Genomic DNA, 1153433 nt, shown 5'->3' with positions numbered 1-1153433 from the left:
TGAGATCGGTTGTCCCAGTGCATCCCCCCCTGTGGAACATGCCCCAGCCATTTTGTGGGCTGGGGCCCACTCCCCGGCAGCCCTGACCCCTCCCCCTAAGAACAAAATAACACCTTAAACAAACAAACAAAACCAATAAAACAATACAAACAAAAAAATAATAATGTAAAAATTACAAAAACATCAAAATAAAAATAAAAAATTCCCCAAGCCCAACCAAGCATCCATCCCACCCCCACCCGCCACATACAAAAAATCCAAAAGAAAAATTAAGAATTAAGTACTTAACCTGAGGTACCACTGTACTCTATTCTGAACTTAAAAATGGAAAGCGTAATGCTGGTTGTCTACAAAAGAGGTTTAAAGACTGTCTCAAGGCAAATCTAAAAAAATGTAGTATAAACACCAACAATTGGGAAACACTGACCTGCGAGTGCTCCAACTGGAGAACAGCCTTTACCAAAGATGTCATGGGCTTTGAAGACACTCAAATTCAGGACACAATGGAGAAACATGCTAGGAGGAAGGCACGCTTGGCAAATCCACACCATGATCAACTCCCACTTGGAAACCAATGTCCCCACTGTGGAAGGACGCGTGGATCCAGAATTGGCCTCCACAGTCACCTACGGACTCATTGTTAAAACCGTGTTTATGGAAGGCCATCTTACTCAGCAACAAGTGATCGCCAAAGAAGAAGAAGAAGAAGACAGTCGCTTGCCTAATACTATCTCATAAGTGTGGAAGTGAGACTTGAACTAGGAACTTCACAGCTCACACTCTTAGCCACTATAATTCACTAGTTTATCCTATATTAACTAGAGGCAGATAGATCTGCCAGTTTCATTTTCTCTCAGCTTCCGTTTTTCCAGTGTTGAGTTCAGTTTGCCACATTTACACATCACTTTGTAATATTTTTTTTAAGTTCTCATAAAAATAAGTGCATTTCTTCTGATGTACATCTTTCTGCAGGCAGTCCCCCCTCCCCCCCATATGCACATCTTTGTTTTTTTGTCAGAGAACTACACGGCAAAATCTATACAGTAGAAGTGTGAATTTCATAGGACAGCTGTGTTCGTTTCGCTCGTTGATTTCAGAAGGGGGAATCAGAACATGAACCAAACTCGATATTTCTTCCATCCCTGATATCAGCCTAGTCACACACAAAAAACAGATTAAACATTTTTCACTACCAAGGAGGCGAGGCAAGAATAAACACCATTGTAACTGTGAAAGGAACCCTTTTAAGATTTTAACAGAGAGATAGTTTCAGCACATCCTACAACGTATGATTTCCTTCTGAATATTACGTAAAGGCATGGCATATACCTGGTGCGCCTTTTCTTTACCATAGATTTCAACAACGACTCGCTGTATTACTTGCAAAATGAGACGTGTGGCTTTCCTGTCCATGCCAAACGGGCAAGACACCAGCTGGCTCAGGTTTATAGTTAGAGGGGGTAAATGTTTGAACTGCAGATGCAATTAAACATGAAAGCATATTCTCTTTTAAAAATAAAATAAGGGCCCCTTTGCTGAAGGCTTCACAATCAGATTTTCAGTGCCTATCAGAGCTAATTTTTAATGACTTCTATGAAATTAATTCAGTTGGAACCTACACAGAAAAAGAGAGAAAAGAGTTTGTGGGGGTGGAGGGGGGAATACCCCACTATTGAAACTTCTAGGTAACTGAATTTACTGCGTGCCATCCATAGATTTCCCTGCCTCTTTCTTTAATGAGCAATTCCATTTATATACCGCTCCTAAGGGACCCTGTCAGGTGCACCTGCAGAAACAGAGATCTGCTCTCTTGCAGCTTAGGACAAAATTATATTACACTGCAGTCACATGTAACATTAACCTGACAGCAACTTCTCTGCCCCAAAGTTTTATTTTGGGCAATTTGCACTGGAGAAATGGCATGGCGGGGGGTTCTCAAACCTCCCCCCGCCACTTTTCACCTAATTTTCCCCAGCACCTTTTACCTTTACATCACAAACATAGTCTGGCATCTTGTGGGCAAAAAAATGATAGTTAAACCTGTGGGACGCGGGTGGCGCTGTGGGTTAAACCACAGAGCCTAGGGCTTGCCAAACAGAAGGTCGGAGGTTCAAATCCCCGTGATGGGGTGAGCTCCAGTTGCTTGGTCCCTGCTCCTGCCAACCTAGCAGTTTGAAAGCACATCAAAGTGCAAGTAGATAAATAGGTACCGCTCTGGTGGGAAGATAAACGGCGTTTCCGTGTGCTGCTCTGGTTCGCCAGAAGCAGCTTAGTACAGCACCTGGAAGCTGTATGCCGGCTCCCTCGGCCTGTAGAGCGAGATGAGCCCTGCAACTGCAGATTCGTCCATGACTCGACCTAACGGTGGGGGGTCCCTTTACCTTTTAGTTAAACACCCTGCCACTTTGTCACCGCAATAGCACCCTCTCAAGGACACTTTGGTGCAAAGAAGCCGCTATGAAGCTAAGGTAGCACCCTGCTGCTGGGTACAGGGGCAGACTTTGGTCATATTTCGGCGGCACCCTGTGCAAGGCAAACTTTGGCGGCTCCTGTCTCTTGCCTTCCATTCTGCCCAATGTACCACATTATAGTTGCGATGCCCTGCAACACCCGCTAGGCTTGGTGCCCAGTGTGGTGGAACCAGTCTTGCTGCCTTAAATCTGCCTCTGCTATGCAATGTGTGCCTTTGTTGGCCCTCTCAATTGCAAACAGAACGGAGCCGTACAGGTCTTCCCTAGTTGCAGTCTCATATAAGGCATTTGTCACTTCTCCCATATTCAGGCTGAAGAGGAGGGCAGTAATCATGTTTGTGTGTTCTCATGGACGTGTTGCATCTGGCTGGCCATTGCTGAGAACAGGCAATTTTGTTTTACTGGAATAACTTTTCTGACAATGCAAGCTCAGTCCTGTGTTGAATTGTGGGGAGGTGAATGCATTTAGCTAGCCACTAGAATGCTAACCTTAAAATGATAGTTTTCTTTTTCTTTCCTGGAAAATATGCCTGGAATTAACGAAAGGAGCTTTGTTGTTTTAGCTTTGGAACATCACTACTGCAAAATAGTGGCATGTGTTTTTGTGTGTATATATGAATGTACACCTGTGATATGAAGTTGAAAAGCTATTACATGTTCAGGTAGGTAACCATGTTGGTGTGGCGCAGTCAAAATAAATAAAAAATTGTCCAGTAGCACCTTAGAGAGCAACTACCCAACACGCACGTAGTTTTTAGAGGAGGAAAGTCCGTAGGCATGCAACCCATAGGCATTCCCTCCATAACACGCACAGACATTTCCCTTTACTTTTTAGGAGGAAAAAAGTGAGTGTTATGGTGCAAAAAATACGGTAAATTTGTTCTGGGTATAAACTTTCATGTGCATCTGAAGACATATCTGAAGTATTTGGTATCTGAAGAAGTGTGCATGCACAGGAATTTTTTTATTTATTTTTTTTATTTCAGCTATTATATGTGTTTGAGTTGGAAACTGTTTTGCACAACAGAACTCTAGTGAAAAGTGAGCAATAAAAGATTTATGAATATGAAAATTTAATAGATTTTAGTCAATAAATCTTGCTAGTAATTTTTTAAAATCAGGCTGTACCCCCATTTCCCATGAATCAGGCATCTCCTTGGGTGGGGAATGACATACTTTTTACAACCCCCATTTTGAAATGACAGTGATTTAAAGTTCATCAAAACTTGACGCAGCAAAATCCTGACATTTAATGAATTATCTTGTAACCCAATCTTATGCATGTCTCGTTGGGATACTTACTCCCAGGTCTGCAGCCTTAATGGGATTTCCTGCATCCTCACAGCAAGCAGCGATTCCACAAATAGCTGCACTTATATCTTCCCAGGTGCCCCTGTCTCACATGACTTTGCAGCTGCTTCAGTGCTGCTTGGCTGGGATTTTAAGAGCTGCCCTGAACTTGTGTGGTCCTGCAGAGACACAGCTTACGTGCAGCACACATAAGACACAGCTGCCGCCAAATACACTCTTTGTCCCCACTCAAGGCAGGACTTGGATGACGGTTTGGGTCATCCCCATCCCCCCATCACACACCCTTTTGTGTACGTGTGTTTTCTTTGCCTTTTCTCCAGTCTTTAGATACTAAACAGGAATTATTTTCACATGGGCTCGTAAGCTGCTGCAGATACCTGCTCTGCCTTGCATTTGAGAACTAAGCAGGGCCACAAACTGTACCATAGAACAGATTGTGGAGGAAAGCGGCGTCTGTCGTTTTGCTGGGTGATTGCATGTAAGGAGCCGAGTGATTTACTAGTTATAGTATAAGGAAGATTGTGCTTGGGCAGGAATTTGATATTGAATCAACACAGCAAAGTGAGCAGCACAATTTGCTTGGATGCTAGAGTCCTTTAGAACAGTGGCCATGTGCACAGATTCCACACACACCCCTCCACAGACACACACAAACACCTTCCGGTCATCCAGTGAGCCAGTGTGGTGTAGTGGTTAGACCGGTGGCCTTGTAATCTGGTGAACTGTGTTTGATTCCCCGCTCCTCTACATGCAGCTGCTGGGTGACCTTGGGCCAGTCACACTTCTCTGAAGTCTCTCAGCCCCACTCACCTCACAGAGTGTTTGTTGTGGGGGAGGAAGGGAAAGGAGAATGTTAGCCGTTCTGAGACTCCTTAGGGTAGTGATAAAGCGGGATATCAAATCCAAACTCTTCTTTTTCATCATCCAGCTGCCAAGAATCAGGCTTGCCAAATCTGAACCAGTTGAGAGAGCATTACCACGAGGCAATGCTTTGCTGGCAAGGTTAGAAGGCTCACAGAACACTTTGCAACTCAGAGGGATGTAATGTAAAGAGGTGCTTCTGGTTTAAGTGGCTATGGATGCTCCCTGCAGTGTTGCTATCCCAGCTAGGCTCTTGTCTAAGGCTGCCATACGCCTGGGTTTTCCTGGACACGTCCGGGAATCGGGCAGCGAAATAGCGTCCAGGCGGATTTTCGCTGAATTGGCAAAATGACCAGGAAACACCCCCCCCAACAAAGCTCCTGATTTTCCCTGTTGGGAATTTGGCAACCCTACTCCTGCCATCATAGCCAATACCTCCTAGAAGAAAAGGGGGTGGTGGTGTTGAAATGCTTTTGAGACCGGCCAAAGCTATCAGTGAACACTGATGTGACTGGCACAAGATGTGCGCGGCTTGCAGAACACCGTGAGAAATGGTGTGAAATTGCACTGGGTGGGTGGTTCTAGCTACAGGTGTATTCAGTCAAGTACATCTTGTGTTTCCAACCCAGCAATTTCCTGTCAGTGGAAGTGATTGTTTCTGCTCATTCCTGTGGGAAGTGGTCGTTTTAGAGCCTTTGCAGAAGGTGGAACCAGCACTGTTTCATAACAGCCTTGTCTCAGTGTTAGCAGTTCCTCTCTGCATAAAGGAAGTTATGCCCCGATCACAAGTGGTGCCAGATACACTATGCAATTGATGGCTCTGCAGATGAAAGATTAAAACTTTCCTCTGCTCTCAGGTGTGTTGATGGCATGTGACGACAAACTGCTTTTGCTGACAATTTATTTATTTATCTGTAGTTAATTGTGTATTCTGCCAATTTTGATTTCTATGAGATGCATGCTTCTTGCATTATACAATTCCTTATTGTTTTATTGTTGGTTTTAAACTATATATCTATATATCTATCTGTAAGCCACATTGGCTCATTTTTGAGAAAGGTACTTAAGAGCTGTGTTCTTTATGTATTTCATAAAATTTAAATGCCACTTGGTCATAGAAAATCTCAATGTGGTTTCCAAAAGAATAAAACAATAGGATTATTACTAAAAGCAATCAAAGCACTTGAAGTTCAGATGGAAAAGACCATTCTCTGGCTGTTTCAGCTGGACTTGCTCCAACTGTGGCATCCCAACTCTGTTGATTGTTGAAACCCTTCCATGAGGAAGCAGTGATAGATAGGAGAATATATTGCAGGGTATTATTCAGCCATTGGCCCTGGAGGGACTGTAGGTGTCACTTTGCACGCAACCTGTCCCAGATTCAATCTCTGGCAGTCCCAAGGAATGATGGGAAAACTCCAGAGAGAGCCAGTGTGGTGTAGTGGTTAAGAGCGGTAGACTCGCAATCTGGTGAACTAGGTTCGATTCCCCGCTCCTCCACATGCAGCTGCTGGGTGACCTTGGGCCAGTCACACTTCTTTGAAGTCTCTCAGCCCCACTCACCTCACAGAGTGTTTGTTGTGGGGGAGGAAGGGAAAGGAGAATGTTAGCCACTTTAAGACTCCTTCGGGTAGTGATAAAGTGGGATATCAAATCCAAACCCTTCTTCTTCTTCCAGGCAGAGTTTCAGATATATCCTGCAGAGCCGCTGCAAGTTAGGGTAGACACTACTACGCTTGATAGAACCAGGGGCAGAGGAAGGGGGGCCATGGGGACAGTCCGCCCCGGGTGTCACCACTGAGGAGGGTGACAAAATGCCTGGCGGCACTCACCGCAGGGCCTGCAGCACGCCCAAGGCACGCGTCTCTCCTGCGAGTGACGCTGTGGCTTGGGCGCCCGCAGGCTGCGTGCTGCCCCAAACGGTCTGCCTTCTGCCTCCCCCTCAGCTATAGGGCGGCTGAGTGGGATGAGGCAGGCAGACTCCACGGAGGCCCCTTGGAGCGTCCTGCCCTGGCTTGCCCCACCTTATGGGCAGCTGGCCCACCCCCTGGGCACAGGACACACACGCTGCCCCAGGCACCCGATCGACTTGTTCCGCCGCTGGATAGACCCAATGGTCTGACTCTGTGTAAGGCATTCCAGTCTGCTCCTTAGCCTTTCTTTCTTTCTTTCCCCCCGCTGTTTTCTAAGGATCAAGGCAGCACTCTTTTATTTAGCTTTGAATTATCAACCCGGAACATGCATGTCATTCTGACAGGCAGAGAGGGTGTGCAGAGAAAGCTTAGAAATTGCCAGAGCATGTTCTCACTGCATGGATACATATTTTCCCCTCCCGCTTTAATGCCCTGCTCAGTGTAAGCTCATTGGATAACCAAGTGTCATGCCTACGGAGAAGGTTTTTTAAGATCCACTTCAGTGGTCTTCCCCCAAAAGGCGTCCAGCCTGCCCCAGCTGACCCTCCGTGCTGGTTTTTGAATGAATAAAGATCTGTTTTATTCTGCTGGTACTATTTTTAGCTGCTGCTATTCTTTTTGTAGATGTGTTATGTTTTACCTTACAATCTTAGGCTCATGATGGTTTGTGTTTTAATATAAGTGGTGAGTTTACTTGGTGCTCTGTAAGTGATGGAATAAGCCAATGAATAAAAATGGCAGGCAGCAGTTTCCCTATCTTTGCCAAGTTTTAAGAATTCTACCTCATTTAGTTTTCTCCATAGAAATCAATGGGAGCACTGAAAAGTTTGGATTTGATATCCCGCTTTATCACTACCCTAAGGAGTCTCAAAGCGGCTAACAATCTCCTTTTCCCTTCCTTCCCCATAACAAACACTTGGTGACGTGAGTGAGGCTGAGAGACTTCAGAGAAGTGTGACTAGCCCAAGGTCACCCAGCAGCTGCAGGTGGAGAAGCGGGGAAGCGAACCCGGTTCACCAGATTACGAGTCCACCCCTCTGAACCACTACACTACACTGGCTCACACTGAAGTCACTCCTTACCTGTGTGACCTGGTCACTGTATCTGAATGGCTCCACTCTGCGCTCCACATATTGGTGACTTGGAAATGTAACAATGAGAGAAAAGTCTAGGAAGTGGCTTTGGCCATGCCCAGTGCTTGGAACAAACTAATCTGGATGAAGTAATTAACTAAATTAATTAAAGATCTCTGAATTACCAATGAAAGTAGTTCCTGTAATTTCTGGGTGAAGTGGGTGTGAATTAAGTTTCCTTTGCAGCATAACTGTGGGATAAGTCAACAATTTATCTATGTACGATAAATCTGTGTAGGTTCATCACACTTAACTCAGTGCTTGATGGTGTGACCATTGCATTGCTCATTTTTACCAATCTCAAAAGTGAAACTGTTGAAGCATGGAGGTCATAATTGCTGGGAAGAATAAATACAACAATTGTTCACATTACACATTGATGTTTTCTTAGTTTCTTAGCTTGTAAAATTCTGAAGGCTGGGGCAGGGAATGCTGAGGACCATGTGAATTGAACTGGAATTCTATTAGTTGCTTTTTGGAGGAGAGGAACTGGAACTGGAATTACCGTATTTTTTGCACCATAACACTCACTTTTTTCCTCCTAGAAAGTAAGGGGAAATGTCTGTGCGTGTTATGGAGGGAATGCCTACGGGTGGCATGCCTACGGATTTTCCTCCTCTAAAAACTACGTGCGTGTTATGGTCGGGTGCGTGTTATAGAGCGAAAAATACGGTAATTCATTTTTAAAATGGGCTTTCCAAGCACTGACACACCACACATTTAAAGCATAGGGACCCTGGGAACCAAGCTACAATTCCCAGAACAACAAACTACAGTTCCCAGGATCCTTCAGAGGGAGCAGTGTACATTAAACATATGGTGTGGGTGTGACCCATATCATGTCACAGTTGGAATTGCAATAGAGCATTCAATACAGGAAAACAAAATTTAGGGGTTTAATGGAAAGTGTGCTTTTATTATTCTTTTATCATTTATATAATACATGTGTGAACTGTTTTATTGTAAATAACCATCTTGGGGACATTTCTTTTAGAAAGCAGAAGGGAAGTGTAGGAAGAAATTATTTTTAACAATGTGTAAGTCCTTATTCTTGTACCGTTGAGCAGGGACAAATCAAAGTTTACACCAAACTACACATAACGATGAATATTGACTTAAATAACTGAAGCAAAATGGAGCCCGGTCTTCAAAGCGCTGCCAACAGATACCCCACTGTGTGGGGTTTTCCTTCTTATCATGCAAAAGGGTCAGCTTGCAGATAAGCCAAATATATGCTCTCCCTCGGTATAAATTATCCACCACAATCTCAAATTCCTTTCTCCCACTTGGCTTCATTTCTCTTGCTTGTCATTCTCTTCTCTTTATTGATGATCTGGGACTCCTCCTGACAAGAGTGTTTTATCAATAAAAGCTATGCCCAGGCATTGGGATCAAAGTAGGAAGTCCATTGCCTGGGTTCTTCCCCTCCTTTGACAGAATCAATCTTACCTGCTGCAACCCTTTCAACTCGCCTAATTTATGACCGCGATGTGCAAACATTCCCTGTGTACCAAAGCTATTTATATTGTAACCTTCAGGGGTCTGATTCATCAGTGGGGCTCCTCCACGTAGTTTCGTATCATTAAAAACAGCCTCTTGCTCAATGAAAGATGCTGCTTGCTAATGAAAAGAAGGTAATCTGGGAGATCATAAGGTATAAATAGCAACAACAACAAAAAGCAGCGTCAGGATTTTAAGCGTTGCTTACGCAAGCAAGGCCAGGCAAGTTAACATAATTATTCAGTGCTGTTAAGAGAAAATGGGAGCCAGTAATAAGCCCCACAGAGAGCTGTAGACTGACTTGTGTTCTTGGGCAATAACTTCTGTTTTAACAGCTCTCATGCTTTCAGCGCTGAATCATAAATGGCCAAGGTCACAAGAGCTGAAGAACAAGGCATAAGGACAGATCAGGTCTAAGGCTGTTCTTCTCCAGCCTCCATGTTTTCACACGGTCATCCAGATGCCTACAAGAAGTCTATTAAGTAGGACACAACATCACTCTCCACACTTGAGTCTCCCAGCAAACAGTTATAAAGAAGGTACTACCTCAGACACTGGAGGTAGTACACAGCCAACATGGCCACTAACCATTGCTTTGCCTGGGTGAGGGTCACACGCAGGACATTAAGACAAATAGCCTCTCCCACTTTGACTTTCTAACAACTGGTAAAAGGGTACCCCTGCCCGTACGGACCAGTCGTGTCCGACTCTAGTGTTGTGCGCCCATCTCACTTAAGAGGCCGGGGGCCAGCGCTGTCTGGAGACACTTCCGGGTCACGTGGCCAGCGTGACGAAGCTGCTCTGGCAAGCCAGCACCAGCACAGCACACGGAAACGCCGTTTACCTTCCCGCTATAAAGCAGTACCTATTTATCTACTTGCACTTAGGGGTGCTTTCAACAACTGGTAGTCAGCAGCAAATTGCTCCTGAACCTGGAGAAACTGCATAGACATCATGATTCGTAACCACTGATAGTCTCGTTCTCTGTGAATCGGTCTAATATAATCTGTCTGAGCTGGCGGCCAAAACCACAGCTTTATAGCAGCAAATTTTGTAGTTCAACTGTGCACCAAATTTCCTACCGCCCAGCTTCATGCATGACCTGAAGTTCCAGTATTATGGCCGAGGGAGGAAAAACTGCCTCCACACCATGCATTCGTTATTCTATACAACTCTCTCATGTCCTTACTTGTCTTTGTTTGCTAAACCAAAAAGCCTCAGATGCTGTATCCTTTCCCAATAGAATATGGTCTGGAGACTGGTATACGATGCACTGCTACTATGGAGAACTGGAGCAAAGGACAGGAAATGATGTAGTCAGGTAGAAAGTCATCCATAGGAAGTAGTATTGTGGATGGATGGAATTGGGTTAGGAGACCATAGGCTGCCTAGGGAAGAGACCGGAGGATCTGGGAAACAGAAAACACAGACAAGGAACGTTGCTGTTTCTGGAAAGATCACAGGGTGAGGGGGTGTTGAGCGAGTGGAAATGTGCCCTTATTAATTCTCCTTGAGTGGTTGTCGATACCATTGACCATGGTATCCTTCTGGGGCGGCTGGGGCGGCTGTCTGAGTTAGGAGTGGATGGCACCGCTTTGCAGTGGTCCCAGAGGGGCCCTTCAGCCCCATGGAGCCTTCAATATGGGGTTCCTCCTGGTTGGATTTTATGGTGTTTATTATTTATGGTGTTTAATACCTACATGAAACTGCTGGGTGGGGATACCCGGAGTTTTGGAGTATGTTGACAGGAATATGCTGGTGCCACCCAGCTCTGCTTCAGTCCCCAGCATCTCCAGGTCAGGCGGGAAATATCCACCTGAAGCCCTGGAGAGCCACTGCCACTCAGTGTATACGGTACTGAGTTCCATGGACAGCTTCCTATGTTCCAAAAGTGGGAGCTGGAAAAAAGGAAGCAAAGCTAGAGCTGGACATGAACATGGGGACTGAAGGCAGTGTGCAGTTCTCTTCATTAAACTCGGCAGAGGCCGCTCTCTTTCTTTCTTCGATATATATTTTAACTTTTGTTCATGAGCAGCATTACTTCACAGCATGGACGTTTTTCATAAAGAATGGCCACTGATTCTGTGCTTTGTTTCCTCTAAGGGCGCTGTTAAGAGGTAGGAAGTGGAGCCAAGTATTCTAAACATTGGAAAGCGCTGTTTTAAACTGAACAGATTCCATTTGCAGGGGCTCATTTTTGGTATCTAAAACCCTTTTAAGAAAACATGCCATTCCCGGGCCGACACTTTGATATTTAGCATTAATTCCCTGCTCGGGGTTGACATGGTCTCTTAGCAACTTCCTGCCCTTTGCCCCCTTTCATTCTTGTTCCTGTTAGAGCACTTCCTTTTGTTGCCAGCCACTCTCTCTCCCTTTCAAGACTGCTTTGGAGAAAAGATAATAAAAAAATCCCTGAGTGGGGTGTGTATGTGTGCGTGTGCGTGTAGAGAGAGAGAGTGATAGAAAAAAACCAGATACAATTGGGCTATGTGTGCGTATTTATGGTAAACAGCACTGAGGAACAAGCTGTTCTGCGTTCTGGTTTCCAACTGTAACCATAAATCAGTCGGAATAAAAGTTACACATGCTGGAGGAGGATAAACTTTCTCCACAGTTCTTGCAGGGGTGCAAGGCCTTCACAGTGGGTTGAAAGAGCTGTCTGCCCATGGCACTGGGCACCGAATGCATGTGCATCACATTAAGATCACAGACACATGAAGTTGCCACACGAGGAATCTGGTCCTCTTTTTACGATGCTGATGCTCCTTTCGCACTGTTCTTGGCAGCAAAAAGGGGTTGCATGGAAATAACCCCTCTCCACAAGAATACCCCCTGCTTAGGGGTTTAGGGAATCCATGTTAGCCCCCTCGCTATTCTTCACCCTAGTCGAAGGGAGATGGTGGAACACACCAAACAGTGGCTGTTCCTTGTTTCCCAGGGTTCATAAAGGGGTCCTGCCTGGCTCCAGAACACAGGAAATGCAAAAGTAGCTTAAAGCCACCTTAATCCCCATTCTTGTCCAATTCTGAGCAAAGAGCCGGAATGGAGTAACCGAGTAGTTTCAAAAGACGGGCCATAAATTGGCTACACTGATCCTCCCCTCCCCCTGCAGGGCTCATTCATTCCTAGCAAATATCCAAGGAGCTTTTTTAAAAAAATGCTCATTTGCATACCTATTTAGTATGTTTGTGCAGACCAGCATCAGTACATGCAAAGAAGCACTTGTGTCACAAATGTGTGTGTACACAGTCATTCTATAAACTGCAGAAACTCTGTCCAGCAGCCTCTGTCCTCTCACCCAAGGAATGTTGCATAGCTCGAACGAGAGCTCAGTCAAAATGTCAGCAGACATTCCGTTAATAGTTTTGATTCTTGAAACCCCCCAATTTGATAACATTGAAAAGTTTGAAGAAGTGGGGAAGTCCACCTTGAACGAACTTTAACGAACTCCTGTTTTCCAATGATGTCTCCAGGCTGCATTGAGAACATAACCATTCGTTTGTTCGTTCATACATTTTAACTTGTCGTGTATTGTTGTAGGGTCAACCCTATCCCCACCTACCTGGGAGTACGTGTTATGAAACCCAATGGGATTTACTTCTGAGTAGACATGTGTAAGATTTGCATTATATAGGCTTAGATATTTTTTTACAAAATCAACACAAAATGTTTGTCCAAATAAAAAGTTGTTATACGACGTCTGGAATATGGGAGATACATGTTTATTGTGAAGGATGTGAAGATGCCCACTGAAAGAGAGTGAGGTAAAGCCTACTTTATTTGAAAATATGTCTTGAGAATATGTCGTGTTTTAAACTCTTTAGGTTGTAAACCTGATGGTGGGGCCTGTCTTACTTTTAGTGATTTGTAAACCACTTTCTCCTTTTTCCTAGTAAAGGGACGCGGGTGGCGCTGTGGGTTAAACCACAGAGCCTAGGACTTGCTGATCAGAAGGTCAGCAGTTCGAATCCCCGCACGGGGTGAGCTCCCGTTGCTTGGTCCCAGCTCCTGCCAACCTAGCAGTTTGAAAGCACTCAAAGTGCAAGCAGATAAATAGGTACCGCTCCGGCGGGAAGGTAAACGGCATTTCCGTGCGCTGCTCTGGTTCGCCAGAAGCGGCTTAGTCATGCTGGCCACATGACCCAGAAGCTGTACGCTGGCTCCCTTGGCCAATAAAGTGAGATAAGCGCCGCAGCCCCAGAGTCGGCCACGACTGGACCTAATGGTCAGGGGTCCTTTACCTTTACCTTTAAACCACTCTGGAATCTTTTCCAGGTAAACAGCCTTTAATAAATTAATGAACAAATAAATATGTACAATACATGAACACACTGGTGGCTGGTGCCACTGGTGGACCTACTACGAAGTCATGGGTGTGTAGCCAGCGAAAGTTCTCGTGAGCTGGTGGGGTGGGTTTCAAACACATGTTTTGTTTAAAGCAGGATTGAAAATGACAAGAGTCCATACAAAAGGAACAGCATCTATATTTGCATTTTGATTTCTGAAAATGTAAATGCCGAGCAGAATCGAAAGGACACTTCTTGGGGAGAATTTTGAGCTTCCTTGGGGATGGTGAGAGGATTTCACCCACACGTAATAAGTTTTTTAAAATGCCCTGATTTCCTCTATTGCAACACACAAGCTATCCACAGGCAATTTCTCCTCCCGATCCTCATATAGTACCACCCCCAGCCTATTCACACACAAAAATGCAAATAGTTTGAAAGGTAAAAAAAAAAATTTAAAAATCCCAACAGGTAAATAAATATAAGTGACATGATGGTATCATATCATCCCAGCCAATCAGATTTGACTATGTGATGAAGTTACAAAGCTAAATAAGAGTGAGGTCTGTAAGCATTCGCCTTCCTCTGAGTAGGCTTGCTGATGATGCCTTTGTGTTATGTGATTATACAAAGGCAGATTAAAGGCAACAGTTCTTTTCATATATCCAAATAGGCAACCATTTGCTCCCCATTTTTTGGTCCTTCCTTTAAAAATGCCAAAATGTGGGTGCTTTTCAAAGAGGAATCTTTTTAGCTAAACATGGTCCTCTTTCAGTTCAGCCTTAAAAATAGCACAAATTAAATTGTTATTGTGAAGCGAAACACAATGAGTCTTTACAGTTAGTTGGCAAGTCCACTTTGTAAGATGTCTGCAGTTTTATAAACCAATTTAGCTCAGATCTAATAGAAACTGTTCCCTCACTATAATCATATTGGCCTGCATTTTAGGTTAATGGAGATGAATATTACTGCCAGAATTTGTTCTTTCCTTGCATGTAATCTAATGCCAGATGGTTCTGAAAGGGTATTAAAACTCCCATGCTCATGACCTCCCAGAGGGTTTTTTTTATCATTAGAAGTGCAGCATAATTCAAGGAAGTTTCTCTGCTCGGCTCCTGATCATAAATCTTCCTAATGAGGCACTGAAGCCAAAAAAACAAAATAATTTTGTTAATTTCAGTTGTTCCTTTTTCATCAGATGAAGTGAGAATTCACTACACCAGGTATCATTTTAAATAATGCTAGTGAAACACCACGAAAATTAAATAGTCAGGTCAACAGTTCAACCCACCGTGGGGAGTTAGAAAATGAAGCGGAGGTGGAATGGACCCACCTTGTACAGTTTAGTTTCTAATTTAGGACACAGAGATGCTATCCTGTGTGGTATTGAATTGCGCTTAGCTTTGCATAAAATCCAGGGGATTTATTGCATAAGGAAGGGGTAATTTATGTTCACAGAATTTGTTGTATTTTGAGGATGAAACAAAATGGAGTCCCTATTGTAATGGAAGACAAAAGTGGGCAACTGTTCCAAGGGACTGAGACCACATTGTGACTCCAAACCAAAAGCAGCCATGGACCTTTTTAAGGTCCAAGATACATCACAGCCATGTGCTGTTCTGGGGGTTCTCCTAATTCCCCCAGAGCCAATGGCAGGGGGAGTATGCCCCAGGGAGAGGGGGACAGCCCCATTGTGCTAGCAGAAGTCATTGCATGGGTTTTCACTGGCAGTGCCAGTGAGCTGAATCCAGTCCTCTGTTTTTAAAACAAGTAATAAAACTACCGTATTTTTCACCCTATAGGACGCACTTTCCCCCCTCCAAATATGAAGGGGGAATGTGTGTGCGTCCTATGGGGCGAATGCAGGCTTTCGCTGAAGCCTGGAGAGCGAGAGGGGTCGGTGTGCACCAACCCCTCTCTCTCTCCAGGCTTCAGGAAGCTATCCGTAAGCCTGGGGAGCCTGCGGGAGTTCCAGCAGGGCTCCCTAGGCTGTGGATAGCAGCCTGCTTGCCCGGAGCGCGGGGCACACTGCCCCACGCTTCGGGCAGATATCCGCAGCCTAGGGAGCCCTGCGGGAGTTCCCGCGGCTGGGGGAGGGAATAATTTTTTTTCTTTATTTCCCCCCAAAAAAACTAGGTGCGTCCTATGGGCCAGTGCGTCCTATAGGGCGAAAAATACGGTAAATAGTGAAACTATATAGTTTCAGGTTTTATAAGCAGATTTGAAAAATCATGCACCTGGAAAGTAATTAAAAAGCACAGGCAGGAATATATAGAAATATTTTGTAATTCAGTATTATATATTCTGAAAAAAGAGAGATTAGACAATGAGATATAATGACCATGGTGTGATATTTTGAAAATCCAATACCATGTCTTCTTTCGAGAGATCATTCTGCTTTTGATGATATACATTGAGTCTGGTCAAAACACACACAAATTCAAATCAATAAAGTATGTCTTTAAATTTGAACATCTGATCTACAAAAGGATGCATAATTCAGGCTAGACCATTCATTTTAAACAAAAATAAATTCTAAATCAATAGACCAATAGTTTTGCCATGGGAATTAAAGTTTTGTCTGTTCAGGAAACTGCTTTCAGAATATATTTTCCTTTTGAACTGTGCTATGCAATGTTAAGAAAATACATACATACATACTTACCCAGATTGCTAAATCCACATAAAATTGTAAGGGCTTTTCTCTCTGTTTATATAATGACAATAGCTTGTATCCAGTTAGTCATACTCAGAGTAAACCTATTGAAATTAATAGACATAATTAACATAGGTCCATTAATTTCAATACTTTGAGTAAAGCTTAGTTGAATTCAATTTGATGACTGTATGTAATTTTTTTTTATAGTGTCAATATTGGAGTTATATTTGACCTAATTGACATTATCAGCAAAAAATAAATAATATTAAATTCCACTGAAGCAGTTGCATTTACAGTACAATGTTAGGCATGCTTACATATCCTCCAACATTTCTCTGATGAAAATAGGGACTCTGACGTTAACATATGAGAGTGCTGGAGGTGAAATACTTAAACAGGTTACCCAATCAGAACCCAGGGGGGGTGTAGTCAGGGGGACTATAAAGCCAGCTCCGGGAGGGGCGAAGGGGAGAGTTCATTGGGAGTTGGGTGGTTGGTTGGAGTGGGAGTGAATTGGGATAGAGTCTGTGGGGAGGTTGAGTTAGTGTAGCGAAATAAGCTGAGTCAGGAACAGTTAGGGGCTAGGAAGACAAGTAAATAGCTGAGAGGTGGTTTAGTGAGTGAGAGCAGGTAGCCAAAGTTATAGGTCTGGATAGTCACCCCATGATTGTAATTGACTGATACCGTTTATGAAACCACACGCTTGTTAAACTGCAATATATAAACAGAAGTTTATGTTCCAATTTAACGCTGACTGGACTCAGTATTGTCCCAGGTAGGGCCTGGGTGGTGGCAGCGAGAAATAAAGTGGTGGCACAGGGATCAATAGACGGTGAAACGTCTGGGGACCCTGTGTGATCGCCACAGGGACGTCCCATTCCATAATGATAATTTTACTATTTATACCCCACACATCTTATGGGAGTGCCCCAGCCACTCTGGGCAGCTTCCAACATATATAAAAACATAATAAAACATCAAACATTAAAAATACCCTACCCTATACGGAATTGCCTTCAGACTGCTTGGGGGTTGGATAACTGCATACCCTCCAACATATCTCCACTGAAAATAGAGACATCCTAAGGAAAAGTGGTACATTTGGGGATCAAATCAGAAACCAGGATGGCTTCTCCAAATCAGGGATGTCCCTCAAAAATAGTGACACGGGGGGGGGGGTCTGTGTTTACAGAGACATAAGGGCCACTGGCTTTAATGACAATTATTCCATGGTAAGCATGTCTAGGATTACATCTGTAATCATAACTGACCTAAGCTTAATTCATTTTCAGTGGGGCCTGCCCCTTGAAATAACAAAATGTTGCAAAATGCAAAATGTTGATTTAGTTAAAAGTATATCCAACAGAGATCAATGGGGCCTAGCTCCAAATGTGTTTAGAACCACATGTAATGATAATCCTTCTAAGTATGATATTCCAGAATAGCCTGATTTTTCTCTTGGAAACTTGTTTATAACTAGTAGACACCTTTATCCTACAAGAGTGAAAAGTCAGTGTTATCATTTTGGAGCTGGCTGCATGACGTATAACCCGACAAATGTGCAGTTGTTGCTTAGTTCTGGCAGGAGAGCCAGATGTTGACTCCCTTCAACAAAGTGCTTCTATTTGAGGGCTATCTATCACATTTCTTAAACTCTCAAATGGTGGCATCTTACTGATTTGTATTACAATTGGGAATGCCCTCTGGAATATTATGGGGGGGGGGGCCGCACATTACCTTTTGATATTGCCAGTGGATTACTCTTGAGGATCAACACAGCTCTGTTGATGTGCTTGCGCCGTGTTGTGAGCCTCACGCCAGCCCTCAGCCTACAGAATGAGGATTCACCTCAAGAAACTGAACTATTTAAATGCAAAGTAGTACTGGGGAAACTCCTTCCTTTGATCCTTTGTGCCTTCCGCTTGTTGGTTCCTCTTCCAAGGATAGGCTTATCCAGATTTTTGCTTTGATAAACTGATACCAATCAGTTTTGGCGCCTTTGCAAAGGCCCGCTGTGCAGAATGAAAATTCAGAGTTCCTTCAAACATCATCATGGCTTAATCTATTTCATTTTTTAAAGGGGAAATTGTCTAGTCCTCTTCCCACAAAGGCTGTACCAGTCATGTGATAGTAGGACTATTGTACTATCACCTTCAAACAAAGCCAGCCACATTTCCCCACTAATACTTTTTAATTTAGTTAGCTATACTTCTTACCCTCTCTTCACCATAAGGTTCTATACGGGTAGGTTACAATACATATAAAAACGATGGAAACATCGCAAGTAAAAATGTTCCAAGTGGAACAAAAACAATACAAATTCAGCACAAGAGGTGGCTCCCACAAAAGAAAATATCTTTACTGTCAAAGGCCAAGAGGCGAGGGCTGCTTTTAATGTATTGCATTGGAAAGCCCTAATAAACAGAGCTGGGGGGGAATGGTCAACCATGTCTCACTGCAAGCGCTATCATGAACTTTGATGGTGGTGTGGGAGAGGTCAGCATTTAGCCTCCTGGTCCAATCAAGGCACTCATAAAAACTGGTCTTGAACTAAGGGAAGCTTGTAATTCCTCCCCGCTTTGTCCCCTTTGTCTATATTTCTCTCCCCCGCCCCCCAACATCTGCTTGACACTCCACTTAACTGAAATGTCAGCATCGCCCGGGCTGTTTGAAGTGGCAACTTTCAGGATTATGTTTAGATACCCTGTTCACTTGCTTTTTTATACTAATTCCCCATGTATTTTTCCCCTTGGGTTTCCCCAATAATATTCCATTGAGTTTTCTTTTCTTGCTCAGCTGGAGTTGAATAACCGCATGTATTCGAAGTCTTTGACTGGTTGAAATCACAACCAAATAATAATAATAATAATAATAATAATAATAATAATAATAATACCCTGTCCATCTAACTGGGTTCCCCAGCCACTCTGCATGACTTCCAGCATATACTGTACAAAAACATAATAAAACATTTATTATTTATACCCCGCCAATCTGGCTGGGCTTCCCCAGCCACTCTGGGCAGCTTCCAACCAAATAGTAATACATCAAACATTAAAAACTTTCCAATACAGGGCTGCCTTCAGATGTCTTCTAAAAGTTGTATAGTTACTTATCTCCTTGACATGTGATGGGAGGGCATTCCATAAAGTGGGTAATGATGACCCCTACTATGAAGGTGTTTTTCTTTTTTTAAGCACAGTTTCCCAATATTCTTTGGTTTGGACCCAGCCTGAACCATGCACAATTTAATTCAATTCTCATTTGAAGGCAAAACTTACCAAATCTGCATTTGCCAAAAAAATACGCAAATCAAAACAAAGCCACACTTCCAAATTTGCAATTGAATGAATTTTGCAGTGCTGTTTTTCAGCCAAATTATGTGTACCAAAATGCACATACTGTGATAAAGTGTGCATCAAAATGCATATTGCTGAAAATCACATACACAGATGCACTAGATTGGGAGAACTGATTTGCAAAAATGTCTATATTAGTCAAAGTTGTGTATAAATACGTGCAAAGTAGGAAAAATTTGAACAAAAATGCTGAAGAATTTTCATGCGATTTTTCATATATTTAACTGGTGGGAAAATGTGGAGAGTTAAATTTAAGACGGGGGAAATTAGAGAAATCAAAACAGACTTGTTTTCCCATCCCTACCCTGGGCTTAATGTTCTTATGGGGGGGGGGGACACCTTTAGATAGTCAAGTGTAGTACTTCAGTTTCAAAGCACACAATGGCATTTCCCTTCTCTCTCTGTCCCTCCTCTTCCCCCATCATTCCATACTTTACAACTGCTTCTTCATTCCTGGTATGTTAGAGCAAAAAAAAAAAAAGCGAGCAGTTTGCAGTCCTGGATTTTATTTTATTTTATTATTTTTTGAAAAAGAAGGAAAACAAATACCCTGCATAGCAGATTTTTAACTCACTTAAATTGTGGCACCGTCACGACTATGGGAAGTAAATTGAGTTTGCTTCTATTTGCTTTAGCTGATGCTGAACTCATTTAATTAGGAATAAGCACCGTCTCGCTGTATGAAGGGACAAATAATAAGTTGAACATCTGTAACCACGCACATGTCTGGTCGGCCACTCCCTGGCTCTAAATTTTTATTATTTAAATAAGAAGAAAGAAAATATGCTTCGGTGACTATTGCCAGTCCTGGTGAAGCCTGGCATTATAGTGCAACTGATGCCAGGCCTGTTGCCCAGTACCCTCACCATCTGTCATGTTCTGGGTGCACATTTGGGTTGGGTGTGGCTTGGGCTGAAAACCCTCTGAGTTATGACCCTGAGGTTCAGGCAGTAGTGTAGGGCAAATTCAAAAGTGCAGGGTCCATTCATGATAGTCACATCCAAGCCCTTTGGAAGATTATATAATAATCTTATAATTATGCCAAAAAAATGACATTGAAGAGATCAGTGCAAATCTCGATGTGTTTCAGATTTTCTATTTTTGTGTGCAAACTTGAGAAATGATTTGAAGTACTCCAATAAAAAAAGGGGGATAAAGGACCCCTGGGTGGTTAAGTCGAGTCAAAGGCGCCCATGGGGTTGCAGCGCTCATCTTGCTTTCCAGCATTTGTCCACAGACAGCTTCCCGGGTCATGTGGCCAGCATGACTAAAACCGCTTCTGGAGCAACTGAACACCGTGACAGAAACCAGAGCGCGTAGAAATGCTGTTTACCTTCCCACCGCAGTGGTGCCTATTTATCTACTGGAACTGGTGTGCTTTCGAACTGCTAGGTTGGAAGGAGATGGGACACAGCAATGGGAACTCACCCTGTTGCGGGGATTTGCACTGCCAACCTTCCAATTGGCAAGCCCAAGAGCCTCAGTGGTTTAGACCACAGCGCCACCCTAGTGCCCCAGTATCTTCTTCCAGATAGGTTGTGTTTTTCATGAAGTTCCACTGTATGTAGCAGAGCTTGTGCACCATTCTCTGGAAACTGAAGCTCCCTATGTTTTCAGTGTTCTTTAATGTTTTGCTTTGGAACATACAGTGGCTTAAAAAGCCACTCCCCTTTCATGTTGATTGGGTGACTCTAGACTGCTGGAGACAGGGACCTTGCAGGCATTGCACTGCAGAAATAGTAGTGGGTCTACTTTTACTACTACCGGTGTACTCGTGTTGAAGTTTAACTTGTAAGCTCCTTGGGGCAGAATCCTCCTGTACTTTTGTAAAGCACCATGCACACTGATGGTGCTGCATTAATGATTACCACGGTGGTTTTGATGTTGCGCCTGGACTCAGGTTCTTTCTGTACGATACCAAAAATTTCCCAGGAATTCCTGGGCATGTACATACGTTGCTAGTGATGTAAAGAAAGTGACAGATATTTTTGTAAACAGAGTATAAACTCAAGTCAGTGTAAGTTCTCCATTCAAGCTGCATACATTGAGAATGCAAAAAGAGAGAGCCATGCATAAACTTAGTTAAATTTGATTGATGCCTAAGAAAATTCTGTTGCTGTTAGAGGATCGCAAACTCATTACAGAAGATGGTCCAAAGAGGGGAAAGTGAATTATTTGCCCTGAAGCCCTAAGTAAATTTACTCAAAAGTAGTAAATCCTATTTAATTTGAAGCTTTTGTGCCATTTTGATTTACAGAAGTGGAACACCTTCCCATCATTGTGGATGAAGAGGAGTCGGTCCATGGCCTGGCAAGACAGAGCCAGAGCTGAACCAGCATTTCTCTATTTTCTCAAAGAAGGGAAAGGAAGACATGAAGGAAGGGAGCATGTGAAATCTCCAGGCTGAAACTTCTGCTCTCAAATTCTACTTAATCCAATAGGACTAATTCTTAAACAAGCAGGCCTAAGATTCCACCCTTGCTTCATATTTCTTCTGATTTAATCCAAGCACAGTGGCAAGGACTCAAAAGAGAAAAGCCTACCAACTAAAAAGTGTCCCTTATATCAAAGCAGCTTCATAAAAATCTCCCATCTTATCATCCCAGCTCTGATAAAACTGGTGGTGATGTCTTCTGTTTGTATGCATGCATCATTAATAAGGCTGTATTCCTGAAGCGCTGAATCCAGAGTTCAAACAACATAGCTTTCAAACAAGACAAGCTTTCAAAACAACAACAACCTGGGCTTTGTCCAGCAAAGCAGTTACGAGAATGACACAAAGCTTAGAAGAAACTGTCATAGAGTAAAACCTTAGGAAGCTCAATCTATTTGGCTTGTCTCTGGCAGACCAAGCTGAAGGGGCTATTCAAGCTGAAGCTGTGCCCAGAGGTTTTCCTTGCTGTGCTGAGTTCAGTAACATCCAAATCAAGATAGATAGATAGATGATAGATAATAGATAGATGATAGATGATAGATAGATAGATAGATGATAGATAGATAGATGATATAGATAGATAGATAGATAGATAGATAGATAGATAGATAGATAGATGATAGATAGATAGATAGATAGATAGATGATAGATAGATAGATAGATAGATAGATATAGATAGATGATGATAGATAGATGATAGATAGATAGATGATAGATAGATAGATGATAGATAGATGATAGATGATAGATAGATGATAGATAGATAGATAGATGATAGATAGATAGATATGGATGATAGATAGATAGATAGATTAGATAGATAGATAGATGATAGATAGATAGATGATAGATAGATAGATAGATAGATAGATAGATAGATAGATATAGATAGATGATGATAGATAGATGATAGATAGATAGATAGACAGACAGACAGACAGATACACATGGATAGGTACATAGATATAGATATAGATATAGATTATATACATATAGATAGTGCAAAACTAAGACCAGCCATTTGCCATCGATTAAGACAATTTAAACTCTTGCTGCTGCTTCAAACAATGTAGTACTCACACAAGTGATCTGGAACCTGTATGAAGATTGCTAGAATCTGGCACAAAGATCTGCTGTGAATTAGGGGCTCTTTTCTATTTTGCATACAGCCTCTGGAAAGCTACCCCATGAAGCAGAGAGTACCATCAGGCTAAATTGCCAACAAGACGTGTTTATTAAGCACTTTCATTTCTGGCCTTGGAGAAGGGAGTAGGACTATCCTACTGACACCTGCAGATAGTGTTAATCCAAAAAAATTGTCACATTAGGCAGGATGATTGGGATAAGCTATCGTGATATTAAGTCAATAGTACTAATGTAGTGTGATAGAGGCGGGTAGGGAAATAAACTATTCATTTTATTGGTCCAGGACTCATCCACTGGAAGTGACAGGGCATGAACAATCTTGGGGTTTTGTTGGCTGCAAGATGGTTATGATCCGGCCAGCTATGTTGAGATCAGAAGGAGAGCAAGAGCAATTCTTTTATGCATTGGGGAAGGCGTTTCTCGTTGGTGCGGAAACACACTTGTGCCTTTGATAGAAGCAAGCTAAGCTTGATGGTGACACAAAATGGAGAACTTGCAAGCAGAGATTAGAAGAACTTGGAGTTGGTATTGAGGGTCAGTATTGCAGGGCACCTGCTGCAGCAAGGGGGGCACTGCTGATCCCCAGAGGCCCTCCATCTCCTCCTTGCTGTTGCCGCCTATCCTCCTGCAGGTGAAAGCAGCAAAAAGAGCACGGAAGAATTCCAACCTCCGCTTGCCTTGTTTTCTCCTACTGAGCAACGCTGAGGATTGGTCCTGGAGAGGAAGACCAGGCGAAAGGCAGTGCCAGCTTGTGACAATGAGGCAGGCCGACGACACAAGCGCTCTTGCCCATATCAGTTTGCAATTAAAGAAAAAGTATTCAAATTGTTTTAGTGCGCATTAAACCATAATATGCACATTTCTGCAAGCCGTTTCTCCTAATATATTCATTTTTGTATTCACAAATTGTTTCAGGAAGTGCCAGTTAGGTAGGTTTGTGTTAAAGTACAAGCCAAACCAAATTTCTCCCCCAATTGCTATAAAGTAGAGGGTTATGCTATTAGTGTCATGAAGTGAAGATTTTCTAGAGTTATTAGGTTATTAGGTCACGGTCATTAGCACCTTGCATTTCCAGCAGTATCGTATTGGCCTGAATATAAGCTGCACCCGAATATAAGCCGCACCTTTAAAATTGGAAGTGGAGGGAGAAAAAATACCTGAATGTAAGCTGCTTGATTTCTCACTGCTCCTGGATGCATCCTGGGGCAGCCACGCTATATTGCCAGTGGCCTTTCCTCTTCCTCGCTCTCTCCCTTCCTGGCCTTGGGGGAGAGGACAGGGGACTACGCACAGGGCGGGCGTCACTTTGCCACGCTCCTGGTGCTGTTTGCCCCACACTCCTGGCTGCATACCGTAAAGTTGTGAATATAAGCTACACTTTAACTTTTCACGGTCAGAATTTGAGAAAAAAGTGAGGCTTATATTCAGGCCAATACGGTATTTCTTGCTAGCCACCTTTAATTCAGTACCTTTCGGTACTCCAAAACTGATCAGTTTTTACATCCTAAAGGTAAAGGGACCACTGACCATTAGGTCCAGTCATGGCCAACTCTGGGGTTGCAATGCTCATCTCGCTTTACTGGCCGAGGGAGCCGGCATACAGCTTCCAAGTCATGTGGCCAGCATGACTAAGCCGCTTCTGGTGAACCAGAGCAGTGCACGGAAATGCCGTTTACCTTCCCGCCGGAGCGGTACCTATTTATCTACTTGCACTTTGATGTGCTTTCAAACTGCTAGGTTGGCAGGAGCAGGGACCGAGCAACGGGAGCTCACCCCGTCACGGGGATTCGAACCGCCGACCTTCTGATCGGCAAGTCCTAGGCTCTGTGGTTTAACCCACAGTGCCACCTGCGTCCATACAGCACCTAATGTGTCCATGTGCATCCTGCCAAACAGTAAAGAGAATTATACAGCACCCCCTAATCACATCAGAAAACTGGAGAAGCCAGTGAATGGAAATATTTTCCTCACTACTTCCGCAATGCTTCAGACTGCTAGGGAGAGCATTCCACAAGCAGGGAGCCACTGCAAAAAAGGCCTGTTCTTGTTTTGCCACCCACCAGATCCCTCATGGATAAGGCACCCAAAGAAGGGCCTTGGTTGATCATCTCAGGTTCCAGGCTGGCTCATATGGGGAGAGGTGGTCCCTGAGGTATCGCAGTCCTGAGCCAGTTAAGGCCTGATAGGTCAAAACCAGCACTTTGAATACGGCCTGGAAACTTATTGGCAGTGCAGTTGGGCCAGGATTGGTGTAATATGCTCAAACTGTCTTGTGCTCTTGAGTGATGTTATGTACTTAGTGGTATGGAGTACCATCACTTTTTAAAAAATATCACAAGCTGCCATTTTGTGGTGGTACCCGTGGTACTTTGATCAAGCTATGAGTAGCGGCACTTGACTCTTTTATATAAAAAAGTACTGCATGTAGATGTATTCATTTGTTGTGGTAGAAGAATATGGAGCCTTCTATCCACATGCCTCCATCCACCTTGCCCTATTAATTCTACATTTCCATGCCATGAAATTATCTGTAGAGTATATTATTTGCCCAAGCTATAGGTGATATGGAGGCATGTAGAAAAATACCCACAAACTCATCACAGGCGGGCTTCACGTGTTCACCGCACCTGTGTGTGTAGCCAAGTTGTCAGACCCAAGTGGTTTGATGGGAATCAGCACTAAGAGAAATTCACAGCACCAGTGTTATTCGTGGCAATCTTTTAGACACAGTCAATGACTTAAATCTGCTATTTTGATGCCTTGGCTGAGTTTTTCCTTTACTCCTCTAGTTAGCTATTGACGGTCTGTCAGTGAATGTTGCTAAGTAACACCTTACAAACGTCTATACCCTTGTTACATGTGTAAGCTGTTAACTATGAATTCTTTATTGCTACTCCTTGAAAGCAATGAAACATAGACAATAAGTAACTTCTAGGTGTTGGAAGGAGGGGAACCCACTGTCAAAGTCCATCCCAAGTTATTTTACTTATTTATTTGTTAGATTATTCTGTTTCTAAAAAGCAACAAGGAGATACATGGAGTCATGCCTTTATCTCCTCACAACAACCCCATGAGGTAGGCCAGAGAGAAAGAGAGGGCACAGGTCAGCGTTTTATTATTCAGCAATGATATAAGTAGATCATACTGGGAGCAGAAGGATTTGTCAGTTCATTTCTCCCAGTTTCCAGGGCAGGCCTACCCATAACTTTTGGCACTTTTGTCCTCTCCTATAAGGAAATGAAAACATATAACTAGCACGACTATAGGAAATCAACATTTATTTCCTTTTTCTCCCTCTGAGCTTGTTGGGGGGAGGTGGAATTGTTTTTTCTCAATGCTTGAAGCAAGCTTAACACTCGTCCCACATCAAGATGGGGATAGGAGACTTGGCACTATGCTACTTTCAGTGGTTAGCTTGGTGTATTTTAAAAATACTTATTACAGGCAATTTTCAAGTATTCAGAAATAACCCTTGTTTACACATCTATTTCTTGGGAACCGTTTGCTGTTGTTGCCAAACACAGCTTTTTTTTTTTGTCCATTTGAATTTTGTTTTCTTGTGGGGCAATTATCAACGTTTAAATTGTCCCAAGCAAGCACAAGAGCTTTATACATTTTCCCTCCAAAATGTTTGCAAGGAAAGGACTTTCCTCAGATCTATCTGGGAGACACCAAGGGTGGAAACCAAGCCCTTCTGCATGCAAGGCAACTGCTGTACCACAAATATGACTGCAGTTATGCAGCAGCTATGAAACTCACCCCCCGTTCCATAAAAGGAGTACATATCAAAAAACATAATCATGTTAAAGATCTCTTGAACTTCTCCACAAAGAGAGGCAAGCTTGTTTATTATCATTAGCGCCATTTTGATTTCCCTATACTGTTCTTTGTTGCAAAGGGGCAATGCATGGGGCCTACCTCGAATAAAACTCATTTCCTTCTCAAAAGAAATCAGATGATGGTTTGAAGGATGTACCAATTTGTAGAACACATGTTGATGATCTTAGTGAATCCTGTCATTTTCAAAAAGTCTGATAGCAATAAAAATTACATGCTGATTACTGGTTCAGAGGGAAAATTGGCCTGGCAAGATTCTAACCTTTTAGAAATAACAAAAAGTTGAGGCTTAAAGAGGGACAAATCACCATTTTAGTCTGATTGTTCTAACCACAAATGACCAATTCTCTAACTTTCTCTTTTCTTCTTTCCCCCCAGTTCTGCAAAGACTGATGAGTTACATGCCGAGCCAACAATTTAACATTTTGCATTTGGTTAAAGGGGGGGGGGGGAAGGGAGGGATGCCCTTCAAAATGCTTTGATATGTTAACTGAAAACAGGAGTTTTTTTCTGATACAAGGCAGGATTGGACTAAAATTTTAATTTTTTCTTCCAAATTGGACAAATAAGAGGCATGAACTAACCCCACATGAGTTCAGCTTCACCTTGGGAGGTTATGGGCTTACTTCTCAATGGAACCCTCTTCCCTTCGCCGCCATCTCCAAACAGTCCTCAGGTATACAAAGTGCAGCCCACTGTTTGGGGTGGCAAGTGGGTGCATGTTTCCTATTTAGCCATCCATATTCCTCCAGGACCCTTATCTGCAGTTATTGTTGCTCTTAATATTGGCTGAGAAGGGAGAGATGAGACTCCACTGAGGCTTATGCCAATGTCCGCATTTTGTTTTGTTTTTTCCCCATTCTATGTCCCATGCATCACCGTTTGATTACTGCTGCAGTTCATCTTCCACCCAAAAAACTAAACTATTTGTCGCACTGTCTGCTGTGGCGAATTAATGCAACTTGTGCAACTAATTACATAAATTACCCCGTTACATTATTCCACCTCTTTTGTTTCATTGCAAAGGAAACAACAATGCAAATGGGGAGGAGGAAGTTATAAATTACACACCCTTTACAGACTGAAAACAGCAGCAGTAGTGAACACAGATCATATCTGCTGGATTGACTTCTGTTCTGCACATGGGAGAAATAAGCAAACCCTGATAATTTCCATTCCTGTTCCTGCTTTTGTTGGAATTCTCTGACATCCTTCGTTTTATTATGTGTTCCTGGAAGAGAAAGGAAAAGGAGGTTTGGGTTACTGCATCTGGCAGCCACTGTACACCTCCAGTAGCTCCTCATTCTGGTTGAAGTCCCATTGAATTCAATGAGACATAGGTCTGAAGAAAACACAGATAAGATCAGGCCAGCGGCAGAGGAAGCTGCTCTGGCACCCAGGGTGGTGTGCCCATAGGGGTGGGGCGAGCCACCCTTAGGGGCAAGGTGTGCCCTTAGGGGTGGGGCGCACTGCAGGGCCTTCAGAGTCTGCCTGCCTCCTCCAACTCAGCTGCCCTACAGCTGGGGGGGAGGCAGCGGGCAAATTGTTTGGGCAGCACGGAGGCTGCGCATGCCCCAGGCACCGTGTCTGTCCTAGGACATAATAAAACTGTCCTAGGAGAGATGCGTGGCTCTGGCATGCTGAGGCCCCACGGTGAGTGCCGCCTGACATTTTGTCACCCCCCTCAGGGGTGAGTCCCAGGGCGGTCCACACCCTCCGCATCCCCCTTCCTCTGCCCTTGGATCAGGCTGAAAGGTTTTTGATCCTTATGGAAATGTAGTGAGATTTCCACTCAGGTAAAAATCACAGTATTAAACTGTAAGTGGCAGTAAAGATCTGAATCTTGCTCACAAGAGCGGAACTGGATTACAGCGGGAAGAAGGCCTGGGATGGATGTAAACAACGCTTGATTCTGGTGGGAGTTTTGCCCACATAATAATGGAAAGGTCAGGTCTATAATTACTGGGTGAGGGGAATATATATTTTTACTATGCCGAGAAGAGTCAAAACTAAACAAATACCTATAGGAACTTCAAAATGCCAGGCTTTCTCATTAATCTCTATTCAGCATAAACAATCTCCCACGAGGTTCTAAAGTTGCGTTTATGTGAAAGCATTTCCAACCCCCAAATCAGGCTGTGTATATTATGGAGTGTTCCCCCCCGCAGGAAAATTAGGTGCCAGTACTTGCCATGAAGTTGTTACAGTAAGTGCCACACTTTTTAGCAACAACAAAAAGAGGTGCCGGTACTGCGTACTCTTGAGTACCTTCTGGGGAAAAAAACATATTATGAGACAATGAGTTTAGAGGGCAACAGACATTGAATCGGTTTATGTACAATATTTTACCTCTTTTCAAGGGCACTAAATCTTTTCAAACAGCGTACAGTGGTACCTTGGTTTATGAACCTAATCCGTTCCGGAAGTCCGTTCTTAAACCAAAGCGTTCTTAAACCAAGGCGTGCTTTCCCATAGCAGCGGGGGACTCAATTTACAAATGGAACACACTCAACAGGAAGTGGAACATGTTCTTATTCCTATTCCAAGGCAAAGTTCACAAACCAAAACACCTACTTCCGGGTTTGCAGCATTCTTAATCCAAGTTGTTCATAAACTAAGCTGTTCTTAAACCAAGCTACCACTGTATATAGGTTATGGAGTGAATACAACACAACACTAAATACAATTTGATATGCTTAATTCTGTCCCTACTGCCATCACAGTTTTGCTTGGCTGTAACCTTCTGTTTACATATTGTGTTATACAAATGTTTATTTGGGAAGAGGCTGTTGTAATAAAGCAATGAAAACATTAAATACATAGTTTGTTTTAGGGCAGTTATATGTTATTAACTTTGCATTACCCATACTGTACATTCCAGTTTCTTTAAATGAGTTTCTGAAGCAATCCTGACTAACAATAAATAAGTCGCAGTGGTAGTACAGTTGAGGATGGTTTTAGGTTCCTTAGCACAATATTCAGAGTACTTGTCTGCATTTCTCCTCAAAGAAATTTGAAAACTGAATTGTTAACCCCATGTTGGGCAAAAGATTCCTCATGGTCCAGTGCAACTCTACGTTTCTATGAAATGTTACCTCCCTACCACCACCGTCTCCACAAATTCCAAGAAAACAGCGACAACCACAAGGCATTTCATTTGGGTTGTCTCATACTCAGAATAGACCCATTGAAATCAATGGTCATAAGTCAGTCATGACTAATTTGAATGCACTTACTTCAGTGGGTCATGCCATGGACCCGCTGGACACAGGAATGGTGGGAGACACCAGCTGGGGAACCCTCAAGGGAAGATGGCTCAGAGCCAGGAGATTGGTGGTGGGAAGACAGTGAGTGGTCAGAGGGAGAAGAGGGAACATAATGGAAGGAGGAGGTGTCAGAAGCTGAAGAGGCAACAGGGTTTGGTGAGCAGGAAGAGACTGTGGCAGAGAGCAGTGCAGACTCAGAGGCAGAAGGGGAAGCAGGAGAGGAGAGAGGCCATTTGACAGGGATTTTAAAGCTGTGGTTCCTAGTTGACCCCTGGGAATTCCTTCCAACTTGGCAATTCAGTGGTTGTGTTAGTCCCTTTCCACACAATACGGGGGGTGGGGAGGTTGAACTTTTATTCAGTTTGCATCTAAAGATAATGCATAAATACAAAAATGCTCAAAGAATGTCCAAGGAAGATGCCTCCCACCATCTGCATACTTTACATTTCACAAATAGGCCTGTAGGTTTGGAGGCAAGAAGGCAACGCTGTGTTTTGTGACTCGTTCCCCATGACTTGCCTTTTCCCATGGGCTGGGTTACAAAGCAAGGCCCTGTTCTACAATGTAGGAAAATGCAAAACACTAAAAACTAAACAACAAAAACGCTGAGGGAGAATACTCTTGAATTTTTTTCTTTACCAAGGAAAAAGAGCTGTGAATGGTACAGGAAGTTAAAGAAACGGCAATAGATTTCCTTCCATCCCACCCCCCACCCCGCAAAAAGAGCTAAGAGCTGAGCAGAGCTTTAGATCGTTCGTAAACCTGGGAGGCCCAGATGAGGTAAATTGACCTGAATTTATAACCCTGTTTTGAACGAAATGTAATTTAGGGCTTGAATGATCAGATAATTTGCAGAGCAGGATTATTTCTGCCGCTCCAGGCCAAGCTCCCAGCTTGAGAGTAAGCCTTGTTTTGAGAAAGCGTATATGTACCAGACTGCAGAGAGGTTTTGGCATATGACGCTACAAACGTACACTGAATTTGTGTGCATGTGTGAACACAGAGGGGAGACAGCGATTGCAAGTCCAGTTTGATCAGAATATTGTTCATCTTTTACAAAATAAAATAAAATACCGTGCTAAACACCTATTAATGATAAAGATGATAATATGCCTCTGACTCTTTGAATGTACAGACTGAAAGGCTGAGTCTGGGGAAGGGAGAGCAGAGGTTTCCTAGCTCCTTGCTCTCCCTGCAGCCCTCTGCATGCCCTTAGAAAAGCTGTTCTGAATGGCTAAGGGGACCTTCTGGGATGGCATGAAGGCTCCAGAGGATGGGGAACTTGCAGAATTCAGGGAAAGCTGTTTTGCATGGAGAGATGTGTGTTTTGACTCACACGAGACACCTTTGGAGCCTTTTAATACTTTGGGCATTCACCTAGGCACATAGGATTTCTAACAGTACAGTGGTACCTCGGGTTACAGACACTTCAGGTTACATACGCTTCAGGTTACAGACTCCGCTAACCCAGAAATAGTACCTCGGGTTAAGAACTTTGCTTCAGGATGAGAACAGAAATCGTGTTCCAGCAGCGCGGCAGCAGCAGGAGGCCCCATTAGCTAAAGTGATACCTCAGGTTAAGAACAGTTTCAGGTTAAGAACGGACCTCTGGAATGAATTAAGTTCTTAACCCGAGGTACCACTGTATTAGGTTGGATCTAGACTTAATTAAGCTTAGAATACGTAGACCCATTAAGATCAGTGGCTTGTATCAGATGCAGCACGAAGTAAGCATTCTGTCAGCACAAGAAAATTCCGCTTGCACAATGGGACTTTCCCCTCTCTCTTCCCCCGCCCCACACCCTGTGCCCTCCACAGATCTGCTCTGGAGGATTGTGGGGAAACTCAGAAACAGATTCTAGGGGTGTGAAGGGGAGGAAAGGAGGGAAAGTCCCATTGTGCAAGTGGAAATTTCTTGCTCTGACAGGATGCCTATAGCACTAGGGAAGTTATTTAGATGCAGCTTTGGTGTAATATTCTCCAGCTTATGTTTTTATTTTTTAAAAAAACATATATTCTGGCCTAAAAAATAAAATGAACAGACCAAAGTTCTAATGTTATGCTTGCCAGCTCAGAAGTAAGTCCTATTAAGTTCACTGGGACTCACTCCCAGGTAAGTGCATATCAAATTGTAGCCTAAATGACCATTCTTACAATGGTTATTTGCAATAAACAATATTGCAAAATGGATATAAAAGGAATCGACTTACAAAATTGTATATATGGCTTCCAATGGTTTATAAACAGTTCTGTTTTTGTGTGTGCCTTCTTCCATCTGTTCGGATCAAAAGGCACCCCTCTCTCCTTTTACTTAAATTAATGCAAAATTGGGAAATTATAGTGGTGTAGATCATATTCATTCATTTCTAGTCATTATACCATTATTATTATTATTATTAACAACAATATTTAACAGAATAAAAGTAAGAAACAGAAGTTAACTTGGACACATAAATTACAACATGAACAAGCTTAGAATACTGAATTTCCCTGGCAAATCACAGCATGTTGTTTTAAAAAGAAAGGACTGTTTGTCTTAACAAATAGTAAAACACACACACACACACACACACAAATCTGGATAAAATTACATCACACCAGAATGAATAAAACCATAAGACAAATGTAAAAGCCTGAATCATCCTGGCAAAAACTGATGTAAGGCAAGGGAGGGCAGGCTTATCTCTCCTCTCCCTAGTGGTCCCATGTACTTGGAACACATTTTTTTAAAACCTACAAAAGTATTTTCCAAGGGTTGTAATCACACAGGAGTGGTGATATTAGTTTCACCCAGGATGGGGAGGGAAGAGATAAGCCTTCCCTCCCTGCATGCTGCATTCCTGACAAGGATGCCCTCCTCTCGCACACCTGCAATTAATAAAAATAAAAAATGAGAGGTAACGACCAGCTACAAGTGACCTGCAACATATAGGTGGACCCTTTATATAATCCATCAATTTGGTCGTTACTGCGTAGTCACGCATTTCAGCAATCCATCCTTTTTATTTTTGCTTTCCAGTATTTTGCCCGTAGTAACCAAGCAGCAGTTTCCATCAAGCTTGCCAATTCTGAATGTTCTTTTTTTAAAGGCACCTTTTATTGCATCTATTTGTTAATATCAGCAGGTTTAAACTTATGTTGTAACTCAAGGTTCTTTCCACAAGGATCCTTTCTTTATTCCATCCCCTCCCCTGCTTTTTTTTTTTTTTTTTGTAAGATAATGGATCCTTCTCTTTTGAAAGATGTGTCTCTGAGCTGTTTGGCATCTCCCTCAATGAAGGCTGGGCTGCTTCTTTGTTTCAGATAGCATTACTGGACAGCACACCAGCAACCAGCCATCATTTTCAAGCAATTTCTTCCTCCTCCTCCTCCTCCTCCTCCTCCTCCTCTTCTTCTTCTTCTTCTTCTTCTTCTTCTTCTTCTTCTTCTCCTCCTCCTCCTCCTCCTCCTCCTCCTCCTTCTTCTTCTATAAAAAAGCAATGAAGTAACCCTTTTTCCTATACAGTGGTACCTCAGGTTAAGTACTTAATTCGTTCCAGAGGTCTGTACTTAACCTGAAACTGTTCTTAACCTGAAGCACCACTTTAGCTAACGGGGCCTCCTGCTGCTGCCCTGCGCCACCGGAGCACAATTTCTGTTCTTATCCTGAAGCAAAGTTCTTAACCTGAAGCACTATTTTTGGGTTTGCGGAGTCTGTAACCTGAAGCGTATGTAACCTGAAGTGTATGTAACCCGAGGTACCACTGTATGTTTGTTGCAAAAAAATTTCCATGGGCACAATTCACCTGTCAAGAGCCCTGTCAGCACAAGCTATAGCTTAGGCCCCCACTCTCTTGCCCCCCCCCAAAAAAAATTAAAGGAAAAACCCCTGGATGTACATTTCCAAAATATAAGATAAAACACAAATAAAATAAAACCTACACACAGCAACAGTGTTTACTGCTGGAGGCAGTGGAAGACAGGAGTGCCTGGCGCGCTCTGGTCCATGGGGTGGGGTCACGAAGAGTCGGACACGACTAAACGACTAAACAACAGCAAAGGCTCCTATGTTGTAAGTAATGGGCCCCACCTGCTAGCCTGCTCCCTGAAATATCACTGGTTTGCTCATTTCTGTATATAGGGTGCCTACATTCTGCATGGACTGGTTGGAGGGCAACATGTGCAAATGGCTTTAGATACCTATTGGGTCCATAAATTACCATATAGCATATATTCAACACAGAAAACAGTGACCATTTGTTGTTGACAAAGGACAGCTGGACATATAAAGGGCCCCATTACCTTCAATAGTTTAGGGCCTCATCAAACCTAAATCCGGCCCTGCGCAACAGGGATTTCCCCTCCTTGCTGTGTACCCCCTGGTGCCCCCTGAAATTGGGGGATCGGGAAAACCCCCAGAATGGTGCAAGGGGAGAGGAGAGGGGGGGATTGTTCCACCTCACAAGCTACAATTCCACCCTATATATATTCATTACAGGAGGAGGAGCAGTAAGAAAGGATTTACATTATAAAACTACAAGTGCAGAATGTTTTTATCTTGTTCTAGTGCCTAATAAACATAGACCAAATTTCAACAAAAGGTAGACTTCCTTATCTACCTTTGTATATTTAATAATGTCTGTCAGATTTCAGCATTATCTACCACATCCCAAATCATGCTTGGCCAATCTCTTATGAATGGAGGTTTTTCTGTTTCCAGTTAGAGCTGGTTGTTCATTTACTCACTGCAGCTAGGATGGCAATCATTTCTCTGCCCCCCCCTTAAATACTCCTCATTTAATGCTGCCAAACTGGATAACTATCTGTTTGAATGTTAGTTGGTATCCTGTGATTTACTCGATATTATCCAGTACTTTTAGATACTAATGCATCCCCCCCAAAACATGGGCCATACAATTCCACATCTCCAATGTTTGTCTTCTGGATAGATATGGCTCATTCTTTTAGGTGTTAGATACCATCTGCATAAGAGCTTGCAAACTGTTTCTTCAGATCAAGACATATGGCTTCCACTCCCCACACCTACAAAACAAATTTCACTTACATTCATATGTGGAGAAAGAGTATTTCCTTCTTTCCATATGCATTGTTAGGTCTGCCTTTTTATGAACCCTCTTACTTGTTGCTTGTATGTTATTATGCGTTCATAAGAAACTGAGGTGCCCATAGTAATATTTAAGGAGCCAGAAAACATTCTGAAGGATAGCAGTACTATCTTGTTTACTTTCCTTTGGAGGAGAGAGCACAGGTAGCACCCAATATTCACTTTATTTACAGATGTCCAAGCAGAGGCAGCAGAACTGCCAACCCTCATAAGTCCTCAGAAGAAGAGTGTGAGACTCTGTGCCCCAAGGTGCTTCAGCTAACATACTATTGTCTCTCCCTGCTTCTGTGTTGTTTAAGCTGCCAGTTCTCCAGACGCTGCTCCCTCTCAGCTCCCACTATGACCAAACTTGCAGGTGTATTGCCTATGCAGAGGACTGTCCATAGTCAACAAGAGACTCTGAGAGTTATTTGTCAAATCCTGCATTCTAATCCGGTGTCACTTTAAGGCTCATTTATAATAATAATTTTATTATTTGTACCCGACCCATCTGACTGGGTTGCCCCAGCCACTCTCAGTGGCTTCCAATGGATATAAAAACACAGGAAAACATTAAAAACTCCCCTATACAGGACTGCTTTCAGATGTCTTCTAAACGTTGTATAGTTGCTTATCTCCTTGACAACTGATGGGAGGGCATTCCACAGGGCAGGCGCCACTACTGAGAAGGTCCTCTGTCTGGTTCCCTGTAACCTAACTTCTTGCAGTGAGGAACCGCCAGAAGGCCCTCAAAGCTGGACCTCAGTGTCTGGACCGAATGAGGGGGGTGGAGATGCTCCTTCAAGTATACAGGGCTTTCAAGGTTAGCGCCAACACCTTGAATTGTGCTCAGAAACGTACTGGGAGCCAATGTAGATTCTTGCAAATACTAGCCTGCTGGTGGCTAGTTGAAGAGGGACACTAGTACTTACAGAAGGGATATGGGGAGGTGTGAGATGTGGAGATCTCATCTCTGTGCAGACAGGAGTGTTGGACTGGCTGAACCACACCTCACAACAACTCCTCTTCCTTCCCCATTTCATTCCATTAAGCACCAGCAACGTACTGTGTTCAGAAGCCGGGAGAGCATCAGTGACCTCCCCACCGCACAGGCCGCTACCGTGTGAAGGATTGCATTGTTAGCTATCGAGATTTGCAGGAAGCGAAGGTTCGCCCTCACTACAAACGCTTCTTCCAAACGTTAAGCAGACAACTTAAAAACTAATCTGATGGATTTCCACTCAGTCGGAGACACAGCGAAAGAGCCAGCAACTTCCACGGCAGTGAACTAATCTGAACTTTGTGCAAATTTCAAGGCTTGCCAACGCCGCTGCTCAGGATAGAACTTGTAGTAACAGGACTGGCGGAAATTAGCCAACGAGAGCGATCTTTGGCAGCCTCCGCAGTGCAGCTGTCACTGACTTTCACTGGGTCTTCCTAAAGTTACAACATGCGAGCAGCAACTTTGCAATAAACTTTTTATCTGGCAAAGGAGAGCAAAAGCAACCAAGCACGACCTCGTACACTTCACCCCTTTCCTTTTTCCTTTGTGCATTATTATTATTGTTGTTATTGGGGATCTGCTCAGGTTACCACAGTCATGAAACAGGACCTCAGTGTGGTGCATAGCGGGCAAATACCGAAAGGATAAACAACCCATGTTCATAAGGAACTTACAGTCAAAATACGAGCCAAGTTATAAATAAGTTTATGCAACGGAAAAGAACTGCCTTCTGTGTCACAAACTACAGCTGTAACACAATTGCCTGCTTGTGTGAAGCCACCGCCACAAGTCTACCAACTAAGACTATTGTTTCTATCAGGTTGCCTTGCTGTGGAAGCATGAAGGGGGGAGGAGATACGAAAATAACTCCCAATTCCAAGCCACCATTTTGTGAAGCAGAAGCACATCAATTATCATGGAGGTATCATGTATTCCAACATGAACGCATACATAAACCTGGTGCTCTCCAGATGTTTTGGACGACAACTTCCATCATTTCTGACCACCGGCCAGGCTAGCTGGGGCTGATGGGAGTTTGAGTCCAGAACATCTGGAGGGCATTGGGTTAATGAAGGTTTCACAAAGATCATCTAAGGTGCAGTATGTGGGAATAAATAATAGACTTTTCAAAGGTGGCGTTTTTCTATGCTCACCCCAGGGAAACTCACCTAGTACTAGAAGTGTGAAATGAAAGCATTTTTTGTTTTGTCTGGCATTTTTATTTTTGAGGAGACGTTTGTTATATTTTACCACAGTTTTCATTTCCCCGCTGATTTCAGCGAAGACCCAACCTGTCTTCAGTTGTGTGCAGTTTTTTTCTTTTGTGCCCAAGTGGCATGGAATTTGTGGACATACTGCTAGTCTGAACAAGAAGAAGAGGTGAATCTTAGGTGTTAAAAATGTATTTATTCACAGACGCATGCCAGGATTAATCTGACTGCTGACATTTTTTCAGTTGTGTTCTTTTTCAAGGGAATTGAAAAACAACAACATATAAGTTAAAACTTTTCAAAATCATTCAATATCCATTGCTTCAAAAAATACTCATTGTCATGACTAAAATTAATAAAATACATATTTTGATAAGGTAATCTGATTATCACTCCAACAGAAAAGTTATTGAAGGAATAGAAGAGGTGGCTTATGAAATAACAACAGTCTGGCAAATAATCATCTTCCCATTAAAACAGTTAGAACATAATTTCTCTATAGCACATGGACCTGTAATCAGGGCTTTTTTTTAGCTGGAAATTGCTGGAACTCAGTTTTGGCACCTCTCAGATGGGTGCCATTGCCATTATAAGAGAAAAAGGGGTAAGTTCATGGTGTTCATGATGAGTTCCAGCACTTCTTTTTCTACAAAAATAGCACTGCACGTAATATTGCAGTTTGTTAATATCTGTGATATAATAATTGATTGTGTATCTTTTCCTGGGTACATTTCAATAAAGGGGGAACCTAGTTCACTCACCAATATGATTGTTCTCAGATGCAAGCAGTTTCAAAAACTGCAGAATAGCTCAGTCTTAGGATATTATAGGAACTGAACTGGCTGACAAATATCTTCCTACTTAACAGTGGCCATTAAAGTAATGGCTCCCCCACAAAAAAAGTATTATTTAAACCCAAGGAAGAGTAGAAGCCCAATGTACTCACTGATATTAGTTAGCTCTTTACTTACCTTGACCCGGAGGTCACCACTGGGTGCTCCTGTCAAGTGAAGCTGCTATTAGGGTCTGAAATTAAAAATAATCTCGCTCTACAGTGCCAATATTTTTTCTCCTCTCTCTTTAAGAATGTGGAAAGCTTATCTTGGCAAATACACTGTGATTTCTTTTTCAGAATTGTAACGTGTGACTCTCCTTCCTTAGAGGTTTATAAGTAGAGGTTGAATGACCATCTGTAATGGATGATTTAGTTGAAATTCCTGCATTGCAGGGGGTTTGACTAGATGACATTTGGGTCCCTTCCAACTCTGAAATTCTATGACAAAGCGTAAGCTAGATGTTTGGGGCAACACATTAGTAATATAAAGTTAGAGCTTGTTTAGCAAGCAGCTACTTGCTAAGAGGTTTTCAAAGGTTGCAGCCTGAGTTTGCCTCAAGTGTTTATTTCATGTTTAAGAGATTTTATTTACGATGTGATTTTACCTTCAAGGGTGGGTATTATGCATTAAGGCTTTCACCCTAAACATATTCTCTCTAAAGACAGTGATTTTGAAGGACTTAACTTCCAAGTAAGGATGGATAGATGAACGTCTCAATTTTGGTTTCTCTCAGTTTCTCGTTTTTCTAGTCATAAGTCTGCTGCTACATTTTCACAACACTTGGTGACTTTCTGACAAATTGTCCTCATTACAATTCATCTGCATTTTAGTGCAAGCTGCGCCATATATATATGTGTGTGTGTGTGTGCACAATTTTGCCTGATATACTCATTTTTGTAGAGCATAATTTCCCTAATATTTAAAGTTCCCCTAACACAATGCATATTGAATGTTGTTCCCATGAATACATGCATTTTAATGCAACTTTACCCTAGCTGATGCATTTTGTTACTTGGCTGGAGAATGGAATTGCAAAATTCAGAGAAGTATGAATTCCAGAAGACAGCTGTGTTTTGGCTTGCATATTGTTTCAGGTAGTGTGAGTTAGGTAGAGTCACATTTAAATGCAAACCAAATTGGATTTCTTCCCCATCCTGACTTTCAAGTAAGAATGCTAGTGATTGCAGCCTTATATGTGCACGTGATGAGTGTCTTTCCTTCAGGACTAGCAACTGGACATGGGGATGAAATGACATGCTTTTCCTACCCATCTCCTCATGTGTGTAGGACACGGGTGGCGCTGTAGTCTAAACCACTGAGGCTCTTGGGCTTGCTGATCGGAAGTTCAGCGGTTCAAATCCCCACAACGGGGTAAGCTCCTGTTGCTCTGTTCCAGCTCCCGCCAACCTAAGAGTTCGAAAGCACGCCATTGTAAGTAGATAATTAAGTACCGCTGTGACAGGAAGGTAAACGGTGCTTCCGTGAGTTCTGGTTTCCATCACAGTGTTCTGTTGCGCCAGAAGTGGTTTAGTCATGCTGGCCACATGACCTGGAAAGCTGTCTGTGGACAAACACCGACTCCCTCGGCCTGAAAGCGAGATGAGCACTGCACCCCATAGTCGCCTTTGACTGGACTTAACCGTCCTGGGGTCCTTTACCTTTTTTAAAAAAAATCTCGTGTGTGTCCATCATGGCTGCTGCTGAGGTCTTGGGCCTGTAACATATCACACGATGTGTGAGAGTTCAGAAAGGAACGTCAGAATAAGACAGAAAGGGATGCAAAATTGTCACCCTGATGGGGCTGAGCCCACTTAGATGTAACAGCCTCTTCGAACGTCTTGGCAACGCAGCTGCTTGCTGGCTAATTATCTTTCTGCAAACAGTTTCCAGTCCCTTGGCCTGAAGGAACTAGGGCGATATTTCAATGAATCCTACAGGTATTTCAGAAAGGCCTAATTGTATTTGTTGCTGTCCGTTGCTGCTCCCCAACGCAAGTCAGCTTGCTTGCCGCAGATGACAAAATACTAGGAGACTGCTTTCACCTCTGGTATTTATAAGCATTTTCCCAACTCCAAAAGCTGGTGTGTGCGTTTGTGAGTGTGTTTTCCTAAGGCCTATTTGTGTGCATTGCTGCGGTTGTCCTTTTACTGCTTGTTTACTCTTTAATATGTTCATTTTTTCCTCCTTTGACCCCCCTCTCCCTTCTGAAAAAAACCCCCTCTCTTTGGTGGTTAATTCTAGAAATGTTTGTAGTCCAAGCCAACAGTTATCTTAGAATTCTGTACGCACTGGCACAGGCTCTGGAGGAGTACTTAAATGTACATGTAATTCAACAAACTGATTGTTCTGCCAGTCTCGGAACCGTGTTGAAGGTGCTGGTGGGAAGTTTCATGAAAATGGCCTCATCATGGAGAAAACCCACTTTTGGAAATCTGCTTATGAAAAGTACAATGTTGGTATGAGATTACTGAAGAAAGAAAGAAAGAAAGAAAGAAAGAAAGAAAGAAAGAAAGAAAGAAGGATGCCCTTAAAACTATGTACAATTATATATAAATATCTTCTGCCAACCTAGCATTTTGAAAGCACGTCAAAGTGCAAGTAGATAAATAGGGACCGCTCCGGCGGGAAGGTAAATGGCGTTTCCGTGTGCTGCTCTGGTTCGCCAGAAGTGGCTTAGTCATGCTGGCCACATGACCCGGAAGCTGTCTATGGACAAACGCCGGCTCCCTCAGCCTATAGAGCGAGATGAGCACGCAACCCCAGAGACGTCCGCAACTGGACCTAATGGTCAGGGGTCCCTTTACCTTTACCTTTATATATAAATATAAATAAATATAAACATCCCAACCAAACCTTGCCAGCTTAAAATCAGAGTTAAGGCTCGTGTTGCTTCATCTTCCACCAAGCTAGAATATTAGAAGCTAAGGCCGATGCTTTAACAAACAAATCTCATGATCCACAACGATGTAATGTCATAAATTGTGCTTGCTTACAACTTACTCTCTTAGCACCCACGCATTTGGGCCTTTCAGACCGAAATTCAAATGGAGAGGACGGAGTGACAAGGAGCAGCAAAGTTGCCCCATGTAGTCCTGTTCTGGTCCTATATTGCCTTCTGAAGTCTCTGAGCCTTACCAAATTGCTGGAGGAGCCCTACTGTGAAATGACCCACACTGCTTTGCTGTTTATGTCAGCAGCTGTCAGGATGGGTTGAACAGTGGGAGGGTCCCCCTTCCAGCACCCTTCACTGTGCTTATGCTGGCTCACCACACAGAATGTTTTGTTTTTGTGTGTGTGTGTGTGGCTCAATAGAAAGACTGGATGACATGAGGGTTCAAGTTTCTTATTCTGTGCATGCACACGAAAGCTCATACCAATAACAAACTTGGTCTCTAAGGTGCTACTGGAAGGAATTTGTTTTTATTTTGTTTCAACTACGGCAGACCAACACGGCTACCTACCTCTAACTTATTCTGGATTAGTGTGTGTGGCATTTCAATGTGAGATGGGGTGTTGGGGGGCTGTGTATTGAGTGAGGGGTTCAGTTATGTGGTGCGGTGTTATTCTGGAGAGGGTATTTGTTTGAGGTGTTTTGATTTATGTGATTGGCTGTATTTCTACCTAACGGGAGGGCATTCCAAGGTGTAGGTGCCAGCATGCTAAAGGCCAGGTTCCCAAATCATACAGACTGGACTTCCCGATAAAATGATATCTGCAGGAAGCTGACCCCTGCAGAGTTCAGTGATAAGTGCTAAGCCAATCTGTTACGTATTCTGGTCCTGAGCTGTTTTAAAAAACGTTTTAGCTCTTCGCATGGTACAAATAATTGCTTATCTTCTTTGATCAGAATTCTTAACTCTGCTCTGTATTTCTGCAGTTCCTTGTGATTTTGCTCAGGTAATTTTGAAGTTATCACCTTCTAGTGATTAAAAGGAGAACCCTGTAACTTATTTTGCAATTTTTCTGTCTAGTTTGTCTCTTTTTGTCACGAACGTTCCAGCGGAAATATTCATTTTTCTCAGTGATCAGGTCTATCCCTCCCCTCCCCCACCCCTTCTATCCAAAACCATCATCTGCCCCACTCTCGGAACTCAATAAGAAGTGACTGTCAGCTGGAATCTATTTTTAATGCTTTCAGGAAATTTTTTCAAATGAGAAATGTTTGAACATAGTTGGAATTCAAGTCACTTTTGAAGACAGGAAATATTTTCCCCATGTTAGCACAATCCTACTATAATACTGTCATCTTTGAAATTAACAATTTCCCCCCTTTAAATTGAAATTCAAATACGTTTATGCTTTGAATTATTTATTTTGCTCACTGGAAAGGCAAGGTGCAGTCTACAGTGCCAGAACAGCAGCTGCGGAAAATGTTGTTGTGTACACTGAGTAAGCAAATGGGTATGATTGTCTCTTGAGTACACACAAAGCTGCACAAACCTTTGCTGGATCCCAGTCAATGAGGGTGGGTAGGAGGGAGGGAGGGAGGGAGGCTCTGAGAACACCCCTCTCCGCTTCATTGGCTGTTAGATATCGCTGGAATTGTATCCAACAGTGTGTAAGTGCAATTTTGCTCATGCAACAGGACTTCCCTTTTCCCTGCTCTAGCCATGTGCTCCCTGGTGGGAGGGACAAACCAGGAAGCATGATTGAAGGAAAAGCCAGGTGTCATGATCCAGAAAAATAAGCAAGGGTGGCAGAACTCAGATGCCAGAATTCAAGAAGGCCTTGATTGCTTGAGCAAAGCCTAACTGGCACAGGGAGCCCTTTACACGTCTACCTGCCTAGAAGGATCCAATGTCCAGCCTAGGTAGCTGGAGTCAGTCCAGAAGCTTGGAAAGGGTATGAATCAGGAATGCCTCGCTCCTTACTTTAGGAGTGTACTAGGGGGAATAGGGGCTGGGAGTAGTACCAGCCAGACTCACTGCAGGGTGGACTCATCCAGTTCCAACAGGCTTAGAAGTCTGACAGGGCTTTTGGATGGTTTCCTGCACATGGTCTCATCCCCCTTATGCAGCCTAGAAGTTTAGAAGTTCTTGAGTTCTGTTGTTCATGTGTTTTTAAGCCATAGTTAATAAATCTGCCCTCTTTTATTTCCACTTTCCTAATACAATGGTACCTCAGGTTAGGAACTGAATTCGTCCTGGAGGTCCATTCTTAACCTGAAACTGTTCTTAACCTGAAGCACCACTTTAGCTAATGGGGCCTCTTGCTGCCTCTGCGCTATTTCTGTTCTCATCCTGAAGCAAAGTTCTTAACCCGAGGTACTATTTCTGGGTTAGCAGAGTCTGTAAGCTGAAGCGTCTGTAACCCGAGGTACCACTGTACAAAGGAGGCTCTCAATTTTGGATTTATATTACAAAAATAAGGTAGCCTCATCATTAGAACACAAATTGCCTGCAGAACACATATAAAGAGGGTGATAACCTTGGGGCAAGGAGTTCCACAGACACAAAGCCACCAAGGAGAGAAGGCTCCCTTGTGCATTGCCACCAACCTTGCTGTAGAAGCCAGTAGCACAAGATGCACAGGCTTTGAAGGCATGATCGGCAGTACTCGAGCAAAAACGAGCGGTCACAAGTCATGGGTTTGGAGCTTAGGATCATCTCAGTTAATGAACATTTTATGGTCCCCATGTACCCTCCCCAACACATAGAGCTTAAGAGCAGAGGATCAGAAGAAGAGCCATGCTGAATGGAAGAGCCAGTGGCCCTTCTCACATCCTGTTCTCACAGTGCCCAACCAGATGCTTGGGCAAGAAGAGGGGTTGGTGCAGCATGCCTGATCCCAATCTCCACTCCACATCACATCCAATCTCACGCCCGGGGGAATGCCTTCCATGAGGCTGTGATCCGCTGCTGGCTCAGCCTTTCCCTTGACTCCATTGGGCACCACATCAGATGCTGCCAGTGCTTCTGTTCAAAATGCAATTTCTCAGCTGGTTTTCCTTGCTCCAGAGGTTTTGCAAGAATTAGATTTTACTCGTCATCGAGGAGACTCAACGCCACATTCTGGTTCTGGAATTCAGACCAAGCTTTTGAGGGATTAGATGTCCCAGGCTAACCTCAGCTGTTCGGAATTACTTCTGAATTTGGCTAATGTAGGTGAACTAAAAAGAGAACAAAGGGTTTTGTTTGGTTCTTTTTCTTGCTTCCCTCCCGCCTTCTCTAAAACAAAACAAAACAAAAAACCTCCTTCTTCTCCTGCTTTGGTTTATATTGGGTATTGTGTGCTTAACTGGTATGTTTTAAATTCAGAAATACAAATGAAAATTCCAGGAAAGGAGGAAGTAAAAAAGACCCAGAGAAGTTCAAATACAATATTCCTGCTCCCATTGGAAAAGCTACCCTAAGCAGAATAGTGAAAGGAAAATAATAATTCAAGCACAGATCATCCAATGTGGCTATTGTGGCTGGGTTGATCTGCTTCACATTTGGCACCTACCTGATGTTGCCATGTCAAAGTTTGTCTTCACCTCCGTTTGAAAGTGTTCAGTGTTAAATGACTTTCCAAGATGATATCCAGCATTTCTCCCTCCTAACTTGTCTCCATGTAATGATGTGGGGTTGAGGAGGCTTGGGGGCGCGCGGTAAAAGTTAGGGAAGGTAGGAACTCCAGCACTCCAAAAACACAGAGAGATGGGAACAAAGTTCCCCACAGTTTTTCAAACAACCAGATCAGGGATGAGACCTTCCAAGCAGTGCCAGATTTACATATAAGCTAAACAAGCTATAGCTTAGGGCCCCCTTAATAATAATAATAATAAATTTTATTTATACCCCACCCTCCCCAGCAAAGGCTGGGCTCAGGACGGCTAACAACCAATAATAAAAATGAGTTGAATGAATACAGCTTCAAAACAAGATTAAAATACAACATTAAAACAATTAAAATGCAGTCTCATCACAGGAGGAGAAAGGAAAAGGAAAGAGGTGGAGGGAATCAAATTGACTCCAATTCATATGTTTAATGTAAGAAGAACATGAGAAGAGCTCTACTGGATCCAGCCAATAGCCCATCTAGTCCAGCAGCTTGTTCTCACAGTGGCCAGCTAGATGTCCATAGGAAACCTGCAAAAAGGACCTCAAAGAGCACTCTCCACACTTGTGATTCCCTGCCAGCTGGTGTTCAGGGACATCTTGCCTCTGACAAGGGAGGTAAACATAGCCACTGTGGCTAGTAGCCATTGATTGCCTTCTCCTCCATGACTGTGTCTAATCTTCTTTTAAAGCTTTCCAAGTCGGTGGCCAAGTTTAAGTCAGGATCAATGGGATATTTTTTATTGTTAATGTCAGCTGGCAATTTTTCTTTCTCCCCTGTTATATTTACAAAAATTAGATTAAAACAAAACAATATGAACTTTGCTACACCAACAACAGAAGCACACACATACACACACAAAAAAAACCCTTTGGAAAAGACATCTGGATCCAATGCAACAACTAAGTAACAATTTTGCAATGACTTTTCTCAGTGCAATTATCTGGGAAAGGCCCTTGCTGTACTCTAATTCTGTGATCCTGGCGCTCAACGACAAATGGTGCTTAAGCTAATTTCAAGCATTATAAAAAAACACGCTTAAATGTGAGAACGGTTGGGCCAGCAACCAGGGTACTAGATCTGAAACTTAGAAACTTGCATTTGAATCCTCGCTCAGCTATGAACTTGGCAGACAGCCCCGGCTGTTGTATAATGGGGGTGTGAGCTTTGTGTGCTCACAAACCTATGTTTGCCATGATAACATGAGTGGATAGAGGGGCATTTTAATGTAAAATCAGTGGGAGGGAAGAGTGCTGATCTTGCCTTCACTGTGCCTCCAACGGGGGCACCATGCTGCAGGTAGGAAAACATGAACAGGTGGCCTTAGGAAAGATTCCATGAGCAAAGGAAAGGAGGGGAAGTTTCCCCTCCTGTGTCCATATTATCCCTTGCAAATGCCCCACCGCTGCATTAGTGCTACAAGCACTTGGGTCCCAAGCATTTTGCTGCCTGGGGTAAATAACAAGACGGCACTCATGGAAGCTGGACGTTGGAAAATTCAGAGGAAACTATCTCTTCCCCCAGAGCATAGTTAAACTATGGCACTTGCTCTCACAGGAGGCAGTGATGACCATCAACTTGGAGGAGGATTGGATAAATTCATGGAGGACAAGGCTATCATGGCTGGTAGCCATGACAGCACTGCTCTGCTTCCATAGCTGCTGGAAACCACAGGAGAGACAAGTGGTCTTGTGCATCTGATTGGCCACTGGGAGAACAGGTTGCTGAACTAGATGGGCCCTTGGCCTGATCCAGCAGGCTCCTCTAATGTTCTTATTATCCTCCTCCCACCTTACTTCAATACTAAGACAGTGTCCTTCACCACACCTGATGCTAGCAGACTAGTTGAGGGCATAGCTGTCAACTTTCCCCTTTTTTAAAGGGAAATTCCCTTGTTCCGAATAGGATTCCTCGCAAGAAAAGGGAACAGTTGACAGCTATGGTTGAGGGGGTGCAGGGCAGGCCATGTGACACCAACAGCTCACTGTCATTCACTGCTCCCCAGGATATGCTGCGTGAGGTTGCCACCTGATTTTAACAAGCGTTCGGGGCAGCCCTGATTCCATGGAAGCCTTAGAGGATGCTTCTTTCTGGAAGTTGGATTAAGCCAGGGCAAAACAATGAGGGAGGCTACTGGCTCCATCCAGATGCAGCTAAGCCTAGAGTTACCTAGTGACTCGAATCTCATGAATTCTCCAGACAATGAAGAAAGAAGTAAAACACTCTTGCATACTGGAAGTGATGTGGGCAAACTACATGTTACATTACATTATGTGTGAGAGAGTTAGGGTGACCAGTAATGTAGTGCCCAAAAAAGAGGGGACAAATGAAGATACCATTTTGTGTAAAATCTGCATGTGGCAATTTATATACATAGAGAGAGATACACTTTAAAAATAATTACTATGCTTTAAGTAGTAGAAGAAATCTCACCATAGTGAGGCAGGCACTATGTGAGAAGACTTCCGCAGGGAGAAAGACTTTGCTGCCTGCACAGTCTGTTGACCAGGTGTTGAGAGCTGTTGATGGGCAACTTCAAGGCCCCTCCAGCTCTCCCTTTTAGGATTCCTTATCTTTAAACCAGACTTGACCAGGACATCCTTTAGAGAGATGGCTGTCCTCCGCTACCCTTTAAAAATAGAGGACTGCCCTTTATGAAATATGAGAAATGACCTGGTGCGTGTTTATTAAATAACAGCCAGGAGCCTGGAGCTGAAATCCTGCCTCGCTGGAAGAGTGTGCCTCGCTGGAACAGGACCCAAATTCTGTTCTTATACCTCAAGTTCAAAGAATTGGGGAAAGGCCCCGACTGAATTAAGGACTTGCATCACTTGACAAACTGTAGATCTTGTCTAGCATAAGGGCCCAACTTTTATCCTGTCTGTTTTAGGGGTCAAAGGTTGGTCATAGTACCACTCCTGCATGTTCTGTCGTCACCTATTTAAAGTCAGTAGACCAAGCTGCTGAGGCGGATTTGGAATTCAGTCTTGGTTACAATGCAATGGGGAAATAGCACAGTTGAAAACCAAAGCTCACAGATAAGTAAGATCATGGTTCCCACCACCTCCCATTTAAAAAGAGGTGCAATCCTGAGCAGCGTTAGATTTCTAGTGGGCAGAAAGATGAGCACAGAAATCCTATTGTTGCAAGCCATAATTCAAAGCACTTGTACTCCTCTAACATATAAAATAGTGACATAATTTGCTCCAGGGCACTGTAGATCACAGCATCATCAAAACCCTTTCAGTTACATCTAAGATAACTTGCTAAAGTTGTGAAACCCACATAGCAGGCATCAGATGGAGAGAGAAGAATGGCTCTTGGCTAACAAGGCTGTAAATGCCACTCCACTCCACTAGGAAAAAACCCCCAAACACCTAGAAACATCTCGTGAACAGATATAATGAGCTGTCTTATACTGAGTCAGACTAAACAGGCTATCTAGCCAACCCCCATGGAACTGAGAGAAATCTTCTGTTCTTTCTCCCAGACTGGCAAAAGCAACGTAGGGAGAAATGAGGACATACAGTACCATTTGATGTCCACATCTGCAACAATTCCCCTGGCTCTAATTCACTATGGTTGTATTCACCAACTGCTGGGGAAGAATGTAGAGGCAACTTAGCTTCTCATCATCAAATCATAGGATCATCAACACCACCACCATCATCTATAGCCCTTTGGGGATATTCAAGGTGCTTCACCCTCCATTCTCTTAGTAATCCTAAAAACAACTTCATAACACACATTAGCACTGAAACGTGTTGGGAGCCATCTCTGTTATGCAACTTGTCTTTTTTTTTTTGCTCTTGGGTTTTTCTGCTGCTGATATTAATCCCTCTCTGTTTGTGTTTGGATAATTTCCTGCTGAGGAATAGGAAAGCTTCAAGGAGGGGTGGACCCTGTACACTATACGTAGATTTAGCCCTCCGAGCCACTCACAAAGGATGACACAAATTTGTGTATCCTTCGTGTCATGTGCCATTTTGTGAAAGGCCCCAGAATAAATAAATGTAATTCAAATGTCTGACAGGCGCAATGTAAACAGGTGAAGCTTTCCTCAAATTTACATTTCCATACTACAGAAGGTATAGCCCCACTTTCTCCCAGTGCCAACTCTAAACCAAAGGAAGCACAAAACACGTCTCCTTTATGGGGCCTTTGGCTCAGCTGGCTAGTTTCCTTGATCTGATTGATTCTGCTCTTCGGTTTTCTTTTGATTGTTGAGGCTGTTCTGTTTGTTTTTCGACACTGTATGGTTCCTCCAGTGCTGGGAAGACAGCAAATCCTTAGGAACACAAGACCATTGGAAACTGCTTTATTTATACCAAGTCAGACCATTGGCCTTAATAGTTCAGTATTGTATGCAATGACTGGAAGCAGTTCCCTATGGATTGAGGAACATTCCCAGCAATACCTGGACAGTCTGGGGATTGCACCAGAAATAACCTACCCCTGAGCTATGGCTTGTCCATCATCGTCATCATCTTCATTGTTGTTGTGTTAATTGTTATTGTTACTCCAATTGTGAAAATGGCTTCTTAGGAAATCTCAAGGTTGCTTTCCTGACATGGAGAGCTGCGAACTCAACTAGAGTGACAGTCTAGTTAGTATAATGCTTGGGGGGGGTTGCAGGGGGTGGGAGCATTTTGTATCTGAGTTATAGAATTACTATGTTAAAAGATGCATCAGCCACATTATCCTAACTCAGACCATGAGTCACTTTCCCTGCATCAACAAGGCATTCAGTAACTCCTAACAGGTGTGACTCTTAACAGGAATAATCCATAACATTACACCTGATGGAACAGTAACCTTTACAAAGGAGAGCTGTGGACGTCAGAAGAGAAAAGAACCAGGAAATGAGGTGTAGAAACTGGTTGCAGAATACTTAAATCAGATAAATACTCTCCATAGGTTAGTGACCTTGAAATAAATGGGCAACGTAGCCAATGCAGAACAGTAGTGATTTATGTGCTTGCCCTGCACAAATATTGCAAATGCTTCTTGAAGTGTGCAATGTATTATGAAAAGCTTTATTGGATTCATGAAGAGAGAATTTATAAAGGAATGCTGAGGAGTTTAGACTTCCTCGCAGATTTCTCATCATCAACACCCCCCCCCCCGGCAGACCCAATTTAAATCTTCTTCTTTTTTATTTGTGTGCTAAGCAGTGGCATTTTGCTTGATAGTTCCTTGTCATTTACCTGGAACCAAATATTATACATGCCGACAGTAAAGTAAGTCCCAGGTGATAGTGCACAAGACTTCATCCTTAATTAATTGACATAAATCTTTGTTAACATCGGCACGATGGGGAGGGGGAAAATGTGCTTTTCGGAGTAGCGGTTTCGAAAAGGCAAATTTCAGCAACACATGAACAAAGCAATCAGCCATGCCATTAACAAAAATCTTCAGAAACTCTGTATGTTTCATGAGCTTGTTAAATCAGAGTTATGGATGCACAGACCATGTTCGGCTGATTATATCTCATCTTAATAAGCCAAAGTACGAATGTGCATTGTGGCCTCACAAACAACCTTCTCATGCCATCATCTGTATGTGAACAAGCCTGGAAATCTTTAGCTATATATTTATTTTTACCTAACAAAATGTATATGACACTTAATTTTTTAAAAAACCCCTCTGAGTAGTTTTACAAGACATATCAATTATCAGCAAAACAGTTAAAAGCAATTAAAACCCTTTAAAATAACTAAGATTAACAGTGAAAGTGACTCATACTTAGCGGGCCATTATCAAGCTATTCCAGCAATCAAATCTGCACTGGATCCAGCAATTAGAAGGCTTGATAGTTTCTTTTAACACTCGCTGGATCCCGGAGGCACCCCCCCATCCCATAATGCTACCTCCTTGCAAGAGTCAGATATCTGCCCCCAGATGTACAACGAAACAGCAAAATACAGGTTCCCTGTGGAAAAATAGCAGACAAGTTAGCAAAGGCATTAGAACACACATAATAAAATAATAAATAATTGCACAATTTAACCCAACACCAATTTATCCCAACATTTTGTTAGGATATAGTTCCGTTCCACCTTAAAAGGGAACAGGCTGTTGTGTGTCACATGCCTGTTTAATTCCAGCACTTGCTGGGAAGTTCCGTTTGTATATAGCTTTTGTGTTACTGCTGTTTTGCTGGAGACGAAGGGAAGCAGACATGTTTCCCTCTGTTCCTGAACTATGCTGAATAAAATGCTGTACATTATGCTTACACATTTGTCTGTCTGCCTCTTCTGCTGTGAGAAGATTTATACACTCTGCTGATAGAGTGTGCACGGGTCTCTAAACGTATCTGAGGCTCGTGTTGCTAATTGATGCTGTTCCAAGGGAGACCGGCCGCCGGTGGCTGGAGCCAGTTGGGGGCCTGCCTGATGCCCCCGCCTTCCCGGCAGTATCCCAACACATTTAACCCAGCACCAGTGCAGTGACAGCTTATTCCTTTTAAGCAAGCTCCAGTCCCATCAGAATATCTGCAGGCCTGCCTATTTCTCCTTGGCGCATGCTCCCAGTCACAGCTCTGCATCCCAAAGGGGATCCTTTAGCTTCGGGCTTTGCCCACCGTCAACATCCAGCCCCCGGAAGGCTGCCCATGAAGGAATGCGGCACTCATGCTGAAAGAGGATCCCCACCCCAATCTAGACAGCGTAAGTTGGGTTGGGAAAGCCTGTGGAGAAATATTTGTGTTTCTGTTCATAAAGGGAAGTCTAGGTTGGGAGTGCCTTGTTTAGCAACTGCATTACTAATGCTGGAGGCTTCACAAGGTTAAATAAAGGTTATGGTTAAATATTGTAGATAATGGACAGCTCAGGGATAGTTGAGGGTGGATTACATCTCTGATGAAACCCTCCCATCCTCATCTTTTATTTTTGTAGGTTGTGGAAGAACTTGCCCACCATGCAAAACGAAAGCGGAGAAGGTAACCGACGAGAGTAAGAACTTGCCAGGAAAAGAACGATCAACCTACCAATTAATCTGGGGCTTAGATGCCTGAAGAAAGGTAACTTTATTCTTCCACAAACGTTGCTCACCCATGTTCAAATTGAGGTATTTATCAATTTCACATTTCTTCATCCCTTAGGAGAAAGCTGCCATTTATATATAGAAGTGGGCAGGATAAATAAATAAATCCCAGGAAACATTTACTTGATTCCATGAGGCTTAGCCCACACATGATTGGAGTTTCAGTCTCAGTTATTAAAATAATAATAATAATAATAATAATAATAATAATAATAATAATAATAATCAGCTGAACTCTTGATGAGTAAGCTCAGTGGAGCAGCTCATTAATAGCTAATAAAATTGTGGCAGAGGCCTAATAAATAAATTTAGCCAATTAATTGGTAGCATAAATAAGTTCTATAAATACTGCCATGAACTTACTACTTGTTATCTGTGTGGAGGGGAGGAGGGGAGGAAGTTGATAGAAGTAAGAAGGGCTTACCATTCATGTGGAAGATTACTGTTACATGCAGTACGGTGAAATGGAACGGTTTAATTTTCTTCAGTTGAGAGAATACTGGAGACTCAAGCTTTCTTTGTGAATAAATACAAGAAGAGATTTATGGAACCAAATGGACTCCTCAAAGCAAGCAAGCAGCAAATCTTCCAGATAGCACACCCCCATTTTAAGCTACCTCTAGGCAGAAACTCCAAAATGACTGTTTTGCTTACCTGCAGGTGTGAAAAGTGCTTTGCTTGAACATTTGTGTATATAGTTGTACCTCGGGTTGCATACGCTTCAGGTTACATACGCTTCAGGTTACACACTCCGCTAACCCAGAAATAGTGCTTCAGGTTAAGAACTTTGCTTCAGGGTGAGAACAGAAATCGTGCTTTGGCGGCGCGGCGGCAGTAGGAGGCCCCATTAGCTAAAGTGGTGCTTCAGGTTAAGAACAGTTTCAAGTTAAGTACAGACCTCCGGAACGAATTAAGTACTTAACCTGAGGTACCACTGTAATAGCAAATGTTACCAAAAGAAGCATATCACTGCTGCTGTCCTCCCTGGAGGAAAACTTAAGCCTTGCAGTGTTCTCACTGACCAGAGAAGTGGTTTGTGTATGCATTTATAACACTGGTGAAAGACGTGGGGTACTGCTTCTGTGAGAGACAAAAGGTGAACTGGTGCCTTTGCGCTCGCATGGGGGAAACGGTAACAACGTTCCTTGCAGAAATCACTGTATTCCAATAGTAAATGGAGATATTCAAAGTGAGTCTGAAGGAAGAACACGATGCAACAGTTAAGGGGAGTTTGGAGCCCCACGCGTAGAGCAGCAATGAAGGGACAGCTGATGAGCTTTGATGGTGTAGCATTGTAATCAGTAGCGGAGAATCAGCAGCTTTGTCTGTCCAAAGAGCCTGGCAGTAATAACGGAGATGAAAAGCTGGAAGAACCTTTCGCAGGAAACAAGAGAAAGTAAGAAGAGTCCCACCAGCATCAGACCAAAAGCCCATCTAGTCTAGCATTCTGTTTTCACATCAGATATGGCTTTTCTAACCAGCAGGGCTCGTCTAATGTTTTTAATGGCTGGGATGGTGGAGAGAAAGGGATTAATAGTTGGGTCAACTCTAGACAGTGGGTCAGACAATTTGTCTAGCTGGCAGAAGATCTTTGTAAAGTGCTTTGAGGTTTTGTTTTAGTTTTTACAATAAAGCAGTGTTTAAATTTTATGGAATGAATGAATGAATGAGCTCTCTAGACAAAGAACATGATTTTCTACTTGTAGCTGGAGATACCATGGACTAAGAGTGGGATGTTCCATGTGCAAAGCATGAACTCTACAGCTGATGATGCTATTGGGTTTATCACTGGATAAAGGCATGTGAGACCTTAGATGAACAGTTTAGGTCATGATACCAGCCAGAGCAGACCAGGAATGCAAGAAAAGGAAGAAAGGGGTACCTTATGCAGAAGGGGTCAAATAATAATAAGAATAATAATAATAAATTTTATTTATTTCCCGCCCTCCCCAGCCGAAGCCGGGCTCAGGGCGGCTAACAACATTCAAATAATCAAACAATCAAATAATCCAACATTCTAAAAATATTTCATTATAAAAATTAATTAAAATCAAATACGTTTGTCAGCATGGCACATGGAGATAAGCAAAGCAAGGCCAAAGACCATGGTGAAAGACCACTGTGACTGGAGATTTGATTGGATCTTCACATCAATGTTTCTCGAGATCCTTTGCTAAGCAGCAAAAATCACTACAAAAGTGAGGTCTTCCTCTGCAGTCTCTTGACAAAGAGAAATGTGGCTTGTCAAAGGGAAATTATGTGTTTTGACAATGTGGCTGCAGAATTAAGTGTTTAGTTTTGATAACTGCTGGAGTTGTGTGACGTTATTGGATATTTGGAATGCCTGAAAACAAAAATATGAAAAACCTATTTTAGATGGACAATGAAGATGCCTTAGAATAATTAGAAGAGGTGTTTGTTTTGGGGTTTGGGGGGAAGTCACGTGTAGCAAAATAGCATTCTTTAAATCCTTGCCATACCCATTTTAGTGAAACTCCATTTATTTAGAAATTGCCTATGTAATAGGAGACTCTGGAGGGGGTCTGGCTGAGGAAATTCTAACTGGTGTTTTGTGAAGAGCAAGAAAGAAGCTGGTTTGCCAAATGGGTGTCTGGTTTCCTGTAAATAAGGAGACACTGGGGACTGGGGTTTTCTTAAAGACCTAAATACTGCATTTTTGTCTTCCACTCACAGAAGGAGTCTCCACCTGGTTTTTTATGAACCCCCCCTCCTTTCCTCTCAGTACCCACCCCAGACTTTGACCCTCCAAAATAGGAGATGGGGGAGAATTTTGTTGTGTTTGCATTTTAATGTGGTCCTCCTAATTTCACACTTCCCAAACCTATAAGCAAACTGAAACACAGCTGCCCTTCCAAGTCAGTGCTTTCTCCCAAATTTCATGATGCAATTCTCCAACCAAAATGTGTGCAAAAATGTATACATTCATGAAAATAATGTACAGAGCTACATTATATTAGAGAAACTTGGTAAATTTGCATACAAAAATACAATGCACATGACATTTCATAGATATTATTGTGTGGATTTTTTTAAAAAAAGGAAAAAAAACCCTGCAAATTGAACTGAAGGGCGAAAAAAATAAGAAACTGGGAGAAACTGAAATTTTTAGAATTATCCATCTCTACTCAGAAGAGACACTTCTCTGTTTCCAATCCCTTGGTGATTCAGCAACAGGTGAATGGCTGACAAGACATCATCTTGTATGTCCTTAATCTTTGTTAACCTGGCAACTGCCTTCTACACAGGAAGTGCTGCAGGCACAAAGTTTCTTTGGGATAAATTTTATGAGTGTTACAGCAGTTGTGAAGCTCAATTCCTTGCTAAGATTGCTGATCATCTGACAGTATCTCACTGCTAGGGTAGTGTAGTGGTTAGAGTGCTGGACTAGGACCTGGGAGACCAGGGTTCAAATCCCCACTCAATCATGAAGGTCACTGGTGGCCAGTCACTGCCTCTCAGCAATAAATAAATAAGTGTATCTTAGGAGGTGATTTCTTGTCTAAGTTGCAGGCATATAGTCTGAGGCATAAGACCTCTTCAGGTGGGAAGACTGGTGGGAATGAAGGTGTGAGCTCCACCCGCCCCCCCAATCTTCATGCCCATAGCCTTCCGTGAGTTGTTGAAGACCAACTGCATGAAGAAGTGAGGCTGCCTCTGCTTGTGTAAGTTCTGGTGTAGAAATCAGGGGTTCAGCATCAAGCAAGGAGCCTACATGAGTAGAAGCTGGCTTCTCACTTCAGGTTGTTGCCCTCCAAGAGCTCGGGTGGGGATAGGGATGGAGATAGGGTCTCATTCCCATATCTCCTCACCTGTAGGGTTGCCATATTTTGAAGAGCAAAAAAGAGGACACATTGGTTAACTTCTCCTTTTAACTATGGAGCACTATGACAACTCTACCCATGAAAAAGAGGACGCGTCCTGGAAAAAGAGGAAATATGGCAAGCCTGTGTGACTTGAACCACATTCCTGACATTACGGAGATGGCAAAAGCTCCATAGGTCTACAGTATTCACCCATCCAATAAAACTACAGCCTGCAGTGGCAACCAGTGATGTGGTCTGCTAGGCCAAACTAGCCTTTAGCAGGGAGAAATGCTCCATCATACTGTCTGCATGCTGGAAGCTGGTAGTGGAGGCAGAGGGTATTATAACCAGCCCCAAGCAAGCATGGGTTGCTGCCTGGGCAATCTTTCCCAAGAGCTGGCCTTTGCAGATTGCAGCAGTACTAGGGCAGCTTTCCAGAAGTGGTGGAAGGTCCCCATAGGGCAGCCAGAACCAATGGCAGAAAACTAATTCTAGCTTTGACCCCATCCTCCTCCCTGCCAAGGTCTGCATGGGCAACAATAAGACCAAGCAAGAGGAAGTTGTAAGTCAGTGCCAGTCATTGGTTGGAAGAAAGAAGACAGGCAGGTGGGGGGCTGGCTGACAGCAGACTGAGGTTGGTGGGGCAGTGCCCCATTTGCTCAAATAGACCGGTCTTCACAGCATATTGACATACTGTACGTTTGTTCAATGCTGGCTGCAGCAGCATCTACCTTCACCATCCTCCTAGCCAGAGCTGGCCCTACCGTTGGACACAGTGAGGCAACCACCTCAGGTGGTGGGCCCTGGGGAGCAGCATTCACCTAGACTAGCCTGCTGCTCTCAGGTGCCTTGGAAGTAACATTCAGGTGCCAGACAGTTTCTGTATATGGGGTGGGGGAGTGTGCATGTGAGAATTCAGCCTAGTTCTTTGCTTCAGGCAGCAAAATGCCTTGGTCCAGCCCTGCTCCTAACACATAAAAGGAATGGATGGGGATTCTCCTCACCCAGTACGTTTCCAAGCACAATTCAAAGTGTTAGTGCTGACCTTTAAAGCCCTAAACGGCCTCGGTCCTGTATACCTGAAGGAGCGTCTCCACCCCCATCATTCTACCCGGACACTGAGGTCCAGTGCCGAGGGCCTTCTGGCAGTTTCCTCACTGCGAGAAGCCAAGTTACAGGGAAGCAGGCAGAGGGCCTTCTCGGTAGTGGCGCCCTCCCTGTGGAACACCCTCCCACCAGATGTCAAAGAGAACAACAACTACCAGACTTTTAGAAGACATCTGAAGGCAGCCCTGTTTAGGGAAGCTTTTAATGTTTGATGTATTACAGTATTTTAATATTTTTTTTGGAAGCTGCCCAGACTGGCTGGGGAAGCCCAGCCAGATGGGCGGGGTATAAATAATAAATTATTATTATTATTATTATTATTATTATTATTATTATTATTATTATTATCTCTTAAGCAGTTACTGTCAAACCACTGTTGCTCCTGTCTCCAGAGCTTCTCACCACAACTGGAAGTTGGGGACACATGGCCATCTTCTGACTTTGGAACGAGCCCTTTTTACAGAGCAGATATGGGAAGCAGTGGTGCGGGTTAGGGATATGCGATACGAGGGACCTTTCTTGCAGCAACACCATGGAATAAAAGTTATGGCCAGAAGCGAGGACACTCACCACAGCCAAGTGCTGATGCATGCTGCCAGGGGCCTTTTGTGCTCAATGTGGATGAAATATTAAGTGAAAGTAGTCCGGGCAACGTACTTCCCAGTAATGGAAGCTATTCATACATGAGCTGTTTATATCAGTGGCAGTGATCTGGTCTGGAAGCTACAGCTACCTGGGGCTGTGGTTGCACTTGCCCTGCATCTTTTTACAAAGCATTGTCCAGGCCAGGAAAGTATTCGAGGCATTTGGCTGACAGCTCAGCATTCTTTATTTAGAAGCCCCTTGTCTTTCATTCGCCATCCATTATTTAGCGTTTTTGACAATGTCATGAATATCTTAATGGAAAGCAAATTAATGAAAAAGAAGGCTGATAGGATGGGGAGCAGCACCTTCTGCTCTCAAAGGAGGTCCTTTGTGCTTTTAGGGCTAGCAATGGGAAAGGTCTCTCCAGCTGCTTAGCAAGCTTATTTTCAGATGACACATTTCCCTTGCGGTGTTGGCAACGGCCGTGGGGTACATTGTAAAGCTCACAGCTGCATTTCACTCCTATGTGATGCTGTGCATAGCTCAGGAGCATTGCATACCTCCAGCACTAAGTCTGGATGCACAGACGCACTGGGAGACCAGCAGAATAATAATAATAATAATAATAATAATAATAATAATAATAATAATAATAATAATTATTATTATTATTATTATTTATTATTTATACCCCTCCCATCTGGCTGGGTTCCCCCCAGCCACTCTGGGCAGCTTCCAACAAAACAAAACACTAAAATACAATAACCTACCACATTAAAAGCTTCCCTAAACAGGGCTGCCTTTAGATGTCTTCTAAAAGTTTGGTAGTTATTTTTCTCTTTGACATCTGGTGGGAGGGTGTTCCACTACCAAGAAGGCCCTCTGCCTGGTTCCCTGTAACTTGGCTTCTCGCAGCGAGGGAACCGCCAGAAGGCCCTCGGCGCTGGACCTCAGCGTCCGGGCAGAACGATGGAGGTAGAGACGCTCCTTCAGGTATACTGGACGGAGGCCATTTAGGGCTTCAAAGGTCAGCACCAACACTTTGAATTGTGCTCGGAAACGTACTGGAAGGAAGGAGGGAAGCATAGAACCCACCTCCCAGGGGCTGGGGTCGCTTTGGCACCCCCCGATAAAATATTTGAGGAGGCCATTCCCCCAAAATTGATGGACATTGCCATTCAAATGATGTGCCTGCACTGTGTCATTGATCAATGATGTGAGGCAGGGCTTACCTGGATGGAGGGCTAGCAGCAGTGCCAAAGGCCTCTTATTTAAAGCATGGAGCATCCTGAGTGTGTTTGGGATTGCCCATTTCTCCCCTGGAGAACACAGAAATTATAGTTTTCTGATCTCAGGTGGCGCAATGTGTCAGTGTGTCTGGCTGTTAAGCAGAAGGTTGGTGGATGAAGCCCACCCGGTGATGACAGTGGTCAGGATTCCTGACCCTCAGGGTCCCTTCCAACTCTACAATTCTATGGTTCTATGGTCCTAGATGGACCCATTGAGTAAGGAGACAGAACAAACGACACCCCCCTGCTCCTTGGTGTTAATGAACACAACAGATGAACATCCAAGCCTTCAAGATGAGGCTGCCCCCACCCAGGCCTTTCCATTTGCTATGCCTAGGGATGGAGGAATCTGTCGATTTGGGTGTCTCCTGCTTTCTAATTTTTCCAGTTAAAAATTCAGTTCTCCCCAATTCTACCACAATTTGTGGGTTTTCTTTTTTAAAAAATAATGCTAACAAAAACTGGCCAGCATTTTAGCGCAAATTTCTCCAAAAATATACATTTTTGTTTGTAGCTTTGACTAATAGATACATATTTCCTCTAATATAATGCATTTGTGTATGTTATTTTTAATCACGTGTGCATTTTTATGTACCCTCCCCTGTTGCATGTGCATTTTTGTACCCATTGTTTGGTTGGAGCACTGTGCGTTCCAAAGGGTACTTGTGTTTGCGTATTTGTTCAAGAGGTGAAAATGAGGTAGTTTCTCATTAAAATGCTAATTCTCCCCCATGCCTAGCTATAACCACCAACCTCTTTTTCCCCCACAAAGGTAAATTTTGGGACAGCTATCTGAGAGAGCTTATTGGCAGCAGGGGAGCCAGGTGCTGGATGAACTCAATACAACCTGGGCCGTAACTGTGGAGAACTTTGGGCTTGGCTCACAATGCCCCAGTCCTTTTTGCCTGCTTTGGGGAGGAATTCAATGAAAGTGCAACACCCACAAATTTCAGTGGGGCTGTTATACCTATCAAACGTATGTGTACCCTTATGAGAAGAGGGAGCCACCTTCTGGATTTAGCTCTGTACTGCTTTGCTTTGATGACTGACTCTGTAAGTACCTGGACTTCAGCTACTTTCTTTAGAGTTGTTGTTGTTTAGTTGTTTAGTCGTGTCCGACTCTTTGTGACCCCATGGACCAGAGCACGCCAGGCACTTCTGTCTTCCACTGCCTCCCGCAGTTTGGTCAAACTCATGCTGGTAGCTTCGAGAACACTGTCCAACCATCTCGTCCTCTGTCGTCCCCTTCTCCTTGTGCCCTCCATCTTTCCCAACATCAGGGTCTTTTCCAGGGAGTCTTCTCTTCTCATGAGGTGGCCAAAGTATTGGAGCCTCAGCTTCAGGATCTGTCCTTCCAGTGAGCACTCAGGGCTGATTTTCTTTAGAGTAGTCCTATTGAATTCAACACAATTACTCTGAAGCAAGACATCCAAGGACAGGCACCAAAGTGAGGATTTGTGTTGACCTTTTTTAAGAGAGAGAGAGAGAGAGAGAGAGAGAGAGAGAGAGGGAGGGAGGGAGGGAGGGAGGGAGGGAGAAGGCAGACAAACACAGGGACTGCCCCTGCAGCAGCAGGAAATCATAGGGGGAAACCCCTCAAAACTCTCAGTTCTGGTCGGTTATTTACTGTGGAAATAGATGCCAGAAGCCTTTTGAGCTGCTACTGCAAAAAGCTTTTATGCAAAACTCTGTAAGCGGCATCACTCTGAGTTCTGGCTGAAATTGGGCAGACCATATAGACATCTTACAAAAGTCCCTCCTGCTTATTGCAGCGTTTTTGGATGAAAGTGTTAACCAGCTTTTATCCTTCTCTAGGAGGAAAGGCCGCTCAACAATGCAGAGGGCACCCAATTCCCCAATAGATAGTTGGCACTGACTGCGGATCTCTTTTTAAAAGACCCATTGAAGCAATCAAGTCCCCTTACATTGAGCCATTTAACCCAATTAATATTTATTATGCACGGAGCGCCTCAGACTCTCCGCACTGTGCAATTATGAAATTAAAAAGAACAGATCCTGCCTGCAGGCTTACTATATATATATATATATATATATATATATATATATATGGAAGAACAGAGCAAACAATAATTGCTTTGCATTATTTATACAGAACAAACAGTGGAGGCATGTTTGGCGGTGGGACTCCTCTGCTTCTTAATTAAGAAGCCAAGCCTGCAGCCTAATAAAGACTGTGATAAAGCAAATTGGTCCCTAGTCTAAACATTCCCACACTAGCCCTGGAATATCGGAATCAGCAGAAATGTGTGCACAGTCCTCGAGACAAGGACAATGCTGTGGAAGGGTTTGTTGGGCGCACCAGTCGGAAGTTACACAAGGACATTGTGGTTACAAACCACCCCAGTTTCCACCAAACATTAGCAAGCTTGCAGGGGTTCCAGGAGCTCACCCAGGTTTCTGTGTTGTGAAGTCGGGTCATGGCAGAGGCTGGAATGTTTTAAGATATATGTCCCCGTCCCCCCCCCCGTATACATCTGGACCTACATGGAGAGGAAGAGAGTTCACAGCATTACGTCTCCAGAGTGTCTCCAGAGGCGGAGCTAGCTGCTCATGCACCCAGGGGGCAGGGCTAGCTGCCCACAGGGGTGGGGTGAGCACCCCAGCGGGTGTGCGAGGGTCCCAGGGTGTGTGCCACCCGCCACGAGCCTCCCAGGGGGTGCACCACCTGCCACGAACGTCCGGGGGGCGGGGCAGCAATGTCACCTCCCTCAGGGATGGCACCCAAGGCGGACCACACCCAGGCCCCCTTCCTACACTTCTGAGTGTCTCTCCTTGTTTCTCTCACAGCTCCAGCCAGCTGGAGTCCAGAGACGCCAGCCATGCTCCACAGTCTCTGGGTTGCAGCCTCTCCAGTCAGATGGTTCTGACTGCATGACCTCTCCTTCTTCCCAGCACTCTTTGCAGGGGGGGACTCGACTTCTGCTTCCAACATCCCCACTGTCTCACTGTAACTTCTGTTTCAATAATCTCCCATAAAAGGCACTTTTTTCTGTCACCCCCATCACCTTGGTAACCTGCCAGTTCTGGGGGAGGGACTTTCATCTTTCAAATTTCAGTGGAGTCCTGTGTGAGGCCAAAATTCTCTGTGTCCCCACCTCTTGCCTTCCATTCTGCTCAATTCACTATGTCATCATTGGGGTACCCTGTGGCATCCCCTAGACTTGGTGTCCAGTGTGGTGGAACCAGCCACACTGCCCTAAATCTGACTCTGCCAGCTCTGCCGATTCTCCTGTCTCTATTCACTCCACAGAACTTGGGGTGACAGTGATGATGAGGACAGTTCTTTTGCACTGCCAATGGCCCTTATTGTCCCAGTATTGTTTTTTATGGTGCTGCACTTTACTAGCCTGGGCTGAGAGGGTGCTGCTGCAGGGGACCTCAGTTGCTGGATCATCACCCTGTCGAGATAATTGGGCTTGCACGTTCCTATGACCCTTGTGAGCGAAGCCTTCGGGAATCTCGTACTCCCAGCAGGGTCACCCAAGGTGGTAAGGTCAAAGGGAAGGAGCTAGACAAAGAATAATCCAAGAAGTCTTCAGACAGCAGCAGAACAGGTGGATGATAACAAGCGGTATGCTACAACGGCTGTGAAGGCGGATGAAAGCTGCAGCAGGTAAGAATCTACCGGCTGTTGTGACTACTCATGCCATCGGAACAGGGCCTTACTGAGAAGACTGTGCGTTGGTCAGTGTGCACTGATCTACACACATAAAACAAATTCACGCAGGTATCTTCTAAAAACCCAACCCAAACCCAAACCCCCAAAGTCCCATGGTGATCGGCAAATGGTAACGGGGGCAGGATTGTGAAATCTGGAAGCCCCTAGTCATGAACCAGGACATGGGTGCTAGATACAGATTCAGTCGTTTTGACTCAAGGAACGAGGCAGTTGAGCAGCTCGGCAGCTGTATCCATGACTGAGCAGCCCTTTTTAGGATCCACTCTCTTTCTGAAGCAAGAACAGCAAATCCAAAGGAAACACCAGACTCCACCAAGATGCAGTTAGGTCCAATACCATCAGGTGACTCAAACATACTATAGCACTTTCCATGCAGGCAGTGGTAAGTCATAAGGACATAGGAAGCTGCCTTGTCCTGAGTCAGACCAATGGTCAATCTAGCTCAGCATCTAATGACTCTCTAGGGTTTCAGACAGGGGACATTTATAATATAATAATATAATTTATTATTTATACCCCTCCCATCTGGCTGGGTTTCCCCAGCCACTCTGGGCGGCTTTCAACAGAATATTAAAACATTAAAAGCTTCCCTAAACAGGGCTGCCTTTGGATGTCTTCTAAAAGTCTGGTAGTTGTTTTTCTCTTTGACATCTGGTGGGAGGGCGTTCCACAGGGAGGGTGCCACTACTGAGAAGGCCCTACATTTCCTGCCCTACAAGAAGATGCTGGGGATTGAACTTGGGACCTTCTGCATGCAATTTGGCTTAACATTGGAAAGTTATCCTCTAGAGACAGAGCACTGTGGACAATGAACAATATCCTTATTTGCTGTGACTATGTTCCAAGGATAAGGGGAAATTTGGGCTGATTTCCACTGACATTGTCTGAGCATCAAAGGTTAATTTGCCCTGAAATTCTGGGGTTTTATTTCGGTTTCTTATCAAGCAAGCAATTACACAATGCTACATCCCGTGAGACATCCTTCATTGGCCTTAACCTTTTTTTTTCTTTTTAAAGGTCTCTGATCTAAATGATGTTCTGTCCCTTACAAAGACTCAGAGCATCTGATTCAGAATCACTGAATCATTATTCTAAAACAAAGGCTGTTCTTCAGCATCAACTCTTGCCTGAAAATTGACACACACACCCTTATTCTATGGATGACACATTGGACAAATTGGGGTTCACAAGACGAGGGACTTCCAGACTTCAGCTTGAAGAGTTGCAATATCCCATCTGCGCTATACATTTAAAGCATCATCATCCCACTTTAAACTGTTCTGGCTTCCCCAAAATAATCCTTGGTTTGCTAAGGGTATTGAGAGTTTTTAAGAGTCGCAGGGGTACAATTATCAGAGTGGATTAACCATCAGTGCCTCTTCCCAGGAAACTGGTAATTGTAGTTTTTTAAGGGGAATCCTAACAACAACACTCCAACAAACTACAATTCCCAGGATTATTTTGGGGAAGCCATGACTATTTACAGTGTTATGATACAGCATTAAACGTGTATTGCAGATGTGGCTGAGATAAGTCAGCCCAAAGCAATCTCCACTTACTTTAAAAGAGAGGAGACCTAGGTCCTTCTTACTCATTTCGCAGAGTCAAGATGCCCAGCTTTCCCCGGAGTCTATCTATTTAATTGGATTTCTTACTTGGCCTTCACCACAAGGTGCTAGTGTGGATTGCAACAATAAAATACACCATTAGAAAGCGAATGAAACAGTTAGAAACCTAAAGCAAGAATAGTATAAAAACCAAACAAAAACACTTCCATGTAGAGTATAATGCAAAAAACTATTTCACATAGAACAATAGTTCTACCAAATTCCACCAAGTTCTACCAAGTCAGTTAGTCCATCCAGTTCAGTATTGTCAACACTGACTGGCAGTGTCTCTCTAGGGTTTCAGGCATGGGTCTTCCCCAGACCTACAAGAAGACACCAAAGATTGGACCTGGGACCTTCGGCATGAAAAGTATGTGCTATGCAACTGATAGGGGTGATCTCAGACATGGTGTAGTTTGGGCAGAGTTTATCATTACCGGTGTTAAGGTCTTGATGCATGTTAGGACTCATCCATACACATCTTTGGGGGAGAGGCTTCTTTGCACCCCACCATCAAACTTCTCTGTAGCAGCAGCCAGACTTTGGAATGCCCTACTCAAAGAGTTCTCAATCCATTTCCCACCCTCTGATAACATGTCATTTCCAGCTGACAACTGTTTTGTTCCAATGAATATTCAAGTTCAGTTGAATTATGACTTTTAGACATGGTTGCCTAGAGTTATATTTTTTGTGTTGCTTTGTTGTTGTTGTTGTTTTTAAAAGAAATGTCCATGTTATTTATTTTTTTAATATATGTTGTTGCTGTCTTGTATTATTGTGTCACTTGTAATCCAACTTGGAAATTGTTATTCGGTGTAAAATGCAGGATATACCTGCTTCATCCAATATATTCTTATGAATGTGCTACAGTAAGTAGCTGCTTCATTAACATCAGTGAGCAGCTAGTTCAAATAGCCATTTGGCTTGTCAAAACACTCAAAATATGGTGGCTTCATCACATCGTTTGGCTTGTTAAGTGAATGAATAAATAGATACATTAAGGCCGGTAAAGACTTGTTGAGCTCTAGAAATGAATTCAGGAAACCATTTTAATATGTCAACTCCTATTATTATGCCACCATCAGCTTCTACACAGGATTGTTAGTCCTATTAACTCCTGCAGAACTGATTCACCTTAAATCTAAACTCCAATTTAACTAGTATGTGAAATGGGTTGACAAATGGCGAATTCCCAACGTCTGCAAATAGCATATCAGCAAGCTGTATGACGCAAGCTGGAGAGCCAGACCAGTGAATATATTGAGTTGAGCTCCTTACACAATACTCTTTACTATACTGTTAAAATCTTCTTCCTTGGGCTTTTGTTCTCATTAGAACCAACGCTGCTGGATCAGAGCATTTTACCCAGCAGTTACTCTCCAACAGTGGCTAACTAGATGACTCTGGGAAGCTCACCGGAGAAGCAAGATGGAGACAGCCATTTTGCTTGCCATAGCATCTCGTAATCAGAAGCTAACTGCTCTTGAATGTGGAGGCTTCATTTTGCTATCACTCATGGGGAACAGCAACAAAAATTTCTCCCAGAGCTGGTTTTAGATACCTTGCCCTCGCCAAACAGCTGACGGGAGTTTTGCCTGCATGGCCCTGGCCACAGCATGTACCCAGGATTGGATCAGGGCCCAGAAATAACAGAGAGGGCAGGGTGGCAATTCCACCAGACGTCCAGGGTGATGTGGTATGCCAGGGATTCATTAGGACAGCATATGGTGATTTATAGCAGATAGCAGCAGCAGCAACAGCAAATTCCTTACCAACCCGATTTGAAATTCAGCTCGGCTCCCCTGACAAAATGCATTGTTAGGAAATCAGTGAGGTGGCGAAACTAATCAGGATGCCTCTGCTAGCTGGATACTTCACCTCATGTGTGGGATGGAGGATTGAAGGAGGGGGGAAATGAGCTGACAGCAGAGAAATGGACAATCTCCAACCCGTACAGAACTGGCCCAGGGTAATCAGATTCCTCACTTCCTTCTTTGTTCCTGGCTTCCGTCCCGTTCCAGCCTGATAAAACATACCCCAAGCACAATGAGCAGCAGCGCCATTGGAAGCCAGCAAAGTGATGGATCGTCCTGGCACTACGAGTCGTCAGATTTATGAAGAGATGCTGTTCCTTGACTCCCTTCTGGAGGCTTGGGGTGATGGGAGGGAAATCTGGATTTCACTTTTACACTGCACAAGTTATTTGCAGGGTGTGCTTGATTTTCCAGCAAGGTAAAAAGGGGAGAGTGAAAATGCATGGTTTTGTTGTTTTGTTTTTAATCTCTTTCCAAAGCGATTCTAAGACTTTGTTTTAAAACACAGGCACATTGAGGATCTAGTCCTTTTATTTTATTTTTATTTTTTAAAAAATAATATTTATTAAAGGTTTAAAGATTACAGAAAAAAGAAGAAAGAAAAAATGAAAAGTTAAACAAAACAAATCAATACCTTACAATACATAGGAAAAAAAATACAGCAAAACAAAAAGAAAAAGAAAAACAATTAAAAGTGCATCCAATATTTCCATATCTTTGTCTTTCATTTACTTGTTTCATCGACCTCCTCACACCTCCCTTTTTTGTATTCTAATTCAATTAGCTATTTCAGCAAATCCTTTCCATCTTTCTAAATTTTTGTTCTATAATTTATCTTAACACAATCTAACCTTAAATTTTCCACTTTGGCCCATTAACAATCTATTTTTACTTAATTCTTTATAAGATTCCTGCTAAAGCCATATAACTTCATTCCAGCATCCTTCTAACATTCATTAATTTTGCAATATTTCTGTAAATAAACTTTAAATTTTTTCCAATCTTCTTCCACCGACTCTTCTCCCTGGTCTCGGATTCTGCCAGTCATTTCCGCCAGTTCCATGTAATCCATCAACTTCATCTGCCATTCTTCCCGGGTGGGTAGATCTTGTGTCTTCCAATGCTTTGCGATAAGTATTCTTGCTGCTGTTGTAGCATACATAAAGAAAATTCTATCCTTCTTTGGCACCAATTGGCCGACCATGCCCAGGAGAAAGGCCTCTGGTTTCTTCAGGAAGGTATATTTAAATACCTTTTTCATTTCATTATAAATCATCTCCCAGAAAGTCTTAATCCTTGGGCATGTCCACCAAAGGTGAAAGAATGTACCTTCAGTCTCATTACATTTCCAGCATTTATTATCGGGCAAATGGTAGATTTTTGCAAGCTTGACTGGTGTTATGTACCACCTGTAGATCATTTTCATTAGATTCTCTTTTAAGGCATTACATGCCGTAAACTTCATACCTGTGGTCCATAACTGTTCCCAGTCAGCCATCATAATGTTGTGTCCAACATCTTGTGCCCATTTAATCATAGCAGATTTCACCGTTTCATCCTGGGTGTTCCATTTCAACAGCAAGTTATACATTCTTGACAAATTCTTAACTTTGGGATCTAACAATTCTGTTTCCAATTTTGATTTTTCCACCTGGAAGCCAATTTTTTTGTCCAAATTATATGCCTCCATTATTTGGTAATAATGGAGCCAGTCTCGCACTCTATTTTTTAATTTTTCAAAACTCTGCAGTTTTAATCTGTCTCCCTCTTGTTGCAGAATTTCCCAATATTTCGGCCATTTGGCCTCCATATTGAGTTTTTTCTGAGCCTTTGCTTCCATTGGTGACAACCATCTTGGGGTTTTATTTTCTAGCAAGTCCTTATATCTTATCCAGACAATAAACATTGCTTTTCTGACAATATGGTTTTTAAACGCTTTATGTGCTTTAACCTTATCATACCACAGATATGCATGCCAACCAAATACATTGTTGAAACCTTCCAAATCCAACACATCAGTATTTTCAAGAAGCAGCCATTCTCTCAGCCAGCAAAAGGCGGCTGATTCATAATAAAGTTTAAGGTCTGGCAGGGCAAATCCACCTCTTTCTTTAGCATCAGTTAATATCTTAAATTTTATTCGAGGCTTCTTGCCCTGCCAGACAAATCTAGAAATATCTCTCTGCCACTTCTTGAAACAGTCCATTTTGTCCAAGATTTGCAATGTTTGAAACAAAAACAGCATCCTTGGCAATACGTTCATTTTTATCACAGCAATTCGGCCTAACAGTGATAACTTCAAATTTGACCATATTTCTAAGTCCTTTTTCACTTCAATCCAACATTTTTCATAGTTATCCTTAAATAAATTCACATTCTTAGCAGTCATATCAACCCCTAAATATTTCACTTTCTTAACCAGTGTTAATCCTGTCTCCTTCTGAAACTTCTCTCTCTCAATCACAGTTAAATTTTTCTCTAAAACCTTAGTTTTCATCTTGTTCAACTTAAAGCCTGCTACCTGACCAAATTCTTGAATCAGTTCCAGTACTCTTTTAGTACTAGATTCTTGCTCCTGTAAAGTCAATACCAAATCATTAGCAAATGCTTTCAGTTTGTACTGTTTAGCTCCCACTTGTATACATTTAACCAATTGGTCCCTTCTAATCATATTTAGCAAAACCTCCAGGACCGATATAAAAAGCAATGGAGAGATTGGGCAACCTTGTCGTGTTCCTTTCTCAATCTTAAATTCTTCCGTCACTATATTGTTCATAGTCCTTTTATTTTAGCTTCCCCGTTTTTACTAGGTCACAACCCGAAACTTTATGAGGTGTCCGTCAGGTTTTGCATTGCTAAAAAAATCCTGATCTCTGTGGGCTGAGGTCAGAAGGGCTGCTCCCTGCCTTATTCCTAAATAGCTGTCCATTAGTGCTGAAGAAACCAGGAGCTGTGGGGCTCAACAGCCTGTGAATCACACTGCCCTCATTTACGAATCATTTGCAAATCTTGTCCACTCACACTCAGCAGTCGGAGACTATTCAGCAACCCACTTCCTGTCCAAGCATGTGAGAGTACAAAGGACAATTAGTCTTGGGCTGTCATAAGCACACTGTCCCTTTCCTTGACTTCATCCTGCCTAGAATCTTGCTTTTGTTTTACTGTCCCACCTAGCCTTGATCTGCCACCTCATCTCTGTGGCACAAAGGAAGCGGTCTTCTATTGAGCTAAGCCATCTGGCCATTTGCAGTGTCTCTCCAGGGTTTCAGACAGAAGTCTTGCCCAGCCCAACCTGGAGACACTGGAAACTGAACCTGGGCCTTTCTGTGCTCTGTCACTGAGCTAAGACCCTTTCTCAGGTGGTTAATTACTGATTATCCTCTAGTAGGCTAGTCTTCTCCAGTCTGACAGCATCCAGATTCCCATCAGTCCCAGACAGCATGGCCAATGGTCAGGTATGATGGGAGTTGTAGTCTGAGATACCTGGAAGACGCCAAATGGGGGAAGCCTGCTCTAGGTAGTCTCCAATCTATTCACCAATACAGTGATTTCCAAACTTCCTGCTTTCAGGAGAAATCCTTCTTCAGTGTTGACTTATCTGCCAAGGTATCGCTGAATTCTACAATAGAACAGCATCTTCAGTTCACGTAAGGAGCTGCTGAGCAGTGGTAGACTTTGGGCTCTCAAATTTCAGTGGTGTCCTGTGTGGTGCTAAAATTCAGCACCCCCCACCTCTCACGCTCCGTTCTACAGCATTGTTGTGGTGCCCCCTGCAGCATGGTACCCAGTGTGGCCGCACCGGTTGTGCTACCCTAAAACAGTCTCTGTGTTGAGCCTCAGCATTGCCCTGTGTGAATTTGTATAACTCCCTGTAGCTTGAACATATAATCATGAACTCAGGACGCAAGGGAGAAATGTGCTAAGAGGAAGGCATGCTTGGCAAATCTACACCGTGATCAACTCCTGCCTGGAAACTAATGCCCCCACTGTGGAAGGACGTTTGGATCCAGAATTGGCCTCCACAGTCACTTATGAACTCACTGTTAAGACCGTGTTCATGGAAGACAATATAACTCGGCTACGAGAAGAAGAGAGCATATCATATTCAATGGATGCACGTTGGTAGTGGTGAGCTAGTGGTTTTTTGTGGAAACTTGTCCACATTATTATGGGTGCTCACACTGAAGAAACCCCCCTCCCAGACAAGCTTCCAAGTAAACCCCAAGTTTGTTCCATGGCACAATCTGAATCCGATGGGTCTAGAAGCATCTGGAAGGGAACGCAGTCAGCCAAGCTCTATTTAGCAGTAAGTTCAAGGGCATTTATTGTTGAACTCCTGAGGTGATTTATCAGAGTAAACCATGAAACAATCCTGGGCCTGTGATTTATTGCTTGTGTGTGCTGTGTGTGTTTGGAACAGATTGGGGCTTATTCCCAGGGGAAATACTAGTAGGCATTTTTAACACTGCCTGAGCAAGGACAGAATGGCAGGTTTCCAGAGGTACGTATCGTTTGAGTGGTCTAGTCCAACTGAGTTTCATTCCCAGAGCAAATTCTGAGGGTGATGATTGTGACAGCAGCAAAGAGGAATGGGTCATTCAAAGACTTGACAGAATATAACCCTAGTTAATGTTAATAAATAATGTTAATAAATATAACATTAACGTAGCTTCGTCTTGAAACCAAGATCATGCCATTCCCTCACCATCAGCACTGTACTCAAGGCAGTTTACAATCCATGGAAACGACAAAATGTGCGGTGATAGCTGTGCTGTCATCTTATAACAATTCGGGGGGGGGCAAAAACAAATTTACAAAATTCAAATCCACAGGAGGCCCTGAGGACTGCCAACTTGGATAGCTTTAAAAGAGAATTTGACAGATTCATGAAGAGTAAGCTAACAACGGCCGCTATGTTTTACCTCCACTGCTGAAGGCAATATGCCTCTGGATGACAGTTGCTAGGAATTACAAGTGGGAAGGCTGCTGTTGCGTTGCTTTCAGGTTTCCCATAGGCTTCTGATTGGTCAGTCTGCGAACAGGAAGCTGGAAGTGTGCAAACAGGAAGATGGACCATTGGCCCAATTCAGCAGGAGCCAGTGTGGTGTAGTGGTTAAGAGCAGTAGTCTCGTAATCTGGTGAACCGGGTTCGCTTCCCTGCTCCTCCACATGCAGCTGCTGGGTGACCTTGGGCTAGTCACACTTCTCTGAAGTCTCTCAGCCTCACTCACCTCACGGAGTGTTTGTTGTGGGGGAGGAAGGGAAAGGAGATTGTTAGCTGCTTTGAGACTCCTTAGGGTAGTGATAAAGGGAGATATCTTCTTTTTCTTAATGTCCAATAGTATCTGAAGGACCACAGGTCCCCCATCCCTGCATTAGTCCTCCTTCTCCAAATAGGATCTCCTTCCTTCACCCTTGTTTGTTGCCTCTTTTCTTGGCATGTTCCTAGCATTTTTTCCCTTCCATCCAGCAACAGCTGTGCATAGTTGGCCAAGCAATCCAAGTTGTTTTCCACATTCCCTCCCCCCGCACCCGGCTTTTCATCTCTTCTAATATGAGAAAACCGAATATAAGTCAATGTGTTGCCTTTTACATAAGCAGATTAGTTCAGAACCCAAACATGCAGCCTCAAGTTTGGCAGAGGTTTTTAGCAGCTAGAGTGTAGAGTTCAGAAGAAGCTTGTTTCCAAGAAAGGGGGGGGGAGGGTTTGAAGGTGTGGCAAATATTTTCCGATTAGCATATTTGAACTCGGATGCAGTGCTGCTTACAAAGCCAACTCCTTTTCAAATAGAAAAGTGCAATTTCCTATTGGCTGGTGGATCGGCAGGTCACAGGCCTGCGGCCAAAAGGTTTCGCAGACATAAAAGGCGGTTTGTCAGAAGTGACATTTCCAAAGGGAAGCCTCTACTTTCAACATCCTTTTAACTCAGAATTATTTCTCCCTTGTTCCGTCAATTGGCGCTGGACCAACAGGCACACATCCCACACACATCTTTTCCTATGGCACCAGTGGTTCACTTATATTGCACTTTCTTTCCAGCCTCTAATATTTATTGAACACACATATGGGTTTTATTCAACAAAGTTCTACTCCGAGCAGACAATTGGAATTAATGGACCTTAGTCATGTCCATTAACTTGAATGGGTTTACTAGAATTGACTACCACCCAATGTTTGCCCCATCCCTCAAATAATCATCTGTCTTCATGTCACATGTGTCCTTTAACCTTCACTAGATGCCAAGTAGCCATTGGCTTCATATATCTTAGTCTTACCATCCTGGTGTTCCCCAGATGTTTCAGACCAAATTCCCTCTAGCCCCAGATGGTCAGGGTTGGTGGGAATTGTCCAAAACATCTGGAGGCCACCAGGAAGAGAAGGCTATCTTAGATTTCTATCTTAACTCATCATCTTCTTGGGCAATATGTGTAATACATATGATCTTCTAGTCCAGGTATGAGGAAATGATGGCCCTCCAGATGGGTTCCTACTGTCACCAGCCCAGCATGGTCAATCTTTACAGAAAGCTGTGTACGGCAGAGACCCGAAGCTAGAAAGCCTGAATTAAATTGATGGAGCTTTGGCAGACATGGCAGAGTGGCCTAGCAGCAGATGGTGAGACAGGTCACAGGTGGTGGCGATAGGCTTTAGGCCAGCCATTGACTAGTAAACAAGGGAGGAAATGGCTTCTGTGCCCTTACAGGAGGGTGCTGTGGGAGGTGGCATGAGGCTAGCAGTCTGGGTGAGAGCCATCATAGCTTTATTTGGATCTGGCCCTCACCAAGAAAATAGAGGTGCAATGCAGCTTTCAAAACGGCAATGGAATTGGCAACATAGTATAGGAAATATAGTTGTGCATATAAGGCTAATGAATACAGTTCTGGTCCCCTTACACACTGACGCACACACACGCACACACACACACAATGTAGAGTAAGAAAAATGATGCAATACATATTTTAGCCAAGTATTATATTTGATATTTTCATGCCATCCAAATACCACTAACTACACACTTGAACATAGATCAAGCTAGTTGAACTTTGTTCTTACTGAAATCAATAGGAATTCAGGACCAACTTGCCCCACTGATTTCAATGGGAACTAAACTCAACTTCCAACCCAATGGTTTGTAGAGAGGAAAAGAAAGTTTTCTTAGGAAGGCACTCTTTGCTCCCATTGCACGCCCATTTTACTGCCAGCCTTCACTAATTGGTGTGATACAATAATGTCTGAATGGAAAGTATACTTTTGGAAGATTTTCACTACCAAGTAATCTTTAGATGTGTGACCTTTTGATGTGTATATTTTTCTTTCTGTCAAGGGCAAAAGTGAACGTTGTCAGATGGACCTCTGTTGTGGAGACTCTGTTTCATATTTTTTTTCTTGACTCGGGGAGACATCCTATTTCTTGACTTGGGGAGACCTTGAGAGCCAGCGTGGTGTAGTGGTTAAGAGCGGTGGACTTGTAATCTGGTGAACCGGGTTCGTGTCTCCGCTCCTCCACATGCAGCTGCTGGGTGACCTTGGGCTAGTCACACTTCTCTGAAGTCTCTCAGCCTCACTCACCTCACAGAGTGTTTGTTGTGGGGGAGGAAGGGAAAGGAGAATGTTAGCCGCTTTGAGACTCCTTTGGGCAGTGATAAAGCGGGATATCAAATCCAAACTCTTCTTCTTCTTCTTCTTCTTCTATTGATAACCTTGGAGCCAATATAGGAAAATATTCCGTCCACTTCTGGCTAAGAAGAGCTTGCTAGCAAACCCAAGCCTGAATGTGTTTGGATGGAAAAATGTACTGAAGAATTTTGATCAAACACATGGTGGAGGTTTCAGGGAGACATAAGGCTTTGATTTCACGGTTCGAAAAAAGGTCACCATCACATATCAAGCCAGAGCCAAAAAACAAGCTTACATTATTTGTTGCAGGAAGAAATAGTAATCTTTGGCAGCGTACTCTATTTAATTGAATTAAAATTTGCCTTCATCTCTACAATTGGACCAGCCACTATTAAAAGGAAAGGCAAGGCAATAATAAAAGAAGGGCTGAGGATTTTAGCTGTGTTCACAGTTTCACTGTGGAAATGGGGGAGAACCGTAACCCAAGGGGGTTGTTAGCTCTCAAGCCTTTAGACACTGTCCTGTTACATTCCTGGAAAGAGTAAGATGTAGAATCCAGGTGTCACCTAATCCAGCGCTAAACGACAGATATATTCTTGCTACAATGATCTTCATCCGGACAGGCCTGATCCAGAATTTTAATTTCAGATCCATTAACATAACTAGCAGGTCCATAAATGTCATCTTTCCCTTACCCCTACAGAGTTCTGCTGTACTGGGGTTCCAAATAGGGCAGAGACCCAGGGGCGTCTTACCCATAGAGGCTAGTGGCGCGGGGCGCTGGGGAGCTAAGTTCTGGAGGGCGCCAGGGAAGAGGGGGAGGCTGGACGCGTTGCCTCCTGGCATCAGCTCGCTACCCTTGCCCACCTCTGTCATGCCGCACCAAAGCAGCACCGCGCCCGGAGCCTCTGTCTGCCATGGCCACCATGGCACGAAGCTGCCAGCTGAGGTGGGAGGTGCTGCGCCCAGCCTCCGTCCCTTCCCCGCCGGAGGAGCCACCCTCCAGCCACTGCCCGTCTCCTCCATCCCCGCCGGCAGTGCCGTCCTCCCTAAAAAAAGGTGGACAACTCTGGGAAACGGGGGGGGGGGCAGAGGGAGCTTTGCACCACAGCGCCGGATATGCTTAAGACGGCCCTGCAGAGACCACATCAGTCCAGAAATCTGATGAGACATTCATAAACACTCCTGCCATGCCCCTTGGAAACTTGTCTATTAGCTTGTACACAAGGCACAGTGTTAATGCGTTTGTTGTGGTCAGATGCCTGCAGATCTGAGCAAATCTTACAGCAGAGCTTTCCAAACTGTGTGTTGCAAGATGTCAGTGTGTCGGCTGCAGTGTGTAGGTTTGATGCGTGAACGCTCCCCATGCTCTTCCCGGGGTTGGACAGGGGTTAGTTTAACCTCCAGTTTGCTAGTAAAACTGAGTTACTGTGTCACGAAATGATGCATGTCTAAAAAGTGTGTCACCAACATGAAAAGTTTGGAAAGCTCTGTCTTATAGCCTTCTGAACTGGGCTTCTTAACAGTTAGTTCTTGTGAATAATTATTCTGGTCCTATATTTGGAGTAGAATACGATTAGATTAGCCAAGGTTATTTAGCATGACTTGGCATGTTTTGCTAAGAGATAAAAAGGGGGAAATAACTTTGATGAGCTACACTAACATACTTATCTTTGATAGGTTGCACCACATTCGACAAGTTAATTCTTTTAATCCTCTTGTACCATGTGGAGATGACTAATTCAAGTATCTCTCCTCCTCTTTTTGTTTCTCAGTTAATAACACTCATTTTTTTTTGCTAGCTATGCAATATTTATGCTGATTGTCAGGGTATGATTTGCTATTTCTTTCATCCTCTTTCTGCGGGATGGGTAGAAATAGTGCAACATTTCCTTTTATCTCAAAGGATCTTTAATCTTCAGCACCTTTCCCAGAATGCACACCACCTTTGCACTCAGTCCTCAAATCTGCCCTTTGTCTGGTGTAGTTGCAAAAGAACATAATGCAAACAAAGCCTGATGCATTTGTCAGCAGACTTAAAGCTTGCCATCTATTCCCACCAAAATCTAAAGTTCTATATATAAATATATATACAAACAGAAGAAGCCTGCCAGAGCAATTTAGTTTCTCCAGAACTCCCTTCAGTATTCCTTCCACACACTGGTCATTGCTCCCTCTCATGCTGGCTTACTGCTTCTGATGTTCTTCAGAAATGTTCAAGCGATTATTAATGGTCCCCTCTTTAAACAGTGCCATTCTACTGCGGCTACAGTGGTGCTGGTGAAAGAGTGTTGGGCACGAGAGACCTATGTGTAAATCCCTTACCATATATCATATTGTCACTTTCTACATCAGGAAATAATGGCTTCTTCTTTCAAAGAAAGGCACAGTGTTTCCAAACCAACATCAAAACCTGGACCAAAATCTCTTTTTAATCTTATAGTCTGGGGCCTGATTTATGAAAGGTTCTCAAAGAAAAGTCTGCATTCCCCAAGGTGAGACTCAGAAGAATCAACTCATAAAATCTTGGTCAAAGTTCCATAAATACAGGCATCTAAAAGAAACCTTCTCAAATGTTCTCCCGTCCAAGCTTTTCCTCAGCACTTCCCCTAAACCTGCCCTTGCTACAGTGCAACCTGAGTGGGGTTTTCACCCAGGAAAGTGTGTAATGTACAGGGTTAATGTCTTAGACTGTTTAGTAGCATTTATAGAAAGCTGGTTTTTATATGGGAGATGAGTCATGTTCTCTGAGCAAAGCTGCAATTCACTGGCCTCTTTTCTGGCATGTCGATGTGGCCATTTTTGCAGGACTTTTACAAGCCCAGATCTTCACTGTGTGCTTAATTGGGTGCATTTAGTGCCTGTCATTTTATTAGTCAGTACAAATGTACAATAAGTGTAAAAAATGTCGCTTTGACAAGATTTATTAAGTCTACCCTTTCGCTGACTCACAATTTGTTGATTTTGTGCTACCATTTCCAGGGCTCTGTTTTTGTTTGTTTTTTAATACAGACATTTCCCCACTTACATGTGTTCTACTCATGCTCAACCACATATATGTGCAGCACTAATAAGTAAGTAAATAAAGAATCATACCAGTCCTATTTGTTCAGACCAGTCCTGTTTGTTCTGACACTGACCCTTAGCTACTACATCTACTAAGGAGACTGTTTGCCTTCCAGAACAGCCAATCTCACACTGCCATTTTGAGCAATGGCAGAATATCACACCTTGAAATATAACGTGCACATATATCTTCAGAAAGCATTCATTCTTGTAACCATCCTGTTCCTTCACCTTTCATGCCCACTCAACTTTTGTATCCACCACAGATAAAATAGAATTCTTTACCAGAGCACCAAAAACAACACTTCAGAATCGGATATTTAATTGGACAAAACTTTGGATACAGTTTTCTTCTTGCCACCTGGTAACCTTTTGTGAAATATTTTTTTCCCCACCCTCAAAAATAAAACATTTCTCCTTTGTGGGTGCTAAAGCTCACCTTTTTCAGAACAATTCTGCTTGCTACAACATGTCTCTCTGTCATGAATAATGGAATTATGGTTGCCAAATGCCAGACTCATTTTCTGTCATATTATTCTTTTGTAGACATTTTCTGAGTGCACATTATGTTTACTTGGCAATTTATCTGCCCAAATACTTAAAAGAAAACCAAACCTTTCCCACCATCATCAGCACATCGTCACCCTCCTTTCTTGAATTATGGTAACTAACTGCCTTAGATGTTTTGCTGTTCTTTTTCATTTTAGCAGATGCATGGAAATGAGTTGCCATTTTTGAACTTGGATGTGGTGCTTGAGAAAGATGCCTACTCTTCTATCTGAAAGGAAAGAGCCAGAAGCTCTCTGTAGATGTTTTGCTCACATGTAAACTGCCTGTGTCCTGTTGTGTAAAGGTAAAGGGACCCCTGACCATTAGATCCAGTCATGACCGACTCTGGGGTTACGGCGCTCATCTCACTTTATTGGCCAAGGGAGCCGGCGTACAGCTTCTGGGTCATGTGGCCAGCAGGACTAAGCCGCTTCTGGTGAACCAGAGCAGTGCACAGAAATGCCGTTTACCTTCCCGTCAGAGTGGTACCTATTTATCTACTTGCACTTTGATGTGCTTTCGAACTGCTAGGTGGGCAGGAGCAGGGACCGAGCAACGGGAGCTCACCCCGTTGCGGGGATTCAAACCGCCGACCTTCTGATCAGCAAGCCCTAGGCTCTGTGGTTTAACCCACAGCGCCACCCACGTCCCACCATGCCACAGTCCTGCTCTTTTCATTTTGGCCTGAGAAATACCTTCTTTCCAACACTCAGTCCAATTTCCCTATCCTAGCTTCCTCACACTTCTCCATATTCCCAAATGCGCTGCTCTCTTACTTTATTGCTTGTCCACTGGCAAATTAGCCCAACACTGTTGCAGCTAATTTTTTGGTTTCTTCCAATTTTGGGGAGCTTTGAATTGGGATGGATTGTTAACCTTACTGAAGTGCATTCCTAGAGTGAAGGATTAGGTGGTTACTGCTGTAGTTTTGAATAAGATGGTTCATTTCAGGACAATTCTCCCATACTGATCTGCTCCATTATGAGATGACCACCATTAGGAGGCCATGCTAAAAACAAATATTTCTGACCCGAGAATGAGTTCAACAACATTAGAGCCCATTAGTTTTCCCTGTCCTTGAAACATCAGTTGATAATGCAGTGCCAGAAATCGAACCCAGAATTAATAAACCATTTGTCTAGAAAAACAAATTCTACATTCTAGCAGGGTAGAAAGTTCACTAACCTTGTGCACTTTGTGATCTTTTTGTTGAGGCTTTGGTCAAGGTTAGCTCCCAATTAGTATCTGGTATACGGATGGAATTTATTTTCTATAGGGATGTGTCAGTACGGGATGGAAACAAATGTTTTATTTCTTAAGTTTTCTGTACTTAAAACAGATACCACCCCTAATCAGCTTGAATAACACATCCTGGATTTGTCATCCTAGACTGGATTTCATCCCAGTCCTATTTGTGCACTGTCAAATATATATTTTAATTAAGAGCCTGAGATTTTTCACATGTGTATGTTGACCGCAGTCACAGTGCATCATAGATTGGGTGACCTTCAGTCTACATAAACAGTTGGTCGTAGTTGAGCACGATATCCTGAAGCTACAGAGAAAATGAACTAGGCAGTAGAATTTGGTATACACATGATGGAATATTGGGCATGGACTAGCACTATAAAATACTGGCTGCATTGCCATTTTCGTTCCCAACCTTTAAGTCTGCTTTCCGATTTACTTAAGGACTCCTATAAATCCAGATGGCTCCAACTCATACACAGCAAAATTAGATCTATTGGTATTGACTTGGAATTATTGTATAATTCTAGTGAGGAATATATTTATTGAAATATCCAAATTAGATTAAGGGATACAGAAAAACAAAGCATTGAGCCAGCTGTAAATAAAATCTGCTCCCCCAACTTCTGTGGTTTAAATACAATCGATAACAGGATCATTTATATCTCAAAGGTAATAATTCCAGCCCAACACAGGGCATTTATGTTACCCCAACTGAACATTTGTTAAGGGCAGATATTTAAACATCCCTAGAAATGATAGACATTGCCGATGTTATTTGAAAGTGCCGGACACTGTAGAACATGTTCTTTTCTACTGTCCACTGTACAACCAGATATGTAAATGTGTGTTATCCTCCTTTTTGGGTAGTTAAATATCATAGCACAATGAAAATATCATATTCTATCTATCTGATATTAACCCGGAAGTGACTGCAAGAGTGGCTGAATTCCTGTCAATAGGGTGAATGGCACAGTTTAGCGGGAAGACACTCCAATGAAAATTTCTGTTACTGTATATCTTATATGGCTGTTTCTTTGTATGTTTTTTTTAATTTTTTGCATATGGATGTTTTAAGATGGTCTATATCTGTAGTGCCTAATAAGGGTTTAAAGAAAGAAAAGGAACCATGGATAAATATGTAACAGCTCTCACTAAATGGGATTTTAAGGCTTCCTCAGCTTTTTGCCCATAATTCCTCACTAATGAAACCTCGTATTTTATAGGAAACCCTAGATATAGTAAGTGATTTCCTTCCAAGTGCCAGGGCCATGAGACATTGCAGTGAAATAATGTCACATTGGATCAGGAGGAATTGTCCTAGCAGCAGCAGAATAATTTGAAGGCGACTACGAGATAGCATGGGACGCTGGTGGAGCTGTGGGTTAAAACACAGAGCCTAGGACTTGCCAATCAGAAGGTCGGCGGTTCAAATCCCCGCGGCGGTGTGAGCTCCCGTTGCTTGGTCCCTGCTCCTGCCAACCTAGCAGTTCGAAAGCACGTCAAAGTGCAAGTAGATAAATAGGTACCGCTCCGGCGGGAAGGTAAACGGCATTTCCATGTGCTGCTCTGATTCACCAGAAGCGGCTTAGTCATGCTGGCCACATGACCTGGAAGCTGTACACCGGCTCCCTTGGCCAGTAAAGCGAGATGAGCGCCGCAACCCCAGAGTCGACCACGACTGGACCTAATGGTCAGGGGTCCATTTACCCTTACTTTTACCAGATAACATGGGTTCTGTAGTTTTCTCTGCCTCCAGTCCAATTAAGAAAGAAGAGAAAATTACAAATCAATTGATTGTGTGTGTGGAAGGATGCTGCAGAGCATTGGTTCAGTAGTGCCATTTCCACTTCAGGAGAGGGCTGGCTGGCATGGCCTTTCCTCTTCCAAGCAATCCCGTCTTACTCCCTTTTAATCCTTTCTCCCTTCTTAAAAAGTAAGAGGGTTTGCTTGGAAAGAGAATGGGGGGAAATTGATGGGAGTAGGGTCATGGTTTACTTATTTTTCAAGCTTTTACCTCATTTTTCCCTTCAAGTATTCTCAAGCTGGGGGATGCGTGTGTGGAAGCCACTCTGTTTCTAAAAAAAGAGAGAGAGAAAAGCTGAGGCTGAATTAAATTTCACAGTTCCTCTTGCCCCCTCCACAGCCACTTCCCTGGGAGCCATTTCCCATGTGACATTTCAGATCCAATAGCACCATGACCATTAAATTTTAGATGTTTTCCAGTTCCAGTCTTGTTTATCATAGTTGTCTAATTTACAGAGAAATGTAGATAAGCGAAATGTTTTAAGAGGCCTGCAACCAATAAACAGAAATCACAAGACCACAGTTGCATTTAATTTACAACTTAGTGTGGGTTTTGCCTTTCTCATTTCTTTTTGCTGCGTTGGCCAAAATGTGCTGTTTAGATTGCTTTATTACTGCAGACTCAGCATCATATTCTGCCATGTATCGCAATGTTTTAAAGCCCTTGCTATTGTTCTGGTTGAGATGTGCCTTTATTAATCCGATAAATTGTTTTTCTGGAAGTGCATTTCCTTGACTTATTATTGTCTAGCAGCAATAAGGAAAGTGCGGCGAGCCTGTGAAAGGTTGAGGTAAAGGTAAAGCAAAGGACCCCTGGACCGTTAAGTCCAGTCAAAGACAATGATGGAGTGCGGCACTCATCTCGCTTCAGGCCGAGGGAGCGGGCGTTTGTCCACAGACAGCTTCCTGGGTCATGTGGCCAGCATGACTAAACCACTTCTGGTGCAATGGGACACCGTGACGGAAACCAGAGTGCATGGAAGCACTGTTTACCTTCCCGCCACTGCAGTACCTATTTATCTACTTGCACTGGTATGCTTTCAAACTGTTAGGTTGATAGAAGCTGGGACAGAGCAACGGGAGCTCACGCCATCACACAGATTCGAACTGCCCACTTTCTGATCAGCAAGCCCAAGATGCTCATGGAATATTTTCCCCAGATGCAGGCAAGAAAGGAATGCTCAGTAACCAGCAGATGGGAGACTCTCATTTTCACACATGACAGAAGGATCAAGAACTTGGCTAGAGTACATAAGAACCCCAGAATATTTAGGCATTGGGTACAAATTGCCCATAAAGTGTGTCCTCTCCCTTTCCTCCAGGCTTTTCAGAAGAGACTTGGTCTGCAACCATTCCTTAAAGCTTGAGAATCTTGCCACAACTGGTTACCAGGCATAAGTCATGAAACTTGGCTCGGCCAGAGATAGCTGAGTTCAGCTCACTCAGCCAGCTCAGGTCAGCCAAGTCCAGTGGGAGTTTCCAAAAGGTGTGTTCCAGGGACATGGAAGATGGGGGACTGGGCAGGTGATTCCTTATCCTGGTTCCTAAGCCTGCCGTCATGTGACCTGACAACCCAGTAGAAACTGCACTTGCAAAAAAGGGTGGTGCCAAGTCAAACTCTATTTTAAAGGCTTGTTTTCCCTCTGTCAGGCTTTGGCTAGCTCAGTAGTAGTCTCACTTCTGAACCGGGTTTGGAGATGGTGTCCTTTATGCTTGTTTAACTTAAACTGGCATAAATTAAGCTGGCTTCCCATTGTTAGGGTTGCTTCCTTCTGGCTGTATTGAACTAAGTACCACTCAGAGTAGATTCACTGAAACGAATAAAACTATGCATTAACTTCAGTGGGTCTACTCTGAGTAAGACTAGAATGAAACATCATCCTAAACCTCTGGATTTTTTAATAGTTTGAAATTTTGCTGTGTTGCTTGAAAGTTTGACATTATTATTATTTTTTAATTATCCAGGGCTGAATGTTGCATTATATATAATTTCATTCTTTTTGCTTTATCATTTCAACCCCCCCTTTTTTTTTGCTTTAAGCATGGATGAATTTATTGAAAATGTGGTGCATAAATAAGTAGACTATGACTACAATTGTATTTTGATGTATTTGTTGTTATTTTAAAGCACACAGAACACTAGAATATCAAGTGGCGATTCAATAACATTAATACATAGATGTTGTGCATTATGCATATTACAGATTGTCTCTCTTGATTGGCCTTTTGCCTTTCCTCTTTCATTATCCTGGCTCTTTAAACAAGCCCCCCACCCCCTCTGCCCGGAGCATGACATTTAGCAGTATGTAAATAGATACTCAGACAAAATTGTGCAAATTCAGCATTAATGAAGACTTAAAGAACTGATCCTGCACTTTGGGGGGGGGAGAGAAAGTGTGTAGGCTTGCAAAACAAGCAAAAGCAGTCTCAGAATAACAAAAGCACAATGCAAGTTCAATTAAATGCCACAGGTTCTCGTCTAGACACACCCCACCTTAAAGCCTAATTGCAGATAGTCCAGCTCCCTAAAAATAGTAGCATCTCTTGGAAACTCAACTAATTGGAATATAGCCTGGCAAACTATGATATTTATAGACTTTCTCTCTGTTAAATTGCACCAGTGATCTTGGATTGACTGAGTCAATGATCCGAAGCAGAGTTAAGTGAAATTTTCAGGATGGTTATGCTGTTTCCTTTACCACATGGGAAAGCCTCACTACACTTATTCCCACCAGATTCACTGTTTCAGAATCTGAGCAAGTCAGGATTCGGCCTCTTACTCATAACAACGTAACTTACGGGAATTTGGAAGAATCCTGAGTCCTTGAGGGCTAAGGCACAAGCCTCACAGGACTTTCTGTTCCAGACAGAAGCTGTAAGAAGGAAGAGTCAGAGAGAGAGAGGATGGTTTCCCGGAGGAATGCAATGCTCTAATTGCAATAAAAGCTCAAATAAAGTGATTCAGCACATTGATGGACTGGGCACATAGGAGCTCATTGTTAAAATTCTGCCTCTTCGCTCAGAGGAAGCCTAGACCATTTCCCTGCCACTAATGGAATTCCCCTCATTGCTTACCCTGAAGAGATTACTTATCCTCCACACAGCTCGTAAAAATATGCCCTCATAATGGATCTGATAGCACCATCTAGTTGAGGTTTCCTCCTCATCATTATGACTACTTTTTAAAGACATCCTTTCCAGAAACGGATATGATGAAGCAATTCTCTCCTGCAGATTATGTCACCTTTTGGCCTTACCTTTTATAGATGGCATTGAAGAGCGAGAAACACAACATTCTGAGCAAAACTTAAAGAGAATTTAGTTGCGGGGGGGGGGGCGACGACATCTCAGAGTTAAATGCGAAAACATCACACTGCTCAATACAGGAAGTCTAGCTTTACCATGAATATCTCTGCCTCTGCAGAACACATTACTACTTCAACAAGCAGCACAAACAGATCCCTCCAAAATCCCCTACCTTAACACATTGCCAGTTCCGCTCAGGAGTGAGGTCATATAATATTGTACCCTGAACCGTGTGACATATTCCTTTTCGCTGGTGGCAAGCTAACTAGCAAATTTACCTGCGGTTTTGTAAGACCACTTGCCTTCCCAGCTTACATTCTTATGCTGCTTCAGCTGTGTCAGAAGCTACGCAGAGCATGGAAGATCCTGTGCTGTGTCATAAATTGTGCGATTTGTTAGCATGATCAAACACAAGGGAATAAATGCCTAGGAGAAGAGCAAGTTGCTAGACATCTCAGGGAAAGACATGGCACCCTCTATGAAAAGGAAGCTATCTATGGTTACATTCCCCCCTCCTCCATATCAGGGGCTAGGAAACTTGGAGGATGCCCTGAGGGTGGTGGAACTACCAAGAGCTTAACACATGAGAAAGTCTCTGGACAGGAATAACCTGGCTGCAGTACTTTATGCTGTGGAAACCTTAAGACTGGATTGCTGTAATATGCTTTGCATGGGACTTCCATTGAAGATGGTTTGGAAACGGCACTTTGTGCAGAATGGTGTTGCCCAGTTGCTGATAGTCTCACATTGGGCTGACCATATTAATAATAATAATAATAATAATAATAATAATAATAATAATAATAATTTATTTATACCCCGCCCATCTGGCTGAGTTTCCCCAGCCACTCTGGGCGGCTCCCAATCAAGTGTTAAAAACAATACAGCATTAAATATTAAAAATTTCCCCGAACAGGGCTGCCTTCAGATGTCTTTTGAAGATAGGATAGCTGCTTATTTCCTTCATATCTGAAGGGAAGGTGTTCCACAGGGTGGGCGCCACTACCAAGCAGGCCATCTGTCTGGTTCCCTGTAACCTCACTTCTCACAATGAGGGAACTGCCAGAAGGCCCTCGGTGCTGGATCTCAATTTTTATTTTTATTACATAAATTTTGGTAGAGTTTGCAAGCCCACCTGCTGGCTTTGACCTATAAAGCCCCGTATGGTTCTGGACCCCAGTATCTTTAAGATATGAACCTAGATGGCCCAATGGCCTGATCCAGCAGGCACTTCCTATGTTTTTTATGTTGCCAACACTTTGGTCTTCACCTGAGGCCCTCATCCAGGTGTTTCAGGGAGGTTTGGCAGCTGGTGACAATGGAGAGAGACTTTTCTGTTGTAGCTCCACACTTCTGGAATGTTCTCCCAGTAAAGTCCACCTGGCACTATCATTGGCACCATGTAGAAACTTACCTCTTCTCCCAGACATTGGACAGTTCATGATAAATGTTGCTGTTTATTCATTAAAGGTTTTCTGCTGCTGCCATTTTTGCTGTTTGCCTGGGACTGTTGTGGGTCATTGCAAAGTTGTTGCTGCTTGTAATGCATCAGTTTTATCCTGTACCATCAGTTCTTAATTTCTGGTAAGTTGTCAGTCACTTACTACCAGAAAAAGGTCCCCAACTAGCCAAATAAACATTTCCTCTGAAATAGGATATACACAGGTCCCGCTCTCCAAATGTTCATTTAAAAAAAAAAAAAATCACTTATCCAAACATGGGGAAGTAGTATGCAAAACCTCACTATACACACCACAGATTCAGATATCCAAACAGCCAGACTTGTGTGTAATACCCTAAACAATTAAGCTGCCTCAAATAAGCCTTACTTTTTGTGTTTTGCTGGTCTGTGACAACCATTTTGCCAAAATCCATGGTGGGAGTGGAGGAGGAAGGGGAAGAGAACAAACAAATAAGAGAACTTTCCCTCTTCTTCTTTGCCTTTTGCAAGGCTTCAGAGGGTTTGCTGGGAATATTATTTTTTCCTCCCCATTTTGTGGTCGGGAACACATTAGCAATTTCCATATAGTAATTAATGGAAATCGCTGACTTGTTGTGCAAATGCTCACCTAACGAACCATTTCCTGAGGACGCATTGTGTTTGGATAGTGAGATCTGAGTTTATTTCTGAATACAGTGGAGATTATTTGGGATCAAGATGCTGAATCCTAACTGGGAGATGTGGCTGACTGTTGCTAGCTCCAATGGACCAGCAGGATTAATCAGCCTGCGTGCATCTGTATTGTAAAACCAGCAATCACACTGTGCAGGCACCGATTCACTGAGGTGCTTCCTACTACTACCTCCCAGTCTGGTTCATGAATCACGATAATGATCTCATGTAGCTCATACTGTAGACCATCCTGATTTTTTTCTTTGGTTTGTGTACATCCAGCAACAGGACCAGGCATTAAATGTTTTTTTATTAGTTACAAATGTGGTGCAAAATGTTGATACCATATATTTTTTCTTTAAATTATCTAAAAAGAATAGTGTGAGCATTGGGCATAGTTGCATGAGCATTGGGCATAGTTGCATGAAACTCAGTTGATTGCTTCTTCCTTTTTCTTACACACACAAATAAATGAATACATATTATTTACCACTGATTAAGATTTATTATTTTACTCTAAGGAATAAGCATACAATCTAAAAGCAATTTTGGCTAACTTTTTGATGGTTTTATACACAAATTAAGAAATGAGTTATGACAACAGCTTTGAAAAAGACAGTGATTTATGCTGGGTTTCCTGAGATTGAAATATTTAAAATTATTGTGAAAAAAGGAATTGTGATTTTCAAAAGCAGAGCAGAAAATCAAGGTTGACATTACAATTATAACCAAAAAACCCCTCCTAGACCACCAGCAGATCTTTCCTGATTCCAGACTAACCTACCTCCAAACAAAACTCTACCAGAATCTATTATTACTTATTTAGAATAATGACAGCCTGGTTTAGATCCCCTAAGGCTCTGAAGTGACTTAGAAAAGATACTCAAATCGTGTTCACATACCTTCTAGGAACAGAAATTACATGGAGCTTGTATGGAAGCAGTGTTTCCTGCCCTCATCCTTGTTCTATCCTAGTGTCATACCAGGTAGCAGAGGCAGGTTTTAGGGCAGCATGATCAGTTCCCCCACAATGGGCCCCCGTAATCAATTGCCTGGCTACAGGAAGGAGGTATGAAGGCTCTGACAGGGTCCTAGAGTCCTCTCATCTACATCCCAAAGTCTAGTTAGGGTTTGCCTAGCTTTGGGCTGGAGATGGGAGGGCTCTAGGACCCTGCCAGAGCTCTTACACCTCTTCCCCAAAGCCTAGCTTGATGAGTGGACCGGGGCACCAAATTTTGGCCTAGCTCAGGGTGCCATAGCACCAAAGTCTGACCCTGTAGGAAGAAGCTCACCCTGGACCTTTCTGGGACAAGAGAGTAGGGCTAAGCATCTAGAACTCACTCAGCCCAAGATGGGAGCAGTCTTCCCTTGGTGGCAACAGCTCATCATCCCTAGGAAGCTTAGCCAATGATAAGAGAGTTACCGGTGAAACAATACTCTAGAAATCCACAAGCCATCTTCATAGAAATCTCTCCTCACCCATCTCAACCCATGTTGTTTCTTCTTCCAGCATGGCTTTTATCCTGATTGTTCCTGAGTGTTATGGAGCTGGAAGTGACAGTTTGGAATTTCAACTGTATTCCTCTGAGAGGTTTTTCTGTATTTTGGTGAGCCACAGAACTCAGGCAGAAGGTGCCATTTCCATCCTATGCAGTTAGCGCAATCTCTCGATAGTCTGGGTGGCTTTAAAAATGCATCCCCACCTATATCTTCGAGAGAAGCCACATGGAAGGTAAGGAGATGGAAAATGGAGAGAGCTGGAGTTTGTAAGGCAAGGCAGTCTTGTGGAGGAAAGCTACGAACCTGGGAGGAAACACAATATACAGGAAAGAATAAACAGGCATGGTAAAGAGGCTGATTCAGACTCTGAACCTGACATAAGCAGCCTATATATATGCAACTGAAAAAGCAGGGTTTCTGATCACGCAGAGACAGTCCTATATGTATGCAACTTTGCATGCACATACTATGTATAGACTTTCCCCAACCTGACGTCCTCCAGATGTTGTTGGACTGCAATTCCTATCAGCCCCAACCAACAGAGTCAAAGGTAAAGATGACAGTGTTGCAGTCCAACAATATCTGGAGGGTGTCAGGTTGGAGAAGCCTGGTATAGACCTTCAAATGCTTGAAGCAGGACCTGTCACTGCAAGGTTGATCCTCTAACCATTTTACCTCGCATGTTGTCTGAAAAAGATCACAACTGAAACTTTAAATCAAGCAAAGATCAAGATGTGCTAAGAATCGAGTAGTGAACGAACTGTTGCTTATAATATATAGTGATGGAAATGAACAGACAATCTCCTGGAAGCGGGTGAACTGGAAGTTGAGAAATTGCAGAGAAAAAGTGAACTCAGATGTCAGAGCTCCAAATGTTTGCATGAACCTATCCAGGGATATAATTAGAATCAAATCTTAAAAGGACCCCTGTTGGTGATCTTGCACAATAAAAGTTGTTTAGAAACGCCATGGATCTATCTACAATGCAAGAAGTCACTGTAGATGTCTAAAGGAGCAAAGTGGAGGGAGGAATATATTTATGGACTCATTATGCGATAATTGTATTCTTATGTTCTGAAATGCAACAGTAAGAAAAATACCACCAGTTATTTTGTTTAAAAGAAATTGCAAACTTACAATGAGTACAGGGCAGCCAATTCTCATTTTGTATTTTTAGCAGTATTTCATGTAAAGGTTTGCAAGAAGCAATTAATCATCCTTGATTTAAACAGCATGCTGTACATTCCCCATGTTTGATCTTCCATTGTGCTCTCTTCTTACCTCCCAAAACATGGCTTTGACATCAGAAAAAGGCCAGCGAAAGCCTTTCTCACGGGCCAAAACTCCTGTTGTAAATGGTACCAAAGCTCAGAAATAAATGTTAGTTGCCTTCCAGTCTGTGTCTAGACCCTTTTATTTTGAGGTTGGCTCACTCCACAGTCAATTTCTTTTGAATGTGGTAGTGCCATTGAAGTTAATGCCAACATGTTTCTAATATGGCCAGCCACAAATCAGGAAATTGCACCAAAGCTGAGTTCAAGGCATTAGATTATTCCAATTTTGCAAAACTTTAGGGCACAATGGTTAACAATTTTGGAGTCCTTGAATAGTTTAAAATATAGGACTGGCACAGAGAACCTATTCAGGGGAACAAACTAGTGAGTTGTGTGCAATTGTTTTCACAATAGGCAGTAATGATTCCATAATTCTACATGGAAATCACGATGGTAGCCAAAAGTTACAGTTGTACTGCGGCTGACTTGTTTATTTACATGTTGGTTCTTTCGGTCATCTGCTGAAACGCACTGGGGAATTTTAAAGTTTCATTAGTGACTGGTATTATTTGATGAAGATATTGTTCAGCACTGTTTTCAAGGATCTGCCCTGTTTTTTATTTCCTTTGGGGTTTTGCTGCTCCTTCCTCTCTTCCTCTTTGTTAAAAGTAATAGATGACTCGCTCTCACATACAGAAGTCACACACACTTAAGAACTGGTGAAACAAATCTTTTAAAAGAAACAGTGTCAATGAATAGAAAACTCAGCATAGGAGAAAACAATAATTTACGTTTACCATTACTGGGTTTTTGAACTACTGGTAAAATTTTAAAAATACTACAAGTAACCTAAAAAACAACTACTATTTAAAACAGCTATAGCCCTTTCCTAGTTTGGTAGTTTTTTTCCATTCTGAAGGAAATCAGCCCTGAGTGCTCACTGGAAGGACAGATCCTGAAGCTGAGGCTCCAATACTTTGGCCACCTCATGAGAAGAGAAGACTCCTTGGAAAAGACCCTGATGTTGGGAAAGATGGAGGGCACAAGGAGAAGGGGATGACAGAGGACAAGATGGTTGGATAGTGTTCTCGAAGCTACCAGCATGAGTTTGACCAAACTGCGGGAGGCAGTGGGAGACAGGAGTGCCTGGCGTGCTCTGGTCCATGGGGTCACGAAGAGTCGGACACGACTAAACGACTAAACAACAACAGTTTGGTAGTTTGTTTTCTGGGCACTCACCAGCATCAGACTTGGGCAGCTCACACAAATTCATTAGATGCAAAACCAAAACCCTGCAACATTTATTTTGCTTTTGTAAAAAGATTAACCTAGTTTTATCGATTCAGAAGGAAAGATATATAACCAAAGGCAGGGTGCGAGAATAATAACTTCCTATACTCCTTTGAGTTCTAAGCTCTAATCAGCATGTAGAAAGCAGCATGATAGATGCTAGCTAATGAGACCTAGGAGTTTATTTATTTATTTTTAAAGGTTGAGCAAATCCTTTCCTAAAGTATAGTGGTACCTTGGGTTACAGGCGTTTCAGGTTGCAGACTCCGCTAACCCAGAAGTAGTACCTCGGGTTAAGAACTTTACCTCAGGATAAAAACAGAAATCGTGTGCCAGTGGTGCAGCGGCAGGAAGAGGCCCCATTAGCTAATGTGGTACCTCAGGTTAAGAACAGTTTCAGGTTAAGAATGGACCTCCGGAACGAATTAAGTTCTTAAGGTACCACTGTACTGGAGAAGGACGCTGATGTAATCTCAATTCATGGTTTCACTCCGTCTTCTTTCTTCCAACAGTTTGCAGAAATAGCTTGTCCCCGTCCCTGTGAGGCAAGACCTTTTTCCAGAGGTGTCATCATGGTCCTGCATATAAATTTTCACATTTGAAATAAAGCAAAGCCCCATATATTGCACATAGCTTCCAGTTTCTTGGCACTGCAGGTTTTTAGAGTCTTTCTACACTATCATTCATTAATGCATCTTAACTGTCTTTCTTACTGTATCTTACGAAATGCACGCACACATCACCCGCAGAGTTTTGAGCAAATATAACCTGAGACATCTTAGTATAATTTCTGTCTACTTTATGAGTACAGTTTGGTTATTAATACTGAAGGAAGACCCAGCAGAGTGACCTATTATCCTTCAAATCTTCCAATTAAAATGCAGAGGAAGGAAGCTGAATGCTTATGTTTGCTAAGTAAATTCCAAGAGAACGTCGTCTTCGCTGGATCGTTTATATGTTGTGTGCAGCTGGAGCTTCCACATAAAAATGTCCAAAAATATTAATCCCATATTGCTGCTTTTGGCTTTTTGGGGGTGGGGGGTGGATACAGCAAATTCGATCTATTTACAAGTTCCAAGATGGGGGAATATCCTACTCCCAGCCTGATGTGTAATTAATCCAGGAAACTATTCAGATTAATATTGTTTTATCAGTTTAATTATCAGCAATTCATTAGACCTGTTCTTAAACCCAGTGATGTCATCACAAGTTACTTCCTCTCCACTCTACCTACCATAAATCCTTATGCTGTTTACCAAAGCAAGGCAGTGGGCTGGCAGCATCCTTTGCATTGTGGTTCGTAGGATCTGTATGGTGAGTGTTAAGTATAATTGGTTTAATTGACACTGAAATGGCAATGGCTATGTGTATTAATGAAGGCTTTAACATGGGGATTTTCCATGCGGTCATATTAAAGCCAATTATGGGCTCTCTGAGCAATAACTGAGTTGATAATTTACTATTGTTGTTTCCTGCTAGCTAACACATGGGTGTTTAACCTTAGATCAGGTGACAAAGGTATTTGGTTGCAAATCTCCATTTTGAAGGGAGTTGCCTTAGGTTCTTTGCTCCGTGGAAGTAAGGACATGTAAATGAAGGTAAACAGCCTAAGGCGGGTCGCAGGCTGGAATGCAGGCTGTGGGGAGAGAGAGACCTCTGCTTCTAGGTCTGTTGCAATTATTTCATCTTTTGTAAGATGCTAAGCCTATGACTTGGACTGGCATATGTCTTATGGAGCTGTTTGGATGTATCATTTACTGCTTTTGATTATTTTTGAAGGAAGTTCTGCAAGTAAAGTTTTGAATAATATCTAATGGGTCTGTACATTGCTTTATTTCCAAAAGGAGTCAGTTTTCATGCATCCAGTCACTTCAAACTGCACTATATTAGCATCTGCAATAGTGAGTTGCACCTGGTGACATATTACACCCATTATGTAGGTGCATTTGTGACAGGAAAAGTATTTCAGGGGTCTTCTCAATGGCTAGTATAGCGTGTAAGCCAGTTTTGGTTCTTAGACATATTTCAGCCTTTGGATTGGGTCCTTCAGAAGCATAAATTATCAAACTGACTACTGGGTCATTCCACTGTTTTAAAAGCAATGCCAAACTCTCTGTGGAGCAGGGACCACTGGTGAGTTTTAGCCCACTTTTAAGTAGGCCTCATCCCTCAGCTGTGCTGTAGCCTTTTGATTGGACTAATGGCTGCAGCGGCATCCTGAATTCATGAAGTGTAGACTTCTGTGGAACAGGAGCTGATTAGAGAGCAAGGCTGGAGCGTGCTAAGCTGGAGCGGAAGAAGGAAAAGAAAAAGAAAAAATGGACAGAGTGGCCAACTGAGTGGGAAGGAAGAGAGAGGAAGAGGCAAAAGGAACAAATGGACTGAGGGACTGGAACAGGAGAAACAATTTCCAAAGAGGGACTCAATGTCAATAGTAAATAGTAACTGCCAACTGATTGTGCCAAGCGCCACCTCAAATTTGCCCCCATTTTACGACTGGCTTTGCCCCTGCACCGCCATTTTGTGACTGGTGGGGCCATGTAATTTCTATCCCTCTCAATTGGGCCCTGGGGATAGGTAAGTTCCAGAACCTCCGAAGCAGAAGATGCCTTCAAATGGAGGACAGTCCTCTGTAAAGTCAACCATGTGGCAGTTCACACTGACTCCTGATATGGTTGAAAGCCCAGAGCTCTCATAACGCAAGGAGAGGCCCTGGGGAGGTACAGAAGTGTAAACTGCCTTCACTTCTCTAGGGAAGCTGAGCTGAGCTCATGCTGAGTTATGTAGTCAGTTTATACAAGTGGCTTTGGATGGCAATGAGTGACTCACGACATTACATAAACAGTACCTCCATATGTAATAATTAGCTAAAGGTAAAACGCTTTTTGACTTTATACACACTCTTGTGAATGGGGCTTTCCATTCTGATCAATGTAGGCACTCTCTATCCTTCATTTTTATGTTCCTTTGTGCTGTATTGATTCCTGAGGGCCTGGAGGGTTCCCCCCCCCCGGGGGGGGTTATATTCAGTGTCAGTGGAAACAGTATGAATTTATTCTCTGCACTGGAAACAATAATTCTCATAGTCTAATTAGTTAGTTTGGCTCCCTAGAGAGTCTATGTGATTATTTATTTTCAGCCCAGATGCCTTCACCAGCTCTTATAGGGCCATTTAATAGTATGCGATACACAACCCAGATTAGATGTTATTGCTGATATAACCACTTCAGGCAATATACTGAGGTAAAATTTAATACCAGGAAGGTCTTAATGTAACTTGCCGTCTCCCTATTGAGCTTTTGGTATATTTTATTGATTTCTTCCCCTGCATGTAAATGAAGGGCTCAGCACTCACACTTAAATATTGCTCCACTGGAAGCAGAAATAATTCTTGAATGTTTTTATTTGCTTTAAATTAGCATACTCCAAGTTCACTTGGTGGGAAAAGTTGAGCCAGGGGTTGCCAAACAATTTTGGGTCTGTGGACATTTGCAAACCAAGGGAACTACACACGTAGGCACTCTGCAGCTTATTCTATTGACGTCAACAGAATCTTTGTTTCAAGCTTAATTTCAGCAGCAGAAAGAGATCCTGTGGTTGCCCAGGAAAGCCTCTGTGGGTGTATGTGCACCTGTGAATAGCACATTGGGAGTGGCTGGGCTAAGCTAAAGAAAAATGGCAAGCAGCCATAAATAACATCCAACAGGCAAACACACAAACACACACACCGCCAGGGATGTGAAACCTGTGATCCTCTATGTGTTGTTGGACTAAGACTCCCAACATCTTGGGCCATTGGCCAACCTGACTGGGGCTGATGGGAGTTGTAGTCCAACAACATCTGGATGGCCATAGGTTTCCTGTCCATTAGGTTGATGCAGCAGATGCTGGGGAAAAGGCTTCTTCTTTTTTAAGAAATTAGCAAAGGAGAAACAGTTTCGTATTTCTTCACACCCAAAGTCCACATCTGGTTTACTGGCACATTATCTGAAGTTTAGAAGATCTGTATTGCATCTGCACTTATGAAACATCAGGTGTGAGGTAGAAAAAAAACAAGTCGTGCCAAAGACACCAAATGCCAGATACGAAGTTGAGAATTGACAGAGTGCACAGAAAGCAGGGCCTTAATCTTTTATTTTGGACACATGTTATAGATAGTTGCAGGTGCAGATGTCTCCACAAAACCCACAAGACTGGTTAGGACTTATGAGGGGAACCCCACATTCAAATCCAGGTTAACACATATTCTCACAATATTGTCCTGGCTCTCACTCTTGGACTTGGAACTCCAACTCTACACACAATTACACCCAAAAGCTGTCTTGAAGAAATCAGTACATGACCTGTGCATGAGCTCAGACTACAGGCTAGTTTTACTGGCAATGGAGAAGCAGTTTTTGATTTCTTCACACCCAATAGCCGCATCTGGTTTACTGGCACATTACCTGAAGTTTCAAAGAAAAACCTATACAACATCTGCACTTACAAAACACCAGGTGTGAGGCAGAAAAGTCAATGCATGAGAAAGACGCAGATGCCAGATACAAAGTCTGTGAGTAACAGACTGCAGGAAAAGCACTAGGTGACGCTTATTGGCGTGGATCACCCATACACTGAAAAGTATGAAAATCTCAGGGATGCCCAGGCATAGCTGTCAACTTACAGATTTGAAAATAAAGGACCAGCAGCCTCGAAAATAAGGGCTCAGCAGCCAAAATAAGGGATTTTAGTCAACCAGCTGAAATATGAAGTTAAAAGGGACCAGATAATTTGGGAGAGCAGCCCTGGTTTTTAGCCCTTCGTTTCCAGAGGTTGCTGCTCAAGACACCAGCTGATGAAACACTGCAATTAAATAACTACAAGCAGCCACCACTTTTCGCGCAAAACGAAGTCCAAGCTACGAAGATGCTGCTGCAGTTCTGTATCTTTTCTCTCGTGCTCCATCTGCAGCTCTCAGTTCCATCAGGCGGGGCGGGAGGAAGAGGGGGGGAAATAGCCCCCGAAGTAAACCCGCAGATCAGATCATCTATGCTAGTCTACCACTACAAATCTATGGGAGAAGCGCTTGTGGTCCTTCCTCCGCTTTCCCCCTCTATGGTTAGCCCTTGGAACACCTGCCCGCACCTCTTCCTCCTCCTCTCTCTGAACTGCTTTCTCTATGGTTGCCCTTGCTCTCCTCTCAAGGCTCCTCAGTCCCGGCGGGGAGGGGCTCCCAGGGCCGAGGTTGGTGAGAGGAGGCCAAAGGGGGGCAGGCCGGGCAGCCAAGCAACACAGTTGGAGCCTCCCTCCTCCCTGGCCAGCAGGGAGGGAGGGAGAAGAGCTGCTTCCTTTGAAACCTGGGAAATTTAAGGGACATCATCAATAAGGGACAGCAGCGGGACACGGCACTGGGATAAGGGGCTTTCCCGCCAAATAAGGGACGGTTGACAGCTATGTGACCAGGTGGAATCAAGTAATAAAAAAGGAGGAAGGACTCTCCCTGTGCCTGGAGTGGTGCTGTTCCCCAAGGAAATGTCATGTTGTCGAGGCCTGCCTATGCCTGGGTGCCGTGTAGCAGCAGGGATAGGGGAGAGATGTTGCTTTCTGCTTGCTCATACACATCTACCAGAGGTCCGTCAGCAGCCAAGCCAGTGGGAATGGGAAGACTGGAGATTATTGAAGGTAGGGATGGATGCAGTTTGAATTCAAAAAGCTTGAATATTGGTTGAGCTGTTTTCCCATGGGGGGGCAGAAATAATAGCTTGTCTTATTTCCAAGCCTGCCTAATTTGAGCCAGGGGGCAGTTCTTCCCCCTTCAGTATCCATGATTCTGCCCTGAAATCTTGCCTGGTCTGTTTGCCCTCAGCTTTCTCCTGATTCAGCAATGCCGCCCACGCCGGCGGGGGACTCCAGATAAAATTTAACCCTAGTACTAAAAAGTGAAGCTAATGTCATTTTTAAGGACAAAGAAAAGAGGGATCACCTGACTATTAAGGATTTGGGGAGAGGAGGAGACAACGTTAGCACACAGCTGCAACTGGACAAAGGGCTATTTGTAAAGAAATGAGTCATGACAGAATTACATTCACTCTCTCCCCACAGACTTTATAGGCCAAGCAGACAAATAAATTGTGCCTGTAATATGCTTGGTTCAAAATGCTTGGTAAGAGAAAACCTTCCTTTTGTCTCCTGGCAGCCCAAATGACAATAACATGCTTAAGGAGCAGAAGAGCAAATGGCTCCTTGTCTTTTGTGTGGTGAGTTAAAAAAAACATATGAAGGCCTCCTTCTCCCAACCACAAAACCAGGAGTTTGTTTTCTAGCTGGTTTTTACCTTCCAGGCAGAGAAAATGACGATGTGGCGAATGAGAGAATAAAAGAACAAAAGATTCTGAAGGCACTGATACTCTTCTAAAGTTATAATGATGTAAGAGTATATTTAAAAGCAATTTTAAGGGTGTTTCAAATTACTACAGGATGGCATCTAATAGGCAACTAGGCTGCAGTCTGTTCACATATGTTCTGCTATTGATAATAATGCAAATAGCATAATTTGTAGCGTATCTTGTGACAGAAAACTACTGCTTCATTTCCAGAGTTTTCCATGTGACTCAAGTTTAATTATAGTTAAAGAGCCCCAAAGCTTCCACATTGTTTCCCATTCTGTCAGGAGCTTTCAGTTCTCAAACGGGAAGCCTTCTGATCTGGGTAAATCAGAGATAGCTAATCTTTGGCCCATCACATCTTGTTTGGCTCCAACTCCCATCCGTTGACCTGCACCCCAAGGGCCCTCCGCCGTTTGCTGTTCCAGAATGGGGTTGAACCTGGTGTAATGGTTAAGAGCGGTAATCTGGTGAACCGGGTTCGCTTCCCCGCTCCTCCACATGCAGCTGCTGGGTGACCTTGGGCTAGTCACACTTCCCTGAAGTCTCTCAGCCCCGCTCACCTCACAGAGTGTTTGTTGTGGGGGAGGAAGGGAAAGGAGAATGTTAGCCGCTCTGAGACTCCTTTGGGTAGTGATAAAGTGGGATATCAAATCCAAACTATTTGGCGGAATGGAGATGTAAATAATTTGGGCCAATACATTCAGGACAGAGAAAGCAAAGACTACTTCATGCTAGAACACAGGAACTTTTTGTTCTTTATTAATTATGATAGATAGGATTTCGTCTTTATTTCAGCACATGGTTTTATCATGTGATATGAACATGGAAAGCTGCCTTAGCTCAGTTCTGTCTACACCAACTGGTGGCAAGTCTTCAGGGTTTCAGAAAAGCTCTTCTCCCAGCCCTACCTGAAGATACCAGGCATTGAACCTGGGACCTTCCTTCATTCAAAGCAGAATGCATTAGTGTACCACTTAGCTACGGCCCTCCCCAGAAGAATACTGATGTCTGAATCCTATACAGTAGTACCTCGGGTTAAGTACTTAATTCGTTCCGGAGGTCTGTACTTAACCTGAAACTGTTCTTAACCTGAAGCACCACTTTAGCTGCCACTGAGCTGCCGGAGCACCATTTCTGTTCTCAACCTGAAGCAAAGTTCTTAACCTGAAGTACTATTTCTGGGTTAGCAGAGTATGGAACCTGAAGCATATGTAACCTGAAGCAAATGTAACCCGAGGTACCACTGTACCTGTCTACAAGCTGAATTGCAGTCCTGAAGAAACACTGCCAATGTATGAACAGAACTCATCAATACTAAGCTGCTGATAATTCACACGAAACAGTCAATAAACAGCCCGAAGGATACTGATGTTTGAACATCCCTTTCCTTTTTCTTATCTCTTGTATGTTAGCTTTAGGCTCCATTAATCCTTCACCTGTCATTTGTGTGTGTGTGTTTGTGTGTTTATAGGATAAAAGGAGTGATAAAGCAGAACTTTAACTCCATAATTATTTGTTCCATGTTGTATTTAGACAGTGTATTATTATTTAAAAAAACAGGGACGAAATAATGAGATAACCTTTTTAGTTAAATAATAATTAACCCAAGTTAATCTGTTTCCTTTACTGTTAAGAAACGTTTTGTTAAGAAACGTTTTTATAAACAAGGAAAGCTGGAGAAAGAGAGACGTCCGAGGAAGGCTTTGCATCGAAATACCTTTAATCAATCATTTAATAAGGCAAGCAAATATCATCATCCAGTAAATGCAGATCTCCCACATGAAAGGGTGTAGTTAACTGTTGGGTGGGTTAAGGCTCTCGTCAGAATTACTGGTACTACATACTTGCATGAGTGACTCTTACAGGTTTGTACAACTTGTTGATAACACAAAGACTTGGGAATTCATGAAACCACTAGTAACTGAATTCACTAATAAAACCCTTTTATGAACTGCAAATTTACACAAGAAGTTGTCAAACTGGTCTAGGAACTCCCAGTGAATATCCTTGCAACTTCCCAAGTTTTGAGGATCATGCGCTAGATCAGGTGATCGAGCTGAATGGGGTTTGGAATCGGTGTACATTTCCAGTCATGCCATGCCACACTGCCAGAATGCCCCTTTTTGTGGATTTATGCCAGCATAAATTCCATTGGCTTAAGTTCTTCTGGTTGAGCCCTGCCTAAGCTGTGGTGAGGGACTTATGCCAATGTACCTCCATCTTAGCTAGAGTAAGAGACTTGTGCCAGCACAGTCCTGGCTAATCCAGGAAAGCCCTAAATCCACCAGATCCAAACTCTGCAATCCCAGCGGATTTGGGGTGTGGATTGCACTGCAAATCATTATATATCCTGCTTCTATTTTGTCTATGTTTTCCCATTAATAATACCTTTTCCATTCCTTTTCCTCATTAATACACATGTCAATGATCAAAATCATAAGAATGAAGGACAATTTATTTGAAATGAAATAATGAGGAACCTATCAGTACACATCACCTTCTTTATTAATTTGTACATCCAAAGGGATCTTTTCATCTCTGCACTTTTTCAGCAGAGCAGAGGCAAGGCATGCAAATATGCTTTTCAGTAATACCCTTCTAAGTTCAACCAGGCTGGCTGTAAAAATAGACTTGTTGAGTGTGAGAGAAGCACTGCAATGTTAGCTTGATTTAACAACTTTTCATCGTTTCTATATATGTAATTGTTTTTACATAGGAAATAGTTTTCAATTGTTCTAATTGTTGGTGTTTGGCTGCGAAATTGCTCTGAGGCATTTTATGAGCACTGGATCATAAATGGAATTAATTAATTGACCAAATTCATACCCACTGACGCAAGCTTCCATTCCCACCCGCATTGATGCTTTGCTCCCCTCAGCTTTCCCACAATTAACATGTCTCAGATTCCCCTTTTTATCAGTGAAGGTAGTACAATTATTGAGCCCATTTACATGACTCGAAAGAATTTCATCAAGGGGAAAAAAGAGGGGTATATCTGTCCCCATCTGCATGTTTCCATCAGGAAGAGCATAGAAAGAGGATGATGTCCTTCAGTTTGTTAAACCTCCTTAGGTCGTTTACATACTGTCTTTTCTTGTACATTATTTACTACAAAGCTTGATGACTAAGCTCTTTAGCGACAAAACGTCGGATTACCGGAATGACATCCAAGCACCGGACCACTGGTATATCACAAGTGGAGCCTTATTACTGCATTTGCAATTGTTTAAGAAAATGAATTATTTTGGAAAGAGAAGAAATGAGCACTGAACCACTGATATATTACAAGTGAGCTCTTTATTTACTGCGTTTGATATTGTTTAAGATAAAACCTATTTGAGAAAGAAACTACTTTTGCCATTTTAATGGATGTTTATTGTTTGTTTCCAGGTAGTTGCCTTGGTGATATTATCTTGTGTCCATTGCAGTAGTCATTGTATCACCACCCTGTTCATTGTTTTATCGAAAGAATTTCAGCAGTATTCCTATTTCAGACTACCGTCTATTTATTTATTCAACAAAATTTATATACCACTTCATTGCAATAAAACTAGATTTGAAACATGTGTGCATCTGAAACTGCCTCCAGCCAATAATGTATAGTTTCAACATTTTAAAAATCAGTTTTGGGGGAAAATCAAAAGCTACCCATCGCTTGCTCTGCAATTTCCCCCTCTATCACCTAGCAATTCTCTTATGCTCCAATCCAAAATGGGAAACCCTCCATTTCAAATGTTGAAACTCAGCATTCAAAGTCACAGGGACCCTATTGCAAACAAATGCAAACCACAGTGCAAAAGGCAACAGTTGGTACTGTGTGATCTGCATTAGATAAAAATTAATTGCCCACCACAGAGGAAGATACATGGCTAGCCAATAACATGCTTTCTAACTTTACACAGTCCAAAATAGGGGCACATTTGTGAGCTTCTGACGTTCCTTTTCTCTCACCAAAGATCTGTGCTTGAGGAATTCCCTCGTTGTTGTTGTTTAGTCGTTTAGTCGTGTCCGACTCTTCGTGACCCCATGGACCAGAGCATGCCAGGCACTTCTGTCTTCCACTGCCTCCCGCAGTTTGGTCAAACTCATGCTGGTAGCTTTGAGAACATTATCCAACCATCTTGTCCTCTGTCGTCCCCTTCTCCTTGTGCCCTCCATCTTTCCCAACATCAGGGTCTTTTCCAGGGAGTCTTCTCTTCTCATTAGGTGGCCAAAGTATTGGAGCCTCAGCTTCACAATCTGTCCTTCCAGTGAGCACTCAGGGCTGATTTCCTTAAGAACGGATAGGTTTGATCTTCTTGCAGTCCATGGGACTCTCAAGAGTCTCCTCCAGCACCATAATTCAAAAGCATCAATTCTTCGGCGATCAGCCTTCTTTATGGTCCAGCTCTCACTTCCATACATCACTACTGGGAAAACCATAGCTTTTACTATACGGACCTTTGTTTGCAAGGTGATGTCTCTACTTTTTAAGATGCTGTCTAGGTTTGTCACTGCTTTTCTCCCAAGAAGAAAACTTCCCTCAGTGCTGACTTAATACCCTGCTGGGGGATAGTTTCCCACTTGCTGCACACTGCATTAATTTATGGATAGTCACTGCAATGACTTAAAAGCAAATAGGATGTCTTTTTGATTAAATATATTCTACAAATATAATTGCCCCATAATACATAACCAGCAGTTCAAAATGAACACCGCCAGCAGCTTTGTCCAGCTTTCATTACAACGATGCCTTTGCATGAATATGAGTGCTTCATTCATGCATATGTATGCTAGAGAAATCTGTCTCCACCCCTGTTTTATTTTATTTTTATTTTCTAAAAAATCACCAGACAAGGATAAAAAGAAAAATGGGCAACAAATGTAGGATGAGCCAGGTAACAGGTGAGTCCTAACTCATCAAACTTTTGGATTTCTTTGAGAATGTCCACCAGGATGTAGATGGATTGATCTAGCAGATACTGACAAAGTTCCCGACTAAATACTCATTGGACTCAAGATCATCTGGAAAGGAATCAGAACTGTGTAGATTTCTGGTTGCTGCACCTCAAAAAAAAGGTGCAGAAAAGGGCAAGCAGAATTATTGTAGGGATTGAGCAACTCCCCTGTGAGAAAAGGCTACAACATTCAGGGCTGTTATGTACTGAGTAGGATCCAAAAGGCAGCAGTCTGATTGGTCCTAGAACAATAGGATCCAAAAGGCAGCAGTCTGATTGGTCCTAGAACAATAGGATTCAGAATGCAGCAGTCTGATTGGTCCTAGAACAATGCAGCAGTATGATTGGTTGGCAGGAACTACCCAATCATGCTCCAGATAGAAGTGAATCCACAATCTGATTGGCTTACAGTAGAATTCCGGAATTAGCCAATCATGTGCAGCCCATTGTGTAAATAATGTATATAAAGCAGATACTTTGAGGGGGCATTCATTCCTCCTCACCACTATGAGCTGAATAAAGAGCATGAAATCACTTTGCGACTCTGAGTATATTTCAAGGGCTTTTTACCTTCTTCTTTTTTTAAAAAAAAGAAGAAGCAAATAAGCAGGAGGGTATAACAGACGTGTATAGTGTGAAGAAAGTGGATAGTGGGATGCTTTTCTCCCTCTCTTGTTATACTATAACTTGGGATCATGCAATAAAGTGGCGCTCTATTGAGGTTTCCCAAAACCTCCTTGGACTACCCCTCCAGATGACCTGGTTTTTTTTAGTAGTAGTTATCCTCTTCCCCGCTTTTTCTTCCCCAACTGCTTCCAAATTGCAATCGCTCTGGATCCAAAGTCACATTGCACAACCACATCACTCACCCTCAATCCCTTCCATTTCGCCCTCTCTCCATTCCTGGAAAGTCTTCAACAGCCAGTGGTTCTGTTACTAGTTTGTTATACTTTCTCAATAAAACATAGTTCTGCTGTTCTCTCCATTACTCCCTTGATTACCTTATGTGCCAAAGTGCCAATTTGGGCCTGCAATTGTGGGTGCCCAGGGCTGTGGGTGCATGGCCCTGGCACTGAAATTTGTGGGTGCCTAGACCCTTCATGGGGAATTTTGTGGGTGCTCAGGGCCCCAATGAGTTGGCACCTATGCTTATGTGAGTGCCCCCATGTCTTGACTAGTTTTCCCCACAGTCTCTTGTGCTCCAGAAGGATCTGTTCCCTGAACACAGAGACACTGTCCTCAGAATCACAGTGGTGCAGAGCAAAGAATCACAGTTAGAGTGTCAGACTAGGAATGGGGAGACCCAATGTTTGAATCCCGACTCAGCCATTAAACTCACTGAGTGACATGTGTCCTTTGTGCTTCTCCTCATCTAATCACCACACAAAAAAGGCAGCTGGCTGCAATTTTTAAGGGATAAGGGCCAAACATTGGCTCCTTCATGTCCTCAGAACTGAGTCGTGCCACTGAAAGACAGTTTCTAGGGTTAAGCCCTGGCTCAAGCCAAAGGACACAAAGGGATTCCAGCAAAGCTTGGTGAAGCATCACAGAGACGTAAGTTGCCAAATGTTATCAAATCTTGGAGCAGAGATGATTTCGAAATACATCTGGCAGCAGTTAAGGTATGAGATTAGCAGGCAGGTCTAGGGCTTTAGAGGACTAAGCTTAGCGGAACTGACGAATAAGACATCGGGGAAGGAGCCCGTCATCAAAGCCAAAATAAACCCCTCAGAAAACCCAAAGGAAGCACTGCTGGAAAATAAATTGTGAGCAGGTCGAACGCTCTTGAGAGCAGGCTTCCCGCCTCATCACCATGAATTGTCATACTATTTCCCTGCCACTGCCATTCAATTGCCTTTTTATTGACCCAGAAGTGTCTTTTCCATTCCATTAGCACCTGAGTGCCAACCAAGAAATCCGGAAGAAGTTATATAGAGCAGCAAATGCCTGCGAATTTCATCCTGTCACAATAAAACAAGGCCCAACAAGATTTGTGTTTTTTTTAAAAAAAAAAAGATGGAGAAGAGAGATGGCCAAGAAGCGAAGCAAAGACCATCATTCCACCATGTGACAACAAAGTCTTAAATACTCACTGTGAGGGAAAGGTTTTGGAATAAAACAAGGAGTTTTGTCCTTAAGATAGAAAATGGTTTGGTAATAACTGCAGCAGCTTCTCATGGTGACAGTTTTCTTTCCACATAACTGTTAAGGAAAGATCTCTTCTGAAATTACAGTGATGTAAACGGTCAAGCCTGAAGTTCTTGGCAGACATTACGATAACTGCATAGGGGTAGGGGGATACATTCATTTGAAAGTGCGGGCAGTTCTACTTGGAATGACTCTCTGCATGCTACTGTAAAACCTGGAAAAGCAATTGTGCAAAAAGAGGCCTGTACAGATAGAAATGTGCATGCATAATATCTCTAGAGGGAAGGGCTGTAGGTCAGCAGTAGAGCATAGGTTCAGTCTCTGGCATCTACTGGTAGGCCTGGGAGAGACCCTTGTCTGAAATCCTGGAGAGCCACGGCTAGTCACTGTGGACAATTCTGAGCTAGATGGAGCAAGGGTCTGACTAGGAATAAGGCAACGTCCTATGTACCTATGCTGGTATTGAATTGAAGGGCTTTGGAGGTCAGGATCAGGGAAAGGTTATGTAATCCTGTGTGTCCAGTAGTGTAGTGACCAATTCAGATGTGCAGAGCCCCTTCATGATAGTAACAGCCATGCCATTTCCTAAGATCATGTAACCTTCTACGATTATACAATAAGGTAAAGGTAAAGGACCCCAGGGTGGTTAAGTCTAGTCAAAGGCGACTATGGGGTACGGCACTCATCTTGCTTTCAGGCCATGGGAGTCGGCATTTGCCCACAGACAGCTTTCCCGGTCATGTGGCCAGCATGACTAAACCGCTACTGGTGTTCGGAGGACCATGACGAGTGCCAGAGTGCACGGAAACGCCATTTACCTTCCCGCTGCAGTGGTACCTAGTTATCTACTTGCACTGGTGTGCTTTTGAACTGCTAGGTTGACAGAAGCTGGGACAGAGCAATGAGAGCTCACCATGTTGCATGGATTCAAACTGCCAACCTTTCGATTGGCAAGCCCAAGAGGCTCAGCGGTTTGGACCACAACAACACCCGTGTCCCTTGTTAAATAATAATCTTATCAGGATAAATAATAATAATGAGGGATGTATTGCAATGATCAATGCAGATCTCCATGTATTGCTTTTCAGCTTGATCTACAATATTCCAGCCACATATATGGGCCAATGAATTGGAGTACTCAAATATCTACTTTACTCGTTGTGTTTTCCATGACGTTCTGTTGTACATAACATAACTTGTACACCTTTCTCTTGAAACTGGAGTGTCATACAGTGGCTAAAAAGCACTCCTTTCGTGCTGATTGGGTAGGTCTAGGCAGTTGGAAACAAGAACCCAGCTGCAGGGGTAGGAATGAGGCCTCAGCCCCCACCCCCTTGAGCCCAGAGCACTACACCGCTGTACTCGTCCCTCCATAAATTCACTGCAATGTCTGCACAGAGCTGCATATACATTCCAAATGGTTTGAATGCCAGTTCACAGCATTCTGAGGCATTTGCTTTGGAACCACTTCTGCCTCACTTAGAATGTCTGTCTTCACTCTTAAATGTAACACGTTGACTCTTGGCCCTCAGCAGAGTCAACCAAAAGGCAGAAGAGGAGCGGGAATGTAAGTCGACTTCTGCATCAGCTCAATGCTTTATTTCTTCACTCCAATTAAAAAAAAATTGCAGCAATATCTGAATCCAAGGAAGACCTTGCATCTGTCCAAGCAAGTGTCCAAGTTTCTTCAAGTTCCTCCCCACAAGCTTTGAGAATCAGGGAATTTAAGGCTGTTTATGAGCCACAATGGCTCTTTTGATTCAGTATGAGATTAACAAGCCTGAAACAAAACAAAACACTCACCTTGTGTATGGTTATCACTGACACTGTTAAAATGGAGCCTGGGAGATAATCTGTGAGTTAACAAAGGAAGGAAGGAAGGAAGGAAGGAAGGAAGGAAGGAAGGAAGGAAGATCAGAGCAACAGTTCTTATCCGGGGGGTATCCTAACTCTGACTTACCTGGTTCCTTGTTGTTGTTGTTGTTTAGTTGTTTTTCGTGTCCGACTCTTCATGACCCCATGGACCAGAACACACCAGGCACTTCTGTCTTCCACTGCCTCCCGCAGTTTGGTCAAACTCATGCTGGTAGCTTTGGGAACACTGTCCAACCATCTCGTCCTCTGTCATCCCCTTCTCCTTGTGCCCTCCATCTTTCCCAACATCAGGGTCTTTTCCAGGGAATCTTCTCTTCTCATGAGGTGGCCAAAGTATTGGAGCCTCAGCTTCACGATCTGTCCTTCCAGTGAGCACTCAGGGCTGATTTCCTTAAGAATGGATCGGTTTGATCTTCTTGCAGTCCATGGGACTCTCAAGAGTATCCTCCAACACCATAATTCAAAAGCATCAATTCTTCAGCGATCAGCCTTCTTTATGGTCCAGCTCTCACTTCCATACATCACTACTGGGAAAAGCATGGCTTTAACTATATGGACCTTTGTTGGCAAGGTACCTGGTTCCTAAAGCTTGCTAAATGCTCAGTCAGCACGGCAATGAAAGTTGCAATCTGAACTTGGGTCAAGCTTACCTCTCTTTATCTTCACTCCATGTTAACGTGCAAAGTTAAAATTCTAAGAATGGTTTTTGAGACCTTGGGCTCTACCATTGAGTTCTCCTTCAGCATCCTTTGAAGGTGATTGTCTGGGGAAATACCGTAGTTTGTGTGTGCCAAATGATGGAATACATCAGGTATTGCTATTTACACTTAAAATGAAGATAAATCATATCCCACTTTGGAAGCAAATAGGAAGCCAGCACTCCAGTCCTGACAAAGGATATTGATAAATCCCACAGACCTATGAACTTAAAAGGGCTCATATGTATCTAGGACACATTTAAAGGGAAAAGGCGGTATGGAGGTGCAAAGGCAGTGGGGGGAGCAGGGAGAGAGAGATCAGTATGTCTTTCCACTGACATCTTAGGGAACAGAATGTGCATTTGCCATAGCAGCTGATCTATTCCTAAAGGAGGAAAGTGGAGTGTATATTTCTTGCAGCGAAGAGGCTAATGTAAATAGAAGAGACTACTGAAATGTATATCATCTCTTCCCAAAAACAGACACTTGAAAGTACTCCTAAGAAATAGGACTGTTTTGACTCACTGACCCAATTCCTGGAAAGGCGTCTGTGAAATACCAACTCTGACAGCAGCAGAGTTTAGCCCTCTTCTTATGGAAACATAAATGCACAGAGCTAAAATGTACGTACGCTTAACAGCCAGAGGAGCTGAGCCAGCACTGATCTCCAGCCACAGATTTGTGAACGTCGAGAAGGGAAAGGCTTCAGATTTCATTGCCTGCAAAGTATCCTGCAGGCCCCAAGGGATTCCAAAGCATTTAGGAGAAATAGCTTCAGAACGTTATTAGTCAGTGAGTGAGTGAGTGAGTGAGTGAGTGAGTGAGTGAGGGTGGGTGGGTGGGTATGATGGCTAGCAACTCAACAAACGTCAAATGCCGCCTCTGAAACAAAGTTATTATCTTTGAATCCTTATATTGCATTGCAGATGAGAGGGACTCTCATTTTGCCAAGATGGCAGCAAATACAGATTGAAGTGATTTTGTAAACTCACCTCGAAGATTACGCTTACTTTAAGCAGCATTTGTCAATGTCACAACTAAGTGCCAACAGCATAGGCTCTCCCTGGAGGCAAACTTGCCCACGGAGCCTGAGGAAGAACCCCAGGAACTGACTCGTATACAAGTGGAAAGAGATATACTGGTTGAAGCAGGTGGTGAAGATGTTTTTTAGTTTTCAGGAGGGATGCAGGTGGTGTTGTGGTCTAAACCACTGAGGCTCTTGGGCTTGCCGATCAAAAGGTTGGCAGTTCGAATCCCCGTGACAGGGTGAGCTTCCGTTGCTCAGTCCCTGCTCCTGCCAACCTAGCACTTCAAAAGCACACCCAAAAGTGCAAGTAGATAAATAGGTGCTGCTCCGGCGGGAAGGTAAACGGCGTTTCTGTGCACTCTGGTTTCCATCATGGTGTTCTGTTGTGCCAGAAGCGGTTTAGTCATGCTGGCCACATGACCCAGAAAGCTGTCTGGACAAATGTGAGCTCCCTCGGCCTGAAAGCGAGATGAGCGCCACAACCCCATAGTCGCCTTTCACTGGACTTAACCATCCAGGGGTCCTTTACCTTTTTTATATAGTTTTCAGGACAAATGGGATCTTTGGCTGGTTATGGAGTTTCTACCGGGAAAGGTTATGTTGACCTTACTAATGAAGAAGAGCATTTTATCAGAGCAAGAAACATGTTTTTATGTATCTACTGGTCTTTGATGCCCTTCACCAGTTTGGTTTCACTCGCATAGATATTAAGTCAGCAGCCTTGCTCCTAAACAGGGCTTGGGATTTGGCATAACTTTATACCAGCCAAACTTATGCCAGCTTGCTTTGCGCTAGCTTCTCATATGTAGGATTGCTCCCTGTATGGTATTCAGGCCCATTGCAGCAAGGCCTACTGTGCACAATCATCAGATCCCCAAAAGAGCATTGTTTATTACCCCAAATTGTATTTCTTTGAATGCATGTTGAAGGTACACAGGGACATAGGCACAGATCTGGTAACACATGATCACCACAGAGAAACAAAATAAGACATAAGACTTTGTGTATTTTGTGTTTTTTATATTGTAATTCTATGTTGTGAACCAGCCTGAGATCTATGGGTATCAGGTACTATACAAGTTCAATAAAAAATAAGACTCTTCTGGAGGAGATGTGCTGAAAGCAATAACAGTTATATAGTAATATTCTTTTTTCAGCAACAAAAATGAAACAAAGCATTAGCACAGTGTGGGTGAGCCATTCATAAAACCTACCCTGTAATTTCCACTGTATATTTATGGAAACATATCAGTATTCATGCTTACAGCAAAAATGGCCTATGTATTAAAGGAAGAAGAAGAAGAAAGAATAGCTGCAAACCTATCTGCATTTGCCTTGTGACATTGCCATTAAACAAGCCCTGAGGCAAGGGAACCCTCTGTAAAGCGTCATGAGAACTATTTCTGTACATATGGGTCTCCCAAAAAATAATAATAAAATGGCATTTTTGGATGTTTATGAAATGACCATGCAAAGGAACTATTAATGTTTGGGAATGGGTTTACAGCTGTGGTGCTTAGTTGTGCTTTATCTCTCCCTCTATTAATCTTGCATAATTTTGTCATTTAGCAACATTCAACATTTTGCTGTCTGTAGGGTGGTCTTTGGCAGCCTTCTCCAACCCGGTGCCCTCCAGATGTTTTCGGCGATGGCTCCCATCATCTCTGATCATTGGCAATGATGGCTACAAAAGCATATTCACCAAAGTCTCGTTATTCTAAAGGAAAGGGGGGAAGCTGGGCTGCATCTATTTTTGATTAAAGCTGGACTCCGAAGCCCGTTTTCTCAGAAGTCCCACTGAACGCCCTGGCACTTTCCTCTAAGCAAAAAAAGCACATCAGTTCAGGCAGCAGTTGGAGGGAAACAGCCAGCCTTGTGCCTCACATTCTTCTGCTCATCTGCATGATTTCTCCCTCCCAGTTGCCATCACAATATGGCTTCCTGCCAAGGGCCTGAGGTGAGCTTTGAGCTTTTCTTATTTCATTCAATATCCCAGCTCAGCTGTAAAAAATTAATTCCCAGTTCTTCTTCTTTTCTTTTGTTCCTTGGGGACTTTGTGCTAAAACTGGGAGGGAATTAATTTTTGTGGGGGCATGGTTAAAAATAAAGCTAACAGGAGATTCCCTGGTGGTGCTATAATCATGCACCCTTTGCTGAAGCTCTTCCCAACCTCCCTAATCTTCTACATGATGCGCTTTTCCCTTGACCTGAGGACAGCACAGCACAGATGCTTGGGAAGGGTATATATAGGAAATACTAGATTAAAAACTTGCCAAACAATCACCGGACTCAAGATGGGGACTCAACCAGATTTCCTCCTGCGTATCTTCTTTCTTAATAGCATCTTGGAATTATGCTTTTACTAGATTTCTTATAGGACTAGTAAAAATATTCATCTTAACTGCAGTGTAGTAAGTGTAACTGTGCTATATATAAATATGAGTGTTCCTATATAAAAGCGTGCTAGCATTACATTACTAACAACCGTTCATCATAAGGTTTGGTTTCCAGATAGAGTTATCATCTTTCAAAAAGTAAAAAACCACGACAGCTTTTTTTTTTAGGAAACCACTGGAATTTTTGAGCTTATTTAAAAATATATAGCGCCAAACCCACCCACACCCACCCTCCAGCAATTTTTCAATTGACTTGCTTAAGATCCAGGACAAAGTGCCGTCTTTCAGAAATCCCCTCCGGATTTCAATTCCACATTTGAAATCCCGGTAATATCAGGGGAAATCTGGATATATGGCAGCCTTGTTTCCAGACGCTTGATCATCATGGTTGCCCCCCTCTGCACACATTCCAGCTTGTCAATATCCTTCTTAAACCGTGGTGCCCAGAACAGGACACAGTACTCCATGTGTGGTCTAACAAAGACAGAATAGAGCGGTACTATGACTTCCTTTGATTGGGACACTATTGTCTCCAGCTGTTGAGGTCATAGGAGCCAACTCATAGGGGCCGAGGGGTCTTCACCCCGCCATAAAATATTTGAAGGGGCTTTCCCTCCCCAAGTTGATGGGCATTGCCAATCAAATAGTGTGTGCACTGCGTCATGTGATCAATTACGCAGGGTGGGGCTTACCTGCTCCCTCAATATTTTATTCAAGTTGACACCCCTGATGGAGTTAGAGCACAGCCATCATGTCTAGTAGCCCGTGATAGCTTTACCCAGCATTCCCTCATGGGCAGCCTTTCTAGGACCCTCTATTGAGTGGCATATGTGGATGGGTGTGTCTCTTACCTTCATTGCAGAAGGCTAAATTCCAGGTACCTTTATATGGTCTTAGACTTTACAGGTTTGCATCCACACCTACGCCCCCTAGATGATGGAAGTTATAATTCTGCAATGTCAGAAGAACCACAGTTTCCCCTTGTCTTTCCATTCTTCCATAAGGTATTTGCATCTAAGTGGCAATAGGAAGATAGCCACTTTGGTGAGCCTCACAAAACCTGCCTGCCTCTGATTTTTCTCCTTGCAATCTGCATTCATAAACTGACAGCTTGCTCCCTGTGCAGCTTTTGTCTAAATAACTCTTCCTGAACTTCTGCCTGAAACTCAGTGATTTTAGTCAAGCATTCCATGGTCACTTTCAGAACCATAGTTTGACGGCTATCCAAGCAAGCTGTCCAGTTTGGGCATTGGGTAGAAATGGGAGGTGTTTGTTGTGTTTGCCTGTTTTGCAGATTGAGTGCAGCCTAAATGTAATTGGTAGTTTTAATGGCTACAGCTGAAAGGTACACATGTGGCTATGATTTTAATACAACTGCTAAATGATCATTTAAACCCCTCCTGTGTTTGATCTTGCAGTCAAATACACAATGCATATGCATTTGAAATAAGGGAGGAGATAGAAATTTCACTAGATAAGCTCTGTGTTTCCAGAGTGTTTTAAAATATGTACCCACATAATCAACCAAGTGGGGACATTTTGAATTTTGAGATTGTGTTGGGGGCGCCGGTCACAAAATGGCTGCCAAGTGGCACCACACAAAATGGTTGCCAGGCATGGCATAACATAATATTAGATAAACAACCACCCCAATAACTTTATGCTTCCCATGGGAAGTCAGTCATGTCCTGCTGGCCCTGATTATAAAGATCACACAAACACTGATGCTGTTGTTGTCTAATAACCACAGGGAACATCCCTAAGTCCTCCCCCCCCCCCCAATAGAGAAGGGTGCATATTTTCTGTGGCAGATCAATTTAAGATCATGTACTCCCTACAGATGCCAACAATGGTACTTCCTAAAGTTACTTTACGCAAAGACTATTACACAGTAAGTGTGGGTGGATGCTAAAGAATTCCCCCCTCCAAAATGGCAATGAAAAATGTCAAATATTTTGCTAAGAGGTTTAGGCATATCTCCTGCTGTGCAGAAGCTGCAGACCAGGCACTTCTTGAGAATTAACTTGCAATATAATGGTGTGCATCTCTAATCAGAAGTAAATTACTTTGTGGTTAATGGGGCTTCCTCCCAGGTAAGCGGGTACAGGAATGCAGCCTAGGCTGTGGTTTAGGGTTGGCCTTGGGAGAAAGCTGGTGTCCTGTACATAGCTGTCAACCGTCCCTTATTTGGCGGGAAAGTCCCTTATCCCAGCGCTGTGTCCCACTGCTGTCCCTTATTGATGACCCTGTGTCCCACTGCTGTCCCTTAAATTTCCCGGATTTCAAAGGAAGCAGCTCCTCTCCCTCCCTCCCTGCCAGCCAGGGAGGAGGAAGGCTCCAACAGTGTTGCTTGGCTGCGTTGCTTACCCAAGAAGGAGTCTAAGAACGACTGGGGGGTGGAGCTTGCATGCCTTGTGCCGATCAAATCGGCCGCGTTCCCTGGGGACTCGCCTTTGCTCAGCACTTCCCAGCGGAGAGGTGACAGTGGTTTCCCTTGCTGCATCCCCTTTGCCGGATTGCTGTGCTGTGGGAACCACCGCTTGAGGCTTTGTTTGGCTGCTGGCTGGGCGTTCTGCCTTTGGCTCGGAGGGGCTCAGAAGTTGAACATACCTGTGCTTGGAAAATCCCTTATTTTGGCTGCTGATCCCTTATTTTCGGGGCTGCTGGTCCCTTATTTTCAGATCTGTAAATTGACAGCTATGGTCCTGTATCCTTTGCAGCTGCATGGCAGGCAGAAATTCAAACCTTTTATATTACAGAAATAGAATTATGGGGAAAGCTTTGCCTGTTCACATTCTGTCTGACCAACATTTTATTACATTGATTTCCCCCCATGTATCTGCAACTCTACCTCCAAAAGAAGACACAAATTGGCATATGTCCCAGAGCACCTGCACATTTTATACATCCTGTTTGGCAAGAGAGTTGGAGGGCCCAATCACCATACAATGCAGAGGGCCCAGAAAATCCACCTGGCACCCTGAGCCTATGTATGTATGTATGTATGTATTCATTCAAATGTTGACTTTTCTGTCAGAAGAAAAATAAAGGACAGAATGGCTACAAAGGAGAAGACAAGAGGACTTGTAGAGGGATCAGCTTGTGGAAAGACCCCTTTCCCTTTCCACCTTTATTTATTTATTTATTTATTTATTTATTTATTTATATTTTAAAAATATAGTTAAGAAAACCAAGCAACCTTTGGGTCGATGTGTCCTTGTGGTAAGCAAGTTGTTCATGCTCCAGTTTGTCTTACTATATTGTTTTTGTTAGCATTATTATAACCAGATGTAATCTGAGCATGATTCTTTGAAGCTGTGGTTGTAACATCTGATGTTCCAATAACCTAGGGAGGCTGTGGGGAGGAGAATAATAAAAATTTATTTCAATTTATTTCAAATGCCAAGAGTGGTTCCAGAACTCCCCTCCCCCCACAACCCCAATGTTATGTTGACATAAATCCAGAAAACAAGAAGCTCGTTATGAACATAAATTTGCTCCTCAGTTTCTTCCTCTTGGTCTGAACATTTGCTGTGCTCAAACAGTAGAATAAATGAAACAGTTTAGAATATACAAAGAATAGACTGCAGCTGTTCCTACAATCAAGCATTCAGGTGTACCACACAACTTCTGATGCTGGCACAGGGACGCAACCCCTACTCAGAAGGTCCATTACAGAAAAGTCCGTGGTAGCCAGCCCAAGACAGTTTGTTGTCTGAGGTGAAAGACACAATGGCACTTCTCCCTCATCTCATGCCCAAAAGCCAACCAGACCTGGGTAGTGGAATATTACTTCATCTCTGGTGAGAAGACAGCATCATCCCCGGCACCTGAGGGAGATCTGCCCATTCCCCTCCCCTCTGCACCTGCTGTCTGAGGTGGCTGCCTCATTCAGCCTCATGGTAGGGCCTGGTTTTATGCTAGGTTTGGGCCAGAGCAATTCCACTTAAAATGGTCTTGGTTAAAGAGAAAAGGCATGTTCTCTGGTGAAGGCCTGCTGGTAGTAGAGGTATTACACTAGGGGGACCAATGGTCTGATTCATTTTTGGTAATATGAATGTGTTCAACGTGCATTTTGTTATCCTGCTCATATTTCTTTTTCATCTTGGTTCGCACACTGGGCAAGTAATCCTCTGTTTCATTACATACGAACTGGAGGAATGTACGCACACTTGGGTATCCATTCTTAAGGGAAGTTCCATAGCTTATGCAAGTAGCTTGCCAAGCCCCAACCCTTCAACCACCCATGCCACCCTCCCTTTCCACCCACAGCTCACCAAAACAGCCCTCTGCTTACTCCTTGTCAAAGCCACCCACCGCTCTCCAAGCCTATGCAGCTCACCTGTGATGCCCACTTGCTGGCCTGGGCTGCCTACCCATCTACCCACCTGCCCACCTGCTCATCCACCTGTCAGCCTCCATCTCTGGTTCCCCCTCCTGACCCACTGACACTGCTGCAGTGGTTCAGCAGCTCTGAGAGCCCAGTTTCTTGCAACGCTGCAGTTCACAGCAGCACTTGTCTGTGACTAAGTGAACTGCAGCGTGACAACATTCTTACATTTCTATTATATGTATGGAGAGGGATGGGCAGTTGCTGCCAATCCTGCCTTTCTAATTTCTAATTGGAGAAATGGTCATATTCTCATGTTACATTCTTTAGGATATGTTTGAATGATCTTAGGTGTATACCTAAAACACGTAATGTGTGAAATAGCCTTAAATCATGAAAGATGTGTGAACTTGTATGTATGCAAACATAACATGACAACAGGCTTTCACAGTAGTTTTTAAAACGGGTTGATGTGGATTGAAAGCTGTGCTCCATAAAGCAACACGTCAGTGCAAAACTACAGTACTGATCTGTTCTGTAAACCAGGGATACGATTACCTCATGTGGGTGCACAGTTGCCCTCCTTGCTGGTTATAGATAAATTGGCTCAGAACTGGATAAGATTTTTGAGAAGATGCAAGCTAAACGTTAACAGGAGAGCTAAATGTCAAATCATTCCATTCTTTAAGAAGATAGCCTTTAAGCATTTTGATGAATGGGAGCAACCTGAAAGAAGCCACAGTGGGGGAAAGGATGTTAATTGAAATTAAAATAACGCGTAAAGTTCAGCTTTAGAAGACGAGTATCTCTTGTGCACAGTACAATGGAGAAAAGGAACCCTCCGACTTCAAAGCTCTCCATAATTTAAGAGTCAAAACTGTCAGTTTACTGCTCTAGTTAATCTCTCAGCCCTTTTTCATTAAGACCTTGACTTGGCACAAGACAGTCATTTGTGACATTGCCTATGAACTAATGAAATTGGTTATCAGTGATTTTTTTTTAAAGTTTCCTGTATTTAAAAAACAGCAACCCCTCACCTTTTTGCAGCATTTAGCTTGTTATGTTACTCTTGAGGCACCACATTTAGTCTGTCAGCCAACACAAAATAATTCATCCAAGCAATTGAAGGTGCATGTTTGGTTTTAGCAGAGGGGATTAAATGGTATTTCTTTTCTTCTAAAGGGACTGCCATCAGAGAAGCGAGCCTGAGAAGTGGGACACCCCTCAAAAATAAACCTCTGTAAGCAATCACCACCTTTCCAAATGGAGGAGGAGACGTGTAGGTAAGAAAGTTTCTCCTCTGAAGGAAGAGATGCCATGCCTTGCTGGAAAATGCCAATTGGTCAAAAGCATAACGTATTTACCTGGTGAACTGTTGCTGGTATCCCCTACTCTTGGGAGTTCTAGTTCAAAACAACTACCTCAGTGGCAGCCTCTATTAACAGTGGTGATCATTTCTTCATAGAACCCCCTTTTCTAGATCATAAAGGTAAAGGGACCCCTGACCATTAGGTCCAGTCATGGCCGACTCTGGGGTTGCAGCACTCATTTCGCCTTATTGGCCGAGGGAGCCGGCGTACAGCTTCCGGGTCATGTGGCCAGCATGTCTAAGGCGCTTCTGGCGAACCAGAGCAGCGCACGGAAATGCCGTTTACCTTCCCGCCAGAGCGGTACCTATTTATCTACCTGCACTTCATGCTTTCAAACTGCTAGGTTGGCAGGAGCAGGGACTGAGCAATGGGAGCTCACCCCATCGCGGGGATTCAAACCACCGACCTTCTGATTGGCAAGTCCTAGGCTCTGTAGTTTAACCCACAGCGCCACCCGTGTCCCTGTTTCTGGATCATAGAGAGATTTATTATATGACATCATTCCAGGACATGCTGAGGGAAGCAAAACAGTGAGCAGAGCAGCAAGCCCTACAAGATTGGGGTATGGATTTAATTATGTTGCAAGTATGGACCCATCAACTCTGATTGCCTTCAACTCCGTCGCCAAAACCCACCTTCTCCAGGAAGTCTTTGACACAACTAATAGCGCAGTTCTAACCATATTTGCTCAGAAGTAAGTCATATTTAACTCAGTGAGGCTTACGCCCGGGAAATAGGATTACTGTTGCAGCCTAAGCCTGTAACTAAGACTAAGGATGTACAACTGAAACAATCACTTCTATCGCTGGTGATCATGTTGTTCTTTTGTGATAGATATATATATATGTTAGATGGAATATTGTGCCAGGAAATGAGAGGAAAAGGAAACAGGCCATTTGATTTCGGAGGTCTGGTGCTATCGTGGGCTGCATTCCAACCAAGCCTTCTGTGCTGAGCTGCTTTGCATCCCCTGCACCCCCAAGAGGCCCCATCCTGGATATAGGAAGCTCCCATCAACATCAACCTTATGCAGAACTTAGCGCTCTCTCAAAAGGTCTGCACAGATAGACAGGGGGAGTTGCAGGCCAGGAAGAGTAACGTTTCTGGAAATGGTTCTGCTCAATTCCAAATGTGCCTGAAAGGGGATTACGCTGGAAATAAACTATTGCTTTAAAAATATGTAAACTGATAAAACAGCCTTGCTTTGATGCTTTCCTTGGCAGCCCCATTCCAGCTGCACCACTAATAATGGAGACATGGCGTATTCTTTCCTTCCAATATTCAGTGCAGGCAGAAATGTTTTCTGCTTCCTCCCCAATCCCTTCCTTTTAATATATGCTGTTTCCAGGAGGCCTGGGATTCTATGAATGCTGATATTTGACATGGGTTTAGCAGAACGTATTATACCAGCGAAGAGCTATAGGATACACAGCTGCGGGGCTTTAGGCTTTCCTCAGTAAGCGACGGTTTTGTTTTGTTTTTTTGTGTGCACAGGATATGCTATTTTCCATTACAAGTTGAGCAACATGTGGGGATTCTGTTTGGCTTTTTCCTGCTCCAGAGACAATAGCTGCCCAATATAGCCTTCCAATATAGCCTTCCAGAGGCCTGGCAGCAGGAGAGGAAAAGCTGAGTTGATTTCACATCATTAGTCAAAATGCAAAGCCTGCTAATAAGCATTCAAAGGCTTGGCCACAAAATAACAGAACAGACTTACTAGATACACTCCACCCTCAATTAGTTGTAGTCCACCAAAATAAAAATTACAAGGATGTTTCAAGACCATACAGCCCCCGTTCTTCTTGTACCAGAAAATACGTGATCAGAAAACAGAATTTCAAAGAACCTGATTATGTATTCAGAAGGGGAAAGGGCCAAGTTCAGCCTTTATGTCCAACCATGTAAAACTGGAAATGCAATTATGTGAAGTTTTGTTTCTTATTAGGAATACAAGAGGAAATGTGTGTCTTTTATTGTTTGCTTCTTCAGTTAACGGGTAATAAATCATCTAATCAAATTTGCAATATTTACTTCAGTTCAAATGGAGGGGTTCCTCCCTCCGCTCTTGTTTACCTATAATGGATATGAAACCCCTTGGGCCTGTTTCCTATTACAATTTCATTCCCATTTCTCTGTTCGTTAAAAGAGGTTCCCCCACCCTGCTCTCTTTTCATTTGCTTTCTCTTTCCCTCAGCATTTAGCCACTGTGTTGTTCTACCCATTACTCTTCAGTTCTTCTCATAGCGCTGGTGATTTCTGCCATGCCACTGGGTTATGTTTAAGACAGGTCACATTCATATGTTCAAAGCACGTGGCTTCCCCTAAAAGAATCATGGGAATTGAAATTTACACCTCATGAGCCAAAATTCCCAGCATCTTTATCAAACCACAGTTTCTGGGGAACTGTACACCAGGGGAATCATTGTGGGGATGCAACCATACATTTTGCTTTGGCCTCACAAACTTTGGTATTCTGTAGCACGGGGTAAGCATTCCTTAACTGACCAAATTGCTATATGCTTCTACTAAATCCCATCATTCATCAGCCTGAGAAAACACTGGCCGGTCTGGCGAAAACCACCTTAGATTTTATGGCGTGTGCTTTCTGCTGGGTCATTCTGTGGCACGCCAAATATCACCATGCCCATCCGTCAGCGAGCAAAAAACAAGAAGTAACGTTAACATTCATTTCAAGAGCTCAAATTTGGTCCAAAGCAAATCCAGCTCAAAACTCTGCTTCTCCACCCAGAATATCCACCCAGCACTCATGGGAAAATGTGGCATAATTACCCTTAGAGTAATCAAATGAAGCTTTAACACATGGCACAATAAAAGTTTTATCAGGACAAGTTCTTTGTTGTGTACAGTTGTAACAATTGTTTTCTCAAAAATTATCTTCTGTACCATGAAAATAAATAAAATTAAAACTAAATTTTATAAATAAATAAAATAAATAAATAAAATGTAAATAAATAAATAAATAAATAAATTAAAAACACACTGTACACATAAATGTACACACTGTTCATATCTTTATACTGATGCATTTCCAAGCAAACAAACAGCTCACCGAGATGTGATTGGCAGCAATCTATTATTATTATTATTATTATTATTATTATTATTATTATTATTATTAGAATTAGAGAAATTCATGGACAATAAGGTGATCAGTGACTACTAACTATGACAGCTATGCTCTACTGTTAAGCATAATTGTTTAAGCAAAGCAGAGGATCTTCCCAGAAGAGTTATGAATAGTGGGAGAATTGACGTCTCTCTGCACTCACTATATACAGGTTACAGTGCAAGAAGAACGTGACCAACAGAACCTATTGCTCCAGGTCCACACAAACCTGGGTCCTGTTTTGCCCACATTGTTGGCGATGTGTAAGAGGTCACCACCTCACCAGAGTGGTGCATGCTCTAGTTATCTCCCGCTTGGACTACATGGGGCTACCTTTGAAGGTGACCCAGAAACTACAGTTAATCCAGAATGCGGCAGCTAGACTGGTGACTGGGAGTGGCTGCCAAGACCATATAACACCGGTCTTGAAAGACCTACATTGGCTCCCAGTACATTTCCAAGCACAATTCAAAGTGTGGGTGCTGAACTTTAAAGCCCTAAACGGCCTCGGCCCAGTATACCTGAAAGAGTGTCTCCACCCCCATCGTTCAGCCCGGACACAGAGGTCCAGCGCCAAGGGCCTTCTGGCAGTTCCCTCACTGCGAGAAGTGAGATTACAGGGAACCAGGCAGAGGGCCTTCTCAGTAGTGGCGCCTGCCCTGTGGAACGCCCTCCCGTCAGATGTCAAGGAAATAAGCAACTATCTGACTTTTAGAAGGCATCTGAAAACAGCCCTGTTTAGGGAAGTTTCTAATGTTTGATGCTTTATTGTGTTTTTAATATTCTGTTGGAAGCCGCCCAGAGTGGCTGGGGAGGCCCAGCCAGATGGGTGGGGTATAAGTAATAAATTATTATTATTATTATTATTATTATTATTATTATTATTATTATTATTGGGGTATAAGTAATTTATTACTATTACTACTACTACTACTACTACTACTACTACTACTACTACGGCAATGTGCTCTAATGCCTTCTTCTGTATCAAGCTACCTCTGTGCTTAGATCTACATCTCCATCTCTCAGGTGCCCCCTGCCATCAGAAATAAGGTGGGAAGCAACCAGAAAGACTTTTTTTAAATGATGATGCCCTACTTATGGAAGACCTCAGTTCCCAGGAAGCTTCACCTGGTGTCTGCTTTCCTATAGTTTTGGCACCAGGCAAATTATTTTATTTTTCTAGTGCTTTCAACCTTGCTACATTTAATTAAAAAAATGTTGTAAGCTGTTGTGGATGTTTATTCTAAGCTGCTTTTTCCCATTGTTGTTTATTTTATGTGCTTTGTAACATCTGTATTTTCTTTTTACTCTTTTGTAAGCTGTTTTGGGAATACTCATGAACTTCTGAAGGGCAGGGTATGAATCTTAGAAATAAATGATGGCCCTCTCGTAATTAAATACTATTTGGAAGTTTTGAAGGAGGAAGCATAAAAGGAAGAAAATGAGGTTGAGGGCAGGATGGAGCTCAGGGCACCTACTTTGCATGCAAAAGTTTCCATCTTCACTTCCCCTGATATTTTTCCAGTTAGGGCTGGAAAAGCCTCAGGTCTGCAACACAGAACAGCCACCGTCAGGCAATGTGGACCAGCCTTTTCCAAGTTCCTTCCAAATATTGTTAGACTATGATTTCTATCATCCCATGACCTGTGGCGGAGGAACCCTCTCTGGCACCCGGGGCAGGGCAGCCTGTACGCACATGCGCAGGCAGCCCATATGGCCGCCACGCGTGAGTGGCATCCCGTACGGACTGAGCATGTGCGGCATCCCATACGGAGTGTGCACGTGCGGCAGCCCGTATGGTCATTGTGCGAGAGGCAGCCCATACAGATGCCCGTGAGAGCATAAGCCCATATGGACGCCCGTATGGACGGCGTGTGAGAGCGGCAGCCCGTATGGAAGCCATGTGAGCAGCTCCCATATGGACCGCAGGTGCCCGCGGACACTCTACAGCTGGGGGGAGGCAGGGGCCATCTTGTCACCACCACCCCCCCAGAGTGGCACCTGGGGCGGTCCGCCCCCCTTCCTACGCCCCTGCCCATGACTATTGACCATGCTGGTTGGGGCTGATGGGATTTGTGGTCCAACAACATCTGGAGGGCAGCAGCTTAGGGAAAGCTGATGTTGACAATCCTGAACCACATGGACGAACCATCTGATTCAATGCAAATAAGCGTTCCATGTTCCTATGGAGTGTGGGGAAGGCAGTGCTCATGCTTTTGCCGAGGAGAAAAAGAAGGCAACTCGCTGAAATTCCCTGTTCATGAATGGCAGCCGCTGTAGTTTGGTATACTGATGTGAGCTACCAAAAGCGGCCAACGACGACGTAATAGTTGCTCCAAACTCTGTACAGTCAGGTGTAAGACGTATGCTGCCTACCACTAGGAGGACGCTTTGAAGACACACAATGCAACTCTGCTGCTGAAACTGAGAAAGACTGGCTCCATAAAATGCTCAGATGGGAAACTCATGTGCCAATCAGCCTCATGCATTTGAGGTTTAGAGGAAGAACAGGGCAAACAAAGTTGGGACAGTGATTTTGCCATATTGAGCCCCCATAAGTTACCGGCTCTGAGAGAAATGCAAGTTCCATCTTGGTTTCCATGCTTGGATTCTGCTTTAAACACTATTTAAACAGCAAGACCAGATGCAGGAGATTTATTTCAAGAGGAGTTGGTTTTGGGGTTTTTTGTTTTTTTTTTTTCAGTCTCCATACACAGGCTAGGAATACTTGGCTTGTTCGTTTTTACAGTTTCCCTTGAGAACCAGCGATTCAGCAGAGAAAAAGAAGGGTTGTGTCTTGAAGCATTAGATGTGAAATGCATCCCTTTCAATCCATTGCAACAAGAGAACAGTTTATAAAACCCTAAAACAAGCCTAAGCCATAAACCTCCCTGCCTGAAAAAAGATGAAGGTAGGCCTGGTTTCAGTCAACATTGCAGTTTTGTTGAAATTTCTCTTCCCTTTTCTTTATATAATAATTTCTCCAATCATCCCTGACCACTGACAATGCTAGCTGGGGCTGATGAGCCCTACAGTTCAGCAACATCTAGAAAGCACCACATTGTCTACCCTCTAGCATAAGGCAAGGTTGGCGCACTTTTTTAAAAAATGGGTGTTTTCTTCCTTAAAAAAAAACTGCTTCCAAACTCTAGATAACGAATTCACGAAATCATGAAAATTTCCTTTAGAACATGCTTTAAGAGCCAACATAGCTCCCTCTGCAACTCTAAATTGGATTATTTGGGCATCCGTCACACTTCTTCATAAACTGAAAGCAGCCACCCCACAGACAAGGCAATGAGACTTCTAGGCACTTATGTATTTCCCCAACATCAAATTGAATAATATTTGTACAGATGGATACTTGCCATGTAAAATATCCTCCTGACATTTGCAGAAGGCATCCTTTTTGCTTTTTCCTAACTGTATGCAGTTGAAGAGCAGAAGCACGTGGAACATTGTACAGTGGTACCTCGGGTTACAGACACTTCAGGTTACAGACGCTTCAGGTTACAGACTCCGCTAACCCAGAAATAGTACCTTGGGTTAAGAACTTTGCTTCAGGATGAGAACAGAAATCGTGCTCTGGCGGCATGGCGGCAGCGGGAGGCCCCATTAGCTAAAGTGGTACCTCAGGTTAAGAACAGTTTCCGGTTAAGAACAGACCTCCAGAACGAATTAAGTTCTTAACCAGAGGTACCACTGTATGTAAGAGAGAGAAGGGGCAGGAGGGGGAGAGAGAGAGACTGATTTCTTCTTGTTTTGATTAAGTGGCTCTGCAGATAGTGCTCCTGGAGTTAAAATTCTCTTGTGCATCTCTGGCAAGGTTAACGCAGCCCGGAATTCCAAAGCCATAATTCCTTTCTGACACACGTTCCCTGCAGAAACATCTTGAGAACTCAGTTAACATTCATGACTTCATAACATTGCTGCGTTGGGAGAACAGGGATTGCAGCTATTCCTGTAACGTGCGTCTTATTGGAAGTGGCTGTTTATAAAAAGGTTTGAAAATGACGCTCACTGGATCGAGTGCACACACTGCATACGCAAACAACACAGCGGTGCCAAAGTATCCCGAGAGAACGGTAACGTGCTGTACTCTCTTTCCAGGATTGCCATGATTAGTTCTCTGACTGAGGAAGTTCATTTCTCTACTGGTCTCACCAGAAAATAATTGCATTCTGCATTCATAACATTCTCCCCTTATTCTGTTTGGGGATTGTTGCAGCTTGGGGGCAAAGAGGAACAGAAATTTTATTAGGAATTCTATCTGAGAGCAAAATAAAAATGAAAACACTTTGTTATCACTCTGTGACTTTTTTTTAAAGCATGTTAAGTAAAACATAGCTTATTCCTCAGAACATGAAAATTCAAGGAAATGTAATTCATGAAAATGTAACAGTAAGTTATAAAACCTCAAAGAAATTACTTGTGGGGAGGATATATTGATTGTTGTGTTACCTGCAAGCTCTGCATATATATAAAAAAAACACTTTAGCCAATTTATGGCATATGCATGTTGATGAACGTGAAGATCACTACTGTAATTGGGCTCTTGAGTATTGGTGTATGTTTTGTTGGAGTTGTTGTTCAAAATAATAAAACTATTATTACAGAAAACAAAACAAAAACGGAAGAGATAATACGTGTGAGTGTGCATTTGCGTATATATGTAGTGCAATTGCCTTTGAGCACTCACTTCTGAGGTTCTGGACTAGGTGAGCTGGAAGCTGTTCACTTAATAGCACAATCCTATGTTGACTCAGAAGAAAGTCCTATCAAATTCAGTGGGGCTTACTGCCACATAAGCAGGTGTTACTTTCACAGCTTAAGGCAGGAGTGGCTAACCTGTGGCCTTCTAGTTTTTATTAGACTGCAACTCTCAGGATCTCTAACTACTGACCATGCTGGTTGTGGTTCATGGGAGTTGGAGTCCAACAACATCTGAAGGGACACAGGTTAGTCAAACCCACTTAGACAGTCTTTGGGGTGGTTTGAAGGAAGTCCATTTCCTTTGCTCCTACTCACCCCCATACAAGACACTTTTAGCTTGAAGCCTTTCAAATCCCACAGCACAGGGACGAAGAGCCTGTGGCCCTCCAGAAACTGCCAAACTACAGCTCCCATTAATCCTAGCCAGCATGGTCAGTTGTTAGGGATGATGGGAGTTGTAGTTCAGCAGCAGGAGGAGGGTCACAGGTTAACTACCCCTTCATAAGTGTAACTGACATGGTGGGATGGGTGGGATTAAGGTTTGGACATGTCCACCATGAGATCCACAGTTTTTTAAACCTCAGATATGCAGATGACACAACCTTGATGGCAGAAAGTGAGGAGGAATTAAAGAACCTTTTAATGAGGGTGAAAGAGGAGAGCGCAAAATATGGTCTGAAGCTCAACATCAAAAAAATGAAGATCATGGCCACTGGGCCCATCACCTCCTGGCAAATAGAAGGGGAAGAAATGGAGGCAAGTGAGAGATTTTACTTTCTTGGGCTCCATGATCACTGCAGATGGTGACAGCAGCCATGAAATTAAAAGACGCCTGCTCCTTGGGAGAAGGGCAATGACAGGCCTAGACAGCATCTTGAGAAGTAGAGACGTCACCTTGCCAACAAAGGTCCGTATAGTTAAAGCCATGGTTTTCCCAGTAGTGATGTATGGAAGTGAGAGCTGGACCAAAAAGAAGGCTGATCGCCGAAGAATTGATGCTTTTGAATTATGGTGCTGGAGAAGACTCTTGAGAGTCCCATGGACTGCAAGAAGATCAAACGCATCCATTCTTAAGGAAATCAGCCCTGAGTGCTCACTGGAAGGACAGATTGTGAAGCTGAGGCTCCAATACTTTGGCCACCTCATGAGAAGAGAAGACTCCCTGGAAAAGACCCTGATGTTGGGAAAGATTGAGGGCACAAGGAGAAGGGGACGACAGAGGACGAGATGGTTGGACAGTGTTTTCGAGGCTACCAGCATGAGTTTGACCAAACTGCAGGAGGCAGTGGAAGACAGAAGTGCCTGGCGTGCTCTGGTCCATGGGGTCACAAAGAGTCGGACACGACTAAACAACAACAACAAAATCAGAGAGTTGTAAGGCATCTTGAAGGTCTTCTGTTAACCCTCATGCTCAGTACAGAATGTAACTTCAACATCCCTGGCAGATGATAATCCAGACTCTACCTAAGTACCTCCAGAGATGGAAAACCTGACACCTTCCAAGGTAGCTCATTCCACTATTGAGCAGCTCTTAACATTAGGGAGTTTATCCAAATGCCCAGCTGAAATATGCTTCTCTGCAATTTCTCCCCATTGGTTCTCCCCATCGTCCTGCCAGCTGAAGCAACAGAAATCAGATCTGTTCCATCTTCTGTGCTAACAGCCCTGCAGATATTTGAAGGCCACTATCATTTCTCCCTTTCATCTTTTCTTATGCAGGCTAAACATACCCAAATCTTTCAACTATTTCCCACAGGACTTAGTTTCCAGACCCTGCACTTTGGCCATGTCCTGAAAATGGACACAGTGAAACAGTCTGACCAGCACAGAATAGAGGAAAGATATGAATTCTCACTTAACACAGCTTAAGTTTGAATTAGCTTTTTTAGCCAAAGCATCACACTGCTGGCTCATGTTGAGCTTGTGATCCACTGAGTACCTGGATCCTTGTCATGTGTGGTGTTGCCAAATCAGGTCTTCCCTGTCCTATACTTGTGCCTTTTGTTTTACATATGTAAGGTAAAGGTAAAGGGACCCCTGACCATTAGGTCCAGTCGTGACCGACTCTGGGGTTGCGGCGCTCATCTCGCTTTATTGGCCGAGGGAGCTGGCATACAGCTTCCGAGTCATGTGGCCAGCATGACTAAGCTGCTTCTGGCGAACCAGAGCAGCGCACGGAAATGCCGTTTACCTTCCCGCCGGAGCGGTACCTATTTATCTACTTGTACTCTGAGGTGCTTTTGAACTGCTAGGTTGGCAGGAGCAGGGACGTCACGGGGATTCGAACTGCCGACCTTCTGATCGGCAAGCCCTAGGCTCTGTGGTTTAACCCACAGCGCCCTAAATGCAAGAATTTACATTTAGCCCCAAATTTCAACTTGTTAATTTTAGACCACTGTATCAGCTATAACATTAAAGCTATTGTAGAACGGGAACCACTGCCCCACTTACTTGATTGGAGGTGGGGAGTCAGGTCCCCCTCCCCCTTTTAATTCTTCGCAGCACAGGGAATTTGTTCTGTTTTCAATCTGAAGACATTAGCAACAACTAATGAATGCCAACAGTGATAAAAACAACAACACATAACCACATTTCCAGATTGGCTAGGAAGTGCCTCATTTCCAGATTTGCTGGGAAGCAATCATGATTGATTCCTGCCCCCCCCCCCCAAAAAAATGTTAGTTTTCTATGCAACATGTGATTCTAGTTAGCCTCATAGTTCTTTGTTCACATTCAAAAGTAGCAAGATAAATCGTATGGCCACCTAACAAAAAGTCAGGGCTAAACCTTGGTTCTTTTAAGGCACACCCGATTTCCTACGGAAGCAACACGAGCTTTGGAGATATGGTTGCAAAATATGCAGAATTACAAAATCAGAAGGAGCCATCAAACTTGCTCCTGGGGAATCAGTTCTCACCTCTGCTCATTCACCATGCATAATGCATCACGGCAAGGAAGCAATACTGGGAACCTCATTACCGGGAGCTACAAGGGAAATCTATACCTTACAGCAGCCGTGTTGGAATAAAGGAGTCACTAACAGCTGACTAAGCTGTCCACAGAAATACTGCTGTTAAAAAAGGATTTTCAAGGCTATGAAATACAAACTCTTTACTGGAAATCAACTGAGGGTCAACGTCCCAGGACACTGGGCTTAATCTGAGGCTCATTAGCAGGCATGACACCTATGCTCCGCGGTGGCTCATTCCCATAAACAGTTAAGCCACACCCTCCAGGAGTCCCAAATTTCAAGGGACGGTCCTGGAATGATTGAAACCATCCCAGTTTCTGATTTGATCCTGGAATGTCTTGCTTTTCTGAAATATACTCAGAGTCCTGTGATGATTTCATGCTCTTTATTGCAGCTTGGAAAACAGTGATTGAATTGCCCCCCAAACCTCAGGCTTTTATATACATTATTTACACAACGAGTCCTATCTGATTGGCTGATTCTGCTTCCCTCCTGGAGCCTGATTGGTCTTTTCCTGCAGGCCAATCAGTTGTTGCATTCTATGATTCTACCAGCCTAATAGGCTGATTAACTTCCTCCTGGAGCCTGGTTGGTCTTTTCCTGCAAGCCAATCAGTTGTTGCATTCTAGGATCCTACTTGCCTATTTTTCTAGGATCCAAGCTTAGTACATAACACCTTCCTTTTTCCTCCCCTCCTTTGTCTCAATTAAAAGTGGTGGAGAGATCAGACATTTTTGGAAATAGGGGCCTTTGTTTTTTGTGTGTGTGTGTGTGCGCGCGCGTGTGTGTGTGTAGTTGCAAAAATGGAGTCCTGTTTATACTGAAAATAAAATACCTGCACCAAAAGAAGGAAACAGTGAAGCTGGCATTCGAAGCCCTTCCTATAATTTTGGAGGCATATGCAACCAATCCACTTTACATTCTTTAATTGCAATGCTTTAGCAGCCAACCATTTTTAGGAAACACATGGGGGTGTTTATTCCATTATTGTAAATGGAGCCTTACACTTTCTACTCAAAAGTCCCACTGTATTCACCAGTAACTGGGTAAAGACTATGCAGCCTTACACTGCAGTCCTGAACATTTTTACTCAGAACTAAGTCCCAGTGAGTTCAGTAAGATTTACTGCCTGGTATGTTCGTCATGATGATGATGATGATATCCCGCCTTTTCCCCAGACAGGGACTCAAGGAAGCTTACAGCTAAATTTTTATTTCATTCCATTTATCTGTGGAAGGTGTTGTACGTGATCCACACACATTTTTTCTTTACAACAATCCTGTGAGGTAGGTTTGGCAGAGAAATTGTAATTGGCTCAATGTGACTGGTGTATACATGTATATGACAAATATGTGTGCAGCGAGATCAAATGCGGGAGAAGCTTCCTGATGTAGAATAGAATGCCCCATTTTCATCTCAGAAACATTGGAGGGTATGGTCATCATTTATGCATTCAGTCCACAGAACAAAAGAGGCCCAATGCAGTTGAGTGACTCAAGCTTTATTTTGCAGAAACAGGCACTGTGAAGTGAGGTCCATGTTGTCGGTTCAAGAGCAGCTCACATGAGGAGCTTGGAAACATTGCAATAATCCATTCCGGAAGATACAAGACCACAGAGCAGAGTGGCCCAAGTCATTTCTGTCGAAAAGGAGCCATATCTGGCAAACGCTGTACACACTATGATCATAATGAGTTCTTATTATAATGTTGTAAATGTCATGGTTAGCAATTTTCAGGCAGATGAACCAGAGCCAAAGCATCGCTTTTGGCATTCTGGTCATTGTCAGGATCTGCTAAGAAACTCAGGTGTAGTTTCTGTGCCTCTCAACACTAGATCCAGCTAACAAATAATGCCATGTGTCTTGTGGCTGGCTTCCAAATAAAATAAATACCAAAAGATGGGTCAAATTCTGTACTGTTGTGTGGTACCTCGGTGGTTCTGATGTCTATGGGAATTTCTTCAATATCTGCTTTCCAGATATTTTGAGCTCATTCTACACCCGATGGTAACTGAAATTTATGTTCTTCTCTGTGCGGTGATGTTATATTTCGATGGAATCAAGACATCTATTAAGGAAGTTTTATTTGCTATGAGATTTATAGGAATGATGTCAGATGAGCTGGCATTAATCTTCATATCAGTCTGCACAGGGAGCTCCCTCAGAATCTTAACTAATGAAGTTCAGATTTCCCCAAGATCTTTATGCATTTATAGTTCCCAATCCAACCATTGGCTTGTCCATTTAAAATTGTAGTCTTTAGCCACCATCCAATAGGTGTAGTTTATAGCCTGAAACATGTATCATGAGCCCTGATTTGTGAGTTTTAAAAATCATTAAAGAGGCAACATCATCAACTGCAAAAGAACAAAATCATTACACACTGATAACATTAGAGCTGTTTCAGGGTTTTTGCACTATTTTATTTTGTAAAATTATTTAATTGCTAATTGCTAATTGTGATCATGTCCTTGTATTCTCTAAGTCACTTTTGCAGACTATTATTGTAATCTGAATCAGAGCTTTTAAACAAAAAAGAATTACAGAGTTGGAAGTGAACTTAGAGGTTATTTAGCCACCCCTTACTCAATGGCATTTCTACAATGCAGGTTGCAATTGCACCGTCCCTGACAGAGGACCATTCAGCTTCTTCTGTTTAAATATCACCCTTGCGAGAATGCCTGTTGTGTTGCAACACTGCTCTCATTGTCAGGACATTTCTCCCAATGGAAAAACATTTAAAGGGGTTAGTTTTGAACATGCTGTTGTCTCCACCTTCATCCAAAGCTTATCTGAGAAAAGGGTTACAAGCCCCTCCTTCATCGCTGGAGGCTGCAAATCTGTTGAACTAAAATAGATTTGTTTTATTTTGAACAAAAACCAAATGCCTGGAGTTGACTAAGCATCAGCCTAACCTGGATAGCTCAGCTGGGATAGCTCAATTGGTAGAGCATGAGAATATTAATATTAAGCTCATGGGTTCAATCCCCACATAGGACAAATAAGTATTCTTGCATTGCAGGGGGTTGGACTAGATCAGGCATCCCCAACCTGTGGCCCTCCAGATGTTTTGGCCACTCCCATGATCTCTAGCTAACAGGACCAGTGGTCAGGGATGATGGGAATTGTAGTCCAAAACATCTGGAGGGCTGAAAGTTGGGGATGCCTGGACCATATGATCCTCACTTCTGTGATTCTGTGATCTACTTTATTCTACCTCTGGCCTCTCACACCAGCAATTCTTGGTTATATTTTCTGTTTCCTTTCTTATTTTAGTTTTTCTGCTGAACAAAATTCAACAAATATTATTTTTAAAAATAATCAGGGAATAAACATTGAAGCCACAACTGGACTTACTGTAAAATAAAAAGAAAAAGGTAAAGGACCCCTGGATGGTTAAGTTTCAGGCTGAGGGAGCCAACGTTTGTCCACAGACAGCTTCCCCGGCCATGTGGCCAGCATGACTAAACTGCTTCTGGTGCAATGGGACACCATGACGGAAACCAGAGCGCACGGAAACACCGTTTACCTTCCTGCTACAGCAGTACCTATTTATGTACTTGCACTGGTATACTTTCGAACTGCTAGGTTGGCAAAAGCTGGGACAGAGCAACAGGAACTCACTCCATTGCAGGGATTCGAACTGCCAACCTTCCAGTCGGCAAGCCCAAGAGGCTCAGTGGTTTAGACCACAGCGCCATAGATCCGACTCAGCTTTGCAGCCCAGCAAGGGACCAACACAGGTTGAAGGGGTTCTGCCCAAAGATATGGTAGGATTTGGGAGTCAGCAGGAGCAAATTAGAAACAGAGACACAGGAGGACTGTGAACACAGTGGGGGTGACTGTCCTTGCCTTCTTTATCAAGCTCCTGAGTTTGGACAAGAACCCATCCACAAACCTTAATAAATGTTGAATTCATGTGGGAGACAGCAATCATCCAGTATGTGCCGCAGACAGAGGCTGCCTTCATCATACCCACAGTATGGTCTCTGCCCATGTGGCTGCTTAATTCGTACTCTTTCCCTGCTTCTGTGAGATCTCATTAAAGTGGCCCCCGGGATGCTTCATGCATCTGTAATGGTAGCCAGAGACTGTGAAGAAGGTGCAGTGATAATCTCCAAGCAAGGAATAGCTCACCGCTAGCCATAGTTCAAGAGGACATGCTAGTCTTCTGCTATTCAGTTACTTTTCCTCTCAACCTCATCCCGAGCCACTTTATCTGTCTGCTACCATGCAGTCATTTTAGTAAGATTTATCTATTTCAGAGTTAGCAAACCCCCCTCAGTTGTGATGTAGTTCCAAGAATAGCAACAGGACTTAAAATGACTGACACATATGTAGTGCTTTGGAACATAAATAGAGGGTAGATATCATCTTATCTATAGGAGCTCTTCCCTACCTAAAAAAAAATCCCCCCTAAAATTCAGTCTTTAAAATCTATATTTTATTTTGTATTCCAAAAATAAAGATCCTCTTTCTTGGCCAAACCACTTGAGAGTAATTTCATCTCCTGTTTAATTCCTGCCCAATCATTTTTTATCTTTCATTTCCTTCCATTGTACTCCACCTGGCAAACATCCCATCTGTTATGAGTCCCAGATATCATAAAGGTTTTTTAAAAAAAGATTTATGAAGAAGTAGAAAATAAGAATCAGGTGGTTTGAGGCTAAGGAGGTCTGCGATTTGTAGATATTGGAGAAGAACTGCATGAAATTTGCAAGGGTATAATGGTCTCTCTGTGGAACAAAGTTTCGGAGATGAGAAAAATGAATTGTATTTTTCTATATTAACTGCCTTGATGCCAAGTCTATGATAATTATGTTAGTTTCAGGAACCTCATGGGGAATGGTACTGGGCAAAATATAAGTGCATTAGCAAAAGGGTATGTCATTATTCCTACTCATTCCTTTTACAAATGATAGCAGTGGCAGTAATGATGGCCAAACTTCAAACAATAGGGTTCCTATATTTTTAACAGGTGTTTAGAAGAGGAAATTTTTGCAAGCCGAAGCCAGCTCCCCAAATTATAATATAACAAGGGGCACCTGCTGAAATTTTGTCTTCTGCCGCTAGTGCTTGGATGAATTAGGAGGAAAACAATAAAGAATTCATGAGAAAATGCTTCTCTTTCTTCCATAATTTAAGAACCACATCTCATGCAAGCACCTGAAAATCCACTGTTGGGACTCAGCCCCACCCAGGGAGAAGGAGGAGAACCTCCCTGCATTAGGCCTCCACACGGCCAGTGACTCTGAAGAGCTGTTGGATCTGGACCTCCCTTCTTCAGAACTGGAAGTCACCCTACTAGCTGATGTTTAGAAGAGTTGTAGCTTAGTAGCAGAGCATCTGTTTTTCACACAGAAGCTCCCAAGTTTGATCCCTGGCATCTCTTGTACTGCAGTAAGTTATGCCACCAATTCAAGACATTAACATTCAACATTGTTTTCCAGTTTTGTACAATTGTGAGATGAGCTGTGAATGAAGAAGAGTTTGGATTTGATATCCCGCTTTATCACTACCCGAAGGAGTCTCAAAGCGGCTAACATTCTCCTTTCCCTTCCTCCCCCACAACAAACACTCTGTGAGGTGAGTGGGGCTGAGAGACTTCAGAGAAGTGTGACTAGCCCAAGGTCACCCAGCAGCTGCATGTGGAGGAGTGGAGACGCGAACCCGGTTCCCCAGATTACGAATCTACCGCTCTTAACCACTACACCACACTGGCTCTCATGTGGAGCATGAGATGTTCCACAATTGTTTTCATTTTAACATTGCAGCTTCAGATTTGTAGACGCCTTGTAGTACTTTTCGTGATGTGGTTGTTGTTTAGTCATTTAGTCGTGTCCGACTCTTCATGACCCCATGGACCAGAGCACGCCAGGCACTCCTGTCTTCCACTGCCTCCTGCAGTTTGGTCAAACTCATGCTGGTAGCTTCGAGAACACTGTCCAACCATCTCGTCCTCTGTTATCCCCTTCTCCTTGTGCCCTCAATCTTCCCCAGCATCAGGGTCTTTTCCAGGGAGTCTTCTCTTCTCATGAGATGGCCAAAGTATTGGAGCCTCAGCTTCAGAGTCTGTCCTTCCAGTGAGCACTCAGGGCTGATTTCCTTAAGAATGGAGAGGTTTGATCTTCTTGCAGTCCATGGGACTCTCAAGAGGCTCCTCCAGGACCATAATTCAAAAGCATCAATTCGGTGGCTTAAATAAGTAAATAAAATGTTTTGTTCCCAAAGTGAAGGAAAGAGAAAAGAGGGGTTGCTACTGAAGGAAAGAGATACTTTCTACATGACTGATTGTCCCTACCAGCAAGTGCCTGACTGGGAGAATGGAAAGTTGTCGTGCTGGGATACCCCACTTTCCCAGAGTCATCCGTATTATCGGCTCCCCCCTGTGGCTCCTCGAAGCTGTCAGCATGTGACAGCGGCCACACTGGCTTTGACTAGCCAACTAAACCAAGTGAGGGTAGCTGATGGGTCTCAAACCCCCAGTGAGTTAGGGACTTCTCCTGCATGTGAATACAAGCTCTGGTGGATTGAGTGGGTGAGACTTAAAGTGGGTCAAACAGTCAAGAAAGCAGTTACAGCATGTGCTGTAGAGACAAATGTAGGGCAGATGGAGCTAGTCAACCAGGGATGGTAGCCTACCTTGTTGTTGTTGTTTAGTCATTTAGTCATGTCCAACTCTTCGTGACCCCATGGACGAGAGCCCGCCATGCACTCCTGTCTTCCGCTGCCACCTGCAGTTTGGTCAAACTCATGCTGGTTGCTTCGAGAACACTGTCCAACCATCTCGTTCTCTGTCATCCCCTTCTCCTTGAGCCCTCAATCTTTCCCAACATCAGGGTCTTTTCCAGGGAGTCTTCTCTTCTCATGAGGTGGCCAACCTCCTAGCCTACCTAGGAGAAGGAAAATTCTGATCTTAAACCTCCACTACCTTACAGAAGAAAAATTCTGTACTTGCTGCCTTGTGGGACATATTCAGGAGAAGAAAAGGCTAAACCCTACACAAATCCAGAGTGGAGTCCCTAAAGCAGTTGGATGGTGCCTTGTACGCCTCCTTCCAGCAGCTCCTGCAACCAAGCTGGTGCCAAATGTATTGCTCTGCTTTCCTTTGGACGGCATCTGCAATGCCGAGAGGTCTTGTCATCTGGGCAGCCCAGGACCTCCACACACACTGCCCAGGCTTGCACCCCAGAGAGAACACTTTGGTGCTACTAATGCAGCAAAAACAACATGGGAGGCAGCAGTTATGAGATACTGGCCTCTGCAGCCACAGCAGGTGCTATGATTCTCCAGGGGTTGAACTTCACCTGCAAAGGTGTACTCCTTTGTCTCCAGAGACAGACAGATACCAACAAATAGGGCAGCAACCAGTCACAGTGTAGAGGGGTGGACTAGGTTGATGAAGCCGAAATCCTTTTCCAGCCAGCCTGTACCTTTCCCGATAGGATGGAAATGTTGAATGGTTTCTTTAAATGTAAAGGTTCATCATTGTTCCACTCGATGTGTATGTCTTTAAGGGGCCAGAGCAAGGGCCAGAGCAAGATAACGAGACCCAGCTTTGCAGCTGTGAAACACAGCAGGTGCTGCTGAATTGTATTTGATTAAGGTGTGTCAGCATTTGGGTGTAGTATATAAGGAGCAGCACCTAGCTCTCCCATTACCCTGGGGGATGGGTTGGTGGTTGGGTCATGTTGATGTATTTAGTGTAAATGGAGTTTTTGTTTTTCTTATTAAAACCTAGTTTAAGTTATTTTTGAGTCCTTTCTTTTTAATGCATGGTCTCCCCAGCAAGCTCTCTACGCTACTAAACTGCAAACAGCCAACATCTTTGGTTATGGGCCCAGCTGCTGAGTGGATGACTGCATATTTTTGGACTCTGAGAAAGGTTTGAAAACTCCTTCTCCTGTTAGTGTAGTTCTGTGGGTCTGGAAGAGTTCCAGAATGGTTGACCGGGTTCCTGAAGCTGAGAAGGCTCTGGTCTTCCCACAGCTAACAGATGAGAACTATAGTTTATGGTCTTTTCGGGTGGAGGCGCTTTTGACCTCTAGAGAAGTATGGACCTATGTAACTGATGACCCTCCTGACCCTGTGACTAATGCTTGGTCGAAAGGAGATGCAAAAGCCAGGGCGATAATTAATTTGGCAGTCAGCGACCAGCAAGTAGTCTATATAAGAAATAAGAAAACTGCCAAAGAAATGTGGGACAGTCTTGCAGCAGTGCATGTTAGAAAAGAGTCAGCATCTGCATTGACGTTTTTCAAGCAGTTGTACCAGACGAAGTTGCAGCCTGGTGGTGATTTGGCAGCACACTTGAGACGTCTGGAGGCAATACGCGGCGAATTAATTCGAAGGGACATGGACATACCTGATATTCAGTATGTTTTTATCATTCTTTGTTCCCTTAATGAGGACTTCGATGGTATAGCTAGCCAGATATCTGCCGTTCCACCAGCACAATTAACTGTGGAAGGGGTGACGGCAAGATTAATGGGCGAGTTGGATAGAAGGGAGGCTTGTGCCATAAGCACTCCTATTTCCAGAAGTAATGAGGAACGCCATATGCAAACCTGTGGTGATACAACTGCATTTAAAGCTGCAAAGCGTTGTTGGTTCTGCAATAAGCAAGGACATTTTGCAAAGGACTGCAGATCCAAAAGAAAGCAAAGTACTCCCAAGCCTGTTTCTGTTCGTCAGTCACGGTCGTCAGCCCAGCAGCCGACATCGTATAGTAGAGACAGAAACGAGCCACGAGTTTTCCATGCTAGGACAACAGATCGTAAAAGACTTAAACGTGCCAAGTGGAAGTCTTTTGTTGTGGACTCAGGAGCATCTCAGCATATTTGCAACGATCGAAGCTTGTTTATTTCTTTCGAAGAGGAAATTGGTAATGTACATTTAGCCAATTCACAAGTCTTGCAGTCGCTTGGCAGGGGTACTGTTAAACTTGACTCTTTAAACATTACGATAGCGAACTGCATTTACTGCCCGTCAGTGGACAATTTATTATCAGTAAGGTGCTTTGCTCGTCAAGGCATAACTGTGCGTTTCTTAAAGTCAATGTGTGAGTTTTTCGATGGGAACAAACGTCTATTATATGCCCGGGAATCTGATGGTTTATATAGACTGTATTTTCGCACCTACTCCCAATCGCCTATAAATTGCAGAGCAGCACAGTCAAGCCAGGGGTTGAGGAATGTAAGGCCACATTCCGGGTGTGTCCATGAGGCGCACAGAATTCTAGGACACCTGAATTTTGCTGATGTAATTAAGACAAAGAATATTGTTAATGGCCTCAACTTAAAACCATGTAAATTCTTTATGCAATGTCTATCCTGTTGCAAGAATAAGATTAAGGTTGCACGCAAGGGTAGGTGCTCAGATAGGAAAGTAACTGAGCCATTTGAGCGTGTACATTGTGATTTAGTTGGGCCACTCCCACCATCATTAGGAGGTTCTAAGTACTGGCTTACTCTGATAGACCAGTATAGTAGATATTGTTGGACTTATGCAATAGCTGAGAAGTCCCAAGCATTTGAGAAGTACAAAGTTTTTTGCAACTGGGTAAAAACGCACTTTAACAAACCAATTAAGAACCTGTTTTCTGACCGGGGCGGGGAATTTGTTTCTGAGGATTTTGAGAAATTCCTGGAAGCGCAGGGGACTACTCATGAGTTATCTTGCCCCCGAAGTCCCTGGCAAAATGGGCTTGTTGAAGTTGTGCAGCGTGACCTACAGGCAGGGGTTAAAACGTATCTGCACGATGCTAATCTGCCCAAAGACTTTTGGGCTGAAGCGCTTAATGCGTTTTGTTATGTTAGAAATCGCAGTTATCATTCTGGTTTAGATGTCACCCCCTATGAGAAGCTGTTTAAAAAACGCCCTAATCTGAAATACCTACGCATTTGGGGTTCAGATGTAATTATGCATTATCCTGCTAAGCAGAAATTGGGTGAACGTAGTGTCCAGGGAAAATTAATGGGCTACCAGCAGGGGGCGTACAGAATTTACATACCAGCAACTGGCAAATTTCATATTACCAGAAGCATGATACAAACTGTAAATTGGAATGGAGTTGCTGTCTTCCAAGATACTGATGGTATAGATAATACTGAGGAGGAAGAAGAGGAAGAAGCAGCAGCAGCAGGAAATGGTGCTTCTGAATTAATGGAAAAAGACAAAAAGTCTGTTGAATCTGATTTGTTTGATGATTTAAAGTCACAGGCACCCGAGGGGAGGTTAGATTCTCTTGAGTTTTCTGATCGTGAGCTTAGCCTACAGGCATCTCTTCAATCTGACAATGATTTACAACCTGAAACTAGTGGTTCACTTAGTCCCATTAAGTCTGAGGAGTCTGACTCTCCTTCCGGACTGAGACGTTCAGATAGAAAGAGACAGAAGCCACAACGTTTTGCAGATGAACATTTTAATACTGTGTATGCCAATAAGGCAGTTTTTGAGCCAAAAAGCTACAATGATGTTCAGAAATTACCTTAAACACACCAAACATTATAGGTTGCAGTTTACAACTTGTATTGACAAAGGTTTTGAAATTTTCTGCGATGCATCTCATGCAGTGGAACAAAATAATTGCAGGGGTGTGTCTGGTATGGTGTTTTGTTATAATGGTTGTCCATTTGAATGGAAGTCCCAGACACAAACCATTATTTGTCTCTCCACAACAGAGAGTGAATTATGTGCATGCGTTCAGGCCACTCGTGATGTAGAATGGTATCTGCAAGTATTTGCAGACCTACAGATGCAAGTAACACTACCAGTAAAAGTTTACCTTGATTCCCAGAGCGGACTTGCTATCCTGTGTTCAGAGACCAATACGCAGCGCACTAGAGTCTTAAGGTTACGTTTGCAGTTTGTAAAGAAACTAATTGCTGACAAAATGATTGTATTTGAATATGTTCCAGGTGATAAGCAAATTGCAGACATTTTTACAAAAGCACTTCCAAAGGTTACACATGAAAAACATGTACAAAGTATGCTTTATGTTTTTGTTCCACAATGATGAACCGCAGGGGAAATGTTGAATGGTTTCTTTAAATGTAAAGGTTCATCATTGTTCCACTCGATGTGTATGTCTTTAAGGGGCCAGAGCAAGGGCCAGAGCAAGATAACGAGACCCAGCTTTGCAGCTGTGAAACACAGCAGGTGCTGCTGAATTGTATTTGATTAAGGTGTGTCAGCATTTGGGTGTAGTATATAAGGAGCAGCACCTAGCTCTCCCATTACCCTGGGGGATGGGTTGGTGGTTGGGTCATGTTGATGTATTTAGTGTAAATGGAGTTTTTGTTTTTCTTATTAAAACCTAGTTTAAGTTATTTTTGAGTCCTTTCTTTTTAATGCATGGTCTCCCCAGCAAGCTCTCTACGCTACTAAACTGCAAACAGCCAACAGGAAATGCCCATAGCTACTATTACAATTATAAAACTTCTTGCTACTTCCTTAACTTTCTTTAGCTTGAGCACTGTATGCTACAAATCTGCTAGTTGGAAGCACACCATTTGTTAGAAATATGGAATATAGAAACCTACCTTATACCAAGTTGGACCTTTGGTCCATTTAGCTCTGTAGGGTATTCCTGAAGATGCCTGGGCTTGAACCCAGCACTGAGCTACAGCCATTTCCCAAAGCGGATTAGATCCTTTATTCTCTAAAGTCCTTGGGAGATTTGTGGGTGTGCTGTATCCACTCCTTCTGCTTAACCAAAAAATTGTAACTAGGAAGAACAAAAACACGCGCCACTAAAATTATCCCCAGAGTCATCAGTGGTCAGAATGACCTCCGTTTGACATGGAAACAGTCGTATTTCTTACAACCCAATATGAAATAACAATAAGCTGTGGTCAGTAGCATTACTCTTCTTGGCATGATTGCATGAGCAATGGAGACTATTAAAATGTGAAAAGTTATTGTTTCTTGACTGCAAGGCAGAGTTCCAAGAAAATATATATTATTATTATTCCCTGCTCAACTCCAGCTTTTGCACCAGATATTTGAATCAAATCCAGAGTAGATTAGTTGAACTTTGTCCCCACTGATGATGGTGGTGGTGATATTTATTTATACCCTACCTTTCCCCCCAGAGTCAAAATGCCAATGGGCTTTACTTAGAACCCTAGAATTATAGAGTTGGAAGGGACCCTAAGGATCACCCAGTCCAATCCCCTGGGATGCAGGAATCTTTTTACCCAATGTAAGTCTCAAACTCACGACCCACGTTCTACAAACTGAGCCATCCCTGCAGATTGATGTCAATGAGACAATCTCAACTAAGTCTGTATCTAACCCTTTGGCTACGCTGAGAGAGCGCAAGGAATCCAGACTAAAAAGTCTTGTTTTGTTCATGTATGGTATAAGGCAGCTTCTAATCTACTGGTACATAAGTGTAATAAATATTTAAGGACCAGATTCAGTGCAGTCACCACTTAATTTTGTCTCAAGCAAATTTAGAAGGCAACAGAAAATTCGAGGGAAGTTGAAAACAGCATTATAAGGTTTATGAAATTTCTCAGGAGTGTCTTCCACATCCCCAGCCCAAGACATAGACAGTTTGGGCTGCTCAAGGCAGCAGTTGATTATTGGGACAAAATGAATTTCTCGTGTTTCAAAAGTCCAAAGCAAATGTGGCTGTTATCAGAACTTCCTTAAACCAGGCTTATCTCACTCACTCCAGATTTATTCAACCCAGCTAAAAGGAAATATAAAGATGTTGAATTAAGACTATAGGAACTGCCCTTTCCTCACCTTTTTATTTGGTAGAGAATGGGAAACCCAGAGTCAAAACTGAGTTCTCCAGATCTTTCCACATCCTCCCATCCACTCCATCCTCATTTAAGCTCCCTGCTTGTTAGATGAAGCACCAGAGCTCCAAAGAGGAAGGGGGCCTATAGGTAAGCTTTTTAACATGTGCACGCAATGCAAAAAAAGAGGCTTGTTTATTTGGCATGCATAAGATGTGCAGACAGCATCGTCATCCTTGCTGTGAAATAAGTGGTAGTAGCACTTCATCCCTGCTCCATTGGCTATGGCATCAGTTGAATATTAATTCACAGGGACAAATGTTTGTGTATCTTTAGGACTACAGGCCCCATAATACACATGTAGAATGCATGTGCTATGACAACAAGGGGCAGGTTATATCAAAAATGGAGATTATGGCTTGAACTATGGGTGTGCACAATCAAACAGGTTGGTTTTAATTGAATTGAGGCCCCTTGCTTTGAAAGTTCCTTTTGTATGAAACTAACTAGGGTTGTAATTTTAGTATCTGTGTTCAAATCTCATGCACTGAGCATGCCTTTCATGGAGGCAGAATTGGCTTTATCTGTAGAGGTTATGCTATGTCCCCAACAGCTTTAGAGGAGAGTTTAGTCTCTCTCTCTCTCTCTCGTGTGTGTGTGTGTGTGTGTGTGTGTGTGTGTGTGTGAGAGAGAGAGAGAGAGAGAGAGAGAGAGAGAGAGAGAGAGAGAGAGAGAGAGACCTTTGGCAGATTTTTTAAAAAAATGTAAAACAGGAAGTCTGGCTTCAGTAGGACTTATCTTTTGTTTATACTTAGATAAAAGCAAAAGAGGAATGTCAGACTTCACAGAGCAAATCCTTAGAGCATAATCTCCAGACTCCCATGGCAGCGTAAGAGCAGGACCACACTGTGAATATTCATGCAGGCACTTAACAGCCCATACTAATAGCAGCGTGGGGCATGGTCAATGGACAATGGCTGCGTTCAGACATGACACCAAACACCCTCCTCTCCCCTCTCCTTCTCTGACATGGCTGCAAGAAGGAGGTTCGGAGCATCTGTTTCTGTTTCAACTTACTAGAATTCATTGTTTTGTCCAAACTGGGACAAACTATGGTTTGTCCGAACAAAACCATGTTATACTACAATTTATGATCTTGGCTTGTTCAGGTGAACAACTGGTGCAATTGGTGGATAGGACGAAATTACAAACTGCGGTTAGTTTAAAAATGGAGCGGGTGCTTCTGTTATGAATAAAGAGTAGCAGCCACGGTAGTTGCTTGCAGCAAAACCAACAAAGTCTTTTGGCACCTTTAGCAAATTTATCGTGGAATAAACTTTCATGGACTGCTGCCCACTTCATCAGAAGCACAAAATGTTATCCTCAGTTGCAGGTACACATATGTGCAAGTGGGGAGAGTGTAAACAGTGAGGTCAGAAGGAAATGAAGTGCAGAAAAGTCAGGCGGTGACAATTACCTTATTAACAGTGACACCGCACAAGAGAGTAGTTGATAACACAAACATCCTAGCATTGGTAAGCCTGTTTAACACATGTAGTGTGAGTTGTTGTTTTTTAATAAAATAAATGAGCCAATTTAATTCACATGTTGTTCACCTATTGAACCTGTCAATGAACTGTAATTCATGTTTCGGTCTCCCTTTGGAGTGCCTTTGCTCACCAGTGGCCACTTTAAGGTCGAGTACAGTGTCCCGGGAAGGGACACGGGTGGAGCTGTGGGTTAAACCACAGAGCCTAGGACTTGCCAATCAGAAGGTCAGCAGTTCAAATCCCCGCGACGGGGTGAGCTCCCGTTGCTCGGTCCCTGCTCCTGCCAACCTAGCAGTTCTAAAGCACGTCAAAGTGCAAGTAAATAAATAGGTACTGCTCCGGCGGGAAGATAAACGGCATTTCTGTGTGCTGCTCTGGTTTGCCAGAAGCGGCTTAGTCATGCTGGCCACGTGACCCGGAAGCTGTACGCCGGCTCGCTCGGCCAATAAAGCAAGATGAGCGCCACAACCCCAGAGTCGGCCACGACTGGACCTAATGGTCAGGGGTCCCTTTACCTTTACCTTACAGTGTCCCGGGAGGCTGAACTAACCATTAAAATAAGGTAACAAATAAGGATCAAAGGCAAAACAACCACATTTATTTAATACAGTTCAGAAAATCCAAGAGCTCTCTCCCCTACACACTTACATTCACAGGTGTTAAGTTACCAGGCATAGGTGTTCTGACTGCTAGATGGCCAGTCTAGGAGTTTAGAAAGAAGGATGGAAGGAAGGAATCAGTATGGCTGTGGCATCTGCATGCTGCTCCAGAGGGATGCAGAGTTCTTTGCACACTCCCCCACTGCCTTTTGCCAATAGATGCTGTCTGGGGTACAGGCTCTTACCAGCTTTCCCCAGCTAACAGGAGATCAATTGCCTCCTTCCTTCACACTCCTTGTCATCTTGGCCACAGGCTGTTAGCACATAGTCAGAGAAATTTCAGTCCTATAACACCAATGATCGGGTCTTTGCTGACCTTGGGCTGTTCTTCCACGCTGAAGTCAGCGTTTCTTGTAGTGACAAGGATGTTTGGCTCTGAAGTACATCTTCAGCCAATTTTGTTTTGTGGAGTTGAAATGCCCATCTTTGAGATGACGCTACAGATTGTCTGCTTCTTCTTTCCCAATAGGAATATTATTTTCCTAAGCTAAACATTCATGTCTCGCTCACACCATTTACAATTGATTCATATTACATCGGGTGGGTGGGTGGGTGGGTGGGTGTGAAAGTCTGGCATTCTTGGAGGAAACCAAAGGCGCAATATTGTGGAGATGCAAAATGCAGTTTACAAAGAAAAGGCACAGAGTTTATACTTGGAAGCTTGACGCGAAGCATTAAAGGCCTCTTATAAAGGAAATGCATACATATGTACATTGCACTGCTGGATATAGAAAGAGCTCATGTTAGTACATACATCATAGCAAAAGCATAACACTTCCAAGCTCCAACTCACAGCCCCACCCAATGGGAGGAGAAACATGCTAAACTACTGTTTAGTGCTTCAACCCAACCAGGCCAAACGGTACCACCCAGAACTGCTTTCAACAAATTCTCATTATTGTTATTTTGAGAAAGATTCTGCAAAAGGAAGGAAATCTACAGAATCTTTAGGCTTGACAATACAACTGCTGTTCTCAGAATACATTCTTGGTTCATTAGGGATAGCCTCCTTCAAGACTGTGCAGGATACTGCCCTCGGCCATATCCTGCTTCTGGGTAGCATTAACATTGTCCAAATTCCCAAGGAGTGGCTAAAAATCAGCCCACATTAAAATACTTCCATGCACACCCAGATTATTCTAGAAGAATCCAACCCCAGGCCAATCAGGGATGGGCCATAGTTCGGTGGTGGAGCACATGCATTGCACACAAAAGGACCCATGTTCGGACCCTGGCAGGTCCAAGCAGAAATCTTGGAAAGCGGCCTCTAGTCTGTGTAACCAAGCGGTTCTCAACCTGTGTGTCCCCAGATGTTGTTGGACTACAACTCCCATCATCCCTGAACACTGATCATGCTGGCAAGGAATGATGGGAGTTGTAGTCCAACAACATCTGGGGACCCACAGCTTAAGAAACACTGGTGTAGACAGTACTGAGCTAGATGGACCCAATGCTCTGACTCGGTATGAGGCAGCTTCCTACGCTCCATTTTTGATGCAACCATTCTGACACGTTTGGAAACGGGGTCCAATGATCACACACAGGGCACACCTGCAGTCCCCATCCCTGACTTACATATGTTCACGATTCCTCGCACACAAAGACTACATGCGTACAAGTCAGGGCCGGCCCACACATCAGGCACTAGGATCCACAGGGGTGGCACACCTCAATGTAGGTGTTTATTTTTTTCCTGCTGTAGTCCTGCGTCTCCCCCAAACTCTGCTTCTGAAGTCTGAGGGCACAGGGAAGGGAGAAGACTCCTAAATCAGGGACCTCAACTTGTGTAAGTAGAAGTACCTTCCAGCTGTGCAACATCACCTTTAGGCCCAAGACACACTGGTACATACATTAAAAGCATTAAAAAGCTGAAAACAAGCAAGAAACAAAACAAAAGTTAAGGGAAAGTGGCTATTGCATGCAAGTATTATAATCTAGAAGATTAAAACTAACTAAAACTTTAGCCATTGCCAAATCACAGACTGGCCCACCTAAACATTGGCCCTCTAGTTAAATCTCAGTATGTTCCCAACTGTCCTAACTGCACAGCGTTTTTGTTTAAGAGAAGAACATGGCTACAAATTCAGAGTGGCATCTCGGGGCTGCTGTGGTCTTAGATGTGTCCATGATCTAAGATAGAATCCAGTGAAGAATGTGGAATTTCTCTCTGATCCACAAGCTTCCGAAACCTCCTTGAACTTATTTTGCACATTGATGGTTCCCCTTTTGCTCACAACTAAAATTTGGTTCCATGTTGGTAAATGCCATATCAGGAGGGAAAATTCATCATATCACTTTACACTTACACCACTTACTTTTGGGGAAACTGATATGGGTCCCTTTATCAGGGGAGACACTCTGAGCACAAGGTCACTGAAAGACTATTTAACTTCGTATCTTCTTTCCGCTACGGTTCATTGTGGCACAGCTTGGACGAGGCCTAGTCACCATAGCAACCATTTATCTATCTTTCCCCTCATTTCAGAATCCAGAGGTCCTGGCTAAAAAAATAAAAATAAAAATCTCTGCCTTCCTTTCCAACAGGAAACTGGCAATCCGGGCTGTTTATGAGGCACAGTGAGAGCCAGCCCAATGATGAGGCAGAGTGAAAAACCTACCTCAGGCGGCAGAAATACAAGAGGTGGGGCCCTACCTGCTCCCCTGCTTCTGTCCCCACTAAAATGCCCTCCTCTTGGTGGTGAGAGGGAGGTATTCCAGCTTGTGGCATTGGTGCTCATCTTCCCTTGGGCAGAGTTCTTAAGCAATGACTTCTTCCATTCCATACCTCTGTAGGTATTGTCTTCAGTACACGTGGCCTGCCAAATTAAGAGCAGGCCTTCAGGAATGAGTCCCACCAATTTCAGTGGATCATCACATATACTCAGAAGCAAGCTCCATTGCCTTTAATGTGACTTACAAATAATTGTATAGGGGATTGCAGTCATAGAGAAAGAGAAAGCCTTAGGGAAAGTACCCAAAAGCAAATTCCATTTCAAACACACAATTGCTGTGCTTCATCAAACTCAGCCTGCACCAGCAAAGCACAGTAGAGGTTTGTATACAAGCATTTGAGACATATTAAGACTGATGCTACATGTGTATTTATTTAAATGTAAATTGATTCCTTAAAATGTGTTTGTCGAAGATTAACACCTACCCTACGTGATACAAACACAGTACTAATTATAAACGCTTAGAGCCGCTCTTTATAATTTTCGAGTGCTCAATTTGCTTTGCAGTAATGTTCTCTGGTTGCGAAGGCATTGTGGAGTTTTGAAGTTTACAAACATCCATCTCACATAGCAAGCCAATACGGAGAGCTGATTCCCCTTCTTGCCACTAAATATGCAAAGACAATTGTTTTTATACTGAAGATGTATTTTATAGGAAGAGTTTGTATGTCTTTGATTCAGATGTAATCCCGGGCAACTAATCATGCACAGTACTTGGTGGTCCAACATGTAGACATACGTTGTCCGGATGAAAAGACACATAAAACCCATTCACCACAGCTCAAATGTGCATCAGATGTAATGCAAATGGGAAATATATATCCATAGATAGATGCTGAAAATGTGCATAGATTACTTTTTCTAAACAGGTAAGTACGTAAGTGTAAGATATTTGTCTTTCACAGTAGAATGCTCTTCAAAACGTAACCATACTGGCTACATTAATTACTAAATCAAACATTGAATTCTGAGGCATGAACCTCACTGTCAGAGCAATGGAAAACCCCAAACTCATTGTGCTAGTGTCCCTCAGCCCAGCTCCACCGGACTCTGCTGGTGGGCAGTCTTCACCAGTTAGGAGCACCCCAACACACCCACCCCAAATGACCAGCAAGTGGAACCAGCAAGTGTCACATTCCTCTGTGTCCAAGCAGTCCCTGACCTGTAGATATTATATAATAACGTGATTACATTGTATATTATATTATTTATGTGCCTATTGTATTAGGTGCACTGTTTGATTGGCTGCCATGTGCACTCATTGCCAAATCTGGGTTTGCTCCGTATGTGTGAAACAGCTCTTACTAAAGGTTCTAAGGCACTGGAGAAACACAAGTGGGCCCTGATTTTTTCGCATGAAAGTGACTCATCCTATTGGACACAACTCTCAGGATACCACCTTTCATTTTGATTTTAAAAGCTCTCTCAGCACCCCAAGCTGTCAATCCATATGACTAGATTTTCTAAGTGTGCTCCAAAAACCACCAGCACTTCAGGACACTGACAGACAGCTGCAGTGTTTACTTTGCATTCTGGCAGGACTCCAACACTGGGGTGCTCCAACTGTGTGGAATTGTAAATACGCCATAATGAACTACTGCAGCCCTTTCTAACTGACAAGTACAATGAAAATGATCATTGATCTAATTTCTCCACAAAGGCATGTTGCAATCAGGTACACGAAACTTTGTGCTTTATCTCCTTCCAGCACTACTTTGGTATTAGACACATCAAACACCCCAAACAACCTAATAACTAATACATACAAGGCCCCATTAGTGAAGCTGGAAAAGTGCTTGCTCTGGATCTATGAAATCTTTAATTAAGTAAGTTTGGTTTGCCTTCTCAGTGGTCTTTAGATGAAGCGATGAGAGACATCAAAGGCAGAGGGGGAGATAACATACAGAGGGATACATTACTTATATTACTGAAAACATTAGATAAAACCATGAGGGGTGGCATTCTTGAATGCATGATGAAATAGATGGGTACGGTGATTCTTAGGCTCCAATACGAACCATGAGAAAATGTCCTAGGGCACACAAAGAGATGTTCTTTTGAGTGAACGTGCACCTGTAAGTTGCTAGAGCAGGGGTTGCCAGTGTGGCATCCACAGCCCCACATGTGCCCACAGAAGCCTTCACCCACACCCATAGCCTCTCTGCCACCCCCACCCCCCGCCAATCTGAACTCAGGTTTGAAATATATTATATTTCAGGGCATGTTTCATCATGCACATTGGATGGAGGGGTGCCCACAACCAACTCTTCCATTTGCAGTTGTGCCCACAGGCTCTCAGAGGTTGGCGAGCAACCCTTGTGCTGTAGAATCGTGACAGTTAAGTAGGGGGGACCAATGGCATGGAACTGGGATTGGCGGTGGGGAAATGGTTGTGCTGCTCAGAGCACATTTTCCATTGACGTGTTTTTCATTGGTCTTCCTAATAAAAATCATAGAAACAAACAGAGATGAGACAACTCCAGTCCTGTCTCACTTCCTCACCTTAGCCCAGCTAAAAGGAGGAAAGAGAAGCATAAAAGGCAGTAGGCTACCAGAAAAAAAGCATCCAGATAAAGTAAGAGATAAGAAGAAAAGGCTAAGCGACAAACCACATGCGATGCAGGAGATCTCTGATCGGACGTCCAGATGGGATTGTTTTGTTCTATGTTAAAGTAGCCGTGCGGACTCAGATTTTCAGTGGAGGAATGGTGTGGGTATAAGGGGTGTTTAACACAGGTGGCGCTGTGGTCTAAACCACAAAACCTAGGGCTTGCCGATCAGAAGGTTGGCGGTTCAAATCCCCGCGACAGGGTGAGCTCCTGTTGCTCAGTCCCAGCTCCTGCCAACCTAGCAGTTCAAAAGCACATCAAAGTGAAGTAGATAAATAGGTACCACTTCAGCAGGAAGCTAAACGCCGTTTCTGTGCACTGCTCTGGTTCACCAGAAGCGTCTTTGTCATGCTGGCCACATGACCCGGAAGCTGTCTGCAGACAAACGCCGGCTCCCTCAGCCTATAGAGCGAGATGAGCGCCACAACCCCAGAGTCGTACCTTTACCTTTACCTTTAACCTTTTCCCCATGCTGTTTGCACCATCTGAATCACACACATACACATGCACAGAGTTGGTATCAGCCTAACTGGGAGGATGGGGCAGGGAATACTGCCATAAAATACAGGTGCCTTTTTTTCTGTTATAGGACTAATTCACTGCTGGGGTGAATTTAGACTGGGAATACTGTACAGAAAGAAAGGTTAGCCCACCCTTTACCCAGCCCTGATGCTACTCTGATCAAAACATGAGTCCTCCACAGCAACTGTTTTAAAGGATTGAAAAACTGGAAAAGGTCTGGTCATAATCTCTTGAATCACATGTGGTCTAGCCCTAAATATAGAAGATGAAATAAGAGAAGGAGGAGGAAGAAGATGGGGTTCAGGAGAGGGGTCAAGGGGAAGTGCAGCAACAGAGCGGTGATTTTGTTATCGCAGAAAGACTTATTTTCATGCCGTGATCTAATCAGTACACATATGGGCTGGTGCACTTTGGTAAAGAAGAATAAGCTACACAAATAAGAAAACTATGCTCTGGCAACCTTTAGGCTAGATTGCTGCAATGCGTTATATGTGAGGCTGCCCCTGAAGATGGTTTGAAATTCAGTTGGTGCAGAATTTGGCAGCCAGGTTGCTTGCAAGGGCAAGAGGATTTGGGCATATTGCAACACTCCTGTCCTGACCTCACTGGCTGACAATTAGCTTCCGGGCCTATTTCAAACTGCTAGTTTTGACCCATAAATCCTTAACGGCTCAGGACCACAATACCTCAAGGACCTCCTCTTCCCATATAATAAGAATAATAAATAATAATAATTCATTTATATCCTGCCCTCCCCAGCCGAAGCCAGGCTCAGAGCGACTAACAACAATAAAAGTAACACAGCATTCTAAAATCAATTCATTTTAAAATCAATTCAAAATGAAATTAATGGCAGCCATTAGGCTAGAGTTCTGTGAGGATTGCCAAAGGAGGTGGTCAGACTGTGCCTTGGCCAAAGGCCTGGTGGAACAGCTCTGTCTTGCAGGCCCTGCAGAAAGATGTCAAGTCCCTCAGGGCCCTAGTCTCTTGTGACAGAGCGTTCCACCAGATCAGGGCCATGGCCAAAAAAGCCCTGGCTCTGGTTGAGGTCAGCCTAACCTCCCTATGGCCCGGGACCTCCAAGATGTTTTGTTTGAAGACCGTAAGGTCCTCCGTTGGACATACCAGGAGAGGTGGTCCCGTAGGTACGAGGGTCCTAGGCCGTATAGGGCTTTAAAGGTTAAAACCAGCACCTTAAACCTGATCCTATACTCCACCGGGAGCCAGTGCAGCTGGTATAGCACCGGGTGAATGTGATCCCACAGCGAGGACCCTGTAAGGAGTCTCAGTGCAGCATTTTGCACCCACTGGAGTTTCTGGGTCAGTCTCAAGGGCAGCCCCACGTAGAGTGAGTTACAATAATCAAGTCTGGAGGAAACCGTCACGTGGATCACAGTGGCTAGGTCAGAGGTCAGGGTGAGAGAGGTAAGGGGGCAACTGCTTAGCTTGGTGGAGATGAAAAAATGCCGCCTTTGTTATAGCTGCAATCTGCGACTGACCTGGAACCTGCGATCATCATCTGATGCCCTTATTGATATGTCCCCTCCATGAGAGGTCTGGATGTTGACAGCACACAAATGGGCCTTTTCTGTGGTGGCTCCCCATTTGTGGAATGCTCTCCCCAGGGAGACTCACCTGGCACCTTCATTCCATCTTCTTCCAGGCCTTCGGCTAATCTGTGGCCTTTAAACTCGTGGTGGGGTTTATTGTTTCATTTGTTATTATGTTATGGAATTTTGTGTTTTTGTATTGTAAACCGCTCTGTGGTCCTCAGCTGAAGGACAGTATAATTAATTAATTAACCAATCAATTAATTAATTATTAGTCCAGACATCAAGTTAGGAAGAATAGCAGATCCCTAATGCATTGGTGCTGCTACAGAAACAAGCTGTTCAGGAAGAAGAAGAAACCTTCAAGGAGATATTCAGAAGGGGTGATTTTATTTTATTTTAAGCACCGCTGCCAAATAAATAAATAATTTCTCGATCTACACACATGCAGAGGTGGTACCGTTTGGAAGGCAAAGAATCACGAAAATATTTAGAGCCCTCCTCCAGCTGTTTGCAGATAAAACCCGCATGACTTATTCATCTTGCCTCTGGATCGAAACTGGCACAACAGAGATTTTCTCCATCAGTTACTGTCCACGGGGAATTGGTGTGTGCGCATGCGAGCACATGACCCAAAAGAGAAAGAGTTCGGCTTGTGCTAGTGAAAGAAGTTGCTTCACTAGCAAAACAGCTGAATGGAAATTTTGTTGGTGGCTTCAGGAGAGTTGCTTTCCGCATACCCCCTTTTCCCTCTCCATTTTTTAAATAAAAAAAAATCAAGAACTGGCTCCTTTCCCAAGTCTAATTAACAGCTGTTATTTTTGCCCTCTCCAGCTGCGAAAAACAAAACAGTTAACACACAAGTGCCTCCGACAACACAGCTTCAGCCGACCCCATGCTGCCCCAGTACCTTTCCCAATGTTACACAACATTATATTCAGGCAGCAGTTTGAATACGACATGAAAAAATGTCAATTCATACACCCTCCTCTCTCTTTTTTGCTTGTCAGCTGAGAACCGTAAAAGTGTCTGACTTGTCTCTATGGTAGAGATGGATAGCTGGTGGTCCCCAGGCTTAATTTGTTTATTACTCACATTTATTAGTTGCCTATCAACCTGGCCTTCTAGCCAATGTTACAAACAAGCAGTTCAAGCAAAAATTAATACAAAAATGCAAGCATCACAATAAGCTAACATTCTAAAACGTGACATCAATAAACACACATAGAGAGAGAGCGACGGCCATCCCACCAGGTTAAAAAAAATGCTGTGAAAGTGAAGAATGAAATAACATTGATATCAAAGTTTTAAAAGAGTACATCTGGTCTTTAAAACATATTGCAGATGGTACAAAAAAAAAAGCTGAATGTTATTAAAAGGCCTGGATGAACAAGAAGGCATTAACCTGGTACTGAAAAGGTGTTACTGTAAACCCTCCATTGCCACCATCCTTTGTACTTCAGATGGAGGCGATACAGTGGTACCTCGGGTTACATACGCTTCAGGTTACATACGCTTCAGGTTACAGACTCCGCTAACCCAGAAATAGTGCTTCAGGTTAAGAACTTTGCTTCAGGATGAGATCAGAAATCGTGCTCTGGCAGCCTGGCGGCAGCAGGAGACCCCATTAGCTAAAGTGGTGCTTCAGGTTAAGAACAGTTTCAGGTTAAGTACGGACCTCCGGAATGAATTAAGTACTTAACCCGAGGTATCACTGTACTTGGAAATGGGCTTTAGTGGGTAATCTTAAGGTATGAGTAGAAAATAGGAGTTAGGTTTGGAGGACCCATGTTTGTACACTGCCATATAGCAAAAGCAACACTTCAAATTGGCTCCACGTTGTGTACCTCCAAAATTCAAAACAAAATGCCTCCCTGAACAGGTTGAACATCACTCATCTGTGTAGAGAAACCACCTCCATCTTGCCTGGAAGGTGCACCAGTTTGTTGGACTTCAGCCAATCCCTTACCATGGCCAGAAAATGATCTAGCTCTCCCACCACCATATCTGATTTATGTGGTGCTGGTGGTGGTGATATATGAAATGGGGAGGGAGAGCTTCATGTCATCTGCATACTGATGGCAAAACACTCCAAATCCCTGGATGTCCTCACTTCAGCGGTTTCATGTAGATATTTCATATTGTGGGAGATGAGATGGAGCCCTGAACCATAAATCCCATGACCCAAAAATTCCACAGTAGTCAACCTACCTACTCAAAATCCAGGTTTGAGTAGAACAACCACAGAGCAGTGCCACCCATGTCCAACCCAGAAGGATGCAATGGGCAACAGCATCAAAAGTTGCTGAGTGACTGAGGAGAATCAATAGGGTTGCACTCCCTCTGTCTTTCTCCAGACAAACATGATACAAAGCAGCTTCATTAGTATAAGTAGGCCTAAACTCCAATAGAAATAGATCCAGAAAATCAGTCCCATTCAAGAGTGATTGGACTTGCTTTGACACTATTCATTCAAGAATCTTATACTGGAAGAGGACCTTTGCTACCAATGTATAGTTCTCCGATTTAAGGTCTTCTGTGTCTAAATAAGATTTCTTCAGGAATGGTCACACTGCTGCCCCTTTGAGAATACTGAGACCACTCCCTCCCTTAAGGAGGATCACAACCACAGAGTACCGTAAATGTGATGGGCTCATATTAATGTTTGGTTGGATTCATAATTAGTTTTCTTCCACCTGCGCTGTAGACATCTATCTGTTTGCTTCATTAGCCTCAATTCTGATATGCGCCAAGAAGCTGTCCAGACTTTGTGGGGGGGGGGGAGAGATTACTCAGGAGTAGTCATGTCAACCCTCTGGGTTATTTATGCATTCCACAGATCAACCAGTGCTGTCCACCCTAGAAGCTAATGGATCCTGATAAACGCCAATGGGCTTAGAAGATCCCACAGAACCCTTGCAAAGGGAAGTGGCAATTGTGATTCTAAATATCAATATCAAATGATCTGACCACAACAAGGGAAGACTAGCCTTCAATTCTGGAGCACCTTCCTTCTGTCCAGTATAGAAAACCAAAACAAATGTGTGTCCTACTACCTGTGTTGGACCCCTTCCATGTTGGAATAGTTGCCCTGGATTCAATGGACTTGGTGTAGATACTGAGATCCCCTCGGACAACCATCCTGAACACCAAGGACTCAGGACTGGCTCTACCATTAGGTAGAATGAAGCAGTCATCTCAGGCAGTGAGATGCTGGAGGATAGTTCTCTATGTGCCACAGCCAACTTTGCTGCTCTCAGGTACAGTGGAGGATGCTGCCCAATCACCACTCCAGTCAGCTTCCATACATAGGATAGGAGGGATGCCATCTTTCCCTTCACCTCAGGCAATAAAGTGTCTTGAGCTAGTCCTGCAAGGACTTAGTCCAAATTAGGAACTCCACTCCTGCTATCTGACTAACAAAGAAGCTCTTATTAGCTTCAATGGGAGCTTTTCTCCAATGCAAATAGGAGGCATGGCAGTCCAGATTGGTAACCAGAGCAAGGAAGTCAGCCCTCTTCCCATGTCAAGGCCTCAGTCCACACCTATTTTTTTATTGCAGGTGGGGAATCCTGCATCTAAGATGAAATCACGTGAGCTCTTGCAAGGGTAAGCCAGACCATGCAATATTGGCTGGCAAACTATGGCCAGAGCCTTTGGAGGAGAAAGCTCATACTTTTGCTGATCATGCTTGCAGTATTTGGTTGCAGTATTTGTCACGGCACTCTAGCCTGATCTTTTGGCAACAGAGAAGAGGGAAGCAAATTTGAAAAGAGAAGCAATCAATTCACAATGAACAAAATTTTGGTGAAGTGAATCATGTCACCAATCATGATTCTTCTGTGCAGGCCACCACTGCCCAGCTTATTTTAGAGGAAGACTCATGATGTGCAATTGTAAGTCTTGGCCTCCTGCTGGAGATCATGGCTCTTTGACCAAGCCAAGCCAATCTCTGAACAAGAGGATTGCAGTGACATGCATTTGTATTCCTGTTAAACCTGCATTGATTATTTCCTGCTGTGAGTGCTGAAGAAACTTAATGAAACACCTTAGGAGATCAAACCAAATTAACCCCAAAGTTGCTATAGTCACAATGGGAACTTAAACACACACACACACAAATAAATAAATAAATGGCAAATGGGAGGCTGAGATATTTGATTAAGTACAATGTTTGGTTCTTATCAACAGACACTGCTTCGAGGGGAAATGTTATATACCCAAATCATATAACTCCAGCTGATCTTCCTTAAGTACCAGAGCATCTGTAGAGTCACAGTCCAACCAAAAGGTTGGAATCCATGTCTGATCTAGAGTTCTCCTTATTTATAAGGCATTTAGGAAGCAGTTGTTGTTCATTCTCTTCCACCAGAATGGTGGTTTGCAGCACAGAATTCATCAAAGAAGTTCAGTTGCTGATCTGCCCAGCCCTACAGATCTGCTTAGGCAACACAAACTTCTGTAGCCTGAAACCAACCAAGGAAATATCAAGTGGAGATGGTGGGCAATTTGATTAGGGGCACAAGGAACATGCTCCAGGAAGCAGATGAAGAGACAATCAGAACTAGTGGAGTTCAGAAGACAGCCCATAGGTGACAGACCAAGGGCAAAGCTTTAGGGAAGGATGAAAGACCGGAGAGACGTGTAAAAATCCAGAAAAGAGGTATCAAGATGATCTAGCAGCCAAGTCAGCAGTTCATCATATCTTGCCAAGGCTGGAGATCTGAGGTCATCCAGGAAGTTACAGAGCAAAGTGGTGTGTTATTGGTACCCAAGTCACCTGATGGAGCAGATGTCTCTCAAGTCTTTTGAGCCAACTTCTAGAACAGGGAGTTTGTAGCCCTCCAGATGTTGGACAGCTAGAGTTTCACTGCAGAGCTTAATGTTTAAATAACGTTATAGGCCAAGTCTACCCAGCACCTGTGCTTTGTCTCTTTCTTCTGGAAGTGGGACTAAATGGGATGCGCGTCTCCATCCATTTATTCATCCAGCGCTCCATGTACACATCAGAAGGCTGCTGAACTGTGTTGCAAGAGAACACCAGCACTCTGATGCGCCAATGTGGCCTCTGAAATATTTGGAACTGCAAAGCTGTTGCCCAAATATATCGACAGAGAACTGGTATCACATTGTGTGTGCTGATGAAACTACATCCTACTTCTGCTCTGAAGCTAAAGAATAAGTGTGGGGTGTGGGGAGGAGTAGAAGCAGCAGGAGATTGCAGAAAGTGGGGGATTTTATGGCACTTAAGTTTTGGCTAAGAGAAGCACTAAAGCCAGAGGAGGAAGAAAGAAACTACCCAAGTAAGAAAGATTTTATTTATATGCCACTCATTGGTGGTGTGCAAAGGTTAATTCGCCTAATAAAATACAAGGCCATCAATCAAAGCAAAGCAAAGAGAAAGCCTGTAGCAATTGCCTTTTGCCAAAATAAGCTGCCAGAGGGCACAGCATAGTCTTCTGCTTCCCAATCCTTTACTGGGAGCTTAGGGTAGGCCTGCAGGGATACCTTCTCTAACCAGTACACAGGAGCAGCATCTCTGGTTTTCACTTTGATCATATGTAACAAGTGTCGTCCCCTGAAGCATCTACTATCGGTCAATTTCAGACAATGAAATTCTGTTCAAGACTGCTAAATGAAGCTATCTTTATTCTACCCAGTCCGTCCGCCCCAGCAAGGATGACGCAAAATTAATGGCTTGTGATCATAGTGAGGCATCTGATCATAGCCTGCATTTTTAATCAAGGCTTATATTTTGATCAGATTCCTGTATTCCAAAAATGAGCTTAAATTCACAAATGTTTCTTTCGAGACAGGACACCAGCAGGCAAGGTCTTTGTCAGAGGCCCCTTTGGTTTATTGCGGTCATAAAACAGGCTGGGAACAAAAGGTCACACTGACCATACAAATGATAGAAGACAATCAAGGTTGCAAAAACAAATAGTGCCTCCCATTAAACTTGAGCCACATCTTCCTAAGGTTAAAAGGGCAAGAGCTAATACAAACAGCAGCTGGCCAAGGGAAGAGGTCTCTCTCTCTCTCTGAAACTGCTTTGAAGCTTCAGAGAATTTAGAAAACTTATAGAACTTAGCTTTTACTAAGTTCCTTTTTACTTAAACAAGATCTTTGCTTCTAAAAATCTATATATGTTATATGTATGAAATATTGGCTTAAATGTAATTATGCAAAGGATTTAGAAAGTAAGAAATCATAGAATCATAGAATCATAGAAGAAGTTGGAATAGACCATGAGGGCCATTGAGTCCGGACCCCTGCCAGACAGAGAGACGCCATCAAGAGCACTCCTGACATATGGTTGTCAAGCCTCTGTTTAATGACCTCCAAAGAAGGAGATATTTCATTGATAATGTGTGGGAAGATGAACAAAAGATCTGTTTAGATAAAATTAGCCACCATCTGTTTTGGAGTGAATAGGGCAATAGGGCAAAAGATGAAATGTTAGTTAAGGCGCCTAGTCTAGGGCAAAAGGTTATTTGGTAATTAAGGTGCCTTGTAGAGGTTAATGGCTATTTATTTGCCAATTATAAATAGAAGGAAATATAGCTCTTTGTCTCCCATAAAAGGTAATAGGAAATGGGTGTATCTTTTATGATTGGTTCTAGCAAACAGCCAATAGGAATTTTAACCAGGCTGATTGGACAGAGGCAGCCAAAGGAGGAGCAAGGGGGCTGAGCTGAGGGAATATAAGTGCTGGCCATAAGGGCAGGAAGGCAGGCCAGAGCTTGGTAACCATATACCACTGTGCCTCTCATTTATTTGTCTGACAAATAAATTATTATTTTAATTTCTCTATTGCTGCGTTGAATATTTCATTCCAGCTAAGCGTTAACCACAAGCAGGGTGCTACATTTTATGGTGCCTCTGTGACTCGGATAAGTGGTCTGCTGGAACGCAGCCCCTTCGCCTTACTGGGCAGGGTACAAGAGGGAGGACCACTAACTGCTTACCCAGCGCGCACTGGAACATTTTTTCCAGGGGAACGCAGAAGTCTCGTCTGTCTGATACCCTGCTCACCGACGGCGACGGACCGGGGGGAACCAGAGAAATAAAGAGGGATCCGCTAAGGGTAAGTGCACAAAGGGGTTTTGGCCCTCCAATTAATTGGGAGGAAGAGAAGTCTTGATCAAACTTCTGCGTCTCAGTAAGGGGAAACTGAGTACGCTACATGGCTGGGTACATCAGATGGTGATCTGGTGTAGGGAAAAGGGAAAGGTTGGGAGGTAGAGTGTGGTGAAGTATCCAGCGCATTGTATGTGTGAGAAAGTACAACCTGAGTGTGGAGTGGGTAGTACTTCGGTTCCCAGTAAGGCGACTTCACTGGGCAAGGAACCCCACGAAGCGAGTGTGTAAGTGACTGAGTGGATACTTCACAGGGCCATACAATGGGAGTTGGAGGTTCAAAGGGGGAAAATACACCTCTTGAATGTATGTTAAATAATTTTAAGAAAGCCTTCTCAGGGGCATATGGAGTCAAAATGACGCCAGAGCGCTTGAGAACGTTATGTGAATTAGAGTGGCCGAAACAAAATACTGAATGGCCATCTCAGGGAACCTTTGATATAAATTTAGTAAGCAAACTTTGGACTAATATCGCCAAAGAAACTGGAGGGTGCCCAGAACAATTTTCATATATAGATTCTTGGCTGAGCACATTAAATAAAAATCCTCCATGGATAAGGGAATGCAAAGTCCAACGATGCAAATTATTGGCTGTAAAAGCCGAAGCTAGGAAAGGAATCTTGCCAAATAAACTCAAACCCATTTTTGAGGGACCAGAGGAAGAGGTGCTTCCACCTCCACCCTATGCTCCACATCGAAGGGAGCCTAATCCAAATACTCCACCAGTTGTAACCCCAAGGCAAGAAAGTGGAACGAATAATGGGGGTGGAGTCACAGAACTTGATTCCTTGATAGATTATGATAAATATCTTCAGGAGGCCTTGGAGTCCTATAATAAAGCCCAAGCAGAAGTGGTTATTCCACCTGTGAGTCCCAGTAGAACTCCATCTACAGTCTCCTTTAGTGGACCAACTAATTGCCCACCCCAAACCCCTGTACATCCAAATCCTAGAGAACTATTACAGAAGTTACAGGAAGACCTTGATCGGTCAGCAAGCAATACAGCAAGGCGTATAAAGCTGCTAAAAGAACGCCTTGGGACAGATACCATCCCCTATGATTTGAGGCCCCTAGAGCAAAGCGAAGAGAAAGGTCACGTAGTAGCCCCTCTTAGAAGAGTATTTGATGCACTTGAGGAGCCTGTGCTGGTTAACGGGCAACCCGGACCACGGCCACCTCGAACTTCGACCCTCCAGTATATTCCATTCACAACTACGGATCTGATGAATTGGAAAACACACACCCCATCTTTCGCAGAAAAACCTCAGGCTATGATGGACTTGGTGACTTCAATAGTAAATACTCATAGTCCTACTTGGACAGATTGCCGCCAACTCCTGAATACTCTGTTCACCACTGAGGAAAGAAGAGACATAATTGAAAAGGCACAGATATATTTGCGTGAGCAGGCCAGAGTGGGAAATATTTTTAATATTGACCGTCATCTCCAGGATAACTTTCCTTTGGAAGATCCTAATTGGGATCCAAACAATGCAATTCACCTGGCCAGGCTTACCACCTACCGCCAGACGCTTGTGCAAGGTATCCGCAGGGCATGCCAGAAGCCCACTAATATGTCTAAAGTCTCAGAAGTAGAACAGAAACCAAATGAGAGTCCGGGAGACTTTTTAGAGAGGCTGCAGGAAGCCTATCGTATATGGACTCCTTTTGACCCTGAAGCCCCTGAAAACAGCAGAATGATTACTGCTACATTTGTGGCCCAGTGTGCTTCTGATATTCGTAAGAAAATTCAGAAATCAGAAGGATGGGAAGGGATGCTGATGAGCCAAATTATGGCCATTGCACGCCGAGTTTATCGGAATAGGGATGAGGCTGAGAAACAAGAGAAGAAGAAGTGGCAGAAGGAAAAGATGGTGATGCTAGCCACAGCAGTGAAGCAAGACTACCGCCCCTTAAATGGAGGGAGAGGGCGGGGAAGGAATCCACCACTGGGAAGGAATCAATGTGCGAATTGCAAGAAGGAGGGTCATTGGAAGCGGGAGTGTCCTGAACCCCTGAGGTTGGAAGAAGTACGCCCAGGCCCAGGCCCAGGCTCCGGCCCAAGAAACCAGGGACGGGGACGGGGAATGATCCGAAATGGAAGATATCAGAGACCTGGACAAGGACAGAGTAGAGACAATTTTATTGGACTGGCAGAGGGGACTTTTACCCAAGACTAGGAACGACCGGACTCCATAAAGTTAGGCTTCCAGGAGCCCACGGTCACGATTCAATTAGGGAGCCATTTAATAGACTTTATGATTGATACTGGGGCTGAATACTCAGTACTCCCAGAACTATTGCAGAAAAAGGCATCCAAAAGTGTAGTCATTAAAAGTGCCACTGGTCAGTCAGCTAAGAGGTCTTTCCTCCAACCTTTGGAATGCCAGATTGGGGGACATCGTTTAACCCATCAGTTTTTGTATATACCTGAGTGTCCAATACCTCTCTTAGGTAGAGATATGCTGTCCAAATTGCAGGCCCAAATCACCTTCACTCCTCAAGGTCCAGAAATGAAACTGCCATCAAAGGCAGCAGGAATAATTACCCTCTCAGTACCTAAGGAACAATCATGGCGCCTAATATCAGCCCTGCAAGTCCAACCCACATTGGATACAGAATTAAACAAGCTCCTCCAAACCTTACAGGTGCCACCAGGAGTATGGGCCGAAAATAGCCCACCAGGAATGGCTAAGAATATAGCTCCAATTGTAGTAACCCTAAAACCTATGGCTACCCCTGTATCTGTAAAACAATATCCTTTACCCCGGCGAGCAGCAGAGGGCATCCAGAAACATTTGGACCGCCTATTAAAATATGGTCTGCTTAAGCCCTGCCAATCAGAATGGAACACACCCCTTTTGCCTGTTCGGAAACCTGGGACAGATGAATACAGGCCAGTACAGGACTTGAGGCTCGTAAACCAGGCTATCGAGACCTTGCACCCAAATGTACCAAACCCATATACCCTGCTGAGTTTGATCCCACCAGAAGCAACATTTTTTACTGTATTGGACTTGAAAGATGCATTCTTCTGTTGCCGGCTGGCACCACAGAGCCAACCTATATTTGCCTTCCAGTGGGAAGACCCTTTGACAGGAACAAAAGGCCAGCTAACCTGGACAAGATTGCCCCAGGGATTCAAAAATTCCCCAACTTTATTTGGTACTGCCTTGGCGAAAGATTTAACAAGTTACCCCTCAATACCTGGAGAAAAGGTGGTTCTGCAATATGTAGATGACCTTATACTAGCGGCAAAGGATTTTGATACCTGTAAAGAAGGGACAGAGGAACTGCTCCACTTGCTCTGGGAAGCTGGCTACCGAGTTTCCCAGAAAAAGGCACAGTTATGTTTAGAAAAGGTCAAATATTTGGGCTTTGACATCTCACACCAACAACGAGCATTGAGACCAGAGAGGAAAGAAGCTATTTGCCTTATTAAGGAACCTACCACAAGGAAACAACTCAGAGGATTCCTGGGAACAGCAGGGTTTTGTAGACTATGGATACCTGATTTCAGCAGTCTGGCCAAGCCCTTACATGAAAGCACTCGAGGTGCAGAAAAGGACCCATTCGTATGGGGACCTGAGCAGCAACAAGCCTTTTTAGCTATCAAACAACGACTTATGGAGGCCCCAGCCCTTGGACTGCCTAATTCGGAAAAACCCTTTCAGCTGTATGTACATGAACAGAATGGGATTGCAGCGGCAGTCCTGACCCAGAGATTAGGAAGTTGGAACCGTCCAGTAGCTTATTTGTCAAAACAATTGGACTCAGTAGCAAAAGGATGGCCTCCATGCCTAAGGGCAGTAGCGGCCACTGCAAGCCTTGTCAAAGAAGCTGATAAATTTACCTTTGGCCAGACGATGTATGTGAATGTACCTCATGCTGTTCTGACACTTATGGAATATAAGGGTAGTTATTGGCTAACAAACCCAAGGATGGCTAGATACCAAGGCCTATTGTGTGAAAATCCCAGGATTCATCTACGAGTAGTGAATATGCTCAATCCAGCAACTTTGCTGCCCCTACCAGAGGTAGATGATGAAGAATCACATGATTGTCTCCAAATAATGGATGAAGTTTATTCCAGTAGACCCGATCTGAAAGATGAACCATTGAAAAATCCAGATGTTGTATATTATACTGATGGTAGCAGTTACCTGCATGAGGGTGCCAGACGAGCAGGATATGCTGTGGTCACCAATGAGGAAGTTGTGGAAGCTGAAGCTTTGCCTGCTGGCACCTCAGCACAAAAGGCTGAACTTATAGGTTTAACTAGAGCTCTGCAATTGGCAGCCGGATGTAAGGCAAACATCTATACTGATTCTAAATATGCCTTCTTAACCCTGCATGCACATGGAGCTCTATGGAAAGAAAGAGGTCTAATAGGAGCCCACGGGAAGGCCTTGAAATATGGACCTGAAGTAGAAATCCTGTTGGAAGCAGTATGGGCTCCAGAACAGATTGCTGTAATGCACTGCAAAGGTCATGGACGTGGAAGGGATCCAATAACCAGAGGAAATCATGCTGCTGACAAAGCAGCCCGAGAGGCAGCCCAAAAGCCTGTGGGAGGATTTATAGCAGCCCTCATACCAGAGGTAGTTCCAGAAGAAGTTAAACCTCACTATACCCCAGAAGAGAGGAAGTGGGCTGAACAGGAAGGGGCGATTGTGAAGGACGGTTGGATGATCCTGCCAGACAATAGGATTTATGTACCTCATCACCTAGCAGGTACAATTGTAAGAAATTATCATGAATCTACTCACCTTGGCGGTACTGCAACCAGAGAGAGTCTCAGTCGGAAGTTGTATATTATTAACCTATCACAATTAGCAACTTGCATTTCCCAGAAATGTGTTCTTTGTGCTAAAAACAATCCCAGGCAGGGACCGGTACAACCTCCTGGAATCCAACATGTGGGATACGTCCCCATGGAAAGCCTAATTGTGGACTTCACAGAGCTGGTCCCTTCTAAGGGATTCAAGTATCTCCTTGTGTTTGTAGATACTCTTACCGGATGGGTTGAAGCTTTTCCCACCAGAACTGAAAAGGCACGAGAGGTAACTAAGAGACTCCTCACTGAATTGATCCCAAGGTTTGGATTACCTAGATGCATTGGAAGTGATAATGGGCCAGCGTTCATTGATCAAGTAGTACAAGAAGTATGTCGAGTCCTACAAGTGAAGTGGAGACTGCATGCAGCATATAGGCCTCAGAGTTCAGGGAAAACTGAAAGAATGAATCGGACTCTGAAAACCCAATTGGCAAAATTAACCCAGGAAACAGGATTGGGATGGGTAGATGTGTTACCCATAACACTGTTTCGTGTTCGGTGCGCACCCACAAAAAGACTTAAGTTGTCACCTTTTGAGCTCCTGTATGGGAGGCCGCCCTCCTTTGTTCAGGATATTCCAGCTGACCTCAAACAAATAGGAGACTATGTGACACAGGGACAAGTGCAATCTCTCTCCCGTGTTTTTGTTTCTCTTAACAGGTGGGCCCTCGAGCGCACGCCGTGCAGCATTGCCGAGCCGATTCATCAGTTCCAGGCTGGCGATAGCGTATGGGTGAAAGAGTGGAAACGCGATCCACTTGCACCTAAGTGGCGTGGACCTTACACCATCTTGCTCTCTACTCCAACAGCGGTGAAGGTAGCTGAGGTGACCCCCTGGATTCATCACTCCCGTTTGAAGAAGTCCGAAGGCAGTTGGACGTGCAAAGGTGACCCCTCTAATCCTTTAAAACTGACTCTCTCCAAAAACCCCTGTATCTAGCCCTACGGGGAACGGGCTAGGTCACGGGCAACATTAGACGACCGGCCTGCTGCAGCCACAACCTGGAAGCTGGCTGACCTGCGCACGCCTGAAGCTTGAGGAGCATCTGAACCAGCGATTGTGAACGGGAAGATTCTCTTATACAATTGATTGACTGCCCCCCCCCCTGTGGAACAATTATCAGAGATATTACTCATTGGGGATCCTTGGGACATATGTTTTGGTCTTGGTGGTTCCCCATTTCTCTCACTGGGGGAATTATATTGGGACTAATATTTTTTTGTTATCACAATAAGGTAATCTTTTGTGGAAGGAATGCATATACTAGACATCAACATGATTTTATTATTAATCCTGATCCCTTGGGAAGGGGAAGGGTCCTTGAATTTGAGCAAATTTGCTAAATATGGATTCCGCCATGACCACAATATGTGGGTAGGCTTAGCTGAGATGGTAGCCAATGTTACAAATAGGACCAATTGCCTTGTTTGCTCTCTTGGGCCAGATGATTCAGAGGGAGGTATGCCCTTATTACCAATACCATTAAATGCCATTGGTATGGTAAGCGAAATGCCACACCAAACAGAAGTACAGAATTTCCCCGGATGGAACTCAACTAAACCAATACGAGTTATACCTGTACAAGGGGAAATCTGTGTACATAAATCATCAGAGGCAGCTGATTCTACCATGATAGGCTCTTCTCATTGCCACTATACTTGGGATTATATTAAGAATAGTCAAACCTGGGCAAACGGTACTACCTATCGAACTCGGAATACCTTGCCCTGTGCACCTCCTTTTATTCATGCATGGAAAATGGTGTGGAACATAACTGTGACAGAAAAAGGCAATCTAACTTACTGCACTGTGAACTCTGTACCCCTTTTGATATTTCGCCTTATGCACTCCACGTACCAAAAACCTCAGACCCGATGGTTGTGGTGGATATGTGGAGAATGGGCATACAAGAAACTCCCTTCCAAATGGAGTGGGACTTGTTTCCTGGGATGGGTATTACCACCAATGTGGATTATGCCCACTAGTTCAGCCAAGCGTACACGAAGAAACGCTGATATTTCTCATATAGCAGGAGGAAGTACCCAAAGTTGGAGCGATACTGATGATTGGCCACCAGAGCGCATTATAGCCTATTATGAACCTGCCTCCTGGAATCCTGATGAGCTCATACAAGGGGCTCGAGATCCTATTTATAATCTAAACAGAATAATTCGATTGCAAGCAGTAGTGGAACTTGTAACCAATGCAACGGCCCAGAGTTTGAGACTTATTGCACAACAGTTGGATGAAAGTAGAGCCGCCATTTTGCAGCTGAAAATGGGAATGGATTATGTACTTGCCAGGCAGGGAGGCCTATGTGGAGTCTTGAACTTGACAGGGAATGCCTGTTGCTTTAACATTTCTGATAATGGTGAGGCAATCCGTGTGTTGGCCACAAAGATGGAGAATATAGCACATGTCCCAGTACAAACATGGGAAGGATGGGATATGGGATGGCTCACCAACTGGTTACCAAATGTCGCAGGACTCAAAGGGATACTATTGTCTTGCTTGTTTTTCTTGACGGTAGTAGTAATGGTTTTGTGTATGGTGCCATGTATCATTTCATGTTTTAGAAGTACAATTAGCAAGATGATTTCAAATGAAACTTTACCTCATATCATGGCCCTATACAGAGCTTTACCTCAGGAATATGATGAAGGTCAAGCTATCAAGGACACTTGGGAAGGTCCTTGAGCTTGAAAGGGGGGAATGAGGCATCTGATCATAGCCTGCATTTTTAATCAAGGCTTATATTTTGATCAGATTCCTGTATTCCAAAAATGAGCTTAAATTCACAAATGTTTCTTTCGAGACAGGACACCAGCAGGCAAGGTCTTTGTCAGAGGCCCCTTTGGTTTATTGCGGTCATAAAACAGGCTGGGAACAAAAGGTCACACTGACCATACAAATGATAGAAGACAATCAAGGTTGCAAAAACAAATAGTGCCTCCCATTAAACTTGAGCCACATCTTCCTAAGGTTAAAAGGGCAAGAGCTAATACAAACAGCAGCTGGCCAAGGGAAGAGGTCTCTCTCTCTCTCTGAAACTGCTTTGAAGCTTCAGAGAATTTAGAAAACTTATAGAACTTAGCTTTTACTAAGTTCCTTTTTACTTAAACAAGATCTTTGCTTCTAAAAATCTATATATGTTATATGTATGAAATATTGGCTTAAATGTAATTATGCAAAGGATTTAGAAAGTAAGAAATCATAGAATCATAGAATCATAGAAGAAGTTGGAATAGACCATGAGGGCCATTGAGTCCGGACCCCTGCCAGACAGAGAGACGCCATCAAGAGCACTCCTGACATATGGTTGTCAAGCCTCTGTTTAATGACCTCCAAAGAAGGAGATATTTCATTGATAATGTGTGGGAAGATGAACAAAAGATCTGTTTAGATAAAATTAGCCACCATCTGTTTTGGAGTGAATAGGGCAATAGGGCAAAAGATGAAATGTTAGTTAAGGCGCCTAGTCTAGGGCAAAAGGTTATTTGGTAATTAAGGTGCCTTGTAGAGGTTAATGGCTATTTATTTGCCAATTATAAATAGAAGGAAATATAGCTCTTTGTCTCCCATAAAAGGTAATAGGAAATGGGTGTATCTTTTATGATTGGTTCTAGCAAACAGCCAATAGGAATTTTAACCAGGCTGATTGGACAGAGGCAGCCAAAGGAGGAGCAAGGGGGCTGAGCTGAGGGAATATAAGTGCTGGCCATAAGGGCAGGAAGGCAGGCCAGAGCTTGGTAACCATATACCACTGTGCCTCTCATTTATTTGTCTGACAAATAAATTATTATTTTAATTTCTCTATTGCTGCGTTGAATATTTCATTCCAGCTAAGCGTTAACCACAAGCAGGGTGCTACAATAGCACAAAGATGGCATTATACTTGCATCCAATATCTTCTTGTCCACATTGAGTGCTCATTTCAGGTATGTAACCCAATACTCAGGCAAATTTGCAAGCCGCATCTCTTTGGCTGACGCATAACGGCTTAAATTGGCTGAAGAAGTACCCATTTCTTCTGTCTAATTTTGAACGGAATGAACCTGGCATGCCATTCCAATGATAATGCCGTAAGTCTTACTGGTTATGTTTGTGCTATCTTTATCTGTCTCTGGCTCCCATGATATTCCTCTCCAGCTACAGAAACAACAGTCTGCAAGGCCAGGAAGAACCCAAATAAGTTCAGTAATAATCACGCTGTGTTCTACCACAAAAAGCAATGGCAGCAATTGGAAATTGTCCCCTACCTCCCATTGTACATACTCCAAAATAAGTCAACTTCCCTGTCGTACGACCACTACGACAATTTTATTTCAAATATTTTGATTGCTGTAATCTGCCATAGAGTACGCCAGTGCTAATGGCATCTTACGATGCCTAATTCGACGTAACACTGCCCTCTTGTGCCTCTTCTCATCAGAGGCTTTCCCTGCTTAAAGCTGGCTTAAAATCAAAGAGGGGGTATGTGTGTTTGCATGTGTGCATAATAATAAATATTGGTGGCATTTTCTCATATTTTCCATTCCTGGGCAATTTTGGTAGTCTAGGTTTTTATCTATACTTAGAAGCAGCAGTTGAACCTCGATGGGCAACTTGAGAAGAGAAAGGTCTGGAACGCAGTCTAGCTAAAATTAGGTGAAGCAAACAGAACAGTTCAAGTCAAGACTTACAGCACAACCAAATACAGTGGTACCTCGGGTTAAGAACTTAATTCGTTCTGGAGGTCCGTTCTTAACCTGAAACTGTTCTTAACCTGAGGTACCACTTTAGTTAATGGGGCCTCCCGCTGCCGCCGCCACACGATTTCTGTTCTCATCCTGAAGCAAAGTTCTTAACCCGAGGTACTATTTCTTGGTTAGCGGAGTCTGTAACCTGAAATGTCTATAACCTGAAGCGTCTGTAAGCCGAGATACCACTGTACATGACTACTCAGAAACAAGTGCCACTGAATTCAGTGAGACTTGATCCCAAGTAATTAGGTGTGGGAGGGGACATAGCTCAGCAATGGATCATCTGCCTTGCATGCAGAAAATCTCAGCTTCAATCCCCAGATAGGGCTGAGACAGAGTCCATGTTTGAAACCCCAGAGAACTCCTGCCAGTCTAGAAAGTAGAGCTAGATGGACTCTGTACAACCAAGCTTCCTGGGTTCTTTGGACTGCAGGGTTAGTCAAGACAAACACTAGTGTGGTCAATGACTGAGGAAACCTGGGTGAAGCTTATTAGGTGCCCCCAGATCACTCTCTATGTCTCAGCCTCATGTTTTTGTGATTATAGAAGGGGAGAAACTATGGGTACTATCCTGGGCTCCTTGGAGCAGAGAGTACCATAGGTTGAAAATAACAAATATGCCCACTGCAAAAATAAGGCTAATGGGAAAGGCCGGGTATACTTTTACCGCCTTTCAGAGACCAGATATTACAAATTGTACATTAATGAATGCTTGGATGGAACCTTGTTGTTGGGAATCACATATTCTACCCACGTGCCAAAAAAGGAGAAAGAAATCAACAATGATTAATGTTCATTCTAGCAAGAGAGAGAGATAGAATGGCCAGAGCAGCAAATAAACACCTTTTCCCTTGGTGCACTAAGCAATTTCCAATAAAAACAAAAAAATATATGAAATATTAGCTCAGATATGTATGTACATACAGAGCATGTAATTGGGGTTTTGATTATACTACTCTGTTATAGCAGAAGCCTAGAGGAGAGGGGAAGGAAGGAAAGGAAGGGGGAATAGTTAATATCAGAATAAATCCACTGAGATATTGGAGGGGGCATAGCAATTAGAAGTAGCTGGGAAGGAATAGCTTTTTCCTTCTCCTGGATTGCTACAGGGCAAGGTATCGGTAATGTAGACACATCCCTTTTAGGAAACCACAGAAATCCAACCAGTGCAGACACTGAAGATCCTGATAACATGTGACCCAGAGAGAGGCATGTCGCTGAATCAAGCACAATGCACATACATTGCACATACATGGGTGTATTTGTTCTACCTATTGTTTCCCATGTGCACTGGCCTGCATGCAAAGTCGTGACTCAGTCTACACGCCACAATCTATCAGGATCTTCAGCCATTAAACCAGGCCTATTTGGCCCATGGATTATGGGGACTGGAACTTATTAAGTCCGAGTCCAGGTCTAGATACCCAATCCACATTTTCCAGCACACCTAAGTATTCCGTTGTGCTTGGATGCATAGGAAGAAAAGGCAGCCAGTGTCTGAGCTTGAGCTCCAACATGTTTTGCCCTATTAACCTGAGGAACATTTCAGAGGCATCCAAACACAAGCGAAAATGTCAATGGAATACAGCTGATGTTTTTAGCGTTACACATCAGATTCAGTGCCTGGCCATAGGAAGATGGATGCTTCACACTTCTAATTTGAGATATGCCAAATTCATGCGTTCTCTCTCTCTCTCTCTCTCTCTCTCTCTCTCTCTCTCTATATATATATATATATATATGCAGAAGCTCCTTGAGGACACCATTTCAGAGGGAGCAGGGAGATTTACAGCCAAGTTCAAAAGTCCACGCCTGGATATATTCAAAGTCAACTTGCGAAACCCACACATACAAACACACGGTGCTGGCCCTGTCGTTAGACGGAGTGGGGCGGCTGCCACAGACAGCCATGACAGGGCAGCAAATTGCAATTGATTTTATTCATTATCTTTGTATTTTTACTGCCTCGGAGAAGCGCTAATAGGCTTTTCTCTCTCTCTCGGGTGCCAAAATAACTTTGCCAACCTAGGATAGTATGCACTTTTACTTGTGGGGTGGGGAGTGCCATTAGCTATTCCACTTCAGACAGCAACATGTCTTTGGGTCAGCCCTGCAGACATGCACCAGCCACCCAACGTACTGTGGATGGTTGCACCCCTGCTCCCCCATGAATCAATCAGCATTCAATTTTTCTTTAAATAGGGACATTATGTCATAAGGCAGTCCATCGTGCGGAAGCAGTGACACAGCTGCAGCAGCAGACACTGCCTTGAGGTTAGAAGTGTCACTTCACTTCAGTATTCTAGAATCTCACATACATTGGATGTGTGTCAGGAAGGTTTCCTTCTTCCATAATATACGCACGGCACCCTACTTAACACATAATAAGGCAACTGGGACGCTCTCTCTCCCCTATGATATTTGCTTGCTGTGGGTTGCTTTTTTAAAAAAAATAATCAGCCCCATCCTTGTGAATTTCATTTTACAGACACATGCTGAGACCAAAGATCATATAGGTGTGTTTTGCTCTGCATTCCACCAGAAGATATAATTTTAATTATGGCACCCTGGAGAAAGATGTCAATGAAAGAAAATTCAACAGTTTTATTATTCATGACTGAACGTGAACAATATTTATTTATTTAGAGCATTTGTACCCCATTCTGGATTCACAGCTGTCCATGGAGGCACAGGTCAATTCTGTGTCCAGGGCGGCTGTCTACCAGCTCCATCTGGTACGCAGGCTGAGACCCTACCTGCCCGCAGACTGTCTTGCCAGAGTGGTGCATGCTTTGGTTATCTCCTGCTTGGACTACTGCAATGCGCTCTATGTGGGGCTACCTTTGAAGGTGACCCGGAAAGAGCGTCTCCACCCCCATCGTTCTGCCCAGACACTGAGGTCCAGTGCCGAGGGCCTTCTGGTGGTTCCCTTGCTGTAAGAAGCCAAGTTACAGGGAACCAGGCAGAGGGCCTTCTCGGTAGTGGCACCCGCCCTGTGGAACGCCCTCCCACCAGATGTCAAAGAGAACAACAACTACCAAACTTTTAGAAGACATCTGAAGGCAGCCCTGATTAGGGAAGCTTTTAATGTTTAATAGACTATTGTATTTTAATATTCTGTTGGAAGCCTTCCAGAGTGGCTGGGGAAACCAGCCAGATGGGTGGGGTATAAATAATAAATTATTATTATTATTATTATTATTATTATTATTATTATTATTACCCCACTCTTCAGCATGCACACACAAGAGGCTCCCAGAGCAGCTTACATGAAATCAAATCTACCCAGAGAGTCACCTCACTACAGTGGCCAGATTATTAGACTTGATCCAGAGGAGACTTGATCTCTTGAACTCTCTAGCCCTCTCTCTCTCTCTCTCTCTCTCTCTCTCTCTCTCTCTCTCTCTCTTTCACACACACACACACACCAGTAGCATGCTTGCTATGTGCTTGTGGATTCAGACAACTTACATATTTTTGGTACAGCTTGCAAGAAGTCTGTCCTCACAAGGCAGAAATCAGAAAGGCATACAAAGGCTCTAAGACAATGTATGACTGGGTATGGCGAGAAGAAGCAGACAGAGAGCTGGGGTCATAATCCCAGAATCCAGCAGCAATCCACGTTTGGAGCCAGAGGCTGCAGCGTCCCTGGCTATGGAGCCAGTCCAGATTCATGGCTCTGAGCCTGCTCCTGGAGACTGGAGGGAGCACGGAGGCTGATAAACAGGAACCTACAGGGCAACTTCCTCTACCACCAAGGTCTGCAAGTCCAGGTCCATCACAGGCACTTTCTTCTAAGTCTGAGGAACTCAATGCTTCCCACAGCATCACAAGGAGCACAGCAGGAGAGAGGCTATGGAACAGAGGAGGAGTGTATGTCTTCAGGCAAGCGGGTTGGCCCTTTAAGACAGTGAATGAACAAGCAGATGAGGCTTGGTGGAGGTAGTCTGAGGGCAGAGGCTGTATAATGCTCAGTCTGCTCTCCTCCTTTGTCACCACAAGTTGTTCACTTGGAGCTATCAGCGTCTTGCAACTTTTGACTTACCTTCTCCATGAGAAAGGGAAAGACAGGAAGTGGTCTGCTGCAATGTTTTCGTACAATATGTCTCAAAAACATTTTTTTTCCAAAAAAATTATTAGTTTCCATAATATTATAAACAAACAAACATACCAGACAAACAAACATAAATCATAGCCTTATTGAAAATTACAGTTATTAACTTTGTTAAGTGACTTCCTCGCTTCCCCTTGGTTGAATTCCATTGCATGTCTTTTTAACACTTTTCCAAATCCCAATTTTTATAAAATTTAACTTAAACATCAACATCCTTAGATCTTCACCTTATGGAATTAAACATATTAATTCATCACTTGACATAAATAAATCCTAAGCCCATTAAGTGTCATTTTTAAAAATGATAAAGTTGATTGAATTCCATTTTTGTGAATTCTGCTGTGATATATATATTGAATTTATATCTGTACCTCCCAGGTTAATATGTGGATTGGAATGGAGCTATCCCTTGGATCTTGACATTCTTCTGCCATTGTGACACAGTTTTCTGCTCAAAGGGGGGGGGGGAATCAAGGTGTGGGTTGGCTGTCTCTCAGTGCAGACGTAGGTAACTGAGCCTGAGCTTCCATAGCTGCTGTCCACCATGAACCACAGTTGGCAGGACCGGCAGCAACAGCAGCAGATATGTCCTGTGCTTATGCCAATATTTTATTCTCTTGTTAATTATGCTGTTTAAACTGTGTGTTTTATATTTGACTTCCTTTAATAATGTTTTCGTTTAAAATGTTTAAGTCCCCCCCTCATTAACTTTGCTGCATTAAATGTACATTTTGCACTTGACTTCCTTTGTAATGTTTTATTTTGAAATGTTTTAACATAATTTTTTAGTTTCCTAATAATTACGTTGCTTTGAAAGCATACTTTACAGATGACTTTCTTCAGTTATGTTCTAATGTATTGTAAACCACTTTGAGATTTTTTTCTTAAAAATATAAAGTGGCATAGAAATGAAATGGGGGGAAAGTGTGGGTTTGGTGGGTTTTTTTATGAAACCACTTTGTGAAGCAGTTCTCCCTCTGTTAAACAGCACACCTGGACTGTTTGTCCCACTGCACTGCTTGCTTGCTCATCAGCCTGCATACTGCTCTGTCCTCACTCTGGAGTTGGCAGCCACACAACCTGCAGCATGACAACAGCCTTACATTTTTATGTATATAGGAAGATAGCACTGTGCAACTTATTGCAATCTAGAATTAACTAGGGATGCTTTGTAGTTCATTTGGAAGAAGAAGAAGAAGAAGAAGAAGAAGAAGAAGAAGAAGAAGAAGAAGAAGAAGAAGAGGAGGAGGAGGAGGAGGAGGAGGAGGAGGAGGAGGGAGGAGTTTGGATTTGATATCCCGCTTTATCACTACCCTAAGGGATCCCAAAGCGGTTAACAATCTCTTTTCCCTTCCTCCCCAATAACAAACACTCTGTGAGGTGAATGAGGCTGAGAGACTTCAGAGAAGTGTGACTAGCCCAAGGTCACCCAGCAGCTGCATGTGGAGGAGCGGAGACGCGAACCCAGTTCACCAGATTATGAGTCCACTGCTCTTAACCACTAGACCACACTGAGCAAGAGACAAACCAAAGAGGGACAAAGCAGGTAGAACCAAACTTTTTGGAAATAAATGTTTCATGATTAATAAAAAAAATGTTTGCCTTGTAGAGGCTGTTCCCCCTCCCCTTTCCTATACTTTCTTTTTGGGTGATTTCCAGCTGACCCTGGAGACTTTTCTTTACAAGAAAGAGGCTGTGAGGGAAGGAAGAGTGACTGAGAGGAAGCCAGTACTGTAATTGGACAAATCTATCTCTTAATGGAATAATGGCTGCCTCTGCCTCTTGGCTTGCAGTACTAAAGGTTCCTGTTAATTGGTTCTACCTCTTTCATGTCTTGTTCTTCTTCCAATGAAGTGATTGGGTAGAGACTTTGGGGGAGCTTCTGTGCCTCTTTATCAACCCATCTTTGTGTTTGTAAGGCAACAGTTTTAGTGACTTTATGACAGCTGGACAAAAATTTAACGTTTAGTCAGAAAAGAAATGCTTCCGCCATTATAAGCCTCAAAATTCTATCTTTTAAAAAGACACCCATTGAGCTAATAACTTGAAACCCATCATATGTGAACTACCTGATGAGATCTATGAATGTGCCAAATCTCATACCTCTACAATAAAAATGGTCCCAGATAAAATAAGTTAAAAAGTCCTAGAAATTGGCACACTTACCCCTCTCCAATTTTTGAACAGAAATGTTATATATTTCTTTCCCATGTTGGCGAAAACTACTGATGTACTTTATTCAAGATGATGAAGGAAGGCAATCTTTCATTGACTTGGTGAAATTCTTAGCAGTAGTTCAAAAGTTATCGATGTTTCCCAGCCCCGTTAAACTAAGGGCAGCAACTGCTGGCAAAATAAGATGGTGCATGCACAGTTAAAATCTTGAAGTGAGAATTAAACCAGTACTGCAATGTTTGCAGGGGGAGCCACCTAGTGGGTGCTATGTGCAATGCCTGTTTTCAAGGTATAGACTTCTATGTTGCTGGAGCTGTTGCTCTGTTAGTCAACTGCGGAAAGTAGAGTGTGGTACAGTCAAATCACGATTGTCAAACGTAATCTGTTCTGGAAGCCCGTTCGGCTTCCAAAATGTTCGACAACCAAGGTGTGGCTTCCAATTGGTTGCAGGTGGTTCCTGCACTCAAGTGGAAGCCATGTCAGACATTCAGCTTCTGAAAAACGTTTGAAAACCGGAACACCTACTTTCGGGTTTTCGGCATTCGGGAGCTGAAACATTCCAAAACAGAGGCATTCGGGAGCTGAGGTTTGACTGTACAGGGATTGCACTGAGGGGTCGCACACAAATAGTGAGGATTGGGCCTGTTACATCTACCTCTCTGAAGCTCAGCACTGGCACCCCACAGGGATGCATGCTGAGTCCCTACCTGTACTTGTTGTATACATATGACTGTATCTCATCCGATCCATCTACTGTAATTATTAAGTTTGCAGATGATACCACCATAATGGGTCTAATTACAGGTGGAGATGAATCAGCGTACAGGGAGGAGGTTCAAAAAGTCTCGACATGGTGCCTAGAGAACAACTTGCATCTAAATATCAGTAAGACAAAGGAGATGGTGTTGGACTTTCGGAGGAAGAGAGAGGAACTAGCCCCGTTGTATATCAGGAGGGGCTGTGTGGAGAGAGTCTCTTCCTTTAAATTCCTGGGAGTCTACCTTAGTGAAAACCTCACTTGGAAAATCAATACAACCCAGGTGGTTAGGAAGGCCCAGCAGAGACTCCATTTCCTCAGGGTCTTGCAAAAGAACAATGTCAAACAAAAATTGATGCTCTCCTTCTACTGGTACACAATAGAAAGTGTCCTTTCATACTGTATTACAGTGTGGAAGCTGGTTTGACAGCCACGGACAGGAAGTCCCTACAGAGGGTGGCGAATACAGCACATGATATCATGGGCTGTCCTTTGAGTTCGCTAGATGACATCGCGGGAGACCGCTGCCTCAAGAGAAAAATTCTTAGGGACGACTCACACCCCGGCCAGTACCTCTTTAATCTCCTACCTTTGGGCAGGAGATACAGAAGTATAGTCAGCCACACCAACAGGTTAAAGAACAGTTTTTATCTGTGGGCTGTTGGGCTGCTGAATGGGAAAAAAATTAGTGGTGTAATTGACTTTCGACAAGCACACAGAGTGCGAACAAGACTGAGTGTATGGGGGGGCTCATTTAATTTCATTGCACACAGGTGGTGTAGTGACAATAAAGGTTTATTTATTTATTCATTATTATTATTATTATTATTATTATTATTATTATTATTATTATTATTATCTGCCTGCCCTGGAACTCTTGGCTGTGTTTATGACTGTCTTCCATGTATTCCTGTGAGATGTGGCATGTGTTTAACTGACATTGTCCTGTGAGTTGATCATGCCTTGTTTGCTGCTTACTGTCAAGTTCTGTCTAGTCTGGTGGCGCATTCCACAGAGGAGGCGGCAGAGCTGGGTTGGACACAGGGCTAGGTTGAGCTAGGCTGGAGGCAAGGCAGGGCAGCTGTTGGAGGACCACAGATAGCTCTGAGAAGCAACTTGCTCTAACAAAGGTTGTCAGTAGAAGGTGCCTTTTTCAGCTCCTACTCTCGGACTACCTCAGTCTCCCCCTCATTGTGACTCATAGTTTGGTTCTTAAATTAAGCCAGTATACACTTTGCTGGCTTCACATATATATATAGGATTCCGCAATTATTCTGATGTGGACTTGCAACATGACAAACAAGGGAAATGTTGGTATTTTTACCACCAGGCATTGGTGGTAAAGGTATCTGAGGTACCTTAGGACCCTGAGGTGGAAATAAAGCAGATTGGTGCTAGGAAAAAAGTGGAAGGGTTAATCACTCTCTTTCAGCACACAATATATTTGCTTCAAATTGCACCCTCCCAAGATCACATCAGCACAGAAAAGATACATGGGCTAAGGTTTGTGAGCTCAGTTGTCTAACTTGATATTCTGTGTAAGCCCTTGTAAACACCTTTAGCGGGGAAGAGGGTACTGAAATATTAATATTTAAGGAACCGATACCTGCTCAAAATCAGCATCTTCCCCACCTCTGCCTTTCCTTGCTGCCTCCGAAAATTCTATGAAGCAGGTGGATTTTTTTCAAGCTTGCTTTGACATTTTTCATTAATAGCACATCATCAATCACAACAGTGCTAGGAAACACTGTAGCACCCTGCTTGTGGTTAACGCTTAGCTGGAATGAAATATTCAACGCAGCAATAGAGAAATTAAAATAATAATTTATTTGTCAGACAAATAAATGAGAGACACAGTGGTATATGGTTACCAAAGCTCTGCCCACTCCAGCCCTGATGCTCAGCACTTATATTTCCTCGGCTCAGCCCCCTTGCTCCTCCTTTGGCTGCCTCTGTCCAATCAGCCTGGTTGAAATTCCTATTGGCTGTTTGCTAGAACCAATAATAAAAGATACACCCATTTCCTATTGCCTTTTATGGGAGACAAAGAGCTATATTTCCTTCTATCTATAAATGACAAATAAGTAGTCATATATCTTACATTTCCCTCTACAAGGCACCTTAATTAACATTTCACCTTTTGCCCTATTGCCCTATTCACTGCAAAACAGATGGCTAAAACAGATGGTGCATGGGGTTTTTTTTTTAATTTTTATCTTAAAGAGATCTTGGGTTTACCTTCTCACACACCATCTATGAAATAAGAATCTAACATAAGAATCTAACATTTCTTACTTTCTAAATCCTTTGCATAATTACATTTAATCCAATATATTTCATACATAACATATATAGATTTTTAGAAGCAAAGGAAAGGCCTTTTCAAAGTAAAAAAGGAACTTAATAAAAACAGTTTTGAAAGCAACCCCTTAGATCTACACCCCCCTTTCAAGCCAGCTGCTGTTTCTAAAAGCTCTTGCCCTTTAACCTTATGAAAATGTGGCTCAAGTTTAATGGGAGGCACAATAATTCTTACTATTTACCAACTTTTAATTGTGTTTTTGCAGCTTGATTGTATTCTGTAATTTGTATGGTCAGTGTGACCTTTTGCTCCCAGCCTGTAATTTCCTTTTACAACCCTGAAATATTGCTATAGATCAGTGGGGCCCTTGAACAGGAAGATAAACATCTGCCAGTCTTTTAGACAGCTGGTCTTCTGCCTGGCATGAGAGATACAAACATTTGCAAATATATTTTTTAAGCTCATTTTAAAATACAGATCTTGATCAGATGCCTCATAATACAGATCTTGATCAGATGCCTCAACACGGCTGTACGTGCCACACCCCAAAGTTGTTAACAGCAGTACCATTCTTTCTCTTAGTGCATCTGAAGAGATTCCCACTTCCCACTTCCCATTCTGCCAGCTACTGATGGAGGCAACAAGCAGGCATAGGTCAACTTGCAGCAGGATTGCTCCAGCAATGCCGCAAGGCCCAGATACTTCAAAATGGAATACAGAACCAGGACAGCATGGGACATCTCTGCTGATCCCACGTTCTCCATCCACTTCATCTGGATTGGGGCCTGAAAGACCAAGGAAAAGTATTAGTGCGTGGAGAGTAAGTTATAATCAAGCACAATTTATGGCACAACACAACATCATTGCTGATCATGGGGCACATAAACTTCCAATTTTCCAGCTTTATGGAATTTGAGACAAACCTTAATACTGATTATAAATGAGCAGGGTTTTTTAGTTTTGATAATTGAATAGTATTAACAAATAGCTTCAAATGCTTATTTTTAGTGTATATTGGATAACTTCTTGTGATGGGATGGTGAGCTGCTTGTGCGTAAAATCCTAGTCCCTCAGAGTTTGGCTAAGTCCACAAACCTCTGTCTGTGACGGAGCTCCTTAAGCATGGCTCCATCAGTCGCTCGTAGAATCGGACAGTGGGCGTTTACGGAACTTCTTCCAGCATAAAAGCTCCTTAACGGAAACGCGTCTTCTGGACTCTCGGCGTGACAGTTTCCGGCGAGGAGTAGGTGTCCCTATGGGAGGTCCTGAAACCTCCCCATTATTTTCGCTCGAAGTGTCTCTGAGCCCTCCCTCCGACTCACTTTCCCTTGGAACTCCACTTCTCCCCCTGCTGGTTCCCTCCTCAGCTGAATGGTCTCTCTCACCCTCCGTGAGCCCTTTCACCTCCTGCTCCTCAGATGGCAGTTCCCTGACATCCACCTCCCCTCCAGGGCCCCCTTCACCCCCTTCCCTCCCCTCCTCTGCGGGAGGCGAGGGAGCAAAACCCCTGAAAGAACCTCCCTCATCTTCCGAAGTTTCGAACACTTCCCTCCACCTGTTGCTGTTTCCGGTTTCCAAGTACTCCTCCTCATCGGAGTCTGTTCCTTCTTCCAACTCCGATTCCCTGAATCCTTCCAGTTCCTCCTCATCGTCGGTGGTGCCAAAGTACTCCCTCCGGAACCTCGCTACTGGCTGAGGTTTCCTGGGGAACCTTTGGTGGAACGTTTCGATCAAGATCTCGTCACTGACTTCCTCTGCCGTCACCCAGGTGTTTTCCGACTCCGGTTCCCCTTCCCACGCGACCAAATACTCCACCTGATTATCCTTCCACCTGGAGTCGATGATCTCCGCCACATGGTTGCTGCTTTCCCTTTCTTCTAAGACTGGCCCCCGTGTGGATACCCCTTCCCCCCTATATGGTGACAGTAATGACCTGTGGAATACTGGGTGCAGTTTCATGTGGTTCGGTAACCGGAGTCTGAAAGCCACTGGGTTGACCTGTTGGATGACCTCAAATGGTCCCAATCTTTTGGGTCTCAATTTCTTGCAACCCCCCTTGAACGGCAACCCTTGGGTTGATAGCCAGACCTGACTCCCCACCCTAATGGTTTCACCTTCCCTTCTGCTCTTGTCTGCCTGCCTCTTATATTCTTCTTTGGCCCTTTCTAAGTTGAGTTGGAGTTGACGATGGATCGCTTCCATTTCTTCTACAAAATGTTCGGCGGCCGGGACACTCCATCTCTCCCCTCCTCCCCCTGGAAACGCCCTGGGGTGGCACCCATAATTAGCCAAAAAGGGGCTCATCCCGGTGGACACATTCTCCGCATTATTGTAAGCAAATTCCGCTAGCGCCAACTTTTCGACCCAATCGTTCTCTCTGTCATTGACATAACACCTCAGGTATTGTTGGAGGATACCGTTTGCCCTCTCCGCCTGCCCATTGGTCTCAGGGTGCCTGGCAGTCGAAAAGTTGACCTCTACGTGCAACAAGCTCATAAGTTTCCTCCAGAATCTGGACGTGAACTGTTTCCCTCTGTCGGAGACCACCCTCAAGGGGGCGCCATGCAGCCTAAAAATATGTTCTACAAACAATTTCGCTGTCTCTTCCGCCGTGACTGCATGTGAGCAAGCTACAAAGTGACCCATCTTAGTTAACAGGTCTACTACGACTAGTATGGCGGTTTTCCCCTGGGATTTAGGCAGATCAGTCATAAAATCTATCGATACCGCCTCCCACGGTCGTTCTGGTGTGGGTAACGGTTCTAATAACCCCGCTGGCGCCCACCTTTCTCCTTTGGCTCTCTGGCATTGGTCACACCCTCTCACATACTCCCGTACATCCTCCCTCACCTTGGGCCACCAAAACTCCCTGGTCACCAACCACATGGTCTTGTGTTGCCCAAAATGCCCCGCTGTGGGGTTGTCGTGCAGCTGTTTGAGTACTCTCCCCCTCAATTCCCCTTCGGGTATATATAGTGCCCCTTTGTAATACAATGCCCCGTTTCTTTCTTCAAAACCTCCGGGGTCTTCTCCCTCTCTCCTTAAACCTCTGAGCTTATTCTGGGCGTATTCATCATTTACCGTTCCCTCTACCAGTTCCCTTTGCCCCACCCAGGCCGCCCCACACACCCAGCGGTCCTCTGGGATAATATGTCTCTCTTCAGGCGCTCCCTCCCCCTCCAAATATTCAGGTTTGCGTGAGAGAGCGTCCGCTCTGATGTTTTCTGGACCTGGCACATAGCAAATTTCAAAATGGAATTTGGAGAACTCCTGGGCCCACCTCACTTGTCGTTGGTTGAGCACTCGTGCCGTTCTCCAATACTCCAAATTCTTGTGGTCCGTACACACTTGCACCTTATGCTGTGCGCCAATTAGTAAATGTCTCCATCTCCGGAACGCTTCGTGAATGGCGAGTAGTTCTCGGTCATATACGGTGTAGTTCCTCTCGGATTTGTTCAGCTTACGCGAAAAGAAGGCACACGGTCTCCATTCCGACTTATTGCTCCCCGGCTGAAGCAGCACCACCCCCACCGCCCGGTCTGAGGCATCAGTTTCCACTCTCATGGGTTTTTGTAAATCCACATGCAGGAGCTGTTCTTCCGAAGCGAATGCCCTTTTCAATTCCTCAAATGCTTGCTCCGCCTCCGCCGTCCAAACGAATTTCTTCTTGCTGCTTAGACAGTCCGTGATGGGAGCCGTTAAGTGGGCAAAGTTCTTGATGAATTTACGGTAAAAGTTCCCAAACCCTAAGAACCTTTGCACGTCCTTTTTCGTTTTCGGTGTCTTCCATTCCAGCACCGCCTGGACCTTGCCTGGATCCATGGCTAATCCCTTGTCTGATAAGCGGTACCCCAGGAATTCCACCTCCTTGGTGTGAAACTGACACTTCTCCAATTTCACCCACAGCTGGTTTGCTTGCAGTTGGCTCAGCACTTCCCTGACATCCTTTACATGCTGCTCCTCATTCTCTGAATATATCAGCACGTCATCGAGGAAGGCCACGCAATTCTTGTAGAGCAAAGGTCCCAGGACATGGTTCATGAGCGATTGAAAACATGCGGAGCCTGATTGCAATCCGAATGGCATAACTAAATATTCAAAAGCCCCCAAAGGGGTGAACATGGTGGTTTTCCATTCATCCCCTTCCCTCATTCGTATCAGGTTGTATGCCCCTCTCAGGTCCAGTTTCGTGAATATCTTTCCCTTCCTCACCCTGGTCAAAATGTCATCAATCCTGGGCATGGGGAAAGTCACTGGTTCTGACACGGCATTTAGGCGCCGGTAGTCCACTACAAGCCTGGGTTTATCCGTGTTTTTTTTGTCCACAAAAAACACTGGGCTCCCCCCCACCGCTCTGGACTCTCTGATGAAGCCCCTCTTCAGGTTTTTATCAATAAACTCCCTTAACTCCTGCATTTCCCTGTCTGACATGGCGTACAGCTTGCCCACGGGGAGCTGGGCCCCAGGGACCAGGTTAATTTGGCAGTCAAAGGCTCTATGCGGTGGTAGTTTATCTGCTTCCCTTTCGCTGAAGACCTTGCTCAGGTCAGCGTATTGTTTGGGCACCTTCCCTTTGTCCGCCACTTCCGTCCCTGCTAGAAAGGCTTTTGCCCCTTCTGGCACCTTTCCTTCTCTGCAGTGTTCCAGGCAATGTGCTGACCCAAAGGAGACCACTCTCTGATGCCAGCCCACTAGCGGGTCATGCAACGCTAGCCAGCTCATTCCCAAAATGACGGGAGCCCCTCCCAGGGTGGCCACATTGAACGCTATCCTTTCGGTGTGCCTGGCCACCCTCATAACCATTGGGACGGTCTGTAGGCTAACTTCTCCTCCCAACAGCTCCCTCCCATCGATCGTGGTCACCTGCAGGGGGTTGCTTAAAGGGAGTATCTGTATCTGGTGTTCAGCTGCAAACTCCTTACTCATAAAATTACAGGAGCTGCCTGAGTCCAACAGCGCCTTTGTCTTTAGTGGGTATCCGTTTGCCAGCTCTAGCAACACCTCTATTACCAGGGCTGGCCTTGGAGGTTCCGGAGTGGGCACTTTTACTGCTCCTTGGCCTGGCTGCAGTGCCCTGACGGTGGCAGCCAGGCGTTGGCTTTTACTGGCTCCTGGACTCCCTCCTCCTTCCCCCCAACAGCTCCCGCCATCCCTTGCCATTCCTTTCTTTGCGGGCAGACTCTGGCAAAGTGACCTGGCTGCTGGCAGAGATAACATTTCTGGGCGCTCTTTCCCTCCTTCTTCCTCCCTTCACTGGGATTTGAAACTGCGCGCGCGCTGTTCCAACTTCCATCGGCTCTCCTGGCGGGAGATTTGGCTCCGGAATCTCTGGAATGCGGAAATCCCTCCAACGCTCTCCTTTCCCCTCCCGCTTCTCCAAGGCTCTTGACTCCTGGCGCGCTCCAATGGTCAGCGCTGATTTGGTCAGCTGGTCCATAGACTCCGCCCTGGGCGCCCGGGAAAGTTCGTCTTTCACCGCCGAAGAAAGCCCCTCTTCAAAGAGCATTTGAATGGGTTCCGCCGATAGGTCCCACCCCAATTTATGTATCAACATTGTAAACTCAGTCCAGTACTCACGAACCGATCGGCTACCCTGTTTACAAGCCATCAATTGTCTGCGCACCAGTCCCTGTTCAATCTCGCTGGAAAACATCAAATCCATGGCGCGAAAAAACTTCCTCGTGTCCTTCAGCATTTCACTATTCCCTGCCATCAGGGGTCTAACCCAGTCTCTCGCCCCCCCTTCGAGATGGCCAATCACAAACGCCACTCGCGATGCCTCGTCGGGAAAGTCGTCAAACTGCAGCTCGAGAGCATACTGCATCTCTGTCCTAAAGGCTTGATAGTTCCTGGGGTCCCCCCCAAACTTCTGCACCAATCCTGGCATCTTTCTTGCTAGTGTAGCGCCTTTTGCCTGTTCTGCATCCTGCGCCCTCCTTTCCTCTAGCCTCGCCGTTTGCAGTGCTAGCTGGACTTCCAACACCCTGTACCTTTCTTCCAGGCTTGGACCCTCTCCAGCTCCTCCTGCTCCCCCGGCTCCGGCTGGGTTGCTCATGATGCCTCTCTGCACAAGCTGCTTTCAGGGACTGTCCGATTGCTGTGATGGGATGGTGAGCTGCTTGTGCGTAAAATCCTAGTCCCTCAGAGTTTGGCTAAGTCCACAAACCTCTGTCTGTGACGGAGCTCCTTAAGCATGGCTCCATCAGTCGCTCGTTGAATCGGACAGTGGGCGTTTATGGAACTTCTTCCAGCATAAAAGCTCCTTAACGGAAACGCGTCTTCTGGACTCTCGGCGTGACAGTTTCCGGCGAGGAGTGGGTGTCCCTATAGGAGGTCCTGAAACCTCCCCACTGTTCTCGCTTGAAGTGTCTCTGAGCCCTCCCTCCGACTCACTTTCCCTTGGAACTCCACTTCTCCCCCTGCTGGTTCCCTCCTCAGCTGAATGGTCTCTCTCACCCTCCGTGAGCCCTTTCACCTCCTGCGCCTCAGATGGCAGTTCCCTGACACTTCTGAACCCCAACACATATCCATGCAAAAAAAATTGCAGGGAATCTTACCAATGGACATGTATACATTCTTTGTGAGTTTCATGCAAATATGTGGTACAAAAAAACCCAAATGACGTCTTTTTTAAAAAACAAAAACAAAACAGCAACACTCCAACTTTAAAGATATCCAACACAAAGACTCCTGAACCCATTTGTCTTATATTTGGCAAGCCTCAACCCCTCAAAAGGGACAACCATCCTTAGAAACGTCAATCAATTCTGCTAACAATAAAAAAGTCATATCTCATTTTCTCTTTTAATTAGTCGAAAATATGAAAAAAATGATCCTACAGATCAAGAATGAAATGAAGCAACAAAATGAAGCTGTGGAAAGAGGTTCTTTTTGTACAGTTGTAGCATTTAAATACATATTTAAATGCAAAAATGTGCTGATTGTTTAAAATTGCAGATAAATCCAGAAATATGATGGGATAGAATTATGAGGGAACACATGCCAAAGTAACATGGATCAGTAATAGACAGATTTATCCAATGTATAAAAAAATGAGGATAGGATAAGTGACATAAGGATTGCATAATATTTCATAAGGCGGTAGACTATCAGTATTATAGCACTAGGCAATTAACAATAAATCAAGTAAAATTCAGTTTAGACTACCAAGTTATTCTGGAATGACAAGCTAAGGAATGGCATGTAAGAAAACTTCCTGGAATCTGTGGCTACAGATACTATCTAAATACTTAATGTCTTTTTCCTGTAAGCCAATCGCATCTGCCAACTAATTGTTTTCTGCTGCAAGAAAAATAATCCATCAGCAGAGCCCAACAATGTGGGAGCTCATTTAGACTTGCCAGCCAAGCAGCCTCACTGCCACTGTTGAAGTAGTTTTAAAATGTGACAATAGTGACAATGACTTCTTTGCCAACTTCAACACTTTAAAGTCTCATTTATCATTTCTAACTAGTATTCTAACAGCCAAATGCTTTGGGCATGTTCATTTGCTTACAGCATTTGTGCCAGATTTGGGGTGATCTTAATTTAAACATCACAATCGCTGAGTAACAAAACACTGAAGTCCTTCTGTACAACCGTACAAATTTAGAAAATGCCAAATGCGCTCAGGGAAAGAAAAATATACCTTTTGATAGGGGGGAAAAGTCAGCATTCCACAGTTGTTCGTAGCAAAACTGCAATTGACAATGTGTTCTTTCTGTGTCAGGGAATTTACCATGAGGCTAAGCATGCAAATGACTTTTGGAAGCGGGGAATGACAGGAATTGATTAATACCAGTTGACAGCCAGTTCTAGGCAGGAAGGTAGTGGAATGATTGATTTACCCAAATGTACACAGGGTCGATTATATGACCTCAATCCAATTTCATAAAGTGTAACTAGAAGACCAAATGGTGAGCCCACTGAATGGAAGATTTGAGGTTGGGCGGCTTATACGTATACAGAACACAACAATACTTTTTAAAAGGCTAGCTTAATTGTGCTGACAATTCACAAAGCAATTGCTATAATGCAAGCACTAACTCGCAGCAGCAAATGTGTGAGTTTTGGTCCACACAGCAGAGAACAGCACCCTCCCTGCCAATATATTCTTGCGTATCTGCAATGGAAGAATTTTTTTTCCAGGTTTCAAAGGATTCTGGGAAATGTTTCAGGGTGTACACTTAGTTCACAAAAGTGGTGGACCTCACCACTCTTCCACACAAGTTCTAGCACACATCCAACTCTCCCTTGCAATTGGACATTTTTCAAGATGATCAGCAGTGTTGTATTTCAGGGAACCTTTCTGCTTTACATTTCTGGTTGCTTTATTTATGTTATTACCTTTCCGCACCTGTTTGCATGACTGATGTATACAGTTAGCCACTGAGTATTTTTTTTATTTTTTAAAGAATGGTGGCATAGAAATACTTTTTAAAAAATAAAGTGTTGCATGCAATGCTGATTGTTCACTTGCAGAGCAGTCTTTAGCTCACGCAACAGGATTTCACCTTCCTCTCTTCCCCTCTGCTGCCCTCTGCACACCCTCAAAATATTTGTAGGGATCCCCTAAAGCAGATTTGTGGAGCATGTGAGGGATGAGAAGGCAGCGACGTTCCACTGCGTGAGCAGAATCCGCTCACACATCATTGGATTCTGCCAAAAATAAATACTGAGGAATCTTTAGAAGAGTCCCAGTGGTCTAAAGAATGCAAGTAGAAAACAATTGGCACAGATGACCATCAGGCTGCTCAGGTTACGAGAGCACAACTTACAACTGCCTTGGAATGAGTAACACAATTACTTCAGATTCTGAATGAACTACAGCAGACCCAGATTCAAACAAAGCATATATCTAGCAATTTCCTGTGACCAAGGATCAAACTCAAAAATTTAGGAAATTTCAAAACAGTCCCTGCCTAAAAGATCTGTGTTCACAACTTCCTTGGTTACCAGGACAACAGAAATCATATTTTCATTTTGCCCCTGGGTCAATTAATGGAAGGCCTGAAGTGACAATCCTGATGTCACGAACTTTCCAAAGGTGCCTTCACCTTGGGATGATGTTCTCTCCAAATACTCAATAAGAAGCAGAGACCCGTCCACATAGCCTGTGAGCTGCCTGCATTTGTGCCATATGTATTCAGTAAACATAGCAAGGCAGCAATCAAGAGGCACAATGGAGTGACACAGCCACCCACAAGCCTACATCCCAAATCAACTCAGACTGAAAAATGAATTGCGCCGAGATAACAGCAATGTGAAGAGCCTGCTGGATTTGACAGCTAAGATCACACACGCAAGAGACATTTCCAAACAACGATCGGCAGAGAATTATACAGAATTTCTAGGCGGTGGATGTAACAAAGGGAGAGTTATGGCAGAAGGCAGGCATCTGGTCAAAGGGTGAAGAAGTGACAGCAGGAAGATGGAGTTGTGCTGAATGCATGCCAACAACATTTGTCTGATTTTAAAGGAGGCCACCTGTAGATAAAAGCAAGAGTGGGAAAGGGCCAAGAGAGAGAAATTAAGAGTGGGTACAACTGTGGCTGACTGTAGCCGTGTTCAGATACATTTACTTCATCACACAATGTTTAAGAAACTGACAATAAGGTTCTGCACGCAAGCCTCACCATCCCTGAGTGTGTTGAGCAGGAGAGGTCTGCATGGGGGCTTGAACAAGAGCAGAACCTCTCCACACTCTAAATACTCCTTCCTACATTATATTGTTGTGCAAATTTGCAGGTGCTAGTGACATTGCAGTCTTTTGCTGGCTACCCATTTCCTGGTCATCTTGTAAGGTAAAGGTAAAGGTACCCCTGCCCGTACGGGCCAGTCTTGCCAGACTCTAGGGTTGTGCGCTCATCTCACTCTAGAGGCCGGGAGCCAGCGCTGTCCGCAGACACTTCCGGGTCACGTGGCCAGTGTGACAAGCTGCATCTGGCGAGCCAGTGCAGCACACGGAATGCCGTTTACCTTCCCGCTGGTAAGCGGTCCCTATTTATCTACTTGCACCCGGGGGTGCTTTCGAACTGCTAGGTTGGCAGGCGCTGGGACCGAGCGACGGGAGCACACCCCACCGCGGGGATTCGAACCGCCGACCATGCGATCGGCAAGTCCTAGGCACTGATGTTTTACCCACAGCACCACCCGCGTCCCTGGTCATCTTGTAGGACAGCATAATAATAATAATAATAATAATAATAATAATAATAATAATAATAATTATTTATACCCCGCCCATCTGGCTGGGCTTCCCCAGCCACTCTGGGCAGCTTCCAACAAAATATTAAAATACAGTAATGCATCAAACATTAAAAGCTTCCCTAAACAGGGCTGCCTTCAGATGTCTTCTAAAAGTCTGGTAGTTGTTGTTCTCATCATCATCATCATCATCATCATTTTTAATTTGTATACCGCCTTTCTATCTTACAATACTCAAGGCGGTTTACAAGCTGAAGAAACAAAAAATGTACATCTTATAACAATCTAATGCAATACAAAAAAATGTGATAATAAAGCATAACTTTAAAACAGGCAACCTCCATCAAAAAAGTAACATTCAACAATCATTAGAATAGTATAAAATAATAATATCAACATATAAAGTTAAACAGAAATCCATTCAACAGGTACAATAATATCTAAACTATAATCAATAAAACAATGGCAAGCCACAGTACATAAAACAATACAATACACATTGACAAGCAGAGAGTGGGGCAAGGCAGGTGGAAGGAGGCCTTGCCTGATGGAGTCTCTCCCCTCAGTTCTTCCTCCAGGCACAGCTTCCTTCTGAGGAGTCCTAGGGCCAGGAGGTGGGCAAGGCAGGTGGAAGGAGGCCTTGCCTGATGGAGTCTCTCCCCTCAGTTCTTCCTCCAGGCACAGCTTCCTTCTGAGGAGTCCTAGGGCCAGGAGGTGGGCAAGGCAGGTGGAAGGAGGCCTTGCCTGATGGAGTCTCTCCCCTCAGTTCTTCCTCCAGGCACAGCTTCCTTCTGAGGAGTCCTAGGGCCAGGAGGTGGGCAAGGCAGGTGGAAGGAGGCCTTGCCTGATGGAGTCTCTCCCCTCAGTTCTTCCTCCAGGCACAGCTTCCTTCTGAGGAGTCCTAGGGCCAGGAGGTGGGCAAGGCAGGTGGAAGGAGGCCTTGCCTGATGGAGTCTCTCCCCTCAGTTCTCTTTGACATCTGGTGGGAGGGCGTTCCATATATACAGCGCATTACAGTAATCCAGTCAGGAGATTACCAGAGCATGACTTGCTGTGGGCCAGACTATCCCCGTCTAGGAATAGCCATCATTGGCAAAACAGCTAAAGCTGCAAAACAGGCAAGCTTTAGAATGAGAGTTCATGGCTGCCAGTGCCCAGTCCACTGTAGAGGCTATCACTATGACATATCTGAAGTCAAAAAGGTGAGTTTGGCCTCCTGTATTGACACGACAGCCTTTCCTCTGCCATCATTTTGGCCCTGCATCTGCTGGGGTGCTGTTGCCTTGTCACCCAACGAAATCCATCTCACCAAGCTTAACTAAAACGAAAGAAAGGGAAGTACCTCTTGCTGTGGCTCTCATCACGGCCATATGAGCCCAAGAGCATGAATTAGGCTTCAAAGTAATGGGTGCCAGGGAAACTGCTGCAAAAATGACTTGATCCTTTGGCACTCTTAAACAGGTTGGAAGCATGCCTGCCACCCATATTGCACAAATTGCAAGAATGCTGAATTGACACTTCATCTCCTGAAATACCATATTTTTCGCTCTATAGGACACACCTTTTCCCCTCCAAAAATTAAGGGGAAATGTGTGTGCATCCTATGGAGCGAATGCAGGCTCCTTGGCTTCAGCGATAGCAACGCGAAGCCTCCGAAGCGCAGAGGGAGCGCTCCCTCCGCACTCCAGAGGCTACACGTTGTTTTAGCTGAAGCCTGGAGAGCGAGAGGGGTCGGTGCGCTCTCCAGGCTTCAGGGATAGCCGCCTAAAGCCTTTGGAGCACAGCGGGAACTCGCGCTGTGCTCCAAAGGCTTCGGGTTCCTTTTGCTGAAGCCGGAAGAGCAAGACTCTCCCAGCTTCAGCAGAGAGGGAGAGCGAAGTGCCGCTTTGCTGAAGGGGCGCTGAGCAGAGAGGGGGAGAATTTTTTTTCCTTGTTCTCCCCCTCTAAAACAAGGTGCGTCCTATGGTCGGGTGTGTCCTATAGAGCGAAAAATACGGTATATAAACCGAGTGACATAAGGGTCTGTTCTCCTAGCCTCTACTGGCATTTCCTCAGATTACACTTTGGTGAGGTTTTGAGTTGGAATTTGCATTTTCTTTACAGGCCTGGTATCTGTGAAACAACATGATGAGCAGCAGCTGAACAAAATTTAGAATAATTACATCGTGGAAGGCATCTCAAAGGCCATCAAGTCCAACCCATACCAAGAAATCCATTGCTACATCAACCCTGATAGGTGACCACCCAAACTTCTAACCAAGATTATTTGGATGTGGCAGTGGCCAGCAGGGTACTCTTATCTATTCTATTCACCTTGCAATCCAGACAGAATTTCTAGGGAAGTTGTGGCATTAGCTTCGAAGCGCAACATACCAGCTTCAATACATACCCTAATGCAGCAATCTGAAATCCACACAGTACTAATCCAATTATGGAAACCACCCTAGAGGTAAAGGAAGTGTAAACATCTTTGCATAGAACTGGGTTGGCAAAAAAAAAAGATGGACAAATATTTAACTGCAGGAATCTCGGATTTTCTGGGCTGCATTCCAAAAGGAGGTGGGAGTCTCTTTTCTCTCTTTCTCTCCACCACCCGCAGTATCTTTCCAACAACATGAGCATGGCAAAATTCCGTTAGAAACCCAGCACAGCAAACTATTAATGCCTGGGAGAATAAATATGCATTGTCTTACCTTCCCTGAAGGTCTTTGTGTGATGGATTGGCAAGCCCAGGAAAGTTGCTTGCAAACCTCTCCGTTTGGTGGGGAGGGGTGGCTGGTACAAATTTGCAAATAAAACTGAGCCAAGGGTCTCTTTCCTCCAGGGGTGATTTAGTTGAAAGCAGCAGCATTAGCAAACACTTTTCTCTGTGTGTCTCTACTCAAAATTAATGCCTCCCCCCACAAAAGAAAAAAGTTTCCGGGAACAGGGTAGCTCCTGAAAATAATTCAGTGTGAGCAACTAGCTACAATGGCAATGTTCTACCTCCACTGTCAGAAACATTATGCCTCTGAATACTAGTGGCTGGGAATCGCAAATGGGCAGAGTGCGGTTGTGCTGATGTCCAGTTTGCCAGCTTCTCACTGGCATCTTGTCGGTCGCTGTGAGGACAGCATTCTGAACTTGATGGGCCATTGGTCTGATCCAGCGGGATCTTCTCATGTTCTTAGCTGAAACTCACACGGAAGCGGCAAATTTGCAATTTGCTCCTAATCTCATGAACTCCAAAGCTCTGGAATTCTTCTCGAAATGGATGAGATGGCCATCTCAGAAATTCTATTCAAATCACTCACATCACATGTTTCTGTGCGTATCCAACCATGAGGATTACTGGGGCTGTCGACAAATAGGGGTTGTCTTTCTACATTATGCATAGGTAAGGCCTGTGTAGCAGTTGCTACTGCAACCTTCTGAGTAATGTGGGTCGGCGGGGGGTGATGAAGGATGGACAAGAAACCTGAATTGACATATGGTCTTGACCTCTTCAATGAGCCTCCCTCCCTTGTTTACTTGGGGGTATTGCCTTTTCGCTGCAGCCTCACTTGCCAAAGGGAGCAGAGGTTCCTAGTGGGCATTGGTAGGCTAGCAGTAAGGGTGCCAAGAAGACGCCCTTTTCATCCCAGGTTGAACAGTCAGCCCTGGTTGTTGTTGTTGTGTACACATGCCTGAACACACAGTGTTCCCTTTCTGCAAAGATCCCCATCATCCAATGTTTTAAATTTTCTAGTTAAGAGGGCAGAGTTTTGTAGTCTCATGCCTCTTGGTGACATGTAAGGCAGATCTTGCATATTCCTACTGTAATACAGTGGTACCTTGGTTTGCGACCTTTTCGGATTTCAACCATTTTGGATTACAACCACGTCAAACCCAGAAGTGTGTGTCCCTTTTTTTGGATTACAACCGCCTTTTTTTCTTTTTTCTTTGAAGGCCCCATTGGCAAAAGCGCGCCTTGGGTTACAACCTGTTTTGGTTTACAACCGGACCTCCGGAACGGATTATGGTTGTAAACCAAGGTACCACTGTACAATGATTGTCTGCAGTGTGAGTCAGGGCTCATCCAGACTCATCCAGACCCTACCTAGAAAATGTGTATGGGCCCAAGTTATTTTTGCCCTTGCTCTGTCACTTTCCCTGGGAAAACCAGCTCTTTATCAATAAATAGGAGAAAACTCTATTATGTTTGGTCTGTTTCAGTGGTAAAGATTGGGTTTCTGTGGGGGAACGTCTGGATGAGCCTGCAGAATAATAGTTATTTTAATTAAATGCGCATACTGCCCTTCCTCCGCAGATCTCAGGTTGGCTCACAACCTCTCTGGCAGCAAAGAGGGGAGCTGTGGTGCAGTTCGGACCTGCGTTAATTTCAACTGAAGTGTTGAAATTGTTAGCATTATGCCAGGGTGAAGGCGGGCATGGACAGTAAAAATTGGCACAGACGGACTATTGGCACTCCTACTAAGCTATGCTTCTTTTCCATCACAACCCCACATTTCCCTCCTTGTTACTTCCCTACAGTTGTAACAGTTTTGTCCTTAGCAAGGGTGCTGCTGTGCCAACATAGGTTTGGCCTTTGCTGGAATCCTTCCCACTTTCTCTTGAGTCTAACAAGGGAATAGCGATTGTGGTGAGTTACGAGAGAGAAGTAGATGGCAGTTTGACAGTGCAGCTGTGACAGTATCCCTTGAATTATTTACTTGGTTCTGTATTTGTGTACTGAGGTGCAATATACATCAGTCATTGGGATTTGTATTATTAACTCCTTCTTTGGGTAGACATATGTGAAAGCTATAGGCGTTATACAGGAATATTTGGTGATATGGGTGAATCTAGGAGGAACGTTTGGTTATAGAAATTCCCAGTGCCCACGTCTTCTCTGCATCAGGCAAACTTTTCTCTTCTCCCTGGCACTTCTTTGCTGTGCCGTCGGTATTACTGCTTATTCCTGGAGGGCCACAGGTTCACCGCCTCTGGTGTAGAAAATTGCAGCCTAAGTAATATTCTTTACCCTAAGTGATAGTGTTGAGGTAAGGTGTCTATACAGGTTCTGGCAAAGCAAATTTATTTCTTCATAAAAATAAAAATAAATTGTTCACCCTGGCAATTGGGCATTCGGTTTTTGAACAAAGTGTTTCCTCAGTTCAAAGTGTCTAGAACCCAAAGGTTCATTACCAAGTTCTTTTCTTGTGCCTTCCTGGTGTTTTGACCAGGGGAGTAAAATGATGTATCCCTAGGCTGTATCCCCTGAAGGGGGTTTATAGTTCCCTGGGGTTGTGTGGTGATTGACTGCAGAGTTAGTCAGGTTACATACTTCAGGTTACATACGCTTCACGTTACAGACTCCGCTAACCCAGAAATAGTGCCTCAGGTTAAGAACTTTGCTTCAGGATGACAACAGAAATCGTGCTCCGGCGGCATGGCAGCAGCAGGAGGCCCCATTAGCTAAAGTGGTGCTTCAGGTTAAGAACAATTTCAGGTTAAGTACGGACCTCCGGAACAAATTAACCCGAGGTACCACTGTAGTAGGGAAGTTGTCTAGGGGCCTTCTAATGACATCAGGGGGAGTGTTTTAACTTTTATCGTCTGCTTTGCAGGTGAAATATGAGACTAAATCCCTTATAGGATTCCCCACTTTTATTCCAGCTCTGCTCTCAATTCTGCACAGTTTTCTTCCTTGTGCTAATGAAGTCAGTATTACTGTACTGTCATGTTCCCCACCTTTGCCAGCAAAGCATTATGATGGATTGGCTCAAAGGGGTTTTAAATGTGATCCTGCCTGCCCAGTAGTTATAACTCGGGGACAGGATCACTTTGGAATAGCTCTCCATAGCTCAAAAGCTTGTACATTCATACAATAGCAAGAAACTGTCCTAGGGAAAAAATATCTTACCTATTTTGCATATCTGCTCTCAGAAGCCAGCATTGTCTTTATTAAGTGTGCAGTGAAACACCAGCCTCTGTAGCTCCAAGGATGGCATTATCTCTTTTTAACCACAAATTGCAATCAACTTCCTCTTGTGATTTCCTTTCAATACCCATTTAGAATGTATATAAACAAGATCGGCAGACAGAATTCTAACTGGAGCCCGCAAACTCAATTCAGATTAACAAAGGGCTGAAGAGTCTCAGACAATTCAGTTTGCCATACATTATCCAGCCAGTTCAGAGGCATTGCATTTCAGGAACCATTGACTCGGTCAAAGTGAGATGGCCAGCAGTTAATTAAAATATAAGCTAGCTGGCCACAGAAACGCTGTATTAGCTTTTCCAACTGTGTCATTTGACTTGCAGTTGAATGATGACATAGGGCCAGTTCACATATGGCCACTCTGTTCGTTGCTGGCTTTTTTCTTTCCCTTTTTTGGAAAGCCAATCACACAGCGAGCATGGCAGACAGGTAGTCTGAAATGTGCTGGCGATATAATAATAATAATAATAGATGGATGGATGGCGGCTAACAGATTGAGGTTGAATCCTGACAAGACAGAAGTACTGTTTTTGGGGGACAGGAGGCGGACAGGTGTGGAGGATTCCCTGGTCCTGAATGGGGTAACTGTGCCCCTGAAGGACCAGGTGCGCAGCCTGGGAGTCATTTTGGACTCACAGCTGTCCATGGAAGCACAGGTCAAATCTGTGTCCAGGCCAGCTGTTTACCAACTCCATCTGGTACGTAGGCTGAGACCCTATCTGCCTGCGGACTGTCTCGCCAGAGTGGTGCATGCTCTGGTTATCTCCCGCTTGCACTACTGCAATGCACTCTACGTGGGGCTACCTTTGAAGGTGACTCGGAAACTACAACTAATCCAGAATGCGGCAGCTAGACTGGTGACTGGGGGTGGCCGCTGAGACCATATAACACCGGTCTTGAAAGACCTACATTGGCTCCCAGTACGTTTCCGAGCACAATTCAAAGTGTTGGTGCTGACCTTTAAAGCCCTAAACGGCCTCGGTCCAGTATACCTGAAGGAGCGTCTCCACCCCCATCATTCTGCCCGGACGCTGAGGTCCAGCGCTGAGGGCCTTCTGGCGGTTCCCTCATTGCGAGAAGCAAAGCTACAGGGAACCAGGCAGAGGGCCTTCTCGGTAGTGGCGCCCGCTCTGTGGAACGCCCTTCCAGCAGATGTCAAAGCGATAAACAACTACCTGACATTCAGAAGACATCTTAAGGCAGCCCTGTTCAGGGAAGTTTTTAACGTGTGATATTTTACTGTATTTTTGGTTTTTATGGAAGCCGCCCAGAGTGGCTGGGGAGGCCCAGCCAGATGGGCGGGGTATAAATAATAAATTATTATTATTATTATTATTATTATTATTAATAATAATAATACCCCGCCCATCTGGCTGGGTTTCCCCAGCCACTCTGGGCAGCTTCCAACAAAACACTAAAATACAATAACCTATTAAACATTAAAAGCTTCCCTAAACAGAGCTGCCTTCAGATGTCTTCTAAGAGTCTGGTAGTTGTTTTTCTCTTTGACATCTGGTGGGAGGGCGTTCCACAGGGCGGGTGCCACTACCGAGAAGGCCCTCTGACTGGTTCCCTGTAACTTGGCTTCTCGCAGCGAGGGAACTGCCAGAAGGCCCTTGGGGCTGGACCTCAGTGTCCGGGCAGAATGATGGAGGTGGAGACGATGAACAGAGTGAACATTTTGCTGTGCAATTCAACCCACATCAGGAAAGTTTGAGATGCCGTGCCAGAATTGTGACTTCTACTTGTGATTCGGACAACTTGTTCAGCTCATATGTGGTGTGGTCTGTTTCAGAAAATGTGGAAAGTTGTTTCCAGAGTAGTCATTTCATTTGCCTATTACACTCTGAGCCTATTCCAAAAGTATATGTAATGTATACATCTCTCTACGGGTGTGGGGGCATGTTAAAAAAATTCAAAAGTGTATTTTTTGTCACTATGTAATTAACATCTAGCATCCAGCTGGCATAATATTCCCACATTCTCAAATATATGAAAATGAGAAAACTTGTTATTGTAGCTAAAAATGCATTGTGAGGCATACATTCATTTCACCACCATCCTCATGTGTGCTCATGGAGGGAACTGATGCAATTCATAATGGTTTAGCACATTTTATCCATTCCTGTCCCAGTACAAATACCCCTGCATTTCCTGCACATGAATGCTTCCACTTTCGTGTTCCTCCCACCCACCCAAAGTTGTACCATTGGGCTATGCACCCATACAATTATTATTTACCAATACATTGACTGTGGGGAGATATGATAGCCATCTTCAAATATTTAAAGGGCTGTCACATTGAAGATGGAGCAAGCTTGTTTTTTTCTGCTCTGGAGGGTAGGACCCAAACCAATGACTTTAAGTTACAAGAAAGGAAGGGGCCTATGCTGTGATAATGAAGTAGATTGTGGCGATTACACACAGGGCCCCTGGACGTTTGACGGTCTATTGACCCTGTGCCTATGGAGGCCAATGGCGTCCGGCACTCTTCTTAGCTGCGTCACTGCTGTCCGTGCCGGTAATAATCTCTTCCCAGCCTCTTTGGCCTTTGTAGCAGAGTTTACACAGCGGGGGAAACTGCTGCTTGTGTGGCCAATAAATCAGACTGCACGCAGGCTTTCCTCTTATCTCCAACAGTCTTTAATGAGTAGAATAACATCGTATGTCAGCCCGGAGAAAAATAAGACATCCTCTCCGCTTCTCGGTCAAAACCGAAAGAGAAAAACACACAGAGAAACACTCCCCTCTGTAAACATAGCCACGCCTCAGAATGTGAGACGTCACTCAGAACTTCTTAACCCTGTGAGTTCTGAGCCTCTCTCCACACCCCCTCTCGAATCACATTCTGAGAGGACTTCTGAGTGTTCAACACCTTCCCCATTGCCTTCCGCCCCTTCCTGGCATCGTTGTTAGGCACCTGTTGAACTTCCTCACAAATCCCAGGTTCGCACTGTGCGAAACCAACCCACGCATTTGTGACCTGAAACCTCTCAGGTGGAATTCCCTTTGTAGCCCTTGAAGACCGCCTGGGCACAAACTGGGGTGCTCCTCCTGACCCACTGGGGCCAGCGTGCGCGTCTTCCTCATCAGAAGACTCCCCCTCTGACTTGACACGTCTGTGAGCTTTCTCCATTATGCGAACAGGAGATGAGGGCTCACTCTTGGACACTCTCTTAACAACCTGTGGAGACGCCCTACTCTGTTCAGGGACCTGGTCTCCACCAGCAGGTTCAGGCTCTGGCTCTTCCTCCTCCTCAGAGTCAGACAGACAATCTGAGTGAACGTCAGAGCTCGCTTTGCGCCTTGCCCAACCATCCTGCTCAAAGAACTCAGCCTGTTTACTGACCAGAAGCTTGGTCTGATCACCTTCTGGATATGCGAATCTCCATCCTTTTGTCGCAGGCTCATATCCACAGAAGATCATTTCCTGGTACCTTGGGCCACCCTCCTGCTGCAGAAACTTTGGTACAGGCACCATGGCTCTGCTACCAAAAGTGCGAAAGAAATGCACAAGCGGCTTCTGCCGATGAAGCAGGAAATACGGGGTGTCACCTACCACTGCATTGTAGCACCTGTTCATCGTGAAATTGGCCGTTTTTACTGCCTCCCCCCAGAAACTTTGAGGCAAACCAGAGTCATCCAGTAGAATCTCGGATGCTCGAACCAGAGCTTTACTCCTTAGCTCTGCCACGCCACTCTCCTGGGAAGAAGTCACCTTGTGACGTATCCCCCTCTGGCGAAAGAAACCCTTTAGAGCAGACCCAGTGACCTCTGAACCTCGGTCACATTTGAACCCTTGCACCTTGGTGGAGAACCTTAGTTCCACCTCTGCAACCCAATCTTTGATCAGTTGCGTTGCCTCATCCTTCGTTCTCAGCGTGAACGCCCATGAGTTCTGCGTAAAATCATCTGTCAGCGTCAGCAGAAATCTGGCCCCGCCCAGACTTGGCTTTGGCATACCAGAAAGGTCTGCATGTACAAGCTCAAAAGGCTTTGTGGTTACTCTCTCCACCCTGGGATGATTAAATCCCTTGTTTCTGGCTTTCCTGCAAGCCTTGCAATTCAAAGGTTGACCACATTCTTTTACCTTGCAACCTTTGGTGCACTCTGATAACATCTGGATGTCTTCACAGGAACCATGTGACATTCTCTTGTGCCACACGCAAGCACACGACACATGAGTGTGATCAGTGGCTTTCCCAGCATTCCCCTCACCCTCCAGAGGTGTTTCCAGAACAAAGAGGTTGTTCTGATTTCTCTCAACACTTACCAGTTGCTTGCCCCCTCTGGAAATTGTACAGACATTCTTTTCAAAACAAACCTTATACCCCTCCTGTAAGAGACATGATACAGATAAAAGACAATGTTTTATCTCAGGCACGACGTAGACCTCTAGCTCCGCCTGCAAGAAAGAAACAAACACATTTCCAACAGTGGTTAAATGTCTCTGTGACCCATTAGCAAAAACAACTGTTTTCCCAGTTGAAACAGCCCTGCAGTTCCACATATGTCCATCAGGTGGCGCTGTCATCAGGTGATGACTGGCTCCAGAGTCTATGATCCAACGCAGCACTCTCTCCTCACTGGAGTTGTCCCTAAGCATTGCCATGGCAACAATCTTCTCGCTGCCCCCATCCTTGGAGCCTCTGCAGATGTCCTCTCTGGTTGTCACGGCAACAGACTCCCCCCGGCAGGAAGACTTGCCCACGACCTTCACAGCTTCCGTAGATGCAACTCTCTCAGTTGCCTTGGAGACCGGACTTATCTCAGCGTTCTCACACAACTCCATAGCTCTTATCTCTCCTTGCTGCAGGTGGCCGGCCTTGAAGCCTTTAGCTCTTTGCAGCTTCCCAGGCTCACGACGTAAACAGCTCTTGGCAGCTTTTGGAGCTTTCAGAGGCGTCTCTGAGCTTTCACTGCTCACTGCCCCCCCACTACCCATGGGGCTCCCAGGACGTTTTCCTGCACCCCTTCTGGTGGGTAAAGGGCTCCCAACACTTGGCCTCTCTCCTGGCTCCTCACACAGACACGTTGCAGCATCCAAACCGCCCCCAGGCTCAGCATTGCCAGCAACAGCAACAGTAACAGCAACAGTCCCTTCGCCCCCCCGTGAGGGCTCACAGCTCTTCCCAGCTGTGTGTCGGCTCTCAAGAATGTGGCCGGCGCCATCTTGCCTCTCCCCTTCGGATGCAGCCCCATCTTGGCCCTTGCTTCCCACCCCAGCTTCACAAGCTTCACGGAGTGCTAGCCAAGCAGCCTCAGGCCTTTCAGCATCCAGGACAACCGGCACCAGATGTGCATCCACATTCTCTGCCAAAAAAGCAAGCACACGCTTCTCAACTTCACTTTGCTCTGCAGCTTTTTCAGTCTCTGCGCTCCCAGTAGCCTTCAGTGGGCGCTGTACAACATCCCACAGCTGCTCCCCAACTAGCCAAAACTCTGCTTGAAAACTCCACTGCAGCCAATTATGGCTAGTCAGTTTCTGGCATGGCAGCTTAAGCTGAGCCATTTTCCTTCTCCCCCGGGGCTGAGCCTACTCACGTAACAGAAGCTCCTCCTCAGCTGGCTTCTCCCACACGCAGGCACATCTCAGCAACAGCTTCCAAAGCTTGGCTGACCTCCCATAACCTATGGAGGCCAATGGCGTCCGGCACTCTTCTTAGCTGCGTCACTGCTGTCCGTGCCGGTAATAATCTCTTCCCAGCCTCTTTGGCCTTTGTAGCAGAGTTTACACAGCGGGGGAAACTGCTGCTTGTGTGGCCAATAAATCAGACTGCACGCAGGCTTTCCTCTTATCTCCAACAGTCTTTAATGAGTAGAATAACATCGTATGTCAGCCCGGAGAAAAATAAGACATCCTCTCCGCTTCTCGGTCAAAACCGAAAGAGAAAAACACACAGAGAAACACTCCCCTCTGTAAACATAGCCACGCCTCAGAATGTGAGACGTCACTCAGAACTTCTTAACCCTGTGAGTTCTGAGCCTCTCTCCACAGTGCCACCACTGCGATTGCTTTTTCCGCTGCCACCACTCCGTGTCTCACAGGGACATACGGAGTCCAGTCAGTTGTTAACATAAACAAATAATCAAGTTTATTTTTAAATGCAGGAACAAGCTTATGGTTACAGTTAATTTTTCTCTTGCCAGTTTCTTATTCTTAGTTCCTAACAACTCCAAACTGATTATTCCAACTATCTATCTGACTCCACCTAACAATTCCTCTCACTCTCTCACAATACAACTCTACCAACCCACACCTAAACCTACCTCTTCCTTCTTCAACTCCCAAACCTCAACCTCAACTCCCAAACCTCACCTCAACTCAACTCAACTCAACTCAACTGACTTTCAAAACCTCCCACTCTAACTTTTATTCCCCCCTTGCATTCTCACTGCCCAATCACATCACACCTATTTTAACCCTTTCCTTATGACCCATCCTAGGAGGCAAACACCACATAGATCAACAGAGCTTAACTTGGTTTTGAAGTAACTTCTGTTTAACAATTTGAAAACTTTGCTTCTCAGGAAAGGAGCCTGATGGACAATGATAATGTTTTATTTATATGGATCAGGTCAATGGCCCACTGAACCCAGCATCCTGTTCTCACAGTGGCCAATCAGATGCAAGCTGAAGTCAGTTCGCAAGCTGAAGTTTCCAACAAGTTTGTTATCTCAGGTTGCAAGCTATGACTTTGTCCCTGATAGCAAGGACAGTGAGCACTTAGTGGCTGGCAACTTAGCAATTTCTTCTTTTTCTGAAGCTAAAACCAGCATCTTAGGATTGATGGAGCACTTTGGCACCACTGCCCGTTATCTAACCAATGCAATCTTAACATTTATAAGAGACTGGGGTAGGGGGTGGGCGTTAACCAACCCAAAAAGTACTTCACTCCTAGTTATAGCTTGAGCTTTAGGATCCTGCAACCTTTGTCATATTGCATAAACATTCTTTAATGGCTGCACTTGGATTAGAATGAAATCCATCAATTAGCAGAGATAAGCATGCTACCACACTTATTTGGGCTATTCCTGTAAATCTTTACTTAATGATCTATTGGGCACTGTAAAAAAACACCACAATTGCATTTTCAATGACCGTTAATTTAAGTGATCAATTCCTTTAAGGAATACTTTAATTGCATACTGTAATACTAAACAAAGGCAGCAACCTGCATCATAAGCAAGTGCTTGGCCAAGACTGTGCTGCTGTTGATGTGTTTGTTTGTTGTTGTTGTTTTTAAAAAAAGTGGGATGCTCAGGATTGCCAAGATGCAGGTTCAGACTCACCTTGAAGAAAATCCGCATAGTGACTGCAAAGCCAGTGAATCAAATGATAGCAGGAAGTTTCCTAAATGGAATGCTGGAAGGTTCTCAGAAATCAAAGCATGGAGCATCACATGGAAATTAAAAGACCATTTCTCGACACAGAAAATTTAGACCCACTCACTTGTCTTAGATGTTCCAGCCACTTTCAGCTCTTAAAAATTGCTTCAGATATCAGAAGTGAATTGTGAATCTGTTTTTGCCCATTTCCAGTTTTAAGGGGATGGTGGGGAAGAACTTGAAATAACTCCCTCATGGCTTCCTCTCTTGGACCTTACATAAAAAATGCAAAGACCCAAACCCTATTCAGACATTCAAAAGCCATTGAGTAATAAAGAACTCTTCTCTTTGGCAATCACTCATAACCAAGTAAGATTGTCTTCCATAAACATGGTTTGAACAATGAGTCCATAAGTGACTGTGGAGGCCAATTCTAGATCCACATGTCCTTCCACAGTGGGGACATTGGTTTCCAGGCAGAGGTTGATCATGGTGCAGGTTTACCAAGCGTGCCTTCCTCTTAGCACGTTACTCCCTTTCGTCATGAGTTTGAGGGTCTTCAAAGCCCATGACACCTTTGGTAAAGGCTGTTTTCCAACTGGAGCACTTGCAGGCCAGTGTTTCCCAGTTGTCGGGACAGTAGGGACACATAACAAAAGAGGGGACAGGACCTTTCAGGAAGGAAGAGGAGCATATGCAGACCACTGCATGAGGCAGTTACAGAGGCAGTTGGGCTGGTGAAGAGGTCCTCACTTGTTCACCTTTCCCTCTGATGAAGCACGTAGGGATTTTTCCCTCCCAACCTACCTAAACTGTGAGAAATCTTTATCTGCCACACAGTTATGAATGTCATGACGGTCACCTTCAGGTCAAGAATTGACAAGTATGACAGCAAGTGAGAAGGAGCAGAGTCTGAAGAGCAAGTTGTGGCTCTTTGTGCTCAGTGGCCAAATACAGCTCCACAGATGAAAGGTCTGGTGCCTTAAACTGGAAATAATATGGGCCATCGAGAAAATATTCCTTTCTCAGAGCGTGGGCAAGGCGGGAGAGCCACATGAGGTTCAAAGGTGAGCTTTTTAATCACCAGTGCCTCTCCAGGCAGCAAAGCACCCAAGCTGTGCTTGATCACATAGTTCAGATTTACCATATCTGTTGTTTTGGATTACAGCTCAGCCCTATCCATTGCTATCATGTGTTACTTTGGAACATCCTCTAGACAACCCTACTTTGCTTAAAGGCATAAACATGTCTTTTGCTGACTCATTAGGACTTTTTATCATCATTACTATGATCTTTAAATTATTTTTTGCGTGCAGAAAATTTGGAAATAACTTATTGTAGACGAATGACCATTAAGTAAGGGGGAAATTGCCTTACTTCTGTGTGCCTTAGCAACAGTGATTTTGCTCTCCTGTTGCCATAACAACTGCAGCCTGCACATCAAGGTCACCAAACCCACTTTGCTTTCTGCCTGCAGCTACATCTGATGCTTTCCCTTTATGCCTCCTTTTATTGTAGATTTCATGAAGGATGGCTTGTTAGGAAACACACTTTTTCCACCTGGCATGTAAAGCAGACATAGGAAGACGAGGGTTTGCTGAACCATATTTAAGCACCTGATGTCTTGAGTAGCACTGATATGGTTTTAACCGGGAAACGGCCTCAGGGCGGGTGGGGAAGATCCTCAATTCAATATAATTCCTTTTAAAGTAAAGCGCAAGCAAATCACATAAATCTAAACAAACAGAGATGGAAATTGAATTTGCAATTTACAACATGAAACGTTTAGTGTAGTTTCCTCCTCCAATTAAAACCATAAAATTATTCTCTCTACTGAACATTGGAAACTGCATTATACTGGCTTAGACCAGTGGTCCATCTATGTGGTATACTGAGTGGAAGTGGCTGTTAAGGGTTTCAGACAAGGTACGTTCCTAGCCCTGCCTGGAGATGTTTGGGACGGACTCTGGGACCATCTTCTGCAGGCAAGGCAGATGTGCTATCACTGAGCTATGCTCCTTCCCCAACTAAGGGAGGAATCAGTGAGCCTTCCCTTTTATTTGGCTGTCTTGTTTCACACATTACAGAACATTTGTTACTCTCTTAGTATAAACTGTTTCCTCTCCAATCACCTCATGTATGGAGGGTATCTCATATTTGCATTCATTTTTTTAACCTACCATGGCACCACCCTGGCTTGGCAAGGTTCCATCCAATCCTTTCTCTCAGGTCGATTAGAATCTAGGCTTTTGGAGAATGCAAATTCCCCCTTTGAAAAAAATATTAGGTAGGTCTTTTGGAGAGCCAGTGTGGTGTAGTGGTTAAGAGCGGTAGACTCGTAATCTGGTGAACCGGGTTCACTTCCCCGCTCCTCCACATGCAGCTGCTGGGTGACCTTGGGCTAGTCACATTTCTCTGAAGTCTCTCAGCCCCACTCACCTCACAGAGTGTTTGTTGTTGGGGAGGAAGGGAAAGGAGAATGTTAGCCACTTTGAGACTCCTTAGGGTAGTGATAAAGCGGGATATCAAATCCAAACTCTTCTTCTTCTTCTTCTTTTGGCTAGTCTGAAGGATACACAGAACACCCATCAAATGTCACATGGGTGGTGTTTGGGACAAACTGAAAACTAAGAAAATATCTACCAAAAGAGAATATTTAAATTATTAAACTGGGAGCTTTTCCCCTCACCCGCCCCCGCCTTCCCATCTTTCCACAATGGTTTGCAACAGCTCATCATGGATGTCAAGGTTTCCACAGAAGGATGAGAGAAGGAAAGTAGGAAATGTATAATGTAAGGGTCTGAATGCAGCCAGCAGGCTCATTTGCATACGGTTCTGTGGAGAGGGAGTTGGGAGGGTGGAATTTTCAACTTGTGTGACAGTTGAAATGACAGTTACAACAGTTTTCCCTAAACCGAGGGCTCAGGCGGTATGTAAGGGGAGCGTTACCTGAACACCTCAGAAAAGTAAGAATGAAAACTCAGCCTTGCCTCACCACACTTCCATGCTGAAATTCAGGTTCATCCAATAAAATTGGCTCACATGACTTTGGGGGACAAACAAAGGAAAGTACAACTCATAAATGGTTTATGATGCAGTGACGGTCACAAGCTAGAATGGCTTTAAAGCAGGGGTAGGGAAAACTGTGGTCCTGCAGATGTTGTTCGATTACAACTGCCCTAACAGTCACATGCAGCATGGCCAATGGTCAAGGGTGATGGGAATTGCTGCCTAGCATCTTGAGGACCTAACATCTTGAGGACCACAGTTTCTCCCACCCCTGCTTTAAGACAAATGTATGGAGGACTGGTCTACCAGTGTCTATTAGTTATGATGACCAAGTGTAATCATTAGTTTCTGGGATCAACTGAAAGTGATGCTCAGGATGTCAGTACCTCAGGGACTGCCTCTTCATGAACCTGACATCATCACTGTTAATTTTTAGGTGCCAAGCTAAGCTATCTTCAGTTGCTCAGGCCTTTGGTGGTTCGGTCTGCCTCAATTGTGAGGCTCCTCAACCTGGGAAGGTAGCTCATCTAGGAGAAGGAAAACCCTGCTCCTGAACCTCCACTGCCTTGTAGGATATCTTTGGGAGAAATAAAGGCTAAGGAGTAAACCCTACGGAAATCCAGAGTGGAGTCCCTAAGATGGTTGGATGTCACCTTGTACACTTGTGCCAAACATATTGCTTGGCTTTCGTTTAGACCAAATCAGCAAGGTCGAGAGGGGGGTCTTGTCATCTGGGCAGCCCAGGACCTCCTGACACACTGCCCAGGCTTGCACTCCAGGGAGGTTCACTTCAGTGCTGCTAACGCAGCCATTTGACTTCACCTCCAGAAGCGCACTTTCTTGAGACAGAAAGATGCCAACAACTGTGGTGCTCATCTTTTGGTGAGGTACAACAGGGCTTGTCCATATTGTGTTGATGGAGGAGCATTTCGCATTGGACATGGTTTTAAAATTTCTGATCTTTTATTTATCTGATTTTACAATGTTAAGTCATTTTGATACATTATTTTGGATACTATTGCAACTAAGGAAATGCAATAAAACTTCCCTGTTCAATCATGGAGGTCATAGAGGTGATGCCACATGCCTGCAAGATTTTGTGTGGCAGCTACTTGGAAGACGGTTTTCAGTGAGATGGAACCTACTTTATGGAACACACTCCCTTCTGATATATGCATGTGCCAACAGTTGATTGTTTTTAGCACACGTTTAAATCGCTTTTGTTCAGGCAAGCCTTTGGGAGTGGCGATGCTTCCTTTTATTCTGATTTTGTAGGTCCTTCAGTTACTTTATATTTATCTTTATGTTATACTTTGTATTTTGCATTGTATTCCCAGTAGTGCTGAGGAGATTGTTCCATCAGCACAAGCATTTTTGCTTGTCCGACAGAACGATCTTCTCTCTTCTTCTTCCATGTGTCTTATTGACGGTTCTCCTGTCCTTCTAGAACTGATCTCGGGGGAGCATGGGGGCATGCAGAAGGAGAAGAGGGGGCAGCCCCATTGTGCTAAGGGAAATCATTGCACTGACTTCCACTTGGGCAATGACGTAGTTGCTTTTAATAAGATGCAGACCGCTTGGAAACCCTTTGCATTAGTGGTCTATAAATTGCCATCAATCGTTAAAATGTATAATAAATAAATAATTTTCATGGGAATACCAGCTGCTGCAGACAAACAGTGGGAGCTCTCTATTGACTTCATATCCTACTAGGCACTTTATGAAATCACCAGGTTATGAGAGCCAGTATGGTGTAGTGGTTAAGAGCGGTAGTCTAGTAATCTGGGGAACCGGGTTCGTGTCTCCACTCCTCCACATGCAGCTGCTGGGTGACCTTGGGCCAGTCACACTTCTCTCAGCCCCACTCACCCCACAGAGTGTTTGTTGTGGGGGAGGAAGGGAAAGGAGAATGTTAGCCGCTTTGAGACTCCTTAAAGGGAGTGAAAGGCGGGATATCAAATCCAAACTCTTCTTCTTCTTCTTCTTCAGGGAAGTAGGAAGCTGGGCTTGTTCTGATACGGCAATGTTCATCTTATGTTCATACACGTAAAAGGTTTTGTCTTTGTTTGGCAGGGTGGGTGGGAATTGTTTTGAGTGAGTGACTTAGAGTTTGGTGCGAGTGCTAGAGGTCAGGGCCCACTAGTACACATCCAGTAATGTTCAAGGCCAGACACAAAGCTTTTAGTGGCTGCGTTGCAGTTGATAGTTGCTTGAATGCTACAATAGGCTGTAAGCGTAGATGCCAACTCAGGCCAAGGCTACTAAATGTGTTTAAAGTATCAAACCCATCTCTATAAAATTCACGCAGACAACCTAGGAAACCCTAGCACAAGCACATGGCAGGAACATAATGTGGGGTCTACTTAATAATGGAAATTACAGAGAAAGGGTTCATGTATCTTCCACATCAAATTTTAAATCTATTTCCTTGTTATTCATTGGATAGTTTATCTTTGCTTATTTGAATTAGTTTTTCTTCTGGATTTATGAACTTGCTAGAAAGGATATGTGTATATGTTGAGAACGAGTTAATAGTATTTAAATAATAATAATATTGTATCTTATTAGGCTTTTTAGAAGCATTTTTCAAAACAAGACTCGAGGCAACACACAGAGCATTTAAAACATGCAGAAATTTAAAAGCAAATCAACGGCCTACAACAATTATGTAATACTAAAACCACACCACCCTATAAAAATAAGCAGAGTCATCAATAGCAACAGTAACCTACTAAAAAAATGCTGATCGAAAAATTGCAGCATTCAGTTGCAATAATTTCTGAAGGACTTGGTTGAGTTCAATATGAAAAATATATGCTAGGATCGAACCAAAGTCCAACACTTTAAAAAGTCCCATTGACTTCAGTGGGGAAGTTAATTCCATGCTTCAGTCTTTACCACGGAAATCAATGGGACTGAATATGTGGTGTGTACACAACCAGCACAGTGTCAAGAAGAAGTTCAATGACCAAGTAATCAAACAAAAAATAGCTGAATGGCTAGTTAAACACCTTTTCATATAGTTAGATGGTAATTAGAACTGATTTATGAACAATAGTTCAAACTGCCTAGCCAAACTACTTTTGGTGATGATTGACTACTACAGTTTAATTACTCAGAACAGCAATTACTTTCATTCAGGTGGAAGGGAGCTAATATTTAAATTATTCATAATTTATTATCATACTGAAAACTGTGGGTGAAATCCAGTGTTAGTCATGCTCAGAGAAGATCCAATGAAATCAAGTGACTTAAGTGAGGTCTGCTCTGAGTATAATAATTACCAGATATCACCTTGTATAAGAAGAATACAGGCAAATTTGCGGGTACCAGCAAAGAGTCTTCCATAGAAGCACAGAACTGTAGTGTTGGAAGGAACTCCAGGGGGCCATCTAGTCCAGCCCCCTCCAATGCAGGAATCTCAACTAGATCACACACGACAGATGACCATCTAACCACTGCTAAAATGCCTCTGATGATGGAGATCCACTGCCTTCCAGGGGAGTCTGTTGAACAGTTCTTATTGCGCACCAAGGCACCCGAGCCACAAAGTTCCCAGGAGAACAATAAATCACACTGACACTGAGTATTTTGGTTTATGGGTTCAAATAGGCCACACCTTTATTGGTTACAGATGTGAGCGGTTTGGCTTAGGCACTGGGGTGAAGTCAGGCTATATCTTGACTCCTGCCCATCTGCAGGGAGTCCACTTAAGGGTAAACTGCCAATAGGGCCACCCTATGACTTACATAAAATAGGGGCACCCCAAGGGGGGGTCCCTGTAGGGGCTGTGACATGGCCCTAGCCCATGGTCACGCTTCAGACAGGATTCACACCCCGGATCCCTTTAACAGGATACCCTTAGTGAGGAGGGGCAGGCGAAGGCCTCCACTGTTGAACAGCTCTTACCATCGGAAAGTTCTCGCTGGTGTTTAATTGAAATCTCCTATCTGTATCTACTAAGAAATAAGTCCCATCAATACTGGCCCAGTTGTGCCCATTTTCCTCCAAGGAAGGGATGAGAAATCTCCTAATTTAGCATAGTGGGGAGTACATTTTCTTCATGCTTATCTTCACAGGGTTACTCTCATTCCCATATCCCGAGATATCATATTGAAGATTGGCCCATTGACTGATTGCCTGCCCTGCTCCGTTTGACAATCAGACAATGTTTCCCTTCCTTTCAGGCTCTAAAAAACAAGTCTTTTTCGTGACATATAAGAACATGATTTGGGTAATAAGAAAGAGCCTTCAAAAGCTTTTTGCACATTCCACTTCAGGGCTTCTTTTATTCTGTAACAAGTTTCCATTCTTCAGACACCACATTACCAGCCTCACTTAAACAATCCCATTCTGCATTAACAATTACCGGGCTCTTTGCCTTCGTTAAGAGGAACAGCTAAAAATGAAGGGCAACTTTCCTGGCTGCCTCCACATGCTCGGTTCCTCAGTGGCTCATTTTGTTACATGGAGGGGCCTCCTGTCTCTGCAGGTACGGTGATTCATAGCTGCTCCAAAAATCTACTCTGAATGGTCTCCATGACACTGCTCATTCTTATCTGCCCCGTCTTGCTGCCCTATGGACTTCTTCTAACTTGACAACAAAATGACAAGTGAAACACCATCATTTGAATTTTCACTCCATTTATCAAAGCCCTATTCAGGCATTTGTTTCTGTCCCATGGTGACAGGCCAGCTAGCACAATCCCCTCAGCAAAAGACCAGCAATGTCTGCCAGCTGATGCAGGATTGACACAATCTGAAAGGAGCTACCTCAACATATGTATAGTTTCATCCATGGGATGGATAGGAATCCTGGCTAAGCAGAATGAGGCAATCAGATGCCAGCTAGGAGTGTGGTCAGTGCAAGTGTGTTGGCAGGAATCTTACATACAATATGTTAGCATTCTGTGCTTTTGCAACAACTGTTGGATGTGTTGGGATACAACTCAGCTTGCGCTGTAGGCTGACATATCTGCATGGGAAGAGTAGATACAGAAGAACCTCCAAACGTCCTAGACTATCCCACTTGTGCTGACCTCTTGCTCTTCCTTCAGTGTTAGACTGATACTCTCAGGGTTGCTAGCTTCTTTTCTACGTCCTGCTTCTTCTTCCTTACCTTGGGAGAGGAAGCCTCTTTGTGTGTTTCTCCTGCTGAGATGAAAGAGCAAGTGTGGCTCTTTGCATCTTAGTTACACAGAACTGGGATCTTATCAAGTATGTGCTTTCTGCAATAAATAAATATGTCTTTTTTCTTTACTAATCTCATTCTGATGGTAAAGTGCTCCTCCAACAGGGATTGGGTGCTCTGTTCTGTTCAAGTTCTGAAAGCACCAACAATAACCTCACACACAAAAAGCAGCAGTCTTAAATTCATTATTTCTATCTTTCAAAGCATATTTCTATACTTTCTGAGAAATGGGGGTTGAGGAAAGATAGACAATGCCTTGAGGAAGAAGAGAGGCTGAATAGTGTTTCCAGGGCACAAGGGGTGAAACTCTTCTCAACAATTAGCCAAACTAGAATGCATCTAATTTGCACAAGCTATTTAGAGTACAGATCTCAGCCTTACTTGGCATGGAAAAGGAAATGTGTGTTTGTGTGTGTACCGAACCAGCAGAGGTGGGCATATATCATTTTGCACAGAAGTTAAAGAAAATGCATTTTCTGGCTCAGTTTTGCAGGTGGGAAAAAGGATGGGCAATTTTCCACAGCCTGATCTTATGTGGTGCTATCGCTCCAAAGAGGTATATCCTGGTAGCATCTCCAGGGCAGCTTGCAGCATCTGTAAGCTTTTGTTTAGACAAGTCTTTATAAACATTCTTCACATAACAATGAAAACGTAAAAGAGGCCCAAATGAATGTGTTGCTGTGACTGGTTTGTGGAACAACCTTGCTAATGTGGCAGCTCATATAAAATATTTATAACCCACTGAGTACCATCTATTACAGCATGCAGCAGGAGAAGGGGGGGGGAGAGAACAGCAACATCAGCCTAGCATCTGCACACTCACTGGTGTCTGGAGAGAGGGGGATATTTTTAAATCAAGCAGGGATCTAACGTATGCGACTGTCGGGTGAATTTCTTCCAGGTGGATGCCAGAGGAAGGGTGTGCAGGCAGGCATGGTTCAAACAAGAGAAGTCTCTCTCTCAAAAAAGTGAGAGACAACAACACCAACGAAGACAATCCATGCATTGTTGGACTACAACACCCATCATCCCTGACTGCTGGGCATCCTGGCTGCGGCTGGTGGGAAGTGTAGTCCTCCAGGAGGATGAGCAATACTTTGGCCACCTCATGAGAAGAAAAGACTCCCTGGAAAAGACCCTGATGTTGGGAAAGATGGAGGGCACAAGGAGAAGGGGACGACAGAGGACGAGATGGTTGGACAGTGTTCTCGAAGCTACCAGCATGAGTTTGACCAAACTGCGGGAGGCAGTGGAAGACAGGAGTGCCTGGCATGCTCTGGTCCAAGGGGTCACGAAGAGTCGGACACGACTAAATGACTAAACAACAACAGGAGGATGAGCATCAAGCTGTGATGAGATACAGGAGGCAGGAGGAGGAAGATACATATCGGAGGAGGCAGCGATAAAATGAGTATTTTAGTCCTTGAAACATGAAGCTATGGCTGAGAAATAGGTAAACAGGATAAATTTCAGTTGACTTATGAGTACCCAAGCCATAGGCCAGGGCATAATTCAACCCACTACGCACATTCTCTGTAATAAAACTACCCGATATTTCAAGCTGCCAGCACACAATACACACAGTCTTCAAAGGAGCACATAATCAAGAGTCAATCATATTCTTAAATAATCATAAAACAGGCAGCAACGATCAGATATCCAGCAAGCGAGGTCCGTACACAGAAGCAGCCTTCGTCACATAGAGCCACTGTGGGGGCTAGCGATGCTCATCTTCGCCCCATTCAACTGACTGAAGGATAAGGGGGTCAACAGACAATGTAAGTTGCACAAAGGGATTCAAACCAAGGGAGGTGTGATGCTTCAGCCGGTACAAAAGGTCAAAGCAGTAGAACCAGTATTCAGAATTGAGTGGAACCAGTGAAAGCAAGCCAACTCATAGGGAGATTAAGTGAGAGGAATTGGGGATAGCACAATGTATTAACCGAGGCTCCCTAAACCCTTTCATAAGATCTGTGTGTGTAATGAATTGGGTTGGGCTTCTAATTGTCCCCTGAAAGGAGACAATGCCACCCCAAAGGGATATTGTATCCCCTAACTTTAAAGCTCATTTCAGGTAATATAATAGTGAGGCAATGGGAAGTTTATCCCTGTCCTTGTTTATGATATTTCTGCACCTCCACAGAAGTTCATATAATAATAATAATAATAATAATAATAATAATAATAATAATAATAATAAAAAATAAATTTTATTTATATCCCGTCCACCCCAACCAAAGCCGGGCTCAGAGCGGTTAACAACAGTAAAATAATACAGCATTCTAAAATCAATTCATTATAAAATCAGTTCAAATCAAATTGATGGCAACCATTGGGCTAGAGTTCTGTGAGGATTACCAAAGGGGGGGGGGTCAGGCTGTGCCTTGGCCAAAGGTCTGGTGGAACAGCTCTGTCTTGCAGGCCCTGCAGAAAGGTGTCAAGTCCCACAGGACCCTAGTCTCTTGTGACAGAGCGTTCCACAGCCAAAAAAGCCCTGGCTCTGGTTGAGGCCAGCCTAACCTCTCTGTGGCCTGGGACCTCCAAGATGTTTTTGTTTGAACACTGTAAGGTCCTCCGTGGGACATACCAGGAGAGGCTGTCCCGTAGGTACGAGGGTCCTAGGCCGTATAGGGCTTTAAAGGTTAAAACCAGCAATCTATAGCAAGAGATTTCTAAAATTCTGAATACAATGCAGCAGCAGTTTTAGAAAAAAGAAAAAATACCTAAAAATAAAGATGAGCCTTATCTGGAAAGGACCGAAACATTAATTGCAATTATTTCGAGAAATACGGTTGTTTCCACAGTGATACTCACAGCTAATGAGGTGGAGATAAATTAAGCCCCGGCCTGACAGATCTTTTACTGGGGGAGGAACATCTGGCATTCAAGAGCTACACCAATCAGGTCTCAGATTAATCTCTGCAAAGCAGCACGTTTCTCCCTTGCTCACTCTCTCGCTCTCCAGTCATGACTGCTGGTTCAGAAAATAGGTTGTTGAGTGAGCCACTGCAGAAATCTTCCTGTCATGAAGAACTCATTAGGTCAGCAATAAAGTGATTTATCAAAGTTTTGGATAGCAGCCACTGGCTTTGCCTGTTCAACAGATTCAATTGTGATGCTTAAAAGCAAAAGCTTTACAAATTGCCATTATAATCTCATAAGTATGCCTCCTCCATAGACAGGTTGCTCCTGGCCACTGAAGTGGACCAAGCAATACAATCCTTCTTGACCTCTATTATGCATTGTCACCCATCCAGATGTGATCCATCAAGCTAAGTATTCATATTTCAAATTCTGATGAAAAGGAGATTGTGCTGGGGGAGTTCCTACGAGGCAAGAGATACTGAATAGCATATTATTACCTTCTCTCGAATGAACAGCATTGCTATTTTTTTTGTTTTGTCAAAGGCCTGTAAAGTATTGAGGAAAGGAACAGAGAAAGCATATAGCGGAAAGCTCAACCACAAGCAAATATTCATTTCATACACACAGAGAGGCTTGTACACAGAGAATATTTGATTTATCCTTTGCTACAGAAACACTGCATACAGCTCTGATGTCCCATATTCTCCCAAGCTGGCAAGAGTTCTGTGTACCTTTAACACATATACATGCATGCATACAAAAAACAAATTACGAAGTGAAGCACATAGCCCATCCTAGGGACTTGCACACGCAACAGTTCTTAGGATTGGCAAAGGTGAAGTGCTCCTTTCCTTGGAAGGATGGGTGTTTGATTGACGCTTTCATGTCCAACATCTCAGGCAGATGCACAGGATTGTTTGTTTCCAAAATGTCAGATCCCCACGGGTCCCAAACCTTGAAATCCAGAAGCCCTGCATTTGGTTGGTAGCAATCTGCCATAAAAGGGAGCTACTGATGCCTTATGCATCTTAAGTTCTCCTCTTGTGCACCTGCAAGGCATCTAGCCAGAAGAAAATACTGCCACCTGCTACATGATGTGGCCCAGGCTGATTGAGCTGTTTCCTCATGACTGGTGGGTTTTCAGGTTTCTACGGAAACTTGCTTTGCTCTTAAATCTGAACAATTCTTACTTCTTTGTTTAAAGGCTTCTTTAGTTAAAAGCACTCTGTGTGCAACTGCCATCTATGCCAATTTACTTCCCCCACCTTTTTGGCTGCCTGCTACAGTTCCACACTGCTGTAGGTTCTGTTTTCTTCATTACACCTTGATAGACACCTCTTGGATCTGAACCTTTAGTCTGATAGGACCAGGGCATTAAGAACTTGCAGGTGCACCGACCTTGGTACCGCATCAGTGGAGAAGGTAAAAGGTAAAGGACCCCTGATCATTAGGCCCAGTCGTGGCCCACTGTGGGGTTGCGGTGCTCATCTCGCTTTGTTGGCCGAGGGAGCTTCTGGGTCATGTGGCCAGCATGACTAAGCCGCTTCTGGCGAACCAGAGCAGTGCATGGAAACGCCATTTACCTTCCCACCGGAGTGGTACCTATTTATCTACTTGCACTTTGACATGCTTTCGAACTGCTAGGTTGGCAGGAGCAGGGACCGAGCAACAGGAGCTCACCCCGTCGTGGGGATTTGAACCGTCAACCTTCTGATCAACAAGTCCTAGGCTCTGTGGTTTAACCCACAGCACCAGCCACGTCCCAAGCGGGTGGCGCGTCTCCATTTCATCAATGGAGAAAGTGGAGAGCATTTCCAAAAGCCAGCCAATGAACTTCCCAAGAGTTCCATAGTAGGCACAACCTGGATGACCTTGAAGGACTTTGCCCATGGTCCACCTCACACAGCCGAGTGCCCCTCATGCTTGCCTTTCCTCTGACCCCCAGGTGAGAAGACAGGAGGGTGGAATGAAAGGTCAGAGATGAGCCTCCAAACACATAAATGCTCAAGAGAACCTGAAATTAGTTAGAAACCATCTCACCCATCCCAATTGTTTAATGTCAAAGGCTTCAGAGGCATAGATTCAATCAACAATGAAGAGGAAGTAAATGAATTAGAAGTCACACCTGGCCTGCCATTTTTCTTCCTGGGGTGAGACATATCATAAAACATTTACAGTTTCTTTGGTGCTAGCAATCAATGTAAAGTGCCATTTGTATACAGCTCACATCTTCCCAAACTAGGGGAAGCCCTGAAAAACCTTCCTAATGTCAAGCAGTAATTGCATTTTTATAACATTAATCACCTTTTATCATTACTTTTCAATTTGTTGAGTCAAATGCCACATTTGCTAGCATTAGGCTTCTGTACTGCCTCTGCATTAATTACACAGACAGATTGAATTTGTTACCATGTTGTTAAGACCCAGCACATAAATAAAAATAAGTGGACTTCCTTTCTCAAGGTTCTAATAATAGGTTAGGCCAAGACTCCGATTAGTACTTGTCACATCATCCAAAGAGTATGATGAAAGCTTCTGGGGCAATGGGGGGAAATGAACTGTGAATTCAGAAATTATCCCTGCCACCTGAGGCAGTTCCTGGTGCACTTGAAAGACAAGGGTGGGGCAGTCATTACTATAGCAGGGCATCTTGCTGCTTTAGCTCTTTGGTTCCAGGCTTCTGGGGTGAAGAGCTTCACTGGTGACTTCTGTGTTAAGAAGATGTTAGAAGGTTGGGACAAGGCGTTCCTGCCTGTCCCTGATGTATGCAGACCTATCACACCCGATGTCTTAATGCTGCTCCTGCCTCAATTCTAGTTCCTTTGTTCTCCTTTATACAAGTCACAGTTGTTTTCTGCTGTTGCTTTGGTAGCATTTTATGGGCCATTCTGGCCCAGGCATGTTGCTGGATGCTGTCAGTCATGTTGTGTGGACACTCCATCTTGTTCTTGGTATACAGAACAGCTGCTTCACTGGCCATTGGGATACAGGGATACCTTTTGGCCCAGGCTACTTGCCAGTGGGTGACAAGGCAGGGGTTGCACTGGGAGGGACTGTTGCCCACCTTTCATTGCCTGGAGGCAACCTTGCCTCACCATTTCGTCATCGACTTGGGTGAGACTGATTTCATCCAACAGACTGGAATCAAGATCCTTGCCAGCATGTTGAATCCGGACACAGGGTCCAGGTACGTTATTGGTTTCGTTGGTGCTCTTGGAGTGACATGTATGGAAAGTGGTTGACCACCCCACCAGGGTGGATAGGGGCTACCCCCCCAAAAAAAGCCTGGTTAAAGGCTTTATTTTCTCTCATGGGGAGCATACATTCCACACGGGACAATCCACTCCGAGCTTCCCCACTTTTACTGGGATGGTGGGTGTCTACTTCTCTCTTATGGGTTGCGGCCTCTTCTTAGAGAGCTCTTTTTGAGCTATTGTTTGTTTTGGGAAGGGGAAAAACACACACAGACAAAACAAGAATTTGCATTATTATACAATCGCTCATTGAATTTCTAAACAAAAGACTTCCAATTCTTTTTTCGCCCTTTCGTTTGCTGTCTTAATTTTTTCTTTTTTATCTTTATGTGTTTACAGTGGTACCTCGGGTTAAGAACTTAATTCGTTTTGGAGGTCCGTTCTTAACCTGAAACCTGAGGCATCACTTTAGCTAACAGGGCCTCCCACTGCCGCCGCACGATTTCTGTTCTCATCCTGAAGCAAAGTTCTTAAGCCGAGGTACTATTTCAGGGTTAGCAGAGTCTGTAACCTGAAGCGTCTGTAACCCGAGGTACCACTGTATGTATATGTATTTGTATTTTAATTCAATGAAGATGTTTTTGGAAGGAGGTGAACTAGCTGGAACTGTTTGCCTCCTGTGGCTGTTAGTCCAGGTGGGGAAAACAAGTTAAGAGCTGGCGGGATAGTCACCTGAGGCAGGGGCGGGGGTTACTGGGCATGGATTTAAACTTGGCATGCACACTGACCCAATGGGGCCACAGTGTGCTTGTCAAGTTCTTATGCCCAAGGTGCTCAGAGCAAGTAGGAGGGATTTCTTCCTATCCTTTTTTCTGAGGCCACTGGCAATGCCAATAAACATGCCCAGGAGTTTGGAGGGACTTTATCTCTCCAGTAATAGAGCGTCTCCCTGCCCAGTCTATGTTTTGATCTGGTTAATCAGGTTACATGTTTTGTAGATTCTCTGAGCTGATATATTTTTAACGAACTATTTTCCAAAGTTGGTGTCCTAAGTCTTCTTTAAGAGTGTGATGGCAATATAAGCATACAATAGAGTTACAGCTATGTGAGAACACACTAGGGAATTTGTAATAATACGAAGAGATAGAACTCTTCATGATCCCAATATTTTCAACTAATTTATAGCATTCTCAGTCTTCTAAAAAAAATAACATTATATAATTGTCTAATATTAAATATGAAATGTCTGACAAAGGTTTACTAGGAAAGTTTATTATCTGGAATTCATAAGAGATTGCTGGAGTCTAAAAAGCACATGGATCGTAATTTTGAAATAAGATGGGAAAGTGTCTTGGGAACTCAATTATCTGAAGAAAAATGAGAAAATAACTGCTTCAGCTGTGTTTATGTGTGTAAATGTTTAAAGTTTATATTTCAGAGACATTTCACACCTGAAAGGATAAGAAAAGTTAGGACCAAAAAAAGAGAAAAGAAAAGTAAATTGTAGGATATATGGCACTGATAAAGCTGATTTCATGCATATTTTCTGGGAGTATCCCAAACTCAAAGTTTATTAGAAAGATATTTTAGTACTATGGGTTGAGCCACTGATTGCTCCACTCACTAACCCTCTTGCTATTCCCTGACATTAATGCCCTGGAGCTCCACACAAAACTCTGCTGTTGTTTAAAACATATTTTTTCTCCCTTTCCCATGTCCTTTCCTTTCTCGCTGTACTCAAACCTCTGCTTCTTCCATTCATCATCTGCCACATGTGAGAAAAATAAAGGATGCGGGTCCCTCAAATATTCTCTAGTACTTTACTCAAACTTCTGCTGTGGTTTAAACCTACAAACCTACAATTTTCCTCTCAGTTGCCTCCATCCCTGCTTCACTCAAACTTCTGTCATCGTTTTAAACTACCACTTTTCCCATCTCAGTGTTTCCCTCCCCCGGCCTTCTCACACCCATGGCATGGCCACTGCTCTCGTGCAACCTGCCTACTCTTGTACTCCCCTCCACTACCCTGCCTTTGTGTAATTCTAGGATTGTTATGGGGTGGCGCTGTGGGTTAAACCACAGAGCCTAGGACTTGCAGATCAGGAGGTCGGCGGTTCAAATCCCCGCAACGGGGTGAGCGCCCGTTGCTCGGTCCCAGCTCCTGCCAACCTAGCATTTTGAAAGCACGTCAAAGTGCAAGTAGATAAATAGGTACCACTCCAGCAGGAAGGTAAACAGTGTTTCTGTGCGCTGCTCTGGTTCGCCAGAAGCGGCTTAGTCATGCTGGCCACATGACCCGGAAGCTGTACACCGGCTCCCTCAGCCAATAAAGCGAGATGAGCACCACAACCCCAGAGTCAGTCACAACTGGACCTAATGGTCAGGGGTCCCTTTACCTTTAACTTTACCTTTAGGATTGTTATGAGGTACTACAAATTCTTAAATGGGGGCTGCACAGTGACAGCCTTACATTTTAATGTACATTGAAAGAAATTATGTGCTGTTGTTTTTTAAAAAACACCATGGAAAATTCCAAATACAGTGGGACCTCCAATTGCGAATGGGATCCATTCCAGAGGTCCGGCCGGATCCCAAGGTTTTCGCAACCCGGGGATCACTGTTATACGCATGTGCACAGTGGTAGACCGCTTCGGCGCATACGTGCGTGGCAAAACCCGGTCAAATACTTCCAGGTTTGCCACTTTCGCAACCTGAAGTTTACGTAACCCAAAGGTTGCGTAACCCGAGGTGCTATTGTATGCCACAAAGGGGGGGGGGAATCTAATTATAAGAAATCCTTCATAGATCAAAGTAGCAGCTTCCATTTTCAGGTGTCTTAGTCCATTCCGGTATCTAATACAAGGTTCACCAATGTGATGACCTCCAGATGTTGTCATGGTCAATAGTCATAGATGATGGGACTTGTAGTCCCAGAAACATCTGGAGAACAGCACGTTGACTAAAAAGAGAGAGAACCTGCTGCCTTTGAAAGGTTCACTTGAGCTAAGTTTTCAGTCCCAAAGATGTTTGAAATAGCTCAGTTTGTGCATTAGCATAACATTCCAGGTTTTTTTCTCTTTCATATTACTAATGTTGGCAACTGATCCTGTTTACAGTATTTAGCCATCTGTATTCTCCCCACAACTGGCAGTGTTATCAAACATCTATCCTCAGTTTCAGCATAGCAATTCACATATCCTAATAATATAGTTATGGGGTCACTAAAAGGTAATCCATGGGCACAACAGCACACTGAGTCACTCTCCCTTGCACCTCCCAATTCTTTATTTTTTAAAAATTGATTTTTTGTTTGGAGGGGGTGTTGCCCAGTTTTATTTTTGTTTGTATCATGTTTATTTTGGGGTGCATACAGGAGTTTGGGCTGGGGGGTTCTAAGCATCACCATTTTTTCCTCTGTGAATGGGTATTTTTTGGTACCCGTGACAGTTCCTTGGCTTTCCAAATGTGGCCCTGGGCCCAGAAAAGCTAGGGATACCTGCTATGCTTAAGGACATTACAGAAATTTCATATTTTGCAATATTCTCATGCAAAACAAAATATTCTGCTATTTTTGTGCCATCTTACACTCCGGCCAAAAATGTTCCACGTTTTAGAATTACTGAATTAACTTGGCTCCAATGCGTTTTAAAATTATAATAATAAGATTATTTATTTAAGGGAGCCAACTGGGCTCTATTCTAGGCTTGCTCCCTATGCAGAGAAGCACAGGTGACATTCATGACTAGGGCAGGAAAAAACCAAAGCTTTAGACTCTAAAGCTCAGAGTGTCGTTTTTATAGTAGTTTTCAAATGCTCCAGATTCTCCCTGTGATTTTCTCTCTCTGTCTCTCCCTCTGCAGCTGCAACATATTTGCAAGGCGTTTTATCCCATATATTACCAAATAGTGTATGAGAGACGGAGCTGTTCAGAACGTGACATGCGGGGGAAGCAAAGGGTGCTGGGCAGTGATATAAAGGGCATCATTGTTACAGGGCTCCAAAACGTAACCAAGTATATTCTGTAAGCTACAGTCCTCCCCTGGACGTCGCAGTCAGGAGCTTCATACATAATTAACATCACCGAAAGGACAGGGCTGGTTTGCGTTCGCAAACCACACATGGATTTCAGCACCGAATAATGTTTCCAGAAAGTGATGCAAAACACAGCACCGCACGAAGCACAAAATAGGGCAAGCAAGGAATTCGGCAGCAGCTGAGGACAAATTATGCAGGCGGCTGGGTACTCAGCCAAAGGGGCGAGGAAGCGTTATCGACCGAGTATGTAGAGTTCCTGGCCAACGTGGGAATCAAAGTGGTGACAGGGAGCTGAGAAAGGAAGAGGTAATTTGGCACTATTTTCCGCCTCTTCCTTCCCTCCATTTCTTGTGGAGAGAAACCAGCCACCCCAGTAGGAAAGAACGCTGTAAAACATTGACAGGACTGGCAGTTCCCTGGGAAAACTGGGTTTGAACAGGACACGTAAATATTGGTTTGCCCATGGGAAAATAGAAACCTATGGCAGATACAGTTTTGTGCAATTAGGCTGATGGGAATCATAGTCTATACAATGGTACCTCGGTTTACATACGCTTCAGGTTACATACACTTCAGGTTACAGACTCCGCTAACCCAGAAATAGTGCTTCAGGTTAAAAACTTTGCTTCAGGATGAGAACAGAAATCGTGCTCCGGCAGTGCAGTGGCAGCGGGAGGCCCCATTAGCTAAAGTGGTGCTTCAGGTAAAGAACAGTTTCAGGTTAAAAACGGACCTCCAGAACGAATTAAGTACTTAGCCCGAGGTACCACTGTATTGCTGTCTGGAAAGTTTGAAGGGCCCCAGCTTAGGGAAAGCTGACCTGCCCCCTTCTTTGACCCAATGTTTCTCTCAAAAAATATGAGGTAGGGCAACAACAAACACTATATTTCCCATTTCCAGCAGAAAAGCAAACAAAACCCAAAGACCTGTAATATATGAAAAAGCAGTATTGGAACCGCCATTTCCATGTGTATTTCCCACTTAGCACATATAGCCACTTTAGCTCATGAGAAAATCCTTTCCTTTTTTATTTAAGCAGTCGGGCAAAGCATGCTTCATATCTGTCTTTGGCCCAACATCCTTCCGTGACATGGAATGACAGCCGTTGCTCTTGCATCTGACAATGGAATCAAGCAAATGCCAGCCTGTCATAGTTCAATTCACAGTGGACAGATGGTTTATATATGAATAAAATGAAACCCCAATGAGGGCTGAGTAGACTGTCAAAAGTCCACGTGGAGAAGGACGGCTAAAGAGTTTGACATGAACTTGAGGAACCTATCATTAAGTCATGCTTCTACCATGAATTCATTTAACCCCAATCCAGCAAGGGAGACACATTTGCAAAAACAAGTGATTTGACTGTACCTGCAGACTGTACTGCAATGGTCACCAAGGCTCCCCTGATCTGACTGGAGGTTTGTTTTTCATTTGGATAGGGATATCCATCCTATCCACACCCGCTAGCAGATGTGCATGGCTCGAGTTATCGTGTGGCCTCGGGCAAGCCACATTTCCTCAGGTCACCATCTGTGACATTGACAGCTACTGCCCTGGCAAGGCTATTGGGAAGAAGAAGACTCTGCAAGCATTTTTCAAATCAAAATGCTTCACTTAAGAAATAAAGCAGTCAACTAACAGCCTGGCTACATATTCCAGTATGCAATGCTGGGAGCAGAGTGGGGGACCACTTTCACCCCAAAACAAAGTGGGATCGTCGTCAAAATTGAGACCCATCTGACCAAGAGCTGGTTTGTATAAAACAAGGAGGTGGTGTTGGTGCATCTTTGAAATCCTTTCATTTGTCAGTGGTGACACTGATGCATTGAATTGTGCCTCAGGGTCTTCACTTGCTCCACATGGTGTTTGCTACCATGTGGGAAGCTAGGCCTCCACAACAACTGAGGGCCAAATCAATATATGGTTTCCATAGAGGCTGCTGAAATTTGCTTTGATGAGACATCAAAGTGATGTTGAAAGTCATTTTTTAATATCATCCAGTCTAATCAGATAGAGACTCTTCATGCTAGGACGACACCATCCTAGCAAGATTCTCCATGCTGATAGCTATTAGGTTTAACCTTTCAGACATTTCAGTCATGGAGTTACTTCATGGGATTCCTCTCCCACTCCAAGCCTCCAGGAAAGGTTGAAAGGAAATAGTGTCCCTATTTTAGCTAGAACAACAACAACAACCTTGCACTCTCTCCTGCTGCTCTGCAACTTGGACTGCATAACACCTTTCTTGGCAGTCCCACCTACCTTGGGGTGTGAATGAAAGGAGCAAAACAATTTGTTTTTGATCCTAGACAGACAGACAGACTTGAGAAAGCAGCTTTGCTTGCTCAGATGGTGATAAACACTGGGCTATTGTATTGGTTTTATGGCCAGCGCTGTCTTTGATGCAGAGTAACTTGGAGACAATGTACTGAAAGGGATATTTTCTTTCATCTTTTAACATCCAATGGCAATCCCAAGAAGTTAATTGCAATGGGAAAATGTCATGCAAAGGTAAAATGAAATAATGCTTCCTGATCCTGAGTAATTTATTTGACCTGCTCAGTTGCCTGCTGTCTCCTGGCAGGTTGTTGCTCCTATGGTAATATGATCTTCAAGATTGTGGGCTTCACCACTCTAGGGAGCAAGATGTTAGACTAGATAGACCTTTGCTTTTCCAATCTGAGCTGGAAAGAGTGTGGTAATCTCTCGGGCTGGTACCACTACAGAGATTTCATCTATTTGTCCTTTCAGTGACCAAACTGCTGGTGCAAGTGAAAATATAGAAAGGAGAATTCCTGGATGCCAAGATCCAATATAGGCTGTTAGAACTTTAAAATATGCCCTCTAGCATAGAAAAAGACCATGCATTTGGTAATTTAAAAATGGTTTACTTATCAACTCTCCAAAGGTCAGATTCATGTGCTTTTGCATACAGCATTCAGAAAAAGTTGCAAAGGAAGTAAAGCTTAGTTTAGTTCCACAGTAGAGAAAATTCCTAAATTACGGGTATAGAAACTCAAGAGTGGCTTGTGAGAGCCATGCAGCTAAGTTGAAGGAATCAGCTTAGCCTCTTCACATGCTGAGTTCATCAGGGAGACTGGAGGAACAAAGGCTTGATAAACCTAGTTCCTGCCAAGGTGAGCTAAGCGTGGCAGGACAGCTTACTCTGTGGTCTTAACCCCTTCATGCATTAATTTAGTCTTAAGCCAGATCTGCACCCTACATTAAAAGCACTGTTGTACTACTATAACAGTCTTGGCTTCCACCGAAGTATCCTGAAAACTGTAGTTTGATAAGGGTGCTGAGAGTTGTTGGAGACCCCTATTCCCCTCCCAGAGCTACAATTCTCAGAGTGGTTTAACAATCAATCCCATCCCACACACCTAGGTGACCTGCATCTTCCTGGTATTCAGTCACCAGGTCCGAGGTTCCCTACTGATGATGTAGCTAAACACACACACCAATTCATGCTGCAAAAGCATACAAATTATTTTAATTTAGGATCAGCTTTCCAAATATAAATTAACAGCTGTATTCACAGTATGTCATCCAACTAATTCAGCTACTTGAAGAAGCCTGTTAGATCTCTCGGTGCACCGAGCAGCCTCTTCCTCTGATCCATTTTTCCTTTTCTTCTCCTTTTTAAATTTAGGGTGAAACAAGATTGTTCCAAGAGTCCAGCACAGCAGGTAAACTTGCTTTATGTTGCCTGTATGCTTCCCTGCAGCCAAGCGCATTTGCACATCAACAGTATTGCTTTGCAGCAGGGCTGCCCAGTGACATTATCTTCAAAAGTACTTCAAGGCCAGTGGAACGCTGCGGGGAGCTCTGCTTTTTTTAAAAAAAGCGAGAGCCAGGAATAAAGGAAACCTCACAAAACTTATTTATGAATTTCCTTGGCAATGTTGATTCTTTTACCAGCCCTAGCAATAGTGATTAGGGTGGGAGTTAGCAGAGATTCAGGACTGCACCAACTCAATTTGCCTGGTCACCTTGCTGCGCATCAGAACATTTCAGCATCCTTGGTGTGCTTTGGGAAATGTTTGACCGCTGCGGAGGGCACTGAAATCTAAGGCTATGATCTGGTTTCTGTCCCTTCTCCTTGCACACTGTATTTTTCAGCTGCAGGTTTTCAGCTGTCAAAGAATCTGACATCCCAGTTTTCAGGGCTCCACTGTGAGAGCGGTCTAGGGTGAGCCAGGAGCTGGGAACCAGGGGCTGTGGGGCAGAGCAGTATTCAGGACCCAAGAGTAAGTCAGAACCCAAGGAGAAAGCAGAAGGGAGGCAGGAGTTGGAACCAAAAGGACGAAGGAGACAGGAGAAGCAGCAAGTCCGAATTCAGGACTGAAGAACAACCAAGGACATAGAAACATGGCGGAGCTCAGGCACTGCCCATACTCCTTTCTGTCTAGTAGGCTCCAAAGGCCAGCCTGGAAGGATGGAGGCAGTCCAGGGCCTGAAGTACTTCACCACAAAGCAGCCAGCTGCATTCCATGGGGCAGCTGCACACAGATCCCAGCAGCTCCTATAGTACCACATTGGCCCGAATATAAGCCGCATCCCCCCCCCCAAAAAAATCCGACCATGAAAAGTTAAAGTGCGGCTTATATTTGTGACCTTACAAAAATTACCCAGTATGCAGCCAGGAGCATGGGGCAAACAGTGCCTGCCCCACGCATAGTCGCCCATCCTCTCCCCCAAGGCCGGGGAGGGTAGAAAGCGAGGAAGGAAGTGGCTTATATTCGGATATTGTCTTTTTCTCTCCCCCCCCCCGACTTTTAAATGTGCGGCTTATATTTGGGTGAGGCTTATATTCGGGCCAATATTGTTGCAAAGGTGGCACACCAACCCCCAAATTCCAGGGAGTTCCAGGCACTCACCCAGGTCATGTTTCCATTGTGAATCAAGATGGGGCAGAGACTTTAGTGGCTTCATGTGCATATGTACAACTTAAGTGTAAGTGGAGGGAGTTGCAGATCTTGCAGCGTTGTCATCTCAAAAGTGACAATTCCCTGCTTCCCTCATGGAATCAGCCAGCTTGCGTCCAGAACAGCTAGCCATGCTCCCTAGTCTCTGGGTCACAGTCTCTCCAGCCAGCAAATAAGGTGGTTCTGGCGCTCCAGCCCCTGCATGGAGTTCTAACCTGTCCAGCAGCACCTTTGTTCTCCCTCCTTCTTCCCATCGTCTTGGCAACCTCTGTTTTGCCCAGACTCACACACCTTCTTTGATGTTTGGATGCCTGGCCGTTGTTTCATAATGGCCTACATTCAACCAGCATGGCCAGGCTAGTTTGCCTAGTCTACTGCTGCAGCTTGTATTTTCCCTTCAAAATAAAAAATATAAGCTAGATTCTGACATTCATTATTTTATTGGGTTTAGGGGGGTCTCCCTCCCAAACTTATAACAATGTCCATAATGTGGGCAACCACCTGAATGTCATAATTCCATGCATGTGTAGCTAAAGAGACAATTTAGAAGAGAACGTTAACTCCTATGCTATTCTGAGGAGAACAGCACTGCGGGTGGGTTCAGAATAGAAAGGGTGGCTAGAGAATGGAGCATTCTGTCACAATCTGTGCCAGCCACAGAAAGACCCACACAGCTGGGCATTTCCCCAAAACCATACATAACAGAATGCTCCTTTCGTTGTATCCCACTTGGTTAGACACACACCAAGCAGTCATGCCAGAATATCGGTTTAAGGCTGTTTAACCATCCGGCTTTAAGAGCCTAGAGAAAAGCCTATAAGCAGGCTATTAGATGTTTCAGATAAATTAACAAACAAGTTAGCAGGCTCAATAGGGAATGGAAAGGAGAGTAGATGCTAGCCGTGAGGGGTACACCCCACACATTCTCAAAACACTTCCATACCAGTGGTTCCATAGACTCTTTTCTTCATCAAACAAAACTTCACAAATCCACTGCTTTTCATGCTTTTTTCTCACTACTTGAACAATCTTTGCATTGTGCTTAAGGATGCACCAGGCAGTGGATGTTTTTAATCATTGGTCTCCTGGGCAGTATGAATTGGGGGCTTTCGTACAGCTGGTGAAGAAGAACTGCCCAGGATTTGGGGATAGGTAGGATTTCAAATGAGAACTTTTCTGTTAAGGATCCAGAAGACATCTAATGTAATTGGGGGGGGGCTGTTTGCTTATGAACATGTTACTGGGTATCAGTAGAATGGTGGGCATAATGGTAGCACAGTATTGTGTCATGCCAGTAGTGGGGACTCCCGCATCCAAGATTCAAATCACAAACTCAGCCATGGAGTTTATTGAGTGACCCTTAGGGGAAAATAGACTGTCTGAAGGCATATGGGGCAGTGCAAGAATAGGGGCAGCAGTCCATGCACACCACAGTGAGCTTCTTGAAGAGTGTGACAATAAATATAGGCAATAAATTGTTGTTGTTTAGTCTTTTAGTCGTGTCCGACACTTCATGACCCCATGGACCAGAGCACGCCAGGCACTTCTGTCTTCCACTGCCTCCCGCAGTTTGGTCAAACTCATGTTGGTAGCTTCGAGAACACTGTCCAACCATCTCGTCCTCTGCCGTCCCCTTCTCCTTGTGCCCTCCATCTTTCCCAGCATCAGGGTCTTTTCCAGGGAGTCTTCTCTTCTCATGAGGTGGCCGAAGTATTGGAGTCTCAGCTTCAGGATCTGTCCTTCCAGTGAGCATTCAGGGCTGATTTTCTTAAGAATGGATAGGTTTGATCTTCTTGCAGTCCATGGGACTCTCAAGACTCTCAAGACTCCAGCACCATAATTCAAAAGCATCAATTCTTCGGCAATCAACCTTCTTTATGGTCCAGCTTTCACTTCCATTAGCTAGCAGGACTCATTTCCTGCAAGCTTGAATCAGCCACACGGGAGTATATTGAAAGAAACCTGACAATCATCCACTATGTCAGGGGGCAGGAGGAATGTGGCCCCTCCAGATGTTGCTGGACAACAACTCCCATCATGCATGACCATTGGCCTCACTGGAGGGCCACAGGTTTCCCACACCTGCTCTAGGGGCTATTTTCCACACAGGCAAACAAAACATACCCACCAACAGTGGGCCACATCCAAGGCTGCAGCTCTGTTGGCACAAGAGACTTGCATGTGTGCAATGGAATTTCTTCCTCTCTTGTTCCCTCCACTCCCTCACACACTCTCAAAATCAGCTCCCGAGGGTTGGCAGATCCTCCAGAGCAGATTTGGTGAGAGGAGAAACAGAAGCTCCGTTGCACCAGCAGAACTGAGTTGGGATGCAATGCCTTGGCAATGCCTTTCAGTGGCCCCTTTCCATGCCTAACCTTTAATGTACCTTCTGCATATTCCCATCCAAGTTCCACACTGACAAACAAAAATGTTTCTTCATCCACCTCCTTTTTTCTTCACCTCCTCCTCAGACTGGAGCTGAGGCGAGGCAATCGATAGAAGAGCAAAGAGGTGTCTCTCAAAGTGAGCTCATGGCAGTTTCAGTTTTGAGCAAACACTTGAATGCTTTCCAGTTTGGCTAAGGCGAATACAGCAGACAGCTTCAGAATGGAATTCTCTTGCTAGACGAACGGAAAGAGGTACCAAACACCTAGGCATGCAAAATACTCTCTCGTCCCCTTGCTACAGGGCCTTCTTAACTTTAGTTTCCACAAAGACAAGCCTGCCTTAATATATTGCCTGCCAGATGATTGGCTGAATCCATTGTCCCATTCCACCAAGGCATAGCTGGCAGAGCTATAACTCTCCAAAGCTCACCAAGGTAAGCAACAGAAATGCTTGATACAGGATTTCAATTATAATTCTGAGCAGCGTCAAACATCTCAGACCCGGAACTCAAAAGCCATAAAGAGTTCAAAGGCAGCTCAAACTCACAGCAGAGTTATAATGGAGGAGCTTTCGCACTGTTCAACTTTCCTATTCATCAACTGTAACGCCACACCAAGATCCTCTCGGTATCTTTTGCCAGTGGCTCTTTTAAAGTGGATGTTATATTAATAATCCAAGAGCTTTTTCTAAAAAGAGTTAACCTCTCGGGATAAGCTCGGCATCACTGCCAACAGAACATTTCTCATTCAGGTTGCTGTGTCTCGTAAAAGGATGGAGGGGAACCGCAAAATGGAGGAGAGGGAAGGACAAGCGGGGGTGTGGGAGGAGAGGAGATGGTGTCCACAAGGAAGAAGCCAGAGCAGGAGTTTCTGTAATAAAATGATACCTAGTTAGCTAAAACGGTGTGGGGATGGCTGTGTAGAAAATCAGGAGGTACAGCAGGAAAGGCTATTCATCCTTCATGTCTTCTCATCACGGTTCCAAAGGGAAACGGTGACCCAGAGCAGTGTCATGGCAGCCTTCAAGAATGCTGGCAGTGTGTGTCAGTTGCCAGTTCGGAACAACGGGAAGAGCGGTGTTTTACTCAGACGGATTCTAAATAAATAGTATTCAAATCATGTGACTCCCTTCAGTTAAAAACTCAGAAACTTAGGGAGCATGAAATGAGTTGCTTCAACAATTAAATTGCATGCCCCTTCTCTCCTCTCTGCCCTCCAAATCAAGCGCTAATCAGGTATTCTCTTCCACCGATGATTACACCACATGACAAGCAGAGCAGGGACAAGCCTGTTGGCCCCATCTTCTCCATTGCATTCCTGTAGCAAATAACATTGCCATCCATGTATTGATGAGGCAAAGCTGGGCAGCAGAGAGACTCTTCCCTGCACACACACAAAATGATGCTGAACTGTGGAACAGTGAACTGCAAACAGGTGCAAAAAAAGTGAGTATTTTTGGGCAGAAATTTGGGAAACTCTTCAGCCTCTCCCAAAGTCAACTTTTTACAACAAAGTTGTCGATTTGTATGAAGGCCACAATGAGACTATCAAGCTTTATATTTAAAGTGTGGGTACCAGTCGGATAAAATTCCACCCCACACATTAAGGTTCAGTAACTTGAAGGTTTCAACTTTTCTAGCTTTCTCTCATCCAATAATCGGTGTGTGTCCAGTTGGTTTTCTCATACTTGCCATCAACTAAAGCAGGCATGTCCAAAGTCCGTTTCGGGGGCCTAATCTGGCCCACCGATTGGTTTAATCTTTGTTTCCTGGGGTAAAATCCTAAAAAAAAACCTCTCAACAACTTCAATCTTAAAAGAAGCTCCACAACTTTGGTTGGCTCCCACGGCCCTTCACTTCATCAAATCTGGCCCTCTTTGAAAAAAGTTTGGACACCACTGATTACTAAAGTAAGCAGTTGTGCAGATGAGAGTGAGGTAAACCTGTGCCAGACATCTTGAAACATGAATTGTGTTTTATTGTTTGGACTTTACATACACCTACAGTGCTGAGGTTCAAGAAGCTACTGAACCAGTCAGCTAGCTATCCTCTAAAGTGGCTGGGAGGGACAGTTATCTGGGCTTCTGCATTGCCTCCAGTCACCACCTCTTTTGCAGGCATAACTATATTTGGAAAAGGCCTGGTTCCAATTAAGTTTTGAGTGAAACAATGGCACACACACCCCTTGTATTGGCATCAGACCTGCCAGCATCAGGGTTCCACCATCAATCCAGAGCAAATCCAGTAAGCTGGTGTGTCATCATATCCTGCCAGTGTGATGGGATTTGTTACTTCAAGTTCAAAAGTTTGTCGTTCTAGACGAAGGGCCAAGACAAACTTGTAGCAATGGTATTCATCACACAATATGCAGTGTATATCCATAACAGAAGCCATGCTGCAAGAGGCAGAAGATACTGTCAACACCAACAAGGCAGTGTGATGGGATTTATTAGCAATGCTGCAGACATTAACTCCGAGGAAGGATTGCTCTGTTTGTCATATTGCAGTGGGACTTCTGCAGCTCTCCCATAAAGTCCTGCAAACTCCACCAGCAGCTGCACCAGAGTGCGCATTTGCCAGTAAACATATGGCTGGAGCAAATCTTTATTTGAAGAATGCAAACCTATGGAGCGAGATATTGTTCCACAGCACCTGCAGGGCAGCTGAAAGACATCTAGCCAAGACCAGATAGATAGATTCAAGAGCGAGTGTGGAAGAGTTCGTTTCAACAGCACACAGCACAGCAAGGATGTTCCGAGCGTTCCACCCTGTGAAATATGTTGCCTTTCAAAAAGGATAATAGCTTTTGCAGCCTTATGAAGCATGACAGATGCAGCCTTGCATCTTTTACAGTGCAGAGTTACTAATATACTCTCTTCATTCTATGGCTAAGCTCTGCCTATATATGTACTCAACACATTCCCTTTTCTACTTAAGATTACGTTGCCCCATTGCCATTTGTCTATCAACACATCCCATTTCCTATTGAAGCGCACGTCGCTGCTATTGCCATTTGTCTGCAAGATTCTCATAAAAGGTGCATTTCAGTTGCCAGTAAAGGACATGAAGAAGTTCAAACACTAGATAGATAAAACAGGCACGAGTTGAACACAAGAAGAGCCCACTGTTCTCACAGTGGCAAATAGGGGTGGCAGACCCTCTAGGGCTGGCCTGAAGTTCCCAGATTGGGTGTTCCCCCCCATCTCCTGTGCCCAGGTGGCAGGGGGAAGCCTTAAATCTCCAGGAGAGCTCCATGAATGAATGAATGAATGAATGAATGAATGAATGAATGTTAATAAGACTGTGGGAGTAGGGGGCAAGGTTGTATCCAATTGCATATGGACATAAGAACTCTGCTCAATCTGACCAAAGCCCTATTTAATCACAGAATCATGTTTTCACAGTGCCTAACCTGACGCCTCTGGGAAGTCCAAAAGCAAGACACAAAGGCACTATCCTGCTCATGCTTTTCCTCTGTAACAACTGGTATCCGCCACCAGCTGGCACTGACCTGTGACAGAGCCTTTTCAGTGGTGGTTCCCTTGTTGTGGAAAGCCTTCCCTAATGAGGTGTTCCTCTCTTCATCATTATTGGGCTTCAGGGTGGATTTGAAAACATTATTGTTCACCCAGACACTCAGTGGCAGTAGAATACTCTTCCTGGCAACCTTAAGATCATTGGATGGATTAATGTTTTAAATTAACTGCAAGGTTTGTGTGTGTGTGTTGGCTTTCTTTTTCTTATTCAGTTGTGTATCTGTTTAGCACCCTGGGCTCCTTCGTGGGGAAGGATAAGATATAAATTCAATCAATCAATAAAATCCAGAGGTATGTTGTTGCCATTGCAGCCACAACAGCCAGATAAGGAGATCTGAGGGCATCTGGGGAAGGGATCTGTCATGCTCTCAGTGGCATCCTTGGAACTATGCCAGGATCCTAAAAGAGTCCTTGTAACAGAGATGATAAATAATCAATTTATTTTATGACATTTCAAGAAAATAGTTCAGTTAGCCAAGCACACAAATTGAGCCCAGAGGGGTCTGACCATCACAACTAATCACCTCATTTTGTGTTTGTTTTCATGAATGTATTCCTAGGAGATTTTCATTGCGAATGAGACTATTCACATAGTTTCGGTGTTACTTTATTATTTACTACACTCGTACCTCGACTTTCCTCATAAGGAAACCCAGGCACATACATAGTTCACCCTGTCTCCATTTTATCCTCACACCAAACTTGTGAGGTAGGTCAGGCTGAGAGATAGTAACTGGGCCATGTGAGCATCATAGACAAACAGAGATTTCAACCCAGGCCTCCCATTTGGTGGGGTGTGATTCAATTATATACCAGAAAGGCCAGGTTGTGGAATTAAAGTTGATTTGGCACTTTTGCACAACAAACTCATTTTCTCCCAAACCAGACTTTATGTAATAAGGAAAGTGAGGGGAATAGGCGCTGGAAAGTGTGGGACAGCACTTTCTTGACACAACGCATTCTAACTTTCCTGTAAACAAATCATAATGAATGCTCAGTAAACAGCCAGTGTCATCTAACGTCCCTGGAAACTTGGTGTAAAGAAGTCTTAATGAATGCTCAATAAACCTGTTACCTGCAGGTGATCCTAGTCCGATACGCTGCACTATATCCCCTCATGCCATTGGCTATGGAGGGTCACATGGCCAGGTTGATGATGCCATGATATATATACGCTGCACTATATCCCCTCATGCCATTGGCTACGGAGAGTCACATGGCCATGTTGATGATTGACATGATGGCATTATGGATGAGTCATTATAGCCAACAGGGTTAAGCAGCAGCGTGGACAAATGAGGAGAAGGACAATGAGGAGAAATTTAACACTGAACAAGCAGCTGCCAGAAGAACGACGAGGTATCAACGAATATCGAAAGAACGCCAATATTTGGCAATGTATTTTTCACTAAGATATTTAGGTACATCAAATGAACAACTTTCAAAGTGAATGTAGAAATTAAAGAACATTCTGCAGAGCTCTAACCTTTCCCCAAGATCTAATGCAATATGGAGTGACCCACAAACTGCAGCACACTCAGTTAATTCATAACCTTCTACTTGGACTAGAGCTGGTGGGGAAACAGGCATTTTATCTTCACGCTAATTAACAGAACATGGCAATCAGCAGTTGTCAAATATAGAGCCCCCCACCCCTGTAAAGTTTATCTTAAAAAGAAAAATGCAGAACATAGTAGGCATTTTGAATTTCTGAGGGAATCTGCGACTTCAGAGGGTCTAAAATCAGTTGTTGCCAGGGAAATGAGCTGACAAGAGTCAGATATCACAAACGTTGTCAGGCCTGGCAAACACGACAGGGAAAAAATGGATTAGTAAATCCAAATGGATTCCTAAGCTTCCCGGGTGCTGAAGCTCCATCTAAAAGAATTAAGAAACAGTATACGCTTAGTGAGGCATCAGATACATCGCATTTTCGAATGTATTTCTGAATATGCATCTTCCTTAATGAGTATCTTACCAGTTTTGATTCTGATATCAGACATTTAGTTATCAAGGTTGTAAATTTGGGGTGCTTGGAGCACGCAAGCAGTCAGTGTTTCATGCCAACTTCACTGGCTGCAAGTCTGCATCTGGCCACAATTCAGAATGCTGGTTGTTGCATTTGAAGACCTAAATGGGTTGCATCCAAGAATTAAGGGGCACCTCCCATATGATCCCACCCAAATTCTGAGCTCAGTGGGATTAGTCCTTTTGTGTCTTCAGTCACTGTATCAGTATACAGTAGATCAAAAGGGAGCAGGTGGCGCTGTGGTCCAAACTACTGAGCCTCTTGGGCTTGCCGATCAGAAGGCCGGCAGTTCAAATCCGTGCAATGGGGTGAGCTCCCATTGCTCTGTCCCTGCCCCTGCCAACCTAGCAGTTCGAAAGTGTGTCTGCACAAGTAGATAAATAGGTACCACTGCAGCGGGAAGGAAATGGTGTTTTCATGTGCTCTGGCACTCATCATGGTGTCCCGTTGTGCCAGAAGTGGTTTAGTCATGCTGGCCACATGACCCAGAAAAGCTGTCTGTGGACAAACGCTGGCCCCCTCAGCCTGTAAAGCGAGATGAGTGCCGCAACCCCAGAGTCGTCTGTGACTGGACTTAACTGTCAGGGATCCTTTACCTTTACCTTTACACAGTAGATCAGCACAGTAACTTGGAGCAGGGTTTTCAATGTGGCTGCCCCTTTTCTGTAGAAGTGAACAAGGCAGAGGGTCTTCACAGTGGCCTCACCTGCCCTGTGGAATGCCCTCCCATCAAATGTCAAGGAAATAAACAACTGACTTTTAGAAGACATCTGGAGGCAGCCCTGTATAGAGAAGTTTTTTAAAAATAAAATAAAAATACTCTTTTTATTATATTTTGTACATTGCCTTCAGACATATATGCGGAAGATGATTATTAAACAATTAATGTATTGCTATTGCTATTGTTGTGCTTGTGCTTGTGCTTTTATGTGCGGCTGGTGCAAACAAGAAAGAGGCACTTTCTCTGCTGCAGCACCCAGGCTGTGGAACTCACTGCCATAGGAATTTGATTGAGCCAGTCCTTATCAGACTTCTATCACCATTAGATTACTTTTTGTTTGTTTGTAGACCTTTGCCTCCCATGTACTTTTTTGATCGGTTTCTACTGGTGTGAGTATTTAATTTTGATAGCGTTACTTTACCTTGAGTGCTTCATCGTGAAACTGTAAGTTTGGAGAAAAATCTTGAAAGTGAATAAATAATTACCCCAGGTAGTAAGAACATGAAAATTCATTTACAAGGCAGAAAATATTTCAGCTTTAAAAAAAAAAACAACTACTGCCAAGATACATTGAGCACTTCACATCCTACAGAATGAGAAGGACTGTCAAATTTGAACACGCACACACTATCCATTCCTTGTGAGTCCCCCCAGCACACTGGACTTTTCTAAATGTGCTTTTCTTTCTCTCATCTCCACCTGCCTGAATCTTAAAATATTTTACTGAGGCATCTCTCTCAGTGTGCCACCACTATCCAAGATCAAGCAGATGGCGAAGAGGAATTTTCTGTCTCCCTCAAGAAGCCATCCAGGCACCCACTTTTAGGCATTTTAATAAGCTCCCATCTTTATGTTGATTCAAGCCAATAAAAACCAGCGAAGCTCAGAGGAATTTGGCCACCCTCTCCAGGTGCCCAGCTTGAATCCTTGTTGACCTCCTGTCTGCGACTCCCGGCAAGACCAGGGGAGGTCTCCAATCGGCGATTCTTCCCAACGTGAAGAAGAACACACCTCTTTTCCCCCTCCCATAGCCAGGGAGGGGAAAGAGACAGACAGAAATATATTTACATGCTTTTATTCCTGTCTTTCCAGCAGTACAGAGAAATCATGTCTGTACTCTCTCATCCCAACTGCAGAGAGAGAAAAACTCCACCCATGTACTTCCAGTACAGGGTCATGTGCCACTCTGAGCTAACATCCGGTGCTCAGTGCACTGAATAAACCATCCCTGGTTCCCACTGTACAGTCCCATAACATCCACATCCTGTTTTGCATTCCAGCCACCTGGAGCTCGCTTCTGCATTGCTCCTTTTTCGTAACATCCTCCCCCAAAAGAATCAATGCGTGTTGCGACAAGCAAAGCGTGATCCAGAGAAGAAAACAAACAGTTGTTATACACATAACACTCCCCTGTTGTTTCAGTTCCACCCTTGGAACTCCCCGCCACTGGTTTCCCCAGTGTACCTCTCTGGTTGTCTGGCTTCCAAGGAATGAGTGCATCTGCATTACCTTGGCTAGCAACTCTCTGTTGTGTCTTTGTCTCTGACTTAGACACAGCTGCAACCTGTCCTCGGTTGTGTACAACAGCAACACATGCAACAGCTAAGTTAGCAAACTCTTTTGAGTACCTCTTGGGTGGTTGACCCTTTGTAACTCTCTCAGACCTACGTATGAGGTGCTGATCTTCTCTGCTCACTGGTCCAGTCTCAGGACTCTTTGGAGAACCAGTTCCAATAGTAAACAGTAGTTCATCCTTCACCTGTGAAGGCCTATCCATTGTGTGAGATTTCCTCTCAATGACTGTGACAACTGAGCTCTCTGAGCTATCACTGTCCCTCTCAGTACCACTGTAATCTGTAAAATCAACATCATCATCTGAATCGTCCTCAGTGGGAAATGTGTGTACTATCACTCTCTCCTGTTCAGGAGCACTCTCTAGAAATTTTGTGAGAATCACCTGACCAGATTCAGACAAAATTACTCTGTAGAGACCCTTTTCATACCCCACAAAAATGCCTCTGGCATTCTTTACTCCACCTGGAGCCTCTGTCCTCACATGAGACCCAAAAACCTTGAAATGGGCAACAGAAGGTTTTCTATGGAACAGTTTCTCAAAAGGAGAACTTCCCAACTCTTTTGAAACCTTTCTCATCCACGTATAATTATACGACATTAGAGACTCCGCCCAGTACTCATGTGGCAGATGTGAACTAAGCAATTGCGCATTCATCCCCTTTTGCAATTCTTTGTTCACCCGTACACAGACACCCCTGTTCCACGCTTCCGCTGAAACAGCAACCTTGTGTCTTATCCCTTTCTTCTGCAGGAACCTCTGGAAATCCTGTAAAAGAAAAATCTGCTTCTCGTCTGTGAATAGACAATCAATGTTAGCATCATGCATATTCTTAACCTTGTCACAAAACTCCTGAAACCTCTCCAAGGCTTCGTGTGGCTTTCTCAACACATATATCCAGACAAAGTTAGAGAAATGATCCACACACACAAGATAATATCTTGCATTGCCTCTAGATGGTTCTAGAGGACCAATCACATCAGCATACACCCGCTGAAATGCTCTGTTGACCCCAGTCATCTTCTTTGTCACACCTGCAAGAGAAACTAGGTTAGACACAGATGAATTACATTCCATGTAATCACTTTGTGCATAACTCAACAAATATAGTCCATCTTTCTGTCTGGCAGAAAGATACAACTCTCCATCTTTGTAGATCTTGCAGCTCTCAGCATCGTAGGACAGTCTCAGTCCTTTCTTTGCAATCTGTGAAACACTCAGCAGATTGAACTTCAATTCAGGAACCAAGTAAACATTGTTTATAGTCAAGTTCAGACTCTTAAGATACACAGTCCCTATCCCGGTCGCTTCCAGCTCCTGACCGTTGGCCTGTTTCACAGCGAAGCTTTGCTTCTTAAACGTTGAAAAGAGTTCTCTGTGTGGGGACATATGGACGGTGGCTCCAGTGTCGATTACAAACGAGTTGCCAACATCTGGCGTGGTTCCTTTCGCCATCAAAGCCTTTGCAGGTTTCACCATAGGCTTGGTATGACCTTTGCCTGACGCCTCAGGCTTTGCTGAGCGGCCCTTAGCTCCTTTTGGCTGGCGTGGCTTCTTACAGTTCCGCTGAAGATGCCCAGCCTGTCCACAATTGTAACATTGGACAACGTTCAAAGCTACAGCATTATCTCCAGTAGCCTCATCGGTGGGGGAATTAGAACTCCGTTCCTCCCTCCCCCTGTCCTTTACTTCCAGTGCAGCAAGCCGGTTGTGTTCATCCAGAACCACGGCACTCAGGGGAGGTGGATAGGGTAACCCTTCCCCCTTCTTGGCATTCATTCTGAATCCAAGTTTTTGCTCTCAATGTCAAGCCTGTAAAATCCAACAGTCTTTCTTCAAAAGGCTGTTTTTCTGCCTTCTCTGGCAGGCAAACCGCATGCTGTTTCACAGCTGCGTAGTTCGTCAAAACAAACTTTGACTTCTCACACTCTCTGAGCCATTCAGTAACTTTCCAAGCCTACTGGCTATCGTTGCCTAGCAACCTGCTCGGGACGGGAATCTTATCTACCACAAGAATTCCTGGTATGCAGGCTTGCTTTCAGAGCTGTTTTTCTCAAACGTAGCTCTTTTGTGTGAACCAGAGTATAAATCTTTCTGCGTTCACTCTCTTTAGCCCGAAATTCAGCATACCTTTTGGGCTCCGTTGCCTGGAAAACACTCCTCTCGGTGTCCAGCTGTCTGTTCAGCTTCTGGCTGCAGGCAGACGCTTTCTTTATCTCCTTTGGTGCAGAGGATGGCAACGATTCATCGACCTCTCACCACTCAGGCTGATTCGCATGGATCAGTAACCATCAGCAAACTGCTACCAGATGTTGATTCAAGCCAATAAAAACCAGCGAAGCTCAGAGGAATTTGGCCACCCTCTCCAGGTGCCCGGCTTGAATCCTTGTTGACCTCCTGTCTGCGACTCCCGGCAAGACCAGGGGAGGTCTCCAATCGGCGATTCTTCCCAACGTGAAGAAGAACACACCTCTTTCCCCCCTCCCATAGCCAGGGAGGGGAAAGAGACAGACAGAAATATATTTACATGCTTTTATTCCTGTCTTTCCAGCAGTACAGAGAAATCATGTCTGTACTCTCTCATCCCAACTGCAGAGAGAGAAAAACTCCACCCATGTACTTCCAGTACAGGGTCATGTGCCACTCTGAGCTAACATCCGGTGCTCAGTGCACTGAATAAACCGTCCCTGGTTCCCACGGTACAGTCCCATAACATCCACATCCTGTTTTGCATTCCAGCCACCTGGAGCTCGCTTCTGCATTGCTCCTTTTTCGTAACACTTTAAGTGCTGAAGAGAAGCTGTTCTTTAAACACTGAAGTTTTGCACAATGCTGTTCTAAATTGCTGTTTAATTGAGTTAATCATTTTATTGATTTATTGAGTATTTTACTGTATGATTATTTTTATGGGATTGATGTTAACTTGCATTGTAAACTACACAGGGATAAACATTTGTGAAGGGCTGTATATAAATGCCTTTAACAAACAAACAAAATAAAAAAATCTCACCTTGGTCTTTCCCTGAGATTAATGCCTGTCAGGAACATTGAACCAATAGAATTCCAGCCACAGATCATGCCAAATATCTATGGGTTGTGGAAGGGACAATGATTTTGAGCATTCAGCTGGAAGTTTTCAGGTAATGGGGGCTTATGTGTTGTAGATGTGACTGTTGCTATAGGATAAACTCCCAGATGACATTCAGCCAGAGAATATTGGTCACACGGATAGAGCCTGGGAGGTTCGTTCACTGTGTACTACTCTAGGAGACACCTAGAGTACTACTACATTGTCATTGTACTACAACTTCCATCATCCCTGACCACTCGTCCTGCTAGCTAGGGATTATGGAAGTCAAAGCCCAACAACGGCCGGGGACCTAAGCTCAAGAAACAGTGGATGCAGCTTTTCTACTCAATAAATAGTTGTTGTTCACCATATCACCTCCGCAACTGTTTCCTGACCTGAGAAATACTACATTAAGGAATTGTGTGATTATTGCGGGTTGCATGTAGCCAACTCGGTTTCCCACACTTAAGCCCTTCATACGTTCCTAGACAGCATCTTAAAAAGCAGAGACATCAACTTGCCAACAAAGGTCCGTATAGTTAAAGCTATGGTCTTCCCAGTAGTGATGTATGGAAGTGAGAGCTGGACCATAAAGAAGGCTGATCGCCGAAGAACTGGTGCTTTTGAATTATGGTGCTGGAGGAGACTCTTGAGAGTCCCATGGACTGCAAGAAGATCAAATCTCTCCATTCTTAAGGAAATCAGCCCTGAGTGCTCACTGGAAGGACAGATCGTGAAGCTGAGGCTACGATACTTTGGCCACCTCATGAGAAGAGAAGACTCCCTGGAAAAGACCCTGATGTTGGGAAAGATGGAGGGCACAAGGAGAAGGGGACGACAGAGGACGAGATGGTTGGATAGTGTTCTCAAAGCTACCAGCATGAGTTTGACCAAACTGCGGAAGGCAATGGAAGACAGGAGTGCCTGGCATGCTCTGGTCCAAGGGGTCATGAAGAGTCGGACACGACTAAATGACTAAACAACAACAACGTTCCAGGTTTTCTGCCTGCACATCCAACCAACTTGGCCAGGCCAAATGCAGACGTGCTTTACTCAAAACAAGTTATGCGAGCCCTGCTTCAAATTAAGCTTTGGCAAAACTATGGCTTTTGTTGCCTACATTTTTGACAGTCCATTGCATCTTTAATATGTCTGTATGGTCTCTCAAATATTTGCACACCAAGTAGCTCTTCCTCTATGCTCACATATATAAACAGAATAAAGTAATTATTACAGAAGCTTAGCTGAACTTTGTGCAAATGAAAGGCAGCTGGTTATCTTTCAGATAAATCCAAAATAGGTTTTGAATCAACGCAACTCCTTGATTCCGCTCCTCTTCCTGATCTTACATGACGCTGGGATTTTGCTCCAAAAGCATTCGAGGCATAACGGACGCTTTGATGATTGCCGTTTGAAATCCATCAGCATTAAAGTCTGAGGCAAGACTTCTGAGAGGGCTCAGAGAGAATGAACAATTAGAGGCTGCAATAAGGCTGATCAAGACAAAGAATGTGCCAGAGAAAAGGAATTGGCTAGAGGTCGCATATCAAAAATGGACATGAAGAAAGGAGGCTAAACATTACAATGCACTTGTATGAAGGAGATCTGAGGTAACAGGACTAATCAAATTACCCGAAGTGAGCAGCAAAATACAGTAATGTACAAAACATCATCCATTATTTGAGTAGCAAGAAAGCCAGTTTGAATATTGGGCTCGTGTTTTCTTTTTCTTCATGGTTTCTTCTTATTGGTTTCCTCCTTATATATGCCCTTAATTTACACAGGAGGTGCACTCCAGGGATCGTGCCTAAAGCCAAAATTGCGTAGTCAAAACACACTGGGCTCAATGGCAGGTGGGATTGCCAAAGTATTTTCTCCCAGACACTCACCCCCTTTCTGCCCCCTTTTTAAAAAAATAAATAAATTGCCAAGCACATAAAACTGAAGGCGTTAAATATGTGTAGGTTGTGGGCTTACTGTATCGCCTTTCTGCCAAGGCACTGAGGGCGGTTTACAATTTTAAAATACAAAAATGAATAAATGGACTAATACGTAAAATAAGCTGGGAGGCTGTATCGCCTTTCTGCCAAGGCACTGAGGGCGGTTTACAATTTTAAAATACAAGAATGAATAAATGGACTAATACATAAAATAAGCCTGGAGGCATATTCTGTCAGAATATGCACAGTTTGCAGACTTAACATATAGAATAAGAGAACAAGAAGAACATACGTTTAGAGAAGGTTGGAAACGTTCATTGAATATATGGGAAATAATTGTGTACAGCTGATAACGTTGGCAGCATTAAGATAAATTCAACAGTGTGAATAAGTTTTGATGGATGCAATAGTGGAATACTGAATGGTAGTTTTTACAAAATACGCAGGGATTTGTGATATGTAAAATGAACCATGGAAAGAGAAGAAGGGAAGTCACTGATATCTGAAGGATGTAAAAACGAGTATTTTATATTGTAAAACAGAAAATTTAATAAAAAATTATATACAAAAAAATAAAAATAAAATAGGCCCTGAGGCGAGGCGACAGCCTGACTGGAATAGGCCCCAGTGCTTCCTTTGCCGGCTTCCCTCACTCTCTTCTCCCTTCCCAAAGGACAGATGGTATCTGTTGGCCCTTGTGGGTGGCACGCGGGTGGATAGGTGACATCTTGCCAACTGCCACATATATCATTATTTCTAGGGCGCTCAATGTGCTAGGCATGATGCAAAGCTTAAACAGACAGGCTTCCTGCTGGAACAAACCAATCAAGAGATGGACTGGAAAGAATGGGGAGAGAGGGCACTCTGCCAAATGCTGGGACTGATAGATTAAAAACAACCACAACTGGACTGGAATAATTTGAAAAGGGAAAAACTGAGACGGCAAAGGGGGAGGGCAGGGAAGAGCAGAAAATGAATGCAAATGTGAAATGAGAGGTGGGTGGCAAAAGGTTTTTTAACAAGATGGTTCCAGTTTCAGAATAATAGTAGTAATGAAGACAGTTCAGGCAAGGAGAAAAAGATGCAAGGATGGAACAAAGATGAGGAGGAGTGAGGCTGTGGAGAGACTTGAAGGTCAGGAGAACCTGAAAAATTAATATGAGATGGAAGAGGAAGTCAGTGGAGGGAGCAGTTGAGAGGAGTAATGTGGTCAAATTGAGAAAGCGAAGAAAGATGAGATCGGCGAAAGAACTGAGCACAGGAATAAAGGGTTTGAGAGGAGAGTCAGGGAGCTCAGATAGCAGCCATTCTTCGGGCAGAAATGAATAGGGACTTGGAGAGGAAATTTTGAAACAAAGTGGGGGAAAGTAGAAAGGAAGAGATGGATTATGGCGATATAATGAAGAAAAATGTGACAGGAAAGCTTCGGGCAAGAGAATAATACTGTCTTCTGGTGACCTAATACCTCATAAAAGAACATAAGGCCTTTACTCAGGGCTTGTCCATACTTTGGCTTGTCCCATGCCGGGAAAGCACAGGTCTGAGGAGTTTCCCACTTGTCTCATGCTTTCTAGGGACACGGATGGTGCTGTGGATTAAACCACAGAGCCTAGAACTTGCCGATCAGAAGGTTGGCGGTTCGAATCCCCGCAGCGGGGTGAGCGCCCGTTGCTTGGTCCCTGCTCCTGCCAACCTAGCAGTTCAAAAGCACATCAAAGTACAAGTAGATAAATAGGTACCGCTCCGAGGGGAAGGTAAACAGCGTTTCCGTGCGGTGCTCTGGTTTGCCAGAAGTGGCTTAGTCATGCTGGCCACATGGCCCGGAAGCTGTATGCCGGCTCCCTTGGCCAATAAAGCGAGATGAGCGCTGTAACTCCAGAGTCAGCCACGACTGGACCTAATGGTCAGGGGTCCCTTTACCTTACAGGTTCTGAGATGCTCTCCAGCAACAGCACCTCATTCAACTCCTGCACAGGCTCTGCCGGCTGAATGCTATCCTCTTCCTCTCCCGTTATTTCCCAACTTTTGCCCTCATCTCCATCTGAGGTCTGTGAAATATACTCGAAGTCGAGTGTGAATTTCATGCTCTTTATTCAGCTCGTAGTAGCAATGAATGAATCTTTCCCCATAACATGTAGCTACATATACATTATTTACACAATGGGCCCTGCGTGATTGGCTAATTCCGGGCTGCTCCTGTAGGCCAATCAGGTTGCAGATACACTTCCACCTGAAGCTGGATTGGGTGGCTCCTGCGGACCAATCAGACAGCTGCATTCTGGATCCTATTGTTCTAGGATTCAGTTCAGTACATAACAGTCTGCCTTGTGCCAAACCACTCCTGGAGGTCTATGATATCTGCCCCTTCCTTCTCTCTAGATGACGCCTCAGTTGGCAGTCTCCACCATTTTTCCTCATCTACTCAGTACCTGACAGGAAACTAGGCTTGTATTTTACATACAAAAGCTCTCTTCATAAGCTAGTACACAGAGCTCAACATGAAATCCATTTCCCTCACCAATCAGAGCAATTATTCCAACAGATCGCTTCCCATTTCCCTCCCTTTGAACGTAATATTTAGAATGGAATTAAAATTGCACAGCCATTGATCCTGACATTTTTGTTGGTTCCTTGAGTAATTCAGCACCCACATGCCATTTAGGATCTGTCTTTGTGGTGTAGGAAGAAAGCACCTTTTATTCTTAAAACGACGTTGGTTTTATGTGAGGCGGCTCCTCTTTTTTAAATGGTGCATTTAAAAACACATTGGATATCACTTTGTCCCCAGGGGGGCCATTCTGGTGTGTGTGGAATACCTTAATAGGCATTTTACAGCTTCTTAACTGTCTCCTGCTGGAAAAATGTGAAGGAATATTGCACCAGGTTAAAAATACTAGAATTAATAGAACTCTTGAGAGCCTGTTGGATCAAACATCCCCTCAGCAATTGCTTAATAGCTTTATACAAATGCTAACGCCACGAACTGCCGAGAATACCTGAAATGTGCAGGTGGTCTCAGCAACACATTTAACATAAAAAAAACCCCCAACTGTGCATATGGTACAAAATATATTGTAGAATCTCAACCATTTGTAATGCACTTCAAAGACATGGAGTGACAAATGAGCTTTTCACAAGGTATAAGGGGGAAGAGGAGAATGAATGTGCAATTTGGCTTTTGAGTTTGGGCCACAATGGATGTCCCACTACATCAGGAATGAGCGGCATTAGCTCACCACAACTCCTCTGCCAGCAATGGGTGTAACCACTGCGCGGACCACAAACAGTGCGATCCAGTGTTGCAATGGCAAGGAATATGGCATCTGCTAAGCTCTTCAGAGAGGGACACGGGTGGCGGTGTGGTCTAAACCACAGAGCCTAGGGCTTGCTGATCAGAAGGTCGGCGGTTCTAATCCCTGCAACAGGGTGAACTCCCGTTGCTCAGTCCCCGCTCCTGCCCACCAGTTCAAAAGCACATCAAAGTGCAAGTAGATAAATAGGTACCACTCCGGCGGGAAGGTAAACGGCGTTTCCGTGTGCTGCTCTGGTTCGCCAGAAGCGGCTTAGTCATGCTGGCCACATGACCTGGAAGTTGTACGCCGGCTCCCTCGGCCAATAAAGCGAGATGAGTGCCACAACCCCAGAGTCGTCCGCAACTGGACCAAACGGCCAGGGGTCCCTTTACCTTTACCTAAGCTCTTCAGATCCTCTTCAGTGAGAGACTTCAATCCAACTGCACTCCCCTGGGTCAGTTTGTCATTGGTCAGACGTGCCAACTCTAGCGGGCCAAGGTGTTTCCAGCCTCCTCAATATTTGTTGGAAGGCGGCCAGGCCCTCTCTATGTTGAGGAGGTGGAGGAAGAAGAAGAGTTTGGATTTGATATCCCGCTTTATCACTACCTGAAGGAGTCTTAAAGCGGCTAACATTCTCCTTTCCCTTCCTCCCCCACAACAAACACTCTGTGAGGTGAGTGGGGCTGAGAGACTTCAAAGAAGTGTGACTGGCCCAAGGTCACCCAGCAGCTGCATGTGGAGGAGCGGGGAAGTGAACCCGCTTCACCAGATTACGAGTCCACTGCTCGTAACCACTACACCACACAGGCCGAGTGTGAAACCAAGTGTGGCGCAGCTTCAGTGGCCGGCTCCTCCAGAGCGCTCAACCTCCTGGACAACATGACGACAGGCATTGTTGCATGCTTGGAATGTGCACCAGGCCCCCTTAATCTTGAGGGCAACTTGGCGTCTCTTGTCAGTGGTGGTGAACAAGGCACTCAGAACTGCTCCAGTGCTCTCCAAGCACTCAGGAAGTGCTCCTGCAAAGATTGCCAAAACACCCCAGGACAACGCTATTGGCGTCACAGCAGATTCGGCCACTGTCAATGCTGCTGGCAGCAAACTGAGCTGGCGGAAGGAGCAGGTACTGGAGGAGGAAGGGAATCTAGGTTGGAATACCAGCAATTTATCGCACCAGCACTACAGAGTCGCAGCGCTGGCAGAGGAGGTGTGGCAAATATCAAGCCTATTGGGGATCAAGCCCCTGGGACAGGAAAAGACTAGTTTGCTTGACATAGTGAAGTGGCTGTGCAGAATATGTGATGGTTGCGAACTCTGATAGCTTTAAAACGGGATTAGGCAAACTCACAAAGGACAGAACTGCCAATAGCTACACAAAAGCAGAAGAGAGTTTCCAAGTGCAGGCAGTGCCATGGAATCCTGGTTACTAGTCACTCCTGAACTGGTAGGACATCTGTGTGGGAAGCAAAATACTGGAGTAGATGAATGTAAGTGTGGGGAGGGCCATATCACACTTCAGATTCAGATAGGCTCCAGGATCTCCAAGTAGGGTGGGGAAAGGCCTATTCTGAAAACCCGAAAAGACACAGCCAGTTCACTGTTGCAGATCATCCTTAGCTAGGTGTACCAATGGTCTGACTTGTCATAAGGCAGTTCCCTCGGTTCCTCTGGCCTGATCCAGCAGTGAACTTCTTATTCTCTAATGTTTTTTTGGGAAGGAATGAAACAATAATAGGAATGCAGTTCCACGCTGGGTATTGTTGCAATTGCTGTCACCTGCTGCGGCAGATTTGGCTGTTCTTTTTCCTTTTTGCACAGCCAGGCTGATCATCAAGTACCTGGAAGCTGAAATGACTAAGCAGTTCGTAAAAAATAAATAAATAAGCAGGTTCCCCACAGAAATTGATTCAGTTTCCCACAATGACTTAGTTTGCCTATTGGCACAAAACACATGGGGCTCCAGTAAAGACATTCCTGTACAGCAGGTGTAGGGAAGCTTTAATCCTCCATGTTGCTGATCTACAACCCTTAACATCCCTGGCCATTGGCCATGGTTGTTAGGGTTGGTGGAAGTTGTAGTTCAGAAACATCTGGTGCACCAAAGGTTCCCCCACCCCTTGCCTTACACTCTTGGTGTTACTTTCCGTTTTTATTTCAAGTATCTAGATTGCCGCAATGTATGACTGGTGGGTGTGTTCAACTTGGTAGGACCCAGAGAGTAGAGACGGATATTGAAGATCTTAAACCACATTTAATCTTTCTTTTATGGTGCACTGGAGTCAATTGAACTAGGGTTTTTCTCACCTCCAAGAATGGAAAAATGTGAAGTGGAGACACAAAAGTGACTAGGAGGATAATAGTGTTTATCAGAATTTCTTTAAAGAAGAATCCGGTCAGTACACACATTTTATCTTTCCTTTGTGGATTCTGATGACCTATAGAGGATTCAGACTGTGCTTTCTCAGATGACAACAACGGAGCATCTGCTTCCAATTTATCTCCCTTTCTTTTCTTTTCAGTAAGAACCCACAGAAGGATCTTTTCTAGCAAAGGACAGGAGCAACTTCATGAAGCTTTGAATTTTTGCACCAGGAACAAAGAGAGAGAGAGAGAGAGAGAGAGAGAGATTTCTAATCAACCTAATTTTTGCTCATTACTCAGACTCAGTATGTTTTAAATAAAGGTATATATTTAAGCCTTCTATTTAGACATTATGCAATGAAAATTAAATTTAATTATTTAATTTTATTGGGAACATGCCATTTAGGGAGCACTATGCTGCCTCCCCTGTGGCTTATAGACCATTTGCAGATGACTAAACCTTTCTTCCTTCTGGTATGATATATCTATCAATTCATATTTTTTGAAAACATTGATTTTGAGAGACCTAGAGAAGATATAACATCAATATAGCAGCCTTTGATCCAACATAAGTAGAGGTGGAAGGACAGCCCTTAAATAATTGGCCAAATAGAATTATATACTGTGTACACTGTATACACAGGGCTTCATTTAGGACAGTGGTTCCCAGTTAGCTAAGTACTGTGGACCCCCATTTTTTAAAAGCCAAGGAACTGACCCCCTACTTTCAAGACTTTTGAGATCTCTATAGTAGTTTTTGCTATGCAAATGGGGCCACAGACCACCCTGGGTGAGTTATGCAGACCCTGTGGAGTTTGTGGACCAGCAATTAGGAACCACCGATTTAGGAAGATAAGTCTGCTAAATAAAGCAGCAAAGATGTTGGGTTTTTTTTCCTAGTGAGTAATACTATTTCATTTTTTGGCGTTATTATGTTATATGGTGTATAAAGTTCAGCATTTGTTTTGAATCTAGGAAGGGATAAATGTTTGCTTATATTTGATTTCAAGTTGCTTTATGCAGACAGATTCTATATAGGTTTGCAGCTCATCTGCTATCCTAATTGTCCAGCTCCTGAAATAACTTTTCTTCTTTGATCCTTTATATATTTGTTCTTAATATGTCATTCTTTCTTTGTTGAATTATTGTTTGATCATTATACATTTCATTATGTTTTATGAGAAGAATTTATAACTGAAGTTCTTGATCGTTTTCATGTATTTTTTTAAAAAATATTGTTCCCTGAATTAAGATGGTAGCTTGAAATGTTTTTGCGTTTAAGATTTATACCATGGAGTTCAAAGAAAAACAGACTCTTGTTTCTGCTGGTTTTGGGGGTTCTGTCTTGTGGTGCTACCCCTTTGGTGCTGTCACTGTTGGCCTGGGTTAGGAAATGAGTACACATCCCACTGTGTGGTGTAGTGGTTAAGAGCTGTGGACTCGTAATCTGGTGAACCGGGTTCGATTCCCCGCTCCTCCACATGCAGCTGCTGGGCGACCTTGGGCTAGTCACACTTCTTTGAAGTCTCTCAGCCCCACTCACCTCACAGAGTGTTTGTTGTGGGGGAGGAAGGGAAAAGGAGATTGTTAGCCGCTTTGAAACTCCTTTGGGTAGTGATAAAGCGGGATATCAAATCTAAACTCTTCAAATACAAATCTACCAAAAGCTGTTATAGAGCTTATTGAAAAAAGTGTGCCAGTGATGATGGTCAAGGCTCTACTCATTGGCAAACCAAATATCTTGATATATAATTCTGCATTAGAATATTTGATTCAACAGACTGGGGGTACAGCAAGAGCCTTCTGGGCTTCTCTTGGTGTAACAGGTAGAGCACCACCAATCGTTTGGCTGCCCTGAAGCTTAGGAACTGCAGTTGGTTCTACCCCAGAATAATGAGCCACACTCTCTTTTCTTTTTCCATTTATGCACGCTTTGAGTCATGCAAAGCTCTCCATTCAGAACTTACCCATTTCTAATGAAGCACTAATCAAGCAAATGAAGCTTTGAGTGGAACTGGTGAATTGTTTGTTCTGAAGGTCACTCCGTTCCTCTGCCAGATTTGAGCTCTTTTCCAACCACAATTAAAGACGCTGGTTGGGAATCTAGGAATTTGCTTATGCCAGGCCAGACATTTTGCCCATCTAGTCCAGTATTGTTTACTTTGACTGGTAGCAGCTCTCCAGAGGCAGAGGTCCACTTGATCTAACTGAAGATGCATTTCCGAGCACAATTCAAAGTGTTGGTGCTGACTTTTAAAGCCCTAAACAGCCTCGGTTCAGTATACCTGAAGGAGCATCTCCACCCCCACCGTTCTGCCCGGACACTGAGGTCCAGCACTGAGGGCCTTCTGGTGGTTCCCTCACTGCGAGAAGTTACAGGGAACCAGGCACAGGGCCTTCTCAGTAGTGGCGTCCGCTCTGTGGAACGCCCTCTCACCAGACGTCAAAGAGAACAACTACCAGACTTTTAGAAGACATCTGAAGGCAGCCCTGTTTCGGGAAGCTTTTAATGTTTGATGCATTGCTGTATTTTAATATTTTTGTTGAAAGCCGCCCAGAGTGGGTGGGGAAGCCCAGCCACATGGGCGGCGTATAAATAATAAATTTATTATTATTATTATTATTATTATTATTATTATTATTATTATTATTATCATGCCAGCTTAACATATTTCATCAAAGCTGTTCAGAATATATTCCTAGCAAATTGTGACCCCAGTTGTGCAAAACTTGAGGACTAAAAAAATAGCATCAAGCAATGCTATCAGCTTATAATATTTTAAATGCACTCACATTAATTACCAGAGTAATTACCTTGACATACCTAGTATTTCAACTTTATTTTATTTTATTTCCCCCCACTAACAGCAGCTCTGACATACTGGATGAAAACCACTTTTAAATTTTGAATGTTATAAAATTAGAGCTGCGTTGAGAAAGCAGCTACCTCTCTGGGAGAAGAGGATGACTAGACTCAAGTCTTACAGGGTGCATGTGTCCATCAGGGCTTCATTTATCTTCCTTCCTCCATGTGAAAGAAAAGGAATAATCATTTGGACCCACTCTTAATATCCATCAGCATTTGAATGAGTCTTTGACCTTTTTATCAGTTTAGCTCACAGAATCATAAGAAAACTGTCACACAGTTATTGCTTTGGCCCCTGTAGCCAACCCAATATATTTAAATGTGTGGTCAAATTCATTATTCCACTCATGCCATGCTTTTTCTCCAAAGGGACTTAGATGTGGTCCTTCCCCAGGCAGGTTGCACTGCTTAGACCTCTTCGCTCCAGCAATATAACTCCATCATATACTGGATGGATCCAAGCTCAATTGAGACATTGCCCTGCTGATAAGGGATCCTAGTCAGAAAGTCACTGAAACACAAACCCAAGAAAGGAAAATGCACACAAGAGGAAATCTAGAAAGCTGCCTTTCGCTAAGCGAGGCCATTGGTTCATTTAGCTCAGAACTGACTTCTGGCAGCAGTTCTCCAAGTTTTCAGACAGCCCTGGAGCCAGGAATGACCCTGGAAACTCTACTGTTGACCTATAGCCCTTACTCTTCTCCACTGGCTATTAAAGCTTTGGTTTGATGTGATTTGGGAACACAACTGAACACTCTGCTGGTCTTCCACTGGTTCAGCCAAGACACCCACATACAAACCTCTTTGTACCTCCTAAGAGAATCTTGCATCCTTCTTTTGTCAAGTACTATATAAGGAGAGCAGGGCAAACCTGGCCGAGTCGTACCGCAGACTTTCTTCATCTTACCACTACAGCCGTATGTTTACTTTGTATGGAAATCTTTATTTGATAATAAAAATAGCATTCACAGACTCTTTCCTTCTTAGTAGCTACATCATATACATTGTGTTTTATCCCAAGGAAAGAATTTTATACTGGGTAAAGTCCACATCTACTTATAACTAATGTCATGTATAAACCCGATTAAGTCAAATAAAGCTATGAACAATGTAGTATTTATATATGCATAGTGTTTTATAAAAAAGATTGGCCCACATACTGCTTTTCATCGACACAGAAGAGAGAGCATTATGACTATAGCACACTGCAAGAAATGAGGACTGAAGAACACAGACCGCACACAAGTGCCTAAGGGTCAAACAGGCAGCCCCCTCCCCCCCAACCATGAGGAAAGATATGATATTCAAACCAACAAAAGCTTCAGTTACTTATACAGTCTCCTGTTTAAAACAGCTTTACATACCTGATTCAGTTTACATTAAAATATATCCTCATGAATCAATTTGTTCCATTTTTTTTCCAGAAATATAAACACTTAGCACATTCCCCACAGCTAAATTTTGTCATAAAGTCTCTTTTATATAAGAAAAAAGGCAACAGTTTTTTTGTTTTGTTTTCAACAGGCTCTATTAATTACAATTTAAACTCTGTACACACAATGATTGGCCATCTCTTTTTTTCCTTTTTCTTTACAGTACCATGGCAACAACAGTGATAGACTTGTAATCCTTACTCGTGTGGTGTGTGTGTGTGTGTAAAAGATGGTGAAACAGTATACATGTACACATCAATGCACTGTAAAAAAAAAAGCAGCAGTCTTTAAACCTTTAGTGGTCCAATGGTAATGGCAAACATTTTGGCTCAGCTAGGCAGTAATCCATTAATATCTCATATCAGTACTACAGCAGACTTACCACACAAACTTGCCATTAAAAAAAATAGAACCTTGTATTGGTTTCTCCCCATTCTTTACAGTCCAGAAGTACAGCATATACTTGGTGTTGAAACCCCAAAGCCAAACTTTCCAGCCACTGCTTCTTTTAACAGTCCTCGACACATCACATTTCCTTTGCAAATGCACTTCTTTTGTCTCAAGTAAGTGTGGACCATCAAATCGGAAAAACGAAACAAAACAAAAAACAGAATCCTAGAGAGGCAGCTCCATTTGGCAATAATAGTAATAAAAACATATAGCCTGAACTGAAGGCATTAAAACTCAGTCTGTGAAAGGAGCGTTTGTTCCTCAAAATGCATCTTGACTCAGGAACCAAAACTAATATAAATTTCCCTTCAGAGTAGACAAATGATATCGTCCAGACTCCAGTTTCATCCGCCCAGTTGAAGAAGACTCACAGTGGTGCTGCCTTTGTGAAATATTCAGTGTCCAGATAGGAAAAAAAAGAAAAAGATGGTTGATCCCATGTGTGACACAATGGCTCCCAGTCCTTGGCCACCTTGCTTCCTTTTAAAGGAGACCCAAAAGTACATATTGTTCATGGAACACACTATAAATTCCTTTTAACATCTTGTGCTGTGTGGATTTGTATAAATATCCTTCATCCTAATAGTAGTCTCTTCAAATAGTTCTTAATTTTAGCAATACACCCTTCTACCACAGTAGTTCTCGTTTATTAATTATAAACCTACTCTTATGAGAACACTCTTCCTCCAACCCATCTTTCAGGAAATCCTACATAACATCACTGCAGTGAATCGCAATGAGAGCAAATTAGTGTGGTTGGTCATAAAACCCTTAACCGTTGTTGGCTCGCCCTCCAAATAACTAGGAAAGGGAGAACAATGAAACAAAAAGTTATCAATGAAAGGTTTTATGCTCGTTATGGTTACTGATTATGGAAGAACACAACTTTCATAATCCTTCAAGACTAACATTTGGCGACATTTTTCTTTTTAATGAATACATTGGAAAATACTTTAATGTTGTCATAAACCAGGCACAAGACTTGCACAAACTCTCATGATTTAGATTTCATTGCACTGTTGCTGTCAGAGGCATTGGATGTGGGGAACTAAAATGGATTCCCAGCTTGCTACCTTCGCGCTCTTGGGAACTCTGAATGCTGGAAAGGCCGCAGTTGTATCTTGATCTTGCAAAACCCACTAGATACTGAGGTCAGTACTGCATTCCTTATAGGGTCGCCGCCTTTGCTCAGGGGGGTGCCTGTTGTTTTTATTAGTGTCGTATTTTAGAGCACGCTCTTCCTTCTCCCTGAAACCCACTCTATCATCTCTATTCCTTTTGTCAGGAGACCTCTCTCTCCTCCGTTCTGGGGTCCTCTCCCTTCTCCTGTCAGTTGACTTTGCCCTCCTTTCAGAGGGGGAGCTCTCCCTCTTCCTGTCAGGTGACCTTCGTTGATCCATAAGCCTTTCGAGCGACCGCCTCCTTCTGCTTGGCGAGCCATCCCTCCTGCGGGCTGGTGACCTCTCCCTCCGTCTCTCTGGAGAAAAGTCTCTCCTCTTCTCATGTCTTTCCCTTCTCTCCAAAGTGTTGTCAGCACTCCTGGTCCCTTCCCTCCTCTTCTCGGAAGATTTCCGTTTTTGTCCATTGATCACCACCATCCTCTCCGGTTGCCGGTCTCTCCTGCCTTCCGGGCACCTGTCTTTTTCCCTGCCTGCTATGCTATTGCTGTTTTTAGAAGTTCCATTCCATGTGTGGTGCTCATTAGATTGTCTGCCAAACTCTCTGCTGCCTTTTGGGTCCTTAACATATATCCGCTTGTCTCCATGTTGTGATGATTTGTGAAGATCTGGTGGATAACTGGGCTCCAATGATGTGTGTTGTCGTCTGTCAGATGGCATGTTTTTCACTTCCGATACATTTTGTGAACCTGTGGCTGGACTGTTCCTGTCACTGCTGGGGTCTGAAAAAAAGACAACAAACATGTTTGGTATCGGCACCTTCGTCTTAAGAGTCTGACACCAGTCATTCATTCCTCAGGCTTCATTAGTGACAAAAACAAACAACTGTTAAGCAGTCAGTAGGAGACTAACTGAAGCGTTCGTTAATTTCAGAGAAACCGCAAAGGCTGAGGGCTGGAGATAAGCACTGCCATTTGTCCTGGCTGGGGCCATCTTAGGCCGGTCTCCTCTACATCAGGGAGAATTTTAAACTTTCTCAGGTTCAAATGAGAATATGTTTACATATTATGCCAAGTCGGACCATTGGTCCATCTAGTCAGTATTACCTACAATGACTGGCAGCTGTTCCCCAGGGTTTTAGACAGAAGTCTTTGTTTGCCCTATACAGTGGTACCTTGGGTTACAGACTCTGCTACCCCGGAAGTAGTACCTCGGGTTAAGAACTTTACCTCAGGATGAGAACAGAAAGCGCGCGGCGGCAGCAGGAGGCCCCATTAGCTAAAGTGGTACTCAGGTTAAGGCCGGTTTCAGGTTAAGAACGCACCTCCGGAACGAATTAAGTTTGTAACCAGAGGTACCACTGTATTTCCTGCTCTGCTTGGAGATGCTGGGTTTTCTGCAAGGTTTTACATGCCAAGGATGCGCCTCACAACTGCGTTATGGCCCTTCCCTCCCCTAATTCCTTTAGAATTAATAACCTTATATCCAATTAATATCTCCATATCCTTTTCCTTTCATTGCCACCTCCCTGTGTTAAATGTCTGTTAAAGAAAAGGAGTGTGTTTATATATTTTTTTAGGAAAAAATGGGAGGCAGGGAGAAAATGCTCTTCTTGGAAAGCTTAGTGTTTTATTCATATAGTTTTCTTTTAAGTGTACAAACATCTTGTTGAGTGATGTGCCTTGGAGATACAGATTTCAATGGCATAGTGTTTATACTATGACCCTTGCATTCCTAGTCTTGGAAACAGCAGGCATATAGCATAACTCCAGTTAGTTTCAATATATCATGGAAGTGTGGTGGGAACAATTTTGGTTTTGCCACAATGACTCAACTTAAACACACACAATGAGAGGCAGCAAGGAGGATGGGGAATGGAGAAGGACAGGATCTCATCTTATTAAAGCAATGGAAAGCTGTTTAGATGTGCAGAATGGAGCTCGTACGAATATTAAAATCTCCTTTGCAACAAACGTACATGATGTAAGCTCAATGACATTGTAATGGCAATATGAAAAGCAAAGAATTGGTGCTAGAGTGAATTTTAAAATTTGACACATCATTTGCAATGGATGGTTGTGAATTGTGTATTATAAAAATGTCAAACTATTGCAGTTAGGTTGCTTTGAGGGGTGTGTGTTATTTATATATACACATATGTCTTCTATAAGACAATTTTATATCAAGATACCCAACATGTGCCCAACAGGTGTTTTAGGAAAACTAAAATGACCAAATGCTTTAGAGTCCAAGACTCTTCTTTCTCTCCTCCTGAATATTAAATAAACTTCTGAGATGTGAGCTCTTTTCTTGATCAACCAGCTTAGTTTTGGTTTTGTGCAGGCCATTATTTTGATGATTTCTAGGTGGAAACCATGTTCAAGTTTCATCTTATCAGCTGGCTTTCAAAAAAATAAAAATATGGAGGACCACGTTCTTCTCTTCTATTGATGCCAACTTATTTTGGTATCTTGTGGTCCACAGTAGGAGACCGTGTTGCTCAGTGTACTTACAGTAATTCAAGGAACTGCAGGTTGCTCAGAATGAATTGCCGTATATACAGAAGTATAGCAAAGCGGAAAGCAATGTGAGAGAATTAGGCCACAGCACAGAAACACCTAGTATTGATTTTAGCTACAAACCGTAGTTTGATTATGGCCCATAAGGTAGAAGCAAGACTCCCCGAGCTTGTCATTTCTCATACATGCAGCGATATTAGGAGGTATCATCGCTGAGGAAGGAAGAGCCCGGCACCAAGAAAAGTAGGAGAAAGAGAAAGAGAAAAGTAGAATGTTTAGATACCCTATAATAAAGAGGAAAGAAAAAAAAATCTTCATTTGTTTTTATCTTAGAATAAAGAAAAGTTTATTTTTTTTCCAAGTCCGGATCACCCAGATATAAGGCTGCAGAGATAGCAGTTGTTAAAGCGACATATTATAATTAAACATTTAAAAAAGGTGATTAGGTAACCCAGACAACTAAAGCATCCATTCTGAGAGAGAGAGAGAGAGAGAGAGAGAGAGAGAGAGAGAGGAGAGAGAGGAAAAGAGGAAAGGAGAGAGAAAGACGGAGGAGAAAGAGACATAATTGGAAAGTGAGACAGAATGTTAGAGGAAAACCAGTTAACATTCAACGACAAAAAGAAGCCCACGAAAGATCACAACGTTAAAAATAAGTACAAAACTCATTACAAAAATATACAGCCTCGTTAGAGAAGCACGTTCCAATCAAGTCAGAAAAATATCGGAACCTAACATATTATTTTTTCGAAGCAACTTGTTAGTGACTGCAGCGAACTGTAGATGCCTTAAGCCCCCCGAATGTTACAAGCACATAGCAGCAGCAGCAGCAGCAAAGCCCCTTGCTCAGAAATGGAATTGGTTACGTGATTAACATTTGTTACGTGCAGCCAAAAGACAAAGAAAATAAAAGAAGCTGCCCCACCCCACGCCCTGGTGTTGGGATTTTTCATCCTCGGTGCAACAGACTTTCTTGAAGATGTGAAGCAATATTTTTTCCCCCCAAGGAAAAAAAACAACCCAGGATATATTTACGATGCTTAACATATGATACAATACTTTACAGCCAAAAGAGCATAGGAAAAGACAGAGTAAGAAAGAACATTACACAACTTTAGTCCTGCTGAAAGATGGCTAACAGAGTGGTTTGTACAAGAGAATTGCAAACACAAAAGAGCTTCGATTCATTAAGTACTACAAATGGATTTAAATTTATAGAGTGGAATCGGCCAGGCTATTCGGGCCCAGTGTAATTTTGCGGGCAATTGAGTGCACGGTCTTGAGTGTGTCATAAATAAAAATAGACGATGAGCCTATGTTTGATACATTCGCACTGTTCCTTTTTTAAACAAATAATTAGCAACTGGAGTGTGGGGTGTTTAGTGGAGATATCAACACCAGCCCAGCTTGGGGAAAAGCACTCCAGTGTGTCCGCAAGCAGCCTTACAGCTTCCTCTGACATTCTCTCTCTGTGTGTAAGGAAAAAAATCCCATCCCAGCACTTGCGGCATTGCTACTTCACGCCAAAGCAGCGCCTGGCTGCCTCTGACAGAACAGTGGAAAGAACTCATTTATGTGTTGCCTTTAGGGAAGAATCTCACAAGTAGTTGTTTTTTAAACCATGTTAATGTCAACATGTTAGCTTGACTTTTTGAGGTGATTGTGTTTCTAGACCTGGCCTTATAAACAGTTTGGGCCTAGATCTACGGGTCTAGACCAGTCTTCCTGGTGCCCTCCGTGTGTCCTCCAGGCCAACCATCAGGGCTGAAGGAAGTTCTAGTCTATGTCTGGGACGCACAAGGCTGACGAGGGCTGGCCTAGATTGTAACTCCTCACACCTCAAGTTCAACTTTTCAGGACAAGCTGGATTGACACCTGGACACACGCTCAACCATTCGTAAGATCAGTTCAACTTGGTGCACATTTACTCTAAAAAGTCCAGCTTGTGATCCTTAAAATGTGGGACGCGCCCATCCACATGTGGCCTTGTGCTAACCAACCAACCCCTCCTCCATTCAAGTTTGTGGAGAGAAAAAAAGAAGGACAATAAAGGGAGACTGGTTGGGACCATTGTAATTTCCCACACTGGGATAGAAGGAATATAATTTATTGATATATTATTATCCCAAATATGGGGAAGCATAAAGGACATCTCTGTTCATTTATGTGCTTATAACTCATAACTGGTTGGAAACCTGTTATATAGCTGGGGAAAACCCCACAATCCAGGGAATACCTTCAAATAATTATCTCAAATAAATAAGACAGCGTAACATTATATACAATATTAAGCCACCCAAAACCTCTACCTAGGGAACTCAAATACAGTGTTGGGAAAAGAGGGTCATTTAACATTGACCTTATTTATTTGTTTTTAAACCCTTGGCAAGAAAATTTTATGTGATCTCACCGGACATGACAAAACACTGAGAATGGCAAATTGAATTTGTTCATAGCTTACACAGTTGTGAACGAACAAACATTAAAGAAGGTGGCAGGAAAGGGGTCCAAGTGTGTGTGTATATTTATATTTATATTTTTATATATATATATATATTGTATTGCATACTTTTAAAAAATAAATTTATAAATATTTACATAAATATAAGGGGACAGTAAAAGCCCAGACACCATCTTGGAATTCATGCCTACGGTTACAGACAACAGCCAAGGACAAAAGCCAAACAAAGGCTACAGCTTCAGAAGTATAATACAGGATTCCCATTTCTGCATTGATCAGAAGACGAGAGAAACAATTCATCCGCTGAGAAAGAGTTTGGCACAGTTCAATAAACATTCCTTGTTTGGTCGGACAGGATAGTAGGGTTTTTGTTTTTGTCTCTCTGGGGGTTTTTTTGCCCTCTCTGATCACCAAAAAAATACTGCTTTGAAGATGATCTTGCCTGTACACTGTGCCCCCACAAAAGTCCATAGTAGCAAGCAAAGGATGAAAATGTGTAGAGAAAATTCAGCACAAGTAAGGCAATTAAGCCACTTGTTGCCAAGGTTGGTAAGACACTGGTGGAAAAAAAAGAGAAAGAGAGAGGGGTGGGGGACAGAAAAGAATCCCCGCTTCAGATCTTGAGACATATCATTCATGGTGTGATGCCAGGAGGAAGAAAAGGAATGTTTTCATAGTTTGACCCACCATATTCTGGTACAGAGCCATCTCCACGTTTGAGAAACAGGCGAACTTTGCGGCCACCATTTTTAATTAGTTCTATGGCTCGGGCGTGCTTCATGTTTTTTGTGGTTTCTCCATTGATCTCCAGGATTTCATCACCGATCTGCCATAACAAAATAATCCATGATTAAAGAAAAATGCTGGAAGAACATGAATTTGGGCAATGTCCAATGCCCTTGTTCTGTTAGCACAATTATTTATAATGATGATGATGATGATTTATTTCTATGTCACCCATCTGATTGTGTTGCCCCAGCCACTCTGGGCAGCTTCCAACAAATCAAAACACCCAACACAGTAAAACATCAAACATTAAAGACTTCCCTATACAGGGCCGTCTTCTAAAGGTCAGATAATTGTTTATTTCCTTAGCACAACTGAATACAACTGCTTGCACAACTGAACTCTTCCCTTCTTTTCCTCCCACATGCGCCCTGCACCCTCCCCAAATCTGGCCCAGAAGGTTGAGGGGACAGAAACCAAAAGCACTGCTTTCACTGTACAGTACATACTAGTACTGCTCAAACATATGATAGTTTTGCAGAGAATTGTATGATGCAGCATTCCTGCATTGTCCATTCTATAACGGGCAATACAGGAAGCTTATCTCAGGGCTCTAAAAATCGCTGTACCTAGAGACCATCCTCTTTCCCCATGCCCACGCCTCCCCCAAACAGAGCAAGAGAAGAAGCAGGGAGCTGGGGGCAGAGATTCTGGTTCTCAACAGACTTTTCTTAGATCTAGTGAAAAGGGGAGCTCATGGGAAATGTTTTCTTTTTACAGACATACCCTCATTTTCCCGCATCTCTCAGCAGGACCGTCCTCCGCTAACCGCAGCACATAGAGATCCATGTTATATTCTCGGCCCCCTCGTAGGCTAAAGCCAAACCCTTTGGCTCCTCTTTCAAGCTCAACTGTGTAAAAATCCTGGTCCGGCTAGAAGGGAAGTAATAAGAAGCAGTTTGCGACCAATTTGAAAGAGATTACAATTATCATTATTTTTAAGTTAATACGAAAAGTGCATCAAACAAGGCTCGTTTTAGAAGAAATCTATCTGCTCTTAAAGACCCAATTTAGGATCCCAAATTAAGAGCAAACGACAGTGACCTTTCTTTCTTAATCTCATTCTGTATACAGAATTGAAGTTAACTACATAGTCATCACAGTGGTACCTTGGTTGAAGAACAGCTTAGTTTATGAACAACTTGGATTAAGAATGCTGCAAACCCGGAAGTGGGTGTTTTGGTTTGTGAACTTTGCCTTAGAAACAGAACATGTTGAGTGTGTTCCATTTGTAAATTGAGTCCCCCGCTGCTATGGGAAAGCACGCCTTGGTTTAAGAATGGACTTCCGGAATGGATGACGTTCGTAAATCAAGGTACCACTGTACTTATAATTGCTAGGAAGTCTCCTATGTGATCCTTAGGCATACTGCGGGTACATCATATATCCTGTTTTCTAATTATTATTGTTTTATATATTGAGGAATACATAGCTAAGAAAGATACAAAAATGTCTTCCTCCTTTATCCTTTCCATATTGTAAACTAGCACTCAACAGGGAAGAATTGCAGCAGTTTCTATGGCAATTGTCAGCAGAAGAGGTAACAGATATGTGAGGCCATAATAGTCAATGAAACAGGCACAAAACCACCTATGGAAGGGATGACCGGGGAGCTACTTCTAGGGATCTTTTACGACACTGAGTTTTTACCTTCTAAATGTAGGCCTGGAACACAACTTATCACCATGGTGAAACTGAAGCAATCTTGCAAACACACCATGAATAGTATCACCACAGAATATTCACCACCCTTCTCATCAGTCATGTGTAAGCTTTGTCTGCTACAAACACATCTCTACTACAAATATGGTTGGGGCACCATTAGTGCACTTGAGTACATTAATTAGTGATTTATATTTTTCAGACGAGCTAGACGGAGGAAGGACGTAGGGCGGAGATGTGGAAGCAGTGTGGCCTTTTGGATGTTGCTGCTGTACAACTCTCTCTAACCCTCTAGCTGTGATGGGAGTGGGAGTCGAACAACTTCTAGAAGGCCACTGGTTCCCCAGTCCTGAAGTAGGGCCTCTGCAATACAGATTTCCTGCAGGCATGCAAGGGACAGCATAAATGAAGCAAGTTGGATAAGGACACCTTACCTGTGAGGCTGTGGGTGGTTTGAAATCGAATTGGGACTCTTGCTTTGGTTTTGTGTTGTTCCTATTCAAATTGATAAGGAATGCGGAGGTGGGGAGTAGAGAGGGAGAGAGAACAGCGTCAGTGTTATGGTTAGGAAGATGCATGGGAAGTAAAAGGGGAAAGAGAAGATCAACACACTTTCAGAAATGAACATTAGGCTGACCTGGTCTCCTGCGGCATTTGTTGAGGAGTATGTGTGGTTGTAATTGTAGCAATTTTTTCTGCATTGGTCAATAAGGTTGCATTGGAGGATTCTGCAAAATAAAACAATGCCCTTTGTAAGGCAGGCTATTCTTGTGATAACGATTCACGCACAGCTTTCCTTTGCCAAAGTAACCCAAAGTCATCAAATGCATTTTTAAACAACACGCTGCCCAACAAAGATTTGTACCAGCTCACATAATCCAGTAACAGACAGTGAATTATATAAGTGGTTGCCCACTGAGTATTTATTTAACACCACACTGGTTAACAGATTGCCTATGAAGCCTTAATATATTAGTAAGGTGGGAGGGGACTAGTGTATGTAGAAAAGTAGTCGTGGAATTTCCCTTTCTTCCATCATGGCAGTGAACACATAATTGCATACAACATCAATTTTAGTTGTATGCCTAGGTTTTTATCCTTGTTGTTTAGGGCTTTTTATGCTTTGTGATCCTGATAGCTTTAATTTTCAATTTGTCTCACAAGACATTTTAGACCTCATGGTTGCAAGCACACGAGTGGGGTGGAGAGGCTGTCATTCTGGCATATCCAAAGACATTTCTTTGTCACTTTTTGACTCACTCTCACCATTTGACTCCCGATTTAAACAGAAACACTGAGCAGTATCAGCATGTTTAGCTTTCTGTTGACTTGATGATACAGCTGGTAAAAGGGATTTGTTACACTTCATAATGTTCAAGAGCTGTTTTTCAAAAACAAAAAAAGCTGATTCTATGAAGGGTCGAGACAAACGCTCCCTAATTTCAACATTCACTTTCAAAAGCAGCATTCACATGCACACAGCCAAGTTGTTGAAAAAATACTTTGCTGAACACTCAACACAGTTTTGGTATTGTTTGGCAGCCTTTTCTCAGCATCACTGCCCTTCTTTTTTTCTTTGCCCTCCCTGTCCTCGCTCCCTTACGGTATATTTTAGGGAAGTGTGTTTTCAAATAAATAAACTATAAAAAATAACAGTCCATAGTCACTTAATCCAATTGGCTTTGGTGACCTATGTGATTTTGTCCTTGACATCATCTTTTCTGATGTATTATTATGCTGTCTTTGATAAAATCACACAGGTGACTGTAGCCAAACTGATTAAGGCAAGGGATGCCATGAACAATGATAGTAAAGAATGAGAAAATGTGTTTTGTTCTTCAGTTCTAAAGCAGGGGTGCTGTTGGCCAACCCTTCAAGGGCATGACCAATGTCTTTGCATGTGTGAGTGCTCCTACAGCCATGCAGCCACACAAAAACACACATAGAGACATGCCTGCCTGTTCTTCCCCTGGTCTTTGGGGGAAGGATTTTCTTTCCCATAACAGCACTGAGCTAGGAGGAGAACTTGAGAAACAGGAAGGAGCACTAAGACACCAGGAAGGAGAACTAAGACCTCATCGCAATGGTAGCATGCAAGAGAGAGAAGAGGGGCCTTTGCAAGAGGAAGAAGTTCAGCCAGTTTTTACAGAGGCTGGCAGACTACGTCAAGCAGCTTGTTACGGAGTACATGATCTGAAATGCCAGAATCGTTCTTCACTTCATGACTGCAACATCACTGGCATGCAGGAATAGATGAGAAAATCAGAAATGCAGAATCTTATGGCACCTCAAGCACACTGCTTTTTAATGAGTCTATTCACTAGCTGCCAGTCATCAGCTAAAGAAATCAAGTGAATTATATGGTTGACTCAACCAGCCCTTAGTAAACTTGCAGGTATTTTTTATATGTTAGTGATGGAATGTTTTTGCAACAATTCTTTTTCCGGCTGTTTGGGAGCCAGCAGCCATTTTGTGTTAGGCCACACCCATGGTAGAAGTCATTTGGTGGCTGTTGCCCTACAACATCCAAGCAATTCAGGCCCTCAACAACTGAACTGGTTTGGGTGAACACACGAAGAATTGTTTCCAGTGTTAGTTCTATTCAGAGATGGTTTATTGAAATAATGGGCATGACTAACTTTGGCCCTTTAATTCCACTGGGTCTACTCTGAGTATAACTTAGTTGGATATGAACCAGTTTAAGAGAGCATCTTAGCAGCCCCATGATATACAATCAATTTCAAAATGTAGCGAGTCCAAGTTTCTTAAAAATTTCATGAATATTTCAGAATAAGGATTTGCCTCAAATGAAAACAAATCCTTGTTTTCTCTACTGTTTCCAGACTTGAAAACAGAAAGTATATTGAACATGTATATTTGCTACAGTGCAGGTCTGACTGGCAAAAGTCCAGACTGGCAGCTCTGACTATTTTGTTAATGTATAGTAAAATGGTACATTTGCTGAATAGTCTCAGAAAATAGTAAGGGTTGTATCCACCGACAGTCCTACTCCAGAGTAGATCCACTGAAGTTAACAGGCATGACCAAATTGTGGTCTTTAATTTCAAGGGATCTACTCTAAGATCTTAGTTGGATGCTGAATTCTTTAGAGAACTGAATCTATATGGTAAAAACCGCATCACTCAATCTTTGAGACAACTTATTGACTTCTGGCATAGCGTAATAAAATCATTTGAAATACAGAGGTTAATTTCCCCCCTGATTTCTTCAGAAGTCTAAGATACAAACTGTCAAATCTCTGATTAATCAAGGTCTCTACAACGTGTAAAGATATTAATAGGGCAGGTGCCAGCAGTTCTGACACAAAGGGTGGACTCCCTTTGGAAGAAGCAACAGGGTAAAAATTTAACAAATAAACTATGCATGCTTCTGAATTACATTTTGTATCATTACACCAAAGGGCAAGTGGACATTTGTGCCTATTCCAGCAAAAAAAAAAAAAAAAGGTAATTTATTAAGTTCTTTCCTCCTTACTGCATTGCTAATAATTTGTTTTTACCATTTTGGGATTGTATTTTGGGCTTCTTAATAAGTTTGCAAATCACTCGTGAGAACAGAGTTGTGTATATGGGTGGTGCATAAATGAAGCAAAGTAAATAAATCCAACGTTTATGGAGATATAGTTTATTTGAAATGTTTATACCCTACCTATCAAACTTATAAAGCTCAAATCTCAGAAGCAATACGAGATTTCAAGTCTGTGAAAATACTGCCCTTTCAGCAATTGTTCATGAGGGCTTTTGAAAAGAGGGGTGACATGTCTGTTTGATGACCCCCCCCCATCACATAGACAAAGCTAATAGTAACAAAGTCATTTCAGAGAAAACATGGAAGAACTCTAAAAGGCCCTTGCTTCACCCCCCAAATATGACACCATACATTTAAGAATATATGGCACAGCACTACTTTCAAGTTCCTCCATGTTATCTATCTGCCTTTTCTTGGAATCCATGACACGGATAATTGTATTCAAGGGTCTAAATATGTTTCTTAGGGATATACATGGATTTCGAAGCTTATAAAGAAGTCATATAACAGAATCTTTCTTTCTTTCTTTCTTTCTTTCTTTCTTTCTTTCTTTCTTTCTTAGAATTCCATGGGCAGTTTACAACAAAAGTAGAAGTGTGTCAGTTTAATCACTCTGCAGCACTTAAAAGCAGAGTTGGAGAAATGTGACCAGACAAATTCTCCTTCCCACCAACACCATCCCGTTGAGATCAATGGACACCCAAATTATGGTACTTTTCTCTGTAGCATCTATTCTGAAATAAATGGCATACGTTAACTTTTATGGGCCTCTGAGAATCTGGAATATGTAAGCACACTCCAAAATAAGAAAGCATCTAACGAAACAGTATCTTAAGATATGATGAAGCAACTTGCTGAATAATATTTACTACCCTACTCATGACAATGTAACTTTCTGTCCTGTGCTCTGTCCGTAAGACTACAAATCCTCAATCTTCTGAAGCTAAAAAGCAAGCACTATTGTGACTACAGAAAAGCTTTTAGAGTGATCTAAAGAGAAGAAACAAAGCTTCTTTTCAACAGGCGCTTATCCCTTTTGCTTCCTAACCTTCCTTTGCAACACATAAAACTTCCGGATTACACATAGCGAAAGGCAGAGAATGAGAGCCAGCTATCCTCGCGTTGCATGCACAGCCATCCCTTAAGACAAAAGCAGATTCAAAACATGCAGGATGTACATTAGATTTAGTGATGGTATTTTAAGACTGCAAACAGAAGGGAAAGGGGTATCAGTGATTCTCCAGAAAGAGTGTGTGTGATTCATGGCTTCTCAGTGGAGTAAGGGACCACAAGAATCACATCTAGTGCTTTTCCAGATGATTCTGAGTATGTTGTAGAAAGAGTAGAGTTTATTCCAACCACATTCCTAATGGATTGTAGTCTCAAAGTCAATACAGTGTTGTGCTTTCAGCACAAAGATGTCACACCCCTGTAACAATCCAAGAACTGCTTCAGAATTTACTTATTCTGCTTCTTAAGAGTCAAGTTAACAAAGAATAAAAGTAAGGAGGAGAAATGGTGAGACTTGAATATATGGATTGTAGTCAGTAGGCAAGTAGATGGAAAGGAAACAGTGGTCATGAATGAAGGTTCACCAAACTGCAAAGGACCAAATTGCACCTGATCAAAAATATAAGCTTCCTCTCTCATGTCTGGGCTGGATCCTGCTCCATGTACTCCCTATATGTACCTTTTTGCCTTCAGTTGAACTAGCAAGCAACCATGAGGACTAAGAAGGGTTTTGGTTTTTTTAAAGTAAAGTTGAGATTTCCAGGGCATGTAATGCTGCACCAGCTTCTGTGGGTTGGCAAAATGCTTTAGAGTTATTACCACAAGTTAACACATCCAAATGGTTAGAGCTGTTCTTTAGGAGATGCTTCTAAATCATGCTCCACAAATTTCAAATGCCCCCGATTTCTGATAATCACCCAAAAATATTCCTAATGCTTAAATGGCCTTGCTGAGATGGCAGGAAGATCCCCAGTGGTTCATATCTCCAACTATGCACAGTAAATTGGCACTGAGCATGCTTTTGGAGTGGCTATTTGGAACGCATCTGATCACTTAGTGCCAAAATGCACATCACTGGTGCTGTGAAAGCACCGAGATGTCTTGTAGATCCTCTACACCAGGGCTTCCCAAACTTGGGTCACCAGCTGTTTTTGGAGTACAGTTCCCATCATTCCCTGACCACTGTTCCTGCCAGCTAGGGATGATGGGAGTTGTAGTCCAAAAGTAGCTGCAGACCCAAGTTTGGGAAGCCCTGTCCTACACCAATGGGGGAGAAAGAAATGGACAATGAGTGTGAGGGAAAAGTTTTGTCCCAGCTAGGAATTAGAACTGTAAAATGCCCTTCCATTCAACTAGAAAATTTCCATACACTACTCAGCTCCCACATAAAAAAAGACACAATGTTGTGGGAGCAAAGTCTACTCCTCCCTTCCCCCCCCCAAAACCCCCACCTGCCTATTGCAGCATTTCTACAGAAGGAAAATAAATAAATAACAGTACAGCACAAGTTTCTCTCAGAATATGCCCAGGGCTTTAGAATTGCTCGGACCACAATCTCCTAAGTCGGTGTAGGTCAAAGCAACTCAAAAGCCCATAAAAAAGCAATGACCAACTGTGATGGGAAGTGGAAAGGGTGGGTAGAGAAAAATTAAGAGAATATATACTTTACCATCCCCTGGGATAATGCGCAGAGTAACCATATTTCCCGCTTCTTTAATTAGGTTGACGATGTCCGAATGTGATTTGTTGGTGATGGAGCATCCATTAACGGCCAGTATCCGGTCCCCCACTTTCAGCTTCCCACAGCGGTCTGCTGGGCTCCCCTCAATAATTCGACCTATTTTGTGAGGCATGGCCACACATGCATTGCCCGCTTTTGTATTGATATTGCGATATATATATATATATTTCGTGTGTGTGTGCATGTTTTTTGTTTTTAACAAATCGTTTACATACGTTGGGAACGTGGTGAAGGGGGAAAGGAGAAAAAGGGTTGAAAAGGGAAAGAGAAGGTTAAGGGTTAATTAATTAATGCATCAAGCAAAAGTTATTAAAGGATAGCTTTGCTGCCAGTGCTCAAAACATTGGCAATTGGCTCTGGGAGTGCAAAGTAAGCCTCACAAAATTGCATTTCCTACATCTTGCTCAGTAATCCCCACTCCGCGCCCCCCCCAACACAAAAAATTCTCTCCCATTAACATGGTTGAGAATTGCACAGTTCCTTCAGATGAGCTGTGGTCCCCAAAATAAAATCGCAGAGGATTTTAGTTGCAAACTTCATGGTTTGCTGCTGTATGGAAATGCAACTCTCTATTGTTTTCCTAAGCTTGTAATATCTTATCATCGTCATCTCAGTGAGTGCCTGCTAAAGCTTCTGCCAATGTTTTGTTCTTTCTCCATTTTGAAAGACAATCATTCTATGTCTACCAAGGAATAAGGAAGTTTTGTTTGATTATTTTTAAAAAAACTCATAGGAATCAGCACTATAAAATAAACACAGCATGGATAAAAGCAGAAGGGAACTGGGTGTTGCTCCCCCCCCCCCCATCTGAGGGAAACTATCTGAGGCAAGGAGCAGAGCCACTAGAGAAGGGAAAGGAGGACTGGAATATATGGGGTGGCATTCAGCCACAGCCTCCCATCAGTGCAAAGGTTTCCCCTTGCGCAACGGGACTTTCCCACCCCCTCTCCTGCGTGCGCACTGCACCCTCCCCAAATCTGCTCCAGAGGGTTGGGGGAACCCCTAAAACAGATTTAAGGGGCATGCAGGGGAAAGGAGAGGGGAGGAGCACTTCATTGCAAAAGCAGAAATCTGCGTCAAAGGAATGAGAGACTTAGCGCTATGACGAATTCCACCCACGGCCTTCCAAAGCCACTCGCCTCCAAACCATTTGATAACTCTTCCCCTTTTGCGATCTTGGTAAAAAAGTGGGTGGGGAGTCCCCAAACCTGACTACAACAGCTCTCGATTGCAAGCCAAAATACTAAATGAATTTATTTGTTTTAGGGTCAGTCCCGCTGGTTTCCGTGGAACTCATTTCCAGGTGTTTGTGCTTAGAATTAGGTGTGGGAACTGTGGCATAACCAGGTGTTGCTGGGTTCCAATTCCACCATCACTGTCAACGGGCCACAAGGACTGGTTGCTGACGGGAGCTGGAAGTCCCAGCAGATCTGGAGGCTTACAAGTTCTCCACTCTGGTTTTGGAGAGCGCAAGAGAAAACGAGCAAGTGATCTGGGATGAATGTATTTTATTTCCTATCACCACCTAACACATATTGTGAATTCTTATTTCTTTGTTGCAGCAGAATATGAACACTTTAAGGGTCGAGTGCTGGCTACTTGTTCCTTTTACTCCAGTGATGGCAAACTTGGCCCTCCAGCTGTTTTGGGACTACAATTCCCATCATCCCTGACCACTGGTCCTGTTAGCTAGGGATGATGGGAGTTGTAGGGCTGGAGGCCCAAGTTTGGCCATCACTGCTTTACTAGAACCTTTACTAGAATTTAACCGGAAGCTGTCAGGAAATACTGTGCAGCCATGTGATCAACTTTTACAAAATCACTGGGGATGATTCAGCCTAAATGAAGGCATATTCCAAAGGTAGTATTAACTGACCTACCCTGAAATCCACTAACAATAAAGTTTCTCAATTTTTCCCACCGTTCCATTCATCCTCACAATGCTATTAGGTCATGCTGTTGCATTTCCACCCCTCTTCTCTCTCTATTGTACCTCCATTTTAACTGAAAGTGGAGAAACAGTGAAAAGCTCAAGGTTTCCCAGGGGGGCGATGGCTGAAGTGTGATTTGGGCCACTGCCTCCTATTTCCAATATGCTACTCACTGGCACCATGTTGCATTATGAGGGGGTAACAAAAGTTGTAGCAAACAGGAAACTGAAATCTGTTAAAATGGGAGCAATGTGTGACAAGAGGTTTGTTAAAAGTACTTAAAATGTGATATACAGTGTAAAGTTAATAGAAACCTATTTTAGAAATATGCCTTCTAGTATCTTATACCAGAAAGAATATATACAACATTCCAGCAAAACTTTGGCGTTAGCACAAGTGGAGATATAGCAACTTATTTCCACTGGCGGCAGGCAAGCCCAGTTGTCCAAACGTTCTGGATACAAGCCAATCAAGAAAATGAAATAAATTTGGTGCCTCTTACTATATTGTTAGGATGAAGAAGAATAGCTTTCAAATTTTAACTATTCAATGCACATTAAATCGCAGTGATATTTTGACAACTCAACGCTGCAAAAAAGTGCGCCTTTCAGAGTTGCAGAATTGGCTTCAGAAATTTTGCAACGGTTTAACGGTAGGCAAAGCCATCACATCGATTAAGAGTCCAATGCATAAGCCCAACTCACTCCACAATGCGAGGCTGGCGCTGCATTTGGACAACACCCACAAATATTTTTGTGATATAATTGTTCTATAATGACTTTAAAGTAGGGGGCGCGCGCGGAAGAAGCAGAGAGAGCTGAGCAATATTTTTGGTCATTCTGTTAGTTTCTTTCTTTTTAAACCAACAGCACTTTATCTTCAGTAGAAGGGTGATCACTTTATGGACTACTAATCTAATGGATATATACTTTAATGGGGTCCAGAATTGGACTTAACTGGCTGCAGGATTCTGGCTTTTTTCCTTGCTTTGATTCAGCCCGGGCCACTGGCTATCTTGACAACACTCATCTTTCAGCAAGACCTAATGTGTTGTACTGTTCTTGCTTCTCATCTCTGGCTTGGAGATCAATTCTGGCACTTGCCTCTATTTCCTCCAATCTACCGTTGGAATTTGATTTTAGAATACCAGCTCCGTTTGAGATTCCCAGATCTGACTTCTTGAGGGGAACTTTAAAGTCAAAATCTGCTGTCTTGACACTGCTTAGCTTTCACAACACTTCCTTTCCACATTCATGTGTACTTCTCAAAAGTTGCACAAGGCAGATATAGAGACTAGCATTTAGTAAGTGGGTGCAGTTGAATCTGAATGTGGTCATATCCATCACACCTACGTAATTTTTTTCAAGTGGCTGGAAATAATATTCATTCATCCAAAGATATACTTGCACTGCATTTTTATTAGTAGTTTGAAACACATATTTATGCTGTGCTTTATCAAAAAGATCACAATGAAGGATGAGTTAAAATGGCAACATGAGGAAAAGCCTACTCACTAACAGAAGGCAGTATAACTGATGATAATTGGTCGTTATATAATTTACATTGGTGAGTATCACCCACTCCTGGCTTTGCCACATGAGAGCAACTTTAATTGGCTAATTCCTTAACACACCCAGACAACTAAATGAATACAATTTTGAAGTAGCTCAGCCCATCTCAGCAGACTACCTCTGTGAGATCGGAATAACGATACAAAGAACCCCTATGGGAATGAGTCACACACTTTGTAGCTAAGGGCAAGCATCTCATGCAAAATATAGGGGAGAAGTGTTTTCTGGGGAGCAGAAGGGGGGGAGTCAAGTCAAGACATAAATTTGCTTCCACATTGCTCATATTTCTAGCCACGAAAATTTATCTTTTCACAAATGAACACATTCACCATTCTTATTCTGGCTGATTTGGGCAAGCAGAGGCTTTGGAATACTCTTATTTAAAAGACCACTCTGATACATTTCACAACGGTTAATTAAATTTTAGAGTAAAAAAAAATATACATGTATATGTGGAATGGGTGCTCATGTGCTACACCATCACAAGGAAGGACTGTCTCCTTCTGTTAGCCCCCTGCACCTCAGAGTTACTACCAATCTGGTGTGTCTTGACTGGTTCCGTAACTGTACTTGCTTCATCGTCTCATCTGCAATGATGGTTTCTTAATAGCCATCACAGATGGTCAGAGAGGCCCTTTCAAAACTGAATGGCTATCCCATGCAATTCCAAATGTGCTTTTCTCTCCTCTGGGGACAGAAGAACTCTTATCTCTCGGAATTTGCAAAGGACCATTTAGCACAAGTGGTTCAGGAACCCCTGTTGTCATAATTAACAGCAGTGCATGTTATATGTTGCAGGCAGGATTACAAAACATTGCCGGGTAAGCAATGCAACGAAGCACACCATATTTTAAAGTCTATTATAGTAAGTTTTAGGTTTAGACAAGTTAGAGTTGGATAACGGAAGAAATGAAGCTCTTCCCTAACCCAACATTGAGATTGATTTGAATAGACTCTGCTGTAATATCTAGATTCAGGTATAAAAACAGTGGAAGAAAGAAGCACTCCTATTTCTTTTTATGTCTGGGGGGTTCCTTTCAAGAACCTCCAGTTCCATCCCATGCCACATTTAAGATGTATGGGGCAGCTAATTACCATTGATGGATGCTTGAGTTAATTTAGATTATGCTTTCTCTGGTGCCTGGAGAAACAAAACCTGAATGGAAAGGACTTGCTGTGGGTGTGTGTCACATCTACGGTCCTCAGCTGAATGTTGAAGACCATGTACACGAGACACGGCCACAGACAAAGTACATTGGCACAAGCATCCCACTTGTTGGCATCATGTTCAAAAACATGCCTTACCCCCAGGCACGGGCACCATGCAGGGCAGGCTGCACATGCCAGCACAGAACCCGCAGGGGATCCAGAGTGCAAGAATACATACAATGTACACATATATGCTGGTATGTGGGTGAAGCACTTCTGAAATGTGATGCTGGCCGCATGGAGTGCTTATAGTGGTAAATGTTAAACTGAGACTCACTGGAACAGCAGGAGCCATTCCTTATCTGGAATGCCTATTGGCTGCCAGAGCTTGAAATAAATGGCATTTCCCAAACTCACAGGGTGGCCATAATGTGAGAGACAGCAGAGATACTGAGAAGGGGCCGTAAAAGTATCACAAACAAAATTTAAGTCTAGCATTACCTTCAGTGATTTCACGGGCCCCACTAAATGTCTGCATGTTTCACTTAATGGGAACTTGGGAGTGCATCCCGAAGATCAGTTAAATTAATATTTTAACAAAATATTTTTTATGTTTATAAATGTGAAAGGGCCATTTTTTATTTTTTTAAAAACCCAGAGTTATTCACAAGTACATATATAGAATAAAGCACCGTTTGTTCCCAGGGATAGCCATCTGTCAGAGAGGGCACTTGCGTTAAACTCAGGCCTACAGGCTTTGTCGCTGGAGAAGAGTTCAGTGAGTGACAACCTCTTCTACTACTGTCATTACTCAAGAGTTCAAAATGTCAGTCCGCTTTCCAAAAAACAAAAACAGCCCCTCTCCTCTAATACAGCTTTGAACAAGACCCTGGAGGGAAACAACTCCCAAAGCTTGACTTTCCAATTAAACATATTAATTAAATAGAATAGGGAGTACATTCATGAACTGCAATTACTGTTTAGTAACTGTAATTATTATTCTCACTGTACAGAGGCACATCAACTCAGGCTCTTTTCACAGTGTTGCCTCAGTGTTGGTCATAAATAAGTTGAGTTTTACTCGTGAGATACAATACCATGGGTGAAATGAAGAATACCTCACCCAGGTAATTAATGCTTATAGCGAAAGAGTTGCTGAATTCAGCTGCCTCGATACAGGACAATGCAAGACAAACTCCCCATCAAAATGAGACCCACTATGCCAGGCTTTCTCAACCTCGGCCCTCCAGATGTTTTGAGACTACAATTCCCATCATCCCTGACCACTGGTCCTGCTAGCTAGGGATCATGGGAGCTGTAGGCCAAAAACATCTGGACGGCCGAGGTTGAGGAAGCCTGCACTATGCAATGGGATGCACAAATCAACGGTGTGCCGAGTTAGTTTATGTACCTCAGAAACGTAGAGGCGCTTATGAGTGCAGGTAAAAGAGCCCCAGCCACCAAGGAAACCGATTAAAAAGCCAAAGCAATTCTAAGCACGTTCTGCACTTACCGAACGTCGTTCCAGCTTCTGGCCGGCTAACGGAAGACACGATGACAAAGCCAAAGCCTTCATTCTCACCGCGGCGTATTTCCACATCGTAGGGCTGCACCACAGTGCTGACCACACCGCTGCCCCCGCCTCCTCCGCTGCCGATTCCGCTGGTGCTGCCGCTGCCGGAACTGACGGTGTTGAGCGAGTTCTGGCTCCCCTGCGGAGTGCGCTTCTCCTCTGTCAGAGAAGCAGGCTGGTTGCTGCTGTGGTGAGAGGAGGCTGGGGAGGGGACCTCGTTCTCTGCTTTCGGAACTGTTTCGGAAAGAGGCAATCATCTCTCAACACCAAGTGATAACTGAACGAGTTGCTGAACTTCTAATTATGTGAGGGAAATATCAAGGTCTACATACTACAGTCATACCTGCGCTTACGTATTCCTCCGGTTACGTAAACTTCGGGATGCGTCAGTGGCAAACCCAGAAGTATATTTCCGGGCTTTTGCCGCGTGCGCATGCGCCAAAACGGTCTCTCTGGTTGCGAAAACCTTGGGATCCGGCCGGACCTCTGGAACGGATCCCGTCCACAACCAGAGGTATCACTGTATAAGACTATCTGAGGGAGTGTTTTCTTCCATGTATTCCTCCCCAACAACCCCTGAAGTCATCTGAGGCTTCCTTGAAATATGTCCCTTCTTTCTGCTGTTCTGTTAGCTTGGGTGACGACCCACCTTATGAAATACTCTTTCTCGTGGGGGGGGCATTCTGCCACCTCTTTCACTCACTGATAGCATGAAGACCTATTTATTCAGGAAAGAAAATATTTAACTGGGGATTTAGTTTTTTTCTGGTGGTGGATTTCATGGTGGATTAACACTGGGTTATCACACTTTTCCTTGTGGACTTTTCATGCCAATTTATTGTTTCTGTTTTGTTTTCACGCATTTTATTTATGGTATTTTACCTTGATTATTATTATTATTTTGTAAAGTCACTTCAAATAATTATGTACAGAAAAGAAACCACCACTAGTACTAAATATGGCCACATCAGGAAGAAAAGGCACACTATAGCCAAATTGTATGCAAGGTTTTTTTTCTCCATGGAGGCATACTGCGCAGAAATTGGTGAGAGGTATGTTAAAAATCAGAAGGCAAATTTCCTTCATATAGATTTTGCAGGAAATATATGCAGGCATGAGACTGGATGGCTGCTTGTCCCTGCTAATGAATCTTTCCTGCACAAAATCATGCAGTGGGGTTTGTATTCTGCCTTAACTATTTCCATGGCTATCCCTCCATTATTATTTTTATGCAGAGGAAATGTATCAACACTGACTCTGAATATGCTAAAACATAGTTTCCTATAGGTCCAAAGACAAAATTAAAGGAATGCCATTGGGGAAATAATAATAATAATAATAATAATAATAATAATAATAATAATAATAATAAAAATTATACACACTGCCCATCTTAATCATCCTCCCAAATCCACACCCACTGGCAATTCCAAGTCCATACTGACACTTCAATTGGGGGCCCAGCATGGATCATGCAATTCAATTGACCTGATGTTTGATATTGAGCTATGCCATTCCGACACCAGGAGCACTTCCTATACTTCTGGGTTAGCACTAGCACACAGTCATATATGCAGGAAACTTGTTGGGAACAACCGGGGGGTGGCTGTTCATGCTAGGGAGGCTTCTCCGAAACATCTGCTGGATACAGATTGCTGGATAAATAGTGCAATCCCACGCTTATCTACTCAGAATAAGACTCACTGAGTTCAATGGGACACACATCCAGGTAAGTGTGTATATGATTATGGCCTAAATGTAGTTTAGTCAGCTCCAGCATGGTCCTTTTTTAGGGCAGAACCATCGGCATCCAACATTAGGATTTGGATAACATGGCTAGGTAATAATGTGCTCCCTTGCAGGTAGTACTATAAAATGATTACCACTTTACAGGCCTATCAGTTTCACAGTATTTTTTATCCTATAAGAGATTATCCTTTAAAATGGTAAATTTAAACTAAACCCAATGGGGGGAAACCCTTGGAAAGTGGCAACATATCTCTTCTAATCACCAGCAGTCAACTTCTCAGCTTGAAAACATTTCAGCCTATATTTATACCGTGTTCGAAAAGCCTCAAACAAAAACCAGGAAAAAAACCCCAGAGGTTAAAAAGCAAAATATAAATAACAGAACGGTGCATTGCTATTTTTTGCTAGAACCTGAAGCTTTTGATCTTTAGAAAGTAGTTCACTTTCATCCAGAGACAGGAGTAAAAAAACAAAAACAAAAAACCCTGTGAGTCACATTGCAACCTACCTGTGTAAACCACTTTGCGCCTGACAGTCAGATTGACATGGCCTTGCTTGGCGGCCTGTTGCATAAGCTGAACTACAAGCTGGTGAGATTTCCCGACAACAGGGGTCCCATCCACGCAGATCAATTCGTCCCCAGATCGCAGGCGGCCATCGGCATCTGCAGCACCCAGTGGCACAATGTGACCAATGTAAATCTGCGAGAAGCATGTGCATGTGCGAAAGAAGAATCGCTGTCAGAATTGCGGAAGAAGTGAAATCTCATCCCACAGCACCAAATCAGGACTGTCCACAGCCTAACCAGGGGATGCACACCAGTGCAACAGGGGTCAGAAGAACGGGCGTAGGGGACATTCCAGTCATACATAAGTCAGAGGCTGCTTAGACACGCCCAAATGCTCAGATCTCTCCACCCAGGCAACCCAGAGGTTTAAGGACACATTTCAGCTGGGAAAAATACTCTGGGAAGTTGTGGGTCCATGGAGTTGGGGTATGACCGGGGAAAGTCCCAAGCAGCAAATAGAGAGGCCCAGAGGGCTGCATTTGCCCACCAAGGTAGAGATTCCCTGCCCTCGGTCTATACCCAAACATCTTCTAGCCAAGTGGATCAATGTAATCCAGGCTGCTATGTGACTACATCTGGGTCATGTCAGATGTACCCAAAGGCCCAGACCCAGGTGGATGATACCAGTGAGGCAACAATGTGGAAGGGATGGCAGAAAAGGCCCAAAGGGTCAGTCAGTGCCGTACTTTGGTCAACAACCTTACTTTCCTAAACTTTGAACATGGAAGCAGTACATATTCTCAGAGCTTCCCAACAGGGTCATTATCCCCTTAGCAAAAGTATGCCCTAACTTTATTTATACAGGGGGCATATCTGTGCACTGCCCCCACTCCCGGTACTATGACAGAGGAACCTAGAGGCCTCTACACATGCACACAAGTTGATGATATCAGTTGACCATGTGAAGAAGAAGAAGAGGAGGAGGAGGAGTTTGGACTTGATATCCCGCCTTTCACTCCCCTTAAGGAGTCTCAAAGCGGCTAACATTCTCCTTTCCCTTCCTCCCCTACAACAAACACTCTGTGAGGTGAGTGAGGCTGAGAGACTTCAAAGAAGTGTGACTGGCCCAAGGTCACCCAGCAACTGCATGTGGAGGAGTGGGGAAGCGAACCCAGTTCACCAGATTACGAGTCCACCACTCTTAACCACTACACTATGCTGGCTCTCATGAAGGCTTCTGTGTAGAAGTCTTCATGGCATGGCAGCAAATAGCCCATCATCCCATCGTTCTCAAAAAGTATTTTTTTCCTCTTCTGGATGTTTCCATTTCCATGAACTACTGTTCCCATGGTGCAACACAGTTAAGAGAGCCACATGCATGCAAGGCATCTTACAAATTACCTGTAATGAAAGTTACAAATTAGGGGCCGTAGCCAACTAAGTCCAATGTGGAGCAGAACCACTGAAATTAATTATCCAGCCAGAGCAGCTGTTAACTAGGCTAGATGGGGCATATTTCCTTTCATATTTCCCTATGAATGCAAAAGCAACACCCTTCTTCAAAGAATATATGCATTGTATGACATTGCCCTGGGGAAACGAATTCTAGAATTTTGATCCTGAGATTCAGAGAAAGGCTCAGCAGATCATTACTAGTGCAAATCTCTAGACTTCCGTTCCTTTACCCATGATTGTGCCTTTCCTCCTCTATTTAACATGACATTCATTTTCTTGGAGAGTCCTGCTGAATGAGACTGTATTTATTCAGCTCAAGGGACTGGTAATAAGATCAGAAGCCTTGGATCGAGTGTGACCTAAATCAAAGCAGCCCAAAGTTGCTAACATCTGTTGACGTTCTGGTCAGTAGCTGCTGCAAAACAGCTTGAGGGTCTAAGCCAGTTGATAGCAGAAATAGACCTCTATGTGAACAAAGATCAACACTCTTTGTAACCTTAGCTATTCAGAACATAGCATAGCACTCTGATCTGGTTTTGCTTGTTTTTAAAATCAATTGGCTGAAAGGATGCAGATGAAATATTATTGGACACGTATTCTGGCGAATGTGGCTCTGAAAATTCCGGGGTAGAGAGATAAAAAGGGGTAAAACAAGCCTAAAAATGTCAAAATACTTACAGGTTCTCCAGGCTCATTTCCACCAAGAATCCTAAATCCAAATCCAGTCTCTTTCCTCCATAGAAAAATATCCTGCTCTTGATAATCTGGAACTGCAAGAAAATAGGAAGAATTAATGCTTTACCACAGAGCTGACTTGAAAAAAAGCACATATACACAATGAAATCCCCTTCTAAGCAGACCATTTTACTTACGCTGAATGGCACCACATTACATAATTCTCAAAATGCATGTGTAGCTATCTATGATGTCCTATTATAAAATGGCTCGGCCTCTGGGGATTTCCCTGGACAGATGGGGGACAGCTGTGAAAGGAAAGACCCAACAACTTGCCTTTGATCTTGGGAGGAACTCTGCATCATACCAAGCTCCACAGGGTTGCGCGGGAAATAAACCTTTATGTATGTACTTTTTATTTATTTATACCCCACCACACACTTACTGGCTTAAGGTACCAGAGAAAGTCATGTCAAAACAATATTGCATTTGTCTGTACATGTCCATTACATACCCTGCCCCTTGCCTGCACATACCAGTTCCTGGATTCCTGAATACTGTTCACACCAGATGAAGGGGATTCCAGTAACCTCGCTGTCTCTCGGCCCTTGCAGCTGACAAATCAAATCAATGATCTTGCTTTTGAGGCATTTGCTTTGTGCCATTGCTCCGCTCCTCTTTTCTGGTTTAGAACAGCACCAACCTGAGATTCTGGGTTGGTGGAATAGTTGCTATAATACCCTTCTGATATAATATTCTCACAAACCTGAAGGCACCAGGTTTGTAACTTCCTAGTAGTATATTTAAAAGAAAGACTGAGAGGAGTGGGAACCAAATGCAACCTACTATTTCCTCTGCAAAAGAGAAGTGCAAATATGAAGAGGAGGTTAGAGGATCCACTGGGAAATTAGAATCCTGGGCAAGGAAAGTAAGGTCTGTTAATCTCTCAGATCCATAGTTTTGAAGTCATCTTTTAGTGTTAAACCGGGAATGCTGTTCCTCAATATTTTCTTGCTGCTTTACTGGATAGTTCCTTCTTTTGCTTACAGACTTTAATGAGGCCACCAATAAATACTGAAGCACCTTTCGGGATTTTGCGATTATGCTAAACAGTTTCAGAACAATCATGTTATTAGGCATAGTTTTCGTTTTAGGTTTGCGACTGGATGCAAATCAGACATTTGCCTAGCACTGCAGTATTAGAACTCATCTGTTGTTAGTAATAAATCCAGGGTCCTTTTCGGAAATCACAAGCAAATAGACTTTTGTCATTATACAAATGAGGGTCTATAAAAGAGTGTAACTCCATTAGTAACATAAAACAGTTGATTTTCTTTTCATAAGGCCGGAGAGAGGAGAACAAATCAAGAGCTCTGCGCTGCAACGGCTGTTGTAATAACTGACATCTGCGCGACATTATTTCTTATTGTCAGCATTACTGCTATTGAATAATGCTATAAATAGCTGGAACAACTGGGCATAACCCTTACAAAACCACTCTTGCGTAAGCCCCAATGAAATTATTAGGAGCTTCTCTCTTCTATACACCTGCATTTGTTTTAAACATTACTTGCGTCAAGTTCATGTCTGCCCAATGACCATAACCAGACCTGCTTACATTCAGCAAGGTGGCTTCATTATGTGACCTCAAAAGAGCATGTCCTGGCCACCATATTAATGTCAAAAAGTTGTGGCAGTAGTCCTACACCAGTGATAGTCAAACTTGGCCCTCCAGCTGTTTTGGGACTACAACTCCCATCATCCCTAGCTAACAGGACCAGTGGTCAGGGATGATGGGAATTGTAGTCCCAAAACAGCTGGAGGAGCAAGTTTGGCCACCACTATCCTACACCAAATAGTCACTTGCAAACTTACTCCAGGTGAAATACGATTACCCCCCCGGGGGGGGCACTGAACTGTTCCCGCATAAAATCTTCGGGCACTTTTAGGTGACTGTGCGAGTGCGGTTCTGTGGTTTCCCTTCTCAGCTACCGCTTTGGAACCATTTCTACTCACCCAGCTTTTGCCTTTATCAAGCGATCAGATTTGGTTACATGATAAGAAGGTAAAAAGAGCCATGCTGGATCAGGTCAAAGGCCCACTGAGCCCAGCATCCTGTTCTTATACCAGATGCTCTCCCCATTTATTTTGTCCTGAATCTCCCAACAAGGAGTTTCACTGGATGGCGCTGGACTCTAGAGAGGGGGAGGGGAACTCTCCCTAATCACATTCTCCACAGCATACGTAATTTTATGCTGCTCTATCATGCCCCTTTGGGATGCGGGTGGCGCTGTGGGTTAAACCACAGAGCCTAGCACTTGCCGATCAGAAGGTCGGTGGTTCGAATCCCCGCAATGGGGTGAGCTTCTGTTGCTTGGTCCCTGCTCCTGCCAACCTAGCAGTTCAAAAGCACGTCAAAGTGCAAGTAGATAAATAGGTACCACTCTGGCGGGAAGGTAAAGGGCGTTTCTGTGCGCTGCTCTGGTTTGCCAGAAGCGGCTTAGTCATGCTGGCCACATGACCCGGTAGCTGTACGCAGGCTCCCTCGGCCAGTAAAGCAAGATGAGCGCTGCAACCCCAGAGTTGGCCACAACTGGACCTAATGGTAGGGGTCCCTTTACCCTTTACCTTTATCATGTCCCCTTCTTCCTCGCCTTTTCTAAAGAGTCCCCAGTGCTCCAACCTTTTCTCATAGGGGAGTTGCTTCATCCCTTTAATGGTTTTGCTTACCTTCTCCTGAAACCTTTCCCGTTCTACGGTATCGTTTTTGAGGTGTGGCAACCAGAATATAGAATTCCAAGTGTGGATGCACCACATATTTGTATAATGGCATTACGATATTATTAACAGTTTTATTTTCAACCCCTTTCCTAATGATCCATAGGATGGCATTTGCCTTTTCCAGAGCTGCCACACACTGCGTTGCATTAAACTTTTCTTCCTAACATGGTGTGCTTCGATTTTTATCTAATTATGGATGAAAGGAAATATTTATAGAAGAATTTTTTGGTATATGGTGGCGCTTTATGATTGTTTTCACAACAGCATGCAATATTTGCCAATTATTGGCCACAGTTTTCTAGGATAAGGGATTTACTCTATGGGCCAAACATCCCATTCAAGGTACCACATTAACCACTGAAATATAGAGATAAGCTACTGTAAAAGCCAGTTGCACCGACTTTCCAGAAGGTGTCAACAATTAAATGTAAAATGCACCAAAGCCCTAAGCGTCAAATGCAATTAACAAAGGTGATGCATATTTGAACCGGGTTATTAATTATTTTAAAATGCAAAATTAATTTTGCATATAAACTAACATCAGGGGACAACTTCAAATACATTCACTATTTATTGGGTTGTAGGGGACTGTAGCACTTTGATTAACTTTGATATGTCTATGTGTAAAACTTTTCCATGATGTATACTTAAAGGTAGAGAAACAACTCTTCAAAAGACCAGATATCCAATTTCCATTAAAACACAAACATAAACACATTGTTTTAATTATTTTTTTCAAGACCCCAAAATACATTCAACATAATTTTTGAAATCCAGAAACATGTGTTAAATATGTGTGATTATAGTAAAATAATGTGAATAAGCAACTGCTCTGCTTAGTGGAGCTGAAGGAGAAGCTTCCTATCAAAGACAGCATTCAACCCTGAAGGCTGTCCAATCAGAGAAAGCCCAGATAAAGGAGTCCAATATGTAGAAGTCTATCTAGTCCGGTGATGGCCAAACTTGGCCTTCCAGCTGCTTTGGGACTACAACTCCCATCATCCCTAACTAACAGGACCAGTGGTCAGGGATGATGGGAATTGTAGTCCCAAAACAGCTGGAGGGCCAAGTTTGGCCATCACTGATCTAGAGTATGTGCTATGAGACTGTGACAAAGAATTTTCCTAGATCAAGGACAAAAAGGGTACAATGGTACTCACTCCTATCCCAAATCTGTGAAATGATGAATCCACTTAAAATAATACTTAAGACAAAAGACAATTAAAACATGATTGACTCATCAATTTGTATTATGGTCCACCGGCAGAATGAGCCAGCACTAAGTCGCACCAACTGTGAAACTAAATTTGAAGCTTTCATAATCAAATCTGCACAGAATTATGGTGAGAGGTGGCCTGGTTAATAATAATAACATCAAATAGCTGCATCTATGTTCCCAGCATCGTATCAGTAGAATCTGTGTCAACCATGAATTTCCAGGTGTCTCTTTTGTTTCTCCGTGATCAAAGACTCATTCAGAAACTGAAATGATCCTAAATGAAACACCAACCAGAGAGAGATGGCTCAAATGCAGTGTTCCATCTTGTCCCTACATGAAACTGCTGGTAGATTTGAGGATTTGGAAAAAGGAGCCATTGTGATGTTTAAAATGTTCACCTCTCTCTCTCCATCTCTCTCTCCTTTTCATTGGATTTAGCAGAGGCCATTGAAGTGCTGAGCCAGTGCCCAGAATCAGTAATTGTCTGGATGAGGGCCAATAAACTGAAACTCAGTCTCAAGGAGATGGAGATCAACCTGTTCTAGATGGGGTTGTACTTCCAATTCCGTGCTCAGCCACATTCATGACATCAAGCAGGTTTTGCTTACTGTTGGATCCACAATCATACCATTATAATTCCCATCAGCTCTGTGGATGAAAGCTGCCATCGACTGAACACACCTGGCTCATGGAAGCACCAAGGAGCTTCTCGACATTTCCACTTAGAAAGTCAAGTTACTGTACTTTGACTGGGATGCTGGTGGGAAGCTAATGAATTTAAATCAGCTTAAATACAAGTACTCTGGGTTCCGTGTATTGTTGATTATATCACACCAAGCAGGTGCTATGCTGTCAGAACTCACAGCTTAACCTCCCTAAAAGGGGTCTGGCTGAGATTTCTGAGCTGCTATCCTTTTTCAATGGCTCACAACAGAGGGTTTATTCAAGTAGGAACACCAAACAAATGCATAAACAAAAAGTATAGAAATGAAACAAGGCAGACATCTGCTAGTTTCTGTAATGTTTTACAGCCATTGATCTGTGTGCACATTTTGTATGCACTCTCATCTTAATTGATCAGTGTTTATTAAGCTAAGATATTTTTAAAACTCCCATGTATTAGTGCACTGAGCCATGGCTTAACAATCTTCTAAATACAATTACAGAATAATAAGGTGATAAATATCGTGGAAGGCCATAATTGGACTCAGTTAAGCCTTAGTTGCTTGAAGGCTGGTTTGCTGGAAACGGTGACTCTTGCCTTCTTGCGGCAGCGCAGTGAAAACAATGCAAGCTCAATTGCATTAAAATTGGCGAACTCTGACACTAACCTCTGACATGAGGTGGACCGCATCCTAAGTTAATTGGTATTTATCACTGGCTTTAGACAACCAAAGCAAAAGAAACCAGAGATAGATGGCAAAGGTTCTGTCCAGTGACTCACATCGGAGCCCGGGCCAAACCAGTTGAGAATACACAGCTTGTCTGATAGAGGCAAAAGAGCTTCTGCTGGGCACTCCAGCATGGAACACTTTTTGTCTCGGCATCTCCTCACACCTTTCCATTTGTCAACTCTACAGTGCTTCCCATCCACAGCCAAAGCGTTGCCTTCTGTTTCTTGTTCAGATACAAATCTATTGTTTCAGGCTCTGTTCTCTTGAGCGACATATATACCACATTATCATCACGATCTTCGTAAGGTTCAAGCTGGAGAGGATGAATTAGATCTCATCTTGAACAATGCTCCTCTGTTTGGGGCTTCAGCTCATCAGAGAGCTATTCTTAAATTGTAAAGGTAGCAGTCTGGTAAACAGGGCAGCTTGTTTCATGACGACTATAGTGACAGTTTACACGGACTTTTGTTCATACGGATGCGATTTTATGTAAGGGAGTTGACATTTTCAAGGTTAAGAAGGCTGTTCGGTCTGCAGTATACTGTTCAGGATTTGTATGCTTAGTCACTCACTCCACTTAAAGATTCGTTCATCGATCCTTTGTATTTCATGGAATCTTTCTTTTACGGCTTTGCCTGCACAATTATTGTTTATCCCCCTGCTGTTGTGAATTTTAATTGTTGTACCCTATGGCTAGAACACTTAATGATAAATTTGGTTTGAAACACTCCAATCCAATCGAAAAGCCAGCATGTGTGACCCCGAAGCTATACTTTTCAGCCAGGGCTTTAAATCAATACAGTACAAGGGAACAAGTCAAGGAAGCTTATAATATCCCCTTTCTTTCATTAAGGTTGATATAATCCAAAACTGCCGTATGGACAAAATGCTATGTTAAGAGGACAACAGCACTCTGAAACACAAACACACACATGCACAACATACGGCACAACACAAACAAAAGTGGGACAAAATTCTTTTTGAAGACTTTTGCACTGATTGGCCCAATTTAATGGCTGACATTAGGAGTTGATCAGGATGCCAGCCAACCAAAGGTCATTCCTAGTTCTGACCGGCACATATTGTTTCTGCGTGTTTAGGATTGGGCAAACTGGGTGATCCTGAACTCATAAGATTACTGAAGATCAGCCACTGGTTGTCATTGCACAAGACTTGCTCTTGCTATGTATCTTACAAACACGTGACTGGCATTTTTCCTATATGTGAATATAGAGCCTGGTATGCAACACGTGGCAGCGGCAAAAACTAGCCATATAAATTGGAAGACATCTGTGAAGCCCGAACACAGTAAAGGTAAAGGGACCCCTGACCATTAGGTCCAGTCGTGGCCGACTCTAGGGTTGCGGCGCTCATCTCGCTTTCTTGGCCAAGGGAGATGGCATACAGTCATGTGGCCAGCATGACTAAGCTGCTTCTGGTGAACCAGAGCAGCGCATGGAAACACCGTTTACCTTCCCACTGCAGCGGTACCTATTTATCTACTTGCACTTCGTGCTTTCGAACTGCTAGGTTGGCAGGAGCAGGGACCGAGCAACGGGAGCTCACCCTGTTGCGGGGATTCGAACTGCCGACCTTCTGATCGGCAAGTCCTAGGCTCTGTGGTTTAACCCACAGCGCCACCCGCATCCCTTTGTTTGCCTATTTACCACAGTATGATTTCTTTTCCACCACCGCAGGGTTTATTTTAATTTATTTGTTTCATCAAATTGTAAATCAGTGTTTGTTGACTGATTAGCACACTCAGATGCTGCTGCGAATAGTCATAAAATACTTAATTCAAATCTAATTTAATTAAAATTTTGACTGCAGATCCCCACAAAAAAAATTTTAATAGAAGGGACTTTGCTGTGCGTTTTAGCACAACTACTTCTTAATTCTAACCCCACCCCACCCCGTGACATAAGTAGCATTTCTAAAACCAGTGGTGGCTTGAGGGCAATCCGTGTTGGCTCATTACTGCCATTCTCTCAAGGGCTTCATTGCAAAAGTAATAGAAAGAGTTTTGAACAGCTGATGAGAAAGAATGATCCCAGATGGATACAGGTAACCCTCCCCTATCCAATTGCTATTCAGGTAAAGCTTACACAACACAACAAGATTCTTCCCTTCTTGCTCTTTGGCAATGGAACATTTGAAGAAGGCATATGAAACTGTCAGTGCCCATCATGCTTCACCCTCCAACCCCACCCTGACCCGTATGAATTGCCCCCCAATCACAGACACTACCACAAGATGGACAACAAGACAGATATAAAGCTCTCGGCTCATTCTTACATTCTCCAAAATTCGTGGAATTGATTTCTCTCTCTCTTTCACCCTTGCTCAGTCCAGTCGCAGGCGAAGGTGACATAGCTGTGAATATTAATTTTAACATTTTGCAAAGCTTAATGGGATTTTGCTTTCTTGTTTGTTCATTTCAGTTTAGCGTTGACTGATAACAGCTCTGATTCAGCTTTCATGCCCTTACTATTACAGAAAAGATTGCAGCTGCTAAGGATTAGAACAGACCTACCTGTTTTGCCAGGTGTATACAATACTGGCCTTATCTGATGTGGGAAACAGTTGACCAGAATAGAATATGCATCACTGTAAATACATTCAAACTGGGTTTCAGAAAAACTAGGAAATATTTGCCTTTTTTTTTAGTGCACAGACGTTTGACAACAGACTTATCTTGTGGATTAGGAAACAAAACCTATACACGCAAGAAAATTATACTGAATGCTTTTCATTAAGTTGCTGCTTATGGTGCTACTTTTAAAACCAAAGCTAACCAGTAGCAGCAGGAGGTTGAGTAAAGTTTTGCCTTGTGTTTCTAGAGCATCTACTTAAACCAAATACATGTGGTAGTTGAAAATCGGATTCTACCATTACTGTATTTCATCATGCACATGTGTTCATGCAAGTCTAAGATGATGCATGTATTAAGTTAACCAACAACTCCTTATAGCATGAAGGTTTTGTTATTGGCACACATATTGGATATTCACATAATGTGGCTTCCCGTTATCAGGATCAAAATACACAAGGGTGATCTGCAACACAACATCCAATCCTCAAGTTCTATCAGGACCACTCCTATTCAGGGTTCTTGTCGGTCTGAAGGCCATGCCTTCCTCCACAACACTCCACCTTAGGTTGTGCTCCCCACCCCAATGAATGAATGAATGAACAGGCTGGTTGTACTTCTGCCATCACTGGGGTTCCCCCAAATATTCCAATATATTTCTGGGTTTTGGCTTCAAATCATGATGGCAGCACTCACAACCCGAGTTTGTTATTCGAGGGAGAGATACTTGAGCTCTCACCCTTTAGCCTATCCCAGTGTACCCAAAATAAAACAATGTATTTCAGTACCTCGAAGCTCTTACTGTACCTCAATAGCTAGAATACATATATTTTGGCCTGCCAGGCACAAAGAACAATTTTAAGGTCTTTACACTTGAACCTATGTTAAGCTTATGCCTGGGAATCATATAGAAATAAGGAACAGAAAGGCCCGAAGACCACTAGACAACACAACCATGATCCAAAGTTTAGAACTGAACTAGTAAAATAAATAAATGAGCAAGCTCTGCAACAACTGTGCCTCTTGGTCATCAACAGAGGCCTGTTTTTGGTAAGATGGCCAAAACTAACAAAGATTGTGGGTGTTTAAATGTAGGTGCTTTGTTTCCTAGCCATAAAATGGGTAAACACTCCTCCCTGTTACACAATTACTCCATTTTTAAAGGCTGCCTCATCAGCATTTCCTTAGTTACGTGGTGCTCAGATTTTTCCCAAGCCTGTTTAATTGTGGATGAAGGAATAGCTTCGCGTGCTGCTTTTTATCTATTGTGTGACTGAAAATAAAATCCAAATATTTTTTTTAAAAACCTGCAATATTTTAAAAGCTTTAGAAAGCCTCGACCCTGTTCTGCTTTGCTTTTAATTAAAACACGCTTAAGCCCTTCAAAGGGGCTCATTAACACATCTGCAATTCAGATTAATTCATTTTGTCACTGCTGTTTTGACAGATGGCCATGCGTAGGATACAGCAGCTCCGCAAAGCATGGAGGCAGCACAACAACAGATTGTTGCAATCCTCAAGGAAGTTTAAGACTAAAACAATAAATGAGAGAAGAGAATATTCTATTTTTCCCCCCAGAAATAGGTCCACTTTTAAAATTCATGACCCTAAATTTGCCTTATTCTCTGGAGAATTCTTAATCTCTGAATAGGTAAAGGATACTTCTTGGAAATGATCAAGCCAAGAATTATGTCACTCATTATCACTTACAGAAATAGCATTTTTAAAGCAGTACGAAGGTATGCAAAAGAACAGGTAGCATGAACTTTAAGGGGAAGAAGGCAAACAGCAGCTTATCATCACAAGCCCACCATTTCTTAGAAGCTGCCATCTTAGTGGACAAGGTTCATGGAAGAAAAAGGTTCTTTGTTTTGCCTTTTTTTTAAGGCATGGGCTTTAGCATAGTTTTACAACATTCCAATAGGATTGGCACACATCCAGACTAAGTAGTAATAATTATTCCCATTCCACTGAGGGAAAATTGTGACTGACTGAAGATGACGGACTGTGTGACTAAACTGTGATTTAGATCTTGGCACTGCAAGACTCAGAGATGACCGTGGTCTCTGAGACAAGTCTAAAACAAGGTAGTTCTTTCTGTCTCCACCATTAAAGGATTCCCCCACAAGGGAGGAATTCAGCACGACGCTCTTCTGAGCATTTTGTCAGCGCAATCTTTTCCCCCTCTCCTCCCTGCCTCCCTTGAGCTGCTCTGGGGTTTCTCCTGACTCTGCTGAGTGACTTTGGGGGAGATGCATGAAGCGTGGAGAAAGGTGTGGGGGGGGAAGACCCATGGCACTAGCGGGAGCCCCTGAATTGCCTTTTGCTAGCTTACCAGGTTGACTGAATACAGGCCAAATAAACCAACTTCATGTGTAGGACATGAAGTGATATAGTCCTGTGTGTTCAACTGAGGAAACAGCAAAGAGATGAGGCTTCATGGCTCATGCACTGGAGAAGGTCTTAGAAATATGAATTAACCAGTGGGACCTGCAAAAAAAGTTGCAGTGCAAGGGTGCTCATTGTTCAGGATTCCGTCCACTCCTTTGGCCATTTTAATTTATTTATTCTTTTATTTTGCTCTTGCAGATTTTGGGGTTCCCCCCCCCAAAGCCTACTCGCCTGAGTGTGCCTGGTTCCAGGTTGGCTGCAGAAGCAGCAGTATTCCTAGCCTGGGCATTGGAAATAGAGGAAATTGTGCTCCTGCTGTCCTTGGATTATTCCACACCATAAACTCCTGGAACCTCCAAGGCCCTGGAGCATCCTAAGGACCAATGCCGAATTCCCTCCTAGGTCTCAGTGTCTGGCTTTGTTTAGGTGCAAATATTTACTAGAAAGGTTCCACTAAAACTGCCAGCTTCTCTGATAGCTCTTCCAATCTCAGATGTCTGTTGATCCCACCTAGAATCTATCCTCCTATTACAGTTAAAGAACCAAGTAGCATCTTAATCCCTGCAGTCATGAATAATGTCCCAGGTTGTCAATTTCACACCAGCAAGACAGTAATGGCACTAAGAGGGTTTTTTTTGGGGGGGGGGGTTGGAGAAGGGTGGGTGAGGAGAAGACAGTTGAACCTAAAGTGGGCATGTGGAAAACCACATGATCCAAACTCCTTTAACAACAAACAAACAACTCAGCCCACTTTAGAGCTGTGCTGTTAAACAGGGTCTCTCAAGTGCCTCCTGGGGCTGAATCCTGCACCGCCAGCTGCTTCTGTGGGAGCAGCTCACGTCCATCAGAAGCAGCTTGGCTTGTTCTTGCGCAGGAGTACTTCTGCAACCTGCCTGGCTCTTTAAGAAAGAGGGAGCCACTATTTTTATTCCGCAGGATTATGTTATTGCCAGTATCTCCGTCTTAAATAAGGAAAGGACTGTGAGTGAAAGTCACTTCTGGGAAGGCTGCCAGGATGGAGGCAGAGGCACATTGCTCCTCACCCTTCGAGGACAGGCTCATTTGCCTTTGCAGAGAAGACAGCATCCTTAATATGATTTATCTCCCAATGCCTTGGTAGATTTCAAACATCAAATACCAATGCAGATCTCCTGCATGGATAGGTGTAACTCACAAAAAGGCTACAACCAATAAGCCCGTCTTTTAACAAGAAATGCTTCAACTGAATGCTGGCTTAATGACCAAGGCAACAGTGGGGCAGAAGCAGGACACCCACACATGATTTCTGCTTGTTAAGAATTTCCCTATCATTAGCTGAAGTCAGGTTGTGCTCAGAATGCCTTTTTTTTAAACTCCAAAGTCTGAGAAGTGCTTAAAGGAAAGCCAGGTGGGAAATGAACACTGAGCGCCAAGGCTTTTCTTTTTATCACCCCCTTTGCAAAAGAAGGCCACTTTGCAGAATTTTTTCCAGCAATTTTTTTTTTTATGGCAGGGACCATTTAACAACCCTTCCCTGCCACACAAACACAGTAACTTGGAATGAGATTTGACCTGTAATATCATGGAGGATGTTCAAAATGGTCCAACATGCAGCAGCAAAGAAGGGAAAAGAGGTGGAGAGACCGAAAGAGAGGGAAGCTGTGCTACTGCAACGGCAAGTGGCGAGCCCCAGCCCAAATGACTATTGGAGAATTTCTACCCCACTGAGAAATTTGGTAAAATGGCCACTATTAATGTCAAGAGGCCACTTGTGCTCAGCTCTAGAGAAATGACCCATGCAGTTCAGTGAACGTCTGCAGTCTCTGAAATGCAAGAGTGTTTGAAAGATAGTTGGGAGACTGCATGGAGGCAGCTGGGGACAGGAAAACTCTCAAAATTCAAATTGGTGTCCTTCTGGATTGTTGTCCAAATCAAAATTAATCACCACCGACAAATAATTATCAACCAGAGCCAGTGTGGTGTAGTGGTTAAGAGCGGTAGTCTCGTAATCTGGGGAACCGGGTTCGCGTCTCCGCTCCTCCACCTGCAGCTGCTGGGTGACCTTGGGCCAGTCACACTTCTCTGAAGTCTCTCAGCCCCACTCACCTCACAGAGTGTTTGTTGTGGGGGAGGAAGGGAAAGGAGAATGTTAGCCGCTTTGAGACTCCTTAAAGGGAGTGAAAGGCGGGATATCAAATCCAAACTCTTCTCTTCTTCTTCTTCTTCAACTGGGGAAAATCATCTTAGACATGCAGTGCTTGAATTAATAGTAAAACGTGCATGTCAAGGTTACCATACCCTCTGAAATTTGCCTGAAAATTTGGAATTACTGAACTGGTGTTGACTTATTTAACCTATGGCACTGGTAATTTAATAGTACGTGGTGTTGATTTTTGTTTAATCAACTCATTTTTAGAAAATTATGTGTTTGGGATCAAGCTCTTTAAGACAATGGTGAATTAAGGGCTGAATCCAAATTTTATCAGGAACTCTAGGTCCTAGCTTTGTGGAGCTAGCTGGGAGTGCTTGATCTACTGCCTATTCAGAAGGTTCGAAGACAATTTTCTGAAGGATAACCTTTCCCTGGGTCTTCACATTTTAGGTACTCCTCTTAAGTTAATCTATAAACCCATGGAATGGCCTGGTTGTTCAGAAGGGCCCTTATTGTAACTTCAGTGAGAATCATACCTCTCCACCTCTCCATTACTAAGCAAATTATCTGTAAGATATGAAGTTGTGTGGTTTGCAACTGCAGTAGACTAGAAAGGAGCTGGTCCCCAACCATACACAGTAAGCTAGCAAAGAACAGTGAAGTGCAAGGTGTCAAGTGGTACAGTGAGAAGCCAATGGAAAAAGGGTATGGGATGCATGCAAAACTTCAGAAATAAGTAGTCACTTAAAGCTTCCAAACAATTTGCACATATAAAATAAAATAATTTGCACATGCAGTAAACCTGTGGAGTGCTACTGAAATGCATAAAACTTGGCATGTTGGTGGACTGGCTAGGAAGCAGTTGTGTCCTACAGCACATTCCCAAGTTAATTTTTTTTAAAAAAAGGCAGAACAGGCAGCAGTTAATACTGCTGAGCTAATCCTAATGACTAATTAGATAATTTCTAATTAACTGTTTAGTTGGTACTGAATAGCTGCAGGGGGTCACAGACAATGACAATGTGAGCATCCAGCTGGGGAAGGGGGAAATCCAGAGCAGTGGAAGTAGCAGGACAAGAGCACAAAAACCTTCACAAGTGATGCCGCCACCAAAAATGGGAAAAGGGCAGTTTATTCCCTCCTGTATTATTTTGGAGGGCTTGCATGTGTCCAAATATCTCACCGTTTTGCATTTCCCTGCTGCTAAACAGTAGGCAGCCAATGCACAATTTTCATAATATGCATCCTGAAATTGTCATCTACAGTCCAATATGTCAACCAGAGATACTGTCTGGCCACTTCATATTTTTGGCAGTAAAGACTGAAGCATCTAAAGTGGTATCGGGGGGGAAAAACCCACTTCCTAGACCCTCATTCATTTCCTAAGTAAATCCCCAAACTTATTGGCATCCAAACCTTAGTCTGCCATAGGCTGGGGAGGCCGCCTTAGAGAGGCCCTGGCCCCCCAGGAAAGGGAAGCCATTGATCTGCAAATTAAATTGGTAGAACCACAAAGGCGCTGGAGAGCAATCTCTCCCTTCTTTCCGCTGGGTTGTTTTGGCACTGCATCTGAATGCATCGAAATGACGTGCTGATCTATCTCCAAGGTTTTAGTGAGTTCCTCCATCCATGCAGGTCTGCAGTTTGAAATGTGGGGCTGCTGAGGACTTTTTACTTGGTTAACGGTTATGTCCCACTCTGCCAAAGTCGGTGTCTTAAAAGGCTCGGGCAAGGGAATCACTTTAGAAGAAACTACCGTGAGTGCAAGAACCCCTTTCTTTTTAAAGGTGCCCCTGGAGGAGTCTGCTCCACCTTCTTCAGCCCCAAAGTGGAAATAACTTTTAACCTTAATGGGAGGAACTCCACCATTTTCAAGAACCGCCCTGCCCCAAACCCCAGCCACTTGCAAAGCATTTGCGCAGTGGTGTGAGCGAAAATACATAGACTGGTCCACAGCGGGAATCTCTTGGCTATTAATATTCCTTCGGACTGTACCTGAACAAGACTTGACGACAAATACCTTAAAATTTCCTCTATGCTATTCAAACTAGGCCAGGCTTCCCTGTCATCTGCACATACCTCATTTTTTGAGAGAGGCGTCCTTGCTGGTGCCTTATCCAGCACACAGATGTCCCTCATGGAACTTACATAAGGTACTGACCACCCTGACCAAAGTGCCTCTTGGACCACTAGCCTCCATTGCCCTGTGGCTAACTTTCAAAGTGGCATTTCTAGTGGCCATTACATCAGCTCAGAGCATAGCTGAGTTGGAGGCACTGTGGTGTTAGGAGACCTGTTTTCTTCAGGCAGATAAGGAAGCCCTTCGCCAAGACCCCTTCCACATACCCCAACTCAATTCTGCCTTTCATAGAGCCCAAGAATTAGTTTTGCTTTTGTCCTAATCCTTCTCACCGTACAAAAAAGGTGTTGCACTAGTAAAGCATGAGAAGGGCACTCAAGACACAGCCGATAAGATGAAGCAATAGCCTACTTGTGAATAAACAGAACAGCTGCCACCCTGCTCCTAGGTAAGGATGCTCGTCTTTGACAAGGTGAATCCTCAGTGGCTGATCAGCAAAGTTCAAAACCAACATTAGAGCTCCCTTCCTTGGAATGACTTCTACTGCATTAAAAAGTAGCAGGCATCCTGTTTCTAAGAATTTAAAAATGCTATTATTGTGGGCCACAGAGGCCAGTCACTGCAATAATTTTCATGGGGTGAAATCCAATGCTACCATTCTGAAGAATGGCTTCTGATGCAACAGAGGCATCCACTAATGCATGAGAAGGAGATGTGTGCTTTCTTTCTTTCTTTGCCAACTCTCTCTTTCAATGCAGCTCCCTGCAGCCCGCCCACCCCCCACCTGAATATCCATTTCATTGGGCTGAGGGACTGGAAGGTGGCAGGGAGGACTGAAGGAGGAATCGGCGGGGGGGGGGGACCCTCTTGTCTTACATTAGCAGATGCCCCTGCTGGATCAAAAGTAGTCCCACGAACAAAATGGGGGCACGAGATTCTGTGAAAACAATTCCTGAGAGGAGAAGATTGTGTGAGGATGGGTTGTGTATCCATGCCATGCCCAGAAAAATAAGAAAAGAAATGAATGTTGTGAAGGAAAACAGAAGAAACACAAGATATCATGCTGCTAAAATACATTTTCCAGTATTTTCCCAAAGCCTCTGCTTCCAAGTTCTTCCCTTTCCTTTTTTTAACGACATTTTATGTAACCGATTCAACTGCTCAGCCATTCAGATGACTCCAAACTATGCAGAAACCCTAAGTCTACAAGGTGAGCAGCGTTTTGTGATGGGAGGTTGCTTGAGAGCTGCTTCACTCTACGGGATGCCACATAACTCTACAAGTGTAACTAATGCTCTACAGATTGCAACTGAAGAGGAAAAGGAGGTTGATTTTCTTTGAAGAAAAGGGGGTTGATTGAAACCCATTTTGTATTCTCGGAAGCAAATCAAAACCCTGCTGAATTATTAGTGTGGTGCATCTATTAATAACCGACAATAAAAGTTGTTTACTGTATCTATTCGACCTCTGCATTGTTGAAATAGCGCACAACGATAAAGGCGAGCATGGCTTGGCAGCATGTGGGTCAGCTAGGCAGTGCTGTCATTAATTTAGCAAAATTATTCCTTTGGCCTTAACCTTTATGCCTGCAAACAGTGAGACTGAAAACTTTTGAAAGGACTTAATACAGTGCTTTTCTTTAGGGGGGGGGACACAGGGGTACACATACCCCTAAACATTTTGTGAATCTAACTTTGGCCTCGCTGAGGGCAGTATTTCAATACGAGTAGGAAAATGAGAGTACCCCTAAAATTTTTTTTAGAAAAAACCACTGACTCTCTCTCTATATATATATGAATGAAGGAATAACTGAATAGGCATTGAAAGGGCATGGCGTTCCTACAAGTTGCCAAGCCATACTACAATACTGTGAGGCTATATTTCAACTACTTCATGAATTAAGAGCTTAGAAGGATTGGGTCCACAAGTGTCTGCAGCACAAAGCTTGGAAAGCAATTTGTGCGACCTCTTATATTATGCTTGTCTGACATTTCCCCGTTCAGAAATTGATTTCTTTTAAAGAAGTAAAGGCTGAAGAAGAAAAGATATGGATACTTGCATATTGTGCTGCAAAGTTCATAGAATCATAGGATTGTAGCGTTGGAAGGAGAATCATCTAGTCCAACCCCCTGCAATGCAGAAATATGCAGCTGTCCCACATGGGGAATCGAACCTACAACTGTGGAATTATCAGCACCATGCTCTAACCAACTGAGCCATCCAAGCTGACAGGAGCCAAAGCTCCTTCACCACCATCAAAAAACGATTAATGTCAACCGCATGTAAACTGCTGGTCTCTCTGGCTTCTTGGCATTGTATTCACTCACCCCATGCCCATCTCCAGCAATGCTCCACTTTGCTCACTTTCATCCTATCCAGAAATGAATAGACATATCTATATATTTTTTTCCATTCTAGGGGTGGGGAGTGTGAACTCCCCTTAAACCAAGAGTTACAGAATGCAATGATCTAGAGCAGCTGCCAAAATAATGAAGTCTCCTCTGATACTCACGTCGGCTTTCATACATGCTCCTGGACTGGGCCCAGATTTTGAATGGATCTGGCTTCTTCTGCCCAGCGTTGTCTGGCTGCTCCGCAGCTGGTGCTTCGGTGGCAGGGTAGTCGGGAAGCACCTGGGTGCTGCGGACAGGTGAAGCGGTGTGGGTGCTGTGGTGGCTGGAGACGCTGTGCTGAGAGCTGTTTTGGCTGTCTTTCCTTTCAAGTGGTTGCTGTAAGGAAGGAAGCCAGAAAAGAAGGGGGAGGGGGAGGGGGAATCCCAAGAAGGTTAATGGCCTGCAACTGAGCCATTCCCCCACTGCTTTTCCTCTACATTCAGCATTTCTGCGTGCTCCTGCGTAAATACATAAAGTCCCTCCTTGGGCTTCTACCATTTCCAGTTTGTGCTGAGTGCAGGTGAATTTCCCCAAGGATAGGCGGACGGACTGACAGGGGGGTGCACAAAAAGGGAAAGCCATTCATCACACACAGAGAGAGAAAATCACGCAAGCTTTCATATGCCGATACAACACAAATCAAGGTTTCCTTATGCATTAGTATCTCCATATGTTTCCGCCCCCAGTTAAGAACACAATCTAAAATCTAACAGCGGTGCAGAGCATCAGTCAGAACTGGACAAGACCAGATAAATAAAAATGCTTCCTTTGACATGCATGCATGCTCATGTGCATTCAGGATTTCTCATGCATGCAGCCCAGCCTTTTGCCTGCCACCAAAGCCAGGCTGACGAAGACCTGTGCTGAACCTGAAGAAGTAGACAAACAAAACTCCCTTACTAGAAATTAATCTGAAAGATACAGCCCCCCCCCCGTTTTCTGTTCTGAACTCAACTTCCTCTAGGGAAACTCTGTTAGAGACACACACACACACACACCCTCCATATGAAAACCATGCCCCATACTAATGGACCTGCGGCCAGATCCAAAGAAGGGGGTTGCAAATTCATGCAAGCTGTGATGGAGATGCAAGAAACAAAATGGACCAAGAGCCACATCAGATGAAATTCCCAATCAGATGAAATAACTCAAAACCAAAATTTGGGAGTAAAGAAGTTAGGAGAAATTGGGCTGCATACTGTACTTAAAACTGCCGCAAGACTGAAGCATGCCAAAATTCTTTGCAGCCTAAGCTCCAGTAAATGGGCAAGCGGGAAATTTAAATTCCCATGTCTCAATTTCCCTTCACTTCCATCGATTTCTATTAGAACATGAAGCATCAGACAAAAACTTCATTGTGGGAACTTCATTGACAACTCTAGAAACTGCAACTTTTGGACAATACATTTTACATAGCATTGTCTATCTTCTTTTTAAAGTTAGAAGTGGTTGACCTGTGCCCTTTCTAAGGTCACAAGACTTTACAATAAGCCAGTACTGGAGCAATGTTATGTCCCCATATTGAAACATTTGCCCCATGCAGGTATTGAGAAGTATCACATAAATTACAAATAGTAAGTAGAATTCCCATTTATTTATTTATTTTTAAAAAGCCAACCCAATGGTTTTCAAACTCTTTACTCGGGAAATCTCCGTCTATCGCTGATTTATCTGCCAAGGAACCATTGCGGAGGATTCCAGAACATTTCCCGGAGGTATGCTTAATGCTTAAGTTCATGGGGAGTGCTCAACACTCCTTTCGGACATGGTCACCTTCCAATGGAACACAGCATGCTCAACAACGCTCCCAATCTTTTCCCGCAGCAACTCCTTGTAAGCGGAGAGCAGTAATAAAAGGCAAATTGTCATTCAGGGAAGCCTGCTTGCCTTCACTAATCTTCTTGAGGACACTTAGCTAGGATTTCCAAAGAATTCCCAACAACAGAGCTTGAAAAATACTAAATTAAGCATCTGACTGCTCAAATATTCTCCACGTCCCCTCAAAGCATAAACATAATTTCGTATTAACAGAAGAGGACGCGCACCCAACAGATAAAACACATGTAAATTACAAAGACTGCAGGCTGGAACCAAGACCTCTTTTATAAGAGATACAAACAGAAAAACAGGGCTTAGTTAAAACAGGCCTCTAATTTTGCAGCCCTATTCGTGAGCTACAATGGGTCTCTCTTTTCTGGCTGCTCTTTAGGGGAGCATCTGTAAATAGAGTGAAATATTCATCCAGCCCATCTCAGCAGGACATCGGGCAATGTTGGCACATGGAATCAGGGCCAGCCCAATACATTTTGGCACCGGAGGTGAACCACAAAATGGTGCCTCTCCTCACCAGGGAAGAAGGGGTGAGTGAAGATCTAGACTGGGAACAAATCAACCTTACCCAATGGTTGAAGTGGGAATCAAAGCTGTCACGGTGGGAAGGGGGAGGGACTCTATTGGAATCACATTGAGAGGCTGTAGACCCTAGGAGACTCCAGAGGACATCCCCTGCCATTTCCTCCCTAGGGGTGGGAGGAAACTAGCAACTGCCCCTATGAATCCTGCCGCCCAAGACAGTCACCTCGCCTTGCCTCATGGATGGGCCGGCCCTGCTTGTGATAAACCTCCATGCCATTCCACAACATTCGTTCCAATCTCGGTGGAGCTAGGAAGAGATAAGCCTCCATTCTCTGGGTGCTACCTTCTCAGTAAGAATCACCTTGATGCAGTGGTAGCCAATTAAGGTGAAAAATGAAGAGAGAGCTACACATGTCAGTGGAACGTGCAACGAGGCCCTTCCTCCACAGTCTCTACGTGAACTATACTAAATACTAGCAAGCAGGAACAGAGCTGGGCAGAGAAAGCAAAGTAGCATTGACTACTGCCACTTCACTAGAAGCTCTTTGTGACCGAAAACACTGTGTTCTATTTAACAATAGTTTTGAATATAGCTGTTGGTTGGAGGGGCGTGGCAACTCCCAAGAGCAGAAATTGCTTCGGAACGCTTTATTGAGCTTTATTGATGTCTGCTGAAGCTCTTGACCCACCAATGGCATTTCTTTAAAATGATATACTCTCAAGTGACTTGAATTTGAAATTAACTCTCGACTTCAAATGACATTTTGAGCGGCGTCTGTGATGTCTCTGATTTCTCCACCCGTGCTTTTCAGGTGCTTTAATGCTGTTGACAATTTATTTCCCCAGCAAATATGGTTAATTCCCACTTGGCTAAGAACAATAATATGGAAGTTTGGGACAAACACTGTGAAAACCACCTTCAGATACAGACAAATGTTCTTTTATCGAGGTACGCTAGAATAAGACACTGCAGATGCCCTTTTGGGTGTCCACACTCTTGCCACCAGAGTTATAAAGATGGGAACAAACCCCCATCTATAAATGCATATGCCTAATTTCAGGATGGTTTGAAATGCTCTCAGTCATTTTGAAAGCTGGGTAGCAAAATAGGAAGTAAAAGATTAGCTCAGCCTTGCAGATAAACTGGGGTGGAGGCAGTTGTTCAACCAATCCAGTCACCTGAGTCTTTCTCCCTCATCCTGTTCCCTCTCTTTTGCAACTCCAAAATACAGTGAAGAAACTATTTCTCTCTCACACACACACCGGCAACTTTTAGGACCCATGTGCTGTTTCTCAAGAGGGCAGTCAAGGGGCAAAACAGCCTCAATCTACCTTTCCCTCTCTCTCAGTAGCAGCATCACTATGGAGGCTGAACAGGTAGATGTTTCCCTTTACTGAAGGAAAGCAGGGAGGCAGAGAAGGGAAGAGAGACCAATCCATCTGCCAGCTCAGTTCCACTGGTCCAGATTGACCCCGTGTCTGTCCTTCTCCCTTGCAGAGAGTCTTTCTTCTCTTCAATCAAACAAAACAGAGGTAGTTGAAATTTAAAAAATTAAAAAAAATTGTCCAGTAGCACCTTAGAGACCAACTAAGTCTTAGTTGGTCTCTAAGGTGCTACTGAACATTTTTTTAAAAAAATTTCAACTACGGTACATCAGACCAACACGGCTACCTACCTGAATCTAAAACAGAGGTTGTTTCTGTATCCACCCACTGCTGGGGAAGAGTCACTCCAGGGAACTAGAGTACCTCTGGCAACCAAGCATCTGTTTATTTTTTTAAAGTCGGCTCATTCAAACTTTTCCCTTCTAAGAGCATCACAAACCACTAGTTTATTACTGTTACATTACAAACTTGTATGTTCCTCCATAGTAAAGGTAAAGGACCCCTGGATGGTTAAGTCCAGTCAAATGGTTGGCTAAAAGGTTCTTAGCGTAATTCCAATCGCCACCCCAATGAACTTCCAAGTCATGCTTTGCATCTTCCCCTACCTAGATGTATAAAGGTCCACCTTCTCTACTGCCCACATGAGATGTGTGGAAGCTTTCTTCAGCCCAAGAGCTATGTTCTCGGGGCAACCTTGGTGGTGGTGCTACATGCTAATGGCGGGTGTTGCCAGAGACAAAGTTGGGCAGCGCATTGGATATGACTCTTACGTATTGGCTATCGTCTAATAAAGAAAAACTCAGGGGTTTGTATAAACACAAACTGTTGCATATATTTAACTAACCTCTTACCTGAGATCTGACTTATATACACCTGGGCTGGTGAAAGGCTCCATGAATGGAAGTGCTGTGGGCGCTTCTCCCTCCTGTCCTGTATGAACTCGTTTTATTATCCTGCCTTTCCTCTAGACCAGTGATGGCCAAACTTGGCCCTCCAGCTGATTTGGGACTACAATTCCCATCATCCCTGACCACTGGTCCTGTTAGCTAGGGATGATGGGAGTTGTAGTCCAGAAACAGCTGTTGGCCATGACTGCTCTAGGTGACTTAGGCCAGAGTACATGGTTGTTAAGATGACTTGTGAGCTGGTTGTTCCACAGAAGGGCCCAATCACACTAAGGCGCCCTTTGCATCATTCTTCCCCCTCCGCTGCATCAGCAGAGCTACCATGAGCTCAAAACTTTCCTGGAGCATGCAGCTTACACATCACTTTGTCTTTGGGGTGGGAAGGGGGTACCTGCACCACATCAAGCCTCTGAGCGACTCAAGGGTGTACTAAATGATATGGTTTTGATCAAATAAATTAAAAATAATTGGGGTTTTTTAAGGCAGCATGAACTGGGGGCTTACATTTTAACACACCATGTGAGGCTTTTCTCCTTTGAGACGCTGCTGCAGTGGTATGGCAGCCACTTTCCCATGGGTTTATTTCATGTGGCTACTTAACATTGAAAGGTCTGCCTCTCTGGGTGGGGCCCATTTCATGGGTTCTTACCACACGGCAGAATCTGGCATTAGACAGGGTGAAAGGGGACACAGTTTACTCTGTCCATGTGGTAGCAAGTTTTTATTTTAGAATGATTTTAGCATGCATTGCAAGTGGGACATGTGCACACTCTGGGGGGCTAGAAACATTTCTCCCATTAGATACTGTCCCTTTTTAAGTCAGCCGTATTAGATGTTAGGCACCCACACTGGACACCCAGAGAAAAGAGAAGCTGCTTTTAAAGGCTGAAGATCATTTTTGTGTGTGTGCAGCAACCTGTTTATACAGTCAAGGCAGAAACTTCATTAAATTGGAAATGGAGAGATACAGAAACACATATTACCAGCTGCATAAATAAATCCATGAAATGTGTTTTTCCTCTCACAAGAGAGCATTTCTTTGAAATCTGCAAATCTAGATTTTGTGTCATAAGACTAAGCAACAGAAACCATACTTAAGAGAAATTAAAAATTAAGATAATGTGGAAATGCCAAACAATTCACTGAATTTTCACATATAAGTCTTCAGGGGAACATGGGAAGCTGCATTATATTGACTCAGACTACTGGTACATCTATCTCAGTATTATCCACACTGCAAGTGGCTAACCAGGGTTTCAAGCAGGGGCCATTGCCAGGCCCAACCGGGGATTACTGGGGATTGAACCAGGGACCTTCTGCATGCAAAGCAGATGCTCCCCTAAGCTGCCACAGTGGTTTATCCCACTTCACAAGATGCATTATATGGGCAGGAAGGGGCCACTATTGTAAAGGGTGGCACAGGAAACACCTAAGAAATACTGGAGTATTTAAATAAGGTGCTACTAGTCTGTCTTACTTTTACTGATGTAAGGAAGAGTGCAAAGGGTCGTTTTATTTTTATACTTGGCTAGGAGAGAGAAGAAATGCCTCCTTATGTCCACACTGGGATATCCTTTCAGATGTGCCAGATATCCAGTTGTGATCTGTGGACTCTTATTTCAAACCCTGACCCAAGGAAGTTCACTTCTGCCACAAAGCACATAATCAAGTGCGGTCTTCAGATAAAATTGACAAGTTGTCTGTCTCCAAGGTTGCTAATCTACTGTCACGTCTAGTCGTCTCACTTCATCCAAGACCCTCTTTCTTTCATTTTGTATATTTATGGACCGTATATATACTGTACACACACAAAATGACACACCCATCATGGTTGAGGAGTGGAAGACGGCCCATAGTTGTAGGAATCCATGGGAGATGCACAGAAGGGAATTGTGGGTGTCCCAAGAGGGCTTTGTCAGCAAAGGATGGACTACCCAGTATCAGAGATGGGAGAGGGATTTGTTCCCGAAACTCAGCAAGGTCCCTAAGAACATCACTTCACTTTCTGCTTTTTAAGTGAGTGGTATCCATTCATGTCTATGGAGAAAAGTGAGCAGCAGTTAGCATGCACTCATTAGAGGACCCTAAGTGTCCTGAAGGAGGACCCACCCTTAACAGTATCAGGTGGGCATAGCAGCAGCAAAAACGCCTATCATATTAGTAAGTACTGCAGCCGACTCTGACCGTTTTAGTTCCCCCATATACCTCTGGAGCAACACTATGTCACGAGCTCCAGAGGAGGGGTGTCAGAGAATTTAAAGTGGCAAGTGCAAACCTTTTCTTTGCCAAGTGCTGAGAGGCCTGGTTGGTTTGGCAGCGGACCTTCCTAAGGGTGCTGCCCATTGGCAAACGCCCAGTGCTGTGGTTGGCCAACATCGGAGCAGCATGCATCATCCAAGCATGGTAAGGTGCAATGGAAGCTCTAGTCCAGTTGTGAGGTGACCATGCTATGGGAGCCAGGGGAGTGTGGCATGAATTCATCTCTCTCTCTCTCTCTCTCTCTCTCTCTCTCTCTCTCTCTCTCTCTCTGTGTGTGTGTGTCTGTGTGTATACACACATATAACATAAACATATTTGTTGATGTGCAAAAGCTATAGACAAATACGGAGGATTGCAAGCAACTAACTTTTACTGAGAGTAGACCTAATGAATGTAATAGATGCCAGTTGATAATGCTCGTTAATTTCAGTGGGTCCATTCTGAGTAAGCTGAATATTGGCTACAACCCTTCAAACCACTGCATTGGTAGTAAGATGAACTAAATGACCACTGAGATCCCCTTCAACTCTTATGCTTCTGCATAGTAATGATGTTGGTAACATTCTGTGTACTTTAGTGTCACCAGAGATTTTGACTGGGATGGGAGGGGGGAAGTGAATGGAACCAAGATACACTGCAGCCAAATCTCTAACGCTTCTCCTTTCTGTAAGCTGAAACCATGCAGCAGTGCTACCCTACAGGTCTGCAACAAATTATTGGGCTAAAGAAGTTTTTGCCTGATGTTGTGATACATTCCGAACATGCTGCTACCTAGAAAAGCGTAGCAGTGCTGAGCATCTATAGGAGAATGGATGAGGGCTCAGTAGACATATTAGCAAGTGACTACAACGAGATTCAAATGAAGGCCACTTTCAGCATGATAAACATTGTGAGAGAGGAGAAGGGGTGCAGCATATTTTCTTAAAGGAAAGCTACCTTCCCCACTCATTGTCTCCCTTACTAGAATTTGGGTTGCAAACTGATAATGCAGCAGTCCTCTTTGAACAGCTCTCTTTCCCCCAGATCGTCAGCTGTCTTGGGTATATAGTTCTTGGTGGACTACTCTTGGTTGTTTTTCATTCGCCTACGGACCCTCCTTTCTTCCTGTACTGCAAAGAACTATCGGCACTGAGATTCCCAGCTGCTGGGGTCTCAGACCGGCAGCCGCGATCTTTCTTCTTCCATTCACACATCCATTCATTCATAGGAGGCGAAAGACAGTTGGGTCTTTGTGGAATGGGCTGACACCAATATTTTGGATCGTGGCAGCTGGGAATTTAGCTATTGGCACAGGCGGGTATTCCACAACAGCTTGCCAGTCTTAAAACAGGCTCGTGGACCCTCCTGGAGAAGAGGAAAATTCAATATCGTACTTCTTGTTCACTTTTTTGAGGGCCACATTCCCTTGTGGGTAATCTTCCAGGGGCCATTCTGGCTAGACAAAAGACTCAAGGAGGGCACGTAGCAAGTGGGATGGAGTCAGGGGAGGGTCACAGCCTGCGGTGCATCCTAAGGGCTAGATAAAGAGGTGTGGGATTAAAGTTTCCCACCGCTGATTGGCAAGAGACAGCCTGCACATGCATGATAAAGGGAAATGATCCTTCCACATGTTGATGTCTCGACAGGCATCTTTTATTTTCTTTAGAAAATCTTGCTACTTAATTTGAAATCACAGGTGCGCAGGGGTAGATAGGACGCCTTAGGAGGCAGGTGCTTCTATGAGATTTACTGGAACCATATTTTCCTGGCAGTGCTACTTCTTAAGGTCTCAAGAAGGCAGCTTCTGCATGTGCCATAGAGGGAACTGAGGGGCAGATGGGGCTCATTAATTTGGGAAGGCAGCCCATCTAAGAGAAGTAAAACTCTGATCCTAAACCTCCACTGCTTTGCAGGGTATCTTCAGGAGAAGAAAAGACTAAGGAGTAAACCCCACACAAATCTGGAGTGGAGTCCCTAAAATGGTTGATGGTGCCTTCCGGCAACTCCTGCAAACCAAACATATAGCCCTGCTTACCCATCAGTGAGGCCAAGAGGAGGGTCATCGCCTGGGCGGCCCGGGACCTCCATCCACACTGCCCAGGCTTGCGCCCCGGGGAGGTCACTTTGGTCTTTGCAAATTTGGCCTTCCAGTGATAATCATTACCCGCCAAATATGGCCTAGTTCACATGATGTGCTAAGAGAATCCCTAGCTTAGCGGCCCTCCGAACCTCTCTCTCTGGCCCTTGGCCCTCTCCCCAGGCCACAGACCCTCTGCAGCCAGACCCCCTCACTGGTCCTGTTTCACATTGTACTTGAGTGTTTTTGCCTGGCTCCTTGAACTTTGATAATGGCTATTGCTTGCCTGAATGGAGGAAACAGCGGTGTATTTAAGTGTATACAGAATCTAGCCTTCTGCACCGGGGGGGGGGGAATCTGTATTCATTGCTCTGCCCAATTTTGCCTCTGGCCCCACCCACCACTAGTATGCAGATCCCAGAAGGTAATGGCTGAAAAAAGGTTTTCTACCCCAGATGTAGAGAGGCCACACAAACATGTAGGCTCCTGGAGAGGGGATTGCAGCCACCTTTGCTAGTCCGTTTTGCTGCCACACTGTGGTGAGCTAAATCAAGGCTTGGCTTGGTGCATCCTCCAACTTGGGACTCTTGGTTAACTGGTAAACTGTGGCCATGAACAACTCCTGGCTCCAGCTGATGGCTAGTGAGTAGGGGGTCCTTCATCACAAGTCCTCGCATGGACAACACACGAAATCAAACCTTGGCTTAGCACAGCACAGCAGCCACAAGAACCAGGGCAAAGGGGCAGCGGAATCTTATCTGGGAGGCTGCAAGTTCATGCAGTCTCACTAGGTCACGATTTGTCTTAGGATGTTGTGTGAACCAGGCCTATGGCTGATCAGTGGCAGGGGCAGCAAAGGAAGGGTCAAGCTGAACTTTATTTGAATTTAATTCAGAGGAGGAGGATGGAGGGGTGGGGGTGGGGAGAGAAGAGGAAGATTCCCCCACCCCTTTTAATGCCGCAAAGGGCGTCTACACATTGCTCATAGCAAAGGAGCTAATCTATTATTGATCAAGAAATAATTAGTGTTTTAAGGGACTCCTGGAGAAAAACCGGAAAGGTGGAAGGCAAAAAGGAGCACGACCACAAGACCACGTAAGAAGCCTCAGGGGACTTCCGAGGGCTGACGCTTGGCATTTGCGTGGTCTGCGTCATCACACTAAGCTGTCAACATGCAGGCTTCTCTGAATAGCAACAGCCAGTGGAAATATTTCATGGCATTTTCAAGAATTGGATTGAGGGAACTCCCACATGGATTGGCACTGGGCGTAACATGTCCACAGAAAACTTGAACCAATTTGCTGCTCACAGCGTTCAGCAACGCCGAAGCTTCTTTATTATTTTTCTACCTCTCCCTTAAAAACAAACAATGGATTGCTGAATATAATACTGTGTGTGATTTCATCTCAGTAAGATATAAGTGCCCTGGATTGGTGCGGACCTGCTCATTTTTCTACAGAAGGATACCACTGTCTCTAAGCACTGTATTATTTAGAAAAGAAAGCAGCAACACCCTCAACACAATATCATTATAACAGTAGCTGAACAACGGCCCCTTTAGAAATCTCTTTTTAAACAAGGAAAAACTATGTTGGGGGGGATGTTCCTCCTAGAAGAGGATGGGCTCTGACTGGGGTTTCAAAATATTGTGAAGGAAATGAAGAAGAGGTAGAGGGAAGCAATGTGTCATCCAAGGATTCCATTTTCCTTTACTGACCAAAAAAAAAATATAATAAAACAAAAATCCCATACAATCTCCTGAGGTAATCTGAATTCTGTTTGAGGGTGTGCATGAGAGAGAGAAGAGTGTTGGAGGAATGGGAAGAGAAAGGGCTACAGAACGACACCTGTTTGTAAACAGTCTCTTTGTTCACTAGGGGAGGATTATCTCTAAACGGATTTAGGATCCACACACAGGATTTCAAAGCTCCTAATGTTATCGCCATTCACTGGAGTGGCCGGTTCACGGCAACTCCAAATGACTGGAGGAGATTTTCTATAAGTTGATTGCAGTTGACTGCTTTTTTTCCTCTCCCTCTTTTCTTTTTCCAAATCAACCTTGTTAATCCATTCATTAGATGCGGCTTAATTAACAGGGGCGGTGAGACAAGGACGACGGGAAGAAGATGGGGAAAACGATACCCTTCCCCCAATGTTGGTTTTTGTTTTGTTTTGTTAAGCTAACAGCTATCTCTCCTCTTCCCAAATAAATCTGATCCGCTTTCTACATGTTTTACACACTGGCTTCTATTTTAACCAAAGGCTAAATTCCTCCCTGACTGTGACACAGAAGTAAACCCCATACGGTTTGACATTTGTGGGATTTGAGGCTGAGCGCGAACGGCGCTCTCCTCCCTTGCCAACGTTAATGCAAACTGACAATAGTAGAGGCCCGGGGTCATGTGACTTTAATCAGCGCGGCCCTAAGCCAGCAGAACCACATTAATTATTTCGGGGCTTTCTTTTCCATGGGCAGAGGGGGTGGGGTGGGGTGGGGTGGGGGAAAACTTGTATATCAAGAGGAGGAGGCTTCCGCTCAGCCTTCCTCTTTGGGTTGCTTCTCAGAAAAAGGTGGGGCATCGTAAAAGGTGCAGGAAGAGCCCCAGAGCCGACCGCCAGGGAAGTTTTACAGCATCTTGCATTACCGCAACAATCTCTCCATCTTCGGAAAACTGGTTGGTTACAGCTCCCCGCCCCCCCTTGCTTTTTCTGCTTCTCCCCCACCACTGCACACTCTTCAAACAAATGGAGAAACTTTCACTCCGCAGCCAGTTAACTCCCTATAATGCTTCTTGATCTGTGTCACTCCCTGGAGTGGCAGAGTCCTCTGTTTTTAATTGTACTTTCCGGACAACAGCCTACAAGCTATTAGCTGGCATGTCAACCAGGTAACCGTTCCACAGAGAAACAAGATCAGGACGGACAGGACGGAGAATATTGATTCTCTCCCCTTCCCCCCCACACTCCAGCAGCCCTCCATCTTTCCTCTAAAAAGGCAATGGGCTGGGGGGGGGCGGTTTGAGGGGGGAACCTACACCTGCAGCATAATGCTGCTAAACCCAGGCAAAGCCAACAAACAACAAAGGATGCCCTACAGAGAGCAGAAGAGACCGTCAGGCATGCGAAAGGCTCAGGCAGGGAACTAGGATGATACCCTTACAAAAAGGGTTCTCCCCCCACCCCCCTCCTCTGTTGCTGCTGTTAGGAAACAAGCTTCAGGAATTCCCTCTCCCCCAATTATCCACCATATAGTGCACGATAAGGCTCAAAACGAGTGCAGCCTGCTGCTAGGGGATGCCATCTGAAAGGAAGGAGGAGTCTCTACGCGCAATTGTGCCAAGAAGGAAACAATGGCATTTTCACGGGCAAGTTAAATGCCTGCGAAGAGCAGTCCACCAGAAGTAAGGCTGAATTTCGTCCAAGCCCACACACCCCTCCGTCTGCCCACCCCTCCAGCTCGCTGGCCAAATCCTCTCCTGCGCCGCATTCTTCCCCGGCTAACCCCTGCTCAGCACAAGCCATGCAAAAGCGATCAAGTGCAGCGACAGAACCGCAACTTTCGAACGGAATAAGAACCACCGGGGTGGGGTTGGAGGGGAAGGAGGGTGGGAAAGAGGGGAGCCCCGCGGAACCACACCGTATTTTTTTTATTTCACATTTCCAGAAACGCCCACCCATGCCTCGGACGAAAATAATCAAACAGGTATAGTAGCTCTGTAAAAGTGCTTACCGACTTTGGGCTCTTCTTAGGGGCTGGCAGTCCTGGAAAAAAATGGCAACAAGGAGGGGGGGAAGAAAAAAAACAACAAACCATTAGCAGCATATAAATCTTTACCTTCCTTAAGGGGGGTGGGGGGGGAGAAATCCCTAGGTGTATCATCCGAACGTAGCCATCTGCAGAGTTATGTCAGATTTTGCTCTAGCATCAGAGTTGCCAGTCTGTTCATATCGAATCAAAGCACAGCGTTGGAGGTTTGTGGGGGGGGGGGAGTCGGAGTGGGGAGGGGAAAGAGAGAGAGAGAGAGTGAGCTTGGAGAAGGGAGGAGATCTATCTGCATTAGCTATGCTGACTTGTGCTGCAGCAGCCTGGAGGCTGGAGAAAGAAATTCACAGACCTCAGCGGCATGGGAAATTGAACACTTGGACAGAATCTCAAACGCTCCCCTGGATTAAGAGGGACTTAGCTCACAATTAAGCCAAGGATATTACCTTTTGACACGGCCGGCGTGTCAAATTTATCAGACCAATTGGAACGGTAGTGCAGAAACACAAGACAGACAGGCAGATAAGAGAGATGATCTGCTTCTACATACTTAAAAAAATAAAATAACGCAAGCCTTTTTGGGGGGTGGGGGTGTATGTTTTCCCCACCACAGGCTTAGGAAAGCAGAAGCAGAAGCAAGAGAACAAAGAAGGGTAAGGTTTATCTCTAAGAAGGGTCAGTTATAAATACAGATTCTCCTGGCAAACCCTTTAAGTTTGCTTCCAAGTCCAGTCTGCATGATTATAGGCAGCGATCACCATCAACTAGTTAAGAGTGCAGCAGATTCACAATGAATGCAATGTTATTTTTGGATAGGGAGAGGTGAATGGATGGCCAGGGAGCAGAGGCAGGGAGAGATTTTTTTTCTTTCTTTCATTCTCCAGGGCATTAATGATGATGAAAATGCAAATGAGAAAGCATTTAATGCTGAGAGGGAAAGCCTAGAGGAGATTTTACATTTTGGAGACAGACCCGGAACACTGCCGCATATCATTGTTTCTCTGACAGTGGGGAAACTGGATAAAAGGATTCTCCCAGTCCCTGCCATTGGCATTTTCTTTTCTTTTTTTGGTAGCACAATGTCTCATTGGAAATGGAGTTCATGCTTAAGGGAAATGAGTCTTAATAAAGGAAGACAATGTCCCTAAGCAGATGTGAGAAGGTAAGAAACAAATTACTTTAGAAATCCGGGAAACAGGAACTGTGGAGCAAATAGCTAGAAGTGCTGTTTCAACTATGTGTTAAAAACTGCAAAGCAACTCAACAGTGTGAAATCTGCTCCCATTTTTTTAAAAAACAACACATATAACATTATGCTCTCTTTTCTTTCTGTTGCTCCTTTAATGTATTAATGTGATAAATAGCTTCACGATCCAATGCTACGCAGAGAATGAAGCATGTTGTGTGAATGAGAAATAAATAATAATAATAATAATAATGTGTGTGAAGAATGGCTTCTGGTGATGTGCAACATGATGTCAGATGTCCACAATAAATTCGTATTGACTTATTGATATATAATGGATCTTTAGGATCAATATGGAGTAGTCAGCTTGTGCTCCTGTATATCAGTGATTTCTAAAACCTTAGATATCACTGATATACAGGAACACAAAGCTGGCCCATGATATCAAATACTTACTATATAGGAGCCAAACATGAGAAATGCTGAACTAGAATGGCCCTTTATACGCTGGTGCAGTTGTACTAAAAGCATTGTATTACATTGCAAATGTTCCATGTCTGGTATTGGCCAGTAACTGAGATACTTGTCTATACATGGTCTTCCTTAAATACAAGTGGGCCCCTGACAAAAATTCTTGTTGACTTGGTGCACCTTCAAGCTTAACACTGTCTAAACATCACCCAATAAGGGCTTCCTTTTGCCCCACCCTCCTCCAGCTCATATGTTCATTTATTTTATTTTATTTTTACTGGAGTGCACACGCAACAGATGAATCTGTTTGCTGGTGCCATGTTTTACTTAGGAAACCTGTCAGGGATCCTTTCCACGAAGTAGGCTGCTAGAAGGAAAGTAAAGGTGGTGGCCCACAAAAAGGAGCAAAGCAAAAGCACCGTCCAAAAACGCAAGCAAAGAGTTTGGTTTAAATATACACAATGAGAGGTTCAATTCTTCTGACAAGTCACTAGTGATGGACAGTCTACACACAACAGATTCAGCTGATGAAAGCCGCAGATGACACTGCTAATAATAGTAAGCATTTACATATAAAGCATGCAAAGCAGCTCACATTCACTGTTTTTTAATGACAACATCCTTAAAATGGGCTGTTACCCATACTGCAGATGAAATGACTGAGGCTCATACAGAATGGGTTGCCTAAGTCCACCTGGGAAAGTTTGAAGCTGGAGGTAAAATCTGAACCAAATACATAGAAGTCCTGTGTCATACTCTTAGCCACTTCACTCCAACAGGTGCACATAATACACACCCCCTGCAACACACACACACACACACACTAATCTTCACTTCACCTTAGACCTCACAATCCCAGTCAGGGACTGATGGGGAGCCTCCCTCATTATTATTTCCTAGTCAAGGGTGTTCCCAGTCCCTGCAAAATTTTCAAGTCCACTTTCAGAGAGAAATTCTAGGATCGAAAAAACCTTTGGTTTGAGAAAAAGAGTCAAGGTTTTTTGTTTTTTAAATTAAATTTAATTACACATGAGCCCTGTTGAGGAGGAGGGCAGAAAATTTAATTTCATTGATCTGTTATAATAATAGGTCTAAAAATGAGCTGGAAGGAATATAGATTTGGGCATCGTATATTGTTTTAGCTAGGAAGGCCTCTTGACTTGCTTTAGACAAAAAAAAGCACCTCCAAATTTATCTTATGTTACAAAATATACAAGTGAACATTTTTTTTTAAAAAAGAAGCATGCCACAAAACAGTACTGAGCACATTGTAGATCTTAATCATGGCAACAAACAGGTCGTTTCCTACATAACAAGTTTCCCTCAACTGGTGTATGTAAAGTTTCAAAGCTTCAACTCCTTACTTAGGTGGCAGGCCTATACCCACTTACCTGGGAAATAAACTCCAATGAACTAAGTGGGACTTACTTTCTAAGGCCCCTGCTCGGGCAGGTCCCTTCATAACACACCTCCATCACCTGCAAACCTACAAACCCTTCACACAGAAAATTTCACAACCTCTCCACGCAAAACACATGTGAAGACACATCTGGCACACTTCAAAAATGCATACAAACTGAGGAACACATCTCTCTCTCTCTCTCTCTCTCTCTCTCTCTCTCTCTCTCTCTCTCACACACACACACACACACACACACACACACACTCATCGCCAACCCCACTTTCCCCTATCTACTGGACCACAAGCCTCCTCAATTCAGGAGTCAGCCATCTTTATTTTGGTAACATGCTCCTCATATGGCACTCAGTTGCCTTTACTGAAATTATCTGTTTAAATGAGAAAAAAAAAAAATCATGCTTTTATGAACACACAGTTGATTTTCGCCAAAAAGGAAAGGCAATACTCCCGACAATTTCCTTGATTTTTTTGAGAAAACCTAAATCAGCAAAAAGGAAAAATAGAGGTATGGTGCGGTGGGCAAAAAGGGATGGGGAGGGGAGGTCCCCAAAAGGGAAATTTGAAATTAAGGAGAAATGCTTGAAAAGCCATTTCTCAGCTTGATTGATTGATTTAGCTAGCTAGCTAGGTTCTCGCATAGACATTCTAGGTCAAAGATTAGTTGGTTGGGACAAATCTAAGCCTTGAAGCAGCTTTCCCGACTTGGCCCCCTCTGAAATTGTTGGACTACTACTCCCGCCAGCTCTAGTCAAAATAGCTAATGGCCAGGAATGATGGGAGTTGTAGTTCAACAATATCAGGAGGGCACGAGGTTGTAGAAGGCTGCCTTTGGCTGTGTTTCCTTTTCAAAGCTTACCTTTCTGTTTCCAGGGTCATCTCAACCTGCTCTGAACCTATGGGGCAGTGTGACACCTAACGCAACTTCTAATTAAAAAGTGTGTGAACTGACTCATTGACCTGCCGCTTGCTTGTGAGAAAGCTTGCAGCTATACAATGGGGGAACAATCCTTGTCTCCAATAGTCTGTTCAACTTTAACAGCTGACGCACCAGGAAGCAGAACAGAACAGAACATTGGCACCTGAGCTGCCTTTATCTAAGCCAGCCTTCGCCAACATGGTTGGCACTAAGGTCTGCTGCCCTCTGAAACGAAACCATGTGTCCACCACACTTGCACAAGGAATTCTAGGAAAGCCAGCAAAAGCCACTCACTATCTAAAGAGCTGGACCAGGTTGCAGCAAAATTCAGTGCAAGTTCCACCTCTATAAGTTCCTCCCAGTTGCGGTTTCCCATATGTATAGAATTAGATTATCAGTGAATCTGATTAAAACTGCGAGGTGTCGTGTAAATTATAAATGCTTTCTACATATCATAAATAGTAACATTCTCGGAACGTTTTCATGCATTGGATAAATCCCAGAAGCAAGCAGGGTGCCTCGAGAGAGATGGGTGGCTTGCTCAAGAAAAAGTGGGCTCTCTAAGTGGGCGTAAGTCAAAATGCACAGCACTGCAAGCACTTCGAGGTAAACTGGCAATCCAGACAGGGGGGTGCGGGGAAGTTTCAGGCCGGAATCTGCTGAAAGCAGAAGAGTTTGGATTTGATATCCCGCTTTATCGCTACCCGAAGGAGTCTCAAAGTGGCTAACATTCTCCTTTCCCTTCCTCCCCAATAACAAACACTCTGTGAGGTGAGTGAGGCTGAGAGACTTCAGAGAAATGTGACTGGCCCAAGGTCACCCAGCAGCTGCATGTGGAGGAGCAGGGAAGCGAACCAGGTTCCCCAGATTATGAGTCTACTGCTCTTAACCACTACACCACACTGGCTCTCGAAGGAATGCCTCTTGACGAATGATAGCATCCGAGTGAGATGATGGGGAGAGGAAGCCACCACCGTTATGGACAGAGGGCAAAGTGGCAGGAATGGTTGTGGCTCATAAGTCAAGCTTGTAATCAGAGGGGATAATTGTACCCAGAAAGCTAAACATTTTTAGCTCTTCCCCACAAAAAATATTTAGAAGTATCTAGCAAAAAAGGCCACGGGTGGCGCTGTGGGTTAAACCACAGAGCCTAGGACTTGCCAATCAGAAGGATGGCGGTTCGAATCCCCGCAACGGGGTGAGCTCCCATTGTTCGGTCCCAGCTCCTGCCAACCTAGCAGTTCGAAAGCACGCAGTATAAGTAGATAAATAGGTACCACTCTGGCGGGAAGGTAAACGGCGTTTCTGTGCGCTGCTCTGGCTCTCCAGAAGCGGTTTAGTCATGCTGGCCACATGACCTGGAAGCTGTACGCCGGCTCCCTCAGCCAATAAAGCAAGATGAGCGCCACAACCCCAGAGTCGGCCACAACTGGACCTAATGGTCAGGGGTCCCTTTACCTTTACCTAGCACAAAAGGCCATGGACCTATATGTCTCACAATTTTCAGGATTCTTACGCAGGGGCATCTCTGAAAATTTAAGAACGATTGCCCACAAGGCAGGGAGATTGTGTGTGTGTGTGTACACACAAACACATGCGCGCACACATGCACACCCTAAAACTGAAATGGTTGCCATTGCAGGAAAACCACTGAAGCTATCCTTCTGAAACCTGGCAGAATTCATTCACTCAGAAGAGGTAAACTTGCCTGTAAATTTCATCTCCCAAATAAACACATTATGGAAGTTTTCTTTTCTCTCCCCCCCCCAAAAAAAGCAAGTTAAACTTTAAAGCTGCCCAGCGCAAAATCCCCTATTTTTCAGTGCTTCTGCAGGCTTTATTCAGTTTAGAGACATTTAGTATGCCTGTATTATTTCACACACTTCTGTCAAAAGCAGGAGGGGGAGTGATAGCCATTTTTGATATCTCAACCATGAATGGAGGGAGAAAATGAAGGAGAAATTGGGCAGACTATGACATGTCTTGCTCTGAAACTGTTTGCCCAAGCACCAAACCGGGGTATCAATAGAAGCTGGTTTAGACTCCTAATATTCTATAAACACGCATGGGTTCACCTTTTATAGAGTTGTGTCCTCTCTCTCTCTCTCACACACACACATACATTTGGTCACTCATTTGGACAGAGCAATCTCAGCAATGAGATATTCCCTAATTAATAATAATAATATGGCAGCAAAGAAAAACTTTTGCATTTTTAAAATGAACAAGGGATTTGCTTATGGCACCGGGGTTATTAAATGTTAAAATGTAATAAACATGAATGACTGAAAAAACCTTCCCTCTCAATGTTTGACATTAATTCCAGCTGCCCCCCCAATGAAAATAGCTGGGGGAAATTGGTGGGAAATATACACAAGCTACTGCTTGGCGTTTCAAGGGCCCATGAATCTTGCAGGGGTTGTGCTCTTTGCCAGAGTTTGTTGCAGAACAAGCAATAATTGACTTCCTACCAAAACAAGCTAACACACACGATTTGTATGAAAAACACACATATACAACACAGGCAGTTTGCATCCAGACAAAATGTACCATCACAAGGAACAGCCTGGAGAAGACTTTCTTGTTAATACTTGCCTATAGAGTGGTGCTTTGTAATTTAAAATCAGGGCATATTTACAACAGTAATTCTAGCTGCCAAGGACCGAGCCAGGAAATAAATGTGCCGCAATCTGCATTGTGTATTCTCAACTGAAGGACAAGGAGCAGCAGTACCAGCCAACAAGAAACCACAGCTGAGGATTTCCCTGTGCATTTGGAGATTGGCAGTATTAACACTGCCTTTCTTTAGCTGACTTCCATAGACACTGCTGTCCTTTATTAGGGTAGGAACGTGATGCCCTTCTGAAAATGCTGTGCTACAACTTCCATCAATCCCAGCAAGGAGGGCCAATGATAACAAATGATGGAAGCCGTCGTCCAATGACATTGGGAAGTCATCGCACTTGCTCCTCCTCCTTTGTGTACTCTGCTTGAGCACATCCCTTAATCAAACATGCAGAAATAAATATGCAAAAGGTTGTATCTAACCGAGATCTACTCAAAGTAAAAAGGTAAAGGGACCCCTGACCATTAGGTCCAGTCGTGGCCGACTCTGGGGTTGCGGCGCTCATCTCGCTTTATTGGCCGAGGGAGCCAGCGTACAGCTTCTGGGTCATGTGGCCAGCATGACTAAGCCGCTTCTGGTGAACCAGAGCAGTGCACGGAAACGCCGTTTACCTTCCCGCCGGAGTGGTACCTGTTTATCTACTTGCACTTTGACGTGCTTTCGAACTGCTAGGTGGGCAGGAGCAGGGACCAAGCAACGGGAGCTCACCCTGTCGCGGGGATTCAAACCGCCAACCTTCTGATCAGCAAGTCCTAGACTCTGTGGTTTAACCCACAGCGCCACCCATAGACCCACTGAAATTAATGAGCCACATCCATTAACTTCGGGGGGGGGGGTCTGTTCTGAGTAGGATTAGCACTGGCTACAGCCCAAGGTTAACAACTGCATCACCACCAAGACTGAAAGGGGGCTAGGTTTCACAAACAAGCATTTTTAAGCTAATGAATGCCACGGATTAGAACTGTCTCTGCTAGGGTAACAAACAGAAACTCCCCGAGAAGATTTCATTAGCAAGCAGCAAGAAGGTAACTTGCTGTAAATGTCACGCCGTGAAAGATGAGACTTAGCCTTCCCCTTGCCATCAGTCATTGTCTTGGGGGAATATGGCCACCTACCCAAGAAAACTTATAAATAAATTTATAAATTTATATAGTAAGTTGGTCATCATCACTAAGTTTGGAGATTCTGGCGTTCCTCCCCATTCTCTGATTTAACAGGGATGCATGGTAAAATGTTCACTCTGGAGGTGTTATAAATGTCAAGCTTGAAAATTATTACATGCCTAGTGTGCTAAGCTATTGCTTGTTGCAAAGTTGCATTCATCTCTCATCAAGGCTAGCCTGCAACATGACCTGAAGGGGAGCGCTGTAGAAAATGAAAGTGCAGCAGGATCATTACACTCCGGAAAAGTGTAGCATGGAATGGCGAAACTGGATAGGGAAACCTTTTTCGCCCTTTCTTGAACACTAGAACTTGCGGACATTCAATGAAGCTGAATGCTGGAAGATGCAGGGTGGAGAAAACAAAGATTCCTTCACAGTGCATAAATAAAAAGTATGGTGTTCACTCCCAAAGTTGGAAGTGATGGCTATGAACTTGAATGACTTTAAAAGAGGATTAGACCATTTCATGGTGGATAAGACTAGCCATGGCTACTAGCTACCAACTCAGCCCATTGCGTCCATCTGGCTCAGGACTGTCAACATTGATTGACAGTGGGCCTCCAATATTGGAGGAAGGAGTCTTTCCGATCCCTACCTGGAGATGCTAGGGACTGAACTAGGGCTCGTGTATACAAAGCATGGGGGCGTGGGTGGCGCTGTGGGTTAAACCACAGAGCCTAGGACTTGCCGATCAGAAGGTTGGCGGTTTGAATCCTGCTCCCGTTGAGCTCCCGTTACTCGGTCCCTGTTCCTGCCAACCTAGCAGTTCAAAAGCACGTCAAAGTGCAAGCAGATAAATAGGTACCACTATGGCGGGAAGGTAAACGGCATTTCCGTGCGCTGCTCTGGTTTGCCAGAAGCGGCTTAGTCATGCTGGCCACATGACCCGGAAGCTGTACGCCAGCTTCCTCAGCCAATAAAGTAAGATGAGCGTCACAACCCCAGAGTCGGTCACAACTGGACCTAATGGTCAGGGGTCCCTTTGCCTTTACTATACAAAGCATGAGCTCTATCACTGAGCAATGGTCCTTTTATAGTAGGAGAGAAGCATTACGAGTAGATAGAGGTGGTTTGAGCACAAAGTAATGGAGACATGAGTGAATCGAAATAGTGCCCTCTACTGGACGGGAAGTCTCACAACAAATAATTACAAACAGATCTAGCTCCTCAGAGAAATAAAAAAAATAAAATAGAGGCTATATTCATTTTAGCTATCACTGTAATACGTTAAAACTTACTTTCTTTGCAAAAGGGAATTCATGCCCAAGACTAATTTAATATTTCTATCAGTTAAAGGAATCATGTGTATGCACAGGGTTCCTCCCAAAAGAAGGGAATAGAGCATTTAAATGAAACTAATTATCACTGAGATTATCATAAACATCTGAACCAAAACATTTCTCTCATTGTTCAGTGCTCTTAAAGCCGTGTTTGGGAGCAGCTTCTTCTACTTAGCAAATGACACTTTGGGAAAAAGGATAATCACGCGCTATTAAGCATTTCGTATGTAATACTTTTACTGTTTCATAATGACTTTGATGCTTTACTATATTACGGGGGGAAACTATCAGCTACAGAGTTTCTTGCTATATTAATAAATTCTCTTTGCACAACATTTGTGCTGCTCTCTGAACAGGGAATTTTTATTGCTTTCTAAAATACATGGTCAGTCTGGAGTTCCATGAATCATGCAGGCAGCTACCAATATAATAATCTAAAGTAATTAATAATCAAGCTCATTAACCAACGGAACTTAAGACCTTCTTGAATGCCCCCTTTTCCTGATATTAATGCAAAACTAATCAACCCTGAGAGCTCATGGACCTCTGTATTGGCAGATCAAGAGTTCAACATGAAAGGCAAACAGAGCTGGGTTGGCGATTCTACAGAAAGTTAGAACACTGGGTACATTCCGAGATAAGGGATGCCTCTCAGCTTCCCTGGGTACCTGAAAAAGGGAGACAGTTCTATGTATTTTTAAAACAGGGGCATCCATCTTACTCTGGACAGACAATAAAAGTGTAAAACAAATCTCTCACCACGTGGCCAGGGAGCCAATGTAAGCTCCCTGTGACTCAGGAAATGCACGTCAATATGTTTGACTTCCAAGTGCAAAACACGGAGCTCTTAATTATTAACACTAATGGTCAATAATGCTCTTTGGTGGAAAAGGCAGGAGGATACTAAACTAACTCTGCATAAAACGTTGCCAGCAGAATTTTAATAAAAGATTAGATGAATAAAGCCCCATTTCAAGGACTTCGTGAAAGTCAAAACGACTCCAGGCTTGGTACAAAATAAAAAGACAGTGAAAGAAGACAGAAAGTCTGGATGGATTGGGTTTTTTGGGGGGATTTGATTGCTTGCACAAGCAAGTCCTTTAGAAGTGTGTTTTTTAAATTAAAAAATGTATGCATCATAACTTATGAAGCACAGTGTTAGCTTTGTCAAGAGAATGCAGGTCCAAAAGATACATGCATTCAACTCGTTTCTGGTTCTAATTCTACATTCACTTATCCCAAGTCAGAGCTCAGAACTCCTCAAAGTTTGATTATTATTATTTTGCATCTTCAAGGTGTAGAATCAGTGGAGCTGAGCTAAAAGAACAATTTCTTGCAAATAATTCTTCATTGAAGGGCTAGTGATCACATGGAACAGGGAAATGGCCATCTTTCCACCATGCCATTCATATTCAACAGGAAAAGACCAAGGTAATCAACATACGAGTTGTAAATCACAGTCTACTGACTTCAGCTGTTATCCTTCTCTGTGTGCTTAGAATCATTCTCTTCTCGCACCAGTTGCAAACAGTTAGACCAGGCAGGAATGGGCAGAAACAGAGCAGCCACTCATGCTTGTACCTGGATCCAGGTGTCAGCCCTCGGTCTTGACCCTGGTGCTCCACTAATTCATTGCTTTGCTCAAACCACTGATGGACTGTTGGACTCAAGTAGGATGGAAGAGTGCCCTTTAATATTTCATGGCGAAGGAGGGACACAGTTGCTTGCACACTTGCTTAGGGACACACAGGCTAGCTGCCTCAAGGCCTCACCCAGCAACAGGTGAGTACACCACTTGCTGTACACTATGCAGCAGACTGTCCAAAATGGCTTAAAAATCCCAGAGGATGTTTGTTATGAAGCTGTCATATTCTGAGATAGACCACTGTTCCATCTACTCCAGGGCTGTCTCTTCTGGCTGGTGGTGACTCTACTTTCTCATGCAGAGATCTTTCCCCTGATGCAGGGGGGTCACGGTTCCCATGGAGCACTCTGATTCAGACCAGGAGTGGGAGGCATTTGAGGAGGAGAACTTGGAAGGAGTCTACACAGCACAGGCTTTGTGATGATGCCCCCCACCCTGTCCACTTGGATGTTCCCAGATCTACTGACAAGGCAGGAGATTCCCTGCCTTCTTCCCTACCTGTGAAGGATGAGGACGGCTCACGGGCATGACCTGCTCTGACGGGGGGGGGGGATAGGATTCAGAAAGGGACGTGCTGTCTCTCAGGGACTCTACACCTACAGGCCAAGAATTCCCACAGGGACACAGATTTTCATGCGTAGCTTGGCCATTTGCCACCTCTGCTTACAAGCTTGGTGGGTAGGGCAGGGAAACTTGTTGGAACAACCTCACAGCTCCTGTGCAGTTGCTAATAGTGAACTCCTGAATCTTGCTCCTTGTTCCCAGACTGGATGTGTAGATATTACTCCTTTGCCTTGTAAGACTAGATTTTGCTCCTTCCCAGTCATGGAGTTTGTATAGCAGTAAGGCTGCTATAATACAAATCAACTTCTTTACCTGTAAGCAAGGGCACCTGTTGTTGGTTTTATGCAGGAATCAGGACACCAGGAACTTGGTGTCTTCTACATGCAAAGGACTTGTTCTACCACTATGCTGTGGCCTCTTTTCCCTCAATTAAAGAGACACCAGAAAAACAAAATTACCCCAGAATATATTATCAGCATTCAAAATACACCTCAGCAGCTGCAGTGTGTGAAATCACAGGCTGCACAGCATCTTTGTGTTAATGCACATGCAGTCTTTTTAGTTATTTGTTTAATTACCTAATCAAACCCTAATTAACCCTAATTACCATATTTTCCATCTATAAGACGCCCCCATGTATAAGATGACTCCAATTTAAGAAAATGGGGAGAGATCTATCTGTGTATAAGACACCCCCAAAATTTGTACATTATTTTTAGGGGGGGACCTAGTCATATACATGGAAAAATATGGTATATCCCATTTTATATCCCCAATAAGTTCTCAAAGGGGCTTTCAAAAAATTCTCACAATACCCACTTTATAACTTTTACTGATATACCATAAATAAAACAGAGGCCAAGCTCTGATAAGTGTTGTTTCCTGGAGTTCTCATTCATGTTAGTATCGTGGGGCAACTCCAAAAGGGAAAAAATGAGAAGGGCAAAATAGCGAGAGCAGTTTACCAATTAAACTGTATGAGATAAAACTTTGTTTTCAACCATGGCCACACTTCATACAACACACAAGGCCCTTATTGGTTGTTTGCCTCCCTCTACCTATGGAATCCACTAATTTCTTGCTTATGAAAAACCTTCCCCAAACTGGTGCCCTTCAGGTGTTTTGCAACCATAACTCCCATCATCCCTGACCATTGCTTATGCTGGCTGAGAATGATGGGAGCTGAAGTCCAATAACATCTGCAGGGGACCAGACTGAGGAGAATGGCTCAGAACATGGAGTTGCAATCCACCTCTTATGGCTAATTTGCTAATAGGTATCCATGCTCCATTAACTTGATTAATTGGGGAGGGGGGGGGTCTTCCTTAAAAAGGCATCGAAGCTAACTACATCTTATGATGCTGAACACAATACATTATGTGTTGTATTAAGTGGGATTGTCTTGCCTGAACTCCATCTGTGGCCGGTCTGTTCAACAGGTAATCCCCAAGAGGGAGGGAGGGAGAGAGAGAAATTTCTCCCACTTTTCACAAAGCCACAATATCAGCTTAAAGCTCGGGCACAAAGATGGGCAAGCTGTGGCTCCTCAGATGCTCTTGGACACCAACTCCAATCAACCCCAACCAGCGCGACCAAAGGTTAGGATGACGGTAGAGCATTAAACTTTTAATCTCAGGATCATGGGCAAAAGATTCTTGCATTTCAGGGGCTAGATGATCCTGATGGTCCCTTCTGACCCTAAAATCCTATGATCCTATATGGAGGGCCCAACGGTTAGCCTATATTAATGTAAGCGACACAAACAGCAACTGCAAACAAAAGCGAGCCTCCTCATATTTGCATTTTTCTAGCCCCCTGCTGAAAGGGAAAGGACCGTCCTGTAGATGAGGCAGGGAAGAAGAATTAAACCAAGGTGTTTCAGAAATGTGACCAGTTAAATTCAAGTATCTGGTAATAGCCAAATCCCAAGACGCTGCAGAGCCATTCTCAAGAAGCAGAATGCACCTGCAAGCCATTTATGCCTTCCCTGGACAACAGATGTGCGCTAGGGGTCCCGTGACTCACTCTGAGCAACTACTACAGCCATTTCCTTGAATCCTAGGCACATAGCTGTCAACTTTTCCCTTTTCTTGCGAGGAATCCTATTCGGAATAAGGGAATTTCCCTTTAAAAAAGTTGACAGCTATGCCTAGGCACCTCCTTGAGGCTACTGGCGTCATGTGTTTACGGGGATGCTCAACCAAACTCAGCTGCGGCCTCAGTATTTCATGCTTCCCAAATTATGCACAGAAGCCCCTTGCGCTGAGCATAGCATGGCAATCTGCTCTCAGCAAGCCAGGATAAAATATGGTTGTCCTCTTAGCTGAGACAATTTAACGTCTGCTCGAGTTACCGGCATGTAAGGAATAGCTGGGAGAATGGAGAATATCATCTCTAGTTAAATCTGCCTTGTTTAATGCACAATATAAGGTTCTGCTGTGCCACCTTGTGTTATATCAAATCACATCTGATATAAAACACCAGCACAAGGCTAGGGAATGCCTAGCAATAAAACACAGATAATAACTGAATTATTATTATTTTGCAGAAGGGCCCGTTACTGAAATTTAACAGTGTTAGCAAGGACTTTGTTTAAACTAGATGGTATTGTCCACTAAGCACCAAGAACTGGAACAGGGTCTTCTAGCAGCTTAAAGGCTATCAGATTTATTGTAGCGTAAGCCTTCATGGACCAGAGCCCACTTTATCAGATGTATCTGATAAAGTGAGCTTTAGCCCATGAAAGATTATGTCACAATAAATCAGATGATCTTTAAGGTGCTATGAAATTCAGGGTATTTTTCCCCCTGAGGGGGAGGTTCCAATGACTTAATGCAACTAGCCCTATGGAATTGACACCAAATACTTGAGGTCTGTTCAAAGAACTTGTTTTTTTGTTGCTGCTGTTGTATAACCCAACAGAAACAGAACTGGCTTTGACCACCTTTTCCTTACCCTCATTTCAAGGGTGTATTTAAAACATCTGAGGAAATCCTCTCCCACTTCCTGGTACTTTTAACCAACAAACCACCAACATAACCAGCCGACAGCTGCATACCCAAATTTTGCACAACAGTGTTATGCAAATGGAAGAGAATTTATTTCCACCATATTCCCTGCGGGCTAAAATTATTTTTCCATCTCGATTATACTAATTGCCTATTTGCTTAATTTTCTACAACAGTCTTCCCAGCATTCCAGATTTCGTGCCAATTGTGCAAGCTTAGGAAATGGTGTGAGATACTGTATCTACAATTTAAATAACAGAATCATAGAACTGTGGAGTTGTAAGGGAACCTGTGGGTCATCTAGTCTAACCTAGAGCTCTCAAAATTCATTGGGGGAAGCCATGGCTGTTTATAAAGAAGCACCACACTGCATTAAAAGTGTGGCAGCAAACTCTTCTCCCAATTGCCTGATTCATACATTATGATCTTGATGCAACGGATACTTCAGAACACATGGCTGCTGATGGTACAAAAGTAGCTAGCTCTATGGTTCAATAAAAGTTCAGTCATACATTTCGACTCCTCGTTTTTGTGGAAATATGACAGCATAGCTGAAACCAAACAAACAAGTCTGAGAATTGCTTTATCCAAAACAGCACCCACATAGTTCTGTTTTCAGGCACTTACTGTAACCTATGAATCAAACCTCGCTTTATTTGATGAGTAACTTTGAGACAGCATACGCAACAATATTGTGGGTTATAGGGTTTTATTTTCTCATGGTGCTTTATTTTTCCTCCGCATCTCCTTCATTTACCTCCCTCTTCCCGTCCTTTAACCTGACAAGGTCTGTGGGCACAAGCAAGTCTAATATCGCAAGTCACAGATCCAGATGAAGATGCATTGTAGTAAATATTTTACGGGCTGCTCTTTCCCTGGCTATGCACCTTGCATTTTAACAATCAGGCATAATTGTCAAGAGCAGACGAGCGGCCCGGAGCTGGCTGAGCTTTTCAAATCTATTACTCATCCATTTCTGATATTTCTCTGCCTTAGTAACCACCGCTGACAAATTCTTTCAACAACTCTGAACACCAGCCTTTTGTGCCACGCAGCAGAGGAAGCCGGCGTGAACACAAGCAGCATGTTAATAAAATAAACGCCTGACATCAAGGCGTCTCCCCAGCACTCTCTTCAGTGGACAGCAGAGGGAGAAGGAGGCAACCCGCAGAATCATCTCCTTCAAGAGAGATGGGGAAAGAGTTCGATCATAAAGGGGGAGTCACACACACACTTCTCAGAAGCGTAGCAAAATTATGAATACTGATACCCGTATCAGGGACCTGTGGCTCTAGAAAAGGAACAGGCAACAGTCGGTGGTTGTAAAAAGAAAAGAAGAGGACTCTGTAACCTAAAATAGTTTTGGGGAACTGGGTGCTTCAGAAGGTGAAATATTTCTTATCCCCACAGGAATGAGCCGCATCAGTTAATGCTTCCTTGCCTATACAACTACTAAAAGACTCGTTTCTCTTTGCTACTCTTTGCTTTGATCGCCAGAGGCACAAGTAATAAAGGAAGTCTAGAAACCACAAAAATCATTTCAAAACTTTGGGCTTGCTCTGTGTGTGCGTATATAATTTTTTTACAATACAAATTGTATGTGCAATTGCCTATTCTTCTAGTTAGCTCAGGCTTAGTGTGCATGACAATACTATGCCAAATTATACTTCAGGTGCCAACTCTCCAGCCTGCCCTTTTCCCTGCCTTCATGCAAAGGCAGCAACGCACGCAAAAAACGAGGCAGACACCATTAGCAGCTCATAAAATCTGTCATAATATCCTCTCCCCATTTTGGAATGGAGTCATCGCAAGGTGACTTCCAGCCCATATTGTCTATTCTCCAACCTTGTGAAAGTGCTCCATACAGTATACATAGGTAAAGGTAAAGGGACCCCTGACCATTAGGTCCAGTCGTGGCTGACTCTGGGGTTGCAGCGCTCATCTCGCTTTATTGGTCGAGGGAGCCGGCGTACAGCTCCCTGGTCATGTGGCCAGCATGACTAAGCCGCTTCTGGAGAACCAGAGCAGCGCACGGAACCGGAGTGATACCTATTTATCTACTTGCACTTTGACGTGCTTTCGAACTGCTAGGTTGGCAGGAGCAGGGACCGAGCAACGGGAGCTCACCCCGTCACGGGAATTCGAACCGCCGACCTTCTGATCGGCAAGTCCTAGGCTCTGTGTGGTTTAACCCACAGCGCCACCCGTGTCCCCTATACAGTATACATAGAAGTTACCAAATCATCAAAAACACTAGAAAACTGAGATGGGTCAAGCCATTACTGCTGCTTTGGGGGGGGGTTGTGAATTGTCCTGATGTCGAGAACAGATGCATTTATTGTGCCGATGATTTCTAAAATCTCTGAGCTACTCAGAAGGTATGCATTGCGTAAAGAGGGCGTGGGATTGCCTACGATAGAGCACAGGCAGGCAGGAACAGCCCACCTGGTATACACCTGAGTTAAGAAAGCCCTGGAGCTGAAAAAGCCCCTGTAAACATGGCAGCATGTTTCCTGCCCTGTTGCTGGGAGAAAGTGAAACGGTTGGCAGAGATTTCCTAAATAGGGATGGAACAAGCCCCCAAAGGTTGCAGACCCATGGGTGCAGCAAGTCTGTAGGAGCACAGTCCATGTGGCAACTTGCCGGGTGATTCCGAGGCTGAGCAAAGCTTCGTGCATCCAAATTCTAGCTCAACAAGTAAGGATGAGCTTCATCCACTCACAACGTAGTCCTTTTCTCCCTCTTCGCTCTTCCCTTCGGGGAAGTGAGGAGATAAACCAAGAAGCTGCAGTTAGCCACAGCTTCTCAGGATGTGCAAAGTGGAAAAAAATAGGATTAATGGCTTCTGAACAAGCCTGGATTTGGAAGTCCACATTAAGCTCACCTGTAGCTTCCTGGTGGTGTTTCCTGCTCATTCCCAGGAAGCAGGTGCAAAAGGACTGCATGCAGGTGAAAGCATGTGTATGTCCTGGCTGTGATCATGTGAATGTAGACAGCTGATGTCGGGCAGGTTATGAGAAAGCAAGAGACACAGCTCGGAGGTGATTAGCCCTCTCTTCTCTCAGAAAAGTACTGGATCGCTTTCCCAGCAGGTGGAAAGCATAATTAAGCACTGAGCATCAAAGCAGGGTGCATAAAAAAACAATGATTTTTTAAAAAAGAAAAATGATTGTTTTATTTAAATCAGATTTTTAAAATTTAATTTGGATTTTTTAAACAAAATGCTTTTGGGTGAAAAAAAAATCTATCTAAAGATAGTTTTCTATTTAAGTTACATTATAGTCCAAAGGCTATTCATCAAGAAATAAGGATTTAAGTTTTTCATGTGTGCTAAAATGCAGTTTAAGGTTTGTTTGTTTGTTTGTTTTTTAAAAAAATGTTTAACCACATCAGTTAACAAACATTGATACATATGCTATAATGTTATTGTTTTAGTTAAATGAATTGTTTTAATTGTTACTAAGGAAATGATTATTTTTCTCCTTCCAATAAAGTACAGCAGAAAAGTTGTCCAAATATAAACAGTTAACTTATTAAACCTCACAATAATTTCATAATTATCGGTCTATGTACTTCTAATAGTATAACCAAATCAGTAATTTTTTGATATAACTGTAAAAACTACTCTGAAAATTTATTATTCCAGAAATGAAACCTTCATCTGGTTGTAAATATTAAGATTATACCAGCAAGAATGAGTCTTTCTGTAAAAAAATAATAATGATTTAAATCAAGTCTTATTGACTAGTGATTTAAATCATGAGTTAAATCGTGATTTTAATGGATTTGATTTAAATCAGTTTCACCCTGCATCAAAGAAACCTTTCTGGGGATGCAAAAAGTTGAGCATGGCAACTAAAGCGAGGTCATAGCAATTCCTTGTTTCTGCAATAAGGTGATTGACTGATATGGGACTAAAATGTAAGACAGAAATGAGACCGATTAATTAAAAATAAATAAATAAATAAATAATCAGCTGACTCATCATTTCAGATTCTCATTAAAACTGGATACCTGCAGTTTCTGATCACACCACCTCATTATACCCAGGATATATAATGAGGAAGTTTAAATGTCAACCATGATTTCCATTTCCATATGCAGTTTGCTATGGAAAGATTAATACTGTGTGTCATTTTCTTTTTCTAATGCATCGGTATGGATGCATTTAAAATAAAATAAAAAATCGAAACTGCCAGGCTTCTAAGTATATGATGAAGAATCTCAATATTGAGCTTGCTAAACTATTCCACTTTCGGCGAGAAAACGCTTCTCAGCAATTCTGATCCATATTGACTCGAGTCTCTTCCATATCTAAAATAAGCTTAGAATACCAGGGACACATCTTTTGTTATATTTCTACAGGGTTATTCAAAACAATGATCCAAATGAAGAGGCAAATGACTATCAGTTTTCATCAGTCTCAGGTGGCTGTGTGTATTCAAACATCTATGTTTGAAGTCAGGCATTTCCAACCTGGTATTGCCCAGAAATCGTCGGACTACAACTCCCATCATCCCTGACCACTGGCAGCTGATGGGAACTGAAGTTTGACAACATCCGGAGGGCACCTGCCTGGGAGAGGCTGCTTTTAAGTCCGTGCTGTTTTGTGTGAACTAAAAGAAAAAAACACACCACACCTACCTCCTCGCTGTACAAGCAGTGTCACCTCGCTTCCTTTTGGGCATTCGATAAGCATATCCACCACTTGGTTGTGAGTTAGATTCTGGACATTCTTCTTACTGACTTCCACTATAAGATCCCCTTCTTTTAGGCCTCGGCACCTTGGGCTGTCAACGATTTGCTTCACTCTCTGTCCCCCACCCCCGGGACTGTCTGCTATAGTGAAGCCAAAGCCCATGGGCCCTTTGATTATATGTACAGTTATGAGTTCAGGTTGCGTCGCTATAGAAGAAGCCAAAGAGACGGTGTCATTGGGGTAGCCGTGGGATCCGTTCGAGGAAACCTCAGCCGGGCTGCTGGGCCTGGGCTCCTTCATCCCATTTACTTTCCCCGTTTTGCTGCCGTGACTCGCAGGGGAGTCATAGTTCTCCTGCCCGTTCACAATGATCGGTTCTTTATCCAAGATGGCCACAGAGGTCACTAGGCTCGTGTTGGGATCGTCGGGGTCGAAAGGCAGAGGATAGCCTCGGCAGAGTTCTAGATCCACGCTGGCGCCGATGGGGATCGACTGGAAGATTTTGACAACTTGAGCGTGCGTATGGCCCAGCACACACGTGTCATTCACGCTGACGATAACGTCTCCTACGGAGCAAGTGGACGAAAAGTCTGTGAATTTACACGGCCAAGCCTGTTGCATCAGCATATGGGGACTACCTTAGGTTTGCCTAAGTGCATCTCCAGTCATATGTTTTAAACATACATTCGACCAGCAAACACTCAACACGTTTTGCTATGTCACAAACTGTCTGAAAACCCCCACACTTTTATGGCAAGTTTTTAAATTTTGTGTCGTGGGTGGTGGCTGTTTTAAGAAACGTTATGAGCAAACCTATTTGGCATGAAACATCAAGTGCATTTGTCTTTGGTGCCTCAGACTTTTTAATGACTTTTTAACAGCAACCGTGAAGAGGAAAAGCACAGGAAAACCAAAATGGAATTTTGTACGAACGACAAGCAAGGCGATGTGGTCAAATGGGCAGAATTCAGAGTCCAGACCTTGGTTTCTCTGAATCCTCGGTTCCCTATCTTTAAAGTAGAAACACCATGAAAAACAAAGGTGAAGGATGAAATATTGACCATAAGTTTGCTTTAAGATGGGAATCCCTAAATATCCCCAACGCAATGAAACTTTTATAAGAAGACACAGGCACTTGCAGAGGTGGTCGTGCAGACTAACTTACTGAAAAATAACTTCAAAAGGCAGTGGAATCTTCTTTTAATTTCTGGAACAAAGTAGCTGGGTTCCAGACGACTACAACGCACTTAACTGCCATTCAGTGTTGCTGATTAGAAACTCTTCAATTACCCCCCCCCCAAAGAAACCCCCAAACCTGCCTTATAACTGTGATAATCCCCTTGCTCGCCTGGATAGAGGGTGTGTGGAGCTTTTACATGGCTGGAATATAGCCTCCTGTAAAACGGTATGAGTCAAATCAGCCTCAGCCAATAAACAGGGATGGCCAATAAAGAGTTGTGGTCCATCGACATCTGGACGATGTCTAGGAGCTACATAAAAGGGGTCATCAAATGATTGCCAACCCCTTCCAGTAGAGTGCTGTTTCAAATGGATCCCATCTAGGTACAAAATATTACTTGTCAAGCATACAACACTGTGACAAGCCTGCTTGTTTTGTTGAGCATCAGAGATTCATTGATCAAGTGGCCAAAAAAGTATTGCACGCTTCTGAGTGCTTTAAAACACTTACACCAAGGGAGGTTTTATTAGCCTTATAGACTGAGGTCACAGCAAACCGATACACCAGGCGCACCCCACCCCACCAATTCTGTGTCTTAACTTGCCATTTGACCTCAGATCTTCACGGTTTAAAAGCTCAAAAACCTCCATTCTCTGGGCCACACCAGCTGCCCGAACCTGCTAATATTACATGAGCGCAAAGCATTTGGGGAGTGTTTTTGAAGCCAGATTGACAACACTACCTGTTTCCATTTTGCCATCCAGGGCTGCAGGCCCATCAAGCACCAAACTCTTTATCTGAAGAAATTCATCCGGTTCATCCCCGCCGACAACGGTGAAACCGAAACCCCTGCTGCTTTTCCTCAGTTTGGTGTGAATGAACTTTCCTTTCAGTTCAGATGGGTTCCGTGTGAAAAACGGCTTTCCTGCTGTGGAAGTTTCAGAAGTTTATAAACATGCCAAGGAAGGAAAGAAAGAAGAAAAAAGAGACAAGCACGCCTCTCCACTACCCCCTTTCCTTAACCTCTCTCAGCAACACTATGAACTCACTTCTAAGGATGAACAAGCTTCCAAGCTTCAGAGGGCTCCTTTTTTTCCCAGGCAGGTGAGAAACTCCCGGGAAGCTCAAAAGATGGGAGTACATTCTCCCCCAAGAAGGAGGCTCAATTAAAATGCATCGCCGTGACCATCTCTCCTCGGTTGGAACTGTTAACAGCAATTAATACAGTAACATCCAATCCAAAAGGAAATTAAAGGCCAGCGATACAAGTTAATTCCCACTGTAATGCACATCCTAATTGCAAAAGTGTTTTTCTTTTTAAAGCAAGACAACCTTATTAAGTACAGCTGGTTATCGTCAAAGGCCTGGCCTGTACATCACACTTAGCCAAACTATGGCTTAGTGCAAACTCATGGGTATCCAAGGACAGCTGGCTTGGCGCCAAAGTGTTACAATAAGCTCAGAGCTTACAATCTCCAAATGGAGAAATATTTGGCCCTCAGTTCACGTGCCCTTAGAAATTGGCTCTTTGACCAGGATGCCAATCAAGACAGAACATCCACAGTAGCTTCCCATAACTCTACTTGGTACCCCCAAATTAAGATCAACCATTCAAGGCCCCACTACCTTGAGACGCTGACTTTCCTGCAACTGCGTAGGGCATTTGTTGAACTAAGGTTCCAGCAGATGCCATCAGCATACTTAAGAGGGGAATTCTCCATATGGAACACAAATGCATTTATAGAAGCAATCAGGTCAAGGATATCATGTGCTACCTGTGAATTTGCCCCCTATATACAATGCTCAGATATTTTTAAAAAAAGAATCTATTCTTAACTAATCGCCCCAGGAGGTGACAGTCAAATTTTTAGCTGATAAAAGATCTTGAGATTATACACCTGGCAGCCAAATTTGCTCTGGCAGCTAAGAAGCTCATTCCGGATATGTGAATGCTCTCTAATTTTTTAAATTTTATGCTGTAAACTTTGATAGGGTATGTCGTGCGATTTCAGAGCATACCCTTGCCTTGCCCTTTGCTATACATTGTAAAGGCTATGCACAATAAATTGACTGACTGACTGATTGATAGATTGATTGGCATCTCCTTTTTGATCCCCCCTGGTCCTTTTGGTTGCCACATTGAACTAAGGAGTGGGGTGTGTGTATTCTGGTTTATTTTGAGTGGCAATAATAGCTTTGTAACACACAGAAAGGCCCTCTATGCACTAGCTGCAAAAAAATAATAATAAAACAAAATCAGGTGAAAGGTGTTAAGATAAAATCACTGCAATTATTGTGGTGATTCAGAGGTTTAATCTGAAATCAAGGTGGATTTGACTTTGCTGGTGCCTCTGGTAACCTCTGAATTACATCATGGATGTTGGCTCACATTACGGATACATAATCTGTATTGTTTTATTGGTACTGTTGCTGTGGGATTGTCACTGCCTGTGGCTAGAACAATAAACTGATACCGTACTGTATGGAGCTAAGAGGGCTCATGGTTAAGCTCTCTTCAAACTAACCATGAGCAGTGACCAAGGTTGGCTTTTGGTTACAGGTCATGGTTAGTCTGCAGAGAGCTTAACCATGAACCCAGGCACAGGCTGGGCCAAAGGTTGGCTCAGCATACATTTGCAGACATAGCAGGTGTAAGAATATGGCAAGTGTAATGGCTTAGCTCATGCTAGATTGCCCTACACCAAGTCAGAACACAGGTTCATCAGATACAGTATTGTCTGGCAGCTGCTCCTCAAGTTCTTGAGCTGAGATATTTCCTGATATTACAGCATGCGCTGGAGAATGAATCTAGGCCCTTATCCATGTGCTCATCCACTGAACTATGGAGTCCTTTCCCCTTTAATTCCAACCCCACCCATGCCCACAACATCCGTAGGAACCGATTTGCACACTAGTATTAGAAATAACACCCGCCTCATGGAAGAATCAAGAAAGATGAATGCTTTTGTTCTTTGTGCGGCTGAAACTGAGAGCATCATATCTGATGAAAACTGAGAAGGGGATACAAGGATGAAATGCTTGGAAACACGCACAGGCGAAATGCATAGGAGGGAACAACAAACCGCAGATAATGTTATGTTGGCATTGTCCCCTCCCAAATAGCCATGATAAATACGTCTTCCCCACAGGACAGCTATGGAATTGAAAGCTGCAGAAGAATTACACACAGCGAAGGAGAATACTTTTCAACACCGCAAGGGTGAATTTGGTATTTACAAAAATAGGTTTTTGCACACGCCAGCCAAGACGACAAGGTGATACATAATATGACTCTCAAGGGTGACTCAGAACACCAAAGCTTTAAGCGGTGCTAATTATTTTTGAGCCTGAATGGATTTTTGAAAGTATAAAATCACCAAGCAAGGAGATGAGTATGCCATGGGGAACCTCTGAAGAAGAGATAAGTTATGTATTTATTCACTTAAATTCATTAGCAATTTTACCATTTGCATCTTTACATACCAGCAATAAAAATATGTTAATAAAATAATAAGAAGGCAGCAGAGTCGGTACTATTTTAGTGCCTTTTCCAACCTGACTTCATTTTTTCCAAGTGTTTCAGCCTGTGCAGCTTAGGCCCCAGTTCACACAATGGTTCTTTTCAATGAGCTGAACTCAACACGTTTTCCATGGACTGGCACACGCTGAACTTGTTTTCTGAATGGGCTCAACACATGCCGCCATCCTGACTCAACGTGTCCTAAAGAGGCATTGGCAAGTGTGCCGAACAAGCGTGAGAAAGGCAAGCGCACAGAAGTTCCTTGGGCTTGAGAGCAGCAAGCTACCAGCTTCTTCATGCTTCTCATACAATGGATAACTCCACCAGTGTATTTTGTTTGGGGGCGGAGGCAAAAGCTTCAGGACAGGAAGTGGGCTAGTCCCAAGCTAGTTTGTGTGTGAGAGAGATTTCTTTGCACAGTCACATGAACTAGCACTTCTTGTTAAGTCACAGCTATTGAGCATGAGAAAGCACTAGTGTGGACCTAGCACTTTTGAGAGGCTTCAGTTCTGGGGGTTGGTGCAGAAAGGGAAAATTGTGCAAAGTCAGGAACCCCTGGAAACTACCATGAGCCAGAAGCCTGCTTACTGGCATCCCACGACCTTCCCAGACCCCAGTAATAAAGGAGATGTCCTTTTTGCTTGTCCAGAGCCCTCACATCTCCTTCCCAGAGGTTGGTAAGGAAGGCGCAGGCAGTGTGAGGGCTCTGGGATGCTGCTGGAGCCCTCCTGCTCCCTTCCCAAAGACCAGTAAGCGAGGAAAACCCCACCTATCTGACTGGGTTGCCCCAGCCACTCTGGGCAGCTCTATTTAGCCACCCCCCTCACAAGGTTGTGATCACAGAGCGCTTGAAGGAGCTGGGTATGTTTAGCCTGGAAAAGAAGAGACTGAGAGGAGATATGACAGCCATCTTCAAATATCTTAAAGGCTGTCACATGGAAAAGAGAACAAGCTTGTTTTCTCCTGCTCTGGAGGGTACAACTAGAACCAATGGCTTCAAGCTGCAATTAAGGTGATTCCGACTAAACATTTGGAAAAAAACTTTCTGACAGTAAGAGCTGTTTGGCAGTGGAACAGGCTCCCACAAGAGGTGGTGGACTCTCCTTCCTTGGAGGTTTCTAAGCCGAGGTTGGATGGTCATCTGTCATGGATGCTTTAGCTGAGATTCCTGGAAGGGACCACCTTCCAACTCTACGATTCTACCACTGAGCTAAGAAGACCCTTCCTCTAACTGTAAATCAGGCAAAACCTTTCCCTGAGTACTTCACCACACCCCCAAGGAAGGATATCTTATTTGATAATGACACTCTCTGAATCATTTTTTTATTTTCTCCTTCGTGCGAAAGAGAAATACGTATTACAGCAACTTACTTTGTACTGGAGCATCTCGAACTGTCTCCTGGTTGTTGGGAGTGTGGTTTGGAACAGCAGGAGGGGCAAGTGGCGGGTGCTCCGCTGTCCATTCTGAGAAAAAAAAACAGACGTGTATTGGCTTTCACTCTGTTGACACCAGGGGAAAATCAGCAATCAAGAGGGACTCGACAGGCCGACCATGATGGCTCTTCAAGTGCCTAGTCAACCTTCTTTGCAACCCTACAGAAGACTCATCATGTCTCTCAGAGCCTGCACAACCATGAGAAGTTGGGGGGGGGGAATGATTCATCGCCCTAAACCAGATGTTGCTGGAATCTGCCAGGCCCAGCCAGTATGGCCGACGGTCAGGGATGGTGGGAGTTGCAGTCCAACAACATCTGGGATCTGGAATCCTTGCCTTAATGTGATCAACGATAAGAGAGCAAGATTAACCACACGTTGGGAGTGTGGAAAATGAGGAGCAATGCCTGACTAGTGAATGGATATTTGTGGTCACAGAGGACAGACAGATGCAGTAGTTGGGGTTAACCGCCCATGCTTACACTGTAAGGCCACACACACAGCATTTTAGTGCACGTTACAACTCGTTCAACCTCCCATCTGAAATTGCCTTGCCTTTTATTGGGCCTTCGTTTATTTTGAATCTCAGACAAATCTATGGAGGAGAGTGAGCTTTTGTTGTATGTGGCAGATCATGTTTTTATGCTTGTTTTTTTTTTAAAAAAAATGATCCAGTCTCCTTGGCTCTGTTTTATACTGGTTATGTTGATGGCATCGTAATCTTAAACGTTGTAAAATGCCCTGAGTGGTGGGGAAGGGTATACGTGTTCAAACAGATGAAATAAACAATAACTGTAAGGAAAGGAGAGGCACTTAGTGCTGCTTGGCTTAGATACAACTTGCCCATTAACCAGGCAATGCCTGGAACCAAGCTGTCTGCTGCCTTTGCCATTTTTCTGGAGATCAGGGCAGGTGGGGACAGCTTCTCCTTCCCATTGCAGCTCCTCATGATGTGCCTGAGTTCAACTAAGCTGATTATAGTTCAAATTCATCTGTGAACATGTGAGATTATGAAACTATCTCAAACAGAGGTAAACCTGTTGATGGCATTTTACCATTGCACTGTGGAGAGTGTATTAACTTATGATGTGTGTGTGTGGTTTGGGAGCTGCACGGCCAGGGAAAAAACAATGCTGTCCAGGGTTGTAAAGACTGCAGAGAGAATAATTGGGTGCACTCTTCCCACCTTAGATCAAATCTATGCTGTCAGGTGCCATAAGAAAGCGGCAGAGATAGCGCAGGATAGTACACACCCCGGAAATGATCTCTTTCAGCTTCTGCCTTCTGGAAGAAGGTATAGGGTTATAAAGGCCAGGACTAGCCGCCTGAGGAACAGTTTCTACGCAAATGCAATTCTGGTTCTAAATGCAGCATAAGGGCTCTCTATAGTATAAAGGTAAAGGTACCCCTGCCCGTACGGGCCAGTCGTGTCCAACTCTAGGGTTGTGCGCCCATCTCACTTAAGAGGCCGGGGGCCAGCGCTGTCCGGAGACACTTCTGGGTCACGTGGCCAGCGTGACGAAGCTGCTCTGGCGAGCCAGCACCAGCGCAGCACACGGAAACGCCGTTTACCTTCCCACTATAAAGCGGTAGCTATTTATCTACTTGCACTTAGGGGTGCTTTCGAACTGCTAGGTGGGCAGGAGCTGGGACCGAAAGACGGGAGCTCACCCCACCGCGGGGATTCGAACCGCCGACCATGCGATCGGAAAGCCCTAGGCGCTGAGGTTTTACCCACAGCGCCACCCGCGTCCCTCTATAGTATAGTGTATTTTAAAATGGGGTTTCAGAGTTTTTAGGGGTTTTTGAATGTTTTATGTAGTTTTTCAATTTCATTGTTCTGCATGGGACAATGACAATAAAGATATTGTATATCGTATAACCACTGCTTTATCTAGCCTGATCCTACTACCTGTGATAGCTGCTCGCCAAGCTCTCTCGCAGAGATGTTTCTTCCTGATACGATGTAAAAAACGAACGGCACACACCTGGAAATGCCAGTGACTGAAGCTGGGCTTCCTGCCTGCAAGATGTGTGCCACAGGACTCTGTTCATTGAAATCACTGATCTTTCTTTGGCCACCTCTCAGTTGTCCACAGAGGATGGGTTTGCGCAAACACCCACATGGGTTTAGCATCCTTTGCATTTGGAACTTTAGGTCATGGATACTGAAATCCACACAGGAGAGAATGCCTTGCATCACACTTGCATTACTTCTGGAGCAGCTCTGTGCTTTAAAGCAGTTGCACATATCAGTTTCCCCCCTGAAAGTATTCACTGGTTTGCCTATTGTGAAGACACAGCAGCAACTTGAGGAACTAGACAAGTTCTTTCTCATCCACAGACAATGAAGGGAGGGCCAGCCATTTTCAACGACAGCTTCCTGCTTGTTCTATTTCCTAATGACTGCAATTTTGTCATTGGGTGCTGCAATAATGGTCAGCTGCTTGAAGCATTTACGCATTAAAACAAAAAGGCTATCTGAACCGTCAGCGTCTATTCACATAAACTCTGTATTCTACTATGCATCCTAACCCAATAAACCAATAGAGTAAAGACACTCTAAATATGCTGGCTCAGTTTGCACTAATGCAAGAAATGCGACGCCAACGTGAATGAACAGATGTGTGGGTTCCCAAAGCGAAGATCATAGCTATTGCTGTTTGGGGCTTAGCCGTGGTTTGGCTTAGCATTATGTCCAAACCCAGGCTCATGGTTTGCCTCTGCAAAACAAACTGTGAGTGACAAATGTTGGTTACAGCCCCTGGTATGCAGTTCTGGGAACCTGCCATTTCACTGGCTTGTGCTAAGCTGCCTGTGGATGCTCTCAGAACAGTACTATTGATAGATAAATCACAACCTGCAGGACTCTGTATGGGGACTCTGCAAAGGCTGCATATATTTCATAATAGAGGCAAATGTAGTTATATTGGGACTGGTTTTTGCAGGCCAGGATTATTAATCAGTTCTGGTGTATTTCTGTCCATGCATTGTTATCTCTCTTCAACTGCGCCTGGCTCTGTATGGAAGGGCAGCTGGGCCTAGCCAGGAATTCAATAATTAAACAATACAAAACCTTAAGGAAGTACATGTGGTGTTTAGCAAATATTTCAACCCTGACAATTTTGCAGAGTAGTTGCCAACCTTCTGGTGGTTGTGGTGGTTGCTGCTGCTGTTGCTCAAGCTGTTTCTTCCGTTTAGCTTCCAGAACTGGGTTTTCATATTGTGTTTTCCGGTTGATGTGGCTAAAAAGAAAGATCAACGTTAAATAAGGGAATACTTGGCGAAAACAGAAAAGAAAAAGAAACCTTAAGCAAGCTCAAAGACTCCTCTAACAGAAACGTGGCAGGGGGAGGAGAGAAGTCAAATGCAAGACCTGTGGACTATGTGTCAGAAAGCTGCTCTAAAGGGGTGGGGAAATGTTCACAGCTTCTTATCTGGCATGGCATCTTGAAGAGGTATGGCTAATTCTTTCAAATACTCTAAAGTAGCAGTTTATCTGTGAACAATGATATTAAGGCAGGAGAGTCCATGCAAGACAGTCATCAGATTCTCAGATGTGCAGCCATTGTTGGGTTCAGCAGAGTTTAATATGGCAGCGATATCTCTAAGATATCTGACCAACATGCTATATCATCACAGTACATGCAAGCTACTTATAAATGCTCCGGAATAAACTTTGCAAAAGCAGACTGCAGAGAGGCTTAGCGGAAAGACCACAAACAAGCCACGGACACTATCGCTGCGAGTTAATAACCCTAGCAGAAATCTCCAAAAAAAATCAGCATATGGGGACTCCAAAGTCTGCCACATAAATAAAGGATGGATGGCCGAAAATTAAAAACACCTGTGAAAAGGTTAGAAGGACAAAGCAACTCTGTTATCAAAAAGTTAAGCCAATAACTTTAAGCCATTAGTAGTCTTGATACAGCCACTTGGAGATCTCGCTTATAGGTTACTTTTTAAAAAAACAAAACAAAAACAAAACACAGCTTCGTGATTCCAAAGGCAAGAGTTCTTTTGAGCATGTTCATTTTCCCTGGGGTGCTCCATTGTTTTCAACGAACCTGAGCTAGAGTCCGACTGGCACTGCCTGAATAACCACATGGCTGTGCCTGGCTGACCCAATGAAAAAGAAACAGTGTCTGTCTGCCTTTGGCACAGCTCCATTGAAAACAATGGGACAGTACGAACACCTGGGGATTGGCTAGATGCAATCGGATGCAATCTTAGAGCCTGATCTGCTATGATGGTGCAGTGGTGGGCAGGATCAGGCCCTAGACTTTTTGAAGCACCATGATGGAACAGGTTTAAGGTGCTGTGTGAATGGCTGGAGCAGCACCCGTATCACTACACTTGCCAAGGCTGTGGGGCACCGTGGCAGGGAGGAGACAAGGCTGCCAGCACCTCATCAAGGGCACCCTGGCAGCTTTTGAGCCAAGTATAAGAGCAGTGCAGGTTTCCTTATAAGCTGATTGCTGAAAGACGGGCCTCCCCTATTGCTCCCCTGTTTGTGCCTGTGCATTATTCACATTAATTCTTTGAATACAAACCTTGAGCCCAATGCAAAGTTTACCCTCATGTCCATCTGGACTCCAGTCCTTGTAGCAGTTATAGAATATATAAACAAAAACTATTATCAAACAACAGCATTGCACTCACAGGGTCCAGCTCAGATTTCTTTTGGCTTGGCTCGTAATAGAAGCTCGCAACGTAAAAAAAGGCTATTAGGAAGAGGGGCTGCATTTGACAGAGCAACATTAATTTAATGAGTGCAATAAATGCGAAGGAAATAAAAGCAACCCAGGTTCCTCTCGGTTATGAAGAACGGTTATGAGAGTCTCCGTGTCACTGCAAGCCAGCAGCCCCTTCTCAAGCCTCTGTGGGACTCCAGTGCTGTGACCCAGACCTTGGTGGGCGAGGGCACGTGAGGTTATTCATAACTCTCTTTGTCATTCTCTCCCATTTCCCAAGTGGGGCCATGCAGAGCAAGTAGGAAGAATGAGCAGAAGGGGTTTCCCTACTGGCACACAGATGGATGGAACTGGAAGGAGAAAGTCCACTCTCTTCCTCCAGCTAAAAAACAAACCTCCCCTGGGAGCTGCACCAGATGAGTAATACAGCCATTGTTGGCTCTTTTGAAGCTTCTCATGGGAGACGCAAGTCCAGTTTTGGACCAGCAGATGCGCTTGCATATTATGAACAGATGAGCTGGTGTCAGTGTGAAGGATGATGTTGTTCCTGGTCTTGCAAAGCGCTAGCCTTGTGAAGTATGAAGTACTCCTTCAGAGGATGTAATCTTGCTCAAATGCAGATAGTGCCTCCTGGGGCAGACCTCACTCATCTAAGTCTAGCAAGCCCCCATATTGCTATTATGCATGCTTTGGAGCTGGGTTGCTGGAAGGGGTAGATGGAAGGGGTTGCAAGGCTCAGGTCTGGGGAACAAATGCAGACCCCCAGGCCACATATCCATCCCCCGCTTCAGGCCACACTGCTCATCGGTCCTGCTCCATGTCCTCTCTAAGCGGTTTCTCTTGGCTAGAAGGTGTCCTTGAACTATGGCGATGCCTCTTGTTTTCTGCATGTGGAGACATGTATGGGTGTTAAACTGCTGGTATTTGCATGGCTGGGGTGCAGCCAACTACATGCACCTGTTGCTCCAACCCCTTTTGCCTCAGGCCCTGCCCACCCCTGGGGGTTCCCCAAAAGGCAAAGTGTTCCTCAAGCTGGAAAAGGCTCCCCATCCCTGGTATATGAGAAGCTGACAACAAAGCTGACTAACTGAAAAGTCTGCTTCCCTACCGTGATAGGAACTTTGAGGTCTTAGATATATGGTAATGTTCATAACCGCACGTACATAAATCAGCACAGAAAGACCGACCTGAAGCCATTTTGATTCCTAAACTGAGCAAATGTTTTCTCTGCAAGGTCAAAGTGGAAAAAGCCTCCCCATTGTCTTTTCCTTCACAAATCCTGTCTTAAGGGTATGTCTGTGTTTGAATAGGGTGTGAGCCTGTGACATGGTCCAGGAACTAAGTATTTATCATTACAAAAGACTGGCCAGGCTCCCCAGGGTATCTAATCAAGTAACCTGCCAGACAGAAGATAAACAAGGACAGGAGAAAAACAACATTCAAATTTCTGTTTAGACCGCCTTTTTTGTGATGTAGGTATGATGTTTCTGGGGGTGGTCTTGATCTACAGGGTGGAAATTTCAAAAGTCTTTATAAGGCCTTGCATGCCATTTTTCTGGGTCCCTCTTCTCTCCTGCGGGTGAGGGGAGCACCCTGTTGCAACAGATCAATAAAAATCAAGCTTACTAGCTGCTTTGCTTCTCAATATTCTCTGGTTGGCCTCTGTTATTCTCTCCTACCAATAAGGAACCTATGTAAGGACTCTATATGGGCTCTTGGATACCCCATAAGGGAAAAGGGCAACTTTTGTTTACAACACTACCACACACACACAAACACACATGCAAACAATGTTTAGGCCCCTCTCCAAAACCTCAGTGTGAGAAATAATGCCTTACCATCCTATACTGAAAATGGATCTTAGACGACAAAGGTGGAAGCCTTCCAGCTGAAGATAATCCAAATCTCACAAATGCAAAACACTGAGTGAATGGTGATAAAAGTTTTGTCTTAGTTCTTAACTGCACTCGGCACTTCCTCAAAATAGGTTACAAATGCCGTCTCTGACGAGGACGAAGGCCTTGGAACAGGCAGGAAAAGGCCAGAAAAGTCAGCTGAAGTGTTTATAATGGGTTGAAATACTAGGAAAATGAGATACAATGGTACACGTGGATGTACGTACATCATGGCGGGGTATGAATGCATACACAAAATGAGTATTCTCTCCGTGTGCTTAAACTGCCACTAGCATGGAGGTTCTCGGGTTCATGGGTAGCAGTTAGGAGCAATAGGCCTGGTGGCTATATTTGGTCATTTTTTAGAAAAAAAGACTAAGGCAAAAGTGAAAAAGTATCAGTATGACCTTATCAGACCTATTGCTATCGTCATCATCCATACAACTCTTACAAATACAGTCATACCTCGGGTTGAAGTAGCTTTGGGATAAGTATTTTCGGGAAGTAATGGAGCATGTTACTTCCGGGTTTCGCCGCTTGCGCATGCGCAGACGGTCAAAATGACATCACACGCATGCGCAGAAGCAGCGAATCGCGACCTGTGCATGCATAGACGTGGGTTGCGTTCACTTCTGGATGCAAACGGGGCTCCGGAATGGATCACATTCGCATCCAGAGGTACCACTGTATGTTGATCCTACTTGCGGGTAGGAATGGCCGGATAAGGAGAAAAACCCCAACTGTGGATTCAAAGGAGGAAATGGCAATAGACAGGCTTGGAATTGGATTATCCTGAACATGCATTCGTACTATTAATCAAATTTGATAGTCTCATTATGCAATGTATTTTCCCTATCTAAATAACGTGTGTTGAAAAAAGCTATCCCAGAACAACAGCAATATAGTGAAGCATCAAATGATCAGGCTGTCGGGGGAGAAGTGAAATTACGGTGTGAAAAGCAGAATTGTGTGAATCCTACCTTTCTAGCTCCAGGAGTTTTCTGGTGAAATGAACGACAGCGGGCCTGCCGCTTACACAAGGGCTCTGTTGTGGGGGTTTGTGTGAAAAAGGCACAACTGTGCAAAGTCAGGAACCCCTGGAACTGCCCCATCATCTGCAAGGTTGAGGGGTGCTTACTGGGGTCAGGGAAGGTTGTGGGAAAGTCATGTTGAGACCCGTGACTTTCCCAGATTCCAGTAATCAAAGCACGGGGCTTTGGGAAGGATGCACACAGGCTCTGGAACGCTGTCGGGAGCCCTCGTGCTGCCTTCCCAAAGCCTAGTGAGGAAAAGCCACTGGGTGTGTGGGAAAATGAAATAAAATAAATGGAGAGTGGGCTTCTCTCACTCTGTATTCATTTATTTGTCCTCCCACCACCACCACCAGCATAAAGTTGTGATTGTGTTAAGTAAAGCAAGCACAAGTTGTGGGTTTATCATATATAGATTTCAGCCTGTTGGTCTTTTGGTATGGAATCTGATATGGATGCTCTATGATCTACCGTGGAAGTGTGACTCTGTTGGTTCTCCCAGTGTTTTTTTGGTACCATCGACCATGGGCATCCTTCTGAGTGTAAGTTAGGGGTTCAGTGCTGAAGTCACATTCCTGAGAGACAGGCCCAAAGGAGTGGATCTGGTAGATTGTTGCTCTTCTCTTGGCCAGTGGCTAATGGGGTTCTGCAAGGCTCCGTCTTGCTGGCACAATGCTGTTAAACCTCTAAATGAAGCTGCTGGGGGAAGGTATCTAGGTATTTGGGCTGCAGAGCCATCAGTATGCTGATGGCACCCAACTCTCTCTCTCTCTCATTGCAAAGTTGCTGCTCATTGGTAGCCATCAAAGCCTGGATGGGGTGGAACAGGCTGAAGCATAATGCAGTCACAAAACAGAACTGCTGGCAGTTTAAAGCAGGTGGAGAATGTTCTGAGTGTGGTTACAGTCCACCAGAAAGTTCAGGTTTGTAGCTTGGGTGTGCTCCTTCAGCCAGCGCTGTTAAATGTGTCGGTGGCATCAGTTGCAAAAGGCTCCTTATTCCAGCTTCAACTGATTTGTCAACCAGTCCACCCTGACAAAGTCAGACATACCTCCAATGGCCTTCAGACGATGCGACCACTGTAACACGCGCTGTGTGGGGGTTGCCACCGAAAAATGTTTAAAAACGGCTACCAAAGGTTGAAAACAGGATGCCGACAGATGCTAGACATTTTGCTTCTACCATGCCAGTTTTCTAAGATTTGCATTGATTTGTCCAGTCGCAGACGACTCTGGGGTTGCACGCTCATCTCGCTCTATAGGCCGAGGGAATCGGCGTTTGTCCGCAGACAGCTTCCGGGTCATGTGGCCAGCATGACTACCACTTTCTATCTGTTCAAGGAGCTGGTGTTAACATTTTAAGTACCAGAGGACTTGAAACTAGGGTAACTTAATGTCTGCCTTCTCCCATACATTCTTCCCTGCATGCTGTGATCATCGCCTAGAGCAGGGGTGGCCAACTCCTGAGGGACTGCAATCTACTTTCAGCATTAAAATCTGACAGTGATCTACCCCTTTTTTTTAGGGAGGGGAAATGCCATTTTTAGGGGTTCAGGCACACAGGACTGTTGGGGAAAGGGAAGAACTAAGAGGCCCAAGCACATGTGTCCAATGCTACAGACCAGCTCTTTAGATTCCAAACCATTGTTTCTCTTATGCTGCTTTCTCATGTTGCCAGCCAATTTTTCACTGAAGCAGAGGACTTAATATAAATGGATTATTTGTGCACCATGCATTCTCTCTCTCTCTCTCTCTCTCTCTCTCTCTCTCTCTCACACACACACACACACACACACAGTGGGTTGGAAGATACCGGAGAGATTTCTTAGTATGGTGTTTAATAGCAAAAAGCACAAAAAAAAGGAAAAGGAAAAAGAAAGAGAAAAGATAAATATTTCCCCTTGATGTCTCCAGCGAAATAAATGTCATGTTTTAATTATACGGTTTGCTAACGTTGGAGTCCAAGGCTCAGAGGCCATGAGTTAAAACAACAAACATACACCATGAAAGGTTAACTCTTCCAACTAAAGAAAACACTGTGAGCTGAGAGATACCAGGGAGCTCATCTATTCATTCGTACATATAATTAAATATGCATTCTTGTGGGGGTTAGCAATGAAACTAAAATGGAATCTCAATTTCTTAAGGGAGAGAGCTGCCGTGTAAATCAAGAGCAAGGCAGAATTGGGGGGGTGGGGGAGAGAAGGAAGTCGTCCTTATAAAAATGCTGCCCCCCTTTAAGCAACTGCTCACTGCAGGATTCCTTCTGGGTAATGTTTGTTTCCACACATTTGGAATAAAGTCACAGTAGTCATTTTGGCTACACTGCAACGCTAGCAAAACCAGGAATTAAAGCCAAAAACTGTGACCCAGTTCAGTTAATCTAAGAAGATTCCTGTCTTTAAGAATGCCACTTTGCTGCCATATTCAGATAGTGAATCCGCGAATCCTGTGCCCCTGCTTTTCAGATGCAGGCGATGTTTCTGAACTGGCATTTACTTAGGAACCCAGGACTTAAAACTGAGGTCTGTATTGTCTTCATTTCACAGCAACTCTTTTCAATCCTCATTTTCATTAAACAGCTTAATACTGCTAGTATATCATTCCAAAGCATACAGGAAATGGAGTTTCCCGTCTCTCAGGCTGAATTTGTGTTTTCTCCCTTAATTATCACTAGGGGGTGCCCAAGAGCAATGCATGAGGTACCCTCCTCTCTCTCTTTCCCTTTTCAAGCATCCATACTACAGAAAGAGCCAAGTATTTGCAGTTTTATGCTGCTAGCTACATACTGGCACATAGCACCACAGCCTGTTAATGATAAATCAGTCAAGGTGGCTAAATTTCCAATGACAAATGCCCAGCTCAAGTCGATTTCCACACAGTGGTTGGATGCTGCTATCTGCAGCGTGTTAAGGGTCACATAAAAATCATTACGGCGACAAAGTTACTTACTCTACATAGTAGACACCATATACAGGATCTTCAATCTTTTCCCAACCAGTAGGTAGTTCTGGAAACAAATGGATATTACTTATTTAAAGCATTTTACTTTCACTTGCAGATTTATCCTCCCCGCTGCCCCCAACTACGTTTTCACATAACGCTTGCTGCAATCCTAGAGCATGCAACTTTTAAGAATACGCTTTTTAAAACAATCTATTCACTCACTGGACAACACGTTCATGGAAATGGCTTCTCAGGACACATTGTGCAGCTTAAAGGGTGAGGCACACACAGTCTCTTTTCCCCAAAAAGGTACCGTATTTTTTGCTCTATAAGACTCACTTTTTCCCTCCTAAAAAGTAAGGGGAAATGTGTGTGTGTCCTATGGAGCGAATGCAGGCTGTGTAGCTATCCCAGAAGCCAGAACAGCAAGAGGGATTGCTGCTTTCACTGTGCAGTGATCCCTCTTGCTATTCTGGCTTCTGGGATTCAGAATATTTTTTTTCTTGTTTTCCTCCTCCAAAAACTAGGTGCATCTTGTGGTCTGGTGCGTCTTATAGAGCAAAAAATACGGTAATCTGTTGCAGTAAAATGAACCAAGATCCAAATATGTCATTCCTTTAGTGCAAAGGACTCCCCACCTGTGCAACAGAACTTCTCGTTTTCTTCTCCTGGTGATCTCTCTGCCCAAATGCACAGGAGGCATGTGGGCTGAATATGTCATTTTGTGCAAGTGGGGAGCCCTGCCACTAATAGGAATAACTTTGCTGGATGCAACCCCAAGGTCAATCTCCTGGGAGCTTTCGTGCAGCACTTTGTTCGGTGTCAGAAGTTTTTGTTATGGCTGTCGAAATGCATTTGGATGGACATTTAATGGCAAAAAGGCTTACGGAGCCCTGAAGGTAACAGGGCCCTGAAACAAGGATCAAATGACAACAGGCTCATATTCATTAGCTATGTCTGCAGAGCGAGATTTTTGAAATTCTTTACAATAGGGAGTAATACAATTATATTGCAAAATAGGGGCAACATTCCCAGCAACGTCACATGATCTGGTGTCTGTCAATATGCCCAGCTGATGTCCATGTGAGCACCCCCAAAAAGGCAGGTCCTCCCGCAGCACCTAGCAAACTGCTAATGTGGCCCAACTTGCAGCAATTGTCTCTCAGCTCTATCTAAGCACTTCACATTTCTATCACAACTGAAAGGGATCAGAATCCCGGTGCTGACAGCATAAATCTCTGTGCACGTGCAGTCATTTTATCATGTTACAAAACCTGTCACAAAATCATTATCCCTTAATTGCACCTTAAAGTAATTTTCAGTTTTACAACTGCGGGGTGGGGGGTGGGGAATGCAGCAAAAGGAAGATTGCTCAGGAAAAGCTAAGAGCTCCACGCCTGCAGGTTTGCAAAGCTGGAGGCGTAAATACTTCTATAAGCATAATTAGTCAATGAAGAAAAACCATTTGAGCGTACATCGGAGTTTGCTTTTTTAACTTGTCTGTTTTGTTTTCTCCTGCTCTCGATAAGAGAGAATGGCGCGTCAAAAGGGCCACAGGCACCAAAACACAAGATTTGCTCTGAAGAAGCTCTACTTATCAGAAGCAAATTGCTGCCTTTTTAAAAAAATGAAGGAAAAAAAGCTTAACTTAGGTACAGTGCCTAGTAGCTTTAAGGAGGATGGGATGTGCCATCCTTTTCGAAAGGCAGCCATGAACAACCTCAGAAGACATGAATCCATCATTTGTCCTCTGTGGACACAATACAGATGAGGGCAATTGTGTGGGCTGTGTAGTCTGAATGATAAGAGCAATTCTTTCTGCTCACAGGAAACCTTTTCCAATGAATCACTTTTGCTTTCCCCAGTTTATGTGAACATCACAAGCCAGGACTAAGAGAAGTTTCATTTTGAATAAAGCTCCTGATACTCCACTTGAGAAGGTAGGGGTGGGGAGGGTTACTTGACTGAACACTTCCCATATTGGGGGGGACCGGACCCATTGTGTACAGCAAAAGGTGGTTCAGACTTGCTGGGACTCCTAGGTGTACGCAATGCTCATGGTCAACTTTCAGGCTTCCCAAGGGTATCTGGTTGGCCACTGTGAAAACAGGATGCTGAGCTACTGACCTGATCCTGCGGGCTCATATTTTTACTGTAATATATTTATTTATACCCCGCATTTCTCCCCGATGGGACTCAAGGAAGCTTACAGACAAAAGTAAGAACCACTTAAAATACAATTAAACACTGAAAAAAAAATCAAAGCTACATACATATATAACATTTATTAAAACCATCCCCAACATGTTAGGTTCTTAAAAGTTAGGCAATGTGGTGCCATCCACATGTTGCAGGACTTTGGCTGCCATCAGCCCTAAGCAAGCAAGGGTTATGAGAGTTGCAGTCCAATAACATCAGGAAGGCACCGTCTTGGATCAGAGCTACACTCCTCAATAAGCCAAGCTTTCACAGGCAGGGAGTTTTTGACGTGAATACAAAACAAGAATTACCTTGCTGGAGCAAGCCAAACATCCATCTAGTCCAGTCTTTCTGAAACTTGGGTCTCTAGCTGTTTTTCCAACTACAATTCCCATCATCCCTGACCACTGGTCCTGCTAGCTAGGGATCATGGGAGCTGTAGTCCAAAAACAGCTGGAGACCCAAGTTTCGGAAGCGCTGATCTAGTCCAACATCCTTTTTCTCATCCTCAGCAGGGAATATTAAAACACACACACACCCCACCTGAATTCTGACATAGCACACTCCGAATAGGGTTTTAACCATGGGCTCTTCCTAAACTCATAGGGTGAATTCAAAGAAAGAAAGAGAGAGTAAGAAGACACTCTATGCTCAGCATATTAGTGTCTTTTTAAAAATCAGACCGTTTCACTGAGCTTACCTATAATGGTAAAAAATAACCAAAGTGAGAGTTATTCTAAGACCACAGCAAGAAGCAATGTTTGTGAAACGAGCATTGGTTAACAGCACAATCATATGCATGTCTACTTAGAAGGACGTCCCCATAAGACTTGTTCCCAGGAAGCACATATAGGATTGCAGCCTTGAAAAGGAAAGAAAAAACACCCAAACCCTATTTTGTAGCCTGCGCAACATGAAACAGTTTTCCAGTGTGCTATCAACAGGCTCCAGCTACAATGCCATAAGGACACAAATAGCTCCAGACTGAACAGCAATGAAACCCTTATAAACACACATGGGCTAATTACTCAAAATGTATGTTTGCAATGCAGAAACTGGCTGAAAATCAAGAGAAATTATTTAATGAGTTCTGCTCCACATGTTCCTTGTTTGCAAATAAAAGGCAGGTTTCCCTCCAACTTCCCCCCCACACATCTCCCCCCCCCCTTTTAATGCTATCCTTCTGAAGCATCTTTGGATTCCTTGAGATATAAAAAAAGGAAATGCAAGCCTGTGCTGATTGGGGGTAGAGGAGGAGTGGTTTGGAGGCGCATGTGCAAGAAAGGAAACACTTGGCAAAAAAGATAAACTGGTCTTTTCTGCAGACCAGAAACAAGGGCTTTCTGGGTACAGCATTAGAAGGCAATAAAATTGCCACGCAGAAGACCCAAATTTTGCAAATCTCTGATTTGGAAAACCGTTAAATGGATATACCATATTTAGACCACAAGACGCACCTAGTTTTTGGAAGAGGAAAACAAGAAAAAAAAATATTCTGAATCTCAGAAGCCAGAAAAGCAAGAGGGATTGCTGCGCAGTGAAAGCAGCAATCCCTCTTGCTGTTCTGGCTTCTGGGATAGCTGTGCAGCCTGCATTCGCTCCATAAGACGCACACACATTTCCCCTTACTTTTTAGGAGGGAAAAAGTGAATCTTATAGAGCAAAAAATACGGTACATTGAAACCCAATCAAGGGGAAGCGAGGAAGTCACTTAACAATGTTAATAAGTGTAATTTTAATAAGGTTATGATTTATGTTTGTTTGTTTGTTTGTTTATAATTTTGTGAAAAATTATTTAAACGTTTTTGGGGAGAAAAAAAAAACAGAAGACCCAAATTTTCCTCTGTAATCCTTCACCAAAGAAAACCAAACAAAATATTGGGGTTTTTTTCTTTGTTAGAGTCACATATGAGCTTAAAATCTGGGCTTTAAAAATGCTTCCAAAGATATTATACCTTTTTAAAAATCAATGTCTAGGTGTCCAGAGTACTTCCAAAATATGGAAGTTGAAGCTTGCTGGAATGTCACCGAAGAGAGAAATCAGCTCTGGGTCTCCATGTTTGTTACCTGTCCCATTTTTTTTTTAAATGTACCAAATAAAGTGTTATTAAAATTCACCTTGGAGAGATTTGTTCCTGCCTTTTCTTTGCCTTTTTGATCTGAAGCATTTTGACAAACAAGTGCTAAATTCCAAAAACAAACATCAATATTGAAACTGTAAGCAATGTTGTTGATAATCCACCACCAAGGTGAAAGGTTGCCACTTAAAACATTACCAAAAAAAGAAGCTTTTTTTTTGTTTCTTTTGTTTGTTTTCTTTCTGTCTTAAATGAGTTGCATTTTAACAGGTGTGCACAGATTTGCATGCAGTTTCTCTGGAAATTCGCACTTAGGGGAAAAAACGACGCACACGCAACATTGGGGAAATTGCAAAGCCGATTGGAGAATAAACTTCTCATACGTCGGCTGGAGTATTGTTTCAGGGGTTTTATTGGTGGGGTTGCTGCTGATTATTTTTTGTATCTTTATTTTGCATCTTATTATGATTTATGTGGAAATGGATCAATTTTGTTGTGTACATTTTGATGTTTTGTTTATGGCTACTTTTCTGTTTGTAGTTATGCAATTTTCGGATGTGGTAAGCCGCCCTGAGCGTGGTTTTGGTTTTGGAAAAGTGGCATACAAACAAAACGATTCGCAGAATCACAGAAACATAGTTGGAAGGGTCCCTGAGGATCATCTGAACACCACCTCCTGGACTAGCTCAAACCTGCAACCTTGGCGTTATCAGCACCACATTCTAACCAACTGAGATTGACTGACTGATATGTTACTTTACTTCTTTCTGCCCATGCGCAAACACACAGAAGGTAGTGACATTGGCATTCTTGGTTGTCCTCACCCTGGAGAAACGTATGGCTAATTAGTAACATGTGTGACAAGCAGACTGGCCATGTGTGTATCAGTGGTTTTGTTTTTTGCAGCTGTAAACACTGCCATTTTTAAAAAAAAGTTGGTCAAGCATGTGGGAAGGGGTGAGCTGAGCCTTGCTTTGTTCACCATGACTTCTAACCATTAAGGCGGGGGTCAGCAAACTTTTTCAGCCGTGGGCTGGTCCACCGTCCCTCAGACCTTGTGGGGGGCTGGACTATATTTTTTTTGGAGGGGGGGGGAATGAACGAATTCCTATGCCCCACAAATAAGCCAGAGATGCATTTTAAATAAAAGCACACATTCCACTCATGTAAAAATACGCTGATTCCCAGACCGTCTGTGGGCTGGATTTAGAAGGCGACTGGGCCGGATCTGGCCCCCGGGCCTTAATTTGCCTACCCATGTTTTAATATATATGCCGTGTTACAGTATTTACTACTTGCTTCACAGCACCATGAGATCCCTTTGGGATGTATATTTAGGAATATAACAAATGAGTGAATGATAAAGTAGTACAAGCTCCAAATAGTCAGGGGCGCACAGCTGAGCTGCCAGAGAGCCACGGACCAGCTGCAGCTCTCCAACATTTGTCCTAGAGCGTTTGGAAACGTGAACCGTCTCTTTCACCTTTCATAGAGTGCTTCGAACACCAGGGCGCATGCTGCAAAGCAGGCCTGCTGCTCAGCGTATGGAAGAAGAATTGTTCATGAAGTAGAAGGCCCAATGAATATCAAAAGCAAACAGAACACCCACAAGTGGGAGATGAACAAGTCAAAAGGGTGGGGTGCGCCTGACAAACCCTGTCAGTAGAAGATCTGTGCAAGGGTTTTTCCACTTGCGCAAGGGGGTTTTCCCCTCCTCTGCTCCTCCTGAAACTGGGTGGGGTGGGAGAACCCCTCAGAACATAAGGGGGATTGCGCCATCTGGCAAGCAGATATGCTTGATATGCAGATAGGTTTGTGCAGATGGAACATTTGTAAAAGCGCAACGTTGCATTGTATCCCAAATCTCTAAAACATGTTCGGTGGAAATCAACTTCTGTTTTACTCTGAGTACATCTGTTTATTGAGTATACACGTTTATTGATTTGAATGCTTCTACTCTGAGGGGGAAAAAAGAAGTTTGTTGAGTACCATCCTATAACCCAAGTGCCAGAGGCAGCTCCTTTTTTCGGGTACCTGTCCTAAGTGTATCACTATTTTGCTCTATTTATATTTGCCTTGTTAACATTTTGTTAGAGTAAGCTACCATCGCTGTCAGTCTTAAGGGATCAGCTTCCTCCTCGGATTCTGTAAAAGTTCATTCTCTAAGTGGGACTGGATGCATTTTATCCTTAGTAAACACACACACACACACACACATGCATGCATGTGTCTGAATACTAAGGAACTGCACATTTCATACACTGCAGCTGCTGAGCTACATTTTGAAAGGGTGATAACATATTGTAGGACAATCATGTTTCCTAATACGCTTTAAAGAAAGGCTACACTTGTGGCTGCTGTATCAGTGAAGGACTAACTGTTGTGCAGTAAATGGATGCAGTGTACAACAAAGGGACTTCAGGGAGAGCTGTTTGGACAAACCGCTGGCCAGCTCCATAGTTAGGCAAATCAAGTCTGTGAAGGAGGTGTGTGATGCTGCACTCAACTCTCTGCTCCTCCCTTCCTTGAGTTGGGAAGCAAATCACAGGCCATCTTAAACAAACTGCAAGCACTGGTTCAGCTGCAGGTGCTACTCAGCCACACCATGGTTTGTTTTCCCGACTCAGAGAACAAAGCGGAGCCCGCTTGGGAAGTGCACACAAGCACACAACTCATTCACAAACAAACCTCCCTAACTATGGTTTGTAGCCATCATTACATCCAAACGCAATCAAGTGTCTAATAGTGGGTGGGGGGCGAAGCAATAAGATATAATTGCCTGATGGTTTTGGAGATTCGATGATGGCATCATAACCATGCCAGCTGCAGATCTAGTCTAGCTCGTCAGGGTGAGAAATGGCCATGCTCTGAAAATAGAACCAGGCTTGTAATCCAGATTCTGCCTAATTTCTGGAATCGGTTCTGGATTCTTAATTCCCAATGCTAAGAGCAAGCTTGATGAAATATACAGAATTCTGGCAGTTTCAGGTGCGGTTTAGGCCATGTGGAACCACAGATACCCCCCCCCCCAAAAAGGTGGGTTCAAGAGAGGACATGATACAAACTTGAGTCATGGCAGAAAGCAATCTGTATGCAAGCACTGGACCCTACACTATTATGGTGGCATTCCAGACTACTGTTAATCAAGTACCCAACTTCAAATGCGAACTGAATATAAAAGCAATAGTGGTTAGCATTAATGAGAAGTATATACACATGTCCTGTAGCACAGAAACACTTTCAAACAGTGAGTTGTAGCCAACCAAGTCATTAAGTGAGTGGAATGACTCCCGTTTCTGCACTGGTGCTTCCGTCTCCTTGTACATACACAACCCCAACTGCTCCAGGGTTTTCCCCAACAATACAGAGCAGATCTGGGGCAGAGCGAGGGGGCTTGCAGAAACAGAAGAGGGCAGAGAAGTTTACATTATGTGAGCTGAAGTCATTCTGCTTGTCCAATGACTTGAGTCATGTAGGGGAAAAAGGGTTGACGGCTCCACAAATCTACTGGACAGCAACAACCCTGCTTGAAAATGACATGCTTAAGCAAAAACAAGCAAACAAAGAAAGAAAAGAAAACACCTTTGGATACGACTATGTTAGATCTTGCTTGAAATTAAAAGAAGAAAAAAGTGATACAAAGAAAAGGATGTTAAAGCAGTTAACGGTGCAGTCCAACCAACGGTGCAAAAATGAGAGATGGATGATTTACCTAGTTCACTGTCCAGTTCCTCCGTGTGTACCCCTTCTTCTCCAAAGGAAGAGCAGTAAGTGAGATAGAAAAAAATTAAAAGAAAAATTCAGACACCAGCACCAAGCAAGAAATTCCTTCCAGTATACAGCAGAACCAACACCAGGTTTTGTACCAACCTAGCCCAAACCCATATGCCACGTCACCTTAGTCAGGAGGGACACTGTGGCCACTGACAATAATACTGAAAATATATATTTTTTTGCATTCCAAAAGGCTAACAACATGGATCTGCTCTCCTCCCACCCCCACCCCCTGGCTCAATGGGGGCCGTCTGGTCTTGTCAGTTTAATTTGCCAAATCTAGAACTTGGGCTTCCCATTCATTTTCGTCTAAGATGACTCTGCCTGCATATCCCTTTTGGAAAGTCCTTGTGACTAGGCAGAGCCCTTGCACATGCAAGGAATTGGAGCCTCAAAAGGAAAGCTGGTGTACCTTCAACTATTACATTATCTAAATTAAACGACCACTTCTTTTGTCCCCAAATAATTAACAACTAAACCCCAGTCCAGTTTAGCTTGTTCTTAAAGAAGAGCAGAACTCCATTAGAATGAATTGAGACTGCTCAGGGCCCATGCTCATAGGTTGGTGAACCCATCCAGCTACCTTTTCAAAGCCAAATAAATGGATAATATTAAGCTGGTTATTCAGGTGTGCTTCAAGAGTTCGATATACGTGTTGATTGCTGCATATTGGACTTTGGTCCTACTCTAGAAACTACATGCCTCAAGTATAAAGTCCTACTTTATACTTTATGGTTGCATTAAGGGACAACCACTTGCAGAGAGCTTCTATTAAATAAAGCGTAATTTAATCATCCATTTACTTATTGCATACCATTTCCATCTGCTAACAATGTTATGAATGACTGGGGATGTCATTTTGTCAAGAAACAAAATTGCAGCCAGCAAATGAAAGATGATAAAACTTGCAAGCAAATGATTGATAAAAGAATAATGGATTCGGTTTAGCACAAGTCAGCCAGAGAATCTCAGAATTTCTCCAAACATGAGATACGTCAACGTAAAAAGATTTGTATTTTGTGGTTAGATTAATTCAAAACTGGTAATAGATAGCTGCCATATGACAGACAGTGAATGCATCCAAAAATTATGTCCAGTTATATATTTTTCTAATGGTTATACCTGTAAAAATGACCTGCATGATTTTTAAACACTTGCCCAAGTTGGAGGGCCTAAATAACATACTTTTTCATGTGTAACAACCCAGAGCAAATTCCTGGCACATCTAGCTCAAAGATCTCAAGGAGTATCACTGGGAAACACCAGTGAGAACCAGGGTCAGTCAGAGGAGACTACAGTGGAGTAGTTGAACTACTGCAAGATTCACCAACCTGTTGCCCGCAGATGTTTTGGACTACAATTCTCATCAGCCCCAGTCAGCACAGGTTGCAGTCCAAGACATCAGCACGGCACCAGATTTGCAAAGGCTGAACTACTGGGCCTGATTCAATATAAAGCATAATCACCTCTTTATATACTCATATGCGTAAACCATGCAAAGTTACCAGTGTTATTTCACTGAGGTCACATTCCCATACTCAAAGTTGGAAATAATAATAATTTAAAAAAGGATTTCCCTTCATTTGCTCCACAGGATATCCTTCACAATTTAAAAAGAAGAAAATCACGGTGCACATCAAAATAAAGTAACGGTTAAGTATTTTGACATTTATACCCCCTGCCGATGCATGTATTCATTAGCTACCCAATAGGCTGCAGAAAGTAAATTTGCTGAATAAAGGAGTTGCTGTACAATCACACATCTACTCATTAAAAATTATAATACTGGGATATATTAATTGTGCTTATTTGCTGAGTTCACCACCTATTTGTTACCCTAGTTTTGAAATGGGAATGTCCGATTTGTGCAAGAGGACAGGAGACGTCGATGCCGAGGTAAACCCAACTGCATTCAGAAGGACTTGCTCCGAGGGAAGGGAGCACAGGGCTGCAGCCTTGAGGCTTCTCATAAAAATGTGGTCTGGAGGCTGGGGTTAAAGAAACTACTTAGCGTAGGGGAGTGCATTATTTGGAGGGACACCTCCCACACACAGGCTGGTGTAATACAAATTTCAGTATAACAGAAATGCTTCTTAAAAAGCCATTTTGGAAACAAATTCAAAAAAATTGCAATTGCTAGTTTCTGAAGAACAACTGTTAATGCATCGATCAGCTAAGGGCCAGGGTAGATGTGAGAGTAGCAGTATCATTTCTGTTTGTTCAGAAGCCTGTTGGAGTTATGTATAAATAGGGTTGAGAGCAGGGCCAGCCCACCCATGAGGCAAGTTGAGGCGACTGCCTGAGGTGGTGTTCAACGTTCCACTTGTTCCTCATGTGGATCTTCCCTGATCCCTTCTTCCCCGGGGACACCATTTTGGGGTCCACTTCAGGTGTCAAAATGTATTGGGCTGGCCCTGGCTGTAAGGGTCTAATTTTAAGCTCCAATGGTACATGCAGTTGAGCCTTCCTCACCTTACCTCTCCCAGGTCACTTTTGGCCCAGCGCTGCCTTAATACCTGATTCATATGAGGATGGGGAAGTGTATGAATAACTGTGCTTGCCACCATCAACTCTAGGTAAAGGTAAAGGGACCCCTGACCATTAGGTCCAGTCGTGGACGACTCTGGGGTTGTGGCGCTCATCTTGCTTTATTGGCTGAGGGAGCCGGCGTACAGCTTCCGGGTCATGTGGCCAGCATGACTAAGCCGCTTCTGGCGAACCAGAGCAGAGCACGGAAATGCCGTTTGCCTTCCCGCCGGAGCGGTACCTATTCACCTACTTGCACTTTGATGTGCTTTCGAACTGCTAGGTTGGCAGGAGCAGGGACCGAGCAACGGGAGCTCACCCCGTCGCGGGGATTCGAACCGCCGACCTTCTGATCGGCAAGTCCTAGGCTCTGTGGTTTAACCCACAGCGCCACCCGCGTTGCCACCATCAACTCTAGTTTGGTCCTAACGCATAGCAATTTGACCTACAAGTTAAGTTGAGGGCATTTAACCATTTTGTTTCATTTTGTTTTAAAATGAAATTAAGAATCAGGCATGTGTTGCTGCCCCTTTCATTTTCTCTCCTCTCAGCTTTCTACCTGTTGTTGTTCTTTTAAATTGCTGTTACATACCCCATTTTCTTCTCCCAAGTTAAATTAAAGTAGCCGGGTCCCTTGAGTTGGAAACTGGCTGGCATCCTGAAGGTCTCAAGGGGTGCAAATATCAAATCTGATTTATGATTTCAATAACTGCTGGGAAATAACACTGCAAGAATGGAGTAACGTATATATACACACCTTTTATTTTCACTAAGATAAGCAATAATGACCATTGGCTCAAAATGAAGTGATGAAGCTGCAATATCCCATACACTGCATTATACAGTGACTTAAGACTAATTGTAGGATTCTATAAGGATGGAATTAAATTGCCTTTTCCTTTTTCTTCTTCTTCTTCAGTGGCTTCACCAAAGAGTAATTTTCAAAGCAGGAGAACTGTAGCTATGATTTTAGCTGCTGCTGCTTCTTTTATAAAAGTAATAATAACCAGCTCTGAAAAGCTGCAAGGTGATTATAGTGGAAAAATCATAGAAGGGACTCAAGGGTCATCTAGTCCAACCCCCTGCAACGCAGGAATCTCTGCTAAATCATCCAAGACAGATGGCCATCCAACCTCTGCTTAAAAACCTCCAAGGAAGAACAGCAAGCTGAGCTCACTGAATTGGACAATTGCTGAGGATGCTTCTTCTGCTAATGCCACTGTAGCTGAGTCCGCCTTCAGAGTCTCTATAGAGGCCAGAATCCTATAGCTGAGGGGATCTACAAAAATTATGCCACCTAGAACTTAGGAAGAGTCTGTCCTGCATGTTGCCATTTAAAAAATGCTTCTGGTACACATAGCACATACCCAGCAAGGGAAATCTGTACCAAGGACATAGTTTAGCACCCGCACCTGCATTATGATACAAATCTGGGCCCCACTGAACCAGCTGTGTGATTTTGAGAGGAGAATCCGGTTCCACTCATTCCTTTGCAACCTTAAGTTAGGTAAAATGTTTTCCAGATTTCATTTCAGCGCTTACTCCCTTACCGTCATCTTCACATTCTTCTAGAGGCTTTTGCTGTTTGTTCAGGCACCGTGGGTCTAGCCAAGACGTCGTTTTAGTGTTATGGCTGCAAAACAAAAAGAAAAGAGACCTTTGTTAAAAATAAAGTATCAGTGGCAGAAAAATAGCCTGTGGCCACCACTTTGACTCATCTGAGCTAAATCCGTTTTCATTTAGAACGGAGCATAAAAATTAAACTTTCTAAGACAGGGCTTCCAGTCTAGTCTCTGAAAATACATGGAGAAAAGGGAAACGATGATATTTGAAGATGCAATGGTGGTGGGCCCATTTGGATGGACCTACCCTCATAGACTGTTTTCCTGAATGATCTGGGGCAAGTCTTTCCTCTTACAGACCACTTGAAAATTGATGAGGGATGAGTTAGAATTGTAGAGTTGGAAGGGACCAGTTCAACCCCCCCCCTTACAATGCTGGAATCTTTTGCCCAACGTGGGGCTTGAACCCGCAACCCTGAGATTAAGAGTCTCATGATCTATCCGAGCTCTAAGACACAGGTCAGATTAAAGGAATGCCTTTTACACTGATAAAGCGTTATTGAAAAGTCCCAGGACCAGAGCTAGCAATGTGCACATGGCACTCCTCTGAGCTGGATGGCACTGTATGATAGGACAGATGTAAACACGGCCCTTCAGTGATCCTGCTCCCCCTACCCCAGCAGCGTAGCTAGCTGCTCGGGTGCCCGATTCAGCGCATACGTCCTGCAGCTGGGGGCGGGGTGAGCCAAGGCAGGGCATGTTGCGTGGAGCCTCTCCACAGCCTCCCCCTCAGCTGTAGGGCGGCTGAGGCAGTAGGCAGACGCATGCCCCACGCTGCTTGGAAAAGCAGCGCAGAGCTTGCAGGCAGTCCGCTCCCCCTCAGGAAAGACGCGTGGCTCAGGCACCCTGCAGGCCCCACGGTGTGGCGCCCAGTGCCCCCCATCTCACCTAGCTACCAGTGGTGTAGGAAGGGGGGTGCGGTGAGTGAAGGACTTCTATTTTTCAAAAAAAGTGTTGTGAGCCTATTTTTAACCCCCCCATATATTTTTGCCATTTGTCACCCCCCTCAGTGATAACACTCAGGGCAGCCCGCACCCCCCTTCCTACGCCACTGCCCTACCCCCACCAATCCGCCTAGTCACCTTTCTGACACATCTAAAGGCATGGCATTCTAATTCTTGCAGCGAATACATCATTCACCTCCTTTCCTTTCCGTAACCTCGATGGCTCAAACACGGCCCCCGCTGACAAACAGGGAACTACATAGGATTCCGGTTCCAGTATCACTTTAAATAGCATGGCACAGTTCCTTCCGCAAGTCTCAAAGGGGGTTTGCAACACAACCTAACCCTCCTCTGAAATTATGTGGGGCATGTACCTTTGAAGACTTCACTACTAAACAGCAGACCCGTTCTCAAAGGACGGGCTTCACAATCCCTGCCATAGATTATTGGCGATATGAAAGCTGGAGTGGAAGGTCGCTGTTTCACACACTACTTTACCCACCCTCGCAATACAGAAGGCAAAAAGCGTTTTAATTCTTTTGTGCACTCCAGGGCAATTAATCTCTAACTGGTAAACCGGGGCATAGAAGTCCAGCAAGCAAGTCAAATTAACAATAATGGAGTAAAAGGGGTCTGCCAAGGTACAAAACATTTTATGTCCCAAGGGGATAAAGGGATTTTTATACAGTATTTGGATAGCCTTCAGAAGTGAGAAAACAAGATGCTTCTAAGACAAACGGTGGCAGAACTTCACAAGGTTCTGGGCCTTGTGATGAATGAGAAGCCAACTTTTTAGCTTGCCACACTATGATTTGTCTACTATTGAGGGAAATGATGACTAACTTTTGAGAAGTGCAATGCATTACCGTCTACTGCCAAACTGTTGACGCTTTGACCTGCCAGAGAATTTAACAGGGGCTCACTTAGGTTCTGGTTTGTTTGGCAAAACAGTTTGATTGCTGCAGACAATAGTGTTTCCTAAATAAATTCCTCAACAATTATGCTTTTGTTTTCAGAATAAGCGCGAATGAGTTACGGTTAAACTGCAGTTCAATGTGTGGGGGTTAGTAGCATGGCATTCAGTGCAATGCCCTTCTAAGTCGCAAGTGAGGGAAACCTGCAGGCCCCAGGAGAAAGGCAGCCCTTTGCCTAACTCCTTGCCACTTCCAGCACCACCACCAACCAGTAGATGAAAGCCCCAAAGGCTGCCCGCGCTGTGCCTAGTTCAGCCTCAAAAATGGTGCAACGGTTCAACCCTTCTCTCGTTTATCTTCAAGTTCAAAGGACAGACAAGAAAATGATCTCTTTACTCTATAAAGTAGACTTCTCCATTTTCTGTATAGGCCATCTCCCAGTTTTCAGGCAGAGGACCCAAGTTTTCCTCTGCACAAGGAGGTAGGTATTGAGGGAGCTTCTGAGAAGGTTCCGTGGTGGGAACAGTGGTGATGCTGCTATTATTCACAGATGGGGGAGCCGAATCTCTTGTGCTGTGTGTATTGTGCTCGTCTTGTTCACCAGAGTCTGCTGCAGAAGGACACACACACACACAAAGAGAGAGAGAATTAGACATAGTGATTATTAGTCAGTAGGACATTACTATTTTCACCCTGCTTGCTTCCATAATTGTTTGAGACACTTCGTAAAAAAAAACAAAACCATGCAAGCTGGATCCACCAAGCTGGGGCTGTTTCTTAAGTAACCAGTGAGTAACAAAGACTATTAGATCATTCAGAAATGGAGGCATATATCGTATATACTGGAGTATAAGCAGACTCGAGTATAAGTTGAGGCACCTAATTTTACCACAAAAAAACTGGGAAATCTTATTGACTCGAGTATAAGCCGGTTCACCACACCACAAACCTGGTGGTGGCGGCAGTGGCAAAGGTGGAGGAGGAGGAAGGAGCAGCCCAAAAGGACCCTCACTCAAGTATAAGCCGAGGGAGGGGGGCTTTTTCAGGATAAAAAGTGTGCTGGGAAAGTCGGCTTATACTCGAGTATATACGGTAATTACTGTATAGTTTGTAACTATATGCCTGTCTTGTCCTGTTGTTTCCACCCTTGTCTGTTTTATTTATTTTAATCCATATTTCTTACTGGGTTGTTACAAACCACACAGAAATTTTGCAAAGGGGGGGGGGAGGGGAGGTTAGAAATGGAAGCATGTCACATTGGAAGGATCAGGTTTTAATACCATACATCCGACTGACTAGCACCGAGGGCTACTTGACGAACCCACAGATGAGATATACATTATTTGTTCTACAGCATGGGTAGGCAAACTAAGGCCTGGGGGCCGGATCCAGCCCAATTGCCTTCTAAATCTGGCCCACAGACAGTCCAGGAATCAGCATGTTCTTACATGAGTAGAATGTGTGCTTTTATTTAAAATGAATCTCTGGGTTATTTGTGGGTCATAGGAATTCGTTCATTCCCCCCCCCCCAAGGTCTTAGGGACAGTGGACTGGCCCCCTGCTGAAAAAGTTTGCTGACCCCTGTGCTAGAGGAAAGATGGGGGGGGCACATCGACCGAGGAAGGGACTAGGCTCATTATCATAATGCTAAACAATGGTTTACTATTACATCTGAATGCAGCCTATGGCAAAGTTGCTTCTTGCAAACAAGCAAAGGTGCAAGTTCCCAAAATGAAGATCAGGGCCACTGCACTCCTCCTCCAGTCTTGCTGCTACTGCACTAGAATAATAGAATCATAGGACTGTAGCGCTGGAAGGGACCCTGAGGGTCATCTAGTCCAACCCTCTGCAATGCAGGAATCTCAACTTAAACATACATGACAGACAGCCACCCAACTTCTGCTTAAAACTCTTCAAGGAAGGAGAGTCCACCACCTCCACAGGTGTTAAACAGCTCTTAGGTGATTGCAGCCGCATAAAATACCAAATGAAAATTCAAGTCCTATTTAATGTGACCTCAATCAATTAAACATACATTCTGGTTCAAACCATGTTCACTCAGAAATCCCACTGCTTTCTGTGGTACTCGTTTCCAAAGATGTGGGCTTAGGATCATAAGACCCTGCAGATCTCCTAAATATTTTGCCCTTTATTTAATCAATGGCAGGATATTTTTAACATCTAACTCTCAAAGTAACAGATCTGAAGTCAGCTGATTCTTGCAACAGGTTCCTCAGCTGATAAAGGAATATACTAGCGGGGATGAGAAAAACACAGCCGTTTCAGCTAGGTGCCAACTTCCGATTGCTATTTTTAGCCTATCTGATAGCTAAAAAGTCAAGAGATCGCACAGGCAGCAATCTGAAGTTCTTTTCACATGCTCTGCCAAAAGCTGCGGTTCAAAGCCTCAACTGTTAAGTCAAAGAAATGGGTTCTGCTAAGATCACACTCATTCATAGGAAAATTCCTAACAGTAATAACTACAGACTTTGGTTGAGGGGCAGGGGGAAAGCAGCAAACAGTGAGCTGTGCATCCCTCAGATGCTAAAGATTTTGTGCATTTTGTGGATATGTATGCACAGGAATTTTCTTAAGAAGAACCACCAATTTACACATCCCAATTCCTTCCCCCAGCCCCGCCCACTGGTCGCCTCCTTCTTATACAAAGGCAAGCAAATAATTTATTTACCTGTAAAGCTACTGTTCATTTCAGGGACATCATCTTCCTCTTCATTCTCCGTATGCACTATGCCAGCATTTTGCATATCATTGTAAGACTTGGTTCGCTTGGGGGTCGACTGCTTGGAGCCGGACTGGAGGTTTTGCAAAGCATCAGTATTATTCACTTTCCCACTGAGGGGTTGGCTGGGAGGCTTGGGTGTTCCATAGTAGTTACCTAGGCAACAGAAAGACATTTGCGTGTTTGTTTGCTTTTGCAGATTTCGTGTCATTAAATATTTCTTCTCTCTTTTCTCTCACACCACCACCACTCCCCTCCTCAGCTCCACCCGCCATAATCAAAGCAATTTCTCATTCATAGCTAACAGGAACAAATATTCTTCCCTCCCCCCCCCCCGTCCCTGCCCTCCAACTGAAAGAAAAAGCATTCAAAAGATGTCGGCTGTTTTACCTTCGTGAAACTTATTCATGTTTGAATTTTAAAACCAAAGAACCAAAGCCTGCCTTTTTGAGGTGCACCAGGCGTACAAGGACTAAAACAAAAGAAGACTGTGGTGAATTGGGGGCGGCCGGGAGGGGGGGAGGCCTTCATCTCATTACATTTGAATTTCAATTAGTAGCTTTGAAACACACAGAGAGAGAGACGGAAGCACCCACATAATGCTGTGCCAGATTGAGAGTGAGCCCTGCATGAAATAAATAAATAAAAACTCAGTTCTTAACATCACCCAGAAAAGCGATGGAAGACTAGCATGACCTGCTTTAGTAGGCATCCTCAATGGGTAGCAGTTAATTTTATTTTATTTTTTAAAAAGGAAGTGCTCTCCGAAAAAAAGGAAAACTTTGCCAAAATAAAAGGGGAACCGCAGCACGTGGCATGTGCTTTGCCAAGGCAGGATTTTGGCTTGTCTAGGTCAGGGAGAATGGGGACAAAAGGCATCCGATACAGACATTTTTGAAGGCACACCCACCGGACATGCGTGCTCCACACACACACACACACACACACACACACACACAATTACTTGGACACTGCAAACAAAACCTACATCAGAGCAGGTTTACCAGGGAGGCTCTCCAAAGTCAAGCATACAGAGTGCCAATCCTTAAACTTAGGACGCCATTGGACCTACAATTTAAAGGATTGGTCCCTGGGAAGAGGGATTGAACCACTCTGGGAAGATGGTCAAACCACTCTGGGAACTGTAACTCTGTGAGGGTGGGGGGTAGGGGGTGTTAACAAACAACAGGATTTTTTTGGGGAAGCCGTGACTATTAAAGTGAAGTAAGAGTGCTTTCAATGCAGGGAGTGGATGTGGCCTTAGTTCAAGCATCCCCAACCTTCGGCCCTCCAGATGTTTTGGACGTCAATTCCCATCACTCCTGACCACTGGTTCTGTTAGCTAGGGATCATGGGAGTTGTAGGCCAAAACATGTGGAGGGCCCCAGGTTGGGGGTGCCTTCAGGGAACGGGGATGGGCGGAGGCTTTGCAGCATCCTCCAAAGATGTGTCATGTAACACGTGTGTTTCGCACGTGTGACATCATGTGTGCACAATGAGGTGTGTGTCCCCCCCCAATGTTGGGTGGAACTCGGAGCGTATCCATATGTAAAATCCCAGTTCCATATTGTTTTACTTTCTGACCCTCGTCACAGTCTCAGGCTGTATTCACACTGTGCCTTTAAAGTATGCCCCCCCGCAAAGAAACCTGGGAAATGTAGTTTAACCCTCACAGAGCTATAACTCTCAGCACCTTTAACAAACTGCAGTTCCCAGGATTCTTTGGTGGAGAGGAAGAGAGGTGTGGTTTATATATACAGCATGTACACAAACCAGTGTTTGCTCACACACTTTGGCCACACGCTCTCTTGTTTAAAGCTAACAAGTGTTAACATTGGTGAAGATGTGATACTGTGCCGCAGTTTCCCCCCAAAAGGAAAGAAATGAAACTCATGTGAGACAGCATGAGGTCAGAGGTGGAAGTCCAGTTGAAGATGTGAGGGGAATGGGTACAAGCTTGATTTCCCTGTACATACCTTCACTGAACCCTGGACCAAAGGTTAATATAAACAGCACAGAGGAGTTAAAGAGTCAGGTTTAAAAGTTATTAGAAATATCTACTGTACAAGCAGAGGTTCGTTGTTTGGAAGAACTACGGCTGTCTCGATAAAACCCTTTAGCAGATCCAAGACTTTGCTAATATCACAGAGTAAGGGGATATCCTGATACAGGCGAGGATTTGTAATATGGTTTTACTGCTGCCAACGCTTTAGGTGAACAAGATCTACTGCACAATGTTGCATGGTGCTGCTGTGCTTCAGCTCTGAATTAACATTTTAGTTGTGTAACTAAGTCAAAATCAAGCTATCAGCTCCGGATAATTTTCACATATGAAAGGAGTCCAGTCTGGGATTGAATGCTTCATTTTGCCACATATGTTGAAAAACCAGCAGCACAAAGATGGATTGTATCTGGTGCATTCTTTCCTCTTCTCTTCCCATTCCTTTTTCCTTGTGTATCGTGTCCACTAGTTTGTGAGCCTGCAAACAGGGACTGTCTTATGCTTTAATATATTCACAGTGTTCTGAAAATGTTAGGGAGTATTAATAAGGTGTGTGTTTTTAACAACAGCAAACACATTGTTCTTATCACATTTATCTTCTTTCCTTTCTATAATGAGCTTAGGACGACATAAAGGACTCCCACTGTTTACTCTCACAACCACCATGTGAGCTCAGCCAGGCTAAGTAAGATATAGTGTTTGAGAGTTATGGCCTAGCAGAGTTTGAACCCAGGCCCCAGGCCAACACTCTGCTCAGTTCCACACCACATTGGCTCTAACATCTTAGAGAAATTCAGAATTCCAGGTTCAGGCCATGGGAGGAAGTTTATTTCCAAGTTTCCGTGGGGTGGAGGTGGTTGTGGGGCAACAGCCCCAATCTGCTTTTAAAGGACGGTTCCAAATCTCAATCCACCCCGTTCAAATCTCTGTAATGAAGCATAAAGTTTTCATCTCCACAGGAGGAGCAGCACCTTTAACTCATCCTTCATTTTGAATCTTGAATGCACATACAGTACATGCATTATTGATACAAAGGAAACAACTTATTCTACTAAAAGCCTTAATGGGAATAAGGAAGGTACGGCAGACCCACTTTTTATTAGAGAAGGTATTTCTGTGCTCTATATAAAGCCAGAAAAAGCAGGGGGTGGGGAGAGGGAAGGAAGGAAGGAAGGAAGGAAGGAAGGAAGGAAGGAAGGAAGGAGGGAGGGAGGGAGAGAGGGAAGAACCAACACTTCATTGATCTTTTCTTTGCTATATTTTATAGAGGAGACTGAGGCTGACAAGCCTGTTGAAAAAAAAAAATCTCCAAGCAGGCTTCTCCTAAAATGGCATAATCCCTCTAGTGCTGCTCTAGCTCAGCTCCCATTATGTTTCAACTGGACTCTGAAGCTGTAGCCAACAAAAGGGTTGGTATCCAAAGCAGTGAGTTTTCCACAGTAGATTTCCTCTCCACTGCACTCAAATTCAAATTTCAAAACAAGTTTTCAAAATGGTATGCATGCAACGGTAACAAGAAGTTGGGATGTCTACATCCCGATTCCCATTCCTGGGCTGGGTTGAACAAATGAAATTTAGAATACTCCCAACACAAGATTCCTAGCTTACTCCACAAATTCCTACTGGTAGATTTGCAGTGAAACATGTTGTTGTTGTTGCTGCTGCTGTTCAGTTCTGGGTTCCATTTTGGTCACCACTGAAGTTCTGCAACCTGTAAGCCCACAGACTTTTTAGGAATGTCAGAATCACCTTTTGCATCTTAATTCAACATCACGGAAAATTAGACGAGGACCCAACCAAAGCGTAAGAGCATATGTGGTATGCTTCCCTTTCAAAAGAGGGAATGAAGTTAACCTGGCTTCAGTCAGCAACAGTAATTAAAGGTTAAGTTTGGTTTTCTAACAAGGTGGAGACACAAATGTCAAAACAGATGCCAAATGTTTCACTGCCGTGTGTATATGTCACCGACTGCAAGCAGAAATACACAGCAAAGCCTTGATAACCTTCTCGGAGGCAGTCTATTCTGTTTCTTTTTTCTCAATAATCATCTAACTGGTGGAATAGTTATCATGCTTCATCCTCTGCTAAAGGCTATCTCCTTTTCAGGTATTCATCCCTTTTCAGGTATTCATTTTTACGGGAGGGCGGTGGGGAGATAAAATGGAAGCTTATCGGGAGGGGGGGAAGCAATAAATACGTAAAATTAAATTGGCATGGAAATGTAAAAAGGTAAAGGTAAATGGCCCCTGGATGCAAGGACAGGTTAAAACTGGCTAGGGGGCAATTCTATCACTCATAAATGAAACATTCCTATTTTGCTGACTTTGACTATCCGGCAGCTAAAATGCTGAACTGATCCAGAGGCCTGTTGTATGCGATGAATGTTGATGGGAATGCTATCCTGATTCCAAAGCCTCCTCCATTGTATCCCATTTGTTCTTTTCACCTCCTAATAATGTAAATTGCCTCAGTCAACCACTTAAGAAGCACAAGTACCACCCTATGATTTAGCACAACACACCCACTGCAAATAAGGAGAACAGTCAAAGCAAAGCGCATGTAGAACAAATCAACCTGCCGTCTGGAGACCTACTCATTCAAAGCTAAGAAAAGAGCAAGGGGAAGGAAGGGGGAGGAGAGAAAAGGCATTCAAGGAAACACAGCACTACAGTGGTACCTCGGGTTACAAACACCTCAGGTTACAAACACTTCAGGTTAAAAACTCCACTAACCCAGAAGTAGTACCTCGGGTTAAGAACTTTACCTCAGGATGAGAATAGAAATCATGCAGCGGCGGCGCAGCAACAGCAGGAGGCCCCATTAGCTAAAGCGGTACCTCTGGTTAAGAACAGTTTTAGGTTAAGAACGGACCTCCAGAACGAATTAAGTTCTTAACCCGAGGTACCACTGTACTTGGAGGGGGGAACCCAATAAAAATGCCCAATCAATATCTAATCATCGTCTTGGTTTGCACATGTATTTGCATTTCACTGTGGATGCAAAAGTGATTTTATTTATTTAAACAAATTTATTAAAATTGTTTGGACGCCACCTTTTATTTCACAGAAATACTAAGGCAAGTTTACAGAATACAGGCAGCATATAAGAAGACATAACAGAAAAACCGTATTAATAAAGCAGAAATATTATTATTGTCATTTATAATAATAATAATAAATTACATGTATGGACTGCTGCCCTTCATCCGTAGCTCTCAGAGCAATTCGCAACGTGAAAATACAATATAGAAATAAAACAGTATGACTTGTAGTAGCCAGAAATGCCAAGAACTGATATGGTCAGAAAAAGCTCAGGTAACAAGATAAGTTTTTAATTGTTGGCAGAAGCACCTAACAGTTGGAGCCCATTCCGCATCTGCCGCAATTTAGTGATAAAGTTAAAATGCCTTTGATACTATTTTTCGTTTTATTTTATTTTAGGTCATTTATGTACCTGTAGCACCTGACATATAAAATAGATCTAAGTGGTGTGGGATGAGTCTAAAAAGACAAATATGAAGCCTCAATGCAAATCTATGCAATGCTAATAAATATATACAGGTATCAGTAAGAGAACTTCTAATGTGCCTTCCCAGGCACCTCCTCTCATGCTCCTGGCTCTGCCTCAGGAATCAGCCTACGCACCCTAGTTCTCAGTCAGAGCCCAAAGAAACCCACACGTCACCCCAAAACCTCTCTCGACAAAGAGGATCCCCTGAACCTGTTGGCCTCATCCTAGTCTCTCACTGTAGGCTGCCCACAGCAATCAATGAGTGGCGCTCCGCACACTCAAGTTCCAGACTACAGAGGGGTGTTTGTTTCATGGCAAATAGGACTCCCTCCACTGATACTTCTTTCTCCAGCCTTTGCAAACCTCTTCTCTTCCAGATGCACATTGTAGCACATGGGTGGGAAGTCCGCACCCATGATTCATACGGTAATACAGCGGTTCCCAAAGTATGTCAGGGACAGGCTTGCTTGACTGAGTTTCTTCAACCAAGAGCAACAAAAAACAGACCCACAACATCTTACATCTGACCATTTGCACAGCAGTTTCTAGCCATATGCATCCAGCCAAAGTTCAACTAGATTCAAGCGACAACAGAGGAGATCATAGCATAGGACACACATGGGGGGGGGAGTTTCACACGTAACACTAGACCAGGGATTTAATACTGTGTCCAGGATCAGGAATCTGTGCGCTTCCAGGCATTGCTGAGACTCGCAAGTTCCCTCCAGCCCCAACCAATATCACCCAATGGGCAAGAGTGATGGAAGCTGGAGTCCGGAAACTTCTGGAAGCCGACAGATTCCCCTGTGCTACACTGGACCAAATGGACACCGGACATGTGCCCCTCCCTTCTTCAATGCCTGGATAGAATTCAGTAACATTTGATGAGCAGGTGTGTAGAACCATTAATACAGATATCATAGGAGGGACCACAAAATAATGTTATTGTTTGTAACCTGCCCATCTAACTGGGTGGCCCCAGGCACTCTGGGCCCAACGTATATAAAAACATAGTAAGTGATCATCACACCAACATTTTCTCTACACTGCAAAGGACAGTCAGTTAACTGTCGGGGTGGGAAAAACTCCACTCATGTCTTTGGTAACGTTTGGTTCCAGCCAAAGATAATTTGTAAAGTTTTGATGGAGTAGAAAATTGTTTACCATCTGTTTCATTGGTTGCTGTGTTGCAGGACTGTAATTTATCAAAAGTTAGTGAGTGGATTAGATTTCACAATTTACCCTTTGACGCCTTCTACACAGATCCACATTTATTGTTACCCTTTAGGCTCCTTTGGATAAGGCAAAGTTACCTTAGTTGCCAAACTATTATCTCAGGAATCCACAGTCCATTAAATTATAGCCCAAATAACAGTGCTGCAGTGAGCAGCATTCGGCTTTCTAACAACACAGAATCATAATAGCTTCTTTCTCACGGCGGGTGGAATGAGTGGCCTTCAGTGGACAAAATGAAATCTCAACAATGCATTCATCATAACTTCAACTTTCTGAAATTAAAAGGCCACTGCCAACCCTTGTCAAGGACAAATTGCATCATGTTGAAAAGTAATAAAGACCAAAGAAATAATAATCACCAACACCTTTTAAAAGTAGAACTTACACAACACTGATGTTATTTCAAAAATAAAACTATCAAGAAGAAGAGGAGTTTGGATTTGATATCCCACTTTATCACTACCCGAAGGAGTCTCAAAGGGGCTGACATTCTCTTTTCCCTTCCTCCCCCACAACAAACACTCTGTGAGGTTAGTGAGGCTGAGAGACTTCAAAGAAGTGTGACTGGCCCAAGGTCAGCCAGTAGCTGCATGTGGAGGACACGAACCCGGTTCCCAACATTACGAGTCCACCGCTCTTAACCACTACACCACACTGGCATTGCCTAAAAAAGTTTTGAAAGAGCATAAGCATAAGGAGAAAATAAAATATTCCACTGCAATTAGACCTTGGTGATCTAATGGGGTTAAAGGGCCATTCGGATTACAGTGGTACCTCGGGTTAAGAACTTAATTCGTTCTGGAGGTCCGTTCTTAACCTGAAACTGTTCTTAACCTGAGGTACCACTTTAGCTAATGGGGCCTTCTACTGCCGCCGCATGATTTCTGTTCTCATCCTGAAGCAAATTTCTTAACCTGAGGTACTATTTCTGGGCTAGTGGAGTTTATAACCTGAAACGTCTGTAACCTGAAGCGTATGTAACCTGAGGTGCCACTGTACTGAGTTGATCTGTTGTATAGAAACATTGGTAAGTACATCTTATGCTATGAATGGAAACTAATTGCTCTACTCCAGACAAAACTGCTCACCTTCCCAGGAGGGCGGAGTTGCAGGCTGGCCATGAGCACTCTCTGTGTACAGCAAGGGGCGTGGCGATGCCACCCACATCATTGGGAGTCCCGGCCGCGTCACGACCCACGGCCGACCAATCTGGTCGACCGGGAGACGTGGCTCACCTGATTTAAACATCCGCGCGGACAGGGCTCAGTCTCCTTTTCTCCTCCTGCATCAAATCTCCCGCCCTCCTGCCATATTTTCCTGCGTTGGACTGCGGTTGATCGCCTGCTGCGGGGGCCAGGTAGGAATTTCCCCACTTGGCAAATTGGCACCAGCCACATGGTTTTCGCCTGCCTTGCAGCAATCGTCACAACTTTGTAAGGTTTGGCGGTTAGGCATTGGAAAACCTGGTTTATGGGAGGGGAGGTTATGGCCTTCACCTGCTCCTCCTCTTTAAGGGTATTCCGTTAAAGGGATCCGGGGGTGTGGATCCTGTCCGAAGCCCGGGTATGGGCTATGGCCATGGCACGACCCCATTGGTGATCCTGGGGGAGCTCGCAGTGGATGCGCATCAACAGAGCTCCCCCTACTGATGGCTGACCCTTATGAGACTACTTGCATGGTGGGCAGGAGTCAGATATAGTCGGTTCAGTTCCAATGCCTAAGCCAATACCGCTGACATCTGTAACCAATAAAGTCGTGGCCTTAATTATCCCATTAACCCAAAATATTGGTGTCCGTGTGTTTCATTATCTAAGAAATGGGGTGGGGCTTGGGGCCTCGCCAAGCAATATATGCCACACCTACAACCACCTAATCTGTTCCATCTTGGTTCTGAGTCCTGGAAGACCTGCTCCCTGGCCTGCAGGATTTTTCCACCTAGACTGGGAAGGGAGGGTCCTGATCAATTCAGCTACAAAGGCGCAGTTATTGGGCTGGGGTATTTTTTTTTTAGAGCTGGGGTTGTTGGGGAAGGGCTGTTACTGTTATTGATATTAATTTTTGTATCTTTATTTTAGATCTGATTATGATTTATGTGGAAATTATTCAATTTGATTGTGTATATATAAACAAAGGACCAAACCACATGATGCTGACACAACCCCACTAGGCAATAAAATGAAAGAACAACAGCCCCCCCATCTGTCTCCTTCCCTCTCTCGCTCCCCCCTCTTTCCCCCCAATTGTAATTTTCAACTATTAAACCCCTCAATGGCCCAAGTAGCTGACTGTCTCTCCTGATAGCAGCCTGTCTGTGTCCTAAGCTCTGTCAGAGAAAGCTTCTACATGCTATGTTTCAATGAAAGAGCAAGCCTTCTTTGTTATGATACCATAACTGTATCATAACAGCTGTATCTCAGTCGTGTAGTCTCTCTGACGGTGGTTTAGTGCTTTGCCAGTATTTCCACAGTTGTTATATTTTATAGTTGTGTATTTGGCCTTGCTTTGTACACCACCTTGGCATCAAACTGATGAACGAGAGAGCCTTAAAAAATCTTTTAAATGGTAAATAAAATAAACAATAAACTATCTGAGGGCTACTCCATTATTTGCAAAGAACAGGAAAAACTCAGAGCACACAATCGAACAATCCTATGCATACAGCTTCATGTGTAAACATGAAAACTGGAGTGAGTCGGTTTAGGGGTTGTCTGCAAGTACCGTATTTTTCGCCCTATAAGACGCACCGGCCCATAGGACGCACCTAGATTTGGGGGGGGGGGAGGGGGAAATAAAGGGGAAAATTTTTATTCCCCCCCCAGGCGTGGGGCTGGGGGGGGGGAAAGCCCGAGCTTCCCCCGACCCCAGCCCCCAGAACGGGAGCCAGAGCGATGCCGAAGCTGCGCGGGTGCGCAAGGCTTGCGGACATCTGTCCGAAGCACGGGGTGTGCTCCGCAGCGCGCCCTGTGCTTTGGACTGCAGGCTGCTGCCCACAAGCCTTGGGAGCCCGCGGGGCACTCCCGCCGGGCTCCCAAGGTTTGTGGATAGCTTCCTGAAGCCTGGAGAGCGAGAGGGGTCAGTGCGCACCGATGCCTCTCGCTCTCCAGGCTTCAGCGAAAGCCTGCATTCGCCCCATAGGACGCACACACATTTCCCCTTCATTTTTGGAAGGGGAAAAAGTGCGTCCTATAGGGCAAAAAATACGGTATTTGCAAAGTTTCATAAATTTGGAATTCAGGCCTGAATTATTTTATTAATAAAAAAATAATGAGCTTGAGGTTCTGAAACACAATGGAACCCTTGACTAATATTCCTAAGGCAACTGAGTTGTTAATTGCTTCCGAACAGAACTAAATCTTCATTGTTCAAAATGTATGACTTCTTGTTGTTTTAAAAGGCCACCTTATTACATTTTGAACAGACCTCGACAGAAGTAATTAAAGATAACTTCTCCCTCTCCTTGACAAATCTATGCTTCATGCCCAGAGGATGAATCATAGCATCTTAAAATACTCTTAAATGAAATAAACTTGCACAGGGTGGTACTTTGCTGTGATACAAAGAAGCCTTGAGTGACTTGACAAAAATCTATAAATGCATTTCTTGTCCTGCCTCTAGAACATCAGCAGCCAACATGGTACCCTCTGAATATTGTCGAACCACAATTCCCATCATCCCTGACTATCTGGGCTTGATGGGAATTGTTGTTCAACAACATCCAGAGGGCATCTCTCTCTCTCTCTCACACACACACACACACGTGCTTACTGTTTATTAATATTATTACTCACCATTACAAAATCCTTAAAATACAGTGGTGCCCCGCAAGACGAATGCCTCGCTAAACGAAAAACTCGCAAGACGAAAGGGTTTTCCGATTTTTAGCGGCTTCGCAAGACGAATTTCCCTATGGGCTTGCTTCGCAAGACGAAAGCCCATAGGGAAATCTCCGGGGACAGCGAGGAAGCGCAGCGCGCCTTCTCCTCTGTTCCCGGACCTGTCCTGAAGGCTTGCGGTGGGAGGTCCGGGAACAGAAGAGAAGGCGCGCAGCGCTTCTCCTCTGTTCCCGGGGCTTGCGGTGGGAGGAGGGTTTTTCCTCCCCACCGCCAACATTCAGAACAGCATTTCCCCTGCGGGGAAGTCCTGCAGGGCTCCCCAAGCTGCGAATGTCTGCCCCGCGCGAGGGGCGCTCTGAAGCAGAGCGCCCCTCGTGCGGGGCAGCAGTCTGCTATCCGCAGCTTGGAGAGCCCTGCGGGGAACTCCTGCAGGGCTCCCTAAGCTGCAGATGTCTGCCCCGCGCGAGGGGCGCTCTGCTTAAGAGCGCCCCTCGTGCGGGGCAGCAGGCTGCTATCCGCAGCTTGGAGAGCCCTGCGGGAACTCTTCTGAAGGCTGGCGGCGGGAGAAGGGCTTTTCTTCCCACAGCCAGCCTTCAGAAGGCTGTTCTGAAGGCTGGCGGTGGGGAGAAAAGTCCTTCTTCCCCCGCCAGCCTTCAGAAGAGGTCCGGGGACAGACTGTCCCCGGACCTGGTCTGAAGGCGGTCTCCATAGGAACGCATTAATTGATTTTCAATGCATTCCTATGGGAAACCGTGCTTCGCAAGACGAAAAACTCGCAAGAAGAAAAAACTTGCGGAACGAATTAATTTCGTCTTGCGAGGCACCACTGTAATAAAGATGTCCAACTTCAACTCCTACATACCTTGCAGTCAAAAGCCAAGATGCTGAGTAAGTCATTAAAGTTGTAACAATTGTATCAATAGCTATGTTTAGGGAAGGTTTTAATATTTGATGAATGACTGTATTTTAATATTTTTCTGGAGCTGCCCAGAGTGGCTGGGGAAACCCAGCCAGATGGGCAGGGTATAAATAAGTTGTTAATAATAATAATAATAATAATAATAATAATAATAATAATAATAGTGCTTTACAATTCTTTACAATTCTTCATCCTCACAACAAACTTGAAAAGCAGGTTACTAGTGAGTCCCATCACTGCAACTTGTCAACTATAAACTCTCATAGTTGGGTGGGCACAGGACCTGTATATTCTAAATTCTCAGCCAGTAATTCAGCATTTGTTACTGTAATTTTTGCATTCTTCTGTAGATTAAAAAGACAAATGTCATTACCTCTCCGAATCTCAGCTAGGAAGCCTCCCTAAGTTTAAGAAGGAGAAAAACTATTTGCTTTATAGTCAGGAAAGCTCAAACACTGGCTACCGTATTTTTCGCTCTATAACACGCACCTGACCATAACACGCACATCGTTTTTAGAGGAGGAAAACAAGGGAAAAAACATTCTGAATGAAACAGTGGATGTATCATTTTTGTGCTTCATGCTGTGGCCACAGACATGTGATCTGATGGTGAATTTGGGGTGACCCAATGCAAAAATCCTGAGAATTCCTGTGGATCCATGCTTTGTAACCACGTTTTTGCACCATTGCAGCCCCAGGCAACAGTGGGTGCGTGATTTTGGGGGGGCAGGCTGTAGCCATGGACATGCTATGTGATCTGATGGTGAATTTGGGGTGACCCAATGCAAAGATCCTGAGGATCCATGTGGATCTATGCTTTGTAACCACATTTTAAGTGGGGAGCGAAGGAAAAACAAAGAAGGGACATGAGAGGGGTGTGCAGAGAAGCAGCTGGCTAAGAATGCAGGAGAGGGATTTAACGGGAGGGAGGAAAGAAAGGCAAAAGTTTTCCCCCACCCAAGCCAGCCATCTCTCTCTCTCTCCCCCTCCCCCCCTCTCTCCCTCCCCCCTCCCTCCCCCCATCTCTCCCTCTCCCCCAGCAGCACCGGAGCACAGAGAGGAATTAGAAGGAACGACACTCTGCTTTCCCCTCTGCTTGCCTGGAGGGGAGGTGCTTTCCCTGCTCTTTGTTCCGTTTCAGCAAACACAGCAACGAAACAGAGGAGGGTGGGCAGTAAGACCCTGAGGCAGAATGCAGGAAAGCAGCCGCTTCCTCTTTTCAGGTTTCCCTTCTCCGTGAAGCGCAATAGCGCAATTTGATTTTTGCCTGATTTTTCGGCTCCAGGGACCACACATTCGCTCAATAACACGCACAGACATTTCCCCTTCCTTTTTAGGAGAAAAAATCTGCGTGTTATAGAGGGAAAAATACGGTAATTCAGGCTAGCAAAAAGCAATCCCATTCAACTCAACCCAGAAGAAAGCTTCGCTAAATGTTACAGAACTTTCTCCCAGGTAAGTGTGTAAAGGATTGCAGTCTAAAAGGCAGCAGTTGTCAAACCAGCCTGCAGCACCATTAACAAACCAATACATCCAAAGTGGTTAGTGCAGCATCCGCCCAGGCAACCCAAAATAAGTAAATAAATAATGAAAGCAATAGGTCTTCATTAACTTCAGCAGGCATTTGGATGGGATTCAGTGTCAAAGTTGCCAGAGCTCTTATTGATGAACCCACACAGGCATATTTGCAGGATCTCTGTGGGCTGCCTACCTATACGTAAGAAGGCTCAATTCAAAGTGTTAATGCTGGCATGCTTGACTTGAATAACTTGGGGTCTAAGTATTTGAGGGAACACATCCAAACCCTGCAAATTAGCCAATCTAGATCATGAAATGGGGGGCGGGAGGCGGGGGGGGGGACAACACTATACTCTACGATGGCTGTGCAGTGACATAAGACAGGGTCTTCTCTATAGTGGCCCTCCGAATGTGGATCTCCCTCTCCTTAGAAGTATGGATGGCCCCTACACTTCTGGGCTTCTTATGTCTAATAAGAAGTGTTTGCTCATGCAGCCCTGGGGGGGAATTTGTTGTTGTTGTTGTTGTTGTTGTTGAAAGGTTTAATATTATTCTCATGTTGCACTGCAGCTGTTTGCATAGAAACACCCCTCTTTTATTGCTGCTTTTTAATAATTTCCTAATCTGTTTATTGTTGTGAATTGGGTTCTGTTTTGTGTAACGTTTTGAAATTGCCCTGGGATCTATCTTTGATGAAGAATGGTAAAAAATAATACAATACAATACAATAAAATCCTCAGCATTGCCATGTTAATTCCTACCTTTCAAAACACTGTTTTAAAGCTTTTAAAGGGGGTGGGATTTTGAAATGTTGCCATTATAATAATAAAAAGCAAGCGGTGGCCCTAAGTTTCCCGAAGAAGCTCCTCAAGCATTTCTAGAAGCTGTCCTTCATCACGGGCATCTCGTTGAGCCCACATTACCACAACATACCTTCATAGGTTCCCACTTCAAGAAGAGTCCCGCTTTTTTCAAGCTCAAGAAACTCCTGCACAGTCAGAAAGTTATAGTCCACACCAGGCACTTCTCCTTCTCGTGGAGGACGTGTTGTGCCTAAGGGGAGACAAAAAAGGGTAAGAAAAATGACTTTTCAGGCTTCCTTACCACCATCAGGGCAAAACAAGTATCATCGCATCAAGACACTACTGAGGGAAATGGAACCACGGTCTTCTGGGGAAAGAGGCCACGTACCGAAGGAAAAAGACAAAGTAAAGTAGCATCATACATGTCTGCAACAACAACCATCCCACACCAAGCACAGTGCAGAGTCTAGCAGTGCCTTAAAAGTTTTGCATTTTTAAAAAATGGCATAAGCTCGCAGCAGCAGGTGATGCATTTGTTGGAAGTTGGATCTGTTGTCCCTGTGGATCCTACTGCCTGAGGCAGTTGCTTCACCTTGCCTCATGGGTGGTCCGGCCCTGGCTCTGGTCCAGGTGTCTGCAAGATACGTTTTAACTGAATCCATTTCTGGCCTTTGCAGGGAAGCACCATGCAAATTCTCACCAATCCCATTTCCTCTCCAAGTCAACTTATACTGGGGAACTTGGGTGAAAACTCGCTTTATTCGATTTCACAAAGCTTTCCTCAACAACCCAGAACTTGCATGAAATATTTATTGGCATCCACCCCCACATTTTCCATCTGTCTTTTTATGACAATTACTAACGTTTTATCATCCTTCTCCGCCTTTGTTTACATTACATCAACACATCTGTCAAAACTGCAGACTAATTTTCTAAGGCATTTGAATACTTCTACTTGTTTCAAGCCATTGCTCTTAATTTTCTGGGGATGCTGAAATCTGAATGTTGCAGAGGCCCTTTGCTATCAACGTAGGGTGGTCTGCTAAAACACTCTGTAAGAATTATGAATTCAGATGGGCTTAGATAATAATGGGCTGGACCTAAAAGAACACAAATGGAAGGGGAGGCTGGAAGATGAGATGCTTCTCACTGAAGTGCTTCCTCGTTCCTCCGTATTTTAAAAAATTAATTTCTCGCCCTTCCCTCTTGACACCCCAGACCACCCCATTCGGCAGGAACCCCTCATCCTTGGGAGAGTCTTTCTAGGGAGGAAGAAGGGGGTACAAAATTCACCTCCCATGCCTACTCCCAGTGTTTCTCTGGATCCAACCCATTAAATATAACTAAGGGAAAGCTATTGTATTTTTCGCTCTATAGGACTCACTTTTTCCCTCCTAAAAAGTAAGGGGAAATGTTGTGTGCGTCTTATGGAGCAAATGCAGGCTGCACAGCTATCCCAGAAGCCAGAACAGAAGAGGGAGAGCTGTGCGGGAATCCCTCTTGCTGTTCTGGCTTCAGGGATAGCAGCACAAAGCCTCTTCAACAACATTTGATTCAGAATCCCCCCCCCTTGTTTTCCTCCTCTAAAAACTAGGTGCGTCTTATGGTCGGGTGCGTCTTATAGAGCGAAAAATACGGTAGGTGCATCCATCTGCCATTAATTTCAGTGGAAGAGCTACACATATTAGTTTTCTCTACATACAACCAAAATACATGCATACCACACATCCTTCAGGGGAGGGGAAATTCACAAACCAAGGCAGAGTATACTTGCTCTGTTACTGAGATACAACTGTAGGGCTTTAAAGTTTCCATGTTCTACTTCAGCAATGAGTGCTCAGAGCAAAAACAAGCACATCTGAATCAGATGGAGTTTGTTCTGGCGGGCACAAATTAAGTCCATTGCTCATCCAGGATGCTCAGAGAACAAAGAGTTGCCCAGGATGTTGATTTATTCATTCACACTTAGGATGACCCATTGCGTCTCATCTGGCTTTTTACTTGCGCTCTGAAGATAAACGCACCTAGAAGAGCCTTGTAACGTCAAGAAGCTAGTAACTTAAAACATACCAATTTCCACTGTAGCCTAAGATATAGTTTCACTGGCAAGTCCCTCTCATTTTGTGGGATCAACGGGGCTGCAAACGCCCACATTCTGCATTTTTGCGTAGCACAAGGATTACTCTCGGCTTCACTGCATCTAAGCAAATGTTCCCAACGACAATTCAGAAAGGTAGTAAAGGAAATAAGGGGCAAGGGAATTCCTGCCTCCGCTTTTCTGTAGCGAAATGACAGGCTGCCGGCTGGACACACGCCTGACAGATGGCATTTCAAAGGGTTTTTATGAACCATCTGGGGTGTACACAATGACTACAAACCACACTTACTACCAACTCAGGAGGGTTTTCCTGTTCAATGTTATTTAAGAGGAGACACAGAAAAACAGGCAAACCAAATTCAGTCTCTTTTCCCCTGCAATCTTTACATCAGCAATAAGTTCACCCTTTTCTCTGCTGAGTTCCTGAATAGGGAAAAACCCAAATTTTGCTATTAATTTGTAAAGAACAGTGTCAGAGGCCTCGACTCTACCTACTCTGCAAGGTTTTGAGATAAAAACCAGTTGAGCAACTGATTTCACACAATCAGTTTCTTTTTAAGGAGTAGTTTTGTCAAAGAGAAATTCCAGTTTCGAGTTTTCCTTTCAGCAAAAACCCATCTCCAATGCACGTAAATTTATAGGGAATTTAGTAGAGAAATTAAAACATCAGATATTGAAGAAAAGAAAAGCACTTAGAATGCTCAGTGAGGCATTTTGCAAAATTTTGAAACCGCTTGAATGATAAAACTTTGAAAAAGAACGTGTTCCCAAGCAAAAGTAACTTTGTTAAAAAGCTAACCACCTGAAAGGAATTCTAAATTAGACCTTAGTCAGAAAGTTATTCTGAAAAATCAGAGCTCTTGCTCACTGTCTCTCTCTGCTCTTTCCCAGCTATGCTCTTCTTTTGTTGTGCAAGGTTTCCTGTTAGGTTGCTTAATAAAAGTTGACACCCAGAGGCTAAATTAATCAGAAACTTGCTTACTGTAATATTAGAACAACACTTCAAGAAGCCTGCATTCAGTCACCTCAATTACTTTTGCATTATATTAAAACAATTATCTGATATTGCATCACAATTAAAGCATATAAACAGTCTTCAGAAAGCAGTTTAGGGATGTTCATGAACAAATGAGAACAGTTAGAGAATTTACCATGGGGCAGTTGGGACAGGTTTTCTGGTCTTCATAAACCATGCTGTGATCCTGGCTTATTTTACTGGTTCATGGGTAGGCAAACTAAGACACGTGGGCTGGATCCGGCCCAATCGCCTTCCAAATCCAGCCTGCGGACTGTCCGGGAATCAGCATGTTTTTACATGAGCACAATGTGTCCTTTTATTTAAACTGAATCTCTGGGTTATTTGTGGGGCCTGCCTGGTGTTTTTACATGAGTAGAATATGTGCTTAAAAATAAATATGTGAGGCATAGGAATTCATATACTGTATTTTTCGCCCTTTAGGACGCACTTTTTCCCCTCCAAAAATGAAGGGGAAATGTGTGCGCGTCCTATGGGGCGAATGCAGGCTTTCGCTGAAGCCTGGAGAGTGAGAGGGGTCAGTGCGCACCAACCCCTCTCGCTCTCCAGACTTCGCGCACCTCTCCGCAAGCCTGGGGGGAAAATTATTTTTCCCCCTTTATTCCCCCCCAAAAAACTAGTTGCGCCTTATGGGACGGTGCGTCCTATAGGGCGAAAAATACGGTATATATATTTCAAAATATAGTCTGCCCCCCCCACAAAGTCTGAGGGACAGTGGACCGGCCCCCTGCTGAAAAAGTTTGCTGACCCCTGTACTGGTTTGTCACCTGACATTAATCCAGAGTTTCCAGCAGAGATTTAACAGGGGACTTCAGCCAGCACCTTCGCTCCAAAGAACCGAAAAGGAGGAGGGGAGGAAGGGAACTTGGTCCCAGCCCTTATTTCTGGCTTCGTAAACCACATGGACACGAAGCCTCAAAAGATCATCTGAACTGGGCCTGTATTTGTAAAATATTTTAAACGTTCCCAACTCTTTGGGATGAACCCAGTATCTAAAGTCTTCCAGGTAATCTAGGAGTCAGCTTACTTTCACCTGCAAAAACAGGGCTCCTTTGAGAGGAAGTGCAGGATATAAATTTAATAAATGATAACCGTTATTTCCCTGTGCTACAATCTGAAGCCACTCTGCCAATATGTGTATGGATGTTGGGCGGTCTCCCTACTGGAAACCTGGAAGCCACAACCCAATATAAGCCAGGCAAATTTTAAGAAGATCAACTCGGATAGACACATACACATTTCTTGAATCAGTTGGTTTTTCCTGGGGATCAACCTCTGCCATTATACCTATAACGTACACATAACGACTTAAAAACTAATTATTAAAGAATGGGGGTGGGGAGAAGTGAATGGTACTCTATCAAATACATTTTCTTAACCAGGAGTTTCTTTTACCCAGATGAAAGACAAGGGTGATTTTTTTTGGGGGGGAGAATCTGTGTGTCCTGGGGTGGTACCACAGTACCCCCAGAAACTCACTTTTGGTGCCCACCAAGGGCCCCTTCCAATCCATCTGTGTGCTTTTAAATATACATTTTTAATAATCCTTTTACCTTTGGCTGTGGTCGGTAGATTTGAATTGATTTGGATGATGGCAATTTAATAATAATGTTTGCATTCTCAAGCTGGGTAGAACAATGGTAAATGGATGTCTTTTGTCTATTATCTCCCAGGAAACCTTATGCTAAAATATGCAGACCTCGGAAAGTATAAAGTTTAATTTTTACATATGGTGTAGTTGGGTGTGTCTCCCTACTGACTTCTTTGAATCAGTGACATAGTTTTACTCATCCAACTTGGAACCATCTGAGAGGGTCCCATTCCATCTCTGCTTGGATATTATGCTCTTGTGGTTCTGAAAATCTTCAACAGCTCAGGGGATCCTGTATCATTTAAAGGTCACCCTCTTCAGCCATGTCATCTGATAATTTGGAAAGACTGCCTTACCTCTTTTGCATCTGTCACCTAAATCACATTTAAATGGTAGGCAAGGGAGAAAGAGAGCTCTGCAGATCTGCTGACGGCAACACGAAAATGGAACAGACAGAGACAACCTGCTCCATATTTCCAGAAAAGGCAACCTGATTAGTGGCCAGGCACAAGTATGAACTAATTACCTGTGACACATAATCAGAACTATCCCAATAAACTGTGACAAAACCCTGACAAATGCACCCAGCTCCAACACCTCTACGCAGAACTCTTGACAACACCGACTGTGTTCCTAACAACCCAAAGATCCTGCATTGTTGAGCCAGTTTTTACCCCAAGGGTCAGCAAACTTTTTCAGCAGGGGGTCGGTCCACTGTCCCTCAGACCTTGTGGGAGGGCTGGACTATATTGGGGGGGGGGATGAACAAATTTCTATGCCCCACAAATAACCCAGAGATGCATTTTAAATAAAAGGACACATTCTACTCATGTAATTCCCTACTCATGTGATTCCCAGACCACCTGTGGGCCGGATTTAGAAGGCAATTGGGCCAGATCCAGCCCCTGGGCCTTAGTTTGCCTTCCCACGGTCCAGGCCCTCCAAGAAGCTTAAACCAAGAGGATTCCTCCAGGAAGTCTTGCTCCATAGATTCAGGTCATATTCTGGGTCAAAGAGTCGTGGAAACCCTACCCTACTCCAATATAGTTGGAAAGGGTTTGTGTGTTTGATGCCCACAAAAAATTCTCCACTTTGTAAATGTGCCAAGGACCCCCCAAAAGTTGGCACCCTGTAGTATCTTTCTTTCCTCCATTCCAATTTTCACAAGTGACTGCATCAAAACAGAAGCAGAAGTGGATCCATTCTACAGTGAGGAAGAAAACAGCAGCTCAACAGTGAGGAAGAAAACAGCAGTGCTAAAGCCATAGCAGAAACAGTGGGAGTGGGTGATGATTCTGGACTCCAACCCAGACCTCTTCCCCTCACTTTCGATACATGCAAACTTGTTTATGTGCAGGTGGGAAGAGCAGTCAGCTGCTACCCGCTTCTCTCTACAACCCAGTGTACAAATGAAGAGGAACAGCTGCTGTCTGGAGAAGGGAGACTTCTGTTCTTCCTTGACTCCTGGCAGGGACTGTGAATGACAAAAGCACAACAGCTGTTGTTCCAAGGCAATTCAGGCTCCTAAGGGCATTTGCCCTCCAAGCAATGTCCACCATACATTGTAAACTACTGTCAGTTTGGTCCCTTTGCAAGGAGAACTACTTGATCCTAATTTCCCTAAAAGCTGAGTGAATAGATTGTAGAGCAGGTCTCTAAAGTCAGGCTTGACAAATTAATCGCACCCACACCAGCCCAATAGTTCAGAAGGGGAAGCAAAGGGCAAAAAAGTAAACGTGTGATATTCATTATACAGGATCTGGAGTATTAAAAACAGTTGGGTAACAATGCTACCTATAAACATCTGATAAAAAAACAGTATGTTTATTACCAGTCCACTCATTTTGATTACAGTGGTACCTCGGGTTACATACACTTCAGGTTACATACGCTTCAGGTTACAGACTCCGCTAACCCAGGAATAGTACCTCCGGTTAAGAACTTTGCTTCAGGATGAGAACAGAAATTGTGCTCCGGTGGTGCGGCAGCAGCGGGAGGCCCCATTAGCGAAAGTGGTGCTTCAGGTTAAGAACAGTTTCAGGTTAAGAACTGACCTCCGGAATGAATTAAGTATGTAGCCTGAGGTACCACTGTATCTGCTTATATATTTATTTGGATTTGTAATGTGTCATCACACTTCAGGTTAATGCAACACAGTGGAAGCCTGCCTCTCTCTGTATGAGGAATATGCCAATTCCACATCCTCCAGACCTGACTGGCAGAGCCCACTTTTGTCCCGGGACCTAGCCAAGCAGATCAGAGGAGAAGAAAGACAATATGAAATGGCAATCCCTTTAAAGAGAAGCTAGGGAAATCCTGCAATAAAGGCACAAGCAATGCAGGGAGAAAAGGTGCAAAGCTGATTGGGAAATGGGACAAGCCCCTGCTGTACATCCAGATCCAACCTGACAATGACACACAAAAGCCAGCTTGGGCAGAATGGGGAAATTAAGAGGAAAGATTACACACACACACACCCCAGCAAGTGCTCACACCTCTGTAAAGAGTGCCGTTTCATACCCTGAGAATTCTTCATTGAGTACATCAATGCACCTAAAGGAACAGGTCACAGGTCAGAGTGGACAGCACATGCCCTGCAAGCAAAAGCTTTGATCCTTGGCATCTCCAGGTAGGACAGGGAAAGTCTCCTGCTTGAAACCCTGCCAGTTTCAGTACAGACAGCTGCCAGTTAGGACAGACAACTCTGAGCAACATGGGCTGACTTAGTATAAGGCAGCTTTCTATATCCCCATCACACAGTTCCTAGTACCTGCTACTTCCTTCTGGAACAGAGAACTGGCGAAAACAATTGTATTGTCCCAGTCTCTAATAGGAAGCCCAGCCAGATGGGCGGGGTATAAATAACAAATTATTATTATTATTATTATTATTATTATTATTATTATTATTATTATTATTTCATGGCAGCACACAATCCAACACTGCTCCTCATTGTAGATGAGATACCAATGCATTCTAAAGCCACAAAGCAATCAGAAGCAAACAATGAATTTCCGTTCTGCCAACACACACAATAATAATAAAATAACAACCCATCCCAGGGCTATTATACACACAGAGACATCTGAAGTAAACCCTTAAATCTGTTACTAGGTCAAATAACTTGTGGGCTTGTTACGACGACAACGTATAACAATAATTATAATCTGGTAGAATATTTATGTAACGGACATTCAGAACAATGTTGTAGAACTGCAGAGACAACACAGACCCCAAGAGTTGTCTGTTACAATTCATGCTCCTAAAGGAACAGACCCGTATCGGGAGTATCCTCAGCAGGTACCTACAAATCCTTTCCTTGTAGACCCCACAGGGTGGGAAGATGGTGGCAATGGTGTGATCACAACAGTGGGCTGTTAGATTTATATCCCTGGAACTTTGCCTGAAAGCAAGCAAGCTAGAGAATGCCACCAGTTGAATGTACCTATTATAACAATAAGGTTTCAAGCCAAGAGTAGGTTCAGTGAGCAGTCTTAGATGGTCTACAACTGAGTCGCTTAAAGTAGAACAAAGTGAAGCGGAAAATGAGTTCTACGACAGAAATAGGAAAATCAACGGTATCACTGGAATGGAGAAAGGTCACGGCTTGGTACTAAATCGCTGATCTAGAAGGAAAGCCAAGATTTTCTGCCTTGGCCCCTGTTACTACCTTTCTGTGTTTAATTACGAGACCCACAATATACCAGCTTTTGCACTGCTGAACTTGTGCAATATTTCAGAGTGTTTCAACCAAATCTACTTTCTTTCGATGTAAACAGATCTCTGGTTTAACTTTGTGTTTGGTAGTGTTCCTCAAGCTTTCTGAATTCGGCTTCCCCTCTAAGAGAGAGGATCTTTTGAGGATCTCCAACCCAGCCAACAAGAACCTGTTAATGTACAGAGAACCTAGCATGTGGCTATGTCTACAGCCTGCTCCTGTGTGCAAGGTTCGGTAGATTAGTTAGCAATCCCCTGCTGGAGATACAAAGCAGAATCTCTCTCATCCCATCCTACAGAAAAAATAATAATTGTGAGAAGCAACTCTCCTTAAGCTCTTGCCATCCAAAATCACCCCGCAGGTTACAAATCCAGTGTGGATCTGTGAGAGTCTAAACACTGTCATGTGGGGAAGGAAAGAGATTGCCTGTACCAGAACTTCAATGCTCCCTGGAATGTCACACTATCACCCCAGAACCCTGTATGTGCACCTTGACTGAGGACTGCTCCCCAAATTATGAATGACCGTTGCATGGTGAACAATGCGCACGCTGTAAACAAGAGAGAAAGTTAAGATATTGAAAAGTGTTTGCGTGGTGTCTAGACATTAGACATCCTTTGTAAGTAACAGCAACATCAGTTTCCATTCCAGCATTGTGCAGAATGGATGCACTTAACTGCCAGCAAAATAATATGCCAAATAAATGCTACCTTGTGACAGAAAGCAATTAGAAGTCAACGGATTACACAATAAGTGCCACAGAGTTAACTCCTTTTAAGCTTTTAGTGGAATAGGGTTCATATAGATTTAATTCATTTTTAAACATGCATTTTAGATCTAGGTTTTCTTTTATTTATTTTTTAAAAATACTCTTCCTGGCCTGAGGCTTTTAGGATGAGGTGCGATATAAAATTACTACTCCTCATAATTCCTAACATGTTTTTGCAATCAGTGCCAGATAACCATACAAGCATTCTAAATGGCCACCTGGGGCAAGACACCAAATATTTCCCTTCAATATTAAGTGGCCAGAAGTGAATGCAGAGCGTGATTTAAGGAGTGAATTGCAGGTTTCCCTTCTGATGACACAAAAAGAGGCAGGGGCATAGCTTTGACTGAACTGCATGAGCCAAGAGTTGAAATGCAGGATTTCCCCCCAACATCACAAAAGATCTTAAGAGTGCAATCTAGACATTTAGGATCACCAAATCAAAAGGGTTGACAACCTTTTTGGGCTTGTTGTGGACATATATGCAAACTGGATAACACTATTGCGGCTACATACACACACCCACACACCCAAGCACACACTGCAATCTATTATATTGGTTACAATTGCATGCTTCTTCCATGCCTATGGTGGTAGCGGTGGTGGTGGAGAGAAAATCCTCTGGGCACCAGTCAAAACATACTATATAATACTATTAATATTAATATGTGTGCCCACAGGCACCCCATTGGTAAACCCTTGCTAAATGTCTTTGGGTGTACCTGTTTAGAGTTCTGATTTCTCAGGCTGGGCTGAGACATTGTGATTATGCCCTGGGGGTCACCCAGTGGTTTCCACGTCTAGTGTCTGACACCTTGTCCAAGACATTACACAAGCTCCTTATTTATAAATTAACCAATAAATCACAATATATCAAAACCAAATGTTGTGCAACAGAGCAATGCAACAGTGAAAGCAAGCATGTTAGTTAACTCTAGGGCCATAACGGACTTGTTTGGAGATGCAGGCTTTCAAGGTTCCTTTATGTAATGCACAACAAACAATGGATTGATTGGGAAGGAACTACCAAGGCAAAGGGCAGGCACAAAGTGATTAGTGGAGGTCACTAACTTTCGAGGAAGACTTGGAGCGGGGGTCAGCAACCTAAGGCCCATGGGCTGGAAGCAACCTGCGGAGGTCGTTTGACCGGCCCCCGAGCCACCCCCAAACTGAGTTGCCCGCGCACACACTGCGCTAAACCGGCGCAGCGCAGCGTGAGGACTTGCTTCTGCGGCACTGGAAATCACGTCTGCACACATGCAGATGCCAAAAATTGTGTCTGCGCACATGCAGATGCTGAAAATCGCGGGTGCGCGCGCTCACACACACGCGTGATCCGGCCCACAGATGGATCTCTGAGGAACAGATCCAACCCAGGCAAGATAAACCTTGCTGTCCCCTGACCTACAGGATAAAGAGTATTTCGAGATCACCTTTACAATCTACAGAAATACAGACAAGCAAATGACCAATGTGATTAAAGGGAAATTCAAACTACACTGAATAGTGAGCAGAGCTACAATTCCCAGGGTGGTTTAACAACCAATCGCTCTCCCCAAGGAACTCTGGGAACTGTAGCTTGGGGGGGGACAGAGAGAGAGAAATAGGGGTCTCCTAACTATTCTCAGCACCCTTAACAAACTACCATTCCCCAGATTCTTTGGGGGAAGTCACAAGTGTTGAAAGTGGAATGTTACTATTTTAAATGCATAGTGCAGGTGGGCACTGTGTCAGAAGTTGCCTGATCTGTACAAGGATGTCCAACCAGTAGATTGTGATCTACCGGTAGATCCCCTGCTGATCCTGGGATCCTTATCATGTACAAAAGTTATGGAAGAAAGCTCAACAAGTCTGGGCAATCCTTCCCCCAAAAAGCTTAACAATTTGTGGGCAATCCACCCACCCCACACACACTCCTCCTCCCTCCAATGACAATGGGTAGATCACTGCCAGTTTTTTTATACTGTGAGTAGATCACAGTCTCTTGGGAGTTGGACATTCCTGTGTTAGAAGTTGCCCCGTCTGGTGAAGTGCAGAGTTGCAGGCAGCAGTCTTCTAAGAGAAGAACCTTCCGACATTTGACAGACTCTTCCGGTCCAACATGACCACTGGATCTTCTTGGACAGGAAAGGGTATAAAAATCATCCTGTATCAGCTGAATCTTGCCAAGCGTCCCTGAGCTCTGGCATATTCCTGCATCCTTGGTTATCTTTTGGTCCTGACTCCTGGCCTTGATGCTGCCTCCTGGTTTTCCCTATAGGCCTGATTTGCTCTTCAGTCCTGACTACTGGCTGGGTCCCACAGCTCCTGGCACACCCAGACAATGCCCTGACACAAAGCTTTCATATTTTTAAGGCGGGTGGGGTGAATTGTTAATTGAATCCCCCCCACAATCTTCAAACTAGAAGGTGAATACAAGCCAGCCCTTTGCCTGCTGGCTGTCTATTTGCAAGGGGATTTTGTAACGGAGCGTTCAAAGCTGTGATTCCCCGCCTCTGGTCCAAAACAGCATTGTCCATTTGCCCACTTGTCTCGGTCTACCGCACATGTAGACCGGGACTATTTACTGAAGACTTGACATTCTTGTCGTCTCTGCCATCTCGACACCACAGCATCACATTTACAACCCATATTTATAGGGTTGCCTTTATTCAGTGCGCTCCTATTCCTGAACAACGAACACTAGAGACAACTTCTCTACAGTGTGCTTTCTTCCCACAGTGCAGAAGCTGTGAAATGCTATAAACTTAATGGACTTCCAACTGGGATAACCTCACTGGTTTCTTACAAATCTGTGGCTCCTGTGACATGCCAATTTTCAACAAGACGGACATCTGCTCTCTTCCTTTCCTTTTGGCTCTTATTCATAGGGAAGCCATTGTACATCTTGGCTCGGATAACTTGCAATTTTCTACTTGCGCAAGACTAAAGGAACTGAAGTTGGATAGGGCAGAAAGAAAAGCAATTACGTAGTTCTCCACATTCAATACTCCAAACTGAGTTACGACGACGAGGGAGTTTCACAAGCAACTGCGGCAGCTTGCCAAAGAACTGTTTTTATCAAGATTTTCTTCCTTATGAAGACACTTTCTATTTTAATTATCAATAAGAGACTACCTCTTCTCCCATGATTAAGGACAATTACTTAAATCATTTGTGGGTGTTATTATTATTATTAATAATAATTGAATGTATATACCACCCTATACCCAGTGGGTGGTTCACAGAAAAGATCACAATATATAAAATCAAAATAAGAACAATAACCCAATAATGCCCCTCAAAAAAGAGCCACATTTTAAAAGGGTATAGGATGTCAATCAGGTCAACCAAAGCCCTGGTTAAGAAGGAACCTTTTTGCCTGGCACCTAAATGAAGGCGCCAGATGAACTTCCACAGATGGGGAGCCACTGCAGAGAAGGCCCGTTCTTGTGTTGCCACCCTCCGGACCTCTCAAGAAGGAAGCACACGAAGGAGGGCCTCAGAAGATGATCTCAGGGTCCGGGTAGATTCATATGGAAAGAGGTGGTCCTTGAGTTATTGCGGTCCTGAGATTAGATATTCTAATCTTAATAAACATGCCCCCTTTGCCAGCATTCTCACCTGCATCAGGAAATATGCCATCATGTCCTCAGTGACTGCCCCACAGTTACAGAACACTCTTCCACTGGATTATTTTCTCTTGGCTTACTAAATCCAGACTCTGGCCACCTTATGGAAGCATTTCAAGACCTTTGCAGCTGTATTAGACCTTGTTGCTGAGGTTAAGCTGATAGGACTGGAGCTTTACTTAGTGATGCTACACATATCCACAGCTGAGATGGGTTTTATTGTTCAAACTATACTGTGAGTTATTTTAATATCATTGATATTAATGTTAATTATTGCCACTTGAAAACTGCAGTTTGGGTAAACAGGGAAAGAGATGTGCTAATACTGGACTGATTTAGGAGGGGGGAGACATGAGTCTCCCACTCTCCCCCAGCAGTGAGAAAGTGAAAGTGCAGAGGTCTGGCCTCGCCTTAACTTCTGCTGTCCAAGTTTATGGATCAAATTCTCTCCTTATAACAGAAAGTAAACCTCTAGACAGGGGGGTGGGGAACCTGTGGACAATCACATGTTGCTGGACTACAACTCCAATCATCCCTGACCAATGGCCACACTGACTGGGGCTGATGGGAGTTGGAGTCCAATAGCATGTGGAGGGCCACAGGTTCCCTATCCCTGCTGTAGCACATGGGCATATGGTTGGGCTGGGAGCAAAAGAGGTTGAAGACATGTTCTGCAGGGACTTAAAGAAGTGGTGACAGGAAGAACGAATTACTTTAACTTACTCTCTTGCCACATCCAGGTTTCACATGGAATGGGGAAAAGCATGTAGATCTTTCTGCAATGAGAAGTTAATTTCACCCAAGGTAGAGAGAGGGAGTGCAGATTTCTCTGTAGGTGGCCCCTTTAAGTGTAAGCACAAACAACAGAGTGTTGTGGAACAGCAGGAAGGTAGGAATTTACTGCTATAATCCACTATTCTTAGGCTTTAACATACCAACACTTTACCTGCAAAATGAATTATTTACAGTCTGGTTTCAGGCTACACCATTCTTCTACATTTTTAGCTACAAAAAAAAAATCTCTACAACTATTAAATCACAACAAGGTTTTTTTTTTGAGGGGGGGAGAAACCGTACAAGGCTTCCTGAGATGCAAATTAATTCATCAGCTGATAGCTCTCTTCATTTGCATCACTTCCTTCTACAGGGAAAAATTATATCATGATACATATAACACATTGTATTTCTGGGGCACTATTTCAATTCATTTTGTGTTATGTGTTACACTTTCTAGATGGATGAGTCACATTAATTATTATTTTTCACTCTGACTGCTAAGCCAAATTAGGCAGCTTTTAGAGGTGAAGGGGAAAACACAATTATTAATGCTTCTAAACATCTGCTAAGGAAAAATTCCATGTAGGCAATGGGGCTGGGGGGAGGGGGAAGGTTGCTGACACAACCACAAAAGATTTGGGCCTGGCAGTTTCCTATACTGTAGGGACTGAAGTAACAAATATGGTGCCCTCTGTATGTTCTAGAACTACAACTCCCATCATCCCTTACCATTGGCCGTGCTCTGGCTGGGCCTGATGGAAGTTGTAGTCCAATATCTCCAGAAAGCCAAAGGCTGGGAAATGCTGCTCCAGGCTCTCTGTTACCTCTTAATCATGCTCAGCTACAACTTTACACACACACACACACACACACACACACACACACAATGTAATGACACACATTCAAAGCCAACAAACAAGTGTATTAGATCGGATAAAGGAGAGCCATGAAGCTTACTGGGTGAACACCAAGATTGCAGGTTCCATCCCCATTTGGGACAGTTGCATAATCTTGAATTGCATGGTATTGGACTTGATGATCCTCAGGGTCCTTTCCAATTCTACGATTCTATTATTCTATGATCATTATCAACAGTGGGCCAATACAGGCATACCTCCTTACAAGGATGTGGGTGCAGCTGAAGACAGCCTGGCTGCTTTCAGGGGAAGGAAGCCCCCTGCCACTCCCACTCCCACCCCTTCTGGCTTACAGTGCAGTGGTACCTCAGGTTAAGAACTTAATTTGTTCCGGAAGTCCATTCTTAACCTGAAACTGTTCTTAACCTGAAGCACCACTTTAGCTAATGGGGTCTCCTGCTGCTGCCGTGCCACCGTAGCACAATTTCTGTTCTCATCCTGAAGCAAAGTTCTTAACCCGAGGTACTATTTCTGGGTTAGCAGAGTCTGTAACCTGAAGTGTATGTAACCTGAGGTACCACTGTATAGTGTAAACATAATAATAATAATAATAATAATAATAATAAATTTTATTTATATCCCGCCCTCCCCAGCCGAAGCCGGGCTCAGGGCGGCTAACAACAATCAAATAATCAAACAATCAAATAAACCAACATTCTAAAAATATTTCATTATAAAAATTAATTAAAATCAAGTTAATGGCAACCATTAAGCAAAACTCTGTGCAGGTTGCCAGAGGAGGGAGTCAGGCTGCGCCCTGACCAAAGGCCTGGTGGAACAACTCTGTCTTGCAGGCCCTGCGGAAAGATGTCAAGTCCCGCAGGGCCCTAGTCTCTTCTGACAGAGCGTTCCACCAGATTGGAGCCGCAGCCGAGAAGGCCCTGGCTCTAGTTGAGGCCAGCCTAACCTCTCTGAGGCCTGGGACCTTCAGGGTGTTTTTATTTGCAGACCGTAGGTTTCTTTGTGGGGCATACCAGGAGAGGCGGTCCCGTAGGTACAAGGGTCCTAGGCCGTATAGGGCTTTAAAGGTTAAAACCAGCACCTTAAACCTGATCCTGTACTCCACCGGGAGCCAGTGCAGCTGATAAAGCACCGGATGAATGTGGTCTCGCAGCGAAGACCCCATAAGGAGTCTCGCCGCGGCATTCTGCACCCGCTGGAGTTTCTGGGTCAGTCTCAAGGGCAGCCCCACGTAGAGCGAGTTACAATAATCCAGTCTGGAGGTGACCGTCGCATGGATCACAGTGGCTAGGTCAGGGCGAGAGAGATAAGGGGCCAACTGCTTAGCTTGGCGGAGATGAAAAAATGCCGCCTTTGTTATAGCTGTAATCTGCGCCTCCATAGAGAGGGAGGTATCGAAGATTACACCCAAACTCTTAACGGACGGTGCTGGCACTAACTGCACCCCCGCAAGAGATGGGAGTTGCCCCCTCAATCCCATATCGTCCCGTCCCAGCCAGAGGACCTCTGTCTTCGAAGGATTTAACTTCAACCGGCTCCCACGTAACCATCCAGCCACAGCCTCCAGGCATCTGGTCAGTGTGTCTGGGGCCGAGTCAGGATGGCCATCCATCAACTTTTATATGCACTGGGAAACTAACTAACTAACTAACTAATTAACTAACTGTGTGACTTGCTTTATTCACCTTATTGTGGTGGTCTGGAACGGAACCTAAAATATCTCCGAAGTATGCCTGTTGTGAGACTAACATGGGAGAGGGACTACATTTTCCATCGAGCTTCTTAATAAATGGAAAATAAATCTATTGTCTGGAAGATTTCATTAATTTAGCTGGAGGAGCTGCAATAAAGTTCAATACAATAATTGCTAAAGAGCATTTTCAGTTTTGCACATAGAATAGTCAATAGATCAATGCTTCCTGTATGAAAACATATTTTCTACAAAATCATTGGGGGTGTGGGGTTGAAAAATCAAGAACTGGCAGGTAAATGTAAAGAATAATAAACATCCTGCAAGACAACACCAATTTCCTCCTGCGAAGTGTTGTGAAAGTAATTTTGTTTTGTTTCATAATTTAAGCAAGAAGCCATTCATTTCTTGCTCTAAGAAATCTAGACTCTTTCAAAATAGCTAAATTGAAAGATTTAGTCACCTTAGTCTTTCTTCAAAACATATCTGTAACCTAATACATTATCATACCATAACATCATTGTTCAACTGGTCATGTCAGTACCTCAAACTCGGAGGTTCCCAACTTGAAGCCAAGGATACCGTCACAAGTTACCTTACAGAGTTGTTGTACAGATTGCCAAGAATGCATGCAAAGCATTTTTTAAGAAGCAACTTGAGGGTGCATTGCAAGAGCCCTGCTGCTCTGTTTCAGTGACTTCCTGAATTATCCACTTGGGGTAGTTGGGTTTGTTTCCCATGCTGATAAAGGAACCAATCTGCTCAAATACAGCCGCAACACGTGGCTAATAAAGTATGGTAAATGTATTATTGTTCGTAGTTAGAATATAATCCAAAATTTACAAATCATAAACATCATTATATAATGTATGTGTAAGTCCATAAACAAGAAATAGTCAACGTAATGAATTGCTGTCAGGGAATACCAACAGTGTTTCCAGATTAAGTCAACTGTTTCGAAGATGAATCTTCGTCAGCAAATAATTTCTAATAAATTATCCATTCAGGTAAATGTGATACTTATAGACCAGTGCTCACTAACCAGTGTAGCCAACTGGTAAAGGAACCAAAGCATAGTCCACCCAGAAAATTGCTGGGTAAATGACAAAGTTGTGCCAAACAGCTGCCTGAGCCCCTCTGTTGGTGCAGAATATAATTTGTTTTGGGTGATTAACATGGCTGTGTCCACATATCATGGATACATCCTAAGTGTACTTCAGCATCCACAGATCAGCTCCACCCACAATGCTGCACACATCACATTTTCCAGTAAATAAGAGACAGTGGAATTTGATAGCTTTGCCTCACTTGTCAAGTGCTGGACACCACTAGAGCTACAATTGACGTGAGCTTTTTGCTGTCACAGCTGTAGCACATCTATAGGATCAGAGTGCCAAACTCTCATTAGGAATCCAGCTTAGATGCCTGTGCCAAAGAAAAGTTTGACATAAGACACAGGAGAATTCAGTTTTCCGGAGCCCGGATGCCAGGCACAATCTGAGTTATTCACATCTCTGAAAATGAACTTGATCCGTAATGCTTGAAAATATCTTACCCTGTCTGCAAGGATTTAAGAGCAGAACATGGCATGTATCTTGCCACTGGCTAACTGTGGGAGTTAAAGCCGTCAAGCAGAATGCCCAAGTCACAGAGTACTTAAAGAAGATTTCCGTTTCACTTCAGCCTTACTTAAACATACAGGGCGGCATTCAATTAACCCAGCCCACAAGAGCAAGAATTCCCACTTCCGCAAGGCGACTTTCACCCCATCTCTTCCCCCTGGTGTGAGCCCATGCTCTCTCCTAGTCTACTTCAGAGAGTTGGGTGAACCCCTAAAACAGATTTGGATGGTGCTCTTGGGGAGTTGGTGGGGGGCAGAGAAGGAGAATGTTCCATTGCAGAAGCAGAAATCCTTATGTTGACAAAACATTCATTTAGCGCTATGTTGGATTCCACCCACACTATTTCCCTTTTCTGTTCTACATGGAACATAGGGCACAAGGCTTGCCCTTTTTTACTCAGTACACTTATAAAGAGCTGGCTCTCCACTCGAAGAAAGGTACAGTGGTACCTCTAGTTACAAACTTAATTCGTTCTGGAGGTCCGTTCTTAACCTGAAACTATTCTTAACTAGAGGCGTGTTTTTGCTACTGGGGCCTCTTGCTGCTGCTGCGCCACCGGCACACGATTTCCATTCTCATCCTGGGGCAAAGTTCTCAACTCGAGGTAACTCTTCCAGGTTAGCAGAGTTTGTAACCTGAAGCGTTTGTAACCTGAGGCGTTTGTAACTCAAGGTACCACTGTACAGAGAAGCAGGTTGGAAGAACTCAAAACCAAATGCTGAAAGGATCCAGCCAACCCTCAACATCCCCTTCCCAGATTACCATACAAGACCCAGGCTGTGTTATGCAAGCAGAGAGCTTTTGTTTTTGCTTTTTTGCAGAATGGAAAGTACAATGCAAATAGCTCAAGGTATCTCACCCAAGTAAGTCAAGTCAAAAACAACAGGGCAGACAAAATACAAGAGTTGAAAAAAACAACAACACCCAAATACCAAGGCCACTTGCCAGTGTTAGTTCACTTTCTGACCCTCAATGTACCAGTCACACTTCCGAGCAAAACCAACTGACAGAATCAACCCAAAGAAAAATTAAACAGGTGTCATCATCCTCTGCTAATGTTTTTCAAACTTTCTACTTGTAGCTTGTCTGTGGGCCACTAATCATCTATCATGGTCACATTCTGAGTGATAAATTCATGTAAGGAACTAGCCAGACCTGTGAGGCTCACCCTTATGACGCACGACCTCAGAGTGCCTTAGACACATGCAGCATTCACCTGAAGGCTGTAGAGATGGGCAAGCTATTTTTAAGGCAAGCTTGTCTGCTATGACTCATCTTAGCCCCAGCTAAGCTCTGAAGGATTCCTGGTTCCCCAAGAACACAGTCTGAAAGCGACTACCAGAAGCACAAATAATCTTTCAGAATGGGGGAAATACTGCCTTGTTCCAGCCTTCCTTCCCACAAGCTTCACTTGGTAATAATTTACTTGAATAGTATTACAAGTAAGAGTTTCGGATTCTTGTCAAGACATTTTCTTCTTTTCTTTCCAGTTCAGTGGGAACCAACAAAGCACAGTTGGACAAGCTTTGTTTCTATAAGAGCACAAATGAAAGAGCGGCTGAATTAAATCTGAATATATCAGGCCTTCGTGGCTTTGATCCCTTCTGTTTCTAATTATAGCCAGCATCACTGTAAACACCAGAATAAATAATGAAGTAATAGGCCAATGTGTCAAAACTCAAGAGGTATTTATATGCTTTTTATCCTCATAGTCCTTTGTAGGCAAAGTTAACAAGGCCACAGTCTTACATCAGTGTAAATGGAAATACAGGGCAGGGATTGGTGTCCTCATATAAAGCAGTTTAGCGTTATTTCTGTTTAACAGTGACTTGCTTTCCCAACAGTACTGGAAAACAGAAACCATGATGAAAGAGCGAATGGACTCCAACACACTGGGGACTGGGGATGACAGACCACCCCTCCTCCCTGAAATTGTACTAGAAGAAAAATCAAGAGTGGCCTTGTATAGTCCTTCCTTACCACTCACACAGGGATAAAGTGTCTGAGTAGGTTCTTGGTTCCTGCACTGCTTGAAAATTCAGAAGTTTGTCGGAAGATTAGAACCAAAACAATTACCTACATTAAAAACAAGAACCCTCAGTCCAGTCAGTCATGCTCCATAGCGTTCAGTAGGCACAACCAGTATTTGGAATAGGTAAAGATTACCTTTTTACCTATAATTTGTGTTGATTCTCCATCCTCGTTGAATTACAGACCCCAGCTCCTCCTCCTCTACAGTGAATAACTCCCCACTACCGTATATGCAACATATCAGAGTTCATTCAAAAATGCTCACTGCTCTTCTGTTTCCCAGGATCACATTGCACCAACAGAGTTCGCGGTCAATCACCTTCTGTCCAAAGCCTTGGCGAAGCAAGAGGAATTTCAAGAAAGCCAACAACCTTTTAGAGCTTTTCTGAGCCAATTCTGCAGGCAGCATTGTGCCCAATCAGTGAGATGATAAATACAAAACGAGAATGAATGGGGGAAAGACTGGATGAATAGATTGTTCATTTTCATTCTCAGAGGAGGATATGCACCCGTGTTAGCCGATTAGAAGGCTGGGAACGGACAGATTGAATTGAACTTAACTGATATTACTCTCGATTAAATTACTTTTGTTTTTATGGGAGGGGACTAGAAGAAGAGTTAATAAAATCAGCTTAAAATCAATCGGCGGAAAAGCAACACAGCATCAAACAAGTGGAGCCTGTGTGGTAAATTTATGTTGTACATGGGCATTCAACACCTTCTCTGTGTATACAATGCCCATGTTTCACACATTCCCCCATTTATTCAAACTGCGCACAAATACACCACATACCACCATCAAGAATGCCAGTGACTAGCAGCTGACTATCAAGCAATCATACCTTCATCTCAGAAACTGAGCCAATGGCTTAGTCAAGCCAACTGAAGTCAAAACTCTTCTCATACTCAATAGACAGTGTGGTATAATGGTTAGAGCATTGAACTACAAACAAGGAGACCAGGGTTCAAATCCCCTTTCAGCTACGAAGCTCAGTGGGTAAACTTGGGACAGTGTCTCCCACCATCTCTGTCTTAGGATTCTTCTAGTGAGGATTAAATGGTTAGTTGGCCATCTGTCATGGATGCTTTAGATGAGATTCCTGCCCTGCAGAATGTTGGACCAGATGACACTCCGAGTCCTTTCCAACTCTACAAATTCTGCGATTCTATTAAATTGCTACATGTCACTTAATAGTTCCTTGGAAGAAAAGAAAAGGTAGCAATACCAATAGATATGGGTTATTCAAAGGTCTGTGAATTTTGTGGATCTGCACTATTATTAAACTAAGCATGCTGCATACATAGGAGCCCTGCTGCTGTGTGGAAATAACCAATTTGTTCCACAAACGATTCCGAAATGAAGTGAAGGACACAGAAGGATTTAGTGGGGAGCACATCTAGAGGTTTTATGGACCTTTGCATTCGAGAATGGCTGGGGATAATTTTCTCAGCACCACCATATAGCACTGTAAGATTACTGAATGAGATTTAATATGGTTTAATTAAAGCGTTAGAGGGCATCTCAAATGTCACGCGGGCTATGGGACCTAAGAACCTGAATTCGGCGTCACATTTATGGAAGTGAAAAGTAGTTTTGATGGGGAAATACTTGTACATCTCCACAGCACATTCCTCACTGAATTGTGACATTAAAAGGTCAATGGCAGCAAAGTCATGGAACTAGGAGGAAACTGCTGATGCAGCTCCACTACTGAAATGAAGTACCCCAGGCTGAGGCAACAGCACTCCTTTCTCAAGGAAAGGTCAGCCGAAACTATAAAACAGAATGGTAAGGCTCAACAAAGAAATGCATGGAGGCTGAAAAGTCCTTTCTGACAGGATGGTAAGGGTACTTATATAACACTAGCTGGCAGGCATCACCCCAGGAAAGAGCAACCAACATGATCAAGGGTTTGAGGAACTCCACTATGAGGAAATTTGGGCATTTGGGGCTTTTTAGTCTAGGAAAAAATGGTGAGTAAGGGGTATAGAGGGGTATAGAACGATGCACAGTGTGGAGAAAGTGAACAAAGAAAAGCTATTTTTCACCTTCTCACACGAAACTAGAACATGCAGCTGGGTGTTCAAAGTATTCTTCACACAGGGCATAATTAAACTATGGCAACCAAAGTGTCTAAAGTGGATTAGACAAATTTCATGGAGGACAGGCGGCCTATACATGATTATGTGCTACTATGGCCTCCACTGTCTCAGGCAGCTTGGAATCGCAAGCAGAGAGAGCGCTGTTGCTCACATGAACATCCGGTTGGCCATTGTGAGAATAAGATGATAGACTAGATGGGCCTTTGGGCTCCTCTTATGCTCTTTGAGTGACATCCAGTTAAGTTCTACTCAAGAGGAGACCCACTGGAATCAATCAAACTAAGTTTGATTAATTCTATTAACTTTAGTGGGTCTGCTTTGAGGAGGACTGGATCCAATCCTTACGATTCCCTACTGGTATCCTGTGGAACTTTCCCAGAGGATGGCCATGCCTTGGGTGGCTTAAAGGGGTCAAAACTTCTTGACAATCAGCTAATTTCCCTCCTCCATTTAAGTTGTTGCAGCCTCAAGAGACCCCTGCTCAGGCCTCCATGTACCTCAGTTAAGCCAGGCAGCTTCCGCTTTACCAGATGGGTTCTCAAGCTTTCTTGCAAGTGGGTGTGTTTAAAGTTCACAAATCACAGACCTTCCAAGGGTCCCTATTTTCCAAGGACAGTCCCGAATTCACCGAAACCGTCCCAGTTTCTTATTTGATCCTGGAATGCCCTGCTTTTCCTTAGGACATTCCTACTTTCATTGGAGGGTATGGAGTTATGTGACCCCCTGAGCCAAGGAGATAAGTAACTATACAACCTTTAGAAGACATCTTCAGCTGCATTGGGAAGGTGGTTTTTTTAATGTTTAATGTTTTATTATGTTTTTATATATGTTGGAAGCTGCCCAGAGTGGCTGGGGCAACCTATTTTCATCGAAGAAATGTTGGAGGGTATGAAATCATAGAGTTGTAGAGTTGGAAGGGACCCTGAGAATTATCTAGTCCAACTCCCTGCAATGCAGGAAGAGTATAGGAATGTTGTGTTGTAAGCAGTTGTGGTTACCAGGACATTGCATCCTTCCCTTCGCATTGACCTCATACTGTACGTCCACAGGGAGTCAGATACAATCCCCTACACTGCACCTCAGCGCCAAGTTTCTGCTGGAAAGGGAGCTTGCCAAAACAACAGGAAAACACTGGGTGTGCTCACACTTGCATGCAATTATGCAGTCCAAGCATTATTTGGTTCCCCACCAAGGAAATGCTTTAACCAGAATGGGGATTAACTGCTGTAAAAAGTGTATTACATTTATTTATGACATTTGTCAATGCCAAACAGACTGATGGCCTTCCCAGCATTTATACAGCAAGGAAAGAAAATCCAACTCTGTGCAGACACAGATGAAATAATGAAAACACACTCACAGAGAGGAGAAACAAACATTCCTGTTAACATTTCAAGCATGCCACCTAGGAAACTGGCCAAGTGTCTTATCCACAAGGCTAGACTTCATATTTTAAACCAGAAAGTCATTTCTATGCATGTGATTATGAACTTAGTACACAGCTTGCAGAGTAAAATCAGAATCTCAAGCAATAAACACTGCTTTAGCTTCTGTTAAAGGTAAAGGGACTGCTGACCATTATGTCCAGTCGTGGCCGACTCTGGGGTTGCGGCACTCATCTCGCTTTATTGGCCAAGGGAGCTGGCGTACAGCTTCCAGGTCATGTGACCAGCATGACTAAGCCGCTTCTGGCAAACCAGAGCAGCACACGCAAACGCCGTATACCTTCCCGCCGGAGCGGTACCTATTTATCTACTTGAACTTTGAAGTGCTTTCGAAGTGCTAGGTTGGCAGGAGAAGGGACCGAGCAACGGGAGCTCACCCTGTCGCGGGGATTCGAACCGCCGACCTTCTGATCGGCAAGTCCTAGGCTCTGTGGTTTAACCCACAGCGCCACCCATGTCCCCTTAGCTTCTGTTAGAGTAACAAAAATTAAGTACAGAGCTGGTTGCTCACTGCAACTGCATATCTAAATGTGTCTCTATCATAGATTTATGTAAGGGCATGATAATATTGGCTGTTTTAATTCCAATCCCTTTCCTGATAATCCTCTGCATGGAATCTGTTCAGATTCCTCAGTCTATTTGTGACATTGGGATTGTTTGCATTGGTTACAAGTAGAACCATGAAAAACTGTGGGGAAAGTGGGGCATTTCCACTGGTCGTCAGTCACAACATCACTACTCAAAGAAGGAAGGTGCACACATATCACTAAGATATGTATCACTAAGCCATACAATGAAATAACTACCCACCCAGTCACTTGGAGAGGTTTCAGAAGGAGGACTTTTGTCTTCCCCATCATCTACTTGTGCTTTCTTTGGGGGAACCTGAATTGGTTACACCCAGCAAACTATCCACAAATGAATCAAAACTCCACAGTTGCTTCCCTGTCTCTTTGCAAGCATCAACTATGGGAGTCAAAGCAACTTCTTTGATTTGTGAAGCTGTAGTTGGAAAATGCTGAAGCCACCTGCCAGGTTGACAAGCAGGGAACAAACATTGTTCCTTTCAGACCATTTTCAACAATGGACAAGTTCAAGAGCCTGCGACTGTCAGATGCCCTATAACCCCTTGCAGTTCCTCTCTGTTAACAACTGTGACTCACCTGCTGTACCACATGACAGCCAGAGGAAAAGCATTTCTGCCTGCCATTCCTTATAGCTCAATCATAAAGGCAGAACCATCATTCCTAAAGGTATCAGGCATAATAATTGGCACAGGCGGCTTCATCTATAGAGCCAACTTGCAGCCATGATGTGCCCAGTTGTTGCTTTTTTCTTCTTATTAACAGTTTTATGGAATAACACGTTATTAAAGAAACAAAGGACGTCTGTATGACACAAATGAATAAAAAAATGTAAATGAAACCTATATTCAGCTCAAGTCTTATTACAAATAAAAGAAACTGGATTTTTGAGGCTTAAATAACTCAACTGGCTACCAAGTCAAAATATGTCTACAAATCAGTTCCAATACTGATCTCACCTTTCAAGTAACTGAAAAAACACAACAGTAAATGGTACACAGATATCTGAACATTGTGGCTACGATTATTGCCTTTCTAGCACTGCCATATGGGTGGGAGGGTGGGGATGGATCCAGACTAGATCTTGACAGGGCCTGCTGAATAATGATGTCCCCAAACCTCATTATTACCCAATTCAGAATAGGAATTTTCCTAGCACATAATGTTGAGATGAAATACAAATTTAATGTTATTCTACCGTTCAGAATGCTAAAGAAGGTTTTGCACAAGAATAGAGAGTGGTAGTGTATTTCTATTTTTGCTTAAGTCTCGAAAACCCATTGGTACTCAAAAACAGCTAAGGAAATTTTCTGAAGAATACAGGTCTTCTTTCTTCTTTGGCGATCACTCGCAGCAGAGTAAGATTTTCTTCCATAAACATGGTTTTAACAATGAGTCCGTAAGTGACTGTGGAGGCCAATTCTGGACCGACATGTTCTTCCACAGTGGGGACATTGGTTCCCGGGCGGGAGTTGATCACACCATAACCAAAGGCCAGGAATGTCCACAATCCTGGGGGAAAGGAGCTGTATGGTCCCCAAGTCTGCCTGGTTAAGAACTGAATAAATGCCTATAGCTTTATCATATACTTTCTATGCATTATCTGTTACGTATGCCCCCCTCAATATTTTCTAGACCTTTTCAGATTATGGTGAGATGGGGAAGAGGAGCAACTCAAAAGTCTTACCACATTAGGGCAACTAGCCTATGGCTCTCCAGAAACTGTTGGACTCTGGTTCCCATGAGCTCCAGACAACACGGCCAATGAAGAAGGATGATGGGAATTACAGACCAAGAACATCAGGAGGACCCCACAGGTTAGCCATCCCTGCTGTAAATGAAAGTGCAATGGAATGCCATAGGAGAAGTCAGCATTTAGCAGCCAATTAAGAACTGCCAATGAAGAAAACCAACACTACTCTCCAAAGATCCACTTTATTGTTGACCCATTCCTGAATGAAATTCATGCCCTGATGAATTCCCTAAACCTCCCCTAAATTCTGTGGTAGGTTCCACCACCAGAATTTTTTTCAAATCTGGCAGAAACTGTAATACACACACACTTAATTGTACTGATACTTCTTGTACTGTGTCACAAATATCTGAGACAAAACGTATTTTCAACACATAAGCAATCAGTTTTCAAGAAGCATTACCCAAGCTATTGATCTTGTGATAGTGTCTGCTCAGCAAACAAAACACCTCATCAGTGATTGCACCATTTCTCAAGTTCTGTTTCTGCTTCACATTGATGGGCTGGACGACTCTGTCCATTATTAAAAGCACTTACACCTTTTTACTTAAGATATCTATTTTTTTAAAGAATGGTTTGAACAGTCCAGGGTCTTTTTGAAGTCAATGCACATGGTATGTCCATCGTACTGGGAAAAATCCTTATTATTTTTCTGTCTATCATCTTGACACATAACACAGGCAACCTAATTAGCCACAAGAGCATACTTCCAATAACAGCTTCAGTTCCTATCGGTAACATTCTCTATGCAATACTGTAATTATGCAAGCAAGCTGTCTGGATTCCCTTATCTGCATGCAAATTATTTCCACATGCTATGCATTTGCTTATAATGAAAGCATTACAACAAGCGATGTATAATGAATCCGGCCCTTTTATGGCATCCTTGTACAATTAATTTATTAATATGCTGCCTCGAAAGCCACCCCCCTCTGCCTCTAATAGTCCCAAACAGAAAACACAAGGCAGAATGGCATCCATTCACATACCTACAAGCCAGTGGTCAGCAACCTTTTTCAGCCATGGGCTGGTCCACCGTCCCTCAGACCATGTGGTGGGCCGGACTATATTTTGAAAAATATATATGAACGAGTTCCTATGCCCCACAAATAACCCAGAGATGCATTTTAAATAACAGCACACATTCTCCTCATGTAAAAACACCAGGCAGGCCCCACAAATAACCCAGAGATGCATTTTAAATAAAAGGACACAGTCTACTCATGTAAAAACACGCTGAATCCTGGACTGTCCACGGGCCGGATTGAGAAGGCCTTAGGTTGCCTACCCCTGCTACAAGCCTGTCAGCTTATTTTTCCTTTAAAAAATAATAATACTGAACAAGAATGCTTCTTATTTTAGGGAAATACCTACACCATATCCACACACACACACACACACACACCACTTGCTTCCACAGAAGTACTGCACTGAAGTGTCCCGAGGTGAGCAAATATACCCCGATAATGCTCTGAAGGCTATGAGATGAAACGGTAATAATCAAATCAGCAGCTGTTTGCTCCTAGCTTTGACATCAATCATCAGCTGCTGCTGACTAACTACTGGGCGCACCGCAGACAAGAGGAAGGAAACTCAACAACAGGGGAGAAGAGCATCAGATCTGCAATCACATTGCAAAGAAATTTAGAGAGAAAATGTATAATATCCAGAGTACCTAACGGAGTGTTCACAAAAGGGGGGAAACTGATTATAATCTAAGCATTTAAACTTCTGCTGTCTTTAAGAGATTCCTGCTTTGAATAAGCACACGATTCCACCTCTTCAGATTTCTTAGATACATTTGAGCTCATCCAGCCAGCTAGTCTGGGATGGGAATGCAATATCATGAATCTCGTCTGCTCTCTTTCTCCTCCTCTCCTGGCTGCCGTTGTGTTTCAGCGCTTTAATATCAAGGGAGAGGCATCCTCTGCTCTCCCAAAGCATGCAACAACATTTCACAGCGTATCAGCATCATGAGGCTCAGATCTCTGCCTTTGGTCCTCTGTGCCTTTTGAATGTGGTATTCAGAGTTGGCTTCAGAGTGAATTATGCAATTTCCCACAAACCTTATTTGCAGTGATTAGCCTCTGAAAATAAAAATCAATATAGCACTTACTGCTTTTTCCTGTGCTCATTTTACGGATATGTTTCATTATATTCTCATTAACGCGCTACAGAATTTTTTAAAATTGCTCTTTCTTTGGACAAATATATCAATAAAATTAGAGCTGTACGCGCATTAAGGAGAAATCAGTTTCTTATATAAGGGCTTAAGTGGCTCACGTGGTCACCCTCTTCAATGACACAGACCACCACTATTAAATTAAAATTTGAAACAATGGAATCAACTTCTGAGAGTAGGCATGTTAAAAGCAAAACAAAAAAACAAAAAACAAACCTCCAACAAAACCCCAAACCACACATTTTTCTTCTAGATGTATCAATGCTTTATTACAAAACCACAAAGCATCTTGTTTATAATCAAGACCGACAGGGAGATCCCTATACCACTGAACAGACTTCATGCTTATGAACTCGCCACAACAACTTATTAGCCTTGGGCAAGCAAGATTCAGGCATTGTCGCAAATGTAAACATGTCAGAGCTGCTCTGACATAATTTGATATTTCCCCACCTTCAAATGGGCACACGTTTGGCCCCTCTCCCCTTTGGGATGGAATGAAGCCACCAACATTGCCAATGTTGCATGGCGACACAGACATATTACTGGGACGGGCATGGTCTCACTCTGTTCAAGGTGAGTCCATTAGGTGCTTCCACGCCCCTCTTCTCTCAGTGTGGCTACCCATCTTCCTGCCCTATGGCTGATAATGTGGACTTCACTTGCTCATCCTATAAGGAGTCTGAGCAGGGGTTTTTAGCGAGGCCTGAACCAGCCATGGGAGCCATCTTTTCTCCTGCTGCTCACTATCTTTGCCTATCAGGTTGTTCGATACTCTTAACCGGAATGTTAGGTGGGCCGGGGAACAGCACCCGAGGGGTAGGAGTGTGCTTTTGGTGAACAACTCAAGGCAACTGGAGGGTAGAGAGGATCCTAACCCATCCTACCTCTTGGAGGCAGAGGAAAGGGGCAGACCTTGCCATGGGCCGACCTCTTCTGTCGACAGCTGCCTGCCATGTGGCCGTGTGAATGTAGGGTTCAGCAGAAGCCAAACTGCAGTGGAATTGAAACAGCGTTAATTGCAAGAAACACAGAGCAGGATAGAAACTCCTGCCTGCTTACATCCCTAACTGGGATTGGTGGTGACCTCCTTTGCCAGGTCTGCGCCCTGAGCCAGGGTGCTCCTCCTAGCCTTTTTCATTTACAAATTCTCATGGTTTTCTTTTACACTTATCATGGTTTTCTCTGCCTAGTTGCAGATCCTCGTTTGCTTTAATAAAGTGACCCCCTTTAAATCCAGTTTTCTGTCATGTCTTCATTTGGAGGGGGGGACCCCTCAAAGAATTTGGCATTTTCAAATTTTATAAAGCCCCCTGAATTCTTTGACTGCAAGAGAGCATACAAATTAATGTGTTTAGATCCACTGCATCTGTGCACAGGGAGCGCCACCACTTCCAGCACCTCGGTACATCCCAAAGTAGCAATTCATAAAGGATCTTAGAAATTCCCAATCCTCCCTCTTTTTTCGGAGGTGACCAATGGCTATTCTAGATTAAGTAAAGGTAAAGGGACCCCTGACCATTAGGTCCAGTCGTGACCGACTCTGGGGTTGCGTTGCTCATCTGGCTTTATTGGCCGAGGGAGCCGGTGTACAGCTTCTGGGTCATGTGGCCAGCATGACTAAGCCGCTTCTGGCGAACGGGAACGCCGTTTACCTTCCCGCCGGAGCGGTACCTATTTATCTACTTGCACTTTGACATGCTTTTGAACTGCTAGGTTGGCAGGAGCAGGGACCGAGCAACGGGAGCTCACCCCGTCGCAGGGATTCGAACCGCCGACCTTCTGATCGGCAAGTCCTAGGCTCTGTGGTTTAACCCACAGCGTCACTGGTAAGTCAAGTCAAAAACAACAGGGCAGACAAAATGCAAGAGTTAAAAACAACAACAACACCCAGATACCAAGGCCACTTGTCAGTGTTAGTTCACTTTCTGACCCTCAATGAACAAGTCACACCTCCGAGTAAAACCGATTGATGGAATCAACCCAAAGAAAAATTAAATAGGTGTCAACCGCCGACGTTCTGATCGGCAAGTCCTAGGCTCTGTGGTTTAACCCACAGCGCCACCCGCGTCCCTAGATTACGCATGACTAAACTTTCCACACAGCTAGTTTTTAAGTGCTTAATAGACTATGCACACGGGGCCTGGAAGTGGCTAGTATAAGTGGCTAGTTATACTAAGAAGCTGTCCCTAGTCGGTTCCTCATTTATACCCAAGGAATGGAAGGCTGCAGCCTGCCAGTCCTGTCAATCTAGCTCGCCAGACTCACTCTAGGCCACAGTCCTCACCAGCTCTCTCTGCTCTGCACATTTTACATTATTCATCTTGCTATCACCAGTAGCTGCTAGCTGGGTCTTGCATTCATATGGCTGGATTCTGCATTCATTTTGCTCTCTGCAAAGCAATGGATGAGCCTGCTCTCTCCTTTACACATCTGGCAAAGTGGGCTCTGGACCTCAAAAGCTCACACCACAACATGTTTGTTAGTTTTTGAAATGCCAGTCTCTAGAGTCAAGAATAGCTTGAGATCCAGGTGGATATAGTACCAAATACAGTGGTACCTCGGGTTAAGTACTTAATTCGTTCCAGAGGTCTGTTCTTAACCTGAAATTGTTCTTAACCTGAAGCACCACTTTAGCTAATGGGGCCTCCTGCTGCTGCCGCGCCACCGGAGCACGATTTCTGTTCTCATCCTGAAGCAAAATTCTTAACCTGAGGTACTATTTCTGGGTTGGTGGAGTCTGTAACCTGAAGCGTGTGTAACCCGAGGTACCACTGTATAGACTTAAGGAGACCAGATTTCAAAACTTGCTCATGCATAAAGCAGCTAACTCACAGGTTTGGTGAAAGAAAACTAAGGAATGGCAATGTAAGCTGTCCTTACGCTTGGAGGAATGGCAGACCCAAATAACACGGGCATACTATAACAAGGGGGGCGAAAGGAATCCCTATGGAGATATAGCATGCACCAGGGTAGCAGGGTTAACAAGTGGTTTTAGCAATTTCATTGCATTTTGTTGTTCAGCTCTGTTAGGTGAGGGCCAAGAAGAGATTCAGTAAGGGACTCAGGGAGTGCTCTCATATTGCCTGTATCTGAAGCTCACAGCGTTGTCCCTTGATAACACGAGTTGCTGAAACTGTTATGGCGAAGTATCACAGAGGTGACTGCTTCCTGTCAGTAGTTGCCGGGGCAATCAAATATAGCCTAGCTGGGAGGCGACTCAACTTTCAGAGCTGGCTGATTCAGTCACTCTGTACGGCTAAACTGGGGTGGGGCATGTGCTTCAGCCCCAGGAAGCATTTCCCTCATTGGCAACCTCCTGGGATCTGCATACGCCAGTTGGTAGGTGGAAAGAGAGACTAAAGTGTGCTTGGCGAATGTGGGGAGAGTAGGTCACATCCCAAAGAGAGATGTTTCTCCACAGACACACACCACTAGCTCCATCCAGGCAAGCGAGCGAGATTGTCACCATTCTAGGACACGTTCCACCCCAGGATAAACACTCAAAGAGAGCATGGAGCAGAGGGAGACAGTGTTGAGGGCTGGAAAGAGATGCTTTGAGCACTGCATTCGGGCCTTGAGCCTGAGGTTCTCCATCCCAGGAGCTAAACTACGAAGCACTACTAACTTCCATTGAGCAATTTTGCTAGGATGCTTCCTTTTTCCTTTTCTTTTTTACAAATGGAAGGATGATGCTAAGCATTTGCCACAAAAACAGCCTTTAATAAAGACACAGACCCCTCACCTTAACAACAATGCCTTCATTACAGTCGGACAGCTCTCAACGGCACAACCTGGACGCTCAAGATGATCACAATGCTAATACTGGAAATAATTAGTAGTGTTAAGACTCTGCTTCCCTAATCTTCTTCAACTTGGTAGTAGCAGCACTTTACTTGGTTTTAGTCATAGTTTATAAATGCACCAGCCAAATACCACGGGGGGGGGGGGGAGGAGAAACACACACGTGCTAGCAACAAAATAAGGAAGGCTGCTGTCCAAAATAGCCTTGGGTTGCTCACTAAAAGGGTTCTGTCCATTTGGTTCCAGTTCATGCAATGTATTTCTTGAGCATTGTTACATCTTGCTCTTATGGAACATCCTAGCCACACACACGAAAGGTTTCTTCAATAAGGGTCTGGAGAGGGCTAGGTAACCAGTTTTGAGAGGAACTGCCACTAAATGATGCCTTTTAATAGTATCATCTTATTATTATTTATTAAATTTATATTAAAAAGGTAAAGGACCCCTGACAGTTAATTCCAGTCACTGACGACTCTGGGGTTGCGGCGCTCATCTCGCTTTACAGGCCGAGGGAGCCGGCGTTTGTCCACAGACAGTTTTTCCAGGTCATGTGTCCAGCATGACTAAGCCACTTCTGGCGCAACAGAACACCGTAACCAGAGCAGTGCACGGAAATGCTGTTTACCTTCCCGCTAGAGTGGTACCTATTTATCTACTTGCACTTTGGCATGCTTTCGAACTGCTAGGTGGGCAGGAGCAGGGACCGAGCAATGGGAGCTCACCCCGTCGCGGGGATTCAAACCACTGACCTTCTGATCAGCAAGCCCAAGAGGCTCAGTGGTTTAGACCACAGCACCACCCACATTTATATTTATAATATATAAATAATTTATAATTTATATACCACCCTTCATTCCAGGATCACTGGGCTTTTTACAATATAAAAACACAAAAAAACACAAAAAATTGATAACCCTACGCACAGTTTAAAAGGCCATAGATTGTTTAATAAGCCAAAGGCCCGGGAGATGAGGAATGTTTTTGCCTGGTGCCTAATATTACCCATCTAAGCAGGCTCTGGTCACTGCATGAGCAATTAATCCCATATATTTCACTTACTTTCATTTCATTTCATCTCTGACCTCTTTAGAAAATTAGTCACAAAGAGTGCCGGAACCATCATTAGGGAAATACTTATGTATTTTTAAACAACAAATTCACAAAAACAGAGAACCATGTCTAATTTTCTAAGTATCAAATCAGTTTTTAGTATCACATTACCATCCTGGGGCTATTATCTTCAGGTTCCGTTAGAGTACACAACGGCAGATTCACACTTCCGCATGTCAAACTCATTGTGACAAATGTTTTGGTTCCATCTGACAAGGGTCCCCAGCCCTCTTGAGTAGCTCTGACCTGAGGAGACCATCCCACAATGGCCCTCAACTTCATGGGGCTAAGCACAAGATCCCCAACCCCTCTTCAGTTCTAAAGCAATGGCTGGTCAAGTTGGTGGAAGCTGACTGAAGTGCCCAGAGTGCTTCAACAGCCAAATACCAAAACAAGCGCCAATCCTGGTTCTGAGGAGAAGACTTTGGCAATGGGCTGCTAAGGCTTTCCAAATACCTTGGCTGCCAAGTAACAGAAACAAGCCCCTGCTCCGAGCCCAGACGTTTGGAGCTGAAGAGATGAGCTGGAGATTTTTCATGAGTGCCCACAGATATGGAGGCGGAGCTCAGGGACAAGGGTTGCAATCCTATTCTAACTTCCTGGGACTCAGCACATAGGACTTACTTCCAAGTAGGCATGCAAAGAAAGGAGAAGAGTGTTGACGATCTCAAAGCCAGCCAAACTTTATGGACTAGAACTCTGATACTCCTCTCGTAGTTAACCATAAAGGGGCATTAGGGACTAGAGAAGAGAGGCTTCTGATCTATAAAGACACTTTGAATTCGGGTGGTATCTGATCACCTCTGCAGAAAATGTAACCTTCAACAGGTTAATCCACTCAATTAAGACTGGGAAGCAACACAATAAAAGCTATAAACTGTGTCCGTACAGTAAAAGCCAGTAAAAACCGTGCATGCTGCTCAAGCACAAACTACAGTATTCTACTTGACACAGGAAACGAGAAACTTTGGAGTTGTTGCTTTTTAATCCTGATCTCCCAGAGTGTCCAAGTATGGCACTCCAACCACTATGCCACGCTGCCTCTTAGTCTTATAAACCTTCATATGTCTCTGTGTTTAAGAACAAATGATAGCTAAAACCAAAAACACAAGTATTAAGACATTCAGTATTGCGCCCAGGGATCAGAGACCAAGCACCGAAGGTATGGGTAGGATATTCCATATACATTTAAGTAATCTAAATAAACAAGATTGGGGTTTTAATGAAACCGGCAGTCTCTCTGTCTCCTTGTCTCTCCTTTCCCTCTCTCAAAAAACCCAGCTATGTTTCAAATGATTGACATTCACAGTCATTTTGAGCTTTTTGCAAACCTAATTTATTCATTTTAACATAACTTGGTTACAAACAGTTTTTTAATAAAGGGGGGGACTGCAATTATCTGTTTTATTGATGTTGTCGGGACAAACCAGTGTTGATCTGAGAACCTGAACAATGTCAGAATTAAAACATAACGTGTGGCTCGGTTTCTTCACAATCTGATCTGTTGGCCGCATTCCTTGCAAAGCAGGAAATACCACATTTTAGAGAAGTAACAGTTTTATCAGAGGGAAAGGTACAAAGAGTGGACGGACACACACACACACACACACAATTTGCTCCTTCCACCTGTAAACTTGCCCTTTCAGGGGTGGGGGAACAATGGCCTGATCCACTTCCCCACCCCTAAGTCAGACTAATGGGTACCAGAGACAGGTTTCCCATGCTTTCAAAGGTTGCCCCATACCTATAGAAGATGTTCCCCCAGGAGGTACATAAGTGTGCTCCAGAAAGTATGCATGACCCTTCATTTGTGATTTTTAAAGACTCTCTAGACATTTTTATTTTGATCGGCATCTTATTAATTTCTAACACCTGCCGCATTTCTCTTTTGTCTTCATGCCACCTTGTAAGTAATTGTCCTAAAACAGCAGGGTATAAACATTTAAATAAATAAATGGTCATTGAAGAAGCAAATAGAGTCCCATGTGTTTCAGACCTGTCTAGAGGAGCTGGGGGCACTGTTATACAGTGGTTCTGCTCCTTTCTCCTAGGCTGTGTCCAGAAAGTGGTGTTGGGGGATGAGTGTTCAGACCCCTGGGCTCTCACTTGTGGGGTGCCTCAGGGTTCCGTTCCTCTCCCCCAAACTTTTTAATATCTATATGAAACCGCTGGGAGAGATCATCAGGGGATTTGGGCTGGGTGTTCATCAGTATGCAGATGATACCCAGCTCTACCTCTCTTTTAAATCAGAACCAGTGAAGGTCCTATGTGAGTACCAGGAGCTGGTTGGAGGAGGGATGATGGCTAACAGATTGAGGTTGAATCCTGACAAGACAGAAGTACTGTTTTGGGGGGGACGGGGGGGCAGGCAGATGTGTGGGACTCTCTGGTCCTGAATGGAGCAACTGTGCCCCTGAAGAAGGTGTGCAGCCTGGGAGTCATTTGGGACTCACAGCTGTCTATGGAGGCGCACGTCAATTCTGTGTCCAGGGCAGCTGCCTACCAGCTCCATCTGGTATGAGGGCTGAGACCCTACCTGCATGGAGACTGTCTCGCCAGAGTGATGCATGCTCTGGTTATCTCCTGCTTGGATTACAGCAATGCGCTCTACCTTTGAAGGTAACCAGACTGGCGATTGGGAGTGGCCGCTGAGACCATATTACACCGGTCCTGAGGACCTTCTGGCGGTTCCCTCACTGCAAGAAGCAAAGTTACAGGGAACCAGGCAGAGGGCCTTCTCGGTAGTGGCGCCCACCCTGTGGAGCATCCTCCCATCAGATGTCAAGGAAATAAACAACTATCTGACTTTTAGAAGACATCTGAAGGCAGCCCTGTTTAGGGAAGTTTTTAATGTTTAATAGGTTATTGTATTTTAGTGTTTTGTTGGAAGCCACACAAAGTTGCTGGGGAAACCCAGCTAGATGGGCGAGGTAGAAATAATAAATTTATTATTGTTGTTGTTGTTATTAATATTAATATTTCATATCATCTCTAAACTCAGTACATCCCTTAACATGGCTTTAATATTTGTTCCTCTTTCTTTCTTTTTTATAAATGTTATAATTTCTATGGTTAAGAATAATCACACTGAAATAACACAAACCAAGTACTCTCCAAAAACACACGTATTTCAGGAAAAAACAGTTTTAAGCACAACTCAAAGCACACCCCTTGAATTAAAAGGATCCTAAATGTATTCACTAAGCACTCTTTCCTAATTGAGGCTGCTATTCTATACCTGTGCACTTGGAAGTAAGTGCTATTGAAATCAATCTGATCCACCACTCTTCAACAAATACTGAAAGCTGAACAATCCAACCTACATCTGACATCTCAATTCACATTTTATTCCTAAATAGTTTTATGTAAAAAATTAAAAAGTTAATACAGATAAGTTTTTATTTATTTATTGTTGAGCTGCATGTACAAAATCTTAATCTTAATGGACTTTGGGGTAACATTTCTCAATATGAATCCAAGCAGAGAAGGTAGATCGAGAAATTCCTTAGTTTACATGCCAATAGTTTACTGCCCTGGAAATCACAACTGACAAAAATAGCTTGCAGCGCATTAGATAGAAGTTACCCAGAATTAAATTTAAGTACAATATCAACCGCTTGTAGCTATGGGCTGCTGACATTCCAAAGAAAGGGACAGACTTTTAAATTAGCCACATTTGGGCACAGCTATCCTAGCCATCCAACCGCAACTTATTTCAGTATGAAATGGTTATTAATGACACATTTCGTATGACTGCAGCTCACCTCTCTGCAAAATAAGCTTGCGCAAGTTACGTGTGCTACTTACTGCTCTATTTAAGTTCTATCGCTGCCAGGAATTTGTGCTGTTAATGGAAACAACTGGTTGCCCAGTAGGGTTGGCACCGCGGATCAGTTGTGACTTCAGCTCATCCCAGTGTTTGCTTGGCAGAGCTCTGCCGAGTTATTTATAGACACTCATTACTTTGCTACTAGTCAAGTCTCGAATCCCATTCATACCCTTGGAAGGAAGATCCTCCTAAGTGTGTGTCACAGAATTCCAGTGCAATCTCTCCGGATGTTCTAGGGCAGGATTATTTTGTCTGAGGAAAATAGGCCAGGCGATTTTGTTGCCACTGTTAAACGCTAGAGAGAGTCTCAGCAAAGAGAAAGCAGAGTCCTAAATGAATCCCCCATCTCTCTCTTTCTGATGGAGAAAACAGTTAAGATTGAGCTAAGACTCCTGGTGGCATGACTATAGACAAGAACGTACCGTATTTTTGCTCTATAAGACTCACTTTTTCCCTCCTGAAAAGTAAGGGGAAATGTGTGTGCGTCTTATGGAGCGAGTGCAGGCTGCGCAGCTATCCCTCTTGTTGTTCTGGCTTCTGAGATTCAGAATTTTTTTTCTCTTGTTTTCCTCCTCCAAAACCTAGGTGCGTCTTATGGTCTGGTGCGACTTATGAAGCAAAAAATACAGTATATTCAAGGTGCAACTCCAGGATCTGCTAAAGGGGGGCGCACCCTCTCATATGCACTTTTTAACTACCCTTGGTGGTCTAAACATTTTCACTATTCTTATCAAACACATTATACAATTTCTGCTTATAGAAGGGGGGGGGGGAGAAGCGATAACCATTTCCACCACATGAAAGGTGAGCAACCTGTTTGGCTCACAGGGATACAATATAAGGTCACCATTAATTTACATATGTTTACTGGGCATAATTTAAATTTCATAACATTTTAATAAACATAGCAGTTGCCAAAGCACAGCTAGAGGTCATATTCACTTATTTTAGACTTTTTTTCATTCTGAAACTTTGCTCATGAATAAGTTACAATAGGCACAATGTAAGCTGGGGAAAATAAACTTCTTAGCAGGGTGGGGAGGCTGCATTGGTCAATTAATTCCCCACGTTACGTTTACCAAGAGATTTCTTTCCCCCCCCCCCCGCCCCAATAGTACAGTTTAAAACCTGGGCCCAAATATTTGCATCGTTCCCCAGAATGCAGATGTGGCACAATAGTGGCAACATGTGCAAGTACTTCTGAGTCGATGGCCATGTTCCAAGTCTTGCTTTTAACATATTTTTTTCTCCCAAAGCAAGTTCAACATACAGGTTGGTCCATCTGAGTCCCAAGGTCCCTTTCAACTCAGTGGCCTGGTTCAAATACAACACTAAGTTATGGCTTATTAAACCATAGCTTAAGCTTTTCATGTCTACCCAGCACACTGTTTGGTTTATTAACTATGGTTAATAAACTTTTGTTTAGTTAAAGGTCACTCATTAACTAAGCTTTGCAGTTGGATTATAAACCTTTGTTAACATGAACCATAGCCTAGAGCAGGGGTTGGCACAGGTTTTGTGGCTTGGGCCGGTTCACGGTCCCGCAGATGCAACAATGGGCCAGAGTGCGCAAACACTATTTCTGGTGCGGAAGAGGCGTGTGCAGCTTCCTATTGGCTGCAGGAGCTTCTTGCAGCCAATGGGAAGCCAGCCAGCATCGCAGAAGGCGGTCCCCGCTCTGCTCCGCGCCGGTTTAGCGCAGCACATGGAAGCCAACCGAGCGGGCGGTGGGGGTCCATGGGCCGGTTAAACGACCCCCACGGGCTGCTTGTGGCCCATGGGCCTTAGGTTGCCAACCCATGGCCTAGAGTTATATGTGAATCTGGACTGCCCCCTTGAAATCATCATTGCCCCAACACTACAGAACCGTAAGTGATGAGCAGCTAAAAAATCAAACCCTGTAAGGATCAGCTGTTCTCACTTGTTCTTAACTGTCCTGTGATGTAACCAAGGTTTCAGTGACTGTCCCAGGTGCCTCAGCTTTAACCATGTTATATTAACTATGGTTAACGTTAAACCATGACTTAGTACTATGTGCTAACCAGACAAGTGATTCTATCTCAATCCTATTTTGTTGACACCTAACAGAAGCTTTTTAAAAAATAAAAAACACCACAAATTGAGTATAAAGGTTATTGTCATTCTTTTGCTACTCATCCTTAGCTTCTGGTATACAATTTGTCCAAAGCTTCTAAATGTAGGGTTGTGGTCAACACAAGTCAGAGTACAACCATACAAATTAATGGCCAAGACTAACTTTTGTCCAGTAATTTCACTGGGTCTGCTCTAAGTAGTGGTCCTTTACCCTTTACCTTTACTCTAAGCAGAACTTTGCTGAATACAAATTTAATTTTGCTACCATGATACTATGCTGCTATTACTCTCTCACTCTCTCTCTCTCTCTCTCTCTCTCTCTCTCTCTCTCTCTCCAGATTTGTGTAATTGCCTTTTGAAAAGCCATCTAACCTAGCCATCACTTGGTCTCCCATAACTTAATATTACCATATAGCAGCCCATCCACTGACAACAGAAAAATACTGTTGCCCACACAGAGGAATAAATGGGGAAGTCTACAACTTCCTGAGAAAAGTTTAAATAAGAGGCCGGCTGACAGTGCAAACCCCAAGAGGTATTGCTTATATTGCAAAATAAATTGTCTTGTGTGATTGCATCAGAAGGTAAGTTTCTGTATCCTGACAAGTCATTCATCACAGCTGCCAAAAGTTGGAGGAAAATAGCTGGGGTTACAAGAAGCTGACCTGAAACCCAGGGTGACAATAGACATGAATTTCTAAGCTATCACAAAAAAATGGCCTATACTTTATAGAATATGTGTTGTGCGTGCGTGTTATCCCCAACCTATCTCCCATACTAATCATGTCAGCTATTTCTTCCTTATTAACACTCCGGCTATTGTGAATTACCCCGACCGCAAAGAAGTGTGGAGAAATTAGCAGGCAAGAACAGTGTGTAAGCTAAGCCACCCAATGCCACTAGTAGAGGGGCTGTTCTTACAGAAAGCAAACAGAAAATCAGAGTGAATGCACCAAAAGCCATTTGGGGGGAAAAGCACACTACAAATAATTCATTTGGTGTGGGATCTCCCCCACCGACAGACACAATCCAAAATTGTGAGGAAGCCATGGCACCTGCAACAAAAACCCATGCTGCTGCTTTTATTAATAAGAGCCTCCAGTTATTTTAATTCCAAAACTCAAAAGCAGTGGGGTGTTGGGGAAGTGGGGGAGGGAAGTACAGAAGGGATGTGCTTGTACTATGTGAACAGAAAGCTGTGAACTGCAGTGCTTGGCTGAATATTTTATGACTGTGATCCACAGGGTATGCAATGTAATTCTGAGAGCTTACACTGCGCTACGTCGCCTGCATCATCAATGCTGTTTGCAGTTGCTTCACGGGAGAACAAAAAATATATTTATATATAAATGAAGAGGGTGAGCTCCGGCAGGAGGGAGCAGTGGAAATCTAGTATCCACTCAAACGTAAAGAAGGGTCTTGTCCCTTGGCCTTTTAAAATAAACATTATCAAATATTATCATGTATTGATAACATGTTAACGTAGCTGCCTTTAGTTTGCTACTTAATTATCTTATGGTACTATTGCACTCGCAAACAAGGGAATATGGGTTCTGCCATTTATCTTGATTTGTCCACAATGTAGATTCAGGAAGGTAGCCGTGTTGGTCTGACGCAGTCAAAATAAATTAAATAATTAAATAATTGTCCAGTGGCACCTTAGAGACGAACTAAGTTTGTTCTGGGTATAAGCTTTCATGTGCATGCGCACTTCTTCAGAATTGTCCACAATGTGTTGGTGCAATAAGAACTCGACCATTTAGTGTGGAAGCACCTGTGCTTCGCAATGCTTTGTCCTTCATCGTACTCTTGTTTAGACAAGCCTACCCCGATGCTTAGAAAGTTGAGGTCATTTGAATCTGTTTTAGTATTTTAACTTTTGTTGTGATTTCTCTCTCTCTCAATTTGATTGTTTTATCTTTTTGTAAAATCGCTTTGAGGTTTGTTTGTTTTTTTATAACAATCAAGCGGTACGTAAATGTTACGAAATAAAGACAAAGACATAAATAATATTAAAATGATGTGAATCGTAAACACACAGTGGCCCAGTCTAGATGTCACACCAACAGTCCAGAACTCCACTGTATGTTGCATCAGCCATGTGCCATGCATAGAGAGACGACCTGGTTTGATAGACCAGTGTGTGGTATGAGCACTCCCAGTTTCCCTGGTTTGGATGTTATGACAAACTGCTTTGACCTAAAATAAAAATCCCTGGTTTGTTAAACAGGCATGTAAGGAAAGGAGGGAAGTTGGGGGTGAGGGGACACATTGTGTATTCCCAGTCCAACAAACCATGGCTTCCCAGGATTGCAACACCTGAATTAGGAAAGTGAATCTCTGGTGTCTCTCAGTGCCAGACAAATCCATTGTCCTCAGTCAATCATATACCATTAATGATTTTCTTTTCAATATGATTTTTCATTCCTGTATCCGGGCAAAACAACAGTGAAAAGGACCAAATGGTATTAAGAGAAAGGGCATCAAACAATGATAGTTCAGCAGTACAAATGCCTCTTAAGATTGTTATTAAGAAAAATAATAATGAGGTGGCGAAAGAGACAGCTTCTCTCTTAAAACCAACAAGTGCGTGCACACAATTCATTTTGAATTAAACCCCAATTTAGACAGTTAAGGTTAGGGAATGTGTGCATGTTTACAGTCTTTAGTAACAGATACACCTTTCTTTTGAGATGGGATGGGGAAAGCATATACAGTATGTGTATAAGGGAGGAGGGGACACTATCTAGCTTTACAGCCACCAAGAGATTTGCTTTGTAAAGGGAAATCATTTTGGTAGTGCAATGTAACAGATGGTATCATAGGTCACATGATGGTTTATGTTTTGGAATTTAACAAGCTATATGGCAGACTGTCACTGGAGACAATTATAGCAGGGATAGTAGAGCATTCTTCAGGAAGGAGTAATGTAATGCAATTCTGAGATGTGGGGGAATTTTGGAAAGCATCTGCAGTCAGTAAGTAAGCGGTTGTGCTACAATTTGGGTCAGAACTTTACAATCTCTCAACTACCCACAGCAGGGGGTGGTTAACCTTTCCCCACCCCCCAGCCAACTCACCCTTGGCCAGCTCTCAGGGCAGTGGGCAAAGCACACACCTTCTCTCCCTCAACTTTCACATGCACACACACTCAGCTCAGATCAGCTGAGAAGGAGAAATTACTGTCCACCCTTCATTCATGAAATATCCAGTCTGATAACTGGGGATATAGTAATTTGCATCCGCATTAGGGTGCTGGACTTTGCCCACCCCAGCACTGTGCATACTTATTTTTTGCTGCTGCTAGAGCCTTTGGGGAGGGGGAAGGAGACAAGAGAGAAATCTAGCAGGGTGGGGAGAGATCAGGCATCTGAACTGGGTGCTGGCCATCCCTGAGCTACAGCTTCCATCATGTGAAAAATTAATGAATGAGAAGTGGTAGCTTAGTTTTACTATGACATAAATAGGAGTTCAACTGGATGGTGAGCAATTTTACTACACTGGCTCTTTTCATGTCTCGATAGGCATAATTAGTTGGAAGCTTTTTTTCCAAATGCCCTATTTTCTTTAAATGTCAGCATCACGCCACCCCATAAGTGCTTCCAAATTTTATTTTAAATATATGAACCTATGTACTGGAGCTTCCATTAGGCTATGTATGCTGTGAGAAGGGGTCCAAATATTTCATCCCTATTCTCCACCTTCCCCTGGATTCCCTTTTCCTGTTTCCTCTCAAGTTGTCACTGTCATCCCCAAGTCACTATACCTTATTGTAAATAAGTCAAAAAGCATATAATGGAAATGATCACATATTCTTCCCCTGCCCCCACCCCCTGCCTTCCTCTGTTGTTTCCCTGTTTTAGATTGTTGGTTCCTTGGGCTATCACTTTTTGTAAAATGTCATGTATACAGATGGTACTAAAAACATAAAACTCCTACTATATAAGAATGATCTTAAAGTAGGTTAGAGAACCTCAGGCCAGATGTGGCCCTCTAGGCCTCTCTATCTGCACCTCAAGGGACGCAGGTGGCGCTGTGGTCTGAACCACTGAACCTCTTGGGCTTGCCGATCAGAAGGTCGGCGGTTTGAATCCCCACAACGGGGTGAGCTTCCATTGCTCTGTCCCAGCTCCTGCCAACCTAGAAGTTCGAAAGCACGCCAGTGGAAATAGATCAATAGGTAAGGTGGCGGGAAGGTAAATGGCATTTCTGTGCGCTCTGGTTTCCGTCACAGTGTTCTGTTGTGCCAGAAGCGGTTTAGTCATGCTGGCCACATGACCCGGAAAACTGTCTGTGGACAAACGCCGGCTCCCTCGGCCTCAAAGCGAGATGAGCACCACACCTCATAGTCGCCTGTGATTGGACTTAACTGTCCAGGGGTCCTTTACCTTTACCTTTTATCTTCACCTCAAAACCCTTCCCAGCCACAACCCTCATTGACCCTTCTTTGCTCCATGAATGGAACTGCTTGGCTCTAGAATGTCCTTGAACTATGATAATAATACCTCGTTTTTCTGAATGGGGGATACAGAGGTGTATATCAGCACGTGTAGAAAGTAGCCAACCGCACAAAGGGAAAATATACCACCGTTGTTTCACCCACTCTTGCCTCTACCACCAGCGTGCAGCCCTCAGAAGGTTGACCAAATAGGAACATGGCCCTTGAGCTAAAAAAGTCCCCCCATCCTGTCTTAAAGACTCTCTCATGTGAAAAGTCGGTATTGCATATTCAACACCATGTGCAGGATTCCCTAAAAAATTGCTATTCTGTTATCCCATGATACTACTACGTACTGGTGTCTTTGAGTGTCTTCACTTGAGGCCTGCGGCCCATGCAGGATGAAGATGCGCAGAAGTAGCACATTGGCTATAGCAATATTTTCCATTCAGAATCCTCCAGGTTTAAACATCCTCCAGGTTTAAACATGGTCAAGTAATGCTTAGAGTTTCTGAGCATGCTCCAAAATCAGCAACACACAAGTCCTATTCTTCTTTTGCAGAAGAAGCTGATGTGTATGTAGTTGAGATTTAATAGGGCTGAGCATCTCATATTTTTTCAGTCTTTGGTAATGAAGCACTATAGGGCAAAGGATTGCCCAGCGCAATTCTGCAATCTCAGACTTAAATGCCCACAAATTGTTAAATAAGAGCATGAAACAAAAGCCTAAGTACAATTCACATTTCTAGTTAATTTATTTCCCCACTTTAGTCTGCATTTTCCCATTTTCTGACCATTATCATGCTAGGCTTCTCAGCAACTCTAGGAACTGTTCTAATTTGTCAATTAAAGGGAAGCAAGAGTAGATGAGTTCTATCTCAAGGAGCAAAGGGTTCATACAGGTAAGGAGTGGAGAACCCTTTCATTCCCCATCACTTGTCAGGGACCCTTCAGCCCCTCAGCTCTAGTTGGGATCACTCCCAGTTTCTTAAGCAGACATTGGGGGTGGGATGCTTCCAGCTACAAGAAATTAAGCTGCAGCTGAGAATGAGTTTAGAGACCCTGATGCTCTCATGTTGGCCACTCTGGTTTTCTTCCTTAACCAGTGCACATCTGGACTTAAATCTATCACTTTGGTTCAGTTAAACATAACACACACACCCCAGACACGTAGAGCCAAAAGGCAATTATCCCTCCAACTAATAAACAATAAATATCATTCTTGAGCAAGAGAGAACAGATCACCTGGTACTATTTTTTCTTGAGTGCATAGCTACCATATGCACCACACGATTAACAATTCATTCAATGCCTTTCGGACATGGCAATATATGTTTGAGGTCAAAAGAATAGTAATCCTAGCCATTCTCAAGTGTGACACACCATGTTGCCAAGCTATTGTGGTGATATAAATTAAAGAAAACCAAGAATCAAGGACATGCAATTCAAATGAGCATCCGACAGAGGACGAGATGGTTGGACAGTGTTCTCGAAGCTACCAACATGAGTTTGACCAAACTGCGGGAGGCAGTGGAAGACAGGAGTGCCTGGCGCGCTCTGGTCCATGGGATCATGAAGAGTAAGACATGACTAAATGACTAAACAATAACAACAAAACACAAAATTTAGCACAAAACAGTGGAAGAAACGGGGTGTGGGATTGAGATATGATGCAAGGTCCCCTAAAGAGAGGTCACCAGGAAGCAAAGGCGAGGATCATGAGAAAATGGAACTGTTGGATTCCAGTGCTAACCAAACCCCACATGGTATTGTGGGGCACACAAAACCGACCATAGTACTTTCAGGTTTAGGAAAGACATGCAATACAAATGGGGCATTTTAAGAGGAAGAGGGTGGGAGACCTATCAAGGAGCTGGTTGTGATTATTCTGTCCATCACTATGACTCCCCTGAGGAGTCCTTTATCACTCTCTGAGAGGCTTGATACAAACAGAGGAAAACTGTTTAAGTTTGGGCCAAGTGTAATTACCACAAAGGCAGATGGCTTATGGGGCAGTCTCCACACCTGTCCTCAGCCCAGAGCCAAGCAGAAACAAAAGAGAAGGAAGGGGCCCCCACGCGTCAGTGTGGTAACATCCCTGAGGGCATTGGCTCTTAGTAAACTGTTCTTCCCTTCCCCCCACCCCCTTACAAAAACACACATTCATACCACTCCTGTACCAATAGCAAGTACAATGCGAAAGCAGCTTAGTGTTCTGCATTTATGGAAGGGATGAGAGGATGCATTTTTGCCAATGCCTAATTATGTGTATATAGTGGAAGAGAGGCAGCTGGGGAGAGGTTTACCTCTCTCCCACAACATTTAACAGAAGCACATTTGCCATTGCAAAACACAAGTGCAACTGTAAAGGTATCTTCCAAGGATATGGAAGCTTCTGATTAAACTGAATGGTTCCAGTGCAGTTGCAAATAGGAACATACTAGCATTATTATTATTATTATTATTATTATTATTATTATTATTATTATCATTGGGACCCTCTTGTTCCCTGATGCGATGTCAAAGAAGGTTAGAACTCCAACGTGAAAAATATACAAGCAATCAAAAGTTATGTTTCTTTAAAGGCTAACCTCATGCTAAAGTGTTAGACCAAAGCCAAATATTTCTTTTCTGTGCGAAACCTAAGAAAAAGTCATTCCCCAGAAACCTCTCACAGTGGTGTCATTTTTTCCCCTTACAAAAACACACACAACACACCAAAAATCACTTACTATACAATTGCAGCTCTTTGCATTTTGCCCATTTGCCTCTGAATGCATTTATTGCAAGCAGGGAACAGAGATTTGACATTCCAGAAATAGAAGCAAAGTATTGGCCATTGCTTAGCATTCATTGATGAGCCTGTGGCAACAGAATCGTTCACACCCAGAAGGTGGAGGGAGCCAGACTGCTGGGAGTTTTGGCATTCTCCACAGATGCAAGTTCAATATCGGATCCTTTTGCTCGCTTCTGCCCAAATACTGTATACCACACATCTGTGTGTGTGTGTCAAAGAGAGAGAGAGAGAGAGGTGTGTGACATCTTCAAACACTATGCTGAAATATAAGGAGAAAATTGCACTTCTTTTTTAATCAACTACCAGGCGATTTGGAGCCTGATTTATTAAAGCCACATCAAATACCACTCCAGGAAAGAAAGAAAAACCGTGGCAGAGTCTGCTGTTAAGAGGAACCTGAGAAATGCAGTGCTCATGAAGCCAAGAGAACAGCTTGTCAATAAATGGGGAGGGCGGAGGAGGAGGAGGAGGGGAGGCAGGTTCACATAATACACTTTTGGCTAAGTTGACAGCCTTTTCCCAGCCTACAGTTTCTGAGCCGCCTTCCGCATCCTTCTGATATTGTGACTCAAAACCTACCCCAGCCTTCTCCCCAGACCACAAGGGTCAGCAGACCTGATTCTTCAGGCAATAGACGGTTAACTCACAAGGGGGTGCTCTCTCTAGTGAAGCTGAAGGGGGTGGGGAGAGGGGGGGGGGAGAAAGAGAAGAGGGAGAGGGAAGGGAAGGGACTGCACAATAGCGCGCAACACAAAAGGCCATCCTTCTCACCCTGCCTGCCTGCCTCTCCATTTTCCCCAGCTGAGACCCAGCTTCATTCAAACAGCATCTTTATTTTTATTTTTATTTAAAGCAAGCACAATGCAAAGGAGGGGAACTAAATAGCCGCCGTACAAGAATCAGGAAAGGGAATGGGGGGAGATCGTTGGGGGAGGGGGTTGTTTCATCTCGCCCCTTCCATGTAAATATTGCTACCTCCTCATTCTCCCTGGGAAATATTGTGTGTGTGCATCTGTAAGCCACCAGTAGAATATTGCGATTCCCCCATATTGCATTGGGCGAAGCTGCCTCCGAGAGAGCAGTGAGCATCCTCGCTTCTCTCAGCGAGAGAGGCAACACAGTAGATAATCGCACGAAAAACATGGCTGGCTGGTGCATCGACAGATGCAAACAAGAACTTACCGACTGGGGCTTATTTAGAGCAGCACAGCATTCAAAAGGAAAAGGCAAACATCACCAGCACCCCACACACCCCACGGCCACTCAGGAGCTGCGTCCCCGTTCATTAAAAGGGCGAAGAGCCTTTCGCATTTTAAATCAAAGTTTTGCCGCCGACAGCCAACTGCAGCCCGCCTGCCTGTTGGAAAAAGGTCTGGCCGATATTGCACGGATCTCCTTTTGCATCGCAGCCTTATTCTTCGCCCGTGCCTTCCGCTCACCCGTCACTCAATCGGAAGCAAAGCAGACGAGGATATGAACAAAAAAAATAAATCGCGAAGGGAAATGTTGTTTTTTACCTGATTGCACGCAACTTCACCGGCGAGAGCGCGAGGCAGAGATTCCGGAGGTAACGCGGCGAGGAAGAGAGAGAGGGGAAAAAAACCGGCGAGGTTTTCACGTCCCTCCTTTCCCCCTCCTCCTCCCTCCCCGCTTTTCGCAGTCCACCGTCTCATCTACATGCATCTGAGCGAGCGGTCGCCAGCAGCTGCTTCTTTTTCTTAAGCCCACAGGCAGAGAGCCCAGGAGTCCCCCTGCCCAGAGCCCCCGCGCGGTGGTGGGCGCGCACACCCCGAGCGCTGCTGCTGCTGCTGCGAAGCGAGCCTCTCCCGGCCCTGCCGCGTCCCTCGGGCGAGCAGCGCCCGGCTACCTCCACATGGCCTTTGGATAAACAAGGCTCTTCTGGCACAGCAGCCACGGAGCAAATCGCGGCACAGCTGGGAGGTGGAGGGAGAGGAGAAGCTCTGGGCTGGGCTGATAGGTGAAGACAGCCCATTAAACAGGCAGCAACAGCAAGAGGAGGTTGTTGTCGTCATTATTATTATTATTATTATTATTATTATTATTATTTTGACAAGGGGCTGAAATCAGGTTTCCTCTCTCCTGGGAGACTCATCACCTGACTCATTACAAATACAGTGGTAACTCAGGTTACATACGCTTCAGGTTACATATGCTTCAGGTTACAGACTCCGCTAACTTTGCTTCAGGATGAGAACAGAAACCGTGTTCCGGTGGTGTAGCGGCAGCAGGAGGCCCCATTAGCTAAAGTGGTGCTTCAGGTTAAGAACAGTTTCAGGTTAAGAACGGACCTCCGGAACGAATTAAGTACTTAACCTGAGGTACCACTGTACCGGTTTCATCCTACTTGCCTTGAAATATCTGGCAACAGAATGGAAGGGACCCCAAGGTTCATCTAGTCCGACCCCCCCCCCCCCCGCAATGCAGGAATCTGTGGGCTTGAGGAACATCAGGTTGAAGAGAGGCTGGGAGTGAGAGGCGCACCCTTCTGACCCTATTTCCCAGAGGCCATCTCCTATGCCACAGGCAAATGTCTATGCATACTGATTTTTGCCTTGCATGAGGAACCCGTCTTTGTTTAAAACCCGTATCTGAAGTTGCGCACATCCGCTGCAGAGCCCGCCAGCTAGCTCTCTTTTCCAACCCTTGGCTTTGTAGCCTCTGTAGGGTCAGGATGTGCCTATATCAAAATAATAAATTTTGCTGAATATCTTTGAAATGCAGCACCCATTGTTTAACAAGCACAGCCCCCATCTCTTGCCAGAGCAAAGCACCCTATTATAGCTTTCTCATGTGTGTGTGTGTGTGTGTGTGTGTGTGTGTGTGTGTTTAAAAAAGGAAAAGGTGGCGATCAGCTTATCAATACCCTTGCCTCAGAAGCCAATGCAAACAGGCTAATAATGGAGAATAAATACACCAGGGTAGAAAAGTCCTCATGAAATGGAGGGCTGGGGAGAAGGCAGGGAGATGCAGATTTTGGGTAAGGACCTTGGTCTGAAAGAGTCAGATGCATTACAATGATACCTTATGCAAGCTGAGATTATTTGTCTCCATTATTGTATTTAAATTATTTCTACAATGCTTTATACATCAAAGGAAATCTCAAGGCAGGTTTTATATCAGACAGGTAAGCCCTCTATTATCTTTTCAGCACCTTCCATTTCCAACAAGTCCTTTAAGTGGAGATTTTGTATATGTTGTCAAGTGTGGGGCAAGTGCTTGGGGGAAAACAGCCTCCTGGGCCAAATTAGGACCCCTGCTGCGCTGGAGGGATCTCACTAGTGCTCTAAACAATCTGAGCAGTGGCAGACAGCAGGAGTACCACTTGGCAATGTGGCCAAAAATCATATTAATGATCAAATCTTTGGCCAGGGGTCAGATACCGACCAAAAAAAGAAAGAAAATAAAACATTGTCTGTTTGAATTTTCTTATGCAAATTTAAAATACTGAAATTGACTAGTCCCCATCCCCCCACTGCAAATAGCATTTTGAAACAGACAACTTTGGGTGGATTTGAGTTATATCCTCTAACTGGTAGAGAAATACTACAAAGGATCAGCCAGAGCTCAGAATACAATAACATCATCAACAACGTGAGATTAGAGCGTGTCTTGATAATGGAAGGATGCTTAGCCTACAGAAAAGGGGGGAATCCTTTGGTCTCCCAGATATTGCTGCACCAGAGTTCCCATCATGCTAATGCGCTGATGGGACGTGGAGCCCCAAAACTTGGGAAGGGTCCCACATCCGGAGTACAGGAAAGCTTTCATTTGGCTAAACTCTTAGTTGCACATTCAACCACGGTTTAGACCAGAGATGATCACTCCTGTGCCTTTATTAAAAGAATGCATACATGTAAACCTTCCGTATCTGAGATCATTGAAGTTGTGGCAAAACTAAACATGATACATTCATGTTCTTCAAGTTTATTGTTCTAGTCAAAGGACCAGAGAGACTTGTAGCGATAGTATTAAAAAATATTATTTATAATATTGATCATACATATAAAAGAATTGGGATAACTTCATTGGGGAAAATTCCAGATGGATGGCTAGATACCATAGAACCACAATGCTTAAAGAACTTTTGTTGTGTAATCACTGTGATTTAATCTTGTAGCCAACTAAGTTCTACTCAGAGTAGAAGCACTGAAATTAATGAACCTACAGCAGCCATGTCCATTCATTTCAATTGACCTACTCTGAGTAGGACTAGCATTGGATACAACCCAGTTTTCCATGCTACTTTGTAGACAAGAACCATTCAACTTGTTGACAGCATTGTACTTCACAGTATGTTATCACCAACATACTATATCACCAACTGCCACCAAGAAAGAAAATCTGTTTCTTTGCTCTCATTCAGCTTCACAGCAACAGCACTGCTTAAACAATAATGAATAGCAACTAAATAGCCCTCATTAAAAGCTCTACTAAAAGTTGACAGTATGTTTGATAACTCCCTTTCAATATGTAATTATTAAATATGCTGCCGAACAGCAGATTGATTTAGATGCTTTTATACTTATGCATTTAAACATATTCTGATCACATCTGAAATGTTTTCTCAATGGCCATTATTCACATCAGGAATTCTAATTGTAATACTTAAAAAAAAAAAAAACCCCAAAGCATTCTACAGTCTGATGTTAAACAACACACTCTTGAAGTACATCACTATTATTCCTGTTTTATCCATTGGAAATTAAACTAAATTACAGTGTCTTGCTCAAGAATGAATGGTAGAGATACACGTTGAACCTAGGTTAGCACACTAAATTTACTACCATAAGAAGCGGTGGTGGCCATTAGTTCATCCAAGGTATGGTCTGAAAGCACATGGTGGAACCACGGTACTGAAGCTGATTTAAAGCACATTTTCCTGATAAAGGAATTGTTGGGGGTGCTGGGAGTTGCAGTTCTGTTGAGGGTTCGTTACAGTGCTTTAAATGTACCATGCGGTGTGTATACAGTCTAAGCAAATCTTGGTCTGGTCAGTTCCTGGATGGGAGAAAATGTGGGAATCATCTTTCTATTACCTTCACATTTAGCGACAAGCGGGATACAAAAGTTAAAATGAAAATAACTTAAAAACAGCTTCAGCAGGGGGCTGGTCCACTGTCCCTCAGATCTTGTGGGGGGCTGGACTATATTTTGGAAAAAAAATTAAAAATGAATGAATTCCTATGCCCCACAAATAACCCAGAGATGCATTTTAAATAAAAGGACACATTCTACTCATGTAAAAACACGCTGCTTCCCGGACTGTCCACTTGGAAGTGAAAATGAAGCAAGCAGCAACACCCAATAACCTTAAAAGATTCCTTAGAACCAGGACACCATGGCAAGAATTTTTCACAGGATGTAGCAATCCTGCACCTCTAAATCTACTTTCATAATGGCTTGAGCAATGTCTCATGCAGAAAAGATCCCACACAAATATTCGACCCTGCTATTACGACGTCTGCCTTCCTTATCACATCTGTGCATTCACAGATGTCCTTAGTGACTCTCCCACTCCTATGCATTGCAGGTGATGGTGATGAACCTGGTGCCCTCTAGATGTTGCTAGACTACAAATCGTATCATTCCTGGTCATTGCTGCCTGCTGCTGAAAAGCACCTGGGTCAGTTGAGGAGACCGGTGATGTAGCCGAGTCAGAGTGAGAACCCTTTCCGAGTCAGAACTGGGCCCTTGCCAGAGTCTGACCTGGATCACAACTGACACTAGGCCTGCTTTTTACATTCCTAGGCCTTCTAATCTAAACTCTTTTATCGCTTTGAGGGCATTATGTTTTCTTCTACCTTAGCTTTTTGATCCTCCTGCTTCTAGCCCCCAGTATGTTGTGTGCTTCCTAAATGCTCTTATTGTTCTAGCCGAGCTCTGAGGTCCCTTCCAACTCTATTTGAAGGTTGGGTTATAAATTTCTATAATGCGTACATAACATTTTTAGCTTTGCTTTGCTTTGGATTGCCAAGAATATTCCTTTGATGTGCATACAGCTGTGTGCCATGTTATTGGATGTTTTACATAGCTTTTTAAAACAGCAACCCATGCCCAAGCCCTAGGACTACAGTTAAGAAGACTTGAACCAGCAGTTTAACTACCTTAAAAAGTGGCTGTTCTGCCCCCTCTTCTCTTGGGAGATTCCCACTCTTCGTAGGAAGAGTGGCAATATTCTCAACTGCAGGTAAACATAAAATACAGATCATCTGTCAGTTTGGAAAGCGCTAGACGGCTGGAATTATTGGGTCTGGAAAGGGTTGTTTGGCTGTGACTGAATCTCTGTGCATATATACAGGAAGAGAAGGACACGCAGCACATAGTTCAAAGGGTTGCAGGGCCCCCAAATATACTAGTTTGGAACAGGAGCCGATGTCCTCTGCTCCACTATCACAGAATAAACAGCACAGAACAAGAGATGCTGGCCTTCTGTTGTGCCCTTCATCAAAACAAAGAGCCTTAGAGCATGAGTACCCCTGGAGACTGATTTTTTAAAAAAACAAGTCTCATTTCATCTGTATCAACTGCATGCAGATGGTTAACAGTACTTATTCCTATATGGTTTGGGTTTTTGCTTTGCTTAGCTGTGGGGCACCTGAGACATCCTGCCAGCATAGAATACTGATAAGTAATCATGGATCCAGGAGGTCTATTACCTGCTGGTGCCCTACTTCGCTAGCTGCAACAATGATGACGTGCTTCAAGAAGGAAGCAAACAGCATGGCCCTTGCCTAGTTTCCATATGCATTTTGAATTTGGCAAGGAGGTTTTTACATTGGTCAGCCTGATGAATGCTGGCACAGCTTATTTGACACATTTGGTTAGGGTTTCTGTATGATGCACTGGGTAGGTAAAGGTAAAGGGCTTTACTGGCTGGGGGAGCCGGCGTTTGTCCGCAGACAGCTTCCGGGTCATGTGGCCAGCATGACTAAGCCGCTTCTGGCAAACCAGAGCAGCGCATGGAAACGCTGTTTACCTTCCCGCTGGAGTGGTACCTATTTATCTACTTACACTTTGACGTGCTTTCAAACTGCTAGGTGGGCAGGAGCAGGGACCGAGCAACAGGAGCTCACCCCATTGCGGGGATTCGAACCACCGACCTTTTGATCATTGAGGTTTGCACCTAGCCTCAGGCACACAGTCTCCTTGACTGCCCTGGGCAAGCTGCTATCTCTTTAGCCAAAAATAGCACACAGGACGGCTGTGAAACAAAAAAGCAACTCTGAACTCTACAGGTGGCCTAACAAACAGATCTACTGCTTATTGTTGAATATTTTAAAATAATTTGCAGATAAATTTACAGAAAAGAGATAATTTCTATTATCTCTACTCAGCCATTACAAATACTGGGAAATAAACGTGTGTGTGTGTGTGTGTGTGAGAGAGAGAGAGAGAGCGAGAGAGAGAGAGAGAGAGAGAGAGAGAGAGATTTTTGTTTCATAAACTTCCAACTTTATTTTTTTATTTCCCTTTCATCACCATAAAACCATAAGGGGAGACTACATTAAAATGCAATATTTAAAATGTGTGGAAGGCAGATAGATGTCTGTAGCAGCAAGCATTTTTTTCTTGTATCCATGGAGATTCCTTGTGCTTTTTGGAACCCTGGAGAAAACCCTGGAGGGTTCTGAAATGGAGGGGGAACTTCCATGGATCCAAAAGGCTCCCCCACATTGCAGGATTTCCATGAGTTGGAAGGTGATGGAATCGATTGGGGTGGGGTGGAGGGAAGAATCAGGGTGCTCGTCCCCTCCACCCTCTCACACCTTTTATTCCTGACATTTGTAAAGCCTGTATGTAGCTATCCTGTTCAGTAGAGACTGGTGAATTCTGAATCTGCTAATGCCATTTATAGAGTGCTATCAATGTACACGATAGTTTCCTAAGCACGGTAACTTAATCACAACACGTAGGCTCCAAGAAGCTTACAAGTGAAATGTTTCTTGCTGGGATGGGGAGAAAATCAAAGGGAGGCATGGGTTAAAGAGGATTACAAACCACAGACCTTAGGTTTAAACAAACTATGTTGCTGGCATAGATACTGTGAGACTTATTTAGAAACACATATTAATTTTGTAGCAGTGGTCTATGATCTCTCACTTACAATGTTTTGTGGATATATTTGTGTTTCATTTCAAATAATAATAATAATAATAATAATAATTTATACCCCACCCATCTGGCTGGGTTTCTCTAGCCACTCTGGGCGGCTTCCAACAAAATATTAAAATACAATACAGTGGTGCCTCGCAAGACGAAATTAATTCGTTCCGCAAGTTTTTTCTTCTTGCGAGTTTTTCGTCTTGCGAAGCACGGTTTCCCATAGGAATGCATTGAAAATCAATCAATGCGTTCCTATGGAAACCGCCTTCAGACCAGGTCCGGGGACAGTCTGTCCCCTGACCTCTTCTGAAGGCTGGCGGTGGGAAGAAAAGCCCTTCTCCCCACCTCCCACCCCGCAAGCTCCGGGGACAGGAGGGCTTTCCTCCCGACTGCCAGCATTTTAAAAGCCCCCAGGACAGCGGAAAAGTCTCTGCTGTCCCGGGGGCTTTTAAAATGCTGGCGGGCGGCAGCGCAGCGTTCGCTGCCGCCCGCCAGCATTTTCAGATCGCCCCAGGACAGCGGAGAAGTCTCCGCTGTCCCGGGGGCTTTTAAAATGCTGGCGGGCGGCAGCGAAGCGTTCGCTGCCGCCCGCCAGCATTTTCAGATCACAGCCATCCGACGGCTGCCGGTGGGGCGGAGAGACCTCCTCCCGCCGCCAGCCTTCGGAGCAGCCTTCCGAAGGCTGGCGGCGGGAGGAGGTCTCTCCGCCCCCCGCCTGCCTTCGAAGCAGCCTTCCGAAGGCTGGCGGTGGGAGGAGGTCTCTCCGCCCCGCCGCCAGCCTTCGGAGGAGGTCTGAGGACAGTGGGGAAGACGCGCTGCGCTTCCCCGCTGTCCCGGAGATTTCCCTATGGGCTTTCGTCTTGCGAAGGAAGCCCATAGGGAAATTCGTTTTGCGAAGCGCCTCCAAAACGGAAAACCCTTTCGTCTAGCGGGTTTTTCGTCTTGCGAGGCGTTCGTCTTGCGGGGCACTACTGTAGTCTGTCAAACATTAAAAGCTTCCCTAAACAGATAATGCAATTTATTTGAAACAAGAATCCCACACACTTAGTACTGAAGTCATAAGCTTTTACATATTTTCAGAATTCTTTTTACGTGTTTGAGATTTGTTTCAATAGTATTTTTATTTGTATTATTTTACCACTTTGTTGTTTGCCACCTTGGGTAACTGTGGAAGGAAAGGTGAGATAGAAAATAACAGCAGTAGCAGTAGCAGCAGCAGCAACAACAACAATGACACTACACAGCAACAAATATATGCCAAAAAAATTGACATCTAATTGTGACAGTATACAGAAAGTTGTGCTTTAAAGCCTGGAATTCAAAGCACTCATTAGCAAAGCTGGCTTTCTATCATACAAGGAACTCAATATTTTACATAAGTCAATAAAAATAACCCAATTTTCTACTTTTGAATGCTGGGAATGTACGGCTGTGGTACTCAGGTGTGGTCACCTGAATTAGAGTTGGGAAATAGATGCTTGAACACCAAGTTGCTGCTGTTACCTTTTCTAGAAAGATAAATTGAGAAACTTAAAATGGAAACTATTATCTTCGATTGCTTTCCACCTTCCTAACTGTGTGGGGGTTTTTTTAAGAAAACCCAACAGTGAGACTTACTAATGTTTAGAAACAAGCAAAATTTAGGGTGCCCACATTCAATTTTGGGTATCATCTTAAGGAAGTTTTTAACGTTTGATGTTTTATTGTGTTTTTAATATTCTATTGGGAGCTACCCAGAGTGGCTAGGGAAACCCAACCAGATGGGTGGGGTATAATAATAATAATAATAATAATAATAATAATAATAATAATTTATTATTTGTACCCCGCCCATCTGGCTGGGTTTCCCCAGCCACTCTGGGCGGCTTCCAACAAAGATTAAAAATACAAAGATTAAAAAAACTTCCCTGAACCTTCAAATAATAATATATTATCACCACCATCATAATCTTTTTATCTTGATAATTTGTAAGGAAGAAATGACACATTTTAATATCTCCACATGGGTAATACCCCATTATGGGCAGTGCCCTAAACTTTCAGTCACCACTGCCCCAGTGGAAGCCTGATTCCATATTGCTAATAGGAGATTCAGCCATTCAGAAAGAGCACGCAATGTATTTTTCCTGGCTGTGGCAAGCTAGCAAGTGTGTCCCAAGCCTATCCTTTCCCTTGGCATGTCAGTTTTCTGTGTACAGTCAGATGTAGGGAGAGCAATCAAACCAGCCGTCTCCCCCAGCTGCATTCTTATGTGGTCCAGTCCCTGAAGAATTGCACCATGTGATTCTTTTTTTTAGCATTTCAATCAGCTCAGAGACAAGTGAAGGTAAGATAAAGGCAGAGTCCACATTCTCACAGGGCTCAATTAACAATAATAAAGAAACATCTGATTCTAGTCACTGCAGACTACCATAAATTCTTGTCAGATCTTTCAGAAATATGGGCTTCCCAGGAGATGAGCAAGATACCTCACCCATGAAGTGTAATTATATCAGACTCCTTCTGTACAGAAACCATCACACACTTTCTGCCCATCAAGGTCTTTCCTGCAGGTGAAAGTCAGAGCAGGTTGTACCCAATTATATGTGAGGTTCCATTTAGCAAGGGATTTTTAGTTCGTTTAACAAAATGAGCAAGGAGGCTTTATTGCACACGTAGTTGGTTATAAATCTTTGTGAATATCAAAACTGAAAAAAGTGTGGATTTTTTTCCCTCTCTCCTAGCGATAATCATAACTGAGCGGACTTAAGATTAGACGTTTGCCTAATTATGATAATTCAACACACATTCTGGTTTCTCTTTCTTTCGCAACCCCTCAGGAAGTTTTATTAATACTGCTTGCTATGCGTTATTAAAAAGCTCATGACATTTGCAAGCTTTGAGGCAAATTACAACAGTACAGAGACCCTCACCACCACCTAAGTCTTGTGTGCTTCGGCTTCACAAACACTTCCCAAACAAGCCATGATCAACGTCTGCTCTGCAAGAGGTTCCCAAATCCCACTTAAAAAGAGTACCGTATTTTTTGCTCTATAGTAAAGGTAAAGGTACCCCTGCCCGTACGGGCCAGTCTTGACAGACTCTGGGGTTGTGCGCCCATCTCACTCAAGAGGCCGAGGGCCAGCGCTGTCCGGAGACACTTCTGGGTCACGTGGCCAGCGTGACAATGCTGCATCTGGCGAGCCAGCACAGCACACGGAAACGCCGTTTACCTTCCCGCCAGTAAGCGGTCCCTATTTATCTACTTGCACAAGGGGGTGCTTTCGAACTGCTAGGTTGGCAGGCACTGGGACCGAGCAGCGGGAGCGCACCCCGCCACGGGGATTCGAACCGCCGACCTTTCGATCGGCAAGCCCTAGGCGCTGAGGCTTTTACCCACAGCGCCACCCGCTCTATAAGACTCACTTTTTCCCTCCTAAAAAGTATGGGGAAATGTGTGTGTGCGTCTTATGGAGCGAATGCAGGCTGCACAGCTATCCCAGAAGCCAGAACAGCAAGAGGGATTGCTGCTTTCACTGTGCAGCGATCCCTCTTGCTGTTCTGGCTTCTGAGATTCAGAATATTTTTTTTCTTGCTTTCCTCCTCCAAAAACTAGGTGCGTCTTGTGGTCTGGTACGTCTTATAGAGGAAAAATACGGTAAGTCTCACTTATAGTCAACCATGGGATGCAGCGATATATTGAAAGCAAACCCAGTTTCTGGTTTAGTTCACATGTAACACTAAGCCAAAGCATGGTTTAGTGTATACTATGGGTTCCTAGTGCAAAGTTCATGGCTTCTCCTGCTGCTGCTGTGCTATCCAGGACTAAGCTATGGTTTGATTTAACATTACAGTGGTACCTTGGTTCTCAAATGCCGAAAACCCCGAAGTAAGTGTTCAGGTTTTCGAACGTTTTTCGGAGCGTCCGATGCGGCTGTCGGCTATTGTTCCCGGGGCGCCTGCACCAATCAGAAGTTGCGCCTTCGTTTTTTAACATTTTGGAAGTCAAACGGACTTCCGGAACGGATTAAGTTTGGCGCTTTTGTTTTTGCTCTTTATTTTGCGTTTTTGTTTTTGATGCTTTTTCGGTTGATTTGTTTTTGTGACTGTGTGGAACCCAGTTCAGCTACTGATTGTGACTGCGGAAATGGATAAAAGCCCCCCATCCAAACAATGACTATCATCAGTGCAGGTGGGGGGGAAATTAATTTTAATTTTTATCATCTACAATACTGTCTTATTCATTTTATAGTCCAATCCATTGATTATTGCTTTCATTTTATGGATCAATGGTCTTGTTAGATAGTAAAATTCATGTTAAATTGCTGGTTTAGGGTTTGTTTTTAAGAGTCTGGAATGGATTAATCCATTTTGCATTACTTTCTATGGGAAAGTACGCCTTGGCTTTGGAACGGACTTCCGGAACGGATTAAGTTTGAGAACCACTGTACATCCAAACCAAGACTTGTGGCTTGCCTTGGCCCAGACGAAACTGGGGTGAGGAAGACCCAAGACAGGGTCTTCCCTCTTATGCTATTCTAACTCGGCATTGTTCTCAGGAAGATACCAGTGAAGACTTCCTTCTCCATCCCAACACCTGTGCATTCAGATTTCCCCCACCCCACCTTAGTACTGTTTTCATCTAATTTGTAATCCTTTGACTAATTGGTCTTACACTGTTTTATTGTACATTCATTGATCTGGCTTTCTTTAAAAAGAATGTAACTAGCTCTGAGAGGCTTTAGATTGAAGAGCAGTAGATAAATAACTTAAATAAAATACGTGGAACCAAATTAAAACCCAAAAGTAATATGCACTTCTATATGCTTTAGATGGGTAGCTTTAAAAATAGCCCGTTCTCCTGAACTCCTGAAGTCTATGCTGCTATCTATAACAACTTAGAAGCCTGGTAGACTGGTGCATGTCCAATATAATGACATCAAACATGAGATACCTTTTGAGGCACAAGAAAATATGTAGGCTACTGTAAAGTGAGTCATTCATAAAGTGTTACAGTTGTGGATTTTGGTCCAGAGAGAGAAAAGACAGACGGAATGATTCAAAGTGACATAAACACAGAAGAATTATTCCAAAATTTCCCTCTGCTCCAAGGGATGGAAAATAGCGCTGTTGCCCAATTAAATAAAGGTAATCAAACCAATTATATTGCCTAAATTTGCATATGAATAAACAGTAATTCTGAAGGAACAAGTGTACTTTGTTTGGCCTGTACTTGATATTTGCTTTGCTGTGTTAATTGCTCTTGCTCTTCTGGCCCTACCTGGGTTTTAGTGTATTGTATGTTGTTTTAGTTAGCGGTTTTTACTTTAATTTTCCAAGCTGCTGTGATATATTTACGTAAAGCAATATACATTTTTTCTTTAATAAAATAAATAAAATATATCCATTATTCTAACCAATTGTTGATTTAGAAAGCTACGCCATCCTTCACATTAAACACTTTCAGAGCAACACACAATGAGATGATAAAAAATAATACAGTGGTACCTTGGGTTACATACGCTTCAGGTTACATACGCTTCAGGTTACAGACTCCGCTAACCCAGAAATAGTACCTCAGGTTAAGAACTTTGCTTCAGGATGAGAACAGAAATCGCGCAGCTGCGTGGCAGCAGCAGGAGGCCCCATTAGCTAAAGTGGTGCTTCAAGTTAAGAACAGTTTCAGGTTAAGAACGGACCTCCAGAATGAATTAAGTACTTAACCTGAGGTACCACTGTACATAAAGCCACCACAAAGCAAAATAGCAGAAATGGGAATCAAAGCAAAACTAAAATTCATGTAGAACAGATAAATTCATGATCGGTCCTACTTATAAATTCATAACATTATATTGGGGAGAGGGGAGAGTATTTGTCTAATATTGAAATGACACCAAAATTGGTGTGTCATGGCCCATCCCAAATAACAAAGCTATCTTATAGTTTGATAGTTAACTCTTTATTAGCAAGAGAAACACTCACAGCAGCTTCTGCAGTGCTCTAGATACATATGTACACTTCTAGCCTCTAGGCAGCTGTCTGCAGGTCTGGGCCCAATGGAGCAGAACTTTGCCCCTCTGCTGGCTTAAATAACCTCCCCAAGAAAAGGCCAACATAGCCACATTTTATTTGATTTCAAGCAAGGAAACTTCTCAGAAATGACGGGACTCGGTTGAAAGGGGAAGTCAAGAGGGTCAAATCTTTCCAGAACATTTGTGGGTTATTCAAATCAACAATAACAGCAGCTCAACAGAGATGCATTCTGCAGATTAGAAAATGCACCATCAAGTCCAAGAGATTTGGGCCTTGGGAAGTAAATAAATAGTAAATAACAAAGGATATCAGCATGATTAATGAGCCAAGTGGTGGTATGGAGAAAGTGGATTGTGAGACTTTTTCTCCTCTCCTAAAGCTCATCCAATGACGCTGAATGGCGAGACGTTCAAGCTAGACAAAATGAAGTACTTCTTCACACAGCGCATAGTTGAACAATTCAATTTGCTACTGCAAGATGTCGTGATGGTTGTCAACCTGGACAGCTTTAAAAGAGGATTAGGGTAAGACTATCAATGACTGCTAATCATGATGTCTATATTACCTCCAGTACCAGAGTCAGTCTCCCTCTGAGCTCTAGTTGCAGAGCACCACCACTGGAAAGGGCTATTGCACTCAGGGCCTGCTTATGACCTTCCCATGGGAATCTGGCTGGTACAAAATGCTAGACTAGATAGGCCTTTGGTCTGATCCAGCAGGTATTATCTTATGTTCATAATCTACACAAGGTATGGAACCCTGTTCTAGTCAAGTACCAGTATAGATGGCAGTTATGTGTGGATGGGGAAGGTGTGTGTTTATATTCAACAGAGAAACAAAGGGAATTTACATGCTCATACATGTAGGAGCATGTAAGCCCATACAGGTGTGTACACATCTACATACTTATTATCCTTGGACTGTAACTCTGTCCAATTTAAACGTAGCCCCTAGAGCAGCGGTTCTCAACCTGTGGGTCCCCAGATGTTGTTGGACTACAACTCCCATCATCCCTGAGCTCTGGCCTTGCTAGTTAGGGGTGATGGGAGTTGTAGTTCAACAACATCTGGGGACCCACAGGTTGAGAAAGGCTACCCTAGAGAAACACTGGCCCAATTCACATATTTCACAACACTAAACCGAAACATACTTTAGCTCGAATGAGCAAACTTGCCATTTTCCAGATCAAAGACTGCAGCCGTAGTGCTACCTGCAGCTAAGTTGTAGTTTAGCTTAGCATTCTGTCCCAATCCAGACTGTGGCTTGTCTCCTCCGGGCAAACCATGAGGGGTAAAATGAGAACAAACCTTGGTTAAACCTTGGAAGTGAGACAAACCTTAAGCCTGATTTCAGATGCAACACTAAACCAGTATTTCTCAAACTTGGGTCCCCAGCTGTTGTTGGACTACAACTTCCACCATCTCTGACCACTGGTCCTGCTAGCTAGGGATGATGGGAGTTGTAGTCCAACAACAGCTGGGAACCCAAGTTTGAGAAACACTGCCTTAGGCCCAGGGCGGCATAGCAGCAGCAGGACTGAAGGAGGAGCACTTATGGCCTCGATATTAACTCTGGGAACTTACACGTTTGCTCACTGGGGCTAAGCCAAGGTTTGGCTTAGCAGTACATCCAAACTGGACCACTGACTGCAAAACATTCCATTCTTTTAGATGTCTTTATGGGTGGAGCGGAGTCATTCCCTCTATTTGTCATATTTTACATATTTTTAATAGCGAATGCCTCCTTTGTTCTAAGTCTCCTCTTCCTCCACTACATCATTTACTTTGTGGATAAGTCCTCTAATGCAGACAAATGAAGTTCCCTATCGCTGAAGTTAGAGGATGATTTATGCTAGCATTGCGAAATGAACAATAGCCAGTATAGAATATCAGGAGATGCTGAGCTGTTATCTTTAAGATAGGAGGTTCCCTAATAAGGATGGCATGGCAGGGCTGGAGCTGTACGGCAAAAGAAGAGGAATCCAAATTAAGCAAAAGCCAACCCCACTCCAAGTATTATTTATAGGAGGTCTAAATATAGACCAACTAGGAGGCTAGCTAGCCACATGGATTTTGTGGCAGGTTAACTCTGCTTTAGAATACAACGAATTATATGGACAAAAGAGGGCCTTGATTCGGAGTTGCCAATAGGTGATTCTGAGAAGCACATTCATTGTGCTTTCCCCCCAGAAAAGGGTCTTGCCTAAAGTCGTTCCCCCACACACAGACGTACCACAATATAAAATTTTGAAAAGTCTTTTTTAATGGCGTTCGCTGGATTCAAGATAAGTTGTTTTTCGTATTTATATATCGCCGTCTCACAAAACATCAGGGCACTCTACAGTAACACAAAAACTTTTAGAATCAATGAAGATGACAGGCGACTCAAGAAAATTTTGAACAACTACTTAGGCCTGTCAGCAATTATTTTAAAAAAAAAAACTTCAAGAGACACCTGAAAGTAAAAAGTGAGGGTGATTGCCTGCCACATCTCTGCTTGATGAGTGTTCCTAATTATTCCACAGTTATCAAATGGAAACTGTATTTGCAAACACAAAAGAGTGAATTATACTGGAATAACCAAAGCAGAAACTTGTGCAGCTCTCAAAGTATCACTTCCTTCTGTTTTAGTTTCTCTGTTAATACACACACTCTGAAATAAAGATACTATCAGAAGACGTTGCCAGGAAGAAGTTTCCCCTCTCCCCAAACCTCCTGGGAACATATTAGGAAATTAATTACCTGCAGGAAAGTTACCATAAGAGAATACCCACGAGACTTTTTGATCCAAGTGACAAAAAATGAAGGCATTCAGGGCATGGACAGGGCATCCGGCCAATGTTGCGTTCATATTAAACGGTGTGCAAACCATTCTACTGCATAGCTTCTATTACAAGGATAGAGTGTTCAGAGCTGAGCATTCAACCCAATAACCTACAAATTAGTTGCTTCAGTCTCTCATGCTGGTTTCCACTCACCATACATTTTTCTTCCCGTCCTAAGAGGTTTTTATATAGATGTCAGCAAACTGCGCAGTCATGCGAAGAAAAGGGAGAGAACTCCTTATGTCTCACAACTTGTTTCTAGCCCATTTAATTAGGCAAAGAGTATATAAAAAACACACACACAGAAAGATGCATGCTGAGGGCCGAACAATATTTTGGTCAAGTGCCCTTACACAAAAGCTTGAACAGAAGGAAATGAGAGCAGGCATACTTTGTTTCCAGAGGATCCTACAGAAGAACAGTCTTCCCCTTCCTGGTGTCCCTCCAGGTGTTTTGTACTACAACTCCCATAATTCCTGATCACGGGCCATGCTGGGTCGGGCCGATGGGAATTGTAGTGCAAAAGTATCAGGGAGGGCACCGGGTTGGGGGAAGTCTGCTGTACAAGATGCCTCCAAGTTGGGTTTATTGCCACGTGGACTCAAACAACGAGAAGCGGAGCTAACCGTTTTTTCGGCATTAAGGGTGCACTGTTGTTCATGGGACGAATGGGGACTCTCCAAATCTTATTTTGGCCATGCAGTAAACGAAGGCATCCCATAGGACAAGCATAGGAAAGCCCAGCCTTCAGGGTCAAATTCCTGGCTGAAACATGATCCTGATGATGCCTCTAACTGTGATGGATGGGGAAATGGTGTGTGCGTTTGAAGGAACCTCTGTTTTTGTGTGGCTGCTGTGTTAAGGTTACCAGACGTCACCGTTTCCCGGGGACAGTCCCCGGATTTACAAATCAGTCCCCATACAAAATCAATTGAAGTTCAAAAGCGTCCCTGGATTCATTGAAAAAAATCTGGTAACCTTATGCTATGCCGCCAATGGTACAAAGGTAAGAGCAACATCCATTACACTTTTATCTCTGGACCCACCCACGACTGGCATGCCCAGGGTTGCTCCTGAGGGGATGTGAGTTGAAAACATTTTCCCAGACCCTGAACCTTATATTCCTGAGCCAAAAGACAACCCACCACGGAGGTGGAAAATCCATTTCCCAGAGCATTACCAAAGAAGCACATTAAACATTTCTGAATTCCAGTCTATTACAAGGGACCTAATAGTTCTCTTATTCCAGAAACAAAGACCTTTTTTAAAAAAAAAAATGTTATCAGGTTTTTCCTACTCCAGTAAATGGGCATCTAAATACTTCTGCCTGTGAGGGTTGCTATAGCAACCACGCAACGGGTGCAGCTTCCAGGGACCCCAGGCATCACCTAATGCGGTTGCTGACCATGCTAAAGCAGCAACACATATGGGCAGATGTCTGTAGATAGTCTGTTACTGGAGTGGGAACAGCTATAGAAGCAGCAGCAGCTACACTGATAAAGGAATATAGAAAGGGGCTTCAATCGCATGGTTGGGAAGAGTCCTGACTTCTTGGAACTACTTTATTTTTCACTTGATCCCCAAGATCCAGGCGGAAGAGAATGAAAGACACAAGTTGCCTCTGAGGAGATTCTGAGCCCAGCAATTTGAGGCACAAAATCCTTTCATTTAGCCAAGTCCACACCTGATTAGATCTCGTCAATTCAGCAGCCTAAAGCAAGTGGGGGAAATCATATTGTTGCTGGTGATTGTTCAACAACTGAGAGTCTGAAACTATAGCAAATTGCCCAGAGGTCTTCTGCTCCAGAGGGTAGCATTGGACTCAAACCAATGGCTTCAAGTTACAAGAAAGGAGATTCCTATTGAAAAACAACAACAGAAAGAACTTTCTGACAGTAAGAGCTGTCCAACAGTGGAATGGACTCCCTTGGAAGGCTATGGACTCTCCTTCCTTGGAGGTTTTCAAGCAGAGGTTGGATGGTCATCTGTCATGGATGCTTCAGCTGAAATTCCTACATTGCAGGGGGTTGGACTAGACGACTGTTCCAACTCTACAAAATTCTATGCTTCTAAGTTATCTAATTAGTGATGTATGGAAGTGAAAGCTGGACCATCAAGAAGGCTGATCGCCGAAGAATTGATTCTTTTGAATTATGGTGCTGGAGGAGACACTTGAGAGTCCCATGGACTGAAAGAAGATCAAACCTCTCCATTCTTAAGGAAATCAGCCCTGAGTGCTCACTGGAAGGACAGATCCTGAAGCTGAGGCTCCAATACTTTGGCCACCTCATGAGAAGAGAAGACTCCCTGGAAAAGACCCTGATGTTGGGAAAGATGGAGGGCACAAGGAGAAGGGGACGACAGAGGACGAGATGGTTGGATGGTGTTCTCGAAGCTACCAGCATGAGTTTGATCAAACTGCGGGAGGCAGTGGAAGACAGAAGTGCCTGGCGTTCTCTGGTCCATGGGGTCACAAAGAGTCGGACACAACTAAACAACAACAACAACAACAAAGTTATCTAATATGAAATATAGCATCCATTGCGTGTTTCTTTTTTCTCTTGATGTCAAGAGGACACATACTCAATTCCTGAATACAATTCATAGTAATACTTATGGTGGCAGAAACTAATGAGATTCAGCTCTAATGAGATTCCCCACCCCTAAAAAAATAGCTTTCCTTCCTTATACTTTATCCTTGTGGACATTAAAAGGCACAATTTTTATTTAGTTGGCCCAGATCTGGGGAGAAATCAAGAATAATCCAGGCTGCCCAACTTTATTTGATGTAGGGCCACTTAGTGATACAGCAAGAGATCCTACATATGTGAAGAAGAAATATGTAACCATTTTCTTTTCAATACAGTGGTACCTCGGTTTATGAACTTAATCCGCTCCGGAAGTCTGTTCTTAAACTGAGGCGCGCTTTCCCTAACGAGGCCTCCCACCACCAGTGCCCTTCCACCGTTCAGATTCTGTTCTTAGACCGAGGTAAAGTTCGCAAACCAGGACACTACTTCCAGTTTTGCAGAGTTTGTATACTAAATAGTTCATAAACAGGACTGTTCTTAAACCAAAGTACCACTGTATGGAGGTTAAATTTTATGATGCCCACAGTTGTATTAGACAACTTTCTACATTAGATTAGCTCTTTGCAATATCACCATGGTCACCACTTTCGCGGTCAGTATATGCCCAACCTTAAGTACAGTGGTACCTCGGGTTACATATGCTTCAGGTTACATACGCTTCAGGTTACAGACTCCGCTAACCCAGAAATAGTGCTTCAGGTTAAGAGCTTTGCTTCTGGATGAGAACAGAAATCGTGCTCCGGCGGCGCGGCAGCAGCAGGAGGCCCCATTAGCTAAAGTGGTGCTTCAGGTTAAGAACTTTTCCAGGTTAAGAACGGACCTCCGGAACGAATTAAGTACTTAACCTGAGGTACCACTGTAATAGATTCTGGGTTTGCAACGGCATTACAAAGATGTCTGCAAAAGTGACATCAAGGCTGGCAACATCAACCCCGCCATGAGGTGCCTGGAGACAGACAATCAGGTTGTGTAACCACAGCAGTGACCAGAGGAGGAATGGCCACTGGGAGGAGAACAGAAAGAAGAAACGCCGTGGTGCATCTGCAGCAGCACAACCAGATGCCTTCGTCTTCCCCAGCTGCAACAAAACATGTCTGTCCAGTCTCAGTCTCTACAGCCACAGCAGGGGCTGCAACCTTCCAACAGTTTGACTTCACCTGTAAGGCACGCCCCTCCGTTGTCTCCTGAGACAGACAGTTGCCAACAATAATTTCAATGCAGTATCAAGAATATAAATTAATAGGCTTTTTAAAGTTCCTAGGTACAGATCAAGTTATAGATTGAATTTAGCTCTAGTTGCTCCACAGTTACTTTAAGAAAAATCTGATGTATTCAAAACTATACTCCCAAGGCTGAAATATTAAACCTGCTGAAATCAGCCGGAGATCTGCCAAGACTTCACCCACTGACCTCACTGGAAAAATTCTCATTGACTTCACTGGTTGCAAGTGTTTTGTGGAATGTATGTAGCAATCTCACCCTTGCCTTCTAGGTCAAGAGTGAAATGAATAGCAAACTGTAAAAGCTACGAGAAAAACAGAAGCAGCCAATGGCGGACTCTCATTGTAAGAAACCCAAGATGCGAAGAAGCCCAATTTGAATGTTGGGTGAAGCTGTAATAGATCCTAAATAGATACAGTTGTCGTATGTTATTCAACAAATACATGTGCCCATGTATGTAGAAACTGCACAGGGATCATAGTAACTACCAGAACAATAACTCTAGCTGAACATATTCGAACTGTTAATGCCAAGTTTTTCTTATAGCTGCCTCCCTTTAAACTTAAGAGGTTGATATGGCCGAGTTCTTGATTTGCGGGAATCAAGATTTGGGGGGCAGGGGCAAGGTTATTCTGAAACAGTCTCACGTGTTGCTAAGGCGAAGAAGCTTGATGTCAGCATCATAAACTAATGATTTAATAATATCAGAGAACAACTAATGATTTAATAATGTCAGGGAACATCTAAAATTACTGATCTCATTCTATCAATATTTGGAGTTTGTTCTTCTTGTACAAAAGTTGTGTGCTGAATCTTTTAATGACAGATTTAAGTCATTTATTGAAACACACTTCCTTTTTTGGATTTGGCTGCTGCTGGTTGTTTTGTTCTTAAAGGAAGTCTGGTTTTCACAGGCTTTTATTGAACATCACCATTGTGATAATCATTATACTTCGTCAGTCTTAGTGGAAAGAATGTCTTTGTTCCCATTCACACCTGAACTCCAAAAATGGTTGCATTAGAGTTTTGTAGATTTAGCTTAACACATGAAAAGGACAGTGCTGCCAGGCTATGAGACCATACAGAAATAGGTTTTATTTATGCATTCTGTTTCTTGTTCTAATAGTGCAAATCTCACAAACTTATTTTGTGGCTCTCAGTGTCTTCCCAATGGAAGCATTTACAATTAGTCACTATGACCTAATCAACTATGACAGGAAAAGCCTCTCTGCAGGTTTGTAAGAACAGCAAATGTCCGACTTTAACATTTCAATTACCATTCCTCCCTCAGCATTTACCACTTGACAGTGGCAAGGTGTGCCTATTCTGGGACATTTATCCCAACTTCATCCCCCACTAAAAATGAAGAAGTTATTTGAGTGCTTGAGTGAATATCACCTGAAATTTTAATTCATAATGAATTCTACCAGAAATTTGGAAAACGTTAAGAACACAGAAAATGCTGCACTTCAAAATACAGAAATGACATTATTCCAAGATGTAATTCTAGATTATTTCTAAATCTGGCATCTTGGACCCTTCCACAGAGCAAGGCATACCAAGCGAGGTGGCCTGAGCTGACATTCTGAGTGCACATGCCTGAATTGCTGTGCTTTGCTATGACGGCTAGGAATCACCTTTCTAAATTTACTTTGGTTACTTTTAACTCTCTTTTTTTGGGTGGGTGAAGAATTTATAGACACAGCAGCACTTTCTGAGACCATCCCTCCCAGAATGCCTTGCTTTGAGGAGCGACCCTTTTCCTCATAGGGAGTCATGTGGGTGGTGCTTTCACTCTGGAGATGCCACAAAAGATGGATGGGTGAGTGGCGGCTGGGCAATGCCTAAGAAAGTTGCAACCAGTGTACCAAGTGGCCTATACAGTGGTATCTCGATTTTCGAATATACTGTATTTCGTTCCGGAAGACCATTCCGAGTTCTGAACTGTTCGAAAACCGAAAACTCAAGAGGCAACAGCTGGGCCTCAGGATCTTGCACTCAGTGGAAGCAGTGTGGCATGTTCGACTTCCAAGGAGTGTTCGAAAACTGAAGCATTTACTTCCGGGTTTATGGCATTTGAAAATCGAAATGTTCGTCAATGGAGACATTCGAAAACTGAAGTACCACTGTATATTCATCCTAGGCTTGTACTGACATAGTTTGTACTGGGCACCTGTTAATCTGATATTGTTTTGATGGTGCTGTTTTTAAATTTATGTGATGGTTTTAGGCTTTACAGGACCCTATCCTGCAATCATTTTTGTGATGAAGGGCAGGATACAAGTGCTTTTAATTCATTCATTCCACACAGCTGACCACTTTTTCTTCTAACTGCCTGATCAGCTGGTTCTCAAGTCAACTTGCCTGGTAGAGTAAGTAATTCTCTGAAAACGTCTTGCAGAACTCAACATTTTGCCAAGAGGAAACATAAAAAGAACAAAACCATGCAATTAAATGTGGGATTTATGCACATAAACTGATGTTTTGGTGCAGAGGAGACAAGACTCTATAGCATTGTAAATGGCTTGGAATTCTCCTTTTGGCAAGTTTATTCACTGAGGCAGCTCTCTTCTCAAGTAACTGCTCCATTCTACTCATGCTGATGAAAACACACCACCTTCTCAGTGTTAAGAAATGCCAGCTCAGAAGGAACCTCAAATGAATTGTGATTGTGTCTCACCAAACTGCAGGAAAAAAATATCTATTCTTATGCCCATCTCACACAGTTTAAATGCTTGGACAGCAAAACACAAAAGACACGGATGAATCCAGCTATATAATAGCATGTACAAGCTCACAACCAAATTCTCCCGAGAGCTATTTCCTACAATAAAATATCCAGGAGATACAATGGACCATTTGAACCATCTGGCGATTCACTGAACGCACTCAAAACTATACGTTTGAGGCAGCAAATTGCATTAAATGGATTTTCTTTGTAATCTATGGGCCACTCTCTTTTGCAAAAGTTTGCAGTGCCTTCACCTTGAGGCGGGTGGCAGTGGTGGAGGAGACCAGCATTCAGACTTAATGACCATTAAAAAAGATGAGGGGAGGAAACAAAGCTGCAGAGAGCTTTCAAGTAAAGAAACGCCAAAAACCCCAGGATAGACAAGTGGCTCTGTCAGGCATCGTTAGTTTTATTCCCTTGATTTCATTGCAGGTTATCATCATTGGTTATTACTAATTACAATAAAATTACTGAATGAGTTAATTCTCCAAAATCTCAACATTTCAATGAAGAGTAGAATCGACTTTCCCAAAGTTTGTAACTTAATCTGGGTAATTGTTATTTTTCTCCTGCATCTAAGTTGTTTCAACTCTAACCTTGATGTTCCTGATATTTCTGTCTCTTTTCCGTTTCAATTCTTTGTCGCTGTCAAGGAAAGATAGCCACAAATCATGTACATGGCCCCATTTGTACATCAGGGTGTAACTGTGACTTCCAATAATACGTTTACATTGGAAGAAACAAAGGCTCAGGCATCACCCTATGCAAGCTTCATAGCTTGTTGATCTCTTTTGCACCAGCGTAGGAGGAAAGCAGATGTGACCAGGCAGTGTGACTTCTGGGTGGGACCAAAGCTCAGCGACTGAATATCATACAGAAGATCTCAAGTTCAGTCCCCAGCATTCCCAGTTAGGGCTGGGAGAAAATTCTGTCTGAAAGTCTGGAGAGTAGGGGTGGTTGATATATCAATATATCGTCCAAAACCGGTTTGAAGTCCCTCTCACGATATTGGTTTCATAATTTCTGATCTGGCAATATATTGCGAATCATTGCATGTGTGTGTGCTATGCAAAAATCACAATGTGGGGGGAAACTGTGAAGCCAGCCAATACCTCTACTTAGCTCTACCCTTATTTCAGACACTGTGATATACAGTATATTGTGATGTTCAGTGGTGATATATCACAAAGTTGAAAACCAGATATCACCCAGCCCTACTGTCCACCTCTACATAGTCCCATCCTTATTTCAGACATTGTGATATATTGGTATATTGTGATGTTTAGCTGGTGATATATCACGTTGTTGAAAACTAGAGCCACTGCCTGTACGTGTAGACCATACTGAGATAGATGGACTATGTTTCTGCGATTTAGCACATTGTTTTCAGTAAGCCTTTACATGCAGTTTATTGTGACGTCCACTGAGCCACTGTTTGATCTTTCTCCCACCAACATTCCACTTCTTAAAGTTTAACTAGCAGCTCCAGTTTTATCTTCATTTCAGAGCAGGTATAGTTGAAACCTGTGACTACCTAATTTACATCCAAACCAACAAGAGACAAGCCATACCCAGCTACCTCAGTCTGAAGTGCAATATTCAATCTGGCCTGGGGAAATGTTTATTTTTTAACATTTGTCACTTTTTCAGCCATAGCATCCATAGCTGTAGCATCCACAACAGCTTTGGGGCAGGGGGAGAACAAATTTAGGCAACTAAAATCAAAACATAACAAGCTTTTCCACCTAGAGATGCAAAGGTCTCTGCTCAGGCGTTTATATTATTCCATGTTGCTTTTAAAAAGGTGTTCTTGTACTGTTTTTAAAATTATTTTAGCTGTTTTAAAGGATATACCTGCAAATCACCTTAGGATATGTATGTGGAAAGTGTTTGTTGCTGTTGTTGTTGTTGTTAACAACAACACATAAATAAAATAAAATAAAATGTAAACAAACACTAAAAAGGCCTGGCGGGAAATAAAATAAATTGCTACCTGGTGCCAGGAGAAAGGCAGTGCTGGGAAATCTGAAAAGCCTCTGGTCAACACCTGTATTAAGAACGTAAGGTGAACCTTGCTGGTTTAGTCCCACACCAACCAAATGTCTATGGGAGACGCACACACAGGATATGAGCACTGCAACACTCTCATTTGTGGTCCCCAGGAACTGGTATTCAGAGGCATGTTGTCCCAGATACTAGAGGTAGCATACACTTAGCGTGATTAATAGTCATCAATGGTCTTATCTTCCATGCATTTGTGGAGTCATTTCTTGAAACAATCATTTCTAAAAGAGTTGCTGCATCTTTCTCTTTATATGTGGGGCACAGGAATTCATTTGCTCCCCCCCCCAAAAAAAAATAGTCCAGCCCCACACAAAGTTTGAGGGACAATGGACCAGCCCCTGCTGAAAACGTTTGCTGACCCCGTTATATACCTCTGTTTTACGTGACTGGGAACAGGGTGAGTTCCAGGGTTTGTGGTGCTTGTGGGCAAGGCTTTGTCAATGGGCCTCCTCTCTTGAGCACCCCCATCTCTTCTTGCCCACCATTATCTGACCATTATCTTCTTGCCCACCATTATCTGACCACCACTGACCATTCACCACTACATATGGGGCCAAACAGAGGGGGATTTAGGGGGAGCACGACCAGTTCGGCCGCACTGGGTGTGGAGTCTCAGGGGCACCACAACTATGATTTAGAATGGAGTGGCACCAAATTTTGATCTTGCACAGGGCGTTGCTAGAATCTGAGACCCCAGGGTCTGCCACTGGCCCAAACCACGCCATCTCCCAGAAAGGAAGAGAGAGTGAAGAGGTTACAGTTTCTTCTCTCCATTGTTCTAGGAGGAAAGGGAAATTCCCTTATTCCAAATAGGATTCCTCACAAGAAAAGGGAAAAGTTGACAGCTATGTCTAGGAGAGAACAGGCACGGGCCTTGTTGTGTGCCCAATGATGTCACAACTGACCCTAGTCCTGTCTGATTGCTAAAGGGCACAGCCCTTGGTATTCATACTTCGCAAAGTTGCTGCAGAATACGCTGTTGTACCTATTGCAAACATGAAAAGGAATGATATACACAACCACTCAAATGCTTTGACATGCAGAGGCACTGGGAGTTAAGTTACTTGATATTGATTACTGAGACCACTCTATTTTGGAACTTTTGGGATGGCACAGCTGCATTGCTGCATTGCATCAGCTATGATTTGAGGTAGGAATTTTTATTGTATTCTGGAGTCACTGCATCCATCTTTGTGAACCTTTGCCACAGTGGTTCTGCAGTGTGCCACTGTATAAATTCCTGCAATTTGAAAAAGCCAAAATACTATTGCAGTGCACTGCCTCAGTCCCCCCCCCCCACTTCCTCCTAACGGAGGAATAAGGTTGAGCAGAAAAGGGGATCAGAGAACAGTCACTCCAAGTCGGTCCCTCATTATGAAAGCACCCATGGGAATCGTCAGATCAAAGTGTTCCCATACAAAGAGTTTTTGTCATAATGGGGATATCTGGTTTGGGCCTTAGTGCAGTCAGATACTTTTAAAATTTCGGGGAAATCGTCAACAGGCTGCTGCTTAATAAGGGGAAATCATGCAGCTACTAAAGGAACAGGTCAGCAGGTAATTCAATGGGAGTGAGTTACTTTTAAATATTTTATACTAAAGGAACCCCACTGAGATAATGACATTCTCATTTTCCAACATGCCCTTCAAGTTGATATAACCAATAGTGATTTTTTAAAAAGAAGCGAAAAACGGAACTTTATTAATACAAAGACCGTTCCACAAAGGATAATAATGTGATGTTTGCAGCTAGAGAAAGGATTTAAGAGCATCCAAAAAGGTGTCGGGTTTTTAAGATTACACACACACACACACAAATATATATAAACTTTTAAAAATATTGGAGTTGGATTATAAAAGGAAACTGAGAGAATGCTTTTATGTTAAATAATGTCCATATTAGCATATTAATTGCAAAGTTGTAACTTAGATGTAGAAAGGGAGAGAATGTTAATTTTTTGTGTCAAGGTGGTGGTAAAGAAAAAATCAAGTACTGTGGCTGTTTGACAGGTGCCCTATCATTTCCAGGAGGGATACAAAAGGTAAGGGATACGCAAACCCCAAACCTGGTTCAGGTGTTCCTTCCTACTGAGTTGTAGATTGTGGAAATTATCACATGTGCTTTACTCTGTAGTAGACGTCTGCACTGTCCCAAACTAGGGCAGCCACCAATTAAATAAAACGTATCTGCTTAATCACATGAGAGTCAATTAAATGTGCAGAAGCTTCCACGTGAGAAAACAAATATTTATTTATAAGTGAACCAAGCAAACAGGCTCTGCATACCCAGCCTGGTATACTGGCATCCTGGGCTCTCTTGGTTAGGTCACAGCCACCATCTTAAAGGAAATCCCGCCCCCCAATAAAACTAATGCCCATTTGAGAACACCGCCCCTAATGGCATATAAAGGACGGAGAATGATCCCCATTTAAAGAAGTGTTTACTATCTGAAGTGCTTTTTTTTTCAGGGGGTGCTCAAGGATATGTAGTACCAGCACCTCTTGTTGTTGTTGTTGTTAAAAAGTGTGGCACTTACTGTAACAACTTCATGGTGAGTACCGACACCTATTTTTCTATTTTAAAAAAGCACTGACTATTTGGGTTTCCTTATGTATCCTACTCAAGAAGATGGATGCTTCTTGATTCACCTTTGTTAGTGAATGAGCCAGTGGCATGTCTTGTTACAGCTCTTCTTATAAATGGGGATCTTGCCATTATTCATGAGAAAAATCAACACCCGCGCTTGCTATATATAAAGAGTGGCACTGGAAACTTCAGCAGATACGGAATGTCACTTAGCTGCCTCTAATGTTTACCCTAAGCTTCTGGGCCTAATTCAAATCGTGGGCTTTTGACTTTAAAAAAACCTGACACCACAGGCTTCTCTTCCCATCATTTATTTTAACTCCTCTCGCCCTACTTTGTTAAGATCTTCAAAGGAAGGCCAGTTTGTTCCTGGTGCCTCCAAGAGAAATCTCGCATATGGGAAGGAAAACATCCTTTCTGCTCAGGCATCTCCTTGGAGGAGAGGAATTATCTTCCTCTGCTTGCTGGGCTTTTGCTTGGTGTGCCCAGCATAAAGGACAGAAACCAAGAGATTGAGATTGGTGGCAGCTACAAATATTACCGTATTTTTCTGTGTATAAGACTAGGTTTCCCCCCTAAAATTTGGGGGCGTCTTATACACAGGGACCATCTCCCCCATTTTCTTAAATCAGAGTCCCTAAAAATAGGGGTATGGAAGTGAGAGCTGGACCATAAAGAAGGCTGATCGCCGAAGAATTGATGCTTTTGAATTATGGTGCTGGAGGAGACTCTTGAGAGTCCCATGAACTGCAAGAAGATCAAACGCATCCATTCTTAAGGAAATTAGCCCTGAGTGCTCACTGGAAGTACAGATCGTGAAGCTGAGGCTCCAATACTTTGGCCACCTCATGAGAAGAGAAGACTCCCTGGAAAAGACCCTGATGTTGGGAAAGATGGAGGGCACAAGGAGAAGGGGACGACAGAGGACGAGATGGTTGGACAGTGTTCTCGAAGCTACTAACATGAGTCTGATCAAACTGCGGAAGGCAGTGGAAGACAGGAGTGCCTGGCGTGCTCTGGTCCATGGGGTCACGAAGAGTCGGACACGACTAAACGACTAAACAACAACAACAAAAATAGGGGGCGTCTTATACATGGGGGCTTCTTATAGATGGAAAAATATGGTAGTTCGCTAGCAAGCCAAACCAGAATCTGTGGAACCCTGCCTAGAATTCCTTCTCACGGTATTCCAAATAACAGAGTGTGCATTACTGCTGAACGCTGCATCACTTCCGGCTTAATTTTGTTGCCTTGTGCCCATGCCAGCCACAATGCACATTGGACCAGCCACTTTGGTGACCCAAGGGATCTCACAGAAAGTTCTGCCTGCATATAATTATGGAAAATGAGCAGCTTTTTTGGGGGGGGGGTGCTTATTTACAATGGCAATTTTCATGGCCCCAAAATGTAGCCCATTGTAGGATTCGGGGAGAATTTACAGCAACACCCAGATTTCATCTCTTTACCCTTGTTACTGAACTTTCACTACATATGACAGAGAAGACTAGTTCAGAAAACCACTGGAAAAACATACTAGTCTGGTAGTCTTCCTTAGCACCCTGGACCTGTCAGCATTTTTCAAAATATATGCATCTAATTGGAGCCTTTGACATTTGCTTCTATCAGTTTTGTTGGCAGAACTAATGGGGTGTGGAAGATGTAGAATAGGAAATCTATTCCTCCTCTGCACCCTCACACTGAAATAGCAAACTGATTGATCCATATTTTTGAAAAGAATCTGCAGCTGATTAGTTAGACAAAATCTAGCAAATGCTCCTCCCCCGTCCCCAAACACTGAGGCAGTGAACTGTGTAAAAGGAACGAGTGCACAAAATCCATCATTTATAAAGTATCTGTATTTGATTAGTCAAGACAAAAGGCTAACAGATACCGCCTCAGACAGCACAAGAGATTCAGACGTTATCATCTGAACGAACATGGCTTGGAAGAACTATAAGCAAACAGAGCGGGGAGGAAGGCAGAGAAAATTCTTGCCATCAGTGACAATTTCTTACCAAGATCTTCTTAAAAGGCTGGCACACTTAGCCTTTGAAGACATCAAAGGACACAGAACTAATAAAACTATAAAAACACAAGGAATTATTAGAGAGATAAATGGGGGGAAATTCTGATAAAGAGGCTTCCAATCAAATAGCTACTACAAAGTCTAAAGATAAAATGGAATTAAAAGTTCTTTGCCGTGCCACAATAATAATTATTTTTTATAAAAAAACAACAACTTCAGAGCAATTAGAAAGGCAGCACTCAAGCTTCATGTTCCGTTACCCAGGGATCTTTCAATCAGGAACCCGCATTTTCTAATTGGATAGCCAGATGACTCAGGGGTCTCAAGAGGTTCGTGAACTGCTTACTTATGCACAGCTGTGGCTCAATGCTCTTATTCCAGTTTCTCAATAAAAGCTCACTGGCATGCTTATATATTATTAGAATTAAATCAGCATTAAAAACCCAAAATCCTAATCCTGTACAAAATATTAAGAACATTATGGACACTGTCCACAGGCATGCAATCTACAATTTATTGGTAGCTGGTTGCGTTCCAGAGCATTTCTCCCCCCACTCCCCAACCTCGAAACAAATGTGCCAGTTGCACTGATTAGTATTTCATTTCTACCATTCTGGTAATTTTAGCAGAGCGTGAGTTTCCCTACCCTGTTCCATCCAGTCCCATACATATATATGCAGTTATAATTCACACAGTTAATTTCTCTTGCCTGGCTTGCACCTCCTTCAAAGGTCCCCAACCCAGGGAACAGAATCCATGAGGAGAAAACTGGTGGCAACTACAAATTTGAGGTTGTTAACAAGCCAAGCAAGAATGTATGTATGGAGCCCTGCATCAAATTCCCTGACTGACAAGCTTATCAGGTACAAATTCCAGACAATCATTGTGTTTTTATCCCTGACCATTTACCGTATTTTTTGCCCTATAAGACGCACCAGACCACAAGACGCACCTAGTTTTTGGAGGAGGAAACACAACCACAGTTTTTGGAGGAGGTTTATTCCATAACGGCTTAAAAATACAGTGTTGAAAGAAGGGATTGCACAAAGCTCCCAGTCAGTGTGTAACTTGCAGGATAATACCGGTCCTAGTTTGTCAAACCTTCCAAAACTGGAGCCAACACTAACAAATTCCCAAAAGATTTCCCAGGAAGCATGTCTGAACGACACACTCTTGTCTTCCAAGAAGGTCAGAAATTAAAACGCAGGAGACACAGTGGAATAATTGTTTGCCTGTTGTGTGTGGCTCGTTTTCAATACTTTCCAACAGCCTGATTTTCTCAAGTGTTAAATCCTTGCAAACATGTCTATAGACGGGGGAGTGGGGAAGAGAAGAATTCACCCACTGTTTCCTAAGCCATGTCCACACAATTCTTCTGTATGTGAAATTCCATGGAGGAAACCAATTTGAACCTGTAGGCACGGGGGGGGGGGTGCTGCTTTGGCATTTGAAAAGGGCAAGGCGAGGGAGGAAGCCAACTGTGACACAACTCAAATCAGTTGCCTTTACAGCCTTTCATAAAGAGGATGCCTCCTGTCTGTTATGAGGTAACAAGTAGAATATAAAGGAGCTCACAAGCAGGACCCAAGTGTAGCAGCGCTTTCTCTACTTGTGATTCACAGCAACTGTATTCAGAGACATACTGCCTCAGACAGTGGAGGCAAGTACAATGGTACCTCGGGTTACATACGCTTCAGGTTACATATGTTTCAGGTTACAGACTCCGTTAACCCAGAAATAGTGCTTCAGGTTAAGAACTTTGCTTCAGGATGAGAACAGAAATCGTGCTCCGGTGGCGCGGCGGCAGCAGGAGGCCCCATTAGCTAAAGTGGTGCTTCAGATTAAGAACAGTTTCAAGTTAAGTACAGACCTCCGGAACGAATTAAGTACTTAACCTGAGGTACCACTGTAGTCCCAAGATAGCCTTGCTCTCAATGGATTTGTCTAGTCCTCTCTTAAAGTCATCCAAGTTGGTGGCCAACTTGTAGCAGTCAACTCCACGATTTAACCGTGCGCTGTGTAAAGTACTTTTCTTTTCTTCCAACATTCAGATTGCCCAGAGTTCTGTTTACTGAGTTACTTGTTTATGAAATTAATTTTAAGGATCCCTGGGCAGCGAGCATTTTGAGAAAAGGAGAAACACTTCACCCACTCTACTTACTGCAGCAGACCAAGTCCCTTCTTACTTGTCTTTTTGCTCAAGTCCTATTTGTGGGCTTTCCCATGGGCAACTGGTTGGCCACTGTGAGAATAGGACGGTGGATTGCATGGGTATGCAAACTAAGGCCCAGGGGCCAGATTCGGCCCAATCGCCTTCTAAATCCGGCCTGCAGACAGTCCAGGAATCAGTGTGTTTTTACATGAGTAGAATGTGTGCTTTTATTTAAAATGCATCTCTGGGTTATTTGTGGGGCCCGCCTGGTGTTTTTACATGAGTAGAATGTGTGCTTTTATTTAAAAGGCATCTCTGGGTCATTTGTGGGGCACAGGAATTCATTCATTTTCTCCCCCAAAATATAGTCGGGCTCCCACAAGGTCTGAGGGACAGTGGACTGAGCCCCTGCTGAAAAAGTTTGCTGACCCCTTGGTGATTGAATCCAGCAGAGTTATCCTTACGTTCTCATGCTCTAAACAAAAAAGGCCCAAATGGGGCAAAAGTTTCTCACAGGAGAAATGCTTCAATGCCTCACACAGTTTGGTACAAAATGTAGAAGTGTTCTCACAAAGCAGCATCAGCTGTTGATTTGCTGATAGTTACTGTCCAACTCCAATAGAGACAAAAAGACATGGGGCGTCGAACGTCATACATGAACCTCTGCTACACAGCGTAATAGTCACTTTCAGCCGTAAGTGTAGTAGATCCGTACACAAGCATGGCACACATCTTGGCAATTTACAATAAAACTGGAGAACTCTGAAGACATCGAACTGGCAATCAATGCAGCTGGCACCAGCTTTTATAGCTTGGATGGGTTCCTGAACACAATCTTTTGGCCTTACATCAACTTATAACGATGCACCATTTTAGAATAATTTATTTGAAAGGTTAAAAACTAATTAAACCAATACACACAACATGAGAACAGCACATTAGACATCTCATAATAATATATCACTCTCTTAGGATGTTAGACAAATAGAAAAATAATTGTGGCAAGTTAACCAGTGGAAAAGCTGAGTCACAGAGCGAAAAGTAGCTTTTGTTTTGCTTAGGAAACACAGAATTAATTGGGACACTGGGAAATCTGCATTTAGTGCATATTGAGGCTTTAATAATAGGTAATGTTTGTATTATATTTTATAATGCTTGTATTATATTTAATATAGTATTTAATATTTACAAAACTTTAATAAGGTAGTCAGTTTATTATGAAGTGAAGAACACGTTGCCAAAAGTTTCCAGTGATGTAAAAGATGAGAGACAAAGGCTTAAGGAACAGCATTATCAAAACAGACATAGGGTAATGATAGAGGAAGAACAGAAATAAATAAGAACAGGCTGTGAAACTGGAGTCCCAGGTTCAAATGTCACCATAGGTATGGACTCTGCAAATATTTTTTTCACTCTTGGCTCCCTATTGGAAATAAAGTGATGATAACCTTTCAAGACTCTTGTAAGGATTGCTACATCATCATCACCATCACTGTTGTGGCTCAGAATCTCAATCCAATTTTAGAACCCAATGTTAGGAAGGAGTTGTTTTCTACATTCAGTGAAGATCAGATTTATTTCTTTTTAATAACTTAGGTTTGCTGAACAACAGGTTTAAAAAGAAAAAACTTCAGTTCTATTGCTGAACTCCTCTTGTAGGTATGAACATACGTGCCTAGAGGGATTGTGAAATCTCCTGTCTAGAAAAAGACGAAAAACCACCTGGGAGGAATAGGTGAGCTTTTTCTGAGAATTATCCCATGACTTGAAAAGACCTAGCCCATTCTGAATGGCGAATGGGTGAGTTTTGTCCATTGCTAAGTAGAACATATCTGAACCTATTTTTTATTTAATAATTTACGTTGCTTTTTCTTTTAAGTTTCCCCAGAGAATGAATTTATTTTTAACATCTCTAGCACACCGTTAAGCATGAGAAAAGCCCGTCAGAAAACTCTTCAGCTGCCTCAGGACTTCAACTCTAGAACCCCACAGTTTTACATGAAATCTCAATTGGAAAACATTTTTTAAAATGGACTGGAATCCCTAAGATTACAGCCTCCATTATGGGCTCACTCTGCATTCTTATGATTAAAAAAAATGACAAAACAGGCAATAATAATAATGATAATTATAATTTATTTATTATGTATACACTGCCCATCTGGCTGGGTTTCCCCAGCTACTCTGTGAGGCTTCCAACAAAATATTAAAATACAGTAGTCCATCAAACATTAAAAGCTTCCTTAAACAGGGCTGCCTTCTAAAAGTCTGTCAGACAAGAAAGGCACTGACACATTTCTCACATCAATCCTCTTACTAACTCTTCCTTGCTATGCAAGGAAAACCATAGTTGCATGACGAGGGACCAGACCATTCAGCAGCATCAACCTTCCTGGTCAGTCAGGGGTTAAGCAATATGAGATAAACCAATTCTTATTTAAAAATAAAAATCACACCAGACATCTGTAAGCGCTCAGGTTCCTATAAACATATGCAACTAACCAAAAAATATTTGAATAGATATTAATTATATTTAAAAAGATTTTCATAACGGAAACTGCAATTAAGCTACAGGGATCAAGAAGCATCAGCAATTATGCTTTGGATATCTCAAGAGGACTGAAAATTTGCATTCAAAAGGTCTGAATATCAGGCCTTAACACCAGGATGCATCTCCTTTAAGAACTTAAGACTCAACAGCTTTTGAGAGGAATTTTAAACACATACAACTCAGTTTCATCACAAGGATATAAAAATCAAGACCATGTTGGAATATGGGTGTCAGAGCTTGGATCCTTCACTTTCGGGTACATGCAGGTTGGCACTTGTGATATGGTTTATGTAAGGTATATGCTGCGTTTGCTCCATAGTAAGTCTTATTGGGATGGTCATAGAAAGCCCAACTGAGACACAGGACTTGCAGAAGGGTCACAACTCACAGCTCACAAGTGGAACATGTGATTTACATGCAGAAGGGTCCCCAGTTTGACTCCTGGCATCTCCAGCTAAGCAGTAAGGTAGCAGGCGATAGCAAAGACTTCTGCTAGGGAGACTGGAGGGCCAATGTCAGTCATGGAAGACAACACAGTGTTAGATGGATCCAGAAAGAAAGCAGGTTCATAGGACCTTGCCCAAAGCTCCTGCATTTGGGGCACAATTTTTCTTCTTCCTGTCTCCTTTCGATGAACAATTCATTGCCTGGCAATTCATTGCACCATTGAGCCATTTTATTGTCCACGAATTACCTTTGTAATTTGTATCAGGGACAGGCTGGATAATGAGGAGTGGTGGGAGGCTAGCCCAAGAGCCTCCCCCAAGGTTGGGTTGCCATATTTCAAAAAATGAAAATCCTGACAGAAAAGTTGTCGAGCTTTCTTCAGTTTCAGCGTTTTCCGCCCGGACGCTGCTTGCGAAGGACGTTTGCCAGCAATGTCCAGGAAATTCTGGATGGATGGTAACCCTACCCCAGGGCGGATTCGGACTTGCTGGATGGATGAAGAAGACTGGTGGGAGCCTGCCTCACAGGGGAGGGCTCTGAAGATGACACCTTAGAGCCCAGAGCCTGGTGGTGGGACACTGAGGAGCAGTCAGCAGAAGGCATGAGCTGGGAGCCGATAGGAACCAGAGACTTGAGAAGGTGTCAGGAGAAGGAGGGCCCTCCAGGAGAGGATTGGAAGCCGAGAGTCACAGCGTGGGCAGACATTCCCAGTCCTGCTGACTCTCCTCTTCCTCTGACTCCCCACTCAAGGAGGAACCTGCACATTGCTGAGCAATGCGCCAAACAGGCCCAGAGGAGGAGCCCATCCTCTTGATGAAGCGTTTGTCTGCTTGGGAGGGAGCCAGAATGAGAGGCTAGAGGGGAAGGCTATGCCTAGAGCTTAGCATCAGCAACGCCTTCATTGAGTTAAGACGAACCAGGGGCACTGCTGTATTGTTTTTTCGGCTAATAAAAAGCTAATTGCATTCTGTCCCCTCCATGTGTGTGCCTGCCCTGTGGATGACCCGGCTCGTTGACAGCTCCATGATATTTTGCTACAAGCAGAACTCTTAGTTGGACCCAGAATGCAAAACCCTTGTCTAAAATCCAGCATGTCTTTGATAAACCGCCCTGAGATTTGCGGGTGAAATGTGGCATACAAAATAAATAAATGCATAAATGTGCTTATGAGATCCATGGATGTGTATTGATGTATTCTTACAATATTACATACACTGGCATCCAAGAACATGTTCTCCTACCAAGCCAACTTCCTTTGCACAATGTGTTACTCCTTGACGCAGTGAAACTGTGAGTGAAATTAGTTTGTGTTCCAACAATCAACTTCAAATGAATGGGACGAATCCTGACATACTTCCAGCAGTGGTTTTTACGTAGCCGTGAGCCTGGTAAACCAACCTTACGCAACCATATCTTCAGTTAGAACGAGCAAGCTTTCTTCACCCATTTTTAAGCAAAAGTCTTTAACATGGCGTTCTGGTTCTATACTGGAACCTGAAAGTATGAATTAAGGAGGACGACAACAATATATAATATATGTGTGGAAAACGGCTGCCTTCTGAAATTCTAATAGATATTAAAAATAGGGTGAGGGTTTGACTCATTCCTGTATGCAAATGACAGCAGCTCAGGATTAGCTGCAGACAGGGAGCGTATGTGGGATTAACAAAGTGAAACCAGCCATCATACCTACTAGAATATTCAAGAGGGAGATCTGTGCAGCGGATTTTCAGGAGAAGATTTGAGTGACAAAGAAATGGCACCACATTTCTCAACACATCACATCCAACCGTCTTTGTCAACAGCACAGATTTTTTATTATTATTATAATGCATGTTATTTTTGCAGGCATTTGTAGCATAAATTATTTCCCAGGCACAGTGGCAAGGAGTGAATGAAAGGCTGTCAAGGAAGGCATCGGAGTGGATCTTCAAAGTGCATGCATGAGCCACACCGATAGGACTTGGATTTATTTCCTTTTTATTAAAAAAATAATGACTAAAATCCAATGTAAGCATTCTTACTGTCAGGCAAGGAGTCAGAACCCCGAGCTAACTAATCAGCTTGCATTGCTGAATTAATCCCTTGTGCTGTTGTGTCCCAGCCCCTTTGAATGCTATGACAAGCCTGCTTTTACCACAGCATGCTATTTGTATTCACCAGGGTATATGCTCAGTCTGAATTTACGAATCTGGATATTAATCTAAGTAGCATACACTTTTAAGATCAATCAGTGTGTTTGTCTGATTGCAGATATAGTTGATTTGATAGAATCTGGAAAGGAGTGAACACCTGTTTGTTATTTAATGTGGGATGGAGGCGAAGCATCCGCTTCCAGCTTAAAGAATGTCCTTTCGATTCTGCTGTGAACACTCTGAAAATAGGTTTCAGGATTCTAAGGTGGCGTTACCACTTCTGAATTATATTATTCTGAGCAATGAGGTTTATTTAGCATTGTATTTAAATAAAGCCATAACATTTTATGGGTTCTTTGGGTCATACCCTCTAGGCAAGGTCAGGTGAAAATAATTTTTAAACTTCCTTAACAGATATTTATTCAATGATAATTAACTTCTGGGGATTACGACTCCATAGCCACCCTTGATGGTGTCTTTTGTTCAGTTTCACCAAATTTATCATTTCTGTTCTTGCTCTCCCCAGCTGTGCTCCAGCAACAGAGCTTGTGAAATCTCGTCTCTCTTGGAGTTCTTCTTAACAGAGGTTTGTCCCTTTCCTCTGCAATTAAAGCACTTCTTCCCGCAACACTAATTATGGGAAGCTGATTTGATGTTATGTGGATTAAATTTAGTCTACACCAAGCTGCAAAGAATCACCTGTATCAGGTATGTTAAGAAGCCTTCAGGGATTCTATCTGCTACTGACAGGAAAAAGGGAAAGATCTGGAGTCTAAGGAAACTCTTTGTTTAAAAATCTCTCTCACTTATTTAATACATACATCAGTATGCAGATGACATCCAGCTCTACCTCTCTTTTAAATCAGAACCAGTGAAGGTGGTGAAGGTCCTGTGTGAGAGTGCCTGGAGGCGGTTGGAGGATGGATGGTGGCCAACAGATTGAGATTGAGGTTGAATCCTGACAAGACAGAAGTACTGTTTTGGGGGGACAGGGGGCGGGTGGGTGGGTTTGGGGGACTCCCTGGTCCTGAATGGGGTAGCTGTGCCCCTGAAGGACCAGGTGCGCAGCCTGGGAGTCATTTTGGACTCACAGCTGTCCATGGAGGCGCAGGTTAATTCTGTGTCCAGGGCGGCTGTCTACCAGCTCCACCTGGTACGCAGGCTGAGACCCTACCTACCTGTGGACTGTCTTGCCAGAGTGGTGCATGCTCTAGTTATCTCCCGCTTGGACTACTGCAATGCGCTCTACGTGGGGCTACCTTTGAATGTGACCCAGAAACTGCGGCAGCTAGACTGTTGACTGGGAGTGGCCACCGGGACCACATAACACCGGTCCTGAGAGATCTGCATTGGCTCCCAGTACGTTTCCGAGCAAAATTCAAAGTCTTGGTGCTGACCTTTAAAGCCCTAAACGGCCTCGGTTCTGTATACCTGAAGGAGAGTCTCCAACCCCATCGTTTTGCCCAGACACTGAGGTCCAGCACCAAGGGCCTTCTGGTGGTTCCCTCATTGCGAGAAGTGAGGTTACAGGGAACCAGACAGAGGGCCTTCTCAGTAGTGGCGCCTGCCCTGTGGAACACCCTCCCTTCAGATGTGAAGGAAATAAGTAGCTATTTTATCTTTAAAAGACATCTGAAGGCAGCCCTGTTTAGGGAAGTTTTTAATATTTAATGCTGTATTGTTTTTAACACTCTATTGGAAGCCACCCAGAGTGGCTGGGGAAACTTAGCCAGATGGGCAGGGTATAAATAATATATTATTATTATTATTATTATTATTATTATTATTATTATTATTATTATTATTATTATTCACAGCTTCACAGTAGATCATCCATGTCCTTCAAACTCGAAAGCCACCAATTGCTTTTCTTTCATTGCCTTTACTTCTAGGAAATGTTGATTTAACTACAGATCTACAGGCCTATGGTGATCAGAAAGAGTGAAGAGAGTTTCCATGGTGAAGGGGGAGTGGGAGTTTTCCATTTAAAAAAAAAACTGCTTTCTGCATTCAAAAAAACATAGAAAATTTTTAATTTACACCAATGGGAGCGGAAATAACTTCATCAGTTGCAAAATAAGCCTAGTTGGCTCAGGCCCATGTAGTCCAGCCTCTTGTTCTCATTGTGGCCAACCAGGTGCCAATGGGAAGCCCAGAAACAGGGCCTGAGTGCAGCAGCGCTCTCCCCTCTTGTGATTTCCAGTAACTGGTATTTAAATACAGGTAGTGACCATGTTGGGACGCGGGTGGCGCTGTAGTCTAAACCACAGAGCCTAGGGCTTGCCGATCAGAAGGTTGGCAGTTTGAATCCCCACAATGGGGTGAGCTCCCGTTGCTCGGTCCCTGCTCCTGGCAACCTAGCAGTTCGAAAGCACGTCAAAGTGCAAGTAGATAAATAGATACCGCTCTGGCGGGAAGGTAAATGGCGTTTCCGTGCACTGCTCTGGTACGCCAGAAGAGGCTTAGTCCTGCTGGCCACATGACCTGGAAGCTGTCTGCAGACAAACGCCGGCTCCCTCAGCCTATAGAGCAAGATGAGCGCGCAACCCCAGAGTCATCCGCGACTGGACCTAACGGTCAGGGGTACCTTTACCTTGTGACCATGTTAGGGGCATCCAATTGATGTGTGGGTACGGAACAGGGTACGGAACAGGGGCGAGGTGGAACGTGATGGGATACTCTTATACGTGCTCTGCCGGCATGTGTGGGGACCAGGAAAAGAACCCCCCAAGCGAAACGGTCACCATCTGTACATGTTTAGCACTTTTCAGCATTTCTAGGGGTGAACTGGAGAAGTCCATCAGATTCAATGCCACCCCAACAGCTTTTCACATACCTGTAACTCTTTCCACATACCCACTGCCCACACAGCCCCATTGCTGGTGAAGTGCCAGCAGGAGAGCTGGCAACGGCTGCACTGACTTTTCCTTCCACCAATGGAGAAGGAGGTCCACAGTACCCAATAGGATCCTCATCTGCTGTCTCTAGGAGTTTAGGGTTGCTCCCCATGTCTTTCTCTGAATTACCCGTGTCACTCTGGCCATTCAAAGAAACAATGAAAGCACAGAGATAAGCAGCTTCCTAGCTCTGGAAATCTCTGCCTCTGCCCCCTTGAAAGCTTTTCCACAACCCAAGAATCTTCAGGAAAAGATGCAGGGTAAATATGTGGAATGGTATTCAGCGGCCAGGTGTAAGCAAGAAACCATTTGTCCAACTTTTGCTTTGCACTCTCATGTGGCCGAGGTCATCCTAGAATTCATTGCTGCACCTGGAATGCTAAGAACAGGGCAGGCACATTCCAATAACACCATGCTGCAAAAACACTAGAATATGTCAGTCAACAGGGACAGATGACTGTAATATAGTTCATTTTAACTACTGCTCAATTCATGTGGAAAATCACGGCCCACCTCCTGATAGGTATGAGTCAATGGGATCATCTTACAATAGCATACCAGTTTCAAAGTCTTAACTTCAAAATACCTTGCACAATTAAAGGTGCAAATTATAGCCTATTCTTAAAGTTGCCCTCCAGCTTATCATACCCATAATTACCTCCCCTTTACTATTATCTTGTCCTGATCTAAAAGACTGACAAAGAATCCCCTCTTGAGTTAACCATCCATTTGCCAACTTGAGATACCAGAGGCAAGTAGAAGCACATCCACTACAACTGTGGATTTAGCCCAAAGACCAAACATTTTTGTCTGGCTTTTGTCCATAGTGAGGCCATAAAAGGAGTCACAGGTCCAAGCAAATGCTAAATTGCCATCTAGTTTAGTTTGCTTTTATATGACTTATACATGTTTCCTTTAGGACATTTTAATGCTCGCTTTAGTCCCCTCCATCTCGATGCTTGTTTTAAGAACTAGAGAGTCCTGCTGGGGCAGACCAAAGGTCTTCCATCCTGCTTCCCAAAATCGTCCAGAAGATGTTTCCAAAAAGCCCACAAAGAGGGCTTGACAGCAACGGAGTCCCCCAGTTGCTCACAGCAAGTGATATTCAGCGATATACTGCCTTTGAAAATAGAGCCAGCATATAACTGGAGCTATATAACCATCTTATAGCCATCATGGATAAGAGCCATGGATACAATGGCTGTATTCCATGAATATGTCTAATCCACCTTTTGAGGCCAAACAAGCTACCATCTTAAATGAATAAATGCTCAACACAATTGATAGAGAAGGTCTAGAAATCCAAATAGGTGGATGGATGGACAGCACCCTATAATTTTTTTTGAGGTCGCCATAAAGCAGTTTGTTATATGCCACCCCAGCTTTGCCCGCCATGACTGCCTTTTTATGACCCACTTCTACTTTAAAAGCAAAGCATCTAAGAAATAGATGTGCAAAGGCAAGGGCTTATTAATCTTGAGAAGCCACTGCCATTGGTGTCAGCATTAAAAATACATCACGCTTGGAAATATTGCCTGCTTGCACACAAGAATGATATTTAAGTAGCTCAGCGGGGTGGTCAATAAGCAGTACTAGGTGATATGAAGTGAGATGTGCAGGATTTGATTACAGAGGATCTCAAGTGGCTTGGCCGTAATCAGAGCTAGTCTCACCAAGTCAATATGATCCGCAAATCATAACTCATCTCTGAGAAGAAAGGTGTGATCAATCTTCATCCTCACAGGCAAAGCTCACAAGGCAGCGGGGGTGGCGGTGGAGGGACAGAATACCACCCTTGCTGGTAAGTTCAGTGCTGACCAATGAGGAAGAACCAGTCGTCTGCTACAGTCATAACTGCATTATTTTTTCTATGTGAATTCAATTCACATAGAAAACAAAGTGCATAAGGTTACTAACAGACATTACCATGCATGCCTATATATTCATTTCCTTTCCCACTGCACTTAATGCACACAAAAGTCCCGTATGTTTCCTTGATAAATACTTGCAATGTTCATAACTGAAAGCAGCATAAGCCCTGTTGAGCATCCTATAGGCATCCTCCGTATAGGTACAACCTGTTAAGCAAGCTTTGCAAAGAAGCATTCTGTTTTTAACGGGGTGGGGGGGGAGAGACTGTGTTGCAGGAACAAAGCTGCCCATTTGCCATTTCGGGTCTTTCCCCAACAGCAGAATGGAACTCGATGCTCATAATATCTCAGAGTCGCAACCGCGCATTTGTGAAAGTGGGAGGAGACATGTCAACACACAGCAATACACACATTTTCCTCCTATAATCACCCATTATTAAACTGGTTAACATGCCTATTACTACTTAGGGCAAAGAGAAATTGCCCTCCCTCACCCCCACCCCCCACCTAAAACCCCATCCTGAACGGAACCAGGAGAAAAATAACATTTAATGTTTTATTTAACATGTGAAAATTCTAGATCACACAGCGTTCAGTGGGTAAAAACACAAGGCAATTTATTTTTTAAGTAAAAATAGAAGAACAGCATATAAAAAAGATGTGGTTTTAATTCTTCGGCCAACAAGAAACCCTGATCTATGTTAGCAGATCTACTTAGGATCTCCCAAGCAACAGCACCAGCCCAGCATTCCTAACTGATATCAGCCTTCCTGGTTCTACTGCTTTTATAGGATTATGCACCGCAAATTAAAGCCTCTGCTGTCCCTTTAAGGAAACATCCAGTCTCTTCCCGCTTCAATAATTTGCTTGCCAGAATCAGGCACCCAAAGCAGGCGATCAGTGTAGCAGCTCACAGCTGTCTCCCTCACAGATCCAAGCTTCTTTCTGTAAGGGCTCCTTGCTGTCTGTCTCTCTCACATACATTCATCCCTCCCCACAAACCAAAGGCTCCTCATTTATATATATATACAGACCACACAGGAGAACTAAAAAAAGGGGGCTGATATTTGCACCCCTCCCTCCCAGCCAAAGCCCACAACGATGCCTGAAGAGCAACTGCATTTTCTATTCCAACTGAATTGCTTCACACACAGAGAAGGAATTCCCTTGCACACCCCACCCTCCTCCTTTGGCTAAGCTGCAGGGGAAAACACAGCGCGAGGAAATAGTTTTGCACAACACCTGCCGGACCCTATTGAAATGCACGGGGATGTATGGATGGATTCCCCGCCCCCCCTCCCTTGTCTCCCCCCCCCCACACCGCCAACAACAACAACCGAGACAGCATTGTTCTGCCAGTGTGCAATCCATTGGGATGCTGGGCTTCCTTCGCCCTCCTCCCCCTGCAACCCCAAGCCGCTTTTGACATGTTCCTTCCCCCACCCCTCCCTGGCAGGAGGAGGGGGTGTGCGGAACCCCCCCCCCCAGCTACAGACTGACGACCACATTTCGGAATGCACTTCATTAAAATATAGCTGCCCGATTCCAACCTGCAATGCGGAGGCAAGACAAAGCGAGCGCCACGCTTCCCCTTGCATCTCGCTCAAAAGCCCCATTGTTCAGCAGGCATCTGGTCCTGATCTCAACCTATTCGTGCCCATTGACCCCGCTTTTCACAGCGCAACCCGTTCGCGAATGGGCCTCACGTAAAGCTTGCTTGATGAATTGTGGGGCGGGGGGGAGGAGAGAGAAGAGTTGGGGGGGGGGAGAGAAGCAGCACTAGCCATCTGTCCTCCCAAGCTGAACTCAGACAGGGTGGCAGAGGGGCTGTACCTCCTCACCCCCCACCCCCACCTTTTCCAGCTGCCTCTCTTTCTCCCCATCACAACCCAAATTTCCCCATTTCTAGCTTCTGCTCCTATCCCCCTGGAGCAGGAGGAAAAACCTGGGCTTTGGGCTCGGTAAAAATACCGCCACCACTTGCTGCTTTTAAGCATCTCTTGCTTCGGCATCACACAGAGAGACAGAGAGCATTCCATACCCAGAACATGTACACACAAACACACACACACACAAACCAGCATTCTGACTTGCCTGGGTCCTTCGAAATTCAAGCACCGCTACCAGATTAATCCTTCCTTTGTGAGATATTTTCTCCTGTGCATGTAAGGATCCTCAACAGTACTGCAGTAAAAAAGGGGGGATTTATTTTTTAAAAATAAAAAAGGAAGGAAAGGAAGAAGGCAGGAAGGCAGGGAAAGCAAGACTCAGAAGTGGGAGGGGGTCAGGTGGGGGTGGTCGATGCTTACATGCATCACAGCTTTTGCCACATGACAGAAAAAAAGAAGAGAGGGTTTTGGAGGAAGGTGGGGCGGGGGAGAGAGACAGAATAAGCTGGTGGCGGCAGCTGACAGCACAGAAAAGGGGAAAAGAAGGAGCCTGCCTTTTATATTACTGGTGACATTTCTAACACATGACAACAACTTCCATCTGTGTTTAAAGCCGGGAGTGCGAGGGGGAAAAAGAGCATTACATCACAATTCCTTCTATTCCTTGAGGTGTTGGCACTGTAGGCCAGGTGGGATTAAAAAGCACCTGTGTGTGTTGAAATGTGAAATACCTACTGAGGGGTTCTCAGCCCCCCTCCCCCCCTCTCCGCATCTCCCTTTTAATTTTCTCTCTGCCTTTGTCTGGGAGGATGCCCAGGGAAGTGTTAAAATGGTACTGCCCTCGTTTGCAAGGCAACAGAACAAGAGAATGAATATATATGTATGCATGTGTCTGTAGCAAATGCAGCAGTTCGGTTTCTCTCCCCCCAACCCCCTTCCCCGGATTTATTTTTAGGCCAAAACCAGGCATTCTTTTTTCTCTCGGTTTTTTCCTTCATAGACATTTTGCTCCTCTCTCAAAATCTCGTTTCCCAGAAGGACATTTGCTGAAACTTAGGCATGTGCTCGACGTTAAATAATGATGGTGTTGCTGATGATGGAGACAGGTTGCAAGGTTATCTAATTATTGTTGTGATTCATGAAGAGTCAAGCAGGTGTGTGCATCTGGGGTGATCTCCATCCGTTACTCTACAATCAGTTCAGTGTTTTTTAATGGAGGAGTGGGCATCAAAATGAGGAGGGAAATCAATCCTAGTTCAAAGGCTGATTAACTGGACTGGCTGCAGGAGCTGAGAATTACTAGGTGGATAGCAGCCCTTAGAGCTGAGGTGCAGAAATCCAAAAGTCAGCATTGCCCTCAGGCTGAAAGGGCAGGCAATTTTCGCCTGCTTTTAGGGCAATACCCAAAATTATCACTACAAGAGGGCAGGGGCACTTTTGGACATTACTAGAAAGTTTTAGCCAAAAAAGCACAGGCGCCCTTCCCCACCCCTCCATGTCAAACTATTCATTTGAACTTTCTTGTATCTCTGCAGACCAACGTAAAGGAAACAGTCTTGAAATGCTTAGTTCTCCTCTAGACACATAGGTAAAGGTAAAGGGACCCCTGACCATTAGGTCCAGTCGCGGACAACTCTGGGGTTGCACACTCATCTAGCTCTATAGGCCAAGGAAGCCGGTGTTTGTCTGCAGACAGCTTCCGGGTCATGTTGCCAGCATGACTAAGCCTCTTCTGGCGAACCAGAGCAGCGCACGGAAACGCCGTTTACCTTCCTGCCGGAGCGGTCCCTATTTATCTACTTGCACCCAGAGGTGCTTTCGAACTGCTAGGTTGGCAGGAGCTGGGACCGAGCAACGGGAGCTCACGCCGTCGTGGGGATTCGAACTGCCAACCTTCTGAACAGCAAGCCCTAGGCTCTGTGGTTTAGACCACAACGCCACCCGCGTCCCTTCTAGACACATACTTAACTAATTTTGTGCCTAGTTCTTCCAACAACCTTGCTTCCACAAGTCCAGAGATGCTTGCAACTACATACATGACCTTTGGCCTAATGCTGGTCTGCAGTATTCCCAGCCATCCAAGGTGGCATCATTTTCCACTGCTGCTGCCGGCACCCTAACTACAGTCAGTAGTAGACATAAACCAAGCTGGGTGGAGGTGGGTGATGCCACCAACACCACCAACATCTATATCAGGCTGGTCAGGGGTTATGCCCGAGATGACTGTTTTGCCCAGGCTTTCTCAACCTCGGCCCTCCAGATGTTTTTGGCCTACAATTCCCATGATCCCTAACTAGCAGAACCAGTGGTCAGGGATGATGGGAAGTGTAGTCTCAAAACATCTGGAGGGCCGAGGTTGAGGAAGCCTGGTTTTGCCTTTCTTCCTGAAATTTGCTTATATGTACATCAGCAGTGCGTGTTTTTTAACCCACCTTTCATGGCACGTTGCCCTCAAGGTGGCTTACAAAACTTTGAAATGCATGTAAATACCATTACCACTGCAAAAAGAAGCAAATAAAGATTTTATTTTGCTCCTCCATCCATGCAAATATTTCCACTTTTACAATAGAACTTCCTCCTCCCCTGCCCTAAGTCCCCCTAAATCTGTTGTAAGGGTCCCCCAACCCTCTAGAGCAGATTTGGGAAGGATGCCGGGCAGTGGGCACAAGCTCATACGGAAGCTTGCATTCAAGACCTCCACGTAGTGCATTGCCTATCCCGGACCGTTGCTTTGATTTTCCTGGTTACAGACCATTTGTAGCAAGATCATGTCCTCTTCTGCCAAACCTATGGGTCTTACCTGGGTTTTGGCTTGTGAACAGCCATTCAGGATCCTTTCATTTACAGTGGTACCTCGGGTTACATACGCTTCAGGTTACATACGCTTCAGGTTACAGACTCCGCTAACCCAGAAATAGTACCTTGGGTTAAGAACTTTGCTTCAGGATGAGAACAGAAATTGTGCTCCGGCGGCGTGGCAGCAGCAGGAGGCCCCATTAGCTAAAGTGGTGCTTCCAGAACGGACCTCCAGAACGAATTAAGTACTTAACCCGAGGTACCACTGTATAGTGAAATTAACCATAGGTCAGTGAGTAAAATACGTGATTTGAATGTAGAAGTTTCCATGTTCAATCCCTGACATGCCCTACTAAAATATCAGGCAACAGGAAAAACACCCTAGTTGCACGGACCACCTGCTTGACTCAATTTAAGGTGGCTTCGTTTATTCATCTGATCTGACCCTTGGGTTCGCCTTTTCAGATGTTTGAGTCACACTTGTCTGTGCCTAGTTGTGGGCTCATTTACAAGGCTATTGGGAAATCAAGGCATACTTTGTACCCACATTATTAGCGAAAGTGGTGCTGCTGGCATTCATGTGCAGACTTTCTTAAATCTGGCTCTCCTGGAAACTTCCCAGTTCTCCTGTTTTAAATGCCTCCTGTTTTAAAAGTCTTGGAGAGATGGGCCCACTTTCATGTGACCATTTGACTGGAATTCCTGACTTCTCTTAATAATAATAATAATAATAATAATAATAATAATAATAATAATTATTTATTATTATTATTATTATTATTATTATTATTATTATTATTATTTGTACCCCCCACCCATCTGACTGGTTTGCCCCAGGCACTCTGGGCGGTTTCACATACAGTCAAACCTCATTGTGCAGCCGCCTCCACTTGCATCCGCTTCGGCGAACATCCACGGCAAACCAGAAAGTACTTCTGGGTTCGCCGCTTGCGCACGCGCAGAAGCGCTAAATCGCGCCGTGCACATGTGCAGACGCAGCACTTCAACGTACGTCATTTTCGGCTTGCAGACGGGCCTCTGGAATGGATCCCGTCCGCAAAGCAAGGTTTGACTGTATATGAAAACACTAAACCTTAAAAGGTTTCCCTATACAGGGCTGCTTTCAGATGTCTTCTAAAGGTTATATAGTTACTCATCTCCTTGACATCTAATGGGAGGGCATTCCACAGGGTGGGCGTTCTTTAGGGTGCCAATCCACCTCCATGTTTGTTGTTCTTGACTTTTAAGCTATAGGCCAGAGAAGACTGTCCAACTCCAAAAGCATATGCAGGTTCTCACTGGCCCAAAGTCCTATGAGAGCCAGCACATGCTCCTCCTTAGAAGTTGCTCTGCCTTATAGCTTGGCAGCCAAGTACGACATACAAGCCCTCCAAAAGGTGCCTAGTTGTCTGCAAAATTCACCAGGCCCGGCAGGGAGCTTTACATGTCACACGCAATGGTGCAACAGGAATGAAAGAAACTCTTATCACATAATGCCAGTTCAAGTAGAAAGAGCCTTGAAACAGTTCCAAAAGCTAACACAGGCTCTGGAATGTCTCTGGAGGAGCAGCTAGGGAGAATACTATTTAAGGGCTGCTTCTCACACAAAAAAAGGAGTCATGTCACAGACACTTTAAATGTCCTTTGCATGGCAGCTGTTCCATATGGCAGCTATATTTGGAAAAAGCAGCCCTAAGTGCCATTAGTGTGTGGGTTTGGCACATGAATGGTATAGCTAGAAAAGTACTTGTTCAGGAATGGATGTCACCTCATAACAGGACCAGGATTTAGTGACAAATCTCTGACTCTCTCTATATATAAATGCAGGGCTGCAGAGTCTGGGGCTTAGACTTGGGAGCTGATAAGAGTAGGGAAAACGCAACTCAGCATACTTCATGGGGAAAACCTGCTGTGGAAATAAATTAATAATAATAGCAGCAGCAGCATAGACAACTTGGGAGATGAGTAAGCACTTGTAAGCAAATTGTTCTCACGTTCTCCACCTTAGACCTCTACAGTTCCACTTCACGCAGTTAGGTCAAGGAGAAAGGTATTCCCAACAGATCGCCAACCAACAAGAAGTTTATGGCAAGCTAGAAACACCAGTGTTCTCAGGCAGAATCTAACTTCTGCAATCAGACCTCTCTTGAGTTTCATCAGCACATATTGGAACCAATTTGCTTAGCATGTGGGAGCACCAAATGGAGAAACAAACTGTGAATTCACATTAGCTGAAAACTCAGCAAGATGTGGAAATCAAACACAGATGGTTCACTTCAGATTAAAGGGTCAGTATTTCGCCTTCTCTTCTCACTTTACATTCTCCTGGATAATATTTAACAATCACCTAGGGTTCTTTCTCCTGTGGGTGTGGAGAGAGCTGGATTTTGACACAAAACCACCAAGGAAAGCACAGAAGCAAATGAGCTTCCACGCCAAGCAGAAGAACCTGCAGCAGAAAGAAAGCCTCTCTCTGCGAGGATTCACACATGCATATTTATTACTTGATGCTACGGCATTTGAGCGATGACTTGCATGAGAGATACCAATTAAAGACCAGGCAGCACAAATAGCCTTCTTTATTTATGTTTTGCTTGCTTGTTTAAACTTATCACTCCTTTTACACAAATGTCTCAGCATCCCTTACAAGTAGGAGTACAAAAATGCAGCCCAAAAATATTTTAATCCATTTCCTAATATGATCCCAAATACAGTATTCTTCACGCAGAATGTTCCTCCATCCAGCTGAGTCACTGACTGGTAAGTAAGGGCATATTAAGCGACATATGTGAGTTCTTTCAGAAAAATTATTCATTCAGAAGTGGAAACCAGATTCTGGGAACTCTGGGATGGGACCATACAATCTAGCACTAGGGCTGTGCAATAAATCACCATATCATTGAATACTCCCAAAGCCTTTCTCACAAATGAGTATAGCCACAAGGTAGCAGAGGTTTAGGATAAGAGTTTCCCTTTTCCTAGAATAGCAGCCTTCCCATGTTGATCCACCCCTCCCTTCCCTCTACAGCACATGCAGAAACCACCTTCTTGAACGTTGAGCTATGGGTCTCGTTCGCTCAATCCACCAGAGCCTGTCTTTGCATGCAGGGCAAGTCCCTAACTCACTGAGGGTTTGAGAGCCTTTAGTGGCTGCAGCATCTATCCTTTGGAATCCCTTCCTCTTGAATAACAGACATGTGCCAGCAAGGTTACCTTTTCCTCTTTCATCAATTATTTGAAGTTGAGATCTTTCGCAGTCTACATCTGCATTGGAATTGTTTTCAATGCGTTTTTATTTTTATTATTATTTTAACACAGTTTGCCACCCTGGGCTCCTTCGGGAAGAGGGAAGGGATATAATTTTAATGAACAACTAACTAATGCCACCAACTATTCTGGCATACGGCTGTGTACACACACCCATCAAAGTCACCATGCACGGCTGCTGAAACAAACCAAACTCCTCTAAAGAGAGTTAATAAGAAATGTAGTTTGCCAACGGCGTTCTTTTCGCATTCTCCAAGCTCCTGGATTATGGCTGAGCTCATCCCTGTACTGAAGCACTCACCTGGTAGCCATAGGCAACAAGGAACCGCATGCAGGGAAACATCTGGGATTCTATGCAAGAGACTAAGTGGGTTCCTGGGGGAGGAGGGCCAGAGTTGGCATTATCAAGAGGCAAATGATTCAATTTCCTTAAGCAGCAAGGGCAGCGAGAAATTAGTGACCCGGCCCCTCTTAACTAGCTCATCTCATCTGACCAGCCCACTAATCCATCCATACACCAAGGCTTCCATATGGTTCTTTAGAATTATACCTGGCCCCCTTCTTCAGCCCTGCTCTCACTCTTCCTCTCTCCCTGCCCACCTGTTTACTTGTTAACTATTTTGTTATTGCTAATGTAGCCGCAGTACCGGCCACACCTCAGCCTCCCCCCCCCCGCTCCCCAACCCCTTTCTCAGAGTGAAGTTGAGCAGAGCGGAGCAGCTGAGGCACAGTGTTGTCATTGTGTTAGCAGGAGTCAATGGGTAAGTGGGCAGGTTGGAGACAGACAGAGCCATGGTGGAGTTAAGAAGGGGCAGCAGTGGTGAAGGAAGGAATCAACTGAGGCTGCAAAATTTCTTGCACTCTATGAATGGAGCACTCTGTCCCTCCTCCCTGCAAGGTATAGGGAGAGAACATATTCCCTCTCCTCTGCACCCAGTGTAGAAATGCAGTGGGCCCTTCTCTGCTAGTCCGCAGCAGACTAGTAAATAAATTTGCAGGTGACTTCCTTTTGTCAGCTTATTTACAAGGTTGAGTGAGCTCAATATCTGCGGCCTGTGATGCAAAGTAATTTATGCATGTCTCTAGCGGCTGCATTCGGATGCAATGTTAACATGTAATTTAGTTGGAAGACAAGCAGGACTACTGGGCAGTGGCTCCCACACTTCTCCCCCCCCCCCATGCACCATATGAATATCGCTGAGGGTCCTGGCAGTCTAGAGGTTTTTCTGCCTCTTGTAGCATTTGTAACGCACTGCACTTGGTTATGTGTGCTTTCCTGTGTTGTGTTTCACTGCGTTACAGTCTGAATTCCACAGAGTTCAATCTGTAATGCGATAAAATGAAAATGTAAGAAACAAATCAGCAACAAACATGCAATATGAATGCGTAAAGCAGACAGGCCATGGACCACATGAACGAAGTCCGCAGGCCACAGTTTGGGACCCCCAATGATAGGAGACCAGAGCTCTGGCGTTCCTGCATCCCTATTGCCAGCCTCACCCTCATCAGAAGGTGCTTTTTAAAAGACCACATTCCATTTCCCAGTCTTCTATTCCAAAGAAGCAGGGTAGACACTGAAGATAGCAATGCTACATTCTTGGACCAGAGGGGCACTAGCACCATAAACTTATCTGACAAAGCATTTCTGGGTTGGGGTCTGCCTACCCTTCCCCTTCTCGGCTTCTGAGTCCTCATCCTCATCCCCCCTCACCCTAAATAAGAGGAATCTGACTTCAGGATCATGACAGGTAGTTTAAGAACAAGCCTGGTCTTGCATACAAACCCCTCCCCTCTCCTGGTGCAACTGCAAGAAAGAGATTGCATCCATTTTCAACTGAGCGTGGTTACTCACTTTGTCTAAGCCAAGAACTGTCATTTGTATTTAGAGGGGGAACAAGACAAGATAATTAAGAACAGTCTGAAGCTGGCTAGTTCCCCTAAACTGCAGTTAGCGCTGACCAGTGCTTTTTTTTTTTTTCCTGGAGTACTCGAGGGTACGAAGTACCTGCACCTCTTTTGTTGTGGTTGTTAAAAACTGTGCCACTTACTGTAACATCTTAATGGTGAGTAAAAGGTAAAGGGACTCCTGACCATTAATTAGGTCCAGCCGCGGACGACTCTGGGGTTGCGGTGCTCATCTCGCTTCACTGGCCGAGGGAGCTGGTGTACAGCTTCCAGGTCGTGTGGCCAGCATGACTAAGCCTCTTCTGGAGAACCAGAGCAGCACACGGAAACGCCGTTTACCTTCCCACCGGAGTGGTACCTATTTATCTACTTGCACTTCGTGCTTTTGAACTGCTAGGTTGGCAGGAGCAGGGACCGAGCAAAGGGAGCTCATCCCGTCGCGGGGATTCAAACCGCCAACCTTCTGATCGGCAAGCCCTAGGCTCTGTGGTTTAACCCACAGTGCCACCCGCGTCCCTAATGGTGATTTTTCGGGGGGGGGGAGAAGCACTGGTGCTGACCACTGCTTGGCCTGGTTTTCAACCTCCTTTCTGAGACCCTATGCGGTCCTGGTAAGCATTAGTTTGTCTTACTGTATCGTGCAAATAAGGCCTTTGTCAGGACTCAGACATAACTGTAACCATGGTTTACCGAACGCAAAAAGCTTCTAGACGTTTCCTTGTGGCTGTGCCAGAGCAGGGGCAGAGGGACATCCAAGCACGGAGGCTACAGAACAGTTTAGATCTGCATGCAAACCAGGCCAATATCTACCTGATCATTTTACAATATACGTCTCATTTTCAAGATGCATTAGCCCTTCAAGGGCCATTTATTATGCATTCCCACTCAAATAATAATAATTTTCACAATTCTCCTTGAAACAGATGTGTCTCTTCTTAAATCACTAATTAAGTGCATTGCGGGACATTGCAATTCTTAAAAGGCTATCAGAGGAGGAAACCCCCCCTCCTCTCCATTCTTAAACAAATCTGCTCTGGCAACTTTCCAGCAATCTTGACTTCATAACTCAAGGCCGTAATTATTCAAGGAGGACAAGTCTTTGATTATGGATATTTCCAGAGTGTTATGACTTAAGCAGAGAGATTTATTTTCACCTTTAACAGAAGCAGAACTGAAAATATTTGCTTTATGTGCTAATTGATTTTTAGCAGCTGGACCTCTCTCTCCCTCTCTCTCTTTCACACACACTCGCAATATTCTCTTGAACCAGGGCAACTAATGTTCAGTTCAGCCATAAAACTTAAGGAATCAAGCAACTGAAGTACTTTCTTTCAATCTGGAGCAGCTCGTAAATTCCTAACCATATGACAATGGAGAAAACTTTAATAGCGTGCTGACCACATTATTAAACTGTGAGAAACTGGGAGGCAGTATTAAAACAAATGGAGAAAGTACATGAGAAAGCTGACATTCATTAGGCAATATTATAACCTAACACTGGGTTTGGGGTGTGGTGTGCAGAAACTACCCTCCCACCCAAATCCTGTTTGGATACATTGACTAAAGTTCAGCTCTAAGTATTCTGATGCAACATCGGGTTCCGATGAGATCAATGGGGCTAACTATGCCAACTAACTAAGTATGGAACTATGGAAATACATTACAGTCGTACCTTGGAAGTCGAATGGAATCCGTTCTGGAAGTCCGTTTGATTTCCAAAACGTTCAGAAACTAAGGCGCGGCTTCCGATTGGCTGTAGGAACCTGCGGAACCCGCATTGGACGTTCGGGTTCCAAAGAACGTTTGCAAACCGGAACACTCACTTCCGGGTTTGCGGCGTTCAGGAGCCAAAACATTTGACTCACAAGGCATTTGAATTCCAAGGTATGGCTGTATCCAAGCTAACATAAGCTATGGGAGAAGATGCAGAGGTAGGTGTTTGTGGAGGGAGAGGTATAAGTTTTTGGAAGGCAAACAGCATGACAACACTGGAAACCAACTGCATAAAAGGGTCCATCACCAGCTGCTGATCTTTGCTAAGCTATCATACTTTCTTTTACTTCTAAACTGCTCCTGAGCTCCATCTCATAAAAAAACTTTTCCCCCAGATGGCGATATGAAGCTTTAACCCAGCAACCTTTTTCAGCCGTGGGCCAGTCCACCATCCCACAGACCATGTGGTGGGCCGGACTATATTTTGAAGGAAAAAATGAACAAATTCCTATGCCCCACAAATAACCCAGAGATGCATTTTAAATAAAAGCACACATTCAACTCATGTAAAAACACCAGGCAGGCCCCACAAATAACCCAGAGATGCATTTTAAATAAAAGGACACATTCTACTCATGTAAAAACATGCTGACCGTGGGCCGGATTGAGAAGGCCCATGGGTCTTAGGTTGGCTACCCCTGCTTTAATCCATTCCATGTTCCCTTGATGGAACTCCATGATTAGGCTTTGGGAGACAGCTAAAAAAGAAAAAAAAGCTCCCACTCCCTCTTGGTGCTTAGAATTCAATCGAGAGAGCATGCCACTGTTTTCTGCTGACGGAATATTACATTTGAGATGCATATCTTTCTTACGTCTGAGATTGTAAAGAGCACTAATAACTCAGCATTAAGCTGCAATTTCTTCCCTCTTGGCCACCGGCTTTCAAGTCTCAATACCTTTTAGGACCACTTGAATACCCACTGCAGATTCCTCACAATGAGGACAAAGCCCTTTGGAAGCCCTTTGCGTGTCGTAATTATGGGAGCAAACTGAAGAGCATTGGGAATTAATAAAGAAACAAAGGCATCTAAAACCATCAGCCATCTTCCCACACTACTTACTGGAACGCTGCCTGGCAAGTGATAAAGAAAAACTTTCGAGATGAACTTCAGGGAAGTGTTCGCTCTGATTTTTGTTGTATTCTCTTAATCTCTGGCCACTTTGAAGCCGCTCTTCAATGATGCTGGTCAGCAGATGGGTTTTCCCCTCCCCCAAAACATAACAAAAAATTAAACCTGAAATGGTTTGCTAGGCTGAAAAATATAATGTGGGTGGCTGCTAAAGGCAAAAACAAATAGATGGGTGAAACCAACAGGATATAAAACTTATAAAGATTCTTATTTTCAAAAATAAGAATCAGGGTCAAAAATAAGCATCAGGGTCTTTTCCAGGAAGTCTTCTCTTCTCATGAGGTGGCCAAAGTATTGGAGTCTCAGCTTCAGGATCTGTCCTTCCAGTGAGCACTCAGGGCTGATTTCCTTAAGAATGGATAGGTTTGAACTTCTTGCAGTCCATGGGACTCTCCTCCAGCACCATAATTCAAAGGCATCAATTCTTTGGCGATCAGCCTTCTTTATGGTCCAGCTCTCACTTCCATACATCACTACTGGGAAAACCATAGCTTTATCTATACGGACCTTTGTTGGCAAGGTGATGTCTCTGCTTTTTAAGATGCTACCAACGACATAGATTATAATGGTACCCAGAGTTCATCTGAGCATACAGCCTTCCTATGGGAACCACCATGTTGGATTTCACTGCGCACGACACCACTTGGAAAGCAGATGAATCTATCTGCATAGAATATGCATACTGGAAATCTGAATAGTCTTAAATAAATAATAGGCTCACCACTGGCCTAGTTGCAGTCTGATCCTACAGACACTTCTCCAGTAAGGCTTTTACAGTGGTACCTCAGGTTAAGAACTTAATTCGTTCTGGAGGTCCATCCTTAATCAGAAACTGTTCTTAACCTGAGGTACCACTTTAGCTAATGGGGCCTCCTGTTGCCACTGCACCGCTGCCACACGATTTCTGTTCTCATCCTGAAGCAAAGTTCTTAACCCAAGGTATTATTTCTGGGTTAGCGGAGTCTGTAACCTGAAGCGTCTGTAACCCGAGGTAGCACTGTATTTATATTTATCTATCCATTGCACACTAAGTTCACTCTTCCACTCCACTGCAGTTCTCTTTACTTCTGTTTTCGACTTTCCACTAGAATCCCTCTGTTTTTAACCTTTTCTATTTCCCCTACATTTAGATCACCCTAAGTACCACCTCTCACCATTTTCACTCCTTTGCATAATTTCTCACTCATTGTAGTCAAAAATCGAGTACACAAATCTAATAAAACCAATATAATGAAAATCTAGCAGCACCTGCGTGAGAGAATCTGTACTAAAAGGGCCTTCTGTTTTGTGCCCTCAGTCAGATTGCAAAATGGCAACACAGGTGAATCTACAGTGGTACCTCGGGTTACAGATGCTTCAGGTTACAGACTCCGCAGGTTATAGACTCCGCTAACCCAGAAATAGTACCTCGGGTTAAGAACTTTGCTTCAGGATAAGAACAGAAATTGTGTGGTGGCTGTGTGGCAGCGGCGGTAGGCCCCATTAGCTAAAGTGGTGTCTCAGGTTAAGAACAGTTTCAGGTTAAGAACGGACCTCCAGAACGAATTAAGTTCTTAACCCAAGGTACCACTGTATAAGCTCTTCTAAACCTTAGCAACAAAATGACACCTCATTTGGGGCTTAACTGCAGATAGGCTGGTGTGGTATCGCCTTGTTTCAGAAAGTACCCATTTGTCTTTCCTTTGCCATTTTTCACACTTGATTTAAACACAGTAACATATGCTTTTAAGTCATTTCCCCAGATGTAGAGATGCAACTCAGCTGCTTTTAAAAAAAAAAGAACTAGTTGATTTTGCTGCATTTTTCTTTGTAAGTTCTGGGAGCAGTTTTTAAAGGCTGGAATATATCAAGCTAGGCCGGCTATTAGACTGCTCCTCTACCACAGCTAAAGAAAGCCAATTGATCACTGCAAGAACTGTAAAGCTGCCTGTGGCTGCTCAGTTTTGGCCGTGGCTGTTTTTCTTAAGTATGGCGGCTCCTTCCTAATTCAGAAAGAGGCAGCGGGGGTTGTTGATCAATGCCGTGAGCTGCCCATTTTGAAAACGGCTATTGTTCCACGAGCATTTCTGTGGTGGTCAGCCAGCCCTTCTCCCCTGCTACACATGCGATTTTATTGATTTGTGACTTAGTTTGTTTTTGCAATGTAACTGCACTACTTAGAGCCGAATTTTGAGGATTTCAAATGACTGGGGGGGGGGTTGGACGTAGAGGAAAGGACCCATTTTACGCATTTTGGGCCATTAGTCGTCCGTTCAGCAGAGTCCTCTGGTTGCAGCAATAAGGATCAGCAGGCAGTCAAGGCATGCTCAGTTTGAGTGACCTTGTGAGCCTTTAACATGTTTACCACATAATCAGCAGGGAATTCCATTTTCAAAATACAAGACTTCATAATCCATTAGCAACAGAGATTGGCCCAGAGCACTGGATTTTCTCATCACGTGCATTGAGGAATAAAAAAATATTAGTATGCAGCAGCCAGATTAATCTTCAGCCCTGGAAAAATCTCCTCCCTCCCCTTGCCCTCCCCCACTTCGCCACTTCCAAGCACCAAACAGCCATACATACAGTAGCTTCATTCAGTTTCAAGCCTGCACATTTTTATCACATCCAAAGCCCATAGGAAAGCTCCTTTGCAGAAAAAACCGCCAGGGCGGAGGGGGAGGCGGAGGAGAGAGAATGCTATTCAGCTAACTGCTCTACAAAGGTAAGTATTGCATAACAACCAACTCCCCCTTCTAGGTTTGTCTGTCGGTTATATAATTGCGAGGCATGAATATAGATGTGTCACCACTCCCTTTCCTTTCATTAAAAATAGAATTGCAAAATGTATATTTTAGAAAAAGCATCTCCCTGCTAAACACCCCCTCCCCCCCAAAAAATACACACCCGATTCTATAATCAAGGCCTTGGGTGAGATTAAAAAGCAAGCAAAGTAGTTTAGCTCACAGTCAAGTCCAATAAATCAGAGAAAAGATTCAAGTCGAGAGCATTTCAAAACGTAACCTTGGCAACGCAGAAAAATGCTCCAACAGAACTTAGGCTCGTTTTGCTTTATTCGTCGTTTCTGAAACTGGAAACGTAAAGAAGAGGAAGATGATGCAGCAAGAAAGTCGGCTGCAACAAGCTGCAGATCCAGGGGGTTCAAAGGGCACACGGCTCCCTATAGCGAAAGTTCTTCAGACCCTCAAAATCTGACACTAAGTACAGATGACCACATGAAAACAATTCAGCGTCTTGCTTTTTTAAAAAATATGTAGCCCATGTTGCCTTTAAAAAGGTGTAAGGAAAGTAACACATTTAGAAAACGATAAAAATACCCAATTCACATAAAAGCCTGAAGCTTGTAACAAGTTTTTAAAAATTAATTGGGTTGTATGCTACGAAAGTAATTGCACAAGTGGAGTGCTTCTGTTCATGCAATGGAATTCTGCTCCCTTTTCTGCCTCCCCTCTTTGATGCGCTCCCCAAAATATACCATACTTTTCCATGTATAAGGTGAGGTTTTTGAATTATAAAATAATGTGAAAAATTGGGGGTTGTTTTATACACAGATAGTGCATAGGGTGGCAATCCCTCCCCCCAAAAGCTCAACAACCCTGGACAATCTCCCCACCCACCCAAAAAAGTTGAACAAGTCTGAGCAATCCCCCCATTTTCTTAATTTGGAGTCCCCAAAAATAGGGGGCGTGTTATACATGGAAAAATATGGTACTCTGGGGGCTCCCTCTGGAGTAGATTTGGTGTGTACAGAGGCATGTGAGGGGCAGAAAGGGTGAGCAAGTTGCATTGTGGGAACATAGGTCGTTCTGCTTGTGCAAGTAATATGGCTGCATTCAGGTGTGGGGCTTTATTGTAATAGGGGCTTTTTGTTATAACATTCCTTCTACATTGCAGTACTTCTTGCATTACGGACTGGTGCCTTTTCAATCAATATACAGTGGTACATCAGGTTACAAACACCTTGGGTTACAAATGCTTCGGGTTACAAACACCGCCAACCCGGAAGTGGTATCTCGGGTTACAAACTTTGCCCCAGGATGAGAACAGAAATTGCGTGCCAGCAGCGCAGCGGCAGGACCCATTAGCGAAAACGCACCTCAGGGTAAGAACGGTTTTGGGTTAAGAACGGACCTCCAGAACAAATTAAGTTCGTAACCCAAGGTACCACTGTACTACCACGTCACGCTGAATTTTAAAGGGCAGGAAAGAACTGTATGCCAGGATACCACCCCAAACTGTGTCACATGAACAGCAGATCATGAAAACCGTGGGAAAGTTACAACACAAAACTCCTGCATTTTTCTAAGTTGACGAGGTTGCAAACGGATTTGTCTTTTTCAGGAAACAATTAAAACAGAGATGAGCACTAAACCTATGCTAGATTCTGCAACATTTCCAGAAGCGGCTTTTAAGCTGTTTGAAAGATCACATAAAACATGAACATTAGCAGGTAAGGAAACGTCAGGAAGATGGACTAAAGTTTAACACCAACTCCGTAAAAGCTGGCCTGTCAAGAGAAAGGCGATACAATACTTTGCAAAAGAGTCAGGATTAAATATTGAGAAGCTTCCAATTTGCAGGGCAGTGATCCTGCGTTTATACATTTTTTTTCCCTGTTCAAAGTGAAGGGCCCTCGGCAGATATCCAAGTACTGTATTTTTCGCCCCATAGGACGCACCGGCCCATAGGACGCACCTGTTTTTATGGGGGGAAAATAAAGAAAGAAAAAATTATTTCCCCCCCAGGCGCTTGTGGGGCCGGCTGCGGGGAGAAGCGCTCTTCTCCCCGCCTCCCTCCTGCAGACCAGGTCCAGGGACAGTGGGAAGGCATGCTGTGCCTCCCCGCTGTCCCCGGAGCTTGTGGGGCAGCAGCGGGGAGAAGCGCTCTTTTCCCCGCCGCCAGCCTTCAGACCAGGTCCGGGGACAGCGGGATGGCACGCTGCGCCTCCCCGCTGTCCCCGGAGCTTGTGGGGTGGCAGCGGGGAGTAGCGCTTTTCTCCCCGCCGCCAGCCTTCAGACCAGGTCCGGGAGCAACGGGAAGGCGCGCTGCGCCTCCCCGCTGTCCCCGGAGCTTGCGGGGCTGGCAGCGGGGAGAAGCACATGTCTCCCCGCCGTCAGCCTCCAAACCACATCGGGAGACAGTGGGATGGCGGCGTTCCGCCTCCCCGCTGTCCCCTGAGCTTGCGGGGCGGGGCTGGGGCTCTCCTGAAGCCTGGAGAGCAAGAGGGGTCGGTGCGCACCGACCCCTCTCATTCTCCAGGCTTCAGCGAAAGCCTGCATTCGCCCCATAGGACGCACACACATTTTCCCTTCATTTTTGGAGGGGGAAAAGTGTGTCCTATAGGGCGAAAAATACGGTATATTGGTGGAGAAAGTAATCAAATTGTTGGTTTGGGGTGAAAGGCAGCTTTTGAGTCAAAGGCAGCTTTTAGGTCAAAACCAACGTTTTTCATAATGTTAACAGGAACTTATGAAGCTCTCTTCACTGATCCACATTCACCATGGAACATTTGAAGCTGCCAAATATTGGACCAGGTAATTGTTCCATCTAGCCCACTGTCATCAGTAGCCTTCCATGGTTTAAAGCAAAGGTCCTTCTCATCACCTGGTACTTGATCTTTTAAACAGGTGATGTCAGGGATTTAATTTGGGACCTCCTATAGGCCAACCATGTGCTTTAACCACTAGGCTGTTGCTCCTTAATTTCTTAATCTTTTCCATCCAAGCACTCTGTGCAACTGGTGACAAAGCAAATCCAGCACTTTCTCAACCACCACCGAAAGCAAGCATCTCCTCCTAGTAAGAAAATCAAACCAAAAACACACCAGGTCTCCACACAGCAGCCCCATTGGCTGTCATCAAAAAGTTAGCACCAAAAGGTTGTTTGTTTGTCTTCAGTTTTATTATACTAAATTCACTAGATGAATTGTTAGATACTTACAAGGCACAGCGTGGCGATAAAGGTTATCTCTAATAGTCTGTTGCAGCTCGTGATCTGGAGATCCTTTCTGAAACCTCTGGTTGAGATAATGTCTCAGATCTTTGTTCAGACGACTTCCTGCAAGAAAAAGAAAGAAATCACAAGTTGAGCAGAGAAGGGATTAACATTGCCAGCTCTAGCTAACATTAGACTTGCAATCTGCAGTTCCTCTGAATTATGGTATGCTGCTTTCATGTGCGTTTTCTGTAAATGGCTAATTACCAAAAATAACTTGCCGCAAACATGAAATCTCCCTGGCTTTACAACCCCTCTTCCTTCCTGCTGGTGCTAAAGGGATTATCACCCTCTCTCCTGGCACATATTTTTTCTGCACTGGGAGAAAAATGACATAGACAAAATAATGATGGAGGAAAATATTTTAAAAGGGAGAGCATTTCTTCTTCTACACAGCCCAAGGCTTGGGTAAAAAGGAAGGCTGGACACACAGATTAACATAGCAGGGCTGCCTGGTCTTTAGTTGGGAAATACTCAAATAAACTAACATTTGCAACCTCCACAGCAACTAGGTCTGGGTAAAGTCTAAACATCCACTGCTGTAACTTAGACAGGCCTCCGGGTTTCAAATCCTAGATGAGTGTTTCCCAAACTTGGGCCTCCAGCTGTTTTTGGACTACAACTCCCATCATCCCAGGCTAGCAGGACCAGTGGTCAGGGATGATATGAACTGTAGTCCAAAAACTGCCTGAGGCGCAAGGTTGGGAAACACGGTCCTAGATGATAAGCAGACATTAAGCCAGAGCTCCCCATTTGAGACAAAACTCTGGTGTAAATGAACCAAGAACAAAGCACCAAAACTAGGACACAAATGAAAGAGGAAAGGCAAAGGTGTACACTTAGGTGTACACTAAACCGCTAAGTTCTACTCAGGGAGACCTACTGAAATCAATGACCCTAGTTTAGTCATATTCATTAATTTCAGTGGGTCTAAACTTAGCTGAATACCACCCATTATGACGAAATCTACCCAGTAGGTTTAAACAGTAACATTTCTAGGGAAAGTTTGAAAGATTACAACCTGAAGAATTGGCTACGCTTCCTAACAAGTCGTTTCCAACACCAGTCTGCTAAACTAATAGCAGTCCGTACATATTAACGGTATCTTAACCAAGCAATGGGTTTCTTGATTTAATAGTCCCCAATATCTAAGCTGCAATTGCATCTCAGTTTTTCTGGTGACGAAGAAGGATGTATAGGTTTCTTTTAAGTCAAATATATTATAGTGTCATGAGATGTTTGTACAAGTAGGTGAAATAGTCAAAGGCAAAATTGTGCAGTATCAGCACACACAATTTATGCAGGATATAAATCACATATAGCTTCTTCTTCTATGTTCATAATCATATACATCAATAAATGTACTCATTAGTTATTTTGGTCATAGACCAGCAGGGACTTAATGTGCTGTAGTTAAAAATATGAATTTGAAACACTTAATTTAAAAAAAATCAAGGATCTTCTAAGTTTTTCTACAGGAACAGAACTCCATTAGAGACTTCCAGGACTAATCACTCTTCTGGGATTTGCGAAAGAGACATTTTTATTAGTCCTGTTGAATTCCCACTAATGAGCTCCTAGCAGGGCATGGGATCAGTCAATCCCCCCCAAAAAAAGGGGGGAGGGGGAACAATTAAGCAACACTTCTCTTTGTCACATACTCATCTATTTTTACACTTCCAAGAGTCCCACAAGGGCCCAGCAAATTCATTCTCCAGGCACGCGAAATAATTAAGCTGAAATGAAATTGTTCCACTAATGCAAACTCCCACAGGATTTAAGATACCTTTGCAAATCCCACCGCCACCCCCATTCCAGTTTTACTGTACGTGCTCCAAGAGTTTTCCAGTGAAAATAAGTACATTTGCTTTGCCTTAAATGGAACGGGGTGCCCTTCCACCCCCAGGCCCCGTCACAGCCACATGGGAGCCACCTTTAATAGAATTGTAGAGTTGGAAGGGACCGCGAGGATTTTCTAGTCCAGGGTTTCCCAGAGTTGGGTCTCCAGCTGTTTTTTGGGGGGGACTACAATTCCCATCACCTTGCCTACAAAGGTCCATATAGTTAAAGCTATGGTTTTCCCAGTAGTGATGTATGGAAGTGAGAACTGGACCATAAAGAAGGCTGATCGCCAAAGAATGGATGCTTTTGAATTATGGTGCTGGAGGAGACACTTGAGAGTCCCATGGACTGAAAGAAGATCAAACCTCTCCATTCTTAAGGAAATCAGCCCTGAGTGCTCACTGGAAGGACAGATCCTGAAGCTGAGGCTCCAATACTTTGGCCACCTCATGAGAAGAGAAGACTCCCTGGAAAAGACCCTAATGTTGGGAAAGATGAAGGGCACAAGGAGAAGGGGACGACAGAGGATGAGATGGTTGGACAGTGTTCTCGAAGCTACCAACATGAGTTTGACCAAACTGTGGGAGGCAGTGGAAGACAAGGAGTGCCTGGCGTGTTCTGGTCCACGGGGTCACGAAGAGTTGGACACGACTAAACGACTAAACAACAACAACAATTCCCATCATCCCTAGGTAGCAGGACCAATGGTCAGGGATGATGGAAATTGTAGTCCAAGAACCCTAAATTTGGGAAACCTTGATCTAGTCCAACCCCCTGCAGTGCAGGAATATTTTTGTCCAACGTGGGGCTCAAACCCATGACCCTGAGATTAAGAGTCTCATGATCTACCAACTGAGCTATCTGCTGATGAGATCCTTTCCCACTGTGGGTTTTCAGTAAATGATGTAAATATGTGGCTGCAGCACACTGCTTGGGCCTTGAGTGACCATTGTTTAGGAAAGACTCGCATGATTCCACCATTCACATACTGCTCCCAGGAGCGCAGGATAACATTACAGAAGAGTGGCTCCTATGTTGCTATGGGCAGAAGACACCTGGGTCTTCTCATAACAGAACAACTTGCCACTGACACTACACTGCCACTGTAAATTCCCTAGCTGACAAGCCCCTTCTCACAAGCAAATGAGAGGAATTCAGTCGGTAGAGCATGAGAGCATAAGACTCTTAATCTCAGGGCCATTGATTTGAGTCCTACATTTGACAAAATATCACTGCAATGCAGGGAGTTGGACTAGATGGCCATCATGGTCCCTTCCAGGTCTGCTATTCTATGATTCTACATTCCAGAACCATAATGAACTCAGCACAGTGGCTGGTCAGATTGCAAGCACTGAAGCCCCAAGCCTATATAGGTTGAGCAGCAGTTTTCCTGTCTGAAGCCCTCCGTTCAATCCTGTCATTGCAATAAACTACTTTCCAGTAGCAGTTTGAATCATCTCCAACTGAAGGTTATGGACAGATTCTGCGATTTAATTGGTTTAAAGATTTATATGCCGCCACAATGCCAAATGGCATTGAAGGCTGCAGGACAAAATTCTACTGAAAAATGAAGCCACCCAGAAGCCACAGCATATAAAACATAGGATCATACAAAAATGAGAGAGAAGGTTATCTATTTCCAGCCTGCCATGGTCAGACATTCCAGCAAGAGGAGTTGGTTGAGTCCTATCCCACCTCCAAAGAATGGGTTTCTCAGGGTAGCTTAAGAGGCAGTTGGCCGATTGGCAGAGCCTGGTGAACTGGAGGAGAAGGGAAAGTCAAGAGAATTGGGCCCATTATGATTGTCTGCACTGTCACAAACAGCCCCAGCAGCCACACCAACATGGCAGAAGCACTTAAACTCATGCCTAGCTCTGCATCTTAAAGGTAAAGGGACCCCTGACCATTAGGTCCGGTCGTGACCGACTCTGGGGTTGCGGCGCTCATCTCGCTTTACTGGCTGAGTACAGCTTCCGGGTCATGTGGCCAGCATGACTAAGCCGCTTCTGGCAAACCAGAGCAGCGCACAGAAACGCTGTTTACCTTCCCGCCGGAGCGGTACCTATTTATCTACTTGCACTTTGAAGTGCTTTCGAACTGCTAGGTTGGCAGGAGCAGGGACCAAGCAACGGGAGCTCACCCCGTCGCGGAGATTCGAACCGCTGACCTTCTGATCGGCAAGTCCTAGGCTCTGTGATTTAACTCACCCTAGCTCTGCATCTTAGAACTTTGCAAATGGATCTTTGAGCAGTACATCTTGTATTCTGAGCTAATGCTGAGACTCTGTGCTGACTTATGGAATAAAGCTTTTGGGTTTCCTGGAGCCAAGAGTATCAAGTATTGTGCCCAAGGGTGAAAGCCAAGGCACTTATATTTCTTAATTAGTTTCAGTCACTGTTTTATCAGCTTGTATATTTTGTAACTGTTGTTTGTTTCAGGACATTCTGGAAACCAATCTGAGATCACTATAATAAGTGATGATGGGCAGTCTACAAACCTATGTGACAAATACAATAAATATATGTGTGCAAATATTCCCTGACCCCCCCCCCCCCGAATTAAAACGTTAATGCATAGGTTTTTTTTTGTCAAAGGTAAAATAACAATTCTAGGTCAGTCTCAGCCCTGTATACCTGAAGGAGCGTCTCTATACTAATCATTCAGCCGGGACATTGTGGTCCAGAATCCAGGGCCTTCTGGTGTTTCCCTCACTATGAGGTTCAAGGAACCAGGCAGAGGGCCTTCTTGGGAGTGGCACCTGCCCTGTGGAACACCCTACCATCAGATGTCAAGGAAATAAACAACTATTTGACTTTTAGAAGACATCTGAAGGCAGCCCCATATAGGGAAATTGGGAGTTGCCCAGAGTGGTTGCGGCAACCCAGTCAGCTGGGCAGCATATAAATAATAACATTCTTATTCTTATTCATTGAGAGTAATAAATTTGCATGCAAACCTTGTCAAACACATTTAAAAATGATGATGATGATGATGCTTTTAGGTGCAGGTGGACTGAACACCTCTGAGAATGCAAAGCAAAAGATAACTACCAAAAACCCTAATCATCCATTTGGCTCAAACCATTTTATGAAAAGCTATTTCTCCTAACTGCTGATACACTGTACACTTGAGTGCTACATAGTTGCCTTGATGAAGCTAGAAAATGGTATGAATGTAGGGAACTCAAGCTCAAATGCCTCTTCAACTATTAATCTGTTTTAATTACCTTGAGCAAGCCACGCTCCCTACCTCACCCAACGGAACTCACAGATTTGTTGCACAATGTAAGCTAATGAAAGAGAATTTTGAGAGAGAGAGAGAGAGAGAGAGAGAGAGAGAGAGAGAGAGCGCGAGCGCAATGGAACACATGGAAAGAGGTAGTCCTGCAGGGGTCAAGCAATTTGTGGCTTTGTAAGTCTAAACCAGCATCTTTATAATTATATCTAGAAGGCTACTGGAAGCTAATACAGAACATCATGCACTGGCAACACTCCAGATGGGATGTTTCTTGAAAGAAAAGTGGAAGATGCTGCTAAATCAGAAGGCAGCAAACTTCAAGATTAATCCCATCTGGAATACATTACATCAATGTCTCCCAAACTTTTTCCAACCATGGCCCCCTTCCGACCTTGTTTCCTTCCTGGGCCCCCCATAGGCGTAGCCAAGAGGGGGCAGTTGTTTCCCCCCCCCCAAGTAAAAATACAAATCAATACAAATTTGAGGTTCTCCCCCCCCCCAACAAAAATTCTGGCTACACCCATGCCCCCCTCCATCCTACCAGTAGAAAGGTAGCTATTTAAATGTTTTGTTTGTAAACAGAACATATTTCATTTATAATTTTTATAATTTATACAAAATACAATTACATAAAATGATAGGAACGTAAGGAAATATTGTTGAAGCAGAAAAACACATAGAATCATGGCGCTGGAAGGGACCCCAAGGGCCATCTTTCTAGTGCAGGCTTCCTCAACCTCGGCCCTCCAGATGTTTCTGGCCTACAACTCCCATGATCCCTAGCTAGCAGGACCAGTGGTCAGGGATGATGGGAATTGTAGTCTCAAAACAGCTGGAGGGCCAAGTTTGAGGAAGCCTATTCTAGTGCAACCCCCTGCAATGTAGGAATCTCAGCTAAAGCATCCATGACAGATGGCCACCCAACCTCTGCTTAGAAACCTCCAAGGAAGGAAAGTCCGGAACCTCCCAGGGGAGATTCATCTTCCATGTATTATAAAAAATAAACAACACTTATTTCACCCCAGTTATTTGACACTGAGGGGGAAACCTAAAGATACAGTCTGAAAGGCGCACAGGAAGTTCTGTATATATGAGAGAATTTTAAAAAGCAAATGGTCTTCACTGACCTGGTGCAAAAAGATCTTGTCATCCCAAGGAGCCCTGGCTGTTTAGATAAAACACTCCATCCCCACTCAAGCTTACCTGGGAGTAAGGCCCACAGAACTCAGTGTGGATTTCTTTTGAGTATACATTTATTCACTAGATGCAAGTAAGTAGCACCAGATGACACCATAGGATGCTGCAGTGATGTTTGTCTGACACATGCACACAAGTACTTAAGGTTCAGTACTGGTTCCCAATAACCTTCCATATATAATTTCACAACATTGGTTGGAATTTTAAAGTCCAAAATAACTCCAGAAGACTACTTCCTTCAGTATTTCCCCATTGCTTTCTCCAAATCCAATGTCCCCAAAAGGTACTCTCCCAATGTATAATTTTAAAAACAACCTAATCGAGACATGCTTGTTCTTATAAAGAGATCCCAACCAAAAACTGCACAACTCCAGAGGAAATGACTGCCAAATCTGAGGGGGACTCCTCTCTACATGCCATTGCACCTTGGTGCTTGGCAATGAGAAACATCACCACTGTGACTCCTTATTAGGACTGAATGGGAAACCCTGCAAGAGAACATATAGGAAATGAGGCCCTCCGTGAGTTAAGAGGTCGCACAGTAGCGATTTGTACAGCATTCAGGCCACTGCAAACGTTCTGGTGCAGAAAGGAAAATTCATACATGCTGTTCCTGCTTGAGCAAATGGCACCCTTTAGAATTTTATTTGTTGGGTATTGCCCAGAATGGTTTCCCTTGTGAAGTGGAAAGCTTCAGGTGAGCACATACCATTTAATTTGTTTTTTGAAATTTATATCCTGCTCTTCGCCAAAACGATCACAGGGTGGGTCGTTTGCAGCCAACGGAGCCATCAAACACAACCAATACAGCAAAATCAAAACATATATTCCGCCATCAGTCAAAAAAAAAACCCCCATCATACTCAACATATATTGATAACTGCTCGGATGCAGTCACCCTGTTCAGAACAGCAGCGTCCAATAATGTTGGGGTTTTTTGGTGCATTTAAAAAAAAAAGATTAACACAACATCAAGCATCTAAACTCCTGTTGCTGGCATAACCCTAATCCCAGGAGCAGATAACAAATGGTAACATTTTGTGCTATTACTTCGCTCTACTCCATCCTGGCCTCCCAGCTGTAGACCAAAAGTGATTATAAGTAATGGGGCTATAAAAGCCATTCAATAATTAGAACACTCACTGGCCTTATGCCAGCGGTGACAAAAGAGAGTGATTTATGTAAGTCAGGAATGTTACATCTGCCAGTCTACAGGCTGCAATATCCCTGTGGCTTTCAGGTCAAAGCTTCACACTGCTCAGTGAGATAAGGGGAAGAAAACAAACAAAACCATATTGAATGGCCTGCTTCTTGTCTGAACAGTTTTTCTCTTTCTTTTTTATTTTTTAAAATGAAGGGGACTTGGGTGGGAAGGCTCTGTTAGGTGACTGCCATATCTAAGATCAGGAAGAAATTTCTGTTCAGATCGTGCTGGTTAGTGAGAATGTTTAGGGAAGTTTTTAATGTTTGATGTTTTATTGCGCTTTTAATTCTGTTGGGAGCTGCCCAGAGTGGCTGGGGAAACAAAGCCAGATGGTCAGGGTACTAATAATTTTTTATTATTATTATTATTATTATTATTATTATTATTATTATTATTATTATTATTATGGCTTGGCTGGCTGGCTTGAATGTTGCATAACAGAATGAACCTGTTGCTCTCATCTCTGTCGGGACAGGGAGTGTGATCTGAATCACAGCAGATGCGCTGGGTTTTCTCTGATACGCCTTACACAGCATTATTTTGAATTTATTTTTTAAAGATGCGTATTCTCCCCTTCTTCGTAGAATTGTTTTAGGACAGGTTACAACACACACAAAATACACCTACACAGAACAAAGTTAAAATATCATGGAAGCGGACAGTTCGCTTATATAAAATGTGGGCACGCGCACACCCCTTCCAGCTAGCACAAGCTAGAAAAGCTATTTTGATTCAAGGCAAGCAAAAACAATTTCATACATCATTCATTCTCAAAAAACATGTTCATGACTGCGGTTGGTTTTGTGCTCGTGCTTAAAGAGGTGAAAATAAGGCCAGGAAATGAAGGCTTGAATAACATCATTCCACGTAAGACCTGGAACTTACACAGTTTTCCCAGTTCCTAAACCAAGGTCCAGGAGAATGTCTGGCATGCTAACAGCACACTTCTAATTCCTTGATTTGTGCTGCCAGAGGAAATGTGACTTCCTACAGACTGTCGTGTGTGTGTGTGTGTGTGTATGGGCAGCAGAGCAAACCATGGATCTGCTGATCTAAAGCTGCAAGGCTTTGGTTAGGGTAGTAGTTCTGCCAATCCCAAACCATATTTAGAATTGCTCTGTAATGGGCACTGCAACACAGTCTTATGCATGCTTACTTAAGAGTTCAGCAGGCTTTGCTCTCAAGTAAGTGTGCACAGAACTGCAACACTGCCGTGTGTTATAGACAAATGGATGGGGTGGGGGAGATTCTGTTTTCATAGGATGCAATAAACAAACAGTGCTAGATTTAGGGCTTTATTGTTATGGGTGCTTTTCTTAGACCAACTGCTACTCTGGGCAAGCTGCAAATTGGACCTCTAGCTTAAGCACTGCAAAGGTGGGAGTGAAAAACATAGAAACTGTTTTATAGTGTGTGAATAAATATTTCATTGGGAGAGAACATTGGGAAATTGTGTCCATGGTATGATTATTTTCCACATAGTCATTTTGAGACGTTGGCACCCTATTTGCAACAATTCCAAAATTCATATGCGGTTTCACTTATGCAAGATTAAATATACTGCCTTCAGCTGTACTTGAGGGTCGATTTCCAAAAATTCCACTGGAAAAATGCTTATGTCCGTGTGGAGATGGTGGTGTTGAGTCAGTGGGTCATGTGCTTCTAGTCTGCACTCTTTATAAAAATTTGAGCAGTGAGGTTATTACCCCTCTACTGCTATCCATACCAAGGTCTCTACTGTGTCATATCTTCTAGCAGATCAAGATAATCATGGGACAGCAAAAACTGCAAAACATTTAGCAGGGGCAATTAGAATAAGATCTATAATTTGATTATTGATGTAAACCTCCAGAATGTATTTTGTACAGTTAAGTTTTTTACCTCTATCTTCAGTACATTGTATTTTGTTTTATTGCTACAGCTAGTGTCTGATGCAAATAAAGATTCCTCTGATTCTGATTCTTTCACTGGGAGAGAACAGATCAGCTGCAGCTTCTTTGGGAGCCAGAGACACCCCCCCCCCCACTTCACTGGTGTCTGAAAAAGAGACAAGCATTTGGTTCCAACTCTTTTCACCTCCTCCTTTCCTCTCTTTGAAGAATACTCATCAAACACAAGCTGATGTGGGAAAAGAGAGGAGAGGCATGCCTTCAAAACCTCTCTAGAATTGACACCAAAGAGCAGAGGCGAGCAAAGGTGAGAAAAGGGTGCCCAGGGGATCAAATACAGGAGGGCATTTATCCGATTGAAATGAAAATATCTAGGCCAAGCTAAGAATCAGAACTGATCCTCATGCACATCAAACAGGGGAAGCACTTGGGAAAAATCAGCACTGGGTGATGACCAGGGAGAAGCAATGGGCTGCAGAAAAAGGTGATTAGACCAAAACATACTTTGGGCATAATGGAAATTCTGCTACCTGCTTCACGAAAGAGCGGAAGCCACCAGTAAACATGGAAAGCTGAAATAGCACAGGATACTTCCTCCTGCACTTGCTGCCAGGACACTGAGGGTTTTGACTGGGAAGAACGCAAATTTTGCTACATTTCTTAAAATAGTGGGAATAGCTGTAGCACCCTGCTTGTGGTTAACGCTTAGCTGGAATGAAATATTCAACGCAGCAATAGAGAAATTAAAATAATAATTTATTTGTCAGACAAATAAATGAGAGGCACAGTGGTATATGGTTACCAAGCTCTGGCCTGCCTTCCTGCCCTTATGGCCAGCGCTTATATTCCCTCAGCTCAGCCCCCTTGCTCCTCCTTTGGCTGCCTCTGTCCAATCAGCCTGGTTAAAATTCCTATTGGCTGTTTGCTAGAACCAATCATAAAAGATACACCCATTTCCTATTACCTTTTATGGGAGACAAAGAGCTATATTTCCTTCTATTTATAATTGGCAAATAAATAGCCATTAACCTCTACAAGGCACCTTAATTACCAAATAACCTTTTGCCCTAGACTAGGCGCCTTAACTAACATTTCATCTTTTGCCCTATTGCCCTATTCACTCCAAAACAGATGGTGGCTAATTTTATCTTTGGAGGTCATTAAGCAGAGGCTTGACAACCATATATCAGGAGTGCTCCGATGGCGTCTCTCTGTCTGGCAGGGGTCCGGACTCAATGGCCCTCATGGTCTATTCCAACTTCTTCTATGATTCTATAATTTCTTACTTTCTAAATCCTTTGCATAATTACATTTAAGCCAATATATTTCATACATATATAGTTTTTTTTAGAAGAAAGGGAACTTAGTAAAAGCTAAGCTAAATTCTAAAGATTCAAAGCAGTTTCAGAGAGAGAGAGAGACCTCTTCCCTTGGCCAGCTGCTGTTTGTATTAGCTCTTGCCCTTTTAACCTTAGGAAGATGTGGCTCAAGTTTAATGGGAGGCATCATAATTAATTACTATTTTTGCAACCTTGATTGTATTCTATAATTTGTATGGTCAGTGTGACCTTTTGTTCCCAGGCTTTAATTTCCTTTTACAACCCTGAGACACTGCTATAAATCAGGGGGCCCTTGATCAAGAAGATAAACAGCTGCCAGAGTATGGTTTCTGCCTGGCATGAGAGATACAAACATTTACAAATATATATTTCTTTAAGGTCATTTTTAGAATACAGGAATCTGATCAAAATATAAGCCTTGATTAAAAATGCAGGCTATGATCAGATGCCTCATTCCCCCCTTTCAAGCTCAAGGACCTTCCCAAGTGTCCTTGATAGCTTGATCTTCATCATATTCCTGAGGTAAAGCTCTGTATAGGGCCATGATATGAGGTAGAGTTTCATTTGAAATCATCTTGCTAATTGTACTTCTAAAACATGAAATGATACATGGCACCATACACAAAACCATTACTACTACCGTCAAGAAAAACAAGCAAGACAATAGTATCCCTTTGAGTCCTGCGACATTTGGTAACCAGTTGGTGAGCCATCCCATATCCCATCCTTCCCATGTTTGTACTGGGACATGTGCTATATTCTCCATCTTTGTGGCCAACACACGGATTGCCTCACCATTATCAGAAATGTTAAAGCAACAGGCATTCCCTGTCAAGTTCAAGACTCCACATAGGCCTCCCTGCCTGGCAAGTACATAATCCATTCCCATTTTCAGCTGCAAAATGGCGGCTCTACTTTCATCCAACTGTTGTGCAATAAGTCTCAAACTCTGGGCCGTTGCATTGGTTACAAGTTCCACTACTGCTTGCAATCGAATTATTCTGTTTAGATTATAAATAGGATCTCGAGCCCCTTGTATGAGCTCATCAGGATTCCAGGAGGCAGGTTCATAATAGGCTATAATGCGCTCTGGTGGCCAATCATCAGTATCGCTCCAACTTTGGGTACTTCCTCCTGCTATATGAGAAATATCAGCGTTTCTTCGTGTACGCTTGGCTGAACTAGTGGGCATAATCCACATTGGTGGTAATACCCATCCCAGGAAACAAGTCCCACTCCATTTGGAAGGGAGTTTCTTGTATGCCCATTCTCCACATATCCACCACAACCATCGGGTCTGAGGTTTTTGGTACGTGGAGTGCATAAGGCGAAATATCAAAAGGGGTACAGAGTTCACAGTGCAGTAAGTTAGATTGCCTTTTTCTGTCATAGTTATGTTCCACACCATTTTCCATGCATGAATAAAAGGAGGTGCACAGGGCAAGGTATTCCGAGTTCGATAGGTAGTACCGTTTGCCCAGGTTTGACTATTCTTAATATAATCCCAAGTATAGTGGCAATGAGAAGAGCCTATCATGGTAGAATCAGCTGCCTCTGATGATTTATGTACACAGAATTCCCCTTGTACAGGTATAACTCGTATTGGTTTAGTTGAGTTCCATCCGGGGAAATTCTGTACTTCTGTTTGGTGTGGCATTTCGCTTACCATACCAATGGCATTTAATGGTATTGGTAATAAGGGCATACCTCCCTCTGAATCATCTGGCCCAAGAGAGCAAACAAGGCAATTGGTCCTATTTGTAACATTGGCTACCATCTCAGCTAAGCCTACCCACATATTGTGGTCATGGCGGAATCCATATTTAGCAAATTTGCTCAAATTCAAGGACCCTTCCCCTTCCCAAGGGATCAGGATTAATAATAAAATCATGTTGATGTCTAGTATATGCATTCCTTCCACAAAAGATTACCTTATTGTGATAACAAAAAAATATTAGTCCCAATATAATTCCCCCAGTGACAGAAATGGGGAACCACCAAGACCAAAACATATGTCCCAAGGATCCCCAATGAGTAATATCTCTGATAATTGTTCCACAGGGGGGGCAGTCAATCAATTGTATAAGAGAATCTTCCCGTTTACAATCGCTGGTTCAGACGCTCCTCAAGCTTCAGGCGTGCGCAGGTCAGCCAGCTTCCAGGTTGTGGCTGCAGCAGGCCGGTCGTCTAATGTTGCCCGTGACCTAGCCCGTTCCCCGTAGGGCTAGATACAGGGGTTTTTGGAGAGAGTCAGTTTTAAAGGATTAGAGGGGTCACCTTTGCACGTCCAACTGCCTTCGGACTTCTTCAAACGGGAGTGATGAATCCAGGGGGTCACCTCAGCTACCTTCACCGCTGTTGGAGTAGAGAGCAAGATGGTGTAAGGTCCACGCCACTTAGGTGCAAGTGGATCGCGTTTCCACTCTTTCACCCATACGCTATCGCCAGCCTGGAACTGATGAATCGGCTCGGCAATGCTGCACGGCGTGCGCTCGAGGGCCCACCTGTTAAGAGAAACAAAAACACGGGAGAGAGATTGCACTTGTCCCTGTGTCACATAGTCTCCTATTTGTTTGAGGTCAGCTGGAATATCCTGAACAAAGGAGGGCGGCCTCCCATACAGGAGCTCAAAAGGTGACAACTTAAGTCTTTTTGTGGGTGCGCACCGAACACGAAACAGTGTTATGGGTAACACATCTACCCATCCCAATCCTGTTTCCTGGGTTAATTTTGCCAATTGGGTTTTCAGAGTCCGATTCATTCTTTCAGTTTTCCCTGAACTCTGAGGCCTATATGCTGCATGCAGTCTCCACTTCACTTGTAGGACTCGACATACTTCTTGTACTACTTGATCAATGAACGCTGGCCCATTATCACTTCCAATGCATCTAGGTAATCCAAACCTTGGGATCAATTCAGTGAGGAGTCTCTTAGTTACCTCTCGTGCCTTTTCAGTTCTGGTGGGAAAAGCTTCAACCCATCCAGTAAGAGTATCTACAAACACAAGGAGATACTTGAATCCCTTAGAAGGGACCAGCTCTGTGAAGTCCACAATTAGGCTTTCCATGGGGACGTATCCCACATGTTGGATTCCAGGAGGTTGTACCGGTCCCTGCCTGGGATTGTTTTTAGCACAAAGAACACATTTCTGGGAAATGCAAGTTGCTAATTGTGATAGGTTAATAATATACAACTTCCGACTGAGACTCTCTCTGGTTGCAGTACCGCCAAGGTGAGTAGATTCATGATAATTTCTTACAATTGTACCTGCTAGGTGATGAGGTACATAAATCCTATTGTCTGGCAGGATCATCCAACCGTCCTTCACAATCGCCCCTTCCTGTTCAGCCCACTTCCTCTCTTCTGGGGTATAGTGAGGTTTAACTTCTTCTGGAACTACCTCTGGTATGAGGGCTGCTATAAATCCTCCCACAGGCTTTTGGGCTGCCTCTCGGGCTGCTTTGTCAGCAGCATGATTTCCTCTGGTTATTGGATCCCTTCCACGTCCATGACCTTTGCAGTGCATTACAGCAATCTGTTCTGGAGCCCATACTGCTTCCAACAGGATTTCTACTTCAGGTCCATATTTCAAGGCCTTCCCGTGGGCTCCGATTAGACCTCTTTCTTTCCATAGAGCTCCATGTGCATGCAGGGTTAAGAAGGCATATTTAGAATCAGTATAGATGTTTGCCTTACATCCGGCTGCCAATTGCAGAGCTCTAGTTAAACCTATAAGTTCAGCTTTTTGTGCTGAGGTGCCAGCAGGCAAAGCTTCAGCTTCCACAACTTCCTCATTAGTGACCACAGCATATCCTGCTCGTCTGGCACCCTCATGCAGGTAACTGCTACCATCAGTATAATATACAACATCTGGATTTTTCAATGGTTCATCTTTCAGATCGGGTCTACTGGAATAAACTTCATCCATTATTTGGAGACAATCATGTGATTCTTCATCATCTACCTCTGGTAGGGGCAGCAAAGTTGCTGGATTGAGCATATTCACTACTCGTAGATGAATCCTGGGATTTTCACACAACAGGCCTTGGTATCTAGCCATCCTTGGGTTTGTTAGCCAATAACTACCCTTATATTCCATAAGTGTCAGAACAGCATGAGGTACATTCACATACATCGTCTGGCCAAAGGTAAATTTATCAGCTTCTTTGACAAGGCTTGCAGTGGCCGCTACTGCCCTTAGGCATGGAGGCCATCCTTTTGCTACTGAGTCCAATTGTTTTGACAAATAAGCTACTGGACGGTTCCAACTTCCTAATCTCTGGGTCAGGACTGCCGCTGCAATCCCATTCTGTTCATGTACATACAGCTGAAAGGGTTTTTCCGAATTAGGCAGTCCAAGGGCTGGGGCCTCCATAAGTCGTTGTTTGATAGCTAAAAAGGCTTGTTGCTGCTCAGGTCCCCATACGAATGGGTCCTTTTCTGCACCTCGAGTGCTTTCATGTAAGGGCTTGGCCAGACTGCTGAAATCAGGTATCCATAGTCTACAAAACCCTGCTGTTCCCAGGAATCCTCTGAGTTGTTTCCTTGTGGTAGGTTCCTTAATAAGGCAAATAGCTTCTTTCCTCTCTGGTCTCAATGCTCGTTGTTGGTGTGAGATGTCAAAGCCCAAATATTTGACCTTTTCTAAACATAACTGTGCCTTTTTCTGGGAAACTCGGTAGCCAGCTTCCCAGAGCAAGTGGAGCAGTTCCTCTGTCCCTTCTTTACAGGTATCAAAATCCTTTGCCGCTAGTATAAGGTCATCTACATATTGCAGAACCACCTTTTCTCCAGGTATTGAGGGGTAACTTGTTAAATCTTTCGCCAAGGCAGTACCAAATAAAGTTGGGGAATTTTTGAATCCCTGGGGCAATCTTGTCCAGGTTAGCTGGCCTTTTGTTCCTGTCAAAGGGTCTTCCCACTGGAAGGCAAATATAGGTTGGCTCTGTGGTGCCAGCCGGCAACAGAAGAATGCATCTTTCAAGTCCAATACAGTAAAAAATGTTGCTTCTGGTGGGATCAAACTCAGCAGGGTATATGGGTTTGGTACATTTGGGTGCAAGGTCTCGATAGCCTGGTTTACGAGCCTCAAGTCCTGTACTGGCCTGTATTCATCTGTCCCAGGTTTCCGAACAGGCAAAAGGGGTGTGTTCCATTCTGATTGGCAGGGCTTAAGCAGACCATATTTTAATAGGCGGTCCAAATGTTTCTGGATGCCCTCTGCTGCTCGCCGGGGTAAAGGATATTGTTTTACAGATACAGGGGTAGCCATAGGTTTTAGGGTTACTACAATTGGAGCTATATTCTTAGCCATTCCTGGTGGGCTATTTTCGGCCCATACTCCTGGTGGCACCTGTAGGGTTTGGAGGAGCTTGTTTAATTCTGTATCCAATGTGGGTTGGACTTGCAGGGCTGACATGAGGCGCCATGATTGTTCCTTAGGTACTGAGAGGGTAATTATTCCTGCTGCCTTTGATGGCAGTTTCATTTCTGGACCTTGAGGAGTGAAGGTGATTTGGGCCTGCAATTTGGACAGCATATCTCTACCTAAGAGAGGTATTGGACACTCAGGTATATACAAAAACTGATGGGTTAAACGATGTCCCCCAATCTGGCATTCCAAAGGTTGGAGGAAAGACCTCTTAGCTGACTGACCAGTGGCACTTTTAATGACTACACTTTTGGATGCCTTTTTCTGCAATAGTTCTGGGAGTACTGAGTATTCAGCCCCAGTATCAATCATAAAGTCTATTAAATGGCTCCCTAATTGAATCGTGACCGTGGGCTCCTGGAAGCCTAACTTTATGGAGTCCGGTCGTTCCTAGTCTTGGGTAAAATCCTCCTCTGCCAGTCCAATGAAATTATCTCTACTCTGTCCTTGTCCAGGTCTCTGATATCTTCCATTTCGGATCATTCCCCGTCCCCGTCCCTGGTTTCTTGGGCCGGAGCCTGGGCCTGGACCTGGGCGTACTTCTTCCAACCTCAGGGGTTCAGGACACTCCCGCTTCCAATGACCCTCCTTCTTGCAATTCGCACATTGATTCCTTCCCAGTGGTGGATTCCTTCCCCGCCCTCTCCCTCCATTTAAAGGGCGGTAGTCTTGCTTCACTGCTGTGGCTAGCATCACCATCTTTTCCTTCTGCCACTTCTTCTTCTCTTGTTTCTCAGCCTCATCCCTATTCCGATAAACTCGACGTGCAATGGCCATGATTTGGCTCATCAGCATCCCTTCCCATCCTTCTGATTTCTGAATTTTCTTACGAATATCAGAAGCACACTGGGCCACAAATGTAGCAGTAATCATTCTGCTGTTTTCAGGGGCTTCAGGGTCAAAAGGAGTCCATATACGATAGGCTTCCTGCAGCCTCTCTAAAAAGTCTCCCGGACTCTCATTTGGTTTCTGTTCTACTTCTGAGACTTTAGACATATTAGTGGGCTTCTGGCATGCCCTGCGGATACCTTGCACAAGCGTCTGGCGGTAGGTGGTAAGCCTGGCCAGGTGAATTGCATTGTTTGGATCCCAATTAGGATCTTCCAAAGGAAAGTTATCCTGGAGATGACGGTCAATATTAAAAATATTTCCCATTCTGGCCTGCTCACGCAAATATATCTGTGCCTTTTCAATTATATCTCTTCTTTCCTCAGTGGTGAACAGAGTATTCAGGAGTTGGCGGCAATCTGTCCAAGTAGGACTATGAGTATTTACTATTGAAGTCACCAAGTCCATCATAGCCTGAGGTTTTTCTGCGAAAGATGGGGTGTGTGTTTTCCAATTCATCAGATCCGTAGTTGTGAATGGAATATACTGGAGGGTCGAAGTTCGAGGTGGCCGTGGTCCGGGTTGCCCGTTAACCAGCACAGGCTCCTCAAGTGCATCAAATACTCTTCTAAGAGGGGCTACTACATGACCTTTCTCTTCGCTTTGCTCTAGGGGCCTCAAATCATAGGGGATGGTATCTGTCCCAAGGCGTTCTTTTAGCAGCTTTATACGCCTTGCTGTATTGCTTGCTGACCGATCAAGGTCTTCCTGTAACTTCTGTAATAGTTCTCTAGGATTTGGATGTACAGGGGTTTGGGGTGGGCAATTGGTTGTTCCACTAAAGGAGACTGTAGATGGAGTTCTACTGGGACTCACAGGTGGAATAACCACTTCTGCTTGGGCTTTATTATAGGACTCCAAGGCCTCCTGAAGATATTTATCATAATCTATCAAGGAATCAAGTTCTGTGACTCCACCCCCATTATTCGTTCCACTTTCTTGCCTTGGGGTTACAACTGGTGGAGTATTTGGATTAGGCTCCCTTCGATGTGGAGCATAGGGTGGAGGTGGAAGCACCTCTTCCTCTGGTCCCTCAAAAATGGGTTTGAGTTTATTTGGCAAGATTCCTTTCCTAGCTTCGGCTTTTACAGCCAATAATTTGCATCGTTGGACTTTGCATTCCCTTATCCATGGAGGATTTTTATTTAATGTGCTCAGCCAAGAATCTATATATGAAAATTGTTCTGGGCATCCTCCCGTTTCTTTGGCGATGTTAGTCCAAAGTTTGCTTACTAAATTTATATCAAAGGTTCCCTGAGATGGCCATTCAGCATTTTGTTTCGGCCACTCTAATTCACATAACGTTCTCAAGCGCTCTGGCGTCATTTTGACTCCATATGCCCCTGAGAAGGCTTTCTTAAAATTATTTAACATACATTCAAGAGGTGTATTTTCCCCCTTTGAACCTCCAACTCCCATTGTATGGCCCTGTGAAGTATCCACTCAGTCACTTACACACTCGCTTCGTGGGGTTCCTTGCCCAGTGAAGTCGCCTTACTGGGAACCGAAGTACTACCCACTCCACACTCAGGTTGTACTTTCTCACACATACAATGCGCTGGATACTTCACCACACTCTACCTCCCAACCTTTCCCTTTTCCCTACACCAGATCACCATCTGATGTACCCAGCCATGTAGCGTACTCAGTTCCCCCTTACTGAGACGCAGAAGTTTGATCAAGACTTCTCTTCCTCCCAATTAATTGGAGGGCCAAAACCCCTTTGTGCACTTACCCTTAGCGGATCCTTCTTTATTTCTCTGGTTCCCCCCGGTCCGTCGCCGTCGGTGAGCAGGGTATCAGACAGACGAGACTTCTGCGTTCCCCTGGAAAAAATGTTCCAGTGCGCGCTGGGTAAGCAGTTAGTGGTCCTCCCTCTTGTACCCTGCCCAGTAAGGCGAAGGGGCTGCGTTCCAGCAGACCACTTATCCGAGTCACAGAGGCACCATAAAATGTAGCACCCTGCTTGTGGTTAACGCTTAGCTGGAATGAAATATTCAACGCAGCAATAGAGAAATTAAAATAATAATTTATTTGTCAGACAAATAAATGAGAGGCACAGTGGTATATGGTTACCAAGCTCTGGCCTGCCTTCCTGCCCTTATGGCCAGCGCTTATATTCCCTCAGCTCAGCCCCCTTGCTCCTCCTTTGGCTGCCTCTGTCCAATCAGCCTGGTTAAAATTCCTATTGGCTGTTTGCTAGAACCAATCATAAAAGATACACCCATTTCCTATTACCTTTTATGGGAGACAAAGAGCTATATTTCCTTCTATTTATAATTGGCAAATAAATAGCCATTAACCTCTACAAGGCACCTTAATTACCAAATAACCTTTTGCCCTAGACTAGGCGCCTTAACTAACATTTCATCTTTTGCCCTATTGCCCTATTCACTCCAAAACAGATGGTGGCTAATTTTATCTTTGGAGGTCATTAAGCAGAGGCTTGACAACCATATATCAGGAGTGCTCCGATGGCGTCTCTCTGTCTGGCAGGGGTCCGGACTCAATGGCCCTCATGGTCTATTCCAACTTCTTCTATGATTCTATAATTTCTTACTTTCTAAATCCTTTGCATAATTACATTTAAGCCAATATATTTCATACATATATAGTTTTTTTTAGAAGAAAGGGAACTTAGTAAAAGCTAAGCTAAATTCTAAAGATTCAAAGCAGTTTCAGAGAGAGAGAGAGACCTCTTCCCTTGGCCAGCTGCTGTTTGTATTAGCTCTTGCCCTTTTAACCTTAGGAAGATGTGGCTCAAGTTTAATGGGAGGCATCATAATTAATTACTATTTTTGCAACCTTGATTGTATTCTATAATTTGTATGGTCAGTGTGACCTTTTGTTCCCAGGCTTTAATTTCCTTTTACAACCCTGAGACACTGCTATAAATCAGGGGGCCCTTGATCAAGAAGATAAACAGCTGCCAGAGTATGGTTTCTGCCTGGCATGAGAGATACAAACATTTACAAATATATATTTCTTTAAGGTCATTTTTAGAATACAGGAATCTGATCAAAATATAAGCCTTGATTAAAAATGCAGGCTATGATCAGATGCCTCATAGCCATTAAATGTCTATTCTCCAAAATATCTGAAAAGGTACGGAAGTGAGGTGGAGGTGAATTGCCAGGACACTGAGGAATTGTGAGTGAGTGGCAGGTTCTACCCTACCCCACCCCACCCCCAAAAATAACAACCACAATTTCTTTTTGGTGATGCAGAATAATTTCTTGATGCATTTCTGAGCTCTTGGCTCCACAGGGTGAATGACAGCCACCAGGCAGCACTATAATGGGCACCCCAAGACTGACACACAGGAAACCATGCTGGTTCATTAGAGAAATTTCAGAATCCACAGCCAGGCAATATTAATGGCAAGGAAGCTACTCTGCACCACCTACTGAAGGCTTATCCAAGCCCTCTAGCTTCTTGTCATAAAAAACCCCCTGAAACATTCACTGTCCATAAGCAATCCAAAGTCATATACGATGATCAAGATCAACCCACTTTCAGACAAAGTGCATAGTTCAGTGCCTTTGGATGTGCACACAGTAGAAACAAGAATGGCCCATGCACATTTATGGACTACAAACAAGGCAGTGCGTGGTATGAAGAAGCATGACTCACCGATGCTTCCAGTCTGTGCCATTCTCTGGTGGATTAATGAAAATATACAGCTACCTGTAACTCAATATTGTACATTTCTACATTGCAGTGTCACAACTGCGCTTTTATTTCAAAATTGCTCTCAACAGCGCTGCACTTTCCCAGATAAGGCAAGCGGCCAAAGGAATAAAAATTGCCAAAAGGTTCCAGTCCTATTCAGCACTGGCCATCAAATATTTAAGCTCAGCACGTAAATCGGTACAGCATCTATTAAGGTTAGCTGAATGGTACCTTGGTATGAGTCCATCAGCCTGATCCCATTCATGCTTCCTTGGCAGCAAATTCTGCACATTTCAATGTGCCTTGGTAAGCATGCATAGAATGCCACTCTTTGTAGACCCTCCCTGCAATTGCACCCAACCCTTGTGTTTTGCCTCCTTATTTCCACATGTGGTTGTAATTACTTGCCATAGATAGAACCTTAGCTTTGTGGGGGCTTTTGCAGCACCTGCCAAGCAAAGGCCAGTCACTGGGAGCCATATAACTAGACTCACCATGCAGAGCAAAATGGGTGAATTCACCCTTGAATAACCGTAATAAGAAGTACAAAAATCGCTGCAGTCATTGCACGTTGGGCCAGCGGGTTGTGCATCGTGCATAGACCAGCATCCTGCGTGGTCCAAGTCTGAAGATTCTGGATGTCACAAACAGAAAGAGCTACAACATTTGAGCTGTCAGTAGCTCATGCAGGCATAAGGAGCTACTAAACTTGTAGCAGTGCACAACTGGGCAGCTGCCAAAGCCCATCTCCACAAGGGAACCACTATCAACCACTGGAGCCTTCTGGCCTGTTCACTTGCCATCTCTGGGAATACAATCTATTCCAAGAGTGGAAGGATAAGAAGATAGCTTCTTTCACTTCCCTTGTGCTTTCCCTCTGGGAAGACATACAGGGGGCAGTGACTGGGCAAAAAGTGAACAGTTGCTGAACCCACTCAGGGAGGGGGCCCACTGAGGGAATCTTGCCCAAGCCTGCTCCCCCACCCCCCAAAAAAATCTGCAGTTGGCACTGCACGTTTCCTTGGAGTCCAGATTACTCTTTCAGGAAATGTGTTGGCTGTACACAGAGTAGCTTGGGATATTTCCTTATTTGTGTGCCTGAATAGATATTTGGTTTAAATGAATACAGAGGCACATATGTAACTAGATCTATATGCAACTAGATATATATATATAAATATTACTTCTTGAGCACAGGGAGTGTGTGTCCTCCCCCAAAGTTGTTTGTCTCATCCAAGCTTCTGTCTTCACTGCCTGACCATCCTCTCCCGCCTGCAACACTGTGCAGCGCCTGCTGTTGTGTCATCTCTGGTTCTGTGTGACTGCTACACAACCACAACCGCCATTGCCAATCGCAGAAACCAAGTGTTGTGTGTTTCAACCCCTCTTTGTGCACTCTTATATAACCAAAACGGGCAATGGAGTATAAAATAGAAGGTGTGATGATGATGAAGAAGAAGAAGAAGAGGAGGAGGAGGAGGAGGAGTAGTTCGGACTTGATATCCCGCCTTTCACTCCCCTTAAGGAGTCTCAAAGCAGCTAACATTCTCCTTTCCCTTCCTCCCCCACAACAAACACTCTGTGAGGTGAGTGAGCCTGAGAGACTTCAGAGAAGTGTGACTAGTCCAAGGTCACCCAGCAGCTGCATGTGGAGGAGCGGGGACATGAACCTGGTTCACCAGATTACGAGTCTACCACTCTTCACCACTACACCACACTAAGAGTTAAATGAGAGAGATGGCTGGGCGGTGACACTGCTGCTCATTCCAAGGAAGTGTCTACTCAACCCACACCAGGAGCAAATTGCAGGGTATTAAACACACAAGCGGGGTGAGAGGATGTCTGCAGAAGTGTAAGGAGCCCTGGCATCTGCTTGCCTAAACATTAGAAACTCGCCCCAAAGAATGAAACATCTGCTACTCCAAGTCTCTGCAAGATCGGTGTCTATAAACATTTAATGCTGGCTCCTGAAAGGAACAGTGGCACTTTGGAACCCAACCATGTTTTGCAACCCTGAGTAATAGGGGATTTACATATTACGTAATAGAGTAATAGAAAAAAATTCATTTTTTACATAATTAAAATCTAGAACGAACAGAGCCTGAGTCCACCTCTCTTCACACTGGATCCCTTTTGCTGTTTCTGTCCCCCAGCCACGTTCCCTGCAGTTGCCGTTGCCAATTTACGTGTCCATTAAAACAGTGCTTTTGTGAGCAGCCCCACAGCCCCAATGCTCCCTCAGAATCATTAGACTTTCCTCCTAAAATAAAGCAATCCCCACCTGCTGTTCAACCAAACCATTTTATACTATTAACTAGGGAAGAAAGCTCTTTCTGGAACGACCAACCTAAAGCAATCTGTGAGCGCAATTCTCACCCAAAGGCACCTGATCGTATTGCGAAATCATACTCGGGGCAAATTCAATCGCCATCTGCCTGATAGCCTCTGTCTACTAAGCGGTCAGCGTGAGGCAGCAGATAGGCCTCTCTGCTCATTTTGACACTGTGCTGTTTCATTTTGCACTCACAGAAGGACATGAACCAGTCCTAGGGCCCGAGTCAGCCCAATACATTTTTCAGCCTGAGGCAGAGCAACAAACCCTGTCCCCACCTAACACCAAGGCCAGGCACATTATTGTGGCACCTGAGGCAGAAAATCTAACAAGAGCCTCTCTCCCTTCTTGGCAGAAAAAACAGAATCATAATAAATTGCTTTATACAGTTTTGGAGGGAGGGATTTTTGTGTGTGTGTTTACTTACTGATATTATTATAATTTCTGATTGTTATAATGTGTTTTTTGAATTCTTAAACTAACTGTGCATTTTATACATTGAGAGGCAGTTTGGGCATAATTGCTTAGAAAGGTAGTACAGTAGTACAGTAAATAAACAGCTCAATGTTATGAAAACAGATGATGACCTGTAACAAATTAAATAAGTAAAGTTGCTACCCTTTCGTGACACCAAAATCTGGTTCGAGAGGCTGCTGCCTGACTGTATATAAGGGTAGGGCTGGCCCTATTCAGTCCCCAATATTCCAAATATATTTTCCTCTAGAACATGGTCCTGCAAACCCTGCTGGGAGCGCTGACACCTAATGTTACTACAGTGGTACCTCAGGTTACAGACGCTTCAGGTTACAGACACTTCAGATTACAGACTCCACTAACCCAGAAATAGTACCTCGGGTTAAGAACTTTGCTTCAGGATGAGAACAGAAATCGCGACGCAGCGGCAGCAGGAGGCCCCATTAGCTAAAGTGGTACCTCAGGTTAAGAATAGTCTCAGGTTAAGAACGGACCTCCGGAACGAATTAAGCTCTTAACCCGACGTACCACTGTACATCATTCATCCCGTTCCCCCTATTTATTTAACAATTTTAAGATGCAAGAGTGCTTCTAAACAACTATTTTTTGAAGAAAAGTCTGAAGAAAGCAGCAAGGATCACTGAAGCAATCCTAGAATTGTAGAGTTGGAAGGGACCCTAAGGGTCATCCAGTCCAGCCCCCTGAAATGCAGGAATAAGTTGAAGCGATGGCCAAATGGCTTGGTCTAGAACCCACATATCTTAGAAACCACCCTGCCTGTTACGTACCTCTCCATCAATTAAGTTCTTCCACTGGTGCCCTGCTTTGTATTTATTCTCTGTAGGGGACCCTGACAACAGCAGGAAACAGCAGGGCTTTTCAGAGACTGCCTCGGGTTCATAGAACAGTCCCTCAGGGGTTTGGCAAAGCTCTTTCTGGAGAGACGTAAGAAGGGATTCTGAGAACTACGTCCTTTGGGAAGGCACTTGGGAGCTGATGCAGATCTTTTAATTTGGCTGTCTTTAGGGGTTTTACAAGATCATCACACACTTCCTTGTTCTAATTATTGTTCTAGGCTGCCACAAGTGCAGGAAATGCGGGATACAAATGTTTTATAAATAAACACAAGCACGTAAGATTTCTGCGCGTCTTGCCTGCAGCCGTTGACTGGCCTGGCTCAAACCAAAGGGACTGGAAGAGAAGGGGGATAACCAGCAGCTTTTCACATTGCAGATGAGCACAGAAGCACTTAACTCCCTCTTCTGTTGAAGCACATGCAACACACTCAAGCATTGCTCAGTGAAATTAGCCAAGAGAAATCAGTTAACAAGCCTCTGCACAGCAACACAGCCGCCCTTATTCCCACCCTTTGCTCGTAACCTTCTCATACAGACTTTGCAGGCCCTCCAAATATCCCTATTTTCCAGGGACCTCCCTGATTTAGAGCTGTCCCGGTTTCTGGATTTGATCCCGGAATTTCCTACTTTACCTTAAAGTTAAAGGTAAAGGGACCCCTGACCATTAGGTCCAGTCGTGACCAACTCTGGGGTTGCAGCGCTCATCTCGCTTTATTGGTCGAGGGAGCCGGCATACAGCTTCCGGGTCATGTGGCCAGCATGACTAAGCCGCTTCTGGCGAACCAGAGCAGCGCACGGAAACGCCGTTTACCTTCCCGCCGGAGCGATACCTATTTATCTACTTGCACTTTGATGTGCTTTCAAACTGCTAGGTTGGCAGGAGCTGGGACTGAGCAACGGGAGCTCACCCTGTCGCGGGGATTTGAACCGCCGACCTTCTGATCAGCAAGTCCTAGGCTCTGTGGTTTAACCCACAGCACCACCCACATCCCTCCTACTTTAACTTACGATGTCCCTATTTTCATCTGAGAAATGTTGGAGGGTATGGAGTTATCTGACCCCGCCCCCCCCGAGCCACCTGAAGGCAATTCTGTATAGGGATTATTATTATTTTGAAATGCTTAATGTTTTACTATGTTTTTATATATGTTGGGAGCTACCCAGAGTGGCTGGGGCAACCCAGTAAAATGTGTGGGGTATAAATAGTAAAATTATACATATGGAATGGGGCATCCCTATTTTGATCGGAGAAATGTTGGAGGGTATGGCCTTCTGCATGCACTGAACAGGACTGCAGGTACTTCTAACCACTCTATCTAAACTTTTGACTTAATACCCTTCATGGAGGGGGCGGGGAGAGATCACTGAAGCAGTAATGATGCCGCAATCAAGAAGAAAGGCAGACACCTAGGGGGATAACAGGAATACCAGGAGTGGGGGAAGTGGTTTTAACCGCACAGCTTTCTCACCTGTGGCATCACTTTTTCTTTTCTTTCTTTCTTTTTTACTGCTGCTGCTCTGTGGCCAATAACTAACACTTGTAATGAGCTACCTGGCTGAATTCCAAGGGGAATGGACTGAACATATATTTTAAGGTTTTTGAGATATTACAATAGTCTGATTTACCATATTTTTCCGTGTATAACACACCCCCATGTTTATATTTGGGGGGGCCCTCCAAATGGAGAAAATGGGGGGAGACTGTATCCATGTATAAGACGACCCACAATTTTGAACATAGGTTTTAAATTTAAAAACCTAGTCTTATACGCGGAAAAGTACGGTTTGCCAATTTTCCCTTAAAAAAAGGAGTTCATTGCATCTTTGATTGCCCAATCCTACACACCTCTATCCAAAGTATTTCACCTGCTCCCTTTTTACAGTGCGGCTACAACTTGCGTGCAATTTTACTTGTGTGTCATCAGAAATAAATAAATAAATAAATAAATAAATAAATAAATAAATGGGAGGGGCAAAAAGCGAGCAAGGTTCCAGAAAAAAAAATGACATTGGCACTCCCACCCACCACTGATTCCAATGGGTTTTGATCATACACAATTTTGGCTTTAGGCGCAATCTCTGGAACGTAACTCCCGTGTACGTTGTCTAGGGCTTACTGTAAGCATACACAGGATTGCAGCTTGAATCTTGTGTAAGATTCAAATAGTTCAAACCTTATACCAGCAATCTTCTCCCCCCTCCCCACAAATTCCTATGCTGTAACATCTCCCTCTTTCCCCGCTTCTCAAAAGCAGCCATCTCTTTTATATTTATACCTCATTTCCAACCGAAATAAAAAATGCAATTAACATTACGCCTGTACTTTCTCTTTGTTAAAGTTATATATATCAGAATCAATAATCCATAATCAATAGCTGTGGCTTAATATTTTATATCCAGGAGACTTTCTTAGCATTAAGTTAGCTTTTAGCGTGAATCCTGTCAGCTTAGCATTTTTAGCTGAATGGTGGTAATTTCAGGTTCAAAGTTTCCTATCGCAACAAACATAATTAGGCACAGTTATTTTTAGTTATCAGATTATTGTGGCAATGCATTCATAACCAGGTACACACTACTGGGTTCAGTTCTCATTGATTTTATGAAGAGCGAAATGTCACATGCCACATCCATACTTGAGGCGATGTAATTACCAAAGGTAAAAGACATTCAAGGCATATGAACCCATCAAACCTTTGTAAAAGTTAATGTTCCTTTTAAGGCTTTGAATTGCCTTATTTTGTAGAGTTATTCAGTATGAAATAACTGTTGTTACAACACTTCAGAGTTCCTTTCTCCCTGGAAGGTTCCGGATGATGTTAAGATGTTAAGTTACCATCTTGCTACAGTTTTTCACTGGCAAACTGGAGGGTACCCACTGAAGAAGTAGCATTTTCCATTACCGACAAAGCGAAGGGCTGGGGTTATTTTTCTGTCAGTGGTTATTCTTTTTTTAGTGTTTATGGATTGTACCAGCACCCTTCACTGCCTTCCACTCTTCCCGCTACGAATGGATTTTGGGAATGATTAATAACAGAGGCTACAGTGAGGCATTTAATCAATCTTCCTTGCCACTTATGCCTTCCTGCACTGCACAATGGTAGCCATAACCCATTAAGTACATCTACATAATTTTTTTCTAAATTAAACGAAGCAGCACAGAGAGAGGAAGTTCCCAAGCTCCTATAGCTCATTCGCCAACGTGCAGAAGAATTAGCCCATCTCTGCAGAACAGTCAACTATTTACCCACCATTATTTGTCATATACAATGGTACCTCGGGTTAAGAACTTAATTCGTCCTGGAGGTCTGTTCTAAACCTGAAACTGTTCTTAACCTGAAGCACCACTTTAGCTAATGGGGCCTCTCGCTGCCGCCGCACCACCGGAGCACAATTTCTGTTCTCATCCTGAAGCAAAGTTCTTAACCCGAGGTAATATTTCTGCTTGTTTGGAGGTTCTAGCAGGGGAGCGCAGCTATCGTATACCCTTGACCGAAGAACGGTACACTCCTTCTATCTGGGATGGTCGTCCTCTTCCACCGAGGTTAGTAGAGTCTGTAACCTGAAGCGTATGTAACCTGAAGTGTATGTAACCCAAGGTACCACTGTATTTAATACCAACAGCGGAGAAAGTGCTGTAGAATTAGAGAAGTGACAGGGCACCGAATCACAAGGCCTTGGTCAACGACTGATTTTAATGGCGCATGTCAGGAACCAGTGGCCAGCAAGGTCAGAGACCTGCCAATATCTCTGGATTAACACAGGAATGGAAAATGCCAGGCCTAGGAGCCAAAATGTGAACCTCCAGGATCCTTCCTGGGCTAAAATCCCTCCCCAGCCTTCTCCTCAGGCTATAACCATCACTGCCCCTGTTTTGTACCCTCCTTGAGTGTTTACACTTTGCTAGTATGCATCACTGAAGCCTGATCATGCTTTTCCTTGCCTGGATGGAGGAGAGAGGGTGTGTTTGTGTTGCGACAGGCCTGCTGTACAAAGGTAAAACTAATGTTCATTGCTCCGTCTTTCAGTCCTGGCCCTGCCCCCTCCCCACAAATCATCCTGTGTTCCCCAGAAAATTGCCTAGAAGGGAATGCACTCCTCAAAGTGAAAAGGGTCCCCCATCCCCCAATGAGCATGTAACCCACCGCCAACCAGAGATGGTACTGAGGCAAGGGTAAGTCAGCCCGGATACTGAGATCCAGCCCCAAGGGACTTCTGGAGGTTCCATCATTGCGAGAAGTGAGGTTACAGGGAATCAGACAGAGGGCCTTCTTGGTAGTGGCGCCGCCCTGTGGAATGCCCTCCCATCAGATGTCAAGGAAATAAGCAGCTATCTTATTTTTAAAAGACATCTGAAGGCAGCCCCGTTTAGGGAGGTTTTTAATATTTAATGCTGTTTTGTTTTTAACACTCAATTGGGAGCTGCCCAGAGTGGCTGGGGAAACTCAGCCAGATGGGCGGGGTATAAATAAATTATTATTATTATTATTATTATTATTATTATTATTATTATTATTACTACTACTACTACTACTACTACTACTACTACTGCTGCTGCTACTGCTGCTGCTGCTGCTGCTGCCGCCGCCTCAGGGGCTTTGGGAACATTCTCCTTTTTCTGGTAGTGAGAAAAAGGAACAAACCATTGCTCCCATGATCCTTTGACACAGCAGGAGTGAAGAGCTACCATTCCAAAATTTGTCCTCACGGCTAAAGTAGGTGGCTGTGGAAGCCTCTGAAGCAGTGTGAGTGGAAGGATGGTTCTGCAGGTCTCTCAGCAGGGTGAGAAAACCTAGCAAGTCTCTTGCCTGAGGGCCCACTTTGAGAAATGAGTGCAACATGGCGGACCAGTATACCAAGTCACACTTTCTACAATGGCCTGCTAGCCAGCTATGTTGATAAGGTTCCATTTTTCCTCTCAAATCAGGTCGAAGGGCCTGCTGACTTCCAAGTGTAAGGTTTCTATGAAAACCACTACCAAAAGGAGCAAACTTATGGAACTCCGAATTCAGTATCACTTGCTACCGTTCAGCGCAGTTACAAAGTCTCATTCTTTCTGAAAATTCTACCCAATCCTCACGTTCTTGTATTTTTACACAGCTTTCTCTCATAGCCAGTATGGATGCACATTGGGGCCTAGGTATCCTTCTTCCAACTCAACATATCAGCATTCAAATCAAGAAAAGAAGCCTCTGACAGGATTAGGTAGGTAAATCAGAAACACTTAAAACATATAAGGCAGGGAAAGCTTTCCGAGATAAAATACTGTAATGCAAAAAGTTAACGGTGCATTTAAAAATACCTATCTTTCAAATGTTTTCATCTTTAAAAAATAGTTAAAAGGCAGTCACTTACCCTGACCTTCTACAGGTATGATGCATTTCAAATCAAAATATATGAATAATGAATAAGTGGAGGAAACTGTTTGCAGAGAACAGAAACAAATAAGCACACTCCGTTCTCCAAGTGAATATAAAAAACTCGTTCCAGTCAAATGGGGATTATTGCAGAAGCAGCAACAGGAGTTACGGAATGGAGACACCCAGAGATATTGCAATGAATTTTAATATCCCATCTGTACTCCTGCTGTACTGAGCACTCATTTTGCAGGTTTTGCTTCAATGGAGAAAACAGAAAAAAGCGTTCTTCTCCCCACTTCAAAGCCTCAAAATATTCTCTTTGCTTGCTGCACTGAGACCATACCTCAAGGAGTAAAGTCCAGAATTTGGTGAAAGAAGAATTACCATAAGGGAAAACACCTTCTAGCTGTTTTGCTTCTCTGTTGTACATCACCATGTGCTAATGCTACTAACCTCCTGTAGGCGCAACAGCCAAGCATGCTAATGCATCGCAATGCCTTCAGAGACTGAAGCACACCATGGGACTTCTAAGTTGGTCAAACGCAGACACACAAAAAAGAGCTTTTTCCTTTGTACCATTTTCTCAGCCTCATTAGGATGCTGACCAATTTTTTACCTTACAAGGGAAGTGGCAAGTGCTTGGTATAAATAAAAGCGCAAGTGATCCTAACTATACGCAATGCCATTCTACAAAATCTATGGTGTGGATCAGGAGTGCCAACTTGAAGAAAATATTGGGGGGCCCAGGAAAGCCCCGTCCTGCACACACACCATTTGAATGGCAATGCCCATCAACTTTAGGAAGGCCCCAGCCCCCTCAAATATTTTATTGGGGTGTCCGAAGCACCTGTTGGCCCCCAGGCATTGGCTCCTAGAGTGCGGATAAATACTACTCGCTAGGAATCACAAGTGGAGGGAATTCTGCTGGTCTAAGGTCCTGCTAGCAGGATTCCCTTGGGCATCTGGTTGGGCACTGAGAGAACAGGATGCTGGGCCTCTGGTCTCATCCTTTGCTTATGCTTGCACGTTTTAGACCGTCTTGAAGATTATGCTGCAGCAGTTCTTTTTTAAACGCACATTATTAAAATAGCAAGCATCGTAATGGAGCACACATTTAGAATAGTGTGTGAAATTCTTTTCACCCGCCTTTAAATTGAAGTAGTAGTGCTGAATAAAGAGAGAGAAAGAGAAATGATCCTATCTATGAATCATCTTCATTATGAAGAAAGCCTCAAATAGCTTGATCTTGTACCTTACAGAATTAGATGACTGAATGAGGACATACCAGAGTTTAAAACAATTATGAGTGGATGGGGAAACTATATCCAATCGCGAAACAAAAAACAGCAACAACACCAAAACCTTCCACAAAAAATAAGTAGGAAGTGAAGTTAAAGAGAAACACAAGATCTTCACACAACTGTTTATAGAGCCAGTGTCTGTGGATCATACTGGTATTGAAAACAGTGATGGAATTGCACCTATATAAGATTAACTCTATAGATTAGACTATCATTGCTTATGTGCTATGATAGGCAGAAAATGCTACTGCATTTACAGACACTACATCCTAGACAGATATTGCGAATAAAGAACTGAGGTTACATAAACTTGAAATAAGACAGAAAGCAAGGAGACAACACTTTAAGATGTTTCTCTCTTTCTGTATACATAATCTATGCATACAGAAAACTAGCTTATCAAAAGGAGGTCTAGATTTTACCTTGGATATCTAATTTGATGGTGAAAGAGAACTTTCAACCCCTTTGAGCTTGAAACCCTACTTTAAACAGTGTCAGCATATGATGCTAAACCATGGTTTTGTGCTATGAAATGAGTAGCAGCAAGGTCAAAGAACATGCTGAGTTGGAAATGTAAAGAGAAAGCGGGAGACTTTTATCATATGTGGTGGGAGTGTGACAAAGTAAAAGCATTTTGGGAACTGATCTATAATGAGTTGAAAAAGATGTTTAGATATACCTTCCCCCAAAAACCAGAGACATTTTTGCTGGGTTTGATGGGAGAAGAAATTGCAAAGATAGATCAAAGACTATTCAGGTATGCCACAACGGCGTCAAGAACTTTATTAGTCCAAAGATGGAAATTGCAGGATTTGCCAATGATTAAGGAGTGGCAGACGGAGATGATGGACTATGCGGAACTGGCCAAGCTGACAGGCAGAGTTCTGGAATCAAGAAGTCCCGGAATCAAGAAGACCAAAAATTCCAAAGAGACTGGAGTACATTTATAGGGTATATGATTAACTATTGTAAAAATGTGAAGACACTGACGGGATTGACATAAATTATGCAACGAAAAATGATATGCTAAAACCTTCTAGACCAAAAGAGACAAGAGCTGCTTATAAGGATAGAAAGGTCAGAAGATGAGGATATAAAGTGTGATATAAAGACTTGAAAATAAAAAACCTGGTGAAGGGATGGAGGGAAGTCACAAGCTCAGCAGAGCAAAGAATTTATTTGTTTTGTTATTGGTATGTTGAAATATTGTGTTAAAAAAGAAATCAATAAAAATATATATTAAAAAACAAAGAACATCCTGAGTTCATGCACTCCACAGCCCATTCCCAATTCCTAAACATAACACATTTACTTCCAAAGAATGTTGTCTTGCCATGGCATGGCATATGAACCAGGAATCCTGGCTTACAATAACTTCAGTTAGGGCTTGCGTAAAAAAAAACAACCTACCACTTCACACCATGGATTATGAAGCTGGGTTTTTTGCTGTACGACAGGATTCTGATCTGTACAGTGTGGCAATACAACATCCTTGAAAGGGAAACCAATCCCTCAGAAATCCCCTAACTGGCTGCATTTGAGCGGGAAGGTTCAAACCCAACATTTTGTTCAGCTTTCCGCCATAGTGTTACACGTGAATGCAGCCAATTAGTGATCCTCTGCCTTTGGGGGACAATTTTAATTAATTTATCGGCAGCTCCGAAATGAAAGTATGTGTAGTGAAATTTTAATCTCTGCTTCTCAACCCTTCTATCTCACCTAATTTTTCTTTTGTATGATTTTTAACTGTTGTTTTTCAAGGGTGTTTTTAAAGAAATAGCAAAGAAATAACCAATAACAGGTTTGATACTCCAAAAGAGCAGCATCCCTAGACCCATATTCCTCCAATGGTACATTTTTGCCAGGCTTCATTTTTTTCAAACTCAGACATGGATTAAGCAGCATTGTTATATATTTTATTTGAGCTTAAAGTAATGTATTATATTTGCATTTGCAGCTCAAAGAAATCAGATCAGAGTGGATTTTCTTCCCACATGTGAAAATGTTCAAGATATTAAAACATTCATCATATTTAATGAATGTCTATATATCTAAGTGTGGATCTGCTGACGGTCAAGGCAGAACTCTCAACGTGCTGCTCATAAAAGGTGAATAATTACAAGGTTAAAAAAAGAATTATTCCTACATTAATATTAATAAATGACAGCACTGTTGAGCATTTCTTACCGCATGTCAAGAAAGGAAGGTATCTAGACACAGTCAATTCTATGCAGTTAAATACTGTGAACTCTATACAAAGAAGCCAAGTATTACAGAAGTAAATAAATGTGTTCAACTATCCTTTAAGAATTTGGCTTACCTAGAAATAGGTATGCCTTTAAAAAAATTTACTAGAGCAGGTTGTCGTTGAAATTTCTCACAAAAATTTTCTGTAAGTAAAAAAAAAGGTGTTCAAGGCTTTTCAACGTTATATGATCAAAGAAAAAAGACTGGCCCAGTAGCTGTTGATGAAGCTTCAACAGTAAGAGAAGGAAGGAAGGAAGGAAGGAAGGAAGGAAGGAAGGAAGGAAGGAAGGAAGGAAGGAAGGGTCCACCCACTGTCCAACCAGAATTAAAGAGCACGCAACATCCATAGACCAAAAAAAGGCTAAAGATTTTGCTCCACCTACTGGCTTAACTAAAGCATGCCAACCCATCACACAAGAGAGCCAGAGGGCTACAACTTCAACTACTGGGCACCTTCACCACTGTGAATTTCCTGCAGCTGGAGGAAATAGAGCTGAGCCAAACATGTTCTGAGATTCTTCCTCATCCCCTCCCTGGAAAAGGCCACCTCGTCCCGGAGAAATCGGGTGAAGCAACCCCCATCCGATTTCTTTCCCCACGAATCAGGTGGAGCACTTTGAGAGATCACCTGTGCACAACTCTAGGGAGGAAGCAAGTCATTTCAGACTTCTAAATCTTCGATTTACATAGACAAACCACAAACCTGGGTTTGGAGGACACACTGAGCCAAACCATAGCTGTGTTCCAGGCAGCGCATCGCCAGGATAACTTGCATGTTTCGCAAAATGAGCCACAGAAGTCAAGCTGATGAAAGTCTCAGCTTCAAACACTAACTCCGAAAGCAAGTTCTCGTTTTGACAAAACCAAACCATTATCAAACTTCGTAAACTGGCAATTCCTGCATGGTGCATGGGCTGTGTCTGTTTTCCACAATATGCTGAGGCAAAGTAAAAAAAGAATATTTTATATATTTTCAGAAGACAGTGCACGGAGGAGAAATACGGGAAGGGTGGGAGGGGTGAGGTTTGCTTGTTGATGTTGTTGTTGTCTTAAAAGCATAGCAATGTAATCTAGTCCAACCCCTTGCAATGCAGGAATCTCAGGTAAAGCATCCATGACAGATGGCCATCCAGCCTCTGCTTAAAAACCTCCAAGGTTTTTAAATGTTCTTTGAGAAATTCAGTGGTGAAGCACCTCACAATTGCAGCACTTCTTGTATTCACCCTCTCTTGCTATTCAAGTTAAACAAATAAATAACCGCCTCCCCCTTGATAAAAAAACACACACACACAAACACCACCCAAGTAAATTGGTTCTTTTATTATAGCCCCTCTGGGCCTGACATTTATGGTCGCAAAGTAGTGACACACAGCAAATGCCACGATTCCTTGTTAATGGGAGATAAAATGGTCTGTAGCACAGACAAATAATTCTGTTTGTGTGTTTAGGCATTCATTGGCCATATACCCTCAGAACAAGGGCAGCACAGAATCACAGTGGGAAACAGAAGATGGCGATAATGATAAAAGGATAGAGAATGACCTTTGAAGGAAGCCCGGCTCTTGTTTTAACGAATCTTTTTAAACAAGTGAGGCTCTCTTAAGCCTTACAATTGAGCTATCCGTTCACCCAAAAGGAAAAGGAAAAGAATAGGGTTTTAAGACATCTGCCGCAATGCTCTTCTAAAACTATTTCACTTGGTCTATGTAATAACATCTACAAAAACATACGCAACATACGACAAAAGCAACGGTTCAGAGTAGAGATTATTTCCAGTAAGTTCCAGAAGAAAACACATCGAACAAACAAAACAATCGTGTACATTTGAGAATATTCAGGATGCCTTTTATTTATACAGTGGTACCTTGGTTTATGAACTTAATCCATTCCAGAAGTCCATTCTTAAACCGAGGTGTGTTTTCCCTAATGAGGCCTCCCGCCGCCGGTGCCCTTCCACCGTTCGGATTCCGTTCTTAGACCGAGGTAAAGTTCTCAAAGCAGGACACTACTTCTGTTTTTGCGGAGTTCGTAAACTAAATCGTTCCTAAACAGGCCTGTTCTTAAACTGAGGTTCCAGTGTAATTATGAAACTGCACCAACTTCCCCTACATAATTAGAAAAAGGTTAGCACATAATGAAAACTATTAGCTGGAGAAGGGCAAAGAAAATCCAGGGAGAAATGAACCTCCCTCCCCACCTTAAGGCTCCATCCTCCTCAAGTTTTCCCAGTGGGGGAAAAATGGTATTTGGGGCAGGGAAAAGACCAAAAGGATCTTAGGAAATATTTTTCCCTTTAGGAATAAATGAAATGCTTTTTAAGAAAAGGTTTTACTTAATCTGCATTTTGACGATTTTTCTGTAAGACGAACTATAGCATACTGCAACTAATTTTAACTGTTTTTAACATATGGATTCACCTTAACTGTTTACTATATTAGAGACTTGCAGAATTTCATAAAATTTCATAAAATGAAGCTTTGGAGGAAAGAAGCAATTAACGACTTGTGAAAACCGGAAATATATGTAATGCTTTCTTACGAAAAAGGGGCATCACTTTGTAACTTAGTCTTCTATAAAAGATTGTACTATTGGGCTTGCTTATTTATTTATTTATTTATTTATTTATTTATTTATTTATTTTTCTCACCTGCCCCTTTACCATAACATCTGAGGGCAGGTTACAGCAATAAAATACACAATTCTAATTCAAATAAAAGTTCAAAGTATAAAACAAGAAAAGTAAAATAAAAAATAAAAACAGTTCATTCCCGTTACACCTGAATCAACCCACTGATTAATTGGCGGGGGGGGGGGGTCCTCACACAAATTAAAACACTGGTGCCTCTCTTAGAAATTATGGCCAGACTAAAACCAGATAACACACAAACTCTGTTCCTCTCCGGACAATCCACTCCTAATGTTCCATCTAACTTTACTTCCAGCAACTCTTCTTGAACTTCCAGCTCAATAAAGGTACAGTGGTACCTCGGGTTAAGTACTTAATTCGTTCCAGAGGTCCGTTCTTAACCTGAAACTGTTCTTAACCTGAAGCACCACTTTAGCTAATGGCGCCTCCCGCTGTGCCGCCACTGCACGATTTCTGTTCTCATCCTGAAGCAAAGTTCTTAACCTGAAGCACTATTTCTGGGTTAGCGGAGTCTGTAACCTGAAGCGTATGTAACCTGAAGCATATGTAACCTGAGGTACCACTGTATCTTGATGGACCCAGAAGCTTGCTTACCTGATCCCGTATTTGATCTGCTTTGCTTCTCCCCTCGCATTTTAAGGTCACATATTGCCTGCACACTGCATATTCACAATAATAAATTAGAATAAATTACAAAATCATTTTAATTATAAAGTGATTGTATATAAATTATGCAGTGACTCAGAGCCCTATTAAATAATGATAGTGATTAATATGCATTGTGCAGGGCATCTGTGACCTTCAAAAGTAAAGATGAAATGTTTGTACACAACACTTTATTGCAAATTGCAAGTTATAGGATCTGAGTATTTCCTTCCCTGCCACAACGTGAGCTACTTTGGAACTCCCTCCTGTTACATAATCAGGCTGGTGGCTTCTCTGTTGCCTTTTGGGCATCTGTTCAGGACGCTGCTCTTTCAAGAAGCCTTCATATAACCACAGACTTGTAGACCTGGAAGGGACCCTAAGGATCATCTAGTCCAACTCCCTGCAATGCAAGAAACAAAGCTAAAGGACCCCTGACCAATGGCCACCCAACCTCTATTTAAAATTCTCCAATGACTCTCTTTGAAGTGGAGATTTTTATCCCAGTTGGCATTAGAACTAGACTTGAAATTGTTTTTATATAAGTAATTGTATTAACAATGGTTTTTAGATATACAGCTGCTTTATATGGGTAGCACTGAATGTAGTACTAATCAATTCGAATTCATTCGTTTCTCCTTGAGCAATGGAATATCCCCTCCCTGCATGCCTAATCTTAAGGTCCCCCCAATTATCCAGAGCAAATTGGGGGACAGTACAGACACCAGAGGGGTGTAAGGCAGGAGGAGGAGGAGGAGGATTTTGGATTTGATATCCCGCTTTATCACTACCCTAAGGAGTCTCAAAGCGGCTAACATTCTCCTTTTCCCTTCCTCCCCCACAACAAACACTGTGAGGTGAGGCTGAGAGATTTCAGAGAAGTGTGACTAGCCCAAGGTCACCCAGCAGCTGCATGTGGAGGAGCAGGGAAGCGAACCAGGTTCCCCAGATTACGAGTCTACTGCTCTTAACCACTACACCACACTGGCTCTCTGGAGGGGGAAATAACTGAAAATTGCCTATCTCCACTACCATTTCCTCAAAGCATGCACATTCAAATCTACATCATTAACTGAAGGTTAAAAGCTAAAAGCTAAAAGCTTTCCGTACAATTGCATCTCTCTACACCAGGGGAGGGAACCTTCCTCACCCCTCGCAGGCCAAGTCTGACAAGTGAGCAGACCCAACCACCTGATGTCACAGTGATGTCAGATGCCCTTTTCCACACACAGGGGTTTTCAGAAGCCCCTTTCAAAGCCATGCTTTAAAATGGACTGTTGATCAGCTGATCAGTACCCTTTTTGGCTGCTGTTACTAGGGATGTGGGTGGCGCAGTGGGTTAAACAAGAGAGCCTAGGGCTTGCAGATCAGAAGGTCGGCGGTTCGAATCCCCGCAATGGGGTGAGCTCCCGTTGCTCTGTCCCTGCTCCTGCCCACCTAGCAGTTCAAAAGCACATCAAAGTACAAGTAGATAAATAGGTACTGCTCTGGCAGGAAGGTAAACGGCGTTTCTGTGCGCTGCTCTGGTTCGCCAGAAGCGGCTTAGTCATGCTGGCCACATGACCCAGAAGCTGTACGCCGGCTCCCTCGGCCAATAAAGCGAGTTGAGCGCCGCAACCCCAGATTCGTCCATGACTGGACCTAATGGTCAGGGGTCCCTTTACCTTTACTAGTAGGGCAGGTGGGCGTGGTTTGGCCGAAACACCTCATGGAGCCATATGGTGTGGCCTGCTAGGCCTAAACTGGGCCAGAGATTCCCCACCACTGAACCCATGCCATGTGATGACATTGCTTCATGGCAATTGTGTGGTGAAACATATCACCCAGCTGTACTGGCTTGCCCTCTCTCTCTCTGGACCTTTCAAGATAATGCAGTTTACTTCAACAGACCAACACCCAAATGAAGATGCTCCAGCAGGCATTCCTAATACTGAGTAATAAGGACCCACATCTGAGCACTCCTTCGTCCCCTTTGTCTGAGGGGTACTGAAGGATGTATTTCTGTTCTGTTTATGCCTTCCCCCCTCAGGAGCTTCTGCTGACCTTTGGAAGTGCACAATTCCACGTCTATATGGCAAGTTGCACAGGATAGGATTTCTGGGGATTTACAAAGCTGATATTAGGGAGTACACAGGGAGCACAGTTTTAAATTGCTTGAGCCAAGAGACAAACGGATACTAGATTAGATCTGAGGAAAACCTGTCTCAGCGGACAGAAGTATACTTTAAAGAAAGAAAAAAAAGAGTGTTCAACGCCATACATCTTGCATTAAGACAGGGGCTCAAGACTGAAAGAGTCAACAGATACCAGAGCAAGACTGGCACGAAACACAATTATGACAAAACCCACACCACAGCAATCCTCATTCTTTATTTAACAAAATTCATAGAACAGAAAACCCGTGCCACTGTCTTGACAATCTCTGGCTCTTCGCAATATCAGGACATAAAATTTTATGTATTTATTTATTGTTAATGGAAGGGAAATCTTGTTGCATATCTGGAGAGCATTTTTTTTTTTTAGGGGAAGGAAATTGAGATGCACTTCTGTTTATGAAATATGCTAACCGGGAATCTTAAATCCTACAATTTCAAGTGACAATTGGGAGTTCATTTCCTTCTTGGCATTGATGAAATGTTCTTATATTATTTACAAACCAAATTTTACACACACACACACACACAGAGAGAGAGAGAGAGAGAGAGAGAGAGAGAGAGAGAGAGAGAGAGAGATATGAAGCAACTAAAGTACTATCTTCAAGATTCTGGAAACCTATTCCCCATTTGTGCTCAACACCTGCTACAGCATTTCAGTCATGCACAGTTATTATTTTGGTTATACCGTATAGTCAAATAGTCAAGAGATCTAGTGCAGGAAAATAATATTTTATTTATTTGGTTTCATTTAGAAATCAATTCCCATAAATCATATCAAAGGGATAATAAAACCATCATCATCACCCAGTTTTTAAAAAAACAAAAACAGAGGAAGCTGCCTTATTCTGGCCTTTCTTCATATTGTGCACCCTGATCAGCAGCTGAACCCTTATATTCCCTGTGTGAGAGAGATCTCCATTATTTGGGGGCTATATATGAGATAGCAGGTGTTCACTTTAGGGGCATCCACCATGCAGGGGCGGAGGAAGGGTGTGCAGTGGGGGCGGGCCACCCCAGGTGTCACCACTGAGGTGAGGTGACAAAATGCCGGGCAGCACTCACTGTGGGGCCTGCAGCGTGCCCGAGCCATGTGTCTCTCCTGCAGGCTCCATGCTGCCCCAAACAGTCTGCCCACCACCTCCCCCTCAGCTGTAGGGTGGCTGAATGGAAGGAGGCAGGCAGACACAGCAGAGCATCCTGCCACAGTTGGCCCCACCCCAGGCACCCAATCAGCTTGCTCTGCCGCTGCCCCTATGTCTGCAGCATAGTCAGAGACAGGGCTGTTTGCATGCAATCAGGTTATGCCTGAAACCCATTCACTCTTTACACTGCAAATGCACACACTTTACCGGTGGCTGCACGTAGATTGTAAAATACACTGTGAACTTCCACCCCAACCCCTATACTATTTAAAACTGGCTGACAGGTTAAAAAAATTCCTATGCAAAAGTGGAAACCTGCTGCATGAACAGAACAGCACCGCGGGATACAACCCATTGCCTTTCTATGCATACTGGGCATGGAAAGAAGGAGAAGAGATGTTATCATCACCAGGTGATGCAGAGAGGCTGTATCAGTTTTCCACCTGAGCTTCAGATAGAATTCAAGTCAGCTCCATGCTCGGAGAAGGAGCGAACAAATTTTTAATAAGAGAATTCTATAAACAGAGGTAATTTCATTTAACACCATCCACCCAACCCCCGCCTCTGCAAATGCAACACTCAAGGCAAAGTAAAAGGGCACCGCTATACAAACATCTCACCAAATAGTCTGCAAAAGCCCATCAATATTTTAGCACAAGCTCTCGGTGTGTACAGATGCACAGCATTTCCAATATTTGAACACCCAACACAATTCAAGTAAAGCAAACAGGGTTGTGGAACATTCAAAGAGCTCCAAAAGATTAATCTGAAAAGAGTTCCAGACCATTCTGGAGCCATGATACAAAAACGCCTGCCCATGTGAGGAAAACACGAAGTTATCACAAATAAGCAAAATCATAATGGACTATAAACAGTACCTCCAAGTCCATTCCAATCTGATGCTACGAAAATCCTCCAAAAAAGAAGCCCACTTGTTTGACAGATAACTTGCATCCAGAAGGTCCCATGTTGAACCTCTGGCATCTCTGTGTAGGGCTCAGAAGACAACTGGGAGAGCCACTGGCAGTGTAGACAACACTGAGGTAGATCAAGGAAAGGGAAGTGAGCGTCCTATGTTCTCTTTCTCTGTGGGTTCCCCTCCTAGCTTCACATCCAAACAATCACTTTGGGGATGGCCACGCCTTTTGAGAAGAGCCCATTCCAGACACTATGGCTTGAACAACAGTGCTTACATTTAAGATCACACCTCTTCATAAGAATGAAAAAGAATTTTAAAAATAACCTGAAATTCAAAAGCCACATTCAAGAGTTAATACATGAATTAAGAAAGGGAAGCTCCATTTTTTGTGTGCTACATAAACTGCATACATAGAGGATCCTTCCTGCTCACTTTAGGATGCAATGAAGGCATTCTTAGCTTTCCGCATGACAATGACCTATGGCACAAAAGAAAAGGTTAGAAGGCTTAGGGAGGCAGAACCATTTCATGCAAGACATGGGGCGAACCCCTGCTATGCAGGAATCTCAGCAAAAGCATCCATGACAGATAGCCATCCAACTCTGCTTAAAAACCTCCAATGAAGAAGAGGAGGCCTTCCAAGGGAGTCTGTTCCACTGTCAAACAGCTCCTACTGCCAGAAAGTTCTTCATGATGCTGAGTTGCCATCTCGTTTCTCATAACTTGAGGCCATTGGTTCAGGTCTTATCCTCTGGAACAGAAGAAAACAAGCTTGCCCCATCTTCCATGTGACAGCTCTTGAGATACAGTGGTACCTCTGGTTGCAAACGGGATCCGTTCCAGAGCCCCATTCGCAACCCGAAAGGAATGCGACCCGCATCTGCGCATGCGCGGGTCACAATTTGCCACTTCTGTGCATGCTCGGGACATCATTTTGCGTGCCTGCGTGAGCGGCGCAACCCGGAAGTAACCCTTTCTGGTACTTCCGGGTCGCCACAGGACACAACCTGAAAAGACATAACCCACAGTGTTCACAACATGAGGTATGGCTGTATTTGAAGATCACTATCATATCTCCTCCCAGTCTCCTCTTTTCCAGGGTTTAGTCAAGTCAACTAGCTACAAATCCACCTAACAGTTATCACATCCAGCTCACATTTTACCAACTTCTCCACAAGAATATCATGGGGACTTTGTCAAAAGCCTTACTGAAATCAAGATACACTACGTCCACAGCATCCCCCTGATCTACCAAGCTTGTAACAGAAGGAAGGAAGGAAGGAAGGAAGGAAGGAAGGAAGGAAGGAAGGAAGGAGATGGTACTCATGTTTGCCAAATGCACACTTTACATCTTTTGGTGTGAAACATGACATGGGAAGAGGTTTACTGAAGCAGCAGCCCGACTGTCAATCATCCACTATTTTTTAAAAGCACAGAATCAAGAAGTGCCTATATAATCTTCCTCCCGCTAAAAAACAAAAGAAAGCCCTAGGCAGCAAAGAGACAGGCTTCTGTTGCTAGATTTGCTGCTATTTGTAGGCAGCGAGAGCATGAACAGATTTAGGCTTTTCATGTGAGAAACCCGACCAGCTTCAGGGCAGCCGCACTGACCATAACTGCAGTTGCACCCTGCTCCACTTGAATTTTTTATTTTATTCTGTAATTGAACTGTCAGGCAAGCGCTTGACAGAAAAGTGTCTTGGCACCAGCAAGAGAGGTATTATATCCCAAAATGTATTAAGCATCATTACTTTTAGAATTGAATCTTCTACTGCTTGCCATATTTCTGACTCTAGCTTCTGAAATATACTTCAGCTCTTCTGAAAAAAATGAAGGTTTGCCTGAAATTTCCCCCAGATGCTCTGCATTCTCTGAAAAGTTTCCTCACACAGAACTTTTCCCACTGAGGCAGATTTGCAAAACGCTATGAGAGCAGCCTTTTAACGCAAACAATGGACTTGATTTGTTCTGAAATTATTTGGAAAGCTCCTGTTTTCAGTGACACATCCTTAAGCACACCTAATAAGTTGTCTGTTATGTACACCATTTCTGCCACCAATGTGGAAGAGAAAAGAGCCCAACACAAGCACAGAGCTGGACTGTGTAACAGCCAACACACACATCTCCACTGCCAGCAAAGCTTAACAAGCCATCAGTGAAAGCCCTGCAGCCCTGCAAAAATAAATGGAATAATTTGGAACAGAGCAGAGGTACTTAATGACTGCTGACTTTAATCATTACATGGAGATATGGCATGTTCCGTCTGAGATGGCAACTCTAATCATGGTGCCCTCCTGAGGTCGATGATAGCTGAAAGACAGCTGCTATCATCGCTGACCATTGGTCATACTGGCTGAGCTGATGGGATTTCCTGTCTGACATCACCTCGAAGGTACCACATTGGGTCATAGCTGTCAACTTACAGATTTGAAAATAAGGGACCAGCAGCCTTGAAAATAAGGGACCAGCAGCTAAAATCAGGGATTTTCCTGGCACAGGTATGTTCGACTTCTGAGCCCCTCCAAGCCAAAGACAGAAAGCCCAGCCAGCAGCCAAACGAAGCCTCAAGCGGTGGTTCCCACAGCGCAGCAACCCGGCAAAGGGGATGCAGCAAGGAAAACCACCATCACCTCTCTGCTGGGAAGCGCTAAGCAAAGGCGAGTCCCCAGGCAACGCGGCCGATTTGATCGGCACAAGGCATTCAAGCTCCACCCCCCAGTCGTTCTTAGACTCCTTATTGGGTGAGCAACGCAGCCAAGCAACACAGTTGGAACCTCCCTCCTCCCTGGCCAGCAGGGAGGGAGGGAGAGGAGCTGCTTCCTTTGAAACCTGGGAAATTTAAGGGACATCATCAATAAGGGACAGCAGTGGGACACGGCACTGGGATAAGGGAGTTTCCCGCCAAATAAGGGATGGTTGACAGCTATGCATTGGGTACCCCACTCTTCCTATTGAAAACACACAGGTTGTGAGAGTTCAAGGCAGACCTCAAAACAGCGATGACAACCAGTTGCCAGTGCTGTGAGCACACTTTTTTAAAAAAAGAAAAGAAAAAAGAAATGAGGCCAGGTGGCAATTAGGAGTCAGAAGAAACATTTCCACCAAACTCATTCAACCAACACCCATAGAGCCCATAGAGACTCTGCTCTTTTACATAGGCAAGAACACTGCTGAAATGAAGAGTCAACATCTCCACATTTTATCCAGGGGAGCATCCCTAAGCAGCATGACACTCATTTAAGTCTGGCCACACTTAATCTCACTCTCATAGAGTCAACCTTGAGTCCACACATGCAAGCACTGGGGACTTTGAGGTCTTCCTCTTTGACATTCAGTGACGGGAGGCCTCCCTTCAAAACAGGGAACACAAGTCTTACAATTTAGACCTTAACAAAACACACAGTAGTCATATGCAAGGTGACATTTTAACAATTGCTTTTGAAAAGTGTTTTTTTTTTAATCAAGACTCTTACTTTTTAACCATATTAATTATTCTTTAGCTTTCTTGCCCATCCTTCATCATAAGGTACCTGGGCAGGTTACAGCAAGGTAAAAGTACAATAATTAAATCAGTTAAATCAATTTACAATCAAAAAGAATAGGGCTAAGAGTCAACACATTTATTCCACACAGTTTTGCATACTAACTGAACATATCTCTACCACCTCTTTTATTCCTACTTTAAAACTCAACACACACAAGTCTACAGAGCTCATCCAAGCTAAAACATATCAGTCTGCCAAGTGCTCTGCCTTCCCAGCGCTATTCAACTTAGCAGTTTTAATTAAAATGGAATCATATTTCCACTGACACATTTCTGGATATTTGGGAACTGGGCACATTGTCACTCTATATTACCTGGCTCAAGGCATAGCAAAACTGTCCACCTTTATTTCTTTGATCCATCTGCTCATCCCTCTCACCTCCAGACTTGTCTTAATTTCTCGTTGGCTAAGTTTGGCTTGTGAACTAACACATCAATTTATCCCTCTGATAAGCAAGTGCCCTCAACAGTGTGTTTCATGAGTCACAATTAACAAAGGATTCACTCATGTCCAAGATATTTTTATTAAAAAAAAGAGGAAAGATTAACAACATGCATTTTCAAGTGCTGTATTTCCTGTCTCCCTCATGCCTGCTGCATAATGAGGACTGCGACGAGCAATTTACTTCCTGTAATTTAAAGTTTGCGCATTAAAACCTTTAAAGTTTGCGTATTAACTCATTCTCGTGTGAAATAATGAACCATTTGAATGCCGATCAGAAAAGCATCCAAGGCACTTCTGAATGGAAATGACACTGAATTAACCAGCGCTGCTAATGAAATATCTAGCCATCTTCAGCAGGGGAAACACTGTATTGAAGAAGACAGGGAAATATTTCCAAATTCAAAACCACCTGGGTAAAATGTTTAAGAGGCAGAATCAGATTAGGTATCATTTGTATACAAGCATAGAAACAATATTTGCAACCCCCAACATCAAACTTCTAGCTTCCTGGGATTCTTCCAGGCCTAAGGGGAACATAATCAACATCCTCTGCAGAAAGTGTTCAATTGTGAGGGACAAGCTCTTCCTGATAAACGTGACAATCTGTAGCAAAAGGTACAGAGCAAAGCCTAAAGAGACTGCATGTTTCTTATCAGACACTCATATACATAGATAGATTGTTAGAGCCGGGTGCTGATAATGTTGTAGGTTCAATCCCCGTATGAGACAGCTGCATATTCCTGCACATTTCTGTGTACAATCAAGTTGCATTGGCATGCTAATATCTTGCCCTGTACTCACAATACACAAGCAAGTAGTGAAAACATCTTCCACTTGGGGTGAAGGAATAACTGCAAAGACTATCTCCATACAGGTTTTGCAGCATATTGAGACAGAAAGAAGATATAGATTTTTTTAATGTTATATGTGTACATTCAAAAATCAAAAGGGCTAGAGGAGTTTCCACCCCTTATTCATCAGGAACATTGCCTTGATTTTCAGAAACACAGCCATGAAGATAAGCAATATTTATTCTTTCTAAAATTAATTTCTAGAACAGAGTGTTTTACAATCCCCAACTTCCTGGGACACAATAACTTGGTGGTGCAGGTCATCCTGTGAATGAGGAACTATTGTATTGTTTGAACCCAAGCCTCCCACGTCAAAGTCCAGCATTGTGGTCGCTGTGCTGAAACTGATAGTGATTCATGGTGACAAGGTGGAAACAAGCTCCTAATTCTCTTTCTGCAGTGTTCTTTGTAAATTTGCTGTGCTATTTTGTTCCAGTAAAATTGGGAAAGTATTTCCCTCTCTCTCTCTCCTTTTATATCCAAATCCACTGGAATAAATGGGAAGCAGTATCTCTATCATGGAGAAGCAATGGAGGCAAGGAAGAGGTAGTTTGGGTTTCGATTGTTATAAATCATGGATGGCTAACCCATGGTCCTCTAGATGTCGGTCTACAATTCCCATCAGCCCTGGCCATTGGTCATCTTGGCTTAGGTTGATGGGAGCTTCAGTCCAACAACATCTGGAGGGCCACAAATAAATCACTCTGTCATAGATACTGAAGAAACCAAGAAAGAAAGGGAGTCAAACACATGAAACCACCATGTTGCAGTCTGTCAGATCATTCCTCCTGGAATATGAATGCCTTGGGGCCATCTCAGTGGTTTGGAATCAAATCAATGGATGACAGGTGGGCAGACATCAATTTATAAGGAACAGGCAGTTGGTCTCTTTATTCCCTTGTTAACGACATGTTGATGGAATTCTGGCAACACTGACGTCATTTCCAAAGGATAATCATGCAGAAAAAGACTCTGCAGCACAAAAAGTGTGTGTTGGGGGGTGCAGCTTGTTGTTACGTTAAGCGGTACACACAGTGCTCAACATTGTTCAATCATGGCTGAGATAATAAGGATTTCACTAGAAGTTCAACTTAAAAGGGTAAATTATAGGCCAGGGTCAAGGACTGGGCAGAGGAGGAATGGCGGAGATTACCTCCTCATCCTGACCCTTCCAGGGAGAAGGAAGAGGAAGACAGTGTAGATTTACAACAGGGGTTCGCAGGAGGTCACAGCTCAGAGGCAGATGAGAGGAAAACTTGGGAAATAATGGGAGAGGAGGAGTAGAAGGCAAACCCGGAGCAGCAGCTGGCTGACACTTTGTCATTAGAAAGCATTCCAGACCCTCCATCTCCCAGAACCTGGCAAGCCTTAAAAGTAGGAGAGCAAAGAGCTCAAAGACAGAGGGCACTTAGTGGCACCAGTAGAGGAGATGATGATGATGATGATGATGATGAATGAGGAAGTGGGAGAGATGGGGGTGGAGGGGAGATTCACTCAGGACAATGCCATTATCCAAGAGGCTGGGTTCTATAGCCTCTCTCTGTAAATATTGAAATAAAAAAGGACTGTAAGAAACTTTCCCTTGTCTTTATACTTTCCTGGGAAACCAGTCGGGAGCCACTGACAGCACCCTGACAGCCAGTTAGCTGAAGCTTTGTTCTGGGAAGCTACCAAATATACAGAAGACCAGGTATCGCTGAATCAGAACTAGCATTGCTTCTGCAAAGATGAGTTCTGTCTCACTAAGCGTTCTTTGAAAGTGTCAACAAGCATATAGATAGAGGCACTGGCGGAGGAAGGGGGTGCGGGGGGTGCATTCCGCCCCGGATGTCATCCCTGAGGAGGGGCTGACATTGCCGCCCCGCCCTCCTGGGACGCTCGCCGCGCCACCCCTGTTGATACCTAACTGTTCAAGGTAGTTAAAGCAAAACGATATTGGGATGAACTCCAAAATGACCTCTCCAAACTGGGTGAATGGACAGTAGAATGACAAATTGAAATTCAGTGCAAATAAGTGGGAAGTGATGTACAGTGGTACCTCGGGTTACAGATGCTTCAGGTTACATACACTTCAGGTTACAGACTCCGCTAACCCAGAAATAGTACCTCGGGTTAAGAACTTTGCTTCAGGATGAGAACAGAAATCGCGCGACGGCGGCCTGGCAGCAGTTGGAGGCCCCATTAGCTAAAGTGGTGTCTCAGGTTAAGAACAGTTTCAGGTTAAGAACGGACCTCCGGAACGAATTAACTATGTAACCAGAGGTACCACTGTACACTGAGCAAAATAAAAATCTTATTTTTTAAATACATGCTCATGAGGTCTGAGAGAATGACCAGGAATAAGACTTTGAGGTTGTAGAGGACAGCTCAATGAAGATGTCAGGTCAGTATGCAGCAGCTGTGGAAAAACCTACGGAATGTTAGGGATCATTAGGAAAGGAATTAAAAAACAAACTGCTAGTATCATAAATATGCAACTCTACGGTGCAACACATTTGGAATGCAGTGTAAGTTCTGGCCATCTTATACCCTAAAGGGTATTGTAGAGCTGGAAAAGGTTCAGAAAAGGGCAACCAGAATTATCAAAGGGTTGGAGCAACTCCCCTATGAGGAAAGGCTACATCATTTGGGACATTTTAGTTTAGTGAAAAGGTGTTTAAGAAGGGACATAGTAAGAGTAGTATAAAATCATGCATGTTGTGGAAAAAGTGTACAGGGAAAATGTTTTGCTCCCTCTCTCACAATGCTATAACCCACATTTCCCTTTTAGTTCCCAAGCCCAAAGACTCATTAATTAGCATAAAAAGAGTACAGCAAGCAAGTACAAAATTGGTTTTGTTATTGCTGAGTCATCCAGCATCTATGTGTAGGTGCATTTTGGTCTCAGACATGCAAATATTATATAGATAAGCAACCACCCAATAAAAATCATGGGATACCACAAAAGCAGGCACTTGCAAGTGACACCCTGAACATCCAAGCAGAATATCACACACACCACTGTAATCTTTTGCTAAATATTTAAAAAGTAAAGGGGGGGGACTTGTACTCTAAAGAAAATCTAATATAAGCAATGAAAAGAGTGCAAACATCACAAGCAACTCCCCTCCCTATGACTTGCTGATAAACTAAATCTTAAATTTATTGTTCCTAGAATTTGCTTTTGCTGAATAACCTCTTCAGACTGCAGCAACAAATGATCCTTTGTTTGGAAGCCTTATGAACCACTTCTGTTAAGTATTCGGCTGGTATTTAAGCTATGCTAGCTGGTGTTCTTTTGCTCAGTGCACAGCTTAGAAGAAAAGGCATCTGGAATCAAAAAGAAACAGCTGATTAAGTGCCCTCTGCCAAGCTTCTGTAATGATGTCTGTAGAGCATAATCTTTCCACGAGCCCCACAGTGCTGTCTGGATTGGGTCTGAATTGGCAGGCTCTGACACAGGAGGAGGAAGAAACAGCTGGGACCATCAGTTGGAGCAGGAGGGATCTCCCCTTTCTGCAACGACTTCAGCTGCTTCAGAAGGGGAAGCAGAGATTCTGGTTCTTCCTCCCCACCCCACCCGAACTTTTCTGCAGTGCACAAAGTCTCTGTGGAGGCTGGGGAGGGCTTGGAGCAGCCATATGGGGGAGTCAGAACCGCAGGAGGCAGCGACTGAACAGGGTTCCAAATAAGAGGGTGTAGTCTTGTCACCTAGAAGCAGACACTGCTTTTGCGGATAGGAACAGGCCCACCCACCCCAAAGCAACACATACAGTGGACCCTCCGGATACGAATTAAATTTGTTCCGGGGGTCCGTTCGCAACCCGTAAAGTCTGTAGGCAGAAGCGCCGCTTCTGCGCATGTGGCGAAACCCGGAAGTATACACTTCCGGGATTGCTGCATTCGTAACCCGAAAGTTACGTATCCAGAGCGGTACGTAACTAGAGGGTCCATTATGTTTGCAATCCTGTCATTCCCACAAGGCAAGAGATTCTCACCAATGAGCACTCCATGCCTTGTCTTTCAAAGCTTGGTGGGCAGGGCATGGAAACTTGTTTGGACATCTTTCTTGCTTTTGTCCAGTTCTGAGCTTCTTGCCCTGATTGTGGACTCCTGAACCATGACTCCTGAGCCTCTTGTCTGTTGCTGATCTTGTACCTTTATTTGCATGAATAAAATTTTGTGTAAGACATACACACCCAAACTTACATATTTTGGGCGGGAGCCACAACACTTATTATTTTGATGAACAACCTCCCAACACAGTTTAAAAGATGGCCTTCGGATAACACAAGCATGAGTTCCTGGTTGGCATCAAAGCCAGCTCTCTCCATTGCTACCTTCATTATCCCTTGTATGTTCAATATTTGCTCAATAAGCAAGATTCCCCCTCCCGGGGATGTGGGGGAATCAATAAACAAATTAAATTACAGTTATGAATCTTAACTCTCAGAAAATGGTGAGAGACTCTTTCATTGTTTCTTCCCCTCCTCTTCCTGGCTTCAAGTTAGATCAGCAGGATATTGCTAAAGAAAAGCAAATTGTTGCTAAACATAAAACTATAAAGCTCTATTAATAAAAAAGGATACTGCTGCTTGATAAATACATAGGTGTGCAGTGATATGGAAAGGGGAAATTACCCTGCTGACAGCAAACACAGCATCTATGGTGAACAAGAAGTATGTTTGATTTATTACTTTTACGCTGCATTTCTGTCCAGGGACACACAAAGTGACTTTAGAATCAGAGTTTCAGAGCTGAAAATGACCTTGGCAGGTCACCCCTTCCAATCCCTGCTCAGCATCCCTGACAGATCTCTGTCCAGCAAAGGAGAGAGCAGTACAAACTTTTCCACTTATTTGCACACAGTGAAGTAATATGAATAAAACACAACAGCAGAAACACGATAGTTCAAACCTAAGGCAGGTTAAAAGTCAAATGCACAAAACAGAAGCAAAAACCTAAACAACAACATAGGTTTCCCAAAACAAAAAAGATGTCAACAAATGTTTAAATACTTAAAGAGAAGAAACCTAGGAAAACTCAACAGGTTAGAGAGATAGGATGCTGGAACAGATTGGCCAACATCCTGTTCCCTAAAGTAGCCAACTAGCACCTCCAGGAACCCCACAAAATGGGACTTGAAGGCAGTGGTTCTGCTTTAGATCAATAGCAACTTGGCCTGCATTTTAAATTCAGAGAATGCATACAGGCAAATGGGGAAAATACCCGTTGGTAGGGTTTTCCTTTACACATTTAATTCCCTTTTAAATCCATGTATGCTAGCTACAGGCCACCACCAAATCTTACAGCAGTGAATCCATAAGTTAATTACGAGATTTATGAAAGAGTCCTTTGTCTTTCCTCCATCTCCCTGGATTCTAGTTTGAGCAGTCCAACACAATTACTTGTATTGCACACAATGCAAATCTGGAATACTAGGTATATTTTGCAGGCCAGATCCTTGGCATCTGATGTTTGTGGGTGGGATTCTTTTTGGCCAAGCTGCATTCCAGCATTAATTTACCCTGCTGTGAATTCCGAAAAGCTGCACCTTAAAATATACTTTTCGAAGCCACACAAGTTCTGCATTGCTAACATGTTCAGGGACATTTGTCTGTCTTCTGGGTGGTCTGAATCTAAACAAAGCTGTCAGACCCTCATTAGGAAACCCTGAAACACAATTATTTTTAATCACTGGCTGGCAGCAGAGAGGCATGGAGCACTTACTTAAGAGCAATTGGATGTGATGGATTCAAAGCAACACAGATGTTTTAAAACTCTTATGTAAGTTCTGGTCCACAACCAGAACTTGTAGGGTGTTCTGGTCCATTTGTAAGGCATTACGAGACATTTGTTGCCTTTCCAAGTGACCTGTTCATTCATCCTGATTTACTTGCATAAGGCTCACACTGAGGTTAAATTATATCCAGCCTTTACTGAGCATTTGTACCAACTTGTTTGCAGGGCAAATTACAGGGCATAATTATCCTTCTGATTCTGCAGTTCTCCGAATTTTGCAATGCAGTTATCAGCTCAAAAAAAATGTAGCTAAATATATTAAATGCGCATTTTGTACAAGTAAATACATTTAGAAATGTGTATATTAAGATAACATACCTATTCAAATACCTATTTTTTCTGATAAAATACTACTTTGAATATGGGTTTTAATGGTTTTTCTTTTTTTAAAATCACTAATGTGAAAACAGGACAGAACTGACTTATGAATGAACATATGCAAAGTCAACACAGCCTGGAGATAGACTGATACACATCCATTCCTACCCAGAACTGAAATTGATGATTACCAGGTGGAACATTCACTTCTATCATATATGTATCTATGATTGAAACGATTATGTGTGTGTGTGTGTGTGTGTGTGTGGCTAATGGGGCAGGGAATTCTAGGAAGATGAGAAACCTTCCACTTTGGTATGCTGAGTTGTTGGCAGTATTACTTTACTTCTCCCTTTCAAGGGTTCTTTTTAAAGGCTGGAATGATGCTCAGTAAGAAAAGAAGTTAAAAATCCTGTTCTTCTCTTTCACTGTAACAAAATCAATACTGGATGAACTTCAGATCTTCTGTGCTGGATTCTCTGCTGTGCCAAGAATCCCTGAACACCGAATGCAACAGAACAACCTTGCTTCAAAGAGAATATTTTGTCACCTGAGATGTAGCAAGGATCAGCTTCAACCGAAAGCAATTTAGCACCTCAAGTCTATTGCCCAGAAATCCCTGAATGATGAAGGCTTCTTCATCTTCTGTTATCACAGGGTGAGGAAGGAGGAGATTGCCTTGGTTTCTTTTTAACTCATAGTTTTGCAGAGCATGCAGCCTACCAATCGTGAATAAAAGAAAAACTTCAATCAGCAAACACAGTCACCCTGTGGTAACCCTATGTACCAATACATTAAGAGATAGTGCTATTGTTTATCTGGCCAAAATTGTTACCCTGTCTGCCCCTCCACGCATGAGAGGTATCAGCAGAGAGAGAGAGAAGGGGGAGCAGAGATAACTGAATGAATGTTTGGTGTGTGTCACCATTTTTCTTTCTATTTCTTTTCAATTTTGGCACCCATCTGCCTAGTACTGACATGTGGCCCCAGGAAGTTTCATAGAACCATAGAATTGTAGAGTTGGAAATGATAATCTAGTCCAGTTCCCTGTAATGCAGGAATATGCAGCTGTCCCCTACGGGAATCGAACCACCAACCTTGGCACTATCAGCACCACACCCTAACCTGCTGTGCTATCCAGACTGATGATGATTTCCCACAAGGGAATTTGCCACTGACCTGCAAAATCCACTGTTTCTCTAGCATGATGAGACGGCATCTGGCCCAAGTTCACCCAATGTGCCACAGAACTGGCTGATAATTTGCCTCGGGCCTCCATGTTCTTAATAAACAGTTTAACCTCTACACAACACTGGCTCTTGCATTTTTAGAGTGTTCTTCAACCTTGGGTCCCCAGACACTGTTTAACTGCAACTCCCATCAGCCTGACTATTGGCCAGGCTGGCTGGGGCTGATGGGAGCTGGGAGTCCAACGAGATCTGGAGGGCACATTGGCCAACCCTGCTCTGGCCTATGTTTTTGAGTCCCCAAGAAAGCAGAAAGCATCTAGCAACATTACAGCCCCAGTACTCCTTCAACCGGCACTAGACAGAGCTGAGTCTCTTAGAGGGCCTTTGAGGACACTGAAGAATATCGAGAAGACTCCTGAAGAGGGCCTGGCATCCTGATGCATGCTTAGCCCAGAATGTTTAGTACTAAGGAGAAATTGGGGCTGGCAGGTGGCAAGGAGGTGGATGGGGTGTACTATTTTACAGCACATAGATGGCTACTTTATGAGATTGCTACTGAAGTGTCAACACTCAGCAAAGCCTATGGGCTGCAGATACTGCTTGCAGACCAAGAAATATCACTAGCAGATTGCTGGCTGGCTTTGTGATAATACGGTTCGTTGAACACAGGACATACTGTGCATGCAAAAAATAACTTTCCCAATTGAAAGAAAACATTAGGAAATTAAAGGTCTTATATGTAAAAGCCTGATATTCATCAACAGATATTGTACGCTGTCACTACAGAGTTGCCTAGTTTGCAGGGAAAGACAGCATTTGCTTCAGTTCTAGACTGATATCCACTGGACCAAAGACTCATTCGCGTAGAAGTAGGTGGCTGCCTGCTGCACACGGCAAATGCAACAGGACAGCAGGTTCAGCTTTGCAGCTAGATAACTAAAATTAAGATTGCTTTGCTCATTAGTTGGGCTAGTGTAAAAATTCATTTCTCTCCAAGGTTTTCAGTTAACTTTGACTGCACTTTGATCCAAGGTGGTTGCAAGTTTACGAGCTTGTAAGGCAGGCTTGATTCTGAGCGTGTCTAAGCATTGTTGGTCCTGATAAGTAAGCCTTAAAAGATAATAGATGCTGAACAGAGAGAGAACAGATACTGAAACAGTGTCACAGCATCATTTAAGTGTGCAGTGTTTGGGGAGAGCTGAAAGGGGAAAGATGAGACACACTCCAACCTCAGACAACTTTGTTTTTCCATCTTTTCTGCTACCCTATTTTGCCAGAGAAGGAAAAATATATTCAGAGTTGAAAATGATTCCCATCTATCTCTGGATTTTCTTGTTCTTTTATGAATAAAACACACACACACACAACCACAGCTGGTCTAAACAGCTTCTGGTGGAACGGGACACCATGACGAGTGCCAGAGTGCACGGAAACATAGTTTTGCCTTCCCGCTGCAGTGATACCTATTTATCTACTTGCACTGGTGTAGTGGCCCAGCTGAGATCTTCCAAGAAAGAGTTAGTCCCAGACTGCTCACTGCTACTTCTTGATGAAACCTTGCGGTAACATCTTTCTGAACCTCTACTTTTAAATTCAAATTTAAAGACTAAAGAAATAAGACCACTGTCTTTGGAGAACACCCAGTGAAAAGCTTTATGTAATGACATACTACTTTAAAGGACAACAGCGGGAGGGTTCACCCATAAAAGATAGAGGGGGAAGCTAGTTAGGCGGTGTACACAATTTGACCTTAAGGCACATTCTTCCCCTCAAAGAATTATGAGTGCCGTGGTTTGTTAAGGGTTGCTGGGAACTGTAACTCTGTGAGAGGTAAACTACAGTGCCCAAAATTATTTGAGGGGGGAATGTACTTCAAATGTGCTTTAAAGGCACGATGTGTACACAGCCTAAAAGGTAAAAGGTAAAGGTACCCCTGCCCGTATGGGCCAGTCTTGACAGACTGTGGGGTTGTGCGCCCATCTCACTCAAGAGGCCGGGGGCCAGCGCTGTCCGCAGACACTTCCGGGTCACGTGGCCTGCGTGACATCGCTGCTCTGGCGAGCCAGAGCCGCACACGGAAACGCCGTTTACCTTCCTGCTGGTAAGCGGTCCCTATTTATCTACTTGCACCCGGGGGTGCTTTCGAACTGCTAGGTTGGCAGGCGCTGGGACCGAGCAGCGGGAGCGCACCCCACCGCGGGGATTCGAACCGCCGACCTTTCGATCAGCAAGCCCTAAGCGCTGAGGCTTTTACCCACAGCACCACCCGCGTCCCTAGGTTTCAGCAAATCTCAGTTAAAATTAGCCATAATTTGAAACATTCAGAAAACACAGGTCCATGGTAATCAAAAACAGAAGTGAAAGCCTGCAATCTCTGTCCCTGTATAGCGATAGCCTGGCCATAGGTAATTCATGCTCTGGTAACCTCCAAGATAGATTACTATAATGTACTCTGCACAGGGCCGCTCTTGAACACTGTCCAGAAATTGGATGTAGTGCAAAATGCTGCAGCAAAAATGCTAGCAGCAGCAGCAGCAGGCCATGAGCATCTTAACCTGGTCTTTAAAACAGCTACAGTGGTTGCCAATTGTTTTCTAGGCCCAATTCAAGGTCATAAAACCTCCTAAGTTTTAATCCTATTATTTTCTGCATGCAAAGCACAGAGTCTTCCTAGAGGCTCTCTGGGTACTGATGTTTTGAGGAAGCAAAGTCAATACAAGCCAGTTTGTTAATTGGCAGCTCATCTGCTATTGCATTATTGGAAAAGTAATATTGAGCAATCAATGGCATGCATCTGGATAACCTTTGTGGGAGGCCCTTGTCATCATTTCAATTACATAACAGCCATTGCAATGCCTTTCCCCCTATCAATAGCTTTAAAAATGTCAAACTGGGCACCTAGCATCAATATGGATAGCAAGGATGGAGAAAGCCGGCGCTAGGAGCTATAAATGTGGAGCGCTAAGAATATGCTCCCAACATCCATTGGGAAATGAGAGATAAATGGATGTACATTAAGGGCAAACGAAGTTCATGGCATTTCAATGAACACGTCAAATGGACCAAGTCAATATTTCTGGAGACCAGAGAAAAGACTCACTGTAATCCTAAAAGGGAAGGCACATTAGATACGTCAATATAATTATACAGTGAATTATATTCCTTGTCATACATGACCAAGAAATATTTCCCAAGTAATGAATTTGTTAGTTAGGGGGTAACATGGTGGGAGATCCATGGTCCATTCCACAACCCACTGCCTGCATTTCTCTGGCTTTGGGAAAGAAGGGATGGAGTTGTAAAACCAATATTGTGGTTTGAGAACAAGCCAGAAAATGAATCTTTGTCTGATCCCAGCTTGTTCTCTTTAACCATAGTTAAGGTGAAGCAAACCAAAGGTTTCCAAATATGGATGCCACTGGACTACTGTAGTTTGCCCACAACTTCCAATATCCCTTTCACATCCACAAAAGACAAGGCGAGGAGGAGGTGTATGCAAGCCTTGTTCTCACTGGAGCTCGTTCACATAACTTGAAACCAGAATTTTCCATCACTTCTGCACCAGCCCAGAAAGAAATGTAGGGAGAGAATGAGTTATTTACACAACTTTTGGGACAAAGAGGAAACCATTTCCTCCTGATATATATACACATAACATAAACTTTAGGAGGGACTTTCTGACAGCAAGAGCTGTTCAACAGTGGAACGAAATAACTCGAAAGGCGGTGGACTCTCCTTCATTGCAGGATTTTAAGCAGAGGTTGGGTGGCCATCTGTCAGGGATTCCTTAGCTGTGATGAACCTTGGGATCCCTTCCAACTCTACCATTCTAAGTTCTGCACAGAAGTAATTACTGTAATAAGTACTGCTGTAATAAGTACAGTGGTACCTCGGGTTAAGTACTTAATTCGTTCCGGAGATCTGTTCTTAACCTGAAGCACCACTTTAGCTAATGGGGCCTCTCACTGCCACCGCGCGATTTCTGTTCTCATCCTGAAGCAAAGTTCTTAACCTGAAGTATTATTTCTGGGTTAGAGAAGTCTGTAATCTGAAGCATATGTAACCTGAAGCGTCTGTAACCCGAGGTACCACTGTATTACTATTAGAGATAGGAGATAAGACCTGGTTTGTAATAATGGCTTTTTTAAAAAAGCATTTCTTAAGCACAGGTCTACTATAGGAAAAGGGGAGAAAAGTATCTACAACTTGCTTGATCAATCAAGTGTGCAAAAGCTTCATTTATGTCTGCAGCAGGTTGTGGGGAGGGAACTTAGCATTTGCTACACCTACACAGAAAGACACGCATGCACAAAAACACCAAGCTTTTATCTTAGCAAATCAAAACCATTTGTATAAAACGCCTAGTTAATAATAGCATACTGTACAACATTACAGCTGGCAACTGCTGACACTGGCAAGTGAGGTCTCTACCAGAATCTTAACAGCCTTTGATTGACAGCTAGAATTCCTAACCAGGCTCAGGGGAAGAAGGAGAAAAAAGGATGATTTGTAAAAATAGAAAGTCTCGCAATACTGGAAAATGTTTGATTTGCTCTTTCTGGCTTTAAGAGCCAAATCGTCCATGTGTCCAGTGTCACTTCCATCTAGTTTAGAAAGGTGAAGGTCCTTCCTTCCTCTGCTGCAACAGAACCATTCATCTATTAATGAGGAGTGGTGGGGTACAGGTTCCTAAATCTTCGGCTGTGACAACATGCTGAAAGGTTATAAACAGCTTATCTACTTTGTTCTATACCTCATGTGCTACTGTGAGAATGGATAACAGAATGTTGCTTGGATGAGTGTGTGTGTGTGTCTGTAAAGGTAACTGAATAAAGGGAGAAAGTGTGTTACACACACACAGCTTATGAAAAAGAGGGTGATGCGTGTGATTTCTGATGTAAGTAACCAAACAAGAACTATACAGTGGTACCTCGGGTTACATACGCTTCAGGTTACATACGCTTCAGGTTACAGACTCCGCTAACCCAGAAATAGTGCTTCAGGTTAAGAACTTTGCTTCAGGATGAGAACAGAAATTGTGCTCCGGTGGCGCGGCAGCAGTGGTGCTTCAGCTTAAGAACAGTTTCAGGTTAAGTATGGACCTCCGGAACGAATTAAGTACTTAACCCGAGGTACCACTGTACTTTCTTTTAAGAGAATGGGAAAGGGAGTAAAAAAGTTCAGATCACAAACACTGCTGCTGCAGCAGCTGGAAACGAAATACCAGGGATCACCAGTGTTGCACCCAAGGGTGTCCTTGAAGCATCTGAGGCTCCCCACTCACTGCCCCATTGAGGATTGTTGCCTCTTGTCCCCTGAAAAGTACATAAAGCAGAAGGTGGAAATTGGAAGAACAACACACTTGTTTCAGCTCTATGTGCTTTTCAAAGATCCAGATTAATTGCATGCACCTTCTCTCTTTCTGTCTTGGGGGGAAAGAAGTGATCAGAGGGTGGGCTGCCTATAACCCGTTGAAATATCCATGTCTTTAAAAAAAATGGTGACCCTTTGCAATAGACCATTGTTTGAAAGGATTCTTTGCTTAGGTACTTCTGGGTTGCCTATGCAGAACCCCAATAAAGGTCTCCTTTTGATGTTTATCAAAACCTTAAGTTACATTGAAACTGTGTTTGCTTTAACTTGACAGCAAAGCAAAGCAAATCTGTTACAGATTTGTGAGTCAGACTTCTATATCCATTAGGCTACTTGTCCCAGTACTGAAGACACATGTAGTTCAGAGCCCTCACGTCTTGGTCACCATTGCTCAGATTGCTGCTATGTCTGACAAAGAAGCAGCATTAGTTTCTGAAAGAACACTAAGGCAGGATATTCCCTGCAGTCATCCGCTCTCATCTTTCACTAGTGGTAGTAAAGCAAGACTCTTTACTACAGCTGCATAAGCCAACAATCATATGCAATGTTCCCAGTTCTGGAGCTCTTAAACTTGCATGGTTATTGACAGCAGGTAGTCACTGTCTCCTTAATAGCATAACCCAACCTGTTAGCAAATAAAACACAACCGCATTTGCTACAGAACAATTTGAAAGGTTTCTCTGAATCCTCACCTTCTTCAGATTTTGGTCCCCAGATGTTGATGGACTATGGACATAAGAAGACAGTGAGAGCTGTTCAATAGTGGAGCAGTCTCCTTCAGGAGGTTGTGGACTCTCCTTCCTTGGAGGTTTTTACGCGGAGCTTGGATGGCCACCTGTCATGGATGCTTTAGCTGAGATTCCTGCATTGAAGGGGGTTGGACTAGATGACCCTTGAGTCCCTTCCAACTCTAAATTCTGTGATTCTGTGAAGAGCCTGTTGAATTGAATAGCGTCCCATTCTCACAGAGGCCAACCAGATGTACGTGGAAAGCCTGCATCCAAGACATGTGTGTAACATCACTCTGCCCATCTGTGTTTCTCAGCAACCAACATTCAGAGGCATATTACCTCTGGCAGTGGAGGCAGAAGATAGAGATTGTGGCTAGTATCCATTGATAAGCCTTCACTAGTGGCCTAGCTGCCTGGAGATGATGGGAGCCTTGAATACAGCAACATCTGGGGACTCAATGATGGGGAACAATGCACTAGACCACATCTCTCCCAACTACACCGAACCAGTGTTTTTTTTTCTGGGGGGATGCAGGGGGATGCATACCCCTAAACATTTCGTGAATCTAAGTTTGGCCTCATTGCCATATTTCAATATGAGTAGGAAAATGAGAGTACCCCTAAACATTTTTAAGAAAAAAAGCACTGCGCCTAACTATTTAAAAACAAAACAAAACATACACCAAAATGCGGACGTACAAACTAGACACTGCGTAACTGATCAATAGGACACTGACACTCAGCACATCATATCTACGCAAAGGCATATCTGTAATTTGATCAATACCTGGGTCAGACAAGGATTGGGATGGCAGCCAGCTGGCAAAGGGTCAGTTAAAAACACTGACAGAGATAGTACTTGCTGCAAAACGACAGTAAGCAAAACCAAAAGCCATTAACTCTCCATAAAATGAGGGTCTTGCTTTTGCACGTCTACAGTCTCTTTCCCACGCCTGAACAGGGAGCAATCTTTGTTACGCCATTTCTTTTCCATTGATTTGAAATTTGACAAAAATATGTTCCTTTAACTTTGGCAAAAGGGTGATACCTTCTAATCTGGAGTAGTGAGGGGAGGAATGAGAGCAGTTAGGGCAATATTCTCCACCGCCGCTGAGATGAGAGCAGTGGTTCATGACTTTGGTCATAATGAGGCTCTCCAGCTCAAGGAAGCGATATTTCACAACATCCTTAACAGACCTTTCCTCCAGCTCAGCAGATATAAGGCTATCCTTGGATTTTTCTCTCTAAATCAGCTGCATATTGACTTCACTGGTACAGTTAAGAACCAGGACTCATATGTGGAGGTAATGCTCTGCTTTGCGAAGGCAAACCTTGCACCAGACATGCAAAAGTATGTCAAGGAGCGTTGCGTCTGCTTTCCCTGACCTTTTGCATCCTTGGCTAGTAAACAGGTTTTCCCCCCTGACCTTTTGTCCTCTCACAATTTGTTTGTTAGACATATCACTTGGCTGGCGCATGACGGGGGACGCAGACATAATCAAGTATCGGGGGACCATCTGAGGGAAATACCTGCTGACATGTGTATTTGCTAATGCTGAAAATGTGCTTAGATGGAAATACGTTAAGTTCAGGGTGGTTTCACTACTGTTTCCAATTGTTGACTTCTGCTAATAAAAGGAGCCTCGGCAGAGCTAGCCAGCAGCTTGCTTGGAGCATGCTTGCCAGCGTGCTTCTGCACAGCTCACCTGCATTCAACCTCCTGTCATCTCTGTTATTCCTACACTCATACAAATATAATACTCTCAATTTATTAATCAAAGCAGGTTACAGGATTATGAGCTCTATCCCTCTAGCACCTTTACAAGTGAACTCCCCACATCAACCTTAACCATGACTAAGGTTATGTCTGTAATAACCGTAACTATGGTTAATGTTACCTATAGTTTGCATATTAAGCAGGATTAGAAATCAGACCCTGAGGCTGACTGGCAGCTCTGGCTGATAGGCAACTCACACTGACCATAGGTAACTGTTTTCCAAGCAGTACAGCAGTAGTTCTGGGGAAACAGGACTTCCCACGGTCCTACACACAGCATACAAATGAAAAACCACTGAACCATCTGTACTCAAAACAGGTAGGGCTATAAAAGTAACTGTCTGCTATCAAGGTAGTCCAAAAGTCCACTTAGCCCAGTACTCTTGCCCTTGATCATGAGAAGCAGCGCCCAAACAGAATACTATCTCAGTCCTTCAACCCAGGATGCTTTAGCTCAGGGATTGGGTACCTGTGGCCTTCCAGGTATTGTTGGGCTCTAACTCTATCAATCCCAACCAGAATGGGCAATATTCAAGGATGATGGGAGTTGTAGTACAGCAGCATCCAGTGGTTCCCCATCCCTGATTTAGCTGGATTTATTGATGTTGGGTCATTTGCACATGCCAATGTATCTGCTTGAGCTGCTCTAGTTCAGCAGTAAAACTATAACCAAACAATACTCTTTTTCCCTGAGCAAATTACCAGCTGAAATTTGGTATGCCAATAGTATCTGGAAGCGGCCTAGGAGTAAATTATATTTGCCCAAGGTTTCATTATGCAAAATCAAGCCTATTAAATATAGGCTTACGAAACAGTCACATTGAATAGAAATTTTGAACGAGTTTGCAGACAAGTCATTATTACAAACTAATAACAGGCAAAGCTGGACAACATAATCAAACACGTAGCTTCAAAGTTCAGAATCACAGAATCACAGAATCATAGAGTTGGAAGAGACCACAAGGGCCATCGAGTCCAACCCCCTGCCAAGCAGGAAACACCATCAGAGCACTCCTGACATATGGTTGTCAAGCCTCTGCTTAAAGACCTCCAAAGAAGGAGACTCCACCACACTCCTTGGCAGCAAATTCCACTGTCGAACAGCTCTTACTGTCAGGAAGTTCTTCCTAATGTTTAGGTGGAATCTTCTTTCTTGTAGTTTGGATCCATTGCTCCGTGTCCGCTTCTCTGGAGCAGCAGAAAACAACCTTTCTCCCTCCTCTATGTGACATCCTTTTATATATTTGAACATGGCTATCATATCACCCCTTAACCTCCTCTTCTCCAGGCTAAACATGCCCAGCTCCCTTAGCCGTTCCTCATAAGGCATCGTTTCCAGGCCTTTGACCATTTTGGTTGCCCTCCTCTGGACACGTTCCAGTTTGTCAATGTCCTTCTTGAACTGTGGTGCCCAGAACTGGACACAGTACTCCAGGTGAGGTCTGACCAGAGCAGAATACAGTGGCACTATTACTTCCCTTGATCTAGATGCTATACTCCTATTGATGCAGCCCAGAATTGCATTGGCTTTTTTAGCTGCCGCGTCACACTGTTGGCTCATGTCAAGTTTGTGGTCAACCAAGACTCCTAGATCCTTTTCACATGTACTGCTCTCAAGCCAGGTGTCACCCATCTTGTATTTGTGCCTCTCATTTTTTTTGCCCAAGTGCAATACTTTACATTTCTCCCTGTTAAAATTCATCTTGTTTGTTTTGGACCAGTTCTCTAATCTGTCAAGGTCGTTTTGAAGTGTGATCCTGTCCTCTGGGGTGTTAGCCACCCCTCCCAGTTTGGTGTCATCTGCAAATTTGATCAGGATGCCCTTAAGTCCATCATCCAAGTCGTTGATAAAGATGTTGAATAAGACCGGGCCCAAGACAGAACCCTGTGGCACCCCACTAGTCACTCTTCTCCAGGATGAAGAGGTACCATTGATGAGCACCCTTTGGGTTCGGTCAGTCAGCCAGTTACAAATCCACTGAGTGGTAGCATAGTCAAGACCGCATTTTACCAGCTTCTTTACAAGAATATCATGGGGTACCTTGTCAAATGCCTTGCTGAAATCAAGGTAGGCTACATCCACTGCGTTCCCTTCATCTACCAGGCTTGTAATTCTGTCAAAAAATGAGATCAGGTTAGTCTGACATGACTTATTTTTCAGAAATCCATGCTGACTATTGGTGATCACAGCATTCCTTTCTAGGTGCTCACAGACTGTTTGCTTAATGATCTGCTCCAGAATCTTCCCTGGTATTGATGTCAGACTGACTGGGCGGTAATTATTTGGGTCCTCTCTTTTCCCCTTTTTGAAAATAGGGACAACATTTGCCCTCCTCCAGTCTGCCGGGACTTCGCCTGTTCTCCAGGAATTCTCAAAGATGACTGCCAGTGGTTCTGAAATCACATCTGCCAGTTCTTTTAATACTCTTGGATGCAGTTCATCTGGCCCTGGAGACTTGAATACATCTAGACTAGCCAAGTATTCTTGTACTATCTCCTTAGTTATTCTGGGCTGTGTTTCCTCTGCTGAATCATTTGCTCCAAATTCTTCAGGTCGGGCATTGTTTTCTTTATCCGTATCTTCATAAATGACGAAACTCCTTTGATCTTATGGAGAATTGTAAGGCCGGCAATAAATGCCTCTACTTTGTCTTATGATCAGTACAACGGGGGGGGGGGATTAATGACATCTGCCTTCCTTCAAATCAATATTTCCACAACAGAAAGTATTTGAAAATAAAATAAGAAGATAGTGAATGTCCTAAATGAATATGAAAGATCAGCTTCGGCAAAGGAGAAAAGATTTTATCGCTTGCTGTTGAGATTATAGGGACCCTGGAAGGAAAAGAAAATTGTAGAGTAATGCGAGAAGAAAGTCAAGAACCTGGAAAAATATGTATGGGGTGATAACTCCTGAGCTTTCATTACGTTTGATTTCAAGACAAAACTGTTATAAAGTCCTATTCCAATGACAACCTGGAGGAGATATAAAATATTAACACAAATCCTGACAGGTGCTAGAACTGTCAGGAGACATAGGGAGACTTTTCCTGCATGTGGCAGAATTGTCCAAATACAAAGCCATTTCAGAAAAAGCAACCAGAAGCACTAGAAAAGCCATATCCAGGAATATGAAAGAATAGGGTGCTGTGTTTTAAATCTGATTGTTTCAGCATTTTATCACCACTTAGGTGATAAAATTTTGGACTGCCGCTGCATTATTAGAGCCATGGTTAGAGTAGGAAGGAGGGGCAAAACTCTAAAAGACAATGCCTATTAAGAAATTAAAAGAGGTTAAACGTGCTTTTACGCTGCTGCAATGAGCAACTGTCTGCTATTATATTGGCATTTATTTTATTTTTTTGTAAATGATAACCACAGGGTGCCAATGTGCCAGGGTGGTCCAATGTGCGGCCCGAAGGCCTTTTTCAGCGGCCCTCAGAAACATTTGATGCCCTCTCCCCCAGCCCTTGTGCTGCCTTCCCAAAGCCTGGTAAGCAAGGCACTGGGCTTTGGGAAGGAGACGCAAGGGCTCCCCTAGACGACAAGGCAGTGTGAGGCCTGCGGCTTCCATATTGAAGTACTCTTGCGGCCCACTCAGTATGAAAAGCTGGGCCGCCCTGATCTAAGCTGAACAGAAGGGGAAGTTAACAAGTCACCTCTCCGCGAAATGTAAAGTGGCGCAGTGGTTGTAGGAGCAGCAGGGCTGTACTGAAATTTCCTCCTGCGTTTTTTTCCAAACATTATCCATCAATTTATGATAAAAGGCATTGCATTTTAAAATTATGAAATAAAGAGGGGGAAATGATGTAATTCACATGGATGAAGTGCGGGATTTTCATTGTACAGTGGTACCTCAGGTTACATACGCTTCAGGTTACAGACTCCGCTAACCCAGAAATATTACCTCAGGTTAAAAACTTTGCTTCAGGATGAGAACAGAAATCGGGCTCCAGCAGCGCGGCAGCAGCAGGAGGCCCCATTAGCTAAAGTGGTGCTTCAGGTTAAGAACAGTTTCAGGTTAAGTACGGACCTCCGGAACGAATTAAGTACTTAATCTGAGGTACCACTGTACTTGCACTACTTCAAGGCGGCGGCAGAGTGTTTATGAGTGTCCTTTCTTTCCTTGTACAAATTAATAGGAACTGGAGAGCCACTTGTACCCCCATCCCTGATAATTAGAGGCGGGTGATGTATCGATATATCATCCAAAACCAGTTTGGAGTCCATATTGTGAAATTGGTTTCATAATTTTGAACCTGGCAATATATCATGAATCCTGATGTGCGTGTGTGCTATGCAAAAAAAAATGCAATGTGGGGAAAATCACAACGCCCGCCAGTGCTTCTCTTAATTCCTGCAGCCCCTGTTAACTCTGCTGGCTCAGCTCTCCCCTGCCCCCCACAGGGGGCAGAGAATCACAAGAACAAAAATCGTGATGCAGGAAAAACCGTGAAACCAGCCAATGCCTCTACATAGCTCCATCTTTATTTCAGACACCGTGATATATCGGGAAATTGCAATGTTTTAGCTGGTGATGTATCATGATGTTGAAAACCAGATATTGCCCAATGCTACTGTTTGCCTCTATGTGGTTTCAACCTTATTTCAGACACTGGGATATATCACTACTGTATATTGTAATGTTTATATATCACAATGTTGAAAACCAGATATTGTGCAACCCACGGATAATATTATTTGTTGTTGTTGCTGCTGCCGTTTAAAAATTTAATGTTTTACAGTAAACAAATTAAGACATTAGCAGGATTAATGTAAAAACGTGCAGTATTGAATTTATATATGAAATGGAAATAAAATATAAAACAGGTTTAAATTGGGATATGCAGGAAATATAAGGAAACACAGAAAGAGGAAGAAGAAAGTCGACATATGATATGTAAAGATAATTCTGATTGAAGTGTTTATGTGTGATAAATGAAAATTATAAAAAAGAAACACACAATGAAGAACACAACATACAAAACTTGAAAAGAAAAAGGAAATGTAATGTTTTATTGCATTCCCTTACCTTCAAACTCAGAAGCATTTTAATTAAAAAGCATTCTCAGTTCATTTTTATCATCATTTCTCAAGACAATGGCACCAACAGCAGTACTACTGATGACAAATATTGTTTTGAAAAGCAACCAAGCATGAATTGGCACACATAAGAACCAAACGTGTACATGCTTCTGCACGTAACAATTACAATGAACGAGATAGGCCTTATTTAAAAGATAAATCCCGAAAAGAGTTCAGAAGTGTTGAGATTTTTTATTCTCCAGGGATGGCAGTCCTGATTTTTTAATTAACTCTACTAATCCTCAAGCACGGAGCTTCAACATTTTTTAAAATTTATCTACAAATGGAATGGAATATGGAAACAGTCAATCTAGGTCCAATTTAAAATTGACTAATACTAATCTGTTCTGATAACCACCACCCCACACACAAATAAAGAGGGAGGAGATTAGCCTCAATGAGTCTATTGCCATGGTTTTCTGACAAGCTTGGTCTGTGACTGAGGCAGAACCAAAAGACTTTAATGGTCTGGAATATCCCTCTAGACTTTGGAATGTGATACCCATCACAATTTGACACAAAGTGGGTTATGTGGGGTTTTTTAATAGTTTAAGTTGGAGACATAAACTTGCAGAGTGAGTTTATTTGGAGTGCAAGGAAGGCGACACACTATGCAGGTCAACCCTCTTGCTTTGAGAAACACCCCCCCCCCCAAAAAAAGTGTAATTGCATAAGATCATGGCATCCAAAATGGCCGCTGCTATCTCACAAGAAAAAACAACGGGAAGATTGAGTCCTGGAAGATTGCGTCCTGCATTTTGCCGTCATGGAGGCTATGGCATCCCAAAGCCCCGTACAATATTCAGAAGTACAAGAAAAGCATATGTGGTTATTACAGATCAAAGTATAACCAACATGTGCTTCCACTAAACGTTGATGATAGTAAGATTGTCCAAAGTGCTTCATTACTTCATTTTCACAGAACCTGTCAACTGCAACCAAGTTACACTAATATGCTTCCTAAATAAAGTTGTCAAATAGCTCTCTTGAACTGGTCGGGATAAAATTGTCTTGGCACTATGCTCCTGCGTCACACACATAAACAATCGAAACCCACACTGGCAACATGGTAGTTGTCTATAGGTGCCTACCGTGAGTAAAAATGAAGCACGTGAAACTCCAGAACTAGGCAGATATAGCAGGAAGTCGTGGGAAATGGAAACAGTGGATAAGCGCTTTTTTTTTTTTTTAGCACAAGAAAAGCAAGGTGTCACAGAGGTGAGGTGAAGCAGATCCATTTTGCAGTTGGATATGCATGAAATGTAATTTAACATAATAGAGCAAAGGTTTGGCTATTAAATTAGCTCCACTTGAAGGAAGGAGGGGAAAGCATTTACCCAGGCTTGGTGAACCTTCCTGTGCCGTTTCTGTTCAACCTCCACACTTCCTTGTCAGAAGTAAGACAATTTGACAATTTCTTCCTTAAATGAATGGGTCAAAGATGGCCGCATCAGTGAAGCATACTCAGCTGGTATGACTAGTCAGCAGCTCAAGAGCTGCACTGGGGAGGAGAGTGTGAGGAAGGGGCGGGAGGAGAATTAGATATTTGGGGTCAGAGAGCACTCTGCCATAAGAGCGAAATTGCTGTCATCTCAAACAATCTGGCTCCAAGAGAGAGTTCAAGTATTTATGTAGGGGTGGAGTACAGTTTCCTGAGAGTTCTGAACCACTACAGCATAGTGACGGGGTGATCCCAACCCAACAGATCTAAAAGCTCATTTCATATGACAAGCTAACAAATATGCCCCCCACCTGTTGTCAAGCAATACAGAGCTAAATCTAAAGCGGAGCTAAAATTCAAGGGTGGCAAAAAAGGAAACTTGGTTTGGCCACTGGAGGGTGTGTGTGAAATTTCTTTAATTAAAGATGGGAGGAAACTCACTTCTGGAGCTCCTTCTGGGAGCTGAATTCCACCCCCCACCCCACCCCACCCCCGGAACTCCCCACTAGAATAGCATTACAGTGGTATCTCAGTTTAAGAACAGCCCTGTTTACAAACTATTCAGTATACGAACTCCACAAAACCAGAAGTAGTGTCCCAGTTTGCGAACTTTACCTCAGTCTATGAAAGGAAGCCAAACGGTGGAAGGGCACCGGCGGCGGGAGGCCTCATTATGGAAAGGGCGCCTCAGTTTAAGAACGGCTTTGGTTTAAGAACGGACTTCTGGAACGGATTAAGTTCGTAAACAGAGGGTACCCAAATTCTGTGCGATTGCCATAAAACTTAGGGAACAAGCTGTGCTCTCATAATGATTAAGGCCTTAAATGATAATTTTAGGTTATATGTTAGTGCCTAAGTTTTAATTGGGATGCGGGTGGCGCTGTGGTCTAAACCACAGAGCCTAGGACTTGCCGATCAGAAGGTCGGCGGTTCAAATCCCCGTGACGGGGTGAGCTCCAGTTGCTCGGTCCCTGCTCCTGCCAACCTAGCAGTTTGAAAGCACGTCAAAGTGCAAGTAGATAAATAGGTACCGCTCTGGCGGGAAAGTAAATGGCGTTCCCATGTGCTGCTCTGGTTCGCCAGAAGCGGCTTAGTCATGCTGTACGCCGGCTCCCTTGGCCAATAAAGTGAGATGAGCGCCGCAACCCCAGAGTCGGCCACGACTGGACCTAATGGTCAGGGGTCCCTTTACCTTTACCTAAGTTTTAATTTATATATTTTTAAACTGTTACTATATCTGTATTGTCCCTGTTATATGGAATTGCAAATTCAAATGTATCCCTATCTTGTTTTATGACTTCCTGAATATTGTATGTGGGCTGGAACTGGTCTGTGACCAAAATAATAAATTCAGTTCAATACTCAGTAAACAGAGGTACCACTGTACTTCTTCATGTAGCTCAGGTGCCCAGCTTTGACACTTGAGACAGAAACAGAGAGAAAGCTGGGTGCCTAACCCATCCTTCTGAGGCAAATGTTTTAAACTGTGTTTTTACTTTGTTATAACCTGGCCTGGGACCTTATGTTGAAGGGCAGGTAAGAAGTTAAATTTTAATAAATAATAATAGTAGAAGAAGCAGCAGCAGCAGCAGCAGCAGCCATGAGTTGAAGGCTGCCAGAGGAAGTTCCAAAGGTAGGCATCCAATTCCCTTCTTACCCCCAAATTTCATGCTCACCCTCTTCTGAAATCTCTGCAGCACACACCCTGTTCCAGCAGGTGTCCTGCGTGTCCCAGGGGGTCTCAAGTAGGACACCCATCCAATCACATAGCTTCCTCTTGCCTCTGCATACCAGCTTCGAGCAAGGAACAGTCCGGAATGAGCCTGTGCAGAAAGAACCAGGCGAGATTTTCCTGGGCTGGGATCACTGGGTGAATCATCAGGGATTAGGAGCATGGCTTTGCATGCAGAAGACATATAGTTCAGTTCCTGGTGTCTCCAATTAAAAATGGCCCGGTAGCTGGTGCTAGGAAAGACCTGTGGCTGCAATCCTGGAGAGCGGATGAAGCTCAAGAGTAGAGAATTCTGATTTAGGGGAATAAATAGCCTGACCTAGGCAACCTCCTAGGCATCCTTTTTTCTTCCTTCCACACAAAATGAAGGAAAAAGAAAAGCAATAAATAAAGTTATTTTAAAATTGTGATTCTCAAATCCAAAATAAATGCATGGACAGTCAGTAGAATAGGGGTGGCAATCTTTTTAAAAAAAAATGGGGCTGCATTATCTTGGGAATAATCTGTTGGGGCCTGCATTTCAGAGGTAAGTAGGGCCACTCCATCCCCCCTCCATTCCTCTTGCTCTCCCCCCTGAAACTGTGTGAGACTGTTCTACTACTTAACCTTCTAATGATGTAAAAGGGTCCAGATGCATAGCTCCCTAGTCTGCCTGGTATGTACTGCACTACAGAGCGTTTTCAAAATTGCACAGAAAACGGTACTGTAACATCATTGCATGTGATGATTTCCTAAGTGGAGTATCCTGCAAGTTGAGAACCCTCCAGAGGCTATAGAGAAAATTAAGCAGCTTATTTTTCATTGCCACTGATTTGGTTCGGGAGCATGCCATGCTATCCGCTAGACATCGATTCCACTTGGATGAACCACCACCATAAAGTGTAATCTATAGTTTCCACTTTCCACTAATTCATGACATAAATACCCAGTGCAACATAGACAGGCATAGTTTGGCTTCATGTGATGTCAATCAAAGTGCTTCCAAGCTGTTGTTTTGAAGTTGTTTCCAAATGCTCAAGAAGAAAAGGATGAGTGTCACAGCTCACTGAATCATCCACACCATGACTTAGATCAGGAATTGGGAAAGTATGCTATGATACTGGGATCCAACCTCCTCCTTTGGGAATCTAACAACATTCAGGAGGTCAACTTTTGAAGCACTTAATTCAATGAATGGCCTGCTTCACATCACATGAGGCCAAACCACAGTTTAGTGGGACTGTGCGAACTCCACACGAGGGCTCCTACTTGCTTTGCTCTTCCTTATTTTATTCTTGCTGCTGTGCCGCACCATACTAAGCCAAGGTTTAGCTATGCATATTGTCTGAACCCAGGCTCGAGGTTAAACTCTCTCCTCGCTAACCACAAATTGTAGCCAATATTTTTTTTCTTGGTTACAGCTTGTGATTAGGGCAAGGAGATATTAACCATAAGCCCTTGGTTCAGACAACTCAGTAAACCAAAGCTTGGCTGAGCTCAGCGCAACCGCAAAAAGGACTGGGGAGGAGAAAAGCCACTGCAAGCCCCTCTTTGGGCGTTCCCTGAAGTCATAGTTTGGTTTCATGTGACATTTGAACCAGGCAATTATGTACCCTGTTTTCAGGCAATATATCCTGCTGCATCATGAGCTCAAGGATTCAGGTGTAAAGCTAAGTTGGACTGAAAAATAAGTGTTTTGATATTCTGTTATAACCAGTCTACATTCTTGCCATGGATCTTCCAGAGTTTTCTAATTAAGAATTAGTTCCTAATTAAATACACGGGCCGCGGGCAGCGTTGTGGGTTAAACCACAGAGCCTAGGACTTGCCGATCGGAAGGTCGGCGGTCCAAATCCCCGCAACGGGGTGAGCTCCCGTTCCTCAGTCCCTGCTCCTGACAACCTAGCAGTTTGCACATCAAAGTACAAGTAGCTAAATAGGTACCTCTCTGGCGGGAAGGTAAATGGCGTTTCCGTACGCTGCTCTGGTTCACCAAAAGTGGCTTAGTCATGCTGGCCACATGACCCAGAAGCTGTACGCCAACTTCCTCGGCCAATAAAGCGAGTTGAGCACCGGAAACCCAGAGTCAGCCACGACTGGACGTAATGGTCAGGGGTCCCTTTACCTTTAATTAAATACACACACACACACACACACACACACACACACTTAGCTTAAAAAAAAACAACCACCTCAGTCTCTCTTCCAAGCTGTGTTAGCTCTGGAGAAAGACAGCGGATCATGGCACACTAAGATAAACAGAATCATTTCTGTATTTTTCCCCTCTTCCACTATTGATCCACCACCCTTAAAAGGATTTTCATCATTTCTTTCTTCTAGAGAGATTCTGGGAAGTTTAAAAAAAAAGCTGCTTAATGGAGGCTACTCTTCAGGTAGCTGCATGCTTCTTTCAGCTCTGGTTTTAATGAACTATCACCCTCCTCCTTTCCCCACAAGCATCAAAGCTGCAGTGATTACCATGGAAACTAGCTTCAGAATAATAATGCGGGGGGGGGGGAGAAGAAGAATCAATGTACTCGTTCGTCCAAAGCAAGCACACTGCCACCCACTGGGTGCTTGGGTAAGAATATCTCCAAGTATAAAATGAAAACGCTTCTGGCCTGGAAACAATGCATATATGTTTAGGAAATGCTATTACGGTTCTACAATCATTTCACAACCTTTTTTTGGCTTAACATTAAACACATTTGCTCTATCCAAAGGCCACTGTCTGCTACCTTCATGTGTGCTTAAGTAGCAGAGTGCTCAGGCAAGAACCCAATGCTTTAATACAGACATCAAACGCACAGCGCTGCAACTCAGACATCAAAACATGGTTAAGGAATTTAAGTATAGTATTTAGACAAGCCACTGTTTGCAATTCCTGCAAATCAGAATCAGAAACCATTTTGCTGTAGACTTGGATGGTACAGTTTCTGCTAACCATGGTGGGGTGTCTAAACAGACAAACCTTCGCCAAAGCTGTTTCTCTGCCTCCAGAGGCCAATGGACTTAAATGGGCGTATTGACCAAATATATAGTGAAAACAGACAAGTGGGACTAAACCATTGTATGCCTGATTGTCTGGAACCATGACTATTTATTACTTACGTATTATAGAAATGTGTACCCCATCCTTCACAGTGGCTCAGTTCAAACATAACATTCAGCCCAACTATGGCTTATTGTGAATAAACATATGTGCACAGCACACTTAGAAGATTACTGCAGCTTTGTTACTCCCTTGCTCCTGCTGCTATCACACAACAGAGAGCTAAGCCTTGGTTTGGGCTAAGCATTGCGTACAAATCTCAGCTTGTGGTTTGTCTCTCCCAAACCAAACCATGAGCCCAAGTTTGCATGAATGCTAAGCTAAACCATGGTTTGGGCTCCTGGTCAGCAAGAAGTCCAGAGAAGGGGCAAAGAAGAAACAATTATCTAAACGTGCACCAGCATGTCTGCCTGTTCATGCTAAACCATTGTTTGCTTAGTGTTGCATGTCAACCAGATCATAGATTACATGTGTGGCTCGAAACATGGTTAACATAAACCATGGTTTGTCATGAAGCCTGAATGAAGTGATAGCTCTACATTACTGATGCATTTTTGTATGGGACACAAGAGGTTTGAGCAACAAATACTATACAGTGATTTATTTTTATTTTTTTAATGGGAGGTTCTGGCCATTTCAGTAGTTCCCTTTGAAATTATCTCCCTAATGGCTTTTATAAAACTTGTGAAAACATGGTGCTGGCATTTGTGTGTGTGTATGTGTGTGTAGATGAAACTTTTTCATCCCCCCCCCAGCCCTTTAGATTTTAACTCTGTTCCTTGCTAGATATGTTTTTTGCTGCACAATTTCATTTGTTGTTATTGCGTTTTCTTAATTTTCTTATTGTGGATTTCAATTTTCTTGCGAGCCGCTCTGATATTCCTGCAGCTTGAAGAACCAGGGAAGCAAATCTAAACAGACAATTCACTCAGGCAGCGCCTTTATTGGGATCAACCAAAATTCATTTACTTAATTTACTGCATTTGTAGCCCACCTTCCTTTCAAGAAGCTCAAGGCAGTGTATCACACCTGCCTCCATTTAATCCTTATAACAATAAGGCTGACAGATAGTGACTGCCCAAGGTCACCCAATGAGTTTCATGGCTGAGTTGGCATATGAATCTGGGCCTCCCTGATCCTGGGCCTAGTCCAACATCTAACCATTGCACCAGTGTCCCCTAACCTGTGAGTCACAATCTGGTGAGTTTGTCCCAAAGCCTGTGCCATTTTTGTTTCTTCAAATGTATTGCAGATTGCAATTTCATTTACAGAGACGACTCTTGAAGAAAAACGGTGCGCACACACACACACACACACACACACACACACACAGAGATAGGCTTGTTCCATTTTCTGTTCCTACTCCAGAAACTTTTCATACTAAAAACATTTCAAAAAGAAAAAACAAGTTTCTGAGATTCCCGCGATGTTGATTTGGCATTTAACAGTTTTTATCTTGTGATTTCCACACAAAAGCTTAGCTATTTTTTCTCTGTGTGGGCTTCCACATTTACACAGCAGGTTTGAGACTGAAACTCGAAAAGCTGACTAGACTTCACTTTTAAAAAAGAAAATTAGGCAGATGACGCAAGAGCATAATTTCGAACTGTTTTGCAATTACAGCCATAGCATTCAAAATATTCTCATACCAGAATTTCCTGCTTTTTAATTAATAAAGCAAAGCACTCAAATTAAACCCTCTAGAGGGGGCCACAGAGGGGAGACTTACTTATATTGATCTTGTGAATGTATCCTGTGGACCATTAAATCACAGGCAATTTCACTTGTCTTCCAGTACAACCTCGGACTAATTAATACAGGGATCCTCCCTTAAATTATTCCAATTGTCTAAATAACTAGCACCACAGGCTGATGAGGTCAGCCATTTGCTAGGATCACCAAGACTGAACAAGCATCAACAGCACCCCACCATCTCATTTTGCATGAAGCATTCAGAAATAACAAAGGAGAGCACTCTCCATTTGGATATCCCTCCTCTTTCAGGTTAAAACAGCCAAGATCATGGGTAGGCAAACTAAGGCCCTGGGGCCCGATCCAGCCCAACCGCCTTCTAAATCCGGCCCGCGGAGAGTCCGGGAATCAGCGTGTTTTTACCTGAGTAGAATGTGTGCTTTTATTTAAAATGCATCTCTGGGGTATTTGTGGGGCCTGCCTAGTGTTTTTACATGAGTAGAATGTGTTTTTTTAATTTAAAATGCATCTCTGGGTTATTTGAAGGGCATAGGAATTCGTTCATTCCCCCCCCCCCCAAAAAAAATATAGTCTGGCTCCCCACAAGGTCTGAGGGACAGTGGACCGGCCCACTGCTGAAAAAGTTTCCTGACCCCTGGCCAAGATCAAGCTTCCACATCTTTGGCCGCCATGTTGAATGTGCCACTGCCCTCTGATGAGCCTTCCTCCCAAACTTAAAGAGTTCCAGAGGAGGGCAGGGGTCACCCAACAGTTGGCATGCTGTGTTGGCAATGCTCTTCAGCCGCACAGTGTCCAAAACAGCATGTTCACTAGACTATTTCAAACAAAGTGGCAAGTGGCAAGGGGTTTTTGGCTGCTCGGAAGCCCAGATGCCCAGAGCACCTCAATGGTGAAGCAGTCAAAGCAGGAAAGTTCCGAGGTACACAAATGAAATCCAGGCTCTGGCAACTACAGATTTAGGCTACCACAGTGTGGACCTAGACCTAGCTGCTGGAAGTGTTTCTGAGTATGTGCCCTACATGCCCTTTCCCTTCTGCTTCTGAGTTCTACCGCTATCCCACCCCCCAAAAGGAACCCAACTCCACGATCTTTGCAATCACCCTGTTAGACAAGTCACTCTGCTTTCTAGTTTACAGATGCGGCTGTGATGCACTCTATTGCTCCAATGACAAGACAATGATCTATAATTTAAGAAGTCTGAGAGGTAGTGTAGGGCAATAGCTAAGCTTGTCAGGCTAAGATAGCTGAAAGTCCCAAGCTGAAATTCAGACATACAGATGTGAAGACTTCGGGAGGGGAGAAAGAAAAAAATCAATTTTCCATTTTGTTTTGTTTCTCATCCCCCCCCCAAAAAAACAAATAGACAAGAAACCAAAAAATTAGGTTGCTGCTCTTTTTCCATTTTTTCATTCCCCCCCCCCCACCTTCCAGGCATTCACAACTCTATTCAGACGTGACGCTCACTGAGTGTGCTTGAGGCAATCATCATTTTAAATTACCTCACAGGGTTGTTGTGGGAGCATAATGGCGGGAGCAGGGAGAGAAAATAATATATGCTGCCCCTGAGCTTCCTGGGAAGAAAGATGGATGAAAATGCAATAAATTAATTCCAGCTCTTCACTGTCCAAGTCCACTGGACTGCAACAGCTGCTTAAACGAGGAAATTAAAAAATCTCCAGGGTGCCTATAAATTTGTAGGGCATTATTATAAACAACGAAGGAGGAAAAGCAGGTTATATTACATAAGAACTGACCTTTATTCCAACCACTGTCTTTATGTAGCTATATCAATCCTTGAATAATAATAATAAAAAGATCTTAAAATAGAGCAACATGCCAGTAATCAAAGTCGACAAGAGCAAACAAACTCTACTGCTGGTCTGACTGATCTCTCTGAAAACAGCACACGCCAAACTAAACAACTCACAAGGCTAGAGACTTGCTTTGAGGCTAAGAGAAATCTCTGAAGATTATGCTTAACAAGACCACTGGAAAACAAAAATTACAACGATGATATATTAGACAAAAACCCACGCCACAAAATCTATACAGAACTGAATGCGCAGTATGTGTTAATTTATTCCTGGTCCCTGGATTAAGAAGGAATGGCTTTCTCCCACATTATTCATTAGTGAACATGCAATGTTATAAAGCACATGGCAAAATTTATGTGTACTTACAATGCATCCCTCGCCAACTATAAATCCCACATTTTACCGCAAGGAGATGTTCCTTGAGCTAATGTTAATTCTAATGTTCACTTAAAAAAAAAGAAATCAGTGCTATGTTCTGTCCCTTTATACTCCTTTTTGGCTGAGATTATTACAAAATATTAAAATGCAGAAAAAATGATAGAACACTAATCTGCATTTGCCTTGCAGATTTCTTAGATACAGTTGTTACACAGGAAAAAAGGCAAAGAGATAAACTGAAGCTCCAGTGCAGTGCTCACATTCAAACATCTCATTTCCAATCCTCCAAACCCATCATTTGGAAGAAAGGGAAGCTCCCACATCTGCCTCCCACGTTCTACGTTGCCTTAAAGATTTCCAGATTTCCAGAAGTCGGGGAAGTAAGTTTTAAGAAAATAAGGGATAGAAAGTATACTTGTTTTATTTTTGTGTTTTTTTATCTTAGTTTTGTATGTTTGTATTTTTGTATTTTTGTATTTTATGTTTTGTTATGTTTTTTTTTTATACAATCTGTGAAATTTGAATAAAAATCTTTAAAAAAAATAAATAAATAAAGATTTCCAGGTTTCTAAGATTACCTGGCGTGCTCTGGTCCATGGGGTCACAAAGAGTCGGACACGACTAAACGACTGTTGCTGCTGCTGCTGTTTAGTTGTTTAGTTGTGTCCGACTCTTCGTGACCCCATGGACCAGAGCACGCCAGGCACTCCTGTCTTCCACTGCCTCCCGCAGTTTGGTCAAACTCATGCTGGTAGCTTCGAGAACACTGTCCAACCATCTCGTCCTCTGTTGTCCCCTTCTCCTTGTGCCCTCCATCTTTCCCAACATCAGGGTCTTTTCCAGGGTGTCTTCTCTTCTCATGAGGTGGCCAAAGTATTGGAGCTCAGCTTCATGATCTGTCCTTCCAGTGAGCACTCAGGGCTGATTTCCTTAAGAATGGATAGTTTTGATCTTCTTGCAGTCCAGGGGACTCTCAAGAGTCTCCTCCAGCACCATAATTCAAAAGCATCAATTCTTCGGCGATCAGCCTTCTTTATGGTCCAGCTCTCACTTCCATACATCACTACTGGGAAAACCATAGCTTTAACTATACAGACCTTTGTTAGCAAGGTGATGTCTCTGCTTTTTAAGATGCTAAACAACAACAACGACTAAACAACAACAAAGATTACTGTCACTGTCAAAGAACAACTCAAGATTATAGCTATGCTCTACGGTAGTGTAGGAAGGAAGCTGAGGTGAAGTCTTTGGCTCAACCAGGACTTTCAGTCATACTGAGGTCAATTAAGTTCATCTTATTCTCCATCTACCATAATGTGGGCCACTGGTGACTAAGACAATGGTTCAAAAAGCTTAAATCCTCAGAAAATGAGGGAGAGGAGGAAGAGAATAAATACATCAGAACATGGACCCAAAGTGCACTCAAATTCAGCACGTATGAATGTCATTCTAGAAAATTCCCAACACTTCTAAATTATCAGTGCATCCCCACCCATTGTCCTCTGGTTAATCCAGAGCCAAACTGGCTTCCACTCTCTAGTTCCCTGCCAAGCACAGTGCTTTTAAAAAGTATTATTGGTTGGCAATGTTGGTAGCATCCAATTGTTGATTAATAATAATCTGGTTACATTATTAGATTATAATAGGTTCTCCAAGTGTCTGCCAGCCTAATACTGGGCATCAACTGTGCTCGTTCATTAAAAGGGACTCTGTCCGTGGAATAAAAGGACAATTTGCAGCTCAGAAAAACTGGTTAGAAGCCAAGTAGTTATGTGTCCTATTTCACATTCACCGTAATTTAGTATTATTTACTCTAGGATACAACTGAAGATTATCTCCATTCTAAAACTAATCTTGTTAAGTTTAATTTGACATAGCTATTGGTTTTATGGAGATATTATTGAGATATGATTTTGCTGTTTTATTTGTGTAGTGATTAAATTATATTAATAAGTATCCTAAGGCCCAGTTCAAAGAACAGTGGATATAGAATAATAACTTTAATGAAATCATAGTTGGGCTCACAATTTCCCCCCTTTCAAATTAATAAATTTGGTTCAAAACCTAGTGACAGTTATGTTTATGAATAGGCTAATGGGTTGCCACTTGTCTGCAACAGTTTTGTTCCAAATGAGGGGTCAGCAAACTTTTTCAGCAGGGGGCCTGTCCACAGTCCCTCAGACCTTGTGGGGAGCCGGACTATATTTTTTGGTGGTGGGAAATGAACAAATTCCTATGCCCCACAAATAACCCAGAGATGCATTTTAAATAAAAGCACACGTTCTACTCATGTAAAAACCCTCTGATTCCTGGACCATTCGCAGGCCAGATGTAGAAGGCGATTGGGCTGGATCCAGCCCCTGGACCTTAGTTTGCCTACCCGTGTTCAAGATCAACACAACTAGAGGAGAATCCCCAAAACTGATCTTCACAAACACAGCATGCACTTGAGTAGGGGAAGCCAAAGTAGTGCTGCCCAGATGTTGCTGGCCAAAGGGGTACCATCCAGATGTTTCACTATAACTCCCTCAGACCCAGCTACCATGGCCAGTAGTCAGGGATAATGGAAGTTGCAGTTCAACAACTATGATGGCTATGCATGCACTAGATTTTAAGAATCATCTAGTCCAACCCCCTGCAAGGCAGGATTATGCAGATGTCCCTTATGGGGATCAAACCTGCAACTTTGGTGTTATCAGCACCACACTCTAACTAACTGAGCTAACAACCAGATGTGTGTCCATAAATCTTGTGCAATTAGTAGTCTCCTACTTATTGTGTCCTGTCCCAGCTGGGCTGAGTGCAAAGAGTGACCCGGCCATCGGCAAGAAGCATCAAGGAACAGTTGGCAGGTTTCCAGGACAAATTTGAAGTCTACAGGACTTATCTGAGTTCAGAGCTGCCGAGCAAGTCTTCAACTGTGTTCGAATCTCACCTGGAACGCTGGGTGATGGATGTGGAACCTACCTATAATGAGATGGCTGGAAGCAGGGCCACAGCAGATTAGTAGAGTTACCTGCTTTCTGTGCATGATGTCATAGACACAATCTCACACACCCCTCCAGTTAAAGGATCCAAGGCAGCAATCCCTGCCCAAAGCTTTAGAGGGCCTAACTGCCAGAGTAGGCAGGGTCACATTGACTGTAACTTTAATACTCTTTTGGTGGTGTAATTAGTAGAAATATGGATGTATGTGGTACAACAACTGCACAACATATTTTTAAAAATCTGCCTGTGTGAGCTCCTTTGTAGCAGTTTTGTACTATTGTGCCAATCCTAGCTTGAACCAGAGGTTGCTATTACAGTATATATATATATATACACACACACACACACACACACACAACTGCTCAGTGTTAAAAGTATTCAAACTTCTTCATGGCCTTCTAAATGGACTTCTTGCAGCAAGTTGCAAAGTCTAGGTCTTTACAATATGCCAATAGACAGAAAGATAATAAATACAAAAACTACACTGGGTTCAAGAAGTGATCACTATCATTCTAAATAGAGAGCACATCAGACTTTCCCTTTTTTTCCTTTTTTGGAAACTTCACTGAAGCTCAGATGGGCTACACACCATGCAGTCCTGTATATGACTATTTAGAAGTCCTTCTGAGTTCAGCAGAGCATACTGTCAGGCAAGTGGGTATAGGATTACAAACTTGTAGATTTTGAGAAATTTTGCCATGCACAGGAGACAATTTTCCTATAGACTAAGATTTAACTTAGCCTACTGTGAGCATCTTCAAGTAACATTGATTGCTGATTCTATTATCATTGTAATGGAAACAACTTCCGAATCACTGTCACAAATCCATGTAGCCAAGCTTTCCACAATCATAACAGACCAAATCTTGAAATAAAACAGTCAAATACTTAACATATGCACACATACACACATTTTATTGCACATATCAATCTCCCACGCTCATGTTCTACCTCCAATATGGCTAAACGTTCGTCCATTATATTTCATATCTCTGCAAAAACATTTCATTCATTAACATGCAGGAAATTCCACACTGCCAAATATTTTCTGAGCATCTGTTCAGATGACAGCTTGTCTGTATCTGCCGATACAGTGGCTAGCAATAAAAAAAGAAAAGAAAAATTGTATTGACTGATCAAAATTAGTACTAACTGGCTCCAACAGAATAACTGGGCTTTAGCTTTGAATGTCACATTGAAAAAGGAGCCCACAACATAAGGCGATTCACACAAATGGATCCTTTCGTCCAAAGCCAAATTATTGCACAGGAAGGCAATTTGCAGGTTCCCATCACCATATGCTGCTGCCTCCCACATGGCAATTAGGCACAGTGGGAGAAGGTCCCATTAGTGATGGCGGGACCTTTTTTCTAAGCCTAATTGCCATGGGGCAGGGAGGGGGAATAATGGGAGATAAACAGGCTTAAATGTGGGTGGGTGGGTAGATGTGAATACAGAACGGATGGATGAGACTGAACAGTGGTCTCTGCACTCACTTTTGGTTTGGGCTTCACTAGCCCCAGCCATGGTTGGTACGCTGCCACCCACTTCCCCTTGACTTTAAACAACTCTTCTAACCTCCTTGGAAGGCCTCCTTGAGATAAAAGTCAGTCATTTCCCCTTCCTGTTTGCATTCACTAAAGGAAATATCACATACCTACTCTTTTACATTCCATTCCACCTCCTTGTGGGAACATCTGGCTCAACAAGAGAGTGGAAGTCTTAAAGAATACCTGAAAATGGTGTCCTGTTTGGCAGGTCATTGCAAGCCCAATTATGGCTTACTAGACCACGTCAACATGCTAACTCCAAGAGAGGAGCTTGCACTTACTCTGCTCCTCCCCAGGGTCATCTGGGCTCAGGATCATAGTTAATCTCTCTCCTTTCTAAACCACAAGTGGCAGGTGTTACTCCCTAACCATGCCAGTGAATACCACGTTCCTCAAGGCAAGTCTTGGGACCACACCCTTCACCTTTAAGGTGGCCTAAGGCTGCTTGGCGTGCTCTGGTCCATGGGGTCACGTAGAGTCGGACACGACTAAATGACTAAACCACAACAACAACAAGAAGGCTGCTCATAAAACCTTTATTACCTCATAACTTTGTTTTAATTGTTGTAACCAGCCCTGGGACCTTGGAGCGAAGGCCAGGTGATGATGATTATTATTCCAGTTGACCTAGTTCAGTTCACTCAGAATACAATGAATTAATACAAGTTTCATAATTCTTTTAAGTTGTACATCCCTGGAGTGGTCCATTTATTATGGATGCTACTACTGGTGCCTTCAAAATATTATGCAGCCATTCTTGTAGTCATGGAGAGAACTACTTTGTAAGGAAGAATTTCCTCAAACAATCACAGTACAGAAATGATTATCCCATGTCTGGAGTCTCTAAAATACCAAGCCCTATATATGACAAAGGAAATTCAAGGCTATTGCAGCCCACATACTGTACATAGCATGGCTTGTTCACAGATTATTATGAGCAAAGGAACAATACAAAAATCCTGCTGTGATTTATATGAACATCCTAGGAAGAGAGAAGAAGAGCAAGTCAAGAGACCATGGTTTTGCTGCAATTTGCTGAGCCTTTCAGCTCATTTCAATCCTTCAGTTAATCCATGAGTTGGCCGATTCAGATAATCATTTTTATAATGACGAACTACTTCAAAACTCATCCTATGAAAACTGTAGTCACAAGGAGAGGTAGTAGTCCGTCAAAATAGTGCAGCAGTGGGAGTGGGGAAGAATTAAAAGTCATTTGTAACACATAAAGCTACCTCATGTCAGGAGCCAGAGTCCGGAGTAGGTCAGTAATAAAACAGCCAGTGTCAGTGAAGTTACCTCTTTATTCAAAGAAACCAAAACAGTGATCACACCAGTGATCTTCCCAGTCGGTCTTGCCCCAATGAGGCAGCTGCGAGGACTAAAGGCCCCTGGCTTCTCACCACTCCCTAAAACGCCCCCCCCAGTTCCTTTTTCAGCAGCCTAAGGCCTTGCTGTCTTGTCTCTCTTTGCTCCACCCTCTTCATTCCTCTTCGTGTTCTGGGAGACCAGGAGGGAGGAGAGCTTGTTGCAGCAGGAGGGGGAGACTCCCTGGATTCTTCCGCAGCCTTCCTTGTATCTGTCTCCTGGCCCACTTCCTCTCCTACCTCTGAGTCTGGACTGTTCTCTGCCCCAGCCTCTTCTTGCTCACTAAACCTTGTTGCCTCTTCAGCTTCCAACACCTCCTCCTCCCCATCTGCTCCCTATGACCACACATTGTCATCCCACCACCAATCCCCTGGCTCTAAGCCTTCTTCCCTTGGGGGTCCCCCAGCTGTTGCCTCCCATCATTCCTCTGCATCCAGCCAGTCCATGACACCTTAACTGGAGGCAGAACATTGAGCCATCTAGCTCAGTATTGTCTCCACTAACTGGTTTTAGGAAGAGGCCATTCCCAGCTCTGCCAGAAGATGTGAGGAACTGAACCTTTTGCCTTATATGCGTAAAGCAAATGCTCTACCACTGAACTATAGCTTCTCCCCAGTCTGTTGCAGCAACATGGTAGAATTCAGCTTCCCATGGAGAGCATCAACACAAATGTCAGTTACCATGCGAGTGTTCACTGTACCACATTCATCTGAAACCAATCAATGTGAAAAGAAATCAGCAACTGAAATTATATCCCAGGGCACTTGATGTATGAACAGGTAAATTAATTTTGATACATCTATTCCCCTCTGATACAAGCGCACACCTGAAGTGAAATTAAGTTGCTAAAAGTTGGTGGTATTCTATTTGTTTCCAAGGACCTGAGAACAGGTAAACTAAATGAGAATAGCCTGAATAACATTCTTAAAGCTGCAAACTTGTGGGACCAGAGTAGAAGCCTCTGCAAAACGATGTGGCGTAGGACATAAGCAGCAGAAAGGGAGAGTTTTGCTCCTCTGTAGATACCTCTGAGAAGGTATCTGCAGACGTCCCTCACCTGCAGAGCACAGTGATCGGGTGGGTAAGTAAGGGGTGAGATCATCCTTCAGGTATTCTGATCATAAACTATATAGGACTTTATACACTAAAACCAGAACTCTGAACTTAGCAGTAACTTTGTCTGACATATTTCAAGTATATCACCACTATTCTTCAAAGCCAATAGTCACTTCATTTCAAATCTCTTCCATGAGAAGTCTTCAAGCACATGATGTCAATAAATTAGGTATGGAGAAACTGAGGCCCTATGATGTTGCTGGACCAAAACACTCATCATCTTTGACCACTGATGGAATTGGGGGTTAGACAACATCTAGAGGGCCTTAGGAATCCTCATCCCTGTAAGAAACTTTCTGGATTGCTTCTCAAGTAGTATTTATTTTTAAAGAGTCCACACTATCTTCTATTCTTTCTGTATTTTTATATGCGCGTGAGAAGTGGCTGGGAAAGATGGAAGGAGAAGATGGCATGAATGAGCATGCAATGCGAGCTCTCATGATGTATACTTTGGGTTCCTATCTCAAATCGTTTCCTTCCTTGGAGGTTTTGAGGTTGGATGGCCATGTCAGGGATGCTTTGGCTGAGATTCCTGTACTGCAGGGGGTTGGACTGGATGACCCTCGGGGTCCCTCCCAACTCCCAATTCTATGGTTCTATGAGTCTCTCCTTCATAAACCTTTCGGTCTATCTTTTCTCCTACTGAGTGTCCCCATTTTTCAGCTGGAGACACACAGAAGGGTACTTAAGGGAGAGAATTGTCTTCAGATGAAGGACAGTATGGAAACTTAATAAATAATAGTAACAATAATTATATATCCACTTATTGACATCTCCTGGGTGGAAAGCGTGTCTGCCATACAATGATGGGGGACACACACAAAATGCTGGACTATACCGCTGCTAAATATGATAGAGCTGTATAACGTATTCATGGTGTAGAAAAGGTTATCACACTAAAACGTTGGGACACCCAATGAAGCTCAGGAGAGACAAAATAAATTACTTATTCACAGATTGCTTTGTTAACCTATAGAATTCACTCCCCCAGGAGGTAGTGATGACCACCAAGTGGGATTAGACAAGTTCAGGAGGCTAAAGCACTCAACGGCTAATAGGCATAATTCTACTCCCATTGTCAGAGTCGTACCAGTTGCTGGGGATCACAAGTGGCGAGAGAGCTGTTGCACTCAGATCCTGCTTATGGGCTTCTTATCCGGCTGGACTAGAAGGACCTTTGACCTGATCCAGGACGATTCTTCCTATGTTTATGTTAAATCATCAGGCACTTATCCACAGAATATCAAAACAGCTAATCTTAACTTCATAACCACTTTCAGGCAATTTTTGGCCCGCCACATTCTATACAATGTGCATTCTTCTTTTAACAGGAAATTGCACTCTTCTTTTCATAGGAAATTGCGCTAACTATTGAAATATTGATATGTCATTGACCTGCTTCCCACTTCCCTTCCCACAAAAATATCTAGCTGAATTCTGCCAGAAGAAACACAGCACGGTCCTGTTCCATCTCTGGCCTGTCAGTCTCCTCACAGTTTATATTTTACCAAACACTCCCTTAAGATATCTGTAATAATGAACAGCTGTTTTGGGTCCGGGGGGAGGGGGAGTACAGTGTAACACATTACAGTCATACCTTGGGTTACAGACACTTCAGGTTGCGTTTTTCAGGTTATGGAACGCCGAAACCTGGAAGTACCGGAACGGGACACTTCCGTGTTTCGGTGGTCACATATGCGCAGAAGCACCAAAGCGCAACCCGCAGGCGCGCAGGTGCGGGTTGCTAACATGCATCCCGCATGGATCACGTTCACAACCCGAGCGTCCACTGTACAGGGAAATATACACAACTTTACCAGAAAGAGGTGACACTTTTGCCATTGCCCTTAGCAATGTCAGCATTTAATGCACAGCTCTGCCTGCCTACTGCTAATCAAGGAGGCAGACCCAGCCAAGGAGTTGTTTGTGTGTGTGTGTGCGTGTGTGTGTGCGCGCACGCGTGTGTGTGTGTGCGTGCACAACCAAGTAATTCTGGGGTGCTGTTAGTCATTTTCTCAGTTGGGGCCAGGCTCATGATTCTATACCAACAATCTATCAATGGCACAAGTCAAGAATGGTTGTAGGACTTTACAAATACTGAATCTGAAATTGAAAGTTCTGCTTGTATGAAACAGTCCTTCCCAAAAGCTGCGTTGGTGGGTAGGAGTGGATCTGCTGGCTCCCTCACAATTCTGCCAATATTTCCGCCCCACTCACTGAATGTGGTTTACTGCGTTAGGTTGCAGATAATAATTGCAGTGCATTCTGCCTGACCTCCTGATTTTAATTAAGTCTCTGAGCAAGACAGATTTTCATTTACCACCTTGAAGACAAGCTCAACTATCTCATAATTAATGGACAGCAATGCCTAACTTTTAATAACCTCCAAGATACAAAATTATTCCCGATGCTTGCTTTGCACCTCGGTCTACGTTGCACCAAGAAGATACACCAAAGTCAGAGCACAGAACGCACTGCAAAGGGATAAACAAAATGACACTACTGTCATGATTTATGCTGGGCCAAAAGGTCAAAAATCGACATCTCCATAGCTATAATTTCATGTGTTATCAAGAGATGTCCACTGAGGCAATGGGTATTCAACATTTACTTCAGAACGTGTCACTCAATAATCACATCCACACCAGTACAGTGTTTGCCATGTCAAGGAGGATTTTTTCTTTTTAAGAAGTACTTACAAGTGGGGTCCCTAATTTTGCGAGCTAGAACATTTTTGCATGATTTGGCAGCTTACAAATGAGAGTAAAGAAGCAGCATCTGTCAAGTCCCAAAGGCAGCTTGGCTCAGTGGAATGCAATTTCTTACCTGAAAAACATAGAGAAGAAATGCACATTTACATTCTACTCCACAGACATTAATAACACATTTACTATATTAAAACATATGCAAAATCAGCCCTTTCTGCCAAGCTCAGAAAGATGTCTGCATCAACTATTTTATACAGTATTAAAAATCCACACACATCTTCTAATTAAAACGACTTCAGAAGCATTTATATCTAGCCAGGCAGAAACAGGGGGAGGGGGGGGAGGGATGCATAATCAATATATTTCTACTGAAGATACATCTCTCCACCGCCACCAGATGTCGGGTCCTTAAATGATTGCTACATTTTTCACACTTCCATTTTTCACATTTTCAGAAAAGGGAATTAGTATGTTTCACCCAAATCACTGATCTGAACCAGAATAAAAATGCATCTTTGGCCAAGTATAATGCCTTGCATAGGAACTTTTTAAACAGCACCACCAGTTCTTAATAAACTTGTTCTCCAAACAAGTGCTGGTGAAACTTCAAAGCATATCAGAGACTGCCTTCCTGTTTCTAGAGCCCTCCAACCAGCTCTCAATTGCACTGTCTTGCTCAACACCATCAGAGAAGCTGCACAGGTTGCCATCAAACGTCTCCAGAAAGGCTATCACAGGCAGGGGATACAAAAAACTCCACTGAAATTGCTGGCTGTCCAACATGGGTATGACTGAAAAGCAAGGGGCATGGTGTGTGTGACAAGCTTGTACCAAAGGCGGTTTAAGGGTTGCGAAACCAGTGCAGCCGCACTGGGTGCCACACTGTAGGGGGTGCAACAACAACACCGTAGAACAGAGCGTGAGAGGCAGGGGGCGCTGTATTTTAGGGTAGCACATGGCACCGCTGAAATTTGAGGGCCCAAAGTCCACCACTGCTTGCATATTCCATGTGTGTGCAAGCACACAAATTGTGGTGGCTGTACCACTAGTGGCATGTGGCCCTTGGTGGGCTGGTCAGCTGTCAACGTGGCCCTCAGGCTGAAAAAGGCGAGTAGCCTCAGCTCCAATCCCTATGCATTATAGCTTTTGTATTGTGAAAAGACATTACATGTGGCCAATAGCTTTTAATCTTTAATAGGTTATTGTATTTTAGTGTTTTGTTGAGAGCCGCCCAGAGTGGTTGGGGAAACCCAGCCAGATGGACGGGGTATAAATAAATTATTATTATTATTATTATTATTATTATTATTATTATTAACAGAGAAAGCGAGAGATAGCGGAAGAGGGAGAGCACAGTTCCCAAAATATATGTCTATCGCCCATACTTTTTACTGCAGGATACATTCTTGCTGTGCATAGCATGGAGCCACCTTGAATTGTCTAAAATCCTCACGGTGACCTACTTACAAACATAGCACCCTTCCCTCTCTCCTATAGTGCTTCCCATCAAGTCATTTGGAGTACAAACGCAGACAGCTTTATGAGCTTGGAATCATTCCAAGCAATCATCGAGCGGTCATGAGCCAATAACTATGCTGCTAAGCTTGCAATGACATGAGCCGATCTAGTAATTAAGTTCATAAATTTTTATTAATCTTGTAAAGTTCCCATCGTGGCATGTAGCAAACATATTAAGTGACTAATAAATACCACAGACAAGAAGAATCAATAGCCTGCCATTAATGCATTACCAAGAAATGAAACACAAGCCAATAGGCAACAGGCAACAGGTTGTGTAGTGCACATGCTGGGGTTGGAATTCTGCACTACAAAGAACCCATAATTCTATAATATAAAAACATTCTGCAAAAAACCACTTAAATGATGCTTTGTAAAAAAAATTAAATACTTTTAATTATATTGGACAAAGAAGGGTGGGGCTAATCAACATTGGAGATCAATGCTCACCAAGAATTGAACTGGTACATAGGACAGAAGATCAGAATCCTTATATATCTGCTTTGGCCATCATCTACACCAGGGGTTCCCAATTACTGAGGACCCCTTATTTTTCAAAAGCCAAGCCATGGACCCCCTACTTTTGAAAATTTTGATAGCTCTATGGTAGTTACCTCTGCAAAACAATTTTTTGAACAATAAGCAATAAGCCCCAATAAGCAAAGGATTTTAGGTATACTTAAAAAATAAGCCCCAATAGCCCCAATAAGCAAAGGATTTTAGGTATACTTAAAAAACAGAATAGGGCTAAGTGATATCTGGTTTTCAATATCGTGATATATCAGCAGCTAAACATTGTGATATTCTGATATATTATGATGTCTGAAATTCCGCTATATCACGATGTCACGGAGATCACACGGGTGGGGGGCGTGCAGATCAGGTGTGGGGATGAGGGAAGGAACAGCATTATCGGCTGAGATCACAATGCGATATCAGCGAAGCCTTGAAATCAGCTGCCCTGCTCCCCTCGCATTAAGAGCGATATATTGCTGAGTATTGCCAGATTAAAATCGTCATGGCGGTGTTATTTCAAAACAGATTTTGGCCAATATATTGAAAAGCTGCAGAGGGCTAAAAGAGACCATAAAATTTGTGATATTACCATGCAAAAATGACAAAAAATTAGTTGGGAGGGAGGCAAGGGATGGGGCCATGGACCCGCTAAGAGCATTCTACGGACCCTCAAAGGTCCCCAGACCCCTAATTGGGAACCACTGACCTACACAATCCTCTAATTTCAAAGCATGTATCAAAAACTTTCCTCCTATTTTCAGGTTTCTTTCTTCTTACCCAATACCCTCAGCTGTTATGAGGACCAGAATGTTCCTTCAACATACAAAGGAACTTGAAGGTGCTGGCTGCACCTCTGTGGGGAAGAAATTCCACAACTTAGGAACAGCTACAGATAATACCCTCTCCCAGACTGCTATCCTCCACATATCTGAGGGTGGTGGAACTACCAAGAGATCTTAACTCACAAGGGGTCTGTAGGAAAAGAGACAGTCTTTCAGACATCTGGGATCTAAATCGTGCAGGGCTTTAAACACTAATGTGATCGTTTTGACTTGGGCTTGGAAATGAACCGGCAACCTAGTGCAGCTGTTTTAATGCAGGAATTGCATGTGTTCCTAGTGGAACCCTTCCCTAAGCTATATTTTGGATCAGTTGGAAGTCTCCCCTGTCTTCATATTCCTACATCTAGCCTGCATGAGCCGCTTAATTGGATAAGGAAGTAAAATCCTAGTCCTGCTCCCTGCAACTTACTTACAGTGGTACCTCGGGTTACATACGCTTCAGGTTACAAACGCGTCAGGTTACAGACTCCGCTAACCCAGAAATAGTACCTCGGGTTAAGAACTTTGCTTCAGGATGAGAACAGAAATCTTGCTCCGGTGGTGCGGCAGCAGCAGGAGACCCCATTAGCTAAAGTGGTGCTTCAGGTTAAGAACAGTTTCAGGTTAAGAACGGACCTCCAGAATGAATTAAGTATGTAACCAGAGGTACCACTGTACGTACTTACTTACTTACTTACTTAATTGATTATGAAATTTATATACCACTTTATGGTAAAAAACCAAAAACCCACCTCAAAGTGGTCTCCAAAAATACCTTCCTGCTGAGTTCATAATAACATGCTATCAAACAGTCTGCTTTTTCCCTGAACTCCCTTCATTTACTGTACCATCCACTACTTGTCCACAGTCTATGTAAATTTGTTCCAAACTGGATGGCTGCACACTGGCAACCCGTTACACAGCCCAGAAGCAGAAAAAAAGCGCAGCAATATCTCTTTCACCGTAGAATCTGTGAAGTAACCAAGGCTGCTCATAAGTACAAGGAAGTGATGTGCATAATGCCATGATCCTGAAAACCACAAGGGATTTTCGCTTGCCTCAGGCACACAGTTGTGGCCATGCATAAACCCAACATTTAGCCATGGGCATGTAACCAATCTCATGTTCTGCTCGGGGGGGGGGGATAAAATGTGCAAAGCAGAGCATATAAATACAGTGGTACCTCTGGTTACGAACTTAATACGTTCCGGAGGTCCGTTCTTAACCTGAAACCGTTCTTAACCTGAGGTACCACTTTAGCTAATGGGGCCTCCTGCTGCCGCCGTGCCACCAGCACGCAATTTCTGTTCTGATCCTGAGGTAAAGTTCTTAACCCAAGGTACCACTTCCGGGTTAGCGGTGTCTGTAACCCGAAGTGTTTGTAACCCGAGGTGTTTGTAACCCGAGGTACCAGTGTATTGAGAATTACTCCATCAAAAACGTCATGCCAGAGAGATGGTTTGGCTCTTCAAATCCAGGTAAGTCTCTCAGAGATCGCCCTCTAATTTCATCAAGGCCCAAGGCATGTTAAATGCTGGAACATTAGCATCTGGCTTTTGTTAACCAAGCTCCCGCCGCCAAAGTCAAGATCGATCAAGCCTTATATACGAGGCACGAGTATTTATGAGATCTGTCTCTGTGCTTTCTAGTGGCTCTTAAAGCAGCAGCTTCTTAATGTTTAATGAGTACTTGCAGCAAACCATCATTAGAACAACATGCTTAAACTGTGACACATGTGGCAATTCCACTCTATTCTCTCCACTGCTTTGACAGTCTGTTTGCCCTAACGGGAATTAGTAACTCACTCACTCTCTGTTTTGATGCAGTTTGCCTTACAATCTAAGTAGCCCTCTACCTTACATGTTCCTTGCAAATGTAGTTTTCCCCTTCATGGCACAGGGCTAAAAATATTATCAGTTAATCACAGGTTTTAAAATACCCGGGAAAGTGTTTCAGAAGATGTGAAGAGTATGTAGGCAACTCTTCTTTAAAATGTTTTTGCAGACAATGGATTTAGCTGCATCACACAATCACAAGGAACCAGCTTTCATAAATATCTTCTAAATATCATTTGAACTTAAGGATTTATTTTAATCCTTTCTACCTGCCTATTTATGGCGTGAAATTACCATATGACTCATTCAAAGGGAGACAGTTCACTGACACACACAAATACCATCGGTTGACAGCGTTCAATCAAGGTAAGATCGCTTGATCGCTTCCCCACTGGAAAGTGGAATCCTGGTTCTTCTGAAGAGCAAGTCTCATTTTTCATCTTTAAAAAAAAAAAAAATCCATAAAATTTACAACTAGTTCCTAAGCGTGTTTAGTCGAGAAATAAGTTTGACTAAGTTTTCTGGGGAAGGCCCTACTGAATTCAGCAGGACTTACCTTTTAAGGGTTGAATCCAACAAAATAATTGTGCAAGCGGAACAAATTACATGAGCTCAATGGCCCCTCCCCCCTGCGCTGTCCCCCCCCCAATCTGCTCCTGGGGGCTCAGTGAACCCTCAGCTGCCATTGCAGAAGTCACATTACACGTACAATTATTTATTTGGATGCAACCCTTAGTAAGTATGCAGTGCTAGCATTCTAATTGCTGGTCTGTTAACAATAATAACGAAAGTTATTTATATCCAGCTCTTTCACAAGTGTGCTCTGCTTGTAATACTAACATGCTTAGAACCATCCCCTGTCATGTTCCCTCTCTCCCGCACATGATGAAAGAAGCAGTGAAAACAAGGCCAAGATTTAACTTTTGTATATTGCATCCAATCAGCTCCATATCGCACACATTTTGGGATATGTCAGAAACGATGTGCTTCAGGAAGCAAGCCAGGAGAGCAGTTCACATGAATTTTGGTCAGAAACAGTTGAGATGCCTTATTTACAAGAAAGAGAAAATGAGGGTCATTTCCAAAGGGTGTTAATAATAATTAAAAAAAAGAAATGATGAAACGGACCATCAAGTACTATGATTTATGCCAGCTTTTTGGGAGAAATCAATATTTAGAGAGACTCACAGTGTTTTATTGCTGCCATTTTTCATTTTACTGTGCTGCTAATATGAAGCTTGCAGACTACAGAGAGGTATGAAAACAAGAGCAAGAGCAGTTAAGCAAATAGTGGGATTCTATTTTAATTTTATTGTTTTGTACTAAAGAAGAATATTTCCTCTTTCAATGTAGGAGACGACTCAGTGATGCCTGACATCAAAAGAAGCTTTGGCAAATTATTAATTTTAACATTTATTTAGCTTTAATGCCCTGACTTATGCCAAATACTATGACTGGGTCTACTCTAAGATCAACACCCAAAATAGAACGAATAACATTTCATAAGAATACCTCTTTCCCCAAATACCAAGAATCCAACCAATGAGAAACAGAAAACAGAACAGAATCCAATTCTTGGTGGGAGTCACAATTTGGGAATTTGACTTCACCACGTGGACTCGCCAAAACCCAAAGACGGTCCTGGAACCTTTATTCACCCCACCCCACCCCACCCTGGCCAGTCCTTGCAAATTCCTCCTTGCTTCTCAACTCCACTCCTCTTAATCCCCCTCCTTTGTGGCCATCTCTCACACGCAACCTGACAGGAGGAGGCAGGAAGTAGTCTGTAGAACCAGAGTGCAATTCTGACTCCTCTAGATGTTGCTCAAGAGCATGGGTAGGAAAACTAAGGCCCGGGGGCCGGATCCGGCCCCATCGCCTTCTAAATCCAGCCCATGGATGGTCCCGGATTCAGCGTGTTTTTACATGAGTAGAAGGTGTCCTTTATTTAAAATGCATCTCTGGGTCATTTGTGGGGCCTGCCTGGTGTTTTTACATGAGTAGAATGTGTGCTTTTATTTAAAATGCATCTCTGGGTTATTTGTGGGGCATAGGAATTCGTTCATATTTTTTTTCTTTTCAAAATATAGTCCGGCCCCCCACAAGGTCTGAGGGACCGTGGACTGGCCCCCTGCTGAAAAAGCTTGCTGACCCCTGCTCAAGAGCCTGCCTTCCAGATCTGCAGGACAGGCTTTTCCCAAAGCTGACTGCCCTCCTCTCCCCTTGAGGGGAAAAATGTGAGGGGGGAAGCGACACCTTTAATAAATCAGTCGCTGGCATAGATTTATGGGCTTCTGGCACACAGTGAAGAATTTTTTGTTCTCTCATGCCTTCAGAGACAGTGTTTAGATTAAGTTCAGTTTTGTTCAGCTTTTAGTCTTTATTTACAGCAGGACCAAAACTTAATGTAGGGGTTATGTTCCAGTGGTCCATGTACAAAGGCCCCCCAGGAACATGCCCCCCCTCATGACCATCCCTATTCTACTAAACTCTGGGCAGGTCGTGTGAGGCCTCTGGAAGGCTGGGAGTGGCTCCTGCAAGTTCTCCCAAGAAGAAAATCAAGTACATAAAGAGCTTTTTCAGCCCACCGCCTTGCTTACTGGGCTCTGGGAAGGTTGTGCAAGATCCCATGGGGTCTGCATAAGATCTCATGGGGCCTTCGCATCCTTGGGGATCCTGCCATCTTCCATTCTGTGGACAGGGCCAAGCCAGTGTAGATGTCGCTGAGACAGGAATGCAAACATTCTGGGAATGTTGGCTTGGGAGAGCACACCTTTGTTGGGAATTCTGTCCTCCCATGGGGTACCTACATTTCTCCTGATGCAGCACATGTCGAAGGCATTGAGGCAGGTGCCCATGAGTTGCTTCCAATAGTATTATGATCCTGCCACAGTATGCTTACTGTTTAAAGGCATTCTCTGCCTTTCTGGACGAAAATCCTCGTAGGCTACCTTACATGTAGAATCAAAATACAATCATGATTGAGTAGTAGGGTTTGTGAAATGTGTTAAGTTTCTTAACGTCACAAGCTCTATGTTCCATAAAAATACAGTATAAAAATATAACAATTCACCAAGATCCAAGTTGGTGGTAGATGGCAGGGAGGGAGCAGTTCAGACGGAGCCGGGTTTTGTGTCTCCTTTGCCTGCCTCCGGCGACATGGAGAGCTTCTGCTCCCACCTCCTAGCTTTGTGTACCTTTTGAAGATGAGGGATCAAAGGTCTTTTGGTCCTTGATCAAAGGTAACATCACCACAGTGTTGACTAACATAAGGCCTTAGCAGCTTGTTATTCCCATTTGTAACACAGCTGATGAATAAACTTTGCAGAAGAAGCAAATGCATAATTTCACACTTATAAGTTGCCTTCCAGTCCACTTGAGACACTAAGCCTTCAACAGATTCTTTGGAGGGTCTGTGAAATGCAAATGATTGACCTTCATGGGAATGGTTCGTGTGTAGCAATTTTATCACCACGGAACTGCTTTGGAAATATTCCCCCACAGATAGGTATGTCTCAAAAACATGTGTGAAGGGAAGGTCCCTGCAAAATTCTTACAAGGAGGAGCAATTGTAAAGGATGATGTGGCAGATTCCATGTGGAGTCCATATTCCACATTAATGTTTGTGTGTACATCATTCAGGGGTGTGTGGGGTGTTGGCGGAGGGGTTGCACCTCTGGTGGGCAACATGTCCTGTTCCTTCTGGGGTAGTTTGTCCACCTTTGGTCCCTACCCTGCACTCAGCTATCACCTGTGGCTCCCAGAAGCTTTCAGTATGTGACAGAGACCATACCCCAAGAGCAGCTTCGACTGGCCAGCTAAACCAGGTGAGGGTAGCCAATGGGTCTCAAACCCTGCATGTGAAGACAGGCTCTGTTGTATTGAGTGGATGAGACCAATAGCAAGTCCAGTGGTCAAGGAAGCAGTTTTGGCACGTGCTGCAGAGGGAAGTGAGAGACAGATGGGACTTCTCAACCTGGAAAGAGAGCCCATTTGGGAGAAAGAAAACTCTGGTCCTAAACCCCTGCTGCCTTGAGGGATATCTTGAGAAGAAAAGGCCAAGGAGTAAACCCAGCACAAATCTGGAGTCCCTAAGGTGGTTGGGTGGTGCCTTGTACACCTCGTTCCAGCAATTCCTGCAGCTAAGCTGCAGGACCACATCAGTGAGGCCAAGAGGGGGGTCTTGTCGTTTGGGCAGCCCAGGACCTCCATACACACTGCCCAGACTTGTGCCCTGGGGAGGTCACTTTGGTGCTGCTAACACAATGGTTTAACTTCACCCCCGGAGGCGCACTCCATTGTCTCTCAAGACATACAAATGTCAACAGCAGTGCATCGTTCATCCACAGAAATCCAACTTCCAGGTTAGCGCCATCGGCTAATGGCGGATTCCCTCCGAAGGGAATCGGCTCCGCAGGAGTTGGGTCTTGCCGCCGCGGCGACGCGGGGATCCTCAGAAATCACAGGCGGTGAAGCCTGTGAACTTGGTGACTCGGCGGGCACCATTTGCGCCCCCCCGACCCGTGAAGGAGCCTCTTTAAAGGCTTTGGAACGGGGGACGGGGTGAGCGGCACGGTGCTGAGAGTCGACTGCTTCTCCTGCGGAGTGAAGCCGCATGCCATGGTCGGAGAGCGCTGACCTCTTCTTGTGAACAATTGGACTTTAAAAGCAACAACCCGTGAGTAGTACGGAAATTGGATTTACAAAGAAATTTTTTTTTCCTGAATTAGGCACGATTGGGGAAGGCGCAAACAGGAAGTCCGTCTCCCCGTCTTGTAAATAATCTTAAGCAAGGATCAGCTAACTAAGGTCGAGAGAATTTTTTCTTGTTTATTGGATAAAAGACATTAATTTCACGATTTGGCAGTATAAGTAATTTTACTGGAGGATAAGAGCTAATTTTGGGAGCTGAAGTGCCACCCCCCCGGACCCGGGAGTGATCCGCGAGAGAGCCTGTTGAAGAGGTATTGAAGAGTTTGACAGCTGTCAAATTAGCTGTCAAAGCTGAAAAAGGGAACTTTGTTTTTGTTGTCTCTGCTGGTCATATTTGTTACAATTTGGTTATAATTTGTTGAAAACAAGGAAGAACTGATACAAACTAACTTGACTTTTGGATTTGAACTGGAAGGAATATTAAGTAACCAAAATCCCTCTAGAGGGGGTTTTGGGACATTACAAGAATGGCTGAAGGAGGGATAATACAAGCTAAATTGGACAGAGTTTTTGTTCTCTTGGGAAAGTTACAAGGCCAAATTGATGTTTTGGCTACAAATGTTGCAACTCTGGACTTAACAGTAAATAAATTCATTGAATTTGATAAGGACTTGACTCAGGAAGTTTATGCAGCTGGACAAGAAGAGAAATTTGAGAACTTTGAGAGTGTGGAGAAAGAGATATATGTTGTTCCTGAGGAAAAGGAAGGAAGAGCTGTAATGCTGCAGATGACAAAGGAGAGCCAGAGGCCTGACATGATGGCTACAAAGGAAAATAAGAACTTGATGTTGAAAATCTGGTTTGAATTGGAGACTGAAGAATGGAGAGATCTCCTTATGTGGAGATCTGAAGATCCAAGGATTACAAATCTGATTAAGGTGGAAGTTGGAGCTTTGGGGACATTTGGACTTGAAAGGAGTAAGAAACAAGATTCGGGCTCCACTTTTAAGTATGGAGGTCTGGCTGGAAGAAACATGGACCCCACTTGGCTAGAGCTTCTCCGAGATCTGGTGTTTAATATTAAGGACTATCAAAAAAACTGGCAGAGAGGAATTGAGAGAGAATTAAGAGCCTCGGACGTGAGATCTCCAGGCTGATAGTAGATTAAGACTGATGGACATTTGTTGGGGATTGAAACCGGGAAAGGGGAGGGTGGAGTTTGGGGATCCAAAGGGTGCATAATTACAATCTGTTTTTGCTTTTATTTTGTTTTGCTATTTGTATGAAAATTGGGGAAGTCATGGAAGGGAATTTTGGTCAACTTTAGAAAAAAGTTTTAAGAATGAGAATTGATGTAAATATTGATGTTTATAAGGTAAAATTGGCTTTTTTAAAAGGAACTAAATAGAAAAAGGTTAAAAATTGGGGATAAGAACTTGTTGAACTAACAATTTGAATTGGAATATAAGAAGGGGAGGTGTGGGGAAGTCAGGGAAATATGTTACAGGAAAATAAGGATTGTAAATTGTATGTGTTTTTAATTTTTTTTTGTTTTTTGATTTTTTAATGTATTAAAGTGGAAAATTTCAATAAATATTTTCTAAAAAAAATAAAATAAAATAAAAACATCCACAGAAATCCATCTAAAGCACTTCTGCTATACCTGAACCAGTGCTATAATGGTGGCACTACCACTATAAGGCAAACAGCTTCAGAACAGCAGTCACAGCTAAAGGACCAAGACAACTGCCCAGGGATTTGAAGCCACAGAGGAAAAAGAACACACACACATTCCACCACCTAGATATGGACTGAATATTTGGAGTTAAATACCATTACTGCTGGATCTTCAAGAGCTGCTATTCTCATTTCCTATTTAAAGGTTTATATTTACATTATAAATCATCTTATTGCATTCCCCACAGAGCAATTTTAAGCACTGATCATAGCCTTTAACCAGTTTTGATATGAAATTTAAACACTGAAGAGTGGTAATAGTGCCATTAAAGCCATCTACATTTCTTTTCCAGAAAAAAGTAATAGTATTCTACAGAGCCATGAAAGAGCAAAAATGATTGCCATGTTAACCTGCGGTAATTACATTAATAAAGAGGGAAAGAGCACTGTAGGTATTACAAAGAGAAAAGAAATGCTCACTAAAATAACCTTGTCTAGATAAAACACACATGGCTCCTTTCAATGAATATTACGCTGCAAAAACCCTGTTAAAAACTCAATCCCAATTATTTGAAAAAGATTGTGGTTACCATCTAGCCCCATTTACATCTGCACTCACTGTCAAAATTTCAATCCATTCTTCAAAAACAAAAGAATGCAGGGATAATATATATTATACTAGAGGCTTTTATTATATAAGTGGTATTGAAGGTTTAAGATCAAATTCGAATTCTCAGACCTTTATTGGCATATACAAGATTCCAGTAGGGTTCAGTCCAATAAAATCACGCATCAAAACCTGCATCTAACACTTAAGTTAATGTTGTATAACATTCATGAATACCCACTGCATGTCGCAGAAAAAATAAAATCTTGAAATGAAAGCTAGAGTTCAGCTAAATGATTCTGGAGGCACCTGTTAACCTTATGATTTCGAATGAGTTTTAGAAAGACCTGACATCAGGTGCATTTACTTGAATAAAATATTGAGGGGTGGGGGCAGATAAACCACTCCCCCAATAACTGCATGCCCATGGTTCATTGGTCCCGCCCTGCTCAATGTAATGAGCCAAGAAGGGCAAGGGGGCAAACGAAGAGGTGGGAGCCCATACCCCTACAATGACCTTGCAAACATCTAGATCCCCTCTGAATTGGTGATGCTACGGTTGTGAGCTTGAGATGTCCTACATACAAAACAGATGCCATGTTGCTAAGCCATGGTCACTGCCATGACCAGAGAACGTGTGCCTCTCTCTCTTTGCTTTCCAAGTCCTCAGCACTGGAAGCACAACAGCAAAAACGGAGGACTAGAGATTTTTGCTTGATTAGTTTTAAAAAATAATTAATAAAAGCATTCAAGGGGCAAAAGGACACTTGCATGCTGCATGTTCTTGGCCACTACTGTGTAAGTTCATTAAAGGGCAGTCCCTGGATGTTAAATCCACAACCATTTAATAGCTTTCGCTTAAAAATGAAAAAGCATTAAGAGCAACATCACCCTAAGTCACTCAGCAAGCCCACGTTGTTTAGAAAGGAAGTTAGCTGTCAGATTTCTACTATAAGCTGTCACCATTGCATGAACAGCCTCAATTACCCAATAATCTTCTGTCACGCAGGATGGCAATGAGGTGACCGCCTTCACACAAAAGACAACAGCAAAGAGGTGGAGGTGATCACTTTCGATCCACAGGCACTGATGTTTATTAAGCAAAATTTTCGAAATGAACCTTTCCGTAATATCCATTTCCCATCAACGTCCCTTATCTACAGACATGAAACACGCATGACAATCATGTGGCATCATTCAACACCATAAAATTATCCATTTCTGGGGTTTCCAATTAGGTGTTTGATACACTTGTTTTGAAAAGCCCCTGTTGTCTCACTGACCGTCATCACGGTCTGCATTACCACTTAAAACTGTACCAATTTGATGGCTTCACCACATGCAACATGCATAGCCTGTCACTTGACATTCCTAACAGCAGCGGTTCTGGCAAGGAGAAATTCCATTTGATGCATAACAACTTCTTGGTGGCCAGCAGCAACACAATATGCAACATCATAAGACCTGTTTCAAGCTGTACACAGAATGGCCCTGTCAGAATGAAAGAAAGAATGCATGGACACAGTCTACAACAGGGGTAGTCAACCTTTTTATACCTACCGCCCACTAATGCATCTTTCTTGATGGTAAAATTTCCTGACCGCCCACCAGTGCTCGATGGAAGGAGGATTCAGCTTGTGCCATAGAACCCCCTACCGCCCACCTAGAACCCTGAAACGCCCACTAGTGGGCTGTAGGGACCAGGTTGACAACCCCTGATCTACACTTTTAAAGAGATTTAGGCATGTGCCTGAAGATGAAAACACAATAAAATGCTAAAAGATGGACTCTTCGTTCTAACCCATAATACAATGAGACAACATTTTACTCTATAATTACCAATTGCTGCAATAAGCTTGACTCGAGAATTTTATGTGGTGGTATCTATGTCCAATACAATTGGAGATTATGTGAATTATATGGTGGTGGTGCTTTGGCTGAGTTTTTATATGTGCATTTCACATATAACACTAAGCCAAAATATGGCTTAACTCTGGGTAGCCTGGAAGCAGGACAACCAGGACAGCACTCACACACTCATGATGAACCATAGTTTGTCTTAGGGTTATGTGTGAACCTACTGAAACGTGGTGGTAGCTTATAGCAGAGACAGGGATAATGAAGATAATGAAGGCCTGTGTCTTGTGGTCATCTCATCGGGCAGTAAATTTTTAGGCTGATACCAGAAGAACTGCTTCATGAAGCAAACCCTAATGTTGTTGCTGTTTCTACCAAATTTTGCCATGTGCCTTCAAGGGGGTTAAAATCAACACACATTCATTCAACAGTGGGCAACAGAATACCAAGAATGCATTCAATGCCTCATCTGGACCACAGAAGACAAAATACGATTGCGTCAGCCAACTGGATCTCTCCTCATATAACTTCATCGACTGAGGACCATTTCAGAGACTCAGAACTGAGTCTCCCACCAGTTTTTTGTTTTTTTAAAAAGTCTCACACAAATCACATTGGCTATGGAGCAGATCTTGTAGTAGAACCAAGTTCTTCGCTGAACGGTGGGAGCCTGGCCAACTGAGCTGGAGACAGCTTTGCTAAAGGCCATGGATCCAAGAACAAAGCACTGAGCAAGCCATGACAGATGGAGCAGAGAGCTCTGGAATGTTGAAACCCATTGACAGGAGTGGGTGGGCGGGTGGATAGCAGAAGCAGGGGATCAAAATATTGCTTTGGCTTGTCACTGTTTTTCCTGAAGCTCAACGGCAAACACCAAAACAGCAAGCTCAGTACCATATGACAGATTTGTGCATTGCTTTTAATGAGTGTCATACGCCCCTCTCAGTTAACAGAAAGCATATGCCTGAGTGACAAGCTAAAAAAAAACACTAGACTGAGATTCTGCCATTCACTTCTCCGTCTCCAACCTTTTGCTTAAGCATTAATAAATATGGTGCATCAACGCATATAAAGGAGATCACAATATTTAGCACAGAGTACCTTCTTTCAGCTGCACTTTTATAACTCTGCTAAAGCAAAGTACTTCATACTGATGCCAGAAGAACTGCTTCATGAAGCAAACAGAAAGACTTGGATTGTCTTATTAAGCTATCAACCCCCTTCGTATTTTATTTTATTTTATGAACCATTTAAACAATCAGCGCTCTTCCCAGAAAAAACTGGATCAGTTCCAATAAAATCAGGCCTTTTGCTTTTTCTGAATGTCTAACTTACATTTTCGGTTAGAGTATGATGACATTACAAGAAACCATGGTTTTGTGTAATTGCAACAACAGGGACAAGTCTTAGGCTTCTGTGCATTCAGATATCACAAATGGGTCATCAGCAACAGGTTTATTTAACTTATCAAAGGGTAAATCCAGATTTAATAGGGGGAAATGCCAGGTGGCATGTTTAGGTCACTGGCATCATGTTGACACTGGAAAAATTTGCATGCATGAACAACACTCATCTTCCTTGGCCATTGATCACCCTGCCCTATTATTGTGTTACAGAGGTTTATAGAGAAAGGGGCAGAAAAGCACAATGGCAGCTGCTCCATTTTACACTTCAGCAACCATTAGTGCAGATATGACCTCCTCCATTATTGATATTTTGCCTGCAACCCAACCAGATAGGAACAAAATCAATTCACATTCTCACTTCAAGTCAGTCTCAATTAGATTCGGAGAAGGTTCAGGCCTAGGCAGAAAAGGTCAGATGAGACCAATTTCTTTTTGGTCAGCCAGCTGAAGGTTGATATGGTCTATGCATTAACCATGGAATATTTGTAGCTAGATTCTACGCTTCAGACACCGCTCAGCCTGCCGAATACAGGAATGGTCATTCTCTGCGCGGAACTCAAGTTAGCAGACCAAACTTTCTTTTTTTTTAAAATTATATTTATTAAAATTTTCGAAAAAGAGTATAAAAGAAAAACAGAAAAGAAAAAAAAGAAAGAAAAAAGAAAAGAAGAAGAAAAAACAACAGTTGAAAAAGTTTACCTTAATTACATTCCATACCCAATTTCCTTGACTTCCCCACACCTGCCCTTCTTGTATTCCAATTCCAATTTTTAGCTCAGCAATTTTTGTCCCCCCCACTTTACCTTATTTCCTCTAATTCAATTTACTTAATCAATTTTAACTTCTAAACCTCAATCTTTATATTTCAAAACTTATTCTTAACATACTTTTCCCCCCATCAATTTAATTAACCTATTTAAACTTAAAAATCTCAGTCTTTATACACCAACACTTATTCTTGACAATCTTTTACTAAGGTCGGCCCTAAATCTCTCCCCAAATTCCCCATTTTTATGTTAGTGGCAAAAACCAACTTAATTAAAACAGAATTATATTTTTACACCCTTTGGATTCCCGAAGCCCTACCACCCCCTTTCCCGGTTTCGATCCCCAACCAAAGTCCATCAGTCCATCCGAAATCAGCCTGGCGATCTCACATCCGAGGCACTTAACCCTCTCTCAATTTCTCTCTGCCGGTTTTCTTGATAGTCCTTTATTTTAAATTCTGAATCTCGAAGAGGCTCTGTTCCAATAAGGTCCATATTTCTTCCAGCCAGACCTCCATATTTAACAATGGAGCCAAAATCTTGTTTCTTACTTCTCATAAGTCCAAATGTCCCAAAGGCTCCAAATTCTACATTGGCCATATTTATATTCCATATGTCTTCAGATCCCCATAAGAGGAGATCTCTCCAATTTCCATTCTTCACTTCCAACCAAACTTTCATCATCATGTTCTTATTTTCCATTATTTCCAACTTAACAGGCCTCTGGCTCTCTTTAGTCATCTGCAACATCCCAGCGCCTCCTTCTTTCTCATGTTCCTCTTTAAACGGCACCTCAAATGACTCAGACTCTTTCTCCTGTTTGGCTGTAAGGATTTTTGGATCAGCAACAACACTTCCCTGTTCATCTGCAGGAGCTTGAATCATATCCTTTCCAGGTTCAGCAATTTTATTTATTGTTCCCTTCATTGTTATTACATTCATAGTCAAAACATTTGTCTGCTCCTGTAGATTTCCCAAGAGACGAAAGGTCTTTTCCAGTTCAGCCAGTATTTTTCCACTTACAGCCATTTTTGTAATGTCCTGAACCCCCTCTAGAGGGATTCTAGTTACTTAATGACAAATTAACCTTTTCTTCTTTATTTTTAACAATTTGTTACCAAATTGTATCAAATGTAACCAGCAAAGACAGCAGAGACACAGTTCTCCTTTTTTTCCCCAACTTTGACAGCTAGTTTGACAGCTGTCAAAATCTATAAACCTCTTCCGCAGGCTCTCTCCCCGATCGCTCCCGGGTTTTGGGGGAGGGGTGAATTCCGTTCTCAATGTTAGCTCTTATCCTCCAGCACAGTCACTTAAATTGGCCCAATATAAAGTTAATTGCTCTTTTCCACAAAAAGAAAGGCATTCACACAACCTTAGTAATAAAATCCTTGCTTTACGATGTTTACAAGGCGGGTAGGCTGACTTCCTTTTAAGCACCTTGCCCGATCTTGCCGAATTCCCAGAAATAAATTTCCCTTTTAAGTCCAATTACCGTGTTACTCACGGGTCGTTACTTTTGATCCAAATGTTCAAAGGAAGAAGTTAGCGCTCTCCATCCATGGCATGCGGCTTCACTCAGCAGGGGAAGCAGTCGAACTCTCAGCACCACGCCACTCCCGTCCCCCGTTCCGAAGCCTTTAAAAAGGCTTCTTTGCGGGTCGGGGGGGCGCAAATGGTGCCCACCGAGTCACCAGGTCCACAGGCTTCAGCGCCTGTGGTTTCTAAGGGTCCCCGCGTCGCCGCCGCGGCAGGACCCGACCCCTGTTGAGCAGATTCCCTCCGGAGCTCGGAGGGAATCCGCCATTAGACGATGGCGCCAACCCGGAAGTCAGCAGACCAAACTTTCGAGGCCTGGAAACGATGCCTTATGAGGAACAGCTAAGGGAGTTGGGCATGTTTAGCCTGGAGAAGAGGAGGTTAAGGGGTGATATGATAGCCATGTTCAAATATATAAAAGGATGTCACATAGAGGAGGGAGAAAGGTTGTTTTCTGCTGCTCCAGAGAAGCGGACACGGAGCAATGGTTCCAAACTGCAGGAAAGAAGATTCCACCTAAACATTAGGAAGAACTTCCTGACAGTAAGAGCTGTTCGACAGTGGAATTTGCTGCCAAGGAGTGTGGTGGAGTCTCCTTCTTTGGAGGTCTTTAAGCAGAGGCTTGACAACCATATGTCAGGAGTGCTCTGATGGTGTTTCCTGCTTGGCAGGGGGTTGGACTCGATGGCCCTTGTGGTCTCTTCCAACTCTATGATTCTATGAAAACAGCAGCCTTGCCACAGAATGGATCATAAATTGGACCAGGACATGAAACAGATCTAACTATGGACCCAGTTCAGATGAAAATAGACAACAATGGTTTATTCAGTTGTTACTGTGCTACTGGTGGGGGCTCCCCGCTATGTTGCCCCCGCCCAGGTTCTTTGTACTTCTGCAAAACTGAGAGTTACCTCAAGTCAAAAGGTACCACTCTTTTGTGTGCAGCTGTTACCAGTTTAGCTGGATATGGAATAGCGCTTATGAACTGGAATTAGAAAATAGGTTGACAAAATATATATTTAAATCTGGCTATGTGACCATGTAAAACACAAACTGTTTATAAAATACTGCTGGATATGCAAACTCAGTAAAATCAACCAACTTCACGTTACATATGTCAAAAAATTGTATACACGTTAAAAAGGCTATTCTGGCATAGCTGTCAAGTGTCCCTTATTTGAAGGGACAGTCCCTTATTCCAGCGCCATGTCCCGCTGCTGTCCCTTATTGATGGATGTCCCTTAAATGTCCCTTAAATGATGTCCCTTAAATTTCAAAGGAAGCAGCTCCTCTCCCTCCCTCCCTGCCGGCCAGGGAGGAGGGAGGCTCCAACTGTGTTGCTTGGCTGTGTTGCTCACCCAATAAGAAGTCTAAGAACGACTGGGGGGTGGAGCTTGAATGCCCTGTGTGTGGCTAGCTAATGCAAGCTGAGGGGGTTTTTGAATGCTGGACGCCATTTTGTTGCACGTGCTGCTGCAAACTTTGCAGTGCAAAGCCAGGCCGGGGAGCCATCTTAAGTTGAGGCTGCATAGGCCTTGTGGTGCATGTGATTCAGATTCTATTCAGTTGAACCTCTGGTTACAAAGTTGGTTGGACAGTGTTCTCGAAGCTACCAGCATGAGTTTGACCAGACTGCAGGAGGACAGGAAGACTGGAGTGCCTGGAACAGGTGAGGCTGCAGGTCCCTTATTTGGGCTGCTGGTCCCTTATTTTCAAGGCTGCTGGTCCCTTATTTTCAAATCTGTAAGTTGACAGCTATGTATTCTGGTAGGGCCACAGCTGAAAAGTCCCCATCGCCAACTTCCTCTGATACCGCAGAGGTCCACAGTAAAAGATTAGGCTGCATTGTTCAAGTGAGTCACTATGTGATATTCAAATTTAGCTGAATACGCCCATTATGGAAGAACTAATGGGATGTGATTAGAGGTTTCCTGGTGATATTATTATTATTATTATTATTATTATTATTATTATTATTATTATTATATACTGCCCTTCATCCAAAAATCACAGAGCATTACAATATACAAACAAAAAAATACATAACATAGCAACAAACAAAAACAATACCCCCCCCCCCAGTTTAAAAGGATTGTGTGTGTTTTTGCCCGGTGCCTAAAGATATTTAATGAAGGTGCCAGGCAAGCCTCCTTGGGGAGAGCATTCCACAAATGGAGCCACCACAGAAAAGGCCCATTCTCATGTTGCCATCCTGCAGACCTCTTGTGGAGGAGGTACACGAAGAAGGGCCTCAGAGGATGTTCGCAGAGTCTGGATCAATTTATACGGGGAGAGGCAGTCCTTGAGGAACTGGGGTATGTCTTACTTAGGACCAAAAATGTGAACACAAATCCCAGATTGGCACTTCCTTTTGTCACCAGCTCTCTAAGCAATGTCTAGCTGGGGTAGAGCAACCCACTGACACCTGAGTATTCATTTTGATACACTTTTACATTAAGGAGCAATTTTGAGGATTCATCTGTTGCTGGACATGTTTGTGGCAGAATTAGAAGAGAAAAATAAATGCAAAGATGGCAGCCATTGTGGGTTACAGCTACAGCTAAGTGCCCACAACAAACTCGCCGGGAAAACTGCTTCACTGGAGAGATGCAGCTGCTTCAATACACCACAAGAGGGGGCTTTTAAAAAGCTTAATGCCGAAAATTTATTTTAACGGCAGCTTCTGTTTATGAAACGGTCAGAGAGCAGAGAGAGACATCAACACATAGGATGATTTGTGTCCAAGTAGTCAGCAGAGACATTTTTGATAGATTTATGGCTTCCTTATCAGAAGACTGTCTCTAATCAAATTCAGCATGGGTGAACAAGTTAATACCCTGTTACCAAGGCATCAGTTACTGTAAATAAATATGAAATGTCAAGTCAATTTCTGGTCACACACAATCTTAAGGGTCAAGTTATCTAGGATATCAAGTTATCTAGTTATCTTCACTAAAGGATACAATGCTGATCTCATTAACTTTCCAAACTCAATGTATTATTTGACTTCATTCATTGCTAGACTTAAACCACAACTTCTACTCAGATAAGCAGATCTATATTAGATAGATTGATACACTTGTTATATAAATAAACAAACTGACAGATAAATAGACAGCAAGAGCATAGTGTTAATGTTTTGTTAAAAGGGGGTTGGGATGAAAGCAGAAACATCATATAGAACCCCCACTGGTTTCATTGCATTCATTCCAATTTCACTAGGCAATAGTGTTTCATAACAGACTTTTAAAAACATGTGCCATGTGTAAAGTCGACAGTATCCGATACTATCACTCTGGCACATTACCATATTTACACTGTCCCTACCATTCAGAAGGGATGCAGGTGGCGCTGTGGGTTAAACCACAGAGCCTAGGACTTGCCGATCAGAAGGTCGGCAGTTCGAATCCCTGTGACGGGGTGAGCCAAAGTGCAAGTAGATAAATAGGTACCGCTCCGGCGGGAAGGAAAATGGCGTTTCCATGCGCTGCTCTGGTTCGCCAGAAGCGGCTTAGTCATGCTGGCCACATGACCCGGAAGCTGTACGCCGGCTCCCTCGGCCAATAAAGCGAGATGAGCACCGCAACCCCAGAGTCGGTCACAACTGGACCTAATGGTCAGGGGTCCCTTTACCTTTACCATTCAGAAAGCAGGTAACAGGCTTGCAGAAGCATCACTGGCAGAAGTTCACTAAGCTATGGGTATGTGGGGGTGGGGGGGTGTAAAATGTATTAATTGCATTTATATCCCACCTGTGAGGTAGAGGCAGGAGACAGTGAAGGGCCCAAGGTCACCCAGTGAGCTTCATGGTCAAGTAGGAATTTAAATCCTGGTTTCCCAAGTCTTAGTCTGACTAAACCATACTGGTCCACTGCAAGTATTTCACAAACCAGTGGAGTCTTGCCCACTTCTATAAGCAAAAGTGGTCACAGAAATGAAACCACGTTCTGCTACACATAAAATATCGCTGCGCAACATGAGAGGGTATGCAGTGCTCAGATCCGACAGATAGAGGGAATCAGATTGCCAACTCTTGCAGCAGATCCATGTATTTAATTTGCAGGAGGCTTTTAATCGGTATGCCTGCCCTGAACCTGGAGGTTTAACACCAAGGTTTCATGGTGGTTCACAAGAATTCTCATTAATGAAAGTAAGGCTACATAGTGACCCAAACAATCCTCATAAAAAATCCCGCAGCGTCTTTGGCCAAGGGCTGACTTCAGGAGACAACTCTGGCCTGGCTCTTTCAAGCCGTTTTCTTTCACCCTCCATTACTTTTCCTTTAATCTCTTGTCAAGCGATTTCCGTCCTTTCCTTCCCTTTCCTGGCTTAATTTACCACAAACTGCTCTGGTGGTCAGGCCGCAGAGTTCAGCTTTACAACGGGCGCTGGCAACCTCTGTGTCTTGCTGGGTTCCTCATGAAAACATCGAGGCAGATTAAAGTACTGCAGTGAGTCAGTGCCTCGGCCACCTATAAAAGGCTCGCCGGCAATGTTTTTTTCCCCCAGTGGCGCTTCCTGTCAGTTCTGAACTGCTGATTACGGAAGAGAATCCCCTATGCAGCCTTGTAGGTAAAGTCCAGAAATACTGAACTGCTCAGAATGTTTGTGGGCATGCCAGCCTTGGTCACTGTCACACAAAAATGGCTTGAAAAGAAAAGCTAATAAAACAAAACAAAGAATACTTCCAAGAGTCCTCTTTGACTTCCCAGAGGTTTTCCTACCTGGTCCTGTAAAATCAGCTCTTGCTCCAATAATAATAATAATAATTTATTATTTGTACCCCGCCCATCTGGCTGGGTTTCCCCAGCCACTCTGGGCGGCTTCCACAGAGACCAAAAATACACTAAAATATCACACATTAAAAACTTCCCTGAACAGGGAAACAACTGAGGGATTAATAAAAAGGGTTGCAGCTCTGTGTTGCAGCATTTGCATGGAGAAAGTCCTAGGTCAGGGGTCAGCAATCTTTTTCACCCGTGGGCCAGTCCACCATCCCTCAGACCATGTGGGGGGCCAGACTATATTTCGAAAAAGAAAATGAACCAATTCCTATGCCCCACAAATAACCCAGAGATGCATTTTAAATAAAAGCACACATTCTACTCATGTAAAAACACACTGATTCCAGGACCATCCGCGGGCCAGATTGAGAAGGCGATTGGGCCACATCCAGCCCACGGGCCTTAGGTTGCCTTCCCCTGTCCTAGGTTCAACCCCAAGCATCTTCAGCTAGGTTTGGGAATGCCCCCCTCTGAAACCCTGGACAGCTGCTGCCAGTCAGTGCACACAATACTGAACTAGATGGACCACTGGTCTAAGTATAAGGCAGCTTCCTGTAAGGAACATGTGCCCTTGCACTAAACAGTCGCTGTCAGCAACACAGCATGCCCCAAAGCACTTATGACCCACTGATATGTCTCACTTTTTTGTGTGTGGGGGGGTGTTGTTAGGCCCGGAGCAGCCTAGAAGGTCACACAAATCCTCACAAAAGTTCTATGCAACAGTCTGGTCCACGTCCCCATACACACATGCACACACAAAAAGATTACGCAGACCACAGTGAGCCTGTCTTTGTTTCCAGGTTCAATTTAAAGTGCAGCTTTTGGCCTTTAAAGCCCTAAATGGTTTCGGAGCACATTACCTAAAGGCCTGACTGCACCTGTACGAAACTGCCCAAGCTGGAGGCCCTACTCAAAACTCATTAAAAAAAAAGAGAACAGGTACCTTTCAGTTGTGGGCCCCATTTTTGTTCCAAAAAAAAAAATGTATCTCCTATTCTCCTTGTGCCTTTTGACTTTGCTTCAATCAACTTTTAATTAATTTTTATCAATTGCTGTGTCTTGTGTTGTTTTGCTGAAGTGCAGATTTCATAATGATGCTTTTATTATGTTTCATTACTTTTTCTCCACTTCCCTGAAAGACGAGACAGACATAGACATAGACACACACACACACATACGGTGGGATTCAACTAAAGAGTCCTGTATGCAGAAGTAAAGTGGTACCTTGGGTTAAGAACTTAATTCGTTCCGGAGGTCCGTTCTTAACCTGAAACTGTTCTTAACCTGAAGCACCACTTTAGCTAATGGGGTCTCCCGCTGCCACTGCGCCGCACGATTTCTGTTCGCATCCTGAAGCAAAGTTCTTAACCCGAGGTACTATTTCTGGGTTAGCGGAGTCTGTAAGCTGAAGCGTCTGTAACCTGAAGCGTATGTAACCCAAGGTTCCACTGTACAGCTCAAGGACCTCCGCGCTTGTGCAATGGGTCTTTCGCATTTCTCCTCCCCTCACCTGATTGGGGGGAATGTCAGGAGAGCACCAGAACAGCACATGGGGGAGAAGAGGGGGGATTGTTCCGCCTGGCAAACCTAAATGCTTGCCCTGATGGAGCAATCACCTGAAAGCGAAACTTCATTCCTCCCATAGCCTTTTGTACCACCAGTGCTCTGCTTTCACAGAAAGCCTAAAAAGAAAGCTCGACAACTAATCACTTGCAGGTTTTGTCAAGCCTGTATCTTTTACGCATTTGGGGTTGAAAGAAAGCTTGCATGCCTGAAAACGCCAGATCTGCTCCCCAACTCAACTGTTACGAACCTTCAGAATAAAACGCAATAAATCAGAAGCACGTTCTCACCATAATTCATTTCAGCTTCGGTGTTCAGCTTAAAGCTGCTCATACAGTGAAAACTCAACATTCCACCCTTCAAGAATATTTTTCATTAAACTGGTGTTATACCAAGATGTAGATAAAATTCCTACAAACACTTGGGGTAAAGAGGGGCAAAGCAGTATCTAAATGTACTAGTGTGTTTTTTAAAAAAACTAAGTCAACGCAGCTGTTTGAAGCTGTTTTTGCACAAAAATGACAACGAACAGCAAGGAGATCACAGACCACCCCTTTCATGCAAATGAATACAGGGTTTGCAACTCGTTTCTTAAAAGGAAGCCTGCACTGATGCCAGCTGCAGAGGGAGCTGCTAGCTTATATTTGCAAACACAGCAGCAGCCTACTAAAGAGAGGAAGGCAGCAGCCTGGGTATTGAAAAGTGGAATAGAGCTTTCTTTCCTAAGAGAGTATTTATTGTACAGCCACATTTCCTACATGCTTTGCTCAGAATCATGCTGTTTTTTTAAAAATTGAAAAAGGGCAACGAAACAAGAACAAAATAAATGTTTGCAGTATCACTGTTCATCATGTTGCGTTAAAAGCTCTACTTCGGGGAGGAGGGAGGTGGTGCACACTCCTACTGACACCTGGAATCAGTGGCGTAGCGTGGGTTGTCAGCACCCGGGGCAAGGCAAGTAATTTGCACCCCCTAACCTGTGGATTTGCGCCCCCTAACCCGTGGATTTGCGCCCTCTAACCCTAACCCCCCGATGTTGCGCCCGGTGCAGCTGGCCCCCCCTGCACCCCCCACGCTACGCCACTTCCTGGAATGTCTTCCCGCTACAGATTCGGCTGCTTGCACACCACCCATTTAAAGCACATGACTTCTCCTCGGAACTGCGGTTTCTTAAGGGTGCTGGGAACCGTAGCTCTGCTAGTGGCGAACTGCAGTTCCTGGGATTCTTTGAGGAATGTCACGTGCTTTAAATGGGCTTGAAACGTACGGTCTATACACAGCCCATGTCCCTGATCCCTGGTGCGGCAAAATATATTCCATGCTTTGACTGAAGCTCTCGCTGTCTCCTCCTTCTCAAGGAGGCGATTTTGTTTTGTTTTGTTTTACTTATGGAAGAAGGAGAAGCAGGGTGGGGGAAAGATAAGGGAGGACTGAGTGATCTGTAGCGCCAGGCACTCTCACTGACACATACAGCACTGTTTTCTGCAGGAAACATGAACTCTGTATTATTTAGAATTGGGATCCATTCCTTTCGCTCCACTGAACTTTGCATAACCTTGCTTTAAGGGCCCAGTCCTGCTTGATCAGACAAAAAAAGTTCCATCTAGTCTGCCAGCATCTTGCTTCTAGCACTAGCCAACCCAGTACCTCAAGAAAGCCCCCTTTCAAGCCAGTAACACTACCCTACCAGCTGTTGCTACCCAGCAGGGCTGTTCCATATTACCACCTTCCTAGGCACTAATAGCAAAGTAATATGTCAGAGTAAGTCCTTATGTAGCCAACACAGCATCGCCCATGTTCAAGGGAGTATCAGCAAGCTTGGAAGCAAACCCATGGTTTGCTATGGCTGTCTACTTGACTTTTTAAAATTGTTTTTAATTGTTTTTGTTGCATTCTGCACATGGTCGGGTTCTTTCCTAGAGCAAAAAGCAAGAGCATCTTTCCAGGTTCCAGTATCTGAAATACATTACTCTTGATTCTTCATGAAATAGCATATACATTATCATCTTTCCCTTCTCTTTCAGAGCTGAACAGAAAAGGCACGTTGTGGCCCATAGGGAATGCAGTATGCAATGTCCATTCAAAGGAGTACAGAGCACTCCTTTTCAGTCCGTCCAACTGGCACCAGATGTGTGAGGGCGTGTGAATGGGTGGATACACAGGCAGATGGAGTCCAAGTAACATTTCTCTCTTTCACAACGGTCCAGGAAGGGCTGCCAAATGCTAACGCAGCTCCGCATTTTACTAAACCAAACAGCAGCAAGCAGGCTGTGCAAGGGAAATCACATTCCCAGGTCAAGTAAAAAAGGCAGCTTTCTTTTCCCTTTTCCTTTTGTTTTGCAGAAGGGGAGAGTCTCCATGAGAAGGAGTTGAAATTCCTCGGATGATAGTGCAACATGAGTAAACCCAGGAAAAAAGAAAAAGAAAGCACGCGTATTCTTTTTCAGGTAAATTGAAAACAGACATAATAAAACACACACAGGCACACAAACGCTCCGCTGAAAGTTGCAGCTGAATTTGAAGGATATTAAACTATGCCAAAACAGCAAACTGGGTTTTTAATCTTCTTGAAGCAACCTTTGTCTAAATAGAGGCGAAGTTTAGTCGTTCCACATTCTGCCTGATGAGCAGCCCTGTTTAACCTAGAGACATGCACATTCCTGTACCAACAAAAGTTTATTTGGACATCAGAAACTATCCCCATAGGTTAGCTCAGTTGGTTAGAGCGTGGTGCTGATAACACCCAAGGACACAGGTTTGATCTCCATATGGGTGCATATTCCTGAATTGCAGGGGTTGGACTAGGTGATCCATGGGATCCCTTCAAAATCTATGATTCGGTATTTCAGCTGCTGTGAGCAGGCTGTCTCTCACACATTCCTATTATGTCGACATCACTGGCAGATGAAAAATTGCTCCGACAACGACGTTTGCTCGCTAAGATACAAAAATGCATCTTAGCAAGGGAGAAGAAAGCCAGCCAGAAAATAAATCCCTTCCCCTACCACCCAGATTCAGCCCCACACAAAGAATCTCTAGGCCTCCCCTTTATCCCTCCAGACCAAAAAGCACAGAAATGATAGGCTTTGGCATTTTACGTTGGTTCCTTAATTACAGCATTTGATGTTATTTGTGGTGCGGCGGCAAATGCCTATAGTGCAGCTATGTTTGCGTCTGCATCCCAGTATAGAGGTATTTTGCACAGCATGGCTGCTGCGGGAAGCCCTGAATTATACTTTTCCTTTTTACAAGGAAGCTCTCGATTAAGCCACTCTTCGCCTTCTAACTGTTCGGTGAATACGCTTTACTCAAGAACCAAGGTTACTTGCCAACTTCATTGATTAAAAGTCCTCCACTCGGCATTCATTATTTGCTCCGAACCTTTTTGCAGTGGACTTAGTTGTCGAAAAAAAATAGGTGTATATTATGCAAATATAAGCTGCAATCGTCCCGCAAGATGCTATAGCATCAAAACTGCTTGAGATAGGACACCATCTTCATCAGAACCACATGGGCAGAAAGCTCTTTAAAACTTAACAGCAGAGCTTCAACTTGCACTGAAGCATCAACCTGGACTAATACAAGTATCAGGTTTATTTATTACTGTTGTTTAGTCGTTGCCTTAAACATTTCCAGGTTTCTAATATTACCTGGCGTGCTCTGGTCCATGGGGTCACAAAGAGTCGGACACGACTAAACGACTGTTGTTGTTGTTGTTTAGTCGTGTCCGACTCTTTGTGACCACATGGACCAGAGCACGCCAGGAACTCCTGTCTTCCACTGCCTCCCGCAGTTTGGTCAAACTCATGCTGGTAGCTTCGAGAACACTGTCCAACCATCTCGTCCTCTGTCGTCCCCTTCTCCTTGTGCTCTCCATCTTTCCCAACATCAGGGTCTTTTCCAGGGAGTCTTCTCTTCTCGTGAGGTGGCCAAAGTATTGGAGCCTCAGCTTCAGGATCTGTCCTTCCAGTGAGCACTCAGGGCTGATTTCCTTCAGAATGGATGCGTTTGATCTTCTTGCAGTCCATGGGACTCTCAAGAGTCTCCTCCAGCACCATAATTCAAAAGCATCAATTCTTCGGCGATCAGCCTTCTTGATGGTCCAGCTCTCACTTCCATACATCACTACATCACTATTTATTACTAGGCACTACAATTCATTTACATCAAAACCCTTTGTAGGCTCAGGACCACATTCCCTTCTGGGGGCCGCAAGCAGAGGGTGGGCAGGGTCAGAGACAAAGGCCAACCAATGTGAATTTCACCTTTGCAAACTAGGCTAATTTCTCTACACACACAGGTGCACATCGCTCGTATCCTGCAACCAGGCAAACAAGATTCACTGACAGAATTCAAAGCCTTGAGTTCAAGGGCACATTTTAGACAGGCAAACCCACTCAAGGTAGCTGCAAACCAAGACCAGGAGGGTCTGTGGCCTGGGGGTCCCAAAGGCTGGAGGATTGCATTTGGCCCCCAGGCCTGATGACAGCTATATTTATTTGCCACTTACTACAATATTTTTTTTCTCAAAGCGACTTAATTTTTTTTAAAAAAGCGTTCAATACCAAATCAAAATACATCGGAATATTAAAATGCATTATTAACTAAAATTGTCGGTGCCTAAAAGCTGATAGTGGTGGCACCCGGTGCATCTCTCTGGGGAGAGAGGATTTCAGTGTCAGGAAGGCCCAATCGTGCGCTGCCACCCTCTCCATCTCCCTTAGAGTAGACACACAAAGAAGGTCATTGGATGAAGCAGCACCTAAGGAATTGAGGACTTTATTGGTCAAAACCTGGACACCTAACAACTCCCTTGTACCAGAAACCCCATGATCACTACAGATATCTGCTGCACACAAGTGTCCACTTGTCTATACTAGGCAGGCCCTACAACAGAGCCACAGGTGCTGCAACTCAGGACAGGTGTTCACACCTGAAAGACTGACATCAGGCTAGCTTTAAACTACAATACCCAGTGAAGGAAGGAGGGGGGTGAGATCAGCAAGGTCAGAAGAGAAGGTGACAAACCACCACTACAACTCCCAGCTAAAACCACTCCAACAATGTACGAATGACTCTACAGTTTTTGGACAACAAAACTTCCTTCTCACCGACCTTAGGTGGGAGAACCTAAAGCAGCTACTCACCAGCAACAACAGGCCACACAACAGAGACAGAAACGCAGGGAAGAGAGCCTGCAATAAGCCCAAATGTGCAATCAATCCTCTTGTCTGGCTCAGGCAACATTGCTACAAGACCCGACAGTATCAGTGGCTCAGCAGCGCATTTCTGCACTCTACAGAGGAGAAGCAGGTCGTTCTCTACACAAGAGAATAAACGGATGCAAATCTGACATCAGCAATGGCAACTCTGGTGCATGTTAAAGGAGCATTTAGCTGTGCAGCCCACAACCATGTGCATCAAATAGAAACTAGAGACTTTGCTGCCAGAGACAATACACAAGCCTTCAATTCTCTAAAGCCACAAAGCCTTAGAGGGAGTTCCAGAGGGCTTTGTGCCTAGAATAAGTTTTGATTTCTGTTTGATTTAATACAGCTGTTGAAAGAGCAAGCCAAATGGCACTTGGCCCCATCCACTGTCAGCTGTACAGAGGGACGGCCACCTTCGGTGGACAAAGGGTGTATTGTTTGGTTTGCATTTTCGTGCAAGTCATCTGATCCAATGCAGTATGCATTAACGAGTCAGCGCTTTGATTAAGACATGACTTATGCCTGTATGTAACTAAAATAAATAAATTAAGATGCTAGTTAAAGAACGAAGCCTTAAGAACGACAGAAGATGTCCTGCAATTGAAGCTAATGTAGCGCATGAGGCCATTATAATACCACCAGCGGCAAAGGAATAGCACCTTCCATTCTGCTGAATCAGAGGGGGGAAGCTGTGGCCTTCCAGATGTTGTTCAACAACAACTCCCACCCTCCAAGACCATTGGCCAGGCTATCTGAGATGGATGGGAAATGGAGTCTGTCCGCACGTGGATGGCTGCAGGTTCCCCATCCCTGTATGAAGAACTAAAATGCCTTCTACCAAAGCAGACCGCTGGTCCAACCAACCCAGTATTACCTGCTCTTACTGACAGTGGGTCTGAACACGGGTTCTTCTACTACACCTGAGGTCCTACAATTAGAGAAACCAGATACACAAGGTGTATGTTCTACCACTGCAGAAAGAGAACTTCCCTTCAGACCTACAGGGTTTCTTAAAACTCACACTTTGCAATTACTAGGACACCACCAATTATCGTTTTTACTAAAACATACCCCTCCAATTAAAACCTGCATGTGGTACTTGCCACTTGTGAACATGTGTTTATATTCCAGGATTCTAAAAGAACACCTAAGGCAGGAGTGGGAAATCTATAGCCCATTCATTTAATCATTGAGCTGCGAGTTCGCAACCAACTTCCCTCTGCTCGGCTCCTGAAGTATTAGAGTTGGAGAAACTGGCAAAACAGACCAAGGGAGCCTCTTTCCATGCCATTCATAAACCAGTGGCAGAGCGTTCCTCAATGGTGTCCAGGGCGGGGTGCTATGTCTGAGCAAGCCCTGCCCATTGGAGCTAAGCAGGGCTGCACTGAGCTGCCTGCCCAGTTGCACGGTAGGGAGCCCGGCTAGCTGCAATCCTGTACTCACTTAGCTGGAAATGAGTCCTACTGAAGTCAAAAGAATGTTTCTGAATAAATCTGCACAAGTCATTTCCAAATCCCCCCAAATGAGCAAGTTAACTGAAGCCAATGTAACCCTGTCTGCAGTTAGCAACAGACCCCAGTAAAGATCTCAAGAGCTTTTTGAATTGGAGCTTTCTGTGAACATGCAAGTAAGATACAAGTTCTTATGCATGTGTGCATAGACAGACGTGCTAGCAAAACCAGTAACAAAATCTAAATGTGGAGAGCTTATGGCCATTTAATTAATAATAATAATAATAATAATAATAATAATAATAATAATAATAGTATCTATATACTGCCCTTCATCCGAAGACCATAGGACAGTTTACAACATAAATACAAAATGAAAACACAACGTACATTTCACATTAAGAACAACACCAAGGTTACAGGTTTAATCCCTGTAAGGGACAGCTGCGTATTCCTGCATTGCAGGGGGCTGGACTAAATGATCCTCAGGATCCCTTCCAACTCTATGATTCTATTAGCTAAAGCTTCTATAACAACAACAACAATATCCCCCCAAAAGCATTTTAAATGCCATAGATTGTTTAATCAACCCAAGGCCTGGTGTTCACACAGGAGGAGATGAAGGAGATGAAACACTGGGAAACTCTGTGTGATTAGCTCTCCAGGAAACCAATCCTCTAGCTAGGCCATTGTTTTTAAAGGAATTTGCACCGAGACAGCCTACTGCAGAAAATATTATTTTTAGCTCCCGTCATATAAGCTCAGACAATTCCTGCGCTTTGCTTGTTTTAGAATTTAATATTAATTCATTCGCGCAAAAGAGAAATAGTCAAGTTAGAAAAGAAAAACGCTACTTCAAATATTTACATTTTTCTATTAGTTTGAGTGAGGATGGGTTCACGGACCACGTCATGCCATTAACAAAAGAAGGACTTAAAGATTCCCTGCTCTGTGTACACACAGTGAAGAAAAGACTTAGCAAAACAGTGCTCCCTGCAGCCATTGTTGAAGGAAGATAGTCCATAATTCCCAGTGGATTATGGAAACGAGACTGGTGCATGGGGAGGGAGACAGGAAAGACTTATCTGAGGCGCTATGGTATGACTTTGGGGTCAGAAGGCTGAGCAAAAGTTCCCCGTAAGGGCAAAGCAGCAGTGATGGTACTGAGAGCCATGATTTAGAACTGAAAGTGATACAGCAGCCTAATTAAATAAGCGACTCCTATTCCCAAGAAGAACATCACGTCAATAGCTCCATTCATGCATTATACCTGTGAAAGGGGCCCCTTTATTTATTTGTTTATAAAGGTATTTATATGCTGCTATATCACAAATGTGGGGACGCGGGTGGCGCTGTGGGTTAAACCACAAAGCCTAGGACTTGCTGATCAGAAAGTCGGCGGTTCGAAACCCCACGATGGGGTGAGCTCCCGTTGCTCGGTCCCTGCTCCTGCCAACCTAGCAGTTCGAAAGCACGTCAAAGTGCAAGTAGATAAATAGGTACCGCTCCGGCGGGAAGGTAAACGGCGTTTCCGTGCGCTGCTCTGGTTCGCCAGAAGCGGCTTAGTCATGCTGGCCACATGACCCAGAGGCTGTCTGCCGGCTCCCTCGGCCAATAAAGCAAGATGAGCACCTGCAAACCCAGAGTCGGTCACGACTGGACCTAATGGTCAGGGGTCCCTTTACCTTTATATCACAAATGTATATATACAAATGTATATATGTATCAAAGGCATTTGCAACAATAAAAAATAAGATAAATCCATCTAATAAAAGCACACACAAAAAAGTTTTAAAAACAACAATTGTCAAAAAGGGTAGCAAAGCCACATTGTTTCTCCAGGCCTGGTTCTAATATTTGTGTGCTTAATAGAGACATCTGAGCAGGTTTGTCATATGCAGGTAGACTTCCATGGGAGATGGAATCCCAACCGCACCGCACAGCATTTGAACTCCAGCGGAGGCCTGTGCACATAGGCTTACCTGACTCGGGTATGTCCTTGCTCAATGTGTGGGTGTCAGGGAGTGGAGGTGAAGAAGCTGCACAATGTCATGGGGTGGGGGAGGGAGACCAGCCGCATGGATCCATTTCGCTTTTCAGTGTGTGCACCTCCTTCACGCATTGGGAGCAAATATCAGCTTTCAAACCACACTTCCAAATACATTTTACTACCTCCCCCTGCAAAGACCTGTAAGATCACTTAGCTATGAATACATTTTACTAGTGCCATTGCACCCTACAGAATTATCACTAGGCGTTGACCCCCCCCCCAAAAAAGGGGGTGTTTTCTGCCATTGCCCCTGCACTCTGGAAGGCCACCTTCCCTCCACCACAAGTGAAGCATCATTCATCAGTTGCTCCTGACGGGGCTGAAAACTAGGTTTTCAAAACATATTTCAAAATATGACCATTAATTCGACTGCACTTTACAAGCACCACTGTATTGTCATCCACCCTTGTACATTTTCCCTTCCTAATGCTTACAGGTTACTGGTGTCACCTCTCCCTCTTATCAGTGTTGAAAAGGGGGGAGGGAAGAGGGAGGGAATTTTCTAATTAATTGCTAATTCTTCTCCAAGGCTAAAAGCAGCAGGGCTGAAGGTCAACGTGGAACAATTCAGAGACCACATTAAAGCCTCCAACTGTCTGAGATTTCATCGTTCCCTTCCCTTTCACAGCACAGCATCTCACCACCGTTGATACCTTTGCAAAGGACACCTGATACGCTTTTCTACGGGGGGAAAGCAACATTGATGAGAAACACTAAGAACTCTGCCTGTACGTGCATGGACCAATCAACAAAGCCTTCTATGCCAAGAAGCAGAGGGAGGGAGCTACAGCATGGAAATGAAACTGCCATAGGTAAATGGAATATACAGTCGTACCTTGGATCCCAAACGCCTTGGTACGCGGACATTTTGGCTCCCGAACGCCGCAAACCTGGAAGTGAGTGTTCCAGTTTGCAAACGTTCTTTGGAACCCGAACGTCCAACAGGGCTTCCACAGCTTCTGATTGGCTGCAGGAGCTCGGGTTAAGAACTTTGCTTCAGGATGAGAACAGAAAACATGCTCCAGCGGTGCAGTGGCAGCAGGAGGCCTCATTAGCTAAAGTGGTGCTTCAGGTTAAGAACAGTTTCAGGTTAAGAACGGACCTACAGAACGAATTAAGTACTTAACCTGAGGTACCACTGTATATTCCTGAATCTTCCATTATTCAGCTTCACTTTATGTCTATAAGTTCTAGTGTTATGAGAGAGGAAGAAAAACTTTTCTCTATACACTCTCCATGTCGCGCATAATTTTATAAACTTCTACCACGCAACCTCTTATGCACCATTTGTTTAAACTAAGAAATCCCAAACACTGCTCCATCCCCTTGATCACTTCGATTGCCCCTTTCTGAAACGTTTCCAAACTCTACAACACCCTTTCTGAGGTCAGAACCGTACACCGTTTCCCAAATGCGGCTGTGCCACAGATTGATTTAACGGCATGATGATATTGGCAGTTTTATTTTTATGTGTAAAAAAAGAGAGTCACGCTTGCTTAAATCGGATTAAAACCATTTTGTTGTTGTTAAAACTCTTCAAAGAATTAAAAGAGAAAACTCAGCATTATTCTCACAGAGCGTGATGGTCTGCCGCCTAAATTCTATGTGCACCACATTTAAGACTTCGCAACTTCAAAAAAAAAAAAAAAAGGAGGCTCTGGCATGTCGGGGGAGGAGAATTATTAGAGTTACCAGATGCCAAGGCTTGTGGTAGACAGTAGGGGTTTGTGCTACTTCCCCACCCTGAAAGCGTATGAGCCATAGGCTCCCTCCAGAGTTCGAACACAGCAACATCTGGCAAGTCTAGACATCCAGGCAGATTACAGTCATCACAAAAAACAGCACAGCACAGCACAAGAGCCATTTTGTCAGTTTCTTCCTTCCCAAACGTCGCTAGATGACGTAGGAGGTTATGAAGACCAATAATGCATCTGGATTCTGTTTTATTTTCCATGCTCTCTCCAATTTGAGGCAGACTGGCTCATTAATAGGTGTGGCAACTGCCCCACCTACACACCACAAACACAGGTGAGACATGACTCGGAGACCATTGCAACGCTGAAAGAGGAGATGGCAAGATCTTCCTTCTCACTCCTCTCTTCCATATGCTCTTGCCTGCTGGAGCAAGGTGCTGTGCTTTGCCCCACCAGCAAGCAGGAGGATGGCTGGTCTAAGAGAAAGTCTGGTCCAGGAGAAGAAGCAACTGGGTCATTCTTTGCTACTGCGGTGCTGTTAAAAAGGGCGATGCGAGCTCTTAGGGATGGAATTTGGCAACTCTAGTAGGTAGGTCTATGTGTGAGAGATTATGAAGAGAAATACTAGAATATTAAACTGGCTTCCAGGCATTCTGAGAACTGGACTGGTTAGGAGACTGTTTGCATGGTGTCTAGGAGATGAAGGCTGAGCAAAGAACAAAGTGCTAAATAAAGTCACAGGGTGGGAGAAAAGGCGGGTCCACTTCACTGCAGAAGCGGGTCAGATGTTGGAATGCTCCCACATGTGTGTCTGACTAATTCCACGCAAGAAAAAAAAACACAGCATGCAGGAAGAAGAGCAGGCCACACCAGGATCTTTCTCTGTCTTACCTTTTTTAAGATCTATTCTTCTATCTACCTGGTGCAGTTCACAAACTACACTCCTTGCCTTGTTCTCTATCCCAAAACAACAAACAAACCTATGGTCACATAAGCATCCTCAATGAACACACGAGACCTAACCGGCTGTGTTCTTGGATAAATAAGGTATACAGTGGTACCTCGGGTTACATACACTTCAGATTAAATACGCTTCAGGTTACAGACTCCGCTAAGCCAGAAATAGTACCTCGGGTTAAGAACTTTGCTTCAGGATGAGAACAGAAATCGTGCGCCAGTGGCAGTGAGAGGCCCCATTAGCTAGAGTGGTACCTCAGGTTAAGAACAGTTTCAGGTTAAGAACGGACCTCCAGAACGAATTAAGTACTTAACCCGAGGTACCACTGTACTATTCATTGTATCAAATTGTAAATTTCAACAAAAGTAACTCATAAAGTTCAACAAACTTCTTCTGCTTTGTTCGTTTGTTGAACTTTATGAGTTCAACAAACTTTATGAGTTCTTTTGCCCCCGCTTCATTTGCCAGGGACCCCTTTTGAAATGGGCCTCAATAGCTTACCTCTCCCAATCCACAGTTTCACCACATCCTCCAATCAGAATGTTGTCTTAATGGGAATATGCCAGGCTATGGACATTTTTCTGTTCCTCGGCTAACTTTATTCCTCTACAAAAGCTGCCTCAGACCAAGTCAATTACCTGTCTATCCCAGGACTGTCTACTGCCATTTAGGGTTTCCCTGCTCTGCGCCGCCCCGCCCCGCCCCGCCCCCCGACTTTTCACTGGAGATGTAGGAGTTAAAACGTTGCACCTTCCGTTTGGTTAAGTGTATTCTCCACCATCAAGCTATGGTCTCTACCCTTACACATGGCTTCCTACCTGTATGACTGAATGAATTACGCCCTTTCCCAATTACTGCCCCAAACAACCACCGCCTCAATCAAAACAAAACATTACATCTTTTTAAAAGGCAGCTTTAGAAGGCTTATCTTGGCAAGCACAGAAATAAATCCATTGAAGTATCCCCAATTTCACATTCCTGAAAAGTTGATAATCACATGCTCGTTAAAGGGGGGGGGTTCAACCAGACCGAGTTTTGAAAGATACTCATTAACATAATTTTTGTCTTTGGTGACAACAGGCTCATCTGCTGATCTGCAATCAAGAGTAAAACTTGCAGTTCAAACTGATACTTGCTGTGCCCGGTTACATTTCATCTGGAAATTAAAAAGCAGAGCTCACATCCTCATACCACTTTCCCCAATTCCATCAACCCCTTTGGACAGGTAACTCATTAACTGGGTCCCTTCTTACCACATACTGATTCATCCAGTGATGATCATAGGTCCATTCCATATTTCATACCCACCACAAAGAGTCCACCAAGGCCATGGGTCTATGTAACCATGTGCTATGTGCAATATCTGAAAGCTGATAACCGCATAGTTCAACATAATCATGTAGCGGTTTTGACCACCATCACCACAGATTATTTTATCATGCTTTCTTTTTTTTGTTATTATAACCAACAGTTTCGAATTCTCTTTCATAAGGTGGAATGGGTCAAAAAGACCACTGGAGCCAGCGCTGTGCATTTTGGTGCCTGAGGCAAAACATCCACTCAAGGAAAAGCCTTGCGAAGCATTGCTGCCAAAAGGCGGGGAGCAAACTCTGCAAGGGCTTCTGGGAGACCAGCAGCAAAGCTCTGTGGAACACCTCCTGGGCGGCTGGCCTAACAGTGATGCAGCTGTTGGTGTCGCCTCCAAAGTGGTGCTGAGGCTGCTGCCAACGTTTGTGGGCTGCTGAGGACATGTTTCCTCAGCTTCAGTGGGCACTTCACTGGCAGCGGCCCCAGTGCCATATTGGAAGCGGCCTTGGCGGTTGCTTCACCACCAGGCTGCCCACTCAGGAACCATTTTGGAGGCAGCTGCACCCTCAACACTGTTTTGGAGGAGGCCCTGGCCACATCTTCAGCAGTGGCCTCAGAAGGCATAGTAGCGGGATCTGCCACCTGAGGCTGCCTCATGGTAAGGTCGGCCTTGACTGGAGAAACGTCTGAAGAGCCTATCCTATTTAAAGCCGCAAGGTGAAACATCTGGAAGAAACCACACTGACTAACCCTTCTTTATACTTTTAAAAATTTATCCATCACCCTCAGCTGGGATACATATTAATGAAGCTTTTCTTTTTTTAAAAAAATCATTTACAATCAAACCTCGTGTTGCGTTCTGCTCTAGTTATGGACTTTCAGCTTACAAACGCGGCAAACCCAGAAGTGTTTACTTCCGGGTTCGCCACCCGCGCATGTGCAGAAGCTATCTGCGCACTTCGCATACGCACAGAAGCGCTCGATCGCACCGCGCACATGCACAGAAGAGGCGCTCTAGTTGCAGGCTTTTCGGGGTGTGAACGGCACCTGAAACAGATTAAGTCCACAACTAGAGGTACCACTGCACAAGCAAATGATTGTCCTCTCATTAGGCATCTAGTATTTGAATTGTTTTAGTCCATTGTATGGTGGACAATTTAAAAACTATGTGTCTGGCCATTTTAGCACCCAGCTAAATCACATTTACAGTCAATATTAACAAAGTGGAACATTCAGACCCCACAACCTCTCCTGTGTGGGTCATATTGATCTCCTTGGTTTTGATCAACTTAATTAAATGATACGATCTGTATGGTACACATATATTGGCAGATTTTTAAAAAGCAATTTAGGATTAAGGTGCTCTATGCATTCTGCCAAAAGAACAATAGGCATTCTGCAGAATCAAAAAGCAGTTGTCACCACCTGATCCTGGATGGCCAGACTAGTATAGGGGACACAGTCTCCCAAACTTTGCTGAAAGGATTCAGAATAACACAGAAAGTGATTTTAAAGGAGATGGGTGGCAGGAGAGCCAAGTTGGATTTTTAAATAAAGATATTAAAAAAACCCAACCCATAGGGTAGTAGTCAACTAACTTTTAATCAAAGTAGACCCACTGAAATAACTAAGGCCATGTACACACACACACACTCGTTCATTCTTCATCCAATGTGCTCCCACTACACGTTTGGAAAGCAATGTGCCCACAATGTTGGCCATAATCCGTATCTATCCCGCCTTTTCTTATGAAATACTGATGTTTCTCTGGGCAAACTAGCATTGATGTGAATTGAGAAAAGAATAGCTTGGCTGTATCTTAAGCTGGTGAGGTGCACTTGGACTAAGTTAATATCAACGTGTCTACTCTTGATCAGTACCTGCCGCCTTGCAGGACATCTTCAGGAGAAGAAAACCAGCCCAGAATGGTAAGTGACAAACCTGGCGCAAGAGGAAAGCAACAGTCAGAAATCAAATGGTAGGGAGAGTCTAGAAGCTTTCCAGAGACTTCAGTGCTGGATTTTATTGAGGAAAGAGTGAGTGAACTTGGATGATATCAAACCCCCTATCTAACCAATTTTAAGAGCATCAGATATGAATGTTCTGAGAGAGCCCCACAACTTGTGATCCTTCCCCAGACAAAACCCTAACGCCAACAAATCATGGCCAAATCTCAACTTCTCTCCTTTAGCAGACTTAAAAGTACAACTTTATGGCTCTATTTCATTTCTAGATTCCCTTATCACCACACACTCAGCCCTGCTCCTATCATTGCTGCATCTGTTCCTCATTTGAAACCCACCACTTTGCTAATGCATGTCTTAGCAAAAGATTACTATATGCCAGTTTAATAGGTGGATGTCCTCCAAGGCCTGCCTTGTCCTCAATAGACACACGTCTGGTAAGCAAGTTTGAGTCAACAAAGAACAAGATTACCAATGGCTGCGGGAGAAATTGCCAGCTAACATTACCCATGATACACTGGCATGCCATAAAAGCCACATTAATGGATGGAATGATAACAGCTTTGCAATGGCAATGCATTAAGACTTTTTGCATATATAGTTGGATGATATTTGTCTTCTACACACATAGAAAAAAGAGCAGGCCCAAGCGAGTCTTTTTGTAGGGAGTGCCAACGTAGATAAGAAGCAACCACAAGATGGCTAGCTAACTTGTTGCTCAACTGTACCATTGCAGATTGCAATTTGGGATTGGATGCCAGAATATTGCTTACATAAAATGCTCCCTTTCCCATAAAGATAAGGAGGTTCTAGGTCAGTTCCTGGGACGCGGGTGGTGCTGTGGGTTAAACCACAGAGCCTAGGATTTGCCAATCAGAAGGTGGGCGGTTCGAATCCCCGCAACGGGGTGAGCTCACGTTGCTCGGTCCCTGCTCCTGCCAACCTAGCAGTTCGAAAGCACATCAAAGTGCAAGTAGATAAATAGGTAAATGGTGTTTCTGTGCACTGCTCTGGTTCACCAGAAGCAGCTTAATCATGCTGGCCACATGACCCGGAAGCTGTACGCCGGCTCCCTCGGCCAATAAAGCGAGATGAGCGCCGCAACCCCACAGTCGGCCACAACTGGACGTAATGGTCAGGGGTCCCTTTACCTTTACCTTTACTTTTAGGTCAGCTCCTACATTTACAGATGCTGAGAGCTTCTTTTTTTTCTTTGCGGAAGAGAACATTCGCTCACTCATTACAAGGCTTGCAGTCTGAATTGATACAGTCTAGCCACCAATACGTTTACTAAGGGCTTCTGCTTTTTCTGTGAATCTGTACCCTTCGGCTCTCAAAACAACAGAATTTTGTTGCTTGTGGCACCTAAATGACTAGACCCAGGACACCTTAGGAGAGACAAAATACCAAGGTTCTTCATAGCTCAACTCACCATTACTGTGAGGAGGAAAACACTGCACTCACTCTCTTGTAACAGTGACATGGGACCAAAGGTGCAGACAAACAGCTGCACATTCACCCTTAAAAACGCCATAACAGGAAAGATACCACTACAACTTAGTGCGGAAAGGCCTCTCAGTCATGCTTTTGTAGAACTCAACAAGGAGGAGGATGGGGACAAAACCAGACTGCCTGCCACTGGCTGTGGTTCATCTGACTATGAGCTCTCTGCCTTCTGCCCTGCCATCTACCATGGGCACCAGGCATCACAGCATGAAGGAAATCCCTAGAAAACTGAGCTTGTGAACTCTGAATAAATTATTCTAAATCAATATGAATACCTGGTAACTTTCCATATATCAGTCTCTTCTGGATATCAGAAATGAGGAGCTGTGGCACAGGGAAGAGGTAGGGTTTCAGGGATGCAAAAGGAGAGATCTACCAGGCAGTACAAACTGAACTTCAAGTCACAGGGGGAGGGCATGTCATAGTGAAGTTTACTGCATCGCCATCTTCCAAATGTGTTTGTTTTAAAGAGAAGAGGAAAGCTGAGGACTGTTAAAAAAAACAAATACACCTCTGCTGAGTTTTCACTGTTTTATTGCTTCAATCCTGCTGCCCTTAAAAAAAGAAGAAGTTATAATTTGCTTTGGTTGTTTGGAATTTTTGGGTTTAATCTGCAGCATTATTTTTAATTTATGATAAAAAGGAAACGGCAACGGGGGGAGGGAATACAATTAAATAAATAAATGCATGGAAACTATATACATTTACTGACGCTTCAACTGCACCAGTTCTCTTTGCTGTATTTTAGCCTCTACCAAATTACAAACCCATAATCGTAACAGTAAAACAGCTCATTACTCGCTGATTTATGGTGCAGGTGCACAAGAAGGAATGTCGCTTACATTTGGAAGAACAGCAAACACAGCCACGAAGGTGACATTTTACGGCTGCGTGCATTTTATAAAAACTTGGAAGTGTGCTCAGGGAATCTGGACTCAGTCAGAACTACACACACACACACACACACACACACATCCCTGCTGTCTCTCACTTTTCACTGACACTAGGTTTAACTTACGGAAAGAATTATCCTAACAGACTGAGCTTCAGATCATAAAAGAGTAGTGTTCAAACTTGATTCCTTATTATATTAGTTGGTAGCTAAGGATGACTCTTCAAGCATAGGTATTTTACTGATGCAAACATTTTAAAACAAAATGTTAAAACCACAAAACATTTTAAAACCACGACAGTGAGTGAGATCCAGGAAGTCTCTGCTTTAAATCTCACTTCAGTTCTAAACATCGCCCAACGACCTAACTCGGCCCTCCAGATGTTTTGGGACTACAATTCCCATCATCCCTGACCACTGTTAGCTAGGGATCATGGGAGTTGTAGTCCCAAAACTTCTGGAGGGCCGAGTTTGCCTATGCCTGACCTATCTTGTGGTGGTGTTATAGGATTACTTAGACCAGCTTTCCTCAACCTGATGATTTGGACTACAACTCCCATCAGTCCAGAGCATCCAGAGGACACTAAGTTGAGGAATGCATGCAAAACTGTGGAAAAGAAGCCATACAAATGCTTAATAATACAGGTTTGAAAGTCTTTCTAACGATTGGAAGCCAATGGTATTTTAATTTTGAATGAGAGGTATGAGAAGGAGGCATGTAGCAGCCTTTTCTGCATGTGTGAGAAGGGTGAGGAGTAGTCCATTAAAGGGAAATAGAGAGATATCATATCAACCCGTCGCAAATAATTAGCATTGTGAACTGCTTTAGTCAAGTGGAAATCTTACACTATCCTTCCCCACCCTGTTGCCCTCCAGATGTTCTGGACTACAATGCCTATCATCCCATACTATTGGCCATGCAGACACGGGATGATGGGAATTGTAGTCTGAAACAAGTGCAGGGCAACAGGCTATGGAAAGACTGTTCTACACACTATCAACCATAAGGCTTCCACTATTTCTCATTCCACCCAAGAGCCGATAAACTTTTAATGGAAATCTCACTTGCAAAGGTGGATTTTGCACTCCAACTGAAGCAAGCAAAGTGTCCTCTGCCAACAGACACAAAAATTGACCTTTTGAAAGCCATGAAGCTGTTCATCTGTTGCTATGAACCAGCTCCTCATAAATGCGTAATGCAAAAGCTATTTAGTTATAAGATGGCAAGTTCCCAGAGTTATGCTCCGAAAGTATAATTGGAATGCATGAAAACAATTAACTTTTAACTGCAAAAAAATTCAATATAGAAGATGCCGTTAACTGGTTGGTTCCAAAGTACTCTATTTCATATTAATTTTTGACAGCCCACATGGGATAGCAGAGGGAACCAGAAAGTTTAAGGTATTTTAAAAGCTTCCCTACTGAAATCCCCTCCTAATGCTTTGACACAGCCTCACCAAAATATGTAGTGTCACCTAGAAACCTCGACAAAGAAACTGCACCTGGAATGCAGGCACAAGACATGTGTGTTGCAGCTTGCACACATGCAAAAAAAAATTCAAAAACACGCAGCTGCACCAAGCTGCCCTGGGTGGGAATTTCCACATGCGTTCAAAATCAAGGCTGTTCTGCTGGTGTTGTGATAAATTGGGGAGGAAGGTTGGTCTATATGGCGCCAGAGTCCCTGCTACTTCTTGGGGCCCCAGATCCTGGCTTGAAATCTAAAGGAGAATTCCATTGTTGAACTAGTCAGGCATGTTTCTTTGTGAGTTAATAACCCTAAGGACACTTAGTGTAACAAAAGAAGTTGCTCTACGCCAGAGGGCAAATCGGTGGGCAGCCCTCTCCTCACCTGACTGGTGGTTAGAAGAGCTTGGACTTGATATCCCGCCTTTCACTCCCCTTAAGGAGTCTCAAAGTGGCTAACATTCTCCGTTCCATTCCTCCCCAACAACAAACACTCTGTGAGGTGAGTGGGGCTGAGAGACTTCAGAGAAGTGTGACTGGCCCAAGGTCACCCAGCAGCTGCATGTAGAGGAGTGGAGACGCGAACCCAGTTCACCAGATTACGAGTCTACCGCTCTTAACCACTACACCACACTGGCTCTCAAAAGCCATACAAAAGCCAGGGCCAGGGTTTTGTGTGTGAGAGCTGAGAGCAGGGAGCAGGTTGCAGCTAGAGAGACAGTACCATGCTGGACCTCTGCTGGAATCCATGGGGGAAGCAAGACCTTTTGGGGGTGCAAATGCTGTGATCCCCTCCATCTTTGACTCAGGTTGTATATACAAGCAAATAGTGATGTTAAATTCTCTAGAATATTCTCCAAAAGGTTATTCTCGATTAATGAGAATATTAGAGAATTTTCATTTAAAATAGGAGAATATTCATTTTAATGCATTGAAAATGATATAATTTTAATGCATTGAAAACAATATAATTAGTTAGTATACATGTTTATTCATGGGTAAACATGTTCAGATGGCAACCAAAAACTGTACAGATACTTTTATTCAATGGGGCAATGCAGTGAATTCATATTTGATTTTTGGTTGCACCAAACTTGAAACTGAAAATTCAACGTGAATGACTCATGTTAATCACATCTCAGAACTGCCAATGGCGAATGACACAATGCCAAGTAATGTAACTGGATTTGTTACTTACACTGGCAATATGACAGCTTAACTTATTATTTACTAGATTTTTAAAATGTGGGTTGTAAAACTGGTTCTTACATTAGAATTTAAAGTTTGTGGAGAATATTCTCAAGAATATTCTCATACATACACACACACACACACACACACACACACACATATATACATATGGATAGATAGATATCTGATACTTTCATAATAAGGCACACAGTACCTACAGTCGTACCTTGGATTCCGAACGCCTTGCGACTCAAACGTTTTGGCTCCCGAACACCACAAACCCAGAAGTGAGTGTTCTGGTTTGCGAACGTTCTCTGGAACCCAAACATCCGACGCTGTTTCCGATCGCGTGCAGGAAGGTCCTGTGGCCAATCGGAAGCCTCGCCTTGGTTGTCAAACATTTTCGGGAGTCAAAAGGACTTCCGGAACGAATTCCGTTTGACAACCAAGGTACGACTGTATTTGGTCGTGAATGCAATAAGATCAAGACAAAATAATAATAAAGGTACTCTAAGTAGGGATACCTCTCTTTCCCTTCACACGCTCATGGCCTTAGGCAAATGCGACCCAGCAATGGATTGTTTCGTATAAACAGCTTGCTATTTCTGAAAACATTAGTGCTATTTTAAAACAATGAAAATGCATCTTTACCCAACAGCCTTGTGGCACAATATAATGCAAAAGTGCTATTCTCTGCAGGCAAGGATGTCATATGTATAGCATAAAGGTAAAGGTAAAGGGACCCCTGACCATTAGGTCCAGTTGTGACCGACTCTGGGGTTGCGGCGCTCATCTCGCTTTACTGGCCAAGGGAGCCGGCGTACAGCTTCCGGGTCATGTGGCCAGCATGACTAAGCCGAACCAGAGCAGCGCACGGAAATGCTGTTTACCTTCCTGCCGGAGCGGTACCTATTTATCTACTTGCACTTTGACGTGCTTTCGAACTGTTAGGTTGGCAGGAGCAGGGACCGAGCAACGGGAGCAAAACAGGGCTGAGGCCAACACTTCACAGGTCTGATACAATAGGTGCTAGTCAATTAAAGCATATTTTGGAAGAAATTTGGAGGTCATTTGAGGTCTCTTTTTTATTCAGAATTTCAACTGTAACAGAAACTTCTGTTTGTTTGTTGCAGTTTCAAACGTGTGAAGCTTCTAGACCTCTACAGACACATGCACACATCAGTAACAAAGAACAAGTATATAGCTTCAACACGGCACTTTGTCAGAAGGACAGAAGCTAAATCTCCAGCAAGGGGTTGAGGATTTATACCTCTAATTCTAAGTGTTGCTAGCGACAACATTAAATCTGAGGCAGATGTTTGGACACCAGAACAAAAGAGAATACTAATACTGGTGCGAAACTCTGAGCTGCTCATCTGCAAGAGTCAAACACACTTCAGTGTACACACCCAAAGACAAAGCATGAGCGTTTGACTTGCCAAAAAACTGCTGCTCTGTTAAATGATACCCAAAACTGAAGACCTAACGAAATTGATATAGGCTTTTAAAGAGCATATTGTCTTTCGTACCTTGTTTATTTTAGTTAGCATCACTACACAGATTGTCACAAAGCAAAATGCAAGAAAAAAGTGAAATGAACAAAATATATTAGACCATGCAACATATATTTTCTTCAAAATTATTAGAACTAAGCATTATTATTATTATTGTTTGTTTAGAATATAAAATTCGCCAGTTGAATGGAAGCTTTTGCCTAACTCAATGACTGAGTGATTTATAAGCTCTGCAACACTTTTGCCTTAATCCATAAAGTGGTGAAATACCTCCATCATACAAAATGGGCTGACATCAATCCAGCCCACGGAGGCTGCCATACTCTTCCTGCTGGAAGACTGCCCTGCAGCTGACTTGCCAAATAGGAGCAAAGGACTAGTGGAAGCCTTGGCAACCTAAAATTGCCTGTCATAAGTCATAACTGTCATGAATTAGGCAGAGACTTTGTTATCAGGAATAGGCATTGCCTGTTTTAATGAGACGGGAGGCGCATAATAAAATTTCATTTAGTTTGGCACGAGAGTTACCTATTTTATGGAGACAGCAGATTTGTACTTGGTTCAGGAATGAATCCAACCCCAGTTTAAAAAAAACCCTACAACAAACTTGTTTCAACCCCTTGCTGTGAAAAAATGCCAGGTTTGTGCAGGAAAAGAGGAAACAAATAGGGATATCATATGTATCCAACTAAGTCATACTCAGGGTGGATCCATTAGAATCAATCATTTTAAGTTGTTTGTCCAGTGATTTCAGTGCGTCAACTCTAAGGTTGACTGCTATCACCCTAAACCAGAACAGTAACAATTCAGCCATTCTGTAGATTTTCCAGAATAAACTTTTGTCAGAGTAAACACAGTAAGTCTCATGTTGTGACATCTGCCCAATAAGCGTGATATGCTGGGTTCATTCAGACTGTGTTAGTGCAGGAGAATGCCAGTAGCAGATCTAAAGGTAAAGGACCCCTGACAGTTAAGTCCAGTTGCAGACGACTCTGGGGTTACAGGCCGAGGGAGCCAGCGTTTGTCCGCAGACAGTTTTTCTGGGTCATGTGGCCAGCATGACTGAGCCACTTCTGGCGCAGCCAGAGCAGTGCACGGAAACGCCGTTTACCTTCCCACCAGAATGATACCTATTTATCTACTTGCACTTTGACGTGCTTTCAAACTGCTAGGTTGGCAGGAGCAGTGACCGAGCAACGGGAGCTCACTGCGTCACGGGGATTCGAACCGCTGACCTTCTGATCGGAAAGCCCAAGAGGCTCAGTGGTTTAGACCACAGTGCCACCTGCATCCCGTGGCTGATCTGCACAGAACCAAATCCTGTGGTGCTTCATAGCTAATAACCAGGACATGCCCAAGCATAAGTGACATAGCCAAGGTGGAAGAATCAAGTAATCTAGCAATGTAGACTGGTGTCACTGAGTTGCTTCTAAGGATGTTCATGCAATGAATTCTGCTTGTACAATGCAATTTCCCCTCCCACTCCTCCTATCATATACTCCCAATCTTTTCTGGGGGTTCTCCCAAGCTTCTGGACCAGACCATTTTTTTTTGGGGGGGGGAGGACACAGGGAGTGTGCAGGAAGAGGAGGGGAAGTTCCACTGTGCAAACCAAAGTCCTTTGGGGGAACTTTGTTAGATACAACCCAATGTAATCCTAACTCAGAATATACCACAGGGAGAAATAGGGAATTAAAAGCACATGCAAGCAGATCATTCTGGATTACAAAATTGATGAGAATTTATGCAGGCTGCAAACTACGTTGGCTACATGCAAAAGGCACATAGAATCATAGAGTTGGAAGGGACAACTCGGATCATCTAGTCCAACCACCTGCAATGAAGGAATCTTTCACCCAAAGTGGCGCTTGAACCCACAGCCCTGAGATTAAGAGTCTCATGCTTGAGCTACATTACTTTTAAATCATTTTACAGAAGCATAACACAGATGCACAGCAGCAAGTTTAAACATTTTGTGGCTGTTTATTTTTATTTTATTCATTTAGAAAAAATATAAACCTCTTCATCAGGAGAAAAAAAAACCTTCTAAGCCGCGCACAAAAATAATAGAATTCTTGTTTTCGTTTTATTCTTGCTCTGCAAACCACCAGAGTACTCCTGTTATTGCTATATAAACGCAGTAAATAGTTTGCTTGGCTAGCCTCTTCCCATTACCATTATGTTGGCAAAAACTCAATCCCAACCGTAGCACTCATGAAGCCAGGTTCTGCTGTTATTTCTGCTGATGTTCTTCTATGCAATTAAGAACCGGCTGAGGATACATCAAATGACTTTCTTCAGCCATTGCTTCTGAGGAGCAAATAAAAGTTTTAGAGCAGGACTGACAGGCTGCAATCCCCAAACCCCCGCCCCCGACAGCCCACCTGAAGGTAGTTTAGCAACCTTGTTCTATTATTAAATTGGAACTCCTGAGCCATCCCCTGAACTTCAAAAGAAAACTACCTATCTACACACAGTCAACAACAGTGGAAATTACCAAGGGCTCTGTGCGGAAATTTCCCCTCTGTCCACCACCAATTAAAGTCAACACTTTATTGCACATATGATTGATGCAGCTCGCAGGGTTGCCAAAGCATTTCCCAACGTGGAGATGGTGACCTTACTGGAATACTCTGAGCACTCCTGGCGTGTGCCCGCAGACTAGAGATGAAATAGCACAGGATGCAAGCAGCGGTGGGATCTATGAAATGGGTCTATGGAGAGGGAAGAATTAAGAAGTGGGGAAGTGTTCTAGGACGGGGGTGGGAAAACATTTCAACCCAAGGACCTCCTTTCTTCACGAGGAAGCTTCCTGGGGTTCCACGTCAGTGGCGGGCAAGGCAAAAGTGTTTGAAACAATGGATGCGACTCTCTAAACTTGTACAGCAGGTCAACCCAAAGTCAGACATTTATGGACACATCTTTCCATCCTCCAAGTTACAGGAAAGGAGAATCTGACTACACATCAGGAAGGACTTTCTGACAGCAAGAGGCTTGTAAAGAGTTGCAAAGACTGCAGAGAGAATAATTGGGTGCACTCTTCCCACCTTGGATCAAATCTATGCTTCCAGGTGTCATAAGAAAGCTGCAGAGATCGTGCAGGATAGTTCGCACCCTGGAAATGATCTCTTTCAGCTTATGCCTTCTGGAAGAAGGTACAGGGTTATAAAGACTGGGACTAAGCCACCTGAGAAACAGTTTCTATCCAAATGCAATTTTGGTTTTAAACGCAGTGTAAGGTAGTCTTTATGGGAGTATATTGTATTTAATAATGGGGTGTCAGAGTTTTTAGGGGGTTAACCAGGCTGGGATAGCAGGCGTGTTGGTTTCTGAATGTCTGGTGTAGGTTTTTTCAATTTCGTTGTTCTGTATGGGACAATGACAATAAAGATTATCGTCCGTCGTGAAGCTGAGGCTCCAATACTTTGGCCACCTCATGAGAAGAGAAGACTCCCTGGAAAAGACCCTGACGTTGGGAAAGATTGAGGGCACAAGGAGAAGGGGACGACAGTGGACGAGATGGTTGGATAGTGTTCACAAAGCTACCAGCATGAGTTTGACCAAACTGCGGGAAGCAGTGGAAGACAGAAGTGCCTGGCGTGCTCTGGTCCATGGGGTCACAAAGAGTCAGACACGACTAAACGACTAAACAACAACAATCGAAAGTGGAATGAACTCCCACAAGAGGTGGTGGATTCTCCTTTTTTTTTAGGTTTTTAAGCAGAGGTTGAATGGCCCTCTCTCATGGATGCTTTCATTGAGATTCCTACATTGCGGAGGGTTGGACAAGATGACCCTCAGAGTCCCTTCCAACTCTACAATTTTATGATTCTATTCCATCTGGCTCATAACTATCTGCTGGTCATGGCTCTCAACAAGCCCTAACAGGAAGTGCTTGTGATTGAACCTAGGATTTGCAGAGCATGTGCTCTCCCAATGAGCTGCAGCCCTACAGCCTTGTCTCCTGTTTAGTCTAACAGCAAATGATACATCATTAGTATTCTCAGGTTATGTGAGCTCCGTAATCATCGCAAACATTTACTGACCCCAGGGTAGAACCTATTTGTTTAAACATTTACATAGCATCCCCACAATCTCAAGTGGGCGTCAAGACCTGAATCACTGAGCAAGGAAGCATGACTGAAAACCTACGGGAATAGCAGGATGGGTAGGCAAGGCTGTTAGTCAGCCAGAAAGACAGCCAGGAAATTAAACTGTCAATCATTAAGCGTCTTTTAAAAGGGTCAAATCAGACACGAGAAGAATGGCGGCGGCATGCCTGGCGCTCCTATGGGGAGGCAAGGTGAGATGTTACTTAGGCGTGTGGCTGCCATTTTGGGCATCCGCCACACAATTAGCAAAACATCTACTTTGGCTCTTTGTAACCGCCTTTGAAAAGAAGAAATCACATGAGACTCCTTGGCAGTTTTATAAAGTCTCTTTCACACTTACAGTCAGGATGTGTGTGTCTTTTTTTTTTCCATTTGGCAGCTGCCTGCTGCTTTGTGAAACTTTACTTCAAAATTACAGAAATTCAGATATATGGCAGATGAGACTCTGATTAGCTCTCGAGGCCTTATTATGCTAACATGTGTTTGTGCGTCGGGTTGATTAACTTGAACAGATTAGATCTAATTAAAAACTTTTTTTAAAAAAAAAAGCCAACAAACACACACACACCACAGTGCGATCTCATTATGACATAAAACTTTCTGCACAGATTTCCCAAGGTTAATTTCAACAACACCAACATAAAGAAGCCATCTGAGGCTGGTGAGAATTGTAGTCCAAAACATCTGGATTAAGCCAGCTTGGGGAAGGCTGGTCTACAGTACTATTACAATGAAAATGACACTCAGATACCATCTCTTTCATTCAGAACTGGACACACTCCCCTTCTGCCCCGGGACCACCAATGCATGATAGATAGACTCTTTAATTATGCAGGTAGCCATATTTGTTTTTGGTATCTCCTATCATTTCTAACAAAAATTAAACTTTTGGGTGCCCCCATTGGTGTCTCTCACGCTGATAGAAAGCCCTTTGATCTGGTGGAGACTTCTATCATCAGAACAGGGGTGAGAGGCTAATTTTCACTGTTCCAAAGGGTGATTCAACCCCCTGGAGCGATTTATTTGGTAGGGGGGCAGAGCTTCAGAGGAATAGAGAAATCAGTTGAAATTGCCTCTCCCTCTCTTCTGCTGATGGAAGCCTGAGCTAGATCAAAGAGCCTTTTGTCAGCATGAGGATCACCACTAGACACCACCCTTTCTTGTGAGGAATAAATTGATAACGGCTGTGGTAGGGCTATCAAATTTCTGCTCAAGAAATATATGAGAAAGCCTTTTGCTAGGGCATATAATCCCATTCACACCTCCTTCTGCAGTGGAATTAATCAACCCAGGAAGCTTCTAATTAAACTGAGTTTCCTAGTTTTCTGAACCAAAGTCGACTGGCCTGTTCCAACGCTGGCAACCAGTTTGGATGAACTGGAAAACTACAGGTAATCAGAAGCTTGCTTGCTTGATTGCTCATGCCATAAAGGGAGGAGAGATGGAGCTATCTGTGTGGGCAAGAGGCTCGTTGATATCTTGGCTTGTTAAGCTGAGATATGATCGTCCCAACCAGGTCAATAAATGAATTTATCATCATCAGCTTCTTCCTCCCTCCCATGCCAATGCATACTCACATGTACACAAATATGTCGAAAGACATTTCCTTTCAATGATTCATTCATGTTGACGCCACACTAGATGAGATGAAGTTGAAAAATCTTAATTAGGAAAGGCGTCACGGCTTGACACTGGTTGTTGTGGAGCTAATCCAGCAGCTGAGCTTTTCAATAGCAGCATTGGACTATCTGGCAGCTTTAAGCACAGCTCAAGCTGTTTAGAGAGAAAAATTCTACTGTATGAACTGTTTCACAAAGTTCATAATAATAAACAACACCTGTCCTTCTAGGTCAGATGCAGTGGACTGGAATAAATAAAACAGACGCCATTAAATGATGAGTATCGCCATTTGGGGAAAATTTTTCACTGCAGTTTTCTGTTAAGGGCTTTGCACGCATGACAAATTAGCTCAGATATTTACAAAAGAGTACCCAGGCATGATGAATAGGGGAGAAAGCAACACATCCTTGTCTTATCCCCTAAGGTAAGATTCTCAAAGAGTGAGACAGAAGCTTCTGCATGATTCCTACTGCCAATACAATTTTCTGACTGGGCCAGGAAAGAATGATCCAACTTAGAAACAATGGGAACTTCCACATACTGGGTCAGACTACTTGTTCATCCAGCTCAGTATTGTCTACTCTGAGCTGCTGCTAGACTACAATTCCCATCAGCCACAGCTACCCTGGCCAATAGTCAGGAATTATGGGAGTTGCAGTCCAACAGCATCTGAAAGACACCACATTGGCTACCCATGGTTCTACTCTGGCAGGATCACAGACAGCGAAAATCCTGTAATATCACCTGCTATCTAAATCTTTCAATGAGAGATATCAGGGATTGAACCAGGGACTCTCATTATGTTCTGCTCCCCAACTACAGTTTGTCCTCACTTACAGCGCGATCCTATGCATGCCTACTTAGAAGCCCCCTTATACATGAGTTAAGCATATATAAGATTCCAGCCTTATTATTTGCCCTCGACCCAAAACGTGCACATCTATAAGTCTACCAGCTATTAAGGAGCCAATACCAGAAGAAGTTTCAAAGTAGTTTTCAATACATTGAACTGCCAAGTCTGGAACTGAAGAACTGGCAGGAGCACAGGCACGAATGTCACTTTTTCTGATGACAAGGCACATGGGAGGAGAATTGGAAATCACTCCTCAGAGAACTCCCAAGCTCTTCCAAACCTTGCCAATCAAACATCTTTTTCTACCCAAAAAGCCCAGTCAAGTTCCATTAGGAAGCATCTAATTGCATACCACTGGCAAGATACAGCCATTTTTAAAAATATAAAACATTAAGCCCATCATGCCACAGCTATGGCTTATGTTATCCATTCTCCACATTAAATACACCTCTTCCTGGAAGAAAAAGCTATCTTGCTTCTGTAGAACATGCCAGGCTTTTTATCGCAACTGCAGACAGCAACCCATAACGTTGACGAATGCCTACAATGATCAGTAAAACACTTATTGGCATAGTGGTCCTTAGTGCTTAATTCATAACATGCTGACGGAGCACCCTGATAAATAAAATTTCTCCCCTTGCGCTTCTGAGTAGCAATTATGCGCATATATGAGCGAGTGCTCTTGGTCTTCAGGGCAACATGGACTGCAGTTTCTTCATGAAGAAGTGGCTGCCCACTGGAAGTTCAAATCACCTCCTTTCCAGGAGGAGTGGCCAGCGAAAGTATGTGGCTGCACTGTCAGAAAACCTCATGTATAAACAGAGAGTCCTTCATGGTTCATCAAAAATGGATCTTTTTTTACTTGATATGGTATATTTGTCTCCTATGCTAACTCTACTGAACAGCCCACTAAACCCCCTGCTCTACAGAAAAGTATATGGAGAGGTTTTATTGAGAACTGAATGGACCAATTTTTTTCTTCTCATAAGGTAAAAGTAAAGGACCCCTGGACGGCAACTATGGGGTTGCAGCGCTCATCTCGCTTTCAGGACGAAGGAGCCAACGATTGTCCACAGACAGCCTTCCGGGTCATGTGACCAGCATGACTAAACCTCTTCTGGTGCAACAGAACACCATGACGGAAGCCAAAGCGCACGGAAACACCGTTTACCTTCCCGCCACAGCGGTACCTATTTATCTACTTGCACTGGTGTGCTTTTGAACTGCTAAGTTGGCAGAAGCCAGGACAGAGCAACGGGAGCTCACTCTGCCCAAGAGGCTCAGTGGTTTAGACCACAGCGCCACCCGCTTCCCTCTTCTTCTCATATGTGACGACTGAATGTGGCAGTGTATTTTCAGTAGTTCCCTGTTTTTTTTTCTACCCCTCCTCTGTATCTGTGTTTCATTTTTCTATTTTCACGTTTATTTTTATTCACAATAACCACCACTTTAATTGTATTCTGTATGTGTTTATGCCAATAAACTTTAAATTTTTTAAAAAAGTGAACTCCAAGGCAACATTGCCACAGACCAGGAATGGCCGTGGTGTCTCTTTTCATTCACCCTCATGCAACATGCTAGTTTGCATGTGCACAGCGCGCTCAACACAGACTTCCGTGCGGCAGTGTGCATTTAATCTGTAACTACCATTTTTCTTCTAAAGGAGAAGCACTACAGTGCACAATCCACAAGCAAGCCAGTTGGTCATGTGGCAATCACACATGCGAGCTTTTCGCTATATGCATGCATGTGGGAAAATTAGTGGTAGCACATGTGCACAGTAGTGGCCTGTTAAATGTGACACAAAAGCCTTTGGGGGGCAGCCATAACTGGATACTGTCACAGTGGCAATTAAAGCAGGCATTAGAGTGAGTCAGGTCACCATGTAGTCAATTGTTTGAGCAGGGTACCAAACTGGCTGCATATATTATGCAAGTTTATATGCAATCACTATGTCCCATATTTTATCCAGCTAGACAGGATAAAATTAAGTGACAGGCTGGTGGGGAGATTTCCCAATTCCTGGCCCTGTGAAACTTGTCCACATCATGACAATGGCTAGGGAGATCTTTTATCATGCCCAGTTCTTGTTTTAATTGTACAGGCATCTCCCAGTTCATGTGGAGGTTACGTTCCGAGGCACCACGCATTTACGTGAAATCCTGTATATTTGAAACACCATTGGAAAAGCCTGCAAACACCCTCTGAACCTCTGGAAACCCTTTTAAAAACCAGCAGCACTTACCAGATGCCAAACCTTGTCAAATTCCACTGCAGTCGCTCCTTCTTGCTCAAACTTCAACTCTCCACTGGCCTCAACAGTCAGTGCAAGGGTTGCTGGGATTGCACTTGCAAAGGCTTGTGGGATTGCTAGGCTGCTGGGTTTGCCAATGATTAACCTGTTTGGTACATGGGCCTCAATGTTTCTTCCCTGTACCAAGCATTTTTCCTTTTAAATCACCTTCTGCAAACAAACGTTTATACGCAGCAGAACACTGTTTAATTGGTGATGAGTCAGCTACATCATCAGCACACCAGAGACAGACAAACTGGAATTTATTCTTTTGAGTTTGCAAACCTTTTTTATGCAAGAGGGAAGGAAGTGTTCATATCGAGGGGGAGGTGTATGCAAAGTGGTATTTTGCTTCTTTGTGGCAAAACATTTCTACGCTATTGGAAACAATACAAAAAGTTTATTCTCCACCCTCTTATTCTGCAAGTCACCTCAATGTCATTGTATCTACAAGCTTTGCAAAACTGAAAATGCTTCTTCAGGCTGGACAAATTGTGAGGTGTTGGTGGGGGTTTTTTTAGTATATACTAGAAGAACAAATTAGTTTTCTTGTTGTTCCCATTTCTCATCAATTGTTACAAAGGGCAGACCAGCCAACATTCTGCTTATGTTGCTGAAATTTCCCCTAATTTCTTTATAGGCCTTGGACAATGTTATCCATTAAGTGTGGTGCTCCTTTAAAAAACAACAAGGCCATTGTGAAAAACTTTTCCATGATGGAAGACATATGGGACCCAAGGTGCGGCTTGGGCTAAAATACCCAGTTTTAGAGAACCGAACAGCACACAGTTCACACACAGTGTTTGAAAAAGAAAGCACACAGGAATTTTAGTTTCTAAAATAAAAGAGATCCCAGTTTTGTATTATGCTCACACAAGGTTATTTTAAAGGGGGAAAGGATGGAGAGATGGGGACATTATTTTAATGGATACCTGGCATTCTGTTGACCTTAAAGTCAAGGATTTCCCAGTTTCCATTGCAATAATGTCCACTTCTGATTCTCATTCACACGAATTAGAAGAAGGCATCCTAAAGAACTGGAGGGTACCATCCTATTGGTGTCCTTGAGATCGCAGAAGAATCCAGCAGAGGAATCAATGCAAGAGACAGGGAGGGAATGTGTGCCAGTTCCATCTCCCATTTTAACACCCCCCCCCAAAAAAATCAGCTTCAGAACAGGGTGGACAGTGGTGTGGCAGACTGATGAGGAAGGAAAACCTTACAGATGTCATTGGCAGGGCCTGATGGAAGCGGTTCCTGGCTATGGCGATTCAGAATGCTATTCCTCTCCTCACTGTCTGCTGCCCCTGACTCTACACAGGCTTTCCAAAATTTCAGACATGCAAACCACATGTAAACCACATGCATTTTATCAAGTATCATCACTTGATGTTGCTACAGGTAAGCATTTATATCATCCTCGTCCAGTGGTGGGGTTTCATGCTCCGGCACGGGGGGGGGGGGCAGAGGGCAGGTGGGGGCGGGGCTAGCGCGTGTCCTGGGGGTGCGGTGCGCCACCTGCAGAGGCGGGGCGCACTGCCTGCGGAGGGTGGGGCACCCAGCGCAGGCGGGGGGGGGGGTAGCCACAATGGCACCCTGCCAGGATCGCACTGCTGGGGACGGTGTGCTCCCCCCACACTCCTCTTCCTCCGCCAGTGCCCTCGTCTACCTTTCAGAATAAATAAATGCAGAAAGATTCCATTTGCATAATGGCTCTACCATGGGCTTCTATGTGCACCTCAGCCACTGTGATGTCGTTAGACAAGTCCCATAACCCCTTTAGTACTGGCTGCTTTAGCTGGGGTTGGTGAGAGCTGGAGTTGGTAACGACCGGAAGAAACCACATTGGCTATTCTAGCATAAACTGTTGGATTTTTGGCAGGAGAGACCTAGATTTGAACCTATACTCTGCCAAGAAAATCATTAGATAACCTTGGGACACACTGTCTCTGTATCAAGGATGGGGAACCTGTGACACTGTAAATCCCATCATCCCCAGCCAGCATGCTCGGTGCTCTGAGATGATGGGAAGTCTAGTCTAGCACCATGTGGAAGACACCAAGTTTCCCATCCCTGCTCTGTATTATAACTTTGTTGTACAACTAGGAGACATGCAGCAATTACTTGGAGAAAGACTAAGCTTACAAAGTTCCAAAAAGTAGCTTGAACTTGAGTCTCCCTCATTCAGCTTGAGGATCCAGCTCAGAGGTAGTGATAGCCAGTAAGTTGGATGGCATTAAAATAGGACTGCACAAATTCATCAAGGATAAGGTTATCCATGGCTACTATTATAAAGCCAGAATGGCTATGTAAGAACACCACTCCATTGCTGGAGACAATATGTCTCCAAACACCAAGTGCTGGGAACCACAAGTGCGGAGAGCAGTGTTGCACTCAAGCCCTGCTTGTGGGCTTCCCCAGGGCATCTGGTTGGCCAACATGAGGACAGTCTTTGGCTAGATCCACCTGAGCTCATCTTACGCCCCATGCTAACCATTACACAACACTTGACTAAAGAGTACTTATATTTATCAGTTACCACATAACATAAATTTTCTACATTTCCCTAAAATGAGCTGCCATGGGGAACTGGTCGGCAAACAGCTCACTTATTGATTCTCCATTTCTCTTCTCAATACGTACGGCAAATAAGACACATTGTCCTTCCCCAGAACTTTCTCCTCCTTGTCCTCATAGCCAAATCTCGGAAGGTGCCAGGAGTGACCTGGCAACCAACTATTTTGCAGCCATGGATAGGATGCAAAATTATACCTCTGTCCACAACGGACATATTTACAGTTGTCAAAGAAATATGGCAAGAGGGAACAGATACAAAAAGCTCTCATGCCATTAAATGTAATCACTAAGCTATTAGCTTATTTGAAGAAGAGATGAAAGGATAATGGGCTGGGCTTTGTGCAAGTCTCAATTGCATTGAAACACACCATATTTGTTTTTGTTTTAAGAACAGAACCCTTGCTAAATATGGAAATCTTTGCTTTATTTCATCCTGCACAGGTGGGATTAGCAAGAGATTTGATAGTGTTTGTTGTGATCTTTGATTTCCAGCACAACAGTCCCTCTACAACCAAGCTGTGCCTATTACTTCTGCCCAAAGAAACAAGCTCTTCAGTTTGGTACAACCTCTTAAGAGGAAATCTATTTACACACTTCAGTTGCACATAAAAGGCAGACCTCTTCTGAACATGAAGCTTCCATTTACCCATCATGGTTGCTTAAAGGGTATTACATTAGTAGAGCAAGCAGGATATGGTTTGTATGGATGGGAGTGGCTTCAAAGCATTAGTAGGATTTGTAGGATGCTACTGGTGCCCTAGAGATCTAACACAAACACAGGAGTTCTAACCAACGAATCCTACTTATTTCTTTTAAAAAAGTAGGAGGAGATCACCATTCTATTTCATTCACACATACACAGAGACTTTCAAAACTCTAACATTTATTCTGGCCTATTTTGCATGAGAAGAGAAGATTCCCTGGAAAAGACCCTGATGTTAGGAAAGATGGAGGGCACAAGGAGAAGGGGACGACAGAGGATGAGATGGTTGGATAGTGTTCTCGAAGCTACCAGCATGAGTTTGACCAAACTGCGGGAGGCAGTGGAAGACAGGAGTGCCTGGCGTGGTCTGGTCCATGGGGTCACGAAGAGTCGGACACAACTAAACGACTAAACAACAACAACATTTTGCATGAATTATCTTGAATTCTCTTACCACTCACTATCAGTCCACCCACTGATGGACTGTCTATCAAACAATTGTGCCAACCCATAAATGCATGTTATGGACCTGGTGTTACCAGAAATACTGCACTGCTTGCAGGATCCTGTTTTGCTTCCATTTCTAGTTAAAACAGGAAAAAAGAGATCATATCCCAAGTGCAAATCCCCACCATCACTGCCAATATACACAAACCAATTTGCTACTATGTTCAAAATTTACAATCACAGATCTGGTAAGAAACATAATTTTTTAAAATTAGACAATAATATCTTTCAATGCAAAAAATATATATTTAAAAAGTTCAGATTCTCATACCACTTTTGCAGATCACCTTCCTAATACACCAGAATGTTGAACTCGATAGCAAACAAAAAATCCACCTCAAGGTTTTGTCCCAATGACTTAAAAAAAAAAGGAGGTGAGAGGATTATTAACTATTCCAATCATTCCTTACAGCAGTTATAATGAAGTCTAGCCTTTCTTGGATTTCACTGCAGTCTTGGCAGCCGGCCACTATGCTCAGCCGCCAACAGGAGAGGCGAAACGGCTACCAGTTTTACAGAATGTGGCTAAGGAACAGTGCCAAATGCAAGCGTCCAAAAATCATGAGTCAGCCAGCATATATCATAAACTGATTTCTTTTTAAGTGTGAAATGATATGAAAACATGGGGGGGGGGAATTCCCTCCTTTTCATGTGTGTTTGAGCTTTCAAGGCTTTTAACATTAAAATGAAGACATGGGTGACAGCAAATCTCATTTTAGTTGAAGTTACTATTAATTCTTTACTCCTTTCTAATGTCCTCAGTGGGACTCTGGCTTTTTCCAAGCACTGACAATTAGCTGATCCTTGATTCTTACAGAGAGCCCTGCTCTATGCTTTGACGCCTCAAAAGTCAGCCGAGAGTCAGGGCTCAAAAGCAACTTGCAAAGGATTTCACAAGCTGATCAGCAGCCCCGCAAACCCTTTTGGGGGACCAGCTGCAACTTTTCTTGCCCCACACCTGATTGCATATAGTGCATCAGGTATGGGGCAGCTGGGCTTGCATGGGGCACAATGGCCTGGCAGGCCACATGGGGAAGCCTGGTTGGCCCATCCATCTCTGTGCTACAGTAATATAAGAAGTGCTCCACCTAGCTCAGTACAGTGATACCTCGGGTTACATACGCTTCAGGTTACATACGCTTCAGGTTACACACTCCGCTAACCCAGAAATAGTACCTCGGGTTAAGAACTTTGCTTCAGGATGAGAACAGAAATCGTGCTCCAGCGACACGGCAGCAGCAGGAGGCCCCATTAGCTAAAGTGGTGCTTCAGGTTAAGAACAGTTTAAGGTTAAGAACAGAACTCTGGAACGAATTAAGTTCTTAACCCGAGGTACCACTGTACAGTCAACTGCTCTCCAGGGTTTCTTTCTTAGCCGTACCTGGAGGTGCCAGGGATTAAATCTGGGATATCATCCATACAAAACACAGGCTTTACCGCTGAGCTATGACTCTTCCCCTACCAGACTACTTGAAGAGTTTTTGCCCATCTCCTTACTCCAGTCTGAATAGATGAGGAGCTAGCTAGCCGAGTTTTACTAATTTGCTCACTCCATTTATGTACAGTGGTACCTCAGGTTAAGAACTTAATTTGTTCTGAAGGTCCGTTCTTAACTTGAAACTGTTCTTAACCTGAGGTACCACTTTAGCTAATGGGGCCTCCTGCTGCCACCGCGCAATTTCTGTTCTCATCCTGAAGCAAAGTTCTTAACCTGAGGTACTATTTCTGGGTTAGCGGAGTCTGTAACCTGAAGCGTCTGCAAACCGAGGTACCACTGTATTGCCTTTCTGCCCAAGAAATCCAAGTGGTTTGCATTTTATAATGATGTTTGTGAATCTCTGAGAAAACAATAGGAAAAGTGGAATAGGAAAAGCAAATAACGGGCGCACACAGCAAAACTACAGATGTCACATGACAGCAAGGAGTTGTCACTGCAGAAAATTGTTCAGAGTGGAGAATCTAAATGGAAGTTTGTTGTTGTTTAGTCGTTTAGTCGTGTCCGACTCTCCGTGACCCCACGGACCAGAGCGCACCAGGCACTCCTGTCTTCCACTGCCTCCCGCAGCTTGGTATGGAAGTTGGCCACAGCCAAATTGGTGGAAGGTCCTCTTTGGCCCTTCTTCATATGCAGCCAATAACGAAAATCAACACACACTAAGGGCGGGGATTCAATGTCACACTACGACAAAAGTTCTGTCTGTGCAAGCTTTACATCCTGCTAGATGGAATGATACCCTGTCTCCCAACCCATAGTTTCTGTCGTTTTGCCGCTACCTATCAGTTTATGAAACAGCAAGGCTCTTAATACCTGTGAAAAATGACTCACATCTGGTTAGAGATCAATGTCGGGACAAAATGATCAAATTGCCAGCTTCTGATTTCTAACCAGCCAACTCCACCCCCACCCCCCAAAAAAGGGTCATCATATGGATTTGGTTGCAGCCATGCCCCCCCTTCTTGCCCCATCCAAAAGGTAAACTTGCAACAAAATATAGTGAGCAGATTTCTACGGGGTTGAAAGAGAACATCTAATCCACTTGCTTTTTGCAGTCGGAAAATCACAGAAAGTAAGATGAAATCAAGGTAAGAAGAGTCCTGGTGGATCAAGTCCAAGTTCCCTCTGGTCCAGCATCACGCTCTCATCCTGGCCAACCAGGTGCCCATGGGAAGCTTGCAACTAGCAGGACCTGAGCACAACAGCCCCCTCCCCATTTGCACTGCAGCCAACTATCTCATTGTCTTTAGCACCACCTTATCCATGAAATCTGTCTCTCCTTTTTAATTTTAATGGTTAGTATTCTTTATGAACTTAAATGTTGTGTTCCTTATATAAGCATGCACAATAAATCATTAGTGGCATTTTCCCCTGCCGAGTTAACTTCTCAGGGTTTTTTTTTTAACACATAAAACTGGAGCATGATAGTGATCTGCTAATGTACTAATTAATAAAAACTCCTCTCAATCATCAATTATGAACTCCCACAGACTTTTTTTTGTTAAGCATTCTTCATGCTGGCATTCCCTCATTGACATCCAGTTTTCAGACTGTTGAACGAACTTGGTTTTAACCCTCCTCTCTTCACTACCCACAATGTTTGTTTTTAAGTATTGCTTTTTAAAGTAACTTAAATATTTTGTACTACCTTTCATGTAGCATCCCAAAGCTGTGCACAACTGGTGGGGGAGAGAATCAATTGAATAAAATAAATATTGACACAACAGGGAAATCTACAAAGAATAAAATACCTTGGTGTCAAGGCTTCAGGGAATCCGATCCCTCCCACAGTGGCAGCCAAGAAGTAGAAAAACAAGAAGAGTCCTTTATTCGATATTCACAGAGAGAGAACGTAGAAATGCTGTTTCTCTTAGATAATGGTATGTCCTACGGAGGACCTTACGGTCTTCAAATAAAAACATCTTGGAGATCCCGGGCCACAGGGAGGTTAGGCTGGCCTCAACCAGAGCCAGGGCTTTTTCGGCTTTGGCCCTGATCTGGTGGAATGCTCTGTCCCAAGAGACTAGGGCCTTGCAGGACTTGACATCTTTCCGCAGGGCCTGCAAGATAGAGCTGTTCCACCAGGCCTTTGGCCAAGGCACAGTCTCTGACCCCCTCTCTCCTTCTGTAATCCTCACAGAACTCTAGCCCAATGGTTGCCATTAATCTGAATTGATTTTAGAATGAATTGATTTTAGAACGTATTTCAATTAATTGATTGCGATTTTGTGTAAACTGTGTTATTTTTACTGTTATTAGCTGCCCTGAGCCCGGCTTCGGCTGGGGAGGGCGGGATATAAATTAAAAATTATTATTATTATTATTATTATTATTATTATTACTCCAAGTAAAGTCCCACCCCCTCTGTCTCTTCTATTCTAAGTCATTCCTGCGCCAGCTAATCTGTGTTTTCTGCCTCTGAGCTTTCTGTTCTGCTACTTCAAAGCACGCCATGTCCTGGGAGAGGGGGGTCAGGAATGCTGTCTAAAGACACTGAGTCTGTCAGTTGTCTCTCCCCCGGTGCTTCTTCTTCCTGCTCCTGATCTCAACCCAATATTTCACAGCTTCTCCCCTCTGCGGCCTCTGAACTATGTCCTTCTGCAAACCACTGTTCTAAATCTATAGTGTCTCCCTCTTCTCCGGGAAGTGGAGGGGGAAGGGGCAGACTCCACCATTCCTCCTCCAATGTCCAGTCCCTGAGAGTTGGCAATCCTGAGCAAATTAATATGCCACCTCCAGAATTAAAAACCAGCAATCGCCTGGCAGAAGGTGCTGAAACACCATAGCACCAACACCTCTGAATTCCAGGGGAGGTGATTCCACAGAGAGGGTGCCACCGCAGAGAAGCCCCTCTTACTGCCCACAGTTGTCTCTTGAACCAGTGAATCATATGAGATGCCAATCCAACCAAAGCCTGTGGGAGGTAGGGCAATCATAGGATTGGTACTCAATGCAGCTCTTCCACTTGCACAGCATATTTCCACTTGTGCAATGGAACTCCTCCCTGCAGCCCCTCGAGTATCCTCAAAATCTACTGCACAGCATTGGGGGCTCCTCCAGAGCAGACTTTGGAGGCACACAGGGAGAAGAGAGGAGAGGAAGAGGAAGCCCCACTGCAAAGGCAGAATTCTACTTGTGCTGCACTGTACACTTAAAAATAAGCGAAGTTGGGTACCATATTTTTTGCTCTATAAAGATTCTCCTCCCTGAAAGAGAGGGGAGTGGTTGTGGGCGGGAGCCCGAGCACCGCCCAGCAGGGGGCGTTGCCCCCTGCCTCCAGCTCACCTGGCTGGCACTCACGCCCCCCCGATGGCCACCCAACCAGGTGCCGTGGAGGGGGCGTGTTCAGCAGCCTTTTGCTGCAGTGCCAGCCTCTCCCTGGCCTCATTCCTCATCATCGCCCATCGCAAGTCATCAGCTAGGAGAGTCATCACAGAGAAGAGCCATGAGGTTTGGAGTCGGGGGAGGGGTCTGGTTCCTTGCATGCCTTTTAACTTTAAGAGGCTTGCGTGCGCTCATTGCTTTACTGCTTTTAAAAACCCAGGCATCCAGGTTGGCCTTGCTGTGTCCTCTTTTCCGTGTAAAAACCTACATTTAACCTTCTATTTCCCCCCACTCCTGGTGCTTTTAATTTTGGCCAGGATGCTTGTATGTTTTCCCCTCTATTGCCCTTGCCTGTCCACCTGCATGGCTGGTCTGGGTGACTGAGAGGGTTTGCCTTACATTTAATTTGTTGGCCAGGGTGCTTATGTGTTTCCCCCTCCATTGTCCTTGAGAGCCTGTATGGGACAGTTAAATATTTCTGCATTGCTGGGGTTGGACTAGATGATCCCCAGGGCTCCTCTCCAATTTTAAGTCGTGCGTGTGTGTGTGCTTGCAGCGTGTGTTTGTGCCTGCCGTTTATTGATTATTACTCTTCTAGCGTGGGTTTAATTTACCCTGCCACCCCTTCCATTGGTACCACTTAAATCGGGAGCCCACTGTAAAATTTAAAGGCTGCTGGGGCTTGGAATACATTGTGCACTTAAACTACACCCCTCTTGGTTTCTCTAAGCCACCCCCCCCTCCGCTTGATGTTTGGGGGAAGAAATAAGGCAGGGCTTGGGGTGGACAATTCAGGGTTTATGATCAGGAAACCATTCCTCAGCACTGCACGTTTAGAACCTTTGAAGGTGTGCCTTTGCCTGGTTCTTGTCATTGGCTGCATTTGCCAGTACAGGCTCCCTAAAGAAAACTGCTTTTAAAGTTTCAAGTTTTATTACGGCAAAAGCCAGTGACACTAAACACCACAAGAACTGCTTTTAAACAACAACAACAAAAAGGTTTCGGCTTATAGTACCTTACTAAAAAGTCCAGGTTAACTCACGGTTTATATTTCAAACTTTTTCCTTGCCCCGCATCGTCATTTTACTCCCTCCACCCCCTCCTCCCTCCAAACTCCCCCCCACGCTTTCCTTCTCCTCCCTCCACCCCCCCTCCCTCCCTCCACCCCCCACCCTTTCAGGAAAGAGATACATCACATTAACCTTAAAAAAAAAAAGAAAAAAAGAAAGAAAAAAGGTGTCTTTGGATTTCCCTTTGCCTGAGTCATCACAGTTACCAGACAGGTTTTTTTCAACTGCTGGGCAGGCTTGATTGCTCGGCATTGTCTTTTAAGCACCAGCATTGGGGGCTCCTCCAGAGCAGACTTTGGAGGCACACAGGGAGAAGAGAGGAGAGGAAGAGGAAGCCCCACTGCAAAGGCAGAATTCTACTTGTGCTGCACTGTACACTTAAAAATAAGCGAAGTTGGGTACCGTATTTTTTGCTCTATAAGACTCACTTTTTCCCTCCTTAAAAGTAAGGGGAAATGTGTGTGAGTCTTATGGAGCGAGTGCAGGCTGCGCAGCTATCCCAGAAGCCAGAAGAGCAACAGGGATTGCTGCTTTCGCTGCGCAGCGATCGCTCTTGCTGCTCTGGCTTCTGGGATTCAGAATATTTTTTTTCTTGTTTTCCTCCTCCAAAAACTAGGCGCGTCTTGTGGTCTGGTGCGAAAAATACGGTATTTTTTAATAGAGGTTGGATGGCCATCTGTCATGGATGCTTTAACTGAGATTCCTGCATTGCAGGGGGTTCGACTAGATGACCACAGGGACCCCTTCCGACTCTATGATTCTGTGAGTACTGAAGTAAGAACGAAAAGGCTCTAAAACCAGTTTCTTGTTGCAATTCCTGCTTTTGCGGTTCCTGGTCCTGGAAGTTTTTTGTTTTTCCTCCTGGACAGCTAGCATGGCAAGACAAAAAGAGTGCTGGGACTGGCAAGGTCCTCAAAAAGTAGAATAACCTTGTTTAACAAAAGAAGGGAGGGAAACCCACTCAGCTTTCAGACCAGGCAGAAGACTCCAGCCTACACATACCTTAGACACATTAACCACGATCTCAGTCACAGGCACATTCTATTATATCTCCTTTCATGCCTCTGCTCCCTTGCCTGGCGCCACTTCCATCAGTATGGATAACTTGCGGTTATTAGGAGGCATTAGGAGTGCGGGAAGAGGAGAGGCACTGGAGACATCCAGCGGGAGGGTTTGGGGAAACCCGTCAAGAGGGAGTGGAGTGGTATTAAGAAGGACTTTGAAGAACGAACATCTCCGACTCAGAACCGCCCCCAGGTTGCGCTGTTAATGGCTGTAAAATATGCACATAAACAGCTGAAAACCAGGGGATTCAGATGTCAGCAGACACCCATGATTTAATGCAAATAAAAAGCTTATGGTGTCTTAATTCTCCGGCAGAAGGGGAGAAAAATAAATCTGCCTGCATCAATGATCTCAGATGCTTCTGACATCTCACACAGGATATTATCATCCCTGCAGACTGATATTAAAAAGAAACAAAGTTCTCAGTAAGATTCCCAAAGAAAGCCCAAGTGTTAAGTGTAATGCATGCCAGAGATAGCAAGAACTCAGGCTTTTCTCACCAATGGTCAGACAGCCTCACTCTAGCGCTGCTTATGTACACAGGTTTTATGAGACCAATGGATTCAGAACAGGCCAGACAGCTCCAAGCCATCAGATGATCACTCATACTGAGTAGGACAAAACAGGAGCAATGCAGCACAGCTAGAAAGAGTGACCACTGTGGGGACCCACATATTAATACCAATGTCCTTTGAAAACAGCCTAGTCTAGGCTTCCTTAACCTAGTACCCCTCAAGTGTTACTTGACTACAACTCCCATCAGCCCAAGCCAGCAGGGGCAGGAGTCAGAGCTGATGGGAGATGTAGTCCAGCAACATCTTAAACAGCAGCAAATTGGGATTGGATGGGATGAAGATTTAGGGCCTCACAAAGATAGCCTTAAGGTAAGCTATCAGTATTCACTTCCAGCATTGGCCAGCCAGATACTTCTGGGAAGCTTACAACCCAAGCAGCTTGCCATCAGCTCCAGCATCTGCTTTCCTGCTTGCAAACATGGAGGCTCCGGTTAACTACCATGGTCAGCAGGCAAATCTTCAAAGCAGCCGTTACCGCAGATATTAGAGCAAGCAGCAAACTCTAATTAATATCACCCACCATTCCTGCCAGAGACTCCTCCAGGAGACAGATTGGCTCTAAACGAAGTGCAGAAGAAGCTGACAACATAGGAAACGGAGCTATGATTCAGGAACTGGCAACAGAGCTAAGAAAGTCGCGTAAAACAGGAAACATCGAAGGCCTTGATTCGACCCTACTCTTCTGATTGATCTCAGGAATGTTAGCACTAACTGTTTTGGATGAGACTGTTTTGTGGATATATAGCCTCTATTGGCAGTGGGTGTTATGAACACTGTGAAATCTAAGCAAACATGCGTAGGCATAGATGCATGATTCACTGTAATCCTTATCCTTGTGTACTTTTTCAGAGTACTATACTATAGCTCCAGACTCCACAAAAGCATGAACTTAGCCCGCCCCAAAGGGCTTACATGATAAGAGCGGAGATCTAGATTTCTTGATCGCCGCTTGCTCACAATGCAAGCTAAGGTCTGTATGCTTAAAATGATGGTCACGAACATAGTTGAAAGGAATAGGAAAGCTTATGCCAAAACCAGCTGAACTGGACTGAAACATCTAGGCAAGAGCTCCTGAATCACTAGCAGCAAAGAGGGAGCAGCTTTCTTACAGCAACTGCAGCCTTTAAGACACATCTGAAGGGGTATTAAAAACAAAGGGATAAATGATGGCTTTCCTGAAGAGTTGATGAGCTATAACGGCAATATAGGATGCTTGCTTTACTTCCAACTTGTTTGTTCGCTACATAACATTTTGAAACCACTTTTTAAACACAAGTTTTTAAAAAAATAAATAAACTGTTATATTAATCAATCAATCAATGGCATTTGCAACTCACCCTCATAACACAGTCCCAGGACCGATAGATGTACATCAATACAACAATAAATACAACATCTCTAAAATCCCATGCATACCATATTGGCCTGAATATAAGCCATACCTTTAAAATTGGAGGGAGGGGGGAGAAATTTTTAAAAAAATACCTAAATATAAGCCGCTCCATTCCTTGCTGCTCCTGGCTGCATACTTGCGGGGGGGGGGCAGCCAGGCTGTGTTGCCGGTGGCCTTTTCCACTCCTTTCTCTCTCCCTTCCCGGCCTTGGGGGAGAGGACGGGGGACTATGCTGGGGCAGGCACCGCTGTGCCATGCTCCTGGCGCTGTTTGCCCTGCACTCTTGGCTGCGTACCGCAAGGTCATGAATATAAGCCACACTTTAAGTTCTCATGGTCGGAATTTGGGGGAAAAGTGATGCTTATATTCAGGCCAATACGGTATATAAAAACATGACTATCCTCAGTAAATTTAATAATTAGCTGTCATAGAGAGGTTGGACATGGAAGAATGGTGGGGTGAACTAGCTAGGGAACCCCCAAGGGAAGAAGGCTAACCACCTGGGGACTGGTGGTGGAACAACGATGAGTGATCACAGGGAGAAGACCAGGAAGAGGAGGTGGCGGAAGCTGAAAAGATAGCAGGGCATAGTGAGGTGGGAGAGTTTGGGGCAGAAAGAAGTTCAGAATCTGAGGCAAAAGCCAGCAAGTGGGAGAAGGGAGGCCAAGAGACAGAGATGAGTCTGGATGGTGAAGAGTCATGGGTGTCTCCTCTCCTGCTGTGACAAGCTCCTCTCCCGTCTCCCAGAACCAGAAGAGGGTTGAAACGAGCAGAGCAGTGACAGGCTGCACGCAGAGACTTTATCCACATTCCTTTATCCAGGCGAGAAAGAAGCATTACAAGAGTTGAAGGACACATTTCAGCTAGGCAAAAGCACTCAAGGAGGATGCAAAGCATAGCAGGTGAGGGATGTGGCTTGGGGAAAGCCCTGGGGTCCAGGTAGAAAAATCTAGAATATTGCCCCCCCCCCCAAGCCTGAGGCTTCCCATCCTTTGCCTAGAATTAAACAAGTGAAGAATGTGAATTTATTCGGGGTTGTTGTTTTTAAAGTAAGAATCATTACAATCTAAATACAACTTTTAAAAGCTCGAACCTGGGGCCATAGCAGCAGATCTTAAATATCCTCCTTATAAATGTGCCAGGGAGATTCATTTACAATCACAAAAGAGGAGAATTCAAATATAACAGGCTATTAAAAAGTAAAAGCCCTTAAGTTCTCTCCTGAAGGGCATGGCTGGCTAGAGATTATTCCCTTCCTCACTCAAGAGATTTAAAATCCCAGAGGTCTTCACTTAATGCTGCTGTAAAGGATACCGTTGTTTAACACTAAGAGTGTGTCCTTTGCACACCTATAATACGTCAGCATTTTATAGGATACAGGGCTTCTCTCCCCCCCCCCCCCGCCTTTTTGTTGCACTCGTTTGATAATTCGTTAACTGTTGCCGATTAAAAGTATGAACCACTGCAGCTACTCCCATACAACCCACAGACAACATCTTGCACACCCCAGATACACCCAACTAAAGAGGAACCCTCTACCTGCAGCCTGAAAAAGTACATCGCAGAATTCTGCAACTCTACCCTGTGAAACCCTGGGACGCGGGTGGCGCTGTGGGTTAAATCACAGAGCAATGGGTTGCTGATCAGAAGGTTGGGTTAGGCTTAGGGTTAGGGTTCGAATCCCCGCAACGGGGTGAGCTCCTGTTGTTCAGTCCCTGCTCCTGCCAACCTAGCAGTTTAAAAGCACGAAGTGCAAGTAGATAAATAGGTACCACTCCGGCGGGAAGGTAAAAGGCGTTTGCGTGCGCTGCTCTCATTCGCCAGAAGAGGCTTAGTCATGCTGGCCACAAGACCCAGAAAAACTGTCTGCAGACAGTAAAGCAAGATGAGCGCCGCAACCCCAGAGTCATCCGCGACTGGACCTAATGGTCAGGGGTCCCTTTACCTTTACCCTGTGAAATAAGTACATCAGCTCTAGGTTTCTTGAAGGCCACCACTATCTAAACAACCATGCAGATAGTTGCACAAGGCCTCCTGGGGTTTCTCGGATGAAACAGTCCCAATGTGTCCTTATCCCTACACATGGCAAACTGCTTTTGAAGCCAAAGGAACTTTCAAAAGCAGTGGGTGATATGCCACAGTGTGCTTCTCACTGATCTGTGCTCCTTTGTTATTGACTCAGCCATGGAATTAACAAAGCAGAGGGGGGGAAAGAAATCTTGTATGACTTTGTTTTGGTGACTATTCATGTCACCACAGTCCTAGAGGAACACGTGGAACAGGCAAAGATGGGGAGGTTATGATGCCATAGATGAGTCTTCCTCATGACGTGCATTTGGTAATTTAGCACTAGGAAAGACTCAGGGGCAGGGAGTTAAGTCAGTAATAAAGAGCACTTGGGTAAGATTAATGGTTTTTCACCACAAAATTCCCCTTATGAATGCTTAATCTAAATTTTATGCAGTTTCAGAGTGCCAAGTCTGCAGCTTAGAAACAAAATCAAAAAGGAATAAATTAGCTCCTTAATATCTCATCAAGATTACTGCCAAATTACCCTCACAATTAATGTTAAATCATATTTACCATGCTGCTTGCATTTTTTATATATGCACAACATTGTTTTGCCCTCCCCTTTTCTCCAGGATGGGGCAAAGGGGGAGGAGGTGCAGCTCTATGGTAGAACATCTGCTTTGCATTCAAATGATCGTGGTTCAAACCCCAGCATCTGACTCTGTATAAAACAGCTTTCTTACTCAGTATAAGCTTATGAGGTAAACGAGCAGGCAGCTTACAGTGATTTGGTAATTTTCTAGTTACAAATATGAAGAATGAGCAGGTTTTGGGGTCAGGGGGAGCAGAAGAATAAGCAGGGAATTGTAGAGCCCGCAAAACAGTATCACCCTATAATATCTGAGAACTACATGTGGAACTACTTTTAATAAATAAAAATATGCACTGCCTTCCCCATGCCTCTTAGCTACTCTGTCAGTTAAGGCAAAACTGGCTTTTGACAGATAGGTAGCAAAATCTAATAGTAGTGATTATTTCCTGCAGCAATAACAAGCACACAGAGCTTAAAGATGGGTATTGTATGTCAAACTACAGCAGCATTCATTTCAAATTATTTCACTCATCAAATGTACATGCATCCCCAGGAAAATCTGCATTGCATTTAAATAAATGTGTTCTGGTTTGGATGGGATGATGCCCTCAACAGAAATGCCAATTCTCTTTCCAGAATCCACAGGGGTTAGAAACTTGCGGAAGGAACTATCGTCTGTATGAAGTCCACCCATGTATGGATGAATACCCGGAAGGCTCCAAGGTTTCGGCATAGCCCAAGAGACCTGGTGAACGCAGTGCTCAGTCAAAAGCCCATTACCCAATGCTATGTTGTTACGGGGCTTCTCACTTCCACGGTCCAGGCTATGCGTCTTAAGTACCATATTTTTTGCTCTATAAGACTCACTTTATCCCTCCTAAAAAGTAAGGGGAAATGTGTGTGTCTTATGTGTGTGGCTATGTGTCTTAAGTACCATATTTTTTGCTCTATAAGACTCACTTTATCCCTCCTAAAAAGTAAGGGGAAATGTGTGTGTCTTATGGAGCGAATGCAGGCTGTGCAGCTATCAGAGAGATAATACCACTGTGTACTCATTTTATATACTTACTACATCTGTATTCTGCCTGTCCTCGCAAGAGCTGTTCTGCACCCTGGTTTCCATTTTATCCTCACAACACAACACTCCTGCGAGGCAGGTCAGGCTGAAAGACAGTGCCGTTCTGTACTGCAGTGGCAATTGCAGTACAATGTGCAGCTGCTCATTGTGATGTAATAACCAATCCAACCCCCCAGGAGACGAATAAGTAACCCTGTAACTCAGGCTAATGCTTCATGCATCTGATGAAGCGGACTTCTTGTCCATGAAAACTTAAGCTATGATAAATTAGTTAGTGTTTAAAGAGCTGCAAGACTCGTTTCTGCACAACTGATGCCATCAGTACAAAGTAAAAGCTTATCCTGTATCCTAATAGTTGGTACATGTCTCCCCACCTGATGAAAGGAAAGACTTCAACAGACGCAGGTTTTTTTGGCCACCCCATCACAGATCTTCATTGAGCTGCACAGGCAAGAGCAGCCAATGAAACATCCCCTACTCCTCAGATCTCAGTGGGCACCAACCACACACACTTGCAGGAATATCAGTGCAACCACAAAGGCTTGAAACTTGACATGAAGATTGTCTAGAGGTCCAGTTCTGCATCCACTATCAAATCTCGGCTTCACAAGGTAATTAGTTTGGAGGGAAGCAAACTACTGTTTCCAGTTGGGATGCAACACTAAGGCAAGAATTGTGGTTTGTAGCTCCTGCAAGGGGAGACGTGGTATGGGGCCAAATTCACAGCAAACCATTACCTGTGTGTCTGAAGGCAGCCTATAGGGGCTTGAGGAGCTAAAAATTGGTCTGGTTCAAGGGAACTTCCTACACAGTTACTTTAGTATCCATTGCTGCTTACTGCTTATCACACAGCATTTGCTTTTGGCAACCATGTATTTGTCTGCAGAAGGATGCACACTATAAAGAAATTGCCACCACGAAAAGTAATTGGAAAAGTCTTAGCCAGTTAGCAATTGTCACATCATATCGAACCAATTTGGAAAGGAATGAAATGTATCATTTCCCAACATTCTTCTGCAAGCTTGATGTGAATAGGTCAGACACGCATATAAGCAAAGAGATATCGGGGGGGGGGATAGGGCAGTGAAGAGGAGAGCGCTGAGACCTTAGGGAAAGGGTTAAAAAGAAAAAGTTGGGAGGGGGAGAAGCATTTAGCACCATTGCTAAAGTTACATACATTCCAAAATACCTTGTTGTCTAACACCACCTGTTTAATAATTAAAAAGGCACATTACCAATCTGATGACTCTCAAATATTTACCTAGCAAATAGTAATAATGATATAATGATAATGATAACGATAACGATAATTGTAACAATGATAATGATTTTATGATTTATACCCTGCCTATCTGGCTGGGTTTCCCCAGCTACTCTGGGCGGCTCCTAGCAGAATAGTAAAAACACAATAAAACATCAGACATTAACAACTTCCCTAAACAGGGCTACCTTCAGGTGTCTTCTAAAAGTCAGATAGTTGTTTATTTCCTTGATATCTGAAGGGAGGGTGTTCCACAGGGAGGGGGCTACTACCGAGAAGACCCTCTGCCTGGTTCCCTGTAACTTCACTTCTTGCAGTGAGGGAACTGCCAGAAGACTCTCTGAGGAGGATCTCAGTGTCCGGGCTGAGTGAAGGAGATGCTCCTTCAGGTATACTGGGCCAAGGCCATTTAGAGCTTTAAAGGTCAGCACCAACACCTTGAATTGTGCTTGGAAATGCATCGGGAGCCAATGAAGATCCTTTAGGTCGGTGTTATATGGTCCCGGGGGCCACTCCCGGTCACCAGTCTAGCTGCTGCTTTCTGAATTAGTTGTAGTTTCTGAGTCACCCAAATACTTTGGCTTATATCCAAAGCTGCAGTTCCACTCATGCAACAGTCTTCCTTTCCACTTGCCCAATGAAACTTCCCCTTCCTCAGTTGGTGAGAGTGTTGTGCTGATGATGCCAAGGTGGCAGGTCTGATCCCCAAAAGGGGCAGCTACATATTCCTGCATTGCAGGTGGTTGGACTAGATGATCCGCAGGGTCCCACCCAATTCTACAATTTATGATTCTGTTCTATGATGCCTCTGCAGCCCCCAAATCAGCTCCAGGGGGTCGGAGGACTGTCCAGAGCACACTTTGGGGGGGGGCAAGGAGAGGAGGGTAAAATGTTGCACAAGCAGAGTTCTGCTCTTGCAGTGTTGGATACAACCCATTGACTTGCATGCATCTACCAGCATTTGAGGTCTCTGCTTTACAGTGGTAGCCGGCAAGTGGTAGCCAAAGATCAGAATGCCTTCCAGAGTGGCATTCCATGGACACACAAGAGCGCACGCGCGCACACACACACACACACACACAGTCCTAGTTACTCACACCTTACTAGCAAACTGAATCTCATTACTTTCCTAGCATGAACTACATGTTACTATTTTTCCCAAATTGCAAAAACTTGGGGGCACAAAGCTTAAAAGTTAATTGCATTCAAACCACAAATATATGCTTGCTGATTTGTAGGGAAAGTCGCATTTCATGCATCCTTTGGCAAATACCTACATTTCACAGTATCACAGTACAGTAGTAGTATTCCACCTTGCTGGCTACTGGATCATAAACCAGCTGTCATTTAGTTTGCAACTGCCACCATAGTTTTCAGCTCTCACATGCTGAAGCACATGGAAAGCACAGATACTTCAGAGAGAGCTTCAAACCTGTAAAAGCGCAGCCAATTCAGAGAAGAACAATAAAAGAAATGTGTGCTTTGGGAAGAGAGAAACCTCACAGGAAATCTGCCTGGTACCACATCAGACCGCTGCTTCAGTGTTATCTACACAGTCTTTGCCAGCCTAATCTGGAGATGCTCAGGACTGAACCTTTGTCCTCTAGCATTCCCACAAAGCTATGATCCTCTGCCTTGCCGTAATTCCCCAAGGAGCTTGTCTTGCACACACATACGCAGAGCCACCATGGAAACATATTCCAAAATGCCTAATGAGAGGAACGTTAGCACTGAAGCACACTCCTCCTGTCTTGTATGTGATATTGCACTCCGAGTTAACACCGCTGCGTGTGATTTTGTACCCCTTTGCTGTTAGATGTACCTTCTGTCCAATGGTGCCAGGAAACAGTTTTAATTAACAGGCTGACAACTTCCGGAGGAATACGTTAAAGTAACTGGCCTCTCAGCTGCTTCCAAAGGACTGAGCCAAGACTAATAATCCAAAATTGTGGTTCCCAAAGTGGGCACTGACCACCCTGGAGGGTAAGAACTGGGGGTGAAAATGGCTATCGAACTTTCAAAAGCTGGCATCACTGGTTCAAGTTCCAGGTAGGTAGCTGTGTTGGTCTGATGCAGATGAAATAAATTAAAAAGTGCAAACTTAGCATGCACACTAAGTTTGAAGAAGTGCTCATGCACACAAAATCTTATACCCAGAACAAACTTAGTTGGTCTCTAAGGTGCTACTGGACAACGGTTCAAGTTCATCAGTTTTAACTGGATTTTAATAAATGTGCAATTAATTGTTACCGCTTTGAATTTTATTGTATTATCTGTTTTTAGTGTGCTGTGCAAACCGCTATTCTGAATAATGCTTTTTACAGGGTAGGGCAGGGGGCAGGGGGGATGAGTTTTTGGAAGTAAGGGGGCAGTGGCCCAAAAAATTTTGGGAACTACTGATCTAAAACACAGGCATCAGTTTCCCTGTCTCTCGGTCCTTCCCTCTTGCACTGAAAATCTGTTAAAATATCCGGGCAGCTTTCTTTTTGCTGCTATGTAGACTGTGCTTCTGCTGCACCGTAAAGGAACAAAAAACTTCATTTTGATTTCTCTCCCCTCCCCCCCCATGAGCTGAAGCTTCTCTAACAAATGCATTCCAATCCTACTTTGCTGGTAAACAATGAAAACCTAAAATTCAACCAAACTTTACAGAAGACTTTCTCAAAACCCCACAAGCTATATAAACACCCAAAAGGTAAAATCTAGGATCACAGGTTGGCCTTGTTTGGAAATTACTTTAGTTAAGTTTGGATATGCCAAGCAAACTGACAGTGGATGTTTGAAACATCACCAAGCCCAAAGGCAATTTAACAACAACAACAACAACAACAACAACAACAACAACAACAACAAGAAGATGGGGAGGACAAAAGGGTTTCCAGCTCCATATAATTCCTGTCCTATTTACCCACAAAGTACCACATTACTTTAAAAAAATAAAGGCATGGGAACATAAACTGCACAACTAAAAAAAGAGAAAAAGCTACTCAGTTCCAAAAGCAATGTTAAACCTAGTTTCCCTAAAGAGCAAAATGCACACCAGACCGCCACAAAATATGGCCTTCCAACACGATGAGCCCAGGCTTCCAAACTTTTTTCCAAAAGGTAAAAATAATGTGCACTTGTTAAAAAGGAAGCTGCTCCATAACTACCATTGTACTGCCATCCTACAAGTTGCACAAACGCACTGTGCACACTTAAAACCCGTACATCACAAAGCTTTGTAAGTGACCCTGAAGTATAGATATTGAGCTGTGTAAGTAATCTTTTAACACCCAAATGCCCAGCATCGTAACGATCGTGGGATTTAACATGCTCTATGTTGTCAGTCAGCGCTCAATTTACATGTTTAACAGGGAAGGAAGGAAGGAAGGAAGGAAGGAAGGAAGGAAGGAAGAAAGAAAGAAAGAAAGAAAGAAAGAAAGAAAGAAAGAAAGAAAGAAAGCTTGTAGCTACCATAACTATGCCTAGGGGGTAAAACCCTCAACTTTGCATGGTAACGAAAATCTTTAATAAAAATACATTAAAAAAAACTTTGCATGGTAACAGGATTTAGCTTCACACAGTTAAGAAAACTGAAGCATGTTAGAAGAAGGGCACGTCCCCCCTCTAAGAGAAATAACCTGGGCTAGCAGCTTTTATTTTTTGAAAGAAAACAGGTGCGAGTGAGGCACGCTGCCTGTGTGCGTGTGTGGGTGTGTTTGTTGTAAAACAAGAATTAAAAGTACACGGCTTCTTTGAACGAAAACATTCAGTCAGAGTATTCCTGGCATGCTCTGAAGCCCATCTGCCTCACTGAAGAGACTACCACCTGAGCACCAGCTCCTGGCGAACTTAACTGGAAAAATACACCCCAAATAAATACACACTGATATATATATATAGAGAGAGAGAGAGAGAGAGAGAGAGAGCATACAAGATGGCTTCCTGAGAAAAGAAGTCAGCGCAAGAGGCCTCAAACAATAAGCAACAGAATTTGTGAACAGAACACAAGATCTGTTTATAGAGAGGAAGTTGGAATGCATTTCCGCAAAAGGATTCACTTTGGAGATGCCTGTGATAATATAATAATAGGAGTTTCTTACCTGTTTCTTCTTCACCCTTAGGATCTAAAGTCAAAGCCTGCTGAAGTTACTTTACAAAAAAACAAAAATGGTGTGTTCCCCTTCTTTCCTTTCTGACTCCTTAAGGAGAATTTGAGCATGCCTAGAGCTGCCTTGCAACCTGGTTTCTCAAAAGGGGGGGGGAGTTTTAGTGATGCACAACAAGCAAAAAGGGTGTGTGCGCTTGTCTATGCGCATGCAGCAGACTTCCCAGCAAACCCAGAAACACACATGCCACCACAAAGCACGGATCAAAAGACACGGGGTGATTAATGTTAAAAGAATAGTCTGCTGGGACTCCATCGCGTTTTACTGGTATTCCACACTTGTCCATTCCTGCCCCATTTTCAGAATTCTTGAAGAGTAGCAGTGATTTGATATAGTTCCACTGGAATTTCAAGTTGAACAAGGAAGAGTTGTCTGGGGAGGCGGTGCTTCTCTACACATAAAAAGGAAAGTGCAATGATTCATGTGGAGTCATGCACTTAGATGGGGAAGGGTGGACTGTTCCCCTTCAAAACGGTCTCCATTCGAATTGCTTATACTGAAGTTTTCATTTTGTTCTAAGCTTTTAATACTCAGTCACTCCCTAGCAACAAACTTCTCTGGAAGGTTTGAGGAATGAATAAAACCAATAGTCATTTGTATCATTTTCCTCTTTCACCTCATGGAAAATAAATCAGACACACAAGAGACGGAGAGACACTTGGTTTTATTTGCATATTTCATTTCATTCATGCTATTTCCGTTAATTTACGAATCGTTTCCTGTGAAAGATCTCCAAGAGATTTAACAATAAAAACATCAGCAACAGTCAATTTCCTATATTCATTTATACTGTGTGTGTGTGTGTGTGTGTGTGTGTGTGTGTGTGTGTCCAATAAAGATGCAGAGAGCGAATGCACATTGAATGATAATATGCATTCAGTTTTGAATGCTGGCACCTTTTTGGGGGTGCTGCACACACAACCTCATCCAAATGTTGTCCCTGCCCAACACTATTTGTCAATCTAAAGCTGAAACGGCTATAATCCATTTTTTTTAATTGGGTTTTATAAACAAGAATAATGTTACACAAACAAGTTCTCTCATGCCATTTGTATATCACAAAAATAGCATAATAAATGTGGAAAAATATCTACAACATATGTTTCATTATTAGTAGTCAATGTATAGGTTCTTGGTTCATGAATTGGTTTAGTTTATACTCCATTATGTGTCAAGACACACTTCTCACGCACTTGCTGTATACCTGTGTACACTACACAGAGAGCACTTTCTCAGATCAGCTCCTACTGGGACTGACCTCTTGGTTTATCAGGGCTGCAACCACAGCCTCTCACTAGGTTTGACTTGTGCATGAATGAAATAGGCAAAACAGGAATTAGCACGGTAACTTGAATGGAAGTACCATATTTTTTCGCGTATAAGATGCCCCCACGTATAAGACGCCCCCTATTTCGAGGGACTCCAAATTAAGAAAACACCCCTCAGGCACTACCCATGTATAAGACGAGCCCCAATATAAAACCTAAATTTTTGGTTAAAAAAAACCTAGTCCTATACCCGGAAAAATACAGTATATCCTCTGTATCTCAGTATAGCAACACACCATTCCCAGCCTCTCCCTTTTGAAAGACTGACGGTGGCGTTTTGTTGTTGCTGTTGTTTTAAAGGTCTGTGGAAACACTAGCTGAGGGGAAGGTTTCCACCAGTGTGAAGAAGACATGCCCACATCACACACAGACAACATGGATAGCACCTGCCATGTTAAGAGGACAAACGGTGTGTACAACTGCAAAACACTATTGAGGGCACGGGGGGGGGGGGGTCAAACCTTGTGTGTTTCAAAGACTCCACTTAAAAGGCAGCAGGAAAAAAGGAAGGTCTTCAATAGGCACTAAAAAAGACCTGCACCTACCCCATATGCAACAGGAGGGAGTTCATGAGGGTGCTAGGTCCCATTCACACTAAAAACCTGGATTCTACATCACACAGAACCGACAAGCTGTTGTGAGTGTATCTGCAGGAGGCCCTTTCCCACAGAGCACAGTGAGCAGCTGGGATATGTGTGTTTACTTTAAAGGTATCCTAGTCCAAAGCTGTACAGGACTTTGTACACCCGTACCAGAACATGCGCCTTAAGGGATGTTTGGCTGATGCCTTCATGATGTATCTTTATGTGCCAGGCGAAAACTTCGCTCTTCAACCAGGGCTTTGGCTGATTAACATCAGATACCCTTTTTGATGTACTGGGGATGGGTTATTGGTTTATTCGTCTTCTTACTATGTATTTTGTGTTTTTTTAACTTGTATTTTTGTGTTCTGAACCACCCTGGGATCTACAAATGAAGAGCAATATACAAATTTAATAAATAAGCATCAGTATCATCCAACCTATGTTAGGGATTGCCCTTAAAGTCATTTCAGAAAAGTCCACTGTTGCTACCAGTTAACCACCTATTATTCTGACCCCTTACCCAGTTTCATTGGCTACCTATTTGTTTCCAGGCTCGCCTTTTCCCGGCTTAAGGAGCACCAAATAATTGCATTCTGTTTCTAAGGCATCCCTTCTCAGAGGTACCCAGGGGAGGAGGGTGCTCAAGAAACTCTCAGAATATTCAGTGGCCCCCAAGAGAGATTTGTTGGCCCTTTCATTGTTTTATTTCATCAGACATTTTCAGCCTGCACACTTTCTGAAAGTCTTTTGCTGACTTGCTGCTGCTGGATTTATATTATTTTAGACTTTTAGACGCTGTCACTGCTGTAAAGCCAGTTTGACTGTAGTCAATACAGAAAGGCAAGGAAGGACATTTTGGTATCAATATAATAAATAGATCCTGCCAATGAGGATGGACTCTGAGCCTTGTCAAGAAAAAAGAAAAAAGGACAGCAAGGATGTTCTGCCTGACAGGTCACAAAAATTAACTGGGCAGAGGTGTGACAACGGCGGCAATGTTCTGCCAGCCATCAAAATTCTGATTTGTGTCAATAGCACCTAGAACGGCTCGTGTCCTGTATTATATACGGCAAGAAATAATTCTGCTCTGTTCTACATCATAATACAGTTTGAAGCTGGCAACATGTCCTCATGTCAACTCTCACCCCCCCTCCCTCTGCCACCGGCGCCCAAATCTCATTAAGATGTTCCTTTGCACCGTTGCTCTTCAACCACAGAAGACGTCTAATAGTCTCCCTGCCAATCTGGTGAAGGCTTAATGCCTGGCGACAGGCAGGCATGGATGCCTGTATCCAGAGGAAAGCAAACTGAAGCCGATCTCGTTCTAAATGATCCGACAGCTCCCTGATTCAAGATTATGTAATTTGGCTGCCAGGCACAATAAGTATTACCTATTTCCTTTGCAGGAAACACAGGCTGTTGCGCCGGCAGGCTCAACGGATCCAGGATCAAAGTCACCTTATTTTCCCGCTTGCTGCTACACACTCTCTCTTTCTGCATTATGTTCCTGTCCTCACTTCCCCCATGAGGCTCCCATCAAGTTGCATTTATATGTATGAAATGCCACTCCACACAGACACCTTCAACCAGTGGCCAGAAGCAAGCATCCAGTCAGATTATTGTTCCTTACAACCAGGCTGACATCAGTGGGTTACAGCAGGTGATCAGTGTGGAAACTCGGGACTGCTATCTGCATGGTCACAGATCTTGTTGTTGGGGGTGATCTCTAGATGTGGAGAGCCAACCAATTTTTTGTCTTGCAGCTACACGAAATTGCAGAGAGACGACAAGTGGGAGCCCGGAGTTGGTCACAGGGATGCCCTCCAGATGTTGCAGGGCTATCACTCCTATTTGCCCTATTCATGGGCCATGCTGGCTGAGGCTGATGGGGTCTTGAAGCCAACAATATCTGCACATGCAAATTCAAGTGAGAAGACTTTTTGCCGGCTGAGCAGGAACACAGCCAACTTCCAGCTCCTTTTCCTTTTCTGAAACACAGTTCTCTGCGTCACTAAATAAAGTTTGCTTTTTTTGCACTGTATAGTCCAGGCATGGGCAAACTCGGCCCTCCAGATGTTTTGGGACTACAACTCCCATGATCCCTAGCTAACAGTGGTCAGGGATGATGGGAACTGTAGTCCCAAAACATCTGGATGGCTGAGTTTGCCTATGCATGGTATAGTCAGTGCAAAAAATATGCAAACTTTTGAATTACACATACAGCTTTGCTTTAAATAATCAAATTTCAAGGGGAAGGAAGCTGCAAACTACATGGCAAGTATATGTACCATAGTTAATTGAACAGTTGTTAAGGAGTGCGTGTTCTCTGGGGAGAAAGCAGTTTCCAGGCAAACAACCCCAAGCGTTGCTCCAAACACAGCTTTCATTGCTCAACAAAGCTTTTTTGCAGGTCTTGCTTGTGATATATCTTTCTGTTTACAACTTAAAGTGTATAACACGCTACCTATCTTCAGGACTGAAAGTTGAATATTTATCACTGTCATTGCCCTTGATAAAAAGTAAGGCATCATATCCAAGCCCAGCTCAGCTTTAAACATAAACATAGCAGGAAAGGACACTTATATAAAAGAAATTGACCGTGCTGAATATTGAGCCAGGTTCCCAATCTGCCTTTAGAGCTCAAAATCATCTCCTCCACCTCCCTTCCAGACCAATCAGCAATGCTCAAAAAACATGAATTCAACTCCTCTTCACACAGCAAGATCCCGAAAGCTCATAGCAAAGATGGCAGCTCAGTTTCTTGCATCTGGTGGATTGGAAGCCCTCTTTCAACCTCCAGCAGCAACCTCAAACAAAAACAGGAAAACAGAGCCCTGGTTGGTTATTTTGGTGCAATGCCTGGGGTCTGTTCCCCAGTGTATGTGTATGCATGCTCATTCACACACAAACATGCATGGATTCCTCGCATATCCCACTCTGCTAATCAACCTCTTGCTCTACGTGGGAGTTATCTCTCCACTGCTCGTAAAATAAAAATAAAAAAGCATTAATGCCTTTTGACACTACTGGGAGAAAACAGTGTTTCTCCATTTCCATGGCTGTGCTATGCACATCCAAAATATGGTACCAACTACAAATTCAGCATCTAAAACATCTTAACTTTTCTTTTTTTAAAAAAAGTGGCTGGGTTAGAATGCATATTCCTAAGAAGACCAGGGATCACTAGAAAATAAAAGACTTCCAGTAGAACTGTTATATAGAGTGTGGTCTTTTCCAGTGATTAATGGAATTTCAGAAATTTCAGAAACGTGAAAATTTCCCCACATCATGGCAACCACAGGCTTCAGCTGCTATTGGCACCAAATTTAGCTTACCTTCACAAAGAAATTAGGGTTCCCTGGTAGCATGTATACAATCATAAGCATAGGTAAGTGTTGCTGAAGCGCTACCTTACAATCTCCATTTAGAGGCATCCATAGAAGGCTTAAGAAGAATATTCTGCTTGAAGTCGATATACGTATGTGCACATGGATTACACCAGCCAATATCAGTATAGCCAGATGAAACAAACAAGGGGGCTTTCTGTCTCACTCTCTTCTCTGGACACTGCAAATCAGATAATGAAGTATTGACTATACTGATCTAAGGACAAGACTAATGAAGAGAAAATGTCCAGGGGCAAGGGAAAAAACCTCAAGGGGAATTTTGCGGTAGGATTTAATTTCCCACCCCCACCCCTACTCTGTCTCTCTCCCTCCTTTCATTCCTTCACAGTTCTGTCTTCAAAGCTAGTCTGTTTCATCTTCCTAGGGGTAGTTAACAATTCTGGCCTACACTCACTTCTGTAGACAAGTCACCAAGAAGGACTAATTAGATTTTTAAACTAGCAGTTCCTAGGTTAAATACAGATCACAGCGTAAATTCATCATGAAAAGATCAGATTTTCCATATACAAAGTGTTATGGTGTGTGTGTAGTTTTGTAGTTACTCCCACTGCAGTTTATTCACTTCTGTTTCTGTTAACTGATATACATTGTGCAAGAAGTGAATAAACTGCAGTAGGAGTAACTACAAAACTATTATTGTTATTATTTATTGAATTTATATACCATCCTATACACGGGGTTCGCAGGGCGGTTCACAGAATAAAATCAAGATATAAAACGACAAAATACCTAATAAAAACAAAAACAGCAACCAAATACCCCCCCCCCACAAAAATAATTAAAAGGGCATAGGATGTCAATCAAATCAACCAAAAGCCTGGTTAAGAAGGAACATTTTTGCCTGGCGCCTAAAGGTGTATAATGAAGGTGCCAGGCGACCTTCCCTGGAGAGAGTATTCCACAAACGGGGAGCCACTGCAGAGAAGGCCCGTTCTCGTGTTGCCACCCTCCGAACCTCTTGAGGGGGCACACAAAGGAGGGCCTCAGAATATGATCTCAGGGTCCAGGTAGGTTCATATGGAAAGAGGTGGTCCTTGAGGTATTGTGGTCCTGAGCCCAATACAAACTACAAACAAATGCAACTGCATTTTGAATACCGTGCAGAGTAAGAGGTAGAATGACATAGTCTACAAAATTATACATGACACTGAGACGGTGGCTAAAGAAAAGGTTTTCCTCCTTCTCTCCAGAATTCCAAGGAAGCTAAATGTTGAAAGATTCAGGAAAGGTAAAAGAAAGCAGCTATCCCACGCAGCACACAGTTAAACTTCGGGAGGCAGTGATGGCTACCAACTTGGAGGGCTTTAAAAGAGGATTCGACAAATTCATGGGGGAGAAGGCTATCTATGGCTACTAGCCATAATGGGTATGCTCTGTCTCCACAGACAGAGGGAATAATGTTTCTGAGAACCAGTTGGTGAACACTGCAGGAGGAGAGAGAGTGCTCTTGTGCTCAGGTCCTGATTCCAACATCCGTGTTTCAAAAAAGGGTCCCCATTCAAATGGTAGGCCGGTAGAGATGCCTTCAGAATTAAAGTTTCTGGGAAAGCTGACAAGATCAGTCACTTTAAAACCTCAGTCCTGTACCTACCATAATTCAGTGGTAGAGAGGACAATACTGACCCAAATGGACCAATGGGCTGACACAGCATAAGGCAGCTTCCTATTTGAGAAGGGCCATAGCTCAGCGGTATGTTCTCCTGCAATGATTTTGCAAAGTTTTTTGCAGATAAAATCGCTCAGATTCGGGAAGAAGTAGACTCCACCGTGGGAGCAGGGCCGGGGCGGGAGAGTGCTAGAGTTCTGTCTAGTCAAGTTGAGTGGGATCAATTCCAATCTGTTACCTCCGAGGATGTGGACAGGCTGCTTGGACGAGTGAAACCAACCACCTGTCTCCTGGATCCTTGCCCATCCTGGCTTATAAAAGCTAGCCGGGAAGGACTGGGCGATGGGCTTCATGGGGTGGTGAATGCTTCCCTCCGTGAGGGAGCCTTCCCAGACCCGCTGAAAGAGGCGGTTATTAAACCGCTTCTTAAAAAACCATCTTTAGATGCGGCCACGATGGCCAACTATCGCCCAGTCTCAAATCTTCCATTCTTGGGCAAGGTGATTGAGCGAGCGGTTGCCGAACAACTCCAGGCACGCCTGGAAGAAGCGGACCATTTGGATCCCTTCCAGTCGGGATTCAGGCCTCATCATGGGACTGAAACTGCCTTGGTCGCACTGGTTGATGATCTCCGGCGGGCTAGGGACAAAGGTGAGAGCTGTTTCCTAGTTCTGCTGGATCTCTCAGCGGCGTTTGATACCATCGACCATAACATCCTTCTGGACCGTCTTGAGGGGCTGGGAGCTGGGGGCACTGTCATACAGTGGTTCCGCTCCTTCCTCCTGGGCCGTGTTCAGAAAGTGGTGGTGGGGGATGAGTGTTCAGACCCCTGGGCTCTCACTTGTGGGGTGCCTCAGGGTTCTGTCCTCTCCCCCATGCTTTTCAACATTTACATGCAGCCGCTGGGAGAGATCATCAGGAGGTTTGGGCTGGGTGTTCATCAGTATGCGGATGATACCCAGCTCTACCTCTCTTTTAAATCAGAACCAGTGAGGGCGGTGAAGGTCCTGTGTGAGTGTCTGGAGGCGGTTGGAGGATGGATGGCGGCTAACAGATTGAGGTTGAATCCTGACAAGACAGAAGTACTGTTTTTGGGGGACAGGAGGCGGGCAGGTGTGGAGGATTCCCTGGCCCTGAATGGGGTAACTGTGCCCCTGAAGGACCAGGTGCGCAGCCTGGGAGTCATTTTGGACTCACAGCTGTCCATGGAGGCACAGGTCAAATCTGTGTCCAGGGCAGCCGTTTACCAGCTCCATCTGGTACGTAGGCTGAGACCCTATCTGCCTGCGGACTGTCTCGCCAGAGTGGTGCATGCTCTGGTTATCTCCCGCTTGGACTACTGCAATGCGCTCTACGTGGGGCTACCTTTGAAGGTGACTCGGAAACTACAACTAATCCAGAATGCAGCAGCTAGACTGGTGACTGGGGGCGGCCGCCGAGACCATATAACACCGGTCTTGAAAGACCTACATTGACTCCCAGTACGTTTCCGAGCACAATTCAAAGTGTTGGTGCTGACCTTTAAAGCCCTAAACGGCCTCGGTCCAGTATACCTGAAGGAGCGTCTCCACCCCCATCATTCTGCCCGGACGCTGAGGTCCAGCGCCGAGGGCCTTCTGGCGGTTCCCTCATTGCGAGAAGCAAAGCTACAGGGAACCAGGCAGAGGGCCTTCTCGGTAGTGGCGCCCGCCCTGTGGAACGCCCTTCCAGCAGATGTCAAAGAGATAAACAACTACCTGACATTCAGAAGACATCTTAAGGCAGCCCTGTTCAGGGAAGTTTTTAACGTGTGATATTTTACTGTATTTTTGGTTTTTATGGAAGCCGCCCAGAGTGGCTGGGGAGGCCCAGCCAGATGGGCGGGGTATAAATAATAAATTATTATTATTATTATTATTATAGCGGTAGATATACAAGCATCTGCCTTGCATACAGAAGGTCTCAAGTTTGAACCCCAGCATCTTCAATAAGGACTGCCTGAAACCCTAGAAAGCTGCTGCCAACCACTGAAGACTTTACATGGACCAGTGTGTCTGATCCTGTCCATGGCAGCTTCCTCTGTTCCAACTAATTCTCTGCTTGTGGGGAACTGAGTTTGTCTGGACAACAAGTCTTCACAAATGGTACCCCATCCACCACCTCAGGGCTCCAGCTCATTCTGCAGCTTCTAGACCTCCGGCCTATGTCTTTTTGCTGCAAACAGACTAATTAGTCAATTAGCAGTGCAAGTAAGTCTACTGCTGTTGCAAATTTTCATTTTATCTAGCTTTTCACATACAGGGGTACCTCGGGTTACAGACGCTTCAGGTTACATACGCTTCAGGTTACAGACTCCGCCAACCCAGAAATAGTACCTCGGGTTAAGAACTTTGCTTCAGGATGAGAACAGAAATCGTGCTCTGGCAGCGCAGCAGCAGCAGGAGGCCCCATTAGCTAAAGTGGTGCTTCAGGTTAAGAACAGTTTCAGGTTAAGAACGGACCTCCAGAACGAATTACCGTATTTTTCGCTCTATAACACGCACCCGACCATAACACGCACGTAGTTTTTAGAGGAGGAAAATCCGTAGGCATGCCACCCGTAGGCATTCCCTCCATAACACGCACAGACATTTCCCCTTACTTTCTAGGAGGAAAAAAGTGAGTGTTATGGTGCAAAAAATACGGTAATTACTTAACCCGAGGTACCACTGTACACAGAAACTCAACATAAAAGAGTAGTTTCATAGTTCTGGGATGAGTTCCAATTAAAGTGGGGGGTGGGGAGAGACCCCACCATGTTTATACCCTTGGCCTCACCACCATGGCTTCCTCCTCTGCAACTAAGGCAAAAGTCCCCCCGCCCCCATGGCAGCAGGATTATCTGCCCCCTTTCGGTACATTTTTTAAAAAAATTAAGCCAGGGCAAACACAGAAATTAGACAGGGAGGAAGTCTGTGCAAAGTGGAATTGTAGTACAGTGGTACCTCAGGTTAAGAACTTAATTCATTCCGGAGGTCCATTCTTAACCTGAAACTGTTCTTAACCTGAGGCACCACTTTAGCTAATGGGGCCTACCGCTGCTGCCGCACCGCCAGAGCACAATTTCTGTTCTCATCCTGAAGCAAAGTTCTTAACCTGAGGTACTATTTATGCGTTAGCGGAGTCTGTAACCTGAAGCGTATGTAACCCGAGGTACCATTGTATCAGCAACAGAAGGAACTAAGCCAATCATATTATCCTGCAGATAGCAACAAGAGCTTTGGGTGCCATGATTGATATATCTGTGATAACTACCTCTGAATGTATTTCAGCCCCAGAGATTGATGATACAATCCAGGGCAGAGGATAAAACAATATTAGAAAAGTAAAACCTCTTGACCGCATACTTGTGTGGCTGTCTTCTTTGAGTAGGAACAAAACACTCGTCCACCTACTATTGACGAGTGGCTCATAATAATCATCTGTGTATGGCACATTAGCAAATTTACTGTGATTTTCTGAAGTCAGAGAAGGAAGGCAGCAGGACAACACATTTCCAGAGAAACTGACTTGTATTCCAGACTAAAATATGTGTCAGACCTTACATTTTATTAGAAGAGATCTAACCATACCTTTCCCATTCCTTTTTATATGTTAGTAGTTATAATTGCTTATTTTTATTCTCAACTGTTACAATACGCCTTATACCCTCCCCCCCCCAAAAAAATTGTCGTGGCGGTAAAATTGTTGCATTACGTAAGCTGTTGTTGTATGAATTACCATGTTATTTATCTTCTGATAGCCAATGAAACTTACTGTATGAAAGGAAAGTCACCTGAACTACTCATGTCATTCATTTGCTGAAGCAGTGTGTTTTGACCTGGCCACTCAAAGGAGGCAGGCAGGGAGCTGTCGTGATTCCTAGGGAACAACTCATTTTGAAGCCTGGGTGCCACTACCAAAAAGGCCTCCTCTTGCAAATTCACATATGCCCCCGTTCAGACAATGGTGGAACGGGGATTGGGACCTCATCTGTGGATCTCCACATGCTGTGGGTCCACACGAAAGGAGGGAGCTCCTGGAACCAAACTGCTTTCAGCATGAAAAGCTTTTTCTGCTGTTACCACCTTATTGCACTGCTGGCATTGCAAGATTCCCGTTCTCACGTGTCAACACGCTGAGAAAAATCAGGCTTTGCAAAGGGGTTGGGGGGGGGAGGATTTACAAGCACGGTTATCTCCTTCCCCAGCATCTCCTCAAACATCTTAAGGAGGGCTCATTATCTTAAAAGTCTGGGAAAGCAGTGTTTTGAATATCCAGCACAGCACAAAGAGAAGGAGGGGAAATGATATACATGCTAAAGGGAACAAGCTGGAACAGAATAACTTAGCAGGGGGGGAAAATGAGACAGCCCTGCAGCTACATAAGAGGATTATGTACAAAGTCATCATAGGGGGTCCCTTTCTTTATGGCTGGTTTGAATAGTCAAGCCAGAATATATTAACTTGCGCAAAGTGTGCCTAGAGAAATCAGAGCTCACCTGTCCAACAAATTAGGAAGTAGAGACGCCATCAAAATATAGCTACAGGAAAACCCTTAAGCCCGCCATTATATTTCATTGTGACTGGAAGTTTACAGCCAAGCAGGTTCTGTTACATGCAGCGAACCCTCTCTATATGCTAATGTTCTGTTTATTTATTTATTTTCAGATCCAGAGCCATTTAGCGAAACTCAGATCAATCATGTGCTTTGCAGCGCTGCTGACACGCTGCTATATTTTATCCAGACCATCTCCAAATTAATGTTCGCTTTTCAGACCCGTGTTACGCCAAGCCCTTTGGCAACGCAGGTAAGCTCTCGTCTGTCCCATGGATACGTTTCCCCCCATACCACTAGGGGGTGCAGACAGAACTCTGTTGGAAAGAAATAGTTATGAGGTTAATAAATAATGCTTACAGTTGAATGAGCAATGAAACTAGCCAGCCAGCTGGCGGGGGCGGGGGGGCTGACCAGCCATCAATTCAGATTTCCCAGGAACACAAAATGCTGCTTAAAACTCAGAAGGCACCTATATATTCTGTCATGTGTGTTGGTATTGGTTGCTTAAAAGTTTAGGAACACAGGAAGCTGTCGCATGCTGAGTCAGACCACTGCTCCATCTAGCACAGTCCAGTGTTTTTCTCAAACTTGGTTCCCTGACTGTTGTTGGACTACAACTCCCATCATAACTAGTGGTCAGGGATGGTGGGAGTTGTAGTCTAGCTGGAGACCCAAGTTTAAGAAACACTTGATATACTCCAACTAGCAGCAGTTAAACACCAAGTTGGTAAATATTATTAAACATCAAGTTGGCACATACAGTTTTTATACACAGATTCTATCAATAATGTTAACTCAACATGAACTCTCGTTTTGCATAACCTGCACCTAAACTAAATTAAACTCTGCGGGATGGTGGCTGCAACAGAGTTCTGTCAGCAGTTTGTAGTTAGGTACCTGGCAGCATCAGCATTGAGCTAGCTTGGGAAAGGAACAGTGTTACTGGGAGATGACAAAGGCATACTGGCGTGTGAGAGCCAATGTGGTGTAGTGGTTAGGAGCGGTGGTCTATCAGCTCGTAATCTGGTGAACCAGGTTCGATTCCCCGCTCCTCCACGTGCAGCTAGTCACACTTCTCTGAAGTCTCTAAGCCTCACTCACCTCACAGAGTGTTTGTTGTGGGGGAGGAAGGGAAAGGAGTTTGTTTGAAACTCCTTAAGGGGAGTGAAAGGCAGGATGTCAAGTCCAAACTCCTCCTCCTCCTCCTCTTCTTCTTCTTCTTCTTCTTCTTCTTCTTCTTCTTCTGAGAAACCAATGCCTTACAGATTTCAACTGTCTCTGTGCATGACTGCTCTGCCGTGCTCAACGTGCGCATTTGTAAATAAACAGATATCACGGAAGTGCCGCAAGAATCTGGCGCACACTCATCCAGAAGGAAACTAAATCCTTTAGCCCTGCCTCTGGAGTTTGTCACTGCATGTAACAGTATATGATCTTAGAAGAGAGCACGTGCCTATCTGCACATAAATATTCATACAAAGCAAAGGGGAGAAAACAGTACAGGTGCATCCTGCATAAAGGGGGGGGGAAGCTTCCTTCCCTTGCACTGTAGCCATATTGTTGGAAATCAGAATCCTGGAGCAGTTGCAGTCTCAGCACCGTAGCTTAGGCAATTCATGGGACCATTTTCTGGTGGGTTCAAATGTCCTGCTGTTCCTGAAGAAGAACCGTATGACCCCCTCCCCCAATGAAAGCAGAAGTAGTTCAGGATGGGTGGGTGTTGGCTGCCTACAGCCTTGGCTTAAATTGAAGCAAATTGATCTGATTTCAAAAGGAGGTAAGAGATTAGCTATCTTTACCTGCTGGAACATATATCTGTCTGTGAACAGCACCTGTATCCACACTGGGGGGGGGGGGAAGCTTGTGAAAAGGAACAAGGCCCAGCAAACATACAGATACCCAAGACAAGGTTGTGAGGGTGTGGGCAACCCATTTTTTCCTCCTAGATTTCACCAAGGTGTTTGGTGCCCCCCCCCCAAAAAAATCACAAACCTGTCCACACAGTCTGGTGTCAAGAGAGAGGTAGGGCAGCCATGTGTTCTGCATTACAGAAGAGAATCTCGAAAGTCGAAGTCTTTCCCACTATAGTGAAATGTACTTCATTTCTATTTTAACTTACTGTACTTGTTTACAAATTTCCATATGTGAAATGTTTTCATATGCACATTTTCTGCAAAACTGTGCCCTCTTCTCTGGCGATACGTAAGTGACCACCATGTTGTGAGAGGCTTAAACACCTGTGTTTGTATGCCAGTGGAGATACATCACTGGGCAACAGATCATCACACATGCTATATGTTGTGGGGTCAGTGCATAGTTAAGATGCATTTGTGTGTGCCACAAGGGCTGGTGGGTGCTTTTCATACAGCATCTGATATAGATAGGCTCCATAAAAACTGGAGTAAATGGCAAGGAACCACTTTAAACACGTTCCTGCTGCACATTACCAGCAATGACGGCCACGAAGGAACTCCGTTGTGATGGTGATGACAATAAGCATTGTGAACTACCAAATTACAACTGCTTCAGTGGCACTGAGTGGCCTTTTAAAAAAATGCCTTAATAGACGCTCAAAGAGGTGCAACACTTCTAAGGCCAGAGGGCACAGCAAACGTTGTAAGAGACATCCAGTGTCATTAGGCCCATTATTACTGGCACTCGGATCTTGTATCTAGAACCAAGAACCTATTCAAGGTCCCTCAACCAGTAGAAGATCATGTTGTTATTGTTTAGTTGTTTAGTCGTGTCCGACTCTTTGTGACCCCTGGACCAGAGCATGCCAGGCACTCCTGTCTTCCACTGCCTCCCGCAGTTTGGTCAAACTCATGCTGGTAGCTTCGAGAACACTATCCAACCATCTCGTCCTCTGTCGTCCCCTTCTCCTTGTGCCCTCAATCTTTCCCAACGTCAGGGTCTTTCCCAGGGAGTCTTCTCTTCTCATGAGGTGGCCAAAGTACTGGAGGCTCAGCTTTAGGATTATAGCAACCTCCAAAGGACATTCCCCCTTCCCGGAATGCCAAGATTAAAATCAACCAATAATATCTGGTAAGTAAAATGTATAGCAGTCAAAGTTCAGTAATATCTTGCAGTTCGGGTACAATGTCTGCACTGCTCACAACTAAAGAACAGTAAGGAGGGGAACAAGGGAGAAGCCACACCAAATATCCTCTAAGTATGTTTCCAAATTCATTTTGCATTTTTGTAAGAACAAGGTAACTTGCGTGCTGTATTCCCATCTGAATTTGAAGCTGGATATTTTTAATTGAGATAAAAACTCATCTGTTTTCCATGGTTACGGTTCCAGGAATAAAAGTATTTACACCTTTGGAAGGCTGAAGCGATAAATTAAAGCTTGAATTCACAAAGGAGGGCATAAATTCTTAACTATTACAAGCATGAATGATGCCAGGGTTATCTTCAGTATTAATTGAATTTAGGTGCTCACTTCTGTTCAGCTTGGCCAGCTTTAAAATAAATGACAAAGTCTTTTCATGCGCATGCTAGACAAGGCTCTCAGGAGTTGCTCTTTTTTACCATTGCCAATTTATCCCTCTCTCTCTCTATATATTTGTCTCTCTGTCTCTCTGTGTGTGTTTGTGTAAGAAGAACAAGCAAGCATTCGACCATGTAGCATGACCTTCTCTGAAATGCTGCAGGAATCATAATTTTGCAAACACACTGGTCCCAGACTCTTTTCTCCCCACTTAGAAGTTACAGCAGCACCAGAGCCATCTACTACAAACAACTTGTCACTAGCCATCAGGTTATCCGGGGCTCTAAGAGTAGACCAGCAAAGAGAACACTCACTGCAGAAACTGTTGAGATAATCAGGTCAATTATCTACTGAAACATCTGCAGAGTGAGCAGCGTTTTGCCGGTAGGTCTTAAGAGAGTGGACTTTACTTGTTGCAATCAGACACAGAGAGATGCTTGTAAGCAAGGAAATAATAAAGTCGTTTATTGTAGGAAACACATAACTTGGATAGAAAAGTTTCTAGTTGCCACCTAACCTAACTAGCTGACCCCGTCGTGGGGATTCGAACCACCGACCTTCTGATCGGCAAGCCCTAGGCTCTGTGGTTTAACCCACAGTGCCACCCGCATCCCAATGAGTCGTCCACGACTGGACCTAATAGCCAGGGGTCCCTTTACCTTTGCCTAACTAATCTAGAGAAAAAACAAGGCAGCCATGTTTGCTCCTTTGTCCCTCAGAGGAGAGTTAAAGATGACCTCTCATCTTGAGGTCTGATAGAGCAGTGTGAGGAAGAGGAAGCAGGACAAAGCCTAAAATGTATCTGTCTGAACAAGAAGATAGAGAAGGAAGCTGATAGGTTTAAGGTACAGGACAGGGATCATCTGGGAATGTGGATGTCTCTCACTCTGTCTGTAATATGGCTACATGTTTGCAGATCCATGTGCAGGGATGCATGTATCTGTGCAGAGCAGAATTATGTGCTGTAAGAAAAACTTAACCCTACATTTCCTCCAACCCTTCTCCATCAATTAATGAGAAAGTAAATGAGAAGGATTTTATTTTTTTAAAGTTGTTGTTGTTGTTACAAATGGAGCTATAATCTGCTGAATGGTAAGGAACCAAGCATGCAGAGAAAAAAACAACCCAGAATGCAAAAAAAACCACAGAAACCATCAGCATAATTGTAAAACAAATTATTATTTACTCTGGAAATTATTATGTCTTCTCCCATTTTCCACAGTGTCAAGCAGAAATAAAAAGAGCTGAGAAAAAGCAGGGAGGAGGAACAAATCTAAATGAACATTCATGAAATTGAATCAGTCTCTTTTTTCTAAGCTATCGCTATCAGATTCACTTTCTTCATATTTGTCATCATATTTATCATGGACCTCTAAAAACAGAAGGTTTGCCTAGATTGAAATAAGCTTCAAGCCTTTCACACGTCAATTTCTTTCTTCATAGAATTGTAGAGTTGGAAGGGACCCTGACGGCCATCTAGTCCAACCCCCTGCAATGCAGGAAACGCAACACAAAGTCCCCCATCCAGTTCGAAACCATACCCCACACTGCTCAGCTTTGCAAATGTGCTAGCAGTTTTTATTTGTAATGAAGTATTCCCAAACACATACAAATTTATTTCACCTGCAGAATGTACAGGAATCCGAAAAAGGCTTTGGGGGAAATGGAAAAAAATGTTGTCGTCCCCCCTGAATTTTTTCAGGGTCCGTCCCCCCAGTCCTTCACATCTCTAGGCATGTGGACCTTAGAAGGCTGTTCAGGAGGGAGCACGGCCCTTAGGACGATTCAGCCTTCCCCACCCATGCCACAAGATGTTTGTTCAACAATGCAACGAAGCCTACAACTTTATTCTTATTGCTTGTGGAGCATAATCTTAGATTATGGGACAAAGAGGCACGAAAGAGGAAATAGATTATCCTTCTCTTTCGTATATAATTCTCAGCACATTGCTGAAGGTGAAGACAGATATTTGCAGCAGAATGGCTTCAAGGGGAAGATATTTCCAGAGCCACAAGTTTCACTGAGAATCACCAGGAAACTTCATAGCGGTTTCCCTTCAGAAAACAGCTCTGAAGGCACGTGTCTCTAAGAGCAAGCATGCCTAAGCCTTTAATTGTGCCAAACAAGGCTTTGAGAACTGTCAAGTGCAGTACAGCGAGCTTTATTGTCCTTTTAAATAAGACAACAACCAGCCATGAACATTTGAACTTTTAAAACACTGCATGGCGGTTTTAATAAACTATGCAGAATTTTTGTACGCTCTAATCTCTCCTTAAAACTGCAATAAATATTTTAGTTGCAGCCATATTAACTTCATCATGTTGCCGTCTCAAGCCGTTGCATTTATGAAGTAACAGGAGACCACAGCCAGTTTTTAAAACCCAGCATGCAATAAAGTGTGACAAAATGAAATGCTTTACTTAAAAAACACCATCGTTTTCAGACACTTTGTACCATATTTATACTCGTTCCTCCTTCCACAGACCTGGGTTTTTAAAAACAGTCTGGGCAAGTAGTTGGTACAGCTAAAACAGAGTTAGCACAGGCTCTTTTTGGACCCAAAATCTCCCAATTGCCCTGCTGCCCAACATGCATCACATGTCATTTAACAGCCATGTGGCTGGCTCACACTTGGCTGACACTGAAAGATTCCTGCCAGCTTGGGCTACAAGGTGATGGAACGATGAACAGTGAGGAGGAGAAAAGTCATCTTCCCCCAGCCATATAACTTGAACATAACCAGAGACCGTATGGTGAGTCAGATCATTGGTCCATCTAGTTCAGTATCGTCTACACTGATTGGCAGCAGCTCTCCAGGGCTGCAGACAGGGTTCTGTCCCGCCCCTGCCTGAAGATTGAGCCTGGGGACTTCTGTAGGCAAAGGAGATACTCTACACCAGAGCTATGGACCTTCTTCCCCACCTTCCACAATGTAGGAAAGCTGCTTACTGTTATTTGCCGTGACAAAGGGGCTTGAGTAATTCGGAGAAGCTATGAGCTATGCCGTGCAGGGCCACCCAAGATGGAGAGGTCATAGTGGAGAGTTTTGACCAAACGTGATCCACCTGGAGCAGGAACCGGCAAGCCACTCCAGTATCCCAGCCAAGAAAACTCCATGGAATTGATGATTTTGAATTATGGTGCTGGAGGAGACTCTTGAGAGTCCCATGGACTGCAAGAAGATCAAACCGATCCATTCTTAAGGAAATCAGCCCTGAGTGCTCACTGGAAGGACAGATCCTGAAGCTGAGGCTCCAATACATTGGCCACCTCATGAGAAGAGAAGACTCCCTGGAAAAGACCCTGATGTTGGGAAAGATGGAGGGCACAAGTAGAAGGGGACGACAGAGGACGAGATGGTTGGATAGTGTTTTCGAAGCTACCAGCATGAGTTTGACCAAACTGCGGGAGGCAGTGGAAGACAGGGGTGCCTGGCGTGCTCTGGTCCATGGGGTCACGAAGAGTCGAACACGACTAAATGACTAAACAACAACAAAGGCCATTCTGATCACTCCTGGAAAAAAAAGCATTTCCCAGTAGTTGGGAATCTGTTGCCCAACCACATCCACCATCGCTCCCAACCCCTGGCCATGCTGACAAGAGCTACAACCTGATATCCTTCCCCAAACCTGCAAATGGTGACTATGTGCACATTTATTTTTCCAGAGAATGTACCTCACTGTCAGACCCAGTCAGGGAAAGGACTCAGGAACCAAACAAAACTGGTTTTATGGACACAGGGCCTGAGCACATGGCCTACTGTGGATTTCTGTTGCTCTAAGCACCAACAGACACAAGCATCATGTCTTCTGCCCCAACTTGGCTTGAGAATCAGAAGGCAAGATTATGCTGCGGTTTAACATTTTATGAGAACAAGCTTTCATTCAAGTGCAATTTTCACATGAACTGCTATGCATATATTAATTTTCATTATTAGTGGCTTTTTGGGGGAGGGAGCATTTCCTAATGCAGGCCTAATGGAGAATTGCTTTATAGCCCACCAGGTTCCAGGAATTTGCCAAGTCTTAAAACATGCTGGGATTAACAGCCCCGAGGGGTGGGGGAGAGGGAGAAGGTAAGTGTGTTAGATCGATTCCCACACGACAAATACAACCTTTGACTTCCATGAGTAACTGTAGCAGTATTTCATACTTTAACCTTGATGGGCGTCCAGTCACATGAGCACATATTTTCTGCTTGCCATGTTTACAGCGCACCTACTAATGTAGCGATAAAGATCCATTACTGTTTAACCAGACTTTGTCTGAGGCGTTTTTGTTAAGCAGACTCTCTACCGTTTCAGAAACAGAATGACATAGCACAAACAGCATGTTTTCCCATTGTGAAGCAAGACTAAGACCAACACATTCCTGTACTGAGCTCACGGCCAATTTCTCAAGCATTCTCTGTGTGTCTCCTTGGCACATCTGAGAGCTGCTGGGAGTGGTGTGGGAAAGAGAGCCACAACTAACAACAGATATTTCCACAACCACCGTCCATCATGAACATAAATAATGAGGTCACCCATTTGGGGATTTCTTTTAAAATGTTAACACTGAAGTACCAATAATTCTGGACTTGGTTCATAGAGACTCAACAGTGTTTGGAGTCCTTTCATTTTTAATCAGTCCGGAGGTGCCAGAAGTATCAAGGAACATGAGCCCATCACAGGGATGGAAGGATGTCCAAGTGCTTAGATGATCCAATCACCTGGGCTTTCCCAGTCCTAGGCTACAGGAAAAACCCAGGCTAGCCTGATGGCAAACTAACCCCAAATTCTCAGACTCCCATCTGTTTCCTTTTATTATTATGATCCACTAAAATGTTGGAAAGTAACAAGCCAGTTTCCAATTATTCAAGCTGGAAGATAAGCAAAACAAGCAAAACAACAAGATAGGCTGAGGTTGTTAAACCTTAAAAAAAAAACAACCACTGAAAGATTACTGTCAGGGGATGAGCAGTAATCTCCTAGGACTACCTTTTGGAAATGGCCATCCAAGGAAGAGGGGAACCACTGCCAAGAGGTGTCTCTGTAACGGGGACAGCCTGTGCAAAAGGACAGCATGGTTCACAATAACAAAAAGCTGCTGAGAAGTGCAGGAACATAAATCTGTATGTACGTCCCTTCTGTCTTTCTCTACATGAAGGCCATCGGACAGGGCAACCAAGGTTGTTTCTGCCCCCCAAACAAGGTCTGAAATCCAGCTGAAATGGCTCGAGTCAGTTTCACCCAGAAGCAACTGGAGTTACCTGACCTCCAACAAGGCTCATAGAAAACTGAACTGATTTTAATACGAATTTAGCATGAATTTGCCAAGAGAGACAGAGAAAGAGAGAAACGTATGTACATGTATAATCACAAACGGAGAAAACTTTGTGAGTATTTGATCATCTAATCCAGTGATTATTGTATCTAATATAGTGAAAACTGCTGTTCTCAAAAGCCTTCCCTCTGCATGAGAAAGAGGGTATCAAGCTGTCACTGTCGTATCATATGTCTAGGAAGTCAAAGCTGCTTGCCACAGAAGAAAGCAGAATAACAATAACAAACAACAACACATTTATATGCTGCCCCTCTGACTGGGTTGCCCCAGCCATTCTGCGTGGCTTCCAACAAATTATAAAACATCTAACATTTAAAACTTCCCTATACAGGGTTTCCTTTAGATGTCTTCTAAAAGTCAGATAGATGTTTATTTCCTTGACATCTGACATGAGGGCGTTCCACAGGGTGGGTGCGATTACCAAGAATGCCCTCTGCCTGATTTCCTGTAACCTCAGTTCTCACAATGAGGGCACTTCCAGAACCTGCCTTGCATAACTGAACCTTCTAAAGGAGCTGGCATCAAGAGTAGGCCCAGGCAGGCAGGCAGAGACCCTGGCAAGATCTCCACTGACAAAAGGGCCCTGGGCCTGCTCCTCTTCTTCTATTTGTTTGTCAGCTTCTCACTCTGTTGCAGGCACCAGTGGTGGCAAGAAGGAAGAGTAGATGTTCCTGCCTGCTTGCTCACTGGCGTTCTGCCTGGCAAGCAAGCAGGTGGTAGCACTGATGTGAAAGAACAGGAGGAGCAGCTGGTGATAAGGGCAATGAGGAGATGGACTTAATGATGGAGGATCCAGGTGTCTTGCCTAAAGGCCCTGTAAAACCTGGAACTAACGCTGCCCAACTCTGTTGGTAGCTAGACAAGCAGTGAAAATACTATTCCATGTGGTGCAAGTTTTTGACTTCATTATCTTTTTTATTATTTGATGTTGTTTGGGTTTGGGTTTTTTAATTCGTTTGTGTCAGGAATGTGGAACTTGTAGACCTCCAGGTGTTGCTGGACCTCAACTCCATCATCCACTGCCAGCATGACCAGTGACCAGGAATGATGCAAATGGGAATCCAACAACGTGCTCAGCAAAGTAATCCACAGGTTCTCCATCCCTGCTTTGTGTAAAAAGCTTTAAGGGTCCTTGCAAGGGCCATAAAACAGTGCAGAGATTGTTTTATACATAAATAAACCTGCATCATAGGATAGCGGCGGCGGAGAATTGTTACCTATGCAAGAGGCATTAGAAAATGTTATTTTAATGAAATACATCCTAAAACACTTTCAAAGTGCTATAAAATTGTTATTGTTAATGGATAACAAATTGGCTTCAAGGAGGGCAACTCACAGTGACTAGTTGCACACCCAAAGGAAGTTTATTCAGAGTATGAAACATTTTTGCAAAAACGGCCAGTCATTTGGAAGGATGCCAAGATCCCAGCTATGGTCCAATGCAACAAAAACGAGTGGGGGATCCTAGTCTGATCTTGCCTATCCATTCAAACTGACTATTAGAATTGAGGTGACAACAGCATGAAATGCAAGTGTCTTCAAAACAAAATTATAATCTGGTGGGGTGAGGTGGGGGGTGGGGGCAGAGACAGATACCCCTCTGCAGCCTGAAAAACTGGTTACAAAAACATAGGCAAGTTCTTCCAGAACATGAGCAGGCAACATTCTGTCTGATGCGACACATTGACTATGAAAGGAAAATATAATCACATTAGGGGAAGATTTTAGCTCACTTGTTCCCAAGCGTGGCGATTCTCTGAGCGCAGCATTTCAATGGTATCTGACTACAATAAGTAGAGGCTGTTATATGCTTTCTTTCAAAATTCTCTTGCTCTCCTCATTGCTGGACCCTGTCTGCTAAAGATGGGATTTGCTGAACCCGTAGGCTACGCAAAACTTTCATGTCTAGGCTGGATTCAGCTGGATGAGTCATCTCTTTCCTTGGACACTGCCTAGAAAAGCAGCTGTTTCCTAAGCTGGCAACACTACATAGGAGGCTCTGCAGGTTTTGGGCAGGGGAGGGGGAAAGGTCACTTTTGGGGAACTGTGGCAATGTCCTGTCAGCCAAAGAAAACACTCATTGCTGTATGAATCAGCAAAGCCAAGTTGCCAGGAGCTCTAGGTCTCCAAAGCCTATGCTTCTTCTAATTGGCTCCTGAGCATATCTTGTACATGCCGCTTCTCTGCACCGTTTTTGTTTGCTTTGCATGTAGCATACGCAAAGGCATCCCAGCACTTAATTCTACTGCTACACAAAAGTAAGTTTTGATTATTTTAAGAGGACCGATGGCCTATTTAATGAAGTTCACGGGTGGCGCCAGACCCAGAATGTGCTTATAAAAAAGGGACGCCATGTGCAGAGACACTGGTATCGCTTTTTAAGGACAACGGGACTCTTAAGGTACAACAAGTCGAGTAAAAGGGGAATTCTCAGTAGCCTTCTAGCCAGCAGCTTCACAGACCTATCCCACACTTTTCTTCCAGGCTTGTGGGCAGAGAGCTGCATAGAAAACAAGCAAGTAAATGATTTCACGATACTTTCTCCAATTTTCCCATTCAGTAGTAATACCCTTCTGGGTGACATCATGAGTGCAGTGTTCCTTCTTCCTTAAACAAACAGCAATCTTCTGTGCTAGTAAGTGGTTGCTAGTCTCGCACATTCGTCCCCAAAGGACAATGAAAGCAACAGCAGGCAGTGCCCCCAACAATGGCCAGGAAGCAGTTCATGCAACACACGAAATGAAAATGCAGCAGCGTTCAATTCATGCCTGGGCACAGAAGGGGGGGACTTCTGGAATCGTACAACTGTTAATAAGTCCATTTACTCTTTAGTAAGTAAGCTGGAAGAAGTCAAAATCTATATTCTGGTTGGATTCAGCGTTGAGTAGTTCCCATGAGAAGCAATTAGATTTGAAATGCAATGGAAACTTGAAAACAGAGCTTGTTAAATTAAGTCTGTCTTGTACCCATTGGTTTTGCTTTCCCTTAATCCAATATCCCGAAGATGCCAACGAGTGAATTATGAACTAAAAGAACAAAAGCTCTGATTAGCATTCCCAAGCTCTGTAGGAACACAGAAGAAGAGATTAACACATTTGATTCCCCACTGTATATCCACCAAAAATATATATGCTTTGATGAGCCACTGGGATACAGGCAGCAAAATCCTTTCAGGATACCCACAGCAAAGTCTGGACTCTGAGTTTCCAATATGTAAAATGGGAATATCAGCCTACCAAAGAGAATCTTGGGCATAAATTGAGTCCTGTCAGGGGAAATGGCCAATGACAGCGGAGGACCTGCGGTCTCAAATTCAGCAGCACCCTGTGTGATGCCCAAATTCGGCAACCTCTGCCTCTCACACTCCATTCTAAATTGTAGTTGAAGCACCCACTAGGACGACTCTGCACCCAGTGTGACCGAACAGGTCACTCTCCCCTGAATCCGCCTCTGGCAATGAGAAGGCCTCTGATAATGAAGGCAGTGCATATCCATCAGGCTTAGTAATTGTTGATAGCCTTCGCCTTCGTGAATCCTTCTAATCCTATTTTTAAAGCCATCCAATTGGTGGCCATTATTGCCTCCAGCGGGAGTGAATTCTACAGGTCAACTACGCGCTGCAAGAATGTTCCAACATTTGGCTTCATTGGCTGTCCATGAGTTCTGGTGTTATGAGGGAGAAAATATTTTCTCTACCCACTTTCTTCACACATGCTTTAGTACCTCAGACTTTCTCTTTCTGTCCCCACTGACCACTTGAAAACTGGCAGGTCACTTAAGGATTTTTCGGCCCATTGTAACAATTGTAACTCACCGTGCTAGGCACTGTGTGATTTTTATTTGCATGTTAGTGCTTCTTTTATTTATTATATTGTATTTCAGTACTATGTTGTTCAGTACTATACTGCTAGACACTGTGTGATTTTTAGTTCCATTTTAGTGCTTTTTTTGTTTATTATATTGTATTTCAGTGTGTACTGCAATTTGAACTCCATAGAATTCAGTGTAACATGCAATGATCCATAATGCAATATAAGAAGCAATAAAGTTAAAATTAAAAATCAGTATGAATGTTTAATGCACTGAGCCTGCCATTCATAGTCAATGATCCCGCTGTTCTGAAGACACACACCACAGACCAACCTGAATGAACCTCACAGACCACTTGCAGTCCATGGTAAAAGGTAAAGGACCACTGGACATCCAGTCCAAGGCAACTCTGGGGTGCGGCGCTCATGTAAACACTGCTTACCTTCCTGCCACAGCAGTACCTATTTATCTACTTGCACTGGTATGCTTTCGAACTGCTAGGTTGGAAGAAACTGGGACAGAGCAACGCGAGCTCACCCCATTGCACGGATTCAAACTGCTGACCTTCCAACTGGCAAGCCTAAGAGTCTCAGTGGTTTAGACTACAGCACCACCCGCATCCCTTTGCAGTCCATGGACCACAGTTTGGGAACTCCAAAAGAATATTTGGAAGTTTTGCCTTTATCTCCATGATCCCTAACAGTTCCATGCAATGCAAACTGCAGTCATTTTAGAAGGTAAAAAAGAAAAAGAAAAATTCAAGGCTTTTTTGCTTTCCAATCCATCATCTCCAGTATGTCACCTCATTTGCTTTCCCTGAACGTGTTCAAGGCAGTCAAATACCAAGCATTCGGGCTATTCAAATGCCCACTTTCTCGATGGGAAAGTAACTTGGCTGGGAAAGTAATTGCATGATACACCCTTACCCTGTTTCTGCCTGCAGAAGATAGGCTGTGCTGTAGGGAGGGGAGAAATTTAATTACAATGCAACTGCATGTGGATAACCTGATTTACAAAAATAAAATTATGACTAAAATGGGTTTCACTGAAAACAGCTAAGACCATGAAGATCAACTGGGAATATGCCAGGGAATTTAAAAAGCGGGGATTTCTACTGACTCACTTCTACGGGTCTTGCTGTAGCCAACGGTTTCAATCAAAAATGCTTTGTGAAATTCACATTTAGTCAACAGCATCTGCTACAAACATACACGTAAAGAGCTGCTAGCACATTTTGCTCATCAGACTGCCATTTAGCTTTGACCAAGATCCCTGAATCATAGAATTGGAAGGGACCGTGAGGACCAACCCCCTGAAATGCACGAATCTCCACTCAAGCATCCATAACAGGTGGCCATCCAACCTCTGCTTAAAACCTCCAAGGAAGGTGTAGTGGAACCACCACTTAATACCACCAATTAATAATGCGGCGGATCCACTCCCACTTCAAGGTACACCAATTACATGAATTCCTACAATTTACCACAGATTATCTGGTGGGGGACTTGTGTGAGGGAAAACTTAATGATTTAGAGTCTCAGGCAGGAGTTGATTAAACAAACTAGAAAAGTTTTATTAAACAAAAGAGGTTTATGAAACAAAGTGGGTCAGGAAAAGTGTTCTTTCAGGTAGAAGTTAACTTGTTTGCTTTAACTAACTCTAAGATGTCTCAGGCTCAAACACAACACGAATGGCACAGCTCTTCTTAAAGTTCAGTTACTAAAAATCAGGTGTTACACTTCAAGTGGTGGATGTTAAGGTTTTTAGGATAGATGGCAAAATGCTCAACTCAAGCTTCTGTTACTTAGATACTTTTTTACAGTTAAATACTTTCAACACCATACAGTTTCCTTCACAGATTCTTACTGTGGTTCATGAGCGAGGGGCACTTCTCCTCAGGTACCCACTGTCTTAAGCATCCCAGACCTGAGGTCTTCTAAATGATATAACAGACCCAGGGGATCCCCTCACCCCTTGTTACTGGGTTGGGGGTCTTCTCTACCTAGAAGAACTCTCCCCTCCTGACTCTTATTCTGTGAACAGCCCTGAGACCCCCAGGTATAGGGTGGTATATAAATAATAATAATTAATAATAATAATAATAAGACCCAGGTAGCCTGAATTCCCACAGGATCTACCTCTCCCAGTTCAGATTCAGCCCTCGCAGGACACTCCTGTCTGTATACCTTTCCCAGACCCTCAACCCGGTCTCCCTATCCAAGCTGTGAGGCTCTGTCCTCTTGCTATGGATAGTCTCTTTGGTGTGTATGTTTCACTTCACTCAGAACCAGTTCTCCTTATCTCACTCCCTATCTCCCAACCTGAAACCTGTCTAGCATCTCCAATGAAATCCTATCCCTCTTCTCAAATCCAGCACTATATCTCATCTTAAATCCAGTCCTATCTAATTCTCTCCCTCAGAAACTGCTCCTTTTATTCTCCCCCACCCCAAAAAAAGTGCTGTACCCCACCACTCTGTGGCTAGCTGACTCTGTAGCCAACCAGACTCTAGTCTGGCTCTGCTGTCCGTCATGGAAGGAGAGTCCACCACCTCCCAAGGGTGGCCTTATAATCTACCACACCCCAAACAATACACCCTATATTTAATTTACACAGTCAAGCCCATTATCAGAACCAAATTACAGCCTGGCACTAGAAAACCCAGGAAAACACCAACTCACAGTGAAACCGAGGCATGGATTTAATAGCCATGAATTGTACATCTCACAAAGGTGTGGAGCTAGTGGTGCCACAGAGAGGTCAACATTCTTATGTTTATATAACACAATAAATACACACTGAGACACCTTAGATGCAATGGGGCTATGATCAAGTAAACTGCTGCACTACAACAGTTGTCCTTATGCAGGCATTCCCAAACTCGGCCCTCCAGCTGTTTTGGGACTACAACTCCCATCATCCCTAGCTAACAGGACCAGTGGTCAGGGATGATGGGAATTGTATTCCCAAAACAGCTGGAGGGACAAGATTGGGGGTTCCTGTCCTTTTGCCTATGGAAAGGACAGCTTTCTTTTACAGCCTCTTCTCGCCACAGTGGTATTTCTAGAGGAGAAGGCTAGCTGCTGAGATGAACAAAAGAAGAGCCTGCTGGGTCAGGCCAATGACCCATCAAGTATGGAGCACTGGGCCTGCCAAATATTCATGGGAGGAAACAAGCAGAACTTGAGCGCAACAGTACTCTCCTCACCTGTGATTCCCGCCAACTTGTATTCAAGACCAGCTCTGAGAAAGGAACCCAAATATCTTCCTCTTTACTGCTGCATATGTGTGAAGCTAAGCTAACAAGCATTTGCTTAAAAAAAAACACATCTAAAAAACAAAGAATTAAATTCCACATAAAACTCTCACCGCAGGTTGATTGTGGTCACCATTTAAAAGTCTGAAGGGTCCTTCAAATTAAGAACTAATTTGGCCAAGTGGCCTGATTGGCTTTTAAAATCATTCCCAGGCGAGGCCTGGTCAATTACATTTTGGAGACAGTGAGCCCAGGTGTGCTTACAAGGCTGACCGGAGAGGCATGTTTATAAAGGAAATGCTGTTGCATATTAACAACGGTGGCCTTGGGAGCTTTGAGCTCAATACCAGCAGTCTTCCTGTCTCTAAGGGGGGTGGCCTTGTGTTGTTTTATCCTTTTCCAGGAGACCACCTCATTTGGAGGCTATGACTCAATTCCTGTTTTCGAAACAGCCACACCAACATTGCAGGGACACGCTTGCCCTGCTTTCATATATGGTTTCCCTATATGAAGACAACAGGAAAAGCAGGAAGCAGCACACACTGTGGAACAAAAGCTGAACAAAAGATTCTGCTAGGAAACTAAAACTGGCCAAGTGAAGCCCGCTTGTTGGTTTGCCTGTAGCTGGGTAGCTCCACTGAAGGCTACGTTTCTGAGCAGCATTTGGTACATTCATTCAGGACCCCATTATATGGTACAAATTAAAAACCCAAACTCAGGCCTTGCTCTATTTTCAAGGGAATCTGGGAAAATGCAACCAAGCCCAAGGTGTAATATATCATACCCTGCAAGTGTCCTGGAAAAACCTGAACATCTTGTTTTTTTCCTGTGAGAGAACAGCGGCCATTTTGGTCACCATGATCTCATGCAATTTTGCACCAAGATCTGCCCCCCCAAAAAAACACATTTTGCACAGCACCCCAAAACACCTGAAAACAGCACATCTTTGGGGCTCCATGATCTTGTGGGAGCGCAGACAGGAAGACGTGCATGCCAGTTTGGGGACTGAAAATGTTGGAGGGTATGTAATATCTGAAATGATGTTGAATAGATTGATTGTGAAACATGGCGTCTGACACAGCACCACCTTATACGAAGTCAGACCTGGGTCCACCTAGCTCAGTCTTGTTTACATTGACTGGCAGTTTTCTGGGGTTTCAGACAAGCTTCTTTCACAGGCTTACTTGGAGAAGCCATGGGTTCAAACTGCGACTGTCTGCATGCAAAGCACGCACTCTATCACTGAACAAAGGCTACATCATAAATACATAGGTGTGTATCCAATGCAAGGCTAAGCAACCATCCCATCTGTGCAAGGATTTCCACTTGCACAACTGTAATTCCTTCCTCTGTGCACCCTGCACCTTCTCCAAAATTTGCTCCAGAGGACTGGGGAAAACCCCAGCACAGATTTGCAGGAGAACAGAGAAAGGAGGGGAGGAAAGTCCTGTTGCACAAGCAAAAATCCATGTGCTAATGGAAGAGTTGCAATGGATACAACTCATATTTATCAGCTTACATTTTAAACACCTGCTTGCCTCATGCAACTTTTTTCAAGTGGGGAACAAAAGCTGTTGCACACATTAAAAAAAAGACCAAGTTCCACATTCAGGTCAGGAGATGCTCAAACAATGTACTTTCCCTAAAACTGCAGAACATTGATACTTGCAGGGAATGGCATGCCTGCAAATGCTGGAGTACTACCAAGTAGCAACATGGCACTTTGTTTTTTGGACTTATATCCCGCCTTCAAAAATAAAATCTCCCCCAAGTTATCAAGGAAAAAGAAGAACAATATCCCACAGTTAAAAGCACATCACCCCGTAAACAAAATATGTAAGACGTAGCACAAACAACCTAGCATTAAAAAGTCATGAAAAGTCTTGTGGAGCAGAAATATTTTCAATCAGGTAGGGAAAGAGGCTCGGTACATTTCCCTGGGGAACCAAATGACATAACTACAGTGCCACTGCTGAGAAAGCCCTGTCTTCTTAACCTGCAATCTGATTTTGCTAATAACAGGCCAGGGATGCCTTCTCACGCCAACTGCAAGGTATGTTTAGGTTCGTGTAGGTTCACTTCCTATTAATATAAGAACCAACTATTGAAGAATTGGTGCCTGAGTTTGTTTTTCTCCTCTTCCCTTCCTGTCACTTTTCCCTTGTGTGTCTTGTTTATTTGCTTTCGCAATGGTACGCCTGTGGGCAAGAATCTGTCTTGCTTTGACTGATTGTGTGTAAGCCATTCTGAGAGGCATTTGGGCTGAAGAGGGGGTGCAGACGCTATAAAATAAACAAAGTGAAAATGATGTAGGCCGACATGGAAGAACACACGTTTTATTTATTTTTCAACTGACTGCATTTATGAACCGCTTCCCATAAAATATCTCAAAGCAATTTTGCAGTGAAAACTGCAACAGCAGAATAACGAAACGCAACTCCATCTATACAAACAATTAAAACCAACAACAGCAAAAAACCGTTTCAAAGACAACACATATGCAGATGTGAACTGTTTAAATAAATATGCAAGCGAGTGTGCACATGTGTTTACAAAAAAAAATGAAGACAGGAAAAAGGATTTTGTCATTATGGGAACTATTAAGACACGCAGAGGTTTGAGATCATACTCATATGCTGCTTCAGTCAGATTTCAAATCAGTGATTTTAAAAAACCCACCTTCAGTATGAAGTTCACAAGAGCAGAGGGAACACTTAAAAGTTCGCTCATTCTCAGACTCCATCCATCCCTAACGCCCTCTATAGAATTAACAGGCCCCACTTGAATGCTGTTTCTGTAACCATTCTTCCCACTCCTTAATAAACCGCATGGCTCAAGCACCCTATCCCTATCTATCGACTCTGCACTACACCCCACCTGGGTGCCTCCAATTACTGCCGGCAGCATATAGTGACTCTTAAAAGATCCAAACATGTGTTCCTTGTGTTCAGATGGGATGAAGGGTAACAGGAATTGTTATATCTCAAGAGCTCTTGGGAACTTTAAAAATAAAAAACCTTGTAAAAACTGTGTCTTAATTCAGAATATCAAAAAATAAAAACACCGAGAGGAATACAGAGTTCCCACTAGAATGCACAGCTGTACACATGTTCAAGCAGGCCTGCACAGATGCTGAACTCTTGTTGGCAAGCGAGCAAACAGGTTTTACAACCTCATACACTGCTAGCTTGGGAGCGGGGGTTTCCCGTATAGGAAATGATCAGTTTAAGCCCAGCTGCTATCATTTGCACTTCTTGTTTTCCTTATTTTAGCTACCAGCTTGGAATTTCAGGATCTAACAGTGAAAAACAAGGGTAGGGAGATGAGACAGACAAATTAAAATCAGAGGTTAGCCAACCCTGGTTCTCTCCAGATGCTGTTGGACTACAATTCCCACCATCCACATTCATCATAAACAGTGGTCAGCAATGGTTATTTTTATTTATTTACAAAAGGTGTTTCTATACCGTCATATCATAATATGCATTAAACGGCTGTACATCATACAATGTAAAAGAAAATACAGGAGATCAAGTCTGGCAACCGACTAACAAAACAGCTGCAAATGCTTCTCAGCACAAAAAGTCTTCAAGAAATTCAAAAGCAGGGATGCCTGCCGAATCCCTGCTGGAACAGCGTTCCATAGTATGAGAGCGGTGACTGGAAAGCAAGAAAAACAAAAAAGGCACAAAGTTTCTTTCTGGAGGTTGACTAAATGAAATTTATTCATTAAGGAAATGCAGTCTCATTGCCACCCGTTCAGAACTCAAGCTCCATGCTGTCTTGAAATGCAGAGTCCCACATAATGATGTTAAAAGTTGTTTAATAACATACAGATTTTGCAGGGGAGGGGAAGAGGTAAGGGGGAAATGCCCTAAAGCTGGACCAATCGCTGATCAGGGCATTGAAGGCTGGAAACATTTCACTTTGACTACAATGTTCTAGCACCAAAGAGTTGCTCAGTTACAGATAAACTTGGCTTAACCTGATATCATTGACTGGGTACACTGCACAAATATAAAGGAACTACAAATTATTTCCAGGAAGGGAAGAATGGTTTCATTGTTGGGGTATGTTTGGTTTTGAGCCATTTAAAAATTCACACTTCCTCATTTGCATTAATATATGCAAAAGGATGCACTGTTAATGATTTTTGCATATGCACAAATAAGGTTCCAGTCGTGCATGCACAAAATCGCTCCGTGAACCAGAAGGCCAAAAGGAGGAGGAGGAGGAGGGATGGAGAGAAGTTAGGGGAAGAGAAGTAAGAGAAAGTTGAAGCATGTTTTTAGATGTTTTCCATGCTTTTACAAGTTCTGAAAGATTTTTAAATATGTTTTTTAAATTTTTGTTTTTAATAGTTTCATTTTGTCACTTTGGTGTCTGCTGCCCTAGTATCCTTTGGCAGGATAGATATTTTAGTAATATTGTGTTGTATGTCCTTTTCTCACGGATTTAATTTTCTTGTTCATTCTTATTTCACAGATTGTGCATGCTGCATTTGTTCATTTTCTTGATTTTTGGAAAGTGCCTAGGGGATTCTGGCCAATGGGCAGTCAAGAAGCGGTGTAATCATACAAAAATAAAGGTTTGTGGATACATACACAATGGATTTTTATTTTGGCATGCTTTCATCCAGGTGTTTGTAAAGTCTACTGCTTAGTCCCAAAACATGGTCATTACGAAACATCTTAATGGGCTTGCTTGTGGTGCAGGTGCTCAATATATAATCTGAACAACTAGTAAAGGTAAAGGTACCCCTGCCCGTACGGGCCAGTCTTGACAGACTCTAGGGTTGTGCGCTCATCTCACTCTAGAGGCCGGGAGCCAGCGCTGTCCGCAGACACTTCCGGGTCACGTGGCCAGCGTGACAAGCTGCATCTGGCGAGCCAGCGCAGCACACGGAACGCCGTTTACCTTCCCGCTGGTAAGCGGTCCCTATTTATCTACTTGCACCCGGGGGTGCTTTCGAACTGCTAGGTTGGCAGGCGCTGGGACCGAACGACGGAAGCGCACCCCACCGCGGGGATTCGAACCGCCGACTATGCGATCGGCAAGGTTTTACCCACAGCCCCACCCGCGTCTGAACAACTAGAAGATACTAAAGCATCAGTTCTGGTTTTATTAGGAATCCCATTTGGGAATCAAGCAGGAGGCACACAGGTAGGAAAAGAAAGGGCTCTTCTCTATTCTGGTAGCAAATATTTTTTTTTTTTAAAAAAAAAGCTGGTTGCTTTCACAAAGCAAAGTGTTATGGCACAGAAGGATGCATTGGGAAGAGACATGGAAGAGACACGCACATCCCTTTCCCCCCTGGGTTCTCTTGATTTTAATCCTTGCACTCATTCTTGGCAGCAATGCCTCTGCTTGGCAAGTTCCAAGATCCCAAAGTTGTCTCAGAAGAAATAAGATCCTGTCTGTCGAGGCAGCAGACCTGCTGTACATATCAAAAGAAGGGCAACTCCCAAGGCTGGGAGGTTTCTAGGCGGCCACACACTCTGGCGCACAGACTGTTTACATGCTGTTGCCAAGGCTGAGAGGTTTCGCAACACTTATTTTTAAAGCAGCTCAGAGGGAGCGCTCCCCCAGCACAGGTGAAACTAGTCAAACCGGTCCAAATCCAAGGGATCAGGTGCACTGCGCTACAAGAGCAGCACTGGGAAAGGAAGCTGTTTTCTCTCCTTTTTAAAGTGCCACACACACCAGATACAAATGGCTACGGCAATCGAAATCCCAGCAAAAAAGAGAGATGAGAGCCGGGACTTGGAGCCTGAACAAGAATGTCCTGACAACAAACGACAAGAAGCCTTTTTCCAGCTTTGCAACCTCAGCTTGTGGACTGAGCCAGGCTAAGTGGGGGATCTCTTAGTCCAGGAGAATGGATGGGGAACAGCTCCACATCTCCATCATCCAGGCAGTCCACACAGCAGAGTTCTAGCTTACTCCAGGGTTCCCCAAGGCATTTACTGTGGACTTCAAAGATCAACTTGAATGACTTGAACGAAAGTGTCCTCTCAGCTTCCTGGACCATAATTCAACTTCCCACTGCACCACCAGTGTTTCACTGGTCTCATCCATAAAACAGGCATTGGCGATTGTCTTTTTGCAATGCCCTCTATGTGGGGCTTCCCTTAAGGCTGAACCTTGAGCTGCAGCTCGTGAGGAATGCCAGAGCAAGGTTGCCTTCAGTGAAAGGACTGCCAACACGCTACTGCGCCAAATATAAGACATTTCAATTGGCACGTAAAATGTCCTGAACAACTTGGATCAAGGTTACCTCTGGGAACATCCTTCAAGGGACACAGGCTCTATGTATAAAGGGCCCCTGAATGTGTGCTGCTTGTGGGCAAAAAGTCACCCTTCCACAGGTTCAATCAACGGCAAAATAAGACTAATGCCGAAAATCAAGGATATCAGTCCCACAGCCTCAAGAAAGCCCAAGGCTCTTCATTAAAAAAGAATCCGACAGACCCCTGCAATGAGAAAGGAGGAACAAAGATTTTGTTGTTCAAAACGGCACCGAAGACGTAGCTCTATCCAGAGAAGGTTATTGTTTGAAGAGAACTGTGATGTTGCTGTTTCTGGCCATAAGGATATCAAGAAGGATAAACTACCGCAAACACAACAATGCAATGTTTGAATTCGTTCTGTATTTCACATCCTTGACAGACTTACAGGAAACAATGATTCAGATCAAAAATAGAATGATACAGATCTGACATGTCAGGCTTTGTAGGGAGGAGGAGAGAAACCTGTCATGTTCCAAAGTAGGACAGTCCTTTTGTTCCGCAACACTGTAAAAAAAAGTCTGGCATTTAAAAAAATAGTCATAGTAACATGATGGAAGGCAAATTCTACCAGTGCCTTCACCATAATGGGCTATAGCTTGTCCCCTATGAAGTTAGGAGAGTGTGACAGCGAATAACAACGAAGGTGTTACAGTCAAATGGTCAATATCCATCTAAAGCCCAGGTGGAACTGAATACAAATAGAAAAGTTAAACATTCAATTATGAAGACAGAAACACATTGTTAAGCATAGACAAAAGCAGGCAACACAGAGACAATGCCAATTGCTAAGTGACATGCAATGATACTTTTGTCCTGAACTTTGCATTCATTTGACTCTTCGGTAGCATTATCCAAATATTCACTTTAAAAAAAAAAAAAGGGTCAAAAGTGACTCTTTGGATTTTGCCCAGTTTAAACAACCTGCAGGAAATCGCTCCAACAGAGGAGCAAAAAAAACCAACAACCCTCAACTATGCTTTCATTGGCAGAGCACAACTTTCATTAAAAGTTGGCGCTTTGTGTTTCTAATGCTCCTGTTGTCTCGTTAAGGAGTTTACATGATGGAGAAGGGAAGATTTCACATTAAAACCAACTCACAGATCGAGAATGTGCACTGCATCAATTACTCAGTGGCTGAAGGCTTATTAGGACAAATGGAAGCTTAATTAAGTACCTGCTTTAGCAGTGCTATTGTTGCCTTACCTCTCAATGATTTAGATCACCCAACTTCCTTAAACTGCTCGTATTTTAGTTAAAATCAAGTCAAATATTCGAAGTGAGAGCAGCTTTAAAAAGTGGGAGGGAGAGGAACCATGAGTGCAACTTAACAAAGCAGGCTAGCCAAGGGCAGTTCATAGCAAACCAATAGCTTTTCAAGTCAAAGGGGAGAAGAGAGGGGGGGGCTAATCATTCCTCATTTAAAATCCTCACATTCATCCCCTACCCACCCCACAGTGCAGATCAATCATTTGGTTATTTGTTTCTTCTGCCCTAAACTTCACTGATCCTATAGGAGATAGGTGATAAAACTCAACTTGCTGGTATTGAATTAGGAGCTGCTAATCTGCTCAAATGTCATCTTCCACAGAAGCTCTGAAGGAGTTTTGTTGTACTGAAAGGCATGGGGTGAGGGAGCTGGCATCCCTACAAAACTGAGAACGAGCAGAGTTTGATGCTGTGCAACATCCAATTACCGTATTTTTTGCTCTATAAGACTCACTTTTTCCCTCCTAAAAAGTAAGGGGAAATGTGTGTGCGTCTTATGGAGCGAATGCAGACTGCGCAGCTATCCCAGAAGCCAGAACAGCTGCATAGCGATCCCTCTTGCTGTTCTGGCTTCTGGGATTCAGAATATTTTTTTCTTGTTTTCCTCCTCCAAAAACTAGGTGCATCTGGTGCGTCTTATAGAGCGAAAAATACGGTACATAGCTTTTGTTCAGGTGTCCCAGGGGATGACAGGGTGGGAAGATGGCCTTCTCTCCCTCTGCAACAGGGATAGTAAACCTGTGGCATCTCAAGATGCTGTTGGGCAACAAGTCCCTTCATCCCTGACCACTGGGCCATGTTGGCTGGCACTGAGGGCATTCATCACACACACACACACACACACACACACACACACACACACACACCATCATCTAGAGGGCCACAGATTCACAATCCCACCCTACATCTTGGAAGCACTATCACCTCTTGGGAAAAAGCTAACTTTAGGAGTCCAATTTGCTAACTGGAGGAAAGGTTCTCTGGTTGCCCTGCCAGAGGAGTTGGCAAATAATACATTGGCAGTGCTCACCACAAGCAAGACGCAGGACTTTGGTAGAAGAATGAGTGGTCTTTGGCAGCTATAGTTGCCCTTGCCTCTACAGCCACCACCAAGTCCAGACAGCAGCTGTAGCCCTGGATTCATTTTAATAATCACATCTCTTAAGGTTCTGGGCAATTGTATTGCATTTTGTAACATGAAAGCATTTTGTAACATCATCTCAATTCCCACAGGCCATGAAACATATGCACCCTTGTGCACTAGTGTGGGCCTTGCTTGCACAAAAATGAATTCAAGGGCAAAACTATTCTTTTTTTAAAAAAATCGGGGGGGGGGGAGAATAGTATTTTTAAAAATAGAATTTTTTTTAAAAAGTGGGGGAAATCACCCTCCAGCCTCTCTTGGGAATCACTGCTTATTTATTCCCGGCACAGACTTACTTCTGGAGAGTTTTCCATAGCTCTTTTTCCCTAATGTAAATTTGCAAGAAACCCCTGTACCTTAAATCATACAAATCCATTTTATGGCTGGCTTCCAAGAACACCAAAGATCAGAGCAAGAGCTCTACAAAAGAAAGCAAAATTTGTTATGTTTCTCTGCGCTTTTTTTTTTTTTTTGCGCTCTTGACTGGCTGTAAAAATGATTGCAAGTGAAGTCTGGAATGATTAGCGTCACTGGAATCTCAGGGCACAAAAGCTATTTGTATTCCCCTACTTATCTAGTAATAAAAGCTCAAGCTCATTTTCCCCCCATTTGTCTCTGTTTCCCCAACTGTGGCTTTTGTTTTTTCCTTAATTGAGAAAGGAAAAAGCACCCAAATGCACAGGCAGGATACAATCAAGATCCCTATAATTTCAAAGGCGATTTTCTCAACATGCCTTCCCCGCAAACAAATCCCTAGCAGCAATTCAAAATGCAAAACTACGCTGGGGGAAGGAAGAGGCAGAAAGAGCAAAGCAGAACTCAACGTTGGTCTATTTCTTTTCCCTTCAAAAGCTGAACCACAAATCTGATCAAAAAGAGAGTACTTCTGGCCTCAGGTTTTCAAACACAAGGAAGCTCAGAATTAACTCAAAATTAACTCTGAAGCTCCAGTTACCCAAGGCCCCTCTATCCTTTAACATTTCAGCCATAAGACCACCCAATGTCTGGAAACCTTTTGCACAAAGTCTAAGCACAGCAGGGTATGTTAACAATCACTCAAGACAGGATATGTGGCTGAAATTAAATATACAGAATACATACGCCAAGTGTGCCACACTCTGCATACTTTCCTTAGAACTGAGATTTGCATTAACCTTGGCGGAATGTACCACTTGCTCAGGTTTCCCGTTAAAAAAAAAGTGGCACTTCCAAAAGAAAGGAGAAGAAGGAGAAGGAGAAGGAGAAGGAGAAGAAGAAGAAGAAGAAGAAGAAGAAGAAGAAGAAGAAGAAGAGGAGGAGGAGGAGGAGGAGGAGGAGGAGGAGGAGGAGGAGGAGTTTGGATTTGATATCCCGCTTTATCACTACCCTAAGGAGTCTCAAAGCGGCTAACAATCTCCTTTTCCCTTCCTCCCCCACAACAAACAGTGTGTGAGGTGAGTGGGGCTGAGAGACTTCAGAGAAGTGTGACTAGCCCAAGGTCACCCAGCAGCTGCATGTGGAGGAGCGGGGAAGCGAACCCGGTCCACCGCTCTTAACCAAGACACCACACTGGCTCTCTCCCACACACCCACACACTATAGAAGTTTGCTTTCTAGCTGCCCACAGAACTGAGTGCTGCACCTCCACAACCAAAGCCATTGTACCTGTGAAATTCTGTCATAGCCTTCAGTTTGATTTCCACAGTTAATTCCAACCAATTTACACGTCCCAACCTAAAATGGAGTATAATGATCAACAGTCGACCAACCAATGAAGTGTTTTAAAAGAATAAGTCACGACTGCACTACCAGCTTCTACTTATTCTGATACCCCAGTCCCAAGGTGGGAGCCCTGGGTTCAAGTCCCGGCCAAAAAGTTTAGGAAATGAACTTGGGCTAGTCACAATCAAAAAGCGTTGCTCTGAGGGTAAAAAGGGTACAGACCATGGCCTGATTCCAAAGACCACCTAAACCAGGGGAAGCCAATGTTGTTGAACTACAACTCCCATCAGCCACAGTCAGTATCACCCATGATCAGGGACAGTGGAAGTCTAACAACATATTGCAGGTTCCACAATCGCCTACCTCTACCCTAGACCACAGTTTCCCAACACACAACTGTAGTTTGTCCTAGGGTAGAAGCATCTCACACGTACAAAAAAAAGAGGAGAGGTCAGTTTGTGAACCTGAGGGCTTGCCAAGCTCCTCCCTAGTCACCTAAGACAGAAAGAGGGAACCTCTGGATCTCCAAATGTTATTGGATGACAACTCCCATGATACCTGGCCCATCCATGCTGCCTGGGGCTAAGGGGAGATGTGGGCCAACCACATCTGGAGGGTACCACATTGACTACCCACGCTGGCTAGTCCAGGAACATCTGGGAGAGCCACCCCCATCCCTGAACTAAGGCATGTCTTAGGTGATGGCCTCAACTGGGCCTAACTATGTGTTAGGAGTCACTACACTGGCCATAACCCAGCTGAACCCGGGCAGAGTGGGTGTGTAACAGACAGAAAGTCAACCTGTTCTTCCTTCTCACTGATTCTTTCTTCATGCTTTATTTACTACTTCTGCAAGTTAGTTTGAGCCAGTTAGTATGAGCAAGTGTCTCCACATGTAAAGCCTACATACTTAGAATGGCTTTGTTTGCCATGAGTAATTAACCTAAAGTTTTTCTCTATCCCTTCAACCAGAAGTCTTACCAGATTATTGTTTTTTCCCCCTGCACACTGCTGCAAATATATTTACCAAACTCTTACAACAGGTTATCTCAAGCTCTTTGGGAGAAGGGTGGGATTAAAATGTAATAAAATTAAGGAAATACACACACTAAAAAAAAATGTTCGAAACAGCAGGCTTGCATATGTAACTGCAATACTGGATGTAGGGAGTCCATGTCAGAACCAGTGCCGTGTGAAATATGAGGGAGACCTGGGCTTAAAATCCTGGCTCAGCCACTGTGCTCACCAGGCAACACTATGATTGCAATAATAAGAGGGGAACAGGAACATCCAGGTATAAGGTTCCAAGTTCCATGGACTCAGTTAGTTCCATGTGGTTAAAGCGTGTTGCTGACAACACCAGAGTTGTTGGTTCAATCAATCTACACAGTCCTGCATTGCAGGGGGTTGAACTAGATCACTCTAGCAGTCCCTTCCAACTCTGCAATTCTATGAATCAGGAGTAGATTACAGCTCCCACAGCTATATTTCCAATAGAGCCCAGCTGAACACTTCCAAGAAGAGAAGAAAATGCACACACAAAGAAACATTGTTTGTCCTTACATAGAAAGACAAGAAGTATATTGCTACTGAACATCGCCACTTCATCATCATTGTAATATAAATGTGGTGAGGATCAAGTATGCCATTTTTAAATAAATGTATTAGCAAATACCATAAAACAGCTGGTATGGTGCCAACAATAGCTCTACAATCTGAATAAGTTGAGAGAGAGAGAGAGAGAGAGAGAGAGAGAGAGAGAGAGAGAGAGTTTTCTACTGCAATGACCTTCTCAGGCACCAAAGAACAATCAGATCACAAGAAGCTTGGTTTTCACTGAGGATCTACTTTAAACAAAAATTCCCTACACGAAGATGCAGTTGCAATTCACAGGCCATTTACAACTCTTCCACAAAGGGGCCTGTCACATTTATGAAAAAGGTAGTTGACATCATTGCAAGCTATTAAGAAAACCCATTCACTATTTGGGTTCTTCTCTCAAATCATTCTTTTAACTATTCTTAATCCCCTTGTGCCACATTATAATTTTATTCTGCCAACCTTGAACAGGCTGCAAAAGTGGAAGAGAGAACAAGAAAATGAGAAGCTTATTATGCGCAGAATACAGGCTCTAAGCACACTCATTTGGGAATTACGTTCTCATGAAATCAGCAGGATTCACTTCTAAGTAAATATGTTTTAGGACTGAGGTAAGAAATCATTTACAAATAAATTATACTGCGATGAGTTCACACCTTCATTTTCATTGGGCTGTATCATCAAAAGGAACCATGGAAATCCATAAGATTAAGAAGGATTGCTTTCCTTGCAAAATTGTTAACAGCAACCAAAGGCACTGAAACCCATGCCAGCCACCATCATCATTTAGCTAACTTCCAGCAGGTCACCACAGGCTGACCCTATGCATTCCCTGAACTCTAATCAAGACTAGTTTGGGGGTCTTTGACTAATTGCTCTCAAATATGTGGTTGCATTTGGGTATCAAAAGCAGACCCAGGCCAAGCACGGGGATTGGAATATGATAAAACAGCTCAGCTGAAGGTCAGAATAAATAAATAAATAAATGCATGGCTGCTCCAGGGCCAAAGTGTTGCATGAACATCCCCTGCCCCCTGGCAAATTGTAAATACAGTTGTACCTCAGAAGTCAAACAGAATCCACTCTGGAAGTCCATTCAACTTCCAAAGCACGGCTTCTGATTGGCGGCAGGAAGTTCCTGCAGCCAATCGGAAGCTGCGGAAGTGCAAACGTCAGACGTTCAGCTTCCGAAAGAACGTCCGAAAACCGGAACAATCACTTCAGGAGCCGGAACATTCCCAAGGTGTTCAGGAGCCACGGTACGACTATACTGGCCTAGTTTGCACATTGTGCTAAGAGCAGCCATGGCTTAGTGCAAATGCATAACCCTGCAGGCTCCAGGAGAGGAGTTTGTGGTCCCTAGTCTTTCTGGTGCTGCAATGAACTAAGACACAAGCCATAACACGGAACCAACCTTGGTCACAGCTCATGGTTAATTTAGAGAGAGTTAAACCATGAGTTCAGCAAGGTGTGGAGGACAAGCTAAGGCAAACAGTGCAGCGGCAGAGCAACTGGGAAGGAGCAAAGGGGTCATTATCTCCTCTCTGAGAGCCCGCATGTTGGAGTTAAGTCAAGATTGGCCTTAGCATAATGTGCAAACCAGTCCAAATATCTTCTTCAGCCACAGAGTCATTTTAAGGCCAATAGAACACTTAATGGCCCCAATGCAAGGCTGTCTATATCACCATATTAAAATAGGCAAGCTTTTCTTTGGCCATCCGGGATTCCTAATCTCAAATGATAACAAAACTGAACCCGCCACCATAACCTGAGAGTAAACTGAACTGAACACAGTGGGATTTACAGATGCATAAGATTTCGCTGCCAAATTTTAAAACCCTCCCAGATTTTGGCAGTGAAAAGAGGGAAAGGTACATGACAGGAAATACTAGGAAATGCCACATTTTCCTTTGCTGCGACATTATAGCAATCAACCAGAGTGCATGCCGGGAACTTAGACCATCTGTATTCCAGGTATTGTCAAACCAGAGGTTACTTCAGCTCAGTTTCCATGAATAACTGTGGCCATTGGTGATAAATGCTTGGAATCATGTATGTGAACTGATTAATATATGCACTGCCAAACATTTTGCGGAAGGCAGAAAGACACAGGTGTAGGTTTTACCATCATTTGCAGAATTACCTCCAGGATCGGGGCAGCATGCCTCCAAATACTAGCCACTGGGAAACTAAAGCAGGAGAATGCTATTCATGCCTTGCTTGTGGCCCTTCCATAAACTTCTTAATGGCCACTATAGGAAAACAGGATTTGGTGTGATTCAGCAGTGCTCTTATGTTCTCAGTTTATGCTATGTGGTGGATCTTTGGAACAAATCAAATTGGTCCTCGGTTACCTTAATTTGAACTTTTTTTATAAAAAAAACACACATATTTGCATCCCGAAGGATGGTAGCAGGCTTGAAATGCACACGCTAGACTCTTGACATTTCTTTATTGATGCAAATAAGTGTAGCCTGACATTTCCTGAAGTGCTATTATATTATAATCTTGGCAAAATTAGCAACACACACACACACACACACACACACAAAAATGGAGCAGTTTCACAAAAAGCAGCAGTCAATCAGATATGGGGTTCAAGATTAGAAAGCTCCTTTCCTAATCGCTGGCTCTTGCTCTTTCCCCCAACCCCTTTTGACTGTTTGCTCTCTCTATTCACAGGAGAGGACAGTATTCTCTGCAGCCACCCTGTCACTAAGCAACCTCCCTTGGTCAAAGTGGCATGTTTCCCAAAGCCTTGTCAAGCTACTGTTGTTTCTATCTATGTGCCCATCTTCAGGGACACAGAGACCTTATCCTGGCCCATATCTTAAAGTCGCCCACCTTCAAAAGCCTTTTTCTACTTATACTTGCATGCACAGATCCATGCAAGTACAGTGGTACCTCGAGTTACATACGCTTCAGGTTACAAACTCCGTTAACCCAGAAATAGTACCTCGGGTTAAGAACTTTGCTTCAGGATGAGAACAGAAATTGTGCTCCGGCAGAGCGGCAGCAACAGGAGGCCCCATTAGCTAAAGTGGTGCTTCAGGTTAAGAACAGTTTCAGGTTAAGAACGGACCTCCAGAACGAATTAAGTACTTAACCCGAGGTACCACTGTACTTCCATCAAATGCATGTGTGAAGTGGAGGTAGGGTGTTGCTTTTTCTCACTTCCCATCTAGTCCTTTCCAATCCCCCCAGCAAAGAAAACGGTGTTTTGCTATAGATAATTCTACATCTACATGGTGTGCCGAATCAAATGGTAACTATTTGATTGCACTTTGTGATCCACAATGTCTGTATTCACTTATTGCACTTATTAAAAGTTAAGGGCGACTTGCGTCATCTCCTTCAACCATTCTCTTGTTTCTTCACCCATCCATCAGTTTCGATCCCCATGAATGTTGGTGCCAGCACAGCCATTTGTTAAACAAATTGAAGTCAAACCAGAAAGAGACTTTGTTTGCTATAACAAAAAAAGCGATCCAACTGTCAGCCTCACAGGATATAGTGTGTGAACTCTTCCTTCTCCTTTTCCTGACAGGGTGGCGTACCCAGAGGGCGAGTTCTGTCCTGAGTCAGAGATCAGCAGCAGAAGGACCAACCTGGCGTACCTGTTTCCAGGACACAAGCCAGGCACAAATGAGAGAAGGGAAATATTGTGGGGCCCAGCATGAGTGGCACCAATGTGTTTATGACCAAGCATGAGAATACACACAGAACAAGGCACTGCTCAGGCTGTGCCTTGATGGCATACAGTCCCCATTCCTAACTTACCGTGCAACTTTCATCCATCCTGACTGGTCATGGAAAGTGGCATGCCTTCAACTTTAACAGACAGAACTTTGTACTAACATTCCATAACATCACAGCAGTCGAGCCTTAAGATGGGTCTCAGTCTCCGGACAAAATCCAGTTTATAGTCTGTTACATGGAACAGGCTTCTTAGACACTTAATAAAACCCATTGCTCATGGAATTAAATAGCATTTCTTGTCCTGTTGTGGAGTGCTTTATTTACATAAAGACAGTTAGCATTTCCATTACAGTGGTATCTCGGGTTAAGTACTTAATTCATTCCGGAGGTCCGTTCTTAACCTGAAACTGTTCTTAACCTGAAGCACCACTTTAGCTAATGGGGCCTCCCGCTGCCGTCGCACCGCCGGAGCACGATTTGTGTTCTCATCCTGAAGCAAAGTTCTTAACCCGAGGTACTATTTCTGGGTTAGTGGAGTGTGTAACCTGAAGCGTATATAACCCGAGGTACCACAGTACAAACATGTGTGCTACAGCATTCCTTTTTACATTGTGCATTTCTTCCTCTTCCAACCATCTTTTTGCCCAATTTCAGCAGCTGCCTTGTCCCTAAACCTTGCCGTGCACAGGAGATTGTAGAACGATTTTCTAGACGCACTGCAATCAGGTGGCAAATCAGCTAGGCAGCTTTGCACTTGAGTTGTCACCATCTTAAGAAAAGTAAACCAGCGTCATTCCAACTGTCAGCCATAGTATACCTGGCACTGTGGCAGGTACACTTGGAAAACTCTACCCAGCTCCAATCACTGCACCTCAGCAAGGGATCTGGAGCAACTTCCCTACAAGAAAAGGTTACACTTGGAGCCTTTTTTAAGTTCAGGGGGGGAAAGAAAGCAAAGGGGGATATGGTTAGGATATAGGGGAATGCATGGTGTTGAGAAAATATAGGGGGAAGATATTACTCAATCTTTCATAATGCTGAAATCATGGGCCAATCAAAGCAGCTGAATGGTAAGAGATTCAGGACAGACAATATAAAGTACTTCCCGACAGAGCAGTTAGTTAAGCTACGGAATCTGCTACAAGATACAGCAATAACCATCGATTGACGATTGATTTTTTTTTTAAAGGGGGCTTAGACAAATTCATGGGGTACATTCTTAATCGTGATGCGACCCCCCAGGATCAGAGAAAGAATTCCTATGACCCTCACGTTCTGTTTGTGGGATTCCCAAAGACTTCTGGTTTTGCAGAGGAAGAAACAGGATGCTAGACTGGTCTCTGATCTGATCCAGTAAAGCTCATACAGGAGAGGTTCAGGATTTTCCTTACCACCAGCAGAACTGGTTTCATTCTGACAGCATGAAAACAGAATGCCACAAGAGCAAATGCACCCAAACTGCCAAACTCTGTGCTCACACAACTGTGTTGTTCTTTGGAAGACCTTCATGACTATTTGGCTATTAAAACCATCTTCACATTACTTTAAAACTGTTGCGCAGAGTCTCCGCTCCCTCTCCCAAAACCATGCATTTTAAACCTATTTGCACATTTTTAATTACACCTATATTAATTTCCCTGGCAATTTAAAGCTAACTTTTAGATTAGCAGTTCACACCATTCCCTCTTGCGGAATAAAACTTGGAAGCATGCACACTTTTTTCATGATGGATGGTTTTAATTAGACTGCATTCTCTTTGAAGTGCAGGGATCACCTAGAAGAATTCAGATCCTTCTGGAGTGTTTTTTCACCTTCCTGCATATGCCTTGCAGGAGACTGTAGGGCTAGAATTTTTCAAGACTAGTCAGAGTCGCCAAAAGGAGGAAGAGGAGGAGGCTGGAGAAAGGGGTCCTGTATTTTCATCCACATGGACACCAGATGATGGTTTTAGGAACACCTGCAGAGTGACAAACTTAAGAGTTCTTGGATTCTGCAACTAGCAGTCACCTGGCCAGTTGACACATTTGCCAAACACAATTGGGGAGGGTGCCAGAAAGCAGAATCAGGGTACTTAAGGACCAACTCAACCACATCTCCAAGTCATCCAGGCACCAAATACATCATAAAGGCAGTAAGGGGGAAAGGGAGCTCAATCATTAAGAACAAAAGTGATACAGCAGATAAAATCACCAACAGAATTTACAGTCATGTAACTGAAATAAGGGACGCGGGTGGCGCTGTGGGTAAAACCTCAGCGCCTAGGACTTACCGATCGCATAGTCGGCGGTTTGAATCCCCGCGGCGGGGTGCGCTCCCGTTGCTCGGTCCCAGCGCCTGCCAACCTAGCAGTTCGAAAGCACCCTCGGGTGCAAGTAGATAAATAGGGACCGCTTACTAGCAGGAAGGTAAACGGCGTTTCCGTGTGCTGCGCTGGCTCGCCAGATGCAGCTTGTCACGCTGGCCACGTGACCCGGAAGTGTCTTCGGACAGCGCTGGCCCCCAGCCTCTTAAACGAGATGGGCGCGCAACCCCAGAGTCGGAAACGACTGGCCCGTATGGGCAGGGGTACCTTTACCTTAACTGAAATAAAAATATTTCCAATGTTCGGTGTATAAACCTTATTTTTCCATTCCACCACCACCAATATAAATATCCTGTGATTTGGGCTGCATATGACAACTCACTATATGTTTATTTAAATGAAACTATTAATGGAAGACCCTCCACGCTACTCTCTAGACCAGAGCTTTCCAAACTATGTGTCGCGACATGTTGGTGTGTTGGCTGCAGCGTGTAGGTGTGTCATGCAAATGCTCCCCGTGTTCCTCCAGAGGTTGGAAAGGGGGTTAGTTTAACCTCTGGTTTGATAAGTAAAACTGAATTACTGTGTCACGAAATGATGCATGTCTAAAAAGTGTGTCACCGTGGAAAGCTCTGCTCTAGGCCAGTCTTCAGCAACCTGGTGTCCTACAGATGTCCTGGACTACAACTCCCATCAGCCACTGTCAGCGCATCCTGGCCGCAATTGGTGGGAGCTGTAATTCAAAAATCTGGAAGGCACCAGACTGGCAGTCAGCCTTCAGATATGGGTAAAAGGTTGGAGAAACACAGTGAAGGAGGAATCGACACATGTTCAGATGAAAGCACACAGGCTTGTTTGTGCCTTTGGGAGATGCATACAATCAGAGCTCCTGATCATATGGAGGAACCAATCCACATCCAGTTAAAAATATGCAGGTTCCCCCTTCAGACCTTTCCCTCAATGCATAGAGATCTGGTAGGAACCACAAAGGCCAACATGTGCAGCCCCATTCTCTGGTTTCTGAAGGACAGCATGCATGGAAAGAGACATGACAAACTGCCTTGCAGGAAGCGAGATGATGTCACCTCTGCCTTCCAAGTCCTCATCCAGCACAGATCACCGTCTTTCCGCCAAATAAAGTTCCTCTTGACTCACCGCAAAACACTTTGCTTATACTAAACAAATATCGCATATCCTCCACTGTAGACAAAACAAAAGCATTCCGCTTTTACAAATAAGAAAAAGGAGTGTTTTGTTTGGCAAAACCACAAATCAATAATCTGCTGGTGGGTGGATTCTCTCTTTCCCTTCAGGAGCAACTGGCTATTATCTCTATGGGTCTTGTGGCATTTTTTATTTTCAGAGAGAGAGAGAGCGCGCGCTTTTCTTTGGCTGTTCTCATTACTCGCAGCAGCTCTGCACATTTCCTCTAAAGCAACGTAACCCGGCAACCCAGGAAAGGCTGCGATTAACTTTTTTTGACAGCAGGGACAGCGAAGCAAGGCAAGCCAACCTCTTCCCTGAAGACAGTTAAATCTCCATCGGATTGTCTTTATTGCACTGTTTCTCAAAGCACTGGAAAGGGCTCCAAACGAAAACTACCGAGCCCCAGGAACAGATTCAGATCATAGAAGCCAATCACAAGCCATTTGGGAAGCTACTTTGAGAAATTCCTCCAGAAAAGTCCCCCAAAACCAAGTACACATTGAACTTGTGCACATTCAACGTTACACACTTAGCAAAAATATTGTCAAAAAAATGAAAAAAGGGGGTGGAAAGGGGGCAGGCGACCAGAGGGGGGGGACTTTGGCAATCCCACCCTCCATTGCACCCAATGTGCCTCAATGATACGTGATTTGGGCTTTAGGTGCTATCCCCAGAACATAACCCCCACATAAGTCATGGGTCTTCCATACCCCAATCAAGAAGCAATGCAGCCCCAATGGACTTCAGCTTCATACGTTGTTGTTGTTGTTTAGTCGTTTAGTCGTATCCGACTCTTCGTGACCCCATGGACCAGAGCACACCAGGCACTCCTGTCTTCCACTGTCTCCCACAGTTTAGTCAAACTCATGCTGGTAGCTTCGAGAACACTGTCCAGGCATCTCGTCCTCTGTCATCCCCTTCTCCTTGTGCCCTCCATCTTTCCCAACATCAGGGTCTTTTCCAGGGAGTCTTCTCTTCTCATGAGGTGGCCAAAGTATTGGAGCCTCAGCTTCAGGATCTGTCCTTCCAGCGCTCAGGGCTGATTTCCTTAAGAATGGATAGGTCTGAGCTTATTGCAGTCCATGGGACTCTCAAGAGTCTCCTCCAGCACCAGAATTCAAAAGCATCAATTCTTTGGCGATCAGCCTTCTTTATGGTCCAGCTTTCACTTCCATACATCACTACTGGGAAAACCATAGCTTTTACTATACGGACCTTTGTTGGTAGGGTGATGTCTCTGCTTTTTAAGATGCTGTCTAGGTTTGTCAGCTTCATATAACAGGAGTCTATATTCCTGAGATGGGAAAGCCGTGACCTCCTGGATGTGGCTAGACTACAACTCTCAGCATCCCGGACAATTGGTCATAGCAGCTGGGGCTGATGAGAGTTGGAATCCAATGACACCTGAAGAGCCACGAGCTCCCCATCCCTGCTATGTTATCTCAATAAAACCAGTCCACATCCCTCATCGTGCATCAGCAACATACAAGGAAACCAGATCCAGCACAGCTGTACTTTTGTCGCCACGCAACGCTCTTCTCGCTCAGCAGAGTCCTGAAATTTACAGGAAGCTTCTCCCAGAGGAATGCCAAGAGATGATTGCCAGCACACCTGAGATACAGTGCAAAGCTGGAAACCTAATTTTAGGTTGTGCAAGTGGCTGCAAGAGGCATTTTGAGATAAGAGATACCCTGAAAAGAAACTCGTCTTCCACTTCAGAGGTTCAGGCACAAACTATCACATTGCTTGCAACGTATCAAGTAGTGTGCTGGGATAAGAAGGAACTCAGCCCAAACACTTCAGTAACGCAGGTTATATCCCATAAGCTGCTTTACATCCCTTAACCAGCAGGGATGAGCATGGTTATGAGGTGGCCCAGGAAGCCCCTCGCTATGAGTTTCTTGTACTGTGCTCCAGACTTCCTTTCCCTTTCCCTCCCCTGTTTTCTTTCAACTTTTTTTTAGAAAAGAAAACTTGTCTGCAGAGCAGCCAAGCACACTTCAAAAGTACTCTGCTGGTGAGACACTGGCACCATGCATTCTTAATTTACCCAGAGGCATCTGTATATAAAAAATTAGCATATGCAAATTTTATGCAAATAGATGCCATAAGCCTTTGCCCCAAGTCCTTTAAAGTACCTAGCAACACCTCTGCCAGCAAAGATGCTTTTAAAGTCCTGGATGAAGGTTGAACAGGGGAGGACAAAAATACAGCTACATGGGCATCAGCGTCTTTCCACTCATCCTCCCTCTTCAAATCTCCTCCGCCTAAAATCACAGCTTTGCATGATGGATTCTCAAGGTGGTTTGATGCTCCAGTTCTTTGGAACTCTGGAACTCCCTGCCTATTGACGATAGGCAGGAGTCTTTGCTGTGCTCTTTTCAGCCCCTGTTTAAAGCATGTTTGTTTAGGCGAGCACATGCAGAATGCTGACAGTTTTTAGTTTATTGTTGGTTTCAATTGTGGTCTTTTTTGAACGTTTTAAATAGTTGCATATAACTTTTTTATACTGATAATTCTTTTTGTAAATGGCTTTGAGGTTTTATTACAATGGAGCAACATAAACATTTTATGAAATAAACAATGGAACGAACGAATAAATTTGACAATCTCTCCCTCTCTTTCTGATTCAGTACTTGCTTAGCAAATTCCCACCCCATCCCTGGTTCAAATGGGCCAGATTCGGAACCGCTGAATACAGCAGAAGCCTACCCCATCTTTACTAAGAACCCGATTGAAAAACCCATTGAATTCTGCAAGAATCACACTAGAAGAAGCTGCTGAGAGAGAGGGGAACAACAACAACAGTGGAATAAATTCCAGAGAAACCTGACACACAGTGGAACTATTCCATTTTGGCTGGTGCATCTAAATATTTTAACAGGAGGGGAACGTCTTCATCACCATTTGTGTTTCTCCCTTCCCCTACATGAGAAGCTGTTGTGTCTGAATGAGACGCGGCGCAACGGAGTAACAAGGCACTATTGTACTCCAGCAAAAGGAGCCAGCTGGGCAGAAGAACAAACAAGAAGGGGAAAAAACTCCAACAACCCCTCTGAGTTCAATAGCAAATGGGAAAACTGACACCTTTATTCAGCCATGTTTTTCTATTTGAGAAACAATCCTTTAGGAATGGGTTATCAGCAGCTAATGGCTGGTTTGTTACTTACAAGGCTTCAGATGAAGTGCGGGGTGGTTTAAGGTCTGTCACGCTGCGGTAATAAGCAAATAGAAGGGGATTACGATCATTACAAACTAATCATGCGAGTATTATATATATTTTAATTAGCATCTGCTGCTGCACAGTTCAAGCAGTTACGAGTTCTCTGCCATCCCATGCCCGCCCCTTGCTGCTATCGAGAGACTGAGCAGAGTGCAAGACTGGCACCCTTGAAGAGAAAAGGCACTGAGAAAATTGGAAAAGTTTGGGTCCTGTAAGCATTTTATCACATTGCCCATGATGAGCCTTCATCAAAGGCATTTGTGTTTTTCCTTTAAAGCCCTTAATGGTCCAAGACACATATAGTTGAGGCAGCCCCAATTCCTTTATTAGCCTTCCATTAATCTAAAAGCTACAAACAGGGATCTGTACCAGTTTGGGGACATCCTTTTCCAACCTCCAGATATTTTCAGTCGCAAGTCCCCTCCAATGCAGCTAGAAGTTGATTTTTATCACTCTCTACTTGTTGCAGTGCAAATATGTGCTAAACCACATCAAAGCGTGAAAGGCAAGGCATATACATATAGATATGCACAGATATAGATATATTTAAACCACCAGGATTCTTGAAGTAACCTTTAACTTTAATACTAAATCATACACTGCAATCTCAGAGTGGGACACCCTTTCCAAAACAAAAGATTCTCTCTTTTGCCACATCTATTACTTTTCCAAACTACGAAAGTGGGTTTTTAAAAATCCCTCCAATGCTAGATGTAAACAGTTTAGCTTTTGTTTAGCTTGCAGAGCTATGAAGGCTTACATTACAGCAGAGGGCTTTAAGGCGTACTTGCTGTATGAATCAGAACAAAAAAGGCTGTCTTGTGAGTTATCTAGTCTCTATGCTATCAAACCCAAGACCTGAAGGTATCATAAGAAATTTACATGGGCTTTTAGTAGCTGCATCCCATTAAACAATTAAACTTTACAGAGAGAGTGTGTGATTGTGTGCTAGGGTTTATCTACACTTCCCTTTCCTCTGCCATTTCCAGGCCCGCGCTTTAAAGCTCCAAGTCTGAGCATTCATATGTGGAGCTTCAAAATGCTGACCTGTGTGTCTGGAAAGAGCAGGGCAAAAGGTAATTGTGGATAATCCCTTAGACTTGGGGCTCTGGCACACTTACCTTTGGTCTGCACTTTCTAGGTGCAGATTCAGGTTTTCCAGGTCTGTGTCAGAGCTGCATGCTTGTTTGTTTGTTTGGCCCAACACTTTCCCTGGGAAAACCTGTGTTTTATCATAGAATCTGAGCAAACGGCAAACCCGATTGGTGTTCACTCTAATTCAGCAGTAAAATGTGGGTTTTCCTAGGAGAAGCACTGGGACACCTAGAAACACAGCACAAAAACAAATGCCGATGAGCCCTAAGACTGCAGCCCCACAATGTGAGTCAAACAAGGCTCAATGGAATTTTGCTTTGCACTCACAGGAAGCAAGAGGGAGCATTGCAAGGCAGAGGAGATTCCCATGCTGCTCCAGTAAGCCCAGCAAAGTGCCATACACAGTACTCATGTCAAATGGATAATGGGGGGAAACAGGCTCTTTGGAGACCTATGGAACTCCTCCTCATATGACTTGTTTCACTGCATTTTAAATGCAGCAGCATGTCAGCATTGCTTAGTGGAAGTTGTTCCACTAAACAGTGGATGCCTTACATAAAAGTATTCACTACTTTTGCCCGGTTGGTTTTGTCCAAGGATTCTCCATCATAAATCAGCCGATCAGTGTTGACCCTGGTTGCCCGCCAAAAAGTTACTCTGTGTAGCCTCAGTTTATCCATATTTGGCAGAAGATTATTCATCATCAAGAGAGAACAGTCTTGTTTGAAGCACTAAGTACATATCTCAAATACATTACATGCAGCACTTCCTTCCTTATGGACAAGATCATGGCAGGAACTGTGCAGTATAGCTGCCGTCACCTCTTCTCTGCCCGCGTGACGTGACACCATCCTGCTCTGCCCACCTCTGCAAACCAAAGTAGAGGAATGAAAGGAACTCGAAACTGCATTACTAACAGTTTCAGGGAGAGGAACGAGGAAACGAAGCAAACAAAAAGTCCTGTGTGCTTCCTCTGTGCTACCATTTCCAAATCCACTTAAGTAGAAAATGCCTTTGATGCCGCCAACACTCCTAATTCCTGCTTCCTAAAACATACCATGTCAGAAGGTTACGTCTTTCTGAAGAGTCACATCTAGGAGGCATACAGAGAAGACTCCTAGACTTTGTGTTTCATCTGGGATGCTGTTGTGCCACTGATGGCACTTCACAGGTCAGCCTAAAGCAGTGGTGGCCAAACTTGGCCCTCCAGCTGTTTTGGGACTACAGTTCTCATCATCCCTGACCACTGGTCCTGTTAGCTACAGATGGTGGGAGTTGTAGTCCAAAAACAGCTGGAGGGCCAAGTTTGGCCACCACTGGCCTAAAGAGATCAAGAAGATGGAACTTTTCTCTTGTAATCAGAACATGGGGATCCCAAACATTTCTTGTTTCTAGATAGAGTCCCATATCTGAAGTCAACCATGCTTGCATAGTGGTTCTATATGCCAGGCATGTCCAAAGTCTGTTTTGGGGGCCTAATGTGGACCGCTGGTTGGTCTAATCTGGCCCCTGTGGCAGTTTATTTCCTGGGGTAAAACTTTGGTCAGCCCTCATGGCCCTTCACTTCATCAAATATGGCCCTCTTTGAAAAAAGTTTGGACACCACTGCTATATGCCGTTGTCAGAAAATGGTCATCCATCATGGATGTCAAAACCTGATCAGTTGAGTACTTCAGCACATAGTAAGGGCCTTGTTTGGTCAAAATCATCTTAGGTATATTCCACTACAGAATTTGTGGCCATCAGGACCCTGTTGCTATGAACACTTTATAAAACCATGTAACTGTAATAACCCGAAAGATTGCAGACGATATTTAATAGAACATAAAATGGCTGCTGTGATTTACTTTCAAGGAAACTAATTATTTAATATATTTTATTAGTTTTTCCATACAATCATTTCACATTAACAAATTGTAATACATTTCCAATTTTTTTACTTCCTTCAGCTTCTCTGATAATCATTCGAGTTCTGATTTTTTAATACACATTTCCCAATTTTATATTACCTTTATGCTTACCCCCGTCTTATATTCTACTTTTTTGCAATATTTCTTAGTCTATTACAGAGCTTCTTTTAATGCCACTAACGTTATTTCGTTATCACTTATACTTTCCCAATAATCTGTTAATTTTTTCCAATCCTCGATGAAACTTTGATCTCGCTGATATCTAATCTTCCCTGTCAGCTTATCAAATTCTGCATAGTCCATCAGCTTTGTTCTCCATTCCTCCAACGTTGGTATTTGTTCTTGTTTCCAATTCTGGGCCAATAATATTCTTGCCGCTGTCACTGCATACAGCTTCTCGGCCTTTTGGCTAAGATCAAGTGGAAACTAATTATTTAAAGGGTTTCTACCTCAACAACAGTTAGGCAATTTCACATCTCACCCAGTCCAAAAGCTCAATTCTAAGCCTTTCAATGAGTGGTATTAACAGATATGATGCATTTATACAGTGGTACCTCTGGTTGTGAACAGGATCCGTTCCGGAGGCCCGTTCACAACATGAAAAGAGCGCAACCTGAAGCACCATATCTGCGCAGGTGCGCAGCGCAATTTAGCGCTTCTGCACATGCGTGAGCGGCGAAACCCGGAAGTAACCCCTTCCGGTACATCTGGGTCGCTGCGGGACGTAACCTGAAAGAACGTAACATGAAGCAAACGTAACACGAGGTATGACTGTATAGCACCGAGCACTCAAATCACCACACATACATTATCTCAGTAACCTCAAGGGTAATAGATGGAAATACAGATGGAAAGCCAAGGTTCAGAGAACAGTAGTTTGCCCAAGGAGGGGTGGGAAATGCATGGCCCTACAAATGTTGGTGTCACAACTCCATCAGCCCAACCAGCCTAATCAATGGCCCAGATGGGACTTGTAGCCCAGCAACATCTATCTGGAGGGCCTCAAGTAAAGGACCAAGAGTGTGTTCTCCATAGGGAAGGGGGAGGCAAATTAGTTTGTTCCAGCTCCGAAAGAAGTTTCCAATTTCCTAGAGAGGTGGGCGTCAAGTTTTTAGTGGGTTTATTGGGTGGGGTGAAACTAATGAGTCCCAACAATGGAAGCCCTATGCAAGGACTTTCACTTGCTTCCCCAAAAAGGAATGGCGGGGGGGGGAGTGGGAGAAACCCCAGGACAGCATGCAAGGGAATTGTGCCATCCGGCAAGTCAAAATGCCTGCCCTGGTGGAACAACGACCTTATCACAACGCTGAATTTCTCCCGGTTTTTATTCTCTTGCTATCTGTGTGGCACCTATACTAAATAAATAAAACCTAATGGATTTCTAATGGGACTATGCCAGAATAAAAGTTCTAATTGTCTTCACACTCCAACTTCTGTATGTTAACTGGCCTACTTAAGATTCCGCTTCTTACTCTTGGAACCTAAACCTGGTAATTAAGTTAGCTGGACACGGTACCTGGAAGTTATTTAGCACTCTGGAACTGTTCATCTACCAATAATCGTTAAGCACTTTAATGAGATCCACAGTCAACTGCAGTATTGACAGCGACCATTTAGCTGCTCATTCTCTGCCACACCTCAGTTCCCCCAAGGCACACCTGGGCCTGCTTCACAGCAGCATGGACAATACTCAGAACTGAACCTGTGTAGAAGACGCTTCGCTTAAGGAGTTGTGTGCCTGCACCCAAAGTCCTGTGTCATGCTGTGTTTTTCCCTTCTACAAATGACAAATGACAAAATGTCATTGGCATTTTGCAGGCCCAGCTAATCAAAACAAACTGAGAGAAATGGCTATGACAACCAGGAACACACCAGATTCTTTTGCTACATGGCCCGTGGGTGCCATAATGACCTTGGTGTTTCTTACTGGGTCCCCACAGAGCCTCCGAGTACTCCCTCCCCCCTTGGACAAGAAGTGGTGAGAAGGGTCACCTTGAAAAGTACATAGAGCTGAAAAATGAAATCAGAAGAGTGACTCTCTTTCCCACTTCCTCTTTCATCTCTATGTGTTTTTCAAGGCTCTGATTTATTCTACTGAATCTGTGTGTTTGTCTGTCTGTCTGTCTGTCTGGGGTGCTGATCCAGGGGATGGCAGGTGGGGGGAGATAAGTGACCAGAGGGGATTATGCTTATGGCAGTCAACCCAAAATCCAAATGTGCCCATGGGCTTAAAAAGGGTTGACAACCGCTGTTCTACAGGAAGAAGAAAGGTGTGCAGTGCAGCATTGTTTGGCTTAGCGGATATAAGATGCAGCAAAATTTGCTCTCCCATTGCTGTGTTCAAGCAGAATGCATGACTGTGGCTCAGGAACATTCGAAGCAAACCACTTGTGTTATAAAAATAAATATGTTATTTAAAAATCAACATTTTATTGTTGCACAAGCTGCTGGGACAAAGTGTTAATTGCCATCTCAGAATACTCAGTCACTTGAACAAGTCTCCGTAGTAATTTGGCAGCTTCTGGGGGGTTAAGAAAGTGGACATGTTTATAGCACTTGCAGCATCACTTGTCATTTTGAGAGTACCTTGAAACTGGAGTCCAGCTCACCCTAAATAATTCTTCACTGTTTAATTAGCTTTTACTTAAAGACTTCAATTTATGGCAAGAAAAAATCCTCAGCTCCATGTTGATCACCATTGGATCCAACATCACAAACTTTTACACAGTTTTGAACTGGCAAGACTGTTAGTAGATCCCATAATGTGGCCTTTTGGTACCATCTTCCCTAACTGCAAGAGTTCATGTTCCAGAGCAATTTCAGGCTTCTAGTCCCAAGGGGTTGTGCAGCTGTGGGCTCCCAGATGTTGTTGGACCCCAACTCCCATCAACCCCAGCCAGCATGGTGAATAGTCAAGGATCATGGGAATTGTAGTCAAGCAACACCTGGAGAACCACCGGTTCCTACCCTACCCTGTTGTAGACACTTGCATTTGTGAGAAGTATGCAAGAGTCTCTCTGCAGGAATTTCCTAATACATGGAAAGGAATTTTGAGTTCATTCCAACCACAACCTCATTTTGAGCCAGAACTACAGCCACTCCTTTTGACTCCTCTTAGATTCCATCTTGCCCTGTGTATGCTACACAATCTCATGGTCTATTATCACTCTTTTCCAGTCTCTGTCTGCATGCAGAATGTCCCAGGTTCAATCCCTGGAATTCCAGGCAGGCCTGGGAAGAGACCACCATCCCACCCTGAGACCCTGGAAAGCTACTGCCAGTCAGAGAAGACACTACTGAGATAAAGGGACCAAGGGTTTGACTGGGTATACAGTAGCTTCTTACCTGTTCTATTAGATTGCCAGTGTGGTATAGTGGTTAGTATGTCAAGACCAGGACCTGATAGACCAGGGTTCTAATCCTCACTCAGCCCACTGATGATGGGCTGCATCAATAGGAGTATAGCATCTAGATCAAGGGAAGTAATAGTGCCACTGTATTCTGCTCTGGTCAGACCTCACCTGGAGTACTGTGTCCAGTTCTGGGCACCACAGTTCAAGAAGGACACTGACAAACTGGAACGTGTCCAGAGGAGGGCAACCAAAATGGTCAAAGGCCTGGAAACGATGCCTTATGAGGAACGGCTAAGGGAGCTGGGCATGTTTAGCCTGGAGAAGAGGAGGTTAAGGGGTGATATGATAGCCATGTTCAAATATATAAAAGGATGTCACATAGAGGAGGGAGAAAGGTTGTTTTCTGCTGCTCCAGAGAAGCGGACACGGAGCAATGGATCCAAACTACAAGAAAGAAGATTCCACCTAAACATTAGGAAGAACTTCCTGACAGTAAGAGCTGTTCGACAGTGGAATTTGCTGCCAAGGAGTGTGGTGGAGTCTCCTTCTTTGGAGGTCTTTAAGCAGAGGCTTGACAACCATATGTCAGGAGTGTTCTGAAGGTGTTTCCTGCTTGGCAGGGGGTTGGACTCAATGGCCCTTGTGGTCTCTTCCAACTCTATGATTCTATGATTCTATTCTATGATTCTATGATTCTATGAAGCTCATCGGGTGACCTCGGGACAGTTGCCATCTAACCTACCCTACTTGACAGGGTTGTTGTCAGGACAAAACTGGGTGTGTCCCCTATGTCACTACCTTGAGCTACTTGGAGCAAAGGTAGACTCAAAGTGCAAGAATAACACATAACATCAAAACAGTTCAACCTTCTTTTAAGCAACTTATCAAAATCCATTTATTTTATAGATAGACAGACAGATAGACAGACAGACAGATGTTTAACTGCTCTAGTCACCTTTCCTGCTTTTCTGGCTTCCCCTCTTAACTACTGTACACGCTTTCAGCAAGGACATTGCCATTTCCATGCCAAACAAGGATTCAGCACGATGCTAAAACAGGACAAGAAGGTGGGATCATCCATGGAGATGATGGAACACAGGCACTAGATAGGGGCAAGATTACAGAAAATGTGCTGAGCATAGAAATAACAGGGAGGAGTCGTACGCGAGATATTTGCTGAAGTTGTAAAATGTAAGCCCCTCAGACCGCAAACCCTTTAATGCTGTTTGATTTAGGGAAAGGGTGGGCAGAGATTTTGGCAGCAGGGCTCACTTCAAATTGCCAAGACTTGGTCCTGGGTTAAGTAAGTGTGTATAAACTAATGCTATGAGAAAAGCAGGCTAAGTAAAGTATTCTTTCTAAGAGAGCCACGTAACTTTTAATAGCAGCTTTGAATTTAAATCAGAAAAGAAAAACACATTTCTCTCTCTACCTGAAAGCCCACTTCGGGAAAAGATTTATGCAACACCACATAAAAGTGTGTGCAGCAGAGGCGATGGGCTTTTCTGCCTTCTACTTTGCCACCGCCGCCAAGTCAACTCTCTAGAGGCCTTCTAGAAAGGCGACACCACAAGTTGTTTTAGGGAGAGCTAGAAACTGCAGTTTCGAGAATGGTTTAGTGGCCACCAAAGGGGTTATGTGCTTTTCAGGTTATCTGCTCACCAAGACGGATTCTGAGATTTTCCTAAACCAAGGCACATTCCCAAATATGAGAGAAACGTAACATTTTGTGCCAGATGAAACTAGCCTGTTTGCCGCATAGAGCAATATGACAAAGCCCTTTGCTGGGTTCCTATTTTACTGGTGGAGGGTGGAGAGGTTGAGAGGCCAAGTTCACAGGTCTGCTCTTGAATACATTCAATACTAAATTGCTAAGTGTACTTGAAAGGCGTTGTCACCTTTCAATATATCGCAAAAACGTAGAGATTTGTGTTCCCAGGAAAATATCTGGGATATATGAAGCTGTCAGTTCATCAGTCCTTCTCAGTGCTGAGAAGTTAGCAGCAACCCGGGATTTCAGAAAAGGATGTCTCCTAGCACTATTCTGAAGATGCTGAGGACTGAACCTGGGTGCTGCTGAATGCAAAGCAGATGCTCTACCCCTGAACAAAGGCCCTTCACCAAAGGAAGGGTATCAGTGCCCCTTGCCCTCTTCCTCACGACCACCACCTAAAGAGAATTCTCCAATTAACCATATTTCCTATTATTTTTAAAATTAGGAATCTATGGTTACCAATCTGAGAGCAAACCAAGGGGTTAAAACAACTTTATGCTATGGTTTAAGATACTGGCTTGTAGCAGTACTTTCCCAATTCAAGTGCAAGAAGAAATTATGGTTAACTTGAGACTTCTGGGGACAACTAGAGTTTGCCCAGAGGAGAGCCAAGGGTGGTTTGGGAGGCACAAGGCTCAATCATATTTCTGCTTATTAAGCCATTAGTAGTAGTACTACTACTACAGGAACGCGGGTGGCGCTGTGGGTAAAACCTCAGTGCCTAGGACTTGCCGATCGTATGGTCGGCGGTTCGAATCCCCGTGGCGGAGTGAGCTCCCGTCTTTCGGTCCCAGCTCCTGCCCACCTAGCAGTTCGAAAGCACCCCTAAGTGCAAGTAGATAAATAGGTACCGCTTTATAGTGGGAAGGTAAACGGCATTTCCGTGTGCTGCGCTGGTGCTGGCTCGCCAGAGCAGCTTCGTCACGCTGGCCACGTGACCCGGAAGTGTCTTCGGACAGCGCTGGCTCCCGGCCTCTTAAGTGAGATGAGCGCACAACCCTAGAGTTGGACACGACTGGCCCGTACGGGCAGGGGTACCTTTTAGTAGTAATACTAGTAGGGACGCGGGTGGCACTGTGGGTTAAACCACGGAGCCTAGGACTTGCTGATCAGAAGGTTGGCGGTTCGAATCCCCATGACGGGGTGAGCTCCCATTGCTCGGTCCCTGCTCCTGCCAACCTAGCAGTTCGAAAGCACGTCAAAGTGCAAGTAGATAAATAGGTACTGCTCTGGTGGGAAGGTAAACGGCGTTTCCGTGCGCTGCTCTGGTTCGCCAAAAGCAGCTTAGTCATGGAAGCTGTACACCGGCTCCCTCGGCCAATAAAGCGAGATGAGCGCCGCAACCCCAGAGTCGGCCATGACTGGACCTAATGGTCAGGGGTCCCTTTACCTTTAGTAGTAGTAGTAGTATACCACCCTTCATCTGCCGATCTCAAGGCGGGTCACAACATATACCAGGGTGACTGATTCCCAGCCCGATCCTGCGTTTCCTCTGAAACAAGTCCCCTTCAGTTCAGTGCTGCTTACTCCCAAGTAATATAATATATTGAATAGTGGATCCCCTGAATGAGGTCAATGTATACATGTTGATATTTCCATACACACCTCTCAAGTTTTGAGCTACACCCTGAAGATATGAGATGCCTCTTCACTAGTGTAAAAAAGAAAAAATAACACAAAAAAAATCAAATGTAAACCCTAGTCAAGGCAGGCAAGAGGCTTTTAAAAAGCAGTAACTCATTTCGTTCTGTGCAAAAAGCTCGGAAGCTCGTAAAACCGCGGTAGTAAACTTTAAAAGATGTACTGTTTTCACGGGGTTGCTGCTGGTGCATTTCCATTATCAGATGTGAGTAATGGAACTTTTACAGTTCACTAATACACTTGTACTTACAGACATCTTGTTCATGAGCAAAGAAACGTGTAACAAAAAGGAAAAATCCACATCCATCATAAATTTTATATGCACTTTTCAGTTCAGAAGGACAGCCTGAAGTGGCCCCAAATAAAGGCTGTTTGTTATTCTGAAGGAGTCAGGTACATGCCAATTTTAACCTTCGAACACAGTCTTCCTAAATCAATTGGAAATTCCCTCTTAGTCACCAAAACTAAAACACTCTCAAATATTTATGTAGCTTATCGTTATCGTTAACAGCAAAGAGCAGAATTAAAATCGGCTGTACGGGGCATACTAATAGCCCAGATGGTGTAACTAATTAACACAAACTGATGGGATGGCAGCATGGGAACCCAATGTCCTCCCATGAAAACCAGTTTGGGCACATCTTAACAATCCTGATAAGAGCTTGCTCCCCTGATCTTCATCCATGTGCCAAAGTTGTTCGACCACCATTATCCCCATCAGAGATCAGTTCTCCAAGAAGATGGATTGTTAAGCTACTCTGGGAATTGTAGGAACTGGGGTTTCCTAACAAATCTCAGCGCCCATTAACAAACCATAGCTCTTAGAATTCTTTGGGGGGAAGCCGTCAGATCATAGTGCTTTAAATGTATGGTAGGAATGTGGCGTCAGATTATTCATCGACATCATGTGGTAGGAATCCAACGGAACTAAGTTTTGTTCTAAATGTCCTGGGCCTCCAAGTCAGCCTCATGGCATCCTGGAAGAGCTGGTGTAGCAGAAAGAGCCAGTCTGGTGAGACTCGTGTCCCTGTTCCCGTAACCTCCCACTTAGCCATGAAGCTCAATGGTTGACCTTGAGCCAGGCACCATCTCTCACCCAAACGTGCCTCAGGGTCATTCCATATCAAATGATCCAATTTTTCACCTCATGTCATCCAATTTTCTTCTATTTTGTATACTTGCTGAATGATCAAAACTAAGTTTAAATCTAAAAGTGTGTGTGTGTGTGTGTGTGTGTGTGTATTCCCCAATTTTTGAGTTATGAGGGTTTGAAATTTAAAAAGAAGACAATTTTGGCCTTGCCAGACTTCACAAAAACCTTAAAAGCTCAGCCCAGAATTGAGGTATTTCAAAACTAAAAACACCGATCTCTCCAGAACATCATGGGCTTGAATATGATGTGTCACATGATAGACTTACTTTAAATTTTAAAGTTAAGTTACAAAATTAAAAATTTAGAAATAAAAAAGTGATTTTAAGAAATCAACATGATTCTAAATTCCAAAAAATGTATTATTTAATATTTCTAAGTACTACCTGCAAAATTTCATCTTGGGATCTCAACGGGATCACACACACACACACACACACACACACATATATATATGTATATAGTACATACATGTCTGCCTTATTGGGTTCTATTTAGGATAAATGGGTCTTCTTGGAGTAAAATATAACAGAAGAAACAAGACTTCAAACTAAAATATCAGTTACTTCAGGCATTTCTTTAGAAAGTTATTCAATTAAAAGGTATCTGAAAAGCTAGTCGGGATTTTCTTTTAAAAATGTGTTCGAATGCAAAGTGATGGCTTGCTGTTGCATGACAGTCTCGAACTCAGTAAGTGGCTACAGCAAGTCCCTTTTCTCTCTGAATCAGTCCCACCCACCCACCCACCCTTTTTGCAATATGGAGCCAGCGTGGTGCAGTGGCTAGAGAGCTAGACTAAGACCTGGGAGACCAAGGTTCAAGTCCCCACTCAGTCATGATGCTCAACCAGCATTGTTGTGAGGATAAAATGCAGAGGTACCAATGTTATGTACGCTATTGCTTTCAGGAAAGGAGGTATATAAATGGGTAAACATAATGTTAAAAGGACTGGGCTGTTTGTAGGTATTACTGCGGGCAAAACCACCTTTCCAAATGTCCAAACCCTCCAGAAAAAGTCCAAATATTATAACAGAAAATCAATTCCTTCTCTGAAATGGATGATGGGATCTGCAGTCCAACAACAACTGGGGGAAGAGCCATGGCTCAGTTGCAGAGCATCTGCCTTGCATGTCATTGGTCCCAGGTTGGAGACCATGGCATCTCCAGGTGTGGCTTGAAGAGACCCTGCCTGAAATCCAGGGAGCTGCTGCCAGTCAGTGTAGTCAATATGGCGCTAGATGGACTAATGGTCTGACTCACCATAAGGCAGCTTCCTATCTGGAGGGCTGCAGGGTCCCCCATACCTGCACTAGCTTTGGTATTGAATACAGCTTGCTGCCATCAAAATCCCTATTTGTACAATTCAGTGCCTTCAGCCGAGTGAAGGAAAAATTCAAACCATATGCATAGCACTGTGCGCCTTCAGAATCCGAGCAAAAGCAATTTTATTAGTTTTCTTTTTCTTTTCTTTTTAAAGCAAGCATTAATGACATTTCCCCTCAGGAACAGAGCATAATAGTTATTTGGCCTGGGAATGTGATTAAAACGTTATAAAAAGAAGAAGCAGAAAAGAAAAGAAAACACTACTATAAAAACACACGCATCTCCAAATCTGTCTGTCCTACGACGAAGAATAAAGATCAGCTTAGGTCATACATTACGGAGAATTAAGAGCCAGAAAAGAGAGTGACACAGGAATATTGGAGGAGAAGAAAGCAATTTCCAAGCTGTTACGTAAAGAGGAAAGAGGTTTCATAATTGCCGGCTTCGGAGTATTCAATTTTAATAGCCAGAGATAAACAACCAGCCCAAAGACGGGGCTTTATATTCATTAAATAAATACATATTATATACAACGTCCAATTCTACTTGGCTTAAGAGAATTTGCGAAAGGATTAGGCAGGCTGATAGACAAAGAGGCATTCTGAATTATGTACAAGAATACATTGCAGACCGGGGGGCGGGCAGGAACCAGGCACTTCTTGAGGAAAGAATAATGTTCTTAACATTTGAGGCAGTAATGAAATATTTACCCCAAGGCCTCGCAACTCCTAGCAGTCTCACGCGCTGGGAGGACCATGATGACTTATCTTGGCCACTACCATTTTGCATCAACCGCTTTAGGAAAAAGCCATTGAGGCTGAGTCAACTTTGAGCAGAGGTGTTGTACTTATTCTGGGGTGCCGGCCACCCAAAAAAAAAAAAAGTTCTGTCAGCAGACAAGCTGATTTGTGCACGTGGATGAATCGCATGGTGCAGAGCTATAAGGAGTGTAACCCCCTTTGGCAGCCATGTTTGGATGTCGCCCCATAAATCTACAGCAGGTGTGCAGACACTTTTTTTTTGTTTGAAGGCCTCATTGCCTCAGGGGACATGTGCTAGTGGAGCGCAGGATGAGGAGCAAAAGGGGCTGAGCAAAAGGAGGCCACATCCAAGTCACACAGAAGTCAGAGGTTCCTACACACCTCACCTAGGGCAGCACGAAACATGATCACATCACATGCACATGAGAAAAACATGGAGCAGTCTGGCTGTTCCCTGGGGAGAGTCCTGAGGACCATATCAAGAGGGCTGGAGAGTCACAACTGGGGTCTCAGGCCTGAGGCTCCCCACCGCAACTTTGAGCACATTAGGGAGCAATGTAGGCGAGTTCCTTCTCTCTGTGAAGAAGAACTGGGAAATGTGGTCATTAGGGAAGAATTCAAGCACCCAATAGCATAAGAAGCGCCCTACCAGAGCTGGCCAAAGGCCCATGCAGGCCATCGTCACAGCGGCTAACCAGATACCTATGGAAACACCACAAGGAGGACCTGAGAGCATCAGCAAGTCTCCCGAAGAGAATTATTATTACACGGAAGAGCAACACGTCTGGTGCGTTCTGGAGGTAAAAGACAGTTCAAAACTGCACACTAAAAGCACACGTATGTTGACTGCCTGCATAAATGTAAGCAAAGCCTACATACCGACTGCCCGCGGAGAAACGAAGCTAACAAGAAAGTGGGTGGTGGAGGGAAAAGAGAAATGGGTAAAAATAGACATGCCAAGCTACAACATGCCTCCAAGTTATAGCAAAGGCATCTGGAATGTCCTCAGATCCCCTTGGCTCTGCCTACCACCGTGAGCCTGTTTATGCGGAGACATTTCCTCAAGCGGAGCAACAGGGCAAGACCCAGTTCCTGCCAGCTTAGGCCACGTGGGGCACTGAGCCTCACGGGCTTGTCTACTGCCTGAGTAGTAGGGGGTTTTTTGTTTTTAAAAAGGTTATTATTGCAAAAACACTGTTTTCCACTTGCATTCAGCAGGGCGAACTCCCAAGTATGACCCCACAATAAAAAAGGTCAGTGTTCAGAACACCAACCCCAAATCCTCCAGCACAACGGGTCTGATCCAGACTTAGCTGTGCTTAGAGAAGACCTGCAAAAATCCATGAGGCTTAACTGCGAATCTTCCCCCTTCCTCCGCAGGCCTAGAACATATGGGGGGGGGAGTGTCTGTGCAACTCACTGTTTGAAGTACCGTATTTTTCGCTCTATAACACGCACCAGACCATAACACGCACGTAGTTTTTAGAGGAGGAAAACAAGAAAAAAAATTCTAAACGAAATAGTGGATATATGATTTTTGTGGTTCATGCTGTGGCCACAGACATGTGATCTGACAGTGAGTTTGGAGTAGCCCAATGCAAAAATCCTGAGGATCCATGTGGATCCATGCTTTGTAACCACGGAGGAGGGAAGGAAGGGGAACCATGGATCCTCTGCTCACGACTGCAGCAGATCCCCTCCGCCACCCGCAGGCATTCGCTCCATAACACGCACAGACATTTCTCCTTACTTTCTAGGAGGAAAAAAGTGAGTGTTATGGTGCAAAAAATACGGTAATTCCTGTACAACAAAAAGAAAAAAGGTCAAAAGCTGGTCTTATAGCACTTACTAATATGAAGCAAACACTGGGGTCCAGACTGACTCCAGCAACCCTTTTAAAACACCATTTTTGGGGAACTGGTCCTATATATAGAGGGCCAGGGCCAGATGGCAACAACTACTGCCCCCCAAGCTTTTCTGTAGATTGATTGATTGATTGATTGATTGCATTTCTGTCCCAGCTTTTTCTCTAAGGAGCTCAAAGTGACAGCATACATGGTTCTCCCTGCTCCTCATTTAATCCCTGCAACTGCCATGTGAGGTAAGTTAGCCTGAGAGACAGTGACTAGGCCCAAGGTAACCCAGAGAGCTTCACGGCTACGCAGGGATTTGAACCCTGGTCTCCCACACATCATAGCTCAGTAGAAAACCACTGCTTTGTATGCAGAAAGTCCCTGGTTTGATCAACCGTGTCTCCAGGCAGGGCTGGAAAAGCCGCAAGCGAGCGACGTGGTCTGGAAACCACTATAAACCCAATGGAAGACATTTGCGGCCGTCTGACATGCAAAGCGCATCTTTATTCCTTCAGCCTTTTTCTGCATGCACGTTTGCCTCGCTGCTTTCAGTGGGAAGACAATGAATCCTTAAAGACACCATTGTTTCCTCTATTAACAGGCACAGTGTGCGACAGTTTTGGCCAACCTGATGCCCTCTATAGATGTTTTGGACTACGATTGCCATCAGTCCCAGCCAGCCATACTGCAGCTGAAGGCCAAAACATCTGGAGGGCACCAGGTTGGCACAGGCTGCTGAACAGTACAGTGGTACCTCGGGTTAAGAACTTAATTCGTTCCGGAGGTCCGTTCTTAACCTGAAACTGTTCTTAACCTGAGGTACCACTTTAGCTAATGGGGCCTCCCGCTGCTGCCGCGCCGCCGCTATTCTCATCCTGAAGCAAAGTTCTTAACCCGAGGTACTATTTCTGGGTTAGTGGAGTCTGTAACCTAAAGCGTCTGTAACCTGAAGCGTCTGTAACCCGAGGTACCACTGTATATCCACTGGACTGCTCTCTTCCCCACCACCTCCTTTTTAAAAGCATTTAAAAAGCTTTCGTGCTGCATTTTAAAAAAATGAACCTGTAAAACCCTGAATCCCTGCAACGCGAGCTGCACTCAACCAAAAGAGAAAAGGAGTTGGCTTCTCTCGCACTGGCCCAGCGGAACATTAATTGAAGCGAACGTGAACAGCTATGTGTGAATGTTCGACACAGTCATGTAGAAACCACAAACCTTAGGCCTGAGCCATGGTAAGTCAAGTGCACAAATGCCTTCCACATGCCCCCAAAGGGGGTGGGGGTGGGCAGAGAAAGAGGAGCTAAGCTTTAAAAGGGAAAAAAAACCCAACATGGAAACCGCTCTGAGCAATTTGTCATTTTAGAATGAAACGGCGAGGCAAAGGAGAGAGACTTTAAGCAAGTTCAACGGCTCAAATTGCGGCTACCTATCAGGTTTGTTTATAGTTCTCAACTACAAGGCTTTCACATGTTGTTTAAAGTTTAATATAGGCAATTTGGAGGAAGCGGAATGCAGGAAGAGAAAGGAAGAGGCCCCCCAAAAAATCATCTTAAAAGCTGCATTCCAAGACTAGAGAGTCAAGGAATTGGCAGCAGTATAAAAGCAATTGCGGGGGAGAGGGACAGAATAGCCCAGAGAACCAGCTTACGCTCAAGGAGGCAAACTACTGCTTAAGAAGCCAACAACTTCTTGGGGAAGCAAGAGGAGGCCATGGGAAACACAACTGTCACACGGATTGTCAACGCAGATTCACCTGTTCATGCAGAAGTGCTCTGTACAAATGTCCATACATCCAACGGCAGGGCCACTGATTTATCTCCACAGCCCCTTCGTGCAGTTTTTTATTTTAACCTTCTTTTCAGATTGTCCATTCCATACTTCTGTTTCTGTAATGTGTTTTCCTTTTACTTCATTGTGGTTGTTTGGGTTTTAATCAGAATTTTGTACACCGCCTTGATACTTTTTTTTAATCTTTCTGACAGTAAGAGCTGTTCGACAGTCGAACGGACTCCCTCTGGAGGTTGTGGTCTCTCCTTCCTTGGAGGTTTTTAAGCAAAAGTTGGATGGCCATCTGTCATGGAAGTTTTAGTTGAGATTCCAGCATTGAAGAGGGTTGGACTAGATGACCCTTGGGGTCCCTTCCAATTCTATTATTCTATGAAAATAGAATTTTTTAAAAAAAAATCTCTTTGGGAGAACTGCTGCTGCACTCAGGCCCTTCTTATGGGTTTTACATAGGTATCTGAACAATTGTATTTATTCAAGTCAACAAACAGCAGCAGCATCAATATGAGATGGGGAACACTGAATTTATCCACCAAGTCTACCTTCTTCCAAGGTCTGTGTATTTTGTACTTATTCAAGGATGCACTCTGTAAGGTAGGGCCCACTGCATAGTCCAAGAAGATGCAATAAGCTGAGTGTGTTGCAATCTAAATACTCCGGCATGCAGTGGCAGGGAGTTTGGGCACGTTGCAAGGACTTCATCCCTCCAGAGGCAGAAGTGACTTTGCACTCCGACTAGCAAGTGGCTTCAGAAATTTGGCTTCTGGTCTCCACAGCCACAGTCAACAGCAGGTGCAAGCAATAGCCCAGCTGCTAGGATGGCTTACAAACCTCCCAGCAGTGATTTCAGCCAGGAATAGATGAGCTCACCCAATAACAATGTCAACCAATAGGTATTAAAGCACATTTCTGGTTCAAGCATTGAAACACAGCAATAACTCAACTCTTACAGACGCCTGGTTTTATAGACTTGGTTCCAATTAGATCTAACAGCAGCAAATTATCTCATCAATCTTCATTCGAGAAGAGAAAAGAAAGCTTCTTTATCTTAATCTGCTTTCCTGACCAGAGCTACATCTCTGTGTTCCCAAATGAGACCTATGCTCAGGATGAACCAGCCTGGCTCTTCTTACTTGTTGAGGCGGCACAAGGGCCACCAGCACCATTTATCGGTTAACATACCACAAGAGCTGCAATTAAGCATAAACTGCAGTTCTGCCCAACATGCAAGTCAGACTCCTTCACAGTGATGCATCTTGTGATGCATCATGAGAATGCACACACATCCAGCCTTCACCATTAGGCAGCTTTGGTTTTGCTCTACTACAGCTTTATATTGTTTGTGACGAATCATTTAGTGTCATGATTTGCATTCATTATCTCCTCCATAAGAAGATCCCTGCTGGATCTGATCAAAGCTCCACCTAGTCCAACAGCTGGTTCTTACAGTGGCCACCCAGCTGCAGATGGGAAGCCCACGATCAGGACATTTGCACAAGAGCACTCTCTCCCCACTTATGTCCCCAAGCATCCAGGATTCAGAGGCAACACATCTCTGACCCTGAAGAAGAAGAAAAAGAAGAGCTTGGATTTGATATCCCGCTTTATCACTACCCTAAGGAGTCTCAAAGCGGCTAACATTCTCCTTTCCCTCCCTCCCCCACAACAAACACTCTGTGAGGTGAATGGGGCTGAGAGACTTCAAAGAAGTGTGGCTAGCCCAAGGTCACCCAGCAGCTGCATGTGGAGGAGCGGAGACGCGAACCCGGTTCCCCAGATTACGGATCTACCGCACTTAACCACTACACCACACTGGTTCTCAATGCGACATATAGCCATAATGACTAGTAGCCACCAATGGCTTTATCCACCATGAGCTACCTAATCCGAGGATCCCCAGTTAGATAGCACTCTGCATGCTCCTGACAGAAAAGGTGGCATTTGCACAAGTTCTCTCTGCCCTGATTTGTAAGAAACGTCATTCAACTTTAATAATTAAAAATAAATGGGTTTTGATTAAAAAAAAATTAAACACTATGCTAAACTCTTTTCTAAGAACGTGTCCAGCACAAAGAACTGAATGAAGCAAGCACACAATTTGTTTTTTTCATTTTAACAGCCAGTTGTGCAGGATGCAGTTAATATTAACTTTTGTGAACTTGAAAGTTCAGGGTCTTATTGAACATTGTGCGCTCTGATACACAGAAGTCTTGCGCTTGCTGTAGAACGGCTGGTTTGCCTTTCTAGACAGAAAGTTGATTGCCAGCTTTCTATTCCATTCTCAGAAGGATGTTTGAAAAGTGGAGATAATCATCTGGAAACACAACCAAATATGGTGGGGAGTGAGGATTAACACCACGCAAAAATACCAAACAGTATCACTGCAGCATAATGCTGTTTTAGAAGTGAAAAAAAATGACTACTGTCTATATTATCCCTAAGAACAGCTAAATTATATACCAGATTATCTCAGAAGAATTTGCACATAACAAACAACAAGCCATGCTTCCGCTGGTATCATGGAAAAAGCAACTTGTTGATCTCACTACCAAGACAGCTCAGGATTATATCCAGCATTAGCCCTATGCAGAGTAGGCCCATTGAAAATAACGCACATGACTAACTTGGTTCCGTTCATAGCAGTGGTGCTACTCCAGGTATAACCTGGTTGGATACAACCCTCAGTCCTTTGCACATAACACAGAGATGGAAGGGATGGGTATGAAGGCAAGTCAGAAATGCACATGACTTGTAGAGTTCCCATTTCTGCCACAGACTTTCACATCGAGCGCAAAACTACACATTTGCAAGGCCTTCTCCCAGGCATACATCTGTCGTTCCTGCACTGCAAGGTGACATCCACAAGGAGAAGGGCTTTCTTAGTAGTGGCATCTTGCTCGCTAGAATCTTGACAGTCTCTCAATCTGCCTTTGGAAGACAGTTTGGTCCAGTAGCCCTTCACGGAGCAGTGCTAAAACTGGCTCATTTTTCTCCTTGCCTCTGTTTCAATGACTAGATTGTTATTTATTATACAACATTGTTGGTTTTTAATCTGCATTGCATTAAAGCCTGCAATTTCAATGTAAGCCACCTTAAGGGCCTCTTTGTGGGTGGAAAGGTGTGGTAAAAAGTGATTAAGAACAAATACAGATAACAATTTGATTGTGGAGAGCTTCTTTAGTTATGCAATTTTTTAATTAAAAAAAAAACCCTCTTTGAAGGATTATCATGGTTTTTTTACCCCACCTTGTTATGAGAAAAGTGGTTCGTTTAAAATACTGGCCACAAGAATAAAAACGACAAGGCCATCTTTAAAATGACAATTAGTAGAGCAATAAGCAGCAGGTTAAAAAGAAAAACACACAGATAAGAGAGCAGAATGAAAATTGTGTTGGAACAGTATCTGGGTTCTTTCTAAAAGAGAGGTGGGATGCAGAAACAGATTTCATTATTGAGTGCATGGATTAGTGCACCAATGACCCAAAACAAGTGTTTGTGCTACCTGGGCATTGCAAGCAGAATATGCATCAGGGCAGAGGGACAGAACAGATTTACCAAATCCCCTTTGCTGAAAATAAGCATTAAGTTTGCCTCCCATTACCAGTACGCAAAGCTCAGCGGCACAGCAAAATTTTTGCTGCTTATGCTTTTGTCTCTAGCACTCGCTCAGAGCATGTCCCCCTGCTTCTTATACAGAGCAGCAAACATTTCAGGAATGACAGTTGTTCAGAACTGCTAAATATTTGTGAGCTCTGAAAATTCCTCAACTTAAACCTCCAGCCTATCTCCCGCCCAGCCTCCCAAGGTCTCACATACCACAATATTTGCCTGGATATCAGCTCGCAAAACCCAGGCTGAGACTGGCTGAACCACCCTCCATTTATACTTTTGTCATTGCTCCGGCCAATCACTAAGCTTTTATTCTGTAACCGAAAAGGGATCAGTGTGCCTTTCGGAGCTATGAAACAGGAAGAAGTTCCAAGAGTTTGGGTTAGACACACACACACACACACACATTGCTTCACAACTATTGAATTGATATCTTTTTCCACCACTCTCCATTCCTTCCTGAAGGCAACCCTCTCAAAATCCAATTGCGGACCAGGGCTGTATAGCAAACATTAGTGTTATCTATTTGTTTGCATCCACAGCTTGCATTAAAGGTTAGATTGCTTGACTTGGAACAGAGGGACCCGGGTTCCAATGCCTTAAAGCTATAGCACATATCAGCTTGGAATCCAAGCTGCGAAGTTCGAACAGATCCATAGTGTTGGATACATTGCTCCCAAACTCTCTGGAAGAAGAGCAAGATCTGAAGCAATGCAGAAAACTAAACAATACTGTGCAGGAGAGAAAGCAAGCAACACCTTAAGCGACCTTAGCTGGAATCCTGCTTAAATTGACAATAATGCATTTATTATAATGTACAAGCAATGGTTGAGAAATAAGTTGTTGGAATAGAGTTTCCATCATCCACTGCCACTGGCCCCACTGGCTAGAGCTGATAGAGGTTGGAGTCCAACAACATATGCTAGGTCACAGGTCTGAGATCCCCAGAGATAAACCATAGGCTTGCTGGTCAGCTTTAAGGAAAACACTGGATCTCAGATTCAGCTTCTTATGTAAGAAGATAGAGTGCCTAGGATTTATTGGAGCTATTATTAGGATCAGCGCAATTAGCAGTGCCGAGCATTTGTGAAAGTGCCTCATACTGTATACAAACATGGATTAGAAACTGCTCCCAAGCATCTGGTGGAAAATAAAAAAAAGGTGGCAGCTCCCCATCTTTAACTGCAGGCAGAACAGGATGGTTGAAGTGTGCTGGGGCAATGGTCAATTTGCATTAACTGGTCTAGAGCACATGCAAGAAAAAGAGAAAGAAAGCCAGCGACAAAGATGGTACAAGCCATATTCCAACTTGCTTTCTAGGGAGGGGAAAGGAAGCTGGACTTATACATGCAGCAGAGCTGTATGGTGCAGCATCAGTGTTAGAAAGTGAGATATGAAAGCTAGGAGCTAAATAGCAACTTAAACCTAGGTTATAGGCGCAACAACAGAATATCTAGGCGTGCTTTTTTATAACAAGAACACAAAGGTGAAAATGAATGAACTGCTGCCAAAATATTATGTTCATTTCTCACGTGCTCTAGTCCTTCCCCTGACCACCCACCCTAATATTCTTAAGAGGGTCTCTCCTCCAGTCTTCAGAGAGCGGCTGGAAGTGGGGAGGCAGAAAAAGGTCCTCCTTTCCTTCTACTGTGCAGTTTTATTATGAAATCTTAGGCACAGTACTGCACCCAGAGCTCAGAAACTGCTCAAGCTAATGAAATCCCCTGTTGCAAAACGCACCTAGAACACTGGGAGTTTTGAACACTGAACTGTATTATTGCAGGTGAGAAAGTACCATTTCTTCAGGTTTCATGGAAGAAGAGGAGGAGGAGGAGGTGGAGTTTGGATTTGATATCCTGATTTATCACTACCCCAAGGAGTCTCAAAGCGGCTAACAATCTCCTTTCCCTCCCTCCCCCACAACAAACACTCTGTGAGGTGAGTGGGGCTGAGAGACTTCAGAGAAGCGTGACTAGCCCAAGGTCACCCAGTAGCTGCATGTGGAGGAGCGGAGACGCGAACCCGGTTCCCCAGATTACGAGTCCACCACTCTTTACCACTACACCACAATGGAATCATGGAATTGTAGAGTTAGAAGGGGCGACAAAGGTTATGTGATCCAACCCCCTACAGTGCAGGAATATTTTGCCCAACGTGAGGCTCGAACCCAAGACCACCATGTTTTTTAAGCTAGTCCTTGCAGGCAGAAACCTAGCATAGCAAGGGAAAGCATATTTTCAAACTGCCTTCCTAAACTGCTGGTTCCACCGTCAACCCCTAACATACAAGAGAACTCAGAAATTGTATTCCCCCCCCACACTTTTATTCATGCCTCAACCTCTACATTCAGTTATCTGTGCAAATCCAGCTTGCAATATGCAATATCTTAGCATTTGGTATAACTATACAACATAAAGTGTTTGCATCCTAGTAAGTAGCACATAACTCCAGTGCTGGCGGCATTTGAGACATATTTGCTAAACCAGCCAAGTATGTTAGGAGCGAACAGCCTCCTTTCCCAAAGTAAAAATAGCAAAACAACAGCATTTGGTAGCCTTTGTTCTGCCATCTCTTTAGAATTAGTCTTGCAGACAACCAAATGTTATTCTGTCCAGCTGCAGAGCCACCAGTTCAAATTATGAGGGCGTTCTATGCATCTTTCCAGGGTTCAAGGAAGCTGCGGTGAGGTTGAGCAGACCCCCAAACGCCAAACACAATTTACCCTCAGGCTTGCAAAGAAGCCAGGCGTCCGTCTTTCCATTAGAGAAAGGGTGGGGAACTTGGCACCCTCCAGATGTTGCTGGGATCCAAATCCATCAAAACCCAGCCAGCGGTTAGGAATGATGGGCCCAGCGATGCTAGCAGGTCACCACTTCCTCACCTGAAACTGCCAAAAAAAAAACCCAAAAAAACTGGCCAGTGTCACAGGGACAGGAAATGACCTGAGCCAACCCTTGAAGGCTTTTCCACCCGCTTTCATCTGGCCACTGTGTGAACAGCTTGTTTCCAGACTACTTGCCTTGATGCTGTCTCCAAGCTCCAATTCCTGGTGAAACTGCACCAGGCTGCAGCATCTGAGCCAGCCAAGGGGATTGGAGAAAGACACAGCAGAGCAACTGAGAGCAAGGGGCTTGCTCACCTGGCAAAGTGGAACAGGGAACTACACGGCCGTCTCGATGTGGAAAGCCATTATTATTATTATCCAGCGTCCGCTGCGAATCATTGCATGACAAACACAACATACACGGCTTCCTCTCGCACGCCTCTCATTTTATACTGCCCTCTCACCAACTCAAGGGCGACGTACGCAATACCCACCACCACCGCTTGATCTTCGCAGCCAGCCTACGAGGTAGGTCACTAAATGGCTGAGCAGGGGTTTTAGCCACTGTAACGCAATGGCTAATCTGGAGGAACGCCTAGCAATCTGCAAATAGTGTTTTAGTAGTTGGAATTGTATTGCCCTAAATTCAGGTTGCTTTCCAACTGCAGTACAGGATTTGTACAGCCTCCAGGATTTGCAAACACTAAAATGTCAGTCAGCTCAGTTGGTCAGAGCATGTTGCTAATAATGCCAAGGTCGCTGGTTCGATCCCTATATGGTCCCACCTGCATATTCCTGCACTGCAGGTGGTTGGACTAGATGAACCTTGGGGGACCCTTCCAACTCTATGACTATGATTATTCAGTCTCCAAGCTGAATAGATAGGATCTAGAAATAAGCCTGGGGCAGGAGCACTTTTCAAGTTACTGAAGCACTGCTCACTGCCCCTTTATTGCTAGTAACCCCTGCTGCCCACCATGTTGCATTCCCAAGAAACGTAAATCTGCAATCATACCGAATCACAGAATTGGAGAGATGGAAGGGACTCCGAAGGTCATCTAGTCCAACCCCCTGCAATGCAAGAATCTCAACTAAAGCATCCATGGCAGGTGGCCATTCCAACTTTTGCTTAAAAACGTCCAAGGAAGGAGAATCCACCACCTCCCAAGAGAGACGGTTCCACTGTTGAAAAGCTCTTACTGTCAGAGCAATAATACTTAGCATTTCTAAAGTGCTTTGAAGCTGCCAATATTACTTTGGTGCAATCCTTATAATAATGCTGTAATGCTAATTTTATTATCCCCATATTGCAGATTGGTGCGTGTGCGAGGAAAAGTGATTTGCCTGAGGCCACCTTGTAAGTTCCATGACACAGGTGAGATTCGAACGAAGTACTTCCTGATTAGTAGCACAACCTCTCTCTGCCAGTATGCAGAGAGTACACCAAGGAAACACTGAGTCAGAATTCACATAGTTTTCTACCTGCAGGATCCAGCCTTCCTTGACGTACATGCACAATTCACTCGCACCTAACAATGACATCTCTCTCTCTCATTCCCTGCGCTTAACATACCCACCCGTCATCGAGTACCTGAATTCTACCAAACAAGAATTGCCGCCACAAGAGACCGTCCTCTGTCTCAGCAGCAAACTTCACAGAGAGCTCTATCCCCAGATCAAAGCGCCACAGTTCTCTTTTTATGCGCCGCCACAAGCTTATGCAGCAAAGATAACAAGCGTACGCACCATTCCCCATTTCACGGGCAGCTCGGCTATTGCAAAGTCATCCGTTTCAATTAAATTAAGCTCATCCTGCTCTGAAACGTCTTCTGCTTAGAAGCTGGGTGCCAAGCACAGCCGCCTTGTAAAGTCCGGCAAGCGTCTTTGCTCACAAAGTTGAGAGCAGGGAGAGGAGACACTTCCCTTCAAGAGCAATCACTTGCTTTGCCACAGTCTTAAATGTTTGGCAGCCAGGAGGCTTGTATCTATTTGGCTTAGTGCTTCTAAGAAGCCAGCTCCTTCAGCCATGGAGACTGCTAATCTAAGCAGGCCTTTCTTGAGAGTAAGCCCTATAGAACACAGCTGGAGTTACTTCCCCGCTCACAGTTATACTGCAGTAATCTAATCCAATGGGACGCGGCCGGCGCTGTGGTCTAAACCACTGAGCTTCTTGGGTTTGCCGATCAGAAGGTCGGTGGTTCGAATCCCCGCAATGGGAATGAGCTCCAGTTGCTCTGTCCCAGCTCCTGCCAACCTAGCAGTTCAAAAGCACGCCCAAAAGTGCAAGTAGATAAATAGGTACCACTCCGGAGGGAAGGTAAACAGTGTTTCATTGCGCTGTTCTGGTTTCAGTGTTGCATTGCGCCAGAAGTGGCTCAGTCATGCTGGCCACATGACGCAGAAAAACTGTCTGCAGACAAATGCTGGCTCCCTCGGCTTGTAAAGCGAGATGAGCGCTGCAACCCCAGAGACGTCTGCGACTGGATTTAACTGTCAGGGGTCCTTTACCTTTTTTTTAAAAAAAAAAAATCTCTAATCCAGAACATTGTTTGTGTGTGAGAGAGCCAGGGCAGCCCAAGACATTTTGGCACCTGAGGCGAACCACAAAATGGCAGACCCTCCTCACCAGGGAAGAGGGGATGAGTGAAGATCTACATCAGGAGCAAGGGGGGCAGGAACTAATATCTACATTGGGATCTGCTACCTGAGGTGGTCGCCTAATGGGTGGGCCGGCCCTGCTGTCAACTGATCTTGAACTCATGCACTCAAGGCTGCAATACTAAGCACATCTGCTTGGAACCAAGGCCACATTCAATACATACACTTAAAGTGCTACGACACCACTTTAAACAGTCACAGCTTCCCCCAAAGAATTCTGGGAGTTGTAGTTTGTTAAACGTGCTGAGAGTTGTCTCTATTCTCCTCACAAAGAGGGACTGATTGTTAAACCACCCTGGGAAGGGGAGATAGAGGTGTCCTAATAATTCTCAGCACAAACTACAGTTCCCAATATTCTTTGGGTGAAGCCATGACTGTTTAAAGTGGTATAACTTTAAATGTATGGTTGCCCAAGTCCCACTGAACAAAAAGAGACTTATCTCCAAGCAAACATGTTTAAGGATAAGGAAGCAAATGTCACAATTTTAAAGTGTATTTACCCCCATGTACCTCAGTTTGGATCCCAAGAGCTGGATAGAAACAAATAGGCAGAATCCAAGGCAGGGGAAGCTGGAATTTCCCATGCTCTCAGAGCAACTGCCCACATGCATCCCAGCGGGTGCATTACACACTGCGCAAAATGAGGCCCATGCAGTTCTTGGCTTCAAAATCGAGTGCAGCCTATTTTAGTATATCTATGTCCCAAAGTTGCTTAGAACTTGGACAAAATTCAATGAACGAATTTAAGAGCCTGACACTTGAAGAAAACTGGCCTAGCTGGAGCAGAAGCCTAGCCTTTGCCTGACTCTCTCTTCTTCATGGAATCGTTCCTGGTGATAGATGAGGTTTCTACACATTTTTTCCTGCCCTTCCCCATGGACCTTAAGGTCTTGCCCTATGAGGTAGGTCAGGCTAAGAGAAAGTGTTTGGGTCCAGGGTCACACATGCCCAGTTTTCACAAGATGCTAAACAACGGTTTAGCTTTATGAGGCTGAACTGCAGTAACCTTCTCTCCTCTCCCTCTCTGGCATGGCCACGAGGCAGAGATCAGAAGTTTCTGCTTCCGTTTTAGATTAACCACAGTTTAGAGCTCCCTCCAAAACCTAAACTGTGGCTAATTAAGTACGGTTAATGAAAATAAGCCAGCTTCGTAGACTGAAGTTGGCTTGTGTCCACTAATCATAGCTGAGATCACAGTTTGCTTGTATTCAGACATCATGACAAGCTGTGGTTAGTTTAAAGTGGAAGATGAAGCTTCCAAACTCATCCTCACAGCTGGGCTTGGGAGAACAGAGAGAGAACGCATAGTGTGCGAGCTCAAGGCTCACTGCAATGTGTCCTTGAAATGCTAAACCACAGTTTAGCATTACATGCAAACAAAGCCATAGCATAGTCTTAAGTTTCAGTGCATCTCATTTCAAAGATCCTTGTTTGAACTCCAGGTATAAAATCAGACTCTTATTACTGGCGTCCCCCCACCCCTAGCAAGAATAAAACACTCTTAAGCCTACAATTTTACAAGGAAGAATTATTGAAGTAGTTATGATCAGAATGCAAGCTGAACAATAATACCATGGACAGACTTATTTTGCATGCTCAACCCTTCCATTCAGTTTGTATTATATGTTATTTAAGAGGGTTTGCTGGGTGGCTATTGCCCATCAATGTACCATGCCTCTTCTATGGGTACCAGTTCTTGATGGAAACACGCATAAGGCCAATGTTTGCAAGCCCAGAAGTTTGTGCTATAATTTGCATAAAACGAACCAGTCACTGAATGTGTCCCTTCTGGTCACAAAATTTTGATCTTGCAGAATATATTTCTAGTAGTAGCTAAGAACTGCAATGCAAAGCTATTCTGAAGAATATATGACAAACCACATTAGGCAGTCCTATGTGACTGGGACAAAGAAGTATTGACAAACGCATTTTGCTAATGCTAGATTAGCCCCAGAACTAATTAAGTCACTCAATTGCATTAAGGAAATAAACTCTGAGAAAAAGCTGCGAGAAGCCCAACCAGAAGATGCCAGAATCCAGATGCTATAGATGAATAATGCATATTTTAAGAAGCATTTGCTAAAACCATGAAAAGAAGAGGGCAAGGAAGACAGAGACCCTAATTCAGGAGCAGCGAATGTGTTATTCAGAAGATGTTGGTGGGAATTGTGGTCCAACAACATCTGTAAGGCATCGGACTGCTGAGCAGCTATGCAGGATGAAAAGGGGATGTTTAGCAGGCTTCTAAAACAAACTGCTATTGAGATCAAAATGGCAGCTAGAGTGGTAACTTATAAACCAACAAGTTAGCTCAGCCGGTGGAGCATGAGACACTTACCATAATTTCAGGGTCGTGGGTTTGAGCCCCACGTTGAGCAAAAGGATTCCTAGAAGACCCTTCCAACTCTGCAATCAAACCCCTGTTCAAATCTTTGCCTGTACAGTGGTACCTCGGGTTAAGTACTTAATTTGTTCTGGAGGTCTGTTCTTAACCTGAAACTGTTCTTAACCTGAAGCACCACTTTAGCTAATGGGGCCTACTGCTGCCGCCGCACCGCCAAAGCACAATTTCTATTCTCATCCTGAAGCAAAGTTCTTAACCCGAGGTAATATTTCTGGGTTAGTGGAGTCTGTAACCTGAAGCGTATGTAACCCGCGGTACCACTGTAATATGAAGTCACTAGGTCAGCCTTAGCCACCTAAAGGTGCCAGCTTCAACTTGCTGGTCCTCATCCTGGCCCTCCAAGAACTGCGCTACTCCACCCAACCCAGCAGGGTCAGACAAACACAACTGGGTATGATCAGCAATCTTAGTGACAACATCTCCCCACAGCTTCATGTAGATGTTAAACAAGATGGGGAACAGAACAGAATCCTGCAGGAGACCCCACAGCCTAAGAGCCAAGGATCTGAGAAGAACTCCTGCATCACTACTTTCTGGCTGTGGCCCTGCAGGTAGGAGTGGAACAACGGTTAAGGTGGTGTCCTGCCTTGCTAACTACAGTGGTACTTCAGGTTACATACGCTTCAGTTTACAGACTCCGCTAACCCAGAAATAGTACCTTGGGTTAAGAACTTTGCTTCAGGATGAGAACAGAAATCGTGTGGCGGTGGCGCGGCAGCAGCAGGAGGCCCCATTAGCTAAAGTGGTACCTCAGGTTAAGAACAGTTTCAGGTTAAGAACGGACCTCCGGAACAAATTAAGTACGTAACCAGAGGTACCACTGTACTAATATTCCTTAAGAGGGTAACACTGTAAAATGGCTTCTTGGCTACACTTTGGACAATCCCCTGACAAGCCACTTTGCCTTCACCAGCACCAGCCTGTACCACAGGGGTAAAGAACCTGTACCCTCCAGATGTTGCTGGACTGACCACTATAACGCTGGCCATACTGCCTGGGGATGATGGGAGCTGGAGTCTAACAACATCTGGACGGCCACAGGTTCCCAACTCCTCCGGTACCACTTTATGGGACGAGGCAGGAGGGATGGAACAGACAGGCATCTCATCAAACAGAAAAACCGTGGCCTTTCTGTGCTTGCCTCGCCCTGTTTCGCTTCCTCACAAAATGCACTCAGTCCATATTTTTATCCAACGGTGGAGTTTAAATGCAGGTTGTCAAACAGTTGCTTGAAAGTTAAGAGGAGCTTCTGAGAGGAGGAGGCAGCACAAGAATTGCTTTTGGCCTTTTTTTGCCACCAACCCAACAGGCCTCCTAAATAATAGATGGACACCCTTTACTCCTAAAATGAAGCAGAAGATGTATAAGTAATGAGAATAAAGTCTTTAGCGCTGAGATGTTACTAGCTCTTAAATACTTAAAAGGACTTGCATTCTTAAAACAGCTCCATCCCAAGACAGACTTATTTTTGCTTTCCCTGTATGATCTCTCTGCTGCCCCTGTAGGATTTGAGAGCTCAGACAGACGTTTGGATGCATGGCCATTTTAAGCTGAAAAAGCAGCAGGCAAATGTGGCCTTCTCTTCTCTTTCTAAAAACAAAACAAAACCTTGTTGTTGTTGTTTAGTTGTTTAGTCATGTCCGACTCTTCGTGACCCCATGGACCAGAGCACGCCAGGCACCTCTGTCCTCCACTACCTCCCGCAGTTTGGTCAGACTCATGCTGGTAACCTCGAAAACACTATCCAACCATCTCGTCCTCTGTCGCCCCCTTCTCCTTGTGCCCTCCATCTTTCCCAGCATCAGTGTCTTCTCCAGGGAGTCTTCTCTTCTCATGAGGTGGCCAAAGTACTGGAGCCTCAGTTTCATGATCTGTCCTTCCAGTGAGCACTCAGGGCTGATTTCCTTAAGAATGGATGCGTTTGATCTTCTTGCAGTCCATGGGACTCTCAAGAGTCTCCTCCAGCACCAAAATTCAAAAGCATCAATTCTTCGGCGATCAGCCTTCTTTATGGTCCAGCTCTCACTTCCATACATCACTACTGGGAAAACCATGGCTTTAACTATACGGACCTTTATTGGCAAGGTGACGTCTCTACTTCTCAAGATGCTGTCTAGGCCTGTCATTGCCCTTCTCCCAAGAAGCAGGCGTCTTTTAATTTCGTGGCTGCTGTCACCATCTGCAGTGATCATGGAGCCCAAGAAAATAAAATCTCTCAACTGAACATATATAGATGTATCTTTAGGGCAGTATTAAATAATGATGTATTCACAGATTTGTACACCAATTTAATTCACATTTCTATGTGTTATTCCAATTAAGGAAAGTTGAATGGTGTTGGATTGAAATTGAGTGGTTTCTAGCTGTAATGATATAAAGGAACATAGATGGGGAAAAAAGGGTTTGGAAAATAAGGTGATATTATAAGCTGTAATGCTGCAAGTGAAGGATTTGCTGAACAAATAATTTTAAATGGAATACAAGAAGGGGAGGTATGAGGAGGTCTGAGAAATTTGTTATTGAAAAGTATGTTTTATGAACTATATGTTTTTTTAAAAAAATTTCTGTTTGTTCTTTTTTGTTTGTTTAAAAATTAGAAAATTTAATAAATATCTCTATGTGTTATTCCAAGGGCTTAGGACAGGTTGGGGGGGGGGGGAGAATCATCCTCTCCCTTTTTATAGCTGCACAAACACTGCAGTATAGTTGCGTTGTTCAAGGTGACACGAGTCTGTCTTCAGACCCAAGACTTGAGGACTCCACAGTCAAAAAGCAGGACGGGAATTCCAGCTAATTAATTCTTCCCTTGGTTATTTCATAGAATCAGAGAATGGTAAGAGTTGGAAGGGTTTTATTTCATGGAATATAAAGATGCAAAAATGGGGTGCCCGTGAAGGTATGTCTATAATTTTAAACACACGCAATGCAGCAAAATGTGAGCCAGTAAAGTGGTTAAAAGTGGGTGAGCTAGGAAAGTGGGGAACCTGGGTTCAAATCTCCACCCAGCTGTGAAGCCAACCTACCTTGCAGGACTGTTAGGAGGATAAAATGGGTGCAGGGAGACAGAGAATCGTGTATGCTGCCTTGGATGAAAGGGGGAGATATAAATGTACGAAAACAAAATGGGCCAGTGGTGTCTACCACATCACAGTGCATGCGTGTCTAAACATAGAGGATATAATCTGGCAGAAGTGTTCCAAAGCGAATTTCAAGACTTTACAGAGATTTGAACCACACTCAGCACTATACACACTGCCACGGGCATTTGGAAAGATTGAGGGCACAAGGAGAAGGGGAAAACAGAGGATGAGACGGTTGGACAGTGCTCTCGAAACTACTAACATGAGTTTGACCAAAACACGGGAGGCAATGGAAAACAGGAGTGCCTGGCGTGCTCTGGTCCATGGGGTCATGAAGAGTCAGACATGACTAAACAACAACAACAAATTATGGTTTATTTCCCCACAAACTGGTTTTGCTGGCTGAATTTTAATACCCACACCTCAACCCTTCTGTTTGGGCACTGCAGCTTACAAATGAAGAACATCCCAGGACAATGATGTGGTGGTGGGACTACAATGAGTGTGGTCACAGGAAGAGAGCGAAGACTGGGAGGAGGGTGGGAGGAGGTGTCGGAAGCTGAAGAAGTAAGAGGACTTAGTGAGCAGGGAGAGTCTGTAGCAGAGAGTCTAGAAGCAGAGGCAGAAGCTGAAGCAGGAGAGGAGGGAGGCCAAGAGGCAGAGATGAGTCAGGGTGGTGAAGAGTCACAGGGGTCTCCCCCCCCCCCGCAACTCCTGATGCAACAAGTTCCCCTTCCCACTGTTTCCCAGAACCAGGAGAGGAATGAAAAGGGCAGGGGAGAGGTTGGCTGCATGCAGACACAGTCTCCGATTGCTTGGGAGAAGTCCTAGAGAGGAGGGGACTTACGACGGCTGTGAGGAGGCAGGGACTTTCAGTCTTGGTAACTGATTTTCATTGAATGAGCTGCTGTGCTCATTAGGCCCGATCCTCAGCCAAGTCTGTGGAGATTGTGTTTTCGCTAATAAATAGCTCCAACTTTGAACTGTGTGATTACTGACTGACATGCTCCTGTGACACTCTCCCAATGGATCTCTGTGTGAGTGCTTGCTGTAAGGCCTGTCTCCTTCCAATCAAGAAAGGTGACTTCTGTGAGGTCACAGAAGTATCAACTTGTTTACAATATATCCTTTTCAGATGCATAAGCAGTGGGGGAAGAAGGTGTCTCCAATTTTAATTAAAGGGGGGGGAGAAGTGTGCAGTGGCAGCTTGCGAAACAAGCTAGAAAGGCTGAATTCTAAATTCAGGCTCTTGTTCTTTGGGAGACCAAAAGCACATTTAAATTTCAAGTTTGTAAACAGCTTTAAACACACACACATACACCGCACAACCACCAAGAGTAGTTAAATTATTTAATACCCTACATGGCAATAATTTTCAAACATCGGTTGCAATTAACACTGTAATTCGAAGGATAATTGCACTATGATCTGGCAGCCCCTAAAAATGAAAGCCTGCAGTATTATTTAATAATGAGGCTGAAAGATTTAACCTTATTGTGGAAAACATAATCCAATTTTATCCCATTAAAGGATCATATTAATTCTTGAAAAATTGTAAACAGAAAGCAATTGAAGCCAACACCGAAGAACACAAGGCAAAAAAATATAAAGTGTTAACTTGCTCTTTGTAAAGGCGAATGGCAAGAACCGTGCACATCAGTTGGCTGCTAAAGAGGATCCCTTTTTACATTCCAAACCCTGGTGAATGCTTACAGGGAGCATTCTCTCTGAGATTTTAAGCACCCAGTACACAGATGTCTTGTGTTAAATTTCACACCATGTGCAAGGGTATGCCAGCACTGAGCTCAATGGGTGCGTCACACAAGCATTCAACAATTAAACGGCTGCCATTAACACAATGCATAGGTTTTTGGAACAAAATGTGTCATCTTTAATCAATGCTGCCTTTCCCATGGAAAGCACGGTTGGCGATTGCATTGTTATAAATCTGTACTTGCTGCAGAATAGCAGTTGCCAACTAGCAAGTTATGAACCATGAACAAGTGAAAAAGGGAACCATATGCAAGTGGACTACCAATTTTTCAGAGCACCACCACAGGTCAAGAGCAGAAACTGGAGGTTTCCTTGGAATAAAACTAGGGAGACTCTACTCTGGAGTAGGCTGTCATACATTACACTCAAAAGGTTGTCTTCTGAATAGTATACACCATGGGTAGGCAAACTAAGGCCCGGGGGCCGGATCCGGCCCAATCGCCTTCTAAATCCGGCCCCGGACGGTCCAGGAATCAGCTTGTTTTTACATGAGTAGATTGTGCCCTTTTATTTAAAATGCATCTTTGGGTTATTTGTGGGGCATAGAAATACGTTCTTTTTCCCCCTTCAAAATATAGTCCGGCCCTCCACAAGGTCTGAGGGACAGTGGACTGGCCCCCTGCTGAAAAAGTTTGCTGGCCGCTGGTATACACTAAGATTTGCACATACAGCTTTGTGCAAGAGCTGGATAGTCTGAAATAAGAATCTACCTGGATGTCCGGGCATCCAGCACCTGCCTCTCATTCAAAGATGCTCTAATCTCTGCAGCTTCCACCACTGCTCTTTGAGCATGTGCTTCCATAAAATTGCTGTTTCCCCCCCCCCCTTATTGTGTGCCATATGGTACTATATAATGGGAACTTATACAACAGGTGGCACAGTGATCCTGCAAGACACAATTATTGCAATAAACAATCTTGAAACAGAAAATCGGCTCAACAGCAGCAAGGTAAAATTCATAGGAGAAAAAAATGAAACTTAAAACTACACATTGCAGTATTGATTTAAACCTTCTTCCTAACTGATCCAAAAAAGGAAGAAAGAAAAACATAATTCATAAACTACTGATTGTCAGTTGTTCAGAGCACTCTGGCATAATTAAAAAAAATAAGCCGTGTACATCTGTTTTAATCTGCAAGTTTTGTAGTTTGAACACTAGATAATGTAACTAATCACTGCAGTAATATAAACCAGGGAGCCATGCCTTTTTAAAAGGAACTTCAGCCAAGAACTTGCAAGCCAGAGCATCTTCCCAAATCCTGTATGTGTCATGTTTACATATACAAATGTCAGTAAGAAGAGACACATCAAAATCCTCAACAGCAAGAAACTTTTTAATTTTTTTTTTAATAAAAGGGGGGGGGAGGTTAACCTGTTATGCATTTACCCAGCACAGGAATTTGGAAATCAAAACACAAAGAACTATTGCAACTATTTCTACACTTTGGCTGCAGATGGTTAGAATATACATATGCCCAGAGGTTTTGAGTTATCTGTTAACAAAAGTTGGCAGTTTGCTTCTCTGCATACATGAAGCTGCTGAAGGGGTACAAAACTTTCACTGAAGCACTGATCATTATGACCCACCCTTCCTTCCTTAACCAACCCTTCCAAAATATATATATATATTTCTTTTTCTTTCTTTTTTGGCAGGGTGTTGGAGGGACACAAGAGGAGAAATTCAGACTATTGAAGACATCACATCCCTCCCAGACACCCTCAGGGGAAGCATGTCAGAATAAGTGCTCAGGCAAATAACTTTTAAAGAGCCTGTTTCATTCGCATTGGTAAATGTAATTGAGCCTAACATTCCACAGCTGGCCTGGGTAATTAATGCCAGCCCTTGCACAGAAATCTACCATTACATCCTTCTGCTTTCACATACATCTCAGGGTCAAATTAATGTTGTCAAAGCAGCACATGTGACAGCAAGCAGAAAATAGGACCACTGTCTTGCTTTGCCGGCATGCTGGGTTTTATTTCTTTTGTTTCCTTAAAAAAAAAATTAAATCAACCAAAAATAATCTAAATATATCACTGAAGTAAACGGATCTTCATGGGCTGTAACTTTAGAAGGATTGATTCATGCAGCGAATTAGAAAACGCAAGAACAATTTCTTTTTTAAAAAAAGAAAAAGGAAAATGGGGAGGGATTAAAAATCCATCCTGTCTGAAAACCTGGAGTGTGGACAACACTGAGCTAAATGGGATCAGGGATCCAGTTTGGGATAAGGCAGCATCCTGTGTATCTAGACATTCAATTTTTAAGTGACATATCAGTTCATGCTTTAATTTCATAATCTCTGTAGCCAACGGCCTACAAATCAAAACAGACACAAAGCCATGCAAGGAAATGCAAGTTTTAATCACATTGTCAGGCTTTGGCATTTTTTACCCACATGCAAGGAAACACCGGTTTTATTTTGTCTCCTATCAGTTTCACCACAGGGTTTTTGTAGGTTTCAGCCTCTACATTGCAAAAGCAAGGAGAATACCTACTGGCATCCGAAGCGTTCCATCGATTTGGAAACCTATTCTTACGGGGAAGCACATTTGGAGTTGGGGCCAAGGATGGGCTTGGCACTAGGCCTTCAAAAGTGGAAACAGGCATTTATTTCAGGGGCAACTCAATGTTACTTAACAAGCATAACAGGATCCTGCTTGAAGGAACGAGTGGCATTATGTTTAATGACAAACAAGAGTTTGAATGCTGTGCAGTGGGGATCTCCAAGCAACTAGAAGGCAATCCAACACTGCTTTTACAAGACTGGCCAACCAAAGACATCTTGTTGCCTGAGACCAGTGACAAGATAGCACCTTCCTTTCCATTCTACATACAAAAGCTGACATGCAATAGAGCCTTACTCATCACTGACAATGAGACAACATCTTCCAGTGCACCCCAGGGCAACAGGCTAGCTTAGAAGTCTCCTGAGCACAAGAGCTCTACTGGCTCAAGCCAACGGCCCACCTAGACCAGCGTCGTGTTCTCAAAGTGGTCAACCAGAGGCCTATGCGAAGCCTGCAAACAGGACCTGAGTGCAACAGCACTCTTCCCGCTAGCTCACATCCTAAACTTTGCTGCTGCACCTGTGTGGGAAGGAGTCCCCTGAAAACTCTGCCCAACGGTAGGGCTGGTCCTTTTTACAAAATAAGGGGAGAGGCGGACATCCAAACTTATTTTCTGTACCCGCCCCAAGGTTATTTTGTGGAAACCCAGGCAATCAAGAAGGGTCTGCTAAGTATTAGTTCGTGCCCGTCAAAACATGAATCAAGATTTAAGAGTTCACAATTTTTGGTAAGAATATTTCCAGTGTGACTTGCAGTCTCTGTGTATTAAGAAGAGGCAGAAGCAGAATGGAAGACAGGATCACCGCTCAGTAGCATGTACACACTCTTCCTGCTTCTATATCTGGCCAGCAAGTTCCGCAAGTTTTCCTGTAAGACCTGTTTGGCCAGCAGATTGGAACAGAAGAAATGTGTCTGTACACTATGATGCCTCTCAGAGACTAATTCCTGCCTCCAAGCCCTAGGCTAAATAAAACTTTGCCATGAGATGCATCAATAAGTGTTCTAGCAGAACCACTGCTTATCACATCTGGTGCATCTCTCGTTTAAGCATGGGAGACATCTACGTTAATGTCTCTGAGCAAGAAGAGACCTGGATGCCCTTTGGTATGCCTTTCGGTTAAATGCAAAGAACACAGAGTGGCTATGCAATGTTGAATGGTCTCTGTTAACTCTGTTCTGTTTCCCTTATGTTTTCGATGAAAATAATCCATGAACTAGTAATTTGTACAATGACCACTAATAATGAACCATATGTCATGGATATTGCTTCAAATTTATTATGCTGGGGGTTTTTTGTTTTGTTTTTTTGCAATATACAAGTAACATGAGGTCTATTGATTTGTGTCATTTATGATGATGATGATCCTTATTTATTAAACACCATAAAAAGTTATTTTTTAAAAAGAATACAAAGAAAAATTGTTACTATTGTGCTAGTGTGTGGCCTGAAGTTTAGCACAGATAATATGCCTTAAATGTCTCCAGAGCAAAAATGTATTTGGGAAAATTTATCAATAAACCAGGCTCAATAGGAGTAAAGAAGTAAATTTTGAAATAAAAATAATTACATTTTGTAGAAAATCTAGCAGCAGCTATAATTTACTGCCCTACATTATAATTCCACAGTCCTATGTTATAATTCTACCAACTGTGACAGGCACTAACTACTGTAAGCCAACTGCTGTTGGATGTCTCATGGGTAGTTTACACCCCATAGCACAAGTACACATAACTACGTTTATCAGCTGTGGCAGATTCCAGATCATAGCTCACACATCTACAAGTCATAACTTAAAGGTGCAAACAGGACTGAGACTTTCAGTTAAGTTCAATCAGCCGAACTCCTGAAAGCATTCAGAACTGACTGTCCAAGAACATGGTGCCATGATCTTGCATTGCACCTGTTGAAAGGAACAGTGGTCTAAAGGAAAGCAGAGCACCAGCTTGGCTGCAGGAGTTGCTGGAAGGAGGTGTGCCAGGCTCCATCCAACAGTCTCTGGAAATCCACTCTGGATTTGTGTAGGGTTAACTCCTTAGCCCTTTCTCTAAAGCATATTTAGGATAACATAAAGGCAGGTTGCCCGGCAGCTTTACTCATGTTCACAACAGCAAAACACAGGGAGAAAAGGGAAGCAAGCAGGGCTGCAAGACCCCACCAACAGCCTCTGAGGAGGAATGAGAAAGCACCTTCTTGGAATCTTTCATTTTACAGTCAAGAGTAGAAGAACTGCCCTACTGGATCAGCCTCAAAGGTTCCTTCCCCTGCTCTACACAGGTGTCTGTGAAGCACCACAAACAGGTGAAAGTTCTCACAGGTTTACTGCCTCTGGAAATTGAGGTTTCACTTAGCTATCCCAGCTAATAGCTGTTAACTAATCAGCTGGCACGATGGTGGTAGGCTGTGGACAAAAATTCCACTTGATAATTCAGGAGTTTGTTGGTGTCCAGGACACTTGCAGAAGTCAAGAGCTTTTCAGCCAATCCCCAGGCAATGGCCTCTAAGTCACAGAGGGGGGTGGACACCCACCCACATCTGTTCATTGCTCTGGGTAGGGTAAGGTGGCTTGGCTTGCTTAATCACAGGGAGAAAAGAGGAACAAGCACTATCCCTGGCTATGACCCCTAAAAACTTGGTGGATGCCAACCAGAACAGGCTCTTGAACAGGCCAGAAGTGAATGTCAAGCGTCTCTGCATAGGCTATGAGGGATCCAGAAGCGTCCTGTTGCTAGGGAAGTCTGAAGGAAGAAATGTTTGGGATTTCAGCAAAGCAGAAAATAAACCATTCCTGGCAGGCAATGGGGGAAGAAGGGGGGGGGGGAGAGAGAGAGAAATAATCCATTTCCCATGCAGAAATCCATGCCAATCTTTTGACATAAAGCAAGGGAGGCAGCTGGCAATCACATGCCTACACTTAAGAAACACACAGGCAAGGAGTCATCCTCCAGCAAAGCAGCCGAATGTTCCAATTCGAAGGGAGGCGTCGGTCTCTCCGGAAATTCCTCTAGGTCCAGTCAAGTGAAATATTTGTTTGGCTCCCTAATAGAGTTTGCCACCAGACCCAGGGACTCACCACTTGACAAACTGCAGAAGCCCTTCCCGGAACCGTCTGTGGCCAGGGGCGCTGGTGCAGTTCTTAAAAAGAACATCTCCAATTGAACAGGAGCTGCAGGGCGAAAGGAGCCAGCACAAGCCGTAAAACTTAGAGCCGAGTCCCCAAGGGAGATGTGTGGAGGGTGGCAGCGGAGAAGAATGCAGTTCGGATTACCCAGGAGAATCAGAGCATCATTCCCAAATAATTACTGCCTTGGCATCAAAACAAAGCAAAGATGCTCCCCTCAGTCTCTCTCTCCTAGGATGACTCCGTTATTTTCAAACTGGCAGAGGGAGGGAGAGAGGGCGAGGAGAGAGAGAGAGAAAGGCAGACTTGATTTGTGGCTGCATTTTTTAAAAAGAAAACAGCAGCAGTAAAAAGCTCCCTGAAGGTGGCTTTGCCCATCGCAACTTTTGCAGTCAAAGACTGCAAAGAAGAAAAGCAAAGAAGCCAACTCGTTCATCTATATAGGCAACAGAATGATCACACACACACACACAAATACAGTGGTACCTCGGGTTACAGACGCTTCAGGTTACAGACTCCGCTAACCCAGAAATAGTACCTCGGGTTAAGAACTTTACCTCAGGATGAGAACAAAAATTGTGCGGCGGCAGCAGAAGGCCCCATTAGCTAAAGTGGTACCTCAGGTTAAGAACAGTTTCCGGTTAAGAACGGACCTCCAGAACGAATTAAGTTCTTAACCCGAGGTACCACTGTAATCTTTTTTTGGTAAGGGGAGCAGGACAAAAACACTTGAAGAGCACATTATTTTGGGAGACTTAAAAAAAAACAAAAAACACTTTGTGGTTCTCCAGCCTTTCTTTTTTAAAAACATATTAAGAGTTCCCCATTACTTATCTTTCTGTGTGTGATCTTTTAGGAGAGTAATAAAACTCTACTTAGACCCGATAAGCATCTGAGGTGCACTCACTCCCTGCATTACCCAGCAATTTCCTTCCCATAGAAACCAAGTCCTCCCCTTTTCTAAACACACCAGCTACCACCCTCATTCGCTTCCCAAGGACCAGCCAAGTAGCTGACCTGGGAGGAAGCACACCTCCCGCGCTGCTCAATGCAAAACAAGAGTTTGTTGGGTTTGTCCACTCCCAAGGCAACTTTTATAACTCAAACAGCGTCCAACAAGTGGAAACCAAGCCTCGTCCAGGAATGGAACTGAGCAGGAGCAGCAGCAGCAGCAGCATCTTCCTGTGATGGAAGGCATGGACTTATTCCTAGCACAGTACAAAAAAAGGAGGAACAGAACCAATGGAGTTCCTCTTTCTGAAGGCTTGGCACGCTCTTTATAGGGACACCTCGTATCTCAGAAACTAGGATTGGAATCCACCGTTCCAAACAGAAAAAGTCCCAGTCTTCCTTTGAAGCAAGAGCAAACTTTAGCTAGGTTTTTTTTTTTTTTTAATATTGCTTTTACAGGTCTGAGATTCCAAGATGTACTCAGTTTTCTGCCTGGTTTTTTAAAGGGATGTGTGTTGCCATCAGGATTTCAAGAAGCAAACCCAACCTCACCCTACGGATGGGGCAGATTAGAAATTTTGAACCCTCTAATTTGGGGGTGGATCATAGCTCAGTGGCAGAGTTTCTGCCTTGCACACAGAAGATCCCAGGTTAGATCCCTGGCGTCTCCAGAGAGGCTGACAACAAAGCTTGTCTGAAACCCTAGAGAGTCATTGGGTCATCAGTAGAGACGATTGCTGAGTGGGGTGGACCAATGATATGCCTCAGTATAAGGCAGGTTCCTACACCTTCCTATCACTCCCTCCAGCACCAGTCAGTTATAAGGGTCTAGAACGCAACAGAGTTTACCCAACCCTGATGGGTGGACTAAATCAGGACTTCCACACCTGTCAAAAAAACAACAACAACAAATCACTTGAAACAGAGCATGATGAAGTTCACATCGGGCAGATGTGACCTTGACCCTGACCTAGCAGAGAGCCATTTTACAAAAATAAATAAATAAATAAAATCTTGAACAGGGTGAAGTCCTGCTTCCATTGCTAGGGGTCCCCAACATCCCATAGGTCACCTTAAGAATTCCCAGCACTAAAGCAAGGCACCTCTCCGACTCACGTCTCAAAAGCGCCTTTCCCTTCATAGAATCGTAGAATTGGAAAGGACCCACAGGGTCATCTAGTCCAACCCCCTGCAATGCAGGAATTTTTGGCCCAACGCAGGGCTCGAACCCACGACCCTGAGATTTTGAGAGCCTCTACCGCCTGAGCTACGCCAGCTCCATCAACCCATCACACATCCCTTCGAGGTCCCCAAAGTGTGAAGACCACCCCAGGGCGTCGTCTCTGACTTTTTAACAAAAACCAGGCACACGGACTCCACGCAGAGACCAGAAGCCAGTCCGAGAAGGAACGCAGCTTCTCCTGCGCCACGAGCCCCGTTCCCTTGTCCGCAGACTCGGTGCACTGCGGAGGAGAAAGAGAGGCTCCCCCCTCCTTCCCCAAAAAACCGCCTCCAGGACCAGCGGGAGCCTCGCCGTCGTCGCTCCGTCTCAGGAGGCGGCTGAAGTTCGTTCGCAGCCCCGCAAACTTCCCCCGAAGTCGCCAGCAGCACCCCAAGAAAGCCGGCAGTTGAGGAGACAGATCTCCAAGCGTCCTCCTCGCACCAAACCAAGAAAAAAGTGGAGGAATTCAAGTCCCGCAGCAGCGAGGCGCCCCTCGCCTCCGCGCCAAACTCCCGCAAGTGCAACCCCGCGTCTTCTTCGCCCCCCAACCCCGCACCATGCAAACCAACCAGCCTCTTTTCTCTCCCCCCCCCACCCGCAATTTCCTTTCCTTTTACCTTGTCTGACGGCTTTGAAAAGCACGGGGTCCTTGCAGCTGCGGATAACTCCCAGCACGTCGTAGCGGGGCAAGCCCGACACCCGGATGCCCTGCACCTCCAACAAGAGCTCCCCTTCGCCCAGCTTCCCGTCGCCTCCGCCGCCGTCCTCCTCGGCCGTCGCCCCGACGTAAGGAAACTCTCCATATTCCGCTCCCCCCAGGATGGTGACCCCCAGCTGGCCCTGAGCCCCGCGGCTCACCGCGCACTGGTGCACCTTGGTCGTCCAGTGGTTCTTCTTCTGGATCACTTTCGACATGGCGCTGCTCGCCGAGTCCGAAACAAACACCAGCAGCAGCAGAAAGAGGGAGAAAGGCGAGGCAGGCAGGCAGGCAGGCGCGCTGGGGCCGTCGAGCCAGCCTTCCCCGGGCGCTGCCGGCAACTTTCAAGCCATCACCGAGCAAACTTCGCGCAGGTCCTGCCCGAAGCGGCGGCGGCGGCAACAGCAGCGGCGGCGGCAGCGAGCGCCTCCTCCGACGGCGCCGCTGCCATCGAGCCGGCCCTGGTCCCTCAGCAAGAGTCCGGCGCGCGTCCCCCTCGTCCTGCCGCTTTCCTCCTTCCCCTTTCCTTCTTGGTAGGCAAGCCTCCTTCCGCGGCGCAGTTTTCCCTCCGTGCGGCTCCACCTGGGAACGTGGAGGAAGCAAACCAACAAGGTCCTCGCCCCCTTTCCTCCGGGCCACTTTCCCCGCGACTTTCCCCCACCCCCCCGAGTTTCGTCTCCGAGCGAGCGCGGCTCCTTTAAGCGCGGGCGAAGGCGCCGCTTGTTTTGTTACATTTCACTCGGGTCGCTTCTTAGCAAGACCAAAGCAGAGCGAGAGAGAGAGAGCGAGCAGCGATAGGCACCGCTGGCGCAGGCGCCCCGCACAAGCTCCTCCCTCTCCCCCTCCCTGGCCGCCTCCCCTTGGAGAAAGCGCGCCTCTCTCCCCGGCATGTGAGCGCGCACAGGAGCGCCGGCGGGGAGTGAAGCCGTTGCCCTTAAGGCTGAATTGCCCATAAGCAGCAGCCCAGACCAGAATCTAGGCTGGCCAGATGTTTCTTATTTGTCCCCTTTGTTTTCCGAGGCTGGCCCAGACGATCGGCATAAAGGTCGGCGCTTGATTCCCAGAGTTGCAGCACATGTGTACTTTTTTAAAAAGTGAATGCCTATCTATTTATACACCCTTTCTGTTGCTTTATTGAGCCGGAAGGTGCACCACCTGAGACGAAATGTTAAGGCTGCTCTTAACTCGAGAGTTAAGCTCGCTCATTAAAAAAAAAAAACGGAGTTGCTTCGAAAACTAGCAGACAATTGTGCTGCGATGATGCCAACGCTTTATTTACCATTGGATTCAGTTGGACCTACTTCTGAGTAAGCACGGTCAGGATTGTGCTGTTACTTAGCTACACCGTAATCCTAAGGGAGTTTAGTAAGAAGTACAAAAAGCATACATCCTAAGGATTTTTTTTTAAAAAAAGCACACAGTGAGATTTTCATTGTTTTTACTTAGAGGAAATTTATTAATTAGTGATTTTTTTTACCTACCTTCTCTGTCTCTGGATAGTAACATCTCAAAAGATGTAACCAAATACTAGGGGTGTTATATTTCAAAAAGTAAAATTCCTGACCCTGAAATTGCTGAGCTTTTTTTAATTTTTAGAACAAACCCAAATTGTTGAGCTTCTTTGGGCAAACCTAACCCCAAAATAGTGATTTTAAGCTTTTTGAGCTGTTCCTGCTGCTTTTTCCATCATGTTGCCAAACACCCCAGACATTTTGCCAATTTGGCAAAATCCCCCCCACACGCCAGTTTTACACCCGGAAACCAGGACAAATCAGGAATTTTCCTGATGTACGGCAAGCCTACCAAATGCCTACCAAAGCCTAGTTGTGATGTGGCATTAAACAATTATAGAAGCGATTTTGTTCCTGTTTGAGTGCGAAATTCTGATTAATTTGAATTCACAGAATTTACAACCCACGATCCAACTTCCAGAAATATTGGTGCACATCTACATTCACCTGCCAAAGGAGATTATCAGTGCCATAAACTGGGACAACAACTACCACTTGTTGGGGGGGGGGAGAGGAGAGCCTCGGTTGAGCCACATATTATTGGTGACTGGTGCTACATGCATAGTCCTGAGCCAGGAATCACACCAGTGTCATGAACAAACCTAGTAGACAAAGAAGGCAGTTCATGAGGGAGAGTCTTATTTCACATGAACATGACCATGTATTATTTATGAAAGCTTATACTGTAAAGCATATTTTTTATTTTAAGAACAGCTCAACTGAACATCAGAAAATGAAAATAAAAAGTGGGGAAGAAAAGGTTTCCTATATCACTATATTTACAATGCTACATATACTTATCTAATGTATAGGTATTATTATTATCCAAATACATATATAAATAGAAATACTTGAAGAAACGTGCGTGTCAACTTTACCTATTTTGGCAGCGCCGGAGCAGTGGGGAGTAATTGTCAGTGCTGCGTTTATTCTCGGCACCCCCTGTTGCGTCTTGCAAGCATGAAATTCATCATTAGCATCCTGAGAATCTCATGGTGTGAGTACTGCAGACACACACTAAGCCAGTTTCTTATCCATTGCAACAGCAGGGATAAACATGGACACCTCTAGGTAGTGCCTTGTGAATATTGAGGCTAGAAATGAGCTAATCAGGACTTCCAGGTTGTTTGTGGGACCACAGCTCATGCAGAAGGTCCGAAGTTCAGGACCAGCACCAGATTTTGGAGCTTGAAGGTCTCCTTGAGAAGACTGCTTTGATATTCCCCCTATGGAGCAGTCCTTCCCTCCCACCACACCACCAGATGCCCCACAGGTGTACATTAGGGGGCAACTGGCAGCTGCAACAGCAGTGCTGCCAGGAAGGAAAGGAAAGCTTTTTGTCCCAGTGGACCCTGTGGTCAAGCTGAATTTAGCCCACCACTACCATGACACGACACCCCCCCCCCCCGAGGAATTAGCTCACACACCCAAACCAAGCAGGATAGAACTCCCCACCATCCGTTGATGTGTGGAAAATATAAATTGTGCTTTTTCCAGCAGTAGGATCCAGCCACACCTTTCCTGCACAGTACCCAAACACCACAAATGATGTCTGGTGTGATTCAGGGTGGCATGGGTTGGGGTCAAATGAGGAGGCCTGGTGGGCAAGCGGTGCTGAGTGCATAAAAAGCAGTTCCCTATGTCATTAAAAACACTTCTCCCTGCATGGCTCAGGGCAGCTTAAAGATAAAGGTAAAGGTACCCCTGACCGTTAGGTCCAGTTGCGGACAACTCTGGGGTTGCGCGCTCATTTCGCTCTATAGGCTGAGGGAGACAGCGTTTGTCCACAGACATGACTATGGCGCTTCTGGTGAAACCAGAGCAGTGCACGGAAACGCCGTTTACCTTCCCGCTGGAGTGGTACCTATTTATCTACTTGCACGTGACATGCTTTCGAACTGCTAGGTTGGCAGGAGCAGGGACCAAGCGACAGGAGCTCACCCCGTCGTGGGGATTCGAACCGCCAACTTTCTGATCGGCGAGCCCTTAAGATATATATATATAAATAATCAGTATTCACAGAAACCAATATCAAGTTATCTGGGGGTGGGGGTAGGGTGGAAGTTGAGGCATTGGTGCTCTATGCAGTTCCATTTTCTCTCCTCAAGCCTATCGGAGAAATTACATTTTAAGTGGGGGGGGGGATGTTCTAAAGGTGCCATGTGATCATTCTGGCAGCTGGCTACAATTACTACATGATTCCAAGCTTTTCTGAAGTTTCATTGCAGGAATTGGAGAGGATAGTTGCTTTTAAAATCCTGGGATCTCTGGAGTGTTGCAAAAAAAAAATTTAAAAAATGAAACGCAAACAATCCACTTTCCTGACTTTGATACTGCAGCCTGCCCCTGCCCCTCTCCCCCCTCTCTCTCTTTCTCTCTCCCATTCTCAGAAGCACTTGAGGTTCAAAAACAGCCAAGGAACAACCCCTCTGTTAAACACACACACACCATCACAACCGTTGGCTTTTGTCCACATCCCGCCCAGCTTCTTCCCTTTTAAAACTGTATTTGAGCTGTAATTGGCACAGATCCGCCTGTTCATTATTTATTGATTTATTGTTTGGAGGCCAAGTGGTGGTTAATAAGATTACGAAATGATGGCCCCCTGAGACAAGGTTTAACAAATGGTTCTTTAACAAAAATCTGCATAGTAGCCACTGATCTCTCCCCACCCCCAGCATCAAATCTGGCTTGGGGCATGTTTACACCTATATGTGTGCGCGCATATATATATGCACATGTAAAACTAGACTGCACAGCAAAACATTCAGAGACTTGACGATACCATGAGCCAAACTCCTCTTAAAATTCGAGAATGTGCAGGCATGAATTAGGATGGGGGCAGAAGAAACCCAAAGTTCTATGTCCCAGGCCAAAGGACCACAAGAGTTTACCTTAAGTACAAATCACCCCTTAGAATGGCTTTCAGAAAAGCTATAGCTAAATGGCAGAGCACTTCTGCATGCAAAGGGCCCCCTGTTCAATTGCTGGCATCTCTACTAGGGTAGCCAAGTGAAGAGAAAAGCAGAGGGCTTGCGCAATAATTTGCATAGAAGAGAACATTCCGAGTGGGCTGCATCCAGACAACACTTTTTTCCACCTTCCTGACATTTCCTTACCTGTTAATTTCTACATTTTATGAGATCTTTCATATGATGTAAAAGTAGCACTCAATGACATGTTTCCGGGAGGGTGAGCGTACGGAATCCATTTGTAGGGAAAAAATGCAGTTCAACCAGTGGAAAATGCAGGGCTTTTGCGTTGTAATTTCACTTGGTGAAATTTGGGGTGCCATCCCAGCATCTCTCCTGCCATTTTAAATTTAGCATGACATGGCAGTATACTGATCCGGAACACAACAAGTAAGGTAAAGGTAAAGGGACCCCTGACCATCAGGTCCAGTCGTGACTGACTCTGGGGTTGCAGTGCTCATTTCGCTTTTTGGCCGAGGGAGCTGGCGTACAGCTTCCGGGTCATGTGGCCAGCATGGAGCGGTACCTATTTATCTACTTGCACTTTGACGTGCTTTCAAACTGCTAGGTTGGCAGGAGCAGGGACCAAGCAACGGAAGCTCACCCTGTCACGGGGATTCAAACCGCTGACCTTCTGATCGGCAAGTCCTAGGCTCTGTGGTTTAACCCACAGCGCCACCCGCATACCTCAAAACACAACTAGTACTGTAGAGTAAAAGGAACATTGAGGAATTGGGATGGAAGCACTAGCATTATCATCATGAAAAGTATCACAATAAACCCCTCATCTGAATACAGCCTAAGTGTAGATTCTCAGGCCCTGTCCCCCCGCCCCCCAAATTTGGTCATCTTATGCTGGGCCAGGAGATAATTGGTTGGGAATGAAATTCAGATTCAAGTAGAAGAGGGAGAGGCAAATAGCTGAGAGAGGCTAAGGTCATCACCTCACTCATCTGGCAAGAAGACTGATATAAATATGGCTTTGTGGTCATCTGATCATTATGTTGTGGTGGTTGTTCAGTTTAGGCTGCAGCTGGCGTAGGATGCGGCTGCTAGGTCACTGAGTGGGCAACCTGAAGTGACCTTCTCTCACTGGTCCAGAAAGCTCTGCCCTGGCTGCCTGCACATTACCAAGCCCAATTTAACACCAGAATACAAAGCAAAATGGCTGGGGACCGAAGTAACTAACAGACACTCCAATGCCTTGAAGGCAAAAACCACAACGCCATCTTCTTGTTTTTTCTCGTGAGAGGATGGCAGTCATTTTGGGCGTCGCAATCTCGTGCAATTTTGCACCACGCTTCTTTTCGGGGAGGAATTATGGCGTGAAATCGTGCGAGATCGTGTAACCCGTCCCAGGACCTTAGTTAAGGTGAAGGGCGGGCAATGATAAAGAAACAGATCCTCAGCCCTTTGGATCATAACTCATACATCTGAACTGCCAATCCAGTTGCAATTGTAAAGCAGAAGGACTGCCTGGTTATGAATATGCAAACAACATGATCTCAGGTTCAATCTGCCCATCTCACACAGTGGCTTCAAATGGCGTACTTCACCGTCAATTCTCAGTGTGTGAAGATGGGGAAGTTAGTCAGAAATACAGCAAGAGCGGGGATAACAAAGAAGATAAGCATTTTGAGGATGCTCTAAATCTGGAAGCAGAAAGAACCCTGATGTCTCACAGGGCAAATCCTTGTTTATTTCTCTCCCAGCTTAAGCTTCTCCTGCTCTCCACCCCCACCCCACCCCCCTTTACGGGGTTTTGTTTTGCTTTGTGCTTTGTTTTAATCCTTAATTACAAAGCCGCCCTGCTGCCCTGGTTTGATCTGAACACCGGGAGACAGTGACCTCTTCCTCCTCTATGCACGTGCTGTATGGCAGCTGCTGTGCGGCCTCAGTGGATCTCTGCTCCATCCCAGACCTGCCATAGGCTGCGTACATACCGCACATTTAAAGCACGTGGCTTTCCCCAGAGAATCCTGGGAACTGTAGTTTGCCGCGGCTGCCGGGAACCACAATTCTGTGAGAGAGTAAACTGTGGTTCCCAGGATTCTTCGAGGGGAGCAGCGTGCTTCAAAGGTAAACAGTACAGCGAACCTGTAAAGGTAAAGGGACCCCTGACCGTCAGGTCCAGCCGCGAATGACTCTGGGGTTGCGGCGCTCATCTCGCTTTACTGGCCGAGGGAGTTGGCGTACAGCTTCTGGGTCCTGTGGCCAGCATGACTAAGCTGCTTCTGGCGAATCAGAGCAGCACACGGAAACGCCGTTTACCTTCCCACCGGAGCGGTACCTATTTATCTACTTGCACTTTGACGTGCTTTCAAACTGCTAGGTTGGCAGGAGCTGGGACCGAGCAACGGGAGCTCACCCCGTCGCGGGGATTTGGACCGCCGACCCTCTGATCAGCAAGCCCTAGGCCTGTGGAAATCTGCGTACCTAGCCAACTCCCTTTGTCAGGGAGCACGAGGCAATAAACAAGCAGGAGTGACAGGAGCGTGGTTTGGTGGGGAGAGAGAGAGAGAGAGAGAGAGAAATGTAGATCCCAGACTGTTCCTGCAGCAAGTGATCCAAATTAGAAGGAAAAGAGCTAAGCAACAGGCTGGAGGAGGAGAAGCAAAGAGCTGGGCTGCTTTTCCTGCTTGGAGAACAGCCCTTTCATTTATCAGTTCCTGTGATTTGCTTTGTGACAGCCTCCGCTGGGTCCGCAAAGCTCGTTTGGGCTGCATGTGAATGTCACATGCCCTGCCTTGCGTGCTGGAAAGAGCTGCTGCTGCCTCGCAGGAAAGCAGCCAGGGGAGACACTCGACATCGGGATACTCCTGCCAAGTCACAGCGGGAAAGTCTGGGCTATCTCCAGTGTGTTTTCTTCCCCATCAAGCAAATCCCTGACCAATGGAGGGACGGGACACAGAAGCACAGAAGTGCAGAGTTGGAAGGGATCCCGAGGGTCATCTAGTCTGACCCCCTTCAATGCAGGAATCTCAACTAAAGCTTCCAGGACAGATGGTCATCTGACCTCTGCTTTAAAAAGGAAAGAGCACACCACTTTCCAAGGAAGTCCGTCCTGCTGTCAAACAGCTCAGGGCTGAGGTCTGTGTGGTAAAGGAGAGAGGGTCTCTGAGAATGTGCAGAGTGCACTTCTATGGCCACTGAGTAACCATATCCCGATCCACCCATCTAGCATTCGATGTCAGTGTTTCTAGGTCAAGTGGTGTGACTTCTTTGAGGCCCCTCTGGGATACATATTAAACGTTCATTAGGAGCATTGCTAATTTGCAGTGGAATAAAGGATAAACAAACCTTAAAGTTGACCCATATTTCGCAGGCCCGTTCTTTGTCTGCTTTAGCAAATCTAATCCTCTTCCTATTATTATTATTATTATTATTATTATTATTATTATTATTATTATCCTCCTCCACTAGTAGCTACTGATTATTACACCACAACCAAATGTTGCAGTGTGAAGTGCTTCTGTTCCACCTTCTACGCACTCTGTCCCACACCCATTCCTATTTTATTCCCCCCCCCCACAGTCAGTGAGCATTCCAGCTAGCATTGGCCTGTCTTGGGGTTTGCTTGTTTCCCCCAGAACTTTAAAAAGAAACTTCTCCTAGTTCAAGTTCATTATGTCTGAAAGGGAACTAATTGCAGTTCTCATTTGGACGTTTACAAAACAAATTTGTTTCCTTGGTTTCCAGGGAAGTTGCCAATGACACCTACCAAGGGCATTTTTCTTCAGGCCCTCTTGAAACTTTGATATCCCTCCCTTGTCTCCTCCTTACCCCAAATATCCAGGAGCCACAAAGAGTATGGAAGAATTGCTGGCAGCTCCCTTCCATTGACAGCTATGGGAAAAGTAGTAAAGCTGGTCCTCTTTGTGCAATACAAATTAACCATTAGCATTAGGTCAGCAGTTCAAATCCACTCAACAGTGGTGAGCTCCCATTGCTCTGTCCCAGCTCCTGCCAACCTAGCAGTTCGAAAGCACACCAGTGCAAGTAGATAAATGGGTACCACTGCAGAGGGAAGGTAAACGGCATTTCTGTGAGCTCTGGCTTCTGTCACGGTGTTCCCTTGTGTCAGAAGTGGTTTAGTCATGCTGGTCACATGACCCAGAAAGAAGTCTGTGGACAAAAGACGGCTCCCTCAGCCTGAAGCGAGATGAGTCACCTTTGACTGGACTTAACCACCCAGGGGTCTTTTCCCTTTACTTACATATGCCAAACAAGGATATGGTTTGAGGCATTCAAGAGTCAAGCAAGATGCTCTTAACATCCAGTACATTCAGAGTCCGTCTGGGTAGGTAGGCTACAGTTTGCTTTTAGCTGGGTGGTGTGGAAGCAATAATCTCACAGGCCATTTCCACTGCTAACCATCACTGCACTAATAATAGCACTTTCTTCTCACAAAGGGGCAACAGGGCTCTTTGCAAACATTAATTAATGAAGCTCCGGAACACATAGGGGATAGTGAAATGGAATCATTAAGGCCAGAAGAAGTTCAGCACTTTCTCTTCTCAAGAGGAACTGCTGAGGTTTTTATTTTATTTATTTTTTAAAAAAGAATTCTGTCAGCCTTGCACCTTGTAATGCGGGGGGTGGGGTCCACCATGGAATGAAAATTATTTTTTGCGCACATTCAGAATTTGGCAGAATTTCAAGTGTTGGTGTTTACGTTTTGCTTTTAAAATGTGTCCTTTTCACCTGGATACCTGCTGTAATACCCAGTTCTGCCCCAAAGTGTTGCTGGAAAGTGATGGGGCTCCATCCCAACACTTCAAAGATGGATGTATGCACTTGTTTGTTTGCTATATATAGGGGCAAAGGCATACAGTTTATGCATAATTAAATTAAACTCCATCAATCTGACCTGGAACCTGTGCTCAAAGACAGCAATGCTATCCTATTCATGCTGAATTTGTTCCATATTATACCCTTTCTTTTGCATCAGCTGTTTTATGCTATAGTTTCATGAAACTGTATTTTAAAAACGTTGTCCCTGAGTGGTGCATCTGGACTAGAGAAGGATGGTGGTATCTAAATGCCTGGAAAAAAAATAAAAAAAACTCTAATTTCTTCTTCTGATTTCATTTTGCAGAGTCTGGTTCGTTATCTCAGGATTCAAGTCCTCTGCAGCTTGTCATATTGCATCATATTTATTTTAAGGCAAGATGGATGGGTACAATTGGCCAAATTCAAGAATAGCATCAATGTATGAAAAGCGTGCTGAGACTATGGAGGACTATGAAGGACAAAACTGAAATGAAATGGAGGGATAGAGAAAAAAAATGTGTCTGTCTAGGTGCACTTTAATCAGAGGTGCAAACCTTATACTTTTCTCCCTGGGAGAAGTTGTAGTGTTGCCTTCTTCTGTAATTAAGTCTGGTCATGTTTGAAACGGTGAAATATAAAGCTGAAGATCAATCTCATCATCATGTTGAGATACTCCAGGGTGTGTTTTATGGCTCCATTAATACACCGCTTGGGTGGCGGAAGTCAACCATGGTATGAATTAATGGTTCCATAAAATATGACCCGTAAGTTATTCCTTTTGACTTAAATAACACACAAACTGACAGTACGTCAGGCAGTTAATTTCAAACGCTACACAGCAAAATGACTTTCAGAAACCGCTCCATTGAAATCCCATGCGATGGAGCCATGGATTCAAAGACTATCCCTTGGGTGAATCCATTGTGTGAATTGCTACCCCTCCGTCTCAGCTTCCCATCTGCAAAATGGAAAGGATAATGAACATTGTAGGTAGAGTTGGGAAGGTGAGCTGGACAAAATAATTATAAAGGAAGCTTACCATAGCAGGTGTTAAAGCTATGGTTTTCCCAGTAGTGGTGTATGGAAGTGAGAGCTGGACCATAAAGAAGGCTGATCGCTGAAGAATTGATGCTTTTGAATTATGGTGCTGGAGGAGACTCTTGAGAGTCCCATGGACTGCAAGAAGATCAAACCTCTCCATTCTGAAGGAAATCAGCCCTGAGTGCTCACTGGAAGGACAGATCCTGAAGCTGAGGCTCCAATACTTTGGCCACCTCATGAGAAGAGAAGACTCCCTGGAAAAGACCCTGATGTTGGGAAAGATGGAGGGCACAAGGAGAAGGGGACGACAGAGGACGAGATGGTTGGACAGTGTTCTCGAAGCTACCAGCATGAGTTTGACCAAACTGCGGGAGGCAGTGGAAGACAGGAGTGCCTGGTGTGCTCTGGTCCATGGGGTCACGAAGAGTCGGACACGACTAAACGACTAAACAACAACAACAGCAACCATAGCAGGTCATGGCAATACATGGAAAAGTTTGTGATAGATTTGGCCTCTGTCGCCTCTGTCTAGACCCCTTCCCACGGACAAGTCTATGTGGTATGGTGGTCAGAGTGTCAGTGTAGGATCTGGGTTCGAATCCCTGCACCAATAATCTCTCTGTGTGGTAGTGGGGCTGAAACAAGTAGTTGCAGCAATTTTGAGACAAGAGCCGGCAGGCCTGGGCCAGATAAGCTCAGACTTTGTAGTTCTGAGAAATGCACACATTTCACTGGTTGGCCAGTTTCTCCCACTGGATTAGCAAGAGTGCATTCCATTGGGTGGAACACTGGCTCAGTCCATTGTCAGCTTGGAAATGTGGAGAAGCTACTGTGGCATAGCGGTTAGAGTGTTGGACCAAGAGTTACAAGGCCAGGGTTCAAATCCCCCCTCAGCTGTGAGGCTCGCTGGCTGACCTTTGTCTCTCAGCCTAACCTTCCTCACATGGTTGTCATGAGGATAAAAGAGAAAGCAGGGAGACCCAAGAACGTCATTTTGAGGAAAGGAAAGGAAAGGAAAGGAAAGGAAAGGGAGGGGATATATATGGATTAATAACAAAAATAGCAACTTTCCCTTTTCTCTGTTGTTGCACACAGTCCCCCCACCCGCCCAGTATCCTTGCCCTTATACAGTGGTACCTCTGGTTACGTACTTAATTCGTTCCGGAGGTCCGTTCTTAACCTGAAACTGTTCTTAACCTGAAGCACTACTTTAGCTAATGGGGCCTCCTGCTGCTGCCGCGCAATTTCTGTTCTTATCCTGAAGGAAAGTTCTTAACCTGAGTACTATTTCTGGGTTAGCAGAGTATGTAACCTGAAGCGTATATAACCTGAGGTACCACTGTAATGCCATCTAGGCTGCCTTTGAGAGCAGGTCTGTACCTGCAGTGATCTTGCTACTGCCTCAGAACTAAGGGCCCATCAAAAGAAAACTAGCCACTAAAATATCAATCCTGTGAAACTCTCCCAAAATGAATTAGATTTGAAAGGGTTCAGCAGCTGGAGGATGATCTATCCGCTTCATCTTCACGTATCCTGACCTCCTATAATTCATTAGTCTAAACATTGGCTTCAACATCACACTCGCTTTCTTCTGTGCAAACCGAGCCAGACAAGTCGACATTCCCGTAGGGTAATAAATGCTTTTCTGAATGGATTTTCTTTTTCAAAGGAAGGATGCCCAGTACAAGGAAGGCCTGGAACGAAATTCCCGAATGATCCAGAAAGCGTTGCAGTGACTGCAAATGGCAGCAAGTACTATTGCTGGAGGTACACTTGGGCCTGTGGAAGCATTTTTAATGGGATGGCATGCTCCCCATTTCTGCCAGTCCATCCTCAGTGTCCAACAACATCCACTTCTATAGTAGTGCTCCATATGTCCTCTTTTTGGGCTCATGATTTTTCAGCGCACTTCCAAGTGTTACTTTGGAAACAGCCAGGAAGGTGGACCAATTCATGGGTGAGAAGATGGTCGCCTCTAAGGACTGTAGTAGCTCATTGGCAGAGCATCTGCTTTTCATGCAGAAGGTCCCAGGTTCAATCCCTGACATCGGCACATGACCCGGAAGCTGTACGCCGGCTCCCTCAGCCAGTAAAGCGAGATGAGCGCCGCAACCCCAGAGTCGGTCATGACTGGACCTAATGGTCAGGGGTCCCTTTACCTTTACTTTATGTTCCTAAACAATGGTCTACTAAGGCATTCTATAAATTGTACAGTATCTCTTTGCTGTGACTGTTTTGGCTGTTCCTAATTAATGTGTTATTATAATTGCCAGCAGTGATCATTTGATCGTTTGCTGATATTTCCTTGCTGCAATGGGTTATTGAATTGATGTTAATGAATCAAAATTGTTTGCTGAACATTTAAGTTACGGTGTCGGATTCGAATTGTCCTAGGATGCGATTTTGCTTGTACGTTTTGTGTGGGTCGAAAGGTAGTCTATGCGCAGTTGAAACCCAGCCAGATGGGTGGGGTAATAATAATAATACAGTGGTATCTCGGGTTAAGAACTTAATTCATTCTGGAGGTCCAATCTTAACCTGAAACTGTTCTTAACCTGAGGTACCACTTTAGCTAATGGGGCCTCCTGCCGCCGCCGCGCGATTTCTGTTCTCATCCTGAAGCAAAGTTCTTAACCCGAGGTACTATTTCTGGGTTAGTGGAGTCTGTAACCTGAAGTGTCTGTAACCTGAGGTACAAAGAAGCGCTGTCACCTGTCCAAAATACAGTGGTACCTCAGGTTACAAACGATTCGGGTTACAAACACTTCAGGTAACAAACTCCGCTAATCTGGAAGTAGTACTTTGGGTTGAGAACTTTGCCCCAGGATGAGAATGGAAATCGTGCGACAGCAGCGGGAGGCCCCATTAGCGAAAGCACGCCTCAGGTTAAGAATGGTTTTGGGTTAAGAATGGACCTCTGGAATGAATTAAGTTCGTAACCCAAGGTACCACTATAAAGGGAGGCACTTCAGGGAGGTTGCTGAGTAGTGAGACCTGGATCAAATTAAGCAAGGGCACTGTTTAATGAGTAATGGTGATATATGTATGTATTTTAATAGCAGAACATTTCTATATCCAATAATGACTAATATAACAGTACAGATCCATAGAAATTGACTCAAACAAATCCCACTATTCTCATTGGGACTTACTTGCAGCAAGAAAATATTTTCATAATTACAAACATAGCAAAAGTAGTCATAAACAATAAATAAAACCCATCAGAAAGTACACTACCAAACTGAATAATTTCTGCATAAATCATAATAAGATCTAAAACGAAATATATAAAAAGCAATACCAATAACAGCAATAACAACACCTACCCTACAACAACAACAACCCAAACAACATTCCAGCACAAGAGTCTGAGAGTCTGTTCATCAACCTTAGTTTTTGTAGCTGGAGTCAGTCAGGGCCCTCCCCTCCCAGGCCAGGTGGCAAAAGTCCTGCAAGGCAGGGAGCAGGTCTTCCAGGGCTCACAGTCAAGATGGAATCCATTGCTGAAATGCCCTGGCAACTCAAGGCAGATTGACTGTGGCCTTTACCACGTGAAAATGCTTATGGGAGGCACAAATTTGGTTCTTCATCAATGCAACAATACACCTGTAGAGAACACCAGTGATAAGGAGACAGGTAGGGTAACATGCCAACTTTCCACTAACAAGGGAGAGAGACGCATATTAACACCCCCACACTGCAAAGTGGTAAAGTCCAGAAGGGGCTACGTACATTTTCTGAACAGTTTGATGAGTGCTACGTTTTTAACCACCGAGCAGCACCAGCCTCTCTGATCATATTTGTTTTGTAAACAGCATGGTGGTACTGCGGCTGCACGCTGCTTTCTCACTTTAGAAATCTCTGGGTAATGAATCAAACACGCAGGTAGCTTCATTATTCAGAATATGTTAACAACAAGCGATTGTTGAAATAGTTCTTTGGTCTACTTGTGTGTGTGTGTACATATATAAATGCATCAGTCATTTTGCTTTCCGCTTTGTTGACTGATTGCTGGAGGAAGGAATATTTGTTTTTCTTAACTATGTTTGTATTCTGCCGTTATTAAGAGATGCGTCACCGGCTGGGGTGGCTTCTAGATGACGTGAGCTGCTGTTATTTGCCAGGAGGGGGAAGGAGATGGGCAAAAGGACAGGGAGGGTGATGGCACTCTCACCCTTGTTGCCGGACAAAGAACTCAGACTCCCAGCTCAGTTTCTGCCAAAAACTTTAATGCATAAATCAGATTGGTTGCAAGGTGCAGCAGGTTTGGAACAGAGGCACAATTCCTGGCTGACCTCTGACAGCTCAGCCCTAACAAGTCCTCACATACCCCAAGGCTCAGACCCTGCTCCTATCACTTTCAATCAGAGTGTAACCCAACAATAATGACAACTGCAAGCTTTCTTTTTTACTGCACCCACCTTCTCAGTTAGGATGAGGAGCAGTTAAGCATGATATTGATAAGGACATAAGAAGATCCCTACTGGATCATGCCCACCTAGTCCTGCATCCTGCTCTCTCAGCCAGCAACCAGGTCCCAATGGAAAGCCCACAAGCAACACACCAGCACAAGAGCATTCTCCCCACTTGTGATTTCCAGTTGCTTTTGCTTCAGCACAACCGAGTGCCTAAGTCCAGGGAAGTGGCCTGGGGACAGTCTTGAGGGCCAAATACCTAGAGATCCGCATTTGGATTTCCCACCAGGCCCAGACAGAGGGGGCGCCATATGGGTCACTTGGCCTGGGCCTCCGATTCCAAGGGGGGCTTCAGTCAGCATATTTATCTATATTTTCCATTCCATTTATATGCAGATACGGTTCAAGCCTTGAAATAAAATTATTTGTCAGCATAACTTTTGTGAAAATTATTCACAGTGGTACCTTGGGTTAAGTACTTAATTCGTTCGGGAGGTCTGTTCTTAACCCGGAACTGTTCTTAACCTGAAGCACCACTTTAGCTAATGGGGCCTCCCGCTGCTACCACGCCGCCGGAGCACGATTTCTGTTCTCATCCTGAAGAAAAATGTTGGAATCTCCGCTACGACTGAGCTACTCCTCTGGTCGAGCCTTCGGAATCTCCTCCGACAATGATTAACGACCTGAGCCTTTGATAAGGCTCCAGGCACATTTCCCATTCAGTAGAGTATCAAAGCAGCAGAAGAGACAAGAAGTTTGAGCTACATTGCTAGGTTTTATTTCTAACTACGCAGATAGAAAAGAAATATACATGCTCTCTCTGCATGAAAGCAGAGAGCAACTGAAACACAAAGGAAGAAGAAGAAGAGTTTGGATTTGATATCCCGCCTTTCACTCCCCTTCAGGAGTCTCAAAGCGGCTAACAATCTCCTTTCCCTTTCTCCCGCACAACAAACACTCTGTGAGGTGAGTGGGGCTGAGAGACTTCAAAGAAGTGTGACTAGCCCAAGGTCACCCAGCAGCTGCATGTGGAGGAGCAGAGACATGAACCCGGTTTTCCAGATTACAAGACTACCGCTCTTAACCACTACACCACACTGGCGTAGGAACAGGAAACCAGTAACATCACATCCGTCTCCTGTCTTCCGTGAGACTTCCAATAGCCTGGAATCTCTGGAATGCAAAACAGAGTCTTGTGACTCCAAGCACTGCACAGTGGCGTAAACAGAAACCAACACAAAGTTCTTAACCTGAGGTACTATTTCTGGGTTAGCGGAGTCTGTAACCTGAAGTGTCTGTAACCTGAAGCATATGTAACCCGAGGTACCACTGAATATAGTTACTTATTTATAAGACTTCAATTATCCCCAGGGTAAAAAAAAAGGGGGGGGGTACATTATCTACGTGGCCCGGGCCTCTGCAAGACTGTTTCCCACCCCAATCTAAAGCAAATATGCATAGGATTTTTACCTGGCCTATGAACTCCCCTTTTCTAGCGTGTGACAGTATAAATCAGCGAGCGAAAGCACAGAAGATTTCCTTTATTTTGTTGATGTTGTTAGAAGAGCAATAACTATCTCTCTTCCCAATTCTGAAGTTTAGTTCACATCACATTAAACTTCCAATTATCAAGTCTAGCTCTTTGGTGATGCCAGAATTGAAAGTCTTTTACGAGGCAGATTGTGAGTGTGTTTGCTCATTAAATATCCCCTGGGGGTGCTTTCAGCACCCTCGGCTCAACTTCTGGGCGCCTCTTGCGCATGCATTCTTCCTGAGTGACAGCAGTTCTTTCATATTGTATTTTCATCCCCGCTACTTTATAGGAAACGTTGCTGTGCTGAAGCAAAACCAAGTGCTGTGCTCTGTCTTCCTGGGGTTTGTTTATGCCTTATGTTTTATGAGATATTGGCCTCAGAGTTTGTTCCACCCTTTTGGGATTTTTTTAAAAAAATATTTTCATAAACAAGAATTAACTCCATAGGGGAAGCATGCAGTAAGAGCCACTAAATAATCAGAGGCTTTGTCTAGACCTCGGTTGTCACTGTGTTGTAAATAATAATAATAATAATAATAATAATAATAATAATAATAGGTGGCTTCCAACATATTAAAACAGCTGTGTATATGCCATACATATAAAGCCTGTGACCTCCCACAGAGAATACTGGCCACTGTACTTCACAGAGCTACAGCTGCTAGCCCTCTTAACAAACTATGGTCCCCAGGACTCTTTGGGGGAAGCCATGTACTTTAAATGTATGGTGTGTACACAGCCCTTGTAAATAACTTCATAGCAGGGCATTATGCCTCTACTCGTGGTCCCTCCAATGAGTGTTGCTTGTTGTGCATGCGCTTGGAAAAGGGCCTTCTCAGTGATGGCCCCACAGTTATGCAACTCCCTCCCCTCAGGCCACAACATTAATCAGTTTTCGCCGGTTGGTGGAGACCCATTTGTTTTTAAAAGTTGGCTTGGACAGAGGTGTGGTTCTTGTCTCACTACAGGTGAGCATAGCAAAGCTTGGATACCTGTGAAATCGCCAGTTACTTCTCCTGTGTGTGTTGCATGTCCTTACTTTAAATAGATTTAAGCTTTAATGGGATTGCCACAGACTGTACGTTTTGCATTTCGTGGTCATTTGGACTGGGCTGTGGAGCTATGATGCAGGGCACATTTACAGATCCAGAGCAGTGTGACTGCTTGAGATTGTGGGTCTTCTTGAGAGCAGGGAATCTCTGAAACACCTTCACCGTTGTCAGCTATGGCTGGGGTGTGAGTATATTAGGTGTCCCTCTTGAGCTTTCCAGTTGTTGGAGACAACACAGGCTTTTGGTTCCTGGGAGCCTAGCTGCGTACACTGCAATGGGATTCCTGCTGTTGATTTTGGGCTGCTGCCTGACATGGCCTCTGGATTATGTTTTGGACCTGGATGGACTCCCTGACATTAGTTGTTTGGGATGTTGCTGTATCATTGCCCCTGTTTTCTTTCTTGAGTTCTTTGGGGACATCTGCTGGCGTGTGGCAACTGGGCTGGGAGAGGCTCCTGTCTGAAGCCCTGGAGAGCAGATACCAGTCAGCCTTAATTTTGGACAGCTTCCTGTCTTGATATATCTTACATATATAAGGAATCAATATTTTAGTGTGGCAGCACCTAAAGTTTGAAACTGCCTGCCTGTTGACAAGAGGCAGGTACTGTCACTTTTTTCTTTCTTTTTGGCATCTGCTTAAAACATTTCTGTTTAGGCAAGAATGTCCAGACATGAAAAGTTATTTATTCATTTATTTATACATACCCTGCCCATCTGGCTGGGTTTCCCCAGCCACTCTAGGCGGCTGCTAACAGAATATTAAAAACACAATAAAAAAATTGAACATTAAAAACTTCCCTAAACATGTGCTTTATCTCTTTTGAGCTATTGTTTATTTTAATGGTCTTTTGAATGTTTTTAACCTGTTTTGTTGATAATTTTAATCTTTTATTTTATGTTGCTGTAAACTGCTTAGAGGTTTTTCAGTAGCTGCGACCCCCCCCCCCAAGTTGTATATAATTTTTGTTAAATAAAATGAAGTGGAAAAGCCATGAAAAATTCAGGAAATCCTATCAGGGCTGAGCTCCCTTTAAGACAGGGATGGAGAATCTCGTGCCTGGGGCCTGACTGTGGCCCCTGAACCTCTTTGTCTGGCCCTTGGGACTCTGTCTAGGCCGCTCCTCCTGCAGCTATGCCACATTCCTCACAAGCCCTGCTTTGTAACCGCTTTCTGCAGAGCTGGAATGTTTCTTTGAACTCTAATAAAGACTCTTTCTTCCCTGGATGCAGCCTCCTGCAGAAACTTGCCTCCTATACAAAGGTGAAACTTACGGTCATTGTTCTGCCCGCTTTGGCCTCACCCGCCACCAGTACGATGTGGCTTGCAGAGGACTGCGTAGAAGGGAGTGATGCTCTCCAACTGAGAAAGGTGCCCTAACCATGCTCTAGGTGGAGAGAGAAGGTCCTGGAAACATCTGGATGCATTTATCACTGATTTGTTTTTGCAAATATATACCTGGCAGTTCTGCTCCCCAGAGCTCCTTATACAATAAACAATCTATTGCTGTACAAATGTACAGGTTGAGAAGGACATTGGGGCACACGCAAGCAAACAAAGGAGGAGAAACACCAGCACCCGAAGGGGTGGGGGTGGAACTTAGCAATTGTTGTTGCTTAGTCGTTTAGTCGTGTCCGACAGGCACTCCTGTCTTCCACTGCCTCCCGCAGTTTGGTCAAACTCATGTTGGTAGCTTCGGGAACACTGTCCAACCATCTCGTCCTCTGCCGTTCCCTTCTCCTTGTGCCCTCAATCTTTCCCAACATCAGGGTCTTTTCCAGGGAGTCTTCTCTTCTCATGAGGTGGCCAAAGTATTGGAGCCTCAGCTTCACAATCTGTCCTTCCAGTGAGCACTCAGGGCTGATCTCCTTCAGAATGGAGAGGTCTGATCTTCTTGCAGTCCATGGGACTCTCAAGAGTCTCCTCCAGCACCATAATTCAAAAGCATCAATTCTTCGGCGAACAGCCTTCTTTATGGTCCAGCTCTCACTTCCATACATCACTACTGGGAAAACCATAGCTTTAACTACCGTATACGGACCTTTGTTGGCAAGGTGATGTCTCTGCTTTTTAAGATGCTGGAACTTACCAATAAAAAAGGTAAAGGTACCCCTGCCCGTACGGGCCAGTCTTGCCAGACTCTAGGGTTGTGCGCTCATCTCACTCTATAGGCCGGGAGCCAGCGCTGTCCGCAGACACTTCCGGGTCACATGGCGAGCATGACAAGCTGCATCTGACGAGCCAGCGCAGCACACGGAACGCCGTTTACCTTCCCGCTGGTAAGCGGTCCCTATTTATCTACTTGCACTTTGACGTGCTTTCGAACTGCTAGGTTGGCAGGCGCTGGGACCGAACGACGGGAGCGCACCCCGCCATGGGGATTCGAACCGCCGACCATGCGATCGGCAGGTCCTAGGCGCTGAGGTTTTACCCACAGCGCCACCCGCGTCCCTGGAACTTACCAATACTGGCCATCAAACTTTGCTCTCTGCTTTCCTTGATGCACTCTGCACACTCAGACTCAACTGCCTGCATTTCGGCAGGAGGATGCAACTTTCATTCTACATACTTGGAATAGCAAAGGTCCCACCCACCCCACCCCCTTCTTCCTCAGATCATACTAAACCTTGGAAGACAGAGCTGCTATAATGGAAACAGCATGGCTGTAATAACATACAGTGTAATAAATGCAAGTGTCTGTTTTGCCGCAACTGCACATGTTGGGAAGCTGCTGCTGCGTGTCGCAACTTCACAACATATGTAGTTGAGGCTGAACGGAGAGACGTCCTTCGCACACCGGTTATTTACTGATTTTGATTTCTTGAAACCCAATCGATCAGGGGAGGCTGATTTGTTTGATGTCACACTTAGCTCAGTTGTGTCTACAGCTGAAACCCAGCCAGATGGGTGGGGTAATAATAATAATACAGTGGTACCTCGGGTTAAGAACTTGATTTGTTCTGGAGATCCGTTCTTAACCTGAAACTGTTCTTAACCTGAGGTACCACTTTAGCTAATGGGGCCTACCATTGCCGCTGCGCCGCCAGCGCCGCACGATTTTTGTTCTCATCCTGAAGCAAAGTTCTTAACCCGAGATACTATTTCTGGGTTAGCAGAGTCTGTAACCTGAAGTGTATGTAACCTGAAGCTTCTGTAACCCAAGGTACCACTGTAACAACAACAACAACAATTTATTATTTATACCCCACCCATCTGGCTGGGTTATTATTAATATTATTATTATTACAATTACACTAACTGGCAGTGGCTACTGTCCAGGGTGTTCAGACAATAGTATTTCTTCACCCTACCTAGTGAGGCTGAGGATGGAACCTCAAACCTTTAGCTTTCGAAGCTTGTGCTTTATCGTTAAACTGTGCCATTATCCCAAATGTTCAAGAGAAAAGGTACAGTGTGATGCCCAGCATTGCACAAACAGGCTTCCACCTGCAGCAGGACTTTCTCCCCCAATTCCTTGTGCTTTCCCCCATCCCTACCCAAAATCTGTTTCTGGTCTTGCATTCCTCTAGATCGGTGGGGGGGACAGAGCGGGGGAAGCCCCACTGTGCAAATCTGTTGCATTCACAGACAGACACAACTGGATGCTACCCTGTAATATTTTCAGTTCTTTCCATTTTTGTAAATGATGGAGAAGCAAGCAAGGCAAAGGTTTTCCCGCGCCATTTGTCTCCATCACGCATTACACCTTATGAATGCATTTTTGAAGAGTGCTTGGAATGGGGATTTCTCTGATTACAGTATCGACTGGGATATCAGTATCTCACGTAATAGCTGGGAGCAAGAGTCATTGCCGAAACCAGTGCTTTCAAGAAAATGTACTCTTGCCTAGCCCATGGTGGAAGCTGAAAACGCTCCCCCATTGTCTGATAGGATTATAACTTCATGGCTTGGTTTCCATAACTACAGCTAATCAATTTGCAGCTTATTGCATTGGGGTTTCACTCTCTTCATTGCCTTTCTGATAGCTCTATTTTCACCTGTCAGGCTCTTAAAGCGAGCAAGTTGGGATTTTTTGAGAGGGTAGAAAGAGGAGGAGGAGGAGCTCTCTTCATCCAGCTAAACCGTTACTGAGCTGGACTTCTGCAGGCCTCCTCCCAATGACCTCTCTATCCAGCATCCATACGGATTTGGTTGCACAAAGCTTTAAAGCACATTCAAAACACGTTGCCCCCAAAGAATGCTGGGAACTGTAGTTTGTTGAGAGTGCTGGGGATTGCAGCTCTGTGAAGGGCGAACTACAGTGCCCAGCATTATTGGGTGTGTGATTTAAAGGAATGGTGTGTGTGCCTGCCCGCCCTCTCCTGCCTTTCCTGCACAGCTTGCTGCCACTGTTTGTAGACCACCAGAATCTTTTCTTGACGTGGAAGTCTTTTTAAGGAAGGGGAAGCTTGCAGTCCATATTTGGGTGAAAAATGGAGAGGGCACAGAGGAACTTGTTCTTCACCCTGGGGGGAGAGGTCAAGAGGTGGAGAGCAGAAGATAAGGAAAAGCATCTGCTCTGTGGGGGGAAATTAATAGATCTGAAGCCTCATCTGTACTGTACATTTAAACCAGTATCATACCGCTTAAAAAGGTCATGGCTTCCCCCGAATCCTGGGAGCTGCCATTTGTTAAGGGGGCTGAGAGTTCTTAGGGGACCCCTGTTCCCCTCACAGGGCTATAATTCCCAGAATTCACTGGGAGGAAGGATTGTTAGATCACTTTGGGAATGGTTAGAAACATAGTGGAATTTGCTGCCAAGGAGTGTGGTGGAGTCTCCTTCTTTGGAGGTCTTTAAGCAGAGGCTTGACAACCATATGTCAGGAGTGCTCTGATGGTGTTTCCTGCTTGGCAGGGGGTTGGACTCGATGGCCCTTGTGGTCTCTTCCAACTCTATGATTCTATGATTCTATGATTCTCGTTCAAGTGGAATTGGAAGGTGTACAATGCAGACGTAGCCGCAGTTGGTTTCCATGCCGCCTTCTGCTTGGACATCACTATATACCTGTTCTCACCATTCACACAGAGACCTCTGCACTGTATATATCTGATCTGTCTATCACCCATCTATCTATTTCTCCCATTACTGTGCTTCCTGCGTTGGCGCAAGGGTGGGCAGATATGGGAAGATGCAGATAGGCCATTTTCTTGCACCAGCTGTCTTGAGGGGGTGGGCGGGTAGCAGCAGTCTTGAGCTGCAGCACACCAACACAACTGGTTCTGTCAGAAAGTATTATCCGAACCATTTGAGATCCCATCTAATTTGGTTAACGTAATTTAACTGTATGCAACAAAATTCCGAGGAGCTCTTTAGCACACATGTACACGCACGCCATCTCTGCTTCTGCTGGGGGGGGGGGGGAATCACATCTGTGATTCACCAACATTTCTACAACAATGTGCAAGCAGATAAGGCAGTCGGGGGGCTGTGGACTCATGAAAACTGTTGCCTTTCCTCTAGTATCTCTCCCACTGAAAGTTGCCCATAGCACTCATCGGCTGGAACAGCAAATAAGCAGCTGACGTCCCTCCTCTGCAGAGCCCCAAACCTTCTCTGTACATATCTTGAGTACGTTTCCGTCTGCTGTGCAGCCAGTAACTAACACATTTCTTTGCAAACCTCCTGGGGAATATAGCTTGACTGTGAAAAGTGCACTATAGAACCGAATTATCCCCCCCCCCCCGTTTGTGTACATAATTCTCAGTGCATCTGGACAGGGATCTGCCCTTCAGCCTACAAAATATTGCATCTGATTTTCATTTGGTGCCTGCAGTTCCTTCCTGAGATAAAGCTTTTAATACTGCTTTGAGTGTTATGCGGAAGGAATGGTACGGCGGGCTGTTTATTTCATCAGGTTGTGCTGCTTTAGCTGTTGACTGGTCAACCTTCAGTTTTGTTCTAATGGACTCTGCTCTCGGAAGAGATTCATATCATCTTGCCATCCTGCATGGGGGGGGGGACCCTCTCAGAGAAAGAGCTGGCATAAAATGTGCGCTGCTCGTATCACCCAAACACACTTTTGTAATTTGGGCTGGAGCTGGATTTTGTTTGCAGTAACTGGAAACTTGGGGGGGGGGAGTCAGGGAAGGCAGGGTCTGCCTTTGACATGGGGGGCAAATCTTTCCTTGGTGAAAATGAGAGCCTTGCCTTTGATTTCCCTGGTCTTGGGCTGATCTACGCCAGTGAGCAGCTTTGGCCCTCTGTGCCTCGAGTGACAACGCAGTACAAATTAGTTACACACAACATATGGATCGCAATCTGTGCTTCCTTGCTCCCCTTCATGCTGTCAAATGAAGTCAGAGGCAGGCGCTGGACACTTTAAACTATTTATTTCTTCAGCAAAGAATGAGTGAGTCGTCTCAGCAAGGGCATCACATTCCTGCCTGCTGCAAAAACCACCCCTCTTTATCCAGGGCAAGATTACATATAAGGGGTGAGGAACCTATGGTTTTCCAGATGTTGCTGGACTCCAACTCCCATAAGCCCCAGCCAGCGTGGCTGGCGGGCAGGGACAATGGGGTTATTCGGAGGATCACAGGCATCGCCCAGCTATTAATCCCCTCATGTTGCCATGATGTCAGGGGGAGCACACAGCCAACGCAAGCAGGGTTTGCACCCTGTGCCGATTTGTTGATTGACGTTGGCTGGAAGCCTTGCTTCCATTAGGAGTCATCTCCACACAAGAGTTCCAGTGTAAAAACCAGTTGAGAGTTCCTGTGTAAAAACAACCCCATCAGAGCTTGCATTTGGCACCAATTTTTTAAAAATCGAATATAAGCCCCAATTGCCAATGAACAGTTGGGAACGCACTTTTAAGGCTGTGTGTGCACTCCCATTTACTCTGCATCCAATGTGCTCCCATTGCTGGTTTGGGAAGCAGGGTGCACATGACATTAGCCACAATTCATATCTATCCTATTTTTTCATATGAAATACAGGTGTGCGTGTGTGTGTGTCCCCGACCCACTTACACAGGGTTATGTTCCTGGCCTCTACGCATGTACGTGAAATCACATCAAGTAGGGAAGCCGCTGTTGAGAGAGATCACTCTCAGTAGATCCTGTCTATCCCACCAGCCTTCCCTGGGAGGGATGCACCCTTGCACGCATGCATCCTGCTTGCCTCCAGCATAGCTGTCAATCTTCCCTTTTTTTGCGGGAAATTCCCTTATTCCAGCGCTGCTTCCCGCTGCTATCCCGGATTGTTAGATATCCCGTAGACTGTCCCTGGGACAGGTGAGGCTGCTGATCCCTTATTTTCAAATCTGAAAGTTGATAGCTATGGCCTCCAGTGACCAAAAAAGTTGAGCTGGGGGGTCAGTGGGTCGGTGGCTGGGTAGGTCCCAGTGCCCCCACACCACTGCAGGACCTGTTAGTCTTGGAAGCTGCTGGGGTTGGCTTCTTTTTTTATCCCAACCCCCCAAGAAAGAATGTTGCTGCCTGCTTGTTGGGTGGCAAGGGAGAGGGCAATGGTGATCGGAGGGCAGAGGGACTCTTGGATCCTGCCCAAGGGGACAAAATCAACAAGCAAATGACAGGCAGGTGGACAGAGGGGCTGAGCACCCCCTGCTGGCCAGGAAGAAGAAAGCACAGGAGGGTGAATGGGGGCAACGAGACAATCAGAGCGACAGTGCAAGCTACCCCTCCAGGTCTCTCCCACTCTTTTGTGCTGTTTTGGCACCATTTCCCAGTTCACATCCTTTATTTATTTCACAGCGATGTGCATAAACATGGTTGCAGAATGCATGTCAGGGGGGGGTGTGTGTGTGCCTGCACTGTGCTTGATGTGTTCCTACCTCCCCAAAACAGCTTCAGTCTGATTTGAGAAGAATGACCTTGTTGCGTGTGTAGTCGGTAATGTGAACACAGCCTGAGGCCCCTGATGTTCCTTTGCAGCCATACCTGCCCCACACCTGATGGGCAGGGCTTTGGGGAAATGGCCTGCGGGGCTGAGGTCTCCCACCACAGTTCTAAGGAAACCCAACCTATGTGCTAACACCCCTCGTTGCTTGGAGACTGGGTTGTGGGGTGCGCCATTTTCCCCGTAAAGCTATAGGTTCTCACAGATGCAAAAGGGATGCATCTGGCTGGGCAACACCAGAAGAACTCTAATTAATTCCACATTCAAATTTATTTTTGGGTAAGAGCTAATGCATTTTAAAATCACAACCGAGCAGGATAAAGGAAACATTTCAGGATTCATGAACAGGAGTCCTACATTCCCCTCCAGTTCCGTCCTCACCTTCAAAAGGAATATTGTCAGACAGACTCCCTGAAGCATATCAGAGGCATTGCATCCAGATGGAGCCCATGCTTGTACGAGAGACGCCTTTACCTTGATGTGGAAACTATCAGTTAATAAAGGAGGGAATTAAAGGCATTCAGGACATTTTTTTTTCCAGATGAAAAATGCATGCCGTAAACCCATGGGCTTGAATGAAGCCTGATACCCATGTTTGATTAATTGACGGAGAACGTCTAGGATGAGAAACATCTGTAACTCACATTTATAGTAGAATAACACATTTTGTGCCCATGTATTTAAAAAACTGGCCCAAGAAAACTGCCGATATTTATTTATTAAGCTTTTTGGTTGCTTTGCACAAGTGTCTCAATTTGACTTACATTAAAAAACAAACAAACACCACTTTATGGGGACCTAGGGTTCTGACAGTGGGTTGCATCCTGTGCCAACTCTACTCAGAGTAGACCCACTGAAATTAATGAACCACAGCCATTAATTTCAATGGGTCTACTCTGAGTAAGATACAGCCCTATATATGGCAACATGGGAAAGGACTTCCTTGGTCTCTTCAACAGGCTGTTCAGGTGATTGGGCATCCTCCTGTAGGAAGTTAAGGACACATACAGTGGTACCTCAGTTTATGAACTTAATTCATTCTGGAAGTCTGTTCTTAAACCAAAGCCGTTCTTAAACCAAGGCATGCTTTCCCTAATGAGGCCTCCTGCCGTCGGTGCCCTTCCACCGTTCGGATTCTGTTCGTAGACCGAGGTAAAGTTTGCTTAACTGGAACACTACTTCCAGTTTTGCAGAGTTCTTATACCGAATAGTTCGTAAACAGGGCTGTTCTTCAACCGAGGTACCACTGTATTCTGGTTCACATTCAATGTTCTACATGCAATGACAGAGAGCACACAAATAGGTCGCCACACATATAAACTTACAGCCAAGCCCAACTGCGGTCTACTCAGAAATAAATCCTAGTGAATGTAACAGGCTTTACTCCCAGGTAAGCAAGGTTGAGAGTGCAGCCTTCATGTCAGTTATCCGCCATCTGAAGGCAGCTGTGTGTAAGGGGAAGTTTTTAAAATGTACTGTGTTTTATTATGTTTTCATATACGTTGGAAGCCGCCCAGAATGGCTAGGGCAACCCAGTCAGATGGGTGGGGTATAAACAGTAAAACTATTATTATTAATTTATTATTATTATTATTATTATTATTATTATTATTATTATTATTATTATCATGGAACAGGACATTCCTATTTTCATCAGACATGTCAGGTCCATTTGGAGAACTGGCTTTCAGTTCTTCTACAAGATGCTGATGGAGGTGGACAGCTGCTTAAACAAAGGATGTTGTTGCCAGACCAGAATGCTGGATGCCAAGCTGGGGAAGGAGCCTTTTCAGAATGAACGCCGGGCCAGCAGTTCTGGAGCCATTCCAGAAAGAATCAGAGGCCTCTGGCATAGCAAAAGTTTCACCCCTAATGCTGGGGTGTGTGTGTGTGTGTGTCTCAGGCATACAGGGTGGGATCCTAACATGGCCCAAGGATCTTGCTTACATGGCAAGAAATCTCCAACCCAGACAGGGGTCAGAGCTATGTGAACATACCCTAATTCATCTATCATCACAACATGTGAGCATATAGCTCCTAGCAGCTCAAGCTAGCGTGCTGAGAATTATACACAAACAAAACTTGTTGTGCCTAAAGTCTCACGGACCGGGGCAGGGGGGAGAGCCTTCAGCACTACAATTTAAAATATTGAAGGACGAGAAACAAAAAGCCAACATAGTTTTATAATATTGCCCTAGCCCTATAGTGTACATAGCACAGAAAGGCCTCGGCAGGGCTGGTCCACAAGACATTTTGGCACCTGAGGTGAACCACAAAATGCTCCCCCTGCCAGGGAAGAAAGGGTGAGCGAAGATCTACATCAGGAATAAGGAAGGAATAGAGACCTACATTAGGAACAAGGGTGGGAGAAGACCAGTGATGCTTCCTATTCGCTGAGAGGCCACTGTAAGAGGCAGATCCAACTTCCAAGGAGCTGTTGCTGCCATCTTGGAAACAGCAGTGGGCGGTGCATTCCTTGGAGCCTGGAATGGCTGTGGGTCCTGCCATCTGAGGCAATCGCCTCACCTTTTCCTGATGGGTGGGCTGGGCCTGGGTCCAGTGTATTAAAAGGAATCTCTCTTCCCAAATGCTTTCTGAATTGAAGTAAGGTCAGAGGTAGTCCCCTGCTCATTCATGTAAGCACAAACCAGTCCTGAGGCCTTTTCTTTTGGGGCCCTTTCTCCTCAGCACTCCCGGTTCTGGAAAAGTGTGACTCCCCTCTCCCTTGGAAGCCCTTCCAATCACTGGTGTCATGGTCCGGTCTACGGGCGATCGGAGTCCCGGCTGAGGACGTCAGGACTGGGGGCAAGATGGCAGGGTGGGAGCAGGAACGAGAGTCCAGAAGCCAGGAGTCCAACGGTCAGGAAGCAAGGAGTCACGAAGTCAAGGGTCCGAAGGTCGAGAAGCAAGGAGTCATAAAGTCACATGTCCAAGGGTCGAGAAGCAAGGAGTCAAGAAGCTGAGGTCCGAGGATCAGGAAGCAAGAAGCCAACCACAGCAAGGCAGGAAATGAGTTGCTGTGGCAAAGAGCCGAAGGGAAATGCTGACCTTATATCCCTTCCCAGCTCTTGCCACTGGGTGCTGTGAGTTACCAAGCGGCCTCACCTGTGCGGCTGCACCTTGCCTCTCCAGAACAAACTTAGGAAGACCCCAGTCCTGCAAAGTCCTAATGGTCACACTCCTAACTCCTGCAAGCGCTCCTAACAACTGGTGACCTTCTTTCCCTTTCGTTTGTTTGAGATGAGGGCAGCAAAGATACACCCATCTGCTCACTTGTTTACTTTTAGCTGTCCTCACAAGGTTTTCTCAGGGCAGTCACTCATCCTCACTTGTAGGTAAGCATTTTGTTGGCAAAAGCCAGGCATTCCTCCACCCCATCCATTGCAACTGTAGCCCAAATACTTTACTTTGCAGGATCAAAGCCCAGATGCACCGTGCAGAAGAAGTTGCTGCCACATCCAGAGTGCTACTGCAGTCCCTAACTCGCAGGAAAAGCCTCGCCATCCCTGAGGATCACTCCCCTTAGCTCTGCTATTCTTGTCGTTGCAGCATCTGTCCTTGAGGTCAATGGTAGCTTATCCACATCCCATTTCCCAGAGGCCAATCGCTTCCATGTCCTTCACACACCTTTGTCTCTCGGTGCCTGCAAGTTCTGATTGCCATAGTATCTGTCGCCCTGACACATAAGTGATTAGCAGTTTACTGATTGCTGCTTTGATTGAGGCAAATTGAGAAAGACTTTCGCTAACATCACTTATGCCTTTGAAAGGCTTATTGCTTTGAAGTTGCTAAAATTAAGACTGTCGGCACACACATACACACACAGCAAAATTTAACAGCTGACAAATTTCTCTCGATACTTTGCACAAAGTTTTGTTGCTTGGTTTTTACTCTTATACCCCTTCCTAAAGCCACTATGTGGTTGAATCCTAGGGGTCCCCAAAGCATTGTACCTTGTTTGAGATTGTAGGACATAAGCAATAGCAAAACAGTTGTTTTCCTGGAATTGATTGCACCCGCTATTCAAAGTTATCTTTCAAACTTCTTTCAAACTTCTCTCCTTCTCTCTCTCTCTCAGCATTCCTCCTACACTTTAGAAATATAGAAACGCTCTAAATAAAAATAAAAACAGCAGCTCCAGACTATGAAAGTAAAGGGTAAATTTTGGAAAACACAACTGAGGGTCAGAGACCATCTCATTTTTTGTTTATTAGTTTTAGTTTATTTAAAATGTTACTTTTTTTACAAAAAAAAAACATCCTGGGACACTTCACAAATAAAAATGTAACATAAAATTCAGTTGCCTAATTAAAATACTATGAAGCCACAATAAAAGCAAAAAAGGATCTTACTGTTTATTTATGTGCACTATATAGAAACAACTGTAAATATGAGAGAATGCTGTTTTTAACTTTCTATGTCCCACGGCACTCAGTTGGACTTCTGGGTAGATATGTACAGGATTGCATTGCACTGTTAATTAATTCATTTGTAGTATTTATGTCCTTCCCTTCACCTGTTTACAAAATCGTAGGCTGCGTTTAGTTGATATGCCCACACAAGACTCAGGCGGATCATTACATTCAGTGCATCAGATACTCACAAACTGCACAGCACCTGTGAGTAGCTCCCACCTGTCTTTTATCAGGTTGCCACCTCACAGGCAGCAGGATAAATGCTTCACTCCGTGGTCATTGCTTATACCACGAACATGTTCAGTATCGATAGACGGTATGAAGCATGCAGAGAACCATCATCCAGAGTAAAGCATGCATGTAAGCACACACTGCAGTGTCATTAAATGCATATTAAATACTCAACAGAACAACACAGACTGCAAAACTACAATGTTGGAAGCAGCTGAGCATGTGGAGGTTTGCTATATTTTCATTCATTCATTTTATTTACAGTGGTACCTCGAGTTAAGTACTTAATTCGTTCCGGAGGTCCGTTCTTAACCTGAAACTGTTCTTAACCTGAAGCACCACTTTAGCTAATGGGGCCTCCTGCTGCTGCTGCCCCGCCGCTGCACGATTTCTGTTCTCATCCTGAAGCAAAGTTCTTAACCCTAGGTACTATTTCTGGGTTAGCAGAGTCTGTAACCTGAAACATATGTAACCTGAAGCGTATGTAACCCAAGGTACCACTGTATTTATTAAATTTCTACAACACCCTTCATTTGAGGATCACTGGGCAGTTTGCAAAATAAAAACACCAAGCATTCAATTTATAAAATACTTACATATTGCAATTTCATTTTAAAAAAAATACAAAAGTTTACCACAATTATATATGCGCAAAACTTATTCTATATGGCACAAAACTTACCTCTTTTTTTAAAAAAAAGCAAACAAGCAAATCACCACGTATTGCAGAATATGATTCCCCCCCCTGAAATGTTTGCATAGGCCTGGAGGCAAAGAGAAATTTTCAGCAAACGTTTAAGGTGAATATAGAAAACGCCAACTGAACCTCTATCAGAGGAGTGTTCCGTATTAGCACCTTGCCCTCTCTTCCAAGGAGGTCAGAGCAATAATTTAGCCTCACAGCTATTCTGTGCACCAATGCCCCGCAATGAACTTTTGAGTCTGAATTTACCCACATCACAAATCAATGCTCGCAGGCCACTGTGCTATGCTGGCTGCACACTTTTCCACGGCAGTGCTGCTGCAGAGCTGGAAGGCTCTTCTGCAAAAGAATGGGAGGAGGGTTACATCTACAATAGCTATATGAGGGGAAAGCATTAGATTTAAGGCTATAGGGTATATTCTGTATTTGGCTTCTCTATGCGTGTGGATAAGTAAAACATTTGTTTCCTAGGCTTTGCAGATTGGGAGTCGAGCATGATATAACAAGACAGGCAATAGATTATTCACAATAGCTTATTCGGCCGGGTGTGTTACGCTGATTTTCATAAAGATTTACATACCCAGCAGCACTGGGGATTTCTCATTTCAGTACTGCAGCCTCCAAAGGAGTGAAAGAAGGCAAACACTCCTGATGCACTACTTCCTCTGTCCCTCTTTTTCAAAAAATAAATAAATACCCTGTTGAAGTTAGAATTGCAGCCAGCATAGTATTCCTTCTCCCCTCCTTCCTCCTCCTTTTCTGTTGTTGAATGAAGATTAAGAATTTTGGAGATGATGTGCAACAGCGCCACCTGCTGATACCTGGCAAAACAAGGCATGGTTTTTTTTAGCGATGCGCCCTGCCACCTTATTCTTTTCAAAATGGGATTTTGATTGGATGGGGGAGGAAAGCACATGTGATTTGTACTTCCTGTTTGAAAAGGAACTGACACGGGACAAGGGTGCGAGCTGGAAACCTGTCTCCTCCTGCTGTGTTCCTTTATTGTAATGCTATGCACCCTCCAACATTTTGAGTCCCGAAACAGGGGTATGCATTTTCACACCCGTGCTCCCATGTGAGTCATGTGACCCGCTCGAGTTCACAGAGCCCAAAAAGAAGTGCTTTCTTCGTGGCCGTGCTTGCAAGATCACAGCATCCAAAATGGCTGCTGTGCCCTTGCATGAGAAAAACGGGGTGACCTGTTTTTTCTGGGACACTTGCGGGGTATGTGCTATGTAAAGTGCATGTAAAAGTAGGAACACCTTTGCACAGCTGCTCACTCTGGACCCAGATAATGTGTGAAGCCTCTCTGGTCTTGGCTGGACTTTTACAACCGGCGCTTAAGCCAGATTCTGCATTTGCCATGTTGGTAAAACAAATGGCTTGCTTACCTTCCCTCTGATCCAACTGGGTGGATGTACCTGAGATGTAGCTGTGCGGCCCTGTCAGAAAAAGCAGCTGTGGGCAGGAAATAATTGTTCCCGTCATGTCCCCTGAAGAACAGCTGATTGACAGAGTTGCAGATTTCCTGGCTGGGGCCACACAGGCAAAGCGTAGACGCTGCACATGCACACAGGTAGTTCATAAGGATTGCAAACCACTCTGCTAGCTCAGACTACACACTCCCTGGGCTGTCAGGTGAGCCAGCGGAGGACCTGTGTGTGCAGTGCTTGTTTGTGCAGGCTGTTCCTCAACTAGTGAAGACAGCTGCTTCCCTGCACACCTGCCTCCTAGCTAGACAAAAGCACTGGCTAGAACTTAACTTTGATTTAAGGATAGGGCTCCTGTGATTTCTGCTGCAGTAATGAAATTCGCAAGTGACGCAGTCTAGACTAAAAGGCATTCAGCATCTTTTACCCTTAGGCTGTGCTAGATTCTTTTTTTTTTTTAAAGAAAGCTTAATATACCTTGATTATTAGCATGACTCATCAACACAACAGGATATATAACCAAAGTTCTTGATCCATTGAGGACAGTTTGCATGCAGCTGACAAACCACCTATGCACCAGTTCATCCCATGGGATGAATTGTCTGCATAATCTGTATAAATTATTGCTCATTTCATTGGTAAGCACTGCAGGTAAAACGCCGGTCTCCTTTCGCAGCTGCATCGGCAATCCTCTAACGAGGAATTACAGCCGGCTTTGGCCTTGCAAAACCCGATGCATGCCTGTGTGTTCAGAGAACAGCTAACATTTCCATTTGTAAATGAAGCCCGCAGTTTGTTAGTTTAGAAGCCGAAACAGTAGACGTGCTTTTTTAAAAAAGAAAAAAAGTAATAGCTCCAGGTTTCTACTGAATTTTTAAAGCAAAGCTCCCCAGAGAGATAGGCAAGCATTGCTTCTTAAAGATTAAGGGAGTTTGCAAGGGTCTTTTCCAGGGCTGGCTTGAGACGAGCTGACCAGCACTGCTTCTCTTGCAGTTGAAACTACAGGAGATGCTGCTGCCTGGGGCTGCGACCACATCCGTACCCTGCATTCAAAGCACTATGACACCACTTTAAACAGTCGTGGCTCCCCTCAAAGAATCCTGGGAACTATCATTTGTTAAGGGTGCTGAGAGTTCTTACGAGGCCCCTTTTCGCCTCACAGAGCCACAATTCCCAGAGTTTTCCAGTGGCGTAGCGTGGGTTGTCAGCACCCGGGGCAAGGCAAGTAATTTGCGCCCCCTAACCCATGGATTTGCGCCCCCTAACCCTAACCCCCAGATGTTGCACCCGGTGCGGCCGGCCCCCCTGCACCCCCCACGCTACGCCTCTGGAGTTTTCTGTGAAGAGGGATTGATATATGATGAGCATAAGTTGGGAGGACTCACAGCACTGCCAGCCTAGCAGATCCTGTTCCTCCATTTGGTTTCTAGGTGGGTACCCAAGGCCTTAGCTCCGGATTCAAGCCTCTGGGTCTCCTAACTCCAACACAAAGCGATGGCCCTTGTTCTAAGCTTTTACGCTCCTCAGTTACATCAAATCCAGTCAGTGAGGAGGTCTGCCTTCTGGAAGCATCTCCAGTTGTTCTCTTTAGTGGCTTGACCATTCAAATCAGTCTCTTCCTCTACAGAATCCAATCTTATTGGTATAAAACCACAGGCTGTTTGGCTAGGGGAGGGGGACGTCCCCAAAGATGACATCTAGACTAACCCCCCCCCCCATCTACAACCTGTAGAAAGTACCTATCTCATTGGGTTGGTAACTTCCTGTTTCATATTGATAAACTATTCGTCAGTATCGCCTGGCATGGCAGAGAGCTGGCCAATGAAGACATTTAATGTAGCTGGCATTGGGCACAATTGCATCCATTCTACACAGTAAAGGTCCCCACACGGAGAGACAAAAATCAGCATACTGTTCATTGAGGACTGAGCATGCTCAGTGGGCACAGAATGCTGACTGGTTACAGAGCCCATCGAGGACTAAGCATGCTCAGTGGGCACAGAATGCTGACTGGTTACAGAGCCCATCGAGGACTGAGCATGCTCAGTGGACACAGAATGTTGACTGGTTACAGAGCCCACTGAGGACTGAGCATGCTCAGTGGGCACAGAATGCTGACTGATTGCAGAGGCCATTGAGGACTGAGCATGCTCAGTGGGCACAGAATGCTGACTGATTGTTGGGATGTGTGTGTGGAATAGAGAGGCTGAAACCCTGAACAGAAACTATTCATATTTTGCTGGAGGGCCCCCACTTGAATAATGCCATAGCTGAAACTGCACTTCACAGGGGAATGGTTAATGTATCTCAAATGGGCAGTGCAAATACACACAGTGATTAAACCTAAAGCACACACAAACACAGCCATCCATCTACATAAATGATGCCACACTATCCTCCGAGCAGTGGGATTTGTGGACTGTGTTTCTGCTTTATCCAAAATTATACTCGGGGAAGATGCCCCTGTCATGCTCTTTGCAAATCATGTTTTAAAACTACCTTCCTCATACAAGCACTGCCTCAGTTTGCTGTAAGTTTGTATTCTGACCCAATGTCATAGGAACTCAGCCTTGTGGAATCAAAGATGATTGAAAGTATACTCCTGGGGTCCTTTTTTGAACGGTATGTATGCAGAGGTCTGGTTAATATGAAAGAGAAGGTATCAAACTACATGACTCCCAAGCCACTGGTGAAATCAATACCCATACATGGTCGAGAGAGGGAAAGGGCCATAATGAATTCAATCTGACACACGCTTTAATTACTGTTATAAGTTTGGGGTGGAGGGTGGGGTTAGAATGAATGCCTGGATTCCTTTCTAATTCCTGGAATAGCCAAGCTAGCCTCTTGATGATAGGGAACAAAGAAAGAGGCACTGTGCGAGATGAGAAATGGGTAGGGTCTCTGTCCCCACCAAGTTGAGGGCAGCGAGTGGAGTAATGTGAGTGAGACGGGGGGGGGGCAGAAAGCTGGGGACTGTGGGAGACACAGCGGCGTTTGATTTCTGTTCGAATCCAAGGCTTGCAGGTATGGAGGAAGCAAGAGCCCTCTTGGTGTGTTAATGCTGCGAACCCCTCCACCATAGGCTCAGGCTGTATATATGTGTAAATAAGCCATATATCCTAAAGACACCGCAGTCTCCGCTGTGCCTCATTGTGAAGGAAACACGAACCCCCAGGTAAGCGCCCGGAACGCCCTGGAATCTTGCGCCGCTTAGAGATTGGGCTGGCGTGAAAGATTATGTTCTCTTTTATTAGGGAAGTAACTTGCCAGCGCCTGTGCCTACTAAGGTGTGGAAAGATCCTAGGGAATGTTTTGGGAGATTGTGTACGAGATAAAATGCACACATACCCTGGACACATCCAGTAAAAAAAAGAGGCATTGATAAAGAGAGGCATTGGCTGCTGATTTAGGGTTTGGGGTGTGGCGTGCTAACTCTGTCCTTGCTGAAGCCTTTCAAGAGACCACGTCTAGGGCTGTCCTCTTTAAGAAAGATAAGAGCAAGATAACACAAAAGGGCATGGCATGATAAAGATGTCACAATGACGGGCTAGAGAGCGGGAAGTGCATATTGTTTTGAGTTTGCTGGGGGCGGGAGTTAGGGTGATACTCTTCTAATTCTTGGATCCGGAAAGGATTCAATTGCTGAATCAGCCAGGTAAGGGGCATAAAAGCCCCCTAAGTATGGGCCATTAAGGAAACAAAGAAAATGGCTCTGTGCTAGAGAACCAATGGATGGGACTCGCCTTCCTCACCTGGCTGTTGATGAGAAGGACAAAGCCCAGAGAGTTGTGGGTGAGAGCTAGAAGCAGGCTGGGCAGCTGAGAGACAGAGTCATGCCTGATTTCTGCTAGAATCCAGGGTTGTGGCTATGGGAGAAGCAAGACGTTCTTGGGGTGTTAATGCTGTGAGCCCCTCCACCTTAGATTCAGGGTGTATATATGTGCAAATAAACCAGATATCCTAAAGATACCACAGTCTCTGCTGTCCCTCAGTCCAAGGAAACCGAACTCTGGGTTAAGTGCCTGGAGCTCCTGGAATCTCACACCACTCAAAATATTTTTGGTTGCAGGGGGGCGTGCAACAATATAATATATATATAATAGGATGCTATAGCAACCCAGGGTAGAAAAGACATCATATCATGTTAAATACACTGGAAAGGAAGTAGTTATGTCACAAAAGTTCATTATTGCCTGCTCCAAAATGCAAATTGTGAGACAAGTTCCATCCCCTGAAGTTTCCTCTAGCTGGGATTGTAATCTTAGGTCATATGCACCCCCCTCCTTGGCAGCTCAAGCACAAGATATACACAATTTAAAGCATAAAGTAAACCTCAGAAAATTTAAAACCTCAGAAATTTGGAATAAAAACACCAGAAAGCACCAGAGAAGCATTCATGATGCAAAGGCCTCTTGAAACAAAATGGTTGTAGGAAGGGCACCTGAAACTCAGAAGGAACAGTGCCTGACTGACCTTGTGGGAAGGAGTTCCACAGAGTTGGGCCTACAAGACTCAGCTCTCATGGACAGAAGTCGTTCTTCTGGTCCACGGGGGACCTGTCATAGTGTGCCACCACTGTGATCAACTGGGGGTAAGGCCTTGCCTTCCACTTTGCTCTTTGAATTTCTCTTCTTTTCTATTCTTAAAAAAGCCCCTCTCTGTCCACTTGGTCAGCTTCCCCCCAGTGGCGTAGCGTGGGGGGTGCAGGGGGGGGCCGGCCGCACCGGGCGCAACATCTGGGGGTTAGGGTTAGGGGGCGCAAATCCACAGGTTAGGGGGCGCAAATCCATGGGTTAGGGGGCGCAAATTACTTGCCTTGCCCCGGGTGCTGACAACCCACGCTACGCCCCTGCTTCCCCCTCCCCTTATTTCCCGTTGCCTATTGCCTCATTTGGCTCTCAGTATCAACAGCGCCTTGGGAGCTCCAAGGGCAAGCCATAGTGACCCTGCCACGTCCCTTGCTCAGAATTAGCCCGTGATGTATAGCATAGCATTCCTATTAGTGTCTTAGCAGCCTTACTTAGCTAGGAGATGTGTCGTTTCCCAAGGCTGTCTGGCTTGGGCTCTGCAAACTGAAATGTCACATTCGAGGAGAGCATAAAGCAATAATCCCTCACAGAAATTGCTCATTACCACCCATTCTCTTTAAGTAATCCATTTGTGAGCAGGCAGATGATAAGGGGCTATTGCTATCATTACCTCTGCTAATGTAAGATAGTAACGGAGTGTTTCCCCACCTCCAAGTGCGGATGTCTGTAATGAGCTGCAGAGTCCAGCCCTCCCCGATTCCTTTCCTGTACCATAGTATGTGTGTGAGTCCTGTTGTGCAGTTTGTGGGAGAACTGCTGCCCCCCCCAAAAAACCCTGTTCTTGAATATAGTCATGGAAGAGAGAAAAAGCAAGACATTTCTGGGGTTCTTTTAAAAAATGCAGTACTGCATTAAAACAACAACAACATATAGCTATATCTGCACAGGACAAACAAGAATTTTGATCTTGCTTGCAAGCAAAGGAATTTGTGCATTTGCTATGTATACCTAAGATTTGTATAGATCCCCAAAGGACCGCTGAAGTTCTCTCTCTCTCTCTCTCTCTCTCTCTCTCTCTCTCTCTCCTTTCAATATTTTATTTTATTTCAAGATTCAAAGTAAAACTTTGTCACTCAACAGTTATACAGTGGTACCTCGGGTTACAGATGCTTCAGGTTACAGACACTTCAGGTTACAGACTCCACTAACTCAGAAATATTACCTCGAGTTAAGAACTTTGCTTCAGGATGAGAACAGAAATCGTGTTCCGGCGGCGCGGCAGCAGTGGGAGGCCCCATTAGCTAAAGTGGTGCTTCAGGTTAAGAACAGTTTCAGGTTAAGTATGGACCTCCGGAAGGAATTAAGTTCTTAACCAGAGGTACCACTGTAATCCTTTTCTACAATACGAATGTCTTCCTGCTGCTAAAGTTCTCTGTGTCTGAAAACGGAACTGCTCTCAATGGTGCAGAACAGGACTAGGACACCCATGTTCTGCCCAAAGGCCACATTCCCTCGTGAGCAACCATTAAGGGCCATGTGCCAAGTGGGCGGGGCAACGGATCAAATAGGAGGCTGCATGCCAGCAACGCAAAAGCCTTTTTTACATTTGTACAAACACACATATCCCTACCTACCTCTATCCAGGCAAGGAAGGGGAATGAACATAACCGAAGGACGGATTCCAGACAGGCAAAAGCGCTCGAGGGGAGAGAACAGAGGAGGTCTGGTGCGGTGTGTGCCCTTGAGAGACAGGGCATGGTCCAAGGACCACTTCAAAGGCTTGATAGAGAGGTCTAGAGGGATGCCATTATGTCTGAGGTTTTCCACCCCTAATGTAGAAAAAAGGGAAGTGGGAAGTCTGGTTTCAACAGCAGACTATTCCCACCCACCCTCTAGGGCTCTGTGCTGTTTCTCTGTTCTGACACTTGGAGAAAACTAGGTTCCAACACTGCAAAGGACCATGGGCTTGATGAAAAGCATCCAGTGAGAGGGGCGGCAGAAACATCAGCACCAAGGATGGAGAGAGTTCAACCACCTTCTCACGTGCAATTCTTTTGCTGTTAAAATTGGACTTTCTATTAGAGCCAGTGTGGTGTAGTGGTTAAGAGCGGTGGACTCGTAATCTGGTGAACCGGGTTCGCGTCCCTGCTCCTCCACATGCAGCTGCTGGGTGACCTTGGGCCAGTCACACTTCTCTGAAGTCTCTCAGCCCCACTCACCTCACAGAGTGTTTGTTGTGGGGGAGGAAGGGAAAGGAGATTGTTAGCCACTTTGAGACTCCCTAGGGTAGCAGGATATCAAATCCAAACTCTTCTTCTAACTGGGGCGGTTCTAAGTTTAAGTAGGTGGCTCACTCGCCACCACATCTATTCTGGGCAACTGTTAGCCAATGCGCTATCCTCCAGATTGTTGGGTCTACAGTTCCCATTAACCCTAGCCAGCATCAGAGGTGTTGGAAGTTGTAGCCCTGCACATCTGGAGAACACCACATTCCCTGTATCCAGATAAACAAGCAGACAGGGCTCCTACGGCTTTAGCCGATGTGCAAAACAGTGAATTCTAGCAGGTACAGCTACACAATGATTAAAGTAGAAGGTTCTATCGTTTGCATTTGGCCAGTCTACATCCACTCTTGATGCCAAAACTGGACAAGAAGTTGTGTGAGGCAACCTGTGTGGTGCCAAATCTCTTTAGAGGTGGCGATGGAGGAGTGATGTTTGCTGCCAAGGTACCAATGCACATGCACCTGAAATCCTATCTTGATAGTCTTTCCTTCCCCCACCCCAACCCTCCTTTCTCTTGTAGCCTTTTATATATATATACATACACTATTGACTGTCAACCTTGCTGCAGCTAAGCATCGAGTACGGCTCTACAAGAATAAAAAGATAGGCTGGTAACAGTAACAAGGTTTGCGCAGATGTGGGCAGCATACAAAACAAACTGCTGTAAAAGTAATCAATAGGAAGGAAAGGGGCTTGCGAACAACATCAACACAGGCTTGATAATACCACTTGATTTATGAGTCCAGTTTTAACATCACCCACACACCAATCTGGTTTTTTCTTTTCTTTTTTTTTGCAGCAAGGCAAAGTGGAAATAAATAATGCCTTTCTAACTTGGGAACTTTTAATTCACTTTTAATTTAAGATGAGGCACGGTCCACCAGCAGATGCCTCAGCTCAGCAATGGGGAACCTATTGCCTTCTTGGTTTTTGTTGGACTACAACTCCCATCAGCCTCAGCCAGCATGACCAGTGGTCAGGGATGATGGGAGGTAAAGCCCACCAGCGTTTCCCCAACCCTGCTTAGAAAGTGACAGGGTGATTTGTCACAGAGGCGCTCTGTGGTCTCAGCTATGTGGACTCAGCTCTCCAACAGTATATGAAGTGGGCATTGGTACCACAACTTGGGTCCACAGCAGGTCCTAGATGAGCTTCAGTGATGTCAAAGAAGGATTCAGATTGCAGTGGCCAATGAAAGAAAGAAACAGCCAGAGCTGCAAGGAAACCTCTTAGCTACAGTAAAGAGGGTTCTCTGTGTGATCCAGGACTGGACCATTCACCAGCTGTCAGACCTAGCATGCACACCTAGCTAAATAACAAGGGGACTGTGCTATGGCTCACAGTGGTGATATGTGCAGTAGGAAAGGTCCAAGTCCTGTCCAGGAATACAGCTACCATTACTAGCAGGGTATGTCGTTGGATGTACCAAGTGGAATCTGCAACAAAATGTTGCAAGGTGGAGTACTCCCCTTCAGGATTTCAGTCAGTCACAAATGTATTTATTTTTAATAGGTTATTCCATTCCTTCCCCCTTTCTGGACCACTCCCCCATTTCCTTCTTGTATTTATTGCACTTCTGCAAACCTTGATGTTCCTTCAAGTCTGCTGATATGTCCCTCTTTGAGTCTGGATGGAGCTGTTTTGATCAACATTCAGAGAATGAATAGTATAAAGGATAAATCACTTGGAGAAGGCAAATCAGTCTTAGTGATGATGGTGATTAATTTATTTATTTGTACCTCACCCATCTGACTGGGTTGCCAGCATGGAGCTCCAGTGAATATTTAGTGAAGTACAGTGGTACCTCAGGTTACATATGCTTCAGGTTACACACGCTTCAGGTTACAGACTCCGCTAACCCAGAAATAGTACCTCGGGTTAAGAACTTTGCTTCAGGACGAGAACAGAAATCGCATGGCGGTGGTGCGGCAGCAGCGGGAGGCCCCATTAGCTAAAGTGGTGCTTCAGGTTAAGAACAGTTTCAGGTTAAGAACGGACCTCCGGAACGAATTACCGTAAGTACATAACCAGAGGTACCACTGTAGTTTCTTTGTGGTTTTCCAAAGTGTAAGAATCAGGTGAGATTTTACATGTTTACTGCCAAGATCCTAAGGCACAACGCTGAAATAATTTCTCAGCAGTTGTTATTTTAATCATTTCCCAACTTAAGAAGTTCTCTTCCTTCCTGTATCAGTATTTGTCAGAGACAGCTTTTATAAGATGAATGCCCTTGACTGGTCTACTTTGCATTCCTTGGAATATGTGGTACTGAATCAATTTATTTATTAGAAAACCAATTCGCAACATATAACACTTTTCCTCTTCAACCTCTCATTGGTTGTTCAAAAGCTGTTGGGTGTGTGTAGAGTGCCTCTTTAGTTCACCAACATCTATTTCAGTCAAAATCCTTCCTTTAAAAACAAAACCCTTTCCCCCTTTTCTTCCCTGTTGTTTTCCTTCTACTATTCCTTCTGCTCCGGCTGTTGTGTATTCCTGCCCTTACAGCAGAGCTTTGTGGCAGAATATTTTATGCCAGCAGTACTGAGTTCAACCACTTTTACAGCAGCTGATTGCATAACAGACATGCGGCTTTCAGGCTGTAGCAGTTACTTGCTGCAGCATCATCTAAGGCAAGGATAGGGAACCCTGTGGACTCCCCAACTACCATCCTTCTTGACTACTTGCCCTTCTGTCTGGGGATGATGGGAGCCAGAATCTAAAAACACCTGTAGGCTCATAGGTTCCCCATCCCTGATCTAAGAAGAAGTTCAGCTAAAAAGACAAGCTTAGGTGCATTTCTTGTTCTGTTGCACCTAAGTTTGCTTCAGATTTTCCAGGCAGTTGTACATACAGTACAGTGGTACCTCGAGTTACATATGCATCAGGTTACATACGCTTCAGGTTACAGGCTCCGCTAACCCAGAAATAGTGCTTCGGTTAAGAACTTTGCTTCAGGATGAGAACAGAAATCGTGCTCCGGCTGCGCGGCAGCAGCAGGAGGCCCCATTAGCTAAAGTGGTGCTGCAGGCTAAGAACAGTTTCAGGTTAAGAACGGATCTCTGGAAGAAATTAAGTACTTAACCCAAGGTACCACTGTACTAATTGAACCCTGGAGTTCCATGGATTGCTGCAAGCTTCCCATAATAAAAGATAGAACCACCACCCCAATCTTCTTAACACCCAGGCTTAGCACCAAGACCAGCCCTACCATTAGGCAGAGTGAAGTAGCAGCCTCATTTTGTGAATGCTGAGTATGGGGAGCAAAATGTTGGAGAAGTGTGGTGACTTTTGTTGCAGGTCAGAGCTATGTTTTCCAAGCAACCTGCCGAAGCTAGCCTCCTGCTCCTAGTTATAGTGACGGATGCTGCTGTCCCATTACCAGCATGGAAGATATTGTCACCTGTCATTCCTGCTGGCTTCTGTACATGTCATGGGAGACCGCTAGGTCTGTCCTTTGCCTCGGGCAGCAAAACATCTTGGGCAGGCCCTTCTCACTACATATATTTGTCACAGCTAGCATTCTAACAGAGCTTCAGAGATCATCTTCACCAAGGCCTCCCTCTTTCTCCACAGCATGACAGGAGCTGGGTCTGGCCTTGAAACTAGGACACTATCTCACCTCATCCCAATCAGTACAATGCTTGAGTTGAAGTGATTCTGCTGATCTGAAACGACACAACTTCTTGCTTGCTTGCTTAAAATACGCTTTTGGGCACATGTGGCTCTGCTCCTTCTCTTTAATCTGTTTTGAGCTCTACCAGGCAAACTGTTTTGTTTATGCTTGCAGAGGCTTGGACAATGGACCTATGGCTTTAACTAGGTAGGGTCACATGGCTTTCTAAGGCCCACGATACCCCATTATCCATGTGTAAGCTCTCCAAGTAAATTAGCCCACATAGCACAGAAGCAAAATACTGCACATACCCTTATTCCACATTATTTTAAAAACAAATCCTAGCTCACCTCTAGACTATCAGGGATTCAAGTGCATACTAGAAATTTAGGTTTGCACAATTAAGGTGGATTAAAGTGCTCTGTCACAATACTGCAAAAAATCTATTTTAAAATCTATTTTTAAAAAAATCTATTTTAAAAATTTCTATACTAGAAATTTAGGTTTGCACAATTAAGGTGGATTCAAGTGCTCTGTCACAATACTGCAAAAAATCTATTTTAAAATCTATTTTAAAAAAATCTATTTTAAAAATTTCTATACTAGAAATTTAGGTTTGCACAATTAAGGTGGATTCAAGTGCTCTGTCACAATACTGCAAAAAATCTATTTTAAAAGCCTTGTGGTTAGGAAAGCGGAAATGTACTGAAAAATGTGGGGTGAACAAATGATGATTGAGAAGATGTATGAGCACTGCGCAAACAAATCAGGATGAATGTGTGTTGTTGCATAACCACTCTGCAAATAACTCAGAATGAAGGCTCAGTAAAAACTGATCATAGTCTAACCTTGGTGCACGCTTTGTGTGAGCAAATCAGAATCAATGCTCAATAAAGAGGTTGTCTGGAAAAGACCCTTTGGGTATAAATGTTGCCATTGCTCTCAGTTCTACAGAACACTGAAAATGCCTTCAGTGGCTGTGCCTTCATTGCTACTTTATAAAAGTCACCATTCGCAAACAACGATTCAAATATTCATAATACGTGTTTGCATTGCATCTTGACTGAGCAGAACAATTTTCAACAACTTTAAAATCAGTAGCAGCCCTGGAGAAAATAAGCCAACAAGTGATTTAAAATAAGACAGTGGGAAATGGCTGTAACCCTGAAACAGAAATGAACAAAATTCCCATAGTATTCTGCACCATGCTTTTAAAATGTACCAATGTTTTAAACAAAACATGACACTGTTGACACATGAGAAATATGAATAGTAATGCCAAATTCTGGAAACATACTGACTCAAGTTTCTGCTTATTGACCTGCTGGCAAGACTTAGGTAGGAGCCATTGCCATTGCCATTACAGTGGTACCTCGGGTTAAGTACTTAATTCGTTCCGGAGGTCCATACTTAACCTGAAACTGTTCTTAACCTGAAGCACCACTTTAGCTAATGGGGCCTCTTGCTGCTGCTGCGCCGCCAGAGAACGATTTCTGTTCTCATCCTGAAGCAAAGTTCTTAACCTGAAGCACTATTTCTGGGTTAGTTTCTGTATCCATGTTAATACAAAATACATTGCTATATTTCCTTTTTTTAAAAAGAAGGCTTAAAATATGTTTGTGTGTACGACTTCCGGTGGCGCGCGATCTTGCTGCAAGCGAGGGATTTCTCGCTCCGAGAGGTCCCAGCTATTTCGGATGGAAAAGGGGGGCTACAGGGCGCAGTAGCTCCCCATAAAGCCTCTGGAGGGTGTCCAGGGCATCAGGTTCCCGGCAGTGCCCTAAAACTGCCCGTCCGGCCGTCAGGTAGCCCCTAATAGGGTGAAGAGTACGGCGGTACGGGACAGCGGGCTAACGGGAAGCCATTGCTACATCCGAATAGCGAAGCCCCGAGCTTGGGAAGAACCGCGCTCCGCTCTCAAAACTAAGAAATCTGGACTCAATTTAAGCAGCAACTTTAAGAGATGAAATTGAGGAAGGATCCGGATTAATAAGATTTGTTTTTCCGAGTTCAGCTGTCATCTGGAATCACTTTTGACGCAGTAATCCTTGCGGTGCTGGAAAACGAAAGTAAGTTGCCACCAGTGGCTATTGTTTCTGTTTCTCCTGTAACTTTCAGAACTAAACAAAGAAGTTAAAAGTAACTATTTGGGACCTGGATATACGGAAAGAAGTAATTGGATTAATAGGGGAACAGAACGTAAAGGAGGGAGTGTTTAAAGATCTTTGATGGCACGGAGAATAACTAAAGAGTGAAATTTTCTGACGCACCACTTTCACTTGTAAAGATAGAAGCTACAACGACTGGGCATCTCTCCCCCTGTTCCCTTTTTACTAACTTTTTGTCCTTTTTCGAATTGGATACAAATTTGGACATTAAAATATAGGAGGAATCTGGATATTTGGATTTATCAACTCCTTTTTTTTTCTCCTCTATTTTTTTATTTTTTAAATGCGGATGAAAAGCCCCTAGTGGTTGGACTGAGTTATTACAACTTGTTTTTCTGAGCTCCTTTGTAAGTTAGTGGAAATTTTTTTTTTTTTAAGTGACCTTGGCTCCTTCCTGCTCTTTGTTTTCTCTGCGTGGACTCCTTTGTCTCTGCAACAGCGCATTCCTGGGATGTATAAAGAAAATATAATTTGATTTGGGACTAAGCATATCATTCAGTCATCTTTATTTGTTTATTTTCATCTGGAACCCTTTTCCCCCCGTTGGACTACTATTCTATTTGAACTCATCTTGCTGGGATGTTTCCTGTGGATTAAAAGTTTAACTGAGCCTTATTGGATTTAAATTTGGGAATATAAATATAAAGACAAAAGGAAGACCTTAATTAAGGATTAGCCCAATTGGGGGCAAGAAGACCGTTGTTATTGACGTTGGCAACAGTGGGAGTTCTACCCCCTTAAACTATTGAAAGATTAAGCAATTGCTCTGACACTTGTTCTGGTTCCCCATTGGTTTTTATAGTTATCTTTATCTCCAAAAGATTTTGAATTGGAATTTTTATTATTCCTCTGTGTATATAAATTTGTGTGTTTAGAAAGGTTTGGGGAAATGTCACAAAAGAAAGGGGCGGAAGGTGGGGTACCAGCAGATAGGAGAGCATCCAAGCAGGAATCGGATTTTAGATCAGAAATATTGAAAATGTTCGCAGAAATTAAACAAAGCCAAAAGAATTTGGAAACAAAATTGGAACAAGTAGATAACAAAATGGAACAGGTAGATAATAAAGTTGGGAAAATGGACAAAAAAATTGACGAGACTGTTAACGAATTGAAAGGACAAATAAAGGAGGTGTCTAAAAGAACACAATCAGTAGAAGAGGGGTTAAAAAAGACAAAAGCAGAGATGAGGGATGTGAAGCGGGAGGAGGAAAAGTTGAAAGTAGAGATGACTGAAATAAATAAATCCCAGGAAGAAATTAAGGATGCAATTGCGATGAATGAATTGAGACAGCGGGAAGTCAATCTGAGGTTGAGATCAGTACCAGAAATACAGAATGAAAACATTAAAGAAAGATTGATAACAGAAATTGCGCAATGGTTGGAGATGCCAGTAGAGGAAATGGGAAAAACAGTACAAAGTGCTTTCAGGATGAGGGTAAGAACAACAAAGGCAAAGAAATTTCCAGGAGATTGTCTAATCACGTTTAAAGACCGAGAGATGAGAAATCTGATACTACAAAAGAACAGAGAGAAGAGATTATATATTGATGGAAGTTATATAATCATTTTTAAAGACATACCAGTAAGGCTGTTGAAACGAAGAGACCCCTACAAGCCACTAGTACAGATTCTGAAGAGAAACAAGATTGATTTCTGATGGGAATTTCCGGAAGGAATCTCATTCCTCTACAAAACTAAGAAGCGCAGACTGACAAGTCCAGAAGAAATAGGGAAATTCACGAGAAGATATAAGGAATTACAAGTGGAAGAAGAAGAGGAAAGAGGAGCAGGAGGAGGAGTAGGACCTAAAGATGAGTCAGAATCGGCAGAAGAAGAAGATCAAGGAAGGAGGTCAGAAGAAGAGAAAGAAGAAGAAGAAGGGGAAAAAGAAGATAGGTTATAATTAATTTAAATTAAATTTATTTAATTGGACTTCAATATGGCTTTAAAAATATGGAGTTGGAACATAAATGGGATGAATGATAAAAAAACGCAATAAAATTGAACAATTTTTAAGAAAGAAAAATTTGGATATCATCTGTCTACAAGAAACACATGTGGCAAAGAGGCACAGGAAAATTTTGATCAACAAAAGACTAGGGAATGAATTTGTATCTTCAAATAGGGAGAAAAAGAGGGGAGTTGTGTTATACATTAATAATAAAATTGACGCCAAACAAATCTTGAAAGACGAAGAAGGAAGAATCATAGCAGTTCAGATCAAATGGCAGGGCGAAAATCTAATAATTGTCGGGATCTATGCACCTAATGGAAATAAGACTGATTTCTATAAAGTTTTGGAAGAAAAACTATTTGAGTATATGGATCAGAAAATCATAATAATGGGAGACATGAATGGGGTGGTGTCACTGGAAATGGACAGGCTAAGAGAAGGATTAAATAGAGAAGGGAAATTACCAAAGACTTTTTTTTCAATGACCAAGAACTGCAATTTGGTTGACATTTGGAGACTTAGACACCCATTGGAGAAGCAATTCACTTATCATTCAGAACCGAATCAGTCCATGTCAAGAATTGATCAAATATGGGTCTCAAATGAACTGACCCCAAGAATCCAGCAAGTAGAAATACAACCTAAAGTAATTTCAGATCACAGTGCAATAAAAGCAGAAATAAAAGGTTTTGAAGAAAGATCTTTCAGATGGAGAATCAATGATTATTTGCTGGACGATCAGAAGATCATAGAAAAGGCACAAAAGAAGTTAACGGAATATTTCATAGACAACATCGACAAAGGTACAAAAATGAATATCGTTTGGGATGCGAGTAAAGCAGTGATGAGAGGATTCTTTATACAACAGAACTCATTGAAGAACAAACACAGAGAAAAAGGGAAAAAAGAAATCCTAAAGCAGATCATGGACAATGAGCAAAAACTAATTAAAAAACCAAACAACGTGAAAATTAAACAAGAAATAAAGACTTTACAAACCCAATTTGCAATGATGATAAACCAAGAAGTGGAATGGAATATAAAGAGAATACGACAGAAAAACTTTGAGTTCGCTAACAAATCAGGGAAACTACTCGCATGGCAGATTAAAAAGAGAAAAGAACAGAACACGATTAACAAGATCATTGTAAATGGTGAAGAGATTCTTAATCCGAAAGAAATTAGAAAAGGATTCTTGGATTTTTATAGACAGCTATATAAAAATAAAGAGAGGAATAATTTGAAGAAAATAGAAAAATTTTTACAAGATAAAAAGGTGCAGAAGATCCCGACAGAACAAAGAGACCAGCTGAATTCCCCCATAGAATTAGATGAGATCAAGGAGGTGATAAAAGATTTGAAGAAAGGTAAAGCCCCGGGACCAGATGGATTTACCTCAGGATATTATAAAGAAATGAGGAATGTCTTGTTATCTCCATTGAAAGAAGTTATGAATAATATTTTAAAAGTTAGAGAAATTCCAGAAACATGGAAGGAAGCATATATCACTCTGATTCCGAAACAAGACTCTGATTTGACTCAAGTTAAAAATTATAGGCCTATCTCTTTATTGAATACAGACTATAAAATATTTGCAGGAATTTTGGCAAAGAGACTGAAAAAGATTCTGAAAAATACCATCCACAAAGATCAAGCAGGTTTTCTGCCAGGCAGACAAATGAAAGATAATGTAAGGAATATAATTAATATTTTGAAATATTTGACTGCCAGCAATGAGAAACAAGCAATATTGATGTTTGTGGATGCGGAAAAAGCTTTCGATAACATTGCATGGGACTTTATGCTGAAGAATTTAGAACATATGGAAGTGGGTAACGACTTCTTTAATGGAGTCAAGGCAATTTACACAGAACAAAAAGCTAAATTGATAGTCAACAATGTGGTTACAGAAGATATAAAAATATCCAAAGGAACAAGGCAGGGCTGTCCGCTCTCGCCATTGTTATTTATAATGGTCCTCGAGGTTTTGCTAAATTCGATTAGACAAAACAAATTAATTAAAGGGATATCAGTAGGTCGGAATGAATATAAAGTAAAAGCCTTTGCCGACGATCTGGTCATAACGATGGAAGAACCAGGGGAAAGTGTTGAAAAAGTATTGGAGGAGATTGAACATTTTGGGAAAGTGGCTGGTTTTAAATTGAATAAGAAAAAAACTAAAATAATGGTGAAAAACATGGAGAACAAAAAGATAGAAGTATTGCAACAACAGACAGAGATAGAGGTGGTAAAGAAAGTAAAATATTTAGGAATTTGGTTGACTCCCAGAAATATTGACCTGTTCCAGAATAACTACGCCCAGATATGGAAGGGAATTAGGAAGGATCTGGAGGTATGGGGTAGAATGAAACTGTCCTTTTGGGGTAGAATATCTACGATAAAGATGAACGTGCTCCCAAAGATGTTATTCTTATTTCAGACTATCCCTGTTATTAAGGGGGTAGGGATTTTTAAAGATTGGCAAAGAGTGATTTCAAGGTACATCTGGCAGGGCAAAAAGCCAAGAATAAAATATAAATTATTAACAGATGCTAAGGAAAGGGGAGGCTTTGCCCTGCCAGATATGAAATTATACTATGAAGCAGCATGTCTTTGCTGGTTAAAGGAGTGGATTAAACTAGAAAATACGGAATTATTGGATTTAGAAGGTTTCGATAACAGATTTGGGTGGCACGCATATTTATGGGCAGATAAGAAGAAAGTTCATAAAGGATTTGGGAGCCATATCTTCAGGAGTTCTTTAATAGAAGTATGGGACAGGTGTAAAAACCTCCTAGAACCAAGAGTCCCTCACTGGTTATCTCCGTTAGAGGTTATGAGTGTCAAAAAAATTAATATGAGAGGGAAATGGGCTACATATGGAGAATTATTAACTAAAGAAGGAGGAAAATGGAAACTAAAACCATATGAAGATGTTAAAGAATATGTATATGATTGGTTGCATTATTTTCAGGTAAATGAAATGTTTAAAAAAGATTTAAAAGAAAGTGGATATGCAGAAAAAGACTCAAAGTTCCAGACTGAGATTATAGCTAATGAATATAAAACTCTGTCTAAAATGTATAAGATATTGCTAGAATGGAATACGAAAGATGAAGAGGTTAAATCAGTAATGATACAGTGGGCCAAAGACTTCGGATATAATATCCAATTTGAAGAATGGGAAAAATTATGGAAGGAAAATTTAAAGTTTACTGCATGCATGGGGTTGAAGGAGAATGTTATGAAAATGTTTTACAGATGGTACATCACCCCGGTGAAATTGGCAAAAATGTATAAAACATGTAACAAATGTTGGAAATGTAAAGAAAAAGAGGGAACATTCTACCATCTGTGGTGGGAATGTAAGAAAGTTAAAAGCTTCTGGGAAGCAATTTATAATGAACTGAAAAAGATGTTAAAATACACCTTTGCTAAGAAACCAGAAGCCTTTCTTTTAGGGATTACAGGGAAAGACATAAGAAGAAAAGACTTCAAACTCTTCCAGTATGCAGTTACGGCAGCAAGAATTCTTTTGGCCCAGAAATGGAAACAAGAGGAAATACCGACGATTCAAGAATGGAGAATGAAATTGACTGACTATGCGGAACTGGATAAATTGACTGGGAAAATAAGATATGTTCGAAACCAAAAGTTCATCGAAGATTGGGAAAAATTTGTGGATTATCTGGAAAATGTGTGTGAGGTGCAAACAACGCTAGTGGGGTTTCAAGAAGCACTGTAAAAACTTTTTAAGAGGTATTGCTGAATGTAAATAAAATAAGGGAGGGAAGACAAATGGCAATGCATTTAAAGAAATGCGCATTAAAGGGTAAAAATGGATGATTGTCAGGGAAGCTGAAGGAAGTTCAAAATATGGATTTTGTTAAAATGTGGTAAGATTTGGATAAATGATTTGAATGTATGGAAAATTAATAAAAATTTATTTTTAAAAAATAAAATAAAATATGTTTGTGTGTTACAATGTGACTGTCATAATACAGTATGAGTACCCAGCCTCACCTGCTATAATGTAGACTCAGACAGTTCACCTCAACAGAATAATTACACTTGAAAAAAATTTCTTTTAATAGCTTTGTTTGAAACGCGACAAGTGCGTCTCTTCATTGCCACTTCTGCTAGCCTTGAAGCAACCAGAGTGAGGCTGTACAAGGAACCTCATGCCATCATAAATAAACAATGACCAACGGGACCATTACCTTAGATGGCTTAAGTACGTATTTTACATGGTTCACTAGGATGCTCCTTCCGCACTGCCAAAAAGAGACATTTAAAGCCTTAGCAGCATTACAGAGCCATTAATTTACCCACTTGATTTATCATTCCATGCAAGGCATGTGACCGCCAGGTCAGAACTAATTACTACACGCAGGGACGGACGCAGTAACTTGGCTCAATTGCATATGTATTAAAAAGCCACAGAAGGCTTATGGCAAACAGGATAGCTCTAGTTCAGAACATGGAAAGGATATTTGTCTAAAGTTGGCTAGCCAGTTCAGTTCAGTAAAGGTAAAGGACCCCTGACAGTTAAGTCCAGGCCCGAACGACTCTGGGGTTGCGGCGCTCATATCGCTTTACTGGCCGAGGGAGCTGATGTTTGTCCGCAGACAGTTTTTCCGGGTCATGTGGCCAGTATGACCAAGCCACTTCTGGTAAAACCAGAGCAGCGCACAGAAATGCTGTTTACCTTCCCGCCAGAGCGGTACCTATTTATCTACTTGCACTTTGCACTTTCGAACTGCTAGGTTGGCAGGAGCTGGGCCCAAGCAACAGGAGATCACCCCGTTGCGGGGATTCTAATTGCCGACCTTCCAATCAGCAAGTCCTAGGCTCAGTGGTTTAGACCACAGCGCCACACATGTCCCTTATCATGGGCTAATTCACACATGCATGCCTGTCATTTGATGGTTGCAAAAAACGCATGACGATGACTGACGCATGAACGAAAGGGCCCTCCCAAAAATGCTGCATTAAAACCTTCAAACTGTCTCAATCACAATGCCTTTGAGTGCATTCAGTTCAAACGTGCTGCTGTCAATCATCGAATGTAAAGGGCTCTAACGACCAAAGTGAAAGAATGCATGATCCAAGCCAAAGCCTCAAAATATTTATTTGTAAAAAACAAAACAAAAACACCTCTGTTTGAAATGATAATGCAGCCAGCCATTTGTGTTATTGTGTGTGTGTTCGATAATGGTACATTAAACACTCAGTATTTAATAGTGAGACAAGGGTTTGCATAATGTGCATAGCGGGTATGGACATTGATGACTGCATTGGTCTGTGTATACGTTTGTGTGTGTATAGTGTATATACTCTCTCTCTCTCTCTCTCTCTCTCTCTCTCTGTGTGTGTGTGTGTGTGTGTGTGTGGCTATAACTTGAGTTCAGTCAAGCCTAATAAAACACCATTGTGAAAATCAATAATAATTAAAGGACTGCTTACCTGACAGGGTTGATAGATCAAGAGTAAATTTAATGTTCTTTTCATTCCACTGGACCCCTTCCCTCTGCCAGAGGCTATATATATGGCCTATCAATTCATTTGTGATCAAACTTGATTTAGGTTATTTCTTAGCTTTCTATACTAGTGGTAAAAAATACCCTCCCTCTCTAGCTATTGTATAACTCTGGAACATTTTGCCAGCAGTATGTTCATTGGTTTCCTAGATGCTTCCTACTGGCATATTTGTGGCCTACACATGCTACCCAGATGTGCAATCGCTTCACTTGAGCTTGCTCACAGAGATTTCATTTAAAATACATAGGCATTGAAAAATGCCACATTAGTATATTGTATTGTATTGTATTATTATATTATAAAGTCATGAATTGTCAAAATTTTGCACAAATCCATGCACAAATGCTGACAATCAGGTGGATTTCAGGAGTGTCTGAAAAGAGACACATCCCCACCACCAATGGGCACACAACAGTGATCATTGCATTTACTTGATGGTCAGCACCCTCTTCAGATAATCACAAAATTTGCTTTCGATTGCAATATTCACAAGTGCATGCTGATAGTCATTGACAATGTAATGTAACTCTAACCCTGTTGACTCAGAAGTCCTGCTGAATTAATAGGGGTTTACTCCAAGGTAAGTGGGATTAGGACTGCAGCCTAAATGTTATATGTTCACTGTGGTACAGAGATAGTCATTCATAAGAATAGCCTGCTCTTCCTCCAGGTGTCCGAGAGCAACTAAAATCCTGCAATGCAAGTGAAGCTAAGAGGGACTTGTCTGCAATCATAAAGTGAGCTTTCTGGATGAATGAGGGAGCTAAACCTGGATTTCCTACTCTGAAGTCTGACACCATAGCCATATATCACTGGCTGTCTTGTATTCAATACCAGAATGCTGTCTCAACACGCGATCCTGCCATTAACATCTAATTCAGAAGACAAAGAACCCCATTTTGAAATTATACTGTCTTATATCTAGTAAGAGCAATTGCCAATTAGCTTCTGAGCACAATTCAGGCTACTGGTTTGAATGTCTAAAGCCCTTAAAAGATAAGGAAAAGTCTCTCTCTCTCTCTCTCTCTCTCTCTCTCTCTCTCTCTCTCTCTCTCTGCATGTGTGCACAAATATAAGCAAGGATCCTCCCTTTAAATAAAAATCAATCACTTTCAATTTCACCTACATAAAGTGAATATGACAATGACAGCATCTTCAACACCTCCCAAGCCTTAACCATAAATTAATAGCAGATTCTGGTTTATAGAATTCAGTGATCAGTATCTTTTACCTCCAGAATACTTAGGATTCCCTTTTGCTGTCCTTAATTACTGAGCAAGAAAACCTGGGCACACTACAGAGGGATCCTGAAGGATCCTCCTGCATGTTGCTGGCATCCATCTGTCTCGAGAGACAATGGAGTGCACCTCTGCGGGTGAAGTCAAACTGCTGCGTTCGCAGCACCAAAGTGACCTCCCTGGGGTGCAAATCTGGGCAGTGTTTATGGAGGTCTTGGGATGCCCATGTCGGAATCAAGCCAAAAATCAGAGGAATTGGCCACCCTCCAGGTGCCCGGCTTGCATTCCTTGTTGACCTCCCTGTCTGCGACTCCTGGCAAAATCAGGCGAGATCTCTATCGGCGATCCTCCTCAACGTGAGAAGAACACACCACTCCTCCCCTACCATCCCCAGGGAGGGGAGAGAGACAGACAGAAATGTATTTACATGCCTTTATTCCTGTCTTTCCAGCAGTACAGAGAAACGTGACTGTTCTCTCTCATCACCAACAGCAGAGAGAGAAAAACTCCTCCCATGTACTTCCAGTACAGATCATGTGACACTCTGAGCTAACATCCGGTGCTCAGTACACTGAATAGACTGTCCTTTGTTCCCACGGTACAGTCCCATAACATCAACATCCTGTTTGGCTTTCCAGCCACCTGGAGCACTCTGCTGCATTGCTCCTTTTTCGTAACAGCCCAGATGACAAGACTCACTTCTCAGGCTTGTTGATGTGGTCCAAAGGGAAGCAGAGCAATACATTTGTTACCAGCTTGGCTGCGGAAGGAGGCGTACAAGGCACCATTCAACCATCTTAGGGTAGGGTTACCAGACGTCCCTGTTTCCCGGGGCCTGTTCCCGGATTCGCAAATAAGTCCCCAGACAAATTCCATCCCTGGAATGTCCCCGGATTTCATCTAATGTCCCTGGGAAACGCAGCAGCGGCAGTCTCAGCAGCTCGGAGCAGTGCCAACTGCTGGCTTCAGGAGCTGCTCGGAAGTCCCCATATGATGGTGGTGCAGGGGCTCTAAGATGCAGCTTCCGGGCTGCCTCCATCTTCCCTGACCCCAGCAACTAAGCTGTGAAGGGAGGCTTCATGCTGCCTATCAGAGCTTGCATGCAAGCAGGAGGGGGGCAGGGATCTCTCAGTTAAGCAATGGGAAGCCTCCCTTCCCAGCTGAGGGATCCACGCACCCTCCTGCTTGCACGCAAGTAGGAATGGGATTGGGGCTGCTCCAATGGGAAGGGAGGCATCGCGCTGCCTGAGCCTCGTTGCCACCACAGCTCTCAACCCTCCTTCTCCGCCTTCCATGCCTGACCCACCGCGCACTGCTTCCCCACCACCACCACCACTGAAGAACCAACAACTCAGGGGCTGCCCAGGCTCATGGAGAAAGAAGATAGAAGCCTCAAAGGAAGGGGAAACACGGCGGTTAAGGTCAAGGCGGCAGCCTCCCCTCTGCCATCGCCATCGCTGCAGCATCAATGTGTTGAATGGTTTCTTTAAATGTAAAGGTTCATCATTGTTCCACCCGATGTGTATGTCTTTAAGGGGCCAGAGCAAGGGCCAGAGCAAGATAACGAGACCCAGCTTTGCAGCTGTGAAGCATAGCAGGTGCTGCTGAGTTGTATTTGATTAAGGTGTGTCAGCATTTGGGTGTAGTATATAAGGAGCAGCACCTAGCTCTCCCATTACCCTGGGGGATGGGTTGGTGGTTGGGTCTGGTTTGGTTGTTAATGTATTTAGTGTAAAAGGAGTTTTTGTTTTTCTTATTAAAACCTTGTTTAAGTTATTTTTGAGTCCTTTCTTTTTAATGCATGGTCTCCCCAGCAAGCTCTCTGCAGCGCTACCATACTGCAAACAGCCAACACAATGTCCCGAACGTGTAGTAATTAATTAATGTGTCCCTGGATTCATTGAAAGAAATCTGGTAACCTTATCTTAGGGACTCTCCTCCACACGAAGCATGCCTGCAAGTGTGGCAGGACATTCCCATAGGATCTTAAAACCCAGGCAGTTCATATGAGATAATACGGTCTTTCAGATAGTCTGGACCTAAGCCGTATTGTGTTTGATTGTGCAGCAAACGATTTTATTAAGAAAACATATGCACCACCCTTCAGACAGCAGTCCCTCGGAGCATCTTAACATGGGCTTTGAAACGAGGAAGTGACAACAAAACAGTAGCCAGTCCCATACAAACAGGAGCAGCAGAAAGCAATAAAAAAAACAGATTTAAATAACGCTGGAAACACCCTGAACTAAAAACTAAAGAGTCTGTGTATATAAAATATCTTTAACCCGTGCCAAAAAGGCATGGGCTACATGCCAGGCCTGCCTTCTTGGCTCCTGCATCTCCAAATGAAAAGGCCCAATCGCAGATGTCACTTCCACACAGGCGAAAAGGCCTAAGAGGGTCTCCATGGAAGGTTTTGCCAGCCGGGCAGGTTCTTGCGAGAGGAAGCAGGCCTCAAGGGCCTTGCTTCGAATCCATTTAAAGTTTCAAAAGCTGGGGTGGGGAACCTGTTCCATCCTGAGTGCCAGAAGCGAAAGCAGGTGGAACAAAGAATGCTAATTTTACCTTTGTACAGCAGGCTTCTTTCTTTCTCCACACACCCCTCTTCATCCAGGCAGGCAAGAAGCATTATCAGAGCTCAAGGGCACCTTCCAGCCAGGCAAATAACTCTCAAATTGGGTACAAAGTGAGGCCAATGAGGGTGTACCCTGGGGAGAAGTTGTGTGGGCTGGGCCTAGAGAGGGATGGAGGGGTCTCCTTGGGCCTGAGATCCCGCATCCTTGGTTGAAACCAGCATCTTGTATTGAGCCCAGTAGCAGATCAGGCTCCAGGCAGTGAAGTTTCCTTAAGGCTGGCAAGATGTGATCCACAGACCCAATCGTAGTTCACAGTCCATGTTCTGTACTTCACCAGGGGTAGGCAATCTGAGGCCTGTGGGCCGGATACGGCCCAATCGCTTTCTCAATCCGGCCCATGGATGGTCCGGGAATCAGCATGTTTTTACATGAGTAGAATGTGTCCTTTTATTTTAAATGCATTTCTGGGTTATTTGTGGGCATAGGACTTCGTTCTCCCCCCCCCCTTTCAAAATATAGTCCGGGCCACCACATGGTCTGAGGGATGGTGGACTGGCCCACGGCTGAAAAACGTTGCTGACCCCTGAGCTACACTTTCAGAGCAGTTATAAAGGGCAGCCCCATGTACAATGTTCTTAGCAGAAATCCAGATGCAGTTTCATCAGAGCATGACTTACGGTGGCCAGGCTATCTTGGTCAAGGAAAAGCTGCTGCTGGTACATCCAGCTAAATTTTTTTTTTTTTTGGTGCTACTGAAGTCAAGGACAGTGCTGCAACCCCAGATTGTGAATCTGATCCTTCAGGCCACAGGATCCAAAAGTGCAATTCCTGCTCAGATTGCGCCCACCCAGTCAAAGCCTTATCTTTAAAATGTTAGAAGCCATGCTGGTTTCCTAAAGGAGGAGAACAGAAAGAAATTAGAAAAATTAATACTGTTACCACCTTTGTTGATGCAGATGAATGTGAGCGGTAACGGGGTGACATTTTGCTGTAGAAGAGACAAAGCCCAGCTCTTTCAGTTATTATTTGAGCACATCTGGCAACATGTTTTGAAGTGTTCAAGCAAATTTCGGCAGATGCTTGAGAAAAGCCATGGATAACTTTGTCTTCCCGTCCAGTGGAAACACGCTTTGGTGTTGGATGCAACAGGTCTGCTCTGTGTGTTCTCTTATTTTGCTATTTTACCCCTTTTCTAGAGAGGGAAGTGGAAATATGGGTTACAGTTGCTTTTGATGGAAACCAGAACACTTTCCCCCCCTTACAAAAGCATGCTGCTGGGATGTGGCCTCTATAATAAAAGGATAATGTTTCACCGAAACAGGGGTTGGATGGTTTCATGCTGTCTGTGTGCTCCTCCTGTCTCTCGTGGATTCTCACTCTGCCCCACTCCCCTAGCGTGGTCCAAGATACACATAAAGACAAATTCACAATTTAACTTTTGTTCTGTTTTAGTATGAAGATGCAGGGATCGGTCCATTGAAAGTGTTCAATAGGCAGCAATTAATGCTTTCTCAATCTGGACTAATGCACTAAAATATTCATGTGGTAGATTGTTTTTTACTGCAATATCAAGAGCCCTATTACTGCAATCCCGCTATAAAGATTAATAAGGGGGAAAGCTGCAATTACAGAAAAAATGTGCATTTTTATGTTCAATAAAAATAGATAGCTATAGATAGATGGGTACCTAATATGGTGCCATTGAGATGTTATGGACTACAACCTTGATAGACAATTCATAACAATAGCCAATACAGTGGTACCTTGGTACTCAAACAACTTGGAACCTAAACACTGCAAACCCGGAAGTGTTCCGGTTTGTGAACATTTTTTGAAAGCTACACGTGTTCCGTTTTGAGTGCCACACTTCCATTTTGAGTTTTACGCTTCCGATTTGAGGGCCACAGTTCTGTTTTGAGTGTTACGCTGACTGTGTAAAACCCAGTTCAGCTACTGATTGTGCGACTTGGTTTTGGAATGCTTTGGTTTTGGAACAGATTTCTGGAACGGATTGAGTTTGAGAACCAAGGTACCACTGTACATGTACAAATATAGCAAGGGGATGGAGGAAGATGATTTTCACAAGAAAAGGGCACAGGTGAAAAGGGATATGCTTCTCCTACTGGTGCAGCAGTTAAACTGCTAGCACATTTGCAAAGCTAAGAAGGGTCTGCTATGGTTTCAAATTGGATGGGAGACCACATGTTGAGATTCCTGAATTGGAGGGGGTTCCAACTCTATGATTCTAGACTTATTGTCCCAATTCAAATTGCGCCTTGCCCCACCATGGTTACTAAAATCTGAAGAGATGAGTGAGTCTCTTGTCCCATCCAGTTAAGTCTTGAGAATAGAGCTAGTGATAGAGGGCCAAGGATGTATCTTCCACCTTCAAAAGTTATTGGCCACATCTTTAGCAAGATGCCACCCCTTTCCCTGCAAGGAGGGAGGTCAGAGAATTATGATGAAAATGGAAACAGGGGCAGAAATTTCCAGTGTTTTCTTATCCATTCAATGTCTGGAAGGGAAATCCAACATGTGAATATGACTGGTGTTCTCTGTTGTTGTTGTTGTTTTCAGCTTGCAAACCATACGGAAGTGATTATTTCCCCCAACTACATTTGCATTGCCTTCCTTGAGTTGGGTGGGATAATGTAATTAATTATGTAAGTTGGGAAAGTTTGCCTTAGCAGACAGTGACGTCAATAATATTGTTTTGGTTTTTTTGCAGAAGACACTCTGTAGAGGAATGGAAATGAAGCTGCGTGCAACCAGTACAGGACAGAACAGAAAACAGTGGCTCCTTATGCCACCTGTGAGTTCCTGTTTTGCCCTTGTGTAAGTAAGTGAAAGGCTAGCTGGTAATTCTCCAAGGGTCAACCTTGGCCCAGAGGCATCCAGATGCTAACTCCTCCTCTAGAAGCTCTGACCTGTGGAGATTTGATCCACAGGTACCTTCAGGGTGATGAGGAAGATGGGACCAGCAACAGGATTCAGCCCACAGAAACCCTCATTTTTTGAGGGACCTGACACAATTTTTGCACTGACTCCTAGTAACTTGATCTGCAGTGTGACAGCAGCACATCTGCAACTTTTCTCTAAAAAAATAAATCCTTTATGATGTTGTTGGGGTTTTTTTTTTAAAGTATAAATTGTAATGTAGTTTCCCCTAAAGGTCTGCAACTTATGGTTTTGATTGAAGTGAAGAAAATGATTTACTCTCAACATTTGATTTGTATTATATATGTCAATGCCCCCTAGGTGGGAAGGAGTGGGCACTCAGGGCTTGCTAATAGATTCCAGAACCTTTTTCTTGACAGTCACCAGTTCAAATTAAACCTGAGCTGTTGTTACTTAGGACTACTTCAGCTGCTGCATTTTTCTCTTACGTTCTTTGTGTAGAAAACAACCTCTGGCTTGTAGGAAATGCAGTTTCTTTGCGAAGAAACACGTGCCACATTTCTTATTTGTTAACTTTAAGCACTTTGGGTCCTTTCAAGGCAGCAGACGACAGCAAATTGTTGGTATTTATATTTCCAACCCACGCTTCAGTGGGAAGGTTCACAAACAATTCATTAAAATGCAACATATCACATAAAAACCTGATGAACGTCATAAACCTAAAACAACAAATCAAGAAGGAACAAGCAACCATCTCCATAAGCTGGAAAGGCAAACTAGGTCTTAACTTGATATCTGAAACCAATAACGTAGGGATACCTGCGTCTCCAGTGGGAGGGTTTCCACAGCCAAGGTGCCATGACCGATAAGCCCCTGCTGTCGCACAGGAAATTACAGCTGTGGATGGAGCTACAAACAGAGCCTCTCCTCTCGCACATGCTGGCAGGTAATGGGTGTGGCACTCTTTCAGATACTTGGATATCAAGCTGTAGAAGGCTTTATAGACCAAAGTGAGCATCTGAAATTGTGGCTGGTGGAATCAGGCAGTAATTGCAGAGCCTTAAGGGTCAATGAGGGGATCCGGGTGGCGCTGTGGGTAAAAGCCTCAGCGCCTAGACTTGCCGATCGAAAGGTCGGCGGTTCGAATCCCCGCGGTGGGGTGCGCTCCCGTCGCTCGGTCCCAGCGCCTGCCAACCTAGCAGTTCGAAAGCACCCCCGGGTGCAAGTAGATAAATAGGGACCGCTTACTAGCGGGAAGGTAAACGGCGTTCCGTGTGCTGCGCTGGCTCGCCAGATGCAGCTTGTCACACTGGCCACGTGACCCGGAAGTGTCTGCGGACAGCGCTGGCTCCCGGCCTCTAGAGTGAGATGAGTGCACAACCCTAGAGTCTGACAAGACTGGCCTGTACGGGCAGGGGTACTGTCAGGGAACTGCCATCGGAAGAACAGGAGGTGAAAGGGCTCACAGAGGTTGGGAGAGACTTATCAGCTGAGGAGGGAACCAGCAGGGGGAGAGAAGGAGCTCCAAGGGAAAGTGAGTCGGAGGGATGGCTCAGAGACACTTCCAGCGAAAACAGTGGGGAGGTTTCAGGACCTCCTATAGGGACACCCACTCCTCGCCGGAAACTGTCGCGCAGAGAGTCCAGAAGGCGCGTTTCCGTTAAGGAGTTTTTATGCTGGAAGAAATTCCGTAAACGCCCACTGTCGGATTCTACCAGCGACTGACGGAGCCATGCTTAAGGAGCTCCGTTACAGACAGAGGTTTGTGGACTTAGCCAAACTCTGAGGGACTAGGAATTTCACGCACAAGCAGCTCATCGTCCCATCACAGGTACCTTTACCTTTTTAAGGGTCAATGAAACAGGATCCCACTTGGTGGAATCAGTAAATAAACTGGTTGCTGCATTCTATATCAGCTTAGCTTCTGGAAGCAGATCTATGTAAAGTGCACTGCAGTAGTTTAACCAAGAGGTTACCTGAGTACATGGTAAATAAATGGCAAAACAGAACAAGAAAGCATTATTAACACTTTTAAATGCTTGCAAAATTCACAGACAACCAACCACATTTAAAAATAAAGAACTGCCAGCAAAAAACAAACCACAACAGTGAAGCAGTAAATCAGCTGTGTAGCCAATAAAATCTTATGAATTAAAAATACACTTGGCACCAATAACTCTTCAAAGCCTCTTTGAAAACCAAAGGTGCTTCCCAATGTGGGCAATTTCACAACTTTCAGTCAAGTATAATAGCATCCCTTCTTCCACATAAGTCCAACCCCTAAGATGCACAACAGCTCATTTGTACCTGGGGAAAATGGCACAGCTGGTCCAAAGATAGATTTTCTGATCTCTGAGAAGAAAGAAAAAGGGAATGGAACAAGGGGAAAAAAGGGAGCAGCATATTTTGATCATGACATCATGCAGAAGCCCCGTAAGAAGTGAGTGAATAGAATTTGGTTACTCCACAGTACATGTCCAGTGTGGAAAGAGGACAATATGGAAGAGGCTAATTGGGGAGTCCAACAAATTATGGGCCACTGCTAAAAAGGCCCTGTTTCTAGTGCCTGGCAATCTTCAAAGTAGGCCAGCAAGGTGGACCTGTGATGCTGAACTCAAGGCACAGTTGATATATTCAGTACAAGATGGATGCATACACAAATATGTATCAGAGCTGGGAAATGTTAATGTAAGAAGCTGGCTATGACTGGCTTTTCAGGTGCATAAAGGTACCCCTGCCCATCAGGGCCAGTCGTGACCGACTCTAGGGTTGCGCGCTCATCTCACTCAAGAGGCCGGGAGCCGGCGCCGTCCGAAGACACTTCCGGGTCACGTGGCCAGCATGACGAAGCTGCAACTGGCGAGCCAGCACCAGTGCCACACACGGAAACACTGTTTCAGGTGCATACTCTACCTGTAATGAATGGGTTTATATTCTCTGTGGAGAAAAGAATCCATGCAGTGGCTGACAGCATAGGGCTTAAGCACTACAGCTGAAATCAGTGAGGCCTAATGTGGTTAGAAGCGCTGGGCCCCATATTGTCCTATGTTTTAATGTCTGCAAGCTCTGCAAAGATTCAGTCTGTGGATCCTGAGCTCTATTAACAAGCAACGTTGCATCTCAGCATTTAAGGGCAGCCGTCTTTCTGCATTTCTCTGTAACAAGAAACAGAAGGTTTCACCGTTCCCTGTAGTGCTTCCTCCCTGTAGAATATGCGTTCAAATATTAGTCTAGGGAGCAATATGGAATTCCAATCACTGTGTGCGCCAGGATAGATGTGCTGCAAATTCTCAAGTTAGCTCCCCACAGATCTTCGGTGAGCAGCCGAAATGGTGCCACTTTGACAGGAAGGAGTGGCTGGCCGGCCCCCTCGTTTGCCTACAAGAGCTCGACTGCAAGTCGTTCAGTTACAAAAACAGTACAAATGTGTTAACTGCACCCGCCTTATGACTTGTGTATGTTGGTGTTTAGTTACGTTGCCACAGGGACGTTATGTGATAGTGCATGGGAGGAGAGGCACGAGGGCAGACCAGCCCTTTCCTAAGATGTGGCTTATTCTATTGGAGAGAGAACAAATAAAAAAATTAAGCCGAGAACTTTTGAGTTGCAAAGCATTCCTGGAATTCTAGGAGAGTAAAACTTTTGCAGATGTTCCTTCTGTTTAATGTCCCACTCTGCTTCTTTGTCATGCCTTTTAAAAGAAGGGGAAATGGAAGCAAATGCAGCATCGCGGCTGATCCTACCAGCACCTGAGAGGTGTGCTGTCTGATTTTTGCTGTTTTTGTCATTAGAAGCGCTCTGCTGGATCACACCGAAGTCTCACAGTAGTCAACCAGAGATTATTTAGTTCAGCCAGCTGCCGCAAGTCAAGCTGCAGTTACAGGGAGACCTATACAGTGGTACCTCGCAAGACGAATGCCTCGGAAGACGAAAAACTCGCAAGATGAAAGAGTTTTTCGTTTTTTGAGTTGCTTCGCAAGACGATTTTCCCTATGGGCTTGCTTCGCAAGACGAAAACGTCTTGCGAGTTTGTTTCATTTTTTCTTAAAACCGCTTGAAGAGGTGCAGTTGCGACTGACCGTGCTTCGCAAGACGAAAAACCGCGCAAGACGAAAAGACTCGCGGAACGAATTAATTTAGTCTTGCGAGGCACCACTGTACTAGCAAGGAAAGTCTGTTCGGCTCTTGAGAACCATCTATACACAGCTGTTGTCATCCTAACAATGCAAAGAAACTCAGCTGAGGATGTGATCTGCTGTCTGGAATGCAAGGGCCCGGTCAGGATTCACCTGCTTCAATTCCAAAACAAGGAACACCTCTTAGTGTTAGTTCCCACAACAGCAGAGAAGGAACACATTGCAGCTTGCAAGCCTCTCTTTTCCACCTGGCAGCAGTGATCCTGAAGCAGGTTGTGTTTCCTTTCAGTGCTATGAATCAGGATTCCAAACTTACTTTGTCCTCGGTGTAAAAAGCAACCCGAGCACTGGGAGTTTAGCAGAAATCCAGTGAAGCTCCTCTCTAGCATGACTTTTAAAATACAGTGGTACCTCGGGTTACATAGGCTTCAGGTTACATACGCTTCAGGTTACAGACTCCACTAACCCAGAAATATCACCTCAGGTTAAGAACTTTGCTTCAGGAGGAGAACAGAAATCGTGCTCTGGCAGTGCAGTGGCAGCAGGAGGCCCCATTAGCTAAAGTGGTACCTCAGGGTAAGAACAGTTTCAGGTTAAGAACGGACCTCCACAATGAATTAAGCTATTAACCCAAGGTACCACTGTACATCTAAGCAGATGTCAGAGATCACATATGAATGCAGTTTTACTGTATGGTTTGCAGTTAAGTGTAATATCACCGATGAAGGGAATGAAACAGACAACATCTTCAGCCCTTTCTGCTTCCATTACACCTTTAATTCTACAGTCCATCCTAACCTGCTAACCTGTGACCTTTCTAGTATAGGTCCCCCTGTAACCACAGCTTGACTTGCGGCAGCTGGCTGAACTAAATGATCTCTAGGTTTCCGTCCAACTCTGTCATTCTGCAATTGTTATCACATCCCTTGAAAAGCTTTACTCTCTGATTTCCATTGATCAAACCCTCTCTTTAAAAAAGAAAGCCTAGGAGCTGGCCAGTTGGCAGTGCTACAAGGCAAGTTCCATCTATGTTTACAGATGTGCTAACTCGGAAGGAGACATGTTGCAAGGGCTCTCATACTGAAAGATAACAGCCAGTAATAAAGATGATTGGAAAAGCATTGCCGATAAATATCCTGAAATCCAGGATCTTTTTATTATGCAGACTCTGAAAATTCAACATCAAAAGGGAAAAGAATACTGTTGCTGTTGCTCTTCCAACATCCAGTCATCAACTGCTGACCAGATCCAGACCTTGCATGGGCGCCTCAGTCTTTAATGCATAGAAATGAAATTACATCTGGCTTTGGCTGGTCTTAGGATTATGCATTATTTCTGTGACAGGGGAAAGGGGCACCTGGAGCAGAAGATCCTGCACAACCTTTAAAGATAAGAGCCTTTCCATGTATACCTAAATTGCGCTTAAATTTCACACTGGTTATTTGACAGCTCTTTCCCTGTGATGCGTTTTCAAAAGAGAGAGGAAAGGATAGAATTACCTCCCAGCTGTAATTCTGGAGTGTTTGCAAAAGAAGGCCAGAACCTTCGCAAACACTTTTTTAGCCCCTTTGAACCAGAACATAAGAAGAGCCTTTCTGAATCAGATCAAAGTCCTGTCAGCTCCTGCATCCTCTTCTCATTGTGGCCAACCAGATGCTGCTCTGAAGCTTGCAGGCAGGATATTAGTGCACTAACACCCTTCCTACTTGCGATTAGCTGCAGCGGCAATTTGCGTGCTGCTTCCAAAATTGGAACCAAACCATTTTCTCGTTTGAAGAGAGAAGATTCCCTTGTTGGAGTTTAATAGGGTTACAAGGCCAGAAGAATGCCTCTGTTTCCACCACCTCCTGATATCGGCTCTCTTACCCAGTTGCCCCAAATTTATAGCCCTGGCTAGTGTTCCACAGCTGCTGCTGCTGCTGCTGCCACCAATTAGATCAGGATATCCTCATTTGAAAAATACATGGAGGAATAGCCTAGCAACTAGGCAGCACTCAGTTCCAGAGAGCAGAAATCCGAAAGGGGGATTTTGGACAGTTTATCTGCCGGGAATGGGGAATTTTGCTAAGGGAGTGGACAATGGATGGGATTGCAGGGGAGGGAGGATGTGGGATTTTTGCTAGCAGAACGAGCTGTACTCTCTGCTGTTACACAAGTGTTTTGCAAAAGCCTATTAAGTAATGGAAGAAGTGCTATGATGAGCAAAGGAGCAAGCCAGAATGAAAAGTTGATATGTTTCAGATGAGGAACTTTTTTGAGGGATACTCAGAAAAGTAGACTCTCAAACCCTTTATGCTACGTTGTTCTGACATGTACTGGTTGACAATGGCTTTTTAAGGCAAGGCTGAGCAAACACCTGCCTTCCAGGACTACCGAGGTGCACCAGTCAGAACCGGGGCAGAATTAGTGGGCAGAAGGCAAGCTAAGGATTCAATGGCAGGGTGCACCTGATGACATGCTTTGCCCATAAAACTGCAGTTAGTGCCAGAACCAAGCTGACAAAGGAGGCAGAGCAAGTTAAAATAAAAGGCAAGACCAACAGATCAGGGGCAAGATTGTCCTCCTCAGACAATACTTAGAGTTTTGGAAATACATAGAGTTCTCGGAGGACGTAAGGGACATATACTTCAGGTCATGTGCCACATGATCGTAGAGTTATAGAAAATGACGTGCCTCCTCCTCCTCCCCCCCCACAAACACATGGTAGCAACAGATAATCCGCCTGTAGTTCCCTGGCTTCTGGTGCAGGAGTGTGGTTTTGCCCTCTGCTGGATGCAACAAAATGTGCTTGAATGCTTCTGGTTTGAGTTAAAACCTTCCCGTCCCCCATTGCAGTGCCGGCCCACCTATGAGGCAAGGTGAGGTGACCACCCTGGGAAGCAGGATCCAAAGGGGCAGAAATTTCGATCTCCAAGGAATTCATCGCCCGCTGCCGAATCTGCTGCTGCCTCATTCATTTTACATTTACATGCCACCCTTACGTTAGAAGGATCTCAAATTCTGTACGTGGTTCTCCTTCTCCCCATTTGATCCTCACAAGAGCCCTATGGAATAGGTTAGGCTAAGAGATGGTGACTGGTCACCCAGTGATTTGATTGGGGATTTGAACCCTGCTCCCTCAGGTCCTAATCCTGCGCTCTAACCATTACACCATGCTGGCCTTGCTGCCCTCCGCCAATGTTGCCTCTACAGAGGCCTCTTAGCAAATAGGAGGTGCTGCTGGTCTCCTCCCACCCTAGTTACCAACGTAGATCTTTATTCCCGCTGTAGATCTTTGCTCACTCCTTCTTATCTGGTCAGGGGAGAAGAGCACCATTTTGGGGTTTGCCTCAGGTGCCAAAATGCCTTTGGCTGCCCCTGCCCCACTGCCATCCTTCCAAATGGTCCTACCCAGTGGAAAATCTTTGTTAAAAATGAACTGTGTCCACCTTATAAAAACATATTCATGTCGGGAATTCAAGCCCATATCAGCAGAAACTGGCAACAATCCCAGGCACCCGGCTTGATTCCCTGTTGACCTCCCTGGCTGCATTCCCCAGCAAGTGCAGGCAAGGTCTCGATAGGCGATTCTTCTCAAACGTGAGAAAAACACCCCCCCCTCTTTCCTGCCCCCCCGGCAGGGGAAAGAGATAGACAGAAACGTATTTACATGCTTTTATTTCTGTCTTTGCAGCATTATAAAAAACATGACTGCTCTCTTCAAACTCCAGCAGTGTAGTGACAAACACTTCCTGTACTTCCAGGACAGGAATAAACGGAAGAGCTCATATTACACTCTGAGCTAATTCCGGCGCTTCGCACTGTGAATTGACTTTCCCTCTGTTTCCCACGGACAGTCCCAACATTCCCATCATGTTTACTTTTCAAGCTAGGACTTTGCAGCAGCATTGCTTCAATATTGTAACAATTCAATGCTTCCCCCCTGTCCCGAGTTTCTCTGTGAGGCAACTATGTTATTGTGAGCATTAAAGGTAAAGGGACCCCTGACCATTAGGTCCAGTCGTGGCTGACTCTGGGGTTGTGGCGCTCATCTCGCTTTATTGGCCGAGGGAGCCAGCATACAGCTTCCGGGTCATGTGGCCAGCAGGACTAAACCGCTTCTGGCGAACCAGAGCAGCACACGGAAACGCCGTTTACCTTCCCACCGGAGCGGTACCTATTTATCTACTTGCACTTTGACGTGCTTTCGAACTGCTAGGTTGGCAGGAGCAGGGACCCAGCAACGGGAGCTCACCCCATCGCGGGGATTCGAACTGCCGACCTTCTAATCGGCAAGTCGTAAGCTCTGTGGTTTAACCGACAGCGCCACCCGCGTCCCTATTGTGAACATTAGAAAAGCATAAAAGACTTAAAGCAAGGGTGGCTAACCAGAAGCCCAACTCCCATCAGCACCAGCCAACTTAACAAATGAGGAAGATGTGGTTGGATTCCAACCACATCTGCAGTGCCACAGGTTAATGACCCTTGATTTAAAGCAGGGTTTCCCAAATTTGGGTCTCCAGCTGATTTTGGACTACAGTTCCCATCATTCCTGACAACTGGTCCTGCTAGCTAGGGATGATGGGAGTTGTAGTCCAAAAACAGCTGGCGACCCAAGTTTGGGAAAACTCTCATTTAAAGGTTAGACTGAATCTCAAGGAAATGTTATCTGATAGTATGGATAGAAATCGGGAGTCAAAGGCCATCGTGTCTGTTTAGTTGTATGACTTTGTTTTCTGCAAATATGGATAAGGAATAAACTGCCTTGCTGTCCTTTACCGGTGATTGTCCTTGTTTTGCTGGTACACGAAATATTGGAATTTAAAGCGACCATGTGGGCATAATGAATCAAAAACTGCATTCAAGTGCTATTGATTTAAATAAAACGACATATAAATCTTCATTTGGAGCCCATTTGCAGAAAATAACTACAGACTCCTCAAAGTCGTAAAATGAAACCAGTTTCAAATATGAAAAAAACATATCCTTTCCTGCACTTGGCCTCACCCAGAGACTACAAAACAATGTAACAAACTGATACGTGACTTTGTCTTGCCAAAAAAGCAAAAGAGCTTCTGTACTTGCTAAAAATCCATCTTCTACTCGGCTATTAAAGGTGCATAAGCCCTGTCCTTTTTCCCCTTTTTTTCTTTTTTACATCTGGACTCCTACTGATAAATGGGAGAAGAATTAGAATAACATCATCAATACATGGATTTTATAGCTTAACACAAGCAGAAGATTGTCCCTGCCTTGAAGCCCATATAGTTTACATGGGTAACCTGGGACACAGCTATACAGCTACAAATAAAATGTTTTAAGTGCGTTGTAAAGTGCAATATACAAATGTGAAACTAGATGGCGATGGTGAGCTATGGCAAATTCAATATATTTTTTTCCAAAACTTTTTTTTTAAAAAAAAAATTCACAGTGGTTTTTTTAATATGTGTGTAGATTCCACCCAGGTATCAAAGGAGGTACTAAATTTAAAATTATGGACCACCCAGTATATGGTCTGAAGGCTTATGTGGCTATCATCTTGCTGAAGCTAAGCTGGCCTGCATCTGGTTTGTGAGTATAGGAACATAAGGTTAGAAATCTGGTGGTGATGATAAATGTTGTCATGGTGGGATTCATATGCAACAAGATAAAATAAAAAAAATTAAATAAATAGATTTTCATATATAAGAAACCAGGAAAACAACTGTCCCATATCAGCCATTGGTACCTATTGATAACAAGTTTTCAACATAAACAGGAAAAAGATTTCAGGGGGGAAATCTCCCTGGAAGCAAATTAATAGCTCAATAGTGATTTCTCCCAGCAAAGCAAGTATGTGAAAGCAGCCATAATCCAGTGAAAACACAAAAAATCACATTGGTGATCAGGGATAAACAAGTATTGGGTGATTATATCTCTCTGTTACAATTGCTTTTAATACAACTATTTTATGCTATTATCAACTGTATATTCTTTCTCTGTGTCTCTCCCATCGCTGTATTTTAAAATGTTCTGTGTTTTAAAAACATATTTTTAGCTTACTGTTGATTTTACTGATCTTTGAATGTTTCTAAATACCTGTTATTAACTGTCTTTTATTGATAATTTTAATGTGTCTGGGTTTTTTGGGATTTTTTGTAAACTGCTTAGAGGTTTTAGTATAATCAAGTAGTATATAAATTTTGTTAAATAATTAATTAAACAAGATGTGTTGTGAAGCACAATGAGCCCACGAAAGTTTTGGAGTCTTGGTGGGGTGGTAGAAAATTGGCAAGTAAAATAATCTCAGCAGTGCCAGCCCTACCGTTAGGCAAAGTGGGACGATCGCCTCAGGTGGCAATGCTTAGGTCCTCCTCAACCCTCTGACCATTCCCCTCTGTTGGAGGGTAGAGCTGTATATTCTACATGGTTTGTCTTTGTCCCCATAAACAAGCCTACTGCCTCAAGTGTGATGGAGGACACAACATCACTGCAAGTACTGAGTTGAGATGCAGGTGCCAGTTCAGTCAACATCTGGATGTGGATCGGGAAAGGCTGCCATTTTGTCCTTCACCTCAAGAAACAAGATATCTAAGTTATAATAGTATTAGTAATAATTTATTATTTATACCCTGCCCATCTGGCTGGGTTGCCCCAGCCACTCTGGGCAGCTAAACAGTTGAGCCTTGTTATTATTATTTACTTATTTGAACACAATTACTACCCGATCTAGAAAACCAAAAGATAGATGTTTTGGTATTAGCTACGCTGCATAATCTTGTTTCACAGCGATTTCAGGAAGCTCTTAAGTTAACCTCATACCCCACAGGATGACAAATCTGCTTGTTTTTATAAATAGGCTTCCTTAAATGTGAGCCTAAAGAATAGCTCTGGAACATTTTAGGCCAGCCAAAGTTGGCATTCTTCTTTATTATTGTTATTAAGTGCTCCGAGAAGAAGGGAACATTCTGATAAATATTCACAAAGTGAGCCAGATCAATGCATCTTTAGAATGTAGCTGTTTACAAAAAGATGTGGTCATGTGACTCCTGATGTTTGAAACCTGCTATAACTCGATAGATTAATGCCAGCAATATATCATGGGCTGCCGGGATTAGAGAGATGAATATGAATATTTTTATAGCTTCTGGTACAGAACGTACCAGAAGTTCCCCCCACTGTCCCCTCCCTTCCGTGTCTTTGCTCTCATAGTTCACTCAGCTTTTTATTGCATCCAAAGTTCAACTATAAGTTAAACACATAACTTTTCATTTGGCTTGTAGTTCCAGGAAGGAGAAACCCCACATAACAGATCCAGAAGCACTCAAACTAACGGAATGTGCACCTTGTTTCCATTTGGGGTTTCTTTGACTTCCCTTTTCATTCCCTGGGCCTTGATGCTCATTCAGCAACTAAATCATCTTCTCACCAGCCTCATAACTTCACCCTTGCACTTTTGGATAAACTTATTTCCTGTTTTGCAGGCAGCACCCTGATTCTTCTGTGAATTACCGTATTTTTTGCACCATAACACTCACTTTTTTCCTCCTAAAAAGTAAGGGGAAATGTCTGTGCGTGTTATAGAGGGAATGCCTATGGGTGGCATGCCTACGGATTTTCCTCCTCTAAAAACTACATGCGTGTTATGGTCGGGTGCGTGTTATAGAGCGAAAAATACGGTACATCTGAACTGCACCCAAAGAATTCAAGAGAGATATATAACACAGGAACGGCCCAAGCCATTTTGCCGTCTGAGGTTCAGGACAAGATGGTGTATTCCCCATTCTGTGCACAAAAATCTGGTAGCTGAATCGTACTTCAGCACTTGTGATGGACTAGAGTTCTCCACCGCACCCTAGAGCAGCAAGTTAGCTTGGGGGCTACAGGGCACACATTTCTAGCCACTGTCCGCCCCTCATAATTTTCTGCCTGAGGCAGCTGCCTCACTCTGCCTCATAGAAGGGCCAACCCTGGATATACAACTCCTTCCCTTCCACCCAGTTAGGTAGGTTAAGCCCAAGCTCGCTCTGTGAACCTACCGGGGATGTGAACTTTGGTTTCCTCAGCCTGTGACTAACACTCTGCTGCACTGTGCCATACTGGTCTTTGCGAATGATTCCAAAGACATCTACAAATGCCTACATGAAACTACTAGAGGGTTCCTTCCCCCCTGAATCAAAGCATGTTGCAATTAATATTCTGATGACACCCGCTTCTATCCTTCCATCAAGTTCTGGGGAGGTGGTAGAGCTCTTGAGCTTGTGTCTGCAGGCAATGATGAGCTAACAAGCCGAGATCTAATCCTTATAAGAGAGAGATCCTTTTGTCAGCAGCAAAGTGGATGCAGGATTTGGCATGCAGGCTGTCTGGGAGGGGATTGCCCTCCCCTTGATAATCAGATCTGCAGCTTGGGAATGCTTCTAGACCCAGCATTATTTCTGGATGATCAGACATTGACTGTGGCCCAGAGTGCTTTTTGGTAGCTTTGGTAGAGAGCCAGCTGAGGCCTTTTCTGGAGATGGCAAATCGGGCCACTATCATGTTCAGGTTAAACTATTGGGTTGGATTCAACTAATGAGTCCCATCAGTGGAAACCCTGGGCAAGGACTTCCACTTGCACAGCAAGGCTTCCCTCCTCTCCTCCCACTGCACTCCAGCCCCAAATAAAGATGGGGAGGGGTTGGGAGTACCCCCAGAACAGTGCATGAGGAGTGAGGAGGGGTCATTCCATCTGGCTTGCAATGGAGCAACCTGAAGTTTGCAACGTTGAATTCCTCCCATTGTTAACAACTAGGGTCGATTGCATTTGACGAGTTTGGAAAATGCAGCTACTGTACGATTCTGCTGCGTGCTGTAGTTCATTATTATTCCACCTCCACTGCTTCTTAATGGGAAGGGAATTTTTGCTTCCTCCTGTGGCTCTCATCTTGATTGGAGAACCTGCATCACATATTTGAACTGGAAGAAATGCTCCCATTTGTGCCAGTGGAGACTTTTTGCATTGCTAAAGTTTGCATATCCTCAAAAAAGGGTTCCCCCCCCAACTAAACATTAATTAGGAAGAACTTTTGGATGGTCCGAGTTGTTTGACAGTGGAGCAGAACCCCTCGGAAGGTGATGGACTTTAGTTCATTGGGATCTTTTGTGGGATATTGTAGCAATGGGTTTGCTGCAGACAACCTCTGACAGGGTCATTTCCAAATCTGTTTCCTTTCCTCCCTCTCTTTCCACATTGCCTAATGTAGATTGTAAAAGCTTAAAGGGATGCTGCCTATATAAAATTCTAAGAAGACAGGTATACTGATGGCTCAGTATAAAATATAAACAACAATCACCCTTTTTCTGCAAGTCAATTGTCTGCTTCTTATTGCTCACACCCACCCAGTTTAGTTAGTTCTTTTTCTGGTTTGCAGGAGGCTTATTAAGGTTCTGTGTACAACTGCCTTCTTAAATGGGTAATTGATCCTTTGATAAATGGTTACCGATTCCTAACTAGTCAATTATTTGTTTAAATGGCATGATTTATTGCTACACTCAGAACCTTCTGCGGATGACTTTATAGTGCTGAGTGAATATCTATTCACATTTCCGCCCCAAACCCAAGCTGGCGTGTTTTCAAATGCTTGATACAATTCATATGGAAATTCGAGGCTTCCCATATATCTGCACACAGAGAGAGCAAAGCGTGGTTTCACTGGCAAGTCTCGGTTAAGTCTTATGAGGCGCGAAGGGGACAGATGTGCAGCTCCCTAAGCCGTTGGTGGATAACAATCTCTCTGGACCCACTGCAAAACACAGAATGCGCACCAGCCTGCATATAAGAAAGGAAGAGGCAGGGGAAATCAATTCGTGTCTGTTTGTTCCCTATGGAACTTGTGAGGTTGAGAGAATGAAAGGGCTTGCAAATACCAAGTGCTGTTCGGTGACAGATGCACTCCATGCAAATCAAACTCTTTAGCAGGCTATAATATTATTAGTGCTATTTTATATATTCAGCGCTGCTGCTCCAGGTTCCAGTACTGCTACTTCGCCTGTGCTTTGGGAAAAGCACAAAAGTGGAATGTAAAGGGCATTTGTAGTGGGGGGGGGCAGTGTATAAGCATATGAAAGAAAATAAAAATAAATCTGGGGAGGTAACACAATCTTGCTAGGAACATTATGGGATGGGTTTCTCATTTTATATGATGGTGACTAGGGAGAGAGCAGTGGCACAAACCAACAACTGTGGCAAAGGTTTCTTGGCAGTGGACAGGATCAAGCTGTAAGATCGCAAGAGGCAAGGCTCAGGTGTGCAACGAGGCTCTTGTCCTCCCCCAAGCCCCTGCAGAGGAATTATCTGTTGCACCCATTTCCTACTCAGTTGCATCAGTTTCAATTGGCTGTTGACTACTGCCATTTCTCTCCTCTTTTGCATCGTCTCCATTCCTGGCTGCATTCTCCCCCACACCCTCATTTTGCAGGGGTTGGGGGCACAGACGACATGCTGTGCGTACAGGAATTTCCAGGGGCAAACCCTAGTGTTAACAGGCTCAGGTAGCAGACCACGGGGTTGACTTTTGCCAGCAGCTGCCAGTTGGAGGGGGCAGCAGTGGGCTAGGTCAAGGGTGCTCAACTTGTTGCCTTCTAAATCAGGAGTTCCCAAAGTATGTTCTGTTGACCACTGATGGTTGTGAGCTTCATTCAGGAGGTCTGCAGCAGCGGCTCTATCTTATTTACTTATTTCATTTCATTTATTTTTATTCTCTTCCTTGCTTCTTATATATCTTGTCAGCGCTGCCCAAGGTCCCAGCTCACACAAGACCAACGCTGCTTCTTGCTCAAGTTTAAAAGTCTTTATTGAAGTTCAGTCTCATCTCCAGACGCGCAGCGCGCAACGCTACATCTATCCATCAGACCGTAGAAGTCCCATCTGAATCTCCTCCCCCCTGACACCAGCTTAAGATTCTCGCCTTACTCCACCTCTTCCTCTGTTCCTTCTTTCTCTGGGTCCTTCTGCTAGTCGGAGTCTCACCCCTCCGAGATTCTTCTGACGCTGATTCTCCCGACTCCTCCCCCCCCCTCTTTCGGGCTTTAGGACCTGGCTCCCAATCCGGGTCTTCTGCTGTCCCGCGCTCCTCCACATTTGAACTTGGCGCGCGCGCGCAGCCTCCCACTTTCCTTCTGACCGTTACACTTGTGTCACTGCTCCCCCTTTCGGGGAGGCTAGCTGGACCTGGCCTTCCCTCCGTCTCCCCACTCCCCGATGGAGGAGAGGCTGGTCCTGACTCACGTGACTCTTCCCCCCCACTGTGCTCTGGTGGGGGAACTGGCCCTACTCCTCCGCTACTCCTTTGTGACTCCCCCCTGGTTCCTTGTTTATGGATCGTCCCCTCTGGGATTCGCCTCGCCCTTACCATGGGCGCCCCCTCCTGGGAATCTTCTGATTCGCTGGAGAAGCTCATGGAATCTCTCGGTCCACTGTCATATTCCCCTACGCTCCCCTCTGATTCCTCTCCTCCGCTCTCTATCTGCTCTCTCCCCTGCTCTTCTGCTCCTGAGCCTCTGACATATCTAATTATATTTTATTGCATTGAAACCAAGGTCTGCTTGATCCAAATTTCTTGGCAATAGTCCTAGGAGCCAGGATATGCTAGATCGTCTGTTGGAGGTCAGCAAGGGTGGACCGCAGTCTTCCTAGGTTTGTTAGCTGATAGCAGGGTGGGCTGGAATGACTGGGAACTTTGCTAGTGCTCCTTGATGTGCAGAAGCCAACTGTTGAAACCGTGGGTAGGCAAACTAAGGCCTGGGGCCAGATCCAGCCCAATTGCCTTCTAAATCTGGCCCGCATAGAGCCCAGGAATCAGCGTGTTTTTACATGAGTAGAATGTGTCCTTTTATTTAAAATGCATCTCGGGTTATTTGTGGGGCATAATAATAATAATAATAATAATAATAATAATAATAATAATAATTATTTATTATTTATACCCCGCCCATCTGGCTGGGCCTCCCCAGCCACTCTGGGCGGCTTCCATAAAAACCAAAAATACAGTAAAATATCACACGTTAAAAACTTCCCTGAACAGGGCTGCCTTAAGATGTCTTCTGAATGTCAGGTAGTTGTTTATTGCTTTGAAATCTGCTGGAAGGGCGTTCCACAGGGCGGGCGCCACTACCGAGAAGGCCCTCTGCCTGGTTCCCTGTAGCTTTGCTTCTCGCAATGAGGGAACCGCCAGAAGGCCCTGGGCGCTGGACCTCAGCGTCTGGGCAGAATGATGGGGGTGGAGACGCTCCTTCAGGTATACTGGACCGAGGCCGTTTAGGGCTTTAAAGGTCAGCACCAACACTTTGAATTGTGCTCGGAAATGTACTGGGAGCCAATGTAGGTCTTTCAAGACCGGTGTTATATGGTCTTGGCGGCCGCCCCCAGTCACCAGTCTAGCTGCCGCATTCTCGATTAAGAATTCGTTCACCCCCCCCAATATAGTCCAGCCCCCACACAAGGTCTGAGGGACAGTGGACCAGCCCCCAGCTGAAAACGTTTGCTGACCCCTGGTTGAAACTTTTCAGTGAATAGAAGCTGTAAGTGCAGCCTGCATGACAATCAGTTGCTCAAGGCATAGCTGTAGGGGTGATAGTCATTTCTGTTTTACTCACAGTAGGGCCCTTTAAATTAATGAGCATGATGCAGTTAGGTCCCTTAATTTCAGTGGGTCTTCTCTGAGTAAAACCTAGTTGAATACCACCCCATATAATTTTTTAAAAATAGCACAACACATTACAGTTGCTAAACAACCAGCTTTCCCAACTTTTCACGTTGGTGACATACTTTGGAGACATGAATCATTTCATGACATAGTAATTCAGTTTTGATAGCAAACCAAAGGTTAAACTAACCCCTTTCCAGCCCTGGAAGGAGCGTGGGGAGCATTTGCGCGACACACCTACACACTGCAGCTGACACACTAATGTGTCGTGACACAGTTTGGAAAGCTCTGCCAAGACCCTCAACGATTTTCAAGTGGTCCAGGCCAGGGTGGAATTAGGGAGCCACTGCTGTTGGACTCCAGCCCACATTGCCATGTCCCAAGATCAGAGATGGTGGGAGATGTAGTACAACAACCTGTGGAAGGCACACGTTGACAGTCTGTGGGGCAAGGCAGACCTGACTTTGTAGAAGGCAATATTGTGTGCTTGTATGCTTGTGATACTTAACCCTCTGTTCTTTGTAAAAAGCGACACAGCAGGGAAAGAGTTGTCAAATGGAAGGCGCCTGTCGATATGGTAATACAAGCAAACTTCACGCTACCGTTTTAACAATTGCATTGTGTGGTTTCTGACAAGGATTTCCATGAATTTTTGGATGCCTTAAGCTTTTCTATCTTTTTCCTTTCCTTTTTTTCCTGATAAAAACGAATGATTACTCTTGAGACCCCATGTTATCCATTTTATCTCGTGCACTTATAAAAAACCTGGGAGAGGTTTCCTACAATCTATATTTCTTTTTTACAGTTCCTATAACAGAGTTGGTAAAGCAGTGGCATGTTGAAATATATATCTAAAGTTCAGAGGGGAGATAAAATCTACAGTGACAGGGGAAAGTTCTGAATGTGCTAAGGGATTTATGTATAGGGCTCGCCCCCCACCCCGGATGTGAATGAGGGATGCCACACATGGAAGTGGCTAGTGGGCTCCAGGTTCAGAGAATTCTGGGAATTCTGGAATGCTTTTGATGTCTCTATCTAGCTAATGTCCACATCATCCGCAGCTTAAGACCAAAGTTAGCCCTTGCTTAACCAACCTAAAACAGTAAAGGCAGCCCTTTCAGGAAAACCACTAAAATTTGGCAGTATTCATCCCCTCAGAAGGTGGTATCATGCCTGCAGATTTCATCTCATTTAGCCATTTTTAAAAGTTATATATGGCTCCTATAAATAAAGACAACTCTAAATGTGCCTAGCACAAAAATTCCTGGATCCATTTATCTGGAATTTGGTCAGCTTTATCCACTCAGATTGGGATAATATACTAGCACATTCAACCCAATTTTGTGGTGGTGGGGTAAAGGTAAAGGTAAAGGGACCCCTGACCATTAGGTCCAGTCACGGTCGACTCTGGGGTTGTGGCGCTCATCTCGCTTTATTGGCCAAGGGAGCCGGTGTATAGCTTCCAGGTCATGTGGCCAGCATGACTAAGCCGCTTCTGGTGAACCAGAGCAGCACACGCAAATGCCGTTTACCTTCCCACTGGAGCGGTACCTATTTATCTACTTGCACTTTTGACATGCTTTCGAACTGCTAGGTTGGCAGGAGCAGGGACCGAGCAACAGGAGCTCACCCTGTTGCAGGGATTTGAACCCCCGACCTTCCAATCGGCAAGTCCTAGGCTCTGTGGTTTAACCCACAGCGCCACCCGCGTCATGGTGGTGGGGAAACCATGTTCAAACGCACAAAGCTTCAGTTTTCCCAGATCAGGATTTGGATGCCAGCTGAATCAGGTAGCTCCCAAATTGGTCCAGACACAAATTGGGCTGTATTCCCAAGCAGCAAACTAGGATCTGAACTGCATCTTGTGGTTGGTGTACTGGACATAGCCTGATGTGTGATTATTAACTGCTGGAAAAACTTTCAGCGGCATTTCCTGGGTGCTCAGTAACATGAAACCACCTAATAGCTACTGGTTTAAAATCTAAGCGTGGGCTTGATGGATAGTATTTCATGCATTCATTCATCTCCCACAGCACGGGGTGTGATGCCACCACCTTTGGTGTTTCAAAATCCAACCTCAGGCGCCATACTTTGTTAGAAGCCTTTGGCACAGCTTCCTGCCCCCAGTTTCCCTTGCCCCACTGTAGCAAAACCCAAGGCTGTTCAACTGGAACAACTGCATCATCATCATCATCATCATCCCCCACCCATCTGCAATATCACTTCCCCTGCTTATCCCTGCCTCCACTTACCTCCCTTTCCTTATAGTAGGCTGGTCCATTGGGGGGAATGGGGCAATGCTCCACCAGCTTCAACCAACTGTCACCTGCCTGCCTTCTTACCTGCAACCAGTGATGGAGTGGCTGTACTTTCTTTGACACTGGCTGCATCTTCTTTCTGTCCTATTGGCTCCAGTGGGCACCAACAACCACTGCCTCTGTTTCGCTCTGTGTTGAATTTTGGATTGTAGCCTCTATGGGGGGAGACAGGATTACCCATTTGCACTCTGTAAAGAACCATGCACAGTAAACAAACAAGCAACCTGATGTGTCCCACAACATCCTAAGGTGTTTTTTTCTTTGTTTTGTTTTGTTTTTGGTAGTTTGGGCCTTAACAAGTGGATGCTATCCATCCAGAGATTGGAGTCAATTCTGGTTTTAGTACGGAGGCGCTACAAAGTTTTGGACCACCTGGAGCAAGAAGCTTATGCTCACACGCACCTGCCACGTGACTAGCTCAGAGGCTAACTTTATTAATGCAACCAACTTCCTCATCTCACTGTTATTAAAGGTCATTTCCCCTGGAATTTATAGTGGCGGGGAGCGCAGCAAGCTATATTCTGAGAGTAACGTGATTTCCTCATTACCATTTATAATGCCACTAGCAGGAAGGAGACTCATACATTTCCCAAAGTTGTCACAAATGTGGATGGAGGAATGGACATAGCTCAAAGAGTTTCTTGAAAGGGAGATGACAGATCTTGGAAAGATGCTCTCCTGTGAGCTTCTTGCTTTGCGCTCCTGCAGGTTGGAGCTGGGAGAACGGATGAAGAAGAGGTACTGGCTGGAAACATCTCTGGTCCCATTCATTCTCCTCAAAACCCTGCCCTGCACATTTCAAGTACGTGCTAAATATCCAAACATGGACAGAATTTGCTATTTGTCACCCAACTTTTGGCAGATTTTTATGCCATCTAACTGCCATTTAAATTAATGCCACTTTGTGTGAATGGTATTTCAGTACTTGATGACCTGTCAATATGCACTAATTCCCAGGGATCATTCCACATGGGAAGAGCCCTGCAAAGGTCTGTCTGGTCCACCATCTTGTTTTTAACACTGGAAAACCGGACAGCTTACAGCAGGAGTGGAGAACCAGTGGCCCTCTGGACTACATCTCCCATCATCCCTGACCAATGGCTGTACTGGCTGGGGCTGATGGGAGTTGGGGTCCAACAGTATCTAGAGGGGCCACAAGTTCCTCACCCCTGTCTCACAATCCAGGCACAAAGGTACCATATTTTTCAATGTATAAGACGCCCCCATGCATAAGACGGCCCCTATTTTGGGGGACTCCAAATTAAGAAAACACCCCTCAGCACTACCCGTGTATAAGACAAGCCCCAATTTTAAACCTAATTTTTTGGTAACAAAAAGTTAGTATTATACACAGGAAAATATGGTAAGTAGCCTTCCCACATTGTTTGTCCTCAGACTTCAGGAACTGGAGAAATGTAGCTGTTAGCATGTTAGACTAGGAGCTAGGAGGCCAGTGTTCAAATCCTGACTCATCCATGAAGCTCTCTGGGTGACCTTGCACAAGCTGCTGTCTTCTCACAGCAGCGCTGGCTCTAGGGGAATCTTCTGGGCTCCCAATGTTGTAGACCTATAACTCTCACCATCCCATTAGCCATGCTTGCTGGGGCTGATGGGAGCTGTCATTCAGCAGCATCTTGTGGGCACACTTTGTGTGGAGCCCTAAGATGGTTGCATGGTGCCTTGTGTGCCTCTTTCCATCCACTCCTGAAGTCAAGCTGGGGCCAAACGTATTGCTCTTCTTTCCTTTGAACCACATCAGCGAGAGCAAGAGTCTTGCCGTCTGGGCAGTCCAGGACCTCCATACACACTCCCAAGACTTGCACCCTGGGGAGGTTACTTCGCTACTGCAAACCCATCGGGTTGACTTCACTCCATTGTCTCTCAAGACAGACAGATGCCAACAATTATATATGCTCAACATCACCATGGAAAATGACCTTTCACCAGACACAATGGTTATAGGTACAATGAAAATAACATGAAGTACCCTTGAACAGCTGGGCTACTTCTCAGGAACACATAAGGACAACTGCTGGTCAACCTGTTCCGATCAGACCCAGCCAGCATGCTCAGTGGTTAGGGAGAATGAGAGTTGTAGCAACATCTAGTGAGCATCAGGTTCCTCATTCTTGCTATCTGGCCCTCCATAGGTTGTTGGACTACAAACTCCCCTCATACTTGTCCATTGATGGGAGCTGGACTCCAGCAATATTCAGAGGACCACGGATTTCCCATCACTACTCTGCGTCATATTAAACCTTTTTAGTTCTAATACCACCCGTGGACTGGCTTAATGGCGTGCTATTTTCTGCTCTAGCAATCTTGGCCGCCAAAGTGAGTGAGAGCAGACAGTGAGAACAAAGATCTATAAGGCCCCCGCCAAGTTTTTAGTGATAATTCAATCTGATAGCAAACGCGGGGAAGAAGACTGAAGATGGAACACAAAAAAACTGAATTCCTTTTTATTTTAATAGCAAGACTGGAACATGGCATATTTTATCTCTCCTCATGACAAAGATTAGCATGAGAATGGCAACACGCTAGGATAGCATCTTATTTCAGGCCCGAGGCTGTAATTTCAAGTCCCTCTTGGCAGTTGGCAGGCAAGCCGTCTGCAAGGAGGGGTATTTAAAATTCATGGCCTCTGCTCCCAGCATTTATAGCATCTTGAGATCACCTTGACGAAACTTCAGACCTGCAACGCTATGCAGAATCTCTTTGCAACTAATTCCACGTAGCTTGTTTTGATGTGTACTACCAGCTGTCATGTCCTCTGCTGCCCCCACCAAATACTTTGCTGGGCATGTACCTGTTGCCATGACCCAGGTGCATGCCACGGGGAGAAGGAGGCCGAACATGAAGCCCATCTCCGTGCTCTCCATTTCCCACCCGGCGTGCAAGCACTGGCATCGCAGAGGTGGGGAAAGGATGCCCGCGCAGCCCAGCCCGGCCTAGTGTGCGAACGCTTGTGCACTGGGTGGGACATGTCATGTGAGGGGGCAAGTTGGCGCCCCTGCTTGAAGGAAGGGCTTCTCCTCAGAGAGAGGCCTGGGCCTGCACTCTCGACTGGCACCTGCCACTAATTTCACTTGAAGGAAGGACTCCTTCCTCAGAGAGAAGCCTGGGCCTACAATCTTGACTGAAACCTGCTACCTGCAGCTGGCAGGAGGGTGAGCTGTCTGTGGCTGTGGGGACAGTGTCCTGTGGTGGCAGGAGCAAGCAGTTGGAGGCAGTTGGGGGCCATCTGCCACACTTTCCAATTTGCCACCTGAACCACATGGCTCATCGTGGCTCGTGATAGGGCTGGCCCTGGTTTGGAGCCAAAAGAGACTTGAGTAGCAGAAGCTTTGGGGGCAACAGTGACGAAAGGAGGTATTTTGTATTCAACTGGTAGGACCTGATAGCTGACATGAGAATGCTCTGTGTTCTCTTGAGCCTCTGCCCATGAGGCTGAGGGAGAATTTAGAGGCTCAGCAAAGGAACATTATCATATTCTTATATGAAATATGAGATTTCACACACAGCTCCAAGGTAGGTTTCTTCTGTGTGCAGCTTGGGCTCTGCCCATATGTATTTCATGCTCTGACAGCCACAAGGCTGGATTTATTGCATTCAATGTCTTGCTTCCCATTTGCCTGCAGCTTCTTCAGACTGGAGCAGAACCACTGCCTGCTGATCCAGGCAATGGTGGTTGTATTACATTCACCCTTTACACAGGCTGCTTCTAGAGTGGCATCCTGAACACAACATAGTACTCACTGGGTTGTAAACTCCTGAACAATATCAGTGCTTGCTGTAATCATCACTCAGCCTTGAAATATTGGCCTAGTGGATCACCACTGTCTGTAATTGGAATACCCTGCCATCACACCTGCAGCTGCAGGCACCCAGGTTCTGCTGCTGCAGGCGTCAGTGCAGAGCTTGCTAGTTATATGTCTCTGGGCTGATTGAAACGGCAATTTGAAATGTCATCACTTGGGCTGCTAGTCTCCAACCTGGGATTAAGGTCCATTGAACTCAGGGCCAGGGCCTTTTCTGTGATGGCTCCGACCTGGTGGAATGCTCTGTCCCATGAGACTAGGGCCTTTCAGGATTTAACCTCCTTCTGTCGGGCCTGTAAGACAGAGCTATTCCGCCTGGCCTTTAATTTGAATTCAGCCTGATCTTTTATTTCCCTTCTCTTCCCTCCCCCTCCCCTTTTATGAAGATTACTCGCTCTGAGACCCCACAGCTAATTCTCCCCTAGCCTCCTCGCTGGCCCATGTAGGACTAATTCAGCCAGCTAGCCCTGGTGACTAGCTAATGCTTATTGGATGGATTTCCCCCAAATTGATTTTTTAACTTTAAATTTTATTGTTATTCATGTTTTTATACTGTATTTTATGCTGCTTTTACAGCCTGAGCCCGGTTTTTGAACCGGGAAGGGCGGGTATAAATAAAAAATTATTATTATTATTATTATTATTATTATTTATTATTGAACTTTCTTCTGAGCAGAAACTCATGGGATTGTGCTGTTAATGCCTTGTGGTTTGCATGGCTGGCATGCTTCCACTGAAGAGCACCAAATCTGAGGTGACATGCAATTATGCAAAAGTTCTATTCATAGCATTTTGATCTGTGTTGCTGCACAAATGCGTCTCATGCACGCAGGTCATCAATTTGATGTTGCAACTGTCAAATAATGAACTTGCACAAATGAAAAGTTCCCTCCTGCGCCTCTTCGGCTGTCAATATTTCTTTTGCAATGTTACAGGAAAAACAGAAAGAAGCACAGAGCTCCTTCCTGATTTTGGGTTTTCTGATGCTGTTCATACAAGAAAAACAATGGTTATTGCCTGTTTTGCTTTTTTGTTTTGTTTTGGAAAATAAAACCCCCTTTACACAAAAAATAAAAATAAAGAAAACTTCTGAAAACATCCACAGCTCTTTTTAGAAGAACCACTGCTGGCCTCCCTCAGCATGTGTTTATTTTCTCCATCTTTCCCCACTTCCTTAAAAAAATATTTTTAATATGACATATTGTGTTATTCTTACATGTGATGCCCCAAGGGCAAAAATCTCATTGATTTTAATGCTTCTGGACTGCACCCTTCTATTACCGGGAACGCTGTTTCATTTTCTTTTTCACTCGGCTGTCAACTCTGGGTGGGATATATTTGTCACAATGCTGCACCATTCTGAGTTTGAAGTAGCAAGTTCCTTTACCAGTCTTCAAGTCCAAAAATAAAAACCATGCATCAGGTTGGATCTAAGTTCAGTTAGAAAAAATGTTCAAAACACCTAAACATTGTTTGGCATGTTAAAACAAAGGGCATTTCTATAAATGCCCATAATTCATTCTGTTTCTGATGTTCAGACACTTTGTGCCAAGGCTTATGTATCTGAAAGTGACACCTCCCACACCCAATCAAGAAGGTATCAACAAGCTTGGGGGAATTCTAAGGTTTGCAGAAGTATAAGAAATCACCAGAAAAGAAAGCCCCTAAAACAACTCATCAAAGACTGAGCATACTCAGCAGTCACAGAATGCTGACAGGTTTTTGGTTTTTTTAGGGGGTACCGGTGGGTGTGAGTAACAGAATGGAACTGAGCGTCTGAAGCTCTGAACAGCAGCTCCCCATGCTGCAACATTTTGTTACAGGACAAATAGCACAATCCTATGCACAGTGCCATGCGGGTGGACTGTGGGACGTGGGTGGCACTGTGGTCTATGCCACAGAGCCTAGGGCTTGCCGATCAGAAGGTCGGTGGTTCGAATCCCTGCGATGGGGTGAGCTCCCGTTGTTTGATCCCAGCTCCTGCCCAACTAGCAGTTCAAAAGCACATCAAAATGCAAGTAGATAAATAGGTACCATTCCAGCGGGAAAGTAAACGGCGTTTCCGTGTGCTGCTCTGGTTCGTCAGAAGTGGCTTAGTCATGCTGGCCACATGACCCGGAAAAACTGTCTGTGGACAAACACCGGCTCCCATGGGCTATAGAGCGAGATGAGCGCGCAACCCCAAAGTTGTCCGCGACTGGACCTAACCGTCAGGGGTACCTTTACCTTTATGCACGTTTACTCAGAAATGTGCCCCATTAGACCCCCAACAGCAGCTGGAGAGGAGGAACAGCTTGCCACCTGCCCGCTCTGCTTCTGCTGCTGCTCTCCCTGAAAACACAGGAGAGATGTTTCATCTCTGGAGCAACAGCAGCTGGCCTTGATGCCAGACTTCTGGGTGAGGAGATGGAAGCCAAAAAAAAATGATGTTGAGGCTAGGGAATGGGGTGTCCATGCTGAATGTTTGTTTTTTATCTGCTAGTTTATGAAAGTATTGTTTGATGATTGTTAGTGTGCTGCCAATGTTTTCTGTTGCTGTTATGGGACAAGGGGAACTGGTGGGGTTTTGTGGGGGGGGGATCTTCCCCTCCATTATCTTAAATGGAATATTAATGTGTTATATGCCTGCCCCCTTTTCTATGGTATAATGTATTTATGCCTATTGTGTTCCAACGCAAGCCATTTGAAGACCCTTTGGGTGCCAAGCAGCTAATAAGTTCAATAATAAATAAGTGATGCTCATTGCTGTTTTATAGCGGATAAACATGCTTTGAGTTGGAGCCATGGTGCCCTATGCAACGTTGTGCTCCAACAGAGAAGGTCCTGGTCAGAAATGGATGAGCGCTTGGGGGTGCTTTCGTCAGGGCAAAGGATCTTACTTCCCAACCCCCCGCTGCCCCAACAGCTCCAAAGGCTTTTTCTTGCTGTTGCTATTTATGAACACTGATACAGGTGAAAGTCTATTGTGCTCCGTGTCTCTCTCGGAGTCAACAGAGTTATTAATACAGTTCAGTAACACATTTATCTTCCAGCTTTATGGAACAAGAGATGAAGTTGACTCGGAGCTGACACTGACAGGTTGCATTGAAGTATTTACTACCCTCTCCTTTCCTGCTGAGATGAAAAAAATATATGGCAGAAGCTCAAGTTCCTTTGGAAAGGATGCCCCCCCCCACACCTTGCAGCACAGCAGGGCTCAGTAGTCCCTTATTCTGCTGTATTAAATATACCCACAGCAAACACCACCAGCCCAATTCAGTTATTTAAATCCCTTAGACCAGAATGCGTCAACCTGGTGCTCTATGCCTATTGTTGGACTCCTGCTTCCATCAGCCCTAGCCACATTGGCCAAGGTCAAGATGAGGGAACATGTAGCCCTAAATCTCTGGAGGGCACCAGGTTGGGGAAGGCTGACTTGGTTTGGCAAGGAGGATGGTTGCTGTAACCCTGAAGTGCTGCTCATTGCTAGTTATAGTTTTCGAAAGGGAGAAAAGGGGAGGCCACATGCGGGAACAAGGGCAGACACCACAAGAGCAAGGTCATCAGAGACAATCCCATACCCTCCAACACCTTGAGGCGAAAGAAACCAGGACACTGCCTTCCAGGGCACAAGTCATGTAACCTGTGTAAGATTGCAGCCCCCAAAGACACCCTTTTCGTGGGGCTTCCACCCCAAAATGCAACATGCCCACAAGTAAAAGGTAAGGTAAAGGACCCCGGATGGTTAAGTCCAGGATGGTTAAGTGACTATGGGGTTGCGGCGCTCATCTCTCTTTCAGGCTGAGGGAGCTGGCATTTGTCAACAGACAGCTTTCCGGGTCATGTGGCCAGCATGACTAAACTGCTTCTGGCGCAACGGAACACCATGACGGAAGCCAGAGCACACAGAAATGCCATTTACCTTCCCACCACAGCGGTATCTATTTCTCTACTTGCACTGGCGTGCTTTCGAACTTCTAGGTTGGCAGGAGCTGGGACAGAGCAATGGGAGCTCACTCTGTCGTAGGGATTCGAGCCGCTGACCTTCCAATCGGCAAGCCCAAGAGGCTCAGTGGTTTAGACCACAGCACCACATGCAAACTGAGTAGGGAGCAAGGATGGTGAGTTGGGGCCCTTCAAACCTGGGTCTTGCGCTGCCTAGGTGAGTGGCGTCCTCAGTTGCATTATGCACATGCAACTGTCCATGGATGGATTCCCCACCTGCAGTTTTGCAGAACGTGTAGCCTTCAGGTTGTGGGCACAGCCCTGTTTTCTACCAACTCACGTACTTGTGTACTTACGGCGGACGACCCTGTAATGAAAGTTCTCGACTGCAGCCTAAATATTTGGCTTGTTTTTCCAGACTTCTTTTGTGTCAAAGTCTATCTGAATGAGCAACTTGGATAGCAGGGGAGACAGAAACAGGTGGAGGAATAAAAAAAAAGGGTTTTACTTTTACTGCTTTCATTTTTGGGGGGGTCATAAATCAGCTTACAAATTCTAGCACGGCAAAGCTCATGCACACTATCGGAAAAGTAAATAAAAGAGCCATTTTCCTTCTGCGTATTTATAGCCCTAATAAATTGCTCCCAGAGGAGCTGGCTATAGCGTAACTGCACTTTAAGAAATAGCTGCAGGACTGAGTGCCATCAAACAAATGGCTTTGTTATTAAGAAGCCCCCCCTCCATGTTACTATCAATGGGTCTGCAATGGTCTAAAGACTCCGTGGAATATAATCTTGAAAGCTGGGAATTAGGGAAGCACGGATTCCATGCCCCACACCCACCCTCTGTTTTTGTATGCTTGTAATAAAGCGTTGAAGTGAGCAATTCTATACAATCAGCCCCCCCCCCAGCAATCTTTGCATAAATAAAAATAAGAAAACACTTAAAATAATTCCTAATGCCAGCACTGCTGCTAAGAACAACCTTTGCTGATTATTCTCTCCCACCGGCAATTGGCATGCAGGGTGCTCCGCAATACAATTAGGGCTCTGCAGTTGCAGATGCTGTACACCAGAGGGGAAAACAATGCCAAGATCACTAACTTTTTCCCAAAAGAAGTGATGTGCTTTTAAGACAGGGGTGTTGGGGAACCTTTTTCAGCCAAGGGGCTGCATTTGCTAGTGGGCCAATAATTGTGGGGCAGGCTATGCGGGCAGAGCAATTATACAGTAGTATAGGACAGACATGCCATATAGAGGTCAGAGAATTCTAAAGGGAAAAAGGTAAAGGACACCTGGATAGTTAAGTCCAGTCAAAGGCGACTATGGGGTTGCGGCGCTCATCTTGCTTTCAGGCCGAGGGAGCTGGCGTTTGTCCACAGACAGCTTCCGGGTCATGTGGTCAGCATGACTAAACCGCTTCTGGTGCAATGGGACACCGTGACGGAAACCAGAGAGCATGGGAATGCTGTTTACCTTCCCACCACAGCGGTACCTATTTATCTACTTGCACTGGCATGCTTTCGAGCTTCTAGGTTGGCAGGAACTGAGACAGGGCAATGGGAGCTCACCCTGTCGTGGGGATTCGAACCGATGACCTTCTGATCGGCAAGCCCAAGAGGCTCAGTGGTTTAGACCACAGCGTCACCCGCATCCCATGAACCCATGATATAAGAATGTAAGAAAACCCTTCTGGATCAGACCAAGGGTCCATCTGGTCCAGCGCCCTGCTTGCACAGTGGCCAACCAAATGCCTATGGGATCCCAGCAATCAGGACTTGAGGACAAGAGCACTGTTCTCTCCTGTAGTTTCCAGTAACTGGTATTCATAGGAGAACCCCCACCCCACCCCTGAAGTTCCCTGCTGAGCACAATTCAAAGTGTTGGTGCTGACCTTTAAAGCCCTAAACGGCCTTGGTCCTGTATACCTGAAGGAGCTTCTCTACCTCCATCGTTCAGCCTGGACACTGAGGTCCAGTGCCGAGGTCCTTCTGGTGGTTCCCTCACTGAAAGATGTGAGGTTGCAGGGAACCAGGCAGCGGGCCTTTTCGGTAGTGGTGCCTGCCCTGTGGAAATAAACAACTATCTGACTTTTAGAAGACATCTGAAGCAGCCCTGTTTAGAGAAGCTTTTAATGTTTGATGTTTTATTGTGTTTTTAATAATCTTTTGTGAGCCACCCAGAGTGGCTGGGGAAACCCAGCCAGATGGGTGGGGTATAAATAATAAATTCTTCTTCTTCTTCTTCTTCTTCATCATCATCATCATCAGAGCTGACATACAAACAGACACATGCCACTTCTCCTGGCAGGCGTCACAGTCTGACATAGACTAAACCCAACTTGCCATCCCCCGGGGTTTTGTGACATCATGGGAACCGTACAGGATATCCTTAATGTCTCCATCTGTCAGATGAGAAATGGAGAGCCTTTCCAGGCAATCAGTTTATAGCAACAAATGCGCAGTCGTCTTCCCTCAAGGGAGTACTTCAGTTTCAGGATATTGCATTTTCTCAGCACTCGAACCAACCGTGCGCTGTTGCCGGGAAAATGTAGGTCCACTGCTCTTTGGGAGGACAAGTGTATGAAGTAACGTCGCCCGTGACATCGCTGATGGGAGACCTGAAAGCTTATAAATGGGTGCTTAAATCCGGGACAAGTCACCTGGAGGCTAAAGTGTGAAACAGCTTCTCCTTGGTTCCTCCTTGGTCAGCATCCAGACTTTTGTCCAAAGCACTTAGTTGGACTTGCTCCCAAGAAGTAATGGACAAGGGCTTTTGTTAGTTTAATGGCTTTGGATGGCTTTATTGTTGCTTTAATACGCTGGGTTTGCTGGGGATTTTTTAAAATTGTTGTTGCATTTTCAAAAAGTGATGTCGGAAGACTTCTTTGGCGGTATTATATTGTAAAATGAAATAGAAGGAGGATGAGGTCCTTTCCAGATTTTTGCCTCGAGATTAATTAGGGCTAAAACAGAGCAGGTGTTAATCACACAGTCTTGAGGTTCATCCATTCTACCGCTTGTCCCATGATTTCTAGGCAAAGGTCTGAGAGGTTTTTCTTCCCCCCCGCTGTTTCCCCGGGAAAACCTGCTGTTTACCACTGAATCAGAACAAATGCCAATTGGGTTTTCTGCAGAAAAACCTATTGAGCCCTTGCAATAAAACACAGACCAGATAGTCATTGTGCATTCCGTGTTCCTGGGTCCAAGCCTGGCATGAGCACAGACTCCACGAGACAACATAGACTCATATTATGTAGGGTTGCCATAAGTCCAGAATTTCCCAGACATGTCCGGGATTCAAACGGAATTTCAAAAAATCTGCAAAATGTCCAGGTTTTTGCCAACCAAACCAGGAAGTGTGTGTTTGAGTACAGTGGTACCTTGGGTTAAGTACTTAATTCGTTCCGGAGGTCCGTTCTTAACCTGAAACTGTTCTTAACCTGAAGCACCACTTTAGCTAATGGGGCCTCCTGCTGCTGCCGTGCCGCCAGAGCACAATTTCTGTTCTCATCCTGAAGCAAAGTTCTTAACCCGAGGTACTATTTCTGGGTTAGCGGAGTCTGTAACCTGAAGTGTATGTAACCTGAAGCGTATGTAACCTGAGGTACCACGGTATATCAAATCCCCCCCAAAAGCTCAGCACCTGATTTTTACTTCTTGAAATGTGGCAACCCTACTATGTCCAATGGTTGCTCCGAGAAACTAAAACACTCAGTTGTGCCCTGTACTTATTTATCAGTGTGTGCCACTTGTTTGATAACTAGTTAAACTCTGAATTATCTTTCACGGTCAAGGATTGAGGGGGAGGGAGAAGCTGACCCAGAATCAGGTTTTGGCTAGGCCCATTTAAGCCAGGCACTAAAACCTCACACCTAAATTTACCCACATTTTTGTATTTTTAAAAAAAACCCAGCCTCTGTGATTTACTGTAAATTGCAGAGCATGGCTGGTTTCCCATTAGGTTCTGAAACATCTTATTAAAGAAGAAAAAGACAAACTGAGGCCAGCCATAGCCTAGGGCTGGTTTTATTCCCCACCTCTTGCAAACCTGGACACCGCTGGAATAACAAAGGCAGCCAAATACAAGTAAATAAGATTTCTGGGGAAAGGGGTGGTGCTTGGAGACCATTTGATCATCTGCCTCCCATGCCTACCCCCTCCCCTCCCCATTTCCCCCCTTGTCCAGGTGAATTCAGCAGATTTACAGGTTTAATTAGGAGGTTTTAGGAGAAGCAACTCTTCTGTAAATATGGTTGCTGGGTCTATGGAGTTTGGGGTGTGAAAGTATGCAGTGATGCATGTAAGTATATCTTCAGTTTGCTTTTATCTCCTCCAAGCTCTTCATTAAGTTGACTTTGCATGGAGGCACTTGTTTCCCACCTACCACAAGTGACAACAACAAAAGGGAATAATTCCCAATCTGTCTTTTGCTGCATTATCTAATAAAGCAGCAGAGATTAGCTTCCTTGCAGTGTGCCTACCTTAATTAAGCATGCTGCGCTTTTTCCTGGCAGTAAAGCTTAACATATCTGATCGGTGTAAAGAAATTGTAATTTGTATCACTAGCTAGTCTTCCTAATTTTTTTGTATCGCATTAAGTGGGATGGGGAACCATTCTGATTCGCAGCAGTGGGATAACTGCTCGGGACTAGGATGTAGGGTGGCGGTGTTTCAAAACAAGCTTCTGAAAGGAAGGGATAAAGTAAGTCCATTGTTTTCAGGATGGAGATGTTGGTTCAAGAGATGCCCCCCCTCCCCCCAGAAGCAGGACAGGCAAATCTGACATAAGTCTTTGCAAAACACTAAAATGTGAGGTGGTGACAGGCATTTACAACTGAGAGGCACATTGTTAGGCACTTAGGGTTGCCATACATCCAGAATTTCCTGGACATAGCAGGAATACTGCAGTCAGAAGCGGTGTCTGGGCGGAAATGGCAAAAATTTCTGGAGTCCCATGTTGCATGTTGTCTGCAACCCATGATGGCAGTGTTGTTTTTGGCGACTTTTTGGCGACTTTAGCTGAACAATCCAGAGCGCCATATAGGACTTTTGTGAGCATCAAGTCTGTGGGATGGGTTTTAACAGGTAGGAGAGGATATATTATTTGCAGTTTTTACCTCCGGGCGCCCACATGTGTGGGTTGAACAGAGTTTTAATATCCCATCCTTGGCAGCAAAAATTAAAGCATAGGAATTAGGCTATAAAACTTTGTTTTCAGCAAGTCCAGCTATGAAGCAGTCTGGCTTCTCCCTTCTTCCCCTGCTTAACAAAGAATCAGGCAACAACTGTTATAAGAAGAAGAAACATTTAGTCCAATTTACTTTGTGTGGTGATGTCACAATTTTCAGTCTTTTCCATTGGCTGCCAATGGCTGCAAGGAAACGGAGAACAGTATCAGCTTGACTTATTACATGTAAGGTAAGTTCTGCTAGTCATTATGGAGGACTAGACATGAGGTGGCCATTTTCTGTGGACAGCTGTGTGTTTACATTACATCTGGCTTGGCCTTCACCAAATAACTGGTGCTTAACATCTAAGTATTGTACCTCTCTGATTGCTGCCTCTTAACATGTCCACCACTCCTATATTAGAAAGGGATGTTGTTTAACCTCTGATTTGCTCATGGGTATCCCATTTGGAGACGGCCTGCCCAACCATGCACACCTGAGTGGTTTGTGGCTCAGTCACATAATAGGATGCAAATTTTCATCGCTGGAGCCAGGACTTGCTGAAGCTAAGACCTTGGATGTGACTTCCTGAGCCACTTCCAGGTTGTCACTGTTTTGCAGGTATGATTGTATGCCAGCAAATTTAGGTTGCACAATTAAGGTGGATTTGGAATGGTGACACATGTGCAAACAAATCAGAATAAATGCCCAATAAACAGCCCACAGAGTATAACCACTGTGCAAATAGATCATGATAGATGCTCAATATAAAGCTTGTCTGGAACATAGTTTTGTGCTAATGTTTAGATCTAAGATTTTTGATGTTGTAATAAAGAAAAGAGTGTCTTTGTGTCTAAGCAGAATATATTTTCATCACCTCTGAATAACTGCAGCCCATGATACTTAGCTGGGATTAAGAACCATGGGCTTCTGGGTAAACCCTGCGTGCCAATTATATTTATTCACCCTGGAATATCTGCATTTTTAAAAATACAAATTATCCCTTGAGTTTATGCTGAATCAAATTCACACCTGGCTTAATGGGAGATCAGTACAATTGTTTTCTTACACGGACAGTGAACATGGGTCCTAAGAGATCGCAAACTATACTGCTACATTTGCATATGGCACAAGCATAGATGGATAGCAAAGCGTACCGAGGCAAGAATGTTATCCAAAACCATCTCCCTCACTTTGTAATCTGTCGCTATTCTGAGTTATGTTCCAAACAAACACACACGCTGTGATATATACGTGAACCTTCTTCACCCTTCTCCAGAGAGCAGGCACAAAACACAGTAAAAATGCTGTATTCTTTTCCAAGACTAAAATACTAGCTGGAAGAAATATTGCACTAACAGGAGTTTGCCATTGCTGAGCCAATACCTGTTGCTAAGTGATACATCTTGCAGCAAAGTTAAAGTTAGATATTCTAAAACAGATTTTGCAGAGAGAAATGTAAGTTATGGCAACTTACTCTATGGAAATGATTTACCTATACGTTGACTCCATTCCTCATGGCCTTTGCAGTTGCAACCAATGGCAAACATTTCTAATTATACAGAGTTAATCTTAGGTTAAGTGAGCTGCAAAAATTATTTAAGATAGAAGCAACACTGCTTTAATACTCCAACTTTCTGCTTCCCTACAACTCCAGCATTCAAAGTGTTGGTGCTGACCTTTAAAGCCCTAAACAGCCTTGGTCCAGTATATCTGAAGGAGCGTCTCCACCCCCATCGTTCTACCCGGACACTGAGGTCCAGCGCCCAGGGCCTTCTGGCGGTTCCCTCGCTGCGAGAAGCCAAGTTACAGGGAACCAGGCAGAGGGCCTTCTCGGTAGTGGCGCCTGCCCTGTGGAACGCCTTCCCACCAGATGTCAAAGAGAACAACAACTACCAGACTTTTAGAAGACATCTGAAGGCAGCCCTGTTTAGGGAAGCTTTTAATGTTTGATGTATTACAGTATTTTAATATATATTTTTGGAAGCTGCCCAGACTGGCTGGGGAAGCCCAGCCAGATGGGCGGGGTATAAATAATAAATTATTATTATTATTATTATTATTATTATTATTATTATTATTATTATTATATTATTATTATTATTATTATTATTATCATCTATCCTGTTGTTTCATTCTGTGTTACAAAGATGTCTGCAAACGAGACAAGAAGGCTGGCAACATCAACCCCACCATGTGAGAATATTTTGCAGGCAACAGCAGTGCCTGGAGACAGACAGGTTATATATCCACAGTGACCAGAGGAGGAATGACTGCCGGGAGGAGCCCAGAGAGAAGGACCGCCACGGTCCATCTGCAGCAGCGCAACTGGATGCCTTCATCTGCCCACCTGCAACAAAACATGTCTCTCCCACATTGGTCTCTGCAGCTACTGCAGGCACTGCAACCTTCTAACAGTTTAACTTCCCTCCCAAAGGTGCACTCCTCCATGGTCTCCTGAGACAGACGGATGCTAACTGCAACTGCATTATGATGTACTTCTCCGCAAACCAGCTTCAACCCAAATTTGGGGAAACGACAGCCTAGCTGCGTTTCAGGACAGTGATGTGTGCACAGCTATAGCTTTAACTCTGAATCAGCTTTGTGGAAGCAAATCAGGATTAATGCTCAGTAAATGGGTCACCAGGGGGAGCTTTGTGATTTGCACGTGAAAGGGGCTTAGGGACAATTGCTGTCTCTTTTGTTGCTCTTAGCTCTGTGGCACAGGTAGTCATTCAACTGGTAAAGCCTTCCCCTTACAAGCATGAAGCGTGCAATGCACCCCAACGGCAGGAATAGCTTTGTTGTTAAATATATACTGTTCTTGCAGCCAGGAAAAGGAATAAAATTTGCACCTGGCGGGGAAGTGGAAGCCTAACTATTTATGCCTAGCACCTTGGTTAGAGTATTATCTCTCTACAGTTTTAGGCAGGTGCAATAGGTACACTTGAACTGAACTGTATGTTACCACTATCTAAGGCAATTCTTAAGATGTATATGTAAAAGCGACTATGGGTTTGTGACGCTCATATCGCTTTTCAGGCTGAGGGAGCTGGCATTTGTCCACAGACAGCTTTCCAGGTCATGTGGCCAGCATAACTAAGCCACTTCTGGTGCAACGGAACACCGTGACAGAATCCAGAGCGCACGGAAATGCCATTTACCTTCCTGCCACAGTGGTACCTATTTATCTACTTGCACTGGTGTGCTTTCAAACTACTAGGTTGGCAGGAGCTGGGACAGAGCTATGGGAGCTCACTCCCTCGCGGGGATTCAAACTGCCGACCTTCCCATCAGCAAGCCCAAGAGGCTCAGTGGTTTAGACTGCAGCGACACCTGCGTCCCTTTGTATATGTAAGCACACATGTGTGCATGTGACTGAGAGAGAATGTACACGCTTGTGTATGTAAGTGTTGGAGGCCTCCATGAGTATGTGAGTTGTTGTGTGTATTATAGATAGGTTGTGCTTCGCAGTTTAATTAGAAAAGTACTCTTCCAAAGCTAAAAAAAGTTCAACATCTTTCTTTTAGAAACAGTGAGGCCGTATATTATAGGACCGTTCAGAGCTATCGTCCAGCATTATCGTTCAGCTAGGATTCCACAACAAGTCTTCTCTGCAAAAAATATTATACAGTTCTATCTTTCTAGTTGGCGGCTTATAGTAGTAATCTTGAACGACATAAATGTTGGCTTCAGCTACAGATCTCTCATTAGCAGGCAGTTGATGTGTCCATACGAGCATCTGCTCTGCAGAGAAATTAAAAGAGAGAATAAAAATATATTTTCTTCAGTCATGACCACCCCTGTTCGCTTTGCTGATAAATAGTAATATTGTCTCCTTGCTCCACCCCACAAAAAAAGGAACTCACGCTGCATAGAGTTTTATCAGCAGGGATGTGTATGGAATTCTTCCAACCCAGTTTCCCTGCTGGGATGAATGGATAGATAGACAGATGATAGATGTCACAGACCAATAAAAACTGAGGCACACAGGATAATTAACATAATACGGAAATAAGATTCACAAGGGAGCCAGAGGAAAATTTACTTTACCATCTGCTTCCTAATTTGTACTGGGGGTAGGGGAAAAAATTATGTACCTGTTCAGTAACGTAATAAGAATCATCACTTAAACAGATACCAGAATTTCAGTGGGTCTTCCGGGGAGAATTCTTAATAAAAAAACCATCAGCCTTTCTCCAGGCTTCTTATACCAATTACAAGATTAAAAAACGTGGCCCACAGAATCTATTTTCCCAATTCCACAGTGACAAAGGCGGAATCTTATTAAACCAGCTAGTTAACGAGTCAGAAGGCAGAACGAATGAGCATAAATGCTGTCCTGTATTTGTAAATAGTTAATGTCTGCATGTGTTCTCGAAGCTATCAACATGAGTTTGACCAAACTGCGGGAGGCAGTGGAAGACAGGAGTGCCTGGCGTGCTCTGGTCCATGGGGTCACGAAGAGTCGGACATGACTAAATGACTAAACAACAACAATGTCTGCAAACATGAAGCTCTGGAAATTCCATAATCTGGAGTATAGTGGACAAGCTGCAATTCTCAGCTTTGTGAATCTAAGTTTCCAGAAACAATTGAAGATGTGTTTTGTGCCCACGGGCTTTCCCAGCTGGATAAATGGGTCCTTTAAATTTTTTAAACTGCTTTTAATTACATTATGTGTAAATCGCCTTGAGACATTGGTTTAGAAGGTGATGATAAATCAATGATGATGATATTTATAATAGAATTAAGAACCTGTAATACAAGAACCTGTAATACAAGAATGCTTGTATGGACCCACTGACTGTTTCGGTTGGTCAATGGCATGCAGTGGTACCTCGGGTTACATACGCTTCAGGTTACATACGCTTCAGGTTACAGACTCCGCTAACCCAGAAATAGTACCTTGGGTTAAGAACTTTGCTTCAGGATGAGAACAGAAATCGTGCGGCAGCGGTGCAGCAGCAGCGGGAGGCCACATTAGCTAAAGTGGTGCTTCAGGTTAAGAACAGTTTCAGGTTAAAAACGGACCTCTGGAACGAATTAAGTACGTAACCGGAGGTACCACTGTATATGGAAACGGCTCCTGGTCTTAGAAGGTTATAAGGATGGTGCTTGTAAAAAGGTAAAGGTAAAGGTACCCCTGCCCGTACAGGCCAGTCTTGACAGACTCTAGGGTTGTGCGCTCATCTCACTCTAGAGGCCGGGAGCCAGCACTGTCCGCAGACACTTCCGGGTCACGTGGCCAGCGTGACAAAGATGCTTCGGCGAACCGGCACCAGAGCAGCACACGTAAACGCCGTTTACCTTCCCGCTATAAAGCGGTACCTATTTATCTACTTGCACTTAGGGGTGCTTTCGAACTGCTAGGTGGGCAGGAGCTGGGACCGAACGATGGGAGCTCACCCCGCTGCGGGGATTCGAACCGCCGACCATGCGATTGGCAAGTCCTAGGCGTTGAGGTTTTACCCACAGCCCCACCCACGTCCCCTCATGGTGCTTGTAGATTTCCTTATTTCTCCAGAACTTCTTCCCTGTGATTCAAACACTATTTGCCATCACGCTACTAGTGGCACAGACTATCGAAAAATGGTTTGTTTGCATTCATTAGTCTCTGGCTAATTTGATTCCTGCTGGCACCATGTATTCAGTCTTAAGAGCCAAGCACAGTGTTAAGAAATCTCGTCTCCTGAATGGGCCTTCAACACTTTCCCCCAAGATACTTCGTTTATCAATGCCTGACTTGCAGAAAGCCATTCTGATTCATCTACAGCTTATTTTTGGCTAAAGGATGGGTTATTCGTCTTTTCTTCCTTGGTCTCCATATATATATATATATATTGCCAGATTTGATGCCAGATCTTTAATTAAGATTTGATCTATGTACAGATTTTCTCTCCCCCCTGGCCTGCCCCCAACACATTCTTCAAATCTATTTTAAATGGAACAACTCCCAGTATTTCATTTCTCTCTCCCTTTCTCCCCGCCACCAAACAAATCCCTGGTTTCTTCCTTGATTTATTTGGGCCTCTTTCCTTTTCGACATTAAACCTACCCGATGAGAGGGAAATGACTGCAGGAGAGAGGGCCTGATCCTGATCCTGCACACCATTTGGAACTGCAGCCCTTCCTGCTGTCGTTCTACTGAGCTTATTCAAATGGTTGGCTAGGATTAAACATCCAAATACCTGCTCTTCAGGGAAGTTAACGTTGGCTCTAGGCTCACACAAAAAATATCTGGAACCCTTGATTAAGCAGCAGCACACACTTGCCCTATACTTACAGAATGACCAAATTGTAGAACTGGAAGAGACCCGAGGTTCATCTAGTCCAACCCCCTGAAATGCGAGAATCACAGTTGGCCATCCAACCTCTGCTTAAAAACCTCAAACAAAAGAGAGTCCACCACTTCCTGAGGGAGTCTGTTCCACTGTCAAACAGCTCTTACCCTCAGAAAGTTCTTCCTGATGTTTAGTTGGACGCCCTTTTCTTGTAACTTGAATCCATTGGTTCGATTCCTACTTTCCGGAACAGGAGAAAACAAGCTTGCTTTTTGCGGTCCATAGACCCAAATCCTTTAGGTATTTGAAGATAGCTATCATATCTCCTCTCCTCTTCTTATTTAGGTTGAACATACCCAACTCCCTCAACCATGTCTCATCAGGCTTGATTTCCAGATGCTTGATCATCATGGTCACCCTCCTCCGCACATTTTCCTCATCATCCTCTTATAACAACAACAACAACAATAATAATTTATTATTTATACCCCCGTCCATCTGGCTGGACCTCCCCAGCCACTCTGGGTGGCTTCCAACAAAACACTAAAATACAATAACATATTAAACGTTAAAAGCTTCCCTAAACAGGGCTGCCTTCAGATGTCTTCTAAAAGTCTGGTAGTTATTTTTCTCTTTGACATCTGGTGGGAGGGTGTTCCACAGGGCGGATGCCACTACCGAGAAGGCCCTCTGCCTGGTTCCCTGTAACTTGGCTTCTCACAGTGAAGGAACCGCCAGAAGGCCCTCAGTGCTGGACCTCAGTGTCTGGGCAGAACGATGGTGGTGGAGATGCTCCTTCTTAGTGCTGTGGTGACTGAGGAAACTAGATTTGCTGACTTCGCCCCTTCTGCCCTTCCAGGGAGTTATCACAGACACAGGTGCATTTCCCAAGAACAGGTATTTCACCCTGTAATAACCAAAGGCTATTTGGAATGGAATGGAATCTTTCCGTTTCTCTTCCGATGCCAAAAGCAAACTAACATGCCTCGCTTCATTTTATTTTTATGGCGGAGGTTTCCTCTGATTTACAATCACAGCCTCGGCTCTTAATGTGAGGTGACCTGTGAAATGACTCAATAAATTATGTGTTCCGGAAGGTTCAGCCCAATCTTATCGCTGGGGAAGGGGAAGAAGGCGTGAGGTTGGGGGAAGCCAACAGTTTTAATGCCCCAATCAACAAAAAGCTGAAGCACTTGCAACATGTAGTCTGATAGTGAACATCTTAAAGTAGACTTTGCCAACCAGCTGTTTTGGACTGTAATTCCCATCAGCTCCAGCCAGCACATGCTGGCAGGGACTGATGGCAGTTGGAGTCCGAAACATCTGGAGGACACCAGCTTGGGAAAGGCTGGGAAAGGCAACAGAGGATCTGTGTTGTTGTGAAGTAATTGTGAAGGGTTGTTGCTGTAATGCTAGTGGGGTATCACTTTGTACAGAATTGGCAATGGCTGAGCTAAACCAAAAGAGAAGATGTCAGGAAACCCAGGGCAGTATGCCTGTTAAATATCTTTGGAAGACTTTATCTGTCTAACAATGACTAACATTTCTGGAAGAAGAAGAAGAAGAAGAAGAAGAAGAAGAAGAAGAAGAAGAAAGGCTGGTGAGGAAATTGATGGGTTCTCATTGGGATAATTGCCTCCAGCTTTGCAGGCTACAGTAGGAGTAGGCTAAGTTATTGCTAATCTTGAGCTTTAGTTCTTTGTGAAGAATGAAAGTCAACAATGAAGCACAGCGTTTACTCAACAGCCGTAAATAAAAATTATTTCCTTCTTAACCAAAACAGAAAACGAGGAACTCTGCCAGGACAACAGCCTTTATTTTATCCTCTTCAGAAGGTCACCAGAATGTTTCAGGTTGTGCTGGTGATCAATTGAAGTGGGAGAAAACAGAAGCTAAGTTTCTCTCAGGTGCTCCCAATGCACTCAGTACTGACAACCCCCCCCCCCCGGCACTTTCCAAAGGAAAGCAATGCAATAAATAAGACCTATTTTATCCAAGTAACCTAGGGGGGTACCAAATGCTCAGATAATCAGAGTTCTAGCTGAAAGAAGTGATATTTATACAACGTTATCTTGGCATGGAAAGATGTGGGGAAATACATGACACTCTTCTCCAACTGCTTCCACACTCGTGCCAAGCCCAATGTCTCTGCCGAATGAGGAACATTGCACCTTGTTAGGCTGTATACATAGCTACAAAATTAACATTTGCCTTTGGAAGGCCTGGGTTTCCATTTCGGATCTAACACAGACTCACCGTACTGGGTTTTCTTTCAGCTTTGGTTCTCCCATCTGCATAGGGAGATAATGCAGGAGTGGGGGCAATGTAATACAGGAGGACTATGCATTTAAAAATTGAGATTGAAGCTAATCATCTAGGACAGGAGAAGCCAACAGGGTGCCCTCCAGGTGTCTTGGACTACAGCTCCGGTCAGCCTTAATCAGCATGGCCAATGGTCAGGGATGAAGAGAGTTGCTTTTGCCCACTCGCTTTTGCTCCACTGACCTTTGGGGGATGCCCAAGTTTGAATCCAGTGCTTGAGCTGAAATAAGAGTCCCTACTCTTATTTGAGCCGTCATTAGACACAGTGAGGTGACTAATTTTAAAAACCACAAAAAGGTGAAATGAGCAATATAGTGTTTGATGTTTGATGATTGGCAGGTGGGTGGGGTCCACCAGGCAGGAGTGGCAGGGCTGAACTGAGGGACATGGAAGGCCGGGTTATGTTTGTGGGCTGAAGGTTCCTCAACACTACCCTAAACAGACACTAGTAATATATAACAGAACAGAACAGAACAGAATAGAACAGAATAGAATACACTGGTACCTCGGGTTAAGTACTTAATTCGTTCCGGAGGTCTGTTCTTAACCTGAAACTGTTCTTAACCTGAAGCACCTCTTTAGCTAATGGGGCCTCCTGCTGCTGCCACGCCGCCGGAGCACAATTTCTGTTTTCATCCTGAAGCAAAGTTCTTAACCCGAGGTACTACTTCTGGGTTAGCAGAGTCTGTAACCTGAAGCGTATGTAACCTGAAGCATATGTAACCCAAGGTACCACTGTAGAATTTTTTTTTTCAAAAAACAGAGTCAAGTCTTACAATTGATTAATCTTGGAAAGAAAAATTCAAATGACTTTGGATGTTTCCATAGGTAACAATTAACACATCTGGCAGTCTAGAATTGATCAGCTAAGAGTGTTGGATAGAAAGCTGATGATAACGACAATAACAAACAATAGCATACTGTGGCCATGTGCCATTCTGGTATCCTGCTTTACAGAAGACAATCTCTTTGAAGGCATTGTCTGTCTGAAGGACTATGCAGTCCAAGTCTGCTTCAAAGATAAAGAAGGCGAAACAGGGTCCCTGGCATTGCCTGCCAACACCTGGAGAGCAGACTGAGCAGGTACACAGGTTACCTGTTACAGTCTTCCACACCAGGTGACACATATTCTTTTTCAATTTGAAGTATATTAATTATTTCTACATTTGCAGCTATGCCTATAAATTAACATATGCAAATTTATTCCGTGTCCTTTTTTTTTTGGTCCTCTTTTTTGGTGACATAATTAATGAAGTGGCTCTCCTGAGTAATTATGATGATGCAGATTTAAAGTGTTCAAAGCGCTTCACAAACAATGTCTCAGTTATCTAATGAATCTAATTTTTATTTTATTTTTTAAAAAATTACCTTTTCAGTTGAAATAACTGGAAACTGGGGGGGGGGGGGAATCATGGTAAGCATCATTTGTGAAAACAGCCTCAAAGAAACATCCTGATCCACTCAAAGCAGGCCCAGTGTGAATGATCTGAACATACGGCACTTCTTAAAGCCAAGTGTCAGTTCCTTAACATTCCTTAACATTTGCCATATCTGTTTCTAAGAGAAGGCAGACATCTTGCTAGGCGCAGCTGAGTGGTATCCCTGCCCTGTGCTGAGAGCACTGAATTAAACCTTTCTCTTTGGTTGCCAAGGCAAACTCTAAAAGATCCTGCAACATTTTCTGGCAAGCAGATGAAAGAACTCCAGTGGCATCGCCAAAAAGCCCACCCTTTCATGGATACGGTTTATAACTATTGTGACTACATGAACTTTTGCTGTGACTATAGCAGCTACTTGGAGTTAGGGACGAGCAAATCCAACTGTTTCGGTTTCTTTCCTCTCTCATCTGTCACACCTTCCATTCATCCCATTTCCTCATCAATCTGCGGTTCATTTATCTATTTTAAAGACTGCATGGAAAGCCATATGCATTTTCCTGTGCATAATACAGTGGTACCTCAGGTTAAGTACAGTGGTACCTCGGGTTACATATGCTTCAGGTTACATATGCTTCAGGTTACAGACTCCGCTAACCCATAAATAGTGCATCAGGTTAGGATCTTTGCTTCAGGATAAGAACAGAAATCGGGTTCTGGCGGCGCGGCGGCAGCAGGAGGCTCCATAGCTAAAGTGGTGCTTCAGGTTAAGAACAGTTTCAGGTTAAGAACGGACCTCCGGAACGAATTAAGTACTTAACCCGAGGTACCACTGTACTAAATTTGTTCCAGAGGTCCGTTCTTAACCTGAAACTGTTCTTAACCTGAAGCACCACTTTAGCTAATGGGGCCTCCTGCTGCTGCCGTGCCGCTGGAGCACAATTTCTGTTCTCATCCTGAAGCAAAGTTCTTAACCCGAGGTACTATTTCTGGGTTAGCAGAGTCTGTAACCTGAAGCGTATGTAACCTGAAGCGTATGTAACCCGAGGTACCACTGTACACATTTTGAAAAGCCATTTCCCCTTACAGAGTGCATTTTTGTACGTTCTAAGGGAGCTAACAGATCAGTTTTTACTAATGCATTTTAGTGCAAGTTTCCTAATATAGGCCATGCACTTGGTGTGTTGGGGTGGAAAACTGCATAGCAAAATTCATATAAGTGTGAATTTTGAAGGAAGAGCTGTGTTTCAATCCATGTACAGTGGTACCTCGGTTTACAAACTTAATCCGTTCCGGAAGTCCGTTCTTAAACTGAAACCATTCTTAAACTGAGGCGCTCCTTCCCTAAGGAGGCCTCCCACCACCGGTGCCCTTCCACTGTTCGGATTCCATTCTTAGACTGAGGTAAAGTTCTCAAACCAAGACACTATTTCCGGTTTTGCAGAGTTTGTAAACCAAACTCTTAAAACCGGACTGTTCTTAAACTGAGGTACCACTGTATTGAATCATAGAATCATAAAGTTGGATGGGACCGTGAGGATCAACCCCCTGCAATACAGGAATTAGCAGCTGTCCCTTACGGGGATCAAACCTGTGACCTTGGGAGTTATCAGCACCAACTGAGCTGCCCTTCAATGTTTTGGTGCAGGAAGTGTGACTCTTCTCTGTATCGTTTCAGTTTTAGTATATGCACTACTGAAATGAGCACAGAAGTGTGAATTAGGTAGATTTGCAAATTTTAATGTGAAGCCAACAAATTCCTCTCCCCTCCCTGGTTGTGGTTGGTGAATAAAGGCAATATCACCAAACTGTGTTGGGCTGCATGATTTAGTTGCCACCCACTTAACTTTTTTTTTTTAATTGCCTTCATGTAAGGAAGCCTTTTCAGAGTTTGAAAAATTAGATATGCAGCAGTTATCTGTGTACTACATATTTCATTCTAAGCCGCTCTTGTCATCTTGATCAACAGATATCTTACAAACACCAAAGATTTCTGATAATAAACTATGAATTTTAACCAGAAGATATGGGCAAAATTCAACATTAATCATACTCAGATTAGACCCGTTGAAATAAATAGACTTGCAACTAATTTAGGCACGTTAATTTCAATAGTTTACTCTGAGTAGAACTTCTGGCTACAACCCTATTGTTTTTATGTGGCAGACATAATATCAGTCAGAAAAGATAATCTAATATTGCTGCAGCACGTGAACCTTGGGAAGAGGAGGCAAAGTCAGTTCATTCTTTTGAAGCAGCTTAATTGATGGTTTCCCCTATATCCTACTTGTAGTATTGTTCCTGGGTATTTACCATGTTTTGTATGGTAAATGGGTATGGTGTGTTGCATTTTCTCTTTTAAAGTGTGTTGCTTTTTACACCACACATGTAACAGACATTGCCTTAGGAATCTTATGGCAAACTTCCTTGTTGAAGTGAATACTTTAATTATTAGGAAACCTTTCCTTCCCTGCATTCCTCCTCAGTAAGGAGCATACACTCACTGAGAAAGAAGAAAGAGGGGTTTGGACCTCATGAACCAGCCAGGCAAGTGTTTTTAATGACCTCTCTCTATGCAGTCTCCATCCAGTTTGTAGAATGAACTGGTTGGACGCTGTTAATGGGGTGTGGACTTCTCTGTTGTTGCTGAAAGTACTTTTACAGAGTTTGGTTTGCAAAGTTCCCAAATGCCAATACTTTTAAGAAAAACAAAACTATTGCCCTGTGTGAACAATATGCCCAGTGGTTCCAGAAGCCAGCAGTCCGTCTCTTTCCTAGCCGAAGTGTTTTATGCGCTTACACAGGGAGGGGGTGTGGATAAGGAATAAGTACATAAATTGCCCCTGGAAGCAATTTCTTCCATGGCTATCTTTATCTGTCTTATCTATTCCTAAAGGGACAGAATATATAGATTCTAATCAGGCCTGCCTGTTCGTGTCAGGCATTTCAAGAAGGCCGGAGGGGGAAAGAGAGACTCTGCCTCCTCACATCCAGAACTTTGCCTTTGTGTACAGAACATTCCCTAAAGGGAAATCTCCTTCACTTCCTCAGATCAGAGCGGGGAATATTGATATGCATGGTCGGACTCTGTAGGTCTGCATTTTGAAAACGGACCACTGGCGAGAGAAAGAGAGACAGAGAGACGTATGGCCCAATTTTCACACAACCAAGTGTTTCCTGCTGCATTGTTTTAAAACTGCAGATGTGTGACTGTCTAAACAGATAGCCTTTTAAGGGTTATGCCAATAATCTGTAGATGGAGTTGATTCGCTTGCAAAGTCCCCAAGGATTGGAGAAGAATCAAACTATTTCAAATATGAATTTCTGAGGCCAGTTTCCTAAACAGGCATGTGGAGAGGGGTGATCCAGCAGTAGGGGTATATTTGAAGTCCCTCACCAAAAGTTCCCAAGATAACTTTGCAGTAATAGGATAAAAGGACAGTCCCGCCTTTGGTTCTGTGACTGTTAAGAGAACAGGAAACAGAGAGGAGGAATAAATGGACAATTCTCACAAAGGAGGGAATAAAAAAGTAGAGTCTCCCCCAAAAAACATTTTTTAAACATTCATAAATGATTCCTTGTGGCCCAGATTCGTTCGTTTTAACCCTCTCACAGGGACAGGGCGGCCCGGCCTGTTTCGCTACCTGAGGCAAAACGAGAATTGCTACCTACTTCTGCACCCCACTTCTGAAGCCATGACATCCCAGCTCTTGTGGAACTCAACAAAAGCTAGGGTGTTCCTCAAAGTGTTACTTCTCAGCTTTTTCACCCCAAGTGGGCAGAGGAAAGAAGTGGCCATGTGGCATACAAGAACACCCCAGCTCTTGCTGAACTTGGTGATGTGTTTCTGCTCTGATTCTTTGCCCCGGATGTGTGTAGGGAGATGAGTACAGGTATGGCTTGGATCTAGCACACCACCCTTCTGTAACCAGAATGGTTCTTTCCGTTTGCGCATGGAGCTTACATCCAGTGGCATCTCATGGAAAAGGGCAGTGGAAGGACGATTTTCACCCATTCTTCTTGCAGCTTGCTATGATTCTGTGCCAACCACTGCCACTGTTCTGAAGGATCCTTCAAACCTCTGGAGAGAATTTTCAGGGGTACTAAGGGGCTGCAGGGAGAAAGGGGGAGGGGGTGGAATCACCAAAAATCACCTCTTCTCTCCTTTCTGTGAGCAGAACTAAAGGCATCTGGTTCCAGTACAGGGGCAACAGCAGAAGATGTTGAGATTTCTGTTCCACCTTAAGGAACAGACATGGGATTGTTATGCATCACATGTCTGTTTCCATTCCAGCACAGCTTGCTGGGAACTTCCGTTGTGTTCAGCTTTTGATTTCCCTGTTCTCTCTGAGACAAGGAGAGAGACAACATGTTTCTTTGTCCTGATTTATGATTAATAAATCTGTAGTTGTAGTATGCTTCCACAAGCCTCACACCTATTCTGTGTGCGCAGTTCGCTCTGCTGATAGTGTGCCCTGGCTTTGAAGCCCGGGTCGCTGATTTACGTTGGAGCAGACTAAAGCGGGAAGACTGGAAGGAGACGGCCCAGCTGGGACTAGCCAGCTGGCCTCCCGACCCTCTGCATGCCAACAGAAATTGCCCATTTTCAGGTCACCACCCTATGATATTCTGTAGAGTTTAGTAGTGCCATGGTTGGAAGACCCCCAAATGATCTAAGTGTCTGTACGGGGCAGGTAGTCTCTGTTACTTACTTAGGACTAGCAGAAATCTGCACAATGAGTCATAACAGGGCTTTCCCCCTTCTAACACCATTGGCTCTGGCGGTTGGGAGAGCCCCAATAACAGTATATAGGGGGAAGGAGAGGGGAGGGTGTTCCATATGACTATATTCGAGCCAGTCAGACGTCAGAGGCTTCTATACTCCCTGCTTCTTCTTCCTTTATAATCGCTTCATCTTCCATCCACCCATCCAAGCAAGCAAGAGGCATTATTGTCATTCATTATCACATTCCAGTGGCGCATGCATCAAGGACTATTGATTGATACCTGGCACAATCGTGTGTGGTCAATTGCATTAGCTGAGAAACTCACTTGTCAGATTAGAGCAGCTAAGATATGTAACACTTTCTATGCAGTTTGGCACCTTTGTACAGAGGGAGAACCCCAGTCACACAGCAATCACTGGAGAGATTTGTTGGAATAGTAAACAATGGGTGATTGATCACATATTTTATGCATGCCATTCTTGGGCATAAGACAAAATACGTGTGATCCTAAGTTGGACTTTCATTCTAATTCTTGTTACAAAGGTTGGATTTGCACTCATGCAAGCTTCAATTAAAAACAACAACACAACATTCCAGCCAGGCAAGAGCACTTGAGGGGACACATACCAAGACTGTGTTAAAGATATGAGTTTCATGTTGATATATAAATGCAGCAAAGTAAAGGTGGAAGTTTCCATTCAGTTTAATTGATGACTCATCCCGGAACCCTGAGCTGCAATCTCTCTGTCAGCAGAATATGAAACCTGAGAACTCAGCATCCAAGTCCAAGCTCAGTAACTTGCTTGTATAGGATCTCTCTCTGGGACCAGAGAGAGGAAAGTTATTGAACTTCATAAAGGACTTAAAGATGAGAGGGCCGCATTGCTTTCTGTTTAAGAGCTATGTGTTACTTTGTATTCTGCAATGTTTACTTGTAACTATTTTAAGAGCATTCTGCAGTAAAGCTTTGGAACTCATTCTTGCGGTGGAGAGCAAATTCATTTCTACTTGGCACAAGGACTGGATCAGGGGTTATGTTTGCAGCAACTCTCCCAGAGTGGAGAGGGGTGTAGCCTGGAGAGAGTCAAAACGGCCACTTAGGGAGATCTGGAGGGACATATCTGGCCCCTTGGCCTCAAATTCCTGCTCCTGGTTTAAGGCAAGCTTAGTCTTGATAAGTTTGATGATAAATGCAAATACCCCTCTTGTTGGTTTACCATTCCCTCTCTTGGTTATATTTGGCTGGTTTCAAATAAACAAGTCAAGCTGGTTCTTGAGACCTTAGCCAGCAAACATTTAGGTTGCTGTGAAAAGGAAGGATGAGCCCAAGTCTGTTTGTTCACACAATGCAACCAAAGGCACCTCCTGCTATATAATCTCTTAAAGTGTTTGGCAGTGTTTACAGATGGATGATTAGACATTAATTAGCGCATAGATGGGGAATCAGATGGGCTGCCTGTTCCCAGTTCTCTATCCTGGCGTCATTCTGTGACCTTGGGGCAGCCATTTTACCTCCCTGGGCCTGTTCTTGCCCACCCACACCCACCCACCGGTCCACCGGCTGGTGTTTTCCATTCTAATTTTATCTATCTTATCAAGCAAACTTAATTAACTGGAAAGGAATATAAAAATGGTGCAGTGGGATTATAGGAAAAAGATTATTTCCCATCTGCTTAGTGCTGAGTCCTGGTGGTTTCTTGAAAAGACCTGAAATTGGAGGCTAGCAAATGGGGCTAGGTGACAGATCAAATATTCTGAAGCATAGCTACAACCCTCGGCCAGCCGGCCAGCCTGCCTTTCCTTCTTGTTCATCTATCAACTGAGGAGAAAGAAGGATTTTAACCGTCCACACCACACAATCATTTTCCACAATGTATGCAGGCAACCTCCCTTTCAGGCACGACTGATATGTGCACGATTGCGCACATGCGCCAAACCCTGAAGCAACCCAGAAACGTCATAAAAGACGTCACTAAAAGGGTGGGACGGGGGCAGAACACAGTGTTGAAATTTCATGTGATTTCACACAAGCACGCAATGGCCCTGAAGTCAGTGCATGGGGTTTGTGGATTTCACTGGGAAACCCCCCCCCCCCACGTTTCCTCCTATAATTTGAGCATTGCTTCTTTCTGCAACACACATTTATCTTGTTTGTTGATCTGTAACAATTATTTCCCAGCTTTTCCTCTTCTTATTTTCGCAACGCCCCTGCGAGGGCAAGAGATAGTGACTCAAGGTCACTTGACGAGCTTCATAGTTGAGTTAGGATTTAGGATTTAAATGTGGACCTTGCAGGACCTCAGTCCAGCATTCTAAACCACTGCAGTGTTTCAGGCCAGCCAACCAGAGATGGTTGCTCTGAAATAGCCACTCTTAACATAAGCCTTTATTGGCCACAGGCTGCTTTCTCAAGCCCATGTGGAACCAGGGAGCTTTGAGACTACCAAGAGACATGCCAGCTTGTGATCCTGAATTTCTCGCCGACATTCTGCTTTTATTTTGGGTGGTTTCATCTAGGTGGCCGATTAGTACAGGCAGCAACAAATCTCTTGACAGCAACAAATCTCTTCCTCTTTTGTTGTCTGCCGTGTGGTTCTTCTCCTCTTATCGAGTTGCACTAGGGGAATATTTCTTTAAAAAGAAGAAGAAAAAGGGATTTTGGCTGACTCACTGTGGGTGAATGATGTCTTTGGCCATAATGATTATAGTATGACTCAGCTGCTTACAGGCACATCAGGTGAGAGGACAATGTTAAATAGCTCCTGCTTTTGACTTGAGCATCATCTGCTGGCTTGTAATTGAATTAGCGCCACCAGCTAGATACAGTATTGAAATATCTGCAGTCTGTGAGGTTGTGCCAGGCTACCTTCTCCACTAGAATAAGGAGGGAAGGAGAATGCACAGGTAGGTTCATTCTGTATGTTTTTGATCTTGTTTGTAATGTTCTCTTTGTTTTAGCATCAAAAGATACCAACAAGACATACTAGAACTTGGAATATCAAATAAAGTCAGTGTGGTGTATCAGATGAAGGCCTGGGAAACCAGTATTCAAATCTCCAGTCATCCCTCACAGGGTGACCTTAGACTGCTCACTGTCTCTCAGGGTTAATCTACTTCACAGGGTTGTTGTGGGGCTAAAAGAGGAAGGGGGAGAACTATGAACACCACTGTGCTCTAGGGAGAAGATGGGATACCATTGTAAATAATTATAACATAAAGGGAACTGAATGGTGGAAGGTTTGGGACAAAAGTGTCTTTTCACACAGCACTCAGTCAAATGCTGGAATATGCTGCTGTAAGTTGTCGTGATGGCCAACAACTTAGATGGCTCAGTCTAGATATAGAGACACACACGTAAACCTCCTAGCATATTAGTGAAGGGGCTTTTTTGAAAGTCCAAGGTCTGTACCAAAACTTCCAAGCAAACCAGAAGTAGCAGTAAATGTGAAAAGGACCCAGGGGTTTTGCAGGACCACAAGCTTAACATGAGTCAACAGTGTGACGCAGCAGCAAAAAAAGCTATTGCTATTCTACGCTGCATCAACAGATGTGTAGTGTTCAGATCAAGGGAAGTAATAGTACCACTCTATTCTGGCTTGGTCAGACCACACTTGGAATACTGTGTCCAATTCTGGGCACCACAATTTAAGAAGGATGTTGACAAGCTGGAACGTGTGCAGAGGAGGGCAACCAAGATGATCAAGGGTCTGGAAACTAAGCCTTATGAGGAGCACTTGAAGGAGCTGGGTATGTTTAGCCTGGAAAAGAGGAGACTGAGAGGAGAAATGATAGCCATCTTCAAATACCTTAAGGGCTGTCTCTTGGAAGAGGGAGCATGCTTGTTTTCTCCTGCTCTGGAGGGTAGGACCTGAGGCAATGGCTTCAAGATACAAGAAAAACGATTCCAAATAAACATTCAGAAAAACTTTCTGACAGTAAGATCTGTTTGGCAGTGGAACAGACTCCCACGGGAGGTTCTGGACTCTCCTTCCCTGGAGGTTTTTAAACAGAGGTTGGGTGGACATCTCTCATGGATGCTTTAGTTGAGATTCCTGCATTGCAGGAGGTTGGACTAGATGACCCTCGGGATCCCTTCCAACTCTATCATTCCCTGAAACTGGTTCACTTTCAGATTGCCGTAGTGTTAGTAGCCTACTGCCATTTCTCAACTAGGACTCAGCACTTGAAGGGTGTGTTCTAGTTAAGGAGATTATTATTAAATCTTATTTGTATATTTTAAGCATCTTTCATGCATTGCTCCTGGTTCTTAAGAGGAAGCACATTGCACAGCCTGGGCAGCCTATGGTTGCCATGGCAACCAGCTGCGAGCTTGCATCGCTTAAAGGAGAAGTAGAGAATGGCATTTAAGGTCTTTTACAGGGATAAACCCTTTACTGCAGAGGCTCAGAGCAGCGCTGCGGACTTACTGCACCCAGTGTAGCAGATCTGAGCGCTATCTTCTCATACGCTACTAGAGGAAAAAGTGATTTAGAGCCCTGCGTTGGTCAGTTTTCAGGAAAGGTGATAAACTAGCTGCCTCCGGTGGTCCTGGGAAGCCGCTGCCGAAGACTAGCATGCAATTGGTTTGGGTTTTAAAAATAGATGCTAACATTGCAGTTGCCCTGCTGTGCCTCTGGGACGAGGCTGCTAGCGGCGGACAGTGGGACAGATTAAACAGCTGCCTACGGCTACGCTGACCAAAACGAATGCCATTTCAAAAGGGAAAATGCTGCCCTCTCTTTCCCTAAGGATACACAGTAATTCTAGTGCAAATGGCAGACCATGCCTTTCCTCGTGCAACGATTTGCAGGCTCTGCAGCACTGTGAGAACGGCTTCAGGCATCACGTTGCATCATAAAGTTTAACAGGTATATCTTGGACCCAAACCGGGAAACTTTGTCTCTGTGTGCTGCTTCACTGTGCGATAAGTCACTGAAATGAAGCTGAACTCACACCATGCAAAGCAGTATCATTCGACTTTAAACAGTCAAGCTGGGAGCTGTAGCTTGTTAAGGGTGCCAAGATTTGCTAGGAGATTCCCAGAGCTACAATTCCCAGAGTTCCCTGAGGTGTAAAGCAATGCTGGGAATGAACTAGTCTCGACCACTCTTGAAAACTGTAGGGGAATAGGGAAAATTGGGAGGGGAATAGTTCTTTGCTGTCTGCTGTTTCATCCTTCCACTCCTCTTGTATCTATGAAGAAGAGAAGAGTTTGGATTTGATATCCTGCTTTGTCACTACCCTAAGGAGTCTCAAAGCGGCTAACATTCTCCTTTCCCTTCCTCCCCCACAACAAACACTCTGAGAGGTGAGTGGGGCTGAGAGACTTCAGAGAAGTGTGACTGGCCCAAGGTCACCCAGCAGCTGCATGTGGAGGAGAGGAGACGCGAACCCGGTTCACCAGATTACGAGACTACCGCTCTTTACCACTACACCAATACACCACACTGGCTCTCACTACACCACACTGGTTCTCCCACACCAGGCTTTCCCCCACCTCTCCATGTATTTTCTTGCCTTTTTGAGCATTATGTGGAATTGACTTGGACACACTAAGTGGCGTTTGGACAATACGCAGTAAAAGGTGTACTAATTGTATCCATCCATTGTCACTAGGAGCATTAATGCAAAAGTAGTCATAACATTCCTTATTTCAAAAAAAAATTAATAATTTATAAGTATGGTTATACTCTTCAAGTGCTAGTGAAATTAATATCAGTATTGGTATTTTTTTCTCCACTGTCATTAAAAAAAAACCCTATTAAGAATTATTTAAGTAATATACCACTTAATGCAAGACAACAACAACATTCTAAGTAGTTTACAAGTATAAAAAACCCAGTTACGCTAGCCTTAAAATATAAACATCCATAATTAAAATAAACAATAAAACAGTTCCGTTAAAAACAGGACAGTTATTAAAACAGGAGACTCAGGTCATTATTACACATTGAGGGGAGTAGTGGAAATAAGCACCACAAGAGATAAGGCTATAGTATTTAATTCTCCCTGGGTAATTTTGTTCCCAAATGCCTCATCCCAGACCTTTACATTGCTGCCCTCGACACTTAAGCATCATGATGACACAAAAATGTTAAATGTTAATGATGAAATAGCCTAACCCAGTCCTTAACCCTTGACCCTCCCAATCCTCCAGCATGCCCTGTTTGTTTGTTTATAAATAAATATGGTACAAATCTATTTGCAAATCTATTTATTTAAATGATTTCATTCATCCCTTCAAGGCAGCATACAGATGCATTGATTTACTAGGAAATTTCCCAAGTGAAAAATTTGCAGACAACAGCCTATGCCCCCAACAATATCGGACTCTTCCTACGCGCCTGTTATCTGCAGCAGACCACAGAAACAAGAATTGTCAGATAACTTTAAAAAAGAAGCAAACTAAAATAAGTATGGTGATATGACTAACAGGAAAATAAAATGTGAGCATGTTGCTATCTTGCTGATAGATGCTCGCAGCTGGGAAGCTAAAGCCATCAGGAACTATGAGAAAGGTAGACACAAATGTCAGATTAGAAACATAAATCCCCCTGGGCTTTCTAATGTCTACAATCATTCTTCCTTGGGACAGGATGATTATCCAGGTGCAACTCGGAAATATTGGGCTATACAAACAAAGCTCAAACTGGGATATCTATATAGATATATAGATATACAGGTATCTGTAGCACCTTAGAATTTCATGATTTATTCAAATGCCCCCCTCCCTCATTTAATCAACATGTGAAGGGGAGAGCAAAGCTGAGCATGCTCACTCCATCTCATCCTCACCCTCATCTGGTACAATGTATGGAGGTTACACCAGCATACCCCGCCCCCAACATGACATGGTCCAAATCCGAGACACCATCTTCCAGGACTGAAATTTCGCATGAGTCACTGTTGGTCTCATCTGCACAACCCACCCAAGCCCATCTTTGCATGCAGGGGAAGTCTCAATGATGGTTTGAGACCCACTGGCGACCCTCACCTGAGGTAGCCGGCCAGTCGAAGCCAATTCCTGGTATGTGGTTGCTGTTGCATGCCAACAGGTGAGAGATGATGATGATGATGAAGAAGAAGAAGAAGAGGAGAAGGAGTTTGGATTTGATATCCCGCTTTATCACTACCCGAAGGAGTCTCAAAGTGGCTAACAATCTCCTTTCCCTTCCTCCCCAACAACAAACACTCTGTGAGGTGAGTGGGGCTGAGAGACTTCAGAGAAGTGTGACTAGCCCAAGGTCACCCAGCGGCTGCATGTGGAGGAGCGGGGAATCGAACCCGATTCCCAGATTATGAGTCCACCGCTCTTAACCACTACACCACACTGGCATCTCCACCCTGGAGATGAGTGCAGGGTGGGGAGCAAAGGTGCACAAACTACCCCAGAAGTCACATGACCTGGGGAGAAAATGGCTACTCCTCTCCCCCCCCCTTTTTAAATGGAAATGAATATAAAGCCACTCATTTCATTGATTCAAAGCAAATTAAATAATAATGCAAAAAAGCAAGGTTTTTTTTGCACCAGTCATCAGCCTGTAGCCTCCACAACTTGCATCGAATGAGTCTCACTGTATATTGTGGCAAAGTCGCTTTCCCCTTCAACCTTCCAAAGTCTCAGTCCTTCTGACAGCAACTTGACTTTGATTTGCCCTGATGCTTTTCATTAAGACTCAGAGGGTATTCAGGGCATAGCTCTGTCATTCACACATGGAGCCTATAGGACGTTGCCTTTAATGCTTCCCAGTCTCTTTTCTCGCCACCCTGTAACCTTATTCTGCATCATTATTATTTACTCAGCGTCAGAATCCTCAGTCTCTTGAAGATGCATACAAGGGTTTTCATTATTTGAAAAGATTGCTTTATCTTTTCTGTATATAATTGCCCCACAGCAATCCATTTCTGCTGATTCCAGGCATTGCTGGGATCTCAAGGGGTTAGCAGCTACCACGAAGCAAATAATGATCTCTAAGGCGGTAAAAATAGCACACTGAATGTTCAAAGCACATCACATGCAGTCTTCTTTAAAATGCCCCCTTGAGATGGGTCAATATTACGATCCCGGTCCTGAGATCTTAGAGTATATACCATGTACAGGGCAGGCCCTACCATCTGGCAGCGTGAGATAGCCACCTCAGGTGGCGGATGCGGAGGGGTCCAGAGCAAACAGAGCTCAGTATGCCATGCAATGTTCCTTGCACCCCCTAAACTAGCCTGCCACCTTCAGGTGCCGTGGAAGATGATGTTCCGTCAGCTTTGTTCAGGTAAAATTCAAGTGCTAGTCCATCTGGTTCCAGTATATGGAATGGGAGAGGGTGCCATCTTGTCCTTTGCCTCAGGCAGCAAGACACCTTGGTCTTGCCCTGATCAGTCAGGAAGCAAGACAAGAACTGTCATTGTCGCTCTCCAACAGAAACCTCTTGATACAACTAAGTCCAGCCCAACCTAGTGAATAAACCATATAATGACATGGTCAACATATCTCTTGTATTATTAAAGGCCCCATCTGCACTATACGTTTAAAACAGTAGCATACCACTCTAACCACTCATGGCTTCCCTCAAAGGATCCTTGGAACTGTAGTTTGTTAAGGGTGCACGGCTGAGAGTTGTTAGGAGACCCCTATTCCCCTCACAGAGCTACAGTTCCTAGAGTGGTTTAAGAGTCCATTCCTCTTCCCAAAGAACTCTGTAATTTCAATTTTGTTGTGACAATGATAATAAAGATTATCATATCGTAAAGTATAGCTCTAGTGCGGGAAGTAGGGGAATCTCCTAACAACTGCCGGCACCCTTAACAAACTACCCTTTCTATGACAGGAGAAGCCATGACTGTTTAAAGTGGAATGATATGGCTTTAAATGTTTAGTGCAGATGGGAAGCAAAGAAACAGCAACTAAATAAATATGTGCTGTTGAAACATCTAGCATTGCAGGCACCCCACCTCCTCCATGATAACAATCCCTTCAGCCTACGTGCTTGCTCTTTCCCTCTAGGCCCAGTCAGCAGCAACACCCAGAGCGAGAGGAAAATCAAGGTTGCTGCTCCTTCTCTTTGCTCTTCACAAATCTGGCTGCAGCTGGTGAACAGGAAGAAGTAGCAAAAAGCAGCAGAGGCTCTTGGGATTGGCTGATACATAGGTCTTGGCAAGCACCCATGCTACCAACCTGTTATGTACTGAGTTGAATAGGATCCAAAAGGCAGCAGACTGATTGGTCCTAGAACAATAAGATTCAGAATGCAGCAGTCTGATTGGTCCTAGAACAATAGGATTCAGAATGCAGCAGTCTGATTGGTCCTAGAACAATAGGACCCAGAACGCAGCAGTCTGATTGGTCCACAGGAGCCACCCAATCCAGCTCCAGGTGGAAGTGAATCCGCAACCTGATTGGCCTACAGGAGAATCCCGGAATTAGCCAATCACGTGGGGCCCATTGTGTAAATAATGTATATAAAGCAGACATTCTGAGGGAACTTCCATTCCTCCTCACCACTATGAGCTGAATAAAGAGCATGAAATCCACTCTCGACTCCGAGTATATTTCACAACCCATGATGGCAGCTCTGCATCAGTCAAAACTAACAATGATACACAAAAAGTGTAGAATAATGTCACTATGTGCTATGAAGGCCACTCATCACCCTTCATCACAACTTCTTCCAACATGTTGACTTTCAGAAGTGCTGAGGCTGAAAAATTCATCATCATTATCATCACTGATTCAGGTAGGTAGCTGTGTTGGTCTGACACCGTCAAAATAAATATATATTTTTTAAAAAATTGTCCAGTAGCACCTTAGAGACCAACTAAGTTTGTACTGGGTATAAGCTTTCGTGTGAATGCACACTTCTGTTAATGACTGCAATTAGTCCTACAGGAAAAAGCAAGGGATAGTATGCAGATGATCATGATCAACAGGTTTGCCATACCCATTGAGTCAATCACCCATTTCCTACTACTCTTCTGAGAAAAACCCCACCCTCCCACTATATATAAGGGTCTGGTGACTTCTGTTTCAGTATATCTGAAGAAGTGTGCATGCACACAAAAGCTTATACTCAGAACAAACTTAGTTGGTCTCTAAGGTGCTACTGGACAATTTTTAATTTTTTAAATTTATCATCATCATCAATCAATCATAGCCAGGTCCAGCCAATCAGTACCTAATCTCCTCATGGGGTTCAAAGTGAAATGTTTTTCAAGGTGGTTTTGCAGATGCTGCATATCTAAAATGATTTGGCCCATGAAAGACCTTAGGGTGTGTAAATGCCATCTTGATAATGTTGCTTGGTGGGGCTGTGAAGACTGGAATTGAGAATAGCCAAAAATGTGCACATTTGGAAGGGAAGTTCAGGAAACACAGGATTATGAAGATCCATCTTGTCCAGTCTTTGCATTTTGGGTGCGTGTGTGTGTGGGGGGGGGGGGAATGTATGGATTTAGCCTCTATGATAAGCTGATTTAACAAAACTGTGTGTTGCTGCAGGTAACTCAGAATGAAGCATGAGCTGCATCTAGTGGCAAAGGAAGGTAAAGCCTGTCCTGATTGTTTCTTGCAGAGAACTCCTTTCCCAGAACAGGAGAACGATGATATCAAAGAACTGAATTAAGTTTCTTGGGCCAGAGGACTAACTCCGGCCTGAATTATGACCATGTTGAACTATGTTTTGCTGTTGAAAGGAGATGAAAGTTAAGCTCACTAGTTTGCAACAGAGATTTTGAAAAAATTATTTGGAACATACGACATATGAAAATGTATGCAGATTTGCTCAGCCAGTTGATTACAGTTCCCAGTGTTCATAAACTTAGGCTTCTCAAACCAGGCAAATTACTACTGCTGCTACTACTATTCCCAATAAGTTATTTCTAGGGCAATGGTCGCCAACCCTTTTAGGTCCCCAGAGGTACATTTGAAATTTTGAGAAAGTACCAAGGAGTAAGCCCCATTGAACACAAAGAGAGTTACTTCTGAGTATACATGTATATCATTATACATTATACATTAACGAGTGCCTGCATAGCAGAAGATACACTTAAACCTTTTTTGCCTTTTGTGGACATGTGAGATTTTTTGCCACCACTAAAGAAGAGAGGTGGACTCCCATTTCCTGGTGTCCAAACAATCCACTTATCAATCACAGCTCTGACTTCACTCATTGGTTAAAAACATTTGATCGGTGGGAGCAGAGCAGCTTATTCAACAAGAAATGGCTTATTCAACAAGAAATCTCTTAAAATAGTGCCTGTATATTTTGTGGCATGACCTTCTTTCTAGGAGGTCTAGAGATTTATTTATTTTCAAAGTGAAAGTTCAGAGCCTGGGGGCACACCCAGTGTATCAGTGAAGACCTTTGTGGGTGCCATGGTGCCCGTGGGCTCCAGGTTGGAGACAGAAATGCACTGAATGCCAGTTGTTGGAAACGGGTTTCCCACAGGCATCTGGTTGGCCACTGTGGGATCTAGTTGGGCCATTGGCCTGATCCGGAAGGGTCTTATGTTCTTAAGATCATTTTTTCTTACACGGTCAATGCAAGACTTTCAAGCATTTATATTGTGCTGATCCTGAGCCCTCCACAGAACACTCCCTGCCCTACATTAGTTGGGGGCAATCCCATTACAGTGGTACCTCAGGTTAAGTACTTAATTCGTTCCGGAGGTCCGTACTTAACCTGAAACTGTTCTTAACCTGAAGCACCACTTTAGCTAATGGGGCTTCCTGCTGCCGCCGCGCCGCCAGAGCACGATTTCTGTTCTCATCCTGAAGCAAAGTTCTTAACCTGAAGCACTATTTCTGGGTTAGTGGAGTATGTAACCTGAAGCGTATGTAACCTGAGGTACCACTGTATATCTTTGCACAAAACTCTCTGAGATAAGTTGGGCTGGAAAAGGAATGGCTGCCCAAACTGAGCTACGTGGCTGACCTGGGATTCTCAAATCGGCATTTCCATAGATACAATCAGGACCCAAACAGAAGCAAAGCAAACAAAATAACGGAACAGAGCTGCTGTATGGCGCTTGTGTGTCATCCTTCAGCAACTGTACCTGTGCCAAGTCTCCCTTACCAATTATTTCAACCTTTTTTGTGCTTAGCATTAATTTTTTTTCAGACCCAGGACCCACCTTTATCCTAAACATGCATTTGGAGACTGAATTTTTAATCCCTGCTGCAGTGGGTCCACGCACTTCCTTCCTGAATATCAGTGGGTCTTGTTTTTACAATGGAGAGTGCGGGTTTTGAAACTGTAGAGGTGCAGTGCCACACCAATCTAGAAGGCTTGGCCACAGGCAAGTATTGCTAATAGAAACAGGCAATAGAAAGCATCAGGGAGAACAGGCAGAGATAAGGAAAATGAAAACGGATAAAATACTTCTAACTGTTCAACTCGTTCTACTTTGAGACACTGCTTCTAACGCTTGAGAGCTACTGAGCTGGGTGATCACATCATGATAAAGGACTGTCAGTAGTTCCAAGAATGGACAACAGGAGACCACTTTCCATAGGCACATCCCCTCACTGCACCTGCCTGGATCCTAAACACTGGTGGTTTGTTTGTTTTTAGCAATTTAGAAAGAGTCGATGCTAGAAGAATTCAGGTGAGCAGAAAGTCCAAGGGATAATATACTGCTTCCTTTGAAGCTAGGTTCCACTTGACAAGTTGTTGGGTTTTTTAAAAGGCTTCTCCAACTTTAACTCCTCATAGGATTAAAGAATCTAAACTTGTCATGATTACCTTTCAAAAGATACAGATGGGCGATTAAACTAAGGGAAGAGTAAATGTTCTGGTAATAGATGATTGCTGGGGTTTGACCAACTCCTCTCACCAGTGGCGTAGCGTGGGGGGGGGGGCAAAGAGGCAGTTGCCCCGGGTGCAAAATTGTTAGGGGTGCAAAATCTCAACACCTATTGCTGCCTCAATGCAGCTGTTTGCTTCCGTTGCAGGGCTTTGTGAAAAACAGCTTCCCCATGTGAACCAGTAAGTGACTTCTCCATACAATGGAACAACTCTTATTTTCTTATTTCTGCAGCTGCGATCTCCTGGGTGACACAGATGCCACTAGGCAGTTGAATGTGCATGCGTACTCCATCCTTTCCCCTCTGCCACGCCACACGGCCCTGGGCACTGGCAACCCACGCTACGCCACTTCCTCTCAGAAGTCCTTGGGCAAGCGGTAGTCCCTGAGAGGAAAGGAGAGGGAATATTGGTTTTCAGTCCACACGCCCTAGGCCTCAGAGTAGCCGCCAATGGGGCTGCACAGGTGAGGCTGCACTGCTCTCTAGCCTTCTGACCATTCCAGATCAGTGCTGCTTACCAGGAAGGGAAGGAACAAGGCAGCAGCCTCAGGAACTGTGCCCACTCAGTGCTAAGTTCCTGCTGTCTCGCTGCTTCCCTCTTGGTAAGCAGTAGTAACGTGGCACATTTGGAAGGCAGGATTGTGGGTAGCCTCATTTGCCACTGTTGCGGGGGGAGCAGAAGAAACATTACTTTCTACTGCTAGATCTACTGCTAGATCTCTTGAGTAATTTGCAATAGATCAGCAAGGCTTCTGCCTCCCTTTTTTAAAACAAACAAACAATAGCAAAACCAAGAAGAGCTTTGCCTTGCTTCAAACTGAGGCTGCTGAGATGAAGGAAGCTTGAAGGGCAGGAGTGGACTTTCATATGAGACTCAATTCTGGGGCTGAGTATGTGCTCAGAGGCACCTTGTTTCTTAACGGCAAGAGGATGTTGCTCTCCACTTGCGAGAAACCATTTTGCACCTGGCTGGTGCATCTTGGGGTTCTAATAAAAGAAATAAGAAGACATAAATCCTGCAAACCTGAAGTTCTGCCCGCCAGTGGCGTAGCGTGGGGGTGCAGGGGGGGCCGGCCGCACCAGGCGCAACATCTGGGGCTAGGGCAAATCCACAGGTTAGGGGGCGCAAATCCACGGGTTAGGGGGCGCAAATTACTTGCCTTGCCCCGGGTGCTGACAACCCACGCTACGCCACTGCTGCCCGCTCCCAGTATAGGGCATATTGACATTCTGTTTGCAGTTGTAGAGTCTTAGGTTTAACGTTCATCAAAAAAAGGACTTCTCCTCACGGCCCTTTTTCTAACTAACTTTTTGCCAGCCCTTTAAGAAGGAAAATCTGTAGCCTGGCACTAAAACACTAGATGGCAGACTCAGACCAGCCAAGTAAAACTGGGGCTTATTAAGCAACAGTTCTGAGTTTTCCCTTTGCTAACCAAAGTGGTTACCAGGAAGAGGTAGCAACCTTCCTGTTCTGTGTACACCTGGCAAATAAATACTTGTGTTGCCCTTCATCATCACTTAATTACCATCATTTATTACTTGCACTTCACTCACTGAAAATAAGTGAGGGTGTACAGAACTTGCTAGATGGAGATTAGCTCAGTGAATGAAGACGGCACCAACTGCGAAGAAGGATAATAAAATCTGATGACACACAAAAGCTAAGGAAGCTGTTCTGATCTATAAGGCGATTTCTTTCTTTCTTTCTTTTTTTAAATGCACGCAGTCCAGCAACAGATTTGTTAGGAACAACCAAAATGTCACAAAATAGTGAGCAAGCTTTCGAATTCTCCCAAACCAGGCTGGATGTTAAATAAAGTTTGGGGAAAGTGGAAGAGATAAAACTTGACTTGGAAGTTATGGCTACAGTGGGTTGTATAAAGCATTAGTTGTACTCAGAGTAAACCCAATGAAATTAATGGACATGACTACCTTAGATCTATTAATCCCATTGGGTCTACACCACATAAAACTTGGGATACAAGCCCATATCTGCCTTTGGTCACCTTTATACACGCTTGCCTAGGGGAAAAGCCATTGAAGCCAATGGGGAGTGGATCTGAGCAGATATGTGCATGCTAGTCACAATTAAATTTGCCATCTTCTCCATCTTAAAACCATGACAAACTTTGTGGCTACACCACCAAGCTGCTTTTTTACTCTCTCTCCACCCTCCTATTTTCCTTTCGGAGAACCTGAAAGCTTGGTCGCTATTTTGGTTGGTCCTAAAGCTGTTGCCCCAATTGTAGGTTTTAAAACACAGAGTGTTACTCTAGTCCTTTTGATCCAATTCTAAGCTCAGTGAAATTCCAATGTGTGCTCAGAGAGCTGTGGGATCAGGTGTTCAGCAATTCTCCCCTTACACATCCATGTTCAGTGCACAGAGCACTGTAACATAGGAAGCTGTCTTATACTGAGTCAGATCATTGGTTCATTTAGCTCAGTATTGTCCGCAGCTCTTTGGGATTTCAGCCAAGAGTCTCGCCTAGCCATGCCTGGAAACACCACATAGGAGAGACCAATATTATGATCTGTGTGTGCCATTTGCTTTGGCGCTAGTATGTACAAGCCTAGGCCATTGGGCAATGCATGTAAGTTGGAGGCAAGGTTGAGGTGGCTAGGTTTGCTGTTGTATTCAGAACCCACCCCCTACCCAATACACATATAGTGTGTGGTCCACTCTGCCCTTGATGTCTCCGCACCGTAGAATCTCTAGGTACCTACCTGCACATGCAGATTTCAGCTGCTTGGTATCCTCATAGACCACGGTGGCATCATTAGTTATCTTCTATAATGCTTTTGGATGTAGGATGCGAAGAAGGCAGAAAATCTTAATGTGAATTTTAAGGGCTTCTTTTAAGTGAACAAATAAATAGATCTTTAACTTGAAAACGAGCCATTTGCATTCCGCAGAGTGAGCAGCGATATAATACAGGGCGAAATCAGGAACACATTAGCGGTAACTTGGCCATTTCACAGTTTCAACAAATAGCAAGCTATTATTGATTCCTATACATAAGCGGCGAAAAAAAGAATTACAAAACTTTTCAGGAGACTGAAAAGCCAATATCGACCAGCCCACAATGACATTTAGGAGAGTGATGCTTAGCTGATGAAAATAAATAGCAGTAAAATAGCTTCTCACTTGTAATTTTTATCTAATATTGTATGAGCTCGGCAGGCCTTTGCAAGTGTCATCTCGTGCATCATTGCTGACTGGGAAAATGTGCAGAATGAGCAAAGGATGGGCTCTGGGGATATCGCACCTGAGCTACCGAAGCTACGAAGAAAGCTATCAGCTTGATGTATGATTTTGTTCTATCAAGCTCTGATTAAAATATAAAAAGCATTGGGGTGGCTGCATACGGTTGCTTCCCACCCCCCTCCCACAGCCATACATGTGCAGATACAAGCCTCCACTAGCTAACCTGAGCTGGGGTGAGGAACCATGACTGCGGACAGGTGCTTTGATAAACAAGGTTCTTCCTTCCTGCTTGAGGAACCCTCCTGGATCAGACCAAAGGCCCATCTAGTCCTGTGCATTGTTTGCACAGATGCCCATGGGAAGCCTGCAAGCAGGATCTGAGGGCTCCTCCACACTTGCAAATCCCAGCCACTAGCATTCAGAGTCATCTCGCCTCCAACGTTGGTGGTAGAACATGTGGCTAGCAGACACTGATAACCTGATCCTCCACGGCTTTGCTGAATCTTCTCTTAAAGCCATCCCAGTTGCTGGCCATCATTGTGGGAGTGAATTCCATAGTTTTGACTACATGCTGTGTTTGTTCTGAATCTTCCAACGTTCAGCTTTGTTGGGTGGCCCTGGGTTCTGTCTACTTTCCTCTATCCATCCTCTTCCCACCGTGCATTTTATTAGACATCTCTATTGTGTCCCTACATGGCATTTGCCAGTCTCCTGCCTTCTGTCTGTGTGTTCACATTGAATGAACAGGACAGCTACCCATTTGTCATGGATGCTTTAGTTGAGATTCCTGCCTTGCAGGGGGTTGGACTAGATGACCCTCCTTCCAACTGTACAGTTCTAAGATTCTACAATTCTATGAAAGAGGCCCAAGGCTCACTAGTGAATCCACTCCCACTGTTTGAGAAACACTGTTCTGATATAAATTGCATCTGCTGAATTGGGGTGGGAGAGCACCCAGAAGTTATCCCTCACCTGGCTCTGCTCATTTAGCTTCGATGTGTCAAATTAATTTCGCCCACGGGGGTAATAAAACATCATGGCCGTATATTTTTGTAAACACCATCTGATTTAGAGAGCTGCGATTTCTCTTAACAATCAAAACTTGAATAGGGCGCAGGTTGGTTTGAAGAAGCAACTGAGCAACACAATTTACGAAGCAACTCAGGCGTGTAATTGAGTTTGTCAGGGTAATTGTATTTTGGGAAAGAGAGCATCTTTTATTTTTTTTAATTGCCAGAGAGTCTTGTATTTAGGGTGCTGATTAATTCTATTAGAGGAATTAATTAGACAGAGAGGGGAGTTGTGTGTTATAGATTACATCTAAATCATTGTAAGCACTGTATCTAACTTCACATTGCTAATTCTATGTACAGGGAGGGGGAAAACACGCAAAGCTGCTGTGGGTGGTTTGCACTCATTAATTAAGAGGGCTCTGCTTCCAAAACAAATAAGCTTTAGCTTCCAGACCAGTTCAAACTGCTGGTGTTAACCTATAAACCTGAAATGTTGGGGGACTGGATTACCTTGAGAGATATCTTTGACCATATGACCCTACCTGCACATGAAGATCTGCTTCAGAGGCCCTCTCCCAAGGTCATTGTGAGAGGCAGGACCTTCTCAGTTGCAGCCACACATTTTTGGAACTCCCTTTCTGATTGATATATGCTTGATCCCTTTGGCACAGGTTTTTAACATGGTCCAGAAAACCTTCACAGCTGCCATTTTCTTAAGAGTGCTAATGACTCAAGTGATTCAACCTCCCCCTATGGCCCATGTCAGGGAGAGGGCTGAAGAGGAATGGAGGAGACATCCCCCCCCCACACCCCTGCAATTTCCAGAGAAGAGGGAGACAGTATAGATTTACAACAGTGGTTTGCAGAAGGTCATGACACTGAGACAGAGGAGAAACAAAGCTGGGAGATAATGGGGGAAGAGGAGGGGAGAACAGCAGACCCGGAGCAGCTGGCGGGTATTGAAAGTAGGAGAACAGAAAACTCAGAGGCAGAAATCACAGATCAGCCAAAACAGGAATGATGTGTAATAGGAGAGACAGAGGGAGTGGGGCTTTACTCGGAACAACACCATTGCTGAAATAGAAGCACCTTTTCTAAGCCACTCACTGAATATTTAATAAAAGACTTGGTAAGAACTCTTCTTGTTTATCTGATTCTTGGCTGCCCATTGTGGGAGAGATCAGATTCCCTGAAGCCTGACAGCCCAAGAGGCCATTTTGGCCAAGCTACACTCACCTACCTTATGCCTGATACCATACAGGGCATCAGGTGTGGGCCAGGTAACGACCTGGCTCACCCAAAAGCGGCTTTGCTGATGCCACCATGCACAGCTTAACCATCAGCCAGCCTGTCACACCTGGCCCATGGAAGAGATAGCCATCTGGCCTGCCATCCAAATTCCACACCCCACCCTTGATATAATGTGCTTAAGGAGCCTTGGAGCTATTCAAGGATGTTGCTTTGACACCTAGCTTTGACACTATAAACCCTGGTTATCATTTCCTTAATCCCAGGTAGAACCCAAGTGCTGTTTCACTACCAACACCATGTATTGCAGAGGGGGTGGTTTTTGCAATGAAAAACCCTGCATTTATTTCTTCTGTTGTGGGATCCTGAAAGAAACAAGTAGATGCTAGATGTTGATCTGATCCAGCAGAACTCTTTATGGTCTTCATTTCCTCAGTTCTACCTAAATCTATCAATAAGGCGGACTATAGGGATTTCAGAAGCTAGAGGAAGGAATTTCTAGCCACCCAAATCCGAGTCTTACATTTGATTTTCTGCTACTCAAGTGCAATGGGGTGATGATTAATCCCAGAACCCCACATAGATGCAGATAGCAGTACCACCCACATTTCCTTTGTGTATCTTTAGCTTAGAATGATATTTCAGCTGTCCAAATAATCTCTCCAAACTCTTGTTTTTAATGGGGGGGGGGATGGCCTGCAGCAAGAGTATTATTTCAAGCAAATGGCTAGTTCTGTACATCGGCACTGCCATTTCCTGTGAAGTAATGCTTGAGAGTTCAGGGTTAAGAATAATTGCCTTACAAGCTGAGTTTCATTACGATAGGGTGGATATTTCATTGCTGAGTACTGCAAGTGAGTCCTGAAACCAAATGTTGCAGCATGGACATCCATGAACCACAGCAACTCCTCACTGCTATCCATATAGCCTGTACTGATGCTACACTGAGCATCTGGGTGGGCACAGTGCAGTCAGATCAATTCTTCCCAGGTTCACCCACCCAGGTCTTGCTAATACATGCCAGATCAGTACCATCATCCAAGATCAAGTCATGGATGAGCAAGGACATTACGCATAAAACATTAATTTGGCATTAAGCAACAGCATATGCAGGCTGATGGACACATGGCTGGCTGACTTAGAACAATGTGGTGTTTTTTTAAAGCTCCTGTTTCCAAAAACGTCTCCTTTACCTGTGATATGTTGATGACATCTTTACTACCTGGATTTATGGACAGGAGGCACTTGTGCAGTTGTACCAGGATTTCACCGTGCCGTCATCCCGTCTGAGCACTACTGTACAACTATATAATAGACATATAAGCACCACCTTATAAAATAGTGAACCCACTGACTGCTACACATACTTACATGCTTCCAGCTTCCAGCTAGAACACTCCATGAAATCAGTCTACAGCCAAGCACTATGAATTGGCCTCCACAGTCACTTATGGACTCACTCTTGGGACCATGTTCACGGAAGACAATCTTACTCAGCTGTGAGTGATTGCCAAAGAAGAAGAAGAAGACGATATAGCCACTTCTGTTCAGACTCAGTCAGAGGTGCACAGCTGTAAAAGGTATTCCTCAGACTATAGTCCCCATCCGGTTGAGGTAAAAACAGATCAACAAAGCCATATTATCATTCAGGAACAATCTACTACAGAACAGCCCTAGAGAAGCAAATGGCAGAGCAGCCCCTCTTGGACAATGTGATTTCTGTGGCAGTCCTGCTCTTGCTTACAGACAGCCCTGCCCTACCTAAAACAGCTACTCAACAACAACAACAGGCCACACAACAAATATACAGGAACCAGACTCTGCGGCAGACCCTGATGCCAACTCTGTCCCCAGGCTCTGGACATTGCCTGGAGACTCTGCCTGTACGAGAAGGAGGGTGGGTCACTTTCCACCATCTGCCCCACTGAAGAAAGAACCCCACTGCTGTGCCTTATGCCGAAGGGTGGGAGAGGAGACTGGGAGGGGTATAGAAACAGGGCACAGGCTAAATAAGGTGCCTCTACAAAGATTGGGGAAGGGTGGTTCTTGCTTCCCTGTTGGATGATTCAGGCTCTTCCCCTGAGCTTCATTGGGCAGGGCCAGAGAAAGGCTTGTCTAGCCCCCACTGCTCCTTGACAAAGCACAGGAACCCTGGATTTAAGCTTGCCAGGAGCACTGAGGCAGAAGACCTCTGCCCTCTTTGGGGAACCCTCAGGCAGCTCTGGAAGGAACCCAGCCAGTTAGGACTTGCTCCTGAGGAGGCCAAAGATGTAGACACCATGGACACAACACTGGGGAGAAGAGGTCTACAAGAGCTTGGAGCTGGGAGGAATTTGGAAAACATTTCCAGAATTAAGCCTGATATACAGCTGACCAAATGCAAGCTGGCTGTTTCTTGTGATCCCTTTGCCAGGCGTGGTTCACAGAAGGCATGGAGAATGCACTCTTTGATGTGATCCTTCCCCGGTTGGCTGAGGGTATGACATGCTGACCTTAAGGTGGCTATCCTTGAGCAAAGGAACATCAAAGGGAAACCGCAATGTGAAACCCACTGAATTGCAATACATCAAGAGGTTCAGCGCTTCGATTTGTGGACTGGGCTGGTAGAATGGATATTCATCACACAACACGTGTGGTACCAGTGCCTGGATGTCTGTGATATGAATGACCACTGCTAAAAACATAAACATCATTGTCTGTACTTTCCTGCATTTCCTTCCTTCTGGCATTGTTCTTCACAACGTAGATACATCAAAACCCCGTATTTGCTTGCAGCTCAGGACAACACTTCATATATCTAATGAAATGGACTCCAGTCGACAAAACCTATGCCATATTAAATTTATTGTGCCTTCTTTAAGGGCCTGCAAGGCTCTTTATTGTTTTTGCTGCAAGAGACTAACATGACTACCCCCTCTGGCAGGCAGAAACAAAGGGAATGATAATAATCACCTAAGGAAGACATTCATTCTAGATGCATCTCAACTTCATAATTAATTAATTAACTAATTGGACCCCACACATCTGTCTTGGTTTCCCCAGCCACTCTGGGCAGCTCCCAACAGAATATTAAAAACACGATAAAACATCAAACATTAAAAACTTCCCTAAACACGGCTGCCTTCAGATGTCTTCTAGAAGTCAGATAGTTGTTTATTTCCTTGACATCTGATGGGAGGACATTCCACAGGGTGGGTGCCACTACCAAGAAGGCCCTGTAGCTTCACTTCTCGCAGTGAGGGAACCGCCAGAAGGCCCTTGGCGCTGGACCTCAGTGTCCAGGCTGAACAATGGGAGTGGAGATGCTCCTTCAGGTATACTGGGCCAAGACCGTTTAGGACTTTAAAGGTCAGCACCAACACTTTGAATTATGCTAGAAAATGAACTGGGAGCCAATGTAGGTCTTTCAGGACCAGTGTTATATGGTCTCAGAGGCTATGTTCAGCCATTATGGTTGTGCTATGGATGATGTTGCCTACTCATAGCCGGTCTGTGAGCAGATTCCCATAGAAGAGATGAATCTTATCTCACTTCACTTTTTAAGAGATGAGTAAACCTCCCCACTTACTCTTTGCTGGCATATAAGGGTCACTCACATAGAAACAAATGCACCTATATGTAATACAGTTCTCTTGGACTATAAACAGAAAGCTCTAATCTTAAAAAAAAAAATCTAATCGTGAAAATCCTCCAATTCACTGTATGTTAGATAAGTAATAGTGTCATTTATCCATGCTGAATTAAAAATAACAGGCAGGTACCCTTAACCACAAACAGCAACAAAAAAAATGTTTGTGGATCAATTGCATAGATTTTTAACAGAGCACAACTAAGTACTGTATGCTTTGGGGATTGCAGCTTTAGACTTAGATTGTCCTGGACATCCAATAAAGTACTGGAATCCAAAGCAAACTGGGATAATAATAACTTGCACCATTCAAGTCTTTCTATAATTACTAAAAAACTGACATCTTCATTAATCATTTTTTCTTAATGAATTCCGAAACAGGTGTTTCTACTGTTAAGCACTCTGAGGAGCCATTAGCTCTCTGGCTGCCTGTTCCCCACCATCTGTTTGGATTATATCTATAGCAATTAGCATTTCAGCCAAATCACTCTCATCTTCTCCCTTCCTTTCACCGCCTAGAAAATTTAATAACTCCCAGATTTCTTTGCAAGGAGATTTTGTAAACAGCTGTGATTCTTTTGATATGTAGCAAGTGGCACACCACAGCTAGAACGATGTGCATTCTGTATAGCTCTAGGATTGGCACGAAAGTGTCGTTTTCAATTATTTATAGCAAAAATGGTGCATCGTGAGAACCTAACTTTTAAAATTAAAAACAACAACCAAGTTCCTATCTCTTGCTTCTCCACAGAATAGCCAGAAATTGTGTGAGCAGCGCCTGACAAAACTCAAGTTCTATTTAACACTTCGGGGGATGTGTCGCTGTTTTCATTTGCAAAGTGCTTTACAGTGGGTTTGCTTTCACAGAGGAGCCCTGCAAGTGAGCTGATTAGCTTTTAAAACAAGAGGACACAATCTGAGAAAGAGCGTCATGTTCAATACAGGGCAATTTGTTCATGCCAGAATTGAAACCTGAACACAAAACTGCAAGAATCAAGTCCAGCTCTTTGCCCAATGGGTTTGCTAAAGTGTTGAGACCTAGAGGAGAATTCCAAAGAAATTCTAGAGGCCACATGTTAAGACTTTAGTGTCCACTTCAATTGACAACAACTACTGCCTGCCTGTTGTTCCTGCAACATACCTCCTGCTTCTAATGTCCCTGTTGCAAATCCACTGTTGCATTTCCCAAACTGAGCTATGCATTTCATCACTGCAGAATCATGCGGAAGGGAGAGTGACGTCCCATAGGTTGTATCCAACACTGCAGCTGTGTGGGCACAACAGGCTTCTGTGGGTGCAGTGGAACTTCATCTTCTGCCCCTCCAGCACCCCCACATGCCCTCAAAATAATCTCTGGAGGGTTGGGGGTCCTCTGGAGCAGACATCCCAGTGCCTGAGTGGAAACAAACCATAGAATCCCTTTTGCATAGCTGTCAACATTTCCCTTTTTTAAACTCCCTTATTCCGAATAGGATTCCTTGCAAGAAAAGGGAAAAGTTGACAGCTATGCCCTTTTGGTGTGCAAATGTTTGCTTTGGCATTTGTACTACATACAAAATGGATCAGGGTCTTGTAGCAAGTAGCCATGGTGCAGTAAAATTGGATGCTCCTGCCACACAATACATGTGTTAGCCTGGGTTCCTCTAGACTCCGGCTCCCATCAGTCCCAGCCAGCATGACTGGGATAATGGCAGTTGAAGTCCAGCAACATTTGGAGGTTCCTCACTCTCACTGTAAGCTGTTGCAGTACTCTTGGTTGGTATTGCTCCACAGACAAACAAGGCTGCTCTCTGGAAATCTGCTATGCAGGCAAGCTATTACAAGTCACGTTTCACAAGAGCTTGATTCCAGTATAGCTCATTAGGATGAATGGAAATCTTCTTTGTGTGTGCATAAGAATCAAGAGCAATGATGAAAGGTCATCTCCTCAACAGAAATTGCTGCTTAGCTTGTGTACATATTTGCTCTCAGCGCCAGCAGTGATGGCAGGCTTCATTCTCTTTAATGAAGTATGTTTATGAATGAACCTTTTATGCCTTAGCCAAATCAAATATGAAGCGAGGGATGGAGGAGATCCTTGAGCTGAGCGAATGAGTCGTAGCCAAATTTCAATGTCTGTCATCCTCGGCTGAAAAGGCTGAGATAAATGATGAAAAACTGGGCCAAGAAGAGGATACATTTCCTTTTCTGTTCTGCAGAGAACAGCTTGTTATCCTGTTGCAGAGCCGGTCCTCCCATTGGGCAGACTGAAGTGGCTGCCTCAGGCAGCTGATTCCAGTAGCATGAAAGGGTAGCAAATGGCTAGCTAGTTATTTACTATATTATTGTTATATTTTACTGCCAGGAAGGGGGAGAGACATTTGTGGAATTTTTCTGCCTGAATAATTTGGCTGGCCTTGGGTGCAGAAATGGAACTAGGTTATCTTCGCACCCAGGGTAAACAACATGAAATGTTGCCATAAGCCAACCCCTGTATTTTATGGTGTAAAAAAAAAAAAGACTAACAACGGTTGCAATAAAATGGCAAACAACAAGCATGTATCATTTAAACATTTAAATATATACTGCAGATCAAGAAAGAGCCAAGAGAATGCCTGTATAGTTAATAAGTGGCAAGAGGGCGGCTTCCTTTAAAAACTGAACTTTTGTTCAAATAAGGAGAGCAAAAAGGAACCCAAACTTTGACAAAAGAGATGCAAGCAGTTAATAAGAAAGGCACCTTGCACTTCTACCCTGCTTTTGAAACATCTGCCCAGCTGCTGTCAGCTTACCTTTACGATGTTAGGATATTTCCGTTCCACCTTAAAAGGGAGCAGGATGTTTGTGTCACAGCCTGCGTATTTCCTGTCTCACAGGATGTTTCTGTTGTCTGTTCCTTTCGTTTTCTTGTTGTTGTCTGAGCAGACCGGAGCAGACGGTCATGTCTTCCTTTGTTCTGACCAACGCTGAATAAACTATAAATATGCTCTCCTGCTGTGCACCTTTTGCTGTGTGAATTCTGCTGATAGAGTGTGCACAAGTCCAAGAATGTGGCTATCTTTTCTTGAGGCTTCGTGCCGCTGATTGCTGATATTGCCTGACTACGGGAGGTCGATGGATCGTCCGGCACCGAGCTTGGGGACTCAGATGGACTTTGTCTCCCTGGCAGTATCCCAACATACACATCATTTGTTGTTGCAACAACAACTGTGTTTCACCACCAGCCCCAATAACATTCAGTATCACCCGCTATACAGTGGTACCTCAGGTTACATATACTTCAGGTTACATATGCTTCAGGTTACAGACTCCGCTTACCTCAGGTTAAGAACTTTGCTTCAGGATGAGAACAGAAATCATGCTCCGGCGGTGCGGCAGCAGCAGGAGGCCCCATTAGCTAAAGTGGTGCTTCAGGTTAAGAACAGTTTCAGGTTAAGAATGGACCTCTGGAATGAATTAAATACTTAACCCAAGGTACCACTGTATCACTGAAAATAAAAAATATTTATTTTAATAATGTGTACACACACATAACATTAATCATGATTTGGGTTCCCACTTGGAGCAAGGGCCCCACTCACCCTATCGCAGTTCTGACTCTGCATGGGTGCTGTGCACGATGCCTTGAATGGCAGAGGAGATGGGGACAGGATCTCAGTTACTGCTCCTGGCTCGCACACCCTCAATTTTGAGCTGACAGCTTTCAGGTGGTCCTTAAAACATAAACCTGGAATTCCTATGGTTTAAATTGAGCCATTGGGAAGGGAAAGATGAGGAGTAGGTGCAGATCTCTTTGCACCATTTCACAAAAAGCAGAAAGGTGGTGATCTGTGGGTTAAAACACAGAGCCTAGGAGTTGCCGATCAGAAGGTCGGCAGTTCGAATCCTCGTGATGGGGTGAGCTCCCGTTGCTCGGTCCCTGTTCCTGCCAACCTAGCAGTTCGAAAGCACGTCAAAGTGCAAGTAGATAAATAGGTACCGCTCTGGCAGGAAGGTAAACGGCGTTTCCGTGTGCTGCTCTGGTTCGCCAGAAGCGGCTTAGTCATGCTGGCCACATGACCTAGAAGCTGTCTGCGGACAAACGCCGGCTCCCTCGGCCAATAAAGCAAGATGAGCGCCGCAACCTGAGTCGGTCACGACTGGACCTAAAGGTCAGGCGTCCCTTTACCTTTATATTTCCCAAGGGTTTTTTTCAGCAGTCAGTCAGCCCCAATTGCTGGTGTTTCTTGATCAGGAAGAGAGGAGCAGTAAAGGTTCCTTTCCGAAATCGTCATGCGTCACACAGCAAACCAGAAAAATGAGTCAGCCACAATCATGATTAGGGAAGAAAGACTATTCACCTCAAAATGATAACAAAAAGTTAGTCTTAAAATGAAGAGAAAATTGCAGTAACGTGAAAGAGTCCACTTAATATTTTTGAAAATCCTTTGTGGTAAAAAAAAAAATCATATTGATTGGTCTGTATCTGGAAAACTACACAGAGCAGTTTTGCACTGAAGTTAAAAAAAATAGGTGGTTATGTCAAAGTGATGGACAAGAGCATTGGGGTGGTGGGGTAAGGAAGCATCACTCAGAGACAGAGAATGTGTTTTGCATGCACAAAATCTCAGCTTCAGTCCCAGAATCTTAAATCAGCAGGTTCAGGTAGCAGGTCATGGGGAAAGACCTCTGCATGTGACCCTATAGCAGCTGCCAGTCAAAACAGACAATACTGGGCTCTGGGGACACATATCTGGGCCTGGTATTATAAGGCAGCTTCCCATATTTCTTCCTAAAAACCCTGTGTATGTCTCAGTTCTTAACATCAAATGAATTCTACACAGAATTAAATGCAAAGCCCTTAGCTTTCATTTTTTACAGTGTGGTAAGTGAGGCTATGAAGTTATAATGCCTCATTTCTCTGCATGGTATCTGTTACTGAACACAATCTTTGCAAATTGTGAAGAGGAGCAATGAAAACTGTTATGTACTGAGTTGAATAGGATCCAAACTGCAGCAGTCTGATTGGTCCTAGAACAATAGGATCCAAAAGGCAGCAGTCTGATTGGTCCTAGAACAATAGGATTCAGAATGCAGCAGTCTGATTGGTCCTAGAACAATGCAGCAGTATGATTGGTTGGCACGAACTACCCAATCATGCTCCAGATAGAAGTGAATCCACAACCTGATTGGCTTACAGTAGAATTCCGGAATTAGCCAATCATGTGCAGCCCATTGTGTAAATAATGTATATAAAGCAGATACTTTGAGGGGACTTCCATTCATTCCTCCTCACCACTATGAGCTGAATAAAGAGCATGAAATCACTTCGCGACTCTGAGTATATTTCACTGGCGACGAAGGTGGGATCCCGCTGAGCTGACTGCCACACACAGCACCGCAGCACCGCCACCTGCCGCACTGCTGCCTCGCACCGTGTATCCAGGCTTCAGCTCCGGGACACAAGGAACTCAGATGGCAACCGACAACAGCTTCTCGCCATTCAACCCAGCATCTGGAGACTGGGAAGCGTACGCCTCCCGTTTCACCTTCCTCCTAGAAGCCAAAGGGGTCACCGACGAAGAAGACGCCAAGAAGAGGGCGATATTCTTCAGCGTCTGCGGAGAGGAGACGTTTGAAATCGCCCGGGCTCTCCTTGCGCCTGAAGACGTCGCTACTGTTCCATACAAAACAATAATGGAACAGCTGAAGGGGCACTTTTCGCCGCAGCTCTCAGTGGTGGCTCGTCGAAATGCCTTCTACGCAAGGCGGCAAGCCCCTGGGGAAACCATAACTGGGTTTGTGACCTCTCTCCGCCAAGCCGCCTGGTTCTGCAACTTCTCAGAGCTGGAGAACATGCTTCGTGACCGCCTCGTCGGTGGCCTGAAGGATGAGAAGCTGCAACGACGCCTCTACGCTAAGAAGGACCTAACGTTCCAGGTCGCTCTGGAGGAGGCCCTGGCAACGGAAGCTGCCGAGAGGTCGACGCAAGTGGCACGGCCGAGCCAGCTGTCCCAACCGAGGGTCCACCACGAAGACCTCACCGACGACTCAGGATCCGACAGGGAGGAGGTGCACCGAGTACAGCAGCGCACTCAAGCAGCCCACATACCACAGCTGCCTCGACGAGAAGGAGGGAACTGCGCAAGCTGTGGAGAAAGTCACGAGAGGAGGACCTGCCGTTTCCGCAACGCAGAGTGCAGGCAGGGCAGAAAATTGGGACACATCGCCCGGGTGTGTCGGGCTCGGCCCACCCGACGCCAGGCATCAGATGACCAATCCAAGAGCCCCAGGTCCCGGGGCCCAACGCACCAAGGCAACTCGACAGAGCTCACGGACTTCCAGGTATACCAGTTGCCCCACCCCAACGTAGAGAAAATTTATGTTGACGTACAGATAGAGGGGGCCCCATGCCGCATGGAGCTTGACACGGGTTCAACTCTATCCATAATCTCGGCAAGGACCTTAAGGAAACTGTGTCCTACTGGGGGTCCCAAACTCAGGCTGGCCCCATTCACCCTCCGGGACTTCCAAAAACGTAAGGTCCCCACAATGGGGGTGGGGACCTTCAGGGTGCAATACCGAGGGCGGACGCGGCAACTGGACTTGCTTGTGGTCAAGGGCCCCTACATTAGCTTACTGGGATTGGCATGGTTTGGACCACTGGGGCTAGCCGTCACCGGGGTGAACCACACTAGCTTACAAGTGGACGTGGACGCCATATGCAAGGAATTTCCGGGGGTTTTCGATGGGAAATTGGGACAGTATACGGGCCCCCCCATTGCTCTACAGCTTGACCCCGCAGTACGACCGGTCAGGCTCAAGGCCCGCCGGGTCCCGTTCGCCCTGAAACCCCGTATAGACGAGGAATTGGACTGGCTCGTGGAGCAAGGAGTGCTGGAGCCGGTGCCTAATGCCCCCTGGGAAACCCCAATCGTCACGCCCGTCAAGCCTAATGGTTCAGTCCGCATCTGCACAGACTACAAATGTACCATAAACAAGGCCCTCACGGCCCATGCATACCCAGTGCCAGTGGTCAGCCATGTTCTTGCCACCCTGGCTGGGTCGAAAATTTTTGGCAAGCTGGACTTGGCCCAAGCATATCAACAGCTGCCAGTAGATGAGGCCACAGCAGAGGCACAGACGATTGTGACGCACAGAGGAGCATTCAGGGTAAAGCGGCTGCAATTCGGTGTCAGCGTGGCACCAGGCATATTCCAGAATCTAATGGACTCTCTACTTAAAGGGATTCCTGGCGTCACCCCCTTCTTCGATGATGTGTTGATTGCCGGGCCCACACCAGAGGAGTTTGAGGACCGCCTCCGCACCGTTCTGCACCGTTTCCAGACGGCGGGTCTCAAGGTGAAGCGGGAAAAATGTCTACTAGGAGTGCCTCAGGTGGACTTTCTGGGATTTATGGTGGACGCAGAAGGGGTCCACCCGACTGGGGACAAGGTACGGGCCATTTGTGATGCCCCAGCGCCCAAGAACAAGACTGAACTTCAGGCCTTCTTGGGACTATTGAACTTTTACCATTCCTTCCTTCCCCACAAGGCGGCGGTAGCAGAGCCCCTACACAGACTCCTGGACAAGCGGGCCCCTTGGGTGTGGGGCCAGCGCCAGGAGGCCGCATTCCAGGCAGTCAAGGACTTGCTTGTCTCAAACTCGGTCTTGGCACACTTTGACGAGAGGCTGCCGGTGGTGCTAGCATGCGATGCCTCGCCCTATGGAATTGGCGCTGTCCTGGGACACCAACTCCCGGATGGAAGAGAGGTACCGGTGGCATACTTTTCCCAGACACTCAACGCAACCGAGCGGAACTACTCGCAAATCGACAAGGAGGGTCTGGCAATCGTGAAGGGAGTAAAAAAATTCCATGATTTCTTGTACGGGCGGCCCTTCACCGTGGTGACTGACCACAAGCCGTTGCTTGGCTTATTTGCCCCTGAAAAGCAGACCCCCCAAGTGCTGTCTCCTCGCGTCCTCAGGTGGTCAATTTTCCTTGCCAGCTACCAGTATGCACTGATTCACCGTCCGGGGAAGGCGATGGGCCATGCGGATGCCCTCAGCAGGCTACCACTACCGGAAACAGGCCCCGACCCAGCACCTGCACAAGAGGTTATGAGCCTGGAGCTGCTTCCCGACCGCCCCATTCAGGCACAAGAAGTTGCACACCATTCCAAGAAAGATAGGGTCATCTCCCGGGTCCTGGACTGGGTGTGGAGGGGATGGCCCAGCAGCAGCCCCGGGCCAGAATTCGCCGGCTACACAACCCGCAAACATGAACTGTCGGCCCACAAGGGGTGCCTGTTATGGGGAAGCAGGGTCGTTGTTCCCCAGCCCCTCCGCAAAAGGGTCCTCACAGCCCTACACGAGACACACCCAGGGGTAGTAAGAATGAAGGCCCTTGCCAGGAGTTATGTGTGGTGGCCGGGGATCGACGGAGAGATAGAGGCCTGGGTCAAACACTGCCAGGCCTGCCAAGAATCCCGCCCAGATCCCCCAAGGGCCCCAGTCCAGTCCTGGGAGTCCGCCCGAGCACCATGGTCACGCCTGCATGTGGACTTCGCTGGCCCCTTTCAGGGGAAAACATTCTTCATAGTGGTGGACTCCTACACCAAATGGCTGGAAGTCGCACTGGTACCGTCCACTTCTACGTCTGCAGCCATCCGGGTACTACGCAGGCTGTTTGCAACCCACGGGCTCCCTGACACTCTCGTCTCAGACAACGGGACTGCATTTACGTCAGGAGAATTCCAAACCTTCACAGCGCAGAACGCCATCCGCCACATCCGTTCGCCGCCATTCCATCCTGCCACCAATGGCCAAGCAGAACGCATGGTGCGGACCACCAAGGACACCCTTCGCCGCATGACGCAAGGGGATTGGGAGTACCGCCTTGCCACATTCCTTCTAGCACAGCACAGCACCCCCAGCTCAACAACTGGCCGGAGCCCCGCTGAACTACTAATGGGTTGGCGCCTTGCAATCAGATTGGACCGCATTCACCCCGATAGAGCTCAGGATGAGGTAGTGGTGGGGGAAGGCAGGAACCCCCGGACCTTCGAGGCCCAGGACCCAGTGTACGCAAAGAATTTTGGGGCAGGCCCAGCATGGGTACCCGCCACAGTCACCAGGGTCACTGGCCCCGTGTCGTACGAGGTGCTAACAGATGGGGGGCAATGCTGGCGCCGCCACTGCGACCAGATACGGCGACGATTCCCGGGAGAAAACCAGGAGGAGGAAAGGTCAGAGGAGTCCCAAGGGAACAGAGGGGCAGTGAGGCCCATAGAGCACGAGGGGCCAGCAGGAGAGGCAGAATCAGTAAATACAGAGAGGACCTGCGAGGCCGAAAGGACACCGGAACCAGAACCACGACTGAGCGAGCCGGTTGCGCCAGACCAAATAGCCCCATCACAGCCAGCATCCTTGGAACACGAGCCAGAACCTGAACCCCGGACCAGGGAACACCCCAGGCCGCAACGCACACGTAGGCCGCCAGCGTACCTCGAGGACTATGAATGCGACTGGAACTTAGAGGGGAGGGGTGTTATGTACTGAGTTGAATAGGATCCAAACTGCAGCAGTCTGATTGGTCCTAGAACAATAGGATCCAAAAGGCAGCAGTCTGATTGGTCCTAGAACAATAGGATTCAGAATGCAGCAGTCTGATTGGTCCTAGAACAATGCAGCAGTATGATTGGTTGGCACGAACTACCCAATCATGCTCCAGATAGAAGTGAATCCACAACCTGATTGGCTTACAGTAGAATTCCGGAATTAGCCAATCATGTGCAGCCCATTGTGTAAATAATGTATATAAAGCAGATACTTTGAGGGGACTTCCATTCATTCCTCCTCACCACTATGAGCTGAATAAAGAGCATGAAATCACTTCGCGACTCTGAGTATATTTCAAAAACCTTTGCTTAAATACCTAAACAGCACACATTCCAAGTCCTCTTTTTAAAGTTGCATGCTATTGCTAATCTGCTTTATTAAGACTACCTGTGAATAGTTTTCATCAAGATTATTTCTGCAAGAAGGGAAGCCAGGTTGGAATTAACTATTATGCTTAATAAACTTTAGAATTCTGCTTCTTCTGTAGTATTATTAGCTGAAAGATTTCCCCAAGCTGTTAGCTTTCCCCCATACTGTAATTTAATAGGGTGGGTGGGAGCCGCTTCATTATCTATCAATTATCCTTTATAACGTGCTCTCTTTTAAAGGGTGTATAAACACTGCTTAATAGCACACATACACACACTACTAAATATTCCATAACACAAAAAAAGATAAAACATCACCCACACACACGACTGATAGGTGTTTCTCGTCTACAGTCTAAAATGGGTTACAATCATCCTTCTGCTATTTAAAAAAAATATTTTTATTAATTATTTCTTAGTTTACAAAAATACGTGCACTGTCTCTTTTCCCCCAAGTTGTGTTTTCTACAGATCAGTTTCCTTTGTAGTGAGACATTACAACGGTCAAGCGACAGACGAAGGTGCCAAGGGCACAGAAAACAGGGCAAATGCTTCACCGCGGCTTCGCTTTCCGACGCCGCGCACGCGCCTGCTGCAAGCGCTCGGCCCTGTGAACTCTTCGTTAGCGGAAGCTGATTGAGCAAGCGTTGGTCATGTGACAGACCAGGGGGTGGGGCGGAAGGTTTCAATATGGCTGCGCCCATGTGGAACGAGTATCGGGTGTGTTTACAGCGTGCGGCTGACGTTTTGTGCGCACATGGATCGAGGGGATTTCTTGGTCTCCCTGACGGTGAGAGAAGGAAACGCAAGCAGCGTTGCCGGATTCATTTAAGGAAAGGGTGGGGCGGCGGGGGTGGGGATGAACGACCCGGTGGTGAGATTTTGTTCAGCCTAAAGGCATTTACAGATTTGACCCTCCTAAACTGGAATAAATAAAAAAAAATTAAAAAATTGTCCAGTAGCACCTTAGAGACCAACTAAGTTTGTTCTGGGTATAAGCTTTCGTGTGCATGCACACTTCTTCAGATACCTAAACTGGGATCCTAAACTGGGTTCAAGGTTTTGTGCGTACAAACTGTCCTGCCAGTGTGTTTGGCAGAGAGCTTGTTTTGCTTTGTTAACTATCCACAATGTGTCTAGCTTGGCTTGTTTGTGTAAGCTTCCTGAAGAATCTTAAACGTTCTGCGAGCCTCCAGGTTTGTTCTCCATCTTGTGGTGGGTGATCAGAATGGCAGGGTTGTGGTAGAAGTTAGGCTTACTCCTAAGTAAGCATGGTTAGGATTGGAGCCTGTGTTTGTGTGTGCGCACACGTTGAGAAAAGGAATTCAAAGGAAAAAACACTCAGAAGCACTAGTTTTATTTGTTGTAGTTATGGCTGATTACAGATATGTGATGAGAAGCTAGAAGGATGTTGCTTGTCAAGTGATGGTTTAAAAAACCACTTACAGTGTCATCCTATCTATGCCTGTGTACTCAAAGGTAACCCCAACTGAGTTCAATAAGACTTAATCTCTGGAAATCTAAGATTGCAGGATTTGCAACCTTAACTCTGTAGGTTGCCAGAGCAGTGTATACGGGAAAGTAATATGTATGGCTTAGTGTGAGGTAGAGAGCATTACAGTGCAGTCTAACCATGTCTTCTAGGAAGTAAGTCCTATCAAATTCAGTTGGGTTTACTCACAGGTAATTGGGATTAGGGTTGCATCTGTAAACCATAAACATAGGTTGGATAGAACCCTGCTTTGAGCAAATTCTCAAGTTTTCCACTACAGATTGTTCTCCTTTTTTAAAGAATACCAATCTCTACAGAATAAAATTGCAGAAGTGTGTAAGGATATGAATAAGGGATGATTTCTGGGTATGAATATGCATACCTGACTTTTTTCTTGGCAGTTACCTTGTTTGAGGAGAACATATATAAAATATTAATTTTTTAATTTGCGATTCATGGCACTATACTGAGTAGCTCTTGGAGGTCTAGAAAGATTTAACAATCCAATCCTTAGCATATTTTTTTGGAAGAAGTTCAATACAATTTATTTTCTTGCTGTTGCAGGCTTCATGCAAATTTGGGGAGGATTTGCAGACCCCCAAGCAACATTTTATCAGCCCCATTACAGACTAGTAGCTTTATACCCATTGTAACACATCCTGCATATATTTGTGTAATAACATGGAATTGGATAAGTAAATAACATGACCAAAACAACAACAAAAAACCCAAACCCAAACAAACCCCATACTGTACTAGAGGCCTAATCTATAATTTAGCCTGACTTTTCTCCCCCCCACAGTAATGGACTTTCGTGGCCTCTTCCTTGCTGAGCATTTTAGACTATCAGGTTCCTGATTAATTGTACTCATTTTCATTCTCTTTCCTTGTACCATTTGGGAAAACAATTGGCATTTGGTGGCTTTTAGTTATATCCAACCACCAGCATGGGAGCATGCCTTGTAAATCTATGTTTTTTATCCAGTTTTAGAAAAACAAATGTACAGTGGTACCTCAGGTTAAGTACTTAATTCATTCCGGAGGTCCGTACTTAACCTGAAACTGTTCTTAACCTGAAGCACCACATTAGCTAATGGGGCCTCCTGCTGCCGCCGCGCCGCCAGAGCACGATTTCTGTTCTCATCCTGAAGCAAAGTTCTTAACCTGAAGCACTATTTTTGGGTTAGCAGAGTCTGTAACCTGAAGCGGATGTAATCTGAAGCGGATGTAACCTGAGGTACCACTGTATTGTAAAATAAAATTAACAAATTAGAAACATTGAACATATTATGTTGCTAATTTGGCATAGCATTGTATCACCTCAATGAAAATAGTAAGTATAAAAGCTCTTTACCTTGTGTGTGCGATTTCAGCCAGCCACCAAGCATGTAAAGCTGAAATTGTGCAAGTTAAATGCGCACAAGAAGTGAGTCAGCTGTATAACAACTAATTAAAGTAATAATTGACCATCACTATTTATCAGTTCTCCATTTGTAAGTTGAGAATATGTTCTTATGAAGCTACATTATACTATTTAGCAGCAAGGTCAACTTATACTCACACCCTATCAGATGCTGGCCTTTTATTGTTTTCTCTGACTGTCAAGGTTTTGGCAAAGCTGTTTCCCTTAAATTCTTTTAAAATGATGGAGATTGAACCTGACAGCATGCAGCACTGTGCTATGGGCTCTCCTCAAACATTTTTGAAGTTAAACAGGTCCAGGCCCCTCACCATCACAGCCCTTTAGCAGACCCAAACTAGAAACCCTACACACAAAGGTGACAGAACACATTTGCCTTGAGCTGCAAAGGCAGTTGCATGCAAATACTTCTATTTATCAGCTTTCAACCTGCAGATGTAGCATTGCAAAAGGGGGTGACTAAATCCCCTTGTTGTGATAAAAACAAAAAACCATTATGGTTTTCCACAGATGGAACAAACAGCTAGATATTTGTGCTCTCCTGCAGATGCTCCATTAGCCACTTCATGAATTTAAATTACGTTTAAGATACAGAAGTTTGAAATCCAAAGAAGCAATTAGTAACTTTTGATTCATGCTTTTTGCCAGGTGGCTAGATTAAAATCGGATCAATTTTGTTTTCCCCCTTTTTAATCACTTGTTACAGATAAGAATTGTGATGGAGAAGAAGCTAGAAGGATATAACTTGCAGGGGGTTGCAAAATCAATGCATGCAAAATAGCCAAGCTGATTAGAAGAGTAATTAACTTATTGATTAAAACTTTAACTGTAGCCAGTGAGTCCCTCTTGAATGGTATGGAAAAGAATCTCGGAAGCGAGGGTGGCTTCCCTGGGCTTCTGCTATCAAGATATTCAGCAGTACTTTGTGAGCTGAAATTAATTACTGTTTGATTTATTTTCAAAGAAAATGAACATTTGATGTATCTTTGGGCCTTGGTTTGGAAGAACATGCTGCTGATGTGTGTGCATGTATGTGCTTTAAGACAACACCATTTAATTTTGCAATGTGGTAATGAAGTCTTGCAGGTATGTTATCAACATTATAGTAGCTTATAGAAATCCTTATTAGCCCACCTAAACACATTACACTTTGAAGATGGCTTCGGAACTGCAGCTGGTACAGAATGCAGCAATTAAAATGCTTGTGGGTGGCAGGTGATCCTATTGCACCAATTCCTTACTATTTATATTGGCTTCCTGTTCATTTCTAAGCCCAATTTAAAGTGCTGGTTTTGGCCTTCAAGGGCACAAGTGATTGAGGGTGAACCTGTGGCCCTCCAGATATTGCCTGTCATCCCTGACTGTTGGGCAAGTTGGCTGCGACTGATGGGACTTGTAGTTCAGCAACACCTGGAGGGCCACAAGTTCATCTTCCTTCCTAAGTGGTTTGAACCGGATTATCTGAATGACTCTCTGCACCTGTATGAACCTGCCAGAACTTTGCACCAAAGGCCTTGCTCTTTCTGGCCCACCAGTGAAAGCTGTTAGATTGGAGGGAACCAAGAACAGGGCCTTTTCACTTGTGACCCTGTACCATTAACATTCCCTTCCTAGAGAAATGCCAAAGGTCCTTAAAGTCATTTTTATTCCAGCCTGTGTCTGTCTAAATTTAGTGTGCTGTTCGCTGTTCTTTTAAACCATGTTGTTGCTGCTGCTTACAAATTAAGGGGTTGGTAGAGTATTTTATTGCTGTGATGGTCGTGGTGATGTTTTGTTTTTAACTTTGTGAAAACCACCTTGTGAGGACAGTGTGCCCTAAAGGGTGGCTTAAAAATCTTCTAAATAAATAAATAGCCTCTTGCTATGTTTTGTTTGGGACGCGGGTGGCGCTGTGGGTTAAACCACAGAGCCTAGGACTTGCCAATCAGAAGGTCGGCGGTTCGAATCCCCGTGACGGGGTGAGCTCCCGTTGCTCAGTCCCAGCTCCTGCCAACCTAGCAGTTCGAAAGCACGTCAAAATGCAAGTAGATAAATAGGTACCGCTCCGGAGGGAAGGTAAACGTTTACGTGCGCTGCTCTGGTTCGCCAGAAGCAGCTTAGTCATGCTGGCCACATGACCCGGAAGCTGTACGCTGGCTCCCTTGGCCAGTAAAGCGAGATGAGCGCCGCAACCCCAGAGTCTCTCATGACTGGACCTAATGGTCAGGGGTCCCTTTACCTTTACCTTATATTTTGTTTGGCCAGTTGGTAATGTAGTCTTGTCTGACCTGCCTGTGTCTTTGCAGATTTGAAATAATTTGAATCGGTTCAAAATGGCTTAATGAGAGAGATACCATACGCAGGGGCTGTGTTGGTCCTGTTTACGATTTGGTGCTTAGTATAATTCTATCAATTCATAAATATTAGCTATCTGTTCATGTCCCTTTGTTGCTGTTTTTGCATACTTGTATTCCACAGCAATTTCTTATGCTAACGGCATATCCCTCCAACATAATACGTGCATATCATCAAATTTGCAGATGACACCAAATTGGGAGGGGTAACTAATGCCACGGAAGACAGAATCATGATTCAAAATGACCGTAACAGATTGGAGAACTGGGCCTTCACTAACAAAACAAATTTCAGTAGGGGCAAATGTAAGGTTCTACACTTAGGCAGGAATAACCAACTGTACAAATATAAGATGTGGGGCACCTGGCTTACTAGTAGTACATGTGAAAAGGATCTAGGGGTTTTTAGTGGACCACAAGTTTAACATGAGTCAACAGTCTGATGCAGCAGCAAAAAAGGCTAATGCTATTCTAGGCTGCATCAACAGCAGTATAGTGTCCAGATCAAGGGAAGTAATAGTGCCACTCTATTCTGCCTTGGTCCGACCACACCTGAAATACTGTGCCCTGTTCTGGGCATCACACTTTAAGAAGGATGTTCACAAGCTGGAATGCGTGGAAGAGGAGGGCAACCAAGATGATCAAGGGTCTGGATACAATTTTAATCTGTCTTTGAAAATGTTGTTCAGCAGTACTAGTGGGTGACTAGTACTCTTAAAAAAAAAATCAAAATCCCTACTAGCCCTTGTGGAAAGAAAGTTATGGGGCAAAATGTACAGGTACCGTCTAAGAGATTTCTGTGAAATGAAAGTGAGTGGGGTGTGGCCACCTTGACTATATTTCCTGGTAGTGATGAATGTTCCCTGCCGCTATTAGATAGCAACTGCCCCCTGCCGTGTGTGTGTGTGTGTGTGTGCGCAATTAATATTGTGTGAACTCCAGAATCAGGACTGGCAAGGATAAGGTTATTGGGGTGGTTGTCCCTCTGATTTTGTGTTATGCTATGCTCCAGGCTTTAAAACTGTGGCTTAGAGTTGGCTTAATATCCTGTTTTGCTTGCAAACTGTTAAAGCAGCATTTCCAGGTTTGCTCTTAAATGGAAGCTAGAGGTAAAACCTGAAACCTGGTTTGTTCAGCTGCTTGTACTAAGGGAGGAGCAAAGCAGCAGAAATGAGGCTCCGTGCGCCATTGCATGACGTGTACATTTTCTGGTTTATTAAACTGAGAAATTAGTCATGTGAACCTGCCAGTATTCTGTCTCTCTCCATCCCCACCCCAGTTAACATGAAAAAATTTCTTTTCTGTTTTGAAGGCTGGTGGGCTAGCTGGAGTGTGTGTTGACCTGATATTGTTCCCCTTGGATACAGTCAAGACGAGACTGCAGAGTCCTCAAGGATTTAAGAAGGCTGGTGGCTTCCGTGGCATCTATGCTGGTGTTCCTTCCACTGCTGTAGGGTCCTTTCCAAATGGTAAGGAGGCCATTTATATGCTCTGTATTTGTGATCAATGCTGCTGCCTCTTAACTAACTGCTAGTTGGTTTCAGGCCTGAACTTTGCTAGTACTTCTGAAAAATGCTTGAAGGCATCAAGATCGTGTGAAAAGGAGGGCCCTTATCTTTTGGATACTATTATTCTTCTCTTTCGTGAGAGAAATCAGACCAGATAAAATTTTGTATTTATCTAGTACAGTGGTTCTCCAACTCACCCATCCAGACCACTTGGAAATTACTGAGCGTCTTGGCAGACCACTTAATTATTATTTTCCTCCACTCTGGGAATTGTAAGGTTCTGTGCTAGATGCTGTATGGTTTTCAGTTGTACGTTTTGCTCCTTTTCTTTCTTATACTTGTGTTTTATTGTATTGCATTTTGAGTTCCATATAATTCTATGGGATTCAGATGGTAAGCGTTCTTCACAGACATGCCACAGACCACCTGAATGAAACTTACGGGCTGCTGGTGGTCTGCAGTCCACAGTTTGGGAACCCCTGATCTAGAAGTAATGGTTATAATAATCATAGGTAACTTGTGTACAAGTGATGAAATGGATGTAATCTTTGCAACAACCCAGAGGCAAGTCAGTATAATTGTGTCCATATTGCAGGGGAGGGTGTAGATGGGGACTGAGGCTTAAAGAGTGGATTCTTAAGACCGCCTTGTAAGTACATGGCCTAGTGGAGATTCAGACAGGGCACACCCTCATTGTAGCTCAGTCCCTTAACTGCTATGGGCCGGATTCAACTAACTGGTTCTCCTTCCCTGCATGCCCCCCCCCCAGTTGACTCAGAGCCTGGGTCTGGAGAACAACCAGAAGAGCGCAGGGAGAGGAGAGTTTGCTTCGTCAGTGCAAGCCCTTCTGCCCACACTGACAGAGCAGTCTCCTCTGTTGCTTTGTTGAATTCTTCCCTCTGTTTCACATTTAGCCCAGTATTGTGCATAGCTGTCAATTTACAGATTTGAAAATAAGGGACCAGCAGCCTCGAAAATAAGGGATCAACAGCCAAAATAAGGGATTTTGCTATTGTAAAGAGCTACATACATTGGTAGGATTGACAGCTGCTGTCAATCCGGCATGAGGTGGTTGCGGCGCTGCGGCAGCCGCTGAAGCGCCGCCCTTCTGCATCCCTCCCCATCCCCTCCTCTTCCTTCTCCCACAGGCCGCCTCCTCAGCTGCCACCACCAATGCCGCCTCCGGGCTTGCGGGCGAGAGTCTCTCTCCCTCCCTCTCCCCTCTCGGGCGGGGAAGGGCCGATGGAACTCCTTGCGCCAGGATGACGGCGCCAGCGCGCTCTCGCGTGGAGGAGGACCCTGAGCCGCTGCTTCCCTCCCGAGCCGGGCAAGCATGAAACCCGGGAAATTTAAGGGACATCATCAGTAAGGGACAGCAGTGGGACACGGTGCTGGGATAAGGGAGTTTCCCGCCAAATAAGGGACAGTTGACAGCTATGACTCTGTGGTTTTGCTTTTTAAAACCATAATTTTGCTGTGTTCAAATGCTGGGAGTCCACACTGCAGTTACAAATTTGCTGTTGCTGCTTCCCTAGCGCATATCACTAGAACATGGCTTAGTGTTACATTTGAACAGGCTTGCTATAAATGTTGAATGAACTTAAAGAAGCAGGGTCAAGCAATACCCTTACTCTTTCTGAGCACTTTCAGCTTGACTTCGGCTGGTGGATGTTATTGAAAGTTTACAGAAGCATCCTCGGGCACCTTCAAACCTTCCCAGCCCTTCATAAGATGATATGAAAATTTTCTCTTCTCCATCGTCTCTGCTCTTATCTGCTTTTGGAGATGATAAGCATCTTTTGATTAGCAACAGAGGGCGACAGACAGAGGAGCCCTGTCACACAATTAAAAACTCTTCCTCTTGGCAAAGTTCACTCCTTTTGTTCTGCACCATTTGCATTTTTACAGCACAATCCTGTGCACATCGACTCAGAAGTTCAGTTCAGTTGAGCTCAATCGGATTTACGCACAGGTTGTTGTGTAAATGGATTACAGTGTTACCTTCTGAACTGCTTTCTGTTTATTGGGATGCAGCAAGAGTTATGCATTTTAAACGGCCTTTGATTGGACAGAAGGCAGATTTTTAGACCCCTTTTCCGTGCAAAATACTGTATTCACTTGAATTTAATGCGCACCTTTTCTGGCCAAATTACGTTGTGAAAATTAAGGTGCGCATTGGATTTGATGTTGCATTAGACTCGAGTAAATACGCTACTGCTGCGGTTTCAACATCTAGCTTTACTTTTATGCCACCATTTTGGTATTTTGGATTTGTGGCTTTTTAAGGAAAAGGGAATATTTACAATAAAAGGTGACTAGAGTTGGTGTTTCTGAACACCTGGAAGTCCGACTTGAATGTTGAATTCCTCATTCATGTACAGTCTGCAGTGTAATTCCCCACCTTTCTTTTAAAACTTCATTGAGTTTGCAGTGTTTGGGTTCCAAGTTGTTTGAGTACCAAGGTGTTTGAGAACCAAGGTAGCACTGTAGGTTTTTTTCTAGCACTGCTAGAAGGCCACTGCCTTATCCCTGCTTCTGGAGATTTTCATTCTGAATGATGTGCAGTGGGGCAGGGATTTTGTCTGGACACTTGCCTTGGGCGAGATGCTAGGAGATCTTCACCTTATAGCACTTGAAGTGTAGTTGACGTTGCACCCACAGTTTCATGTGCTATCAGAGGGGACCCCTGAGTAGCTTAACAGACACTCTGTCTTCTGTTTCAGCTGCTGCCTTTTTTGCCACCTACGAGTTTACAAAAGCCACGCTCCGCAAAGATGCCTCTCCATATTTATCTCCTCTCACGCACATGCTGGCCGCTTCCTTGGGAGAAGTAGTAAGTAGAAGTTTGAATCTGTTTTTCCTGACTGAGGGGGGTCATTTTGCAAGGGATTTCTGCCACCATCGGCTGCCTAATGTAGGCTTTGGAAGGATAACGAACCCATTGGTAGCGTTGATCTATATCCAGAGGGACAAGATGTATCACAAGGTCTAAAGCAGGGCAGGTTCGGTATCTGGAGTGTTTATATCTTGCCAGTTAACTGAAAATCTTGAGGCAGCTTTAAAATATATTTAAAATGCAATAAAATGCACAAGAGTTACTATGCTGGGGGGGGGGGAATCTATGTACCGTACTTTTCTGTGAATAAGACTAGGTTTTTTTCTTTAAAAATCATGCTAAAAGTGGTGGTCGTCTTATACATGGGTAGTGCATAGGTGGACGTTTGATTGGTTGCTGCCGCGGCCGTTAGCAGCTATTGTGCGTGTTATTGGTTGCTGCGTCAATGGGTGGTGTTGATTGGCTGACGATTGGGCGGGCGATTGGCAGCTTCTGCTGGTGAGGGGACAGACTAGTGGCGGATTTTGCGACGCGTGTGGGTGCACGATTTTCGTCAAGAAAGCTCAACAACTCTGTGCAACCGTCCGCAAAAAAAGCTCGACAACTCTGTGCCATCTCCCCCCATTTTCTTAAATTTGAGTCCCCCCAAATAGGGGGCGTCTTATACATGGGAGTGTCTTATACAGTGGTACCTCAGGTTACAGACTCCGCTAACCCAGAAATAGTACCTCGGGTTAAGAACTTTGCTTCAGGATGAGAACAGAAATCGTGCTCCAGCAGCACAGCAGCAGCAGGAGGCCCCATTAACTAAAGTGGTGTCTCAGGTTAAGAACAGTTTCAGGTTAAGAACAAACCTCCGGAACGAATTAAGTACTTAACCCGAGGTACCACTGTACACAGAAAAGTATGGTACGTTTTACCCTCGTTCTCTGCTGGCCTGAAAGTTTAAGCAATTGGTTTGAGTCGAAGTCCTCCTGGGCCAGGACTTTGTCATGTTGCTGCTGCTGTCTTTCACAGCCTCTGGCGGTAGATGCAGGAGACACTTGTGGGCTGCCCTCCAGGGAAACATTGCTATGCATCCGTTGCTTTCCACTGAGCCCTTCAGAAAGAGTTGCAGTGTCTTGGATGGAACATGTTCTTTCTAGCGGGGGACGGGGGACGGGACGGAAATTGCAGCTACTGTGCTATTTGAGGCTTTAGAATCTTATTTCTTGTTAAGAGAAGCATTTTCTATAGAGACCTCCCTTGGAACATCAGTTACATTTCAGGGCGATGGTCTCCCTGTCAAAGGAGCACTCTGCAGACGCCTTCTAAAATGTGTGTGTTTGTGTGTGGGGGTTTTAACACGTCTTTCCTTCTTCTTTTTGATAAGAAGCCAGGCTGCAAAATATTTGAAATTTGGAGTTTGGTTCAGTTTCCTCAGAGGTGAGGCAAATGAGGGGGAGATTCATTCCCCTCCTCCCCACCTCCTATCGATTCTTACTTGATTGATCCCTCCCCCCTTTTGGCGTGTCCCAAATTGCACGCAAAATGGTGAAAGTTGTAATTATAGTTTTATTGATTAGTCATTAGGTTTTTAATCAAGCCGTAACCACTGGGAAAGGCTATTATTTCGACATCCCTCCAAATGTCTTAATTGCTTGGTTGCAACCAGCGGCTTGTATGTCGCTCTGCAAGTAATGAGCCAAAAACACAAGTAGTAATAGTAATAGTAATAATAATAAATAATAATAATAATAATAATTTATTTATACCCCACCCACCTAGCTGGGTTTCCCCGGCCACTCTGGGCGGCTCCCAATCGAATATGAAAAACACAATACAGCATTAAACATTAAAACCATCCCTAAACAGGGCTGTTGTGTGCCAGAATTGCGAAGACGCCTCTCTTAGCATTTTCTGGCCAGCTGGGCTATTGCCAAATTGCTGCCCTTCTCTAGAATGCAGTGCTGATTAGGAAATTATTGTGTCTGCCGTTTCTTCTGGATCCTAGGCACCTTTGGGAGAATTGATTTTCTATCCTGTGGCAAACAGGGGCCTGCCCCTGCAGGAGAGCCGCCTCTGCAAAATTGGTCATTGCCGCTACCTCTGTTATCTCCCCGGCTTTGAAGCTGGAGGCACTTCAGAGCCATGGGATTTCATGTGAGTAGGGAAGCAACGCTCTTGAATCCTATTGGTTACCACCGGCTGGACTCAGCCCTGTTGTTTTCATGCTCTTTTGCTTTACAAGTGCAGAGCGTGGACCTGTGCTGGCTAGGTAGATGCACAACTCCAGATCTATGAAGGGCACCAGCTTTTGGCTCCTGATTCTAAGTGTGTTTCTTGAGGGTTCTGACAAAAGAATGGAGAAGTAGTGGGTTGCATGCAAAATAACACAAGCGGTAGAGTCTAACTGGACTAATAGAATCATAGAATTATAGAGTTGGAAGGGACATTCTAGCCCAACCCCCTGCAATGCAGGGATTTTTTTGTGGAGAGGGTTAGGGAAATATTAGGGGAATAATAATAATAATAATAATAATAATAATAATAATAATAATAATAAAAAATTATTATTATTTTTACTATTTATACCCCCGGCCATCTGGCTGGGCCTCCCCAGCCACTCTGGGTGGCCTCCAACAAAATATTAAAATACAATAGTCCTTCAGATATTAAAAACTTCCCTAAACAGAGCTGCCTTCAGAAGTCTCCTAAAAGTCTGGTAGTTGTTTTTTCCTTTGACATCTGGTGGGAGGGTGTTCCACAGGGCGGGTGCCACTACCGAGAAGGCCCTCTGCCTGGTTCCCTGTAACTTGGCTTCTTGCAGCGGGGGAACCGCCAGAAGGCCCTCAGCGCTGGACCTCAGGGTCCATCTTAGAATCATAGAATCATAGAGTTGGAAGAGACCACAAGGGCCATCGAGTCCAACCCCCTGCCAAGCAGGAAACACCATCAGAGCACTCCTGACATATGGTTGTCAAGCCTCTGCTTAAAGACCTCCAAAGAAGGAGACTCCACCACACTCCTTGGCAGCAAATTCCACTGTTGAACAGCTCTTACTGTCAGGAAGTTCTTCCTAATGTTTAGGTGGAATCTTCTTTCCTGCAGTTTGGATCCATTGCTCCGTGTCCACTTCTCTGGAGCAGCAGAAAACAACCTTTCTCCCTCCTCTATGTGACATCCTTTTATATATTTGAACATGGCTATCATATCACCCCTTAACCTCCTCTTCTCCAGGCTAAACATGCCCAGCTCCCTTAGCCGTTCCTCATAAGGCATCGTTTCCAGGCCCTTGACCATTTTGGTTGCCCTCCTCTGCACACGTTCCAGTTTGTCAGTGTCCTTCTTGAACTGTGGCGCCCAGAACTGGACACAGTACTCCAGGTGAGGTCTGACCAGAGCAGAATACAGTGGCACTAAGAATCATTAAGAATCAAGATGGCTTGTCATTAAGAATCAAGATGGCTTCAGAATTGCTCTCCTGTACTATTTCAGACATGTGGTTTATACACTTATGTATGTGTGTTCATCTTGTGCACTTATGAACATTTATTCTATATTTGATACCTAAGAATTCTTAAAACAATGGCACCAATCTTTCTGGAAGGGTACAACTTCACAGGAGGGAGCAGGTGGCTCTGTGGTCTAAACTGCTGAGCCTCTTGGGCTTGCCGATCAGAAGGCCGGCAGTTCGAATCCGTGTAGCAGAGTGAGCTCCCATTGTTCTGTCCCTGCTCCTGCCAACCTAGCAGTTCGAAAACATGCCTGCACAAGTAGATAAATAGGTACCGCTGTGGCGGGAAGGTAAACAGCGTTTCCGTGCGCTCTGGCACTCACCACGGTGCCCCTTTGCGCCACAAGCGGTTTAGTCATGCTGGCCACATGACCCGGAATGCTGTCTGTGGACAAATGCCGGCTCCCTCGGCCTGAAGCGAGATGAGCGCCGCACTCCATAGTCGCCTTTGACTGGACTTAACCGTCCAAGAGTCTTTACCTTTACAACTTCAGAATGCTGACAGAGCCTTTTTGTGTTTAAATGTTCACCATCACAAACATTTCTGACATATAGAAAGCTGTTGTGTTAGTGCAAAGAGTTATAGGCAAGACTGCTCCATTTCATGCTAGCTTTCCACATTGCAATCTGCTCTCTCTGTCATATAGGGACAGGCATCTGGTCTGAATCGGATCTCCAAAGTGTGGGCAGGTTGGAAGCACCCCTGCTCTGTAAAGTTTGAGCAATATGGCCAGACTGTGTATCTTGGCTGGATCTCCTGTATTTGCAAACAATCTCCAAAGTGGGCACTGTACCTTGAGTGAATTGCATGTGAACACATGCTCCGTAAATGCGTTCTGTGTACAGGGATTAAGCTGCCATGTCGTAAAGTTATTGAAGCACTTGGCTGCAAAATCGTGATGTTCTGCAAGTTGCAGAACCTAGGCCTCGGCAGGAGTTGTCTCTTGAATGAATCATGCTAGCTTCTGAAATATTCATAAACTACTCGAGACTCATTGTGTCATACAAATGTTGGATGTTCTGCCAGGGCTCCTAAACAGCATCACATTTGGCAAAAAAAAGGGGAGGGGGCTGCAGAGAAAATGTGTTTTCCTGCCATTAGGACCTGGTGGAGAATACAGAGAAGAAGGGCAGTTATATTGGAAGGAAGCTCAAATTAAGGCTGCAGCTGGAAATTGACTGTAAATAAAGATGAATAGAGGCAGAGAGCTGCAGATGCCGCCAGCAGATTAATCACACAATTAAAGGCTGAAACCAGCAAATTAGAATCTGTCAGATACATAGCCAGCCAGCCAAGGAATCTCTCCAACGCCTACCTTTTTACACTATCATGTGTTTCTTTCCTGGGGTGCATACTCCCCCACCCCCTCCTGGCTGCTCCAGTACAGTGGTACCTCAGGTTAAGTACTTAATTCGTTCCGGAGGTCCGTTCTTAACCTGAAACTGTTCTTAACCTGAAGCACCACTTTAGCTAATGGGGCCTCCTGCTGCCACTGCACCGCCAGAGCACGATTTCTGTTCTTATCCTGAAGCAAAGTTTTTAACCTGAAGCACTATTTCTGGGTTAGCAGCGTATGTAACCTGAAGCGTATGTAACCTGAGGTACCACTGTACTTGGATCTCCAACCTGTTGGCAAACTCTTGTTGTTTATGAACATTTTTTTAAAAAATAACTAAAAATGCATACTTTTTTGTGGACTGGTGAACAGGATGGTACTGTCTTTGTGAACCAGTCGGAAGGGAAGCCCCACACTGAGCACATTGCGGTAGTCCAATCACAAGGTTGCCTGCGCCACTTGGGCCTCCATGGATGAAAATGGTTGCGATATCACGCAGCTTATGCTTCCCCAATAACCAAATGCAATATTTGCCTCAAAGCTGGCAACAGCAACATGCACAATGACCTGTCTGTCAAGATTACCTGAGCTATCCAAGTGTGCAGCCATGAGCAGCTCAGCTCGGCCCTCATCTAAAGGGCTGTTCCCCTGTGGGCTCGCCCACCTGCTAAGAGGTTGATTGGAAAATGCACTTGTCACTCCAGAGACACACTCTCACTCTGTATCAGAAGGTCCTCTACAAAGCCAGGGTGCCCCAACATCTTTTATACGGCTATTGGGTAGTCAACTCTGATGAAGCCCAGTCTCCTCCTTCACAATCTTATTGTGGATCTGCCATAAGATCCACTGTCCTGTAATATCACATATGAGCTTTAACTACTGATGAAGCCCAGGACGGCGAAACAAGGCCAATATTCTGGAAATCCTTGTCTTAGACTCTGTGAAAGGATTCTGTGGAACTGTAACAACCTTTCATGTGGATTGTTTGGACCTTATGAACAGACAGGTGGAATTACAAGGATGGACCTTATGCATGAACTGATTAGAGAATGATCCGATCCACTGGGTCTTCTGCTTTGTTCGTTTGGTGAACTTTATGAGTTACTTCCGTTGAAATTTATGATTTGATACAATGAATAGTATACCTTATTTATCTAAGAACACAGCCAGTTATGTCTCGTGTGGAAAAAACATCCCAGCAGTGTCTTTCCTTGAGGGAAAATCCTTGATACCTGTGATCCAAATAATCAGCGTTAGTTTTTTCTAAAGCGCAGAAGCGTTTTGCAATCCCTATTCGAATTGCTTCAAGCCGTGTTATTACTGCCCGCCATCTTAAAAGATGCAGAGCTTAGAAGCAGTCGGCATGTGAAGCTGAGTGGCTAAGATTAAGTTTGGCTGGAGAGTTTCTTGGTCCGAGCTCGGCAATCTGTCCAGCCCATCTTTTCCTCATCTCTTTCTCCTGCGGATAACTTCAGAACGTTTTATTCCTGCATACTTCTGATTCTGCCGCAGGAGCTGTGGAAGTATATGAAAGGGAAGCTAGGTCATTTTTTTTTTTTTTAGGATGTCAGAAGCGAAAGAATTAGACCTTTGGTGACGCTGGCAGCCATCTGTCTGCAGGCTGTGTCTGCTGCCTCCCTCGGAGGCCAAGGGTGTGGGTTCACGCTGTGACAGGAGCGCAGATATATCTTTGTCTCTGTCATGAGGTGGCGGCTGTAATGCGGATGGTCTTTTGAATCATTCTTTCTGATCACATCCCAACCTGCCTGCCTCTGATTAGGTGATGAGCCGATGAGATAAAAAAGGAGTGATGGATGATATCAGCCTGTGATAACAAGTTCACATAAAACAAGTTAAAATGATAAAAATTCTGGAGTTTGAAGGAGGAAAAAAGGTGCTTTTGAGGCATACTTACTTTGAAAGGTTCTTGGAGTTTTCTGCCGTTGTATATGTTGAAGTTTTTAATAAGAGTGAAAGGATTAGATTTCCTGCCTCCTCTAGCCCCTGGCAAAATTGGTAACTTTATATTATAGTGTATATATGTGTGTGTGTGTCAGAGAGAGAGAGAGAGAGGGGTGGGAGAGGGTCCTTATTTGCTGAGGTGCCTCTAGGTTGAACAGAATTTATTAAGTTAGCTCGTTTATCTGTAGGCCGCTTTTCTGGACAAAGCCTCTTCTGGGAGATGCATATCTGCGGTTGAAAATGACATCTCTGTCTGTACCTGATCTTTCTTTCTTTCCTGACTGTATGTAGCAAAAGCACAGCAAGGGCTGTGACTGCGATGGCAATTGCACTCCACCTGGTTGCCGCAGTCTGAAGCCAGGCCTGCGCCTGCAGCTGAATGAAGGGCTGGAATGGGTTTTCTATCGCTTTTGAAAACAGGTTGGGGGGTGTTACTCCTGCAAGCAGGAAAAACAGCACGGTAAGCTAGCAGTTTTTCTCTTGCAAGCAATTGTGTGTGTGTGTGATTCTAATAGAAGAAGAAGAAGAAGAGTTTGGATTTGATATCCCGCCTTTCACTACCCAAAGGAGTCTCAAAGCGGCTAGCAATCTCCTTTCCCTTCCTCCCGCACAACAAACACTCTGTGAGGTGAGTGGGGCTGAGAGACTTCAGAGAAGTGTGACTGGCCCAAGGTCACCCAGCAGCTGCATGTGGAGGAGCGGAGACGCGAACCCGGTTCCCCAGATCACGAGTCTACCGCTCTTAACCACTACGCCACACTGGCTCTCTGTGGTGTAATACATCATCTTCAGCCTCATTCTTCTCCATTTGTTAGTCTAGGCATCCCAGACCAATGCAAATATTTTGACATCAGGCTCGAAGATGTTATCAGGCAGCGTGCGGGGCAGGGAACCAAACTTGTCATCCATACACAAACTTGGAATGGTCTTCCTGTCACTAAAATTTAACTTTGCAATTTGGTCTGCTGCCTCCTTCTCGCATGCTGTGTGCACCAAGTGACCTATTATCCAAATTTTGGTCAGCGCTCCCTCGCCTCTTCCTGGTTTTATTCGGCTTCAGCTATTTTTGTTCCCCCGTGTGTGCCCTTTGTAGCACTGTGGATGGTTTGGAAGAACAATGGGAACTCAGAATTCCACCGTTTTCACCAGTGCTCTCTTTGCTTCTGCCTTTCGTCCCTCTTGGTGCATGACTCCCCTTTTGCTAAGCAGCCCTGTAGCTTTCATCTTCTGTTCTTGCAGAGCATTGACTTTGCCTTCGCTGAACAAGACTGTGTCACCAGCTCAGTGTTTTCAACAACTTCCACTCTAGCCACTAGGACGGCAACTGGTAACAGGATACCCTAAGGCTTGGTGCTTCGCTGGGCCAGAGGTTTCTTGTGTGGCTTTGGGGCAAGGCGCAAATGAGGGGAGAAAGATGGAGAGAATGTGTACATTTCATTTTACCCTGTGCATGATGCTTATAGCAGCTCTTCCTATTAGCATACTATCCCTGCAGAACGAATACGCGAAAGGCTATGGGAGAGACAGCTGGCATAGGAAAAATGGCAGACAAGAGTTAGAATCATAGAATCATAGAATCATAGAATCATAGAGTTGGAAGAGACCACAAGGGCCATCGAGTCCAACCCCCTGCCAAGCAGGAAACACCATCAGAGCACTCCTGACATATGGTTGTCAAGCCTCTGCTTAAAGACCTCCAAAGAAGGAGACTCCACCACACTCCTTGGCAGCAAATTCCACTGTCGAACAGCTCTTACTGTCAGGAAGTTCTTCCTAATGTTTAGGTGGAATCTTCTTTCTTGTAGTTTGGATCCATTGCTCCGTGTCCGCTTCTCTGGAGCAGCAGAAAACAACCTTTCTCCCTCCTCTATGTGACATCCTTTTATATATTTGAACATGGCTATCATATCACCCCTTAACCTCCTCTTCTCCAGGCTAAACATGCCCAGCTCCCTTAGCCGTTCCTCATAAGGCATCGTTTCCAGGCCTTTGACCATTTTGGTTGCCCTCCTCTGGACACGTTCCAGTTTGTCAATGTCCTTCTTGAACTGTGGTGCCCAGAACTGGACACAGTACTCCAGGTGAGGTCTGACCAGAGCAGAATACAGTGGCACTATTACTTCCCTTGATCTAGATGCTATACTCCTATTGATGCAGCCCAGAATTGCATTGGCTTTTTTAGCTGCCGCGTCACACTGTTGGCTCATGTCAAGTTTGTGGTCAACCAAGACTCCTAGATCCTTTTCACATGTAGTGCTCTCAAGCCAGGTGTCACCCATCTTGTATTTGTGCCTCTCATTTTTTTTGCCCAAGTGCAATACTTTACATTTCTCCCTGTTAAAATTCATCTTGTTTGTTTTGGCCCAGTTCTCTAATCTGTCAAGGTCGTTTTGAAGTGTGTTGCCTATAATGAGACTTTAGCTGCCTTAACTGCTAGTGTGCTAGCCAGGGTCATAGCTGTCAACCTTCCCTTTTTTTGCGAGAAATTCCCTTATTCCAGCGCCGTTTCCTGCTGCTTCCCGCTGCTATCCTGAATTGTTAGATATCCCGTAGACTGTCCCCAGGATAGGTGAGGCTGCTGATCCCTTATTTTCGAGGCTCCCCAGGACAGGTGAGGCTGCTGATCCCTTATTTTCAAATCTGAAAGTTGACAGCTATGGCCAGGGTTAGAAACTCAGATATATAAGCTAATTGCCAAATGGCACCTTAAACCTTGGTTACGAATGCCACAACGGAATGCCTAGGCACTTTTTTTGTACACTGAAATAATAATAATAATAATAATAATAATAATAATAATAATAATAATAATAATACCGCTTTAGATTTTAAAGGAAAAAATCTCAAGGCAGTTTGCAACACATTAAACCATCAAATAAAACTTTAAAATATGTCGTTGTAACATGAACAAGTGGAACCTAGGACAGAATATTGCCGGGTGGGATGCTTCTGCTCATAGCTGCAGCCTTGCACATTTCAGGATGCTCCCTTCCACCCCCTCTTGGTCCCCCCCTCCCAAGTCAACGTCCTGTCACCACAGGGCATGCTCAGTCCCCACTGAGCTTCTTGTGCTGGTGGTTTTGGATTCTAAATCCTGCCTCCTGGTATCTGTGTGTTCCCTTGACCATTTCAGCTACATAAGGATCCGTACTCATAGAAAGGCTGCGCTTCCGCCCTTGAAACTCTGGAAGTTTCAGCTGGTACAGAACGCTGCAGCTGGACAGCCTGCTGCTAACACAGCGCTTTAAAGCTTGCACTGACTGCCCACCCATGTTTCCAGGCCAGGTTCAAAGTCCTTGCATTAATTTCCGAGGCCTTTAACAACGTGGGCCCACGATATCGCAAGGGCCACCTGATCTCTTATATATGAGCTTGATCACTGAGATACTTGGGAGAGTTGCTGGTGGTAGTCCCCTGTGGCTCAGGCTCACGGCTACTAGATGTTGTGCATTTAGTGTAGCTGGCCGAAGCCTGTGGAACTCCCTCCCACCTCAGGTTAGACAGGCACCCTCCTTGCTGAACTTCAGGCACACAGCCAAAACTTTCTTATTCCAGCAGGCATCTTAAGAAAGTGTTTTGCTAATGATGAAATTCTGTTCCCTTTTCTGTGGGTAGTTAGTCTGCATATAAACGTCTTAAAAATAAAATAAAATAGATAAGGAGTTCGCTGTTTGTACATGTGATACATATCCTCCTTGCCCCCCTGCACCACCAGATGAATTCCTAAATCTTTACTTGCCTTCACTGGAAGCTGTGATTATACTTTACAGGCATTTGTATAGCACACATTTTAAGTGCTTCGAACAGTTCCCATATCCGTAACCCTTACAACAGTCCTGTAAAGTAGGCCAATGTTTCTTTTCCTCATGTTGCAGAAAGGCGAGTGATCTTGAGGAATGTTTATATCATTACAGCGCAAATCACAACTGATCTATTTTTTTTAAAAAAAATATTTTAATTAAATTTTCCACTTTAACAATCCAATCAAATCACATTAAATATTCCAAATTATACACATACATATCAAATAATCCAAATATTCTGCCAGATTACAAATTTTTAATAGGACTTCCCATCCTTCAAGTTTGGACTTGAAATCACAACTGAACTAGAGCCACAAACTGCTGAAGTGTGTATTTACTGAAGGCTGTTTTTTTAAAACAAACCAAAGTTATGTTCTTCTGATGTTACTGAATTCTGTAATCTGTTTTAAACGGATTGCAGTGCAGTCTTGAGCACCAGATGGCAGTATTGGTACACTTATTGGATCCTGTGTATTTAAAGCATATTCCCATTTCAGGAAAAGGATGAGTCCTAATTAACAATTTCTGACACCTGAACAAATGTTTTGGCTCCGAAAAGCAAATATGCTTTCCTTTTCTAGCTTGTTACTTTCCTCCAAATAGTATTTGAAATGAGTTGGTACTTCTACATCCTCCAGGAATGCATACGTGCGTGTTCAGTAGATTCAGGAACAGCAAAAGAAAAAAGGGAAACTTTTCTCATCATTGAATTCATAATTGATAAGTGTTTCACTGGTAGAAGATGTGGCGATAGCTACGTGGTTAGATCAAATTAGAGACCGTAACTCTTATCAGCTGCTGTTGGCTGCAGTGATGAAATAGAATGATCGATTTCAGAGACAGTAATAGCAGCTTGGTTTCTGTTTAGTGCGATTTTAAAAAATAAATTATTTTTTTTTATAAAAAAAAACCCTCCAAACCGGTTTAATGCAAATTACAAAGCAAATGCAGTTCATTCTCCTTGTTTCTGGTTGGAACGGGCTGCCGTTGAGTGGGGTGGGGGCTTATGTCAACTCTGCAGTGTTGTTCACACTGAATACGGTAAGTGGCCTCTGAGTGAGTGTTGGGAGCTAGAGTCAGGGGCAGGCAGCAATAAAACACCCAGTGTCAGTGAAGTTAACTCTTCATTCAGAGAAACCAAACCAGCAGAGGCCAAGTGGTCACAGCAACTGTTCCCAGTAGGTCTTGCCCCAGTGAGGCAGTAGCGAGGACTGAAGGTCCCTGCCTTCCCACCGTTCCCTAAGTCTCCTCTTCTCCTGGGTCCTTCCCCACCAACCTGAGACTCCTTCACTTTGTCTCTCTTTGCTCTGCCCTCTTCATTCCTCTTCGTGTTCTGGGAGACCAGGGAGAGGTGAGCTGGGGTGGATCTAGACACAGGGTAAAAACGCTATAAATAAGAAATTAAATCGTTACAACAAAAGGGGGGGAGGCTATGTAAAAATCCATATAAATTCATTTTTGCTCTCTGGCCCAATCTGGTATTGCATGTTTATAACACGTTCAAAACGTATTATTGTGACAGTGTAGCTGAGTCCCTAGCCGCAGTCGGAGGGGAGACTCCCTGGCTTCTTCAGCAGCCTGCCTCCTCTCCTCTCCAGCCTCCACTTCTGCCTCTGGTTCTGGGCCACTCTTTCAGGGTCCTAGTAGGTTAATATGGAAAGAGCCGGTCCTTGAGGTATTGCAGTCCTGAGCTGTTTATGGCTTTATAGGTAAAAACCAGCACTTTGAATTGGGCTCAGAAACGAATTGATAGCCAGTGCAGTCAGACCAGGATCAGTGTAATATGCTGAGACTGTCTTGCCTCATTCTGGCTGCTGAATTCTGTACTAGCTGATGTTTCCGAACCGTCTTCAGAGGCATAACGCATTACAGTAATCTAACCTTGGGGTTACCTTTCAGGTTGCAGCAAAAGTTGTTCTAGTTCAATTGTGCCCCCAGACCCCCTTCCAGGAGGGCAAATCAGTTTCATGCAGAAACCTCATGCTCCCTTGAAACAAGATGCAAGTTAGAGCAGGGACTCCTTGTTTGATGTCAAATTTTCTTTTTCCCCAACCCTCTCAGCTGCAGGCTCAGGTCTCTCTCTCTCACTCTCTCTCTCATTCTCTCTCTCTCACACACACACACACACACACACACAGTGGTACCTCAGGTTAAGTACTTAATTCGTTCCAGAGGTCCGTTCTTAACCTGAAACTGTTCTTAACCTGAAGCACCACTTTTGCTAATGGGGCCTCCTGCTGCTGCTGCGCCGCCGGAGCACGATTTCTGTTCTCATCCTGAAGCAAAGTTCTTAACCCGAGGTACTATTTCTGGGTTAGCAGAGTCTGTAACCTGAAGCGTATGTAACCTGAGGTACCACTGTACTCTTCAAGCCTTGCAGCGGGCTTCCCAGAAGCTTCAGGCTGGTCACTGTGACAGGATGCTAGGCTAAATGACTTGGATGCAGAGATTCCTGGGAGATAAACTTCACCCATGAGGCAATCAGGATGCTGATGGGGGCCGAGTTAGTGTGTTCATCTGCACAGACCCCACTGGTTTACTTTAAATGCAATGCAACTGCTGAAGAGTGCTTTCAGGTTAAAGCTAAATGAGGCGTGTGTGTGTGTGTGTGTGTGTGTGTGTGTGAGAGAGAGAGAGAGAGAGAGAGAGAGAGAGAGAGAGTTAGAGAGAGAGAGCTGGGGTCAGGGGGAAGAGAGAAGCAGAGAATCAGGGTCACTCATGACGTAAGCATCCCATTGACTCATTAGCAAAATGAACAAGCTACAGGACAAGCCTGCTCTGCTGAAAGAAAAGAGAAACTACATTTGTTGCCTTAGTACTAGGTTTGGAACTTCAGCTAAAAAGTCTTTATTGCTTTTTATCCCTGTTTTTAAAAAAGCCTGCACACTTTCCTGCCCCGTGAGGGCAAGATGTACACGTTTACGGTGGAGCCAAGCAGCTATAAATGGCATACAGGTGCTTGACAGAAAGCAGCAAGAAACAATAATTTGTTCTGTGCATGGCGAAAAGCACAGCGAGGGTCTGTCTTTGCTTTAGCAGAAAATGGCTTCCCAGAACCCTTTTCGGTGACTGAATTCATTTTTCCGTGACTGGAGATCAATGGCCTCCATTTGCAAAGAATGGTTAAGAAAAGAATTTGTATCACACAGATTGCTGATTTCCACACCCCCTTTTAATTGTGGAAGTTTTCACGTGTGAGATTAGTGGGAGAGGAATGAGCTGGGCCCCTTTTTTATCATTTTGCCCTATGTCTTGAAAGCAAATAGGAGACCTTTTCTTTTTCATACTTCAAACTTGCGAGGAGGAAGCAAACCACAGCCTCCTTCTCTCTGTCGGCTGTCTCTGAGAAGCGCTTGCGAGAAGAACGCAGCAAGTCCAAAGTTCAGATGTAAAGTGAAAATGCCACCTTTCCGTCTAGGATGGAACAACAACCCCCCTTGTCTTTCTGCACAAGAGTGCCATATAGAACCAACCTGACAACGGAATGACATTAACTTTCATACCACTACAATGCGTTGCGCTCTTTTTCCTCTTTCGCTCTCTCATTCTTTTTGTTCCTGTGCAGTGAAATAATTCCCTTGTAGCTCAAATTCAAATCTAAAAGACATCAAAGTATAATATGAAACAAAATGGAAGGCACCGCAAGTGTCTGAGAGAAAATAGAGAGAGGCACATTACTTTGTAGCTTCCCCTCTCATGCCAAGATTGCAACGCCACAGAAGTCAGGAAGCCACAGTAGGTGCCTTGAATCCCCTTGGTAGGTTAGATTGTTTTTCATCTCTAGTATTTCTAAAGTCTTCCCCCCCCTCTAGTATTAAGGAATACCATTAAAAAGAACCACACCACAACTTAAATATAAGGACATGGTGTGCTATGAAGCATGAAGTTCTATAAATATTTATGCCAAACTACAAAAAAACCATTGACGGTTCTTATTTTCTCAGTCATATTGGGGTCATTTTGTTGTTTTTGACCACTGGGATTGAAGAGCACACACGGCTTTGTACCTTTTTTAGAATGACATTTGGGTATCCGCGCATCTCTCTCTGGCTCTTGATGAATTGATTTCATTTCACAGGTAACTTTGAAAAAGCTGGGACTCAGAAATCAGATCCTACACCTCGTTGGCCACCAACTTGGTGTAAGCTGCTTAGACGTTGTTTCTAAAACTTTTGATGCTGCAACCATCCCATGCGAAATGGGAACTAGTCCTAGTGGGACATGAACATGAGTTCAGTTTTGGGCAGGAAATAGAGTTGAGTTTTGGTTCCAGCACCATGGTTACTTTTTGTGTGTGGAATGCTTTTCCGAGGGAGGCTTACCTGGCGACTTCATTAAATAACTTTAGGCGCCAGACAAAAATATTCCTCTACAACCAGGCCTTTGGCTGATGAAACAATCTATGCCCTTGAACTAATGTATGCTGTTGTGCAGACTTAAAAAAATAAGAATTTTTTTTTTAAAAAAACAAACAAAACACAAATGTATCTGAAACATCTCAGTCATGGGGGAAAAAATCCATAGTGTTTGCCCAAAGGTGGAAAGAAGAATCAGCTCCAAACAAAGAGAACTGGCAGCAAAAACTACTTGAATATGCAGAAATGATGAAACTTACTGGAGGATTAAGAAATCAAGAAGAGAGAATTTTTAATCAAGAGTGGGGATCATTTATTAAATATTTAAAGAACTATTGTAAACAGCTTAAAACTTTAGCAGGACTGATATAAACATGTGCAGATGGCGATGTTGAAATTTTAAGTGTAAGAGATTAATTATAATTAGTTTTTAATGTTGGAAATGCAGAAAAAAAGAAGAGATAACTTATGTAACAGCAGAAAGGGAGGGATGGAAGTCAATGTTAATGTCAAATGTATAAAAGAATATCTGATATCTTCTGTAAAATGTGTGTGTGTGTATGAGAGATATGAATCAATTGGATCTGGGTTGTTCGGGTCTGGCTGATCTCTTGGAAGATAGTTACTGGCATAATTACCTCATGCCAAGTCATACAATTGTTTCATGTAGCTCAGTATTGCTTACACCAGGGTTTCCCCAGCTTGAGTCTCCAGCTGTTTTTGGACTACAGTTCCCATCACCCCTGACCACTGGTCCCACTAGCTAGGGATGATGGGAATTGTAGTCCAAAATCAGCTGGAGACCCGCGTTTGGGTAGTCCTGACTGGCAACAGCTTTCTGGGGTTTCAGAGAGAGCCCTACCTTGAGATGGTGGGGATTATTTGGGGCCTTCTGCACACTAGGCAGATGCTGTACCATTGAGCTTAGAATCTGCCCTTCTTAGTGAAAGACTTTTCTATTAGAAAAAGCCCTGATAGCGGTCTTGTCACTGGCTCTGTACTGATTAGTATAGCGGCATGGTCCTTAGGTCTTACAGTCTCTGTTGCCACTCTGGCATCACAGGGGCTATGGCACCCTCCCAAAGGCTTTCACTGGTGCTCTTTCTGGGCTGCTGCCCCAGAGCCTGAGCTTTCATTAAAAAAAGAAAACAAGTCTCTAGCCCTCCTAGAAAGAAAGCTATGGGGCGAAATGTGCAGGTAGCTTCTAAGCGATATATGCGGATTGAGAATGATCGTGGTGTGACCACCTTGTATATTTTCCTCCAGTACTGCATGCTATTAGACAGCAAATGCATTTTGTGTGTGTGTGCGCGCACACACACACAATTGCATTATTGTGTGATCTCCACAACAGAATCAGCCAGAAATAGCTGACACACCTCATGGTAAGCATGAGGTGGTTCGGGGATGGCTTTGTCCACCATTTTGTTATATACCATACAGTACTGCCCTTGGCAGGCATTTTGTGCTGTGCTGCTCCCCTCATACCAGCAGTTTTGTGACTGTCACCCCTGGCACTCTCTCAGATTTGAAATGGGCCCACTGTATGGCCCTAAAGTTCTTTGGACATGGGAATAGGCACTATTACAGGCCTCTGAGTAAAAATACATTGGATTGGGCAGCATGTTTGCCAGGCAGGACAGGATTGAAGGGAGAGGACCTTATTAAACAAAATTAATTCCAGGTTTTCCTGGAATAGTATTTGTTTAACAGGGAGTCTAGCTGTTTTGCTTGTGAGGATCCAGCTCAAAACTTTCAGCTTTGAAACTCCTCCTGTGATACCAACCCACGATAGGAGTCATGGTAAATATATTTTCCTGCAGAAGGAGCCTTCCAGGCAATTGTGCAATATTAGGAACAAATTTAGGGACAATATTAGGAACAGATTGAGCAACATGCATGCAAATTTAGCCCCTTGGTAATATCGTCTTTAGTGATGTATGGAAGTGAGAGCTGGACCATAAAAAGGCTGATCGCTGAAGAATTGATGCTTTTGAATTATGGTGCTGGAGGAGACTCTTGAGAGTCCCATGGACTGCAAGAAGATCAAACGTATCCATTCTTAAGGAAATCAGCCCTGAGTGCTCACTGGAAGGACAGATCGTGAAGCTGAGGCTCCAATACTTTGGCCACCTCATGAGAAGAGAAGACTCCCTGGAAAAGACCCTGATGTTGGGAAAGATGGAGGGCACAAGGAGAAGGGGACGACAGAGGACGAGATGGTTGGACAGTGTTCTCGAGGCTACCAGCATGAGTTTGACCAAGCTGCGGGAGGCAGTGGAAGACAGGAGTGCCTGGCGTGCTCTGGTCCATGGGGTCATGAAGAGTCGGACACGACTAAACGACTAAATAACAATATCGTCTTGGTTGGTAAAAAGGCTTATTTACAGCTGGAGGAATAATTCAGTACGGATTAATTCTGTGTGGTATATACTCTGCATTGATGAATTACAGAATATATTTGAGATGAGGGTGTCCTCATACCATCACACATTTTGAGGCTATAAGTTTGATTAAAGTTGCTCTTTGTCGGTCACTAGATGGCATTGCCTGCCTGTGTTCTCAGAAAATGGAAGTGTGTCCATGTTGAGCTGTCAGAGCTTCCCAAGTACTTGCTAATATTAGAAGGATGCATACTTTCTGCCTGCCTTTCTCTTTAAACAAAACCAATTAATTCTTTTCTCTGAATCCAGCATATTGGCTTTATGGATGGATGGAATGCTTGGCAGAAAGACACAAAATGCTTCTTGAGGCTGTTTGGAAAGACATAAATCATACCTTGTTTTTCCTTTTTTAACAAGAAAGGGTCTCTGGTTAACAAAACGGCATCTAGAAGCAGGTTGAACTCTCTCAACTTCTTACTCAAGTTTATGTTGCTTTTGCAGGTCGCTTGCCTAATACGGGTTCCCTCTGAAGTTGTGAAACAGAGAGCACAAGTTTCTCCTTCTTCCAGTACCTTACGGATCCTTACCAATACTGTATGCGAAGAGGTATGAACTGAAGCAATAATATATTATTCCTGTGCTTACCCCTGCCTACACTTCTATCTCCTTATACTGTGCTTTCCCATGTGTCAAATTTGAGTTTTGTAAGCTCCTCAGGGCAGGGACCTGGCCTCTTTCCACTCTGTAAAGCACAAATATGCATGGGTGGCAGTGGATAAATAAACCAAAAAGCAGTTTTTTGTTAAGGAGAGTCTCTGAGCTGCTAATTTCTTGAGAACGGAAAGATGTTACTGTATTCTCCAGAATGATTCCCAAAGTCCTTCTGGACCAGATATTCAAACTCCCTGTTGGTCTCTTACCAAGCAGTCTGCAGAAACCCCAGGGGTCATATTGCCATTTTGTTACAAGTAGCCCCCGTTTAAAAGTGTAAAATGGCGAATTGAGAAAGTAGTTGTTCTGGGTTGGGGTGTGCATATTGGGAGGTTTGCATTGTTGCACTGTAGTCAAAGGAGTGACTACTTCAGGGGGGAGGGAGTCACAAAAATTGGCCTACAGTAAATAAACTGACACAGCAATGGAGCAGTTTAGCTATGCACTATTTGAAGAAGTGCCTTGTTTTGTAAGTTCTGAATATTCCAACATTCAGCTTCATTGAATGGCCCAGAGCAGGCATAGGCAAACTCGGCCCTCCAGATGTTTTGGGACTACAACTCCCATCATCCCTAGCTAACAGGACCAGTGGTCAGGGATGATAGGAGTTGTAGTCCCAAAACATCTGGAGGGCTGAGTTTGCCTATGCCTGGCCCAGAGTGTCTTCTAAGAGGAGGTTTTTTTGGGTGTGTGTTTTTAGAATTGTCATGGGCAAGGATTTAGCCTGTGTACATCCACTGAATTTTGGGTGAAACTGGAGGATGACCAGACAGATCACCAAGAAGCCTCAAAAGACCAGCAAATAAGCCAAAGCAGGTCATGTGAAGAAGTATGGATAGGCCTGTGGTTTGTCCAGAGCAATGAAGCAGCTTGACCTGGCTCTCCTCGTCTTCTGTTTTGACATATCCACCTTGGTGTGGATGTGTTCCTAGGATCTCCCTTGGCCAGTTCTGCAGGAGGCTGGATTGACAACAACGTAGAAGTAACAAGTCATACTGACAGGTAGCTGGTGTTGTAAGATCATCAGCGGACCAGATCTGTACAATACACACAAAGTATTCTGGCACTCTTCTGAGAGCCTTTTTTTCTTCAGAGTGGGCCTGGAATTGTTGTGTAAGATGCCAGATGTGGACGACCAACATACTTGTTGCCTGGCACAGATAAATTTGCAACCTTAATGTTGCAGGATTTGCTGCTGCAGACCAGAAACTGAGAAGAGCGTTAATCAAAGATAATAGGTGGACTGCAAAGTTTGATCGGCAGTGTGATATATAAACTTATTTGTGTCGGTCTGTGTTTTAATATATATATGCATAAATTGGTTAACTCTGTTTTTTAATGGTGTATCTATTTACATTCTGTATAGCGTGTATAGGACATGTATTTCTTTTTGGTGGTGGTTGAAATGACCATGATAGTTGGAGCAACAAATAAATTTGGTTGCTCTTCAGATTGGGCATGACCCAAAGCTGTTAAATATTAAGGGTTATTCATTAAATGTTTGGCTGTCCACCAGTCTCAAAGACTCCCTTTCTCTGTTCATGTGCATTTGGAATACCTGATGGCTTTAGATACCAGCTATGCATGGCAAGAATGTGTTGACATATTCCCATTCTTCTAACTTAAGAATGCAATATATTATCCTTTCGATGTGCCACTGTGACTGATTATTTTTTAGTAGCCGTTAAGCAAGTTTTGAAAGTGGGGATAAAGCCCTCCCATGTTGGTAAAGCTAGGGAGACAACCTATAGTGTGTTTATAATCAATATTGTCAATTTGCTGGAAGCCTGAGCATTACGCTTAGTAAAGCTGTAATACCTGCCATGTAATCATCCGTAAATTGCAGTCTTTGCTAACATAATTCCCAATCGCTGAAGTTTTCTCTTGTTTATTCGCAGGGTATTCTGGGACTCTACCGAGGTTATAAAAGCACAGTATTAAGAGAGGTAACACGTTTCCCCCTCCCCTTTTAAAATGATCTATGTCTTTTGGATTTCCTTCAGTTATTTCTTTTTCTCCAGATGTGTTATGGTAGTAATACGACTGAAATGGAAACGATGAAATTTTGTAAACAGTTCTCTCTCGTGCTTCCCTTTACCTGGCCCTCTCGGACAATGCCTCCTTTAAACTTCCATCTCATAGGGAGAAAGAGTCAGTTAGATTTAAATGGAGAGCCTATGCTGGATCAGGCCCATGGTCCATCTGGTCCAGCGTCCTACTCTCACAGTGGCCAGCTAGATGCCTGTGGGAAGCTTGCAAGCAGGCCATTTGAGTGCAGCGGCACTCTCCCTACTTGTGATTCCCAGAAACTGGTATTCAGAGGAATGTCGCTTCCAACAGCCAAGGGAGAAGGTAACCATCTACCATGGATAGCCTACTCCTCCATGAATCATCTTACTGTCTGAACTACAGGCCACCCAAGGGCATGTATTTCTCTTCCATTCAATGGGTCTGCTCTGCATAGGACTGGCACTGAGGACCACCCGTCGTTCTTATAATGACCAGCTGGGTTCAGCTCAGATTGCCTGAGGGTGAAAGTTGGGGCAGATCCAAAGGCTGCTGGTCTCTCAGCAGAGGTGAGGCAGTGGCCATGTTTCTTTACTCTCCCGTTCTGCAGCTCGATAGAGCGGCTGCTACTAAAGGACAGCGGAGGGGCTCCTGTGCCTCAAATGGCGCCTCTCGCCATTGTGCCGTGAGCCCCTTTAGTACGATTAAAAACAACAATACAAACATCGGCTCCCATCTTTGTTAGGGACTATGGTAATCTCCAGGACGATCTACTGCATTTTCCTTTTATCTGGGCTCCTTGTTACTTTGGGAGCGGCCGCATTGTTCCAGGGCGAACTCTCCCTCAGGCGCTGTTGATGTACTATCAGGCACTGGCTGGCGATGCTTCGTAACATCGTAGGTGAATAAGAAACAAAACACACAGGCCCGTGGGAGCATGCGAGAACAGCGTGCTTCAAAGAAGTTGTCTTGGCATCTGGGATAAATTTTAAAACCTTACATAACAACAACCTGCTGGATCAGTCCAGTGGCTCATCCAGTCCGCGAGATCCACAAGCAGGACCCAAACACAAGAACATCCTCCTGTAGCTTCCAACTATTGATATTCAGAATTATTTTTTCCCCTCCAGCCATGGGCGCAGAGTCTAGCCATTGTGGCTAGTAGCAATCAGTAGCCCTCTGCACCTTGAATTTGTCTAATCCCCTTTGAAAGCCACCTGGGTGGCTTCTGTGGGAGTGAGCGCCATAATTTAACTACGCACCGCGTGAAGATTCAGGCAGCAGGTTGGCAGTCTGGAAGAAGAGAAGGAGCATAGCACCAGTATAACAGAATTATAGAGTTGGAAGGGACTGAGTCTGATCTAGTCCAACCCCTTGCAGCGCCAGTGTGGTGTAGTGGTTAAGAGCGGTAGTCTCGTAATCTGGTGAACCGGGTTCACGTCCCCGCTCCTCCACATGCAGCTGCTGGGTGACCTTGGGCTAGTCACACTTCTCTGAAGTCTCTCAGCCCCACTCACCTCACAAAGTGTTTGTTGTTGGGGAGGAAGGGAAAGGAGAATGTTAGCCGCTTTGAGACTCCTTCGGGTAGTGATAAAGCGAGATATCAAATCCAAACTCCTCTTCTTCTTTTGTACAACGTGGGACTCAAACCCATGACTAAGAGTTTCATGCTCTAATTGAGCTACGCTTCCCCTAATCTCAAAAGTTGTTTCCTCCCTATCCCTTCTTTTTCTCCTTGCATTTTTTTTTTGAAGAATGGGGCCATAATACTGCATTAATGAAAAATGAAATGGAATAACAACAACTTGAGCAAGCTCCCGATTCTTCAACTAGCACATAGTTTATACTGTTGTCTGAAGTGCCAGTTTGCTAGCGTTCCTTCCAAAGTTTATTTATTCCTTTAAAGCAAGGGTAGGCAGTGTGGTGCCCACCTGAAATTGCTGGACTACAACCTCCCCCTCCCTGAGCCCAATGGTCACATTGACTGGGGATTATGGGAGTTGTAGTCCAACAACATTTGGGAGGGCCTCACAGGGACTGCCCCTGCTTTAAATGCTTTCTTCTGTGCACGTACTGACCGCCTCAGGTTTCAAACAAAACAACAGGAGCTCCATGTCCTGTGTAAATACTATCATATAACAATAAGAAATCCCACACTTAGTCTAGCTCTAGGTAGTGGGGAATGGTGATGAGGGTTTCTTTGTTCTCGTACCTCTCTGTGTGTCGGGGGGGGGGGAGGGGAAGAGTTATTTGTTTGAAGAGGTGACACCTGCTTTTCTCAAACGTAACCCCCGCTATATCTTCATCCTGTACTTATTTTCTGCCTCACTAAGCACATGTTACTTGTTGCGATTTCATCTGGTTTCAGGCAAGGAAAAGAAAAGAAAAAGGGCAACAAGGCTTTTTGATTTCTCTGAGGGGTTCTGAATAAATGAATAAAATGCAACTGCCAAAGAATACTGATTTATTATTATTATTATTTGGCATACTAACTGATGATAAAACGCACGGCTGCTACTGGATGCTATTCTCTCTCTCAAAAATAAAATAAAATAATGTTTTTTTGATATGTGTCAGGTCGGTGATTAATTTCTGGTTGGGTCTCTTACGTATGTGACCCTGCCAAGAAAAACTCTTGGGTACTCAAAATGGCGACACTTTGTTGGGGCCCTTTCTGTTATGTGAATTCACAAAAGGTCCTTCAGAGCCATTTTCAGTCGAAATATTGCTCCCCACACACCACAGCTTGAACATCTACCTTAATAGAATGAATAACAAATTATGGTTGAATGAGATTCACCTTCACTTCAGATTGAAACAAATCGTGAATGACCAACTTCTCTTAAATTTAACTCCAGCTTGTTCTTTTACTGGGCATATAATGAACAAAAACAGTTGTGTGCATGCACATACTTGTGTACACACACACACACACACACACAGACAGACACACACACACACACACACACACACACACACACACACTTGTTGCCCAGGGATTTCTGCACTGAATGGGAGTCATGCTGTGAACTGCTAGATACTTCACTGTTCTTTTTCTGCACTAGTTTCATAACTAGATGTGGTAGAAACCACACACTTCTCCTCTTTTTCCTGTCCCTGTTTATCTGAGGAGAAACAAAATCCAGCATGATGTCACTGCAGCCCAGCCAATGGCAGCCAGTGAAGTGTCGTGGAGGTGGAGACCTTGCCACAAGGTTGACCTTGAGCTACGTGGTGCAACTTTGTAGGTGTTACCAAAACCGGGAGAGGGAACGTGGTGATGCTGTCTTTGGCAGCACATATGCAGCTCCCATTGCATGTAATTCAATTTAGTTATCTATTTTTACGTCTCTGAGCCTGCCGATAACATTTTCTCCAGGTTCCTGTAGCAGCACGGTTAAAACCTGGAAGATGACAAGGCGAGCAAATTACACCTAAGCATCCTAAAAAATGTTCTTTTGGCTGCTGCTTAACCAACCCCATGCAAATACAGCAGTGCAGAAATGAAGTTTAGTTAATCGGGCAGAATGGGTGCTTTATGAAGGTGCTGCAGGCATTGGGAACCCAACTGCATACAACAGAAGTGAAGGATTTGGACGCAGCTTTGTCTGAATTTGCAGGACTGCGAAAGCAAATCGATGTGTGGGGTAGATCTTGTGCAAAGTGTGAGCATACTGATAAAGCCAATTGTACAGGGAATTGTGCATTCATGATCTTGCAGTTTGGTGATGACATCTATAGCTCCTCTGCTGAAAGTTTATCCTAGTAAGCTGAGCCAGGCTTTTCCATTTCTGGAGAATTCATTTTATTAACTATGACCAAGGAGAACATCTGTTAAAATTCCATTACATTTAGTTCATGGGAAAAAGGGGGCGGTAAAGGAGGGAAGCCCTCTCCGATCCTAAATTCTCCTTAGACTTTTCTTTTTTCCTCTGAAGCTAACATTCTTTTAACAGATGTCTGAAATGGACATTATAATGAATGAAAACTTAGCATTGAAACTAGCCTTTTACGCAACTGCAGCTTTCACTGTGGTTTAGGTGTAATGATTTATTCTGCATAGTAATAATGCAATTAACGCTAACACACCTTGCATTATTTAAATTGCTTTCTGCATTGCTGCGGATTTGCATTAAGCCTTCTCAGGGTCCTTTTCCCCCGGTGACTTAGAAGATTTTAAAATTTTTTCAGAAATGCAATGAAAAGACTAAAATGTATTGCGGGCATACTGAGCTGTTTTCCCACCCCCACCCCATACCAGGTCTAAATTTGCCCCTGGGTCAAATGCTCCACTGCCCCCTTAGTCATGAGGGTGGTTACTGTCTGTGCCCCCCCCCGGAAGTATGTAGAGTTGCAGAAAGAAGTTGGAAGAGTGATTCTTTCTCCCCATTTCCTCTTTCAACTCTCTGTGCTTTTCCAAGCTTATATTAATTCAATTGGTTCTGACTGGGTTGTTTGGAAAACCAAAGTATGTGTGTCAACATGTACTTTCTCTTTCTGTGTCCCCGGGGGGTTGGGTGGGGGCGTGTGATATGGTAAGGTGGGAGGCAAGGAACCAAAAGATGGAGTCCGCAGCACTTGCATCAAAGTCGAAATGCACCCACAGGCCTAAAAATGTTGGTGACCTTAGCACAACACATTAATCCGGAAGGTTTTTTTGTTAATTGGAATTTAAGTATGACTGAGGATGGAAGGCACCAGACGAAAACAATCCGCTTTCCTTTGGGTCTGTGGTTCTGGAGCAGGCATAGGCAAACTCGGCCCTCCAGGTGTTTTGGGACTACAACTCCCATCATCTCTAGCTAACAGGACCAGTGGTCAGAGATGATGGGCATTGTAGTCCCAAAACATCTGGAGGGCTGAGTTTGCCTATGCCTGTTCCGGAGCAACAGAAGAGCAGGTACAATCCTTGGAAGAAAAATCTTTTCCTAAAGTGATGTTAGCTATGATAGCTTGCTCCGGGCTGGCTTTGATTTTTATTCATATGCTACTCAAGGGCTGAACCAAATAGGAAACACTGGAGGATTATTACAACTTAATATCTTTCAGATGCAGTGTTTGCAACTGCTGTGATCAACACGTGCGGTGGAATTCTATAGTAAGCATATGCAGATGGGCCATGAAACGAGAGCTGGGCTCATGTTGCACTTTAAATATACCTCTCCATATTGATCAGGTTGCCTGTATCAGGACTTTTTCTACAACTGCTGGGCCCCTAAACTTGTCCCCCTACACAACCAAATAAAGAAACGACGACGTAGGTTTGCAGGGCAGCTACTCCACTCAATCCTTTGGCTGTATGTTTGATATAAATTGCATGTGTGCAAAGACCTGAAGGCAAACAGTGCAGTGCCACTTTGGCTTTGGGCTCATTTTGTGCAATCATAGAATTGTAGAGCTGGAAGGGACCACTAGGGTCATCTAGTCCAGCCCCAACTTGGAGCTCAAACCCACAACCCTGGGATTCAGAGTCACATGCTCTATTTCATATGTAACATTAGCTTCAAACATGAAAACTTTGGAAAAGCAGCTTCTAATATACAGTAGTACCTCGGGTTACAGACGCTTCAGGTTACAGACTCCGCTAACCCAGAAATAGAACCTCGGGTTAAGAACTTTGCTTCAGGATAAGAACAGAAATCGTGTGGCAGCGGCGCAGCAGGCCCCATTAGCTAAAGTGGTACCTCAGGTTAAGAACAATTTCAGGTTAAGAATGGACCTCCAGAATGAATTAAGTTCTTAACCCGAGGGTACCACTGTATAGTATGGTATATTTCATCACCTCAAATTTAGTTCCTCATAGGGTTATGAGTGCCTATAAGAACATGACTGGCCTGAAAAAACACTGGAACCACCGTCACTTGATTTCCGTTTTTCAAAAGGCTAACATGATGTTGATGTCACCCACAAATTGTGCCACAATTTAAATAACTGCATGGAATGGGGAGGAAGGTTTGTGGCCTTTGGGTGTTGTTGGACTACAGTTCCCATCAGCCCCAGCCAGCATAGCATGTGGTCAGGGCTGATGGGAGTTGTAGTCCAACAACAGATTATCTACCTCTGCTGTAAAACATTTCCCCTCCTGCGTTGAGAGGCAAAGTTTTCGTTTTTAGTAAGATCAGCCGTGTGACACCATCTTTTTCATGTTCACAAGGAGTTCTTAATACGTGGGATTTAAAAAGGAATTTTCTTTCATGGAGCAATGTTTGCTCTTGATTTAAGTTGGTGGAAAGCTTCCCATTTTCTTCCTTCCGTTCAGATTTAAGTTATCTCTGCAGGCATACTCACTTGCTCCATGCACCAGGGATCGGGACCGTAGACTCTGTCAAGCAGCCAACATTTTTTTGGATTTCCAAGGAATTTAGACTGGCTATCACAACACTGAGAGAGGAATGTGGAGGTGATGGGTGGCTTGAAGAGGCAGATTTGGAATATAAATACACTGTCAGAAAAAAAAATGGTGTAGAAGCTTCCCTTAAATAGGTATTGTTGTGTCCCAACTGGGACACAAACTGCTCCTTCCATCCTCCTCCTGCCTGCGTGAATCAACTTCTTTTCTAGGTTAGAAATAACTATTTAATATAATGATGTCTCAACAGCTGCAACTGCAGTTTAGCTTCTAAACCAGAGCCTGAAGAAAGATTCATCTGGGTTCCAGTCTCTAGTTTAGAATCAATCTAGAAGAACCTTTGGCTACACTGGGACAGCTGTTGCCATTATCGCTGACCAGGAAAAGGAAAACGTATGACCCCAATAGAGTCTACTACTCCTTCGTTCCCAGCTCTGTTTAATGAGATATTTCAACTGGAGATTTGGGAACCGTTTTATGAGCTAAGTACAGTGGTACCTCTACTTACGGACGCGATCCATTCCGGGGTGCCATTCGCACCCTGAGAAGTCTGTAAGTAGAGCACTGCTTCTGTGCATGTGTGTGACGTGAGAGATCGCTCCTGCGCATGCACGAAGCAGCGAACCCGGAAGGAAACACTTCTGGGTTTGCCGCGTTCGTAACCTGAAAAAATGCAACGTGAAGCAAACGCAACCTGAGGTAGGACTGTATGTGCTCTTCCATATATTGATGCCTCCTTTGTAAAATGCCCACTGCCTTGACTTTTAAGCCAAGCCGTGAATTCTGTATTCAGTCTGTAGTGTGCCTAAATAATTTGCTTGGACTAGTTCTTTTTGAAGGTGGAGGTTTATTCAACGTAGAAAATTTAGCTCTGTTTGCTAAAGGCAACAATTTTGTATCTTTAATTGTAAAGTCAATTTGAAGGCTTTTCAGTCGGGTCTCATTGCACTAAAAACAACAACAAGAAAACGAAGTAGGGTTGAGTGACAATTCCTTAACAATACTCTAGAGGGTGCCTGATGTCTGCATTGTTTGGAGGTGCTTAAACCACACAAGGTCTTTATTTTTACATTGGAGAAACCTGTTCAAGCTACTTTATCCTTCGCTTTACTTTTCGTAGAAGAGAACTCCATATCAAACTCACTATGGTTTGCTTGACTGAGGGCTTTAGAAATAAAGAAACCAAGCAAGATGTGGATTACTATGATTTATCAGATTGGTTTTCAAACAGCTGAATTTTAATGGGAAGCGAGTAAAAGTCTTCCAAATCTTTAGTTCTTGCCTCACTTTTGAAACACCATTTAGATAGTAATCCCAAATCAGATGATCTAAAGAAAACAAATTGGGATGCTTCAGAAACAAAAGGTTTGTCATAGCCTTTGGTGACTATGAATTTGATAGCAAGGGCCACCTTCAGTCTGCTAAAAAATGATTTTACCTTTAGTCTGCTTAAAAAAAAAAAAAAGCTCAACAGCTGTTTTGTCCGGATTTTCACTGTTTGAAATATGGCAATCCTAAAACCTTGTGAGCTTCACCCTCTCCCGTATAGTGGATTTTCAGTTGTCTCCAGCTATAGTTGAAACTGTAGAGCAATTGATGTTGTCTTTCAGAATAATCACCCCAAAAAATTTTCAATGAGCAACAATTCCCTTGAAACTGATCACCCCGCCCTCATCTCCGGTGCAACCTGGGGTAGGTTTTGTGAACGTTAAGAAGCCAATCGATTGCTAAGTACTGATTTTTTAAAAAAATCTTTTAGGTGACTTTTAAAGTATGTTTTGAAAGTGGTGGTGTTTCAGAAGCTGCTAATTTGTGTGAAACCAATTGCATATGTTACTCAAGTAGTCTGGCCAGTTCTCCTCAAAAGTAATCTTAACACCTGCCGATTTTCAACTGAAAATTAATTTCAAGCACCATTAACCCCCCCCCCCACAAAATTTACACTTGCCAGTCATCTTTAAAGGATATTTAAGGCTGGTATATGGGGACCCAAAGTTGAAAAAGGCTGATCTAGACAAAATAGCCTCATCTAGCTGGTGCATTAATCTGTGAAGATAGTTAAAGACTACAAGTGACGACTCATGAGAGACTTACTAAGTCCACAGAAGTTACAACCCTGCAAAAAAAAATTTTTTTGGTACTATCCTGCAATACTATGCCCACTGAGGACAAGGGGAAGCCCACTCCCCTGTGACAAGCATGGAAATGCCTGCTTCTTGCCTCTTAGCAGGCCACTAAAAACAAAACAAGCAGTTTTTGTATTACACAGAAAGATGGAAGTGTATGAAGCAATCTCCCAGTCTTGTACCAGTCTGCAGGATTTACATCATGGTTATAGAGAGTCTTTCCTTCCTTGTGGCTAGCATGAAACTCAAGTGGGCTAGTAGAGAAGGGATAAGGTGGCCTAATCTTTCCTCAACCTGTGTACTTGCTTGTCTGCAAGGAATTATTAGTCACCTATAGCTACCAAGTGAGCTGTTAAATACAAGATTGGCTACCTGCCAGGGATATTGGAAAGCTTCAATAGATCAACAGTTTTAGACCGTCACTTCATAATGTTCCAAAATTTCCTGACTCCTTTGTGCTCGCTAGCATAACTCTATAGGATTTGACCAAGCAATGAAAGTAATTGGATTCTAGGGCACTTTCAGGCACAAAAGTAGACTGTCTAAAACAGTTCAGCGCCAAGGGCCTTCTGGCGGTTCCCTCACTGCGAGAAGCCAAGTTACAGGGAACCAGGTAGAGGGCCTTCTCGGTAGTGGCGCCCGCCCTGTGGAACGCCCTCCCATCAGTTGTCAAGGAAATAAACAACTACCAGACTTTTAGAAGACATCTGAAGGTAACCCTGTTTAGGCAAGTTTTTAATGTTTGATGTTATATTGTATTTTTAATATTTTGTTGGAAGCAGCCCAGAGTGGCTGGGAAAACCCAGCCAGTTAGGCGGGGTAAAACTAATAAATTATTATTATTATTATTATTATTATTATTATTATTATTATTATATTTTCATTAACATTAATTTCATCCCTGTTTCAACGTGTCTTATTTCAATGTATCTCTGCTTGAATAATAGTAGTATGGTTTCAAGTATCATTGTTGAGTACAAGGTCTAAATCTGTACTGTGAGAGCGGCTGGACCTTCCTTAACTGCAAAGTTATTGCTTAAAGAGATTGATTTAAAATTTGCATTCTGCGAAAGGCAATGTCTTCTACGAGAATTAATGGGAAGAGTACTGTTAATGTTGCATAACCTGCACAAAAATGACTTCATTCTGGCACTCCGTCAGTATAATTATATGTGTTTTTGTATGTTTGTATATGCGATAATATCCTTGCACGTGTACTATTCCCAAATCCCCCTCACAGATGACTACACCTTTTCCTGCCTTCCCCCCCTTCCCCCTTCATCTCCTTCTTACCAAGAAAGGATCACAGCCATCAAAATTGGCAAGCGTTAAGCATGATAATTAGTTCAATACACTGACCAATTCTCTGAATTACAAGTTCAAAGGAACATGTGGACATGGATGAAATCAGATTTTGGCATTTCTCACTCTGATTGTTCCAGGACACTTGGAGCTTCTTTCATCTGTAAATAACTGATGGGTTTTAATGCCTGGCTCAAAATACTTCAAACACGTTTTGCAAAGTTTTGTTTTTAGTCTTAGAGCTAATTTTATGTCGCAGCTTTGAACCATATTAATGAAATTATTCATGTTTTTGTGATTTCAAGGAGTGCTTGTGGATTTTTTATTTTTTATTTTAATTAAGAAGCTTTTTACTCTTGGATTAGTATGCAAGGCATATGTCTTTGTACTGTGTTATATGTTTCCCCCAATTCGTTAGTTTAAAAGGCCAGATGGTAAATTCAAAATATTATTTCTTAATCTTTATTTCCACACACCCCTTCTCCAAGGAGCTCATGCTTCCCTCTTTCTTCCTACAGTGAGGTTGGTAAGACTTGAGATAGAGTCACCCAGCGAGCTTCATGGTTGAAAAAGGATGTGAACCCAGTTTTCCTCAGTCATAAGCCCTATTCTCATTTTCTAAGCATGTTTGCTGGATGCAGAGAATGCATGAGAACATAATAATAGCCTGTTGGGTCAAGCCAATAGCCCATCTAGCCCAGCATCCTGTTCTCACAGTGGCCAGCCGGGTGCCTGTAGGGGAAGACTAGGGAGCAGAACATGAGTGCAAGAGCACTCTCCCCTCCCATGGTTGCCGGTGAGATTCTGCTCAACCCAGAGAGGACAGGGGCAGAAGGTGTGTGCAAGACGCACAATTGCATGTATAACTTTTATTCCATTTGACCAGGAACCCTATGTGGTCACTGCCCCCACCCCTTGCAAACAGTGAAAACAGGGCTACAGTAATAATAATAATAATAATAATAATAATAATAATAATAATAATAATTTATTATTTATACCCCGCCCATCTGGCTGGGCTTCCCCAGCCACTCTGGGCAGCTTCCAAAAAAAATTAAAATAATGTAATACATCAAACATTAAAAACTTCCCTAAACAGGGCTGCCTTCAGATGTCTTCTAAAAGTCTGGTAGTTGTTGTTCTCTTTGACATCTGGTGGGAGGGCGTTCCACAGGGAGGGCGCCACTACCGAGAAGGCCCTCTGCCTGGTTCCCTGTAACTTGGCTTCTCGCAACGAGGGAACCCCCAGAAGGCCCTCAGTGCTGGACCTCCACGTCCGGGCTGAACGATGGGGGTGGAGATGCTCCTTCAGGTATACTGGACCGAGGCAGTTTGGGGCTTTAAAGGTCAGCACCAACACTTTGAATTGTGCTCGGAAACGTACTGGGAGCCAATGTAGGTCTTTCAAGTCTTAACACCATACTGGCTCTTGCTTTCTTGAATCTTCTTTAAGTATTACCTCATGAAAGTAGTGCCCTTCATTTAACGGCAGATTTGGGCTGAAAATTTGAAAAGGATTAAGCCCCTCCTGATGACAGAAAATTGAGTGGGTCACTGACCTTTAAGGGCTTTCTCTGCGCTGCTGCGATGTGCGCACTCGAGTAAGAAGGTTCCCCAAAATTTTAAGGCAATACTGTGTTTTTGTAAAGGCGAGGTAACTTGAGTATGAAGAATAATGGCTTGCTTTGAAAGTGATAGGCTGTTTGGTTGGGAGAACCAGTTCTCGGACTTTGGTTTGTTTCAGCTGCTCTGGTTGATTTCAGTGGGGCTTGGAGCATTTTGTGGATTGGGGTTAAGAATTTTACAACACTAGTGTATGCCAGTGTATTTCTCAAATGTGTGTCCCAAACGATTTGTGGGCTACAACTCCCATCATGCCTAGCTAGCAGGACCAGCGGTCAGGGATGATGGGAGTTGTAGTCCAACAACAGCTGGGGACCCAAGTTTGAGAAACACTGCACTAGTGGTTAAAGCTTGTTTGGAACTTTCTTTCTTTCTTGGCTGATCCTAAATGACCCTAATTTTTGCTTCCCTGGTCACAGGTGGTGAACCTGGAGGGAAGATTTCTCTAAGTGTTGGAGCGTTATTAACAGCGACATTCAGGGACCTGTTTTTTGTTTTGTTTCCCTTGCAACCCAGAAATTTCCAGTATTTTAATTTGGGTGATTTTGGCCCCAAAATTACACCCCCCCCACAAGCATTACAATACCTACAATGAGTTATAACTGACGTGCTGTTTTTCTGCTGCTAACTTCTAGTGGTTGGATCTCAGCTCTGTTCTGCCTTTGTTCTTACTGTTATTCCCAGCAGTATACCATCTGAGGTAATCATATTACAGTGTGTCAGCTGCAATTATAACTCCCCATATTTACATCTCTAGTCTCATCTGTGTTTACATCTATGCTTAGCTAGGCAGGGCACTGCACAAGTGGTGTGTTGGATGTGTCCTGAGCATAGAAAAAAGTACTGTACTAGGTATAATGTCCCCTTCTAGAATCTACGCATGTATGGTGATTAGTTCTGATAATGCCCTTATCTGCTTTGCGGGTAAGATGAATACTCTTGTTCATATTTGGTCATACTTAGGCTGTATTCAGCCTGTAACTTATACTTAACCTGTGTTTAAAGTCATTTGTTTTAAGTCACCTTAAGTACAGATATATTGTAGAAAGGTGACAAATTAATTAATGTTTAAAGTAATTGTGCCTGGGAGCTGGCTTCAGTAAGGCTCCCAATAATTTGCCCAAGCAATTTTTGAAACCCTTAACATTTTATTGGTTCCCTCACAATTCCTTCGAAAATGGGAAAGCTGCTGTTTGATTTTGATTTGTTGAAGGAATAAGTTCTTTAACAAGTTTTGGACAGAGTTCAGAACAAATTGCTTCGCTGACCCTGCTCCAGAGCAAAGTTTCGGTAATATGCTTAGAACTTGCTTCAGTTCATTCTCTCTCTTTCTTTTAATGGCAAAGTACCACAAATACCACAATGCATTGTCTACAAAGTAATAGCCAGGTGGGCAGCTAGGGGAAAAACTGTGCAAGTAGAGGGAACATTCTGGAGTGACATCATCCTGTTAGAATTCTTTTCAGCGTTGGAACAAATTCATCTCACACCTGCTAAGCTTGGCAGCCAACTTCATTTCCATCTCATGGTGGAGTGGCGGAGGTGGGGGAAGGGGACAGAATTTAGAAAATACCTTTAGAGGGTGCCTGTATATTTTGTGTGTGTGAATACACACACACACACACACACACACACACACACAGCACAGCACATGGTATGCAAGGAAAGAGTGAAAAGAGAAAGAAGTCTGAAAGAAATAAGATTCTGCCTTCAAAATAAGATGGAAAGACTGAAAGTCAAGGATTTAAGTAGTGGCGGGGCTTAGATATTCTCTCCCAGCCCCTAAGCTCTTCTACAGACTGACTTTTTCCATGTGCGTAAGCAGGCAAGGCCTGCAAGCTACTGGGTTTGAGTTTCGAGGGTTCCTCTCAAGGTGTTTCTCATGGATTATCTCAGTTCTATTCCAGGAATGAGTAAGAGATTCATTTTTCTCTCTCTGCCATCCCCGCTTCCAATTTTTTGTGTCTCTCCCTCTCAGCTGTCATTTCCCTCAGCCATCATTTGTCACAGTTCTCACCTCCACTGAGAATTCTCCTCCAGAAATTGGGTAGAAACATCCTTAATTCATGTAACTGGAAACTAATTACTAATGTAACTATAAGGCTGTTGCAAATTGGTGGTCTTTATTTGAACCAGGAATATGGTTGGGGGGTTTGTGTGTGAGAGACATTTATTTTTGAAAAGGAGTGGTAGCAGAAGGAAAAGTATGGTAGGCAGTTGGATGAGGTGGGCATAAAAGAGGGACAGAGAATCCCGTTAGATAGTGAAAGCTGAACACTGGAAAAGTTTGTCGCTTATAAGGTCTCGGAAATTGCTTTGATAAAGAGAATAAGCACATGAAATCATTTCCTTTGCAGATTCACTGGAATTCTTCCATGATGTAAGGTTTATGTAAAACAGCCCCAGGTGGTACAAGAGAGGTACAACCATGGACTTTGGATAGCTGAAATCAGTGGTTGCACTTCTGGTTTTAACACAGTGTTATTTTTATGTTTCACTTGTCAGTGTCTGGAACAAATAGCTAAAAGGGAACCATTCCCCCCCCCCCCGTAATCTTCTATTTCTTTAAGACATGTTTTGTTGCGTGCAAAGAGAAACGTCACGTGGAATGCGTTCCTTAACAACTAACAAGGCATATCCCTTTTCTCTTTAATATAAAAATGATTTGAATTGTGATTTTTATATGAGGAATTGTTATAGGAAAGTCTCATCAGATGAGTGGATGGCAGGTAAATCCCAAGGCTGTGCGAAGCTGAATTTGCTGCTGCTGTGTTTATATTTAGCTGAAGGGGGTCATTTTTTTAAAAAAACCATCTTGTCAGTCAGTCAGTCAGTCAAATCTTTTTGCTTAAAACCACTGGCCATCACAAAAATAAAGAAATTCAAGCCATTTTGAGGTACGCTTTGGCATAACTGATCCCTAGCACGCCAGACCCAATGTTGTCCAAGGAAATTTTGTCTAAATTTTGTCCATTGGGCTGCTAATGCAAACAGAAACCTTATACTGTATGTAGTGTTATAACTAACATAACCAGGAAAGAATTCCAGGGGAATGTCATAATATGGTGCTGTTTCCCTGTAAAAGTCAATAGTAGAAACTAGCCATAAGAGGCCTTGCTCCAGTTCCTGAGAGTTTTGCAAGTTGACAGACTCAGCGCCAGCATCTACGTTCTGCTTCTCTAAGGATTGAAAAATGTGCAAGCTTGTTAATTTGGTCATTGGGGTCTTTATTTTCTTTGCGTACAGCTTTTGGGCTTCAGCTAGGACCACTTTGCCTTTGCCTAGTGAAGGGTCATTTGCTTTACAAGTCTTTGATGCTTGCTATATCAGCTGTTTTCCTCCCAGCATTTATGGTACAGCTGTGTAGAGGCTCTTTTCATCCATCCATGCTGATAATTCATTTGAACTTAGGCATCCAAGAATTTAACCATTCACTTCCTGCAATTGGGGAAAGAGCGGTAGGATAGGTTTTGTAGATTAGAATTGTTCTCCACTAAGAAGTCCTAACATCGAGACTGAACATATAAAAATCACGTTCGCAGATTGTGGGTTGTATCATACTTAAAGTAGACCCATCAGAATTAATAATGACTAGTTTAACTCCATGGATTTCTGTGAGTCTATACTGAGTACAACTTACTTGGGTGAAAACCCACATTGTTTCTTCAGATAGTTATTACAGTACAAATCAGTGATTGAAGTAGTCTATAGAATCAAGGTTTTTGGTGTTGTGAATAAATGGTTTCATGGCACAGAGAAGGAATTTGTAAAAAGGAAAAGGGAAAAAAGTGGGGTATGGCTGCCCCAGCTATTACCAAAATTGCAACCTCACATTGAAAATAGCCAAAGAGCTGGTGCTGATTATTCATGCAGATTGTCACTGATTAGTTTCTAATTTCCTACTTCGTTACAATAAAAAAGAGATGATTAATATCAATCACAATAGCAGTTTCTCCTGATAACCTTACATCATCAACTTCGATTCAAGTTAAATAAAACAACTTTTGGGGGGGGGGGGGAGAGCAAATGCAAAGAAACAAACAAAAATCAAATGAATAACTTACACGTTGCTTTTAAATGACACCTAATCCTGCATTAGCACATACGGCGTCTTGTACTTGCATGTTCTAATAAATTATGAAAGTATTTTGCATACTGTTACCAATGTTGTTAAATTTTAATCATAGATATGATGCCTTAGACCCATGATAGTCAATTCAACAGGTGTATTTTACAAATTACACCTGATAGAAGCCAGTTGCAAGTTAGTTTGTATGAAAGTAGCACATCTTTAAAGATGATGCACCTTACAACTGGGCAAGCGTCTTGTGATGTTTCTTAAACTGATCATTGTCCCCCCCCCCAACTCGTTTCCTTTTTTGGATTGCTTGCATTTAGCAACCTGCAAGTGCAGTGGCTAGTATCACCTAGCAGAATTCTGGTTGCTTGATTATATTATGTAGATGACACAAGGCAGACTCTAGCAGGGGTGTGTGCTAGAAGGAGTTAGGTTTTAATGCATTTCCCCCCTGACAAAATGTCTGGATTTTTATTATATCACAGGCAAAATGAACATAAAAAGAGCCAACTGGATCAGGCCAACGGCCCGTCTAGTCTATGAAGGGCCAGGCCTCCCAATGTTATATCCAAATGTAGCACTTGATTATTTTTTTCCTATGGGAATGAATGGCAGCCATTTAGTGATGGCACAAGAAAAGAAAAATCACATGCAGAAGGAGCAAAGCATATTTCTAGAGTTGTATCCCACGTCTTAAGATATCTGCAAGAAAAATGATAGTATATGTTAATGACATAGTCCAGTAATGGAGGGGCAAGTGCCTTGTTTTTTAGAGGGGGCACTTGTCCTTCGGCCCCCCCTCTGGTGCTGCCCACACAGCTATTAACTTATCTTGAAAGAAGTGACGCTTGTGCACTCGGGGACATTATTGTGGTGGGTGTGAAACTACTCCCTCACCCCTGATGGCCCAGCAATTAAGAATTAAACCTACTCCTATCTAGGAAATCTGACCCATTCTTTGCGTAGCCCATCCTTGGTTCTGTTTCTTGGTTGCTGTAGTGCAGTGCCTTTACAAAGCATTTCTGAGAATTCTGGGATTGCACACTGTAAAGATGGGCAGTAGTGGACAACCTTCCCCAAAGACAACTCATCCACAGTTACTAATGTGTGAGCTATAGAGCGCTCGCTTTCACATAAGGCACCACAAACATGACTGGTGCTCCATATAAGCTGAGTTGACACCCTAGAACATGCCCCAGAATTGTTTTCAAGACTGAAAGGGCTCATCAACAGAATAATCCTTATAAGTTGAGCTTGCTTGGGCATGAAGGAGCTCACATGAAGCTTTAGGTTCCGGCATTCGCCTTTACACTGCCAGGAGAAAGACCCCTGCAGAGCTTGTATGAATTCTGGCTTGTTACTTAGAAACCAGAAAATGTGTTGTTAAATACACTGTTCAGTTTCTAAATAAGCTAACTCCAAACCCAGGTTTATGAAGCTGGCTTGTGAAACGAACCAGAATTTGGTTTTAAACAGCAAACCCTGGTTCGTCTGTAGTGGCACGCAAGGTTTTGTGGAAACTGAAGCTAAAGAAGTCCTCAACCTGGCTCCATCAGTGTGTGTGTCAGAAGGGTGTTGCAGGAGCCGAAGACTTGTAGCGGCTCCTTCCTGCTAAGGCACGTAGCACTAAACCGTGGTTTAACATTGCATGCAAACTGATTCTTCCACCACAGACTAATAGGGCTCCTTCTTTCCCTGGACCTTCTTGTTTTTCTTAGAAAATTTCCCTTCTTAAAATCTGTTGTTGTTTAGTCGTTTAGTCGTGTGCGACTCTTCGTGACCCCATGGACCAGGGCATGGTCTTAAAATCTAGTGTCATGCAAATAGTGTTCCTTTTAATTACAAATGAGCCAGTTCATTCTCACTAACATTTTGTAAATATTAGTCAGATTTTGTCCTCATTAAGTATCAACAATGACGGTATCACTCTCTTGCAAAATAACCAATACTTTGATGGCCAAAAACAACAATCTGAGAATAAGCAATATGACATATGTTTGTTGGGCCTCATGAATGTGAGCACTTCCGGAGCCAGAGAGGCAGGAGCAGCCAAGCATATTCAGTTTTGATTTTCAGGCAAATATATGTTGTCTTGCATGTTGTGCTACCTCTTCTCCCTTTGCATTAAAGAATTAAGGGTACAGTAGAGATTGTATACACAACCTTATGGTATTTAGTTCTCTGCTTGCAATGTTACTCAGATTTTTGTTTTTGTTTCAAGAGGAAATGTATCGTCAGAATCTCCTTTCTTGTAATTTGAATCCATTGGTTTTGGTCCTACCTCTGGAGGAGCAGAAAACAAGCTTGTTCCATCTTCCATGTGACAGCCCTTAAGGTATTTGAAGGTGGCTATCATATCTCCTCTCAGTCTCCTCTTTTCCAGGCTAAGCACACCCAGCTCCTTCAACTGTTCCTCATAAGGCTTGGTTTCCAGACCCTTGGTCATCTTGGTTGCCCACATGTTTGTGGTGCCCAAAACTGGGCACTGGACACCAGTTGTGGTCTGACCAAAGCAGAATAGAGTGGTACTATTCCTTCCCTTGATCTGCATAGTCTACTTCTGTTGCTGCTGCTGCATCACACTGTTGACTGATGTTCAGCTTGTGGCCTACTAAGACCCTTAGATCCTTTTCACATGTACTGCTGTCAAGCCAGGTGTGCCCCATCTTATATTTATGCATCTGGTTGTTCCAGCCTTAACGTAGAACCTTACATTCATACGTATATTAGCCGGGCTATTAAGAGACAGTCCATTTTCCTCCCATATATCTTTATATAAGCGGAATCATTCGGCTGCTTCCTGCTAGTAAGCTGAGCATCTGAGGAAAGTGACTGCAGAGTTTCCTACCCTCCTGTAAGGAGACGAGTCTCTTGCAGCAGAGCAGCTGGCTGAGACGTACCAGCTTGCGCCCATCTGTTGGCAACCATTGTTTGATGTACACACTGCTTTTAGATACAGAAGGTTGTCATGTGTATGGAACATGTATTCCACCAGAGGAAACGAGCATTGCCATTCACTGGTTTCAGTTTTCTTTATACTATCTCTCAACGATATGTTTTAAAGTAAATTCAAGCTCTCCATCTGAATCTGCTGGCCACCTGATAACATGTTGTGTGTGTGCGTGCACACACTCACACGCATGCACACACACAGTATAGCAGTTTCTCCTAAGGGAGGGAGAAGGTGGGTAAAACTAGCATGCTACTGAACTGCTGCCGATTTTTAAGAAGTGTTTAGTAGGTTGAGGTTTGGTTTCAGTAATTTGGAAACGGATCTTTTCTTTCATATTAATTTTATGACCGATATGTGATCTGTGTTCATAGTAGACGCAATGGTTATGCAAAATATGTCACTGATGGATTCGTTTGGCTGAGGCCGTTTCAAAGGTGTTCATACTCAGTCCTAAAATTGCTTACCTTTGACATCCTTTCCTGCTGATGAGTTTGTGTCTGTCTCTCTGTGTGTGTGTCATTTGTGTCGGTGGGATTGGTCCCGGTTTCACCTACTTGATGGGAATCCTTGATTGGAAACTATGGCACACATAATTGGAATGCCAATGTCTGTCAAGAGGCCAAGAAGTAACCTCAGTGGACATTGCTGCGTATACAGTCAAAATGCACATACAATAAGTCCAAATATGTTCCTAAAATATACATTCTACAATAGTGTGTTGTAGGAGATGTAGTTCTCTCAACACTGCTCAGGTTGGTTTTGATAAAAGTAGAAAGACGGCAAATATTAATTCATCAATTCCTTATCTTGCTGCTGTGATTGCATGTGACTTATATCAACTACAGAAGATTTTGCATAATTTTTGCTCTTATTTCAGTCATCCACATGCTTAAATTTTGACTGACCAGTTTGGATAGATCTCGGCATAACTAATCTAATATGTATGCAGTCTATAGGCCAGGATGAATAGCTTCCACAATCTAATGGACACAGGCAAGCTTTCTCTCTAAACTGTACAACCATGAATTTTTTGTTTCCCCCAATCTTCAATCCATACTGCATCTGGTAGGAAAAATTCCACCGTCAGTTTATTATGTCTTGCATTCTCTGTATATGTCTGCCTTGTCTCTTGACTCTCTTTCATTGCAGTTTGGGAGTTCCAACTCCTGTCCCTTTCATATCTGTATGGTAGCTAGAGAAAGTTATGACAGGCACAGCTTCATCTATTACAATGCTACTGTTGTGTAGGAAGCCACACCTCCTGGCACCATTCAGTTGGGTCCTGGGCCTTTCTCAAGGCTGGGCCAAGGTCAGGATTCAAGTACTGTCTGCGTATTTGCTGGGGAACTTCGGTGTCATGTACGAATCTTGCATTCACAAAAGCCAAATTTAACAATTTTGTGTCATTGCTTAGCTCTTTGCCCCCTGCCACAAACTAAATTTACATTTCTTTGTCCAACTGGGTTTTGGGGAGATGTTTTGAAATATTTTGGGATTTTGATAAATAACTTTTTGTGGTGAGGGGGTGAGTCTGGGAAAAGGTATTTGAACTCATGGAGAAGTACAGAGTTGTGAAAATGTGATTGTAGGGAGATGCAGACTGAGGGATTATGTAAGGTTTCTTCATTTGCTTTAGCAGCCCAAAGAAGACTTGAGTAAAATGGAGTCTAGTGTTTTGGGGATCATCTTAAAATGCATCTTTCAGCTTGGGTCTGTCCGCCCCTCAAAATTTTTTTTGCTGACCATTGGTTTTAGCAAACAAATTTGATTAACTAGTCAGTGTAATTTTCATGATAATTCTTTTTTTAAAAGTTAACATGTTATTTGGACTTCACATAACTCTACAGTCCATAACAAATTGACATTGTGAGTTAAGACTAATCAAGATGGTGAAAATTTGTTTTCGTTTTTTTAAAGTGCAAAGCGCATTGCAAACAGCTGGAGATAAAAGAAATGAATAAAAAATATTTTATCAAACAGCTTCTTGTTGTTTAGTCGTTTAGTCGTGTCCGACTCTTCATGACCCCATGGACCACAGTACGCCAGGCACTCCTGTCTTCCACTGCCTCCCACAGTTTGGTCAAACTCATGCTGGTAGCTTCGAGAACACTATCCAACCATCTCGTCCTCTGTCATCCCCTTCTCCTTGTGCCCTCCATCTTTCCCAACATCAGGCTCTTTTCCAGGGAGTCTTCTCTTCTCATGAGGTGGCCAAAATATTGGAGCCTCAGCTTCAGGATCTGTCCTTCCAGTGAGCACTCAGGGCTGATTTCCTTCAGAATGGATAGGTTTGATCTTTTTCCAGTCCATGGGACTCTCAAGAGTCTCCTCCAGCACCATAATTCAAAAGCATCAATTCATCAAACAGCTAAGAGATGCCTATTTTAAAAAACGCTGTACTATGCACTTTAATTACAGCTAAAATTTGACATTTGCCTTTTCCATTACTGCTACAATCTGACATTGTGTGATGTATTTCCTTTGCTCCTATTTTTGCATGTAATTAGATAAAAAGGTAAAGGACCCCTGACAGTTAAGTCTAGTTGCAAACGACTCTGGGGTTGTGGCGCTCATCTCGCTTTACTGGCCGAGGGAGTCGATGTTTGTCTGCAGACAGTTTTTCCAGGTCATGTGGCCAACATGACTAAGCCATTTCTGGCGAAATCAGAACAGCACACGGAAACGCCGTTTACCTTCCCGCCGGAGCAGGACATATTAATCTCCTTGCACTTTGATGTGCTTTCGAACTGCTAGGTTGGGAGGAGCTGGGACCGAGCAACGGGAGCTCACCCCGTCGCGGGGATTCGAAACGCCGACCTTCCGATTGGCAAGCCCAAGAGGCCCAGTGGTTTAGACCACAGCGCCACCCTGTAATTAGATATCACTGCCTAAATTATGGGACATAGACCTGCTACTCCCAGTTCACCATTTATAGCACAAGTGGGCAATCTGAAGCCCTGATGTCACATGTGCCCCCCAATCCTTATTTTGTGCTTCTGACATCTCCTAAAGCAACCTCCTGTTGGTTTTCTCCATATTTTTCCTGTGCTTTTAAAAGTGTTTTTCCCTTCCACACTTTCTATGTAGTTTCAGAATAACTGGTCCAGTGTTGTATTTAATAAAAATAATGGTTGTATGACCTGAGGACACTGCTTCCCGAGCTATCAAAGAAGAAATTAGCAGGTTTCTGCTGTGCTTGTATATAAAACATATTACATTTAGAAAGGAATTAACTTTCACTTGCTCTTAAAACAGTAGCTCTATTGGTATAATAATAATAATAATAATAATAATAATAATAATAATAATACAGCTCTATATGCTTATTTAAAAGTAATCCCATCAAACCCAGTGGAACTTTGCCCTCCATAAACCTGAGTTGGATTGTGAATTCTTACTTGGGATAGCCACTGTGAAAATTGAACCAGAGCTGTGTTAATTCCAGATTAGTTAATCCATATTGCTCGTCATTGACATATGGCCCTCAGGATATAGTCTCAAAGGGAATATGGCCCTTAAAGCCCACCCCTGTTTTACAGGGTAAAGATAAATGATCTGCACAACTGCTAGAGGTTCTCTGTCCTAATCTGTTGGTGAATGCTGACTAGTTTTAATAAAAAGCATTTTGTTTGAACCTTTCGTGAGAGAGAATTTAGGTGTGTCCATCTTGGGGTCTAATCCAAATACATCCATGTGCTAAATCACCAAATGGAGAGAATTTGCTTCTTGGCGTGCACAAACTATCCTGCCAAGGAGTGCCAGGATTTCCATTGAGTTTTCTAAGGTCTGAGTCTCATGGCTATAGCCCAGCTCTAAATTTACTGGGCCAGTGGCTCCGATCACGAGGTGGAAGAGGAGATGGTGGCACTTGCTCCTCCTTGATGTTATCACCCAATGTGTGCTGCATGCTTCGCGCAGAGACTCCTACACAGAGCAGACTAATCTATGCCATTCTTCCCTACATGAGAAATGTGTGACGCAACGCATGTGATAGCAACCAAATTTCCTGTGGCTTGGCCTTAAGTCTGTTTAATCTGGCTGTTTTTGAGCTGCATGAATGTATCTCTTTTCAAAGTGTTTGCTAGCTTCGTTTGCTTGTGCAGCTGATTCATTTTGAACCCCAGTTAAGTTTCCAGTAAGGTAAAGCAAATATATTATAAGGTACAGGGCAAGTAGAGAAAAAATATTTTCAGTGTGCCAAAAGAAATATGTCTGTTCTTCCTTCCAGTTCAGTTGGTTATTTCCCCAACCATTTAACCGCTTAGGACTGGGGGGGGGGCATTAACTTTTACAGTCTCTATTTGTCAGGTGGCAAATTAAAATCTTTACCAGACAGGCGTTCACCAACTGTTGAAAAGCTGGGAGGATTACGCCTGTTTGCTTTTGTCTCTCCGTGTCTCTAAATAATTGATCTTAAAGTGGTGAGGGGGACATATCTCGTTTCATCCACTTCCAATCCTGTAAAAATGTGGTCAAAGAGATATGTAAAAGGGAAGAATTTTGTTTGGCGATGATTACTCAGTGGTGTGCCGTGAGCTAAAATCCCAGCAATCTAAGACCAAATGTTCTGTACTCAGAATCTCTTTTACAAAGGCGATGCAATCTGGCGAATTGCACAAGGTGAACTCTTGTGGTTCCAAGAGTATTAGAGCAGGAAGAGCTCAGTAATCGCAGAGAAACGTGGTGAAGCGTGAGGTCACCTGTAAGCCAATTGCTAATAATAATAATAATAATAATAATAATGGTAATAATAATTTATTATTTATACCCCGCCCATCTGGGTGGGTTTCCTCAGCCACTCTGGGCAGCTTCCAACAAAATATTAAAATACAATAGTGCATCAAACATTAAAAGTTCCCTAAACAGGGCTGCCTTCAGATGTCTTCTAAAAGTCTGGTACCAATCCATTGCCAGTTTTTATATTTTTATATGCCAGAGGCCCATCTAGTTCAGCGCTCTTCTCTCACAGTGGCCAACCAGATGCCCGTGAGAAACCCACCTACAGAATATGAACCCAACAGCACTTTCCCTTCCTGCAATACACAGTGACTGGTAGTCAGAGCTTCTGACACTGAAGGTAGCTGCAGGTAGCCTTATCCTCCATGAATTTGTCTAATCCTCTTTTTGGCCAAGTGGGTAGCCAACACATCAGGATTTATTTATTTTTAATAATCCCCCCTTCACTTCTCACTTCCTTCTGTGGCCCCCTAACCCCTCCTCCATTTACACAATTTTCACCTGTTGCCTCCTTGGAATATCTTGGGGGTACCATATGGCCCCCAGTTGGGAAACACTGGTTTCTACTGTAACTGGAAGATGTTACATGCATCTTGGTGGAGTCCTCAAGAACTTTGAGACCATAATATGTACTTCAGTTAACTAGGAGTGTGGGAATTTACATTGCTGACATACTGCAATTCAAATAGACAAATTCATGAACTTTATTTTTATTATTATTTCCAGGAAAGGTATGAGGCTAAGCTTTATTCAAATCTAGAGTCTTGTCTGTCAAAGCAGATTCCATAGTATATTATACTGAATTCCTAAAATAACTGAAAAGTGGTATAAATGAGAATTGGGCAGCTGAAATATAATAGGAAAGACCGGCATCTCTTTCTCTATGTACAGGGAACTGTAAGAGGGGTGCCCCCACAGGTCATAAGTTTGGCAGTTCACTGATGGGGGAGGCTAATTTTAGATCCATCTCTTCAGTAGAATATAACTACCGTATTTTTTGCTCTTTAAGACTCACTTTTTCCCTCCTAAAAAGTAAGGGGAAATGTGTGTGCGTCTTATGGAGCGAATGCAGGCTGCGCAGCTATATCAGAAGCCAGAACACCAAGAGGGATCGCTGCGCAGCGATCCCTCTTGCTGTTCTGGCTTCTGGGATTCAGAATATATTTTTTCTTGTTTTCCTCCTCCAAAAACTAGGTGCGTCTTGTGGTCTGGTGCGTCTTATAGAGCGAAAAATACGGTATTTAAAAAATGCTCCAACTGTTGTGTTACAGAGTTCTTATAATGAAACAGTTGGGGGGGGATTTGCTTTTGTTTAATGCCTCCTCTTGTTGGTCCTCTGCTTCAGAAGTGACATTTATTACCCCCTCATGATGCACTGTCTCCACTGATGGACCAGCCAGGAACATATACAAAACACTCATGTGGTGCCTTAGGATTGGCTATTTGCAAAACTTGTGTAGGTATGTCGCCTTGTGTGTGTTCTTGTGTCTTTCATATCCAGGCAATATAGATTTATATTAGTTGCCAGGTGGTTCCACATTATACTGGACGTAGGCCGAAGTTACTCCCAGTTAGGGTTAAACTTCCCTTAATAACTGAATTAGAAGGTGCCTTATGTGAACACATCTGCTGCTTCTCAGTACAGTAGCCAGTTGCCTTAATGCTACTTTCCTTGAGTTTTGTCCATGTCTATTTCCAGTAACAGAAGCAGAAATACAACGGAAAGCTGCAAGATCTCAGTTTGGTGATTTATTCGCATAGCAATACACACACATATATAATCAAATTTCTTCCTTTTATAATGCTTTATGATGCTTTTCTGATGAGTTTTTCCTCTCCCTTTCCCACCGCATATGTAGCATCCTTTCTGTAGCTCCTTGTGGTTCAAGCAACAGCTTGTCCAAGTTTTCATTTGCTGTAAGCTCCCTTTTATTCCTCACCGTTTCACGGGGCTGCATATTTGTTTCCCACAGTTTTCTGCATGTTTGTCTGAAATGAACCATGAAATGATTCAGTGCCGGCATGTGTTTTCAATAACCAGGGAATGTGGGCATATGGAAGGGAGAAGAATGTTCGGTTTGATGTTCAAAGCGCATAACATGGGTTAAAATTCTCCGTGGATTTTTCGGTGCCACTCTTGGCTACGGATAGTTAATTATTTTAAGGTTATGTAATGTCTTGCATGAACAATCTGTAACTTTCAGTAAGCATTAGATGAGTTAAAAATCAGGGACACGAACTGACAAATTTTTTTATTTATTTTTAAAATAAAACCAAACAAGTTCATAAGAGAGAGAGAAAGAGAAGACCACTTTTCAGACACTCTGTGTGGGTTGCTGTGATGTTCCATCTGCAAACCCACACATGAAAGCAGCCTTCTCTCTACAGCTAATCCTTCTGAGAATTCTCATATTCTTTCAAATGTCCTGGGGATATGCTGGTCTATGCATAAAGCTGAATTAGGAAATTGAATGGTGATATGGTAGAATGCACTGTACTGCTTCCGACTGCAGGTGGAAGATAACATTTTTGACACCTACTGCAGGCAAGTCAGAAATATAATACCCATCTAAATCAGAAGGTGGTCATTGAGACCCTCATGATTAGACTACCATAAGAATATAATACGAGCTTGCTGGAGCAGGCCAGTGGCCCGTATAGCCCACCCTTCTTACACCCTCAGCCAGGAATGGCATCTCAAAATATGGAAAAGTGCAACTACCGAAGGATAGCTGTGTAATAAGAAGAAGAAGAAGAGGAGGAATTGTACTCCGCCCATCTGACTGGGTTGCCCCAGCCACTGTGGGCGGTTTCCAACAAATATAAAAGCATAACAAAATGTAAAACATCAAAAACTTCTCTATGCAGGGCTGCCTTAAGATGTCTTCTAAAAGTTGTATACAGTCGTAACTTGGAAGTCTAACGGAATCCATTCCAGAAGTCCGTTAGACTTCCAAAACGTTTGGAAACAAAAGCGTGGCTTCTGATTGGCTGCAGGAATCTTCTGCAGCCAATCGGAAGCCGTGGAAGCCCTGTCAGACGTTCAGCTTCCAAAAATAGTTCGCAAACCAGAACAGTCACTTCTGGGTTTGCAGCGTTCGGTAGCCAAAACATTCAAGAACTAAGCTGTTCAAAAACGAAGGTATGACTGTAGTTATTTATATCCTTGACATCTGATGGGAGGGCGTTCCACACGGTAGCTGCCACTACTGAGAAGGCCCTCTATCATTTATTAATCCAGGAAGGGTCGGGTAAGAAATTTAGGTTGGTTCCCCTAAAAACGTGCACTGAACAAAATCTTTGAGCATCCTTGATAACAAATAATAATTTAATGCTGCTTCTTGTGTTCTTTGCTTAGAGAGAGGTTAAGTTGCTCCTGTCCTCTCTTGTCACAAGCTGGCTCCATAAATGGAGAAATCTGGAGTCGTTTTATTTAGTTTCACAACGGCTAAAGCAGCTGCTGCCTTATAAATATATTTGTTTTAAAATTTCACTTAATGTTTATATTCACTTCAGTAGACATATAGTAACAAAAATGTATAGCCTGCGTTTAGCTCGTGTGAGTGTGCTTAAATTGTTTGGAAGGCATTGAAGCCCATGTGGCTTTTTTCAGGTGGAGATATTGAGGGAAAATGAGAAATTGGGGTCACTGTATGCAATCTGGGGAGGTGGTATTGATTCAGCTGTTTGTTCGTTTTGTTCTATCCAATGAGATGGTTTGATAGTTGGATTCCTGGCAACAGTGGACAGCAAGGAGGAGTTTTACGCAATGGCAGACCCTTCAACATCAAAAGGTGGTTGAGGTAGCAGCAGCAGTCCTGTACCATAGAATTGTATCCAACAAAGTTCTATTCAGAGTTTTTGTTGTTTAGTCATTTAGTCGTGTCCAGCTCTTCATGACCCCATGGACCAGAGCACGCCAGGACTCCTGTCTTCCACTGCCTCCCACAGTTTGGTCAAACTCACGCTAGTAGCTTCGAGAACACTGTCCAACCATCTCGTCTTCTATCGTCCCCTTCTCCTTGTGCCCTCAATCTTTCCCAACATCAGGGTCTTTTCCAGGGAGTCAGAGTATACCCATTTAACTTAATGAACCGAAGTTAGTCTTGTCTGTTAACTTCGGTGGATCTACTCTGGCATTGCAATCAACCCACAATCATCAGTAGAAGCAGAGCTGCAAGCTGAGAGGACAGTTAGTGCTCAAGTGACACGGGTCGGTAGGAGAGGAGTCACAGAACTGCCTAGGTGCGATGGTGTTTTGCTTCCACCGGGTAGCTTTTAGAAAATTCTTCTCATGCATGAGCAGACTTCCAATTCTTCAGCAGGACTTCTTCCCTGCCTCTCTAACTTCCTGCAGACCTCTGCATTTCTCCAATATGCTCTAGAGCCATGGGTTCCCAACTTGGGGCATATGCCCCACGGGGGGCGGTATTTTGGGGGGGGGGCAATTCGAGAATGAGTTATTAACAGTTAATGGCCTTTTAGGCTTCCTCCATGTGAATAGGAGTTCACTTTTTCGAATAATAAAAATTACCGTATTTTTCGCTCCATAAGACACACCTTTTCCCTCCTAAAAAGTAAGTGGAAATGTGTGTGCGTCTTATGGAACGAATGCAGGCTGCGCGGCTAAGCCAGAACAGTGAGAGGGATCGCTGCGCAGTGCTCCCTCTCGCTGTTCTAGCTTCTGGCTTAGCCACACGAAGCCTCTTCAGGGCAGGGAGAGCCTTCATCCTGCTGCCCTGAAGAAGCTTCATGCGGCTATCCCAGAAGCCAGAACAGCTGCGCAGCGATCCCTCTGTTCTGGCTTCTGGGATTCAGAATATTTTTTTTCTTGTTTTCCTTCTCCAAAAACTAGGTGCGTCTTATAGTCTAGTGCATCTTATGGAGCGAAAAATACGGTATGTGTCACAGGGGGCAGGCATCAGAATTTTAGAGATGCTTAGGTGGGGCATGGCAAAAAAAAAAAAAGGATGGGAACCACTGCTCTAGAGAGTCCCCCCCCCACACCTTTTGTGTGGGTGTAGGTCTGTGGGAGCAGAGGAAATAAAAGTCCAATTGGACAAGCAGAAGCGTGTTCCGCTAGGACAACTGGATATCACCCAGAGGAACTGGAATCTGGGGACAAGTGACGAAATATCTCAGACTCACCGTTCAATTTTTTTCAGTTCACGGAATCTGATCATTTTCATTTCGTAATTAAATGGTTTGGAAGCTTAGATATTTTCAGTAGGAGTTTTCACTTGTTAATTGGTTCTTCTGCAAATTGTAGTCTAGGGAGCTGTTCCCATGAATGGCTGTGTGGAATGAATGTCTTATTTGCCTCTTCTTATTCAGGTGGAAAAATGAGGAAGGCCTCTCTTTTTGGATTCACTTTTGTTTCTGTGAATGCTGCTGAGAACACGAACTGGGAATTAATCTTCATTACCCGCAACTTGCTTGCGTCATCCGTTTGAATATAATATGACCCACTGGGCTTGAGGTCTTTTTCCTGAAGGAAAAGAGTTTTGGGGGTATGCTACATGTTTTGCCTGAGCTTTAAGGAATCTAATTGCCTATCATTAGATAATTACAGGGAAAAACAAAAACTACAGGTGCCACAGCTTCAGCAGCTTATAATCTTGAAATTTTCATTCAAGTAGCTGTCGTAAGGGTTGAACTCCAGTGGAAGGTAATGAATTGCCCAATAAAATACACCTTCTGAAAGCAGGGTGGTAGTTGGGAATTCATTAGCAGCCCCTGTTCATTTGGGAGCTCCTAAAAACCGCAATTATCTTGAAGGAGCAGTGAATCTCCATGCAGGTGCTTAAATGATTTATACATAATAGGCTTCCTGTTGTTGTTTTTTGCTTACTTGCCTGGCTACAGCTGCAGGTTAGTAGGACAAAGTGTCGAGAACTTACAGAAAACAGAATTCTGGGTCCGATTCCTTTAAGACGTTATAGCTATTCTATATGTAAATACTTTTTGGAATGGATAACTTTGAATTGTCTCGCTTCAATTTGAACCACTATATGTAGACAGGGGCCGCAATACTGGAATAACAATTCTCTAAACCTTAAGCAGCATATGAGGGCAAGGAGATTATTGCACAGATTTCAGAGCAACATCACATAAAATCTTAATAATCTATTTTAGAATGGAAAACTGTGTTTGTTCTAAACTACCAGTTGTGCCGTTGAAAACAGCTTTTCATGGCGAAATGACAGTGTTCTGCTTTTGAAAGCTGCCTTTGAGAATAATGATGATGTGGGAATAATGAAAAAGTTTACCTTTCTGTTTTAAAGTGCATAAAAACAAAGTACTGATTTCCCCTCTTGAATTTTGCTGGCTGTATTTTCTTTCTTTCTTTCTTTCTTTCTTTCTTTCTTTCTTTCTTTCTTTCTTTCTATTGGAAGGCTAATTTATAGGAAAGGGTTTTTTTAAAAAAATGAGGAGAGTTAAGTAAGTTGAGCCAATGCTAACAGCTGGTATTATTTTGAGAGGAGCTGTTGTTAACAAAATAGTCCTGTTGAGGTAATTGATTTAAGGGAGTGAAGAAGCTTCACAAGGAACAATATGAATGAGTATTGACTATTGTGAGATGCAGTACGAGCATAAAGAATAAAAGCTTCTTCATATTTAATTTGCCAAATCTATATACATACCTGTACTTAAGGGTAATTAGGATTGCAGCCTAAGACAAATATATGTATACGGCAAAGTGTGTACAGTGGTACCTCGGTTTAAGAAGAGCCCTGGTTACAAACTATTCGGTTTACGAACTCTGCAAAACTGGAAGTAGTGTCCCAGTTAGTGAACTTTACCTCAGTCTAAGAACGGAATCCGAACGGTGGAAGGGCACTGGTGGTGGGAGGCCTCATTAGGGAAAATGCACCTCGGTTTAAGAACGGTTTCGGTTTAAGAACGGACTTCCGGAATGGATTAAGTTCGTAAACCGAGGTACCACTGTATACGGAGTTTCAATAAAGTGTTTTAACTTTTTCTTTAAGTTTACTACTGGAATGTTGCAGGGGTGGGAACCTGTGGCTGTCCAGATATTGTTGGACAACTCCCATCACAGCCAGAATAGCCAATGTTCAGGAATGATGGAAGCTTTGGTATAGGGCGCAATCAAGTTACACACATAATCACAAGGAGGCTATTTTATAAAACGTGTCATCTATAGAGATAGTTAGCTAGTTTGGTCTGAAAGCTGGAAGTGTTTGAGTGTTGCTCTGTTGTCTTTTCCAATAATTCAGCATGACAGAGCAGACTTGTTTTGCTGGGCTCTATAATGCTAAATATATAATAACATTACTCCTAGCTGAGGAAACCTTACATTGTTAGGAGGCAAAACACTAACTGTTTTTGTGTTATTTTATTAGACGTTTGCTCGTTTTGTTAGTGTAAACCACTCTTAGCAAGGCAGATGCATTTTAAGGGCAGGATATGCATTTCATTTCATCTTTTTGTAGACTGCTTATGACTGGAGATCTCAAATCGGTCTACTGTATGCAAAATCCAAATACATAAATACAGTATGCCTGCAGCTTACATGCATTTAACTTGTGCACATTCAGCTTTACACGCCTGACAAAAGCAATGTAACTAGTTAAAAAGGGGGTGGTCATTCAGGGGGCGAAAGGCTTTGGCAATCGCAATTGCAACTGCACCCAGTCCAAAATTTTAACTTAGGTGCGATCCCCAGAACATAACCCCTGTGTAAGTTATTGTAATGTATACAGTGTGCAGAATTTCAGATTACTTTCATTAAGAAAAATCTGAATACATAAATGCATGATACCTATATTCAGAATAACCAACTAAGACTGGAGAAAGTTGCTAGGCAATTTGGAATGAATAAATGAATGAATGACCTGGCTATTTCACACTGCACACATTTAACTTCCACAAACTTCTGCCATGGCAAAAAAATGGTCAAACATACAAATAATATTTTACAGGACAAATAATTCGTATAGCCTAGGATGGGGAGCCTGTCGTCTTCCATATGTTGCCAGACACTGGCTCCTATCAGCTGCATCAGCCAATGGTGAAGGGTGATGGGAGTTGTAGTCTGATAGCATACGGAAGGCAACAAGTTCCCTGTTCCTGCCATAGAGAGCCAGTTGGAAAATCCGGCCAAGGAAGCTAGGCAGTTTTACAGTCCCAGAACAAAATGCATGGGAGCTACCACCAGCTGCTTCATGAAGCTTGAAAAACACTGCTGTACCCAAGACATTTTGGCCCCTGAGATGAACCACAAAATGGCTCCCGTGCCCCCCGCTAAGTAAGAAGGGGCAAGTGAAGATCTACATCAGGAACAAGGGGGAGGGGGAGATAAAGATCTGTATTGGGAAGAAGGGTAGGAAGAGACCAGCACTACCACCTCTTCACCCAGAGGCCATGTAGAAGCAGCATTGGAAGCGGGCTGCCGAGGAGACAACAATCCAGCTTCCAAGGAGAGCATCACAGTCATTGCGGTCACCACAGCAGCAGCAGTGGTCAATGCATTCATTGGAGGCCAGATCTGCTGGCCCCGTAGATCCTGCCACCTGAGGCAGTTGCCTCAGGTTGCCTCATGGGTGCACCAGCCCTGTGCTCTGTTGTTTAATATTACTGAAGGATAATACAATACAGCTCGGGGCCCAAGTACAATGGCATGCTACCTGTGCTCTAGCTGGAAAATGCTTCAGCTTTCGCACTTGGCCCTTTTTGGGGTTATGCCACAGAAGCTTTTCCCCAAGTCTGCCGGAGCCAGTCCCTTGACGATGCTTTTCCTGAGCAGTGTTAGGACCGGCCATCTTGACTGGAGAGTAATTTAAGATAGTCCTCTCATAATATTGCTTTTCAAGGTCAGCACTTGCTGAAGTGCCCTACGAAGAGATGACCATTTAAAATATTTCATTTGATGCTGTCATTATGGAAACTCTGTGCTTTAGTTTATGGGAACTGACAAACTGCAGACAATTTATGGCGGCCAAGACGTGTTTGTGGCTCCTGCTGATCCTTAACAAGCCCAGGTTTGGATAGCGGTGTATAAAAATCTCAGCATAAACGCAAAGGCTGTTTGCTGCTATTAAGCCCCACTGAAGCTTATTTTTACTGGATTATAGAATTTTTAGAAGCACTGTGGAAACACGTTGCCCAAAACATAGGAGGCAAAATTAAACACCCTTGGAATGCAGCTGGGAGCCTGAAGATGTCCATATACTCTTTGCTTGCCCTGGTTTCCTTGAGATGTGGTTGCCCTTTCGTAGGCACTCATTTCATCTCCAGACCATTTTTAACAGTACACATTGCAGAAATGACTAAATGTTATGACATGCCCTGGAATAACTTCAGTTCAGCTTGTATAAATTCTACATGTGCGGTGCTTTTGGAGCTTGGCAGGTGGAATGTTATTGTGATTTTATTTAGCTGTCCTGACATAGTAAAGGCTTTTGCCATTTATCTTATGGCACTATGTGTTCCAGAGCAAGCAAGTAAAAAGTTTTTTCTTTTTAAGATCAGTCTTTTTCTTTATTCTTTTTAAAGCAATTGCACAGGGAGGCTTCGAAGTGTCTGGACAAGCAGAATGAATGCTCCTTGTGTAGTCCAAAGTGGCCTTTTCAAAGTGTGAACTGGACCTCTCAAGGGAGGCATGAATGGGTTGTTGGGGGAGTTAGTTATGAGCTTCAGGCAGCAGAAAAGGCTAATGCAGCAGTCCCGGTGTGATTTAATGGATCAAATGTCGGACTAGGACTGGAAGGATCTTGATTCAAACGTCCCCTTGGGTCACTTACAATCTCTCAGTCTCACACACAGGGCTGTTGTGAGGATAAAGTGAACTAAGGCAAAAGCATCTCTGCTGCTTTGAACTCCTTACAGGGAAGGTTGGCTATGAATGAATGTATTGCACCTCATTCCCTTTGTTGGTTATCAGTGCCATGATCTCCAGAAACAAATACAGTGGTACCTCGGGTTACAAACACCTTGGGTTACAAACACTTCGGGTTACAGACTCCGCTATCCCGGAACTAGTACCTCGGGTTAAGAACTTTACCTCAGGAAGAGAACAGAAATCTCATGGTAGTGTGGCGGCAGCGGGAGGTCGCATTAGCTAAAGTGGTACATCAGGTTAAGAATGGTTTCAGGTTAAGAACGGACCTCCGGAACGAATTAAGTTCGTAACCAGAAGTACCGCTGTGACATCCTCCCCCCGCCCACAAGGATTTCCTACTACTACTGCTTCCGGGTTAGCGGAGTCTGTAACCCGAAGTGTTTGTAACCCGAGGTGTTTGTAATGTGAGGTACCACTGTGTTTTGTGTGTCATTTGCTAAAGGATCAGAAATTGAGATTTCTTTTGGAAGGGGGGCGGCAGGAGGAGAAGCAAGGACTTGTGTTGAACCCTGGCTACTTACCAGGTGTGGTAGGGATGGATTTATTGTAGCAGGAGCAACTTAGATTAGACTTTTGGATGTGCCTCCCAACTCTATGATTATGTGTTTTGTGTAGTTGGGGGTCCATTCTCCTGTACTATTGTTTCTCTCCTCATATGTACTCATATCCTGCTCTTAAACAGGTTGGAGAGTGGTCACACATTTGATCAAGTTTGACTTTGATATATCTCCAACCTGTTTAAGAGCAGAACATGAGTATAATAAAACAATATTTAAAAACACCAGGAAGATCCGAACCACAGATTGTAGAATAAGAATGGGGGAGGAAGAGAGTTTTCCTACTCTACAACTTTTATACGCCTGGTGAAAACTTTTCTGTTCCCCCAAGCCTTTGGAGGCAATTAAGAGTACATACCTCAACAATGCTCATTTTTAATTTCCTTTTGCTTTTAACTTGTTTTTAACTTCTTCTGATTTTACTGTCTGGTTTCATGTTTTGATATTGTTGCAAACCGTTGCAATAGGGGCATAGAATTATTCTAAGAAATAAATAAACAGGAAGGTATTCTCAGCATTTGGGAATTGCTCTCCGAGTGATATATGCATTACTTGGCAGTGTTCGCGCAGTGCAGACCGGAGATGGGAAAGTTAAGCCAATGACACTGGAATGCGTGTTGTTTTCACTGCTTGAAAAAACTTCTGCGATAAACTTCTCCGCCGCATGATGGAGATGACGGTGCAAGATAAAATCAGCATGATTTCTCTAGCTAAAAAAGAAAAGACAGTCTTGGGGAAGGAAGGAATTGGGATTTATTCTATCCACTATTGTGCAGGGCTCACGTGTAGTCATTTGCCTTTTTCCGCAGTTTTCTTTTTAACGCATAATTCAGTTACATCAGCACAGACAAGAAAAGACAGCAAAAAATGATCAGAATCAGGGCAGCCTCTTGGGATACTTTGCTCCTGCCTTCGGAATCATTCTAAAACTGAAATTGTGTTCCTTTGAAATTATTATTTTACTAGCCACACAAAACAGGGGAGGTGTGAGCAGACTTGAGGTGACCCTGAAGTTTGGAGAAGTTGTTTAGAAAAAAACACTAAGGGGGAGGCACTGAACTGAAGTGTTTTGTGGCAGGGTCCCTTCCACTTGTATTGTTAACATTTTTAGGTTTTAGGTTGGCATCTGTCTGTCTTAGGAGACAATGGAAGAATGTGCCTTAGGCGGTGAAGTCAAACAGTTGAAGAGTTACAGTGCCTGCTATGGCTGTAAAGACCATTAATGAAATATACAGTGGTGCCTCGGGTTACATACGCTTCAGGTTACATACGCTTTAGGTTACAGACGCTTCAGGTTACAGACTCCGCTAACCCAGAAATATTCCCTCAGGTTAAGAGTTTGCTTCAGGATGAGAACAGAAATCGTGCTCCGGCGGCACAGCGGCAGCGGGAGGCCCCATTAGCTAAAGTGGTGCTTCAGGTTAAGAACAGTTTCAGGTTAACGACGGACCTCCAGAACGAATTAAGTACTTAACCCAAAGTACCACTGTATAACAGAATAAGGACATGGATGGATTTTTATTTTAGTCTGTTAAAATCTGGGGTGCTTTTCTGAGTAGAGTTTGTCATGCCAAGACCACTGATTTCCTTTTAAGTTCCTTTCACTAAGGTATGCCAAAGTCTGCATAGGGTTGGGCTGCTGGTGTTGCCTGTCGCAGTTGTACTAAGTGAGCGTGACCTTGTCAAAGCAAAGCCCTTTCCCAAGCCCGTCGCTTCAGTGGATGAGCTGAAGCACATGCTTAAAACTCTTCTGCTGAAACCAGAATGACTTCCCATATCTAATCAAATCCAAAATCTCCACTCAAGTGTTGGACATGGCCAAATGGAACAATAGATTGCGGTCCTCAAAATGCTCATTTTGAGAAGGTGGTTCTAATGTAAAGCTTTTTGGGTGGAAACGTTTTGGTTGTGAGAAATAATGGGTTTCATCTTCAACTACTAAGGTCCTTGCCCTCTTCTCTTACATCTGTGCTTCAGAAGTCTCTCTTTCTCCACCCCCATGCCGTGTTCGATGCTCAAAGGGCTGGCTGTTACAGGGTTTTGGTTTTTTTTCTCTGCTGTGAACAAAGTTTTGTCCTTCATGGTCCTAAACTCAATGCATGTGCATGACTTAAAGGCATTACCTACCAATAAATAGGAGATTAGCTGCGGCTTGTATATTTCCTGATCCCTCCACATTTTTTCAGATGGCTCATTGTTATCCTGTTTCCTTTAACGATGGGACACTCTAATGAGTTTGCCATCTGACATACATCTGCTTCCTGTTAAACAATACCTTCATTCTTCCAGAGCTGCTAAACTCATCTGTTATCCTATGAGATTTGTATCTTTGCCTTGAAAACAGCAAGTACAAGTGGATTGCTGTATATTCAGTTTCTCAGTTGGGCTCTTTTCCCTCTCTGCATATTGTCACACTGTTGTAAGTGACCATGGGAACATGCTGAAAATGCGTAATCATTTAGAAGGTTACAGCTTATTTACATCTTTTGGAGGCGTGTCCCTGGTAACATTTCATAGGCTGCTTCGTGAAATCAGGGACGCATTGTACTGACTCCACAATGATCCAAAACTTTACAAATGTGATTTGTGACTAGAAATCTGCCAATATTTTGGATTGCAACTGAAAGCTTCAAAATTATCCTGTTAGGCTGCATCACAAGTCTAGTTGCCTGTGTTTTATGTACCTAAGAAAAAAATCTTAATACTTAGATTTAAGAAAATCATGAAATCGTAAGGCTTCATAGTTGCTTTCCCTCCTTTCTCTAACACTAGGGGATGTCAAAGAGAAGCTGTAGCTTGATCTAGAATTCCTTCAACATCTGTGCTGTATCTCTGTCACCATCATTTGTAGATTTATTTTAACTACATTTTTCATCTTTTTTGGAAACTTATTTCAAAACTGCTGAATAAGGTTTGGAAGGTTGTATTTTTATTTTATCTTAGTACTATGCCAAAGGTTGTCCGTCCCCCTCCTGCGAAAGAGACTTCCATCTTTCTGCTTCATTCTCTGGGCACTTGAGAATCTCTTCAGAATTTTGGCGGGTACCCATTTTGGGTTCTACCTTTAGCATGGGTCAAGGCTGTGTGTGTTTTCTTTTTCCTACAAGTAAATATTTTCCCAGCACTCTTGAAGCCTCCTAGGCTGTGTACACTTCCTGACTTAATTCCTCCCATCTCATGGTGTCTTTCCCCTAGGCTTTAATCAAAGTGCAGACACCTAGGAAGGCTGCAGAGTGAAGACCGCTGGTAAGATTATTTGTAGAATGAAAGAAAAGACAGCCAGAAACATTCCTTGGCTAGCTGGAAAGTAAGGAATACACATCAAAACCCCTCCATGTCACTCATGAAAATTTCACATCAATTTTCTCCTTTGATTTTTCATGCAACTTATTTTCTCTTGTTGGATAATGGTTGGGAGGGGGGAATCAAAGGATATATTTTTGGCGCATCACTTATATTTATTGCCTGAGCTCTGTCTCTGTCAGAAACCAGAGCCAGACTAAACCATAGACCAGTCAACAGCAAGGGTAGTACAAGTAGCATAGGAAGTAGAGATTTGTGTCACACTTGGACAAGAACAGGAAGGGCCTGTTGGCCTGTCCGTGGCGCATGGTTAGATCTAGTCTTGTACCCTGTTGCTGCTGAAGATAAAACCACGCTTCATATGTTCTGTAGAATGTTCTCTCCTTGGAAGTCTTGCTGACCCCATCTTAAAGTCACTTGCTTTATCACCTGCTTAACACCTGGCTTTTTAGGGGTGCTTTGAGGGAAGCTGACCACCATTAACATTGTTCTCCTGCTATGCTTTGCGGGTAAGCCCCTTTCTGCTTACATTGCATTATTGGTTTCGGCTACATTATTGGTTGCTATAAAATTCTCCAGTTCAAATTCTCTGAATAAAAGGGGAATATTTTCAATTTTTTTTCATGTAAATAAGTGAAATATAGTGTCTTTGTCTCATTCAATGACCTTGGCTGCGGTTTCACTTTCTATTATTCTTTTGACTAGTTCAATGAAACTCTTATGCAGGGGTTTCTCATTGAAATTTCAGCCCAAATGATCTTGACTAGTGACTTTGGGCTGCTTACTGTATACAGTGATATTTTGATATCTAGCATCTTATTTATTTCTGTGATCTCACTAAAGAGTTGCTTCAGCCTGTCTTCTGTTCTTTTTTTAAACTAACTTTTTAATCCTATTATGGGTGAAGAGGTGAACTTGGAGGACAAAATATACACTGCCTCATACTTACTGGGACATGATAATTGAAATGAGATGTTGCTCTATACAAAAAAAAAAGTTGTGGAAAAATGTTATGTGGCACAAAAGGGACAGGTGAACAGGAGCAAGCAAACAAAAAAAATACCATTTTGGTGTTTTTAAAATCACCACAAACGTGAATAGTACATCTGGTTGGTGAGGTTTCTGTGTCCTAGGGCATTCAATGGAATTGAACTGAAACCTTTGATTCTCCCCCCACCCCTCCAAAATATTTCTGAGAGTCAAAGCATTTCCAGATGGAGGGCATTTAGAGTGTCAGGTATGCTAATTGAGCATGTCTGAAACCCACAAACCAAATAGGGGTTGTGCTGATCTCTCCCAACTTGAAGGCCAGAAGATATATGCTGTTGGCGGAGAAGGGGTGGGGAGTGATGGTGGCATGGGGTTGTGTATGAGATCCAGTTGCACAAGGATGTGGGCTGAAAGCCTATGGCAGATTAAGTTTGACAAACTAGACCAACCTTCCCCAGCCAGCCACCCTCTAGACATTTCAGACTACAACTCCCATCAGCCCTAACCATTGATGGGCTGCTGGGAGTTGTATCCCACAACATCTGGAGGCCACCAGATTGTGGAAAGCTGAATTAAACTGTAGGCTAAATGCAAGGTTCTGGCAAGAGGAATGCAGGAAGTTGACTTCTACTGCGTCCCACCATTGGCCCATCTAGCTCAGTGTTGTTTACCATGAGTGGCAGTAGCTCTCCAGGGTTTTGCACAGGCGTCTCTCACAGTCCTACCTGGAGATGCCGGGGTTGAAGCTTGGATCTTCTGCAGGCAAAGTGGATGCTTCACCTCTGAGATATGGCCCATCCTTAAATATAATTTCTTGGGAGACAAGAAATTGAGGAAAGGTGGGATTATGGTGAAGCTCACAAGGCTTAGAGGTGGAAGTGGCTTCAAGGTGTTGGTAGGTATAAAGCAGAAGTGAAAGATGCTTTGCAGACTTGGGGACTGTGATCCAGTGAGCTGAAGAGCAAAGGTCTATATTCCTGAAAGAGTTCGTCAACATTTAAGAATGGAGTGGCTTCTTCGTATACACTGCAACCTTGCAATATGAATGAGGGCCACGAGGCAATTGGGAAGGGTGTGGCAAGTGGCTTGACTTGTATCTACTCGTCGGAAATCATTTGCCACCTCTTTGTCTTCAGGTTTCTTGTTCTGTTCCTAGATGGTTGAACAGCCGTGCGCTTTGAATTGTTTTCCAGCCTTTCTGATGATGACGTTACAGAGTCTTTGCACAAGCAAGATCTGAACGCCTTAATGAATAACCTTGCAACTTCTTGGAATGCTTAAAGACAATTACAGCTGTACTTACATGAAGGTCAAGTTCTTCAGGAAGCCAGCAGGGTGTTTTGCCCTGTTCTGTACATGAAGCAGATAATTCAAGATTCAAAACATGTACTACTCTCTTCACTCCTAACCAGAGATCAGCTGCACTGTGGGTTGGTTTGCTGCAAGCCACTCAAGGACTTGTTGATCTGCCCTTCTGCATTCCAGAGGTTGGGAGCTGTTGATGCTGTACTAGATAATCTGGTTTAGTCCATATACCGGAAAGTGCAGTATAGATTCTGCCTGTGCCATGCTGCTTCTCTGTTGCTTTTTCGATGTGCAAAGCCTGTTTCTCATGCTCCAATATTGGTGCAAGAAGCTGGAATGAGAATCCAGGGGAAACCATGTGCATCATGTTCATGCCCATTGTTATCCCCTGACATGATGGAACCAGAGAGCTGTGGCAAAACTGAAGAGGCTACTGGCTGTGATTGAGCTTTGCAAGCCATCAGCTGGGGAAGAAGAGGACAGGGTATAAAAATACCTGGCTCTTAATCACTTTACTTAATTGCTGGCAAAAATGTCCTTGTGCAGCTCTCTTAGAAGAACTAATTTAGAAATGGCTTAGTGCATTTTGTGATACTTTTTAAAAAAATCTCTGGGTCTTGGCAGTCACCCTCTGTTCCTTTCCCCCCAATTCTTCCCTTTTATTTCTTCTTTTCTTGATGTCCTCTGGGCAAAGTGGGGAGGGGGAAACGCTTCTTGACCATATGGGGGCAGCCAGCCCCTCTGCCTGCCTCTCACCCATTGCTTTAATTGAGACCATTTGTTTGTTTTAATTTAACCATGTGTTAACTGCTAGGATGAGGTATTCAGGATCTCCACAGAAAAACAAAGCTACACCTGTTGGACTAAACAAAGGCCTTCAGTACTACGAGGTGAGCTAGTTCTCTCCTGAGGCTGTTTATACAGATCTCCTCTTCCAGTATTTATTTTAGAGTTTTGCAAAGGGAGATAATTTGGAGGGCAAAGCTGTCCTGCTTCAGAAACAGACAGAACCTGAATAAACAAATGCTTGCTGCAGATTAGTAGGAACATCTGTAGTTTTTAGATTGTTTTGAGAGCACATACCATTTTCCCCTCTCTTTTTTGTGCTCTTGTTTGTCCACCCCACCCCCCTTACTCATTTTTTTTGAAGGGTAACAAAGGATGGGGGAAGAAGGTGCAGCTGCACTGGGCATTACATGCCACTGTTTTAACTTTAAGTTTTAAAGCCTCAGCAGAAGAGTAGTTTTATTGTATCTTAGAAGAGAATAAAGCCACATGCAGATTCCAGCCATGGACATCTGTTTCCTCTTGATGTGGAAGAATTCTAGCATTTCGGAGGCTATTTCGGTTCTCAATGAGTCTGCCTTTCTCCTGCTTTTGCTACTCTTCGACATGCTTTGCCTGCTACCTTCCTTCCAAGCCCTGCTCTGCAGTCCATCAAGCCCTTTGTTAGGCCATGTTGTTTACCCACCCGTTTTGTAAGTTAGGTTTCCAAATTGTCTCCCAGCTTCTTTTCTCACTTGTGTAAACTGACTGCAGCGGCATCTTCTCGTACTTGAGCATCCCTGGAGTTTTTCTTCTGAGTTCGCAAACTTTACTGTCGAACGGTATAGCAACAGTTGAGGCTCCTTACAGTATTGTATTGTTAAGTCAACATGCCGTGTAAAGCAATAGAAAACTCGCATAGCTAGAATGAATAAATATTCAATTCCAGAGAGTTTCTGCAGTTCTTTTCCTTCCCGTAACTGCAATAAACTTTCCCGTGCAAACATTGAGATCTGGATTAAATTGGGATTGAGGCAATATATAGGTTGGAGTCCTTTGGTGTTTCTTTGACCTGGTAAGAGGTCAGTGAAAGGCACCTCTGAGGCTTGTGGGTTATAGTTCCGCTGAAATATAAATTGTTTGGCATAAATGATCACTCATAAGTAGATCAATAAATAGACTTTTCATAACCAATCTAGAGTTAGGGGTGAGTAGTAAAGTAGCCAAGTTTGCTGACAATACTAAATAGCTCAGGGTTGTTTAAAAGAGAGAGATTGTGAGGAGGTCCAAAAGGGCAACTCCAAACTGAGTGAATGGGTGGTAAACTGGCAAATGCAATTCAGTGTAAACACGTGTAAAGTGATGCATATTGTTGGGGCATATATATATATATATATATATATATATATATATATATGCATGCACTCATGTGGTCTGAACTAGGGGTGACTGGCCAGGAAGCAGACCTTGGGATCATAGTTGATGGTTCGATAAAGATGCTGAACCAGTGTTGCGACTGGTGCAAAAAAGGCAAATTCCATGCTAGGGATCATTGGGAAAGAATCTGAAAATAAAACAGCTGATTTCATAACGCTGTTATACAAATCTATGGCACAACTGCATTTGGAATACTCTGTACATTTCTGGTTGCTCCACCTCAAAAAGGATCTTGATGAAATCCCCCCTTTTTCTGGTTATTTTAAAGTTGTGAAAATAGACATGTCACTTGAACTGATTTGTTTAGCATCATGTCTGGTTTGGTTCTAAGTAGGTATATATTATTTGTGTAGGAGGAGAAAACTTTCACAAAGTGAGAACAAAAGGACAAGCAATGCAAGAGACTGTGTCACGTTCCTGTGCAAAGCATAAATGAGTACAAAATCCAACCAAAAGAATACAAGATCCAGTCAGAATGAGTAGTGAGACCTGTTCCCATGTAGAAACTAGTAGAGATAAATTTTCATAGCAAGATGAGTAGCGTAAACAAACATCTAAGGACCTGTGTGGTTTTTCCTCTATTAAAATAATACAGCTACCTCTCTGGAATGTGTCACAAAGGGTGTGTGTGTGTGTGTGTGTGTGTGTGTGTGTGTGTGTGTTCTTTTTCAGGACTGGAAATCATGAAACCCTACTATTAGGCTCAGAGAAAGGCAGATATTGTTGGCCCATCCAAATTGCTGTAGCCGGAGAGCATGTTCAATAGTCAAGTGCTAATTTGGTGACACAAATTTGGTATGCTTCAGAAATAGATGCTGTTTCTCTTGAAGCAGGGACAGTTGGGGAGTATAGGAATATAATCTTAAACAACATATACCACGTGCTACCATATATAAAACAAGACTGAGTTAATTCTCAACAACAAAAGCAATAAAACTGGCAGCATTTGTTGCCACGAGTGGGATGAATCTATTTCTTATTATCAGTATTACAGAGTTAAAGTATATGTAGCTAAGAGAAAATTGACAATGTTAATCTGTAAAACATTCTAGGATAATTGATGTCCGTCTGGAAGTAATTCTAGTGTTAGTCAACTCTGCTGAATAATCAGTAAAGCTATATAACATCAAGCCAGACAGGCAGAGAGAGCTGGTATTCTGGTGTCTGTTTTCTGTGAACATTGTAGGAGAGTTGATGGAGCCAGCCAGCATTTTGCTGGCAGAAAGTTATCCACATGTGCAGAACACATTTTCACTGTTGTTTTAACATATTTCAGGTGTAAATATCAATGCTTGGCAGGGCGTGATGATCTTCTGTTTCGGTGATTTCTCTAGGAAAATAATCACAAAATGCAATCAGTTCACAAACCACCCCAAGACATTTTAATCACCCTAATTGTGGTGGAGCTGTAAAAGGCTTGCGGTGAATCCAATCAATTTTTGTCACTCTTCGAATGACCTCGTAAAGAAAGCGGTCTTTGTATCTGTGACTCTGTGTTTGAGCCTCCACTTTTTTCTCTGTCAAAGATGGTGTCAAAGTGTAGTTAAATAATAATGAAAAAAGATTTGGAAAATGCAACATTTTCTTAAATTTCCTGGTTTGTGTGAGATTGCAGTTTGTGAAATGCATCTAGATTCTAATTTTAGTTTATTCTTCCTGTATGTGAAACTTTTCGAACACTTAGGGAAAGCACTGTATGTATATTAACAATTAATTTCTCTAATAATGTCCCAGATGTCTGTGAGCACACAAATGTGAGTGGGTCTACTTCTCCCTCCCCCCAATTGCACTTGGAATCACCAGGTGAAGACCTATCAAAAGTCTGAGGTAGATAGGAAGGTCATGTTGGTGGGTAAAGAACCTGCTGCTTTTAGCTTGGGAAGACTGCCCCTCGGCTCAGCACCACAGCTCTCAATCTGGATTTCTGGGTCATTGTGGCTTCAGAAGCCACTCCTCTCTTTTTGCTTGTTGGAGAATTCCAAACTCACATGGTAAGTGAATTCAATCAGTTCTAGATAGTCATTGTGAGAACTGGATGGTGGACTAGATAGGCCTTTGGTCTGATCCAACAGGGTTACGTTCTTAACATTCTCACTGTTGGGTAGATAGCTTGCGAGCAGTGCTTTGTCTCTCTCTAGAAAAATAGATGCTGGTACTCGCCATGAAGTGGTTACAGTAAGTGCCACACTTTTTAACAACAACAAAAAGGGGTCTGGTACTATGTACCTTTGAGTACCCCATGGAAATAAAACCTGTTCAACTTCCATGGCAACCGACTTCATCTTCATCTTGAAACTAGCATTTCCCTGTTGTCTGGGAAGCTCAGCGTGAGATTCACGGTTTATTTAAGGAATTGTGGTTTATTGGGGTTAGTAGGGAATCCCTCCTGTCTTGTCCTCCATTTTGAACACTGATGAGCTTGCTACTTGGTGACGTTTATTGTCTGCGTCAGAAAACATTTACTTCAAGGGCCATTTTGTGTGTGTGTGTTTGTTCTTTTGTTTCTGAGGAAAATGAAAGGGGAAAAGAGAGAATTACACAGTTGTGTGCTTTGGTGAGGCTAGGATAGAGTGGCCAAAGACATGAGAGAGATGGATTAAAAATGTTAATATTTGTGTCAAGTTAAGCCATAATTCACATGGAGAATAGTAGGAATGGGTTACAATTCATTGGTAGAGCATCTACTCTGCATGCAAAAGGCCTCTGGTTCATTTATAAGCATCTTCAGACCGGGAATGTATCATCTGAAACCACAGAGAACTGTTGTCTACCATTGTAGACAATACTGAGCTAAATGGACCATTGACTTTGTTCTGTATGAATCAGCTTCCTTGTGTGAGTGTGCGATTTATATAAACATATTGTATCTTTTTGCTCTGGGGCTAGTTTAAGGATCTATCCTTGGCTTGGATGTCATTTGCCTTAGTCCTCTGAAATCCAGCCTGCATCCATTGCCCATACATTTTCAAGCCTGGGTTGTAAGCCCACATGGCTAGAATGTGAAATATTTAAAAATATTTGTAAGCCAAAAATCTCAGGATGTTGAATTTTTCATTTTGGATGGTGTAATGTTGGAATTGGGCTTGACCTCATTCTGGTTCCATGCAAGGGCAAAACTGTTTTTTCTTCTACCCTAGCCTGGGCACCCCCTATATATAAAATATAATATTGCATTTGCTTTTCCAGGCCCAAGGTAATCACCCACTTAATTCTTGTTCAGGGGGAAGGCATCCTTTTGCAAGTCTCTATCTCCTCATAAATATATTACGCCTTTTGCTGTAAAGTGAACAGGGCTTTGGCACCTGAAATTGGGGGCAGGAAGAAAGTTAATCTCAGCGCTTGAGTTTCATGGCCCTGATAAATAAGAACCATGTTTGACCTTTACTGCGGGTCTTTGAGATGCCACAAGGGAAATTCTTCCTTGTTTGCGATGACAAACTTCCTATGAGATTTCAGTTTGTCAGCTCAATGTACAGCAGTGACATTGATTTCTTCTCACTGCCACTTCCTGCCTGACTAGATAACAAATTTCCCGTGGCAGGTGTCTGTCAGGCTAAGTTTTGCCTGGCAGAGGAGTGGTGTAGACTCATTTATTAATCATTAGCTGCAACATGATGAACCAGACAATAATCTTTAACTCTTGTGGTGTTGAAAAACATGGAGGGGGATGTAGAGCGATAGAGACCTTACCGCCTACACGGTAGGAATTTATTGGGGGAAATTATAAGTATAGACCAGGGGTCAGCAAACTTTTTCAGCAGGGGGCTAGTCCACTGTCCCCCAGACCTTGTGGAGGGCCGGACTGTATTTTTTGGGAGAAAATGAACAAATTCGTATGCCCCACAAATAACACAGAGATGCATTTTAAATAAAAGCACACATTCTGCTCATGTAAAAACACCAGGCAGGCCCCACAAATAACCCAGAGATGCATTTTAAATAAAAGGGCACATTCTACTCATGTAAATACACGCTGATTCCTGGAAAGTCTGTGGGCCAGATTTAGAAGGCGATTGGGCCGGATGTGGCCCCTGGGCCTTACTTTGGCTACCCATGGTATACACCAAATACAAGTTGCTAGTGCTTTTTCAGAATGGGCTTGCATCTCTGTATACTCTATAAAAGTGTGCTTTCCCCTATTTTAGTGGGCAGGTTTCTCTAGAGAACTGCAGATTATGAAAATCAGAGAGAGGCAAAGTACCCCTTCCAACTTCGTCTCTGTGATCCAGAAAAGGGTTATAGTCCAGACCTTCATAAGATGGTGTGATGGTTCAAACATGGGTAGTGTTGAAATATGCAGTCTGGGAAAGCTTCATGACTGACTCAGTTCTTAACAAGAAGCATAGGGAGGTTAAATCTGCACTCTGTAAGCTTGTACCCAGCAGGAGATATTCCCTCAGGCCTCTGCAGATGACAAGATGGGAAGCCACTTAACTCCTCCTCTCCCTCTATTGCTCCTATTCCAGGTGGATATTTTTGAACACAGCTTTCAGAATTGGTGCCTGAGTCTGCTTCTTTTCATCCTCCCTCCTCATCCCACTTTCCTTGGCCTTTTAGATTATAATAGGTCTGCTGGCCGGAGGAGCTGCCATGTTTTGTTTACTGATGTCATGCAAGCTGCTCTCAAAACCTTTTCGGCTTGAAAAATGGGGTGAAAAATAAGTAGCTGCAAAATCTCACTGCAACTGCTCTCTTATAGTTTCTAAAGTAGCTCCAGAAGAAGGGGCGGCTAACACGGTTGGGTAATTACAGGGACTGGAGTAGTTTTCTTAGGTGAACTGGTATGAAGCGTGTTGCAGCAGAAATTGCAAGACCAAAGAGATCCCCTGAGGTGCTACTGTGGAGAAGACAGGGATGAGTACAAGGGGAAAGGAGTGAAGGCTACCCTCTTACCTCAAAGACTGAGGCCAAGTTATTGAGTGTTGAGCCCAACTTTGCCTGGGAACTGGCATTTGTATGGGAGGGAAAGGAATCAAACCAGTGTTGCCTCACCAGTAGGCATGGAGTGCATCTCTCTGGCCACTAAAGAGTGTTCTTACTCTGGTAGCTGGATCAATCACTACACCCCTTTCTCCCAAGAATTTCATTGAGTGACCTTACTCAGGACACTGCTTTGCTATATTGCAAAGATTTTGGTAGGAAACAACCAGCTTTCAGAACTAGAAATGTTATGTTCATTCTCTGAACTGCAGTTGAGAAACCTCAATACCACATGTACCACAATGTCACTAGAGGCATGAGATTCATTTGTTGCAGAAAGGCCTGTTTCCTCACCTACGGTAGTTAAGACAGAGAGTCATAGCCATGAAAAATAAGAGTTAGTATCACAACAAACTCCCATTTTATTATGCTGGCTTTCCATTTTTGGAAGTTGAAATTGAGACACATGCAGATGGTGATGTGGACAGATAGCCAGATGCAAGTGGTTTTTTTGAGTGAATATATTAGATTAATGTTAAGCGGTTACATCTGTTTCTTTGCTGTTTTGTTAAAAATGTATGTATTGGGTTAGTCATCTTCATAAAAAAAAAGAAAGAAAGCATAAACAATGCATGCCAGGCCTCTTGAGTGCATTTTAGAATAATGCTAAATTAAATGTCACAATGAATGGTTGGCTCTCAGCTTTACTCTTCCTTGTTGTAAGTCTGTATAGATTTAATAGGACAGCTACAATCTATGATGTAAACTTGTATGAGCTGAAGCCTGTCATGTTGACAGTCATAGTATAATAATGTTTTACATTTAAAGTTTCTAGCGCCTTTATAGAAACCAGTTTTTGGAAAAACACATTACGGACATGATAAAATAACGCACATGATAAAATAACAATGGCTGCAGTCCAGTGCACAGTTAGGCAATGCTTAAACCTTGTTGAATTCAGAGGGACAGAGACAAAAGTACCTTTATGTTGATGGCGTCCCATAGAAGCAGCAAACAAGGGTTTGCCTGTAAGGATTAATAACAAGATAGAACAGAGAAAGTTTCACTAAAGTTTGTGGGATTATTTCATACTGTTTTGTGAAGAAAGATCCCTGGACAATTTTTTTTTTAATAAATATTTATTAATTTTTCACAGATTATAAAAACACAAATCACAACAAAACAAAAGCATAAACACACACAAAACACAAAAAACACCACATGTATAATTTCAAACCCTTTTTTCATAAAAGATTTTCCCGACCTCCTCATACCTCCCCTTACTGCATTCCAATCCTTAATTAATTATGATCAACAAATCCTTCCCTATTTTCTAGTAAATAAATTTTAACCTTTCTTTTTATATAACATAATGGTTACAGCATTCAACCTCATATTTTCCAAATCCACAAACGTCTCAGCATTCCACAATTTTACAATGTTTCTTGAGATAGTCTTTAAATTTCTTCCATTCTTCTTCCGATGTCTCTTTTCCCTGGTCTCGGATTCTGCCGGTCATCTCTGCCAGTCTCATATAGTCTATAACTTTCATCTGCCATTCTTCCACGGTGGGTAGTTCTTCTGTCTTCCAATACTTCGCGATGAGTATTCTTGCTGCTGTTGTAGCATACATAAAGAATGTCCTGTCCTTCTTTAGCACCAACTGGCCGACCATCCCCAAGAGAAAGGCCTCTGGTTTCTTCAGAAAGGTATATTTAAATACCTTTTTTATTTCATTATAAATCTTCTCCCAGAAATTCTTAATCTTTGGGCACGTCCACCAGAGGTGAAAGAATGTACCTTCATTCTCTTTACATTTCCAACACTTATTGTCAGACAAGTGGTAAATCTTAGCAAGTTTGACTGGGGTCATGTACCACCTATAAATCATTTTCATAATATTTTCTTTTAAGGCGTTACACGCCGTGAACTTTATGCCGGTGGTCCACAACCGTTCCCAGTCTTCAAACATAATGTTATGACCAATGTCTTGTGCCCACTTAATCATGGCTGATTTAACTGTTTCATCCTGTGTATTCCATTTCAGCAGCAAGTTATACATTTTTGACAAATTCTTAGTTTTGGACTCTAACAATTCTGTCTCAAGTTTTGATTTTTCCACCTGGAAGCCATTTTTCCTGTCTGACTTAAAGACCTCCATTATTTGATAATAATGAAGCCAGTCCCGCACTTTATCTTTTAGTTTCTCATAACTCTGCAATTTCCATTTGTCCCCCTCCTGTTCCACAATTTCCCAATATTTCGGCCATTTCAGCCCCATATTAAGTTTTTTCACAGCCTTTGCCTCCATAGGCGATAACCACCTAGGAGTTTTATTTTCCAGCAAATCCTTATATTTTGTCCAGACATTATATAATGCTTTCCTGACAATATGGTTTTTAAAAGCTTTGTGGGCTTTAACCTTGTCGTACCACAAATATGCATGCCACCCAAAAATGTTATTAAATCCTTCTAAGTCCAAAATATCTGTCTTCTCAAGTAGTAGCCATTCCTTCAACCAGCAGAAAGCTGCTGATTCATAATAAAGTTTTAAGTCTGGCAGGGCAAATCCCCCTCTTTCTTTTGCATCAGTTAATATCTTAAATTTTATTCTGGGCTTTTTGCCCTGCCAGACAAATTTAGAAATATCTCTTTGCCACTTCTTGAAACAATCCATCTTATCCACAATCTGCAAAGTTTGGAACAAAAATAACATTCTAGGCAATACATTCATTTTTATAACTGCAATTCGACCCAACAAGGAAAGCTTCAATTTCGTCCAAATTTCCAAGTCTTTTTTCACTTCTATCCAGCATTTTTCATAATTATCTTTAAATAAGTTCAAATTTTTTGTTGTCATATTTATCCCCAGATATTTCACTTTCTTAGCCACCGTTAAACCTGTCTCATTCTGAAACCTATCCCTTTCCATAGGTGTTAAGTTTTTCTCCAAAACCTTAGTTTTAGTTTTATTCAATTTAAATCCTGCTACTTGACCAAACTCTTGAATTAGTTCTAAAACCCTTTTTGTACTAGATTCTGGCTCTTGTAAAGTAAGTACTAAGTCATCTGCAAATGCTCTCAGTTTATATTGTTTAACTCCGACCTGAATCCCCCTAACCAACTGATCACTTCTAATCCTATTTAGCAAAACCTCCAGGACCGATATAAAAAGTAATGGAGAGATTGGGCACCCCTGACGTGTTCCTTTTTCTATCTTAAATTCCTCTGTAACCACATTGTTCACAATTAGTTTAGCTTTCTGTTCTGAATATATTGCACCAATACCATTTTCAAATCCTTGGCCTACCCCCATCCCCTGAAGATTTTTCTTCATGAAACTCCAAGAAATATTGTCAAAAGCTTTCTCCGCATCAACAAATATAAGGACAGCTTTAGTGTTTATGTTCACTTCTAACATTTCCAAAATGTCTATAATGTTCCTTACATTAGCTGACAAATGTCTTCTCGGGAGAAAGCCCGCTTGGTCCCCATGAATCACCTCTGTCAAAACCTTCTTCAGTCTGTTAGCTAAAATATCAGCAAATATTTTGTAATCCACATTCAATAGCGAGATGGGACGGTAGTTCTTAAGCTGAGTCTTTTCTGTCTCCGTCTTTGGTATTAGTGTAATATAGGCCTCTTTCCACGAATCCGGTGCCCTTTTCCCCTCCAAAATTTCGTTACAAACTTCCTTCATTGGTTGTATAATCCACTCCTTCAACATCTTATAGTACTTGGAAGTAAGTCCGTCTGGTCCTGGAGATTTGCCCAATTGCATCTTTTGAATGGCCCCTTCTATTTCTTGTTCAGTTATTTTCTGGTTCAACACAATTTTATATTCCTGAGAAATTTTTTGTAATCCATACTTTTCAATAAATTGGTCTATGTCCTCTTCTTTCTGCGGCCCTTGTGAGTATAGTTGTTTAAAATATCTTTGAAAACAATTTCTAATCTCATTGGGCTTATGAATACTCTTTCCTTCCACTTCTAGACTTGAGACCATATTTAATTTTTGTCTTTTACGTAATTGCCAAGCCAGAAGTTTACCGCATTTATCAGCTGATTCAAATGTCTTTTGTTTCATTTGTTTGATTTTCCACTCTATTTCTTGATTCATCAATTCCATATATTGTGTTTGATAAAGTTTAATTTCTCTCAAAATCTCTTGGGACTTTGGTTTTGATCTTAATCTTTTTTCTCCATCCTTTATCTTCTCCAGAATCTTGTCTTTTTTTTCATTCTGCATTCTCTTTTGGATTGCATTTTGTTGTATCAAAAATCCTCTCATTACGGCTTTGCTTGTGTCCCAAATTACTCTTTTCTCCACATTAGTATTCATGTTTATTTCAAAATAATCTCTCAGGGTTTTTTGGGCCTTTTTATATACCTCTTGATCTCTAAACAAGTTGTCATTCATTCTCCATCTAAAAGTGCCAGTTGTTGTTTGTTTCATTACCATTTTTACTGGGTTGTGGTCGGAGCAAGTTTTTGGGCAGATTTCCACTTTTTTTATCTTTGATGCCATTCCTCTAGTGACCCAAATTTGGTCGATTCTAGTCCATGTCAATTTGGCTTCGGAAAAGAAGGTTCCCTCTCTTTCAAGGGGGTTCTTTGTTCTCCATATATCAATCAGATCCATATTGTCAGTCATTTCAAAAAATGTTTTTGGTAGTCTTCCATCCTTGGTCAATGTTTGTCTTTGAGTTTTGTCCATGTTCGTCGAAACTACTCCATTCATATCTCCCATCATTATTAAGTTGTAGTCCAGATAGTCCAACAAAGTCTCATGCAACTTCTTAAAAAATTCTGATTTCCCCTCATTAGGTGCATATATTCCCACAATCAAAAAATTTTCTCCTTGAACTTGAATTTCAATTGCCAAGAATCTTCCTTGTTCATCCTTAAACATAAATTTTGGTGACAGTTTCTCTTTTGCATATATCACAATTCCTCTTTTTTTAACTCTGTCAGATGAAATAAATTCTTGTCCCAATCTCTTATTCACTAATAGTTTCCTATGTGACCTTGTCACATGAGTTTCTTGCAAGCAAATCAAGTCCAATTGTTCTTTCTTTAAAATATGAAAAACAGCTTTCCTCTTTCGGGGCATGTTAAGTCCATTACAATTCCAGCTTAGAAGTTGCAAGGCCATGATGGGACTATTTAGTTCCTCCTACTGCTCCAAGGCGTTGTTCTTCCTCTGTCGGTGGCGACAATCCAAATGATAGGTTTGCAATGTCCAGGATGTCTTTCTCTAATACTCCCGGCCCTCCTCCAAGTTCCACCTCCTTTTGTAGATCCTCTTCGTGATCTCTCAAAAATAGATCTTTCTCACTCAGGGATCTTATTCTTATCTTCCTTCCTTTATACTTGAAAGATAGGCCTTGTGGGTATTCCCATCTGAAGAATATCTTATTTTTTTTCAGTAGAATAGTCAGATCCTTGTAGTTTGCCCTTACGTCCAAAATATGTTTTAGAATGTCTTTGTAAATCTCCACGTGGGAATCCTCAATCTCCAGAGATCTTTGATAATGTAGATTTAAGATCTTATCTCTTTCTTCTTTAGATCTTAATGTTATCAAACAGTCTCTTGCTCTGTTTTTCCTTTGTTTCGTACCAAGTCTAAATGCACTCACTATTTTAAATTCTTCTTGCTCCAGATCCTGTTGCCAAAAATCCACAAATTCTTTTGTTATGAACTCCACCAAGTTGTCCCCCTCCTTTTCTGGAATAAATCTTATCCTTAAATTCCTTTCTTTCCTTTGTAATTCAATCATAGACAAAGTCAGGTCGTGTTCCTCCAGTCTCTTGACAACCGGTGGTATCCTCTCCTGGGTAGCCACAGCAATATCTCTTGCTTCTTCTGGTCAAATTTTCCAAAGATACATTTATTTTATTAAGAGCTTGGGCCAGGGGGTCTTCTGCAGACGTTGCTCTGGCTTTTATTTGAGATGCAACAGCTGCTCCTGTGCCACCCGACGTTGAAGCCCTTCGTTGATGAGAACTGTCAGCTTTGTATTGTCTACCAGATCTTAAACTTGCTTTCTCTTCAAATTTCCCCTTCTCTCTATCCATAACACTCTCATTCAAAGCCAAGGTCACTTCCCAGACTTCTACTTTCGTTTCTTAAGGGAAATTTCCACTCAGCTTTACTGTGTTGTCTCAGTTAGTAATGTAGCAAAGAATGTCCACTAGGGGGTATAACAATAATTTTTTTGTATCTTGTTAAAGTCCTTTTTCCAGTTTGCCACAGTTTCAAACTGTTAAAAATGTTATTTTGTATTTAACGTCCCTCCTGAAGTAATGTATCTTATGCAGAGTTAATGTAACAACTTTTCCTAGTGCGTTGACAACCCTTCATTAATTCCCTTGTCCCAGCAGTCCGACTCCAGCAAATCAAAACATCGGTAGCTTTTCCCCTTTAGGGTCGTACCTTTCTTGCAGGTACCCAAAAGTTCAATCTCCCCTCCCCTTCGCACCTGCCCGCCAGGGGTGGGGGGGTAGTCTTCAAACGGTAGATTTTTGACTTTAAAAAGGATCTTATCTTTAGTTACAGCTTACAGTGTCTTTGTTTTAAATCTTTACAGCAGGGAGAGGCAGACTTCCTTTTTGTACCTTTCCCGTGATAGTTCCAATTTTTAATTAATGAAGCATTAGTAAGTCCAATCTGTTCATCCTACTCACGAGTAGTTGCTTTGATCCGAATTCCATAGAAGAAATTAGCGCTCTCCGATCATGGCGATGCGGCTTCACTCCACAGGCTGTGTCCGACCCTCAGCACCGCGCCGCTCTCCCGTCGTCGCTCCGAAGCCTTTAAAAAGGCTCTTCTGCGGTTCAGGGGGGGGGCGCAAAAGGTGCCCACCGGGTCTTTTAGCTCACAGGAATCCGCTCCTGTGATTTTTAAGGGTCCCCGCTTCGCCGTAGCGGCAGGACCCGAACCCGCGGAGCAGACCTCCCTCGGAGCTCCGAGGGAAATCCGCCATTAATCGCTGGCGCTAACCGGAAGTCCGATCCCTGGACAATTTAATGGCAAGAACCTAATGTCTTTATCTGTAGCTTCTTAATCTTCCAGCAGAAAATAAAGGTTTACTAAATGTGCAGTAAACCACATATCCCATCACAGCCTCACTGGCCCAGAGTGAATTCACACAATCTCTGTTCCACACCACAAAGTGGTGGTCTTGGATTTTATGAATGGATTTCATGCATGCACAGAGGGAATTCTTTTTAGAGACTGGCTGTTGGGCCATGGGTTGCAGAGCTGCAAGGAGTGATGAGCAGCCAAGCATTTGTTGTGTTCGCTCGCAGAACTGAGTGTCTGTCTAAAAGAGGCTATAGAAAGTCATCATGTGGTGGTAGTCATTGGTACCTTTCCAAGGCTTCTACCACTGTCAGTCAAGCCCTTGAATATTTGGATGAGGAAAGGAAAATTTTCACCTCAACCATTTATATTTTTGAAACCAGAGGTTGAAAAGAGGGGCAGACAAGTATTTGGGTGCCTGGCCATGGCTGAGTGATCATAGAATCATAGAATCATAGAATCATAGAGTTGGAAGAGACCACAAGGGCCATCGAGTCCAACCCCCTGCCAAGCAGGAAACACCATCAGAGCACTCCTGACATATGGTTGTCAAGCCTCTGCTTAAAGACCTCCAAAGAAGGAGACTCCACCACACTCCTTGGCAGCAAATTCCACTGTCGAACAGCTCTTATTGTCAGGAAGTTCTTCCTAATGTGTAGGTGGAATCTTCTTTCCTGCAGTTTGGATCCATTGCTCCGTGTCCGCTTCTCTGGAGCAGCAGAAAACAACCTTTCTCCCTCCTCTATGTGACATCCTTTTATATATTTGAACATGGCTATCATATCACCCCTTAACCTCCTTTTCTCCAGGCTAAACATGCCCAGCTCCCTTAGCCATTCCTCATAAGGCATCGTTTCCAGGCCTTTGACCATTTTGGTTGCCCTCCTCTGGACACGTTCCAGTTTGTCAGTGTCCTTCTTGAACTGTGGCGCCCAGAACTGGACACAGTACTCCAGGTGAGGTCTGACCAGAGCAGAATACAGTGGCACTATTACTTCCCTTGATCTAGATGCTATACTCCTATTGATGCAGCCCAGAATTGCATTGGCTTTTTTAGCTGCCGCGTCACACTGTTGGCTCATGTCAAGTTTGTGGTCAACCAAGACTCCTAGATCCTTTTCACATGTACTGCTCTCAAGCCAGGTGTCACCCATCTTGTATTTGTGCCTCTCATTTTTTTTGCCCAAGTGCAATACTTTACATTTTTCCCTGTTAAAATTCATCTTGTTTGTTTTGGCCCAGTTCTCCAATCTGTCAAGGTCATTTTGAAGTGTGATCCTGTCCTCTGGGGTGTTAGCCACCCCTCCCAGTTTGGTGTCATCTGCAAATTTGATCAGGATGCCCTTGAGTCCATCATCCAAGTAGTTGATAAAGATGTTGAATAAGACCGGGCCCATGTAAATGTTAGATACCTAACCTCCAGAGTTGCATTTTCAAGTGCTGACAACTTTGGTTCCCAAGTTATTAATAACTTTTGGGACTGACTCCATTTCCAGTGGTCAGTATTGAGGTGAGCCAGATATCATAAATATAGTTTCCCTTATTGAGTGTTTTTAAGTCTTCGGTTTAACCTAAGCCTTTGTGACTGCGGAACTCTAAAGCTGAGCTGGCAGTTCTTTGGCGAGCTAGATTTCTGTGCATAGCTTCTAAACCATCCTCTGTATGGCTTTCCCAGATGTTGAGTCAAACTTTCAAACTCACCATACTAAGATGGTGCCAGTTATTACTCTTAGAGCCCACCCTCATTACAATACTTTAACCTCTCACAGGGAATGTGCTAAACAGAGTCAAAGGTTCTGTAGAAAAACCAGCCATCTAACAAGGCGTGTGCATAATTTAATCCTCCAGGATTTATAAATTTAATAAGCTACAGTTCAACAAGTGAACAGTAACTTCCCAATTTAGAAAGCCGACTAACATGCCAGCATAATTTTTGCTTGTGTGACAGGTGTTTTTTTCCCTTTTCTCTCCATTTCCAGATTCCTTTCTCCCTTGTACAATTTCCTCTGTGGGAGTCCTTAAAGGTAAGTCTCTCATACAAACATTTTGAAAGTGAAAAATATAAATGTGAATGTTGCCATTTTTTAAAAAAGGTAAAATAAATGCAATGTAAAATTCAGTTGGGGACAAATCAATGGTCGAATGGTGATTAAGACCAAGAAAGACTAGCCATGAAAAACGAGTACAGGAAAAACGAGTACAGGAACAAGGGGAGGTGGTGAATGTGAGATCAATGTAACCTATGAGTATGCTGCTCTTAAATTTTGGCTAGATATCTCAGGGAAAAACTGAAAGCCTGCTTGTGAGGTTTGGTGGATGGACATAGTCTGATCATATGCCACTTTATTTTCTTTCCAAGTGTCACTGTTCTAACACACTGGGCTGTACCCATGACAGAATTGCATTTCTGACACCATACTGCACTACCGTTTCTCATAGTTTCTTGTGAAGTTTGGGTGAAATAAGAGAAACTAGTGCCACCATCCTGTGCTGCCTACTCACAAGTTCAGTTCTCATTGAGTTCAGTGGGACATACTCCTAGTCAAGGCTGTGTAGCGGGGTGGCTAACCTTTGGCCTTCCCGATGAGATGTTGCTGGACAGAAAAGATAATTCCAGTGACAGCTCTGAGGGAAAACTTCCATTATCTCTGACCATTGGGGGAAGCTGACTAGCACTGATGGAACTTGGAGTTCATCAACACCAGGAAGGTGGCAGGTTAGCTGCAGGCTGTATAGGATTGGAGCCAAATTCTTTGTGGCAGCTTCAGAATGCGCACCCTGTAAGTGCTTGAAACAACCTAGAATGTTTGAAGCTAAATTAAATTGCCAATATTTCTCTACTCATATTCCTTCAGCCCTTATTCCCCCCCTCCTTCCTGGATGTAACTCCTGCCCACGGTCTTAAGTGTAAGCTAAATGATCAGTGCTGTATATTCTGGGCTTAATGTGTTATATCATTTGGGTTTTAACCAAAGGGAAAGGAATTGGTTGCAAATCCTGTCCACCCAGCCTGTAGTAATACACGTCATCAATTATTATCTGTGGTCCTGGGGAGATTTTTTTTGTTTAGGGTGGTTTTATAAGCCAGTTCCTCTTTTAAATGAGGCATTGTGCTATCTTCTGAGGCATAGTTAACTTAAATTGTATTGGTGGTTTTGGAGTTGAAGCCACTGGCCCACTTGGAACTTGACTGAGACCACAAAATAATTTTACATAAACCACCAAACTGCTGTCAGATGCTAGTAAATTTCATCCACTACCAGGCTTTTGCTCAAGGGACATGAAAAGAAACGTGAAATATATTTTCCGTTCGAAGTTACCCTGCTGGAAGAAGCCCAAAACTGTAGCTTCACATAACTCAAAGAGAATAGTGTTTCTAATCATGCTTGCTTTATTCTTGATTGAATATTCAGTATGGATGGATTATAAGAAAATGTCACAAACAATTCTCATAGTAATCTAGTGCAGGAGTCCCAGTCTAGTGCCCACATGCCATGCCATGGTGCCCATTAAGGCCTTCATTACTGCCCCCAGGGCAAGGGCCCCAGCTTTATTTTTTATTTTATAAAAAGAAGCCTATAGTCCTTCTAGAAATAAAGTTATAAGGCAAAATATGCATGAACTCCTTTAAGCCATTTCTGTGGAATGAGCCAGCCTGGCTGCTGTTGCCTGTCAGTGTTTTTAGCTTATGAGTGAAGCTACAGATGCGATTGATAAGTGAATTGTTTGCACACCAGGGTTCTAAACTGCTGCTGATTTCTTTTGCTCTTTAATACACCTTTCCTGCTACGGCCTTATTTCCAAGGCAGAAATTCAACATGTTAAGCTTTTTCTTGTATGGAAAAACAGTTATGGAAAAAGTTTCACTATGATTGTACTCTCCCTATTGTGTTATGCCACCCCCCCATGGCAGCCATTTTGTGACTGGCACCCTGAAAATTCAAAATGAATCCCCCCGATCCAAAAAGGTTGGCAACCCCTGATCTAATGGGGCATGGTGACAGAAACCTTAGGAAAGACAGCAGTTATTCTAAGCTCTAATATTATAAGTGAAAGAGTAAATTTGAGATGTTTTGAAAAATAAAGAGAATGTCTCTTTTTGACATTTGAAAACTGGAATTTTCATTCTAAAAATGCCTTTGCAAATTTTGTGTTGGCTTAAAAGGGATTGTAACTTCCTGAATTATGAATGCTTTGGGTATAATATTGACAGAAAGCCATAAAGTAACTCAAAACATTTAAATAATTTTATTTATTTTAAATATTAATATGTCAAACAATAGCCATGTTCTCACTGCTTATAATACAGATTGATTAAAAATACATCAATCAACAATGCATGTAATTATTATTATTATTATTATTATTATTATTATTATTATTAACACCAGTCGAAATTAATGGATTTTAAAGTCCTGAGAAAATAAAAAGGTATTTGCCTTGAGCTGAAATTATATCAAAGGTAGTTTCCAGGCATTCTTCTCTGGAGAGGACATTCAGTAGCATGGGTGCCCCCATTGAAAAGGCCCTTTCCCCCAGCAACCATCCACCACACCTCATCTGGTGGGGAACCCAGCGGAGGCATCAGAAGATGATCTTAAGTATGAGTAGGTGCATGTGGAGGCAAGCAATCATTCAAGAATCCTAGCTCCAAACACGAATAGCTTTGAGCAGGCTTCCTCAACCTTGGCCCTCCAGAAGTTTTTGACCTACAACTCCCATGATCCCTAGCTAGCAGGACCAGTGGTCAGGGATGATGGGAACTGTAGTCTCAAAACATCTGGAGGGCCGAGGTTGAGGAAGCCTGGCTTTGAGTGTCACAATCAGCACTTTGAATTGGACCAGGAAACAGAATGGGAGCCAGTGAAACTGGCAAAGCACTGTTAAAGGATAAAAGAGCTCCTGGAACTGTGGACTTCTGAAGGTCTGCAACTCATCCTCCCGGCTGAACTCACCTGGACAGATGAATCATAACAGTACTTCTGTCTTCTCTATACTGAGTTTCAGTTTATCCACCCTCATTCAGTCCACTACCATGTCCAAGCATTGCTTCAGCATCCCAGCTACCTCATCTGTGTTCAGTAAAAAAATAAGAAATAAGCCCCATTCAGGAATTCTGCATTAAGGTTGAGTGTAAACGTACAGGAGAGTGTATGGACAAGCTCAGTAGCTTCACCTCAGTTGCTCTTCCAGTTACCCTCCAGTCTGAAGCAAGAGTTATTCATGGAGGCTCCCCACACGTTTTGAAATACCGCTGAAGATGCTTTGGTAAATAGGGTGTAGAGGAAAGTTGTCTCAGAGCAGGAGATTGCACTGCCAGGCATGGGGGACCCTTTTCACATGTTTTGTCCTTGCGTTCTTCTAACTTGTGAATAGTCAGGCCTACAAATTATGCAGCCCACACAAAAGCTGATGGATTGATGGTTTTCTATTTATATTTTGCAAAGAGGTGCATCTTCGACCTGTTTGCCTCCTCACATCATGAAAAACATAGAAGATTAAAAGGCTAGGCCAGGCATCCCCAAACTCAGCCCTCCAGATGTTTTGGGACCACAATTCCCATCATCTCTGACCACTGGTCCTGTAAGCTAGGGATGTTGGGAGTTGTAGTCCCAAAACATCTGGAGGGCCGAGATTGGGGATGCCTGGGCTAGGCCAATGCCTTGAGTGGCAGTATCCCAATCTCATCTTTGGAGGTTCTACTCTTTTGGCTAGGCAAAGAACGGAGACCAGGCTTCTAGTACTTATCTCAAAAATCCAGGGATTTTGTACTTGCCAGTACTGTCGTACCTTGGATCCTGAATACCTTGGTACTTGGACGTTTTGGCTCCTGAACGCTGCAAACCCGGAAGTGAGTGTTCCGGTTTGCGAACGTTCTTTGGAACCCGAACATCCAATGGGGCTTCCACGGCTTCCGATTGGCTGCAGGAGGAAGCCAATCAGAAGCCGCGCTTTGGTTTCTGAATGTTTTGGAATTCGAATGGACTTCCGGAACAGATTCTGTTCGACTTCCAAGGTATGACTGTAACAGTGTGGTTGATTTTTCACATCCTCATTTCCTTGAGGGCTTCACAAGGGCTTCAGTGGCTTAAGCACCCACAGTCTGTGGTAGCTCACCAGACCAGGCCTTAGCTTCAAAACCCTGAGATTTCCATTTAGAGTGATGTGCACCTACTTGGGAACTGCTGAATCTATTACTAACAAACATATCAGGTCTTATGAAACCAAGTGGCTTGTTTATGACGTGCTTTTTGGCAAAGGTGTCTTCGTCATCCGGGCATCTGGGAATCGTCTCAACCTTTAGGATAACTTCACTTGCCTTATTTGGAGTCTGCTGTGATACCATAGTGTTGTGGCAGCTTTCTCTTAAGTTGTGGTTTGTTCTGGACAATGGAGATGACAGCATTAAGGGGAGGAGGGAAAGAGCCACCGTGTGCTTTCCAAGAAAAACCCCAACCACATTTAAAAACAGGAGTGTGATGTAGTGATTCTCAGAATACAAGGCTGCTTTAGGATACATTCAAGATGCTCTGGAGGTGAAATGTATTATAAACATAGGGCATGAAGTACACTGGTGGAATTCAGTTCACAAAGTAAATAGGCAATTGGGGGTTTGGAGAGAGTGTAATCCTAACAGTTTATTGCCAGTAAAATTCAGATAACTTGAGTAATAATTCCTGAGCCGGTGTCTGGAGGCAGTTTTGGGTTGGAGGAGGGCAAACAAACTAAAGCTTCATTCAAATGAGACAGAGGTGCTATGTGCCAGTTGCTCCAGAGAGAAGTATTTAGCTGGGTCTAGATGGGGTTGCACTCCCTCTGGAAGACCAAATTCATAGAAATTCAAGAGATTACAGTAGCTAGGTGTGCATTTTATCACCGTAAGCTGATATACTTGGTGCAGCCCTCTCTGGATATGTTAGCCCATGCCTCCATTACTCATATTCTGGTTACATCCAGGCTAGGCTACTGCAATGTATTCTCCCCTGTGTGAGTGCCTGAGGGCCCTGCTCTTGCCACTTACCACCTGGCCCGGGGCGGGGCCTGGGGCCTCATAAGGACTGTGTGGTGCTTGCTGCCTGCTGCCCAGGAGGACTCCCCTGTGTGAGTGCCTGAGGGCCCTGCTCCTTCCTGCCACTTACCATCTGGCCTGGGGCGGGGCCTGGGGCCTCATAAGGACTGCGTGGTGCTTGCTGCCTGCTGCCCAGGAGGACTCCCCTGTGTGAGTGCCTGAGGGCCCTGCTCCTTCCTGCCACTTACCATCTGGCCTGGGGCGGGGCCTGGGGCCTCATAAGGACTGCGTGCTGCTTGCTGCCTGCTGCCCAGGAGGACTCCCCTGTCTGAGTGCCTGAGGGCCCTGCTCCTTCCTGCCACTTACCATCTGGCCTGAAGCCTCATAAGGACTGCGTGGTGCTTGCTGCCTGCTGCCCAGGAGGACTCCCCTGTGTGAGTGCCTGAGGGCCCTGCTCCTTCCTGCCACTTACCATCTGGCCGGGGGCGGGGCCTGGGGCCTCATAAGGACTGCGTGGTGCTTGCTGCCTGCTGCCCAGGAGGACTCCCCTGTGTGAGTGCCTGAGGGCCCTGCTCCTTCCTGCCACTTACCATCTGGCCTGGGGCGGGGCCTGAAGCCTCATAAGGACTGTGTGCGGCTTGCTGCCTGCTGCCCAAGAAGACTCCCCTGAGTGAGTGCCTGAGGGCCCTGCTCTTGCCACTTACCACCTGGCCCAGGGCAGGGCCTGACAGGCCTCACGAGGACAGTTGTTACTGCCGGGGGGCACAGAGTGTTTTAAAATGTTTTTAAAATTTTTCTTTTGGATTTTTTGTATGTGGGGGGTGGGGGTGGGATGGATGTTTGGTTGGGCTTGGGGAATTATTATTTTTTATTTATTTTGATGTTTTTGTAATTTTTACATTATTAATTTTTTTGTTTGTATTGTTTTATTGGTTTTTTGTTTGTTTGTTTGTTTGTTTAAGGTGTTATTTTGTTCTTAGGGGGAGGGGTCAGGGCTGCCGGGGAGTGGGCCCCAGCCCACAAAATGGCTGGGGCATGTTCCACAGGGGGGGATGCACTGGGGCAACCGATCTCAGTGATCACGGGTAGGAGGAGGAGTTACGCTAAGACTAGACCACGTCATTACAGAGGGGGCAGGTTTAGTCGTTGTCTGAGGACTATTCCTGCCTCCGGGTCTGGTCCTGACCGGATGGATACTAGAATCAGCAAGGGATACCCACATGACCTGAAGGTGCTGCTGTGCAATGCCAGGTCAATGATTCATAAGACCACTGCCATCCATGACTTGATCATGGATGGAGGACTTGACCTGGCATGTGTGACAGAGACTTGGTTGGATGAAGCAGATGGGCCTGTCCTTGCCGCTGCTTGTCCACCAGGTTTCTCTTACGCACAGCAACCCAGGTCATGTGGGCGGGGAGGGGGGGTTGCAGTGATTTTTAGGAAGTCATTAGTTTGCACCAGGCGTCCTATTGGGAAGACCCAGTTTTCCGAGTGCATGTTCTGGAAGTTGGGCAATAGGGGCAGTACAGGATTCCTTTTGGTGTACCGACCTCCCCGCTGCACCAAGGATTCCCTGCCCGAGCTGCTTCAGGTCGTGGCGGATGTTCTCCTGGAGACACCTAGCTTGGTCGTCCTAGGGGATTTTAACATCCATGCCGACACGACCTTACAAGGGGCCGCTCGGGACTTCGTGGAAAGCATGGCCTCCATGGGGCTGTCCCTGAATAAGTCTGGCCCAACCCATAGCCGCGGACATGCCTTGGACCTGGTGTTTACCTCTATGGATGTTGGTGATCTGACACTAAGTAAAAGCGAAACGAAAGAAGTGCCATGGTCAGATCACTTCCTGGTGCAACTGGACTTCTCTGCGACCCATCCCCTCTGCAGGGAGGTGGGACCAATTCGGATGGTCCGCCCCCGCCACTTAATGGATCCAAATGGTTTCCAAAGAGTGGTAGGGGATGCTTTATCCCATGTTGATGGCCTTTCAGCTGATTCCCTGGTGGCCCGCTGGAATGCGGAGTTAACCAGGGCTATTGACTGTTTGGCTCCGAAGCGCCCTCTCCGATTGCATGGAGCCCGGACAGCCCCGTGGTTTTCCACGGATCTGAGGGCAATGAAACAATCGTTGAGACGGCTAGAGCGCCGGTGGTGGATAACTCATTCCGAATCTGACCGGACACAGGTTAGAGCTCAACGTCGAGCCTACCAAGTGGCGATAGCGACGGCGAAGAAGAATTTCTTCACCGCCTCTATTGCATCTGCAGAAAATAGCAGCAGGAGACTTTTTCAGGTGGTTCACAATTTAGCGGAACCACCTGCAACATCGGGGCCCAGTATGGGCCACATGTTCTCCTGCAATGATTTTGCAAAGTTTTTTGCAGATAAAATCGCTCAGATTCAGGAAGAAGTAGACTCCACCGTGGGAGCAGGGCCGGGGCGGGAGAGTGCTAGAGTTCTGTCTAGTCAAGTTGAGTGGGAGCAATTCCAATCTGTTACCTCCGAGGATGTGGACAGGCTGCTTGGACGAGTGAGACCAACCACCTGTCTCCTGGATCCTTGCCCATCCTGGCTTATAAAAGCTAGCCGGGAAGGACTGGGCGATGGGCTTCGTGGGGTGGTGAATGCTTCCCTCCGTGAGGGAGCCTTCCCAGACCCGCTGAAAGAGGCGGTTATTAAACCGCTTCTTAAAAAACCATCTTTAGATGCGGCCACGATGGCCAACTATCGCCCAGTCTCAAATCTTCCATTCTTGGGCAAGGTGATTGAGCGAGCGGTTGCCGAACAACTCCAGGCACGCCTGGAAGAAGCGGACCATTTGGATCCCTTCCAGTCGGGATTCAGGCCTCATCATGGGACTGAAACTGCCTTGGTCGCACTGGTTGATGATCTCCGGCGGGCTAGAGACAAAGGTGAGAGCTGTTTCCTAGTTCTGCTGGATCTCTCAGCGGCGTTTGATACCATCGACCATAACATCCTTCTGGACCGTCTTGAGGGGCTGGGAGCTGGGGGCACTGTCATACAGTGGTTCCGCTCCTTCCTCCTGGGCCGTGTTCAGAAAGTGGTGGTGGGGGATGAGTGTTCAGACCCCTGGGCTCTCACTTGTGGGGTGCCTCAGGGTTCTGTCCTCTCCCCCATGCTTTTCAACATTTACATGCAGCCGCTGGGAGAGATCATCAGGAGGTTTGGGCTGGGTGTTCATCAGTATGCGGATGATACCCAGCTCTACCTCTCTTTTAAATCAGAACCAGTGAGGGCGGTGAAGGTCCTGTGTGAGTGTCTGGAGGCGGTTGGAGGATGGATGGCGGCTAACAGATTGAGGTTGAATCCTGACAAGACAGAAGTACTGTTTTTGGGGGACAGGAGGCGGGCAGGTGTGGAGGATTCCCTGGTCCTGAATGGGGTAACTGTGCCCCTGAAGGACCAGGTGCGCAGCCTGGGAGTCATTTTGGACTCACAGCTGTCCATGGAGGCACAGGTCAAATCTGTGTCCAGGGCAGCTGTTTACCAGCTCCATCTGGTACGTAGGCTGAGACCCTATCTGCCTGCGGACTGTCTCGCCAGAGTGGTGCATGCTCTGGTTATCTCCCGCTTGGATTACTGCAATGCGCTCTACGTGGGGCTACCTTTGAAGGTGACTCGGAAACTACAACTAATCCAGAATGCAGCAGCTAGACTGGTGACTGGGGGTGGCCGCCGAGACCATATAACACCGGTCTTGAAAGACCTACATTGGCTCCCAGTACGTTTCCGAGCACAATTCAAAGTGTTGGTGCTGACCTTTAAAGCCCTAAACGGCCTCGGTCCAGTATACCTGAAGGAGCGTCTCCACCCCCATCATTCTGCCCGGACGCTGAGGTCTAGCGCCGAGGGCCTTCTGGCGGTTCCCTCATTGCGAGAAGCAAAGCTACAGGGAACCAGGCAGAGGGCCTTCTCGGTAGTGGCGCCCGCCCTGTGGAATGCCCTTCCAGCAGATGTCAAAGAGATAAACAACTACCTGACATTCAGAAGACATCTTAAGGCAGCCCTGTTCAGGGAAGTTTTTAACGTGTGATATTTTACTGTATTTTTGGTTTTTATGGAAGCCGCCCAGAGTGGCTGGGGAGGCCCAGCCAGATGGGCGGGGTATAAATAATAAATTATTATTATTATTATTACTGTGTGGGGCAGCCTTTCTTTCATGAAACACCCTTTCCTTTTCTTGCAAAACCAGCACTTCCCATTATTATTCCCCACCCCATCATTTTGCTTATCCATGGAGACCAATGCCACTGTAACTTCATTTTAGTACAGGTTTCTCTGTCGTTCGTAGCAACTTTAAAATCTGAGCTGAAGCCAAGTAAGAAACTCCATATTTCTGGACACCCCCTTTGTAAAACCCTTTCCCATTTAACCATATACCTGTGTTTTAATTCATTAAATTTATGGGTCAAGCAATTGGTCCGATTTAGAGAAAACATTTCTATTTCATTTCTATGCTTTTAATTTAGAGTAAAGGTTGGGTTTTTACAATATTGTTCTCCGTGCTCTGTTTAGATCTTATGCTTAAATTGGGTGCTAGATTGAAATGATTCTATTGTGCTTTTACTGCTTTTTTATTGTACTTTATTGTCTATTTTTCAATGCTGATAAATGTCTTAACTGATGTTTATTATCATCTTTGAAAGGATGGCTTGGGATAACCTTTTTATTTTGCAAGACAGTTTATAAATCTGTAAAATGAATAATAAAATAATCTTTTGCGACATGTTGATCTAATGGCTGCATGGACCTATGAAGAGGCTTAATATTTCACATATTATTTTAGCTTGCAGGTGTTAACACTGAAGCCCTGGCTGTTACTATAATCCATTTGGGAAAGAAGATCTGTAGAGTGGGCTTCTGAGCTGCAAAATTACTGCCAGGGAGGATGAATTTTCAAGTGTTTCAGACACTTTACTTAAAAAAGAAAGAAAGATATTTCTAGATATCATGGTCAACAGTCGGGCAAGGAGTAGATTTTAATATGAACCGTTTATATGAACCCTTTTAGATATAGGACGGATAGGTGCTATAACTTAACAGAATGTAAAAGTTGACCACAAACATTTTCAGGTAGGCAGTTCCATCTCTGCACCATTACAGTCATACCTTGGATCCTGAATGCCTTGGTACTCAGACATTTTGGCTCCCAAATGCTGCCAACCTGGCTTCCTGTAGCCAATTCGCTTTGGTTTCCGAATGTTTTGGAAGTTGAACGGACTTCTGGAACGGATTCCGTTCGACTTGCAGCATTGAATTCAGTGGCATGTACTTTGGAATAAACATGCATTTGATTAGGATGTACAGCAGTTCTTGATATGCAGCCCAAATATGTTCAGCTGCAGCTTGGAGCCTCTTTTTTTGCTTTTTTCTTCCCCCTCAGTAGTCTGAGCATATGCAGTCTGGTGCTTAGAAATGGATTCGGTGTGTTTTGCTGTCCTAACCTAATTAGGTATTCTAAAGTTTAGAGGAGAGTGTAATGTTGAGAGTCTAAGCAAAACCGTTCTCAGATGCTCCTGTGTCACAAGCAAATTCCTCTAAAATGGTATCGCACCAATTAGTATTTTTATTCTGTTGTTAGTTTTAATTTATTAATTGGTTTTTCAAATCTTAGCATATCCAATACACACACACACCGTTTTTAAGTGAAATATGTTATTGGCTATATATGTAGCTATCCGTTTTTAAAAGCCTTAAAATAGTTTTTACTGGGTGGGCAAGCGAAGTTTGTCCCACATTCTTTCCTTCTCCCCCCCTCCATTTCCCTTTTCACAGCTCCCCTCCCCCTCCCCCCAAGGCAACTTTTCATTTCTCTTCTTACTGTTCCTAGTGGCATTTAAGCCCAGGGTAGATGAAACCCAGACAGGGCCTTAAACCCATTTCCTTGCAAGCTGTGCAGTAAGCGTTCTACCATTCCCTTCTCCTTCTTGGTGTAACGACTCTGCTTCTTTGGGGGATTAAGCACTAATCGTTCGGTTACACTAACGTGTCTGCCATTTGCTGAGGTGCTCCTTCACGGAAACCAGATTTCTAGTGCAGCGTTTTGAGGCAGGTGACATCACTTCCAGCCAATGGGGAGTGTGCATTCCATTTGCCGAATGGTTGCCCCACTCCCACCCCAGGAAAAAAAGAACAATATAGCCACAGCTGCTCAGCAAACAAACCTTACTTTATCAGTGTCACAATAACTGTTATTCACAGTGGCTTTAGAATACTGTCAAAGACATTCTTGCACACCATCTGTAAGCTGATGTGCTCTTGGAACAGTGAAAGGAAAGGAATTGCTTTGCTGGCTGAGTTAAAACACCCTTTGAAAATGCGCAAGAGTTTGGAAACAGGCAGCACATTGAAAACAGGCTCCCAGAGGGTGGATGCACATGAAGTTTATTCGCTGGTTTGAGCCCTGTTTTCAGAATGGGAAGTGATCCGATTTCTAGAAAGTTTGTGCATGCCTCGTTCCAAATATGTACTGAATTCATTCTAGGCTCCAAAGCCTTGTTGCTCTCCCTAGAGTGCTCCTTTCCTTAGAACACTAGTTTGGAGAGGACTGCAAGGCAGGCAGATTAGTTCTTTCCTCCTCCTGAGCAGGAATTCTCCATGAAGAGTATTGTTTTTCTCTTTGCAAAAGTATCCAAAAGAAAACAGTTTCCACACCGCGAAAGGGGGCAGGGAGGTGAATGCAATAGCTTCTCAGTATTCAGGATGGTAGGCAGACGCTTGGAGGAGATCTCGTCGGGGAATCCAGCCCAGCCCTTTGCATTAGCAGGGCTAACCTACTTCAGCAATCCCTGGTAGATCACCCAGTGCTAGCTGAAATTGAAAGCCTGGCGCAACCCTTTAATATGTTCATAAATAGGGAAGAGAGGGCTTCTGAGCATGTGCAGAATTTGAGATTGGGGAGGGGCTACTCAGTGCCAGTAGACACAGCTCAGTGCCACCTCTCTACTGGGAATTCTGCCGTCGAGCATTCTGCCCTGATGTGGGTGGCAAAGTGTATGTAAACAATGCTATGGTGAGAGGAGAGTTAGGTATTTGGAGGACAGTTCACCCAAAAGAACCTAGGTTGTTGTGGTTGCTATCTAAGATGGCTAACGTAGCGATCTAGGCCTCCATTGTGTTCAAGTAAACTCATTTCATGTGTTGTTGGCATCCATCTGTCTTGGGAGACAATGGAGGAGTTCCCCTTGGGGTGAAGTCAAACTCCCCCCCAGATGTTTCAGATATTTTCTAAAAGTTGTGTATCTCCTTCATGCGTTGCACAGAGAGGGTGCCACTGCTGAGAAGGCCCTCTTCCTGGTTCCCTGTAACTTCATTTCTCACAGTGAGGGAATTGCCAGAAGACCCTCGGAAGGCTGAATGATGAAGATGAACTTATGTGAAGGTCTCACTTTGGTATTTCTTTTAAAAAAACAACAACAAGCAAACACAACTTAGCATACAAGTGACCTAGGAAGCTAAGGAAGGCCTGGGTTGTATGAGTTTCCATGTGTTTCAGCCAGAAGATTTATTTCCAATTTGTTATTCATAAGGGAAGAGCGCAAGATTGGGATGGGTCCTTTGAAGTGGAAAACAAAGTCTTCTATTCAGTCTTGGGTCTAATAGAATGCACATGACACAGGCTTGGCATCACAGCCTGTTTTAAAAGTGCAGCGCTTGTCATCTTTGCTTTCCAGTACTGGGAATGTTGGTGGGAATGGGTATTGCCCTGAAAGAAAAACACGGCTAATTATTTCCTGCTGTCTTTAATAGCGCATGCCTGGAGCAATCAGACAGGGAATCATTAGAGAGAAACAAGATGACCAAAGGCTTGTGTACTCACACTGATACCTTGTCAGTGCAGTTACAATTTCAGAGTTAATTGGACCCAAAGAAAGGAAACTTCCGTAATGAGATGCACTGCCAATTCCCTTATCCTCTAAATGCTTTTGTGTTCCCTGGGTTTATTCAGGATGCCAAAGTAATAGTACTGTTGCGCAACTGTGTAGGTCCTCATATAGAAGGTCATGATCGGATTATACATTTGACTTGCATTCGTATCTTGTTGGACTCCGCATCTTTCCTATTATTGATGTGGTGCTGAGGCTGAGAGATTGGAACCGCCCAAGAATGGCACCCGCTGACTGATTGGGGTCTTGAACCCAAATCTCTCAATGCCATGACATATATTTTTATATCACCAGTTCTGTATAGTAGACATTAGCTGTTTTCACTGTTGGCATTCTGCTAGTTATATTAACCTTTGTCAGGAATGTATTTAAGACAAAGCAACAGCTCTTATTAGCATGGATGTGATTGTCTTATTGTTTGGTAGAGTGAAGCAGCCACAGAGTTTGGGATACTATGAAAGGGCAGAGAATTGGCATCTGGTTGACCTCTGTATGAAATAAGGATGCTGAACTAGACAAATCTGGACTGGTCTGATCCAACAGACTCTTACTGTGTTCTAATTGCCTTTTATTATATAGTTTATTATTATATTTTAATCATTGGGAAGGGTGCTGCCTGGATTTTCAGTCACCGAAATGTCTTGAGCAGGCATCCCCAAACTTGGCCCTCCAGATGTTTTGGGACTACAACTCCCATCATCCCTAGCTAACAGTAGTTGTAGTTTTGGGACTACAACTCCCATCGTCCCTAGCTAACAGGACCAGTGGTCAGGGATGATGGGAATTGTAGTCCCAAAACATCTGGAGGGCCAAGTTTGGGGATGCCTGGTCTTGGGCCACATTTGGGGAAAGATACGTATGTGGCCAGAGCTTCTTAGGAATGCCATCCTATCACAAACCACTAGCAGTAAGAAGGGGAGAATTGCAGTAGCTGAGAGTTCTCTTATCCAGCAGGAATTACTTCATTAATGGCTTTAGTTTTCAGAACTGCAGCATGCTTATTCCCACTAGCAGAGTTAGAAAATGAGACTTCCATATATTATCGTGATAAAGATGGGAGCACATCTCACGGGGACCTCCTCTTTCTACTTGCAGAATAGGATTATATGTGAAAGCAGTGCTTTAACGTGCATTTTTTTTTGTAACTTCCAGAAGCTGAAAATAGTGCAAACTGGAAAAAATAGATATTTTTCTCCTGCATTTCTCCCCAAGCAATGCATCTAAGCATCTGTGTTCTACCTCCACTATTGGACATAGTACAGTGGTACCTTGGTTCTTGAACTCTTTGGTACTCAAACAACTTGGAACCCAAACACTGCAAACCCAGAAGTAAGTGTTCCAGTTTGCGAACTTTTTTGGGAAGCCAAACATGCTCCGTTTTGAGTGTTACGCTTCCAATTTGAGTGCCACACTTCCATTTTGATTGTTACACTGAGGTCTGTCTGTTTTTGCTATTCATTTTCCAATTTTGTTTTTGCAGCTCTTTTTCTTTTGTTTTTGTGACTGTGTGGAACAGAGTTAAGCTACTGATTGGTTGATTGTGTGACCGCAGTACATGGTTTGTTGCTTTCATTTTATGGATCAGTAGTCTCGTTTTATAGTAAAATTCATGTTAAATTGCTGTTTTCGGGGTTGCTTTTAAAAGTCTGGAACGGATTAAACCGTTTTGCATTACTTTCTATGGAAAAGTGTGCCTTGGTTTTGGAATGCTTTGGTTTTGGAATGGACTTCTGGAATGGATAAAGGCTGAGAACCAAGGTACCACTGTACGCCTCTGAATGCCAGTTGATGGGAGGTGCAAGTGGGGGCAATGCTGTTGTGCTCCGGTCCTGCTTGTGGGTTACCCTTGAGTGTTGGAATAGTTGGGTGAATGACTTGATCCAGCAGGCTGTGCTTATATCCTCATCTTATGGGAAAACACAGCAACATGGTAAAAACAAGCAAAATAATAATATGCACCGTATTGAAAAAATCATCCAGATCTAACCAATAAAATATGGAGCATTGAACAAAAGCAGGAACCTTTTCTTTTTTTAGAGAGAGATAATCTCAAAAATGGGTGGCAATTGAAATATTTTACTTTGGGTTTTCGTAGACTTAGCCGGATGGGATGCAGCTATTATTCTGTAATCCTCTCCTTCCCGTTACTCGATGCATTCATTTCCTCTCTTTCGCACATTTCATTTTGGGCCTCCCTATGAAAAGGAGGGATAGGATGGAACTTATTAGGTCATCCATGTCCAGTCTCTTCCAGTGTAGGATTATTCCCTGTGGTATGTTCTCAAGTGCTGTCTGCTATGGTCTATTTTTAAATGATCCAGAAAACAGGGTTTTCCCTGCTTCCCTGGGGAAGACCACACCACAATTAAGTTGGCCTTGCTGCGAGTGGATTTTATTATTTCCTCTTGGCCAACTTGAATTCTCCTTTGGCCTTGGTCCCCTGGACTGCTCCGAGTTTGGCTGTAGGGTAGAGTAGTCCATTATTAATGGCTCTTGTTTTTCTCCATTTAGACTTGTTGCAAGTAGTTGCCATACACCTTAGTCATGGGTAGCCTAGTGCTTGCAGTTTAGCACAGGGAACTTCGAGCCCAACTCCAGATAGCGGCATGCTTCCATCCATGAGTGTTGGTGCTTTTTTCTCTAGCTATGGAGCAAGCTCTACTTCAGCAAGCCTTTGCTTTTCCAACTAACACAGTACAGTGGTACCTCGGGTTAAGTACTTAATTCGTTCCGGAGGTCCGTACTTAACCTGAAACTGTTCTTAACTTGAAGCACCACTTTAGCTAATAGGGCTTCCTGCTGTTGCTGCGCCGCAGGAGCACAATTTCTGTTCTCATCCTGAAGCAAAGTTCTTAACCTGAAGCACTATTTCTGGGTTAGCGGAGTCTGTAACCTGAAGCGTCTGTAACCTGAAGCGTATGTAACCCGAGGTACCACTGTACTTGATTAAGGATTTTGCACCCTTTCCCTTTAAAACAATTTAAAAATCAACCATTGTTCTTCATGATTGCCACAAGGGCCAGACAATCATTTCTATGTGCAGCCGTCCGGGGGCGTGGGGAGCAGGGGGAAGTTGTTTCACAGTTGTTACAAGGGGCAGCCCATTGATACTCTGCACAGCTGGCAATCAGATTAGAAGTTTCTGTCTAAAATGGGGGGGTGGGGTAGGGGTAGAGTATAGATCCACTTCTCAAAGAAATGTACATCTCTGGGTTCAAAACATAGCTGCAAGCTCAAAGGGTTGCCTCGGTCATACTTCCACATCTGTAAAATGGGAGTGTTATGACCTACATCATAGTCAATAAGGCCACTCTTATTAGTGGTACCTGTGTCGTTCACCTTGGTTTCAAGACTGGGCAATTTAGCAGTGGGTGACAAAATGCTGTTGCTGCTGCCCCTCTCAGCAGCTTGAGGACACTGTGTCTGGGTATGAAGTAACACAACGGGAAGCCATTTGGAAATGTTTTTTGTTTGGCATGTACATATGGATTGGAACTCACTCCTGATATTTTTCCAGGGTTCTTTTTGCATTGCTTTATCTTCCCAAGAGGAAGAAAGATTCAGGCTGTATCTGTAAAATTGCATTGCTCCAGGCTGAAATGAATATGTACTTAACTCTCTGCAAACATGCCTTCGCTCTGGCTGTTCCATTTATCTTTCCCAGACCGTCTACTTTTTTTGAGCACATAAGGTCCTTCAGTATGTGTATGTGTATGTGTATGTGACTTATTACATAATTGAAAATGCCACAAACAGCTCTTTAAAACTCCTGTTTCCACCCCCACCCCCAAGATAACGAGGAAGAGGAAGACCGGGCAGATATACTAATTTTTAATAACTTTCCCCTCTCCTATCTCTTTAAACACAGGATCTCTGGTCATGGAAGCAAGGACACGTGGTCGATTCTTGGCAGTCTGCAGTCTGTGGAGCTTTTGCAGGTGCAAAGGATTATATGTTATCCTGGGAAATGCTAAAGAAGAAAGGAAGGGAGGAGGGAAAATGTGCAAATCTATTAAGGCGAGCAGCACAGCAGCATTCTTTTATAATTCCAGTTTGTTTAGAGCAAAGAAAATGGAGCTTGCTGTGCGTGGAAGAGGGGGAAAGAAAGGGAAGCAAAAAAAAAGGTGAGGTTAGGGAACCCAGGAAAGGGTGTCTGTTTGAAAGACAGCCAATTTGTTTTTAACAAATTTCTGTTATTGAACAAACAGTCCCTGCCAGTCAAGCTCTGGGATTATCCAGAGGTTGAGTTGTAAAACCCTCGGCGAGAAGAGACTGCGTTTGGGTGCGGGGTTGTGCAGCTGCCTGCCCTGAGCTCCTCTTGAGGGTTTTCAATAAGGGCCCATGATTCACTGTTCATGTGACAGCTCTGACAGCACTCTAGATTAAGTAGAGTCAGGAGAACAGAATGTCTAAATGCAGCAGCCTGCAGGCGGAAACTTTCCACGGAGGAGAACCGGAGGCTGAAACATCTGGGCAGTCTCCGGACACTATCCCTGGAATGAAGAGTGACAGGACGTGCTCTTGGACGAGTTATTGCAAAACAAGCTGGAAGTTAATTGAATTCTTAAAGAGCCACCTTGCCTTATTCTAACAGCCTGCTTTAAAATAACTTCCTTTAAGATGTCACAAGTGGCTCATCCCACACGTCTGACAAGGAGCAGGGAGGGGGAACGTAATGGTCTGATAGAAATCTCAGGTTAGGGGCTGCTAAGGGTGGAGTGGCAAAAATCTTCTTTCCAGAGTGTGTACAGTGCGAGGGTCCAGAGTGGTCACGGTGAATGGCAAATTGTGAATAGGCACTTTTGGATTGACCCAAAGTAAAGTAGACACCATTAAATACATATACATATATATAGATTGGCCTGTTTATGATAAATTAAAAAATAAAAGGTTGTCTTTTTCCAAGGTATGCAGTGGAACCATGGAAATAGCCATTTAAATGAGTTGGTAACCTACCCATACTGTTTAGGACAACATATGGCAGCCTATTTTAGAAAATCCCTCGTCTGTCTATCCGTTCCCCATGGTATTACAGTAAAAGGCAAAGGTACCCTTGACTGTTAGGTCCAGTCGCAGACGACTCTGGAGTTGTGTGCTCATCTCGCTCTGTAGGCTGAGGGAGCCAGCGTTTGTCCACAGACAGTTTCCGGGTCATGTGGCCAGCATGACTAAGCCGCTTCTGGCGAACCAGAGCAGCGCACGGAAACGCCGCTTACCCTCCCGCTGGAGCGGTTCCTATTTATCAACTTGCACTTTGACGTGCTTTCGAACTGCTAGGTTGGCAGGAGCAGGGACCGAGCAACGGGAGCTCACCCCATCGTGGGGATTCGAACTGCTGACCTTCTGATCAGCAAGCCCTAAGCTCTGTGGTTTAGACCACAGCGCCACTCGCGTCCCCTTGGTATTACAGTATTTAATTCCAAATCCTTACTGTTGCTGCTTCTGTATACTCAGACCGCATTCCTGTGGTGCTCTCCTTTAATGTGGACATATGTTTTATTGAAATTAGAATGCCTTCTTTCCTTATTAACATGTTTAGAATACAGTGTCTGTGCTTTGTTTCCTGCAGTCAAGTCGTCGCTTTATTCCACTTCTTGAACCCTGCTGCTTATCTAGCTGTCATGGTGTCTTGCATCCAGGAATGCTAGGCCCCCCTTTCTGCTTCGAACCATTGCCACCATCGTCTGCTTCATTTCCAATTTCTTCAGTTCGTTCAGGTTACCTACTACGTGTGACACCTCTATTTGGGCAGTTCTACTTGTTGGTAGTTGCATGCCCTTTCTGGCTTATTGCCACTTCGATTCCCTTCTTCCCATTTTATAATTATTGGGATTGCCTCTGAAAACAGCCACCTTTGTACTTGTTTAAAGGTAAAGGTAAGGACCCCTGACAGCTAAGTCCAGTTGCGAACGACTCTGGGGTTGTGGCGCTCATCTTGCTTTACTGGCCGAGGGAGCCGATGCTTGTCTGCAGTTTTTCTGGGTCATGTGGCCAGCATGACTAAGCTGCTTTTGGCGAAACCAGAGCAGCGCATGGAAACGCTGTTTACCTTCCCGCCAGAGCGCTACCTATTTATCTACTTGCACTTTGACATGCTTTCAAACTGCTAGGTTGGCAGGAGCTGGGACCGACCAATGGGAACTCACCCTGCCGCGGGGATTTGAATCGCAACCTTCCGATCGGCAAGCCCTAGGCTCAGTGGTTTAGACCACAGCGCCACCCGCGCCCCTTTGTACTTGTTTATAGTCATATTAATATCAGTTCACTTGGTTCGTCTGGGGTTTTTTTTTGGGGGGGCGGTCTTTGTATTGTGTCGTTTCCACTGGAGCAACTCCACTAGTGTTTGGAGGCATTTGAAAGTAGCTGAGAAACAGTTCTCAACATTTGTGTGTGTTTGTGTGGATGACATTTTTTGAGATTTTCTCCACAACCTCAAAAACTAGAGTAAATATGTCTTGGGTCTGAGTTGCTTGGATGACCAGATGATGTATTCAGACACTATATACTTAATTGCACTTGGAATCATTAGCAGTAGTATTCATGTGCTTTCTTGTGTGGCATATAATTGCCTGGAAAGAACCATCCTCTGTAAATAGACACTGGTGTAGGGTCATAGCTCAGTGTGACATGTGGAGTGATGGCCTAGGGGTATTCTGGGCCCCTTCTGTGAATTTTCAGCTTTCATTGAAAGAGAAAGGTATTTAGTTCTGTTACTTGGAAAGATATAAGGAAAATTCTACAGGTAATGTTTTACCTGTTTGCTTTCCACATCCTGACAAGCACTAGGCATTTCACATTTGTTAAATAACATCAAATGTCACCAATATTTCAGGCAATAAAATTATGTTAAATGTAACCTCAAGCCCTGGCTTTCATTCTGATTTTGTTTCAAGGCTCCGCCATTATTTTCCGGCCTCAGAAGTGGGGAAAGGAACATTTTTAGCTGTCATTTTGCATTACGCCTGCCATTTTGAAACCAGACCACATGCTGAATAGTCTATAGCACTTTCCCAAGCCTATAGGATCAGCAAACAGTTTCAGTATGATTTTTGTTTATAGTCTCCTTGCAAACCTGTGGATGATTGGATACCGTTCTGACCATTTTCCATTGACGCCACACTCCCCCAATATGCTTTCTCACTATAAATATCTGGCTAAGGACCTTTGAGATTTTGTAAGGGCTTCCCGGTACATCTTGTGGAAAGTGCTGTGTTACGTGCATGAAGTTGTGTAGATGTTACTTTCTTAAAGGTTAGCTGGGGGGCAGGAATCACCTGTGCTCTCTGCCAGAATGCTGTGGCCCTAGCAGCTGTCCATGGATTCCAGGTGCTGGATCAGGCCATAGCCTGCCTGATTGGCACGTAAATCAGGACGTGTTTGGTGTGGGGTTGGCTTCTTTTAACGCCAAATGAGATGTGCTGGCGATGGGGACTCAACCATCTCCCATGTTATCTTCTCATGCCCCCACAAATTCAGGCACTGTCCTAGCTGCAATTCCAGAACTGGACCAATCTGAAGCCTGAAATGGTGGGGGTGTGAGGGATTGCTTTAAAGTGGGAGAATGGGGAGGCAGTGCTCTGTTCCTCTCTTGATGCAGAAACAGACCCCTTGCTTTATGTGACTCTCCTGCCCACGTTTAGCTTTGCCATACTCTAAATCTAGAATTTGTACCCATAGGCTCAGAGACAGTGCTCTCTTGACTTCCAGTGCAAGGGCTGTTGCATTAATGTAAGAGTGAGAATCATGGATGTGCAAAATGAAATCCGGCGAACGGGACATAGCAATCTGAAGCACAATGAGCCACAAGAATGACACCAGCTTCCTGCTCCTCCTTTTGCACAGGCCATTCCGCTAGTGCGACTAGTACAATGTTGAGGGGACTTCAGCATTAGAGGTGCTTTGAATTCCTCCCTAACAGACTTGCTATGTCCCCCTCAGGATTAACTTGGCCTGTTGGTTTCCTACTGCTTACACAAGACAAAGAGGTGCTACCAAGCTGGAAGCAGGGTATATGACCTGTGTGGAAAGGCCATTCTGGATTTGAAATATGCCTTTCCAAATTACTTCCTGAAGCAGTTGGAATGTATATTAATAGTTGCTTAGCAACAAGCCAGATTCCCCACCTATCTCCACTTTCATGTCCCCCTGGAACAAATTCCAGACTGTCCCAATCTTTTCATATGTTTTGGAAGACGGGGGGCGGGGGCGGGACCTCCTTTGTTTTGTTTTGTTTTGTTTTGTTTTAGTTGGGTTAGATCCTTGTTGATCCCCTTTTCCCCTCTGACACATCCAGCTCCTTCAAACGCAACATGTCTATAGCATTTGTGGAGAGGAAAAGTGCATACACCCACACGCCAATATAAAACCATACGTAAACATTATGGTTTATAAGCATCAAGTAAGTCAAACCATTGCGTGAGAGTTATTTACATTTATCACCATGTTGCAGGTCTCTTGGAAGGAAAATAAAAGTTTATAAGCCCAAGCCGCTAGCCAATCCTTAATCACTTCTATGTTGCCAATACCACAAAGGCTGTATTCAGACACTATAACTGTCTGAGACTCCCTAGCTGCTCATGTTCTTTGCGTTACCACAAAATTTACTTAAAGCCTTTTAGAGGTCAGAGGAGAGAAAAAACATTAAACACGATAAACACAGCCTTCTGTTTTGAACTGTTGTGTTAACCAAGAAAAAATACTGGATCCTTTCCCCGCCCCCTAATCGTAATGTTGTCTACTTGGCAGAGGGAAAACAAACATTAGTGTTAAGTTAAATGGCCAACACTATATTTTTGTTTAAATGCTTGCAAAATTGCAGTGGTGGTTGAAGTAAACTTTCTACGATGCTTTGCAGCGCAGTGCTAACCGTGTCTACTCAGAAGTGTGTCCCATTGAATTTAATGGGGCTTGCTCCCAGGTGAGTGGGGTTTCGATAGCAGCCTCAGCTGTTTGCAATGTATTTAATGGGACCAGCTGATTATCTTTGCTCACGGGTCTAGGAATACAATACATCTTTTCCAAAGGCATAAACTAAAAGACCTCAAATGTTGTAACTATCTCTCTTCCCTGCTCTGCTTCTGAATGGTCAGCAGCAACTCACTGCTGGTGAGAGACCTTTGTCTTATACAGTAAGGGAATTGTTTTGTTTACTTGCTGAAGGAAGTAAGGATACTTTGAAATACTGTTTTCCCAGAGGGTTTTGTTTTGGTACAACAGGTGGGGGTGATTGATTCAGTCCATCTTGGCATATCTTACAGTGCACAAGATCTATGGCGTTACTTTGATGCATTTGGAGAAATTGCCGTGTTAAAACCTGCTGTCTTCCCTGCTTCGTGCTGCCATCTGCCTTTATTAATCACGGACATCTTTGTCGAGGCAGAAATGTATCGGAAGTGAAGACTGCGAACAGTACAATGCTAGCGAAGGCTTTTTTGTGCAATAAACCTGGACAGCTGCCTTGGTTTCCCTTTCTGATCTAATTAGCTCTGACAAGTTTACAGTGCTGCGTTTTGAGAGTCTCCTTGCCCATACAAGGTATAAAGGCAATGATGAAATCTTCTTTTAGAACTGACTCTTTACAGATGCCCAAGACGGTTCTTCCAAACCTAAATTGGTTAAATCATTGCAGATGAAATGCCCCATCCTGAGATTTCTTCCTTCTATTATGAGTTGAATCTTCCTTTTATAGACTAGCCATATCTGCTGACTAACTGATTGCATGTCTTAAGGATGCCATGCAGCTATTCTTATGGAATGTGAGCTTTCAGTCTGATCTACAACCAGTGCAGGTGGAGATATTGCTCTGTTCTCATTCTAGGAATCTCAAAAGTTTGGGGTGTCTCAAAGTGTGGGGTGTATCTCCTTTCAAGCTACACTGTGGCGTGGTGTCAGGTGTCCTGACAGAGTCTCCTCAGGAAGACAGATAGGTTACGCATCAGATTTAGGAGGGGGGGAGACCCTCCTTACCTAGAATTGTTGTTCGTTGGTTTTCTCCCCCCACTATATGTTTTTATTACAGTATTTTTCACGAGTAACAAAAGTACATACATTCACTTTGAGACATTATTGTTATCGACAATATGGGGTTGAGGTGGAAAGAGAAGTGTGGAGAGTGAGGGGAGGAACTAGTAAAAAAGGGGTGGGGAGACAGTAATCTTTCATTGTTTTACATTATATATGAGTGGATCTTTTGTGTCAGCAACACGCGAGTAGCAGTGTTAGAAAATGAGATATGAAAGCTAGGAGCTAAATGGCACCTAGGTTACGGGCGCAACGATGGAATGTCTAGGTGGGCTTTTTTAATAAGAAGAATACAAAGCTGAAAATGAATGAACTAAAACATTATGTTCATTTTTCACGTGCTCTAGTCCTTCCCCTGCCCGCCCCCCTAATATTCTTAAGATAGTCTTTTCTCCAGTCTTCAGAGAGTGGATGGAAGCGGGGAGGCAGAAAAAGGTCCTCCTTTCCTTCCACTCTGCAGTTTAAATCTGAAATCTTAGGCACAGTTCTGTGCCCAGAGCTCAGAAACTGCTCACGCTAATGAAATTCCCTGTCGCAAAATGCGTCTAGAAAAATGGGAGTTTCGAACACTGGTGGGTAGGTATTTTATTTTTGCTGGTGAAGTGAGAGACCAGAGGGCCCAGGGCATGGTTGGTTGTAGTTAATTGGTTGCAGTGTGATTTGTATGTTGATTCCAGATGGGTGGAATTATGGCAATCTGTTAATAATTAAGTATATGATACCTTGACATTAGCTGATAATTTTTCAGTATGTTTGTTCTTCTGGTTTGTTCATCTACCAAAGGCTCTCTTCGTTTCTGTGATCATTGGTGTCTTTTTGAGCTCACCTTTTGCTGCCATCTTGCTTACGGTCACGTAGGGATCTGATGGAAACTCTGAAGTGCCAATCCACTCCTTTCGCTGCAGAATCTAGAATTAGTGCATATTCTCTGATGTGCAGATGTCACTGCTCAGTATCCACAGTCCCTCAGGGGTGGAATCTGCTGTGCCAAGAGCCGTGGTGGTGCAGGCTGCAATTCTGCACTGTATGCCTAGCACAGCGAAACAATTGGGTCACACCAGTGCATGGTTATTGCAACACTTGGTGGCCCCACTGCTGCCATGTTCTGAAGTCAAAGCAAGGGGCAAAACAAAATACGCTGTCGTTTTACAATGCCACTTCCTCTGAAGTCATACCTTGAGTGCAGTTGGTGGGAAATGCTGGTCTCTCTCTTCCCCATCCGCTAGCTAGTTAAATTACAATACTTGCATACTGTGATTCCTCTGGTTTCTGTTTATAACAAGAAGACGGGGAGCAGTACCCAACTAAGTAACTGTCCACTGGCCCTACACCACCCCCAAATATGCACAGTGCAGGTTAGGGGAACCCCCAGAACATCTTTAGGGGGCATTCAGCGTAGCGGAGATCAGATAATGTTTTGTTGTGCAAGGAGAAATTATTGCACTGGCAGATTGTTCCCCTTAGCAGTACTTTGAATACAACCCCAGGAACTGCTGCTTGTGGACTTCTTGTAAGTTCCCTGATTCTCTGATACACGTAAACTGGATTATCTGCAGCATCATGGAAACCCAGGGTCTGAGCTCAGTTGGCCATGTTCCATGCATGTTGGCTACATGAGCTGCATTTCGTTGCTCCGTACAGTTTGTTTTACCTGTTTGAAGGTGGAAACTTGAGTCTATGAAGCTTGCAAGACCAGGAACCCTTCCAGGTTTGCTCAAAGCCTAGTTCGGGTTGAAAAATGCTTTTCAATCACTTCCAGATTTAAATATCTGTCTCCTGCCTACACTTTGGAAAAGAACAAGCTTTCTATATTCCATAAAACTGGGAGGAAAAGACAACTATTTATAGCTACTTCCCAAGACAATGCTCTGGGCTGGACCTTTTGGAACATGTACTCTGACCTTGGCTCTGAATTCTCTGCACACTCCTTAGAAAGGATCTTGCTTTTTTAACCTCTCACTGCTTTTCTCCTCTATCCTTTTGTTCATTACCGCTCGTCCGTTTAATAGCTTGCGCTTTGGTTCTGCACTGCCAGGGTGACAGAGCCAAGAATTCATCTCCTTGGTTCTGAACATCCTGGCATGCATTACATTACCTTTGGTTTGGGAGAGGTGGTGCTATTGCTGTGGGAGCAACAACCCACTTCTCTTGGCACCGTGTTGTTTCTTGCAGCCAGAAGCGTGATCTGTGTTCCTGGCATCATGCTACATGTTTTTTATGGGAAGGGCTCAGGACTGCAATACCTCAAGGGCTCCTCTTTCCATATGAACTTACTCAGACCCTGAGATCATCTTCTGTGGCCCTTCTTCTTGTGTCTCCTCCATGAGTGGTCCAGAGGGTAGCAACACAAGAACAGGCCTTTTCTGTGGTGGCTCCCTGTTTGTGGAATGCTCTCCCCAGGGAGGTTCATCTGGAACCTTCATTATACATCTTTAGGCACAAGGCAAAAATGTTTCTAAGATGGGCTTGATGTAATGTGTTCTCTGCCTCTCCACAGCTTCTGGGGTTAGCCTAGCTGTATCGGTGGCTGCAGTGGTTAAATCTCTGGTTGCCACAGGCTCTTCTCCTTTCCTAGAAGTTTATGCCTCCTGTTTATGCTGTCCTGTGCCCCACCCAGAGGGGACCTGCCTCACTGCTCTTTTTCTTTCAACACATCCAGTTGTGTCAGGAGCAAAGCAGCAGTAAATCACACTGAACACATTGGAGTTAACTCTTTATTAGCAAAAACAGAATCTGCACAGAAGTGCCAGGCCTAATGAGCACAGCAACTCATCTCCAGCAAGTCTTGACCCCATGAAGCAGTTGCTGAGACTGAAGGTCCCTGCCTCCCCACAGCAGCCTAAGGGGTTTTCCTAAGCAATCTGAGACTGTGCCTGCATGAAGCTAACTTCTCCACACTCTTCATGCCCCTGCTGGTTCTGGGAGACCAGCAGGGTGGGAGCTTGTGGCAGCAGGAGAGGGAGACACCTGTGCCTCTTCACCAGCCAGACTCATCTCTGCCTCTTGACCTCCCTCCTCTTCTGCTTCCGCTTCTGCCTCTGAATCTCTGCCAGTCTCTTCTTGCTCACTAAGCCCTGTTTACCCCTTCAGCTTCTGACACCTTCTCCTCCCAGGCTTCTGTCTCTTCTTCCTATGACCCCTCATTGTTGTCCCACCACCAATTCCCGGGCCCTGAGTTTTCTTCCCTTGGGGGTTCCCCAGCTGGTTCCTCCCACCATTTCTCTGCATCCAACCAGTCTGTGGCAGATTGCTTTACCCATATGTTTGAGCTGAGTTCTAATGAAACACTGCTAGGACAGTCTTCAGATCCCTATAACTGCTGAGTGCGATCTACACCGGTCAATGATGTGGTACCATGTCCCCAGCTCATTGCAAAAAGGTTTCTGCTATTTCCTGCTCCTTACTTAGCTGTTCTAATGATAGCCTCAGTCCACGAATGTACACATTTGGATGTCTGTGAATGGAGGAGGAACTGAGGAAGCAGACCTGCTCCATCAGCTGATTAGGGAGAGTCAGAGTCTGGGTTGTGAACTTCTAGTTGGTACCTTGTGCCCTCTAAACCTGGGGCCATAGCTCAATGGTAGAGCACATGGTTTGCATGCAGAAAGATTCAATCACTGGAATCTGCAGATCAGGTAGCAGGTGATAGAACAGCTTCTCCCCTGCCAGAAACCCTGGAGAGACACTGCCAGTCAGAGTAGACAACACTGGGATAGATGGACAGATTAGTAGAAAGCAGCATCTGATGGGTTGTGGCCAACCAAGTTCTGCTCAGAGTAGACCCTCTGAAATTAATAGATCTAAGTTAATCATTCCCATTAATTCCAGTGATTCTACTCTGAGTAGATTCAGCCATATGTTTTCAAGTGACAGCTCTAGAGTCCTGTCCCTGGGAGTACTGGGCAAAAATAAATTGAAATCAGAAATCAGCTTGAAGGAGAGCACTGTTTGCACATGGTAACACTGATGTCATGGATGCTTTAGCTGAGATTCCTGCATTGCAGGGGGTTGGACTAGATGATCCTCGGGGTCCCTCCCAATGCTATAATTCTACGATTCTTTGTGGGCTCCAAATAAAGGAGTCTGAACAAAAGGTTTTTAAAATAAATGTGTCGCATTGATGACCCTGCAATCTAACAAGACTCTGGCTTCAGACAACCTATGCCCAGATTCTGAAGTGAGAAACAAGCTGTAAGCATTAATAATGAAGTGGTTTTGGCAGAAGCTGTGGGAACTATGGGGCTGTGTAGCATGCATATTTAACAAACAAAGTCTTGCTTGTGTTCGGCATTTTTATATGCTCAGGTGGATTTGCAGCTGCAGTCACCACCCCTCTGGATGTAGCCAAGACAAGAATTATGCTGGCAAAGGTAAGAGCTCGGAGAACAGTGCGAGGCTGATTGACAGGTTTGCAGGTTAATAGCACTGGGGGGTTTGCGTAGTAGCAACAAAATCGAACCCAGCACCTTCTAATGGTTTCTTTTCTTCCATTTTAAGTTTGGGGTCTCTGTCTCTCCAACTCTGGTGCCCCTTTTTCTGGCTTTCCCTGCCACCTCTCGTTTCTTTTCCCACTCAGGTGCTGCTGCTGCTGCTCCCCAAAGGGCTTCCCCAGTTGGTGCTTATTAACTGATCTATTAATTTAGATTTATAGGCTTGGCTCGTTCCTGTAACTCGGGGCTGGCAACTGCTTCCCCTAATCCCATTTATCCTTGAGTCAATACACCGCGGTGGACCAGTGTTATTCCTGTTTTTCAAGTGAGAAACAGAGACTGAGTGATGGTGGCTTGCCCAAAGCTGTGCTGCATTAGGCTGGGATTCAAGCCCAGATCTCTCCCAGGTCCTATCATGCCACTCTGCCCATCTGAGCCTGACACCTCTTTTTTTTAGACTGAATTGAGAAAAATAGCCTTAGCACTGTGCTCCCACAGCACTTCATTCTAAGCACCAGGATCTTGCACTTCAACAAAAGAGAGACAAAGTGGACATGTGCATTATTTGCCAGTGTGGTGTAGTGGTTAAGAGCGGTAGTCTCGTAATCTGGTGAACTGGGTTCCCTTCCCCGCTCCTCCACATGCAGCTGCTGGGTGACCTTGGGCTAGTCACACTTCTCTGAAGTCTCTCAGCCCCACTCACCTCACAGAGTGTTTGTTGTGGGGGAGGAAGGGAAAGGAGATTGTTAGCCACTTTGAGACTCCCTAGGGTAGTGATAAAGCAGGATATCAAATCCAAACTCCTTCTCCTCCTCCTCTTCTTCCTCTTATAAATGACTTCATCTGAAACCAGTGTGACATGCTGGTAAGAGTGTTGGTCTAGGACCGAGGAGACCTGGGTTCAAATCAACATTCAGCTATGATGCTCAAGGACCAGTCAGCATCTCCTGGTCACAGGGTAAAATGGAGGGGGGGAGAGAGGGGGGGAGACCCTGTTGCGCTGAGGAAGGAAAAACTTAAACACATTGCAGAGTTCCCAAAAAAATAGACCAGAGGCAATTGTACTTCATCCAGCAGAGATTTACTGCTACTGAAGGCAAATGAGCATAATGGTCAAAATTCCAATACATACAGGATTGGCACAGTCTATTAAAAATCCAGTTGCAGCACTTACAATAAAACTTACAATACTAATAAGATGAAACCTTCACACTACATACGGAACAGAACAGAACACCAGAACAAAGAGACAGTAAGCTCATGCTCCTTTTGGCCTTACTATTATAGTTAGCATGACCTTGACAGAAATATAGCAGAACCAGTTTAAATCAGCTGTATTCAGCTTTTCAGAAAGAATAACCCAAACAAGAACCTTCTGTCTGTTTCTTTCACATAGAAAGAAACCTTCCAGAACACTCCTGAATTAAGCAGAACAGGAAAGATCTCTACACATCAGATCAATACTTACTGTACTACGAACTGCAAACTGACAGAACCATGTACACCACCTAGAGCTTTTTGGAGGGAAGGTGGGATGCATAATGAAAGGGAAAAAAATATAAACAAGCCATCTTGGGAGCAGACCTTTGTCTTGGAAGAAGTACCTTGACTTGCAGCTTTTAGATTCAGTCCTTCATGGATGTGTGGTGGTGTGGAGAAGATGCCCACCCGCCAAATGCAGTTGAAGAGGAAGGACTGCTTGGTGGCGTAAAAAGGAAACCAGCAGTCATTCCATATCTGTGGAGCACAGTGGTAGTTCATGCGCCTTGCATGCACAACTTCTCAAAAGACCTTTGCCTGAGACTTTGGAGTAGAGGTAGATGGTAGTGTGCAAGACATCTTCAAATGTTTATCTGTGTGCTTCTTCTATACAGACCGGCTCCAGAACTGCAAGTGGGAATGTGCTGTCGGCTCTGCATCAAGTATGGAGGACCCAAGGGATTTCTGGGTAAGGATGGATTGGACACAGGGGAAATGTCTCAGCATGTAGCATTTGAAAACGCTGCCTAGGAAGAAGGTGGGTTTCACTTGTAACACGCAAGTGAATTACTGGGGGCTTTTATATTTTTCTGCAGAAAGGCACCCCCCCCCCGTTTAATGTTTTCATCTGTGCTGCTTGGTGACAGATAAGTTGTAAGAGAAATGAGAGAAACTTAAATTAGTACTTTTCAAGCCAGGGGGGCAGTGAGTGTGCAGCAGGCACAGCACTAGAGCAAAATGTGGGCAAACAAGAAAGATTCAGCTGTTTTTATTGTTCAACAATGTACACAAAGTAATAATAATAAAGAATACTTGATGAGAAGTAGGGGAGGAAGGAAGACCCAACAGCTCGACAGAACAAATATTATGTGGCTAGTATTTGTTTTGAAGAGGGTTACTTAAAAAATAAATAAATCAGTGTTTTGCAGTGGCCCAAAGGGTTTCCAGGGAGTTGTGATCAGCAAAGCGGGGTATGGGTTCAAATTCTAGCTTGGATTAGTGAGTTTATATTTAATAGGTTTAGTATAATAACATACTACAGTGGGTCCATAATCTTTGCTTGTCATTTGCACCCTGTTTGTATATTTATATGTATTAGGTTTAGTAGTTCAGGGGGTTAAAAGGAGAAGACCCTGAATAGCCTTTCTTTCCAGCTGCCTCCTTTCTTTCAATCAGTAATCGCCCTCTGCTTTGCAAAACTTACTGAGTAATAACAGTCTTTTCTTTCTATCCTCTCTGCCAGAGAATAAGTAATGGGGTTGATATTAGGCTTCACTCTAAAAACAAATAGAAAGCTGGGGAAAAGGAGCAAATGCTAATAATCATTCTGGAGCAGGCCTGCTTGCGAGCTTCTGTGGAGGCAAAGGTTTGTTGAATTAGAAGAACCTCAGAGATTATCAAGTAGACTCCTCTGGACAGAGCCACGTTGCTCTTACAAACATTTCATTTAAAAAGAAGTCTAAGTTAGGGCCAAACTTCGATATAACATTAATTGCATCATCATCATCATTTATTGACTTTATATACCCGGAGGTCTCAGGGCGGTTCACATAAAAATATCACAGTATATAAAACAAAAATAAAAGCAATAACCCAAAAGCCACATTTTAAAAGGGTATGGGATGTTGATCAGGTCAACCAAAGGCCTTGTTAAAAAGGAACGTTTTTGCCTGGCGCCTAAAGGTGTATAATGAAGGCGCCAGGTGAATTTCCCTGGGGAGAATATTCCACAGACGGGAAGCCACTGCAAAAAAGGCCTGTTCTCATGTTGCCACCCTCCGGACCTCTCAAGGAGGCGGCACATGAAGGAGGGCCTCAGAAGATGATCTCAGGGTCCGGGTAAGTTCATATGGAAAGAGGTGGTCCTTGAGGTATTGCGGTCCTGAGCCAATCACTCATTCATGCAATTAATGAGTGCACACTTTGTTGTTGTGTCAACATGAGCTTTGGGGAAGGCTGAGCAGCCTTAGGACCATGGATGGTGGGGCACATCCCGCCATGATCCTAAGAAAAACCACACCTCTGCAAGATTCTACACTTAGGCAGGAATAACCAGTTGCAGAAATATAATATGAGGGACACTGGCTTGCTCGCAGTACATGTGAAAAGGATCTAGTGGTCTTAGGGGACCACAAGCTTAACATGAGTTAACAGTGGGATGCAGCAGCAAAAAAAAAGACTAATGCTATTCTAGGCTGCATCAACAGACGTGTAATGTCCTTCAGGGACCTTTGGAAGTTGCTGGCATTGTCGAGGTGCGGCAGGCCACAGACCAGCCACCCGAGCAAAGATGCAGCATCCATAAATGCCTGGGACATTGCTCCCTCTGAATTATATTCACTACTAAATGTCATCCAAGGAAACCACCTGACTTCATGGCTCTCTAGACTGGCTGTAGCACAGTAAATAAGAAAGGTTGTAAGAAGAGGCACACACAGTTGCAGCTGAAAATTAAATTTCATTGATTAATTCTGTTGAAAGGCTCTAGACCTACAATCACCCTCCCCCCCCTCTAGATATACGTCTTCAGAATTTCTCTAAATTTCTATAGCTGGTGGAAAAAATATAGCTCTGATTAATCTCTAGGCAGGGAGAAGTGGCAAGCTGGGGCAGCATCAAGAAAAGTCTTGGAAAGGGTGGGAAATAGGAAAGACCAGTTCTGCCAGGCCTGCTGCCAATTATAAATCTATTAATCAGAACAGTAAAAGTGTCAGGCTCTGTGCCTGTCTGAAACCAAGAATGACAAATGCCTTATCTTGCGGATTGACACCGTATTAAAACCAGAAGGGCGCATTGGGCTTCCTGTTGGCACCTCCACTGTGGGCCAGCAAATTAACATCCCGTCCTGTCAGGGGAGAGAGAAAGAGAACTAACAGCAGCAGATAGGTGTCTTGACAGTGATATAATAGGAGATTATAACAGGAGATCAGAGGGGCGTAAAGCAGACATACGCTTGCGCTGGTTTTCTTCTTCCAGATGAGCGGCTGCTCCCCTGTTTCGTGCACATTGGCACTTCTCTACGTCATTCTCCAGGCTGTCTGCATTCTGCAGAGTCAGAAATCCAATGTGGCCTTTTGGTATCTGGAGAGTCTCTTCTTCCAGTTTTAGAGCACTCATGGTTTTGGATATCGGATTCAGAATGTATGGGTAGTATTTAGTTGTGAGGTTGCAACTTAGAGACGGGCTTCAAGTTACATGTCCCTCAAAGCCTCTTGTACCTTTAAAAAACAACAACCAACAACCATGGAACGCCATTTGCTGTGTTGCTGAGTTGTTGAAAACTGGAACTGAGTAGTGGACAGTGGAGTTCCCTATGGTGTTGTGGACTTCGTTCACTTTAGCTGGTGGATGTAGGAGTTGCCCAGGGTTGGAGGCACTGGTTGAGAGGGATAGTTAAGCAACTAAAAAAAGGAAATGTTTGCTGGAGTCCAGTGTTGTAGGCTGCAATCAGTAGGTGCATTCTTACAGTGAGAGCCAGTGTGGTGTAGTGGTTAAGAGTGGCGGACTTGTAATCTGGTGAACCGGGTTCACTTCCCCGCTCCTCCACATGCAGCTGCTGGGTGACCTTGGGCCAGTCACACTTCTCTGAAGTCTCTCAGCCCCACTCACCTCACAGAGTGTTTGTTGTGGGGGAGGAAGGGAAAGGAGATTGTTAGCCGCTTTGAGACTCCTTAAGGTAGTGATAAAGTGAGATATCAAATCCAAACTCTTCTTCTTTTCCTTCTTCTTGCAAAACTGCGTGCCCATCCACACAGTGGTCTACATGTGCTTGGAAGTTTCTTAAACTGCTTTCTCGACTCAGCAGGGTATTCAAAGAGACTTGCTCTTGGGAAATGCTGTTGGAGAAGTAGCCCCACGAAGACTCCCGTGGATCACATCTATAGTGTCAGCATCTGGCACTGAGATGCATCTTTTGACGCTTCTGTTTTGAGACTGGGGCACCCACCCAAACCAAGAAGTGTGACTCAAGCCTTTCTGTAGTGAGAGCATTGCCAATGAAGTACTGGAGACAAGCATGAGAATGATTTTTAACCTATGATATGACATAAACCTGGGTGGGTGGATAAAGATCTGTCAACACATTTTAGTGTCTGAGGGAGCAACACCCAAGCACCCAAACACTGAGACTTTTAGATGTGATTTCAGTAGGCCTTCTTTTCCAAGTGAGCTTGCTTTTGGGTGGTAGCCGTAATAGATTTTCACAGTCTGCCTCGGAATGAGGAGTGGGAAGTGGTCTCAAGGAAAACGATTTGCAAATGACAGTGGTCTGCTGCATCTCATATCAACTAGCATAAAAACCTGCCATTGGGAAAATCTAGACGTGGCCTTAGTGTTAGGTTTGGGGGAGAAATTTGTCAGGTTCGTATTTTTGTGTGAACCTGCGTAATTTTTGTTTCCCAAAACAATGCAGAAACCAAAAGACAGTGACCTTGCGGAATTCACACATCTCCAAACTTTATGACCCAGTTTTCCAACTAAAATGTGTGCCAAAAAAAATAAAAAGATTGCATAGGTAAATGAAAATAAAATTCAAAGCTTATATTATAACAGAAGATCTTACTTGTAAAAGTGAATGCATGAATGCATATATTAAGAGAAATTGGCACTAAAATACATAGTCACTTTCATGTGGAAAGAAAACTTCGCAAATTGATGTAAAAAATGAGTTTAGGATTTGAAAAATGATTACCTGAGGGAGATTGAAAATGACCGATTTGTCCATCTCTGCTTAGAATTCAGGTGCCACCCCTCTTAAAGTTATCCCTGTATGGAAGATGGTCATGGTTAACCGATGACGGAATGAAACCAGGGTCTTGCTTTGTGATTTTGAGATTCAGCGAGGCATGTGGGTGGTTTCGTGTGTGGATAATGAAGTAATAATATGCCATTCTTTTGTCAATGACATCATCTTTCACAAGGAGTAGGTGCCTGTTCAAGAAGATGGTCTTTCCCAATTAAACTGCCTCAGCCTCCAAGGAAGATGACAGCATTTCTGCAGGGAACAATGGTGCTCTACCACAATATCTGCCCATGGAATGCTCTGTCGGTACTTGCCTTGTTACAAATTACTTGGCTTTAAAGCTGTAATTATGGTAATAGGCCGAATTGCTGTCTAGTGAAACCATAAAACATTTCCATCTGCCTGCCGCAGCCCCGAAGCAAAGATCATTACCACAGACAAGTGCAAGTGCAGGAAGGAGGTGAACTGAGCTCTGCATCTGACTTAGCAGTGGAGGAGAGAGAAAACTCACCAATATCTATTCGTGAGTTGGCACCAGGGCTCCAAAGACCCACAGAACTTATCAAGGGGCTTTGGTCTTTACAGAAAAGTCTCATTGCTCGCTAAAACCTTTGTTGTAGGAAGAATTCTAATCCAATGGGGGGGATGTGTAATTTTCCGTGCTGAAAGGCTTTTGGAAGAATTTAATCAGGTTAGAAAATCCAGGCTGATTTATTATTATTATTTTATTGAAATGGGGAGAGCTGTGGTAACATTTGGCCTAAGTCTAGTGAGCAGACGTTTTCTGCTAGGATTATGAGAACCTGGTTTCTTTAAAGGAGCATGTTGAAGGCGTACAGTTGGGAAGAGGTAAAGATTACATATGTAATGGGGCAGTGAATGGCCTGTGCATAGGATTACTGGAGCAGCCTGGAGGCATAAAAAAACTATCCCTATAGAGAATTATATCCTCTTTCAGAAGTGCTGAAATCCAGACCTACCCATCACCGTTTTCCCAAGTTGAATTTGCCTTCCATGAGCAGAAAACCTGAGGCCAATGTGCAGTTGATTGGGAGATGGAGGGCTTACACATGACCATGTTTCTTCCTGTTGGTGGAACAGCCTCACACTACAGAATTTGCTGCAGGAACTCAAGTCAGGAGATTTGGGGTGCACCCAAAGCTGTCTGTACACAAACTGAACAGACTTCTGCTGCTGCAACAGAGCTTCTTTCCCCCTGCCCCCTGCAGCCCCCCTTGACTCATAAATAAATCTGCTTGGGGGGGGGGCGTCCAGTGTAGATTTTTGGAGGGTGCCGGACTGCAGTAGAGAAGAAGAAGAAGAGTTTGGATTTGATATCCCACCTTTCACTCCCCTTAAGGAGTCTCAAAGCAGCTAACATTCTCCTTTCCCTTCCTCCCCCACAACAAACACTCTGTGAGGTGAGTGAGGCTGAGAGACTTCAGAGAAGTGTGACTAGCCCAAGGTCACCCAGCAGCTGCATGTGGAGGAGTGGGGAAGCGAACCCGGTTCACCAGATTACGAGTCCACTGCTCTTAACCACTACACCACACTGGAGTAGGAGATGAGAGGAATGTTGGTTTTTTCTTGTGCAACATTGTTTTTTGCCTGGGTAAACTGGGTATTTGTTAAAAAAAACCTACATAGCCATACATAGAGGGTTTGTGGTGGTGGGGAAGGTTGTTTCAAGAGTTTTGGGATGTATCAAAGTAACCCCATATCCTCCTGTGACCCCAGGGCACAACAGAATAGTATAGTATAGCAAGCACAAGAACATGCGAGGAGCTTTGCTAAGTTAGACAGTTGGCCCATCAAGTCCAGCATGCTGCTTCTCACAGTGGCCAACCAATTGCCTCTGGAAAGCTCTCACGCAGGCCATGAAGGCAACATCCCTTTTCCATTGTTGCCACCTAGCAGCTAGTAATTCTAGGTGTGCTGCCTCTGAACCTGCTTGTTCCCTGGAGCAGCTATGACTCATATCTATTGACAGTTCTATCCTCTATGAATTTGCCTAATCCCCCAGTAAAGCCGTCTAAGCCAGCAGCCCCCACTGTTATCTTGTGGGAACAAAGTCTCTGCTTCCCTTGTGTGATGTGTATGGAAGCACTTCCTTTTGTCTGCATTGAATCTCCTGTCTGTTGGTGTCCCTGGATTACCTGAACTTCAGTATCCTGGGGACCAGAGAAAAGCTCCCAGCTCCATCCACTCTCTCCACACCAGAGTCCAAGTAGCATAGGACAGACTTGAGTGGGAGATTTCAAATCCTCACAAAACCACGAAGCTCGTTTAGGGCATCTTTGAACCAGACACACTCTCTCTCAGCTTCACCCACCTCACAGAGTTAGAAAGAAGAAGAAGAAGAAGAAGAGTTTGGATTTGATATCCCACTTTATCACTATCCAAAGGAGTCTCAAAGCGGCTAACATTCTCCTTTCCCTTCCTCCCCCACAACAAACACTCTGTGAGGTGAGTGGGGCTGAGAGACTTCAGAGAAGTGTGACTGGCCCAAGGTCACCCAGCAGCTGCATGTGGAGGAGCGGGGAAGGCAAACCGGTTCACTAGATTACGAGTCTATCGCTCTTAACCACTATACCACACTAGCTCTCTCCAAGGGCCTTATGTATGCATCATGGCCTCTTCTTCCTCCCCTCTTTCTTCCAGCCACCTTTATCCTGCACTAAAACACCTTGAATCCAGCAGCCTTTCCTGATGGGAAGAGGGCTCCAGCCCGCTGCTCTCTTCCAGGGTTGCTTCCCGATTAGTTTATTGCAGAATCAGTGCTACGCTAGCAAAGAAATCTGCACAAAGTAATCATTATAATAGTATTGTCATCATACTATTCTAATTTACTTTTATTGCTACTTATAAGTAATAGCAATATTCTTATAAATGCTAGTCTTATTTATTTGTTGACATTTAATCCACATTTCCTCTTAGTTCTGCAATATCGTTTCTGAAATGGATTTCAACGTTTAACCTGTGCGGTCAAAGCAAGGTCAAGAATGGCTGATTGCTTTTTAAGGCACTGGGAATGCAGGTCTTGCACCTCCTACATTTCCTTACAACATATGTAAAGGAATGAATGCCACTGAACATGTACAGAGTGTACAAATTTTATTATTATTATTATTTAGTGTCACTGTGTCCTTGCTGAACAGCACTTGGCACTTGCAGAAAGACAGAATGTCTTTGATGGTGAGAGAGAAACTTGAACCCCCAGCTCCTCTCATGTAGAAACTTAGTCACCCTGCATAATCAGTTATTGAATTCATGCATTTTTCGGAGAATGCATAGACACACCCATCCTCCGCATTTAAATTTGCTACATACAGCAAAGCTTTTAAAAGACAGGAAGCACCTGCTGCTTATTGTCCAGCAGGTTTTGAACAGATACTCATTCAATCTCTCATAAACCAGAATGGAAAGAATTAATTATTTCAGCCGAAGAGGACTTTTCATTTGAGCCAGGATCCACCGCTGGAGCTTAACGTGAGAATTTATTTTTAGTGCCGCCGGCTCATTCCAGGAAATATATTGCTGATCATATAAAGGATTGGCTTACGTCACTCCGTGGGTCACAATCAGCCGACATGTGCTTGGAATTAGGGAGAACCTCTTTCTTATGTCGAAGGGGAGGGGTGTGAGCCAGTGTTATATAGCCTGACAGATCCCCACACTTTTTTTACATTTTTGGTGTTCTCGGTGGCAAATTGTTAATTCACAGGAAAGCTGGACCCAAATGAACTGGGCTAGAAGCAAACAGCCCCAATGTGTGGGAGTGACAAATTGCTTCTTGATTGCCAGGTTGAATTTCTCCATCCCTCTTCCCCAAGATTAGGAAAGGACTGTGGCTTCCAGTCCACAATGCTGCCACCTGCCCTTTGAACGAAGTCTTTACTAATGGCAGAGCTGTACCTTTTAAATACATCACTAGCCTTTGTATCAGTTTCCAGACTGGTAGCTGCGTTAGTTTTGTGCACCACCACCAGCAGAGCCCTGTGGCACCTTAAAGACTGACAGATTTATTATGGCATAAACCTTCATGGATTGGGGCACTTCAGCAGACGCAGATTCTTGGGTGGCAGATATATCTGGACGGGCATAAAGGCGGCAGAGAGAGATGTGAAAGTTGGGAATAAAATAGCAATGAAATGCAAGAAGTCAAGTCTGTTACTATTTACCTGTTTGAAGTATTTACAATATGCGCTTTGCCCGAAGAATGCGGGCTAAAAATGTGCACAGTCCCAATGAGAAAGTAAACAACAACAAATGCAAATTTCAGTTACGTATAAAACCACCGGTAGTGACCAAAATAAAATAAAATAAAATAAAATAATTAATTATGCATTAGTTGTGGTTTTAGGTGGCAACTATGGTTCGCCAGAAGCGGCTTAGTCATGCTGGCGACATGACCTGGAAGCTGTACGCCGGCTCCCTCAAGCGAGATGAGCGCCGCAACCCCAGAGTCGGTCACGACTGGACCTAATGGTCAGGGGTCCCTTTACCTTTACCTATTGGTGACTTGGGGCACCCTTTCTCTTTCCCTTCTAGATTTGTTCAGTAGCAGATTGTCCCCAGATCTGGCCTTCCTTCACTGCTTTCCCACTTTGTCGAGTTGGGTACCGTAGTCTGAGAAATGCCTGATGGAAATCCTTAATTTGTGAAGCTACAGACAACAGATCAGTGCCAGATTTACGTATAAGCTAAACAAGCTGTATCTTAGGCCCCCACTCTTTTGGGGGTCCCAAAAAAATTTCAAGGAAAAAGACACCTGGATGTACATTTCCAAAATATAAGATAAAAAACAAATAAAATAAAACCTACCTACAGCAACAGTGTTTAGTGTTGTGTAGGCTCCTGTGATGGGCCCTGCCTGCTTGCCTGCTCCCTAAAATATCACAGGTTTGCTCATTTCTATATATAGGGTGCCTACATTCTGCATGGACTGGTTGCAAGGCAACATGTGTAAATGGCTTTAGATACCTATTGGGTCCATAAATTACCATATAGCATATATTCAAGACAAAACCAGTGCCAATTTGTTGTTGGCAAAGGACAGCTGGACATATAAAGGGCCCCATTACCTTCAGTAGTTTAGGGCCTCATCAAATCTAAATCCAGCCCTGCAACAAATCCAAATGTATGTGGTTGTATGCATCTTGATAAGAGACTTAAAATAATCTTGGCTTCTCTCTTTCTCTCTCTTTTCAGGTTGTTTGCAGGCGTTGTCCCTCGAATATCTGCCATCAGTCTTGGAGGCTTTATCTTCCTGGGGATGTATGACAAGATACGCCGTTTGCTCTTGTGAATTGGCTCTGGGACTCAAAAAGGAACAGCTGAGGAGCTGCTCCCTCCCCCCTTCTCCTAAGGAAAAAAAATGCACATTTGTGAAGTTATTCATTTGCCTTCCCACAGGTTTATCTCCCCGCAGGCCCTGGGTCCTGCCTCCTGTGGCTCAGCAGCTGTTCAACAGCCTGGACTCTATTCTCACTATTATTTAAAAAAAGAAAGAAAAGAAAACCCTTAATTCCGTTTCCCTAGTATAAAATGTCCCTGTATGGAAACCCCTGTTCGAGTGGTGAGCTCATTGGAAGGAGCGTGCCAAGAAAGGCAACTTTGGGGGGCAAACGACTCGTTTTATGGGCTCCAGCCTTGTGCCTGAAAGGCATTATTATTAGAACTCATTTAGGGAAAATGATGTGCAAATGAGAAGAACATGGCCTGCATGGCATGGAAGGAATAAAAGGAGCACTCATTTGTTTTGTGAGACCGGCATCACAGCATTTACGTTACCCCAGGCCTGCCATGCTCCAGAGGACAGAAGAAAAGAGGACAGGCACAGGGATTTCTTTCCTTAAGTGTGTGTGTGTGTGTGTGTGTGGTTTGAACCCCATTTGGAAAGTTTAGACCACTGTTCCTACCTGCAGGTGCATAGCAAGCATTCTTGCTTGGATAAGCAAGGCTGCCTTTTTTAATTAGACTCAGATTTCTCCAGTAAAAGTACAATGTTGTATTATTTTACTGTCTAACAAGGTTGCCTATGAAAGTGAAACAATGCTCTTGGTTTTTCTACCCACCTCCCCCCTCATGAGCAGCACAGTCTTGCAGAACGCGAAGAAGAGGAGGGGGGTGACCTGCAAAAAGGGGGGCGATGGATAAGGGTGCCATTTACAGCCCCTTTTATTTGAGGAATAGTGCAGCAAGCAAAGCAAGAATTGGTGGGCTTGTCCTGGAGGGAGATCACTGCAACCCATCAGCAGTCTGTGCCTCCGGTCCTCAGGGTAACATAGTGAGTTGGGCTTCTGATTTTTGTACGCTGCTTGGAAACCACCTGTAAGCGCAGCTTCCGAAGCTGCTTACAAAAGAAAGCTGGGCGCAGAGTTTGCTACTTGCACGTCTCCGATGCCGTCCCTGAGAGATGCTGTCCACTTTGCAGCTTAAGGCTATGCTCGGATGTAAATACACTGGGCGGGATTCACCCAATGAACCCTGCCAAACAGACGGCATGTGCAAAGGACTTCTAACTGCCCAAAGGGGCTTTCTCCCCTCTGTGCTGGGTGCCCGTGTGTCAGGAGAACTGCATGCTGGGGGATCATGCCCAGGGCCGGATTTAGGTTTGATGAGGCCCTAAGCTACTGAAGGTATATGTCCAGCTGTCCTTTGTCAACAACAAATAGTCGCTGTTTTTTGTGTTGAATATATGCTACATGGTAATTTATGGACCTAATAGGTATCTAAAGCCTTTTGCACATGTTGCCTTGCAACCAGTCCATGCAGAATGTAGGCACCCTATATATACAAATGAGCAAACCAGTGATATTTTAGGGAGCAGGCTAGCAGGCAGGGCCCATAACTTACATCATGGGAGCCTACACAACACAAAGCACTGTTGCTGTATGTAGGTTTTATTTTATTTGTTTTTCATCTTATATTTTTTCTTTAATTTTTTTGGGGACCCTCAAGAGAGTGGGGCCTTAAGCTATAGCTTGCTTAGCTTATACGTAAATCTGGCACTAACATACCACTTGGCAATTGAAATGCTTGCTTGGGCAGAACATTCGTCACAGTGTCTCATTGAATTCTAGCCACTTACAGAAAAGCAAACAGAAATAACACAGATTAAAGGGCAAAATGTTCATCAGGTCTTTAAAGTTTAATATTTAAACAGTCTTGGCAGTGAATTGAAAGAAGCCATTGAAGAATAATTTTTGTCACCTGCCCTTATCACAAAGCAATGATCTAGATAACGTTTGTGGCATGTTCTACCCAGGCAGGAGATAATCCAAAGTTCCAGAGTTCCTGGGAAACACACCATTTCCCCACATAATATAGATGCTTAAGTTGGAGACATAACTACTAATTAAGTTTTCTTGTAGACACAATGTTGTGCCAATAATCTTGCTCAGCAAAGCAGGATCAGATTTTCAGATGGAACGTTCAAGAACTGCTTTGTTGGCTCGGAGTAAAAGCTTGTCTATTCCAGCATTCCAACAGCCCTCTCTGCGTCTCCTGGAAAACATCCTATTTTGTTCTCATCGTCTGATGCTTGGATTTACGCTGCCTCTCAAACATGGAGGTACTAGTCAGCTCTCAAGGGCAATAGCCATAGAACTCTTCTTCAGTGCCATGTAATTTTTAGAATCCTGTGAATTAAGCCATGTTGTCAACCTCCCCCCCCCCCTTGAATTGTGTCCACTACAAATATGTTAAGTGAGCTTGTGTTGGATTTCAGTGACATCTACTGAGGGTTCAATCATGCCTGGATACCAAAAATACGAAAGAAGAGAGAAGTCCAGAGTTCCTTTTTGTCCAATTTGATTCATGCCCATTTGAAGCCATGGCTGCTAGTTATTTTCAATCAAGCATTTCCTGACCTGTTCCTAGTTGGGTATGTCCTTTGTATGTCCTTTTTATCAACACAAGCCTGAGATGAGTTTCTCTTGCCTTGCCACTAATGCTTGAAATGTGTTGCGTGTGCCTGCAAATTCTCCTTTTGCTCACAGTTCATATTTTTACAAACCTTCATCTTGAGACATCCTCTCATTCTATAGCAGTTCTTCTGCAAAACAAAACAAAACAAAGCCAATAATTTAGCAGTTTCTTTCAAAAGTATTCCCATATATTGTGAGGGTGTTAGAACAATATTTCTGATTGCTCTTCATAGCAAGTGAACTTTCAGCCCAGTTTAAGAGGTAACATGTCATTGTCTGGGAGCAAACGTAGGCTTTGTAGGGAGGCTTAGAATAAGTGTTGGATCTTTCATGGAAGAGGGTGAAGGGGAGCTCCAAGCTGGGAGCAAACTGGTGAAGAAGATACAGTGGAACCTCAGTTGTTGAACATAACTTGTTCCGGAAGACAGTTCAACTTCTGAAACGTTCGACAATCGAGGCGCAATGGGTGGTTGGCAATGTCAATGGAGAAAATGGAGAAACGATCCTTGGAAGCCATTCGTCTTCCGAGGCACGTTCAAAAACAGAAGCATTCACTTGTGGGTTTTTGGCATTCGGCTTCCAAATCATTCGGGTTCCAAGACACTCGAAAATTGAGATTCCACTTCATAGGGTGAGAGAGACTGAGAGAAAGCTGAGAAGGGCATGCTATATAACACTATTGATGGTGGCAAAATGGCACACTGCCAAATCCCCCAGTCGCTTTTGCCCATAAGATTGGCCCATGGTGACAGAGAGAGGTGTTAGCAAAACCACCTAAAAACTTTACTTATCAATGATAATGAAAGTACAACCCTCTGCCTATTTGCTCTTAAACAAGTTCCACTTTAGCTCAGTGGGACTTGTTCTCTAGTTAATCATGTTTAGGATGGACTGCATATTAAAAAGCAGTTCTGCAAATTCCACTCACGTAGCAATGTGGCATTTTCTCTTAACCCCATTCACCCACCCAACAATAATCGCAGACCCGAATCTAAACAGAAACCATTGATATTATAAATGGGCGTTTATTAAAGTCACTTCAATGCCATTTGTTAGGACACTTCCAATATTTTTACAATGTACTTTGTCAATGTACAACATTGTACCAAAATTTTCTAATAAATAAATAACTTTGTACACAAAAGTAATACTTCCTCTTTCACAATGCCTCTCAGAAGCAGCAGATTCACATATTTAGTGGAAGTAACAATATTATTTAAACAGTTAACAGTATGCAAAAATACAATATTTTTCAAAATGTCAGCGTGGCAAGTGTGCTTTGCATTTCCGATGATGATACCTCCCCCCCACTCTTGCATCTCTCTATCAACTTAGCCTTTATCAGCCTACCTCTTCTTAGAAAACATATAATGTATTCCCTTTCTGTACCACCAAGAGGGAAAATGCAGTCTGATTCCCACCTCCATTGGCTACTCTTCTCCTTTTAAATTCACTGACTAGCTACAAGTTGGCACTTCACATAATTAGCCACCTACCAGAAAGTGCAAGTGAATCTACCATCAGGAAGTGATAGAGACAGGTAGCTGGCTAAGTTATGCATTGCTTCAAAACGGCCAGCTTCAGCTAAAAAAAGCAGATGGCAAAACTCGTCTCAAGTCTTTTGTTTTTGTTACCTTTCTCCTTACACTCCTGGGTTTTGAAGGTCCTTGCTTGACAAACCCATCATCTCCTCCAGATGGGCTGGGTGGGAAGTAGGACCTCTCTTATTGGAGGTGCAAAATAGCCAGATGTTTGCAGGCACTACCCAGGCTTTAAGAGAGCAGCGTGTGTGTCACTGGCTTTTCCATTTCGTGGAAAGCCCACAACACGCACAAAACTATATATAGTAAAATACCCACAGTAGCCATACCACAAACATCTAGTTGCTGCCTCTGGAGCTGCAGTAGAATAGGGTAATCTAAGTAGAATGAAGCAACGTCAACAGAGGGGTGAGGAGCAACTTGCATGTTAATCTGGCCTTGCAACGCCACCTTCAATGGTATTTGTTGTTGAAAGATGCTGGTGAAAGAAAATAACGCAATGCCTTCTTTAGAACTGGGAACAATCTGAGCAAGGGAACACCGGAACCAATCCAAAGACTCTGTATGTTTAGAGCTAGCTGAAGCCCACACTTGTCTCCTGCCCCATAGGCAGAATTGGGCCCAGAATCCTTACGTAAGCGCCTACAATAATCTAAATGGTCTTGCTTCCCACGTTTGCTCCTCTGAAACTGGCCTTCAAGTCATGGCTACGAATAATAAAAAAGAGAAAACACAAAATGTCATTCTGCCCCTCTCCGTCTTAAGTCACAACCTAAATGTAACTTTATATTAGCAGAGCCTGAACTACAGAACTTGGGGGTGGAGAGGAGAAATTTTATTCACCCAGGTGAATAAGCATCAGGAGAAGCAGCAGCACTTCTACAGACAAAAAGAACGCTCTCTATATTTAAGTTTTGAGTAGAACTTTTTCCTGTGTGTTCACATTGTTTTTCTGTGTTTACTTTTTAATAGTGCTTTAGGTAAATGACAGCTCTCAAAGCAGTGTTACTTTAAAAATGAAAGCAGTAGCCTAGTGTGGTTGCATCCTTTAAAAAAAATTTAAAAATGCCCTGGAGGACCTAAAAAAAGATGATTCAAAATTCAGAGAAGTTTCTTTAAAAGCAAAAAGAGCAACTAGCTAAAAAATCTAGATTCAAAGCCAGAATCCAGAAAAAGAAAACTGGGTCTTTGTGTGCAAACGGATTATTCTGTGTGTCAGATTACTGCGTAAGAAAGCAACCAGGCCTTTTGAAATATCCATAGACCGTGCTAAAATGCCAGAAGGAAAAAAAATTGTAGCTTTCAGAGCAAAATATGGTCTGCCAATCAATCCTCTTCTTCCTTATGTTTGTTTTAATGCTGTTCCACTAGTGCAGGCATAGGCAAACTCGGCCTTCCATATGTTTTGGGACTACAATTCCCATCATCCCTGACCACTGGTCCTGTTAGCTAGGGATGATGGGAGTTGTAGTCCCAAAACATTTGGAGGGCAGAGTTTGCCTATGCCTGCCCTAGTGCGATGAACAGTTCGCATTTAGATAGGCACATGAACGTTGCAATCCTGCAGAGGGGAAGGGCTATAGCTTGGCTGCAGAGGATCTGCTTGGCTTATAAGAAGGTCCCAGGTTCCATCCCTGGCATCTTCAGGTAGGGCTGGGAGTGACCCTTTTCTGACGTGCCGGAAAGCCACTCCCAGTCAGTGTAAACAGGACTGAGCTAGGTCTGCCTCAAGTGGGAGGCAGCTGCTTACATTCCTCCAAGGCTGCGTGCATGCTAACATTTGTTTGAAGTCAATGGGATGTGTGTGTCTGTATGTGTGTGCATTCACAACAGGAGCTAGGATGTAGAAAGAACTTGCAGCCCTCTTCTCCCTTCACAAGCCCGATTGCGCGGCATGGGAACCGCGCCAAAGTACATCTGTTTAATAATGGTACCCATACTCTTGTCTAACTTCCTTTTGTTTCAAGGAACGTATTCTTCTTCAAACGTTCCCGGGACACTTTTGCACCACCTCTGCCTAAGCAATACTAAAGCAACAGAGCTCAGTTTAAAACATCCGAGGCAACAATTCTGCACGCTTACCTGGGAGCAAGCCCCACTGAACTCAGTAGGGCTCGCTTCTGAGTAGACGACAGGATTGTGGTGTAAGTGCAATATTTCTAAGGGGATATTTGAACTAGCAAACCAATTCAGCACTTGCTATTAAAAGGGGGGGGGAGAGATTTCACAAACAAGGTCTTGTTCCAGTAAGAAAAATGTATGAGTCTGTTCTTTTTTCACCTAAGGCACCAGAATGATTGGGGAATTTAAAAAAAACAACACAAAACAGAACACAGAAACCTAACAGCAACCTTCTAAGCGAGAAAAACCTTGTATGTTGTCATTGTATAAGTTCACTCAGTTCCATCATGCACCAAGGAATAAAATAACCTCTGTTAAAAGATATAATATATATATATATATATATATTTATATATTTAGATAGATTTTTATATATGAAAACTCTTATGTACAATTTTGTTATCAAATACTTTTCACTTTACACAAGAACCTTTTGCATTTCTGTGCTTTGTAATGCAAGCCAGCGTGTGAGCCACGGATATTTCCAGGAAAGTTCTGACACTATGTACAAGCGGGTGTTGCATTGATAAGACTTCGTTCCCCCACGCAAGCTTGCTTCTTATACCTCATCTTGTTTCCTGTCTTTCTTTTTTTCCCTATTCTTTGAGGAGCTATCAGTTCAGAACTTGAGGTAGAAGTAGCTTAGATAATTTCGTGCAAAGAAAGAAATTCTGTAGATATATATATATATATATATATATATATATATATATATATATATGATGCTCCATTTTAATTTGCACATAGCAGTTTTCCTCAGTCTGTTGCAATCTTTTCAGTGGCTCAATTCGTGAAGGGAGTCGCGTGACCTTGGTAAGTGTCCGTTGGAGAGAAGCGCCTGTTTGGCTTCGCTCTCTGATAGCGATAGTTCAGCAGTTCCTTTCAGATGCCTCAGTGAGCCTTCAGAAGGCAGTAGAAAGCCACAAGGCTCCAAAGATTTCGCTAAAGGCTGTGAAGAACCTGTAAAAATAAAAAATAAAAATCCACTGTTAGCTCTCTCTCACGCGTTCAGTACACGCACCAGCATATTTAGACCTAAACCAAACTTAATTAAAAAGTAATTTTAGTTACAAAAGCCTGTAAATCTCTAGTTTAGACTTTTTGCCTCCACGACTATTTGCATTTGTTGGAAGCAGAGATTCAGCTTCATCTCTTGGCTTTCACGCGATGCAGGATGGTTTGCCAATTTAGAACACGCCCCACAATTCATTGCAAGTGTTTTTGGGAAGCGAGCTCCATTCCAGATTGGATGCAACACAAACACTGGTCGCTAGACTCACCAAGGCCACCATCAGGTCAGAATGCACCCCAGGTTCTTTGGTGACGTTGCAGCGATGCAGCCATTGTCTTCTTATTTTAGGCACTTCTCTCCCATGCCTCTCAACCAGCAATGTCCTGGATGCTCCTCCACCCCGCAAGATTCCAAGCTACAAGACTAGAGTGTCCTGGTTATGTGTCATGCTATATTTCCAGAAAAGGTCCTGTGGAAATATATTTGGGGCTGCTTGCCTGCTGGCCTGTGTGACTCCAGAACCCAGGTTCTGGAACGCGACTCTTAAGGGGATCGTTTGCAAGAGCAATATGGGTGTATAAGAATCAGGGCTAAAGAACCATGCCTGGCTTAGGAGCAAATATACCGTATTTTTCGCTCTATAAGACACACTTTTTCCCTCCTAAAAAGTAAGGGGAAATGTGTGTGCGTCTTATGGAACGAATGCAGGCTGCACAGCTATCCCAGAAGCCAGAAAAGAAAAAGGGATCATTGCTTTCACTGCGCAGCGATCCCTGTTGCTGTTCTGGCTTCTGGGATTTAGAATAATTTTTTTCTTGTTATCCTGATCCAAAAACAAAGTGCGTCTTATGGTCTGGTACGTCTTATAGAGCGAAAAATACGATACATTACATCCATTTTCCAAAACCTTAACAGGCAGGTGCAATTTACTAGAGGAGGAAAAAGAACCTGTGGGCTTTCCAGATGTTTCTGGACACCAGCTCCCATAAATTCTGATTACTGGCCATGCTGACTAGGGCTGGAGTTCAACAACATCTGGAGGGCCACAGGTGTTCCCATCCCTTTACTGGAGCACCTGGAAAAGTATAAATAGAATGGTAAAATTGGAAGAGACAATGAGGGTCACCTGGTCCAACCCCATGCAAAGGAGGAACCTTTTTGCCCAACGTGGGCTTGAACCCACGACCCTGAGATGCCAAGAGTCTCATGCTCTACTGACTGTAGTAGCAGGCATGTTGAAGAGATTAAAACACGCACGCACCTTTGCTGTCCGGCTGAGGTGGTGTGCCTGGGCTAGCAGCTGGCATCCTGTCGTGATTACTGGGGTAGATGGTACTGCTGCCATCTGATTTTCTGCTGCTTGCGCTCCCGTTGCACTTTAGAGGACCTTGGCGGTTAGCAGCAGGTATGCTGTCCTGCCTGCTGCACTCTTTGCTTTTGGAAGCATTTGGAGGCACAGTCTCTGTAGGCAGAGGGCCGTAATCTGGATCCTTGGGGTAAATGGTGACGCTCATGCTGTCGGTGCTCCCGCTGCAATCAGTACACACAACTGGCAAGCTGTAGCCTGGAGGGAGAAAAGGCAGGTTATTATTCTTTTAAAGCAACCATGACTTTGGGGGCAGTGATGCTTCAGACAAAATAGGCAATGGTAGCTTCAATGACTGACTTGTCTTATTATATGCCCTTTTGTTCCTCACTATAGCTAGGATTAGGCATATGCTGTCATTCTGAAAGCTGAGCTTCTTAGGATGCTAAATTATTTTAAACAAAAAGCAAGCCTCTGTCCCTCATGATGGCAAATGCTATGAAGCTACTGCTCTAGTGAAATATCAGAAGCCGGGGGAGTTATTGAGTAAAATTCGCACAGGTCAAACACGGGATCACAATACCCTGAACTTTCTTGCCTCTCCTTTTGAATTACAAAGAATAAGCCACGTATTGCACTTAATTTTCAAAACGTCGCACGTCACAGAACCCAGCTTTTTGTGAAGCAGGATTTGGGTGGCCTTAATGCTAATGCATCATCTCCATCACAGCATAAGAAAGGAAATAAATAGATGCTGATTCAGGAAGTTGGTTCTCTGATGGTCAGATAAAAAACAGTAGAGGAAGGGCATGATGTGAAGCAGGAAAACACCAGTCCTCCACTGGCCTGCTGCTTTTCAACTGCTACTCTTCTTTTGCTGATTTTTTTCCCCTCAAGGGGGAATTAAATATATGTGTTTAGAAGAGAAGGGACTGCATGAGGGGAAACTGGTACACAGGACAAGTCTTAAGCACCTTGCCTCCTACCCACAACTTCTCTGCCCATTTCTGCCATTTTGCTGCTCTTTGTCAATATATAATGCATCTTTGCCAATATATAATGCATGCTTACATTTTGATTTGTTTGCAGTTCAACTGTGACCTATTAATTGTGTACAACCTTGTGTGCTGTTGTGGACAACAAACTTGAGAATTACACTTAAAGAGTTCAGCACAGCCCAAAAGCTGATTATCCTTGCCAAGGAGAAGTGAGTCAATAAAAGGTATTATTGAGCCATTCTGGATTACAGCCTTTACAGAGATTCTCTCATGCCACTATCACTAAAAGGGGCAGGACCCACAAATAGGCATGAGGAATAATCTTATATAGCTCCTTACTCATTTTGGTGAGTAACTCCCTAAACAATTCATGCTCTCTAGATTCTACCCAGCTTTCAGACAAAATAATAATAATATGAAGCTTTCACAGCACAGCTTGCACAGCACAGCACAGTTAAGACAACTGCTACTTATGAATGAAGGTGGCACAAAAATCTAGTTGGAAACCAGGAAAGCTGGGATTTTAAATGAAGTGTGTATATAACTGTTTCAATAAAAAAAATTCTCTGAATGTCTAAGAAAAGGCTGCTTTGATGTGCTTGTGGCCTTTATTAAAGTGAATTTTCCAAAATGCTTTCACAGATTAATAGGTTCCATACCTGTCTTATCTGCGACAAGTGCTCTGTCTGCTACATCATCTCCTTTCCAAACTTCTTTACTGTATCCTAAGCAGAGCTTTGGCTGTCGGTAAACAGGGTGAGAATCGACTTCTGTATCTCGTGCTGCATCAGTCTGGCAAACCCCTGCAACAAAATGACAAAGTGACCAGATGTACAAATGTTTGCAGATAAGAAAGATAAATACATTAGCTGTCCAAATCTATGGAAAGGGAAAACCAGAGGTCCACAAAACCGGAAAGGTCAGTTTGGTGCTGAAACATCTCCATGCACACACAGTGAAAGCTAGTGTAGCCGGGAACATCTGCTCAGGAAGTCATGGTTTGGTCATCTTTTATCTGTAAGCTGAATTATATGTTTATAAAAATCATGGGAGCTCTTTGATGTCTATACTATTACTAATGAAGCTTGTCTTATATGCTCCAACAGTTCTTCATGCAGAAAAGTAGCAGTTTTGAGAAAGGTTTTAAGCCTAGCTCTGCCCTTGATATGTAGCTAGTTCTCTATGTGCAGGAATATTTGTTGTAAGAGAACACCGAAAAAGTCACCTTGCAACCTTCGATCTGAAATGGGACAGTCCAGGAAGGACTTGACTATGTAATTTCAGTGCATGCGCAGATAGTCCCTTAAGACTATAATTCTATACCCGTTTGCCTGAGATTAAATTCAATTAAACTCAGTGGGCTAAGTGGACAGACATATATCATAAGGGTGACAAACTTTTTGCCCTCAAAAAGTGGTTAGACTCCAGCTCCCATCAGCCTCAGTCAGCATGGCCAATGGTCAGGGATGATGGAAGCCATAATCCAGCGAATACTTATAGGGCCTCCCATCCTTGATGTATAGGATTGCGTTATAAGAGAAGCAAAAGGAGTACAGTGTTGCCAGACAGCAGAGTTCCTCCCATACCATTGCTCTGTATGTGTCCATTGGGCTGTTGGCCATTTTCCACCCTGGCCACCGCTTCTTGCCGTTCTGAAAGTGTCCCTTGGGAGGACAGATAGCTTGGCACATCAGGTGGCACAATGGTTTCATCTGGAAATACAGGGAAAGGAGACAAAAGCGAAGGGCCAGCGTTAGAGCACAAGACTGGCATTGAAACTAGGGAAAAGACTAGATCTGGACACTGTGCACTTGGTTACACTCCATCTTAGAACCAGGCTATTCAGGAGCCGTCTGATCAAGTTTGGGAGACTACATAGGAGGACTTCTTTTGCTCTTTGAATGAAAATTTGCCCTTGGTCCTCTTTAGAGTTTTAGTATCTGCAGAGAACAGTATTCTGGAAACATATCTGGTACCCTGGTGCTCCTCCAAATCACTTTTTTGCTCCTGTTAAATCTTCCAGCTGTTCTCTGACAGAACAGATTCTAACATTTCATCACAGGGAATATCTCCAAGCTCCTCAGCCCAATTTTTTTTTAGTCAGCAATATCAACACAAGTTATGTATATGAAACTTGCTCTGTTTTCAGGCATCCCATAGGCATCTGACTAGCCATTGCTGGGAAAAGGATGCTGGTCTGGCGATGCCTTTGGTCTGATTCAGTAAGAGTCTCAGGTTCTTAAGTCACTGAGATATTCCCACTACTTTAGTTCAAAAGAGGGCATGCAGTTAGCTTTACCTGCTGGCTCAATCATGGCCCACAAAAACAGCTGACGAGCCCTCAGCGAATATGTCAGAGAACAAGATGTGTCTCCCTTCAAAACCTAGCAGGGCCGCCTTATGCAGGGATCGTGTTTCAAGAGCTGGAGCCAAAAAGTTTTATTACAGATCATGCAGCCAGCAACTTATTTCTGCTGATTTTATTCTAGAGTGTACCAACACAGTTCTAAAATATGCGCTGTGTGTCATTGTTTCTCAAGTGGTTCCTGGATGGTGCAGCCTTCACTTCTGAGAAGCACCTCCCTTTCGGCTGACAGGCATGGCCTCCAGGAAGAGCTCCCAGAAGGGCCCTGCCCGGCTAGCTGACAGCAACTTTCTGGCAGTGCTTGTATCTGAGTTGTTGCAACACTGCTTTTGAGTTTTCGCTTGAGCAGCTTGTTTCCTTGGTACTATTTCAGGCAGGAACTTGACCGCAGCTGCAGTTGTGCCCCAACTCCAAAAAGTTGGAGGATAAGAACTTTTTTATGTTTTATCGTTTGTGTTTGCTTTTTTGCATTTATGATGCTAATTTTTGTTGGGTGTGCCACCCAGAAACCCAACAGGACTAAGGGAAGTCTGTGCGTGTTTTAATAAATAAACAAACTGGGTGTTCTGGAGGAGAGACACCCAGGAACATTTAGGGAAATGCTGGGCATTTAGCCAAATGACAGGTAAAAAAGTAAAAAATGCTGGCAGTACAAGGGGCTACGTTCTGGGTTTGCAAAATTCCTGGGCAGTACGAAGAGGTGCGAGAACCAGGACCCTGCCTGTAAACCATACAAACGGTGAACAATTCGATCTGGGATACCTGGAAGCACTCTCTGTATCTGCAGTAAAGTAAGCCAGTAAAGTAAGGGACACGGGTGGCGCTGTGGGTAAAACCTCAGTGCCTAGTATCTGTATCTGCAGTAAAGTAAGGGACACGGGTGGTGCTGTGGGTAAAACCTCAGTGCCTAGGACTTGCCGATCGCATGGTCGGCGGTTCGAATCCCCGCGGCGGGGTGAGCTCCCGTCTTTCGGTCCCAGCTCCTGCCCACCTAGCAGTTCGAAAGCACCCCTAAGTGCAAGTAGATAAATAGGTACCGCATTATAGCGGGAAGGTAAATGGCGTTTCCGTGTGCTGCGCTGGTGCTGGCTCGCCAGAGCAGCTTCGTCACGCTGGCCACGTGACCCGGAAGTGTCTCCGGACAGCGCTGGCTCCCGGCCTCTTAAGTGAGATGGGCGCACAACCCTAGAGTCGGACACGACTGGCCCGTACAGGCAGGGGTACCTTTACCTTTAAGCCAGCTATGAATGCTGGTTACGTTACGGGGGCTGCTTCAAAAACTAGCCCCTTTTGATATGTTTCTGGTTACCCAAGAAAAGACTCTGGCCTACCTGTGTTTGTGACACTGTATTCTTCGCTTTTCTTCCTGGTTTGATAGATGATGCACACCCAAACCAGAGACGTCAACACAATGCTGCAGACCACAGCAATAATGATGATCCCAACGGTGGTGCCGTCTTTTCGGCAGCCAAGCAAGGGCAGCACGCTCACTTGGCTGTGCGCCCGTTCGGTCCCAACAGTGTTTGATATCTCACAGGTGTATTTCCCGGCATCTTCCATCACAACGTTCCGGACGATAAGCAGCTGTTTGCCTGGGGTAAAGTGATGCCTTTCAGTGACCAGCAGAGACTGATCGCCCTTCAGCCATGTAATGCGTGGAGGTGGACTTCCTGTCGCTTTGCACTGCAGGACCACAGTTTCGCCCACAGATACAACTCGATCTTCCAGTGGGTGAACCAAGCTTGGAGTCTCTGTAAGGATCCAGAGAGAGAGGTGTCAAGCCTACGGAAAATTCATGCTACGGGCTAAGCCTCTCGACTTCAACAGCACATTTATGAAGCGAAGGCTTCGGACGACACAGTGTTCTTCAAGAAACCTGAACTCACTCAGTTCTGGGCTGCCTTTCTGCCTTTCCTTGCAACAAATAGTAATGGCTGAGGTATACCTCTCAATAAACTCTCCAGGGTAAGGAAAGAGAGTTTCCATTTCCCCCCAATAAATATTCAGCTACAGGTGTATGTGTGCGCATCTAAGTGTATGCAAACATGACAGATTCAAAAAGGCTGCAATAATAGTGCCACAACTCTCTTCCCACCTAGCCCCAAAAGAAAAGCAAGGCACGATACTATAAATCAGCCAGGTTACAAGCCTAACAACAGGGAACTGGCAGTGATAGAGCAGCAGAAACGTCCGAGACTTCTGGTATTGTAACTTTCGGGCTTCTGGCGTATTGATACATGTCTCCAGGGTTCCATATTCCAAGGAAACCAAACTTGTTTTCTGATAAATACTGTCCAAAACCCCCAGGCCACAGCCTACAAATTCTTATAACCCTTCCTTATCACCCTCTGCCCATCCCAAACAGAGTTAACTTGGGTCCTCTCTGCTGTTGCTATCTACGCCCATCCATTATTGACAATGGTGTCTTAAAGCACCACAACTTTGAACTTTCTAAAGGGACATCAGTATAAAATTAATGCATCTGAAATTAATGGCCCAGACTTCCCCTCCCAAAGGAAGCAAATTTCCCTACCTAGCACAGTCAGGGTAGCATTTGCTGACACAGAACCAGCAGAATTCTGAGCAGTGCAGCTGTACATCCCCATATCCTCTATCTTCACGTCCGTGATGAAGAAGACATCATCGTCAGGCATGACATGCATCCGGCGCTCGCGAGCTGCAGGGAAGTCAGTGCCTCCATCTTTCTGCCAAGCAATCTGTGGAGTTGGGTGACCTTCGGCAGCACATTCCAACCGGGCTGTTGTCCCTGTCCGGGCTGCAATGTCATGGGGAGTTTTGAGGAATGATGGCAACACTGTGAGGGACAAGGAGAATTGAGAGTAGCAACGATTCTTGAAGAACAGCAGCCATCATGCTTCCAATGTGAGAATTTAAAATCTATCTAGCGTCGTCATTGGCATCTGTCCGTCTCGAGAGACAATGGAGTGTGCCTTCGGAAATGGAGTCAAACCACCGCGTAGCAGTGCCAAAGAGACCTCCCCGGGGCACAAGCAGTGTGTATGGTGGTCCTAGGCTGCCCAGATGCCCAAACCACCCTCTCAACGTCACTGGTGTAATTCAAAGGAAAGCAGAGCAATAGGTTTGGCACCAGCTTGGCTGCAGGAGTTGCCGGAAGGAGGCGTAAAAAGCGCCATCCAACCATCTTAGGGACTCCGCTCTGGATATGTATAGGGTTTGCCTTTTCTTCTTCCCAAAATATCCTGTAAGGCCATGGAGGTTTAGGATCAGAGTTTTCCTTCTAGATCAGCTGCCTTCCCAGGATGATAAGCCCTGCCTACCCCTCTCTCCCCTCTTCAGCATGTGCAGAAACCACCACCTTGACTGTGGCACCCACTATCGGTCTCATCTGCACAATTCGCCGGAGCCTGTCTTTGCATGCATGGGAAGTCCCTAACTCAAAGAGGGTTTGGGACCCATCGGCTACCTTCCCTTGGTTTAGCTGGCCAGTCAAAACTGCTCCTGGGATGTGGCTACTGTTGCATGCTGACAACTTCTAGGAGTCATGGGTGAGAGCTGAGTGCAGGGTGGGGACCAAAGGTGAACAAACTACCTCCAAAAGGAATATGACATGTAATATTATCACATGTCAGGGAAGGGTGCAAACCGTGGTTTACAGAAGCATCCTGATGCATTTTGAGTCATTGCTCTTCTTCAGGGCCTTAGTTTTTTAAACCCAGGCTGACCTGCCCTTTGGGCATGTGTGCTCTCCCTCTTTTGGTCACCATGCTTTAAAATAAATCTCCAAAATTTTAGATGGTTATGTAATTTTAGCCCCAGCTATGAAACTCCTGCCAACCTAGCAGTTCGAAAGCACATCAAAGTGCAAGTAGATAAATGGCGGGAAGGTAAATGGTGTTTCCGTGCCCTGCTCTGGTTCTCCAGAAGCGGCTTAGTCATGCTGGCCACATGACCCGGAAGCTGTACGCCGGCTCCCTCAGCCGATAAAGCAAGATGAGCGCCGCAACCCCAGAGTCGGCCACGACCGGACCTAACGGTCGGGGTCCCTTTACCTTTATCTTATGAAATTCTTACTCACCATTCACTGTGAGCTGAGCTTTGTGAGAATAGGTAGAACCAAAATGATTGGTGATGATGCACTGGTAGCACCCCTTGTGGTTGAAAGAGACATGGCGCAGATGCAGAATGGTGGTGAACCACACCACACCATCTCTGGTCCGGACATGGGCAAAGTTCTCCATCTCGGCATGGTGCAGAATTTCGTTGTCCTTCTTCCAGGCAAAGGTCATGGGGGAACTACTGCTGCTGACTGCTGAACAGGTGAAGCGGATGCTCTTGCCAAGAACAGCCATTGTAGTTTCCGGCTCAACGATAATTTTGGGCTTGGGGAAATCCTCTGAGAAAAGAAAACAGAATGCCAAAGCATTTTTGGTTTACAAAGATGCCGTGGCCATGGGGCATTCAAATCTCAACACCTTCCCAAGTTTTCCTATGTGGAAGAGCGCTAAGAAAAGCTGCCGTTCATCCAATTCCTGGCGGTGCAATTCAAACGCAGCAAAATGCTCGATACCTACAAATAATACGAGCCTGGGCAGTTGCATATTGAGTGTTTTCCCATTGTAGTCTCATTTTACCGTAATTATAAACTGAACAATTCTCGGGTTTACGGAAACGTGTGATTGCCTGTTTGCAAAAATGAAACAATAGGCAGCACCCAAAATACCAGAAGGAATACCAAAGCAAATATTCCGAATTTAGGGCTGGTGCATAGAATAACCTGGCGTGAGCTAGATATAATACCAAATGGGAGACATATGGCAAAAAGGATTGCCATCAATCCTTTAGGTGAAAGGAGAAACCAGTGCTTTCTACTGACTTACAACTGAACCATCTGGCCAATTTATTTTAGGAAGGGGGCGGGGAAATTCCAAGGTATGCAGATATATATATATATATATATATATATATATATATATATATGCACGCGCCACCTTATTTCCATCTTCCGTCAGCTGGTCCCTGAGAGATGCCCTCCAAGTGCTGTTACCACAGGCTGACAATGTTAATTTGTTAAGAGTTACAGCAACTGTTGCAATTAATGTCACCAGTGACAAGTGCTGACAGGCAGGATAGCATCCTGGCACAAAGACGTCGAAGGAACGGCAGATGTAGCTGGTTGTCACCCTTCCAAGGCAAAGAGGCTTCTGCTCTTGAGGCCTGACATTGAGGGCTATTTGGTTTAGCTGAGTTCCAAGCAGCTTAATTTATTAGTCACACAAAAGGCATCTCTGATTTCAATGTTGAACATTTTCCCCCCACCCAAAAAAACACAGCCATTACCAATGGAATGGAGAAACTCAATGGGCAGATTAAATTTGAATGGGATTCAGTGGCGAAGAAAGAAAGAGGTTTGGAATGCCAACTTATTACATTATTAAAGGCAGCCTGAGAGCAATTCCGAAAGATGGAGAAAGCACATGGTACAGTTTTCTCCTTCCCAAACAGTAGGAGTGTGGACTCCAGCACCCTTCCAAATGTCGTTGGACTACCATCAACTCTAGCTAAGATAGCCAGCACTCAAGAATGATGGGTGTTGCAGTCCAATATTGATAGGAAAGGCTAGTTTTCCCACTCCAGCTGGATTACTTCAGATTACATTTTGTGTGTATGTGTGTGCGTGTGTGTGGAGGAGGGGACAATCCCCCCAAAGGCTGGCATGTCAGAGGGAAAGGCTTTCATCTAGCCTTCTCCATGACATAATCGATGACATGGTATTTTTGTGCATCTGAGTTGGCCCTGTGGGAAGGATACAAAAGAAAATAAGATTACAGAGCTCACAATGACGTCAGCATCCAAATACCTGAATAGGTGTGATAAAGGAAGGTGATTTTAAGATTCACCAACACCAATGGAAGAAAAGCAACAAGCGACTCATGCGAAGGGAGGCAGAAAACTGACATAGGACGTGTTCTCTTTCTTGTTGCCTTCAACCCTAACTGTTAAGAACAGCGGAACAATGGAAGAGACTACTCAGATAATTTGTGGAATCTCCACCCCAGGATTCAGTATTTTTTTTTAAGGCATTGATGGATGAAGACCCACTGAAATGGTTTGACTTGGGGGTCAAGGGAGGCGGGGGAGCCTTCTACTGAAGAGGGACTGGATTGCGTTACTCTCAAAATCCCTCTCTACTTTGTAATTGAATTAACATCAGTTTGGCAAGTCAGGGGCCGATCAGCTATGACATGTAGTAAATGCCACATGCAGACAGGCAAATGGTCAGTACAGTTCAATATAGTAACACTGACTGTAACAGAAGCCTCAGGTGGAGTAGAGAAAAATCCTGCCTGCCCATTCACCCTCTGGCATGTGGTCCCAGCTTATAAGGCTCTCTAAACACTATTTCCGAATGTATCTTCTCCTTCTCTCTCCCAGCTCCCACCAGTTAGAGCAATCCTGGCAGTTGCTGCTGAGCCAGGCATTATGCCAGAACTACGCACATCTGGGTTTGCCAGGGCTGAGAGCATAAGGCTGCCTGTTGCTGAGAAGTGGAGTTCTGTATTAACCCACATTCTCCAACCTGGTTCCCTTCAAATGTTTTCAACCACAACTGCCAGCCTGACCTAGCACAGCCATGCTGTTCTTAGTCCAAAAAGCATGGAGGACACCAGCTTGGGAAAGGCTATGACAGGCCCTTTGATCTTGAGTTTGGGAAGCATAACCATAACCTCTCATTTACGTTCTTATTCATAGCTTGGTTTCCTAATCCGAGTGCTGCTGCTTTCATCAACAGAGAGTGACCTTAACTTCATGCAGTAAACAAGGTGCGGCCACAGCCATTGGTTGCTATGGGTGGGCAGAACTGTAGCATTATCTGAGCTGCTGCCTATGGATTTCCTAATCAGCTTTTAATACACGCACAGCTGGAGGATGAGATCATCCGAGCAGATGAGATGTTCCTGTGTTCTGAGCAGGTGTCTGTATATTTGCGCCTATCTGATTGCAGAGTACAATATGGACATACTCCAACAGGGATGATGAATGGGGCTTTCAACGAAAGTGGAGAGATCCTCCTGAAGCTGCTATTCTCCACGCAAAGCTAGCAATGCCCGACAAATCGCGACAGCTTGAATTCTACATCAATAAACAAGCTGAACAGAGGGGGAAAGTTTTGGGGAGAACCCACGACCCGTTCAGTTTAAGAGGAGGAAAGTATGAACAACTGCAACTTTGGCTGTGGTTCTACGCTTTTAAACTATTCCATTTTAAAAGACAAAAAAACGAAGCACGTGTGTATTCAGCTGTTCTCTATTTGCCATGCTGGTTTGCAATCTTTCCCTGAAGCAGCAGCAGCAGCAGCAGCAATGAAAAGGCTCAGAGAAGGACTATTCAGGAGAAAAGTGTTAACACGACGTCATCTAGCTTGAGTGAACATTCCTCCTACAGACACACTGAAGGTCTATTTGTGCTGCTGAAAGGTAGTGCAAAATAATAATTCCTAAAGCTGAAGAGACAAGATGAAAATCCTATGCCCAGGCAATCGCTGTCCCATGAAAACAAGATTGAAATGGAGGAGACACTCGGGAATGTCCAAAGTTGCTCTTTACCACTTCTACCAAAAAACTTCCCCATGTCTTATTAATGCCTCCCCCCCCCCTTTGGGAATCGCTGCTCCAGATACATGCTGCCACACACACTGCTCCAGATACACACTGCCAATTTAAGTGCAGTTCCGATATAAAGCAGCTCTGCCCAGTGAAGAATTTAAATGCTATGTATGCTCCACTCCACTGCATACAGAAGAACAAGCCGGCCACAAAATATACAAACATTCCTGCGTCAGGGCTTGCCCTCCAAAGCAACCTCAAGATTACCAAGCTACAGCCAAGACTTACCACACACAAAACTTTCTGCAGCCACATCGAAAATGCTTCTGCCCTTTAATGACTCTGGGTGGGCGCAGGTAGCTTCCACAAACGGCTGCAGTTCCCTGTTGGTTAACCACTGCGGCAACCATTTCAGCTGACAATCACACAGGAAGCTCTCGCTGTTTATGCGGCTAGAGGGAAGCAAACAAAATGCAAAAGGGGGGGGGGAAGTCTCCTGTGAAACTTGAAAGGGAATTTTAATGCAAACGGCAACCCAGATACTGACAAACGAAAAAATAATGGCTGCTAATAGGGCAGCCTTCCTGCCTTATATATACAGTGGTACCTCAAGTTACAAACGCCTCAGGTTACAAATGCTTCAGGTTACAAACTCCGCTAACCTGGGAGAGTTGCCTCGAGTTGAGAACTTTGCCCCAGGATGAGAATGGAAATCGTGTGCCACTGGCGCGGCAGCAGCAAGAGGCCTCATTAGCGAAAGCACACCTCCAGTTAAGAACAGTTTCAGGTTAAGAACGGACCTCCGAAACGAATTAAGTCCGTTAACTAGAGGTACCACTGTACACTGATCCCAAAGAAATCCCAGGCAACAGAATGGTGGAGAGTGTCTGCTGGTGGTATAGTAGACAAAACGTTGGCCTTGAGCTGAGCATTCAGGGTGAAGAGCAGGGGAATAATATATGAGACATTAATCTGACCCTGCACATGACCTTTATAAATAGCTGCTTGCCTGGTCACCCGGGGTGAGTATTAATTCACCGCAGGTGAACAACCCTTTTTTAAACCGGAGATGGAATTGTTATTTGTTTCTTTCAGGTCATCCTGTGCCGCAAAGTTAGTATACGTGAACTAGGGGGAAAAAGCTAATAGCTTTTAACTTGCTTGCTAACTCCCTATGAGAGGCAATATCTATCTGTATAAGGCAGATATACCATCTGTCTTAACAGAGAGTAAGCGCTCTGTAAAAGTCCTTTGTGGGAAGGGAGGAAGCTATCTAAGACACTGGCCATCACCACATCTTGTGGCTGCAAATTCTGTAAGCCAAGTTGCCTCTTTTCAGGTCTAGGGACATAGCTACTGCTATTTCGTCAAATGGAAGCAAGCAATAACTTCTTACAGATCCTGAATATGATGATGAGTGCCTCTCTAAACTATGTTTTAAGTGAAATGGCATCTAATGGAAAAGTTCTTGGTTGGTACAATTCATAAGATCTTGGACAGGTGTAAGTGTGCACACACACACATGTTCACCTGGAAAGTGAGCTAATAAATTTAGATCCTGGACAACTAATATTGCTTGAACATATGGTAGAGCATAAAGCAGCATATTAACATTGGAAGTGGGGAGCCGGTTTGGAGATTATCATGAGACAGGATGTTTGGCAATGCGCTAAACAAGATCCCACTGATGCAGCTGACGTGTTAGATCTGCTAACGTAATTTTCCCATCCCTGAGAATAAGTGGGCACATGGATCAAATTTGAAACCTGCTTATCACTGAAATGTCAGCATACCCGAAATGTAGTTATAAAAGGAGAGACTGGTTTGCCACCAGAAATTAAGTAAGTCACTGAATGCTCTGTAAGGCTTGAGAAAAGGAGCCTAGATTTCCTGAACGGAGATGGATAAGGGCACAGATGCAGCCCCATGAAAGGACTGCTGAGAAGATCCTGTTTCACTCGTTACTGAATGTGAGACGAGTCTCTGACATCTGCTCCAGTGTAAAAATAGCTTGTGGGGGTGGCAAGTGGAAAGCAGCAATAGTGGGAGCGTAGCTGGGGAGGGGGAGAGCAGCCGCTGGGGGGGGGGCATGTCGCAACAATGGCCCAAAGATTACAGGATAAATCTTAACAGCCCCGCTCCCCATTACTTACAGTTCCTTCAGGTTCTTCAACTTAGCAAATGCATCCTCCTGAACAGAACGTATTGCATTATTTCCAAGATTCCTACAGAAAATAAAGCATTAAAAGAAACCAATACATATAAGTGTTAACAGTTTTTTCCACTCAACCAGATTTCATGTTAGTTTACTTCCTGTCAAATGGTTTATAGGTCTGCGCTCCTTCATAATATTTCTACTCCTACTAATCAGAGGCTGTGTATAAATCAGGCAAGTGAACTAGTATACGTAAACAATGATTTATCATGACAGGAATGGGGGGCTCTGAGCTTTGGAGTCTCCCACCCCCACCGCTACCCCTCCTGCCTGGCCATGATGAGATCTGAGGTTTTTGCTTCTGTTTAAGATTAAGCGCAGTTTAGCATTGCATCTAAACCATGGTTTGTTCAAATGAGCGAACCTTGTGATACATGACACAAAGATTAACCACAGTTTGTTGGGTTCAGATGTAAAGCTAAACTGTGCTTAAAAAAAAAGGAAAAGCAAATGTTTCCTGCAGCCAATCAGAAGCCGCGCCTTGGTTCCTGAACATTTTGGAAGTCAAACGGACTTCCGGAATGGATTCCATTCGACTTCTGAGGGACGACTGTATACTAATTGCTATAATTAGTGTGACAGTATAGATCTTCCCATGGAGTGTGTGAACCAAAGACCAGCTTGTCCTTAACTGAACTAATCACAATGTTAATGACTTCTTGTGGATAGTCGTTTTAAATGTGTGCAATTGTGTTATTCCTGAGTCATAAGTGTTCATTAAAACAGCTGGCATCTGTAAGATGTCTTTAAGATTTTATCTGACCAACGGTTGAAAAGCTACATTTAAGATAAGAAGCTTATGTGGCCATTTAAAACTCTCCTTATTTGAAGAAGATCCCCGATGAATCTAACTCCTGGCAAGATGTGGGGATAAGAAAAGGAAGAGCTTCTTCCACCACATCCCCCCTCCCACCAAAAAAATCCAGCATCAGCTCAAAGAAACAGAGTGCTTGCCATTTTCAGTAAGAAAACCAGCTCTGCTGATGCCCAATTAAAGAAACCTTAATTACACCATGACCTTTAGCGGCTGACTATTATGGTTATGCTGGGTTCTTCTCACTGTATGGTTTATACCTGCTTTGAATAAACACTGCGAAGGGAACTGATGTTTTAAATGTTACTAATATGATGAGTTGCAGCCAAAAGATTCCGTGCAGAAATGAAACTGTCTTCCACTTTCCTCTCCCTGCAGAGAGAGAAACCTCGGGATCTGGCCAGACTTCTGGAATGGATCCCATTCGCAACTGGAGGTACCACTGTACTTCCATTAAATAATAAGTATATTTGTTTGTTTGTTTAAAAAAAATCTGCTGCCCAGTTAACTGGGAACAGTTTGGCTTTTTTAGGTCAAACAACTTATTGCAAATTTGTCGTGTTCCCAATGCCAGGAAAGGGAGTGGAAAGGAAGACAGAAATATGGGGTGGGGGCTGAACTTTTGAAACGCTTTAAGCCTACAATATGGCAGTGAAAGGATCCATAATGCAGACATGGAGGCAATGCAGATGAACATGCCACTCAGTCAATGTTACCAGCCGATACTGCTTGCGATATTGAGAGTTCATTTTGAACAGAGAGAGGTTATCCGTCAAAGCAAAAGCAACACACATGTGCACCATTTCCTTGTTGCTGGTTGCCTTACAGCTTGCTTGGCTTCACTAGCAAAATAAACGGAGAGGGACTCCTGTGGAACTTGTTCCCCCACTCCCTCTTGCATTTTAAACACAGAGACCCAGGTGGAGAGGAAGAACGGAGCGAAGGATACTACCCCAGGATATTAGCAAAGGCAAAACGGAGCGTGAGAGCAAAGGGAATAATAACAGGTCATGTTTCCCAGTAGGTTAGAATTTTTGCTGTGCCTCTTGTCTTAATAAATAAGATATACTCCACTGTGCATTGTTTTTTTTAAAAAAATAAAAAATAAAATAATAGCATGCAAATTGGCCATGTGTTCTATAACTTTCTTCCTGGCAGGGAGAAGAAGGAAAAAAGAGTCAACGTTGGAGCTGACTTATAATGAGAAGGAAGCAGCTGGCTCTCACAAACGGACTGGCTTCTCAGCTTACAAAGATGCTATTAAATTGCTCGCAGGCCTCTCCAGCAGCCACTTCTGGCAGGCTTCCCTTCTCCCACCCAGCCACTTCTCTTCAAAACTGCAAAGCATTGTGGGTTACTCACAGGTGTTCCAGGGCCTCCAAGCCTGAGAATGCCTCCTTGGCCACAGACTTGATCTTGTTTCCAAACAGAGTTCTGCAGTTTCAAAACACCCAGCGTCAGATAAGCAGTTTGGGGAGGTGGGGGGGAGGGAGGGAGAAAGAGAGAGAGGAGAAAAAAGGAAAGAAAATGAAAAGACCCCAATTAGCGTGGCTCTATCTGATGAAACATCCCCATGTAAGGCACTGGAAATACGATCTGTGCAGATTAAGGAAGCCGAAGTATGCGTACTCTCTCTCCCCCTTCCCTGAAATTAAATACTTTTATCTTTATTATTATTTATTAGAACTTAATAGTGATGATAGCTTTACACGGGGCACGCTGCGCTGAATTAAGAAACGCAGGTTCGCTCGGGTTGCCAGGGAAAGGGGAGTCAGAATATGAGTTGACCTTCAGTTATCAGAAAGAACACGGTTTAAACGAGACACTGGACTCGCCTCATTTCACTCCTGATCTTTTCGCAGCTGGTAATAAATGGCTCGCAATAGAGACCCAAATAATCCTGTGACTTCCTTGCCACACATCAGGTGGGCAGGGATGAGGAGAAGCCCTGAGAGCCTTCTGAAGAAACAGCTAAAACCATCACAGCGGATTTAGGTGATGCTCCAAGGGACAAGGTATCTTTGTCCTGCACACATCCCTCTCATCCTCTAGAGACTATTTATTATGCACCTAAAACAAACTAGGCACTTTAGAACATTAAAAGATATAAGGTGTCTTAGAGCAATGCCCGCTTTTATTTTATTTTAGGGTTTTTTTAAATTTATTTAACAAACTGTACTATACCTTTTAATTGTCAGTAAAATCTCTAAACAGTTGATAAAGGAGCTCATTCTATGCTTCCCATCTGATGGTAAATAACTGACCCTAACCATTCCACATCTCCCCCCCCCCCAGTGAAGAATTGCATGGAGTAATTAGGTGTTTTAATTAAAGAGGGGACACCTTAATTTGTGTGGCAGCTGAATATGGATTTCTGTGACCACATGACACAGAATCTGTTTTTAGGTAGATCATTTCTCCCCATTAATTTGTTTCCAAATGAATGCACTTGAGCCTGTGACTGAGCCAGCGTGGGAGCCTGCACTTTTTTAAGATATAGAAAATTCATTTCTGGCTCAACCAGAATATATTCTCAACCTTATTCATTTCTGGCTACCTGAGTCCAGGCCAAAGAGCCATGATGACCAAAAGGATTGGTATTGCTAGCTTCTGCCATTCAAAACGTTGAGTCATTATATCCCCAAATCCATGTGACTTGGCAAGCCACAGTCCCACTGCGGCATATCATGTGGGTTTAGTTTTTAGCCTTCTGACTCTGTGCAATATGCTGCTGCCACATCCTCAACCATCCTCCGGAGCATGAGAGCTAGCAGGTCTACTTTAAAAGTAAAAGTAAAAGCTATTCAAGTTACATTAAGTTCCAAGAGGTAGCGTTTGCTGCTCGGTTCCACCCTCCTCGTACACACAGAAATGCAGTATAGAGGCATTAGACCTGGCCTGGTCATGAAATCAAATCTGGATTCTCACAATCTGGGAAACGCTTTAGGGACTTTCTTATGTTGCTTGGTGTCTTAATAGCTGGGACTAAATTGGCACAGAGGTATCCTGTTATTTATATCTGATTTCTAGTGTTTTCCTTGGGTTGTTTTTTTAATGTAATGTAGCCTCATCCTGATTCCTGATGACAGAAGAGATTAAAATTCTACAATAAATCAACTCAGGAGTATTATATGATGAGTCCTGGAATGCTTATTGCATTTCAATTTTCACTAAAAGTATCCCGGTAACTCTCTACCCTGAATAAAGATGTGATGAAGCATGACAGCATGCCCAAGAATATGGAAGACTATGGAAGTCAGGAAGACACCCCACCTTGTGAATCTATGACTGGAGCAATGTATAGATTCTGGGATAGGAATTCACCTGTGAGTAAACGGAGAAAATCAAAGCTGTCTTCTTTAGATATGCTGCTCTATCTTGCTAGATTTCTCACACAGTATTCTTAGTTGCTCATATTCAGAACCTAGATGGTTTCTGGCATTACTTTATCAAGGCCAGTATCTAGAAGTGGTGAGCCAACAGGCAGGAAAGGTTATGCAGCTCTCTTATTTCGGAACAAAACTGCACACCTGGCAATGTCCTAAAAACTGGAGGCAACAGGCTGAATGCAAACCGAGGGTGAAATTCAATGTTGTGCAGACTGTTCCACTGGGCAAGCAGAAATGTTTGTGCCAATAGTGCAATCTCCCATCTCCTCTCCCTGTGTGTTCCATGCCCTCCTTAAACCCGTTCTGGGGTTCCTCCAACCCTCCAGAACAGATTTAGGTGGCATGGGGGAAGAGACACGAGTAGACCTCATTCCGTGGATGTAACCACTTAGCTGAATTCCACTCCATGTGCCTAGCTTGGAACAGATGTGAGAGAAAGTTACCCTACTAAAGATCTTCCAGTCTGTAAAACCGAGACCCCACTGTTGGAACTGATTCCGGAAATAAAACATTGGGCAGGATCACCTCATAGCAATTCAGTTTCCATAAGCAAACTGCACGTGGACAGACAGTTCTACCTGGGCAAACTAAACATGTGGCGCGACTTGCAAATGGCCTGTCGTTTCCAGACCTGGGAACAGCCCATGTAATTATCTTTGTAGTTTATGTAAGTGACCTGCACATGTGGCCACTTCCACAAAGAACACACCCTGCAACTTTCAGATATGCCTTTCCTGGCACATTGCTTCTCAGCCACACCTAGCCAAAGCTAGTGGATCAGACGAGGAGTTGGCAAACGGTACGTAGGAAACGGCAACTTGGCTGCATGAACTAACTATTCCACGTACGCCAACCCAAGCCTTGTTTATGCTTCAGCTCCTGTGCTTCTTCTCGGTTTAGTCCTTAAAAGCAGCATTTGGGTAAAAAGCTCATACGTCTGTTCTCCAAGACTATGCTATACGTAACCCAGTACTGCATTCTCACAAAACTGTGTCTCAAGAGGGCAAATAATAATTCCAAAATATATATATATGATGACCAGACGAGAGGAGCTAATTGCGGCTTGAACTTCTGAGGGGCTTGGCAAAGATGTTTGGGGACCCCTCCCCCCCTAAACAGTTTAGGGTTAGCCTGTGCTCTTCCTGATCCATTGTTGAGATGTGATAGTTAGGTCATGTCCTCACTTCAAATCATAAGAAATGGATTTAATTGCCATGGTTTCCCCTCAACGGAGCACTGGGAACTGCAGAGGTGTGAGAAAGCCAAATTTCTGACAAGAGTATTCTGAGCACTTTTCCCTGAGTATTTCCAGGAGTTCCTTAACAGGCAGCTCTATCATTGGGGACTGAAAAGGGAACCAACACCCCTTTTCAAAGTCATTATGGTAGCCTGAATAATTAGACTGCCTTTTGTCTCTTTTTGTAATATATGGACCAATCGTCTGACATTGTATAAAGCAGCTTCCTAATTGGACAAGTCCTTCCCACGTAGTTGACCTATTTTCTGACAGCCCTTGATTTCAAGCTTTAATTCTGGTTGCATGTTGGCTGCTTGCTAGCTGCTGCTGCTGCTGCTGCTGCTGCTTCTCCCCATCCCTGCTCCCAAAAAGTAAACACAATAGCTATCTCATGGGAAAGAAGGAAACTAGCCGTCTATGTGGAAGCACCCTGTTGCCTGGCTGCAGTCCAAACAGAAATGTGGTAGTCCAAAGCATTATGTGACTCAACTCAGACTCCTCTTCTTCGCTCTTAAGCCTGAACTTTATGCAAGGCTTTCTCTGAACTTGGCTGAGACCCTACTGCACAGCCCTGTGTGGCCTAGCTGACAGGTTAGACTGCATCCTTAGCTCAATAGCAGATAAATGGAAGCTGGTTTTAGTTCCTCAGTGATGGCCTCCTCCTCCAGTGAGCCTGCCTTTTTATTGAGGTCATCGTCCAAGGAACAGTAGCCGATTACCAGGGACAGGGCTTCTCAGTGGTGGCACCCAAGCTGTAGAACAGCTTCCCGAGAGACATTCACTTGACACCATTTAGTTTGGCTCCCAAGTTAAAAAAATCTCTCATCTGGAGGACTTTTTAATGACAGGTAATTGAAGGGTCTTCTAATCTCCTTCAGAGTTTTCGATCATTTGAATTTTAGTTCTTTCACTGTGTTTGTAGCATTATTATTTTTTTAATGAAAAACAAGATTTGCATTTCTTATGCTCGTTTTGGCCTGTTTTTCACTTGCCATGAGAGTGTATTAACTTATAGTCTGTGTATATGGTTTGGGAGCTGCACGGTCAGGGAAAAAACAATGCTGTCCAGGGTTGTAAAAACTGTGGAGAGAATAAGTTGGTGTACTCTTCCCACTTTGGATCAAATCTATGATTCCTGGTGTCATAAGAAAGCTGCAGAGATAGTGCAGGATAGTATGTACCACGGAAATGATATCTTTCAGCTTCTGCCTTCGGGAAGAAGGTATAGGGTTATAAAGACTAGGACTAGCCACCTGAGAAACAGTTTTTATCCTAATGCGATTTTGGTTTTAAACGCAGTGTAAGGTAGTCTCTGTGGGAGTATATTGTATTTAATTATGGGGTATCAGAGTTTTTAGGGGGTTAACCAGGCTGGGATAGCTGGAATAGCAGGCTTGTTGGTTTTTGAATGTCTGGTGTAGGTTTTTTCAATTTCATTCTTCTGTATGGGACAATGACAATAAAGATTATCGTATCGCCTTCTATTAAGAAGAGAAGTGGGTATTTTGAATACAAAGTCTCAATAATCAGTAGGGGTGAGCAGAAATGTCTCTCACTCTTCTTCCAAGGCACTGTTGTAATGCAGGGCCTGCTCTCCCCCCCCCCCCCCAGTGTGAAGGGCCTCATCCATAATGCAGGGAAGTCTAGCGACTTGGCCTGCCCCTTTCTCCCCGTTTAACACCTCCGATATGATGAACAAGGCACTGCAGGGCTCGTTGAGAAACCCTTTCAGAAGCTTATCCACAACAGATCAAAAGGGGAGCAGCTTTTAAAGCCATCTCCAAAGTGCTGAGGTAATTATTAATTCATTCGAAGGTTTCCTCCTAAGTGTCTGCCTGCCCCCACCCCACGCCTCCCCCTTATGCTAATCCATTTGGTTGACAGTTTAAACACAGGACCCTGCCTGACGGAAAAATAATGCTTATCATATACCCAAGTTAATCTTTGATGACTTTTTAATGAATAGCTGCAAATAACCCACCAATAATCTAACAATTACGGTCTAAAATAAGTTGTGAGCCAAAGAGTGAGTGCGTGTGTGTGCTTCTTAAACTATACCACTTGACACCATGGACTCCTCTGAGCTTATCAGCTGCTGACAATTCACTGAAATCTTAAAATGCTGCACTTACACCAAAATGGAGGGGGCGGGCAGAAGTGGGGGTATTAATATGATTTTGCTGGCATGGCTACATATTAGGCTACGGCTATGCATTTTCCCAGAGAAGGAGAAAAGGCCAGAGTCCGTTTATGGAGTTGGCAAAATCTGGGTTCTGTGGCCTTTTGTGGTTGCTTGGCAACTGTTTTAAAGGGTTCCAACAACTTCCAATTTGAAGTGAGGGAAGAAAGACACACACCCCCCCCCCTCTCTTTCAGCAATGGCAATACTTATTTCTAACCAAGTGTGCCATGCTGAAGACTGTTCCAATAGGGTCTAAACACTCTGAATTAGGAAGCTGGGAGCCAACCACCTCAGGCCCAGCGGCTAGGTTGCCTCTGCAAGCCTCCCTTGCTTGCATGCAGGATGTGTGGCTTTTGAGAGGCCAGTACTTAGCTTATCTGATCCCTTCCGTTTTCTAATCCCAACCAAGTCCCCTCGGTTCACTGCCTGATCTTGGGTGAAACTCAACCTGTCCAGCCTCTTGCGACAGGCCCATCCTGCAACCATTTCAGGAGCTACTTCCTGCCACCTGGTTCCTACCTACACACGAGGCCCTGTAAAATGGGACCATTGTTTTGGAGTCTCCATGTTGCCCTGGGGCTGTGCTGCTTTAAGAAGCACCTGAGCCTTACTCTGTTACTACAGTACAATTCAAGAATCTTCCTAGAAACTGACCCATTGTCTGCCTACTCCTTAGCTGGAAGAATGGGTTAAACAGTGGGAGTGATCCCTCTTCTTGAACTCTTTACCATCCTTATGTGACATGGGGGGTGGGGGAGAAAGTTGTTGTTTTTTGTTTGTTACTATGGCATGGTTTTGTTTTTGTTGTATATTGTAAGCCGCCCTGTGAGCCTCAGATGAAGGGAGGCATATAAATTTAATAAAAAACAATTAACAATAATAATCTCAACACAAAGGAGAGGCTTGTGGCTTGTCCTGGATTCGGAATTGCAACATGAAAAAAAGAGAAAACTACTCATCCGCTACCGTGTTGAGATTTCCACTGGCAAGCATGGGTGGAGTTGATACTGAATTTCACCATATCCTATGCTTTGCTGTGGTGAAATGGGCAGGGCAGTCATCAACACAGAGGTATTTAGGGTTTTTTAATCCCACCTACCCTAAAGCTGGGACGCGGGTGGTGCTGTGGGTTAAACCACAGAGCCTAGGACTTGCCGATCAGAAGGTCGGCGGTTCAAATCCCCGCGATGGGGTGAGCTCCTGTTGCTCGGTCCCTGCTCCTGCCAACCTAGCAGTTTGAAAGCACGTCAAAGTGCAAGTAGATAAATAGGTACCGCTCCGGCGGGAAGGTAAACGGCATTTCCGTGCACTGCTCTGGTTCAACAGAAGCGGCTTAGTCATGCTGGCCACATGACCTGGAAGCTGTACGCCGGCTCCCTCGGCCAATAAAGCGAGATGAGCGCCACAACCCCAGAGTCAGCCACGACTGGACCAAATAGTCAGGGGTCCCTTTACCTTTACCTTAAAGCTAAAAGGAGGGAAATGCTTTGCACTGGAGCTGGTGTAAAGTCAATGAGGGCATGGCCATAGAAGGGAGGAGCACAATTGTATCATGTCCTAAACCTCTTCAATCTATACTGCGTACTTCAGAGGATGCAACATAAGGATGCATCTCCCATGTGCTGCCATGTTCCACTTACAACTACACCCATTTCAACAGTACAATACAGCCTGAAGTAATCCACCAGCATATCCAAAACTTTTGCCAAACCCTATAGCCTCTTTACTAATGGATCTCAAGTGTAGTGTTGTGCCTACAGTCCACATCCCAAGTACATTTCTGATAAAATCGGCACTGAACACCGAAAACAGAATTTCCACAAGTCTACAGCATTCTCAGGTTTGTTAGCACACTGGCAGATGATGAACAGCAGGAAATTAGAAATTCGATAAGAGTATAAAAAGATATTGGGTTTTGTAACTAATTTACAGTTCAAGGTTGATATGAATAAAAGAACCGCGTGCAATTCTAAGAAACCCAAAATCATTCAAAGAAACAAAACTGTGACTAAGACACACAATGAAAACATTTAATGAGCACCCAGGAACTACATGCAACATGATCTTCAACAGATTCTTCCCCTTCTGCCTTTCCATTGCTACAAAATATGCTATGCTGTGTTTAGTGCAAGAAGAATAAAGGACTGTACAAAAACTACCCTTTACAAAAAACAAAAAAACAAAACATCTTAAGACACTCACAGCATGCTTAAGTTTTTCAGCCCTGTAAAGGCCCCGCTGATGTCTTCTATTGTGCCTGAAATCTCGTTATGGTCCAGATCCCTGGAGAGAAGACGACAAAAGAAAACCCGCAATCAATTTCGCAGTTTGTGAGCAAAATGTTAAAAGAGCCTAAGGGTAACCTTTAGGAAGAGTTTACTTGCAGAAAAAGAAAAAAATAACCTTAACTGAATAGGTCTAGCCTCTTCCATACTGTTTTATTTAATAATAATTTTAAAAATCCAAAGTGAAGCTTCCTGTCTCTCTGTGCCTCAAATAGATTTTGGTTTCTCTCCTTCTGGTGCCCAAGTTGGGTTGTTGTTTTTTCTTTTTCTTTTTTTGCTGTCAGAGCAACAAAGGACTGGGGCTTTATTCCAAATCAGACAAAAATCAGGAAGAGAACAATCAAAGCCACAATCACTGTGCCAGAACTGGCACGGAGATTGCATCCCAAGCATCAGGGTGTTTCCTGGGTGTGTCGACACAGATGTGGCTATTGGAAAGAATTCTGTGCAGATAGAAGCCAAAAGAATAAATAAATGATGTAATCAACACACCTGGCTAGCGTATAAACAGTGGTGAAACAGTGAGAGGGAAAGAAGCAGCGCCTAAGCAAGCAAATATGGCAACGTCTTTTAAAAAAGTTCACTCAGTGAGAGACCAGGTTACATCAGCAGAATTAGCAGCAAACTTTTATTTCTTTGAGCCACACTGTCTTTGGTTCTACACATGCCACAAAGGCATTTTTACTCCAATCAAGGGTCCTCCCTATTCCCCCTGCTTCTCTTTTTGCAAATTTATCTTTGGAGGAGTGGGAAAAGGCGCACTCTCGTAATGTCATATTGGCTAAAGACATTTTGGGAACCTTGCACATGATGAGTGAGATTTCTGCAGCAAACATTTTTAGTTAGTTAGTTGGTTGGTTGGTTGACCTCTACATTGCATTTTCTATACAAGGACAGAGAGAGAAAAGACATAGCTTGTTGCTATGCTGGTTCTTCCAAAGGAACCTGAAATGTCTTTTAATGCCAAGGGATGAAAAGTTGGGGGGGGGGTTGCGTACTTTCACACACAAAGTATAGGGATTCAGTATTCTGGCCCAGTTTTCCTTGCATTCAACTTTGCTTTCTCCCAGCCCCTGTTGCCAATTTCCTATTCTTTCTGGCTGGCTGGCCCTGAATGCACACTGCCTTGTTAATCATTCTGCTGTGAGGTCCCTGGGCCTGACCTCTATTTGAATAGCTTCGCATTTCAGCAGTTTCACACCCACCAAAGGCTTGTCAACAATAGGCTGTAATTAAAGCATGCCCGGCTCTTTTTCACCAGGTGCAGCACCCAATGGGCCTTCTTCTTGATTCAATTAGAACTGGCTCTCCCACCCTCACTTTCTCTCTGGGCAGTGGACACAAAAGGCGACCCACGAATTAGCTGCAATCCAAAACAGCTTTTTTTTTTTTTTTTTTGCTTTGGGAAAGCCTTTCGTCCTTTTCGGTGCCAGCTGCCTAGGAGAAGGGCCTTTCTGAAAGCATGCATGGGACCGAAAAGTGGTTCTCGGAAAAGGCAAAGGAACATAAAAGCGCTTCCTCCCTCCGCTCGATAAAAGGAATTAATGGCTGCGCAGCGCGGTAGCTAAGGAGGGAACTTCTTGCTTCCTTTCAAATAAGTCAGCGCCTCAACAAAGCTTAGAATATAATAATAGCAACAACAACGTTGTTCATTTGTTTCAAATAAAATGTGTGTGTTTCCTTTTGGGAAAAAAAAGAAAATTAATCCCATAGATGCTGGCCGCAGCGCAAAACCATGCTGGAAAACTGGCACTAAGGACTTCATGACACTGGGGATTAATAATTATGCGTGCATAATCACAAGGCATTAAAAGCCAAGATAAATTGTGGGAAAGAAGCAGCCACAGCATCGCTAGCTCCTATATATTCCAGCTGAGAAAGAAGTATTCCATCAAAGACAGTAGTAGTGTAACAGGGTTTTGTTTGGGGTTTTTTTTAGTCACACTAAGCATGGGAAACTGGAAAGGGGACCCTTGCTCTCAGGCAGGAAAGCTCTACCAGAGACAAGTAATTTCCCATGCTACACCAAGCGGACTTCAGATCAATGGCAATCCTCACTATTTGTGCTATGGCTTTGTGTCTTATTGAAACAGAAAAGAAGAAAAAGGATGCAAGCAAATATGAGAAGCAGTCCCTTTTGTTGCCCCAGGGGCAGATCTAACGGGACAGAAAAGGTAAAACTGAAACACGTACAGAAGTCGCAAGCTTTTGAGTCCTTTGAACGCTCCCTCGGCAATGTGACTGATGTAGTTGTGGCTCAGCTGAAGTATCTGCAGGCCCCCCAGGTCTGCCAAGCTCCCCTCATCCAGCCTGGTTAGGTTGTTAAACGACAAGGACCTGAAAACAAGAAGCAGAATATCAGTGTAACTTCTTATTTGTTTCTTTCCCACAGGCTCCACTCTGCTTCGCAGCACCTCTGTTCCGACAAGAATGGTTATGTAAATCATATCATCAACACTGCGGGGGGAAAGGGGCCAAACCACCTCAAATAGGCAAAGTGTATCGCAACAGGGTCTTCCTTGGGGGTGGCCCCACAAGTACAGAAATCAACCAGTTCTGGGATTAAGCAGGCTCTCTTGTAGTCTTGTAGAGATACATTTTCACTTAGGTATAAGTGATGTATAATATAAGCTAGGGTCATACACTAGTGCTGCAAACAATGAGACCAACTGGGTTTTACTGCTAGCCTTAAGGCTTTCCTTAAGCAGGAGGGGACCTTTACGTTTCGAGAGCAACATCTTATTTCTACAAAACAACATAAGAAGCATTTTATTTTCATGAGCACGCTGTTATTTCAGAGTGTATTATTATTATTATTATTATTATTAATTTTGCCTACTTCTAGATCTCTGCATTTCTCTTACAGATTTGCCCCTCACCACCGTTGGCATGAAAAAGAAGAAAAGGCGTCTTGGGTGTGCATGAAAGTTAACAGCATATGCCAAAGCCTAAGTCAAAACAGACACATTTTTAAGTACTCAGAGTGCCATTCCTTGGCAAATAAGCTGTCTGTCTTTTGTAAGCATGAGCAAAGGCAGCAGTGGTGCAATGAAGAACACTGGAAGAAATTCAGGAGAGATTAATGGCTTTCAAGAAGGCATGGGACAACATACATTTGGTTCCTAAAGAGGCTGGAGTGTTGAATTATGAAGAAATGGCAGCCAGTCAAAATTATTTCTTCACCTGCGATGAAAGAATGTTTCAAATGGTGGGCAGGGGGAAGAGAGAAAAAGAAATCCAATGCCAGCAGGTAATGCTAAACTTGATTTTTTTGGGGGGGGGAACCCTTCCCTTTGATATTCTGCATAGGTGTTTCCTGTCAGAACTGGCAGAGGCATGTTTCTTTCCTGACGTCATCTGCAGATAGCCAAGAGCAAACTTCATTTTTTTTTTTTTATAATATTTTTTATTACGTTTCTTTCCAAATTTTATACATTACAAACAAGAAGTTTACAAGAAACCATTTTTTTTTTTTTTTAACAAAAATCCCAAATTGGACTTCCCCACCCCTTCCGATTCTGCGTTCTTTATATTAACAATGTCAGCAATTTGTTACCTTATGTCATACCTTATTGTAACTTTTGCATGTTATGTATCTAAATTCCATGTATTATGTCAGAATTTTTATACCTTTAAAATAAACGTAACATGTTCAATTTCATATTATCTCCTTTTCTCTTTTATCACTTAGTTTACTATTTACTTAATCATAATTGCTAAAGCGTATCATTTTCAAATCATGCACCGTCTTAAAATTCATACAGTTTGTAATACTTTTGCAAGTAGTCTTTAAACTTTTTCCAGTCCACCTCAATTGTTTCTACATCCAAATCTCGGATTCTGCCGGTCAGTTCAGCTATCTCCATGTAGTCCATCAACTGCGTCTGCCATTCCTCCAGCGTGGGTAAATCTTGTGTCTTCCAGTTCTTTGCGATGAGTATTCTTGCTGCTGTACTAGCATACATAAACAAAGTTCTGTCCTTCTTTAACACTTTCTGGTCCACCATGCCCAACAGGAAGGCCTCTGGTTTCTTGGGAAAGGTATACCTAAATACCTTTTTCAACTCATTGTAAATCATTTCCCAGAAAGCCTTAACCTTTGGGCATGTCCACCAGAGGTGAAAGAAAGTCCCCTCTGCTTCCTTACACTTCCAACATTTATTGTCAGACAGGTGATGTATCTTAGCTAACTTGACTGGGGTCATGTACCACCGGTATATCATTTTCATAATGTTTTCCTTCAAGGCCGTACTGGCCGTGAATTTCATTCCGGTGTTCCATAACCTTTCCCAGTCTTCAAACATAATGTTGTGTCCAACATCCTGTGCCCATTTAATCATAGCAGATTTAACTGTCTCATCCTGTAAATTCCACATAAGCAGCAAGTTATACATTCTAGATAACAGCTTTGTCTTTGGTTCTAACAATTCTGTCTCTAGTTTCGACTTTTCCACCTGGAAACCAACTTTTTTGTCCATTTTGAAAACCTCTTGAATTTGAGCATAATGTAGCCAGTCTCGCACCTTATTTTTTAGTTTGTCCTGGCTCTGCAACTTCCAATTGTCTCCAATTTTTTCAGTCAATTCCCAATATTTCGGCCAATAGGCCTCCATATTGGGTCTTTTTCGGGCCTTGGCCTCCACTGGTGATAGCCACCTCGGGGTTTTACTCTCTAGTAAGTCTTTATATTTCATCCAGACTGCAAAAATTGCTTTTCTGACAATGTGGCTTTTAAACAATTTATGTGCTTTAACCTTGTCGTACCATAGGTATGCGTGCCATCCAAAAGCATTATTAAAACCTTCCAGATCTAGGACATCGGTGTTTTCCAACAAAAACCAATCTTTCAGCCAGCAGAAGGCTGCAGCTTCATAATACAACCTCAAGTCCGGCAGGGCAAACCCCCCTCTTTCTTTCGAATCTGTTAATATTTTAAACTTTATTCGGGGCTTTTTGCCCTGCCAGATAAATCTAGATATATCCTTCTGCCATTTTCCAAAGCAATCCACTCTGTCCACGATCTGTAAGGTTTGAAACAAAAATAACATTTTCGGCAACACATTCATTTTTATAGCTGCAATTCTTCCCAACAAGGAAAGTTTCAATCTTGACCAAATTTCTAAATCCTTTTTAACTTCCAACCAACATTTCTCATAATTATCCTTAAATAAATTCAAATTCTTGGAGGACAAATAGATCCCAAGGTATTTCACTTTTTTAACCACATTCAGTTCTGTTTCTCTCTGAAACCCCTCTGTTTCTGTAATTGTTAAATTTTTGGTCAGAACCTTAGTTTTTTGTTTATTCAACCTAAATCCCGCCACCCGACCAAATTCAGATATAAGTTCGAGAACTCTTTTTGTACTGGATTCTGGCTCCTGCAGTGTCAAAACTAGGTCATCTGCAAAAGCTTTCAGTTTATATTGTTTCACTCCGACCTCTATCCCTTGTACCAACCGGTCCTCTCTGATCATATTCAATAGCACCTCCAGGACTGAAATAAATAACAGAGGGGATAGAGGGCACCCTTGTCGTGTCCCTTTTTCAATTTTAAATTCCTCCGTCACCACATTGTTCACTATTAATTTAGCTTTTTGTTCTGAATAGATTGCATGTAATCCATTCTCAAACCCCCGTCCCACTCCCATCCCCTCCAAGTTCTTCTTCATAAACATCCAAGATATATTGTCAAATGCTTTCTCCGCATCAATAAAGATTAACACCGCCCTTGTGTTCCTGTTAGTCTGCAAAAGTTCTAAAATGTCAATGATGTTTCTAGTGTTCTCATATAAATGTCTACCAGGGAGAAAGCCAGCTTGGTCTTTATGAATTACTTCATTTAAGACTTTTTTAAGTCTATTTGCCAAAATGTCTGCAAATATTTTGTAATCCACATTTAGGAGTGAGATGGGACGGTAGTTTTTAAGCTGAGTCTTTTCAGATTCTGACTTAGGTATCAATGTGATGAAGGCTTCTTTCCACGTTTCTGGTGCCCTCTTCCCATCCATAATCTGGTTACATACCTCCAACAAAGGTTGTATCAAATAGTCCTTCAGAACCTTGTAATATTTGGAGGTAAGTCCATCCGGGCCTGGAGATTTGCCTAGTTGCATATTCTGAATGGCACCTTCAATTTCCTGTATGGTTATTATAGAGTTCAAGATTGATCTTTTATCTTGAGTTATTTTTGATAGTCCATTTGTCTTTAAAAATTGATCTATCTCTGATTCTTTCTGGGGCCCCTGTGCATACAGTTCTTTGAAGTATCTGTGGAAGCACCTCCTAATTTCTTCTGGTTTCTGTACGGTCCTTCCATCAATCTCTAGATTTGTTATCGTGTTTAGCTTTTGTCTTTTTTTCAGCTGCCAAGCTAGCAGCTTTCCACATTTATTTGCTGATTCAAAAGATCTTTGCTTCATCTGTTTTATTTTCCATTCAATCTCCTGATTGATCAATTTTGAGTATTCTGCTTGGTGAAATTTAATTTCTCTCAGCACCTCCTTGGACTTTGGTTTGGTTCTCAGTTTTTTTTCTCCTTGGTGTATTTTCTCCAATAATTTGTCCTTCTTTCCGTTCCAGAGTTTTTTCTTGATTGAATTCTGTTGTATCAGAAACCCTCTCATAACAGCTTTACTTGCGTCCCAGATCGTTCTTTTTTCAACTGTAGTATTCAGATTTATCTCAAAATAGTCCTTTAATGTTTTTTGGGCCTTTTTCACAATCTCTTGATCTCTTAGTAGTGTGTCATTCATTCTCCATCTGAAGGAACCGGGTTGAGTTAATCTAAGTTCTATTTTCAAGGCGTTGTGGTCGGAGCATGTTTTTGGGCAGATTTCCACCTTTTTAGTCTTGGGTGCCAGCCCCCTGGAGGTCCAGATTTGGTCGATCCTTGACCAAGACAGGTGGGCCTCAGAGAAAAAAGTTCCTTCTTTACCTAGGGGGTTCTTTGTCCTCCATATGTCGATCAAATCCAGATTGTCAGTCAGTTCGAAAAAAGTTTTGGGCAGTCTGCCATCAGATGTTAAGTTTTGGTTGTGAGACTTATCCATATGTGTAGACACCACTCCATTCATATCTCCCATCATTATGATGTTAGCATAGTCCAGATAGTCCAGCAACGTCTCATGCAGCTTCTTGAAAAATTCTGATTTCCCGTCATTTGGGGCATAAATTCCTAATATCAATATTTTTTCTCCTTGGGTTTGAATTTCAATTGCCAAAATTCTTCCTTGTTCATCCTTAAATAGAAATTTGGGTATCAGGCTCTCCTTAGCATAGATCACCACTCCTCTTTTCTTTACTTTGTCAGACGAAATAAATTCTTGGCCTAATCTTTTATTTACCAAAACCTTCCTGTGGAGCCTGGTCACATGGGTTTCTTGTAGGCAAATAATGTCCAATTGTTCTTTCTTCAATATGTGAAATAACCTCCTTCTTTTCTCCGGGGAATTTCCGCCATTTATATTCCAACTGAGTAGCCGCAGAGACATCCTGAACTATTCTGCTACACCTAGAGCGGTGTATCTTCTTTCTCCTCTGGTTCCGAAGGTGCAGGTATTGCTCCACCTGGGTTGGGTATAGGCCAATTAGCTGCTGCTTCTTTTTGGAGGTCTTCTCCGTGGTCGTGCTGGAACTTTTGTAAGTCCTCTGGTGATCTTATTTTAACCTTCTTCTGTTTGTAAGTGAATGATAGCCCTTGTGGGAACTCCCACCTATAAGGAATTGTGTTGAGTCTCAGTAACTTAGCCAAATCTGAGTAGGTGGCTCTCAAGTCCAATAACTGTTTAGGAATATCTCGATAAATTTCCACCCTTTTCTCTTGTATCACAATTGAGTTTTTGAAGTGTAGGCCTAGTATTTTGTCTCTCTCCTCCCTTGATCTCAAAGCTATTAAGCAGTCTCTGGATCTATCTTTTCTTACTAATCTTCCCAACCGAAAAGCCGATACAATTTTAAAATCAATTTCTTCTTTTAAGTCCCAGAACTTTGTAAACTCTGTTGTCAAAAGTCCTTTCAAATCTTCTTGTTCAATTTCTGGGACTGCCCTTAGTCTAAGGTTGGTCTCGCGATTTTTCAATTCCACCAACGAGAGATAGGTTTGTTGGTCCCCTATCTGTTTATGAAGAGGCTTGACTTCCGCTTTAACTTCCTCGACTTCTTTTTTAGCTGATGTTGCAATTTGAACGGCTTCCCCTGCCAATTTACGATTCTCTTCTGTTGCTCCTTGCAATTTTTCAATTGCTTGAGTATGTTGGGAAACCTGATCTGTCAATTTCTGAATCGAGGATGTTGCTTGGTCAATTTTTGTTGATTGGTTATCAATTTTTTGATTTATTGCTGACAGTTGTTCCAAAACTTGTTTCAGTACTGCCTCAGCTCCTCCTGCTGCCATATCTTCCTCTTCAGATTTTTCAGGCTTTTCGGTTTCTACTTTTTGTGTCGCAAGCACAGTTGGAACTGATAATCTACGTCCCTGAGTTAAAGTTGTTTGCAAAAGCTGTGCTTGCTTTTTTGCTTTCTCTTTCTCCTTAGCTTCCTTAGCTTTGGCTGCTCTTGTCTTTCCTGTGCCACTCATCAGTCAACGTTCAAGGTCAAGTGTTGTAATCCCATGGGAAAGGCAAGTCCAGAATTAAAAACAGTCTATTGAGAGAAGGTAAACAAAAAAGAACTTTCCCAGGCCTCTGTATTCCCAATGTCCTCTAGGGGGAGTGCCACCAAAGTTTTAGTAAGAAGAAGGTAACTTTCCACAATTAAAGTCTCTTTGTTCCAACTTTAAAAACAATTTTAAAAGCAAATTAGTTCCAGCATGCTAAAAGAAAAGTCCTGCAGAGCCCTTTTCAATATATAACAAAGTTCCAGCAAGGTGCCTGCAATTGTATCCACTTCAGCTAGATGAGCTCAAAAGTTGCAAAAGTATCTGGAAGCTTGCAACAGTTCCGCAGTTTAAACAACTTTACCCGGCCACCCGGGAATTTGGGGTTAGAGTCTTCCCTTGCCCTTGGGGTGTCCGCTCCAGGTCAATTTTATGCTGTATTTATTCTTTAACAGTAAAATTCAAATGTGCACGAAAGTCCCGATTTAAAGCTTCAAAGCTTCCCTGTTCACAGCGCTTTCCGCTCTTTAGACCGTCTGCTTTGATCTTGAAAGCAGTGTCGGAAGACGGACTTCCTCTTTCTCGTCTCCCGTTTTTAGCCAAATTTTCCGATTTAATTTGTAAAATCTTAGGTCCTTACTCACGGGTTTGATGTTTCAGCCCGATGTTTCTTGGAAGAAAGGTCAGCGCTCATCCGTGACAGCCGCGCGGCTTCGCCTCCGCAGAAAGAGCGATGAACCCACAGCACCGCTCCCCCTCCTTCACTCCGGAGCCCCTTACGGGGTTCCTTTTGTGATTTCGGGGTCGCTCCAGGTGCCCGCCGGGTCCCACGGCCACGGACTCACTCTGCCCGTGGTTTATCTTGATGGGTTGCCGCTGCGCCGTCGCGAGCAACCCTTTTCTGCGGTGCCCCTCTTCAGAGCTCGAAGAGGTCCGCCATCACGGTTTTGCGCCGCCTCCGGAAGCCCTGCCAAGAGCAAACTTCAGAATATCACTTCAGAATATCCATCATTATAGCTGTAGCCAACTGGAAAGATGCATGTGCCTAGCACACATTCTAGCACTGCTTTCGCCACTCTTTCTGCATATTTGAAATGCAGCAAGAGCAAGCAATTGCCAGAGCAGTGCACAAGGCAGCAGGTTCCTAAGCCAGGGGGAGATTTATTTAAAATATTTATATACTGCCTTTTTATCCAAAATTTCAAGGCGATAAAAACAAACAAGCAAAACCATTTTTTTTTTAAAAAAATCAGCAGCCAATGAAAATTAAAAGACAGAGAGTTTAAAATACTTAAGGTGGTTTTTGTCTGGCAACTCAAGGACAAGAAAATTGGTGTCGGGCATACCACCTTGTAGAACGCATGTCACACCATAAAGACATTTTCCTTTGCTGAAACAGTTATTATTTCTGATGAGGGGAATATATGGAGAAAGGCATCCATTGATGATCTTCGAGTGCAAGCAGGATGGCATGGAAGGAGGAGGCCCTTCACCTTCTTGGGTCCCAAACCATTTGGCAACAGCCCTTTGAACTGGGCCCAGAAATGAACAGGCAGCCAGTGAACTTCTTTCAAAACCGGTGGGGCACGATGTGCGTGAGCAAGTGCCAGTCAAAACTATGGCTGCTGCCCGCATTCTGCACTAACTGAAGTTTCAGAAATGTTTCCACAGGCAGCCCTACACATACAGCACACTGCAGGAATCCAAACAGGACATTACGAGAGCATGGATAAAACGTGCCAGGCACTGGGTGCTTTTGCCCGTTAATAGCTACTTTCACTGCCGCCCGTTAGCAACTTCAGGAGAGACTACTCACAGTTCGCTCAGCTTCTGGCAGAAGCGCCATCCAGCTGGGTTGATATGGGAAATCAAGTTGTTACGGAGATGGAAATGCTGGAGAGACCCAAGTCCATACAGGGAGCCGCTGTTCACCTCTGTGAGGGCGTTGTACTCCAGATTCCTGGAAGCATGGCCAGTTTAAACATATTATACACCAGTTCACATCTCACATGCATGTACTTAAAGAAGAAAAAAACAACCCATGTACAAAACGCCACATTTATTTCTTAATTCCCACCTCCACTCCGCCAGCCCACAATACCTCTTAAGACCAAGAACATGCCACCTTGGTCTTCTCCAAAACCAGCAGCCAGCTTTAGCATGCCATTATTTGGGTTTGGTCCCAGAGGTACAGTAATCTCCCATTAATGCCCCCCTTTCTAGGCTAATAGCTCTATCTCATTCAGAAGTAAGTTCCACTGTGTTCAATGGGCATGCATGCATAAGCTTGTGGCTTTAGAGTAAAAGTCATAGAATCATAGAATCTTACAAGTTGGGACACAAGGGTCCTCTAGTCCAACTCCATGCAACGTGGCATCTCAGCTAAAGGATTTATGACAGATGGCCATTCAACCACTGCTTAAAAACCTCCAGGGAAGGAGAGTCCACCACCTCTCGTGGGAGTCTGTTCCACTGCCAAACAGCTCTTACTGTCAGAAAGTTTTTCTGCATGTTTAGTCGGAATCTCCTTTCTTGCAACTTGAAGCCATTGGTTCAAGTCCTGCAGGAGAAAACAAGCACGCTCCCTGTCCCACGCGACAGCCCTTAAGATATTTGAAGATGGCTGTCCTATCCTTGTAGACAAGAGGTGCACTTTTGCTATCAAGTCAAAGTGCATCTCTACGAAAGCCTTAGTACACCAATGCTATTGTAAGTTGCACGCCAGAATTACCCACCAGGCATCTGCAGCACATGCCTGGAACTTATGAGTAATAACCATCTTTTAACTTACAGAACTTGCATTTTGGCCAGACCCCAGAAAGCACCATCGGTCAGCTTGCTTATGTTGTTTCTCTGGAGCTTCAGAACTTCTAATCTGTCCAGTCCTTGAAACGTCAGGCCATCTATCAGACGAATGCGATTCCGGTTCAGCTCCCTAAAATTGCCAACAGCACAGAAGGGTGTTAAAAGACCATTGTTTTCCAGTGGGTTGAGGATGGGGGAACAAGAACCAAAAACCTCTGCTGCTCTTAACACGCGTCATTTGAAGGACATGAAACAAGAGAGTGCATACTTTGGATCTGAAGCATAGTATCCAAGTGCAAGGTATACACAGCTCATTGGTGAACAGAAGAGACTTCTGGGTCCAACCCTATGGAGACCAAGACCACTCTCAACATTACTTTGAGCTTTTGTATTAAGAGTCTCTGGACAGCTACAGAAATAATTTAATTGAGGTTGCCCAGAGAACAATATTTAATGTGCAACTATGAATCTAACAGAAGAGGCTGGTGAAGGGGCACTGCTGATGAGGTGGCCTTCTGAGCAGTGAGCATTGCTGCTGGTTCTTGGAAAAGGGATGGGAAATAGGGAGCAATGTGGTGGCAGGAAAGTCAGGTTGGCGCCATCCCCAAGCCCTCTCCTTCGCAGGAACCAGCAGTAACGTGCACCTGTGTTCAGAACGCAGGTGAGCAATGCTGCCCCACCTGTGCTGCCCTACGGATCACTACTCCTACATACAGTAGCCCCTCCATAGCTGCACAGCATTAGAAGCTGGGTTGTTATCTTCGATTGCCCTAAAAATATTCAAAGAAGAAAGGTTATCACAGAGGAAAACTGAACTCCAAACCCGTTTTCTGCACAGGATTTGCAGTGAGGGAAATAGGAATCTTCTATGAATCCACTGTTTGAACAGGTGACCAGTTACTTTCACCAGAGGGAAGTGCCTGACCGAAATCCTACTTGTTAGCTTGTGTAAAATTTAAAAGAGATTCACAAGTTATTTTGTCTCTGCATATAAAAATCTCCATTGTGTGGTTTTTTTTAATGTCAATTGAAATAATATACTAAATGGTGCGCGATCCAGCCTTTGAGTCGAGTTCCAAGCGTTTAGAAAGCAGCAAGCGAATGTTGAAGCCAAAGGTCAATTATCTGCGCACAAAGCACATTTGCAGATGCAGATGTGTATTTGTGATCAAATGCAGCCCACACTACGCTCTGACTGCACAAACAACGACGTGTGTGCTAACTCATCAAAAGCACCATTTTGCCCATCTAAATGTCAACCACACACTTTAACAGCCTTCCCTCGTTGTAGTTTTATTACCAAATAAAAGACCCATGTGTGGTCTTCAAAACAGGGTTTCGAGAAAGCCCTCTGACCTAATTCGCTTTCACTGCCCTCTTGTGAAACAAAGGGAGTAACAAAAAGGAACGAGAAAAATAAATGCACCGGCTGGATTGACTAGTGCAGTGGTCGCCACTGTATGTTCTAAGTAATTAATGCTGCTATTATTATTATTATTATTATTATTATTATTATTATTATTATTACTACTCTTTTCAGATTACTCTCCCAACAGGGCTTTATCTCTCTTTCTTATTTAAAAAAGAAGTCAAGGCCATGCAGGACCACCAGGAAAAAACCCAACCTATTCCTAATTTGCTTTATTAGGTGTCACCATAGGGCCATTAAAATATAGTTTATCCAACATTTTATGGACGTGAAGGAGGATTGCATTTGGTGAGCATGTCCTCAGGGAACGTTTGTCTCCATAAAGTTTGGTTGCCCATAATTAAACTGCACATTTCTACTCACAGTTGTGTTAGCTTGGGCAGCTTGAATGCTTTAGCAGGAAGCTGGGTGATCCTGTTTTTACTCAGGCGAAGCGTTAGAAGGGATCGTGACAGGCTATCAAAAGCCTTGGTCTCCAGGATGCTGATTCTGTTGCTCCCCAGGTGCCTGTAATAATTCATCACAGAACATTTAAACGGCTATGTCAGAGGTATTGGCTGTTCACTCTTTATCTGAGTGGCTGGTGACATTAGACACATCGTGGGTTTTTTATTATTATTTTTAAAAATCCAATGTTTTCCCCCCTCCACAGACAAGCCAAGCCAATTTTTCCATTAGCACAATTCAGACAGCTGATGATAAAGAGATCCCCAGAGGGACCTCAGCACCTTCAACCTCCCAGAGGAATCAGTAGCTGACACATCCCATGTCAGAAGTGAAGGAGTTACAGAGCAAACATATACTATAGCCTAGCAGGAAGAGTGCAATTATTGGAATTTAGCATCTATGTTCAGTTTGACTTAAATACTGGCTCATACTACATAGCTTCTATTCTTGGATGCATTTTTGTTTTAACAGAACCCAAAGTCCATCAAACAGTTGTTGTTGTTGTTGTTGTTTAGTCGTTTAGTCGTATCCAACTCTTCGTGACCCCATGGACCAAAGCACGCCAGGCACTCCTGTCTTCCACTGCCTCCCGCAGTTTGGTCAGACTCATGTTTGTAGCTTCGAGAACACTGTCCAACCATCTCGTCCTCTGTCGTCCCCTTCTTCTTGTGCCCTCAATCTTTCCCAACATCAGGGTCTTTTCCAGGGAGTCTTCTCTTCCCATGAGGTGGCCAAAGTATTGGAGCCTCAGCTTCACGATCTGTCCTTCCAGTGAGCACTCAGGGCTAATTTCCTTAAGAATGGATGCGTTTGATCTTCTTGCAGTTCATGGGACTCTCAAGAGTCTCCTCCAGCACCATAATTCAAAAGCATCAATTCTTCCATCAAACAGAGCCAAGCGCAAAATGAGGGCTTGCAGGATGGCAAAGCAAGATGCAAAAGGCTGACTCAGGAGGAACAGTCAATTACCATATTTTTTGCTCTATAAGACTCACTTTTCCCTCCTAAAAGTAAGGGGAAATGTGTGTGTGTCTTATGGAGCGAATGCAGGCTGCACAGCTATCCCAGAAGCCAGAACAGCAAGAGGGATCGCTGCTTTCGCTGCGCAGCGATCCCTCTTGCTGTTCTGGCTTCTGGGATTCAGAATCTTTTTTTTCTTGTTTTCCTCCTCCAAAAACTAGGTGCGTCTTGTGGTCTGGTGAGTCTTATAGAGCGAAAAATATGGTACCTGTATAAACACCGACAATTAAGAAACACTGGTCTGTGAGCCAGTGTTAGAGAACAGCCTTTACCAAAGGCGTCATGGACTCTGAAGACGCTCAAACTCAGGACAAAAGGGAGAAATGTGCAAAGAGGAAGGCACATTTGGCAAACCCTCATCCTGATCAACTCCCACCCAGAAACCTATGTCCCCACTGTGGAAGGATGTGCAGATCCAGAACTGGCCTTCACTTCACGGTTAAGACCGTGTTCATAGAAGACAATCTTACTCAAGTATGAGTGATCTCCAAAGAAGAAGAAGTAACCCATCAACTGGGATAACTAGGATAAACAAGTATAAATCTCCATCTGATTTGCTACACATCAGGTGATTCAAATAACCTAGCCTGTATGTGTGTAAGGAGGTGTGAGGAGAGAACAGCCTTTTGTTGTTGCTATTGCTGAACAACTGACAATCAGAATCCCTAGGAATTTACCCAGTAATCTAACCAGTGGTATTTCAATCTATGTTCTGTCCACCCCTACTCAATTTCAATAATGCATAGTGAAAAGTATTCTTAGCACTCAGTTTCATTTCACAGCATTAAACGTTGTACCTCTTGAGGGTCACATAAAGCAATGTTTACAAAAATATGTCTTTACCAGTACAAAATTTTGCCTCTGAGCTTCTGCTGCAGACCATTTTGTAGAAAATAAAAATCAGAAAACCGCCGCACATCAATGTTCAGTATAGTTCAGCTGTGACATAATCCAAGCCAGAAGTCACAATTTGTCTTTCTCCTTTCTTTATAAACAGACATTTACAACCGTGTACAACCCTGCAGCACGAGCATTTTCATAATATGTGATGCAGTAAAAAGAGAGCAGAGAAGTTTTGATTAAAAATCCCATACAAATAATTAGCACTTGGCCTCTCTCTTAGTGGTGCACAATCAAGCTTCCGGGGCTCATTCTCTTCCCCAACCCCTGCCCTCCCCTGCCCCCCCAAACCCCTGTTCTCTTTCCTTCAGCAAGTGGGAATAAGAGAATGCAGCAGCCTAGGGACCAAAGACCCTTGCCCTGGATTACTGCTGTGTTCAGCTTTCTTGCTCCATCATCTGTCTGTTTAAAACTGTCAGAAGAGAGCAAGCGAAAGGAACAACAAGGAGTTTTTTCAACCCGCATCATACGTAACGTGATCACTTAAAGAACTGAGATAATATGCGCACACACACACACACACACACACACACACACACAAAAGGACAAGCAACACCCAGCTGATTTATAATCCATCTCTGTAATCCAGTTTTAAAAGAAATAGGTTTTAAAAGTCAGCCTTTGGTGTATAAACAGATACTTTCCCATAAAATGTTTAAATAAAAAAAAAATGTGTGGGGGGTGGGGAGAACTTACAGATCCTTTATACGAAGCCCCACTGGAAAACAGCCACTTCGGATTTCCGTGATGTTATTCGAGCTCAGATCTAACGTTCCCAGGGCAATATAGGGCTCCAGTTGGCTCGCTTCAATGCTAGAGATCTTGTTGCGATTCCTACAATACAGAAAAGAGGAGAATCTGACATAATCCACTTTTCCCTCCCTTGTGTTAAAAATAAGTACTAGCATCTAATAAACAAGTCTCTCCTAACTTGTTTGGCTCCATGATGGCATGCAGTCCATTTTATGGAGACAATTAGATTAGATTTTTTATTATTATTATTCTTTTTAAAGGTATGAGAATACCTTTTATTAGACAGGCATATGCTGGCATAGACAAGCTTTCAAGTTACACAGCGCAGCTCACCAGGCAGAATAGGAGGAAGACTTTAAAGCTATTCGTTTAGATGTAATACAAGAACAAGGCCATATGAGAGGGGAAGGGTGAGATATATAGTCAAACGGAGCAAAGTAATGTAAATTCTTTTTAGTCACTTCCGATATATAAAACTATGCATTGCCCAGATGGAATGACACAAGGCAGGTGTGTGTGTAAGTAAAACCTACTGGAATTTTGCAACATACAAGCCAACGGTCTTTAACTCCATCCTCATCAGGGTGTGGTTACAAAAGCACCATGTTGATCGGAGACCAGAAGCCAGGAATGAGTAGTGTGAAGAAACAGTACCAATACAAGGAGGCAGGGGTCCACAGAAGAATCTTATTTTGTCACCACTGTCAGATAAGCCACTTTCATCAACCTGATTTGGCCACACTATAGGGATCTAGGACCATTTAAGTAAGATCAACCAACCATACTCGAGCGCCATTTCTGTCATAGGCACACAAAGCAGACCCATAGGCAGTTGGGACCCACTGCAGTGCCACCCTCTGTCCTAGGTGGGCCTCAACAGCTTCCCCCACTCCCACCAAGCTCAACAACTGACCTAGTTATGGTCTAACTTGGCTGGAGAAAATTATACTAAATGTGAGGTGGTTTTTTGTGGTTATTGTTTAGAGGAGATGGAGCTGTTAAATTAAAAGAGCTCCACCACCATTTGCAGAGCGGGGTAAAGAAATCAGTCAAGACTACAACCATGCTAGTTTGGGTGTAGCCCAAACTACATTGATTTTTATCTTGTCACTGGTCCACCTACTTGCCGTTTAGAGCCTATTCAAGTTGCACCATCGGTTGTCATCGTAGGGGAGAGCAGGTAGGGTGACAGTCGAGATTGCACCTTGCGGCAAACACCCAACCTTCCTGGCCTCTGCAACGCCATACCTTTTCCCAAAACAGTTGTACCTTGGAAGTCAAACGGAATCCATTCCGGAAGTCCGTTCGACTTCCAAAATGTTCGGAAACCAAAGCACAGCTTCTGATTGGCTGCAGGAACCTCCTGCAGCCAATCGGAAGCCCCATCAGATGTTTGGGTTCCAAAGAACGTTCGCAAACCAGAACAGTCACTTCCGGGTTTGCAGCGTTCGGGGGCCAAAATGTTCGACTTCCAAGGCGTTCGGGATCCAATCATAATAATGTGCTGGGGCTTTTTAGCAATCACTACATGAAACTCTGATTACTCCACATGGGCAAGCGTTCCACTGAAGTCCTCCAGTATACGCTATTCACAATTAACATCTCCACAGATGAAGCATACTGACCTTGAACACTTTGTGCAAGAGGCACATATATACTGTTGCCCTTCAAAATGTGCAACCTGGTCTTACATGTCGTTAACCTGACAGTAAGCCCTGCAGAGTTCAATGCGACTCAGTCTGAGCTAAGAGAGCCTTGGTGAGTCTTGCACTTTCTTGGGAGAAGGGGAACACGGATGACATGCAGACACCACCCTCCAAACCTCCTTAGATCAATGTACTTATTTCTTAATAAGGTGTTACATTATTGTTCACAATTTGAAGCAGATGGCATAGTAAAACAAAAGGTAAGAAAGGTGCGCATGCGCTAGAGGTGGAGTGAGAAATGACAGAGCAAAACAGGTGGGGCTACTTCAAAAGGATCATGGCTTTTCTAGGAATACTGGAGTATCCCTTAAGAGAAGCTAAGGTTACACCTTAATCCCAGTGGGTAGGCCGGTGCTAAACGTCTTCATGGTTTTTTTATTGATAAATCTTTTTGGCAGCCTTTTCCACAAGTACAAGTAGGAGGGGGGAGAATTTCCTTCCGCAGGGTGAAGGCTATTTTTGGTTTGCCATGAGGAGAACGGGGAGGCAGGGGGAAATTGCACGGTTGGCCTTCATCTAGTATCAGCTTTCAGTATTGGCCCGGCTTTGTTAATTTAGGGAGTTGGGGGTGGAAGGAAGCCTTAATACAGCAAAAACCCCATTAAGGCACCACCTGCTATAAGCATCAAAACCAAAAGGAAGCTTCAAATGAGAGGGGAGCTCTGCACCTCCCTTTTCGTTCTATTAATATTCAGATATGTACATGCGGAAGGAGAACAATTAAACCACCTAGAAATGCCTTCTACCAGAGGACATGCAAGGTCTCCTGTTATAAAGGGCTGCCAGACCATGACTGGAGATCTAGATCAAAAAGAGGTCACATGGGATGAATCAAGCACTGCTGCTAGGAATGGGCCTTCTGGCTTTCCGTCTCTTAAGCTGTCGCTTGCTTAGTCACAGCCAGTTTCAACTTCTACATTCTATAAAAACCATCCAGATCAGCCTTGCATCAAGAGGTAGCCATCCCAACAACATGTCAACTGAGATAAAAGAAGGGTGCAAAAAAGAATTCAGGATTTATGACCACACTGGGAGAGGTTCTTTGTTCACGGTGTTGTTATTTTATTTTTATAGTTTGGTGCGTTAAAGATGCTCTGCTTATGTTTCATAAGTGTAATGGATTTAAGTAAGAGACGCTATCCCGAAACCTAAGCCCACCTTGGGAAATGGGCAGGTGGAGGGAAATATGTGAGGGAAAAGTAGAGATGGGAAGTTGTGCTACAAAATGTTTAATAATTGAAGGAGGAGGAGGAGGAGGAGGAGGAGGAGGAGGAGGAGGAGGAAGAAGAAGAAGAAGAAGAAGAAGCAGCAGCAGCAGCAGCAGCAGCAGCAGCAGCTAGTCATTCCTCTGAGCCCAGCTGAGACTGGTTCCAACACATCAGTCTGTGCATACTTCCAACCTAAGTAATGTTCAAACTTGCATCTACCACTCTATCTTAACTGATCAGCATGCAGAGAGGCATATTCATGATCAGCTAAGGAAACACATGACAGCTCCCAAACCATTTCAGTCCATTTGATGTCAGATGTGGTACTACAGATGGATATCAAGGGAATTAAAGTCAGCTCCTCAGCCTCTATAGGCTCTGGGTGATGAAACATCAAACAGGGCCCATGATCTGAGGGACAGCTTTTCAACAAAGCCCGTTCAAGTTTTGAAAGCAGAAGCGTCACCGAGGTGCACACTCTCTTTTTTTCCTGCGTGGTGTCCAATCCATACTTGAGGGTGGTCACACATGAGGCACTCTAGATGGATCAATATGGGAGCTACAGTTCAGCAACATCTGGAGACCACCGCGTTGACTATCCCCTAGTTTAAGGACACAGGTATGTGTACTCTATAAGCTGCAATAGTGGGTCAATGTAATATATATGCTTCCCACTGATCTGCATTAAGAAAAAAACACCTACGAACAATGTTCCTTGCCCCACACTGAAAGCCTCTGCTGACCCTTTAAGAGTGTAACACTTCGGAAAGGAAACTGCAGTCTCTTTAAGTACGTTCTTCAGGCAGGAAGTGAGTATCCGTAAAAGTAGCCCCCACTTTGTGCTCCGAGGCCACCGAATCACTAGTTCCCAAGGGAAAGCTTGGCAGATTCTCAAGCCCCATTGCAGAGAGGCTGTTTGTTCAGGTGGAACTCAGATACATAACAAGAGCAGGCCAGGGGCTGGATATGCACTCCTGACATGCTTGGGTCAGCCGTTGTGAAACTCAACGTACGCTGCGTACACCAGTTTCTTAATTAGTTACAGCACTGGCCCTGGAGCGAGATGGGCAATATGCTTGCTTTGTAACAAAAGGGAGAGAAGCAGACCAGCTCCTACCCTAATCTCCTATCCATAAGGAACCATTCCTCTCCATAAGACGGGAAAAGAACAGTCCGTAAATACGGCCTACACAGCAGTACAAATACGACCAGGGTTGATGTTAAGGGGTGAAGCTTAAACCAACTGAGCTCTGGCAGAAAAGATTTTCCACCTACCTCATTGTCTAGCACTGCCTCATAACCAGGGGCAGGGGACATTTTTTCACCCCAAGGCCCACGTTTCCTTCCAGGTAAACACATGGGGACTACATGCCAGTGTTTGGGAAGGCTCAGAGGCAAAAGTAGGTGGAGCTCATCCAATCCACAGATGACACCAAACTGGGAGGGGTAGATAATGTCACAGAAGACAGAACCAAGATTGAAGGTGACCTTAATGGATTGGAGACCTGGGCCCAAACTCACAAAATGAATTTTGATAGAGACAGATGTAAAGTTCTGTACTTAGGCAGGAAGAACCAGATGCACAAATATAAGATTTTTTTTGGGGGGGGAAGCACCTGGCTTACTAGCAGTACATAAGAAAAGGATCCAGGGGTCTTGGCGAATCACAAGCTTAACATGAATCAACAGTGTGATGCACTATGTACATTTTTGCCTCTGTACCGTAGGTTAGGATATACACACACTCTCACACGTATTCCTCTCTATGCTATCCCCAAGCAGCCAGCAGGCATTATCAGAGTCCTAGGGTTGTGGTTTTACTGTGGCATGGTGGGCTCCAATCTACAAAAGCACGTGCATCGTTTTTTATGGTGCCACAAGAGTCTTTGCTACAGAGTGATGCCAGAATAGCTTGTGGAGGACTGCCGAACACTGTTTGCTTATGTGAGTATCACCTTCGTGCTACAGCTTCACCGCCAACCACCTGCATTTCGCAGCACAGGAAAAATCAATACGTTTTGCATAAGTGGGAATTCCAACCATCAATGCTAGGCGGAGCGAAAGTCCACAGCAGGAACAAGGGAGTGGGTGGCGACAGGACACCAACAGGCACTAACAGGAGGTGGAAAATTAGGTCAATGAACTGATAGCTTGGGACATTTCATACTTCGGTTTACTTCCTGGCACCTGGCACAACAGGATCCTCCTGCAAGTTAGAAGAAATGAGCCACAACAAACTTCCTGCAAGCCTGTTAGAAGGCTGAGCTGGCTCAACGGACAAGCCAGTTTATTCGGATCAAGACGACAAGACAAACCAAGATTCAGGTAAACTGAAAGCAAATCCTTTGTCTGGAAGTAAATCCCTCCAGCTTGTGCACATAGCAATAAACCCAGGTTTAGGGCCAGGTGTGAATATGGCTACTGATTTCTCTGGCATAGCTCTTCTGCAGTGAACCTTTGTTATTCCTATTTTAGAATTCAGGAACCGAGGCAAACCTTGAGTTTGCAAACTGAGCATGGGTCCCCTGTTGATGAAAATGGATTTAAGCGATCAACCACGATCTTCCGTTTGGTCCACAGGTCAACAATAGATGGGGTTCAACAAGGCAAACCTGGCAAAAGACGCCACACCAAAATCCTATCTCCTAGTCAGGCTACCTTCCCCGGGTGCCTGTCAGCAACTACACAGCATTGACAGCGCCCAATTAAGCATGATGAGTTTCCAGCGTTTCCTCTCTTGACTTTGACAAGAGTAAACAAAAGCTCGTTTCTATTTCTAGGTCGCTGTATCTCAGGCAGCCTCCATTAGGGGGACTCCTGGCTATTTAGTAAGTGTGTGAGCACATGCACGCACACATAAGCTCATTGATTACCTCATTCCTAGGTTACATCACTTTAGCCTTCGCACCGCAAGCCAAACAAGCTACACAGGAAGCCTCAGGTGTCCATCTCGTGGGCCGGCAGCCCAAATGTTTTTCCAGAGTCCATGTGTGGCAAGCCACCACACAGGAGCCTACACATTGACTCCGTTCACATCCCCACCAGCCTTGCCAACCTCATCTGACCAACATGAAATTCACACTTTATTTGAACAGCTGCTCAGAACCGTGATTTTAAAAAAATAAAACAAAAATCCTACTATGATTTGTGCCAAGCATCCCTAGGCCTTGGTGACTAGAGGCTAGAGCAGGGCATCAGATTGGGCATCTTCTTCTCCCCTGCCCTCTTGGTTCAATGTGTAGATTCAGGGCCCTGACTCCAGGCGACTCGCCCCCCCAGGGCCGTCTCCCTAAACTACAGTTATACCATTAGATTCCACCAAACTTAGGTTTACACATTTTTATATCAAAGCATAATAGCTGCTAGTCTGAGACCCTATAGCAGGCATGGCCAAACTTGGCCCTCCAGATGTTTCGGGACTACAGTTCCCATCATCCCTGACCACTGGTCCTGTTAGCTAGGGATGATGGGAGTTGTAGTTACAAAACATCTGAAGGGCCAAGTTTCGCCATGCCTGCCCTATAGAATCATAGAATTGTAGAGGGTCATCTGGTCCAACCCCCTGCAATGCAAGAATCTTTTTGCCTCATGCGGGGCTCAAACCCATGACCCTAAGATCAAGAGTCTCATGCTCTACCAACTGAGCTACAGAAGGCAGGCTGGTATTGATCAAGGGCAAAGTCAAACTATGGAACTCGCTCCACCAGGAGGCAGAGAAAGCCACCCACTTGGATGGCTTTAAAAGAGGATTAGACCATTTGGAGATTTGGTCAAATTTGAAGCTTTCCTTGTTAGGTCGAATTGCAGTTATAAAAATGAATGTATTGCCAAGAATGTTGTTCTTGTTCCAAGCATTACAAATAATGGATAAAATGGATTGTTTCAAGAAGTGGCAGAAAGATATATCTAAATTTGTCTGGCAGGGCAAGAAGCCCAGAATAAAATTTAAGATATTAACGGATTCAAAGGAAAGAGGGGGGTTTGCCCTGCCAGACTTTAAACTGTACTATGAAGCGGCAGCTTTCTGCTGGCTAAAAGATTGGCTGCTTCTTGAAAACACAGACATCTTGGATTTGGAAGGTTTTAACAATATTTTTGGGTGGCATGCATATTTGTGGTATGACAAGGTTAAAGCACATAAAAGTTTTAAAAACCATATTGTCAGAAAAGCACTATTAAATGTCTGGGTCAGATATAAAGATTTGCTGGAAAACAAAACCCCAAGGTGGCTGTCGCCAATGGAAGCTAAGGCAGTTAAAAAGTTAAATATGGAGTCGAAGTGGCCAAGATATTGGGAAATTCTGGAAAAGGAAGGGGACAAACTGAGATTGCAGAGTTTTGAGAAATTAAAAGAGAAGGTGAGAGATTGGTTGCACTATCACCAAATAAATGAAGTGTTTAAATTGGACAGTAAAATTGGCTTCCAGGTGGAAAAATCAAAATTGGAGACTGAATTGTTAGAATCCAGTACTAAGAATCTGTCAAAAATGTATAATTTGCTGCTGAAATGGAATACACAAGATGAAACGGTTAAATCAACTATGATTAAATGGGCTCAGGACATTGGTCATAATATTTTGTTTGCTGACTGGGAAAAGTTGTGGACCACCGGGATGAAATTTACGGCATGTAATGCCTTAAGAGAAAATATTATGAAAATGATTTATAGGTGGTACATAACCCCAGTCAAGCTTGCAAGGATTTACCATTTGCCTGATAATAAATGTTGGAAATGTAAAGAAAAGGAAGGTACATTTTTTCACCTTTGGTGGACGTGCCCGAAGATTAAGGCATTCTGGGAAATGATCTATAATGAACTTAAAAAGGTATTTAAATATACCTTCACTAAGAAACCAGAGGCCTTTCTCTTGGGCATTGTCGGCCAAGGGGTGTTAAAGACGGATATAACTTTCTTTATGTATGCTACAACAGCAGCTAGAATACTCATTGCAAAGTACTGGAAGACACAGGATCTACCCACACTGGAAGAATGGCAGATGAAGGTGATGGACTACATGGGCTTGGCAGAAATGACGAGCAGAATCCGAAATCAGGGAAGAGAAGCAGCGGAAGAAGAATGGAAAAAGTTTAAGGACTATTTAAAGAAATACTATAAAATTAATGAAAGTTAGAATGATGTTGGACTGGAAAGTAAATGGTTACTATTAGCAATGGTTAAGACAAGGAGAATAAGGAAGATTAGCTTAAATTTAAAGTAAAATAAGGGAAGATTTGCTGAGTAATTGATTAGAATTTGGAATACAGAAAAGGGAGGCATGAGGAAGTCGAGGAAGAAAGGTTTAAGAAATTAGGATATGAAATGGTACTTGTTTTTTGTTTTGTTTTTGTTATTGTCTGTTTATGTATTTGTCGCTGTTATGTATTGTTTGTGTGGCTATAAAAATTGTTTAATAAAAATATTTTTTAAAAAAAATAAAATAAAAGAGGATTAGACCAAATAGAGGTAAAGGCTATTGATGGCTACTAGCCATGATGGCTGTACTCTACCTCCACAGCTGGAGGCAGCAATGCTTCTGAATACCAGTTGCAGGAATCCACGGGAGAAGAGTGTGCTCTTGTGCTTATGTCCTACTTCTTGCCTTCCCAGAGGCATTTGATTGGCCACTGTAAGAACAGGATGCTGGACTAGATGGGCCATTGGCCGGATCCACCAGGTTATTATGTTCTTTGCCTAGAGAAAATCCCACTAGACCCATCTCCCTATAGTTTATGAGCATTGCACCAAATGCATGTCTGAAAGCCAATATGCAGTGCCAATGAACAAAAAATCCAGTTGAATGAATGGCCAACTATGCTCTTCTTCTAATTAATATCACCTTAACATCCTATGCCCATTTACCTGGGAGGAAGCACCATTGAATTTCACAGGTCTTACTTCTGCGAAAGCATGGACAAGATTGCACCCTTAACTCAAATAATTACCATTTTTGCTTGGCCATACTTGAAATGGCACCATGAAACCTGAACTGACCTGAAGGCAGGAAAAGGCTTGATTCGAAAGGTATTGTTCTCAGTGCTGAAGAATTGTATCGGCTCCATTGCTTCTGGAGGGTTTAGAACAACCAGAAATCTCCAAGGTAAAACCTAGTAAGCTTCAAGTCAGTGACACTGGCCTGATTTTTCAGAGAAGAATAACCAGATAGCTTTCAGTTGTGAACAAAAACTAAATCTCCCAACATAAACCTGTGGAGTTTGGGGGAAAACACTTTTTAAAACTTGTTTGGTCCAATAAAAATATATAGTTATTCCAACAAATATCCACGTTTTTCTTTATAGCTACAATGTCACGTGGTTTTCAGTGTTTGTTGTTTTAAATAATTGAAACTCTTTTTTCCCCCTAAGCCTTTAGCAATCTGTCCCACTGTTGCCATTAACGCAGATTAAAGTGTGTGTAGAGATAGGGCAGAGCCTTTGTCTACCAACAAGCAGAAGAGAGATGTATCTACCACAAAATTACAAAACCTGTTGCAATTTCAAAGCAAATTATGATGCCTCTCTTGCACTCATAATTACTTTGCTTGTTGTGGGTGAAGCTGCTTTCATTGTACTTCTTATCGAGGAGCTGGTACAGGTCCACTTGGGACCCAAGAGGGCAGAAAGTGCTTTCTGAAGGGACTGCTTACAATATATTTCTCTGACAGATGAACCATGATATGCTTAAGGTGCAGATCCCAAGCTAAGTGCGGACAGCTATGGGGTTAATTCAAAAGTTGCAAAATCTTAGCTGACTGCGCATGTGAACACTCCTTCGCTCTCTTTCATCATCCAAAGATGTACTGTTAGGTAAAGGTAAAGGTACCCCTGCCCGTAGGGGCCAGTCGTGTCCGACTCTGGGGTTGCGCGCCCATCTCGCTTAAGAGGCCGGGGGCCAGCGCTGTCCGGAGACACTTCCGGGTCACGTGGCCAGTGTGACAAACTGCATCTGGTGAGCCAGCGCAGCACACGGAAACGCTGTTTACCTTCCCGCTAGTAAGCGGTCCCTATTTATCTACTTGCATCCGGGGTGCTTTCGAACTGCTAGGTTGGCAGGCGCTGGGACCGAGCAACGGGAGCGCACCCTGCTGCGGGGATTCGAACCGCCGACCTGACGATCGGCAAGTCCTAGGCGCTGAGGTTTTACCCACAGCGCCACCCGCGTCCCTGTTACTTAGAAGGCAGTTAATGGACATACCATGCTCTGGCCAGCAGATACACGGGGCGCAGGGGAGAAACAAGGAGGAAGAGGGATGGGAAGTATCTGGTACGCTTACATTAGGTCTTCTCTACTAACCCCCTCCAACATACCTCAGATAAAAATAGTGTTGTCCCCCCCACACCGCTGCCTCCAAGGCAGGGACACAGAGGCCAAATTAAGCAAGCCAGAGCCAAGGCGTTCTTAGGGGCATTCAAGTGACCCGGATCTCATTTTCATACAAACAGGAAGTGCTGCTTATTGGGTGGGGGAGGAGGGAGAGGGAGGCATGGAGCTAAGAAATGTGTTGGAGACACATGGCTCTGAACTCCCAGCAGCACGTTGAAACACTGTACAGTGGTACCTCGGGTTACATACGCTTCAGGTTACATACGCTTCAGGGTACAGAATCCGCTAATCCAGAAATATTACCTCGGGTTAAGAACTTTGCTTCAGGATGAGAACAGAAATCGTGCTCCAGCGGCGCGGCGGCAGCAGGAGGCCCCATTAGCTAAAGTGATGCTTCAGGTTAAGAACAGTTTCAGGTTAAGAACGGACCTCCAGAACGAGTAAAGTACTTAACCCGAGGTACCACTGTACTGAAGGGAAATCGGGATCTCTGTGTCACCGTGAGAAGCTGTGGTGGCTAAAGGGTTTTGGGAACGTTCCTGGGATTTTTCATTGCAGTTGGACAGTACGAGGCTGCAATCCTGAACATTTGCACTGCAATCCTCGAGGTTTTTTAGCTAAGGCACCAGCCTCTCCAGTGGAGCTTACTCCTTAGTAAACATGTCCAGGCGTGCATCCTTAATGGGGCAGATCCAGCACACATTTTCCTCTCTCGGTGATCACCGTTGAGCTTCTTTTTGAGCAGCTGCTTGTAGGCTTTCCTGCTGAAATCAGATAGTCAGGGTGGGGCTTCTAAAGGGCAGCCCTTCACAGGCAAAAGGAATCTCTGTGTAAGCAACTCATAACCTCCAGGGATTTAATCAAGTGTCTCAACTGCTCAATCACCATTTCTCTAGACAAAACTAGATTTCATGTAAAAGGGGGGGGGGGCACTGATCAAAAGAAAAAAGCTAAAACAAAAACAAGACTCCGTTCCCCACAGGCCCCACCCTGACTCTAGCTACATTCAGCTGAAGATACGGAATTTGGGGGTTATCCCAGTTGAGAACTGAAAAGCAAAGTTTTTGGGGAGGCTGCTTCTGCTTTTGGATTCTAGAAGAGGCACTGTTCTATGAGCTTGAGACAAAACGCTTAGACAACTTTTACACACCAGTTCCCCCCCCCAACCCCTTAATATATCATATAAGAGCGAGCCAAATTCGGTACATGTCACTGTGCTGGAATCTCAAGCTCTTTCCAAAGTAGGAACTCTGCAAGCTCTAGGAACAATTATGCACTACTCAGTCTAACAGGATATTGGCTCTTCTTTCTTGGATTGCTGTGGATAGAGGCTCTTATTACATAATCAGGCATGCAGACTCATATCCAGAGCCTACTTTGGGACTGGGGGCAGGGAGGGTGAAACTCTACACAGACAAAATCCAGCGTGAATATTTGCAGGGCTTTCTTGCTTGGCCAGACAGAATGTGGCTACGTTAAAAGAACAGGCATTTTTGAAGCCGGAAGTGAAATCTATGGGGTATGCTAGATATATGGAGTACCGTATTTTTTGCTCTATAAGACTCACTTTTTCCCTCCTAAAAAGTAAGGGGAAATGTGTGTGTGTCTTATGGAGCGAATGCAGGCTGCGTAGCTATCCCAGAAGCCAGAACAGCAAGAGGAATTGCTGCTTTCACTGCGCAACGATCCCTCTTGCTGTTCTGGGGGCTTCTGAGATTCAGAATATTTTTTTTCTTGTTTTCCTCCTGCAAAAACTAGGTCCGTATTGTGGTCTGGTGCGTCTTATAGAGCGAAAAATACAGTATGCTAGATAGAAATCTAGCTAGCTTTCTATGCTAGAAATCTATGGGGTATGCTAGATATTCTAATCTCAGGCAAACTTCTTTTTTTTGCTATAATCACCACACAATTTAATGTGCCTGGAAGGTAGTTAGACTCAGAGAGGTCAGCAAACTGAATGGATAACAATGAAAGCAAAACTTTTCTAGCTTATTTCTGACACCAGCTGAGTTATTAGGAACTGGGCAGCAGAAGCCTAGTTCCAAAGACAATGGAGCACAACTGTTCCATTACGCTTGGAAATGGAGAGGCCTAGCAGAAATACTGCACCAGATGTCCAACTTGATTTTGTAAGAAAGGTGTTGCCAAACTAGCACAAGTTCAGAGAGCAGGAAACATGGTTAAGAAGAGATGGGTATTCTGCTGCAGAAGAGAAGACTATATGCACCTATTTAGGAGAGCAAGTGTAGAACAGAGAGAAGATTTAGATTTTCTACCTCAGCGAGAGGGCCTCTACTAAGCTAAGATGGAGAGCAGCCTTCCCCACCCTGGTGCCCTGCAGATGTTTTAAGACCATAGGTCTCCAACTCGTGGATCACGAGGCTATCGCAGCTGTTGCTGTCATGCTGGACTCCAGCTGAGGCTGACCAAAGGAGGACTACATGCGGTGTCTGGGCGAGAGCAAATTCTTCCAATGAGACACTTGTTTTATCAATTTCCATGAGTGCTGCAAAGTGGAAGGAGAAAGGAAAGAGCCTTTTTCAATAAGGAAACCTATTTCTACATCACTCTCAGTCCACTCCCTGCAACCTGGAATAGGGATGGGTCACGGGGTAGTTTCCTTGCTGGTTTCCATTTTGTTATGCTAATGTTATGCTACATATATTGTTCTGCGACCTGCCATTCTGGGATTGATAATGTGCCTTATTGGCACTATTAAGTATAAACCAAAAACTAATATGTGAAAGTGGGTCCTGTGTTGCTAGTTGGGAGAGTCATGAGTTGGGTCTCGGGTCTGCTAACAGTTGAAGACCACTGTTTTAGACTACAACTCCCATCATCCCTGATCATTGGGCCATACTGACTATGGCTGATGGGAGTTGCAGTCCAAACACATCTGAAAGGTGCAAAGTTGGGAACGGCTGGTGACTTTAACACCATTTCTATGGCAGCTATAGTGATTAACCTCGGATGCAAGTCACCCAAAACAAGGGTGCCGGGTAGAGTCTCCTATCTTGGTTTAGATCAAAATCAATCAAAGGATACCTTTTTCTTTTTAATTGCCAATCCTCTTTGAAGGAAGGGGAAGGGGATTGCTGGCCATCTTTAAAAATATTAACTTTCAAAGATTTTGCCTAGTCTCCTGAATACTGTTCTGACTACCAAGGATACGAATGCAGGTAAGAATAGGCTTGGGGGGGGGTGGAGTGGGGAAAGAGATTTACCTCCATGTTTGCAGCTTTGTTAATACTATCTCAATCACTTTAGGCTTCTGTTAACACTTTCAGGTCATACAAGATAAAATGTGGCTAGCTGATCAGCTATAGCATGGAGCCTGCTCACAGGCTGTTGAAAGGCCTTATCAATGAGAGTGTTGTCAGAAAAACTGCAAGACAGCATAGCAAGTGAATAGGCCATCTTTGCTGAGTTTCCTACAGCCCTGCTGAGTGCATTCAAACTTGGGGGGGGGGGGGACGACACACATTCTTTTTGGAGCAGAACAGTCCCATTACCATAGAAAATGGGTTAAATGACCCACGAGTAACATTCCTTTATAAAACTAACATCCTTCCAACGCCTGTGCAAAAACAGGCTCCAGGAATCTTTTAAGCGAGTTTAGAACTGGGAGAAAACAATCACTAACCATACAGTCCATGTCTATGTAACAGAAGGTCCCCAACTTGGGACTTCTGCAAAAGCTTCAGAAAGCATGAACCAGCAGCCCAATCCAGCAGAAATCTCTCTGGAACAGCTACACAAAATTACTTCTTTAGCTGTTGCCATTCCGAAAAGGAAATGTGTTAATTGCTATAAGGCCATATATGGCAGGGGGGGGGGGGGGGAGAGAGAGAAGAGATGGGGAGGCTAGCGTTTATTCATCATGACCACACAGAATACTTTCCACATACACTCAAGCAAACAGTCGTACTCTTTCACAAAACCGTTGTAATGTAAGACGTGGGTTTGCAATAAATGGACCGGCATAACTGTGGCTTACTCTTAAAAATAAAATTAAAAAGGTTCTACTGCTGCTTCTATGTACTTTTGACTTTTTAAAATCTTACATACTAACAGAGAAGTCATTCTCCTGATGCTTAACCTTATGCAGCCAAAACGGCACTGTCCGCTCAGAGGAGCGAGGTATCAGCCAGATTGGCAGAACTCCAAAATTTGCAGAAGTACAAAATGTTAGGGGAGGGGGGAACCTTAAGTGTGTATTAGGCAGGAGAGAGAGAGAGAGAAACAGCCCAGGGAACATTGAGTATACAGACCCCTCCAAGTGTCCCTATTTTCCAGGGACATCCCTGATTTAGAGAAGCCGTCCCGGTTTCTGATCCTGGAATGTCCCGCTTTTCCTTGGGATGTCACTATTTTCACTGGAAAATTGTTGGAGGGTATGGAGTTATCCGACCCCTGAGCCGTCTGGAGACAATGCTGTACAGGGAAGGTTTTTTTAATGTATGTTTTTTATACGTGTTGGAAGCTGCCCAGCGTGGGGTATAAACAGTAAAATTATTGTTATGGCATGGGACATCCCTATTTTCATCAGAGAAATGTTGGAGGGTATGAGTATAGTCTGACTGCTGGAAGCAGTGTGTGTGTGTGTGTGTGTGTGTGTGTGTGTGTTTTCCAGGGAAGGGTACAAAGAAGGAAAAGGAATGGCGTATCCTGGAAAGGGGCATGAGTGGGTGCTGCACCTTGACAGAAGCACTCTACAATGCAATGCTTTGCTGCAATTCCCACTTGTTTATTCACTACTTGCCAGCCCTTCCACACCTTAAATATTTTGTACCTTCGATGTGGAGTCAGGGGGAAATGTTTTATTTTATTTTCCTAGTGTATAATTCAACATTAAATGGGCTTGACATGCACAACATGTTTTCTTTCAGCCACTTTCACCCTATCAGTACATATCTCTCACCAATAGCATTATGCACTTGCTTCAGCGGTGGGCGGGGGAGGTGGCCTGGGGGGGGGGACCGAAAGATCCTATGTACGGGCATGAGCTTATCATTTCTCTCCTTCACATTCACAGCCTGCACTTCCAACTTTTTCAAAAAAATTTTGCAAAACTTCACGTTTCACAGATCACAACATGATATTTACATCACACTGAGCTAAACGCCAAGCCACACTTGCTTTCCCACAATCCAACTTATACTGGGTAATATTGTTTTTGTTTTCAGCAACATCACCATCATGGGACCAGGGCCTTAATTACAAGTAATTTTAAGAAAGAAAGAAAGAAAGAAAGAAAGAAAGAAAGAAAGAAAGAGGAAAGAAATAATATCAGAAGAGGGTGATGCATGGGGGGTGAAAAAGTCTATTATAATTCAAAATACATGCACCTCTACAACAGTTAAATACTCAAGTTTCTTACCGAACAATTTGCTTTAGACTTCTCCAAAGAACGAGGTAGTATTAAATAATGAAACAAACAAGATACCCAGTTTAGAAATGACAGGTCAAAATGATTTCAAAGATTTAAACGAAACAAGTAAACTGGAGACCACATCAAAGGGCAGCTTTGTTTTCTTTTAAAAGTGGGGCCCTATAGATGGGCTACTGACAAGAAAGTTGCATACGGGGGACCAAGTGTTGAGGCAAGAGATAGTTCGGCTTTCTTCTCAGGGTGTGTGGTGTGTTTGAAGTGACCTTTTGATTGTCCCTATGAGCAGGGCAAGATGATTTATACACTAGCAAAACGGGTGGCCATTTTAAGGGATGGCAATGTGTGGAGGACAGGCCTCTATATTGAAAGACAGACCCCCATCAGGATTTCTGAAAGGGGCAGTGGGTTCTCCCAACCAGAAAGATGTGCTTTACTTTTTCCAATATTATAAGTTAACTGCAGCCATTCAAGTTACGTAGGACGAAAAGGAGGGCCCAAGACCACCACAGCCGAAGTTTGGAGCCCAGATCTGTGTGCCCCTGATGGCATTCCTGGGTCACACTCAAGCGGACCAGAGTGTTGAGAACTGGGACGTTGACAAAGGCAGGTAAACACTGTTCCAAGAATGCCGCTATTCCATTTTCACTGTGTAAACAAACCTCTCTCTGCTCTCTATATACTTTGATGTAGACACACGACGCAGCTTGGCTGCAGACAGGAAGGAACAAGTCCCATAAGAATTCTTTATCAATACAGAGCACCTGAAGGTGTTTTTTTCATTAAAATATTGGCCATGGAAAATCAAGGACTGTGCGCTTTGAAATTATTATCATTATTAGTATTATTACGCCCAGAGCAATCTGAAATAACATGGAGCTGCAAGAGAATTCTCACCTCCAGTATGCTAAGCGACAACACACCTTTGTTATAAAATTCAACAGCTATTTACATTTGAAATCCACCCAGACTATGAGCGAGCTACGGAGGAATTCTCTTTGCAAGCGCTTTGTCCTAGCTGATATTTATATTAGATTAGACAATCTCCTGGCAGGTAGAAAGATTGCTCTGTGTCGCTACAAGCCAAGCATGAGGCTTCTTTTCCAATCAGATATTACGAGTTGCAAACCACCCCAGTATCAATCCTTCACTTGGCACAAATATTTCCACACGCAAAAAACCCCCACAAAAGCCATAAAACCAAATTGTACAAAGAAACAATTTGCAGGGAAAGAACCAAGTATGCCACCATAAGCTCAGTGAAGAAAAAGGTGTGATACAAATGCAACAAACAAACACAAACTGCTTATTGGGCTTTAAAATCCCAGGAATTTTAGGGGCCTTTCAGTTTTAAGATTCTAATTTTATAGCCTCAGGGATTTAAATTTATACGCTGCTTTTTCACTCTATGGAGGCTACCAAATGCAATATTCATAGGAAGGTGCCTTATACCAAGACCATTGGTCCATCTAGTTCAGTATTGTCAACACTGACTGGCAGCAGCTTTCTGGAGTTTCAGACAGTACTTAATTTGGTGGGACGAATGTGCATCCCACATGAGCTTACCTAACCTCTACATTTCCCTGCCACCATCTATAATTAGGTAAGTAATGACTTAAGAGGAAGAACTTTTCAGTTGTGGCACTCTGCTTATGGAATACCTTCTCCATGGAAGCTGGCCTGGCAGCAACTGTGATGTCATTCCAAATCCTGGCAAACAGATTTTCATTTGCCCAGTTCTTTAATAGGTAATATCAATTTTATCTGCTTGGCTGAAGTTTCATGCTGGATTTTTATACTGTTGTTATTCTGCTTTCCCCCAATGATTTAGCTTGGGCATTGTGAACCTTGGGCCCTCTGGATGTTGCTGAACTACAACTTCCATCTCCCTTGGCCTTTGGCCACGCTTGCTGGGGCTGATGGGAGTTGTAGTTTGGCAGTACAGTGGTACCTCAGGTTAAGTACTTAATTCGTTCCGGAGGTCCATACTTAACCTGAAACTGTTCTTAACCTGAAGCACCACTTTAGCTAATGGGGCCTCCTGCTGCTGCCGCTGCGCCACCGGAGCACGATTTCTGTTGTCATCCTGAAGCAAAGTTCTTAACCTGAAGCACTATTTCTGGGTTAACGGAGTCTGTAACCTGAAGCGTATGTAACCTGAAGCGTATGTAACCCAAGGTACCACTGTATCTGGGGGGCCAAAGATTCCCCACACCTGGCTTGATTTTTTTAAAATAAAAAAATAGATATATAGGTGGGTTAGTCAGGAAAGTACAAATGCATTCTTGGTGGTTTCTCTGAGAGGAAGAGCTCCTGCTTCTGGGAATATTCCAAAACCTTGGAAAAATCTGGAAGCATTACAAGTCATGGGGTGGGGTTCATCTGTTCATGGATTTCAATTATCTATTGTATCACGTAGCATACAGGGTAATAGACTGCCCAGAGCTGTTGGAATTAGGCAGACTTAACATCTAAATCCATGTTTCCCAGACCTGGGTCTCCAGCTGTTTTTGGACTACAGTCCCCATCAACCCTGACCACTGGTCCTTCTAGCTAAGGATGATGGGAGTTGTAGTCCAGAAACAGCTGGAGGCTCAAGTTTGGGAAACACAAGACTAAATAAAGGACTGCCAGCATACAATTGGCTGGTGACTAATAATGATGATTTGTGATGTCACCGTTGGCATAGAAACTATGTGCCCACAGGAGTGAAAATGCTATCAGGTCAGTATTAAGAGCATGGGCATCTGAGAGAGCAGGCAAACATCTCGTGTCCGGCTGGGTCATCAAACCTGCTCAACTCAAAAGAGCAACTCTGTACAGCCCTGGGTAAGGTTGTCTGGTGAAGCTGCTGCAAATATGTCTCACAGCTCCACTGGAACAACGGCTGCTCCTGAGAGCTCATCCCAATCCAACAGGGCTGTACCAGAACAGGCCATGGGTGGTTCTGTTGCAAGTGACAACATGAACCAGACGGACGACCAACCGATGGATCAACTGTCACTATCCGTCACAAAGCTGTCTTTACGCACGGCTAAAGACGACGCCCCCGAGACAGCGACCGACGACTTACCAGACAAACAAAACGGTTCGGGTGACTCCTTCTCAGAAGGCCAAACATCAACTTCGCCAGCGAACGGTGAACAGTTAACCGACTCTGAAGTAATTGTGGGCAACCAGAATGCGGACGACAGCCCCGTGAACAAGGAGCTGCAGGCTATTCTCCAGTGGATGGTGGCTTCTCATCTCAACGTGCCCAACCTGACCTTCATTAACGAAAACGACAATGAACTTGCTAAGCTCCCGCTGCTGGCTGAGAAAGCAGGCAAGAAGGCGTACACGGTGGGAGACATTCTCCAAGAGGTAAAGAAGTACTTTGTGCAACAGCAAATGGAGCCCACGGTGGGAAGTGCACCATCATGCGGACTTCTGGACTGGCTGCTTGCGAATTTGTAATAGGTCAAGCCTCCCTGCCGCCCCCTTGTCTTCCTGTTGCCTTAACCAAGCCCAGGTGCCCAAACCATGCTTTCACAAGAGCAGCGGATTACATCCTCCGAGCTCCATTGGAAAGCCACAATGCACTGAACTGAACTTGTCGCTACAATGGTAGCCGGGCAAGATCATCAATTAAAACCCCCCCCCCAAAAAAAGCTAAAAAGCAAGATGTGGAGCCAGGCTATTTTATTGAAACTTTCAGACACCACTTGATATGTAACAGGCTGAATTACCACACCCGACAGCTGCAACAGAGAGGAGCTGATTTATTTGATGGTAGAGCTAGTGTGCTGTAAACTAGCGATGGGAGGGCTCCACTCAAAAATATGTATTTAAGTGTTCTTGGGAAATGCGAGGGTGGGGGGGTGTCTCAAGTTTATCCAAGGTTTTCCAAGAAAGCTAAAACAAACACCTCAACCTTCTTCCCAAGTACTTCCAAAGAAAGGAAAATGGGTGTTGGGGTGGAGAGTTATTTACAATTTGATGGTGTGTGTGAAACAGTGACAGGGAGACAGGACATGTTTTTCTAGCTTCTCTTCAACAGGAAAAGATGCTCTTGACCATGCTCAAGACCATCATTTCATGACAGGGAGCACGGGATCTTTAGTTTCTTAGGCATCCCAAACTGAATTGGGAAGCAGAAAAAGCTGCACATTCCATGTTCCTTGTAATTTACTAATCACACTTGTGGTTAAAACAGCAAATTTATCCATGGGTGGGTTGCAAAGTTCTGTCCTGGAGAAATAGCCATTCCTTTATTTTTTGCCAAAAGGAAGAGGGGTTCAATAAGCTCTCCTGTTGAAAGAAATGGGATGTCTGTGGACTGGATGGATCAAGCCCACAATGAAGTAAATGTTCACAGTCAGTTGTACACCAGGTTCGATCTGCCTAGATTCCCCCTGGACTTTTTCTTTCTTAACTAGACAAGACAAGTTGTTTAGGTTAGCCTTCAGTGCACCACACCTAAGCATCTGTGCTACGCATGAAACCTTAGAGATCAGCCATTAAACCTGCCGTTTAAAATCATTCATAGGCTCCCTCTCTTCCCCAAGATCCTTCTAAATAAAAAGTGGAGTTGGCAGATTTCAAACAAACAACCTTTTTCTCTAGGCTAATCAAACTGGATTCCTTCAATCTTCCTTCCTAGGATTTGGACTTAGGCTTTCACCCCTAGGTCAGAAATCAGGGATGATTGGAGTTGTAGTCCACAACATCTAGAGGGCACCATGTTTGCTACCTCTGCCCTGGATCTTTCCCCACATGGGCTCTCCTATGATACTGATACTTGCATAGAGAGCCTGGAAGCTCTGTTTAAAAGGTCTTTGTATAAAAGAAAGCTTCACACCCATGTATTTTGAAATACCAATGGTAGAACAGATTGTTTACCTCCCATTATTACTTCTCTGGTAAAAAGGTAAAGGTAAAGGTACCCCTGCCTGTACGGGCCAGTCTTGCCAGACTCTAGGGTTGTGCGCTCATCTCACTCTAGAGGCCAGGAGCCAGCGCTGTCCGAAGACACTTCCGGGTCACGTGGCCAGCGTGACAAGCTGCATCTGGCTAGCCAGCGCAGCACACGGAACGCCATTTACCTTCCCGCTGGTAAGCGGTCCCTATTTATCTACTTGCACCCGGGGGTGCTTTCGAACTGCTAGGTTAGCAGGCGCTGGGACCGAACGATGGGAGCGCACCCTGCCACGGGGATTCGAACCGCCGACCATGCGATCGGCAAGTCCTAGGTGCTGAGGTTTTACCCACAGCGCCACCCGCATCCCTACTTCTCTGGTAACTGCAGCTTAATGTGAAAGCACCTCTACCAGGCATAGGCAACCTTCGGCCCTCCACATGTTTTGGCCTACAACGCCCATGATCCCTAGCTAACAGAACCAGTGGTCAGGGATGATGGGAACTGTAGTCCAAAACATCTGGAGGGCCGAAGGTTGCCTATGCCTGACCTCTACACTAACAAGTCTGCAAAGATGACTAATGTTTTACAAGAGAGAGCTATGCTCTGTTTGGCAGCTGTGCAGCCCTATTGATCTTACTCTGGCACTGAACACTTTGCAGAGCACCGCTGTGTTCTTTACGAATTAGCTAATCCTGTTTTCCACTCCTTTGGTCAAAAACAAAACAAACTTGGAAACGCTCTTAACTCTGCTTGCGACTTCTTCCTATCCAGGGCTTTCTCTTAGCAGGATCATAATGCTGGAGGAGCTCAAGAATGTAGGATTACAACCGGCAAACTGTTGGGTGTATTGGGTCATAAAATGCCTTTGTGTTTGATGACTGCAGTAAAAAAAAAATGTCTATCTAGATTCTCCATTCCAACCCTACTACAAAAGCAATGAACGCCAATGTTAAACTTATCCATGTTTCTCTGGCGACTGCTGTTGAGGGTGAAAAGGAGATATGGGGGGAAGGGCGAAGAAGTCACCATTGGCTACGGCTCCCCAGTATGTAGCTCCTACCTAGTGGAAAGCAGTTCTTCAAAGTGTTTACCATTACATATATGCATAGCAAACACATCTGCCGTGCGAAACATCGGTCAGCCTCCCAATAGGTGAAACAATAAGATAGGTAAGAGTCTTTCCCAAAGATTGTGGGTTGTGTTAAAAAATAATAATCTTCTGTTACATGGTTTTTGGGGACTTGGGTGTGATAGGGTGGAAACTAGCAGTAATTCAATGAACATAGCAAGTTCTCACCTTTGTTTTCCTCCCGACTGGGAAAAATGGTCAGGCAGCTAGCATTCAACTCCAGAGACATACAATAAAAAACATCACTACTATTGTCATTGTTATCATCATCATCATCATCATCACCATCATCATGGAAACTTAAGCCATATCAAGGAATTGAGAGTCTGCAACTTTTGAAAGTAACTATCAGCTGGTGGAGACTCTTGAGAGTCCCATGGACTGCAAGAAGATCAAACCTATCCATTCTGAAGGAAATCAGCCCTGAGTGCTCACTGGAAGGACAGATTGTGAAGCTGAGGCTCCAATACTTTGGCCACCTCATGAGAAGAAAGACTCCCTGGAAAAGACCCTGATGTTGGGAAAGATTGAGGGCACAAGAAGAAGGGGACAACAGAGGACGAGATGGTTGGACAGTGTTCTCGAAGCTACAAACATGAGTCTGACCAAACTCTGGGAGGCAGTGGAAGACAGGAGTGCCTGGCGTGCTCTGGTCCATGGGGTCACGAAGAGTCGGACACGACTAAACAACAACAACAATCAGTTTATTATTTCTCCCCAATTTACAACATGGAGGAAACGCGGCAATAGATACCTTGATTTAACAATGGCAGGAAGAAGACAAAGAGAACAACGGGGAACAGATAAAGGAAAAGACAGCGACAGCGAAGTTGAAGAAACATCCTCTCAGGTCACCCATAATAATATCAAAGCTGTTGCCGTAACCACAAAAGCAGAAGGGGAAAGATTGGTAAAAGCGTGGAGAAACTTTGGATGCAGAGTTAGGTAGGGAAGGGCATTGCTTTCTCTTCAGCAGCCCCCTCCCTTTTCCATCCTGTAAGCACCCTAACAGATTCTACCCCTTGCCGCAGGTACCATACAGCAGCAACTCCTGTTCCTCTGCTCCCAATAATTTTCTTCAGATGCGAGTGCCCTTGTAACAAATGGCTCTTACACCATTTTTTAGGTCTCCCAGGAGTGTATGTATGTGTGTGCTGGGGAACAGCAGATTGACTACTTTGCATCATCTTTACATCTGATAGCCACACAAAAGATTCAAAACAGTTTCATTTAACTTGTCGGATCACAGTCTGAGCATCTCTGGGCCATTCTTAATTTTACAAGGCTCTAGGCCACGTATAGGTAACTGAGCTCCCACAGACAAGATACTCCCCATCCAGACCAACCTGCAGCTTTTCCTCCTAGCACTTCAATTAGGCTTCCAAAAATGCTATTGAAGTCAATAGGGTGATTTTTAAGCCAATTGGCCAAGGCTTGATATCATGGGGTAATACAACTGGGGGAAGAAAGATTGACGTTTTGCTTCACAACTGCTGCACACCAACGCCAAAAACACCACTACCACCCCACATTTAGGTTTGGGTAAAGGACCTACTGGTGCCAATAGAAGGGGTTCCTCCCCCCAGCCTAAATCCCGTCCCTTTCAAATATACACACAGCATTTAGACTTCGGAAAGACCCCTCCTATGGGTTCTGAAAAGAGGTTCTAAAAAAACCAAGCAAAAAGCCTTAGTTGCACCAGCGAGGAGAATGTGTGAGCGTGCATAATTGTGTACAAGTCCCCATGTGTGAGCACCTGTGCATGCGAAGTGTGTGTATGTGTGTATTAAGATCATGTGACTGTGTGTGTCTGACTCCAGCCCCTCCTGCAATGCAGACTCTGCCAGCTTTCAACCAGGGAAATGTGGTACCCCACATCTATCCCACATCCAGGGTGCAGTGAAAGGTTTCCCAGTCCTTCTCCAGGCCTTATTTTGGTTTCTGAGTCTGGAAGCTAGATTCTGGTGCTCAGCGTTCCACCGTCACTGCCAACAGTATTGGAAATGCAGGGTCCCCCGGGACCCTTAATAAAAGACCTAGGGAGTTAAAAACACTAGAAGATGGAACAATAAATGTAGCAGAGGGAATTCCACAGCTACACATTCTCTGAAAACAGCTGTAAATAACTCCCACATGTTCTCTTCTGTGGACTATGGTTAAATAAAATTGCTGCGAGAGAAGAATTGAGAAAAATGCTCCTCCCTGTGTAACTTTAGAATTAGTACAGATGGCTATCAGAATCTGGTTCCTACACTTTGAGTTTCCTGGGGTAGAACAGTGACTGTGTAGCATTAGCAGTTGTTAGCATTTAAATGTCTTCACAGGCCTGACTTTGGTTAACTCAGATACAAATTGTTTTCTTCTGTTCCATGAAAACCCTCCCCAACTGTTTGCTGGTGTCGGAGATGAACCGCTTTGGCAATGTTTTCAAAGCAGAAAGGGAGAAATATAAAAATCTGCTCCCCAGTGAATAATTAAACTTTATGCTAAGTCTCAAAACATTGCAGCACAGATGCATGTGGGATGCCTGGCTGTAGTAGCAACACCTGACTTTCAGCAGCAAATTGAACATGAAAAGTTGCTATATACAAGACAAGTTGCAGGATCATCAAAATCAGGACAGAAAATACAACAGGCCAACCCCCCCCCCCAAACCCCCAATCTTTTATCTGAGGAAGCAGTATGGGCAGTGGTGGTGAGAGTTTAGCTGGAAGTGTGCGGGGCTTTAATTTGTTTATATTTCACACCCAAGTCTGGAAAATAGTCTCAAAACTCGCAAGGAACACATGCAATGGTTGAGTACTAATCAGAAAAGCAAAGGGTTGGCAGGTTGTGCCTTGCATGGGCTGGGAACTAAATTAGTCCCAATGAGCACCCGAACAGCAAATTTAAACCATAATGTACATTGGGGGGGGGTCCTAAACTGTGGTCTGTACACTATCCGTGGTCTTTGGCATGTCTGGATTTGTGGTTGAAGACAACACCTCCATCACATTAAATATTCACATTGATTTTTTAAAAATTGTATTTGTCTTGCTTCTTTTATTCCTTACGTGGCATCTTACTGTATTACAATTTGAATTCTATAGAATTACCGCAGCTACGTCGGGGAGGTAAACCCATCAAGTGGTCTGCCAAGACCCTCAGCAATTTCCATGTAGTTTGTGAAGTTTGGGAACCACTGATGTAGATAATAAATCACTGCCACTGAAGAATAAAAGGTAGTTTAAGCACTCACTCTGGTGACAGCAAAACTTTAAACTCCGCAAAAAATGGAGAAATAAAGCCGGAGACATCTGAGCCTTCCTCTGGTTTGCCCTTCAGCAGTGGCATATTGGGGCGGGAGGTGGGGGGAGCAGCAAAATACGCTCAAAATAATGGACCCTTAAGTATCTAGATTTGACTTTGTTTTCTTTGAAATATGAACTATTTGGGGAGGGAGGGGGAGGAAGACATGATCACAGCTGCCAATTTTGACCTGAAAGATGGAACTCTGCAGCTTTCCATATTTTAGCACAGTCTTAATGGAAAAGTAGGAATGCAGCCAATTTGTCTTGCTCTCTTATGTACTCCATGTAATTTGTGGGGGATTAAACAAATATATCAAGGTCACTTCACATCAGTCAGAAGCGCACAATGTTTCACAGGCTGTGGGAAGCCTTAAGCTAGGACAGCCCAGCACTGGAAATATCTAACTAGGACTAAAGTTGACAGCAGTGGCTAGATGTGAGGGAGCTAAGCTATGATGCTGACAAACTGCACCCTTGTGCAACTATCTTATTAAGAGCCTCCTCTCCCCCCCCCTTTAATAACAGTGTTCACTTTCATGCCTACCGATTTATTTCATGTTGTCTTGCAGGAGATATCTCAGCACTATAAACAAATGCGCACAAGCAATACAACAACAGTTAAACCCAGGCTTCCTCAACCTCGGCCCTCCAGATCTTTTTGGCCTACAACTCCCATGATCCCTAGCTTGCAGGACCAGTGGTCAGGGATGATGGGAATTGTAGTCTCAAAACATCTGGAGGGAGCCTGGTTAAACCTAACGGTGGAACCATGGCATCACAAAGTAAAAATGAGAAAAAGCGGTGCCTAATCAATGCAGGTGGTACAGCAACAACACTTGATCATCTCTTGGGAGGGGTGTGTGGATGTGAACAGGCCTATGGCTCAGTCATGTGACACACAACAGTGGGTAACATGCCCAAGTCTAGGTCTTAGTTCCATACCATGCTGAGTGTACAGTCTGGGCTCGATGGATACCATGTATACTGCACGTTCCACTCCAATATCATATTCTATCTTGCATGCCTCCTTTGAGGAACTGAATAACAACAGCCACTGACCAAGTATGAAAATGACTGGGCTCAACTGCAACCTTCAATCAATATAGGGGGCAAATGGAAGCAACATCGACTTTCTATTTCTGAAGCTTGTTGTCCTGCTTGCTATGAATTTGGGCACCCTGAAGATATCGTAACCCAAATTCTTCACGACGGTTCCTGAGAAAAAGGGGCAAGTTTTCATCTATGTTTCTCTAAAGTGGACACCATTTTGACTCAAGATGGTGGATGTAGCCTTTCAAGACTGCACTGATGGTAACCACCCATTTCAAAACCGCACAAGTTCTTTGGGTTTCTTGGAATTCCTGAGCAACGTCGGCTACAATAAAATCTAGAAGTGCACAATGGAGGGCAGGAATACGATTAGGGTGGCAGTAGCAATGAATCTATGGACATGTGTTTTATTGAGGTCCAAAGCTGATACTGCAGATCTTTCTTCAGTCACATATAGATGAGGGAAATGTCAGAGCTCTCCCTTTAGATCAGGGATGGGGAACAGATAGTCCTCCTATATGCTGTTTAACTCCAGCTCCCATTGGCCCTACCCATCATGTCCATAGTTAGGGGTCATGGGGGTTGGTCCAACCCATTAAGCTTTCTACACACACACCCTGCACAGATTCCTGAAAGAAAGAATATATCAACAGGCATGCTAAACTGAGACTTACAGGTACAGAGAAGTTATGTGGGCTGAAGCTGCTCCCAGGGATGGAATGGCTGTCAGTTCATTGTTATTCAGATGCCTGGAAGAAACAAAGAACAATAATTTTAAAACAAAATGGTACCTATGCCAGGCCGTGAGAAAAACAAATTACAAAATCTCATTAGACCAACACATTTATTATTATTATTATTTATTAAAATTGCATACCGCCCTTCATCTGAAGATCCCAGGGTGGTTCGCATCATAAAAATACAAAATACAAACACAACATACGTAATACAACAGGCAGCCCTGTTTAGGGAAGCTTTTAATATTTGATGAATTATGTTAATATTTTGCTGGAAGCTGCCCAGAGTGGCCAGGGAAATCCAGCCAGATGGGTGGGGTATAAATATATTATTATTATTATTATTATTATTATTATTATTATTATTATTATTATTATTGCAAAACAAACCAATAACCTTCCTCCCACATACACATTTAAAAGGTCATATAATGTTTAATCTACCCAAGGCCTGGTTGAAGAGAAAGGTTTTTGCCCGGCACCTAAATATATGCAATGAAGGTGCCAGACAAGCCTCCCTAGGGAGAGCATTCCAGAAACGGGAAGCCACCACAGAAAAGGCCCACTCTCATGGAGGTGGCAACCAAGATGTCACAAAATAACGCACAAGTTTTTGAGTACACAGAAACCATTGCATGTTTACATAACGAGCTGGGAGTCTTCTAGACCGGGTCCATGGCCTATCTATAGTCCAGTATCCAGTGTTTTCAGGGGCCGACCAGATGCCTGTGGACCAGATGCACGGAAAGGTGGCGCTGAGCACAGCAGCCCTCTCCACTGGTATCCAGGAACATTACTGCTTCTGACCATGAAGGCAGAACACAGCCTTGCCCTCCAATCCTCTTCTAAAGTCATCCGAGTTGGTAGAAATCACGTCCTCTTGTGGGAGCAAATTCCACACGCGCCATGAAGAAGTATTGTCTTTTATCTCTCCCAGAGATGGTCATCAACAGTGCAACTAAGGCCAATTACTTCTGAAGAAGTACTTTTAGATGTCCTGAATTTTCCAACATGCAGCTTCACAGGATGCCCACGAGTTCTGAAGTTGTGTGAAAGAAGGGGGAGACTTCTCTCTCTCCACATTCTGCACAACATGCCTAATTTTATACACCTCTACCAAATCTCATCTTACTCACCTTCTCTCTAAACAAAGAAACCCCAAGTGCTCTAACATTTCCTCACAGGGGAGTTGTTTACCCTCTAGTCTGGATGAAGGGATTCAGAGAACCTTTCGCATACTATTATACGCTATTGGTCGTAACTGCCCTGAGGTGCATTTAAAAACAAGCAGCTCTGAAACGAGGTGTGCCCATTTGGCGAGCCTCAAATAGTTGTTTTGCTGTAAGGATGAAGCTCGATTTCAGCTGTCATCATCAACAACAACAACCTGCATTACCTTGAAGCCTTGATTATTTGCAGAAAACTATTCGTTCGGCGCTTCCTGTATCTTTGCGACTTTCCAGCCAAGTCTCTGCCAAGAACACTTGTAACAGAAACCCAGCTGCACATTCCATGCCTACTTCAGTTATTGCTAAGACATATTTATGGAACGGCAGCACATGCCAGGTCCCCATCAAGGGTGGCCAAACTGCAGATCACGAGACACATTCAGCTCCCGGAGATTTCAGAGCGCAGCTCCTGTTGCCGTATTATGCATGCAACCTTTCCTGTTTTTTAAAGGAGGGGAGAACTGTAACCCCATATGGCATCTTACTCATGAACTTAATCAAAGTGGGAGTTACACACAGCCAAGAATGTGATTGAGTAGTTGTCACAAACTCTGTGGTACCTGACAGAAAATTCGGGTGGAGGGGCTGGGAAGGGGGCTGTATGACTAACTATTGGTGTACAGTGGTACCTTGGGTTACAAATACAGCGGTACCTCGGGTTACATACGCTTCAGGTTACAGACGCTTCAGGTTACAGACTCTGCTAACCCAGAAATAGTACCTTGGGTTAAGAACTTTGCTTCATGATGAGAACAGAAATCGTGTGGCAGCGGCGCGGCAGCAGCAGGAGGCCCCATTAGGTCCGGAACGAATTAAATTCTTAACCCGAGGTACCACTGTACCTTGGGTTACAAACATTTTGGGTTTCAGACTCCACTAACCCGGAAGTAGTACCCTGGGTTAAGAACTTTACCTCAGGATGAGAACAGAAATCGCCCGGCGGCAGCAGGAGGCCCTATTAACTAAAGTGGTACCTCAGGTTAAGAACGTTTTCAGGTTAAGAACGCACCTCTGGAACGAATTAAGTTTGTAACCAGAGGTACCACTGTACGTTGGAAGGCAAAAGAGATAAGAGAACCATGCAGTCTAGCAATCTTCTCCACATGGCCTTTCCACACATGGAGGAGTTATTGTGCCCCGCTTCAAGTGTTATCCCATAAGCAGGGTTGTGTGCCGAACCAGCCCGGCCACTTGGCACAATGAAAGCAACCTGCTTTGGGAGGCACCATGAGGAGGGCAGACAGATGAAATCTGGAACTGGTCTCTGAATGGGAAGGGAGGGTTATGCCTGATCGCAGAAAGCAAAGTATCTTGGGCCTGTGCTGGCTGCGTACAGTCGGTGTTGCTCTGCCTGTATCCCGTAAACATGCAATTTGAGACACTGACTTGAGCAACTTGAGAGTCAGAGTTTTCATGTTTAAAGTGCTCAACTATGATGCAAGCAGGCCCCTCCCTTTAAAAGCCCCCTTGGTTTCAACAGGAGAGGTTGAAGCACAAGCTTAACAAAAATCCACAGGGCTTAACCCTGCACATGAGCCAAAGCCAGTCAATTTGAAGGTTGCACTCCAAAGCTCGTTTTTTCCTGGGAGGAAGCCCCATTGAACTAGCAGTACTTACTGCTGAGTAAACATGCATAGGATTCCCAGTGCAAATCCTGCTTATTTTAAAGGGAAATGGGCATGTAAAGCGACCGTGACTTTTTAAACCCAGGAGAGGGAAGGAACCAGTGTGGTGAGCTGCTGTGGTGTAGTGGTTAAGCATTTCAGGCTAGAACCTGGGAGACCAGAATTCTAATCCCCACTCAGCTATGAAGCTCTCTGGGTGACCTTGGGCCAGTCCCTCACTCTCAGCCCAACTTACCTCACAAGGTTGTTGTGAGGAAGAAATGGGGGAGAAGAAGAACCATGAAAGCCACTTGGAACTCCTTGGATGAAAGCTGGAATATGCATGTAATTAAATAATTAAACAAACCAGAGTTTTCCCTTACAGCCAAGGGTGTCCACCACATATTTTGTGCTATAGGTCCCATCACCCCCTGAATATGCTGGCTAGTGATTAGGGGAGTTATGAGTCTAGAACATCTGGAGGACACCAGGTTGGGGGGGGGGTTAGTTTGCTCCAATTGGCAGCAGCACTCTGGGATCTCAGGGAGAAGAAATGACCTGGGACCTTCTGGATGCAAGACACATGCCCTTGTACATGTGCTGCAGCCCATTTTCAAAAACAAACTACAGTCGTACCTTGGAAGTTGAACGTATCTGTTCTGGAAGTCCGTTCAACCAAAGCGTGGCTTCTGATTGGCTGCAGGAAGCTACTGCAGCCAATCAGAAGCCGTGGAACGTCCCTGTTGGATGTTTGGCTTCCAAAAAAAGTTTGGGAACCGGAACACTCACTTCCGGGTTTCGATCGTTCAGGAGCCGAAAAGTACAAGTAGCAAGGCGTTTGACAACCGAGGTACAACTGTAATATGTTTGAAATATGCTTATTCGCCATTGGAATCTATTTGTCTCAATCAGGTATTCTTTTTGTACAGGCCTCCACATTCACAAGCAAATGTTCGTGCAAAGCTGTATCTCCTTGTCTTTAGGTAAAAGGCTGAAATAAGCTATATATTTAAAAAATTCTGTTAAGAAAATAAACTTCTGGAAATGATTTGACGACATTTGCATTCAAACAAAGGCAAACTAGGATTATGTAAGGGGTGTGTGTGGAATGACTGAATGAATATGCAACTCTTTTCTAAAGGTGTGTGTGTGCAGAATTTGTTAAGACAGAAGCTTCACAACTTGTCATTCCATTGCTGCGCTACTAGACAGAAGAGAATATCCGTCTCAGTGGCACAGAATTTAAATTCTGTCAGTGAGTGGAGTGAAAGCTGATCTGGGTCACATAGCATGCTCTGTTCTTGGTTTAAAAACCCCTTGTTTGTGTGTCGAATTAATCAATTAATTACCATAATAACAGTTGCTTGTCTGGCAGACTGAAAATTGCCTAAATTTCCTGGCCTTCACCCTCTGACCAGCAATTAAGGAGAGCAGCAGTGGGGGAATCAAGAGGAAATATTTTGACTTTCTGCCTCAGAACGTGTTAGAGCTTCTAATTCTAACAAGGAAATGCATATTTGGTTCTCATTTATTTACCCTTTAGGTTTTCAGATCCGCATAGCTTAAAAGTTGTTTGTTTGGCTTTATGGCTCATGATATCCTAAAAGCTCTAGGGAGATAAGACTGAAGAAAGAGGGAATGAAGACCTCATGTAAACAAATTTCAAGTCTCTTTCCCCCCAATCTCTTTAAGACAAGCCTGTCCAGATGCTTAGAAAGTTGAGGCAATTTAAATCTGTTTTAGTATTTTAACTATCATACGGTTGAAAGTGCAGTTGTGATTTTTTTCTTGATTTTATTTTTTTTATCTTTATGTAAACCGCTTTGAGGGTTTTTTAAACAATCAAGCGGTGTGCAAATTTTATGAAATAAACAAAATAAACAAATAACTCCCTCAGAAGCTTGGTGCTTAAAAAGCGCTACATTAATTTTATGAAATAAACAAATAAATAGATCCTTCAGAAACTTAGCACTCAAAAATCCTGCTTGGGATATCAAAATGGGCTTGTGCTAATGCGAACCAATTCTTCTACGTCAAGGAAACTGCCCCAAGAACCGCAACAGGTTTGAAAACCCTGGGAATAGTGCACAGTGTCCTGAACCATGTAGCTAATTTTCAGTAATTGCTCAAATAATGTTTTAAAGACATCGTTGCTTCAATCCAGCTCTCCCTTGCAGGTGTATGCATTATACATTCTGCGCATGAAACATAATTAAACTATGGAATTCAATCCGACAAGAGTCAGTAATGGCCAGTGACTCGGATGGCTTTTAAATAAAGAGGATTAAACAATTTTACTGAGGAGGCAGTTATTGATGGCTATGTTCTACCTCCACTGCCAGGGGTAGTAGGACTCTTAATACAGGTTACAGTGGTACCTCGGGTTAAGTACTTAATTCGTTCTGGAGGTCCATACTTAACCTGAAACTGTTCTTAACCTGAAGCACCACTTTAGCTAATGGGGCCTCCTGCTGCTGCCGCTGCGCCACCGGAGCACGATTTCTGTTGTCATCCTGAAGCAAAGTTCTTAACCTGAAGCACTATTTCGGGGTTAGCGGAGTCTGTAACCTGAAGCGTATGTAACCTGACGCGTATGTAACCCAAGGTACCACTGTACTAGGAATCACAAATGGGAAGAGAGTGATATTGCACTAAGGCTCTGCTTGCCGGCTTTCCACAAGCATGTGCTTGGCCACTGCGAGACCTGTGTGGCCAACTAGATGGCCCAGCGGCCTGAAGCAGCTCCTCTGGCCATACATACATCCTTCTCTGTGAAAAGGAGCAACTGTGCACTAAGGGACGTGCACACACGCACAATCAAAATACACAAGGAACCTTGTTTGTGGAGGAGCTCCATGTGAGCACCGCAGCAAATATGGCGCTTCTGACTGGGACAAACGGCTGAATTCGTGAAGGCTACAGAAGTGGAGAGGATTTTAGTTGCGTCTGACAAACAGGAGACTGGTGGTGCAGAGCACCGGGGGTCGGTCTGCAGTTTTGCCAGAACTTGGCAATCTCCCATATATCCTAGAGTTTGGGCCACGAAAACAAACGGTTTCAATACCTCGGTTGTTATTTTACTTTGTTCCAACAAGACGTTTTGCTGTAAAGTGCATTGGGTAAGTGGCTTTGGCATCTGGTCTCCAATGTCCCTCAAAAAAAAAACCAAACACACGTTCGCAAGCAAGCAAAGGTGACCACTAGCCGTCTGCTTGGAAGCGGTCTTCTCTAGCCCCTTTGATCGTGCTCCTCTGTGCGGTAAAGAAGGGGAGGTGGGAGTGCCACTCAGTATAAAATATTTACAGCCCAGTTGCCAGGCTAATGTCATGCTGAAATGGATCCTGCTCAAAAATAGCACAGTTCTCTTGAGGATTCGCTGAAAGGCACTTAGATTTATTTATTTATTTTTACTCTCTCTCTTTTTTGTAAAAAGAGAAATGTTTGGGAAAGAAGCTTTACTCAATTTGCTACTCGTTTCTTTTAAAAATTGATAGCAGAAAATCAAATATCTCTCTCTCTCTCTCTCTCTCTCTATATATATATATGAACAAGCATGGTTTTTTTCTGATCTATGAAACAGAACACTGTGCTTCCTTACGCTAGAACCCCATATTACCGCCATACAGGGGTACTATGGCGAAGACAATTACCTCCACATTCAGGTGACACACACACACACACACTGGTCCTGTAATGTTCATGATGGCTTCCTATGCTGCACATCAATGGCTGTCAAAACTTGGCTTGCGCCCCTCCAGAAGCTGTTGGAACTTCCAACTCCCATCTGCCTCACCAGGAAAGGCCAGTGGTCTGGAATGATGGGAGCTGTAGCCCATCAACATCTGCAGGGATGCAGGTTCCCCATCCCTGCATAAGTGATCCTAAAGGTGACAGGGGAGAGACAGCAAGAGCTCAACATGCGGGTGTTGAATTTAAGTGGCCTCCCTGGGTCATGCGCAATGTGTCTATGGTGGTTTGGCAGCACCTCTCCAAAGTTTCAGGTGGGAGGTTTTTAAGCAGAGGTTTGGATGGCCATCTGTCATAGATGCTCCAGTTGAGATTCCTGCATTGCAGGGAGCTGTACTAGATAACCGTCAGGGTCCCTTCCGACTCTACAATCCTACGATTCTATGACATTCCCAGACCTACTTGGGGCTGTCAGGGATTGAACCTGAAACTTTCTGCATGCAAGGCAATTGCTGTACCACTGAGCTACAGTGGTACCTCAGGTTACATACGCTTCAGGTTACAGACGCTTCAGGTTACAGACTCCGCTAACCCAGAAATAGTACCTCAGGTTAAGAACTTTGCTTCAGGGTGAGAACAGAAATTGCACGGTAGCGGCACAGCGGCAGCAGGAGGCCCTATTAGCTAAAGTGGTACCTCAGGTTAAGTACAGTTTCAGGTTAAGAACAGACCTCCAGAACGAATTAAGTTCTTAACCCAAGGTACCACTGTACAGCCCTTCCTTACATAAACCTAATGCCTTTTCCACAGCCTTCCACCTGAATATAAGCTACAGTAAGAGAAATGGACCAAGATCTGGTATGGGAATAAACTTTTACAAGCAAACTTAACATTTCTCTTTTCTTTCCTGGCTTCCACTACCACAAACTGGTGCCAAAGCAATCTTTCCACCATGCTACAAAACCCAAAATCTCCACCTTGTCTCGCAGACAAGCAAACAGAAGGTGGGAGGAGAACGAGTTAATAATTCTGTAGTACAGTACACTACACCTTTGTTTCCCTGAGAGATTCGGGGGGGGGGGGTTAGCATCAGATGTCACAGCTGAGCCCATTCCGCCTTGCCAGATGAAAGTGTATCCACACAGCCAGGTGTGGTTACCTGAACTACTCTGGCTAATTCCAACTTATGAAATGCACAGGCAGAGAGGGGAAGAGACAAAAGGAGGCAGACAAAACATCAATGATTTCCAATAAATGTATTGCAGTTTAATTGAGATGTTGTGTTCTGCTAATTGACTGCTTAATTAAAAAAGAAAAAGCATACAGGTACAGTATGAAAGAAAAACAATGGCTCAGATTTAATCTGCTGATGCAAGCTAGCAATACAATGAAAGCATGTCATGGGAAAGTATACATTTTGCTGCTGCCATCCCAGCCAGAATCGAAGTGAAGGCGGCGCGGGGGGGGGGGGGAGCCAAGATTAAAGTCCTTTCTGAAGGAAATACTTACACTTCCCGTAGGTTTGGCAGGTTAGAGAAATCAGAAGGATCAATCTCCGTCAACTTGTTGTGGCTCAGGTTTCTGTTAAAAATAAAGAGACAGTCGAATCAGCATACCTGGCAGTCACTTCACTCAGCAAAAATGTGGCAATTTTAATTATTAAGGGCTTGCACAGCAAGATTAGTTAGCAGTGTTTTATATATGGGGATTTACCTGTGAGTGCACACAGGAGGAAAATGCACTCTGCTCACCAGATTGGTCCTTCTACATAACAGGTGGAGAAGCAGGCTCCGTTATTTGAAACCGGTTCAATACCCAGCCACCTAAAGCTAAGCCTAACATTTTAAAAAGTATTTATGCTTCTCTCCGAAAAGGTGCTCAAGTCTCTCACCGAAGGCAGCATGATCATGCAACTGTGAAGCTGCCAAGAGCATAACGACATATATGGCAACTTCCTATGTTCCTAAGAGTCCTGCCTAGATCAGATAAAATTGTCCTTCTAGTCCAACAACTTACTACCAAAGGTGGACATCCTAAAGCTTTTAGGAGGCTCAAGCAGGTCTTTGCCTCTCACACTGGTACCTGGTATTGAAAGACTAACTTCCTCTGAATGAAATTCCATTTAGCTACCATGGCAGATAGCCCTTGATAGACGTATTTGTGGACTGTTTACCTATTGCCCTGTATGACAATGGGGTCAACCCAGAGCAAGACCCTCGGGGAAGATCTTAAAATTCAGCCTTTGGTGAAGGACTTTGTCAAAGGCTTTCAATAAGTCCACAAATACGTCTACCAAATAACCCCTTCTATGGAGAAGAACTCCAAAAGGTTGGAGAGGCAGAGATTCCCTTTGGAAAAGCCATGTGGATTCTTTCCCAGCATGACATTTCTTCTATGTACTTCAAAATTCTTGTTTTAATAATGCTTTCCATCATTTACCCAGGACAGACATCAGAGAAAACAGGCTCGCAGTTTCCAGGCTCTCTGAAAATCCCTTTTTCTAAAAATTGGTGTTACATTGGCAACTTTTCAGTGCTCCATCAAGGAGACCAATTTTTGTGATAGCCGCATATTTTTGTTAGAACACCAGCTATTTCCCATCTGCGTTCCTTAAGAATTGTTGACCTGGTGATAAGTCCATTTAACTTCAGGTCATCATCTCCAGCAGGGAGGGGGAGTTGGCCAGACATCCATCCAACTTCTACCACAATGAAGACCAAAGACAAAGGTGTAAACTACATGATTTCACTGTCAGAGCACAGCATGCAGGAGATATTGAAAGAGTGTCATCATCTACCTTACAGAAAGCAGGTATACAGGAAAAGATTCTCATTAGTATACTGGCACCAACCAGAATTTTGCTCCCTATCTATCTATCTATCTATCTATCATCTATCTATCTATATTAAAAGCTGCACAATCATGACATGACTGAGACAAAGATTGAGCCACTCTTAATTTCAACACTATAATGAATTTCAACTGTAACGGGCTTGGGCACAGGTGAAGGGTTCTAATGTTAGCTCTAAAAGACCACCGTGTATGCAGGTCTGTCTATCTATGAATCAATGCAATCCTATGTCTGTAATTACTTAGACGTGAATCCCCCTGTGTCCAGTGCTGCTTACTCAAATATAAGTGTTTAATACAAGCATTTGACTCAAAGGGTAGCCAACGTGGTTCCCTTCCAGATGATCTTGGACTCCATCTCCCAGCCAGCATGCCAAATAGTGAAAGATGATGGGAGTTGTAGTCCAACAGCATCTGGAAGCCACCACACGAACTACTCCTGCAACTTCCTGTGCCACCAACTAGAATTTGTACCCAAGGTTAATCCCCCCCCCACCTCAACTAACTTGGTCAGCCATAACAAAAGTTAGAGGTCAGATTTCCAAAGGAAAGGCTTTTAATTCCACCAGGGAAAGAGTGGTGGCTATCCCCTGGCAACCTCTCTTGTGTGTACTTTCAAGTCAGTCCCTTTTCTCCACCTTCTACATCCTTTTCGTCTGGCCAGTGACAGCATCACTTCAGATTTTCTGTTAAGTGTGACATGCTGAGCCAGTCTTATTCCCCCTGGTATGAAACAATAAATCCTTGTAGACTAGGGCAGCAGGAAAAAAAGAGAGCAGCAAGGATGATTGAAAGCAAGGTTAAGGGATAAGCAACTAGCTTCAGAATTAGGTATCTTCAGAACTGCTAGACTTAAGTTATTTTGCAAAATGTTGATCCACCAGAATGAAATGTTGACTGCAGTGTGATCTTGCATTATGCCTTCTGGTTACAACTCCCAACTTCACCCTGCATTTCTGCCTTATCAAGTGCAGGAAACAAACGTGCATATCTAGCGTTATTTTAAATATATATAATATCCCAGGTGCCAAACAGTGGGTGCTGTTGTTGTTGTTTTAAATCACATTGCAATGGAAATCCATTACACCAGCATTAATGCCAGAAGCTGGCTCAAGGCAGGGCGGGGAAGGGGATTTACGCATGTCATTTTCCCCCCCCCATCCCATCCATACTTCTTGTAAAGGACTAGGTTTCCTCTCCAGGGCGGCAGCAGGCAGCACTATTATGGCCCGCTGGATCAGGCCAAAGGCCCCTCTAGTCCAGCATTCTGTTCTCACAGTGGCCAACCAGAGGCATATGGGAAGACCACCAGAAGGACTTGAGCGCAACAGCACTTTCCCCAGCAACTGGTTTACAAGCCATAGTGCCTCTGACAGTGGAGGTAAAACACAGACACCATGGCTAGCAGAATTCAGAGAAATTTCTATATTTAAACAAAAGATACCCGATTTTTAATGCTCTCCAAGGTGCTTTGAAACCTAAATCAATACATCCCAAGAAATGAGAGTGAACAAAAAACGCAATTTATCCAGATTACGATGACAAAGAATGCCTTCCTCAAATGCATATGCACACACCACAAAGTCAAGTCTGAGCTCGTCAGTGAGACAAAGAGGGAAATGGGCAGCTAAGGGAGCATATCAGCCCTGGAGTCAATAATTCTCCCCAAAAGAATGCACAACATGAGCAAAGAGTGAGACACACTTGTGTAAGTAATAGCAGATGTTCCGAGAGTTGCAATTTCATTCATATGTCTCACAGATCTGAATGACTTCATTAAGCTCCAAGTTTCCAAAAGAAACAGAAATGTTTGTTTGTTTGTTTCCATAAAAAAGGTGGAGGGGCTTCTTTATTCATTTTCCTACTTATATATTACTAAAATTAGATGTCCTGATCTCAGTTAGAATAACATAGGGGGAATAACAATCCTAAAGCAAAGCAGTAAAAAACATCAAATTAAGCCTCCCAGACCCAGGTTCTAGTCTGTAAAATGGGAACGAAATAGTGGCATGGCTGAAAAGGGTTCTTGGAAGAAAAAGACTGTCATATCTTTCTGCAGAATTTCTACCTAAAATGATGCCACTAACAAAAGAGCTAATTCTATATGTCCTGTATTCCTATGAGTAATTACAGTATGAGATGAATTTATCTCTTTTATTTTTCATCTGAAGACAACCAAGAAGTCAATACAGCATGTAGACACACACAAATCTCAAATCTTGTATTTCTTGTACAAAATGCATGGATCCATAAAGCCATAGTTCTATTGGATTTTTTTTTAACTCAACAAGCTGAAGGTTTCATCAGATTAGCTCACAGACATGTACCCGTCATTGCTAATTCAGCGCACTTTATCCAAAACTTTTTGGCACCTTTTGCTAACAGTAGAGAGACAGCAAAAGGGGAGGGGGGGAGTCTAGGAATGTCTGCTAATGCCAAACGCAGCTTTCATTAAACACTTTGTCAGCCTTTGTCCTAACACAACTTTTCACCGTTTCACACACAAAAGGAACCAAAGGGCCCTTGAACAATCAAAATCTCGCAATAGAAATTCCTCTGGCTAATCTGTCGAAAGATAGCTGCCTAGTCTGCAGCTTTACTGAATAGGCACCCCACCCAACCCCAAAAAACATCTCTTGCAGATGCTTTAAGCATGGCAAAACAGAGCACTGTGCACACATGGCTGGATCTGAATGGAACAAGGGAGGGGAAGTCTCTGAGTTGCTTATGAAGGGACAAGTGCATAGTGGAAAGCCAACAAGAACCCCTTCTTGGAAAAGCTTTTTTCGAAACAGACTGTGGCTGAACGTCAAGCCTATTAAACCCGTTCACAGATTCTGAGAGGCCAGGTATAAATTCCCTTTCCCACTCCCTACTGCAGGGTAAAATCGGAAAAGGGGAAGCTGTAGGGGAAGCGAGCATGCCTTTTGTCAAAATAAAAATAAAAATGTGTAGCATACAGTAGTCAAACAAGCTACCCTCAAAAAGTTTCCTAAAATGATTCTATGTGCAGAATTTAAGACAGATCTGCTCAAGGGGAGAAGTTACCTAATTTGGCCTAATCTGAATTGTTGGAAATTGCAGGGTAACAAGAAAAGAATTGGTGCTCAGTACATTTTAGACCCTAACATTGGTTAGAAGTTACATAACGTAATCAGGTACATGAAATAGCAAGGCTGGTGGAAGTTCGCCTTAGAAAATAAACTTGCTGCTTTTCCTCTTCCCCCAATATCCTGCAATGCACTTTCTTGCGGTTTCCTGAATTTATACTAGCCAGCTCAGTGCTTAAACGCTAATCCCACAATAAACAGTTGCACACTGATTACAAGGGAAAAAAGGACTCAGTGCAAAACTGGAGTCTCCTTTTTTGTATTAAACATGTAACTATGGATCCAAGCATAGAAGAGGGCAGTGACATGGCATTGGTAGCTGCACCTTGAGCACAAAAGAAAGAATAAAAAACTGATCAGCATCTGATCCAACCCAGCAGAGGTCCTGTCATTCTTAAACTGGTTTAGGAACTTTGGGACTGGAGAACAATAAAGTCTATGGATAAAATTACTTCCTCCAGTCTAGTCCAGTGGAATGAATCCACAACCAGAGCTTCTGAAAGCCTGTGTTGAAGTAGAATTAATGTTTCACTTTTTACTAACAAAATATCCCTGAATATGTGGATGGAAGGCAAGCAAGAAGTTTCAATTCCACCCATTGTCCTGTTTCATATAGTCCTTTTCCAGGATCTCCCCCTGCCTTGGCCTTTTCCATATCTGATCCATTTTCTCTTCCACTTATCAGAGGATTAAAAAAGTGAGTGTTTGGGACTGTATTCTTCAAACAGCACATAGTTCAGCTATGGAACTTACTGCCACAAGATGGTAACCAAAGATGGTCCTCAAAACGTAGATTAGACAGGCCAGACCACCCCCAAGCTACAATTCCTAGGAAGCCTTAAGAAACTTGTTCCCTGGCTTCTTTGCGGGAAGATGTACTTTAAACGTGTTTTGAGTGTTCTTTAAATATATGGTGCCGATCGGCCCAAATTCCTGGAGGATAAGGCCTTGATGTCTACTTGTCACAATAGCTAAAAGGCTGCTGGACTAAACTGACCTTAGGTCTGATCTGGCAGGACTTAGATAGAGGAATCTGTCTTATACACAGTTAGACCATTGGTCCATCTAGCTCCATGGATCCATCTTGTCAACACTGACTGACAACATGTCTTCAGGACTTCAGAAGGGGGCCTCTTTCCAGCCCTACCTACTTGGAGATGCTAGGGACGTGGGTGATGCTGTGGTCTAAACCACTGAGCCTCTTGAACTTGCTGATCAGAAGGTTGGCGGTTCAAATCCTCATGAGGGGGCGAGCTCCCATTGCTCTGTCCCAGCTCCTGCCAACCTAGCAGTTTGAAAGCATGCCAGTGCAAGTAGATAGATAGTACCACCGTGGCGGGAATGTAAATGTCTATCTGTGTTTCCGTTGCGCCAGAAGCAGTTTGGTCCTGCTGGCCACATGACCCAGGAAGCTGTCCGTAGGCAAATGCTGGCTCCTGTGGCCTGAAAGAGAGATGAGCGTCGCAACCCCATAGTCGCCTTTGACTGGGCTTAACCGTCCAGGGGTCCTTTACCTTTACCTGCCAGGAACTGAACCTGGGACTTCTGCATACCACAAGCAGGTACTCTTCCACTGAGCACAGCTTACTCGCTTACTACCTTGATACTTTGTCACTAGGGCTCAGACACTCTATCTGTCAGGGTTCATGAAAATTGTGTGTGTTTCTGTGGCCTGGGACCTTCAAGATGTTTTTATTTGAAGACCGTAAGTTTCTCTGTGGGCCATACCAGGAGAGGCGGTCCCGTAGGTACGAGGGTCCTAGGCCGTATAGGGCTTTAAAGCAAGACCAAAGAGAGAGGCTTACAGGCAAACCTAAGAAAAAGTAGGCATGGGATTATACTACCAGAGACCTTCCATCTCCTGTTTTGCTCACAATATACAGCCCAAAACATAGGCTGCCATTAACTGCGAGCTACAAAAGACATCTCATCAGGACGCCACGCTCCTCTGCTTCAGAAACCAGAGCAGAGTCAAAGACTCCATTGTGCGGCAAACAGAGGCATACATTTGCCCGTTCTTAATTGCAGCAAATAAAGTGAAAAATTGCTAGTTCTGTTAATCTGCATTGCCTAAAGAAAATGATTTCTATTCACCCAGTGTTGACTGGCAAGCAGGATGAGGAAGTTTGGAGGGGGCGGGGTTGGGGTTATCAGCAAAGCTAATAAAGGAAAGCCCATTCAGAAACCTCCCTGCTGCATGCCCATTCAGTTTGCAAAGCACACAGCAACCTGAATCTGTTGCAGCTCTGCTCCAAAAGGTAAAGCACAATGCTGATAATATCTGTCAGAAGGCTGCTTTCCACCATGAACCTCTACATAAAAAAGAAATTTGCCGGATTACCCACTATTGCATCATAAATAGTGACTCGGTTCAGGAGGGGGAAAAGGGAGGGGAGAGGAGGTGGACCATTTGGGTTTTAATTGTGCAGAAGCTGCAACGTTAACTACCCCCAAAGCTAACAGACAGGACGTCTGATCCTGATGTTAAAAACAAACCAAGATATCCAAACCAACAACCAACCCCACAAGAGCAAAACGAAGCCACCTACTTTGCAAATAAATTTATTGCACAAAGCATAGTTTAATCGTTACAACACTGGGATGTCGGAATAAAGCTATTGTCTTGAGTTAGAACTGTGGCCCCAGCCAAACTTTTCTCCAATCACTGAGTATGGACTTCTGTGAAAGTGAAACCGCAAAGCAATCAATCATTATTACCCTTTTCGAGAGCAGGCACTGTACTTACTAGGAGTGTTTATTCATCTTTCTGGGAGCGACTCTCTCTCTCTCTTTCTGGTCTTAGTTAGCTATTAATACAGAAAGGTCTCGCCTGAGCCTCCCTCCCCTCCGCAGAAAAAAAAAAAAGAGTGGAATGAAAAAAACCTCACAAAATAAGATCGATTAAAATTCACAACACCTATGGGGAGGGGTTGTATTTGTAAACAAGAGTGAAAACAGCTTGCTGAAGTTTTACAACTATAAATATGCTTTCTTGTTGTGTTCTCAGCTTGACTGGCAGCTGTGATAATCTTCAGAGGCCCTTCGCTCTAGCTGTTCTCATCTCTGCAAGCAAAGCAACTAGTGATAAGGTTGCTTCAGTGTGTCTTCCTAGCTATTGAACTACCTCCCACTGGAGTTCTTCCTATTACCAACAGCATCAGACGAAGGCTGCCAAGCTCATCATGACTTGTTGAAGAATTTTGATTCGGACTGTAGTTTTTAGGAGCCTAGTTTGTGTTGGCATTACTGTTAGCAACTGGCACTGCTTTGATATGCGTTTCTAATACAGATTGCATCCGTTTAAGGTGGGAGTCCCTGAAATTTGTAACACCTGCACCTTTAATATGGTGCTTTTTTATTCTAACTGAAAACACCTTATAATTCACCCTTCACTGAGGCATCCAGGTAAGAGCTTATGGACACTTTGCTAAAGAAATGGCTGACCTTTTTGGCTCCAAGGACTGCATTGCCTTGAATCAAATCCTCTGGGAGCCGCATGCCAAAGCTTCTGCCAAGGACAGGATATCAGATAAAGTCCCATATATTACCAAGGAAGTGACTGACTTTTTTTATACAAAAAAATGTTATGCACTTAAGAGCTCAGCTGATTGCCAGCATTAACTAAACTGGAAATGCAGCACTTTTTGTTGCTTTTCTTCCTTATTATTTGTGGTCTATTATTTCAACCTGAACAGATCTTATGGCCGTAATAAAAGACGGGCTGACTGTGATTGACTTGCTCTTTGTCGCTGCGTTCTCATGGATTCATCCTTTTGCTTTGACTTCTCTCAGCTTGTTAGCCTGTCACTTTGCGGCAGAAACACTTTAAATCAATAAGTACTGCTTGATGACTTGACTTTGTTTGTTTATGTGTGCCAATGCAGGCAATTTCTCATTTGGAGCGTGTCACTCCTTCTATTTATTTAAGACTTCCTACCCTAATTTCTTTAGCCAAAGAAGGCACCCAGAGCAGCTTATGAAGTTTAGCAGGAAGACAGTCTCGACCTACACTCTAAAGGACACAAACACGGGAGGAAAAAAAGGAAGAAGAGGAAGGGGGGAAGCAAGCTCAGGGATCAGTTCTTATAATGACTGGCTAGGGTAGAAACAGATCAGATACTGTAGTGGAAGGGCAGCCACTAAGCAACAGGTTCAGAGATGGCCAAAGGCAGCTGGTCTCTCAACCAAGGAAACAGAATAGGCCTGATTTTCATCTCTCCCTCTACTCTGCAACCTAATCCAGGCTTTGTTGTGGTGTATGATGTTGAAATTTAAAAGGTTTTATTAGGACATCTGCGGGCCTGCAGCAATGTTGTCCAATGCTTCACGGTGAGCCATAAACCACAGCTTACCACCAGGCATAGGCAAACTCGGCCTTCCAGATGTTTCAGGACTACAACTCCCATCATCCCTAGCTAACAGGACCAGTGGTCAGGGATGATGGGAGTTGTAGTCCCAAAACATCTGGAGGGCCGAGTTTGCCTATGCCTGGCTTAACATGGACAAGGCACTGTGCTACTTGCATGCTGCCAAATCACTCTCTATTCCCTCTTCCCTCTCTGGAGTCAGAAGCAATAACTACAAGCCTGGCCTTGCTGTGGGATGTGAACCAGCACTGGCGGTTTGCTTTCCCCCAAAACAAACCATGAGTGATAAACTGAGGACAAACCATGGCATACGGGTTGTGGCTTGTTTTGTCAGAATCAAACCATGAGGTTCACAAGCTATGGTAAGCCCAGGCTCTTGGATTTGTTGCTCTTGCTTCCAAAGGCATAGACATAGCGGTCGTTGAGTACTGAGGAGAAATCAGACAAAAAGTACCTGCAGCAGATATGACAAGATTTAAAACCCTGCTTTGCTCCTCCTCATGAAGGCCTCATCTACTTACCTAACCATCTGAACATTTAGACCCCACTTGAGAACACCAGGAGGAGTACCCAGGGTGGCCAATAACAGATAAAGCCAATAATTAAAATCATAAACTAAATGTTAGCAACTAATGCAGACCAACGCAGAAGAATTAACTTTAAACATCACAGGCAGGGTGCATAATGCCTGTATCAGTGAAAGCTATCTTAAATTAACACCAAAGATAGCACTAGTGCATTCTTCAGTAACAATTCAGACAGGCCTGAACCCCAGTATAGTCCTGGGCCCCATTTGCACTATTCATTTAAAGCAGCATCATTCCACTGTAAACTGTCATGGCTTCCCGCAAAAAATCCTGGGAACTGTGGTTTGTTAAAGGTGCCAAGAGAGTTGTTAGGCGACTCCTACTCCCCTCACAGAACTTCGATTCCCAAAAGTTGTTGGGAAGGAGGATTAACCATTAGACCACTCTGGAAACCGTAGGTCTATGAGAGGGGAGTAGGGGCCTCCTAAGGAATCTCAGCATCCTTAATAAACAGCACAACCCAGAATTCTTCTGTTGCGGGAAGCCATGATGGTTTAAAGGGGTATGGTGCTGCTTTAAATGTATAGTGCAGACGGGGCCCTGGTCTGTAAACTCTTTCCTTCTCACCCCCATCCAGGCATGCCACAAACCATTAGTCCCTGTTGCATTTGTGGTACAGATTGGCTACTCGTGATTTATGCTGAAAACCACATACCATAATAAACGGCACATGGGGAGGTACAAGGTTTTAATCCCAGTCTTAAAAAAGAAGACATCATGACACAGTCTTGTTTTTCTTCTGGTTTTTTTCCCCATTCCCTCTCCTTAAAAGTATGCTCTCTCTCTCTCTCTCTCTCTCTCTCTCTCTCTCTCGCTCTCTCTTTGCAATTATGAACAGGACTTTGATGACCAAACATGTTTGTTGTGATTTTCTCTGATTAAGAAACGAAACCCTAATATTAGCAGTCTTAAATGGAGGTGTACAGCTTCTACAACCGTATACCTTGTCTCCTTTTCAGAAATCAATGCCCAATAATGCCCAGTTGTGGTGGGTTTTTATTACTAATAAAGAGCACCAGGCAATTTAAAGAATCCTGAAAATTGGCAATTGTAAGGAACCTTACTAATTTTCATCCCCCCGATGGTCCCCCAGAAAGCCTTGAATTAAAAAAAAACGCTAGAAGTAGAAAGCTCCATGAAGAGATCGAGTTACACTAGAAAAAGAATTTTCTCAATATGTATACTAATACATTTTGAGCTTTCTGTTCTTTACCTTCCAAAGGTACTACCAATGTGACTTTTTCCCCAGTTGCTGTTTTTCCAGAGGGGATTAATATATTTCCATTTACTCATTTATCCTTAGGGGGCTTTTCGTCATATATCTTATGTTTATGAGCCTATCTGAAATATAATGAACAACGTCTGCATTAATCAACTTCATTCTTTGCATTATGTGGGAGTTAGGTAACAGATTAAATGCAACACTGTGATAGGTAGCTAGACAGACAGACAGACAGACAGACAGACAGACAGACACATATATCAATTTATGTTGGCACAACAAGTACTATATGCCCTTTCCTGGACATGGATAGCTTTTCTGCCACAACTCATGCCTTAGTAACCTCATAACTGGACTATGGTAACACAATGTAGGTAGGACTTCCCTCGTGACTGGTCCAGAAGGCTGAGACCAGGTTGCTGAGTGGAGAACCTGGACACACAAACGTTACTCTCGAGCTGAGGGAACTACACTGGCTGCCAATTATCTACTAGGCCACATTCAAGGTTACTGTACTGACATACAGAGCCCTGAGCGACTTGAGACCAAGGGATCTGAAAGCCACCTCATATTCAGACCTGCTCAACCACTTATGGACGATCGGGGGGGGGGGGTCTGTTGGTGGTTTTATGCCCTACCAACTATTGTAGGGCAGTGACCCAGAAGTAGTAGTTTTCCATGGTCCCCCTCCCATTTGGAAACATCCTATCCTCCCCAATTCATGAAACTTTTATCTGTTTTAGGTGCCATCTGAAAACGTATATATTTTGCTGAACCCTAAAGTTGGTTTTTGGGACGCGGGTGGCGCTGAGGGTTAAACCACAGAGCCTAGGACTTGCCAATCAGAAGGTCGGCAGTTCGAATCCCCGCAACGGGATGAGCTCCTGCTGCTCAGTCCCTGCTCCTGCCAACCTAGCAGTCAAAGCACGTCAAAGTGCAAGTAGCGTCTCCGTGTGCTGCTCTTGTTCACCAGAAGGGCTTAGTCATGCTGGCCACATGACCCGGAAGCTATACGCCAGCTCCCTCGGCCAATAAAGCGAGATGAGCGCCGCAACCCCAGAGTCGGTCACGACTGGACCTAATGGTCAGGGGTCCCTTTACCTTTTTAAAGTTGGTTTTCAGTACCTCTGTTGCTGCGTTTTATTATTTTATATGCCGGTATAAAACCAGGATACCTGGTTATGTTATGTTTCATTATATATATATCACATAGATACTTAACAGTTTATTTAAAAAATAAATACACACACTCAGAAGAACTGCAGCTAATATTCTGAATACCACTTCTCCTGAACAAAATATTCACCCCACATACCCTTTGATCACTGTTGTTCAGACCAATCGTTTTGTGGAATTATCGCTTCCCACTCCTTTTTAAAGCGTAGCAATGCCACCGTACACAAAACCAGCATAAGTTAGCTGCATAAGCTACTGGAAAAAACCATGAGATGAGCTTGCACACTCATCTCTGTAGTCATATCTCATGTAACACAATGAAAAACTTGCCATCTTGAAAGGCAGGTTTTTCTGAATCACAATCTTTCCCTTTTATTACCAGCTATTTAACATTTCATTTTAGCCCAAACTAATTTGTAGAGAATTTTGTGCCTTTGCTTCCTTCAAAGTACTGTGTTTTTTTTTAAAAAAAATCCTGGCAGCACATCAGCATAAGATAAATCAAGTTAAAACAGGATCCATTTAGCAGGATCAGAAGTTGAATACTGGCTTGGAAACCTAAAAAGGAATGCAAGGGCTTTCCCCCCTCTTTCCCAGCCCTTTCTATATTGAGTCATCCATTTATTTTAAAAATGTCAAACCTGATATATAGCAATATAGATATACCTTGAGGGATCTCGACACCTGTGTGTGGGTGTATATATCACAAGCATAAATTAGTTAACAGATCATTTGTCATTGCAGCTGTTCTCTGATATCTGATCAGGACTGGGAAGTTTAAAATAAGTATTAAAAAATCAGCAGGATGTTAGACCCCAGATTTCATGGGAGATAGTCACAGCAGCAGCACAAAATTTTAATACTGTGTGGGAAGATAATATAGGAATTCTAGTCTGGATCTGTTTTTAGGAGTCCCTTGGAACACACGTCTCATTTTCGACACAGGTGAGATATACTTGTACAATGAGAAGTGAAGCTAGACATGAGAAATAGGGTGGGTGGAAAAGAAATGCACATGGTGGTTTCTCAAGTAACCACGTAGGTTGTATCCAACGTGACTCATGCTTGGAGAAGACCCACTGAAATTAACAGACATGACTAGTACAATTTCAGTGGACCTACTCTAAGCAGAACTTAGTTGGATACAACCCTAAGTCTCCAGAATGACAAAGGGTGCTCATATCAGTTCAAAACCACACAATGCAGTCCCCTTTGGCACACCATGTTTTGAACATGGGAAGCACTGCAGCTCAATGGCCAAGCATCTGCTTTCCACACAGAAGGTCCCAGATTCGAACCCGGGCATCTCCAAGTAGGACTGGGAAAGACCCCTGCCTGAAACCCTGGTGTGCAGATAACATTGGGCTTGATGGACCATTGCCTAAGTTCCCAAATGAACAGGATCTCAAATGGTCCAGATTGCAATGCAGACGGAACAGCTAGCTTATGGGGCTGCCCAACCTTGTTCTCATGAAAGAAATCCGTGCTGCTCAAAAACCTGCCCACATTTTCAGGCAACTGGGGAAACCACAATGGCAAATTTGAATCTTTATTTGAGAGCATCTAGCAGCCAGTGCTATAACGATACGCTTTCCAGAGGCCTCTTTTTAAAAAATTATTGGGCCTCCTTTTCAAGTTCCTTCATTCATATGAAGCCAATAGGGAGCCCTTTTGATCAAGCATGAGAACTGTCTTGTATGTCTCTCGAGCTGCAAAAGCTGATCTACGCATAACATAGAATGAGATGGAGGACTCTGGAGGCAGATCTGTAAACTTACATTATTTCATATTTCAACTAGAGTGACATATTTTTGAAAGCTCTGTCATCTCCAAGCATCCATGGGTTCACCTGCCAGTAACCCTGCTGCACTTTGGTGAGCAGGACAACCAGCAACCATACAGACCCTTAACCTGCAGGTCTTATTTCCACTGCAATTTTCAAGCAGCTAAGAAGCAGTAGGTTTTCCTTTTAAGCAGTGGAAGACTTCTGCCTTTACTTACATTCTCCATATCCTGCACAGGGGAAGGGTTTGGTGGCAATCATAATGGGTTGTATGCAGTGCTTTTTTTCCTAAAAAAATGTTTAGGGGTACTCTCGTTTTGACGCAAGAAAATCACTATTTTATAGTTCAAATTGTAGGAAATAAATACAGTTAATGGACAAAAGTGCAAAGAATCACAAAATGTTTAGGGGTATGCATACCCCTGTGTCCGCCCAGAAAAAAGCACTGGTTGTATGCATCCAATGAAGTTGTTCTTTTAGCACATGGACATCTGCCTGTGCAACAGGACTTCCTCACCTTGCAACTCCCCCACCCCCAAATAAATCTGTTCTGGGGGGGGTCCCCACTTCTGTCTGGCTTTGGAGGGGGGGAGAGAGAGTAGAGGAAGTCATTTTGTGCAAGCAGAATTCCTTGTACTAACAGGATGACCTCATCATTTACAATCCAATGTCTGGCTACCAACACAAGGAGGTTTCTTATGATGACCTATATTGACATTTCATTTCCAGCTTGCTACGTATGGCAAATCTATGAAAAATAAAACCTACAAGTTTTTACTTTGTTTCTAGCTTTTTTACCTTCTCTTTAGGAGCTTTTGCCTTGCAAGGTCTCTGAAACTGATATTTTTTTCAGCAGTTTGCACAGAAACAAGTCCTTTGAAAGGACACTTAAGCTGAGACGCACTGGGCTAATTTAACAATAAACATTCATCCTTTCCAGCATGTTTCAGATATATTTAAATAAAACAGAGAAATGTATTACTAGCAACTTTAGACGTTTTAATTAAAAAACAAAACAAAAAACCTATCCAAGTATATGGCTCAATTTAACAGTCCTCTGGAGAACTGTGCTATTGCGACACAGGGAACACTTACTTAACGTCACAGTCTTTTCAAATTAATATCCAGAAGGAAAACACAAGCGCCTTGGCGACAAAAGTGATGTAACCAACTCATTAAGCAAATACGCACACAATGGTAACTTGGCACCCAAACATTACATGCAAAACAACTTCACATGTCAGGTGCGATAAACACCACAGCCTAGCAGGCGTTTAACAGCAATCTATGAGAGACGGGTGGTCCCATTTGGTAATACACCATTTTGTTGACATGATGTGGGAACCACAGCTTTACCACCTCCTTTGGAAAATGGACACTGATTTAACTCTTAATGCCTACCTGATTTCAGTACACACAACACAGCCTTCTGCCACATCCCTAGACTCTGAAAGATGACATCTTCTCAACAAGAGTATAAGACAGCGCCATTCCAGCCACCCTCCTTCACCTCCCACCCAGTGTTAAAAACTCAGATATATAAGCTAGGCACCAAATGGCTCCTTTAACCTAGTTTATAGTCACCACAGGGGACGCGGGTGGCGCTGTGGTCTAAACCACTGAGCCTCTTGGGCTTGCCAATCAGAAGGTCGGCAGTTTGAATCCCCACGACAGGGTGAGCTCCCATTGCTCGGTCCCAGCTCCTGTCACCCTAGCAGTTCAAAAGCATGCCCAAAAGTGCAAGTAGATAAATAGGTACCACTCCGGCAGGAAGGTAAACGGCATTTCCATGCTTTGCTCTGGTTTCAGTGTTCCGTTGCGCCAGAAGTGGCTTAGTCATGCTGGCCACATGACCCGGAAAAACTGCCTGCGGACAAACGCCGGCTCCCTCGGCCTGTAAAGTGAGATGAGCACCACAACCCCAGAGTCGTCTGCGACTGGACTTAACTGTCAGGGGTCCTTTACCTTTTTACCTTTATAGTCACCAAAATGTAATGTCTACTTGTCATTTTGTGGTAAGGTAGCTCTAAAGTCCTTTTTTTTTCAAACAATGGACTGACTGTGATTGATTCTTAGTTAAAAATCTGACTAGTTCAGAGGATAACCTTTAGCTAGGTTACGAGCTTTGAGAACTTAAAGAAGAAAAGATTCAGGCAGGTAGCCATGTTGGTCTGACGCAGTCGAAATAAACAAATTAAAAACTGTCCAGTAGCACCTTATAGACCAACTAAGTTTGTTCTGGGTATAAGCTTTCGTGTGCATGCACACTTTTTCAGGTATCTGATCCAGGGACATATATACTGGCCTTTTCCGACCTCTTAATTTTTCTTTTTCTTTTTGCTCCTGCTCAAGCTGCACAGAAAAAGCAATTTGGTTCCAGAAATTCATTCTGACTGTGCAGATAAAACATAACTGACAGGGCATTAGTGTGTGAAAACAGTCAAGATCCAAAGATCCGCCGATGGTGGCAATGGCAGGTGCCTTCCTGGAACCCAGCCATCTTCACTTGGTCACAAGTGGTCGAAAGCCAGGTGCAAAATGCACCCAGCTAATTTTGAACACTTATCCCACTGCGCTTGCACCCAAACCCCAATCCTCTAAGTGGTTGGTGGACAAATGTGTGAATGTAGCTCCTGAGAGAAGCAGAGAGACAAATGGCAGTTCAGACACTTCCCTCCGCTTTCCAGGGTGGAAGAAAGGGGCAAAAGCTTGCCATTCCACCATGCAAAGATTGTCACTGCTGGGCCCCAACTGAAAAGCATCCAGGTTCCAGCGTTTAAATGCTCTCAAAATATGAACTTTTGAGAGGTGACTCATTTCAAAGCTCACCCTTGACATTTCTAGGTGAGCCATCTGTTTGAACGCTACTCTCAGTCAGAAGGAGAAAAGCGCAAAGCAGCGAGCAACTCATGCATTGATATATAGGGAGAAGCCTCCTCCAAAGTGGGGACTTTGCGCTCCTCCCAAGAGCTTTTGCAGTGTTTGCTTTCTGCAGCACATGGTTTGGAAATGACCGATTTAATCAGTATATGCAATGTGTGGCAAATCAATTGCAAGCTGGAAATGAAATGTCTGCTATTGTGAACTGTTTTATCATATATGAACAGGAGCGTTGTTTCACCTTTTTAACTGTCTTCAAATTAAAAAGGTGGTTTCTCACGGCGATGCACGCTGACATTTCTTCCAGCTTGCTTTGTGTGGCAGATCTAAAGCGCATCTTGCACTGCACATCTGTGCCACAGCAAGCAGGAAAAGGGAACTGACCCTACCATTCAACTCTTGCTGGCCAGGCTGCTAACCAAAAACTTTAAATGTGCACCAACTGCAAGCCAGCCCATTTACTCTACATTTGCAAGCCCGTTTACTCGACAAGCCCTTGGAAGGGTTTTTAAGCCTCACTCCTAGACGCCAACATTACAGCAAGGGGGGGGGGACTTTTGAAATCAAAACTAGGGGTGTATTTCAAGAAGCCAGCAAACCTCTGGGATGATGCTGAGAACGCTTCGCAGTACAAGAGCATTTTGCAGTCGTTCTCCAGGCTTGCAGAAGGCAGCCCACGAGGTGGGAAGAGCAGATGCCATTGGTCCTGCTGAGAATGTTTATTAATATATACCCACCCCATCCTCATCAGAGCAACCAGCCCAGCACCAAGGGCATGCAGCAGTTCCTGGCTATTTGGAATGAAAGCTACAGGCCCATTTCCTAGCAAATCCCGCAAACCCAAAGCAACACCTCCAGCTCCTGCAAAGCAGGAACAACAGGTTTCCAACTGCAATTAGTTATCTCAGCCCAGTTGCCCGTATCTCAACTGTCGGGCATTCAGGAATCTATCAGCGTCCCCCGCTTGACCGCTTCCTCCCCGCACTCCCCGGGCCTCGCTTCTTGCCTCCACGAAGCTCAGACAGACAGCAGGCCCTTCACACCTCCCTACTGTAAAGCTGTCCAGAGCAATTACCCTACTTCAGCGCAGATAGGCCTGAGAACACACAGCAGTCTAATTTATAGCCGGTGCAGCCACAACAGGAACAGCAGGCTGGCCCCGGGGGCAGAGGTGGTAGGGAGGGGGGACATGAAAGCTGCCGGAGAAGTGTGGCAATGTGGAGAAGACACAAGAGGCCCGCACAGCCTTGCTTGCTTAGCTGAAAGACAGCAAGGAGTGCAAAGGAACGTCCTCCTCTGACTGTCGATTTCTCCCCAACGCTCCCAGCCCCACGGTGACTCTGGCATGTTCCCAAACACAGCATAGTGACTTTCGGGTGTCACCACAGCACCGATTCCCAACAGTCTTGGGGCACCGTAAAGACCAATGGGCGCGTTACAATATAAAAGCTTTTTGTCAACCGCCACCCACTTCCCTCAGACTTCCCTCTGACGAAGTGGGCTTGATTCCAGGAAAACTTGCACCACAACAAAATCCGTCAAGTCTTTAAAGGCGCCTCAAGGATCTTTGCCGTTATTGCTGCAAGAGACTATCGTGACTAGCCCTCCGGAGATTCCTAGCAACCGTGCCAAGTTTGAGCAGGGAGGAAAAGGATTCCTCGCCTAACACCCACCTCCAGGCCACTTCACACATTAAAGATGCACACCTGGGTTGTTTAAGTGTCATCCTGTGTGACATGTAGGTACACTCATCAGGGAGTGTATCCCTGCTGAGTGTATACTTGGGCACAAACCCAGGTTTGGCTAAATGTGTGAATTGGACCAGAGTTTTCAACAGTTTCTCAACTTCAGTGCAGGATCTTCACCTATGTGGAGTCAAAGATCAGAATTCTGCCATTCTGAAGCCTAATTTCTGTGAGTTTGCTGCACCTCAGAATATATGGTGCAAATGAAGCAATTCCTTCATAATTTGAAGGATTATGTAGTCATCTGTAGGCAGGTGTTACTTTCCATTTAAAGATAGAAGTAGTTAGGGAAGAAGAGGTTGGACTCACAGGAAGCTGGAAAGGGCGAAAGAGCAGGCACTTGTACATTCGTACCTCGGTTTAAGAACAGTCAGGTTTAAGAATAATTTGGTTTACAAACTCTGCAAAACCAGAAATAGTGTCTTGGTTTGAGAACTTTTCCTCGGTCTAAGAACAGAATCCAAACGGTGGAAGGGCACCGGCAATGGGAGGCCTCATTAGGGAAAGCATGCCTCGGTTTAAGAACGGTTTCGGTTTAAGAACGGACTTCCAGAATGGATTAAGTTCATAAACCAAGGTACCACTGTATAATGTAGCAGAGGAAGGTTTGCAGAACAAACATGCAAACCTCTCTCTCTAATCAGCAGAGCAGGAATGGGGAACTCAGGAGTTTGAAAAACCATTCCCAGCATCTCCAGCCAGCATGGCCAATGGCCAATGATGATGCAAATCACAGTTCAAAACATCAGGAAGGCCACAGGTTTCCCATCCCTGCATTAACATCTTTTTTCTAAAGATCCCATTGCATTTGACATTTTAAGAAAGCATACATTTCAAAGAGAGTGGGCTCTTAGGAATCCTCTGGACAAATTGGCTTCCCTACCGAAAGCCAAACTGATTGTGCGATAGCACAACCCACACAGTAGAAAATTAAGGTTTGACGGACACTGGCAATCTTTCAATCTACACCTCCTGTAGACTCAACAACTGATTCATCAATTTAAAGAATTTTCATGCCACTCTTGAGCGAAAGAAAGGCTCCCAGGTTGGTGGCTTACGGATCACTACAAGACAGGCAGGCGTAGAATCTATAAAAGATACAGCACAAAAGGAAGAGTGGACTGAGAGGGAGGAGGATATATGCAAACTCAAGTGCAAGATCTTCCAATGACTAGCTGGGGAAGAAAAACTGAGGAAGAGGAGAAGTAAGAAGCTGCTGGGCTCTCAGCGGTGCTGATGGAAGTGGCACTGTGTCCCTTCTCTTCTGCCTTCTGCTGCAGCCTGATATAATGGCAGATGCCAGGTGACAACAAATGGGACAGGTTCAGCTGACAGCTGTTCAACACCATCAAGTTAAGACTGGCTGTTCAGTGAGCATCCTAACAGAAAAATAATCGCAATTCAAAAATTGCCTCATTTCTAATCTTGATTTGCACTCGCCATTTTTAATGCTAAGTCACAGTAGGTAGATTCAGATGCTATGTGAATTCAGACACCGTTTTGAAAGTCGCTTAATTCTCACATCTGCAATCACATCTCTCATACCACAAAAGAAAATGCCAAATAGCTCCTGAAAGGCTATCGGACATGGACATCCTTATCCTCAACTCCAGAGCACAGAGATTTTTCAAGACTCTGAAAACAGGAAATCTCTATGGGAGGGTGAGAAAGGAATCAACCTGAGCCTTTTGAAGTCCAAGAAGAATTCCCTCCACTTTTTTGGGGGGGGGGGGAGGCACCAACACCACCATTTCTTCATGGCAGTTTAAGAAGAATATTTGTTAAAAAGTATGTGTTACCTAGTAAGAAATTGAAGTTCACATATTTAGGAGAGAAGTTATGTCCATATTGGGTAACAGACACCGCAGCTCTATTACATAAACGGATTTATATTAAGCCATTTTGTAGATATTCCAGGCTGATTCTGGTCTACCTGATATTTCCAGACAAGCCTCTGAAGACAGAAAAGAATCCTGTCTGCATATTACAGCTGCACAGTAAAAATACTTCAAGGTGATCCAAACCAGATGTACCATTTATGTACCAGGTAGAGAGGCCTGTGCATGGTTTTTTGGGTTATATATATGCGCAATACTACGGCCTCCTAGGCCCAATGCGGCACTGAGAGGATTTGCACCCAGGTTTAGATCTCAGGTACACAATAAAGTGCCACTGGGTCTCAACTGAACTGTCTGGATGTGCTCAGCTTTGCCTCCTAGAGCAGAAGCTGAGGCATCAAAGACATCCACTTGTGCAATAAACTCCTTTCACCAAGATCACTTCACACTTTGCAGAGTGCAAAGTTCGCCACACTGATATTGTTGGCTCTCCCACTTGCTGGCTCCTGGCAACCACCGCCTCTGCTTGGCTGTTCATTAATGCGCAATGCGTACATTAAAGGCTTTGCTCTGTGGTTCTAGACAGGGCGATGTGTGTGAGTGTTTTAATGGGTTTATCCCCACTGGTGGTGGTTCTGTGTGAAACAAAGAACACTTTTTCTGGCTTTATTGCGAGAAGCAATCTCATAAAAATCACAGGCACCAGCACATACCATTTAAACCAGCAAACTCGCAAAGATTTCACCCAGAGTTTCAGTCTCCAACCTCCACCCTGACAAAAGATTTTACCACACAGTCTGCAGCGATGTGCCATGTCCTGCTGCTCTTGCCTACATTGCAAGAGATTTAAATTTCTTTAAAACCATTCACACCCATGCAATGCCGTGACATATGTTATACTACCTATTGGGAACAGGGTCGATAGATGAAAGCAGAAAAGGCAGCAGATCTCTTGTTCAGTTCAGTCTCACAAGCAGGAAAATTATGAAACAACTTGTCCACCAGTCCAAAAAACTCCAAAGAACCACAGGCATACTGAGGCTATTTTCCACTTGAAAAGTGATCCGTATTCCATTACACCTTGAGAACAGCAAGTGGTGTTTTTCAAAGGTTGGTACTGATAACCAAAGAGCCATAAATTTTTCAGCAATAAAACAGGAGTTCCACAAGGACATATTATGGCCTGCTGAAGTTGAGTAAGGCTATAGCAGCGTTTTCTCGATCCCCACGAAGAACCTGCTGTATTTTGGGGGGTGGAGACCGACTGGCATACATGAAACCTCAAACTATACATAGCTTCTCAAGTCTTGGCGGGAAAACAGGAATTTACACCACAGCACTTTTAAAGAAATATATTGTAAAGGGGGGGGAAATAATAAAGGGAGCTTTTGACTCATTTGACCCATTTACGCTTTGCATGTTCAGAGCATTCTACATATGTACATTCATATACAGCGTTTCAGTAGCTGCATAGGATGAAGTAGTCCTATATTACAGAATGAATGGGAGCAGAGGTGGATTCAGGGGAGCATGACTGGTTCGTCCACACTGGGTACCAAGCCAGAGTGTACTGCAGGGAGCGCTGCAACAATGACAAGTGATGGAAGGGGAGAGGTGAAGAGGCGCCAAATTTTGGTGTCACACAGGGCACCACTGAAATTTTGTTGTTTTTTTTAAAAGAATATTTATTAAATTTTCCAATTTTTTAAACAAACAAACAAAAACAGAACAAACAAAAACATTAAAAAAGACATAAGGTTCATAAATCATACTTTAAAATAACAGATTTCTCAGACCTCCTCATACTTCTCCTCCTTGTATCCCAGTTAAAATTATTGTTCAGCAAATCCTTCATTTAAAGCATTACAGCTTGTAACATTACCTTATTTTTCAAACCCTTTTCCCCCCATCTATGTTCCTTTATATCATTACAGCTAGAAACCACTCAATTTCAATCCACCACTGAAATTTTGAAGCCCAAAGTCCACCACTGAGGGGAAACCTATAAGGCAGCCATTTTGGCTAAGGCAAAGGCCAGAGTTCACCGCACAAGTGTTCTCACAGAATGCGCAGATTGAAAGTTGCCCTGCTATGAGTTTAGTTAGCAGGATTTATTACAAACTCAGTAGCAGACTGTACAATTATTATTATTTTTAAGCCTCATCATGTTATTCTCACTCTGCTGAAAGCAACCATCACTCTCCATCCTGAACACTTCCTTTTGAATCTCCAAGGAGGCAAGCAAGCAAGGGAGGGGAAACAGCGAAGACCAGGGACTCAAGCTAGACTGGTAAAGGAAAAGCGATTTATACGCGTTGTATATGCGATATAACATTGTGCAACCAGATGGCAATGTGGAGTCCTGTTTTTTCTCTACCTGTTTTCCCTGTTCAAATTTACAACGCTTTAAGAACTGAAACGCTTCTTTGATGTGTCTAGATCCAGCCCTAGACTCTATTGCAGCATTGGTTGGCTCTATTTCCACTGTTTAATTTTTTTGTTTCCATTTGTCGGTCAGCAGGACCGGCTCCAAACCATAAGCCCCTTCGCCTTTGCTTTCTAAGGATTAGCCCACCTTTCCTTTTCTATGCTATCAAGAGGTTGATTGAGATGCTAGCCTTCTGTGGATGACTGAAATAAGCTCTCTGAGGTAACACTTTTGATCTGATACCCGTGTCAGTGAATATCCCACATAATCTTAGGACTCTTTCCACAGTCAAACTGTTCCTTAAAGCTATTGTTGGCAGCCATCTATCTTGAAAGACACAGGAGTCTTTCTCTTGCCTGGGCAGAGTGTATGGAGGTCCTGGGCTGCCCCGACGACAAGACCCCTCTCTCAGCCCAAAGAAAAGCAGAGCAATACGTTTGGCACCAGCTTGGTTGAGGAGTTTCCAGAAGGAGGTGTACAAGGCGTCATCCAAGACCCCGCTCCGGATTTGTGTAGGGTTGAGACTCCTTAAAGCTACAGTTTAATGGAAATGACCTTCCCCGTAATACGCAATGTCAAAGAGGGTTTTGCAAGGGTGAGTGTGCAACCAGCACCCATGAAATCGCCCAAATCCACACCTGACCACGTGCTTCCATCTCACACACAACCCCCACCTGACTCTCTGCTTTCTGAACCAATGAACAGCCCCACTTGGGGCATTTGTGTTACGGAGAGTCCTTGAAGCTCCCATTCTTTTGCCCTGAACCGATTAATCACAGCACTTTGTGGGGCTCTCTTGCCATCCTAGTCTCTGCTTTCAAAAAACAGAACAAAAAAGTGTCTGCTTCCTTTCCACTTCACTTTTCATCTTTTGGGGGCTTCGTGATGACCTCCACAGCACAAACACATTATGAACCTTTTCCATCTCTCTGGGATAAAAACAACACCACGATCTGTTCAACATCTGGCGATGTGAATGGAGAGATTACATTAGATCAGCTAGCCAAACATGCACGTGCAGCGCAGGGTCGGGGGGGGGGGAAACAGCGCTTAAACCCCCCAAAAGTATGCTTTATATTTATAAATGATTTAGTGGATTTAGCTCCTAACATGGACAATGGGCCCACTCTTTGTTCCAAACAATCAAGAGACAAACTACTACCCACGCTGCTCTGCAGAAGCAATAGCAAGGAAGGACAGAAGGTAAGAGAGAAAGTGGAGACACTAAATGGCTCTGGGGCCAGATCTAATTTGCACTTTAGTTACATGAGGGCCACCACACTGGAACACTTCATCTATGGTAGGATTATTGTGAAACCACTGTCTCAATCGAAGCCCATGTCACAGCATGGAGAATCAAATATGTGGAAATAAGAATCATTAGATCCAAAACAAGGTGGGGGGGGGGGATCTAATCTATGCTAGAACGGTTTCAAAACCATCCTAACACTAGAACTCGTGGACCTCCAATGAAGCTGAACTGTGGAAGGTTCAGGACAGAAGAAAGAAAGGACTTCTCCATGCAGCGCATGGTTAAGGAACTCACTTCCGCAGGAGCCAGTGATGTCCACCAGTCTGGATGGCTTTAGAAGAGGGCTGGACAAAATCATGGAGGATAAAGTTATCAATGGCTCGTAGCCGTTATGGGAATGTTCTGCCTCCACAGTCAGAGGGAGCAATGCTTCTGAGTATCAGCTGCTGGAAACCGCAAGAGGAGAGAGTGTTCCTGTGCTTGGGTCTTGTTTTGAGGGTTTCCCACAGTCACTGGGGTGCCCCACTGTGAGAACCAGATGCTGGACTAGATGGGCCATTGGCCTGATCCACGAGGCTCTTCTTACGATCCAAACAAAACCCAGAATCAGTACATGAAAAATCAAGTATGTGGATACAGAAATAATTAGATTCCAAACAATTAAAGTGGGAGGGTCTTGTTTAACAAGCTTATTTGTGTTAGCTTGAATCTACATACAGAAGTTCATTCATCGGTAACCTGTGGCTCAGATGGAGGCTAACACACAGGTTAAGAAGTCTTTAAGCAGATCTTGGATCCTTGCACTAAGCTAAGTTCAGTATATGTAACTCACATACTGCTTAACACTGGACCATTGCAAAGTGTGCAGGTCCGATTTATGTGTACACATGTCACAAGACTGCAGCAGATATTGTATACTCGACAATTAGTACGCAAATGGGTGAACATGCACCAATAAAAACACAGAGCCAAGGCAATAAGAAAATTATCTCTGGTATTTATATTTGAGGGCCCATTATTTGAAGATGCAGCTATCAACCAAAGTACCATTTTAGTTCATTTTTATAAGCCATCTTCGTCTCCAATTGCCACAAACCCCAGCCAGCATGCCCAATGTTCGGGGACTTTAGAAGCTGGGGTTTAACGGCAGTAGCATCCAGACAACCGCTAGTACCCCATCCCTGACTTAGATATTCTTAATATCACAAAGGTATCCTGCAGATTAAAATGACAAAGGCAACCCAGGAAACCTATAACTTAAGACTCTCAGTGTTCTCAGCACAATTTATCTCAACAGCTTCAGATGTTCCGCTACCATATGCACAAAATATGTGAATATGCCCAAAACTTTAACGTGTGTGTGTGTGTGTGTGTGTGTGTGTGTCTTTAACAGGACTTTTTAAAATATGAGATTCCTAACTCTACAAATGGTTACCAGATGCAAAGGAATTTGTAAGTGATTCATCTATCATGCTGATGAGTGCATAGACAATGAGATCTGGGTGCAGGCAATTTCAGAAAGTATCTCTCCTTTTTGAGGAGGGGGATGTGGGATGGGTGGGAAGAAAGGAAAGGAAAAGCCAGGCTGATTGGCTCAGCTGAACAAACGTTTGTTTTCAATTATATTTCAGATTCCTCTAACAATAACTGTGTGGCGTCTGGCACCAACTCATCACAGCTTTTGAAGTGGTTCTCGGCTTTTAACAGAAAGGGAAGGGAAGAGGCGGAGGGGAGTCAATCAGCAATTTCAGCTTTTTAAGCTTCAACTTTTCCCACAAAACAAACATTAAGAACAGAAGGCAAACTTCCTAGCGAAAGATGTATATATACAAAAAAAAAGAGAGAGCGAGAGAATGAGAATTATTTGTTTTGTGAGGAGTATGTAAGCTAGGTTCAGATCACAGGAACAGGCTGCTCGTTCTAAAAAAAAAGGTCTGCTGGAATATGTAGACCAAAGACAGGAGTGCCTGGCGTGCTCTGGTCCATGGGGTCACGAAGAGTTGGACACGACTAAACGACTAAACAACAACAATAGACCAAAAAGCGGACCCTAAACTTCAGTCTGTGCAGATACGTCCTACAAAGGGTGCAGAGGACTTATCAATCGTATCACCATGCAAAATTATTCTCAGATCATCAGAAGGGAGAAGGGAGATCAAGCTGACAGCTTCTCCCCCCCCCCACACACTATTCACCTGTGCTGAAGAACAACATACATACATACATACATACATACATTTATTTATTTATTTAACAAACTTATTTCCACCCTACCTTTGTGGGCAAGTTCTTACAAGGCATCTTACGACTGAACAAGCAGAATAAAGGTATCAGATTAAAAACATGCATTGAGGAGGTGAGCAGTAAGAACCTAAGGAGATCCTTGCTGGAGCACACCAAAGGCCTACCTCAGGTGGCTAACCCACAGCTTGCATACGCCAAACCCACAAAATAAAATAAATTTGCCACACCTATTTTTAGATGAACCCCACCCTGGAGGTAGAGGAGGTCCTCAGTCTGAAAGCAGTTAGCCACCTCTAGCCTATCTAATGTAATAAAACAAGGCCAGCATCCCAAATAGTGCTATGGATTTACACTTGCATGACAGAAGTTTTCCCTCATCGCCCCCGAAATCTGATGGGGTTCCTCCACTTCTCCAGAGCAGATCTGAGGAGAGCACATGTGGGGGAACTGAGTAGTCCCATTATAAAAGTGTTGATCCTTGCGCTAACAGGATATTTAAGTAACACTACAGTGTTATAAAGGGACGTGGGGGGGGCTGTGGGTTAAACCACAGAGCCTAGGACTTGCCTCAGCAAGTCGGAGGTTCGAATCCCCGCGACAGGGTGAGCTCCCATTGTTCTGTCCCAGTTCCTGCCCACCTAGCAGTTCGAAAGCACGTCAAAGTGCAAGTAGATAAATAGGTACTGCTCCGGTGGGAGGGTAAACCGTGTTTCCGTGTGCTGCTCTGGTTCGCCAGAAGCGGCTTAGTCATGCTAGCCACATGACCCGGAAGCTGTACGCCGGCTCCCTCAGCCAATAAAGCAAGATGAGCGCCACAACCCCAGAGTCGGCCACGACTGGACCTAATGGTCACGGGTCCCTTTACTTTACCTTACAGTGTTATAAATAAATCTTGCATATATTAGCCTTTAGAATATTCCAGGAAATAGCTAAAACAACAACAACAACAACAACAACAACAACAACAACAGCCCTAGAGGCACTGACTCATTATAACATACAGAAACGATAGGGCCAAAATGAAATACGAATTTAGGGTGGCTAGGATGAAAGATTCAGCATTCTGGACACTAGCTCATGAACTTAACCCACTCTAATCAGTTTTGGAAGTTTGCAAAAACCTCAAATCTAGCCAGAGTGTTTCTCAGAGGAAGAAAATTTTCCCCGGCAAAGGCAAACTGTCTCCTTGAGAAGGAATGCTTGCACCATGGGCAAAAGAAAACCCAACCATTTCTCTGAAATAGCTTCAAAGTAAAGTTCTACATTTAAAAATATAAGGGAAAAATCAATATGTAGAAATGAGGATTATTTTCTGTTTAGCAAGAAGACTTCACAAGCAGCTGAAACTCAAATATCACCCAAAAATCACATTTTTCCAGCTGGGTTCCTCTACAACGCCAAGAAAACCTTGTGTGCCTAGCAAGGCTGGTGGGCTTGGCAAGAATATTTCTATGGAGAGGTGATATTGAAATGGATGGACACCCCCCAATTTCCATGTTCATGGCTCAAGTTTTTCAACCAATTCCTCCAAGGACAGCTTTACATTTGCTAGAGCGTTCTTTCTTCTGCTTCAGTGCTCCTTAACCCAACATGAAGATCAGCTTTCTTTGATGTGCTCAGGATCACTGTCTCTGTACCGCATCAGCCCACAGTAATGATCACCCCATGGTCCTGTGGGCCCACGGTAAATAAACACCCTGCCCTACCACAGAAGAGACGTCTGGGGGAAGATGCTGTAATGAAATCACCTGTGATAAGGGGATATTTACATTACAGTGGTGGAAATGGGGATCATACAACCTAATATGATTTTTACAAAAAAAAATAAAAATAAGAGAAAGGGTAGATATCTGAAAGACCACCTTCTTCTTTGCAGACCATTTCAGTTGTGAAGATCAGCAGAGGGGACCATCTTAGCAGTTTCAATGCCCCATGATGATCTGGTTGGTAGCGGCCTGGGAGACAGTATTCCATGTAGCAGTCCCAAAGTTGTGGGGTACATGACACCTTCATTATACAGCTTTCGGCAAATGCTGAAAATGCACTTCCTTCCCCTAACCATTGACATCCAAGATGTATGTTTTCAGGACCCAGTCTAATTGTGACAGCAATTTTTAAAAATAAATAATAATAAAATTATTATTACTATTATTACTACTATGCTTTTATATAGGCTGTAAGCTGCCCAGAGTGGCTGGGCATAAAGAATAAAATGATTATTATTATTATTATTATTATTATTATTATTATTATTACAATGGTACCTCGGGTTAAGTACTTAATTCGTTCCGGAGGTCCGTACTTAACCCGAAACTGTTCTTAACCTGAAGCACCACTTTGGCTAACGGGGCCTCCTGCTGCCGCCGCGCCACCGGAGCACAATTTCTATTCTCATCCTGAAGCAACGTTCTTAACCTGAAGCACTATTTCTGGATTAGTGGAGTCTGTAACCTGAAGCGTATGTAACCCAAGGTACCACTGTAGTAGTATTATTATTATTATTATTATTATTATTATTATTATTATTATTATGTCATCCTTCATCCATACATCTCAGGGTGGTTCACAAGATAAAATTACAATATAATATACACAATAAAATTAAGAACAAAAAAACCCAACATTGCTTTTTATGTTGCGTTTTAAATCGTTGTGAACTGTCCTGGGACCTTAGGGTGAAAGGAGGGTAATAAATCAAAATAACGCCAACAGTTAGATGAAACTGTGGCAGATTGCAGCAGAGGAAGGGTTAACAGAGCATGTGGCCTCTAGGCTCTCCTCCTTAAAGAGGAAGGCATCTTTTTAAATCTTTTTGAAAGTTCATAATAAATCCCTTTGCATTAACAGAGCGGGAGTTTCTCATCACCGTTCGAGAGGCACTATCAAAGAGATGCCGGTGAAACTCATATAGCTGTTTTCCACACAGTCTTCAAAACGCAACTGGTAGGTGTTTGAGGTGGGTTGAGCTGCTGGGAAAATGGAGGGTGGTATTCAACTAAGCTTTACACTGAGTAGATCTATGAAATTAACGGTCTATTAATTTCAATAGGTCTACTCAAAGAAAAACTTAGATGGGTACTACTCTCTATTTTCTCACAAGGGATGCTAAAGAAACACATACTCATAGAACAACCAAGCAGCAGCTGCACATTTAATGTGCAGTAAGTAAAACAATCCTCCAAAAAGGATGCAATATAGACTAGATTTCCCAAGTTCTAGACCTTGGTTTGAAAAAAAAAAGTGTGTGGGGGGGAGATCCTTCAGTTTATATACACCTCAGGTACAGTCATTGTGAGTGTGGCAATGTGATCGAAAGGATCCTTCAACAGTTGATACTCAGGTTTAATCTGAACCCTGGAATCTGCTTTCAACCCAAGAACATACAACATGAAACACTGATCCAGGAGAAGCGCCTCTCACCATAACACAGATGTTTTGGGCCTGAGGTACAGTCCATGCTGGCTTTACAGGGGCTGCCTGGCGTACATGCACATTGTGTGCGCATGCACATCAAACACAAGAAGCTGACAGAGTTTGTTCACCTTGACTTGAAACATCTAAATCCAGCCTGCAGCTCCGTGTAGGAAGAGGAAGTGCAGTTCCGTACATGATGTGACTTTTAAGAGGAGGCAAAATTACCCAGTAGTAAAAGTTTAAAAGGGAGGGATTTTTTTCTATTCTTGGTTTTGGAGTTGTTCTCTATAGACAAGAGATCTAACCAGCAAATGTGCTGCTGTGCTGCTCTTCCAAAACAAACACATTACATGATGGGGGTAAGTCATGTTCCTGCGTTACAGCTGACATGCTCCAGTAGCCACAAAGCCACCCAAACAAGTGGAGGCAAAGGAATCCTGCCCTGGAAGTCTGGAAAAATAAACAAATCCCACACAAGACGAGGGAGGGAAATGTTCAGAGGAAATCTGGGACACAGCAGACCATAACATTCACCAAGCAGCATTTCAGAGCACATTTCAAACCCGTTTTGGAAAAGAAGGGAGGGGGGGGGGGAAACCCAATTCCACAAACGACTCATCACATGATGAGACCCAACCCCCCACCCCACCCCACCCATCGCCTGCCCAATTTCCCCTCTGGGAAAACAAGCCATGAATGAAACTGCTACTCTGAGAACTCACACCAGTGCCACAGTATTCTTTCACAGCCCAATCCTAAGCATACCTACTTCATAGGATCATTTTTAGGATGGCGCCTGTGTATGTTTGAACCACGAACTTGCACAGGAGAAAGCAGAGTTCCAGAAGCATGGAAGCCTTCTTTCATGCATTGGGGAAAAAATGGATGCCAAATGTGTAGGGGGACTGGGTACCCTGGCCCTAACCCCAATATTACCACATGCTCCACCCCACATCAAGAGGAACCAACTCTGATCCCTGCCCACAAGCCTTCTTCTGAGGGCTTGAGTCATTCAACCTTCCTCTACTTCCATTTCTGAATAAAAACCAATGACATGACACCTTTAGGGCCAAACTAGGCATGAAATTAAAACTGTAATTGCATTTCATGTGCAGATATGTTTTTTTAAAAATGAAAACAGCATCTGGGAGGTATGGGCATAAGAGAAAATAATAGGCGAGATCTTTCTACCCCTGTTGCAGTTCTGAGGAAAATCCCTCACCTGCACCTTCTAATGCAAAAACCAGGAAATCCCCAATTAGCATTCCATTTCACCTTCTGCTGCAATCCAGATAATAACAACATACATGCACTCAGCAGACACCATTTCCATTTTTAAACGCCTTGCCTCTCCAAGTGCAGACGTGACACTTGTTGTGTGTCGTTTGGCCCTTAATCTCTCAATGACTACAGGGCGTTCCGGTGGCGCATTGAGACAACGGGCAGTTTCGATACTCTGGGTTGCACATTCAGTCCCCTTCCCTGAAACAACTGCTAAATGCTCAAGGAATCTTCCACATTTGGACTCTGTAGGATGTTGAACTTGCCTCCTAGTACTGCTTCCTTAACCAGTTAGGCTCCACCTCCTTTTTCTGCTTTCCTTGGTCCTTTTTTCCCCCAAGCTGTGGGGCTGGAACAGAAGGCAAGGAAAGTAAACACGCAACTTTTACTAGAGCAGTCCTATTGAAATTGATGAGCCTAATTTAGCCATTCATTTCAATAAATCAAGGCTAAACATTTGTTTATTGGGGAGGGGGACGCTCACATTTATTTATTTAAAATTCATAAACCACTTGCTTGAAACCAATTCTCCAGAGGTGGTATACATGTTCCATTTTATAAAACGTGACTCAACTGCACAAACAGATTAAAACAAATTTACGTGTCAAAAAATCCCCAGGATTGCAAAGATATTATTCACCAGACCGTGCAGACTGCTAAACGCTATATTAAATAAATTGTAATGGGACAACGCAAGTCATGAAAACAATGAAGACGGATGTTTCCGAAGTGGCAAGAGGTCAGAAGGATCCAGGAAGCCATAGAGGAAACCGCAGGAAAAATTATTAGACCAAGCAACTTCCACACTGCACTTCCATGAATTCAGAGGCAGAAGGGGACATGTACCAACTTTCCCTGTAGTAAAATATATGTGTCTCTTTAGCCAATTAACATTCCACCTTTACACAGCCCAGTGGCCGTGCTTTCTTTGCATTTTGACAAGCTGAAGTGTTTTAATCAAGCACAGGGCCAGTTCCTAGAGCACTGGCAATATATTCTTTCGCAAGATCTATGCATTGGTGGCAAGGAAGGGGGAAGAGTAGGAATAGTGCCCTCAAATCCACCTTAGGATCATGTATCCCACACTAAGCCAGGAACTCCTTCTAAACAACCAGGCGGGACAGCCGAAACAAATGGCTTATTAAAAACCCACACAAAATGCATATTGCTAAACCAATGAAGTCATCTATTGAGAACCGTTCAGAAAAGATAAACCCCGATGCAGCTGGTTGAAGTCTTTCCGGCATCTTCTCCTGTCGGCCTTGCAAAAAAGGGGGGAGGGAAAAGCAGCCAGCGTGTTCAAAAGCTTCACATGGGCAACACATAAAAGCTTGCCTGCTCAACAGCAACACTTCTTCCTTAGCTAGAAGTCGCCAGCCCCCTGAACTTTTCCACAGTGCCAGCAAAACGTCAAGCACATTGGAGAAGTCCCGTAGTCTAATTAGGGTAGATTCTGTTTACACTCTAGAAATGGAACCCAAGTTCCTTCACACATTACTCATATGTAGGGGTATGTCCAGGCAGAAGGGCTAGCTCCACCCCCAACATCCATGCTCAATGCAGACACCGGGGGGGGGGAGCTTAGGCACATGGTGCTAAGGATGGATTTAGCTCCCTGGTCAATGCATGATGTCTCTCCACGTAAGTAATGTTTTGCACACAGAAGGTCAAAGGTTCGTTCCAGACTGAGAAGTACCCATTTCCATTTTGGCGACACACTTTTTAGACATGCATCATTTCGTGACACAGTAATTCATTTTTACTAGCAAACCAGAGGTTAAACTAACCCCTTTCCAGCCCCGGAAGGAGCGCAGGGAGCATTCGTGCAACACACCTACACACTGCAGCTGACACACTAATGTGTCACGACACACAGTTTGGACAGCTCTGCCCTACAGAAACAATGGAGAGCAGCTGCAAGTCAGTATAGCCCATACTGAGTCAGATGGACCAATGGTGTGAGTACAATCCACTTTCCTGTGTCAGCCATGTGCCAGGGAGCCTATACTGGAACACTATTACAGATGGTTCCTGGCATCGCCTCTTGGGGTGTTGGAACCTTGGTCTGCATCTGTTACTAGAGCCACTTCCTCATGTCACAGAGACAAATTTCCATTACCTCCTTAGCTCCCAAGGGCTGGGTACAGCTAGACTGTTCCTTCTCTCCAAGAGATATAGTAGAGCTCTGCTTCTTAAAATGGCTCATTTTGCACCAGAATGGCCAGTGCAGACCAACGATGATACCAATCAGCAAGATGACAAATGTGCATATTGCAAAGGCTGCACCAGAACAAGGTTGTCAATGATCTTATGTTGGGGTGCAGAAACTGTAGACCCCTCCCAAGTGCTGCTGGACTACAACTCCCACAATTTCTGACCATTGGCCATGGTGATTGGGACTGATGGGGAGTCGGTGGGCCACATGTTCTCCAGATGGGAGTCGATGGGCAACATTTCCCAGAACTAAGCCCCCTCCACCCCCAATACTAATTGCTCCTTGGGGAAAACAACCAGCACTGTTGTGTCAAACAAACACCCACACATACGCATCTGCTTGTATTCAAGAATGAAGTATTTCCTCACTTTCATTCATGTTGGCCCTTATTTTTCCTCGAAGAAAACTGAACCCAGTTTCCCACCAACTGCTTCCCACAACAGGTACCATTTGTGATCCTGCATAGTTCCTTCCTTCCCCCTGTGGCGCTAAGGTATGGGGGTCATGGGTTCAAGTGGCTTGAGGAATGTTCTGGCTTCAATTGAATCTCAGTGGTCCTCTGAAGAACAGCTACATTAGCCAATGGCCAGGAGGTAATTTCCACCCCCTCTCCCCATCCAGGTGGCTGGAGGAATAGAAAAACTGTGCCGATTTAATCAGCTTGACTGAAGTAAATGAAGTCTTAGAAGCGATGCCTCATCGCCAGCAGTTAAAAAAAGGAAGGCCGGCCTACGTGAACATCTGCACATTTCACTTCTGACAGACATCCAGGGATGCTGAACTGGACTCAATGGTTCATTTGGCTAGAACTTTTTGTATGTGTTTTAGCCGGTTCTTCTACGACAGCACTGCAAACAAAATTAAGTGCTCCAGGGGGAAAGGATGCTATACAAGATCAGCCATGGTATAGATAGAATGTTTCTAAACTACAGCTTCTAAAATAATAGATTTGCATTTCTTATTTATTGCTGTCCCAAGGCATAATCCAGAGGGGATCTGTGATCCAAATAAGAAACAAAACACAAACTAACCCCTTTCCCTCAACAACAACAACTTTAAATCCACTTGCTTATTTTTAAACTATATTTTATGGTATCAGTAGAGAACATCCTTTTATTCTTTCGAGATTGGCTAGATATGCGTATCACGAACATATGACAGGCTACAAAAAAAAGTGTTTGGAAAAGTTTCAAAGATTATTATACATGTTTTGTTTACATCTTCAGAAACATAACAACTCCTCAGGTATGGCCAGAACAAAATGAAATATGAATACCCATTGAGTCACAACCAATTACTTTTAAGGACACTAAAATATACTGCTGCGATAGCTGCTATCGACATTGCTTGGGGCAGTGTTTGAGTTGAGACCTGCTATCTTGCATAACTCTAAGAGAATAACAAAAAAGAAAGAGCGATAAACATGACCCAAATTACTTGCGGAAACACTGATCAAAGCACTGTGCTCTGGAGCATAACTGCAAAACCATCACCACAAGAAATGACTGGACCACAAGAAAGAAGTAGTGTGGGATGGCATCAAAGATTGTGGTGTTTCTTTTAAGCACACAAACACATACACACAAACTTAACATTGGACTTCCATAAAGCCGTGTTATACCTCGCTACACAGACATACAGAAGTCAGGGAACACTTATTTAAAACAGCAATTTTGTCACTTCCAACGTCACTTCGTGGTAAGAGAAAAACTGAAGTTTGAGAATGCTCATATCGTCTAACTATTATCACAGCGTACAAGGAGGATAACGGAATTCAGGCATGCTAACGGAGTACACAGATGTGACCACCGGCAGTGTTAGAAACTCAGATATGTAAGTTAGGTGCCAAATGGCATCTTAAACATAGGTTACAGTTGCCACAATGGAATGTCTATTTGCCAGGGAGATAGACTAGTTGACCCTCGGGGTCCCTTCCAATTCTACAGTTCTATGATCTCAACTACATTGCTCAACTGTAGCTTGCTCTTACGACAATTTGCTTGTCCTAGTATGCAAAGAGGAGAAATACACACACTGGAAATGGAAATGGTATTAGCTATGAACTAATTTTAGGGACGCGGGTGGCGCTATGGGTTATACCACAGAGCCTAGGACTTGCCAATCCGAAGGTCGGTGGTTTGAATCCCCGCGACGGGGTGAGCTCCCGTTGCTCGGTCCCTGCTCCTGCCAACCTAGCAGTTCGAAAGCACGTCAACGTGCAAGTAGATAAATAGGTACCGCTCCGGCGGGAAGGTAAACAGCGTTTCCATGCACTGCTGTAGTTCGCCAGAAGTGGCTTAGTCATGCTGCCCACATGACCCAGAAGCTGTACACCGGCTCCCTCGGCCAATAAAGCGAGTTGAGTGCCGCAACCCCAGAGTCGGTCATGACTGGACCTAATGGTCAGGGGTCCCTTTTTTAAAGCAGAGGTTTTTAAACTGTGGTCGCCAACCTGGTGCCCAGAGATCTCCACGTAGTTGCAACTGGACCCGTACCAGTAACAAAACATGCCTGGTGCCCAGCTAATTTCTAACACTGACCATCGGAACAAATTTTGACTGCAGATTTGCACCCAACGTGCGGTAAAATCTTGCTCATCATCTGTCACAATGATAGAAGCCCCCTGTATGAATAAGGGGACGTGGGGTCCCAAACAATTTCAGCTGTCTGGAAGGAAGGGCAGGATATGAATTTAATAAATAAAACAATTTTTAAGACCATAGAGAAGAGGCAGGAATCCATGCCTAGCCTAGAGAATTCAGCACTTTATGCAGCAGATGAAGTACCGTATTTTTTGCTCTATAAGACTCACTCCCCCCCCCCAAAAAAGTAAGGGGAAATGTGTGTACGTCTTATGGAGCGAGTGCAGGCTGCGCAGCTATCACAGAAGCCAGAACAGCAAGAGGGATTGCTGCTTTCACTGCGCAGTGATCCCTCTTGCTGTTCTAGCTTCTGAGATTCAGAATATTTTTTTTCTTGTTTTCCTCCTCCAAAAACTAGGTGTGTCTTGTGGTCTGGTGCGTCTTATAGACCAAAAAATACGGTACATTGTTTGTTTGTTTGTTTGTTTGTTTGTTTGTTTGCTTGCTTGTTTAGTGGGGTCAGCTATGGCCCTACTGTTTTGTTTAAGCAAAGGTAGCTAGCACACCCCAAAGCTCTTTGCAACAGAATGGTTTAAATATGTACACAACAAACTACAGCCTCAGCCAAACTATATAGAAGGACTGTAGAAAATCTACTGCACTCAAACATTCCCAACGGATTCTGTCATTTATTCACCACCACCACCACCAAGGCAGTCAGGCCATTGGAAAGTGAACCTGTGCAAGACACGCCAGCTTCCACTGGCTTAGGCTGTCTGGACAGTGTGCTTAATTCTACCCCAAAGCCAATTTTCTTTCATTTTCCCTTTGCCGGCCAATGAAACCAGCCTCTCCTACACATCCACGCACAGGGAGGGTGAAGCAGCCGTGTTTAGACAACTGGAAGACATTAAAGGGGTTGTATTTCACAGAGCCTCCAACCAGGCTGGTTTCTTATGATATCCGTTTTATACCCGCAGATAGTATTTGCAGGCTCACCAGTCCGCTGTACCTTCCACAGTCTCGTCTCTTAAGCTGGGGGGGGGGGGGCGCAAATCTGACTCTCCTTGCAACTGCTACCCTTGAATGTTAAAACAGGGGAAAGAGGTTCCTCATCTGTAATAACAGGCAGAACTTTAGCAGCACCGACACAAACTGATGAAGAGGAAATGAGATGCAAGGGGCTAGCATGTGTGTTTTTAAGCCCCAATTAAAAAACAACAACACTCTGGCTCTGTGATTTGGCACACCCAAACATCTATGCACACAGCTTGCTTCTCTCTAGTTTCTTCACTGCTACTAAAAAGGTACAGCAATTTCATTGCTCTCATTTATCCTCAAACCTCTGTAACATGGCTAGCCAACAGTGAGTTTATGGTTAAAAGTGTAATTTGAACCCAGTCCCAGTTCTCTCCTCAGTCAAGGTGCAATATGCTAGACACTGGTTTCAATATGCACTGCTTTCATAGCCCAACAGAATGCTCATAAGCCACTGCAACCATGAATCTTGCTCAGTTTTCAATACTACATCTTGCGTTGGGGTAAATTGCTTGGGGCACAAACTATTCTTCTCTTTGCTTGTACAAGGTGGTGACCAGGTTGAAGGACATGGCCACAAACAGGCATTTAATTTTTTTTTTTACCATTCTCAGCAGAACAATGTAAGATCCATTAGCAATTAATGACGGACCACTTTCTTCCCATCACTGAACCATAGGTTTCGTTTAGTACACCATGGGCCAGCAAAGAAGCTTGATTTGCATTTTATCAGAAGTGGCTCATTCAAAAATAGACCCGTTCCGTTTAAAGTTCAGTGTTTTATCACAACAGAGAACAACTCCTCCGTTTTACAATGGCTGGCGACAAGTTTCACTAGCCTCCTCTAATTCCTAGATTACACCAACGAGTTTACTTTTGGCCCCATTTCCTGCAAGAGGACCTCTTACCTATGCAGTACATAAGGCTAGCTAGATAAGGCGAAGCCAGCACATTGTGGACCACAACTCTCATCCGCCTCAGCCAGCATGGTCAGAGATTATAGGAGTTGCAGTCTAAAACATCCTGGTGGCACCACGATGGCTACCCCCTCCACCCAAAAAAGTTCACTGATAAAACCAAAATAACCTACAAAGGTTTTTAGCAGTATTCAGACCCTGCACAAATGCAACCCCCACACTGAGATGGCATGGGCAGAGATTGCAAGCCTGACCACAATAGGCCCATAAAATGCTGTTTCGTTTTTCTTATTTCTCCATAGAGCAGCATTTCCCAACCAGGTGTCCACAACATATTTTGGACTACAACCCCCATTTTCCCCAACCACTGAGTATACTGGCTTGGGATGATGGGAATTGAAGTCCAAAGTATCTGGGGGGGGGTCACCAGGTTGGGGGAAAACTGCCTTAGAATAGGGACGGCTAATGATGATGATGATGATAATAATAATAATAATAATAATAATAATAATAATAATAATAATAATAATTTGTTCCCCAGCCACTCTGGGCGACTTCCAACAAAGATTAAAAATACATTAAAATGTCACACATTAAAAACTTCCCTGAACAGGAGGTAACCCACAGCCCTACAAATGTTTATCACCTTCTACCCCCCATCACCCCGTCAGGAGAGTCAATGGTCAGGAATGATGGGAGTTGTAGTCCAGCAACATCTGACGGATCGAAGGTTCCGCAGTGATGGCCCAACTAGGCCCTCCAGCTGTTTTGGGGCTACAACTCCCATCATCCCTGACCACTGGTCCTGTTAGCTAGGGATGATGGGAGTTGTAGTCCAACAACAGCTGGAGGGCCAAGTTTGGCCACCACTGTGCTAGAGGGACTGTGGAGGTGCTGGCTGGCGACATGCCAATTCCAGAAAGGATTCAGAGGACCAAGATTTTCACATGGCAATGGCAATTACTGTATTAGCTTTTACAATTTGAGCAAACAGTGCTAGTTTGTCAATGAGTAAACATTCATCACTTGCCTCTGGCACCCCCAAGTTCTGTTCGCCCTTTGTCAAATTTAGACCTCAAATCACTTGGGGGCAAGAACCCACCCTCTCTTCCTCTCTCACGTTGCTCTGTAAGCAACATCAAAGCGATAAACTCATGATGATGGAGATTGCTAAAAATAAATGAGAGCAGTGCTAGTAACTGAGATATGAAAGCTAGGAGCTAAATGGCACCTTAAGCCTAGGTTGTGGGCGCAACAACGAAATGTCTAGGTGTGCATTTCTATAACAAGAATACAAAGCTGAAAATGAATGAACTGCAGCTAAAATATTATGCTCATTTTTCACATGGTCTAGTCCATGGGTAGGCAAACTAAGGCCCGGGGGCCGAATCCAGCCCAATTGCCTTCTAAATCCGGCCCGCGGACAGTCTGGGAATCAGCGTGTTTTTACATGAGTAGAATGTGTCCTTTTATTTAAAATGCATCTCTGGGTTATTTGTGGGGCTTGACTGGTGTTTTTACATGAGTAGAATGTGTACTTTTATTTAAAATGTATCTCCAGATTATTTGTGGGGCATAGGAATTTGTTCATCCCCCCCAAAAAAAAAATTAGTCCAGCCCCCCACAAGGTCTGAGGGACAGTGGACCGGCCCCCTGCTGAAAAAGTTTGCTGACCCCTGGTCTAGCCTTCCTCTGTCCACCCCTTGAATATTCTTAAGAGGGTCTCTCGTCCAGTCTTCAGAGAGTAGCCAGAAGTGGGGAGGCAGAAAAATGTCCCCCTTTCCTTCTACTGTGCAGTTTTAATCTGAAATCTTAGGCGCAGTACTGCACCCAGAGGTCAGAAACTGCTCACACTAATGAAATTCCCTGTTGCAAAATGCGCCTAGAATTTCGACCAGTGAATGAGAGGTCTTGGACCTTTCAGTCGCAGACCTTGAATACAACATTTTCACAGGGACTGCAACACTGGCAGGACACTGGCAGGAGTTGCACATAATCTCAATCTATGGTGAAGTATCAATCCATGGCGGAGCACTGTGCATGGAAGGCTATTTCTATTAAACAGAAGGTATCAGTTGCACACTGCTGTTAGATAAAGCACCGTAGGATATAACATGTGTGGCAACCAATAGCGCATCACTACCATTCCTAATAAAACATAAACAGGCAATGCTTTCACCTCTCACTGGTGGTTTCCAACAACACTGTACAAATGACCTATTTGGGTTTTTTTTTGCTGATTCATGGTTACAATGAATTTGGTTTTGTTTCGTTCGATACAGCCTACACACCGTACGTATACTGAATGGTAATACAGTTCCAGCCCACAATCATGTCACAAAAGGAAAGCGGAACTGGGGAGGAAGAGAAAAGCAAGCACCACAGCAGCTACTTCGGTTTGTAGACTGGGTACTTTTAATACTTCCAAGGCCTAAGAAGAGCTCTGCTGGGCTAGTCCAAAAGCCCACCTGATGTTCTCATAGTGGCCAACCAGATGCCTATGGGAAGCCCACAAGCAGCAAATAATGGCTACAACAGCGCTAGCGCCCACTTGTGCTTCCCAGGAACTGGTACTGAGAAGCATACTGACTCCGGTCCTGGAAGGAACAGGGTTGTATAGGACTGCACCTTTCTCCTCTTCCACTGCACACTTCCCACATGCCTTCAAAACTTAACTCTGGTGATGGACTACATGGAAATGGCGGAAATGACTGGCAGAATCCGAGACCAGGGAGAAGAGTCGATGGAAGAAGATTGGAAAAAATTTAAAGTATATTTAAAAAAACATTGTAAAATTAATGAATGTTAGAAAGATGCTGGAATGGATTTACATGGTCTTAGCAGAAAGGTTATAAAGAATTAAGTAAAAATGGATTGTTAATGGCTTAAAGTGTAAAATTTAAGGTTAAATTGCGTTAAGATAAATTATGGAACAAAATTTGAGAAAGAGGGAAAGGACTTGCTGAAACAATTATGAAATAGAATACAAAAAGGGAGGTGTGAGGAAGTCAAGGAAATAAGTAAATGAAAGATAAAGATATGAAAATACTGGATGTTAGTGTTTTTAAATGTTATTGTTTAGCTGTATTGTTTTTGGGTTTCTTTTTTTTCTTTTTCTTTTTTCTTTTTAGTATTGTATTTTCCTTTATTTTTGAAGTATTGTAATCTTTTTTATTATTATTGTCTGCTTTTCTTTTTTCTGTAATTGTTAAATTTTAATAAATATCTTTAAAAAAAAAAACTTAACTCTGGGAGGCCAATTGGGAAGAGGCGCAAAAGAGAAGAGAAGCCAAAGTAGCATTACACGAGTCAAATTCCAACCAGCCAACAGAATTTAGACCAAAGCTTTCAAAATTGTGCATCACGACACGTTAAGTGTGTCGTCTGCAGTGTGTAGGTGTGTCGCACGAACGGTCCCCATGCTCTTCCCGGGGCTGGAAAGGGGTTAGTTTAACACCTGTCTTGCTAGTGAAATTGAATTACTGTGTCGCGAAACGATGTATGTCTATAAAAAGTGTGCCACCAACGTGAAAAGTTTGGAAAGCTCTGATTTAGGCCATCATGCCTAAAATCAGGTATTTCCTCTAGCCAAAAGTATGGCATAAGGACATTCAACTGGGATGACAGCCAGTGTGGCGTAGTGGTTTGAGCATCAAACTAAGCCTTGCAAGACCAGGGTTCGAATCTCCACTCAGCCATGAAACTCATTGGGTGACCCTGGTCCATCAGTGTCTCTCAACAACGTGGTTATGAGGATAAAACAGGGAGAAAAGAACCATCCATAATGCCTTGAGCCACTTGGAGGAACCCCTTGGGATACATAGAACTTTTTAAAAGAAAGAAAGATGTATTTAGGAATACTGACTACATGTTGAACCTAACTAATCTGTGAGAACTGCGTCTACAAGAAATACTGTGGATTGTGTCAAAAGTGCCAAGAGGATTCATATCTCAGCTGCCTACAGAGAAGGTTGAAGCAAAATAAAAAAATTCCTTCCAGTAGCACCTTAGAGACCAACTAAGTTTGTTATTGGTATGAGCTTTTGTGTGCATGCAGACTTCTTCATAGGTTGTTTTTCCTACCCCTGAAAATGTTCCCTACTGCCCCTCCCCCAACACTCTCTCTACCCCCTCCCCAAGCCCATTCATTCAAACTTTCCCCCCTTTGTAAGTAGTTCTGACTATTAACACAATTCTATTGAAAAGTGGCTCCCATTGTATGCCGGCCCTTGCACTTCAAATTGCTGTCACCATGGGGGGGGGAAAGCCAAGCAGGGCAATTAAAGACCGCAAACAGCTTCTCAAGAGGAAGGGAGGGTCCTGAGGCTTAAACTCTGGGGTCCTGAAGCCCTTCAGAAAGCACCAACAAGAAGTTATCAGGCAGCACCACAAACTGAGACAACAAATTTGAAACAGCAAAATTGCTGATAATCTACAGAGAAGCGAATCGGCATCCTAACAAGGGGAAGCTTTTGAAAATCACAACCCCCCCCCCCAGGGAAGGCAAAGCAAAGCATGCCAAAAAAACAAAAAACAAACCTGTGAATGGTGCTGAAGGGAGAAGACAGAGCACTCATGCACTCCAATGACAAGCAAGCCAGCAAATCAATACAAAAGGTGCAGTTGAAAAATGTGTATCAGTGCTGATGGAGCGCATATACACTGATAAAAGAAAAGGCTTTTGGCCTCAGTGTTAAGAAAGCTGAATTTACAAAAGCGTGATTTAAATACAAAGTGAAGGAGGCACATGTACAATTGGACTTTGCCCAGAATGAACACATCCAATAACCCAAATGGCATGCCTTTGCACATTTTGAATGGAAATACATTCTGTATTCAAGGAATGTTCCAGGGTGTTCTGGAGAATTCCATTTATTAAGCCTCCTCAGATGGCTTCGGCGGTTCCCTCCCACACTAACAATCCCTGGATGATGATGATGATAATAATAATAATAATAATAATAATAATAATAATAATAATAATATCATCATCCCACCTTTCCCCCAGAACCATGACTCAAGGTGGCTTGCAACAATTGAAACAAACACTGATAAAATTCAAAAAGGTAGTAGTTAGAAAGCAATGACAACAAGTGTCACAGATTATCACTACAACACTTGGAGAAACTACTGGTTGTGTGTGCGTTGTGGACTGCATTACTGGGGAAGCTAAGATAAAGGGCATTAATATGGGACAACTCTTGAATGGCAAACAGGTTTTGGGGAGGGGGGAAGGCTCTCACACAGAAAACTAAAATAAAGACTTTAAAGTGCCATGGGAGGAATTCAATGCTGCGTGAGTGGACATCTGCTCACACAATGGGACTTCAGTTTCCTCTCATCTCCCCCTGCAGCCCCCCACCCATGTGCCCTGCAAATTGGCTCCAGAGACACCCAACACACCAGGAGAAGATTTTGAAGGCACACAGAGGACCAGGATAGGGGCAAAAGAAAGCAGAAGCCTGTTCCCTCAGCTCACAGACAATGTCGGATACAACCTTACGACTTGAAATTTGCATTTATACAAATTTTCACAAGCACATAAATGTGGATGCAACACTATACCTATTGGGGTATCGTTTGGCTACCATGAAAGGAATACTGCTGAGTATGTTTTACTTATCAGCATTCTCATTCAAATAATAGTGACATGTATACCTATTATTATGTATGCTATTGAGCCACAGCTGCACACTTAAGCTGTAATCAAAACCAGACACCCTAGGAACAAGTTTAACTCACACAAGTTACTGATGTATTCTTGTTTAATTAAACCCAGTGTCTGAAAGATCTGAAGTGTGCCATTCTCAGTTTTCATTGCAATCTCTCAGAAAATTGAGGATTTGCAGAAATTCTAGTGTTCTCAGCACTTCGTGTCGCCTTCTTGGGGGGGGCGAACCCTCCCATTTTTTAAACTTCGCTGCCAGGAGATTAAAGGAAGATTAGTAGCAATTTGTAGCTGAAGATCAGAAGCAGGAGACCACTGCTGTGCGTTATGTGTCCTGCTGGTGGACTCCCCATAGGCATCTATGAGAACAGGATGCTCTGGACTAAATGGGAACACAACAGTAATGTCTTCTACTCCCTGGTGGTTACACCCAGTATTCATGCCGTCCCTCTAAAATCTGAGGCCACGGGGGTGTTCAAAGCTGTCTGAATGCAACCAAGGAAAAACAAAAAGGGTCGTGTCTAACTAAATCATTGCACGTCCAAAACAACTTCTGTGAGCAGTGCTCTGCCGATTCCCCCCAACCTTCTACAGCAGATTTGGGGGGCACTGCAGGTGATTCCTGGTGGGAGGAAGTCCCACCCAATAATTTTGTTGGTTGCAACTCCAAGTCAGCTTTAGCCGTAGTGCACTCTCTAGCTCTCTCTCTTCCACGGCTCCAGAGGCGAAATTAAGCCCCCAACTTTGAGGAAGAAAGAATCCTGTGAAAATCAGAAGCTGCCCCACTGAACTAAGAGCAGCATCCGTCCAGTTTCATCAGGCATAGGCAAACCTGGCCCTCCAGATGTTTTGAGACTACAATTCCCATCATCCCTGACCACTGGTCCTGTTAGCTAGGGATGATGGGAGTTGCAGTCTCAAAATATCTAGAGGGCTGAGTTTGCCTATGCCTGAGTTACACCATCATCTGAGGGCCTTCACTGTGTGCCACTCTGAGAGATCTAGAGGGTGGCAACCTGAGAACGGGCCTTTTCTGTGGTGGCTCCCTGCTTATGGATGCTCTCCCCAGGGATGCTCACCTGGTACCTTCATTACATATCTTAAGGCACCAGGCAAAAACGTCTCTCTATAATCAGGCAGTAACATTCTAGGGCAGGGGTCAGCAACCTTTTTCAGCTGTGGGCAGGTCCACCGTCCCTCAGACCATGTGGTGGGCAGGACTATATTGGGGGGGGGGGAAATGAACGAATTCCTATGCCCCACAAATAAGCCAGACATGCATTTTAAATAAAAGCATACATTCTACTCATGTAAAAACACCAGGCGGGCCCCACAAATAACCCAGAGATGCATTTTAAATAAAAGGACACATTCTACTCATGTAAAAACACGCTGATTCCCAGACCGTCCACGGGCCGAATTTAGAAGGCGATTGGGCCGGATCTGGCCCCCGGGCCTTAGGTTGCCTACCCCTGTTCTAGGGCCTTTGAAATGTGTTTGTGGGAGGGGGGTTATTAGTTGATGTTTGCTTTATTAACTATTTTGTGTTCTCGTTTTGTATTCCTATGTTGTGAACCACCCTGGGATCTTCGGGTGATGGGAAGTATACAAATTTAATAAATAAAATAATAAATAAACAATGGGCAAGCCCATAGCTCACTCACACAACAAGCCCACCACACAAATTCAGACATGTTCGCCTCTGATTGTGTGAATGGCTCCCATATGAACAACAAACACAGTTCCCCCATGCTGGGAACAGGGGAGTCTGAAAGGTCCTGAAGAGCTTAGTACCTCAGGCAGGGCGGGGAGGTGTGTAAATTCAATCTTAAGAACATGTCCTGAGGAAGCAAATCTCTTTGAACACAGTGGGGCTCTGCCCTTGAGTAAACATGTTTAGGGCCAGACTGCAAAGCCTTTCAGTTGAGAAGAGGCAAGAATCCCTGTGAGTCGCAAAACACTACAAATTACGAAAAATATACGGGGCCGAGGCATTCTAATAGGAACAGAGCCAGATATGCAACAACAGACAATAGGGGCGGCAGGTTCAGAGAGCCTGCTGAAGGGAGTTAGCTGATCAATGCTAAAATTAAAGAGGCGGGAAATGTTTTCGGTGGGAAGCAGGGATGAGAGTACAGAGGAGAACAGAAATCCTTATGCTCTCCCTCAGTCCTGCTGAGCTATGCAACAAGCTGGCCTTTGGAGATTACAGCTCATTCTCAGTTCCATTCCATTTGTTCAGCGATACTGAATAGGATTTAGGGGTATGAAGCCATAATGGCCAAGCTTGAGTGAGCTGCCTACACACAGACACACACACACACTCTTCTTTACGAGGGTCAACTTTGGCATTTTGTTTTCCCTCAAGTCCACCCCCCCTCCCCCGCAACCAAAAAGAGAGACATTTTCCAATTTAGGGCTTGTAAAAGTATTTCATCAGGGGCACAAAGCAGACTGTCTAAGCACCTCCTGGCAGCACCAGTTATCCTGAGCTCCGCTAATTACTAAGAAGTTCTTTAAAATGTTTTTGGAAGGCTCCTCCATCTCCAAGAATACATGTCATGTCTTAATCAAGAGAAACTGCTAACAGAGTGTAATCCACAGAAGTCCATGCCATAATAATAAAATGTTCATTTTTTTAAAGGCGCCCAAGACTCAGTTTCCGCTGCAAGAGACTAAGCATGGGGGACACCCCCCTGAAAAACACTAACTGTTCAGCAAGTGTCACTTGAAATGTTTATTCCAAACACACACACAAAAAAACAACAACAACTGGAGAGCTGGAATCAAAGAACCATGAATTAGACCAGGGGGTTCCAAAACTGTGGTCTGTGAATGTGTGTCTATGTGATGTGTCTGTGGATTTGTGGTTGAAGATGGGAAGAATCAAACCCAAGGCATTGACACTTCATGTTGACTTTGTCTTTTTTATTGCTTCGTTTGCTTATTATATTTTATCTGAAGCTACTACAATTTGATTTCAAAGTGCAACACAATTAAATTCAACACTGAAGAAAAAATGAAGCCATAAAAATACAATTAAATCATATTGCATTTAGTGCAACATATTACGTTTGCTAAAGCAGGCAGAAAAGAAAAATCATTAAGTGGTCTGCCAAGACCCTCATAAATTTTCAAGTGGTCTATGGGGGCAAAAATTTGGGGGTCACTGATTTAGACTGAGCATTTAATGATATGCTTTGTTGTCGACTGCTCTGTTCATTTCAATGAGTACTTCTATTTTATGTGTTCATATAAACAAAACAAAAACTTTAATCCAAACTATCAAGTGGTTTACTAGCAACGTATTTAGGTCAGCAGATAATCAACAGTTATATTTTTAAGGCAAAAATACATTAACTGCTTTCTATATTTCATGCTTATCCTGACCTCCCCTCAAGGCATAGGCAAACTCGGCCCTCCAGATGTTTTGGGATCTTCCCTAGCTAACAGGATCAGTGGTCAGGGATGATGGGAGTTGTAGCCCCTAAACATCTGCAGGGCCGAGTTTGCCTATGCCTGCTATACACAGTCCTCTGCTTGCAACCATTTTATCTTCACAACATCCCTGTAAGGTAGGGCGCGGTTGAGAGAACAGAACTTTCTCACCCAATATCTCATTTAAATATTTGTACACTGCTTTTCCATAGGTCTAAATTCAACATCAGTTATATTCCAGGTAGATCCACTGAAATTAGTGTACTTATTTATTTCAGTCAGCCTACTCTGAATAAGTGGGGGTGGGGGGGATAATGACATAACCAGAAAGCAGAGATATGGATTCTATAGTCCTAATCTGCAGGACTGCCCTGACTCTTGGCTGTTTTCAAAACAGTTTAAACGGGTCACCAAGTGAGTTTCTCAGCTGAGTAAGGATTTGAACCCAAGTCTCCTTAGTGTTAACACATTCACTACACTAAAAAAACACACCACTTTAATCTGCAAAGAGCTTTTAAACAGTCCATAAACACCTTTCATGCACTCACACCAATTCTGAAGAGATTACAGTATACAGTTGGAAAAAGACTTAATGCATATAGTGAGACATCTCATATATCTATCGTTTTCTGACTTCAACAGAATAGGGATATTTTGTCTGTTTTAAGCTGACCGCTGAGCAACACTCAGGAATGTAACATTTATTACCTGCATTCAGTTAACACGGAGATGTAATGTCTCTGGACACATGCATGAGTGTATATACACACACTTCTCACACAAACATCAGCAGCTACAGGGATCACATCATTTCATCCATGTGGCTTTAAATTTCCACAGGGGATCAATTTTTTCAACATTTTTCAACATTGCCACAATCTGATATCTCCAACAGAGATTAGGTAGGAGCCAATTTAATTGAGGTGGGAGATTTGCAAGGAACAGGTAGAAAGGAGAAGCAATTTGGGCTGATAGCCTCAGTTTTCTTTCCTCCTGTTCTGGATGACAATTTAGGAGGGAAATAAGAGCATGGACAACCTGAAAATTATCAAGCATATAGGAAGAATAAGCCTTGCTGAAGAATCAACATGGCCTCAGCAAAGGTTAAGTCTTGTCTCACTAATCTTGCAGTGCTTGGATGTGTCAACAAGTATGTGGAAACGATGATCCAGAAGACTTTACCTAAACTTTCAAAAAGATTTGCCTAAGCAAATAAATAAAAAAAGAGGTCAAGTCCTCTTACGAATCACTAACAGGTTAATGCACAGGAAACAGGAGGTAGGAATAAATGATCAGTTCTCTTAACAGAGGGAAGACAGACATGGGGTTCTCCAAGCAACTGTATTGGGACCAGTGCTTGTTAACTTATCCATAAATGATATGGAATTTGGGGTGAGTCAAGTTTGCCAATGAAACACAATTATTCAGGATGATAAAAGAAGAAGGAATTGCAACGGGCTCCAAAACTGGAGAAATGGGCATTAAAATGGCAAATGCAGTCCAATGCCCATATACAGCAATGCACATGGTTTCTAAGGACACATATATACACTGATGGGATCTGAGCTTATGGCAACTGACCAGGAAAAATATATCGGAGTCATGGTAGAAAACCTCAACCCAGTGAATGGAAGCTGTGAAAAAAGTTCTCATGGTAAAGATCATTTGGAAAGGATCTAATATAAATCTCCCAGCACCTAAATGCCTTGAATATATTCATCTATGGTACAACCACAGTTTGAATACAGCACTGCATGTACCAGTAGTTCCAGTCTCCACCTCTCAAAACAGGATGCTGTAGAGCTGGAAAAAGGCAACCATTATTCTGGTAGGGCTGGAGCAACTCCTTTCTGAGGAAAGGTATTCAGGGACTTTTAGTTTGGAGGGGCAGATGAACGGGGTTGGGGAGAAGTACGAACAAAATAATGCATGTGTGGAGAAAGTGGACAGTTTTCCTCCCTCTCCCAATAATACTAACAAGAACATGGATAGAAGTTGTTTTTTTTCCTCCTCCTAAAGTTAAAACCTGGAGTCATTCAGCAAAAGTGAATGGTGGGAGATTCAAGAAGCAGTTCTTTTGCAAGGCACCTGAGTTAAAACGTACGGAATTTGCTACCATGAGCCAACTTCAAAAAGCAGAAAAGACAAATTCATGGAGGATAAAGCCCTCAATAGCTACTAGTCATGGTGGCATCAGAGGCATGCCACACCTGACCTGAATACCTGTTGCTGAGGAACAGCAACAGGAGACAAATTCTGCCCTCAGCTCCTGCTTGCGGTCTTCCTCAGAGGCACCTGGCAGCCACTATGAGGAATGAGAATACAGTGGTACCTTGGGTTACATACGCTTCAGGTTTCATATGCTTCAGGTTACAGACTCCGCTAACCCAGAAATAGTACCTCAGGTTAAGAACTTTGCTTCAGGATGAGAACAGAAATCGTGCTCTGGCGGCGCGGCGGCAGCAGGAGGCCCCATTAGCTAAAGTGGTGCTTCAGGTTAAGAACAGTTTCCGGTTAAGTACAGACCTCCAGAACGAATTAAGTACTTAACCTGAGGTACCACTGTACAGGACTGGAAGGCTGGGGCTCGTCTTATGTTTTAATCCTATGCGCACATAATCAGAAGTGTTGTTGTGAGGCCCATGAGGTGCAACAAGACTACCAACGGACCAGCTTCGAAATCTTTTCCACTGAGTCTCTCTCTTCCCTTCCTCCATTTTGGGGAAGAAGTTAAACTCTCACAGCAATTCTATCAACCCTAAGTGAGCAAGAGAAAGTGAAAGGGTTTTATGGCTTTAATTTTTTTTTTAAGTGTGTGTGTGTCTGGGGGGGGGGGGGCGGGGCTGCCAGGCCTGTAATTCCCATTTTGACGTTCTCCACACTTTGCACCTGGCATCTGTTGGCAGCAAGCGTTCGGTTTCCTATACTCTTGCAGACATTTTTTTTTTTAACCACGGATCATGTTCTCAAGTAAATCACACTTCAGACGTTTTATATCTTTTGTTGCCTATCTGAGCTTCAAAGCCAGGCACCAAGAAATTGTGGGCAGGCAAAAGGGGGTGGGGAGCCTCAGATTGCATGCTAGGTTTAAGATCTTCCACTACCTTGCAACACACACACACACACACACACACACACACACACACGAGCTGTGGCCTCTCCTCCCCAACCACACACAATGATACTCGGTTTTTCAAAACCACATGGGAGTTTGAGTGCAAAGCAAATTACACAGAGAGCAGTTAAGAGTTCAAATAAATAATCTTATATAACCACTGTCACACACCGCACTGAAAGGAGGACACAGTTCAGTCTCATGTGCAGAGTTCCAGTTCCCTGTAGGCTCTTTTAAACAAAATACATTTCCCTGCACATGCTAGTGCCAGAGGTTATTGCATTATATTCCACGCCCCACAAGGCAAATCAATATGTATAATATGCACACACACACAATCCTTAAACTCTCTAGGAGGTCTTGGCAACACCACAACAACCAAGCTAGTTCATAAGATATGATACTAACACTGAAACCGTTTGCTACTATTTACAAAACATAAAAACGTCCAAGTTAATTCTGTAGCTGTCACGAGCCTGCCGTGAGACTATTTGTTTAAAGTATTACTAGCAGCCTTTCAGGGATGGGGATGTTTTCTTGTATACATTTTAACTGCATTTATAGGAAATTTTATAGTGCTGATACACATCTCAAGCTGTTGCTATCTGCCCTGAGCTGAAGGGCAGGGTGGGTTAGAAATTCAGTAAATAAACAAAGCCAATCTTCCATTCACAAAGCGTGGACTTTCAAACAGTGAAACGTTGTGCTTGTTTACTCAGAAGTAATCCCCATCAAGTTTAATGGTGCTTGTTCCCTAGTAGTAGATGTGCTTAGGACTGCACAGGAGGGTTTAGGCTCTCAAGAACAGCCCTCCTTGAAAAGTTAAGAAGCATGGCCAAAAAAAGAAAGGGTGGGGGAAGATGCCCCTCTCCCAATTGCACCAGGAGATTTTAAAGAAACCTACAGCTTTGATTCCCCATCCAAACATTGTCCCAAAGACCTAAACACACACACCCAACTTACACAAGGAGTGAAAGCACTGAAGATGGGGAACTCTGGCCCGGTTGCTTAAAAGTTTTGTATTTTGAAGCAGGGGGGAGGGCAGAAAGGAGATCAGGATCTACAGGTACATAGATCTACAGGTCCAACTGTAGAGTTGAAAGGGACCCAAGGATTATCCTGTCCAACCCCCTGCAATGCAGGAATATGCAGTTGTCTCCCATACAGTCATACCTCGGGTTACAGATGCTTTGGGTTGTATGATTTCGGGTTGCGCACCGCGCTGAAACCGGAAGTACCAGAACGGGTTACTTCCGGGTTTCGGCGCTTGCACATGCGCAGAAGCGCTAAATCGTGCTTTGCGCATGAGTGGCGAATTGCAACCTGCACATGCGCATGCGCAGACGCAGCGCTGTGGGTTGTGAACACTGCGGGTTGCGAACATGCTTCCCGCACGGATCACGTTCGCAACCCAAGCGTCCACTGTACAGGGATCAAACCTGCAGCCATGGCATTAACTGCCCCACACTCTAATCAGCAGAGATCTGCAAGGGTTCCAGACTCACAAGCGTTGAGCAACAGCACACAGCAAAATGACTTTTCCCGCACCTAAAATTAGGTTTCTGAAAACAAGAAAGCAAAGCAGGAACAGACCGTTGTGTAGAAGGAACATGCAATAAGCTCAGTTCTGGTACCAGTATTGGAAACTAGTTCCTAGGCTCTAAAGTATGCTCAGAAAGGCACCATGTTTCTCCTAACAGTCTATAAGTGGTCTCTTGCAAGTGTGAATGGTGTCACGGATATGTTGCGATCTGCCACAACAAGAGGGAAAATAATAATAATAATAATAATAATAATTATTATTATTATTTATTTGTACCCCACCCATCTGGCTGGGTTTCCCCAGCCACTCTGGGCGGCTTCCATAGAAACCAAAAATACACTAAAATATCACACATTAAAAACTTCCCTGAACATAAGTTCTAACAAATAAAGTTCTAACGAAAATCTATTTGAGAGAAGGTAATGTCATGGCAAAATCCATCTCAGGGATGCGATTCCCCTGGCAGTGACAAGCTTTTAAAACAACTGAAATTGTTCAACTTCAGTTGAAAACAAAACAGACGAAATATACTTTTCTCTTCTTCTTCTGGTCCTAACTTCTCCTTGAGAGAGGTGAGAGATCATATTTATCTTCTCTCAGCCAAGGTGCTGATAAAAATTCATAGAAAAGAGAGAATTCAAACATATTGACTGATTTTCTAGGGTAGCCATTGTAGTGCCTCCTGCCCACCCCCTTGTTGCTGTGGGCTCCCATTCATCCCCGTTCAGTGTTCCAAAGATCAGGAAAGAGGTATAGTCCAAGACGTCTGAAGAGCACCATGTTGGATACCGCAGTTTATAGTGTTTCACAGGCAATTCAGTTTTAGTCTTAGTCTTTTAGTCTTAGAAATCACAACACTTCATAATTCAATTTTTTTTAAAGCTCTTGTTACCTGATCTCATGGCACTACTTTCTAAAATGGCCAAGACCCAAAATTTACTAATTTCTAGTGAAGATTTCTAGCAACAAAACTAGCATTAGTACAGCCACATATCAATAGTTTTAGAATAAATCACATACAACTATTCTAAGGAAACAACATTCTGCGATTTTCTTTTTTTTAAGACTAAGGATTTTCATGGGTTTAGAGTTCACTTTTGTCAAAACAAATGGAATGGACTCTAGAGAGTTCCTTGAATGCTTCATGCATTCAACAAAGAGCACTCTAGCCCACAAAAGCATAAACTTCAATCAGTAAGTTGGTCTTCTCTTCAAGATGCTACAGGACTCTTGACCGGTATTGTTACAACAGCTTGCACAGATACCCAGAAGAGTAAACAGAAGAGTTATAAATTGCTCTTGATACTTAGTATGGCAGCTACAGTACGGTCCCTAACCGTGACCCATATAGGAGTTATTATGAACATGGTATGAATACTGGAAGAAACAAAATCTAAGGAGCTTCACCCTTCATGTGGTACAATAATTATCACCACTGTAAAGCTTAATCAAATGAACATTCAATATTCAACATCGGTGGTGATATCATCACCAGTGCTGCAATTACTGTTAAAATGAAGCTGGCATATATGAAAAGCAAGAGAAGTGTCATCGAGATGTCCTCTTATGGTAGCATATGAGCTGCCCTAAACCGAACAGCTTCTTAACTCTGTGCGTGCACGGACAGAGAAAGAAAACAGTGCAGGTTTCCAGATGTGAAATCCTTCCAAAAAAACAAGTATAGCGGATTATAGGAATTAGGGTAAAGTAATGATCAGCTAGTAATCACATTTGTGCTTCACACACTCAAAAGATCAACAACTTGCAGCTCTGCAGCAGCAAAGTTTAAACATATGATATACTCCAGAGTTTCACACGTCGGTAAAGCACGGTTGTAAATAACTTAAGATAGGAATATAATTATGGTGGCGGTAAATAAATTGTACTCCAGAGGCTGACAGCTAAATTATAATGACATCAATCTGAATTAAACATTCACACTGACACAGCACTAAGCAGACCACAATTGAATGTTTATCTTCCCTATCTCAGAGAGAGAATTTAGCCTACATTACAACTTATGAAACGCAGAATTCTAGTCAAGGCTTTGAATTGAAGATAGGGGTGTTAATACCTCAGCTACCACTTTCTTTTCTGATACAAACAGAACCTATTAGCATTTCCATGTCTCTTTCAGCATAAAACCACTAACAGCACAATATTGCCCATCTTTAATTCCAGTCCTCCATATGTACAATGGCAGACGCTTTGTAATATTTGGGTACACGATACGTATACACAGATGTTTAGGTTGCTGCACAATGTGGTGGCCAATAAAATGAACTTATCCAAATTCTCATCCAGAGGCTACCTATATGTTTCATTCCAGATTTAAACATACCCTATTCCATAAAGCTAACGCTGACATTTCTCGTACAATGTGTGTTAAACTACTCTAACATATTTAAGTAGAGTACCATACTTGACTTGTGTCTACTTTTAACTCATGTTGCTCTTTGCTAAAAAAAACCCCTTTAACCTGCAACACGCAGCAGCGACTGGAACATGGGAAGAATGAGTTTTCCTGATACCATCTTAAAAACAGCAACAGTAATAATTTACATCTAAGAAACCAATATAGCTGTACGTTTTATGAATAACACCTATATACAGGTAACCTTTTGCTACACTCCCACTTTCTGACTGGATAAAGTGTGACGCTATTATTAGGTTTCAAACCACAAGTTGTAATCTTAAAACACATTTAGTTTCACGTAAAACTCCCTTTGCTGGAGTCAAAGGGAAATAATCCCAAATGTGAAGATTTATCAGGATCTGAACGCAAGTGCTATTGAAAATCACAAAGTCAGGCACCAACCACAGGCTAGTTTATCCATATTTTAATACCTTAACCTCAAATTGGCCACCTGGGTCCCAATTCTGAAGAAAACATGATTCAATCACTTAATAACTAATAAGAGAGTCTTGTGAAACTGTTCTAACAGATAACAAGGGCCTAGTGTGCAGCAACCAGGGGCAATTGGCCTACATCTGCTAACCATTTTGACTTCTTTTTTTTCCCTCCAAAAGTTCATCATGTTAAGTTTTCCCCACTTTGGGGTGCAGCTATTAATTCCTTAGAAACACAAGGAAGTGGGTCGAACAAGTAGTAAGATTATTCTTTGTCCTGAAGAGGCAAACAGCAACCTTTTATTCACAGCCCCTCCAACTTTCACCACTGAATTAGAGGTGAAACATGAGATATGTAATCTCACACAGAGCTGGAAGAAATGGGGGGGGGGGAGTTTTCAAGAACTAGTTCTAAATGTCTGCAGGAAAACATAGGCAATTTTTAAATTAAAAACCCCACGTATCTCAAATATTGAGATTATACACATACACCCAACACCAATACACCACAGCAGCTGTTTACGTAGTGATGATACACACTGTCATAGTTCTTGAGGATCTGTTTTACTCTTATAACACCCTGGCAAGCCTTAACTACCTGATCTCGTGCATAATAAAGACTCAGTAAAATCCTATCAATGTTTACTTGAAAGGGCCTTACTTGCTACCGTGTGTGTGTGTGTGTGTGTGTGTGTGTGTTTAAGAATGAAACTTTAGAGTCCCAATTCTTTAGGTCTTCAAAGTCCTACATAGGTGTTTGAATCATCTAAGAAGGGGACTATTAAATCAAACTCTTTTATATTCCATGGCAAGAGTAAATGCTTCACAAGTCAGTAAAAGTTCTTTTTTTTTTAAGAGTTCTGAAAATCTTCAGCCTGTCATCCACTTTTATGTTCAGCTCCACTACTGATCTGATTCTTAAGGGCTAACACCCGTGCCACGCTACAGACAATTCTAAGCCTAAATGAAACTGAGTCTTATAGGGACTTCTACACAGTAAACACAACCCTTCTTCCCCACACCTTTGCAACACACAGTGAGAATGCTGCCAACATCTTCAGTGACAACAATATTTTTAAAAACTGCAAGTTTGCAGGCTGGTGTCCCAAAAAGTTGATCTGGTTAAGAAGGACCTGGAGGTCCCACAGGCTGGGTGGCAAAGTTTCACACACAAAAACACCCCCCCCAAAAAAAAAAACCCTTTAAATGATCAGAATTTGAAGCTTTCCCTTTAAAAGGCCGAACATCTCATTCTGCAGAACATCCCTAACTACAAGGGGAATGAGCAGCCTCTATTCCCACCGGGATTTTTCCACAAGGATATGAGAACTCTCTACCCCCAAAGGGATCTCCCAGGAGTTAGTTGCTCGGCAACCGGTTACAATTAGATCTCTCAATAAAGGGAAGACGGAATATTACATTAATCACAGACTGCAGTGAAGAAAAGGGTTAGGAACTGGCCTTCAGCGAAGACTTTGAAGGAGGTTGGGAGGTCTGACTGGGAAAGAAATAAAAGGCACAAGAAAGCAGTATACTCCATTCAGAACTTTTGACTTCGCAGGCGGGAGACTTACAAATAGACTGCCCAGGTAGGCAGCACCTCGGGAACCTCTTCCAACCCCCGGTTGCTGCAGTCCACACGATCACCGCTACACGTGCAGTTCACATCGCAGGCCTGCCGCTCCGAGCAGCAGCCGAACCCCACCAACGTTTGGGAAAGGATGAAGAAGGTCCAAAAGGCATCTGAAAAGAGCAGGGACCCCCACTTTCCCCATCCCGGCAGCGCCATTTTGTATCCTGGATGGAGGGGGGGGGTAGGAATATGAGGCCAGAAGCGCAGAGTTGGTGGTATCCCACCAACTAAAAAATAATAATAATAAAGTACTAAAGACAGAAAGGAAAAGTCAAGGAAGTGCCAACAACTCGTCAGTGCCGTTCAGCCCAGATCTCTTTTGCACCAAGTCTCTAGGCCTCCAGCGACATTTACTAGTCAGACCATGGCAGCTCCAAGTGAGGCTGCAGCTGCAGCTGCAACTCCTGAAGTTTCTCCGGGGGCCGGTCTGGAGTTCACTCGTCGGGGGGCCAGCAGCCCAGAACCGGCTCATCCAGAGAGCTGAATTTCAGTGCCACTAAGAGAGAGGGAGAGGAAGCGAGGCAGGATGGAGCCTCCCGAGCTCTTGGCACCAGCGCCAAACTTTAAAAGTCTTCCTCTTGCTTCTCAGCGATCGCCACTCGCGCAATAAATAAGGGTCCGGATCCTGCTGCTGGAAAAGGCAGGGGTGGCGCGCGGGGAGGGAATAACAGAGTCCTGCGCCCCGTCCCACAGGCGGGCGCCTTGTTGCTGCTGCTGCAAAGAAAGAGGCTCGGCGTCCCCCAGAAAAGTCCCTCCGCCTCCTTCTCCTTTCCCCCCGCTGCAGATTCCGCCTCGCCTCCGCTTCCCGGGAAGTGTCTCAGCGCTGCAAGGGGCGAGCCGGCGAGGAGGGCTGCATCGCCTGCTGCTCGAGCGGGGCCGATTCCTTGCTCTCCCCTCTTCCTTCTCCCGGGGATCAGACACCTTTTCCCAGGAACCGGGATGGATGGGTGGGAGGGAAGCGGTGCTTTATCTCCGCCTCCGCAACTTTCTCCTCTTGGGCTTTTTCCCTGGCCGCCCCCCCTCCTCTTCCTCCTCCCCCCTCCCGCCACCTCCCACTCCCGCCTACCCTGAGCCAGCAGCCCTTAGCGCCCACACGGAGCGCTGCCAGCCGCGATCCTCTCGGGGCGCCCCTGCAGCCTGCCAGCCACCATCTCTCCCTCTCTTTCTCGCCTTCCCTTCCACTTTACAGCGCCCCCTCCCCGCAAGCGTCGCTTCCCCGACTCAAACCCACGTTGGGCACATTGCAACACGTTCCATCCCCCCCTCCTCCTCTTCCAAGCCGCCCGCCTCTCGCTCCGCATTGGCTGCCTAGCGTTCCACGGCGCGCCCGCCCGCTCCCGATTGGACAGGAGGCCCTCCCTTCTCCGCCCCACCACCCGCGCGCCGCCTTTCGGATACACAACGTTCCATTGAGGTTGGCAGGCCGTCAATCAGAAGAGAGCAGGTCCCGCCTCCCTTTCCCACCCAAGGTGTGAAAGCGGGAGGCTCCCGCTTCGGCAGCAGCCGCTCGCCTCTTAAAGGGGAAGAGCGCGCGAGAGAGAGCTGGAAAGAGTCGCACCTTTTCTCCGCGCTTTCGCCTGCTGCTGCTGCTGCCCGAGGATCTCCCTTCCTGGCCCTTCAGTGGGAAGAGCCGGGCTGCTAGTAGAAAGACCGCGCTTCACCCCCCCCCGCCCCACACTTCTAAGGCACGCCAAAAGCTTGTGGGGCAGCGATGCTAAGAGCTCAGCAAAGGCTGTGGCGCGGTGCGCGCTCTGGGGCTGCTTTTGGAGCGAGCCGCAAGTTGCTCAGCAGAAGCGCGCAAGGGGAGGAGGGTTGCGCGGCAGCGGAGTGCAGTTGGCCAAGGGGCTTCCCTTTTTTTGCGGGAAATTCCCTTATTCCAGCGCCTTTTCCCGCTGCTATCCCGGATTGTTAGATATCCCGTAGACTGTCCCCGGGACAGGTGAGGCTGCTGATCCCTTATTTTCAAATCTGAAAGTTGACAGCTATGGCTGGGATCCCTTCCTAGCCTTGCCGAACCCGCTCCCCGCTGCTGATTCCCCATTCCACGGGTGCCAACTGGAATAAAATATTGGTAGGAGGGAGACAGGTAAGCCCTGCCCCGCATACGTATTCGATAAAAGGATGCGATCAAATGGTTTGTGTTTTAATTTTGAAGGACAGGATCATATAGGAATACAGGGGGGTCGATTTGAATAAAATATTAGGGGGGAGGGCAGGTAAGCCCTGCCCTGCATAATAGATCACATGACGTGGCGCAAGCACACTACTTCAATGGTAGTTCCCATCATCTTTGGGGGACCCGACCCCCCCAAAAGTTTTGAAGACCCCATGGCCCCTAGAAGTTGGTTCCTATGTCCCATTCCTTCACTGTGCGCCTCCGAAGGTAGTAAGGGTTAGAGTGGAGGAGGGCCTAGGGGAAAATCAGTAGCGTATCTACACTTTTCTTCTTCTTCGGCATATTGTAACTAATGGTCCATTGCTCTTTCGTGTCACCCAGAATCTGAAGCATCCTCACTGTGCCTAACAAGTGGGCTGGTCCTGTTTTGTAGATGGAGTCAGTAAGGACAGCACCCTCCTTGGCCAGGTGGAAATGAATCAGGAAAAGCAGGAAGTGGGTCTCGCCATACCCAGACCTAGATGACCTAGGTACTTATGGCAACAGGATCAATCTAAACGCCCTAACTGGTGGGACTTAGGCCAGGGGCTTGATGAGCAGATATTGATGGATGGCTGGGTAGATGGGCAGTTGTTACTATACGCTATAGAGATGACATTCTCAACACTCCATCATGGGTCAGTCACAACAAGAATGAGTTGTAGTCCTTGAGGTCTGGGTTATCCCTATGTACCATTTAAAGAGAAGACAACACCCCTTGTCTTTTCCAATATGTGTTGGGCTCTGTGCCTGAGAATATTCATGCAATGGATGCAAACAATGGGCATCAGATCAGCCTTAAGCACCATCTGGAGGAAAGAAAGCTTCCTTTTCATTTCCCACTGCACATCTGATCCTGACAAGCACTTATGTGCAGGCTGCAACCTTTTGCCCACAGAGAATCCCAATGAAATTACAATTAGGTTATACAATATATTCACTTCTCAGATCAGGCTCCACATATTATTGGATTTTGGGCTAGCCCCGTTCGCAGTTATTTATCTGTGTCTTTAATATATGGGCAAATGCCTGGCTTTTTAGCTCAAAGGCTGAAAGTTCCAGGTTGGGTTAGGATGGCCACGTAGAATGACCAGAATGTGTAGCCTCCACAGCCACCTGTGAAGAAGATATTCAACAGGCATGCAGCTTTTCCTGGCACAAAGGTGTTTTGATTTGAAGGGCTGCCCCTGTTGAATTTCAGCACTGAGATCCCAGGACAAGGTTCTTTTCTACTAATGGTGCTGGTGATATTATTTTCCCCCAGAAATGCTTTTAATTGCTTGTTCTTAGCAGTTTTTATTGATAATTTTAACAACAACAACAATTTGATTATTTGGACGCAGGTGGCGCTGTGGGTTAAACCACTGAGCCTAGAACTTGCCGATCAGAAGGTCGGCGGTTCGAATCCCCGCAACGGGGTGAGCTCCCGTTGCTCGGTCCCTGCTCCTTCCAACCTCGCAGTTCGAAAGCACGTCAAAGTGCAAGTAGATAAATAGTTACCGCTCCGGCTGGAAGGTAAACGGCGTTTCTTTGCGCTGCTCTGGTTCGCCAGAAGCGGCTTAGTCCTGCTGGCCACATGACCAGCTATACGCCGGCTCCCTCGGCCAGTAAAGTGAGATGAGCACTGCAACCCCAGAGTTGGTCACAACTGGACCTAATGGTCAGGGGTCCCTTTACCTTTACCTATGCTGCCCATCTGACATTTAAATCAGGTGGTATATACATTTTGTTAATTAAAAAAAATGTAGAGAGGGCATTTCTGCCTGTTCTGATATGCAGCAGAAGTATTATCTTGGATTGTGCTCATGCACACTGAGTCTTGAATGTGTGCACAGTAAAAGTAATGTCTCCCATGTAAAGTAACAGAGCTTCCTTGCTCAGTGGACAGCTGCCAGATTCATGGTATCCAAAATCTGCATCAAGACATCAGTGGTATTCAAGCAGCCTGCCTGCATTCAGGGCAGAAGTCGTACTTAGGATGTGTAGCAAAAATGAGTAGAATTCTCCTACTCATTCATACTTAACATTTACTTGGGTATAAAAAATAAATACTGTAAAAAACAAAAAACGTTTACTTGTGTCACACTGTCCTAGCAGCCATTGTCTTCATTCCTGCAACCAAGCTTAGGCACACATGTTTGGCTGATGAGTCCCAGCCATCAGTTGAAAACCACTGATGTCAAACACTGCTTCTGTCTTTTAAAACTTATTTTAACTTTTAAAAATTGCAAACCCATATGTCAAATTTCCTAATAGCTCCATTCAGTGAAATAATAACACTCTTATGATTTTGGCTCTGAAACCATCTTCAGTGGTTAGTTTGCCATGAATTGGGTGGAGCCCAGAGTATTTTTGTATTAAAAAAATTAGTGTTGTACTGAAAAAAGTCAGGGTGGCAAAAGGGTCTTGGGTCTTGGCAAGGGACCCAGTCAAACATTAAGTAATGTCTACTCTTCATACCCACTTAAGGAAGTGTGGCTACTCTGACAACATTAACTCCCATTATTTTTAGCATAGAAATGAGGACGCTGATAATTTGAAGGGGTTTGTAGGAGGCTAAATGACAATTAGCAGCCAAGGAGCATAGAGTTGGAAACACATGCATTTCTAACTTAAAATGTGTCGATTTAAGCAAGTAAGCTGGTGCTCAGATACTGGATATGTGCAAAGTCAGGTGATTCTTTTTCCATCTCAAGACCTTGGCAAACAGTCAAGCAATCTGTCTTTGGTGCTAGTGTTTTACCTACGGGCCACACACACAGTGGAGGATGCTTCCAAGCCAAAACCAACAGCGAGTTTTCTGGGATTTTTGCCTTTTGCGCCGTGTGAAAGGCACTGCACCACCTGCGCTCCTAACCCGTCAGCGTCAAGACCATTTAATTGGCTGCCTCGTCCTCCCTGATGGTTTGGCCTCTGCTGCTTTGGCTTGTCCCCCCACTCTGCATTTTTCTCAGGGGGCTTGGCTGGCAGGTTCTGGCCTGTGTATACTCAGGGTCTCACATTGACCGTATTATTTGGGATCAGGAAGGAGGTGTTTCCCCCCCCTTTTTCGCCCTCGGAATATATTGGCTGTCACACATGGCTTTTTCCAGAAAAAGCCAGGGAGGTCCAGTGGAAAGAGCATTAGATTTTGATTCAAGCTGCAATGTGGGTATTGGTTCTGTGGGTAGCTTTCGTACAAGGTTTTCCACAGAAGAGGAAGAAGAAGAAGAAGAAGAAGAAGAAGAAGAAGAAGAAGAAGAAGAAGAAGTAGTGGTGGTGTCATAATGTCACCTGCTTTGCACAAGATTCAATCCCTAGCATCTCCTGGCAGGGCTGGGAATCATTCTGTCTGAAACCCTGGAGACAATACTGAGATAGATAAACCCTTTGGTCCTACCATTAGTTAGTGAAGAAAAAGAAGAAGAAGAGTTTGGATTTGATATCCCACTTTATCGCTACCCGAAGGAGTTTCTAAGCGGCTAACATTCTCCTTTCCCTTCCTCCCCCACAACAAACACTCTGTGAGGTGAGTGAGACTGAGAGACTTCTGAGAAGTGTGACTGGCCCAAGGTCACCCAGCAGCTGCATGTGGAGGAGCAGAGACACGAACCCGATTCACCAGATTACGAGTCCACCGCTCTTAACCACTACACCACATTGCCTCAGGCAGCATTGCCTGTTAGGGACAGCAGCAGCCTCCCTGCTCTTCCTTCTAAGCCCTCAAGCTGTTCCCCTCAATTGGAGACTAGATATGTGTGCCATAGTCCTGCCACACACACCCTAAGCCAGCCTACTGGCCTCAGGTACTCAGGAAAACACTGTCCTGTTGTCAGAGTGGAAGTAAGATGCAACAACCAGGCCAGCCAGCTTCCATAAATGGAAAGGAAGAGGCACCATCCTGTCCCGTGTCCCAGGAAGCAAAATCTTGGGCTGGCCTCATTCCTAATAATGAAACACCTCATTGGGGGGTTTTCTGGTTCTCGGTACCACAATTTAAGAAGAATATTGACAAGCTAGAACATGTGCAGAGGAGAGTAAGGTGATAAGGGTCTGGAAACCAAGCCTTATGAGGAACAGTTGAGGGAGCTGGGTATGTATAGCCTGGAAAAGAGGAGACTGAGAGGAGATATGATAGCCATCTCAGGCTGTCACGTGGAGGATGGAGCAAGCTCATGTTCTCCTGTTCCAGGGGGTAGGACCTGAACCTATGGACCCAGCCGATTCAAGAATTCTGACTAAACAGCAGGAAGAACTTTCTGGAGGTAAGAGTTGTTTGACAGTGGAACAGACTCCCTCAGGAGGTGGTGGACTCTCCTTCCTTGGAGGTTTTTAAGCAGAGGTTGGATGGCCATCTGTCATGGATGCTTTAGTTGAGATTCCTGCGTTGCAGTGAGTTGGACCAGATGAACCCCAGGGTCCCTTCCAACTGTGCAGTTCTATAATTCTATAAAAGATTGCAAAATGAGGTACCACTCAACACATGAACCAATTAAGGAGAAATATTAGAATTGTGTTCCTCGCCCCAATCTCTCATAGTTCAGGCATACCTTCCCTCCAAATTAAAAGCAAAGACACTCTTAATTTTACACCCAAATGTTTATTTAATCATTCTTAGATAACAGCCCCCTTGTTTCTGTGTAAGGGTTTGTGTACACCACTGATGAAGTTCCTTTGGCCCTTCAGATGTTTCTGGACTACAATTTCCATAATTCCTGATGCCCCAACATCCCCTTCAGAGTATTCTACCTCCAGCTGGGCAACAAAGGATTGTTTCTTTAGCCTAGTCTGAGAAGATTGCTCAGGTTGTAGATCTTCCTCTTTTTATCCCTGAATGTCTGGATTCTGTTCCCATGACACGAGACGGAAAAAAAAAAGAGAGAGAGAGAGATGCTTATTGCATCAATGCATTGCATTGGCAGACTTACCCAGAAACCACTTAAAACAAATTACTTGGATTTTAGCTGCTTTAGTGCCACGGAAATCAATGGAATGAAGTTGGCACATATCCAAGGACTTTGGCATGCCAAATGTAATTCCTATAAAGATGTCTAAATCTGAAAACTTCATTTCTGCGCTGTCAATGCTCCACATCACACCCAAATGCTATAACAGCACCAGGGGTGGGGGGTGGGGGGTGGACGACGACAAGGAAGCTTTACAGCTTTCTAAAAGCATATATGTCTCCGAAAACTAATGTTTCCTGATTTCTTAAGCGAGTTTTAACTTTGCGTTATAGATCTGAACTTTAGAAACAAGCTTTCATTTCATTTCAAGTCCAATCAGCTTTAAATGAAATATGATGTACGAAATATCGAGCTTCTTTTTAGTTTTAGAAGATGTTGGTTCTTTTCATTCAAAAAGGGCTTAATGCCTGCCAGCCATACCCAATCATTTGTCTCTCAGGACGTTTTTAAAATGTTGTAAAATCATCAAATAAAATAGCCTTTTAGAGCTATGATCCCCTTGCATCTTCTGTTTAAGACTCTTCCTTGGCTCCACGCTATATCAAGATCAGCCAATTGTTCCTCGCATTTAAGCTTCTCCATCTCAGACGCTAACCATTAGGCACCGTAACTTTAAAGCACACCCACCACACATTTAAAGCACGTGGCTTCTCCCCACAAAAAAAATCCTGGGAGATGTTGTTTATTTCCACCACAAAACTACAATTCCAAGCACCCTTAACAAACTACGTTTCCCAGAAAGCAGGTGGTGAGGTCTTAGGTTGAGAGTGTCTGGAATACAGTCACCTAGTATAGTTCATGGTGAGTGGGAATTTGGGGTTTTCCAAGAATCAAATTAGCACGATTCCTTCTTGTATTTCTATTTTACTATGGTGTTTGTTTCTAAACTTAACAGCTGTAGATATTAATTTGCATATGCAACTTTTAAGAAATCAGTGCCTTGGCTTTTTGTTGATGCATTTCTCTCTCTCTCTCTTTTCACATATTCTCCCGCTTTTTTTCTTTTAGTGATGCATGAGTAGCCACAACACCCAGAGGCTTTTGATAGGCTTGGGCTCCGTTCAGAAAACACAGCCACGAAAGATAATTGCAGGCCACATGCAGAATCTGTCGGGCGATAATTAACATGCTACCGTTATACTAATTGCTGCACTTGGACCTCGGTGTGTTTTAATTGGAGAGCAATTTGCCAACGGAGAATTAAACTGTAATTCATATTTTATGTGTGTGACTTAGATAGGCAGTGCATCCTGTCAGTAATGAGTGAGGCGTCTCGACGCTAAATATATTGGCACATACTTTGAGCTTCAATAATTGGCAGGTCAAAAGTTTATAATTTACTATTACTGTAGAATTGGATCTACAAGAAGAAGAAGAAAAAGAAGCGATGGTAAAATGGGCCCAAGACATCGGCCATACAATCTACTTGGACCAGTGGGAAAAACTTTGGCGAACAGACATTAGGTTCACTACTTGTTATGAAATAAAAGAGAATTTTAAGAAAATGTTCTCCAAGTGGTACCTAACACCATCTAAGCTAGCCAAAATTTACAAACAGAAGTCTAACCTATGCTGGAAATGTGGCAAAGAAGAAGGAACATTATTTCATGCCTGGTGGACCTGTGAAAAATCTAAGGTATACTGGGGTATGATTCATGAAGAACTTTAAAAAGTGTTTGTACAAAAGAAACCAGAGGCATATCTATTAGGCCTGTTGGGGAAAGACATACCTCAGAATAAGAAAGGAATCTTCCTATACAGTGGTACCTCAGGTTAAGTACTTAATTCGTTCTGGAGGTCCATACTTAACCTGAAACTGTTCTTAACCTGAAGCACCACTTTAGCTAATGGGGCCTCCTGCTGCTGCTGCGCCGCTGGAGCACGATTTCTGTTCTTATCCTGAAGCAAAGTTCTTAACCTGAAGCACTATTTCTGGGTTAGCGGAGTCTGTAACCTGAAGCGTATGTAACCCGAGGTACCACTGTATGCCACAGCAGCCACCAGGATTATATTTGCCAGCAAATGGAAGAGCGAGATAATACCTACAAAAGCTGACTGGCTATACAAAATAAGTGAATTTATGAAAATGGCAAAGCTAACTGCATATATAAGAATGTAGTCAACCTAGACAAAAATGGCAATGTTTTGAAGAATATATGGATAAACACTGTTTCAAAAAAGCATGCTGATCTGCTTAGATTAAAGGAGTAAAGTGTAATAGAACCTATTAATAAATCATATTATAAAGAGAACAAAAGGCAACAAACCACAAGATTGCAATGTTTGGTATTAAATTTAAAACGTACGGAAGTCAAGGTGGAGTTGAGGGAAGTCATGGTGATGGGCAGTCATGGGGGTGGGTATTATTCTTGTTTGTGTAAATAGCAGTTTATTTTTTGTATGTGTATGTGTTTCTGTTTTTTATTTTACGTTTTTCGCTTTTTGTATTTATAAAACTCAATAAAAAAGTTATAAATAAATAAATAATAATTGACAGGTCCCTGTAGATTGAAGCACTTCAGGGCAGGGCAGTGGGGGCAGCCTGTCTCTGAGCAGAATTTGTGGGGAGGAGTGGCATGAAGGTAAACAAACCCGGAATGCAAAAGGAAGGGAGGCCATCACTGACACATCATTTGAAGCACTTATGCAAGGAGGTTAATCTCAAGACTACAAATGGTTTGTTAGATGTGAGTGAGAAAACTTCAGAGGGCCTCAGAATAGTATGAGAGAAAGACAAAGGATATGCAATATGATGATGATGATGATGACGATAATTTATTTATACTCTGCCCATCTGGCTGGGCTTCCCCAGCCACTCTGGGCGGCTTTCAACAAAATATTAAAATACAGTATTTTTAAAAGCTTCCCTAAACAGGGCTGCCTTCAGATGTCTTCTAAAAGTCTGGTGGTAGGGTGTCCCACAGGGCGGGTGCCACTACCGAGAAGGCCCTCTACCTGGTTCCCTGTAACTTGGCTTCTCGCAGTGAGGGAACTGCCAGAAGGCCCTCGGCGCTGGACCTCAGCGTCCAGGTAGAACGGTGGGGGTGGAGACGCTCCTTTAGATATACTGGACCGAGGCCATTTAGGGCTTTAAAGGTCAGCACCAACACTTTGAATTGTGCTCGGAAATGTACACAATTCCCTAAGAACCATGGTGAGCAAGTAGGCAACCCCTGCCCCTCAAATGGCTCAGCCCTTATTGGGGAAAATGCAATTAAAACAGTTCATAGATGGCATATTATGCCTGTTAAAGAGCCACACACTGAAGTGCCACACTGCCTTCATCTCATATCATTGTTGGCATGAGTGTTCAGAAAAGGGAACTTACCTCCCTCTATGGTGGCAGTCTCCACCAACAAGCGCCTTTTGATTTGAGATGCTTGTTGCCAGGAATGTTTTGCTGAGCTTCTGTGTTTGTTGGTATGTACTCACGCTGGAGTCCTCTCAATGTGACTCCTGTAGGAACCTCCAACACCCGCTTGGTGCCTTCCCACACCCTCTGTGCTTCTCAATTTAATTTCCTATATTTAAACTGAGGATTTTGGGGAGCTGTTCTCTGGCTCTTTCTGTTTCTCTCTATAAGTTTTAAACTATTTTTCTAGCTGGGGGAGTACCACCCCACCCCCTCAGTAAAATAGGCATTTTGTGGCATCAGGAATAGTTTCACAGCTTTCCCAATGTGTTGCTGGATCCTAAAAGGTTAGCTAAGCAATGGAGATATGTGGACAATTCAGCTATACAGTAGATACATTGCTCGTTGCACTCTTGGAAAGGCAAACCCATCATATTCATCTCTCTGATGGTCAAGTACAACCAGGTGGAAAAAAATATTACGTCTATGAACAGAGCAACCTCAGACAGGACTCCGTCAGTGGCTACTTGCCACGAGGGATATGTTCTGCCTCCACTGTCAGAAGCAGAATGCCTCTGGGTACCAGTTGCTAGGAATCACAGGTGGGCAAAGTTTCCCACAGGCATCTGATTTCCTACTGAGGGAACAGGATGCTGCACTAGATGGGCCACTGGCTTGATCCAGCAGCCTCTTCTTATGTTCTACTTCAGTCTCATTGAGTTCAGGTAAGAGGGTATGGGGTTGGAGCCTATATCTCCATGTCAGGTTTGATCAAAGATGCACAAATCTGTGTCCATGACGTTAACAAATAGAGCTTACTGTGACTTGAGACTACGTTGCATCTGTGTCACTTTTTATGTAGGGACTTGACTTAGCCAGGAAGGACTTAGCATGGCTCACTTCTTCTTTCCGTATCTGTGACCCCAGTTGTGGAACAATTGAAGGGGAAACATTCTGTGGTTCTTGGACTCCAGCCTCGGCATCATGCCAATGGACAGGGATGATGGGGGCTGTAGTCTGGCAACACCTAGCGGGTGCCAAATTGGCTAGCCTTGCAGTTTATGATAGCTCTCTCTGATTGCATGAAAAGAACCAATTTGGTGCAATGGCTAGCAAGCAGCACTGGGACCAGGGAGACTTGGGATAAAGAATTACAATGGTACCTCGGTTTAAGAACAGTCCTGTTTACAAACGATTCGGTTTATGAACTCTGCAAAACTGGAAGTAGTGTCCCGGTTTGCGAACTCTACATCAGTCTAGGAACGGAATCTGAACGGTGGAAGGGCACCGGTGGCGGGAGGCCTCATTAGGGAGAGCGCGCCTCGGTTTAAGAATGGTTTTGGTTTAAGAACAGACTTCCGGAACACATTAAGTTCATAAACCGAGGGACCACTGTACACAACTTTTAGAAGACATCTGAAGGCAGCCCTGTATTGGGAAGTTTTTAATATTTTATGTTTTATTATGTTTTTATATGTGCTGGAAGCTACGCAGAGTGGCTGGGGAAACCCAGCCAGATGGGCGGAGTATTATTAATAATAATAATAATAATAATAATAATAATAATAATAATAATAATTTTGAAATTCTTGCTCAACTAGCCCTGAGTTAACTGCCTTGAGTTATCCAGAACAAGACACAAGCAGAGAGCACAATTACCTCTTCCATGGACACTTAACCTGCAGATGTACTGTATCCTGCAGCTACAGATGTTCAAGCAAGTCAAAGTGAAGCATGTTCCGACCTGCCAGAATAACTGAAGAGGAATCTCCAGCCATTTCAAGGCAGTAAATATGGCCTGCCACAACATAACATTGCCCTTCTCCCATCCAAGAAATGATTGGGAGCTAGTAAGCAGTTTGCACCGGTGCAGAAGTATACCATTGTTAAATTTGATGTCTCTTTTTTTTTCTTTTTGAGGGTTGCGGTCTCTTTGCTTATCTTGCAGAGAAAACTGCCACAAAGCTCCAAAGAGAGATCCAGATTTTGCTAGTTAATTTCAGATTTGTTACTTGTGGGTTTGTATCTCGTTTTTCGCCCCGTGGCTAGCGGAAAAGGTACTAGTTGGTGGTAAAACATTAGTCACTCCAGCCGCTAGGTGTTTTATGAAGACATCGTTTGCACAGCTCAAGTATAATTATACTTCAAGGTTTATAGTTAGTGTCAGTTTAATTGCTTTCACCTCTGGGCTGGGATGGAAGCTCTGAACATCCTAGCTCATGAGGAATGCATTAGAAACAGTCATGAATGACAGGTCAAACGTGAAAGATGGAATTTAGAACTGATTTAGAGCACCTGCTACCTGTGGAATTAAGGGTGCTTCTTCCCAGTACAAAAGGTGAAATTCTCCAAGGAGAAGGACAGAAATGAGCAGGCTTTGGAGACAGAGCGAGACCATTCATCCTTATACTGTTCCTCAGAGGAAGCATTTGAGTGTTTGGGAAAATACTTTCCCTAGACTTATCTTGGAGAAAGTTCAGGATATCTTGCTGTAAAAATGGAATTATGTTCAGAATGGAAAAAATGAAGTATATTTCACAGAATGCAGGCTTAACTTGTGGAGCAAAGGCTGCTAACTTTGGGAGATTAATTTTTTTTTTAAGGATTAGACACATACATGCAGAGTCGGTCTACCGAAGTCCACAATGGCTATATGGAACATCCATTTTCAGGAGCAGAATATCTCTGAACGTCCAAGACTGATGTCTTGAAACATGGCACAGTTTTATCAGGTGAACTCGCCCTCAGACAATGTTCCTGAACCTTTTGCAACCAACAAGCAACAATATCAAATGTATGAAAGACAAAACAACAACGTATAAAGGGAAACACCAAAACACCAAACATCAGATGTCTGCAAAAAGTCATATGATTGTTGACATCTGACAGGAGGGCGCTCCACTGGGCAGGCACCATTACCAAGAAGGCCTTCTTTCTGGTTCCCTACAACTTCACTTCTTGCAATGAGGGAACTGCCAGAAGGCCCTCGGAGCTGGACCTCAGTGTCCAGGCTGAATGTTGGAGGTGAAGATGCTCCTTCAGGTAGACAAGATTACAAGAATCAAGGAGGGAGTAAGCTCAGTTCTTATAATGATTCTGCTACATACCACTTTACTTACCTTTAGACCCCATTGGATTGGGGAGAATAAGTGAATAACATTAAATACCCAGATCTCACAGTAAGGCAGGGATGGGGAACATGTAGACCTATAGATGTTGGGGTGCTAACTCCCACCAGCCCCAGGTAACATGACCAATGGTCACATTTTGGGGTGCATGGGTAGCCAGCAACATATGGAAGGCCAAAGTTTCCCAATCTCCGCAGTAGGGCAATGTGATATGGAGCCTTTTCTACCACAATCTAAATTCCAATCTTCACCAAAATGCCTGATTGAGATTCGTGGAAAATATTAGTGGCACGGAGCAAAGGAAGATTGCTCTCCCCGCCGTGCATCATATTTTGTGATTGCTCTGTGCCAAATTGAAAGTGAATTGCCTCCAACAGAACATGAGGCAAATATAAATAACTGGCTGATACAGTCCTCTAGCATAGAGCCTCATCAGTAGTGCATTAACTGAATCTATTGGGCTGCTGCTTTGCTTCTTAAGCAGTTGTTGTATTGTTTCTATTGATTGAGTCTCCTGTTAAAAAATTAATTTAGCTGTTTAATTACTCAGTGCCATGCCTAATCCAGAGAGGTTCGAGACACCTGCAGTGGAGTCCTATTAAATCCCATTAATGCAAATCATGGCTGAGGGCAACAGCAGCCTGTAGGCTCAAAATGTACCTTATGCTCTGAGTAGGGGTTGGTAGGTAGCACTGGTTCATGATTATGTTCTTTGTAAGCTACACTACAGTTCTCTTTTGGAAGGCAGTGTGGTTAGAATGTTGGGCTTGGAGAGCAGGGTTCAGATCCCCACGCAGCCATGAAACTCACAGGTGACCTTGGGCCAGTCACTATCTCTCAGCCTAACCTACCTTACAGGGTTGTTGTGATGATAAAATGAGGAAGGGGAAGAACCATGTACGCTACCCTAAGCTCCTTGGAGGAACGATGGGATATAAAGCTTATAAGAAATGCATAAAATAAATGCACACCAAGTCGGGAAACTGGACTATTAGGAACAGCCCTCAAAACCATAACCTGAATGTTATATGTTCTTTGAATGAACTACCATCCCAGCCTTTGTCCAGATTGCATCCTTGTATTATATTTGGGTTCAGAGTGGTTCTGCTGCCCGCTTTCTTGAGACATGCAGCTGTAGGTATGCCAAGTTGCGTGCAAAATGGGGGGCGGGGCTTTGTGTGTTCATGATATCATGCGTGATGCCTCCCTCCAGTCCGGCCAGGCTGACTTGGTCTGCCTTCCCCACCCACCCACTGCCAGCTGCCTTACCTTGTGAAAGGGACATGTGGGGCTTAGACACTTCATCCTGCTTCATCCCTAGCAATCCTCAGAAGGACATGGCAGGGCCAAGCATCTTCATCCTGGCACGTCCTTTTGAGGATTGCTGCAGAATTTTTTTTTGGGGGGGCAGGCCCTTTCTTGAAAATATTGAGGGATCCCTGGCCCCTCGGCACCCTCCTGTGCAGCTGGGTGTTACGTGAGACACAGCCTTTTCTGCTCACAGAACACATCCTCACCCACACTGTTATGTACTGAGTTGAATAGGATCCAAATTGCAGCGGTCTGATTGGTCCTAGAACAATAGGATCCAGAATGCAGCAGTCTGATTGGTCCGCAGGAGCTACCCAATCCAACTCCAGGTGGAAGTGAATCCGCAACCTGATTGGCCTACAGGAGAATCCTGGAATTAGCCAATAATGTGGGGCCCATTGTGTAAATAATGTATATAAAGCAGACATTTTGGGGGAACTTCCATTCCTCCTCACTACTATGAGCTGAATAAAGAGCATGAAATCCACACTCAACTCTGAGTATATTTCACCCACCCACCAAGCAGTTAGTCTTCTAGTGAAGCTTTTTTAAGAAGAAAAATATTTTTGATGAGACAGGGTTAAAAAAAACCCTGAAATGCACGCGCGTGCACACACACACATAGCTTAAGTATTTGCATGTACTGTAACTTTATTTCCTCCTCCCTCGCCTTCTGAGTTGCTGCCCGTCCTGTTTCCTTTGTGGGGAAAACACAAGAGTCAACTGCTTCTTCCCACACACTGCACCTGGGCTGTTCGGCTCCCTGGTGTGGAGGAATGGATGGACGTGAGAGCCTTGGAACAACCGATTCCCCATCCAGTTGCTTGCAGCATCAAACCATCAGCTGCTTAGCCCATATTCTCCCCTCCACCTGCATGGAAAATGTAACTCGAGTGTTCCTGTCGTCCTTCACATCCACACCAAAGAGTGGCGAAGCAGCTGCGATTGGATACAGAATCATTGGATACACAAGAGCTAGAGGCGGCATAGTAGCTTTTAATTGCCACTGCCAAAGAGCCTAATCCAAATGGAGCAAGGGAATGCTTTGCCCAAGCCCCAAGAGCTAGGGGTGCAAACTGGGACCAGCCCTATCATTAGGCAGAATGAGCTGGTTGCCTCGGGCGGCAGATGCCAAAGAGCAGCACCAGCACTAGTTCCTTTTGGCCCTCTAGCTGTAGCCTTCTGGTCTGCAGCGGACTTTGGGCTCTAAAATTTCAGTGGTACCCTATGTGACACTAAAATTTGGTGCCCCCGCCTCTCACGCTCCATTCTACATCATTGTTACAGTGCCCCCTGTAGCGCCAGCAACCTGTGGGTGGGTGTCTAAGTTGCTGCCAAGTGGGGTCCACTGAGGGCAACTTGTCCAGGGCTCCCCACCCCCAAAAACCAAACAAACTGAAGTGAAGTTGGCGTGATGAAAACCGTCACCTACTGGGGTGAAGATTCTAAAAGGAAAAGCTCTGTGTTCAAGAAGCCTCTTTGTCTAGCATCAGAATATTTCCACAACTCCGTCTTATTTCTGGTGCAATTAATAGGCTTAAAGAACGTGATTTTATTCTATTTTTTAAGTGGCGACGTTAAGCCTGTTCCCTTTTGCACTGCAGCCAATGTGCCAAACAATTTCTGGGAACATTTTTGAAAGCCTTGCCAAGTATTAAGGAGTGTGCTGCTGCTTCCTGATTGAAACAGGTACTTGGGCCTGTTTAAAGTGTTGGCTTGGATTATATTTCTGTAGATGAAAGCTTCGCTTCCGACGGCTTCAGTGTATAAACTGCCATGGTGTGATATCTCCTGTAGTCATACTGACCAACTAAGCGGGGGTGGGGTGGGAATTAATGCTATATTCTTCTTTCTTCTTAGGGATTTTCAGCAAACTATGGTGCCAGACTGGATTTTGGGTGCTCTATGCAAGCTATTCAGGTGATATGCTCATACCCTCTCTGATGAAAATTGTTATGTACTGAAGTTTTCACCCTGGGCCAGCAGGGGGATACTGTAGATAGTTTTCACTTAGGTCCACATATGCAAATAAGGGATTGAAAGTGATGTTCAGTGATTGGATAGTTACAGAAAATGGTTACTGTTGCATTGTAGTGGAGCTCTATATAAGCAGGCTGGCTGAACCCTTCAGTTCAGTTCTGTTCTGGCCTGTGAATAAACAAGAGCTGTTTGAAGAATCGCTGTGTCATCTGATATGTTCACCCACAACTTAACAAAAATAAGGGCATCCTATTCCATAATAATAATAGTTTTATTATTTATACCCCACCAATCTGACTGGGTTGCCCCAGCCACTCTGGGCGACTTCCAACATATGTAAAAGCATAATAAAACATTAAACATTTTTTAAAAACTTCCTTATACAGGGCTGCCTTCAGATGTCCTCTAAAGGTTGTATAATTACTTATTGTCTCTCTGGCTCAGGGGATGCAGAACTCCATACCCTCCAACATTTCTTTGATGAAAATAGGGATAGCCTAAGGAAAAACAGGACATTCTGGGATCAGATCAGAAACTGGGGTGGCTTCTGTAAATTTGGGACTGTGCCTGGAAAATAAGGACACTTGCACTCCCTCAGGCTCTGAGCCTTTTTTAAAAAATCAGGAAATTGGGAACAATATTATTATTTAAATTTATTACACACCCTTCACCCTAAGGTTCCAGGGAGGGTGGCAACCATTTAAAATACAGCATTAAAAACAGTTTATAAACTTACACAATTAAAATTTACAACCCCTCCCCTCAAATAGGGTGGGTCCCCCTGAAGCTGAATTGCAGAAGCGGGGGGTCATCTGCATTAAACATGCTTTCATGCTTAAACATTTAGCATGAAATATCAGCAGAAACCTCTCTGGGGTTGCTAATATTGCTAAGACTCTGTGAGGGGGATTTGCAGGGGGTCTCTTAACAACTCTCAGCACCCTTAACAAACCACAGCTCATGTGCTGGGTGGGAGGGGAGCCATGACTGTTTAAAGTGGTATGCTGTGGGTGGGCCTAACATAGGTTCATTAATTTCAATGAGTCTACTCATTCTTCTTCTACTTCTACAATGAGTAGAATGTTTAGTTGGCTACAACCCGCAGAGTTTTCACACATAACTTTTCTTTCTTTCTTTTTTTTTAAGGAGTAAAAAGATTCTAGTTGAAACGATGACTTTCAACATGGAAAAAAAATCAAACTCACAAAAATCCAGGTTTGTCATTAGTCTAAGGCCCAAGGGCAGGAGACGTTGTTTAATTTGCTCCTTCCAGGTCCTTAAAACCATTTCCCCCCCTAGAAAATATTGAGAGTGCTGGTTATTTTCTTGGTAGGGTTCCCCCCCCCCACACCTCAAATAAAAAAGGGATAAAACAAACAGCAGTTGAAATAAATGAGCACACCAGTTATGCGTCTGAAAAAGTTCAGACCCCTAAAGCTATTGATTTCATAGTCTGAGACAGGTGAGTTCAAGCAGCTGGGAAAGCGGCAATCCCATTTGGATGGAATCCCAGCTTTTCATTTTTCTTCTGCTTTAGCTGTTGTTCCCCAGGTGTGGGAGACTCAATGCCTTTGCCAAATCCAGTCAAACTTGTAGCTTGGGATTCCAAGGGAAAGGAAACAGAAGACCATCTGTATATTACGTGTCTTTTCCTGTTAAGAATCCAAAAGCTTTTGTCTGTCTGTCTGTCTGTCTATCTATTCCAACAATTTATAGACCGCTTTTCACCGTGAGTGCTCACAAAGCACTTTCCAGATCAATCAAACAGGTCATCAGTCAAATAACAAAAGCGTTTTAACCAAACACAAACCACATATAAAAGTCCATAAATGTCTTCAATGATTAGGCTATTTCAGAACTGGGAAAACCTCATGCTACAATGGATCATGTCCTTCCTGCAGCCAGTGATTGACGCAGAATGTAACTCCAGAGCAGGGATGAGGAACCTTTCATTCCCCAGATGTTGTTGGTAAACAACTGCCCGGAGCACAACCAGTGGTCATGGATGATGGGAGTTGTGCTGCAACAACATCTGGAGGGCCACTGGTTACTCACCACTGCTTTAGGGTAGCCCTACCCCAATTTGATACCCTACAGATCTTTTGGACTGCTACAGCTCTCATCAGCCCCAGCCAGGAGTCTAGCACAGTGAGGAGATGGATGACACTGGGGCCAGCCCTATCAAGCTGGAAGGGGCACCAAAAGTGGGGCAAAGAGGAGTCCTTTGATCACACACATTGATCTGTAGTTGCTGTGTGAAGGACTGGAGGCTGCCACAACACAGTGCACTGTCCAGTGAGCCAGTTCACAGGGCTGGAGGGTATTTGGCTAATGGGACATGAGGCTATTCCTCCTTCATAGCTCTGGAGATGACATTGAACAAGTGCAGCATCAAGGAGCTCTAACGCCTGCAGGTTCGGCAGGGCTGTTTACCTCCCCGCTACCACTTCTGCCAGCTCAGATTTGGATCCCCTGTGAATCCCTAGTCGAAAATGCAGTGGTTCCTCATATGGCACATATTTCTGCATTGCATGTATTATATTGCCATATAATATTGTGTACATGTCCCTTATGCTAATAATTCTCACTCTGAATATGCTGCCCTCCCCTTCCTTTAAGCGCCTCATTAAAATCCCTTGATTTTTATTTTTATTTTGGTTCTTTATTCTTCCTTTTTTAAAGATTAGTTTGGCTTTTATTGTATTCTGTGTTGAAACATTTTGATATAAATATTTACCAAAAAAAATCTCTTTTATGAGACTCTGTAAGGTTCTAATAATAATAATAATAATAATAATAATAATGCATTATTAGTTATTATTTGATTTATACTAATAATGTCTGTGTGTTTTTCTGTTTTTACCATTTGCACCACTTAGGCGGTTTTATGCTGTGATGTGGTCAATACATTTGTTTATTATTATTGTTCTTATGATTCTTATTAATAACTATTGTTTAATACATTAATATCCCACCCTTTCTCCAGGGCAGCAAACATGGTTCTTGCCAACCCCTTTTATCCTCTCAGCCAGGCTGTGACACATGTCAGGCTAAGGGAGAAGGGCTGGACTAAGGTCAACTGACTAGCTTTTGGCTGAGTGAAGATCTGAACTCAGGTCCCTCAACTTTTCACCTGGCATCCCAACAAATGCCCCACACCCTTATTAATGATATACAGTGCTATCACAAGAGGATTGGATGGCTGATGGAAAAAAGAGGCCAGCTACTGCTGTAAATAAATGGAGGGGGGGAATGCATAAGGGAAATGACTGCTAGAAAGATACAAAGAGAGTCAATAGGTCTTATAGGCACATGTATAGTTCCAACAGGAAATGGATAGATTGGTTTCCACAAAACGTACCATCTGCAAGCAGATTCTTACCCCTTGAGTTCTTTCCCAGCTGTGGGTCAAACATTGACCCATCCTGCAAACTGGGATGTCTGAAGGCATGCTTGAAGTCTTTCCCCTGCATTGATTGGCTTCCACTTACCAGTGTGTGTGTTTTTTTAAGCATCTGGTTCCTATTTGACCTAACAGATGTGTTTCCACTCCCAAAGCATGTCCTGTGCATTCTTTCCTTAAATGGACGCTAACAAGGACAGTGCACTTTTAAGGTGTCTAGCCTCTTTAAATCACGAGAAATGAATAATAAGGGAGTAAAAGATTGGCATTTGCGTATTTGGATGTCTGGCATGTCCAATCCTCTAAACACTAAAACACCACCCAGTTAAAAAGCCCATTCTAAAGAAAGAGGTCTATGCTTACAAAACAGGGTCAAGCTGATCTAGAAGGTGCAAAGCATTCTCCAAGCAAAGTTGCTCTCCAGACTTGGCACATGGATGAAATAAAGGAGCACACCTTTCTGAGATACCTGAAGCCTGCAAGCCAAGATATGGCCCTTATTTCAGAAAGTCCTAACGCCATTCATGTTCATAGATGATGAAGGTGCAGCAGCCTTGTTCAGACCATCCTCCATCCAGACAATGAAACCATGGAGGAGGCAGAATCCTCCTTTGGGATGGGAGAGAAATTAGATCTTGTTGCGTTTTAATGCGCAGCTAGCCTAATTCACACACCCCAAGCCAATACATGGACAAAACAGCTGCAGGGAGGGGTGCGCTGCTTTCCTTTTGCAGGATTCCCATTGGTATTTGCTGAGCTGTGATTTCATCAGCTGGAGAATGAGTGGCCGCCTGAAAGATGTCCATAATAGACAGGTATCTTAATTTTGATGAAATGGCTAAGACATTGAGCTACCAAGGAGGGTCCTTGGTTTAGGAAATATAGGATCAATGGATGCTGCCTCATACTGAGCCAGATCACTGGTCCTTCTAACTCAGTATTGTCTACACAGGCTGGAAGTGGCTCTCTGGGATTTCAGGTAGCTGAAATTTCTCAGCTATAGCTGGAGATGCCAGGGATTGGATCTGGGACCTGCCACAGGTGCTCTACTACTGAGCTATGTCCCTTCCTTGAGAGGCTCGAATCTCACATCTGCCAGGAACTCAATGAAAAACCTTAGGCAAGCCGCATATTCTCAAGACTCAAACTTACCCACCCCAATTGCAGTAAGTGGGATTATATTGCTGATTTCCCTACAGAGTGGGAGTAAAGTTTACCATTTGATAATGCATGCAAAGGGCTTTGAACACTTGAAGCAGCGTAAATTTGGATGTGAGGTTTATATTTCTGCTTTGAACAGCATCCTTGGACATCTTGGTCCAGTCTGGCCAATGAAAAACTGTGATGTTATCCTGACAGTACAGTCTTTAAGGTCTTTGCAAGAACACAGAAAATGAGCCAAACAGGCAAGTGACTATACCTAAGAATGAACACAATTACTTACCTGGCTTCTGGCGGGGGGGGGGAGGCTTTTGTTGTTGTTTATTTTGGAATTTCTTGTTATATTTAATTTCTGTCTTGTGACCTTATACAATAAGTACACCACTGAAAAACCAATAGGACATTATTATTTTTTAAAAAACAAAAACTACGCTTTTTTACAGGGCTCTGCTGCTCAAAACAATACTTTCAGTTACGGTATTCCTGAAATCCTATCAGTGGCCAATACAGATTCTAGAGGACTGGTATAATAGGCTCTTGATGGGCTGTCAGTCACGAAGTGGCATTTCTCACTCATTCAGTGGTAGTTGTGCAAACAGGCTTACAAAGGCTCCCAAGGAAAAAGCCTTGAGGTTTCCACAGGTGAGAGACAGGAAGCGAAATGGATTCACCATGGTATCCTGGAGCCGCACATGAATTGTTAGCCTGGGTCAATTTTTTGTTTCACCATCAACTACCAGCGCAAGTTACAATCTTGTAGCTGCTGTTGCCATCTGCTTAAACTGGGAAGCAGAGTGACATCATGGGCTGTGTGTGTGTGTGTGTGTGTGTGTGTGTTTTAAATGTAGAGAAATGAGGGTGTTTTAAATGTAGAGAAATGAGGTAAAAGTTGTGAGATATTTTCACATTATTGTCAATCCTAATATAGCACAACTACTTATACGACTCCGAAATGTCCCTAATATCTCACGCATTTGAATGGTTGGGTAACAGGGGCAATTAATCATCTTCACTTCTTAACATGTCCGACACAAACCCTTACCAAGGAGAGCTCCTTTTAGAGACCAAGCAGTGGAATGCAAACAAAACTTCAAAGGCAGCCGGCCTCCTGTAACTTAGCAGAAGAACAAAGTTTTGTCGAAGGCTAGATCTTCCCCACTGTGTTACAATGGAGGCATCTGAAAGCAGCGCCTGTGGATGAACTTACAAAAAGTGGCGGAACGGCTCCTTGGAAATGAGATGTCAATGCACAACAGGCCTTAGATACTCTTGACTATTGTGCTGAGGCAGCTTACTCCAAACAACCTGGTTTTTTTAAAAAAAGAAATTTTCCAACCAGGGCTTTTTCCCCCCAGCCAGAGCTCACCAGCATTCAGCTCTGGCACTTCTGGTGAGTTCCAGCTGGGGGGGGGGGGAAGCCATGCAACTCACAAGGTGATCTTGGGCCAGTTGCTAAAGCTCACTTCAACAGGCTGAGAATCCCACCCTGTTTCCTGTATCCAAAGCAGCCCTGAAAACATAGAGGTTGCATCTTGAAGATCAGCGCTGTACTTTAAAATTATCTGAAGCCACAGGAGATGCTGTGGCAACCTTCTGCAGCATATTCTTTCTCAAGCCCCGTTGTCCACCCTATCCCTCAACTTTGGCCTAGAGCTAAGCAGCACTAAGGGAGCAGGATGGACAACAGGATGGAGTGGGAAGGAATGAACAAGGGGGAGGACCCAGAGGCAACTCATCTTCCAATACACCGGGGGGGGGGGGGGGAATTTAAAGGTACAGTGGTACCTCGGGTTAAGTACTTAATTCGTTCCGGAGGTCCGTTCTTAACCTGAAACTGTTCTTAACCTGAGGGACCACTTTAGCTAATGGGGCCTCCTGCTGCTGCCATGCCGCCGGAGCACGATTTCTGTTCTCATCCTGAAGCAAAGTTCTTAACTTGAGGTAATATTTCTGGGTTAGCGGAGTCTGTAACCTGAAGCGTATGTAACCTGAAGTGTATGTAACCTGAGGTACCACTGTAGTGTTGCAGACTTGAAGACATGGTGGTTGTAGGATGTGTAGAGATGGCCGCCTATCAGAAGACGCAAGCCAGCGGAGGTGTCAAACATGATGGCGTTTGGACCAATAAGCCCCCTAAGAAAAACAAAACAAAAACAACTCTCCCAACAAGTGCAGCTAGTTGAGGGAACCAGCTGTGTTTTCCTAGTTCATTATGCCGGAGTTTTAAACGTTCTTGCTTGGTTTGCCAACTGTTCTTTCTGAAGCGGGCCAGTTGCTTTCCAAGGTCCTTGAAGTGGTTTCCCCAGCTATTTGATGACAATGCCTCATTATTGCCTGAGAAGCTAGATCCTGGGTTTCTATGCAAAAGATCCCGGCCTCCTCCTCCTCCCAGCACATGCAAAGTCACTGCAGAAACTAGAACCAGATTTCTAAAAAGAAATGAGGAAAAAAAGGGGGGTGAGTGGAGGAGGCAAAACAAAACAGGCCCTTTAAAGCTTGCAGTTCTCAAGTGTGAAAACGTGAGGAGAGGCTGTTCAAGAAGCATTGCTTCATCCTCTTCCCCACATTGTGATTCATTTGCTCCAATCCATCACTGATTTATTATGCTCATCTGCTGAGGGCCTTCAAAGACGACTGCGCATCTGCTGCAGCCATTCAGCCAGTGAGAAATAAAAGGGGAGGATGAACCAAGAAGAATGTGTCGCCAGTTCCATTAATGCCAGTTAATCTACGTGGAAAAAAAGGGGGAGGGCAGAGCGAGAGAGAAGCTTGGCTAATAAGCACCAGAAAAAAGCGGCAGCTCTCTGTTGGAATAAGTGGGGTTTGAGGGACTTTCGTAAGGGAGCACATTTGGTTTTTTTTTTTTAAGATATTTATTGAGATTTTACAAAAACATAAGTTTACAAAATAGAAAAAGGTCATATAAAAAGAAAAAGATACAAAAAAGAGAACATAGAAAAATACATAAAAAAGAAAAAAGAAGAATAAAAATACAAAAGACAAAAGACAAATAGCTAAAAAAGAGTTAAAAACAAATCCGTTTTTTATAACTTTAAACTCATTAGCTTATTTCCTTGGCCTCCTCACACCTCCCTTTTTGTATTCCCATTTAAATAATCAAATCAGCAAATCCTTACCCTCTTTCGTTTATCTTAACTCTATATCTTAACATATTATAACTCTATATTTTCATCCATTATCAATTCATTTTTGCATATTCTTATTAACTTTGTTGCTAATGCCACTTATTTTCAATCCAACATCATTTTAACATTCATTAATTTTACAGTGTTTCTGAAGATAGTCTTTAAATTTCTTCCAGTCTTCTTCCACCAACTCTTCTCCCAGGTCTCGGATTCTGCCAGTCATTTCCACCAATTCCATATAATCCGTCACCTTCATCTGCCACTCTTCCAGGATGGGTAAATCTTGTGTCTTCCAATACTTTGCAATAAGTATTCTTGCTGCTGTTGTTGCATACATAAAGAAAGTTCTATCCTTCTTTGGCACCAATTGGCCGACTATGCCCAGGAGAAAGGCCTCTGGTTTCTTCAGGAAGGTATATTTAAATACCTTTTTCATTTCATTATAGATCATCTCCCAGAAAGCCCGTCCACCAAAGGTGAAAGAATGTACCTTCATTTTCTTTGCATTTCCAACATTTATTATCGGGCAAATGATAGATTTTTGCAAGCTTGACTGGTGTCATGTACCACCTGTAAATCATTTTCATAATATTCTCTCTTAAGGCGTAACATGCCGTAAATTTCATACCGGTGGTCCACAACTGTTCCCAGTCAGCAAACATAATGTTATGACCAATATCTTGTGCCCGTTTGATCATAGCAGATTGGGAAGAAGCAAAGGCCTGCTGATTCAAGCAGTAACTCTCAAATGCCACCTCAGAGCAAGAGCTGTGTCTTTATTTCAACAATTTATATGCCACTTAACACTGTAGACTCTCAGCAGGGTACAATAAAGATAAAATTAACATTAATCAGGAAAAATAAAGCTTACATCAAAGCCCGCTGAAATGGAACATGAAGAAGTCTTCAACAGTGTCTTATGTATGTAACAAGCGTTTGGACAAGTGGCAGCTGCAGAATTTCTACCTTGATATTTACCACACGTTGCTGTGATGAGGAAACATAGGGCATTTTCTAAAGGCACCAGGAAGGATTTCTTAGCTGTGTTGTGTTGTGTTGTTGTTGTTGTTGTTGTTGTTGTTGTTGTTGTTGTTGTTGTATCTCGCCCTCCCTGGCCAGGACCAGGCTCAGGGCAGCTAACATCAAAGTATGATACATTAAAAACATAAATCAAACAATAGATTAAAATACAGTTTAAAATCAAATTTGGAGCAGAATAAAATCATATGGCAACCCACGGATTATAACTATAGGGGATGGGAACATTGAGTGCTCACCAGGCCCAACTGTATTTAGCAAGCATTGGGGGAAGATGTAGAATTTTAGCCTGGATATTTTATATCCTCCCCCACCCCCCACAATGCCTCTCACCCTGTTTTGTGTCATTTGTGTGCCTATACATAGCCATTTTCTAACTAGAAGCCCTAGAACCTTCTACCACCTGGATTGCTCATTTTAACGGCAGGATGCGATTCAGCCAACTTACTCTTATTCACCCAGGGTCATAACTAGCCAGCCAGCCAGCCAGCCAGCCAGCCAGCCAGCAAGTAAGTAAGTAAGTAAGTAAGTAAGTAAGTAAATAAATAAATCTCTCTCACACACCTTCTTCCCTCTGTCTTTTTCTGTCCCTCACACTGCCATACTCCAGCTATCATTTTCCAGCTAACTCTCCTCTGCCATGTCACTCACTCTCATAACAGTCAGCGTTCCACTCAATCCTTCCACTTATCCTTCTCTCACGACAGGTTTCTACTGAGCATGTGCATGCAACACTCTTAGAAAATCCCCTTGACTAACATTGCCCACAAAAACACCTTTAAAAAAATTAGGCACATGTTACACAACTTGTGGGTCATAGCACACATACTAGATGTTCCCCTTGACCTAACACAACCACCTGCTTCTCAAAAAATCACAGGGCAATTTGAGAAATCTCTTCCCCGCCCAAACCACCTCAGCAAAAATCTGTGTGAGGAAAATGAGTGCTCTCTTTCAAATGGCTGAAGTCTCTCATCAAAAGTTAAACCCATTCAAAATAAGGTATCTCCAATCCTTTCCACCCCAGATGTGGCATGGGGCCACTCTCAGACATACCTCCTACACGGCCAAGTTTCAAATCAGTCACTAGAATTCATTTTTAACTGTGATGTGTAGAACCTATTCCCTGATTTCTTATTAAAATGGCCAACTTAACATAGGACTGCAACTATGGCCCTGTAGCCTAGTTAAATAGAACAAGGAAGGTTCCGGAATCACCCCAGCTGTCAGGCCTGAGATCCTCCACCTTCGCTGCCACTTCCTCCTGACAAGTGCATCCCTT

At 43.9% G+C, this 1153433-nt stretch overlaps 3 protein-coding genes and 1 long non-coding RNA gene across 34 annotated transcripts; 2 read left to right on the top strand and 2 right to left on the bottom strand.

The window, feature by feature from the left end:
• Positions 1-247200: 247200 nt before the first annotated feature.
• On the bottom strand, positions 247201-727485 carry MAGI1 (membrane associated guanylate kinase, WW and PDZ domain containing 1). Of its 29 annotated transcripts, XM_053378276.1 has the most exons (26): positions 727174-727485; positions 474718-474834; positions 367956-368075; positions 353954-354160; positions 351661-351874; positions 349335-349417; positions 345197-345232; positions 337214-337271; positions 331196-331243; positions 329787-329887; positions 326580-326672; positions 322431-322616; positions 320454-321074; positions 301498-301529; positions 288926-289142; positions 279517-279594; positions 271831-271922; positions 269698-269890; positions 267381-267674; positions 261145-261348; positions 255553-255643; positions 255350-255410; positions 253980-254126; positions 253155-253293; positions 250130-250218; positions 248093-248269 (listed from the first exon to the last, which is right to left on the bottom strand). In XM_053378276.1, the coding sequence occupies exons 1-26, from the start codon at positions 727469-727471 to the stop codon at positions 248213-248215; spliced, it is 3876 nt and encodes a 1291-aa protein (XP_053234251.1). In that variant the 5' UTR covers positions 727472-727485; the 3' UTR covers positions 248093-248212. The 29 variants fall into 29 exon arrangements, with proteins under 29 accessions (XP_053234233.1, XP_053234236.1, XP_053234234.1 ...); XM_053378258.1 differs by lacking the exon at positions 250130-250218 and having other exon boundaries at positions 247201-248269; XM_053378261.1 differs by lacking the exon at positions 250130-250218 and having other exon boundaries at positions 247201-248269; positions 261145-261312.
• Positions 302219-305995, top strand: LOC128408492 (uncharacterized). The gene is made up of 2 exons (XR_008329107.1): positions 302219-302692; positions 305478-305995. It is a non-coding gene; the product is annotated as an uncharacterized LOC128408492 (long non-coding RNA).
• A 137748-nt stretch (positions 727486-865233) lies between the features above and the next one.
• SLC25A26 (solute carrier family 25 member 26) lies at positions 865234-989231 on the top strand. 3 transcript variants are annotated; one of them, XM_053378293.1, is made up of 10 exons: positions 865234-865342; positions 871110-871266; positions 874029-874138; positions 891980-892084; positions 894088-894135; positions 949567-949611; positions 966375-966444; positions 976832-976896; positions 978831-978904; positions 988388-989231. In XM_053378293.1, the coding sequence occupies exons 1-10, from the start codon at positions 865310-865312 to the stop codon at positions 988482-988484; spliced, it is 804 nt and encodes a 267-aa protein (XP_053234268.1). In that variant the 5' UTR covers positions 865234-865309; the 3' UTR covers positions 988485-989231. The 3 variants fall into 3 exon arrangements, with proteins under 3 accessions (XP_053234268.1, XP_053234269.1, XP_053234267.1); XM_053378294.1 differs by lacking the exon at positions 949567-949611; XM_053378292.1 differs by lacking the exons at positions 976832-976896; positions 978831-978904; positions 988388-989231 and having other exon boundaries at positions 966375-967296.
• A 2885-nt stretch (positions 989232-992116) lies between these two features.
• LRIG1 (leucine rich repeats and immunoglobulin like domains 1) lies at positions 992117-1127710 on the bottom strand. The gene is made up of 19 exons (XM_053378291.1): positions 1126473-1127710; positions 1070865-1070936; positions 1062773-1062847; positions 1036049-1036186; positions 1033349-1033492; positions 1031543-1031686; positions 1030568-1030711; positions 1022352-1022495; positions 1020076-1020156; positions 1012428-1012499; positions 1010190-1010261; positions 1008325-1008488; positions 1004508-1004825; positions 1002984-1003265; positions 1001782-1002201; positions 999672-999797; positions 998745-998888; positions 997043-997345; positions 992117-995729 (listed from the first exon to the last, which is right to left on the bottom strand). Exons 1-19 carry the CDS (start codon positions 1126685-1126687, stop codon positions 995545-995547), a joined length of 3243 nt encoding a protein of 1080 aa, XP_053234266.1. The 5' UTR covers positions 1126688-1127710; the 3' UTR covers positions 992117-995544.
• Between the last annotated feature and the right edge of the window lie 25723 nt (positions 1127711-1153433).

Source organism: Podarcis raffonei, chromosome 2 (assembly GCF_027172205.1).
Source record: "Podarcis raffonei isolate rPodRaf1 chromosome 2, rPodRaf1.pri, whole genome shotgun sequence".
NCBI lineage: Eukaryota > Metazoa > Chordata > Lepidosauria > Squamata > Lacertidae > Podarcis > Podarcis raffonei.
The sequence above is the reverse complement of the archived record's forward strand: the minus strand, read 5'-3'. Positions and strand labels throughout refer to the sequence as shown.

Coding starts and splice junctions, on each gene's coding strand:
- SLC25A26 (XM_053378292.1), top strand. CDS start 865,310: ATGGATCGAGGGGATTTCTTGGTCTCCCTGACG. Junction 874,139..891,979: donor CCGCTTCCTTGGGAGAAGTA/GTAAGTAGAAGT, acceptor TTGCTTTTGCAG/GTCGCTTGCCTAATACGGGT. Junction 949,612..966,374: donor CTCTGTGGGAGTCCTTAAAG/GTAAGTCTCTCA, acceptor CTTTAAACACAG/GATCTCTGGTCATGGAAGCA.
- MAGI1 (XM_053378258.1), bottom strand. CDS start 727,471: ATGTCGAAAGTGATCCAGAAGAAGAACCACTGGACGACCAAGGTGCAC. Junction 351,875..353,953: donor AATGAACAGTAGCTTTACAG/GTAAATAAATTA, acceptor GTCCTTCTGCAG/CAGACTCTGGTGAACAAGAC. Junction 321,075..322,430: donor GGATGGCAAAATGGAAACAG/GTAGTGTTGTCA, acceptor CTTGCTCCGTAG/GAGACGTTATCGTCAGCGTG.
- LRIG1 (XM_053378291.1), bottom strand. CDS start 1,126,687: ATGGCGCTGCCGGGATGGGGAAAGTGGGGGTCCCTGCTCTTTTCAGAT. Junction 999,798..1,001,781: donor ATACAGTGTCACAAACACAG/GTAGGCCAGAGT, acceptor CTGTATTTCCAG/ATGAAACCATTGTGCCACCT. Junction 997,346..998,744: donor ACTTGTCGCAGATAAGACAG/GTATGGAACCTA, acceptor TTCTCCCTCCAG/GCTACAGCTTGCCAGTTGTG.